Source organism: Cydia splendana, chromosome 2 (genome assembly GCF_910591565.1).
Source record: "Cydia splendana chromosome 2, ilCydSple1.2, whole genome shotgun sequence".
Lineage (NCBI taxonomy): Eukaryota > Metazoa > Arthropoda > Insecta > Lepidoptera > Tortricidae > Cydia > Cydia splendana.
The window spans coordinates 30087466-31178301 of record NC_085961.1 but is presented as its reverse complement, the minus strand read 5'-3'; the positions used below and the strand labels follow the sequence as shown (position 1 = coordinate 31178301).

Below are 1090836 nucleotides of genomic sequence, written 5' to 3'. Positions count from 1 at the left end.
CCCGGACCATGGACGTAGAGAGTAAACTGGATAGAGTACATTGGCCAAAAAGTGTGTCCACATGAGAAGTCAAGGTGGGCCGTTGCATCTCTTTCTAATTAGGGTGACCATAAGTCATATGTATGTGATATATTAGGATAAAATTGAATATATAGTTCGGCCAGGATCTTTTCTTATTCGTGCATAGTTATTAGGCTTGTGCCTGCTCGGTCACTACAGAGAGCGCTCCGCTCTCGGTCAATCGGTCAAACGAACTAGTTCGGTCTTTTAGTTCCTTTAGTTCAGTTCAGTCTTTGAGAGCTGGGAATGTATGAATCGATGTTACAGTAGTTTTTTCCTAAATCTTTGGCAACTGAATTACGATTCAAGTTGTACGATACTATATGACGATTAAACATCAAAAAGCTAGACATAATAAAATAATATAAAAAATACAGAAAAAATATTTGAGTTTTCTTCATACTTTTCAGGTTTAGGACTGTTTGTCACTCTTTTATCTCGTTCGCACTCGTGCCAGCGTCATTGTGAACCATTTCGTTCAGTCTATTTTCTGTTTCACTCATGTCAAGCGCTCACCAATCCCACTGAACTAAAGGACCTAAAGACCGATTAAGAGCGTACAAAAAGATTTAGTTCCTTTCGGTCCTTGATGGGATTTCATTCTTAACAGTTCTTAGTTCATGACCGACACAAGCCTAATAGTTATAGTTGGTCAAACAGATCTTGTCAGTAGAAAAAGGCGGCAAATTTGAAAAATGTGTGCGCGAAGGGATATCGTCTCATTGCAAATTTGAATTTCGCGCATTTTGCTACTGACAAGATTAGCTTGACCATCTATATATTATTTAGTAATAGAAATCATACTGTATTTTCGCTGTACTAGTATTATGGCCTAAAAAGGGATGGCTATAGTTTTTTTTTCTCTTCTGTAAAACGCTTCACACAACCTTAGGTACTTAATTTAGTTGTTCTAAATGCCACCATTCAAATTACGGCACCTATGTATTAAAACTGCACGAGGCCATACGCTTGGCGGGGAACAGAACCATATGGAGGAACCTGGTCTTCAACAGAAGGATATGATGTCACGATCCTAAGTATTGAGGGACCGACTGAAGAAGAAAAGCTGTTACTAGTAGGCGTAGGTACTGGACCATGAACATGGTCGATCGTCAGGAACGTGGTCCGCCGTAACGTCTGTCAACAACCAGTGAGAGAGATAGAGAGACAGATATGCTGACGTGTAAAAGTGCCCTTGTGACCTATTTGCTGAATAAAGGTGGATGTTGATGTTGACAGAACCAGAGGGTCTACTGCGAACCATGTTCGACGTGTTGCCTCTCTGTCACACTTACGTACGAATTTACAAGTGCGACAAAGAGGCAACATGTCGAAAGTTAACACGATAAAGTTCTATTTTTCTTTTATTATCAATGTGTTTTTTTATTATTATAACAGTGCATAAATGTGTCTGTAAAGTTTAAGGATTTTGGATTTCAATTTTGCCAATTATTTATTCTGTATTGGCTCTCATTTCACCAGTTTAAAGTATTTAAACATGCCGAAATAAATACATACCTATTTATATAAACTTACTTAAGTACGTAATAAGAATTGTGTAACACTGACTCTCATCGTGCCGACATCATGGTCACCCTAATGAGTTTGACAATGTTGTCTTGTATTTTTATCGCAAAATGTATTAATTGTGGCTTCCTTGTGAAGCAATATTCCACAATTAGAAATTCTTTCACTCCCACAACCTATAACGCAACATTTATTCACCATTTTTAAGAAATTTTGCATTCACGTGTTTTGATAACATGTCATCTCGTTAGGGATACCAATTAACATTCAAAGTTTCTACATTGTCTACCATACCAAAATTAATGTTTTTTTTGTTGTGCACATGCTTGGTTAAATCAGTTAATAATATTGACATCATACTTATTTACAAATTTCTTGAAAGATATCAGTACCTTACTCTGAATATAGCACTTAAATAATATAAAAAGGTATTTAATTTCAGTAGTATATTGATATAAATACTACCACAATGGTATATTTTTAACATTGGCAACATGTGCGAGTGAGACACCGCGACCCACCTTTGCTATCTCAAGTGGACCGTTTTCTCTAGTCTGGTACGGACGTCTTTCTGACTCGGTGATAAAGTTCAATTTAGTATGGCAAAAAAAGTGACAGTGCAGTCCATCTTATAAGTCCATGCCCCGGACTTCAAGGATAATCCGAACTATCCGAAGATGATCGAATTTATTTCACATCTTAAGCCCCCATTCTCACGAGAGCTTTTTCGACGCGCGTTAAAAAAGCGCTTGAATCTGTCCGTACAGTCTGGCAAAAAAGAGTAGAAATTAAAAAGTGGCAACACTGTAGTGTTGTCCCTTTCAAACCAATTTATACAAGAAAACGGGACGACACTACAGTGTTGCCACTTTTTAATTTCTACCGTTTTTTGCCAGACTGTACTCTAAATTCGATTTAACGACTAAGGCTTAAAGTCGAAAATCCAACAACGCTTGATAAAAAGCGCCACCGCTGTCGTGTGAATAAATCTGAGGAATAAATACACATGTATCCATTTGTCTCATTCAAACGCTTTTTTAAGGCGCGTTGTAAAAGCGCCGCAGGCCAGTCCAAGGGACGCAGCCATGCGGAGAATGAGATAGCAATATCACTTGCTCCCCCTAACGTATAAATGCGTCCCCCAGACTGGCCACGCTGGCCCAATATGTACAGTACAGGGGCCTTTACAATGTAATATGCGCATACGAGCAAAACACGTACAATATTTGTATACAATACTGTATTTTATTAGTTGCATAATGCATTTCTGGATGTTGAACGCATTTTAATAACTGAGGGCCTACCGCGAACCACGTTCGATGTATTGTCTCCTTGTCACACTTACGTACGAATGTATAAGTGCGACAGAGAGGCAACATGTCAAACGTGGTTCGCGGTAGACCCCCTGTCATTCGGTAGCCGTCAGAACCGTTCGGAATATACAACTTATATATATAATCATGTAATCATGTATATAATACATATAATATTTCAAAGGTTTTGATGAACCGCTTTAATGTTTTTGTCAATTTCAACTAATTCAATTTGTTCTAAGAATAGTTCATGAATAGTTTATCATATGCTTCCATGTATACCTTTACGAACGACTTGTTTGACCAGTTTTACAATTTAACAAGCGACTTGACGTTTGTAACTACTTCAGAACGTACTTTGCATCGCAAAATTGATGTTTCTATTTATCTGCTATAAAATAAAAATGTATATTTCTTTATTATCATGTCACTTATACATATCTAAATGTGTTTCTTATTCAAACCTAAATTAAAAGCAGGCGTTCCTTCCTTTACCGTGAACAATATAATGAAAATTTTATAAAAGCATCAACAATAACCTCTAAGTTTTTGTTATGAAATATGGAATCGCAAGTTTGTGTTCACTGCCTCAACAAGAAGGCTATAAACTCGACGACTAATCGGTTGGTGACGGAAAGCTGTGGACATGTGAAGTGTATGGACTGTCTGTTACATGAGACGACGGGTTGCGTTGCGTGCGCTGCGGAGAGCAGCCCCAAAGAGTCCGAGGACACTCCGGAGCCCAGCGAGGGGCCGCCCTCGGACGGCGACACTGCCGAGCCCGAGCCGGTCCGCACGGAGTTCCCTCTCCAACATTTCCTGCTAGGGAGGGAGGAGGATGAGAAAGAGTCTCGGGCAGAATACTGTTATGACAAGACTGAGAAGAAGAAGAAGCTGGAGACCTCGCACATTAGGGTAGAAACAGGTGTGTATGATCTCATAGGCATGCTCTAGAAATCGCTCATAATCGCTCAGCTGGTTTAGAGAAATGTAAGAGCATTCTTTGTAGCCAATTATGTTTACATAAGACACTAACCCCCTTATTCATAAACATCTACTAAAGTTGACAAGCCGCTAATAATCGTTTGTCCCTTTCCATTATACCAATACGTTGGAAAGGGTCAAAAGATTATTATCGGCTTGACAACTTTAGTAAACATTTATGAATAAGCGGGTTAGTCATTATGTGTGTAATAATGTCTATTTAAGTGTAAATTTTGTAGTTTTTGAGTATTACTGGTGAATCAATCTTGTGAAATGATGGCACTTTAGCTGGCATGGTCTGTTTGTCCAGTAAAGGCCTCCTTATGTCTCTTCCATTCCCTTTGGCCTAAAGCCACTCTGCTCCAGCTAGACGTGCGCGCCGCCGCCATTAGGAGTCAGCGCGCCGCCGCCGCCGCCGGTAGTTTAAAATTCGCGCCGAGACAAAACCCGCAAGGGACTACAAATTTAAAATCAATGGACATAAAGCGCGTGCAACGTGCCTAGCTTTTGCGTTTAGACTGTTTGGTTTTTTTAATTCATTGCTTGGTTTATTTTAACCCGTAAATCGATAACGTCCACTATACTGGACATCCCAAGAAAAAAAATCTGCACCAAATATAGCGATAATTTCCTGATAGCGTACTTTCACTACCAGGAAACTACTTGAAAGTAAATAAAAAATTGGGAAGTTAGGAACCAATATGAACATAATCTTTTTGCCAAAGTCCTACAGAACGCAGAACTTGCAAGGAAGCATCCAACAGACTGATATTTTTACCATATTTATGCAGCATTAAAACATATAATAGATTACTGTTTCTTATATAGCAGTATGATTTACTTAAAAATGTGTTGTATTTATGGATAAAACACGTGTAAAAAGTGTAATGTCCAGTATTTTGATCGCTGTCGATTACACGGCACTTTTGCTAAGTCCAGCATGTTGGACATTGCCAAGTATGGGAAGAGTAGAATTATTAAATTTTCTGGCAGTTTTTGTCGTATACAATTAAATAGAGGTCACATCCGCAGGAAAAAAAAAGTTACATATTTTAATCTATTTGGTTCATTAAGTTGTAATACGGCAAGTATACTTGCCGTATTACAACTCGGACGGATTCGTATGGATGGATTTGTTTTCGGATGTAAACTGGTGATAATATAAAGTTATATAAGTTTTTATACAATATTTATATTTTTTTGTTTAATGGTTCAATAAATATTATTTTCTTAAACAAAAATAAAACAAATCCACACAGAAACAGGAAACAAACACACACACACACCACATCCACAAAATCCGTTTCCGTATTTTAATCTATTTGGTTCATTAAGTTGTAATAAGTACGGCAAACGGCAAGTACAGATTACAACTTAATGAACCAAATAGATTAATGTGGATTTATTTTCATCAAGAGACGGACCCGATTTCATTTGTGAAATTTCTTACACAAATGTTGATAAAAGTGCATACATTATTGTAAAAACCATTGCTGAGATATTACTACTGCATCCTACGATACCCAGCTAAGTTTGATTTAATGTTTAATAAACCACGTCAATGACTGGTAATATTTTACCACCTACCTACGAGCTATAAAGTTATTGCAAAAATATAAAAAGAATTGGTTTTACTTAAATTCATTACATAAGTTGGCATTGTCAGCAAGTGTATTTCTAATTAAAAAATGCAATTATTCTATAATTGTTACAAAAAAACATGAATTGGACTAAAAAACCTCACGCACATAAAGTACTGTACCTATAGGTACTCGGCAGTGACCAAAATACTGGACGTCTTTTCATACGGGGCGTATCTTTTTATTTACACCGTACCTGGCAACGTCCAACATACTTAACATACCTACGTGTTTTTTCGAAACTGTCTGTATGAAATGTCCAATGTAAAGTAAACCCTAAATGGCTCAATAATGAATGTCCGTGACTGTACCATGTCATCATTCCATCTCATTAAGGGTTTCTTCTGTTATCTTTTCTCAACTGTGGGGTACCATTTTGTGACTTGTTGCATGGATATCACCAAAGTGCCAGATAAACAAGGAACTGTCAAAAATGATTTTGGGATACCCTTTTATTGCTGAGTGCACTTGTTTTCATTTGCAAACCTGTCAAGTACTTGTCAAGGCCTTTTCAAGAACTGTAAGCACACATTTATAAAAGTGTATAAAAAGGTGTCATTGTATATTTGTAATAAAATTTCAGATGGGAATCGGAGGTGTTACTTCTGTACAGCATGCAAGAGGAAGTTCCATGCTCGGAGTCAGGTATCTTACCATGCCTACTGCAATGGACAACAGAAGCCCTACCAGTGTCCCGAGTGCAACAAGGTAGGTGCACATGATGGACTGTAAATTTTTGACTGAGCTTTAGCGAAGGTCTCCATTTCAGCTTGGGTCAAAATGCTTTTATATGCTATCTACCTATCTACCCTAGAGGGCACAAAAGAAACAGAGGCAGGCAGTTTAAAAGATGGTTCAATGAAATCCAAAACATGGCTGGAAGGACAAAAACAAAAACATGGACCAGATTAGTTCATAACTAGTGGCTCTGTGAGCTGTAGACCTCGCGAGCAGAGCTTTAAATAACATGGTGCTAAGAGCTTTAAATATAGTAAATTAAAAAAAACAATACGAAAATGTGTAAAAAAATACAAAAAGTTATAATATCCCAGCATACAATTACTGGGGATCGAACCCAGCCCCTCTGTGCAAACAGAAAAAGCGAATGTTTACAAACTGAGCCAAATAGTTCTTAGATCGGTTGACGAAATTTAGCTACTCCTTCTCAAATTAAAATTAGTTAGTCTCAATACCTCCGAAACCAGCGAAATAAATTTTCTGAATTTTTGGCCATTTAATCTATAAACATACTCGTATCTCAAAAAGAAAACACTCGTATGGTACCGATACCACTATTTGTTTAGGCGCGAGCTATCACGACTCCGCCATTTTAAAAAAATTCAAAAAACCGGACGGACAAAAAAAAATTATTTAGACATAGAATCCAGTCACAAAATTTCACGAGATTCGGTTAAGAATTGCGACCTGTAGAGGAGAACATCCGGACATACAAAAGCAAAATGCTCCAGTCGAAACGTAGACCTTCGCTACGCTCCGGTCAATAAGGAAGAGTGGAGAAGATTGGGGGAGGCCCAAAGGCACACAGAAGCGGTTACCGTAGAATGTAGATTAAGGAAAACTGTAGATATAGTATAAAAAATGTACCTATTCTGAAATATTTATAAATAAATAAATAAATACCTATCTACAGGTCAGAATTCTAAACCGATTCTCATGAAATTTTGTGAGCAGGTTTGATGATTCAATATAAATTTTTGTTAATCCAGTTTTTGGATTGTTTTTAAAATGATGGAGCCATACATTTATTCAGTTTTAAGCTATTCTCGCGAGGTCTACAGCTCACAGAGCCATGAGAGCCACTAGTATTGATATGACTGGACAAATCTGGAAGTGTTGTGTAGTGTAATGTGTATGAAGAGATTTGGAGCTAGCCTAATTTACCTAAATATTACAATAGAAGTATTTTCTCAAGTTGATTCTGTTAATCAATCATATCCTGTTCAAAGTTTTTGATACAAGCTTTTATCTTGAGCACTGATCCTGAGATATAGAGATAAGTCAACAAGCCCAAGCTCAATGGGGTTGCATTGTGTGTTATAAAATAATAATATAATAAATAACAGGCCCCTCTCTCCGGCTTGCCTTCATTGGCCGGCTGGAGTGAACACTGCGCAGGGGCCGCAGGACTCTCACCTCTGGCTTGCCTTAACCGGCCGTCCAGAGTGGGGTGTCAGAGCTATATGCTCGCAGGGCGGAAGTGAAATTTGCCTAAGACGCGAGTTGGCACAGTGGCTGTTTACAGCCACTGGGTAGAAAGCGGTGTACACCTCTCCACGCCCTGAGCCGCTCACGTGATGTTGTCCCCTTGTCGCTCCGTGCGAACGGCCGTTTTTGGGGACCCATATTGTGAGTTGGCGAGTCACCACCTGGCCCATTTTTTTTTCATGTTTTTTAACATATGAGCGGGGCAGGTGCCATAGTCTCTTCCATAGTCCCAGTTACCAGTCCATTAGCAGTTCAACCCAATAGCCCAGTTCTTTTTGTTTCTTTTTCTTGCAATAGTCCTACACTAACCGGGGCTTGTCCTTGGGTGCACTACTATAGTGCAAACAGGGATAATCGTCGGTTGGTGTCACATTACATTTAGAGTAAATTGTCTTATTACAAGGGGCCTCTACGTGTTGGCTTCCGTCCGGGACCCCATGTTCCCGAGAATTTGTAATCAGACAGACATAATAATAAATAATAATAATTAAGCCTATATACGTCCCACTGTTGGGCACAGGCCTCCTCTCATGCGCGAGAGGGCTTGGGCTATAGTCCCCACGCTAGCCCAAACCCAATGCGGATTGGGGACTTCACATACACCTTTGAATCTCTTCACAGATGTATGCAGGTTTCCTCACATAATGAGAGTCATTAATGTCCTTAGACCACCCAATGTTAGTCTACATCATCAGTTGAGCTTGATTATACTATAATTAAGATAAGATATTGCATTTTTGCCAAAGCTTTACATATGCTTATGTCAGGTATGTAAAATTTCAGTAGGTATAATCATTTGGACCAACTTCAGTATCTAAATCTCTAAATTAAGAGAGAAGTTTCTATACTTTAGTACTATTACTTACTCTGTGCTCCTATACATATAGAACAAAACCTGTTGTTCCAGAGTTTCGCGTCCCATTCCCACTTCAAGTACCACATGCGGGTGCACCGCAACGAGCGCACGTACGCGTGCGAGCTGTGCGGCGAGAGCTTCTTCCAGATGTCCAAGCTGCAGCGACACAAGCTCAAGCACACCAGTCAGTAGCTTTACGGGCCTATGTTGAAGCTGAAGACACTGATGTCCTTAACTTTCACCTGCCTTTGGCTGAGGCGACGATGAACGGAGATGAGAGACGTGCGGCAATTAACCAATAGCATTGATTATATTTGTTATCCTATATTACCGCGTGTCTCCTCTTATCTCCGCCTCAGTAGAAAGGAAGCCTTAGAATTTGACTTAGTTTTTTTAGACTGTCTTATACAGGAATGAAGAAGTCTTTATAAAATATGTATATGTTTTGCAGAGGAGAAGAAATACCCCTGCCCAGAGTGCAGCAAAGCGTTCAACAACCTAACAGCGCTGCGCAAGCACGCGCTCACTCACTCCGACGAGCGGCCGTACGGCTGCGAGACGTGTGGCCGACGATTCCGGGACTCTAGCAACTATCGCAAACACGTCGCCAAACATAACGGTAACCATAAAAAAACAACTGGCTAAATAATGTGGAACATAAAAGACCTGACTTCAAAAGTATTATTATAAACTTGAAGTAAACTAAACAAAAATCTGGCACATTGCTGTAAAACTAGTGCGTAAAGGATTTAAGGATTTGTAACGAAAAAAACCTTAAAGCTTCTACTAAAATAAGCAACAAGTCTCTGATCATACATGAGGATGACTCTCAAACCTTTTGAGCTGTTTTATCAGCCATATACGTTTTGTCGTCATTTTTTAAGGTCATCACTTTGTATATGCAGGATGTAATGAATGTATGAATGATTGTGGCCAGGTACCGGGTGCGGGCGCTCGTGCTCGTGCGGCTCGTGCGGGCGGCGCCGCGCGCGGCCGCACTCGTGCCCGCGCTGCCCGCAGGCCTTCCACGCCAGGAAGGACATGCGCCGCCACGCCGCCGTGCACGACGGTCAGAGTTACCTCTACTACTCCCTACAGTGCCTTCACATCAATAGGTTTCCCAAATATCACTACACATTGCCCTAATGAGTTTCTTATTAGGATGGTTTATAAGGGATGGGGATTATTATTAATATATTAAGGCACGTATTTAACCGGTCAACTAATTAATCGAATTTGGGTAGTTTAAAAAACTAGAAATGGGTACCAAAATTAATAGTTTGGCAACAAAAACGGAGCCTTAAAATATATCAATATGAGTTGTATTTTAATGCCGTTACAGCTTTTGTTTATTTTTAGGCAGGTACCAAATATTTATTTGGCAACTGAATTATTATATTGGCGACTATTTATGAAGCACATTTTAAAAAGAAAACGGCTATCTATTAATTTAAAGATGAAGTTCTTTTAAAATATTTTGTTTGGCCACTACACGGTCAACCTAACACGCTCCTCCTCGCTTTGCTCGTCGTCGCACCTATCTGTTGACTCTAGCAGAACACAGTGGTAACTATTGAAAATAGTAATTAAAAATTTAAAGATCTAATGGTATAATGGCCATTAGGCGTTTCATGATTAGAAATTTCGATCATAATTATACTGACCATTACGTATTGGTAAATTAATTTGAGGTGTTTTGTGTAAAGAGTGACCAATATTCATTAAATTTAACTGCTTTCGTGTTAAAATACTACCTAGCTGAAACGACATGCTCAGTTATGACTATAGTTGATTACTGTGGAGTGAACAACTAGATGACAACTAAATTTTATGATTGCTTTACAATATTAGTTGCCAATTTATTATTTTAGTCGCCAACCTATCATTTTAAGTTCCCTATAATTTTTTTGGGTGGCTTGATTTTGCTGCCAGTTTTTTTAATAATATGATGCTTATATTTGAGGCTAATATATTTTTTTTGGCGCTAAAATATTCATGCACAGGCAAATTATATTATTATATGCCCAATGAAAGTTCCTATTTAATATTTTAGTTGCCCGGTTAATAATAAGCCATATATTAACTTAATTGGTCGTCGTTTGGGGTACGTACTTCCAGTGGTCTTGGACTGCAGGTCTCAAGATCATATTCTTGAAAAAAATGTCATAAACGCCACCAATATTCCATGTATTGACAAACGAATTGACAGCTTTGTGTTACTAAACGGCGCTTCGCTCGCATTCGCCATCTCCTGTTTTTCAATCTTTGTAGTACCTATCGTTGGAGATTCATTTTAAAAAACATTTCTCATGACAGATTCGAAGCCATTCCGCTGCCGTGTATGCAGCCGCCGCTTCCGCCGCAAAGACAACCTGGAGCGTCACATCCGCAACACCCACCCCGCCGAGCCTCCCGCCGACGCCGTATTAGTCGAGCCCGCCGACCGCGGTAAACACGCCGACGAGAAGACCAAGCTGCAGAGCCTGAATCCACTTCCGCCGCTACCGCAGGAGCTGATACAGAAGCACCTGCACGAGGACAAGGTGAGACATCAGTTATAACAACCTAGAGCTCCACAAGTAGATAGAACGCCGAGTCCGCCGCCGCGCCGGCATCATACTCGAACCCGCCCATCACTTTATTTTGCTCCGTGTAAAAAATGTCCGTCAGAGATGCCGAAAGAAGTTGAATAAACTTAGAAAATAATTTAAATTGATATCGATCTATTTTGAGTAAGTAATAAAAAAAAAACAAAATCAAAATATATTTATTTCAAGAAATTAGTATTCCAAGAGAGGCAATACAGTGATAATAAGTTTTGAGTTTTGTAAGATACACACATACACATGTGTGTATACGGTTATGAAAGTGTGAGCTGCCTGTTTATAATGTGTATGTGTTGTTTGTGGCAGGCCAATCAACGGCCGCCGCCCATCGACGACAGCAAGTTCACCAAGCTCGCCGTCAAGCTGGAACTGCAGGTACCATCGCCCACAATGTTAACTAACAGTTTGTAAACCTTATTACAACGGCATAAGGTCCACCGATGACCTGTCCAAGAGTGTTGCTGTTTGTACATACATAATAGATACACACGCCCGCACAGCTGTTTGGCACCTCACCGAATTGTGAAACCACCTTTTCACGACTACTGTTAGGGCCGATACAGACAGACTGCGACCCGAATACAATTTGTATGGGAACTGCACGCCGAAATCGCAGTTCCATATAAGTTGCAGTCGGGTTGCAGTCAGTCTGTACCGGCCCTTACCTATCATAGAATGTACGCCGTATGTACAGCGACCTCTTCTGTCAAACTCAAGGAACGAATTTATGACTTACTTTCTAGACAAGTTCAATAATTCATCATAATATGTATGTTTTTTTTTTAATTAATTATACAACACTTTAATGTACTATAATGAATTTGACCGATCCCGTGTCGAAAGACTTGAAGGAAATGTTTAATATTTCGTCATCGATTTTAGGTCAAGAAGTTACCTGAAGACAAACATCCAGAGAAGCCGCCGGACCCGGTGGAACTGAAGACAGAAAAAGTGGAGCACGCCAAAGAACAGAGGAGCATAGCGGAGATCCTGGCGGCCAACACCGCGCGGCAGAGCGTCATCACCTCCGTGCGCCGCGCGCGCGCGCCGCCCGAGCCCAGCGAGTACGTGCACAAGATACGGAAGGTGTGTACCCTTACACTAGGAGCTCTGTCACCTGTACACCTCGCGAGTTTGTCTTTGCATACTTGCATAGCTTAATAGGGGATATTACTGCAATGTTCTGCCGCCAGAGTGCAGCACTACCGCCTCTAGTAAACTCATAGAGTAACTTATACATACTGTGCTTTAAAATGTTTTTTGACAAGTTTTCACAGACAATAAAATATGACATTGATGCATCAAGGCGGTTTGTTAACAAGGGCCTACCGCGAAACGCGAAAATCGAAATTTAGTTATCTGCCTCTTTATCGCTCGAATATGCAAGAGTGATAGAGGCAGAAACCGAACTTTCGATTGTCGTGTTTCACGGTAGGCCATGTGATTGACCTAGTGACGCATGATGTGTCATTGATGATGTCAATGAGGTTTGTTTACTGTATGTGCTAGTGGTGCTACCTACGCAGAGCTTTGCCTAATATTCCCTATTGACACTGAATAAACGTGTTAACGTATGGTTCCGCCATTTTGAAAAGTACTCAAAAGCCGAAATTAACAAAAAAATTATTATCGTACCTGCTTACAAAATACCACATAATATACCTAATATATCGGTTCAAACATGCGGTCTGTAGACGTGAACAGCTAGACATATCAAAGCTTTGTTGCCCTATCTGAAACCGAGCTCTTCGCTCGCTCGGTCAGTAAACATATTTATTATTATAATGTTTTGAATTGTATTGTGTGCTATATGCATGGCAGGCCAACCGGCGGCTGCCCGCGCTGCTGCCGCCCATCGACGAGAGCAAGTTCGCCAAGCTCGCCAACCTTGACCTGCAGGTAATTATCAATTAATTATCAACAATGGACTAATATCTTTTATCAAAAAAATAATTTACTTTACAAAAAAATTACATGGTTTTATGACATCGGTTACACGCTAATTCTTGCGTCAGTTCAGTCCATCATTCTGGTCAGAATTACGAGAGAAATATCGTGTAACATTCGGACTCATGGACTGATGGTCTGGACTGATGAAAATTTAATATTTTAGATAATATTCGTCAGTCCATTTTGAATCGTGTAACCTGTTTGTGTCATTCTCGCGTCAGTCACCATATTAGACAAGACTAAATGACTGTGTTGCGTTCTGTGTCCAAAGGTTGTTAAAAACTAGCCTAGCAAATCCTTTATAATTTCAGGATTTTCTACACAAAACAGAACTTGGCACCCATATAGATCTCAATTCTTTTGTCGGCGAGTCAACAACGACACATATTCTTAATATTGAACTTGGCTCTCATTTCACATTTATGTTTTTGTTGGGATTCATCATAACAGCCCGGTCTTTTTCCAGAAGAGAAAGAAACAACCAAAAAATTTAGATCCTCCTTTGAACCTTTGAAATCTTTAATCTTGTCAGCAAAATAAAAAGTCACAAATTATGTCGGTTCTAATTGTTTTTTGTGTTGGAACTAGACAAACAGAGGTTGTTTATATGAGTCAATCGATAAATTTTAATCCGGATGACTTAGGCTAGTTTTTAACCGAATGAAAGGGAAGTTATAACTTTATTTGATATTGTAGAACAATCTGGACGTAGGCGCGCCGCCGGAGAAGTTCCGAGAACTGTACAAGAAGATCCTGTACGAGCGCTCCGAGAAGGACGCGCTGGAGGAGCAGCACTGGAAGAAGAAGAAGCTGAACATCAACTGGTCAGTTTCTTTACTCACGCCAAACAGCCTGCCTTCCACTAATTGCTTCCTTGGGAACTCTCGCAACTAGACTCGGTGTACGGGCGGGGCGTCAGCGTACACCGAACATGCGCGTTATTAGGACTCTTTCCGTGGAGGCTAATGGTTCAACGAAATTGCGCCCGTGCGCATTGGGTGGCCTGCAATCTTGTGGCCCGCATGGGAAACAGTTGACAGTTCGTGTTATTAAAATATTACATTTCACTCATGTTCCCTGTTGGCAGTGCAACTGATATTTAATATCGGCTCGAATAGTAAGTAAACATTTTTATTTTTATTGTTCCAGATATTCGACTACTTGAGAAGGCTGATTTGTAAAGATAAGTAGGTACTTTAAATGCATATTAATCTTGTTCTACAGTTTAAGCTCATACTTATCTTCGTAATAAGTCTCGACTATATTTAAACAATATCTCGCGTTAATTTCTTGTTAGACGGCTCAATTTTTGGACATACTGTGGCTTCACAATTAACTGCGATGAGGATGCACTTTTTGAACAAGACTGGAGACACACAACATTCGTTTCAGCCCCATAATATGTATAAAGAAAATACATATAATTATTTAACGTTACACTATGAACAACACGGTATACAATAAATAAAAACATCAAGATCTCCAAATCAAATCTATACTGCCCATCAGACACGAGTAAGTATTCTTTTATAATAATGGTTTCTGAATTTTTACTGTTGTTTTTTTAGATTAGCGTACTTTGAGTATTCCAGATATACCGGAACCTATACGGAAATATAGTGACCGTCGTGTACCCCAAGCAGATAATATCGAAATTGCGTTGAGATTCGCTTTTGAAATATAATGTATATAAGTCAAGAGCCAGCTATTTAGTAAGTGCCACGTCCGAAGTCGTCTAACAAGACGTCAAGTCGTCTAATAAGAGTAGCGATACTGCCTTCTGTCTTTAACTATGGTGTGTTGTCAGTAGTATACCGTTGAGTGGAGCTGTTTGGAATCCGCGTTACTTTCGAACGAAGGAGGTAGCGTAGTACCTACAGTGGAAACAAGATGTTAGACCGTTTTAATAAAGCATTTGTTTAAGATGGTATATAATATTTGTGTATTAAAAGAAAGTATTCTTAAGACTTTAAATAGCGTCGCATCGTGGTTTACAAATAGCTCAATTTTACGGTAATATATACTGTCTAGGAATTTGATTTCTGTGCTATTTCTTAACTTGTCTATCTACTTATATAAAAGTCGCTAGGGATGTTATATTAGAGGGCGGATTCTATTTTTTGTGGAGTTTTTCGTCAGATTTAAATTGATTCAGGTGGACAGATAGTTCTCTAATTTCTCTATTCTGTACAATATAAGAGCAATTTCACCGTATGTTATAAAAGTCTTCCTCTGAGTTACGAAAATGTATGGTATTTTCTTAGCTCGACGGAAAATTACATACATTTTTCGGGCCAAGTAGGTAGTGATTTGGTAGGAGCTCTTCAAAGCAGCCAAATTTTATCCATATGGAACGAGAAAAAAATGGCTCATTATTGTTACTGTGGCAAGGAACGAAGTAGCACAGATGTCAAATTCCTTGTATTGATAGTTGTAGTGATGGACTACAGCAAAGGGAATGTAATAACTAACTAAAGTGATATTTTAAAACTTGTAATTATTGAGAATAAGTCAGCGACGTAGCTATCGGCGAATTAGGTGCTTTTTCATATAAACTTTTTATATTACATTGATATGAATTAGTAAAAGAAAAAAACTCTTATTGTGAATTGAAAGAGATTGCTAGTAAGATGAAGAAGTGAGTTTACTAACAGAGACTGTGAACTAGCGAATTAAATTGTAATCCCTTATGGCCGGGCCAGCACCACGCCGAGTCGGGACTCGGGACAGGTTCGTGGCTCTGCCTCGTTTGCCAGCATTAGAATAAGGATAAACAATCTTGACGTGTATTTATATTGAAAAACACGTTTCAAAATAATTTACACCAAATATGTAACAATTATACATATAGCAAGGATATATATTTACATTCTTTTGGTTTCATAAGTAAAAATTACTATTTTTTTACAGCATTTTTCAATACAAAGACATGTCAAGATTGTTTATCCTTTTTCTAATGCTAAACAAAATCGAGGTAAGTATAATGAAGTGTGTTGTTATGTTAATGTTAAACGTGTTGTTAGTTTGCTTGTCTCCTTTTTATCTGTATCTTCATTTACGTCTTGCACCTACAACGTTTGCTTTTGCCACCAATAAGTTTAGTGATTTCTGATTTTGTGATCTTAGTCTACATAGGGCCAGTTGCACCAACCACATTTGACAGACTTTACTTTACTATGAAACTTTCCATACATAAAAATTTTGCGAACTCTTTAACGATACGAACAGTTTGGTGCAACCGACCCATAGTCTTTGCGATATAAATAAAAGTTTAAAAGACTATATCTTCAAATCTCAGGCAAACTCTTCCAATAACTATTAACCATTTATCATATTTAAACTTGTCCAAGACATTTAAATTTGTCCTAGGCTAAGGTAGGGTGTATAATATTTTATAATTTTTATTTTTACCAATACATATTTATATTGTGAGCATATAAAATAATCTTGAAAAATATTTTTGTAATTAATTTTATGATTTTTCTGGCAGAATCGATTTTAACTAAGAAGTTTCTTGCCCCATATTTGACATGTATATTTAGATGTATGTAAACGTAAAACCTGACCAGGAATATATGATCACGCGCCATGTTGCGGAATTTCACTGGAACTAATTTTTTTCATACTATTTTATTATAATTAATGCGATGGTCTCAAACAATGAATGAGAACGTCATGCGCGCCTACTATGGGGCTACAGAGGGGGGAACCGACTTATGCGCGTACCGTGTCCGAATGCTTCCACTGTTTCAGGCCCTCGAACCAACCATCGACGTGACTGCGCAACGGCTATCGGATCAGGTGCGAGTCATCCAGCGGCTAAAGCGGTTGGATGACTCGACACTTGATCGGCTTCGCCTGGAGGCTCTCTCTACTCGCGCAGCTTCCACCTCGGTGCGAGACCCGCCCGCCACATCGCCGGACCCGGTGCCGGCACCCGACCAGGCACCGGAGGCGCCGCGGGTAGATCTCTGTGCCGACGAGGAGGAGTTCGCGCAGAGTGTGAGTAGTACAGCCAATGAGCAACTGAGGAGGACTTTGGATGAGGCGATTACGCAGTATCGCTCCACACCCAATACTAGGCCACGATTACCACGTTTGCCTATGAATAGACACAATCTAGCGCTAATGGGAGCCCTAAACGCTTTACTAGAGCCATATTTGCGGACTAGTAAAGATTTAGATGATACGCACGCGATCATGTATTGCGGAGCCATCGCGGCGTGCCGTGTTGCACGAGTCAAGTTTCCGGACTCTGAACGTGCACCTAGGACCGCCGGGGGTGCCCCCGCATGGCAAATACGGATCGAGCGACGTATCAGCTCTTTTAGGACTCTTATCGCAAAGCTGATCTGCTTCAGGGGGGGCAACAATCGCCCCCGAGTAATGCGCTTTGTAAACCAGGCATTCGCGGGGACGGATATCAGGCCCCGCGACTACATGGCCAACATTACGGAGCGCATCGACTTTCTAAAGCAGAAAGTCTATGCATGGGCAAACCGTATTCGCCGCTACAGAGAGCGTGTGGACCGATTCCAGCAGAACCGTCTTTTCCAGAGTGACCAAAGGAAGATGTACCGAAAGTGGGAGGAAACCAACCCTCGTGCGTCCGACTCGCAGCCACCGGAGGCTACTGTCATGAATGACTTCTGGCGTAGCATCTGGTCAGTGCCTGTCGGACACACCGAGGGGAGTTGGATGAGTGTTGTCGAGCGTGAGTGCGAGTCCATCGAGCCTATGGGGGCAGTCACCATCAGCCCCGATGACGTAAGTTGTGCCATTCGCACGGCCCAGAACTGGAAAAGTCCTGGGCCGGATGGATTGCACAACTTCTGGCTAAAATGGTTCCGATGCTCACACTCCTGCTTGGCAGCACAATTTCAACAAGCCCTCGAGCTTGGTTCTCCCCCACCTTCCTTAACAACTGGTGTCACCTTCCTGCTCTATAAGTCCGGTAGTACCACGGAAGCGAAGAACTTCAGACCCATCACATGCTTGCCTACACTCTACAAGCTCCTTACATCCATTTTGAGAGCAAAAATCAACGCGCACATTGTCGCAAACAATATTTTGGCCTCTGTTCAAAATGGATGTAGGGTTGGGTCCCGTGGTACTAAAGAGCTCCTCCTCATAGACATGACCATCTGCCAACAAATCCGGCGGAACAGGGGGGCCCTCTCAGCAGCCTGGATTGACTACAAGAAGGCCTATGATTCGGTGCCTCACTCATGGCTGGAGAGGGTCTTAGAGCTGTATAAAGTTGATACAGCTTTAAGAGCCTTTCTAAGCGCGTGTATGAGGCAATGGACCACAGTCCTTCGTCAACCAGGAGGCGGGGATGGGAGCCCTGGCCCGCAGGATTTTATAAGGATTGAGCGAGGAATATTTCAGGGTGATAGTCTGAGTCCTCTGTGGTTCTGCCTAGCTTTGAATCCTCTCAGTACCTTGCTGAAGGATTTAGAACTAGGTTGCCGGCTTCGGAGAGGGGGTGAAGTCATTTCTCACCTTCTGTACATGGATGATCTCAAATTATTTGCACCAAATAGCCAAGACTTGGTGGAGCTACTGAAAACTACCGAAGTCTTCAGTAATGCCATCAACATGGAGTTTGGTGTCGATAAATGTGCGGTTATGCATGTACAGCGGGGGAAAGTTGTAAATTCAACAAATTTACAACTTTCTGAGACAATGTCTTTCAGATCCATCTCTGAATCAGAAACCTATAAATACCTTGGCATGTCACAGTCGTTGGGTATTGAGGAAGAAGGTATTAGACGGTCGGTGAAGGAGCGCTTTTTCAGTCGGCTCACAAAAGTACTCAACAGTCTTTTGTCAGGAGGCAACAAAGTGCGCGCCTTCAACGCCTGGGTAATGCCTCTACTCACATACTCCTTTGGCATACTAAGGTGGACTCAGACCGAGCTGGATGCCCTGGATCGGAGGGTCCGGTCACTGCTCACCACACATCGCATGCTACACCCACGCTCGTCAGTTATGAGATTGTACATCCCACGGAAGTGTGGAGGCCGAGGCTTCCTAAACGCCAAGGATCTCCACAACCGCGAGGTGTACAATCTCAGGAATTATTTCCTTAACAACGAGTGTGGGATGCATCGTGATGTGGTGGCAGTAGACAGGAACCTCACGCCGCTCTCCTTGGCGAACGAGAACTGGCGCAAACCTGTAGTACTAAGCACCGAGGACCGCAAGGCGGTATGGAAGGATAAGCAGCTACACGGGCGGTTCTACAAGGCCCTCACGGGACCCGATGTGGACCTGCTCGCGTCGGTGAACTGGTTACGATTCGGGGACCTCTTCGGAGAAACCGAGGGTTTTGCCTGTGCAATTGCGGACGAAGTGATGATGACGAACAACTATCGGAAATATATCCTGAAGGACGGTACGGTCGACATTTGTCGGGCATGCCGCCGTCCCGGAGAGTCACTCAGGCATATTATCTCCGGTTGTTCTCATCTTGCTAACGGCGAGTACTTGCACAGACATAACCTCGTAGCCAGAATTATTCACCAGCAGCTTGCCCTCCTATACGGCCTTGTGGACCGCGAAGTGCCGTACTACAAGTACTCACCTGCGCCAGTTCTCGAAAATGGTCGTGCCACGCTCTATTGGGATCGATCTATCATCACTGACAGGACTATTGTAGCCAATAAGCCTGACATCATGCTGATAGATCGATCGCAGCGCCGGACCGTGCTCGTCGACGTCACCATCCCCCATGATGAGAATCTCGTGAAGGCCGAGAAGGACAAGTCCAGCAAGTACCTAGACTTAGCCCACGAGATAACCGCTATGTGGGATGTTGACTCGACGATCATTGTTCCTATAGTCGTGTCAGCGAACGGTCTCATAGCGAAGAGTCTCGACCAACACCTAGAGAGACTCTCGCTGGGTGGTTGGATCAAGGGTCAGATGCAGAAGGCGGTAATTTTGGACACGGCGCGTATAGTACGTCGATTCCTCACTCTGCGGCCCTGACCACCGGCAGCTTGGACCCTGCCCCGCTGCCGGCGGCACCCTAGGTTAGGTTTTTTATAATGTGTTTATATATTTTTGTTATGTTTTGTAAGTGTTTTTATATTTTACTTTTATACTCACATTGTAAAACCCTAACCTAAGACCCTAATTGAATAAAGATAATAATAATAAAATGCTTTATTGCACACTACAAAAGAAATGGTACAAAAGTATGAACAGGTACAAATATGTAGGTAACAACAGGCGGACTTATCGCTAAACAGCGATCTCTTCCAGACAACCTTCAGATAGTGAGAAGGCGAAACAAATTCAGGTTAACGGGTGGTGCGAAAATAAAACAAATAATAAAAATAAAATACATATACTACAAATATAAGAAATAAAAATATACTACATTTATTACTATATGTGACGTCCCACGGTCAAAGGTACCTTATGGCGGGTATGGAGTTATGCATACCCCAGTAATCTACAATAAATAAGCTATCGATAACACAAAAGATCAACCTTCTAGGTTGCGTAGTTACAGAGATATGATTTTTTGAAAATAATGTTGTGAAATGAGCAACTTTACGATAGAGAAGTTTTAAGTTTAGCCGCCTAAAAAACTATGTTCCTGAAGTAAGGTACATAGTTGACTACAAATAATAATGCCTTATATATCTGAGATTAAAAAAATATTGCGACTTGTTCTGTAATGCAAATACAAACTTTTGATATCGACTGATTTATGTGTATACTAACCAATCTCTTGAAAATAAAGTTTTATTTCATTTTCACGATTGATTGCAATGAGCTCTCAAGATTTAAATTTTATCTATTAGAAAACGACACTGACAGACAGTTTAAGCAAAAAACAATACCGATTTAGAGGTGAAAATGTATTTTCTGACTTTTTCATATAAAATCACAAAATTGAATATTTTTACTTTTAATGTGACACACAATCAATTTTTCTGAGCACATATGAAAGAAATTCTGTCATTCAAATGAAATAAATCCTAAAACCCCAACTAAATACTATATTTAACCCCTTAAGCCACTTTAAACTTACATAACAATAACAGTATTTGCTCCATACATTTACGAAAAGGTACCTTATGGAAATAAATCTAATAATACATCACTACAAAATATCAATCATATTATAGTTTATCTTTTATGAATAGAAAATATTAATTTACATTAAACTGCCCCCAATTTAATTAGTTCTTCGTCATAATAATCTTAAAAAAGACCAATAATTTGTATGTAATGAAAAGGTACCTTGTGGTCAAGTTACATGATGAGGCATGATGATGATGGAACAGTTAGGATAAACTAATAATATTTTGGGGTTAAGATGGTATAAATCGTCTATTTCTTATCAATAATATATTTCGGTTGCTATTGAAGATAAGCGGCATTGAGGTTCAATGACCTCAGATATTCCATAAGGTAATGCGTCGGGTATTGGCATTTTTCAGTAAACCAATGGCTGATTTACTGCATGCGACCAAACCAAATGAAGATTATTCTAGTTAAGAAAGACTTGACGAGAGTAACTTTGGTATAATAGCAGTCTACTTGGATTTGTGATGTCGGTCTATGTACGGTTATAATATTTGCGAGGCGCCCCAACCAGAACTGAAATTATCAAATTAGTTTTGCAGAATGCTAATACAGTTCTCTACCAAACTTCTTTTCCCGTATTGACTAGTTTTTTTGGGAATTTTCAATCTTTTTTCCATAAGGTACCTTTTCTACTAAACTCTGAGACGACATTACTAGGCTTATAACTAACTTATAACAAAAATAAAAACAGGTAAACAAACGTTACGCATTAAGGTTTCAGATCACACAATAAAAAAAAATTGAGCATTTTTTCACCTCTTTACAAAACATTTAATATCTCCGAAACTAGAAACCCTCATAAGGTACCTTTTCCCGTGGAACGTCACATATAAACATTTTTTTTTTTTTTTTTTTTTTTTTATTATTTGTATGTCTTTCCCATCACGGAACAATGGTGTTCCGGACCTTTGGGAGGCGTGCGTGGAGCCGAAGCCAACACGTAGAGGCCCTTTTGACACTTTAATGAAATGTAAGGGGTACACCGAGCGGAGGCTGCCCTTGCCAGTGTCATGGGACGCACGCAGAGGCAGCACCCGCCAGGGTGTAAGGACTATTGAGAGTTGATGGAATCTAAAATGAACTAGGTTATTGGGTGAAAGCGATGGACTAAGAACTGAGCTATGGGGTAAAAAACCGGACGCCTGCCTAATAAAACGGTATGCAATTTTATTTCCGGCAGACGGTGACTCGCCCTCACAAGATGGGCCCCCACAAAAAGCGACATCTAGGATGGCTCAAGGGCAACACCGGTGTGAGCGGCTCAGGGGTGTCGAGAGGTGTGCGCCGCTTTCTACCCAGTGGCTGTTAACAGCCACTGTGCCAACTCGCGTCTTATGCATATTTCACTTCCACCCCTGGAGCTTATAGCTCTAACGACTCCACTCTGGCCGGCCGGCTAAGGCAAGCCAGAGGCAGAGAATCCTGTTATTATTATTAATCCTATTTATTATTATTATTATACTGAACTGTCACCCTATACAATGAGAATAACAGCGCCCTCTGATCATATATTACTGGTCAGGCTTTAGAAAAAGAAGTCGTATTTACGTAAATAGAGATGCTATGCCGTATTTACGTAAATACGACGAAGTGTACGAGTGTAGGCGTAATAAACTTGATTGTACCAATATTTATGTAAGAATAAGAACATAAGCCGCGTTGATGGCGTTGGCTCAATGGAATATTTGTTACAAATGTTCACTTGTAGAATACTTAGTGCTACTCTTATACAAAATTAACACAATTGATCTCTTTGAAGAGTTTGGCTGGTTCCAAAAAGTGTTATTGCTTACCTACATAATAATGCGTAAAATAGTTGAACTGAAATAGATGGCGCTAACGTTTGCCACCTTATTTAAGTAGTACCACAAGTGTTTTACGTCGGTCCTTGTAGCTTTTATCCAATGGTTGACTTGATCATTAATTAGTCCCGAATCAAAAAGATGTTAAAGTCGGACCAAGCTAAATCTGAATTGTATTCGCTATGACAAATTAATATCAAATTTCTATGAAACTATGATGTTTATAATGACACTCCCTCAGTTTGTTCCGTTTAGGTAGGTGATGCAAAACACAGGCTACACCTACATGGCTACAACAAAACATTTCACGAAATCCGCTAAACATATATGAAACCAACAATTACTTGCTTATTTACTGTTAAATACATACATACATACATACATATAATCACGCCTATTTCCCGGAGGGGTAGGCAGAGACCACGGATTTCCACTTGCTACGACTACTACTGTTAAATAATCAGTTGTTATTAGTGAGTACCACAGACATTGCATTATTAAACGACTGACGATCATGATCTCGTTCCAACTGATCTCAAATAATTTAAATGTAATTTAAAGTATTCGTAAAGAACATATTACGCTTCTGTGGCCCAAATGGCCCAAAAACTATCACAATGTTAAACTACTTTGCAGTCGAAATACGAATATGATTGCTATGCTATGACGCATTAGGCTGCCAATCCACTGAGGCCAAACGGAGCGGAGATGTGGGGAATCAATCAACCAATTCTATGCTCCCTACATCTGCGCTCCACTCCGCCTCAGTGGACAGGCAACCTTAGGACTTAGAATACTATGATTTTTATCCATTATCAAATCGAAGCCTTACCTACAAAACAAGTATAAGTTTCTGAAATATACCTACAGATAACAATGATCAAATATCACGATGAATTGCTTTGCTTAAAAAATACATTTTTAATGTAATTTTTAATGGAATGACCATAAAAATAAGCAATAAACTTATTTTAATGTGATTTATCAATTATTTAATATATCATCATGTTGTGTTGGTTTGAATATAATATTGTAGTAATTTACGTTTAAAATATTGTTTATGAAATGTACAACCCTTTGATACGAATAATAATAAATTTAATCAAACCGGAGCTTGGTTTTATTTATAAAGTTGAATAACAATTAAATAGCAATAAACCTTCTTATCTCGGCCGCGAAAGTTTAAACAAAAATATCCTAGTGTATTACTCATTACAGATTGGTGTAATATAATGATATTGAGCTATATTCTTCTTTTGCTTGACCGTTTTGTAGATATTTACAAATACCAGAGATCACACCAACCGAATAGTGAACAATAATTATATCGGGATGACCAATGTCCAAATCAAACCCCACAAACCACCATAGGCCAATGTTTCCGCAACTAAAGACCGCAGCAATGGAGGCGCATTGCGAGGGCTGCATTATCCACAGTGAATACCTTTAGTCTCATCTACTCATCATACTCGTATAACCACGAGCTCACTGTCAATAGTGAACGACTGAGAAGGAGGGTCGGGTTGACAAATACTAAACGACAAGCCATGTGATCTTTTGCATAGATTACCTACTCATAGGTAGGTACTTATGCGTTTTCTATGAAAGTTGGCTAGGTACCAAGTTGGTCATGGAAATAAAACGCAATATTTAAAGTGAGACACACCACCGTGATTCGTAAAAACTGACAAACATGAACCTTATGAGTAGAAAAAGGCAAAGGCTATTTCGATAATAACTCGTGACTTTTATAACAGTTTTGGTACCATACCATACTAGGCATAGGATTCCTATACCTAAGGAAGGGATCGGTGCAGTGTTCAAAAGATTAAACGTACTTGGGACTTTGGAGCGGTCAGAAAAAACAAGTGAATCGGTATTAAGCCACGTTCATAGATCATAACGAACATTTTCTTTAAATGTCAACCTACCTCCAGAAACGTAATTGTTACGTGTATAACCTAAATGTCCTAAGTAATTGCACTGTTTCAGCACGCTCTCACCGGAGTAATTAAAAACAGTAATTAATATTAAACTTGCTGAAGATGAATCGGTTATCTTCTGTTGTTGGTCGAGTTATCGGCTTCTTTCGATAACTCGTAACCTGCCCGAGTGCCCGCATGCACAAGAGTGAAGTGGACATTTTACTTGGGTAGATAGAAAAGGATAATAGTCACAGTCGCGCCTATTTATTTAATATTTATTTATTTATTATTAATACCACAAGAACGGTTACAGTATACCAATTACGCTTGCTACTACTTATACAATTATATCAATAGAATGTCAATAAACCTTACACCTTACAGCAGCTACCCTAGCAAAAACCATTAATCTAGAGCGTAGTCGTTAATGCTATCCACCACCATGCCCAAACATTCTCGTTCCTTACTGGTCATAACTTATTGTAAGGTAAGTATTATAAGTAAGTAAAGGTAAGTATACAGTCAACGGTAAAAATATGGGCGTAGACAACTTACTCAAAAATGTGTCCCATAGTTCTTACTTAACTGACATAAGAGTTATGGGACATATTTTTGAAATGATTTGTAAACCCATATTTTTACCGTTGACTGTACCTGTCGCGTGAAATGATGATTTCTTTGACAGTTCATTTTTATATGGAGTAGCTGTCATGTAAAATGTTTGTAGATTTTTTTAGATAATTTATATAAAAATGTAACATTTTAGTAATTAAAACACATTTCTTCAATTGTTTTTTAAATTAAGCCCAAGCAAAAGAGATTTGATGTAATGTAACTGTCATAGTGATCATCAATCGACGCGACAAGTATAGTTCAGCATCTAGTGGTAAGCGTGGTCTGTAACTCGATCTGTATCAACCCCACCTATAGACACCCTACAGATCAAAATACCGTGTTATTATATAAATTACATTTAAAAAATCGTAATGGAAGTAAACCGCCAAGCAAGACATCTAACTGAATTGCATAATTTGCCATGCCTTTTTACATACATATTTAATTAAGATGAATATTTTCCAACTTGTGGGGTTCTGTGTTAGGTTAGAACAAAATTCTCCACAGATTCGAATCGCCTCACTTTACCTTTTCCCTTTAGTTTGCTTTACTTTTGGAAATGTCATAGTTAATTTCAATAGTAGAGTGTGGGGCGGGCGCAGCGTCCGTTACGTGTCCGCTCGACTCGTGTGTCGGCCGGGACGCGCGCGGGCGCCGCTCAGTGGGACGCGGGAGCCGCAGCGGGAAGCATCGCAGGAGCACGAGGACACACCAAGATAACAGTAAGTCATTGTTTATTTACTAACTTCTTGCATCAAAACATTATTGCATATAATAATGATTACGTTTTCGAAATTAGCCCGTTACCTAGGGTGTAAAGTGTTATTGTTAGCCTACCTAATATTGGTTAGGATCGATGGTGGTTACTAGGTGGTACTACTTGGGTTACTAATTAACTTGTCATTTACAAAGACAGAAATTATCTACTTATTATTTCGGTTAGCAAAGATTAGAACAAATAAATATTTTATTACAATCTGGCATTAACCGCTAATTAAAATTTTACACACTGCCTACCTACCTACATTTATATCTACCTACTTAATGTGATTTTTCATAAATGTTGAGAGAAAAGGGAACTGCCGCTTTTCCATACAAACGTAGTCCTCATTTTCCTCTTATATTGATATATTGGAAGATATTTTTGCATTATTTGGTGTATATTAACCATAGCTATGCCCCGCTAGCTACGCGCGGGACCTCCACTTTCGTCTTAACGCATCTTAGTAGACTTGAATCTAACTTATTGGGTTTCCTACTTTGCGGAATGTTTTTACAATAATGATAATTAAGTGATTACAACGTGTACGTGGATTTAGTTTAAATTGTATCGTTTTTTAGTTAGCAGCGGTTCAACGGAATTTTCTGACTACCCTACATTTTTTTAAAGAAACAAAAGAACGAGTTCGTATTTTAAAAATGTTGCCTGCTTTCCTGGTAACAGCACAGAATAAATAATAGTACTAGGTACAGAAGACTCACTCTCTAATAAAACGCGTCTGTTACGATCAGGACAGATGTGGCCGCTAGGTGGCGACAGCGCCACGCGCCACTTATGGCTAGCCACCAAAATTGGTGTGGAACGGATGTACTTTTAGCTACCTGTTGCAAAGCGACGAAATCGCGGAGTGAGCCACGCCTGGTAACAGTAACTTGGTTTAGTATTTAGGTATATTATTATCCCATAAAAGCAGTAAGAAGCTGGTATATCATTGATATCAGTATTCTATCCAGAATTCCCCGATTCAGATTAAACAATTTGTAACGGATTTGAACCGGTTTTGACAAGACCTTGAATATCGCTCATGCTGATTGGTGTTGGCGCCTAGTGCATGCGAAATGAAGCGCAAGTCGTGCGCGAGATGTCCGGATCACCAGACGATTTTCAATGTCGTATCAAAAGTATTTGGAAAAATAACAAATTGTTAAGTTAGAATCGACCTTAATAAGGTAAGCCACTGTGGCACTGATGGGTCCCGGTTTTTACCACTGGCGGAACGAAAACGATAGGTACATGCATTTAGGATAAGAATCTGTGTATTTGTGTACTTTGAGTAGGTACACGAATGTTCCCTGCTTTGATGTCCTAAACGGTTCGGCCGAATTGATTGCGGTTTAGGTTCAATGATATACAACTGTTACTTAGGTACTTATATTATATCATTGTTTAGGTTATGGTGATACATCAGCGTTGGGTCATAAACAGATTAAGTTACTAGATGGTAGGTACTCTTATATTTTTGTCGAGGGTATTTAACATACCTATTTAACGTTTGACCGCCCTAAACGTAGCAGACGCGCGCGGCTATACAGCTCAATATCAAGCTTCGTGCATTCGGACAAGGTGCACGATGACGCGCCGCGCGTGCACGATACACGCGCCGTACAAAGGGTTAAAGATATATTTTTAGTGCGAATTGTATTAGCTCTCTATGGCGTTTTTAACGTATTGGGTAAGTTACCGAGGAATGAACACGAGCCTATTTACGTCCAAGTCCTAAGATATAGGTATTGAACTTTCTCCTCCTATTCTCGCAAACAACAAATCGTCACGTGTAAATTGTCAGCGACATTATCTTTTCTACTCGTATCTCCATATTTTTCTTAACGTGAGTCTAAATTATTCATCCATCTATGCCTGGCATAGGGTCCATTCGTAGGGACGAATGACTGATGGGCAGGGTCCCAGGGGCTAAATTTGCCAGCCAAAACCCTCCTTGAATTTTAAAATTTTGATTATACTTAGGTACAATACTTTTTATTGCACCTCGCACAGTTAAACAAATATTGTCAAATATACATAGCAAAGATATTTTAAGATATATGTACAGATGTAGTGCATAATTGTTTTTCTTCGTATTTTCTGGGAAACGTTCGTATTTGTCACGCTACTTCAACCAACCTCAGTACTTTTTGTACCGAAACTGACTGAAATAGTAAGATACGTTCGTACGTTTCCGTGAAAAAGTAAGGAAAATAATTATGCGCTACATCTGTAACTCCGTGTAAGATAGTAGTAGAGGTAAAGTCTAAGGTAAAAACGTGCCTCGGAAATCAAGAAAAAATTATGCTCGTATAGATGGCGCCATACCTTTGGCCTATACTCGTGTAGATGGCGTTGGCGACACCATTTTATCTTTAACAAGTTTAACACATATCAGTGAAAGAAAATGGGTCAAAGTCATATGGCACTCTAAAAAAAATAAATAACAAATCAGGGGTCGGAAACCGGTATTTGCTTCATACAAAAATACCGGTATTATTACGTTCTTTTTCGTTCTTTGGTTTATTATTTTATTTTTAAAGGAACAATCTAATAATACGAAGCTGTTACCTACATACAAAATTGAGCCCGACGCAAAGAGCTTAAAATAATTCAAAATACATATTGGGCTATTTCGGGTTTTAAGAAAATACCGGTTTTGAGCCCTGTAACAAATCATTTATCCATGTATTATTCTTCATTTTTACCTATATTATTCATTTTCATTTTTAGTTTTAATCCTGTGTCGAAAGATGGCAGGAGGTGTAGTAGGTAGGATCTTTCAGACAACCTTTGGGTTTCGGTGGGAAGCTAGGAATTAAATTGCAACATTCGCAACCCTTATGTATCCTGTCATAAACATTAGAACAGAGACGGCCCGGGTGCGTGATCGCCAGCGCGCGTGCTCGGGGTCCACAGTCCGGATTGAGAATAAGCGCCGATAACGAGGTCTCCAGATAACACGGTTCCGGGAGAGACACCCAAGACCCTGAACAAATTGGTCTCATTATGTTGGGTACTACCGGATTGCGGAACCGTGTACTATATGTATACCTACGCTGGTCAAACTTCCCAACTAACATTAGGCGCTAAATTTAAGGGTTAGAAGAGATTTATATAAGCGCCTATTTACTCTTTAGGTGTTAGTGCTCTAAAAATAGGAGTTATAGCTGGCTATAACCCCGTTTTAACCCCGGATTGGGCACAAATTTTATCACCATAAGATTTATAACAGTGCTACAGTAGGGTTAGCGGATAAAAAAAGAGACATAAGAGCGGTATAGTGGAGCTACAATAGCTATTTGAGTAGTAGTGTAGGGCCATATAGATGATACTTTCAGCTTTAAATGGTATATTAGCATTTAAAGTCAATATTTGTAACACTCAAGAAGGTAATTGCACATTTTTTCCTTAGCCCTATCTGCTTTGGTTGCAGATGTTTCCATTTTGTATTATTATTCGTAAGCTTGCTCTGTGACAGCTTGAAGTGATATGTAATGGCGGATAATTAAAAGCAAATAATTATTTTAGTTCACTGATGCAGGAGTTATCTGCGGATTTATGATGGCGAAATTAATTACACTGTCAAAAACTATATGTATTACTAATAAAATTTTAATGGGCCTCTGATCCTTTGCATATTTATCTGAATATAATATTTTTTTATTTGTGGTCCACCGTATTCAATTTTCGAAAAATTACTCAATATACGTGAAGTCCGGTTTTAAATATAACAATACTAACATTAGGTCAATATTAGCAAGTTTATAACTCTAAGTGCACTTTTTGTTTGTTATTAAATTTATCCGTTTTCGTTAGGATGCACGAGTATTTTTGTAACTTCTATTTCATTCCAAATTCGAAATTCCATTGAGTATTTTAGTAACTTTAATTTCATTTCAACTTTGAAATTCCATTTAGTTTTAGTACTACTTATATAAGTTGTATGGTTTATATATTCTTATTAAGGAAACTGTAGGTCTATAAGTCTAATAACCGTTTACTGGAATAATTTATTACTATAAGAGACTGTTTGTTTCTAAATAAAGAAATAAAGAAATAAATAAATAAATATTGAGTAAAAGTATCGATTTTTATGAAGTATTTACATTCTAATTGATAGTTTTTGTTTTGCTTATTGATTTATCGGTCATCTTAACCTGGCGCTATAGGCTTAGGTTCTAAGTAAGACTCTAATAACAGTATAAGATGTACTAAGGTATTGAATAACGCTCGTCTGCGACTACATGATCGATAATGGTGACTCATAACTTCTCTTTTCGACTGTAAGTGATACAAGAGAGTTAAGTAGCGATTATGATACACGGAGCTATAAAAGACTTTTTATCGCCTGTTTAGAACCTTAAGAGAAAATTGCAGCTGCTTATTACTCATATAGATATTAAAGTGGTAAAATTCACTTTGAGCTATAACACTAGCGGCTTAAGATGCATTATAGCGGCCAAAACGGCTACTGTGGATCTTAAAGCTATACATGGACCTCTTAAAGACCTTGATGTCACCAGAGCCTGTAAGCTTAGAATATGTAGCTATTCTACAGCGGTTCTATGTCTTTAGGTGATAAAATAAGTGCTAAGTGTCGCTTAATTGTTTGTTGGGTTTTAAATATCTACTTGAAAGTAAATAGCTGATTCAATTTACCTACTCGTATTTGTTTGTGTACCACGGTCTCGGTGCGAAAGTAGGTAACAATGTACCTACCTACCTAATTAATATAATACAATTGTAGGTATAATGCTAGAATATGAAATTATGCGGGTACATATAACGACAAGAATTGTTTACATATTATCTACCTACATTGCTGCGCCCATCAGGGTTTCACGTGCCATTTGTGTACCTACCCATACTCTTAAGTACTTGTAAAGCCTTTAGCGTACATGTGAATTGCAATACAATACAATACAATATGGGTACTAGGCGACGATATACATACATACGAGTATATAGATAAATACATACTTAGAGGCATATACATAGAAAACAGCCATGACTCAAGAACAAATATCTGTGTTCATCACACAAATAAATGCCCTTACCGGGATTCGAACCCGGGAGCATCGGCTTCATAGTCACAGGGTCACTAACCACTATACTAGGCATGACCGGTCGTCAGATATATGTAGGTATACTTCAGTGGCGGCGCGTCAAACATATCCATAGGCAAGCCGCGGCTAATTTGGCTTACATATTTCCTTTACAACTCTGCTCAAATGTCCAAAAACAGGCAAGCCGGTGGGAATTGGCTTTTATGGACACGCCGCCACTGGTATACTTATAAAGTATATAAACCTGCGGTAAAATTTTTCGCAAGTGTGAAGCGCCTTGCTTCGCTGCTGTGTTGTTTATTTTGCACCGGGATTATTATATGTATTTATGGGGAGTAGTTAAGGTGCGGGCGGCAGGCGTACGGCGCCCGCACCTTCCCCGCCACCCTTAGTCGTCCTTCCCCGTCGCCCCCGTACCGCGCAGGCGAGGACTCATTTGAGCGGTCGGTCTATAGTAGGTACCTACCCGCCTATTCTGCCCACCTTAGGACCCTATTATAGTAACCATCTAAGTGTCCAAATTATTCAAAGAAGGCTTTAGGCTACGAGATCCTTTCGGAAGTTTAGAAGGCCCCGGGAAAATCTACCCACAGTATGTTTAGTATTTAGGTATCGTTACTGAACCGGACTCCATGTGCCGGAACACTTCCATGATTGAATCACTTAGACAAAATTGTAAAGTTTGACAGACTATACTCGTCGTCAAGGCTTTTATGGAACAACCGAAATAGTTAATGAACTAAATAGTCTAGGTAATTACTGGTTCAGAGTGTAAGTATGAATAATCACGCTATTTAATATGAACATGATCATGACGAGGCGTTTAAGGGATAAAAGGTAACCTGATCACGCCTAACGCGAGTGTCGCTGCATTTTATCAACCTGCTTACAACATGACATGACATCACCCCCACTTCAGGCGATGACCTAAATATGTATGTACAACAATTAACAACAAATAGATCCAATATTTTTAAACTGCGAGATAACCTTTATAATATCTCGTTTGACTAAAGCCGGCGAGCATCAGTTGTGTGTAGTTTCTCTGAGAAGTGATACCAAGGTGTGTCGATGTCTGCGGAGTACAGCGCGAGGATCACGGTGACGGGAGGCATGGGCGGCAATGGGGATGTGTACAAGAAGACCTTTAATGGGAGCTGCCAGGTGGGGCTCAAGAAGGGAAAGAGTTCCATCGCCCAGAGAGCTGAAGCGTACTTGCAGGCTGTGAGCAAAAGCCAGGGGCCGCCGCCCAAGGGTAAGGATTTTTTATCCATCCGTTTTGTTGTTAAGCTGAGACAGGACTATTTCGTGATAGTACAAAAATATGTGACTTATTCCTAGGAGTCCTGAAATTTGCTCGATGCGGTCTATTGCCATTTTCAAATTATATTTTTAATACTGTAATTTCGTTGCCGGTTTTGCTTAGTACAATATTGAATTTGTAACTTCCTTTTCCACGTTTTCCCCAATTCAAGTGGATATTGTTCTTCGTGAAACTTGTTAGGTATGTGTTCTTTGTGATAATGCTTTGCCCGTTTGTCTGTTTTGCCCTTAAAACAACTTCCAGCTTCCACAAGCCTTGTCTGCGTACGCCTACGCATATGACTGTTTACTTTGATAATGTAATTGTTTTTACAATCGAACTTTCTCTGACGTTCAACAACTGGCGTGATGTCCATCACGTGTGTTAAACAGGGCTTTTAATTTTATTCATCATAATATACAATACAAGCCCATTCTACCATGATCTCTAGTGCTCCATACTTGTTACGGCTCTTTAGGTCACCAACATGTTGGTTTCGTAGAATCGCTAATCACAGCTTAGAAGTCAGCGTTTCATCATCTATCTTAAACCTTATCGCAAAGACATTAAATCCATCGATGGTTAGTTAAGAGTGTTGTTGTTGTATGTGTTAGATCATGTTAGCAAAGGTCAGTTGATCATTACGAGCGCACTAGATGTTATCAGGGAGCAAGGGTTACTTTCTAAGCTGGTGGCGACGTCAGTGGCTGGTGAATGGACGTAGTTTAGTCTTCGGCTGGTCCGCGGTTGATTGACTCACAGCCTCACTGCTCCTACTCCAACTAAGTAAATATTTATTTTATTTTAATATGTGTCCAGGTTCTTCATAAACTCTTTTTATATTTTGTGCGGTAGTGTTTCTTCCTATAAAATATGTACCTCAAATATATATCACAGCACCATCATACCACCTATGTACCTACCTCAACCTGTGTTCCAAGAATTGTGTTGTCATAAAGTGCTTGCGGTTATTAGAATTAGCTTGATTACAAAATTTTCTAAGTAGGTACCAAATCAGGAATCAGTAGGTATCAAATGAATAAAAATTATATCTACTTCTCGTGCTGGATCTGGAATATGAATCAGACTGTGCGAAACTTATTACGTTTAAATAAAGTTTCTTTTTTTTAGTAAATATATGACATCTATTAACCCTCGTCAGCCTATTTTACTGACCAATAACTTTTCACACGAGCTAAGGTCCACCAAATATTTAGTCAAAAATAATGTTGCGGATATAAAACACGTATAAAAATCATGATTGTTGCAGTGACTGCATCATCGAAGCCACAGTTGCCGCGGTTGGAGGTGGTGACGCGGGTCGCCGCCATCCCCATCGTGGAGTCTGGGATCGGGGTCACCGAGAAGATATACTTCAGGATCAAGGTAGGGCTACATTACATTGTGCTTGCCTTTGATCATTCTCTCATTATTATCATCATTTCAAAGGGTGCAAACAGACTGGACGCTCGAGCGGCGGCGACCAGCGGAGCGTCCGGCGCGGCATCCATATTAGATAATATGAAGAAATCGCACACTAGCGTCTCCCTAGCGTCGTATACGTCGCGACTAGGTTACCTCAGCGTATTTTGACCAGCGGTGTAGCCGATCCTTAAGGGACTACCCGAGGTTTTCATCGATTTTTGACAAGTTTTGAATCGTATCTCCTTTTTATGCACTAGAGATAGAATTATAAGACAAACGGTTATCGGTCCTTCAATCTTTTATCTCCGGTTTTGTCTACCGGATTTTGAAAGAAATGAATACTTATTTTTTTGTTATAAACATTGTCTAAAAAAATTCTTTATTGGTATCTAGTTTGCTGTGAAGGATCTTACATGTACGAAATCTACATATTTGGGTTCGTCTTTGACGTCTCGAAAAACGTGTCTATTAGTAAGTTTTATTAATTTAATTTTAGTTAGTTTGTGTTAATTAGGGTTTAATTTTAAACTAATTAACACAAAAGTTATGGCCAGAAAACCAGTTTTTAGCCTAAAATTGTTCAACTTTGATGCCAAATATCTCGAAGACAATGATCTTTGAAGTAAATATGGGATACCATATTGCTTAAAGCCGTTACTGTTAATATAATAAGCTACAAAAAACATTAGAAATCTAAGGGATTCAGATCGAAGGTCATTGGCGTCGGGTAGCCCCTTAACATAGATTGATCGGTCGTGAGTCTTCTCAACTATAAGCTGAACCCGATCAGTCAACCCTAAATCACCTCTGGGCCTCTAATTCAGATTATTTTCACTGAAAGCGTGAACTCTGAACCAGTAATACCTACGTGTAGGCAGTGGCGTAGCTAGCATGGGTGGCACCCGGGGCGGAAATTGTGGGTGTCACCCCAAAATTCAACAAAATATTTAAAATATAATTATGTAAAAAAGTAATAGTAATTTATGTTTAATATTCCATAGCTCACAATTTTACTCCATCGGTTTCATTTTAGATTCCATGAACTCGCACTAGTCCACCCCTGGCGGGTGTGACGCCTCCCAAAGGTCCGAGTCATCATTGTCCCGTGAAAACAAATAATTTATTTTAAAAACTTTTTTTGCCTAGTGCGAGATTTGGAAGAGATTCTATAAAATCCCATTTCACAATGAATTTCGAATAGTCCAGAGTGGTCCAGAGTCACCCAATTAGAAACAGTGACATCGTTTCTCAATTACAGAAATAATCACATAATATATAAACCTTTTGAATAAAAAAAACCTACGAGGCGCCAACATATTATTGTTCCATACCAGGGGCTACGAACCCGAGAGATTTTAACCACGCATTTCTGAGGCCAAAAGCATTTTGCACTAAACAAAAAAATATTTTTTTTTAGCTGGCTGGTGGTACTGGACTCTGAAACCAGGCGAATTCCAAAACAGTTATACGACATTTTAGTCTTTAAATATGATCAGGAATATACTGTCAAAATCTCTCGGGTACCTCGTGGGCATGTTGTATATTATTTCCTTAATGGCGGTTGTGCAATCTGTCATAGTTTTACGAATTTTTATAGATGGCACTACTGATGTTCACGGTCGGGTGTCACCCATTTAGGGGTGACACCCGACCGTGCGAGCGGGCGGGCCCCCGCCGCCCCCCCCCCCCCCCTAGCTACGCCATTGCTATATTTATAACAATCGACCGTGATAGGTTATCCAGGATTAAAATAGACTCAAATAACTGACTACAAAAACGGTAGCTAGTGGCTTGCTCACTTGGTTGGGCTTTTGGGTCAGTAAACGTAGAACAATTTTGGATATATGACTGAGATGTACCAACATTTGAGATGAAATCTGGTTCTTATTTCATATCTCTGTAGAAAGTATGCAGCTTCGCACTTCCAGTTTGTCACGTGGCGGGGCGGGGTCAGCGGGCACAGATAAGCCTTGTTTACAGACTATTACAGACACATCAAAGGCGTATTTCGAGACACTAATCACCCATGCTGCTGATAACAACTACTTTATTTCAATTTGTCGGTTTTATGGTGACGTCATGCCCTTGTGTACTTTTTGACTTATAATAATACTACTATAAAGCCACTGCTGGGCACAGGCCTCCTCTCATGCGCGAGAGGATTAGGGCTATTGCCCCAAACCTGGCTCAATGCGGGTGGGAGACTTCACATACACCTTTGAATTTCTTCGCGATGTTTTACTTCACCGAAAAGCGGTAAATATCAAATGATATTCCGCACATAAGTTCCGAAAAGTTCATTGGTACGAGCCAGGATTTGAACCCGCGACCTCTGGATTGAAAGTCGGACGTTAAATCCACTCGGCCACCATCGCTTTTCGACTTTTTGACTTGCCTATAGACCGATTTAGAAGGCGGTGATGTAAATAAGTAAATAGTTCATGAAGCATGTGGCTGATTAATTTGTTGGGTACCAGACTTGGTGCTAGCAGTTCTAATCTAACTGAAATGCTAACACTGAAATGATAAGTAAGTAGGCACACTTGTCTGCTTCTTTTTATTGTTGTCCTTTCGACTCTAATCGCTTTCATCTGATAAGTGCATCCGGACCTGCCATGTTATTAAGATACCTATGCGTTAGATGTTTACACGCCATTTATATTTGTAAAATAGATTGGATTAAATCAAATGAATCTTATCCTGCCCTGAAAAGTTGAAATATGCACATCTCAACTGTTTGAGCCATCTAACACTATTAGTAACTTTCCAGGAGTCGAACCCCCTCTTCCGCTGGTACCTGTCGCTGTACGAGAAGACGCTGAGCACGGGCGTCCAGCTGGCGCTCCCAGCAGTGCATCTGCTGGAGTCGCCCATCCATCAGCTGGACCGGTTCCTGTGCGCGTCGCTGGACGTGGTGGAGAAGCGAGTGCCCTCTATACACCTGCCGCCGCAAACTGTAAGTGACGCGGTATGGTATGACTATTACTGTCTAATATAATATTGGAAGTTAGAGCATCATCATGGTATCAATAATATTTGAAGAGTTGGCATTAAAATAGGAGTAGCTTTCTGAGTGAGTAAGCGGCATCAGGCACTTTTTAAATATGCGCAACCTAACATGTGCAAACATATTGTGTAGATTTTTCATCACAGACCGATATAGGTAGGTAACTTAACGTAGGAACCAGACCGAACATAACCAGGCAAACACTCGGATATGGTTATTTATTTATATTTCCGAGTGTTTGCTAATTTTTTTATATAAAGAACCATCTCCGAGGCGAAACTGGGGTTTCCGTCCTTCAATGTTTTGGATTTTGTCCAAATATTCTAAATATCAGACCACATGCGGGACATGACAAGGATGAAGGAGTGATGTTTATTCTTCAGTTTAGGCACGTTACACACGAATAGATTCCCGGATAACCAATTCTCATATTTGCAGATGTACAGTGAAACCCGACAGTTCGTGCTCCGGCGGGCGGACTCCGTCAAGCAACTCGGCACGGCCGTGCTGGACTCTCGCGTTACCTGCGCGACCGCCAGCGCGCTGGACCGCGCGCTGTCCACCGCCGACAAGTACGTCGACAAGTACCTGCCGCCCGACACCAAGGATCCCGTGGACGGTCAGTACCTGAGGGTTTACTGCCAACATCAAAAAATCGACAATCGTTCTGCCCCCAGAGAGGCCCTCTCTATCGCTCTTGAATATTCGAGCGGCAGAGAGGCAGATAACATTATTCAATTTTTCGATGTTGGCGGTAGAGCCTTTGTAGGCTTGTAGCGACTATTAGGACCGCGTGATGGACACGGTGACCAGCACGGCCAGCTGGATTGCACGCTCTACACAATGTTTGATGACCCTTCCATCTACTCGTACAGTCATCAGCTGAAGTTGCTAAACGAACAAGGTGTTCAACATAACATGAACAGTTTATTGTTAACAAAATAAAAGTGTATGAAAGTAATTCTGACTCGCCCGCTTAGCTTCTACTTCTACTTGTAGGGGATCTAGCCAAGGTGACAATAGTTGATAGAAAACGCCAATTGAAATAGTCACGTGACTTTTGGTAGCGAGCGTCATCCCGATACACTTTTACGGGTTCCGTACCCGAAGGGTAAAAACTAAAAACGGGACCCTATTACTAAGACTCCACTATCCGTCTGTCCTTCCGTCTGTCCTTCCGTCTGTATGTCCGTCTGTCTGTCTGTCACCAGGCTGTATCTCATGAACTGTGCTAGCTATCACAGTTGAAATTCTCACAGATGATGTATTTCTGTTGCCGCTATAACAACAAATACTAAACACACACTCCCCCCCCCACACCCATACAACAAACGTAATTTTTTTGACTTATTGTATAAGAGAAGCGATATTCAAGCCACCAAACTAGAGCATAAATAATTAAAGCATGTCTATAATTAGCTTCTAATGAACTATGAAGCACATCGGCAGTTTCCGTTGGTGATACGCGCATCCTCGAACCCTGTCTGGCGCTTCGTCTAATTGCCTCTTATCATTATCGCCGCGACCCTTTCGGCCTTTACCGGCGATAGATATTAGGTTTGCGAAGAAACTAGACCCTTATTGATTTATAGTTTTTGGCTATTATTTCATGTGTTTATATAAGTACTTCAGGTTTTAGGATTAGAAAGAACTTTACGGAAGTGTCTAGCGTGAAGTTCGAAAGCAAGTAATTTAAGCGAAAAATTCTTGAAGTAAATATTGAGTAATTATAATTTATAAACTAGATAGGGCATTATTATACCAAATAAAGTACCCGATAAATGTCATCATGCTTACTTCTGCGGAATTCTTTCTAATGCTTAAAAGCAACACCCACTCGTATTCATAAATACATAACGATCATTGTTTCATGACAGGTTTTAGATCTACTTTATTACATATTATTTACATACCCATAGCACTCAAGATTTTATCTATAATTTCTACCGCTGCTAGGTATTTACGGACTTCCTCAAGAACCATCAGATTACTTGCATGTCTTTGGGGTAAAAAATGTCTTCCGGTTTATAATGGCCTCCTAGCCTAGACGGTAGTGACCCTGATGCCTGATACGAAACAGGAGGTCCCGGGTTCAAATCCCGGCATTTATTTGTGTATTTATCGTAATATGTTCCCGAGTTATGAATCTTTTCTATGTATTTACGAACCTATTTATCTATATATTCTCATCTAGTACCCACAACACAGGCCTTATTGAGCTTACTGTGGATCGAACTAGGTCGATTTGTGCAAGATTGTCCCGAGGAGCCATTTGAGAGTAGATTTTGTTTACTTTTATTTAAATACCTAAAGATGCAGAGTATAACTACCGAGGCCTTCGGCTTGGGATCAACAGTAGGTATATACATGAATTTTATGCCTATATTGTTATACTCTGTATCTTTAGGTATTTAAATCAAAGTAAACAAAATCTACCCTCAAATGGCTCCTTAAGCCACTTGAGGGTAGATGAAAACATTACATGATCAAATAAGGTAGGTTTAAAGTCAAGGCGTTCAGTGACTGATCTAGGCGGTTTTGTATTTGGTTGGTTAAGCAATAAATGTTATAACTACCTGAAAATTTACAAATTGTTTACTTTTATTTAAATACCTAAAGATACAGACTATAGGATAGGTCATGACACCACTCAAAGACCTGTCTGTGTGTTATCAATAATTTAGGATGCGCCGGACTCTGCCCGTCTGCCCGCTATCTCCGCAATTAGTCAAGCAATTATTGATACAATAATTGGTCAGTTACAGGTTGTAAGATGGATGGATGGATGGATGGGCGGGGGTAGACAAGTGCGGATCCCAATTAACCTCGGGGCAGGGCAACAAACTGGGAACCGTGACGATCGCAACTTTGTCTTTGACTGCTATTGTTTTTCGTTTGATCGATTACGAGGGTCTTTTATTTTAAGTGACTTCCTTAGAATTTGTGTTAGCCATACGTAACTTGCAAGTTTATATTGTTGGGTATTCAAAGTATTCGACATACGGCGCAGTAGTTATTTATTAGTATCAAACCAACCAACCGGCAAATTCTTGGTTACAGTTAGTTTACTTTATATAACGTTGGACACCATCGTTCACACTTTCAATTGGACCCGATTTCTTAGGGAAAGGGATCCAATCCACAAAAATCTGTTAAAAGAATTTGCACTTTCTGACGAAAAAATAAATTTTTAGAGGATGGATCCTTTTCACTAAACTACGTTTAGTCTTAAACCAAAAGTTGACTAGAATTCCATGAATATTGATTGATTCTTTATGTGAAACAAAATCTTTCTCGAACCCAGGGGGGGTCCTCTTATTTTGACATCCGGGTGGATTATAGCGAAGATTAATCTTACGAATTGTGTGTTTGTTGACAGTGAGCATCATAGTCCAGGACGCGGAGTGTTCCGGGTCGGGCGGGCGCGCGGCCGCGGCGCAGGCCGTGCAGCACGGCGCGCGGCTCCGGCGCAAGCTGCAGCGGCGCCTCACGCGCCAGGCGCTCGCCGAGGCCAAGGCCATCCGCGAGCAGATACACGTGCTCGTCTACGTGGCGGAACTAGTACGTTTTTAAACTCTCTCTCTCTCTGGTTCGGTCCCTCATGTCTGAGGATCGTAGTCAGCATCTGGGTTGCATCTGGAGCGGATGATCTGTCTCCACTGATTTCTGTCCAGTGCCTCTCATACGACCGTGTAGATGGAAGACGATGATTCTTTTACTTAATCGGTCTATCATTTTGGAAAATGGCCGCGCGACTTTTGGAGTTTCCAAGTAGTGTTATTTTTTAACTAAATACTATTGCAAAAAGGAGAGGAGCTTATTGATAAGTAATGACGTAGCCCAGTGGTTCCCAAAGTTGACTGGGCTCCGACCCACCTAACAAAAATTGTCATTTCTGCGGCCCAACTGCGACCCATAGTTTGGGAAATGCTGACGTAGCCAATTAGCGTGTTGCAACTTTTACTTTCAAAGGTGTCAAGTTAAACCTTACAAACAGGACATTTCTAATGTACATCCAACGACGGAGCATTGCCACTTGGGGCTTGTGCCCAAATCACGCGAGGTTCGATAGGGGGAGGGGGGTCACGAAAAAATCACGATAGATCACTTTAAAAAAAAATGAAAATTTTATTTTTTGAAAAGTGTATGACAAACCGCATCTACAGTTTCTTAGAAAAATACAATTTGTTAAATGATAATCAGTTCGCATTCCGTAAAAAACGTTCTACCACCCTCGCAGCTTTTAACTACGTGCAAACAATAGTTGACTACTTAAGAAATAAGCATTACGCAGTGGGACTATTGTGTGTGAGATATGTCCAAAGCATATGACAGAGTGTCACACCCCATACTGTTACAAAAATTAAACGCAATAGGCATACGCGGTAAAGCATATCTCACGTCACGACAAAAATATGTAGAAATAGAACACCTTGAAAACCAAACCAGAACATTACACAATATCCAATCCAATATACGATATATCGAGAACTCAATCCCACAAGGAAGTGTCATAGGGTGCATCCTATTCCTCATTTACATAAATGACCTTCCAAAATCCACTGAACACAAAGTTGTTATGTTTGCCGATGACATATCGATCTTATTCCAATGCCCAGATAACAATAGCAGCAGTTCCTACATACAACAAACTTTTAACTCAATAACTCATTGGCTCAACGATCACAACCTCATAATAAATAATGATAAATCAAAATTAATCCAATTCAGACCAAGACAAAAGCAACCGCTAAACCTCAACACTGTAATAAACAACCTAAATATTGAAGAAGTACCCGACTGCACCTTATTGGGCCTTACACTGGACAGCCATTTGACATGGAAAAAACATGTAGAAAAAATTAAAAATAAACTTGCCCGATTTGTGTATGCACTTAGCGTATTGAAGTGTAGCACTACCTTAGAGTGTGCGCTGGCGGCGTATCACTCGCAAGCAGTCGCATGGCTACGCTACGGGCTTCTTTTGTGGGGCCACAGCACCGACATTCAAAACGTTTTCATCATGCAGAAAAAATGTATCAGGATCCTAGTAAATATACATCCACCCCACAGCTGTAGACCACACTTCAAAAATCTTAACTTACTGACCCTCCCCTCTCTGTACATTTTGGAAGTAGCTACATTTGTCCGAAAAAACCTACATTTATTCCAATTTTGTCAAAACCCTCGACGTCAACACTACATAGAACTGCCGGAGCCTAAACTAGAAATATACAAAAACGGACCATACTACAGAGCCATAAATGTTTATAATAAAATCCCCACATATTTAAAAACAGACTCAAACTTCATAAACCGCCTTAAAACTATGCTGATGGATAAATGTTACTACTCAATAGCCGAATTTATGGAGGATGATACTATGTTAATAAATAAATAACTAGTAACTTGTACATATAATATAAATATAATTGTATTATATTATAACATATTTTATATTAATACAAACAGTAATAAGTACTTAAAACGTAATGTAGTAGTCCTTGTTTATAGGTAATAAGATTCAAGTATTCGTTAGAAGAGGCTGTTACAACTTAAAAGTGCAATTTAGAAAATGTAATGTGTGTGTAAGTATAAGTCAGTAGTAATAATAACCAAAACTGTGAAATTGTGAACCATAAATTTTTGCTACACCCTTTCTAGGGTCCATGTATATAACATCTGTACTATGGTATGCAAATAAAGATCTCTTATCTCTTATCTCTCTTAAAAAAACTTACCACATGAGTAGATACTTTTTCTCGGTTTCGTTAAACATAAAACTTCACTCTGCACTTCAAAATAGCGAGTCTATTTAACGAAAATAGAAAATTAAACAAGATTTTCTATATACAATACTATTTATCTTAAAATTTGATCGAATGAAAAATTTTCAAAAAAATACACGTGAGGTTATGTGGGGGGAGGGGGGTAGCCAAAAACCTCACCAAATATCACCAAGGGGGAGGGGGGGTCAAAAAGTAGCCGAAAATACCTCGCGTGATTTGTGCACAATCCCTTGGCGTAGCGCTTTAACATTGTCAATCCACAGAGGCTTGAATTAATGTTCAACCTGATTCCCAGGTGGCCACGGACCCTGTGTTGGCGTGGAAGAAGGCCAAGGAGCTGTACTCGTCGCTGAGCCAGCCGGAGCCGGAGAACCAGGCGCGGCCGGAGACGCTGGAGCAGCTGGTGGTGCTGCTGGCGCGCGAGACGGCCCGCAAGCTCGTGCACCTCGTCAACTACACGCACACCGACCTGCCCAGGTCAGTTTACACTTACCTACCCACGTTACCTTACTGTAAACTTATATCCAAACCCCAAGAAATTCAGCTTACGCCTGATTCCGCGTGTCAGAGTTTACCTCTACAAGTTTTTGTTGATCAGCCCTAATAATATGCGGCGATATGATTTACATCGGCGATCATATTAAAATTCTGACTGACTCGACCCCAGCTCGACCCCTACTCATTGAAATAACCTCATACCAGAAAAAAACTGGGTACATACATACGTATGTTCGAGTATACCTATAACGCATTTGATTCATACATACTCGTATTATATTGCCCACACGCGTTTTGCTGTCGAGGAGAAATTTGTAGTGAATGGCGTTTATCTTATCGAGCGACCCGTCACCTTTCTGCGATTGCGACGTATTCTTTACTATCAACGACCACACTGTCTGAAAGTGTTCTATAATAAATATTGATGATATAAAACTTATTATAGGAGTAGAAGAGACCCTAGGATTTAGAGCTAATTAGTACCTACAAATCTAAATACTGTAAGTCTCTAAATTTAATAATTCGGGGGCCACGGCTACGATTGTGCTTTCTTTTTATATGACTATTTTTGAGGCCGGATTGCCCGGAGGCATCTACTCTAATCCTACAAGATATAACAACGCTGGCTGTTATTATTGTTGTGATTGTATCGTATTCTATTTGGCCTCGTTATATCGAACTTTTGCTGCGTTAACTGGTTGCAGAAACTACTAAAGAACCGTCGGTCAAAAATGCCTCTACTTATAGCAATAAATTGTTGATTTTCTAATCTTTAAGCAAAGTAAAGTAGAAGTGATTTGAAGAATCTAACTTTTCTTATTTATCGATAGCATGGTTTCGTTTCAGAAACGTGAGCACTGGCTTGGCGATGGTGACTAAACATCTCTCCAGTGCCGCAGACGCGCTTCTCAAGGTAAGTTTTGGTATTAGCTCATGATATGTATTGAAGAAATCTACGTCATCCTTCATTATAACATCTCCAGGAAATGATGTTTGACATCGATGTCATTTGACGAATCAACTTTTTTTATAAGATGATTACAATCACAGCTAAGAGTCTACGAGTATTTGTGGCCGCAATAGTTAGCAAATTTCTGTTAAACTGTGGATCTTTCTGACAATTGCAAAAGGTATAATGACGGATAGAATAAACTATTATCCAGGGTATGTTGGATTTGGTACCCAGACGTTTAGAATTACGGCATTGCCACGACAGATGTGCCCCCGGAGCTCGGCCCTGGCGGAGCTGGCGCGGCTGTCGCTGGCGCTGCACCTGCGCGTCGTCAGCGCGCCCAAGCCCTCACCCCCTCAATAAGGCAAACTTCCGACGTCATCTAGAGTTCCGTAGTTTACTAATGGAGTCGGTGTAGCTAGCCTAACGATTGGTGAACTGTGTAAATATTGGTAGCACGTAACTAAAATCTAATTACAATGGGACAATGTAGATGTAGAATATTGTAGAGCTTGAAGACTTATTCCATTCTGACATTTAATATAATTATGTATAAGATAAAATTTGATAGGTAGGTGCGATCGATTGAATTCGTTGCTCCTACTTAACCGCAATTATCTAAAATCGCATACCATTTGTTGCAACGTTTGTAGAAGCCTTCACATGACGACTGCTCGTCAGCAGTCGCGAGACGATTGACCGGGATATGGGAGAAACCACTTCGTAAATATAAACTTTCCAATTCAGTATTATATTTAGTTAGTATATAGGTACGTAGGTGCAAAGCTTCAAACTATCCGAAGTTAAGTAAAAAAAAATACGGCGTGCCGACTCATGGGACGCACTCAGAAGCAGCACCCGCCAGGGTATAAGGACTTTTGAGAGTTGACGGATTATTAAATGAACTAGGCTATTGAGTGAAAGCGATGGACTATGGGATGAAAAAAAACCCGAACGCCTGCCTAATAAAACGCCCAATCTTATTGCCGGCAGACGGTGACTCGCCCTCACAACATGGGCCCCAACAAAAAGCGACACCGAAGATGGCTCAAGGGCAACACCGGTGTGAGGGCTGGGGGTACACACTGTAGAAAGGTGTCACTTACTAAGCGTGATTTTAGGCGTGCAGCCAACTCGCCACTTATGTTGCCTCGTCTGTTTTCGGAAACGCAGCTCTCTCGACCCCACATTATTTTTATTTTTATTTCTATATATGTGATAATTTTGATTATCTTATTTTCACTTTGACTATTGTATGGGCATGATATTGACATTTAAATTAGTTGTTTTTCTTGTACCTATATCGTTTTAGATATTAGATGAACGTAGAATTATTATCTAGTCTTAGTTCTAGTAGATTAATATGTATTCAAGTAAAATAAGATAGCCAAAAAATTTGTAATGGAATAATATTATGAAATAAATAATCAAAATCTAAAAATCTTTTGTTTACTTACTAACATCTATTGGCCGAATTTAAACTATCGTGAGACATACCTACTAACATTAAGCGTTAAACCGTGAAATTAGCTTAACACCTACCTTTATACCTACCTTTTGTCAAAAAATACCTAATCTCGTCTAAAACATATACTTATGACTAAAATGTTCAAAAACACCTCGGCTATTACCCCCTTTAAAGCTTTGCACTTAGGTACCAAATATAGGTATTGCAGTGGATTAACTTTTTGTCTTTATAATATATTATTGGTTGAATTTTGGAGACGTGCTTTGGTGACCACAAACTGACAATAATTGGTGTTGGCGGGGAAGATTCTGGGACCCATATAATATAATCTATATTATAAAAGGACAAGTATGTAACAATTTTTCAGGTTTAGGTAAATCGGTAAATATTGACAGTACTCAAATCTTGACTCTACTTTTAAGATTGTGATTTGTAATAAGTTCTTTTATTAAGTTGTGTAGTTGAGGTGAGGGTATTGTATTGACGCTCGATCTATAATGAGCGTATTTTGACCGATATTGCCGGTTTAGACTTGTAAAATTGTAACTCGTAGTATAATAAAATCACACCCAGAGGGTTACTGTTGAAGTTTGAATTCACTGATATAATCTTTCACGATTTTGACTCATTATTATTTCACAAAACAGTGAACTATACGCGATTAAGTCACGTTTAGTTAAATTATAAAGATTGAATTCGTTTTGTTCCGCAGACGTTGCCAGTAGACTCCGCGCTGGCCGAGGTCCGCGGCTGGAGGAGCAAGTTGGAGGAGTTGCTGCAGCAGCTGCAGGCCAGCTCTAAGGTCTATTTGGTACGTAACGTCTTTATACATATATCTATTATGTTTTATTTAGGACAGCTTTTGGACGGGTTTCGATTTGAACTTTTTATCATAAAATTTTTTGATAAACAGAAATAACACAACTATGACACTAGAAACATCCATTTGATCAGTTGTTTGGGTGTCAGACAAACCATTCATAGCAATGGTGACATGTTGGAATACTTGGAATTCTAATTTATTGCACTTAATTTTAAGCTTATTATACGGAGCCTAAGTTGAGTGATTCTTGTTTTACCATGTTGCGTAATGAATATTGACTTTATTACATTCCACTAAATAATACTTTGTCATGACAGGAACACCTAGCCATCTTCCTCGCGGGCAACGAAGAGAGAGAGAAGATCGCGCCGCGCTCCTCGCTCGAGCAGCGCGAGGACCTCGCCGCCATCAACGGAGTCAACTAGTACTTTACTGTTTAGTTGTTCATTTTTTTTTGCCGGCTGTACACACTCGTCGAGATCCCCTTTCTGAGTCTCGGCGCCGCTCCGACCCAATCGGAGAAGGAAGCAGTACACTCTCGTTCTCGGCCTGTCTCGGGGTCTCTCGACGACGAGTGTGTACACCCGGCATTTGACTGACCGTTTGTAGATCTTATTGCAATGTGATAAGGTCTGCCAACGATCAGTGTCTTGCTATTAGTATGTGTATTTAGTATATAATTGAGTTAGCGAAGTAGATAAGAGGAGCGTAGAAGGCAGATTGCGAAGTTCGAAATTTCATTATCCCTCCCTTCTTCCCTATACTAGTCGCTCGAATATGCGAGAGCGTTAGAGAGGCAAATAATGAAATTTAGATTCTCGATATCGGCGGAACGTCCTCTGTGAGCGGTGTTGTCATTATGCGTTGCTATTTGATCCTTATTTGAAATTTACACCACCCAAGGGAAAATGAACAGTACCTACCTACGATATATTCTAATTCGAGTCGCTGGCAAAGCCTGTAAATATTATGGTGTTTGTTACCATAGTATTTAATAAGTTCGCGTCTTTCAAAAGAGTTGCTTATTAATTTATGAAATACTCAAAGTTGAAATGTAATTATTTTATTTTATGACTGTAAAGTTATGAATATCTTATTTTATTTAAATATATTTTACCTATTTTGGATATAATTCATTGTTAGAATAAAGAGTTCTCTCGCAATGAACTTTTATTGTAACGATTGTAGTTATAATTTTATTATAGTAAACTTATGTGTATTATTTTGGTGTTGATCATTATGTAGAATAATACAATGTAAGAAACTAAATATAGATAATATAATATAAAGTTTTCAGTAGATTCTTGCTGCGTTTCATTTACTTATGTGCCTACGGAAACTTGCGAAAATTTCCACATGGTGGACATAATATAATACTCCTCATATTTTTGTAAGAGGAACGAAAACATTTCTAAAATGGAAACTTCCCTTATTTCTTTTTCGGGAAATTTTCCAACTTTTCACAACACAACTTTTTATAACTTTGCACATTTGTAGTTTCATTGTTCACATCGTCGGAAGAAAATTGGCCGTGTGCCTGATACCTACCTATCACAATTTGTTTGCTAGGCTACCTGTACTAGAACTATTTTCAGTCTCTACGATAAACCGCAATGAAATCTAAACTGCTCCTAACTTCCTGAGGTTTGAGTAGCATCCATTCCTCCCCCATATCCCCAAAAGGCCTCGGGTCGGTATGTACGCCCTTCCCATCCCCCGGCCCTATAATTATTAACACTTTTCCCGTAAAATGCTTTAAATACTCTTCGAAAGCAGGCCTATTATTGAAGTAACAGAAGAGCAACGCTGTGGTAGTAGAATGCAGTAGTCGTATGATGTCCTTGTCTAACGTAGGGGCGGTGAAGAGGAGGGGTATGAAGGTTGGCGGCGCGTACTTGCAGTGCCACCACGCGCCGTCCACTTCGATGCCTGATGTCGGGAGACCTGCGGAGGAAATTGAACTTTGATTCAAAGTTGTAAGAGTTTTTATTGATTAAGAGCGCTCTTACAAGAAAAGTCGAAATAATGCAAAATTGATGATACTAGTCGACGAAATTCAGGACTTTGCGCTCATTATTAGAAACAATGAGTACTTGTTCCAGTAAAAGCGTCTTCTTATCTTTATAAATATCGTTGTAAATATTAGAAAAAGGACTTATTAAATTAGTAATGATTTTTTTTCTGATGGTCGTTTCCGAAAAACCCCGTGAAGCACTGAATGGCGAGCTCTTATTTGGAAATGTTGAGAATTTTACTCTACTAAACCTGGCTATTTTGTATTACTAATACCCTGTACTTTAGGCATATCAAACTATATTTTTCCTACATACCTTTGAGAAAGGGAAAATCAAAGTAAAACGAACTCGATTTTCTCTCCGAAACAAGTGTCAATTCCTACGAAAATCTACTTAATATCGAAGTCATTTTCATACTCAAGCAATCTGCAACGTTTGCTTATACTGTTGGTATACATTAGTGTTTATGAAATTCTACTATAATTTTTTGGCAATTTTTTGAAAACTACTCTATATTACCGATGACGCGCGCTGCGCCAGCTCAGTGCCGCGGCAGAGCTTGTAGAGGCAGGATGTGTGTCGGTCGGCTCCGCACATTTTCAACGGCGACGACGAGGTTTTTTATCATTGTGTGCGGCGGGCGCCGTGTAAAACGCTATACTGTGTGCGTGTAAACCGCAACGAGAGACTTTGATCCTAGCACTGTTTTTATAGTATTATAATTTATAATGGTACAGTTTAATAAACTACCGGACAGGATTAAAAATATTTGAAACGACCTGACATTCTATATGTATTTATTTGACTCAAGATAGTACTCAGGGTCTGATGATGGAGCCGGAAGGTGGTCACCGGTACCAATCAACCATGCAACTAAACCACTTCGTGTTTAGGCTCGTTTTATTCATCTCAACGAGATCTTTGACACAAGATAGTACTCAGGGTCTGATGATGGAGCCGGAAGGTGGTCACCGGTACCAATCAACCATGCAACTAAACCACTTCGTGTTTGGGCTCGTTTGATTCGGCTCAACAAGATCTTTGACTTAAGATAGTACTCAGGGTCTGATGATGGAGCCGGAAGGTGGTCACCAGTACCAATCAACAATGCAACTAAACCACTTCGTGTTTAGGCTCGTTTTATTCGTCTCAACAAGATCTTTGACTTAAGATAGTACTCAGGGTCTGATGATGGAGCCGGAAGGTGGTCACCGGTACCAATCAACCATGCAACTAAACCAATTCGTGTTTGGGCTCGTTTGATTCGTCTCAACAAGATCTTTGGCACAAGATAATACTCAGGGTCTGATGATGGAGCCGGAAGATGGTCACCGGTACCAATCAACCATGCAACTAAACCACTTCGTGTTTAGGCTCGTTTGATTCGTCTCAACAAGATCTTTGACACAAGATAGTACTCAGGGTCTGATGATGGAGCCGGAAGGTGGTCACCGGTACCAATCAACCATGCAACTAAACCACTTCGTGTTTAGGCACGTTTTATTCATCTCAACAAGATCTTTGACACAAGGTAGTACTCAGGGTCTGATGTTGGAGCCGGAAGGTGGTCACCGGTACCAATCAACCATGCAACTAAACCACTTCGTGTTTAGGCTCGTTTGATTCGTCTCAACAAGACCTTGGACACAAGATAGTACTCAGGATCTGATGATGGAGCTGGAAGGTGGCCACGGGTACCAGTCTACCATGTAACTGAACCACTTCGTGTTTGGGCTCGTTTGATTTGTCGCAACAAGATCTTTGACACAAGGTAGTACTGAGGGTCTGATGATGGATCCGGAAGGTGGTGACCGGTACCAATCAACCATGCAACTAAACCACTTCGTGTTTGGCTTCGTTCGATTCGTTGCAACAAGATCTTTGACACAAGTTAGTACTCAGGGTCTGATGATGGAGCTGGACTGTGGCCACGGGTACCAGTCTACCATGTAACTGAACCACTTCGTGTTTGGGCTCGTTTGATTTGTCGCAACAAGATGTTTGACACAAGGTAGTACTGAGGGTCTGATGATGGATCCGGAAGGTGGTCACCGGTACCAATCAACCATGCAACTAAACCACTTCGTGTTTGGCTTCGTTCGATTCGTCGCAACAAGATCTTTGACACAAGTTAGTACTCAGGGTCTAATGATGGAGCTGGACTGTGGCCACGGGTACCAGTCTACCATGTAACTGAACTACTTCGTGTTTGGGCTCGTTTGATTCGTCGCAATAAGATGTTTGACACAAGATACTACTCAGGGTCTGATGATGGAGCTGATGATGATAGACAGGTACCCGTCGCCACCTTCGCGTTCCATCATCAGACCCTGAGTACTACCTTGTGTCAAAGATCTTGTTGAGATGAATAAAACGTGCCTAAACACGAAGTGGTTTAGTTGCATGGTTGATTGGTACCGGTGACCACCTTCCGGCTCCAACATCAGACCCTGAGTACTATCTTGTGTCAAAGATCTTGTTGAAACGAATAAAACGAGCCTAAACACGAAGTGGTTTAGTTGCATGGTTGATTGGTACCGGTGACCACCTTCCAGCTCCATCATCAGACTCTGAGTATCACCTAGTGTCAAAGATCTTGTTGAGACGAATCAAACGAGCCCAAACACGAAGTTGTTTAGTTACATGATAGACTGGTACCCGTGGCCACCTTCCAGCTCCATCATCAGACCCTGTGTATCTTCAGTGTCAAAGATCTTGTTGAGACGAATCAAACGAGCCTAATCATGTTACTACATGGTTGATTGGTATCCGTGACCACCTTAATCATCATCAGATCCTCAGTACCAGTTCGTTTTTAAACCCTCGTTGATACAAACTTTACAACCTATAGGTACCCATACAACCATTTCCAGTCGCCGTTACGACGCGGTGTTGACACATCTTGTGTCGACACCGTCTGTTTCGGTCACAATTCCAGTCGCAGAGTCGTCGCCGTGTCGACACAGTTACCAGAAATGGGGAAGGGTCGACACATGACACAAAGTGACATAAAGTGTGGTCGCCGTGTGCACACATTGTTTCGGGTTTGCGACTACTTTATGCCAAAATCATTCGTTCATTCGTTCATTTTGTTCCTGTCAAATGGAAACTGTCAGATGGAAAAATACTTAAATAAAAATAAGTGACATTAATACGCCATCTCTAAAACGGATTACAAGACGTAATTATATATTGTTTGCATTTATATTACAATATGACTTAAATTATTATGGGGAATTAAACTGCTCGAGTGATTTGATAAACTAAGTGTAATATAATCAACGCGCCACCACATTGTTTTAGTTTAGCCGGAAATGAAATTGTTTACTTCTCAGTGCCTGTGTTCATAACTATATTATTTGAAGCATTTTTAGTACTTCGATGCGTATACTATACTTAAATAACAGAAATAACGCTTTACATACTACGAAACTTGTTAATTATGATGTATAAATATGGTTCAAGGCTGAGAAATATTGCAGTCACAAAGTAGGTGCAATGTTTCGACTTTGTGTCGACTCTGTGTTGACACATGACACGCGCTGTCAAAAGTAATAACAAAGTTACTGGTATGTTACTGGATTTGCAAAATGGCTCCTTGTGTTGATTTGTTTTCAGATATTCTCAAAGTGTAAAAATGCCGTGGTCAGAGATGGGCATTAATCGATTAACTGTTTATTCGACTAATTAATGGAATAAAAAAAGTTAATTCTCAAATTTTAATCGCGATTAGTTTAGTCGACCTAACATAGATTGAAATTGAATTAATCTGAATATTAATCGAATAAATTATCGATTAAATCTCGATTGAAAGTTGACAGGGGGCCATTTTTGTACGTAAAAATAATAGAAATGTCTTGCATGCAGATGGTAGCAAAACACTTTGTCATAAAAGTCGAGATGGGTGTCGATATATAGGTTTTAGGGAGTGCCGATTTCGAAAATAATGACCATTTTGGAATCCGAAATGGCGGCCATGCACTGTGTCATAAAAGTCGTCATGGATGTCGTTTTATACGTTTTAGGGGGCCCCAATTTTGAAAATGATGACCATTTTGGAATCCAAAATGGCGGCCATGCACTATGCCATAAAAGTCGTCATGGGTGTCGTTTTATAGGTTTTAGGGGGCGCAGATTTCGAAAATGATAACCATTTTGGATTCCAAGATGGCGGCCATGCACTATGTCATAAAAGTCGTCATGGATGTCGTTTTATAGGTTTTAGGGGGCCCCGATTTAGAAAATGATGACCATTTTGAAATCCAAAATGGCGGCCATGCACTATGTCATAAAAGTCGTCATGGGTGTCGTTTTATAGGTTTTGGGGGGCGCAGATTTAGAAAATGATAACCATTTTGGATTCCAAGATGGCGGCCATGCACTATGTCATAAAAGTCGTCATGGGTGTCGTTTTATAGGTTTTGGGGGGCGCAGATTTCGAAAATGATAACATTTTCAATTTAAAAATGGCGGCAATGCACTATGTCATAAAAGTCGTCATGGATATCGTTTTATAGGTTTTAGGGGGCGCAGATTTCGAAAATGATGACTATTTTGGATTCCAAGATGGCGGCCATGCACTATGTCATAAAAGTCGTCATGGATGTCGTTTTATAGGTTTTAGGGGGCGCAGATTTCGAAAATGATGACTATTTTGGATTCCACTTTTATGACAAAATACGTAGCCGCCATCTTGGATTATAAAATGATCATCGTTTTCGAATTCTGCACTCCCTAAAACCTATAAATCGACATCCGTGACGACGCAAGTTATCTTTATTTTCAGATCTAACAAATTGCTACAGAATACAAAGGACAAAAAAGAAGCGAGGAGGTAATGAAACAAGCAAAAATACAGATGATTCCTCGACGCAATTGGGTGATTCTTAAATTGTGTCCAGATTTTTTTGTCATAAAAGTTTATATTTTTCACATATTACTCTCACAAGTTCCGTGACATTTCGACCTTGTAATTTTTTAAGTAAATGTTTTTGCTTATCTATGAGGATCTCACTAGAATAGTATAATCAAGGTATGTTTATATTTGATGAATGAAATAGTAACGCAAAAAAAAAATATATTTGTGTCTTATATTCCTGCCGAAGACTTTTATTTTACCTTTTCCTTCTACACAAGTTTGGCCAAGCTCTCAATTTTATTTTGACTTCTACAACAGTAAGGCCCCGTTCGCACGGCAGCTTTTACAACGCGCGTTAAAAAAGCGTTTCGGTTCAGCGGCTAAGCGTCAAGAAGAGTTTCAAAAAAACCGGCCAAGTGCGAGTCGGACTCGCGTATTAAGGGTTCCGTACATTAAGTCCGACTCGCGCTTGACTGCACATTTCTAATAGGTTTTCCTGTCATCTATAGGTAAAGAACTATTTTGTGTATTCAGACGGACATACATACAGACGCACGAGTGATCCTATAAGGGTTCCGTTTTTTCCTTTTGAGGTACGGAACCCTAAAAAGATTTATTTTTATTTTGTGGAATGGTGTCAATGTGATATCTTAAATGGATTCAGCACCCCAGATTTATACGAAAACGATACCAAACACGGCCTAGACCTTCACTGATATAGATATATCAAGATAAAATTGAGAGCCCTAAATAAACTTTCAAGAGCGGATATCTCAAAAACTATTCAACATATCGAAAAAATTGACTGAATAAACTTGTAACAAATTAAATTAACTTTCATTTTGTATAAGTGGCCATGTCGCTGAGATGCATAGTTTCCGAGATATAATCGAAAAACGGGAAAATGGGACCTTCAAAGCCCCCTCTCTCCCCCCCGCTCAAGGGCTACGGCCGGGGACTTTTGATATGTTCACCTCCTAACTTGTCAAACCGAGTTACGGAGTCAAAAATTGTGTTCCGAGCATTTCCCTCTACAACTTTTGGAGCATTCGTTGCCTGACCTAAGTAGCTTATTGAATTTCTTTAAAAACTTTTCTGTAAAAGGTTGACGGGTGTTGGGTGTTTATATGGTTTCGGTCGATTATTATCATTTGCATTGCCCATGATGACTTACTAGAATTACGAGCACACGAGACACTAATAGTAGTTTGACAAACCTTGGTTTTCAAGAGGTATTTTATATTGACATTTGCTGTCACAAATTTGCTGTCAGATTTAGTCGCAAACCGCACGCAAAGTGCACACAAATGTGTTGACACCTTGTTACGGAAAAGTGTAGACACGGCGACGACACTTTGTTTCGAAACAATTCTAGACACATTGTGTGGACTCTGTTACGACACATCTGACATTTAGTTACCACTTTGTGATTCTGCGACTGGAATGGTTATATGGGTACCAAATGCAATGACGAAACATGTAAATAAGCGAGTAGGTACCTATAATTTCTTTCGAGTAATATACCTTCATAAGTACGAGTATGGGGCTATTCATAAATTACGTCGTTTCAAATGGGAGGAGTGGGGGGGGGGGGGGGGGTCTGGACATCGGATGATGGTAACATGACGTAGGAGGAAACAGATTCATCCGAAGCTTGATTTTTGGATGATTTGAGGGGTGGGGAAGGTCAAAAATCGTCAAAAATAGATGACGTAATTTATGAACAGCCCCTATGTACATTTGCACTGCATTTAGTATTTTCGTACTTACCAAATAACAGTTTTAGAACTTTAAAAGTTAAGTACAGTTAGTGTTGTTATGGTTGATTTCAATATGCTTCGCGAAGGATCAAGAATGTTTAATCCATCATTGTAGTGCGAGTGTGGTAGAAGGGATCGGCATACTGAGCTCGCACGGCCTGCCGCAGCGCGTAAAATACCTAAACTCGCTCAACGCCGAAATGTAATAGCGCTCTTAATGACAGTTATTATTAGTGGAAGAGAAGTTGAATGAAAAAAAATCGTGACCCCTAGTTTGATAGCAGAAATGATTCAAATAGATGGCGCTGTTCTGCAGTACAGTACAGCGCCATCTATACCATGTGTTCTGTGGTTACTGGATTGTCAAATGTAAACTTTTGTCAAAGTTACCGCGTAATATACGGTGCAGTACTATACAGCGCCATCTACAATTGCCATCAGATATATCGGTGCGCCTGAAGTGCTCAAAAATATCAAGGCTTAGCACAGGAGCGCAGCGGCAGTATCTCACCGAGATATAGCTAGACTACCCGTCGCTCTCGCTCTTTAATTATTGCAGTTAGGTAAAGATGGACCGTCTATCTTGAGGGCGAGATAATGTTGCGGCATTCCTGTGCTAAGCCCACTTAACTACCTATAGTATTACACTACACATTATTTCTCTGCGAGACCGAAAAAAAATTTGTTTATAAAATATTATCAGGCGTTACGTGTACTATCTAAACTATCTTCCACATTGTTAAATGACAATACGTATTAAATCTTGTTGCAAAGATATAAGATCCATCGGTGGTCAGTTAATTAATAAGTACCTACATAGTTCAGTACGTTTTACACTTGCCGCAGCTACAAGTGGCGAGTCGGACAATAAGTCAGGTATCGTGGCTTTTATGCGTAATGCTAATACCTGCATAACCAATGAACGAGTCCCGCTTCGTAAGGCCGTGCAAGCTTGAAAGAAATTCCGTTGAATAACGACCTGGCTCACCACTTAGTTTTGCGGCAAGTATAGCGCATGTTGCCGACCTGTAGCTTGCTCGATCACCCACTCGAGTAGCCCCACCCCACGCTGAGCACCCTATCAACACGCAGTTCTAAGACACACAGACGTAGCTAGCTCACCTGTGGCCTGTGTGATCATCCACTCCAGCAGCCCACTCCCACACCCCACGCTGAGCACCCTATCACACCCCAACTGCCTGACACTATCTCCGATAAACACGAAGTTCTCTTCACTAGGGAACACCCACAGCACTTTGCTGCGGTCCGGGTGATCGTGGAAACTATCGCAGATCTCCTTCCACTTCCCCTGCCTGTGTAGGCAAAGTATGTGGTTCACTATATTGTCTTCCATCTTTACTTTAATCCAGAATACCAACGGTTTAAAAAAATCTTTTTCACGTTACTTGAATGACGAAATTTGGAATGTTGTAGTATTTTCTTCTTAGTCTCTTTTATTTGCTGAAAGTTAATTGCACTTTGAGGGATTACAATACGATCTTGTCAATAGCCTTTTAAGCGTCGCGGTCTTTTCTTCTTCTTAGTAATCCTCTTTCATTTCTTTAGTTCCGTTATGAGAATTTTCAATACGACTTTGGCCTATTAAGTAATTCCGCCTTCGACTGTGGTAGAGTACAGATGTTTTCCAAAATGCTTGTAGCACCCGCGGCCGCGGTGGTAACATTGACAGTGAGCACGAACATACAAATACATATAACATACCTACATCATAAGTACGTTGCGTAAAGGGTGCTGATGATCTATTTATTGTTGGGAAGTACTTGGATTTCATTTTGTTGTTAATTTTTTAATGTTGTGAAATCTAGAAAGGAAGTGGTCCTTTATTGCCCGTCTCTCTGTCTGTCACGACATTTTCGCAAGAATGCGTGTCGGTACCAAATTGAAATGAATTTTTCGTTTTGCAAATCCGCTGGTGTCTCAATAAAATTAAGCTTGTATAATTAAAAGATACGGTTTATTGGGCCGCATATAGGTACATTATTCAACAAGATATATGGTCATGCTCAGTTAATAATTTCGACGTTACGATGAACACAGGGCACAAACATACCCAACTCACGAACCCAAATAATTATATTATATACTACAGCAATACTCTTAACTGACCATCGGTTTATCTTATATACTTACATATAGGTACATATAAGATAAGAGATAAGAGATCTTTATTTGCATACCATAGTACAGATGTTATATACATGGACCCTAGAAAGGGTGTAGCAAATATATGCGTAATTTGCACTTAAGTTTACGAATTTACAGTCAATTATTAATATAAGTGGACGATGGTATATGACAAGACGGCAAGGAAAAAAATACCGGCCAAGTGCGAGTCGGACTCGCACACGAAGGGTTCCGTACCATTATCTATAGGAAAAACGGTCACCCATCCAAGTACTGACCCCGCCCGACGTTGCTTAACTTCGGTCAAAAATCACGTTTGTTGTATGGGAGCCCCACTTAAATCTTTATTTTATACTATTTTTAGTATTTGTTGTTATAGCGACAACAGAAATACATCATCTGTGAAAATTTATATACCACCAAACGGTATATCACGGTTCGTGAGATACCGTTTGGTGACAGACGGACGGACGGACGGACGGACAGACGGACGGACGGACGGACGGACGGACAGCGGAGTCTTAGTAATAGGGTTCCGTTTTACCCTTTGGGTACGGAACCCTAAAAAGGAATAGCTATACATACAAATCAAAAATAAAACGTGTGCCATTTCGTAATCTGTCTGATCGAAGTAAATAGGGGGACCTAAATAAGGATTATTTATTATTATTACCTATTACTCAAAAAATTTAAAAAAATCCAATTTGATTATTTGTTCCGAGTCCGCCCCTGTGCTGTCATATTGGTATCTGTTATAAAAATTGGCCGCAGCCCAACATCATGGTGCGGAAGACATATACCTAAATATAGCCCACAGAGAACTACGAGCCCTGCCTTACTGTTCACTCACCGATCTTGAGCCTTACTGCCTCGTAATACGATCTAACTATGGTCAGTGTTACTGTTGGTACAGTCGCCATAAGACAAGTGTACGTATAATAGCAGCAGCCAAAGTGTTCACAAATATTTGAACAAAGCGTCTAATTAAGACGTTTAATATGCAATATGCATGCTCAGATATTATCGAGTACATCCCAAGTAACACAAAAGTAGCTGAATATTGTTTGAATAACAGAGCATGCCGTACTGTAAGCTGAATAAGGAAGCTGTATATCGTCGGTAACAGCGCTGTTACTTACGTTATACAGAAGGTTTGGGCACAAAGTGGGCAGTGGTGGGCAGCTTACAACTGAATAACAGTAATGTAATACAAATACAAAATAAATACAAATACAAATAATTTATTTATAACACCAAGTTACAGGTCAGGCTTAGGTCTAGGGAATACATTTGGTATTTTTATAAATTATGAATCATAATATACAATAGTTAGGTGCATAAATTATGTTATTAATATCATAACATTCATACAATTTAAATTATTACTATTAAATTCATTGACTAGGAAGCTCGTAAAACTCATCCAATGAATAAAACGTGTGGTCAAGGAGCCACCTACGTAGTTTTAGCTTAAAGGCCACTATGGAAGCTGCATCCTTTAAGCTGTATAAGTGTGTGCCTACACATTGAATCGCTGAATAACACTTGTATAGAGGCTGTCAAAAGCTTCTATACCGCTTTTAAACCAAAGTTATCCAACTTTGTACACAATGAATCAGTTATTCACACGTTATGAAGCTTTTGGTTCAAAAGTGCATTTTTATAGAAAATATATTCAGATATTTGTGTTAAATCAATGATTTGTCTTCCATTTTAATTTGTGAACTCGTGTCAAAGTGTAGTTTCTGAAGTGAATACTTACAAAATAAGGAAGACATCACCCATATATTATTTGATGTTTATGTCGTAGTCAGATCGTATAATCCGCCGTATTACATTATGGCTAGCCGTTTTCAAAAACAGGGGCGTTTTGAAATGTGGCGGTTCGACGATTAGCCGGATTGAATGAGAATCCGCCGGAATGTATTCGGCGCCATACGTTCTTCAACACGGCTAGCCGTAATGTAATACAGCGAGTCATTAGCCGCCGCTTTGACAGTTTTTAGTTCCCATTTTTAACACTCGTGGTGCAAAAAATGGGTTTTTCAGTTCATTTTCAATTCCTATATAATTGTAGAGGTTAGAATATGAGCAACCGTAATGGCGTCCGACTGTGCTGAATATAAGCTGCTGCCACAGCTATTATTGTGCAAAATTTCTGAATAAGCACTCACATTATTCGCGTTACTAAGCTACATGTTAGATAATAATGGTTTTAGAACAACAAGTTTTGAATAACATCAGTATAATAGTCATTGTTTTCTCAATCTTAAAGCCTATTAGGGTTCTATACTCAAATAGTAAAAACCACATAGATCCTCACTAGTTTGATGAGAAACATTATAAGTATGTAACACGGGTAATATTCAATCCTACTTCCTACTAATATTATAAAAGCGATATAATATTTAAGTTATATGATAAATCTGGGGGCACGGCAGATTACACAGATATTTTTTCCGTTATCAGTTCCGACAAATATGTAGTAGGTAAAGGTACACGCAAAGATGTACGACGTGAGTACGAAGATGTGTATAGTATGAGTATGGTATGGTTACGAGTATGGTATGAATATGAATATGGTATAGGTGCGAAGGTGCGGATATATTAGTAGCGGGTATCACGGGTATGAGTACAAGTATAGTTTGGTATGGGCAGTATTGTTTAGGTATGAGTACGATTCGACTATAGTGTGGAATGGGTTTGAGTAGACCCACTTGAAACCTAAAAACAGTCTGTTCAAAATCGACAGGAGAATCGATTTCGCTATATTTTAATGGGGGTGATTATTTTATTTTTTACATACCCAGTCCAGTCTACAAGTTTTTAATGCAACAATATCAATAACTAGCATTTGACACCTAGTTTGCCAACTAGCAACAACCTTAAATGGCCATTGGTAAACTTTATCTCGTTGCAGTAAGGTATGCAAATGGTCAGTTAACAGTGTTTACGATGGTAGCTAGCAATTGTTTTACGTCATTAAAACGACAATGCATCTTGTGTAAAATAACCAATCGAAGAGAATTGTTAAGAAAACTAAACTTAGATTTTTTTAATAATGATTGGATTAAAGAATAAATACGCAAGATGCGTTCAAAATAAAATAAAACAAGCTCAAGCTCAAGCTAATCAGGCTCAAGTAGCACCGTTGACCTTGTATAAAGCTACGGAACCCTCTCCACCGCGCTCTTGTTGATACTAAGCAGTAGTTTGAATACTTTGAATAGCGCTTCTCATTGCGTTCATTTTGCAGCTTATAGCAAGAAAAGATAGTACATAGTACATGTGTACTAAAATTGCTATAACTTAAGTATAAGTGTTGTTTAATATTTATTATTCAGACGTTATGTCTATAAAAGCCATAATTAACCCATATATGCAGCTACTGAATAACAAATAAGATGTGGATTTCATTACAGCTTCCAGTAATAGCGTCCACCTTTATTCAAAAACTAGCATTACAACAGAAACTGCAACCGCTTTTATATACAGTTGAAAGTCTCCACCGACGCTTCTTTTCAGCATTTAGTAGCCACTGTCACATTTTCTTGATATTGTCTGCTTAATATCTCACAACACAGAATATATATAGCTAATTGCTGCTAATCCTGCTATTATGCAGCTTTTAGTAACCACAAATGCTTTAAGCTGAATAATGTCTGACTAACTGTGTAAGAAATAATTATTATTCAGCTTTAATATGCAAAACCGATACTATGCAAAATTTTTTCAGCATTTATTGGTATAAAAGCCCCACTAGGCCAACATATTTTCGCTTATACATAAAATTTATGCAATCTTAATTTGAATAAGATGATAATTTTACTCTATTATCCTGCTTGTGTGTTACTTGGGATGTACATTGGCCGTTCCGATATAATAATTATCAGGATTATGATGGCGACTGTACTAAACTGCCGTCCATTCTAGAGTGAGCTGAGAGACAGCTAAGGTGATACGGAAGACAAAAGAAGAACAGCCGTTTCGCATTCATAATTTATACACAGTTGCACGTCAAGCGTGACATTAGTCTGAAATTAACAGCCTAATTAGACATAGTCTTAATTACAATCGATTAAACATCACGATACCTACTTAATTTAACCACCTCATTACGTTATTAAAGTTTAGAAGTGAGTTGAAGGTAATATCCCTACATATAATACAAAGAGATGTCCTAAGACGTGTACAAAACTTAGTGCAAAATATTGTAACCGCAAAATTGACAGCAAAACTAGATGGCGCTGTGCAGTAGTATGTTACATTTAACGATAATAATCAATCGTTAGCGGTTAGAATCTGATTTCACATTAAATAGGTCGTACAATTTACATGGCGCACAAATATCCAAGTTATAGGTATATGTATAGGGTACCTAATAGGTTTGTTTGTGCAAAAAATAAAACATTTGTATACCTAAATTGAAGAAATGAAAGACACATTTAAGTGTTGTTTTTGCTGGCAGTATCAGAGTGCAGTAATTAACCAATGTACAATTGTACAACTTATTTTATCAACATAAGGTTCTCAAATGGTTACCTGTATCGATGGTTAACATCAGTTTTCACTGACCTTTGATAGACCTTATACCTTTGCAGTAAGGTCTAAGAATGTTTAATAACCAATGTGGACGATGGTACAGTCACCTGCAATAATATGTTACACAACGAAGGCCGCAAAAATATCTCGCACGATCTTATTTGTAAAGCCATATATAAGAGCGCGTCTCATATTTTTGCGGCCTTTTGAAAAGTAACATATTATTGCAGGTGACTGTGCCTATCGAGTGTATAATAATCATATACTTCCGATTGTCGACAGATAAGATAGCTTTATAAATTCCTCGTTTTATATTCAGCACTTACCTACTTATCTACTAATGTAAGTATTGATTGTACCGATTAAACTCGATCCCAACAAAAACATAAATGTGAAATAAGAGCCAAGTTAAATATATTCAATATGTGTCGCGGTTGTTGACTTGCCGACAAAATAATTGATATAGATCTAAGGTATATGGGTGCCAAGTTCTGTGCTGTAAAATGTAGCAAAAGTGACTTTTGTATTGGTCAAAAGAAAAAGTTTATGTACAAATAATGTAAGACTTGATGCCTTAGGTTAGCTAGGGCACTCTCTAGCAGGTATTATCCTCCATGGGAGTTGGGACGACGTCCGATATGATCGGACGAACGCTTTAGGGCCACGGAATATTCTGTACGAAAAACCAGGTGCCATAGACAATATTATGAGACCTAAGTATTCCGGTGCGCAAAAATTTTCAACCTCTCATTCACTTCATTATGAATTAAATTTCAAATAATTCATACTTATATATTTTCTTATAGTAAGGCGTTTACAACATTTGAAGAAGGTCCCTACATCACGACACCCAAATCCCAATATCGATATGTCTTTTGTATTTTTGTATTATTTGTATGTATGGTCCGACTGTCCGACCTCAGACTTCCTTTTAAGTTTATTTTTCTATTGTAATTTTGATTTGGTATGCCCGTTACGGTTTTAATTTCAATAATGTACGTATTACGACCCGACAATTTGACAAGTCAAACAGGGCTCCAGTTCAGTTAATACATTACATAGTCTATCAAAACCTCATAAGATTCATAATTTCAGAGAACAAAGCGATAGTTGGTTCTTAATCGGTACCCAATAATTATAATATTATCAATATCATATCTTATCAGACTAAGTGTCACCGCGCAAAATATTCGTTTCATTAAGATGCCTATCTATCAGTATGACAATATCGCCTTTGCACAGTGTTTCCTGTTTCACAACGTTGTTTTATTATTCTAAAGAGTTTCATTGTTTTATTCTGTAACAGTCTGGTGCTAGTTTACGTTGAATTAGTGCTTTATAAAAAAATAACATTTTGATTAGGTAAAGTATAAAAATAGTGTATTTAGTTGTCGGGTGCTAATATAGTGAAGTTAATACCAGCTGTGGATAAGAGGTAAGTAAACCATTAGTAACTTGTATTTACTTAAGTTCGTGTAAACATGTGCATCTAGTTCATCACCATCGTATCCGCCTTTTCTTGCCCCCTGCCGAGTATACCTAGACCTCTCTTCGAGTACGTCATTTGTCCCGGTCCGAGATTAGTCTCATTCGGATGATCTAATCTAATTAAACGTTAACAAAATCCGGAAATGTATAAACTGACTTAATATGTCATAAACCTACTCACCGGCGCGCTCGTTATTTCTTCCGTGAACCTACTAATTAAAAAGTGACCAAGCACTCAGAATGTTGTAGGCCGGATTCGAACCGGCGTCACCAACTTACGCGGCTAACGACGAGACGACGAGCCTAGCCGGCCACGGCGCGGCGCGGCGGTGGCGGTACCCGTGCCAATTTCTCGAGTATAGAAAGAATAGTTGTCTTTGACCAACTCTATTTAAGGGCGAGCAGCACGTGCTTGCAACTGATGCACCTCAGTCCTATATGAATCCCTTACGACTTTAGTCAATGTAGTTGATCGTTGTTTTTGGAATGTTAAGGTAGGTACCTAAAAGTCATACTGGCTGCCATTATGGGGCGAAGGCCCTTTACTTAGAAGTGCAATTAATTATTCACACATTAATAAAGTGCATCGAAACAATAATAAAAATGTGTATTCCTCCCATTGTTGCATTATTCTTTGGTTTGTATATTGTAAGAGTAAAAACACCAGGCACCACTTTAAACAATATTTTATTAGGGAATCACAAATATGAGAGTACAGGTCTGAAAATAATATGCGACAACGCTCTCGCGCAGAACCAATCTAAGATGGACGCCATCTCTCTAGTGATGTGACCTCGCCGGTTAACGTAGTGATGTCAAACGCCGCTGGATGACGATTCTACCGTTTAATATTGATCGCATTTTACAAAAGCTTTTATTTACAATATTAGAGGGCCTACCGTGAACACCGAAGTTTGTAAACTGCGGGCATCTTTCTGTTTTACTCCAGTTAAGTCGTCATTAGAGTGACAGAGAAAGATGTCAGCAATTTGCGAAATTCGGTATTCGCGGTGGGCCCTCTAATCCAATCCAATCCAATTCCTAAGACCAAAGGTGCTCGTAGGAACTCCCATAAAATATGGCAAACTCATTGACTTTGGGTTTGCTAGAATCGTCTCGAATATTGTATTTCGATGCGTCGATTGCTTACTGTTGAAAGAATAGTTGAGTCAGTGGACACTGCATGATCAAGCGTAATCCCTACTAAAATTATAAATGCGAAACTAACTCTGTCTGTCTGTCTGTCTGTTAAGTCTTCACGCTTAAACTGCTGAACCGATTTAGGTGAAATTTGGTAAATATGGTAAGGAGATAGTTAGAGGCCCAAGGAAGGACAGTAGAGTTGAAGAAGTGTAGTTGTGTGATTAAATGTGTCGTTTCCGAGCAAAATGTCCCACTTTGTCACTTGCCATAAGGACGCTTTGACAGGTTATTCGTATATAGATACAAGCACATCTCGTCCTTATGGTACGCGACAAAGTGGGACCTTTCACTAGACTTCGACACAAATATGTTGTGTTGTAATGATACCTACCTAAACTACCGAACTCTTTTAACTTTTTTAGATAGATAGATAGAGAGATAGAGATATTTATTTTGCATCCAATGTACATATTTATATTACATACGAGTAAACTACATAGTAACATACAGGCACATGGACCCTGGTAGGGTATCGCAAAAATATTTGTAACAAATCAAATTATAAATTTTATGTGACAAGCATTAACACTGCATTAACATGACTTAAAGTAAATTAAGAGTAGGTAACAATTAGGAGTAATCAATTTAATATTTTTTAACTAAAATGTGTTTTCTTACTTACATATATACTTATAATTATAACAAGGTATCTTCCATAAACTCAGATATACTGTAGTAGCACTTTTCGACCAGCTTACTTTTTAGATTTGTTGCAAATTGGTTGTATGATGTTTTTAAATAAGCGGGAATTTTATTGTATATTTAGTCCTATAATAGCCCTGTAATAGAGGCCGTTTTTGTAGATCTCTAGTATCGGCTCCGGTAGTTCTAAATACTGTTTGCGTCTGGCATTTTGGCAAAATTTAAAAAGATGTATATATACTTCTAAAATGTAAAGAGAGGGGAGGGTTAAAAGTTTCAGATTTTTAAAATAAGGTCTACAGCTATTTGGTTGGTGGATATTGGCTAGGATTCTGACGCATTTTTTCTGCATTACAAAAAGTTGCTGAATATCGGTGCTATTAAGTGTACTTGGTGTAAGATAAGGCTCGATAAAAGCTTATTGTCCTAAATAAGTCGACGGCACGCGGCATCGGCATTGACCATAACTCGCCTTAAATGCATTAAGTCACGTTGGACCTTGCTTTATGCGGAACGGATGCGCTGAATGCAGTTTGCGGCCACATCAACATCTAACAAAAAATTAGAGGAGTTTTGTCTAATTCTCTTGAAATTATTGTCTTGAAAGTGTCCATCAAAGCACTTAATAGTGCTTAGTAGTAACTAATATGTTTCTTAACTTACCCTAAATACCGTATGAGTGTGATGACGACATTTTACTTAGTGTAGTGTAGATATCGTATTTTTAGTGTCTGAAGCATTACGAATATTCATAAGCTCCCGTTTGGTTTAAGCTTTATAGAGTGTAGGTATGCGTGGTATGCGCATATATGGTGCTGTCCCGCTCCCACACCGACGGCGCACTCAGACAACGTATTCAGTATGATAACCGTCAAGATAATTAGTATTAATATATGCGCCCTTGAGGTGAAAATAGCTTTTATTTTATTAATGAGCGTTATAGACTCTGGGGTCTACTTTTACTTATTTACATAAATAGTACCTTCAGTTTTACTCAGTGTGTTAACTGCAATTAGTTTGAGTGCATCGGTACTTTACTTAAATATAATGAGCATTTTAGTATTACTTATTATACTACTTAAAGGCGGCAGGAGATGGCTGTGTTTTGGAGACCATGGGCGTATTGACACGTCCGAAACGTTGACATAAATAAATATGAAGTCCTATTTTATTACAATAATATTGTAGTAAATTCATGACAGTGAAAATGAAGAACAAGTTATAAAATCAAAGACCTTTTCGGACAAAAGGACCGTCACCGTCACATTACATTTACCTAATAAGTATTAGGTAAATGTAAGTTTTAGTACCTACTCATTAAACGCTTTCTCAATACGTAGGTAAACCCAGGTTAAAAACCAAAGTGCCAAAGTACGTCAGTTTTACTAGGTATGTAATTAGTAGGTAAGGGCTTATAAAGTGTTGTTGTAGGTAGGTACAGTCAGCAGCGGAAAAAATAACGTTTATAAATGATCACGTGAGTAGTTTTTCGTTCGCATCTGTCATTCTGCTACATGTTTACTCTTCGAGGGCATTGTCACATTTGCTACACCCTCAGGTGCCTATTGAAGTTGTGCTCATATTTACAAATCATTTCAAATACCTCGCCATTTTCTGTTTCAGCAAGAAGAAGATGCAAGATGGCGGTTAACCTGTTGACTGCCGCGGTTCTGCTCGCTGCGGCTCCGCTCATCACAGCACAAGATGCCAACACCGCAGGTCAGACTTCACATTTAACTTATAATCAAGGAGCGAAATGGCGTTAGTAAAAATTCAAATTTCAGAGGAAGGATAAGTATACAGATGTCGCCACTACTTAAGGTGTGTCCGTTTGTCAAATTCTTTGTTTTTTTTTGTTTTAGGCCATGATTGCTCTTACATGCAAGCCATACCGCGGCCGGAGCGGCCTAGTGACTGGCCTACCTTTAACTTCGACGGTAAGTAATTATTTTTACATAGTTATTATAGGTACCTACACTTATTTTAATAACTTTATTTAATATAATATAATTATAATATAAGCTTACATTACTGATACCTACTGTAAAATCTGTTAATAGCCGTAATAATCATCATCATAAATGTCTCAAAGGACTATAAGAAAGGGGTACGCATAGTAGACATTAATAATGTTATGAGACTGCAAGTATCATTATATAGCTAGAGCAACTACAGCAACTACAGCTCTAGCTACATACATATTGAGCTCAAAAAGTGCTGAAATAAGTATAATCCCCCAGGCATGAACTGGGCGACGCGGCCACTGTTGCCAGCGCCGGACCGGCTGGACCTGTGCATGGACCAGTACTACCCCCAGTCAGCCACCTCCGGCATCCAGCTCATCTTCATGGACGAGGACGTGGATGGAGATATACCCATCGCCAAACTAAACTATCAAGGTACTTACCTGAAATTACTGACTTATTTTACTTATCTCATCACCATTAAGCAGTCAGTTTCTTATAATCTTATGGTATTACGCATCGAACTACAGTAGAAAACATGGGATCACTTATTGGTATGGGGGCTCTACATGTTTTGTGTTTTATTGAGTTTCGAAATAATGTATGATATGATTTGTATTGCGGTATAAAGTGTTTTAATTGTTGTACAGGCACTGAGACACCGGTGATGCACTTCACGTCGGGCCGTAACACCCTGCTCGGGGCCGTCATAAGGCAGAATGAAGTCGGGGAGTGGTACATCTACGTCACGCAAAGGTAGTTCCAAATTTTTTTACACCAAGAAACTTATTAGTAACTCGAACTTATGAGCTATGAGGCCTAGTTATGTCAGTAAGTACCTATATTGGGTAAAAGCTGTGTCAGCGCCAATTCTTGGATTACGTTACCGAGTGGCTCCCCTAAGTTAGCCGTAGTAAAATCCTGGGATACCGCTAGAATAATGATGATGATTACAGTTACCTACTAAAAGACCTTGATGCCTATACAGTTTCTGGGTGTGGGTGGGTAGGAAAATTGATAAGGTTATAATCATGGTATAATAATATACTCCGCCTGGTACTCCATTCCCGTCTTTTCTAGGTCACCTAACTGACACAAGCCTACGTCATCATGCGACAGCGCTATAGCGCTCGCTCGAAATTTTGAGTAAAAGTGGGACTTTTGTGAATACTTAATTGATATTATAGATCATTATGGCTCCAGTGAAGTGCGCTCGTTGCGACAAAGCACCTACCAGCAAGGAAATCTTAGTCTGCTGCGCTTGTAAATTCACGTATGACATTGAATGCGCAAGCGTGACCTACGCACGATGGAGTCTTATGAACCCGAAGCAAAGAACCAGCTGGAAGTGCTCCACATGCTGCGAGCAAGCCCTGCGGGCTGCACAACATGATAGCAGTAGCGTAAGTACACGTGCAAGGACAAGCAAGCCCGCGAACGATGTTCATTCCAACACACCTTCGCCTACAAAAAATAACGACGAGAGCAGCCTCGTTAAAGAGATGCAGTTATTTAGGGCGGAATTTGCAGCGCTGCGCTTAGAGCTAACTAATATTAACTCAAATTTTGAAAAACTCTCCCTAGCAGTTAATACGCTAGAAAATCGCATCGGCACCCTAGAACAGAGAGTTCAGATTTTGGAGGAGCGCCCCGATCCACTGACAAGCGAGCCGAGCGATCTCAAAGAATTGACGGACACCGTGGGACGTCTAAAACTGGAACTTAACGAACGAGACCAGCGGGCTCAGCACGGTTCCATTTTTATCGACTATCACTATGCGCGTCCCTTTCGCACTTACATACTTGTTAGAACGTGACAGGCATGGTGACAAGGGATAAAAACGCGACCGTGCTAAGCCGCCAGGAATTGCTGTCCACTGATATAGAAATAAGTGGCATCGCAGAACAAAATAATGAGAATCCGATACACCTAGCGGTTTTAGTAGCACAAAAGTTGAATGTAGAGATAGAGGTGCGAGATATAGTAAGTGCAGAGCGTGTCGGGTTGCGGCGTGTAGCGGGCGACGGCGACGGGGGCGGTGACGGCAGACCGCGGACGCTGGCGGTGCGGCTGGCACGGCGTGCGCTGCGGGACGAGCTCCTGCGCGCGGCGCGGCGTGCGCGCGGCGCGGACACTGCGGGCTTCGACCTACCCGGACCACCTCGCAAGTTCTACTTGAATGAGCGGCTTACGCGTGCGAACCGCCAGTTGTTTTATAAAGCACGACACGAAGGGGCACGCGCTAACTGGCGGTATATTTGGACCCGTGACGGTCGCATCTACGCCAGGCAACAACCGAATACTCAAGCTCAAAGGATTCGCAGTGATGAAGACCTAACAAAGATTTTTGGCATTGCTTCTGTTTGAGCCGGTTTGACATTAATGTGCAATACAAAACTTTAATTTGTTTATCCGTCTTAATATACCTAATATTGTCTGTGATCGTAATTTTAGTCACAAAAAACTTTAATAGCAGTGTTAACTTTGTCCCAAACGTAATGATTGTGCTTGGTCATGCACTTTTAGAGATACATACTGTTATTCATTTGTTCAGATATCATATTCCTTATTCTAATTTACGCGTGCCTTGTAATAATAATAATGACACTAAAAATATGTACTGCGACCACTCCATGTTACACCGTATAATACTTGTACCTATTGACACTACACAATTGCCTTATTGCAACTTAACTGGAAAGTACCTACTTAGTTCTATAGTATTATACAAATATATCTTATGTCATATTTTACATGTAACTATAATGCCATATTTATGTTCCCTTGCCTTGCTATTCAACCAAAAAGGTAGTATGATTGCCTTACAGAGTCTGCTTCTGTCTCCTCTTATTTATTTAATTCCCAACAATCGCGGTTTTATATTATTCATAAATGGCTAAGAAAATAAATTTAAAATTAGGACTTCTCAATGCAGGCTCTCTAGGGACTAATCATAACGAATTTATAGTTGCAGTTCAAGAGCATAATGTAGACATAATGGCTATAAATGAAACCTGGCTTAGGGAGGGGGAGGAGGGACGGGCACCGGTCGTGCCGAACTATAGTCTGCGCCACGTCCCCCGGCCGCGATCGGTGCGCGAGCGCGGCGGCGGCGTCGGCTTCTACATCAGAAAAGGTATTACTGCGCGGCGCTGTGCCCATCCCTCCGGCTCCGCAGTTGAACAAATGTGGCTTAAATTATCTATTAAAGGCGTAGTTTTACTCATAGGAACAGCTTACCGGCCACCGTGGTTTGACATTGATACTTTTATAGATTCACTAACTGAAACTATTTCCTCGTTCTCCAGTTACGACTATATTATGTTAATGGGAGATTTTAATGTAAATTTGTTAAGTAACGACAGGAATCGCATTAAACTCATCCAATTTTTTACCTATTTCAATCTTACACAACATGTAAATGAGCCCACTCACTTTACAAGTCATAGCAGTACATTAATAGATTTAATTAGTAGCAACATAGCCGTTTTAAATACTCAAGTAGAATATATACCTACCCTTAGTCATCATGCATTCTTGACTTGTGAACTAAATATAAAGAAAAGTAAACCTGTACAACAGAAAATTATTTTAAGACCACTAAAAGATATTGACTCACTAATATTCAATCAAACTCTTGAATGTATTCCATGGGACAACATTATTTCACTATCAACTGTAAATGATATGGTAAATTCTTTTAATAGCATAGTTTTATCATTGTTTGACTTATATGCACCTCAAAAACAGGTTATTATCAGAGAAAGAAGCTATCCTTGGATAACATATACGATCAGGGAAATGATGCGTCTGCGTGATCAGGCTCATAATAGGTTTAGGGCATCTGGACTAGATGAGCATAAAAAATACTACACTGATTTAAAAAGCTGCGTTAACAAAGCTATATTTAATGAAACACGGGCATATTTCAATCAACATATTAACCGTAATGCTAGTAATTCTCGATCTCTGTGGAACAATCTTAAACGCACCGTGAAAGTAACTCAGAAATCTCAAAACCATGATATTCCTACTCATTTACGTGACCCAGATCTTATTAACTCGCATTTTCTCGAAGTTGCAGGTAATCCTGTAGCTCCTCAGCCATATCAATCTTACTTTGAATCCAATCGCTACCATGCCTTATCATTTAGCTTAGAGCCAGTAGATGAAATCTCAGTACTAAAAATAATTAGATCACTTAAATCCTCTGCTCTGGGCGATGACGGTATTTCATTAGATATGCTACTTTTAACTCTTCCCCATTCACTAGGTACTATCACTGCAATAATAAATAAATCTATAATATCCTCAGTCTTTCCCGATGCCTGGAAAATAGCATTAGTAACGCCTCTTCCCAAAAAAAGTAACGTAAGTAGTTTTAAAGATTTGCGACCAATAAGCATTCTTCCTTGTATATCTAAAATAATCGAACAACTTGTATATACTCAGTTATCTGCTTTTCTTGAAAAAAATCAAGTTCTTCCTGTTCTACAATCTGGGTTTCGTAAATCGCATAGCACGGCAACTGCACTTCTTGATGTAGTAGACAATATACTATCTGCACAAGATATGGGCAGGGGAACTATAATGGCACTGCTTGATTTCTCTCGTGCCTTTGATGCCATAAATACAAACTTATTGTTATCCAAAATGAAATATTATGGTTTTGAACCGGACACAATTAAATGGTTTTCGAGTTATCTTACTGATCGAACACAAATGGTCAAACTTCAAGATAGTAGCGGTATGATTTTGAAGTCTAAACCATCTATATTATCAAGAGGAGTGCCACAGGGATCGATCTTAGGCCCGCTATTATTTATTTTATATACAGCTGATGTCCGTGATGTAATAAAACATAGTAACTTCCACTTATACGCTGATGATATCCAAACCTACATCCCATGTGATCCTACTAATGTTGCTGTAGCAGTTGCCAAAATAAATGAAGACTTGAACAATATAACAACTTGGTCCTCCTCAAATTCTTTAGTTCTAAATCCCAGCAAATCAAAAGTTATGTTTTTCGGTTCCAAACACCAATTAATACAAATAGATAGCCATAAACCAATAATTTTCATTTCAGGCGAACAAATAGATCGTGTTTTCGAGTCGCGTAATTTAGGTCTTATAATGGACGAGACTCTTCGGTTTGAAAGTCACATAGCAAATATTGCCAGAAACTCGTTTTATAGACTAAAAATCCTCTATAGAATCCGTGATTTTCTTAGCGAAGACCTTCGAATCAAACTTTGTGATACGCTTATACTCTCAAGATTTGATTACGCGGATGTAGTATATGGTCCACGCTTATTAGCACGGACAGACCGCATCATACAAAGAGTCCAAAATGCATGTGCGCGCTATTGTTTTAAAATTTCCCCGCGAGCGCATGTGACTCCTTATTTAAATTCACCAGGCATTCTCAAAATGGCTTACAGAAGAGAACTCCATCTTTCTTCCTTATTGTTCGGCGTAGTAAAGTTTGCAAAACCGGAGTACCTCTTTGAAAAGTTCACCTGGCGCTCAAACACTTCAATGAAATATGGCCTTAGATCGGTCAGCAGCAAATTAGTAGCTTCACATCACTGCACCACCGCTTTTCGAGGTAGTTTTAAATACACAGCAACTAAGTGCTGGAATAATATACCTCCACCACTACAGATATTAAATGGTCTTCATAGTTTCAAAACCCGACTTAAGCGACATCTTCTTCAGATTCAAAAAGAACTACCTCTTGGCGGTAGAGCAATACCCTCTTACCTACCTTCTTATCTCTGATAATAGCCCAGCCAAACAATACACTAGACTATATTCTTAACAAATACGTATGCACTTCACACTCAATATATATCCCAATCTATATACACAAAACGTTCCTTTTTTAATATGTATATTTTAATATGATACTGTATTACACAAACTAACGAACACACATAAAATACACAGTAGGTATTACACATATATTTTTTATAACTTGCACTCCGCTCTCCGTTCCGTCACATATTTTATTTTCCTCTTTTACCTACTTTAGGTTCTTTATTATTTTATTAGGGTCTGACTGAAAACCAGCGTTGCAGTTAATTTTACTGTAACATCATGCTGAGTCGAGCCCCTTTTTAACATCACGCTGTTTTGTTTATATGTAAACATAAATTTAATTTGTTTTAAAAGTTTTTAAGGTTTTATGTTTAAATGCTTAGACTAAATACATTAGATCTATGTTCAAATGTACCATTAATGTGATGTTTGTGATGTTAAATAAAGTTTTTCTATGTCTATGTCTATGTCTATGTCTATATGATAATATGCGATAGCGCTATATATAGTAGTATACCCTATAATGGACACGGAACCAGTAATGGGACAAAAAAACACAATTCCTCTAAAATAAGTATATAAAAGTAGTTTATAAACACTGGATATATTTTTATCATAAATAAGAGTCCTAGAGCTGATTATGTTTGAATTTTTATTAAATTCGGTTATTTTTTAAGAAATGTGCGTCAACCCAAAAGTTGTCGTGCCACTGAAAAAAAATATCACTAAAAATTCTTAACAACTTCGCTAAGAGAGGTGAGTTAATTTATTAAATTTTAATTAATTAATACTTGATGAAAACTAGAATGTGTTTTGTTAATTGCATTTACCATGAGATAAGGTATACAACACACTATGTTGTGACTCCACAGATGTAAAAAAATAGTGGTATTTGGCCCAATCCCATTATAGGAGCTGTAAAACTGCATACCTCCTATGATGGGACAATTGACATAATGATGCTTGCCATGCCATAATTTCATGTTTTAAACAATACAGAAGTAAAATGTAGTTACGACATATGTCAACCAGGAGGTATTCTCGGACTTAGGATAAATTAATATCGTTTTTCCAAACTTTTATTTAACTTGCCTTGTTAGTTAGTGTGGGTCAAATCTTGGTAGCTGAATTTGACCCACTTTTCGATTTCCGATTCAGTTGAAATTTTGTGTAAGTACGTAATTAAGTATGCAAATCGGATGATAATGCAATATTATGATAACATGGACTTGATCTGATGATGGAGACAGGAGGTGGCCATGGGAACTTTATCGCAATAAACCCTAACTAATTGTGTTTGGGTATATTAGAATTGTCTCGATGAATCTAATACAATAATAATTGGCTGTGGAAAGAAAAATACATTCAGCGATAAAAGCTTATACCAAAAATTGATTTTTTTGCCATAACTTATTCCCCATTTCAATATTTTATACTGATAGAGCAATGTCCATTATAGGGGGCCCATTACTGGATCCACGTCCATTACCGGGGGCCCATTACTGGAGCTTTGGTGTCCATGACTGGAGAAAAAAAGCATAGTTTTAATTTGTTAATTATGTGGAAACTCATTGCAGTATCTTTGATACAACACGCCTAAAACAAGAAAGGCGGATAGGACTTTCATCTTTTAACACGCTAAGCGGAGAGAGTTTACATGTACAAGGGAAATATCATAAATACTCCAAATTTCCTCTTAAATGTCCCATGACTGGTGCTGTTACTATATAGCGGCCATGTTATTGTGACGTAGGCCAGTGTCACTCTGGGAATAGAAGACCATGTTTTATTAGACTATGGTTATAATGAGCAAATTGTTACAGCCAAGACTTCGAGGAAGGCATGATCTACTATTTGTTCGAGATCCACGTGGAAGACGAGGCCCTGGTGGCCAGCGTGGCGCTCACCATCGTCAACATCGACAACAAGCCGCCTCGGATTGAGACGTTCGATGCCTGCCAAGTCGATGTGAGCCTTTAGGTGTACCCTTATTTTAAAGAAACATATTTTGTAACTTGATTAAAATTCAGAATATTTATTCAAAATTTTTTAAATAAAATAAAAGACTGACTGTAGAATTATTATTCATTGAATATTATTTGTACGACACTACAGTTCACAGAATATTAATTTCAACAATTATTATTTTACAAAATTACCTTTCACATACTCGTAGTATTCATTGAAATTGCTAAAAAAGGAGTTTAGGTTACTTTAGAGCTGCAACCTCTAAGAAAACGAACCCTTGCTGGAAAAGTGGGTTAGGTTAGGTTAGAACTGCGACCCCCAAGAAAACGAACGGTTGCCAGAAAAGTGGGTTAGGTTAGGTTAGAACTGCGATCCCCAAGAAAACGAACTGTTGCCAGAAAAGTGGGTTAGGTTAGGTTAGAACTGCGACCCCCATAAAAACGAACTTTATCCATAAAAGTGGGTTAGGTTAGGTTAGAACTGCGACCCCTAAGATAACGAAATGTTGCCAGAAAAGTGGGTTAGGTTAGGTTAGAACTGCGATCCCCAAGAAAACGAACTGTTGCCAGAAAAGTGGGTTAGGTTAGAACGGCAACCCCTAAAACAAATTCCTTCTAGAGAAGCAGATTGCGTTAAATTAACGACTAAATAAATTAAATTCGACTAAATGACTATTCTGTATATTAAATTTTGGTGAACCGTATTTATAAGAAGTGACTTTTCTACAGATCGATGATTCTGTAAAATGAAATTACATGAACAAATTGTTCTTGAAACAAAACTAATGTTTTAAATATTTGGTGAAACATAACTAATCCGAACTAAAATTATTTGAAGTAAATATTCTATGTAAAGATTATTTTGCGATTTGAAATTACTTGAAAAATTTTCTGTGAAACGAAAATCTGCAGAAAAATTGACGGCAAAATAAAGGTAAACCGAGCCTTTATTGTGTCTCTGTAGCCTTTGGGCATTGTTATTAACTAAACAGGAATTTATTGTATCGTATTAGGCTTCGTAATTAATCACAAGGGGGACAGTACGTAATTACGATTTAAATTTTCAGGAACTAGGCGACGCCCGCTTGACGGAGTGCGTCTACAACGTGCACGACCCTGACGGGCAGATCAGCACCAGCGTGATGGCCTTCGAGATCATCAGCGATCGCGGGGACGAGGACATCTTCTACATCGAGGGTCACGTTGACTCCAGTGACTGGTTCACCATGACGATGACGATTGGCATCCAGCAGCCGCTGGACTTCGAGACCAGTGCGCTTCACATCTTCACAGTCAATGCCCTGGTGAGTTTATTGATTAGGTACTTTGAGTTGAGTCTTGACTTATTCTAAGTATAACATAGAATGGACCATATCAGCATGTTCCATGTTCAGCAGTCTCGCTGTAGGTAATGCTAATGCTAGAATATGATTTAAGTGGAAAAACTAAAAAAGTAAAAAGTTCAAAACAACAAGTTTGTTGTTCGGTTCTTTTGCATTTCGTATCATTGATGCAAATAAGCCTTAGCTACGAGCCGTCAAGGTGTTTCTTATAATGTATTAAGTTCGTCCGTTCTGAGACAAATTCATGGTTAAAATAAATGAGTACTTTAACAAAATAAGTAATTTAAATCACTATATAATTAGGTACAACATCGCACGCGAGTAGAACAACAGGCGGTCTTGTCGCTAAACACCTTTTATAAGAAGCGCATCATTGAATTCCAGGATTCCGTGCCAAACATAGGCCCCGCATCATCGGCATCGATAATGGTGCAGGTCCAGAACGTGGAGCACCGCCCGCCACGCTGGGTGGAGGTGTTCGCGGTTCAGCAGTTTGACGAGAAGACGGCCCAGGAGTTCACCATCCGCGCCATCGACGGCGATACCGCCATCAACAAAGCCATCTACTATGACATCATCACCGAGGAGGGAGGCAAGTATACATGGGAGCAAGTAGCACCATCAACCGTTACGCCGCCATCGCTTCTTTTTTAAAAGCCCACAGCCAATAAAAAGTACTAACTGACAAATTAAATATCTCTGTATTTTATTATGCAAAACAGGGGGCCAATTCCAGAAGGCACATTTGACGTTTCGATGGAATATCCAGTTGACGCGGATAATTCGTCACTTGTCGAATTGCGTACACTTGCCATCTGTCAGTGAACTATATCCTCACTAGAGGTGGGGCGTTGTACTGAAATAGTTTTTGGGACAGGTTTTTCTTAATGGACGACTTTTTGTTTGTCGAGTATTTAAAAGCACGGACTTTAATTTTCAAAATATAACAAATATGAAGTTGCCAACACCTCGTACCTCCATTCTTACCTTTACTTTAAGTAAAATATTTTTTTTGTTAACTGACAGTCGTACGGGTATCTGTTGGACCAAAAAATAATGGAAATAATTTTTACATTGTTAATATGTCATTTGATTAATGGCCTTGACTCAAAACGTCACGATACGTCGGATCCCTACTAATGAAAAGTCGATATTTGCATAAATAACCCTTATTTGTAAGACGCTTAAGTACGGTAAACACTTAAATTGCCTATTTGGGGTGGTACACGTAAAACTGGTATTTTCATAGAAACGTACTTTTGGTACGCATTTTGCCAACGTGTCCCAGCTCTAGTTAGGATCGCAATGGATCGCAAGTTGTTGCATTTGACAGCGTGCGATCGTAACTGTCAATGAAATCACATCATCACTAGACTTTTTTGTCGATGGGTATGGCCGCCATATTTGGATTTATGACATTCAAAAGGGGATCCTACGGCATAGAGTAAACTGCATTCTTATTTTTCTACAATATTTTGATTCTTCTACTGGACGCAAGATGGAGTTAGCATCTTGGCGTTATAAAAATAAACCGCAAGAACATGACATGCAGTTGCGTGTGGTTGCGTGGGTGTAGATCTATCATGAAAACGAACATGACTGTGACAATTGTCTATGATTAAAAAAATAATTGACAAATATCATAAAGCAATACATATACTCAAAAATGGCAAAAAGAAAACAGATTTATTATAAACATACTTACAAATGATATAGGTAAAAAGTTTGATTTGTAAACCAATGGTCGTGGGTCCTAACCCCGGCTATTATTAACAATGAACTTGTTGTAACTATCTTAACCGATTGCTTTTCGGTGAAGTAAAATATCACGAGGAAGACGGAGTAGCTACTATAAGGTATAATATATATTTTTCCCCTCTGGGTTAGATGTCAGGGAGAGATAGTGAAGAATGCCTGAAAATAAGCATTTATTGTGTTGTTAGACTAGTTTTCTTTTATAAAAATTTTAATTGTCACAACAGCAAGCTAAAAGCCCTAAGCCATGAGCCAGGGTATGTTAGGTGCAGGCTTAGGGGCTAATCTCGAGGAAACCGGAGCTTCGGCGACTAGCTGCCAACTTTCCCAACTCACTTTTACATCAGCTCCTTTGATTAATAAATTCAGGTAAAATTCGTAAGAACTAGTGCCTGTGCCATACTCTACATTGGACGCTATGCCTAATTAGTTGTTATTAATGTTGAATTTTCAATGGCATATAAGACACCGGTCGTATACCGACTTAGAAATTTGGATTTTCTCAGTTTGAATGAATAGCAAACTGGAGAGTTTTAGATTAATTTAAAACTTTACTTATTATTCATTTTAGGTATTTTGTGAAGAAAGGTCTTCACAGACATTGACAGAAAATCGGGAAACACCGGCCAGGTGCGTCAGACCACGCAAAATGGAGGATTCCATGCCTACTTATTTTACCATGTATATCCATATATCATTAAAATACCGTTTCTTCGCAGCACTACACTTCAGTCCTTTTATTAGAAAAGTAATATGTTTACTTGTTTAGGTACCTATATGTAAGTAATTGTGTTCTGTGAAACTTATTGTTTGTGTTACGAGACTTACGAGTAGGTAACTTTGGCACAATAAAGCCTAGATCTCAATAAGGCCTAGTTTACCCTCTGGGTTGGAAGGTCAGAAGGCAGTCGCTTTCGTAAAAACTGGTGCCTACGCCCATTATTGGGATTAGTTGTCAAGTAGACCCCAGGCTCTCTCTCATGAACCGTGGCAATTATGCCGGGATAACACAATAAAGAATATTTGGCTAAATAGTTAAATCCTTATTTGATTAGACTCGTGTATTTAACCTACTCGTATTTTGCCACCTAGAAGGCTCGAATTGGTTGTTATTCGTGGCTTTCCATAAAATAAGGGCACGTCTTTATGCTTCAAGTGCAATAAGGACGTTTTCATCTGAAATTCCAATAGAAATTGGACTAAATTGAACCAAAAGCCACATTTTTACAAGTTTTTATGTAGTTTCACTTTCACCTGTCCCGTTGTCTGTTTGTAACAATCAAACCTAAAGACCCAAGTAATCAAGTTTTCACAGATGTTCCGAATAAATATAGTTTTTTCAAAGGACTGTCTCATTTCAATCGTATACAGAGACAATCATAGGTCTTACACATCTTTGTCTTACACATTACACTAGTACTAGCATCCAAAAGAAAAGGACGACTATAGTTTTCCCGGTTCTTACTGACTGATAAATTGGTTTGACCAACTATATAACATTGATGGATCAAGGCGGTTTGTTTACAGAGGGCTTGCGGCGAAACCCGAAAATCGAAATTTCGTTATCTGCCACTCTATCGCTCGGATATGCAAGAGTGATAGAGAGGCAGTTAACAAAATTTGGAATTTCGTGTTTCACGGTAGGCCCATTGTTTGTGGTATTTTTTCCGCAAAGACGAAGTACGCACGATAAACGCCAAAAAGTTAGTATTTAAATGTTTATGATATTCATTTAAATCGTCGTTGGTGGTTCTTGCTTGTGTGAGTTATAATGTCACTGTACCATCACCTGCGTACTCAACCTTCACGTTATAATTTTTATTTTTTTAAATATTAACGCTGTCATAGTAACGAAAATAATAAACACGTCAATCGAAGTAAAGAATTTAATATCCAAGAAAAAAATGCTGAATATGTAAAGCATCATTTATTATAGAATTAAAATGATATACCAATTATACGGGTTACATCTTAAAAAAGATGATTATCTTGGAAAGGATACACAGGTGAACAAAGTTAAGGTAAAATAGGTAAGTACATAATTCACTCGGCTTGCCTGGCCCACGCATGCTGCACCTACCACGACCACAGCCCGTAGAAACGTGGGGGCCCGTAGAGGCAACGCGTGCTAGGCCCCTGGCGTGGCGGCCTAGCACGCGTTGCCTCTATGAGGAGCTGTCAAAGCGCCTTAAGGCCTGCGCAAACCGGCGGAGCGCAGCGCAGATCACTTTAAAATAAAATTATCAATGTATTTTCTTCCCTATTTCAATTATCTTCAGGTATAAATTTAAATGCTTTGAGACCGACTTCGGAGCATCACGGAGGATTGTCACTCCGTGGCATCGAGGAGCACGTTAGAGGATACCACGGCGGTAGGCGCCGGCATGCCGCGGCATCCCCCGGCATGCGCCGAGGCCTCCCGCGGCGTGCGCCGGAGTAGCGCCGGGACGACGGGGGAGAACTCGTGCACACTAGTCACTAATCCCTTGTGATAGAGTACACGCGGCGGCATGCCGCGGCATTTCCCGGCCTGCGCCAAAGTGCTCTCTGGTGCGCCGGCCGCCAGCGCTTGGGCTGTGCGCGCTCGCGATATCGCGGGGGATTTCACCTCGCCGGTGTGCGCTGCGCGGCGTAAATCCTCCTCGGTGATCTGCGCTGCGCTCCGCCGGTTTGCGCTGGCCTTTATACCTATATGATTCTGGTAATGCTCTAGGTAATGGGACGAACATCCACTTTGGTGGACACGTTCAGAAAAAGGAGAATATTATACAATGAGCTTTATTTCCATATGACCCAAGACTCTTTCGAAGATTTCAGAAACCAATATCCAGCAAGCACCGTCTGGCTTTCCGCTTGGAAGATATGGAAATACAATGCACGTACCTACATATATAAATATGTGTAATCATGTGCCGAAGCATATTAAGTTATTAAGAGGAAAGGGGATGACCGGTTCTCCATACAAACGTAGTCCCCATTTTCCTCTCTGGATATTTATATTATGGAATATAGGTAGTTAGCCATCAACAAACTGTAGTGCCCAATGCATTTTGCTACATTGTACAAATTTAGATTTCAGCTTGTCAGGTTTTGGCATTATTTTCTTCCATCAATCCCACGTTCTTCAGTGTTCATGTGTACAGATTTTTTCAGTTTCAGGAACGCGTGAAAATCGAAAGTTTAAATAAAAGAGAAGAAATTTCCGATGGCTGTGGGAATGTAACAAAATTTTAAAGTAGCGATTTAAGATAATCAATCATCTACAAACACGTTTTCGGCCACAGCGAATACGTTCACCACTAAGAATGTCGGTGGTGCACTCTCAAAGTAAAAAAAATGAGTAAGTAAATATTAACTATTAAGCTCATTACACGAATTGTCTAACAGTTACAAAAAATAAACTACATACTTATTGGGAAAAATATTTTGTTTGTCGATAATAGGTAGTTGAAATTTACTAAGCACTGTAAGTTTAGGGTTCCGTAGCAATAATGGCAAAAACGGAACACTAACAGTTTCGTCATGCATCTGTCTGTCTGTCCATATGTCACAGCAATTTTACTCAAAACTATAAGATAATGAAGGTAAGGTCACTGTGGGCAAGTCCGTCTACAAGGCAAGCCCGGCAACATCAAAGAGATACCTAATCACTACGTTTTAAGAGACGGGACTTCCATACTAGCGACTGGAGTCAGTTTTTGTCAGTCTGTGTGTGAGTTTGGTTCTCCAACCATACCAACATGTACGACAAAGAACTGTCAAAGAACAATAGTACCAACATAACAGAGTCCAGGGCTCGGAACCGGTATTGATATACCGGTTAATATCGTTCATAAACCGTTATATTATTTCGTTCATTAATAAACCGGTTAATTGATGGAACGCGAACTTTAAAATTTAGTTCTCTCTTCTAACCGGTTAGTTGAGAGAACCAAATGTTTTCGTTCTCGAGGAACGATATAATACCGGTTAATCTCAGCCGTCTACAATATTAATACATTATCCGGCTACCCGCTCTAAGTACTCGATCTCGATGTTGACTTGACGGTGCTGCTTGCTGACTGAATTGTTTATTTTTAGGGTTCCGTACCCAAAGGGTAAAACTATTACTAAGACTTCGCTGTCCGTCCGTCCGTCCGTCTGTCTGTCACCAGGCTGTATCTCACGAACCGTGATAGCTAGACAGTTGAAATTTTCACAGATGATGTATTTCTGTTGCCGCTATAACAACAAATACTAAAAACAGAATAAAATAAAGATTTAAATGGGGCTCCCATACAACAAACGTGATTTTTGACCAAAGTTAAGCAACGTCGGGCGTGGTCAGTACTTGGATGGGTGACCGTTTTTTTTTGCATTTTTTTTTCCGTTTTTTTTTGCATTATGGTACGGAACCATTGGTGCGCGAGTCCGACTCGCACTTGCCCGGTTTTTCTTATTTATACTTTTTGGGCGTGTGAGTTTTGACTGTTGGTGTTGGTGGTGTTTTGTTACATTTAAAATGGATTCACAAAGTTGTAAATATATTCCGGACAGTCAACCATTTTTCAATGAAGAAGAGACCGATAATTTAGATTCTGACAACTGTAAGTAAAATAAGTGGGTACACATTTTTTTGATAATCCTAGTCTGAAAGGATATAACGCTCTGAATTGTATTAGCAGCTTCTCCTCCTCTCCTCCTTGCATTTTGTATGCAAATTAAAAAGAATATTAAATGTTGGTGGACGTAATTAAGCAAACAATGCTGACACGCTGGCGTGCAAATTATTTATTGTCTATAGATATTCATTTTGAATTTTGTTAATCCTTTTTAACCGAGTTCCAAATCCCAAAGGAGGAGGTTATCAATTCGATTGTATGTTTTTTTTTTATGTTTGTTACTCCATATCTCCGTCATTAGTGTCATTACTTAATTACTGGACCGATTTTGAAAATTCTTTTATGATTGTACGTATATGCATACAGATTGGTCCCGTTTTTGTCAAAACCCAGTTCTGATGATGGGATCCATGAGGAATCGAGGGAACTCCTCAAATCTTAAGGGCATACATATAGTGATTTTTGGGTTTTTATCAACAAATTAAGCATATACATCCAAAAAAGTGACATTTGATGAAGTGGAACTGCTGATGATGATCAGAACGGAACTCTTCAACGACGCATAGTTCACGTTTGGCGATTTGTCGTCTTCGTTATGTTTGTTAAGCAAGTTAAGTTTTTAAGCCACATTTTTGTCAAGCTCGAGTTCTGATGACGGGATCCATGAGGAATCGAGGGAACTCCTCAAATCTTAAAGGCATGCGTATAGAGATTTTTGTATTTACATCAGAAAATCAAGCATTTTCATTAAAAACTGTCGCATTTGATGAAGTGGAACTGCTGATGATGACTAGAACAGAACTCTTTAACGACGCATAGTTCACGTTTGGTGATTTCGAATTTCGATTTTGACTTGGACTGCGACCCGGACGCGAAACCAGAACCGGACTCATACCCGGATCCGGTTCGGACCTGGACCCGGACCTGGACTCGGACCCGGATTCGGACCCGGACTCGGACTACGGACTCGGACCCGGACTCGGACCCGGACACGGACCCGGAACCGGATTCGGACCCGAGCTCGGAACCGGACTCGGACCCGGACTCGGACCCGAACTCGGACCCGGACTCGGACTCGGACCCGGACTTGGACCCGGATTCGGACCCGGACTCGGACTCGGAACCGAACTCGGACCCGGACTCGGACCCGGACTCGAACTCGGAACCGAACTCGGACCCGGACACGAACCCGGACTCGGAACAGAACTCGGACCCGGATTCGGAACCGGACTCGGACCCGGACTTGAACCCGGACTTGGACTCGGACTCGGACCCGGACCCGGCCTCGGACTCGGACCCGGACTCGGACCCGGACTCGGACTCGGACCCGGACTCGGACCCGGACCTTGACCCGGATAACCACTATGATACCTTAGGAAAATCTATTAGAAATGTGCAGTCCAGCGGGAGTCGGACTTAATTACTTCGTTTTTGATCCGACCCTACGGGTTTTTCACTCACGTTTCACATAAAAAATACATTGTTAAAAATTGTGTAATGTTACATTTCTAATGTACGAACGGAACCCTTGCAACGCGAGTCTGACTCGCACTTGGCCGGTTTTTTTTTTAATTTTCAAGCAGATGGGCTAATTGATGGTGGCAAATATGAAACTGATTAGTTTTCTTGTATAAATAAATAATTGGTTGATTTTAATCAATAATAAAAATAATTAATAATACCTTCTTCTATAATCATTCTAAAGCTGCTATAAAAAAAAATATTAAATAAAATTATAAAATAAAACATCTGAAACTATTATTTATTAACAAACAGGAAAAACATGTAACAAACATACACTAATTAATTAATAAGTAGAAAAGTAATAAAAAAACAATAAACAAAAAACACATATTTCGGCGCACACAGCGTACTGCAGGACGCAAAAGGATTCCTACGCAGCGATACGCTTCGCTTTTTCGAGGAAAGCACTGATATTCTGCCGGTTACAAATAATAATACTCATTTTATCTTGCTGCGACGTTTTCAATTTAACCGGTTTATTTCGTTCCTCAAGAGAGCGTAATTGGTGTAAACCGTTATTTCAAAAGAACAGTTCTTTAACCGGTAACCGCAAACGGAAACGAAATCCATTTCGTTCCCGGGCAAATGAACGAAACCGGTTTGAGCGTTGAGAACGGTTTCCGAGCCCTGTAACAGACTTAAATAGTGTAGTATGCTACATGCTTGCGTATTTTATCGATATTATTGGGTTTAGAGTGGAATTCTACCAGGATTGAATAGAGTAAAACATTATTTGTGCAGACAGAAAAACGATATATATATTCATTTGTTCAAGTAAACTGACAAAATAGAAAACCACAGACAAAAATAAATAGTCGCCAGCTCATGGCGTAAGGTTTACAACCTGATAGGTTTATATGTTCTAACACCTGCCCTTAAACCGAACAGTTTAAACCGAGATTAAAAACACAATTAAAATGTTTGTCCTTGGTTAGAGGCTTTGTCAAAACATCCGCAGGCATTTGATCAGTAGACAAGTATTCTAAGTTAATAATTTTATCACTTACGACTTGCCGCACATAATGATGTCGAATGTCTATATGTTTACTTCTACTATGGTTGATTTGACTGTTGCAAATCTTCTGCGCCGACTGACTATCGTTGTATAGAGTAATGGGTAAGTATTTACCTAGGCATTCATGTAAAAAGGTCCTTATGAATGCAGCTTCCTTCGCTCCTTCACATAACCCCATGTACTCAGATTCGGTTGAAGACAAGGCAATGGTTCTTTGCTTACGACTCTCCCATGACACTGCTGAGCCGCTAATCTTGTACACATACCCTGTATACGAACGTCGGTCTAGCGGGTTGGATGCCCAATCAGCATCTACATATCCTGTAACAGATAATATTGATTTCTCATATTGTAAGGAATAAGCCATTGTTCCTTTTAAATATCGAAGAACACGCTTCGCCGCTTTCCAGTGCGTTTCAGAATAACAGTTGTTGAACTGGCTTAATAGGCTTGCTGCATGGGCAATATCTGGTCTTGTGCACACCGCTAAATACATAATACATCCAATCAGGCTTCTGAACTTTGAGTCAGGATCAGTCTGTTCTCCCTTTTCAAATTTCAAGCCGGTCTCTAAAGGTGTGCTCACAGGTTTGCAGTCCGCCATATTAAATTGTTCTAATACTTTCTGTATGTAATTTTTCTGATCAAGAGTAATTTTATTTTTATCTTGAGTCAATCTCATGCCCAGTACATGCGTAGCACGACCAAGATCCTTCATCTCAAATATTCTCATCAGTTCTTCCTTCAGCTTTTTCTTCTCTGGTGTGTCTTTACTGAAAATCAGAATGTCATCAACATATAGTGCTAATATAATGAGGTTACCACTATCATTCGATTTTATGTAAACACAGGGCTCGCTGAGTGATTTTCTGAACTTGAGAACCTTCAGGGCATTATCAATTTTGTCGTACCAGGCCTTTGATGCCTGTTTCAGTCCATAGACTGCTTTGTTAAGCTTGAATACGTAGTTTTCTTTACCTTTTACTTTGTACCCATCTGGCTGTTCCATATACACAGTCTCCTTTAAATCACCATTAAGAAAGGCTGTCTTCACATCCATGTGATCAACTTTCATGTCTAAGTTGACTGCCAGGGCAAGTAAAGTACGTATGGTTGAGTATCTTACCACAGGAGAGTAGGTCTCATTGTAGTCTACGCCATATTCCTGGGTAAATCCTTATCTACATAGCCCTTTGTCTTCGTAGGCCTTTTTTAAATTGTTCCAAGCTTCGTATCCAGTCTTTGCGTTACGTACATGTGAAAACGATGACGGTTGCACCATCAGGCATATTTTTGCAAGCGTTCTCTGTTGTCGACGCTCATCGCTGATCTTGGGAACGCCGGGTGACGCTTCCTCTGTGCAATCCCATAGATTCTCGTGAATCAAATACATACGCATCGAAAACTTCCAGTTTCCATAGTTGGCTATGCCACTGAGCTTTTCGAAATTGACTGCGATCCCGGAACTCGACCCGGAAGACGAGGTCGTCGTCGACAAATTTTCATTGGACATTTTCGAATTAATTTTGTACTTTTTGCCGAAAACTATTTACGTACTAATTATTCGCGTATCCTGGGCCCAAACCTATTGGGTTTAGAGTGGAATTCTACCAGGATTGAATAGAGTAAAACATTATTTGTGCAGACAGAAAAACGATATATATATTCATTTGTTCAAGTAAACTGACAAAATAGAAAACCACAGACAAAACAAAATAGTCGCCAGCTCATGGCGTAAGGTTTACAACCTGATAGGTTTATATGTTCTAACAGATATCGATAAATTGGGGAGGGTTGAAACATAGGCCTGGTTAGGCATAGGTTAGAATCGATCACTGCGCACGACGGCCTTTCAGTCCTGCTTGTGACCAGTTAGAACTGTTTGACGGGATGACAAATAGGAACAGATTTGCCGTGTGACCAATAGCTACAAAACTATGATGTGACTTAATGACTGACGCTGACGCTTTTGTGATGATGCTGATGATGTGACTTTTTTTGAGAACTCAATTTACTTGTGAAGAATTGAAACAAATAATTTCGCTTTTGGCGGTGTGACAGGTTATAACAAAATTTTGGTGTGACGAGTTGATGCCTGAATCCTTTTCGCATGGTGTTAGGTACTTTATTAAATTTTGATCTCAGTAAATTAAAAGAAACGATTGAAATTCAGTTTAAATGACTATTGATCCTTTATTTCGGAAATCAAAAAAATAATTACCTACGTGTAATTATTTGCCAAAAAAGGTTTACCACCCCATTTTCGTAGTATATGGCCTATATGGGCGACTTGCCTTTGTATTAGAAAAATGGTGTTTATTTCTAATCTACACTCCATATTAACAAGTTTAAAGTACACTTTTCATTGTCTTGATTCGTTCCTTTTAGGAATTTGACTACGAACATAATATACGCACCCATAGATTGGCTGATATCATTACTAGACGGACTTCCCTTAAACTGCCACGGGAAGTCCGTCTACTCGCCAAATTTAAAAAAAAAACTATTGTTTTTGCTTAATTTGTGTTTGAAATGATCTGTCACTAAAGCTAAACTATTAATCGAACGAGCGAGCGAAGCGAAGTACTTACATTCGACTTTGAACACGCGGCTGGCTAGGGGCACGTCCTGGCATTTCGATGTTTTTAAGCTGAACTGGCAGAAGATAGTTTGATACTCAATAACTTAAGTAAATTTGTTCTAATTTAAATGAAATTAGGTAAACGTGTAGTTGAGGGCATTATATTTTAGTCATTAAATTATGAGCAGGCCCGATCAAGGGGTTATTGAGCTAGAAGAGCTTAGAAGGCCAAAAAGCTGTTTGTAAGAGGTCTTGCTATTCTGGTCATTTTAATTGCAAGAAACATGGTCGAGTTTAGTATCAAATGAAAGTGCTTGGTTTACACTTTTATAATATCGTTTTTAAATTTACCATTTTGGAATAATTAGCAAGATAAAAATAAAATAAACATAAGTATTTGACATTTGACAGGAAATGTTTCAGGTTAGCACAGATACAGTTTATTTTTATCTCTATGGTGGTGACTTAAGTCCAGGGGAGGGACAGCCGTATACAAAGCCCTTTATTCGAAAAAATAGCGCCATCTATATTACTTAACGCTAAACTTTTTTTTGTTAATATGGCTTCACTTTATTTCGTCAGAACGTCTTAAAAGTCTTGTATCCAGGGCATGAAACAAACAAATAAACATCTGATAGAACAGATTATTTATCGCGTTGCCATACTTGCCATGGAGGCAATTGTCACAAAAAAACAACTTTGTCGAATAAAACTCAAAATATTACAACACCGTATTTATAGTCTGTACTACGACATAATTCATATAAATAAAAATACTTTCAGTTTTACAATGTTAAAAGAAACAAAGTTTTCATACGCCATCACAGTTGCTGAGAACTTTATTATCAGAAAATTCAGAAAAAATCAGGGCGGGTAGATTCACAACCTGTGCTGCGTTCAATTGTGTTTCGTGGTCAATTGTGTGTTATTCCAGCCGTGTATGATAGGTATTTTATTTACATCAACAGTCAAGTTAAAAGTACCTGTTTTCGTGTATTAATAAATATCCTGAAGCCTTTCTTCAAAGTCGAAGTTTTTTACGTTCGCAACATAGGTCCTCAGACGCTATTTATGCCCCTTCACCCCTGATATTGACGTTGATGTTTCTGGTTAAGAATTACAGATGGCGCTTCAAAATTGATGCAAAAAAGTTCCACGAGAAGGTCTCTTTGTCCTATACAGGGTGTCCCTAGCCATTGGACAAAGCCGAAATGTACATATGCATCAGGATATATAGAACCAGTATACAAAGTATCATAACAATCGGTGTAGCGGTTACGAATAAATTAACAAATTACAATTTTTTTACTTTGGAGCAACCTCTGTGTTAATAGCTCCTGAGGTAATAAATAGTATAAAACCTTCTTGGACCGTTTTGATTATCTTTTTTATTTATGACATTAATAAGATTCTGACTTTTGACAAATGTCATCACTCATCATTGTCGCACATTTTCAAAAAAAATGCCAAAAGCACTGCCAATGATTAATAACAATTAACACGCGTTCGACAAGGATGACGGTCAGGGCATGAAGTTATCTAGATCCGAATTGTCAAATGTGACAGCGCTATCCTGTTTTGCCAGTAATGTAAACAGAATTACCCGAACGTCTGAAATTTCTTTCGTGAATCGGAAGATATTGCTAACGAATAATTAAAATTGACGTGTTATTGTAAAATGTAAGATAAAATACATTATAAATGAAAATTATAAAATTATAAAGAAATATTTTAACTTATTAACCATAGCTATAATGTACCCATGTAACATGTTATGTTGAAATAAAGTGGCAATGTTATTGTGACGTAGGCCCGTGTCACTCTGGGAATAGAAGACCATGTTTTATTAGACCATGATTAAAATAATAATAACCGTTAGAGCATTTCTGAGAAGTAACCCTACGTGGGATATCAGGGTTTGTCCAATGGCTAAGGTCACCCTGTATATAGATGGTCAAGCAAATCTTGTCAGTAGAAAAAGGCGTGAAATTCAAATTTTGTATCAGACGATATCCCTTCGCGCCTACATTTTTCAAATTTTGTTCTATATATAGATGGTCAAGCAAATCTTGTCAGTAGAAAAAGGCGTGAAATTCAAATTTTGTATCGGACGATATCCCTTCGCGCCTACATTTTTCAAATTTGCCGCCTTTTTCTACTGACAAGATCTGCTTGACCAACTATATTATACATACTACTCTTTGCTTAAATCTGTCAGTTGCCGCCTATAGTGCGACATAAAATAGTAGAAATTAAATAAAATGGAACTCAAAAATGTCCATACTAAATTGTTGCCATGTGTAAGCATTTTACGTCAAAAATGTGACAGTTACGTAGAAACTGGCGCCCTCATTTATTTTCTATTATTTTATGTCACTATACGAGTACCTAAGTAGGTGCAACAAAGTCAATCGCTATATAATTTTTGGTTAACCGCGATTTCTCAGTTCGGGGCGAACTACTAGTTATTAAATACTTCATCGTATGCGATTACAAGCGTTAATGTAGGTTAATAATTAACGGAACTAGATCACTCCAAAGTGAAAAAAAATATGCGGGTCTTGCCTACAGTGACCTTAAGTATATTTAATTTTGTAAACCTCTACTTAGGTTACAAGTTCAACCGGTTGGTGGTGGTGAACCGATTTGGAAAATTAGTTTTTTGTTTGGAAGTATATACATAGTTCCAAGTTGGTCCCGTTTTTATCCCAGTTCTGATGATGGGATCCATGAGGAATCCACGGAACTCTTCGAATCTTATAGGCATACATATAGCGTTTTTTGTGTTTTCATCAATAAAGCAAGTAGGTATTTACATTCAGTTTTTATTTATATCAGTTAAAGTGACAATTAACGAAATGGAACTGCTGACGATGATAAAAACGGAACTCTTTAACGATGCATAGTTCACTTTGGCGATTTGTACTCTTGGTTAAGTTTACTAAGCCCGTAAGATTTATAAAGAACATTTTTATCAAGGTTTAGTCTGATGATAGGTTCCATGAGGGATTGAGGGAACTCCTCAAACCTTATAAGCATACATACAGCGAGTTTTGTATTTTCATCAACTAAATAACTAAGCATTTACAGTTACAAAGTGCCATTTGATAAAGTGGAACTGCTGATGAAGGCTTGAAGTCGGTTTTACTTTTTTTAGGGTTCCGTACCCAAAGGGTAAAAACGGGACCCTTTACTAAGACTCCGCTGTCCGTCCGTCCGCCCGTCTGTCACCAGGCTGTATCTCATGAACCGTGATAGCTAGGCAGTTGAAATTTTCACAGATGATGTATTTCTGTTGCCGCTATAACAAGAAATACTAAAAAGTACGGAACCCTCGGTGGGCGAGTCCGACTCGCACTTGTCCGGTTTTTTCTTAATTATCTTAAGCCTTTTTACGTAATTATATACTTTTTTCGACTTTTAAATATTTGACGCTGTCATGTTTTTCGAATAGTAAAATAAACATGTCAAGAGAAAAAATAGTGATCTTATTTATAGAAAGCTACTAAAGTATGAATAAATACCTACGCAAGAGTAACATAACAACATAAAATGTACTAATTAAGGTATTTGCTTAAATATGATATGGTGTAGGTTGTTTGTGTTATCCGCCTGTATTTTAGGATTTCGTTATCTATCCAAAACATGCGCACCCAAGTTATTTCCATGTTTTTGTCCCCCAAAACCCTGATCGTGTGAAGAGATTTTATTTACTTTGACAAATAGAGCATTTGCATTAACTACAGATATGAAAAAACGGGACCCTTTAGGTATCACTTCGTTGTCCGTCCGCCTGTCGGTGGGTCTATCCGTCCGTCTATCCGTGTATCCGTCCGTCCGTCCGTCCGTCCGTCTGTCAAGACCCTTGATCTCGGGAACGGGTGGAGGTATCGAGTTGAAGAGGAATAAAGTAAATACGAGTATTATTATTTACTAGGTATACAGTATGTCCAAAGGAAGAGTGCTATGATAAGCAGAAGAAATTTTTTAGGGTCCGGTACCTCAAAAGGAAAAAACGGGACTCTTTAAGGATCAATTCGTTTTCCGTCCGTCCGTCTGTCCGTCTGTCCGTCTGTCCGTCTGTGAGTCCGTCCGTCCGTGTGTCTATCTGTCTTTCCGTCTGTCCATCCGTCCGTCTGTCCGTCCGTCCGTCTATATGTCAAGACCCTTTATCTCGGGAAAGGGTGGAGGTATCGAGTTGAAGAGGAATAAAGTAAATACGATTATTATTTACTGTACAGTAGGTATGTCCAAAGATTTTCAAATCTTTTATATACAGGTACTTATAGTATATTTTTTCCACGACAAAGCATGGTTTCATGAAACATTTCCCGAAAACGCGTAAAGAGGCACAATCCACCTGATGATGCCGACATGGCTCCCAGCTTCAACTGCCACAAATGCGGTCGCAAATGCCGGTCCCGCATTGGCTTATACAGCCACGAGAGACGTTGTTCCTCGCTTACAGACGCTGCATAAATCATCTGTCAAGATGTTAAAGGCCTGAATGATGATAGTATTTTTTTTAAAAAGCTTTTATTAGGTCGACCTGTATGTAACTAACTATGTAATGGAATCTAAGGTAACTAATTTAACCATCTTCCAAGGATCGTAGCGTCATGAAAATTGGCAGCTGTATGTAGTTCTGATGACAATACAATAATATTATGGTACTGTCGAACTGATCTGATGATGGAGACAGCAGGTGGCCATAGGAACTCTGTGATGAAACAAAGCAACCTAATTGTGTGTGTAGGGAACTTGTCCATGACAAGTATTTAATAGGTGTTTGGGCTTAGGCTTTTAATTATTTATTATTTATATCCTCCCGGGTGGGGAGAGACGAAGGAAGAGACATTGACCAAATTCCACACGGGCAAAGCCTTGGCCACAGCGAGTATATAATCACTCCACCTTATAAAACAAAGTCCCCCGCCGCGTCTGTTTGTGTGTCTGTTCGCGATAGACCCAAAAACTACGGATCGAATTTTCATGCGGTTTTCACCTATCAACGGAGTGATTCTTGAGGAAGATTTAGGTGTATAATTTGTTAAGGTATTGTGTAACCCGTGCGGAGCCGGGGCGGGACGCTAGTACCAAAAATGGCGTAGTTGGTGTAAATTTTACGTAGGTTTAGGTGGAGAATCTTCAAAAATAAAACAATAGATACCTACAAAGCAGTTGTTATTGGCCCGTCTTTATACACCTGTATACAGTTATACATACACCATACGGAACATTTCATTTAATTGGATGGGTGATGGGAGGCATGTTTGACCTTATAAATGACTGTGCCCAAACATTTCCGAAACATATCGAACGTTTTAGTTGCAGTTTTCAGTAGTGTAAAATAATTGGTATATGTATAGTACCTCCTGTTATAAATGTAAATATAATATATTATTTTTTAAGGTTCAATGGACTGGCACTGGTTTCACCAAGAACGATGAGCGAGAAGCGATTGGAGCTACCAAATAAGAAATGAGTTGGCGCGCGAGCAGCGAGAAGCGAGTATAGTTCTGGTACTTACTTCTGATAGTTTTGTCGCCCGGCTATAAAGCGAGTGGTCGAATACGAGTTTGACGTTTTAAACACTGTATTTAAGGTTAATAAGGTCTACAAGGAAATATCAGCCTTCGTGAATTAAGTATTGTAACCTTAGTCACAGAATAGAAGTACAATGGAACCTCGATAGCACGGATCTCAAGGGAAACGCCAAAAACTTCGTGTTAACGAGGTTTCGTCTTATAGAGGGCATCGACTTAGAGAGGTTCTTGTAGGTTTTTGTTCGTCTTAAAAACGCATTAAAAATTCGTGTTAGGCAGGTAATTATAGAAACGTAGAAATACAGTTTCTTTTTTTCGAGTTACAGAGGTTCGTTAGTAATATCGATATAGATGTGGTAAAACAATACGACTATTTTTTCTAGTTGCATGGTCTTTCCGACCGCCAAGCGAACATCGCTTCGCGAGTACCTACCGCTGAGCGATTTTATCGTTGACAGCTTTTATCGCTGCGAGTAAAGAGTGTAATAGTGCACTGCCTTATGGGAATTTAGTTCAGATTCGGAAACCGCTACCAACTTTTAGTATGTTGTTGGACATGGCATTGGGTCTCGAAAACTGCCGGGAAACAGCGGCGCCGACCATCTACTTCATTCAGCCTCGATTAGCCTTTTATAGAAGCAAATTTTAACTACGAGCGTAGCGAGTAGTTCGAAAAGTGGAATCTTGAGTGTTGCAAGGGCTTCAAGGCTGTGAAGGCTGGCAGTATTTTCCCTCTGATCCTCTGAAATACATACAGGTCAGCCCTCTGGTCATTTGAAACCTCCATAAGGCATCTTGCTAACTCATAGAGGCGACGCCCGCTAAGCCCCTAACAGTTACTCTATGGCCTGAGGGTTTCAATGTTAGAGAAATTATGTACTACCTACTGCTTTTTATTTCTCTTAGAGTCTGTGCGGAGAGAGACGACTCATAGAATGTATTGATTCCCTTATGTTCCACGACTCTTCTCTTTCCGCACAGAGTTTATAGTTTATATTTGTAGTGCCAGGCAATGATAATAAAGGTCTAATTAATTTTAATCTTTTGCTCGACTACGGCAGAATTTGCTGTCTATGCGTGCATGTACTGTTTACATGAAACTACTGAACTTATTTAATAAATGAGGTGTCAATTCATTCGTGTTTGTAGCCCAGGCCCCTGTTTCACCAACGTGACAGGTGCGACGAATTGTAAAATCACTGTTGCTGACGTCACAGGCATCCATGGGCTACGGTTACCGCTTACCATCGGGCGGGCCGTATTCCTGTTTGCCACCATCATTGTATTATTAAAAAAAACTTTATGATATCGGAAAAAAACAGATATTTCTCTTACTAAGTTTATGACAATTGTCACAAGAAACACTACAATTGTCACGAAATTCCGACATATAACCATACGTCGTTATCGCGGGGGCAACAACGATTTGACAGTAGTGAAAGATTATGACAAATAAATAATAACAGAAGTGACATTCCTATCGAGTAACGTTTATATTTACCTATGGGTTCAAAATGTAGCAGAATCGAATTTAAATAAAAGTTTGGTCATATTTTACTAATATCACATAAAATACTTTCAGAAGTAAGTAAATACTGATATAAATAATTAAATACATTGGTGACTTATTTTTCAAGTTGACTGACACGTTATAGGTATACGTTTACAAAGTGAAATACAAGATTAATTGACCTTTTCCAGCGAAAACTTTATGCTAGATATGAAGAACATCTTAGAGGTTTAAATGTGTAGGCAGTATATTCCACTTTTACAAAACAGACGTTCTGTTACATGTGTTCTTTGACAGGCTTGTTTTTGCTCCCGCGATAACGACGTATGCATATAACTCATTACCTGTCAAGAATTACCTACAATTCTTCTAAATCTTTGACAATTGTCAGAAACTTCGCAGGAGAAATATCTGTTTTTATCCGATATAATAAAGTTTTTTTAAATAATACAATGATGGTGGCAAACAGGAGTACGGCCCGCCCGATAGTAAGTGGTAATCGTAGCCCATGGATGCCTGTGACGTCAGCAACAGTGATTTTACAATTCCTCGCACCTGTCACCGATGTGAAATTGGGGCCAGGTGACAAAAGCCACATTTTAACCAACTATCAAAGGAGGAAGGTACAGTTCGTTTGCTTGTTTAACAAGCAAATTCAATTTATAAATTAAGATTCCAGGCGAAAATGTCGTTTTCATGTATTTTATGTAATGTCCTTTCATTTAATACTCGATAATTAGAACAATTCTTTGCATAATAAGAGCGCATTAAGATAGAATTGTACAAATACAAATACAAAAATAATAGAATTGTTGGCGCGCTTTAGTTTTTTTTCTACAACTTTCACAGTTTTTATCGGAAATTTAAAATTTAAATTGTAATGTATAGTTGAATAACTGGTTTCTTTAATATTATACGCAACATTTTATTAACGTTTTTAGTTTAGCCAGGGGTGCGAAACTCCTGACTTCGGCCAAACTCGGCTCCGCTCGGCTCAGCATTGCTCCGAGCAATTATTAGGGTTGGCACCACTTGACTTCCTTTTGCATGCACGACCACAGATAAGATAATCACTTGAATTTTGACAACCCTAAATAGCAGAAAGAGATAGTGCCATATATTAGAAAGGGATAGCATGATTCGACCCTGAACCGTTGTCAAACTTCGGTTTTGTAGGAAGTTTCCTTTCTGTACGATAGTACTATTATTTGAGTCGCTTAAGTTCAAACTCGGGTAAATCCATCTGTCAGATTATGCGATTTTGGTATTAAGAAAAGGTAATAGGGTAGATATTTGCTGAGAGGGTCGAATGGATTTACCCGAGTTTGAAGTTAAGCGACACATTTATTCTGTGGTTTAGCTATAAAATCGATATACACCTACTTTTTTCATAAAAAATGGTATTCCTGTGTTTATAGCTCTTAAACCATTTTTTTTTCTGCAAACAATGTTTAGGTGACTTATAATACATTTCATTTCATAATTTCCACATATTTGGTCAAATTTGGATTTTTTTGATATCAGTGTATGCCTTGAGATGTCATCTTTAATGTTGTGGTACATTTCTTTAACGTCCGACTTTTGGTTTGGTTATAAAATCCAAATAATCGAATATTTTTTTACTTCATTTTGTTTATTTTGTAAATAGCTCTTAAACTGTTGTATATTTTGGTACACACTGTATAAATGAAGTATAGAATATTTCATTAGCTTTCATTTAATACCCCACACGTGTATGTGCCATGCATAGTTTGGGTGCAATATGCAATATTCGCAACGAGACGGGAGTCATTTTGATGATATCATTCCGCTGAAGGCCTGAAGTAGATGGCCGGCGCCGCTGTCTCCCGGCAGTTTTGGAGACCCAATACCATGCGCAACAACATACTAAAAGTTGGTAGCGGTTTCCGGATCTGAGCTATCTCTTCGACTGTTTCCCATAAGGCATAGTACTTTAAAGAGAGTCCTCGTGCAATGTGAACAGCCAGCGATCAACTATTAATATACCTATCTATCTCTTTTACCGACACGGAATCTCTATCTTATCGCTTACGGGTCATTTTATTTAAAGTTGTCCCCTACACTTTTTTTTTAATATGGGAAATTTTATGTTATTTCTACTCAGAATCACGAGCTCTTTCTATCCTAATAGAAGAAAAAAAGTGTGCCAAGGTTTTTATTTCCATTCCGGTACCATTTTTCATAGACTTTGTATGGCAGTCACGGAATGTAAAGATCGAAAATTTTATGGGAATTTCGGGACACTTTTTTTCTCCTATTACGATCAAAAAAAGCTCATGATTCTGAGTAGAAATAACATAAAAAATCCCAAATATGAAAAAGAAAGTGTATGGGACAACTTTAAATAAAATGGCCCTTACACGTCCTTGAACTAGTGCATATCCATCCATACTAATATTATAAAGGCGAAAGTGTGGCTGTCTGTCTGTCTGTTACCTCTTCACGCTTAAGCCGCTGAACCGATTTATTTGAAATTTGGTATAGAGATTGTTTGAGTCCCGAGGAAGGACATAGGATAGTTTTTATTCCAGAAATCATCCCATATAAGGGGTGGTGTTTTGTATGGGGACTTAACACCAACTGCACATCAAACTTTGTCAATAGGAACTGTCCCGCCCGCGCGGTGTAGTACCGGCGCTGGTGCACGATTTAGTTGGGTATAGAATAGGGTTTACTAACGAATGGGCCAAAAACGTTTCCCAAAGTATCACATCCCAAACTATGTTTCCCAAATTATCATTTCCCAAAAAAATGTTTGGCAAAACAACTTATCGCAATTTTTCAGTTAGCAATAGTCTTTTTTGGCAAGTTATTGTTTAGCAAATAATTACTTGGACAAGTTTCATTTTACCAAGTATTATTTAGTCAAATAAGCATAACATTGCATGGCATACAGTTTACATACCAATAGATATTTTTATTTTTGTTTTATTTGAAATACTTAATCCCGACCTTGGTATTTTTATCATTTTGGTTATGTTTTACGCATAGGGGGAAGCGGGGCAGATAGGCACAAGGGGCAGTTTTGAACACCCACACTAATTCCTTAACTAAAAACTTATGTTCACCTTCTGCAACACTAAAACGTGGCTTTGTATGTGTGATTGAGGTACCAGCTTCGGCACATCTCTCCTGCCAGCCGTTGCCGCTTAGTGCGTGAAAACGTGTTTCCGCGGTCGCATAGTAAATAAATTATGATTTTTTTATCGAGTTGTGGTGCGAAATTTTAGACTTTACCGGATGAACATCATAATGAGCGCTTAGTACGTTTATTCAGTAATAGAGTAAGCTTATTATTTTAAAGTACTTAATACTTAATAGTATATTTTTAATAAATTATTTTTCATTTATTTGACCATTGGGGTACTTTGGTACAATAAAGATTGGGGCAGTTTTGAACATGTCAAAGTGCCCCTCTAGTGTATCTAAGTGCCCCTGCCAGTTTTTTTGTTGTGAAATTTTTTTTACTGAATAGTGCGAACGTACAAAGAGAAAAAAATGACAAAGAAAAGTTAAAACAACCAAAGTAGCTTTTTGTGAAAAACTGACACTGATTTCATTTTTTTGTAGTTTTAGTGCACCTGCTTAATAACTGGTTGTCAGCACTTTTTATTTTACTTCGTGTAAAAAAACGCCGAAATAACTATATACCAACATGACAAACATAATTAACTTTAACTTACGAATGTAACATATTGAATATAAAATAACTTATTAAAACAAACTAAAACTACAAAGAAATTAAAATTAAAACTAAAATAACAGAAACTTACCTATAAAATAAAAACCTAATTATAAAAAGAATACCCCCTCTAGCAGGTCCGCCTGTGGCATGGTACCCATTACGCTGGCGGCATTTCCTCGCTGAACCGCCAGGGCGATTCGTTGCGAGAAATACGCGCCAGCTCTGGGGTCCCCTGTGGCGTCAATCAGCCGCCCCGACAGGGCCCTCACAAAGGCCTGCATGTCGGCTGACCAAGGGCCCAGTGTCTCTACCGCGAGCGCCGCAAACTCGTAGTCCTTAAGTAAGGACGAATATTTGCGGCGCTTGAGAACCTGGGCCTGGTCAGCCGCGCCGCCGGCCTGGGTGCGGGTCGCCTGGATATGGGACTGTGCGAAGGTATCTACGCACGTTGCGTCCCACACCAGGTCCCCACCTAGTTCCACGGCACCAATGTGGCCCCGTCGGGGCGCCTGCCATCGTCCCTCGCCATGCCCGCGGGTTCGAGAATCGCAGGCACAGACGCGGTGGCAAGCGACCGACGGACCAAATCATTGATGGTACCGTGGCGAAATAGGCGGCCGGCGCTTTTGGGGCATGAAAGGCCATGTCGGCCCAGCTGATCGACGTTTTTGCCACAGGCGCATGTGTGAGGGACACATATTTTGGACCCAAGCCTTAAGCATATAGCTATTCTCAAGTTACTTGGGTCAAAAACGGTGCCTATTTGACGGGAAGGGAGTGCTCGTAGCCAATGGCCCGACTCGGGGGCTGATACGGCTAGAATTCGGGCACGTTCGAAGTCGTCCGGACTATCCTGAAGAAGTGTGGTATGAGCTGCTTTTAAGGGAGGGGAGTCCCAAGCCCGCTGAATGTGACGGGCGACTGGGATGTCCTCACCCGGACACGACTCACACCAGGCCTCCCTGGCCTCACTTAGATTCGCTATCTCCAGGGCCGGATTAAGCATGTCGGGGCCCCTAGGCAGTGCAAGGCTCGGGGCCCCCTACAGTAAATTCTGCATAGGTACAGCATGTTCAGTACAGGGAAATAAGTTTGCGTTTTTAATTTCAATCTTCAGCCGAGACGATCCGAGTCTAGTTGCTCTGATTGTTTGGACATAAAGCTTTTTTCTATCGGTTATTGCCGATTCCGCGATGCATCAAGTGTGGGGAGAGCCATTTAGGGCGATTGTGCACTACAATGAATTTTACTGTCCGGCAGTCCGAGTTTTTACGGTCCGATATGGCACGCCATTAAATGTATATAGTTGCTTGTGCACTGTGTCTGGAATTAGTATTATTCATGACTTGGCCGGGCGGGGGCGGGCTAGGGGGGGGGGGGGGGGGGTGTTTCATGCCACTGCGCCGCACCTACGAGTAAAAAGACGGACAAGTGCACAAGCCAATCATCCGTTTTTTTCATGCCACTGCGCCGCATCTGCGAGTAAAAATACGGACAAGTGCACAAGTCAATCATCCGTTTTTTTCATGCCATATCGGACCATGAAAACTCGGACTGCCGGACAGTAAAATTCATTGTAGTGCACAATCGCCCTTAGGCTTAAGGCCAATTCCCAGTGGAATACCAAAGCTGTGAGCTTGAGCGTCACTTTCCTATCTACCTCTAATGGCAAATTTTAAGCGAGGCTACGCTCAATGCCGCAAAGTTGATTTTTTCAATATTTAATATTTTGCGAGGCTAATTAATTCAGCGATTGTCCGACCATAAGACAAAACGCCGAGCCACATGATTAGAATCAACATAGAAATAAAGAATTTCCATATGTTCAAATTATTAGAGTTAGACCAAGATAAGTCTGCAACGATTTTGATAGCACACGCAGTGCAAGTGTTATTTTAAACGTCATACTTCTATGAAATTATGACGTATAAATAACACTTGCACTGCGTATCCTATCAAAATCATTGTAGACTTTTCTTGGTCTAACTGTATTAATTCACCAGTCAAGCTAACATATAGATAAAGGGTCAACCAAAAAACCTACCAAAAACGCGAGCGCAGCGAGCGCGAAATTTTTTGTTAACAATATCGCAAATTGTGAAAAGCCTGTTAAAAGGCCAGGCCAGGTACCGATCTTCACCTGGGCCTAAAAGTCCGAAGTACCCCAGTGAGGCGAGCTTTCATGCTGCGAAGTCAAATCCGTGCTTCAGGATAGGTACATAGTTCAGCACAGACACGAACCATATCCCATTGTATTAAAAAGCGAGACCGCAGGCCGAGCTTGGCGCAGCGAGGCCAAAGGGTAAGCTGAAGTAGAGCAGATAACGAACACAAACCAATGGTAACAAATTGAGGTAAAAAGTGAGGCTGAAGTGAAGGTCGAGCTCAGCAATCCCCGCATTACTCGACAAGCCCGAAGCGTCTTTTAGCGAAGTGAGCTTTCATGCGAGGCAAAAGGCCAAGCTACTGAAATCAATGTTAATATTTCTTAAAAAGCGACGCCGAAGGCCGAGCTGTAAGGAAGCAGCGCTCTGACATGAACCAATCGTCGAAAAAAGGTCACTTTTGTGACGCATTTTTACATACATACATTTTGTATGGACCGCCACTAAACTGACACCGAAAATTCGTAAGAAAAACTAAGGACACTTTTTCTTTGTTTTCATCAATAGTCCTCGTGATTTTAAGTCGAAATAACCCAGATGTTGTTTGGTTGTTCGAAAAAAGTAAATATTAACATTTTTCCAGAAAATCTTTACAACAGGGGCCCGTTTCTCAAAATGGTCTAAGAGCTGAACAGCTGACAGGTGCCCGGATTAATTAATAATGATAGTATGGCACACTAACTAGAAGGATTTCGTTGCTCTATTAATTGCAAACCTATTTCCGTAGCTAGCTCTCCGTCAAAAAGCTTGTAACTTGTAATACAAGCGGATGTCACTTTTTGTTAGAAAGAGACTTCCACTTGTATTACAAGTTACAAGCTTTTGAGAAACAGGCCCCAGGTACGCATATACGCCCCGTAAACTGAAAGTATTGCTTCAATTTGATTACAGTTTCATTCAATTAAAGAATGGAACAAAAAAAAACAATAACAAAGCATAGGTACTCATTATTATTAAGAATAAAAAATTTACTCGTAAATTGACCCTATGAAACAAAATTTTTTTTTTGTGCGTGCTGAGCCGTCGGGGCCCCCTAGCCGAGGCGGGGCCCCTAGGCAGTTGCCTACTTTGACTTAGGGTTAATCCGGCCCTGGCTATCTCATCGTCAGGTATCTGAGGAAGGTTTAAAATAATACCGACGAGAGATAGCGAGCCGTATACTGAGGACAGGAACGCGGGTAGAGCCAAACTGGCCGAAGTGCGAACGCCCAGTCCACCCAGCCTTATGGGTAGAACCGCTTGGGTCCATGAACTATTGTCGAGATGAATGTTCAGTGTTTTGGAAAGGCTTGCCTGAAGGGAGGAGTCTATGGAAGACAGGATGGACGGAAATTTCCAAATTGGGCAACTGCGGAGTAAATACATAAATTTGGGTGTAAATAAGCAAAAACGAATGATGAAAAGAGCCATATGGGGATTTATTTTAAATAGGAGGTCTGATGTATTATTGAATAAATTTAATTTACAGTTAATGACGGGTGCGATTGATTCGTCAAAAATTGGTGAGCCGAAAAGGGTGAGGGATGTTTTTGAATGAACGGAAATATTAGGTAAAACTGCGTTAAAATTTGTTAGTATATCTATTTTTGTATTCAATGGAACGTGATCTGGAATAAAAATTTCGCATTTAGTGAAATTTAATGCAAGCCCGATTTTCGAAAATTTATCTATGATAGATTGTATATCTTGTAGTACGGTTAGTGCGTCTCCGCCAAGGGAGCCGTCATCTAAGTACCAACAATTGAATTTTGAATTTAGACTAGAGATGATGGGGTGAATGACCAAACTAAAAATGGCAGGCCCACGCGGATCTCCCTGTTGGCAGCCCATACTTGACAAGATAATATCATTTCCAAAAAGTAATTTTGAAGGTGCTCCGTAGCATTGCCAAATGTATTTGTAAAGTTCTGGTAGCTCTTTTTTTACTTGTGCTAATAGAGCACCGCGGTCGACCGAATTAAATGCATTTTTGACATAACTGTAGTATGTTCTAATAGCACCGCACTTAATAGACGTTTTGTAATGTTTAAAAAGTTTACTACTGGTCAGCTAACTGAGTTGATCTGTAAAGTGTGCTCTGCGGGGCAGTTTGAAACACTTACGGGGCACTTTGATTCACGTGCCAAAGTACCCCAAAACGATGTATCAAAGTGTCCCATGTAATGTATCAAAGTGTTTAGAGTTCATTTTTAGGCCTAAAATCGATTTCAAAAAAAGGTGTACCAAACTGCCCCGCTTCCCCCTACGGATGTGATTAGTTGAACCATAAACATTATAATTTTTAAGAAAAAAAATACCGATTTCTATGGGGGCCGGTGAAAGATTATTGTAGATGGTGCACTATGTAGAAAAGGAGGTAAAACCACCCACTTTTCTAGTAGCATTTCGTTTCTGTAAGGGTCTTAGTTCTAGCCTAACCTAACCCACTTCTCTGATAGCAGTTCGGTTCTGTGAGGATCGCAGTTCGAACCTAAACAAACCCACTTTTCTAGTAGCATTTCGTTTCTGTAAACCTAACCTAACCCACTTAACGGCTTTTTTGGAATATAATATTAGCCAATAAAAATCGTTTGCTAAATAATTTTTTGTCCTAACAACATTTGACAAAGTAAAATCATGCCAAGTGATAATTTGACCAAATAAATTATATGCGAAGTGTAACTTTGCTAAAGGTTCCTTTGGGAAATGAAACTATTGCGATAAGTTTGTTGGGAAGTGAAATTTGGCAAAAGGTATTTGGCCCAAACGAAAGTACACCATAGAATAGAGATAGTTTGACTCCCGGGGAACGACAAAGGGTTATTTTCATTCAAGAAATCACCCTTTAACTGATTGAATAAAATAATAGCTACCTACCTAAATTAATAATTCCACGCTGACGAAGTCGCGGGCAAAAGCTAGTATATATATAACAGTAAGCTACAGAGATGAGCCACTGAAAATATCATTGATACACAATTAGACACCTAACCTATTTTTGTAAGGATATATTATTATCACTGCCAAAAGAAGGTTAAAGGTGCCCTCTAGCGTTCCGGGAGTGGGCAGTCAACGTGAAAAATGTTAAAATGCTGGAAAGTGCAGGGGTCAAAATGTCCATACGGAACCGGCTGTCTATGTGGCAAAAAGTAGGTAGGTTAGGTTCGTTAGGTAGCTTCAGATGCCCGAAGGGCAAACCGCCGAGAAATAGGAGCCCCGCGAAGCGGGGCTCCGTCTAGTTACGTCTAGTTGCATAGACAGCCGGTTCCGTATGGACATTTTGACCCCTGCACTTTCCAGCGTTTGAACATTTTTTAACGTTGACTGCCCACTCCCTGAATGCCCTCTAGTAGTAGAAGGTATTGTCATACAATGAATGGTATTATAATTTTTTTTTTTCATATATATACTATGGACATTCCTCGATGGCATCAAGTTGCAACCGGAAAGCGATGATCACACGGCAAATCAAATCCTGAAGACTATAGCAGCCACGTCAAAGAAAGATATACCTATCTACCTACCTACCTACCTACCTACCTATTAAAAAAAATGTTTATTCTTTCTCGTTTGATATGTAAGAATGTATGTCAATAAGATGTTATTAGTTAAGACTGCGTCGACCGTCCAATGGCACCCTCATTGGGGCAATTATGATTTCTAAAAAATACAAGGCAATTAATTAAACTATCATATAAATGATCATATTAATATAATATGGGATCCTATTTGAAAGCAATTTTACAATCATGATCATACACGCCATATTTGTTAAAATTGTTGTTATTTAATTACCCTATGATTAAAAATTAAATTAAATTGATTTAAGACCAACAAAGGATCAATTTCGTCATTTTAATTTTAATCTTTCAACGAATGTTAGTAGGCATACACACAAATTTATTAACTAACTACATATTTACAGATGATGGTGTAATAACAACAATTTTGTGTGGTACTATACAGCACGTCCACGGATGATTTTATTATTTCTTTTGCGGTACATATTCATGAAAAGAAATGTACTTTTATGTACTTATGTTTTAAAAAAATGTACTCGCACGGTTTTGGCATAGCGACATACAGGTCGTGGTCGTGCTGGGTAGATACTGCCTGGCACGACCACACTATATTTATGGTTAATTTAATGTCAAATGAATACAAAACAAATGTACTCAAATTGTACTATCTACAAGCACATCAAAATGTGACAGTCATACTGCAAAAATCGCTGTCATGATTAAAAAAGGTGAACCTAAGGGCTGATTTAGACGGCGCGCGAACTCGCATGCGACTTTCATTATATTTTTTTTGATCGGCTGGTGGCATCGTTTCCGCCATTATAAACGATGCTCCGATACAAATACAACGCTGCTCGTCGCAGTGCGGCGTAAACGCCATCGACAATAAGGTCCCTTTACATTGATGATCCCACATTTAGACATTATGCGCGCGCGAACTCTCATGAGATTTTAGTTATTTCAACCAGCCGATCAAAGAAAATGTAATGAAAGTCGCATGCGAGTTCGCGCGCCGTCTAAATCAGCCCTTAGGTTCACCTTTTTAGAGCACCGTACAAAACTTTGTTCACGGTGCTCTTATTTAATCATGACAGCGATTTTTGCAGTATGACTGTCACATTTTGATGTGCTTGTACATAGTACCATTTGAGTACATTTGTTTTGTATTCATTTGACATTAAATTAACCATAAATATAGTGTGGTCGTGCCAGGCAGTATCTACCCAACACGACCACGACCTGTATGTCGCTATGCCAAAACCGTGCGAGTACATTTTTTAAAAACATAAGTACATAAAAGTACATTTCTTTTCATGAATATGTACCGCAAAAGAAATAACAAAATCATCCGTGGACGTGCTGTATAGTAACCACACACAATTTTAACAAATTTGGCGTGTATGATCATAATTGTAGGATTGCTATCAAATAGGGTTCCATATATATGATCATTTCTATGATCTCATTGCGGCCTTTGTATTAGAACAATAATAATCCAACCTAAATTTCGGGTCGACTATTGAGTCCAGGACTGCTGCCAAGAAACTTGATGTCCTAATATTTAAGGTGAGGCGGCACCAAGCATAGGTCCCTTCGTGCATGGAATACTGCTGCAACCTATGGGACGGTTCCGCCAAGTATCAGCTGGCAGCCCTGGACTCGATAGAGCGCCGGGCTCATATACTTTTTGGCGATGGCTGTCAAATCAAAGTTACAAAGTCTTGTTCATATCATCGCCGACGAGTTACATGTCTATCGGTGTTTCTAGGGAGTGCGCAAAAGAATTGCACGACCTGATCCCAGCTTTCCCTTTCCGGACGTCCAGGCGCGAGGAGCGAATGCACCCGTTCGTTGTTAATATTCCATTTCGTCGCTGTGCCTACAAAAGTCGCTATGTGATTTTTGACGATTTTTAGGTTTTGATGCCATTTTGAACCTTATTTCCATACGCATATGCTCCAAAAACAGCGTTGAGCTTATAATCCAATATTTAAGGATTTAACAAATGTAGGTATGTGATGCCTATACAATGAATGCTCTTCCTATAATCGCTAACTGGAATAAATCACATAACTACATTAGCTTATTTGAACAGCAATTACAGACGTGCGCTCGCTATGTCATTCTTGACACATAGCGATATTTTCTACAAGTTTATTGAAAAATGATTAGATGCGCTTGCGCCCGATATGTAGTTTTTCGCACATAGCGATAATTTTTGTACTGGTTGGAGTCGAGGCTATGTTTCCAGGCCGTGCGTTTTACGACACATGGCGGAATTTTCTTATAACAATCCAGTATCCAGTATCCAGTCTACCGTAATTACGTTATAGGTAAGTACTTTTACTTACCCTCAAGTTGTATACTAAACACGTTAACATGTTCATTTTAAAGTGTATCATGATTGATTTGGCACTAAAAAGTCATCAAGCAAAATAAATTACGTGTGTGTACAAATAATTGAGTTTTGTGAGTTTTCGTTACAAGTTGTTGGCAGTTTTAAAGGTAATAAGTGAATGGGAAATTACATAAAAGATAGAAATATGTATTGCCTATTGTATATTTCATGATTTAAGTACTGCGGAATGGAGTATCGAGACAAACCATTCTGGTTTAACGATGCTTTTGGATCAAAATATTATGTAATTGTGATTTATATCTAATAAAAAAAATTATAAAGTTAGCGCAATGTACTTTATAACATGAACATGTAGTGCGTTTATGCATTACTTAAAGACATTTTTTTTATATTCTATTATAGGACATTCTTACACAGATTGACTAAGTCCAACAGTAAGCTCAAGAAGGCTTGTGTTGTTGGTACTCAGACAACGATATATATAATATATAAATACTTAAATACATATTAGAAAACAACCATGACCAAGCCATGACTCAGGAACAAAATATCTGTGTCATCACACACAAATAAATACCCTTACTGGGATTCGAACCCAGGTCCATCGGCTTCACAGGCAAGGTCGCTATCTTAAAGACAATTGTTTATTTTCAACTCGGCTAAAACTCAGTTAGGCAATATCGTGTCGTGTTTAATATTGTAAATTTATAGATAATAAATGAAAAAAAAGTAGTAAACATCAGACCAATACATTATTATATTATTCATGTCTTTTCAAATGAAAATTATAAATAACTAGTACCAGATAATAAATAGTACCAGAATATATGTAGAAGAGTCGTTTGAATCCTTTATTCGTATGCTGTTGGGAGAAAGAAGTTTAAAGAAATATTAGAAGACAACAAAATTTCAATTTACAAGCAAGGAAATATTAATATGTAGTAATATCTAGTTATAATAAAAAAAATACGTAAACTATTCATTCATGATAAAATTTCCATTATATCGTCTTAAATATTTTTTTTCTGTTTTATTGAACACCCACGTCATTTTATTAAATAACCATGTGACGATAAAGCACACAAATTGTATAAGGTCCTTAATAATTAAATCTGGCCATGTACGGGTTAAGACACTTAGAGGTTTTTACGACTCAAACAAAAATCGCTATGTAACATATTTTTGAAAAAAAATTTTTTTCACGCTATTGAAACTAAACTATCATTTCAGATAATTCCGTAATATATGTAAAAGTGCAAATACTTTTGTCATAAAAATATTGATTTGTATATGTTCAATAATTATCGAAATAAACAGTTTTTTGTGTCTCCTGTAAAGTAGGTTAAAAACACATGGCGACTTTTGCACGCACAGCGACGATTTGTCCGCACAAAACGATTTGCCTCATCTTTTTTGGTAAGGACGATTAAGGAATGGAATGCGCTTCCGTCATCTGTGTTTCCTGGGAAATTTGACCTCGGTCTCTTTAAAGCAAGAGTGAATAGGCTATTACTTACTGAGCCGGTAAGCTCCATCATCTTAGGCTCTGTTTTCACTTTCCATCAGGTGTGACTAGAGCCAATGCCCGTTCAGTTTATTATAAAAAATATATATACAAAGAGTACTATTGTATTATTTCAGTAGTTAGTGCCTTTGGGTAAAGTGCGACATAAAATAGTAGAAATTAAATAAACTGGAACTATAAATATTCAATACTAAATTGTTGCCATGTTTAAGCATTTTACGTCAAAAAAGGGATAGTAACGTAGAAAGTGGCGCCCTCATTTATTTTCTACTGGTTTCTGTCGCACTGTAGTTTGAGGCAGGAAATAGGCAATATTACGCAAAACCCTGCGTAGAGGGCGTTACCGTCCGTGCATTACATGACATGCACCGTCAAACTATTTGTATTTGTGCATTACCTGTAATGCACGGACGTATCGGTCCATGTCAGTAGTGAAGGCGAGGGACAGTTAAAGTGTTAATAATAATAGCACAACCCAGGGCCTATCACTCTTGGCCATTCGATCGACAGAGAGGCAGACAACGAAATTTCGATTAACGCGTTTTGCGGTAGGCCATCTGTAAACATAGGTACTGTAAACAAATCACCTTGATGCATCAATATCATAGTGAAAATTGTGAAGAAACTCCGGGGGGTCAGGGCTTTGCACATAGCAAGACCGGGCCGGGCCCGCACCGTGCCATTCCCGAGCCCTGCATGGTGATGAAATAACGCTTTGCATAGAAAACGAAGCTCCGGAAGCTCCGGTCCGGCCACAGCCCGGTCTAACATGAGTCATCCTAAACTGGAAAAAAACCGGAAAAACTAAATTTTGTGAAATGATCGATAAGCATTTGATTTTTTCCGGGATTTTCATCCCTAATTCCACCCAGTAATAAAAAACGGACTTTTCTAAATATGGTTAAAGTACAACTTGGTTTATGAACGTGAATAAGCATTTTTGAGCGTTCATAGGTGAATGTGTGGAGCGAGCATTATTTGACGTATAGGTGTGGGTTTAACAAAAATAACGCTTGTCAATAAGGCGTTCGTGCTGTTAAAATTCAATTAATAATAGCCTTTATCGACCATCAACAGTGTAGTCCCCTTTTGATTGATGGAAATTGTCACGTATAGTTCCACTACTCGCCGCCGCACCGTGAATAGCGCGTTAGTTCATCTATCGCTCACAAGATGTCATTAATTCCTGTAAACGTATATACTAAAAAAAAAAAGCTTTACTCTATGCTATAAAATACCCTTTCGCACGTCAAAAACTCCAAGATGGTGCCCAAGCCCATGGACAAAAAAGTCTAGCGATAGTATCCACACCTGTCAAAATTTGACATTAGCAATCCACAGTTAGGTGACAACGAAACCAAACCGACGTAACCGACATACCCCGAGTTCAAAGTTATAATAAACCGTATAGTAGTAATAAAACAAAGTTGATTTTTTCTTACTTATTTTTTCGATCGCATGTTTGCGATAGAATGCGATTCGACGAACATGCGATACAATCAACTGAGGATATGAAGTGGATTTCAAATGTCAGATAAGTACGTGTCGAATTAGGCCCCAGGCCTCTTCACAGAAAATGTCCATTTAGCCACAACAGAACTTTTTCAATTATGTGGGTCAAACAGATCACTGTGTTATGTCTTTCCTGTAGACATACACAAGAGTTAAGGGCTATAAAGGTTAATTTTCTTATTTAACCCTTATCCACGTGAAAAGGTCCTCCTGAAAAAGAAAAATGTGCTGTTCGCGATAACACGCTAGTTTTCTCTCCTGTGGGCAATAGTTAACAGCTTCTGGGCATGTAAGTAATGATTTTATCATAGTTCTTTAAATAAAAGGAGGACCTTTTCACGTGGATAAGGGTTAAATAAGAAAATTAACCTTTATAGCCCTTAACTCTTGTGTATGTCTACAGGAAAGACATAACACAGTGATCTGTTTGACCCATGTTTACAAAAGGCAATCCTTGTCTTGCAGACGATTTTTTCAATATAACGACGCTGGAGGGCGGGCGCGACGGCGGCATCCTGCACGTGGCACCTATCGATCGTGACGCGCTGCAGCGGGAGGTGTTCCGCCTCACGCTGGTCGCCTACAAGTATGATAACAGGTAAGCTCTGCGGTGTGTGCTACAGGTGAATTATAAAAAACATTCTGTCTGGAATACTTCTCCACTTGATCGTTTTCCAACGTTACAGCAGCGGACAATGAGTGATGTAATTGGCAATTTCCTTGATAAAATGAGTTAAACCCTGAGTAGCAACGACTCTAAGTTGCTTTCACTGCGCATTCTTTTAACTCCGTCACTAATTTAAAGGTGAATGACAGTGATGACACACGTTTTCCACTACTGTTATGCTGTGTACAGCAATGGTTTCGCACCGGGATGGGGCCTATTCGTGAGCCTTTTCAATTGGAGTACATAGTTGTAAAAAAAACTTGAGAACCTATTTGAAAATGACTGAATAGGTATAGGTAAAGTGAAATAGATCAGTAACATATAATTGTGCAGGACGTTCGCAACGGAAGCGAACGTGGTGATCATCATCAACGACATCAACGACCAGTTCCCGGAGCCGATGCAGGAGGAGTACCGCCTCAGCATCCCAGAGGAGACGCCGCTCACACTTAACTTTGGAGACCAGCAGTTTGGCTTCTACGATCGGGATCTGGTAAATTATTGACTCCGAAGAACAATATTGTTTGTATAACTCAGTTACCATCTTCTTCACATAGGCAGATACATTGGATACTTGTCAGTTGTCTCAGGTTCGGTTGCAGATGGAAAGTTGAATAGTTCTGTATTAATCACTGTGTCAATTGTATTTTTTGCAACGGGTCCTCGTCTTGAGAATTGTAAAGCTTTTTAACTTCAGTATGTAAACTTGGACACCCCTTTGCTTAATCCACTAACCTTTGCTCTGTAGGGTGAAAACGCCCAATACGACGTGCGGCTGGTGAGCGTGCACCCGGAGAACGTGGCGTCGGCGTTCTACGTGGCGCCCGAGGTCGGCTACCAGGAGCAGACCTTCATCATGGGGACCGTCGACCACGCCATGCTGGACTATGAGGTCCCGGAGTTCCAGCATATTGAGATTCAAGTAAGTTGCTCCAAAGTCCAGAATTCATAATTTTTTTCTTTCTTTGAAATTTCCCAACAAAGAATTAAAAGTATGTAGGTAGGTACCTACCAGTGGCGGCGCGTCAAACATATCCATAGGCAAGCCGGGGCTAATTTGGCTTACATATATGTTTCCTTTACAACTCTGCTCAAATGTCCAAAAACAGGCAAGCCGGTGGGGATCGGCTTTTATGGACGCGCCGCCACTGGTACCTACTTAAATTATGATTCATCATGTGACTTTGTTCTCGGTATATTTTTACTTTTCGTTCCGATGAAACATTGCTATCTTGGCGGTTCTATTGAACTAATAATTCGTTATTTGTGACAGGTCGTAGCAACTGACAGGATGAACTCGTCGCTGCAAGGCATCGCCACGGTCTACATCGACCTGATCAACTGGAACGACGAGGAGCCGATCTTCGAAACAGAGTCCCACACAGTGAACTTCGAGGAGACAGTCGGCGCGGGCTTCTATGTGACCACCGTCAGGGCTAACGACCGAGATATTGGAGACAGAGTTGAGTGAGTGCCGTCCTGTGACGCTAGTAGTAATTAGACGTACCTACCTACTTAGGTATGGAACCATGAACTGGGTGCGGTCAGAAGCATATTCAATCTCCAATTATATTGGCCTGATCAAGTGTAACCACGAGGAATCGATCTTCGAAACGGAGTCCCACAGAGTGAACTTCGTAGAGGCAGCCAGGACTAATGATCCAGGTAATGGAAACAGAGTTGAGTGAGTGCCATTTTTTGACGATAAAGTAAACGATGGTTCTTTTCCAGACACTCTCTGATGGGAAACGCTGCAGAATTCCTGAGCATCGACGAGGCGACGGGCGCCATCAACGTCTCCATCGACGACGCCTTCGACTACCACCGGCAGAACGAGTACTACATTCAGGTACAATCGTAACTTGTTATTATTGCAAAGTCATCTATAAGATCCAGCGACAGTTCCTGTCACCTATTTTGAGAACAACTTTATCCTCTCCTAAGTCTGCAGGTCTAAAAATCAGGTCCGGCTTGATCAACGTAAAGAAAAATGTAAAAAATTGTCTTTCAGTTAAAAGATTCTAACTCGGGACTATGGGATACTAGCCTTCTGAAACTCTTTTGTTAACTGAGACTATACTGAGACTTATCCGTCGGCAGAAAATATATATTTTCACCCATATTCTTCGTAACTTTTTAGGTAATACAAGATTGATTATCAACTATCAATTTCCTTTGTCGCAAATGGAAATACTTAACCAAAAAGCACATAAGATTTAAATAATTATCCCACTTTATTGGTATTAGATACGAGCTGTGGACACCCTCGGCGACGGCCCCTACCACACGGCCACCAACATGCTGACCATCAATATTCTGGACATCAACAACACGCCACCGAGCCTTCGGTTGGTGAGTGATTTATTCCATTCAATCAATGCCACGGGCAGGTTGACATTTTTCTTAGTTTCTCAGTGGATCTATTTTCTTATCTAAAGGTGCTATAAACTAGCTTGTTGGCATGAGCGAGTGATAATTTTGTCGCTGGGCTACTTAGTCGCAGCGGCGGCCCTAATCATTACGAAGCTCCGGGCGGCAGATCTTTGCGATGTCCTTATATTTTGTGCCCAATAAAAAAAGTGCTCGGGTTGTTGCGCAAGGCCCTTGCAAGAGCGAAGACTTCGCGATTGCCCTGCTCGCCATCAACTTAGGTCGCCGCTGCTTAAGTGTTCTATTCCCCTCTGATGATAATTTTATTTTAAGCCCCGCGGCAGTCCCCATGTGGAGGAAAACGTCCCGGAAGGCTACGTGATCACCACGGAAATCACGGCCACGGACCCCGACACCACGGCCTACCTGCGCTTCGAGATCGACTGGGAAACTTCCTACGCCACCAAGCAGGGTCGAGAGACGCCTGCCATCGAGTTTCACAAGTAACCAGGGGCATATTGTAGAGATAAACCATTTTAAGGTTCATTACGACCGACTCCATCCAGCACCATAAGCTCCATCATAAGGTCCATTACGATTTTGACGACCGGTCTGGCCTAGTGGGTAGTGACCCTGCCTATGAAGCCGATGGTCCCGGGTTCGAATCCCGGTAAGGGCATTTATTTGTGTGATGACACAGATATTTGTTCCTGAGTCATGGTTGTTTTTCTATGTATTTAAGTATTTATATATTATATGTATATATCGTTGTCCGAGTACCCACAACACAAGCCTTCTTGAGCTTACCGTGGGGCTTAGTCAATTTGTGTAAAAAAATTGTCCCATAATATTTTATTTTTATTTTTTTATTACCCCAGGGGTGACAATTGGAGCCCTACCCATTACTAACCTAATACACAGACATAACATGTCCGTTCGTCCGTTTGTGTGTCAGCGGGCTCAGAAGCGTTATAGTTAGATAGTTTTACTTATTTATTTACAATCATACACATCAGTTGAGTTGGTGCTCTAAGAAATTATATTTATACAAAATATTAACGACTTGTCTAGTCTAGTTGACTGACCTAGCAGTTAGTCACAATTCGTGAAACCTCTCCTGTATATCGCAGGGAAGCGTTCAAACAGACATTTCCTATTGTAACGTAACGTACCTATATAAAGTATATACGTAAATTAATAACATTACGTGAAGTTTGCAGACACATTATTTATTTTACTCTACTATGATTAATCCCGTTCACTTATCATGAAGATTATGTCATGATAAGTTCAACTAATTTGTTATATGCAATTTTGTAAATTATACGTACACATACACACACGTACAATAATCTGTTTGACAGCTGCGTGGAGATCGTCACCGTCCACAACGAAGGCAACACGGGCTCGGCGAACGGCCACCTCCTCGTGAAGGAGATCCGAGACAACGTCACCATCGACTTCGAGGAGTTCGAGGTGCTGTACCTCACCGTGCGCGTCGTCGACGAGAACACCTACATCGGGGACGACTCAGATGAGAGTGAGCCATATTTTGAAGTTCATTCAATACACTGAAATAATGATTGGATGTGGTTAAATTAAAGACTTCCACAACCTCAGATACCTATCTCAAAATCTGGTTTTGTTGACAGTCGTGTTAATATTGACATTGAACCAGATTATGTTTTCCTCTTCCGTAAGGGTGCGGCGTCCATTATTTACGTTCCAACTTTTTCAACACTACCCAACCTACACTTTTCCCCAGCCTCGTCATTCCCTAAAAACGTTTAAAATGGACGCCCCCTTTGCCTCTTACCAATTTGCAAAGGCAGAGCTACGCTCACGCATATTCATACTCATACTAGGTACTCAGTAATTTATTAATTCTACTTAACTTCCCCAGTGACCTTCACCATCATAATCGTGGACATGAACGACAACTGGCCGATCTGGTCGGAGGGCTCGCTGGAGCAGAGCTTCCTGGTGCGCGAGAACGCCACCAGCGGCGTCATTATCGGCTCCGTGCTGGCCACCGACATCGACGGCCCGCTCTACAACCAAGTGCGCTACTCCATCCAGTGAGTCTGTCTCTGTCAGTACTGTAGCACCAGCAGAACGCTACCGGCCGCGTCATCGGCTCCGTGCTGGCCACCGACATCGACGGCCCGCTCTACAACCAAGTGCGTTACTCCATCCAGTGAGTGCTGAAAGTGAAAGTCTTTATTTTCAGTTTTAGCGTAGTACATGAATGTCAAAAACTTCCATCGGTTCTAACCCTACCCTACTCTCTGAGAAGATATCGGCGCAAGAAACTTGGCGGGGGTCATTCTTTCAAATAATTAACATAAATACCTAACGTGAAGTTCTCCTAGAAAACATTTCAAAGATTAAATATATGAAATAATGCAGTTGTTTCGAAGGACCTTCTGAAAGACATGATCTTAATCTTCAACCTCGATCTCCTAGTGTTATTCAACACTAGCGGCGCAGCCCTACCGCCATTTTGAAAAGGTATTTATCCAAACTGATCACAAAATTTCACGAGAATCAGTTGAAAAACGAAAGGCAAAGGAAGAACAGCTGGACAGCCGAACATACGGACAGTCTTTTTGCTCAATCTGAAAAGGAGACGCTTCTCGCTCGCCGTTCAATCAATTTTACTTCTTTTATGTCACTACTTAAACCTTTTTTTTAACCAACATACGAATACCTCCAATCCACACGTCTTATTACCGCTAGGCCACCAACGCTAAACAATTTTCTACATAACTGTTTCAGACCAATCCGTGACACCCCGGAAGACCTTGTGAACATAGATTTCCGCACAGGCCAGCTGACAGTCGGGCTGAACCACGCCATCGACGCGGACATCCCGCCGCGCGAGTACCTGTACTACACCGTGGTTGCCACCGACAGATGCCACGAGGAGAACCCCGAGGACTGCCCCGACGACCCTACCTTCTGGGAGACGCCGGGAGATGTAAGAGTTGTCAATAAAAGGGTTAGGCCGGTGTAGGGTTTTGTGATGTCTGTGCGTCCGTATGTTACAGCAATTTGCTCAGTACGTAAAGTTTGAAAACTTTGTAAACTGAATTTGTGGTTTACGTTTCATATAATATCATGTCCACTATAGGTGTGTTTACCATATATGTAAACAGCCTCTTCGCGACTCGACTTACTCACAATAATAATCTGTTTGACACCTTTTTGAACAGGTAAGAACTGCATGAAATTTGAAATTAAAACACAAACTTTGCTTCTTCGTACAATAATATTTACAGTGCCCTCCTAAGCTAAAAAGCGGTATTTGCATTATAGTTTTCTTTGAAAATACGGCCTTTTAGCTTAGGAGGGCAGCAGTAGTCCGGGAGCCCAAGAGGGGATTTTTGTAGTTACTCGAGTGCGTCAAATTTATATATGAGTGATATATCTTGCTACGGCCGTGGACCTTAACCACTTTTAGCCGTCTATTTTAAGCAGTTGGTTGGTGGGGGGTGAAGCGTTCAACAAATCGTTAATCAGATTGTGGATTTACGGCGCGATTCGGGAAATGAATTAGAGATTAACTAGATATGATAACGTTTCATTAATTTCGGTCTGTTAAAAAAGAAATGGCGCTATCCATATTAGTTTTAATTTCTTAATTATGTTGAAACCGACCTAGATATCGATCTACATCACGGACACGAACAACAAGGAGCCGCAGCCGGACTACACGCAGTTCCAGGTCGAGGTGGAGATCTACGAGGACGCCGGCGAGGGCTCCGAGGTGGTGCAGCTGGTGGCCACCGACCAGGACAGAGAAGGTGAGCTCATCTGCACCGCTCACACATCCAGCACTACCAGCAGGTCCAGGTCGAGGTGGAGGTCTACGAGGACGCCGGCGAGGGCTCCGAGGTGGTGCAGGTGGTGGCCAGCGACCAGGACAGAGAAGGTGAGCTCATCTGCACCGCTCACACATCCAGCACTACCAGCAGGTCCAGGTCGAGGTGGAGGTCTACGAGGACGCCGGCGAGGGCTCCGAGGTGGTGCAGCTGGTGGCCAGCGACCAGGACAGAGAAGGTGAGCTCATCTGCACCGCTCACACATCCAGCACTACCAGCAGGTCCAGGTCGAGGTGGAGATCTACGAGGACGCCGGCGAGGGTTCCGAGGTGGTGCAGCTGGTGGCCAGCGATCAGGACAGAGGTGAGCTCATCTGCACCGCTCACACATCCAGCACTACCAGCAGGTCCAGGTCGAGGTGGAGATCTACGAGGACGCCGGCGAGGGCTCCGAGTTGGTGCAGCTGGTGGCCACCGACCAGGACAGAGAAGGTGAGCTCATCTGCACCTCTCACACATCCAGCACTACCAGCAGGTCCAGGTCGAGGTGGAGGTCTACGAGGACGCCGTCGAGGGCTCCGAGGTGGTGCAGCTGGTGGCCACCGACCAGGACAGAGAAGGTGAGCTCATCTGCACCGCTCACACATCCAGCACTACCAGCAGGTCCAGGTCGAGGTGGAGATCTACGAGGACGCCGGCGAGGGCTCCGAGGTGGTGCAGCTGGTGGCCAGCGACCAGGACAGAGAAGGTGAGCTCATCTGCACCGCTCACACATCCAGCACTACCAGCAGGTCCAAGTCGAGGTGGAGATCTATGAGGACGCCGGCGAGGGCTCCGAGGTGGTGCAGCTGCAGCTGGTGGCCAGCGACCAGGACAGAGAAGGTGAGCTCATCTGCTCTGCTCACACATCCAGCACTACCAGCAGGTCCAAGTCGAGGTGGAGATCTACGAGGACGCCGGCGAGGGCTCCGAGGTGGTGCAGCTGGTGGCCACCGACCAGGACAGAGAAGGTGAGCTCATCTGCACCGCTCACACATCCAGCACTAGCAACAGGTCCAGGTCGAGGTGGAGATCTACGAGGACGCCGGCGAGGGCTCCGAGGTGGTGCAGCTGGTGGCCACCGACCAGGACCAGGAGAAGGTGAGCTCATCTGCACCGCTCACACATCCAGCACTACCAGCAGGTCCAGGTCGAGGTGGAGATCTACGAGGACGCCGGCGAGGGCTCCGAGGTGGTGCAGCTGGTGGCCACCGACCAGGACCAGGAGAAGGTGAGCTCATCTGCACTGCTCACACAATACATATACATGCGTGAGAGGGATATTTTCACAGCAGCAGCAGCAAGCGGTGAGTGGTGACTTATCAATCTTATCATTTGTTACGTGCTTAAAAACTGTTTTTTTTGTCTACAGCGATTTACCACACGGTCCGCTACCAGATCAACTACGTGATCGACCCGGACCTGCGGCGTTTCTTCGCCGTGGACCAGGACACCGGCCGCGTGTACGTCGAATTCACCACCGACGCCGTCTTGGACAGGTCAGAATTGTCAGAATGGCTATATTAGGTATATATTGGTCGCTATAAGGCAACAAAAACTATAAGTAGAACATTTCTTTTCATTTATTTTGTTGTAAAGTCATGTACATAAGTAAATCCAGATGTTATACAATAATTACAATAAAATACAAGTCAGACCATGACACCCTGTAAGGGCACACAACATTAACTTAAAGACTAAAGTTGGGATTCATTTATAAATCACAATTACATAGTGATCCAAAAGACTCTGAGCCCTGTGAGCCTTTTTTTAGGGCTCGGTCATTTTTTGACGCCTAAAAGGCTAAAAGCCTTTTTTATTTCAATAGTAAAGCTCGAGTCTTTTGGATCACTACAATTACATATTAATATTACAAAAAATAGACGTTATGAACTATTGTCATTAAGAAAATCCTTAACGGAATAATAACATTTATCAATTAATAAATTTACTAATTTGTTTTTAAATACCGTGTTTCGAGTTTCTTGCTTAATATAATTGGGAATTTTATTTGTTATTAAAATACATTTATATTGGGGACTATTTTTACACATCTCTAAGTTAGTCTTTGGTAATAGCAGTTTATTTCTATACTGTGTTCTAGTGTTTTTTTGTCTTGTTTTACTGTAAATAAATATGGATGTTCCCGAACAAAAAGAGCAGCCTGTAATATATAAATACAAGGCAAGGTTAACAACCTAATGATATTGAATAAAGTATGGGCGGCAACTGTTCGGGACACAACAAAAGACATCAACGAGCGTTTATCTCAATAGTCCCCTGCACTTCTTAGGAAACAGGATTTTCAAATTAGTGTAGTAAATAAAGGTAGTGGACCCCGCAGTAATTCCTCAGCCAGAAAAAACTTTACAGTATGATAAAGTATCAATAAATAAAAAGTATTGTATAAATTTCCAAAGAATAATAATAATAGAATTAAAGTAAATACCTAAAGTCTTAAATCGTTAATATCTTTTTACGGAAAAATGCTCCGTTCAAACTTTCTTCACCAGACATATTCATGTAACGTATTGCAACAATATACGAAATATCAAAAAAATATTCCAGCAGAAATGCCAGTATTAATAAAATAAAATTTTTTGGCGTGTCTTGGACCGGAAAATTGCTCAGTCTAATTTTTTCACTGGAATGCCATTTTATTGCCGTTTTATACCTACAAAATGAAAATCTAAAAATTTTCCATTCTCAGTTTTTAATAGTTCTATAATACACACATTTCGATACGCATTTTTTTGGATTTTTTTTACCCACTGCGCCAAATTATATTCTAAGATCATATAATAAGAAAAAAATGACAGAGCAATTTTCCGATGAAAATGAGCGTCAAAAAAAGGAAGTATCATAAAAAAACCGGGCAAGTGCGAGTCGGACTCGCGCACGAAGGGTTCCGTACCATAATGCAAAAAAAAACGAAAAAAAATGCAAAAAAAAAACGGTCACCCATCCAAGTACTGACCACGCCCGACGTTGCTTAACTTTGGTCAAAAATCACGTTTGTTGTATGGGAGCCCCATTTAAATCTTTATTTTATTCTATTTTTAGTATTTGTTGTTATAGCGGCAACAGAAATACATCATCTGTGAAAATTTCAACTGTCTAGCTATCACGGTTCGTGAGATACAGCCTGGTGACAGACGGACGGACGGACGGACGGACGGATGGACGGACGGACGGACGGACGGACAGCGAAGTCTTAGTAATAGGGTCCCGTTTTACCCTTTGGGTACGGAACCCTAAAAATATTCTCATGTTTGACAAAACTTTTAGATTTTTTTCTAGTATCACATACTGATACAAATAACTTATTTTGTAAAATAATTTTGGACTGAGGAATTACTCGGTTCAATATATAATCAGATTTGTGTTTTTACCTAACTTAGGAGTGTTTTTTTTTTGGATATTTATAATGTTAGTCTCGGCTCATACTATACAATAACCAAGCTAAATTTCATCGACTGAGAAATTAATGCATGGGTCTCCATACAACAACTTTATGCAGATGATGTGGTTTTAATTTCGGACAACGTCGACCACCTACAACAAGACCTAAATACCTGGGTAGAAGCACTTGAAGCCAACGGTTTGAAGATAAGTAGGAAGAAAACCGAACATATGTCCTGTATCTTTGACGGTTTAACAGACCCTAAAACTATCAACATCTCGATAGGAGACACGCCAATACCCAGAGTGTCGGAATTTAAATATTTAGGTTCGATAGTGTCCAACGACGGCAAAATTGATAGGGATATTACTCACCGGACCACTACGGGCTGGATGAAATGGAGACAGCTCACAGGAGTCATGTGCGATAAGAAAATGCCGCTCAAGACCAAAGGAATACTGTACAAAACAGCAATAAGACCCGCGGTTTTGTACGGATCGGAGTGCTGGGCTACAAACAAAAGTCACCTTAATAAGCTACACACTACCGAAATGCGTATGCTACGATGGTCAGCTGGCGTCACACTCCTAGATAGGATCCGGAATGAGTACATTAGGGGAAGTTTTGGAGTCGCGCCAATAATCGACAAAGCCAAAGAAAAACGCCTTAGATGGTACGGGCACGTCCAAAGACGCGAAGAAGACCACCCGGTAAAACTGGCCTTGAACCTGCCTGTAACCCAGCCACGCGGCCATGGAAGACCACCCTCCACTTGGCTGACGACGGTCGAGAAAGACCTCAAAGAAGCTCAAATCGACACCAACGCCGCACGGAATCGTGCTCAGTGGAGGATGCGGACGAGGAGGGCCGACCCCAAGTAAATGGGACTACCGGTCTAGGGGAAAGAAGAAAGAAGGTCTCCATACAACAACTTGCTTCATTTACTACACTAAATATCGTACTGTACCAGCTTTGTGTCACGCATCGAATCGGATCGAAAAGCTGTTTATTATGTCACTATTGTATTATTAATATGTAAAAAAAATAACTTATGTATTTACTGTACTATTTACATTACGATACAAGTGAGAAAAGTAGGAAATTCGCAACGAGTGGCGATAAACTAAAACACAGCCAAAGGGATATTAATTTTAAATTAAATATTTACAGTACATATGGTGCTAACTTTCCCGTTCCTATGTCGAAAATTAAGAGGGCCATATTATGTACTGTAAAACCTTGTACGATACACATTGGAATAGGTAATTCGTAACTCGTGTCGATTTAAAACACTCCCTTCGGTCGTGTTTTAATTTATCACCACTAGTTGCGAATTTTCCTACTTTCCGCACTTGTATCGTAAATAACTACTTGTATTATTTTGTCCAACTACCTATAGTCCATCAAGTAAGTAGTACCTACATATATTCGGCTTCAGTTCTGCAGCAGACATCTGTTAATGTCATATTACTTGGTTTCAGGGACGGAGACGAGCCCACTCATAGGATTTTCCTCAATCTCATCGATAACCTTTTCTCCGAAGGAGGTAAGCTATCATCCCCCGATAACTTCTGAAAATTACCTATAAGATGATAATTATATCTCACCTGATGTTTCCAGAGGGCTCCCACAACACCGTGGCCATCGAGGTGCTGGTGATCCTGCTGGACGTGAACGACAACGCGCCGGAGCTTCCGTCACCCGACGAGACGACCTGGACCATTTCAGAAGGCCTTACTCAGGTCTGAACCTTTCATTCACTAGGAATGTGATTAAATACCTTTGGAGGTCCGCCTGAAAATGAAATCACTACACTTAATGTCATTTGATGGTAAATACTAAATAGAGATCCGATGCCGGAAAAAGGGATTTAAATTTTTCACTCGCTGTCCCCAACTACGTTAACTCACGCTTTGTGAAAGGTGATTGTAGGTTTAAGAACTAACCAGATATAGGACTTGCCCAAGTAAGTGCTGCCTTACTTGACATTTGTCCCTAGAACATGCAGGATATGGAATGAATGAGCTACCTTTGAGGTGTTTCCTTTGCGTTGAAATTGCAGCAATGCTTAACTGACTCATCATCCCGAGGACATTGCAACATCGCTTATATCCAATGGACGACTACATGACGACACCTATATATACCTATTGATATTTGCTGCTTAATCTTACTTATTACTTACTTTTAGAATGTAAATCGATATCGAATTACAAACTAACTTTACATTAGTGATGTCCCCAGTTTTCGCTCACGAACCTTTAAACCTTCAGGGTATTCGCTTGTCTCCCGACATCCACGCGCACGACCGCGACCAGCCGTTCACGAACAACTCGCGCGTGTCGTACGAGGTGGTGGGGCACCGCGCTGTGGACCGCGACGTCGATGTACCAGACCTCTTCACCATCATCACCGTGCCCAACGAGGAGCTGTGGGAGTTCCGCGGGGAGCTGGAGACGACCACGGACTTGAGAGGGTACTGGGGCACGTACGAGATACGTATCCGGGTGAGTGCCGAGTCAGTCTTTACTCTTTACCCACACAATACCTATGCCTTACAATTTCTAAGTTATGTAAAATTTAGCTTCCACTTCCATCCATGACTTTATCCGCGTAGAAGTCGTTAAAACTATCAACCCACTTAAGTATCACCTCCCTAAGTAATAATTTCATAAAATTAAGAGAATCGGAAAGCAGTTACGTACCTACACCCTACACCTATCATCATCCACCACCACTCTATATTCTATAAGATTTATTTTGTTGATCACTAAAATACTAAAACATTATTGTGCTAACATCTCTAGGCGTACGACCACGGCGACCCGATGCTCGACTCCTACGACTGGTACCAGATCTCTATCGCGCCCTACAACTTCCATGCGCCTGAGTTCGTGTTCCCTCTCACCGGCACTACTGTGCGGCTTTCAAAGGTAGGTATCTAATAAATTAATGTAAAATTTTGAAATATCTGAGTGGGTATATTACTTAGTTACGCCACTGGATACTAATGCGTTGATTCAACGGGAAAATTATACGGAGGACTAATGTTAAACGTCCTTTGTTAAGGGTTAAGCTTTCTATCATTTAATAATATTTACAGGAACGGTCAGCCAACGGCCCTCTGGTGACGGTGGCAGACACTTTCCTGGAGAGCTTGCATGCGACGGACGAGGACGGGCTCCACGCCGGCGAGGTGGATTTCTCCGTGGTGGGCAACGGTAAGCCGATCGTAGCTCTAACCATATTATACTAGTTAACTGTAGTATGACATACATAATAATATATGCTTAGGTTAGTACTTTATATATTGTAAAACAGTAGTTTGTTCTTTGTTGGTGATCCGCGGTCCTTAGAAGCACTTGAAATGATACGCGACTTTAAAATCATAACCTATCTTAGATAACTTCATTTAACGTAAGTGAATATTAGTCCCTAAAATCGGGTGGTCCCTTAAATAAAACGGTTAAGAACCACTGTTATATAGAAACCCGTTTTCCGTTTGGAGAAATAAACCTGCAGAATGAGAGTCAGTGTGTGTTTTGTGAAAGATCAAAACGTGCGTTTGCGTCCTGTAGGCATGTAGGCCTGTAGGGTTATCGAGGCTTGCATGAGGCGAACATCTTACTCCACGAACTTTTATTTCTACCGTCGTCTACAGCTGCTCCACTTGATTTGTGCTTATTACTTATTCATCATCATCATTTCAGCCTATATACGTCCCACTGCTGGGCACAGGCCTCCTCTCATACGCGAGAGGGCTTGGGCTACTCGTATAGTCCCCACGCTAGCCCAATATTACTTATTAACTATTTAAATATCAACTTGCTTCTTTAACAGCCGAAGTCGTACAATATTTCGAGATCGATAATCTTGGAGATAACAGAGGCGACCTGAGGTTGGCGCGCACCTTCGATGAAGACGTCAGGGAGTTCCAAGTAAGTCATGAATATGAAAGTAAATACCTTTTGAACTTCATTTTGAACACCTTGAAGAAATCGTAAAACCTTCACCCTAGTGAGGATAGCATATTTGTCTGCTAGCCTTAGCTGGCATTCCTCCTGATTATCCTTAGAATATCACGAGGCAATAATATATCTTGTATCTCTTCGGCAATTTCTATCTTAGTCTTAAAGCTACAGCGGGGTTTACCCATTTTTGAGCTGCTGAGATACACGTCATACTCGTGAACGGGTGCTGTTTGTGGAGACTGGTCTGTTTAAGCTAACACGAGCTATTATACATAGTAACTTTATTATTATTAATTAATTACAGTGAGACGCCTCATTCTGATCTCGTATGTTTCTTTTCTTTCAATTAATGTGTTATAATTTATAATTATACAGGATTTTGACTCTTGGAGACCCTATACATCTCTAAGGATAATTTGATGAACTATATAATCTTATAGTTCTGACACCTAGAGACATTTACACCTCTAAGTGTTGTAGATTTTTTTTGTGTTTTTGTGTGTATTTTTTTTTATATTAATATTATAGGTTTTTTATGTAATTCGACATTAAGAGACCATATACATCTCTAAGTAATTGTAATACATTAGTTTGAATTGTAAGTTTTATTTTATAAAAATGTGGATGTATTGTTATTTTATTATTTTTGCTTGTATGTAAATTCAATGATGACGTGTAAAAGTGCCCTTGTGGCCTATTTACTGAATAAATGTTGATGTTTGATGTTGATGATGTTTGATGTTTGCGCATCTTCTTGTCAAATACCTATCAAATCTCACCACCCTCTATTTATGAAGTAGGTAGTCAAATCCGTAAGAGAAGAATGTTGGCACTCTGCATCTGACATTAATTTACTTTCCACTACGATAGATTGCAGTATTGCTTGGCTTTACTGCTGCACTACGGGAGAGTCCATGAACTAATTTTTCCTTATATTCAGGTAACGATCAGAGCGACGGACCGCGGCACGGACCCCGGCCCACGGTCTACGGACACCATCCTGAACGTGGTCTTCGTACCCTCGCTAGCTGATCCTACCTTCGCAACTGATACCGCCACTGTTGCGTTCATGGGTAAGCAGTGTTTAGTTACAAGACTTATTCACGTAAGTAGGTGACGTCAGAGCGACGGACCGCGGCGTGGACCCCGGCCCACGGTCTACGGACACCATCCTGAACGTGGTTGTGTTCAGTGTTGCGTTCATGTATAAGCTGATTATTTCAAACTAGCAGTCGGATAATTTCTAAAGGATCTTCCATACCACTGCTCAAAATACTTACTTACACTGTGAAGCCACTGAAGCAACGTAAATTGACATAGCCTCCTGCGTCAAAATATCAAAAGCGGTTACGTAGGATTCTTATGGACTCGATTTCGTAAGTTAATAACGTGACACATTTTCACAGAACAAGAAGTGAATGTAGAAACACAGCAGCTCCCACTGGCGGAGGACTTGAAGAACTACCGCTGCGAGGACGACTGCTACCCCATCTACTACAGGATAGTTGGTAAGAGTTTAGTTCGTTTACTAACAATTTTATCCTTTTTATTCTTAGCCCATTACAACTAAATGATTAAAACCTTTCAGATGGCAACAGTGAAGGTCATTTCGAGCTGGACGCGTCGACGAACGTGTTGTCGGTCGTACGAGCTCTAGACCGAGAAGTCGCCTCGTCGCACCAGCTGGTGGTGGCCGCCAGCAACTCGCCCACCGCCACACCCACCCAGGGCTCCCTGATCACCGTCACCGTCAATGTAAGTGGTCATTATCATTTATTATAAACAATCTGATTAAATGTAAATATTATTACGACATAATTCGTGATAAATGTGTCTCCTATTCTGTGAGACCTATTCGGGGAACCAGTAATGTTTTTAGTACCAACAATGCTGGTCACTAAGAGATTTTCAGAGAGCACAATAATAACCTGAAATATTTGTTCCAGGTTCGGGAAGCGAACCCACGGCCGATCTTCGTGAGGAGGCTCTACACCGCCGGCATCTCAACCCTGGACACCATCGGCAGGGAACTGCTGACACTGCAGGTTTGTTTACACGCACTGAATAACTTCAGTTTTGACATCAATATATACCTACTGTCGGTAAAAAATGAGAAGCTTTAATTGTTTTCGTATGCTTAAGCAAAGCTCTTAACTTATGCGAGTATTGTCGTTTAGAGGTATTAAACAAATTCATGGCGTAAATTCTTGACGATAACGATATATATTTCACTGATACAATCAAAGCGAATCACTGATAGAATCAGAGCTAATTCGTTATCGTAAAAGCCAGAGACCGCTTCCAACAGATTACACTTTCAGCTACGAGGATTTAGATGACCCGCGCGCAACGTGGCTCCGCTCGATAAAGCACTTTTTGGCAGGTTCCTTACCCAAGTAGCATTGCAAGCTGTATATAAGCTGTATTAAAGTTTATTTGTATACTATAAGCTGTACAGTTAGGCTGTACAAAGGCTGTATAAGCGCTTATACAGCCCTTATAAGTAAAAAAAGGGCCCAAATTATACAGCCTTTGACGTTATTAGAGCTGTAGAGTAGCTGTATAAGCAATACATAAGCTGCATTATAGCTGCATTACAGCTATATTTCGGTGTAACAGGGAACCTTAACACTACAGATAATCTCTTATAAGTACGATATAAGAATATAAGTTTTAAATGAGTTATAAGAAATAATTACAAGAGAATAATAATCATTTAAAAAACTAAAATGTCTTAATCTTGTTCTTTCGTAATATAGTAATGGCGACAATAAAGTGTTATAGTGGATGGTAAAAGTAAAAGTAAATATTATACAGGACTTGAATGGAATTTTACATTATTGGTAAGTGCGGATTATTATTTATTGTGAACCTGTGTATCTTTTCTGGCAAAATATTTACGCGCCTGCAAAATAACAAAGAGAAACCATAAGGAAAATATCAAAAATTGGTAAAGTTACTGTTTGTTTTTAAGGTTAGAGTATCAAAAATATTTATAAATATTAATTCTAAGGCTAAACAATTTATTTTAGCTGGTAATCATAACACGGCGTTAGTCTGCTAAATATTTGCAAGTATTTCTTTAATTATATTTACAAATACGTTTTTTTTTTTATTGTAAAATGGCGACAATTTTTAAACAGCCTACAGGATAGTTGGAGAGCATTATAATCTTAGTAGCTGTGCCGTGTAATAAATGGAGTGTCTTTTACAGCCTTTGTAATTAAAAAAGCTTTATAATAGAATATTTGTATTCGTTTGGCTGTATTTCGGTTCTCCGTACATAAGTTATAATTCTCTTTAGAGATCCGTATAACAAATAAAAAACCTGTACTGTAACTGTCATTCATTAAAAACATTCGTAAAAACTAAAAAAGTAAAACTAGTGCCTACGTCAAATCATGGGATTAGTTGTCAAGCGGACCCCAGGCTCTCATGAGCCGTGGCGAAATGCCGGGATAACGCGAGGAAGAAGAAGACTAACTGTCACATATTCCTTTAGTTTTATAATACACTTATTTTCAGAAATCATTACACTACTATACTTATACGAGTGTAAAATTACGCCAAAAGATTGTTATAAGCGACTCTATCAGTAATACAGAAAAAAGCTGTACTATAGCTGCCATTTATTCATTTGGTTTTATAATACCCTTACAGACAGAAGTTATACAACTACTATTCTTATAGGAGAGTAAGATTACGCCATAAGAAATAGCTTTAAAACGGGGTTGACAGATACATTTGTACAGCTACAAGTGCCAAGTGATACTACAATACAGCCTGTATACAGCTTTTACGATAAAATTAGCTTGTAGTGTTTCACAACACTTAATGTTTTAAAACGGAGTTGACAGATACTTTTGTACAGCTAAAAGTGCCAAGTGATACTACAATACAGCCTGTATACAGCTTTTACGATAGAATTAGCTTGTAGTCTCACACAACACTTTTAGTTTTATAGTAGATTGTTTATATTCTGATAAAGCACCCCATGCTTCCGCAGAATCCTTTATAATGATTTTATACAGCTTGAGCTGTATAATGTCTGTAAAGTACCTTTTATACAGCTTAAATCTTTTCTGACACTCTTATACGTCCCTTAAATCACTCTAAGTTCTTAATTGGCTGCTATATTGATGTTGCCGACACTTCCATGCTACTTGGGTTACCTATGCTCGGGCTGGAACTGTTAATAGTTTGACTTCTTAAGGTTTTTGTCATCCTCCTTTAATTTAATGTAAACTAAAGAATTAATGGTTTCCCAGGCGACCCACTCTGAGAACGCTCCTCTGACGTACGACATCGACTCGGCCAGCATGCAAGTGGACGGCAGCCTGGAGACGGTGCGCGAGCACGCCTTCCAGCTGAACCAGCAGACCGGCGTGCTGACGCTGCAGATTCAGCCCACCGCCAACATGCACGGCATGTTCGAGTTCGATGTCGTGGCCACAGACCCTGGTGAGATACTTCAGTATGCTCCAACATGAAAAGCCTGCCAGCTGAACCAGCAGACCGCCAACATGCATGGCGTCGTGGCTACGAATCCTGATGAAATCCCTCTTCTCTGTAGAGAATATATTCTTCGTTTTTTCCTCATTACTCAACATAATAATTAATTATTATTTTCATGAGTGTCGCAACCATGCGTGGTTGCTATCAGTCTATCACCAAGGCTCTCCAATGCTCTCCAATACGTACAATTTTTCGCCTTCCGAGTGGACGCCTGTATAATTATATCTCCGGCAGACATTAGCATTAATCTTTTAACGAATTCGATTACTCCTTCATGCCTTTTTGCTATTACACCAACCTTTCTCCATATTTCTCTACAAGATCTTTAATCGGGATAATATCACTATTGTTATTGGATATTTATTTTATTGTTAAGTAACTTCTTTATTTGTTCAGCCGGAGAGACTGACGTGGCGGAGGTGAAGGTGTACCTGATTTCGTCCCGGAATCGCGTCTCCTTCATATTCGTTAACACAGTCGAGGAGATCGAAGCGAACAGAGACTTCGTAAGTACACTGTTTTATCTTATTTTTTTTTCATTATTTAAGGTTTTTTTATCTTCAGCAACGGTTTAATCTTTATTTTCTCAGGCTTAACCCTAGTCTATTTATCTACTTATCGTCTATGTACCAACAGCAACACTCCTAACTGTACATTGGTGGACCTTATTACATAAGGTCTACCGATGTAGGTACAGTTAACAGTGTGGGCGATGGTACCACAAGCGTCGTCATGGTTTCAGATCGCCGAGACGTTCTCGACGGCGTTCGACATGACGTGCAACATCGACCAGGTGACGCCGAACACCGACGACAGCGGCGTCGCGCTCGCCGACCAAACCGACGTGCGCGCGCATCTCATTCGCGACGACATACCCGTGCCCGCCGAGGAGATCGAGTAGTAAGTCCAACATTTCCATCTATGTCCCCCTTTATAACGTCAACATCGACCAGCAGCAGTAGGTGGCGCTCGACGACTAGACGGATGTGAGCGAGCATCTCATCCGTGAGATTGTCACCAGTTTATACCTACGGTGCTTTAACAATACCGAACCCAATCGAACGTTAGGAAGTGGTACTAAAAAATAACCGTTATAAGATATCTAATCCATTGATTGAATGACATACATATTTCAGCATTCGCGCCGACACGCAGCTGCTGTTCACGATCCAGATGGCACTGCGTACGCGCGAGCTGCAGCTTCTGGACTTCGTGACGGACCTGAGCCCCGACGAGAGCTCCGACGCCAGCCTCATCACCATCTACGTCCTCGCCGCGCTGTCGGCCGTGCTCGGCTTCCTCTGCCTGCTGCTGCTGCTGACCTTCATCGTCAGGACGAGGACGTGAGTCTCAAGTTACAGTACGCCAATTGACTGCTATACATCAAACAGCACGTCGTTTCATTGGTTATTGTTAAACCCATATAGGTAACAATAATGTTCACGCATAAACTGAAACAAATGTCATATTATATACCTAGGAAAGTGACCACTAGAATTTACTGGAGGCCTTGGTCACGTTTTCTATCGTATATGACATTTATTTCAAAACACTAAGTACTGTTTCTACTTGAAATAACACAAATTAAAATATGTTCATGAGCTCACTCATTGAGCGTGGTTTAAACGAGTTTCAGCCTAAACCGTCGGCTGGAGGCGCTGTCGATGACGAAGTACGGCTCTGTGGACTCGGGGCTGAACCGCGCCGGGCTGGCGGCGCCCGGCACCAACAAATACGCCACGGAAGGCGCCAATCCCATCTGGAACGAAACCTTCAAGGCCCCTGACTTTGATGCCATCAGGTACTTCATCATTTACTCTGGTTAGACAAACACACACGATGAATGGCGACCTTTCTGCATTGCACAGCTATACTTTGGAATGAACTCGCCTGCGGTATTTCCGGACCGATGCGACCTTCAAACCTTCAAGAAAAGTGCGTCCTCAAATCTTAATGGCCGGCAACCCACTTGCAAACCCTCTGGTGTTGCGAATGTCCATGGACGACGGTAATCGCTTACCATCTGGCGACTCGTCTGCTCGTTTGCCTCCTACATCATCATCATTTTTATTTCATTTTGATTAGAATTCGTTTAAGCTTCAATATTGAATGAGATTTGGTGTGTATTAAGTGTACTTATTGTTGTATTTCAGTGACTTGTCGGGCGACTCGGACCTGATCGGCATCGAGGACATGCCCCAGTTCCGCAGCGACTTCTTCCCGCCCGGAGACACCAGCTCGGAGCAAGGCTTCAGCGAACCGGTGGTAATTATAGCATAATATACATATTTTGGCGAGATCCGCCTCATATATACCTATACCTATACTCACCTCCTGCGACTTCTTAAGCGTCAATCGTTAAACTGAAAAGTAATTGTTAGAATAGGTACATAGTAAGATTTTGGTGTTTGCAGGGAGTACATCGGGACCTGCCCACCCACAGCAACAACTTCGGCTTCCACGCCAGCCCCTTCAGCAAGGACTTCACCGACCGCCAGTTCAGGAGGAACTGAAGCTGACGTGACTCACTCACTCGTTGGAATAGTTATCAAAAATGTGTAACATCTGTGCCTACATTACCTATCGTTGACAATATTTGCTATTTTGCAATAGCATAATGGTACCTGTATTACGTCCATCCACATCTGTCGAATTCGCCGCTGGCACATCCATTTTACAATGGAGGTAAATAGATAATATTATGTTGTTATGTATATATAAATATGTACAAAGCTGTTGTGATAGTAATAGGCGTAATAAATTATATTTTTATAAGTATTTTATTTATGTTTTCTATTATTTAATTGTTACTTACCTATTAATTTTTTAAATATGCAACTACAATTATTTTAGATATCACACTCAATTCATACAGTGTACTTCACTTAAAAACTATACAACAACATTTATTAAAATTCCTTAAATTATTGTTAATTTTATTACTTTAGTGACTTTAGTGGATCCGGTTTTGTGGACCTTATAAATGCCGTATGTGCATGCACGGAAATGTCATCTTCGAGAAGTCCCTATCAGTAAATTGTTGATAGATGGGAAGTTCCGGAGTTATAAAAACCTCACCCGGCCTGCAGACTGTCGCCCGGCAGCAGCGCTGCGGCGACAGCTCCAGCTGCAACCAACAACAACAGATTAAGGCTGCTTTTCCGCTGCGGTGGAGACGAGCGGAGGTGAGAGGAGACGAGCACGAATCAACCAACAGCATTTGTTGTCTCCTTTGCTCCGCTGGATTACAGATGCTGTTAGTTAATTCCCGCACGTCTCCTCTCATCTCCGCTTATCTTTGCCCAAGTGAAAAGGTTGCCTAACGTATCTTCCTTTTTTTTTCAATCCACAATTTATCAATAATTTCAATAATCGTACTTGCAATTGTGAATGGTGCTTTTAATTTCGCTCTGATATTATTGATCAAAACAGCTTACTAAGAACAAGTCCAGAAGCACCGTATAAAGCGGCGGAGCAGTGCTGCGTCATGGCGCCGCTGACGATGTTGGTGCCGCTGAAGGCGCTCAGCCGTGCCACCATCATGCCCAGGCACGCCACCATTCCCCTAAAAAATATAGTTTGCTACTTGTGTCACGAAATCTGGGTCTAGACAAAGTCTACCTCATCAGCGGCCATTTTATTTTACAATTTAGCATTCAGCAGTACGTAATCTGCTAAGAAATAAAATAAAAAACGAAAATAACCTACCTGTAGGATGTCGGGTACAGCGTCACGAAGTACGAGGAGATGACGCCAAAGACCATGGCGGTGGTGAGGTACACGTAGAACAGCACTAGACCTGATAGTGGCTCGCCCGTCAGATCGATCCCGATGGCTGCTGCTGCAGCTACCACCAGGATCACGATCGTCAACAACTGCAAGTAACAATCAGATTCTAATTTGTCTTTTGTTCTCACAAAAGTTTAAAACATTGGTGAAATTAATAATACGACACGTCGGAGCTGGTTTTGTCTCCAGTATCCTTGACTTCCTGGAACGTATTCTGGGTGTGCATGAGTTAAATACGCGTTTACTCGATGATAACAACGAGTGATTATTTTATCTTTTATCCAGCGACAGCATCTGATTCAGCCTACCCGTATTTTATTATTGGCGCAGTTTGGTAGGATATATTAAGGCGGACTGAACAACAATATTAATCATATGCAGATCGAAGTGGAGCAAACCTTTCGTTTCCCAGCACATTGTGAGATGAGCGCGTTGAGCACGAAGAACGAGAGGCCGTGAGCGCAGCCTGCCCAGATCGTGTTGTCATTTATCGAGCTCGCGCACACTGTCTGAAACATATCAACATCAATTACTTAAAGTCATCTGAGATTCGAATCTGAATGTCTAATGTAATAATGTTTAGGTGTCGTCTGTCGTCATCGCCGCCGCTTTCTACATATATTTTCCAACAAGTACATATATTTGTACGAGAGTGACGCAATGACACAGTAAATATTTTCTGAATGCGTATGGCCATTAATTTTGGCTTGGATAAAAAAAAAATCTGTTCATTAAAACCCGTCAATTCTGTTTGAAGGATTTTCATGACCGATCTGAATGATATCCGAATTTTGTATTATGTGTTTGTGGTGACCCTGATTCTCAATATTCCCCAGTGTGACTCTTACGTCGGCATCTTGGACGATAGTAGAGTTGTCCTGTTTGGCCTCGGCGAAAAGATCGCAGAAGCCGGCGCCGGCGCCGCTGCTCGCGTACGACGTGAAGAACACGTTAAAGATCGTCGGCAGGATGATCGCGAAACTGTTGTTCCTGGATTTAAGGTATGAATTAGGTACTTTTTTGGGTCATTTATTAATACTCAATTATGGTTTTCATTTAATAGTTATTTGTTTTACAAGGGGGCAAAGTTGTTGTTTAACCGCTTGTGCTAATATTGATACCCGAGCAAGCGAACGATTTCAAAATCGAACCACGAGCGTAGCGAATAGAACAGCAACAGCGTCCTGCCCAGCAATGGCGGCTAGATGAGGGGCGCGATCTGCGTCCACAGCGAGCGGAGGGAGAACACACGTGGGTAAGGAGGACCTACCTCCTCCTTATTGCCTTCCTCTATACATGGTATACCTACGCGATATAGACGACGAAGGTCAGGTAGAACAGCAGCAGGGTCCTGCCCAGCAGCGGGGGCTGGAAGAGGGGCGCGATCTGCGTCCACAGCGAGCGCAGCGAGAACACCCCCACCTCCTCTTTATTCCCTTCCTCTAGGTACACCTCTTTCACCTACAACAACAAAAAGAATACTCACAGCACAAACTGTTAACTGGCACTTTGTAATAGCACATTATACAATAATGATGATATGGTAGAGTCAATGGAATACCGATGCCCGAAGGGTAGATGGTTTCATGACTACAATGTTACACACAATGTTTTTCATCAGTTTCATCACGCTTCTACAAGAAAAAAAAAGTTTTTAGCGAAGAAGATGTTAAATTACAGATATCGTAAAGGACATTCAAATCTGCAACACTTATCATGCAAGACCGTTCTAACACACTAGAGCTTTCTTAAAGGATGATCTTATAATTTATAAACCTACCGGAAACTCTCCCTTCCCCCCATTGACTCTATACATCCTAGCCAGCGCGTCCACCGCCTCGCCGCTCCTCCCCACATTGACCAGGAACTTGGGGCTCTCGCAGAAGCTCCACAGCGCCGCGGCGCCCAGCCCCAGCGGCAGCGCCATCACCAGCGTCAGCAGCCGCCAGGGCCGGAACTCCAGCCACAGGAATGGGTACGAGAAGTCCAGCCTCGTTATCAGATATGCCCATACTGTGGAATTCATTAGGAATGTCTGTAGGCACGAGTATCAGTATCAGAGGTCTATCATGGACAAATCTGAATTTGAATGGTCCATGGCTATGGAAATATTTTAGACAAAACTAATAGTACTTCTCCGACTAATTTCCACCTTAAGCAATCCGGCTGGGCTCTGAATTCAGATAATGTGTAGGGAAGTTAAAAAACATTCAACAGCCCTTAATTCGAAAATGTTGAAAACGGTCTACTTATTAGAGCTATAATCTCTAACACACTAGTTAAGGGACACGATCACTGAGAGTGTAAAGCTGCCTTTCCACTGAGGTTGTAATCCAACGGAGCGGAGAAGACAATCAATGCTATTAGTGAATTCCCGCTTCCCGTAAGTCTCCTCTCATCTCAGCCTCAGTTGTAAGGCAGCTTCAATGGACAAAGGATTGCAAAATATGTACCCGCCAGCACATTGCAACATTTGCCTGCAGAGCGGACCTAGCGGTTCATATAGAATGTCTTACTGTAGTAGAGCGTGGGCGTGAGCATGAGCGCGCTGGTCATGAGCAGCATGTACCGAGCCCGCACGCGTGCGCCGCAGCATTCGCCGAGCAGGGCGTACGTCGCGGATTCAGCTGCGCTCGACCTGCACAGTAGTACAAAATATTTATTACTTTAAAATATCGATACCTTAGTAAACACACGTATGTATTCCCTAGGGAGATGTAGCTTTTTTTTACAATCCATTACTCCTTCCCTTCAGTACACCTGCATGAAATGTGATCTTTTTCGAGCAAGTGTGACGAAAAGTATATTAGGTAAAGGACACCAAAATGGCATCAATCATTTTAACGAGCAATCAATTGTTACTTCAATAGTCTTGAAATAAAAAGAATCGTAAAATTAACTTACTGTAAAATGAAATATTGTATTGTCACTAATTAATAGTTTAATGTTGTTACTGTAAATTACCTACTACGTTGTTTCCATTGAATCTTTTGAAAATACCTATGCCTATTCATTATTCTGAAAGTCAACGGCGCATGTATTACCATGTGTTAAATATTACTTTAAACATTGTTACCTGCAGTTGCAGTCACAGTTAAATAGGTATTAGTCAATATGTTTTTACTAGATAGCAGGTAACCTTGATAGTAACGTAATGTTATTGTTTTGAAGGAACTTGACGTACAATCGCGAAGCGAATTCACAGATCAATCAATGAATTCCTAATAATTAATACAGTTGAGGAAATCTAATCTTTTAAGTATTTGTAGAAAAAATGGTGTCACGGTTTCTTGATCACGCAAAGAACTGTCTTTCTGTATAACTAGAGTTAGACCAAGATAAGTCTGCAGCGAATTTAAGAGCCTACACTCTGCAATTGTTATTTTAAACGTCGAACTTCTATGAAATTATGACGTATAAATAACACTCGCACAGTCTGTGCTGTTAAAATCGTTGCAGGGTTATCTTGATCTAACTCTAGGTACATATTTCCACACAAAACTTACGGCAGATCCGACGAAACGTACCTACCTACACATAAAGACCTAAATACTTGAGTTTTCTCAATGACAATTATAGTGACATATTACGAGTAGGTACCTAGTTATACCTACTTGAAACAGAAATTTTCAAGCTAGGCTAAGCTAATTATTATGGGACACTATATAATTCCCTACGTCTGATTTAGTAAAGAGACTGATGATATAAGGACCTTCAAGAGCACTCACAGGGCCGAGCTGATGAACCTCAGCGCGGCCAGCGCCTGCCAGCTGGGCGCCAGGCTGCTCAGAGCCGCGCTGGCGAAGCTGCCCACCATGGCCACCAGCAGCACCAGCTTCCGCCCGCGCGTGTCGGACAAGTAGCCCCAAGGGTACGACATCACGATGATGCCTGCATGGAAACAACCAGCATTCAAATTCAAATTCAATTCGTTTAATACGGTGTAAACGTGCATGTCAATAAAATACAAAAATAAAAACACACACACACATCTAAAACTAATTAAACCTAAACAACACACACTGTGGCGTCTAGGTTCTGTTGTATTACAAGGTGATAAATAAAACTCAGTTGGTCAGTCAGGTGTGCTCCGCGACCCGCCTGTACGCCATGACAGTTGACAACAGAATGTCGACTTGCAGGTAGTTCGCATTACACTTTTATTGTATAAACGTCACATCTCTTCCTTTTTATAATGATTTATTTATTTTATTTTATGCGTTAGCCATGCAACAATAGTTCAGTCATCTCACATCTGTTTATCTTATAACTGCTAGGTTAATTTAGATTCTAATTCCGACATACTACCACCGGTTCGGAAAACAGCGTTAACCTCAGACCCGAGAAGAACCGGCGGAAGAAACTCGGCGAGGTGTGGATATATTCATTTCTCAACAGTTCAACAATAAACATTTTTTAACAATATAACCTTGGAATATTTACACTATTCCTAGTATCTCTCTCAGTTGCTTAGCGGTCAGCTGGAAGAGATCCTTTAAAGGGATGAGTTCGCCTTTGTACACATTTATTCTATTCTCTTATTGTTATGTACTTGTTTAGCGTAATAAAGTGTTTTAATACGATTATGGTTTTACTTTTACAATATCAGTATCTCTCCTTCTCCTTTTTTCAGTATTGAATTTTGAGTCTGCTTTCTTTTATTCAAATTGATAATAACTCGAGGTTTAAATATCTTACGAGTTTAACCTTAATTGATACATATTTTCTTTGGATGCTTACACTTTTCTAGGTATTTTCATTAGCGTTCAAGCTATATACACGTTTCACACAATTAATACCTATTTCGTGAATTTCCAATAAAATTGTAACATACAGGTCGCTTTCCAATAACATCTCGTACATGTACATTATTTATTGGCAACAACTGATTTCCTCAGTTTTACTTGGCTGTTTGATAGGTAATATAGTATAATATATACATATAATGCAATTTATAATATACGTAAATGGTCCAATGTTAAGTAAGGTAAAAAGTCATACCAAATATCACAACCTATTTAGTTTTACTTGTGTACTGGTATGTTATTTACGCAAACCATGATCTATACAAATAGATTTCTATTACTCGGGTAAAATGATGTAGGTACCTACATATTTGACCGTTATTATTATAAATTGCATTGGATACATTATTTTATTACCGTTTTTTAATTATAATACTTGCTGAATACGGTATTGACCTCAATTATATTCAAGTATGGTATATCGACTGTACTGTTAATCTAGCAACTTAATGTTACTTATACAATGAATGATATTATTTATGTTATGAAAACAACTTTAATCCCTGCTTACAATTGGAAGTTGATTTTAGCCTTGACTATAGTCTACAGTAGCCCTTGACTACAATATACACAGCCTTAATTTGACCATGGTTACAGTCACATTAATATTTTTTTTATAGACATTTTGCTTCCCTTAGGTTCAATTACTTACAGATATATTATAGAGCAAAACTAGCACCTGTGTATGTTCATTTTGATGGTGGCATATATTGTTTAACTCTAATTATGTATATTTTACAAGGAACCAATGGAATTTCATTACCATGAACACGGTTTCACCGAGTACATTGTTCGAAGATTTACTTTATTATTATTCCGTTGCTTTAATAAAACCCTAGGCCATTTTGGGTTTAAGTTCATACTTGGTACTTAGTACCTGTACGATAATTAAACAGCGACTTAAGTAAATAACTCTTTTATAATATATATGTACTCTTGCAAATATAGAGGCTCGATCTGCAAACTCAATTTACAAGGTTTGTTTGATTTTGTTAGTTTCAACCTCAACTAGGCAAACTGCAATTTGGTGCAATCAAGATCACGTCTGGTCCTTACGTTTTTATACGTACACAGTATAAATTTCCCACTAACGTATCTGGGTAACTGTCCGATATTGACGCCATCACTTGGCCGTCCATTTTACGGATTTGGTTACTATGTTCGTATGTGTATGTTTTCACTATTAGGAACAAGTCATATATAAAGTAGCGCAGTGGGAGTGCAAGGTTTCACGCATCGTCACTGATTGGTACTTTGTATTTTTTTCAGCATTTACTTTAGATACCTACACAATGTGTGGCATTGTGACGGACCCAGCGTCTATTTATTTACCTTAAATTGACCTTTGACCTGATTGTAAATTTATAGAATTACTATTGTGTTCTTTTGGCACTAAAATTAGTTGATTGACTTTAGGTAATTTATTTATTTTTGGACTTTAATTTAGTCGGCCCGTCGACTTTTATCGGTACTCATTTAGTCCTAGTGCAGCTTTGCATTTTGAATTGGCCTTTGTAGGCACATTTATCACATGCCGGCACATTTTATCTTTTAGGGGGAAGGCGGCGCCATTATCGCAATCCTGTCTACCTGTTTGTTATGTTTGCCCAAAAACTCTTTCAGTTGCCTCCTAACATTTTATCAAATTTGTTCCCATAATCACTTGTTTATTGTAACTGAAACCCCTAGATTCAATATTTTCCTTTAGATGGGCGGAGGCTCAATTTTCCGCATTGAAATCACATTTAGAATCATTAGGAATAGATTAGATTAGAAATTTCCAAAGTACAATTCTTGTTGCATCAGTCGAAACACGAATCGTTCATACAAACTCTGTGTTTGCGAAAAGTATTCTTATAATTTGTCGACAGCAACATTAAAAATATCCATTACGCTAGCTTCTGAAACGTACGTACTTGGAAGAGTGCTCGCAGATAGCAGGCACACGACACTCAGGCACATTCTAAAGCGGACAATTAAGACATCATTGTAATTAAATACTATCCGTAAGTAAGCACGGAACATGTGCGTTAGGTAAGTACCTTCTAACTACCGAGTTTCTGTACTTAAGGAGTTATCGAAGTAACCTAACGTGTAACAAACAGAACAGGTAGACACATATACATAGGATTGGACCCCAAGACATACATTAAAGTTTAACGAGTCTTTGTGACAATAACCTGAGTTTCACTCCTTAACGTTAATTATAGTCACATATTACTAACAATTTAAATTTTATGGAATTTTTCCTGAGCTATATTTATTTTTAATTCTGAAGAACTTATCATTTGCACTACATGGGCCGATATCCCATGCAGCACTCGCGGAGTTTTCACTCCAATGGTATTTCCTTATTCGGACTTAGGTTCCACTCACGGAGTCTTCACTCCAATTGTAGGTATTTATTTATACGGAACTCGTATCTTGCATAAACTATACATTAATACCATTGTCTTTTCAGCCTATGAAACTCGACTTCTCTAGTTTTCATATTTATAGGCAAGGTTGTGTCAATGTCTAGTTAATTATTTTAAATGCACCATAGTCGGCATCAGCAACCCCGCCCCACCACCATAACCGCGGTACTTGCATTTGAAAACTCGTTTAAATAATTAAATAAAGAACTTATTTAAGGAGGACAAGGTAAGCATTTCATGAGTTTCCAAATGTAATCGATCACCGCGCAATCATTGCTGGCGCGGCAGAATTATTAAGCATAGCCATACCTTCCCAAGGCCCACGGTCCTACCAGCTGTAGTAGGTACTTTCTAAGTTCGGTGGAAGAATTTTTTACATTTATTCGGAAAATGGTTTTTTTTTATTATAATTATTTTCAACAAAATCTGTTTACTGCACACATGTACGACTCTAGATTCTTCAGACTCTCAAGACTCTTAGACCCTTTAGACTTCTTTAACAATCTTTAGACTCTTAACTTAGATTCTGTAGTCTCCTTAGACTCTTTAGACTATTTAGACTATTTAGACTCTTTACTTTTTAGACTATTTAGACTCTTTACTCTTTAATCTCTTGAGACTCTTTAGACTCTTTAGACTTTTTAGACTATTTAGACTCTTTAAACGCTTTAGACTATTTAGACTCTTTAGACTCTTTAGACTCTTTAGACTCTTTAGACTCTTTAGACTCTTTAGACTCTTTAGACTCTTTAGACTCTTTAGACTCTTTAGACTCTTTAGACTCTTTAGACTTTTTAGACTATTTAGACTCTTTAAACGCTTTAGTCTCTTTAGGCTCTTTAGACTATTTACTCTTTAGACTCTTTCGACTCTTTAGACTCAGACTCTTTAGACTCTTTAGACTCTTTAGACTCTTTACTCTTTAGACTTTTCAGACTCTTTAGGTTTAAACTCTTAAGACTTTAGGTTCTTTAATTTAACTTTTTTTTATTTTTTATTTCCTTATACATATATTATGTGATGTGGAAAGCAGTATGGGTCACATGGTAGCAAAATTATTTTCACTTTGGGCGTTAACACTTGAATCCCTCACTACGCTCAGTATTCCATTTTAATACCTCGCTTCGTTCAGGATTCAATGTTCGCCGTCGCCGTAACCATGACATTTTGCTCCTTAGCGACACAACCTAATGTTTAATTGAAGCAGAGTTGCATCTGTTTTGCTTCGTTCCATTTTAAACAAAACAAAATCAACCCTGAATCCTACACTATAGATTCAAATTTCAATAGCAAATTTCAGACTTTTTCCTTGTATGGCTGGGCCCCAGGAGGGTGAGTGCAATATTAACACAACAACATTTACAACCATAAAAGTATTCCATTTTTGGAGAATAAGTACTCATATTACGCTTAAGCTTTACGACAAATTTCACCGACAGTATCAGTTTGTTTATTTATTTTTCCTTTTGCATTATAGAAACAAGACCCAGATAATATTATGCTGATTTGGTTAAATAATTTAAATGCATATCTAACTAGCACACGTAAGCTAAGTAGCACCATGTTGTATAGCAGATGATCTGTTGATTTTTATTGAGTCTGACGCTAAATAAAGCGTACACTTATTATTTATTTAGGTATAGGTGAACCAGGATCTATTGAGGGTGCGCCATGTTACGGAAATTTGATGGTACTAATTTCTAGCAATGGCAACAATTTTAATAATAGACAACATCTACCCTCTATGATAGTTGTCAATATTGACAATGTAAACATTGCTTTGTCTAGTTTCGTGTGAATTATTATTAGACTGCAATAATCATGCCGAAAGTTTTAGATTTTACAGAGAAAAAGTTGTAAATAGTGTATATAGTTATTTATTGGAAAAATAACGTGCGGGAGAGAAATTTCTTCCATTAGAAAACATAACGAAATTACCACCTGAATTGACGGGTAAGTTTCAAACTTATGGACAAATGTCACTATAGTCAGGTCGTCACGATTTGGTTGATGTCTTGTAATAATTTGATTTGTGTATTAGGTGTATCGCATGCATCGGTACCGACGGTAAACGACCAAACCTAAAAAAAAGAAAACAAAAAAAGAAAATAGATTTGGATGATTTTGATTTATGTGTCATACGTCGTAAAATTCACGAATTTTATAGCGTAAAAACCGAAGAAATATCCAAACATCAAACTTCGCACTTATTAAAGTTGTCGGAATAAAACAAAAATCATCTGCCAATTTCCATTGTCCCCACTATACAAATTGTTGCTATATAAAATTCAAAACGAGCGCCCTCTTGACAATACTCCCAAAGTTCTGGTTTACCTTATAGATAACTTCTGGTTAAAAGTGCTAACCCTATTATGTGAACTATTATTAAGCATTTGTCGTTAATTAGATACATTTGTGAGCTAATAATAAACTACAGCGCACCCAGATATTGTTTCAACAACCGTTAACGCAGACAGCACCACGTTGGTATGCTTAGTTACCTGTAGTAAATTACCGGTGAACAGACATATTCAGCACTACACAGCAATATGCGCGACAGTTTATTTATTATACGTATAACTTAATTATAGTTTTACACGCTTCCTTAAATACACAGTCGCTATAAAAGTTTTATTCCTTTTTTTTAATAACTTATTTTACTGTATTTGGCTTAATTTCTGTTCACCGACCCGTTTTTTGGAAAGGTAAAAGCATTAAATAGTATTTAAACTGAATAAGACGTTGAAATGTGCCCTATAGTAATAATATTAGCGTAAAAATAGTTCTTTTCTCGATCAAAATATAGTTTAAATACCAGAAGTGTACCTTATAAAGATGTTTATGTGCTCAGAGCTATAAATTAAGTCCACAATGGGTCCATCATACCTGTGCTATTTGGGTCATTCGTCTCCCTCCCTTTTATTGAAAAAATAATTTCAAACTGATAACTTTTTGTCGGTTATTTAGCAACTCCATCGATTTTTTTGTTTTTCCTTACGTTCTTTATCCTCGTCGCCATTGTGGCGTCTAGGTTCTGTTGTATTACAAGGTGATAAATAAAACTCAGTTGGTCAGTCAGGTGTGCTCCGCGACCCGCCTGTACGCCATGACAGTTGACAACAGAATGTCGACTTGCAGGTAGTTCGCATTGCACTTTTATTGTATAAACGTCACACACACGTCAATTAATTTAAAGAAAAAATATTACACAATATTAATACCCACAAAATAAATTCTTAAAATAATTATATAATCAATGTCCATAAAATACATTAATACTATAAAAGGCTTTGTCAATTAAATAGTTTTTGAGTTTACTGACAAACATTTCATAAGAAGTTGCCTCTTTGATTTCCGGGCTCAAGCTATTGAATATTTTTACGCCAACTACCCTCAATGAGTTGGATTTAAGTATACATTGAGATAGATTAGGTACATTTACGAAAGACAAAGTGCCTCCAGTGTCCAGGGCAACAATGAGATGGAGCGCCACTCTTTGAAACCTCAACCCTCATCTCACCAACAATCGGCAAAGACGAAGAGAATGGCGATCTGCTGCAGACGCAGTTCACAGTCGGCGGCTTACACGATGCATACCTCAGTACCTCAATTAACTCACCAGCAAAAGGCATGGAAGACAAGATGCCGATCTGCTGCAGCGTGAGCCCCAGGTCGCAGGTGGCGGCGGCGACTATGATGCCCAGCCCGAAGATGTCGATGCCCATAGCCGTGATCACCAGGAAGCACGCTGATAGCAGCAGCATGTTGTATTTGCCGTTACCTGTACATGGAAACATTGCTTGATTCATGGTGGGAAGTGTATACTTAGGTAGAGATTTCATTTGGTACTATTAATTTTCATTATAACTACAAAGAAAACAGCAATAAGTTAGTATAAGTGTATGCAAAACTTTTACTCGCTCTAATTTCTCTAATCATTAGAGAAATAACATGAAACTTTAAGTACATTCATTAGACTCTAGATGTCGTTTTAAAATGAGAGCGTACCTTCGATTGTATGGCGGCGCGGCGCGGCGGCTATCACTTACATAGGTTTGTGTGACTCGAACTAGGTATTCTATTCTTAGGAAATATAGACGTGCATCTTTATAACTATTATACGTGTAGAGGATGATGATGATGATGACGGGTAGATACTTAATTGGTTTGTTAATAAGTATTTTTTTCTAATCATCGCTTGTTCATTAGTGAACGAAGTATCGGCGACATGGTTAACTGGCGTGAGGAATGTACCTAGGTATGTTCGAGTCCCGCTACACGACATTAAGTTTAGGTACACAGGATCAGGATCCTAACGAAGACCAATTCAAAATTACATTTTGACATTTTTGACATCAAAATGAACGCGCGAATGATAACTAAATGTCATAATTTTGATGTCAAAATGTACGTTCGAATTGGCCGCCTTACCTATGTGCAACCTTGGACACTCGAAACTAGTTTTCTGATTTTCCTTAAGGCAAAAGGAAAAGATGTATCGTTAGTAAACATATACAATCCGGTCAAGAGCATGTCGGGCCATGCTCAGTGTAGGGTTCCGCAGTTGCCCGTCCATTACAATAATTAAGTAGGCGGACTTAAAAGGGGGCTTTTAGTATAAGCAAAAAGGTATAAGTATGCGCAAATACTACGAAGATTCTCACTTTAAGGATGTTAGGAAAGAAAAACTTTTTGCAAAAACTCAAAACGCTTAACTGATCATTTGATCATGATTAAACAGCCCAATAGTTTCCTAGCAAATTTGCGACAAATTGCCGACTGACAAATACACACGTTTTTTTTCCCTTCTGAGCCACGGAACCTATTAAAGATTTTTAAAATATGTTTACCTACCTGCTAAATCCAAAGCTTCTTCATACCCATAAGACCCTTTATCCACTTTACTAGCATTAGCACTCATTTCTAAATCACCGTCACTATCACTATAGCTCTTATTCATCACCATTTTGTTTTATTACTAATATTTATTATTGGTTATTATTATTTACATAATGTAACAAGTCCACACAGATAAGTTTCAGATGTCGTACTGATCTTCGATGCTAAGATCACGCGGTCGCGCTATCATTAAAATGCAAGTTTAGGTATAATCTGTCGCAATCTCATCAATTTGTGTCTTATTCCGTATTCCGTAGTAAACAAGGTGCATTATAGAGAAGGTTGGCGAGTGTTTAGTCAACTGAAACTGAGACCGTAAAAACTTGTGTTCGAGGCTGTACATACAATGTTGACGATACGGTGTGTTAAATGATACTTGTATCTATATTACTTTAATATGTAAATGTTTCTCATTAATTGTTATTTATTAATTAAATTAAAACGTAAAAGTAATTAGAGATGCCTTGATCTTGATGTTGACACAGGCATGCATGCAGTGCCTGCAACAAACATTACGGCAATACGCAAAGACAATATTGCCATTGCTATCATGTAAGCGCCCACCCTGCCCTGCTATTCCCAAATTACATTACTTACAAAACCTCTTGAGACTAAATGTACATACAATGTACATAATCGTGCAATCTAATTTGAACCTTTCATGAACCAAATAAAGTAGCATTTCTTTTGTTTCATTGCTTTTTAAAACAAACGAAATTCGTTCTAATTTGCTTATTGAATAAGGTTCAAATTAAGAATTCGAAAATTTTATATGGTGGGTCTTACGAGGTTAATGCACACTTAATGTTACTGTCTCATATTCATTTATTTCGTAAATGCACACATACACGTCAAAAACATATTGCATATTAAATTAAAAAAAATACAATTTTCAATAAAATAATAATAGGATAATAGGTGTAAATTTGCATGCTACATGTAGTTAATCATGTGTTACCTAATAACAATAGCATAAGAACCACTGTACCATGTTTATTGCAAATAAATTAAATCTGAATCTGAATAATGAATAATAATATGGAACAATGCCCCCTGTTTTATTAGCAGTTAAATATTATCTATTTTAAATTGTATATAGAATCATCATTTATCAATTTTCGTCGGATGAAAATACGTTTGTGCCATACCTATCCATTTTTGAGCAAAATCGTTTTTTAATGATTCCTAAAATAACAAAAAATATGCTATAATTGACACTAATTGGTATAAAAAAAAAACTTTTTCAAAAATGTTGTTCCATATCCGCATTTTATTATGGGATAATTAACACTGTTAACAGAAAATTAACGTAAACTTTGTGTCATGTCATACATTGTACGTTTAACATTAATTACCTTCGAGCAACACCGGCTTCCGACACATTGCTCGAAGTTAATTACCTATAAATTTTTTCACTGTGGCACGGTACTACATAGTACAAATATCAAATTGTACGTAAGATACTTTGTAATTTGTATTAATTCCTGAATATAAATAAAACATAAATCTATCTTAATAAATCTTTAATGACTAAACCTTACATCTTAACCTTATTACATAACTTAAAGATATCAAGTCAAAATGTCGATAATGGTCGCGGATGGTCTCACCCCATTCACTTCGTGGTTTGTTATCGGGTTGCGATATTTGCATCTTTTTCCTAATTATGTGAATCGAAAGTGATGCAGCACCGCAACGAAATAACATCGTAGTGAGTAAAGAGACCTAAATTAAACATAGTCTCCGACAGTGCATATTTTTGGAAACAAATAATAATAATTACAATTTGGGAGCGTGCGTGGATTCTTAATACAGTATTATGATAAAAGTGTGCTACGTTGGTCATTACACTCGAGGCGATATTGAGCGCGCGAGCTGGAAGCGAGCCGAAGTGTGTAATGACCAAAGCACACGTGTTTCATACTACGTTTTTCAACACACTTGCGAGGAAAAAACAAACCTTATATAATTATAATCAAATTTTAATTCTTAAAAAGTGTCACCAAACATTACTGCACTAGTTCGTCAATGGGGTTGGCCGGTCGAAGTATTAAGTAGATGGCGCCATCATAGCTTGCCCTGTCAATCCCTAGAATTGTGTCAAATTTTGTTTTTTTTTTAATCCCTGGATGCCAGCTCTTTAAGGCAAATCTCATAGAAAAAGGGGTAAGCTATGATGGCGCCAGCTATGCAAACCTTTGACAGTTGCCAACGCCATTATAACATTACCGCACAAGTTCGATAATTATAATGCAAAAAAACACGGGTTTAATATCAAGGATTATGAGCCACAAATCGGTTCAATAAGTTTCACATTACGAGGCAAGTGTGTTGAAAAGTAATTAATTGAATACAATGCAGACTCCATGACAATATGCAGTGGAAGTGGCATAAAAGCTCCGATCGTTATAAGACACCGGCACAAGGAACAGGTTCGCTCAGGGCTTCCAGAGCTTGAGCAGGCCGTCCTCGCTGTAGGTGGCCAGCAGGTTCTGGTGCGGGTGGTGCGTCATGCCGATCACGGCCTTCTCGTGGACCTGGGGACCACACGGATACGCATATTAGTCAATATTTAAATCTTGTATAAGTAGAGGTGATTTTTTAACCACATGTGGCAGTTTAAAAATGGTTCCGCGTGTGTGTGTAAAGTGTATCATTTTTGAACTGTCAGCGAAGAGATGTCTGTGTCACTATAGAATAAGAAATAGTACCGAGTAGTTATATAACGAGGAAAGTTATTTGACCTCCCGCAGATGTTCAGCCACTCAAATTGGTCGTTGCGTTAATAATGTGCCAAATGCGCTGTCACTAGAGTCCGTCTAAGCTTATGCACCGACTCGAATACAATAGAACGACGAAGTTTACTTATAAACGTCATATTTTCTCAGAAATGTAACATTAGTGATGACAACTGGCACACTCTGTCCAAAGTGACTCACGTTGATGGTCCGCTCCAGCTTGCCGGTGTTGGCGCAGAAGGCGTACAGCACCAGGTCCTCCCCGGCGCAGTACACGAGGCGGCCCCGGGCGGACAGCGCGGCGCACGTCAGCGCGCCGCCCTCGCGCTCGCGCCGCCCCGACGAGAACGAGCGCACCGTCTGCCCGGCTGTGTTCATTATCACCACTGAAACCAAACTACGACTATCACAATTTGTCACTCATGAATGGCCAAGCATTAAACCCGTTAGTGTATAAATCAAAACAAGGATTCTTGGGGTGAGCACTGAGCAGGAGCGTTGACGGGAAATCGGCCTCGCCCGCGACCCCGAGCGGCCTCGTACTATACCAGTGTTGGTGCTGTTGCTGACGACAAAGTGCTCGGGGTTCTTGGGAGTGAGCAGTAGTGTTGACGCGGGCTAGGCCTCCCCGCGACCCCGAGCGGCCTCATGCTAGTACTACAGTGTGTTACATACCAGTGTTAGTCCGGTTGCAGACGACAAAATGCTCGGGGTTCTTGGGTGTGAGTAGGAGCGTGTTGACGGGGGGCTCGGCGCCGGCGGCGGCCTCGCCCGCGGCGCCGAGCGGCTTGAGCGTGGCGGAGCACTCGCCCGTGCGCAGCGCCCACAGCTTCACGGAGCCGTCGCTGCTGCCGGACAGCACGCCGTGCCCGTCGGGGGTGAACACCGCCTGTGGGAATTATAACTTGTAGGATAATAGACCTAACGTTCCAATCAGTGGTGTAGCCCACGGCCTCGCACTTAAGAGGACCTCGCGGAAGCCAACCCTTTTTATTACCTTGGTACACATTGAAAGAAAAGGGCCTTTTTCAAATGACCAAATGCACCGTTTTATACTTAAAACCTAGCTTTAAATATGAAGCATTTCAATAAATAAAACTTCCATATTTTAGGATTACTGCAGATATCGTTTTGAGGTGCACTGTTAGAAATCGGAAGCATATATAACCACAGACTTAAATATACCATAGATGACGCAAATGCATCTACTTCGCGTGTCCGAACCCCGACCAAGCGTCGCGGTTGGCCGTCGCTATTGACATTCCACGCGCGCCAGTTGTTGCAGCCGGTAGTCCGTAAAAAAATTAAAAATGCCTCGTTGCGTGATAATTAACTGCAACAGCCCAAAAATTGCAAGCACCCAAGGGCAAGGACATACTTCCTATCACAGGTAAGTCATTTTAAAATGATATTATGCGTAAATTAATTTTAAAACAATTTTTTAAGTAGTCCAAGTTGTGATTCCAATAATATACCTAAGTAACTATAGATTAACGTTACAAAACTATATTTACATTACATTGCGCGTTTGCTTTGAGCGTCTGATCTGACGTTGTGAGTTAAGAGACGATGAATATCGGACTAGCGATACTGCCGCGCATCGCTTCGACTTCGTGGTACAGGCCGTTTATCATTCGTCTGTCAAATTTAGCGAGTAGTGTTGTTCGTTCTACCGATCGCTTCTAATAAACGATTTTAATCGATATCGGACAGATTAATGATATTAACTATTATAAAAAATTTTTTAGTAGTTATTGATAAAAATAAATCATGTCCTAATTTAACACACCTTTAAAAACGAGGGTAATTTAAACATATACGATTACAGGCCTGTACACACCGGCTTGCGTGTGCGTGCCGTGCACGTGTGCGTGCGCTAAGTTGTTAGAGCCGCACACGCACACGTCACGCAAGCGGTGTGCCGTCTCTCATAAGGATCTGTATACTACAACGCCGCACACGCACGTGCACGTCACGCACACGCAGCCGGTGTGCACAGACCTTACATGTTTATATCGTTTAGTATATTTATAAATTTGTATGTGTTCAAAAAACTTTCATTATTTTTGTTTTCCACATGATCAGTCATAGATTTAGAAAATATCAGTTTCATCGAAGGGAAATGTTGGGAAGAAGATCATTCGTCTGTCTTTATCATTCGTCTGTTAGAAAATCGATGTCATTCATGACAATCGTTTTGTGATTTTTGGCGTGATTCGCGGGGGAGCGGGGAGTGAGCGAGCGAGACCGCAGATATAAAATCTATGAGTATGAGCAAGACAGTTGAACCGTAGCGGGGCAGAGAGGCATCGGTGTCTTTGAATCAGTTAGGATTCCCCATCACTAAATTGCGGCTGTGACGTCACAGTAGGTGGTAAAAAGTCGGCACCCTTGGTTTCAATACAAATCGTGATATTTGCTTTATCTATGGTATATTTATGTCTGTGTATATAACACTATTTTTATTTCAGCAATATACTTGAGGAAGCTGACGGTAGTGACGTGACTAACCTCGTTAACAAACGAGGTGTGCCCTCGGAACTCCTTGAGAAGCTTGCCGGACTTGAGCCCGTGGATGCGCACGGTGCGGTCGAAGGAGGCCGACAGCAGCTGCGAGGAGTCGCGGCTGAACTGCAGTGACGTCACGCCGCGGGAGTGCGCGCGCTCGAGCCGCCGCTGCACTGCGCCCGTTGACACGCGCCACACCTGCCATCATAACAGGTCAATTCAGACTGTTCAATATTTTACGAGGTCTAAATAAATAGGTAATATTTCAGAGCTTCCCGGCAATACCAAAACTTTTAACAAAGAACCGAATTAAAAAAAACAACGGGTTGCACTCTGGGAGTGCCGGCAGAAGTGAAAACTGAATGACATTGTAACAGTTTTTCGATCAGGTCACGTATTCGTCTTACGTCTTACGAATCTTACGGTCACGTCACGTGATCTGTCGCAAGTTTAACATTTTTTCCCCATCACAAAAAGTGCACAGAAGAAGTTTTCACTTCAAAAATACACCTGTTGTTCCGGGCAAATTACCAAATGTAACGGGCTACACCAGCAGTTCCACTTTACTAAAACATGCTTTCCGAAAATGCCAATAATATCTGAGGAGTTTCCTCGGTTTCTTCAGGATCCGATTTAATCAGATTCTAACTTGAACGATAACAATAGGGCCAAACCGTGAAGATTTCTCAAGTTCATATCGGTCCAGCAGTTTAAAAAATCTAGGGGAATATACAAACCTTGATGCGGCCTGCCCTGCCCTGCCCACACTGTGGCCGAGAGGAGACAAGCTAACACTTACTAGCAGAATGGATTGTGTATGCGCCAGCGTGATATAAAGCATTCGGTAGAAAGATATATGTACATTAGATGAGAGCGAACTAATGGAGGTCAAACTTATAAATGTCCTTCTATTCTGCAAACAAAAAGATTTGAGGAGGCGTCCCTGCACTACGTGTACATATTCTACATGTTCTAACCTTGACACGGCCGTCGTTGGCGCCGGCGGCTAGCGTGTCGGAGTCGCGCGCGAACGCTAGGCTGAGAACTGCTTCCTCCATGCTCATGTATTCCTCTTGAGCTTGATAACGCAGGTCCTTACGGATCTTGCCTGTTGTGAAGTTCCACACCTGTATACGATACATACGAGTATTACAAGAAACATATAAATATTAAATTGTACAGTTTCAAACGCGCGTTCAACAGTGTATCACATATAGATAGCTAAAAAAATGCCAAAAGTTAAACTCATAGTATTGAAGTCACATTTCACGCTACATTTCCGAATGCGTCATCTTCAAGTTCTTTTTCGACTCATTTATTTCTTAAATTAAAGCGCACACTGGCTCAGTCACTCAGTATATTCTTATGACCCTCAATAGTAAGAGTGTAATAGGCTAATAAGCCTGCCTGAGTGGACTACAAACTGACATGAGTATTTATTAGCCGTTACCTCGACTAGGCCGTCCACGGAGCCGGTGACAAGGTACTGGCCGTCCGGGGAGAACCGGGCGCACTCCACGTGGGACTTTTGCCCGAACTTGATGGTCTTGAACAGCTGCGTGGGGCACTGGTCGTCTTCCTCGTCTCGGATGGCGGCCTTGCCTCGGAACAAGTCGATGGTTGTCCCTAAGCGAGAAAACAAGGGAAAAATTAAATAAAGCGCGATGCCCCACGGTCGGAGGTTCACTCGCTCCTACATGCTGGGCGCCGGAGGCTCCCTTTATCCCAAAACGTTCAGTGCGCGCTTTGCGAGCTCTTATATAATGGTCACCTGGGGCGCTTCGTGTCAAAATGCTGGGCAAAAATGATAACCAAATTTTTGTGGCTTATTTCAAAGCTCAAATTTAAAGTGATCTGTCTGCTCGTAAACTTCGTGTCAACAAGATAAAACTAGAGATATTTAACAACTAAATGAACCATAAAGCAGCACTAGCGGCACGGCATTGTGATAGTGACCTGGCGGGAGCAGCCCCTGGTGCTGCTGCCACTTGAGCGCCTGCCCCAGCAGCGCCAGCAGGCGGCTGGAGGGCACGACGGAGACCTCGCCGGCGAGCGACGCGGCGATGGCGGCGCGGCGCCGCTCCTTGCCGCCGCCCGCGCCGTACGCCTCGCGCGGGTCGAAGTACGAGCGGGAGAGCAGGTTCTCTGCAACAACAAACGATCATAAAACGTGTTCTATTTTAACTTATACTTAATGAAAACAAAAATCGTGTATGTTGTGTAATATCCTTTATGACATTAAAGTACACACGTACTGTATTTCAAAACTCTATCGACCCAAAAGACAAAGATCTTAGTTTACGCATATTACCTTAATGTCAAAAAAAAATCCACTGGTTCAAACTATACCTCAGACCATTCTCAGCACAAGAAACTTGGCAGGACTTATTTTTTCAAAACGAGGTAAATACTTATGCAATGATCGAAATTAACGAAAACCGCGAGGAAAGGATAGGGATTGAAAAAGCATGCTACCTTCAGCTTTCTAGCTATTTTGAGTTTCTTTTTAGCTGCTTTTTAGGTATTGACATAGTTTTAAGGAACTTAGTAGTTGGGAGTGCTATAACAGCTGTATCTAGTTAAGGTTCAAATTGTCGCAGCAGCTGCCGCGCCGCGCCCAGCTCGATCAGCTCCAGCACTACCTTCATACAGCTAATGTTACCGAGGTGTATGTAGCGGTCCGTGTGGTGCTGCTTCATCAGTCTGCAGGGGTGCGAGTTGCGCAGCAGCTGCCGCGCCGCGCCCAGCTCGCGCAGCTCGATCAGCTCCAACACCACCTTCAACGATAACAAGCAGAATGTGATCAATGTTAAGACACATTGTGTTCTACTTATCTATGAGAATGATTGGATTTTAATGATGACGCCATTGACATTACTCCCAACAAATGTGCAAGTGGCATTTTATATCACTACACCTTATAAAACAAAGTCCCCCGTCGCATCTGTCTGTTTGTGTGTATGTATGTTCGCGATAAACTCGAAAACTACTAAACAGATTTTCATGCAGTTTTCACCTATCAATAGAGTGATTCTTGAGGAAGGTTTAAGTGTATCATTTGTTGAGGTTTTGCGTAACCCGTGCGAAGCCAATGCGGGTCGCTATAGTCATGATTAAATCACTTTGAAAACTTCACATCTGTATTTAGTTACAAATTGTATTGTACTACAAATGGCCATTGTACCAGTTTCAAATATGTGTGCCTTGCAACTTACTGCTGCCTTGTACTGGAGTATAAAATGGCTGAAAAGCCTTAATAACCTGTTCATACAGCTCCACCAGCTTGCGCTCCGGCAGCTTCAGTGCCGCTACACAGCCCAGTACAGCATCCCAGTGCCCACTGTTGATGTCTGCGCAGAATCCGTCCACACTCTCCACTGTGTTCAGTGACACACCTGTTTCTTCCTGCAACACAGAATAATTACAAATAGATTTAAGTAATTGCACACTATTTACAACTCAATGGCAAGATTATAATATTTGTGTCTTGAGACACATACATACAGATATCTAAACACTTGTTTTTATTGATAAACATCTTTTTACGGACTTCATAAGAGCTATAGAATACTGAGATTGATGATAGTTTACAAACAATGTCTAATACAAGATAAAATACTAAAATGCCATCTATTCTACCCATATAGACCCCACAAGTTTGTGACATTCTAAATAGCACCCACTTTATACACTTCACTCATTAAATAAATACTAACCTGCAGCGTCTGAAGCGTGCGCGTGAGATTCGACTCCTTCAGGTACTGCTGGATCAACCGGATCACGCTGCAATAACCACACACTCGTATTATGTATCAACAACAGCCCTGTCAAATAAATCTAACTTATAGCGACTTCAGAAGATGTTTGAACGACTTATCGTAAAGAATAAGGTTTACACACAGCCTTAGTAATTAAAATGTAGATGAAAACTTAGAAACAAACGAATCGATTGCTAGAAGTTCAATACTCACTCTGCGGATTCTATTTCGATAGACATTGTGACTTATTTGTCTATCCCTGTAATAAATTGATTTTATAATAATAAAGCTAGTTCGTTATTATGGTCTAATCCACTATAAGTTGAATAATTTATAGCAATCCGCTCATTAACTGACTAATATTTATTTACGTTTTGAGGTTATGCTAAGCTTTGCATTAACTGTCAATGTCAAATCGAAGTAAGTGTTAGCCCCCATTCGCACGACAGCTTTTTCAACGCGCGTTAAAAAAGCGTTTGAATGACACAAATGGATACGTGTGTATTTATTCACACGACAGCGGTGGCGCTTTTTATCAAGCGTTGTTGGATTTTCGACTTTAAGCCTTGGACGTTAAGTCGAAATTAGAGTGCAGACAGATTCAAGCGCTTTTTTAACGCGCGTTGAAAAAGCTGTCGTGCGAATGGGGGCTTACGGTCGCGTTCGAACTACAGAAATTTCTGACAATCCTTGCACATAGCGCATGTATTTGAAGCTTGCTCATCTGAGGGGCTACCGCAAAAACCGAAATTCGCAAATTGCAGGGATCTTTCTCTTTTACTCCAATGAAGGCGTAATTAGAGTGACAAAGAAAAATGCACGCAATTTGCGAACTTCGATTTTCGCGGTTATAGCCCTGAAGGCAAGGGCTACGTATGCGATTGCGAAAAACACGCCTAACCCTTTAAACGCTACGACTATCGCGTGCGGGGTGACATCGTGAACATTGTCTGAATGAACGAAGGTTGATATGTCTGGCGGTGAAAGGGTAATGCTTAAAACTTCCGCAAGCAACATGCGCTCCAGTGATGCAGATGCCACTGCACCTTTGTTTCTTTATAGCATTACCCCGGCTACACACGTAACTATAAATCGTAGCGATTAAACTGTGCAGTCCGAACTGCGCAGTTTTATCTACCGTGTGTATGACAAATCGTTGTCGATTATCGTAACGATTTGTCATACACACGGTAGATAAAACTGCGCAGTTCGGACTGCACAGTTTAATCGCTACGATTTATCGTTACGTATGTAGCCGGCATTAGTATGGCCTGTCCGCTTTTCTACGATAAAGTACGACTATAGTAACTAGACTATGGCAAACTTAAGCCCGCTATGACGAACGCGATTCGCGCACGAGTGTGGAGGGGGCTTTAAAACGGCCGAGCTATTTGGCTATAAACTCGATACATATTATTCATATAACCTTCGTCAGAACCCCGACAATATACTATGCGCAGTGTTGAAGGATGGATAATGAAACATGATTTAATATAAGATTCTTTTATTTTATTTTAAACGCTTAAAGCTTAAAACTAAAATTACACGTCAAATAAGGAGCCCGTTCGCGGCGCACTGCGCCGCTATCTAGTGATGGGTATACTAATGACAGGCTCTTTTATGGCTCCTCTACACGAATGGCCAACGCCGGCCAATCCAAGGAACGCATTTATGCATTAGAGGGAGCAAGTGATATTGCTATCTCAGTCTACCGCATGGCTGCGTCCCTTGGGTTGGCCGGCGTTGGCCATTCGTGTAGAGGAGCCATTACAATTTCTCTATATACTCGTATATTAAGTAGGACAGGTAGCCCCCAAACCCCCATTCGCACGGGAGCTTTTTCAACGCGCGTTATTAAAGCGCTCGAATCTGTCCACACTCTAAATTCGATTTAACGACCAAGGTTTAAAGTCGAAAATCCAACAACACTTGATAAAAAGCGCCACCGCTGTCGTGTGAATAAATACTCATGTATCCATTTGTGTCATTCAAACGCTTTTTTAACGCGCGTTGTAAAAGCGCCCGTGGGAATGGGGGCGTAGGGGACCATTGTGTTATTTTGTTTGTACAGTCGGGAGGCTCGGGCACCCCTTTGTAAATCAGGACGTGTAGAAGGTACTTAATTTTGTACACGCCCAGGCTAATGTCAAACGTTATTTTGTTTAGTTGTCAGCAAAGAGTATAATAATATATGTATAGTAAGTTGTCAGTGTCACATGGCGTCGACTGTTTTGTGACTGGAAGACGAAATATTTTGATGTGATTTCGGAAGAAATAACATCGTCATCTACAAAAAAAAGTATCTGTATTTATATTTAGACTATCTTTTTCCCGTGGCTTCGTCTGCGTGGACTTAGTAACAGCAGCTAAAGTAAGTATAGCGCCTGGATAAAGTCTAATGGCAATCATTCAATTTGAGCATATGCTAAATTGCTTACTTTTTGCTTTCAAAGTTTATATTAACGTATAAATAATGTTGAAACATTAGACGGCAAGAAACATTTGATTTTATTAGTCATGTGATGGGGTGGGGTGGGGTGCCTAGTGTTAAAGGGAGGGTTGGGCATGCCCAACGCTCCCGCCCCTACTGTTTGTTTTGGCAATCGGTGATAAAAGTACTTTTGTATGAATGAAATTATAATGAACGGACTTATTTGCATCTCGATGTTTTATGAAGAATTACTTAATACTCAATACTTAAATTCCGCCAACGCACTTACAACCCCTCTGGTATTGCGGGTGCCTATAGGCGATGGTAATCGCTTACCATCAGGCGATCCGTCTGCTCGTTTGCCTTCTACCACTTATATCATAAAAAACCTTTGATGATTAATTTTAAAATTTTAATTGTTTTACTAATTATTATAATAATTTATTCTAGAAAATGCCGTTTGCATTTAAAAAGAAGAACAAGCGACGCGAAATCCCTAAAGATTTAATCTTACGTGCCATTGAAGAAGTTTCTAAGGGAGCACAAATTAAAACTACTGCAAAAAAATACGACATACCCAGATCAAATCTCCAACGATATTTGAAACAAGGTACTGTAAAAGATGTTTCTTCTAAATACATATCTAACCAGTTTTTCACCGAAGATGAAGAAGAAAAATTTACTAAGTATCTCACAACATCTTCTAAATTGAATTATGGACTGACAAAGATGCAAACGCGTCAGTTGGCTTATGAATATGCATGTGAATTAAATAAAAAAATACCAGAAAATTGGATTAAAAATAGAACAGCATCAAAAGATTGGATAAGAGGATTTCTTAAACGACAGCCCCAGCTATCAATAAGGACACAAGTCTCTCAAAAGCCACAAGCAAAGCAAACAATACAAAACAAAGTACCAGCAGCACCTTTGATAAATCGAAATCAAAGTGAAGTGGATCTCACAAGTCTGAGCAAAATAGTAGTTCCCGGACCTTCACAATATAAGTCTCCAATTCGAAACCTGAATCTAGAAACTATGGTAATAACTCCAGATTTCGTCAGACCATATACAAAGGCTGGCCTGAAAAAACTAACGGGCATGAATAGAAAGAGAGGAAAAACTAGAATATTAACAGACAGTCCCGAGATGAGAATAATAGAAATTGCAGAACAAGAACGACAGAGAAAGAATAAAGAGAAAGAAGACAAACAAAATAAAGGCAAGGAAGCAATACCTTAACTAGATAAATCCTTAACATCAAAACAGCAGAAAAAAAGCAAAATAAGCAGGCAACACAAGCTATTCAGCTTACTGTGGGACTAGGTCGATCTGTGTAGAATTGTCCTATACTATTTATGTAGGATTGAGTGAAATGGAACGTTTTGTGTATGAGTGAGACAGAATGAAGATCATGTCAACAAGTATGAAAGGGATAGCATGAGTGAGTTAAGTCGTTTTAGTTATAAGGTGCAGGCCGTCCGCCATTGGGATATGTTTGGAAAAGCTAACACACAAGACGTGCCGCTATGTTACATTTTGATATTTCTTTAAATACTTCTTTTAAATATATAAAGTTCAGTAAAAAGTGAGTTTTAGTTTCGCATCCACTTCCTACAGTGGTGTCAGATGTGGGAGTGACAAACGAACAAAGAAAAAGACGTACCGAGATTTGCCGTTGTGACCGCGTGGTTCGAAAATTTCAAGACGAATTACGACGTCGAACTACGTGAAGGCAAGGCGTAAACATGTCTCCAAACAAACGTAACGGCAGACAGCAAGACTACAACGACGGAAATGCTGAAACATCGCGAGATGGCATGACGATGTTGCATCTCACGGAAGGGCTGATCCCCAAGTTCACTGGTCAAGATAAGACGTATCCTGCGACCAGATGGGTTCAAGACGTCGAGGACAGCTCCGAGCTCTGTGGGTGGACTCCGTTGCAACAGCTGTTGATGGCGAGGCGGTCGTTAACAGGAACGGCGTTATTGTGGTACCGGGCAGAGCGCATTTTTAAGACGTGGGACGAGTTTAAAGCCGCTATCCTCAAGGAGTTCCCTGATAACATCGACGCGAAGGCTATACACGAGCTTATGAGTTCCAGACATAAAAAATCAAGTGAATCGTGTTTAGAGTACTTATTTACCATGAAAGAGTTGGGTAAACGAGGGAAAATGCCAGACTATGTAGCCATTAAATACATAGTAGAAGGAATCAAGGATCAAGAAGTAAATAAGATAATGTTATACGGCGTTACGACATACAGTGACCTGAAAGAGAAGCTGAAGATTTATGAACAATTGAAATCAAACATGGCGAGTTCGAGTTCAAGCCGAGATACAAGTCGTTCGAAGCAAATTGAGAAAAATGAGAAGACGCACGGGCGATTCGTACGTTGCTACAGCTGTGGAGAAAAGAATCATTCATCAGCAGACTGTCCCCACAAGGAGAAGGGCCTGAAATGCTTCAGATGCGACGATTTTGGGCATATTGCATCTCAATGCAAAACGGCTGTATCATCTTCAACTGCAAGTACTTCAAAGAGTGACGTGAAATCAGCAACGAGTGGTGAAGGTGGCAGCACTGGGAAGAAATGGCCGACCGGGACGAATGGCGCTAGTGTCGCAACGAAACGTGCTTTTTACGGTTCGACGAGTGATGGTCACATCCCTAGTAGCGAAGACGTGATTGGCGAATCGAGCGCAATGGCGGCGAAGCATTGTCTACTAGCTGTCATGGCCGGCGAGGTAAACAACACGAAGCGGACGATTACACCGAAAAAGAAGCCTGTGAAACGAGTTCATGTGTTGGGAAAAGATGTTATAGCGTTGGTTGACTCTGGGTGCGAAGTAAGTTTGATGACAATCGAGTGCTACAACAATTTAGGTGCGCCAGAGTTTGACAAAAGTGACGATTTCTTAACGGGATTAGGCGAGAACCAGGTGGATTGTTATGGACAAATCTGTTTGGATATTGAAATAGACGAGTTGTGGTATAAGGACGTTAAGTTTCGTATAGTTCCTAACCGTACCGTGCCGTACAGTATGATTCTCGGTGAAGATTTCTTGTTGCGTGTCAGACTTGTTATGGAGTCTAACAATGTATGGTTAATACCGCTTGATAGGTGGGTATGCGAGATAAGGGTGTGTGATTCTCTTGTTACAGGTTCTAGTGCAGACATTGAAAAACGGGTGAACGACCTGGTGGAGTCATACGTACCGCGTAAGACGAAGGAAGCGCCTGTCAAGTTGAAAATTGTGCTAAAAGATGACATCCCTGTTGCACAACGACCCCGAAGACTGGCTCCAGCAGAACAAGAGGAGGTTGACCGACAAGTGACTAAGTGGCTTGAAGACGGCGTGGTAAGGGTAAGCTACTCAGAGTATGCTAGTCCTTTGGTTCTTGTAAAGAAAAAAGACGGTAGCATTAGGGTATGCATTGATTACAGACGACTTAATCAGAAGATTGTGAAGGATGAATATCCTATGCCTGTAATTGAAGATCATATAGACAAATTGGTGGATGCAAGAGTTTTCAGCACACTGGATCTGAAAAATGGATATTTTCATTTACCTGTAGACGAGGAATCGGTTAAGTTCACTTCATTTGTCACAATGACAGGACAGTACGAGTTTCTTAGGGCACCTTTTGGCCTCTCCCTGTGTCCTAAAGTGTTTACTAGATTCATCACTGCAATCTTTAGAGACCTCATTGCTAGAGGTGTAGTATTGATCTTTATTGACGACTTAATTATTCCTGCAGAGACTGAGGATGATGCTGTGGTTCGACTGGGTGAAGTATTGGAGGTGGCTTCGCAATATGGCCTCGAGATTAATTGGAAAAAGTCGCAGCTTGTCCAACGACAAGTGGAGTACCTTGGACATGTGATCCAAGATGGGCAGGTGCGGCCTTCACCTGAAAAGACAGATGCGGTCGCTAGATTCCCGGAGCCTACCAATACCAAACAACTACAAAGCTTCATAGGCCTCACATCCTATTTTAGGAAGTACATACAAGATTTTGCAATGATTGCCAAGCCGCTGACAGATCTGTTAAGAAAAGACAGTACATTTGAGTTTAATGTAGAGTGTAGAACTGCATTTGAAGAATTAAAGAAGAGGTTAACCAGCCAACCAGTGCTACGGCTGTTCAACCCCAAGCTGAGTTCAGAGATGCACACAGATGCCTCCAAAGTGGCCATATCAGCCATTTTATTACAGAAAGGTGTAGACGCACAGTTACACCCAGTATACTACATGAGTAGAAAAACAACGCCGGCAGAAAGTAATTATAGTAGCTATCAGCTGGAGGCGCTAGCTATAATAGAAGGAGTGAAGAAGTTCAGGTGTTACCTCTATGGTACTCATTTCAAGATTGTAACTGATTGTAAGGCGTTTCAGATGACCCTGAACAAAAAAGATTTAGTTATGTCAACTCAAGTGGCAAGATGGATTTTAATCCTCCAAGAATATGACTTTGAAATAGAACATAGAGAAGGCAGTAGAATGCAACACGTTGATGCCCTGAGCAGAAATCCATATGTGGCATTTTTGAAGAGTGGCCCCATTCATGAGCAGTTGAGGGTGGCTCAAGGGAACGATGAAGGCTTGAAAGCTATTATGGAATTGCTACAGAAGAGTGTGCCTTTCAAAGACTACTATTTGGACCAAGGGTTGCTCTATAAAGGAGAGGACAGACGTCTCATTGTCCCGGCTGAGATGGAAAGAGAGATAATCAAGAGGGCTCATGATCAAGGTCATTTCTCTAAAAAGAAGATGATGGAATTAATAAGTAAGGATTACTATATTGAAAACTTAGAAAACAAGATTGAAAAACACATTGTGTCATGTGTCCCTTGTCTACTCGCCGACAAGAAAAGTGGTAAACAAGAAAGTTTCCTACACAGCATTGAGAAAGATGAGATACCCCTTTTTACACTGCACGCTGACCACATAGGACCCATGACGGAGACTAAAAAGCTATACAACCACATACTGACTATTGTGGACGCTTTCACCAAATTTGTATGGTTGTTTCCAGTAAAAAGCACTACAAGCCGAGAGACTATTGACAAGTTGAGGATTCACCAGCAATGTTTTGGAAATCCAGCAGGAATAATAACTGACCGAGGTACTGCTTTCACAAGCAAAGAGTTTGAAGAGTACTGCACGGAAGAAGGCATAGAGCATATAAAGATAACCACAGGGGTTCCCAGGTCAAACGGTCAATGCGAGATTATTCATAAGACGCTGACCTCAATACTGACCAAACTATGCATAGAAAATCCGACACAGTGGTATCGACATGTCAGTCAAGTACAAAGATGTATAAATAGTACCTACCAGCGCAGTATAAATACGTCACCATTCGAGCTACTTATAGGCGCTAAAATGAAGCTTAAAGAAGACATGGAGATTTATGAGTTACTAGAACAAGAAAACAGAGACTGCTATGTTATAGCTAGAGAAGAGAACAGAAGGAAGGCGAAAGAACAAATACTAAAGGTACAAGAAGAGAACAGGCGTACGTTTAACAGGAAAAGGAAGGAAAGTACCAAGTATAAGGAAGGTGATCTGGTTGCAATAAAAAGAACCCAATTTGGAGTTGGAATGAAGTTGAAGCCTAAATACCTAGGTCCGTACCGAGTCACGAAAGTTACAGGACGGGATCGGTATCAAGTACAGAAGGTCGATGATTCCACCGAAGGGTCCAGGAACACCACCACCTCCTGTGATCATATGAAACAATGGCCTGTGAACACGGATTGATGAGGCAGGTAATGAAACTGCTTTTCTATTTTATTTTATTTTTTTTTGTTGTTTGTTAGGTGAGAATCACATTTGTCCTTTCCCTAAGTCATGTTGTGTAACCATACAATGTTATACTCCTAAAGATGTTATTTTAGATATGCTAATAATAAGACTTATTTACCTAATTAAGATTTTGTTGTCATTAAACATATGGTCTGAAAATAGCTGTGACTAGATTATGTAAGTTGTTACCAACTGTTCTAAAAGATGTTTAGTTATGTTTAGTAAATCAACCCTATTCTATGATGTTAAATTCATTAATTCAGCTATGCTTACTTCAGAACCTACATGTTATGTTTGTGTACTAACTGTAATACTGTAATGTGAGACTGAGAGACCAGTCTATATTTCAGGAACGGCCGACTGTAGGATTGAGTGAAATGGAACGTTTTGTGTATGAGTGAGACAGAATGAAGATCATGTCAACAAGTATGAAAGGGATAGCATGAGTGAGTTAAGTCGTTTTAGTTATAAGGTGCAGGCCGTCCGCCATTGGGATATGTTTGGAAAAGCTAACACACAAGACGTGCCGCTATGTTACATTTTGATATTTCTTTAAATACTTCTTTTAAATATATAAAGTTCAGTAAAAAGTGAGTTTTAGTTTCGCATCCACTTCCTACAATTTTTTAATTTCCTTTAATTTTTTAAACCTCATATAACTTTTGGACTAATAATTTTACGTATTCTTCGGAATTATTGAAGCCAAATATATGTGCCACAAATATAAGAAATAAAAAGTTAATTTTATTAAGAAGTTACGTTTTTATTGGGACTTAAGTAAAAAAGTGCCCATTGCTCCCCTACCTCCCCTAGTCGCTATTATATTATTATACGTTATCAGTCAAATTTGCGTCATCGCCGACACTGAACAATTCAATAGCGAGATCATCCTAAATCTAAATTTAAGAGTTGGGAGTCAAAAATGGACACCCATATTGTCTCACTGAAAGTTAATAAGTAAATTTTTGTAGTAATATAATAACGATCAGAAAATATAATTAATTCCTGTTTTTATATTCCAGATACTAACATGACAATTCAGTTAGCCCATTTGCTACTTACCTATTCTATTTGGTACCTGGAATATAAATAAAAATATAGTTTAAGAGCTATTTAGGTTAAAATATTGCGTCATTTTTCATTTAAACAATCATGCGGGTCATTCGTCGCTATTCCAATTTCATTCCACATCAGTCTGTCGAGCGGAGTGGACGTCTCTTGTGTGTTTGGCGACGAGGTTGGTTACAGATCGAGGTCGGCGGCGGGGCGAGACGTGGAGGCGGCCGACAGCGGGACGTCGGGGGGTGTGAGTCGGGCGTCTTGCAGGAACGGGTGCTGGAGGGCGGCACGCGCGGACAGACGTTCTGCGGGCTCGTATCTGAAAGTAGGTTATAATTAAGTGGTATTTCAAAAGGACAACATAGTGTGGTAAATAACTAGCAAAGTGTGAAGTTTAACACTTGCAATCCAGTTGATATATCTTGTTATTTTACCTCAGCAGCGCATCCAGCAGGTCAGCAGCGTGCGGCACGAGCTGCGCGGCGAGGGGCAGCAGGTCGCGGGGAGGGCGGGGCGGCCAGCGCGTGAAGGCGGCGCGGTATTAGTCGGGCAGGGGGAGGGGGACAGTACCTCAGCAGCGCGTCCAGCAGGTCAGCAGCGTGCGGCACGAGCTGCGCGGCAAGGGGCAGCAGGTCGCGGGGAGGGCGGGGCGGCCAGCGCGGGAAGGCGGCGCGGTAGTCGGGCAGGGGGAGGGGGACAGTACCTCAGCAGCGCGTCCAGCAGGTCAGCAGCGTGCGGCACGAGCTGCGCGGCGTGGGGCAGCAGGGCGGGGGGCGGGCGGGGCGGCCAGCGCGGGAAGGCGGCGCGGTAGTCGGGCAGGGGGAGGGGGACAGTACCTCAGCAGCGCGTCCAGCAGGTCAGCAGCGTGCGGCACGAGCTGCGCGGCGAGGGGCAGCAGGTCGCGGGGAGGGCGGGGCGGCCAGCGCGAGAAGGCGGCGCGGTAGTCGGGCAGGGGGAGGGGGACAGTACCTCAGCAGCGCGTCCAGCAGGTCAGCAGCGTGCGGCACGAGCTGCGCGGCGAGGGGCAGCAGGTCGCGGGGCGGGCGGGGCGGCCAGCGCGGGAAGGCGGCGCGGTAGTCGGGCAGGGGGAGGAGGACAGTACCTCAGCAGCGCGTCCAGCAGGTCAGCAGCGTGCGGCACGAGCTGCGCGGCGAGGGGCAGCAGGTCGCGGGGCGGGCGGGGCGGCCAGCGCGGGAAGGCGGCGCGGTAGTCGGGCAGGGGGAGGGGGACAGTACCTCAGCAGCGCGTCCAGCAGGTCAGCAGCGTGCGGCACGAGCTGCGCGGCGAGGGGCAGCTGGTCGCGGGGCGGGCGGGGCGGCCAGCGCGGGAAGGCGGCGCGGTAGTCGGGCAGGGGGAGGAGGACAGTACCTCAGCAGCGCGTCCAGCAGGTCAGCAGCGTGCGGCACGAGCTGCGCGGCGAGGGGCAGCAGGTCGCGGGGCGGGCGGGGCGGCCAGCGCGGGAAGGCGGCGCGGTAGTCGGGCAGGGGGAGGAGGACAGTACCTCAGCAGCGCGTCCAGCAGGTCAGCAGCGTGCGGCACGAGCTGCGCGGCGAGGGGCAGCAGGACGCGGGGCGGGCGGGGCGGCCAGCGCGGGAAGGCGGCGCGGTAGTCGGGCAGGGGGAGGGGGACAGTACCTCAGCAGCGCGTCCAGCAGGTCAGCAGCGTGCGGCACGAGCTGCGCGGCGAGGGGCAGCAGGTCGCGGGGAGGGCGGGGCGGCCAGCGCGAGAAGGCGGCGCGGTAGTCGGGCAGGGGGAGGGGGACAGTACCTCAGCAGCGCGTCCAGCAGGTCAGCAGCGTGCGGCACGAGCTGCGCGGCGAGGGGCAGCAGGTCGCGGGGCGGGCGGGGCGGCCAGCGCGGGAAGGCGGCGCGGTAGTCGGGCAGGGGGAGGGGGACAGTACCTCAGCAGCGCGTCCAGCAGGTCAGCAGCGTGCGGCACGAGCTGCGCGGCGAGGGGCAGCAGGTCGCGGGGCGGGCGGGGCGGCCAGCGCGGGAAGGCGGCGCGGTAGTCGGGCAGGGGGAGGGGGACAGTACCTCAGCAGCGCGTCCAGCAGGTCAGCAGCGTGCGGCACGAGCTGCGCGGCGAGGGGCAGCAGGTCGCGGGGCGGGCGGGGCGGCCAGCGCGGGAAGGCGGCGCGGTAGTCGGGCAGGGGGAGGGGGACAGTACCTCAGCAGCGCGTCCAGCAGGTCAGCAGCGTGCGGCACGAGCTGCGCGGCGAGGGGCAGCAGGTCGCGGGGCGGGCGGGGCGGCCAGCGCGGGAAGGCGGCGCGGTAGTCGGGCAGGGGGAGGGGGACAGTACCTCAGCAGCGCGTCCAGCAGGTCAGCAGCGTGCGGCACGAGCTGCGCGGCGAGGGGCAGCAGGTCGCGGGGCGGCCAGCGCGGGAAGGCGGCGCGGTAGTCGGGCAGGGGGAGGGGGACAGTACCTCAGCAGCGCGTCCAGCAGGTCAGCAGCGTGCGGCACGAGCTGCGCGGCGAGGGGCAGCAGGTCGCGGGGCGGGCGGGGCGGCCAGCGCGGGAAGGCGGCGCGGTAGTCGGGCAGGGGGAGGGGGACAGTACCTCAGCAGCGCGTCCAGCAGGTCAGCAGCGTGCGGCACGAGCTGCGCGGCGAGGGGCAGCAGGTCGCGGGGCGGGCGGGGCGGCCAGCGCGGGAAGGCGGCGCGGTAGTCGGGCAGGGGGAGGGGGACAGTACCTCAGCAGCGCGTCCAGCAGGTCAGCAGCGTGCGGCACGAGCTGCGCGGCGAGGGGCAGCAGGTCGCGGGGCGGGCGGGGCGGCCAGCGCGGGAAGGCGGCGCGGTAGTCGGGCAGGGGGAGGGGGACAGTACCTCAGCAGCGCGTCCAGCAGGTCAGCAGCGTGCGGCACGAGCTGCGCGGCGAGGGGCAGCAGGTCGCGGGGCGGGCGGGGCGGCCAGCGCGGGAAGGCGGCGCGGTAGTCGGGCAGGGGGAGGGGGACAGTACCTCAGCAGCGCGTCCAGCAGGTCAGCAGCGTGCGGCACGAGCTGCGCGGCGAGGGGCAGCAGGTCGCGGGGCGGGCGGGGCGGCCAGCGCGGGAAGGCGGCGCGGTAGTCGGGCAGGGGGAGGGGGACAGTACCTCAGCAGCGCGTCCAGCAGGTCAGCAGCGTGCGGCACGAGCTGCGCGGCGAGGGGCAGCAGGTCGCGGGGCGGGCGGGGCGGCCAGCGCGGGAAGGCGGCGTGGTAGTCGGGCAGGGGGAGGGGGACAGTACCTCAGCAGCGCGTCCAGCAGGTCAGCAGCGTGCGGCACGAGCTGCGCGGCGAGGGGCAGCAGGTCGCGGGGCGGGCGGGGCGGCCAGCGCGGGAAGGCGGCGCGGTAGTCGGGCAGGGGGAGGGGGACAGTACCTCAGCAGCGCGTCCAGCAGGTCAGCAGCGTGCGGCACGAGCTGCGCGGCGAGGGGCAGCAGGTCGCGGGGCGGGCGGGGCGGCCAGCGCGGGAAGGCGGCGCGGTAGTCGGGCAGGGGGAGGGGGACAGTACCTCAGCAGCGCGTCCAGCAGGTCAGCAGCGTGCGGCACGAGCTGCGCGGCGAGGGGCAGCAGGTCGCGGGGCGGGCGGGGCGGCCAGCGCGGGAAGGCGGCGCGGTAGTCGGGCAGGGGGAGGGGGACAGTACCTCAGCAGCGCGTCCAGCAGGTCAGCAGCGTGCGGCACGAGCTGCGCGGCGAGGGGCAGCAGGTCGCGGGGCGGGCGGGGCGGCCAGCGCGGGAAGGCGGCGCGGTAGTCGGGCAGGGGGAGGGGGACAGTACCTCAGCAGCGCGTCCAGCAGGTCAGCAGCGTGCGGCACGAGCTGCGCGGCGAGGGGCAGCAGGTCGCGGGGCGGGCGGGGCGGCCAGCGCGGGAAGGCGGCGCGGTAGTCGGGCAGGGGGAGGGGGACAGTACCTCAGCAGCGCGTCCAGCAGGTCAGCAGCGTGCGGCACGAGCTGCGCGGCGAGGGGCAGCAGGTCGCGGGGCGGGCGGGGCGGCCAGCGCGGGAAGGCGGCGCGGTAGTCGGGCAGGGGGAGGGGGACAGTACCTCAGCAGCGCGTCCAGCAGGTCAGCAGCGTGCGGCACGAGCTGCGCGGCGAGGGGCAGCAGGTCGCGGGGCGGGCGGGGCGGCCAGCGCGGGAAGGCGGCGCGGTAGTCGGGCAGGGGGAGGGGGACAGTACCTCAGCAGCGCGTCCAGCAGGTCAGCAGCGTGCGGCACGAGCTGCGCGGCGAGGGGCAGCAGGTCGCGGGGCGGGCGGGGCGGCCAGCGCGGGAAGGCGGCGCGGTAGTCGGGCAGGGGGAGGGGGACAGTACCTCAGCAGCGCGTCCAGCAGGTCAGCAGCGTGCGGCACGAGCTGCGCGGCGAGGGGCAGCAGGTCGCGGGGCGGGCGGGGCGGCCAGCGCGGGAAGGCGGCGCGGTAGTCGGGCAGGGGGAGGGGGACAGTACCTCAGCAGCGCGTCCAGCAGGTCAGCAGCGTGCGGCACGAGCTGCGCGGCGAGGGGCAGCAGGTCGCGGGGCGGGCGGGGCGGCCAGCGCGGGAAGGCGGCGCGGTAGTCGGGCAGGGGGAGGGGGACAGTACCTCAGCAGCGCGTCCAGCAGGTCAGCAGCGTGCGGCACGAGCTGCGCGGCGAGGGGCAGCAGGTCGCGGGGCGGGCGGGGCGGCCAGCGCGGGAAGGCGGCGCGGTAGTCGGGCAGGGGGAGGGGGACAGTACCTCAGCAGCGCGTCCAGCAGGTCAGCAGCGTGCGGCACGAGCTGCGCGGCGAGGGGCAGCAGGTCGCGGGGCGGGCGGGGCGGCCAGCGCGGGAAGGCGGCGCGGTAGTCGGGCAGGGGGAGGGGGACAGTACCTCAGCAGCGCGTCCAGCAGGTCAGCAGCGTGCGGCACGAGCTGCGCGGCGAGGGGCAGCAGGTCGCGGGGCGGGCGGGGCGGCCAGCGCGGGAAGGCGGCGCGGTAGTCGGGCAGGCGCCGCGCGCGCGCCCACAGCGCGCCGCCCGGGGTGCCCAGCGCGCGGAACACGCGGAACAGCTGGTCGATCTCGCTGTCACCGGGGAACAGCGTGCGACCGCTCATCTGACATTTAACATATCACAAGAAACTGTAGACAATGGTGGCCTCATCCGTGGCGGTCCGGGCCAGAATTTCGCTTTTAATATTCAACTTTTTTTCTGTTTTGTTCCGATTGCATTAAAAAACGATGCATGCGATGCAAAATTTTCACAAATTTAAAACCTTTAGCGACTATTTACCATCTACATACAAAAAAAACAACCTTCTTCTTCTGCTTCTTCTTCTGCCATGCCTTATCCCTTTATTTGGGGTCGGCCCTCCTCGTTTTACGGCGCCAAGACAGTCGGTCTTGGGTTGTCTGCTTGTCCAGTTGAGCTCGTTCTATATCCTTAGCAACGGTTGTCCACCACGTGGCGGGCGGTCGCCCTCTACCTCTCTTTTTATCCGGGATAGCCAGGGCCTTCTTTACAGCGTTGTTTTCGTCTCGTCGCATTACATGACCGTACCATCGCATACGACTTTCCATCATCTTATCCACTATGGGAGCAACTTTAAAAGAACCTCGGATATATTCATTCCGCACTCTGTCCAATCTTGTTACTCCGGCTGCCCACCTTAGCATTCTCATTTCAGTCGTGTGCATCTTTTGTTCATGTTGCTTTTTGACGGCCCAGCACTCGCTACCATACATCATGGCTGGTCTTACTGCCGTTTTGTAGACTTTGCCCTTCAGCCGGATCGGCATTTTGGCATCACACAACACACCTGTAAGGGTTCTCCATTTTAGCCAGGCTGCATTTGTTCTATGGGTAGCGTCCGCATCGATGCTGGCATCAGAGCTTAGCATCGATCCCAGATACTTAAATTGATGTACTTTCGGTAATGGCTGTCCGTCAATTGAAATGGCTATATCAGATGATGGTCCATCTTGGAATTTGCAATGCAGGTACTCTGTTTTGTTTCTGCTAATGCGGAGGCCATTATTCTCTAGCGCTTGTTTCCAGTCCTGCAAGGTGTTCTGCAGGTTCTTTCCGCATTTATCGGCTATAACTATATCGTCAGCATATAATAAGCACCATGGGAGGGCTGATTGGACGTGCTTGGTGAGGTAGTCCATTGACAGGTTGAATAGGAGTGGACTTAGAGCCGAGCCCTGATGCACTCCAACTCTGACTTCAAATGGCTTACTAACACCAGCCACACTTCTCACTTGTGTACTGATGCGGTCGTACATATCTTCTACCAGACAGATGTAGTATTCTGGTATTTCTTGTGCCCTCATAGCTTGCCATACTAATCTACGCGGTATTCTGTCAAAAGCCTTCTCGAGGTCTATGAACACGATGTGAAGGTCCTGTTTGCTAGCACGCTGCTTTTCCATGAGAATTCTTACAGTTTGTATCGCATCAGTCGTGGATCTTCCTGGAGTGAAACCGTATTGATTTTCAGATATAGATATCAGTCGGCTAAGGCGATTATTGAGGATGCGTTCCCAGATTTTGAGTGTATGGGATGTGAGCTTGATACCCCTGTAATTTCCGCAGTCACTAACGTCGCCTTTGTTTTTATAGTATGGTACTATATAGCTACATCGCCATGACTCGGGGATTTTATTGGAGATTAGGATTGCATTAAAGAGTTTTGTTAGCCATTCTATTGCAACAGGTCCCAGCATTTTCCAGAGATCTGCGGGAATGTTGTCAGGGCCCACTGCCTTATGGTTCTTCATCCTGCTAACCGCTGACCTAACCTCATCTATACTGATCTTGTGTAAGGGCCCAGCTATTTTTGGAATGTCCTCAAGCGGTTGGCTCGGGAACTCTTCATTTAGTAGTTTTTGATAGTATTGAGTCCAACGATCTTTGATTTTATAGTCGTCCGTTAATAAAACTCCTTTATCATCTTTGATATATTTATTAATTTTTATGTCCTGGCCTGCTTTGTGTCGATTTCTTGCCAGCTTAAATATTTCTTTGTCATTTACAGCGTGTTCTAATTTAGAGTAGAAGACTTCCCGTGATTGTGCCCTGTTTTGTGCCACTTTACGCTTAGCCGACTTTTTGGATATTTTGTATTTCTCATGGTCTTCAATTAGCCCTGTTTCTTGCCATTGCTTGAAGCTCTCTTTTTTGGATCTCAGATAGCCTTTAACCTCTTCAGTCCACCATGTGGGGTCTTTATTGTCATTGAGTCTACCTTTTGATATTCCGAGCGCTACTCCGGCTTCTTTTTTACAGAAAATTTCGAATTTAGACCACATATCCTCTGCGCTGGTGGTGTTATTGTCGTCGTCCATATCGTACGTACCGTACGTCCATACCGTACGTCCGTATCGTCGTACAAAAAAAACAACCTTCAAATGGACATTTCTAAGACATACTTCTTTATTTTCATCTCATAAACGTAACCAACTAGTCTCACCATTTCAGCATAGATGCAACCGAGGCTCCACACGTCGACGGCGGTGGAGTAAAACTTAGCACCCAGCAGGATCTCGGGCGCTCGATACCATAGCGTCACCACCTACGCACACGCATCATTTCATCAGACTAATAACTTATTAGCAGCGGTCTTATTAGTAATACAGGGTGGCTAAAAAAAACTGCATTCCCGTGGCCAAGGGGGTTTTGGGATTATTATACTGAGTAACTTTTAGTATGGGACCAACCCCGAAATCGCGAACAAAAAATTTGGCCGTTTCATACATTTTGGCTAGTCCAGTTTCTATGAGGGTAAATTTTTTTTTCGCTATTATAATGCGGCCGGCTGTGTCCACGAGGTTTTGTGGCTTCAGGCCTCAGTGGAGTAGGCTAGACTAAACGTACCTCGTGTGTATAGGCCCGGACAGGAAGAGCAAAGGCACGCGCGAGGCCGAAATCCGCGAGCTTGATGCGTCCCGCCGTGTCCACGAGAAGGTTTTGTGGCTTAAGGTCTCGGTGGAGGACGCGCGCGGCGTGGCAGTACGCGAGGCCTGCGGCTAGTTGTCGCACGTAGCTCTGAACATATAAATTATAAATATTTATCAATTAGAAAGAAAGAAAGAAAGAAAATACATTTATTTACGTCAACCAACCAGTTAAATTACAAATTTTATATAGACACATAGACGTTAAATAGGACCCCCCACTCAGCGTAATTAGTTATGTTATGGATCTTAGTTTCCTGCTACTAAAAGTTGCTAAAAGTTACTAAAAGTTGCCTGGGGCGATATCATGGTCGCTTTTTTATCACTTGTCATGCCATGCGTCACTTTCGCACTGACATATTTGTTAGAACGTGAGAGGCATGGTGACAAAAATGATAAAGAGCCGACCATGTTAGCCCTACTGGAAGAGATCGGGATTTTTAGCGATAAAGCCACCTGCAGCTAGGTTGTTATTTAAATTTTAATGTTCTTGTCTGTACAATTTCTTTATAATTTTGCAATGTTTGTAATTTTTCAAAACCTGAATAAACATGATAAAGCTTAATACACACACACGGCGGCAGTGTGAATGCTCGGCGGCGGGTCCTACATAGTCTGTCTGTGTAACTATAAGTACCACCACGCTCCGCAATTGTTGCGCCATTTAGGGTCCTAGCTAAATTGATTGTTCAATACTTACGCTATAGAATTTCCAATTTAGCAAGAACCATCCTGAGTGGTGACTGTACCTTAATGAACACGATGCACGAAATATTCAGCGCATTTAGTTTAGCGTCACAATACCTTGACAAGCTCAGGGCGCAGAGGGCCCCTCGTAAGGTCCATAAGCCGCTTGAGGTCCATGTGCATGTACTCAAACACGAGAAACAGCTTCCTATCTGCCAGCAGCACGTCGAGCAGCCGGACCACGCCTTCATGACGGAGCGTGCGCAGCACAGAGATCTCGCGCAAGGCTGTGGAGGGCACGCCCTCGGGCTCACTGGGAAAAGTTAAAAATATAGTGCAAAACGGAAATAGTGCTTGCGTCAAACCAGTACATGAAATGCTAAATTGAAAAAGCTTGCCTCAAGCACAGAATAAATAATAGTACTACAAAATAGGCGCAAGTCGTCGAGTTACGGAAAATCGCCTGAACTATAATACAATACAATAGTACAACAAAACCGAAGTTTGTTAGTGATTCATGCTATCCCTTTCTAATGTATGGCACTATCCCTTTTGGCTATTTAGGGTTGTCAAAATTGAAGTCTTATCTGTGGTTGTGAATGCGAAAGCACAGAATAAATAATAGTACTATTGTACAGAAAGGAAACTTCCTACAAAACCAAAGTTTGACAGCGATTCAGGGTCGAATCATGCTATCCCTTTCTAATATATGGCACTATCCCTTTCGGCTATTTAGGGTTGTCAAAATTCAAGTGATTATCTTATCTGTGGTCGTGCACGCAAAAGGAAGTCAAGTGGTGCCAACCCTAATAATTGCTCGGAGCAATGCTGAGCCGAGCGGAGCCGAGCGGAGCCGAGTTTGGCTGAAGTCAGGAGTTTCGCACCCCTGGCGAAAGGACATCCAGTGGTGCCAATGTCAACCCTAATAATTGATCGGAGCAATGCTGTGCCGAATGGAGGCAAAAGACACTCCTGAGTCTCCACACTGCCTCAAGGCAGATTTGAATATATATATATAATTTGAGCTAGCCAGGGGTTCCAAAACTGTGCACTGTACACAGTAAAGAGGGGCAATCCTCCTCACCATATTACCTATCTATTTCAAACGCACGCCTAGCTATGTTAGGGCGCCGAGATTAAATTTTAAACATGAAAGTGCACCTACTTAAAAAGATTTGGAAACCCCTGGGCTAGTCTGATTTATAAAGATGTGCCAACTGGACCAGACAGAACTAGTCTTTAATGATTGTTCATACTGACTGAGATGCAGCCTAAACACACAAAAAATAATTGCTGGATCATTCAATGAAATCATCAAAAAATATTGATGATTTACTTACACCATTAGTGATCATCACTACAGGAAACTGCCATGCAGAGCAGTGGCGGATCTAGAATTTTGGTTTGGGAAGGGCTTGAAAAGGTGTAGGCTAATCTTTACTTTATGGACCGTCGATTTGGAGGGTGTGTTGGGTATGGGGGGGTAGAGGGTCCAAAGGGCTACCCCCCAGTCCAACCCCCATGGCGCGCAACCCCATGGTTATGGAGATACCCATGGTTAAAATTTGTATGAAATTACTATGAAATAAAGGAGAAATGTCATAGCAGATGTCGATAGGTGCCGTTTTGTGTTAATTTATATTACCTTTGATACCACACCACCATCCTCAAGGTCACCAAAATCTCAAGGTCACGTAATTTATGGTCACCAAAATCTTTGGTCACCAGAATCTCAAGGTCACCAAAATCTTTGGTCACCAGAATCTCAAGGTCACCAAAATCTTTGGTCACCAGAATCTCAAGGTACCCAAAAGGTCAAGGTCACTTAAAACCGAATCAGAGCACCCCACTATCCACGTGGTCTTGTCTGTCCTACCCCTAGAGAGCAATTCCAAAAACGGAGGCACGGAGGGAGGGCAGCCCTCGCCCGCCGTGACGGAGCGCGGGAACGAGCGAGGCGAGCGGCTGAGGCTGTACCAGTAAGCCGAAGCTGCGGAGCCGAGTGTAGTGAGCGTGCTTTGTCACGCGAGGGCGGAAGGGCTGCTCTCCGCAGCGCCGTAGCTAACCCAGATCCACCAGCTTCACCGCCCCCCCTCACCCCGCACCCCCTCCCCCTTCAAATTTTGCTGTAATCCCTTATTTCATAGTAATTCCATACAAACTTTAACCATGGATAACTCCATAACCATGGGGTTCCGCACCATGGGGGTTGGACTGGGGGGTAGCCCTCTACCCCCCCTCCCCCTCCCCACCCCAAAAATCGACGGTCCATAAAGTAAAGATTTACCAAGGTGTAGATCCAAACTCTACATTTGTTATGAAGGGACTTAGATGGTTTAGGGGAAGGGGCTTGAGTGCTAGCACACTCAATTACAACTCATTCAATTGTTTACTGAATTCTTATGCTATAAACTCATTAAAATTTGTTTTCAATTTGTTGTGTTAAACATGTATAACAGCAAATTGAAAACATTTTTAGTGTCTGATTTATTCCATGCAGACAACATGCAGACTTCTTTTACACAGATCCAATATTATTTAGGTTAGTCAATTTGTGATTGTGCGGACACAATCAACAGTTAGTATATAAAAATCCGAACTCATTCCATCAGTAAAGACTTATCATTTTCGTATATTCATCGTAAAAAGCCTATAAATACATTGTCATGCAGTGTAAGCACAATAATCTATGAAGCTAATTTTTCGCGCCAAAACTTACTTTTCTAGTTTGATTTTCTTTAATGCGATTTCATTTCCAGTTTCTCGGTCTTTTGCTTTATACACAACTCCATATGTTCCTTCGCCGATTTTCTCTACTTTTGAAAACTTTTCCATTAAATCTACTAAAAAGCTACTTTTATAGAAATGTTGGATCGGGTTTACGTTTACTTTTTTTGACAGTTGAATTGTAAAATGCGTTTAGATATTGCTATTATTCGTGTTCTACTTTACATTTATTAGTAACCAACATATTACAGATAGTATTACTATTAGTGTGTAAGTAATTACTACTCTCGAACCGCTTGAATTAAATTGTAAGTATATTGTTAAATTAAAACATTCAACCCAGCCAACAGCAACAGCAGCTGCAATGAAAATCAAAATCACAATGAAATCACAGTAGCCATTAAAAAACAAATTAAAAGTTAAAACTGTCACTGTCAATATTAGGGGTCTACGTTCAGAAACCTCAATAATGTATTACTGCTATATAACAACGAAATCGTGTATAACATAACACGACCATTGTTTCATCGTCTGCACAATCAATCATAATAAAACACTTTCTACTTTATTTTTGCTTTTACAATTAGTATTCAAATTTATGCGTATAAAAATTAATAACTGTGAAAATATAAATCTCGTCTGGTGATAACCAAGTATCAGAACAGGTCTTTAGGTTATATGTTACTTGATGTTACCTAACCACTTATTTACCTATTTATAAATACAAATTGTTACAAAAAAATCGTAATGTTTTAGTAATACAATATAAAATCAGCCCACGATTCAACAAGAAGTAAGAGAAGCGCGTATAAGAGACAGGCGCACTTGGGAATGGATATCAGTCGTTTAGTGCAGCGCGTATCCGTGCTAGCTTTGAGATCGTCGGCAGTACGCCTAGATAGCTGCAGAAGTATATCCACATCGAATATCAGAATGGAGAAGGCAATGGAAAAACTACAGACCAACCCCTACTACGAGAAGTATGCAGACCGCATCGCGAGCCTGCAGAAAACTGATCCCAAGGAATTCCTGGAGCGTGTTGCGCGCACAGTGAGCCCGGAGCGCAAACCCAACGGCGCGGGCAAAGCCCCAGTGGATACTAGGTACTGAACACGCGTATGTAAAGGTATATATACTTTGGGATATTATAAAGTTCAAGTACATTTACAAACTATTATTATTTTCAGTCAATATTCTTCAGTGCTAAATCCTAAAGAAGCTTTACCAGAGGGCGTAGCTACAGAAGAAAAAAAGCTAGATGCTATATTTAAAACTGAGCTAGTGAAAGACAAAGATGCATCAGAGATTCAAGTTATCTGGCAAGAGTACCACAAGGACAAAGATGTGATCGCAGCAACAATTCCTGCTGATACATATACTGGCTTACGTGAGAATATGAAGCAGTTCCCGTCATTCCTGTTCCCGCTGCCTCGGGACCAGGGCTACGAGTTCATAGTTTGTCAAAGCTTTGGGCATTCTGTGCATTTTACTCCACTACTGGCATTCCAGGTTAGTTATTGTTTAGTTTTTTCTTCTTCTTCTTCCTCGCGCTATCCCGGCATTTTGCCACGGCTCATGGGAGCCCGGGTCTGCTTGACAACTAATCCCAAGAATTGACGTAGGCATAAGTTTTTACGAAAGCAACTGCCATCTGACCTTCCAACCCAGAGGGCAAACTAGGCCTTATTGGGATTAGTCCGGTTTCATCACGACATTTTCCTTCACTGAAAAGCGATTGGTAAATATCAAATGATTTCCTTCTTCTTCTTCAGCGTGTGTTCGCCCACCGTTGGGCATACGCCTCTCCAATCTCTCTCCATTTTGAGCGGTTGTTGGTCTCCCTTATCCAGACTAAATCAAATGATATTTTGTACATAAGTTCCGAAAAACTCATTGGTACAAGCCGGGGTTTGAACCCGCGACCTCCAATTGCAAGTTGCACGCTCTTGCTAGGCCACCAGCGCTTCTAATTTTGTTTAGTTTTTTAATAAAGGTAAATTTAAAATATCCACCTTGGGCAAGATTGCACTTGGGGTTCTGAGACACAAACCCACATTTTTAGTTTGTTGCTGAGTTGGTAGAGTCCAAAAAAAAATGTGGGCTGGGTGTGGGAGTGGGGTGGTGTCCCATGGCCCATTTCAAAAATTACAATTTGCATACAATATTTTTTTCATGAAACTGTACAAGTTTGCATTTTGCAGGTTCACAAAGAAAATGCTCCAGAATGTCTGACAATGGTCCACTACACTGAACTGAAGGACAAGGGTATTGTGTTGATGCGTGGCGAATATGACAAGGCAAGTGTAATATTTTACTCTGTATCACTGTTGGTTTTCACAATAAACAATAAATAAAAAAACCGGCCAAGTGCAAGTCGGACTCGCGTTTCTAGGGTTCCGTACATAAGTCTGACTCACGCTTGACTGCACATTTCTAATAGGTTTTCCTGTCATCTATAGGTAAAGAACTATTTTGTGTATTTTGTTCAAAATATTATACCCAGTAGTTTCGGAGATAAAGGGGGGGGGGTCATTTTTTGGCTATTTTATTTATTTATTTATTTATGTTATGGAGATCCAACAGCTATCTATACAGAGTATGCCAAATTAATAAGAGATGGAAAGCCAATTACAGGATCACACATGTAGCTACAGATTATTACATTTAAGTTTACTTAAATGAAAAGTGTCAACGCTCAGACACAGCAACACACAACATAAAGTTTTTTACAGTACCTACATATTAAGTACAATCCATAAATGACAATATTTTAAAACACCTACAATCAGAAATACAATAGAAAAGTAGCAAACAAAGATTGATTACACATGCTCAATCAAAACATTTTAGCGTCAAATAATGTTTAACCAAAGGTATCTTACAATTAAATATATCTATATCTAATTGGTTTGCCAGGTTGTTTAAAGCTCTACTCGCACGCGACAAGAAACTATTCTGTCTGTATTTGGACGATGAAAATTTAATGGAAATAGGAGGATAATACCTTTTACAACGAGTGGGAGTATTAAAAGAGAGATTGGAAAGTAGTTCAGGACTATCCACCAAACCAGTAGTGATACTAAGTAAATAACTTATGTCAGCTATTTCCCGCCGTTTTTGAAGTGGTACAAAGTGATGTCTTTTACAAATAGATAGATAGTTAGAGGAGCTATAAGGAGATTTAATTTTGAAACACAGAAATTTAATGAATTTACGTTGAATACGTTCTATTCTTTCTTAAATAACTTCGAACATATGTATTTTAAAATTATAAAAAAAACATGTCCATCTTTGGGTCACTAATTTATATATGTGTACCAAATTTCAACTTAATTGGTCCAGTAGTTTCCGAGAAAATAGGCTGTGACAGACGCACTGACAGACAGACGCACGAGTGATCCTATAAGGGTTCCGTTTTTTCCTTTTGAGGTACGGAACGCTAAAAAGAAATATCAATAATTTGCAAACAGTATGTTGCTACCATTGTCGGCCTTTAAGATGGAGGTACACTCTTTTCTTGAACATTTAAATGTTGTATTGGTTTCGCGGTTCATATGTTGAGCTAAACATCTGCAGTGTAGAGATTTCAAATACTTTGCAGTGGCAAGTGGCAATAAGTTAACTGATCTTTTGTTTATTACAGAATGTGCTAAGCGGGCGCGAGGCACTGTGTCTGGCTAACCAGTTCCAGTTATACTATGGTGCCAGTGCAGAACCAGCACGCCGTGAGCTCCTGCAGTGCTTCACCACCAGCCCTGACAATTTCAAACACATGGACCTCATTGCACAGCTGGAAAATATTTCCCTTGTCTAGATTCACCTGCTGGAAAACCAAGATTTGTGATTATGAATATAAAATTAAACCTAGAAAATATTATAAATAAAGAACAGATTTAATACATGCTTTTATTGATTTAATTTGTGAGGAAAAAATGTATATTCTGGAGTATCCTGTATGATGGAAGGTGGCTCGCGAGGCGAGGGTGGTGGCGGTGGGGACGAGGTCTCCGTTAGAGATGACTGGGAGCCCTGGGAGGGCAGTGCAGGTGATGCAAGGGATGCCAAAGACGTGACAGTGCTGCACCGCTTCAGGTAGTCAATGGGATTCTCAAGGATGGGTTCATGCATATTCAAGTTTGGACTAGTCTGCTCCTTCTCAATAACACGCCGCCGCTCTTCCAAGTACATATTTTGCAGCATGGCCTTAGGCTTCCGCATCGGGTCTTCTGCGAGTAGCGAAGGAGTGTGCATTTGCACATACATTGGAATTTCTTTTATGAATTGTATGTACTTTCTATAAGCATAATCTTCTTGCAGCTGAGGTACTGGACTACTGGATAACACGCGATTTGGGGAAGGGCCTTCCACTGAAACGTTATCGTTCGAAGCATCACTGATGCGGTCCATTTCAAATATAACCGAATTTATACAATTTTCCTTTGCACTATTCCCGCTATCCTCGTCGGAAAACATATTAGTACTATTGTTATGAACATTATTCAAATGAGTTTTCACAATGTCGTTGGCGGTAGTTTGAGGATTCAAAGTATATTTGCCTCTAACTATGTTGTTAATGTTTATAATTCCTGGTTCATGTCTGATTTCTGCTAACAGTGGCCGAGTTATTGTTTCGGATCGAACGGCCTTAGGGAAAAGCGCTAAAGTGAGGCGATTAGCTGTAATAAAGTTATTATGAGATGTTTGTTCCGTCTTTTTGGGCGCATTGTTAATTTTATTCTCGAGATCTGTATTCTTAATAGTACTGCTTGTGTTGCTACGAGATTTTTTTCTAATTTCATTTAAACACCTTCGAGTTTTGCGTTTCTTACGCTTTAAGATATGACAAGTATCTTCCATAATAATTTTAAAACTGTATTAAAACAATGGAAAAAATAAACGCACAGCACAGCAAAAACCGATCCCACAGGCTCCGAGTTCAGCGCGACAAAAATGTTTTCAAAATGCAAAATGCCGCCCTGACGTTCAAGGACGTGCTTGTGTGATCATTATCGTCGCGTTCAATTTTGTCACAATTATTTTATTTATAATAAGTAAAAATCATTAGATAGTAATAAAAGTTAGTACATATATTGCAAATTCATTTATTTAATATTTGAGCAAAATAACTCGCATTGTATAAAATTCAAGATAAACAACATTTGAACAATAATTTTATCAATTTTCATAAAACACCTTCAGGCTGTCATTTTCTGTCAAGTCAACAAATGTCATATTCTGGCGATAAATTGAGAGGTCCTTGTACCTCTTATCTGCAGAATTAATAACAGTTTATTCTAAAGACGATGTTACAGAATTCTCATCTAGCTGCATAGTGTTATTTTAGCTATATGTTAAGAAATTTATGCTAAGGTGAGTAAGCTCAAGACGCGAATGTCGCCTGGCGCAATTAATGATCGAGGGGTACTCGCTACTGCAGTGGTCGATTTTGGTTCCACCAATAAAGTTAAACAAAACAAACTCACAGGTATCATGCGGTGTGCTAAATGTGCCGTGTTTTAAAATGTAATATCGCGTTGCTAATTAGAATTTTGAGGAAGTTAAGATTAGACACATTGTGAATATAAGTGGAAATTAAATGCTGCATTATGACTTATGACTTCGATACATCCTGAGTAAGAGCAACACTCGTGCTGATTATTTTCAAAAATATCCGAGTGAATTCGATTCTTATTCTGAAATTAGATCTAAAACCAGAATTGTCTAAGAAAACAACATTTTACATATACTTTATTACCTACAATATTTGTTATAACTTAAAACTCCAGAACCAATTACATTTTATTATTCGAGTTCCCTGTACAAGCAATCCTAGGAAGCACTTTCTATCAAACCACGTTGTACGCGAGTGGAATGAATTACCAGAAACAGTGATATGTGCTCCTTCAGTAAACAGTTTTAAAAACAGACTTGACAAACACTAAAAACAACTAAAAAAATGAACATTAATTGTTAAAAAAAAAAGTGCAGTGACATACACGCATCAGCTTTCAGCTGCTAGTGTATTAAACAATATAATAATAATAATTGAAAAAAATCATAATAGTACAAACTTATAAACTTATGACACTTATTATGTTTGTTGCTTTAAACTTAAGAAATGAAGATGTGATTATGTACAAAATAGCTTAAGTCTGATAATAAATGCCCAACACATTTAAACCATGTCACTAATTGTTAAGTTGAAAAATGTGAGTTTAATTACAATTTAATAATAGTGTTTGATCATCTGTAAAAACTTAGGTTAAACTTAGAGTGTTAGTCTGACTGGCTATAAATTTCCTTTTCTTCAGTGTCACAGAACTGGCAGAATGAAAATAAATAACCCTGCCCATTATGTAGTGACACCTACTGATGTTTGTCATCCGCGCTATGTGCAGAGCAGGTTCCCTGCATTTTGCTCTTTGTAGTTGGATCTGTGTGTGCTGCGGTGCGGGCACCGTGATGGCGGCGCGGTGAGGCGCGGCGCGGCGCCGGCATGGCGGACGAGGCGGGCGCCGACGTCGGCCAGAGCGACGCCGTGCTGCTGGCGCCGCTCACCGAGGACTCGTTCCTGCACAACCTGCATGTGCGCTACAAGCGGGACATCATTTACGTGAGTCAGGCCTTTATAAGCTCGCGCCATCTCTCAACAACTTTGGTGAAACTCACTATTAGTTAGACTAAAGTGTACATTTATTTATTTTTTCTTCATTTTCCATAGGGACGTTCTTGGTTGTAGGAATATTGGCTAGGAATTGTATCAACATCTTCAACTGCGCGGATTATCAGTAACTGATGGTTCAAAGGTAGAATACTATATTTTGTTACATGGTACAAGCAAGATGTTTATTTCAGTGTAATGTTTATTCTCTGGATCTCTTAATCGTACTTTAGGTCGTAGAAAATAAGACAACCCACTGTAGGTTAATGCCAAAATTGAGTTACCGCGCAGTGCTTGATGTCTTACGGTGGGGCCTCGATACTGTGCGATCGGAGCGGAGCAAGACTCGCAATCTGACCTCTCGCTTCCATTCATAGCTACATACAATCTGATACGCTAGCTGACACTGGTTCTCCTTTACAGACATATGTTGGCAACGCGTTAGTGTCAGTGAATCCATGCCGCGCGCTGCCGCAGTACTCCGCCGAGCTGGTGCGCGCCTACCTCGCGCGCCCGCCCTACCAGCTGCCGCCCCACCTGTACGTATGTTCCCTGCAGACATGAGGAGCGCCGGGGTCGGTCAAGCCGCGCCAAGCGCTGCCACAGTACTCTGCCGAGCTGGGGCGCGCCTACGATACTACCAAGGCTCGGAACCGGTTTATTTTTCATAAAATAAATACCGGATATTATATGACGTTCTTTTTCGTTCTTTGGTTTATTATTTCATTTCTAATGAGACAATTTAACAATACGAAGTCGGTACCCAAATCAGCCCTACGTAATGAGCATAAAATAATTAAAATATTAGGCTATTTCGGGTTTTTCAAAAAAACCGGTTCCGAGACCCGGATACTAGTATACTAATAAAATCATAAAATTTGTATCAATAAAAAACTTTGTAACATTATAAGAACATAAGTTATGCACCTTCACATACAGATACGCCATAACGGCAACCGCTTACCGCTGGGTCCGCGACCGCAACGAGAGCCAGTGCATCGTGATCACGGGCGAGAGCGGCGCCGGCAAGACGGAGGCGGCGCGCGTGTGCCTGCAGTGCGCCGTGGTGGCGGGTGCGGGGGTGGGGGGCGGCGCCGGCGCGGGGGGAGGCCGGCCCGACCAGGGCGGCGCGCTGGCCGCCGCCGGCACGCTGCTCGAGGCCTTCGGCAACGCCGCCACGGCCAGGAATCATAACGCTAGTCGATTTGTGAGTCGTTTCATTAACCTGGATTAGGATGTAGTATTTGTGGTAGTATTATAGATCGTCTTTAAATTCCTGTGCTACTTCTTGAAATAATAGTGTACAGTTTTGTAATTTGTTTGTATGGGAATACACCAATTATTACCTGTGTATGTATGTTGGCGATAACTCAAAAACTACTGAACAGATTTTTATGCCGTTTTCACCTAGTAATAGAGTGATTCTTGAGGAAGGTTTATGTGTATAATTTGTTAAGGTTTTGCGTAACCCGTGCAAAGCCGGGGCGGGTCGTTAGTTAAATGATATGTCTACCCCTTGAAGGGTTATCCTAAAAGACTTGTACTTTCAGGGCAAGCTCCTGGACATCGAGTTTGATTTCAAGGGCGAGCCCGTGGGCGGACATATAACGCACTGTAAGTACGGTTTAATTATCGTTTTCCATTCTCATGCTCAAAAAGTGCACCTTTATGTCGTGCGTAGACGACATAAAATCGCATTTTATGCTCTAGAGCATAAAGTAAAATCATCTATTACGACCCTTATTGACTTAGCAATAAAGTCCAAATTCTGCCATACAAACTGCCAGCCCTGCCGGCGCGCCCCCGACTGGCGCTCTCCCGATTGGCGTGCCCCGCGCCTCCGACCGGCCCAAGAACAATTTTCTTTAGTCTTGAATAAATACGTTAAAATAACCTAAAATATTCGATTTTTTGTATATTTTCCTCGCAATCGAAGTGACAAGCAGAGTGTACAACAAGGGCATAAATGTCCATTTTTACCCTCGTCCACTATTTTGGTCTTCGCTTCGCTCAGACCAAAAAATTGCCTCGGGTTGTACAATCTACTATTTACTATTTAATTCTGTTATTAAGTTTCCGCAAGATACAAATTTAATGTTTCTGTTTTTCACGCAGACTTATTGGAAAAGGTAATTCACTCGAGTTAATATTAAGAAAATTATAATACACAAAAAGAGGATTAGGTCGCCGACGCCGACTAATAGCTTCCTAAATGTCTGTCAATTCAAAAGAAACACTTGATAATCGTTTGTACCTATCTATCATTTGAATCATTTCATTTTGACAATTCTGTTTGTTAGAAAAATACATTTAACAGAGGTTTGTAAGAGGCTATGTTTTATAAATAGAAGTGTAAAAACAAAAATTCATATTTTTGTATTAAGTAAATAGATTAAATGGCCTGAAGTTACTGATATTGAAGTTGATATTTACAGAGCGGTTTCCTTCTCGCTTGTTTCGTAGCCACACTCCTAATCGGTGTTGGTATGTGCAGGAGCGAGCAAGTGGAGCATTAGAGGGAGAACGCAACTTCCACGTGTTGTACCAGTTGCTGGCCGGAGCAGAGCCACATTTGCTGAGTGAGTGCCGCTTAGTTTACCCTACGTTTTGTTAAATCAAACCCCGATTTATTCCCATTTATTATCCCAGAAGAGTTAAAAGAGTTACACCTAAATCTATTTAAAAGAAAATTAAAGGCAGAGCTAATTGAAAAAACATATTATAAAATAGAACATTTTTTTAATGATAAAGTTTAATGTAATCCTATTCCTATTTAAAATAATAATTCAATAATGTATTATAACGACATGTAAGATGGAAGTCTATTTTGTATTAACTCTCTTCCTGTTTCATATTTTTTTGACTATATAACATTATACCTAATTATTTTTATTACTTATTTAAATCAGTAATAATATGCATGCACTAGATTAAGTAGTTAACTAGGTTAAACATACTCTAATTTTCACATGCCTAACGGCCGAATGTATTAAGGTTCAGTATCATTATTGTAACATCTCATGTACCATATGTTCTTGTGAATAAATGACAATTCAATTCAATTCAATACGTTCTCGTGTTAGAGGGTGGTATTATGAGAAATCGGTCAGGTGGAATACCACCCTTAGACTATTGTTTCTCGTTTATGTCGTCTTATTTTTAGCTAACTTCAAAATTACAAAAGGAAGGTTTCCAATTCGGTCTCATGATTTTTTTTTTTTTTTTTTTTTTTTTTTTTTAAGAAACAAACAGTCTTTTATAGTTATATATAACACTGGAACTTTTCTTAAAACTAGACTTGCAGTTTCCTTAATGAAAATATTTTAACATCATGTTTATTATGTATAGCTGGTCAAGCAAATCTTGTCAGTAAAAAAAGGCGCGAAATTCAAATTTTCTATGGGACGATATCCCTTCGCGCCTACATTTTTCAAATTTGCCGCCTTTTTCTACTGACAAGATCTGCTTGACCAGCTATAGTCTCTACATAGTAAAACAGAGCTATTTGTGCGTGCAAAAACAAACCAAAAAAGAAAAAAAAAAATGAAAATAAAAACATAAGAGTATTATAACAACCTTATGGTATTGTAACATAGACATTTTCTTAAATTTTAATTTAATATTTTTGGGTTGATTTCATAATTAAAAGTAAAATATAATTTCTCTTATTTCAACGATTTTAACGGTGTCCCGAACATACTCGATTGGTTGCACTTCTATGCATAATCTGTTTCATTCAAATGCACCTCTCATAGATATAAGATATACAGATACCTTCCAAGCGAGCTGTCAGTGGGACCATAGTCTAATAAAACATGGTCTTCCATTCCCAGAGTGACACGGGGCTACGTCACAACAACATGGCCGCTATATATAGCGCTATCGCATATTATCATATAGCGCTGTCGCGTGATGACGTAAGCCCGTGTCAGTTAGGTGACCTAGAAAAGACGGGAATGGAGTACCAGGCGGAGTATATTATTATACCATGAGTGGGACCACTTTTTGTTTAGTGTACGATTAACAAAGCGGCCCACTTTGCTGTAGCCATGTCGATAAAGTCATATCGATAAACTATCGACATTTCTTGCAATTTTAATTTTACGTCAAAGGTTTAACGATACCTAAAATTAACAAAAACGCTTTTATTCTTTATTGTGGTTATCAGATCACAATTTTATAGTCACGCCCCAGGAGAGAACCAAGGGAAAGTTCAGATATTTAATTAAAATACATAAATACGTACTAAAATAGGTGTTCCGCAATAATTGAATTATTTTATTATTTTACATACTTATATATTAGGTCCTTACCTATGAAATTGGCGTTTTTGTTCATAGATATAAGTCTGATCCTAGTTTTTTTTTTTTACAAAAGTACATACACAATTACAATAAAACTACAGTGCACTCAATAAACAACGATTTTACATACAATTAATTGTTATTTTTTATTGTTAAGTGTTCAGAATTAAGCCTTGAAAATAGGTCTTTTCATGTGCTGTCGGTTCGAGTATTAAAATTACTTATATTTTTCTAATGGTACCAATTTTCAAGAAATGGAGATATTGAAAACATACCTTAAAGGTGTCAAAAATTACTGGAAAATTTTTGTTTGGTTTGAATTAGCCATCAAAAAAATATCCGCAAAATTAATTGTATGGAAATTCGTGTTTCGTTGAAATTCTCCGGACAAAACGCCAATTTCATAGGTAATGACCTAATATTATACATTAGCATTTCAATTATGTTTATGTTTAACGAAGATATTGAAGCTTCAATTAATCGCTATTTCGTTCCGCTGTGTAGCGTTTATCGATATATAACATGATTAAAATCGACTTTTCACATCCCTAAAAGAGCACACATATACGTTTTTACGCAAACATGCAAAACCTGGGTCACCTAAAAAGGGGACACTTGGATTTGAAGTCCATCTTGTCAACAGTATGGTTGTCCTTTTTTGACAAACGGCATTTTTAAAAGAGCAAGGAAAGAGAAATGATACTAGTTGCTGCGCCGTCAAAGAGAACAGACAGAGTAGGGGGCTTGGCACCTCTTGATGCTTATCTGTTGTCATATAAATAAAAATAATTGAAACTTGAGATATTTATGTTGGTATGTTGTCACTCAAGGAAAACTTTGTATGATTTAGGTATGATTTTTTTTGGTAAAAGATAATTTTTATGTAAAACAAAACAAAGAAATTACAGAATCCTAAAGGGGTTCTGGAATGAAACGTTATTAGTTTTTATAGTAAAATTATATTTCTTAGGCTCAGAGTGATAAATCAGTCGGAATTTTCGAACGATTTCTGTCTTCAGGGGATTGGCACCCTACCTTTGTTTTGGCCTTTTGTACTCAACATATGAGAAGGTCATTCTGAGATGACATGACATTTGATGTGTGGACCCCTCCGGAGACGCACGCTCGCATGAGCCCTATTTGTGGTAAGACCACACATTCAACATGGTGGTCAAAATGGTGGAAGCAGTTCGAGTCCTTCGGTGTGTTCCACTGAAGTTGTCTCCTGCTCGAGGGAAGGGAGCGCTCCGCCAGAAGTCCTAACAGCTTCCAGTGCGGAGCCGGGAGCTTTCGTTTTGTTTTGAAATTCATTTGAAGATGTTTTAAGATGTTTAGAAGTTGTAAAATGAGGCTGTGGGAACTGTACCACACCATCTGCAGGGGCCGGCTCCAACCAGGTTAGCAGCTAGCTGCCCGGGGAAAGGCGAGATCGCTCCCCGCTGCTCTGGTTCCAGCAGCAGCTTTGAGGTCGGTCCGTTGCATAACTTTTGAGTGGCATCAGCGCTCAACTACAAATTTAAAATGGTTTAATAAAATTCAGTTTAAAGTTTTGAAAGTTCTGGTGCATAAAACTTAGGTATTTCGAAATTTAGTTTTTAGTATTTAATTCATTGGTGTAAACCCTTATAACTTGAACCTGTGAAGCGACCCAGCTTTTCCACTGAGCTTTTATAGTGCCTAATGATTAGGAATAAAATTAGTTAGATATAAATTTGTTTAATTGTTTCTCCTCCTAGCTTTCCTACAGCGAGGTTTCCATTTAGTTTATTTTAATTTATTTTGATTTAATTTTATTTTGTTAACATGGCTGTTTCTATTTTAGACAAGCGGAGCTTTTTCATTTAATTATTTTTACCCCCTTTCAAAACAGCCGTGTTACAGTATTGTTACCAATTTTCACAAACTGAATCTTGAAAAGGTTTTGTTATTTTATTAATAAAGAAATTATAAAAAGCAATAACATCTAATACTGAGATTACTGAGATTATTTCTTTATGGCGCCAATCTAAAGATTTGGGTTATTAATTATTACACTGCATAGATAGTGTTTTAAATCTATTAAGTTTCTCACAGAAACATCAAGGCTCAAAAATGTATTGTTGTACAACCTGCACGCCCTTCCAACAAAACTATTTTTTGCGTAAGCAGTCCGACTACGGGGGTTAAAAGAGGGGATTTTTCCTGCAAGCACGTTCACAACGTCGAGGGACTCTGAAGGAAAGTGAATGTAATAAATTTTTATGTTTGTTTTACCTCAGAACTCCGTCATCAACCGGTTTGGACAATAATTTTAGTTTGCAAGTAAAGATTGGTCCTATTTTTGTCATAATCCAGCTTTGATGTAGGAGTTCATGAGGAATCGAGGGAACGGGATCTTGTATTGGCATCAAAAAATCAAGCGTTTACATTCAAATAAGTGAAATTTGATGAAGTGGAACTGCTGATGATGATCAGAGCGGAACTCTTCAACGACGCATAGTTCACGTTTGGCGATTTGTCCTCTTCGTTATGTTTGTTGAGCGAGTTAAGTTTCCAGGCCACATTTTTTAAGCTCGAGTTCTGATGATGGATTCTATGAGGTATCGGGACAACTGCTGAACTCTTATAAGCATATTTATTCGCAGAGAGACTGAAACTCCAGCGGTCATGGGAGCACTACGCGGTGCTGCGCGGCTGCGGCGCCGCGCCCGCGCCGGCGCCCTGCTCCCCGCGCCGCACCCCGCCGCCGCCACCCCCGCCACCCCCCGGCGTCCGCGAGCACGCCGACAAGGACCACTTCCAGTTCACTAAGGTACTACAGCTCCATGTGGAGCCCTAAGCCGTGTCCCGGCCTCACATCAAATCAATACATACGGGTGGGTAGGTTCGTTATGTTGCTTCAGATTCCCGAAGGGCAAACTGTTCAGAAAAAGGACCGTCGACTCTGGAAACGACACAATGATTTTCACGTTTCACGATATGCCAAGGAATTTTTATGATATGGCGGATATTACGATCGGCCGCCGACAATTATAATCCGAGTTTTTAAGTGTTATCATAAAGTTTTTTGTTGTTAGGCGGCGATGGCGAGACTCGGGCTGAGCGCCAGCGAGTGCGGCGGCGTCCTACGTCTGCTGGCCTTCCTGCTGAAGCTGGGCAACGTGCAGTTCGAGCCCACCACCACCATCGACGGCGCGCTCGCCACCTGCCTCCACCACGAGTACGGTGCGTGCCTGAACTGTAGCCTATGTCCTCGCCATTCACATCCTGAGAACAACAGGACTATTTTTAATATTTACAGATCAATGGAAACAGTCACATTCGCTTCGTTTTGTTTTTTATACAGTATAAATTGCACTCTATTTTCTTCACTATCGGTTCAAATTCCTGTGGCATTTTTGTTGTATGGTGGGTCTCATTAAGATAAGATGTGTGAAGACGGCGTGTGTTGCAGAGCTGCGCGAGGCGTGCGCGCTGGTGGGCGTGGAGGCGGCGGCGCTGGCGGCCGCGCTGGGCGCGCCGCCGCCCGGGGAGCCCACAGACCACTCGCCCGGTTAGTTCCAAGCTCCTTACTTTTTGATCATGTTTCGTCCAAATTTTCATATAAGTATTTTTTGTAAACATTGGAGTTTTTAGCAGAGCTACAAATATAACCTAACCTAATGTCATGCCATAATGCCTGATTTAACCTAAATTCGTCGAAACGCTTTTGAAAAAAAAATGTATTCGATTATTTCGGGCAACATGGTATCGGGAATAAATATGCCGGAACATTGATACCTACATTACCGACAAAAGTAGTTTTGAATTCATATTAAAATTTCTAAAAAAATCTGTAGCTCAGATTGGTCGTATTTGTACAGAATGCGAGACAGGCGAAGAGGAGAGCTCCAGCGCCAGCGGGTCGGGCTGCGCGCGGGGAGGGGGCGGGGGCGGGGACACGGGCGCATGCGCGGGCTGCGGCGCGTGCGGCGGCGCCGGCGCCGAGTGGGCGCGCGCGCGGCGCGACCGCCTGCTGCAGGCGCTGTACGCGCGGCTGTTCGCCTGGCTGCTCGCCCGCGTCAACGAGGCTATCAAGGTCAGCGGGGGGAGGGGGGACGGGCGCATGCGCGGGCTGCGGCGCGTGCGGCGGCGCCGGCGCCGAGTGGGCGCGCGCGCGGCGCGACCGCCTGCTGCAGGCGCTGTACGCGCGGCTGTTCGCCTGGCTGCTCGCCCGCGTCAACGAGGCTATCAAGGTCAGCGGGGGGAGGGGGGACGGGCGCATGCGCGGGCTGCGGCGCGTGCGGCGGCGCCGGCGCCGAGTGGGCGCGCGCGCGGCGCGACCGCCTGCTGCAGGCGCTGTACGCGCGGCTGTTCGCCTGGCTGCTCGCCCGCGTCAACGAGGCTATCAAGGTCAGCGGGGGGAGGGGGGACGGGCGCATGCGCGGGCTGCGGCGCGTGCGGCGGCGCCGGCGCCGAGTGGGCGCGCGCGCGGCGCGACCGCCTGCTGCAGGCGCTGTACGCGCGGCTGTTCGCCTGGCTGCTCGCCCGCGTCAACGAGGCTATCAAGGTCAGCGGGGGGAGGGGGGACGGGCGCATGCGCGGGCTGCGGCGCGTGCGGCGGCGCCGGCGCCGAGTGGGCGCGCGCGCGGCGCGACCGCCTGCTGCAGGCGCTGTACGCGCGGCTGTTCGCCTGGCTGCTCGCCCGCGTCAACGAGGCTATCAAGGTCAGCGGGGGGAGGGGGGACGGGCGCATGCGCGGGCTGCGGCGCGTGCGGCGGCGCCGGCGCCGAGTGGGCGCGCGCGCGGCGCGACCGCCTGCTGCAGGCGCTGTACGCGCGGCTGTTCGCCTGGCTGCTCGCCCGCGTCAACGAGGCTATCAAGGTCAGCGGGGGGAGGGGGGACGGGCGCATGCGCGGGCTGCGGCGCGTGCGGCGGCGCCGGCGCCGAGTGGGCGCGCGCGCGGCGCGACCGCCTGCTGCAGGCGCTGTACGCGCGGCTGTTCGCCTGGCTGCTCGCCCGCGTCAACGAGGCTATCAAGGTCAGCGGCGGTGGGAGCGCCCGCCTGTTACAGCCCGGTTCTGGGGGGTCTGAAACTTCCTTACACGTCAAACCGTAATCAAAGTCGTAGCGATTGTAATTTACCATCCGTTTCCTTTTTGTAGCCGGCGGAGCCCGGCAAGCGTCGCTCCCTCGGCATCCTCGACGTGTACGGCTTCGAGGCGCTCGCGCAGAACGGCCTCGAGCGTCTCCTCATCAACTACGCGGCCGAGCGACTCCAGGCGGCCGTCACCAACGCGACGCTCCGCAGGGAGCAGGAGGAGTACGCCCGCGAGCAGCTCGCCTGGACGCCGCTGCCGTACCGCGACCACGAGCAGCACGCCGACCTGCTGGACGCGGTGAGACTTGCAGCGGTGCAGCCTCGAGCCTGTAGGCTGCTGTCACAAACGCGACCCTTCGCAGTACGACTAGGATTCGATCAAATTGTTCATTATCAATTTTAAACCCAATTTGCAACTAAATTTTTCTTGGTTGTACAAGCTAGGTGCGCCTTTATTAAAATAACTAACTAACTAATTTGGCTCAGCGATCTAAAGAGAATTTTGGCCTCCGAAACGAGAGCATGCCACCTGTCCCGATCCTGCCAGTTACTGACGCGAATCTGAAGCAGATATTATTATTAAAAGAGGTACGTTTAATTCTGTCGATCCACTGCGCGCCTGCACTAACCTCACAATATCACTCACAGGGCCCGGACAGTGTGCTAGGCTGCCTGCGCGAAGCGGGCGCCGGCGACGCCGGCTTCATCGCGCGCCTGCAGCGGCGGCGCCACCCACATCTGCGGGTATTGCCGCCCGACCACTTCCAGTACGTACTCACTGAATTATTTCTTAACTCATTGGATAATCTCCCAACAATAGATCCGTTTTCATTTTGCGGCTGGAATAACGCGTTTTGGATAATATTTGTGTTGTATTTTTGTGCCAGAGTGACCCACTTCGCCGGCCCCGTGGTGTACAGCGCGCGCGGCATGGTGAGCAAGAACCGCGACGTGGTGTGCCGCAGCTGCTGCGCCGCGCTGGCGTGCGCACGCGAGCCGCTCCTCGCGGCGCTGTTCCCGCCCGAGCGCCCCGCGGCCAACCCGCGAGGTCAGTGCCCTGTGTGTACCCGCGACGTGGTGTGCCGCAGCTGCTGCGCCGCGCTGGCGTGCGCACGCGAGCCGCTCCTCGCGGCGCTGTTCCCGCCCGAGCGCCCCGCGGCCAACCCGCGAGGTCAGTGCCCTGTGTGTACCCGCGACGTGGTGTGCCGCAGCTGCTGCGCCGCGCTGGCGTGCGCACGCGAGCCGCTCCTCGCGGCGCTGTTCCCGCCCGAGCGCCCCGCGGCCTACCCGCGAGGTCAGTGCCCTGTGTGTACCCGCGACGTGGTGTGCCGCAGCTGCTGCGCCGCGCTGGCGTGCGCACGCGAGCCGCTCCTCGCGGCGCTGTTCCCGCCCGAGCGCCCCGCGGCCAACCCGCGAGGTCAGTGCCCTGTGTGTACCCGCGACGTGGTGTGCCGCAGCTGCTGCGCCGCGCTGGCGTGCGCACGCGAGCCGCTCCTCGCGGCGCTGTTCCCGCCCGAGCGCCCCGCGGCCGACCCGCGAGGTCAGTGCCCTGTGTGTACCCGCGACGTGGTGTGCCGCAGCTGCTGCGCCGCGCTGGCGTGCGCACGCGAGCCGCTCCTCGCGGCGCTGTTCCCGCCCGAGCGCCCCGCGGCCAACCCGCGAGGTCAGTGCCCTGTGTGTACCCGCGACGTGGTGTGCCGCAGCTGCTGCGCCGCGCTGGCGTGCGCACGCGAGCCGCTCCTCGCGGCGCTGTTCCCGCCCGAGCGCCCCGCGGCCAACCCGCGAGGTCAGTGCCCTGTGTGTACCCGCGACATGGTGTGCCGCAGCTGCTGCGCCGCGCTGGCGTGCGCACGCGAGCCGCTCCTCGCGGCGCTGTTCCCGCCCGAGCGCCCCGCGGCCGACCCGCGAGGTCAGTGCCCTGTGTGTACCCGCGACGTGGTGTGCCGCAGCTGCTGCGCCGCGCTGGCGTGCGCACGCGAACCGCTCCTCGCGGCGCTGTTCCCGCCCGAGCGCCCCGCGGCCAACCCGCGAGGTCAGTGCCCTGTGTGTACCCGCGACGTGGTGTGCCGCAGCTGCTGCGCCGCGCTGGCGTGCGCACGCGAGCCGCTCCTCGCGGCGCTGTTCCCGCCCGAGCGCCCCGCGGCCAACCCGCGAGGTCAGTGCCCTGTGTGTACCCGCGACGTGGTGTGCCGCAGCTGCTGCGCCGCGCTGGCGTGCGCACGCGAGCCGCTCCTCGCGGCGCTGTTCCCGCCCGAGCGCCCCGCGGCCAACCCGCGAGGTCAGTGCCCTGTGTGTACCCGCGACGTGGTGTGCCGCAGCTGCTGCGCCGCGCTGGCGTGCGCACGCGAGCCGCTCCTCGCGGCGCTGTTCCCGCCCGAGCGCCCCGCGGCCAACCCGCGAGGTCAGTGCCCTGTGTGTACCCGCGACGTGGTGTGCCGCAGCTGCTGCGCCGCGCTGGCGTGCGCACGCGAGCCGCTCCTCGCGGCGCTGTTCCCGCCCGAGCGCCCCGCGGCCAACCCGCGAGGTCAGTGCCCTGTGTGTACCCGCGACGTGGTGTGCCGCAGCTGCTGCGCCGCGCTGGCGTGCGCACGCGAGCCGCTCCTCGCGGCGCTGTTCCCGCCCGAGCGCCCCGCGGCCAACCCGCGAGGTCAGTGCCCTGTGTGTACCCGCGACGTGGTGTGCCGCAGCTGCTGCGCCGCGCTGGCGTGCGCACGCGAGCCGCTCCTCGCGGCGCTGTTCCCGCCCGAGCGCCCCGCGGCCAACCCGCGAGGTCAGTGCCCTGTGTGTACCCGTGACGTGGTGTGCCGCAGCTGCTGCGCCGCGCTGGCGTGCGCACGCGAGCCGCTCCTCGCGGCGCTGTTCCCGCCCGAGCGCCCCGCGGCCTACCCGCGAGGTCAGTGCCCTGTGTGTACCCGCGACGTGGTGTGCCGCAGCTGCTGCGCCGCGCTGGCGTGCGCACGCGAGCCGCGCCTCGCGGCGCTGTTCCCGCCCGAGCGCCCCGCGGCCAACCCGCGAGGTCAGTGCCCTGTGTGTACCCGCGACGTGGTGTGCCGCAGCTGCTGCGCCGCGCTGGCGTGCGCACGCGAGCCGCTCCTCGCGGCGCTGTTCCCGCCCGAGCGCCCCGCGGCCGACCCGCGAGGTCAGTGCCCTGTGTGTACCCGCGACGTGGTGTGCCGCAGCTGCTGCGCCGCGCTGGCGTGCGCACGCGAGCCGCTCCTCGCGGCGCTGTTCCCGCCCGAGCGCCCCGCGGCCAACCCGCGAGGTCAGTGCCCTGTGTGTACCCGCGACGTGGTGTGCCGCAGCTGCTGCGCCGCGCTGGCGTGCGCACGCGAGCCGCTCCTCGCGGCGCTGTTCCCGCCCGAGCGCCCCGCGGCCAACCCGCGAGGTCAGTGCCCTGTGTGTACCCGCGACGTGGTGTGCCGCAGCTGCTGCGCCGCGCTGGCGTGCGCACGCGAGCCGCTCCTCGCGGCGCTGTTCCCGCCCGAGCGCCCCGCGGCCAACCCGCGAGGTCAGTGCCCTGTGTGTACCCGCGACGTGGTGTGCCGCAGCTGCTGCGCCGCGCTGGCGTGCGCACGCGAGCCGCTCCTCGCGGCGCTGTTCCCGCCCGAGCGCCCCGCGGCCAACCCGCGAGGTCAGTGCCCTGTGTGTACCCGCGACGTGGTGTGCCGCAGCTGCTGCGCCGCGCTGGCGTGCGCACGCGAGCCGCTCCTCGCGGCGCTGTTCCCGCCCGAGCGCCCCGCGGCCAACCCGCGAGGTCAGTGCCCTGTGTGTACCCGCGACGTGGTGTGCCGCAGCTGCTGCGCCGCGCTGGCGTGCGCACGCGAGCCGCTCCTCGCGGCGCTGTTCCCGCCCGAGCGCCCCGCGGCCAACCCGCGAGGTCAGTGCCCTGTGTGTACCCGCGACGTGGTGTGCCGCAGCTGCTGCGCCGCGCTGGCGTGCGCACGCGAGCCGCTCCTCGCGGCGCTGTTCCCGCCCGAGCGCCCCGCGGCCAACCCGCGAGGTCAGTGCCCTGTGTGTACCCGCGACGTGGTGTGCCGCAGCTGCTGCGCCGCGCTGGCGTGCGCACGCGAGCCGCTCCTCGCGGCGCTGTTCCCGCCCGAGCGCCCCGCGGCCAACCCGCGAGGTCAGTGCCCTGTGTGTACCCGCGACGTGGTGTGCCGCAGCTGCTGCGCCGCGCTGGCGTGCGCACGCGAGCCGCTCCTCGCGGCGCTGTTCCCGCCCGAGCGCCCCGCGGCCTACCCGCGAGGTCAGTGCCCTGTGTGTACCCGCGACGTGGTGTGCCGCAGCTGCTGCGCCGCGCTGGCGTGCGCACGCGAGCCGCTCCTCGCGGCGCTGTTCCCGCCCGAGCGCCCCGCGGCCAACCCGCGAGGTCAGTGCCCTGTGTGTACCCGCGACGTGGTGTGCCGCAGCTGCTGCGCCGCGCTGGCGTGCGCACGCGAGCCGCTCCTCGCGGCGCTGTTCCCGCCCGAGCGCTCCGCGCCCAACCCGCGAGGTCAGTGCCCTGTGTTTGGGTATTCACGGCAGGCCCTCTTGACTTCAACACGATGCTGTCCTAAGCGAGTCTGAAGATCTCGGTTTTTGCTATACAGAGTGTTTTTTACTGGAATGGAAATGGGATAATTCACACTTGGCCACAATTGTTCTCACAAAAACAATTTCTGAGACATTCGATTATTAATTTATTATTTATTTTACGATAGTTAGTTACAAATGTTGTCATAACGACTGCCACTTTTCTGTCACTACACCAAATGAACTCGAATTTAACATATGTATTTTGGTGTCAGGTTCACCTCGGCGGCCGGCGGCGCTGGCGTGCCGGCAGCGCGCGCTGGTGGGCGCGCTGCTGCGGCGGCTGCCGGCGGCGCCGCGCCTGGTGCGCTGCCTGCGCGCCGACCCCGCGCTGCGCCCGCACCGGTTCGACACCGCGCTGCTGCGCCACCAGCTGCGCACCCAGGGGTGAGAGTTGCGTTAGACAAAGGGTGCTAGTGTTGGTGCTCCGGCGTCGGCCGGCAGCGGTGTGCTTGAGCTCGGAACGCATGTGTCATTAGAAGTATGACTATGTTAATAATAATAGGGAAACGCGAACGGTCTACATTCCAGCATTTTTTGACGCAGCACTATAATTTCCTAAAATGTTTACCATGTGAATAGATTATTTTCAATGAGAGGCGACATCATTATGCAATATTATGTTTATTGGTTGTAATTGTTAGCATCATGGACATGGCGCTGCTGCGGCGCGCGGGCTGGTGCGAGTCGTGGTGCGCGCGCGGCGTGCTGGCGCGCTACGGGCTGCTGGCCGCGCATGCGCGTGCGCACGCCGAGCCCGCCGACCCCGTGCGCGCCGCCCGGGCGCTGCTGCGCAAGCTGCCCATCCCCAGCGCCGAGTTCGCCTACGGACGGACGAAGGTCTTCATACGGAGCCCGAGGACGGTGAGTGCGCTATCATAAAGCGAATACCGATTATTACTTACAAGAGAATTTTCGATTCTTTATCGATTTGTTGATGTCGTTGTGTCGGACAGGTTTGGGAGCTAGAAGCGTTACGATCAGCGCGAGTAGAAGAACTAATCCGAGCGGCGCAAGCGGCGTGGCGGAGACACAGACAGCGGAGACGAGCGCGAGCGCAGCGCGTCATCGCACGCGCGTGGCGCGCCAGCCGCCAGCAGCCCGGCCGAGCCAGTCGGCCGAGGCAGACGGGAGAAGGTAAGTGATGTTTCAGTATAGCTGACAGAGGTACCTTGCATCGTGTGCAACCATTATTTATTTTTATTTTATTTTTATTTATTTATTTATTTATTTATTTTATTTATTTGGAGAACCAACAGCTATGACAATACCATAGAAATTATAGTGGATACAGAAAGCCAATTATAGGAACTCACAGGTAGTAACACAATACTAAACTAACAGGTACTACTTATACTAAGGTCACGCACTATCGCAAGCACATATATATGTGAACAAAGCCAACACAAATTATATCTAGTAAAGATAAATTGAAAGTAACAAAGATACTAATTAATAAGTAACAAAATGAGGAATATTAAAGTAAAAATATTAATAATACATTTGTAGGTATTTAAGAAGGCGACAACACGCTCACTCAATAGACTCGAAATATCTCTGCACTACATTACGTCTCACGTTAGGGATTCTACAGTTGAATATATCAATATCAAATTCTTTAGACAACTCGTTAAGGTTACGACTGGCGCGCGTTAAAAAACTATTCTGTCTGTATTTGGAAGATGCATTTTTGATTGCTAATGGGGGATGATACCTTTTAGAACGAGAGGGGGTTTTGAAACACAGTTTACTTAGCAACTCGGGGCAATCGATTACACCATTAGTAATACTTATTAGGTAGCTAATATCGGCTACTTCACGGCGTTTTTGTAAAGGGACAAGGTGATGGTGCTTACATATTTTAAGATAGTTGGAAGAACTGTAGGGATATTTTAATTTAAAGCAAAGGTGTTTTACGAATTTTTGTTGAATGCGTTCGATTCTGTCTATATATGTATGGTAGCAAGGGTTCCAGACCTGAGAGGCATATTGTAACTTACTTCTAACATATGACCAATAAAGCACTTTAAGCGTCTTAGCCTGAGTGAAGTGAATAGAATTGCGCATTATGAAACCTAGTGCTTTATAAGCGCCACTAATAATGCTATTGATGTGATTATCAAAAATCAGTTTTGAGTCGTGCATGACACCTAAATCTCTCATACATGATACTTTGTGAAGAGTTTGGCCCTTTAAGGCATAGTTAGTGTCGATTAAGTTACGTTTTATTCCAAAATTATTTGCTAATTTACTGGCATTATATTGATCTAGTAAACTTGCCAATATGTGAATATAATCCTTGACCTTTCCAGTTTCCTCACAGATTTCCCCAACGTTAATTCACTCCAGTTGTTGTGTCAGGCGCTCCGGCCCCCGGATGCTTGCGCACCGCCGCCGCAGCGAGCATCTGGCGCTGGTGGAGCACCGGGGCGCGCCGCCAGCACCTGCTGGGGCTGTGGCGGCGGCTGCCGGCGCGGCACCGCAGCCCGCTGTGCGCCGCCTGGCCCGCGCCGCAGCGCCCCGCGCTGCTCGCCCGGACCGACGCGCTCCTGAGGAGACTACACCACAGGTGGCGGTGCCAAGTGTACCGCCAGGCCTTCGATCAGACGGCCCGGAACAGGATGCGGGAGAAGGTAAATAGTTGCCCAATTTCGTAGTAGATGGCGCGGTTCTATCGCTTACATCGCGCTACTAAGATGGGAGTACGCTCTTTTCTTGAAGGTTTGACGATCTTGTAGGTCCTGAAATACCGCACGCGACAGTTCATTTCACAGTTTAGCTGTGCGAGGCGGGAAGTTTTCCGGTTCAGCTGAGGAGTGCCAACCGTCTAAGTGGTGAAGAAGGAAATGTCGGCTTAAGTATCGGTCGGTTGCAGGTGACGGCATCGGTGCTGTTCAAGGAGAGGAAGGCGCGCTACGGCGCGTCGGTGGCGCACCCGTTCGTGGGCGACTACGTGCGCCTGCGCGCCTCGGGCGCCTGGCGCCGCGGGCCCGCCGCCGCCGCGCCGCACGACCGCTACGTCGTGTTCGCCGACGTCGTGGGCAAGGTGCGCCACAAGTTCTATCCTACAGATCTGGGGGCCAAAACCTAACCATTAAACGCTACCTACTAGGTACCACAGAATAAATAATAGTACTAGCGTACAGAAAGGACACTTCCTACAAAACCGAAGTTTGACGGTGATTCAGGGACGAATCATGATATCTTTTTCTAATGTATGGCACTATCCCTTTCGGCTATTTAGGGTTGTCAAAATTCAAGTCATTATCTGTGGTCGTACACGCAAAAGGACGTCAAGTTGTGCCAACCCTAAAAATTGCTCGGAGCAATGCTGAGTCGAACGGAACCGAGTATGTCCGAAAGGAGGAGTGTCTCCTCACTGGTACTACTTGTAAATCATATCTGTGGGAAACAGGAAGATGGTTTCCCAGCGGCAGCTTCTAGAAGCTGACAATGAAAACTGACACTAGTGTCATGTTTGTGCCCAAAACTACAGGATTTGCAAAAATTCTAAGTTTTGTTTTATACCATCAGGTGGCGCGTTCATCAGGGCGCGTAGCTCGCTGCTTAGCCGTCCTCAGCACGGCGGCCCTGCTGCTCCTGGATGCGCGGTCCCTGCGCGTGAAGCGGCGAGTCCCGGCGCACGCCGTGTATAGACTCTCGCTGTCGCCGCACGCCGACGACCTGCTGGTAGTGCACGTGCGCGCGGTGAGTGTGCTACACTGTGTGTACAACAGATACTAACTTGACAGACCACTGCAAAAATTGACAGACCACAAGAAAGTTTTTTTTTTTGTAAAACATTCCAATACCTTCGTTTTTCTCATTCCAAAGCAGCATTTTTCAAATTCTGCATTATTTATTTGCAATAACAAGATCTCTTCTGGAGTTATGATGCAAGCAAACTACATACACCAAGTTAAATCATGTGACCATTGAAGTGTAGTTACATTACAAGATTCTGTATTGTATAGTAATAACGTTGTCGGCCACAGTGTGCCAGCGGCGCGACGGCGGGCGACAGTTCTGGCGAGGAGCTGTCGCAGTGCTCGTCGCGCGACGCGCCGCTCGCGCCCGGCTGCCTTTTTGCGGTGAGTCACACAGGGCACCTCCAGTATTAGATTGAACTTATATACAAGGTAACTCGCGGTAACCACACATAAGTCGTATTCCTCTCGAAATTCAGTGTTCGACCGCCTCTAGTTGCATCCATATTATCGACGTGTACTCATTTTGTTTGGTTTGCGTTAAAATCACCAAATATCACCAAGGGAGAAGGGGGGTCAAAATTAGGCCAAATTTTAATATGATAACATGATTTCTGGACGACCCCTAAACAACATGCCAGTTGCAAGGGACTTTATTAACAATCTTTTATTGTATGTAACTACATATGTAATGGAATCTAAGGTAACTAATTTAACCATCTTCCAAGGATCGTAGCGTCATGAAAATTGGCAGCTGTATGTAGTTCTGATGACAATACAATAATATGGTAGGTACTGTCGAACTGATCTGATGATGGAGACAGGAGGTGGCCATAGGAACTCTGTGATGAAACAACGCAACCTAATTGTGTTAGGGGTTTTTAGAATTGGCTCGATGAGTATTAGTTGTCTGTCGTAAGAAAAGTACAGTCAGCGATAAAAGCTTGTACCAAAAATGAAATTTTTGCCAAAAACGTATTTTTTAACATATTTTCTAAGGCAATTTCCTAGAAAAAAGTATTGAATTATAATCTCTATATCTTATCGCTAATCGTCTTTTCGTTTTACATTAAGACTTCAAACCACAGGACAAGTTAGTAGGGGATACTCGCTCGTATTCGGCCCCACTAGTATTTAAAATGTACCATAATAATCCAGGGCGAGGGCGCGTGGCGGCGGCGCGGCGACCTGGTGCTGCGCACCTGCCACGTGCTGGAGCTGGCCACCAAGCTGTTCCTCGTCGTGCAGAACGCCGTCGGGCAGACGCCGCACGTCAACATCGCCTCCGAGTGAGTATACACTAGTGTAGATATACATAGGGCACAGCGAAATTTCATGTACTTCAAATAGGGTAGTATTAAAAGAAAGCCATAGCCAAACACAATTAAACTTTTCACCGCAAACAAATCATAAAACAGGGGTCACAAACCGTTTTCAACGTTAATAATGTTCAGATTCGAGGCGAACTTCGGCCAGCAGATCGTGACGATCTCGTTCCACCTGCTGGGCGGCGAGGGCGGCGCGCGGCTCGTGCGGCGCGGCAGCCGCATGGACGTGCTGCTCTGATGCCCGCGCCGCCCGCCAGCCCGCTGCACGGCCCGGGCCGCAGCCTGATCACTTGTTACTACTCGTAACTGATAGAGGTAGAGGTGCTGCTCTGATTATATGGACTCCGCTTGGGACGCCGACATCAACCGTATCTCCTTGGATTCAAGTTCAAGAATGGTTGTCGACAACGGTACGGGAATCTCGGGCAATTTTGGTGGAGTCAGAGCGTTTGACGAACATGTTATAGTTAAATTACACGTACAGATAAAGAGAGTAGTTACATATTTTACATAAATAAATATAGTGACGTCATTGTTTCTCGATGACAAACTCGCTTGACAGACTGAGAGGTCAGTCCTATGATAACACATGTTGTGTGAGAATTGCATTTGGGGACTGAAATAAATCTTTTAGATGAAATCTTCTCTCATGACAAACACGACGTCACTACCTCATTTTGTATGGTTCATGTTGACCGGGCCACAATATCCGATTCATAAAGTCTACAGACATTTTGTCTATAACAACACTTCAGTGAGACACGGATATATTTTATATATTATAAAGTGTCACTCACGTATTTTTAAGTTTAAGATTGCCCGACGTATTTCGCTCCATAACGAAGGAGCTTCAACGTCAGCGTCGGTCCGCGTCGTCCTTTATGTGCTCCGTTAAAGATACTCGTTATGGAGCGAAACATGTCAAGCAATTTTCAACTTAAAAATACGTGAGTGACCCGTTTTAATATATTTAATATATTGTCTATAGCCGACATCCGACAGTTTAGTTCAGTCCGGTCGATGTGAGCGGTAAGTACATTTAACATTATTGCCGTGACGGGCGTTGTCGCCAGTCTCCGCGACAGTCGTAAGTAGAGTAGCACTAGTTAAGGAGGTTATCGGTAAGGGCCGGGCAGAGGTCGCCGCCCGCGCTCGCGCCGCCGTCCTAAGCACGGCACTTGAGAGTACAACAACACACTTAAATTACCTTATAAGAAAGAAATTCAGTAAAAGATATGTTCTTTATACATAAACTTGTTTTCACAATAAAGTTGTAACTACATAAAGGGACAGTTAAAATAGTTAACATTGTTGAATGAGTATAATTGTTCCACGTTGTTACGAACGAACCTTCACGAATGGTTAGTCCTTACCGCGTTGTAATAAGTACCAAAACTAGTAAGCTGTACAGTCGGTCAATCAGTGGCAACTTTCTGGACGGCGGACAGAGCGCCCTAGGTTCAACTGTTCATAGTGCCCGGCCCCGTTAGTTCTTATGATAGGCTCGTAGTCACAAGCTGTGTCCACACTGTGTTCAACAAAAGCATTCGCTATAGAGTGCATTCAACGTAACGCGTACCTCTTTCCGCGCGCTTTCGCGTGGATTATAAATCTGTGAAGCAAACGAGAATATTCTCTCGTATCGTACTGAGGCGCGAAATATTGAATTTAAATTACGTCACGCGTGTTTTGTATCTTGTGATCTTTTATTAATTAATTTATTAACACAATCACAGAACAGAGCTTAAATCTAAACAAGTACGTAGCACTTGAATGCGCTCGACGAAATTAAAGGACGGCGTTGTGGACATAGCTTTAGCCGTTCCAGCAACACTTGTACACGCTATTCGTGCACAATCTAATGTCCAAACAGTGGACGTTGCGTGAATTTTAAAATTGCTGTGTGTTTTAGTAAAACGGGGCTTGTTTCAGTCGGAACAATTCTCTCCAACACTGCCCAAATGTCTATAAAACGGACTATCTTAGTCCCGTTTTGCTATAAAAGAGTTCGAGTCGCTTTAAGATAGTATTATAAATATTGTAAGATCTGCAATACTTACAGATCTATAGCTTTAAAGATGTGCCAATAATTAGAGGGTGCCAACTATAGCTATTAACTCTAGTACCTTTCAACTACGTACGTTCTGATCTACCTCGCATAACAACTCTGTGTTACATTGGAAAACTCGTATAGTTATATATCTTAGCCATGCAAAATTAAGTACATACACGAAGTATTTTCTAATGTATAGGTAACTAAATAATTATTTTTTGCACTGTCGATAATGAAATTATTTATTGAAATAAAATGAATATAATTGCCGGTGCCGAAAGTACAAATTTCGTCTGATTTGGGACATTTTTATTTTCACCAATAGTAACATAGGATTGTTATGAACGCTTGGGGTAGTCGTACGTAAAGATTATCTAGTATATTGATAAAAGAGCATGTATAATATGATGGCGTGTACAAGTGCGCTGCAGCGGTGCGGGCGGCGGCCGGCCGCACGCACCCTCTACACGACTACACACGAGTGGTTAGTAATGACGTAGCCTTATATGCCTGTCGAGGTCGCCATGTAAAGGAATGATTAATACATGCTGACATATTTGTCTATAGTCTACTCCATATGAATCTTAAAATAGGTAATATAGAGGAAAGAATTACGTTATACTCGATCGTTTTAGCCAATGGTATCATTCCATAAGCAGTTTCAGTGGCCAATTTACCACACAACCAACTTACCAATTTGCTATTGTACCAAATTTGTACTGAAATGTAATTTCGGTCAGACAGATTAAGGCAATCGAACTGTTTAGTATCTGCGATATATATAAAAACAAGAATTAGATCCACATGGAAAACGATAGACGCGTTTAAAATATATAAGGTATCGTAAAATATAAAACATATTCTACTTTCAATTTTACAGTGCAAGTGCAACATGTAGATACGTCATTACTTAACTACACGTGTCCTCTGCTCAACAAGTTGTGAAACTGGGGTATCACAAGTGCTATTTACTGTTGGAAATGGAATTTTATCTATTGTTAATGGTCCGGCCGCCGTCATTACAGTGCTTTTCTAAGTTTAAGTAGACGTAAGGACCGCGCCCCGCGCCCCGCGCCCGCGGCTCGCACAAACCGACATTGTTTTGGCATTCATTTTTGGTTTTGAGTTTTACAGAAATGTCTATGTAATAGTAGTATTCCATATAAGTGCGAGAAGTATGTCATTTTGCACGAGTACCGAGATTTCATAGTGCCCGGTAAGACTCGGGACGAGTGAAAATGACACTTCCGCACGTGAGTCGAACAACGTTTTTTAATACAATTGCGAAAAAACTACAATGAAATAAAAAACACAGTAGTTAAAAGAGACAGTTTTATTTATTTTTTAGTCCAATTACGAAAATAATATCATTGTATTATTACTTATATATAAAAAGACAACAGTAGTATTTTGACCACATAGTTGGTGCCTGATATTTATCAGATAATTCAAGAAAGTACGCCAACAATACGTTTTCCGAGAATGATACGGTTTGGTTTTCTCGTTTGTTGACGAAATGTTCATAGGCAGCAAGCAATGTATAATGCTTTCGATTTTTCCGGTAATATATCGGTACTGTCACTTGCAACGGATGCCTTTGCTTTGATATCTGGTGGCGTTAAATTAACTCAAAAATCGTCGGAATCACTTATTTTTATTTAATAACTTATGATACGTTCGTGGCAATTACAAACATAAATCACTTAAATGTTGAATAAAAAAGGCGTGAAGGGAATAAAAAAGTTTTACTTTTCATTGCCATTTTTTTTTCAATGTGGATTCTGTTGCCAGCATTATGCCAATTGAAGAGAAATTGTATTATTATTTCAGAACATATAATTATGTAAAAAACATGTTTTTTTTTATTTCTTTATATTGATATATTTCTAATTAATTACATTTATATTCTTAAGTGCAGTGTACGAACGACAGCTTCATTCAATCGCGCGTTGTTCAAGTAATACTATTGGGTCTCGAATAATACTCCTTTATGCCCAATCGCGCGTTGTTCATTTATAAGCGGGTCTCGCATAATATTCATTTATTTAAAAAGTATCAATCGGATTACTTTTTAGCACTAGTGTAAAAAAATCAAACTTTACGCACGATTTGCAGCTACAAAAACTAAACTTTTTGAGCAATTGTATTAAAAAAGTTTTTTCAAGATCAGAAACAAAATACCCTAAATAACAGATTTAAGTAATGAACTAATGATTAACAGATCAGATCTAGAAATTCTAGAATCCAGAGCATTTAACTGATTATTAGTAGGTTTACCAGTGGTCTGTCAAGTGACAAAAAAAGTATTATTTATTACTGGAATGGATAAAAGAATAATACCTATATGAGTTTACCTTTACCATTACCTTTTCACGTAGTACACGCAGCTATCTATAGAAACTATAATCCTTAAAACACTTACTATTATAGGCAGTAAAAGTAGAGCATAATGGCCCTACATCCACATACATACATGTAAGTTCACTAGCAGAAGTTACTTAGATCCATACCCCACGACGATATTGCGTGTAGTTTAGGAGTCTAGTCAGAAAAGAGTTGTAGTGAAGTACTGAAGGAAGGGAAGATAGGAAAAGTGAAAATTCAATTTAATTTTAGCGGCAGATCTGACAGCCTCTACTAAGACTGCTACTAAAAATGTCAGTGAATGTATATATTTGCCAACCGACGTTGGATAAAAATACTTATAAAATTGTCTCTTTCATGTCACTTTTCCCCTGTGTTCTGTCTGCAGTACATTAGTATGACTCTGTCTTGATATAAAGCCTGTCACATAGATATAATGTAGCACCGGCGCGGCGCGGGGCGCGCGCGGCTTGTGCCAACTTTACTATAGTGTCTTGCCAATACAATACGATATGCTAGCTATGTTAACTAGTGTAAGTAGAGGTAATTGTAACGCCGCCCAGGCCCAGGGCTATCGCGAACATTAACATTCGTATGTTACTCAAATATTGCACGAGCGATGGAGATGAATATACTTTAATCGAATTAGAATTTTCGCGGTAGCCGTGTATGTGTGTGCTATGTGAGCTCCGTGTGGCATGTACGAATATGTGGTGACAGTAAAGGTTGTAGAAAATTGACTGTTGAAAATATAAGTGTTACTTCACAATAGTGTAACTGCGGTGTGGATGTGCCTTTAATTAGAAGTTTACCACAACACACTCTTAGATTATTGAAAAGTCAGCACACCACAATTAATTTCTGAACCTAAGACAATATGGGAATCATTAAAGGCTCACACACACACGACGGGCGGGCGGCGAGCACTGCCACCGGTACCACATAATGTCTTTCAAGAACAAATAAATTACAATAATATGTATGATTGTTGACGCACTCGGCTGCGTACCGATTTATGTTAAACAAATATAAGTATGTAAATGCATGTTACGTTTTGAACGATTAATTATTATGGGAATGTTTTATCGTTTTCAATAAAATTATTACGAAAAGTTCTCGTTTCATTTTCGTCGCATCTTGTAGAACCCACAAGATGCCAATCGTTGATAGAAAACGCCAATAGAAACTTAAATAATGTATGGAAATAGTCACGCGACATTTCGTAGCATCTGTCATATACATTTTTACGTTTGGTGTTTTTCCATGTACGACTGTCATCTTGGCTACACTGACCTTACATCTGAACACCCGGGGACTACTAAAAACACTTGGACTGTTTTCCGTGGTTCCACTATATTACACCGAGCCACCTAGCAGGTCAAACTTTAATGCGGGATTTCTGCTTCGTAGCGGAAAACACTGCTATGAGCTACGGTTACTTTACGTCGCAGCATACGAGCCCCATTCAAATTTGACTACTTGTTCCTGTTTTGATCTTATTTTGACACTGCGAAATGAAGTGAAAGTCGTGCGTGAGACGCGCCAATCACCAAGACGGTCGGGTCGTCAAGGTCGTATCAAAACCAGTTTGAAACTGTACAGTCAGCAGCAGAAGTCGCTATACACTCCAGGTGCTCAAAGAGAGGTAAACGTTTAAACTGTCAAAAAGTTGTTGACTGTCATGGTAGTATTTACTTGTGAGCGCTCAAAGTGTCACAAATATCTTAACAGTCGCTATTCATTAATTTCTACACTTACAACAAGTCATTGATACCTTAGCTGTCAAAAAACCACTGGTATCTAAGCGGTCAACGTGTCAAATATATCTGAACAATATGGAAAAATAGACGTTTAAAGCATACAAGTATGGTCGAATATTGAATGAAAAATAGCCATGCTAATTTCAGGTAAAGCGTTTTGACAATCATCGAAAGCAGTACAGTCTTGTCATCACATACATCTATCTCACGTTTTGCCCTTCAACCATTTGACAGGGGCCTCTCGGTCAACTTACTACAAACTATTTCTTTTATCAGAATCGTCAAAACGAATGACACATAGCGAAAGCTAACTGAAGCCGAATTTAGAGCTAATTGTCAAGGCACGTTGTGGTCTCAGTAACAAGCGTTGGCTTTTCAAAGCAGAGACCGCGGGTTCAAATCTCAGTCGCACGCACCTATAGATTACAGCTTTTTATTTTTTTTGGGTTTCATTTCTATTATTAATTTGTGTCTTCTGGTCTTATGTTAATATATGTCACATGTAGGGTATGTACGACTTTCTAACAGGACGTTGTAGGTTTGAACCCGCAGTGGGCGTTCCTTAGATTACTCCTGTGCGGAATGCCATTCAATGTCTACTGCTAGGTTATACTAACAATAAGTTCAAAGGTATATAATTATAACTCCGACCTTTCCGAGTGCACATTGGCACTAACAATGTTAAAAACGGTCAAAATTCATGAAAAAACCTTAATTTGGCATTAACTCGAAAACCGTGCAACTTTTACTGGGGTCATGTTGAGTTGGTTTGGGTCCTCTTGGCCTGGTCTACCCCCAGTGTCACTGTGACGCAAGGCCTATTGACTTCCTTGAAACGATGTGACCCTTCAAAATTGTATATGTGTTGTCCGTTCCCAGACGAGATTGCCAGTAATTAACATCAAAATATTTTACTACAGCAACATTGCTAGAACTGGCTTTGTCTATACGATTTCTAGGAACAAATCAAATTATTTTATCAAATATATTTTGATTTGTATTTTATGAAGTAGTCATATGTAAATTATTATTTATTTTTTGATATATGTATATTATTATCTATTATATTTCAGTTTGTCTTTGTCTATGTTCATAAAATCTACGAAGGGTAGACGTGCCTCTACCCTCCTTGATAAAATAAAAAAAAATCTTTGTCAAATGGCCTCTTTGATAGGCCTTGATTTGGGTCTGGCCGGTACAGTAAAGGGCCATAAAGTTTGCACATCGGTATTTAGAAAGAGAATATTGGAGGCAACGAGAATGAAAGAGACAACGCTCTACGAAGCCGAAATTCCGATGTGCAAACTTTATGGCCCTTTACTGTACGAACATAGACAAGATAAAAGTCTGTAATGTCAATGCTGTCATTTAAGTCATTTAATGCAAAAATATCAATTTTCATATAAAACGATTTATTCACTTGAAATATATTTATTTACCTATTAATTTTAAAAATAAAAACTATTCATATGTACGAGCAACATATCTAAATGCGTCTTCGCACAGACTTAGTTAAATTTAAACCGTTGTCTCCCTTCCTTCCTTGCTGTATGTATCCGGCAATGGCGACTTTATCAACAATTCTTATCCGGATTATGGAAAGCCCTAATGTGTGTGTGGAAACCGTTGTAGTAAATCAGAAACAGCGATAATTTCAAGGTAAGATATATATTAATCTTTAAATAAAAATGAGCGTGCTAATTACCAAATTCAAATATAATAATTTAATCTTACTATCCCCGTAAGTCCCGCGGACGCTATATCGCGTCCGAAATTATAATCAAAATTCAACATAGATGTAAAACCCCACATTGTTTAAGCTGGTAACCCTAGGAATTAGCGACGTTAGTAATTAGGAAGATAGATTATATTGTTTAATTTTTTGACTATTTTGTTTTAGAAAGTGAATCAGCAGATGGCTTGAGCGTGAGATAATAATATAATGCTGGGCCGTCATATGATTTCTTGGAAAAAGCTCAGAAGGGCACGTATCTGCCGCATATCCAAACTAGTTTCCCGGTGACCAAGAACGCTGCGCGGAGCTGTGAAGCAGAAAATGTCCGATAACCGGATAGATGTAATAACAACTTGTAACCATTTGCCATATCAGTGTATGTATTCATATGTATTATGAAAATATTTATATCTTAATAATACGTAACTTTTTGTTACCTTTTATATTTCACGAATTTCTGAATATAGTACCTAATCATTATCTTTTAACGTATTTTTTTACTTATTTGTGAAATGCTAATTTAAGAGCCCAACAACGTGCACACTACCGCCACCGCTAAATAATCGTGATTATTCAAATTTAACGACATGTATTTAAAAAAGGGGCCGCTACGGACTGTATTGTGTATTTAGGTACCTTTTGAATACATCAAACTAGATTTTATGTTGCTGGATTCGTCGATCTATGAGCTCAAAACAAAAACGGCCGTTTTAACTTTGGACGGGTAGATTGACGAATCCAATAACATAAAAACTAGTTTAATGTATTCAGCAGTGGCGCTAGTGTGCACGTTGATGGGCTCTTAAAAACCTGACCCCAACAAAAAAGAAAAAAATACAAAAAGAAGTTCCCTCTCTGGGATTCGAACCCAGGACCATTAGCTTCCTGAACTGGATTACTGCCAATACCCGCTAGGCTAAACGGGTTGTCAATTCTAATTACAATGGTATCCTACCAGAGCGCTAGTAGTATAAACGAACTTTTGAAAGGGACATTTTTTTGTATGGAGTTATCGTTCTTCTCCTAGTGAGTATTATATTCTTTGCTGTGACGTGTCACTTATGGGACACCCTGTATAGAAGAGGAGGCACCGTTCTTGCGGATCATGAGCCCAACCAACAAAATAAAGAGAGAAGTCATAGTTGGATATGTTTAACACCTTTACTGCCCGTGCTCCTCACGTGGAGTTTACATGTCAGATTGGGACAGTGAACGTGTTACGTTTCAATTCAATTATTTTCTCCTTCGTTATTTGATCGATTCGGAGCATTGTATTTTAGTACTATACAGATCCCATTACGTAGCCCATTTAGATCGGTCAGTATGGGAAAATCTAAAACTATAAGACATGCACCGATCTCTTCTTAGGAACCATGTCATCGATTATAGTAACAAGAAAAACTGCATTCATTTATTTAAAACATGTATGTAAAATGTATTGAAAAAAATGGTGGTCTTTTCGAAAACTTACTAAAATAAATTAAAGGATATGAAAACAATGCATTTTATTCATTTCAGACATCATGTTTCATAGTAACATTTACTGACATAAGACCTACACAATCGATATCTAAATAGAAATAGTCTTAGTTTTATTTTTCAAAACATTTGGGGTTCGATTCCCGAGCTGAGTAGGTACACATTTTTTTTAAATGTATGAATGCAGTTTTTCTTGTTACTAAAATCGATGACATGGTTCCTAAGACGAGATCGTTGTATATCTTATAGTTACAGATTTTCCCATACTGACCGATCTAAATGGGCCACCCTGTATAGTATATTTTAGTACAATAAGAGGGCTAAATAAATATATTAACATATATATGCTCTACGGTTGGGAAGAACGGCCGCCTATGACAGTTAAAATAGAAAACCGATCATTCTCGTAGAACCTACTTATTTATTGTCTAAGTTTGACACTTGACGATTAAATACTTCTTTAAGAAAGGAGGTGTCAATTCGTAGCTGCTACAGTATTTTTTTAAAAGCTAAACAGATAAAATATTGATGCTTAGTTACCATTGAAATAACAACTGCTTAGCAACTGGTGGCACCCTGGCTGCTGACGTACGTGATTGGCAGTGCGTGTAGGTATTAATGACAGCAGCTTGAATTTGAGTGCTTAGTTACCACTGGCTTTCTAACCGTTATTGTCATTGTGATTAAATAAGGGTTTAGGTGTTAAAGAAAAACTCAGAAGTTAAGATATATGTGACGAACTGAAAGCCTACGTGAAAATGACAACTTAGATGTCAATACTATGAAGTATTTGAACAAATTAAATTATTTTTCAGAAAATATTTTAATTTGTTTTTATCAAGTAGAAACACTACTATATAAATTATAAACTGAAATAAATGTCATATACTAAGAAAAAGTGACCAAGGCCTCCAGTGCCCCAGGCTGGAATGGAACCAGCGTCCTCTGCTATCGCGGCAGGTGCCTGAACCACTCGGCCACCGGGCCACAGCGACATTAGTCAAATTTTCCAAGTATATGCACTTCCTACTGAAGGCTTGTGGCGCCCCCTAGCCATCTCTAAGGTAGAACAGTATGGTTCGAACCTTCTATCTGGATCATTCTCATGATGATACCGAGCTAGCGAGAGAGATGGCGCTGCCAATCAATACTATGAAGTATTTGAACAAATTAAATTATTTTTCAGAAAATATTTTAATTTGTTTTTATCAAGTAGAAACACTACTATATAAATTATAAACTTCTGAAAAATAATTTAATTTGTTCAAATACTTCATAGTATTGATTGGCAGCGCCATCTCTCTCGCTAGCTCGGTATCATCATGAGAATGATCCAGATAGAAGGTTCGAACCATACTGTTCTACCTTAGAGATGGCTAGGGGGCGCCACAAGCCTTCAGTAGGAAGTGCATATACTTGGAAAATTTGACTAATGTCGCTGTGGCCCGGTGGCCGAGTGGTTCAGGCACCTGCCGCGATAGCAGAGGACGCTGGTTCGATTCCAGCCTGGGGCACTGGAGGCCTTGGTCACTTTTTCTTAGTATATGACATTTATTTCAGTTTATAACTTAGATGTCCTTATTTTTGTGACGATTGAAGTGTATATGTTTTCTTGGACACCTTGCCCGCTCAGGTATATCTGCTGCTGACTGTAACAAATTGTTAAATTAGAAACGACCTCTAGGTAATGTGGCTCGAGCGGTTTTTAGATAGTGTCCGACCGAAGGTTCGGTTTCGGTTTCGGCAAGTTTCGGCCAAAAAATCATGTTTCGGCTGTAGTTTCGGTTTCGGCCAAAAAACGGCCGAACCTTTCGGCCGGGTCGAAACTTACGAAATGGTACTTCGGACAAAGACCAAAAGTTGGGGAATAAGTAGGACAACAATAGTAATAACCTACATATACTGATTCATGTATAGGTACAGAGATTAATAGGTTTATTATTGTAAAACACAATTCCATTAATGAGGGCGCCACTGGACGGTCGACGCAGTCTTAAGAGGCTGTCAATACCTATAACGCGCACACTGTCTAATTTTATAGGAGTGAATGAGATAGCACTGTCGCACGTAGCCGTTGGCCGAGTATCAGCTCGGCCCGAGTCGAACGATGTCTTTTTCGCTCTTATTCACTCACTTATTCAGTCATTTCCTATCTACCTCTAATGGCAAATTTTAAGCGAGGCTAAAGGCTACGCTCAAGTAGTGCCGCAAAGTTGATTTTCTGTATAGTTAATATTTTGCGAGGCTGAACAGCTGACTATTGTTTAAAACGAAGAAAAAACCCTTAAAAGTGTCCCCAGTACAGTTTTTCATACGAATGCTCGACCTTAGCCTAATTTTTCAGTCTTTTTACCTCAATTTACCATTGGTTTGTGTTCCACATGTCCTCTACTTCAGCTTAGCCTTGGGCCTCGCTGCGCCATGCTCGGCCTGCGGTCTCGCTTTTTAATACAATGGACATTGGTTGGAGTCTGTGCTCAACTACTTATCCTGAAGCCTGAAGCACGGCTTTGACTTCGCATGAAAGTTCGCCTCACTGGGGCACTTCGGACTTTTAGGCCCAGGTGAAGATCGGTACGCGGCCTTGCAATCATCATCATTCACTTGCCCTTATCCCATTCATTTGGGGTCGGCGCAGTATGTTTTTTTCTTCCATACCTCTCTCTCGCCCGTCATCTCATCATTCACTTGCGTCCGTTTCATATCATCTCACACACAGTCCATCCACCTTTTTCTCGGTTTTCCACTCCCGTTACTTCCCTTGCGATATTGCTAACAAAAAATTTCGCGCTCGCTGCGCTCGCGTTTTTGCTTGTTTTTTTGGTTGACCCTGTATCTAATCTACATGTTAGCTTGACTGGTGAATGAATAGAGTTAGACCAAGAAAATTCTGCAATGATTTTGATAGCATACGCAGTGCTACTAGTGCACATGTTATTAATACGTCATTGACGTTTAAAATAACACTTTCACTGCGTGTGTTATCAAAATCGTTGCAGAATTATCTTGGTCTAACTCTAGTAATATTCTTAAAAAACTGCTTAATTAACATCAATTTCAAGGACATTGGGTGTTGACAGTCCCATAATATTTGTGTAAAAGCGGTTTTATGACATTTTTTCAACGATTTTAGCAAGTCTACAAAAGTTTCGGTTTCGGGTTCGGCAGAAAAACATGTTTCGGTCGGACACTATTTTTAGATTAGGTATAAAAATCTCAATATAATTTAACGATAACTAATATTAGGTCCTTACCTATGAAATTGGCGTTTTTGTTCATAGATATAAGTCTGATCCTAGTTTTTTTTTTTTACAAAAGTACATACACAATTACAATAAAACTACAGTGCACTCAATAAACAACGATTTTACATACAATTAATTGTTATTTTTTATTGTTAAGTGTTCAGAATTAAGCCTTGAAAATAGGTCTTTTCATGTGCTGTCGGTTCGAGTATTAAAATTACTTATATTTTTCTAATGGTACCAATTTTCAAGAAATGGAGATATTGAAAACATACCTTAAAGGTGTCAAAAATTACTGGAAAAATTTTGTTTGGTTTGAATTAGCCATCAAAAAAATATCCGCAAAATTAATTGTATGGAAATTCGTGTTTCGTTGAAATTCTCCGAACAAAACGCCAATTTCATAGGTAATGACCTAATAATTGCAAACCATTTCATGTTCGTGTGAAAACTATGATATCATATCAGTAACTAATCAGATTTGATTTTTTAAAGATCAGTCAGTCCTCCGAAGCCTTGCTTCTAGCGAAGAGATTCTGCAACTTACCCCGTCAGTAAAAGTTACCCCTACGCAAAAAGAGGGGTGTTAATATGTTTGACGCCAATATCTGTCCGTGTGTCTGTCTAGGGTATCGTAGCTCTGAAACGGATGAACCGATTTGGATTGTGGTTTTTTTACGTGATAGTTTATTTGCGATGGTAGGTAAAGTCTTTTTAAGTACAGAACATGAAACTTGAAATCTCCCATTTGTACTAGTTGTTATACGGTAATAGTAGACATTTTCTGGATAATGGGAAAGCTACAAGTTTTCCTAGCTATCGCTATCGACTTGTTCTCTAAATAATAAAACAACCTATCCACACAAATACTTTTATTATATGTAAAGATAGATATTTGTATAACAAAATACCTAGTATTTCTCAAAAATTACACTTAAGAACTACAAATACACATATTAAACTATGAAAATGAAAGTACAATGAGATACATCAGATTACATAAATACATAGGGACTGAATTGGGCGCCGGCGACTTGAAAATTTTCATTTGTCCTGATATTTCACTGTATAAAGCTTATAAAAAACACTGGATGTTGCACGTAGAACAAATAATTCAGCTATTAACATAGACTCCTAGAATTTAGAGAAAAAACAACTCCCAGGTTTCTGATAATTAATATATTTTCTAAGAAACTGCATAACCCAATAGCGGGAGATAGATGTACCTAGCTTTTTCTGCCCATATGTTCTATCTACCTCCAACTTCGAGTATTTGATTCATGGAATAACTGGAATAGTATGTTCTATAAAAAATGGAACAATTGTCTTCCGGCCTGATGCTCCAGTCAACGAGGTTTTTTGTAGGTACCGACAATCATTCAAGGTATACTATAATGTTATCGGCATCGCACCAATGAAGGACATTCAACCTTATTTTGTAGCATTTCACGGGCTGTCCCGTAAATACGTATTTTATTTTGTGTCCGAGTAGGTATTAAAGCCGTTGATTATTTCTCCGGGCATATTTTTGACCATTTGTCACAGAAAAAGAAACTCTTATACCTGCAAATCTTCAGATAATTCGCGTTGTACCGGACAATGGTAGACAACTTCATGGAATGGCCCATTTTAAAGCAATATTCGTAGTAGGCTACTTTTCGGTGCCAATAGGTTGTTTACTGTATTCGATCTTGTAAATTAGATGGCAAATAGAGTTAGGTATTCAATTATCGTTTACGATGTGTGTAAAATATTCTTTGTGCGATTTTACGGACAGCAACTAAGTTGTCAAAACCCGGCGCCGCGATGACTGGGCTGCTGAAGAACGTGTGAACTAACTACGTCTATAATATCCTAACGAACAAACAACAAGTTACCTAGATAACGATGTCTTTAGATAATGTAATTAAATAAAGGTGTTACCATCCCAATAGACCGTAGTTCTCTAGCCATAGGCCATAGTTCTGTACTCTAACTAACCAGTCGGTATGGCAACACCGTGCTATGACTAATGAAATAAATACAATAATACTTGTACCTACACGTTATAAATACTATGCCGCATTCAGTCTTCTCGTTACACTCAGCTCATACAATAGCATTACAGTGTATTCAATCTTACTCGTATGTATTCAGATTTTAACATTTGACATCAAAAAATTGTAGGTGATATGATATTAAAAGTCTGAAATAAGATCACTCAAAACAACATCTTATTTTAAGATTTGAATGCGCTTCCTTACGATATTATTTGAATAAAATTTCTAACCTCAAGATGTAGTTAGTTTGTCAAGCTAATTAGTAATCTCACTTTGAATCGCTGCGTGGAACTCGTGGATGTTAAAATATGCGTAGAAAGTCTACATGCTACGTGAGCTACGTCGTAGAGCGTAGCGTTCAAGGACCCTTTAAATGCTACGCGCGCTGACGCGCGCTACGTATGCTACGGCGTAGCCAGTAACGTCGGTTTTCCACCAATAGAGCAAAGGCATGACGCAGCTCGTGGTTCATGCTCGTGCTCGTCGACAGATCTAAAGAAGCAACATGAGTTTGGACTTGAATTCCATATTTCTAAATCTTATTGACAGTAAGCTACGCCAAATAAAATAAAACTACAATCGAATCTACAAGTTCGAAAGCCATTTCAGCTTTTTGTTTAACATTTTTGAGGTTAGAAAGTCGTACCAAAAAAGTTGAGTAAGATTGAATAGATACAAAAGTTCAGACAGAGTGATGTCAAAATGAGATCAATTAGGAAACTTCGAATAGGCCCTATGTTTGTCTTGGCTTGACATTCTATCAAGATAATGAGCTGATATTCTCAATGTATCCATAGGTAGGTATACTGTTAGGTATTTAGCTACAACCATTTAGTTTCGATTAGTACAACGTTAATAGAATGTAGTGAAATTCAACAATTTACCTTATATACGCTCTTGTACTTATATTAATATACCTACACATGTATGTGCAACACATAATCTTTAGAGATATACAAATCGCTACAGCATCCATATCAAAGTGCTTGCCTGTATTTTATGGGTAGAAATATTATTATTGAGATCCTAATAGACTGTTTGTTTATTTAGGAATTAGAACTGAAAAATGCTATTAAGTTAGGACAGCGCAAGGACCTTTCATTCTTTTCTATTCCTTGAATTTAAATTGAAGTGATTTATATTAGGTATGAAATGGTGTTATTGGATTTAAATGAAAATGTGTACTGTGAATCACGGTAAAAAAATATTACGCGTGATGGTAGTTTCGACTTGCTCAGGGACGGGATTTCGCTTCTTCAGGCAAGCAACATTGATATGAAAACCTACGAGACCCAACAAGAGGAGCCGCTATAACAAGAGCTACACAACACGACACGTACAGATATGGTCAGTTGCTATCAAATCACGCGGGGGGCGTTTCCCGTGCAAACAAGGCCTTTTAGGTTCGAGCGAGCGTACAGCAGGGAGGGGCACGTGGTGTTCATGTCGCTCTAAAACTGATCACGATCCGACACACGAACGCGCCGCATAGAGCTCTTTGCTGCTGGTCGACACGTCGACGCTGGGACGCCGACCGCCATGCATCGGTTAAAAGTAGGTATTAAACCGAAGCGTGCGTCATGGCCGTCGGGTAAGTGTACGATCTGACTGATCTGAGTGAACTTTCAAGCGGAGCGTGCAGCGGGGCGAGAGCAGAGCGCGCTGCTCGTGAACATGCGAACGTGTGCCGGTGGCCTGCGTGCGCGCTGCACAAAGTTGTCTGCCGCTGCCGCCGCGTTCGCTCCACTGGACGCTCGCTCGTCACTCAACTCAGGCGTCCCTACACTAAAATAGTCCCCCAGTTTTATATTACTGGCCTTGATTACATTTACCACTCGCACCCTGCACTCAATCGTTAAGTAATATTAAACACCAATAGATATGTTTCTCCATGCATAACTAACGTATGTGTATGTATACCAACATGGAGGGTAATTTCGTTTCTACATCATATATTGACCCCAATTAATAATTTTAGTCCCATACATAAAAATCATCACATAGCTTCAGTAGTCTAACTTACAGTAAATAAACATTGATACTTAGTTCACCCAATTGCAAAATCGGCGTGAAGTTAGCAGCCTAAAGTTATCTGCCTATGATAACCCGACCAAATAAAGAAGTCGAGTTTTATAAATTATACAAAACAGTAAAATATACGGTTTCAAGGTCAGGGACAAACCTAAAAAGCAAATAATGACTTTTCTGATGTCCTGGCTAAATGTGTGAGATAAAATAGGAAAAATATTGCAACAATTACATAGGCAGCTAACTTCACAAAAGGCAGCCTTACAAATACGATCAAATTTCCACATGAAGCTGTCTAGATTACACTTTGTGTTTGGTACCAATAGAACCGCCTTGTTACCAGTTATAAACGAGGTAAGAATGATCAAGATTAAAAGAACATGACTAGCCCAAACTGACTGATAATACATATCTGCCTAAGTAAAAATTACAATATTCCGTAATTTCCACATAAAGCTGTATAGATTACACTTTGTGTTTAGTACCACTAGAACCGCCTTGTTACTGGTTGTAAACAAGGTAAGAATGATCAAGATTAAAAGAACATGACTACCCCAAACTGACTGAAAATACATATCTGCCTAAGTAAAAATGTAAATTTTCTGGAATTTTCACATGAAGCTGTCTAGATTACACTTTGTGTTTAGTACCAATAGAATCGCCTTGTGACCAGTTATAAACGAGGTAAGTTTCATAAACTTTGAAAGAAAATGACTAGCCCAAACTGACTGAAAATACATATCTGCCTAAGTAAAAATTACAATTTTCCGTAATTTCCACATAAAGCTGTCTAGATTACACTTTGTGTTTAGTACCATTAGAACCGCCTTGTTACCAGTTGTAAACACGGTAAGAAAGATCAAGATTAAAAGAACATGACTACTCCAAACTGACTGAAAATACATATCTGCCTAAGTAAAAATGTAAATTTTGAGGAATTTTCACATGAAGCTGTCTAGATTACACTTTGTGTTTGATACCAATAGAATCGCCTTGTTGCCAGTTATAAACGAGGAAAGTTTCATAAACTTTGAAAGAAAATGACTAGCCCAAACTGACTGAAAATACATATCTGCCTAAATAAAAATTACAATTTTCCGTAATTTCCACATAAAGCTGTCTAGATTACACTTTGTGTTTAGTACCATTAGAACCGCCTTGTTACCAGTTGTAAACAAGGTAAACATGATCAAGATTAAAAGAACATGTTTACCCCAAACTGACTGAAAATACATATCTGCCTAAGTAAAAATGTAAATTTTCTGGAATTTCCACATGAAGCTGTCTAGATTACACTTTCTGTTTGATACCAATAGAATCGCCTTGTGACCAGTTATAAACGAGGTAAGTTTCATAAACTTTGAAAGAAAATGACTACCCCAAACTGACTGAAAATACATATCTGCCTAAGTAAAAATGAAAATTTCCTGCAATTTCCACATAAAGCTGTCTAGATTACACTTTGTCTTTAGTACCATTAGAACCGCCTTGTTACCAGTTGTAAATACGGTAAGAAAGATCAAGATTAAAAGAACATAACTATCCCAAACTGACTGAAAATACATATCTGCCTAAGTAAAAATGTAAATTTTCTGGAATTTTCACATGAAGCTGTCTAGATTACACTTTGTGTTTGATACCAATAGAATCGCCTTGTGACCAGTTATAAACGAGGTAAGTTTCATAAACTTTGAAAGAAAATGACTAGCCCAAACTGACTGAACATACATATCTGCCTAAGTAAAAATTACAATTTTCTGTAATTTCCACATAAAGCTGTCTAGATTACACTTTGTGTTTAGTACCATTAGAACCGCCTTGTTACCAGTTGTAAACACGGTAAGAAAGATCAAGATTAAAAGAACATGACTACTCCAAACTGACTGAAAATACATATCTGCCTAAGTAAAAATGTAAATTTTGAGGAATTTTCACATGAAGCTGTCTAGATTACTCTTTGTGTTTGATACCAATAGAATCGCCTTGTTACCAGTTATAAACGAGGTAAGTTTCATAAACTTTGAAAGAAAATGACTAGCCCAAACTGACTGAAAATACATATCTGCCTAAGTAAAAATTACAACATTCCGTAATTTCCACATAAAGCTGTCTAGATTACACTTTGCGTTTAGTACCATTAGAACCGCCTTGTTACCAGTTGTAAACAAGGTAAAAATCATCAAGATTAAAAGAACATGACTACCCCAAACTGACTGAAAATACATATCTGCCTAAGTAAAAATGTAAATTTTGAGGAATTTTCACATGAAGCTGTCTAGATTACACTTTCTGTTTGATACCAATAGAATCGCCTTGTTACCAGTTATAAACGAGGTAAGTTTCATAAACTTTGAAAGAAAATGACTACCCCAAACTGACTGAAAATACATATCTGCCTAAGTAAAAATTACAATTTTCCGTAATTTCCACATAAAGCTGTCTAGATTACACTTTGTGTTTAGCACCATTAGAACTGCCTTGTTACCAGTTGTAAACAAGGTAAAAATGATCAAGATTAAAAGAACATGACTACCCCAAACTGACTGAAAATACATATCTGCCTAAGTAAAAATGTAAATTTTCTGGAATTTCCACATGAAGCTGTCTAGATTACACTTTCTGTTTGATACCAATAGAATCGCCTTGTGACCAGTTATAAACGAGGTAAGTTTCATAAACTTTGAAAGAAAATGACTAGCCCAAACTGACTGAAAATACATATCTGCCTAAGTAAAAATGTCAATTTTCTGCAATTTCCACATAAAGCTGTCTAGATTACACTTTGTGTTTAGTACCATTAAAACCGCCATGTTATCAGTTGTAAACAAGGTAAAAATGATCAAGTTTAAAAGAACATGACTACCCCAAACTGACTGAAAATACATATCTGCCTAAGTAAAAATGTAAGTTTTCTGGAATTTCCACATGAAGCTGTCTAGATTACACTTTGTGTTTAGAACCATTAGAACCGCCTTGTTACCAGTTGTAAACACGGTAAGAAAGATCAAGATTAAAAGAACATGACTACTCCAAACTGACTGAAAATACATATCTGCCTAGGTAAAAATGTAAATTTTCTGGAATTTCCACATGAAGCTGTCTAGATTACACTTTCTGTTTGATACCAATAGAATCGCCTTGTGACCAGTTATAAACGAGGTAAGTTTCATAAACTTTGAAAGAAAATGACTAGCCCAAACTGACTGAAAATACATATCTGCCTAAGTAAAAATGTCAATTTTCTGGAATTTCCACATGAACCTGTCTAGATTACACTTTGTGTTTGATACCAATAGAATCACCTTGTTGCCAGTTATAAACTAGGTAAGTTTCATAAACTTTGAAAGAAAATGACTAGCCCAAACTGACTGTAAATACATATCTGCCTAAGTAAAAATTACAATTTTCCGTAATTTCCACATAAAGCTGTCTAGATTATACTTTGTGTTTAGTACCATTATAACCGCCTTGTTACCAGTTGTAAACACACATGAAGCTGTCTAGATTACACTTTGTGTTTGATACCAATAGAATCGCCTTGTTACCAGTTATAAACGAGGTAAGTTTCATAAACTTTGAAAGAAAATGACTACCCCAAACTGACTGAAAATACATATCTGCCTAAGTAAAAATATAAGATTTCTGGAATTTCCACATGAAGCTGTCTAGATTACACTTTCTGTTTGATACCAATAGAATCGCCTTGTGACCAGTTATAAACGAGGTAAGTTTCATAAACTTTGAAAGAAAATGACTAGCCCAAACTGACTGAAAATACATATCTGCCTAAATAAAAATTACAATTTTCCGTAATTTCCACATAAAGCTGTCTAGATTACACTTTGTGTTTAGTACCATTAGAACCGCCTTGTAACCAGTTGTAAACACGGTAAGAGTGATCAAGATTAAAAGAACATGACTAGCCCAAACTGACTGAAAATACATATCTGCCTAAGTAAAAATGTAAATTTTCTGGAATTTCCACATGAAGCTGTCTAGATTACACTTTGTGTTTGATACCAATAGAATCGCCTTATTACCAGTTATGAATGAGGTAAGTTTCATTAACTTTGAAAGAAAATTACTAGTCCAAACTGACTGAAAATACATATCTGCCTAAGTAAAAATGTAAATTTTCTGGAATTTTCACATGAAGCTGTTTAGATTACACTTTGTGTTTGATACCAATAGAATAGCCTTGTCACCAGTTGTAAACACGGTGAGAATGATCAAGATTAAGAGAACATGACTACCCCAAACTGACTGAAAATACATATCTGCCTAAGTAAAAATGTAAATTTTCTGGAATTTCCACATGAAGCTGTCTAGATTACACTTTGTGTTTGACACCAAGAGAATCGCCTTGTGACCAGTTATTAACGAGGTAAGTTTCATAAACTATTGCAGAAAAATGACATTTTTACTTAGGCAGATATGTATTTTCAGTCAGTTTGGGCTAGTCATTTTCTTTCAAAGTTTATGAATCTTACCACGTCTATAACTGGTAACAAGGCGATTCTATTGGTGTCAAACACAAAGTGTAATCTAGACAGCTTTATGTGGAAATTGCGGAAAATTGTCAATTTTACTTAGGCAGATATGTATTTTCAGTCAGTTTGGGCTAGTCATTTTCTTTCAAAGTTAATGAAACTTACCTCATTTATAACTGGTAACAAGGCGATTCTATTGGTATCAAACACAAAGTGTAATCTAGACAGCTTCATGTGGAAATTCCAAAAAATTTACATTTTTACTTAGGCAGATATGTATTTTCAGTCAGTTTGGGCTAGTCATGTTCTTTTAATCTTGATCATTCTTAAGTGTTTACAACTGGTAACAAGGCGGTTCTAATGGTACTAAACTCAAAGTGTAATCTAGACAGCTTTATGTGGAAATTGCAGAAAATTGACATTTTTACTTAGGCAGATATGTATTTTCAGTCAGTTTGGGGTAGTCATGTTCTTTTAATCTTGATCATTTTTACCTTGTTTACAACTGGTAACAAGGCGGTTCTAATGGTACTAAACACAAAGTGTAATCTAGACAGCTTTATGTGGAAATTACGGAAAATTGTAATTTTTACTTAGGCAGATATGTATTTTCAGTCAGTTTGGGCTAGTCATTTTCTTTCAAAGTTTATGAAACTTACCTCGTTTATAACTGGTCACAAGGCGATTCTATTGGTATAAAACAGAAAGTGTAATCTAGACAGCTTCATGTGGAAATTCCAGAAAATTTACATTTTTACTTAGGCAGATATGTATTTTCAGTCAGTTTGGGGTAAACATGTTCTTTTAATCTTGATCATGTTTACCTTGTTTACAACTGGTAACAAGGCGGTTCTAATGGTACTAAACACAAAGTGTAATCTAGACAGCTTTATGTGGAAATTACGGAAAATTGTAATTTTTATTTAGGCAGATATGTATTTTCAGTCTGTTTGGGCTAGTCATTTTCTTTCAAAGTTTATGAAACTTACCTCGTTTATAACTGGTCACAAGGCGATTCTATTGGTATCGAACAGAAAGTGTAATCTAGACAGCTTCATGTGGAAATTACAGAAAATTTACATTTTTACTTAGGCAGATATGTATTTTCAGTCAGTTTGGGGTAGTCATGTTCTTTTAATCTTGATCATTTTTACCTTGTTTACAACTGGTAACAAGGCGGTTCTAATGGTACTAAACACAAAGTGTAATCTAGACAGCTTTATGTGGAAATTACGGAAAATTGTAATTTTTACTTAGGCAGATATGTATTTTCAGTCAGTTTGGGCTAGTCATTTTCTTTCAAAGTTTATGAAACTTACCTCGTTTATAACTGGTAATAAGGCGATTCTATTGGTATCAAACACAAAGTGTAATCTAGACAGCTTCATGTGAAAATTCCTCAAAATTTACATTTTTACTTAGGCAGATATGTATTTTCAGTCAGTTTGGGGTAGACATGTGCGCCGCGCCGCCGCGCCGCCGCCGCCGACGATTTTTCCACGCCGCCGCCGCCGATAAGCTTGACCGGCGTATAATCGGCGTGGATAATTTTGATACCAATCGTGTCTTATTGCATGTTGCGTAGTGAATAGATAGTGTCAGAGGTATAATTTTAAGATCCTTATGTGTGCGCCAAATTAAGTTCTGCACATTTCGTCATTTCTCGCCTTGTGCCCAACCTGTCACGCCCAAACATTATCAAGGCCTACTACGCGTATGTCCATTCAGTCCTGTCATACGGACTAGAGCTGTGGGGCCTCGCTGCAGACAGAGATCGGCCATTTTGTCATCCAGAAAAAGATTATTAGGACAATGGCGAGAGTTGCCCCAGATACACCTGCCCGCCAACTTTTCATTAATTTCCGCATTTTAACACTCCCCTCCCTGTTTATTCTCGAGGTGGCAAAGTACGTCCGAGCGAACTTGTCTTCGTTCCCCAAGAAACAGTGGAACAGCAAAAGATTCCGGGACATTCGCCAGCATGACTTGGACCAGCCCACTCATCGCCTTAGGAAGACTGGCAATTGTATACACGTAGTTGGCACAAAAATTTACAATAACATCCCATGTGACATTAAAAACATGAACACCATTTCGGGTTTTAACTCACGATTAAAATGTTTATTGGTTCGGAAGGCCTATTACTCCCTATATAAATGAGTTTATTAACGAGAGCAATGAGACCTGACATTTATTTATTTTTTACTTATATAAAAATATGAACATTCCATCTTTTATTATGCAAATTGACATGTAATTTTTTTTTTTAGTTATTTCTATATTATCCTTAGTTCATTAAGTGAATTGTATATATAAATGACAATGTATGACCATTACTGAATAGATGATATGATATGATATGATATGCTTTTTCGCTTATTATTTGCCATCGAAACAAATTAGCATCATTTTTGTGGTTGCAGTGTTAGCTCTGATAACGATTTAGCGTTAATTTAAATAAGATCTAGTTTCTGGATAACAGGTTATTATTTGATATTTAACGCCCAGCTTTTTTATAGAACGCATTTTGTTTTACATACATTACTTACTATCAATGTAAAACAATAGACTACATCAAAATACTATTGACACTCAAGAGACTATTCTCTTGATTTTGAACTGTCATAGGGAGTTCTCTTTTATCGACTTCCGATACACATATATCGATACAATGTAGAATTCAAATTATTTAAAAGTTATAATAGTTAATGGATATTTGACTGTAAAAGAACTACTTAGTTTAAGCAGATAACATGTAAAAAAGATGACTACTTAATTCTGATTTAAACTTTCACGATTATTAAACATTATCAAACTACACCCCACTACACTACACCCCGCGTCACCAATTATTACGGAGACCGAACTCTAAAAAAAAGGTTGCCATATTTTTTAAACAGACTTCCAGAAAATATCAGGCTCGAGCCCAATAAAACTAAATTTAAAACAGCAATCAAGCAGCACCTATTAAAAATGCTTGGGTGACAATTGTATGCCTGTGCCTGCAAATGTCACCCAAGTAAAGTAAGGTATATCTGATTATATTAGTTAAGTGTATGATGTTAGATTTTATAATATTTTACATTGATTACGTATGTAAGTAATTATATAAGAGACTCGCACCTGCAGACAAACTGTGTAAACAGTTTTGCAGGGAACTGAATTAGATCGTAAGGTTATTTCTTGTATTAATAATAGTAATAAAAAATAATACACAACGGGACTTAATCGCGTATTTAAGTTTTAAGATTTACCTCCGACGTTTCGAGGACGGCGTTGTCCCCGTGGTCTCGGAGAAGACTGGCTCAAGTTGACATCAACATCTTCTAGCCGCGCGAGTTTTTCGAACTACCCGCACTTGGTCTTGTTTATCAGTTTGAACGTTTTGCGCACTAGGGATGTTACTCTGTCGACACACAACACTAACGATATTCGATTTATCGACTGTCGATATTCATTTCCGCTTACATTTGCTAATGACTGGATTCCATGTGGATGAGATCTTAAAACCCTCGTCCCGATTAAAATTGCAATGTTTTTTTATTTCAATGGCTTCCCGCACTTTTATACGCGATTAAGTCCCGTTGTGTAGTTTGATAATGACTACTTAATTCTCTTAAAAAGAAACTAATGGACTAAGACTGAACTTGAAATTGAAAAAGAAAACACAGAACTGAAGTAGGTAATTAAATGTGAAACTATTAACTATTAAGTTTTCATTGTTTTTAATGCACATATCTATTCCGCATTTTCAATTACTCAAAGTTATCTGGGATAGATCGCTCTTTAGCGATTAAACCGCTTTTACTTTTAATATTTTTTGATATGTTGTATTCTACATTGTATCGATATAGGTATATCGAAAGTCGATAAATGAGTAGTCCCTAATAACAATTCAAACTGCCACGAGAATTCCGGCCTCTGAATTGCTAAATTTGTTACTATTTAAAAATCTCTTTAGCGATTAAACCGCTTTTACTTTTAATATTTTTTGATATGTTGTATTCTACATTGTATCGATATAGGTATATCGAAAGTCGATAAATGAGAAGTCCCTAATGACAATTCAAACTGCCACGAGAATTCCGGCCTCTGAATTGCTAAATTTGTTACTATTTAAAAATACCGTTAGGTTGGTAAGAAATGGTTGCCAAGTGACATGATGGGATATCACTTTCGGCAATAATTTATAAAACACCCATAATGTGTTTTGGATGGACTAGTAAATACTCAGAAGGCTTTAAAGTAGAGTTTCTACAGCCACGTTCTCATGTAGTATCAAAAATTATGCCACGCCGATTTCACGCCGATCACGCCGCCGCCGCCGGTCAAAAAATCATCGGACGCCGCCGCCGATGATTTTGCCATCGGCGCACATGTCTAGTTTGGGGTAGTCATGTTCTTTTAATCTTGATAATTTTAACCTTCTTTACAACTGGTAACAAGGCGGTTCTAATGGTACTAAACACAAAGTGTAATCTATACAGCTTTATGTGGAAATTACGGAATGCTGTAATTTTTACTTAGGCAGATATGTATTTTCAGTCAGTTTGGGCTAGTCATTTTCTTTCAAAGTTTATGAAACTTACCTCGTTTATAACTGGCAACAAGGCGATTCTATTGGTATCAAACACAAAGTGTAATCTAGACAGCTTCATGTGGAAATTCCAGAAAACTTACATTTTTACTTAGGCAGATATGTATTTTCAGTCAGTTTGGGGTAGTCATGTTTTTTTAATCTTGATCATTTTTACCTTGTTTACAACTGGTAACAAGGCGGTTCTAATGGTACTAAACACAAAGTGTAATCTAAACAGCTTTATGTGGAAATTGCAGAAAATTATTATTTTTACTTAAGCAGATATGTATTTTCAGTCAGTTTGGGCTAGTCATTTTCTTTCAAAGTTTATGAAACTTACCTCGTTTATAACTGGTCACAAGGCGATTCTATTGGTATCAAACAGAAAGTGTAATCTAGACAGCTTCATGTGGAAATTCCAGAAAATTTACATTTTTACTTAGGCAGATATGTATTTTCAGTCAGTTTGGGGTAGTCATGTTCTTTTAATCTTGATCATTTTTACCTTGTTTACAACTGGTAACAAGGCGGTTCTAATGGTACTAAACACAAAGTGTAATCTAGACAGCTTTATGTGGAAATTACGGAAAATTGTAATTTTTACTTAGGCAGATATGTATTTTCAGTCAGTTTGGGTAGTCATTTTCTTTCAAAGTTTATGAAACTTACCTCGTTTATAACTGGTCACAAGGCGATTCTATTGGTATCAAACACAAAGTGTAATCTAGACAGCTTCATGTGAAAATTCCAGAAAATTTACATTTTTACTTAGGCAGATATGTATTTTCAGTCAGTTTGGGGTAGTCATGTTCTTTTAATCTTGATCATTTTTACCTTGTTTACACCTGGTAACAAGGCGGTTCTAATGGTACTAAACACAAAGTGTAATCTAGACAGCTTTATGTGGAAATTACGGAAAATTGTAATTTTTACTTAGGCCGATATGTATTTTCAGTCAGTTTGGGCTAGTCATTTTCTTTCAAAGTTTATGAAACTTACCTCGTTTATAACTGGTAACAAGGCGATTCTATTGGTATCAAACACAAAGTGTAATCTAGACAGCTTCATGTGAAAATTCCTCAAAATTTACATTTTTACTTAGGCAGATATGTATTTTCAGTCAGTTTGGGGTAGTCATGTTCTTTTAATCTTGATAATTTTAACCTTCTTTACAACTGGTAACAAGGCGGTTCTAATGGTACTAAACACAAAGTGTAATCTATACAGCTTTATGTGGAAATTACGGAATGCTGTAATTTTTACTTAGGCAGATATGTATTTTCAGTCAGTTTGGGCTAGTCATTTTCTTTCAAAGTTTATGAAACTTACCTCGTTTATAACTGGTCACAAGGCGATTCTATTGGTATCAAACACAAAGTGTAATCTAGACAGCTTCATGTGAAAATTCCAGAAAATTTACATTTTTACTTAGGCAGATATGTATTTTCAGTCAGTTTGAGGTAGTCATGTTCTTTTAATCTTGATCTTTCTTATCGTGTTTACAACTGGTTTCAAGGCGGTTCTAATGGTACTAAAGACAAAGTGTAATCTAGACAGCTTTATGTGGAAATTGCAGGAAATTGTCATTTTTACTTAGGCAGATATGTATTTTCAGTCAGTTTGGGCTAGTGATTTTCTTTCAAAGTTTATGAAACTTACCTCGTTTTTAACTGGTCACAAGGCGATTCTATTGGTATCAAACAGAAAGTGTAATCTAGACAGCTTCATGTGAAAATTCCAGAAAATTTACATGTTTACTTAGGCAGATATGTATTTTCAGTCAGTTTGGGGTAGTCATGTTCTTTTAATCTTGATAATTTTTACCTTGCTTACAACTGGTAACAAGGCGGTTCTAATGGTACTAAACACAAAGTGTAATCTATACAGCTTTATGTGGAAATTACGGAATGTTGTAATTTTTACTTAGGCAGATATGTATTTTCAGTCAGTTTGGGCTAGTCATTTTCTTTCAAAGTTTATGAAACTTACCTCGTTTATAACTGGTCACAAGGCGATTCTATTGGTATCGAACAGAAAGTGTAATCTAGACAGCTTCATGTGGAAATTACAGAAAATTTACATTTTTACTTAGGCAGATATGTATTTTCAGTCAGTTTGGGGTAGTCATGTTCTTTTAATCTTGATCATTTTTACCTTGTTTACAACTGGTAACAAGGCGGTTCTAATGGTACTAAACACAAAGTGTAATCTAGACAGCTTTATGTGGAAATTACGGAAAATTGTAATTTTTACTTAGGCAGATATGTATTTTTAGTCAGTTTGGGCTAGTCATTTTCTTTCAAAGTTTATGAAACTTACCTCGTTTATAACTGGTAACAAGGCGATTCTATTGGTATCAAACACAAAGTGTAATCTAGACAGCTTCATGTGAAAATTCCTCAAAATTTACATTTTTACTTAGGCAGATATGTATTTTCAGTCAGTTTGGGGTAGTCATGTTCTTTTAATCTTGATAATTTTAACCTTCTTTACAACTGGTAACAAGGCGGTTCTAATGGTACTAAACACAAAGTGTAATCTATACAGCTTTATGTGGAAATTACGGAATGCTGTAATTTTTACTTAGGCAGATATGTATTTTCAGTCAGTTTGGGCTAGTCATTTTCTTTCAAAGTTTATGAAACTTACCTCGTTTATAACTGGCAACAAGGCGATTCTATTGGTATCAAACACAAAGTGTAATCTAGACAGCTTCATGAGGAAATTCCAGAAAACTTACATTTTTACTTAGGCAGATATGTATTTTCAGTCAGTTTGGGGTAGTCATGTTCTTTTAAACTTGATCATTTTTACCTTGTTTACAACTGGTAACAAGGCGGTTCTAATGGTACTAAACACAAAGTGTAATCTAGACAGCTTTATGTGGAAATTACGGAAAATTGTAATTTTTACTTAGGCAGATATGTATTTTCAGTCAGTTTGGGCTAGTCATTTTCTTTCAAAGTTTATGAAACTTACCTCGTTTATAACTGGTAATAAGGCGATTCTATTGGTATCAAACAGAAAGTGTAATCTAGACAGCTTCATGTGGAAATTCCAGAAAATTTACATTTTTACTTAGGCAGATATGTATTTTCAGTCAGTTTGGGGTAGTCATGTTCTTTTAATCTTGATCATTTTTACCTTGTTTACAACTGGTAACAAGGCGGTTCTAATGGTACTAAACACAAAGTGTAATCTAGACAGCTTTATGTGGAAATTACGGAAAATTGTAATTTTTACTTAGGCAGATATGTATTTTCAGTCAGTTTGGGCTAGTCATTTTCTTTCAAAGTTTATGAAACTTACCTCGTTTATAACTGGTCACAAGGCGATTCTATTGGTATCAAACACAAAGTGTAATCTAGACAGCTTCATGTGAAAATTCCAGAAAATTTACATTTTTACTTAGGCAGATATGTATTTTCAGTCAGTTTGGGGTAGTCATGTTCTTTTAATCTTGATCTTTCTTATCGTGTTTACAACTGGTAACAAGGCGGTTCTAATGGTACTAAAGACAAAGTGTAATCTAGACAGCTTTATGTGGAAATTGCAGGAAATTTTCATTTTTACTTAGGCAGATATGTATTTTCAGTCAGTTTGGGCTAGTGATTTTCTTTCAAAGTTTATGAAACTTACCTCGTTTTTAACTGGTCACAAGGCGATTCTATTGGTATCAAACAGAAAGTGTAATCTAGACAGCTTCATGTGGAAATTACAGAAAATTTACATTTTTACTTAGGCAGATATGTATTTTCAGTCAGTTTGGGGTAGTCATGTTCTTTTAATCTTGATAATTTTAACCTTGTTTACAACTGGTAACAAGGCGGTTCTAATGGTACTAAACACAAAGTGTAATCTATACAGCTTTATGTGGAAATTACGGAATGTTGTAATTTTTACTTAGGCAGATATGTATTTTCAGTCAGTTTGGGCTAGTCATTTTCTTTCAAAGTTTATGAAACTTACCTCGTTTATAACTGGCAACAAGGCGATTCTATTGGTATCAAACACAAAGTGTAATCTAGACAGCTTCATGTGAAAATTCCAGAAAATTTACATGTTTACTTAGGCAGATATGTATTTTCAGTCAGTTTGGGGTAGTCATGTTCTTTTAATCTTGATAATTTTTACCTTACTTACAACTGGTAACAAGGCGGTTCTAATGGTACTAAACACAAAGTGTAATCTATACAGCTTTATGTGGAAATTACGGAATGTTGTAATTTTTACTTAGGCAGATATGTATTTTCAGTCAGTTTGGGCTAGTCATTTTCTTTCAAAGTTTATGAAACTTACCTCGTTTATAACTGGCAACAAGGCGATTCTATTGGTATCAAACACAAAGTGAAATCTAGACAGCTTCATGTGGAAATTCCAGAAAACTTACATTTTTACTTAGGCAGATATGTATTTTCAGTCAGTTTGGGGTAGTCATGTTCTTTTAATCTTGATCATTTTTACCTTGTTTACAACTGGTAACAAGGCGGTTCTAATGGTACTAAACACAAAGTGTAATCTAGACAGCTTTATGTGGAAATTACGGAAAATTGTAATTTTTACTTAGGCAGATATGTATTTTCAGTCAGTTTGGGCTAGTCATTTTCTTTCAAAGTTTATGAAACTTACCTCGTTTATAACTGGCAACAAGGCGATTCTATTGGTATCAAACACAAAGTGTAATCTAGAGAGCTTCATGTGGAAATTCCAGAAAACTTACATTTTTACTTAGGCAGATATGTATTTTCAGTCAGTTTGGGGTAGTCATGTTTTTTTAATCTTGATCATTTTTACCTTGTTTACAACTGGTAACAAGGCGGTTCTAATGGTACTAAACACAAAGTGTAATCTAGACAGCTTTATGTGGAAATTACGGAAAATTGTAATTTTTATTTAGGCAGATATGTATTTTCAGTCAGTTTGGGCTAGTCATTTTCTTTCAAAGTTTATGAAACTTAATTCGTTAATAACTGGTCACAAGGCGATTCTATTGGTATCAAACACAAAGTGTAATCTAGACAGCTTCATGTGGAAATTCCAGAAAACTTACATTTTTACTTAGGCAGATATGTATTTTCAGTCAGTTTGGGGTAGTCATGTTTTTTTAATCTTGATCATTTTTACCTTGTTTACAACTGGTAACAAGGCGGTTCTAATGGTTCTAAACACAAAGTGTAATCTAGACAGCTTTATGTGGAAATTGCAGAAAATTATCATTTTTACTTAAGCAGATATGTATTTTCAGTCAGTTTGGGCTAGTGATTTTCTTTCAAAGTTTATGAAACTTACCTCGTTTTTAACTGGTCACAAGGCGATTCTATTGGTATCAAACAGAAAGTGTAATCTAGACAGCTTCATGTGGAAATTACAGAAAATTTACATTTTTACTTAGGCAGATATGTATTTTCAGTCAGTTTGGGGTAGTCATGTTCTTTTAATCTTGATCATTTTTACCTTGTTTACAACTGGTAACAAGGCGGTTCTAATGGTACTAAACACAAAGTGTAATCTAGACAGCTTTATGTGGAAATTACGGAAAATTGTAATTTTTACTTAGGCAGATATGTATTTTCAGTCAGTTTGGGCTAGTCATTTTCTTTCAAAGTTTATGAAACTTACCTCGTTTATAACTGGCAACAAGGCGATTCTATTGGTATCAAACACAAAGTGTAATCTAGAGAGCTTCATGTGGAAATTCCAGAAAACTTACATTTTTACTTAGGCAGATATGTATTTTCAGTCAGTTTGGGGTAGTCATGTTTTTTTAATCTTGATCATTTTTACCTTGTTTACAACTGGTAACAAGGCGGTTCTAATGGTTCTAAACACAAAGTGTAATCTAGACAGCTTTATGTGGAAATTACGGAAAATTGTAATTTTTACTTAGGCAGATATGTATTTTCAGTCAGTTTGGGCTAGTCATTTTCTTTCAAAGTTTATGAAGCTTACCTCGTTTATAACTGGTCACAAGGCGATTCTATTGGTATCAAACAGAAAGTGTAATCTAGACAGCTTCATGTGGAAATTACAGAAAATTTACATTTTTACTTAGGCAGATATGTATTTTCAGTCAGTTTGGGGTAGTCATGTTCTTTTAATCTTGATCATTTTTACCTTGTTTACAACTGGTAACAAGGCGGTTCTAATGGTACTAAACACAAAGTGTAATCTAGACAGCTTTATGTGGAAATTACGGAAAATTGTAATTTTTACTTAGTCAGATATGTATTTTCAGTCAGTTTGGGCTAGTCATTTTCTTTCAAAGTTTATGAAGCTTACCTCGTTTATAACTGGTCACAAGGCGATTCTATTGGTATCAAACAGAAAGTGTAATCTAGACAGCTTCATGTGGAAATTACAGAAAATTTACATTTTTACTTAGGCAGATATGTATTTTCAGTCAGTTTGGGGTAGTCATGTTCTTTTAATCTTGATCATTTTTACCTTGTTTACAACTGGTAACAAGGCGGTTCTAATGGTACTAAACACAAAGTGTAATCTAGACAGCTTTATGTGGAAATTACGGAAAATTGTAATTTTTACTTAGGCAGATATGTATTTTCAGTCAGTTTGGGCTAGTCATTTTCTTTCAAAGTTTATGAAACTTACCTCGTTTATAACTGGCAACAAGGCGATTCTATTGGTATCAAACACAAAGTGTAATCTAGAGAGCTTCATGTGGAAATTCCAGAAAACTTACATTTTTACTTAGGCAGATATGTATTTTCAGTCAGTTTGGGGTAGTCATGTTTTTTTAATCTTGATCATTTTTACCTTGTTTACAACTGGTAACAAGGCGGTTCTAATGGTACTAAACACAAAGTGTAATCTAGACAGCTTTATGTGGAAATTACGGAAAATTGTAATTTTTACTTAGGCAGATATGTATTTTCAGTCAGTTTGGGCTAGTCATTTTCTTTCAAAGTTTATGAAACTTACCTCGTTTATAACTGGCAACAAGGCGATTCTATTGGTATCAAACACAAAGTGTAATCTAGAGAGCTTCATGTGGAAATTCCAGAAAACTTACATTTTTACTTAGGCAGATATGTATTTTCAGTCAGTTTGGGGTAGTCATGTTTTTTTAATCTTGATCATTTTTACCTTGTTTACAACTGGTAACAAGGCGGTTCTAATGGTACTAAACACAAAGTGTAATCTAGACAGCTTTATGTGGAAATTACGGAAAATTGTAATTTTTATTTAGGCAGATATGTATTTTCAGTCAGTTTGGGCTAGTCATTTTCTTTCAAAGTTTATGAAACTTAATTCGTTAATAACTGGTCACAAGGCGATTCTATTGGTATCAAACACAAAGTGTAATCTAGACAGCTTCATGTGGAAATTACAGAAAATTTACATTTTTACTTAGGCAGATATGTATTTTCAGTCAGTTTGGGGTAGTCATGTTCTTTTAATCTTGATCATTTTTACCTTGTTTACAACTGGTAACAAGGCGGTTCTAATGGTACTAAACACAAAGTGTAATCTAGACAGCTTTATGTGGAAATTACGGAAAATTGTAATTTTTACTTAGGCAGATATGTATTTTCAGTCAGTTTGGGCTAGTCATTTTCTTTCAAAGTTTATGAAACTTACCTCGTTTATAACTGGCAACAAGGCGATTCTATTGGTATCAAACACAAAGTGTAATCTAGACAGCTTCATGTGGAAATTCCAGAAAACTTACATTTTTACTTAGGCAGATATGTATTTTCAGTCAGTTTGGGGTAGTCATGTTTTTTTAATCTTGATCATTTTTACCTTGTTTACAACTGGTAACAAGGCGGTTCTAATGGTTCTAAACACAAAGTGTAATCTAGACAGCTTTATGTGGAAATTGCAGAAAATTATCATTTTTACTTAAGCAGATATGTATTTTCAGTCAGTTTGGGCTAGTGATTTTCTTTCAAAGTTTATGAAACTTACCTCGTTTTTAACTGGTCACAAGGCGATTCTATTGGTATCAAACAGAAAGTGTAATCTAGACAGCTTCATGTGGAAATTACAGAAAATTTACATTTTTACTTAGGCAGATATGTATTTTCAGTCAGTTTGGGGTAGTCATGTTCTTTTAATCTTGATAATTTTAACCTTGTTTACAACTGGTAACAAGGCGGTTCTAATGGTACTAAACACAAAGTGTAATCTATACAGCTTTATGTGGAAATTCCGGAATGTTGTAATTTTTACTTAGGCAGATATGTATTTTCAGTCAGTTTGGGCTAGTCATTTTCTTTCAAAGTTTATGAAACTTACCTCGTTTATAACTGGCAACAAGGCGATTCTATTAGTATCAAACACAAAGTGTAATCTAGACAGCTTCATGTGGAAATTCCAGAAAACTTACATTTTTACTTAGGCAGATATGTATTTTCAGTCAGTTTGGGGTAATCATGTTTTTTTAATCTTGATCATTTTTACCTTGTTTACAACTGGTAACAAGGCGGTTCTAATGGTACTAAACACAAAGTGTAATCTAGACAGCTTTATGTGGAAATTACGGAAAATTGTAATTTTTATTTAGGCAGATATGTATTTTCAGTCAGTTTGGGCTAGTCATTTTCTTTCAAAGTTTATGAAACTTACCTCGTTTATAACTGGTCACAAGGCGATTCTATTGGTATCAAACACAAAGTGTAATCTAGACAGCTTCATGTGAAAATTCCAGAAAATTTACATTTTTACTTAGGCAGATATGTATTTTCAGTCAGTTTGGGGTAGTCATGTTCTTTTAATCTTGATCTTTCTTATCGTGTTTACAACTGGTAACAAGGCGGTTCTAATGGTACTAAAGACAAAGTGTAATCTAGACAGCTTTATGTGGAAATTGCAGGAAATTGTCATTTTTACTTAGGCAGATATGTATTTTCAGTCAGTTTGGGCTAGTCATTTTCTTTCAAAGTTTATGAAACTTACCTCGTTTATAACTGGTCACAAGGCGATTCTATTGGTATCAAACAGAAAGTGTAATCTAGACAGCTTCATGTGGAAATTCCAGAAAATTTACATTTTTACTTAGGCAGATATGTATTTTCAGTCAGTTTGGGGTAAACATGTTCTTTTAATCTTGATCATGTTTACCTTGTTTACAACTGGTAACAAGGCGGTTCTAATGGTACTAAACACAAAGTGTAATCTAGACAGCTTTATGTGGAAATTACGGAAAATTGTAATTTTTACTTAGGCAGATATGTATTTTCAGTCAGTTTGGGCTAGTCATTTTCTTTCAAAGTTTATGAAACTTACCTCGTTTATAACTGGTCACAAGGCGATTCTATTGGTATCAAACAGAAAGTGTAATCTAGACAGCTTCATGTGGAAATTCCAGAAAATTTACATTTTTACTTAGGCAGATATGTATTTTCAGTCAGTTTGGGGTAGTCATGTTCTTTTAATCTTGATCATTTTTACCTTGTTTACAACTGGTAACAAGGCGGTTCTAATGGTACTAAACACAAAGTGTAATCTAGACAGCTTTATGTGGAAATTACGGAAAATTGTAATTTTTACTTAGGCAGATATGTATTTTCAGTCAGTTTGGGCTAGTCATTTTCTTTCAAAGTTTATGAAACTTACCTCGTTTATAACTGGTCACAAGGCGATTCTATTGGTATCAAACACAAAGTGTAATCTAGACAGCTTCATGTGAAAATTCCAGAAAATTTTCATTTTTACTTAGGCAGATATGTATTTTCAGTCAGTTTGGGGTAGTCATGTTCTTTTAATCTTGATCTTTCTTATCGTGTTTACAACTGGTAACAAGGCGGTTCTAATGGTACTAAAGACAAAGTGTAATCTAGACAGCTTTATGTGGAAATTGCAGGAAATTTTCATTTTTACTTAGGCAGATATGTATTTTCAGTCAGTTTGGGCTAGTGATTTTCTTTCAAAGTTTATGAAACTTACCTCGTTTTTAACTGGTCACAAGGCGATTCTATTGGTATCAAACAGAAAGTGTAATCTAGACAGCTTCATGTGGAAATTACAGAAAATTTACATTTTTACTTAGGCAGATATGTATTTTCAGTCAGTTTGGGGTAGTCATGTTCTTTTAATCTTGATAATTTTAACCTTGTTTACAACTGGTAACAAGGCGGTTCTAATGGTACTAAACACAAAGTGTAATCTATACAGCTTTATGTGGAAATTACGGAATGTTGTAATTTTTACTTAGGCAGATATGTATTTTCAGTCAGTTTGGGCTAGTCATTTTCTTTCAAAGTTTATGAAACTTACCTCGTTTATAACTGGCAACAAGGCGATTCTATTGGTATCAAACACAAAGTGTAATCTAGACAGCTTCATGTGAAAATTCCAGAAAATTTACATGTTTACTTAGGCAGATATGTATTTTCAGTCAGTTTGGGGTAGTCATGTTCTTTTAATCTTGATAATTTTTACCTTACTTACAACTGGTAACAAGGCGGTTCTAATGGTACTAAACACAAAGTGTAATCTATACAGCTTTATGTGGAAATTACGGAATGTTGTAATTTTTACTTAGGCAGATATGTATTTTCAGTCAGTTTGGGCTAGTCATTTTCTTTCAAAGTTTATGAAACTTACCTCGTTTATAACTGGCAACAAGGCGATTCTATTGGTATCAAACACAAAGTGAAATCTAGACAGCTTCATGTGGAAATTCCAGAAAACTTACATTTTTACTTAGGCAGATATGTATTTTCAGTCAGTTTGGGCTAGTCATTTTCTTTCAAAGTTTATGAAACTTACCTCGTTTATAACTGGCAACAAGGCGATTCTATTGGTATCAAACACAAAGTGAAATCTAGACAGCTTCATGTGGAAATTCCAGAAAACTTACATTTTTACTTAGGCAGATATGTATTTTCAGTCAGTTTGGGGTAGTCATGTTCTTTTAAACTTGATCATTTTTACCTTGTTTACAACTGGTAACAAGGCGGTTCTAATGGTACTAAACACAAAGTGTAATCTAGACAGCTTTATGTGGAAATTACGGAAAATTGTAATTTTTACTTAGGCAGATATGTATTTTCAGTCAGTTTGGGCTAGTCATTTTCTTTCAAAGTTTATGAAGCTTACCTCGTTTATAACTGGTCACAAGGCGATTCTATTGGTATCAAACAGAAAGTGTAATCTAGACAGCTTCATGTGGAAATTACAGAAAATTTACATTTTTACTTAGGCAGATATGTATTTTCAGTCAGTTTGGGGTAGTCATGTTCTTTTAATCTTGATCATTTTTACCTTGTTTACAACTGGTAACAAGGCGGTTCTAATGGTACTAAACACAAAGTGTAATCTAGACAGCTTTATGTGGAAATTACGGAAAATTGTAATTTTTACTTAGGCAGATATGTATTTTCAGTCAGTTTGGGCTAGTCATTTTCTTTCAAAGTTTATGAAACTTACCTCGTTTATAACTGGCAACAAGGCGATTCTATTGGTATCAAACACAAAGTGTAATCTAGAGAGCTTCATGTGGAAATTCCAGAAAACTTACATTTTTACTTAGGCAGATATGTATTTTCAGTCAGTTTGGGGTAGTCATGTTTTTTTAATCTTGATCATTTTTACCTTGTTTACAACTGGTAACAAGGCGGTTCTAATGGTACTAAACACAAAGTGTAATCTAGACAGCTTTATGTGGAAATTACGGAAAATTGTAATTTTTATTTAGGCAGATATGTATTTTCAGTCAGTTTGGGCTAGTCATTTTCTTTCAAAGTTTATGAAACTTAATTCGTTAATAACTGGTCACAAGGCGATTCTATTGGTATCAAACACAAAGTGTAATCTAGACAGCTTCATGTGGAAATTCCAGAAAACTTACATTTTTACTTAGGCAGATATGTATTTTCAGTCAGTTTGGGGTAGTCATGTTTTTTTAATCTTGATCATTTTTACCTTGTTTACAACTGGTAACAAGGCGGTTCTAATGGTTCTAAACACAAAGTGTAATCTAGACAGCTTTATGTGGAAATTGCAGAAAATTATCATTTTTACTTAAGCAGATATGTATTTTCAGTCAGTTTGGGCTAGTGATTTTCTTTCAAAGTTTATGAAACTTACCTCGTTTTTAACTGGTCACAAGGCGATTCTATTGGTATCAAACAGAAAGTGTAATCTAGACAGCTTCATGTGGAAATTACAGAAAATTTACATTTTTACTTAGGCAGATATGTATTTTCAGTCAGTTTGGGGTAGTCATGTTCTTTTAATCTTGATCATTTTTACCTTGTTTACAACTGGTAACAAGGCGGTTCTAATGGTACTAAACACAAAGTGTAATCTAGACAGCTTTATGTGGAAATTACGGAAAATTGTAATTTTTACTTAGGCAGATATGTATTTTCAGTCAGTTTGGGCTAGTCATTTTCTTTCAAAGTTTATGAAACTTACCTCGTTTATAACTGGCAACAAGGCGATTCTATTGGTATCAAACACAAAGTGTAATCTAGAGAGCTTCATGTGGAAATTCCAGAAAACTTACATTTTTACTTAGGCAGATATGTATTTTCAGTCAGTTTGGGGTAGTCATGTTTTTTTAATCTTGATCATTTTTACCTTGTTTACAACTGGTAACAAGGCGGTTCTAATGGTTCTAAACACAAAGTGTAATCTAGACAGCTTTATGTGGAAATTACGGAAATTGTAATTTTTACTTAGGCAGATATGTATTTTCAGTCAGTTTGGGCTAGTCATTTTCTTTCAAAGTTTATGAAGCTTACCTCGTTTATAACTGGTCACAAGGCGATTCTATTGGTATCAAACAGAAAGTGTAATCTAGACAGCTTCATGTGGAAATTACAGAAAATTTACATTTTTACTTAGGCAGATATGTATTTTCAGTCAGTTTGGGGTAGTCATGTTCTTTTAATCTTGATCATTTTTACCTTGTTTACAACTGGTAACAAGGCGGTTCTAATGGTACTAAACACAAAGTGTAATCTAGAAAGCTTTATGTGGAAATTACGGAAAATTGTAATTTTTACTTAGGCAGATATGTATTTTCAGTCAGTTTGGGCTAGTCATTTTCTTTCAAAGTTTATGAAACTTACCTCGTTTATAACTGGCAACAAGGCGATTCTATTGGTATCAAACACAAAGTGTAATCTAGAGAGCTTCATGTGGAAATTCCAGAAAACTTACATTTTTACTTAGGCAGATATGTATTTTCAGTCAGTTTGGGGTAGTCATGTTTTTTTAATCTTGATCATTTTTACCTTGTTTACAACTGGTAACAAGGCGGTTCTAATGGTACTAAACACAAAGTGTAATCTAGACAGCTTTATGTGGAAATTACGGAAAATTGTAATTTTTATTTAGGCAGATATGTATTTTCAGTCAGTTTGGGCTAGTCATTTTCTTTCAAAGTTTATGAAACTTAATTCGTTAATAACTGGTCACAAGGCGATTCTATTGGTATCAAACACAAAGTGTAATCTAGACAGCTTCATGTGGAAATTCCAGAAAACTTACATTTTTACTTAGGCAGATATGTATTTTCAGTCAGTTTGGGGTAGTCATGTTTTTTTAATCTTGATCATTTTTACCTTGTTTACAACTGGTAACAAGGCGGTTCTAATGGTTCTAAACACAAAGTGTAATCTAGACAGCTTTATGTGGAAATTGCAGAAAATTATCATTTTTACTTAAGCAGATATGTATTTTCAGTCAGTTTGGGCTAGTGATTTTCTTTCAAAGTTTATGAAACTTACCTCGTTTTTAACTGGTCACAAGGCGATTCTATTGGTATCAAACAGAAAGTGTAATCTAGACAGCTTCATGTGGAAATTACAGAAAATTTACATTTTTACTTAGGCAGATATGTATTTTCAGTCAGTTTGGGGTAGTCATGTTCTTTTAATCTTGATAATTTTAACCTTGTTTACAACGGGTAACAAGGCGGTTCTAATGGTACTAAACACAAAGTGTAATCTATACAGCTTTATGTGGAAATTCCGGAATGTTGTAATTTTTACTTAGGCAGATATGTATTTTCAGTCAGTTTGGGCTAGTCATTTTCTTTCAAAGTTTATGAAACTTACCTCGTTTATAACTGGCAACAAGGCGATTCTATTAGTATCAAACACAAAGTGTAATCTAGACAGCTTCATGTGGAAATTCCAGAAAACTTACATTTTTACTTAGGCAGATATGTATTTTCAGTCAGTTTGGGGTAGTCATGTTTTTTTAATCTTGATCATTTTTACCTTGTTTACAACTGGTAACAAGGCGGTTCTAATGGTACTAAACACAAAGTGTAATCTAGACAGCTTTATGTGGAAATTACGGAAAATTGTAATTTTTATTTAGGCAGATATGTATTTTCAGTCAGTTTGGGCTAGTCATTTTCTTTCAAAGTTTATGAAACTTACCTCGTTTATAACTGGTCACAAGGCGATTCTATTGGTATCAAACACAAAGTGTAATCTAGACAGCTTCATGTGAAAATTCCAGAAAATTTACATTTTTACTTAGGCAGATATGTATTTTCAGTCAGTTTGGGGTAGTCATGTTCTTTTAATCTTGATCTTTCTTATCGTGTTTACAACTGGTAACAAGGCGGTTCTAATGGTACTAAAGACAAAGTGTAATCTAGACAGCTTTATGTGGAAATTGCAGGAAATTGTCATTTTTACTTAGGCAGATATGTATTTTCAGTCAGTTTGGGCTAGTCATTTTCTTTCAAAGTTTATGAAACTTACCTCGTTTATAACTGGTCACAAGGCGATTCTATTGGTATCAAACAGAAAGTGTAATCTAGACAGCTTCATGTGGAAATTCCAGAAAATTTACATTTTTACTTAGGCAGATATGTATTTTCAGTCAGTTTGGGGTAAACATGTTCTTTTAATCTTGATCATGTTTACCTTGTTTACAACTGGTAACAAGGCGGTTCTAATGGTACTAAACACAAAGTGTAATCTAGACAGCTTTATGTGGAAATTACGGAAAATTGTAATTTTTACTTAGGCAGATATGTATTTTCAGTCAGTTTGGGCTAGTCATTTTCTTTCAACGTTTATGAAACTTACCTCGTTTATAACTGGTCACAAGGCGATTCTATTGGTATCAAACACAAAGTGTAATCTAGACAGCTTCATGTGAAAATTCCAGAAAATTTACATTTTTACTTAGGCAGATATGTATTTTCAGTCAGTTTGGGGTAGTCATGTTCTTTTAATCTTGATCTTTCTTATCGTGTTTACAACTGGTAACAAGGCGGTTCTAATGGTACTAAAGACAAAGTGTAATCTAGACAGCTTTATGTGGAAATTGCAGGAAATTGTCATTTTTACTTAGGCAGATATGTATTTTAAGTCAGTTTGGGCTAGTGATTTTCTTTCAAAGTTTATGAAACTTACCTCGTTTATAACTGGTCACAAGGCGATTCTATTGGTATCAAACAGAAAGTGTAATCTAGACAGCTTCATGTGGAAATTCCAGAAAACTTACATTTTTACTTAGGCAGATATGTATTTTCAGTCAGTTTGGGGTAGTCATGTTCTTTTAATCTTGATCATTTTTACCTTGTTTACAACTGGTAACAAGGCGGTTCTAATGGTTCTAAACACAAAGTGTAATCTAGACAGCTTTATGTGGAAATTGCAGAAAATTATCATTTTTACTTAAGCAGATATGTATTTTCAGTCAGTTTGGGCTAGTGATTTTCTTTCAAAGTTTATGAAACTTACCTCGTTTTTAACTGGTCACAAGGCGATTCTATTGGTATCAAACAGAAAGTGTAATCTAGACAGCTTCATGTGGAAATTACAGAAAATTTACATTTTTACTTAGGCAGATATGTATTTTCAGTCAGTTTGGGGTAGTCATGTTCTTTTAATCTTGATAATTTTAACCTTGTTTACAACTGGTAACAAGGCGGTTCTAATGGTACTAAACACAAAGTGTAATCTATACAGCTTTATGTGGAAATTCCGGAATGTTGTAATTTTTACTTAGGCAGATATGTATTTTCAGTCAGTTTGGGCTAGTCATTTTCTTTCAAAGTTTATGAAACTTACCTCGTTTATAACTGGCAACAAGGCGATTCTATTAGTATCAAACACAAAGTGTAATCTAGACAGCTTCATGTGGAAATTCAAGAAAACTTACATTTTTACTTAGGCAGATATGTATTTTCAGTCAGTTTGGGGTAGTCATGTTTTTTTAATCTTGATCATTTTTACCTTGTTTACAACTGGTAACAAGGCGGTTCTAATGGTACTAAACACAAAGTGTAATCTAGACAGCTTTATGTGGAAATTACGGAAAATTGTAATTTTTATTTAGGCAGATATGTATTTTCAGTCAGTTTGGGCTAGTCATTTTCTTTCAAAGTTTATGAAACTTACCTCGTTTATAACTGGTCACAAGGCGATTCTATTAGTATCAAACACAAAGTGTAATCTAGACAGCTTCATGTGAAAATTCCAGAAAATTTACATTTTTACTTAGGCAGATATGTATTTTCAGTCAGTTTGGGGTAGTCATGTTCTTTTAATCTTGATCTTTCTTATCGTGTTTACAACTGGTAACAAGGCGGTTCTAATGGTACTAAAGACAAAGTGTAATCTAGACAGCTTTATGTGGAAATTGCAGGAAATTGTCATTTTTACTTAGGCAGATATGTATTTTCAGTCAGTTTGGGCTAGTCATTTTCTTTCAAAGTTTATGAAACTTACCTCGTTTATAACTGGTCACAAGGCGATTCTATTGGTATCAAACAGAAAGTGTAATCTAGACAGCTTCATGTGGAAATTCCAGAAAATTTACATTTTTACTTAGGCAGATATGTATTTTCAGTCAGTTTGGGGTAAACATGTTCTTTTAATCTTGATCATGTTTACCTTGTTTACAACTGGTAACAAGGCGGTTCTAATGGTACTAAACACAAAGTGTAATCTAGACAGCTTTATGTGGAAATTACGGAAAATTGTAATTTTTACTTAGGCAGATATGTATTTTCAGTCAGTTTGGGCTAGTCATTTTCTTTCAAAGTTTATGAAACTTACCTCGTTTATAACTGGTCACAAGGCGATTCTATTGGTATCAAACACAAAGTGTAATCTAGACAGCTTCATGTGAAAATTCCAGAAAATTTACATTTTTACTTAGGCAGATATGTATTTTCAGTCAGTTTGGGGTAGTCATGTTCTTTTAATCTTGATCTTTCTTATCGTGTTTACAACTGGTAACAAGGCGGTTCTAATGGTACTAAAGACAAAGTGTAATCTAGACAGCTTTATGTGGAAATTGCAGGAAATTGTCATTTTTACTTAGGCAGATATGTATTTTAAGTCAGTTTGGGCTAGTGATTTTCTTTCAAAGTTTATGAAACTTACCTCGTTTTTAACTGGTCACAAGGCGATTCTATTGGTATCAAACAGAAAGTGTAATCTAGACAGCTTCATGTGGAAATTCCAGAAAACTTACATTTTTACTTAGGCAGATATGTATTTTCAGTCAGTTTGGGGTAGTCATGTTCTTTTAATCTTGATCATTTTTACCTTGTTTACAACTGGTAATAAGGCGGTTCTAATGGTACTAAACACAAAGTGTAATCTACACAGCTTTATGTGGAAATTACGGAAAATTGTAATTTTTACTTAGGCAGATATGTATTTTCAGTCAGTTTGGGCTAGTCATTTTCTTTCAAAGTTTATGAAACTTACCTCGTTTATAACTGGTCACAAGGCGATTCTATTGGTATCAAACACAAAGTGTAATCTAGACAGCTTCATGTGAAAATTCCAGAAAATTTACATTTTTACTTAGGCAGATATGTATTTTCAGTCAGTTTGGGGTAGTCATGTTCTTTTAATCTTGATCTTTCTTATCGTGTTTACAACTGGTAACAATGCGGTTCTAATGGTACTAAAGACAAAGTGTAATCTAGACAGCTTTATGTGGAAATTGCAGGAAATTGTCATTTTTACTTAGGCAGATATGTATTTTCAGTCAGTTTGGGCTAGTCATTTTCTTTCAAAGTTTATGAAACTTACCTCGTTTATAACTGGTCACAAGGCGATTCTATTGGTATCAAACAGAAAGTGTAATCTAGACAGCTTCATGTGGAAATTCCAGAAAATTTACATTTTTACTTAGGCAGATATGTATTTTCAGTCAGTTTGGGGTAAACATGTTCTTTTAATCTTGATCATGTTTACCTTGTTTACAACTGGTAACAAGGCGGTTCTAATGGTACTAAACACAAAGTGTAATCTAGACAGCTTTATGTGGAAATTACGGAAAATTGTAATTTTTATTTAGGCAGATATGTATTTTCAGTCAGTTTGGGCTAGTCATTTTCTTTCAAAGTTTATGAAACTTACCTCGTTTATAACTGGCAACAAGGCGATTCTATTGGTATCAAACACAAAGTGTAATCTAGACAGCTTCATGTGAAAATTCCTCAAAATTTACATTTTTACTTAGGCAGATATGTATTTTCAGTCAGTTTGGAGTAGTCATGTTCTTTTAATCTTGATCTTTCTTACCGTGTTTACAACTGGTAACAAGGCGGTTCTAATGGTACTAAACACAAAGTGTAATCTAGACAGCTTTATGTGGAAATTACGGAAAATTGTAATTTTTACTTAGGCAGATATGTATTTTCAGTCAGTTTGGGCTAGTCATTTTCTTTCAAAGTTTATGAAACTTACCTCGTTTATAACTGGTCACAAGGCGATTCTATTGGTACTAAACACAAAGTGTAATCTAGACAGCTTCATGTGAAAATTCCAGAAAATTTACATTTTTACTTAGGCAGATATGTATTTTCAGTCAGTTTGGGGTAGTCATGTTCTTTTAATCTTGATCATTCTTACCTTGTTTACAACCAGTAACAAGGCGGTTCTAGTGGTACTAAACACAAAGTGTAATCTATACAGCTTTATGTGGAAATTACGGAATATTGTAATTTTTACTTAGGCAGATATGTATTATCAGTCAGTTTGGGCTAGTCATGTTCTTTTAATCTTGATCATTCTTACCTCGTTTATAACTGGTAACAAGGCGGTTCTATTGGTACCAAACACAAAGTGTAATCTAGACAGCTTCATGTGGAAATTTGATCGTATTTGTAAGGCTGCCTTTTGTGAAGTTAGCTGCCTATGTAATTGTTGCAATATTTTTCCTATTTTATCTCACACATTTAGCCAGGACATCAGAAAAGTCATTATTTGCTTTTTAGGTTTGTCCCTGACCTTGAAACCGTATATTTTACTGTTTTGTATAATTTATAAAACTCGACTTCTTTATTAGGTCGGGTTATCATAGGCAGATAACTTTAGGCTGCTAACTTCACACTCGTAATTGCAAAAACAGTTTTTTTAATAAGGCCTCACTAAAAAAAGCTAGACTTATAGACATATTCAACAGCCCATATAATAAAAAAAAACAATGGACGTTTTCCTCGCGATCATAGTGAACAGCGGGGAGAGAGAGAGAGAGAGAGCACAGTTGAAATAATTACTCGTTTCATATTTTACGTAGGGTCGATGTGGAGAAGACTGTCTAAAAGCATTTTCGTCGCTTTTAATTCTTGAACTCATACTCCACTTACTTACGGTTGATAGAGCAGGAGTGAAGCTCTACACCTATACGTCGTAGACCTATGACGGTCTTCCCGGGACTAATTTTCATATGCCATTTTCATGTCTTCTCCACATTGACTTTACTTATACCTATACCTCGCAAGGCTCTTTACTTTACTGGCACTGGCGATTTTACCTCGAGTTAAATTTTTGATTCGAAAATCAAAGATAGAAATCATCTCTTCTTATGGTTAATTAAGCGTTTCTGCAATTGGGTGGTCGTAGACGCTCGCTAAATACTTGTAATAAAACACGTTAGTACAGTAAACAGTGTTTAGTACAGCGGGAACTTATACTTATTACAGACGAGTTACAAGACCACAGCTAGGGTTGGCTGCTCACTTGATGGAGCAGGCGAACTGCGCGCGCAGCCGCCGGAGCGACTCCGTGGACTGCTCGCTCTGTGGAACAAAATGCTGAGTTTCATATTTACGATAAATAAATATAATCTGAATTGTCGGTCCGGCTGATAGGGGTCTCACTCAGGTGCACCTATAAGGGCGGACGTTTTTTTTTGCCTAGAGGCTAAGTCTGCCGTTGCAGAGGGGTAACGTTCTTGCGACCATGCCGGAAGGGGGTGATTTGGGTTAAGTCTTTTATATTTAGTTTTGTTTTTAGTATAAATTTAAAACGTAGGTACTTATAAATTTTTTTACCATCGAAAAAAAAACTGAATTGAGATAACCTCGAACATAAGAAGGGTGTTTGTATGGAGATTAGGCGCTAAAAGTGAACTAGACTCTACTTAGCTACCTAAATGCAAGTCCTTGGTAGCGCGTAACTGGCCTAATTGTTTAGATGCTGTATCGGCGTGCATTATAAAAGTCATGGCACGTATGTAGTGCAAAATATTCATAAAATGCCTGCTGCTAGTAGTGAATAAGTCATAAGTGGTGTAACGTGAGGTCACCTGCAACGTGAGCGGCGGCGCGCGCGCGGCGCGGGCGGCGCGGGCGGCGCGGCGCGGCGAGCGGGCCGCGGTGGACGCGCTCGGCGGGTTGTTCTCCGCGTCGCACAAGTCTGCACAGGGCACCGCACTAGTCACACACCACACGCCAGGACAAAACACAAGGGAAGCTAACTACTCTACGGCCCTATTAGTTCAGTGAAATTAGCTAAAATTACGGCATAATTAATAGAAGACTTTTTTTAATTGGGATATGTACGTTGACGACCGAAGTTATTTTTCATCAACCCTCCCCTCCCCTCCCCCCTCTGCGTCACCCCCCCCACACCCCCGCAAAGGGTCCAAAACCCAGTTTTTCTAAATTTTTAAGAAAACCGTTCAAGATACAGAAAAAGGGTGTAGGAACGAAGTGATCCTTATTAAATTTTCTATTAATCTCTTATACACACTATATTGCTATCACTTATAGTTTTAGCGCAATACGTCACGGAAGATGCTATTTTTAGCATTTTCAGTGTTATTTTTCTTCTAATGACTTTTCTCAAATAACACTTACGATATCATCCACGTTTTTAGGGCTCCGTACCTCAAAAGGAAAAAACGGAACCCTTATAAGATTACTCGTGCGTCTGTCTGTCTGTCCGACCATTCCTCCCCCCCCCCCCCCCCGCCCTTTATCTCTAAAAATACTGGGCCTAAAATTTTGAAAAAAATACACAAGATAGTACTTGACCTATAGATAATAGGAAAACCTATTAGAAATGTGCAGTCAAGCGTGAGTCGGACTTATGTACGGAACCCTTGGAACGCGAGTTCAACTCGCACTTGACCGGTTTTTTTTAATTAAGTAAATAGTTATTTAAAATGGGTATTATTTATTGAAAGAGTTTGTGTTTGTGGGACGGTAAGCATGATAAAGACATTGAAAGGAGAGTAAATGCTGGAAATCGTGTGAATGGGGCACTTAACGCTTTTATGAGCAGCCAGAAGCTGTCGCAAAAAGCACGGTTGGCTGTTCATAGAGGGGTGTTGGTGCCTACAATTATGTATGGTAGCGAAAGTTGGGTATGGCAGAAGAGGCATCAGAGCCAAGTGAATGCAGTGGAAATGAGAGCGCTGAGAAGTGTGTGTGGTGTGAGACTGCAAGATAGGATTAGGAACAGTGTGATAAGGGAAAAGTGTGGACTGAATGTAGATGTAGTGACTAAAATTTTCTCTGATCAGATCGGGGAAATCCTGAAGAAAGGCCAGGTCAAGAACACCCTAAACCGGCGAGCGTGTATGAGGAATGTAATGAAAGTGAAGGAAGCGAAAGAGGTATGTCAGGATCATAGCAAGTGGAAATCCGTGGTCTCTGCCTACTCCTCCGGGAAATAGGCGTGATTATATGTATGTAACTATATGTTATTTATTATTAAACTACTTCATTTGACGATGCTATGCCATTTTTTAAATACATCGCCTTCAAATATTTTTAATGTCAGCTATAATATCGTTATTAACCACTTGTCTGTATATGGAACGGATCCTGACCGAAATTTATAGGTACAGCACAACCGAGGGTGAACCCACGATTTTTGATCACCACACACATCTTCTTCCTCGCGTTAGTTGTCGCTTTTCGGTGAAGGAAAACATCGTGAGGAAACCGGACTAATCCCAGTAAGGCCTAGTTTCCCCTCTGGGTTGGAAGGTCAGATGGCAGTCGCTTTCGTAAAAACTAGTGTCTACGTCAAATCATGGGATTAGTTGCCAGCGGACCCCAGGCTCCCATGAGCCGTGGCAAAATGCCGGGAACAACGCGAAGAAGATGATGAACTTTTCATGTGTGTGGTGGTCAAAAATCGTGGGTTCACCCTCGTTTGTGTTGTATAAAATTCGGTCAGCGGGCGCAGCACGGTTCCAATTTTATCGCCTATCACTATGCGCGTCCCTTTCGCACTTACATACTTGTTAGAGCGTGACAGGCATGGTGAGGCAACATAGAGGTACAATAATAGAGAGGAAACGGGGGAGGGGCCAAATGACCGAACGAGATACACTTATAGAACTTTCAGTAGGAGTAACAAGAAAGCGGTACTATTGCTTGTCCTTGTCACAGTCTCACTTTTTGTTTGTTCCCCACCATACATTTAGTATGGGTTATGGTGGGCAACAAATAACCTACCTACCTTCTATGTGAGGCAAGCTATAAAAACGCGACCGTGCGGTCTGTTTCACAGTCAAGTGGTTAATAGTAACGATGTTCGGTGAGCTTAAAAATGTTTGAAGACGATGTATTTTCAAAATGGCATAGCATCGTCAAATCAAGGAGTTTAATAATAAATAATACACCATTTTAAAGAACATATTAACTATTTATTTAAATTAAACAAAATTTGGCGATATCGTAAGTATATTTTGAGAAAAGTTATCTTACAAAAGAAAAAAAACGTAAGTTCTAAAAAAGTTGCATACATGGTGACAGATTTCACAAAAACTATAAGTGATAGCACTATAGTGTGTATAAGAGATAAATAGCAAATTGACTAAGGATTACTTCGTTCCTACACACTTTTTCTATATCTTGAACGGTTTTCTTAAAAATTTAGAATAACCGCGTTTCGGGCCCTTTGCGGGGGTGTGGGGGGGTGACGCAGAGGGGGGAGGGTTGGGGAGGGTTGATGAAAAATAATTTCGGTCCATAACGTACATATCCCAATTGAAAAAAGTCTTCTATTAATTATGCCAAGTTTTCCATATATTTTTTTCCAGAAGCAACGTACTATATACTCACTTGGCGGTGAACAAATCAGCGGCCGTAGCCAACATGACAAACGTATATCGACCAAGCTGACAAACGATTATCGACGAACGCCAATCGAAAAGTAAAAATGTACTAACGGGATGACAGACCGAACGAAATATAAGTTAGTAAGTAAGTTTCGATTGGCGTTTACACACGCTCATGCATTTAGTGCTTCTATGATGTAGCTCTTTCAATCTTTTTTCCCTACTTATCAATAGGTAATATGTATATAATACGGCAAAAAAAATAAAAAAATGTCATCGTTGTAACATAATCAATATAACTTTATAATTAACGATGGACTTTATTTACTGGGGTATGTACATAGACCAAATGGTGTTTCCTTGAATTGATACAACCTCCACCCAGTTACAGTGAAGGCTAAGTATTTCATATTGAAACTGCTCTATTTAAATTACCAAATATGTGGAGAGGAGTTTCCCAAAGGAGTAAAAGTTACTTAAAATAAATAATCATACCGAAACACACTTTCATCAGATAGTGTTTTTTTAAATGATTTGTATACCTACTTTGTAATTTACTTTTTACATTGTACTGCCCAAAAACAGGAGTGTATTATTGTTACTTCTATTTCTTGCATTAAGAAGAGTTGTGTGATAAAGCTACGCCTACTAATTTGTGTGTGTATGCGTGCGTTACTGTACCTACTGATGTGCAAAGGAAAGGTTTACTATTTTGCGAAACTTTACACATGGAATGATATCGGAAATTTTCTTAAATTTATTAGATACCTACGAATAATTTTCTAAATTGCAAATTTCTTTTAATACCTGTGAAATTTTGCAGAAATTTCCGAAATCTTCCCCAATTTTTCGGAAGCTTTCCACGTGTGTCTATGTGGTTGTATATACGTACATGAGTTATGGTCGGCGGCGGTGTTGGGCTTGTGCGCGGACGCGGAGGCGGGGTTGCCGTTGTCGTCGCGCGCGCCCGAGCCCGAGCTGTCCCACGTGCCCGACCCCGACCCGGACGCCGATACGCCTGCAACGTGACCCGACTCTTAATAAACATTTCCTAACTTCACAACTACAATAGAATAGAATTGAATCAACATATTTTTATTCGTAAACACAAACGAGACATTATACATATAAAAACAAAGAAAGACAAATTGCCATGACGTGGCCTCTTAGATTTGATAAGATAACATTACCTCATCAAGTCATCAACGAGTACAAGCGACGAATCTGTAGGTACTCAGTATCGACAGTATCTAATAATGGGAGATAGGGGCAGTCCCTGCCACCCCTACCGCGAATTTACAAAGCCTATACTGATAAGGTCCAGATGCGAACTGAACTGGATTAGCTTTTGTTTGGACAAAACTTGATCAAACCCTAATCCATTACAGTACAGAAATTTACTGAAATCGTATAGACTTTGTTGGCTAAATTAATATGGATATTGTTGCTACAAATGCTAGTTTGTTGCGATCTAAACTTGAATAATATTTTAGTAATGACTCGGATTGTATTGTATTAATTACCGTTCGTGCAAATTACTTAAAAATGGCTAATATTTTTTTTTCATTTAAGAACTATATCAGTTGAGATTTCTTATTGGGACATGTTTAATGTGAAATCGTAATACAATTATAAGTCGACTGTATTTTATAATACATTGGTACATAACGAAGTAGATGATTTATTTAAGGACCAAGATTTACTACGGTGTTCTGCCTTTTCTCCGAAGTTTTATTGTCCGAATTTCACTTGCCAGACAACTTTTCGCAGATCTATGATTTACTTTGGCAACCAACATTCGCCAAATTTTCATCATGACAACGTTTTACTTTATAGAATTATTGTTAAGTAGACTATTACTATGTGTACAACGTTTGGAGTACATTTCTTTGGTCAAATCATTCAACTTGCTAGATATTTATTAATACGATATCGTCTAGTCATTTGACAGAGTTCACTGAGTCAAGATAGGTGCGAAGACGAGCGAAGCGAGGAAGAGCGTGTTAGGTGAACTACGACCAAACAGCGAACCGACTTTTTTTTTACATAGAACGACTTTTCTGGCAACAGTTCATTTTCCTGGGGGTTGCAGTTCTAACCTAACCTAAGCCACTTTTCTGGCAACAGTTTATTTTCTTGAGGGTCGCAGTTCTAACTTAACCTAACCCACATTTTTTGGTAACAGTTCGTTTTCTTGGGGGTCGCAGTTCTAACCTAACCTAACCCACTTTTCCAGCAACATTTCGTTTTCTTGGAGGTTGCAGATCAAACTAACCTAAACTACTTTTTTGGCAATTTACATGAATACTAGGTGAAAAGTAATTTGGTAAAAAAATAATTGTTGAAATCAATATTCAGTGAACTTTAGTGTCGTACAAATAATACTCGATGAATAATATTGAATAATGACGGCGAGACTCCGCTCGACTAGGTATTGTGAGAGCATTAATGTTTAAATATATCGCGACAAAATCTAAATCATTTGAGTAAATGAGTATTATTAAAATTTAGATATCACATTCAAACGTGCCTGAACTTACTAAACTCAACTAGGTTTTGGCGTGAATAATATTTGAAAATATGTATGCAAAAAGCTAATCCATTTCAGTGACTACTTTTTACCGAAACGGAATAGATATTGTCAAGTAATATGCATAAACAAAAGCTCACCTATTAAAATCTGAGTCGTGACTGAAATAGTATAGCTTTTGTAAATTCGCACCCCTACCGGCCAAGGTAACAATCGCTATCGCTTCGACAACGAAACGCTTTGTGTCTCTCTATCACTCTTCCATATTAGTGCGACAGTGACAGTTGCGTTTCGATCGCTACGGAGCGTTAGCGATTGGCACGTTGGCTAAGCGGCCTGACCTGTCAGTGTGGTGGTTGAGATATTAGGCGAGTAGCGCGCGGGCGAACGATCCGGCTCTAACGAGAACTCCGGAGACTGCGAGCTCATCCCTGTCTCCACCTTACTTCACCTGCTGCTGCACCGAGGGTGGCCCTTTAAACATACATTAGGGTGCTGAGTGACGGAGCGGTGGCTGCTCATGAGCGACATGCTGGGCGAGAAGCTCCCGAGTGACGAGTCTAGAACTGCGAAGATACCAAGACGACACTAACTTTGCTTTGCTCCATTAGGGCTCACCCTCTCTACACACTACACTCAGATACATGCAGACTTTCAGGGCGGCGCGGCGGCTGAGCGACCGGCTGGGCGAGGAGTGTGCGGCGGATGAATCCAGCTCCAGTGAGGGCTACGAGGATACCGCGTTACCCGAGCCTTTGACTCTGTCTTACTTCGCTCACTACTGAACTGAGGATTGCCCTGTACAGAATACAACGAGCGAGACATGGGCGAGGAGTGTGCGACCGATGAATCCAACTCTAACGAGGAGCGAGATGACACAGAGCCTAGCCTTGACTCTGTCTCACTAGGCTTGCTGCTGAACTGAGGGTCAACCTGTACCCATTACACTCAGATACTAACTGTCAGTGCGGCGGCTGAGCGACAGGCTGGGCGAGGAGTGTGCGGCAGAAGAATCCAACTCTAATGAGGATTGCGAAGAAACTGAGCCTAGGCCGGGTTCTGCCTCGCTTCGCTCGCTGCTGCCCGCGCTGCCGGGCCGAGCTTCTGAACATGAGAGCGAGTCTGCCTCCTGCTCCATCACCTCCTGTAAGAGTAAACAGGCATGCATAAGGCAGTGTTGCTCTTCTGGACAAAACATAAAGTTCTAAACAGAACAGAGCACGGAAATAGACATTGTTAGATACTCGCCATAACTTTAAAACCGTTTCCGATTCTTTATTCTGTTCTGTTAAAAATGTAATGAATAAAATAAAAGCAAGTGTGTATAATACTAACATGTGGTAAAAGACCCTGTGGCACAGGCGAGGACGCTCCAGAGTTGGCACCGCTGGACGCACCTCCTGTAATATCAATGCATATTATAGACAATGCCGAAACCACAAGAGGAAAATTTGTCAGTCTATATTACCAATGCAGTTTTCTGGTGCTATTACAGTCAGAGAACCTTATATTCTTTCAGTATTTCTCTCGATCCATTACTTATTTGATTAGTAATCAAATAATTACCTAATGCTACTTTATACACGGTGTTTTTTTTAAGTCCGTCAAATTCAAGGATGCATTCTTGAGCTTAAATTAATTAAGTACCTAATTTTCTCAAAGAAACCGGTATTCTAAATAATTAACTCCATTTTGGAGATATAATAAATGATTCATTTTTATGTGATGATAAGGCCCCTACGAGTGACTTTCCTTTGAGCCTGTTTACATATTGATTAGTGTTTAGTATGAGTTTATACATTTGCTACTAAACGCAAGTACTGTCTCGGGCGATCGATAGTCGATATGTCATTGATATGTCATAGTGTCCAATTGTTTGTTGGGTTTAAATATAATGTCCATGTTACAACAACGCTATTAACCCGTAGAGCTATCACAGTAGTATGGAACTCCTATACTAACAACTATTACACGTGTGACAGTAGGGCGCACCACGCGTTGCCTATTAATTACTTTTTACGAGAAATAAAAGAAATGAAAAAAAATAACTAAACATTAATAAATGCCATTCAGTTTTCTTAAATGTACTTAGCCATACCCCGAAGTTAACGGAATAAAAAAAAAGCGGCCAAGTGCGAGTCGGACTCGCCCATGAAGGGTTCCGTAGCAGCAAGTAACATAATACAATTGCGGTTTACGATTTATGACGTATTAAAAAAAAACTACTTACTAGATCTCATTCAAACCAATTTTCGGTAGAAGTTTGCATGGTAATGTACATCATATATTTTTTTTAGTTTTATCATTCTCTTATTTTACAAGTTACAGGGGGGGGACACACATTTTACCACTTTGGAAGTGTCTCTCGCGCAATCTATTCAGTTTAGAAAAAATGATATTAGAAACCTCAATATCATTTTTGAAGACCTATCCATAGATACCACACACGTATATGGGTTTGATGAAAAAAAAATTGAGCTTCGGTTCTAAGTATAGGGAACCCCCAAAATTTATTATTTTTTCTATTTTTGTGTCAAAATCTTAATGCGGTTCACAGAATACATCTACTTACCAAGTTTCAACAGCATAGTTCTTATAGTTTCGGAAAAAATTGGCTGTGACATACGGACGGACAGACAGACAGACATGACGAATCCAGAAGGGTTCCGTTTCTTTGCCATTTGGCTATGGAACCCTAAAAATACCGTGTACCTACATTACATAATGGAATCAATAATTTGGTCTACTTCTTCCTATAAGTACCTACATTCTTAACAATGTGTTAAATAGGGAACCGGTCCTGGCCTATTAGTAGTGTTTACCTAAGTCAGGGGAGCGGCTAGCTTTGGAACGCTGGTGCCGAGTCCTCGGTGGTGAGGTCTTGTCGCTGGTCCTCGGGCTCTGCTGCGCCAGCTTCTGTTGAAGCAGCGGGTAGAAACCGCGCGCGGTGGCGTTGCGCGGCTCGTATTGGAGGATCAGCCGACAGTACTTTAGCGCTTCGGCGTATTGACGACGCATTATCGCTGATAGGAACTGTCAAATAAATAGAATGATTATTATTAATAAAAATTAAGAAGCGGGGTCCCTTTGTTTCCCATAAAGTTTTAAGTCATAATGTATTGTACCCTTAAGAAGCAAATTGAGAATAGAACACTTAAAACTATTTTAACGGATTATATCACCTTTAATGAAATTATAAAAATAATTGAATGCACTCACCTCAGCAAGGAACTCGCTGGGCGCCGACTGCGGATCATTTCCCTCCGAGCAGTCCTCGGGACTAGTGGAGTGTCGCGGCGTGGTGTCCATATTGCCTCGTGTCGATTGCTGAATCACGCGTCCACCCGTTGGCGTCGAGTCCCGCGAGCCCAGCTCCCGGTCCCGGAAGTGCTGACTAAAGGGACGGTAGCGCAGGCTCGGCTCGCTCGGCTCGCTCGGGTTCCCGTCGCCCGCCGCCGCTGGCAGCTTTACAATAAGCTTCCGAAATACAGCCGGCGACGGTGCCCTGCTCTGACTGATCGGACTAAGTTTTTTTAGCAAAGGCCGCGACCCAGGTCGCGTAGGCACTGATGCTTCAGTCTGATCCGACCAGGACAGACCGCTAGGAGGTCGGAGGTCAGATGGGCCGGGGCTCGGTGGGCGGGGTCTGATGACCCCGATGAGCCGAAGCGCGGCGCGGGATGCTGTATCTAGCTTCCCCTGTACGGGAGGGTGCCAGACGGTGCGTGGTTTAGCTGGGGGAGGGGGTGGTTTCGGCGGCGCGGGTCGGTACAGACGCGAGTTTGGTACGGACCGCCGATATGTTACGTTCTTGCGGCTACCGCTATTTTTGCGCTTCTGTTTAGTTTGGACTTGACGCTTCGGCGGGCCCGGGTACCTGAGGAAAGATTGGTCTTAAAGAATGAATGTAGGTAAACATTGATGAAGCATTTTGCAAGGTTCTATGAGATGAGTAAGAAAGAGTCAGTAGCATTCTGTTAAATAAGTAACTAGATGGAGTCGGTATACTCACAGGCGAGGGTTGGGCGTGTACGCGGAGCGGAGGCCGCGCGGTGCAGCAGCAGCACCCACCGCGATGCCTGCGGTGTAGACTTGGCGTGGAGCCCCGAGGTCGATTACGTCCTCTTCCTCGGCCTCTTTCTTCACTGTCACGCGCCACCTGTTTTATACAATATCGAAAGAAGAATTAATTTATTAAGAATTACCACTTAATTTATTTAAAACTAGGTTAAAAAAATGGTTAATAGACGAATGCTTCTATCATGTCAGTGATTATTTTGATTAGTATAATTGTTAAATTGGTATGTAGTCTTAAGTTCTTTTATATTCTTGACATTTTTCGAATCTCTTAATTATTGAAATTAATCCCTACTATTGCGTTTTATGTGTTGTGACTAATGTGTAATATTACTAATGTATTTTATTATTTTATGTGATTCCATTAATTATAATTTTTTGTTATGACTTTGTTAGTTTCAAATATTGTAGGTATAAATTTTGCATGCCAGCTACTGGTGAAATGTGTGCTTCAGTTATAATTGTTGACCATCTATTGTACCATGTTTTAAGCAAAATAAATGATTTATGATTTATGATTTATGAAAGATTAATATGAATTAAGTAGAGTACAAACTATCTGGATGGAATTGTATGTATAAATATGCAAACAAGTTTCTATAGGTTAGTTGCAGCTTAATACTGTACAGGTACACAGTTACAGAGTGAACCTGCAACAAAGACGAACTTAATCCTATGAGATTACCTAAAGTTTACCTTCGAAAAAATTAGATTTAAGGTCAACCGGGATAAATGCGACTCTTGTGGTTAATGCGTCTTTTGAAGATATCTTCGTAACGCAACATATTATAACTACCTATTATATAGCCGTCTGCATTAAAAGTTCATGACCACACTTCGAACAGGTTGCAATAGTTTTATAAATGTTCCGTTTCAAATAAATATTTAAAACACGCATTTACTTAAGCTCAATTTAAAGTCACTTACATAAACATCAATTTTAAATGTATTTGAGACCAGTTTTGTTTGGAAATAGATTTTTTTTAAAGAAGTGACAGGTAGGCGATTGTTTGATTCTTCACCGTAAGCATCTACTTAAGTGTACCTATATTATATTATTATTAGTGGGTATACCGTATACCTACACATATACGTAGTCGACACAGTCAACTGTCTGTCCATCTTATTGCAATGCGAAAAGGTTAGGTACTAATAGTGAGATGTGTTGTACCTATAGGTAGGTACTATTCCTGACAAATTATGGAGCTCTTTTTAAACCTTCATATTAATATGCTATTGGCATTGAATGGGTCAATCATGCTCTCAATCATAATATCATAGTCTCATAAAATCTAAGACAGGGTCCATAAAAACACTTGTGGCTCGGCGGCCATGTAAAAACCTTAGCCCCTCGCATTGAACCGCCGCCGCGGCGGGCGCGCTGCCAGCGTCTGCTGCCTACTCGCCATACCTATATTATTTACAACTGACTTTTATGTGCAATTTTTTCGTCGAAGTCACCATTAAATCTATCGGATTAATGTCTACGAAATTTAAAGCATACTTTTCCTGAAGAAGAAAAAAAGGATGGCTATGCATCTGCGAGATACCTTTTAAGAACTTGAGAGAAAAGTGGACGACCGCTTACAAACGCTTCTCCATACAAACGAAGTCCATATTTTCCTCTCTGAAAATTGGCTTTCAAGTAAATACTTTTACACACGTTTTTATGGAGAAGCGGTCGTCACTATCCTTCTACCGTGATATCAAAACAAGATCAATATACATATAAAGATAAATACCTTCTGGCCCATGCACCTATGCCTTGTTTCAGTTTGTAGGTCCGTAGTAAAGAATACAATTTATTCACGCCGCTGCACTGTCTATTTTCCATCACATTAGAATTTAGAACTCGGAGGCCTATTTTTTTTCTCGCAGGGGTAAATACATTTACGTATCTCACCCCCGGGCTGCGAAGGCCCGTTGGGGATGGGGTGGTATGTGGGACTCTCTCCTCCCGTATTCCCTCTGTTACTCAAAGGGAGGGGAGGAGAATACCCACTAACTTCCCCTGCGGCGTTACCCTCTCTGCCGTTTTAGGGGAGCATCATGAGATCAGAACTCGGAGGCCTGGAGCAACCCGACAACCGATTATCCTGCCACGTTTATTGTATGCAGCTCGGTAAAGACGGTAAACTTATCATTCCCACTGCACAGGGCACGTCCTTTTCAAAGATAATCATCCTATTGGAAGTCGCGGCAGTTGCGCTCAAAACGCTTATTATACTTAGGTACCTACTCGTAAGTGTTTTCTTAGGAGTGCGCCTACACAGTAATAAATAATAATCATTCAGAACTGAAATGTTTGTAGGTAAAAGGTCCCGGGCACTGGTACAGAAAAGTTGCTACATTGCTGCCGCGAGCCAAAGAAGGCGCAGGTCAACATCACAGGGATCCGTTAGGTATGTAGAGATCCTTGGCGCTTGGGACGCGTGTTCAGTGGTATTTAGAAACACAGACCATAAGTGTTCCATTGAGGTCGGTACTAGATAGAATCTACATTACGCCAGCCTCAATGCGGCCGCTCGCCACTTCACAGTTTCCAACTATCAACAAGTTTTGTCCGCGAGTCCGCCACAGACGACCTACATTTCACTGCACTGATTATTCTAGGATTGAAGCTCTCGAGCGTCTGTGGAACTAAACGAGACTATTGTTCACTAAATATAATGCAAATAATATTTAGTTGTTAACTATTACTACGTGTTGTTGTGTTTATAACTAGGTGTACTAGTTCTACTATATTACGGCAGCATGGTTGCGGCCGCTCGCCACTCCAAACAAACTCGCGACAAGTTTGCCCACGAGGCCGCCGAAGCAGACCTTTGAAGTACATTTCTCTGCACTGATTATTCTAGGATTGAAGCTCTCAGGCGTCTGTCAGCCTAACGAGTCTATTGTCCACTGATATTCGAGCTCATCATAACGCAAATAATATTCAAATTCTGAACAAAACGACTTTTCAAGTATTCGAGCGAGAAGGGAAGGAAAGGGGAAATTAGGCATAGTTATGATTTATGAATCAATAATTTTTGGTTTTCTACTTTTTCAGAAAAAATAGAACGTTCAAAACAAAAACGGTGCCCATTAATTAGGTAGGTGAATAACACCGAGAGATTGCGTCTGCCAACTGACTGCTTTTTAATGTGTTCAAGCTGCGGAAAACATACAATACAATACAAATACTCTTTATTGCACACCTCATTACAGAAAACAATACAAATAATACAGGAAGAAGAGGTTAAACAACAGGCGGTCTTATCGCTAAAAAGCGATCTCTTCCAGACAACCTTTAGGTAGCGGAAATCAATAAATTTATGTCATGTCAGTAGGTGTTTCAAATTCAATATAAGAATTTTAGCACAGAAAAAAACACAATACAAAACAGTATAAAAGACATACAAATAAAAATAAAATAAAATAAGATTTACATAAATACACATATCATACATACATAAAATTATATACATATACACATATATATACATATATATACGTAAAAATGCCAGCTATAGGGAAAAGGAAGCAGGTAAAAGTATTACGGAGCAGATAAAAAGTGAACTTTAACGAGTCTCTTGAAAGAATAAGGAGACTGGGCGCACCTTAAGTCTGCAGGCAGAGAATTCCATAGTCGTACAGATTGAAAAGTGAAAGAATTTGTATAGAATTTAGACGAGGATGACGGGACAGAAAGAAGCAAATTCTGGGAGGACCTAACCGAACGGAGATAGCTGAAGCTTAAGATAGCGGGGAGTTGCGGGGTTAAAAAGAATGGAATACAGAAGTGACAAAACGTGGGAGTTACGACGTAGGCGAATAGGGAGCCATTTGAGCTGCGACCGGAAGTGGGAGACATGGTCATATTTGCGGAGCCCAAATATAAACCGTATGCAGATGTTTTGGATACGCTCAAGCTTATTAAGTTGCTCCTCAGTGAGATCGAGATAAGCAACGTCAGCGTAATCCAGAATAGGGAGAAGAAGAGTTTGTGCAAGGGCAATTCTAGTAGGAATGGGAAGGAAGTTTCGTAATCTCCTGAGGGAAGCAACTGCCGCGAACATCTTCCTGCTGACTTCGCCCACCTGAGGTCCCCACGATAAGGTACTATCCATAATGATGCCAAGGTTTTTTACCTTCTGCGAGTAGGGAATCAAAACGCCATTAAAGTAAATAGGTGAGAGGTTGTTAAAATCAATTCTGGGAAGCAGTTTTGGGCTACCTATTATAATAGTCTGTGTCTTTGACGGATTTCAATCCACTTCGTCACCTTTTTCTAGTAGCATTTTATTTCTGTAACAGTCGCAGTTCTAACCTAACCTAACCCACTTTTCTAGTAGCATTTTGTTTCTGTAAGGGTCGCAGTTCAAACCTAACCTAACCCCCTTTTCTAGTAGCATTTCTTTTCTGCAAGGGTCGCAGTTCAAACCTAACCTAACCCACTTTTCTAGTAGCATTTCGTTTCTGTATGGGTCGCAGTTCAAACCTAACCTAACCCACTTTTCTAGTAGCATTTCTTTTCTGTAAGGGTCGCAGTTCAAACCTAACCTAACCCACTTTTCTAGTAGCGTTTCGTATCTGTATGGGTAGCAGTTGAAACTTAACCTAACCTACTTTTCTAGTACCATTTCGTTTCTGTAAGGGTCGCAGTGCTAACCTAACCTAACCCACTTAACTGATAGCAGTTTAACTTACTTTTCTAGTAGCATAACGAAATGCTACTAGAAAAGTAGATTAGGTTAGGTAGGTATGCGGTGCGGGCTACGGGGGGTTGAGCGGGAGGGGCTAGTAATTTTGGCATCAGTTTACTTTATTTGGTAATATGTATACATTTTTTGGTAATCATAGTGGTTTATTTAGGTGAAAATATCGCATTAATTTGGTCTTCAAGATTTGGTGATCATTAATGATTTTTGGTGATCATTCAATATATTTGATATTTGAATACAATTTGAAGTGCAGTCGTAATTAAAGTGGTGGTACTTTTGTATTTTTAGGCCTTTTTTTTTGGTGTTCAGTAATTTTTTTTGGTAAGCATGATTTTTTTATTTAGGGTACCAAAGTATTTTTTGGTGGTCATTATATTTGTAGCCAATTTTATCCCACCAAAAACATTCTGTAAAAAACTAGCCAAGTCTCGATGGAGCTGCTTGTTTATCTCTAAAAAGTAATGAAATCTAGACAAAGTCGTGCCAAGTCTAAGGTTCCTTACTGCGATTTCTTTATTATTATAGTTAATGTTGTGTGACTTGGCCGTTGAAGGGTACACAAGGGTACAAAACCAGGTGCTCCATGACACCATTGCACCAATCTGTCGCCAGAACCGCTACCCATTGACGATGGAAAATTGCCACTTGGAAAACGTTGATTCAATAACCAATTGTAGGCTTGATAAAGCTGCGTATTTCAATAATACTTATGTACAGGCGAGCCTGAAACAAACACTTATTTTTGGTGCAACAGACCTGAAATTTTGGATTTTAAGTATGTGATTATAGCTTACTGGATAACGAAAATTTCTGCGTTCTGGTCTTATCCAGAGGTTCTCAAATAGGGGCCTGAAAATGCGGCGAAATGGTTCCAGTAAAGGATGGTACGGCAGTGTTTGCTTCGCGCTCGACTTGGCGGGGGCACTGCCGTGCCCCCCGATACCTAAATCAGACTTTTGTGAAGGAGTGAATTTTCTGTACGGTAGTACTATTAGTTATTCTGTGATTTTATTCGTGATCAACTTAAAACTAAGATTACATACAAGAGTATAACTAAAAACTACAAATAATTAATAAAATTGGTAAGCGTTAAAGTTTACCACGAAATGGGCTCGCCTCAGCATAATACTGACCCGAAAGTCAGCGCTGATCTTCCGGCGAGACCATTTGTGGGCCACGAACGCAGCCGTACGACACGGCCCTATCATAAGCTGAACGCAGCCTTTGCAGCAGCGACCGGCGCCATCTTGTCTACTGTCTATGGCAGTAGCTGATGTAGTATGAATTCAATATACGCGATATAATCCGTTTCAATAGTTTTATTTCACGAGTAACTATCGCGGTAACCGAAGACAATATTACGACTGCTAAAATTTGTGTAGCCTTCGGGTGAAACTAAAAGTCATACCCGTGTGCTCAAGGCTGCACCTACATTATCGCAAATAAATGGGTGGTTAACTCTTACCCGTTAAACTAACAGTAGTAACGTAAAGAGGCCTAGTTGCACCGATTGCCATTCAGGGGTAAATGGGCCGTAGGCACGCACACTTCTTAGGTAGGTAATATGAATAGGTATTTTTGAGAATGGATGGACAATCAAATAAGCACAGCTTCTAATAGCTCACTAAAATCAAAATCTCAGTTTATGTTACAGTTCCCGACAAGCGAATTCCCTCGCAGTATTTTTTCTATCATGGTGTGGGTGGTGATAGTTCACGACAACGCTACGCCGTAGCGCCGTAGCACGTCGTAGAGCGTAGCATACAAAATTGTTTTGCTAGCCTGAATAATTTCATTGTCGTTACTATTTTAAATCGCGCGTGAGCCACAGGCTAATTCGAATGTATATTAGAATTATATTTAGCCCGCGCCGATACATGCACGGCCAAGTACAAACAGCAACACTCCCAACTGTACGGTACATCGGTGGACCTTATTAGAAAAGGCATAAGGTCCACCGGTGTACAGTTGACAGCGTGGGCGACGGTACCAGCGTAATGCACGTCATTTGAATGACATTAGTCAGATGTCAGTCTGTCGGCCCAATTCGAACTTTTGTGGTTGAAAAATGTCACTTTTGACACTGACAGATCGGTATCGTATCGCTGTGACATCTGGTAAGAGTTGTCGAATTGGGCCGTGTATCAGTATGTCATTCGAATTAGCCTGCCATGCCCGTAGAAATGGACCCTTGGAAGCGTACTCTAATTGTTATAACCGGTTTTGATATGGTCTGTCAGTGTCGAAACTTCCCACAGAAATGTCATTTTTGACACTGAAAACAAATCCAGATCAGACTTTACGCTGCCTGCACGTTTATGTTACTACAGACAGGTATAGCAAAACTATAGTATCACTCAAATAAATAAATAACTACATGTTTTATTGTTACTTTTTTTTAAGCCGGTTTAATTTAAAACGTTAAATTAAACCGGCCACGGCCAGGTACTCACAGATCAGTCCGCTTCGGACGGCCCGCTAGGTCGGCGGAGTGGAGTTGCGACGGGGGCGGAGGCGGACACGTCAGGTGTTGCGGCCTGCCGCGCGGCGTCCTCCTGCATCAACACACAGGGTTTCAGGGGTTTCAAGGGGGTCACTTCATACTTACTTTTAATATTTAACTCCCGACGCAAAAAGAGGGGTGTTATACGTTTGACGCCAATGTCTGTCCGTGTGTGTGTGACAGAGATGTGGCATCGTATCTCTCAAACGGATAGACAAATTTCGATACGGTTTTTTTACGTGAAAGCGAGTTGCCTTGCGGTGGTTTTTAGCTATATTTGATAAAAATCGATTCAGCAGTTTGAAGAGTATCAACTCTTTTCTTTAAAGGCATTTTTGGCATAAAATGGTTTGAAATATTATGATTAGCGGAGGGTTTTTTTTCATTTCATAGTTATTTATATTTCTCGTGTATCCTAACTTTCTTTTTCATCAATGTTCTCTCTGTGGCCTTATTCCATTTACACCGCATTATCCCAGAAATGAGGCCCGAGAAATACACTTACTGTAGTCTAAACAGAAAGAGCGAATACATCCTAACACAAGTGTCAAACTTAAAAGGAGGATTCGACACTTAGGAAAAAACCTGATACAAATAAACGGTATTTGAATTTTTTAGTTTTTTAAATCTTTTTCAGGTTAGGGGAGGCGCGGTTCGATTTGAATGACTGCACGAATGTTGATTACATAACTACACTTGCGAAAGCCGTTATGAAGGAACTGAACTGTTTATCCGGTACCATTAGGGTCTCAGGCTGATTAGGTAGAATTCCGCGAAAAACAGCGAGAAAGAGTAATGAAGCGAGTTGAGTTTTTTGTGGACTTTTCATTAATTCATTTACAAAAAGTTGCCTGTATAACGATTAACACGTACATACACATTTAGATACATGTACAATTATGGTTGACTGGTAGAGTACGCCTTTTGACATTAAGTCCACCATTTGTACATTTTTCTTAGTTTGTGCAATAAAGTTTAAATAAATAAATACAGTAACGTCAGAATAGTACGAGCATTCGCAAGCACCTTTGCATACAAACTTCTATGCAAAGGGCAGATACCTTTTCTCTGCAGCTGACTGTACTTTTTTTTGCACGAGCAAATAGTCCTATTGCTTTCTCGCTGCCAGTCGGACAACTGCCTAGGCGCGGTTAAATTGAAGTCGCTGTTCGAATGTTGATTACTTCCGAAAGCCGTTACAAAGGACTCGATTGAAGCGTTGACACAATGACATTCTCAATCTGATCACAAAGGCAGATGAGTTTGTTTGGTTATCGCCAAAGTCAGGATTGTGCCTAAACTATGAATTGTACAGTAGAAGGAATTGAATCTCTACTCTCTACGGAAAACTTTAATTGTGAAAATGTGACAAAACTCATGTTGGGAAGTCCGGTTTTTGCATGACTGGAAAAATGTCGTCCAAATCTAACTAGTGACCTAGTACTCCTCGCTCATATGTAGTCCGATATGGGTGATAAGAGAGTGAAAGCAGTACATGAAGGGGGTGCATAGCGTGCTGTGTGGCCGTTAGCAGCCGGAACTGCAGGCAGCATGTCTTTGCTGACACGACATGTACTACCGGCAACAATGTTAACTGACCGTATCTCTTTGCAATAAGGTTTACAAATAAAATTTTGAGATAACAGTGTGGACGACGGTACAGCAATCGATCCCCTTCTAACCTATTTGGGTATTGCACCCTTTCCATTTCCGGGAACCGAATTAATTCACAAGTTACTACTTCCTAAGTTCTACTAGTAATTACTACATTTTACGAGAGTTTAACGTGCTCATAAAATAATTCTAAAGTTGCCTTCGTGACTTTACTGCACAACACAGCGGGGCTGAATGGCTGATGTGATACTTTAGGATTTTCAACATTTCTAATTTACGTTAGGTATACCGACGCCTTTTAAGAATCCCGTTATTAGATGTTCGAATATTGTGAAAAATCCATAAAGTCAAGTTAAAATGCCAAGGAAAGTCGGCGTTGATTGGGCTAGGAGACGACGTTGTACGTTTAAGTTTAAGTACGTTAGTTAAACAGACAGATTTCTGGGCCTTTTTGTATTTTGGCACAGTGACAGGTGACCGAAGCTCAGAGAGACCCATAATGTTGTTCATATCGGTTGAATGTATGTAGGTACCTCTTAACCAGGGATGTTACGGAGCTGCGGTTCCGTTTCCGTTAAGGCGGAACTTCCGTTTGGTATTAAGTACACATCCGTTTCTGTTCCGGTTCCGTTATGTTTGAAACGGAAGTTATAACGGATGTCAATGCTTCGCGCGGCGGCGGCGTACATCAAATACAAGCATCATACCAGTCATTCGCTCATCGCCCCGCTTGCCTACGCTAATTTGTTGTTTGTTTGTATACTTTGTTTTATTCGTGTTATTAAAATTAAAAAAGTATGTGTTCTGTTGTGCACTGACTACTGACTTGTGTGTAGTGTGTGTGGTGAATGTTAGTGTGTAAACAAACGCACAATGAAGCCGAAATCAAGTTCGATTTGGAACTATTTTGATGAAGTTAGTGGGGACACGGCTAAGTGTAAACTTTGTCTGAAGGTTTATTCTAGAAAGGGGAAAACGACTACATCGTTAAAAAGTCAGGCTCCGATTCTGGTTCCGGTTCCGTTTTCGGTTCCGTTTCCGTTTTCGGCTCCGTTTCCGTTTTCGGTTCCGTTAAACTAAATTGAAAACATCTGTTTCCGTTTTCGGTTCCGATAAAACCACATCCGTTACATCCCTGCTCTTAACTACCAGGGGTCTATAGGTAGGTACATTAATCAACCCGGATATTACAGGGGCAAGGTGCAAACTGTCATTAAACACGTTTCCCATTACCGGCATCAAATTAACCCGAGGGATCGAAGCAGCTGCCCGACCAGCGGGGAGGAAGCGACTAAGCGATTGATTATTTTACAGTTACACGCATGTAGCCAAGGCAGCACCACTGTCATGCACATAGCGAATACAGGCCAGAGGCTTTCGGGATCCAAGATAATGTTTAAATAATAAGCTCATGAAGGAAAACTCGCTTTTTGTTTTCGGCCTTGGTTTTATAAAACACGACCCAAGGTGTTCGTTATGCCTGTGACTTTGTACTGTTTTTAACGAGTTAATCTGTGTGATTTTTTAATTTGTTTTTCTAAGCCAGCCATCGAGCTAGAGCCACCTTGATTACAGTTTCCCCTCGACCTGGTTTTGAGCAACCCTAAGCAAAGCCAGTGGTCAATTAATTCAAGAAATAAAAAAAACTTAACCACTCATATAATCAATACTCATAGCCCTAGTGGCTGTTGGTTTTGGTCTGATAATGTTTCACCATAAGACTCGAAAATGTACAGTTAAAATAACCGTGTCAACACTGGTTTCTAGCTTTTACAGAAATTATGAAGGTTGGGTAAGCGGCAGTCTAGTGAAATCTAGTGGAAAGTCATTTTAAAACAGTTACGCGTCGGCCAGCACTTACCTACAACCCAATTTTCTGAATATTTCCCTCCGACGATCCATTTATAAAAAAAATGAATATTGCCCTCCAATTATTCATAACTTGGTGATTAAAGTCAAGGTGATGGCAGTCGTTCAAACTTTATTCTGTAAGTAGGCGTCAAGGCTCTTTCACATGACAATAAAACATTTACAGTGGCAATGGTAATCATTAGTGACATCCATCTAAATAATGAATTTGTATTTGCATGGAATGGAAAAGATCATGGATTTTTGGAACACAATAATTGCCCTTTCAGCACAAGAGTTTATTCGACCAGAAAATTGATAAGCGCTCCAGCAGGGCCAGATAAGTAGAACTCTATCGCTGCCTTACAAAAAGCTACAACAGTATCGATTTTATACCCCTTTTATTGCGTTTTTTCATTTGAATAGCGCCGCAAGGAAGCCAGCGTTGCTTTATTTCACAAAGTGTTTTCGAGTATTTCAGAAAATGTCTGCGTTTTAATTGCCACGAACGGGATCGGATAAAAATTAATATACGAAAAAGGGTTGGTATGTAGACACATTTTTTGAGAATTCTAGGTTTTTGTGGTTTAGAACGGCCACAAAAAAAATGTCGAGGGACGACGACGACCCACTCTCCACCTTTGCGTACTGGTTCAAAGCCACGGAGCGTCCCAGCAGAAGGACAGAGCTCGGATACAATGGTCAAATGTCTTAAAAGCGAACCAGAGGGTCGAAGGCCTGACAGTGGAGGACAAAAGGCCTGCGATGGCCGAAAGCTGGGTATATAATATTTAAGTAGGGAACTAACTGTCGTCGATAGATTAAACAACAGCTGTGGTCCTTGCATTATTCCGTTACCATTCTAACATGACGCTAAGCCTTGTAAGCCAGTATCAGTTTACTTCGAGCACGGATAAAAACAGCCAAGGCTGTAAAAGCACGCGATGCACTCGTCAACGTGTCGCAGTGCATTGCTGCATGATTGTGTTGCACTAATCACTGCATTAATGTAAACAAATTAAACACCCAAGGGGATGAAACCCGATTTCCACGCGAACCAAGTCTCAGGCAGAGGCTGGCTTCAAAATAAGAACAGATTTAAAGTTTACACACCGCCTCCTGAGCTGGGTGAAGTTATGAAGTCATGAATATTCACGGGCACGGCAAACATCGCGCCACAACACCGTCTCTCCCAAGATTTAAGCCTTTTCATTACACATAAATGTCACAAATACTAGGGCCGAGGTCGGGAGCAAGCACGTCTAATGTATAATAAACAATGAATACGTTTTCGATGTCGTCCCGGGTGCCTCCGGTTCAGAGAAAAACGATTGCAATATTTCTTATAAGTAGTCAATTTAGTCATTAATTTTAATGCCAAATGTTTGATGATGCCTTTTCATTAAAAGGTACCTATGTCCGACTTAGGTGGATGTACACAGTAACATTTTATACAAGTTCTGTCGCTTGGGCGATACTGTAATTTTCAACTTGGTTTATATATTGACAGGCGCTTGAGCCGAGCCTACTAGACGAATCACTATTCAAATTCAACTAGAATCGAGCACGTACAAAAAGAGATTATGCAAAGCACTTTCACTACTAAAGCTTTTCACGAAATGTTGGTATCATAAATAAGACAGAAACATTGATTTTAATAAAAAATACAGCCCACAGCTGTGATAACGTTTCACAGACGTTGCGAACTCAAACAAGGTGGAAATGACTTTGATAACACGTGTATGTAGTACCTACTGTAGGTACGTAGAACAGAACCATCGATTATCCTGAAAAGCCAATCCAATACCTACAGCTCGGCTGCGACACGCTTTCAGAGCGCCGGATGCTGAAAACATCGAGCGGACTCATTTCAGTACATTGCCCGTCGCAAACCAATTGCGTAAATCTAATCTAACAGAGTTATACCCACTGCAAGTGATTGCTGAATTTGAGAGTTCTACGGCGCTTTATTATATCCATACTTGTAGAACAGAAACATTGACATGCTATCCAATACAGCTCAGTGGCGATACACCGGATACGCCGGATGCTGCAAACACGAACGAAGCGACGTGAAAATGTGCCCGATAACACGCTACCTCGTTACTGACACGTCGAACACATATCCCGCGAAAGCAACTTTGTAATACAGAATGGTTGAAATTAAATGAAAGCTTAGTACGGTCAAGGGATCTAATTACTGTGCCACTTCATACCTTGTCACAGAGACAATAATATGTATTTAATTATGCTTAGCGGTTTTCATATTGATTGTCGATCAGAATAACTATTAAGTGGCACAAAAATCAAATTCCTTGATTGTATGTTAATAATAAGTCTTAATGCAGAATCCTAATGAAAATCTCTTTGCCTAGTTTCATCCATAACTAAGTTTAGTGTAACCTAATCTTCTGTGGGCCGTATCATTAAGGTTTAGATAAGAGCCCTATAACAATAACGCCTACACCGTACGTTACGTGTAGAACTCGCGAAAAGCTTAGTCTCTTCCGTTCCTAAGAGTCGCCTCCAGAATCTCGCGAACTAAATTGACATGAGTTTGACAAATAAAATTGTAATGTTTAAAATCAACAAGTTTTGATGTACAATTTCCAACCGCAACTAAAGTCATGGGTTTGAATCTTCAAATCCAAGAAGGTTGTTTCTCTTAATATGTGCACAATATTTTGTATTTAACAACCACTTTTATGGTGAAGACACATACGAAAGAATATTTCACGCTTCTATTTACTACATAAGTCGTTACGAGTCAGGTTTAATGAATGAAGACCTACGGTATGAAAGCTGCAGGCCTTACCGCTCGTCTATCAGAAGCTTATCTCGTATATTTAGAAGCTTCTCTCGTATGTTCCGTCCGTCTCTGGTATGTACCTATACATACATAACTGCAAAAGTGCATACCCACTTTATTAATGAATTCCATTCGTTCACTTTTGCAGCTTGCTTTACCTACCTTCCAGTCGCATAATTTACCGAACCTACCCAAGTACCCACGCAGTTCATATTTAATATCAGCAAGACCCAGAATAGAGAGGCTGAAATTCCATTTAAGCCGGGTGCTTACTACACTTTGTGCGGCGTTTTGATTTATCGCGAATTGAGTTTGCCGCGTCATCGAAATGCCGAGTAATTGAATGAGCCCACTTTATCGCTGTTGTCGGATACAACGTAAAAGTGGCAATTTAACGTTTGTTTATTTCAGGCCTTTTTACACGGTTAGCGAAGTGGGTGTGGTAACTTTTTACACAATTATTAACACTGGCGGTGATGGAAGGTTTTAGAGTGCTTTTAACATTCTATCACTATTGTTGCTATAATAGGCACTTACCCGACTTATTTTTAAAGCATGGTAAGGCCGAATTTAAACTACTTTACCTACCTGAAAAATCCAGCTACAACGCTGCACACACCTTACTCTTACTAAACACGGTTACATCTTTGTGTGTGAACCCATTATCGTCGTTATCTTCGTTAGCCGCTTTGCCATTCAATACAATCAGTGAACGAATATTATACAATCAATTCAATAATTACTCGTAGGTAGTAGTCAGCGGACTAGGAGTATTATTGAAATACCGCAGCTCTTGGGCTAAATATTTTGATAAATAGGAGAAGAAAATTTCAAAAAAAACTTAAAGAACGTTGAAAATAATTGGTCGTCGTCATTCGTATCAAACTTTTGGACGATACTCGTTCATAGTTATTCTTCTGGAAAGTAAGTAATTGGGTTGGGTATATTTACTGATAGGTACCTAGCTATCTTGTCCTACCTAGGTAGCCTAACGTACCGGTGGGGGGAAAACCCATAGCGTGCAGAACGCAACAAGGCGCAAGGCTTCCTCATCGTAAATTCAGAAGACTTTCGTAAAGTAGAAATATACCCACTTAATGTAATGGCAGGGAAAGTTTGCGAATAACTGTCACATAACTCAGCATTTGCAGCGTTCGTTTTAACGTCAAAACGCTTATTCTAGAAATGCAAAATCTAGTATTATAAATGCGAAACCGCAGGAACCAATTTAGGCAAAATTTGGTATGGAGATAGGTAGTTGAAGCCCGGGAAAAGGACGTCGGGTTTTTATAAATCATCATCATCATTCCACGCAGACGAAGTCGCAGGCAGAAGCTAGTACAATAATAGCTGTGACAGTAAGTCGGCTCATCGGGGCATGAATAATTGAAGATCATTGATTGTTATTGTAACCTTGAGGTAGGTAGTGGGATCCCGACAGGGGCAGGTACGGAAGTTAACTGCTTTTTGATGATTATTGATTCAATGTTTTCGGGTGTCAAGGTGAACACGAATAACAAAACAAATAAATCAAATAATAAATACGTAACATCGTTAGGTTCTTAGTAAGTTTTAGTAAAAAAATACAGCTTTTTGGTAATATTTTTCAATATAAATACTTTAACATCGAGAAAAGACAGGTCTTTAAAAATTTCCTACAGTAAATGCCACTAGGTATCCAACTCGAAAGGTCGAACCACTCTCGACCTTTTAATGTAACTAATAATTGCATAATCTAACGTTGCCACACGTCCCGTGGCTTAACAGCCATACTTAAAAGGCCACAGGCCTATAGTTTCGGAGGAATTTTGTTAAAGGATATTAACGATCCCCAGGAGGTATAAGGCGATGGCACGTTGCCAGTACGTTGCAGCTAGATAGTATCTTATTGCCACGTGGTGTTTATATAAGGAACAATACCTATCCCTAAACTTTCTGTGTCGGGTCTCCCTGATAATTATGATTTTCAGGTTTTAGTCGTTGCCGACCCTGTAATTTTTGTACTCGTTGGGTTAGTTAAACCAACGACCAATAAAAATATACATTGGCAACAGTTGGTATCTAAAGCTTTAAGTTTGACTACATAGGTATTTGGTTCATCGCTCTAATAATAATGAAAACATTAAAAATTATTCACCCTAAGAAAGTACGGCGTAATACCACGTCCATGGGTGCGCTGGGTGCAGGGTCACAGTGCACTATCGACCTAACAGTGTGCTGCGCTTCCCATACTTACGCCCGCTTGCACGCCCCCTTATTACGACCTCGCAAATGCATCCACTATTCATGAACTTACGGACACAACTGCCACCTTCGAACTGTAGGTAAATAATGCAGAAGCTTCCATGTTAAACTTTGCAAAAAAAAACACGCGGGCAGAAGCATGCACTATTTAGAATTATATGAACTTACGGAAAAGTCTGAAGATTTGTACCAGCTTGCACTGCAGCTTGCAGCTCGGAGGAGCCCTAAGTGCGTATTAGACGGCACGCTCCACGGCTCGCGACCAAAACAAAAGCACACTCCGATGTATCGATTGCAGAAGCAACAGTTTGTCGCGAGCGATGATCGTGATTCGAGCGCGGTATATTGGGAAGCTAGTCGGGCGATTGGAGGTCGTAGGGCTGCGGAGGCCCTGGGACAGAAGGGAGCCGCTGGCGGAGGACAGCAGTGAACGTGACACGCGTGCAGTCACGGTGCGCGACGCGACCGCTCAGTGCACCGCCCCCGCGCGCCTCCACGAGCCGCACGCATCCTCACCGCGCATGCCCAACCTTCACTACCCACCTACTCACATTTGTTTTGCTCCGTTTTTCCGAAGACACATTGATAGCATTCATTCGCTGTGGGCTGTGGGCTGCACTATCTGCACTCAGATTCAGGATTATCGAAAGATCAATATGTATGTACTTACATTCTCTGTATAAGCTTCGACTGTACCATTGCAAGTCTAATTATTCAACACTAACAATTTAACATTTTTTTGTATATTTATTGGTAATTTATTTACACAACGTCACAATGAAAAAGTTGAACGAATTCGAATTTCGTGCATAATCACCATGACATAAACCATAAACTTAACATTTTTTTTATGGTTTACAACTACCGGAAATACCGAAAATATAGATGGTCAAGCAAATCTTGTCAGTAGAAAAAGGCGCGAAATTCAAATTTTCTATGAGACGATATCCCTTCGCGCCTACATTTTTCAAATCTGCCGCCTTTTTCTACTGACAATATCTGCTTGACCAACTATAATTCGGCACTTTTAATAAATGAAGTTCAACCAAAGTCCAACGGACAAATGGTGTTATCAGACGAACAGAAACATTTAATTTTGTTTTTAGCATAATAAAATTTATAGATGGTCAAGCAAATCTTGTCAGTAGAAAAAGGCGCGAAAGTCAAATTTTCTATTAGATGATATCCCTTCGCGTCTATATTTTTCAAATTTGCCGCCTTTTTCTACTGACAAGATCTGCTTGACCAACTATAACAATAAACGGTAAATCAAAAATCGTTAATTCATACCCCTGTGTTGCAATACAGAAAATAAAAAGACAATATAGAATGCAGCTGTCAGTCGCAGTCGATCAGTTGTCAACCGATTGTCAAAAGGTGACAGTCGCAGTCATGGCCGAGTTGATTGCGGTGCCGTTGAAGAAGTCCGCGGACGTAGAACTGGTAAAACCACTGCGGAATCTGCTGCAGAACACCTATGAGGGCGCGGAGGACTGCACGGACTCACTGACGGAGCTGGCGCGGCTGCGCTCCGACGCGATATGGAAGGTGTACGACAGGGCCTCGCTCGACGTTCTCTACAGGTACATAGATGACTCATTTATCGCCATTGAATCATTATTTATTCCTATTGCGCTATTTTTTTAGTAAATTAGTCCGGCTTGTAGGTTTTTTGGAATAGAAATGTGTTGATAAACATGGGTTTTGTGTGTCATCGACCTTGTAAACAAAGGGCCGTGTAGGGCGCAGCCGCGCGCGTTGTTTACGTGTAGTCACTGTGTGTTGTGTGCGCAGCTACTACGACCAGCTGGCGTCGCTGGAGGAGAAGGTGCCGCCGCAGGAGGTGCAGATCCCTTTCAAGTGGAAGGATGCCTTTGACCGGGGATCTCTTTTCGGAGGAAGGATTAGTCTTAGTAAGTTTACATACACTTCTTACTAAAATATATTGCTCTTATAATCACATACAGTAAGTAAAATATACATTTACCAATTACTTCTCTAAAATATATAGCATTTTATGTCTAAACTAAACCTCAATACTTGCATTTATTGTTTGTATTGTTACCTTTAAATATTGAAACATTAAAAAAACCTTTGTCAAATATTATGATTGTGCTGATATGTATAAAACAATGCCATCACAAATAAAATATACTTGTGACTAATGAGCACTACAGAGTTGACAAATTTCAAATAAATTTGGGTTAGTATGTGAGTTGTTGACACAGTAATAATATCAACTAAGCAAATTGACTATTAATAATTACCATCTCAAATTTGTTATAATCACTTTCTAGATTTATTTTGTCCCTGATTGCCATTTGCAATGTATATATACTTTTGAATAAATTACATAGTGATACTAGTCACATTGTAAAAAGCCTACCATACAACAAAAAGTTATATGTATGTGTAAATAATAATATAATATAATGTATGTACATAATGTATGTATGAATGTGTGTATGTGTATAGGCATGAAACTGTTTAAATACCTTCATAGCCCATATCATTTTTACCTGAGTTTTATCATGTCATTATGTATTGTATTGGCCAATACATACAGACATAAATCTAATGAATGGACTGTAAATATAATTAATTTGATTATGACTATTTTCACATTATAGAACTAATTAATCATTGTTTGTATGTGGGAAACTTTCACCTTTGTCATATGGATTTATAATTTTGTTTGACCCTATGTGGGTTTACTTGGAAACAGTCATTTTATTTTCAGATGTTTTTTTGCTGTTTAAGGAAAAAATACCTTTAGTCTAGCTAGTGGGTTAACTATTTATTGTAGTTAAATAATTTAATACCATCTTCCCAAATATGATGCCTTGTAACTGTACCTAGTGGGTTTTAAAACAGTAATATTTATGACTCACAACATATTTAAAAACTGGCCAAGTGCGAGTCGACCTCGCGCACGATGGGTTCCGTACCATTACGCAAAAAACGGCAAACAAATTCACGTTTGTTGTATGGGAGCCCCACATAAATATTTATTTTAGTATTTGTTGTTATAGCGGCAACAGAACTACAACATCTGTGAAAATTTCAACTGTCTAGCTAGTTTATGAGGTACAGCCTGGTGACAGACCGACAGACAGACATACAGACGGACGGACGGACAGCGGAGTCTTAGTAATAGGGTCTCGTTTTTACCCTTTCGGTACGGAACCCTAAAAATGAGAGAGAATCATTAGGTTCTGAGAAATGATCAGTTTTGTTTGCAACCAGATTATTTCCAGTAAATTATTGTACAACAGTTTATTTGTGAAACCAACAGTGACATTAATTTTTCTTAAATCTGCACCATAATACATATTAACAATCACACAAAGTAGGGGCAATATTACTAACCCAAACACTCTTAACTTAACAGACCATTAGTAAATTATCTACTTAAATTAAAAAAAATTGTGCGTTAACTTTGTAATTATGGAAAGCTTATTAACTTAAACCCGAAATGATATGCACCAAACCAAAGGAAAAAGAGTAGAATCGACTTAGACATAATGATACTTTTAATTTTCAAGACACATTTTAACTTACTTCAACTCTCTACTCGTATAGTTGCAATAATCTCTTGTAATTCCCTCATGTCTGAGTATTGTGATTGTATGCAATATATTTTGATACAGTTGCAACAACAATATGTATGTATTGCAGCTGTGAGCTCGCTGGCGTATGAGCATGTGTGCATCCTGTTCAACATCGGAGCCCTGCAGAGCGTGCTGGCCTCGCAGCAGCCGCTCGACACAGAGGACTCGCTCAAGCTGGCCACCAAGCTGCTGCAGGTATGTAACAGTGGATTAACATCTCTAAACTTGATTCCCATCAGCTTGCAATCTACATGTGTAAATAAACAAAAAAAAATTCTAAAATAAAACTTTTTGTATGGGAGTTACCATAAAAAAAAACATACTTTTTATTTTACCGTTCTGTCGCAATGCATGATTTATGTATCCATGCCAAATTGCAGGTTTCTACTAACGATCACGGAGCAAAGCCTCGGACAGACAGACAGACAGACAGACAGACATGGCGAAACTATAAGGGTTTCTAGGTGACTATGAAACCCTAAAATGCAAGCTAATTGACGCTTGATTGGTTGTGGTATGTCGTCTTCATGGCACTGTCATAAAATCCCAAGCTTAAATATTCTATATTTAGTTTTAAAGACAACCTACAGAAATCGATCTAGTCCAACAGGAAGCTCAAATCACAATATGACTTGCGTTGCGCGTTGTGGATACCAGACATCCTAGACAATAATGTATCTAATAGAAAACATCCATAACTCCGAGGCCGAGGCTCCCCATGACATGTCGTGCATCTCACGCGCAAGTGACTAAAAGTACGTGAGTTAAATTTATGATTCACGACAATATACCTAAGTGCGATGGTAAGAACAGAGTCAAATGCAAACGCTACAGCCGCCAAAGATAAACAAAATACACACAGAGATAACTGTACAGATCACTGTGAGACGACGCCACGCTAATAAATGTGAGCTCACTCGCTAATGGACAGGATTTACTGTCTCAGATGTCATTCACACCCACTGATAAGATGTTGTCGTCAAAAAGTACTATTTAAGACTTAAATCTCTCTCAGTAAATCTCTCTTTCATTACCAACTTGGCCCTTATCTTTTCCTGTTGACCCTTGAACTTATGAGTGGTTATTCTTAGGCACTTGTTCATAAAAAGCGTATTTATAAATAAAGACCGTAGTTAGCGTGGGTAGGTATATACGGGTATGAACTTAGAGCAAAGGGTATGAATGAACTTGACTCAGTTTTACGAGATTTCGATCTAAAAATGTTTCTTTAAATTTGCTTTAAGTACAGCTAGCTGCAAAATTGCATGGGCACGTTAAGACGGATGCTCACACGGATGGTTTTCAGACTATATTACGTAAAAATATAGTCTCATTACTAAGTCGTGTGAGGTGTAGTCCCAATAGCATTCTAAAAGAAATTGCTGATAGGTATGATTATCCGATGCTAAAGCATTGGACCGAGTTGATTAAAGGTGTAGCGCAGTTTGTAGTGTAGGTGCCTGCTATGCTGTAGTAGTAGTGTAGGCAGGTATCTATATTATAAATTAGCCGAACATAAATGTCTATAATGTAAAAATACTAACACTAGTTTTTAAGATATTTGCATTAGTGTATTAGTGACTCTATGGATACTTTTGTTTTTCCAAAGTAAAGAAATTTATTATTATTAAGAATGAATTTATTAATAAAGTGGCTATGCAATTTTACGACTACATTCGCCATCAGATATATTGGAGCGGCCGTGGTGCTTAAAAATATCTGAACACGCACTCTAACGCTTTGTGAATAGAGACGTGTTCAGTCTATATTTGTGAGCCTTGACCGCTGCGATATATTTGAGGCGAGGAGACTGTACATGGTAAATACCTAGTTCGAGCATCAACTGATAAGTTTAGTAAAAGCTGATTAAAGTTTTCAAACCTTTACGGACCTTTAACATGTTTCTTTTAATTATTTGCTGAAAAATGGTGAACTCCACAATTTTAATCATTGTCCTGTCACCTGTTATATATATGTAATATCTTACACAATCAAACATGCAATTATATCTGTTACAGTCTTATTTTTAGAGCCTTAAGAGCATGTCAAATATTATTATTTTACTGACCTAACCTAATACATTTCATGTTCTGCGTTTCTTTTCAACCGACGAAAAAAAAAAACGGAGGAGGTTCTCAAGTCGACGCGTATATTTTTTTTTCTTTTTTTTTTATGTATGACCACGCATAACTTTTTACAGAGATGTTCGATTTTGATAATTATTTTTTTATTGGAAAGGGTATACCCCGAAGTTGGTCCCATATAAATTTGGAAAAAAAAATCCAACCTTAAGGGTAGGAAAATAGGGGATGATTGATTTTTCAACCGACGAAAAAAAAAAACGGAGGAGGTTCTCAAGTCGACGCGTATATTTTTTTTTCTTTTTTTTTTATGTATGACCACGCATAACTTTTTACAGAGATGTTCGATTTTGATAATTATTTTTTTATTGGAAAGGGTATACCCCGAAGTTGGTCCCATATAAATTTGGAAAAAAAAATCCAACCTTAAGGGTAGGAAAATAGGGGATGATTGATTTTTTCACTCACCGATTGTAACGTATGACCACGCATAACCTTTTACAGAGTAGTCGTAATAATAATAAAAATTTGGAAAAAATCCTACCCTAAGGGTGGGAAAATAGGGGTGATTTATTTATATTATATTAGTTTGTGCATAATAAGTATTTTGACTTCTGGGCACTTATTTGATTTTGAAAGTATCTTTATTGACAACTGGACACCATTATACTACGTTCCTCCTTGCTTGAATAATTTTTCATATAATCCTGTTTCGGAAATTATAAACAATAGTATTAAATATACATGTATGTATATACTTGTAGATAAATTACCTGTACAGTGCTTTACAACTTGAGTATATATTATCAGAACTGCCGAGGGATTCGAACTAAACTCCACACATTATTTATGAACATACTATCTAACAATTACGATATAATAGCACTTACAGAAACTTGGCTGGTACCAGAAATATACGATAATGAATTTATTGATCAAAGATATTTAGTTTTTCGATGTGATAGGAATAGAAAAGCATCACAAAAGGAAGACGGAGGTGGGGTACTGATAGCCGTACTGCGTAATCTAAAACCAACTAACATTTTACATAATATGTCCAATAGTAATTTGTCTCATAGTATTGAAAATGTTGTAATAGCCATTCCCAACACTGGCACAAATAAACACCACCTTATCAGTATAACTTACATAGTCAACTCTTCGCCAAAACCTATATATGAACAACACTTTCACGATCTATCCTACCTTCTGAATGATCCCAATAGAGAGAGTTATATCTTGCTCGGCGATTATAATATTCCTACCGCGGACTGGTCTTCCACTAATCAAGCAAGCCTTCAACTTACGGGGTATTCTCCTATATGTTTAGCTTTGGGTAATTTTATGACTGTCTACAAAGTCTCTCAATTCAATTACATTAAAAATCATAATCATAGAATATTAGACCTACTCCTAACTAATAATAAATGTTGCGTCAGTCCTGTCGCTACTCCACTTTTACCATTGGATCCACATCATCCACCATTCTGTGCAGTGGTACCAATCGATATAAAGTGTTCGCCAATGAGGACCAATCCCAGAATTAAATATAACTTTTATAAGGCAAATTACGATCTAATCAATGAAGAAATTGATGAAATAAATTGGGCAGACATACTTAACGATGTACCAGCCGAAAGAGCGCTAGATGGTTTTTATGAGAAAGTTTATCAGATTATAAAAACTCATGTCCCCCAATCGAAACCTAAATGTTCGCATTTCCCAGCCTGGTTCTCCAAATCTCTTATACACATTTACAGAAACAAAAATAAAGCTTGGATAAAATGGAAAATCTATGGCAATATCTCCGATTATCAAATTTTCTCCCTCTATAGAGACAGGTTTAAAAGTGAATGTACTAACTGTTTTACAAGATACAAGAGAGGGGTAGAAGAGAGTATACGAAAAAATGTAAAATATTTTTGGACATACATAAATAATCGAAAAGGTAAAATCGGCATTCCATCTGAAATGTGTTATAAAGACCATTGTTCTAATGACCCTAATACAATTTGTAACCTATTCTCTAACTTCTTCAACTCCGTGTATGAACCTTCCACACTTGATAGTAATACTTGGTTACCGCCTTCTTTTTATTCTAGTAGTTGTGATGTCATTTCTGATATACACTTTACAATTGAACAAGTCGAGCGCTTACTCAAAACTCTTGATCCCACAAAAGGCCCAGGACCAGATGGTTTGCCTTCTATATTCTTAAAACAAACAGCTCCCTCCATATCAAAGCCTGTACATATCATATTTACAAAAAGCGTGCAAGAAGGAAGTTTCCCACCTATATGGAAATCGGCAAATATAATCCCCATCTTTAAAAAAGGATCAAAACAGGATATAGAAAATTATAGGCCTATCTCAATATTGTGTGCACTGGCGAAGGTATGCGAAAAACTTGTTCATGGCGCATTAAGCGTATTTATGAATAACCAAATCATACCTGAGCAGCACGGCTTCACAAGACAGAGATCTACAAATACTAACTTAATGGTATTCACTGAATTCCTATTTGAACATATGAATCGAGCTGCTCAGGTGGATGCGGTATATACAGACTTCCGCAAAGCGTTTGACAGGGTCGATCATAAGCTGCTCCTCGATAAAATAGCTTTTAATGGCATTCGCGGAAATCTGCTCAGATGGTTCCTGTCTTACGTTACAAATAGAACCCAAAGAGTTGTGCTGAATGGTTTTCGGTCGGACGTAGTCGAGGTTACTTCTGGAGTTCCGCAGGGCTCCATTTTAGGTCCCCTGCTATTTAATATTTTCATCAATGATATAAAAACATGTTTCATGAATACTAGCATCTTATTGTACGCAGGCGACCTAAAAATATACCGAAAAATTACGAATGCAATAGATTGCAAACTCCTACAAGATGACCTGGATCGCCTGACCGATTACTGTCATGCAAATAACTTAGAACTAAGTATTTCTAAATGCAGCGTAATTAACTTCACTAAAAACAAAAATAAATATAGTTATACATACAAGCTATGTGATGAGCCTCTACAACAAGTAGACCACGTGCGAGACCTCGGAATACTCCTCGACTCCAAATTACACCTAGACCAACATGTTGATATGATCGTCTCCAAAGGTTATAAAATGTTACACTTTGTTACAAGGGCAGCTACAGACTTTAAAATAGCCGCTACTTATACTTATTTGTTTAACAGTCTAGTTCGCCCTAAGCTTGAATATGCAAGCACCATCTGGGACCCATTTTACAATAAATATATTGAAGCTATTGAAAAAATACAATATAAGTTCTTTAAAAATGTCAACTATAAACTGTTCCGAAACAGCAAATTAACGTACAGTAACTTAACATCCAAATATGGATTAGTCTCTTTAAAAAATAGACGAATTTTTCTTCAAGCAATGTTCCTTCACGGACTGTGTCACAACAAATTTGACTGTGCACAGCTTGTCAATAAAATATGTTATATAGTGCCCAGAACTGTTAACCGCCGAGACACGCGCGCGTACCGACTGTTCGCGGTGGCCACTTGCCGCACCAACGCCGGCGCGCGTGCGCCTCTCCGCAGGCTACTTACCACGTATAACCAACACTTTACCCACTTAGATATATGTCATTTACCCGAGATTAAGTTTAAATATGCTATCTTAGATTCCTTTAAAACTCCTAAGTGAAATTTAGGTTTAGTTAATTTAGTTTAAGTTTAATTTAGTTTAAGTTAAAGCTTTGTATCTGCATCTGATCTAAGCAAACTTTTTCATTACATATTTGTTATATTTATAAGGCATGACGTCACTAACTTAGCACATAATTAGGTACCTACAATGTACATCAAATAATTATCAGTTTCCCTTTTTTGTGCCAACCATTGCATAATTTTGTTGTAATCCGTGGATAATGTCGTTGGTTATGCATTAAGTTAATTTTAATTCTACTACTAAATGTAACACTGTATTGTATAGCTGTTTGTTATCCCTAAAATGAATAAAATAAAAAATAAAAATAAATTACAGAACAAAATAATAGTTAAAGTAGGATTATTAATATAACAGTTAATAGCTAAAGCAAGGTAGGTAGCTATTTTAAAAGTAATCAAAAATTAAGCATGTAATAATTTGTATAAATTATAGCCACAGAAAATTATAAAATAAAAACTTTTTAACAAAAAAAATAACCGCCGAAAAAAAACTAAAAGGAAATAAAAAAACCGGCACTAACACGAAACGAGTCGACCAACAAAAACAATAGCACACTGAAAAGAAAAAAATAATTATTTTGTCTTCAATAACGCAAGTGAATACCTATGAACTATGTATATACATACTTCTGAAATCAATCACACAAATCTGCGTATTTATATATTTACAATCTGTTATTTTTGGAGTCGGTGCCAGCCTCAAACAAACTTGAGCACCTTAGTGAAGCACCTGCACCGACTCCAAAAATAACAGATTGTAAATATATAAATACGCAGATTTGTGTGATTGATTTCAGAAGTATGTATATACATAGTTCATAGGTATTCACTTGCGTTATTGAAGACAAAATAATTATTTTTTTCTTTTCAGTGTGCTATTGTTTTTGTTGGTCGACTCGTTTCGTGTTAGTGCCGGTTTTTTTATTTCCTTTTAGTTTTGTAATAATGCGCTGCACTTAGTGGATTAATTGGTATTAATTGAGCTTAGTTTATATATAGTGTCGAGTGACAGGCAAGTGATTCATGTCTGTGGCTATGGCAGGGCGCACGCGGGGCGTTTTGTACCTTGCACTAAATAATAAAACTGTTATACAGTATCCACAACTTAAGAATACTGTCAAATCTAATATGTACTCCAAACGGGTATTCCTTTAGACCGGCGGTCGGCAACCTGCGGCCCGCGGGCCGCATGCGGCTCGTGAAACTGTCACTTGCGGCCTGGGAGCCTCTCTGGCTTTGTAATATTGAGAAACGACAATGTCTGATAAAGTCATAAATATGAACAAAGTGCGGCCCGCGTCAACTTACTCATCGTTAACTACGCTACTAAAACTACGCAAAAAAAGGTTGCCGACCGCTGCTTTAGACAGTTTATTTATATTTGTCAGCAAGCGGCGGGCGTATTCTCGCACTTGAAGGGAACAGTGATGGGGGCCGTGCACCAGGAGCCCACTCCCGACCTCCAGCCCGACACGCTGCAAGCCCTCGCCGCGCTCATGCTCGCCCAGGCGCAGGAGGTCATCGCTTACAAGTGCATCCGAGGTATATAGCGTCCTCAACATTGTATTGGCCGTGCCCCGGTTCCATCCAAACTGGCAGTCGTGGGCACAACTCGTGGCATATATTTCTTATGCACTGTCTGAATGTCGTGACCGACCATATCTCCTGTAATTTTTTTGTCGTCAGCCCCAGTAAGCTTTCAGTATTTTAATAACGTATTGCTTACGGTAATATCCGATTAGGTACGATATTTTAAGTTTGGTTTTTCTTGAACTGAATTAATCAAATTCCTTTATAAAACTCACCTTATCTCGCCCTAACTAGACATCGGAATGTATCTATTGGATATGTTTTGGTTATTCTATAAAAGTATTATTGTCTGAATTCATTTTCTTATTTATTAATTGTTTGTACAGATGAGATGAAAGAGGGCATGGTGGCGCGAGTGTGTGCGCAGTGCGAAGAGCTATACACAGACGCACTTCGCATGATCAACCGGGAGCCGCAGCGGGCGCTGTTCGACCGCGAGTGGTCCGCCATTGTAAGTGAAAACATACCTTAATATTTACAATATTAGGTTGAGTATCCTCTGTGTGCATTATCAATGACGACAATGTGAATTCTCAAAGTATGTTGAAACAGAGCTTAATACGTATAAAATTAGGTTTAGTATCCACTAAGTGCGTTTGATCAGTGATGCAGCAAACAACTGCGAGTGGATTTCCATAATATGTGTAAACAAACCTTATTATTCTACATGGTTAGGTTCATAATCCATTAACCTTTTGCGTCAACCGCCCGATTGGGACACTTTATTATGCGGACACGTATCAAAACAATCAAATGCAAAACATCCAGTATTCCACCACCAAATTAATCTACCACAAGTAGAGTAATCTACCAAATTAATCGGAAAAAAATATACTTTCCAAATCGTACTCAAAACTCATTGTCATACAATACCCTAGATTCTTCTCTGTCCAGATAACAGCAAAACAGATGGCGTTCCGCGGCCTGACCCAACTCTTCCAGGGCATGGTCTGTCGCACCAACAAAGCGGTAGGCGAGGAGATATCTCGTCTCCAGGTGGCCGTGGAACAGCTGAAAGGAGCCCTGGGCAGGCTGCCGCAGGCGCCCTTGCTGTCGGAGCAGCTTACTAAGGCCATGAGGTAACGATCCAGGGTCTGCGGGCATAGGAGACGTCTCAATGTGGATATGGAACAGCTAGAGACCTGGGCTGGCTGCAGATACCCTTACAGGAGAAGCTCACCAAGGCCACGTGGTAATCCAGGGTCTACAGCAGCAAGGAGACGTCTCCAGATGGATGTGGAGGAGCTACAGCCCCGAGCAGGCCGCAGGTGTCTTTACACTCCTTACAGGAACAGCTCAGCAGGGCAAGGGGCGGTCCAGGGTCTACACGGACAAGTCTGGACGAGGGGATATCTCGTCTCCAGGTGGAGACCGTTTCAATCTTTTGAGGGTCACTCAGGTCGATTTTCCCATCCCCAGATTCCTCGCGGAAGCCACAAAAGACAACGACTTCATCTACCACGAGCGCATCCCGGACGCGCGGCAGCTGGAGCCGGTGGCGCGCGCCGCCGTGGCCAAGGCGCTGCCGCCGCCCGCGCGCTGGGGCGCCGCGCCGCCGGCGGGCAGGGACCTGTTCGCGGCCTTGCTGCCCGCTGCGGCACACCGAGCGCTGCAGGCCGCCGCCGCCAAGAGAGCAGAGGCGGTCAATGCTGAGGTACACTAATGATAGATAGATAGATAAATCATTTATTTGACAGCTGCAATGACACACAATATAAATTTAAACACATCATAACAGAAAGAAAAAACAATAATTATTACACTAACAAAGAAAATTGTGTTACAAAGAAAATAACATAGAAATGAGTAGGTACAAAAGTAAAATTTTATAAAAGTAAGTAGGTACAAACTGTGTGCGTTGCAGCAGGACAAAAGGGTCACGGCTCAGTGATATGCTTCGCTCTTTCGAGCAAAGCACTGATTTTCTGCCGGAACCCAGGTCACAACAAATATTATATTTATGTAGAAGTATTTACGTACGTCGAAAACAATCGTACAGTGTAAGTGTGATATGTGCATGTCGTGTGATAATTTTTTGATGAAATACTTAGATAGTAGGTAAAATTGACCCGTGTGTACTGTGTGACGTCTCCCAGTTGTGTGTCACCAGCCTCACCATGTTATATCCTAAAATCTGCAACCAAATAGCCGAATGGAATCCCAGCGGTTTGTTTTTCAAGGAGAAGTTTTTTAAAGTGGGTTTTAAATGTTTTTTTGGATTGTTTTCTAATACTGAGTCTGTAACCCCCTCCCCCTCCTGGCCTGCAGAGAATGTTAATGCTGCACACGGCAACTCGATCGGGCCGATTTTTTAAGGTATCTCCGTTTCCTTAAAACAAAAAAGTACAACATTGTTTTAAAAAATGTACATATGCAATCCTTCCCTTCGCTCTAAACTCTAACCACACAATACTCGATCGAGTAAATTTCCAGGTGAACAAGCTCCGCGAGGCCACCCAGCTCCTCAACAGCATCCTGGCCTCCCTGAACCTCCCGGCCTGCGTCGAGGAGCAAGACTCGGGGGAGCTCCCCGAGTCTATCCGGAGCAAGGCGGCCGCCGTGCGCGCGGCCGGCGGCCCGGGAGCGCTACGAGCTCTAATGGAGGAGTTGCCGCAATTGTTGCAGCGAAATAGGGACATCTTGGACGAGGTAAGTGTTAACGGTAGTTCTGTCTGCTACGGAAGCAGAATATATGTCAAAATAGATAACAAGTAAACATTTTAGCATCCCTGAACCCCGCCTGCTGCTACGACAAAAGTAGAATACATACATAATTAAATGACATATGTGAATCTGTGAACAACGCTTCCTAAGTTACTTTGGCCATATAATGAGAAGGGGAGACGAAAGTTTGGAAAGGTTAATCGTTGTTGGTAATAGTGATGGCAAAAGGTCACGAGCAGGGCACGATGGACTGACCAACTCAAAGGCGAGGAACCATCTCAGAAATTCTATGACGTGGTGAGGAAAGCGATGGACCGGGATCGATGGCGAGAGTGTGTTCGTGCCCGAACAAAACCCACCAACCACGATCATCAGTCATGATGGATGCGAACAAGAAGAGAGAGAGAAATGACATATGAATCTTTGCTTTTGGTACCTTCGTAGGAATTATCTTTTGTTTTTTTATGATACAAAAGTTATGCAAAACGAATATTTTGCATACTGAGCAAATGCCATTAAATTCCGTTTAAAGCGTAACCATTTGTTTCTCTTTCTACTGCCCTAATGCTATTGGTCATTTCACTGCCATTCGAAACTACGGCAACCTCAGGAGTATGAGCAGGACGGCGTTTACACACTTGCCCTAATACCGAGTTGAACTTTTGACTAAAATATGATTATGTTGTCAGGCGGAACGCATGCTACGCGAGGAAGAGGAAGCGGACGCGGCGCTCCGCAGCCAGTTCGGCGCGCGCTGGGGCCGCACGCCGTCCCCGCAGCTCACCGAGGCCTTCCGCGCCAACGCCGCCAAATACCGCCAGATCATTGATAACGCTGTCCGCGCTGACGCTATCGTGCAACAGAAGTTCGCGCAACACAAGGAGGTGAGTCGATACTGATGGTCGCTGGGTTCTCACGCCGTGCGCGTTGACTAAAGTTCGCTCAAACAAGTAGACTCAGGCGGAAGAGTGCATATTATCAACACTATTCATAAAGCGATTGAACGAAAACTTTCAAGTCGTGTCAGTATTGCCATCAATACTCGTATTTGGTATTTCTTTTAGAAAAGCTTTTGGTATCAAAGTAATACAATTTGCTACACAAGTTTTGGAGTCATTTGCCGTTCGTATCCCTACCCCCTTATTCATAAACGCGTTACAAGCGTCAATTAGCTTTCTTTATCTGTCATTTTGACTTATATATTTGTAAGAAAGGGCTAACACATAATTTAACTAAATCAGGCCCGTAAAGTTTTATGAATAAGGGGCCAGTCTTTAATCATTGATATGTTTCGACAGGACATCGAGCTCCTCGGGCGCAGCGACGGCGAGATCACCGCCGGCGTGCCCGAGGCGGCGGGCGGCGGCGGCGGCGGCGGCGGCGCCGGCGCGGGCTCGGCGGCGGCGGAGCTGCGGGCGCTACTGGCGAGAGTGGAGACGCTTAAGAAGGAGCGGGACAGCCTCGAGAACGATCTCAAGGACGTCACTCTTGATCTAAAGGTGAGTTTACAGTTTTTATACGTGACAGTGTATGTATATATGGATAGAATACACGGACTAGGCCGAAAGTGTCTGATAATTGCAAGGAGTATATTTCGCTTTCTGTATTACGAAACAATTCTTGCATAAATGTCTTGGTATGGTATCACACCCGCTAGCGATCGTATTGAGGTAGACTATTATAGAGTTTCCCCAAATGATTTCGCTATACGCCATTATCGCGTGTAAATGATCGTTATAACCATCCATTGATTTGTGTGCAGGATCAGTTCCTATCGGCGTTAGCCGCGGACGGCGCGCTGGACGAGCCGGCGCTGACGGCGGGCGCGCTGGGCGCCGCGCTGACGCCGCTGCAGCGCCGCGCCGCCGCGTTGCAGCAGCAGCAGGTGGGATTGTATACAGTGGACCGTCGTTGTCTGCGATGCTTCTCTTGCTCTTCGTTCACGTTAAAAAAAAGGATTTTATTCAAAAATACTAACAAACTCGCCCTGAAATTTCTACCCGACGCAAATTCTTTTCCTACTACTGAATGTTTATCATTTTGTCTAACATGTTTTCGTTTTATAGGACACGATAGTAGCCGAGATCCAGCAAGCCCACGCGCGCCTCCTGGCGGCGGGCGGCGGCGGCGGCTCGCGCGGCGCCGCGCTGGGCCGCCTGTGCGCCGCGCACGACGCCTACGCCGACCTCACCAACAACCTCAAGGAGGGCGTCAAGTTCTACAACGACCTCACACAGGTAACACGACACACTGAGACGTACTAGTGGCTCTGTGAGCTGAATAAACCCTCCCGGCTCCGCCATTTTGTAAACGTCAAAATACTTTCATGAGCATCAGTTGAGAAATGCGTCCCATAGAGGAGATCAGCCGAATATAATAATATAATCCGACAAGAAATCGTAGAAAATTATTGAGGGCGACACTCCCTACGTAACTGTCACATTTTTGACGTAAAATGCTTGAACATGGCGACAATTTCTAGTCTGTATCTTTAGGTATTTAAATAAAAGTAAACGAACAATTTGTAAATTTTCGGGTAGTTATAACATTTATTGGTTAACCAACCAAATACAAAACCACCTGGATCAGTCACTGACGACCTGACTTTAACCTACGTTATTTGATCATGTAATGTTTTCATCTACCCTCAACTGGCTTCAGGAGCCATTTGAGGATAGATTTTGTTTACTTTTATTTAAATACCTAAAGATACAGAGTATAGTATGGATTTTTTTTAGTTCCACTTTATTTAAATTCTACTATTTTATGACGCACTGTACAACAACTCTAAAAAGACGACTATACGAGTTGCGCAATAGTGTTTCCACATTTAGGCTCCAAATAGAGCAGGGCAATACAGAATTACCGGTCGAGTGTGATATAAAGAGCCAAGCAAAGTTTGACATCTTCCAAGCAGCGTCAGAAAGACGTGCAAACTTTATTTTATTAATCTTAACTCCCCGTTTAGATTTGCTGCTCACGAAATACGACTGGCGTAAGTTTTGTAAACCAATCATAAATTCTATTAATTTAACCTGTTATTCATCCACAGCTGCTGGTGACCTTCCAGAACAAGATCTCCGACTTCTGCTTCGCGCGCCGCACTGAGAAGGAGGAGCTGCTCAAGGACCTGACGCAGGACGCCTCGAGGGTCTCCCGCCCCGCGCCCGACCCCCCGCAAGCGCCCGCTCAAGAGGTATTATCATTTTTTATCATAATCAGAAAGTCGAGTGAAGTTTGTTTGAGATTTTGACTACCCTAATTTAATTACTCAAAAAAATTTTGAACGCAATCGGCCCATTAATGTCAAAATTTAAACTAGCGACCACTTATTGTCCATTTCTGTAGCCAACCGCGGTAGCGCGGAAGGACCCTCCGCCGCGGCCGCCGCCGCCCAGCGCGGCGCCCGCAGCCCCGGCCGCCCCCGCAGCCCCCGCGGCGGCAGCTCTGCCCTATCCTATGCAACCACAAGGTAACATCATTCCACTTACTTTAAAAAAAAAATTGTAGCCACATTTTTCTCTAACACTATTTAGTCTCAGTCAGTTTGTGCTTTCTCTAATGATATGTTATCTTCCAGGCATGCCTTTACCGTACGGAGCGGCACCGTACTACTACGCCGCGCCCATGCCGACCGGCTACAACCCCTACGCCACGCTCCCCTACCCGCACCACGCAGCGCGCCTGCCCACGCAGCCCTACCAGCCCTACCAGCACCCGCCGGCCCCGCAGGGGTACCCGCAACCCCCTCCTCATGGCTACAACCCCTATGGCACACAGTAGAACCGACTACTGGACCTAGACCACCTAGATTGAAGCTGGAATACTGCGACGGACGGACCCCGAATGGTTGACGCATATGCTTTTAAACTTTGTACGATTTATTGACCACATATGTACGCGCCAATAGAATTTCAACTTTAGCATTCAGATTAAAGGTTCAAATTAGATTGCACTTTCGGGAAATGTGACTTGTCTTCAAATGAATCATCAAAGCTAGATTAATTGGAACATATTCAGATATTTCATTTCATTCATCCAGCGCAGCGTCTTCCGGCGACCTTAACAAGATCGTCTGTCCATCTTGTAGGTCTTAATAAGTAACGTATATTTATAGTATCCCTAGTTGTAAGGATTCGGTGCAAGGTTGTTACTAATGTTGGATTTATAACTGTTGATACTTTGATACGCTTGTTTTAGGCAGGTTCACACCGAAATTATACTAACACCAAAAAAATACATTTTCAATTTTTCATTATTAAAATATTTTAGTTAGTAGTTTAGTTTTGGATACGAGTTGAACTCGCATTGTTATGTTATGTAACACTAAGAAAAGGGCCTTATCTATCCAAAGGAAAACTTTTAAAATCAAATAAGCCTATCCATTTGTAGATGAACACACGAATACTAACTTTGTTACTTATGGCACAGAGTTCATTTTTAATTTGTAAATGCTTACTGACAAGTCAACCACATATGTGTCGCTTAACTTCAAACTCGGGTAAATCCATTCGACCCTCTCAGCAAATATCTACCCTATTACCTTTTCTTAATACCAAAACCGCATAATCTGACAGATGGATTTACCCGAGTTTGAAGTTAAGCGACTCATATGTACAATAAAAACAAGATTTGTTTCGCGTTAAATAAGAATTAATAATACGTTTTATTTTTTTCTCCTTGCACTATGGAACCAAATGAGTCTTCATATTGCATAATTGTCACAATTGTCAATAATATGTGACGTTCCACGGGAAAAGGTACCTTATGAGGGTTTCTAGTTTCGGAGATATTAAATGTTTTGTAAAGAGGTGAAAAAATGCTCAATTTTTTTTTATTGTGTGATCTGAAACCTTAATGCGTAACGTTTGTTTACCTGTTTTTATTTTTGTTATAAGTTAGTTATAAGCCTAGTAATGTCGTCTCAGAGTTTAGTAGAAAAGGTACCTTATGGAAAAAAGATTGAAAATTCCCAAAAAAACTAGTCAATACGGGAAAAGAAGTTTGGTAGAGAACTGTATTAGCATTCTGCAAAACTAATTTGATAATTTCAGTTCTGGTTGGGGCGCCTCGCAAATATTATAACCGTACATAGACAGACATCACAAATCCAAGTAGACTGCTATTATACCAAAGTTACTCTCGTCAAGTCTTTCTTAACTAGAATAATCTTCATTTGGTTTGGTCGCATGCAGTAAATCAGCCATTGGTTTGCTGAAAAATGCCAATACCCGACGCATTACCTTATGGAATATCTGAGGTCATTGAACCTTAATGCCGCTTATCTTCAATAGCAACCGAAATATATTATTGATAAGAAATAGACGATTTATACCATCTTAAGCCCAAAATATTATTAGTTTATCCTAACTGTTCCATCATCATCATGCCTCATCATGTAACTTGACCACAAGGTACCTTTTCATTACATACAAATTATTGGTCTTTTTTAAGATTATTATGACGAAGAACTAATTAAATTGGGGGCAGTTTAATGTAAATTAATATTTTCTATTCATAAAAGATAAACTATAATATGATTGATATTTTGTAGTGATGTATTATTAGATTTATTTCCATAAGGTACCTTTTCGTAAATGTATGGAGCAAATACTGTTATTGTTATGTAAGTTTAAAGTGGCATAAGGGGTTAAATATAGTATTTAGTTGGGGTTTTAGGATTTATTTCATTTGAATGACAGAATTTCTTTCATATGTGCTCAGAAAAATTGATTGTGTGTCACATTAAAAGTAAAAATATTCAATTTTGTGATTTTATATGAAAAAGTCAGAAAATACATTTTCACCTCTAAATCGGTATTGTTTTTTGCTTAAACTGTCTGTCAGTGTCGTTTTCTAATAGATAAAATTTAAATCTTGAGAGAGAGAGAGAGCTCATTGCAATCAATCGTGAAAATGAAATAAAACTTTATTTTCAAGAGATTGGTTAGTATACACATAAATCAGTCGATATCAAAAGTTTCTATTTGCATTACAGAACAAGTCGCAATATTTTTTTAATCTCAGATATATAAGGCATTATTATTTGTAGTCAACTATGTAACTTACTTCAGGAACATAGTTTTTTAGGCGGCTAAACTTAAAACTTCTCTATCGTAAAGTTGCTCATTTCACAACATTATTTTCAAAAAATCATATCTCTGTAACTACGCAACCTAGAAGGTTGATCTTTTGTGTTATCGATAGCTTATTTATTGTAGATTACTGGGGTATGCATAACTCCATACCCGCCATAAGGTACCTTTGACCGTGGGACGTCACATATGTATTAATTGTATTTTTATAATGTCGGCTGTTGATATGTTGTTTTTATTATAATATTATTGTATTAAATAGGTCTGTGATCACCGACTGATGCTCCAAACGCATTTACGACAAAAATACGTATACACTATCACATCAATTATTATTTTAGTCATTTTCATCTTTTAGTGAAAGCATTGTGTGTAATTGTCTTTTTCTTTAAGAAATAGATGAATCTGAATCTATTACAACCTGTATACACATCTTTGACGTGGACGTTACACATTAAATAAATACATACAGATATCGTGCATTTAAAGCGAGGATTGGATTCTTATACTTACGCTTTATAACTTAAAACAAAAAAATATGAATCTCCTTGTCATAGGTTTTGTGTCACGATTTCTGGTTAAATTGAACTCCAGTGTGTACATTTATGTTTGTCAGGTCACTTCGGTAGGTGCTTTTAGTGCGAGAAGGATTCTATTAGGGTAACATATAAACAAATTTATTAATACTGCATGTGAAATCACATAATTTATAATGATTTTCAATGAAGTTAAGTATGTACTTGTAAACTTGTAGTAAATAAATAATTTTTTATTGAACTATTGTTTTATTGGTAATGGCGTTCATCTAATAAATAAAATAATCACTATTGAAACTAACGATAAACATACTAGAGGTGGTGAATGTCACCTCGACCTCCTTCATCAAAATCGGCTCAGTAGTTTTAACAGAGTGTGGGACAAACATACAAACCCACATTTGATATTATAGATCATTCCACCTTGCTTTTGGTTTTCTGTAGTTGGGTTAAAATCTAGTCGGACGTTATATTTACACGTTACTGTAACCACATGCTGGATGAGTGTACAGTTGAGGTAAACATTTTGTGTATTTTTTGTATCATGGGATTGGAAACCCCAATAATATTGAAAAACCTTGTACGTGTGGGATAGACGTAGATTGTTAAATAAAATAACAGATAACTTATCACATAATTGCTATTTATTAAATAAAGACAATCTAAAGCAGTAGCAGATTGGGAACCGCGAACTTAGTACTTGGGGGCCGGCGACTCCTCCTTGGAGTAGTCTCGGATCGGAGAGTAGAACTGTAACCAGAATAAATGCATGTTGTTAAAATAAAAACAAATTAAACATGAAATGATTTTGAGTTGAGATACACATAATAAAATCACCATAAACTACATTTTGATCCCATTTGATGGTCATGCTCATAGTAGGAGATCCCCCATATAGCCGACCTTCACCAATCTGTCTGACGGATGAAACTATGAAAATATGAAAGAAAATATGTTCCAGAACATAAATAAATAGGGTCAATAGAAATATGGTCAAGGCTATTTTTAATAAATTTTTGAGAAAAAAATTTTCCGGCAAATTTCACCGATTTGTCTGACGATCGAAATGAGTTTCAATGGAAAGTATACAACTTGTACAACATAAATCATCTAGGTTGCCTATCTTTTTCCGGTCACTATTATGTGGTTGCCGTGTTTAAAGAGGTGATTTTATATCGATAATTGCACTCATCTGTCTGACGCTTGAATTATACATCAAAATGATGATAATTTTATTGCAAATACAATGGTATAGGGTTGCCTGCGAAAATCCGGTCACAAATGAGGGTTGCCAGGCTTTTAATTTGATGAAGTGAATATTTTAGGAAATAATCGCAATAAAGGGAAGACTTTTAGCAATAACTCATAAACGGCTGAACTGATCAAGTTTGTTTTAATTTTATTTGATTGAGTTTTTTAAGCACTATTTTCATGATTTTTTTCATATTTTTTGGCCACTTTTTTCAAAAGTTAGAAGGAAAAACTTGTTTTTTTTCTTTCTAAACGATTATTTCCGAAATGATTCACTTTATCAAGAAATGTTGTTTAAAGACCCCCATTTTGAAAGCCCTATCCAACGACACCCCACACTATGAGGTTGAAAATATAAAAAAATTGTCATACACATTTTGTTTCTTTCAAAGCGATTATTTCCGAAAATATTCACTTTATCAAAAAATGTTTTTCTAAAACCCCTATTCATTTTGAAAGACCTTTTTTAACAACACCAATACCATAGGGTTGACACGAAAAAAAAAATCCTCACATACATTTTGTTTCTTTCGAGGCGATTATTTCCTAAAATATTCACTTTATCAAAAAATGTTGTTCTAAGACCCCTATTTATTTTAAAAGGCCTATCCAACAACACCCCACACTATAAGGTTGAAAAGATAAAAAAATTGTCACACACATTTTGTTTTTTTTCAAAGCGATTATTTCCGAAAATATTCACTTGATCAAAAAATATTCTTCTAAAGCCCCTATTCATTTTGAAAGACCTTTCCAACAATATCCCACACCATAGGGTTGCCACGAAAAAAAAATCCTCACGTACATTTTGTTTCTTTCGAGGCGATTATTTCCTAAAATATTCACTTCATCAAATTAAAAGCCTGGCAACCCTTATTTGTGACTGGATTTTCGCAGGCAACCCTATGCCATTGTATTTGCAATAAAATTACCATCGTTTTGATGTATAATTCAAGCTTCAGACAGATGAGTACAATTATCGATATAAAATCACCTCTTTAAACACGGCAACCACATAATAGTGACCGGAAAAAGATAGGCAACCTAGATGATTTATGTTGTACAAGTTGTATACTTTCCATTGAAACTTATTTCGATCGTCAGACAAATCAGTGAAATTTGCCGGATTTTTTTTTTAATTTATTAAAAATAGCCTTGACCATATTTCTTTAGGCAACCCTATTTGTTTATGTCCTGGAACATATTTTCTTTCATATTTTCATAGTTTCAGCCGTCAGACAGATTGGTGAAGGTCGACCATATATGTGGGATCTTAGACCATCATGTGTATCTTGTTTGTCAAATGTCAACACCATTAGTACAAGCAAATTTAAACCTTACATGAATCCATTAATTACGTTACACGTTTAGGGGGTAGTCATGGGTAGGAGGGGGTCATGAAATTGTGACAAGGGGGAGGGGGGAGACACAAACTTTGTGACATCATTTTAACTTCATCTGTATCTCTATCCAAATATATATCCTATACCCCATTTCCTCCTACTTCATGCTACCGTCATCCGATGTCCAGACCCCCCCCCCCCCTAATTTGAAATGACGTAATTTATGAATAGCCCCTTAGCCCCCATATTCATGTTGAAGGGATGCAAGGTAGACACACCACACTGCCACACACCATTACAACATACTACACCAACAGGTTTACATAATATTATGTAAACCTGTGTTGTGTACAATAAAGTGATTACTACTACTACTACTACTACTACAACATTTACAACACCACCACAGTTTGCACCATTACAGATCTCATTACTAAATGAGAAAACTAAATTCAGAATACATTTTAAAAATAAGTTGACATTAAAATAGCAGATTGTGTCAGAAGGGAACAAAATTACATATTTACGGTGAGGGTATACATTGAATCCTGAATGAAGGGATGGATTCTAAAATAGAATCCTGAGCATAGTAAGGGCTTCAAGTGTTAATGCCCAAGGTGGAAATTATTTTCTAAATAGTGTCCTAGAACAGAAAAGTGCCACTTTGATCCCTACTAGCAGGGAAGAAAAAGCCCTTTTCTGAATAGGTGATGTGAAAACAAAATTTTCGGACACAACTGAAAGTCTACAATTTGGCATTGCCAAATTGACCTTGCTTTTATCAAAGGTGTAGGGTTAAGACTAGCAGGTTTTTGGCAGTGAATGTGTTAAAAATCACAAGAAAATAGTTGTCAATCCATGGAAATAAATCTTCATAAGTTGACATCTTTTAAGAGTAATAAAGAGTACCTTGTGTTGCTTGTTGCGGTACTCCTCCCAGGGCTCAGGGTTGTTCTTCTTGCTCCAGGAGACCTCAGGAGACTTGGTGGCCAGGCGGATCACGTAGAACACGGCACCGCCGCAGCCCAAAGCCGTGCACACGTACAGAGGGATTAACTGTTATATGCAAGAAAAGATCTTTTGAAAAATCTGCCACTTAACAAAAAATCTGTGTAATTGGTAAGTCTTCGGACCCAGGCAAGAATATGGCACACATATGCCAAGAAAATATAATGTTCTAAAAACCAATTTGTCATAATCCAATACAAGAACTGAAAATTAATAAAAATAAAACATCCCTCGAACTTCCCCTTAGAACTCGGACTATTCACTTTGTAATGAGAATGTTAACTATAAATAACAATAAACTATTTAAGATCAGATAAGTAAAGGCTTTGTCAGCTGTATGTGCAAATTCATGTTTTACACCCTTATCATGTAAAATAGCGTTGAATTAATGTCTAGACAAATCCTAAAAGAAACTTGAAATGACACTATATTAAGATTTCATGATAGACTATTTAATAACATCAGTGGCCTCTGCTACGCATCATATTTCGGTATACATAGAATATAGAACCATTTAAAGATATTAGAGGTTAATTATGTAAGAGCTGTATAGTTGCCATTTCTGTAGTAAATATTGATTTTTACTTACAGCCTTGTGCTTCTTCAAACTTGAAAGACTGAGTCCCTGCATTTTGCTATTGATTCACAATTAGATTGCCTGCACAAAATCTTCGCTGGGTCGTCTCACTGACGAAAAACTCGATTATTCTATTCGTAGTCTAGAACTAACGTCACGTAAATGTCAAACATGGAGTTGCTATTGGAAAAAATCTTTTGTCCATTTTGGTTATTCAATTGAAATTGAATAATTCTTATTCAAATGTTAATTTTATAATTCATTTCACCAAAAGTAAAAATCAATCATTTGGTTAAGTTAATTTTATTATGGTATGTTAACTGTGTTTACGTTTGGCAGAATAAAAAATCTTTAGCCTATCAACTGAAAATGAAAAGAAAAATAGAATTGCAATAAACTTTTGACAAGTGAAGTGCATCTAAAAATTAAAAGGTTTTTATTGTTATAACCTATTTTTAATGATTTGGTGCTACAAAAGCGGAAAATATTTTAGAATAAAGCGCAGGCTCAATCCACTTTCAAGATGAGCTTTTTGTTGTAAGTATCAGAGTGCGTGTGGTTGCCGGAGAGGTCTATTTATAACCGGACGGTCTTCCGTCCGCTGACGTCTTGTTTACGTTCGCGCGGAGCTTGGGCAGTAATTAAACAGATTGGTGCCGGGCGCGGCGCTAGCCGCCCTAGCGGGCCCCTCGGCCTGCAGTGCCTGCGAGCGCCGCGGCCGAGAGCGCACGGACCAGCCCTTTGTCACCACATTTTGACTCATTCCACCCTCGTCGTCTCGCCCTCTCGGTAAAATTCCTATCTTTCAGTAACCGATAGTTTAGTACCCATTTCAGCTGTTGCCACATAAAAATTGATCTTTGATGAAGAATGTAGTATTGTTTATCAAGTTACTATTTTGGAATCTCTCTTTTTCCCATTATATCCCATTAGTGTTAAAGGAAACGATAGTCATTCGCTATTCGTACCGTATATTGTGGGGTCTTAAAACAAGATGTGTCATGTTCCAGTGGGAGCAGGTCCAACAAGACCTTCAAGCCGAAAAAAAACATTCCGGAAGGCACCCACCAGTACGACCTGATGCGGCACGCTGCGGCCACGCTGGGCTCCGGAAACCTGCGCCTCGCGGTGCTGCTGCCCGAGGGAGAGGACCCCAATGAGTGGATTGCTGTCAACAGTAAGTTTATACCCCTCCATGTTGCCGGTAGCGGGATTGTAGTTGATTAAGTCACTCAAACTTGAAATTTTATTAATTGACAAAAGTCTCTGTTGGTGTTGATTGAAATATCATGAAGACCTTGCAAATTGCAAAAGCTTTAAATCTTGAATAAAGTATTCAACAAAACAATAGTTCACTGATCTTGGAAGAAATAATCTACATATTTTCTAGTTCCATTAGCCTGACTGATATTTTCAAAGTTGAGCCAGAACCATTCTAATGAGCTGTGAAGAGAATGTATTTTCCTATGCCCTAACTCCAAGCAGTCTAAGCAATTGTCATATTAATAATTATGCTCCATTTTCCTTGCCATATCAACCTAATTCCATGTATAATTACATCAGTTCCTGTGAGTCATGTGCACATATTGTAATACAATGGTGCCAACAGGAAGTTGCTCATATCACATGCTTGTGTTTGACAATAACAATCATTGTGAATATATCAATGAATAATTATTTTTCTGTTGTGGAATAATTATGGTACAATTAACCCTTTACCGCATATGGGTCCAAATTTGGAACCTAATGATATTATCCTCGTGATATAAGCGTTATTTGTTTTCTTGAACTTATAAGAGGTAGAAACTATGAATACTACTGTTTTCTGTACTCGATACAGCTTCTAACTAGATTGTGGTCCATATGACGTTATCATTTCCATCGACGTCCGGCAATTTTGCTTGCAAGTGTGATTGACTACTTTGTAATTAGCTTCTCGTTGTTGTTTAGTGCAATAAATTAATTTCCAGCATTGAGTATTAGAAAAATAGATGCCACGATATTTTACGGTAAAAAATGTAAGCATTTATATTCAAATTACTGTTCCTGAAATGGAACACTATGCGTTACAAGCTAGAAGGATTGGACTAATATGGAACACTATGCATTAGTGATTTTTTTATCAGTTTGACAAATATGGAACCTTATGTACTCAGGCAAGCTACTTCTTTATTTTATTTTTATTAAGTTAGGTACGTTAGCCGCATTATTAAAAATCTGTAGATAACCGGTGACAGCTGGTAGCTACAGATAACCAATAACGATCAAATTATTTTACTACGTCAATGACAAACAAGTATACGTTCCGTATGGTGGTAAGTGGCTACCATAGCCATGGGCGTAGCCAGCCAGTGAATAAGGGGGTGGCGAGTTGATAGGCCGGGGGGGCAGAGACCCCAGAGGGACATGCATTGTATGTAAAATTTGAGCTCCAGGGGGGGCCAGCTGCCCCCCCTGCCTGTACCTGCCTACGCCCATGACCATAGCCTAAACCTTACCAAAAATAAGTATAAAAATAATAAATAGTTTTTGAAAATGTAAGTGATTTTTTTTAAACTTACTTTTCCATACAGGCATACATATATTGCATACAGTTCCAAATTTGACCAGTTTAATAATGGAGCTCCGGTTAGCCACTAATACATAAAGTACCAAATTTGGAACAAATTGTTATTTACTATTATTTTTAACTGGGTCGAATATAGATTTTTTTTTAAATTTTTTTCATGTTACATTTATAGTGTTTTATTACATATATTTAATTCAATTGTTAAGTCAATTGGGCTTATGACCACCCACAGTTGTACTAGCAACATTTTTAACTAACCATTTTTAAATTACATATGTACATAAGTATATGTCATTGCAAAAGATATAAAAAATGGGCAGTCAACTGTGTTAAGTCTGATAATCAATTAATCACTAAAACTACTATTTTGTTTTACTATGGTACCGTTTAGTTTTGCAGTTACATTGTCCAGGGCTAGTTTAGTTAGAATTTAGAAAGATATTTCTTTTTCATCAGGTCTTTGGAAAATAAGTATATGCAAAATGTATCCAAGAAAAAAGTGGCTGTGACATACAAGGACAGACAGACAGACGGACAGACATGACGAATCCATAAGGGTTCCGTTTTTTGCCATTTGGCTATGGAACCCTAAAAGTCACACAGAAGCCAAACAATTGCCACCTATCTCTCTTACTCCATGACCACATGAATTATATTTAATAAGGAAATAAGTCAAATAAGTACTGATATAATTATAATGAAGTATAGCAGAGCAATTAAAGCAGTGCCCCGGTGAGTCATTGTTTGATAACACGCCACTTCCACTTCACCTAATTGAGTCTGTATTTATTGATCCCGGCTGCACTCGCTGTTGCAGGGGGACATACTGTTAGGGACCATTTTATTGAGACCTACGACAAATATTACTATATAAACTTAAAGATTAGGTCAATCTGGACGAGGATAGTAACAATGTAACCAAAACATCAAAAAACATCTTATACAAATTGTACAAGTCATATTAAGTACTAGCTTCTGCACGCGACGTTGTCTGCGTCTGCGGGGAATGATGATAGAATAGAATAGAATGTTTTTATTCGTAAACACAGACATGAGACAATAGACATACATAAAATTAACATAATGAAAATAAAGTGTTAGGAAAATGATGATGGATAAAAACTATCCTATGTCCTTCCCGGGCCTCAAACTATCATACCAAATTTAGGCAGGATTGCACCCCAGTTGAAAACGCTGATGGTTGAGGGAAGGGGGAGGGGTATACATTTCATTTAGTTACAATTTTTAATGCACCCCCTTGGTGACGCCATTCTTGCTGGAGATGACAGGATGAACATAGGCTTTTTTGGAAATTCTTGGAAACGGGGAGAGAATTGAAATAAGAGATCACAGCATAATTACTACTTAGCCAATGTTCCACTCCCAACACACGAAAACACTAATGGCGCATCTTTTCCCAGCCGTGGACTTCTTCAACCAAATCAACATGCTGTACGGCACCATTACCGAGTTCTGCACCGAGGAGGCCTGCGCCGTCATGTCCGCCGGCCCCAAGTACGAGTACCACTGGGCGGACGGACTGGCTGTCAAGAAACCCATCAAATGCTCTGCACCGAAGTATATTGACTATTTGATGACGTGGGCTCAAGATCAGCTGGATGATGAGACACTCTTCCCTTCTAAGATAGGTAATTCTTTAAACTGAACTTCTATTAGTGGGAGGGCTGCAATGTCATGTCTGCCAGCCCCAAGTATAAGTACCACTGGGCGGATGGACTGGCGGTCAAGAAATTGATTAATAAACCTACACTGGAATATATTAACTATTTGATTATGATGACCTGGGCGCATGATCAGCTGCATGATGAGACTCTATTCCCCTCCAAGATAGGCAAGTAACTGATTATATCTATTACTGCTTGTAGGAAGAGGCTTGTGTTATGTACAAGTGCCAACTAGATAAATGGATTGGCAGCCAAGAAACCGATTAAATGCCTCGCGTCGAAATATATTGATCATTTCATGGTTTGAAGAGTTGTTATTTCCACTGGTACAAGTAGAGTGAATGCTTGTATTAGTGAGTATATTATGTTATTTTTTTTATTGGCTATGATGATTACCTAACTTTACCTAAGGTTCTAATCTTTTTTACAGGGGTACCATTCCCGAAGAACTTCCAGAGCATTGCGAAGACGATCTTAAAGAGGTTGTTCCGTGTGTACGCCCACATCTACCACCAGCACTTCCCTCAGGTAATAATAACAGTTGTACAATGTTTATTTATGTATAAGTTGTCATGTTAACCACACGTTTAGGTTTATGGTTCACTTTACATTGGACAGCTCTTAGCATAATTATGTACATCAAATTTACTTGAACCGCAAATTGCTAAAGAATTTCCTCGACTGTACTACTCCAGTAGTTGTATGAGTAATCATTCACCTCAACTCTACTGCCTACACCTTAGTATATGATCACACCTCTAAGAGTGATAATCGCCTCCTGAATGAATGATTTAACAGAATACAGAATACAGATCTTTATTGGTAAAAGCAGATTTTACAGGTCACATTTTATACATATTTACAAAAAATATATGTTAGTAGGTACACACATATAATATGTTCTTTAATTAAATTAATTATTACATAACATTTTTTTTACAAAAACGTATATGTATGTTATCCAGGTGGTAACGCTCGGCGAGGAGGCGCACCTCAACACGTCGTTCAAGCACTTCATCTTCTTCGTGCAGGAGTTCAGCCTGATCGAGCGGCGCGAGCTGGCGCCGCTGCAGGAGCTCATCGAGAAACTCACCGCCAAGGAGGCCCGATGAGGCCCGGTCGGTACGAGGAATTACTCAAACTAACTTACACTTTATGGGCTTTATTTTAAGGTCTACTTTTTATGTGTCATTAAGGAAGAACTTTTGAAACGTGTTAAAATGATTTCTGATGGCAAAATTATAAATGGCTTTATGATTAAGGTACTACATACTTAGGGCGATTGTGCACTACAATGAATTTTACTGTCCGGCAGTCTGAGTTTTCATGGTTCGATATGGCATGAAAAAAAACGGATGATTGGCTTGTGCACTTATCCGTCTTTTTACTCGCAGGTGCGGCGCAGTGGCATGAAAAAAACGGATGATTGGCTTGTGCACTTGTCCGTCTTTTTACTTACAGGTGCGGCGCAGTGGCATGAAACACACACCCCCCCTAGCGCGCCCCCCCGCCCGGCCAAGTCATGAATAATACTAATTCCAGACGCAGTGCACAAGCATAAACACGTTTTTCATAGCTGTCATCTCGGACCGGAAAAAAACGGTCCGGAATGGGGAAAGTAAAATGTCGGACGGTAAAATAACGTGTAGTGCACAAGTAGTGGAGTAAACGAAGCAAGATGTTGTATGGAGACCCATGCATTAATTCCTCAGTCGATGAAATTTTGCTTGGTTATTGTATAGTATGAGCCGAAACTAACATATGAAATATCCAAAAAAAAAAACACTCCTAAGTTAGGTTTTTATACGTAAAATTACAAATCTGTTTATATATTGAACCGAGTAATTCCTCCGTCCAAAATTATTTTACCAAATAAGTTATTTGTATCAGTATGTGATACTAGAAAAAAATCTAAAACTTTTGTCAAACATGAGAATATTTTTTTTATGATAATTCCTTTTTTGACGCTCATTTTCATCGGAAAATTGCTCTGCCATTTTTTCCTTCTTATATGATCTTAGAATATAATTTGGCGTAGTGGGTAAGAAAATCCAAAAAAAAATGCATACCCAAGTTTATGTATTTTAGAACTATTAAAAACTGAGAGTGGAAAATTTCTCAGCCTGATTTATTTTTAAATATATACTAAGTAGTCACGTATATACTTAAATCCAAAATATCCATAAGAAATATCATCCCTTGTACACCCCGCTCCCTATATACTGCTCCCGATATGTTTAGTTTTTAATACGCTCGTTTTTTTTTTGGATGTTTTTATAGTTGAATGGAAAGAAAACTGTGAACTTAATTCAATAAATAAAATGGATAGAGAAATTTTCCACAGCGAGTAAAAAGGCAATTTCTGAAAAAAGTATAGTTACATGGTAACTTTTTTAGATTTTCAATTTGTAGGTATAAATCGGCAATAAAATGGCATTCCAGTGAAAAAATTAGACTGAGCAATTTTCCGGTCCAAGACACGCCAAAAAATTATATTTTGTTAATATTGGTATTTCTACGGGGATTTTTTTTTTGATATTTCATATATTGTTGCAATACGTTACATGAATATGTCCGGAGAAGAAAGTTTAAACGGAGCATTTTTCCGTAAAAAGATATTAACGATTTAAGACTTTAGGTATTTACTTAAATCCTATTATTATTATTCTTTGGAAATTTATACAATACTTTTTATTTATTGATACTTTATCATACTGTAAAGTTTTTTCTGGCTGAGGAATTACTGCGGGGTCCACTACCTTTATTTACTACACTAAAGTTACTATATACATTTAATGGCGTGCCATGTCGGACCGTTAAAACTCGGACTGCCGGACAGTAAAATTCATTGTAGTGCACAATCGCCCTTACCATACTACTACGGCACACCGGCACAGTTTTTTAACGGTTTATTTTCGATTGGTCTTCAAAACTTTTAATTAGAAAATCTGTTAAAATCATCTTAGGATATGAGTTACTTCCTAAGTCCAGTTTTATAAATAGTCCTTTTTATTATAATGGATCTAATTTAGGGAAAAGGATCAAACGCATAAAAATTTGTCAATAAAATGTCAAAAAAAGTCATACATTTTAATGGCAAATTTGAGGATGGATCCAATTCGCCAAATTACGTCTTATTAAAAGTGTTTTACTCTTTGCTTTGAAAGTAGACCTTTACAATAAAGCAATAAAGTGCAGTTTAAAAGTATAATTACCTAAACAAGCACATTAGAAAAGAGTGATTTTAAGTGCTTTCTAACACTTAGAAGTGTATTTCTAAAAAATAATTTAGGAATAGAAAATTCCTAAAACACTTCGTCGAAGCGCAGGGGTAGACCATGTATAAATAATATGATGACCAATTCGTGGAATTCGAACTGTCAAAAATATTCGAACAACAAAACAATTGTTAACGTGTCATGTCACTCATGTGGTTAAGAAAAAAGAAGTTTGTAAAAAATAGATTTTGATGGATCGGCAGTAGGTACGTGTTTCGTATCGTATATTTACGGAAACGCACGAACGTGTTGTACAAAAAGTACTGAGGTTGACTGAAGTAGCACGACAAATACGAACGTTTTCGATAAATACAATAGCAAACGATTATGAACTACATCTGTACACAACTACAACGAAAATGTACAGTATGAAATTAATACAATTCGCTTTAACACATTCAATACCACTAAGTGCTACGGGTTACGCTCGTAGCGCGTAGCCACGGTTTCGTCGTATGTAGCGCGTAGTCGCTACGAACAGTGTACCCGACAGTCGGGTTCTTGGTGTTGAATGTGTTAAATAAGCGTAAGTAAATTGAAAAAAAGTATAAAAACATAACTATAGTTTAGCATGCAAAGCGCTTCGACTCTCACTGCCCAAAAGTAAATTATATTTTGTAGTGTATTTCTTGTAACTCCTTATGTAACGTACCCTAGGCTAAGGTTTCGAGTGTGCCTCGCGTAGTGACCCCGGGCGCTCCGCCGCCGGCTCGAGCCTTCAGCACTAAAAGCGACTTTTTTATAAGTACTGTACTTAACTGCAAACAAATTGCATAACGATGTGCGCAATATATGACAAGATTTATTGATTCCACAAAAAAAGTGACACATTTTTGTGAGTTTCTTAGTGCGAAATATTAAATTATTAGTAATAATTTATTACGCTTATTTCGATATACGTTTTCTGTAATCCCCTTGCTAATGTAACAAAATAGAAGACAGACGAAATTATCCCTTGTGAATAATGTGTGTTGGCGTTTAGTGCTGAAGGCAAGTCACATACTAATATACTATATATGTATATAGTCTCTTATATACTCTTCTATGTAGAAGAGGTGTCTCAAAAATAGTAAAATTAATAAAAATACAAAGGCAATTTGAATTAAGCTAATCTTAGCTTTGGTAATGCTAACAATATTGCTACTATTTTTTAGACACTCAGTTTGTGATAATGAATGTAGGGGATTGATATATTTATATTTGTACGCGTAACTTTACCGAAAATAATACCCGACTCGACTGAGAAATCAATGGCCTAAAACACCAAATATTCTATATATTTGCCCAAATAAATTATGTCGTGTTTCTAGGGATCATTTTATTGGTAATATTTAGTGTTTTATTCCATTGGGATTGTAAATAGACGTTGCCTCCTCGGCTATCGCAGTACTGACATTTTTAAATCTAGTATATTGAAGTGATGGCAAAATTGTCCGTTAAAGCTTTCTTTTCGTTTAGTTAATAGTTTAGTAAATAATTGACGTACAACCGGCAGGTTTGCTATCCAGTCGAAAAATAATCATATTAAATTGTAAAAAGCGCCGTAAAAGTGTAAACCTGTTTTTTTTTATACTAGATACTGTAATGACAGTCTGATTGCTCCAATTTGTACCACCCATCTGTCATCTAGTACAGTACCTAAGTGTTCCAACTACCCACGTCGCCATACTAGGCTTATAGAAAAGTGGATACTTATGTTAGGGCACCGACTGTACAAAAGCTGTTGATTGGATAATACATTGGACAATGGGAATGTCATTTCGAAGTCAAAGATATCTTTATACTGTACCTGGGTGCCTAGCCAAGGTGACAGTCGTTTGCGCTACGATAACGAAACCCTTTGTGTCTCTCTATCACTCTTCCATATTAGTGCCACAATGACACTTGCTTTTCGTTCGCTACGTAGCTTAACGATTGGCATGTTGGCTACGCACTGAGAGATATAAAATATCTTATTTTAGTTTCTTAGAACTAAAACACTGTAATTTTCTGCAATCAGCTTCAGTAGTAGTCGCTTAAAAATCTGTCGTATCGCGAATTTGGAATATCAGTAAAAATACAAGGCATTTAAATTTCTTAAGAACTTTGAAACTAATAATACGAATGAATTGCTAGTTACGATACGATTCAGGGATACATTTTCGTATCTAAAATCCTTAATGAGATTTAGCATTATTGAGACCTAATTATATTAATTATTTTACTATTAGTACGTACACGAGATGAGATGGATTGCTCCGTATATGTTGTTCATATTATTTTTATGTTAAGGTACTTATTTATTTATTGTGATGACGTAACATAGTGTTATCTTAAATCAATTCTAGCGCTAATCTAAGATTAATTTCTATTTACAAATGTATTCAATTATTTTCATTATATCTTATTTTGTGTGGATTGAGTGCTTACTAAAGACATTTAAAGTAGGTATGAATTGATTTGTACCGTCAAGGACTGTTAGTCACTTGATGTATTTCATTTTCTACAATTACTATGTATATCAATATAGGTATAGTCAACCAAAAGGCCCAGCCACCGTAGAACCATGTCAAAGTAACTTTATTAATAAAATTTAAGGAATCTCTGTCTACTTGTCAATTTGGAATGGTTCTACGGTGGCTTAGTCTTCTAATGGGTTCATTATGTGTACTAACAGAAACACTGACCCCATCGCTGGACCTTCCGCCTGCAAAGACTGCGGTTGTCAATCAACACCTTAAGGCGACCTTAATGGCCTATTAACAGTACCAAACTAGCAACTATGTAATAATAATCTATTTCTTAAAAGGGACGAAGGACGACGACGTCCCGCCTGTCGGCGAAGAAACTCTTAGAGAGATCGCTCGAATCTATGAAATACAAATGTATGACGGCCGAGACACTGAGCGTTTTTTCGAGCTACAAAAAATGTACTGCGGTTGCCATTCTATAGCATCGGTGGTATATTGCAATGAATTAGATTGACGCTATCTAATGAGATTATTAATTAATATTTTGTATGTTTTTGCGAAAAATCTGTACTTCCCATACACTTTTTGTATTGAGATTTTTGTATGAATTTGATAGAATTTAAAAGGAAGAAAGAAGTATCCTTTTGGGCTGCGCTCGTGTCTAACTAATCTCATATCGTAGGAGCTAAGTGTGTAGATATTATTGACGCATTTACATCGATGTGCCACTCAGCCACCCGACATGTTTATTTAATTTAGTTAATGTAATACGACGCGAACAATTATATAATAAAAAGTGAATAAATCCTAAAATGTGTCTGTTCTGAAATCTTTGAACCAGCTTATTAACATCTGTAGCCAATAAATAAACCCTAATAAAGGCCGTACCACTTCCAGTCAGCAGCAGAAGTTGCTAAGCGGGCGAGGCAATGTAAGCGAATGTCACTTGGCTAGGTCCCCAAATAGTTGCACCAGTGTCGTACCAAAGTAACATACGGACTAAGTGACAAACATGGCGAAGCTATACAAAATAGGTAGTTATATTTTAATACATATATGTACATTATGTAGGTATAGCACTCGCTAAGAAATAAAACAATTACTTTATTTATCATATCTATTTATTAATATACCAATTTTATACATACTTATTTGTCATACCATTTCATAGTTGTGATAGAACGTGTCAAATCAATGGGTAAATACATTATTACTAAATCTTCGAATCATAGTGCCACTTATCCGGCAATGTATCGATTAGATTCTACACAGAGGCGTACCAAGCTAACTGCACAAATACTGCAGTGACAACGGAGTGCCACTACATTTATAGAGGCATTTCCACACTTTGTCACTTTCAAGCAATTAACTTAGACTGTCTTAGACGGACTCTTCAATAGTTTTCTCATCTCATTTTAGCAAGTACATCGGCAAAATGATTACTCGAGTTCACCTAGGGGTCCCTTTGTTTCCCATAAAGTTTTAAAGTCATAATGTATTGTTTGTCATATTATCGTTAGTCATAAACTGAAACCGTTAAGTTTTCAGGATTTTCATAAGGTTATTCTGTAGATAAGTTAGGTTAGGTTAGGTTTGTTTTATGGCAATCCTGAAGTGACGCGTTTCTGAGAAAAAACAATTATGACTAACGAAAATTCGGACAAACAATACATTATGACTTAAAACTATTTGGGAAACAATAGAGACCCGTTCACCTAACATTCTTAACCCTCTGAACGCCACACGTCATGAACATTTGAGCAACGCTGAGGGCACGGCTACATAGGCCTTCTTGGCATCCCGAGAGTCAAACAAGGCGACATCACCCAACAATAGTTATTTGTTTTACAAGGGGGCAAAGTTTTTGTTTAACCGCTCGTGCTAATATTGATACCCGAGCAAGCGAAAGATTCCAAAATTTAACCACGAGCGTAGCAAATGGTTCGAAAAATGGAAACTTGAGCGTTGCGAGGTTTCAAAGCACGAGGGTTAAACAAAATTTGCCCCCAAGTGAAACACAAAATTTTTCACCACACCAACCCGAAGCAAATATTAATGGGGTTGGCCGGTGGAAGTTTTTAGCAGATGGCGCCATCATAGCTTGCCCTGTCAATCCCTATAATTGTGTAAAATTTTTGTTTTTTTAATACACTGGATGCCAGCCCTTTAAGCCAAATCTCATAGAAAAAGGGGCAAGCTATGATGGCGCCACCTATGCAAACCTTTGACAGTTGCCAACCCCATTGTAAAATACCAAATAAAATCAAACCAAATCAAATCCAAATGAATGTTATTAAACGTATTAAATATTTATCATCCAAAATCATCATTTAAAAGTCAATTCTACCAGCAAACATATAAGAAAACAACTCAAAATTTGCATTTGATTACTTTGCCTCACATGTGAATTACTGATAGCAATTGCTATGAGTTTTTGAAGTGCAAAGTAAGCCGCTGGTGTGGTGAAATATGTTTTTTTTCAGTCTGTATCTATTTATTTACTCATGACGAGTGAAGTTATTTTTTATACTGCGCGATTGAAAGAAAAACTTATTATCAAGCATTCACTGTAATCAGGACCATAATTCGCTCGCTGGTCAAATTATAAAACCACCAATAGTTTTTTTTTAAGTTGCAATATATGGATAAATTATAATATTAAAACATAAAATCTAGGTTCAATATGTTAATAAACATAATTCCTATCGAAAAGTCACTATGCGAGTGAACTTAAAGACTTATATCCCTAAAGGTGGGTCTAGCGGCGTACTACACTGGACGGGCCGTATTGCTTCAACTTTATATTACATATGTGGTTTACATTGCATTTATAGCAATTTCTTTATTGCGTTTAAGGAGTTTGAATACTTCGTTACGTTTAGATTTTAATTTAGAATTCCTTGTTAAGTTTGGGATTTGAAATACCGTTATATGTGATAAAAGTGTGCATATATGTGTATTTTAGATGGGGTGTAGGGACTGAATTATTTTACAGTTGCTAACCAAGGCAGAGGATACTTAAAGGCTCTAACAATAGAGCCGTGTTCAGATATTTGTGAGTAGATAGGCTTCCCGATACATCAAATGGCGAGTAATATACTCGCAGAGCATGTCATTTATTTCCAAGTTGGAAATTGAAGACGCGTCTTCAATAGTTGCTAGATTTAGGGCCAATTGCACAACTTACAACCGACCAACGTCACTTGAACAACGTCACTTAGCCTTAGCTGTGAACTTTTATATAGTAAAATTTAGCAATCGTTTTAACGGAGACAGACGGTTTAATGCAACCACCGAATTTTAGCATGTAGGTAAGTTGGCAAGTCGACAACACCGTGGTCTATACGTAGTGATGTGACGACATTAATCGTGGTTGGCGGGAGGCGGCGGCGGCGGCGGCGCGAGGAAGGGCGGCGGCGGCGCGCCCCACGGCGGCGGGTTGTACCCCCCCACCCCCACCCCCACCCCGCCGCGCCACCCCCCCGAGCCCGGCGGCGGCCCAACCATGCCCGGCGGGGGGATGCCCATCATACCTGCGGGACGAATAATACTCAATTTCAATATTTTCTTTGTATACTTGGTACACCAAAACAATGTACACCAAATAAGTCAATTATATTATACTATAAATAAGTTGCGAAACGCTAACGTCCAATAATCTACTTTTTGGAACACGTATAATATCGTCCGACACCATCTAGTTCAGCTGTCAAACCAATGTTTGACACTACTACTAACATATGTCCTTGTTCGTGATTTACTCAAATTACAGGAAAGTAACTTATAGTTTTTGACTGACACGACGAGCCTCTTATTACAAAGCCGTAAAATTGACAATTCAAATTGAGACAGTTAGGGCCACTTGCACCATTCGATAACCCGGGGGTTAACCGATTAAACCTGGAGTTACCATGGTTACCAGTACAATTTGACACTGGATTACCGGTTTAACCGGTTAATCCCGGGTTAGTGGGATGGTGCAAGTGGCGCTTAGCGTGTTAAACATTTACTTTTCTACTGTAATATATGTAAAATCAATATTAGTATTTATGAGTATATTTAAAAAAGTAAAAAAAATAATTTATAAAAACTAGCTGGTTCAGAAACGGACACAATGCAGGATAGCCGGATGTGGGGGTAATCCTAAAATAATGTTTCCAAATGATAAAATGAACTGTACAAGTAAAATGATAAGGCAAATAGTATAAGTAAAATGTTAGTTACCAGGTGGTGGCGGCGGCGGCGCCATGTGTTGCATGGGGCCAGGACCCATCTTGTCACCCTGCGGGCGGAAACTCATCAAGTATTAAGAGCCCATCAACGTGCACACTAGCGCCACTGCTAAATAATCGTGATTATTTAAATTTAACGATAGGTAAAGAAAAAAGGGGGGCGCTACGTACCGTATTTTCTATTTAAGAACCTTTTGAATACATCAAACTAGTTTTTATTTTGTTGATCTATGAACTCAAAACAAAAACGGCCGTTTTAACTTTGGGACGCATAGATCGACGAATCCAGCAACATTAAAACTAGTTTGATGTATTCAAAAGGTACTTAAATACAAAATACAATACGTAGCGGCCCCCTTTTTTAAATATCTATGGTTAAGTTTAAATAATCACGATTATTTAGCAGTGGCGCTAGTGTGCACGTTGATGGGCTCTTAAAATAAACCTTATCATTAATAAAATATGTAATATAAATAGATAAAATTTTGTTTTAACAAGTTTAAAGTAAAATAAAAGGATTTTGACTAGGCTATAGATATTTATAATTCGTATGGAAAACAACCAGTAAATCTTAGAATTACCTTTAGAAAGAAAAATCGAAATCATAATAATTCTGTAAAGCAAGAATATCATAATGAAAGAATTAAGTGAGTAAGTATACTTCAAATAGTAAGCTGTGTTCAAAATGTAAACATATTTGTGACTCAACCTCAAAGGCGGTTTGTTGTTAAATAATTAATCAAATCAGACCGTGGGGCTCGGAATAATCGGAAAACATACATAAAAAGCCACAGCAGTATACAGAACATCCTCCCTCTTGGAATTGAACTCAGTACGTTTTAAAAATCTGCAAGTGGAATATATTGGTCATTTAGTTTTTGTGTGCATTTTGAGATAGTGTTGTACCTGGTGGTGCTGCGGCGGCGGCGGCGGCGGGAAGGCGGGCGGCAGGCCCGGCGGCGGCGGCTGGTTGCTGGCCACGCCTGCGCACCACGAAACATTCATGACTTCAGAACCATTTCGTACAATATGGACTAAGAGACACATTCAATGGTTTTAATGATTTCGAGAACAACGAAACCCTCTAATTAATTTTCTATAAGATTAGATCCAGCACGCCTCTGGCAGCTGCACATCAGTGGAAGAGAATGCAAGCCACATAAAAGATGCAAGTTCTAGGTTTGGCTTAGAAATAAATAAAAACCGGACAGCGCGAAAGTGCGAGTCGGACTCGCCCACCGAGGGTTCCGTACTTTTTAGTATTTTTTGTTATAGCGGCAACAGAAATACATCATCTGTGAAAATTTCAACTGTCTAGCTATCACGGTTCGCGAGATACAGCCTGGTGACAGACGGACGGACGGACAGCGGACTCTTAGTAATAGGGTCCCGTTTTACCCTTTGGGTACGGAACCCTAAAACGTGGAAAAAATATGTTGAGTGCTTGGGTGCGGCTTGAACTCACTTTGTATTTATTTTGAACTTGATATAAATTTATCGTAATCTCACGAGTCGTGTGCTAGCCGTCTTGATAGAATAAAAAAAAAACAAAGGGTTGCACTCCGGGAGTGCCGACAGAAGTGAAAACTCAATAACTAGTCCAAAATGTTTGCAGCACTATGTATAATTGACCCATCCTCCTTTCTATTGAAAAACTTTAGTTCCGAAATTGCTGGCCAGTGAACTTAAATTTGTAGCATTAATTGTTTAAAATTCGAATAGAAATTGTAAAGTTACCTTGCAGACCTCGCATCTAAATATATTTGGTCATGATATTTTGAGTTTTATTCACCAGTACTAGAGTTCACTTTTATTAGCGATTTCATCAAGATGAGACTTTATTGAATTATATTGGAGTGATATAAAGTTAGAATGTAACTGTGAGATCCTCGTATTTCAGCCCGTACAAGATTAGAACATTGAGCTTTATTGCTTAATATAAATAAATAATTGACCTGATTATGATACGTTATGACTAAAGTTCTTTGGTGAATAACATTGTCCGTCACACATGACATAAGTCACGCAAGGGCCCTGCGCCGCCTACATGAAACAGCCGGCTCAGGCATACATTTTCGCCCTGCGGTAGAAAGAGAGGAGAGACGCCTTCGCGTTACGCGTTACGCTGTCCCGAGTTTATCATTTTTTCCCCACCTCAAAAAGTGCTCAGCGCCGCTAAAGAAGTTTTCACTTCAAAAACAATTACCGAGCCACGGCGCGGCGTGCGGCGGCGGCGGCGGCGGCGGCGGGTACGCGGTCGGCGGCGGCGGCAGCGACGGCGGGATGTTGCCTGTCAACAACAAGTAATCATAGTAAAAAATAAAATTAGAGAAAAAAATATATACAAGAAGTAAAAAATTAAATTAGAGATAAAAATATATTGCAAGTTGGAATCCTTTTTGTCAAAATGTTTGTAAAGGATGTCACATGAACATAAGCATTTTTGTTTTAGAAGCTTCTAATATCTCAACTCTAGATTTCTCAATTCTTTTAAAGCACATTTTTTATGGGCAACAAACTGGTACTATCTTCGAGCAACACGGAAGGGAGGCGGCATTCGCACTATTTCCCCTCTGCCGAGGTACAAGATTAGCGCGTCAATCTAATCTAGCGCGGGTAATAAAACTAGTTGCACTTGGATTTTTCACTAGACCGAGTCTAGACGCGCGCGTGAACACTGCTGCACAAAAATGCCTGATTGCTCGGTTTTTTGTAATAAAAAGAGGTCGGGGACATCAAATTTACAAAAAGAAAGTGTTACATTTCACATGTAATATTTTTTTTACATATCATACGTTTAATTACATTCAAACACAATTATTATATTTTAGTCTCATGTACAAATTGCGGATCGGTCGAGCGACAAATCCGACTTCTCATCTCTCAGAATACAATAACATACTTCAACGAAAATGTGTTAGTGTGCGTGTTGTGACACTTGTCACTCGTCCGTACACAAAAAGAGATCGAGGTTTGCAAGATTTGTCTTTGACGTGTGTCATTTTCTATGTATTTGTGTCGTCATTACAGATTGGATTTTGTATGTAAGTGTGTGAGAAGTGCGACTGTGTGCACCTTTCCCCCCGCGAAAAATGGCAGAAAGATTTGTACGGTGAGATATCGCTTGGGCCCCTCCCTTCCGATGTGTCGGAAGCCGGTGTTGCTCGAAGGGTACTATAGAAGTTTGTTCGATAAAAAACGCATAAAATCGTGTCGTGTGAATCAAACAGAACTATACTACTCGCCACTGCAAACCGAATACGTTAAAGTTCATTCGATTTGCTTGACAAGTCCGGTGAGTATCCGTTTAAACGTATAAACAATGTACGTTTTTTGCAGTACAAACGCCGTGTGAATGGTTCTATGCACAAAGTATGTGCCACTATTTATCCGTTAAAACGTATACTGCAAAAAATCGTGCAGGACAATGTCTGGACGAAGCCTGGTACCTTGTGGCGGCGGAGCGCATAGCGCGCGCTGGGGCGGCGCCTGCTGGAACAGGCCGCCGCCGAACCGTCGAGCGTTGTTGCCTCCTCCCCCTCCTCCCCCTCCCCCTCCGCCTCCCCCGCCCCCGCTGTGGTTGCTGCCGGGCGGCGGCGCCTCGCCCAACTCCGCCATCAGAGACATGTACTCTTCGTCGATCTTAGCCTGGGAATGGACAAACAATGTTAATTGATAACTACTAATAACAACAAGGGCGCTACTGTGCCATTGTTTACTTCGTCTCCGTATACTTCAACGATTTAAAAATGGAAAAAGTGCGTATAAAGAACTAAAACGAAGAAAAGTGGAAAGATAAACAGTTAATTCATAACATACATTGTGGACAAAGCTTAAAAATCAGTGAAACACCAAAAAACAGTGAAAAATTACACCAGTACAATAATTACTCCGTTTTGGAACTTCTATACGTTTTGCCGTGAAAAAAAGAAGCGAACTAGCAAATAAAAGTGAAACGAGTTATTTACCAAACAAGTGCTAAATGATTTATTGGACAATTTAATAAAAACAACTTAATCTATTGCATGACTTTGCAAATTAGAACGACTGCTCCAGAAATTGTATGTATATCAGCGCCATCTATTGACATCGGCGTGCACTAAATTGTTAGATATCGAACGTGTAGATCAACGACCATTGAAGTCAACCACTACTGTACGCAGTTCAAAATAATCACAAGAGGGCGTCATTAGCACCAAAATAAACGATCAGGTATCGAAACGTATTCTTTTTCATTTCGGAAAGCTTAAAGTACTTGCAATAAACCATGGAGGAAGTTTTGAACGCACTTCGGAATATCCAAAATGAACTTGCTGAACAGAAAAATACTATTTTAAAAACTGGAGAAAGTGTGACGGAACAAGTAACTCTAAATATGAATAGTATACTAGATGAGAAGTTCAAGACTCTGGAAAGAAAATATGACAACTTAAAAGAGCAGTTAGATAACCAAGATAAAAGATTATATTTCTTAGAAAAACAATCCAGACAGAGAAACATAGTCTTTTTTGGACTCGAAGAAACAGAAACTTCTTATTCTGGCCTGGAAAGTATCTTGATGGACTTCATTAAGGAATATTTCTCAATACAGCTTGAGTGTAGGGATATTCAGGAGGCCAGGAGAATTGGAAAAAAAGGAGAAAAAGCTCGGCCAATAATCGCCACTTTTTCGACCTTAGGTCTCAAAATAAACTTGTACAAACAAAGGAGGGTTTTGAACGACACCGCGTATTATATAAAAGAGGACTACCCACAGAACGTCCTAGAAAAAAGAAAACAGTTACAAGAGCAATTGCGCATCGAGAAAGAGAAGGGAAACTCAGCCACAATTAAATACGACAAACTCGTTATACGCAGCAAGAACCCGAACTCTACAAACAACAATAAAAGGATGCTCTCACTGTCACCTGAAAGTAACGTATCATCCCAAGAAGAACCCAAAGTACAGGCTAGCAAGAAAAACAAGACTCAAGAGCCGCTTAAGAGGACATCTAGCCTATCCGAGGGAATTGTCAAACCAGGCATGCTGAACTATTTAGTCCCCAGGAACCCAGCCAACACACCAAAACAAGACAGCACAAACATTGTTTTATAGCAATCACCGCCCCTCTCTCACACGGATTATACAGAAAACTCGACAACCAATAAAAATACACATCTTCCAAGCCGGTTGGTCACCGTGGAAGAATATGACCACAACCCTCCAATAAAAGGAAAAAATACTAATCAATACCTTAAAATAGCCACCTATAATGCCAGATCACTCTCTATCACCGAAAAGTACTGCGAATTAATATACGCTATCCGAAACATTAACATCGATGTACTTGGCTTAGCCGAAGTAAGAAGAATGGGATGCAAAATAGAGGAATATAAAGACCATATATTTTGTTACGTGGGCGAAACTCCCGGACTGCATGGCGTGGGATTCCTTGTCAAGAAAGAATACAAGGAAAATATAGTACAGTTCAGCGGCCTATCAGAGAGGTGCGCTCTACTACATCTAAACTTTGACCATACAAGCTTGGCAATAATTCAAGCTTATGCCCCAACACAAGATTCCAGCGAAGAAGAAATCGAAACATTCTACCAAACTCTACGAAAAGCTCACGCACTCTCGGAAGGTTTTAAAAACATCTTGGTAATGGGAGATTTTAACGCCAAAGTGGGACAATCTCAAAGCAATGAAAGTTTAATAATTGGAAAATATGGCTACGGGAAAAGGAATAAACGAGGAGAAAGACTTGTTGAATATGCATACGAGTACAAACTTTCCGTTATGAATACTTTTTTTAAAAAGAAACCAAGTAGAAAGTGGACTTGGATATCACCGGACACAAATACGAAGAACGAAATAGACTACATTTTGTCAAACTCTCCCAAACACATCACTAACATAGAGGTACTCAACAATGTAGAGTTTCCAAGCGACCATCGAATAGTAAGAGCAACATTAGCCATCAAAACCATGAAAAAATGCAGAAAACACTTTAAAACCTCAAGTTCATCACTGAAAACGGAAGACGACATAAAATCATACCTTTACAACCTCGAAACAAGCATCAACGCCATACCAATCTGCGAAAAAAACAACATACAAGCGACCTATGACTCGTTAGAACTCTGCATCAAAACCAGTTTAAAACAGCGAAACACGAGCAAAGATGAAAACAAATGCTATCATTTTTTCGGGGAATCGACTAAACTCCTAATACATAGACGCAGTGAACTGCTAAAAGTCAAAAACAAAACTCAAGACCAGAAAAAAGAGCTGTCAAATGTTTTCAAAAAATGTAGCAAGGCGATAAGAAATGACTACAATCTTCACAAACAAAAAACAATCGAAACAAGCTTAAAGCATTACAGAAGCGCCAAAAAAGGATATAAACATCTAAGTACACACAAGGACTGGATACAGAGTTTAAGTAGAGATTCGAGTGAAACAAAATCGAGAAAAGACGTCATCTCAACCGCGACGACATTCTACGCAGACCTATACTCCAAAAAACTTGGCGACTCAACACCAGCGGCAACTGTGATCAACGTACCAGAAACGCGCTCTTCCGAGACTATCCATTTACACGAGGACGAAGTATTGAAGCATGTCAAGAAATTGAAAAGCGATAAGAGCCCTGGACCTGACGGCTTAACAAATGAGGCGCTGAAAATAGGAGCACCGGTACTTATCAAACCGTTGACACATATATTCAACACGGTACTCAACACCGGGAAGGTTCCAAAACAGTGGCATGATTCAGACATTATTCTGCTATATAAAAAAGGAAACCCTTTAGACATTGCCAACTACCGTCCGATAAGCTTACTATCCAGCGTATACAAGCTGTTCGCATCTATCATACACGACAAAATCAGCCCTCAAATAGACGACATGCAGCCAGTAGAGCAAGCTGGATTCCGCCCCGGTTTCTCGACTATGGATCATATCCACTCGATGACACAAATAATAGAAAAGTTTGGCGAGTTCAATAGAAGCTTATACATCTGTTTCATCGATTACACGAAGGCATTTGACAGCATCCACCATAGCTGCATCTGGGACGCTCTACACAAGTGCAATGTAAGCCCAACAATCACTACAGTCCTAAAAAACCTCTACTCAAACAACACAAGTAGAGTAAAACTGGAAGTTAGAGGCGACGAGATCAAAATAGACAGAGGCGTCAGACAAGGCGATCCATTATCCCCTAAAATCTTCATAGCTGTCCTGCAAAGTGTTTTCGCCGAGCTTAACTGGGAAACTGAGGGCATTAAAATTGGAAACACTCGTCTTAACCACCTAAGATTCGCTGACGATATCGCAGTCCTAGCAGAAAATCATCACGATTTAGAAAACATGATACATCAATTAAACACAGCAAGTATAAAAGCAGGCCTACTCATGAATTTAAATAAAACTAAGATAATGACAAACAGTACTAAGAAAAAAATCATGCTAGACAACACCGAACTAGAATACGTCGACCACTACATATATTTAGGGAAGGAAATATCGTTCTCTAAAACAAACAACGCGGATGAAATAAACAGACGAATCAAATCCAGCTGGAACAAATACTGGGCAAATAAAGAAATATTGAAAGGCAACTATAATCTCCATATGAAGAAAACTGTCATGGACACATGTATTCTTCCATGCTTGACATATGGCTCCCAAACTTGGACTTACACAAACAACATAAAAAATAAAATAACATCGTGCCAAAGGGCGATGGAGAGAAGCATTCTAAACTTAAGAAGAATCCACAAAGTCAAAAGCCAAAAGATCAGGGAAAAAACTAAATTGACCGATGCTCTACAACAAGCGCTCAAATTGAAATGGCGATGGGCCGGCCACGTAGCCAGGTACACTGACCAGCGCTGGACCCTCATATGTACCAAATGGACCGGTCCTTATGGAAAACGAAGCGTGGGACGACCTCAGCAGCGCTGGGAGGACGAAATAAAAACGGTAGCAGGAAACAACTGGCTTAAAGTGGCACACAACAGAGATAAGTGGAAGAAATTGGAGGAGACCTATACCCTGCCAAAGGGATCCCAATAAATAAAAAAATAAACAGAGAGAGGACAAAAAAAAAAAACTATTAGATTTAAATACATATATATATATATATATACTTTTCTTTATTAGTTAGTCTCTAATGAAACAAATTTATAAATTATTAGTACTGTTACGGGAAATAAAAGGTTTTTTTATTTTATTTTATTTATTTATAATAACAACAAGTGTTACATGTGGTCTCCGCGGTGCGCCTCCGCCGGCGGAACACCCCACCGCTGACGTCACATTAGGCTCGTCTGGACCGAGCCGCCAGGTGTTTTGACTTGGCGATATGAGAAAAACAAGAAGACTTTCGTGAATAATGAATATGTTATATCGAACGACACCGGTAAGTAAACGTGTACGACCGAACATCCACCATCGTACTACTAGCGCCACATGGTCAGTTTAGGAACTATATATAGATGGGAGTGCGGCAGGGCTGCATCCTGTCCCCAGCCCTTTTCAACATATATGGCGAGTGTATCATCCGGAAGGTACTGGAAAATTGGGACAAGGGGTTTCCCATAGGAGGAAAGCGGATATCAAACCTCAGATATGCCGATGACACGGTCCTTTTAGCGACGTCTGTGGAAGATATGCAGGAGCTGTTTCAGAGACTCGAGACGGAGAGCGATGGAATGCGTCTCGCAGTAAACAGGAGCAAGACGAAGCTAATGGTAGTAGACCGTGCCAAAAAACTGACTAGAATAAATAACATCATCCCTGGGGTTGATATCGTGGACCACTATGTCTATTTGGGCGCCCTGATCTACGATGATGGCGACTGCGTACCTGAGATAAAGAGGCGTATTGGTATGGCTAAGGACGCGATGACCAGACTGAATGTCATCTGGAAGAAGAGAGGTATAACCATCACCACCAAGACCCGCCTAGTACGCGCTCTAGTATTCCCCATATTTCTGTATGGCGTGGAAACGTGGACGATACGAGCCCGAGAAAGGCAAAGGATCGATGCATTCGAGATGTGGTGCTGGAGGCGTATGTTGAGGATACCTTGGACCGCCATGCGCACCAATGTATCGATCCTTTCACAGCTTCGTGTCCGAACTCGCCTATCCACAGTCTGCCAGCAGCGCATACTGTCCTACTTCGGCCACATAATGAGGAGATGAAAGCCTTGAAAAGCTGATCATTGTTGGAAACACGGAGGGCAAACGAAGCCGAGGACGATCTCCAACAAGATGGAGCGATCAATTAAAAGGGGCCCCATCCTCAACCAACTTTTGCTCGGTTGTCAGAGACGCGATGAACAGGCACCGTTGGAGGCAGATCATAAAGACCAGGTGTGGAGCATCCACATCCACCGATGACCACGATCCTCAGTCATGAGGGAACGACCACAGAGAGAGACACCCACCTTGTTAGGCATGGAGGTTGGTGTATGTCCGGGCCGCCTGGCTCGACAGTCCCTCGCGATATGGCCGGCGCCTCCGCAGGCGGAGCACACCACCGCCGACGTCACGTTGGGCTTGTCCGGACACAGCCAGGTCTTGTGGTCGAGCGCGGAGCAGTTGGCGCAGCGCGGCGCGTCGGACTCGCGCAGCGTGCCGTTGAGTTGCGCGAGCTCGCGCAGCTGCATGCGCCGCAGGTCGTTCTGACCTTCTGGAACCTGGATAGATTATGCTCATTAGAAAATGCACTCGTTAAAAATAGAAGTTTGGTTAACCCTTTACCAGGCTAAGGGATATATATTTCCCACATACGGCAGTTCAAACATGTGTTCTATTTTCGATGAGTAAGTCTGATATTCGATTGTCATTTTTGAAATGTCAGTCTGGTAAAGGGTTAATATTAAAATCACAGTTCAATTACCCCAAATTATTCAACCTATCTATAATATCTGAGATACAAAATCAAATCATATTCCTCTCTCAAGGAAATGGATGCGAGTCTTAAGGAAATAAATGCTTAAAGCTGAAAATTTTTCCATTTTCCAAAAACTAAATTTCATTATCTTCAAGAGAGTCAACTAAATTTCATTATCTTCAAGAGAGTCTGTCTAAATCTATTCCTTTTTCTGTAAATAAGGTGCACATTTGCATAACTAACCTCAACGCCTTGTCGAATAACCTCCTTGATTTTATCAAGAGCCTTCTTGACGCACTCGGCGCTGGCAGCCGTGATGTACGCGTGAAGAGGCTCGTCCTCGCCCGGCAGTGGCTGCCCATCCTTGCGACCGACCTACAAATACCAATACATAACGTTATTCATAAACGTATGTGAAACTTGACAAGCCCAAATCAAATTAAAAAACTTAATTTGACATTGATATTTCACAACAACAAGCAAGTGCTGCCTCTGGTGCTGATATTAACGCCTGTCTTCTTCGCCATAGCGGAATCAGACCAGGAGGCTCACGAAGTAAACCTTCCAACAAACGAAGTACGGTCTACTTTACCTTGCCCTCCTTGACCGATCCCTTGCCCCTGATGATGATCTTGGCGCCCGTCTCTTTCTCCATGGCCTTGAGCGTGTTGCCTCGGGGCCCGATCAGGAGCCCCACGAAGTTGATGTCGGGGTGCTCCTCTTGAGGGATCATCACTTTGTCGTGCACGCGGATTATTGGTGGCCTGCGAAAAGTTTTTTAACGAAACTATTTTAAGCTTACAGCTTTGTGTTAAGTTTCCAATAATACGAGGGCGATTAAAGCGAAAAACGTAGCATAATCGTAAGCTATAATCGCCAGAAAATTGGCGCACAACACTGTTTCCCGTCGCGATATCGCATAGATAGGCGATTTCTTACAAAAAATGAAAATTCAAAAACGCTTGGGCGTCAGAGGTTTATGATATTTCGAAGTGGAGTTGGAGATTAATGCTAATAATGCTTGCGTATTTTTACATGATTCATTGAGCCAAATCGTGGTGGTTACAGGCTTTTGAAGTACACTATTTCACTAATAGTAGTTTGCAAGATGATATATTTTTCTTGTTAGGTATGATAATTTATGCTCAAGGCGAAGAATTCATATGACACAAATGGCCTCTTGATTTGACTCACTTGTAGTCCGGAGGGGGCTTGAAGTCCGGGTTGATGGTCTGCATCCTGGTGACGAGCCGGTGGCGCTCCTCCTCCAGCTTCCGCCTGGTGCGGTACTCGCGGGTGTTCAGCCGCTTGCCGTCCGTCGAGTAGATCGGCTCGGGGGACTTATGTGATGTACTCACTTGTAGTCCGGAGGGGGCTTGAAGTCCGGGTTGATGGTCTGCATCCTGGTGACGAGCCGGTGGCGCTCCTCCTCCAGCTTCCGCCTGGTGCGGTACTCGCGGGTGTTCAGCCGCTTGTCGTCCGTCGAGTAGATCGGCTCGGGGGACTTATGTGATGTACTCACTTGTAGTCCGGAGGGGGCTTGAAGTCCGGGTTGATGGTCTGCATCCTGGTGACGAGCCGGTGGCGCTCCTCCTCCAGCTTCCGCCTGGTGCGGTACTCGCGGGTGTTCAGCCGCTTGTCGTCCGTCGAGTAGATCGGCTCGGGGGACTTATGTGATGTACTCACTTGTAGTCCGGAGGGGGCTTGAAGTCCGGGTTGATGGTCTGCATCCTGGTGACGAGCCGGTGGCGCTCCTCCTCCAGCTTCCGCCTGGTGCGGTACTCGCGGGTGTTCAGCCGCTTGCCGTCCGTCGAGTAGATCGGCTCGGGGGATGGCGACCTGGGGAACAGGGGAATGTAGCGACGTTCGTCGTCTCACGCACAGCACAAGTGCACATAGATTACGAACACTGGTTTTCGCAACGAGGCTTTACTTTAATATTTGTTAATGTGCATTATCAATTCAATGATTATCATTATCACTGAATAGGCACAACAGAGTTGAGGTCACTAAGATGCATAAGATTTACCAAAAAGTTTCTTCAGCGTATTTAGCTTAAATATGTGTTGTTTCCAAGCAAAAAGTCCAACTTTTTCGCTTGCCATAAGGACGCTTTGACAGGTTATTCGTATAAAGACACAGGCAAATCTCGGTCTTATGGTAAGCGACAAAAAGGGACCTTTGACTAGACTTCGACACATATAGTGAACTTAACTCGCATTCATTCATTCACAACTTTTTTTACAATCAGTACTCTATGTAGTTGCGTGTAACATTCGCCTCAATTCGCCTGCCGACGCCAGTACTTTACATGTGAATTGTTTTCAAAACATTGATTCCTGATATACTTATTTAATCTATGTGCACATGTGAACAATGCGTGAGTCTGGTCATTAAACTAAAAAACTATAAATCTATATAAACGAGCGATAAATGGCTGGTCAACTAAAAATGAATAAATTTCATAGTGTAGTATTCATTGTAGGCAATGATAGATTAGACAATAAGGGACCAACATTTAACGCACGCTATATTAGGACCGGACTCTCTAAACTAAACAAGTCGACTATAAGGTTTTAGGGTTCAAAGTCAGACCAAACTCTACTCATAAGATTGTAAAAATATTGAAATCTGATAACAAGGTAGTATCAATTTAAGAAACGATTCAACGACAACCCACATTTTTTTTTTAATTTTAGACCGCGAGTGTGATTCCACCTTAAACCCCGCCCTACGCTATCCTAAACTCGCCCTAACGCCCTGAGAAAGAATAGATTAGCAACCTGCAATATAATCATTATTCATATTAGCCCTGAAAATAATTGGATTAGGGTTATTGATTAATTTCCTGTGGCTGAAAAGAACCGTTAGGATTAATCGAGGTTCGGGACCTGCAACATGACAAGCCATTAGGTTGCCTTTAGATTAACTGTATAATGTTATAATTGTCATCGGTTCGGCCCGGCGGAAGGTGCAGGAACACACATCCTTTAAAAATAAAATTTCGTTAATACATTTTATGACAGCGCCATCTCTCTTCCTGAGTTGATATAATGTTTTGTAGTTTGAGCTTCCTGTTTGAAAGTCGGTTATAAAGGCGAAAATCCTTGAGACTTACAAGACACAAGGACAAGGGTAATTTTTGTTTTTTGGTCTGAATCAAAATAAAAATGGTTTATAGGTGAAAATGGGGATCCTAAATCTTATTTTCAGAAAGTGATCTGTTCTTTACAGCGTGACACAGGAAGTGAACCTTTTGTACACCTGTGTTTGCATTAAATTGTGAATATAAATATTTATCACGATATAGCGGGCGTCGCTGACTAACTGTCCTGTAAAACAGAGCGGCTGATTCATTATATAAATGTAAGGATTTTAATAAAATAAATTATTTATATCTCATTATATAACATTAGAAGTGAAGGCGGACGGAGTCTGAATTGTTTACCAACATATTACCGTTGTTTCTCCTATTCGCATCATCTTTTGAAATACAACACGAATCATATAATGATAATCGTACTGTAAAATTAAATAAATTAACTATTTGGACTGTTTTTTTTTCTTACTTTGAAAAACTATTGTTAGGAAAATCTTAGAGGTGAATACCACAGACTATATATAGAACTAGACGCAGCTACGATAATTACTGAGTCGCGCTATAAGATCGTTTTACCAATATGAAACGCCTTATTGTACTCTAATTAATTAAAATTCAACCAAAGTCGAAAAACGGAGTTTCGCATCTTGAACTTGTACGTCACGCTTGGTTTTAATAGTGTGGAAGTTGCTCGCTTCATCTAGCTCAATGTATAGTTTGCGTCAAAAACCGCAACTCAAATCCGCCTTCCGAGCCACACAGTAATAGATATCTTAAACCTCTCGCGCCGGCCTCTGCCGGCAGCTCTGACGTCGCCATACGGCTGGCCTCAGGCAGCCCGGAGTAGATTACCTCTCGTCGATGTTGGCCGGGATGCCCAGGTCGCCCGAGCGCAGCTTCCGCGACACCTCCTCGATCTGCAGCTGCACTGCAAGGGAAGGGATTAGCCCGCAGCGAGCAACCGACGCATTAGAACACGACCAAATACCCCCCGCACCCACCCACACTTACCCAACTTATATTATTATAGGGATTTAAGACACGTTGTAAAATATTATTGCTGAAATGAAAGTAATTTTGATGCAAAACGATTAGGATTAATGCACATGGACATCATTTAGGGAAAATGACCAACGAAAATCTGTCCATCACATTTGGACTTTCTGTCAAAAAGAAAAGTAATTCATTAAAATGATAAATGGTTGAGGATGGATCCTTTTCGCTAAACTACTTCCAGTAGTAAATAAAATTAAATAAATGCCGCAAATTAAAAAATCGGTATGATCCCAAAAGAGTGAACATACATTAAAACCAATAGTCGATAAATCATAATCAAAAAGTAATATAAGTAATATCACCAATGTAGCATGTAGGGAGTCATATTGGTTATTTAAAATTAGATAAAACCAATTATTAAATTGTCTGAGTCTCAAAGCGCACATTTTTTATTGACTAATTTTTTATCAATAGTAGATGGTAAAACCAAAAGACACTTTACAGTTCTGTTGGAAATTGAGTTACATTTATTTCAAATGTTATAGAATTTAAACCATGGTATTTCAAAACTCAGACAATGTATTAAATATGTACAATAAATTTCAAGTAAATTTAGCATGTGATCCAGTTTATGTATGCAGTTTTCACATATTTTCTCATATTTATGGACAGCCACAAAAATATCAATTCTTGGCAGACTAGTCCAGTTATTAAAACTGGATCATCTGCATTTATCAAACAATTTCTCAGCCCATATTCTATTTTTCACTATTTTAGCTACAAGTGCGATAGTTGGTTTTGAACTTTTGGTTCAACCGTCACGCAATACGTACAGAGAGCTATATTCTTCTCAATGTATCGTATAAATCTGACAAAGTTACCTTTTCTGGACAAAGTTGTCCTTATTTTAGGAAGTGCGTATTTCTTCGGTCGGTTAATTAAAAAAAAGGTCAGTTGAAAATTAGTAAGTTAAATACGTTGCAGCCTCGATTTACGCAACAACAATGTTGTATACAAATTCCATTATTCCCTGAAGCCCATTGTCAACCACCCGCGATTTTTTCATGTTCACGATTTACGTCGAAAAATACACATTACCAGTTGGCCAGCAATTGCCTCCTTCCCTTGACATAATAATAATTAAATAGCACATTGTAAAAAATAGATTACAGCCCGGTTGCAAAACACAACAGTAGCGTAACTACCTAACTAGGTAATAACGTATATTGTATATGAGATACTCACGTAGATACTGCTCCTCCTGCTGCGGGGTGAGCGTGGAGGGCAGCGCGGTGGGCAGGCCGGGGATGAAGGTCTTGTCGTGCGCGCCGCCCGTCCAGCGCGTGCGCCGCCGCCGCGCGCGCCGCTCCGCCGCCGTCTCGCCCGGCGGACCTACCACACACACACACACACACACCACCAATATAATCTACCACACTAATTTATCAATAGAAATAGGCCAAATTTATGTGGATACACTTCGCGTCTACTAATAGTGTGTATTTATTCACCCTAAAAACTTTTAACCTATGACCGTTTAAAATTGCCAGCCCAAAAATTACCTTGACCTTTTAAAAAAAAAATGATATTATTTGCTTACCCCATATCGAATCTGTGGGAAGCAAGGAGTTCAATCAACAACATATAATTTCCTATGTTTATATTAAGATTAAAATAATTAACCTAATGTTTCATTGATAATGAATATAGAATTATGATATCCCATCTAAATGCAATTGTTACCCTGGCCGTCGTCTGTGTCATCATCAGGGTGGTAGTCCTGTGGGGGTTGGGACTTGTCCCTGTATCTGCCCTCGGAGCGCGCCTGCAGCTGCTCGAGCTTCTGCTGCACGGAGGTCGGCGGCGGGATGGCGGTGGCGGCGGATAGAGCCGCCGCTGCGGCCGCCGCCGGCTGCACCGGGGCCGCCATGCGGCGCTGCGCCACGAATGTCTGCGAACACGTTTTCGACAAGTCTTTGGAAAGTTCTCTCATCTTAGCGTTTATCCCAGACCAGTTGTATCCATTGCTTATGAAAAAATTATTGAGTCAACTGAATGAAAACCAAAATGTTTTCATAATTAAGGAGAAGAGTGAAAAAAGACATTAGTTTGGAGCACTTGACTTGAGACTGCAAGACTCATGACATTATGAAAAACTCCATTTCAAAATAAGGCTATTTTAGCCTAAGGCCCAGCCATACCAATGAAAAATCCAATATTTGCCTTTGCAATTTGAACCTTTACTGTAAAAAAAGTAGAGTTTTTTTTGCTTTGTATAAAAATTTAATGAAACAAAACCAATGGAACTCTGTTCCAATTGGATATGATTTAAATTTCATCGAACTGAATAAGTACTTTAGGTAGGACCTTGGGCCTTACGAGGATAGGATAAATTAAAAAAATATCATTAACAGTTTAAAACATTTTATCAGCATAGTTAAATGCTGAAATACTGTTAAAAGTTGTGAAAATAGTAGATGATATTAGTTTATTATAGTCACAGTTGAAACAAGTAGCAAAGTACAGCTTACCATGTAGTTGACATACTTCTAAAAAAAATTAAGTTATTGTTTTACATTGTGTATAACTCACACAGACAATTCACAATGAAATTTGAACATGTTTTGTTACCTGGCATTCATTTTGATTATGCTGAAAAATGAAATGCAATATTTGACAACACTATTAGACTGGTTTTCACACTACAACTGCAGTAGAGACTAGCTTTTTAAGAAAAATTTTAAAGTTTGAAACCTTTCTCAACAGTATCAGCTGCACTGCACTATACTATTCTGCAATATCATTATAAGTCACTTTTTTTGCAACATTGTTAGTTGCAAATTAATCTTAAAATTGAAAATGTACAGCTGTCATTAACAATACAAACCTGGGCAACAGCTGCCGCAGCAAGGATGGCAGCATGCGCTGCAGGGTTGGCCACACCATTGCCGGCCACTGCCCGTGCTGTAGCCTTTGTTGTGGTGCCCACCATCTGGTCCAGGAGGGCTATGGTTCCATCCCTGTATGTAAAAAACATGGTAAGCCAAATTCTGAACCTTGGAAATGTGACAGGGACTAATATTCTTATACTCATAGATATACATATAACCCGTAATACAGACATTACAGATACAAACAGTACTCTTCACACTAAATAATTTATTAAAATTGTCTTGTTTAATGGCCGAGAGAATATTAAGATTTGAAAGTATGAGACCGTTCTCACATAGTATAATTAATTACTAACCTATCTTTGGACTTCCGTCCACGACTATGACTCCGACTCCGACTTCGGCGTTTTTCCTTGTGCCTGTCACGGCTACGGCCTCGGTCCTCCTTGTCTCTAAAACATACAATAAATATATTCATGTTTCTAAATTAGGTGAATCTGTTCCTTCAACATACATAATTTAGTAGGACAAGATCGTTCTTCATAGCAGAAAATACCATGCTTCAGAAGTAAATATTGGGAACATATGTAGCTTTCTCCTCACCTCTTAGAGCGGTGGCGGTCCCTGTCCCGGTCCCGCCCGCGGTCTCTATCGCGGTCACGGTCTCGATCTTTATCCCGGTCACGCTCTCGGTCCCGATCTCGGTCTCGACCCTTCTCCCGGTCGCGCTCCTTGTGCCGCTCGCGATCACGAGATCGAGAACGGCTCCTATCGCGATGCCGAGAACTCATTATGCTTTTACTCAACCACTGCACAAAGTTAACCTAATTCACAGTCACGAATCCACTTCAACGGTCCTCATTTACTTGAAAACACCCAGTGAAGTTCTTCAGAGCACTACAACAACTAGCAAGGCAGTAGTTGCATAAATATGCCCTGGAAAACAAATCAATCAACAATTTTAATGGTGAAATTTAGTTAAGAGGTAAAATGGCGACGTTGGAGCTGTCAAATATTTTTTTTTTTTCGATATTTTAGGCTAGCTACGAACTTTAAGTTATTCAGCCATATCATATTATTCAAAAAATTTCAAGCTCTAGTATATTATATAAAAAAAAAATATTACACTGAACATAAAATATTAAATGATGCAAAAAGTTAACTTATACAATGAAACATATCACCAATAATAACCGCGAGATATCCACTTTCCCACTAAGCCGAAGATTCTAATTTAGAGTCATTGTCTACGCTTGTGATTCTATTGAAGTAGGTTACCTATATTTCGCTTCCTTTATATTCTATAAAAGCACAGTCGGCGTTAGACTGAATAGTAATATGGCAGGTTCACATGCAGAATCCCGCGTTCGACCAGTCTCCGACTTCTATATTAAAATGTATGAAAGGGGTTGTAATTATTAGACTAGAATTTCACTAGATCACTAGACTAGACTGCAGACACTTTCTGAGATTAGTGAATAGCCATATTTTTTGAAGGATTAGGATAAAAACAAATTTAGTGCTTCCTCAATATATTTTAAAGAACAAAACGCATTTCTTACAACTTGTAACAGTTCAATCATACCAAAATTACAATTTCGAACAATGTCTTATTTTTTGCTATATCTAATACAATCATGTCCTTACAAAATTATAGAGCAAGTTGTTACAGAACATTAACATTTACAGCTTAGAGCTTACATAAAACTCAATTCACAATTGCAGTCGATGTATTAAAATTAGATTGCACCAGCTCCACCCTGATCAAGGCTTTCATGGGAAACTAAGAGATGTGAAACCGGTTGCAAATAATTTTAATTTTAAAATAGTTGAACACAACATTTGTCCAGAGTAAAAAATGTCCATGAATGAACAGAAAGATAAACTTAATTACTAATACAATCATATTTCAAATCTTCTTAATGCTAATTAATCCTATTCTTATGCTATTTAGTCCGGAACAAGAGTTCTCAGTAGTCACTCCACTGTCCACATCACTAGTTGCAAAATTTAATGTTGAGATGAGCTTTCACAATGTTGACTTCAGGTCCGGTCTTGTCAAATGCAGCAGTATGAACTTTTAATATGAGTGAGTACCTGCAGATATAAAAATTGCATGTTAATTTCCTGTATCAGAATTCTATCAGTGAGCTTTTAATTTGAAAACAATACAAGAGTACTATCATGATATCGAAAAATAATATAAAAACCCTAGATCATAACATTATAGGTACTATAAGCAGTATAAAATAAAAACTTAAACAACATGTTCCAAACATTTTGTAAATTATTTAAAATCAAAATGTAACAAAGCACTGTAATTTCATCACCTTTGCTTTGATAACAATGCATGTAGTAGATATTGAAAAGTGAATGTGATAATTTAATTTTCACCACACCAGCTCGGAAAGGCTTACTTTGCACTTCAAAAGCTGATAGCAAAGTTGCATTTTATTCACATGTGAGGCAAAGTAATCAAATGCAAATTTTGAGTTGTTTTCTTGTTTGCTGGTAGAATTGACTTTTAAATGATGATTTTGGATGATAAATATTTAATAACATTCATTTGGATTTGATTTGATTTTGTTTGATATTTTACATTTAATATTTGCTTCGGGTTGGTGTGGTGAAAAATTTTGTGTTTCACTCGGGGGCAAATTTTGTTTAACCCTCATGCTTTGAAACCCTCGCAACACTCAAGATTCCATTTTTCGAACCGATTCAATTTTGGAATCTTTCGCTTGCTCGGGTGTCAATATTAGCACGAGCGGTTAAACAACAACTTTGCCCCCTTGTAAAACAAATAACTATAGTATGATACTTTCAAATATGCTGGCATAATCAATTGTAATTGAATGAAGTTATCTTGCCCACTAGGTATAATAAAATGAACAACTAAGTTTTCAAAATCATCTTACCTATAATTAGACGGGAGCTCCAGGTCCACCTTTCTTGCCGATGAGAGATTTGTGTATATGAGGAATGACACCACCGCCAGCAATTGTTGCTTTGATGAGACTGTCCAACTCCTCATCTCCTCTGATGGCCAGTTGCAAATGCCGGGGAGTGATACGCTTCACCTTCAGATCTTTAGAAGCATTCCCTGCCAACTCCAACACCTAAACAATAAAACATTAAAACAATGTTATCTAGATGGCTGTAAAGTAAAACTATCCTTTTGCTTTATTTTTCTACGGAAAGTACAGTTAAAGTAGTTAATCCTAAACTGTTCGTAGAAAAAAAAATACATTTAAATAGTATTAAAACATTCAAATACTGTTGCCTCACAGAACCCAAACATTTCCCGCCAAAATTGAGGAGGTTAGAATAATGACAATGTCAACAAAAAAATATACATTCTAATGTTTTGTAATTTAACCCATATGAAAACATGGTTCAAAAGGATATTATGCATGGGTTTTCTAGATAGTTCTGTGTATTATAATTACGCTTTAGCGCTAGCCGCCATATTGACAAGAGAGGCGTCGCGTAGGTTTATAGCTTACCTCGGCGGTCAAGTATTCCAGGATGGCTGCAGAATATACAGCGGCGGTGGCTCCAACACGACCATGACTCGTTGTCCTATTTTTAAGATGTCTATGAATTCTTCCAACGGGGAACTGAAATTACAAGTCATTGTAAATTCCTATTGATTCCTTGGTACAAAACGAATCGCCGCCATACTAAAGAAGATCATGCGTATTATTCAATATTGAAAAATATTTTGTCATAACGATATCACCTTTGAATTTATGCTTAAAAATCATCAAATGAATTAAGAGATATATTCAACATACCTGAAGACCAGCCCTCGCTGATCTGGATACTGCTTTCGCCTTAGCTTTACCAGAATCTTTGCCCGCTTTACCACCAGCCTAAAATTCACGAAAAAACCCATTAAATTAAGTGCTATCAAGCTGAAACTTCGCCAGTAGTTAGATAACACCATTATGCACTGAATTACACAACAAAATCACCACAAAGTCGACATATTTTCACGAAATCTTGCAAAACTCACCATTTTGAAACGTGTAACACAATCACCACAATCGAGAACAACCAACACAGGAAGGCGCCAAATCGACTAATAACGGAAAAAGAAAGATGGCAGCGCTGCCTAGCGATGCGCTCAATGTAGCCAACCACACGTAACCGGATGTGACGCATAACTCCCAAACATGTTCGTTCAGAAATGGTTATTGGTTTTTAAGAAATCTTTTTGTTTGTTAATATTTCTATAATATAATTTAATCAAAAGATTGTATGACACATTATACCGAGTGTCATTACGTGTATGATAATTGTAAAAATTATGTTATTTAAAGCTTTTTCACAATATATTAAAACATATTTATTTATGTGGGTTGGTACCCTTGCACAGCTCCGCGTTCATCGCGCGCGATTGTTTGGGTTTGGGTGGGAAATAAAATGGCGGGTGGATGGATGGAGAATTTACCTTACAAAAAAAAATACATGTGCATGGTCTAATAAAACATGGTCTTCCATTCCCAGAGTGACACGGGCCTACGTCACAATAACATTGCCACTTTATTTCAACATAACATGTTACATGGGTACATTATACCTATGGTTAATAAGTTAAAATATTTCTTTATAATTTTATAATTTTCATTTATATGTATTTTAGCTTAAATTTTACAATAACACGTCATTTTTAATTACTCGTTAGCAATATCTTCCGATTCACGAAAGAAATTTCAGACTTTCGGGTAATTCTGTTTATACTACTGGCAACACAGGATAGCGCTGTGCACATTTGACAATTCGGATCTAGATAACTTCATGCCCTGACCGTCATCCTTGTCGAACGCGTGTTAATTGTTATTTCCTTCTCGCTCAGTGTCAGCAGTCGCAGTGTTTTCCAAACTTTTCACGTCGTAAGCTTGGTAATTAATGTGCAACTGTGAATTAGTTTTTTAAACGTTTGTCTTGTATAGATAAATAAAGTTTAATTTAATACATTAGATTTGTTTTATTTTACTGTTTCTACATGAATAACTTAAAATTAATGCCGTTAAAATAATTTTCACCGTTGGTTAAAATTCTCCCACATTTCAAAGTTTGAGAACCTGTAAACAGCATGATGACGTAGGCGCGTGTCAGTTAGGTCATACGCGAATCTCGGAATGGAGTACCAGGCGGAGTATATTATTATACCATGTACATGTACATGTGCACGTTTCTGCCCAATATATATAAAAATAAAGGTGATATGAAACAAACTTAATCTCAAATATTATTAATACCCGAGTAGATGATGTTTGCAACCGAGGAAAAAGTAAGCTATTATATATAAGTAGCAGCACCTTTTTTTTTTAGATAAGGATAAAGGTCTAATATCCTCTCACCGGATGGTCACCGGCCATAACAGTAGTACCTATACCTATATATATTGGAAAATTTAATTTCATTTTCATGCTTAATTTCACTTACCTATATATTTCAATCCAGTTTATTGTACTTTTGCGACTTTTACCCGGTAAAAGTTCACACTGGAAGTTTTTTAGATTTTGTAGGTATGCAAAATCACTAATAGTATTAGACAAATTTAATAATTCTTCTTTTATAATCCTTATTCGATTACATAAATAGGTATCTACCGATAAAAGAAATAAATATAAAAATAGGTACCTACTCGCATACAATTCTAAGGAGGGGTCAGGGCTGCGTGCAGTCACGAACTTTCATTGAACTGAACAACTTGACAGGGTTCAAGCTAAATTGGGTGTTCAATACTGTCTGTATAGGTGTCCAATGTAAAGTAAACTCTAAATAGATCATAAAGTCCGTGACGATCTGACAATACCAATTGCACTATTTCCTATATGTATTTCCTAACTTCATAGACTTTAAAAACTCGGGAAGTAGGTCGCCGCCTGCAAGAAAGGGGCCTTGACCCGCACCAGGCGTGGCTCACTCCGCGATTTCGTCGTTTTGCTACAGGTAGCTAAAAGTACATCCGTTCGGCCCCAATTTTGGGGTTTGCCATAAGCCGCACGTGGCGCTGCCGCCACCTAGCGGCCATATCTGTGCTGATCGTAACAGACGCGTTTTGTTAGAGAGTGAGTCTTCTGTACCTAGTACTATTATTTATTCTGTGCCTGCACTCCGGGTTTTCCTGGTGCAAAGGCTGTCCATCGCAATTCAACTCGCTAACGCAGCGAGTGTGATGGGCACCTTTGCGCCGGGGGTAGGGCGGGGAGGCCTCTTTAAGTAGTTTTTATATTCCTTGTTTTATTTTAGATATATTTAGGGTTGTTAGTTTTAATTTAGTATTATTTAGTTTAGGGTTGTTAGTTTTAATTTAGTATCATTCATAGATATATTTAGTTTACTTAGTTCATAAGTTATTTAGTTGTCTTTTTACTGTCTTAACACCAAATACCAATAGATGTTTACCAGCAAAAAAACTCGGGACAGTTCGAACTTGGAGTTGAAAGCGTTCATTGGTTACGGTAACGTATAACCGTCTACCAGCAGGCCGTACACTTGTTTGCTACTCTTGTTCTGCGTACGTAGTTTACAAATAATACAAACAACGCAGTCGAAACAAATACTCCATGTTTGATATCCATAAGTTGCGCACACGCCAACACGATGTAGAATAAACTAGCAACTACCATATACCTACCGTGTCTTAGGGTTTTTAGCTTACAACTTAATTGTTACGGTTTTAATTTATGTGCCATAGTTTGCTATACTCACGCTATATGGGACTGAACCGAAATACCCCTGTATTATAAGATTTATAAGTATCATCTTGTGGACCATTGCAAGTGTCACAAGATGGCGCTATCATTTAAAATAATAAAAGATCGAAAAGGTGTAGAATACTCTCTGGTGTAGAGTTAGACGAAGAAAAGTCTGCAGCGATTTTGATAGCCCACGCAGAGCAAGTGTTATTTATAAGTCATAATATTATAGAAGTTTGACGTTTAAAATAACACTGCGTAGGCTATCAAAAACGCTGCAGACTTTTCTTGGTCGAACTCTAGACCATAATTATAGTCTTTAATGATTCATTACCTATATTTTGTATTTCGTGACGTATTGGCAGCGTGCATGAACTAACGGGGCAGCATAGGATCCGTCAGATTTTCGGCGGGAGGCGTAAATGTTAAGGTTAAGTCCGATGTAGCCCACAAGGTGGCAGAACCTACTGTGCACAAGAAAAGAAAACGTACGAGAACGGTAGATTGTAGGGTAGCACTTGCTTTGGCAATGTACATGTTTATGTTTCCGATTCCGTCCACAAGATGGCTGACCCTCCAACGCGCACGGTCCCTAAGTCCCTATATATCTTGTAAGTGACTTTGATCTCATTTCATTACAGGAGTTAGCAACTTTTTTTTGCGTCAAGTCGTTGTTGTGGTAAAAAAAATCAAGAAAAAATAATTCGGTCCTCTTATGTGTCCTTATGTGGGGCGACCCTGGGCGACCTACTCAATGGTATGGACCTTTTTGGAGAGCTATTAGTGGCTTTCCATCAGAGAAGGGTCCTCATGCTTCATGTGCAATAAGGACCATTTTCTATCAGAATCTATTGGAATTTCAGATAAAAAGGTCCTTATTGCACTGGGTCCTTATGATTTAGTTTGTGATGGAAGGCATTAATTGAAAGCCTAAGCGTGTCATAAAATATGGATTATGGGATACTAACTTGTTCAAAATAATAATGAAGATCGCTATTTGACTTACTTACTTAAAGTCGAACCAAGATAATTCTGCAGCGAATTTGATAGCACAGAGCGTAGAAGTGTTATTTTAAACGTCAAATGTCTATGAAATTATCACATACCAGCATATGAAATTATTACTTCCACGCTCTTTGCTATCAAACTCGCTGCAGTCTTATCTTGGCCCGACTCTATCTACTTGAAGAGGGTAGGTAGAATAAAACACAGTTTGTAGTTTTAAGTTTATTAATAAAAAAATCTTAACCTTTTTTGGTTGTGGCATCACAGTACATTAATTGTATTACAAAATAAAGACAATGTTGTCGAGTATTCTTAAAATGAACTGTACAGTAACCTAGGGTACTTCAAGAGCTATGAACTAAGGTTAGTGCTGATTAGCAATGCATTGAGGTTAAGTTTCCAAAGTTTTGATAACTTTTCTATGGAAAGTTTCATCATGTCAACGTGATCACGATGTCTAGTTTCCATAAAGTATCTTCTTCATCTTGCTCTGTGTTCTTTATGTCCTCATGGTTTAAACCATAGATTGTATTGCTATCTTTTGTTAATTGTTTTGCTCTATAACGGCACTAACAAAACTTGGCGTTTAACTTTGATTTGGAATCTTCTAAAAACTTTCATAAGTGTTTAAAAATGTTGTTCACCCATGTCCATTGCTTTTGAGGTTATAACTTAGTTAAGTATGGCAGTGTTGCGTTTGCGGCTGCGCGGCTTACGCGTCCTCGACGCTCTCGCCGTCGCCGATGAACTCGTCGCAGCGGTCTTCCAGCTCCGTCTGCAAGTTAATGGCAGAAAACAATTAATTATTTGTGGAAAAAATGTTAATAGAGGCTTTTATGTCTATTGTACTTTCAACTGTACATCTGTGTATTGTACATCTTATTGAGCGTCTCCTTGCAATCTATACCTAGTGCTTTTATCATTTGACATTCAGAAGATTGCGGGTCACTTCTGGATGAGATTAGCTCAGGACCGGGACAAGTCGAAGAGAGGCCTATACTCAGCAGTGGGTGCATAAAGTCTGAGATGATGATGATGAGTGCTTAGCCTATTGTTGTAGTGGTGATGGCTCCTTTCATTACGAAAGTTCGCTAACCCTTTGAACGCGACGCCTATTGAATCTTGCCGGAATACATGAAGGTTGATATTGGGCTGCAGCCACGCGCGTCACAAGACGTCTTTGCCGGTGAGAGGGTTAATAATTAATAAATAAATAGTTACCGTTCTTCGTTCGGGCACTTTCTCACTGGTCAAGGCATGCAGCGGTGGGGGCGTTCGTGGAAAACACAGTCGAGAGAGTTAATAAAGAGGAAGGTTACCTCGTCCAGCTCGAGGCACTTGCCCCACTCGGCGAGGGTGATGCGGTGGTCGCGGTCCGCGTCGCACAGCTCCAGGAAGGGCGCGATGCAGTGCTCCAGGGCCATCAGCGGAGCCCGGATTGGGAAGAGCTCGTGTTTAGACACGAATCTGTGAAATAATCCAGGATAAAATTTTGTGAAATTTAGAGACCCTTGAGGAGTTTGGCCACTGCGCTCGCATTCTTTTTGAACGGTAGTAAAAACGGCACGTGTAATACTAGTTAAATGCCTATGGACATCATTCCAGAGAGTTAAAGAATCAACTAAATAACATTTACCAAAAAATAATCAACTTCACAAAACCATGCTATGAGTTTAAGGTCTTCACCAGCAGTTTCACTGCACCAAATGTCGCTTTGAACAGAAGTTATACCTAATATTCTTGTCATCAATAACCAATGAGTCTTTGTTGAATCGCAGTGCAATTTTATACATCTTGTTTACTGTGTCACCTATCATTGTCATGGGCGTCAAGGTCACACCACTTCCAGATAGCATAGTATGGTCCATCTCCAAAGTTCGCAATGCTCGATCAGGTCGCACGTATTGAACAGCTATACACAGTAAAGGGCAATACATATTTGTATGATAGTAGTTACCTGTCATTGTCATGGGCGTCAAGGTCACACCAGTTCCAGATAGCAGCGTTAGTTCATCTCCTAGTAAGGTTGGCTTCGGCCTCGCGTTCCATGCGTTGGAAGTGCGCAGATAGTACGCGACGCTCAGCCAGGTCGCACATGTTGAACAGATATTTACAGTGTAGGGCAAGTTATGCTTGTTACCTGTCATTGTCATGGGCGTCAAGGTCACACCACTTCCAGATAGCAGCATTAGTCCATCTCCTAGTAAGGTTGGCTTCGGCCTCGCGCTCCATACGCTGGAAGTGCGCAGAAAGTTCGCGACGCTCGGCGAGGTCGCGCATGATGTTGAAGAGCCAGTCACGCATGCGACGGGGGAAGTCGGCCATCTCGCTTTCAGTGCATTCCTGTAATACAGAAGGCATATTTTGTAATAATGAATAGACACGAGGCAACACTAAGGGCCAGTTGCACCAACCATAGTTAACAGAGTGATCAACGTCACGCAGCAGAGATCTATGAAACTTCCCATACAATAAATATTTAGCGAACGCTTTAACGATGACAGATGGTTTGGTGCAACCGACCCTAAATGTGTCAATTAACCTCCATAACTTTTTATCGTCATTAGTCTCGACTCTCGTATCGGTTAAGAAGTCCTTTTCAAAACGTGCGCATTATCAGTGTTTTTGGGCACTTTAATCACCCAGATGTATTCCTACTATTGTCCTTGTACCTTAAAGAAGCAGAACTCAAGTTTAAGCACTATAAGAGCTATACAGATCTGAAACAGCTGAAAAAACTTACAGGCATCTCGCGGCACTCGCCGTAGTACTCGATCTGTAGATGGTGGAACTCGGGGCCTTTGCAGGCCTCTGAGCCGTCGAGACAGAGGCAGCGTTGCTGGTAGACCTCGCAGTCGGAGGGCCAGGTCTCGTTGTGGTTGGTGCACACCTTTGAACATACCATAATAATTAGTAAGAAGGAAAGATGAAGGGCTCTCTATAATAAGAGAGGCGATGGGCTAAAGCCGATAGAGGCTAAAACATATGTTTTAAACTTCATCCAATGTGACCTTACCTTGCGGCGCAGGTCGGTCTCGTCAGGGCACTCCTTGATGCAGTTGCACACGGCCTCGCCGTGTTCATCAATTTCGCAAACACGACCAGCGCTGCAGTGGACCTTTAGGCACGGATCGGCACCTGCAGAAAATAAAATCATAAGCATCAATTGGAAACACAGGGTAGTAACTACTTATTTAGGTTTTCTTGAAGGTTGCTTACATTTACAATACAAGAAAACAAAACCTTTACCAAAAAAAGAACCGATATCTCAACAGTAGCCATCATGTCTTCATTAGCCGAGAGGAAATGTACGGTACTAGTAGTACTAGTGTGATTGTGATTTGAAGAGCTTCCTCGATTTCTTGGAGAACGAATTGAGAAGGAAATTGTAAGCCGGTAAAAAGACTTACCATCGGGGAATACATCATTGATGTCGGCTCCAATCTCGTTTAGACGCTTACGCTGTGCTTCCTGCGAAAATGTATCATTATTTTATTTAACACATATGCATTTGAACTAGCTTCTGTCCTAATTGGGACTTCGTCTGTATACCTCTAAATTCTCTAAAACAGTTGAAGATTATGTCAAAACAAACTTCTTCATGTCTGTGCGATGTCTGTCAAACCAAACTATTACTAGGCATCGGAACTGTTTTATACGTATTAGACTAAGTATATAATATACCCTACTTCGCTTCAGCAATAATTTACTAGATAATAATTATTACAAATACGGAAATAGGTACCTAAAGACTATCGCAATCATAATTATGCCAGCACATCATTTATTTACGAGAAACAGTAGTGCGTTGCGTAATAGCATCAGTCAACAAACTCTGGAGACAGAGGCGTTACTGTTCTTCTAAAAATAACTTAATAGTTATTCAAACATCTTATATTATTTAAAAATTACAAAAAGCAAAAATATTTCATAGCATATTCGTATAGTTAAAGTGGAGGTGGAAGGGACGTCTTCCTTGTCCTCGGCATCACCACGATGTTCCAATGCCCTTGTAAGAGTATTGTGTCTCTGTCTATCATACCTGGTACCGCCTCTCGTCCTCCCTCTCTATCATGCCCATCTCGAGATGATCAGCCTCGGCGTCTTCCCTGTCCTCGGCGTCACCGCGGTGCTCCTCCCGCGTTGGTGCGACGGTGGTGGTGGTCGTCGTGCGGAGACGCTTGTGACGTCTACGGTGTTTCTGTGGAAAAACGGATAAAATTTAAAAAAATCGTTTCATTTCGTGGCTTTTTTACTGGGTTTTAAAACATGTATATTCGCCCAGGCTAACAGTACCCCTAGTGTAAATTTCATTAGATAGCGTGATGAACGCGTTTGCGTAAAGTGTCATTTTCATTTTACTCATACGGGATTATGATGGGTTTCCGCAACGTCCCGCTTGACGCGCTGTTCTAAATCCCATACAAAACATAGACATAATTTTAACTCCTCAAACGTGAACGCTCGTCACGCTATCGAATGAAAGCCGGCCGCGGCCTAGCCAAGGTTACAATCGCTATCGCTTCGACAACGAAACGCTTTGTGTCTCTCTATCACTCTTCCATATTAGTGCGACAGTGACAGTTGCGTTTAGATCGCTACGGAGCGTAGAGTCAGACCAAGAATAGTCTGCAGCGGATTTGATAGCTCACGCAGTGAAAGTGTTACTTTAAACGTCAAACTTCTATGAAATTATGACGTATAAATGACACTTGCACTGCGTGGGCTATCAAGTGCGCTGCAGACTTTTTTGGTCCGACTCTAAGCGATTGGCATTTTGGGTACACGGCCAGATGAGATAAAACCTCCATTTCAAAATACAACCCACAGTTTTGAACACCGTCGTAGAGTAATAGCTTGCTTATCGGTGTCCTATTTTTTCGGATATTTGATTAGAGAATGTGCAGTGCAGGATTGCACTTTTTCAATGCATCTTCAAATCAAAGCAACAACTAAAGCCGGGTACTCATTAGCGAGCTGTAACCGTAACCGTTGCATGTACTGTAACCAAAGTAAAGTAAAGTAAGTAAAGTAAATTTTTATTTGTAGAACACAGGTGATACAGGTCTTAAGTAAAAATAGTTGAATACAGAGCTCTGTATTTTGCCTATTGGCGTACAAATGTTACAAAACTTAAAAACTATGGTGACTCTATGATATTAATAAATTCTTACAATTAGATTAGCATATTATCAGAAGCAAAACAATTAACACTCAAGGTATTATTTATACATCATATGTATTAAAGATATAACATATAAAATTTATAATTCAAAACGCACAAACATTAAGTAAACAAAATAATAAGTACAAATTAAATCATTACATAGACTGGACAAGTTATAATTGGGTGTTTTAAGTATCGGCAAGAAAATCATTTACTGAGTAATAGCATTTATTTATTAGATATGATTTTAATTGTATTTTGAATTGATCAGTTGGCAAGGACTTTATATTATTTGGGATACTATTAATAATTTTTGGGGCCATACCCAATATACTTTTGCCCAAGAAAGCTGTGTTGTGTTGACTATTGCAGATGTTGTTATGATATTGTATACGTACCCTGCGTTGTTGAGATACCATTTTGAACAGTTGCGGATTTGTTTTTATAAAAAAAACATAGTGTGTACGTGGTTCGCAAACCTGCTGCGAGCGGTACGCGAGCGGCTCGCAGCGATCCGACGTCTACAACGTACTCATTTCTGAACCCGTAACGTTGCACGTAACTGTAACCGTTACTGTTACCAAAAACATAGTGTATACGTGGTTCGCAAACCTGCTGCGAGCGGTACGCGAGCGGCTCGCAGCGATCCGACGTTTACAACGTACTCATTTCTGAACCCGTAACGTTGCACGTAACTGTAACCGTTACTGTTACCAAAAACATAGTGTGGACGTGGTTCGCAAACCTGCTGCGAGCGGTAGGCGAGCGGCTCGCAGCGATGCGACGTTTACAACGTACTCATTTCTGAACCCGTAACGTTGCACGTTACTGTAACTGTGACTGTTACCAAAAACATAGTGTGTACGTGGTTCGCGAGCCTGCAACGAACGCTACACGAGCGACTCGCAGCGATCCGATGATTGTCGGTTTTTGCCGCGAACCAAAGGGCGCTCGCAGTGCGCTCGAGGACATCAAGATCAGTTGTTGCTAGCCACTGCGAACCAACTATTATTATTCGAGTATTTCTTCGTCATGAGTGAATGGTCAGAAGATAAATGTATTTTGCTGATAGATGCCTACAGGGAAAATAGTGTACTATGTAGTATACTAAGTAAGTATTCTATGGATCTTCTTTCCCGATGGCCGTTTATGATCATCGAGTAGGCATCTAGGCCATCTAGTATGTATGCTGCACAAGCGAGAAATACTTCATCGTGGAGTTACAAACCAAAACTGCGGATCAGATCCGGCTCGTACACACTAGGACCTCGTACTGTATCTGTTTGGTTACAGTTACAGCTCGCAAAATGAGTACGCTCGGTGACAGCGTTCCGGCGACGTCGCGAGCCGAAACTGTAACACGCGTACACACTAGAACCTCGTTACTGTATCAGGCATGTTACGGTTACGGCTCGCTAATGAGTACCCGGCTTAAGATACGCTTTCATTTTAAACTTGAACTGTAGGGCTAGCACAGGAGGGGCGCGACAGTAATTCGCCCGCGAGATAGACTACCCGTCTTTTTCTAACTGTATTAATTAAAGAGCGACGGGTAGTCTATTTCGCGGGCGAGATACTGTCACGCCAATCATATGTGCTAGCCACACTGGAGCGGAACGGAGATGCTGAAAAGTAACGCGTCACGCGAAGGGGTGCAGGAAAGGGGCAACAACAGTTTGTCTTGTTGTCTCACCTGGGCGTCGACGGTGCAGATGGCTGCGACCAGCAAGGCCAGCAACAGCAGGTGGCCCTTCATCATTAACTGGAACAAACAGAAACTAACATTAGGTATTTGCTATATATTAAATGTTTTCACACAGTACCTAATGTACCGTTCACTTGCGGATAGGGTTACCAGATTTCACGCAAGTAGCATTGCAAGCTGTATATAAGCTGTATTAAAGTTTATTTGTATACTATAAGCTGTACAGTTAGGCTGTACAAAGGCTGTATAAGCGCTTATACAGCCCTTATAAGTAAAAAAAGGGCCCAAATTATACAGCCTTTGGCGTTATTAGAGCTGTAGAGTAGCTGTATAAGCAATACATAAGCTGCATAATAGCTGCATTACAGCTATATTTCGGTGTAACAGGAAACCTTAACACTACAGATAATCTCTTATAAGTACGATATAAGAATATAAGTTTTAAATGAGTTATAAGAAAGAATTACAAGAGAATAATAATCATTTAAGAAACTAAAATGTCTTAATCTTGTTCATTCGTAATATAGTAATGGCGACAATAAAGTGTTATAGTGGATGGTAAAAGTAAAAGTAAATATTATACAGGACTTGAATGGAATTTTACATTATTGGTAAGTGCGGATTATTATTTATTGTGAACCTGTGTATCTTTTCTGGCAAAATATTTACGCGCCTGCAAAATAATAAAGAGAAACCATAAGGAAAATATCAAAAATCGGTAAAGTTACTGTTTGTTTTTAAGGTTAGAGTATCAAAAATATTTATAAATATTAATTCTAAGGCTAAACAATTTATTTTAGCTGGTAATCATAACACGGCGTTAGTCTGCTAAATATTTGCAAGTATTTCTTTAATTATATTTACAAATACGTTTTTTTTTATTATTGTAAAATGGCGACAATTTTTAAAGAGCCTACAGGATAGTTGGAGAGCATTATAATCTTAGTAGCTGTGCTGTGTAATAAATGGAGTGTCTTTTACAGCTTTTGTAATTAAAACAGCTTTATAATAGAATATTTGTATTCGTTTGGCTGTATTTCGGTTCTCCGTACATAAGTTATAATTCTCTTTAGAGATCCGTATAACAAATAAAAAACCTTTACTGTAACTGTCATTCATTAAAAACATTCGTAAAAACTAAAAAACTAAAACTAGTGCCTACGTCAAATCATGGCATTATAGTGTAAATAACATTATTTGCGGTATTTGACGTCTGTCACTCACAACAGCAATACTACGTAAAATGTTTTGCACATCGAAATCACAAAGGAAAAAAACTGCACTGCGAACGTTTACGTTCTACGTCTTTTTTTTGTTAATTTTAGGGTTGGCCGTATACCACCGTTATGAATCGGTAGTCGTCTAAGTAAATCGATATGAATTTTTCATTTTTCTTTTAATAAAAATAAGGAAAAGGTGGATAATTAACTGTAAATATGGATATATCATCACTTAACAGACAACAAATTTGACACAGAAATAACATAAATAAACTTTAAAATAGATCCCCAGTTAGTTTCAATTTTGACAATGGGTGCGACCTACTCGGTCGGTGTATTAAATACACCGACCGACCGGTAGCTTGCGGGAAAACCATATAATTCTAGCTTTATTTAAATCTCAAATAAAAATTCATTATACGTCACAATTCGATACCTCAGTCTACGTGCCATCCAATCGTAATCGCTTGCTGTGACAATCGATTTGCGTTAGTTACATCTCTATATACGTCAGTCATAATGTGTCAAATACCGCAAATAATGTTATTTACACTATAGTTGTCAAGCGGACCCCTGGCTCTCATGAACCGTGGCGAAATGCCGGGATAACGCGAGGAAGAAGAAGACTGTAACTGTCATATATTCCTTTAGTTTTATAATACACTTATTTTCAGAAATCATTACACTACTATACTTATACGAGTGTAAAATTACGCCAAAAGATTGTTATAAGCGACTCTATCAGTAATACAGAAAAAAGCTGTACTATAGCTGCCATTTATTCATTTGGTTTTATAATACCCTTACAGACAGAAGTTATACAACTACTATTCTTATAGGAGAGTAAGATTACGCCATAAGAAATAGCTTTAAAACGGGGTTGACAGATACATTTGTACAGCTACAAGTGCCAAGTGATACTACAATACAGCCTGTATACAGCTTTTACGATAAAATTAGCTTGTAGTGTTTCACAACACTTAATGTTTTAAAACGGAGTTGACAGATACTTTTGTACAGCTAAAAGTGCCAAGTGTTACTACAATACAGCCTGTATACAGCTTTTACGATATAATTAGCTTGTAGTCTCTCACAACACTTTTAGTTTTATAGTAGATTTTTTATATTCTGATAAAGCACCCCATGCTTCCGCAGAATCCTTTATAATGATTTTATACAGCTTGAGCTGTATAATGTCTGTAAAGTACCTTTTATACAGCTTAAATCTTTTCTGACACTCTTATACGTCCCTTAAATCACTCTAAGTTCTTAATTGGCTGCTATATTGATGTTGCCGACACTTCCATGCTACTTGGGCAGGAATTTTGGCCGTTTGTCAGGAATGCGGCCGGAATACGAAAATGTCATGCCAAACCAACTTAAAATAATATACTGTTCGATTCGAAGTTTAAGATACGTCAATTAATAGATTTAGAAACGATATGGATTAGTGTGTCAAAAGTGTAAGTTTTGGTCGAAGAAACGTCACATTTGACACTGACATATTATTATGTAATCCATATCGTTTCTAGATCTATTAACAGACGTATGTTAAAGTTCGAATCGGGCCGATAAATAATGTATCAAGCATAGGTACATATATATCGCTTACGGCACGGCTAGCTGTTTCTTGAAGATCTTAAGATCGTGCCAGTCCGGAAATACCGCGGGCGACAGTTCATCAAAACTCAACAGTCACATATAAACACAGCACATGAGCACAGTAAATAGTTATTATGCAGTGTTTATTTACCACATTAGAGTCACCACAATGTTCCTAGCCCCGATTGACTAGCCTATAGCGTGGGACGTGGTAAAAGGCCCCAGAAACAGGGTATGACGCGTACACAGAATGGGTTCAGTAGGTAGCATGCGTTACTTGTTATAGTTCCTTGAACTGAGCTATTTTAGACTTCAGTTGATTGTGTAAAGTTGTAAACGAGCGGCCACACCGCCAAAAACACCTCGTTTACTAGCCATAAAAGATGTCACTGTGAGCCTTTGTAATGTCGTATTCTATAATCCCAGAAAACATGGTCATTCTTGAACCTTCACGGCATTAAAATAGAGTCTACAAAACATTAACAGTTGTATTCCTTGTAGGCACACTAGGTACACGTCTACTCCCATTCAAAATTCATTCGGTCTTTCGCTCGACCCCTCTCTCGTACAAATGAAAGAAGGGACCCTGTTTACTTTTAAACTTGCGAGATAAACGAGCACACAGCTTACGTTTACCGAATCGCAATGAACGAATGAATGTTTTATTGACCCGTTTAACCTACTTTTAGTAGTAAGTAGTAGCCTTTATTGTACGAAACAAGAATTAAATGGCTAAGGTATGTAAACAAAGATAAACATACATATCCCTTTGACGGATATTTTTCAGTAACATGAAAACCAGATCATTACGAGTAAGATTCGATTCGAGTTAGTAAGTAGGTAATAAGTACAAGATATTTCCTGTGTGTTGACAGTGGGGAGACACTCCTCACTTCGGTCGAACTCGGCTCCGTTCGGCCCAGCATTGCTCCGAGCAATTATTAGGGTTGGCACCACTTGACGTCCTTTTGCGTGCACGACCACAGATAAGATAATCACTTGAATTTTGACAAGCCTAAATAGTCGAAAGGGATAGTGCCAAATATTAGAAAGGGGTAACATGATTCGACTCTGAACCGCTGTCAAACTTCGGGTTTGTAGGAAGTGTCCTTTCTGTGCGGTAGTACTATTACTTATTCTGTGGTGTTGACTGCACAGGCCTACATCTACTTTGTATTGTAGTATAGCGCTAATGCCAATGGCCACGAGGTAGCTTTTTATCTGTAACGGCACGTTTTGTACTGTAAACCGCGATATCCCTTCCATCGCTGTGAGGGCACGCGCGGGTTTACTGCGTACACCGGAGCAAAGATTCTACACAGGACAGGATGTTACGCTCGTGTAAGAATTACGACAGAATCCGGTTAAACTAACTTGACCACCGGTCTGGCCTAGTGGGTATTAATGACCCTGCCTGTGAAGCCGATGGTCCTGGGTTCAAATCCCGGTAAGGGCATTTGTGTGATGAATACAAATATTTGTTCCTGAGTCATAGGTGTTTTCTATCTATTTAAGTATGTATTTATCAATATAAGTATGTATATCGTCGCCTATTATCACCCATCGCATTGCCTGTGTAGTTTGGGGCTAGATTGATTTGTGTAAGATGTCCCCTCATATATATATATTTTTTTACTTTGCACCGACTTGAACAGAACAAAGTGAGAGGTTGTCATTATAAACGTCATTAATTATGACATTGCCACATTTTGTCATTACAAATGCCACACAGAGTTAGCTTCGTAGGTCTGTAGGTTTAATATAAACGGAACCAAATGGACCCAAAACATTAGGGACATTCTAAGTAGGTATAGAGATAAATATGAAATTCTCAATTCTAAAACAAAAGTTGGGGGTACAACTTTAAATAGAAATGCCCAACCCCTTTACATATTCCATTCCAATATTACAAAGTGCATATTTACGAATGTATTTGCGTAGCATTGTATATAGTACTGTAGCCGGGCATCGCTCCCGCTAGCGCCGCTTGAGTCAGCGAAACGAAAGCTGCCAGTAAGTGCTTACAGAAGCGGTTGGCTTACTGCAATAAGTATGGTAATGTAATACTATTTAATAGAATATGTATATTGGATACCCACTACGAGTATTACTTGGGTATCAAAGTCGATGCGACGAGTATTTACTGATTAGTTGATTACCTAACCTATTACATTTTATTTTAATGAAAATTAGCCCTTAAAAGTGATTTTTCAGGCATTATTTTTACGATGGTCCCTATTTGAGTATTGTATTTAACATACGTTTTAATAAACGTGCTATTATAATATATTGAAGCTTATGATAGTTATGATTTATGATGCAAACGCTACGGTCAAGCCTTGGGGCCTCGGGGACTGACATCAACTGGGATGATATCATGGCCAATAACAATATAAGCAACAATCTTTATGACTCAGAAGCTATTGCATAAAACCCTAGGACTGGCGTCTTCTTTAGAAAAATGGACGCTATCCCTACTAATATTATAAGTGGGAAAGTAACTGTATATCTATCTGTCTGTCTATCTCTATATATTGACACTTAAAACCCTCAACCGATTTAGATGAAAATGCGTTTTTTATTAACGTTTGTCATCTTGACTAGGCTCCGGGACTTCTCCAGTATTAAAGATATTAAAAGTGTCTTTCGCAAAACAAGCATACTCTTACTCTGTAGCTGAAATCGGCCGACTCATCACCTAAACGAGTTTATCATCAACATAATGTCCCAGTGACCTACCCCGAGGTATTTCAATTAAGACTTCAAGTCCAGAAACTTCAGAAGCCGCCGTCCCTTGGCACCCACAGCCGAATAATTGCTGAATTGATCTCAACTGGCATTGCATCGCTATTTGTTTCGATTGACCCGATTATTTGACGTCAAACTTATGCCACGCGTCAATTTGAGATGCTGCAACGATAAGTTAAATCATTGGCATTGCAGCGCCATGTTATTAGAATCAATTTGTTATTTTTTTCTCCGTGTAAACTCTTGGGTCTTTCAAACCCGGTCATTTTTAAGGCATGCGATGGGATATAGATCCAAACACGTAGAGGCCGTTTGGAGAGATTTGATGTCATGTAGAACGCCTGCTAGAATTTTATTATTATTTTTATTTTTGACTTATTTGTAACGGCCTGCGCCGAATGCTTGTTTGCCACCAACATAGTATAAAAACGTTGGCAAATGATACCTACTTAAGATACGTCGGTACAATTTTGGAGATACGTAAAAAGCATACATCCCTTTGTTAAAATGGCCACAGAAACCGCCACGCCACGTCTTGTTTGTTTGACGAGGGTAATGTGCGTTTTGGGGATATTTCATATGCAGATTTCCCAGAGGACTCTAAGAAAGACATGTTCGTAAGGAAACGTAAAGAAGAAGGCAGGTAATTTATGAAAACCACAATGAGGCAATTCACATGAATGTGTTGAAGTTGAAACAATAGGCTCAAAAAGTGAAATGTAAACGTCCGTAGTGTTTGATAGCCTAATTCCAATCGTTGACTGGACTGTGGCTATTTTGACAGGGCCATTTACCTTATTACTGGGAAGTGATCATAAATATGTGACGATACCTAACACTAATCCTTTGATTGGTACAAAATGCCTTGAGGCATTAAGTCCGCCGTGTGTACCTACTACATAACACGTATGGTGCAATAAAGATGAAATAAATAAATAAATAATCCTAGCAGGATATGCGAGACCGAGCTGAATGGACGACTTTGTTTGGTCCTACGATGAGATCATTTGATGACCGTTGCAGACCATGTCACAGCTGCAAAGGGGATCATATTTCAACCCATATGGCCATTTGGTCATCCAGCATTTGAGATGCTAGCCAAATACGGCCTCAAGAATGATCTAATTGTACCTATCATTGACACTGTTAATTGAAATGTTGTGAATCTTATAGGCCTTATAGCAAAACGTCATAAAATTCATAATGAAAAAGTTTAGCAAGCATGCTGGAATGGAAGGCCTTGTATTTCATCTTTACATATTGAACAAAAAAAAGAAAATCATAGTACAAAAGGCGGACGTACTAATATAGATAGAACATTCTCTACCAATCAACCTTCGTTCACTTTAGATATTACGATTGATTATTTCCTTAACAATTCATTGTTGTATATTTTTACGCAGGCTCTGTCTATTAATTAACTATCATAGCTAACAGTCTAATAATGGTAATAATATATTAAAATATGTTAATAGAGCATGTTTCGTCTCACACAACGAGTTAAAAAACCGTCAATATTTTTAAAACTTATATCACTCTTGATAACCTCAGGAGCGAGGCGACCCCATTTACCAAGCACAACTCATTTGACATGTACAACTTATAATATTAAACTTTAACTACATATGAATAAAGGTTAAAATTCTGCATATAAATTAGTGCGTGCTATCGATAGACTTAATTAAATTTGAACCTTATCTATTGCTAATAAGATCTAACTTTGTGCATGCGTGTGCGCATGGTAACTATTGGTTACATTACGGATACAGTTTACGAGGAACATTAAACTGTTCCCGGAATGACTGCAGAACTTATTTCTGGAGCCATCTGAATGTGTCATGCGGCCTCACTAGGAGGCTACTAGTGTTGGTTAAGACTCGGGTCCTTATAACTAAAGACGAAGCTCGACTTTTTAACTTGCTAGAGACCCGAGTCTTTTGTAGAGACTTGAGTCCTTTTATAACTCGCAATTTATTTACAAAAATTAAATTGCAATGTCTTCATGTAAAATTACATTAAGGCGACGGTAGCGGTGGGTAAAATTTCAGATTCTGTCAATTTACCCCATTTCACACACAAGCGCACTTCACGCACACTACCTCACTTTACTGGGACAGGTTAGTGACCCATCATGTTTTTTTTAAGATTGGACTTTTAGTTTAGTATTGACCACTAGCCTCCTTTGAGGGTAAAAGCGTTCCATTGAAAGATGAAAGAGAAACAATGCATTTAATCTTGCTTTCCTTGTCTGTTCATGTCACACGTGACGTACTTACCTATTTAATTAATTTGATTGTTGACTGTTTTACTACCTAATATTGCTTTGTCGAGATACGCGTTTTGTACAATTAAAGCGAATAAAACTAGATGTCATTAAGTCAGACGTAAAATGTTATTTACTACTCTATACGGTTTTTCATAAGGTGCAAAATCCATTCAATAGGAATTTAAATAAATAAAGTTTCAGCAGGGTGGCAATTCCATTTTGGCGGATAAAGCGAAACAGAATAGTTCTATCGAACCTGCTTACATCACGAGAATCAGTTGAGAAATGTGATCTGCAAAGGAGAACATACAAAAGCATTTTTGCCCAAGCTGAAACGGAGACCTTTGCTAATGCTCGGTCAATGATGGTTTAGGTACACCCATAAAAAATGGTTGTCCCTGCTGTAATTTTAATATCTTTATATTTCAACGGTATAGTTTTGCCTTCAAAAATAATCGGTATCGCTAAACAATAGCGGTACCTTACTACTTATACGTTCACGAAATCGGTATCTGCATAACTTGATTGTTAGTAAACTAACCTGAAAAATAATCTCAAAATCACCGAAACATTTATGTACAGTCACCTGCAATAATATGTTACGTCATTAGCGCCAACTTTGCCTCCAGGGAAACTTTGCCCAAAACGACAATTTTAAACAAATTCGTTAATGTAGAAAAAATTATAATAGTTATAATAATAAACGGCCTCCTAGCCTAGTCGGTAGTGACACTGCCTACGAAGCAGAGGTCCCGGGTTCGAATCCTGGTAAGGGCATTTATTTGTGTGTTTATCACAAGTATTTGTTCCTGAGTTATGGATGTTTTATATGTATATAAGTATTTATATATAATTATGTATTATATATATCGTCGTCTAGTACCCACAACACAAGCCTTATTGAGCTTACCGTGGGACTAGATTGATCTGTGTAAAATTGTCCTATAATATTTAAAATATTTTAATAATAATAATATTGCCCACCACCAAAAACGGATTAGGGTTGTCACTTTCATCTAATTTACCCAACTTCGCAAGTAAAAGAAGGTTATGTTTGTACACTAAAATAAGTTTATAAATATATACTGTATTTAATTTGTCTTATTATCCTTTATTTAGATGTTTTATCCCGTTAACGAATGAAAAACACAACAAAAATCATATTTTTGGCCATTAAACTATTGTAACAGATTTTCTCAAAAGTGACAACCCTAGCCTTTGTAAAATGCTTAGGCGAGCCTTATTTGGAAATGGGCAAAAACGGGTAGGCAATATTGCCCAGCAAATTTATTTTAAAGTTTTTACACTTATCGCTAAGTTATTAACAGGGAATGGTAGGATTGCCCAAAACCTTTAAGTGATCCTTAGACATCATCATCATACGAGCTGTATTTGAATACCAAATTGACGTGGGCAATGTTGGCGAAAACCCCGGATATCTTTGCCCGCCCTCTAAAACGCAAAAAAATGAGTAAAAACACGATAAAAATATTTTTTCTTTCAAATAAACTGATGCGTTTGATCACAATGGACGTGCTGAGCAAAAAAAGTCATATGATGTGATGTTTTTTGAGAAATTCGTTTTAAAAAATAAGCGGGCAAAGTTGGTGATAATGACGGTACCTACTCTTCGAAGGCCGCAAAAATATGTGACATGGTCTTATGGTTCTACAAATAAGATCGTGTCAGATATTTTTGCGGCCTTCGTTGTGTAACATAAATTGCAGGCGACTGTACATTTGGAATAATTATTTTATTTAGTTTCAACGAAAGTTTCAAGCTTAGTACGAAAATACTTCAGATATGCAATATGCACAAAATGTAGACCTAATCGAAATAAAACATTGCTTTTTATAGGTAATTTATAAAACATTCGATACATAGGTATACATAACAATAACTAGAGCGCTATTGGCCTGTAAGCTTCATCTGGGTCTCCAAAGCCGCAAAAACTCGCTAGTACTTAGTGCTGGTCTAGCCGTTATTTTTTCTTGAAGATTTTCAGAGAACAGCACGTACACGCATTATACATATAGACGGAACGAACCGCATAATCATTATCATTTATTCGTCGCAATCCATGGTATTACAGATCTAGGTACAAGACTTTCAGGTATTACTTATACGAATTACATAACTCTTCCTGTTAATAGGCATTATTTTAAGATAAAAGTTCTATAATATAATACAAGATTACAATTGTCATCAAAATTCATTGACGTACAGAAGTCAAATACGTTTTTAAACTGACGCAAAATGATACCAGCATAATAAAAATTGATCCCAATCAGTAAAGATGAGTCTTTAAACTTTTTTCATTTTAAGCGAGTTTTGAAGGAACATAATACTTAAATTCGACTGTAATCGTATTGTTTTAAGATAGTTTACTGCGGTTTTCAACCATTATAACAGCAAATCAAATTGTTGGCGACATCTGTCGGCACGCCTGTCAAATCGGTACTACGTCATCGAATACGGCTGCAAGACCGTTCCAGCGACATCTACCGGCGCGGCTGTGAAGCTTCTCCGCAGCGTTTCACTTCAGTGGCGCCATCTGTAACCGTCGGATTTCGAATACCTAACGGCTACCGGTCTGCTACCTGGGCGGGGCGGTTCGAAGTCTATAAAAACCACCAAGCACGTGGCTACGCTCTCTTTTCTGTTCCTGACGCCAACGAGTAAAGTAACTATCTACGGTTATGTTCTGTATCGTTCTAGTTTGATCTCTTTAATTGTTTTACAATCGTTTAGCATTTCGTAATAAAAAGAGATATCTTAAAACGCTTGTAAATTTATCATGTAAATAATATGTATAATCTCACCTAATGATTTCATGCAGTCAATAAAGAAATAAAATAAGATTTATGTTCTGTGTTCTCATGTTTTATTTTATTCTAGTTAACAGTCAAGTTAGCTCACATCAGAAGTGCTGGCAGAATGAAGAAACATAAGCGATCTCGTTCGCCTTCGCCCACATCGTCCTCATCGTCATCGAGGACGCCGTCTCCGCCTCCTCCCAGAAAGAAGAAGAAGGTATCGAAATCAGATGATGGAGAATTTGTGAGTACATCTAGTGCGATTTCACTTAATAGTATGATACCTGAGTTTGACCCTATTAAGGACAATGTCGATGCGTGGTTAAATATTATCGAATCGTATACTCGTACGTTTGCATGGAGCGATAGAATGACGCGTTATCAGGCTCTTAATAAATTAAAAGGTTCGGCTAAAATTTGGTACGACTCCTTGTTGCGAACTAGTTTTGAGTGGACAAATTGGAATTGGCATACGTGGCGTAGTAAAATCTCGACAACATTTCAAATTAAACGAAACATGTTTGAATGTTTAAAAGATATAATTGACCGTAAACCCAACGAAGAACAATCTCTTTATGAATTTTTCTTTGAGCAAAAATGCAAGATTGACAGGCTTTCATTGAATTTTACGGAACACGATATTATATCAATTATTTTAGGTAATATGCGTGATAGTACTTTAAGTAGTTCCATAGAGGCGGGTAATTTCAATACTTGTGACAGTCTAGCTAGTTTTTTGCACAGTCGTAAATATAAAAGCAAATCAGTCACAAAGCAAACGATACCCGGACATAGTAAACAAATTGATACGCGAAGTAAACCGGTGTCACCGAATTTAAGTATAGGACAAACGGCGTCGCCTTCTGTGGACCAAACTTCAGATTCTGTAAAGACCGGGCAGCCTCAAAATCGCATTAAATGTTTTTGCTGTGGTGGAGCGCATAAAAGAAACCAGTGCGAGGTTAAATGCGAATTTTGTGGTAAAAAGGGTCACACCGAATCGGTATGTTTTAGTAAAAAGAATCAGAAGGTTGCAAAGCAGGAGACAAAGTTTATTGGATGTACTGAATCAAAAACTAGGTTTTTCAAAAAGGTGACGATTAATAGCAGATTCGAGCATGAAGCTTTTATTGATCCTGGCAGTAGTTGTAGCCTTATTAGTCAGACATTGGTTAATAAATATGCGTTAACGACTACCGCATTGGAACCACCAATAACATTGCACGGATTTTCAAAAGATATTAATAAGACTGTGTTCAAGTGCTTGAAAGTCTCTTTAAAATTAGATAGTCTTGATCTGGAGAATATAAGTATGTATGTTATGGAAGAATTATCTGACTGTGATATATTAATAGGTCGTAATGTAACTGAACGTCCAGACATTATGTATTCACGTGTTGGAGATGTATTGACATACAGTTATCAAAAATCTTTTGATAATTTTTGCAATGTGATAAGTGAGACTCAAATTGATTCAGATTCACATCGTAATGAGTTAGTGCAATTATTTCATAAGTATAGTGAGTGCGTCGCGAGTAGCGTCAAGGATTTAGGAGTAGTTGATGATCACGAGATGGTTATCGAATTGAATGACACAAAACCTATTCAATTTAGGCCATATAGGAGTTCACATGGCAATAGAAAAATTATTCGCGAAATGGTTGACGAATTATTAGAAAGTGGTATAATTCGGGAAAGTAATTCCGCCTATGCTAGCCCCGTGTTGTTAGTGGACAAGAAAAATGGCGAAAAAAGATTATGTGTTGACTACAGGGCCCTAAATAAAATAACGATCAAAAATAAATACCCTATGCCCCGAATAGAGGATCTTATAGACCGACTTCAAGGTTGTAAATACTTCACCAGCCTAGATCTCAAAAGTGGTTACTACCAAATTAAAATGAGTGCAGATTCGATTCATAAAAGCGCTTTTATAACTGAAGACGGTCATTACGAATTCCTTAAGCTTCCGTTCGGGCTTTGCAATGGTCCATCATGCTTCCAACAAATGATGAACAAGGTATTGGGTAATTTGCGTTTCGGTAAAATAATAGTCTATTTGGATGATGTCTTGCTAATAAGTGAAACCCCAGAAGAGAATTTGGCTTTACTAGAATCGGTTCTGAAAATCTTTAAAGAACATAATTTAAAATTAAATTTAAAAAAATGTCACTTCCTAAAAACTGAAATCGATTTTCTAGGGTATAAAGTACAACATAATACTATAAAGCCTAGTGAAAAGAAAGCTGCAGCTGTTAAAGACTTCCCTGAGCCAAAAACTGTTCACCAATTACGCCAATTTCTTGGGCTTATAAGTTACTTTCGTAAATTTATTAAAAATTGTGCCCTTTTATCGAGCCCTCTTACAAAATTATTGAAAAAGGATAGTACATGGTCCTGGGGAAGTAGTCAACAACAAGCTTTTGAAACTTTAAAGAGTGCACTGTTGTCTGGTAATATATTGACTATTTATAATCCAAATAAAGAATGTGTACTTTACACGGATGCTAGCAGAGACGGAATTGCAGGTATTTTAATGCAGGTTACGGACGAAGGGGAAAAACCGGTACACTATTATAGTCGTCAAACGACTAACGATGAAAAAAAGTATCATTCGTTCGAATTAGAGTTATTGGCTATCATTGCGTCGTTACAAAAATTCCGACTTTATTTATTAGGCTCCCCGTTCAAAATTATTACTGATTGCAACGCTGTACGTTTTGCTATGACTAAGAAAGAGATTGTGCCACGCATTGCACGTTGGGTACTTTCTACTCAAGAGTTCTGTTTTGATATAATACATAGAGATGGTAACAGAATGCAGCATGTAGATGCTCTTAGCCGCAACCCCGTGCAATCTGGGGAACAATCTGAGTCAGAATTAATTATGTCGATTACCGAAGCCGACTGGTTGTTAACTGTACAATTGCAAGATCCCGAAATAGTTAAAATAAAGGAAATATTAGAATCAGGAGAGGCCGATATGAATAAAAATATTTTTAGTAATTACGAGCTTCTAGGTGGTAAAGTGTACAAACGAACTGGTCAAGGTCGTCGCTGGGTCGTCCCTAAGCAGTGTATTTGGCAGATTATCAAATATAACCACGACGATCTTGGTCATTTCGCCGTAGATAAAACGGTAGAACGAATTAAAGATAAATATTGGTTCCATAGAATTCGACGCACAGTAAAGAAATATATTAGTAATTGTCTAAATTGTGTATACAATAAGAATAAAACTGGTTCAAAAGAAGGTCTCTTGCATCCCTTGCCAAAGTTCGCCAGACCATATCACACATTGCATTTAGATCATGTAGGCCCGTTTGTTAAAACTACACAAAATAACAAATATTTATTAATAATGGTAGATTCGTTTACTAAATTTGTTTTTATATTTGCTGTACCTAACACGGATAGTGCTAATGTTATTAATGAATTAGATAATCTTTCAAAAATTTTTGGCTACCCAAAAAGACTGATCACAGATGCAGGGTCTTGTTTTACGGCATGTAGTTTTAAACAATACTGTTCTAATAAGAATATAAGATTACATACGATAGCCACAGGTATGCCACGTTCCAATGGCCAAGCGGAACGTTTTGTTAATACTATTTTAGAATCTATGAGAGCCATGGGTGCAGATTTGTCGGATAATAATTGGGACAAATGCGTAAAACCTTTGCAACAAGGCTTAAATAGTACGGTACAAAAAACTACAAAAGCCGTGCCTAGTGAAATATTTTTTGGTTATCGGTTACGTACGGACGCGGATACTTTAGCACCTGATAGTGATAGCGAGTCCGACGTAGATGTTACTAAATTACGCAAATTAGTTGATGAAAATATCAGGGCGAGCTCCATGCAACAAAAAGAGAGATTCGACAAAACACGCAAAAAGGCTCGACAATACCATGAAGGTGATTTAGTCCTTATCAAAATACAAAGCCAATCCAACGATGGTCACAGTACAAAGTTGTTACCAATATTTAAAGGACCTTTCCAAGTGGTCAGGGTCTTGGGAAAAGACAGGTATCAGGTGGAAGATGTACGAGGCGCTGAACGTTGCAACAAGCGGTATACTGGAACGGCGGCAGCAGAAAACATGAAACCCTGGATACACATCGATGACTGGGAAATAGCAAATAAGTAAGCAGTGTTGGCGAGGTAAATATTTTATTCCTTATCTCAATTTTAAATATTATTTATAATATTTATTTTTTATAACCTTATTTTTCATTTACTGATTGCGAGCCCTGGTAAAATGCCATCAGATATAGTAATTGGAGTATAATATATATTTTACCAATATAAAAACTTAATAAATGCAAATTTATATTAATATACCAAACAATATTTTTCTGCTTCCAGGAGATTATCAATTTAATATTAAGTAATCATTAGGGTTACTTACTATTAAATTGGTAAAGCTGCACTAAAGGAAGTGTGCATGGTCTAAAAATATAATGAGCCGGTAAACACCTAAGTTACAACAGTGGGCACGAGCACATATAGTTCATATAGAGGAACAACGTGCTAGAAAGACACTGTAATGTGACTGGTGTGGTGATTATAAATTGGACCAGCGCCTTTCTATTGGTGTAATAAGGAGCATTATTTATTCTTATACTATTGTTCATTCTTTAAAGGTATTTGTTTTGTTGACAGCATTTTACCGGACTCGTGGAGTGCCCGAGGCGGGCACAACTGTCACATGGCCGTGTTGGCGACATCTGTCGGCACGCCTGTCAAATCGGTACTACGTCATCGAATACGGCTGCAAGACCGTTCCAGCGACATCTACCGGCGCGGCTGTGAAGCTTCTCCGCAGCGTTTCACTTCAGTGGCGCCATCTGTAACCGTCGGATTTCGAATACCTAACGGCTACCGGTCTGCTACCTGGGCGGGGCGGTTCGAAGTCTATAAAAACCACCAAGCACGTGGCTACGCTCTCTTTTCTGTTCCTGACGCCAACGAGTAAAGTAACTATCTACGGTTATGTTCTGTATCGTTCTAGTTTGATCTCTTTAATTGTTTTACAATCGTTTAGCATTTCGTAATAAAAAGAGATATCTTAAAACGCTTGTAAATTTATCATGTAAATAATATGTATAATCTCACCTAATGATTTCATGCAGTCAATAAAGAAATAAAATAAGATTTATGTTCTGTGTTCTCATGTTTTATTTTATTCTAGTTAACAGTCAAGTTAGCTCACAAAATTTAAATGAGACGCGAGCTGATATTTATATACCCTATTTTTTGAAATACAATTTATCTACTGGTATACTTTCTCGTGTGCGTATATGATTAAATGTCAATATAATTGTCAAAAGCAAGAAAATCAAGCTGTCATTTTCATTTGAAGAAGTACACGTGTGCTCCGGTGTAGCCCCAACGGGCATCTGACTTGAAGAAGAATTTTGAGTGATGTCGTCAATGTATGGAAATTGTTCGAAAGTTTACATTTGAGATTGAATTTCTGTGTTGTCTTTGTGAGTAAAAATATAAATCGATAATAAATTGGTAGCTGAATTATCTAGCTTTCAGAATCATACAATAATTCAATTACTGTCAAAGACAAAATTGTTTTGCTTCTGTCTCAAACGGAACTCCATATTTTGATTTTTTGATTCTTTTAGTGTCGATTTGTAGAGAATAACAGCAAATTAAAAATACAATGGCATGAAGAGTCGGTGCACGGTTTCTTCGTGAACAAATTTACGTGTAATTTAATGCAATTATTAAACATTTATTGAACAAATTATGGTTACAAAGTGAGGTCTAAATCGAAAACGTCATATACCGGCCCCTTAAGTAGTTACACACAAATTATGTGGACTCAATAAAGGACTCCACCCAGGGCTTAAAATAATCAGATATTTTTTAAGCGCTGAGCCTCGGGATATTTTGTGTCGTGTTCTTCAAATTTACACTCAATAGACGGAGTTCCAGTTCCTACCAACACTAGAGGTTACATCGAAATTCGAAGATCATCTTTGTCACTCTTGCGATAGAGACGGGGAGATATAGATTTTAGGTCAAACAACTTAACTTCAGGTTTAACCGGTTAATCCCGGGTGAGTGGAATGGAGCAAGTGGGCCTTAAGGGCCAGTCACATAGAAATAGGAGTCCCGTGAGTAATAATGGTGGTCAATAAATTGAACTGACGAAGTTAAAGATAAGTATGTTACATTCGTTGCCAAGATAAAGGTGCAAAAGTTTGTGTCTTCGATTCTCCTCTCTTTTTTCGACCCCCCCCCCCCCCCCCCCCAAGAGCAAATATCGCTGACAACATGTTACTCCACTTTGAATTTAGCCAACATCAAAACACGATAAAAATACACCGCCATTCAACAACCATCCTAAGCAGCTAAAATTAACAATTTCACAATTTTGCTGATCCCTCCTAAATTGATTCGCTCCGTAGTCTTGTTTGCAAAACCGTTTTTAAATTAAATAGGTCAATATTTTCAACAGCGATAACCGAATCACGTGGGAGAGACATATAATTTTTATGTAGTTGTAATGTGGTGTATTCGCGACGGAAACTGCTATCTGGTTGACCTCTCGGAGATAAAAATAATTGAAGCTTTTTGTGTCATATTATGATTGTAATGTAATGAAGGTTCAATAAGGGAGTTGGCTTCACTCAGTACCTAATATGTATGTCTTCTGCTTTGCTTATCATTCTGTACCCTCTGCTTCGGTAAATATAATATGTATTAGTAAAACATTGTAGGTAACTAATGTAGCCAATATTTGTTTGGTAAGGGTTATTTACGTTACGTTACAGATCCTTCCAATTCCTAGGTAACGAATATCCTTACCTAGGTACTATTAAAATGAATACAAGACATATAAAAAGATAGATCGCCCAAATCACGAAGCGATCAACAACACATGGCAAGTTTCATAAGAACATCGGAAGACCATAATTCATGTCGCCAGACACGGCAATTAGGGCTTGCAATATCGGACGGTTTCCAATTCCGGAACTGATTTTCGATATTGGGTCTCAATTCCGGAATTCCGGAACTGGTTCCGGAATTAGGGTTAATCATATTTTTATTCGATTTTTTTGTAAAAATCAACAAAAATGCGAAATTCTGATAATTTACATTTATTAAAGAAAGTAAATTGTTTTAGTGGAATTTAATTTGAAGTATTATTAATCGAAATATATTAATAAATTGGGTAGTGCCGTCTTTGCACCTCTTATTTTAGCACCTTATTACTATGGTCACTTTTATTCACTTCAATGATACAGCGTATATATTTGGGGAAACTACGAATGCCGGCAAACCATTTGATGTCTAGTTTTATATAATCTTTAAATATAACGGCCTCGTAGACCACCTAGTGGCTCTGTTTACGAAGATGAAAGTCCTGATGGGGTTCCGATCTCAGTAAGGGCATTTATTGTGTTAAGGTATAACGATTATTTGTTCCTGAGTTAAGGTTGTTTTTTATGTATTAAAGTAATTATCTATTCAGCTACTTATACATATTACCTTTATGCATTGCCCAAAACGTAAGCCTTATTGAAATTAAACCAAATGGGCTAAATGATTTCATTAGCGCTTCAGAATATAAATAATGTTCTGCTGCTGCTACACTACAGAATCCGAAATCTTTCATTGAGGAAATTTCTTTCTGAATTGAGAATATAATATCCAAATATTTATAAATTTAAAATTCAAAGGGTTCGCGTACCTAGGTAGGATCCTGGACAAGTAAATGTATGGCTTTGCTTCAAAAGTAAATATCGATGGTTAAGTTAATGATGCATGTTAATAATGCATGCTGCTAGACTTCTGACTTTTGTCTGCCACGGCTAATAACACCAGCATAGTGTAGTTTCTTGGCACTTTTCAATAGTAAATCTAATAAAAGTACTTAAATCCAATTCCGGAATTTTCGATATTCACTGGTCTCAATTCCGGAATTCTAATATCGGAAAATTCATCCGAGATTCCGGAATTTCGAAATTCCGGAATTCCGGAATGCAAGCCCTAACGGCAATGGTCCGAGCACACGCGACCAGACATATACTATTAGTTATATCCAACACGTTCTGGAAGAGTTATGGCTTGCTGTTTTACGAATTTATGGCGTTGGCTTTGAAATAACCTGGACAGATTTATCTAGGACATATTTTTCTTTTTATAAAATAAATATATTTCATTTTCGATCCGTGCTTTTATCTACGACTGTACATTTTTGGTCAATCATCTTGGGCACTCATAAAGGCGACTTTAACGAGTTCAAACTCAATGAGATCATTTTGTTTTATCACAGATCCTATGCCCACCCTCCATATCTCCACTCTCCATCATCAGGTCTGTCTGTGGGAACATAATTGTCCCATAACAGTGCATTGTCACCAAAGTTACGGAATGCCTGTGAACTTCACAGTTAATTCTAGCTTTATCGGACAGGAAGAAGCAACATTTATTAGCTTGAACACATATGCCTTGGCGAGCCAACTGAGGCCCTAGGCCTGAATAAATAAGGCCAAATTGCTCTGCGTGATAGTTTAAATACGTGCGCCCTATGTCAATACGGCGGACGGTATTATAGACCGGGAGACAGTGACACATTTTACTGGGTCATTTGTACCAGTATGGCGGTTCGTCAGGGGTCTAAGTATGTAATGAAGGAAAGAAAAATGATGGTCTTAATGTGTTTGCCTCAGTAAGTAAGTGGCGGTCAGTAAGTGGCGGGCTGTAAGTCACACCGGAGAAGTATGGCATTACGCTACCGCCTACTTCTTTTTTATGGACTATCGGAAAATACGAGGATTTTTGTGGAACAAATCGTTCGACACTCGTATTTTATCCGACACGTTCGACTAACGCCCACGCGATTGGGCCGCCGGTACCAGCGCTATGACCATCATTTTTATTTCCTTCATTACGTACTTAGACCCCTGACGAACCGCCATACTGGTACAAATGACCCAGTAAAATGTGTCACTGTCTCCCGGTCTATTAGTATTAGAAGTAAGTGTTTGTTGCTAATATTCTACATTTTACAGCTACAAAGCTTCTAACAGACAGTTATAAGCATAATTTATGTCTTGGCGGGCCGCGGGCCGGCTTAAAGCTAGGGGCCTAAGCAAATAAGGCCAAATTACCCTGCGCGATAGTTTACGTGCGCCCTTTGTCAATACGGACGGTATCATTATTAGAATGTGTTTGTTGCTAATGTTCTACATTTTACAGCTAAATAGCTTCTGAAAGACAGTAGGTAATAAACATAATATGTCTCAGCGGGCCTAAGCAAATAAGGCCAAATTGTGCCTCGTGCGATAGTTTACGTGTGCCCTGTGTCAATACGGACGGTATTAGTATTAGAATGTGTTTGTTGCTAATATTTGATCAGGATTTGTTTCTGCTGCCGGTTAATAACGTGTGTTACGGATCGTATTTACACACGGTGTCAATAAAACCCGGCGCTAAATTGGATTAAAATTAAAATCATAACACATGTATATACCGTGGTATAACCAACACATGGATATATGTACCTAGGGTAAATATATATGGATCCTAAACCCTAGCACACGTTACAATATTTGTTTATAGAGTCCGCATACTAAACTTTAGTTAAGCTAACTTTGAACTGGCATTTGACTTAAAAATCATATTTCGCCTTTACTCCACCTTAATTTTATTCTAAAATAACTAGTGCAAGAATAATTCTAATTCAAATCGATTTGAATAAGAATAAAATTTCTGTTTTTATTCTTATTCTTATTCAAGTTAATTTTTGCCCAACTCTGGCTTGGTCTAACTCGAACAATCATGCGACGAATGTTTATGTGCCCATATATTTTAATTGCTCAAGGCGACCTAAATGCACATGTAGAATGTAGAGCATTCGCTACAATTTCATTGTTCGGTTCATTGGTTTCATTACCATGGCCGATATTAATTAAAGCTAACAGATGGTCGTTTGATGCACTTGTTTATTGTAGAGATTGGTGTTGCGTCAGTATCTGAATAAGTTCACTTTAACAATGTGAGTCAACGCGTAAGAATAGGACCAAATATTTCTAGTTTTGATTTTGCATAGTTTCAAATTTAGGCTACCGACCGACCCACCGTCTTTACTTTAGCGTAGTTAGCTAACGGCTTTTTTCAGTCTATATAGTTGGTAGGCTCGGCACAGATTTGGCTGTGACAAATACTTAGGTATATATCCCACAGGAGACTTGACGTAATATACATCTACTTAACTAATTTTATTTGAGTATGATTGTCCCATGCCTTTTTAATGAATTCCCCACTGCATATAGGGTTGCCAGATCGAAAGGCGCTATTATCGGGAAAAAATATCAATTGTTTGGGATTTTGGGACTTAAGTCGGAAAAAAAAACATTCAAATTAAAGTAATTGTATAAAAAACAACTATATTTTACATGATTGGCACTACGCTCGACGTGGGTCACTCGCTCGCTCGACGACAGTTCGGAACTTAAAATTATTGTTTTATAACGTGACTTTGTCGGGAATCGGGAACACATGCTAAAAATCGGGAGAATCCCGCCAAATCCCGACCATCTGGCAACCCTAACTGCATAGTCAATTTTCCACGATACCTTTATTTATTATTCTTCAAAGGTGTACTAATATTTAATTAATATTACCTCATGAATTCACCAAATTGTTGAAACTTTGAGGCGAATCGTCGTGGGAACAAGGTTGGTATAATTAATTTTATGTGTATCCAATTTCTCTCATATGTTATTTGATAGGTATTCCTTTTGCAAGCTTAATTAAAAATGACTAATTAAATTTTAGGGCAATTAGCTTTTGCCATTCCATGTACTTAACTTCAAGGTTAAACCTAATAGTTAATAGGTTAGGTTGTATTGTATCTGTAATGTAGAGTACATATGCATAATAGCCTAAGCAAATTAGAAAAATCTGCGGAAATAATTCGTGTAGTTTTAAAAATTGGTACAGGTATACCTTGTGGTCTTGTGGGGTGTAGAGGGGGGTTGTAGGTACCTTTTTTCATATTTTGGCTCATACCTCGAAGATCTGTACGAATAGCACTATAATTTCTTCGGATAAAAGTTTTAACATAAAATTTACTACAAATTTGGTTACCGTAAAACGGGGTGAAAAGACACGATTTTCAACTTCAAGGACGATTTTCGTCAATAATCCAAATGATAATAGTAATCATTTTGATATCATTTTTTGAGTCTTGGTTAGTTCTTCAATTTTTCCTTTGTGAAAAAAATTTTTACCTACCCAATTCAGAGAAAATCAAAGAAAACTACCTGTTTTCTCCATATCCTTAAAACGGGGTCGATAGACACAAGAAAGGGGTGAATAGAAATATTAAGTTTTAGCTGTCATATAGGCATCGAATTTGGTCATTATTATGTGGATACTCTATTGGCAAATGGTATATATATCTGTTAAACAGCTATTTAACACAAAATTATTCTTTCGTGTCTTTTAACCCCCAAGGCGTGTCGTTACACCCCTTTGTTGTATCTAATCACCCCCTATGGCGTAACTGTTCACCCCATATGCGTGTCTACTGACCCCTTTATCACGTAAATTTGCTTGTTATTGTTTTTTTGCAAAAAAAAATGCTTTATTATAGAGAAAATTAGTGATATTATTTATTATTTAGGTACTACAGATACTATATTACCAGGTTAGCTAACTTTTACTTCCTCCTCCTCCTCGCGTCGGTTTCCTCAATGCTGAGGGTCGTGACCATCTCGTCGAAATAGTTTTGTGTGGACCACTCGGCGCCACACACTTCTATCTGCTGCCTCGTGAAGAGCGTCGTGTACGGTGGTGTCAAGGGTGGTGCGAACCTGGTCAGTCCAACGTATCGGGCTTCTGCCCCTAGGTCTGTTTCCTTCCACTTTGCCAGTGACCACTAATTTTTCGAGATTATCGCTGCTTTTCCTGGCTATGTGTCCGAAGTACTCCAGAATCCTTCGCAGGCAGCAGGTGGTAGAAAGCCTCGTCTGGATCTTGAGCTCCTGAAGAATCGATACGTTGGTGCGATGTGCTGTCCAGGGAATCCCCAGCATCCTGCGCCAGCACCACATCTCAAAAGCATCAATGCGGTCACGGTCGGCTTTCTTTAAGGTCCACGTCTCTGCGCCATATAAGAATATGGAGAACACCAAAGTGCGCACAAGGTTGGTCTTGGTTTTCAGGGTGATGCTCCTGTCCTTCCATATCTTTTGTAGCTGCGCCATAGCTCCTTTTGCCATCCCGATTCGACGTCGCACCTCAGCTTCGCAAGAGCCATTATTACTAATGCTTGAGCCCAGGTATGTGAAGTTGTCAACTACCTCCAAGTCAAGTGTTCCGGTGAGCTCAAGCTTGCCTGTGCGATTTACGACCATTATCTTCGTCTTGGATCTATTTATAGAGAGCCCTAGTTCTCCGCTTATGCGTTCCATCCCATCCAATAAGGTGGCCATCTCAATCTCATCTGACGCTAGTAAGGTGGTGTCGTCTGCATAACGCAAATTGTGAATTTTGCGTCCACCAACGGCAATTCCTCCTCCCCAGCCATCGCATGTACGCCTCACTATGTACTCACCGTATATATTGAATAGGATGGGCGATAGGATACAGCCTTGACGAACTCCTTTTTCAAAACTGAATGGTTAACAAAACTTAGCAAAACTTTTACTTAGTTAATGTCAAAACATTTACCGCTAGAACAAAGTTCAGACAGGCTTCATTTATTACCTCGGCGAGACCTTACTATTCCAAAAAATCAAATTTTAGAGATGTACGTTTTTAAATATAACAACTTGAAAGAAAAAGTTCAAAATTTCTCTATTCACCCCGCGATTTCTGTTCACCCCGTTTTACGGTATGTTTATTTTTAGTCTGCGATCAATACTTTAGGAGCTACAGGCTGTTAAAGTTAAGTAAGTGATAAAAAATAGACGGTTTAAAAAATGTAATTTTTTTGTAATTATTCATCATAAATAAAAAAATTAGCTTAGAGTAAGCAAGCTAAGCGACCTGCTGATAATTTATAAAAAAATAGGCCATGAGCATGTCGGACCATGCTCAGTGTAGGGTTCCGTAGTTACCCGTCTGTCAAAATAGACTATTTGCCAAAACTCAAAAACAGCTGTACCGATTAGGTTCGCTATATTTTTCCTTGAAAGTCTTTACTAAGCTATATTTTCACGATTTTATTCATATTTTTTGGACCCATGGTTCAAAAATTAGGGGAATTAAAGGGTAAAACACAACTTTTTTTCTTTCAGATCGATTATTTCCCAACATATTAAGTTGATCAAAAAATGGTTCTTGAAGACCCTTATTCGTTTTAAAAGACCTATCCAACGACACCCCACACTATAGAGTAAAAGCGAAAAAAAATTTCATCCCCACTTTAATGTAGGGCAGCCACCATAAATAAATATTTTTTCTAGTTTTCATGTTTAAATTTGACACGAATACATAAATCAGTTACGCTGACAAAGTCGTAAAATATAAATTAGAGAAAATATTTTTTTAGGGTGGCTGCCCTACATTAAAGAGGGGATGAATTTTTTTTTCACTTCCACCCTATAGTGTGGGGTGTCGTTGGATAGGTCTTTCAAAACGAATAGGGGTCTTCGGGAACCATTTTTTGATCAACTTAATATTTTCGGAAATAATCGATCTGAAAGAAAAAGGTTGTGTTTTCCACTTTAGTTCCCCTAACATTTGAACCATGCGTCCAAAAAATATGGAAAAAATCGTGAAAATAAAACTTAGTAAATACTTTCAGGGGAAAAAATAGCGAACCTAATTGGTCCAGCAGTTTTTGAGTTTTCGCAAATAGTCTATTTTGACGGACGGGTAACTACGGAACCCTACACTGAGCATGGCCCGACATGCTCTTAGCCGGGTTTTTTTATATTTTATCAGCAGGTTGTTTAGCTTGCTTATTCTAAACTAAAAATTTTATTTATGATGAACAATTATGATAATACGACGTTTTCTTCAACCGTCTATTTTTTATCCCTCATTTAACTTTAACAGCCTGTAGCTCCTAAAGTATTGATTGCAGAGTAAAAATAAACATAACCAAATTTGTAGTAAATTTTATGTTAAAACTTTTGTACGAAGTAATTATAATGCTATTCGTACAGATATTCGAGATATGAAAAAAGGTACCTTCAACCCCCCTCTACACCCCCAGCACACCCCCTACCCTCGAGGACTTTTAGTATGTTTATCTGGACACCACAAGGTATGCCTGTACCAATTTTCAAAACTACACGAATTATTTCCGCAGCTTGCCCAAATTCGGCTTAATTTGACGTGGCTATAAGTATAAGAAGCAGACCGTTTACTAATAACCTTAGATTAATAAATAGGTACATATAAAAATCACAACTGTCAAAAGTCAATAAGTGTGCCTACGTATAGTAAAATACAAAGACCTGTTTTACAAACTGGTAGTTCACGAGCCAAATGTTTCTCACAACATAAATATTTAGACTGTCTGTTTCAGAGTGCAAGTATGCGACTATTTGTTGTTTAGAAGAGAATTGGCACCAAAACTGCAGAGATCGGACGAACTTTAAGCGTCATCGGCATCAAGAAGGTTAAAACATCAGGAATGTTGTCATTTAAATCAAATGAACATATCTAACTTGTACTCATAAAATATTTAAAGTTTTTCTAGCGAATGGACGTCTGGCAGCTAAAATGTTTTATTGAGAGCAATATTAAATTCACAAAGTTGAGTTTCAGAAAATGACTATAAAGTAAGTAAAGTACTACTCGCTAAGCCGAGGACGGGGAATGTCCAAATCCCGTTTGTAATTAGACTTGGGCCTTGGAATATCTAATGTTTCTAGCCCTGGCTTGCAAAATTAATCTAGCAAACATTACTTAAAATTTCTTACTGTTTTCTAGATGACGTCTCTGCCACCCCCCGAGTTAAAAGCAGCATATAAATAAAACCCTACTGATTTTAAGAAAGAAATACGACTTTACGCGTAAATGGGTGCAATGCGATAAAGCTAGCTATAAAGCTTTATCACATTGCATTTTAGCTTTCAAGAACAGAATCTTGAGCGTATTAGCGAGCGACTATAGCGAAACGTATTGAGTGTATAGTGAGATTAGTGAGGGATTTAAGTGCCTGAAATATAAATAATTTTCCACCTCAAGGGTACTTTAGCTACTAAAAAACAGTGAGCAAAATGGCATTTTACCCACGGTTTTTAAGTAGCAATTATAGAATTTTTCGCTTGCACGGGACTCAAAATAAGCACTCGAAGAAATATCAAACTTTGCTCTCTTGTTGTACAAATAACTATTGCTATCGTGCAAATTGCTTTTGGTCGAGCTGCTAAGTTAAATTTTAAATTAAAACCTTGTCCCTTGTTTAGAATAGTGATACCCTGACTAAAGTAACAAGTTAAATACGAGGTTTTACCTATATCGCCAATGGCTGACGATCGCGAAAGATTATCCCGACGAAACCACTTTATCGAAATAACATTAAAACGACGTAAGTTCAATAACAGGTCGTATAATTATAGAACTTATTCAGACGCAATAAAGTTTATTTATGCGTGTTCTCGAAACAGTTCGGTAAGAGTCGCTTTGGCAGATGCTTGCGGCATTCCAGATTCCTATAAACCTTAGAGGGCAAAAAAAGTGCAGGACTCGACCGCTGAACGTGTACTCCGATCAATGGGAGATCATCGTACGAAATTAGAGACATTGATATCAATCAATACCTATTTTAAAATGTCAAGTGCCGTAAAACTACCCAACTACCTCTTATAGTCCAGTAGGTAGCACAACTATGGTCCACACGTTCAATATGTAATTAAGTATGAATTTCAGCGTACTTTTTGGATTTGTCCAAGATTTTCCTTCCATTTGTATAAATATTTATTTATATAGTTGCCATAGAAATACGACATTCGAATAATAATCACACCTAAACGAAGATAGGTACTCGAGTTAGTTTTGGACTACAGTTGGGAGCGTTTGGACTATAGTTTGGTAAAATGAAACTTACAATAGGGAACACACTTAATAGACGCCCAGTGGACCTTATATCATTGTGATAAGGTTTACAAAAGAGCAGTTAACTGTGTACGATGAATACTTTATCCAGATGGATAATAATAAGCTCTTGAAAAAGATTATAAAAACCGCAAAAAAACTAATTAAAAAAACGTTAACTCCTGATAATATTAATACTTATTTTGTGCTCCTGTTTTCTTACTTTCATCGTTGTCAGGAAATACTTGTAAAAATATTCTTAGTTTACTGGGGTGGGTATTAACCGACTGTACCGCAGATTTGCCTAATGTGTTTTTTTAGTTAGTTAGACCGGTAAATGTAAATCTAATTCATTCAAAATAAGCACATAATATAAATAAGGTCTCTTCTCATTAATATTTTTCACTACATTGAATTAAAAATTACGTACGTAATTAAAAATTGAACTTATTTTTACGTCTTATCTTGGGCGCATGCTTCCTGTACAGAAATATTATCAGGTCAAGACATAAACGGCCATATTTATACAAATGTGCTCCGATTTTAATGTTAATTAGATTTTGTTCAAGCTAAAACTAGGTTCCAGCGGGCTCAGCACGGTTCCATTTTTATCGACTATCACTATGCGCGTCCCTTTCGCACTTACATACTTGTTAGAACGTGACAGGCATGGTGACAAGGGATAAAAACGCGACCGTGCTAAGCCGCCAGGAGTCAAATTAAGTTGAGACGTTCAGTCGAGATAAAAATTTCAGTTTGTTAATATCGAACACTTTCTAAAAACTCTCAATCACAACTAGTTTCTACATAATTCATTAACAATGAGGCATTGTTTTAATCATTGAAAAGTTGTAAAAAGTTGAACGACAAAGTAAAGTAAAGACTGACCGTTTTGGCGGCGTCCTCGTGCGGCGGCCGTGGAGCTCCGACTGGCTTCCACGCTGTGCACCGGACGGCGGTGGTGGCGCGGCGGCGGTTCCGAGCGAGTTTGTGTATACTCGTATCGTATATGTGCAGCGGGCGCTGAAATATAAAACTGCCTAAGAAGGTGCTCGTTTGTGTGTTGTGTGGCCTAATAAATTTTGTAAACAAGTAATTCAGTATTATTGTATTTATATGTAGGCATATAAAATCTTCATGACAGAGGCTTTTATCGTCGACTGTAGGTAGAGTCAGGCTAAGCTACGTCTGTAGCGTGTTTGGTAGCACAGAGTGTGAAAGTGTTATTTTAAACGTCATAATTTCAGGAATTAAACTAACACATTACCTATAGATATAATATAAAGAAAAGTAGTGGTGAATTTTCTGTTTTGTTACAACCCTCAACATATTTTTTTCTTATTTTCTCTGGGTCTGGAATCAATTTCAGGCGCCCCAATAGAATCTGTAATTAATGCCTCAACAATTGTCACTTATTTCATCTAAAAAAATACACATTATGGCGGCGTGGCGGTAAAGTGGACACCAATATGAAATGAAACTAGTTCAAGTGTTTTTGCAAATTTTACGGTAAAGTACAGTCAAGTGTAAAAATATGGGTGCATACAACTTACTCAAAAATATGTCCGATACCTGTTAATTCGCTGACATAAGAGCTATGGGACATATTTTTGAGTATGATGAGTGCACTGATATTTTTACACTTGACTGTACTTAAAGCAGTGCCAATAATGTAGGAGGTAGAACCGGTTTTAGTGTGAAATGAAGTGAATGACGTAAAAAAAAAAAATCTTTGGCGAAGTAATTTCTAACTTATTTCAAGTTTAGGCTATTGGATAGGAAATACTGTGGTTTAAGGTAATATTTACCAAATGAGACATACATTAATGTACTTATGAATTTTTATTATATTCGCCAGCGACGGTTGAGACGGGGTCCAGGACTCTATAATATATATTGTACAATATTTAGAACAATCCAAAACAAATTCGATCGATATAATATACTATGAATACATAGAACAGAATGGTACGCTAACGATTTGGAATCTGTCGCTTGGAACACGACGGGGCCTTAACCCTTAAAGGGTCAATATCACGGAGTTTCAATCGCCTAATTTTTGTACAAGTGTCTCTACATTTCAGAGCCACCCCACACTAGCGTCTCCCGAGCGCCGCTGTCTAGTCAATTCTATGGCTGCTGCTCGACGCAACATTGGCGCAACTGCGCGGCGATACCATTTTCCATAGCGCTGACTAGACGCCGACGTTCTAATGATGCTAGAGTGTGGGATCTATCTTCAATGATATTTCTGGTGGTATGGGACTATTCAGGGACCTCAATCAGACAACTAAAAATATCATCAAAATGTCAAAACACTTCCTCATAAATATGTCCAAAGAAATGAAGAAGGCTAAAACTCTGATATTGACTCTTAAACGCTGCGACCGATATAAACAGCGAAAACTACAAGCTTATAAATATTTAAGTTACAAATTTACAAGTCTAAACTGGCAACACTGAAGCGATTGATAAGGACACGCGCTTACCTCGAATAAATGCTTATTACATCTACCTTTTCGCCGAACTCTAAACTTTCTGCTGAGAGACAGAGAAAGGTATCTTTTTCCTTATCCCTATTAGTTGTCAGATGGCAGAAAGTGCCTTGCAAAAAGGTAGACGTAGTAACCCGTAGTGTTACCAGCTTAGAATTGTAAAGTAATAACTTGCAGTTTTGTAAAATAGGTACCAAGTGGTCAGAAATACAACTGGCCATTTTTATTTATGTACGAGTATCAAAGAAATGATCGCCTGCTGGTCAACTATAAGCTGGCTGGCTTTTAGGGTGTAACATGCGCATTACCGACTTTTTAACAAACCGTCTTAAAGGCAACTTGTCATACATACAGTCGCCATCGGATATATCGGAGCGGCCAAGGTGCTCACAAATATCGGAACACGCCTCTATTGTCAGGGCGTTAGAGCGCGTGTTCAGATATTGTGAACACCTTGGCCGCTCCGATATATCTGATGGCGACTGTACAATCTAAGTTCCCTTATATTATAACTGATTCGCTATACACGTCCAGTTGCTTTTCTGTCCATCTAATACTAACCCTTACTTACTTATTGCATACATGTAATGTTTATATCGGTCGTGGGCATCAGAAGGGTTATGTCGGGCCCCACCACTAGCCGAAACTATGTCACAATCTGACATTTACACAATTCAGTACAAAATGAAAAATATACAAAACAGTAACACATAAGTTCATGATCAGAGCCAGGGGCCTGCGGGCGAAATACATACACAATTTGTTTAGTAAAAAAACATTAAAAATAACTTACAAGCATATCGAAAGTTTCTATTAACTTTTGTCAAAAGAGACCAATAATTATTTCGTTTTTATCTTTCTGTCTCAACGGTGCAAGTCGCTGCATAATAAAATCGGAATTAGCCAAGCGGACAACGTATCCAAAATTATCTGAACACAAATTTATTGCTAAAAGATTTAGAGCGTGTGTAGCTAATTTTGAATAACTCGTTGAGTTACAGTCGAGTTCGTAAGCTTGTATACATATTATTAACTCGACTGTACTCAGTTACTTATGGTGCCGATTTTACATTCTGCATCGTAGTCCGAAGGCCTTGATGTGATTTAAATATAGACCCGCTGTATCATGATTAAATATCACAGTTCCCTGTCGTATGAAAGAGACCGCTGAAATATGTTGTCTCTGTCGCGGCCGGCAGACCCCTGTAATATTCCGCGTAAACGCGAGCTCATTCTAAATACATAGGTACACGGTACCTTGCGGTATCCGGTATAGCGTACAGCAGTTACTTCTACACGTTTATATTGGCAACACAATTAACTGGCCATTTTAAACCTTATTGAAAGGAAATAAAATACAATTTGGTTAGTTAAGTGTGTTGTTACAGTCGAGCTCATTAACATCTTTTAAATATATTGACACGCCTCTGAGACACTGACAAGTATAAAGGGTTGTGTATATATATTTTTGAAACTTTGGCTTGTAAAGATGTTGAACTCGACTGTACTCACTTTTTGTTATAGATATGTGCTACTAACTGTACTTGCTTTCGTAAAATTAAACCAATAAACGAAAGCATCCATAGATCTATGATTGTCACATCAAGATATTTATATCTATGGAATCTCCTCATAATTATTTTCTGTCTATGGTCGAAATCTTTAATATTATTTCCACAGTCAGTGCATTTTGAAACTTGTCTTAATAGACTTAGGGTCGTAAGTTAGTTTGAAAACCCGTTCTCGTATTATTTCGACCATAACATTAGTTGAACCACGTCAATATACAGTATGAAAACAAAATGGGCCCATACCCTACAAACACATCAACTGAGTTGAATTGCACAGGTATAAGTTTTCACTTTTTAAATAATAGTTCCCTAATTAAAACTCATTCTCTTTTTTACGTAATTAAAAAAGTAAACAAAAATCTAAATTTGACTCGGTCATTCGGTCACTGATAAACTATAGACACAACTTCATTTACCTATGGTATTTGATCATTGTCTAAATGTTTGAGTCATGTAATTTTGATTTTTTACATTCTTTTTTAATACTTAAAACAAGAGACTAGTTAATTTATATATGTGCGTTTTACCACAGAACGTATAGGGCCGGTTTGAAATCATAAAATAATAAACTAGATCTACATCTAGAAGACAAATTCGTGTTATATAACTCGTATTCAACTAAGTTAATAATACCGTATATGAATAGACGCGAAAAATAACTTCATTACTTTGAATATCACATAGAAAATAATTGTGAATTGTAGAAACAATCAGTCAATATACTTCTTATGGGTGATCTACTTATTTCATATATGTCTGTCCTAATGCAATGTTCAGCCGGTTTAATTCTTAGATGCATGAAGTATCAATAACGATACAGATGTAGTGATACAGCGACGAAACAGCGTGACCTTAGCCATTGGACAAACCCTGAAATCCCACGTAGGGTTACTTCTCAGAAATGCTCTAACAGTAATATTTTTTTAATTAGAACAAAAGATATAAAAAGAAGGTTTCATACTATTTATTACCTCGGGAGCTAGTTACACATACAGGTTGCTCCAAAGTAAAAAAATCGTAATTTGTTAATTTCTTCGTAACCGCTACACCGATTGTTATGATACTTTGTATACTGGTTCTAAATACCCTAATGCATTTGTACATTTCGGCTTTGTCCAATGGCTAGGGACACCCTGTATAATAATTATTTTACATCGTTTTTTCGACGAACTTCTTTTGCTATTTCAGTCAGTGTACAAATAGTACTGAGGTTGACTGAACTAGCATGACAGATACGAACGTTTCCGAGAAAATACGATGGAAGACAATTATGCATTACATCTGTACTGAAATAAGACAAGTGCCATACAAGTTATCTTTAAATTAAGACTGTGACTTAAGAATATACGATATAAATTATTTAAAGTGAATTTGGTTGTTTTAGCATGAGTATTGATACTTCATGCATGTAAGGGTTAAAATAGGTTATACATATTTAGAAACTTTAAGTAACGAAATTAGGAGAACAATTACATTAGGATAGACGATATTTATAAGTCCCATTATTATAGACAACGCGAACGTGTTAGTAAAGGCTACTATTCCCGATTACTGAACATTATTTATGGGAATTATGCAACTACCGCCGAAGCATCCGTGACAAGGGGGTTAAAAACTGTTGCGGTTCAACAATTACTCACCATAGAGGGCGCTTTAAGGAACTTCCATTGATAGATTGGTATTTGTAGTCAATTGTTTTTTTGTCCAACCTACAGTGAATTTCAAAAATCTAAATTAGATTAGATTTCCATTTTTGCTACAGATGAAAAAAAAAAAATACGGTATCTCGCGGATTGATAGCATTAAACGTGATATAGTTTGCTACATGGCCGAGTTGTATTTTTTTAAAGCAAACCAATGTGTAGCGTTTGGCTTCACGAAATTTTGTTGGAACAGTTACACCGTAGCGCCATCTGCGTTGAGCGTTTTTAACCCCATAAAACGATTAAGCGCGACTTTATGACCGTGCTAAATTAAAAACACCACCAGTTTTAAGAATATTTTTAATTTAGCACGTTTATGGAAGTGGAACATTGGTAAAAGCGTCACAGGGCCGGATCTAGGCAGTCTAGCACGTTTGAAGCTCTTCCCCTAGATTCGGCCGAGTAGACGCACAAGGAATAGACATTCTCTGTGACATACACGCTGCACTGGCCCGGACTTGCCCCTATGCCGACGATACTACTTTTATCCATACAGCTTGAAATTAACATAGAATTTTCAAAAGTGTATTTAACTTTGTAATGACGAGTAACACATATTGAGCTAACGTAGGCCAATCTAAAGGACGCAGCTATACGGTGGAATTAGAGCAATATCGCTTGCTCTCTCTAACGCATAACTGCGTCCCTTAAATTGGCCTACGTTAAGCTAATATGTCCAGACCTGGCCAATACGCCATTCGCACATTATAGTATGTAATGCACGCAAGACGCACGTAAACCGGCCTATTTGCCAGATATGTACACATCTTTAGAATCTATGCTGTTATTTGAATTTTTCATCATACATTTACAGTTATTGACTAATATGCAAAATATAATTGAGGTAAGGTTTCGTCAATTAAGCACACACGAGCTAGATTAACTATGTAGCTGCGTAGTGGGTATCCTTGAAGAACTGTCCCGCAGTGAACTTCGTTCGAAATGTAGTCCGAGGAACCTTAGGGGCTGAGCCGAGCGAGCACCTCTATCAAATCGAGCATAAATATGCATTTTACGACAAATCCGGTGATTAAAGTTAACGCGGGCGAGCCCGACCGAAATTATTATTAATTTACTATCTAACTACTTAAAGAAAATAATAAGAGAAGCGATATGCGAAGCGTGTTAATGTTGCCCGCGCGGGGACCCGGTCACCCGGACACCTTATACCCACTGTCACTTCTAATACTATAAACTAAAATGTGCAATTGAATTTGACTGTGAGAGAAATTGAATTGCGTTTACAGACTTTTTAGCCTGTCGAACGCCATCTGACTAACCCAAGAACGTAATGCACACGCCAACATCATCTCTGGCGTAAGCTAGCAAATATAAACATTGAAGGTTAATTTGAAAACGTACGCAACAGCACTTGTAAGCGTTCTTGGTACCACTGGCACTTTTTACAACGCCTTTGGGGTTCTTGGCGTTCAAAAGGTGAATATTATATTGACGTAAATGAGCATACAAATAATGCTATAGCACTTAACTCAGATGGTTGGTGGTTTATAGCGCGTTCGTTTTAATTTAGAAGAAAACCTAGTTTAAGTATTATTTTTTAATGACTGATCATAATAAAAATAAATATCGCAACTTTAAACACATATTAAACCATGTCAACTCACTAACCGTCTGAGTTAATAACACCTATAGAAGCTTTATGCTCCATTATCTTGCGTTAAGTCATCGTTTTTACAAACGCGTAGATATTAGCGACTCACGTATTACAAGGGCAGTTTTATCATAAGGCTATGGTATAAGTTCATTTTAAATCACCATATGTATTTCCACTTTATATTTAGAAGGGGAAATTATATCTCGAAAATCATTGTATTTTATAAGGTAGACATTTTCTTCACACATAACTTATAACTATTATTGCTAATAAGAGTTTAAAGTGGGAATATACATGGTAATATTAATTAGACTTGAATTTACAGCGAATTAACTAATCACTAAGTACATAGAGGCTCTCAAATATGAACCGTACGCAACTGACATAACGTCTACTTTCGCCCGAAAACTGCATAGTGTCATACCGTACTCAAATTAAATTTGAAGTATGGCCAAATGTTCGAGAACAGTTGAGTACTGTCTATACAGTTTGGGTAGTTTAATGCCTGCCGATTTAACTTCGACGGCTCGTTAGGTATTTCTCAGTGGTTTTATAACCTTATTTAAATTTTACTTATAGTGCTCTCTCACTGGCTATTATATAGCTAACATCGTGTGACAGGCTGTACAACATGATAGTACTGACTACTGATAGTGTTTTATTATGTTGTCCCTGTCACACAATGTTATAATATAACGTTATGTAACAGCCAGTTTGATTATATTAACTAATGGTGCTCCCATTAGTTAATATAACCAAAGATCCGTTGATTGAAAACCGGTCTAAGATTAATTCATACTTCGAATTGGACAGCAGATGTAGATGGTGCTATTATTATTATATTAGAGAAATGGCAGCCTCTTGGGCCCTTGCCAGTCGGTTAGAGGTAGAGAATATTAACAAAATAATTATATTAGCTAGAATAAACCAAGATGGTGCTAAGGATTCGCACATTGAGCGCGCTCTGTTTGTCAGAAGTGCGACATTTCAATGACGACAGAACATTGCAGCACCATCTATTTCGGCTGTCAAACTTGGAGACACGAATTGTTCTTAGACTTTACGCAACAATCAATAACTCTAGTTAACCAAAGTCAGCCAAGTCTTCAAGCATAGTTGTCACGGACCGACCGAGTTAAGTGTGAAGTGATACGGTTAGCGGGTGACAGGTGTGTGTGGGGCCTCGCAGGGTCCCGCCGCGGTCGCATGGGGGAAGGAGCGCCGAGGTGCGTCTGTAAAAGTAATAATAGCTTAGATAGGTAAGGAACATAATGTATGTATTTTGAGGTAAAATTCAAAGTTTAGGTACTCAAGTTGAAGAAATGCAAACCGCATAGCGGCATATGTGTGCCGTTTATTATAGGTAATCAGAGTAAGGACTGCGCGACACAAGCGGCGGCCCCGGCAACGTGACTGCCGCGCCCTGCCACATACGGGCTCATGTTAGCGACACCACACATGCGGAGCGTCCGTGAGCTGTGTGCGATAATGTTCGCATAATGCGTTGTTTGACAAGTTGTCAGGAATAAAGTGGGTGCGTGATGCTAGAGGCGTGCGTTGCGGGCGGGCCTGGTATGACCATGTTCCGTACGAATAACTTGCAAGAAGTGTCTTTGGCGTCACGCAGCCGTGTCAAGCCTTAGTCGAGAGCTACAGAATACGGCCGCCGTACACGCAATACTTGTTTTTACACGTTAGAGCCGGAGTCGAGTGTCCTGCTTATGACGAGGGGGAGATCACAACGTATATATATAGTAATTATAGTCCATACCGTTAGCGGCGGTAGGGCTGGCGGGGCGGCGCGGGGAAGGCGCGGTGCGAGGAGGAGGGGCGGCGGCGCGGCGGGTCGCGGCCGTCGGAGCCGGAGTCGAGTGTGGTGATGACGAGACCATAATGTACATATGTCCATACCGTTAGCGGCGGTAGGGCTGGCGGGGCGGCGCGGGGAAGGCGCGGTGCGAGGAGGAGGGGCGGCGGCGCGGCGCGGCGCGTCGCGGCCGTCGGAGCCGGAGTCGAGTGTGGTGATGACGAGACCATAATGTACATATGTCCATACCGTTAGCGGCGGTAGGGCTGGCGGGGCGGCGCGGGGAAGGCGCGGTGCGAGGAGGAGGGGCGGCGGCGCGGCGCGGCGCGTCGCGGCCGTCGGAGCCGGAGTCGAGTGTGGTGATGACGAGACCATAATGTACATATGTCCATACCGTTAGCGGCGGTAGGGCTGGCGGGGCGGCGCGGGGAAGGCGCGGTGCGAGGAGGAGGGGCGGCGGCGCGGCGGGTCGCGGCCGTCGGAGCCGGAGTCGAGTGTGGTGATGACGAGACCATAATGTACATATGTCCATACCGTTAGCGGCGGTAGGGCTGGCGGGGCGGCGCGGGGAAGGCGCGGTGCGAGGAGGAGGGGCGGCGGCGCGGCGCGTCGCGGCCGTCGGAGCCGGAGTCGAGTGTGGTGATGACGAGACCATAATGTACATATGTCCATACCGTTAGCGGCGGTAGGGCTGGCGGGGCGGCGCGGGGAAGGCGCGGTGCGAGGAGGAGGGGCGGCGGCGCGGCGGGTCGCGGCCGTCGGAGCCGGAGTCGAGTGTGGTGATGACGAGACCATAATGTACATATGTCCATACCGTTAGCGGCGGTAGGGCTGGCGGGGCGGCGCGGGGAAGGCGCGGTGCGAGGAGGGGCGGCGGCGCGGCGCGTCGCGGCCGTCGGAGCCGGAGTCGAGTGTGGTGATGACGAGACCATAATGTACATATGTCCATACCGTTAGCGGCGGTAGGGCTGGCGGGGCGGCGCGGGGAAGGCGCGGTGCGAGGAGGAGGGGCGGCGGGTCGCGGCCGTCGGAGCCGGAGTCGAGTGTGGTGATGACGAGACCATAATGTACATATGTCCATACCGTTAGCGGCGGTAGGGCTGGCGGGGCGGCGCGGGGAAGGCGCGGTGCGAGGAGGAGGGGCGGCGGCGCGGCGCGTCGCGGCCGTCGGAGCCGGAGTCGAGTGTGGTGATGACGAGACCATAATGTACATATGTCCATACCGTTAGCGGCGGTAGGGCTGGCGGGGCGGCGCGGGGAAGGCGCGGTGCGAGGAGGGGCGGCGGCGCGGCGCGTCGCGGCCGTCGGAGCCGGAGTCTAGTGTGGTGATGACGAGACCATAATGTACATATGTCCATACCGTTAGCGGCGGTAGGGCTGGCGGGGCGGCGCGGGGAAGGCGCGGTGCGAGGAGGGGCGGCGGCGCGGCGGGTCGCGGCCGTCGGAGCCGGAGTCGAGTGTGGTGATGACGAGACCATAATGTACATATGTCCATACCGTTAGCGGCGGTAGGGCTGGCGGGGCGGCGCGGGGAAGGCGCGGTGCGAGGAGGGGCGGCGGCGCGGCGCGTCGCGGCCGTCGGAGCCGGAGTCGAGTGTGGTGATGACGAGACCATAATGTACATATGTCCATACCGTTAGCGGCGGTAGGGCTGGCGGGGCGGCGCGGGGAAGGCGCGGTGCGAGGAGGAGCGGCGGCGCGGCGCGTCGCGGCCGTCGGAGCCGGAGTCGAGTGTGGTGATGACGAGACCATAATGTACATATGTCCATACCGTTAGCGGCGGTAGGGCTGGCGGGGCGGCGCGGGGAAGGCGCGGTGCGAGGAGGAGGGGCGGCGGCGCGGCGGGTCGCGGCCGTCGGAGCCGGAGTCGAGTGTGGTGATGACGAGACCATAATGTACATATGTCCATACCGTTAGCGGCGGTAGGGCTGGCGGGGCGGCGCGGGGAAGGCGCGGTGCGAGGAGGAGGGGCGGCGGCGCGGCGGGTCGCGGCCGTCGGAGCCGGAGTCGAGTGTGGTGATGACGAGACCATAATGTACATATGTCCATACCGTTAGCGGCGGTAGGGCTGGCGGGGCGGCGCGGGGAAGGCGCGGTGCGAGGAGGAGGGGCGGCGGCGCGGCGCGTCGCGGCCGTCGGAGCCGGAGTCGAGTGTGGTGATGACGAGACCATAATGTACATATGTCCATACCGTTAGCGGCGGTAGGGCTGGCGGGGCGGCGCGGGGAAGGCGCGGTGCGAGGAGGAGGGGCGGCGGCGCGGCGCGTCGCGGCCGTCGGAGCCGGAGTCGAGTGTGGTGATGACGAGACCATAATGTACATATGTCCATACCGTTAGCGGCGGTAGGGCTGGCGGGGCGGCGCGGGGAAGGCGCGGTGCGAGGAGGAGGGGCGGCGGCGCGGCGCGTCGCGGCCGTCGGAGCCGGAGTCGAGTGTGGTGATGACGAGACCATAATGTACATATGTCCATACCGTTAGCGGCGGTAGGGCTGGCGGGGCGGCGCGGGGAAGGCGCGGTGCGAGGAGGAGGGGCGGCGGCGCGGCGCGTCGCGGCCGTCGGAGCCGGAGTCGAGTGTGGTGATGACGAGACCATAATGTACATATGTCCATACCGTTAGCGGCGGTAGGGCTGGCGGGGCGGCGCGGGGAAGGCGCGGTGCGAGGAGGAGGGGCGGCGGCGCGGCGCGTCGCGGCCGTCGGAGCCGGAGTCGAGTGTGGTGATGACGAGACCATAATGTACATATGTCCATACCGTTAGCGGCGGTAGGGCTGGCGGGGCGGCGCGGGGAAGGCGCGGTGCGAGGAGGAGGGGCGGCGGCGCGGCGCGTCGCGGCCGTCGGAGCCGGAGTCGAGTGTGGTGATGACGAGACCATAATGTACATATGTCCATACCGTTAGCGGCGGTAGGGCTGGCGGGGCGGCGCGGGGAAGGCGCGGTGCGAGGAGGAGGGGCGGCGGCGCGGCGCGTCGCGGCCGTCGGAGCCGGAGTCGAGTGTGGTGATGACGAGACCATAATGTACATATGTCCATACCGTTAGCGGCGGTAGGGCTGGCGGGGCGGCGCGGGGAAGGCGCGGTGCGAGGAGGAGGGGCGGCGGCGCGGCGCGTCGCGGCCGTCGGAGCCGGAGTCGAGTGTGGTGATGACGAGACCATAATGTACATATGTCCATACCGTTAGCGGCGGTAGGGCTGGCGGGGCGGCGCGGGGAAGGCGCGGTGCGAGGAGGGGCGGCGGCGCGGCGCGTCGCGGCCGTCGGAGCCGGAGTCGAGTGTGGTGATGACGAGACCATAATGTACATATGTCCATACCGTTAGCGGCGGTAGGGCTGGCGGGGCGGCGCGGGGAAGACGCGGTGCGAGGAGGAGGGGCGGCGGCGCGGCGCGTCGCGGCCGTCGGAGCCGGAGTCGAGTGTGGTGATGACGAGACCATAATGTACATATGTCCATACCGTTAGCGGCGGTAGGGCTGGCGGGGCGGCGCGGGGAAGGCGCGGTGCGAGGAGGAGGGGCGGCGGCGCGGCGGGTCGCGGCCGTCGGAGCCGGAGTCGAGTGTGGTGATGACGAGACCATAATGTACATATGTCCATACCGTTAGCGGCGGTAGGGCTGGCGGGGCGGCGCGGGGAAGGCGCGGTGCGAGGAGGAGGGGCGGCGGCGCGGCGCGTCGCGGCCGTCGGAGCCGGAGTCGAGTGTGGTGATGACGAGACCATAATGTACATATGTCCATACCGTTAGCGGCGGTAGGGCTGGCGGGGCGGCGCGGGGAAGGCGCGGTGCGAGGAGGAGGGGCGGCGGCGCGGCGCGTCGCGGCCGTCGGAGCCGGAGTCGAGTGTGGTGATGACGAGACCATAATGTACATATGTCCATACCGTTAGCGGCGGTAGGGCTGGCGGGGCGGCGCGGGGAAGGCGCGGTGCGAGGAGGAGGGGCGGCGGCGCGGCGCGTCGCGGCCGTCGGAGCCGGAGTCGAGTGTGGTGATGACGAGACCATAATGTACATATGTCCATACCGTTAGCGGCGGTAGGGCTGGCGGGGCGGCGCGGGGAAGGCGCGGTGCGAGGAGGAGGGGCGGCGGCGCGGCGCGTCGCGGCCGTCGGAGCCGGAGTCGAGTGTGGTGATGACGAGACCATAATGTACATATGTCCATACCGTTAGCGGCGGTAGGGCTGGCGGGGCGGCGCGGGGAAGGCGCGGTGCGAGGAGGAGGGGCGGCGGCGCGGCGCGTCGCGGCCGTCGGAGCCGGAGTCGAGTGTGGTGATGACGAGACCATAATGTACATATGTCCATACCGTTAGCGGCGGTAGGGCTGGCGGGGCGGCGCGGGGAAGGCGCGGTGCGAGGAGGAGGGGCGGCGGCGCGGCGCGTCGCGGCCGTCGGAGCCGGAGTCGAGTGTGGTGATGACGAGACCATAATGTACATATGTCCATACCGTTAGCGGCGGTAGGGCTGGCGGGGCGGCGCGGGGAAGGCGCGGTGCGAGGAGGAGGGGCGGCGGCGCGGCGGGTCGCGGCCGTCGGAGCCGGAGTCGAGTGTGGTGATGACGAGACCATAATGTACATATGTCCATACCGTTAGCGGCGGTAGGGCTGGCGGGGCGGCGCGGGGAAGGCGCGGTGCGAGGAGGGGCGGCGGCGCGGCGCGTCGCGGCCGTCGGAGCCGGAGTCGAGTGTGGTGATGACGAGACCATAATGTACATATGTCCATACCGTTAGCGGCGGTAGGGCTGGCGGGGCGGCGCGGGGAAGGCGCGGTGCGAGGAGGAGGGGCGGCGGCGCGGCGCGTCGCGGCCGTCGGAGCCGGAGTCGAGTGTGGTGATGACGAGACCATAATGTACATATGTCCATACCGTTAGCGGCGGTAGGGCTGGCGGGGCGGCGCGGGGAAGGCGCGGTGCGAGGAGGAGGGGCGGCGGCGCGGCGGGTCGCGGCCGTCGGAGCCGGAGTCGAGTGTGGTGATGACGAGACCATAATGTACATATGTCCATACCGTTAGCGGCGGTAGGGCTGGCGGGGCGGCGCGGGGAAGGCGCGGTGCGAGGAGGAGGGGCGGCGGCGCGGCGCGTCGCGGCCGTCGGAGCCGGAGTCGAGTGTGGTGATGACGAGACCATAATGTACATATGTCCATACCGTTAGCGGCGGTAGGGCTGGCGGGGCGGCGCGGGGAAGGCGCGGTGCGAGGAGGAGGGGCGGCGGCGCGGCGCGTCGCGGCCGTCGGAGCCGGAGTCGAGTGTGGTGATGACGAGACCATAATGTACATATGTCCATACCGTTAGCGGCGGTAGGGCTGGCGGGGCGGCGCGGGGAAGGCGCGGTGCGAGGAGGAGGGGCGGCGGCGCGGCGCGTCGCGGCCGTCGGAGCCGGAGTCGAGTGTGGTGATGACGAGACCATAATGTACATATGTCCATACCGTTAGCGGCGGTAGGGCTGGCGGGGCGGCGCGGGGAAGGCGCGGTGCGAGGAGGAGGGGCGGCGGCGCGGCGCGTCGCGGCCGTCGGAGCCGGAGTCGAGTGTGGTGATGACGAGACCATAATGTACATATGTCCATACCGTTAGCGGCGGTAGGGCTGGCGGGGCGGCGCGGGGAAGGCGCGGTGCGAGGAGGAGGGGCGGCGGCGCGGCGCGTCGCGGCCGTCGGAGCCGGAGTCGAGTGTGGTGATGACGAGACCATAATGTACATATGTCCATACCGTTAGCGGCGGTAGGGCTGGCGGGGCGGCGCGGGGAAGGCGCGGTGCGAGGAGGAGGGGCGGCGGCGCGGCGCGTCGCGGCCGTCGGAGCCGGAGTCGAGTGTGGTGATGACGAGACCATAATGTACATATGTCCATACCGTTAGCGGCGGTAGGGCTGGCGGGGCGGCGCGGGGAAGGCGCGGTGCGAGGAGGAGGGGCGGCGGCGCGGCGGGTCGCGGCCGTCGGAGCCGGAGTCGAGTGTGGTGATGACGAGACCATAATGTACATATGTCCATACCGTTAGCGGCGGTAGGGCTGGCGGGGCGGCGCGGGGAAGGCGCGGTGCGAGGAGGAGGGGCGGCGGCGCGGCGCGTCGCGGCCGTCGGAGCCGGAGTCGAGTGTGGTGATGACGAGACCATAATGTACATATGTCCATACCGTTAGCGGCGGTAGGGCTGGCGGGGCGGCGCGGGGAAGGCGCGGTGCGAGGAGGAGGGGCGGCGGCGCGGCGCGTCGCGGCCGTCGGAGCCGGAGTCGAGTGTGGTGATGACGAGACCATAATGTACATATGTCCATACCGTTAGCGGCGGTAGGGCTGGCGGGGCGGCGCGGGGAAGGCGCGGTGCGAGGAGGAGGGGCGGCGGCGCGGCGCGTCGCGGCCGTCGGAGCCGGAGTCGAGTGTGGTGATGACGAGACCATAATGTACATATGTCCATACCGTTAGCGGCGGTAGGGCTGGCGGGGCGGCGCGGGGAAGGCGCGGTGCGAGGAGGAGGGCCGGCGGCGCGGCGCGTCGCGGCCGTCGGAGCCGGAGTCGAGTGTGGTGATGACGAGACCATAATGTACATATGTCCATACCGTTAGCGGCGGTAGGGCTGGCGGGGCGGCGCGGGGAAGGCGCGGTGCGAGGAGGGGCGGCGGCGCGGCGCGTCGCGGCCGTCGGAGCCGGAGTCGAGTGTGGTGATGACGAGACCATAATGTACATATGTCCATACCGTTAGCGGCGGTAGGGCTGGCGGGGCGGCGCGGGGAAGGCGCGGTGCGAGGAGGAGGGGCGGCGGCGCGGCGCGTCGCGGCCGTCGGAGCCGGAGTCGAGTGTGGTGATGACGAGACCATAATGTACATATGTCCATACCGTTAGCGGCGGTAGGGCTGGCGGGGCGGCGCGGGGAAGGCGCGGTGCGAGGAGGAGGGGCGGCGGCGCGGCGCGTCGCGGCCGTCGGAGCCGGAGTCGAGTGTGGTGATGACGAGACCATAATGTACATATGTCCATACCGTTAGCGGCGGTAGGGCTGGCGGGGCGGCGCGGGGAAGGCGCGGTGCGAGGAGGAGGGGCGGCGGCGCGGCGCGTCGCGGCCGTCGGAGCCGGAGTCGAGTGTGGTGATGACGAGACCATAATGTACATATGTCCATACCGTTAGCGGCGGTAGGGCTGGCGGGGCGGCGCGGGGAAGGCGCGGTGCGAGGAGGAGGGGCGGCGGCGCGGCGCGTCGCGGCCGTCGGAGCCGGAGTCGAGTGTGGTGATGACGAGACCATAATGTACATATGTCCATACCGTTAGCGGCGGTAGGGCTGGCGGGGCGGCGCGGGGAAGGCGCGGTGCGAGGAGGAGGGGCGGCGGCGCGGCGCGTCGCGGCCGTCGGAGCCGGAGTCGAGTGTGGTGATGACGAGACCATAATGTACATATGTCCATACCGTTAGCGGCGGTAGGGCTGGCGGGGCGGCGCGGGGAAGGCGCGGTGCGAGGAGGAGGGGCGGCGGCGCGGCGCGTCGCGGCCGTCGGAGCCGGAGTCGAGTGTGGTGATGACGAGACCATAATGTACATATGTCCATACCGTTAGCGGCGGTAGGGCTGGCGGGGCGGCGCGGGGAAGGCGCGGTGCGAGGAGGAGGGGCGGCGGCGCGGCGCGTCGCGGCCGTCGGAGCCGGAGTCGAGTGTGGTGATGACGAGACCATAATGTAAATATGTCCATACCGTTAGCGGCGGTAGGGCTGGCGGGGCGGCGCGGGGAAGGCGCGGTGCGAGTAGGAGGGGCGGCGGCGCGGCGCGTCGCGGCCGTCGGAGCCGGAGTCGAGTGTGGTGATGACGAGACCATAATGTACATATGTCCATACCGTTAGCGGCGGTAGGGCTGGCGGGGCGGCGCGGGGAAGGCGCGGTGCGAGGAGGAGGGGCGGCGGCGCGGCGCGTCGCGGCCGTCGGAGCCGGAGTCGAGTGTGGTGATGACGAGACCATAATGTACATATGTCCATACCGTTAGCGGCGGTAGGGCTGGCGGGGCGGCGCGGGGAAGGCGCGGTGCGAGGAGGAGGGGCGGCGGCGCGGCGCGTCGCGGCCGTCGGAGCCGGAGTCGAGTGTGGTGATGACGAGACCATAATGTACATATGTCCATACCGTTAGCGGCGGTAGGGCTGGCGGGGCGGCGCGGGGAAGGCGCGGTGCGAGGAGGAGGGGCGGCGGCGCGGCGCGTCGCGGCCGTCGCGCGCCGCCGTGCCGCGCGCCTTCTTCTCCTCCACGTTCAGCTTCACGCCGTCCGGGCTGTCCGCCGGGAAGTACAGCGGCTGGGGGAGGAATAATTCACTGTTACTACTAGATGATTTACACACAGAAAACAAACCATAGAACCGTAACGTACGTGTGAAGCGTGTGCCAACATTAAGATTAGCTCAATCACTTTCACTATGTCACAGACAATTGTCAATTCGCGACGACGCTTTTTAAGCGTGTAAGTCGTGTAACTAACCCATTTTAAATTACAAACTACAGTTATGCTTGGTGCGCGGGGCCCATGTTGTTTAATTGTTGTTGCTGTGTAGTTGTTGTTGAGTTGGGGCTGTTGTTTTTGTTCAAGAGAAGTATGTTTACAAAGAAAAAAAAAATGCAGTTGTACTCTAGCTTGTAAGAAATGGTCCGCGTGCGAGCACTAACCTCCCGCAGTTCGTCGGCCTTCAGGCTCGCGTGCTTGGGAACATCTATGGGACGACGATGACGGAGATCGGCCTTCGTTAGATTTCGAACTTAGACACTTTTACTATTGTTCTGTGTGGGAGCACTGCATTCCCGCTGCTCGGTCTTCGGCCTCGCGTGCTTGAGCGAACCTGTAGCAATGCTCCAGCCCTTCGGGCCTAAACGGAAACCGGCCTTCACAATGTAGTTACTTTAGGGACTCCAGGGAAATTGGAGCTTCCTCGCCAGCGAATCTGTCGTGATGTTTCGGGCCTTCGGTCCTACGCAGAGCTCGGAATTCACAGGCATTGACGCTTCGCTTATCAAAACAGTTAATTTGACGGAACGCTTGAAGGCACTGCACTCCCGCAACTCGCGTGCTTGGGTGAACGTGTGGGACGATCCGGGCCTTTGGCCTTCACTAGTTTCGAAATTTATATAACCATTTTTATGTGTTTCCTAAATAGACGGAGAGCTAGCCACGGAAATAGGTATGCAATTTATAGAGCAACGAAATCCCTCTAGTTAGTGTGCCGTACTATCATTATTAATGAATTCGGGCGCCTGGCAGTTGTTCAGCGGTGGGTGCGGGAGTGGATGGGCAACAAAGGGGTTGTAAAATCAATTGACGGTGTGCAATTTATAGAGCTCTTAGTTTGGTGTGATATAATAGCTAATTATGTATTTAATTCAAATATAACAATGCCAGGCGTTTTATTTGGGGGAAAAGTAGTGCCAGGTGATGAAAATACACAATCACTTGTGAGCCTGCAGGAAGATCACGAGCAAATTGCACTGTCTGTATGTCTTCTACTTTTTCCTAATACTTACCTAGGCGTGATAAATACATAATTAGCTATTATATCACACCAAACACAGAGCTCTATAAATTGCACAACTTCAATTGATTTTAGAACGACTTTGTTGCTCATCCACTCCCACACCCACCACTAAACAGCTGCCAGGCGCCCGGATTAATTAATAATGATAGTATGGCATACTAACTAGAGGGATTTCGTTGCTCTATAAATTGCATACCTGTTGCCGTGGCTAGCTCTTAGACCAAAATGATATGAGGGTGGTACCTGCGCGCTGAGACAGTCCTGCGCATGCTTGGCGCTCTCGTAGGTGAGGAAGCCGTAGTGCGGGTGCGGCGCGCGGCCCAGCACGCGCAGCTCGGCCACGGGCCCGAAGCGCGAGAACAGCGCGCGCAGCTCCTCCTCGGTGGCGGACGGCGGCACGTTGCCCAGGAACAGCTGCTGCGAGTCCGAGTAGCGCCGCGAGTCCCGAGAGTCCCGAGAGTCGCGCGAGTCGCGCTCACGGTCGCCGTCGCGCGGCCCGCGCTCGTTGCGGCTGCCTTCTGGAATGTATACTTAATATTAGTAAGAGGCGGGCTGCTGCGCGTGCGCGGCGACAGGCAGGGTGACGTGGTTGCTGGGGACAAGTGTGTGTTACCGTTGGGCTGCGAGTCCCGGGGCGGGCGCGGCACGCGCGGGCGCGGCTCGGGCGGCGCGGGCGCGGCGGCGGGCTGCTGCGCGTGCGCGGCGACAGGCAGGGTGACGTGGTTGCTGGGGACAAGTGTGTGTTACCGTTGGGCTGCGAGTCCCGGGGCGGGCGCGGCACGCGCGGGCGCGGCTCGGGCGGCGCGGGCGCGGCGGCGGGCTGCTGCGCGTGCGCGGCGACAGGCAGGGTGACGTGGTTGCTGGGGACAAGTGTGTGTTACCGTTGGGCTGCGAGTCCCGGGGCGGGCGCGGCACGCGCGGGCGCGGCTCGGGCGGCGCGGGCGCGGCGGCGGGCTGCTGCGCGTGCGCGGCGACAGGCAGGGTGACGTGGTTGCTGGGGACAAGTGTGTGTTACCGTTGGGCTGCGAGTCCCGGGGCGGGCGCGGCACGCGCGGGCGCGGCTCGGGCGGCGCGGGCGCGGCGGCGGGCTGCTGCGCGTGCGCGGCGACAGGCAGGGTGACGTGGTTGCTGGGGACAAGTGTGTGTTACCGTTGGGCTGCGAGTCCCGGGGCGGGCGCGGCACGCGCGGGCGCGGCTCGGGCGGCGCGGGCGCGGCGGCGGGCTGCTGCGCGTGCGCGGCGACAGGCAGGGTGACGTGGTTGCTGGGGACAAGTGTGTGTTACCGTTGGGCTGCGAGTCCCGGGGCGGGCGCGGCACGCGCGGGCGCGGCTCGGGCGGCGCGGGCGCGGCGGCGGGCTGCTGCGCGTGCGCGGCGACAGGCAGGGTGACGTGGTTGCTGGGGACAAGTGTGTGTTACCGTTGGGCTGCGAGTCCCGGGGCGGGCGCGGCACGCGCGGGCGCGGCTCGGGCGGCGCGGGCGCGGCGGCGGGCTGCTGCGCGTGCGCGGCGACAGGCAGGGTGACGTGGTTGCTGGGGACAAGTGTGTGTTACCGTTGGGCTGCGAGTCCCGGGGCGGGCGCGGCACGCGCGGGCGCGGCTCGGGCGGCGCGGGCGCGGCGGCGGGCTGCTGCGCGTGCGCGGCGACAGGCAGGGTGACGTGGTTGCTGGGGACAAGTGTGTGTTACCGTTGGGCTGCGAGTCCCGGGGCGGGCGCGGCACGCGCGGGCGCGGCTCGGGCGGCGCGGGCGCGGCGGCGGGCTGCTGCGCGTGCGCGGCGACAGGCAGGGTGACGTGGTTGCTGGGGACAAGTGTGTGTTACCGTTGGGCTGCGAGTCCCGGGGCGGGCGCGGCACGCGCGGGCGCGGCTCGGGCGGCGCGGGCGCGGCGGCGGGCTGCTGCGCGTGCGCGGCGACAGGCAGGGTGACGTGGTTGCTGGGGACAAGTGTGTGTTACCGTTGGGCTGCGAGTCCCGGGGCGGGCGCGGCACGCGCGGGCGCGGCTCGGGCGGCGCGGGCGCGGCGGCGGGCTGCTGCGCGTGCGCGGCGACAGGCAGGGTGACGTGGTTGCTGGGGACAAGTGTGTGTTACCGTTGGGCTGCGAGTCCCGGGGCGGGCGCGGCACGCGCGGGCGCGGCTCGGGCGGCGCGGGCGCGGCGGCGGGCTGCTGCGCGTGCGCGGCGACAGGCAGGGTGACGTGGTTGCTGGGGACAAGTGTGTGTTACCGTTGGGCTGCGAGTCCCGGGGCGGGCGCGGCACGCGCGGGCGCGGCTCGGGCGGCGCGGGCGCGGCGGCGGGCTGCTGCGCGTGCGCGGCGACAGGCAGGGTGACGTGGTTGCTGGGGACAAGTGTGTGTTACCGTTGGGCTGCGAGTCCCGGGGCGGGCGCGGCACGCGCGGGCGCGGCTCGGGCGGCGCGGGCGCGGCGGCGGGCTGCTGCGCGTGCGCGGCGACAGGCAGGGTGACGTGGTTGCTGGGGACAAGTGTGTGTTACCGTTGGGCTGCGAGTCCCGGGGCGGGCGCGGCACGCGCGGGCGCGGCTCGGGCGGCGCGGGCGCGGCGGCGGGCTGCTGCGCGTGCGCGGCGACAGGCAGGGTGACGTGGTTGCTGGGGACAAGTGTGTGTTACCGTTGGGCTGCGAGTCCCGGGGCGGGCGCGGCACGCGCGGGCGCGGCTCGGGCGGCGCGGGCGCGGCGGCGGGCTGCTGCGCGTGCGCGGCGACAGGCAGGGTGACGTGGTTGCTGGGGACAAGTGTGTGTTACCGTTGGGCTGCGAGTCCCGGGGCGGGCGCGGCACGCGCGGGCGCGGCTCGGGCGGCGCGGGCGCGGCGGCGGGCTGCTGCGCGTGCGCGGCGACAGGCAGGGTGACGTGGTTGCTGGGGACAAGTGTGTGTTACCGTTGGGCTGCGAGTCCCGGGGCGGGCGCGGCACGCGCGGGCGCGGCTCGGGCGGCGCGGGCGCGGCGGCGGGCTGCTGCGCGTGCGCGGCGACAGGCAGGGTGACGTGGTTGCTGGGGACAAGTGTGTGTTACCGTTGGGCTGCGAGTCCCGGGGCGGGCGCGGCACGCGCGGGCGCGGCTCGGGCGGCGCGGGCGCGGCGGCGGGCTGCTGCGCGTGCGCGGCGACAGGCAGGGTGACGTGGTTGCTGGGGACAAGTGTGTGTTACCGTTGGGCTGCGAGTCCCGGGGCGGGCGCGGCACGCGCGGGCGCGGCTCGGGCGGCGCGGGCGCGGCGGCGGGCTGCTGCGCGTGCGCGGCGACAGGCAGGGTGACGTGGTTGCTGGGGACAAGTGTGTGTTACCGTTGGGCTGCGAGTCCCGGGGCGGGCGCGGCACGCGCGGGCGCGGCTCGGGCGGCGCGTGCGCGGCGACAGGCAGGGTGACGTGGTTGCTGGGGACAAGTGTGTGTTACCGTTGGGCTGCGAGTCCCGGGGCGGGCGCGGCACGCGCGGGCGCGGCTCGGGCGGCGCGGGCGCGGCGGCGGGCTGCTGCGCGTGCGCGGCGACAGGCAGGGTGACGTGGTTGCTGGGGACAAGTGTGTGTTACCGTTGGGCTGCGAGTCCCGGGGCGGGCGCGGCACGCGCGGGCGCGGCGGCGGGCTGCTGCGCGTGCGCGGCGACAGGCAGGGTGACGTGGTTGCTGGGGACAAGTGTGTGTTACCGTTGGGCTGCGAGTCCCGGGGCGGGCGCGGCACGCGCGGGCGCGGCTCGGGCGGCGCGGGCGCGGCGGCGGGCTGCTGCGCGTGCGCGGCGACAGGCAGGGTGACGTGGTTGCTGGGGACAAGTGTGTGTTACCGTTGGGCTGCGAGTCCCGGGGCGGGCGCGGCACGCGCGGGCGCGGCTCGGGCGGCGCGGGCGCGGCGGCGGGCTGCTGCGCGTGCGCGGCGACAGGCAGGGTGACGTGGTTGCTGGGGACAAGTGTGTGTTACCGTTGGGCTGCGAGTCCCGGGGCGGGCGCGGCACGCGCGGGCGCGGCTCGGGCGGCGCGGGCGCGGCGGCGGGCTGCTGCGCGTGCGCGGCGACAGGCAGGGTGACGTGGTTGCTGGGGACAAGTGTGTGTTACCGTTGGGCTGCGAGTCCCGGGGCGGGCGCGGCACGCGCGGGCGCGGCTCGGGCGGCGCGGGCGCGGCGGCGGGCTGCTGCGCGTGCGCGGCGACAGGCAGGGTGACGTGGTTGCTGGGGACAAGTGTGTGTTACCGTTGGGCTGCGAGTCCCGGGGCGGGCGCGGCACGCGCGGGCGCGGCTCGGGCGGCGCGGGCGCGGCGGCGGGCTGCTGCGCGTGCGCGGCGACAGGCAGGGTGACGTGGTTGCTGGGGACAAGTGTGTGTTACCGTTGGGCTGCGAGTCCCGGGGCGGGCGCGGCACGCGCGGGCGCGGCTCGGGCGGCGCGGGCGCGGCGGCGGGCTGCTGCGCGTGCGCGGCGACAGGCAGGGTGACGTGGTTGCTGGGGACAAGTGTGTGTTACCGTTGGGCTGCGAGTCCCGGGGCGGGCGCGGCACGCGCGGGCGCGGCTCGGGCGGCGCGGGCGCGGCGGCGGGCTGCTGCGCGTGCGCGGCGACAGGCAGGGTGACGTGGTTGCTGGGGACAAGTGTGTGTTACCGTTGGGCTGCGAGTCCCGGGGCGGGCGCGGCACGCGCGGGCGCGGCTCGGGCGGCGCGGGCGCGGCGGCGGGCTGCTGCGCGTGCGCGGCGACAGGCAGGGTGACGTGGTTGCTGGGGACAAGTGTGTGTTACCGTTGGGCTGCGAGTCCCGGGGCGGGCGCGGCACGCGCGGGCGCGGCTCGGGCGGCGCGGGCGCGGCGGCGGGCTGCTGCGCGTGCGCGGCGACAGGCAGGGTGACGTGGTTGCTGGGGACAAGTGTGTGTTACCGTTGGGCTGCGAGTCCCGGGGCGGGCGCGGCACGCGCGGGCGCGGCTCGGGCGGCGCGGGCGCGGCGGCGGGCTGCTGCGCGTGCGCGGCGACAGGCAGGGTGACGTGGTTGCTGGGGACAAGTGTGTGTTACCGTTGGGCTGCGAGTCCCGGGGCGGGCGCGGCACGCGCGGGCGCGGCTCGGGCGGCGCGGGCGCGGCGGCGGGCTGCTGCGCGTGCGCGGCGACAGGCAGGGTGACGTGGTTGCTGGGGACAAGTGTGTGTTACCGTTGGGCTGCGAGTCCCGGGGCGGGCGCGGCACGCGCGGGCGCGGCTCGGGCGGCGCGGGCGCGGCGGCGGGCTGCTGCGCGTGCGCGTGCGCGTGCGCGGGCGCGTGCGCGGGCGCGGGCGCGGGCGCGGCGGGGGCGGGCAGGGGCGCCGCCGGGGCCGGCGCGGACGACTTCAGCAGGTTGGCGTACGTCTTCGGCTCGGGGGGGACCACTACGGATAATTGTACGTTATCTTTAACAAATAAAACTTCATAAAACAGTGTACCGTCATCGTTCAAATTGAGTACACGTTTGGGGCGGGCGTTCCACGACCCTCGGGTGAGCATTCCGAGAGAACGCCTTGTAACGTACCGGGCTGGGGCTGCGGCACGGGCGGCTCGGGCTCGGGCTCGCGCGGCGGCTCGGGCTCCGGCGCGGGCTCGGGCTCGGGCGCCGCCGGCGGGGGCGAGGGCTCCAAGGGGACCGAGGGTGCTGCGGGTACCGCCACTGAAATAGTACGATTGAATTTTATTTCGGTTACAAAATCTGATTCATCCGAACCTAGAGTTTCAGTTCCTAGAAAAAGCAAATAAAGAAACCTGTCAGCTAGTGCCCGTCATGTGTACTGACCGTGGAGCCGCTCGGGCTGGTGGCCGTTGAGCGTGGGCTCGTCCAGGGCGGGCGGCGCCGGGAAGGCGGGCGGGAAGGGCGGCGGGGGGAAGTAGCCGGCCGGCTCCGCGGGTGAGCCCGGCTCCTCGTCCTCGGGCACCAGGTCCTGAACACACACAAACAAGTTAGTACGACACAAGTGAATAGGCTTGTATCGGTCATGAACGAAGAACTTTAAAGAATGAAATCCCATAAAGAACCGAAAGGAACTAATCACTTTGTACGCTCTTAACTCATAATTGAATGTAAACTAAATAAGTTACAGATTAAATGTAGTACTGGCAGGTTACGTAACGAGGGGGTAATGTGGGGTGAAAGGCAACCTTCTCAAATAAAATTGTATGTAGCACTGTGTAGTGATAGGCTGAGAATGCTGGACTTTCCGGCCGAGCTAACGTCGTGTGCTTATAAATTATGTATGGAGCGCAATCATTCAGAAATTTTAGACAGAATGTATGACGACATAATTGACACTTTGACGGATGCGGCGAGAAAGTCTAGCAGGAGAGGGCCCGCCAAGCGTAATATCGTAGCGGGATGGAACAAGTACGTCGCAGGCGCGCATAGACTCGCGAGAGAAAAGTTTCTGGTCTGGGTGTCGGTAAATAAACCTAGGCGGGGCCCGGTATATGAGGATATGTGTGATTCTAGGAGAGTCTTCAAGTCAAAAAATTAAAATGGTGCCAAGATAGGCAGGAACAAATTAAAGCCGATATTCTTGCCACCAAACGGGCAGTAAATGACTTTAAGGCCTTCTGGAAAAGCACAAACAAACTTAATGTGAGACCTAGTGTCCCTGTGAGTGTGGGGGGAGTTAGCGACAAGAAGGACATCGCGAATAGTTTCAGACGTGTGTTTTCTGTAGACCCAATCCTGCATAAACCTACAAAAGAGGTGCGATGTGCTGAGGCCGTCATGGGTGAGAGTACCCTTAGTTTCACAGCGAAGCAAGTTGACACTGTGATCAAAAACATGCAGAGGGGTAAATCACCGGGTCATGACGGGCTCAGCATAGAGCATCTCAAGTATGCGGGAGTACACTTGCCGCGGGTGCTGGCGATCTTTTACACGATGTACTTAAGACACGCTTATCTCCCTAGGAAGCTCACTAGGACAGTGGTGGTGCCGCTGGTAAAGAACAAGAACAAGAACGGGGGATTTGTCAGATCTGGGAAATTACCGGCCCATCTCTTTAGCAACTGTTCTAGCTAAAGTGCTTGAGAGCCTTCTTAATGAGCAACTTTGTAAGTACATTAAGCTGCACGATGCACAATTCGGTTTCAGGGCAGGATTGTCCACAGAGACTGCAATATTGTGTGTTAAGAGGGCTATCAGGTACTATAAAGACAGGAACACACCCATATATGCGTGTTTTCTGGAGCTGTCTAAAGCATTTGACCTGGTTGTGTACGACGTACTGTGGGACAAGCTAGAGAAAACGGGTATACCAAGTGAGTGCGTCGATTTATTAAAGTACTGGCACAGCAGCCAGGTCAAAATGAAATGAAATGAAATTTATTATTAATAACAGAGTTACAAGTCAATACATTTTATCATACATTAATATCACAATATTAAATTATATTTATACAATATATTTTATAAATTAATTACATTTACATATTATTTCATAAACATAAGTAGGTACATGTTCTTGCGTTATGTTTTTTATTTAAAGAATTATTGGTAAATCAAAAAAATCTTGATAGGTATAAAATAATTTTTCCGAGAGCCACTTTTTTAGTTTTAGTTTAAACGTCGCGATGGAAGTTGCATTCCTTACAGCATCAGGCAGGCGGTTGTAAATGGAGGGGCCTAAAATGTAGACGGACCACTCTGACTTCGCAAGCCGGTGTGCTTCGGTGACTAGCCTATTATGGTGCCTATTACTTCGGAGGCTGTAATTGGTGTTAATGCCTCTGCACTTAAACATATCTAGGTTTTCGCGCATGAATATTGCAACTTGGTTAATAAATAGGCACGGTAGGGGCAGAATCTTGAGATCGCGGAAGATGTCTCGTGCCGGTGCATCAGCAGCCTTGCCGGCCATCGCGCGTACGGCGCGCTTCTGCATAGAGAACACACGTCCCCAGTCGGAAGCACGTCCCCATAGCTCAACGCCGTACGTCAAGAGCGAGTGCACCGTCGCAAAATAGCACTCTCGCACTGCGCCCTTTCCGGCTGTGCTCGCCAACCGTCGCAATGCAAAGCACGCGCGCCCTAGCCTTCCACACAGTTCATTAATGTGCGCTTCCCATGAGAGCACGTTGTCGAGCTGGAACCCGAGCAGACGTGTGCAGGTCACGTGCTGTAAAGGGGCACCACCTGCACTAACCCTCATGGTTGGGCTTCTATGACCATTTAATTTAAATGTCATGTAGCTCGTTTTCTCTTTATTTAAAGCGAGACCGTTTGACCGGAACCACTGGTGCAGTTGTTCCATAACAAGGTTAAGTGCCTCTTCCAACCCCCGTTCAGCGGTCGCACTGACGACAGCCGTGACGTCATCGGCGTACATCAGTATGTCTGCACCTTTTATTGCCTTTGGCAGGTCGTTCAGCAAAATGCTAAAAAGTGTGTTGGAGAGGCACGATCCCTGAGGCACTCCCATCAGGTTTCGTAGTTCGGAGGACACAACCTTACCTCCATCCCCGATGACAACCTGGGCCCTGCCGGTCATAAATGACAGTATTAGTTTGGAGGCCGCGCCTCGTTTACCGTAGTGAGCCAATTTATCTGCAACTAGCGCGTGGTCTGCTGTGTCGAAGGCACGCGATAAGTCGCAGCAGATGACAGCTACGTATCGTTCCGCCTCGCGAGCGCGCAGCACACAGCGCACCACTTCTCGTACCAGATCTGTAGTGCACCGGCCGTGTCGGTAGGCATATTGGCTGTCTGATAGGGTGTTTCTTGGTGCCCAGAAACTAAGTAATCTGTTATTTAACCCTGCTTCAAAACATTTACTAGGGCCTGGGACCAAGGATATGGGACGATATGATTTTATAGCGGATTTTTTTCCTTTCCTTTTATAAAGTGGACATATGTTGACCGCACAAGATTCAATTGCGTAAGATGGGCGGGTGAGGACTCGGACGAGTACAGTTTAAAATATGGGGTACGTCAGGGTGGACTAACATCTTCCGTGCTGTTCAACCTCTATTTGAATGAGTTGATTGAGGGGCTCAGCAATACACATGTCGGATGTCATATAGATAAAACGTGTTTTAACAACATCAGTTATGCAGACGGCATGGTATTGCTGGGTCCGTCGAGCGACTCGTTACGGCAACTCATTTCGATGTGTGAGGGGTATGCTGAGCAGCATGGTCTTAGATATAACACAAGCAAGAGCGAGTTTGTACTCTTCAAAGCCAGTAAATACAACCCTACAACAATACCTAGGATCATGCTGTGCAGCGTGCCCTTGAAGAGAGTTGAGAGGTTCAAATACCTGGGGCATATCCTTACAGAAGACCTAAAGGATGACCTGGATATAGAGAGGGAGAGAAGGGCGATGGCGGTGCGTGGTAATATGCTAGCCCGCAGATTTGCAAGGTGTAATGAACAAGTCAAATTGACGCTTTTCAAAGCCTACTGTCAGACGTTCTACACTTGCAGTCTGTGGGTAGGTTTTACACAGAGGTATGCCCTCTGCACTAAGAGTCCAATATAACAATATTTTGAGGATGCTGTTGCGGCTGCCGAAGCACCTTAGTGCGTCCAGCATGTTTGCAGAAGTACGAACGGACGACTTTTTCGTAATCAGACGCAAGCGTGTGGGATCACTACTCAGGCGAGTGCGTGGCAGCGGCAACGGCCTAACTAAATACTGCGTCGAAGTGGCCATCGGCAGGGCCAAATAGGATGAGGCCGCGACCAATCGCGGGCCATTTTGTCATGTTTTGTATATTTTCTGTACCTACTAACTTAGTTATTAAGTCAAAATTGTTACTAACATTATATGGATCTTTGATCTGCAATAAATGATTTTTATTTTTAACGGTCTTTAAATCCTTTATTTTGTCGAGCGCATGGCATGAGTGAAACAGAAAATAGACTGAACGAAGTGGTTCATAATGACGCTGGCATGAGTGCGAACGAGATATAAAGGGGCCCACTGATTAACAGTCCGCCGCACGGTATCGGCCTGTCAGTTGTTCGGAACTGTCAAAATGTTATTCTAACTGACAGGCCGATACCGTCCGGCGGACTGTTAATCAGTGGGCCCCTTAAGAGTGACAAACAGTCCTAAATCTGAAAAGTATGAAAAAAACCAAATATTTTCAAGCTTTTTAATGTTTATATAGTATCATACAACTTGAATCGTAATTCAGTTGCCAAAGATAAAAACGACTGTAAAATCGATTCATATTTATTCCAGCTCTCAAGGACCGAACTGAACTAAAGGAAGTAAAAGACCGAAGTAGTTCATTTGAGCGATTGACCGAGAGCGGAGCGCTCTCTGTAGTGACCGAGCAGGCACAAACCTACAAGTGAACATGACACTGTGACTACAGACTGCAAGCCGCTATAGTCACCTGGTAGCGGAAGATGTCGTTGTGCACGTAGTACTTCTTGGGCGACTGGGCCGCGAGCACGAAGGTCTGCGTGAAGCGCCGCATGGGGGCGCCGCCGTTGGACAGCTCGCCCGTCACCTGCACCACCACGCCGTTCCCGAGCGTCGCCTGAGAGTCCACCTGACAATTACAAAAAAAATATAGAAAACTTATTATCATTAAATATTATTCCAATTTCTTCCTTAATTCGTCGGGATGTGTTTTGTAATTTTCCGAAGACAGGACCATTTACTTTATAGTTCGTCAGGATCTTATGATAGGATCCTACAGCAATCCAGCGAACTCTGCAAATATTAAAGGCACACCGCACACCTGCACCACACATATAGTGATTTGGTTAATATTTAGTAACTTGAGTATTTCCTTCCAAAAATCGTTCTAATTTTTTGATGAACCGCTGATGAAGGCTATAAAATAATGGCATGTTGTGTTGGATTCTTTTGTAAATTCGATTCTTTTTTTGTCAAAGAATATTAAATCTGAGTGTTTAACACCCCTGTACTTAAAGGGAGGATGGTATTCTGTACATTACCTGGCTGATCTTGGCATGACAGTCGCGGAAGTTGAGCTGCTGGATGCGGTTGTGGATCTGCTTCTGGCCGACCACGGGGAGCGTCTCCCGGTGCGGCGCGTCCAGACCGCCGTGCACGAACGACGAGTAGTTGTTATAGAACCTGAACGAAACATTCTTGTATCAGGGGTTGGCAAATGTCAAAGGTTTGAATAGATGGCGCCATCATAGCTTGCCCCTTTCTCTAGTTGAGTTCTATGAGAGTTGGCTTAAAGGGCTGGCATCCAGGGCATAAAATGCTATTTAAAAAACAAGGATTTGACACCATTCTAATGGTAGAAGAGCCGACCGCAAAATTTCGAATAGACTTGATACCGCGATGAAATGCACAATGGTTTCCCATAAAAGTGATGCTAAGTCCGAATTTGATAGTCTGCCACGGCGGAACTTGCCGAAAGTACAAAAAAGAAGGCCACTTCCGGTGTGAAAAAGGGGGGCTGAATTAACCCATCTGATACCGAAATAATAGCAGCAGTTAGAAATTTACTGGTTGCAGAAGAGCGAAATCTGTCAGTATTTTTTTTACCGGAAGTGCTTGGCAGATGCTCTCAAAGGTGACCATCGGGACCCCTAAATTAACCCATCTGATACCACCATGAAACCAATTCCAGTCGGTAGGTATATGAACCCTCGTTTCAGAAATATATAAGTCTGCCAAGGCTTTTCCTGCCGAAACACCTTGACAGACGAGATTATGTAAGGATACCTTATTAACATTTTTGTAGTTTCAAAGCTAAGGTGCAACATACATAATAAGAAACAAGAACACATTCACAGATAATAGAAATCATATCCTTTTCTTTAACATAAATGAGTAAAAACATTACATTATTATTGATTGACATTAAATATTGTTTTTAGTTTTAAGTAACAAATATTGTACACCATTAAGATGGTAGGCTATGGTTTTAGTACCTATGAAATGTAACACCTTTTATGTATACCTATAGCCACAATAAATATATTATGATTATGAAAACGATTCATTTATTACTGACTTAACTAATATTCAGTACTATTATAACGTCTTCGTCATAAATCATAAATCAAGTGGTATAGAACGCGGAAGTTGATGATGTTTTTTTCCGTTTCGTTTTCACTGGGTAGGTATATTTTTTGCTGAAGTTATGATGAAATCCGGGTCAATGTTCCTTTTAGTTCACTTTGCTATTAATAGTAGGTACAGAGAGTTTACCTAGGTTAGTTAATTTATAGACACTTCATTTATTAGGTTCCTTAAATGTGCTAAATTAATGTCTACTTGTCTATTTTATTATATTTACCGGTCTCTGTTTAGTTAGCAATATAATTGAAGGTTGTATTTTGTTTTTTTACTTTTTGTCTTTATTTCCGGATATATTTTACTTAACCCCTTACTGCATGTAATAAAAAATATTTGTTGAAAGTTTAACTTTATTAGCTGTCAATAAAGTTGAATATCATATCCGCCATATATGGCTTCGTATGCGGTAAAGGGTTAAAATGTAATAGTTCATTGAGTAACAAGGTTTGGCGCAGACAACTTCCTAGGAATCCCCAGAAATGACCACGAGGCGTATATAGTGTAAACTTGTCCAAAATAACACCTAATTTGATAAATAGGAACAATAGAGATTTGGGCAGTATTAAGGAGCAATAACTGTGAGTCACCTCACCACTAAGAGATAGGGAGTGACGCGAAACACCGAGGTTCGGCATTGATAACTTCTTCGGGGATTTCCACACATTACCACGCGACTTTGCACTGCATAACATGACTAAATAACACCTAATTTTATAAACATTACGATTGTCACGATCTCACGATTAGTGTCTTATAGGTACTGGAGCGTCGAATATTCGATGTAATCGTTGGGAGTCAGTTTTATGGCTCCTCTACACGATGGGCCAGCGCCGGCCACTCCAAGGGACGCAGCCATGCGGTAGAATGAGATAGCAATATCACTTGCTCCCTCTAACGCATAAGTGCGTCCCTTGGAGTGGCCGGCGCTGGCCCATCGTGTAGAGGAGCCATTACATGCATCGCGACCTCATAACAAAAGTATTGAACAGCCAAAATATAACGCAACTCTATAACAGAAAAACATTATAATTGAAGATTAACTAGGTTAGATTTACCTATTAAAACTTTAATCAAAAATCAGTCAAAATTTACAATGTATCATTAAAATAAAAACAAATTAGTTAATTATAGGAAAAGTACATACCTACATATAAAATTGATAATTAACTAACTACGAACTAACTAAGATTTACCTATTAGGTACAAATTTAATCAAAATCAGTCCAATTTTACGAATATATCAAAACAAATTAGTTAATGATAATCAGTTAATCACCATATGGATTTAAACGTGATGATTTCGATATAAACTTGTTTCTTAGTAATGAAAACAATAGAAATAATTTCACAAAGACATGGGCTTTTAGACCTCGAATAAAACAATTAATTAACGGTTATAATCATAAAAGATCTTCCAGGTAGATCAGTCTATTAACTTAAAGGAGCAGGTAATTTAAAACAAAACCATAGCGCCATATGCTTTTAACTTGCTATGTTTGTTCAGGTTAACTCTTGCAGGCTAAATGAGACCCACTTCCCATTATTCAATTGAACTGAAATTTCACATAAATATGTAAGTTGGGTGACAGTGCAATACATATTATTACCATCGAGCTGATCTGATGATGGACACAGGAGGTTGCCATAGGAACTCTGTGATAAAACAATGCAAACTAATCGTGTTTGAATGTTCATGCCAAGTGCTACGTCAAGTATGGAGCTTATAGGGACTTTCTTATTACAGTTATTACCAAGTTTGTGCATAGTTAACATGGTCAGAGTCTAACAAACCTGTGGAGGTGTGTGGGTGCCTTGTTCAGCAGCGTGTAGTACTGGCGGACGAACTCGCGGCCGACGCTCTGCGGGGAGGGGGACGGGGACGCCTCCATTACCATCGCTCTTGTTCACGAGACCCGACACTGCCCTCTGCTGTAAGCCTGAAAACAATAACATGTATGGAGCATACTTAGGGCATACTGAAAATTCCTGGACTGGCCACTTAGAGAAAGTAAGTCGTCTCATACATATATCAGAATCCAGAAGCTTTCAGTATGGCCCACGTATAAGACAAATCCCAGACAAATAATTCAAATGTTACATATAAGACAAGTCGAGAATACCATGGATTTGCACTCCCAGACAGCAAAATAGCTAAGCGGATGAGGTGTTCAAAATGCAGTCCAGGTCACACACTCTTATTCTTAAATAATAAAGTGTCTTATTAATTTTGAACACCTCAGCCGCTTAGCAACTTCATCCAGCTGCAAAAGAGCATACCCATTTTATGAATGAATTTTATGCAATGCACAGCATGCGCAATAATATTGATAGAATAGAACTGACACTGTAAATTAGAGATGCAACGGATAGTTGATTGGCCGGATACTGGATATTCGGCCTGACCATCGGCCGCCAAATATTCGGCGGCAGAACTAGACCTACATTTCGGTTTTACAGGTGCGCATTGTGCAGGTTTTGACCTGTTTCCTACTGAACGTTCGCGCGGACTCATTTCTAGGTTTGAAATGAGTGCGCGTGCAAGTCAGTGAAATGTTTAAATTCTTTTAAAATAATAAATGACTAATGACTATGACTGTGACTGTTTCTTAAATCCAATTTTGTTTACTCTGAAATCAAGCAATGTTACTATCCGTTATCCGGCCGGATATTAGGTAACCGAATATCCGGTGCATCTCTACTGCAAATTCTCATCAGGAGTTTATTTTGTAATCCTAATATCAGCCGTATTACTTAATTTTTTTTATTATATTTAAATATTTAGCCATATTTAAATATTTTATTTATAACTTTATTGCACATAATAAAGGAGGAATAAAGGTAGTGTGGATTTATTTCCTCATAATACCTGCCACAACTGTTGTTCTATATTCCACATTCTGTGAAACTTTGTCAACATAATTACCAAACCTTTTACTTCAACCCTTTTATTATTATATAGTTTATTTCAACTCCTGTTCAATTAATTTTTACCCTAAGCATTCTATATTGCAAATATGATTGCCCTGGCTTTTTGCTATGGTTCACTAAGTCTAGAATATACAATATAATACTGTAATAATTTGAATTAATAACTTGTCTCTCTATTAAAGAAGCATGTTAAGGTGTTAAGAAACAAACCAAATAAAGCAAAATTGTTCCTATTTCTGATTTCTGAGTAATCATATTAATGACTTCTCAATAAAAAAGTTTTCTAAAACAGACAACATAAACTTCTAAGAGTCAGCTTTCAATGTTGCATATTTGATTATTTGTCATGTATACAAGTCTAATTATCAGTTTTAGCTTCTTTCATGGTAATTCTTTCAAATCATATTAATTATATTTCATCCAAATCCTCATAAACTAATATTGGTAACTTCATGAGAACAATGAACTACATCTGTGACAGTTTGGCCTGCTGAAACCACCTGCAAATGTGCAAGTGCAGCAATTAAGTCATAAACATAATGTAACAGACATTAATCTGACATCTGTTACATTATCAGTAGAATTGCATTACATTTGTAAACAAATCGTCAGAATCCTTGACTTACTCTACAGCACAATGACATATGTTGTGCAGACAAAAAGATTGCAAGTGTCAGGGACACAAATAACAAGAAAATCGGAACAGTGGGCGAGCGCAGCGGGCAGGTCCGCGGGCGCTCGCAGCCCTCCCGGCCTGCTGCCAATGCCAACTGACTGCTCCATGTATTGTCAAGCACGCATGGCGACCACTAACACTGCTCAACGTTCGCAACAGCCTCAATTTCCTTTAACGTTGTTACTAACCAGGAAAAAAGGTAATAATACAACCTTATAAGGCTTTTTCTCCGGCAGGAGCTGATGAATCGCTCAAATACCATGAAAGATTAACCTTCATGGATCTGCCGACAATCAAAATATCCCTTTCATATGCGCCCTGCCTGGACTCATCATACATAAAAACTTACCTCAGCAAATTTTAGGCATTAAACTTGTGTGTACTGCGGCGGAATATCACGAAATTCGAGTAATTTTCACGATAAATAAGGACTGAAAACAGAAAAAGAGCCTACCTCACCGTTCGGTGTCAATTTAACCGATGTTGCTATAGTAAAAATGTTTTTTTTGTTACTATAATACCAGTGGCCTATTTTATAAAGCTACAAGTTACAATTTACAAGCGGAAGTCTCGTTCTAACACATAGGGTTAGAAAGAGACTTCCGCTTGTAAATTGTAACTTGTAGCTTTATAAAATAGGCCACAGGTTGATTTTCTGAGGAGGTTGGATCAAATATAGATGGTCAAGCAAATCTTGTCAATAGAAAAAGGCGCGTATTTGAATCTTCTATGAGACGATATCCCTGTCAGTTTGTATTTTATTAGTAGTAATAATTAACAACAGACTTTACGTTATTATCAGTTAAATAAATCTGATATTTTATAGTAGGCTTTTTTAGTTAAATTGACGGTATGGGAAATCTGTTATGTGACTAGGTATTTTGTTGTAAAAATGGATCTATTGTCCTACAAATGACTTTCTAACTTTTGCCAATGGCAACCGCCGCACCGCAAGTTTTTCTTTGTTTTATTTGCTTGGCGATGCGGGCCATAAATCCTAAATATTGACTAATGCTCTAGTTTCCTAGGATAGCGCCGATAGCGGTGCCGTCATATAGCGGTCGTCTCCTTACAAATACTACGACATCCATATTTAGCCGTATTATTTCGTATATGTTTCGTATGGAGACGGCCGCTATATTATTATGACGGCACCGCTATCCTAGGAAACTAGAGCATTAGGGCTGTAATATACGTCCGAAACTAGGTAGAAGTTTTATTTTCACGTTACTCGTGTTAAAATTAAGTCCTCGCCCTCGGCTTCGGGCTTCAATTCATACTCTTTCGTAAATTCTTATTCGCCGCCCATAATACACAATATACAGCAAATAACAGCAACACTCTTAACTGTCCATCGGTGGACCTTATTACACAAGCCATAGGGTCCACCGATGGACAGTGAAGAGTGTGGGCGATGATACTATGAAAAACGACTGCAATACTAAATTAGGTCCCCCGTGAATTTAGGTACCACGATACGTAGACGTTTACAATAAATTTCAAAAAAACAGCTTTAGTAGCTGAACAGGCATTATATTCACATATGTAAGAAAAAAAGAACGATGACTTTCTTTCACTAAGTTTACTATTTTGACTGACGACAGGGACGCAGCAATACGAAGAAGTGTCAACGCATAGCTGCGTCCTACGTCCCTGTCGTCAGGTATTTGTACAAGAACACTAGTGTAGTGCTCGCTTAATAGATTATTGTATTTGTCTTTAACAAATGTATAATTTTATAAAACAGGTCATTTTGCACTCAAATTAGTTATGTTTTACCGAGAGCAAGTAATTTTTATACTTATTTTTAATTATTTTACTTGTTAATTTAGAAATACGATAGATGTGATCATTTTCTGAACTGAACTTCCGCACAAACGCGGTAAATATTTTGTTATGTTGGTAAGGTTATTGATTTCATAGCGCTTGCTTCTATCTCTTTTGTCCATGCATAATTTCTTATTCTATCTCTGTCTTTGGTGGCCAAGATGCCATTGACCTGCCAACAACAGTTATTTATTCTCGCTTCTGATTGGTTGTTCAAGTGGTAGGGATGAATCATTGCAAAAAAAAGCGCGTCTCTTTGGTCATTACCAACATAACAAAGCGTTTCGCGCCGACTCATCGCGCATTTCCTTTCTTCCTTCTGCATTTGGCATTCAGTGTTGAAGGTCGTGTACGGACCTTAGTTTTTAGTTTATCATTAATTTAGCAGTTAGCTAAAACTTAAGTCATGGCCAATAACGACAATTTTGCACAAGACGTGACCGATAATCAATTAAATGGAAATGCAGAGAACGGTGGAGGTGATAATGGACAACAAGATAATGGTAGCGAAGCCCCGGGACGCGATGACGACAGGTATATTGATTTTTACTTTACACCGGCTTAATTAGTAATTTTACTGTGTTTTTTTGTACATTACTATATATTTTTAGTAGCAGCGGTTTAAAGTAAAGTATAAATTAGCTTTATAATATTCCTTTCAGTATACGATCTTTGCCCGCCGCAATGGCGGCGATCCCGGCTTCATTCGAATCCATTGTAATCCTCTTTACGTTTTCAAAATTTTGCGTTTTTATCCTTACAGTTCGATCTTCGCTATGTAAATTTATTCCTAGATGTCATAGTTTTCATTGGAAGTAAGTTTCAGACTACTTTTGTCAGAATGTCCATTATCTCGGAAGGCGCGTGAGTAAAATGGCGTCGCATTTGCGCGTCGCTTGCACCCGGCACCGGTTACTTGTTATCGATTTGTCCGTCGGCTATGAAAATGGTAATTGTATTTGCGGGTTGGTCGTGTAATTTGTGTCGAGCTGTTACTAATAGTCGCGGAACGGTCGGGTACTTGCAAGATTTTAAATCGGTGCTAGGTCGGGCGTCGCCGGCGGACAGGCCCGGGCCGGCGGCGCCCGCGGTCAGTTTGGGGCGCGACTAACGCTCTGTCTCTCTGCAGGTGTGAGCCTGCGTCGCCGCCGCAGCTGTCGCCGAGGAAACGATGGTATTTACATTGCTGCTGGGCTCACACTAAAGTAAAACACGACCAAACTGACTAGATTGATCTGGCCACTTAACTTTGGGCCTCGTTCTCTCTTGCCAATTTCAAATCTTGCGATATCACTGTAACATCTTGTTTCATTTTTTTGTTGTCATAATGTTAAATTTCCAGATTCCTAATTTTAACTTACAGGTTCACAATTTGTTTTGCTGCAGTGCTTGGAGTTTGTTTTTTGAACAAAAATAGTAGCTGTAAAGTACTGTAAACAAGTACTGCAATAGTTTTAATTCTAAACTTTAATGTTTAATAATAAGTCAGTTTCTGAATCGAGACAACAACTCTTGATGTCAGTTTCGTGTTGTTAATGCTCATTTTAACCTTCACAGAAAACTGTTTGTCGGAGGATTGAGCTGGGAAACTACAGACAGTAAGCATCTTTCATTTTCACTCATATGATATTATTCTTAATTTAAAATGATGATCTCATTCAGTTCTGCTTCTGATATTTCATTGAAGAAAACTTTTACCCACATTCCTGAGTTATATAAATACTTCAGCATCCCACCTACTAAAGTTTGGATGAAATATTTATATATTATTTTATCCTTTCAGAGGAATTACGTGATCACTTCAGTGCATATGGTGAGATTGATAGCATCAATGTCAAGACAGACCCCAACACCGGCCGATCACGAGGCTTTGCCTTCATTGTTTTCAAGGCACCTGACTCCATCGACAAGGTTATGGCTGCCGGAGACCACACAATCAACAACAAGAAAGTAGACCCAAAGAAGGCCAAAGCGAGACACGGCAAAATCTTTGTCGGAGGTCTCAGCAGTGAAATCTCAGATGATGAAATCAAGAACTTCTTCAGCAACTTTGGAACCGTAAGTTCATTGCTACTTTGTTTAATTTCAACACCGGCCACTCTTCGATCGCAAATACGGTAGCTGATATTTAAAGACTGATCCTACTTTACTATGATGAAAACTCCGGAATTGGTGAGAATTTATTTTTTCTAGACAACTACTGAAGATAAAACCGGGCCACTGACTATAACTATACAACATACATATTAAGGAAACATAAAAATGCAGATGTAAATTAAGCTTTTCTTTTTCAGATCATTGAAGTTGAAATGCCTTTTGACAAGACAAAGAACCAAAGAAAAGGATTCTGTTTCATCACCTTCGAGTCTGAGCAGGTTGTCAATGAACTTCTCAAGACTCCCAAACAGACCATCGCTGGAAAGGAGGTAAGAATGTTTGAGAGAATTTCATTAATAATTATTGGTACACTTATTTGTTTTGAACATTCAGTTCCAGTTTGTCTCAATGGTTATTTTTTAATGTAATTTATATTCAAATGATGATTTTATTCAGTTCTGCTTCTGAAATTTTATTGAAGCAAGCTTTACCCACATTCCTGAGTTACTACCCAACAAGTGTTTATTGTTGTGTGCTAGTGAGCGTTTTTGTTATCTAAATGTTGTCATTCTCAGGTGGATGTTAAGAGGGCGACGCCCAAGCCCGATGGCCCCGGGGGCATGACCGGGCGCGGCGGCCGCGGAGGCCGGGGCTCGCGGGGCGGCCGCGGCGGCCGCGGCGGCTACGGCGGCCAGGGCGCCTGGGGCAACCAGGGCTACGGCGGCTACGGCTACGGCCAGGGTGGCTACGGCGGCGGATACGACGGCTACGGCTACGGCGGTTATGGCTACGACGGCTACGGGGGCTACGGCGGTTACGATTACTCCGGATACCCCAATTACGGTAAACGCGGCAAGCAGAACTAGATAATTAGCGACCCACCGCTAGCCTGCTCACCGACACATTACCTCGACTGATGTTACCTGATCCTTAGGATGTAAATGTAGAGTAAGGCTGCCTTCGGGCGCGCTAGGTTAACGTTGCACGCGGGGCGACTCCGTCCTTGAGATGCCTATTTACCTTGTAATGTATATCTTACATTTGATTCGAAGCGATCGACATCACGTGAACTTTAGCTATATATGTTAGTGTGTAGAAAATATTTATTTTTCTATTATAACTATTTACTTTTAATATTCTATCGAGATAATGTGTAGTTGAATGTTGTCGGGGTGACAGTATATATCTGAATATAACCATGGGTTGATCTAATCTTTTTGAGTATTTAGGAATTCATCATTTCATATAACTTGTTTGCGATTCATTTTAATTTTGCATATCTGTTTAGTTGGAGGATAATATTAGCATCACTGTTGGCACACTGTCTCGGCGCCGTGTATACTGTCCGCGTGCTTGAGGTGTATGTGAGGTGTAGGCTTGTAGCGAACCCGAGGACCATTGTCATCGTATCGTTCACTGGGTTACTATCTGTACATATGTTACCCGCCTTATGTTTTATAAGTTTTATTTGTAATACCACTTTTGACATATGTAGCAATGTCGCTCGAGTTTTTATTTTCTTTTGGTATTTAGTTTTTACCTAACACTCTCGCCACATGCTACATCTGGGAATTGGGGTAATATATGGAGAGACATTGTGAAAGTGATAAAGATATGATGAAGCTTTTAATAAAGCACTGTTACGAAAATTCTCAATGTGTTTCCATATATCACCCCCGTCCCTCCCGCACCCCCCGAGGCGCCACCAACACCACTCATCGGCTAACTTCATTACTAACAGCACACTGGACTAGCGACTAGGAGCACTAACTAGACACCGCAGCAGGGATAGGTCAGACTAAGCTACTAGAGTTTACTAGACTATAGATGTATTAGACAAGTGGAGTGGAAGGAATCGGTGCGAATAGAGCGAGTGTGAGTATGGTAGGGTCGAGCGGCACTAGGCACTAGCACTAATGGCATTGTGTTGGGCAGACTACGGCGGGTACGGAGGGTACGAGGGCGGCTACGGCGCGCGCACGGCTCCGCGCGGGAAAGGTATCTACCGATCCCATAGTTCATGCACCGACCGTTTTGTTGCCTACTAGTTCATATACTATACCACCGGCTTGTACGCTACTAATTCGTTTACTGATCTCCCACTCTTCACTAGTCTTGAAGGCATCCAGTAGATACGTGTTTTGTGTTGTAGTCTTGTCTGTCCGGCTTCCACATAACATACCGTAGCATAGTCTCATAATTTAAAACACCGTGTTCTAACCCATAGTCTATTTTGACACATTCATATGACTATTAGTTCGCTTTTTGCATGGCCTCGATTACTAGTATCACTACACGGATTAGTGACGGCACACGGAGCTATTTCTTTGTTTCTTCGGTTTTTCTTAGCGTTACTTAGTCACAATGCACGTTAGATTTACAGTATAGCAATAGAGTAGACAGAAAAAGAGCTCGAACAGATGCGACGTCAGATGTCTAGTGTTTAACTAGTGCGCCAACAGTGGTGCGTGCGACATGTGCGCGAGCTTTTGATCGGGCGTGTGTAGCGTGTAGTGGGAGCTATATCGTGGGTGGTGTTACAGCCGGCTACCAGGGCGGCAAGCAGCGCGGCGGCGGCGGCGGCCGTGCCAACCAGAGGCACCAGCCCTACTGAACCCGACACTCGCGTACCTGCCAATAGTCATCTCAGTCCAATAGTAAGGTGAGAATCCCTCAGTATCTCTATACTTATTAACTTGTAGCTTTTCTCACCTGTTAACTTTGAATTTTTATTATGATGAATCTTGCACAAGTCTGAGAGCTCTGACGCGAGCCTCGGCGCTAGCGATAGCAGAACCCCCCGGGGTGTCGGTGCTCGTAGAACGACAAGAGTGCGGTGTGCACGGTCTGACAGAGTATCAAAACGCTCGGTCAGACCGACCGTTAGTGGACGATGAGTGACTTGGTTGTTGGTTGTTGCAGGTTAAGTGCCCGGTCATGAGTGCCCCCCGTGCCCCGCTGCCGCGCCGGGGGCACTTCATTCCATTCCACATTATTATTATAAGAAATTAATCTTTTTTAAGAAGATTTTTTAAGGATAAATGTCTCGTGTAACAGTACCGTGCTTGAACGGCGTTACATACTTATTATAATATAGAATGGATTATAGATTCACTGAGTATTATTGCAGATTGATTAGATTCAATTTTCTTTATTTAAATTGTTTCCTTTTTTATTGGAGTCCAGTAAGGTACAGTTTAGGGGCGCGGGCTGCCGCCGTTCGCTGCGTGCTTGTTTGTGTGAATGCGCGAGGTCGCGAGAGCGCCTCCACTGACAGTTGTTTGATTGGGATCTCATTGCAGAAATGTTGTACTTTTGTATGTTTAATTTTGGTAATCTTACAAGGAATCAGAATCATGTATTTTATACAAACATAGATGTTTCTTCCATTGAGTAGGAATGAAATTTAATTCTTAGATTAAGTCTCTGACATGAACAAACTTCTGGAGATATACGATTGTGTATGTCGAAATAAAACGAATGTGTAAATAAACAATTGACTTTTAGTCCTGTCTTTGTGTCTTAGGAATTGAAGGAACCAGACTTCGTGGGATAATTTATGTGCTCTAAGATGGCTTGTTCATTTAATAAAAATATAAAATTTGAGGATTGTGTTATCGAGAAATCCGAGCCATTCATTTTGGTGCGCCACGTAAATGACCTATACCTATGCAATATCAAAGGCCTCGAGTTGTATGCATAGCTCTAAAAACCGGTGTTATGGCCTGCGCTATAAAAGCAACCTTCGTAATTTCAAGCGAGGTTATATATTTTCTAGCTCGTACGTATGATAATACTAAAATTACATATTCTGTGCTCGTAGTGCTCGTACTAATCATGATAGCGTGTTTGAGAATTTTTGATTATTACAAATTGAGTGTTCTCTTTATGAAGCAAATCAGATCAGGTATCTTAATGAGCTCTAATTGCTTATATGCTCATTAGTTAACACTAGATAATTTAATTTAATAAATAGTGCCACTCGTGATATCTGTCGCTAGCTAAAACCTTTTCCTTGTAATTATAAAAGGCACTTGAAGTTTATCTGATGTAAATATCTAAATTTCGTATAAAATTACACTGGCACCTTCCTTGGTTATCATTGTAAAATATTCGTCAACCTACCACAATGCTCTGCAAACTTCTGGGCTTGGTCCTGCTGGTAGCTGCAAGCTATGCTGAGGAATTCGAAAAGTAAGTATCTATTTCCTACTATACACTATACTACTACACTCGTGGACAAATTTAGAGGAATGCAAAATAGTACATTACGATACAAATTTCCTACTTTTCGCACTTAAATTTTTGAGCCCTAGGGCGGTAAAGTAGCACCGTATTTACTGTAAAATAAGTTTATAATAATAAAAAACAATAATTAATTTAATCAAACAACAATAGTTCAATTTCGAAATTAGGTCAAATTTAGAGGAACGCAAAAAAATGTTTAATTACTGGATTACAGCACCTAAACTCTAAAGCAAATACATAGTAATTTCAAAATTAGTAATATTTTTTTCACCACACGAGCTCGGAAAGGCACTTCAAAAACTGATAGCAAAGTTGCGTTTTATTCACATGTGAGGCAAAGTAATCAAATGCAAATTTTGAGTTGTTTTGTTATGTTTGCTGGTAGAATTGACTTTTAAATGATGATTTTGGATGATATAGTTATTTGTACAACAAGAGATCAAAGTTTGATATTTCTTCGAGTGCTTATTTTGAGTCCCGTGCAAGCGAAAGATTCTATAATAGATTCACGAGCGTAGCGAGTGAATCTAATTTAGAATCTTGAGCGTAGTAAGGGATTCAAAAGCGCACGAGATGTAAATAACTTTGATCTCGTGTAGTACACAAAATTTTTCACCCTAAGCAGTGAGAACATACCTAGAGGGACAGAGATAATAGAACCCAAGTATATCGAACTTGTATTAGACCCCGCATGTTGAAATGACATTTGACTATAAAGGTCACTTGAATGTCATTTTGTCTCACTCAGTGAGCAAAATCGCATTTTGCTCACTGAGTGAAACACGCTCAGTGAGCAAAATGCGATTTTGCTCACTGAGTGAGACAAAATGACTCAGTGAGCAAAATCACATTTTGCTCACTGTTTTTAAGAAGCAAAGTGCCCTTGTTCGAGCTGCTGAGGTGAAAAATATTTAATAACATTCATTTGGATTTGTTTTGGTTAGATTTTTTTGATATTTTACATTTAATATTTGCTTCGGGTTGGTGTGGTGAAAAATCTTGCGTTTCACTCGGGGCCAAATTTTGTTTAACCCTCGTGCTTTGAAACCCTCGCAACGCTCAATTAGCACAACAAAAAAAAATACTATTTTTGCGTTCCTCGAAATTTGTCCACGACTATTGTTTTAGTAAACAATGTAATCACTAAATCAGAAAGATATAACCTCATCGGAAAGTATAGTGGGCTTGACGCCAATAGCACCTTTTTCACGCACGCTCTCTTCCTACAATGATATTGGCGTGTGCGTGATAAATTGGGTTGAATAAATTGTGCGAGAGGATACGTAGCGAGAAATTTATTGTTAAGAATCAATACCATGCATTTGTCCACTAGCTGCGCTTAGCGAGGATAGGCAAATAATTAAGTGATTCTATAGGGGGTATTACTGCAATGTTCTGCCGCCAGAGTGCAGCACTAAGCTAGCTAGTAAACCATAGAGTAACACATACTGTGCCTTACTGTTTCTTGACAAGTTTTCACAGATAATAAAATGACATTGATGCATCAAGGCGGTTTGTTAACAAGGGCAGTGGGGAGACACTCCTCACTTCGGTCAGTTCGGTCGAACTCTGCTTCGTTCGGCTCGGCATTGCTCCGAGCAATTATTAGGGTTGGCACCACTTCGCTGCCCCAATATTACAGGGTTCTATGTTTCACTTTTATCGAACTGAAATTTGAAAATTGTCATATAGATGGTCAAGCAAATCTTGTCAGTAGAAAAAGGCTCGAAATTCAAATTTTCTATGAGACGATATCCCTTCGCGCCTACATTTTTCAAATTTGTCGCCTTTTTCTACTGACAAGATCTGCTTGACCAAGTATAGTGACAAACTATCTTGAAAATGTAACATAGAACCCTGTAATATTGGGGCAGCGACTTGACTTCCTTTTGCGTGCACGACCACAGATAAGATAACACGAAAGGGATAGCATGATTCGACCCTGAACTGCCTGAAGCGCTGTCAAACTTCGGGTTTGTAGGAAGTGTCCTTTCTGTGCGGTAGTGCTATTATTTATTCTGTGACGAGGGTCTACTGGGATCACGAAAATCGAAATTTAGTTATAGTCTGTGCGGAAAGAGAAGTCGTGAAATGTATGGGATCCAATACATTCTACGACTCTTCTCTTTCCGCACAGACTATCTGCCTCTTTATCGCTCGAATATGCAAGAGTGATAGAGAGGTTAGAAAAAGAAATTTCTATTTTCTTGTTTCGCGGTAGGCCCCCAGATTGTGATGGATAGTGGTAGTGGCGCCCCCTACGCAGTTTTGCGTAATATTCCGCATTACTCATCCTCGCATAGCTCTGGTCGAAACGCAGCCTGTATAATGTACTAATATGACATTGAGGTTGAGGCATCAAGGCGGTTTGTTTACAGTTTGTGCTAGTGCGCCCCCTACGGAGAGTTTTGGGTAATATATCCTATTTATAACAACGCCGGTTATACTATACATATAACATATTTCAAACCGCGATACGGTATACTAGCTCCGATTGTATACTGATTAAAAGACTGGTTGTTGCACAAGGCCCAGGCGACTGCCCTGCTCGCACCGCCAGCCTGCTGCCGTTACATATCATTTTGCTCAGAATTAACTTACAGGCGCTAAAGTTATTCTGCGTAACACTGCATCGACCGTCCAGCCAGTGGCGGTGGCGCGTCCTTAATTTTCGTTTTATCAATTAGACGTCATGCCCCGTCATGGCCTCATTTTTTTAAGTGATAAAGCAAAATTAAACTATGTGTCAAAGACCAAAATTTGGGGATCAGCAGGATAACAATAGCGATACCTATACTGATTTATACATAAATTAATTGGTTTATTAGAAAACACAATTCCTCCAACGAGGGCGCCACTGGACGCGCGCTTCACACACTTTTAACTTATACTTGGTCAAGCAAATCTTGTCAGTAGAAAAAGCCGCGAAATTCCAATTTTCTATGGGACGATAACCCTTCGCGCCTACATTTTTTAAATTTGCCGCCTTTTTCTACTGACAAGATTTGCTTGACCAACTATATTTAGTAACTGATAACAGTGACGCAGCTATACATTGACCCTTCTACATATTTAAGAAATCACGAAAACGGTTTATGTTATAGCGATATACCCGAGAAATGCAAGAGCATGTCCGTCACCCCGGTAGGCTGCCCGTTCCCGTCGAGCGACGGCCTGCTCCCGCACCCGGACGCCTGCGACCTGTTCTACTACTGCCCGCCGGGCCACGTGGCGCCCATCTGCCGGCAGTGTCCGGCCGGGCTGCACTTCAACCCGGACACGCATGTGTGCGATCATCCGGACCGCTCTGGATGCCGTAAATAGTTTGACAATCTATAATTGGTCAAGCAAATCTTGTCAGTAGAAAAAGGCGCGAAATTCAAACTTTCTTGATATAACCCTTCGCGCCTACATTTTTAAATTTGCCGCCTTTTTCTACTGACAAGATTTGCTTGACCAACTATAATACTGGATGATAAAAATAAAGACACTGGATTCCTGATAAAGAAATTTATAAATTACGATCAACTTTGGTTCTTATTTTGTTCAAAGCTTTCTGCAGTTTATTTTACGAATCTTTCACTAGATGGCAGTATTCTAATACCCAGCAAAGTATTATAGATTGTAGAAGAGTTGTTAACTCCAAGAAAATTTCGTGCTACAGCGCCATCCACTTCAGCTGTTAAACTCGAGGATTTTAAACTACAGTTAGGGTCACTTGCACCATCCCACTAACCCGGGGTTAACCGGATAAACCTGGAGTTACCATGGTTATCAGTCCAATTTAAAACTGGGTTAACGGTTTAACCGCATAACCCAGGGTTAGAGGGTTGGTGCAAGTGGCCTTCAGGGACCTAGATAAAATCCTGACCTGAGGGAGAGGGATGTCATGTAGTGCACGAAGAAAAAGTAATGCATTCCAATATACGTTTACTAAATTTTGATACAAATCACAGTACGAAACAATATACGATTTGGCAATTTTAAACTACTTCGAAAACTCCTTTTTCAATGTATCCTTTAGGTAGAGTCGCCATCAAATTTTATTTCAGCCGCCAAGATGCTCAAAACAATGTATGCGCAGATATTTGCGAGCACCGTGGCCGCTCCGATATTATATCTGATGTGATGGTGACGAACTCCCTTAGGTGGAAGCACGGAGAGCCGGCTCACGGATCAGCAAGGTGGGCCGGCCGCCGTGGCGAATAAGATGTCTAGGGCACTGCACAACGCTCGATAGTTCACCTGAAAAGTGACAATATTAGAGAGTTAGAGCGATTTCACATTGCCCGATCTGATAATGGATGGAAGTAAAATAATTAATATAACATAACCTATGTGTTTTTCTGTATTTATTTAATTAGGTAACCTAAATATTTAAGAAATCATAACTGCTTAAAAAAATATAGGTAAAGTAAATAATCGGCCAAGAGCATGTCGGGCCATGCTCAGTGTAGGGTTTCGTAGTTACCATTCTGTCAAAATAGGCCAAACGGGGGCTATTAGTAAGTGTCATAAGGGAGTACCTTTGCAGCGCTTTGTACAACTTTACGTCTTTTTACTAAGAAAACAAGATTTTTTTGCAATAACTCAAAAACGATAGACCGATGATGTTCGCTATAGTTTTCATTGAAAGTAATATTTATGAAGCTTTTGTTTCACGATTTCTTTCATATTTTTTGGACCCGTGGTTCAAAGGGGGGGAGGGGGGCACTTTTTTTTTCTTTCGGAGCACATATTTCCAAAAATATTAACTTTATCAAGAAATGGTTTTAGGAGACACTTGTTTTGAAAGACCTATCCAACGAGGTACCCCACACTATTGGGACAAAGCAAAAAATTAAAAATAAATAAACTTTTTGTATGGGATACACCCTAAAACTAGAACTGTGTAAAACAAACAACTATTTTTTCCGCCAATAAATATCCAACGGTCCGTACCTCGTCGCCGCAGCCGCGCCGGTAGCCGAACGCCTTGTAGACTAGATCCCGTTCTCGAGCTGAGACCAGAGAGAGAAGACCGCGTGCACACAGCGCCCGGTCCGCGGACACGCGCGGGATCGTGCCGCAACGCTCGATGTCCATATCCTGTTATAAGAGTTCATCACATCAGAGTTAAACAGATGGTGCAGAGCCGGCCATATTAGGGTTTGATATTTAATTGTATCCTAATGTTTCGATATTACCTTAAACACCTCAAGAATGTTCGAGAGCTGCCGGCCTAGCCAAGGTTACAATCGCTATCGCTTCGACAACGAAAAGCATTATGTCTCTCTATCGCTCTTCCATATTAGATTGGCGTCTTGGCTACGCGGCCTGATCAGAAAACTTAGCCAACCTGGCGGCAGCGAGGGACAGGGTGTTCCTCTCTTCAATGTTGAGGTGGTTGAGCGGCGAGTCGATAGTAGGTGCATGAGGTATGGATTCAAGGAGCGGGGCTCCGGCTCGGTCACGGCTGCGTTGCGTGAGGCATTCTCATAACTCATAACATCGTTGATACATTTAACTGCCGATTTTTCAACCTTAGTGCAACGGTTTAAGGTCTACCAATGGTCAGATAAGCGTTTCAGGTCAAAACACTGTGTTCTCTTATTAGCGAATTGTAGCAAGAATCCAGGAAAAACGATGATGTACCTTAAACACTTCGAGAATGTTCGACAGCTGGTCAGGGAACTTAGCCAGCTTGGCGAGAGCGAGAGACACGGTGTTCCTTTCCTCAAAGTTGAGGTGGTTGAGCGGCGAGTCGATGGTTGGTACATGAGGTATGGGTTCAAGGAGCGGGGCTCGCTCGAGGCTGCCTTGCGTGAGACATTCGCCCACGGTGTCCGCGAAGCGGCGGTACTCCACGTAGCGACGGCGCACGGGTGCGCAGAACCTGCCAACAGAATAGGTGTCATGTCATCGTTTGTACAGCGAGATGCAAAAGTGCATATCTATCCACTTTACGAATGAATTCCATCCGTAAAAAAGTCAGTGTACACTGTTGCAGTTGTTTGTACTTTTAGAATCCCGCTGTGATAAGTCTGCATTTGAATAACATGACATTTCGCTAAATGATATATTTCGATTACTTACGTACATTATAGGTACTTAGTTGTTGAACAAATGTCAGTCCTGAGAGATTTTTTTTATTACCGTCTATTAACCATTGATAAGTAACCCTAGTCGAACCTGATGGTTATATAGGTAGAGGACAGAGCCTAAACCTCGCTGCTTCAGTAATACCTATTATTGAAAAGAGACTTAGGTCATATTAGAGATAGAGATAGAGATAGAGATCTTTATTTGCATCCAATGTACATATTTATATTACATACGAGTAAACTACATAGTAACATACAGGCACATGGACCCTGGTAGGGTATCGCAAAAATATTTGTAACAAATCAAATTATAAATTTTATGTGACAAGCATTAACACTGCATTAACATGACTTAAAGTAAATTAAGAGTAGGTAACAATTAGGAGTAATCAATTTAATATTTTTTTTAACTAAAATGTGTTTTCTTACTTACATATATATATACTTATAATTATAACAAGGTATCTTCCATAAACTCAGATATACTGTAGTAGCACTTTTCGACCAGCTTACTTTTTAGATTTGATGCAAATTGGTTGTATGATGTTTTTAAATAAGCGGGAATTTTATTGTATATTTAGTCCTATAATAGCCCTGTAATAGGGGCCGTTTTTGTAGATCTCTAGTATCGGCTCCGGAAGTTCTAAATACTGTTTGCGTCTGGCATTTTGGCAAAATTTAAAAAGATGTATATTTTTGTGGACGAATTTAGCTACTTCTAAAATGTAAAGAGAGGGGAGGGTTAAAAGTTTCAGATTTTTAAAATAAGGTCTACAGCTATTTGGTTGGTGGATATTGGCTAGGATTCTGACGCATTTTTTCTGCATTATAAAAAGTTGCTGAATATCGGTGCTATGGTATTAGTAAGATCGTAGTATGAGTTTCATAGAGCCAATGTAATAGACATCGCAGAAGATACACATTATGTTGTGACAACAGAAAAGCGACCTTTGTGTCGGTACTCACACTTCCATAAGCGTATCCATCTCCAAGGGAGTGAGCGCAAGCCCCGCGGACGCAAGACCGCGATAGAAGTCGGCGCGTGGGATCACCAGCTCGTTGTGCTTGTCATACTGCTGCAAGAAGTCTAACGGCCGTATGCCTTCGCGGACCATCTGCGTATGAAATATTATGTATTAATGTTCCATGGTTTGGCTAAAAAAAATGTGTCAAATCAATCCACGACTTTACTTTCTTAGAAAAATAAATCAAAAGAGTATGTTTTGTTGTTAAGGCGGTCTGGTTTGTGCGCGTATCTAAGGTATCACGTTTTATAGTGAATGATAAGTAATTATGATATCATATTCACTTTTAGACAAAAATTGCCCGGGTTTCTGTTACGTACCTTGCCCTTAATCTTCGCCAGTATTTGCACTATATCCGTCTCCAGTGGGTTCACCTTCCTGCTGTGCTGTCCTCGCGGCGGGGCCGGCGGTCCCGAGATAACCGCGCTCTCCACCGGTCTCTCTTCCAAGTCATCCAGGAGCTTCACGTAGCTGAAGCCGCAGTCGTCCAGGTAGCGGAGCTCTAGGGCTCGGACTTGCTCAGGTGAGGGGAGCACGCCGAGACGGGCGAGGACGCGGCGGAGCTGGCCGCGCGATACGTGCCCGTTGTTGTTTCTGAGAACACGTATTTTTGTAATAGGAAGGTAAAAAGTTGTGTTGTGTGATCTGCGATTCATGATACTAAACTGTTTATAACAGGAGTTCCTTATCCTTATTGGGGTGGTCAAACCTGCGAGCTGCGATGTAATAAAGTGTATGGAAATCCCTCAACTCGAAGGTTATCGTTAAGTCTGCTCTCTGATCGAAGGCATGTCTCTCCAAAGTGGGAGCTGAGCTGATGACGCCTCCGCTTCCGCGCCAGCGTAGACGGGACGTTCTCTATTAAGTTAGTAACTCAACGCCACTCACTCGTCATGCTCTCCAAACGACGGCCTCAGATCTATACTCCTCTCTTTCACCGCGGCTCGCACACGCAGTAAAGCCGCCTGCGCCGCATCCAGCTCGTGTTCCCCTAGCCCACCGCGCTCGCTCGGTGACCCGATCGCTGGTAGCGCCGCTACCGCCTCCGCTACCGCGCCCGCCTGTACCTCCGGGTGCTTCTCGAGCTCCTTTATAGCGAATACTGCACATGATAGAAATAGAGAAGAATGAGCAAAGGCCCGGCTTGTTACATCTAAGTGATACTCGGATCCTTCGTGAATTTAACACTGATCGGAGCATCGAGCCTGTAAATGTCCTGGATATACCTTGATCGCAGTCATCCTCAAACGTTCGCCAGCAGATTCGGTTGGTGTCGTTAGGGTCCACGTAGTGTCGAAGCACGCAAACAGCCTCCTGCGGCGATAGGACCGTCCCCAGCCCCATCGCGTCCATCGCGCGACGGAAGTCCGCCGGCGCGATTCGACCACTGTTCAGGGGATCGAAGTCCTGAAAAATCAGATGCATACAAGAATCTCATGAATGGGATCACCCGCTGCTGAGCGTTGAAAAGCCCTGATAAAACCGTTGTTTACTGATAAATATATCAATATATTTTCTGTATTCAGAAGAAAATAGCATGGGCTATGTCTGTGACTCATGCATGATAAATTTAAATGGCTTGCCTATGCCATCATGGGAACCGGACACACTACTAATATATCCAGCAGAACTGACTCTAAAGAACTCCGAAACCCGTATCTTCCGCTGTAACACGAACTCCTGGACGCGCAGCATCAGCTCGATGAGTTGGCGCGTCGGTCTTGGCTGCTTGAGTGCCGGGTGGAAACAGTCATTGGCGCCAAGAGGCGCGGTGGAGCGTCCCGCCTCGATCTCGGGACGTGACAGCTTGGGAAGCGTCGTGTCGATCACCGCTACGGGGTTGTTGTATTCCTGTTGAAGTTACGAGTTTGATAAGTGATAGCAGAAATCAGTAATGTTAAAATCCGACACTGCATCAAAGTGCAAGACAGCAGCAGAGCTGGCTAAGATTAGCTCAGGACAACATGGAGGCCATACACGATGACGATGAGCAGAAATTGACCGATGACGATGAAAGAAAACAAGTAGCGAACATTAGTAGTAAATTATACTGTACCACTCCAAGCCCTCTAATGCCCTCCTTCTTAACCGCCTCAACAGCTTTAAGGAACTCGACATAGTCCAGCGTGTAGGAGTCCTTGATGAACCGGCGGACCAGCAAATTGAAATCCTCAGTGGACACCAGCACGCCGATGTAGTTGAGGATGCGGGCGAAGTGAGCGAACGTGATGCGGCCGTCGTTTTTTGCTACCTGTAGAATAAAAGAAATACAAAGTCAAGGGTATCCTAAATATAATTTACATATCGAAGGAACTTTGGTCTACAAGGGATGACACATTAAACCAACAGCAACTAGACAATAGGCAACAAGCACGAAGCTAAGTACACTAGCCCAGTGGCAAGTACCTAAATTAGGTGTCGGTGAAGTACCTAGGTGTAGACTCACTTGTTTTTAGTCACTCGCGCGACATGTTTCGGAGAGCCTAGGTCTCCTTTCTCAAGCACTAACAGTGCGAGCAGCATTCAGCGTTATTCAATGTTAGTATGTCTCACAACAGTTTAAATTCGATTACCTAGGTGTATTTTATCTTGCTCTCTAAAACTCCCTTTCCAGGGGTTTACTTTCTTCCAGTGAAAATTTTCGCGGTATGAGGCCGTAGGTCGTTACCCACATCGCCTATACCTATTAGCAACGCCTCTACTGCAACATAAGGTGTAGATTAGGGTTAGGTAACTGAGATGACTTTAAACTTTTGTGTGCTTTACCAGCTCATAATCCTGGAAGTAAGGTTTCAAGGGCAGTTCTCGCGCCGCGATGGTGGCCAGCAAGCAGCAGAGGCGCCTCATCTGCCACTGGTCGAGGCGGTGGCATTCTGGCTCCGGCGGCGGAGGGCAGGCTTCCAGCAGACAGTCGGCTGATATCTTTTCGCGCCCACCCGCATCTGAAACATGACATCTTGGGATTGAAGAATTGGAATTGTTTAATAGATCCGGGATGTTTGTCTCGAAAAACTCGAAAGTACCAGGATTTTAATTCTGATATTGCAGTTCTTATCTTGGCTCTAAATATCGGGAAATTCCGGTACTTTTGGTGCCGGTATTTCCTGGGAGCAAACCCTAATACCTACTATCGTAATCTGACTGTTCCTTAACCATATTGCATCAAAAAGCAAAACATGACGCTTGCGCGTTTGCAGGAAAATCTGGGTTTAGCTTTAAATTAACAATGTCTTTGTCACAAAAAAGAAAACTGGATTAAACTGGCGCTGATCTCTCGTTATGTGAAGTGGCAAGAAGCTTATGTCCTCGACGCGAGTGCCCTCGCCGCGGGGCAAATGTCACGAGCGACATGTATTGTGACGTCATAGATTCAGGGTTTCGAGGGCATTCTTAGCACAGCAGCACACTAGACCTGCTGTGGACTTTTCTCGCGACAACAAAGCTTACGAATGGTAAATAAAATATATATGTACCTACAACGATAGTACTAGGTTATGTCAACTCATTCACACCTAATAAGTTACTTCGTTTCGTCGACTATAACAATGTAGACTATAGACATCCAGCAATATTCACCCTCTAAGTTTGCACTAATTTGGCAATGACAATTATACATAGGTCAGTATATCCCACAGGAGCGCTATACTTGATGTAGCACTTGGCATGAAACTTACCGTGGTCAGATGTCAGATACTAGAGTCGGACCAGAACAACGCTACGCTTACAATGCGCTTCGAAGTTCAAAAGACGTAGATGCCGTTCGTTGAATATTTATTAAGAATTAAACAGTATTATTAATGGAAACTCATTACAATACGTTTGTTCAAGGTTCGACAAATTGGTAGGTACTGTTAATATTTAACGCATGTGCCAGAGCAGCTCACTACGCCGTCTGGAAGGAAAACTGTTATTTAAATAACTATACGTATACGTATCTTAATATTTTATGCAATATAATCAGCTATATCTAGCAGATCAGCTGCCTGATGGGATGAGTCATCGTTGGACATAAGCAACATCGGAGGGGCCACTTATGCGTTGCCGACCCCAAATACTCGCTTCTTGAAGAACACCATGTTACTCGTATGTTATGACGCAAAGGAACCCCTCAGCAGGTACCTAGTTCCTTCTCCTTTCAACACGTTTTAGGGAGAAACGATAGGTGCCCGCTATTTTTGATGCGCGCCATGTATCTCTAATAAGATGAGCTTTGCTCCTTTGTCGGGAGCTTTGGTGGTAAAAAACAAGATTATGGCTGGTTGCCATTATTTAATTTATCTATTGCTGAAATTGCTGATACCTTGTGCCAAGAATATGTAGTATAAATTCCAAGCGTAGCAAGGTGTAAAGAAGGTAGGTACTTGAATACAGTCAAGTGTAAAAATATGGGTGCACTCATCATACTCAAAAAATGTCCCATAGCTCTTAAATATGTCAGCGAATTAAGAAATATGGGACATATTTTTGAGTATTATATACAGTCCGTTAACATTTGAATTTGCCGCTGTGTCAGTTTTGGCGGGCGGAGGGGAGTGCGGGATATGTCAAATGAAAGAGCAGCCATTAGGAATTTAGTACGATGGCGTCCTTTACCGGAGAACAACGTGCGTTTTGTGTCCGCGAGTATTACCGAAACCACGATTCTGCAACTGTGGCCAAGAGAAAATTTTGCAATAATTACAATGTACGCAATAATAATTTTGCCCCATCTGTTCAAACCATTAAAAAATGGGTTCAGAAGTTCGAAACGACGGGTTCGACATTAAATATGCCTAGATCCATTACACTCGCCCAAGGTAACTGTGTGGGCAGCAATTTCTGCCACGGGAATGATTGGTCCCTATTTTTATGAAGATTGTCGACAACGTCCCATAACTGTAAATACAGTGCGTTATGTTGAAATGCTGCAATAGTACATTGTGTATTAAGGGCGGGAAATAAGAAATTACGAACGAGTGTCAATTTTAAGCCCGACGCGAAGCGAGGGCTTAAAATGTTCACGAGTTCGGAATTTCTTTACCGCCCGTGGCACACACAATGTTTTTCATCACACTTGTAAGGAAAAAAAGGAGAATTAATAAAAACAAACTTCTGTATAAAACACTTTTCCGCCCTAGGGCGAAAATTTCAATTTCCCGCCCGCAAGCCCTACGTGTAAATAAGTGTTTTTCATCACACTTGCTCGGAAAAGATTTTTTCCGCCCTAGGGCGAAAAATTCAATTTCCCGCCCGCAAGCCCTACGTGTAAATACATCTTTTCCGAGCAAGTGTGATGAAAAATTTTTTTGCTCCTGCACTGCAAAACTTTAAGGGCTTCAACAAGCGGACTTGGTTTCAGCAAGATGGTGCAACTTGTCACACCTCTAATGATGCTCTTGCCGCCGTCCGGGAATTGTTTGGAGAAAAAGTGATCTCTAAAAGAGGTAACATAAATTGGCCACCACGAAGCCCAGACTTATCCCCAATGGATTTTTATCTATGGGGATATCTCAAAAGTAAAGTTTATACCAGCAACCCGAGTACCATAGAAGAATTAAAAGAAAATATTCGCTACGAAATGCAAGCAATTACTCAGAACACTTTGCGGGCAGTGATGAAAAATTTCCAATCTAGATTGATTGAATGCCAGGACAGGAAAGGGTTGCATTTAGATAGCGTTATTTTTAAGAAGTAAAACCCCAATCTGTGTACTTTCATAGTAAATAATAAACGTTTTTATACTATCCACATGTTTTATTATTGAAAACGACTTCTCAAATGTTAACGGACATCTGGACCACCCTGTAGTATAATGTAGTATTTACTTAAATATCGTGACTGTATTATTTTTGCAATGCTGCATGGTAGGTCATAAGAATCTAGTCATATAGTTATAGGTAATATTCAATATTTCTATGCTTATGTGCTGTTCAAAAACTGTTTTTTACATCTTTATTGTACCGCATTCAAGAACTAAATAAATGATTATGATTATGGTAAGTTGTAATGCACCCATATGTTTACGCTTGACGCTTGACGGATTTTGAGTCAGCTTTATCGGTCTATTTTGCATATATTTATTCTGGGCTCCGATATGGCGTACTTCTCTGGGGAGATAGCACAGATGCCAATGAAATATTCGTCTTGCAAAAAAAGTGTATACGAATCTTAGCGAATGTACACATCCCTAACAGCTGCCGCCCTCATTTTATCAAATATAAACTGTTGACACTACCCTCAATATACATAATGGAGGCTGCACTTTTTGTCAGACAACATACAGAACTATTCCCATCGAAAATCGATACGTATAAAACTAGAAGCCAATATAGAAATAAGCTGTTATTGCCAATATCTACGTTAGCTATGCATAAAAAAGGACCACAGTACAAATGTATACAAATTTTTAATAATATCCCTAATGCTATCAAAGCCGAACCAGATGATAAAATGTTTAACAATAAACTGAAAACCCTATTAATAGAAAATTGTTATTACACAGTAGAATCGTTTCTCAAAGATAATACGCTAGTTAAGTATGACATTGAATTAATTTAGGATTTTTTAAATTATAACTTGACCTATTCGTACCACTAATAAAACTTATTACCTATAATATTAGAATTAAGACATTCGTAAAATATACTATAAAATAAGTTGACCAAATAATTTAATTAACTATTTATTATTTCAATATATTTTTTGGCATTACAATCCTGAATTAATTTATGTGACTAGCTGACATTTTATTGATTAATTGATAAGTTTAAATAATTATTATATTACCTTCTAGACTTAAATCGTTAAATTAAAACGTATAAAACTGTAAATAAGCATGTATCTACTATTGTGTGCCCTTACAGGGTATCATGAACTGGCCTTTTAAATTGTAACACCTTATTATGTACATGACAATGCAATATTGAATAAATGACTAAAATGACTAAAAATGACTGTACCTACATAGGCATTGTTTGCCAAGTTCAGCGGGCTCAGCACGGTTCCATTTTTATCGACTATCACTATGCGCGTCCCTTTCGCACTTACATACTTGTTAGAACGTGACAGGCATGGTGACAAGGGATAAAAACGCGACCGTGCTAAGCCGCCAGGTAGCGTAATTAATGCTAGTTACGGTTTAACGGATATTAAACAGTAAACAATTTACGGGAAAAAGTTTATGTTGAGTAACTAAATTGGAATCTTTTTTACAATCGTGTATATTTGTCGAACATGAATTTCATTCGTTAGGTTTACTTTTTTTTATATGCTGTTGTTTATGTTTCCTGTGACAATGATCCAAATGGTTGCTATGATATCTATAGGTACCTAGATGTCGTAAATAAGAACCGGAACAGACGGATTTTGTTAGTAGGATGTGGCACAACAGTTTTACTAACTGTGCTACTATTCTAAAGTATTTGAACAAATTAAATTATTTCAGAAAAATTGTGCTACTATTGTCTCCTAGCTCACGAGACAGAATAACAATAAGAAATACTTTAACCACCTAGTAGCAAGAGGCTGAGATCTTTCATCACTCACTCCTTTCATCTATTGCAGACGATTTATGGTGTATCACCGTAGCCACTTAATAATGGTCAAGACGGATGCTGCGAAAAGTCACGTGACTATTTCCATACATTATTTAAGTTCCGATTGGCGTTTTCTATCAACAATTATTGTCATCTTAGCTAGGCCCCCCTGTGATGTTGCTGATTGCTTAATCTATAGAGTTTTCAAATCTTGATAAATTCTTAGAGCTGTCTCACCTTCGCCATGGATAAGCTGACACAGCTGGTGGTAGAGGACGCGTCCGTCTTGCGCGCGGAAATAGTCGGCGAGTTGTGAGATCTCGGCATCAGACAATCCGACCACGGTGCGCAGCGGCCCGGCTAGCACCGACACGAACTTGGACTCTGCAACGATATTAAAGTATAGGTAACCTAGTAGGGCGACAGGGACGGTCTAGGGAGCTAGGAATGTCTTGAGCTCCTGCCGTAAGGCCAATCTAGGAAACCTTTGCTTGTACATCCAATTAACTAGGTGGTTAAGGTCCAAATTCCGATATTGAATTCCGTTTTGAACTGACACAGCTGGTGGCAATGCAATAAATGTATGCGTGTTGTGAGATCTCGGCATCCGATATTCCAACCATGGAGTGCAGCGGCCTGTTAAGCACTGACATGAACTTGGGCTCTCCAATATGATATAAAATACTGTAGTGTGTATTGGTTTAGTTTTCAGTGAACAGTGCAATACTACAAGGGTACAATGTAGATGAGATTTAATAAATAAACAGACGATGGTGACTGCAGTATATGTTTTACCTGAGATAAGCGAGTTGCCCTCAGGGTCTAGCGGACGGTACCAGTCCCATAAGTTGAGGCCCACGCGGAAAGCGGCGGCGCGAATCTTGTTGCATGTCTTCCACACATCAGCAAGGCGCAATATCTGGGACAAAATATAATTATGTTATAATTGTGTTATTCAATTTATTTATTAGGTAAGTTGACATTGTTTATATGGTAATTTTATGTTGTACTATCTTGTGAGCGTTTTGGGGCCACCTGTAAGCCCGCAAGAGTTGATAACCAATAAAAAAAAAGTGATTTTTTACTGTTCTCTCTTCTCTCTGTGATCTTACTCGACAACGGGAGGCCGATTCTAATTTGATAATTTGTTATGGGTTTGAACTGGGTTTGATGCGACCTTGTCGATCGTGTTTATAATTGCTGCGCATCGGACATATCACTATCACTTCGTTTTGCATGTACCTCAAATAACAAGAGGGGTACTTGTTATGTTGGTTTCGAGCAGTAGCAGGGAGTATGTATTGAAACACCTTATGTGTGATAGTATAAGAACGTATATTCTCTAAATGCCTGCCTATATATACACGTTAGGTTGCGCTGACACAAGCAATATGCGTTTATGTGGCAGTAAACCAAAGCGTTACTGCTAAACACTAAAAGTGGACATTTACCACATTACACCTCCCCCGAAAGTTCCTCTCACCGCCGGGGTGGCAGAAGAAAATTTTTTAACGCATGTTAGTTGTTTACAATTTTTTCTGAAATCAATAAAAGAAAAATATTAATGAATGAATGAATGAAAACATTTATTTTCAGGCAACTATTGGCCCATAGATAAATACCTTAAAACTAGCATACATATTATTACAAAATATATCTTAAAACTAAAAACACAATTATGGCTGCGATGCAGTTCGCAACCCCGCAGTGTCAGGGAGCCGGCCGCGGAACCGCCGGAACTTGACACCCTTCGGCCAAAACTCCTCCTTGGTGAAGGTCGCTAGATGTTCAGTCGGAACGCTCAGCACAAAAGAATTAAAATTCACACTGTGTCGAGATTCCAACTTCACGACCCTCAGGATGAATCCGGACTTCGCTCGTACATACTTCACGATCTCCTCGACCTTCGTAAGGTAGTGTAATCGGGACACATACAGCAGCGTCGTCGGTGTTGCAGGACGCAGCAAATGGTTAGGTCCAGTCGGTGCGGTACCGCACTGATTCGGACGAGCTGACTTCTTTCTCCTCTCCACCTTTTTGAAGCCATCTCTGTCGCATCCCGACTCTTTTAGAGTCAGCTGTGACCGATCCTTGTGAACAGGTTCACGAAGGCTCTGCACCCCTTTCTTCGGCCGCTGCTTAGACTTGGACACAGCAGACGGCTTAGCGGCAGTGGCAGCGTAGGAACGTTGTGGGGTCAACGTACTCTCGCGTGACGTGCGCGTCTCCGGTGACGTAGACGGGCGGGCGGCGGGGCGCGGGTCGGCGGTCGCCTGCTCAGCAATCGCCGACGCATCCAAATTCACGGACTCGAAACCGCCGATGGACGCATTCCGCGCAACGTGACACACGGCTATGCTAGAGTTATCTGACCTACATTCCGAACTAGCACTTCGTATTAACGCTAATTCAGAACGTAGTTCACTGATGGTATTATTCGATACCTCCAACTTAGCCTGCATTTCAGCCAGACTGTCCTTCAGGAAAATGATATCCTTTAGCAGCCTGGAAACGTCAACATGGTCCAACGAGACGACAGGTAGCCGATGTAGGTCCTTCGCCACGAAAGAGGGCATGTTTGATGAATCGGTCCCCTTGAACACCGAGATGATGTCCCGTAGACTCTTCACGCCTCCATCTCTTCGTCGTGATGGCATTTCGTCGGCTTTGCCGAGCGTCTGGTAGAGCAGCGCCTTGCCACTACATATGTCCTCCTCCTGGAAGCTGGACTTGCAGATCTGCACGATGCTGGTCTCATCCAAAGTCACGGTGGCATTTTGAATAAATGCCAACAACTCGTTGACTACGACTTGTGATGAAGTCATAGCGGGTAAGCAGGCAGCGGCTATTGCCGCGCGGGTCGCGAATTTTAAAATTCGTGCAGTGCACTACGGCACGACCGCTTCCGGCCGCGCATTGCAACGCACTTAATAAATTATATAGGTACTTATAATGCAAACAATCTTGATTTAGCTTGATTTTATGTGTCGTATTAATATCGTAGTCCTTGTAAAAAAATATCGTTATCTTTTAATAAGAAAATATTATCTTCACTTAAAATGTTATCATCTCTCAAACGTTAAAATATTAATTTACTTTCTTTTCTCATAAAATATAAATCTTCTTCTTTAAAAACATTTACCTATTCTTCATCTTTAAGACATTTACTATTCAACTTTAAAACATTTACTACTATCGCTGTTTATAGTTACGGTATCTCCCATAATTCTGATAATAAAATAAACTAATGCCGTATTAAATGTTAAGCATTTCACGGACACCTATAAGGTCGACTATGATCAAGGACATAACTGGGTTGCGCTTCTGTGCGCACCCTTCACCTATCAATGCTATCCATAGCAAATCTTCAATAAACACCTAGGGCATGGTCACCCTTTATCAACTCTATAAAATGGCATATCAGGCCAGGCTGTACGGCTTTGCCTGTACCTAGAGACACGAATACATTAAGACTTAAAAGTCTCCTACAACTTTCACGGAGGATACTGTATATCACACTATGATCAAGTACGAAGGACTAGTGCTCTAGCTATAAGGTCACATTTTATAAAAAATGTGCCTAAACTCCTTAAAACTTCTCAAACTTGTACCGTACTGTAAGCTTTCTATAAAATAAACACTATTATTTAACTTCCAAAATTCCAAAAAAAAAACGATGTAATAAATCAAACTTTCGCTGTATATCAGGTGATCAGTCCGACACGTAGCTAAAGTATTAATCATTACTCAGAAACAATTAAATAATTTTATTGAATGGAGTTGTTAATTATTTAATCGTTATGCGATGTATCAAATTTCATTCATCGCTTATTAAAATATTCTAACTCGCGGCAAAGTCTTGCGGCCTAGTTAAGTTTTCTGTCGACGTGCGCACAACGTGTGGCACGCGCTGCAAATTGCAACATACATGATTGAGGACACTATTCGACACTTTTAATTTTTATATTATATTATGACTTCTTATGAAAATTATTTATGCTCGAAACGAAATTGAGTTTAGCGACAACCTTTAAGAATTATGAATGATTTAAATATGGCTGCTACTGAATTGAAAAAAAAATGCTGGCTTTTAGAGAAAATTAATTAAAATAATAAATTACATGTAGGATTTACATCCTATTGCTGCGAGGCTGGCCGTCCTCGGCTTCGTCTTCGTCCGGTCCGGTGCGAGTTCGCGACCGGCATTCTTGGCAGCTGTTGGCGCGGCCTAACGAGCTGGCACCTCCACGTGGCACTCGCTTGACGCTTCATATGGCTGGCTGGCTCTGCTTCCGTGATTATGGTAGCCCCGGATAACCCTGGACACCTCTTGTGGTGGTTGGTTCTGACTGCGTGGATTCTTGCGTTGAAAGTGTGATTGGTTTTCTGGGTTGATCTTGACTGCGTTGGTTCTTCTCTTCTTTTGTAGTCTTGGTAGATTTTTTTCTTCTTTTTTGAATATTAGTTCGTTGGTTCGCTGGTCTGGGTCGCCATCAAATAACAAGAGGGGTACTTGTTATGTTGATTTCGAGCAGTAGCAGGGAGTATGTATTGAAACACCTTATGTGTGATAGTATAAGAACGTATATTCTCTAAATGCCTGCCTATATATACACGTTAGGTTGCGCTGACACAAGCAATATGCGTTTATGTGGCAGTAAACCAAAGCGTTACTGCTAAACACTAAAAGTGGACATTCACCACATTACATACCAATCAGCGTGAGCGATCTCCGAGGTCGTATGAAAATAATATCTAAACCGTTACAAATTGTCAAATCAGAATCCGACTCAAATTGATGTTGCTGACTTTGCTTCTAGGGACTCAGTTATTTGAAAAAAAGGCCGTTTTGTCGAACTACTACTGATTTGAAAAAACAGGATGACTTACAATCCGTAATAAAATTTTGAATGACGGTATGGAATGACAACTTAAAAAAAAAGCTTAGGTTGCTGATTATTTTCTATCATAAATAATAAACGAAAGTTGGAAAAGTTTCATAATTTTATTACCAATACATAACTAGGTATTATCTACTACGTATACAGACAAACAGCATCAAAATTCAACAATACAGTAATAGAGTCTTCGATGAATCCATTATTAGGTAGGTATTTATCCTACAAGAATTAAAACGGAGTTATCTAGCTCCACCTCAGATTTCGCCAGACAAAGTTCCACTCAAGTTCCTTTATGACCTAACTTTGAGATCCAACGTTTGACTAATATTCGAGGAGGTCATATATATTGGGGTTACGGGGTCGCATATCGGGCGAGGCGGCCATCAGAGCGAACTTTAACGTTCAACAACCACTTTATCAGCTTCTGAAGCATAATTTGTCTCATGTCTGATTTTACAAAAGTAGTTGATGTAAACTTGCTTTGTATAATGCTATAGAAGTTACCTTAATACTCCTGATTTAAGGAGTCATAGTGCAAGCATAGATATATTTGTCATGCAGGCGCCCACACCATTCAAACAAGTTAGCAAACCAACTTTAGGTACAGCGTACGCCTAATAAGCGTTCTTGACATTATGGGCACAATACATTGGAAGGTTCTTGGCATTTAAAGTGGTAAATGGGGAAACGTAAAGCCTAGTAAAAAACAGCTTTTTAAATACACTTTCAAAGAGGCCTAGAACGAACACTTTGCCTTGTTATAAAACATATGTTCATGCATCCCTTTATTCAATAACCAAGTAAAAGGGAGGCAGGATGTGGAGTAGGTACGTTTAACGAAAATAAGGAAAAGACATCACCATTTCCATTGTAACCAATAGCACTTATAACGTAAACATAGAGTTCAAAGTTAAATAAAAATCTAAAACCGTTACCGTATCATGCATCTTGATTCTCGAGGCTTCAGTTTCGTGGAAGTAATGATAATAACCTAATTATGGTCGATGACGTTTAATTTATCGGCATGGGGGAGAAGTTTGGTATTACGCTTGGATTTTTCGGCAAATAAACATTATTTAAACATAACAAAGTGTGAGACGTGAATTGACTTTGACAACGTCAAAGTGGCGAGGTGATTATGAGGTGATTATATTAAACATTGAAAAAGGAACCTGAAATCCTGAAATGTCGTAACAAAGAAGGTTTCATGTAATATATTGAATCTATGGTTGTAACTATGATATGAAACCTTTTCAATTTTATATAGGTTTGAAGTTTTTATTGTAAATTTGGCAAGGAAATTCCTTTGATGTCTCATAAAAAAAAACCTTTGATGTCTGACGTCAAACAAATGTAGTAACAGTATTTCGTATTATTTTTGATATTTTATAAACAGCTCTTCATTTTCATTCAAATAAAGTTTAGATCTTTCATTGTTTACTATGCTACTAAGAGCGTATATAAATATGAACAGTACATGCCTGTGTTCCCAATTATTATCAATAAATTATTGTTATTCTTATTCTTATGAAATAAATTTTTGACGCAAAACAAGAATTTGCTTCAGAAAAGATGTACTTATTCATGCTTCTATTTACAATTTTCCGGCATAGGCCTGAAAGAGTGGCCTAGCATGACAAGTTATCGGCCAAGGCCAGCAACGTCTCCCCCAGGGTCATAGTAATACGTGTGCATGGTAATGATAGCCTTGATGGCTATATGAATACTATCAACACATAATAAAAAAACAAAAAAAAATGAATATGCGAAAAGCCCGACCTACAATATTCCTACAATAACAAAGACTGCGTCGAACATATAATATGTAAGCTATTGTTTCATTCATAGAAAATATGGGTTCGACCATTAATAAGGTTAAGTGATTAAATAGAAGTAAATTTAGTTTTACTGGTTTTATAAATTACTATTACTAGTCCATAGGGTGTACAAATGGTCAATTATCTGTTCATAAAAGAATAATGTTTTCCCCAGTGCAGGCATAGGACTCCAAGGCAGCCATTACGACCGCTCATCAATCAATTTGTCAATGAGAGACTTTGCCAGCACCACTGGTTCCAGTCCGACCAATGCTGACTCTTCGCATGACATTCAAACCGATGACCAACGCGCCGCGTTCGCTGCGCATCCAACAATGGGTTGTAAAGAGCGGGGAAGGTTGGTATTATTTCGAAAGAGGCGATGGATACGGTAGGAAGTGTAAGAAGCGGGAATTACATGTAGTGGTGCGGTCAGAAGGAGGCGCGAGTCATGCGCGGCGGCGCGCCGGGAACCAATGACGTCAAGCGGATCGATCCGCGCGGTCCTCTGCGCAGTCCGCCATTAGGCCCGCTGTCACCTGTGCACGTGCACGATGAGCCTTACGTAAGCCTCCTCGATGAACATCCTGCCCAGGGCTCATGTGTGGGCTAAGCTTTAGGACCAGGAACAGCCCTTCGCAGAAAACCTCCCTCCGATGGGGCGACAGCTGCGCGCCTAGCATGCCGGTAGCTTTAGTGAACATTCGTTAAACGTGCACGGTGATAGTGTTATTTAGACGATTATATTTTGGATTCGTGTTTATATCCTAAATATGGGAGTGGACTGTTAGTGAGGGAGGCTGCGACGACCTCGTGAGACTTTACTGACAAGTAAGTTACATTATCAGTAGCTATCACACGGATGCGACTATAATACCTAATGATAGCTTGTACGGTCAATCAAGAGGTTATAACTATTTATGAATTCACCACGCTGTTATTACCGAAATACGAGTAAATTAGCGCAAAAATAAAAGCTAAGTACTCTATATTTTTCATGAGTAATCAAAATCAAAGAACAAATCTTAAAGTTAATATTTAACATATTAACACATCATTTCCTTCCTTTAATACCAAAGACTAAAGTGTTTAATGTAACAAAAATTGAGTCGTGCCTGTAAGAGATAGGTACTCAAAAACCTCTAATTGATCAGATTTTATAAGATATCGGTACCGAATATACCTGTAAATCCTTTTCTTTAGTTCAAATTCAAAAGTAATTTTTACTTTAGTACTTTTTCCACTTATTTCTTAGGTAATTTATATCGTAATTCCAAAACTAAAGTTACTAATCTAAGTTTTATAAGACTGCTAAAGTCTTATCGAAAGCATGAACATGTAGCAGAAACCTTACCAGCCATAATTGTCGGCAGCCGGTTAACCAACATCCAAGATGATCAACATAGCGGGCGTGATCTCCATCATCTTGTTCTACGTGCTGATCCTGGCCGTGGGCATCTGGGCGGGCCGCAAGAAACAGGCAGGAAATGACTCGGAAGAGGAGGTGATGCTGGCTGGCCGGTCCATCGGGCTGTTCGTCGGCATATTTACTATGACTGGTGAGTTCTGTTGTAAGCTTCTAGTAGTTGGGTGGTGACAATCGCTATCGCTTCGACAACGAAACGCTTTGTGTCTCTCTATCACTCTTTTTTATAAGTGCGACAGTGACACTTGCGTTTCGGTCGCTATGAAGCGTTAGCGATTGGCAGGTTAGCTACGCGGCCGCAAGAAGCCGCCAGGCAATGACTCGCAAGAAGAGGTGATGCTGGCTGGGCCGTCCATCGGGCTGTTTGTCGGCATATTTACTGGTGAGTCTTGGTGTAGGGTTTAGGTCATAAGACGACTGGAAATGATTCTGAAGAGGAAATTATGCTGAATGGCTGCCCCATCGGTATCTTTACTGGTGATTTCTGCTGTAGTCCCTTAGGTCGCAAGTAGCCTGGTAATGTTTCTGAGTCGGAGGTGATGCTAGCTGGGCGTTCCATCGGTCTCTTTGTCGGCATTTTAACTACTGGTGAGTTCTGGCCCTGGGCATGTGGACGGGTCGCAAGAAACCGCCTGGAAAAGGTTATGCTGGCTGGATGTATTGCTGGCATTCTCTCATCGGCATCTGACTGGTGAGGTCTGCGTGGGTCTCTAGATTACGAGTAGCCTTGCGGCTTTCCTTTTAAATACAACGTAAGTCACGAATGTTAAAAAAAAGGTTTAAGTAGGGTCCACCATTCATTAAGTCCAAAGGTTTGATGGGCACATTAGCGTCATTAGACGTTTACGAGTAATAAGTTGTGTCAAACGAGTCTAGCGAGTGGCTGTAACATCTTCATGAATAAAGCTACTGTCAAGTCTCTTTTTGATGCATGAGGTTGAAATAAGTTTATCAAAATGACCTTTCCCTACGTGAAGTAATTCCAAATTGCAAATTATTTATCAGAATCGTAACTCCATGGATATTTAGGAACATTTTGTCAAATAAATTGAAGTATGATGACTTACAAGTGTAGTATGATGACGTGATCGTAGATTGATCACTCGCTTTTTTAAAATTTTAAGGTTAAATACCTTCGTTTTCCTAGTCGAATTAAATTTCTAAATAAGGGATTGTATTTATTAGAATAGGTAATATACATATGTGTAATTGTTCAACCAAGTTACGACACATACTAGACTGTCTTTTTCACCCTTCCTGGGACCATAAGAAGTGTGAAAGAGAAATTTTCAACTATAATGGCTACATTTAATCAAAAGTAACAGGACATATGTGTCACTTGCTACCGGCGCCACGCAGTCTCCAAGCCGGGCCCAGTATAACAGCCATCACTGAAGGGGTAGATTAATTTTTAAAGTAACCCTTAAGTCAATCGAAGAAGAGTCATATTCGAGTGGCTAGCCAATTATGTTACTTTTAACGTCGGAAAAAACTCGGTCAGCTGATAACGATTTTGTTCCACCCTTTGTGTTACGAAACGCTCGTAATAGTTACGATTATAACATATGGTAGGAGCGTGTTTCCGGCTTTATCGTAGTTAGTTAAAATAAAGGTAACGGAACTCGGTATTGAAAGTGTACTACTTAATTGTAATTTTTATGAGATTTTTAACTGTTTTTCGAAGACGGTTTTCCCTGTTAAAGATTATTATGGAAATCGTCTCTGCTTACACAAAAACGTAGGCTCTGTGATAATGTTAACGAATGTCGAGTTGTTATCTTAGAAAGAGGTCAGGGAGCAAAGGTCGGGTGGAAATGAGGGGTGAAATTTGAGTTATATATCCAGCACTATTCCGCTGTTATATATCCAGCACTTGACAACCATTTGTTTCAAGCGAAACAAGCTCGGTTGTTATCGGATAGTGTTTTAGGCAGTCAAATCAGCTTCTCTTTATGAAACGTTAAAACGAGTTGTTACTATGATGTTTTATCAGTTGGTACAGTCACCTGCAATAATATATTATACAACGAAGGCCGCAAAAATATCTGACACGGTCTTATTTGTAGAGCCATAAGAGGGTGTCACATATTTTTGCGGCCTTCGAAGAGCAACATATTATTGCAGGTGACTGTACCCCTAGTGTCAATTTCATCGGTAGCGTGACGAGCGTTCGCTTATGCGTCATGTCTATTTTTGTATGGGATTTTGAACAGCGCGCCAAGCGGGACGTTTTGGAAACTCAAAATCCCATACAAAATGACACTTAGGGGTACAGAACGCATTATGTAATGGCACAATGATTCCTGCTTGTAATGAGTTTTTATTGATTTGTAATTAATTAAAAGCGTAAAAACATGTTTGATCTTAAACTGAAATAAATGTCATATACTAAGAAAAAGTGACCAAGGCCAAGGCCAGTGAATCGAACCAGCGTCCTCTGCTATCGCGGCAGGTGCTTAAATGCGATAGCAGAGGACGCTGGTTCGATTCCAGCCTGGGGCACTAGAGGCCTTGGTCACTTTTTCTTAGTATATGACATTTATTTCAGTTTATAATTTATATAGTAGTGTTTCTACTTGATAAAAACAAATTAAAATATTTTTCAGAAATAATTTAATTTGTTCAAATACTTTAGTATGTTTGATCTTGTTTTTAGTGTATTTCCGTATTACTACCGCTGTGAAACCACTTATTTTAGCTATAGGAAATAGCTCTACTGTGAGGGGTTCTCCCAGGTCACTCTTATCCTGGTTAGAATGAGGCAATACCTCAGTAATTAAGCCGAGGGAATGGCTGTGTTGGCAAGGGGACGGCAGGGTAGGTATTAGAGGTACTTTTATCTTGTTTGCATATTGTATTTCTTTGTCACGAGTTTGCTGAACAAATCATTAAGAGCCAACAGGAGTGGTCATTCCTCCATACAAACGTAGTCCTCGTTTTCCTCCGTGGTTTTTGAAGCTAGAGCAATGATTTTTTCAACACAGATTAATATTGTCAATATCTGTGTCGGACCGTTTTGCTTTTTTTGATATTTTTGTTTTTTAAGGCGCTAGAGCCCTTCAAAAACGGCCAAAATGGCCTAATAGACTATGCCGCAATGAGAGGCGTGGTATTCAAAACTGATATCAATTAGCCAAAAAAGCAAAACGGTCCGACACAGATAATTTCATAATCATTTTGATTTCCAAATTTGGTTACGATTGGTTAAGTTTTGGGGGAGGAAAAAGAGGACTACGAAACCTCGATTTTTGTCATTTTTACGCAGGATTTTTCGCCTCAGCTGCAGTTGTCCCTATCGCACAAATTTTAGGGGCGGAGTCAAGTTTCTAAATACGTACACAGCCAGAAAAGTGATGGGCAATAGTCGACATTTAATGTCGATAATCTAGTGATGTAAGAAGTTATCGATAAACCGTCTTGTGTGAAAATATCTAGATCCTAAGATACAAGGGGTTTTGGGTTGAGAGTAGGGAACACATTTTTGTAGTTAGGATATACAATCTATTATGAATTTTTTGATTCTAATATTTCAAATTAGAAATCAAAATCAAAAATATTTTATTGCATGGTTAAAATGGGTTAACAAAATTTTTAGGTACCTACAGGCACGCTTCGTAATTGTCGAGCAATTTAGGGTCCTAGCTGAATTGGTTGTTCCCTACTTACTCGTGCTCTATGGAATGTCCAATTTAGCTAGAACCCTAAATGGCTCAACAATCACGGAGCGTGACAGTACTAATGATTCATGTTCTGTATATCCTGCCCTACAATGGCGTTAATATTTGGTTGTCATGTCTTTACTTCGTTTTTAAGCATTATTGAAAAAAAAATAGTAAATACTAATATTAACCACTAAGTACATAACTATTACAAAAAAAGCTAAATAATTATACGATTGCATGCTTAAAAAAGACACGTCACCTTCACTCTAATGCTAAACAAACGAAGAATAAGAACTAACAGCGATAAGACCGCCTGTTGCTACCTTTATCTACATTGTAAATCGGTTTTAGGGTTCCGTACCCAAAGGGTAAAACACGGGACCCTATTACTAAGATTCCGCTGTCCGTCCGTCCGTCTGTCACCAGGCTGTATCTCACGAACCGTGATAGCTAGACAGTTGAAATTTTCACAGATGATTTATTTCTGTTGCCGCTATAACAACAAATACTAAAAACAGGATAAAATAAAAATTTTAGTGGGGCCTCCCATACAACAAACGTGATTTTTGACCGAAGTTAAGCAACGTCGGGCGGGGTCAGTACTTGGATGGGTGACCGTTTTTATAAATAATGGTACGGAACCCTTCGTGTGCGAGTCCGACTTGCACTTCGCCGGTTTTTTTTTAATTTGTTTTTATGTTTGTGGTGTAATAAAGAATATTTTAGAGTCAGACCAAGAAAAGTCTACAGCAATTTTGATAGCACACGCAGTGCAAGTGTTATTTATATGTCATAATTTCATAGAAGCGACGTTTGAAATAATACTTGCACTGCGTGTTCTATCAAAATCGCTATAGATTTTTCTTGGCCTAACTCTACTTTAAATTACAAAGTAAGGCCTAAATTATAAAATAAGGCCCATCAATGTTTTTTTTTTTTGTGTTTATTAAACTTGATATTTTGTCTATAGTATTAGCGGACATGGCCTCAAAATTTAAACCCGCTTAAGAATCGGGCCTTATTTCGTGCATTATATACAATACTACCCATTTTTGTGTAGTCATTATTTATACTATAGAAGCATTGTTTGAGTAGCCAATTATTTAAACAGTATTTTTTTAAAGGGCAACGGTGGCAATATTTTAAGGTCTGGATAATAAGATACAGATCTCGTATAAATAAAACATTTATTTACATACAATATATATACAGTGGTACTACTAAACGAAATTAATAACTAGCTTAAATCTAAAATAGGCCCTTGAGGCATTGTACCAAGGATGCTGGCGGCATTTCCTCGCTGTATCGCAATGCTGATACGTTGTGCGAGGTAGCCGCCAGCTCTTCGGTCACCAGTTACGTCAACCAGACGCTTCGCGATTTCTGCGAACAACTTATACAGATCTTAATAAGGATATCAATGTAAGTGAATGTTACCATGACTACCAAACAAACAAATGTGATAGAATTTGCCAGCTGGCATTGTAACATTCAGACAGTTACCTATGTACCTAATCTGAAATATGAATAAATTAGTAATATTTTAAACAGGAAAGTAAACCGAATTTTGGCCTTTTGCTGGACACAATCACAATAGTAATTTGTTTTACAAGAGGGCAAAGTTTATCGCCACCGGTTGATGCATTTGCAGCACCAATGGTAGAAAATGCAAGCTCATCATCAACTGCATAATCGACGTTTGATATGACTATTGAATCCGAGCTTTTTGATCATGAATCATGATAAAACAAAATTTTAGAAGGTCGCAGAATAGTGGATTTAAAATATTTATTTTCTGTGATCTCAAATATCAGGCACGATCATACAAATTGTACATTTGCTGATCTTGCCTTTGTCATTGAAAGACGTAAGGGTTTACACAGAGAATATATATTTAAGTGTAATATGTGCAAAAAAAAGGAAACGATACACTCTGAAGACCCAAAAAGAAAATGTTAGTAAATACTGCTCCTCCCCATGGTTACTTGGTTCCTTATTCAACCTACCTGAAATTAAACGAGTAGGTTAGTAAATTATATCATTTTACATTATAAAGTTAAATGTTTAGGTATCTCAATCACTTACTCACTGGTGGACATGGACGCAAAATTTTTGCCCATCTACTTATACTATCTTATAAAAAATGAAATTTTGAAAGTTAGCACGCTTAAAGTTCGTTTTTTTTGCATTAAGGTAACAGATTTTGACATGTCTTATTAAAAATTACCATTGAAAAATAAGTCATAGCAAATATGTTAGAATTATAAATCATATTAATCATATTAATGAGCAAGAGCACCCTAAACCGGCGAGCGTGTATGAGGAATGTTATGAATGTGAAGGAAGCGAAAGTGGTATGTCAGGATCGTAGCAAGTGGAAATCCGTGGTCTCTGCCTACCCCTCCGGGAAATAGGCGTGATTGTATGTATGTATGTATGTATGTATTAATCATATACTTTTTTATATTCTTTTGCTTTCATAAGTAATATAAACTAATTTTTGAAAGCGTTTTTCAATAATTATTAATAAAAAGACACGTCATGATTGTTTACCTTCTTTCTAATGCTAAAAAATAACGAACTATAATAACCGGGCCTTATTTGGTACAGAACCTTGATTTGATAGGTACATCGGATATTCTGGGCCCCTGAGTTTGTTACGTAAAGGACAAAATGGTGACATGTGGTTAGAGCTGATACTGTTAAACTAGTGGTTCTGTGCGCTAAGTATAAAAAATAAGCTTCAGCGAACTCATTAAGCCTAGAAAAAACCCTACACCCTACTCCCACTTAAGTCAGTCTTGAGTCTTTGAATCAATTTCCGTAGTAGTACTACTACTACTAAGGTACTAGGAGGTAATAAGGCCTATAGTAGGTATAATAAGGCCTACCTGAAAAATAATGTTCTTACAACAGTGTAACCGTGTTAGTTATTTGAGTAACATATATGTAAAGTGATACAATTAAAAGCTAACAGCAAAATTATATCTTATGTACTTCTTATGAATTACACTCTTATAAAGGTTTCGGCTAATTACGCTTAATTACTTGAATAAAGGTAGATGAATTGCGTGCGGTCCAATAGGTAACCACAACTCACGGAGTCCAAAACAATAAGCTGATCAGCAAAGTCAAGTAAACAAAGCCAAGTCACAGTAGTAGAAAGATTATCGAGTTCCGTAAACGTAAGCCGGGTCAAAAAATTCAATCGCAACACAGTAAGTAATAAGTGAACGCCTCGTGGCAGTAACGCACGAAAAATAACATTGCAAATTGTCGGCAATGAGGCGCGCGCGGGTGCAAGCGTACGCATCTGTGTGCGTGCATTACACACACAAATACAGTCTCTCACGCCCCGTCAGAGCGACGGGTATATTCAGCTTGAAATCTCAAAATTGACTTTTAGCTCAGCTCCCGTTTCGTCTTAAGATGTAGGACCTTCAGAGGTTAATGGATATGCTAGAAATTTTTCGGAATGTGTTGTGAACTAATTTTTGTCTCGATATTTCAATAGGCCGGAATTTAATCTGTCATTAAACTCCCACTCCCATTAAAACATTTCGATAACACAGATTAAGAATCAATTTTCAATCATTTTAGTAAAAAATATTTTAATTTTCTTTATTAACGAAGTTAACAGGTAAAGTACCGAAATCCTTACTAATATTGTGTCCGTTCACGCTTAAACCGTTGAACCTAATAAGTACCTACAGATGAAATTTGATATGGATAAAATTATTCTGTAAGTAGGCCTCAAGAGCTCTTTCACGAGATAATAGTGTTTGAGTCTTGTGAAAGGGAATAATATGTAATGTATAGTTTTTATTACGAAAAGCTAAGGGGCTGAATAGGGGGTTGGAGCTATGAAGTACCTACTAATTATATGTAGTCGAAGTTGCGGGCAGAAGATAGTTGGTAGTGTCTGGTACGTATTTTATTAAAGTTTGTTTTGAGCAGGGTAGGCTCTACATTATCCTGTGGGCGAGCAAAATCGTTCCCTTGGTGGATATTGGGTATTGACAATCCCTTAGGGCTCTATATTCGCGGTCGTCTCCTTGAAATAGGATATTTCCCGTTTTCCTTCCTCAACTAAATGGTTTATGGCAGCCTTGCGGTTCATGAATCTTTATTCTCACAACATGTCCCGACGTTCGTGACATGCCGCCTATAATATAATAAACCTCCCTTTTTTAGCTGGGTTAGAATATGGATGTCCCGATGAAATGTTTTTATAATTGCGAAATCTTCTAAAAAATATATAGTGAACTTCCCACGTTTTTGTATTCCGTTTTCTAAATGAAAACTGCCTTTATAATTGAAAAATTTAATTTTTAAAATAATCTGCTACAAGCCGGACCAAAAACGATGTTACTGGCTCATATTATGCCATTACTTTAAGATATGCATCAGCAGTTACACTTTACAAATACATCGTGCTCTCCAAAAGCAAAATGCACTAGTCTAAAAAACAATGCTAAAATCCCTAAAGGTGTGTCTATACTCGGCGCAATAATGTTTAATCATGACACAAACGTATACAAAAATAACTAGATAACTACATGGGTACATATATAGATAATAGATAATAACTACATAACTACATAGGTAGAGTCTGTGCGGAAAGAGAAGAGTCGTGAAATGTATGGAGCCCAATACATTCCACGACTCTTCTCTTTCCGCACAGACTCTACATAGTAGTACAAGCACAGGAAGAGGGACAAGAGGACAGCAAACAACAATGATTAAATAACAATCTCATTTACTCACTAGGGTGGCCTCGTATTAATGAACCACTTTCATTAACTACGTCAACATTAATATGAACTCCTGGTTGACCTTGTAACTGTCACGGCACGCCGCCACGTCGTCCATCATGCTGTTCACCAAATACAAGTCAGCCGTGAACACAATTAGTGGATTAATATTTTAACGTTGTTTACTTTCATACTCAATGTTAGTTGTATTTTGAAGAGAGGGTCTCCGCTTAAACCTATGTATAGGCTGCAGCAAAAGTTACTAAGCGCGCTAAGGGTTCAAAATAACCTTTCAGAATCGATCTGCATTATATAACTGACCCCCCCCCCCCCCCGTATAGAAACGTGTTTGCAAAATGGGTCTACTATCTCTGCAACTGACTGTGCAATGTATTTTTTTTATATTTTTATTTAATTATTTAAGGTTTACCAATAGATATAACACTACAGAAATTACAGACAAAAGCCAAAAGTACATGAATAAGTGTCTATCCAATTATAGGTAAACACGACATATACACGATATACACGATGTATATTACTTATTTCATTATGTAATATCCAATTTTACAGGAGCTTTCGGCTATTTAGACATAAATCTTTATTTATTATTTAAATTGTGGTATTTGGCAACCGCATTAGGTTGATTACCAGTGTAAATCCGCCCTTATATAGCTTTGCTACGAAGTGCTACGCCGTAGCCCGTAGCAAATTCATCCCATCGCTATCACTACACCTTTTAAAACAAAGTCCCCCGCTGCCTCTGTCTGTCTGTATGTCTGTATGTTTGCGATAAACTCAAAAACTCATGATTTTCATGCGGTTTTCAGTGATTCTTTTGGTGTATAGTTTTGTTAAGGTTTTGTGTAACTCGTGCGAAGTCGGGGCGGGTCGCTAGTACAAAATATTAGTAAGTCGATGACACAGTTGAAACTTTAGACGTGAAAGAGTAACTTCAGGGCAGATCCGTCCTCAGACCAAACTCGTGAAGCAGGGATAACGCTTCCGCGAGACACGCATACTAATGTGTTGACAGGGTTCCGATGAGTTTGGGTGTCGAGAGATTCGTTATGATATTGTACATACAGTCAAGGAATTTGATTTGTGTCACTAGGTCACTACGTGCCTTGTTTCAGTGACAAGCAGTATGTGACGCTAGGGATCTCAAAATACGAAGTGGGCTACTTGTATTGAGATGATGATGCTAACGTATAGGTTATGTTTCAGCGACGTGGGTGGGCGGAGGCTACATCAATGGGACAGCGGAGGCAATCTACACATCCGGACTTGTATGGTGCCAGGCGCCATTCGGATATGCCCTCTCGCTGGTCTTCGGTAAGCACCTTGATTTGTCGTATTTATGTAGTAAGAAACTTTACCTCTTGGCATATTCCAAGATATAGCATACTGTATATATACAGTCAGTGGTCACAAATAGGAAAACTAGGTAGGTACATCAAACTTGGATACAATCACAACTATGGACTAGAGAACCATCTACCGTGATAGCACTTTTCTCAGCAAAGAAAGGTGAAGGTTGATCAAATGATCGCGGTGGAAGGGCATGCGCCTATGGGCGCACTTATCCCGACAGATTAACGTACTTAGTATGAAAGTAGAGAGTCATAGTTTTGACCATGGTATAATAATATACTCCGCCTGGTACTCCATTCCCGTCTTTTCTAGGTCACCTAACTGACACGGGCCTACGTCATCATGCGACAGCGCTATATGATAATATGCGATAGCGCTATATATAGCGGCCATGTTGTTGTGACGTAGGCCCGTGTCACTCTGGGAATGGAAGACCATGTTTTATTAGACTATGGTTTTGACCAAGACCTAGACTCCATGTGCATAGTCTTAATTTATAACTGTATAATAAAAGAAAAATCTAGTGGGTATGTTCAGTGTAATTTTAATAACAAAACTTCCGTGAGACTCAGACATATTAAATATATTAAGAACGGTTCGACTTAAAATACGTGAGTGACCCGTTCTTAATATATTTAATATGTTCAGTGTAATTTGAATAAATGCATTTAAAACCAGCGCCAACTAGCGATGCTCGGGCTTTTGGTAGCGAATTTTACTCGCGAGCCAGTCGGGCTGATATTGGCAGCGTGCCACCAGCCACTCTTAAGAATCCATAGACGACGTTGTGTCGAGTTCGCTTACATTTTTGTTACTATATTACAAAAGCTAAGAGAAACTTATGCATACGCTTTATGTACAGAAAATCTTTTCAACTTTGATTGAAGAGAAAAACTTAGAACAAGGAACTACATCAGACGTGAATTTTTGTACGAGTTTGGACTAGGTAAACACAAATTATGGATCATCGTACTGATTGAGGTGTTTATTGCAGGCGGCATATTCTTCGCAAACCCCATGAGGAAGCAGGGCTACGTGACCATGCTGGATCCGCTGCAGGACTCCTTCGGCAGCCGTATGGGCGGCCTGCTGTTCTTACCAGCCCTGTGTGGAGAGGTCTTCTGGGCTGCTGGCATCCTGGCTGCACTGGGTAAGTAATACATCTATTTCAACATTTAGTATGTTTTATTTATTAGCTGGGAAAAGGCCTGCCTCTTTTTCTTTCACGAAGTCTTATCCTGAATTCGCCTATCAGTCTTTGCCAAAGGCATCGAGATCACCCCGATATTTCTAATGAGTACTACAGTGACGCTTTATATTTTGTGGGACCGAACGGGTTGCTGTTTTGGTCCTATTTCAATATATGAGCAAATCTCAAGTTCTCACTTGAAATCTTACTTTTTCATTTTTCCTTTAGGGCCGATACAGACGGACTGCAGCCCGACTGCAATTTGTATGGGAACTGCACGGCGACTGCACGCCAACTGCAACGTCGGCATGCAGTTCCCATACAAGTTGCAGTCGGGTTGCAGTCCGTCTGTACCGGCCCTTATTGATGTATTAACGACCAACTTGGTGTGGATAAAGTTTTATCACTATTTTAATTGTTTTATAGCTAGTTTAATCCCTATCTTAATTTGTCCCTAAGCGTGGAGGTTGGTATGTTGGCAGGGTGCCTAATTTTCTGTTTGTCTAAATGACACCGCTGCTCCGGGGTTAATGCGGGGACCGGTTGCACTGAACCGTCGGTTAAATGTCATCGCAGTTCGTTCATTCATCGTTCTTTCTGTACCATTTAGCTTGTACAGCTAGTTGCAAAACTGCATGGACACATTATGAATGTATTCATTCCTAAAGCGGCCATGCAATTTTTCGGCCGGGGTACGAAATGTTTGACAGTTTGTATCGAATATAACTAACAGGTTAACCCGTTACGGGTATAACTAAAAATCTCATAGCTTTCACATTATTTCTTTGATATTATAGAATAGTATTTAGGTAAGGATAATGATTGGTCAGATTAGCTAAATTAAGTGCAAAAATATACATAAACAACCAAGGTACCGAAATTGAATACCGGTTAATTTGTATGAAAAATATACCGGTATTTTGTCCCTGATCGAATTACAGCTGTCGTCGCCATATTTAGCATTAGATCACTTCGTGTGAATAACGATTTCTTTTCATTGAAAGGTGTGAGTTCTTTTGTATGATGCGCTTTGATTTTAAATTACTTAGGTTGTCACTTTTTTATAATTATCGTTTTTTAATAGAAGTAATTTTCTAAATTCATTGTTTTATATATTAATTCGCTTCTTTCAACTCCAGACCGGCTTCTGTTCCTGTCTGAAATAAAAATAATCAATTCCATTTGACACAAAACAGTATATAATTTAACTCAGTAATTATGCACCGTCATTTACACTTTTAAAAGAGATACTTCGTAAGCCATATTGCAATATTGCAAATGCATAAGGCTCATGAAGAGTGATGATTTTAGTACGCGACAGTATCTACATTCATCCCGATCTAGATCCATTAACCTAATGGGCAGGTGGACAGATGGAAGCAATCAGTTTTTGCCATCAGTACTGGCGCGACGAAAATACCTACCATCGTTCGTTCTATTAACAAAGATACTATATATATGGATAACAGTAGGTGGGTTTATACTCATACCTACTAACTTGTTTACTACTAAATTTGTTTGTTTACACTTTAAACTTTCTATTGGTATTTAAATTTTAATTCCTAAAGTATCTTTTCACAGGAAGTATTTATCTGTTATAAAAGAAGTTTTCATAGTTGATGAATCGATGCCTCTCTTCATTAAGCTGTTATAACAGCCGAGCAAATTGCTCAAAGCAATTAAGATGATATCTTTCCGCGATTAAATTCTTATCTTAATCCTTTTATTGGCGCGATCCGATTTTACCCGCTTCGTTATAAAGAATATCAGGAAAATGTGCGATCTTTTTACAAACAGATTACTTAGAGATACTTAAGAAAAAAGAGAAAGGATGAAAATTGAATGGGAAACGTCTGCATGGGCATCACCTTCGTCATAAACATTTTAATTAACAACATTTCTAATGTATATATATTTATTGTATATTCTATGGTGACTTTTAGTCACATCATGAACCATTAAGTAATTTGTAAATTTCACTTCTTATTTAATTACTAGACGGGCCCGCAGCTCCGCTCGCGTAAATGAAATAAAAAGTTTGTCTTATGTTTAGTTAAATACCGACATTATTATGTATTCAACCCTGCCAGGGTTTAAGTATAACTGTGATAGGGATTTCTTATTTGTAGGTAGCCGTTATTTAGATAACTTAATTCGCAAATTTCTCAAAAAATTATGTGATTTGATTAAAGGCAATATTGTATTTTTTCATCTACCTACGTAGGTATTTATTCAAAACTTGTTTCAACATAAAATTATTATTTATTTTTATAAGCCTAGTTGCAAAAACGTTCATTAGATTAATTTCCGTCTTATGATGAATATGGACGACCACCGCCCATAAATCGCCTTTTCATACAAACGTAGGTAGTCCCCATTTCCCTTTCTGGATATTAACATTACTTACTATGGCTACGGCGACGCAACGACCCAAAGTGAGTCCTGGCCTCCGACACCAGATCACGCCATGTTTCTCGGTCTTGCGATAGCTCTCGCCAGTCGCCAACGCCATGGTTGAGGTTGAGCAGGTCTTGAGCAACTACGTCGTTTCAGCGGTACCTAGGACGTCCACTCGGGCGTGTCCCATTTTGTTGTCCCAAGTACGCTCTCTTCACGGCACGATTCTCTCCCATTCTCTCTAAGTGTCCGAGCCACTAAAGCGGCTAGCTTTGGTCTCTCAATATTGCGCCACTATATCGGAACACATCCTTATTTCTATGGCAACAAAGTTATATTAAGATATTTGGCTGACTGCTGACTGTACATTTGCTTATTTTCATCAGGTCGCTCAAAAATATCTGAACATGTACTTTATCTACCTACATTATAACTTACTATCAACTTTGTATTTTTGGCCCATCTCGGCAGCCCGGTCCGCGGACGAATAGCAATTTTTGCCGAAGCCGTGAAAGTCAATCTGAATAATATAACTTAAAAAGAAATTTAAAACAACAAAATACAAATTATTAATAATATGATAATATTATTTTGATTGATAATGATACGTCATATGTGGCATAAGTCACTCGTATATTAGGCTATAGACTAAGGTTGAGGTTGACAGCACTTTTTATTTTACTTCGTGTAAAAAAATGCCGAATGAACTGTATACCAACATGACAAACATAATTAAGGTAACTTTAACTTACGAATAATTTGGTCTAGTCTGTGGCACCACCGAAACGAAACTAACCGAGAGTTGCCGAGAAACGGCCGATCGTCCTAAAATAAAGATTGTTATGAAAATTTATTTTGCTTATTGTAAATTAAATACGTATAGAAAGCGATAGTTTTTATGCTCTAGTTCTATTCCCATATTTAGATAATAGATTGAAACAGTTTTTTCTTATCATACGTGCGTCGTATTTGAGAAACGTGTCAAAAACTTTTTTAGAAATTTGTAAGGCGCCATCTCGCTTCTTCCCTCGTTTTTTATCCCGTTCTGGTTTTTCGATTTTATATATATGATATTTATTTTAGAAGTCCTTTAAAATCATTTGCAAGCATAAGTTCTAATCACGTAAATTAGAACTTTACGTAAGACGCAATGACAATACCGTATCACTAGCAAAAAGGCTTGAATAAAACTAAAAGAACTAACATTATTTTAACAGTTAACTCAAATGTACTGCAGATTGTAATACTTTCTCAAAATTCCAATACAAATTACCATTAGGTATCCTTTATCTAAAAAGCAATATTTCAAATAACCTAAAGGTCGCTGTACCAACCAATTCGCCGTAGGCAAACAAAAATCTCATATTCTCAGGTACGAGTACACTATACGAGTATTTACTTTTCATCAATAACAGAGTTCACTACACAATGCATTTTGTTTTGGGCGCTAGAGGGCAAGTCTGCGACGAAGGGGTGGGGAGGGGGTTTGTATTAAAGATTCACGGCACTTCTGGCGGCGGGGTAGTTACTTGTACTCGCACTAACAGGGGTTTACGGCTCGAGTCTAACGGGTGTAGGTACTAGTTTAGAATTTAGAGCTATGAGCGAGCTACCTGAGAAAATTGTTTTGTAATTAATTATACATATTTATTAGAAATGCTGGTAGCTGCGTAGCTGGGATGTGCGACTTCGGAACCTGAGCTAAATTGTGGAATGAACTGTCGCTCGCGGTATTTTCGGACTTATTTAACCTTCAAGCAAAAAGGGTACTCCCATCTTAAAGGCTGGCAACGCACTTGCAACCTCTCGATTGTTGCAGATGTTCATGGGCGAGGGTCATTGTTTACCATCAGGCGACTACACTGCTCATTTGCCTCCTATACCTCTTCTTCTTTGTCGTATCCTCATGGCTGAGGGACGTGACGAATGTGGACACTTTTCACCAGCGCTCTCCAAGCCGCTCTGTCTTGGGCCCAGTGCATGCTAGCCTGCAATATGGCGTTTGTCTCTGAACCTACCTACCATACCTATACCTATACCTACCTACCATAAAAAAACTGAGGGGTGAAATCGGGGTCATACAATGTTTGAATTCAAAATGTCGGAAGACTCGTAAGTCATGCTAACATTAAACTACGTACTATGTAACCATTTTGACAATTTCTTATTTCCTTTCTATTTTTCTTTATAACTTTCCGTTTGAATAAGGATCACGATAAATAATCTGAACAGAAAACAAATATTTACCAAAGCCGTTTAAAGGTGAGAAACGGCTCTTCCACAACTTCTCCAAGTGTCTTATAAAACTCATCGGAAACATTTTCTCGCGTATCACCATTTCGCGGATCTTTATAGCAGTCATTGTCACACTCCGCACATCCGTTAGACGCCAAATTGAGGAAACCCCGCAAAATGCCACTAGATACGGAAAGCTAGAGATATACCGAAAGCTGTTTGAATTCCGTCACAATGAATCTTCTATTTGGTTCCGTTTTCGGTTTCAAACAGGATATCGAGTGATAATTGTGAACTAGCATTTCATGTTACGGATAATACAACTGTCCTCTGAACGCTTAGAGGCCCATTAAGAGGCTTTCCATTCCCTTGTTTGATTAGAATCTTTATTTTGACAAATTAAAATAGCATTTGTTCTGACAAGTTTTGTCTTGTGGCCGATTTTGAGTTGATATGCGTGCCGTACTTAAATTCTATTCACTTGCAAACGTTCGTTCAAACATTTCTTCTACAAATGATATCATAGCGGTCTTATCTTCGTTAGCATTTCGTAACTATAGTTACCTTCCTACTAGGCGAAAAATCAACTTGTTTCGATTTATCTTTCGCTTGCCAAAGATACTGTACTAAATGCAGTGTTCTCGTAACGCGGGTAGATTAGAAAGGCCCCCGATTTATTCAAACGCTAGCCGAGAGGGCTGGGACAGGACCGTTGTCGTACAGAGTAATGTGACACGGAACGGACAGCGCAGGATTAGGTACCGCCTTAAAATAAGTTTGAGGGGGCTGATATTCATTTCATCTGGTTAACTGCGGACTGCGTGTAACAATATAGATTTAAATACTAGACGAGTAATTTTTCATCATTCATTTCATATACTCATAGCAGGTGGATGTGAGAGCCCCATATTAATATATTTTTCGCGGCCCCCTCTGTATGTGACTTGTAATTGTGTTGTCTATACTTAGCTACTCACTTGCTTTTAGTAGCTTCAGTTTTACGCCATCACCCTTTACCTAAGCAATTTCAATGTAGTCTTCCAAGAAAGTGACTGGCTATTTTACTATGATTTTGCGAGCCTCGGCGGTTCCTTTATAGAAAATCACCGGCCTAAACAAGTAAACAATCGAAATAGCCCCCCTGAAATTATGTCACTGTCTGGCCCATTACGGGAGAGACAAAAATAGCGTTTCGCACCGTCGACCTTGACACATGCAAAGCTGCGTTTAGAAATTCCATGGGAAATTTAAGTGCGAATGGAACAAGCTTTGCCACTTCGTTTGATTTGTATTTAAAAGCTGAGGTTTTATTCGGCTTATGCAGCGAAATGCTATACATGGAAGTATTCTGTCCGCTCAATTATGACCCAACGCAAACTACCCCGCGATAGGCGGTACTTACAAACTGCTCGATTGGCAATCTCAGTACCACCGAGATGACAGTCAGTGACAAATGGCTAAATTGATTTATAAAAACAACGTTTTTTTGTAATTAAAAATATATTCATGTGTCGTGAAGTGGTGCAGAAGTTATTTTAGTTCATACCAAGGACAGTGGAATCACTTTTCACTTGTAGTAAACAGATAACTTCAGTAGAATTTGGAAAAAACATGACGATTTGTTTTCAATACTACCGTGCTAAGCTAAAACGTAACAACTGCATACAACTTTCATAACAACATACGACTTTTTAAATTGCGAGGATAATAGGGATGGTGTTATGCTAAATGAAGTAGACTATTTTATTAACTTGTGTTTGGTTTAGGTATTTTCTATATAATTATAAATGTAGTAATAAATTCCTTCTTACAGATTTGTATTTTCCTTTTTTATTTCATGAGATGGAGCTATAAAAAAGCTACCTAGTTATTTCAAATTAATAATCAAATTTGGTATTGTCATTTTACATTACTTTCCATTCAGATTCCCACAAGATGCTATTCGCAGAGAACTATGGAAAAAAGCTGTCCAATTAGAGAGACATGAAATTGAGTGGATGCCTGGCAAGATATCTAGAACATGTTCTATTCATGAGATATAACCCGTGAGATAATCATACCCGGTCTCCTATATGTAGATACATTTTTCCTATCAGGCTTTCACTGAATTAATTTAACAAATACACACATTATCTGAAAATGTTGATCATTTGAATCCACCCTCTACTGTCACATATATGTAGGTTCTCTCTCAAGCCATTTCCGTCAGTAGAAAAGAGCGGCAAACATATTAACTCACATTATAGACGGGTCTAACGCGAATTATATTCAATTACCTTGATTTACCGACGTAAATCTGTTTCGTTTCGTATAATGTGAGTTAATATGTGTTCAAAACGCGAAAGTTTAAAATATTATAAGAGCGGCAAATTTAGAAAAAGTAAGCGCGCGAACGGCTGTGGTCCTATACAAAATTTTAATTTTGCACCTTTTTCTACTGACAAACTTGCTTGACCGGCTAATATACATATAAAATATGTATATATTCTGAACTGAAAGTGGGGATTTTTTGTGACTCCGCCTGTTCAAATATTTTTGACCCGATTCGTGTACCCATGTAAATTTTGCAGACTGTATAGCCAGTCCGATTTCTAAGATCAAGTTCGCCATACATTTACTATGGCGTACTTGATCTTAGAAAAACGGACAGACTATACCTGAACGTGACTTCGCACTGCCATGCAGATTGATAATAAAATATACAAAATACTTATTATAGCGGAATGCATTTATACAACAATGATATATTTACTTATGTTGAGTTAGTCTGTCATGTCATAACAACATTTTAACTAGTTATCTTTTAATCTGCATTAAATTATTATACGTGAATTATTTGACTGGTTCTTCACTGTATGGCATAAACCTATCCCTGTCCAAGTCATATTCTAATCAAATATGAACCGCGAACTCTCAGCGGCCAGTACGTACAGCAAGAAGGTTATTAGCGGATTAATGTCGCTGATTGGTAGTTATTGACATTATATGCATTTCATCTACACTTAGCTATGTACCATTAGTGTAATAAAGATGACTCTTATTTTGTTTACCAGCTTTGATTACAGGCTCTGTAAACGCGTCGTCTTATTGGAATGTAGGCGTAATTGTGTATGTGTGCTAATTTGGCCCGAGAATTTGAACGGTAATGTTCCTAAAGGCGGTATCCATGGTTATATACTTATATATGATCGCAGGGCTTATGTCACTCAGAAAAGGTGTAAAGTCCTGAAACTAATAAAGGTACAGTCGACGTCTAAGATATGTTTACACCTTTGCATTTTGTTCCTCTGTAATAAGTCGAAAAATGTAAACATATCTTTGATGTCAAATGTACAATATTTAGTAGAAAATAGGTAGCTTTAGTAACAGTAGGTTTAATCGTAATATGTATTCCTCATTCATCTAGATAAATTATAATTCCTAAATAATAATCAATGCTATATGACTTTCTGATTTGGAGCTGTTTTAAATCGCAATCACCGCTGGCGGAACACATCAAAATTTTACGCGCAATTTTTGATACCGTTAAAATTTTGTCTGCCATCAAAAGAGTTACCTCAAAAGGCAATTATCGCACTGATGGGGTTAAAAATTGGTGGATATATTATGCACCCTAATGTAGCCTGTGAAGAGTTTCGGAAACACGCTAGAGGGCGGATATCGATCGAGGCCAAGTTTAGCGCAGACCAATCGTGATGTAATGAATACGAACTAATTAATTATGACCGAATGAGAAAATTCAGGTTGTATTCTACGAACAATCACCTCCCTCTGAGCATACTTAAATTTGCTCCCTCCCTAGTAGTTAAATTTCAATGTAATAATTCATGGTAAGCCAAGGCAACATTCAAAACGTTAAACCAGAGAAATACGGCGCGATTCGGGAAATGAATTAGAGATTAACTAGATACGATATAGTAAAGATAATATAAGCTTTACTATATCGTATCTAATTAATTTCCCGAATCACGGCGCCTGCCGCCATAAGGTACCTTTTGCCGTGGAACGTCACATATCTTTACTATTTCATATCTTGTGAATCTCTAATTCATTTCCCGAATCGAGCCGATAGTAAATTATTCTATAGAGCTATACAGCCACGAATGAACGTAAGTGTCGTTATCAGGATGCTATTTAAAACATTTGACATATATAATAGGCCTAAAACGAACTAACTACAGGCTTAAACCCATATTGGTTGTAAAGAAAACGTCGCGTGCTTCATTGTTATAGATATTGCTATTCATGTTTGTGCAATTTTTATCGGGGGCAGTAACATCTGCCTGGAGAAAAAAAAGTCATACAAGATATTGGCCGGGCTATCAGGATATACGCTATAATCAGAATCACATATTTACAATGCAAATATACGGTTAGTTATAAGACTTATACGCATTGAAATCTTTTTAATTTTTGAGTACTAGGTTCAGTGCATTTAACGATTACGTTTCCTGTAATTTATGACGTATATCAGTTATTTAAATCTATCGACATCGTAACGCCATTAGCCAGTAGGGGGAGACTGGACGGAACATTCTTTTATGTAGCGTTGGCCTGCGGCGGCTTTCACAAAGGCCTTTGACACGACGCTTCACTGCCAGAAACAATATGAGCCTTGTTTCAAGTTTTTTTACCGACTTCTGAAAGTAGGTAAAAGGTTTTTAATTATTCGGGATCTAAATTTCATTTATTTCGTTTACAGGATATCGTTTGAGTATAGAAAAACCAAATTACGTCACGTCAATCCAAATTTAACAATGTATGGAATTGTTCACGCGACGTGACATTAGTTGACATATCTACGAGTATGTGATCGATCCCAAAACATTTTTACGTTTCGATTGGTGTTTGTTAATAAAAACGAAAAACAGAAGATACTTCCATAAAGCACACATAAAGAAAAACATATCAACAGCTACACAAAATATAAGCGATACAAAAATTAAAAAACCGGGCAAGTGCGAGTCGGACTCGCGCACGAAGGGTTCCGTACCATAATGCAAAAAACGGTCACCCATCCAAGTACTGACCCCGCCCGACGTTGCTTAACTTCGGTCAAAAATCACGTTTGTTGTATGGTAGCCCCACTTAAATCTTTATTTTATTCTGTTTTTAGTAGTGATGTACCGACTATTGATTTGGCCGACTAGCCGACTTGCCGACTAATCGGCGCTCGAATGGCCGATTAGTCGGCTAGTCGGCCAGATCATTAGTTTCGTATAAGTTCAGGTGAAAAACAATAGTTTTGCTCCTTTGGTTGCGCTATTCATCATAATTTAGCTTGGCTAAAACGTGTTCTCTACAGGCTCAAAGACCTATCACAAGAATCCTCGTTCAATTTCTGTCTTTAGTTATTTTATTTAGCAATCCTGAGCAGACCGTCAGTACAGCTTGTAGGAGGTATTTCCAAGGATCTTTTTCCCGTACGTAGTCGCCAGTTAAGAACCTATCCCCTGTGGTCAGCGTCTTTACGAGCAACGTGCCCTGACTGTCTCTAAATTTTGCAATAACATTAATAGTTCCTCATGGCTTCACCATTAAAAAAAACAAAACTGAATAATAATATTAGGTCATTACCTATGAAATTGGCGTTTTGTTCGGAGAATTTCAACGAAACACGAATTTCCATACAATTAATTTTGCGGATATTTTTTTGATGGCTAATTCAAACCAAACAAAATTTTTCCAGTAATTTTTGACACCTTTAAGGTATGTTTTCAATATCTCCATTTCTTGAAAATTGGTACCATTAGAAAAATATAAGTAATTTTAATACTCGAACCGACAGCACATGAAAAGACCTATTTTCAAGGCTTAATTCTGAACACTTAACAATAAAAAATAACAATTAATTGTATGTAAAATCGTTGTTTATTGAGTGCACTGTAGTTTTATTGTAATTGTGTATGTACTTTTGTAAAAAAAAAAACTAGGATCAGACTTATATCTATGAACAAAAACGCCAATTTCATAGGTAAGGACCTAATATAAAAAAAAAATATCGAACTTGCACATGAAATTACACGAGAATCAGTTGAGATCGACCTGTAGAGGAAAACACCAGCCCACCAACATATGATAACGATCAAACGGTCAATTAAATTATGAACAAAAGTTTTCGTATGCACCCTTAAATAGGTATTTTAGTAAAATAAACATAAAACAATTATGGTAAATATTGACTGTTGATTTCTTTTTTTTCTGTTGTTCTTTCACAAATAAAGTGCCGACTAATCGGCCATTTTTGCCGACTAGTCGCCGACTAATCGCCGACTACAAATGTGGCCGGATAGTCGGCTTTCCCGACTAGTCGGTACATCCCTAGTTTTTAGTATTTGTTGTTATAGCGGCAACGGAAATACATCATCTGTGAAAATTTCAATTGTGTAGCTATCACGGAGCGTGAGATACAGCCTGGTGACAGACGGACGGACGGACGGACGGACGGACGGACGGACAGCGGAGTCTTAGTAATAGGGTCCCGTTTTACCCTTTGGGTACGGAACCCTAAAAATAACGATTGTCATCTGGGCTACGGCACAACTACAACATACATTATATAGATACCTACCAAGGCTTGTTTCAAAAGTTTCAAAACATGCTGAATAAAATTAAGTTGTAAAATTGTTGTGTGTGTCATGTAGGCTAGTTAATTTACTGGAAACTGAAATTAAATAGTTGCGAGCTAGAATCTTATATGTATAATCCAACAGGTTGGGGAGGTTTCGGTGAAGTGAAATGTCGTGTACCTATATAATACCGTTACCGTTACCGTGAAGGTTGCCAAGCTAATGTACTTTATGCAGCGGAGTGCGTACAACGCTGTGTGAAACGGGGGATGTACCTAAATTTCTCCATCCTCAATATATATGATTGAGGGCTGCTACTCGAAGATGAAGTACCTCGTTTGACTCACTGCGGGTTCTGAAGGATTTCCTCCCTCCAGGGACCGATTCTGATTCAACTGTGTGATAAAGTATATTGAATGTGGTAATGACATCATCATCATCATCATCATATATTTAAGAGTATGACTCTTGTCGGTGGAGCAATTTCCATGTTTGGCGGTCCTCTGCCTTCTCTTTGACAGCCTGATACGACATGACGTTAATCTTTTCCTTTATATGATTCATGTACGCTCTCCTCGGTCTTCCCTTCTTCCTGTTTGCTTCAACTTTCCCTTCTATGATGTTTTTGATAAATTCGTCGCGTCGTATCAGGTGCCCAAGCATCTTTCCTCTTCTATTATCTATAGTTCTTAACAAACTCCTCCTCTCTCCTACTATGCGTCAAACCTCTTCGTTGGTTTTCTTTTCAGTCCAACTGTCCTTTGCCATTCGACGCCAGCACCACATCTCGAAAGCCTCCAGCCTCTTCCTATCACGTTGCGTCATTGTCCACGTTTCGCTTCCGTACAGTGCTATGCTCCAGATGTACACATTTATGAGCCTTTTGCGTATATTGCCTGATATCCTGTAATGACACGACCTTGATAATCATTTACGCCGATTCATGCGCACGAAATGCACGCAGTGAGTCATGCCAGATATCGTGTTATTTGGCATTATTTATCTCATACTATTGATGCGTCTCGGATATACTGATAATCGTCTCTAGATCTTATCATACCAAAATCAGAGCTTAAGCAAATTGTTAAGTCAGAATCGCCGTCTCGGCTGTATACTGAACTCCCTGTCGAGGTTTTTTGAGGGGCACCAGAGTATTTGTACCATCGTTGGTAGATATATTTAGGTATATAATGTAAACATTATGTCCTGAAATGCTGAAAGTCATAAACAGAAACAGCACTAACTGCTTAATGTATTAGGTACGTAACGCGATACGAGTAATTACCATAGTAGAGTTTAAAGCTCATATACCTACTTACTGAAGATTTTATGTAAACGTTGAATGAAACTAACTTGTGAATTATTAACAGGGTTGTAATTTTAAGCGCCCGCTAAAGATTTCAAGTGAAAAGTTTATTAAGCTTACGTAAGCATTTACCCAGAGAAATTTATGAATATTTACTTTGTTCGTTAATGCAAAATTATCGATTAAATATTAAAATGGTATTTAAAATGAAAATTAAATGAATTCAGTTGCGGTATTTCTATTGTTATTGATCACCAAATGTAATAGTCAACATAAGGTCTAAAAACCGTTTTAATAATTAAATTAGTGGGCATTGTGGGCAACGTGGAAAAATCAATTTACGAAAAAGACAAAAGAAAATAATTCAGCCTCTGCCATTTCTATCAAAAGTTGCATTCAACCTTACCGTTTTGTTTTGTGGATATTATTTACCAAGGCCTATTGACTTCCTTGAAACGATGTGACCCTTCAAAATTGTATATGTGTTGTCCGTTCCCAGACGAGATTGCCAGTAATTAACATAAAAATATTTTACTACAGCAACATTGCTAGAACTGGCTTTGTCTATACGATTTCTAGGAACAAATGAAATTATTTTATCAAATATATTTTGATTTGTATTTTATGAAGTAGTCATATGTAAATTATTATTTATATTTTGATATATGTAAATTGTTATCTATTATATTTCAGTTTGTCTTTGTCTATGTTCATAAAATCTACGAAGGGTAGACGTGCCTCTACCCTCCTTAATAAAATTAAAAAAAAAAACTTTGTCAATAGGCCTCTTTGATAGGCCTTGATTTGGGTCTGGCCGGTAAGAACATAGGTCATTACAAAAGTCTGTAATGTGTCAGTAAAGTAATTTAACGCAAAAATATCATATCAGTTTTCATATAAAACGATTTATTCACTTGAAATATATTTATTTAGGTTCCTATTAATTTTTAAAATAAAAACTATTCATATGTACGAGCAACATATCTAAATGCGTCTTCGCACAGACAGGCTTAGTTAAAATTAAACCGTTGTCTCTCTTCCTTCCTTGCTGTATCCGGCAATGGCGACTTTATCAACAATTCTTATCCGGATTATGAAAAGCCCTAATGTGTGTGTGGAAACCAGAAACAGCGATAATTTCAAGGTAAGAAATATATTAATATTTAAATAAAAATGAGCGTACTAAATTACCAAATTCAAATATAATAATTTAATCTTACTATCCCCGTAAACCCGCGGACGTTATATCGCGTCCGAAATTATAATCAAAATTCATCATAGATGTAAAACTTCACATTGTTTGAGCTGGTAAATTTAGACCCTAGGAATTAGCGACGTTAGTAATTAGGAAGTTAGATTATATTGTTTAATTTGTGACTATTTTGTTTTAGAAATTGAATCAATCAAATTGATGGCTTGAGCGTGAGATAATAATATATTATAATCCTGGGCCGTCATATGATTTCTTAGAAAAAGCTCAAAGGGCACGTATCTGCCGCATATCCAGACTAGTTTCCCGGTGATCAAGAACGCCGCGCGGAGCTGTGAAGCAGAAAATGTCCGATAACCGGATAGATGTAACAACAACTTGTAACCATTTGCCATATCAATGTATGTATTCATATGTATTACTCCTAACATATATACAGTAATGCTAATAGGAATGAAAATATTTATGTCTTAATACGTAACTTTTTGTTACCTTTTATATTTGACGAATTTCTAAATATAGTACCTAATCATTATCTTTTAACGTATTTTTTTATTTATTTGTGATATGCTAATTTAAGAGCCCAACAACGTGCACACTAGCGCCACTGCTAAATAATCGTGATTATTTAAATTTAAAAAAGGGGCCGCTACGGACTGTATTGTGTATTTAAGTACCTTTTGAATACATCAAACTAGTATTTAAGTTGCTGGATTCGTCGATCTATGTGCTCAAAACAAAAACGGCCGTTTTAACTTTGGACGGGTAGATTGACGAATCCAGTAACATAAAAACTAGTTTAATGTATTCAGTAGTGGCGCTAGTGTGCATGTTGATGGGCTCTTAAAAACCTGACCCCAACAAAAAAGAAAAAAATACAAAAAGAAATTCCCTCTCCGGGATTCGAACCCAGGACCATTAGCTTCCTGAACTGGATTACTGCCAATACCCGCTAGGCTAAACGAGTTGTCAATTCTAATTACAATGGTATCCTACCAGAGCCTAGCGCTCTGGTAGTATAAACGAACTTTTGAAAGGGACATTTTTTTGTATGGAGTTATCGTTCTTCTCCTAGTGAGTATTATATTCTTTGTTATTTACACTGAATGAGTGCTTTAATATTTGTAATTAGGCAAAGAAAAAATAGTAAGGTATTTTACCAGGAGTTTTTAAATACATAATTACATATATAGCGTACAGCAAACGTAAACTAAAGACGCATAGGTACCTACATCCTATGAGCCTTATGAATGTAAAAGGTCAAATAGTAACCTACTAACGTGGGAGCAAACACTAAATAGCTCACACGCCCCGCTCCGCTGCACGCTGGCCGAGCTTTTCCGTTAGTGTCACAAATGTAATAAATTTAAAAGCACTGCCACCGGCGTGAACTGGGAGCGTGGGCGGGGACCTTTACAACTTTTCCGTGTTCGCAATTTATTAAAATAGTGAAACATCAGGAAAGTTTCGGGGGATTCCATTTACTTTATGTTGAGCTGGCATTTGAATGTTGTGAAGTTAAAACATACCTACGTACACTGATGTCACATTACTATACATTGCACCCTACCCTCCTATACTATACATCTCGCAGTTGGGTAAAAACGATTCTCACTTATTGCAAATTATTAATCCTTTTTTTGGTCAGAATTAAAATAGGTTCAAAGCTTCAAAGTGATAAAATATGTGACAAAATATTATTGTCCTTGCTCTGACAGCATTATGTTGGGTCGTATATAGGATAGATATTAGTCTTATTGGTAAGTTTACAAAACCCAGGGGACTATAGCCAGCTGATAACACACCTACCTACTTGCTGAAAATTAATATTCTGAAAACATCTCGTATGAGTAATGTAATACTAAAATGAAATTACGTGCTCGTGTAAGGTTAATTTACCTACTACAATAATATTAGGCTCGTAATGGGAAAAATCCCAAGCGTGTCACTTATCCTTTGTGTTTCAGAAATTAGGTTTATATAGGACCGCAAAATGTTTATCTAGTAAAGTAATTTCAATAGAAGGTACCTACCCACTTGGTCTATATTATTCTTTATTGATCGAATTTACCGTAGGCGCGAAAATACCTAGTAAGAGTACGAGTATCCGTATACTCGTACTCTTACTAGGTATGCTAAAAAAAACGAACTATAGCTATGTTATTTCTTATATCTACATATATCCATATACACGGGTTCGTTTTTTTTAGCATTAGAAAGAAGGTAAGCGATCTTGATATGTCTTTTAATTGAAAACCGCTTGTTAAAAATTAATAACTATTATTTATGAAAGCAGAAGAATATAAATGATCGCATTAGGTTCATAATTGTTACATATTTGCCGTGACTTATTTTTAAAACGTGTTTTTCAATTAAAAGACACATTAAGATTGTTTACCCTATTTCTAATGCTAAAAAAAACGAACTATAGACAAAACCTACAATGTCGGACCAAACATGTGGGTCAATCGTATTTATCCTTTTTTAAAGTTTCGAGCAATTCCTGATTAGGAGCGTGGGTACATTCATGATTTACTTATACCGGCTTTACCAAATTGGCACCATATTTAACGTTTCTGAATATGCCTCCTGCTATCCTTTATCCTTTTCTTGCACAGAAGGTTTAAAAAAATAGGATTCAGATCCATAAACACTGTTAAGTACGTCTGCCAACAAACCGCTCTGTGCTTTGGCAGAAGAATGCATGTATTTAGTTGTAAGTAAGCTTTAGAATAAACGCATAAAAAAAAGTAGGTTCACAACAAAATAATCATTTTTTATTACAAAAATGGAAAAAAATCACCCTCTTGAGCAACACTCGAACCATACCTACCAGCAAATTTTGGAACGACGCTTGAGTGGCTCTGAGCAACCTGACTACCGAAAGTTACGAAGCTTGTAAGACCTCGGCAAATCTTTCCATCGCATCACTTTCTTTGTTTACTTAAGAGCTCTTTCCCATGGTAACGTCCCGTTTTTTGCGGGTTCGGTGTTTAGCAGGATCACGTTTAGTAGTATACGTGCTACTGTGGTATTCACATGAGCATTCGGTTTGCAGGATACCGCAAAAATCCGATCCGTTCGAAATGTGCTGTACGGTTTTCCCACTACAAACCGGACGACTGGATCCAGTAAAAAACGGTATCCAGTTTAGTTACGTACATAGTTTAATGAAAGTGTTCCCACTAGCAGCCTGCATACGGTTTTTATTGGATACGGTGTGCGGTGCGGAGCGCCGGAGAAGTGTCGCCCCCCTCGACCCCGCTTGCTATCCCGTAAAAAATAGGATGCAAGCTTCTGTGTGTGGATACAGGTATGATTTTTGCGATATCCAGTAAAAAACCGATCCTGCAAATCTGGACGTCCGTGGGAAACAGCTCTAAGGCGGAGGAGTTTTCCTAACACGCTTTTATCTCCCTCAGGCGCCACCCTCGCCGTAATCATCGATATGGACCACCGCACATCCGTCATCTTCAGCGCGTGCGTGGCCGTCTTCTACACCCTCTTCGGCGGCCTCTACTCCGTCGCCTACACCGACGTCATCCAGCTGTTCTGCATCTTCATCGGCCTGTGGATGTGCATCCCCTTCGCTTGGGCCAACGACTACGTCAAACCATTGGGGGGAATGGACGTGGACTGGATAGGGCATATCGACAAGAAATACTACTGGTTTTATGTAGATTACGGGCTGTTGCTGATTTTTGGAGGGATTCCATGGCAGGTGAGATGTTCTGTTTGTTCTATTTCCTTTTATTTGTAAGATAATGAGCATAAAATTTGTAGTTTGTAGTTTTGTGGACCAAATGTCATTTAATACAACTCGTAAATCTACTGACGCTGGTAACCTTATGATGCCTTATGAAATTAACATTTTGCGTCACATTTTTTGGACATAATTTGGGTATAGATTTTGTGGGATGGACCCATCATGCTGAGATTGCTGTGACTTGATTGATGAGTTAGTCATGTGAGATGTTGGGTAACATAGAGGTATTTATTGTTGGGTTATTATTTTGTCAACCTAAAATTGGCCTCTTTACTTTTTTGGTCTTGAATAATAACTCAACGCTCTTACAAAATTTTAATTTTAATTTATAATACATATCAACGAGAATGTTCTGTGACAGGTATATTTCCAACGCGTGCTGAGCAGTAAGACGGCGGGGCGAGCGCAGATCCTCTCCTACGTGGCGGCCATCGGTTGCATCTTCATGGCCATCCCACCCGTGCTTATTGGAGCCATCGCCAAAGCTACAGGTTAGTCTTGTTGAGAATGCCGAAGTCACTCATCGGCTTCTCCTAGTCTAGCGAGTAACAGTCGCAGTCGCAGTAGCAGTCTCATACTTGGAACAGTGCATCTTTATGGCCATCCCGTCCGCCTTCATTGGAGCCATCGCCAAAATCATCAGTTTCCTTGAACAGATCATAATCATTGGGCAATAATAGGTCAAACGCATCCTGAGTGCTCGCAGCTATTTCCAAAGTTTTCACCAAAGTATTTTGCTTTAATAAAATATTTACAACGATTTTGTGCGCGAGTTTTTATGTGCCCTAGATACCTAAATACACGCTGTATAAATGTTTTCTGTTGTTACATTCATTTTTTCGTACATGTTTGGACATGGCAGGCCTTCATTAATGTAGGTAAAAGGGTTGAAAAACGAATTAAAAATACAGTTTATTTCATGGAACACAGCCGTGTACCTAATGTTTTTGCCTAGCCTCGAGGCAGGCGGTGTTATCTTTCTAACGAAGCCTGGTTACTAGCCCATTATTATTACCATTATGAGTCCATATTTTTGTAATGATGAGATAAAATTCTCTTGTTGATGTTCAAAAAACGCAAAACAAAGAGGGGTGTTATATAATTATGTTTGCGAAAGTATGTCTGTCTGTGGCATATTAGCTTTCCAACGGATATACTGTTTTAAGCTATATTTGATAAAAATCGATCCAGCAATTTGAAGAGCATCAGCTCTTTTCCAAAATGATGTAAGGCATTTATGGCATAAAATTGATTTTTTTGGCATACTTACGGCGTAGGGGATTTTTAAATTTAATGGTTATTTTACATTTATCCGCGCCACATATAATGTAAGACCGCTACTTGCGCCATAACAAATGGAGCGATTAAAACAATCCCTAATTAAAATCCCTTCAACAAAGGACTGCCAGCCAAACAAACCAAATAATTCAAGCGATATGAAGAAATACTTGTACATTAGCACTCTGAACACGCTTACACTAAAATCAGATGACAACCTTCAAGAACTATTAATGTCACTGAAACACATAAAATGGGACATAATTGGCCTCAGTGAAGTCAGAAGAATGGGAGAAAGGATAGAAGAATATGAGGACTTTATCCTACACTACAAAGGGGAAACTAAAGGCAGGCATGGAGTCGGTTTCCTAATAAAGAAATACTTAAAAAACGGCATAGAGGAGATCATAGCAGTCTCCGAAAGAATAACAATACTGAATTTGAACTTACCTTGCCTCAAGGAAAAGTGCACCATTATACAAATCTATTCACCTACAGAAATCGCATCCAAGCAGGAAATAAACAAATTCTATGATGACTTAAACTTGAACATTAACAAATATGCATACAAAAACTTAATCGTCATGGGCGATTTCAACGCTCAAATAGGGAGTAGATTCGAAAGTGAAAACGACTTCATCGGTCCCTATACCATAGGCAACCGCAAAAGAAATGGTAGCAAATTAGCAAACCTTTGTTTTGAACATAACCTCACAATAATGAATAGTGTATACAAGAAAAGCAATAGCCAATTATGGACTTGGACATCCCCAGATGGAAGATACAAAAATCAGATAGATTATATCCTCTGCAATAATCGGAAACCCTTTGAAGACTGTGGAACACTAAGCAACTTAAATTTTCATACCAATCATCGAATGGTGAGAGCAAAACTTAGAATTAAGGCAACAAAAAAGCCGAGAAGTAAACTAAGAACATCATTATAGTTGGAAAATGAGGACCTTCAACTATTTGGAATAATTCTACAGGAGCAACTGAAAACTTTTAAAATATCCACAGACCATCTAGAACTCCAAAAGAAATATGACACAAAACCTACCTACAAAATCTAATGACACAAAAAATACCCAGAAGCAACAATACGAAAGGAAGTAAAGGCAAAATATACACAGATGAAACACTAAATCTACAGGAAGAAAGAGGAAAACTCATCACTGCTAAAAGGAAAACCAGAGAAACTAGACAAAAAATACAAGATATCTCAAAACAACTTCGAACTATGATGAGGAAAGACAGGCAGGCTCACCGACTCAAAATATTTGAAGAACATATTATAAAATCAGGTGGAGCGAAGCAAGCAATAAAATGTTAAACCACAAAAAAGGACTGGATACCAAGCATTAAAAACACAAAAGGTATAGTTAAAAAAAAGAGACCCGACATAATCAGAACGGCAACAGAGTTCTTCCAGGCCCTATACTCAAAGTCACGGCGAACAGACGACGTCTCACTAGAAAACCGTAATGAGGTCCCATCAATACTAGAAAGAGAAGTTGAACAGGCTATAAAAACCCAAAAAAGGGGCAAAGCCCCTGGTTCTGATTGCCTTACGAACGAACTTCTGTTAGCAACACAGCATGCCATCATACCAGCTCTCATCAACTTCGACTTTTAATGATGTATTAGAAACCGAAATCATACTACATCAATGGACCACTTCTACTATAACTCTGATACACAAAAAGGGAGACAGAAATGACGTGGGAAACTATAGGCCAATAAGCCTAATGTCAAATATATATAAAATCTTTGCAAAAATTATCTTAAACCGCATAACTAAAGTGTTTGAGGAGAACCAACCACGAGAACAGGCAGGATTCCGAAGCAATTACTCAGTTGTCGACCATGTCCATGTTGTAAGGCAAATATTTGAAAAGTATAAGGAGTTCGGCCTACCAGTGTACTGCTGCTTCGTAGATTACTGCAAGGCCTTTGATTCCTTGGAACACAATACAATTTGGAATACCTTCAAAAAACAAGGAGTGGAAGAAAAGTACATTCGAATAATAAAGAACATATATAATGGAGGTACAGCTAGGGTTAAGCTAGAAAAAGAAGGAGGAATCATCAATCTAGAAAAGGGCGTACGACAAGGAGATCCACTCTCACCGAAACTATTCACCGCAGTGCTTGAGGATGTCTTTAGACGTTTCGAATGGGAAGGCTGCGGCCTAAGAATAAATGGCGAGTACCTTACAAACTTAAGATTCGCTGACGACATCATCTAATTCGCAAAATCCTCTCATGAGCTCCAAAAAATGCTAACAGACCTTGATACACAAAGCAAAGAGGTGGGCTTAAACATGAACGCATCAAAAACCAAGGCAATGACTAACAGAGAGAAAGAACTAATTACAGTGAACAACATTCCCATTGACTATGTGGATGACTATACATATTTAGGCCAAATAATTAAAATAGACAATATGTCAGGTACAGAAATTGAGACACGTATAGGTCATGCTTGGAAGAGATACTGGTCGTTCAGAGAAATAATGAAAGACAAAACAATGAACATCTCAGTTAAAGGAAAACTATTTAATACCTGCATACTCCCTATTTTAACATACGGATGCCAGACTTGGGCGCTCACCAAATCACAACAAACCAAACTTCGTACTTGCCAACGAAGCATGATGGGAAAGAGGAAAATAGATAAAATCAACCACAACATAATCAGGAAAGCTACAAAGACCCAAGATGTGGTGCTAAAACTAAGAACACTTAAGTGGAAATGGGCTGGCCATGTAATTAGAGGAGATGACAAATGGAATAAAATAGGAACACTATGGTACCCAAGAGAGGGCAAGAGAAAGAGAGGAAAACCTTTCAGAAAATGGGAGGATGACCTGGTAAAAACAGCTGGCAAAACCTGGAACAGACTGGCACAGAAGAGAGAAGATTGGAAAGTGTTGCGGGAGGCCTTTGCCAAAGGGTACACAGAATAATTAGCAATGGGAAATAATCAAACAAACGATACGTCACATATTCTGATATAAGGCTATAAAAAAAAAATTACATTTATCCGCTGCGGTGTACTACTTGCTCTTATTCAGCTCTTATTAAATTAAGGATTTCTCAAATGTTTACAAAACAATCATTTGGCACTGCGATGAATGACAATGCTCCAATGCATGAGTTTTCTTAGACTTTTCTGTGATGGTTAGATCATGGTTGTTTGTTAGCAGGGTGCACTGTGTATTATTTTTTAGTATATTATTTTGAATGTGTTATCGATTATCATCTGGACAGTTTGTTTAACAAAGACCTTTCTTCCAGCGTGGAACGAGACTGGCTTCAAGGGGGACCTGACCGCCGACGGCGAGCTGACGTCAGACCAGACGTCCATGATCTTACCTCTTGTCCTGCAGTATCTGACGCCGGACATCGTGTCCTTCTTCGGACTGGGAGCCGTGTCGGCTGCTGTCATGTCCTCGGCTGACTCTAGTGTGCTGAGCGCTTCTAGTATGTTTGCCAGGTAAGTCTTAGGATTTTGACGATTTCCCTAAATCTCTGACAAATATGAAACCCAATCCCCAAGATCATAACGGGCACAAGCGAGCCAAAGAAAACATGAAGTTATGTACATACCCTCAACTTAACCGTACGATGACTATATCGGCTTTATTGGTGTCCAAAGACGTAAGATTTGGTTTCGTATTGTTTCTATATTTTATCAGTCGTTTTTATAATTTCTAGTGACTATTCAGTACTTATTTATTATTAATATTGTAATTTGTTACCAGGAACGTGTACAAGCTAATCTTCCGCCAAAATGCATCCGAAATGGAGATCATCTGGGTGATGCGCGTGAGCATCCTGGTGGTCGGCTTCCTTTCAACGCTGATGGCTCTGACCATCCCCTCCATCTACGGCTTGTGGTAAGTGACCATCATCAGTGCTAGCTGGTCTTCCATTCCTCCATTCCTGGTGAGATCATCTCTAGACTCATGAGAACCATTCCCTCTATCTCGAGGTGAGTGACTATCACTCCAAGCTGGTCTTCCGCAGCATCCTAGGTTTCCTCTCGACGCTGATGGCGTTGACCATCCCTTCCATCCATAGATGCCCGTAGCTTACGCCGTAGGTTGTGATGAGTGTCCGTCATCAATACCAGCTGGTATTCTATGATCTTGTGATTTCTCTTCATGCTGATGGCCCTGATCATCCCATTTATCTACGAGCTGTAGTAACTCACCATCGTCAGTAAAAGCTGTTATAAGCGATAAGATTTAAAAATAAAATGTATAAATAAATAAAATATGTATATTTCTTATTGCAAACATATGTAAGTACATTAAGTTAAATAAGCTTGATATGCTTTAAATAAAATATTAATTAATAAATATGTAAGATGCGAAAGTGTTTCTCTTATCAGTATACGGCTGAAATATTCTAAAACTATTGAATTAATAAAATTTGAATTTATCTTTATTTTTATCCATCCGTGAGGGTAGGGTAGGAAATCACAATAATGACTCGCCACTAATCAAGACTTCTCCCGATAAACCGCACTGTGACGTGAATTGATTATTAGTCCGCCGTAATTAATGTAGGTAATGATCATTAACTATTTAAACGTGAACGAGTTGTTACACTAATTATTGATTGTGTAATTTTGTATTGCCTGTAAACTTATTACTTATAATTGTGTTTATAATAGGTGTTTTTCTACCAGCGAGAAGATGAGAAGAGGTTTTACATACGGTGATTTATTTTTATGATAAAAGCTTCTAGACTTCCTATCAAGGAATAAAAATTTAAGGTTTTTATTAACATAGGTGTTCTAACTCGGGGCACGTTCTAGGGATTTGATTTCGATAAATAAGTTATAGCTATATACATGTGCTCATTTAAAATCCTCTGTTACTATAAAGAGGTTCGAAATTTTTAATATGTCTGACATAGATTATATTTTTATCTTGTAAAATACTTTCCTACATCAGTTTAGTGTTCTTTCCCTGAGTTAGCACACGTATCGTTTATTACATATGGATCCCGATTCAGATCTATCAACTTGTTAAGAATTTGATCTAAGTTAGATACGACTTTGAAAATCGCTCACGCTGATTGGTGCATACGGAATGAAGTAAAAGTCGTGCGTGAGATGCGCGCCCATCACCAACACGAACGTCAAGGTGGTATCAAAACCGCGACGGGATGCTAAAACTGAATCCGGCTCCTGAAATTTTCCAGTAAAACAAAAGTTTTAAATTATATGCAAAAGCTTCGTTCAGTATTTGAAGAAGTAACTCCGCAGAAGCACTTCAGACTTGCAAGCCAATAAATACAATCGGATTTGCAGTTGTTGCCTTTCTCTCAGTTTAAAGTGACGTCAGGGAGATGTCTGGATTATTCTGAGAGCTTCGATCTGTTCGAACGTGCGGGGAATATTTAAAACAGCCGACTGTGTAGAGCGGCGGTCGGCAACCTGCGGCCCGCGGGCCGCATGCGGCTCGTGAAACTGTCACTTGCGGCCTGCGAGCCTCTTTGGCTATGTAATATTGAGAAACGACAATGTCTGATAAAGTCATAAATATTAACAAAGTGCGGCCAGCGTCAACTTACTCATCGTTAACTACGCTACTAGAACTACGCAAAAAAAGGTTGCCGACCGCTGGTGTAGAGTGTGTAGGGAAAACAAGGAAAAACTACAAATGTGCAGTTCACAGAAAGTTTACAAAAAGTTGGACGAGATCTTGGAAATTTCAGGAAAACTTCATTTTGGAAATGGATATTATCGATCCCCATGAAAATCAGTAGGAAAAACTGAATAGCATACAAAAAAACGGAATGTAAAGAATACCGATTTTAAAGGTAGTTGATATATATTAAACAATGAATTTGTTTTTCTTCTAACCTTAGATAACACTCTCTTTCTCTTCTTGCATGTGAAAGAAAGAGAGCATCTTTGTCTGACAGATAATTTTATCTGATATTTGAAAACTCAGACCTTAGTACGTAAATATGATGAATTGACGATGAAGATGGATAGATTTCAGATTAACAAATTCATTTAAAAAATTTAAAAATCCCATGATCAAACAAACGATTTTTTGGTTAGACTTACAAATATCTAATCCAGCCTTGCTTATCGACAATAACAATAATTTAGTGTCATATTAGCTGAAGCTGATCGTGCGTCCACGGCGCGCGGCGGCCGCGATTACCTCGGATGTCGCAAACTTAATGGGTCCGTGATGGCACGTGCTCTATGAGTGGCGTTCCAAATCATCAAATTGGATCTTGATTCGATATTACTCTCATCCGTATTTAATATAAAGACTTCGAGCTAAGCATAAAATCTGTAAGTCAGTACTTTCCTTTTAAATTAATGTAATTAACTGACTAATGTAACCGCGTTTAATAATCTTAGAATCAGCAGATATTTTTTTATTCTTATAAATATTGAATTATATTAGCAAACATTTTATAAATTATGAATTGGGAGGAAACAACTAAAGTTATTTTTATGTCCTACCTAAGTATTTTGCTGGCTACTGTCAATCCACCAATGTAGCGACAGCTGACGTTTTCGAGGCTTTTTGATACACTCACTCAACTCAATTGAGGGTCATAGCCTGAGAGGTTTGTTCAACATCTGTTGCTGTGAGTAGTGTCAAATCAAGATCCGATTTTCAAAGTTCTAATGCCACTCCTATGATGATTGACCTGATTGGGTCGGTGACAGGACCAAACTCGAGGACGACAGGGATTCCTAGTTCATTATTAAAGTTAGACCTCAATACATTTAAATAACTTCGTTATTATGTATATAGCTTGGTAAAGGGCAGGATAAAATACCTTGGCAGGCAGTTTAATTTTATTTACGCGGACATAATCAATTTAGATAATTATTTAAACATCCTTCCGAAGGTATTCACCCATTCATCTAGCGGAGTGGCTTTAGTAACGTACATTACGCCATACATAATTATATTCTAGTAACTATAGGCACAGTTTCTCACGGATGTAATTGCTCCATTTGTCCCAACTGACTGCTTGAAAAGCTATCTCTGTCCTAATTTATCAATATCGACGGATACAATCTGACTTGAATCGGACAGGCATCTCCCAAAGTGAAGCGGTTTAACTAAGAATAATAAAGCCTAGAAGCCTAAATCCATTATATTTATCTCCATTTTGTCGCCATTGCTTCTACAATAATCCAGTAAACGGCGATACCACTCTTTATATGGTTACTAATGAATTTCCATTGGGTTCGTTTGGAATCAGTATGAGTGAATCTATTTTTCATGAATTTTTTCTGACTTAAAATCATTTTTCGTTGCTCTATAAATTGTATAACTTTTTCCGGGGTTCTCTCGATCGCTCACATATAAGATATCATACCACATTGGCATTGACAAGGGTCGATATTCAAATATCTCTGGTTCTATTCTAGGCTGCCCGCTCTGCAATCGATTTGGATGGAAAAGGGTCACTTTGTCGTGGTAATTCTTTACCTACGTCATAAGTTTGCAAACTTATTGTAAGTACTTTTATAAATTACGCATGCGTGACGTGGCAAAAAAAGTGGTTCATTAAATACTGACGTTGCTATGTGTTGGCTCAAGTCATGTTTCCATTTACACGAACTATCTAGAGTTAACTTTATTCAACGTTCTTTACATTAGAATTCCTATTTACGTCGGTATATTTTAATTAAAAAGTTACATTTAAATTAAAAAAAAATAAATTTAACTTTTTAATTTAATAAACTTGAAACCGTGTAAAAGTGTCTAAGTGAAAATCCCTCTATAAGCAGCTAAAGAGCTTAATAAAGATGTTAGCTTAAAAAGAAAAATCTTAAATGAAATCCCTAAGCTCTAGCTAGTTTAAAATGTAATGGACTGTCGAGCTCGAAAGCGCGAAACACGGCTTCGTAAATCGCAAACAAGATTTTCAGCTAAGGCAAAGTAGGTAACAGCGTATACAGTCGTTATGTAGTTTTATTCCATGGTAGGTAATACAAAAAAAAATCGCTTTGAATTGAGTAAATCTGCAATTTTACTATTTAATCTTTGTGCAAATAATAGACAATCCTCGTGCATGCAAAACCGGATGTAGTCTGCGGGGCTCGTTAATTGAAATTCGATCACCCCTTCACCCCCTCACTCCCTGATTTCACCCCTTTTTCATCTCGTATTCCGGAAGCTGCTATAAAAAGATCTCTAATTGGATGTTCAGCTTTGTGCTGGTCGGTTTTCCTATTAATGGAAAAATATAACTTTTTTAAACTCCCGACGGAGAAAGAGGGGTCTGTAAATTTAATGTATGACTGTATGTATCTGTGTGTGCCTGTGGCATCGTAGATCCCCCACTGATAAACCGATTTGAGTGCGGTTTTTAAATCACAATTAGACATGTTTTAACAACACTAGTGGCGTTTTTTTAGGGTTCCGTACCCAAAGGGTAAAACGGGACCCTATTACTAAGACTTCGCTGTCCGTCCGTCCGTCCGTCCGTCCGTCCGTCCGTCCGTCTGTCACCAGGCTGTATCTCACGAACCGTGATAGCTAGACAGTTGAAATTTTCACAGATGATGTATTTCTGTTGCCGCTATAACAACAAATACTAAAAACAGAATAAAATAAAGATTTAAATGGGGCTCCCATACAACAAACGTGATTTTTGACCAAAGTTAAGCAACGTCGGGAGTGGTCAGTACTTGGATGGGTGACCGTTTTTTTTTTGTTTTTTTTTATATGGTACGGAACCCTTCGTGCGCGAGTCCGACTCGCACTTGCCCGATTTTTATGTTTGTTACCTCATAACTAGAATACCTCATTTCTTAAGATAATAAGAAAATGTTTTTATTTTTTATTTGAAAGTATATTAAAGCCTTACCAGGAATATATGATCATTGTCAAGAGGGCGCTATTATTCTCATTTATATGGCAACAGTTCAGTATAATTAAAACCAAAATATTACTTTGCTAATCCGCGAAAAGACAACAACAATCTGAACAATGTGGATTGGCAACTCGTTATTTTGACTTACATACTTTTAGTCACTCTAATCATAATCAGTATCCAAATATTCGGTGTTCACATTTTTTTATTGTCGGTTTTTACCGTATAAAGTTCATGTATTTTCTTACGCGTCACACATAGGTCAAAATTGCCTTACATAGGGTCTGCTACATTGTCAATGAATAAAATTGATCGTCTCCAAAGCCCATAGCAAAGAGAATAGAGAGTATAGAGAGTTATTGTCATAGTAAATTTTGTAGTCACTGTAAATTTATTGCCATCTATCGACACAAGATTAAAACTAAAAATTAAAATCTGTGTTATGTATATCTTTGCCCATAGTAAATATTTATCAAACACATCTTGGTTACTGTACTTAAGTATTTCCTCGCTTATGTATAACATAACACTACAATAACCAAGTCATAATAACCAGACTATAATGACATTTTGATTTGTTTACCTGTCAGCTCTGATGTTAATTTGGAAATGTTTCGTAGCGAAATAGTTTAATTTCCCGAACGGTTCTTTTCCAGCAGTTTATTATTTACATTATTTACAATGTTTCGCTCTTGATTATGTATAGTTTTGGGCATTTTTTGTCATTTATTATTTAATATTCAACACTTAAGTATTATTCAAGTAAACCGCCACAATGACACTGACAACAGTGACAACCTATCATTAAACTTATTGCCAGTTAAGAAATTAGTTCCAATGAAATTCCGCAACATGGCGCATGATCATATATTAATGGTCAGGCTTTACCTACTACTTAACAGATAAAATTCAAACATGACTTATGACAATACTATTATTGTACAGTATGTAGACTATGATAGTCTGTCTATGGGCCGTTTGCCTCAAAGATTAAGATAAAAGCCAGGTTTATCCTGTCTTTGACTGTATGTGCCGGACGCCGGACGGGTCAAAGTCCATTAGCGTAATGGGCAGTGTCAATTAGCACTTTTTACGGCGGACGATAAAAAAAGCCGCCGTTTTCGGTTCAGGTTAGTTGCGACAGTGCGAAAACTATTACAGAAGCGCGTTTTAACAGTGTGGGCACTTTTGCTGTCTATCAAATTAATTAACGGAAACGGTTACGTAATTAAACGGAAAGAAAATAACTTCGGTGCGCTTCGGACATTGGAATATTTTCCCTAAAAAGTTACAATGTAGAGAAATTATGGACTGGCATAGGCACCTGAGTGGTACGAGTATCACTCACATATCAACAATTTCAGCGCCATCCATAATTCTTATTTTTCTACTCGTCGACTGTAATTGTTGAATTAAGATTTCGTATACCAAACTGCAATTGGGTACTTTTATGGTATGGCCGGGTTCCCAACTCAACTATAATATTCATTTCGAAACGGTTTAGTCAACTATAATGAAATTGACCAATCACAGCTCGCCGCGGTCAAGAGGACGAAACAAAACCATAGCTCAAATTAATTATTCATTTAGGTTATATAGTAGAAACAATTTCTTCATAAGTTAGAAACGCGCATGTGACACCCTTAATATAGCTACATCCATAAATTACGAACGCCACTTAGCGTTGCTTGTTAGTCTCCATAGGCTACGGTGGCCAAAATCGAGAAAAAAACTGTCTGAAAATTGAATTTAGCAAGGAGCAAGTACCATCAGGCTCCTTAGTTTGTTAGACGAAGTTGAATGCACAAGCCAATAATTGTTAGCTTTTATAGTGACTCTCACACCAGACCTTGGTTGCGACACAATCATTGCGTTAGTACGTTTTATTTAAACACTAACCACGATATGAAGTCATTTTCAAACCGCACTTCAATAAAATTGAGCAACCGGTGACCATCTACATCAGTTCTACACCATATTACGTCTATATTTCTAAAACATTTACTAATCTTAAATATTCCAACGCGCTTACTACGTTTTAGAACCACCATAATGATAGTATATGATCATCTTCCACTTAAAAGCATAATCTAATAGACGTAAGGCCATATGTAAATCATTGAGACATACGACCTTTTCGCACATCGCGCGTAAGCAAGGCTTAGGGCCGTCTGTAGGTTTCGTATGGACATAGGATTCCCGAAGGTTAATTATAGTGTTTAGTGCGCGCATGAGCGGATCCATTTATCGTTGTGACATCGTACCGTATTTTAGGACATCATATCGATTTCCCAACGGCGACGGGTTGAGTTTATTTCTCTGAATGTGCTGGGGACACGTATGCAGATTCTTAAAATTTGATAACGGCTTTATTTCATGAGTGCAAACATGGTGAATTTATATTTCTGATAAATATTTCTTTTACAACACACTAAGGTATTCCTCATAATTTTACAGAAACGTTTTCTTTTTCATATTCCTTATTGCTCAATTCAAATAAGATAACCATTTACAATAAATACACAGATTAACTGTAGAGGCAGAATAATATGCAGTTTTCATTTAAAATTAATTTATTATAAAATACTTTTCGAAAACAATAAATTTTTGAAATTCACAAACACATTTGATTTGCTCTTTATGGTCTTGACTGTATTTACTCGTAGGTATATTGAAAATTTTGGACTTATTACTTAAACAATATGAACATCATCGCTCAATCAGACGACGTATGAGAAACAAAGTTCCGCTTTCCTCACTCTCTTTATATTGAAGTAATCCATTCTCATTAGCGCCTACCTTTTCGTCCCATGTTGCTGCTAAATGAGCCTTTTTTAGAGAAAATTGTAAAACGTTGTGCGCCTGGCTCACGCGGCTTAGTTACTTTGATGATGGAACTCGGACATGGGAAGCTTTAAAACTGTAAAACGTTTTTTTCGGACATTTTACGCCGTGGCGTAGGCACCTGCTATATTAAATTGCAATTTCTGTTATGCTTGACTTTGGTGCCTCAGTGTATTAATTAATTATAAGTACAAGGCGTGGCTAGATCTTAGAATTGATAATTTCATGATGTGGCATTATGAAAAAGTCAAACCTAACCTAACCATATCATGAGATCAATTCTAAAATGCCATTTCGAGAAACTATAATAAATACAAATAAATACGAATACAAATACAAATTATCATATGACATAAACATAGCAGGGGTGACGGGCCGTCGGAATTAGATTTCCACTGAATTGCTCAATTTTTAGCCAGTTGAGTTTTTACTACGGCTCACGAAGACACGGAAAAACAAATTAGTTCCGGTTTTCCTACACCTTTATAATTATGGCGCGCCGCTACCGCTTGCTAAAATATGAGGAAGGAAATATTTTTATTTTTTCAACAGAAGAAACTTGAGGCTTTTAAAATGAAAAGGAAACGATAGTACTTTTTCGAAATAAGTGCCTTTCCCTTGAATCACCCGACAAAATAACAAAGAGGGACTTTAAAATACGTAATTAAAAATCAGCCACTCACATCGCTCTTTCTTCCCCAGGTCGATGTGCTCGGACTTGGTCTATGTGATCCTTTTCCCGCAACTGCTCATGGTGGTCCACTTCAAGAAGTACTGCAACACCTACGGCTCCCTGTCCGCGTACATAGTGGCCCTCCTCGTGCGGCTGACGGGAGGAGAGAAGATGCTGGGATTGGCCCCGTTGATACACTACCCTGGATGGGATCCGGAGACTGAACAGCAGCTGTTCCCCTTCAGGACTATGGCGATGGTGATGTCGCTGTTCACGCTGGCGTTCATATCCTGGCTCTCCGTGTAAGTATACCTTTTGTTACTTCTTTTGTAGCGTATTTAGTGGACCCGCCTAAGAAGCATAAAATATGTTTTGTTACTTCTTCTGAGACTGATGATGACTGGTTGGGAGGAACCCAAAAGATTATACTACGCATCTCTGACGGCGGTTTAGTTAGAAACAACTCTTTATATTTCTAGTGTTCTTCTATGTACCTACAGTGAACCAAAGAGAATTAAATCACTTGCAGTGAACTAGATAATTCATTCATAAATGGGCAATGCAATTTTGCGACTCGGTGTACATGGTAACTATTTTCTTTTACCTGTGTTCTTTAAATAACGTTACATGGATCCGTGACATATTTTGAGAGGTGAAATATGTAAGTAGGTTGTCTGTTCCAGGGCGCCACGTTTTATTTGGTTTAATAAATTACAGTGCTTGTTAGCATGTTTTAGGAAAAATAATATAATAATGTACCTACCAGAATTCACTTTGGGGATTGGTGGGCGAATTAGCATGCTCGCTTTGAAGTTGTATGTAAATCCATTAAAAGAGGACAAACAATTCAGAGGGCTGTAACTTAATTATTCAGGATGGAAATTCTAAATATCGCTAATTTATTCCCTTTACATTTCAATGCCGTATACAGTAATGAATTAATATTCACAGCCATTTGGCCTGTGGGGTAACATTATGAGTATACGGACAAACATTGATTGCTGCATGTTGTTCAAGAAAGGGCGTAATTTTTAGGGTTTTGATATTTTTAAGGCCGTATTTTTTAGGAAGAGTTGCAAGCGTCCATGGCTACACAGTAACAGATAAAAAAAACGAAATGTAAAAAAATCAAGCATTAAAAAATAATACCCTAAATTTTATTTTATTTTATGATAAAAAAAAAGAAATGTAAAATAATGAAGCATTTAAAAAGAATAAGTAACCAAAATTTTTATTCTGTTAATTTTTATGGGCCTGATAATTGCAACAAAATAGCTGAATATATTTAGTTATGACAATGCTCTCGTACATTTTCCTCAACATTTTGACTAATTATTTACCAAAGTAGATATTTAAAATTCCGACTAAGGACATTTGCCACAAATTATCTCGCAAAAGGGAACTTGAAAAGGGAAGGACTAACAACTTCCGAGGCTACCTATTCAACGAATCATTATATTATTTCGACCTTTTCATTCAAATAATTATTTCGAATTCAGGAAGCCATCTGAGATATATTAATCATCCCTTATTCATATTCATTTTCTTGTAACGGACCGGACGTAATTGTTAACGCTTGTGATGAGGCATTCAATATTAGATCAATTGTGTATATCAATTTCAATGTTTATACATCACAGGCTTAGAGCTTTTAGTAACTGGAGATGTCATCGCTGTCATTTTCTTTACGGAACAGTCTGCCGATTTTTGCGGGGGAAGGGACGTCAAATGTATTGCTATTTCTACATGATTTGTACGTAACGTACAAATAGCCATACAAAAGTTTGCACAATTGTGCAAGTTTTTCGGCAGAGGGGTAAGCCACTCCAGTTATTAAATGCTCTAAGATCACAGGTAATCACGGGAAAAAGTGTCAGATTTGTGTATTTTTATAAATTAGATATTTTTTTTTAAATCTTGCAATTTGATGGAGGAGGAAAAAGGGGATTACGTTTTTACCTACTACCTAATATAATGTATTTATTAATATATTGTGAAGTTGTTTCTCACGTTTTCTATATGTATTGAGCTGTGAAGAGAGGCCATACATATACGCAGATGTATGTATGGCCAAGTTGTGGAAAGTTTCCAAAAAAATCTCCAGTCTCCAAACGTTCTCGGAAATCACATGAAAATTTATCAGGACACAAAGGAAATTTCATTTTGGAAATATAAAATTTCGAACCCTCTCCTAAAATATGATACACAATAACAATCGTGCACCCTATATGTAGGTAGACATGCAACTGTCAGTTATTTTACATTTGGAATTTATCTCCATCTTTACCTGTGTGTCATTCCGATCATTAATTAGTCAAATAGTGCTATTAATTTGCCTCTCTAAATTTCAAGACCTTGTTAGTCGGACTTCATCAAATCAATAATCCCAAACGAGACGATCGTCTTTGCACAATTCACAGAGCGACGTATTCGATGCCTTTTACCCATCATTATGCAGTAGAACCTCGATAACTCGAATGTCGGCGAAAGGTTAATTGATAAGGGGAATCATCGTTAGCACGTATTTAAATGTCGCTTTAAATTAAAACCTAAAACTCTGTAATCCAGTAAGCATTCCCTCAGTGGCTCGAAAAACTCCTTTTCCCTCAATTGAACTCCTATCTGGAATGTATCTTGAAGCTATTAATTTACAATAAATCTATGGCCCATGACAAAATAATACTACGCTATCTGTTTTATATCGTCAGATGAGAAGCAAAACTCACTAATTACCACCACAAGTTCATAGCCATAGTGTACCATATTAGTACTAAAAGAAGGTCGATTTTTGTTTAAATTTTTTTTAGTAATTAGTGACTTTTGCTTGTCACCGACGAAATACATGTAATGCGTTTTCATTTGTTTTATCTCTGCGAGCCGATTTTTTAACGGACTGAAAAGGTAGAACATGTAAAAGCTTTTTTAGTAGATAAGTCGACCCGTAAGACGAAACCTTTTATCTTTTACCGTGAAATTCGTGTTATAGAGCTTCCACTGTAATTAAATTAAAACTTTTGCTTACGCTATACGGACCTAGAAATATTTCTTCATCTTCACATTGTTACGTTTTATAATGCCAAGAATGCTTTCCAGGTTTGAATGCGTCCGTTTTATAAAATATACTTTCCTTTTTCTTTGTACCAAATAATTGTTAAATTTGTAATGTTCCTTCCTTTCATCATTTTATATAACGTCTCACGACGCGACGGTTGATTGCTTGATAATTTTGATTAAACATTAGAGAGATACACGATTCCCTTCTAATATTATGGGTAGTAAATTGCGGGATTAGTCCTAAATAATCGTGTAGTTTATCTTCAAGGTTTTGTGTGATTTGTTTGTGTGCTTTTATCTTCTTCCTGCACCAAGATCTATTTTGAACGCCATGGCATTCAAATTTGCGCTATGGCGCCTATGGTGTTTGTGAAGCAAGTTTGTAAAGAGGATGCATTTGTGTGGACATTCGTTTAGAAACACTTCGTAATTCAGAAAAGGTAAAAATAAAGTTATCAAAAATGCCCAAAGAATAAAATATAAAGCGCGGTGCTAAAACTGCTAAGTTATCTTCACACGCCTCTTTCAGATTGTTTTTAACATACTACTTGACGTACATTTGGTAGTAAGAGTCGTATACATACCTACCGACAAAGCAAAGTGTAGGACTGTACATTTAAGTGTCAAGACATTACAAAGAAATAAAAGAAAACAGAAATATTTTTCTTAATGTAATTGCTTCGTTATATACTAAGTTTGGACAAAAGCTGACAAAAGTTTGAACATGAATTATTTGGGTATATTCCGAGGGGGTTCTGCCTACGCCTTTTGATTATTAATGCCTCTCGCATATTTCTTTCAAATTATTGGACCAACGAGTTTTGATATTCTGTAAGTATAAAAATAGGACACTAACGTACAGTAGGTATACTAGTCTCTTATCAAGTTTGTGTAGGTATCACACGAATCTTTCAGAACGTATTCGATGCGATGCAATGCGCCAGGCGAGTACCGTAAAACGGTACTACTTTGCTCCACTTGAAGGATTATTTTTACTTGATTAAAAATACACAGTACAGTAGTTTTCATTAGACATATTTTTTCGCCAAACTGCATGACAGTTTGTTGACGAATACCTATTTTCGAAAAAAAAAACGTTGTGACGTCCGCAGCCGATTCGAGCCGAACGACGCGTTTTTAGCTTTTATTGCGTGGGTATAAAGCGGTTTTCTATCAGCTTTTGCCAATTCCGCGTCGATAGATGTGGGGAGACCCCATAGGGTCAGTTGCATCAACCACAATTGATGGACTGTGGACAACACCACTCAGCAGAGTCTATGCTGCAGAGAAAGTTGAGCAGCCAGGAGAGTTGAGGTGAATGACTACACACGTCACACATAGCTACTCAGAGTAGGTAATAGCAAAACAGTTTTGAATGAATTATTGAGTGAATGTGACTTAAACGCACGATATTACGCTAAAAAAAAAAAAAATCTTGAATAGACTTTTTGGTCCTTCTTGCAGTTGGCGGTTCAACTTGCTATCGGTACGAAGAAAGAATACTTTCAAAATCTCGCTGTTAATTACACGATTTTATTATTGTGTGCTCGACTTCAACTCTCGTATAAAATTTATTGAACGCTTTAACAGTGACAGACGGTTTGGTGCAACCAATCCATAGTGTCGTGACGACATTGTCGTGACGTGCGTCGCGTGACGCAATGACGTAAGCGGCGCATCACGACCGGCAGATTGAACCATTATCCGTCGCTGATATTCGAGATGACAACTAAATAGGTCCTAAGATTATAGACGGTTAGATTAGACATTGATGTTTGATGGCGGAATGCAAAATTACCCCTATTAAATGAGTATTATTTGTATACAAAGGGGAAGTTAAGGACTGGTCACACCACCTGCCAAAATATGTATGACCAAAACGGAACGTATACGACGCGTTGCGTGGATGGACGTAGGTACGTCCTGGTATGATACTACTGCAAAAAAATTCAACTATTGGTGGAAGGCACAACTTCCACCCCCATTTTTCAACCTCAACTCTCTCCTGCAGGTACCTCTTCAACTCCGGCTACCTCAGCCCCGAATCCGACTACTTCAACTGCGTAGTCAACATCCCCGAGGACATGGGCCGTGTGGACGAGCCGTCAGAGGCCGGCGAGCAGATGTCCGTGCTGGGCGGCGTGCCGGGCCGGCTGTACGGAGCCGCGTCCACACTGGTCGGGCCAGACGAACGTGCTGGACGCATCAACCCCGCCTTGGAACCTGATGATGACTTAGATGACCCCAACGACGGACCCACCCCCCTGTTTGGTTCGAGCTCTGCCCCTCCTCCCGTTCAGCCGCTTGGCAAACAGACAGCTTTCTGAGACGATGCATACTTCTATTAAAGAAGCACGGATGGGCAGGCCATATGTTACTCTGCAACTGCATTTAGATGTAAATTACTGATTGGTTAGTTGTTGGTCGTTGAATGGAGGTTGTTAATTTGATATATTGATTTTATAGGGTGTAAAAGTGGCCTTGTAGACACAAGACCATATGGTTGAAATCAATATAATTGGATTTTGGGTGAAACTACACTCGACGTCAATGATATGTTTACATTTTTCGCCTTATTACAAAGGAATGATTGTCATTTAAAACAGAGGTGTGCTAAGTTTTATGAGTAACGGGGCTAAAATTGTATTTCTGAGTGCAAAGTTGCAGAGTGTCGTAAAGCACCCTATATTGACTGGAATGATGCTCAAATCAAGGACGTGTCTTCTTCCGATTCTTTTGTAACCAACGACGTTTTTCACATAGTTGTAAGTGCCAGCACTTGGACGATGTAGATCGGCCTGGTCCAACCCTAGGCTGAAATTTTTCGGGAAAATCATGGCCTGAAAATTTTAAACAGAAATTTTTTTGATACAGAGAATATAGCATAGTTCTATGCTTTAGGATTTATTTTGGACAAAGAGTAATAGCCGAAGATATATCAGCCTAGGGACAGCATATAGACCAGGCCTCCCATGGTAATATGATCGCAGTATATAGAGTATGTTTATATGTACTTATACTTAAAGCTAGTAGCGCGAAATCGCGTGTAATGCAACTCATACATATCAGAATGAACTTTAATTGTTAGAGATATATTGTATACATTATTTATATTAAAGAAGATTCCTTATTTAAGTCAATTAATGTAGAGATGGGAGCACATATGTGTTGCGTGCTTATAGAGCGAATAGTGGCGGGTAGCTATACGGTATCGCACTGTAAGTTGGGGCTACTCACACAGGCTTGCGTTCAGAGAAAGAGCACTTTTCAAATAGTTTCACTTTTTGAAATAAAGTTTATAAGGTATCTGGTCAAAACGTGATTTTGCTCAATCTTTCGGAGTTTTGAATTTTTGTCCGACGTCGGCAGAGTTAGTGTTTCACGCGCGACTCGTATTGTATTAACGCGTGTAACGTGTGTAACGTGTGCTCACGTTTAGAGTCATTATCATTTGGCCATTGGTTTAAAAAAAATTGTTGCCTCATTTTTCTGGAAGTGCCAGTATATTTTGGTGCTAGTTCTGTTTATTTCACTGTAATGCCATTAAAATATACAGTCATAATTATTAAAATATTGTGCGAGATCGGTTGAAGTCGAATAAGAATTTTTAACATTTCATAATGTGTGTGGCGGTCAAAAACAGTGCGTTAAAACCTCGGCTGTGCTGTAGTAAAGTAGAAAATAATATTTCTCGAAAAATAAATGACAAAAATTACGATCAGGATCTCCTTATCATACACAAACAAGAGTGTCTAATTGTAGTAGACTCAACTTAAATTGCGATACAGTATAATGACCCGCAGTGTTGTAGCGCGAGTAGTGTGAAGCGTGTGGGCGATGAATTGATTCAAACAGTATTCATGAAATTGTATCAATTTCAAATACCCACATAGATAATTATCAACAAAACGCTGTATAAATAAACAATGCAATATTATTTTTATTACAAATTGACGCAATATAGATGTTGTTGTTTTATAATGTTTAGCTTAGTAGAAAATTTATTTGTAAATATTCGTTTGTATTAGATCTCGATTGCTTCTCACGAAATTAGTGTTAGTTTTTATGAATATATATTAAAAGCATTTATCGAAGCAAAGCTGCAGAATTTTCCAAATATTTATTTAGCTCAGATACATAATGTAAATTAAACGAAACTTAGGAATATTGAATTTTATTGAAAGGTATATAGTACATAGGCTTTAAGCCTAACTTAAATATGTGCAGATATATTTGTTTCAAGTCTGCACATTTATATATAATTGTATGTGTGCACGGTATATAGCTGCGCACTAGGGCCATGTGGCTACTGATGTGCTTGTTGCGGAAAGTTTCCAAAAAATCGAAATTTCGAAAATTATTTTGTAAATTTCACAATTTTGTAAACTTCTCTTCGGCACATCAGTACATGTGACTGAACACAGGACTTACATGTAGGATACGTTTTAACTCTGTGTGTATTGGTGTTCAATATACTATAGGCTTGGTCCCCTCCCCACCCGACCAAATGTCCAAATTAATATAACTACTCGTTCACGCTTTTCACTAAAGTCTATCCTATATATCTGTTTTAAATTGTTATTACTAAATTATATGACGCTGTAAAGCTATATCATAGTATATGGAAGTTTAGGATCTGCGTTGCAATATATCAAAGTATATTTTTAATGTGATATACAAGTCACCTGCCTATATGTAGGTATAAAGAATAGAGTTTGCTAAGACTTGGACACGAAACATATCAAATAAATGTGACTTAATGTTAACTTATTGAACATATCTTAACTTTAGTATAGAGGATACATATCAGTAATTGTAAGTAGCTATAGGTTCGTTGTTGTTCTTCGGCCGCGCTTTCTAACTAGAATAGTCGAATTTGTTCAAATGTATACCATACATATCAGATATAAAATGCTTATTAAGATATTTTATTTCAAATTATATCCTGTTTAAAAAATATGATTATAATTTAAGTCAAATATTTATTTTTAAGCTAGAATATACAAAAAAATATTTACATATATTTGAAACATACTTATTTACCTTATAATTTAAATGTTTTGAAATTGTATCCTTATTAGTGATGACTTATATAATTGTCAAGAATATTTGAAGACATAACTCCGGCTATATCCTACCGAGTGTTTTAAACCTGGCCATTTCTTAGTCTTTCGATTTAGGATATATACAATTTTAATTAAAAATATCCTAAGAATCAATAAATACTTTCAAATATACTCAGCATCAAGTCCTTGAAAGGTTAAATTTTCGTTGAATGGTTATTCAACCTGACTTAACCATAACTACATTTATGTAGCATTAGCCTTTGACGGTGATGACCTTAGAGCATTTAATAACTGGAGTCGCCTTTAAGAGCTTACCCCTCTGCCGAAAAACTTGCACAATTGTGCAAACTTTTGTATGGCTGACATGGCTACTCGTATTTGTACGTTACTTACGACTCATGTAGAAATAGCAATACAGTTGACTTCCCCTCCCCCGCAAAAATCGGCAGACTCTTTCCTACAGAAAATGACAGCGATGACGTCTCCAGTTACTAAATGCTTTAATGCTTAATGTTTTTTTAAGGTGATGACACTTTTGGTTTTGTGGTCAAAAATCGCTTGCAGTGATCTAGAAAATAATTGGATAAACCTCAGTTATTTTTGAAATGAAAAAGTAAGGCATTACAGGTCAGTGTTGTCACATCCTCGTATTAAATCAACATAATGGCTATCATTATAATTTATGACAGCTAGAAAAAAAGAAGCTGACTTGACTTGTCAGTAGAGATAGACCAAGAAAAGTCTGCAGCGATTTTGATAGCACACGGAGTCCAAGTGTTATTTTAAACGTCAATCTATGAAATTATGACGTAATTAACAACACTTGCACTGCGTAACTAAGCTATCAAAATCGCTGCAGACTTTTCTTGATCTAACTCTAAGAACTCTGTTGTGTTTGTCGATATTAAATAATTGAAGTTAAATCTAACGAATTCAAACTTTGTAATCAAATCTTATAAATCGATATTTTTTATTCATCCATTTTCAGTGGTTGAATTGACCGACGTAGTAGCCTAAAAAGCTTGTGTTATTTTTTACAAAGCAGTATTGTTTTTATTATATTTATGATACCTACTTTATATTTTATTCCTTATCAAGTATTATGCGAAAAAAAAATGTGTAACAAAAATAAATATTTATATCGTTCTCTATTTATAAATAATTATATGACTGACCTCAACATATCAAGAAATTGAAGTTATTGAAAAATATATACTTATGAATGTAAATTATGTTGGCGCGTTTAGGTTAGGAAGCGACCGGTCCACTGTTAGATTGTAGATATACTATTGACTTATTCCTAGTTCTTGTTGAATATTGAAACTGTGAAATGTGTACCGTTGTGGATCGCCGATAGGCGCAATAAACATAGTATGTCGAGAGTTTGTCTACTTATTATTACAACATCTCCTATAGATCATACCCAATGTGAACCAAAGGCGAGCGACGAGCCCGTACAACTCGATTCGAAGATTTACTTATTGTTAGTTATGAATGTGGACGATGTTAAGTGCTTAAATTTTTTGTCAGATTTACCCGATGTCGTAAGTGTGTGCCTGGAACTCACTCGTTGCAGGTGCAAAACAGGTTGCAAAAATCGTTGCAACTGCATAAAAAGAAAATTAAAGTGCACAGAATTATGTACATATATGTACCGGAAACTGTGGACATTAAATATACAGAAAGTATTTTATTTGGCATCATAAAATTTAACAAAGTAAGCATTAAGCAGATACTCATACCTCGTACTCGACCATTTTGTAAGATAAACGCCGCCTAGCGAGAGTCTCAACTACCCGCGCTGCGGTCATTTAATAATTTTTTCACCATCTTTTTGCAGTAGGATATTATTAAACCTGTATGATTTTAGAATCTGCATGAATTGCGCTTTATTATAGTATTTTTTGTATGATATTTTTGGTCACTATACAAAAGTTATTAGCTCCCAAAGCAAAAATCTCCAAGCAAAATTTTCACCTTTTTACGTTTTTCTTGTAAAATTACTATGAAACTGAAAAAAACAAATATCAGCAATGAATTCTACGTCTTCGGTTTATACGAAAATGATACCAAACTTGCCTTAGTAGCCACCAGGACCAGAATAGATTTTTTTACAAGCTTTTATTTAGTTTCACCTGACCGTTGTCTGTAATGAAATCTTGCAAGTTAAATTAATCCACTACCCGGTTTCCAATTGAGCTGAAATTTTGCATACATACGTAAGTCGGGTGACAATGCAATATTATGGTGTCATCGAGCTGATCTGATGATGGAGACCAGAGGTGACCATAGGAACTCTGTGATAAAACAACGAAACCTAATTGTGTTTGGGGTTTTTAGAATTGTCTCGATGAGTATTAATTGCCTGTGGAAAGAAAGTACAGTCAGCGATAAAAGCTTGTACCAAAAATGAAATTTTTCCCAATAACTTATTTAAAGATGAGGGGTGGCGGCCATCTTTGTACCCCGCCCTCCCCGACTAGACGCACGCTTCTTATTGCCTCCCAGGCTAGAAACGCTAAGAATTACTCAAAGATTATATGTGATGAAGCTCATAGCTTAATATTTTTTTTGGGTTAACTTCATAACTGCTTCCACTAGAATAAATAGTGACGGCCAAACTAGCTATATATTATACCTATTGGTCCAGTCACCTGCAAAAATATGTTAAACAACGAAGGCCGCAAAAATATGTGACACGCTATTATTTCTCTACAAATTGGACGTTTCGGTCTTATTTATTAAATACGGTCTTCGTTGTGTATCATATCATTGCAGGTAACTGTACACATCTTCATTTCTAGAAAAACCAAGGTGTGTTATGTATATTTATTTGGCCGTCACTATCTATTTGAAGCTGACTGTACATTGCCTACTTTTAGTATGTCTTTTAACCTTGCTTATATGCTCTATTAAATGTCGATTAGTGGTGGTCAGGGTTTGCCATACTGACTTTTTTTTTCCTAGCCTATTCCGGTGTCCCACTGCTGGGCAAAGGCCTCTCCCGTTAAGTGAAAAAATAATCAATTATTTACAAAACTTTATTTTTACAAAATATTTTGTACTTAAACTAAATTTTGTACAATTGCTTATTAAAATTAAATAATTAATACTTTTCGTTGCTACGATACATACACAGTGAGTATAACGAGACGAGACCGACACGACACGACAGGACACGACACGGCCACGGTAAGGCGTTGGAAGGGCCTGAACCTAAAGTTCGAAATCTTGACCAAAATAAAGTTTATTAAATACACTATTTCAATCGAGTGGAAGATCTCTGATGTCGGACTTTAGGTTAAGATATTAAACTTACATTGCAGGTACTTGTCATATTGTATGATAAAAAAACAACGACATATACACAATTCTCCGAAGAATTATACAAATGCCCTCATTTTACAAAATTAATAAAACGTTGAAAAACATTTTGGTCATTCTGCTATTTATTTTTGCTATTATTTTTTAAATACCTGTTTAATACTTCTATTACCTATCAATGGTAGAGTTAAGTAAATTATATTTTCATTAAACTAATTTTATGGTTTAAACTCAGGTGTTTTTAGTCGGAGAGCCTAGGTCTTCTTTCTTAAGCACTAACAGGCGCCAGGGTATCCGAACCACGGCCGTGGTGAACGCTGCTCGCACTGTTAGTGCTTAAGAAAGGAGACCTAGGCTCTCCAAAATATCTCGAGAGTGATTATAAACACGTGAGTTTAAACCGTAAAATTAGTTTAATGTGTAAGTATGTCTCACGACAGTTTAAATTCGGTTAGATAGGTATATATTCAAGTTGATAATTATTATTTAATGTCTAATATCATAAGACTTTTTTCTAAAGCAATCGGCAATCTTGACCTAGTTCGCAGGCAAAAACCATACTTGCAGAATACTTACGCTAAAAGGAGGAAGTGTTCAAAATGATCTGAGCACATTTTTTCCTAAGAAAATAAGAGCATTTTGAATACCTCACCCGTTTACACCTGCTGACTGGACTCGTACTAATATTTACAAGTTATTTCAATTTTGCCGCTACTTTAAGTATCAGGTAACACTTGACCGCCTAGCATCACACACAGCACTGATTGGCGCGCATTCACGCCGCCTAATAAGAGTAGCCGCCATTAGAGTCGTAGCTTTGTTGGATGGTATCAGGTACGCTGGCGGGGCCTGATGAGTAACCACCGGATCCACCACCGAATCCACCGGAGCCTCCTGAGCTGTAGCCTCCTGAGCCGTGGCCTCCAGAAGAACCACCGAATCCACCAGAACCTCCTGAGGAGTAACCGCTGCCGCTAGATGAGAAGCCGCTTGAGCCGCTGGAGGAGAAACCACCGCTGGAATGTCCACCAGAGAATCCGCCAGAGCTAGGAGCTCCATAGCTGCTAGATGGGGTCTGAGCTGGAGCACCGTAGCTGGACGAAGGTGCTGAAGGCGCGCCATAGCTTGAGGAAGGTCCGCTGCTTCCAAAACCGCTACCACTTCCGAAGCCGCTGCCGCCAAAACCGCTTCCACCACTGCTTCCATGTCCGCCGAAGCTTCCGCTGCTGCTACCGAAGCTGCTGCTTCCACCGAAGCTGCCGCTGCTGCCACCGGGAGCGCCGTACGTGGATGACGGGGCAGGAGCGCCGTAAGAGGTCGAAGGCGCGCCGTAAGAGCTAGACGGGACTGGGGCGGGCTGGGCCGGAACACCGTAAGTGCTTGAGGGAGGAGATGGGGCTCCATAGGAGCTTGAAGGGGCAGGAGCGCCATAGCTGCTGGAAGGTTTAGGTGCGGGAGCTCCATAGCTGCTGGAAGGTCTAGGAGCTGGAGCGCCGTAGGTCGTGGAAGGACCGGTGGGCACGCCATAGCTGGTCGCTGGAGGACGCGCGGGCGCACCGTAGCTTGAAGATGGGCGCGGGGCGGGAGCACCATAGCTGGAAGATGGTGCGGGTGCTCCATAGCTGCTAGAAGGTTTTGGGGCGGGAGCGCCGTAGCTGGAAGATGGGGCCGGTGCTCCGTAGCTGCTAGAGGGCTTTGGGGCGGGAGCGCCGTAGCTGGAAGACGGAGGCGGGGCGCCGTAACTGCTCGAGGGCCTGCTTGGCGCGGGGGCACCATAACTGGACGACGGTCTAGGTGCTGGGGCACCATAGCTGCTAGACGGCCTTGGGGCAGGGGCGCCATAGCTAGACGATGGTCTAGGTGCTGGGGCTCCATAGGTGCTTGAGGGTCTTGGTGCCGGGGCTCCGTAGCTGGACGACGGCGCAGGGGCGCCATAGCTGGACGAGGGTGCGGGGGCCCCATAACTGGACGAAGGCGCTGGGGCTCCGTAGCCACTCGAAGGTCGGCCGCCCGATGGTGGCAGGTAGGATGGGCTCAGCGGCGCTATATGGAGAGGGATAGGGGCTTTATTTCAAATATTGTAAATTGTTTATATTAACTTAGATTTAGTGGTAGAGCCTGCGTTTCGAGTCGGTAGTCCATGCACAATTGCACATTATTTCTCACGTATTTAAGTGAAATAGTACCTTCTAGTTATAACCTTTACGAGTTGAAGGAATAAATTGACTGAAGAACGGCCATAATAAAGTAATTATTTCACTGGAAACTTTACAGGTACATTTTACAAAGTACAATAGTAGTTTATGTGACTGCTACATAATGAAAGGCATTAAAATACGAGTGTGGGTTTATGAAACGAATGAAATGAGTTTCATAATAGTATCACACGAGTGTTTTAATGCCTCATTATGTACAGTTACATACACTGCTTTATCTACACACATATTATAAACTTTCTATGATATATTCACTAACCTCATATTACAACCGACATTGGGGCACTTTCCTCTCTGGCGGAACTTGCGGATATGAGATGGCGTCTCCGAAATATCTTTATCGCACATTTTACACGAAACTTTTGTTATAGTTACTTTAAAAACAACAAAATAAATTATTTTTTACTACAAACTAATTAAAAGATAAACTGTACGTCAAATGGCGGCAAATGAAAACTTTTTTCACGCATGTCACGCATCCGTAGTTTTTTTTTTTAATTCAGAGACAAACTAGAGTCGGGGTCGATTACCATATCGTCCGATACCAACTTACAAGTGAGATTTGTCAATATTGTATGCAATTGACATTTGATTTCGAATAAAACGTCATCTCGACTGATATTAGAATAGGGGTCAAATCAAATTGCTTTTTTTTTCAGAGATGTTCGAAATTTGAATATCATTACCAAATCGATTTTGATATAGTAATGAAGCTATTACCACATTTTCACAGATAAGAAATTTGCTGTAACAAAACAGTTTATCGTAATGTGGGCCATTATTTACGGATTTTGAAGGCATCATAGAGAGTTTATGATATGTGTGTAGATAAAGGTTTTTATAACCCAATTTAAGTAGGTAGTTACTTAATCGTTTGTGACGAGCATTCATTTTCTGTAATTTATTGATGTATATAAGTAATTGGTTAGTTCTCGTTTAGCTGATACATGAGTTCTAAAACCATCTTTAAGCATTTACAAAAAGGTACATTTTTGAACTGCCATTAGAAGAATACACATTTTATAAACTCATGTATGTTATTTTATGTCCCATCATCAAAATAAATAATGTTAGGGCTCGTTAAAGGGTTATATGATACTGTAATGTGGGTTATTATATTTTTAGAGCAGAGGGCCTACCGCAAACATCGATGTTTGCGGATTGCGGGCATCTTTCTCTTTTAGGATAATTAGAGTGACAGAGAAAGATGCCCGCACATTGCGAAGTTCGGTTTTCGCGGTAGGCCCTCAGGCAATGACAAAGATTGCGGCCTTCTTTATTCAACGTAAACGTTGAAAATTTTTCTTTTCTTTCGTATGAGAATTCACCATATTGGTTACGAAACTCAGGACATTTTAACAAATTGTGTCAAAATATTATCAATAATGTTAATATCCAGAAAGGAAAATGAGGACTACTTTTGTATGACAAGCCGATTTCGCGCGGATCCTCCACTTTCGTCTTAAATCGCGGAAATGCTATGCTTTTTAATGTAATTTGAGTTAAGCTTTAGTAGTAACTAGTTAAGAAAGTATTTCTATGTCGATGGTGTGGGGACTAAAATATAATAGTGACCAATGGCTAAGCTCGAACTAAAGCTGCAATACATAGGTATATTCAAATTATTATTGTAAAGTCGTAGAACTACGAGTAGGTATCCCACTCGGCATATCAAGATTGACAAATCTTAAAGCTAACACTCAAACATGAAATGCTCCTCATATTAACAGCGCTTGCACACAAACTAAGTTTGTTTTCTGGTTTAGCAAATAATTTGTTCATCTTTGAGGTAATATTGCAAACACAGAACAGAGGCGCTTTCTTAAGTATTTACACTTATCCTTGAGTACGCACTTGAGAGATTACAGAAATTGAGTAAGAGAAATTACGTAAATTCACTCGCCCAATGGTTGATTCTACCTATTCATATTTAATAGCGGAAAGTAAACTGCTAGAGTCTGTGCGGAAAGAAAAGAGTCGTAGAATGTATTGGGCCTTGGGCCCCATACATTCCGCGACTCTTCTCTTTCCGCACAGACTCTATCATAAAGTTTAATAATCAGTAGAAAGAATGTCTATGGTCAAATATGTTGTTAGAACTTGTCAATTTTTTTTTACAATGTGTCGTGAGTTGTATTTTGTGTTGAGAGAGCAAAAAGGCCCGATTCAGATTTTAGTTTATTATTCCGAAATGTCACTGTTGACAGGTGACAGATCATATCCATAATCGTTTCATAACAAGAAATGTCACTGTTGACAGCTGAGAGATCATATCCATAATCGTTTCATAACAAGAAATGTCACTGTTGACAGCCGACAGATCATATCCATAATCGTTTCATAACAAGAAATGTCACTGTTGACAGCTGACAGATCATATCCATAATCGTTTCATAACAAGAAATAAAATCGGAATCAGGCTCCAGGGGGGGGGGGGGCAGTCAAGGTGACAATCGTACATCGACAAACGCCAAACAAAAAGAAAAAAAAATATCTAGATGTTACGGAAAGTCTCGGTCTCTGTACATTATTCAAGTTTCGATTTCTAACAACGATTGTCATCTTGGCTAGGCCCCCAGGTTGGGGAGCAGACTACATTCTTAGCTATATGTGAACGTCGACTCTCGCGCAGGCCCTTAGTATTGCAAACCGACGTTACCTTCCCGCTTGTAGTGGATCCGGCGGGGCTTGGCTGCCACGGCCACCAGCAGCGCCGCGAACACCTGGAAACAAATGGTCGTTAGATATATAGAGAACCAAATAAAAAGTAACCCATAAATATTCGGCTACCACGTCGTGCGTTGAGACCAGAAACGGTTATTAACAGATTCGCTGCGTTACGGGAAGCATTTGGCCGTAGGTATTTGACTTTCCGCCGGTGCGGCAGCTATCTGCGCTTGTCTTACCCCCGGTGCGGCGGTGGTTTTTCTATGTTCCCGTGTGAGTAAGAGAAAAATGACTATACTCCCGATATTCTTATTTCAAGTATATTCAATTTCAAAAGAAAAAAATGTACGGGAAGTATTTTTACGTAACGCACTGAAAGGTATTTTTTTTCTCTGGCGCGGCACGGGTATTATTTTTCCGTACTCCATCACCCCGTACCGCACAGAAAGGCGGGTACGCAGCGCTCAGATGGGTCATAGTGCTGCGCATTGTTCACGTTTCCGAGTCGATACGACATTTTATTAATGCGACAATTCAAGAATATGACATCTATATTGAAAATTACCTACTCTAAAAGTCTGACCCCTCTTTATAATTATATGAGGATGAATAATATTTATTTTGATTACGTACAGACACGATGACGATAATAAATATTAAGACGATTAGGACATGGTACGGGAAAATGTAGGAAATCTGGCTTTCTCAATACGGGAAGTATATGACTCGTATAGCACTGGCAGTAAGTTTGGGTTTTGCGCTGCCGCGCCGAATGTGTTAAAGGAGGGTAGGCAAAGTTCTAATACTTTTACAGCTTTTACTATGGCAGATAGTCCCAAATCTTTGTGTGAAAAAAGTTATCACCGCAAAAAGTAGTGTGAGTTTAAACGTGACTGTATAGTTTTTTTTCGATACTAAGTTCCTGTGTCCCAGATCATTAAGGTTTTTTTATTGTGGATGATTTGGTGTCACGATATTTTAGTTTTTTATTCGTTTTTCTTATGTTTTTTTGTGTCATAATTTATTTTTTAAACAGAGATTTGACAAGTCTCGCCATACAATAAATGGAGTATATAAAAAAACCTTTCCAATGGTATGTCGCTTATTCTTATTGGTTCATAGGCCAGTGTCCATACAAATCTGCCCATCCTCCTTTCACAATTTGACTCTCAGTGCATCTCGCGAGCACCAATAAATGCCACCCTCGAAATACCTTATGACACAACCTGCAGCACAGTAGCGTGCAAATTAAAATATCTAAAATATAACAGGTTCTATATATTCTGAATACCGTTCGGTTCTAGCGGAGGCAGATCGTCTAGGTACTCGATGGACAGGAAATTGGAAGACAATGTACCTATTGTTTGGTGATTTTGCAATGTGGAATGCATTTTTGCGTCTTTTTTTGGAAGCTTTAGCATGTTTTTCAATAATAGCTATAAATTTAAGATAACTATCAAGTGTCTTCCGCGAAAGTGACCCCCAACAGTGCGCATGCGGTTTACAAAACAGTCAGTAGATAATAAAGTAAACAAAGTGAAATTGGCGCGTGCGTCGCGTGCTAACGCCAGTGCCAAAACACTATTTTGGTTTTTACGTCGATCTTGCATATGGAAAGTTTGTATTAACATATTTTTTAAATCGCAGGCTTTGAGAATTTAAAACGATTATATAAAACTGCCTGATGGTTAGCCAAAGAGTTGGAACTAAACTAGGATTTTTTGTCAAAGAATTAATTTTCAAACCCAAACAAGATTAGATTGCATTGGTTTACCCCAGAGTTCCTATGGACACCTCCTGTGTTCATCCAGGTCAGCTCGATGGTACCATAATTAATAAGTATTGATTTTTCACCGAACTTACGCGAGTATTAGGTAGGTATGTGAAGTTTCAGCTAAAGCGAATAATGGGATGTGGGTAGGTATATTTAAGCTCTCAAAATTTGTTGTTGAAGCATGTACAAGAACCTCCATGGTCTACATACATGATAAAGATATTTCAATGAAAGTATCCATTGCCATCGTAAAGTACGCACGACCTAGCTTTTATCGCCCATCTGCCATTACTCCTGCGCGGCGGCAATATTCATGCTCTTGCGCAAGCCACGCAGCATGCAGCACGTACGCTGGTGTAATTGGCTTCCACTACGCTGGTAGGTTACTGGGAGGTAGTAGTAGTTAGTAGACGAGTATGTCAGGAAGTAGCAAGTATTATGGTTTATATTGATAACAAACGCCAATGTGACTAATGGAAATAACGGGAAAACTTACTGGCATACTAACAAAAGAAACAAATAATAGTAACAAACAGCTAAGAAAAGACCATAGGTATACCTATATACCATCGTGTATCGCTCTATGATAATCTTTAATATTTTTGTTTTAATAAATAAATTTCTATATCAGAATATCTGTGGGCTTTGCGGCTAAAATTCAAACCTTTCAACATTCAACTCGATATAAAACTTCAAGGCGCTGTAATTTCAACTAACTTTGTAACTTTTACTGTTGTTTTATTATAATAAGCACTTAGCTAACCTAAATAAACACCTGAATTCAACTTGACCACAACAGGGCTAATGGCATTTAGGTGTCATTATTAAAACCTAGATTCTAAGGTCACTGAGTCATCTTGATAGTCTTGGTGACTTGTTAAACAAACCTAACAGAAGACTTTCGTCATTGCGTGGGTACGGGTAATGAGTACGACCTTGGGTGACCTTGGGCTGATTTTGGAGGCATCGTGGAACAGATTTGTGAGGACAAAGGGATTCATGGCAGATTTTATCGCAAACGGCCTTAGTAGTAATAAGTGCACTTAACTTACCAAAAACGTTTAACGTTTTAGTTTGGGTGAACGTGACGCTGCTTGCTTACCAACTTAATTTAAGACAGAAATGCCGACATTTATTTACATTCAAATAAACCACTCTAGTTTTTTACCTACTATTAGTTTCTACTTAGAGGTAAAGTTTTGCAACTTTCGCAAACTGTCTAGGTCTTAACAGCGGTAAATACTTTAACACCTCACGCACCTAATCGTCCCTTTTGTTTCAATGTTTGTCTAGTCTTGTACTCTGCTCTTGCCCAAGCACTTAATGATTCCACAAAAACGCACAGATAAAGAGGCGAGTTGCGTAGCGAGCGAAACAATGACGACCATTAAAACATGCAAATTTATTTAAATGCGGATTCCCAGAGCTCTTTCCATATCGGGACAAAAGTAAGGTTTCGTAAAAGGAATTTACCAACAGACTTAGAGGTAATAGTGGGCCATTTTATCTAAAGCTGTACATACATGACACTTTTGGGAATTTGTATGTTCTAATTCTACACAGAATCACGAGCTCTTTCGATCGTGATAGGAGAGCAGGGTCCCCAAATATCCATACATTTTTCCTTCTTTCCATTCTGTTATCACAATAAAAAATATATTAGAAAAGGGTACAGAAAGGAATAAAAAATTGGGACTCTTTTCGCTCGAAGGATCGAAAGAGCTCGTGTTTTTAAATTGAAATACTTAACATAATAATTCTCAAATCTGAACAAAAATGAAGTACAACCTTAAATAATTTTAATTTTTAACAAGCAGAAACGTCTGCGAACGATGCTATTAAGCTTAGAATAAATTTAAAAGTGGAAAAATTACTGTCCTGGGTTAGACTTGAACTCCAGATCCAGAGGCCGTGAGTTCAAGTCTCAACCAGGACAGTAATTTTTGCACTTTTAAAATTATTCTAAGCTTAACTTTAAATAAAATGGCCGAATGACAGGTTGTATAAATATTTGGGCCAATGCCAAAAGGATCGGAGCTTGGGTTTTACAATGTTTGTTCTAATGATGCTAGCAGTGAATGCCAATAGCCAGTAATTGGAGAAACAGTGTCAACATAATTGTAGAATGTTGAAAAGGGAGATGAGTCAAGTCTGGGCCATTGCGTTGTTTGAAAATGTTGCGGATACGTGACCAACATTGTGACAATAGGAACAACAACTTTAGATAAAGATGACCTTATGGATTGAAATACGGAAAACGGTTCTAGTTGGTTAAGAGCCAACAGGAGGGGTCATTCCTCCATACAAACGTACTCCTCGTTTTCCTCCGTGGTTTTTGAAGCTACAGCAATGATTTTTTCAACACAGATTAATATTATCACAGATTTTTGATATTTTTGTTTTTTAAGGCGCTAGAGCCCTTCTAAAATGGCCAAAATGGCCTAATTGACTATGGCGCAATGAGAGCCGTGGTATTAAAAACTGATATCAATTAGCCAAAAAATCAAAACGGTCCGACACAGATAATTTCATAATCATTTACTTAGATTTCCAAATTTGGTTACGATTGGTTAAGTTTTGGAGGAGGAAACAGAGGAGTACGAAACCTCAATTTCTGAGTTTTTTACGCAGGACTTTTCGCCTTGTCCTTATCGCACTAGTTTTAGGAGCCGCTTCCGTTAGCGAGACGGGTATATTTGCCTAAAATGTTTAAACCTCAGCTCCTGTTTCGTCTTAAATATTTGACGCAATCGCAAAATACATACTTACTTGTATTTAAACTTGGCTCAAATAAGAGAGAGTAAGCATCTAAAGAGTCTTTTTACATTGTAAAAATTATATTCTCACTTCTCACCGAAAGAAGATTGATATGATATGATCGTTTAAAAAAAAGGTTTATCTATTGTGTCGTTTTGACTCATGGAAAATATAAATGAATATTTCACGGCTGATTCGTTCAGTTGCTCATAATGCTCAGAAACTAACAATGTTAACTTCTAATTATCGTGAGACAGTAATTTATTACTTTGTTACGTTTTATAATACTACTGCATTATCTTCAATAACTTGTAAGTAGTAATTGAAACCTTAAAGCTTACTTGTAGAGTCTAAAATGTTTATTAGTTAAATGTTTGTGAAATGTTATGTTTAAAGGATTACCCTCACACTTTCTCTGGTTATGTTTGTGCGATAATTTATATCGAGTTGCGTGGATTTGTTGGCATTGTTCGGTTTGTTACGCGTATCTTCGTATTATTGTTTCAATCAATGATGCAGGTAATCAGATATATATATAATGAGCTGCTATTATCAGTGAAAACTATGTGTTTATCTATAGCGGTTAAATTTCCCATGCAATTTGCTGAATGGACATGCAGTCATCATTAAGAATTCAACAACGTAATAATTACCACATAAGTGTTTATGATAGCAATATTTGATACGACTGTTACCATAATTACATATTTCGCAGTTTAAGTTGGTTATTTAGTACGTGCTTCATTAATAAATTTGTTGACAGGCATTAAACATAGGTTGCTAGCGCCTATAAATGGGATAATAATGATAATATCTTATTTTATCCTTTTTGAAGTCCGTTTTTTTTCAGATATACCTATTGCCGAAAAATATGTAAACATTAGACTTTTGGAGTGCTATTATCCCAGAACGACACGATACGAGTAAGTCGCCCGCTAAGTTTTACATGACATATCGGCCATATACTCGTATTGTCACTTCCCAGAGTGACAAGCAAGCTTGTTCACAAGCGTGGTCGAACTCGAAACCTTCTAAGCGTATTTAAATCTGCTATACTTAATGTCTAATTATGCTAAACAAGTAATGTGTGTGTTACGGATGCCTAATAGAATAAACATTAGTGTATATAATAGTTGTCTGGTTATAAAACGCGGTTGGTTTTAAGCCGCGCCGCGTATGATGCAACTCTTCCTTCTTGATGCTGCGGTCGGCTTGTGTCTTGAAGGTGATAAACTTTACGTTTGATCGACGTTTGTGACGTTTATGAATGAGTAGATATAGAGAGTCAAGACTCTCTATATCTACTTATAATAAGTTATGTGATAGAAGATGGTGACGGACCAGTTTTAACACGTTCACTAGGCAAGGAATTTCAGTGACTCTACCTGGGTGTCTTTTAGATCCGACACATATGTAACTATATTCTATAGCGTTAACGGGCCGAAAAGATCCGTTGGCTATGCTCTTGTTTAATTGTCATTATCTACGTATTCATGCATATTATTATTTTATTTTATTTTATCTTCATGGCGCCCATTATCTATGCATGTAATAAAACAGTTAAATTGACAGATTGCGCAAGAGATGACTATCTATATAAAAGCTAGATGCGCGTCTCACGGGAACCGTTGTCATGGGAACCGTCTGCGTCTGCGCAACCATCCGGTATTGTTCATTCAGGCTTGACCATTGCGATCATCTGATTATCATGCGAAAAGTATCCTTATGCCAATGAAGTTAGAGGTTTATTAGGGCGAAATTTTTGGCGGTGGTTACGCGATTGATTTAATGTTGTAGTTCCCAGGTTACGCAGAAATAAAAAGGATTTGTTAAGATAAAGATATGTTGGAGCATTCAAAGTTAATTTAATATGTATGATTTCAAATACGTGAGAATAAAGGTACCTACTTACAATGCTATCATAATGAAAATACTTTAAAGTTTTACTGCGCATTTACAATGCCATTTTAATTTTAGTAACGTGTAATTATACAAACTTCGTAAGCTTATTCAAACTCAACTTATAATTATGATTACTGTTTGGAAACACGACTTAATTGAACAATTTATACTCTTGTGAAAGAAGATAAGATTATAGTGCCGTTATCGACATCTAGGTACCTACTATCTAATTTGGCAATTTTTATGTCGAAAACTACATACAAGGTTTTAACCTAAAACATTAGCATCAGACATATCATAGGTCATTTTTTGTACCAAATCTCGTTTAATAAGAAAATAAGATATTGTGGTAGACAACTGAGCTGTCACTCTTACAAGTCGAGTAGGCCACGAAAATATTTAATTCTTAAAATATCCTGAGTAACGATAATGAGTATTTTCGCAATTATAAGTATTGCAATTCATAATGATGTACTCTCGGAAGTCAACAGAAAACGGATTCAGAGCGACGCCATGACACTTTCCATTACGAAATGCCGTATTTTCCCGCCATTTTCACTTCATCGCATTTAAGCGTAAGCCTTACTTTTAGCCATATCTACTCTTCTATTATATTATTGTGTGAAGGGTTTGCTTCTCGCAATTGAATTTGTCGCGTCTTTGTACTATAATAGGCCAAAAGATTTTATTCGCGACAAAGAGACCAACATCTGATATTATCTCTTAATGAATCTCAGCATTTGTGTAAGTATCTTCGTTACTTTGGCTTTGTATTTTGATTTCATAAAACAATGTGGCGTGTTGAATGGAAAACAAAATTTTTGAAATCAGAGAGCACGTTAACAAACTTTTTGTTTTTTTTTTCTCTAAAGGTTGATAATTAATTCGAAATATTAGTTCGAAATGCTTAAATTTTATATACTTATAATCTCTGCAATACAGAACAACGAGAAATGTACAAACTTACTTAAATACTTGTACAGTCAATTTATTATATTTCCTTTCCATTTACCTACTCTTCAATAAAGTTAAAACTTAATTTATCTTCAAATTGTATTTAATTTACTTGAGGCACACACAATTGCCAATTTTGATGATAGTTTCGTGTCAAAATATTACGTTGTGTAACTAACTATAGGTACATAATTTAAAAACCTTGAAGCAAGTTTGAGGTCAATGTCATTGTCGAGAAAGTCCTTGGTGATAATGATAACTACGTGCGTCTGGGCCTCATTCAGGCCTTGGACAAAACTTAAAGAATTGCGTTGCTTTTCTTTATTTTTTATCAGATGGTACAGTCACCTGCAATAATATGTTACACAACGAAGGCCGCAAAAATATCTGACACGATCTTATTTGTAGAGCCATAAGAGCGTGTCACATATTTTTTCGGCCTTCGAAGAGTAACATTTTATTGCAGGTGACTGTACCTACTGATGGACGGATGGCACTTAAAAAAATGTGAAGAAATACGTTAAAATAAACTTATGGACAAAATTTTCTTAGAGAACAAACATGAGATTTGAGAGACTCTCACAAGATAACGATTTATATCAAATATAATGGTATATATTAGTAAATAACGGTCTACTGTTTAACACAAAAGGCAAAGAATTTTAAACGACGACGATATCAGAGTACGATCGAATTGGCCATAAAATTTTCACCTTAAAAGTTTTACCAAGCGGGTGATTCTAAATATTTACTGATCAACATCTTCTTTCTCGCGTTATCCCGGCATTTTGCCACGGCTCACCGGAGCCTGGGGTCCGCTTGACAACTAATCCAAAAAATTGACGTAGGCACTAGTTTTAACAAAAGCGACTGCCATCTGACCTTCCAACCCCGAGGGGAAACTAGGCTTTATTTGTATTAGTCCGGTTTCCTCACGATGTTTTCCTTCACCGAAAAGCAACTGGTAAATATCAAATGATATTTCGTACATAATATGTTCCGAAAATCTCATTGGTACGAGCCGGGGTTTGAACCCGCGACCTCCGGATTGAAAGTCGCACGCTCTTACCGCTAGGCCACCAGCGTTTTTGTATCACGTTTCGAATCAACATCCTCGTCTAATAAATTCTAGAACAACTAAGCCCATTGAAGAAGTTGTATTAACATTTGAATAATAAGTGACATAACACCGCGTGACCGCCATTTCCCACGGCGAAAGTAAAAGCATGTTCCACTTTCAACGCGACGAAGGCGTGCCGAGCGCTATGTCCATTACTAATTCTTTAAGCAAACGCTCAAGTGTTTGATCAAGTAAAGCAGCAAAGCACGTGATACATTGCGATAGGATTGCGGTTACGTAAAAGTTGTAATCAGAGTGCAAATGAAGTGACGTGAACTATGACCCAGAGGTGGCCTGGATACCGACGGTGTTCTGTAGCTTTTACTACTTATAGAATAAAAGACTAGGTACGTAATTGATACTATAGGTCAAGTTCTGAATAATTCTATTATAATGCCGATAGTTATTGATTAGGGAGTTAGATTGCTAAATGGTCAATTCGATAGTATTGAAGAGGTTTGAAGAAGTGTGGGGACTTGCACAATTATGTATATACTGTACTGTTATAGGTATGTAGGTATATCATCTAACAACGTTTGTGTAAATGTAAATGTCAGCTTCGATGACAGAGTCTTTATACATTTGCCTGTCAATTAATAATGCCAGAGTTTTTACCCGCTATAATAATTGTAATCATCTTCATAGCAGCCTGATTACCCATATACAAAAGAACTCGGGAACAACGCATTAAGGCGGTAAATGATTACTCGTATTATGTACAAGAAAGTAGAAATGTTGATTAATAGAGAAGACAAAGAATCCCACGGGTTTTCTGTACTTTCCCGGAGTTTTAGGTAGAAAACCGGAAATTGGAAGGCACTGTGAGTGAAGTGAAGGAAATAATCTGTTTGGAAGTGCTTATAGAAACGTAATTGATGTATTGAACGACGATCTTGTTAGCAGGAAATTAGAAAAGTATTGATAAAAGTACACTCAAATCCAGAATTATAGATAGCAAACTTAGATGATGTGCGTGCGCGTGTATTTTACAGCAGCACAATTATTGAATTGAGAAAATGGGAGAAACATTATCAAATAATCTTACACTGAAAATGTTTTAGAACATTTATTACTGAAGCGGAGATTTTATGTTTTACGTTTTGCCATTTTAACCTTAATAATGCGTTTAAGTATACTTGAACTTCGTTTAAGAAACTCGAAATATGATTAACGACGTTAGTGTCAAGTGTCAACTCTGTTAGCTTGCTAAACTGTAAGTGTTCAGTAATAACCATTAGCAGACATTACGGTGTTTGGAACCGACGTAACCGTGGAATGGTCTTCCTCGGTCGAAAAACGTACTAAAAACCTTAAGAGCTTGTTCATTTTTAAACATTTTTGTTTTAAGAGTCGCAGAGTAAGTCTGTTTAGCGCTCTACTTAAGATTTGGGTAAATTGCCTACACATTTACATGTCGCGGCTGAATTTGTTAAACTTTCTAATGTTTTAAGAGCCAACAGGAGTGGTAATTCCTCCATACAAACGTAGTCCTCGTTTTCCTCCGTGGTTTTTGAAGCTAGAGCAATGATTTTTTCAACACAGATTAATATTGTCAATATCTGTGTCGGACCGTTTTGCTTTTTTTGATATTTTTGTTTTTTAAGGCGCTAGAGCCCTTCAAAAACGGCCAAAATGGCCTAATAGACTATGCCGCAATGAGAGGCGTGGTATTCAAAACTGATATCAATTAGCCAAAAAAGCAAAACGGTCCGACACAGATAATTTCATAATCATTTAGATTTCCAAATTTGGTTACGATTGGTTAAGTTTTGGGGGAGGAAAAAGAGGACTACGAAACCTCGATTTTTGTCATTTTTACGCAGGATTTTTCGCCTCAGCTGCAGTTGTCCCTATCGCACTAATTTTAGGGGCGGAGTCAAGTTTCTAAATACGTACACAGCCAGAAAAGTGATGGGCAATAGTCGACATTTAATGTCGATAATCTAGTGATGTAAGAAGTTATCGATAAACCGTCTTGTGTGAAAATATCTAGATCCTAAGATACAAGGGGTTTTGGGTTGAGAGTAGGGAACACATTTTTGTAGTTATGATATACAATCTATTATGAACTTTTTGATTCTAATATTTCAAATTAGAAATCAAAATCAAAAATATTTTATTGCATGGTTAAAATGGGTTAACAAAATTTTTAGGTACCTACAGGCACGCTTCGTAATTGTCGAGCAATTTAGGGTCCTAGCTGAATTGGTTGTTCCATACTTACTCGTGCTCTATGGAATGTCCAATTTAGCTAGAACCCTAAATGGCTCAATAATCACGGAGCGTGACAGTACTAATGATTCATGTTCTGTATATCCTGCCCTACAATGGCGTTAATATTTGGTTGTCATGTCTATACTTCGTTTTTAAGCATTATTGAAAAAAAAAATAGTAAATACTAATATTAACCACTAAGTACATAACTATTACAAAAAAAGCTAAATAATTATACGATTGCATGCTTAAAAAAGACACGTCACCTTCACTCTAATGCTAAACAAACGAAGAATAAGAACTAACAGCGATAAGACCGCCTGTTGCTACCTTTATCTACATTGTAAATCGGTTTTAGGGTTCCGTACCCAAAGGGTAAAACACGGGACCCTATTACTAAGATTCCGCTGTCCGTCCGTCCGTCTGTCACCAGGCTGTATCTCACGAACCGTGATAGCTAGACAGTTGAAATTTTCACAGATGATTTATTTCTGTTGCCGCTATAACAACAAATACTAAAAACAGGATAAAATAAAAATTTTAGTGGGGCCTCCCATACAACAAACGTGATTTTTGACCGAAGTTAAGCAACGTCGGGCGGGGTCAGTACTTGGATGGGTGACCGTTTTTATAAATAATGGTACCCCTTCGTGTGCGAGTCCGACTTGCACTTCGCCGGTTTTTTTTAAATTTGTTTTTATGTTTGTGGTGTAATAAAGAATATTTTAGAGTCAGACCAAGAAAAGTCTACAGCAATTTTGATAGCACACGCAGTGCAAGTGTTATTTATATGTCATAATTTCATAGAAGCGACGTTTGAAATAATACTTGCACTGCGTGTTCTATCAAAATCGCTATAGATTTTTCTTGGCCTAACTCTACTTTAAATTACAAAGTAAGGCCTAAATTATAAAATAAGGCCCATCAATGTTTTTTTTTTGTGTTTATTAAACTTGATATTTTGTCTATAGTATTAGCGGACATGGCCTCAAAATTTAAACCCGCTTAAGAATCGGGCCTTATTTCGTGCATTATATACAATACTACCCATTTTTGTGTAGTCATTATTTATACTATAGAAGCATTGTTTGAGAACCCAATTATTTAAACAGTATTTTTTTAAAGGGCAACGGTGGCAATATTTTAAGGTCTGGATAATAAGATACAGATCTTAATAAAGATATCAATGTAAGTGAATGTTACTATGACTACCAAACAAACAAATGTGATAGAATTTGCCAGCTGGCATTGTAACATTCAGCGAACATGTGTCATTCGAGTTATGTTAGAACGAGTATTGTGAGTGGTTTGTTTATTTACGTTTGCTAGGTTTGGAATTTATGTTTATGCTTAAAGGTAAATTAATCAAGGAGGAAGAATGTGAACTAAGGAAAAGAGGAAAACGGGTTTTTTTTCTATGTTTGCGACCAAACTAAGGCAATTAAGTAGATATAAAAAAAATATAACGTAGTGTAGTGGTAGATGGACAGGATATGCAGTATGTCGACGAGTACATTTACTTGGGCCAGTTACTATCCTTCGACAACAGGCAGTTCAAAGAAATCGATCGCCGTATCGCAAACGTCTGGAAGAGCTTCTGGTCCTTGAAGACGCTAATGAAGGGCAACCTTCCACTCTCTTTAAAGCGCAAACTTGTCGACATGTGTATCCTGCCTATCCTCACCTACGGCGCCCAAACATGGTCTCAAACTGAAGCTAAAAAGTCTAGACTCAAGGTTTGCCAAAGAGCAATGGAACGCAGCATTCTGGGTGTTCGTAGAACCGACCGTGTTAGAAACACTGAACTGCGTTCCAAAACCGGCATTGTGGATGTGGGCAGGAAGGCCGCCAAGCTAAAGTGGGACTGGGCAGGGCACATCTGCCGAATGCACCCGGAGCGCTGGACCAAATTAGCTACAGACTGGGTCCCACAGGACGGATCTCGGGGCAGAGGAAGACCAAAACGGAGATGGCGGTACGACCTTGACACATTTTGTAAAAAGTGGCGGGAGTGTGCATCGGATAGGACCAAATGGCGGGAAAGAGGGGAGGCCTTTGCCCAACAGTGGGACACTCCTATAGGCTAATAAAAAAAATATCATTATTCAGGATAAAAAAAACAACTTTAAAACTTTTTTTCTTCTGCCAAACTGCAGGACAGTTTGTTGGCAGAGAGACATGTGCGGCACATGTCTACTCGTACTAGCAGATGATGTGCTATATATCATTAATAAAATACTGAACACAAAGTGATAAACGATATAAACCAAAAAAGTGAATTAATCACTAGAGTATTCAGACAGATTCTCACGGCGTGTCACCCAATTGTGAAATGTAACATATAAACTGAAACATATGACTAATTATGCTAAAGGGTGACCAATAAGCCCTCCAGCGCCCGAGACCGGATTGGAACCGGCTGATTCAGCTTTCGCGGCTAAGGCCACAAGTGCCACAACCTCTATAAGTAATAATTATAGGCCACCCGGTCACTGGGAATATATGCTTTCTACTTCTACATATAGTGACAGAACGGACATCTTTTAAATATACCTTCTGTTACTTAGATGTATTTAATTAATCTACCCAATCATCTTGCTTTTATACCAATTTTGTAGTAAAATGACAGATCGGTTTGACATCTAAAAAAAAAACAAGGCTTAGGGTAACATTCCATTTCTGACCGCAGCTGCACTACTAGTACTAACGCGTCGGTGTTATTGTCAATTTCCATAGTAAAATGAATGGTAGTGCTGCTGTCGTTGGAAATGGACTGTCACCTTTAGGCATTAGCTCTAAATCATATTAGCAACGGTCATTTAGTAGTTACATAGTTTATATATGTAGCAGTCAAAAGTGTGAACTGGTCAAAAGAACTTTTAACCGACAAAAACAGGCAAAACTGCTTTTGACTGAGCATGTTGGTCAAAAGTAGTTTTACCTGAAAATCATACCTATTTCTGGCAGCAGTTTCGTTTTTAGGGCGTAGCAAAAAAAAAATAACCCTAACCTACCTATCTCTGGGAACAGTTTCGTTTTGAGGGGGGTAGCAAAAAAAAAAATAACCCTAACGAGTACGAGTACTTTTGACTGATAGCAAAGACATATCTAACTTCGTATAAGACGAATAAAGTCTAAGGAAAAAACGTGCCTCGGAATTGAAGCAAAAGTCATTCTCGAATAGATGGCGCACACACCTTTAGCCTATCCTCGGCTAGATGGCGTGACGACACCGTTTCATATTTAACAATTTTAACACATAGATATTAGTTGAATGAACATGGATCAAAATGATATAAAAATAATAAAATCATTTATCCATATATATACATTTTTTGATAACTTTATACGTTTTCATTTTGAGTTTTAGTCGTGTGTCGATAGATGGCAGTAAATTTACTGTGACTACAAAATTTACAATGACAGGACCCCTCTATACTATCTATTCTTTTTGCTGATAGTAACAGTCACAATTACTATTAACCAATGATTTTCAGGTAAAACTACTTTTGACCAACATGCTCAGTCAAAAGCAGTTTTGCCTGTTTTTGTCGGTTAAAAGTTCTTTTGACCAGTTCACACTTTTGACTGCGACATATATTATACACTATCAAAACCTCTAATATTTTGTTACGTTATAACGGTTTCTAACCGGCGTGTTCAGCTAATGCTTATAAAACAATTCCTAATAATTCAATAAAATTATCCATTTATAAATAATTATATATTTAAAATATTTTTTAGGATTAAATTTTGAGGCTTATATAAAAAAAAAATGTTGTTTTTTAAGTTCTTAAGGTATTCTAAGCATTCTTTTCGGTTTTGTCCAATAAGCATGTATGTTACGTGAGTTTACGAACAACACGCACGCTATTTGTTTTATTGTCCGCGCATCACTAGGCGCCGGCGCAGCCAATGGCGAAGAAAGCTTGCGCGTGCGCTTCGAGACCGGTCGGTTAGTTCCGCACGCGCGCGGTGACGTAAGCGGAAGGACCTTGACCTTTCGCAGGTTTTGGAAAAGTGGGACATGGGGGTGGGTGGATGCAGCGCTGTCCTGGCGGCTATGATACATTTATTATTTGACAAGAGACATCTGTTAAATAATAAGTATGCAAATGAATGTAAGTACGTATTATGTCTTATCAATTTCCCCAACATGCATTTGCATGCATCATCATGCAAAAATTAATATTGTGAGGTCAGCTAGTATTCAAAGGAGCTAAATTTGACTGTAGATGAAATATGAACTAATTTACCAACTTTTATAAAGAAGCTCATTCTTAAATAAAACCTAGACTTTCTGCAATAAATCTCAGGTTGGTCCAATCAAATATCTTAATGTCTTTCTCTATATTCTATTGAATGCGAACTTATAAGTTTAATGTAATCTTGAGGACAGTAACATCAACCCTAAATGCGAAAGTAAGTCTGTCTGTCTGTCAGTTACCTCTTCATCGCTTAAACTGCTGCACCAATTTAGATGAAATTTCACTGAATATATTTCTCTCTCTGCACCAATTCTAGGTTACTCTGTTTGGCGGCCTATGGTTGACTGGTAGAGAATGCCATTTGGCATTACGTCCGCCATTTGTATATTGTTGTATATATTTTGTGCAATAAAGTTTAAATAAATAAATAAATTTGGTATGGGGATAGTTTCAGGCCCGAGAAAGGACATAAGATAGTTTTTATCATTCATCATCATCATTCCACGCAGACGACGTCGCGGGCAGAAGTACTTTAAATGAACTTAACCTATTGTTATTACATTTATCCCTAGTTACAAAGTGTAAGAGTAACATCTTCAAACATCATTGTGACGCAACCCGTTGACGTAACGCTTGTGACGCTTTTGTGACGCTCTTAGCAGCTTACGGAACTTTGCCGTAAGCTCTTTGTTGTGGACTTTCGCCGGGTAACGTGTTCTAGTACTTATGTTTGCCGACTTATGAAATAGTTAATAGTTTCCTTTATGTTAAAAGTAAATAATTCGAGACTCTATAGAAAAGAAAAGGAAAACCCTTCACCATCTTAATTACCTATACAACTTTCAGAACAAATCAAATTATAACTGCTCGGCCTTAGAGTTGGTCAAAGACGCATAGTCTCTCTAAGATTGCGTATATTCGAGAAATGGCGACGTGTACCGCCATCACGGGGTTGCCTAGAGGTCCAGCGTTAGCCGCGTAAAGGATGACTTACGCTAAACCAGGCCGTTTGAAAGTAACCTTATAGGTCCGGAACCATTCGTGGGGCTCTCACAGGGAACCATCACAACGGCTATTAAAGACCATACCAAGACCAAACACCAGGAAGAATGGGATAACCTGACGGGTCTAAAGCATGCAAAGCTCTTTATGCAAGGAATAGACTCCGGCTGGAGCAAAAAGCTTTGGAGACTTAGCAAAAGACAACTCCAAATCGTAACGGGGGTGTTTACTGGCCATTACGGGGTCAAAGGATTTCTGGCCAAGATGGGACACTCTGACAACACCGATTGTCGTATGTGTGGCGAAGAGGAAGAGACAGTAAGACACTTAATGTGTGAATGTCACGCCCTCGCCAGACAAAGAATGAAGGACTTTGGAGCAGGATACCTGGAACCAAAGGACTTTAAAACGCTACCCATGAGCTCCATCATCCGACACATGGATATGGTGGGAAAAGCTCTTGAGTAGTTGACGGATCTCTTCTAGGGGGTAACTGCACAAAAGATCCCTATGGGTCGAAGTGTATCCGCAAGGGCCCCCGAAAACAATAAGATAAGATAAGATAAGATAACCAGGCCGTGCCCGGGCCGAGGCGTCCGACATGTCATTTTCTATGACGGCTGATCAGTGATCACGTGGTGCTTTCCATAGAAAACGTAGCGCCGGAAGCTCCGGCCCGGTCTAGCGTGAGTCATCCTTAAGGGGCCCACTGAGTAACAGTCCGCCGGACGGTATCGGCCTGACAGTTGTTCTGAACTGTCAAAATTTGTTCTAACTGACAGGTCGATACCGTCCGCAGGACTATTAATCAGTGGGCCCCTTAAAGCTGAAGAAGGTGAAGAGGTGATGAATTAGTGTGCGGAAAGAGAAGAGTCGTGGAATGTATTGGGCCCCATACAATCCACGACTCTTCTCTTTCCGCACAAACTCTAGGTATATGATTAAGTGGTACATATGGTCTTACTATGACATTAAATCCGCTGTCTAGAGGTACAGACAATTTACGAAAAACCTATACCTGTAGGTATATGGTATATGTCTATTACTTACTTAATAAAATACTTGGATTTTAAATTAATAGTGCTGCACCATTTCTGAACCGTTGCAAACTAAGTTAAAAGCACACGTAAAACTTAAAAGATTCGTTGAGAAAAGACGGAAACTTTAAACTGGGTTTACAAACTTCCAACTAGTTTCTTCTTCGTTTGAGACAAGCACATTATGCCACAGGGAAAACTTCTTAACTAAAGTTTAATTTTAGAATAAGTTCTAAAATGAACGCTGTAAAATGACGCAGAGTTTGGTCTGACTGAATCAAAGAAATTTGTAGATTTCACGTTTGGCCGACAATGAGAAAGCCCATATCTACTTATGTATACTATAAAAAATAACATTAAAAAAATACTATAGCACTTACATCATTTTGATAAGAAGATAAGTTTTTTTTGTGAGAAACGGACAGACAGACGGACGGATGACACACGGACATGATGAAACTATAATACTAATACTACGGAACCCTAAAAAGGCATACGTAAAGCATAAACTCAGTTATACGTATAAGGTAATAATGTCAAACAATGCCTAAAAGCACATCTCGCTCACGCAATTAATGTAGAAAATACATGAATGCTGTTACGATTTGCATATCCATCGAGAATCTCGCGTCTTAATGTTATTATACATTTTAGACCTAATGTCTACGACATAAGTATGATACATACTTTTGTATACGCGCATTGAGTGAACGTAACATCATGTGATGGGAAGCTGTGACTATACACATATGGAAAATTTTAATGGAAATAGCATGTCAGTTTCACACGTCGTTGACAACAATGTCATTAGGTATACAGTAATTTTGATTGAGTAAAACTAATCTCAAAATATCAGATGATACAACCATGGTAACACACAGTCTAATGTAATATCCATTATCACTTTATGTCGCGGTGTCACTAGATTTTATCACATCTTTGACGAGTAGAACACCACAATATTACGAAACAAATGACAATACAGTAATAGTTTAGGGTAAAGCTACAGTGCTTACGGCTTACGGAGCGTTGAGCGGAGTGGATTATCTTTAAGTTTTCAAAAGGCATAATTTTAGTGCACTGACATGTGGGCATAGACGTCTGTCTATGTCTAGTAAAGCAGAAAAAAACATAATTTTCCGCCAGTTTTCAGCATAATTATCTTGAATAAGGCGTGGGTAAACCTTATACTGTGTACATAATATATCTCATACTATAAATACTTTATATTTTTCTATCTTCTTTGAGAAGAGGGAGAGAAAATGACATAGACCGAATTCACGCTCACAAGACACTCGCAAAACGCTCTTGCTGAAATGCCTTTTTCAGTATTTGCAGATTGCAAAAAAAATGGGGTCATATACGCTATAATGCTGCCTCCATTTTGCATGTGAAAAGTGACAAGCTGTGTCGAATTCTGACAATGAGAGAATTGGGAGCGGCTGAATCATCTTATAACTAGATGAATGCGAATACTATATGTAGACGTCTACGCGCCATTGTTACGTGAGCGAGGAACCGCTAAACGGTTCAAACAAGATGTTGCATCAAATGCCTAGGTATCATGGCAAGGTAGAAGACTTTATGGGATTCTGTCGGTTTCTCGGTACTTACGTATGAAATATTAACTTAATATATAACGTTTTGAACGCTATACCTATCGTGCGCGGCGCGACGTCGTGAACCTTGTCGAAATGCACTGACATTAGGCTAATATTGGGCTGTAGCCGCGCGCGTCAGTTGACATCTTGGGCGGTCAAGGGGTTAATTACCAATCCTTTTCGATGAAGAGACACATTTAGTTTCCAAAACGTCCCGTTTGGCGCGCTGTTCAAAATCCATACATAATGTAATGAGACTTACCGCAAACGCGTACGTCACGTCACGCTCTATCGAATGAAACTTACACTACCTAAACTGAACTAATTTCCCATAAGGATGTTGTCACTTTCGTAAAAACTGCGTTAATTCTTGGGATTACATTGCCGATCAGACCCCAAGCAACCTTAACGAGCCGTGGCAAAACCCTAACTAGCCTAGCGGGGTTCGGAATCAGGCTAGGAAGATAATGATGAGTATCTTGTTTGATCAACGTGAAATGTTTTGGTTCACCTGTTTAGTAATTCAGAAATTACACAGTTAGTATTCGCGTTAGAGTGGTGAAAAGAGTTTGTTTAACCCTCGTGCTTTGAAACCCTCGCAACGCTAAAGATTCCATTTTCGAATCACTCGCTAAATTCAAGATTCAAGAGGAATTATATCAGAAGGATCATCATAGTTTGGTATACTGCTTACATGTACTTATAACATATTATGTTGCTTATACGTCTATGTTTGTATTTGTACTTACGATTGTCTTTATATGCACCATCTTGAAGAGCGGACGGCGTCTGTGAAAGATAAACAAAGTTTAGGATTAAACGCTTTTTTTTAATTTATCGAATGCTTTTATTTTGTGATTAATTTATCGTATATGCTAATATTTAAAGAAAATTCATATCAACAATCAATGCTTTTAATTAAGTCAAAGCATTCTATTTTATTATCTCATCAGAGTTGGATCGAGCAAACTAAAAATTTATGGGCATGATATTAAAACTTTTAAGTTTATATTCTTGGTTCGACGTTAATTAATTTATTTTATGTTGATAAAACTGTTCGATATAAATTGTTCATTCTTTGTTGCCGCAATTAATTTTCCAATTGACTTATGTAATTGTTTAAATTGTTACTAAGTTCAAATTATGTTACAATCATGGGAATGCTATTTACTTGAATTATTTTAAATGACATTAAATATTTTACGATGTTCATTATTGATGATGACTTAAAATTGTTCCGTGAAAGCATAAAACTTAGAAACCTGGAATTAAATTAAAGTGAAATCCTTTTTGCTTGGGGATAACCTGGACTTTTGTTGGGACATTTTACATCACACTTTTATTTTTGCCTTGTCCGTGCGAGCAATGTTTACCTACCGAAATAAACATTCGAATAAGATGGATTATTTTTCCTTTAATTTTAGGAATAAGTTTTTCATTATAATTGATCACTGTTCACATACAATTGTCATGGCACTTGAGACTAGAGACAAAACCTTTCTGAATTGGAGAGCTACAATGACATCAGCATTATTACAACAATAATTTCCTCGCCGCAAATTATTTGCGAGGAATCCGAGGTTTCTCCGCACGACTTGCTTATTAACAAACAAACATAGTGATTTAACTATAATAATTTTACTTCATTAAGGAAAAATTTACATTGTATCAAGAGTAAGGTAATTTTGTTATATGATTTGTTTTTCCGGGTTTTTCTTTACTGAATTTAAGTCTACTATATTAACACGCATGTACCTATAGCCACTTAGTCAGCACAGGGGAATCCTATTTAGATTACCTATTAGCTAAACACTTTTGAAAACATTCGATGAATCCTATGGATTTAGTTCTTAAGCAATTTTGTATAAATTGTCAACTCCTTGATCTTAATATTTTTTTATCTCATTTGTTTGCGTTTGCAAACGCATGAGCCCCTATTGTCTTCTAGATCGCAGTTGAATGTTTTATGGGAAAATATTATCTACATATATCACTTTCACTATAGTTGGCTGTCATTGTGCACATTGATGAGTTTCCAATGTGTTGAAGTATGATTTTTATTTTATAAACCTTTAACATAAGAAACATTGTTTTATTGTGTAATGGAGGCCCACATACTAACAGGCCTATTCGGATTTCGAGATAATCACAAGATCTTGAGACGATTTAGAGATCAACTAGATCTACATTAGATATCGACTAGATGTGACATGGATATCTAAGTCATAACTTGTCGAAATCGTTCAAGAGGACCTCCAGAATCGCGGAAACGTCAAATTTGACATATCTATCTTACAAATATCTCTAAATTATCCGTATCGTAACTTGTTGAAGTCTAGTAGAAATCTAATTCATTTTCCGAATCGAGCCGCTAGTTTTATTTTGTGACTTGATCAGTATTTTTATAGATTTAGTTTTTTTATAAATATACTTAGCCAGCTTTTTTATTTAAAATTTTGATCACTCAATTACTCGGTCACGGTTATCACAATATCGCATCATTTTATCCGTAGTTATTTTAAATTAAGTTTGGTTTTCTGATTTTCTGGATAACTTAAGGTTTTAATTTTATAAGTATATCCCTTGTTAAAACTGATGAGTATTTCACACAAATCTTAAATGTAAACTTCGATCCACTTGTCCGATCCACCGCACTACTCACCGGCGTCACGGAGCGAAACCCGCTCAAACTTGGCTGTCAATTCTGCGCGCACGCACGCACTGCGCGGGCCTCCGGCGCATCTCTCTATATACGTCGCCCCCTCTTGTGTTCACTGTACCGACAGGGCTAAGAGATTTTTGACAGATTGTAATACATTTTTTGAAGTTTAGATTAGATTCATTTATTTCTTATTGAAAATGTACATTATATTTTACATGATACATAAAATGCATTCACAAAAAGATCGTCACAACACAATATCAATAATAATAATTATTAAAGAATAATAATCTGAAGAATAAAATAATGTTCGAGAATAAATAATAAATAAAAAGAAAAGAAAAGAAAATAAAATAAAATTGGCAATCTGTCGAAAATATATTAAAAGTGAATTTTATGGCTTTTCTCCAAATTGAAATGCGGGTTTAACTCTACCATTCTGTTACCATTGTTCTGTTATCTATTTTATCTTATCTATTAAAAGGCCAAAAGAAGTGCAAATAGGTACCGTAAGTATATTCAGGATTCAAAGAAAGCGTTCTTCCATTGCTTATAAAAAGCACGTAATTTAGAGATAGTTGCTCCATGTATTTTTCATGAAGTAATCGACGTCGTCAACATCTCATGACGGTATATGGACGGACGGCGGATGCAATATACGTCCAAATCATGTTGTCTTATTTGAACCAATTTTAATTACGTATATCGTTTGACATGATTTTGACGTATATTGCATCCGGCGTCCGCCCAGTCATAAGGTGTCATCAAAAAAAGTTTATTAAGCATTCTGCAAACTTAACTAACAGTCAGTGCCATAATTTATTGAAATAAGAATATTTAAGACCCCGGCGGTCCTTACATTACTTTGATTTGTGGATACTATAGGGTCTCTGAATCTCTGAATTCCAACAACAATTCCTGAATTTAAAACAAAATCAAATTAGCAATTATAGCAATTTAGCACACAAATTAACAATTGCGTACCGTAAAGGTAGTAACATCACTTTCTGAAGAAAGTAACTACTTTTAAGTTATTTCGCTTTTACTGTAGTGTGACGCGGTGGGCAAAGTTATGTTAAAGGGCAAAGTTTTATTATTTTACGGTATTGAACAATAGACAGTCGTAATATAAAGATGATTCACCATGTCCTTGTGGAATGCGATCGGTCGGTAACCGGAGCTGGACTTTTCGTAATTTGCATCCAAGTGCGCAAAGTGCTAGGCTAGAGTGTGAATACAATCGCTTACAGAATCCTGATTGTAATAACAGGTTATGAATTTGATCTCGATTTATTTTTGTAATGATCTATCAGTACCTACGGATATGATGGTCGTTCTTGTCTACGTGACAGTGTTAAAAAGTGACAGTTATTTTATCAGTGTGAGTTAAAAAAACCGGGCAAGTGCGAGTCGGACTCGCGCACGAAGGGTTCCGTACCATAATGCAAAAAAAAAACGAAAAAAATGCAAAAAAAACGGTCACCCATCCAAGTACTGACCACTCCCGACGTTGCTTAACTTTGGTGAAAAATCACGTTTGTTGTATGGGATTTAAATATTTATTTTATTCTGTTTTTAGTATTTGTTGTTATAGCGGCAACAGAAATACATCATCTGTGAAAATTTCAACTGTCTAGCTATCACGGTTCGTGAGATACAGCCTGGTGACAGACAGACGGACGGACGGACGGACGGACAGCGAAGTCTTAGTAATAGGGTCCCGTTTTACCCTTTGGGTACGGAACCCTAAAAAATCAAGCATTGTATTCTGTGTAATCATGTCCTATTTTTGGTTCCTCTTCTTTCAAAGGATAGACATTATACGAGTGGTAGAATTGGAGCAGTCACGATTTTTCAACCATTTTTTTCCTTGACGACAAGCTTGTCACATAACAAAGGATTGTAGTTATTAAATCTAGTTTATTCTATGGTTTGTGATTGCTACGGAGATCACTTTGCTTTGGTTTTAGGGTCATTTGCAATTTTTTTGTACCTTTGTCTAACTTTTTCTTAACATTCTCAGTTTCGTAAACGAAAATTAACCATACAAGAAAACTTAATCTCATCTTTTCTTAATTTTCTGTTTCGTTACGAATGTTAGCTAAAAAAAATTGCATTTTTGTATGGTTAATTTTCGTTACGAAACTGAGAATGTTAAGAAAAAATTAGACAAAGGTACAAAAAAATTGCAAATGACCCTTTAAAGAGAACTGCTTCGTCCGATCTAGCTATTGGAATACACGTATGGCTTATGGAGATCGAAGGATCGAAGGATGTGCAATGATTTTAATGACGAATATTGTTTTATGGAGCTGCGAATTAGTGGCTGTGGCCTACATTCTTAACCGACTTTAGAAAGGATGATCGCCACTCGATCCTTTGTACAGTCAAGGTCTAAAATATGGATAGGTACGGATAAAGGGCCATAATTTTTGTTTTATGACATAGGAGGCAAACCAGCACACGAATCGCCTGATGGTAAGCGACTACCGCCGCCCATGGACATCTGCAACACCAGAGAGATTGAGAGAACACACATTTAGTTCCAAATTTGATTCTGCATGCAGCTGCCCCCCTCCTGCCATCCCCTGGCGACGCCCTTGTAGAGGCTATAAGCGTGGTGTGCGTTCAGGCTGGAATGGACAGAAGGATCGGCGGCGGCGACGCCGGCGACTCACGGCCCGATACGAATTTTGAAATAGACATCTATTAGATATCTTATAGACATCACTAAGATACGATAACGATATGTTTAAGATCTAACCTGTCAAATTTGACATTTGCGCGATTCTGGAGATACTCTTGAACGATTTCCACAGGATATATTAGAGATCCAATTCACATCTAATATACTCGTATATCTTACTCTATCTAGCGTAAAAGTGACATTGGTTCCCCGAATTGCGCTGCAAAAGAGAACTAATTGATATCTAAACTATAACGTATCTAGAATGGATCTAGTACGTGTCGTCTCTTGTGAATATCTTGAAGTTCGAATACGGCAGTTAGCCTTTGAAAAACATGTTACAGTCTTTGGCGTCAGGTGGCAACCGGCCGTAAAGCTCCATAGCCAAAAAAACATGTTTTTAAAATTTGGTTGTTAACAAATTAAAAATGTTTTTGTTCTTTAGTAATAAAAATGAAGCAGCTCTAACACTCTTGTTTGTCGTAAAATGTTGCCAGTGTTTAAATACTGATGACCTTATTTCATTTCATTTCATTTCATTTATTCATGCTAAATAACATAAGTATACAAAATATACACGTCATATTATTAAACCCGGATGGGGCATAGCAGAAAACTTATTATCTAGAACTTAAAAACTAAATTATCCTAATTACAATAAATAATAAATAACAATAAATACAAATCTTACGCGCACTAAACATCTTTGTCCCTGAAATACTCCTCTATATGATAGAAACATTTGTCTACTAAGTTCTTTCTTAATTGTTTAAAAAATACTGTATTGTTCTTTTCTCCTTTTAAGGTGTCACTCAATTTATTATAAATTTTAATTGTCATGGCGTGTGGACTTGTGCTGTGTAATTTCATTGTAGATCCTGACACTGTAACTAGATTATTTTTGAACCTAGATTCGTAACGGCGGGTCTGATCTAGGATAGAAGTGTATAGTTGCGGGTTTTTCCTGACAAATTTACACACCTCATAAATGTATATGGAAACTAGTGTTAACATATCATATTTTCTAAAGTAAGGAATACAACTCTCTGGGATTTTTATATTGGCGAGTATGCGTATACACTTTTTTTGGAGGATGAAAATATCTTCGACGTCAGTACTATTTCCCCATAGTACGATGCCGTAAGTAAGCCATGAGTATGCGTAAGAGTAGTAAGATGTAATCGCGGAGTTAAAATCTGTAGATCTCTTAACTTCCCTCAATGCGTACACGAAAGATGATAATTTTGATTTAATTTTGGCTATATGTTCCTTCCAATTGATATTTGAATCTATAACGAAACCTAATAATGTTGCCGAGTCCACGAAATCCAATTTTATGCCATTTATGTCGAAATTTAATGATAGCGGTTTTTTTTGATGAGGCCTAAATTGAATAATTTTCGTCTTTGAAATATTTAGTTTTAAGTTGTGGTCTTCCATCCATTCTATTACAGAGTTTAATATGGAATTTATATCTTGATTTGTATTTGTGCTGTCGTTACATGAAGTTAGAATTGAGATATCGTCAGCGAAAAGTACGCAATATTGGGCTATTGTTTTCGGGATATCATTAATGTAAATCAAAAAAAGCAAACATCCGATTACACTACCCTGAGGGATGGAATGCGTGATGGACTGTTGATCAGATTTGACACATGTTATTTCGCCCGTTGTGTGATCCAAAAACTCAATTGCAACACACTGTTCTCTGTTTTTGAGATAAGACGTGAACCAATTGTGTGCAATTCCCCTTATTCCTATTTCATATAGTTTGTTTAATAGTGTGTCGTATTGAACCATATCATATGCCTTAGACATATCTAGTAATATGCCAATTGCGTATTTTTTTTCATTAAGTATATTTAAAATTTCTAATATATATTTGTATGCAGCCAAGGTAGTAGAACGGTTTTTCCTGAAGCCGTTTTGAGCGTCATCAAAAATATTGTACCTTTCACAAAAAGAGTACACGCGGTTGTACATAGCAGTCTCGAATATTTTAGAAGATGTTGGTAGAAGAGCCACGGGGCGATAGTTACTGGGGTCGGTTTTGTTGCCTTTTTTATATATCGGTTTTATAATTGATTTTTTTAACATATCGGGAAAAGTTCCTTCTGTAAAAGACTGATTAATTAATATGTAGAAAGGCAAAATTAATTCGTCGGCACATTGTCGGAATAGCATTGGGGGTAACTCGTCTACTCCGAAACTTCGTTTATTTTTTAGGTTCATAATGATCCTTCTTACCTCTGGAATATCTACCGGACTTAAGTAAATTGAGTTTGTGGTGGGTAGGAGTACAGGCCGGCCGCGCGGCGCTGTACTTCCGGCTTCAACGGCGCCCACCGATGCAAAAAATGAATTGAATATGTTCGACACTTGCTTGGGATCAGACGTTAACTTATTATGGAACGATAGGCCAATATTATGCCGCGTTTGCGTTGCGTTTTTGTTAGTGCGCTCTTTTATTATTTGCCACATAGCTTTAATAACGTTATCAGATTTTTGAAGTTTTCGAATGTATTGGAGTTTCTTAGCCTTAAGTATGGTTTTTTTAAGTAGTTTTTGGTATTGTTTATAATGTTTAGTAAGTGTTATGTCGTTGGACTGGGTAACCATAATTTTTAATAATCTTTTTGTTTTACAAGAAATTTTGATTCCCTTTGTGAGCCAATTTTTTTTTAAACTAGTTTTTACTTTAATTGTTTTTAAGGGTATACATTTATTTAGAATTTTTTGTAAGGTGTCATTGAAGTTTTCGTAATTAATATTGATATCATTTTCTGGTTTAATTAATTGATACCAATCAATGTTTCGTAGCATCATTTTAAAGCTTTGAATATTTTTTTCACTAAAGAATCTTTTTTTGTATATATAGAAACCGCTTTTACTTTTTTGTGGTATTGCTAACTGGATAATGGTACTTTTATGATCTGAGAAACCTAAGTCGCATACTTCCGTTTTTATAAGATCATGTGTGAAATTTGTAAAGATAAGATCTAAACATGTTGATGTATTTTACAGAATGTGTGGTATACATCCCATTATTGGTGCCACGTCCATCATAGGGGTGTTTACTATTGCGTACAGTAAACCGAGGACTGTTGTAGACTGCAGCACGTAATGAATGACATAACGGCATATATGTAAATCCGCGGCAAACAACGATGATCAAATATTTCGCATTCGGCCTAACGAAGCAACACAGCTGCATTGGGAACTCTGCATAATTTATTTGGGTTCGTTCAAGTCTAGCGATAACACCGCTTAGATATCTATCATAGATCATAGATCTAGACGCACCTTTAGAACGAATTCTGAAAATGCAATAATTTTAGAATGTATATACTTAGGTACAATTAATTTGTTCATCTGAGTGTGTGTTCATGTGAGTGTAACAAAAAACACAAAAAAAAAAAACATTTATAAGCTAGTTTTAATGTTCAATGGCAAAATCTCTCTTTATCAGAAATATAGAGAAAAATGTTTCCTTTTACATATTAATATGTTACATATAGCCATTACCTCAGGACATTGACATGAATAATTATAGACTCCATTCATATTTCAGATAACTACAGTACTTACCCAAATTGGTAACCTACTTGATCCATCATCAATGAAAATGAATACATCATTGTGTGGAAATGGGCCCATAAAGATACCAATTTGTTTATAGTCGAACGTATTTCGGCAAATTAGACATAATTTGGCCCGCAATCGGAACACAATATAAATATGGGGTTCAGTTCTTTGAAGTTTGCGTACAGCAAACGCCAACGTTGCGTACATCAACAGCCAATAGAGTTGATTAGACGCCGACTTGAAATCGAATATCGCTAGTAACAATATATTCGCCCAGTTTGTCATTTATTTGGTAAACTGGTATTATAACACTGTAACAGCTGTCTTTCCCATAAAGACATCGGATAGGCATGTCAACTATTGGGCCGATAAATCTTTGTTAGTGTGCGTATATGTATACCTACATTCTAGGGCACAATGTCTGCTGTCGTGTTATATCGCGCCAATACATACACGCGCTGACATCATTTAAATATCATTTTGATGTCATAATGTAAGATTGAATTGGCCTCCTGCCCTGATCTGCAATTCTGCACCGCACTGCGAACTTCCAAAGTCAATTCAACTTGTCAAATCAAAAGTGTCATGTATGACGAGATGTTAGCATATTGAAGGTCGCACTCACACAATTTGGGCTTGTGTGTAACTAGGTATTCGGCACAGTGATGTATGCCCACGTAATAGTTTGTTAATTGCTTAGAAACGGTGCTGATTACCTTTGATCGCTAATTTTCATGGGACATTTAACGTGGAAAAGTACCGTTATTAATGTAAAGTCGGTTGGGAGATGGGGTAAGAGCTATTGTGCAGATTTATGCATTTCGGCTAAAATATGTGGTTGTTTTTGATGTAGGTAATTATGTACGTAATGGACGTAACTGTTTCTTAGAGATGTGTACGAGTAGATAATCCTATAACTACACAATCGTACGATTGCGGCATATTACAGATATTATTGACAATTTTCCTGGACTGTAAAGTTTAGTGCTCATCATTTAGGTAATTTGTACCGGGTGTACGCTATCAACGCGACGATGGAAGCGTAACCTCAGTCTGTGAATGGCCGTTGTCATAACAAACATAACTACTCATGGCTTTTTTTTAACAATAAACTTATTATTGATGTACGCGTAAGTATTCTAATGGTCATCAATTGAATGGGGCGATTTTTGTATTATGTATAATAATGTTCGTATATTTGTGTGAGAATCAGATTTCTATATAAAAAATCGTTTGTACTTACATTACATACAATAAATACAAAAAAAGTCAATTTAATTGTTTGTATCAAGAGTATCATACAAGGTAATTTATATTGCCTGTTTAATTTCGATGATCAATGCCTTCGAGAATAAAGTTAGAAGCAACCACAACCTACAACACCTTGCATTCGCGTATCAATATCAATAGGGCGTTGACCATTCAATTCACACACTTGCATGACATAATACAATGTAACCATGTGCAACAGCTTGGTATTCAAAGTTTGTTGACACTTTGTAGAAAAGTTTAATAAATGATTTCGACTCGTGCCAATTGTCATTTCATGAAAAACAATGACAGATGTGTTGGAGTGACACGATGTCATGTCAAATACCTGTCAGATTTTATTAAAATTATGGAACTATAAACAATTTGACAAATATGATCAATGTAACAATTAATGTAAAAAGAAAAATACGAAGCTCTTATTATTTTAATACTTATATATTAAACAATTAAACAATATTTAATATTATAAAACTATACGTTTACTTTTGAATTCACTTGTAATGTAAATGTAAGTAAATGTATGGCAGTATTTCTCTCATATTTCTTTTGTTTACCATATTATGTTTTACGTTCTAAAAATACGCACCTAAGTTATGTTTAATTCATGTAAACTAAGTAATTACTTTTACATAATTAAACTTTCAATTGAAGTTAACGTCGAATGTTTTAGTTATGTAACACCTTTACTACTAATTAACAGCCGTATTCGAACATGAGATACGTCAAATACTAGACATTGAAACGATATGGATTGAAAGTGACGTTTTTGTTTGAAGAAACGTCAATTTTGACACTTGTTTGACACTGACATATCCGATCCATATCGTTTCAATATCTAGTATTTGACGTATCTCATTGTTCGAATACGGCTATAAGCCGTTTATATCGGGTGAAACAGAACGAAGGACTTTTACGCAAACGGGGTATTGTTCAGGCTACGTACTTTATTTTTCACTTATTAATCACGTTAATATTTCTAACTAGACCGTTTTTGAAATACAGTTTATTAAACATTAGTGCTAAAATCTGTATGTTTCAACCCTAGCAAGTGTAGATGCTATTTAATGATATGACATGTGTCAATTTAAAATGTAAATAACTGTGTAGGGTTGTTACTGATATAAAAATGAAATTTAATGCTTTTGTTTCACTTTTAATCCAGCTTTACGATTATAATAACTGGATTGTAGATCACTTAGAATCTAAGAATCTTTTTAAGTCTTAGATTATCACATAGATCACTATCCATTCAGCTCAGTCTCTCGAAATGTTCCACCCTGTATATTAATTTACATACTAAATTCTACAGTAATTAGTAGAATTAAGATACGTACTGGGTAGGAGTCAAGAATTAAATTATAATAGGTTTGCGTGCAGAAACAAAAAAACCGGCCAAGAGCATGCCGGGCCACTCTCAGTGTAGGGTTCCATAGTTACCCGTTAAGTCTATAAGTTGGTAAGTATTGTGTACTTTTACTAGGTAGGTTACTATACTTATTTAACTTCACAGCGCTTTGTACGTCTTTTTAATAAGATGGGTAGAATTTTTGCGACAGCTCAAAAATTTCTTAATCGATCATGTTCGCTATTATGGTTTTCATTGAAAGTCTACTTATTTGTATTTATTTTATTGTATACATGTACAGTACAATGATGCATAAGAATACATGGTGTTAATTATATATCTTAGGAATAGTACATGCTACCCTGTGAGGGCATTACAATGACTTATTTCTATACTTATGTTATATTTTGTAACATCTTATATGTAGTACTAAAGATTAATGAATAATGGTATTATACAGTTTAATTACATACATTTAAATTTAGTCTCATTAATTATAATAGTAGTTGTCACATGTAATTAAGTGTCTAGTCAATTTAAATCTTTGTCATTAAGGAATTCGTCTATACTATAGTAGCATTTTTTTGTCAGTAGGTCTACAAGCTTTTTCTTGAATACGCTATCTCTAATCTCGGTCGTTATACTGAGGGGTAATTTATTATATATTTTAATGGCTCTTACATGGGGGCTGTTTTGATACATTACCAAATTGCACGTCGGGATAGCTAGTAAGTTTTTACATCTCGTATTGCCAGTTACTAGGTTTTTTGCGCATTTCATATAGGTGTAAGTGTTTTCTTACAAACATGGTTGTTTCCAATATGTATATACATGGTAGGGTTAGTAATTTAAATTTTGAAATAATGGGCGGGAGCTTTCTGGTACTCGTATGTTTGCAAGGATGCGAATACACTTTTTTTTTGCTAACTTTACATTTGCCTACTTTTTTTTTATTTTTTAGACCCATGGTATGGTTCAAAAGTTGCGACACATTTACTGCCATTTTGTATTGAAAAGAAGCGCTTAGCATTGAAAGTGTTAATTTAGCAACAGTTCGGTCTGTTAAGTGTTGTTACTAGTACAGTCTGCGCCGTTCTCCTTGATATACAGGGTGATTCAGGAGACGTGAGCAGGACTAATACTGCGCATTTCGTAAATTATAAGCAACACTTTCGTATCAGTATTAGTGAGGTTAATGTTAATTTTCTAGTCGTGTTGAAAAAAAAAGTTATTAATTTATTTACGACATGCGTGGTCACCCTAAAATTAGAATACTAAACTACCGATATTCTGTGTCAAATTGAATGTCATCACTGTCATCGCGGTCTGGTTACTTTTGAAAACTCGTATCTCACTCAAGTTTGACAGTTTATTTTCTTCGTAATCAAAAAGTTAAAGAGGTTTTATGCTTATTAATTAGGTCTTGTAGGGTGACCATGATTGTAGAGGATTAAATTTGCCCTCACCAAAAAGTAGGAAAAAGTGTGGTTGTTTCACTTAAATACGACGGTGATCGATCAATTATCAGTTACTGAGTGTGCAGGATTAGTCCTGCTCACGTCTCATGAATCACCCTGTATGTTCCTCAGTTTCTTCTAAACAACAAATTTTCTGTGTTTAATTTTGATTTGAACTTTCATGATTTTAACACATGATTATATTCGTAAAGCTTCTCGAGACTGCCGGGACGGGGAAAGGTCGGAAGTAATTTGAAAACGTAATAATACGCTATTAAGTCCCGTTTATTCATTAAATTTGTTTACATAAGTTGATGAGCTGCCTTTTTATACGACGATAAAACATAATAATGAGATGTAAAATAGAAATTTAACACTTTATGAATGCGGAAATGAAATAACATACATTTCATTTTAAAATTTCCGTAGAAAAAGGTCCGATTTAATTGCATATCAGTGAAGTTTCTAATTTAAGTAGTTTATTTTATTGAGTTGGACTTAGGAAAATCCAAAGACTTTGCAGTTACAGTGTGACAGTGGCACTATAAACGTCGAATTACAATGAAAAGATAACGCTTATTATTACATAAATATTTATATTGCTCTTCATCTCATCAGAGTCAGCTTCTAGCGAACTTTTCTATGGAACTTCTAGAGAAGGGTCTCTATAAGTACTTTTTCCACTTTAAGTAAGTGAATATTCTTTATTGCACCAATAATTATACATTTTACGTACATGTAAAACTACACAGAACTTTCTCTTTTGTGGTAGGTAAGTCTAACATTTTCTACATTTCATTTAAAAGCTAATACTTATACCTAGGCAAAAATTATACATATGAAACAGACGCTCGTGGCGTAAAAGCGACGTTTGGAATGCAACTTCAGCTCGATGACTGCGGCGGCCGTGATAGGTGGGGGTGCTCGACCAAATGTCATAGAGGGCCCCGAGACAAAACAAACTGCATTAAAAAAATATCAAAATGGCCGACTTTTTTTTTTTTTTTTTTCAAGTTGGTCCGAGCGCGCTGAGATTTGGCATGGCGGGAGATAGAGGCCTCTAGATTCCTATGACAAAAAAAATTTTTTGGAAAAAATCTTAGATGACGGAACAATAAATTTCCATGGTGCAGAATGTTCTGAGAACATTCTCGAGAACGTTTCCGCTTTTTGGGAATGTTCTGCAATTTGTACATTGCTACTGCGGCCGCGACGCGGACGAGGATCTGCTGTTATCCATTTCCTCGATACGTTCACAGCCGCACTCATTGTACTATGGAAATTGACAGTGAGAGCCCGTGTCAGGATCGCAGCAGTATTGCAGCTCTAATTGCCACCTAAATGTCACCTTTACCATAATCTCATAAATACAACCAGCGCAGCGTGTGAACGCGCATACCTAGTCACAGAGAGTCTTAAGGATGACTCACGTTAGACCGGGCCGTGGCCGGGCCGGAGCTTCCGGAGCTTCATTTTCTATGGAAAGCACCACGTGATCACCGATCAGCCGTCATACAAAATGACATGTCGGCCTCGGCCCGGGCACGACCCGGTCTAGCGTGAGTCATCATTTACTGTATCAAATCCGGTGTGTATTAGAATTTACGAATATCTAATATTTATAATGCAAGTCTCAGAGGAGTTTTGTATATAAAATTACAAAGTACCTCTTTAGTTAACAATTTAATGGTGCTTTAGATGCCAAGTGTGGCATTAGGTATTCCCGAGGGAACGTGTTGGCTACGAATAAAGTTGCTCTGGCAACTTTACGATGACTACAACGTAATCACAGATCACTTACCCTCTAATCCTTTTTTTTTTCCCCGAATTGCAAATTTGCGAAATTTCCACATGAAAATTTTTCGGATCTCTCTTTTTATATTTATATATACGGGGATTGTATATTTTCATTTCCAAAATGAAAGTTTCCTCCATTTTCTATGAAATTTCCAACCTTGAGGAAACTTTCCGCAGCTTGTATTAGTACATCTATATCCCAGACAGTCCAAATATCCACTAAATTAACAATGCGATTGCCCAAATTTCTCGGACCCATCTGTCATTTTAGTAACAAAATTGGGTAGTAAATTGGCCGTTCTAATTGTAATTATAGTATCTGGGACATAAAAGCAGAGCTTAGGCTAGACTAGATAGTATCGGCTCGTATAATATGTATAAGTATATTGCAACGGAGCCTCGCTGTTACGTCATCGCCCAAATCTATTAATGATTAGTTAATTTCATTTTTATGTGTATGGTTTTTCTATGTCTTTTCTTTTATTTTGTAGTTTCACAGTGCCTTGGTTTTATACTGTAATGCTGTGTTACTTATTTTATCAACAAATAAATAAATAATTACAAGTAATCCTACTACTGTGTGTATCGTGAACCTTAACATTGTAAACGTTTTATAATACGGAGTCTAAAGCTAGTAGTTTCTAGGAAGTTGATTCGAACTTACGAATTGATCTTATTTTGTTATCAATTACCCGTGCATCATGATCGAACTTATTTTATATTAGTGCGAGCGAGACTCGCTGCGTGCAATAACATATCAAAACCAGATTTTTATGTTTGAATGCCGCTGCAGGTTGTCAGCTAAAGATGTCTAGAGCATTACAGGGAGTAACTAGATGATAATGTATGTTAACTTATTATATTACCCTTTTCACTGTGCTGGGTTCTTACCGTATTTTCACCATTTAATGTGTGACGCGCGCTCTAACTTGTAGTGTTCTTCTTACTTATTCAATTACTTACATGAAAAATTACTCAAGATGTGTGTTGAATTACTTTGCCATTATATTACTAATCCCTGAATTCAGCCGCTGACTAACGGATAGACAAATAGACAGACAGGGCGAAACTATAGCCTCTACCCGCGACTTTATCAGCGTGGATAATGATGATGATGACCGATAAAAACTATCCTACTAGTAAGTAGGGACTATTACTAGTAGTCCTTATTTTCATAGAAATTTGACGATTATGATGACACGCCACACTTTGTCATTGCAAATATCATGCAGAGTTATCTTGGTCCGAGTCTAGCCTTGAGATGGCACACTTCGCCCTTGTTTCGAGGAAGCAGTGAGAATTTTGCGTGAGGTGTCGTAAAGCCATGGTCATTGCGATAACAACTAAAGCGTGTGAGTCTTTATAATAGTGTTATTTATCTGTTCATCACAAGATTCAGAATGTGGGATATAATACTACAAGTCAACATGTACAGTCCGCATCAAAAGTAGCGTAGGTGGAGGTAGACGGGGACTATGTGTCAAAAGTAGCGTAGGTGGAGCTAGACGGGGACTATGTGTCAAAAGTAGCGTAGGTGGAGGTAGACGGGGACTATGTGTCAAAAGTAGCGTAGGTGGAGCTAGACGGGGACTATGTGTCAAAAGTAGCGTAGGTGGAGGTAGACGGGGACTATGTGTCAAAAGTAGCGTAGGTGGAGCTAGACGGGGACTATGTGTCAAAAGTAGCGTAGGTGGAGCTAGACGGGGACTATGTGTCAAAAGTAGCGTAGGTGGAGGTAGACGGGGACTATGTGTCAAAAGTAGCGTAGGTGGAGGTAGACGGGGACTATGTGTCAAAAGTAGCGTAGGTGGAGCTAGACGGGGACTATGTGTAAAAAGTAGCGTAGGTTGAGCTAGACGGGGACTATGTGTCAAAAGTAGCGTAGGTGGAGGTAGACGGGGACTATGTGTCAAAAGTAGCGTAGGTGGAGCTAGACGGGGACTATGTGTCAAAAGTAGCGTAGGTGGAGCTAGACGGGGACTATGTGTAAAAAGTAGCGTAGGTGGAGCTAGACGGGGACTATGTGTCAAAAGTAGCGTAGGTTGAGCTAGACGGGGACTATGTGTCAAAAGTAGCGTAGGTGGAGCTAGACGGGGACTATGTGTCAAAAGTAGCGTAGGTGGAGGTAGACGGGGACTATGTGTCAAAAGTAGCGTAGGTGAAGGTAGACGGGGACTATGTGTCAAAAGTAGCGTAGGTGGAGGTAGACGGGGACTATGTGTCAAAAGTAGCGTAGGTGGAGCTAGACGGGGACTATGTGTCAAAAGTAGCGTAGGTGGAGGTAGACGGGGACTATGTGTCAAAAGTAGCGTAGGTGGAGCTAGACGGGGACTATGTGTAAAAAGTAGCGTAGGTTGAGCTAGACGGGGACTATGTGTCAAAAGTAGCGTAGGTGGAGGTAGACGGGGACTATGTGTCAAAAGTAGCGTAGGTGGAGGTAGACGGGGACTATGTATCAAAAGTAGCGTAGGTGGAGCTAGACGGGGACTATGTGTCAAAAGTAGCGTAGGTGGAGCTAGACGGGGACTATGTGTCAAAAGTAGCGTAGGTGGAGGTAGACGGGGACTATGTGTCAAAAGTAGCGTAGGTGGAGGTAGACGGGGACTATGTGTCAAAAGTAGCGTAGGTGGAGCTAGACGGGGACTATGTGTCAAAAGTAGCGTAGGTGGAGGTAGACGGGGACTATGTGTCAAAAGTAGCGTAGGTGGAGGTAGACGGGGACTATGTGTCAAAAGTAGCGTAGGTGGAGCTAGACGGGGACTATGTGTCAAAAGTAGCGTAGGTTGAGCTAGACGGGGACTATGTGTCAAAAGTAGCGTAGGTGGAGCTAGACGGGGACTATGTGTCAAAAGTAGCGTAGGTGGAGCTAGACGGGGACTATGTGTCAAAAGTAGCGTAGGTGGAGCTAGACGGGGACTATGTGTCAAAAGTAGCGTAGGTGGAGGTAGACGGGGACTATGTGTCAAAAGTAGCGTAGGTGGAGCTAGACGGGGACTATGTGTCAAAAGTAGCGTAGGTGGAGCTAGACGGGGACTATGTGTCAAAAGTAGCGTAGGTGGAGGTAGACGGGGACTATGTGTCAAAAGTAGCGTAGGCGGAGGTAGACGGGGACTATGTGTCAAAAGTAGCGTAGGTGGAGCTAGACGGGGACTATGTGTCAAAATTAGCGTAGGTGGAGGTAGACGGGGACTATGTGTAAAAAGTAACGTAGGTGGAGCTAGACGGGGACTATGTATCAAAAGTAGCGTAGGTGGAGCTAGACGGGGACTATGTGTCAAAAGTAGCGTAGGTGGAGGTAGACGGGGACTATGTGTCAAAAGTACAGATGTAGTGCATAATTGTTTTCCATCGTATTTTTCGTATTTGTCATGCTAGTCAAGACCCGTTCGTAAGTTTCCATTAAAATACGATGGAAATTAATTATGCACTAACATCTGTATCTACCTACTACTAATAAAGTATACCTAGTCAATTTGTATAGTACTACGAAAGAAAAAGTAATTTATGGTAAAACCCAAGCTACATTGTATTTTCCGGGTCAAATTACGTAAATGAAATTTCATGCAAATGAAGTATATATTATGTGGATTGCCAAATTGCTGTTTCTCTAATAGTTTTCAGAAATATGTACAACATGAGGGATTACCTGATACCTAACGTTTTCACATGTTTTTTTATTGGTCTCACCTGTAATTATGGTACCTACGTCACTTATACTTCAACTATAGTATATTAGTTTGTTAGTTTTTCCTGCTATTCACCTACAACCACGCCCACGTAATGATAACAGCCGAACCGAATTAGGTACAGCGGTTACTTGTAAAACAAATATCTCGATGAATTGAGAATCTGTTTTCAAGTCGGAGTACTTAAATGCCGGTAACGTATTGTAAATTGATGCCCGTGGGCTTCAAGTTATTTTAACTTCCGACTTGCTTGACGAATAATTTGAGCTCAGTAACTAATAAAAAAAACTAAGTACACTAACATTCAATTTATAATCAATGTTTACACTAAGCATTAGGTAAACTATAATTTGTGAAATCATACATTCATTATAGATAATCAAATTAATCGCATTATAGCAGATTAAGCTTATATTCCTCACGCGAAGTTCACGGACCCTAATTACGCACAAAATGTTGAAAAAAAAAACTTAAGAACGAAAACACGCACTTATCTCTTAACATAAGTCAATGAGAATTTAATCGTATTGCGAAATACGTGAGTTCAAAATTGAATGCGCTATTAATGTTAAGATATTCAACATGTACAAAAGTGCTTCATATTAAAGTCTTTGGCAAAGAACACTCAACCGTATGGCAAAACACTTGAGTTCAAAGTTGAATGCCTTTGTAATCTAAAGAGTTTCAAAAGTGCGTTACATTGGCCTTGTCATGGCATTGAGATTCTAAAACCATGATATTACGAATTTGTGAAATAGATGAGAGGTTAATGATGTCACAAACGTAAAGGAAAGGTCAAAATTAATCCATTCAGATTCAGGTCTGTAAGACATGTTAAAAAATCTAGTAAAGTTAAAATAAACCTTACCTATCAATTTAATATGGAATGTTAAAACAAAGAAGCGCTCTTTTTACTTTCCATTTGTGTAATTTTTGATTTTTCCTACTGTCTAATCCTATCTGGAATGGATTAAGGATGACTCACGTTAGACCGGGCCGGGTCCGGGACGGAGCTTCCGGCGCTTGGTTTTCTATGACAGACGACCGGTGATTACGTGATGCTTTCCATAGAAAACGAAGCGCCGGAAGCTCCGGCCCGGACCCGGTCTAACGTGAGTCATCTTTTATAAGTGCAGTACTCTTAACTTTCCATCAGAGTACTGTAGCTTCTCTTCTTCTTAGTCGGCGTCTTCATTGCTAGTTTGAAGAGTTTCCTGCGCGATGTGCCATGCTTTTCCAAGTGATCCTGTCCTCGGCGGTCTTAATGCAACTGTAACTTATGTGTTCGCAATAAAGTAGACGCATGGTCAGTAGGCACACTGTTGATAATGGCAGTACTTATGGTATGATGTTCGGTTGCGACACACTCAAGGGTACGCATGCGCGCCGTTTATGGCATGATTGCACCCAATACGTATACTATTAAATTATAATTTATGAGAATCCATAACATGCCGTATAGTTCGTGAGTACAAGTTCACAATTTATTACGATGTATTAGAGATTACAATTTTTTTACGATAGGTATATATTATTAGGTAACCCATCGATATTTCAGAGATATTACAACCTATTCGAAACAAAACTAAGGTTCAATTTAGAGCGATTAAAGGATATGATACGAGCTCCTTATACTGACGTTTGGAATGGGTTTTCGTAGTTATAAGATTGGTGTGTTAAAGGAAAATTAATGGTCAAATGCGATCAAGCTTCATGACATGACAAGGTTGTATTACAAAATTACAATCGAATCTTAGTCACGGAGGATGCTCACGATGTTACAGAGGTAGCCAGTGATAATTAGTGTGATTTAATCGAGAGCAGATAATGTATGTATCACGTTTTTAATACATGAAACATACCAAATTTTATTAGATGTGTACCTATATCTCAGAATATTGTCAGGAGTTAACTTCTTGAAACTGTATAGTGTTTACTTACCTACATTTAATATTTATACATTTAAATAAAGAAATATCCAGCTTTTTAAATAAATAATAACTGTTGACGAAAATATATAATAATTTATTCGAGTGTAAGGCAGCGTGTAATCGTTATTGCAAAAAATAGCATTTGCAGCCTAAAAATAACAATTAAAACGCACCATTGAACTCGCCGAAGCATTGGCGTGCGTGCATGTAGTCAATAACAATGCAATTTGTGAGGTTGCTCGTTGCGCTCACGCTATTTCGGTTATGGCTCATGGCATTCATTAAATGTGACATTTCAACTTATAACTACCGCCCGTAGCCCGGGAGTGATGCGAAAAATAAATCTAAAAGTTGATTTATACTTGACATTATTTAGAAACGGGTCTTCGTAGTATGATCATACTAAGTCAATCGATTCGATTTAATGACGCTGCTGACCATACATATCGCTGGACTGTTAATAACAAAACTATTGTTCCAGTATTCCGCATAAACATAAAAGTAACATAAAAATAATTAAAATAGGTACGTCTTCTATATAGGTACTTACGTTATTTTCTTACAACAAGGACAATACAGTTATTTTTAAACTGTTAAATGTATGGTTAATATCAAAATTGTAATAACAAAGTTTATGCGGGTATCTTGTTACATTCACTAATTTACCACTAGGTACATTGTTACTATTACCAGCTATTACATAGTACTAACATATTATGAGCACGTGTATCATCCCAAAAGGTTTATGTATATTTTTTTCGCTTTTTCACTTTATAAGGTAGAAAATTGCGAATATTATATTTGATGTCCAACACTTTTTCTTTGTCAGAACGTCGAATTGACAGTTAAGTGTGGACAACGGTACAGTCAACGCCACAAATATGGTTAATTTGTTCACGTTATTACAAATGATTGTTTCTTTTCAATAAATTTATTTTATTAACAAAGCACAGGTTTAAATATAGAAACAAAGAAAAAGAAAAGGAGATAAAAATACGAAACCTTAAAACGTAAGGGAACTAACCCCCTGCTTCCGACATAATATATGTATACTTGTATTACCTTGTATACCCCAAGGAAGACTCACGCTAGACCGGGCCGGGCCCGGACCGAGGCGTCCGACTCGTCATTTTCTATGACGGCTGATCGGTGATCACGTAGTGCTTTCCATAGAAAACGAAGCGCTGGATGCTCCGGTCCGGCCCCGGCTGGGTCTAGCGTGAGCTATCCTTTAACCTCTGAGCAAAGGATAGCCCAGTGAAGGGTCACCGCAAAAATTATCCCAGTTAATCTTAATGTCGATCTAGATTCTGGCCCATTCGCCACTTGGTCCCGCTATTATCTGACCGCAACAACGGTGGAAGATGATTTACTAGAAGTAATAAACATGTTAGAAAAAACAACTGGTATTCTAGGAAAAAATAGTGATACTTACGGTTGTTTTGTGCACTTTATTTTAATGTAAGAAAGACCATGAGGAAAAAATATATTTTCCGGGATTTTTGTCTAGGAGAATGGGCACATAAAATTAAGTACCTATTTTTTGTGCTGATGGGTTTTGCACTTTTTACATTTTGTAGGTATGTAAGTATTAAATAGGTAGTTAATTGTGGCTTTCCATCAGAGAAGTTTCATGTGCATAAGGACTTTTCCATCAGAAAAGGGCCGTTATGTTCCATGCCCCTTCTCTGATAGAAAGGCAAAATGATGTCTGACGTTTGCTGTCACTGTGTTGTTTTGTACAATGATAATGTATCTATATATAGTTCAGTAAGTTTTTAGGGTTCCGTACCCAAAGGGTAAAACGGGACCCTATTACTAAGACTCCGCTGTCCGTCCGTCCGTCCGTCCGTCCGTCTGTCACCAGGCTGTATCTCAGGAACCGTGATAGCTAGCTACAGTTAAAATAAAATAAAGAGTTAAGTGGGGCTCCCATACAACAAACGTGATTTTTGACCGAAGTTAAGCAACGTCGGGCGGGGTCAGTACTTGGATGGGTGACCGTTTTTTTTTTGCCGTTTTTTCATTATAGTACGGAACCCTTCGTGCGCGAGTCCGACTCGCACTTGCCCGGTTTTTGATGTCCAATTTACTGACATTAAGAAACACTTGAGTCATTACTGAGATGTGTAAGCCATAGGTTAAACAAATACAATATTACAAGTAATAACACGTTTTTAAAGTAGGACATATCCGATAGTATGTTGAAAAAGCAGCCAAATAAAAAAAATGCAAACAACTACCCAGACTTTATTTACATTGTGATGACAAACGTTGCCCCAGCGCAGCATACAAACAAATACGCATTTACGCAATGTACGCTCGTAACGACGAGAATTCACTTCACACGTTCACTATTGATGATAGCACACATCAATAGTGAACGTGTATTTAATATCTGAGAGACCGAGCTTTGCTCGGAAAACATACAAAAATTCAAAAATGGGCGTTTCTCCAGAGATAAGACCTAGCTAGATCGATTTTCGCCCCCAAAAACCTCAACCTTAAAGCAAAGAGTTGCTCGTTTACTTAAAGGTATTAAGATAAATTTCATTCATGTGTTTTACTGACTCCAAATTTATGCTCAGTATAATTGTACTCATAGAAACATACAGAGAAGCTGAGAGATACAAGATAGATAATAGAAATGTATAACTGAAGAAAAATGCACTTAAATCGCGCATAGCCCTGTCATGCTTATACACCGGAGCGACGTGCGAATTCGCATCCGTGTGATCAGGCCTTTACTACCGTTAGCCCTCATTCGCACGAGAGCTTTTTCAACGCGCATTAAAAAAGCGCTTAAATCTATCCGCACTCTAAATTCGATTTAACGACCAAGGCTTAAAGTCGAAAATCCAACAACGCTTGATAAAAAGCGCCACCGCTGTCGTGTGAATAAATACACATGTATCCATTTGTGTCATTCAAACGCTTTTTTAACGCCCGTTGTAAAAGCGCCCGTGGAAATGGGGGCTTATGTTTACCCGAGTAACCGGTTGACAGTGTTTACGAGAGGCAAAGGGCTTCTGTGTCGATTAGCTTTTAATACGTGATAAACAGTTTAAAAACACAACCATAACATTAATTTAAGTCATATTTATTAGACCAGAGAAAAATAAATTCTTGCAATCTGATTATATATGAAAGTGATTAATTTCAAAAGTAGATCTATTGAATTATACACTTTTTAGGATTATTATGTAATGCGTTGATTTTAACACACTTATACCTAATAATTCTTATATGATGTATTAATAATAGATTTTTAATTTTAAAACCACTTAAGTAGCGGCTCACTAAATACATCTATTTCATTATAAATATCCGTGTAAAATGGCTGTAACATACGGACAGACAGACGGATGGACAGACAGATGAACATGCCGAAATTATAAGAGTACCGTACTTGCCATGTCAGCTCAAGAATCCTAAAAACGAAGAAAAAACTCCGTTGACCTCAACGTTCTCGCCAATTGAAGCAACAGTCGGTAAAACTCAATTTTACGACGGTGTCATCATCCTCGATTGCGGATGATCTATTAGTACGTGCTGCGTTTATATGTACACTTGCATGCAAGTCGGTACTTACCAAGCCATGGCCATAAAGAAATAAATACTTAGTAAGCTAACTCCTCACTCCATACATCACTACACGTTTTAAAACAACGTCCCCCTGCCGCGTCTGTCTGTTTGTGTTTTTGTTTGTTCACAATAAACTCAAAAAAACTACTGGACGGATCAATAGAGTGATTCTTGAGGAAGGTTTAGCTGTAGGTATAATTTGTTAACCCGTGCGAAGCCGGGCGGGTCGCTAGTATATCATAACGCGAAAACTACGAAAAATCCTAACGAAGAAATCGAAAAATGGATTGTTAATTAGGTATAATGAAGACAATTTATCTACCTCATTTCTTCATACATACGAACATTACAAGTTACATAAATAAAACCTTGTAAAAATATCGTAATAAGAAAAAGTGTATCAGACTAATACAGACTAATAAGAATAGGTAGTGTAATAAAATTTAATTTAATAAGGCCCATAAACTGCACGGTATGAATACTATTGCAACCTAGCTAAAAACATTCCAAAGGAGATATGCAATTTTAATTCATTAAAAAGTTAGCTTAAGGTGTATTCAGGTTGCTGAAATATAATACTCTATAAATGAGACAGAAATTTATTTATACCTGGCTAACTGAGACCCTGTGTAAGTGGAATACCTCTTTAAGTGAGACAAATTTGCTCGTCCCTTGAGATCCCACTTATCCAGGTTTCACTGTACCTGCTAACAATATTAACCGTGCGCTCCGTGCATCTAACTCGTAAATATTCATAAAAGAAACCTCCGAGATTGGTATCATACTTTTAGAATCCGATTGCGCTTCTAAAGCGCTAAATCGCAACAATATAATTCAGTATCGCATCTACATATTTTATTTATAACGTGATGTTTTATTCTAAAGATTTTATTTGTCTCTCTTGCACGGCGTTAGACAACAATGTTACGATGTTTACTTAAGGAGTGATTGTGGCATAGGTACTACAGTGGTCATATAGAGGCATACAATTGACCCACTGATTGTTTGTACTGATGGGACATATACTTGGACCTCAATTACTCTTGAGTCCCTATATTTTACAACTTCGCTAATGATGAGACATACGAGACCTAATTAAGTATTTTATTATTTCTTACGGTGCTTTATAATTTTTATAAATGAATTTTACTGTCGACTACTAATTTCAAATCAATCCAATGTAATGTAGACTGAATAAAATAATGTTATTTGTAAATCCATTGCCGGCGCGTCTCAAGCGACCGCAACAAGATGTTTCACAGCTAATTATCATGAACATAACTACAATGTGTCCATGTATTTTTGATAAAAGTTAACATATTATTGCTTTATGTATTATTATTGACGATCATAATATAAATTCATGTAGATTAGTCTAGCATAATTTATAATGTAATTTCATATTATCAGAATAAATATCTAAATCTAAATTACTTACTTTTAATTACTTTTGCATTATTTTACTGTTTTTTTTGTAGTCTATTGTGCATACTTTTGACCGTTAATTATTCATTCTCATCTGCTCAAAGAGATTCCTTAAAACTATAAGTTCGCCTTTGTCCTGCGTATTCTTTACAATAATCCATTCAGTAGTTTTCAATCTAGAGCAGTTCAAAATCAACTCTGCATTGTGAAATTATTGGCCGTTTTCTTTTAATTTATTAGACCAAGTAGTGACATTGTTAGACTATGTTTTATATTTGTACTCTACTCACAAAGCCCTTCCATTTGGTACCCCACATGGTATGTTTAAAAGAAAAAAGTTAAAAACTTTGTACTGCCGACTTCGTGACGTCATAAAAACTCATTCCACCACTAAATAGAAGGCGACAAGTGACAACATGCATTTTGATAATCAGTAGACCATGCTGATTCCAACGATACCACTTGTCGGTATAAACCCTTTCAGTCCTACGAAAGTTGCTACTCTTCAACTTGGCCTCTACTTTATGGATACGAGTATAACTATCGTTCAATAATGATAATTCTTTAAGTAACAGCGAATTACCATTAACTCCATTCGCACATCATTATACAATAGTATAGCATGGCGCAATGTATGGTGGTCAACAAAGGAGGGGTCAGAAGCATGGTGACCTTTTGCATAACAGAGGTATGCGGAAGTCAGTGGTGTGGTGACACTTGTCAAATTATCTTATAATGGTTCTAATTGGCAGGTTGGGTGTTGTGAGGATTTGTACAATATGAATAAATAAATATTTATATTATGAATATTTGTGGACGACCTATCATCCTATATGGACATAGCCCCAAACTAACCAGATTTTTACTATGGATACCTACCTCTGTAGACTTATTTTATTACACAATTTGACAAATACAGCGCCCGTTTCAAGGCCGCGGCAGTAAAGTCGCAACAGTAACGCAGCTGCAGTTCCTATCCGAAAGTAATTTACGTCCAGTTGCACTAACCACATTTAACAGACTGATTAACGTCAAACCGCAGAGAAGTATGAAAATTTCCATACAAAAAAATTTGCGAACGCTTTAACGGTGATAGACAGATTGGTGCAACCGACCCTTAGTCAATCTAGAATCTACTTTTGTGTAAGTACCATTTAATAAATTTCTAACGACTATTCGCAACTATAGGCTATCGTTTTTTTACACGAATGTAACGTTAAGTATTCGCATTCAACAGTAGGTAGGTACTCAAATGTATATGTTGCAAGAGTATTTCTCAGTGTTCATTGTTATGAATTTAGCACCATTTAGTCTAATAGACTGTCTGACCTGAATCTAATTGAAAGACACCTCCAATTATGGTACATTAGATTAATATTTTAAATGTTTCTTCACCAAGATGTATTACTTACACAATACTTATTCATTTGAAATGTACTAATCTATCGAGATTAGCCTCTACTTGGATCCTATTTGAGCTTAATTGAAATATCTGTTATGCACTACAAAAAATAAGTGGTAATGTAAGGAGGATAATTTATTTTTAGGAAATATAAAATATGGTACTAACTTGAGCCATCATATTTATCATATGGCTTAAAATTATCTAGGTATTCCATGGCATTCGTCGAAATCTTAAGATCTACCACTCAAAAACAATATGGTGTACCGTCTGATCCGGATCGCTGCACTGGCATTCCACGGACTCGCGCCATCCCCATTTACACAGAAAATTAAATGCACAGTTACCGGCGCCTGTCCTGATTCAGTTTAATAGGCACCAAACCTGTCGAGGCTCCAACCAATTAATTATTATTATGATGTTAATGATTATGGACTGGTAAGGATTAGTATCATTATAGTTAATATAATTAGTTGTTAAAATTAACAACAATCAACGTCCCAACCATTAAATATAATGTAAATCTTAAATGGATTCCATTTTATTCGACACATGGCCACCGGAACGTCCGGAACAAGTTTAACAACAATTGACATGTTTTTACACGTTTTCGTGTTTAGGATTCCGTAGGTGTACCATCTGAACTCTAATAAGCTCTTGCTTAAGCTTGAGTTCGAGCTTAAGCAAGATAACCGTCCGTTAATAGGTAGACGGTTGAAATGTACTTTGTGCATTTCTAATAAGTACACTGAAAGAAATGTTTGCATAGCAGTAACACAATAATAATATGTAATATTGTTACTATGTACTTACTTACAAAAAATGGGACTTGGAAACTATGTGTTACAACAAAGTCGATTGTAAGATATTGACCAAAATTTATTTGAGTATAGTTATTTTTAATAAAAAATAACTATACTTAAATATTAAATTTAAATTATAAAAAAAACACAATGAGCAACAATTTTTATTTATCGTCATTTTATTTATATTTTAGTGTAGGTACGTGTATTTTTAGGAGGGTCCCGTATTAAGAAACGTACTGTAGGTACATATTGTTTATATTTGAATGACTATATAGATCAAATATAGTTACTACAACTCGGTAATAAAATCTTTGCCTTTTGTACGATAAGTTTTCTTTTGTGCAATAAAGTTTAAATAAATAAATAAATAAAAATACTAAATACTTATCAATAAACATTAAAAAATGATCAAGCGTGAATCGGACTTAAGAAAAATATTGAAAACATTTAATGTGTATGTGTGTGTGTGTGAGGAAACCTGCATACATCTGCGAAGACTTTCAAAGGTTTATGTGAAGTCCCCAATCCGCATTGGGCTAGCGTGGGGACTATAGCCCAAGCCCTCTCGCGCATGAGAGGAGGCCTGTGCCCAGCAGTGGGACGTATATAGGCTGAAATGATGATGATTTAATGTAGTGAGGTATAGTGGAATAAGTTCACTTAATATTAGCTCAACTATACCTACATAATTCTCATGCCACGGAACCCTCAGAGCGCGAGTCAGACTCGCACACTTGTCATGTTTTTTGTTCACCCATAATAAATCGTACGTGAATGTTAATGCGCTCAGTGTGTGGCTTCACTGATGATATGATGTCAGGGTCTAGGGATAATTATAATTACTGTTTCGAGGCCTGATGTTTTCGTTTGACCTCTGCCCCACAGTGTAATGATTCGGTATGTTAACTTCAAATAAAACGCTATTAGAGTTACACCAAGATTGTCTGCAACGAATTTGATAGCACACGCAGTCCAAGTGTTATTTTAAACGTCAAACTTCTATGAAATTATGACGTATAAATAACACTTGCACTGCGTACGCTATCAAAATCGTTGCAGATTTTTCTTGGTCTAACTCAACATACAATTTCTTGTTGTTCGATTTAACATAAATAAGAGTACCTACTAAGTCAAGTAAAATAGTGTAGAACTTGTAAAAAGTAGAGGCCGTTGGGTGATAGTCGTGAGTTTTTATTGGAGTAATGAGAGAACGTATGTAGTGTTCGTAGACGGTACTTTATAAACATTTGCAATAATTGAAAATAGAGCGAAATAAACATATTTGTGTACAAAACTAAAATAAATAGGTAGGCATGTATGAATAAATATTGAGACCTAGAGTTAGTCATATAAACAAGCGTTTTATACAGTCTCAGTATGGACAATATTATGACTGTGTTTGCGTAAAGCAATCATTCAGTATGTGGTCAAGATACACCTAGCAGCAGCAGAGGGTCAGTTACTGCAATCACTTTAATTATGAGATTAGAACAGCATTAATTAATGGCGATTGGTTCACAAAGCACAAATAGGTAGTTAATAAATTAGTGGCGCTAGTGAATAAGGGTACAAGTCTCGGGCAGCGCAGGTGTAAAAGGGTGTAAGTTCCACGTAACACTTATGCCCTTTTACACCTAAGCTGCGCGAGACTTATACGCTTTTTCACTAGGTACTGACAATATTTTGACTGTGTGCGTAAAGCGATCATTCAGTATGTGGCTAACATATTATTAAGCAGAGGGTCAGGTACGGCAATCACTTTAATTATGAGATCAGAAGAGTATTTGATTAATGGTCATTGGTTCACGGGTTAAGATTCAGAACGATCGTGATTGGGTGAGGATCACGGGCACAGTAAAACTGTAACATGGCATTGAAATCATAGTCTGGTAACCTAATTTTTAGTAGAAAGAGAGGGTAAAACTTAAAAAAGAATACCAGTCCCAATTTTGTTTAGTACAGGTCAATACTTGAACGCCTAAGCGCTTTTGATAATCCTATCGTAAAATCAGGTAACGGTAGTCCTTAAGTACAACTATGGTACAGTTTAACGTTGATTCATAACGAGCCTTTATCATTTGTACTCGTTACATTTATTTTGGAGCTTAGATCCACTAATGCTCTTTTTATATTATATACTCAACATGATTTGACAAATACTTGTACATTTTTACTGGAACTTGAATTTGAACTATAGTTGCAAGTTGTGGACTAAAGTGACTATCTGATTTTACGGCACCTATCTAAAATTTCGTGAGCTGGTTCGATAATTACCTATATAATTTTTTTTATTAATTAAATTTTTGTTTTTTTTTTTTAAATGCCGGATCCGCGAGGCCTACAACTCACAGACCTCCTACTTGAGTCTGTATCGTCTATTTAAGCTACATTTGCACTAAATTGAACAAAACAAAGTGAGTGTCATCTTGTCCACCGTATTTGTTTACATATTTTGACATTAATAATGACATTGCCACACTTTGCCGTTGTAAACGCACACAGCTTAGTCCGACTGTAGTTGTAAAAAAGTATAAAAATGGTTTGAAATTTTTTATGTGTCTACAGGACTTAAAAAAAGGTCAGTTAAAAAGGGTCGGGGTGTCGCATTTGTCTCGCTAATAGCGAGCTCCCGAATAGTGATGACCGGAGGTGTGCCCAAATATTCTCAGTAATATTCCCATCCGGAGGAAAACTTTCCCATTTGAGGAAATATGCCAAGCATATGCACAGTCTGCATCAAAAGTAACCGATCAGACTACGCGTCAGACGTATATACCATTCTATAAAATCTATAATAGCATATAATAGCTAAACAAAAACATGTAATTCCTTGTATGTAGAACAATTAGACTATGGATACTTTAGATCATGAATATTTATTAATAAATCCAAAGGTCTTAAAATAATAATAGGTCCAATAGTCCAACTACATTTATACACACACGGCCTTATTCGAACTTTAAGATACGTCAAATATTAGAGATTAAAACGATATGGAATGGATATGTCAGTGTCAAACAAGTGTCAAAAGTGACGCGTTTGTTTGAAGAAACGTCACTTTTGACACTTGTTTGACATTTGACGTATCTTAAAGTTCGAATATGGCCGACAGTTAATAAATACAACCTGTACGTGCAAGTACAGTCACCTGCAATAGTATGTTGCATAACGAAGGCCGCAGAAATATCTGACACGATCTTATTTGTAGAGCCATAAGAGCGTGTCACATATTCTTGCGGCCATCGAAGAGTAACATATTATTGCAGGTGACTGTACAATGTACATATATAACGTATTTATGCGATAGTTTAAAAAACTCCTTGACGTTGTACTCACTTAAAGTCAGTAGCCACTTTTAACATTTAAATATATCTGTCGGGAATTGTGGGCGTATCATACTATCGGCAGCACATCAGAACCTTCAATCGTGGATGACGAGGGCCTTCAATGAAATACGATGTTTAACTCACAATCTTTACTGCACGAGACTCATTACAAATCACAGCACGCGATACGTTTCTTATCTTAAGCAAACCAGTGGATTAGACCCAGGAGCCGCCACAGACGTCATCTTCTCCCGTTCGTTCTCATCGTGCTCTTTCTGAAGATTGATTGACAGCATAATTTCAATTGTTCTCGACTTCAATTGTTTTGACAGCGCACTCTATGACGCCTTGGCGGAACTGCGTCGAATGCCACTCAGATGTACGTAACACCCTAGTTTGCTCTATTTGTCAAAGTCTGCGCGATAAAACGCCTCTTGAAGGCGATAGATGGCACATTTCAGCCATTCTCCGACATATCTAAGTTGTACCTTAAGTCTCAGTGGTACCTGTTCATAATTTATATTTGCTTTTTGATATATGTTGAGCTTTCCGACAATACTGCCAAAAACAGGAATCTTTAGGGAATGAAATTGGGAAAACAGGAATATCTCAGTAATTTGTCAACTGGGATATTTTTGGGAACAAGAATATTTCCCGGCACATTACTACTGAAAGTTACTTAACAGTGAGTAATGTAATGATGAATAGTTAATTTGCTAGTCTTACCTACAGCGGAAGAAAATGTTCATTATGAGCAATCTTTATACCTAGGTAGGTAAATCAAGACGGTTCTTTTAAATGAGTGGGAGAAAAAAATCTATTTATAAATCTATTAAACTTGTACCTACTGCCTACTGTAAAAAAATAAACTGTAGATAAGTAAACAATGTCCTTGTATAAATGTCATCCTCTGTACACGGCAGTTCGTCAATAAAGTGTTTCTATTCTATTCCAATGTTCACAATTTCCTTAATTTGGTGCAAGGTAGGACCATTTTACGGTAGTTACTATTACTATATTAAAGTACCCGGGAGACCTTTGCGCCGAAAAAATAAAAACTCAGAAATGTGCGTAATCCCAGAGATAAGACCTAGCTAGATCGATTTTTCGCCCCCTAAAACCCCCATATAGCAAAATTCATCGAAATCGTTGGAGCCGTTTCCGAGAATATATTAAATATACATATAGTAACAAATATGTAATAATAATATAAAGTTAAGTCAAAGACTAACGGCTCGATTCGGAAAATGAATTAGATTTCTACTAGACTGCAACAAGTTACGATACGGATAATTTAAAGATATTTGTAAGATATGTCAAATTTGACGTTTCCGCGATTCTGGAGGTCCTCTTGAACGATTTCGACAAGTTATGACTTAGATATCCAAGTCACATCTAGTCGATATCTAATGTAGATCTAGTTGATCTCTAAATCGTCTCAAGATCTTGTGATTATCTCGAAATCCGAATAGGCCTGTAAGTATTTATCTGTAGGTACTAAATATTATATTTAGTTAATGTAGTTTTAAGGATATTGCCATATACCCTACCAGGGTGCCATGTGATCTTTTTCCATTGTAACGTCTATTGTATTGTATGTTTGCAATTATAAACAATAAACTATACTATATACATATTAATATATACAAGAATTAAAATATTAAAATAAATAACATTTCTAAAGCAAGCCAATGAAGATTTAAGAAATATACCGTAAAATGGGGTGAGTAGGGACAAAACTGACATTCAAACCTCGATAACATTATATTTTTACATTTTATGCAAACTTAATTTTGTTAATAAATGTTCCGGCCGTTTGTATTCTAGTTTTTTATGATTTTAGGTAGTGCCATTTCATAACTTTACCGATAAACACAAAATCCCTCCTCACCCCGTAGTACCTCGTAGTTGGGGTGAGATGAAATTTCATACAAAGGTGATTTTGGAACATTGTTGGATCGATTTTTTTTTCTTATGAATATCACTATAGCTCCATTTGTAATACGAATACATTATTTAGGTAGCAGTAGCCTTTAAAAACCATCTCACTCCCTGGCATCCCTTCTCTCCCCATTCATAACCCAACTCTCCACGCAATCCCTACTCACCCCATTTTACGGTATTTAAAAAAAATAGTCAGCTTTTCTCTCTTAATTCGATAGGTATATATACTTATTTGAACTTTCTTTCGGTCTATGTCTATACACGTAGTCTTAGCAAATTATATTAGAGAGAATCCTTCTTTATTTTATTTCAGGATTTTCAGGTCGTCCTCAATTCAGTGTTGAATTCTTTTGAAGACACTAATGAATCTCTTTCAGCTTTCAGGCGACGGCGAGGAGAAAAGCGTCCACGGCTGGCCGAGTTTGCCGGTGGGTTTCAAATTTATCTTGTGGTGGTTCTTCTAACAGTTTTCTACTGAAAAACTATTTCTGCCTACTTTTTCTACTGAAGAAATCTCGAAAACATTGAACAAAGTGTTAAGTTCTCGATAATGACGAGTGTTTTTTTCTTTATTCTACAATAAAGAGGTACTATTACATAGTTAAGTTCCGAAAATCTCATTGGTACGAGCCAGGATTTGAACTCGCGATCTCCAATTTCATAAATATTACCTAGTATTACTACAGTGACCTATACCTTCCTAAACCTAGACACAAATACGCTACGTTCAATAAATAATAATAAATAAATAAATATTGGGGACATCTTACACAGATCAACCTAGCCCCAAACTAAGCAAAGCTTGTACTATGGGTGCTAGACGACGATATACATACTTATATAGAGAAATACATACTTATATACATAGAAAACACCCATGACTCAGGAACAAATATTAGTCCCATACAACCATTTCCAGTCGCCGTTACGACGCGGTGTTGACACATCTTGTGTCGACACCGTCTGTTTCGGTCACAATTCCAGTCGCAGAGTCGTCGCCGTGTCGACACAGTTACCAGAAATGGGGAAGGGTCGACACATGACACAAAGTGACATAAAGTGTGGTCGCCGTGTGCACACATTGTTTCGGGTTTGCGACTACTTTATGCCAAAATCATTCGTTCATTCGTTCATTTTGTTCCTGTCAAATGGAAACTGTCAGATGGAAAAATACTTAAATAAAAATAAGTGACATTAATACGCCATCTCTAAAACGGATTACAAGACGTAATTATATATTGTTTGCATTTATATTACAATAGGACTTAAATTATTATGGGGAATTAAACTGCTCGAGTGATTTGATAAACTAAGTGTAATATAATCAACGCGCCACCACATTGTTTTAGTTTAGCCGGAAATGAAATTGTTTACTTCTCAGTGCCTGTGTTCATAACTATATTATTTGAAGCATTTTTAGTACTTCGATGCGTATACTATACTTAAATAACAGAAATAACGCTTTACATACTACGAAACTTGTTAATTATGATGTATAAATATGGTTTAAGGCCGAGAAATATTGCAGTCACAAAGTAGTTGCAATGTTTCGACTTTGTGTCGACTCTGTGTTGACACATGACACGCGCTGTCAAAAGTAATAACAAAGTTACTGGTATGTTACTGGATTTGCAAAATGGCTCCTTGTGTTGATTTGTTTTCAGATATTCTCAAAGTGTAAAAATGCCGTGGTCAGAGATGGGCATTCATCGATTAACTGTTTATTCGACTAATTAATGGAATAAAAAAAGTTAATTCTCAAATTTTAATCGCGATTAGGTTAGTCGACCTAACATAGATTGAAATTGAATTAATCTGAATATTAATCGAATAAATTATCGATTAAATCTCGATTGAAAGTTGACAGGGGGCCATTTTTGTACGTAAAAATAATAGAAATGTCTTGCATGCAGATGGTAGCAAAACACTTTGTCATAAAAGTCGAGATGGGTGTCGATATATAGGTTTTAGGGAGTGCCGATTTCGAAAATAATGACCATTTTGGAATCCGAAATGGCGGCCATGCACTGTGTCATAAAAGTCGTCATGGATGTCGTTTTATACGTTTTAGGGGGCCCCAATTTTGAAAATGATGACCATTTTGGAATCCAAAATGGCGGCTATGCACTATGCCATAAAAGTCGTCATGGGTGTCGTTTTATAGGTTTTAGGGGGCGCAGATTTCGAAAATGATGACCATTTTGGATTCCAAGATGGCGGCCATGCACTATGTCATAAAAGTCGTCATGGATGTCGTTTTATAGGTTTTAGGGGGCCCCGATTTAGAAAATGATGACCATTTTGAAATCCAAAATGGCGGCCATGCACTATGTCATAAAAGTCGTCATGGGTGTCGTTTTATAGGTTTTGGGGGGCGCAGATTTAGAAAATGATAACCATTTTGGATTCCAAAATGGCGGCCATGCAGTATGTCATAAAAGTCGTCATGGCTGTCGTTTTATAGGTTTTAGGGAGCGCAGATTTCGAAAATATGTAATAACTATTTTGGAATCCAAGATGGCCGCCATGCACTATGTTAAAAGTCGTCATGGATGTCGTTTTATTGGTCATGGTCATCAATTTCGAAATCTGCACACCTGTTTCAAATAAGGTATCGGTAGATGCATCCTAGTAAGGGCCAGTTGCACCAACCACATTTGACAGACTGATCAACGTCAGCCGGCGCGCCCCGGCACTTTACTATGAAACTTTCCATACATAAAAATTTAGCGAACTCTTTAACGATACGAACAGTTTGGTGCAACCGACCCTAAGTCAACAACATCTATATCTACTATCGAAATGTACTTTTGATAGTACTTATGTAGTAGTACGAAATGTAATCTGAAAGGAATCAAGTAATATATATTCCTGTACCTAATGAAGAATCGACATTGATTTCTATTACTAGTAATTGTAGTATTCGAAAAATTGATTCCTGATTCCTCAAATGGAATTGTACTTGGTAATTCGGTATTGTTAGATTACAAAGTAATCTAGGAATCGCTAATCAGATTACAAAGTAATTTCAAGTAATCGTGGAATCAGGAATCAATTACGAAATGCCCATCTCAGACTAAGTAGCACTGCATTCAATTGATCTGTTTGGCGAACCGCGAGTTCACAGTTCGGGGCGATGTATAGGTTTTAGGGTGTGCAGAATTCGAAAATGATGACCATTTTGGAAACCAAGATGTCTACCGTACACTTTGTCATAAAAGTCGTCATGGATCTCGATTTATAGGTATTAGGGAGTGGAGAATTCGAAAATTATGACCGTTTTAGAATCTAAGATGTCTGCCGTGCACGTTGGTCATGGTCATCATTTTCGAATTCTACTCTTCCTAACACCTATAAATCAACATCCATGACGGGTCATATGACAAAGTGCACGGCAGACATCTTGGAATCCAAAATGGTCATCATTTTCGAATTCTGCACTCCCTTAAACCTATAAAACGATATCCATGACGACTTTTATGACAAAGTGCACGGCAGTTATCTTGGATTCCAAACTGGTCATCATTTTCGAAATCGGCACTTCCTAAAACCTATAAAACGATATTCATGACGACTTTTATGACAAAATACGTAGCCGCCATCTTGGATTATAAAATGATCATCGTTTTCGAATTCTGCACTCCCTAAAACCTATAAATCGACATCCGTGACGACGCAAGTTATCTTTATTTTCAGATCTAACAAATTGCTACAGAATACAAAGGACAAAAAAGAAGCGAGGAGGTAATGAAACAAGCAAAAATACAGATGATTCCTCGACGCAATTGGGTGATTCTTAAATTGTGTCCAGATTTTTTTGTCATAAAAGTTTTTATTTTTCATATATTACTCTCACAAGTTCCGTGACATTTCGACCTTGTAATTTTTTAAGTAAATGCTTTTGTTTATCTATGAGGATCTCACTAGAATAATATAATCAAGGTATGTTTATATTTGATGATTGAAATAGTAACGCAAAAAAAATATATATTTGTGTCTTATATTCCTGCCGAAGACTTTTATTTTACCTTTTCCTTCTACACAAGTTTGGCCAAGTAATAAGAATTTAGGGCTCTCAATTTTATTTTGACTTCTACAACAGTAAAGCTACGAGGCCATGTTTGGTATCGTTTTCGTATAAATTCGCAGTACCAAATTTAGTTAAGGTATCACATTGACACCATTCCGAAGTAAAAACATATAAACTTATTAAAATACTTTCTTTTAAACAGTGTTGGCCGAAAGTTAATGCGAATTGAAAATGTTGGCCATTAACCATTATAAATTGAACCTTACACCGTAACGGACGATTACAGTTTACGATTCAATTTATAATGGTTAATGGCCAGCATTTTCAATTTGAATTAACTTTCGGCCCACACTGCTTTTAAACTCCTCTTCACGCTTAAACTGCTGAACAGTTTAAAATTTAAATTTGGTACACATATATTTTGGGTCCCGAGACAGGACATAATAAGTTATCTGAAAAATCATCCTTTAAAGGTGTGAAATGAGGTGTAGGGGGGAATTCAGAATTGACTTCTTGAAGTTAATACTGTTTAAGTTTAGGTTTGAAGTCATGTTTTTTTATCATTTTTAACTAAATCAAAGATGTAGACCATCCCAAATTTCATATAAATCGGTTCAGCGGTTATTGATTTCCCGTACAAATTTCCACGCCACTTTTCACACCTTCAAAAGATGATTTTGGTTATAAGATCTATCCTATGTCCTGTTCCGGGACGCAAACTATTTCTATACCAAATTTCAACGAAATCGGTTCAGCGGTTAAGCGTCAAGAGGAGTTTCAAAAAAACCGGCCAAGTGCGAGTCGGACTTGCGTATTAAGGGTTCCGTACATTAAGTCCGACTCGCGCTTGACTGCACATTTCTAATAGGTTTTCCTGTCATCTATAGGTAAAGAACTATTTTGTGTATTCAGACGGACATACATACAGACGCACGAGTGATCCTATAAGGGTTCCGTTTTTTCCTTTTGAGGTAAAGAACCCTAAAAAGATTTTTTTTTATTTTGTGGAATGGTGTCAATGTGATACCTTAAATGGATTCAGCACCCCAGATTTATACGAAAACGATACCAAACACGGCCTAGCACCTTCACTGATATAGATATATCAAGATAAAATTGAGAGCCCTAAATAAACTTTCAAGAGCGGATATCTCAAAAACTATTCAACATATCGAAAAAATTGACTGAATAAACTTGTAACAAATTAAATTAACTTTCATTTTGTATAAGTGGCCATGTCGCTGAGATGCATAGTTTCCGAGATATAATCGAAAAACCGGAAAATGGGACCTTCAAAGCCCCCTCTCTCCCCCCCGCTCAAGGGCTACGGCCGGGGACTTTTGATATGTTCACCTCCTAACTTGTCAAACCGAGTTACGGAGTCAAAAATTGTGTTCCGAGCATTTCCCTCTACAACTTTTGGAGCATTCGTTGCCTGACCTAAGTAGCTTATTGCATTTCTTTAAAAACTTTTCTGTAAAAGGTTGACGGGTGTTGGGTGTTTATATGGTTTCGGTCGATTATTATCATTTGCATTGCCCATGATGACTTACTAGAATTACGAGCACACGAGACACTAATAGTAGTTTGACAAACCTTGGTTTTCAAGAGGTATTTTATATTGACATTTGCTGTCACAAATTTGCTGTCAGATTTAGTCGCAAACCGCACGCAAAGTGCACACAAATGTGTCGACACCTTGTTACGGAAAAGTGTAGACACGGCGACGACACTTTGTTTCGAAACAATTCTAGACACATTGTGTGGACTCTGTTACGACACATCTGACATTTAGTTACCACTTTGTGATTCTGCGACTGGAATGGTTATATGGGGTGTTCATCACACAAATAAATGCCCATACTGGGATTCGAACCCAGGACCATCGGCTTCGCAGGCAGGGTCACTACCCACTAGGCCAGACCGGTCGTCGTATATTGTCGTAACACTTCATAAAGTGTGTCCCCAAACACGTCCGACAATAATCCAATATATGGCTATACTATCAACCGAATAGGGTAGCCACACGTTCGTCAATAACCTTCAACCTTAGGCGGTTATCACACTGGATGCGGTTTGCACGTCGCTCCGATGTGCGAGCGGGATGTCGCTATAATACGCGCATAGCGTTGTCTCGCTCAAGGGTAATTTCATTTTAACTTGTATTTTAAAGCGCGACTTAAGTCGTGTTTCAGTAACGTCTAGAGTCTGTTCGGAAAGAGAAGAGTCGCGGAATGTATTGGGCCCCATACAACTCACGACTCTTCTCTTTCCGCACAGACTATAACCGTCACATTCCTGACAAAATGTATGGGATTTGACATTGACCGTCGTTAATGGTGTACCATTAATGGTACACAGTTAAGTGAAAATCCCATCAAACACCTGAGCGATGTGCGAATCGCATCAAATGTGATAACCGCCTTAAGGACGATAATAGCGTGTCCACTATCGCTTGCTACTAACAATTCTGCAGGCGTCGTAAGATATCAAACAAGCGATTTTGATCCGTCCAGTGATGTATGAGCGTTGGGATTTGGGACAGGGTAGAATTTGATTTGGATTTAGATGACTTTGTGAAGGGTTAGAGGTTAGGCAATAAAGTAAAATATGAGGAGCACGAAAACACGATGTAAGTAAGACATAGTTGTAAGAATACAAAATAAGTACAATATCAATACTCAGCGCAGGCTTCGTCATGGTTGCTATACCCAAAAATGACAGCGACAACATGCTTTGTTAAAAAATACAAAAACTTAAAACCGACTAATTTAAGTCTCGTCAAAAATTACCTATTTTAACAATTAAGCCCCGAACTGTTTCCTGCCCGGCCCAAACGTCCCAAATATGCCAGCTGCGTTGTCACACTGAATAGCTAAAAATACCTTTGAATTATATTTTTTAATTTAAATTAATTGGAAAGTCACACGTGTACGTACATACCTATGACGACGTGTTTTTGATCCTTAACACTTAAGGTGAAAAAGAAAGAAAAGAGAACCTTACATCTTTAACGTTCAGAAATAAAATATTCTGATGGAATTTATTTATAAATCTGGTCTAGAATAAAAACCAGACTTAACCACAGAGATAAAACCCTAATTCTCACCAAAAGTGCTCCAGCAAAACATAGGTACCTATAATTTTCGGATGCTAACAAGCCAAAAACATGTTTATCTACAGCGACTTTAAGTCCAAATTCAAATTAGCATAGAATTTGCAGTGACATTCAAAAAGGTCTTAAGCAATAAATGTGTGACTGGAATTTGAATCGTATTATGACGGCATACGGTTGGATATAGATTACTAGATTACCAGATTGTGGTAAATGCAAAGGCCTTCCCAGAGCTAGATAAAGGATTACGAGTGTTGTCCGTTTCTGTTTCTTGCCGATAAACCGGATATTTCCAGCTTCGTCATGAAAATGACTAACATGAAATCTATTCAAAAGTTTTTCACATTGGTAACATAGATTTCGGTTACTGGTACAGAATTGCAGACTGTAAGCTGCTTTGGTTCTTATATTAATTATTATAAATGCGAAAGTAACTTCTCTGTCTGTCTGTCAGTCTGGCTGTTACCTCTTCACGCGTAAACTTCTGTATAATAAAAAAATAATCCTGATTTGAGTCCTGAGTAAGGACATAGGTCACATAGGTTAGTTTTCATCCCAAAAATCATCTCCTAAGGGGGTGAAAAGTTGGATGGAATTTATTGAAACTTGAAATTGACAAGCACTCTGTCATTTTGAATTCGATTGGCAGCGGAGTGTAGGTATGCCGGAAGGTGTCTATTCTGAATGAATTATTATTCCTTAATCTGTGCCAAAAACCGTCTTGAGAAACCATAAAACTCGTTTCGGTATCAACACGATCTCGGGCCCATATTGCCCCGCGGTCGATGGCGCCGCGCACGCGCTTCTCACTTCCGCCGGAAATCACATCGGCATCCTTCTACTTTTCAAATTTTTGAACGTTGATAAGCAAACCCCGTTAATGTTGCAGTTTGTAGGCAATAAGGGTTGGTGGTTGGAAAATACGTACCCTAAATACTCCTTTAATAGTAGGTACATATAATAACTTCGGCTTAACTATTTAGCACAAAAACATAGTTCTACTATAACTTGTCCTTATGACCGTTTATTATGTTATTCAATATGAAGAGATTTGGAATAATTTTTAGTAGGTAATATTCATAATAAAAAAAATATAATAGGCGAAGGGAAGTTGGGGTATAAAAAGTACCCTAACTTATTAACTCACATTTATAGACGGGTCTATAGCGAATTTATTTTATTACCTTTATTTATCGACGTAGTGGGAGGTTTGAAAATGTGATGTCCACCCCAAACTTTTTCATACACTTTTCGTCGGGTAGTTGCACAAATCTCTGTTTTGACATTTTGCTGGGACATCAGTCAGCCGCGACCACGACCAGTGAAACCTGTGTCGAAACGTCGGTAAATAAAGGTAATCAAATAAATTCGCGATAGACCCGTCTATAAATGTGAGTTAATATGTGTTCAAAACGCGAAAGTTTTAAATATTATATATCCTAACCTGCCAATGAAGTATTTGTTTTGACTTGTGAAAGAGCCTATCTGCCCGATTCGAACTTTAAGATATGTCAATTAATAGATCTAGAAACGATATGGATTAGATGTGTCAGTGTCGAATCGGGCCGTATGAGGTAGATTCTAATTGAGTAACAATTTGTTATTGTTTTGATATGACCTTCACGATCTTCTTGGGGATTGATGCTCATCTCACGCACGACTTTCACCTCATTTCACATGCATCAATCAGCGTGAGCGATCTTCAGGGTCGTATCAAAGAGAGATCAAAACGGTAACAAGTTTGTAAATCAGAACGGGCTCCAGAGCTGTTTGCACGAAACCGCACTCGATCGAGCGGCCGATTGGCAAATGAAGCGAACGCTAACCCCATTTGCGTTCCGGTTGTCAAAGGATTTCCTATAATTAAGTTTAAATACATATGTCGACACCAGCATATTTTCAGATGTTTTAAATAGGCCCCGCGCATGAACTATAGGGGGTAGCATTATTTGGCGCGACGCGTAAAAGTGTCGTTTATGCTTCCGATGGAGCCCACAAGATGGCCGAACTTACTATGGACCATAGTCTAATAAAACATGGTCTTCCATTCCCAGAGTGACACGGGCCTACGTCACAACAACATGGCCGCTATATATAGCGCTATCGCATATTATCATATAGCGCTGTCGCATGATGACGTAGGCCCGTGTCAGTTAGGTGACCTAGAAAAGACGGGAATGGAGTACCAGGCGGAGTATATTATTATACCATGCTATGGACTGAAGTGAATGAAAAGCGTATTCGATAGCAACTGATTTTATTGATCTACCCGCTAGTACATATTTATATGAATACCCACACAACATCTTCCCCGTTACAAAAGTAAACCATAAGTACTTATGCCTAAAGTACATTATTATAATTACAGTGGAAATGAAAGCTAACTTTACAAAAGTATAAAGTAAGTATAATCATATTGTTGTATAATAGTTATAATTATTGCATTAATAATTGATGTTTATATTAATGACGTAATAGTATGATTGTTACGAATTAATAATAATACACTTATGCTGCTGCGAGCATATTACTTACTATCTTAACAAAATAGTAAACAAGATTGCATTATATTTATTATCTTAAATAATTATTTAAATTTATAACAATAATAACATCCACATTACTTAAATCTTATCTATCAATAGAAGCTGAGCTGACGCATGCGAGTATTACAAAATAACTATTCATAATTCTTGACTCCGTAATATACATATCTGCATGCACGTAACTTAACTTGAAGTATTTATTTTATTACTTATATTTTCCTTCTTTTTTTTTACATTATTTTTAATTATGATTTACAATAACTTTAAGCGGAACTTCTTTCACTGGCCTGGAAAAATTAATGAATTAAATATAGTTTTTCATATTAATGCGTGCCTTAACCGCTGCTTGTCTAGGTTCGCGAGATTTTTCCGTATGTGGTTGCGAGTTTGCCGCGGAACCCGTAGCTGCACCAGCTCCGTCGGGTGACGGCGGCCTGTCGCTGTCGGCACTCGACCAAGCTTCGTCGTCACTCGGCAATTTGTCAGCAACGTTGCAGTCATTGAGGGGTGAACAGCGCTCAAGTTTTATTAAATGTCGTCTTTTTTCCAACGAGAACGGTAGATTGCTTTGGCAATGTACATGTGCACATATGTTTCAGATTCAGGCCACAAGATGGCAGACCCTTCAACGCGCACGGTCCCTATAGCATTACGCAGTTATCACAGTGATGCGAGATCGCACTTCACAGCAGTGCTTCGCAGTGTGGCACTACGCACAACATGAGCTACGTGCGAATTGGACTTGGGCCGAGTAAATATGTTGGACTTAATACCTATCAACAGTCCAACCAAATATTTCGCATAACCGCCAAGAGGGCGCCACTACAGTATACAATATAATAATTAAAACACTAATTGAAAATACACCCTTGTTTTTATGATCGCCTGATGACTTGTAAACCAGTAATAGTTAAGTGTGATTACTATTAATTAGTATTCTTCAAGTATTGAAACTATAGATGGTTCAAATACGTGGTTGACAAAGCTCTTCGTGTTGTCAAAGATCTTCGTGAATTTCCTTTTAATTTTTTGTAATTTTTCTAAAATAAATGGGTTCGTAATGTTCTTGATTAATACTTGATTTAATTTTAATTTTACCAAACCTTATTTATGTCAATGTCATATCAGGCAATAGTCTACATGTATCTACAAATATCATACGATTTAAGGCAATACTGTAATAAATACGTCTCTTGATTAAATACTTAGATGTTGCATCGTGCTTGCAAAATAGTTACCTATACGCTTAACTTACATTTCATATTCGCTTCGTTTCTGCAAATGATGATGGCGTGTGAGCGGCATTTTTGGATATTAAAATAGTCTAGAACTATAAAGAAATAAAAAAGTCTAACTTATCCTTGTTACATATTTTGGAGTCGGTTAAAGTAAGGATCTTTTCAAATACACGGTCGGTATATTTTTTTGTTTGCTGAAGAGAGAATTAGCATTTTCACGCAAACTGCTTAATTCCGGGCACGTTTTATTCCAGGTTCCGTTCCATTACACTTTTCAAGTATTTTTCCTGTTCTTTTTCCTTCGGGATCACTTTTTGACTTTAATTAGCTTTACAAGAATTAAAGGGCTCTTGAGGTTGAAATTCTTACGATAAAATTAAAGAAAAATTCTCAAAAGCAATGTGAAGCTATTCAATTACTCATAGCGACCACTAAATCATTAGCGAATAAGTTCAGATTTGGCATATATGTATGTATAATACATTACATCATAGAATGGGGCCTTGTGGAGATAAACTTTATTATACTTTTTTTCACCATACAAAGTTGTACCACCCTAATCCACATACATTATGTAAGTTGGGTGATAATGCAATATCATGGTACCAGCGAGCTGATCTGATGACGAACACAGGAGGTGGCCATAGGAACTCTGTGATATTAGAACAACACAATTAATTATGTTTGAATTGTCTTGATGAGTGTTAGTAGCCTGTTGAAAGAAAAGTTTAGTTTGCGACAAAAGTTTGTATGAAAACTGAAATTTTTAACTCACATTTATAGACGGGTCTAATGCGAAATCTATTCAATTACCTTTATTTACCTACGTTTCGATACAGGTTTCACTGGTCGTGGTGGGTGGTGGTGGTGGTGGGTGGTGGTGGTGGTGGTGGTGGACCAGTGAAACCTGTGTCGAAACGTCGGTAAATAAAGGTAATTGAATAAATTTCGCGTTAGACCCGTCTATAAATGTGAGTTAATATGTGTTCAAAACGCGGAAGTTTTAAATATTATATAGCTGAAATTTTTGTCAATAAAATTATTCCTGCCCTAAAATAAAAAAATAATAATTTGCTAAGTATACATCGCAGTCTGCACACCTGCCCCTACGCTGGCTACCTTCTTACGTCCCCATTAATCTCACTTTCGTTGGATATTAGACATTTTCCTCTCACATTACACCTCGGAAGGAATTACGAGTAGATGTCTGATTAGTCACTGACCCAGTTCCGAACAAATCTGCCGACTCAAAATGGAGCCCACTTATATTGATATTTGTGGGTTTTCGGGCAATTGAAGGCAAGTGTAATGAGAAAGGAAAATGGGGGTTATTTTATTTTTATTACACGTAGCAACACGTAGTAAAGCGATGAAAAAGATTTTGCTTAATTAATAACGGTGGGTTATTAATAACTAGCCTTAGAGTGCGATTTCGTTTGCAAAACAAAATTCGTTATCTTGCAAATATTCTTTTTTAGCTTTGATACACAAAAGCAAATGTTTGTCAACAATACGTCAACGTAAGTATTTCTGAGCCTCCTGTATAAAACGCGACAGTTTTATATAAAAAGAACGTTATACATAAAATAAATAAATCAAAATTGTGACCTTTAGAAATGGACAGGTTGCGCAAGGAGCCAGGGGGCACAGAAAGGTTAAGACGAAAGGGGATGACGATGACGATGAGGGGGGGGGGGGGGGGGGGGTGTCCAAAAATGTCAAAAATCGATGACGTAATTTATGGACAGCCCCTATGCCTCTTCGTTTATTGTTCGTTCGTGTTTTAATTATTATAAGAACTAGCGACCCGCCCTAGCTTCGCACGGGTTACACAAAACCTTAACAAACTATACACCTAAACCTTCCTCAAAGATCACTCTATTGATAGGAGGAAACTGCATGAAAATCTGTTCAGTAGTTTTTGAGTTTATCGCGATCGTACAAACAGACAGACGCGGCGGGTGACTTTGTTTTATAAGGTGTAGTGATTGGAAGCTTTTATTTAAACGCGCACTTCCAATATCAATTCCATTTAATTACTTATTCATAAACGTACATTTTGTAATTTTTACACTACGCATATCCTTTTTGAAAAGTACCAAGCAATTAAAGCGGAGCCTTCTTAGATCAATGGGTCACTGAAACGTCGAAGGAAGTCTTAAATATTTGCACGTTAGCCTTTCACTCTACATTTAAATTATAACATTTATAACTCTAAAAATGACCATGGACTTTTAACATATATATTCATAGAAATTGTATGTAGTTCGTCAAGCAACAATAAGTTACATTGAATTAGATACATCCCTCAAACAAAATTACTCAAAGCCACTAACTTACAGGAATAAAGACCGGCTATCGTTACAAAAAGAAATCTCCTCACCACTTTTATAGGGTCAAACGTCGCCCAGTATCGACCCTAGGCCCATCGCCTATTTTTAGCTATCGACCCATCTTCCATACCTACTTGAAATTTTCAGGACCGCCCCATTGGCTGAAGCGGTATGACGTCACGGAAACGTATCGACCAATGGCGTGGATGGGTTCTGCGCATGGCTGGTGGAGGCTTGCGAAGGCGATGGCGCTTGGAACCAGTCCGGGCCTGCCGCGACCAGGTGTGCCAAGCTACCGCCATCACAATTTTAAGGTCAATAGTTAATCCGCCATTTTTGATTTTTGAATTTAGAACGTTTCATCTTTCAACCCGTTCCGAGTAGTGTTTTCCTTTGTGTAGTTTTAAGTGCTTAAATGTTAGTGCTTTTTATGAGAAGTTGCGTAATTTTTACGTAAGGGTTATGTGATGTGCGAGGGAGATATGGGAGTGAGTGAGAGGGCAGTCGTGATATTAGTGAAGGTCGTGAATGCGGTACATGGAGTGTATACAAAAGTGGTCCTTATATATATGGTAGTAAGGTTAAAGTGTTGCGGTCGATCGTTAACTATTGACTCAATGATGGAATGGAATTTTGATTATTAATTGACGAGCAATCAAAAGTGTCATATGGCAATTAAGAAACAAACAACAATTATTTTTTACAACAATTACAAAACAAATATTTAAAACTTGTAAGATGTCTAACAACTTGCGTAAAAATGATCTTAATTTATAACCCGAAAAATCTAATATTAAATAATTAAATTCATTTCTAAAACGTAAGAATAAAAAAACGGTCGTAAGAATAAAGTTGGTTAAAAATCGACTTAGATACATATAGTGTCCATAGCTTTAGTGCCCTAACTCCTAAATTCTAATCAAAATAAGATTCTAGACTTCACTAACCATTTTTCATAGTGCCAAGTAGAAATAGGAATTTTAAGAAAAATTACCTATATCCAACACATTCTCATTTGTAAACCAAATTATAACAAACATACCGTATCGAAAGCCAAGAAATTAGAAGGGGACAAAAAATATAGCGCGCCGCGAGAAATTTGCGACGAAATATTTTTTTTATCTGAATAATAACTAAAAATATTTAATTATGTTTAAAATATACTCGATCTATCTCTCGAAAATATTAGTGGCTATTTTATTTTAAAACTATACTGCTATGGTATAGCCTAACTTTAAACTGTAATAAATTAATAATAATAATCAAGTAAGTATAGTCAGTTCAAGATAACTCTACCATTTGTCAGCGTACATCAAATTCCTATTAAAATTCACATGACTTTTAATATGGCACTTTCATGCAGAGTAAGATTAGTTAGACTCTATATACTTATATTAACTAGTTTCTGACCCCGACCTCGTCTGATAAAATTATTTCTGCAATAAAAATTGTCGTGTCCTTCCCCGGGACTAACACTCTCTACAATAAATTTCATATATTTAAATCTGTTCAGTAGTTTTAGTTAAAGATAGACTGACAGACAAACAGCGTTACTTTGAAATTTATGATATTAGTAGGAATTTCAATTCAAGATGGAAAAGTTCGTTTACCGTCGGGTCTACGAGCCGTAGCGGCGTAGCGGCGCGTAGCGCCCGCGGGCGTAGGCGCTACGAGACACTGAAATCAAAATGGTTGCTTGTGGAAATAAAATATCAACGTTGACTTTTAGTTGATTATTTTGTATTAACCCTTTATAAGGCATAAGGGTGACAGAAATTATGCAAAATTGAACGCTATCCCTTTAAAATAAAGTTCAAAATTGGGTGCAAAGTATATATCTGCCTTATAAAGGCTGAAAACACTAAAACAAATATAGTTAATTAAAGTGAAAATGTGACAACTATGACGCGACGACAACAAGTTCCTAAACAAAGTTTGAAAATTAATTTTAAAAGGGGAAAATAATATATGTAACCTATTCATATAACCTTTAATTAAAGAAATAATGTTTTGTAGGTTTGATAGGAATGAAGCATATTAAATTCATATTTTATTTAAAAATATAATTAATCAATCCAGTGTTATATTTATTTTAAAAGTCTGATCTTAAGCATTTATAAAATAAAAATAAAAATAATTAAACCTATAAAGAAAAGAGACAGAACTAATTCGAGAAATTGTTGCAAGAATGAAGCCAAAACATAAAGTATTATAACTCAATAGGTAAAACCCATTTTTCAAACAACAATAAATCTGATTGTATAAGTATGCTGTAAGTGCCTAATTTCTTATTAGATCAATGATCATAAATCAACCTGTTAGCCACCATAAGTGACAGTATTTGGTAGAATGAATTTGGTGTATCTACACATATCATCAACCCTCTATGATGCATTCAATAACCGAAAATTACGGTCAGCCAAAAGAAAATATTTTTTTCTGTGATAATATTATTATTTTGATAATATCGCCGATATCGATTATAATAATGCCATTCAAATTTTAAACATCGGAATATTAGGGCGATTACAATGTGATATTGATCTGTCAGTGTCAAAGTGACGTTTTTGGTTGAAGAAATGTGAGTTTTGACACTGACAGATCAGTACAATATTGGAAACAGATCGAATAATTAAAAACTCGAATTGGCCTGTATACGAGGATGTGTAGATAAAACAGTGCATGTAACTGTACATAATTAGGCAGTGAATCACTCGTGGTGGTGTTTTATGAAACTCGCTTTCAGCCCGTTTAATAATAATAAACTTACACTCGTGTGTTTAATGCCTTTTATTATGTAGCAGTCACATAAAGTACTATACTAGAGACGATTATCAAATCGGCTGTAAATGACGCCAAATTTTAAATGTCTAAATGAGACCTTAAGGCTAACAAAGCCAACAATAGTATATAAAAAAACTCCAAACGATACTTAAACAATGTACTGAAATGCTGTCGTGACTTTTCGTCGCATCTGGGGGCCTAGCCAAGACGATAATCGTACATCGACAAACGCCCAACGAAAAGAAAAATGCATCGGGACGACTAGTACGAAAAGTCATGTGGCTGTTTCCATACATTATTTAAGTTTTTATCGGGCTGTAGCAAAGATGCACAGAAGTGGCACCACTATACCTTATGAAACAAAGTCCCCCGCCGCGTCTGTCGGTTTGTGTGTTTGTATGTTCGCGATAAACTCAAAAACTACTGAACGTATTTTCATGCGGCTTTCACCTATCAATACAGTGATTCTTGAGGAAGGTTTAAATTAAATTTGTTAAGGTTTTGTGTAACCCCTGCGAAGCCGGGGCGGGTCGCTAGTTTAAACTATTCCTTCAACATTACTCGCGCTGCATGCTCAATGTCAAATCAAGAACAGTTTTTTTTAATATGGCATGCATTGCCTGGCATTGCAAATTCATACAAATAACAAAAACATCTTTTCAAAATTACACTGCAACATAAAATCTTTATCCACATGCAAATTTTTCCTTTAACGTAAAACTCGCGTCATTTTCGCTAGGTGCCGGAAGCGGCCCGGGCCGGAAGTGGCGGAGTGCCGCGTTTCCGGTTCCGCTCGAGACAAACTTGCGACGGAACTTGAGCCTTAACGTTGTTTGCCTTTGTGGACTTGTGAGACTTGTGAGACTTGTGAGACTTGTGAGACTTGTGAGACCAGCACAAGGGCATTACATGAGTCACATTATATGCTAATAAAGTAAAAACTTGTGCATTTGTGAAAAGAGTCAGTTAAGAAGAAATAATTTTTTTTACCCACGATAACGATTTAACGTCGAGCGGCATTTGGATTATAAAATATGTATTCTTTATATGACATGTATTACTCGAAATGCATCTGGCTCAGACCAATATACATACATAATACATAAGTACGAATAAGATGCATAGGCCAATGATCCATACTAATATTATAAATGCGGAAGTTACTCTGTCTGGTTTTTTATAACCGCTGAATCGATTTAGATGAAATTTGGTATAAAGATATTTTGAGTCCCGGGAAAGGACAGGATAATTTTTATCTCAGAATCATCCCCTTAAGCCCCTTAAGGGATGAAAAAGACGGACTGAATTTACTGTGGAAGTGGTTTATGGAAATATTAATTTTATGTAGAAGAAGTCACGGGAAGTACCTAATATCATATGCAATTGTAAGCCCAAAATTGGTCTCCATTCTATTCTTATTTTTACTGAGCATACCTACAATTTTCCCCACATCAAGTTAAAATAAAATAAAAATTATTTTGTTTAAATACTTGTCTCTCGCTTCCTTTTGTTATTTTTGGTTATATTTTGATTAAAAAAACGACATAATTATCAATTAAGATTAATTTAAATATGAGATTAGTGTAAACTAAGTGTAAAGTAAATTATGTAGTTTCTAAATATAGTGATAATACCTATAAAGTCGGCCTTTGCCGTCAACAATTTCACCGTTTTGAACTTATTAGATACGACCTTGAAGATCGCTCACACTCATTGGTGCATGCGAAATAAAGTGAAAACAAAACACTCGCCAAGATGACGAAACAAAACCAAACCAAAATAGTTGAATCAGAATAGGACTCGACATTTCGTCACGTCAGGATCTCACTTTTAAATCGCACCTCGAATACCGGGTGCATACCAAAGAGCTTTGCTGATTAGAGCTCCTTCCCACTGACGTCCAGCTTTTTGCAGGATCCAGTTTTCTGTAGTATGCGTGCAATATCCCGCAAACAGAATGCTCATGTGAAGCTTACTATAGTAGCACGTATTACTAAAACGGGATCCTTCAGAAAACTGTACCCGCAAAAAACTGGACGTCAGTGGGAAAGAGCTGTTATTCAGTACGTCACAACGAATAGTTTGCGCTTTTTAAAAGTGAAAACTGCAAGTTGTGAGTGAAAATAATAAGACTGCACGATTGGCTCGAATTTGTGAGTGACTCCGATGATACCACCATTCTTAGTGCCGTAAGGCTCGTCTTTAGATATATGTCAATGGCAACCTATATGGATCATGTTGTGAACAGTAGGAGGCAGAATATGTCTAGGTATCACTGAAAAAAATATGATCTATCGAGCACACAATAAAGTGATTTCATTAAGATTAACTGCCATTACAATATCAACTAATGTACGTTCGTTCGTACGTAATGTACGAACAGTAAACTTTACTGCTTGGTTCGATAGGCTCATATGGAACTGTTTAAAGCATTAAACGTTAATGCAATTTCAATTGTTTTAAACGACTTTTTTCTCAGTATGCTCGAAGTATCAATGTCATAATTAACGAGAACATTTTTTATTTAAGCTAAAGGATAGCAGTCTTCAACTTGCACGTTCTTTATTCTAATTATCCTACAGCAGATTTTTCAAAGGGCTTTATATTGTTACAGAGCACACCATGAGCGGCAACTGAACCAAAACAAATACATATCAAACCATGCACTGATAGCTTAACCAAACAAACTATACTAGGCTAGTTACAAGAGTTTACGTGGGGGGCGCCCCCTGGTGAAAGTGGAGGAGGAAGGCGCGCTGTTGGGGCGGCTGCAGGCGCTGCGGGGGACGGCGTCGCCGGCGCGCGTGGCCAGCTCCATCCGCGGGTACCTGACCAACAAGGTCGGGTCGCTGCACCTCGGGGACTCAGGTATGTGATGATATAAACCCTGCATTTAGTAATAATAAGTCATAATGAGTTAGACGCTGTGGTGTGCGTAGACCATCCCCGGATACCCGCCCAACAAGGTTGGAACACTGCTACTCAATGACACAGGTATGTTACGAGTATGATGCCCAGTAGATATAGATAATGAACTCTGTAGAGGGGATAAGCGGGGAATCTAGGCACTGGGGAGTGCGTGGCCAGCTCTGGCTACCTGAGAAAAAAGTTTGGTTTATGCAGGCAGGGATACAGATATTGTACAATCAGTATTTGGAAGTACTAGTATCTTCGTATCTAATATCTTTCGATGTTCACATTGTTACGCAGGTTTGATGATATAATAAGGACATTGCGAAACATAATTTTAAGTCAACATTGCAGTTGCAATAACATTGTGAAAAGACACATGTGAACATAAATCTGTGTATGAACAAAGTGAAAGGTAATATAAAGGGGTCTATTGATCCGTGTGTTATATAACGACCGTCGCAACGTTGGTGCAGCGGTTGAGTGACGTCGCCTGCAGCTGTAACTATCCACTATTTATAGGACTAAAGTTTAACTTTATAATGGCGAGTATATTGAAGCTCGGAGTTTTATCACTGCTATTGCTCTAGCGGCACTGCAGAATTTAGGCACTTTTGAATAATTATTTATACAGCTACCATATCTGTATTCAGACAAACCGACCGACATGTTTATTCATATAGATAGTTTGCCAGTCTCTGTCTATTTGATGCTGACGTACAGCAAGCTGCAAAAGTGTATACCCACTTTATTGGGGTATGCAATTTTACAGATGTGTGTAAATACTTACTCTTCGTATGATTTCAACGTACAAAATTGCCGCATTTATTTAGTGAAAGGTTTTCCTCTTTTCGGTCAACTTGTGTCTGATTTTGATCTCTCGCTGGAAAACACTTATTTAAATTCTACTTGGCCGATTTAGGGAAAATACCACAAATACCAAACTTAGGTAATTGATGTTGTTTATTTGTATTACCTTACCAATAATATCTTTCGATGTTCACATTAAAAATAAAACAAAGCACAAATTTTAAAACCAAATGTTCTATACAAAGCACAAAAAATACAGTTTTATCCGCCAGATCCTCCCAGTTTACATTTCATCTAAACTTTTTACCAACAACAAGCCCAATGTCAAACAACTCATAAATACGAGCAAACAGCCTCTGCACACTGCAATAATGAACCTTACGTCATTGCATTAAGGGCCAGCTGCAGCTAACGAGCAAATATTTGCACAGACTGGGCGAACAGGGTGCGATATGTCATTAGCAAAGGAGCAGTCGTGTTGGTTGAGACTTGGGAAAATAAATAGAAAAATTCTGTAATTTGCTTTATGATTCGGAATTATTTTTCTTCTGTTATGTTTTTAAAAGCCCTGTTACTTTCGTTTTGAGACCTTTTAAGATTTGAAGATAAGTATACTAAATCATAATATATTTTCTCTAGGCTAATCACTTTAAAACGATTACCGGCTAATCTGATTTCCCCTATAACGGCTATAACGCTGCGTCTTACGTAAGCGAACAACTCGCGAACGCGACGCGGCGCGGCGCGGCGGGCCCAATGCATTCGCGTTCGCAACGAGATCGCCCACGTAGGACACTTCTATAGGTATCATAGGATTGATTCACCCCGCGCCGCATCGCTTCGTTTCGCGTTCGCGTGTTGTTCGCCTATGAAGTACGCTGCGTAACAGAGGGAAGACTACTAAACCATACCACTTCCGACCGCCATAATTGACAGAAATTGACACGCTTGTCAATTATCGTTAGCTCATCATAGTTTCCGAACTCCGCGATCCCCCGGCGTAATTGCATCAATTACGGTTCAGGAAAGGGACGTTCTTGTTTCTTGGGTAAGGTTTCTGGTTATTAAAGTAATTTGGAATATTATGTATTAGGGTAATTGATTTTAATTTCTAGTTAATTGTAGTACTTAAAGAGAGCTTAGTTTGTGACTATGATTTTAATGGATAATAAGAGGTATAGCTGAATAAGTCCCGAATTATATGTTTAACTTTAAAAATACCGTTACACACTTAAATTAAAAATTAAAACACACCTGTCACCACATCATCTTCCTCACGTTGTCCCGGCATTTTGCCACGTCTCATGGGAGCCTGGGGTCCGCTTGACAACTAATCCCAAGAATTGGCATAGGCCCTAGTTTTTACGAATCTGCCATCTGACATTCCAACCCAGAGGGTAAACTAGGCTTTATTGGGATTAGTCCAGACACCTGTCACCACATATCACTCACATACACGCACACACACATATCAATCGAAATCTGACAACCTTTAATTACCTCACTGGTCTGTTTTAAATATATTTTAATAGTCCTGAATTATTTGCGTCACAGAATCATTATTCAAGTCAAAACCAAAGCTATTGAACACAGAAATTACCCGAATTGTGTAAACAGAACCCTACACTTATAGGCCAGTTTTATACTGAAATTTATTGTCAGGCTTAAAAATATCAAACTATGTATATTCTATTTTACCCTCACTGGCATTCAGACGCGAGGCATTCGCGTTCGCAACGAGATCGCCCACGTAGGACACTTCTATAGGTATCATAGGATTGATTCACCCCGCGCCGCATCGCTTCGTTTCGCGTTCGCGTGTTGTTCGCCTATGAAGTACGCTGCGTAACAGAGGGAAGACTACTAAACCATACCACTTCCGACCGCCATAATTGACAGAAATTGACACGCTTGTCAATTATCGTTAGCTCATCATAGTTTCCGAACTCCGCGATCCCCCGGCGTAATTGCATCAATTACGGTTCAGGAAAGGGACGTTCTTGTTTCTTGGGTAAGGTTTCTGGTTATTAAAGTAATTTGGAATATTATGTATTAGGGTAATTGATTTTAATTTCTAGTTAATTGTAGTACTTAAAGAGAGCTTAGTTTGTGACTATGATTTTAATGGATAATAAGAGGTATAGCTGAATAAGTCCCGAATTATATGTTTAACTTTAAAAATACCGTTACACACTTAAATTAAAAATTAAAACACACCTGTCACCACATCATCTTCCTCACGTTGTCCCGGCATTTTGCCACGTCTCATGGGAGCCTGGGGTCCGCTTGACAACTAATCCCAAGAATTGGCATAGGCCCTAGTTTTTACGAATCTGCCATCTGACATTCCAACCCAGAGGGTAAACTAGGCTTTATTGGGATTAGTCCAGACACCTGTCACCACATATCACTCACATACACGCACACACACATATCAATCGAAATCTGACAACCTTTAATTACCTCACTGGTCTGTTTTAAATATATTTTAATAGTCCTGAATTATTTGCGTCACAGAATCATTATTCAAGTCAAAACCAAAGCTATTGAACACAGAAATTACCCGAATTGTGTAAACAGAACCCTACACTTATAGGCCAGTTTTATACTGAAATTTATTGTCAGGCTTAAAAATATCAAACTATGTATATTCTATTTTACCCTCACTGGCATTCAGACGCGAACTAAGTACGTTTGGGCCTAACTTTCTCCATACATTTACCCAACATGGCAACAGAGGGGGGAGTGGGATCGGGCACTCCTGGGATATGAATATTTGATGCCGACGGGCCCCGACCTACCCGTACAGTTGGAAACGACGGAGTTCAAATGGACGGGAAATATGTTTGGATCAAGGTGAAAAATTGCGGTGAGGTTGTGTCGAGTTTATGAGAAAATATACGTAAGTTACGAGTAAGCTTACCTACTTAGAATAACACAAATCAAAATCATCTTCCTCGTATTGCCCCGGCTTTTTGCCACGGTTCATAGGGTCCTGCCCTTCAAACCCAGAGAGATAACTAGGCCTTATTGGGATTAGTCTGGTTTCCTAACGAAAAACATCAATCAAATTATTTTAATGAAAATAATTATCTTTATCTATAATTGTCTTTGTTTCGTTGTCTGGAAGACATCGCTCTTAAAAGATAAGACCGCCTGTTGTTATCTCTATTGTCTTTGTTTATGTTACTGTACATTTATTGTAAACTACGAGTATGTGAGGTGTGCAATAAAGAGTGTTGTATTGTATCTTAGTAGGTAATAATAATTAAATTTGTTTCATAGTTAATTTTTTTACTGAAAATTGACTTTTGTTGAAAACAAGTCCAAAATAAATAAAAAAATCGTATATTATACACACATGTTAACCGTACCCGTCAATATTTGGCACTTAATGCAAATACAGAATCACCGAAAGCCAAGGTGTGTTCCCCTAGTCGGGTCGGGGCGGGGGTGGGAGCGGCTTATTTATTATTTAAATAGCGGGATGTATCGATTGGGGTATGTTGCGTTACGTGTCACATTTGAAGATGTAGTTTATATATTTTATAATAATTATATGTAATTAGCCTCATCGGTGTTAAAAAATTCAACCATATTTTCATTTCTTTGGGGGTTGAATTTCGAAAAACTTTTCTTTTAGTAGATTTCTACAATATTAAATAAAAGGAATTCCAAGGTTTATCAACGACGGTTAAAGCATTATAATATGTAAAAACATAGATTCATCAAATAGTAATGAGTCATGTGTAAAAAAAAGTCGTGTAGCTGAGTTTGGCAACTAAAGAAAAAAACTTTAGAGAACCAGAGTTATTATACAATTTACAATAGCGGTCAAATTCAATGGACCAATTTATATTAGAATTGAAAAATCGAATACAGTTTATGAATCTTTGCTAAAAGTAAACGATAAAGAGAATTAACTTAAACGAATTTTAACGAGATATAAAAATACTGCTCACCGAGGCATTGCAGTAATAGCTCCGAACCAATCCCCGGTCTTTTACGACACTCGCGGGAACTCGGGGTTGGCCCCGCGCTGACAATAAATCGTTACGTGACTTCGCGTTTCAATTCCGGTAGATGGCGCTGAAATGAACGGATGATTTAGTACAACCAGATTAATTTTAATCAATTAAAGCTAGCTTAAAATACGCTGACGACATTGTCTGTGTAGTAGAAAATAAGCTTGAATGTATGACACATATTATTACAGAGTCACATGTAGTAATATCTTGCACAACAAAACGCGAAAGAATAAGCAAACTTGCGGCCCTACAAAAAATATCGTGTTTGATAAACATTTTACGTAGTTCCCTAAAAACTTTCATACCCATCATAAACCCCTTTGGGCATTGGATTATCGGACGTTCTTTGCCTTTTATGCTAAAAGTCTTCTCACTAGTAAAAGTTTCATCTTTTACTAGATCTATTTATCTTCTTCGTATACTTGCATAAAAATCATAAAGTGTACCTAATGAAACATGTATTTTGTCGTGAGTAAATATTATGGTATGTACGTATACCTACTTATATCAACGCCTATTAGCATACGTCGCACTCCAGCGGGCATTTTGCGGGCATGTCATTGGTAAGGTTCACAAATCAATTTTCGAGTTGTCAGAATAAAGTATTTGTACTTAGTATTTGGTACCTAGTATTTGTAATGTGCGATTCCAAATACCTACCTTATCAACTAAAGTTGTACGTTAGTTAGGTATCTATTTTTTATATCCATTATATTTTAAATAAAAATAAGGTTGAATAATATGTAGTAAGTATATTTGATATAACAACTTACTTAAGCATATTATGCGAATATATTATTAATATTTTTTCCAAATTTTTGGCAGTAAAGGTTCTTCGTCATGTCAGCTATTTATTTGATTTTTTAAGTGGCCACTTAAATGGACTTATCACTTCAGAGTATTTATACATTTAAGATTGATACATGATAACGGGCATGGTATAATAATATACTCCGCCTGGTACTCTATTCCGAGATTCGCGTATGACCTAACTGACACGGGCCTACGTCATCATGCTGTTTACAGGTTCTCAAACTTTAAAATGTGGGAGAATTTTAACCAACGGTGAAAATTATTTTAACGGCATTAATTTTAAGTTATTCATGTAGAAACATAGTAAAATAAAACAAATCGAATGTATTAAATTAAACTTTATTTATCTATACAAGACAAACGTTTGAAAAACTAATTCACAGTTACACATTAATTACCAAGCTTACGACGTGAAAAGTTTGGAAAACACTGCGACTGCTGACACTGAGCGAGAAGGAAATAACAATTAACACGCGTTCGACAAGGATGACGGTCAGGGCATGAAGTTATCTAGATCCGAATTGTCAAATGTGACAGCGCTATCCTGTGTTGCCAGTAATGTAAACAGAATTACCCGAACGTCTGAAATTTCATTCGTGAATCGGAAGATATTGCTAACGAATAATTAAAAATGACGTGTTATTGTAAAATTTAAGATAAAATACATATAAATGAAAATTATAATATTATAAAGAAATATTTTAACTTATTAACCATAGGTATAATGTACCCATGTAACATGTTATGTTGAAATAAAGTGGCAATGTTATTGTGACGTAGGCCCGTGTCACTCTGGGAATGGAAGACCATGTTTTATTAGACCATGATAACGGGTATGTTACAAATACTAAGTAGGTACATATACTCGTAAGTTAAGATTTTATTTTGTAAACCTTAACAACCTGCCCCCAAACTGCCCGCTGGAGTGCGACGTATGCCTATTAGGTACTCATAGTACTAGATTTACTTAGTTTAGGGCTAAATCGAACTATATAAGATCGATACCAAATATCTATCTGTAAGTTATTACTTCTTTAAGTATATCTAATATCGTCAGGTGACAAGCAAAAGTCACTAATAACTAAAAAAAAATTTAAACAAAAATCGACCTTCTTTTAGTACTAATATGGTACGGCTATGAACTTGTGGTGGTACTTAGTGAGTTTTGCTTGACACCTGACGATATGCTGTAAATAAGTCCCGTTGAGTTTCTTGCACCAGTATTTGCTTGTGGCTGTGGTGTAGAGTTAGAACCGGTCGTAGTTTCTGACATTCGTAAGTGCATTGCATTGTCTATAAGTATTAAATAATAAATACTTCACGTGTAAAAAACAAAGTACTTGAAACATTTCTACTTTATATCAACCCACATCTCAAAAGCAATCTAAACCGCAAACTTGTAAAGATCTTCAGACAAAGCAATACCAAATTGTTCCGGTTGCTCTAACAAACGTTATGTTGCTTAAAACAATTTGGCAGATTTCCCTTTTATTAACAAAAGACTTAAGCCCTTTCCGTTCTGTGTAGCTTTATTGTGCCACCAAACACACTTAATCCTACTTTTAATGAACACCCCGCTCTCCCCTTACATTTATTGCCGTTGTACCACAATGCGGGGAGACAGGGGCGATGGTTGAGGGGAGCTAAGCTTAATTTTTTGTTAAAACTTTTATGTGTATGGAATTTATTTGTTTTTAATTAAGTAGGGTGCAGCTAATGTAATATTTAGGGGTCATCCATTAATTACGTCACACGAATTTCTAGGTTTTTTGACCCCCCCCTTGTCACATTTGGTCACATTTGGCAAACCCCTCCCCCCTAGTGTGACGTCACATTTTTTCTACGAAATCGCCAAATCGAATTAAGTAAGTACCTAAGTATTATTAATATTTTATCAAAATATTTTTGACGATATAAATATTAGTAATTTTATAACCCAAAACTGCTTAGGAAAGAAAATTAAAAGAATAAAACGATTATCGTTTTAAAACTTGTTATTTAAATGTACAGCGAATAAAATAATCAAAAAAAAAATTCGGTTACTGATGAAGTTAAAGTGACGTCACAAAGTTTGTGTCTCCCCCCTCCCCCATGTCACAATATGTCACATTTTCTGGACCCCCTCCCAACCCCCTAACCGTGTGACGTAATTAATGGATGACCCCTTATTAGTAGGTAGGTAGACCAGATCGCTAGATAGGTACTTATTATAATAGAAGGTAACTAGATTAGAAATTATTCTAGTTTAAGTCAAAGCACTTTAATTTTAAAATTAATAGGCGATTATTGTTGGAAAAACTAATATAATAAATTCACGGGAGTTTTGTAGTTAAAATAACTTCCACAATGTATCGTCGAGGTAAGTCTAATTCATTACGAATTAAATAAAGTCATTTAATTACAAACAAGATATATACAGTGGTATTACTAAAAAAATTAATTACTAGCTTAAATCTAAAATAGGCCCTTGAGGCATTGTACCAAGGATGCTGGCGGCATTTCCTCGCTGTATCGCAATGCTGATATGTTGTGCAGGGTTGCCGCCAGCTCTTCGGTCACCAGTTACGTCAACAAGTTTCTTTGTACATTACTTATTTTATGTGTTGTCTATACAAAAGGAACACTTTTGAAAAAAGCCCATAGTGATCTATAGGTACCTACTTTGAATTGAATTGAATTGTCATTTATTCACAAGAACATATGGTACATGAGATGTTACAACAATGATATTGAACCTTAATACATTTGGCATTCGGCTTTGTTTGTATTACTTACAGTATTCCAAAAAACATGGATGCAGAGATAGAATTGTATCTCTAAAAATAAATGCATATATACCCATCAGCACCCCAGGCCATTGCAAATCGAAAACTACATCACGTCCGAAGGGGAGAGCGGGGCAGGTCGGCTCAGGAAACGGTTAGTTACGGCGATAAATGGTGCTCGGGCCAGAGGGCGCTGATTACGATGCGGATGCAATCTCAATCCTGGTTCCCTATTTCTAAATGAGCATATGTGACAGTATGATAAAACTGACATATGACATTTTACAACCGAGTGTACTGTATCGAATTTGTTACGTAACAGCTTAAGTGTGATTTTTTTGCTTTTACATTCAGCGTTTCGTATTAGAGGAATGTGTCGTAGCATTAGTTCTGGACAATGAGTAGGTTGTAAAGCTTATACGTTTTGTATTGCGGGTAATTTGGGCCCCCTTTTGACTACCGGTCAGCTCTAAATTTAGCATTTTGCTGTAATTATGCGTGTTAAATAACGGATTTTCTCGGATAAATATAGTAAAGGAAAAATAACAAGCACACAGTAAGCAATAAGTACGGTCGAGGAATTTGGTTTTTGTACGATTTCGTTCCTCGTCACAGTTATAATCACATATGAGATCTCTCTAGCAGCTTTCATATTGTTTGTCACTATGACATGTTACCAAATGGTTTATAAATTAAATTCCTTGAGTATAAAAAAAAAAACATTTTTAAATTTTATGAATCGATCGTAGTTTTTTTAATTTAACAAGTTACCTTTATTCTAGATGAACTAAATCTAGTAATATTGTACAGTATTGTATTTCAGCTACATGAACATACAACTCATACTAAAACCATTATTACTATGTAACTTAGTCTAAATTTTTAAGGTAACAATTAATTAATTAATTAATTTTTAAGGTTAATTAAAAAAAAAACAATAAATTTAACTCTAACAAGTTAACCAACTGGAATAGATTCCTTAAAGGGATAAATTCGCCTTTGTGATCATGATGTGATTTTTCCTGTTTTCTTTTTCTTTTTGTAAAATAAAGCGTTTTAAACTACTACCAATTATATTTAGTATACTAAATAAACAACACACAACACAATCAGAGTGATCTTTATTCTACGCAGATATTTATATCTGTGTTCCCCCAATTACAGCATCCTCCGCATCCATCCTGGTTGTCACAGCAAGCGTGGCGCCGGCACCCGCGGCGCGTGGCCTACCCTCTCGAGACTACCCAACAGTAGATTTCGCATTTATCAAATAATATCAAATATATCGAGCTAGCTCCAAAATAAAACAAAACTTGTATTAATGTATTATTTATGTATCTACCATCATTCATGTAACCTATGTTTAACAAAATAAATGAAATGGATACCAGTAGGCCTAGCACAGGAGGGGCGCGACTGTATCTGGGCCGCAAGATAGACCACCTGTCTTTTTCTAAATTAGAGAGGGACGGGCAGTATCTAATAGTAGTAGTAGTTTAGTAGGAAGTCGGTGGCAGACAAGCATACGACCTGTCTAATGGTAGGCAAATGGCCACGGATCAATAACCTGTAACATCAGAGGGGTTGCAAAAACGTTGCCAGACTTTAAGATGGGAGTACCTACGCTCTTTTCTTGAAGGTTTGAAGGTCGTATCGGTCGATAAATATAGGAGTACAATGTTTGATAACTTAGGTTAATTTCATATGCTACATCTAGTAGAGTAATCAGCGTACCCCACTCACCCCTGTGTCCCCGGCTTATCGAGATCGTTTGCGTAATTTGACACTTGTAGTGTGTCCGTTCCGTTCCGGCGCTTGTGCGATGTTGCCCCACATCCCCCGGTTATCGAGATTGTTTCGACAGTATTGGTATGTTGGCATTATGGTTGGCAGGATAAGGATGTTTAGGGGTCTTCTATAAATAGACACGTAGAAATAGATACATTGTAGATGCAAGATTAATTTCATGTAGGTATTCCCAGCTGCAAAAATGCAGACTCACTTTATGAATGAACACTTTTGCATCTACTATACTTTATCAGCAACAAAAATTCAAAAATATTATGCAATATTATCGAGAAAATTGTGTAGTGTGGTATACTTACGAGTACCTACTAGAATAGGATCTGATCTGGATTTGATATTACTCTCAATTAGGGCATCTTACGCAGACTTATCGATTGTTCTAAAATATTTTTCTGGTCGATAAAAAATGTCCCGCACTATGCTGACCCCGCACACTCCGCTGGCTTCACAGAAAACCAGCGCCGTTGACCACGCTAGTCGTGCCAGCTGCATCGCTGAGTGGAGACCATTTCGGCTTCACATCTCTATTTCCCTGCATTGTTTATCTTTGCCTTGTACTTGTATATAGATGTGTTATTTGTATTGATGTGTTATCTGAATAAATTATTTCTATTCTATTCTATTCTAAAAAATATCGATACCGGCTGAAATCTTTAAACAGCTAATTTTATGTTAGTGTAATTTCAAAGAAAATAATGACGACCGAAAAGTATGATGAAATATAAAAAAAAAACATTTGTGTAAATAGGTACATTTTGCATTCACCAGAGAAAGTTAAAACATTATCAACACAGTATAGATCCGCGCACCCCCGAATGTCTTCAGGCGATTGCGGCCCGGTCCAAAATTACCGCCATTTTCTTTTAGTTCATTCCCCGGCTTATTGTTAGGGGAGTGTGGGGTAGATTGGATCACTAACTTTTGTGGTCTGCTTTACGAGTATTGAACACTTTATTGCATACGGGTTATTTAAAGGTTGAGAGGTAGATTTATGTTCATTTGAATTAAGTAGGTTTTCATTGTTTTTCCATTGACTAATTTAAAACGAATTTCTATTTAAACACAAAACGGGCGAATTACAAGTTACAAATTACTTTTGTATCAAAATGTAACTTCGACATAAAATATCTGGGTGAATTTGCAAGCTCAAAGTGGTTAATTTTGCAAACACCAATACTTATAAGAACATTTTCCCGCGAAGTAAGTCCTAATCGATTTTTTTCATTATTTTTTTTGCTAATCGACACTAAAAACTTTACTTAGGCTTTTGTAGAAGAAAGGCTGATATTTTCAGCCCTCCTGCCATCTTTTTATATCTTTTAACATTGCCGTTCAAGTGTTACACTACACCAACCCATTCTATTTAAAAAAAGAATCCATAAATTCAAAGTTCCTAAACGCCTAGAAAAGTTTCTCACACCTAGTGAATAATTCATGGCGACCAATTCTTTGCGAGGCAGCGATGCGGCGAGGCAATGACGCGAGGCGGCAGGCTCATTACGATAATATCAAGGAGGGGGCCCTTCGTTGATTTATCCTCTTTAGGCTTGCAGACGCATTGAACGCTTTATTAGTGGCTGTGGTATTACAAGTGTGATGTAACAATTGACTGTAACATATTCTTTTTTCATCACACTTGCTTGAAAAGGTGTTATTACACGTAGGCGATGAGGTCCGTAAATTCTAAATTTCGACCTAGGGCTGTAATGTACGTCCGAAATTAGGCAGAAGTTTTACTTTTTACTCGTTTTTTTTTCAGGACTAACGAACTCATGTTAATCAATCCCTCACACTCGATCGTAAGTTCTTGTTTACCGCCCTTTGCCCTTTATACAAAATGTAGGTACTATTACTTTACTGCCCACAAAAAATGTAATGATGCAAATTTGATTCAAAATTAGCATTTAGCAGTTTAGTTAGTGTTAGGAGAAATTTCTTCCCGCGGACGCTCTTGCTGTGAAATGAGCCTGCTGAGGTTTTCTCGAGGGACTACAGTTTGGGGTTCTACAAAAATGGAGTGTACAGTTTTTCAAAGGGTCGGCTACGTGTATGTACCACTCCTGGAGTTGCAGGCGTCCATAGGCTACAGTGACCACTTGCCATCAGGCGGGCCGTATGCTTGTTTGGCCCCGTGGAATTCAAAAAAAGGCCATAAGGGCACAATAAAAAAAACGCTAAAATAAGTAAGTAACGTTCCATAAACATAAAAAAAACTCTTATATTTTCGCTAGTGTGTAGTCCACCCTTCCCGCGATGATTTGCAGCCTAATAGGCCGCTTGTAAACCGATAACATCCGACAGTTATGGCCCGACCGGCGCGCGCCTAATCGACCGAATAATGTACAACATATTCCAAAGATATTTTGTGGGTATTTCCTGGATTAGGTATTACTATAAATATAAGAAGTGAGAAATATTATTAGAGCAATGTAGGTACAATATGTAACTGACGGACTAATCTGTCAGTGTACCTATAGATATATCTATTAGGATATAGGATATTAGGATAGATGTGTCTCCCGAGAGAACTCCGACAGACACATATTAATCATATATTATAATTATTAGCACTCACAACTACTAGGGACCAGGATGTTTTTTTTACCTAATTATTTATTTTAGTTTTTTGCTTATTCCTTAAATGAATCGTAACAAATTAATATTCCGTGTGATTTCTAAGTTGACTTTTATGAGGATCTAAAAGTGCAACGCAGTATTTGCAATGGAAAGGTCACAGCTTATTTAAAGCCCCCCTGAGGGCACTTGCAGGGGCAATAAAGACGTTTATTGCTATCTAGCAACGGTATTGCTTCCAATAATCTTATTTTATCTTCATTAACACTTCCACTCACGTATACTTGCACTAGTTTTATCTAAAACTTCGTTATACTCGTTGTTTCCTTTAATTCTTTTTGTGACGAACTGTGTGCACAAAAAATAAAAAAAATTATAAACCGGACAAGTGCGAGTCCGACTCACCCACTTTTTGTATTTGAGGGTGCCGTAATTTTTTGAAAATTTCAACTGTCTAGCTATCACGGTTCATGAGATACAGCCCGGTGACAGATAGACATACAGACGGACAGACAGACGGACAGTGGAGTCTTAGTAATAGGGTCCCGTTTTTACCCTTTGGGTACGGAACCCTAAAAAGCAACAACTACAAAACAAGCAACAATTCTATGTAATGTATACATAGTATTTAGTAAACCATCCCAAAAATCCCTAACAAGGCTATACTCATACGAAGCAAGCTATACAACACCCTGTAAGCCTGTTTTACTTAGTTTCACCTACATTAGTCTCCCCACAAGACGCTCCTAACGACCTCCCTACATTACACTATTATTTATATACAGCGTTTTAACTAATTCGTTACGGAGAAACCAGTATAAGCTTGAGTTACTTTTACCAAAAAGAGATTCTGATACAGGGATCGATTTAAACTAGGTGGTGCTGGTCGGATGTCGGATACAAAATGTTGTGTGAATAAACGTGAAAGGAAAGTATCCAGACAGTTTATAGTTCCCGACGGATAGAGGAAACGTATAATGTTTTCCGAGCGTACACACCCCGAAACTGATGCCTGGGGTATAATAATAATAATTCAGCCTATATGGCCCACTGCTGGGCACAGGCCTCTTCTCATACACAAGAGGGTTCATGGTACGAGCGAAGAGAATTTGAAATAGAGGAATATTGTCAAAGTAAATTATGTAGTCAGTACATTTACTGCCCTCTTTCAACACTAATGATTAAAACTTTTAGAACGCCATTTGTCAAAAAGTATCGCCATCTACTCGAGAGTAGGCCAAAGGTATGGCGCCATCGCTCGAAAAGATGGCACCATACCTTTGGCCAATCCTCTAACAAATTTAACACATATCAGTGAAAAATTAGGATCAAAGACAAATCGCGTTCTAAAAGTTTTAATAATTTGTGTCGAAAGATGGCAGTAAATGTACTGACTACATAATTTACTTTGACAATATTCCTGTAGTCTAAATTCTCTTTGGTACGAGCCAGGAAGGTGTTGAGTTTGCTATTCATATTCCAGAGTTCATAAACCCTGAAGTCCTGTACCTGCGAACCTTTATTAATTATTATACAAATATGAAAAGAATGTATCCACGTGTATTGCGAGGGTTCCTTCGGCCCGGTCCCCTCTCAATTACTCGGCGCCCCCGCCCGTGAAAATTTAATGACTAACGGTTTGTCTCTCTCAAATTTACTTATTTTCTAAGGTATAGTATTGAACTAGAGTATTTACTTATTTGATTATAATTTCTGTTTAATCGACTCACGTTCAATTAAATAATTAAAAATGTAAACTAAGCGAGCGAAAATGGTATTACTGGCAAAAATTATAAAGTTACCTATATAGTAACAATAACGGTAAAGCGTGATCTGACTTAGACTTGGAGGTTGTTGTGAGTTCGTCGGAGGTTCAGAAATACTTTGACAAGAAAATTAGCTTATTTAAAAGTCAACAAGGCCTTATTTCAGTACTACATTTGGCATGTACAAAAATTGTGATTCATTAGTATGAGCCAATATTCTAATTTGGAAAACTTAACCTCTTGTCTATGTAGGGTAAGGATCCTGACCAAACTTTTAGTCACTTATTGCATCTTTTTCGAAAGAGTCTGTTCGAAAAGAGAAGACTCGTGTAGAATGTATTGGCCCCATACATTCCACGACTCTTCTCTTTCCGCACAGACTAACGATTTTTCCTGCTATACAGCGCAACCGAGGTTTGAACCCGCAATTTATGACCATCACCACACATAATTATGAAAGGTTAAGCTACTCGGCTTTATAATTATTTATAACTAATTAATTTACCCGAGCTAAATGTCTCACTGCAATGTTAAGATCATGCTGCCATCTGTTTTAACCCACGTGTTTTAAACTAATAATATAAACTATTAGCAAAGAGAATAGATAGTATAGAGGGGTCCTGTCATACAAAATTTTGTAGTCACAGTAAATTTACTGCCATCTATCGACATACGACTAAAACTCAAAATGAAAACGTATAAAACTATCGAAAAAAATTATATATATGGATAAATCATTTTATTATTTTTATATCATTTTGACCCATGTTCATTCACTGATACCTATGTGTTAAAATTGTTAAATATGAAACGGTGTCGTCAACGCTATCTAGCCGACCATAGGCCAAAGGTGTGTTGCGTCATCTATCCGAGAATGACTTTTTCTTGATTTCCGAGGCACGTTTGCTTCTTAGACTTTATTCATCTTATACGGAATTACATATGTCTTTGCTATTAGCAATGTCAATTATACCAACAATCGCAAACTCAACACGTCATCGTATGACCGCAAACATGAGTAACATGACACACAATTAATATCCTTCTGTAGGTATCTTGTTACCCCCATTACTCAATCTACACATGTCTCCCTTGTGTGAGGGAGGAAGCCGAGATGATAACTAACTATAATATTTAGTATTCTCATTGCGTGCGCGAGCCGAGACGAGTAGTAGAATTATCACAAAAGGGGGTTAACGCAAAATTCTAGTTTTGATAGTAAATCATAAATAAATAAATGAATAAAAATCGCACAAGAACTTAACTATATTTATAAGGGCATAAGGGCTAACTCCAAAAGCTTTTATCAATGAGTTGTACGATAGAAAATATCACAAAAACAAGTCTAATTTCATTTATTTACAGTTGTATATGGTTACTCTGCATACCGAGGCTGTATAATTTCTAAAGAAAATATCTAGTGATATAGTCGAGGGACCTAACTAGCAAAATTAAAGAAATATAAATTTTAAAATTTATTGAGATAAAATCCATATCTTCCGTCGCAATTTTCGTGCAAGTTAGCTACCACTTGCACACTTCAAATATGTGTTCTCACTATATTCATTATCATACATCGGGGTTTTCGGGCCGGGTATGTTTTACACTAGCCAAATAACAGGTAAAAACTGTAAACAACGATAGTAATTTATTTTTTTATTTATTTATTTATTTATTTAGAAATTTAATTCAGGCAACAAGGCCCATATTACAAATACCTTACAGACTAACATACATATGTATTTTATAAACTTAAAACTAAACACTATTTAGTCGACAAAACGGCGGAGACGGGAAATTTAACATTTCTAAGCACATTTGACCCTTACCTTCGTTTAATAGCTGGAAGAGATCCCTTACAGGGATAAGTTCGCCTTTGTACCTTTATTTCTGTAAATATTATGTAAACCTGTGTTGTGTACAATAAAGTGATTACTACTACTACTACTAATTCATAGTCTGGTAATTATTTTACAATAAACAAAGTTATAAATACACAAAATCTTTCCCGGCCCGAAAACCCCGATGTATGTTCATTATTGATTGAATAACAATGACATTCTATTGTCACTTATGAACCGTCAGACTGGGTAAGGGTTAAGTGGCAATGAAAACTCGCTCATTGTTAGATTTACCTTGACAAATGCCCTCACAAGTGCCTTAACCCTCCAATGATCACAACGGGCATTGTTAACCCCACCTCGAAAACAATGGGTATCGGTAACAAGAGCACTTGGCTGAACCGACGCGTGGCCTATCGCAACGAAAACCCTTCGGTTTGAAGGGTTAACAGGATTATTCATTTATTAACGGACTTCAAAGAGAGGTTCTCAATTTGTTATTTTTTGTATGTATATTCCACAATTAAACTGATATAGATGTCATATAAGAAAACAAGTGACCAAGGCCCTAAGTGCCCAGGGTTGGAAACGAACTAGCTTCATCTGCATTCGCGGAAGATGCCTTAACTACTCGGCCACCCAAGTCACGGCGGATGGGTCACATCAAAATGTTTTCATAAATTAATTTAATTTGTTTCCTAGTGATATCCCAGAATTCCCGAAGACAGCTGTTCAGATTTGTATAGTTATTTTTAATCATTTACCATGTAGGTACCTACTTAATAATTCTTATAGCTACTTAATATAAAATATAGGTACTTAGCTCTTACACACGTGCAAGCCATAACTTTAGTTATGAGATCAACAAATGCTATACCTAAATGAATAAAAAACATCTTTTCCGGTCATTATAAAATTTAAAATTTTGCTATAGCCTCAAAAACTGTAGACGAAACCAGATTACAGCTGACTTACGCAAACTTTTCTCACCGCGCCCCGTTCTACCCTGTCCCCTGAGCCCGGCGATATAATCCATTTTCGCCCATTCTCCCCTCAAAAAGCGAGCGACCAATTTATCTTTACCGTCAATCGAGATCTTTTCGTTTAACTTTAGACTTTATCGGTTTGACTTAGGGCTTACGCAGATTTTTTGGAGTATGTTTGTAATGAAAAGGTTGAGAAAATAAGTGTTGTTTTCCTTTTCCATTTGGCTTGGAGATTGGATGGTCTTGTTGGGAGTCTTCTTAACATTCATAGGATTGGAATGAATGATGTAACGGAGCTAACGATGTTTCGGCTTAGTAATATAAAAGAATGACAAGTATGGCAGGCGAAAAGGCGACATTTTCTAGGTTATATTTTGAAAAGCGTCGCTGAGGAATCGGAGCGGAGGAGGCTTTCAATTCGGTTGTGTTTTTGTTTGAATAAGTACATACGAGTACAATTTAATAACGTTCTTCTTTTACAAGCTTTTATTTAGTTTCACCTGACCGTTGTCTGTCTGTCTGTCTGTAATAAAATCTTGCAAGTTAAATTTGATCCACTTCCCGGTTTCCGATTGAGCTGAAATTGTGCATGCATGTATAAATCGGATGACAATGCAATATTATGGTACCATAGAGCTGATCTGATGATGGAGACAGGAGGTGGCCATAGGAACTCTGTGATGAAACAACGCAACCTAAGTGTATTAGGGGTTTTTAGAATTGTCTCGACGAGTATTAGTTGTCTGTCGTAAGAAAAGTACAGTCAGCGATAAAAGCTTGTACCAAAAATGAAATTTTTGCCAAACACTTATTTCAAATCTAGGTATACTATTTTTGTACCTAAGGTTTAATTATGTTCCTACAAGGTAGACAAGGTACAGACAAACCTGGTTAACAATGCGAATTCATTGTCGCTCCGGTGTATGTGCGTGACAGTCACGTGACATTCATGCATATAGCGATGTTCCGCTCACACCCCAGAGTGACGTGCAAATTTGCGTCCGTGTGAAGACCGCTTATCTTATAAATTATCATAATTTCGTAAACATAATATTAACATAAGTACCTAATTAGGTAAATATAATAATAATAATAATAACCCCGCGGGGGCAGCTTGTGGCGAGCTGACGGTGAGTGGCGACACCGCGGACCCCTATTCCAGAGGGCACTTTCATCTGGCCCTCGCCTCTGTGCTTGCCTTGATTGGCCGGCCAGAGTGGAGTCGCAAGAGCGGGACCTATGCTCCAGGTTGGAAGTGTAAAATGTCATAACGCCGGCGGCCCGCTGAACGGATTACCGGGATCTGGCTACCGCAGACTCACCTCTCGACAACCTCATAGCCACTCCAAAGTGTTGCCCTGTTGTCGCACTGTGCGTGCGGCCATTGCGGGGCCCACTCAATGAGTTGGCGAGTCACCACCTGTCTTATACAATTTTGAGACTAATTGTCACGGCAGGTGTTCGCTAGTCTCTCCCATAGCCCATTATCCAGTCCATCCAACTTTCAAATCTATAGCCCATGACCTTAGTTCCCATCGCAGCACAAAAGTGCTGCACTGCAATAGTCTTTGCACCTGGCGGGGACCATCTCCGGATGTATCACATTGTGCGTTCGGGGATGGTATCCGCCACGTGTATCCCTTACTTTTAGATTAAAGTGTCTTAAAGGGCCTCTGCGCTGTTGGCTTCGGCCCCACGTAAGCCTCCCAAAGCTCCGGGACCCCATGGTCCCGAGATATGGCAAAGACATACAAATATGTAATAATAATAATAATATTGTTTATTTCAAGTCTTAAACTCATACAGTACAGTACAATAAAATACAACACTATAAAATAATATAAAATTTAAAACACAATGAAGAAGAAATTATAAGTCCCTTGTTAAATTATTATACCTAAATATAGTCACCAGTTCATACTTATTGAGATAATTATTTGTTTCATGGTATAAGAGGCAAACTAGCAGACGAATCACCTGATGGTAAGCGATTACCTTCGCCCAAGAACACCCGCGATACCAGTGGAGTTGTAAGTGCGTTGCTGCCTTCATTTTTGACTTCGACTAATGAAAAAGGGAGGCGAATGGTATTTTTTATTCACTTCCCCGTATCCGGTATGGAAACGGTAACTAAATTACGAGTTGCGGACAAAGGCCCCGCGGCGCTAGGGTTAGGGGAGACTGGGAGGACAATTCATATTTAATTACTTGTTATGGTTTTGATACCACAGTGGCGATCGTCTTGGTGATTGGCGCGCATCTCACTCACGACTTTCAACCTTAGAGCATTTAGTAACTGGAGACGCCATGGCTGTCATTTTCTGTACCTACAAAACAGTCTGCCGATTTTTGCGGGGAAGGGGCACGTCAAATGTATGGTTATTTGTACATGATTTGTACGTAAGGTACAAATAGCCATGTCAGATAAACGTCAGTCCATACAAAAGTTTGCACAATTGTGCAAGGTTTTCGGCAGAGGGGTAAGCTCTTAAAGCGACTCCGATTAATAAATGCTTTAAGCTTTCAGCTAATTTCGCGTTCAAAAATCAGCGTGAGAGGCGTTCAAGATCAAGGTAGTATCAAAATAAGGTCTAAACCGTAGCAAGTCTGAATCGGGCGCCGGGAAGTAAATAGAGTCTACAGTAATGCATGCAACGGTGACGCTTCTTTTTTATGTTAACCAAAGTAGAAAACGCAAAGGTTTAAAAAAAAGCAGATTAACGTTTTGTTTTTGTTTAAAATCTGTATTTCTCACAGATATGTAAGTTACATATATCCGTCACAAGTTTCGCGCGTATATCTTTTGTTTTCTTCTAATTTAGTGGCTTTACGCATTCTCTTGTATGTACTTACCATCGTTCGCTAAACTACCAGGTACTTGTCAATGACAATAAAATCATACCGTTTATATTGCTTTTCAATGCTTCAGGTAAATATCCTATATACGCAGTCCTAAAGCTTTCATAAATACTTCTTTACCGACTCAACGCAGAACCCTGCAGGGCTTTGATCGTCTCTACTGAGCCGTAATTATTTAACCTCCCGCTGCGCTTCACTCGTGCGTTTGAAATCTGTCAAAGAGCAATAAATATTTAGGTAACCTATAATATTGCTGTATGTTATGTATATGTTGCATATTAATCGTATGATGCATATGAAAATGCCAAATGTCTATATAGAACCAGAAGCACTTCATATTTTAGTAACACAGGTACCCTATTGCAGCTTACCGTGGCTACAGAAGAAAATTCTTCTAGTTCACCTCGCTTCCGAAGTTATCCCAATGCACCTTACCGGATAGTTTTTCAGCCAAAGCCAATTTTTTCGCGATCGAAGTTAGTGCTAAAGTCGTCAGTTTGACATCGCAGATGGCTTAGGATTAGGAAAATAGCCTGTAGGTAACAACCCAGCTCCTCTACATTTTCTAAATTGTCCCAATAGTTTATTTATTTACTTAATATATTGATATTTTAAAATGGATTTTAACAAAAGACAATAAGAAGCAAATATAAAGTAACGGTAGGTATACTATTAAATATGTCTTTATCAATCTGTAGGTATCTAGGTTACACAGTACACGCAGAGCTCTACAGCTCTTTGATCGTCTCCACCCGACCATTATGGCGGCAAGGAGTAATTGTTTTGATATCGCCTGCAGTGCGTTTGGTTCAGTGGGTCCAACGGGATTTGTGCTAAAAGCGCATTTATTTAATAAATTCAAGGCCTTGTTTAAATTAAGGAATGGAATGAAGGAATGGAAAATAATTGTTTAATTATGAAGATGTAGTTACATTCTATAGATTGTTGCTATTTTATAGAAACCATTGCAAGCGCGGACTTTTGCCCAGGATGTGGTATTTCGCAAGTTCGATGGGAATGTGCCGAATCAGGCCGAATCCTACACGTGACGTAGCAAAAAACTGTCGTGTCGCCAAAATGATTTTCAGTTATTAATATTATAGAGTTATTGTACGTCTTAAGGTATTTGGGCCTTTATTGCCTGACAATAAATGATTTTTAATTTGATTTATCCATTGAAGTGTGTATAATACCTATCGTAGCCTAGTACCCATTGTACCCGATACGCTTAGTTTGGGTCTAAGTCGTACTGAATAGAAAATTCATTAATAGCCACAATCTAATAATTGTCTTGCATTTAAACTAAGCCCTTAATGCAGTAAACTAAGGTCCATATCTGCCTGGCATGGAATCAACAGTGTGGAAACATAGCAGCTTTGCCTTTTGTCCCCGGATCTGCCGGTGGCAGCAAATACAGTAGCAATTACTAGCACGAGTTATTAAATAGTTTACCTTATGCTAACGCTTTAAGGTTTGTTTTAGCCTGGATAGGAATGAACGGTGCAGGTTAGCTTTTGTTCTGAAGACTGTTGTTGGCAGGAAATTCTCTGACAATTACTGGTGTGAATCAATAGGGTTGGTGGAACATACAATATAACACAATATGACATACTCGTGCATATACTATTTTTCAAAACAAACCAATTAAATGCATGGCACACGAGGAAGAACTAATGAAAAACTGGCCAAGGGTGTGTTTGGCCACGCATAATGAATGGTTCCGTGCCCTTATACGATATGAAAAAGCCATATAAGCTAAAGGGCGTACCTTCACGGCACAAACAATAAGCTTCCGGGAAAAAATATTATGTTCAAAAATATTTTTGTAGAATTTATTTATTAAGCTATTTTTTTTGAAATTTTTAGAAATGCATGAGAGTCTCCTACTTACTCCTACTACTTAAAAGATACTTTGAAAAATCTATAGCTTATAGCTTTCGAATAAAATGGCTGTGACATACATACTGACAGACGGACGGACGGGCGGACAGACGTACGCGATGAAACTATAAGAGCTCTGTTTTTGCCATTTTGGTTACGGAACTCTAAAAATTATAAAAAAATGAACAAAATTAGTCATGCGTAAATATTATATTAAAAATATTCGCAACTAATATAACCCACGGATATTCTACGTTTTTAAATTCCACATACTAAAACGAGACTACAGTTTCTCTCAATATATTACAATTGTTTTATACACTTTAAACATAACCTCTTTGCCATCAGTCTTGTATTAAAAACACTGCATTTTTTTCTACCACGGTTGATTCAGCTACAGTCTGAATCTGGCACCCCCGCGGCCCTGAGGGCACGGCGGGCCCTCAAATTACCTCGCCCTACCTGCCCTTTGAGGGGCCGACGCGAAATGAACGGGGATTACAAATATTTTATAGGTATGTATATTCTTTTTGTATTTCAACAAGCGTCTGTATACCTGTGTAATTTATTTTTCGTAATTCATTTAATAGGTAATTTGCAAGATTCAAATTCGTTTCACAATGTTTTTATTAACAGTGTGTTCTTTTGGACCTTGTGATTGCAATGGTATTTTTGTATTTCGAATTGTAATAAAATAACCAATTAGCGTTTGCATCATTCAACCCAACACTTTAGCATTGAAGTGCTATATAGTATACGAAAACGCCTAGTAGACGTCCTTTTCATCGTTTGTTACTTGTATACCTTTTTTTATGTTAATTATACTAAATATTTTTTCTTTTTTCTATAGTCTAAAATATGTAGATAGATATAATTACAAAGAAAAATCACAAAAAATATTTTAAAAAGATTGACGTCAGGTACAAAGATGCAACAACATAGTAATTCCGCCCCTAATGCCTCTGTTTGCTTTAATACAAATCTAGTTAGCGCCCCATCTAATTCAAATTCCGACCCCGTGTCCCGGTGTTTTCACTGCTAAGGGCCCGATTATTCCAAACAAGGCGAAAAAGTTATACGAAAAGAATAATATTGGAAAATTGTGCTAAGCGGGCTTAGAGAAGAAAAATCGCGTCGGCAATTTTTAAGTAGGCTCTTTTAATAATAATAAGAATTTTTGAGTTAGATTGCCTCAGAGAGGTATTGTTACTTGAAAGGCAGGATTAGGTTGAGAGAAACCAAAATTTGAAATGTGGTAATATGATAACAAGAAGATAAAAAAACAACATTGTTTCATTACTTGTCGTTCTCTTTATCTATAATTTATCATTATCACATGTGATGAAAGCAATTAATAACCAGCTTTCCAAGGGGACATAGCCAAGATGGCGATCGTTTGCAGATAACGAAACGTTTCCATACATTATTTACGTTTAACTTAGCGCTTCGTTTCGTTTTCTGCATAGGGTAATTCACCAGTAACTGGCCACCTGTTAGTAACTGGCCACCCTAAACTAAAAATGAATTTATTCACCTATAAACAGAATTCATGTTAGTATAAGGTAGCTAGTTATTGAAGGCTGGCCAGTTATCGGAACCTTATACTAAAATGAATTCTGTTTATAGGTGAATATAATTCATTTTTAGTTTAGGGTGGCCTGTTATTGGCCGGTGGCCAATTACGTGCGAATTATAGGGTAATCGTTTCTCATCTTCGCTAGACCCCAGGCGATACGTCTGTTTATTCGCCTCCTATATCATAAAAAACCTACAACACACGCTCACTGGAGCAATGTTAAGCCACGTCGCGGGTTATTTTAAACGTCGCTATCGACCTGTCTGGCCCCGAGGTCACCGCGAATGGTCCAATTATTCGAGACTAGCAAAGCAGGTATGCTCACTCGTATTTTTAGTTTATACTGAAAGTTTTAAGGCTTTCTAATAATAGAAGTAAACTTTTTGTAAAATAAGTAAGTAGGTATTTGATTTTTTGTTAAGTAAAGCCCTTCATAAGAGTGTAAGTAACATTATTTTGTAGGTTTGGTAATTGGATTTGTATTCATCATTTATGTAGCATTTTACAAAATTTGCTCTTAAAGAAATCGCGAGACATTGTAAGGCAAATTATACAGGGTGGAACATTTCTAGAGACTGAGCTGAAAGGATAGTGTTATCTAAGTGATCTACAATCGAGTTATTATAATCGTAAAGCTGGATTTAATAGTAAAACAAAATCAATAAAATGAAATATTTTTATATCAGTGACAACCCTACAAAGTTATTTACATTTTCAATTGACACATGTCATGTCATTCATACGATCTACTTGCTAGGGTTGAAGTTGAAACATACAGATTTTCGCACTAATGTTTAACAAACTGTATCTCAAAAACGGTTAGAAATATTAACGGGATTAATAAGTGAAAAATAAAGTACGTAGTCTGAACAATTCCCAGTTTACGTAAAAGTCCTTCGTTCTGTTCCACCCGGTATACCTATAAACTGTTACTCGTATAGGTACTTACTGATATTTATAGGGGTTTAATAATGAAAAAAAAAAACAGCCAAAACCTTATAACTTCAATGACATAGGTAATCAATGAATTCCATTGAAGTTGTTCTTTCTGGTATTTTTGATCCAAGCAAAGTTTTACGTGAAAATCTTCTTTCATGCCTATTCGGATTTCGAGATAATCACAAGATGTTGAGACGATTTAGAGATTAACTAGATCTACATTAGATATCGACTAGATGTGACTTGGATATCTAAGTCATAACTTGTCGAAATCGTTCAAGAGGACCTCCAGAATCGGGGAAACGTCAAATTTGACATATCTACCTTACAAATATCTTTAAATTATCCGTATCGTAACTTGTTGAAGTCTAGTAGAAATCTAATTCATTTTCCGAATCGAGCCGTTTATCTCGGACGCTGTTGCACTAGACAGAAAATTGCTCAGACGGAACTGCACCTGCGACAAATAGGTTTACTAAAATGTCTCAAATAGACTAGATAAATAATATATATTAAAGATTTTTGTTGAATACAAGCTTTTATCGCCGACTGTACTTTTTTCAACAGGCAACTAATATAGGTACTCACCGAGACAACTGAACACATCCAAAAACTGTTGTTCCGTTGTTTTATCACAGAGTTCTAATGGCCACCTCCTGTGTCCATCATCAGATCAGCTCGATGGTACCATGATATTGCATTGTCACCCAGCTTACATAATATTATTAGGTATGTGAAGTTTCAGCTCAATAGAATATTGGCAAGTGGGTTTACTTTAGCTTGCAAGATTTGACCCAAAAATTCGTACCACCTACAATCGTTAAATAAAAGTTTGTAAAAATTAACTCCGACTGAAACATTTTTTGATTATTATTTCATACATTTTGCTTATTATCTTCTAAAAATAATGCCACCCCTTTACTGAAATCCGTAGACGTATACGGTGTAGGTACCTACTCACCTCAGCTGCACTAGGGGTACCGTAATGCATCCGTGTACCCAAGGGATTCTCGGGTAACGCGATCGCAAACACTCCACGAGAAAGTCTTCCATGCTCGTGGCTGGGTAATTCAAGAAAGATCTTACTTTTAAGATTTCCACGACATGATATGCCCATTTGGATTCGGTTTGGAAAAAGTTCTGAAGACTGAATCAACATTAGCAGACTTTGTTATATCTATTTATTATATACTTAAGTAGATTTATGTGTTATGTTGTGTTTCTCTTTTACTAATTTAGGATACTCGATTATATTTGTACTTATTAGTACGTGTACAAAACAGATTCACAATTCTCTGTACCTGACTAATGTAAGCTGTTGACCTGCAGACCATGTTTTGGGCGCCATCTAGAATATTAGTGACTTCCAAGAGATTTAAGACTTTATTTATATTAATACTTAAATGCATAGTGTTACCAAATGTCTACAAAGCATTAGACAGCTCACAGATTTAAAAAAAACCGGCCAAGTGCGAGTCGGACTCGCGCACGAAGGGTTCCGTACCATTACGCAAAAAAATCTCGTTTGTTGAATGGAAGCCCCACTTAATATTTTATTCTGTTTTTATTAGTATTTGTTGTTATAGCTGCAACAGAAATACATCATCTGTGAAAATTTCAACTGTAGCTAGCTGATAAGTAGTATCACGGTTAATGAGATACAGCCTGGTGACAGACAGACGGACGAACAGACAGACAGATGGACAGTGGAGTCTTAGTACCTAATAGGGTCCCGTTTTTACCCTTTGGGTACGGAACCCTAAAAAAGGTAACGCAACAATTCTTATCCGGATTATGAAATGCCCTAATGTGGCTCACTAAACCAAATGGGGCATTATCTATGAAAAGGGACCTTATTGTCATGGCGCTTACGCTGCACAGCGTCGCGCGGCATTGTATTCATATCGGAGCATCGTTAATAATGGCGTAAGCGCCATCGACAATAAGGTCCCTTTTTATAGATAACGTTACAAGTTTTGTCTTGAAGATGCGGTCACACGATGCGCAATGGAGCTGTCCAGTCGAGTTGCGGGCGGGGCTTGGGTCGCGTCTTGACGCTTAGTATCCGCGTCTTCCAGACGCTGCTGCTCAAATTGATCTAAGTACTTTCTTTTTTATCCAACAAGAGCAAAGAACAATAACATTGTTTCAGAATTTTATTTATGTCTAATGCTCAATGCGAAATTGTATCCATAAAGGGTTATGGTAACTAAAGGGGCGCAGTATGTGCCAGCATTCAAGTCGATATTGCTAAACACATTATCTATTTGAGTATAACCCGTTGTGGTAACAATACGAGGAAGTTTTGACTTTAAGCCAATATGGTCGAAATATTTTTTTAAAGATTCATTCTCTTTAGATTCCAGTAAATCTATATTAAAATCCCCGCATACTATAGTCGGAGGCAACGGGAGTGTTCTGCCATCAAAAATGACATTATTCATTGCATCTAAAAAATCGTTCCAATTACATCGAGGCGATCTATAAATGCCAATAATTCGAACTCCTTTTAAATCAAAAGAACTTAATTTCATCAATCTTCAATTGAAATAAGCTGGTTATGAGTAAGCTTTTTCCCACTCCTGCTGGAGCACTTAAAAATAAGTAAACTGGCTTCCATTCAGGATCCTGATTATTATGAAAGTATTGTAAGACATGAATCAGAAAGTCGCGTTGGTCTACATTTAATTTTCGAGTTAGTTCCAAATACGCTTCCTCGGGTATAAGAACAGGTGCAACAAATGTAGCAGGTTCACCTTGGTTTGGTCCAGCATTTCCCCCAGGCAAAATATCATCTGCAACATCTGCAATTTGGTCTTCGTACTCGTAACCCTCTAAAGGCCTTCTGTTTCCCTGACCTACAGCCACCTTATCACTTTCTTCACTTTCTACCTCAGCTTGCCTTATGGCATCTAGAAGAGCTTCAAACTCTTCAGCGCCTCCGAGTTGATTAAAAGCGATACTGTTTGATCGTATTGTGTCAGCTGCTAAATGGAACTTGGCTTCTAAATTAATTGAATCTGTCAAAAGTTCTTCTTCTTCATTTCTCCAAGGTAGATATAACATTAGTTGTTCTCTATAAAACTGTTCCGAGTCTGTGGTACGACTGAAACGGCAAAACCGGATAACTCGGGGCTTCTGTCTACGCCTTATGTAACCATCATTGTTTAACAGCGCTACGCAATTACCCACTGTTTCTTCATTTCCACAATTCCCTGATAATATCGTTTCACAGTCTTCATTTTCATTACTTTCATCCCCTAAAGATGTTCCACCCCGCTTATTACCTTTTTTGGAAAACATGTAAAATGCAGCAAAATAAGCAAGGCTCATGTTTTCAAATTCTTCAGTAGATGGACGATTGACATAGTGATCGATCAGATTAGGCATAAATAATTATTATGTCGCTGGATTTAGGATCCATATTCTGTAGTTCTCGAGTGCTTTTCAAAATTTGAACTCGTTTTTCGGGAATATTTGTATTAAACCATGTTGATTTATTATTTTAATTCTTTAAGCATTCCATAATTTTAATCAAACATTTTCACCTAAAATTTTAATTGAAACTTGACATTTACACGCCTATTACCTTCGTAATGTATACCTATCAACATTGACTTCTGTATACAGATAGCGAATCACGTGTAACAGTTGTACCTACTACGAAGTACAGTCCCAGTGCTGTCGAATAGTCGAATCCTACATCTTAATTTGAACTTTAAATTAAATATTTCAAGTTTCTACCTGTTATCATTACTGGACCTGAGAAAAAAAATATTTATTTGTAAAGTGAATATATAACTAAATATTCTGTGAATATTTCAAGCGTCCACCTTGTTGCCATTATCAATATTGAGCGAAAACGCGCAAAAAAAACACGTTTTTGTATGGGAGCCCTTCGTAAATATAAATTTAATTAAAATTTAATTATTTATTTTTAAAGTGAATATATAACCAAATATTCTGTGAATATTTCAAGAATCTGCCTGTTGCCGTTATCAATATCGAGCCACAAAACAAGCAAAAAAACCGGTCACCCATCCAAGTACTGACCCCGCCCGACGTTGCTTAACTTCGGTCAAAAATCACGTTTGTTGTATGGGAGCCCCACTTAAATCTTTAGTTTATTCTGTTTTTAGTATTTGTTGTTATAGCGGCAACAGAAATACATCATCTGTGAAAATTTCAACTGTCTAGCTATCACGGTTCGTGAGATACAGCCTGGTGACAGACGGACGGACGGACGGACGGACGGACGGACAGCGGAGCCTTAGTAATAGGGTCCCGTTTTTACCCTTTGGGTACGGAACCCTAAAAATCATGTATCTCTTACTGAAAATTACATATTTACATAAAAATTATTTAGCCAATTCAACTTCTAACACTGATTTCGCAGTGAAAATCGAAGTTATATATTTTTTACTATTTTTCCTAGAATCAGCAAACAATTATGTGATATATATATTAATTTCGGGCAAAAAGAAAAAAACATGCATTTAAGGGTTAGGTTTCTTATTCTTACTTAGCTAATAGGTACTATTTAATTTACAATACCTACATAAAAAGCAAAAGAGTGAACTTTTTCTTAAGAGCTAAACCATGATTACAGCCGTGAAAACACACCTTGACTCACAAATATATAAACTAATTACTTTAGTCGACCATCGAAAAAACGCCGTTACATAATAGCCTCTCGAACATGCGACGCAGGGGCGTTTTTCACCGCTCTAGCACGAACGAACACTCGATGCCCAAGGGCGCGAACAACTTCACAAATCATAATTGAACTCTATGTGTTTGATATAAGGTTCACGAAATGTCAGTATATTTGTAAAGAGGCAGATGTAATCAGTTATGGTGCACGATAGGAAAGCACGCCATATTTCCTCTGGTGGAAACATTATAATAATATTATAATTGTGGGGTTGATATGCTGATATTGTAACAATATTTTCCTTCATAAAACTGGTGAAACTTTTTTAAAAGAAGGGGATATGATTTTATTTAGTGTATGTAGGTATTTTTATTTTACTATGATTTACCGTAGCGTCAAAACTACAGTGCACGTTTTTATGAATAGGGTGTCAATCAATTGTTTTTATGGTCTATGTGACATATAAACATACAAACATGAAATGGGCACCGTTAGTTGACTCTCAAACCTCACTTAAATCGACCAACAATAAAATCAATCTAATCAACTTTATATACCCTGTTGTGTACACCTTAGCAATTGTATCACTTATTGAATCAAGTTTAAAAAGTTAAAGCCCGGGCCAACCCCGAGAGCCATCGGCTGGAGGATGTCAAGATCTTGGCTCTTGACTTGCCCCACTTGGCTGCCGTCCATGCTTATGCGCAGCTTTTGATGCTTCAATAATATAATGTTTAATGAGTGATTTTAATAGTAGTTTATGTGACTGCTACATGATAGAAGACATTATAATACGTGGGTTTATGAAACCATCTCAAAGCGAATTTTATAAAAACATCACATGAGTTTTTCAATTTCTAATTACGTACAGTTACATAAAGTCAATGAATATTTAAAATACACACCACGGTATAGTTGGTTCAGTAATCTTAAATCGAGTTTATAAAGTTAAAGCCCGGCGGGCCAAGATCGAGAGCCATTGGCTGAAGGATGTCAAGATCTTGGCTCTTGACTTGGCCCACTTGGCTGCCGGCCAGAACGAACGCTTATCCACAGCTTTTGACACAATAAATATGTTTAAGAAGTGGTTTCAAAAGGTTTAAAGGTTCATAAGTGTAATCCGACATCACTTTGTAAAAAAGTTTTTTGATTCAGATACATTTAGGTATGTAAAAATATGATTGAGAAGAGAAGGTCAGAACGGCACGGCAATACACACTCATCTAAAAACGCAATACACCCAATTAGATATAAAAAAAAATTGGTAGTTATGGCGCGTACCTTAAAAATATTTTATCTGTAACACGTGTTTTTGTTAACGCAGTATTAAAGTTATCCTGTTACTTAGTCATGACTACATAACTTTCTTGTCTCAAATTGGGCCCCTCATGACTCATGTTTCATAAACTGACGATCTTTTATTTCCTTTGATGTTTGATGTACGCACGAATGAGGCTTCATAAGATTGAGATGTGTCCCCACATCCCCATATGAGCTGTCATATTATCATATAGAATTGGAATAATATAAGATCTTATAAGGCTCCGGTTATTATCATATATTTTTTGTCATTTTCGAGTGTATTCTTGGGAAAGGTAATAATAATGTAAGTGACAGCTTAAATTGTATTTTTTTTGTGTCTGTTCCTGATTTATGGATATATTTTAATATCTGGGAGACCGAGCTTTGCTCATAAAAACAAAAATGCGCGTTTTTCCTGAGATAAGATCTAGCTAGATTGATTTTTCGCCCCCGAAAACCCCCATATAGCAAATTTAATCGAAATCGTTAGAGCCGTTTCCGAGATGCCTGAAATGTTTAAATATATAGGTATATTATACAAGAATTGCTCGTTTAGAGGTACTAAGTATAAGATAAGGAAGTAATGACAAGTTGCAGTCGATTGACGTTTGCCACAGCATTACTGCCGCGATTGTGACGTTCATTTTATCACGAAATTGACAGATACTGCGGCGGAAACAATGAACGGTATGAACGTCATAATCGCAAGTAACGCGGCGGCGAATGTCACTCATTTTATCGAGGATTAATTTAATTCGCCCTCTCGCGCACGAGAGAAGGCCTGTGCCCAGCAATGGGACATATATATAGGCTGAAATTATTATTTTATTATTATAATTTAATTCGGACGTATCTAGATCACGTTATACTGAATTACTGATGTATTTTTACTCAAGTTTTTCACCCGCATCTGCACTTTGATGTTTGCAATATCCTGGTTCGTTTAAACATAAACCCCCCTTGTTTAATTAGCGATGGGAATGACCTGCACCGTCTCCATGCAAATTGGATTGCAAACAGGCCGTTATGCCTCCGACAGAATGTATAATTGAAAGATGGACGTACTTACAATTTTCCCGTGACCCTTCAGCGATGAAACAAATTCATGCTCGTTATGTTTGATACTGGAAAGAAGATTTTTTTTAAAAAACGTGCTTTAAATTGAGCATTAATACTTATACGGTTAAGTTATGGAATGGATAGCTTGGTGTAGCTACTTAAATTAGCATTGCTTTTATAGGCCTGAAAGTCTTTTACACTTAATTAATTTAATTTAATTTATTTATTCACGAATAAGCTTACAGTCTGATGAACCAAGGCGCTTATAAGTAATGTTTAATATTATACATGCTATGTTACAATTACACTATAAAATTACATGCCAACGGTACAAAAACAGAAACAAATTCAATTATCAATTAAGTATCAAAATAATATACTTCTATTAATAAATATTCTATTCACTGCTCCAGACGGTCGCATGTTTTCAAAAAGACTATTGGACCAGATTGTGGGGGAAGACTTTTTCATTTAATATTTTTACATACGTTTCTAGTAAAAATATTTTAAACATTTTCGACATTGAAGGTTTTTGTGCCTAATCTATGATTACAAATTATTACTTCTTATCAATAGTGATTACCCTATGTGTTAATTGTGCACCCCTCTTATATCAAAATTTAACTGTGCTTTGTTCAAAAGGACTCTGAATCGTCTTTGGATAGAAGATGTTGACTTTACCGCTCGGGACTAAGGAACCACTCAACTAACAGAAACAAAGATCGACTCAAAATCCTTTTGAAACAATTCTCACCTGCCCCGTATGCCAAGGAAATGATAACTCAATGATCATTTCTGTTTGTTGTCAGGTTCCGAAGTCCCGAAGGGTCGCGTCGGAGGCGGGGCCAATGATCACTGAGAAACGCAGACACGAGTCGACAGGACGGGGACTCGGGCCCCTCCGAATATGGTAACAGATCCTCGCGACACACATTGTATTTAGCCGAACTGTGAGAAACCTTCAAGATGGCTGAGGGACCGCAATCGATATGGCAAAAGATCGACAGCACCACCATCCCCATGGTCAACCTGGAGGTGAAAGAAGTGCGGGAGATAATTTGGGAGAAGACTCAGGAGCCGAGCGCGCAGAGAAAGATTATCCTGGTTATCGTGTCTATAGCGCTGCTCTTAGACAACATGTTGTACATGGTTATTGTACCGATCATCCCCGACTACCTGCGCTACATCGGCGCGTGGGGCGAGGCGGGCTACGACCACGTCGTCACCCTCGACCCCATCATAGAAGGCAACCGCACCATCATTCCGACCAAAATCATACCGGCGTCGCACGAGGGCCAAGACTCCGCCACAGGCGTGCTCTTCGCTTCAAAAGCGATCGTTCAGCTCATGATCAACCCGTTTTCTGGTGCCTTAATCGATCGTATAGGATACGATGTGCCTATGATGATCGGGCTCATTATAATGTTCTTGTCTACGTCGATATTCGCGTGCGGTCGGAGCTACAGCATGCTGTTCTTCGCGAGGAGTCTGCAGGGGGTGGGTTCCGCGTTCGCGGACACGGCAGGTCTGGCGATGATTGCCGACAGGTTTACAGAGGAGCAGGAACGGTCTAAGGCCTTGGGTATCGCTCTCGCTTTCATCAGCTTCGGATGTCTCGTCGCTCCACCTTTCGGAGGAGCACTCTATCAGTTTGCGGGAAAAGAAGTACCATTTTTAATCCTGGCTCTGATTTCACTTCTTGACGGATTTATGTTATTACTTGTGATGAAGCCGCTCAAAACGCAAATAAAGGAAGCCAACCAGCCGAAAGTGGCCGGCACACCGATCTGGAAACTTCTCATGGACCCATATATCGCCGTCTGCGCCGGCGCGCTGATGATGTCTAACGTGGCCTTGGCTTTCCTCGAGCCAACGATCTCCTTCTGGATGGAAGATAACCTCACTAAAGATAACTGGAAAATCGGTATGATATGGTTGCCGGCGTTCTTCCCGCACGTGCTCGGTGTGATTATAACGGTCAAGATGGCGAGAAAGTACCCTCAACACCAGTGGTTGATGGCGGCGGGTGGGTTAGCACTCGAAGGCTTGTGCTGCTTCATCATCCCATTCGCTAGTTCATACAAGATGCTGATGATCCCAATCTGCGGAATATGCTTTGGAATAGCGTTGATTGACACAGCTTTGCTCCCAATGCTAGGGTACTTAGTGGATGTGCGCTATGTTTCCGTATATGGAAGTATTTACGCCATCGCCGACATCTCGTACTCGTTCGCGTACGCCGTTGGCCCGATTATCGCCGGTGAGGTGGTAGAAGCGATCGGCTTCACAGCACTCAACCTGTTCATCGCATTCAGTAATCTCATGTACGCGCCAGTGCTCATGTACCTGCGGCACATCTACGACTTCAAGCCGTTCGAGAACGAAGCCAACATATTAATGGCAGACCCGCCCGACAAAGAGTACCAGACGTACAGCCTGCAGGAGCAGCGACCAGTGAATGGTGACTATAAGAATCATCTGGAGTACTCGAACGTAGGTGGAGAGCAGGTGCAGGAGACCAGCGTAGACGCGGGCAACTACTCTTACGACCAATCGTATCAGCAGGGTGGGTACCAGAACAACCAGGGTTATAGCCAGGGTTATGACCAGCAGCAACAGCAAGGCTATCAGCAGGAGTATCAACAACAGGAGTACAATCAGCCGCGGCAGCTGCCGTCGCAGCCGCCGGCCTCGAACCCATTCCGAGCGGCCCCCGCCGCGCCGGCCGCCCCCGCCGGACCGGCCCCGGTTAAGAACCCCTTCCGGCAAGGCTTCTAGAGCCCTCATTCGGTGTTGTTGTCTTTTTTGAATTTACTTGTTGTGTAATTATAATATTTGGGTATAACTTCGATCACTGAGCCGCGGCGGCGGCGGTTGTTTCGTGTCTGACTAGATGTCTATCATAGCTGTGCTTGTAATAAATAACGTATTGTAGATAAATTTTACGCTGCTCGCCTCGTCGCGTCCGAGACCCCGTCTTTTACCAAAATGCTTTATATAACTTGCACTGCAATTGTGCATACCACTTTGAAAGAAGTTATTTTAAACTGATTGCGTCGTAAAGACAATTCATGAGGAAACACTGGGTTAGGTTGCTGAGATATGACATACATTACCGCTATAAATAGCTTATTCATGTAGTCAAAGTCCCAAATGCCTTAATAATAGTCGTAATATTATCGTTTATAGTATAATGTCGATTTTCCATAAAAACTGCCTCTTATTCTCTCTTGGTAGTCTTGTTAATAATTTTATCGTACCTAACAAATTTTTTTTATAGTGAAACATCATTTTGGGTTTTGGGCTATAAAAGTTACACAATGGAGAATTATTTAACGTCAAGGGTTTCAAAGGGAAGACAAGATTTATCGTCTTGAGAAGACATATTAGACCCTTTCAAATATTTGTGCATAGGCAGTGGAATTTACATAATTACATAATTATGTGAAATCTCAGGCAGCAAACTAGCGTCAAAAATACTTTAAACAGAAGGCTACGGCGTGCGCTGCGGGGCGAGCAGTTGCCTGTTTCTTGTTGATCTGTATTGTTCTGGATATATACTAATACATACCACTGTTGAATTTGCCTTCGACTAGACATAGTTATTAATCGGATCAAACTATATTTAAATGGTACATTAATATCCCTGAATCTAGGTAGCAAATAGTCTCGGTTTAAGGTAGATGTTTATTTTTACATATTAATGTTTGGGGAGCAGTGGGGTCAACGCACTCAAAATCACGTGAGGGCCTAAGATGTCATATATATTACAAATCTTCTGGCACTTACTGTAGTTAATTTTTGTCACATTGTTGAATAATACCGCGTTAGAAAATTCAAGCGCTATCATGTTGTAAATGTTTTGACATGTGACCGAAATTACATATGTGTTGATAGACTCGCTTAATCGTATTACCTATTTAAAATAAAAGTAAAATTATCAAAAAGTACATATAATATGTTTTGTACATAAGGTTCATTGCCGTCATTTTGTCGCCTTTGACTGTGAATATATCTTTACTATTTAAGATACAGATTAAGATGTATCCTATGCTATATCAGCAATATTAGAGTAAGATTATTAGAGTGTATTGCTTATATCAATTCTCATAAACATATTCAATTATTATATCAATTAATTTAGGTTCAACCAACTTGTGATAAAGTTGCAACCAAGGTAACGAAACATATCAGAATCTTTTGATTCACGTAGGATAATTGTAGTTTTAAATTATTTCTAAGTGTACAGTGTAGTCTGTGTTTTGGTATATTGATGGTAGAAACGCGGGAGGACAAGAGATTGCTTCCTTCGGTGGAGAGAAACACCCTGCTTAAGCGTGTAACGATAAATTGATGTCATATACTATAAAGCATATCATAAAGCAGGTCACAAATAAGACATTTGAATCCAAATTTTACTAACTGTTTCTACTCTCCGAGGATAATTTTAACGGTCGACTGTATCACAGAGTCAAAATAAAGGAAACTAAAGATAATTGTACAAGAAAAAGTGACGCGCCCGATATGTCAATTGAAAGAGTATATAAAGATAAAAGTGAATCCTATTATGAATATTGTCGTTCTTATGACGGCTAGAAATTCAGTTGTTCTGACGACAGATCCCCGAAACTGTAAGGCACCCATTAACTAACCAGTAATTAGAACTGTGCTAGAATTATGTACCTTTACAGGGTGAAACATTTCTAGAGACTGAGCTGAAAGGATAACACCCAATATAAGTGATCAACAATATCGAGTAACAAAATGTGCGGATAACATATGCCATGAGGTGACCTATGCATGTTTTTTGGTGAATCCAACATCAATTATTCGCTCTAATATTTTTGTTTTAAACAATAAAAGCTTAAATTCAGATATAAAAACTATGAATAATGTATTTAAACAATATATTGTGTCGTAATCTAATTGCTAAAATACATTGTGACCTTGCTATAGCTTTGGATATGGTTACTGTTATAAATTAATTAATTTATTCAGTATAGTTACCAAAAACGTTCAATTATTCCTCTAAAGTAATTATAATTCGCAATTGGATAGTAAAATCGCTAGTACATACATATCGCACAATTTTGGAGTGCCTCAGGGGACGTTACTGGGTACCTTACTCTAAATATACCATGATGGTACCGTTTGAGTTGAAGTGTTGGACTTAGTCATAGCCTGGAGAGTACAATAGCAATGTTAGAGCTCCTCCTGCACTTTCTGTTCGCACAACTTGTTATGCACATATAACATAACATTAAAAAGTGCACATAACCGCCATGGAGCGGTCTAATCAGACATTTTGACTGACACTTTAAAATATAATGTAAGTTTAGAGTCAATTTTTGTGTCAAATTCTCCCGAAATTCAATTAATTAGTAGCACAAGGTGACATTTGTCGTTAGTGAGGCGTTCGTGGGTGCAATTGACTTGAATATGACGATTAAATTTTTTAAGTTGTACTTGAGTGAATGTCTAAAAGACAAAATTAAGTTCTACTTATATATGTGTCGTAAACAGTGATTTGTATATGTTTAAAGATATACGAGCCCCGATGCAAATTATTTCGTCTAGTTCCACACAACAATTTTTTTTATTCTAATAAATTTCACACATGAACATAAAATGACCCAGTAATGGGAACCATAATAGCAATGTTTAATGTAGTTTATTTTGATCGTATAATAAAATTGCATGAGACTTTTATTGCTGAAAAAAAAGGACTTTTCAAAAACGTTGTCCAAATCATATTGTCCTCTCCTACAGCACTGCTGCATGCATGGACTCGAAACAAAATTCTCAGTACATTGGCAGAGCCCTATTGCTTTCCCTAGTAATAGCTCTTTTCACATATGTTGTAATCCTACCCGTCAATAAAAAAATCATTTTTTTTTCTATCAGTACAAACGGTATTTCTTGTATTTGGATTTAGTTATTGCAGAGTATTACCATATAAAATTAAATTACATTAGTATAAGCATTAAATATTAGTAATTTTTAAACAAAAACATTATTATTGAACAAACGCGAGATCCTCAAAAAATGGTCTCACTTGACGAAAACATGTGCATCGGGGCTCGTATATGGATAATATTAATGATAAACCCACAAGGGAACATGAATAAAGATAATTCACAAAAAAATTAAGATACAAGATGACGACGTATACAATAAAATTCACGATCTAGTAGAGGCAAACTACAAGAAAATGGGCAAAGCTAAAAAGAATAAGAAAATGAAAGTACACTAATTTTATACTTTAAGTAGCCAAGTAAAAATATCTACTACATATTGAGTAAAATAAAGTGATATCAATAACTAATACAAGCACAAAATGTAAAATTTGTATAAGTACTAACTCGGGAAAATCATTGTTTACGACATCTATTTATTTCTGACGAGTTTGTACAAAGTTGCCAGCTTCTAAAGCAAAATTAAAATTTGTATTGCATGATTTATGTCAATTCAGTCATGAACGCTAGTCAATGTGTTTAGTACGTAGTAGTTAGGTGTGCGTTATATTTTATATCGTGCAAATTACTGTTAGCAATAAAGGAACCGATATCACATACATATCATTAGATGTAAGGATATACATATACTGCGCTAGTTTTATATATTATCTCTTTACGTAGAGCTATATCGATATTGTGGTTTATGTAAGATAGCTTTTGGAGACTTAGTCATATATTGCGTGACTGTGGCATTTTAAACTATTATATGTATATTTGTTTTAAATAAATATTTTCAAGATTTAATACAATTACACTTATTAACTCACATTTATAGACGGGTCTAACGCGAATACACTTTTCGTCGGGTAGTTGCACAAATCTCTGTTTTGACATTTTGCTGGGACATCAGTCAGCCTTGACCACGACCAGTGAAATCTGTGTCGAAACGTCGGTAAATCAAGGTAATTGAATAAAATTTGCGTTAGACCCGTCTATAAATGTGAGTTAATATGTGTTCAAAACGCGAAAGTTTAAAATATTACAATTACACTTGTAACTATAAAGTTGGAAAGACGGCCAGCCTTTAATTTTATTGCATCTTTCTTTATTTACGTAATATAATAATTATGCTTAAGGTGATCTGATGTTTATGTTACAGATAATTAATTTGAATTTGTTACAACAAAAACAATTAACTAACCTAATCAGTTCATTAGTATTCATTAGCTTAAAATATTCAAAGTAATTACCTCACCTTAAGCAAACTCCTCTCTATAATTATAAAAAATAACATATGTTGCTAGTTGGTAGGGCTTGTCGAAGAGAGACGCACATTTACACTTTAGGTATTATTTAGTGTTATTAAAAATATGTGACGTCCCACGGTCAAAGGTACCTTATGGCGGGTATGGAGTTATGCATACCCCAGTAATCTACAATAAATAAGCTATCGATAACACAAAAGATCAACCTTCTAGGTTGCGTAGTTACAGAGATATGATTTTTTGAAAATAATGTTGTGAAATGAGCAACTTTACGATAGAGAAGTTTTAAGTTTAGCCGCCTAAAAAACTATGTTCCTGAAGTAAGTTACATAGTTGACTACAAATAATAATGCCTTATATATCTGAGATTAAAAAAATATTGCGACTTGTTCTGTAATGCAAATAGAAACTTTTGATATCGACTGATTTATGTGTATACTAACCAATCTCTTGAAAATAAAGTTTTATATCATTTTCACGATTGATTGCAATGAGCTCTCAAGATTTAAATTTTATCTATTAGAAAACGACACTGACAGACAGTTTAAGCAAAAAACAATACCGATTTAGAGGTGAAAATGTATTTTCTGACTTTTTCATATAAAATCACAAAATTGAATATTTTTACTTTTAATGTGACACACAATCAATTTTTCTGAGCACATATGAAAGAAATTCTGTCATTCAAATGAAATAAATCCTAAAACCCCAACTAAATACTATATTTAACCCCTTATGCCACTTTAAACTTACATAACAATAACAGTATTTGCTCCATACATTTACGAAAAGGTACCTTATGGAAATAAATCTAATAATACATCACTACAAAATATCAATCATATTATAGTTTATCTTTTATGAATAGAAAATATTAATTTACATTAAACTGCCCCCAATTTAATTAGTTCTTCGTCATAATAATCTTAAAAAAGACCAATAATTTGTATGTAATGAAAAGGTACCTTGTGGTCAAGTTACATGATGAGGCATGATGATGATGGAACAGTTAGGATAAACTAATAATATTTTGGGGTTAAGATGGTATAAATCGTCTATTTCTTATCAATAATATATTTCGGTTGCTATTGAAGATAAGCGGCATTGAGGTTCAATGACCTCAGATATTCCATAAGGTAATGCGTCGGGTATTGGCATTTTTCAGCAAACCAATGGCTGATTTACTGCATGCGACCAAACCAAATGAAGATTATTCTAGTTAAGAAAGACTTGACGAGAGTAACTTTGGTATAATAACAGTCTACTTGGATTTGTGATGTCGGTCTATGTACGGTTATAATATTTGCGAGGCGCTCCAACCAGAACTGAAATTATCAAATTAGTTTTGCAGAATGCTAATACAGTTCTCTACCAAACTTCTTTTCCCGTATTGACTAGATTTTTTGGGAATTTTCAATCTTTTTTCCATAAGGTACCTTTTCTACTAAACTCTGAGACGACATTACTAGGCTTATAACTAACTTATAACAAAAATAAAAACAGGTAAACAAACGTTACGCATTAAGGTTTCAGATCACACAATAAAAAAAAATTGAGCATTTTTTCACCACTTTACAAAACATTTAATATCTCCGAAACTAGAAACCCTCATAAGGTACCTTTTCTCGTGGAACGTCACATATGTCTTATTTATAGTGCTTTAACATTTATTTAATATCCTTAAAATGTGTATGAAATATCATTCGTTTTTTAATTAATTATGTCTATAACATTATTTATAAATAAAAGAGTGACGACATCAATTTCCTTATGCTCAAAAATCGTAAACATATCAAAATTTTACAAAATTTTTGAACAAATTTACTTATTAATAGTTATTGTCGGTAAGGGAACTATGACGTCATATCTTTTATTAATATCTACATTTTTTTTTAATATGTCTTGTGATTGAATAAATGGATGGTATGAATTTAGTTCATTCTAAATAACCTATAAATAGTAATTTATTAGATATTATTCGATCTTCATGAATGTGCGTGTTGATTTGGGAATGTAAGTGTAGGTAACTGATTGGCTGTTTCACAAAATCATTAAATAATTTATCATAATTCAATTCAATTAGAAATGCATGTAGGTATGTTTAACATATAAATAACGTTTTTATGAATTTTATTTCAATTTATCAGTTTTCATTATGATAGAAAACGGATACCCACAAAATGTACTTTATAAATACTACTTGTACTTATATAAAATATTTTGAAATCTATATTATAATCACTCGTATTTACGCATGAAATATAAACATTAAAATGTATGGGAAATAAGTTATAAAACAAATATCACATGCATTTCTGGTTCGAATGTTAATTCTATGTCACTATGATACTATTGCATGAAATCTAACAGCAATCTTCATAATATATTTATTATCAACAACTTTGCTTCTTAGCTACTTATATTAAAATTATTAATATTGTATAAATATATGTTTATTTGGCGTCTGATTGATGAATTCTAAATAAATTCGAATTACTTAATATAATACATACTTAGTATTGATTTCAAATTTAAGTGTAAAAGTTAATCTATCTAGAAAAGTTTGCCGTTGGATTTCCAAAATTAGATCAGCACCCGTCCGTTAGTACTGTATCTTAACATTTCATAACTATATACCTATATTAAATTTATTGTATATCTTCAAAATTATAACTTTCCTCTTAGCTATAACTTGAAGTACTCTTCAAGCGTTTCCTTGTTTTATATTCATGTAATTATTATTCTTACTTATTTATTTCTCATTAAAAATTTGGCGACTGAAAAAGCTAAATTTAAAAGTTATAAAATACAAGCGAAAACTCCATCTGGTTGTTCGTTGCGGCTTCCAAATATATATAATTCTCAATTGATTTACTCCCTTATTCATAAACGCGCTACAAACCTATCAATTAGCTAATAATTGTTTGTCCTTCTCTGTCATTTTGACTTTTAAATTTGTCAGAAAAGGATAAAACATAATTTAACTAAAAACTAAAGTTTTATGAATATGGGGGTAAATGTTTACCATGTATCAAATATTCAACCCAACATATTACAAACATGACACTTTAATATTATTACTTTATTTTATCTTAAACAAAAGGTGAATATTCTATACAAAAACATTTAATAAATAAACTAAATAAAAACTAAAATATTATAAAGTTTAGGTTTAAACCTCGTATTTACCTGAAATGCTATTCGCAGATATCAGTTAGTCATTTATCGTTTTTTTTGGGAGTCATCAATGTGCTTTATTTCCTGGGTTACCTACATTTTATTTCGTAAAAAATAGTGATTTTGCAGTCCGTAAGTATAAATATGAAGTATATAATAGTTAGATAAATATTGAAAAAAAAGGTTAGATTTAGTTGAGTTATATTATTTTAGTTTCATGTTTCCAATAAGTTAACACCAATTTATCAAGATATAATGGGATTATCTCATATTATTAAATAACTATAGAATCCCTATACGCTTCTTTTGTTTGACTAGGGTGACCATGAGTCGCTTTTGGGACAAATTTTGAAAATATTATTAAGCTTCTTATTAACGACTACATGTGTAGTAACGCGTGTTGGTATACAAAGTTATCTCATTAGTACGTTAAGAACATCTTAGGTTAGGAAATAAGTCGACGAAATCGTACCGTGCATTTTTCCAATGTACCATATTAATCATAACATAGCTATAAACATGATAAGTAGGCATATAATGTAAATATAGCAATCGGAGGCCCACGCAAGTATGAGTGATAGATATGAGTATCAAACATAGTAGACTAATCAAATCCTTGCTATCTCCCTTCCTCTCTCACACATAGAATTCTTCAAGTAGTGTTAACAGTAATCAACAAATAAAAATATATTCTTATTACGCAAATTAACAACCCTTATAAGCTTAAATGTAATTAAAATTAAAATAATACTTAAATATGTTCCATTTTGAATGAATTAACCCTTATACTCATTTAACGCGTTTGAAACCTAATCGCCTAAATTATTTGATTTATTCAAATTCTATGATATAATAATCCTATAATATAATATAATATAAATAAGTAGAGTGCAATCAACATCATTGTAATATGATTATAGGCTGTTAATATTTGGCTCGGTAGGTAATGAATACTTAGAAATTAGTTGAATCTTAGTTAACCAAATAAAGCATAAGTTGTAAACTATAAGTCGATTTATAAATATATGTTATAAATGGATTCAAGGAATACCTCAGTTTTGTTTCTTTCTTTATCATTATTTATTAAATAAAATATTTTTATTACGAGTATTCATCCGTTTTGAAAATTGATTAATTTTATTCACTCGGTTTTAGATAAATCAATGTTGATTATAGCGAAATATGCCTAAGCCGAAATTGATATTTTCGATTGTACCGGCTTAGTCATCGCCTTGAAAATTCCTTCAACGTAACTTATTAATGACAACTCTAAATGTATTTCAATAATCGCGTCATTATATATACTCATGAAGCATACTCTATATTACACATTAGAAGTTAACAATTATGTAGATCACTTGAATCATATAAAATTAATGTAATATAGCATTTAGTTAGTAGTGATGACTGTTGATGGTTACAATCTCTATTGATTTGTTCGAGTTCCGTTATCAGAGGGCCTAGCCAAGATGCCAATGGTTTGCGCCGTAGCGAACGAAACGCTAATGTAACTCTGTCGCACTTATATGGAAGAGTGTTAGAGGGACATTACCGTTTCGTACGCTACGGTGCAAACGATTGGCATCTTGGCTAGGCACTCAGTATAAAATATAATATAAAGCTTTTTAAATAAATTATAAATGTAATCGTTTGATGTAATCGTTCCAAGTTATCAAGTTGATGGAATATCCTGTAATTATGTGTCATTCTGGTCACCCTAACTAAAACATACGTAATTGAATGATATTAGAAATTCCTTTATCGTTTCTTGAGTTTTTGCACTAGAGTAATAAGAAATGAAATCTCTAATTTAGACCACAAAGTAATATCCGGAGGCATATTTGGAAATGAGAAATATGATACTGTTTAGAATCCAATGCCAGGGCTTGTCGCTCTAACGCATATATTTGTGGAAGCCAGACGCACTCATATCGATGTCAAGTTAGTATCCTATTTTGTGTTTCCGGACACGCCTCCAATTTTTATATACATATTTAACGTCTCCTCTATTTGAGATCAACAAGTGAGATGACACAAATATTTCTGCCCGATTCGAACTTTAAGATACGTCAATTAATAGATCTAGAAACGATATGGATTAGATGTGTCGGTGTCAAAACTGACGTTTTTGTCTGAAGAAACGTCACATTTGACACTGACACATCTAATCCATATCGTTTCTAGATCTATTAATTGATGTATCTTAAAGTTCCAATCGGGCCGTTTAAAACAACATCACATTGTGCTGATGCATATCAAAATGGCTTAAGTTCACGCAAAATGGAAAAATATTTTTTTTAATGATTTGTCGTAATAAATGACAAATCAGTGTAGACTCAGACCAAGCTAACTCTGCGTGGTATTTGTAATGGCAAAGTGTGGTAATATCATAATTAATGTCATATTTCTATGAAAATAACATGTTGATAATAACACTCATTTTATCCTATTCAAGTCTGTGCAATGTTAACTTAGATTAGACGGACTCTACTAAAATTTTGTGAACCTATATATATATATATATATATATATATATATATATATATATTTGAGATTGTAGTAATTTCTCGATCTCTTTCTGGTTAGTCTAGTGCAAAAAGGACGCAAGATATTCCAGTAACTGTACCGTAGTAGGAGTAAGATGTAACGAAACTGTCAGATTATACATAACATAAGCGATATATTCTATCTAGTTGTATCTAAGTGGGAATTCAGTGATCGAATCAAATAAAATTGTTACACCAAACCGAGTTTTATTAATTTATCATACTTTTTATTCTTAAGTTAGGTTGTTTATAATATGAATATAAAAGTAAAATGCAAAAACACATACAAAAACAATACATAAAACATATAAACATATTATAGAAAACCTAATTACATATGGTATTAAGGTTTGAATATTTGGATGTGTGCCCCTCATCATACAAAAATGATTCAACGGATTCCGGTGCAATTTGGCAGACAGATTATTAATAATAATAACATTAATAACCTATACAAAAACATATAGATACGTTTATATCTCAGAACTGATCCCCTAAAGGGGTGCAATAGGGGTTGCAATCTAGTACAAGAAGGAAGTAGGCAGTGTTTACCAACTTCTACTATGAGAAAGAGACAGAAGATGGATGAACTCATGTACCTACGGAAACCTACAGCCAGAAACCTTACTATACTTATATACCTTTTTCTTACGCAAAAACCTTTCCAACAGCTTTGATCTACAACTTTTGACAGAGTTTTTCGAAAAACTGGATTCTTATTTTGGAGTAGGTAATCAGAATTTAACCATAAAGGACCGTCCACACCGTAGCGTAAAAGATGTTAACGCAACGTTTACGTTGCAAAACTAGCATAAACGTAGTTACGTACGGTGCGGTGTGGACCGTCTTAATATGATAAGGACAGGTCTGAAAATGAATTTATTTATGAATACACTTCGTTTAGTCCCAGGCGAGGTGGAACGTTTTTGGAGTTACAATTTGGTTAATTTGTGTCCAGGATTAAATTCGTGCGGCCTTTCAAATAATTAAATATTCAAAATATAGGCGTCATTGGATTAAATTGTTGATTTCATATAATTGTTAATTGTCGATTAGAAAAAAATCAAGTTCTGTCAATCCAAAAAGTTACATTTGACATTGACCACAAAAGGGCATGAAAAAATACTACATATGTAAAATAGTGTAGAGTAACGTAGTAGCAAAAATAATAGATAGTATAGAGGGGTCCTGTCAATGTAAATTTTGTAGTCACTGTAAATTTACTGCCATCTATCGACACACGACTAAAACTCAAAATGAAAACGTATAAAGTTATCAAAAAATGTATATATATGGATAAATGATTTTATTATTTTTATATCATTTTGATCCATGTTCATTCACTGATATCTATGTGTTAAAATTGTTATATATGAAACGGTGTCGTCACGCCATCTAGCCGAGGATAGGCTAAAGGTGTGTGCGGCATCTATTCGAGAATGACTTTTACTTGAATTCCGAGGCACGTTTTTTCCTTAGACTTTATTCGTCTTATACGAAGTTACATATGTCTTTGGTAGTAGTAAACGTATCTACGTCTTTAAACTCGTAAGGGCCAAAGTGCATTACAATATAGTACACTCAGTTAAAATTGGTTTGGTTTTTTGTAGGTAAGTATATTTTATAGTTTGTATTTTTATTTTATTTCTAGTTTTAACTTTAGTTTTAATATTGTATTATTGTGATTATTCTTGTTTATCCGCTTATAAAAGATAAATAGCAAGATATTGGACAGATGAGCTACCACCGTTAAAATCTAATTGGGACCATCATTAACCAAATAGAGTACCATATCTTTTGTTTCTTTCTTTCTTTTTCAAACAAACGTATTTAATCCCAATTTACTATATACATGGCTCACATTACTCGTAAAAATAGGAACATTTTGTATCGTGGGCCTTATGACGATATTAAAACAAAACATACTTACATAATAAAATATTTAAACCAAGTTCAAACCCACAAATTCATTACCCACTACTCCAACTAGTAAATTGAACTTTCCAAACATAATATCTACTCATTACAGTGATTACAATAATATGAGATGTTTATCTCTCAAACCATTAGCCACGACACAAAATTACCTCCACACGATTCTACACCATAACATCAAAGCCACAAAATTCAATTTCAAACAACACTTACTCAACAAACTCAAAACGCAAATTCTATAAACACAATCCAGTTAATTTAAGACTTTAATTCTATTGTATTATGGTTCAATTTGATTTGGCGGTTTATGTTTGATCGATTTTGTTATGTGGTTGGTGTAAGAGCGATTTCACATTGCCCGATACGATATCGGATATTGGGTCAAAGTAAAATGAGTTTTTCTATATAACGTTTTTTAATTTAAGGAATTTATTATTGCAAAAAAAATATGGGTAACGTAATAAAGGCGGACTCTATGCAACTTTCTAACAACTGTTCTCGCATCCGATATCGGATTGGCACTTAATGTCGGAACTCCCGTTACCTGTCGAACCGATAATTTTAGTTCATGTACGTATAAATATGTAGGCATACTGCCGTATTCGACCTTCAAGATATTCACAAGAGACGACACGTACTAGATCCATTCTAGATACGTTATAGTTTAGATATCAACTAGTTCTCTTTTGCAGCGCAATTCGGGCAACCAATGTCACTTTTACGTTAGATAGAGTAAGATATCTATTAGATGTGAATTGGATCTCTAACAGCCGTATTCGAACAATGAGATACGTCAAATACTAGATATTGAAACGATATGGATTGGATATGTCAGTGTCAAACAAGTGTCAAAAGTGAGGTTTCTTCAAACAAAAACGTCACTTTTGTCACTTGTTTGACACTGACATATCCAATCCATATCGTTTCAATATCTAGTATTTGACGTATCTCATTGTTCGAATACCGGCTGTTAGTCATATCCTGTGGAAATCGTTCAACAGTATCTGCAGAATCGCACAAATGTCAAATTTGACAGGTTAGATCTTAAACATATCGTTATCGTATCTTGGTGATGTCTAAAAGATGCCTAATAGATGTCTATTTCAAAATCCGAATCGGGCCCATAATGTTTGCTGTAGTGTGCGTAACTGCTGAAGGAGGCGCGACGGCTCGACATTGCAGATCCGATATCGGACCGGACAACGTGATAACGCTCTAAGGGTAATATTTACTTGGCAAAGGGGAGACTGGGGTGTTCTGTTCCGTTAATTAGTCAAATTAGCGCGGGTCGGGGTTCGGGGAGGAAAATTAAGTAATTACTCGAGGGACAATAATGTTTTTAGGGTTTTGTCGAGGCCTTGTTAGTAATTTATTGGTTTGGTTAAGATAGCAAATGAATCGATAAGATTTTCCATAAAATATATTCAAGCTAGTTGGCAATTCAGGTTTTTTACTCTCTTTCTTTACTTGATAGTTATAGTCAATAGATAAAATAATAAGTGAACTTCGTTATTATATGTATAGATATTAAGAGCTTTTCGTACCATTCGGACATTTCAACAAATCTAACTATAGCAGTGAGCTTGATTCATAATAAGCAATTTGTAATGGTGTTGAACTGGTTTTGACCTTGACGGTCGTCTTGGCGATTGGCGCATATCACGCACGACTTCCCTTCATTTCGCATGCACCAGTCAGCGTGAGCGATCTTCAAGGTCGTATCAAAATCTGTTCAAAACCATAACAAATTATAAAATCTGAATCGGGCTCATTAAGAGTAGCGGCCCAATTCGAACAATGCTTATAATATGTCACAGCGATACGATACCCATCTGTCAGTGTGACAGTATCGCTGTGACATATATTATAAGCAATGTTCGAATTGGGCCGGATCTAAATTCTAATCAAACATTAGAATTTAGATCTTGTCCACGCGTAGCACATAATGAGCGCTACGAGGGTGCTACGCGGCGTAGCGCTACGAAACCACCCGCCATAATGAAAACATCACTCACGGGCGGAGGCGGAGGGGAGCGCGGGATTGCAGTTTTTGTGCTGCTGGTACAATGTTCTATTACTATTGCTGCTGTATATTAGTGCGGAGATGTATTGTGAGCTGCAAGTGATATATCAAGAAAATCGTTTTTCTTAACAAATTTAGTGCTAGTCACAATTAAAATACAAAGAGGCAGGTTTTCATGACGTTATTTTCTGTTTTTCGAGATATGGTACATACTATTATTTCTTGTAAAGTTAAATAAATAGGCTCCCTATTCATGGTTTAACTAAGTATTTTTGAAACATTCATTTATACTAAAAAAATGAATGATTATTAGTCTAATTGTGTTTGAATTTGAATTTGTCTTACTTTGGACTAATCATCATGCAATCATAAAATATTCAAGCGACGTCCTACAACCTGACCTTTCAAATAGAAGTCAAAATAATTGACCTGTATAATTTGACCGTTAAAATATTAAAGAAACACTTGAAAAATACTAAGGTATTCGATAATGTAGTAATAGGAGGCTCGTTAAATTTTCACGACCGTTTGACCCGCGCCTGCGAGGGGGACCGCTCAGGCGGACGTCTCAATCGAAGGGAGAATTAACAGACTTCCAAATTTAGAGGGTTCTCAAGCCGTTGGGATTTTTACACATTTTTATTTAACTTCACTGCGTATTATTATTTATACCTTTAAACGATCATTTTTTGTATATGTATATATGACGGAGGCAGCAGGCATGGGTGTTGTACACAGGATGGCGGGTGGCGTAGTATCTCAATGTATTACTTCACAGCTAAACTCAGTATGCTACCAGTGCATGAAATAAACTTTCGGACTTGTTAACCATACTAGTGCCTACTAAAATATCTAGTCGCTATTGGGATGTATTTGGATTGCACTCAAATAAAAGGATCGCATAAAATCGTTCAAGTCTTTATTCAAATCAAGCTAGGCCGGCTCCAACCGTACACCTCTGACCCGAGAAGATTTAATTCCTTCTCAATTGGAGAAGGGTATCCCAATATGGGACCGGCAACAAACTCGGCGGGACACATCTTTTCAAAACAACACTTCGCTTTATTTTACAAAGGTAAGCTTCTAATCACACGTAAGAAATCAAAATAACACTTGGAATAAAACACTTAGCTAAATGGTTAAAGAACGTTGGATTCTATAAGCTTTCAGAATAATCCTTCAGGTATAAGCCTTCAGGAACGTGGCGAATTAGGCACGAGGTTGGCTAACGTCCGATCTGTAGCGCGGCTCGATCAATTTTGCTCGAGGAGCCTCCCCGCTCCCGCCTTTAAGTCAAGTAGGCAAACCTGCTCGACCGGTCTACCAACATAACGACAAAACTGCCAAATCGTGCCTACGTTCACCCAAGAGAAACCTCTTGACGTTCCAAAGCCTTCTACCTGTCATCTTAGTTTAACCACACGCCAATAGATGGCGCCACTCTTTACGCTACTCTATTATTCCGTTACAACCAAGTAATACGTAGCCAAACATTGCTAATCGATTTGATACAGGCGTCTAAAACTATGAAACTGTAACGCTGCAATACGTCCTTCTGGAGTCACGCTCCGACATATATATTTCGGAGATCTCGGAAACGGCTCTAACGATTTCAATAAATTTTGCTATATTGGGATTTTTGGGGGCGAAATTCGATGTAGCCTAGATCTTATCTCTGGGAAACAGCGCATTATTGAGTTTTTATATGTTATCCGAACTTTTCTCCCAGATTATTTGCTTTAAATCTTATAACTTAAATTTATTAAATTAGAAACACTTATTATTTGGTATCTAATTCAGTTACAAATTGTAATCGCTTCCGTAATACCAATAACATGAAGCTGATAAGAAACTCCTTGATGGAAAAACGCAAGCATATTGAGTGCACAGAGCATACCGCGAAAAACTAAAATCGAAATTTCGTTATCTGCCTTTCATTATCACTCTTGCATATTCGAGCGATAGAGAGAGAGAGAGAGATAAAGAAATTTTGATTTTCGTTTTTCACGGTAGGACCTCAGATTCATTAAAAATGTCTCGAGGAGTACTTGATAGACATGAAAATTATAAGAAGCACAGCCAGCAATAAAAAAGTTTCACTATATTTTTGGACAGTAACTAGTGTTTTTTTTAATATGGATAATTACATAAAACAACCAATTGTTTTGTAAGCTTGACCAAAAAGCATGTCCGAATCAAGAGCCCTTACTACCCCTCACTCAATTCACGGCAAGTTTTAATTAGGCAAAAAGGGAGCAAATAAAGTTCCTTCGAAGGGTTCAGGCCCCGGTCGATGGGATTAGCTCTTGAAACAACGTCGTGACGTTGGCACAATGAATCACCATGGTATGAGCATCGAAGGGATTCTAAAGTCAGATAGTCAGATATTCGAGTAGAAACAGTAATAACGATATATAAAATTTCTACTATAATATGTTATTATGGGCTACATTGATAAATAGCTTATAAATAGTTACCTAGGTCAATGGAGAGCGGAGCAGTGAATTAAAATATGTCTAGAATTATCAATTTAGAAAATAGTTATGTGTAGAGTCCGCAATTTCGTCGCGGTGGCAATTTGAGAAATTGAGTAAATATGCACTTCGACATTAATGAATAATGACATTCTATTTCGTAATTAGCTCTTCATATGAAAAATAAGTTTTTGGCAAAAATTTCATTTTTGGTACAAGCTTTTATCGCTGACTGTACTTTTCTTACGACAGACAACTAATACTCATCTAGTAGTAGCGGTTGACCAAAATCAGCTGCAAATGGTGTTAAAGGTATGAAAATCGGCACGATTAATCTTTAGGCCATTTGAATCAATTTGACCCGTAGCACCAAAAAAGAAAAACAAGCGGAAAGGAGTTATGACGTCATCCTTTTTTTGGATGGAAAAATAAAAAAAAATGTTAAGAAACCTATCTTGTGTGGTATTAAATAAAAGGGCATTTTGAGCCGGTTCTAAAAATATATCACATTATTATATTTCCGTCACTTGCATTCAATTAAAATAAAAATAATTTTCAAAACATACCAAGTTTGGGCTCCTCCAGATACGAAACCACGTCATATTTCCACGTTACGGCGCCGCAACGTGACACGACGTCGTAAAATGTCCAGACACGACGTCGTATTGTGCAACGACACGACGTCGTATCGCGCCACGATACGACGTCGTAACGTTACACGACGTCGCAACGTGAGACGATGTCACATCGTCTCACGATACGCCATCGTATCGTGGGTATGTGTGCCGGCCCTTATACATGCATGCAAAATTTCAACTCAATCGGAAACCGGGAAGTGGATCAAATTTAACTTGCAAGATTTGATTACAGACAGACAACGGTCAGGTGAAACTAAATAAAAGCTTGTAATAAAGTAGGAGCATAAGGGCCCTAGTCAAAACAAGCTACAAAAAATAGGTTTATATTTTCTTGGTATGAAAAAGAAAAGATTCTATCGTCGCACTAATACGTTCGCAAAAAGTGTCATTAGTCGGGCAAGAAACAAAATGGCTGGAAAGTTAATTCCCGGCCTGGGCGGTGTTATATGTATAATACTAACATTGACACAGTATGTTGACGCATACGCCAGTTAGCGTTGCTCATAGGTACTATTTTTCCTTAACCCGCTCCACGCTCCAAGCAACCGAGCCAACTATTGTACGCCCTAAATAAAAACCTGTACGTTTTTTAAATATAAATAAATAAACTGCACATTATGTCGCAATAAACGATTCCTATTTTTATATATGAGGCAAGTGCCTACAGCGCATATTGGCGTATAATAGTGACGATGAGGGAGGTATGTTGTGTACATTGTCTAAAGTCAATAAACTGTACCATACTTGTTCTGTGTATCGTTTAACACAGGGCGGGCGAGCTGGCGGGTTTTTCCGTTCGAAACGAAGTTCTTTGTAGACGAATAGTTTGCTGAGTCATCTATTTTTAACGAACTCTTACTTGTTCGGAAAACCTTTTAATCAACGTGTACATAGGTGTCCGAAGGTTTTTGTAAATGATTAAGGTAGTTGAAGCTATGGATAGGTTACAGATATGGGCGTGAAATACGATATATGTGACGTTCCACGGGTAAAGGTACCTTATGGCGGTTGGCGCTTACGCTATTATTAACGCCGCTCCAATACTATTGCGGTGCTATGCGACGTAAGCGCCAGCCGTCATAAGGCACCTTTTCCCGTGCAGAGTCACATATACCCGTAAAACATTTACTAACAAATCATAATGCAAACAAATATGAATACGTCAATCCTACAAAAATCGACTTAGTCCCACAGTAAGCTCATATCATGTTATCATAGCACTTTATGACGTGTATAATAGATAGATAAAAATAGATAAATATATAAGGTAAGGTAAAACTATCACCGGAGTAAAACTATCACTTGTATGGAATCCTCATACTGTTTGTCTTGTCCCGAGTAAAATAAACTATGTTAGTCTTACCCCCTTACCTTAGGAAACATTGAGTTAGGAATAAACTGTCACCACGGCACCGAGCAAGAAATGTGATAATGCGTCGTAAACTAGATTTGCCCCGCGCCTGCATGCGGCCACGCAGAGAGCGGAAACTTCGGTAGGTACAGATAGGGGCGAAAAATCGCCCAAGGCACCACAGGCAATTCGCTATTAAAAAATATGATACTTAAGAAGAATCAATACCATCTGTACATACCATGGAATGCAATAAATAAATGAAATGAAATGAAATGAAAAAGGGGACTACGTCACGTGACCAATTCTCAGCCACATTTACCCCGCAGCTACACTTAGCCGTATTAACCTTACGGAAACATTGAACTATATCTAGGTATAAACTGTCACCACGGCACCGAGCAAGTAATGCTTCGAGCAACACGGAAGGGAGGCGGCATTTGCACTATTTCCCCTCTGCCGAGGTACAAGATTAGCGCGTCAATCTAATCTAGCGCGGGTAATAAAACTAGTTGCACTTGGATTTTTCACTAGACCGAGTCCAGTCGCGCGCGTGAACACTGCTGCACAAAAATGCCTGTTTGCTCGGTTTTTTGTTATAAAAAGAGGTCGGGGACATCAAATTTACAAAAAGAAAGTGTTACATTTCACATGTAATATTTTTTTTTACATATCATACGTTTAATTACATTCAAACACAATTATTATATTTTAGTCTCATGTAATTGTTGGATTTATCGATTTTGCTCGCTCAGTACAAATTGCGGATCGGTCGAGCGACAAATCCGACTTCTCATCTCTCAGAATACAATAACATACTTCAACGAAAATGTGTTAGTGTGCGTGTTGTGACACTTGTCACTCGTCCGTACACAAAAAGAGATCGAGGTTTGCAAGATTTGTCTTTGACGTGTGTCATTTTCTATGTATTTGTGTCGTCATTACAGATTGGATTTTGTATGTAAGTGTGTGAGAAGTGCGACTGTGTGCACCTTTCCCCCCGCGAAAAATGGCAGAAAGATTTGTACGATGAGATATCGCTTGGGCCTCTCCCTTCCGATGTGTCGGAAGCCGGTGTTGCTCGAAGAAGTAATGTGATGATCCGTTGTAAACTAGATTTGCCCCGCGCCTGAGGTTTGGTTTGATTTTGTATTTATTCAAACCAGCCCAATCTAAGGAAAAATCCACAAATAAAAATCGGCCCATAAACTAACCCATTTGCGTTGCCCCTGAGTCTACCTAACTTGATTACGACCCACGCAGTGTTCCGCCAGCACACAGAATTCTAATTAAACTCGTGTCGTAAAAAACATGAACGAATTTATTCCGAGAATGAGCTAGATAAAACAATACCTACGTAGATAAATAATGTCCGGGAAAAAATATTTGCACGTTCTTTTGAAAACCTAATTTACTTTCTTGTTTTATAAAGGTTTAACGTTGGTATAAATTGCTAGAATAATCGTCTTTTTCGGAACGTAAAAGGAAAAATGATTATAATGTATTTTTATTTCGAATAAAAAATTATAGGTTTAATAAATGGAGAAGTCTTTCAGGACGAAAACTTCTTTAGGTACCTATTATTAGAGAAAGCTCTTGAATTACATTTGCCTCAATAGTAAAATTTGCAACCACAAAAAATGTTAACTTGATCCCAATCCAAATATGTTTTTCAATTTCTCCGGGACTGAAAACAGCTCACGCAGAAAAAAAACAACTTTGCTCTCTTGTTACTCTAATAACTAGATATTTTATGTTACATGAGAAAAAACAAGACCGGCTATCATTTTACTTAAAAAGCTGTTATATTATTCATTGAATTTTATCTTACCCACGTTTGTCGATAATTTATTGAGATGAATGCCTCTATTTGGCACGAATAAAGTAAATTGTGATACATATCACGTCCCTCGTTTATCACGGTGCTTCGTCATAGTCAATCGTTTATCGAGCCCATCTCGCGTGGACTAGGCCAGTGAAATTAGATTTTTTTCAAACAAAGTAATTTCCAGCAGGTTGGAAATCGTTTTAATACGTTAATTTGGTCCTAAATGCGTGTAATCCGAGTATGACCAATCCCAGGAGCTGTGCATAAATTTTTGCTCTTTTTTCAGTTTTTTGCTTGTATGTAGCTCGAGACCTCGTTCGATGGAAAATGTAATTCTATTCAATATTAATAACGGTTAAATTTTACGTCGAATGAGCGTCTAAAACTTCAAATCGGTTCAGTGTTATATTATAAGTATATTAATATTACCTATAGATTATATTACGGTCAAATATAAGTAACTAAAACCTTCAAACTCTTTTCAAAGCTAAAAATATCATAAACTACAAACAACAGCAGACACAAACCCTCGGGCCGCAGCGCGCCAGGAGCGTCAAAAAGTGGGCCGCTTAACTAGCGGGGGGCGTCGCCAGGCAACCAGGTGCGATCGATCGTACAGGTGTGGCACAGGGTTGGCGATGATTCTAAGTTTAAATCAGTTAATAGGTTTGATAATACATGTAAGTATTGTATATTGGGTGATTTTGGAGTCGTGATCCCGTATATCAAATATTTATTAAGATGGTCATACTGAACAAGGTTTCTCAAGGGACCGATATGAAAATCATGAAATATATACCTACCTACTCCAAGGCCCATACGTTTTGTCTACTTCGAGCCCGTAAGGTATCCATAAGATTTTTTCGTAAGTTTGTGGTAATTAGGGGGAATTTGCTTAAGACGAAACAGGAGCTGAGTTTTAAATATTTTAGGTAAATATACCCGTCTCGCTAACGGAAGCGGCACCTAAAAGTAGTGCGATAAGGACAAGGCGAAAAATCCTGCGTAAAAATCTCAAAAATCGAGGTTTCGTACTCCTCTGTTTCCTCCTCCAAAACTTAACCAATCGTAACCAAATTTGGAAATCTAAATGATTATGAAATTATCTGTGTCGGACCGTTTTGCTTTTTTGGCTAATTGATATCAGTTTTGAATGCCACGCCTCTCATTGCGGTATAGTCAATTAGGCCATTTTGGCCATTTTTGAAGGGCTCTAGCGCCTTAAAAAACAAAAATATAAAAAAAAGCAAAACGGTCCGACACAGATATTGACAATATTAATCTGGGTTGAAAAAATCATTGCTCTAGCTTCAAAAACCACGGAGGAAAACGAGGAGTACGTTTGTATGCAGAAATGACCACTCCCGTTGGCTCTTAATACATTTTTAACATTCAGGATCACGATCCCAAAATTACGAAGACACGATGGCACTGAATAGATTCCGATCGGATCGGATGGTGGTCGTATTTGTCTACGTGGTTTACGTCACAAATACGACCCAAACAAACAAACACAACACCAACGAACAACAATAACACAACAACATCACACACAACATAACAGTGTCTGCCTCTTTCAATTGCGTGGTGTTAAAAAATGTTACGTATTATATCACGTGGATAAAGTCATCCATTATATGCCTGCAGGGCTGCAGGTGTATTGCAGGGTTGGCACCAAGCCGAATCTAAATTTAAAACCTCAACTTGATTTATTAAGCTACTGTTGCCAACTGCTTCCAAAGCTTCCGGCCAAGATAACCTCGCTGGTTTCCAACCGTGTTAATATTTGCCTCTTTCTAACATAGGTAAATACTTACCAAAATTACGGAGAAAGACAAACGATCATCAACAGCATCTTAGATTTTTTGCCAGACGCTTATGAATAATACTACAAGTACCTGATGCGCAAGTTGCGGATAAGTTCTGAAAAGTTGGAATAGTACTCGGAAATTTCGGGAAAATTTTATACGAAGAAAAATTTAAGCCTGTAGAAAAATATGAGAAGTTCCTGAAATTTCTCAATGTGGAAATTTTGCAATTCCGGAAACTTTCCTACGGAACATAAGTAGCTAACAAGCCATGGGCAACCCTAGGTCACCGTCTCGCTGTCACGTCTCCACGACCCGCGCTCCGAGTGTGCCGCGACCCTTATTATAAACATACAACCTACCCAGTACCCACAATACACGCTAGGCGTGTTTAAACGAGCTTTTACTATTTAATTTGCAGGGCGGTTACAATTGTAACTAAAAAAATGAAAATATAATTATGTTGAAATTGTAACCGCTCTCGCTTTTGTAATCAAAACAAGAAAAGCATTTACGTCTTAATATTTTATTCATATTTGCTGAGTGCGAAATCAATTGTAGGTAAGGACACACGGAATTTTGGGACTTAACGGGGCGTAAAACCAAGAAATTAGAAGAAAACAACAGAACTTGCGACGAAAGATTAGGCCTTCGCGCGGGTTTTTACCCTTTTTCTATTTACTCTGAAAATATATCACTAGTTATTAAAATTACGCTGCCGTGGTATGAAGGGTGGTATTTTCGTGATTTTTTCAATCGAGCCAACTTTGACCCTTTAAGGTTTTGGTTAGAGTCTGCCCTTGCAAATAGAGTCTGGCTAGCCAAAAATTGTTGACAGATATTTCGTTGTTGTATCACCAATTGTCTATGATTTCAAAAAGAAGCTAAACGTCAGTTGTCAATTTGTGTCATACATTCAAATCGTTTGCGGTTTATTTTAAATAATATTAATAATGTCTATACTGAGTGAGGTTCGCAAACTATCATTTAAGCTCGTAAATAATTACGAAAATCTGCGAAGTCGACGTGTAGCGTTGTATAACGAAAAACTGCAATGTTTACAACTCCTAAACAAATGTAAACAAATTAGGAGGTTGGTGCTCTATAAATATTTTGATACTTAGCATTTAGCATATTTGGCATAGTACTTATGTTTTTTTTTTTGGTGATGATTAATATTACGGTATTATCGAGCTAGGTCTTATTTACACTACATTTAATTTTTCGCCTTGTTACAATGGTATATGGTGAGAAAGTGTTAACATATGTGTTTATCGTTGACTGTACTTTACATAGCGGTAGAAATTATGCGAGCTGCTTTGAGTGCACGTCAACGTATATTTAACTTATATCCTTAGGTACCTTACGTGTGCACAGAAAATCAAAAATATTTTCTAGTATCAAAAACTATAATTCCTACTACACAAAGTGTGAGCAGCCCAAGATTTTTTGAATTTCCCGCCAAACATTTGTGTAATATTTCAGTAGCCAGATAGTATCTGTTTCCGTGTGCATTTGCTAATGAATAACACGTGTAAAAATTCAATATAAAATTACTATTGTGCGTCGCCTTCAGATATGTCGGAGCGGCCAAGATGTTCACAATATCTGAACACGAACTCTAACGCCCTTACAATAGAGGCGTGTTCAGATATTTCTGAGCGCCTTAGCCACTCCGATACTCACGACAGAATAATTCGACATTGTATTCTGGTTTAATAAATACCTTTGGATAAGAATCTATGAACTTAAGGTCAAGGCCTAGACTCGGCAATCAATCGTACAGCACGACAACCGCCCATTACGGTGAAACTGTTGTGTAGTACATATTTTACAGTTATTTCGAAAGTAGGCATTCAAATATAAAGTATCATTTTATATCTTAATCTCAATCATCAATCAAGTAATCACAAAAAAATATTACGTATAACTAGGAACAAAACAGAATAATACAATATCTATCTTCTTCTTCGTGTTCTTCATTACTGAAGGTCGTGTCTGTCTTGGAATGCCTTCACCGAGGCCTCGACGAGCTGCTTCCATTTCACCCTGTCTTCAGCTTGTCTAAGGGCAGTAGTGACAGTAAGTCCTGTTATGTTCCTTACTTGATAGGACCAACGGGTGGGTGACCGTCCTCTCGGCCTCTTGCCATCTACTTTTCCAACAACAACCAGTTTCTCTAGGTTATCTGGCTGCCTTCGAGCAATATGTCCAAAATAGGTCAGGACTCGTTGGTAACAGATTGTGGATAGTCTGGATTTGATCCTGAGTTGGTTGAGAATGGATTTGTCTATACTAATACCTAAAATGAACTTATAGACGAATGCATAAGATAGGGATAGGTTTACAGGTCTGTACTTACCTTGGGTCTGGCGGAACGATCTAAATGAATAGATATAGGTATGTACCTATCTGCGGGAGAACAGAGGGTCTACCGCGAAAATCTAAAATCGTAATTTCGTTATCTGCCTTTCTATCACTCTTGCATATTTGAACAATAGAGAGGCAGATAACGAAATATCGTTTTTCGGTTTCCGCGGAAGGGTCTGTCTGTTTATAATTTTCAACTGGTACCGCACTTGGGCAATTATTTCGCCCCTAAAATATATATTTTTGGAATATGTAGAGTAATTTGAAAGGGTTATATTATATCGCGCAAGTATAAAGAATTTAAAAATTCATTCATTATAGCCATATTGTTTTATTTTATGAAAAACTATCGCGTAAACGTAAACCGCAGAAAAGAACTAGGTACCTAAATATACTGCTAGTACCTCATTTTATACATTTCAAATATAATAGCCTATAGTGTTTATAAGTGTTATTATATATAGGTACTTAATATTATAGGTAAGTACTTAATACATAATAATGGTTGTGTGTGGATAATTTGAGTGGGTGTCTGTATAGCAGACAAAGCCACAGATACAATCTCAACACGACACACTCACATTAGTAAGGTCGTTCCATTATGAGAATGGATATAAGTAGCTTTAACACGAGTTCGACACTAGCAATTCATCGGAAGGTATATTTAATATAGTCACTGTACAAATAAATACATTTTTAAGAACAATGTAGCAGGCGTGTCTACTTCAAATTAACTCTACTGTTTATTATGTCGATTTATTTAATATCTATCTGACGTGTCTTAAAGAAAAATAATGAATTGCTTCCTCCACAAAGACTCCATTTTCAGAGAGATGGCGACCGGAAGCGCTCGCCAACGGAACCGGAAGTAGCCCCCATTAGCTCCCCGATGGAGCGATATTAACGGTCTCTTTTCTATTAGCATTAGCACTATATCCGGACAGGAATCATCTGTTTTTAAGGTCCCGAGTAGCCCCCCATTACAGTTTCTTACGCCGTGTTCGTTCGTCTGTCTAAGGACCACTTGCACCATTCCACTAACCCGGGTTAACCGGTTAAACATGGAGTTACCATGGTTACCAGTAGTTTTTGATACTGCGTTAACGGTTTAACCGGTTAACCCCGGGTTAGTGGGGCTAGTTGTGTGATCACTGATCAGTCAGTCAAATTCTAACAAACTGATGATAATCGTTTGTCTTAATATTTCTTACATTAATGTTTGTTAGTATAAGACAAACGGCGCGATTCGGGAAATGAATTAGTCATTAACTAGATACGATATAGTAAAGATGTGTGACGTCCCACGGGTAAAGGTACCTTATGGCGGTTGGTGCTCACGCTATTATTAACGCCGCTCCAATATTATTGCGGCGCTATGCGATGTAAGCGCCGGCCGCCATAAAGGTACCTTTTTCTATGGAACGTCACATATATTTACTATTTCATATCTAGTGAGTGTCTAATTCATTTCCCGAATCGAGCCGAAAATCTAACAGAGGTTTGTAAGAGTTTGCTAAGTTTTATGATTATAATTGATTATGTTTGCTACAATCAGAACTTTATTTATTGCGAACAGTTGGTCCCTAACAAAACATAGATTTGTTCGAGTGGTTTCATCTCTGTAAGGTTTACTTTTACACTTTATTGTTCAAACATCAAGTCTGACAATGGACAGTTAATAGTGTATTGCGTAGGTCAATTAGAACATCTGTAATAATAATAAATAGATACTTATTGTTTGAATAAGTACATCATCATTATTCTTAAGAGCCTAGCTCTTGTCGGTGGACTAATCGCCATTCCGTTCTTCTCTCTGCCACTGTTTTGAGCTCCTGATACGTCACTACGTTAATTTTCTCTTTGGCCTGGTCAATATATTATGCACGTCTCGGTCTTCCTCTGCCTCTCTGTTTTTCTATTCTGCCTTCAATTATAGACTTTATGTAAGTATCGTGACGTATCAGGTGCCCCAACATGTTTCCCCTTCTGTTTTCAATTGTTCTTAGCAGAGATCTCTTCTCACCTACCAATTTAATACTTCCGTATTTGTTTTCCTCTCTTTCCAACTTATACCTTCCATTCTTCTCCATGTCCACATTTCAAAAGCGCTCAATCTGTCTCTATCACGCTTGGTTAATGCCCACGTCTCGCTTCCAAACCAATTTATATAAGAAAACGGGACGACACTACATACAGTGTAGCCACTTTTTAATTTCTAGTCTTTTTTGTCAGACTAATACATTATATTTTCTAAAACCGTCTGCACGCTGACTTTCACCTCGCCCGCAGCCAAATTGTATCGATTTTCGCCGTGCGAACTCACACCTGCGAGGACCGAGGGGGGGGGAGGGGTCCAGTTTCAAAAGAGGCCTAATGGGAGCGTGGGACGCGCAGACGGTAAATTATACGAAAATGTACGTGAAAATCACTCATATTTCCTTAAATTATGTAATATTAAGTTACATTAAAAAGATAGAAACTCGTTTTATTCATGCTATGTAATAACGCGTTTAGGTCGGTTGTTACCTATATAAAATGTACCTTAGTATGAATTCCAAGAGTTTAGATTGGTATATCTAAGATACCTAATGTTTCTAACTATTGACATATATCTAAAGACCTTACGGGCACTAAGAATGGTGCCAATGCAGCGGTGTCACTCACGAATTCAGCCAATCGAACTCTTAATTTTTTGTTTGATATTGAATTGTATTGTAACTCGCAATACACTTGCATATGAATTCGTCAATGATTGTCGAATCAATATCATTTTTTTAAAGTCCAAATGCCACTCCTAGTGTAAACATGCCTTCAGGGTAGGTCGGTCAACCGTGGTTGTTTGACAAGTGTGGTAATCCCCAGCTTTGCTGCGCGCAACCAAGTCGGTCATGTTTGAGGGGTAGGGGTGCGGGTTAAAACAGTGTGGTGTGAAATAAATCTTCAGAGCAGAGTAGGATAAGTAGGAACTTAGAGCCGTGAACATAGCTCTCACAACACTTAGGCTAGTAATTATGTGAAGCTAATCTGTCTTTTATGTAACATACGAGCACACTTTTCTTATCTGTGGTCATGCACGCAATAGGACGTCAAGTGGTGTCAACCCTAATAATTGCTCGGAGCAATACTGAGCCGAATGGAGCCGAGTTTGCCCGAAAGGAGGACTGTCTCCAAACAGGTGCTACATCAAAACCACTTTTACAAAGTACTGTGTTTTGAAAAATAATCTATTTTCATATATTAACTAGACGGGCCCGCAGCTCCGCTCGCGTAAATGAAATAAAGAGTGTGTCAACCCTGCCAGGGTTCATAACGGTGATAGGGATTTCTTATTTGTACCCGTTATTTGGATAACTTAATACGCAAAATATCTGAAAAAAATTATGTGATTTGATAAAAGGCAAAATTATACTTTTTCATCCACGTAGTTATTTATTTAAAACTCGTTTCAACATAAAATTATTATTTATTTTTATAAGCCTAATTGCAAAAACGTTCATTAGATTAATTTCCGCCTTAAGACGAATATGGACGACCACCGCCCATAAATCGCCTTTTGGTACAAACGTACGTACTCCCCATTTCCCTTTCTGAATACTAACATTACTTACTACGGTTATGTGAATCCTGGCCTCCGAGAAAAGACAAAACAAAACACACCATGTTTCTCGGTCTTGCGATAGCTCTCGCCAGTCCCCATGGCCGAGGATAAGCAGATCTCGAGCAACTAGGTCGTTCCAGCGGTAGGTACCTATGACGTCCAATTGGGCGTCTCCCATTTCGTTGTCCCAAGTACGCTCTCGACCTCTCGTCACGGCACGATCCTCTCCCATTCTCTCTAAATGTCCGAGCCAATGTAAGCTTAGCCACTTTTGTCTCTCAGTATTCCGCCAGTATATCGGAACACATCCTTATTTCTATAGCTACAGATATATAGTTATATTACGATATTTGGCCGACTGCTGACTGTACGTTTGCTTATTTTCACCAGGTCGTTTCGCTCAAAAATATCTGAACATGCACTTAAATTTTATCTACCTACATTATAACTTGCTATCAACTTTAATTGTATTTTTGGCCCATCTCGGCAGCCCGGTCCCCGGACGAATTTGTTTGCCGAAGCTGTGAAAGTAAATCTGAATAACATAACTCAAAAAGAAATTTAAAACAACAAAATACTAATTACTATTGATATTGATAAGTCATTATCAGTCATTATATGGCATGTCACTCGTATGGGCATAAACTAAGGTACCTACTTAAAAGGTTGAGGTTGACAGCACTTTTTATTTTACTTCGAGTAAACAAGGTCGAAATCACTGCATACCAACATAACAAACATAATTTTGGTTATTTGAAGTTCGAAACGAAACCAACCGAGAGTTCCCGAGAAATGGTCGAAGTCGTAAAATGAAAATTGTTATGAAAATTTCTTTTCCTTATTGTAAATTAAATACGCATCGAAAGCGATAGTTTTTATGTTCTAGTTTTATTCTCATATGTAGATAATAGATTTAAACAGTTTTTTCTTAGCATACGTGCGTTGTATTCGAGATACGTGTCAAAAACTTTTTTAGAAATTTGTAAAGCGCCATCTCTCTTCTTCGCTCGTTTTTTATCCCGTTCTGGTTTTTCAATTTTATATATATGATTCTAAAATATTATGCAACTGTACACATTTAATAAGCCACACTCTACAGACTACAAGTTATAAATGAACGTAGACTACGTAGTGTCATCAATCGTTAAAGAGTAATGTCACCGACGTATTACTTAATTAAGGGGTGTCACGTCACGGGGAGGAATAGCGATCGGCGACGAATCGAATTGCTTACGGTGCGAAAGTGACCGATGGGAGGGACGCGGGAATTGTAGCCAGAGTATACAGGACGATGTAAGATGAGCAAAAAATTAAACGGTAGATTTTTGGCGTTATTCAATAGACGCGCTATAAATTACACACCTCATTAACCACTCACATGCTTGATATTTTTCAGTGACCTCTATTATTATAATAAAATAAGGGTGACAGCTGGTAGCTACAGTTACCAAAAGCAAGTGAGTGGTTAAATTATAAATCGTTTGTCTTGACCTGTCATTTTGTTTTAAATAATTAATTATAAGGTACTTAAGTTATAAAATATATACATACCTATAGGGAACGAAACTGCCGTGAAAACGGACAAGTTTAAGTACCTGGGATCAGTACTGCATGAGTCCGGGATCATTGATCACGACATCCGGGCCCGAATCAGCGCGGCTTGGTCTAAATGGCGGGAGGTCACAGGAGTCATCTGCGATCGCAGAATACCGCTTAGACTCAAAGGGCTAGTGTATAAGTAACACAAACACTCTTGTTTGCATGGATCAGGTTCGAGTTGCAACTGTGAGCCCCTAGACATAGTAGAACAGCATACATACCTTGGATTAATTATAGATAATAAATTTAACTGGAGTCCGCACATTGACCATGTATGTAAGAGACTAAGAGCCGTATTCAGTAATCTAACAATACTTAAAAACAAAATGCCGTATAATACACTCCGCCTAATATACATGGCTATGGCTGACTCTGTAATAAATTATGGGATATCTAGCTATGGTAGAACCCACAAAACTCACCTACAAAGAATATATAACCTACAGGTAAGAATCCTTAAATCCATTGTACCGCTAAAAGTCAAATATAAATATAAACATAATTATGAAAAGTTATTTCAGCATTGTAAAATAATGAATGTATATGATAAAGTGAAGCTAGCGATAATATTAGAATATAGACATAAACTGGGAAGTCTGAATAGGTATGATAGGCCAAATAACCTTAGAGTACTGATAAATAAAAAACATTTCAATATACCAAGTAGTAACAACTTTTATGGGCAAAGAGTCTGGTCGAGTTATTTGCCACACATCCTAAATAGTCTTCCTAGACATATAATAGATAACCTAGAAGATAAGCCTCATAAGCTGAAACTAATGTTAAAAAAGTACTGCATGAACTGATAAAGTAGTTAAGTCAAAAGTAAATATAAAATAGATACACATTATGTTATATAAATTAGATTAAAATATAGTAATAATAACGTCAATGATGTAACTAAAAGAAAACCTCTCACTTAGCTAATAATCTATTATAGTGTAGATTAGGTTAAGTACATAAAAAATATTGTAAAAATTTATTTATAATAAACAGTTTAAATTTTAAAATTTCTTTTTTTTTAAAAGTGTATTATCCGTCCAGTCCTACTTTATGGCGCCGACACTCGGCCGGTTCTTGGAAGGCACGTTCAGGAGCTTCGTGTTACAGAGATGAAGATGCTGCGATGGATGTGCGGCGTTACGCGCGCTGACCGCATCCGTAACGAGTACATCCGTGGCAGCCTCGCAGTCCGTGACGTAGCAGAGAAGCTCCAAGAATGTCGCCTCCGGTGGTTCGGCCACGTTTGTCGCAGCCCAGCTGACTACGTAGGAAACATATGCCTTAACCTAACCCTTGACGGTCCCCGACCCCAAGGCAGACCAAAAAAGCGATGGCTCGATGTTGTGAAAGCAGATATGAGCGTGAACGTGCTCACACGAGACGACGCACAGGATCGCACAAAGTGGAGGAAAGCAAGTAGGAAAGCGGACCCTGGCAAAGGCCGGGATATCGCTAGGTAGAAGAAGAAGAAGACTTAAGTTATAAAACATAAATGAACTTTTAAAGTTTATAAAGTTTTACAATAAGGATAGAGTTAGACCAAGAAAAGTCTGCAGCGATTTTGATAGCCCACGCAGGCGCAGTGCAAGTGTCATTTTAAACGTCAAACTTCTATGCAATTATGACGTATAATTAACACTTGCACTGCGTGGGCTATCAAAACAGCTGCAGACTTTTCTGGGTCTAAATCTAGTCATATTGAGGTGATTTAAATAAAAATAACCACATTTCAAGTAATTTCACTATGCCGGTAAGGACACTTGTGGGTATTAAACCCAATATATAAATATTGGGTGGGTAAATATAGCTTGGTAAAAAAAAGAAAATATTTAATGAGTTATGGATGTTTTAAATGTTAATGGTATGAATGTAACTAATGTAAGTATTTATGTACCTATGTATATCGCCGCCTAGTAAGTACCCGTAGCTTTTCTTAGTTTGGGGCTAGGTCGGTATAAATCTTTATTTATTGTAAAAGCAGCTGAGACCGAGCAGAGAGGGGGATATATGTAAGTTAAAGAACTTAAAAGGTGTAATTAATTTAGCGCTAGATTGATCTTAATAAGATTGTCCCATTCTTTATACTTACTTCAATGATTCGCCTGTTTTTTTTGCTCCCACACCCCGCAATACAATGTGCCTCGTAATAAAGCCATTTGTCGATGCATGCATCAATTAGGGGGCGTCACACGGAAAAAGATGTATAGCGAGGAACGAGGACGAATCTCGGACGACAGTGACCGATCGCAGGGACATTGTAATGGCTAAAGCATATACTATACCTATTACATCGTAGGAACAGGCCAGGTACGCATAGGGTTACCAGATACAAATTTTGAATTTCCTGACAACATTCCTGATTTGAAATTCTTGACTTCTTCATATTCCGGCCGCATTCCTGACAAACGGGAAAAATCCTGACATGTCAGGAAAATTCCTGACATGTCAAGAAAATTCCTGATACGTCTGGTAACCTAGGTACGCATCAACAGGTAATTAAAAACATGAAACTGTCAGCGCCGTTTTAAATTTCGAATGGTTTCTATCAAAAATTTCGTTTTTGATACAAGCTTTTATCACTGACTCTAATTTTTAACAGGCAATTCTAACAAACTAAAACACAATTAAGTTGCATTGTTTTATCATAGAGTTCATATGACCATTGCAATCGAATATTGGGAAGTGGGTCTAATTTAGCTTGCAAGATAACGTAACGATATTCAGTGCCAGTCATTCCAAGTGCTTGTCCATCATTCCAATTAACAAATCAACTTGATTTTATTTTATGTTTTTCAATACATTTTGATAAGTATTTTGTTTGTTATAGGATGGGGCGAGTCGCTGCTGTCTCTGCCGAAGCGATGGCTCAGCCAGCAGGGAGACGAGGACGAATACGAAGTAAGAAGCGGAAGCTAATAAATATAGAAGACTGACAACAACCATACAGCCTATGTGTCTCGCGCATCTCATAATTTTTTGCTCATGTCCTTTAAAGGGTCTTTTGTGCTCATAAGAGCGCTTAAAGAAGTCTAAGTCCGGTTGTTTACTAGACTCTGCTTTAAGGAGGTTAAGGTCTTATACACAACTCTCGATGACACTAGTAAAATCAATAAGACCAAGTTTATAAATAATTGGAATACCAAGAACACTAACATTAAGTTCCTATACCTTTTCCCTCAACATCGGGTAAATGTAGCTCTATTTCTAAAGAAAACAGCTTCTAGGAATACTATTTCAAACGTAATGACATAGGTATTATGTTAAAGGGCGTTCAGAATTTCTGAGTTTCTATAATTACCTACTTATTTAAAATTGAATAGGCATAGAATTGTTTCAGGGTCATTCGTTCAGAAAGTTGTTACACGGTTTAATCCTAAAATGTAATTGTAAATAATTCTATTCAATATATGTAACTACATATACTAGCATGATTTTTATAGCGCACTTTATTCTGTGTAATCACTACACCGTATAAAACAAAGTCCCCCGCCGCGTCTGTCTGTCTGTATGTTCGCGATAAACTCAATAACTATGTACTGAAGGATTTTCATGCGGTTTTCACTTATCAATAGAGTGTTTCTTGTGAAAAGTTTGGGTGAGAAATGTGCTAAAATTTTGTGTAACCCGTGCGAAGCCGGGGCGGGTCGCTATGCATGATATGATTTCCTACAGGCACGCAAAATTACTGCAAAACTTACCGCATGATTTAGGCCTTATTGTCTTATTTATTCGCTTCCACGAAGTTCCTAAATCTACATAAACTGTTTCCAGAATGTGCAGCTCCCGAAGCTACCCGTCCCAGATCTCCAGGCGACCCTGGAGACGTACGTGGACATGGCTGCGGCCGTGGTCTCCAGCCAGTCGCAGCTGGAACACACCAGGGCCCTGGCTAAGGCCTTCCTGGAGGACCCGGGGCCGAAGCTGCAGGCGGCGCTGCTCGCGAGGCGGGTGGAGGTGGACAATTGGGTAAGCAATTGACAATAGAATTGATTCACAAATTTGCGGGGGAGCTGCAACTTACTATGCTAGAATTTATAGCTTCCCAAGCTGCCCGTTCTAGATTGCCGAGCAAACCTGAAGACAAGACTTCGTGGACCTTTCTGCTTACCAGCACCAGTCAAGTGATGATGAGTAGTCAAAGCAAAACAAATATCTTAATATAATAAAGTGTTTACATACATACATAATAAGTTGAAACTGAACTCAGAAAATAACACAGTGAAAGTGTTTCATCGATACAATAGCTGTAGATACCTACTAAAAGTTCAGCTGTTCGAAAGACTATTTCCTTGAAATTTGAAGGGTTGTCTGGAAAAGATAGCTTATTAGCGATAAGACCGCCTGTTGTTACCTAGTCTTAAGCTTGTGTTTCGCTTTCTGTGTTTGTGTATTTTTTTACTTTATGGTGTAAAATAAAGAATATTTACTTACTTATTTCCTGTAAAAACCAGACCAAATAAAACTAAAAATAAATCATTTCATTTCATTCATTTCATTTCATTTATTGCATAGTCATGAACATAAATTACATAATAAGATGTTACAGTTAAGTCAGTAATATTTGTGGACACTGAATGTTTTAATTATCTTTCTTATGCTGTCTTTCATTACCGTTTATATCTTAGGAGCGAAAAGGATAAGACTAATTAAGTCACATCACAGTAATACATGTTTGCAGACCAAGTGCCCTTATCAGTTAAGCGTGTTTCCTTTCCGTAATTTTACCCAAAACAACGGCGTCAACGGTATTGTTCGGTCGGCACCACGATAACATGCCCTCACGCAAGAACGAACCTTTAACCTAAAATGTTCAAGTATTTGTTCATTTTCATCTCTTCGGTAGTAGTCGAAAACCGTGCCTTTCTGACTACTGACACGGCTGTAGGACTGATGGCGAAGAACCCCGTGTTGATGAGGCTTCTGCAAACAGTGGACGCTGCGACCACTGACGATCGGCTGATGGACGTCTCTCTGCAACTACTCAAAAGCTTGTGTGTTTGTATGCGTGAAACTTTAAAAGCAAAACAACATGAAAGTGCATCGTTCAGTGGTGATACCAACTCGCTGCAAGTCGAGAAGAACAACAAAGATCCAAGCAATAAGGTACTGGACATTTATCAGAATATTTATAAAAAAACTTGTTTTGATTTAAAAAATGAAGTTGCATCGAAGGTTAATAAAAGCACTAATATATCCTCTGACGAAGAAACGGAATTTATGCTGAAAAGCGACTGTGGGAGAACACATATTCAAGCTAATACAAATATTCTTAAGCAAGAGGTCAGAACTGATATCAATAAAACACGACTTGAATACATTTTATACCAAACTTTTATAAAGACGCGTGGTTACCATAGATTCCGTACGAGGAAATACAGTTTGTATAAACATACAAAAAAACTGACGCGCGTCCCTGGCAAGCATAATGTCATAGTAATTCTTACCTTCTATCCAGTAAAAGATAGATGCCCCTTAATATCCAACTATACCAAACTTATCGATGAACTTAACAGTACCTTACACACTCATTCGCCGATAGACATAGACATTATTGATGCTAGATTTGGTCAAAATGAAACTGTCAGTGGAGAAAGCCTAACGGCAAATGAAGCCCCGGACTGTGCCTTAAAATCTATCTACACTTTTTTACTACAAAGTGAACGAAATAATAAGACACAAGTTTTTAAGTTAATGCATCGAAATAATACAATTAAAGTTTATATTGATGTAACTTCTGAACCTTATCATTCTGATTACACTAAAATGTGTTGCAGTAACAAAACAGATGAACCAGTGTGTAAAATAAATTTTCCAAATGAAAGTTTTGACTCAAAAGAAATAACCACAAGTACGACAGAAAAGTCTAGAAATTTAAAAGAAACAATATTAAAAATCAAGTCTTTGGTGAAATTGTACGATAAAAGATTGAAGAAGAAAAAGTTCAAACGATCAACTACACTACAAACAGTTATCAAACGAAATAATTTAAAAAGTGATTTAATTACTGAGGGTGAATACAGTATTTCCAATCCTTTAAGAAATATGCCTGAATCTAAATACTTGCTGAACTATACGAATTCAAAGGAAATATGGATGAACCGTATATTGGATGATGAATCCAGTCATGAAAAGGACGACAAAGGGATAACTGTCAAGAAACAAATAACATCACCTGACCAAGAAGTTACAGCTTCACCAAATAGTTTTACTAAAAAGCATGAAACAACCGTGCCAAGCCGTGTCGTCAACAATGAAATAACTAGTGTATATACTAAATTTAAGAACGATTTGATTTATCCTAGTGAAAGTAATGAACCAATAACGTCAACAGAGTTTTTTAACATTCAAAAAAAGGAACAATTTGTAGGAGAAGCTATTATTTCTCAAACTACTAACCTACTGGTAACACAAACACCAGATATAATTCATCCGCAAATTGACAGAACAACAAGACAAAGATTAACCTATTGGGATCAAACTAATTACCATCCACTCTCGAGATCACCAACGACCGAAAAACCATCTGCCCTTGACTCCGAAACCGTAATTAGCCCCTTTCCGACTGATAATAGAGATGTGTCTACGGTATCTAATTTGCCAATAGAAGATACTTTAGAAATCGTAGTTACAGCAAATAACAAACAAAAAAAGATTTCACTACATGATTTATTTGCAGAACAGGGTTTAAACGTGATAACCCAAAATCTTCCGCCAGCAGGTGAGGTAACAAGTAACAATACTGATAAACTCGCAAAGACATTTGTAGAACCAAATTCAATGCCTACCCTTTTCAGTATCTGTATAGCATTAACCAAAAAACTGCACTCTACAGAACATACAGATCATCAATTTACTCCAACCAAAATAACTAATATAGCAACAACTACAATGAGTAAAGATAGTTTTTTTACAGTAAAAGATAGTAATAACTTTTCGGATACCGGTACTTCCGACATCCTTTCCAAAGAAAACAACACAACTTCATCACTACCCACAAACTTACTAGAAACAGGACCACAAAGAAATAAAGCAATTGATCTAGTAAGTAATGAAACAATAAAAGAAGATTTAGAAGCACTAAATAGAAATCCTCCATTCAAGGTTACAGAAGTTTTAGTTAAATTGAAGCCACAAAGTTATTTACCGACTACCAACCTACATACCACGGTTAGCAATGACACTAATAAAGTCAGTAACCTAACTCAATCATATGGTACAACTACATTTAATAAACATAACGACACGTTTGATAGTTACCGCGTTACGAATTATTATAGTGCAGGCTTAGAAACTTTTAACAATTTGAAAGCAAACGTTGTAAATAACCCGTCAGAAATCGAAAACCTTCTTCTTCATAATAATGATATGTCTACGTTAAGTGTTAATTCTACTACTACTGCGATGTCGGACATTTCTACCAAATATAGCAATCAAACTAAAATAGATCGCAACATTACCGTAACCAATCAATTAACGCTACCGGAATATACCGAAAAAATAAATCTGTTAGACCATTATACAGAAACTACGTCGCACCCAGAGATTAACAACATGCTTGGTATTACACAAAAAATATTTACCCCGAATAGCAAAACAAATAATCTGATCAAGGATAGTAATCAAAATAAAACAGGCCCGAACTATACCATAAACAAACAATCAAACAAAACCCTTCCAGACTATGTACTGGACCGAGATAAGTTGGAAAAAGATAACAAAACAAACAACTTCGTCAATATTGTTCCCAAAGATGATTTTAATTTACAAATGATAAAAAATATTTCGTACAAAGCAGCAAACGATGTTAATCCGATAAACAAAAACTCTCTCTTTGTAACCGTTTTTAGTGATAATCAGTATATACAAACTCAGCAAACAAAAACAACAACTGTCACTCAACCTCCGACAATGCTGGAGTTAGTCGAAAACTTGAGTATATTTAATATCAACCCAAATCAAAACCTCGACACAATAACTTATCCCGTGCAAAACATCACTCAGCCACAACGATTTAAAATGATTCCAGAAATAAAGGATAATAGTTCAAAAATAGGTGTTAGTACCGATCATTATACAAGAGATTCCACGAAAGTTGAAAAAGAACAACCAGGGGCAAATGAGTCAACATTAGAAAAATCCCCAGAGCGGCTTACAACCAATACAAACTATTTATATGTCACGGATAAATACATTGAAAATACAATTTACTTTGATTACAACATGGAAAACACAAATATTTTAAACACTAATAAATATAATACAAGCTTAGAATTAGACAATACAAAAAATAAATATGTTACTTCTTTCAAAATAACACCAACCGAAAACTATACTTTGAAACCTGCACTTTTCAATGAAAGAAACGAAAAAAACAATTTTAATTATTCAAATAATACATCTACTATGGTTACATCGCGAGCTCTGGGGGCCAATGATTATAAAACATTTTTAAATGACTTTACTGACCAGATCCATCACATCGGAAGTAAAGCTGAAACGTATATTGATTCAACTGCCACAGGCCTCTTGAACGAAGAGATGAAAAATATGAATTCTGATTCTACTGTGTCGCCAATGTATCCAAGAATGACAGAATCAATGGACACAAAATTGTATTTGCAGGATGATAATAATACTGAAAATTCTAATAGTCAAAGTTATTCAATCACTGATACTAAATTTGAAACAAGTAAAAATGTCACGAAAGATAAAACTGTTCATAAAATATTAAATTTTGTAACAGAGTCTAACATGCGGGACCAAGAAATAAAATTAAACTACACTTTATCAAGCACAGAAAAAACTAAACACTCTACTACGATCCTACAAAAAACTACATCACCGGATACGATGTATTCAGTAGATCAAACAAAAGATGAAGTAATGAATAAAAAACTAATTCCGTCTACTTTTTATTTATTCATGCCTACGCCTATGAATATTACACAAGGGTTGGCCGTAACTTCTCCAGAATATGCGAATATAATCGGCGTGCCATCAGAGCAAGTCTTAAATACAATTCAGTCTGACGTTGATGAATTCGATACTATTACTAGTCACAAGAATTATACAAAAGAAATATTACACAGTACAAAACCATATTCGAATACTGAAAATAAAACATTTACAACTGACGATTTTTTTGATGAGTATTATACCAACCATACAAGTCATAATAACGGAAAATCGATAAATAGTGTTACACAAAGTATTTATGATTCTACAGTTGAGTTTTTTACACCTTCAAGATTAAATGATGTCAATTCAAAGTTCAATCAACCAAACCAAAATCAATCCCTAAGTATTCAAATCGGAACTAAATCCGATTCATCGAATCATACCACACTCGGCATTAATTTAAATACTGAGAAGACACCGATGATCACTAAAGCACAAATTTTCAATAAATTTAAAATTGAGGATCTAACTGATGTGTTGGATGTAAAATATTCAAAAGAAATCCAAAATAACGTTTCATCAGAAATGGCGCTAATTGCCGTGACATCCACATTAAATGATAATTTAAAAATAGTTTTCAGTGAAGACAAATTTTACGATAAGAATCCCACATTAAAGCAATATACAATAAGTGAAATTGGAGAAGAAATCATAAAACCAAAAGATAGTGGCTCTAGTACTTTTGAAAACAATAAAGACACGATACCGTTAAGTATAGTAACTCAAAACTTCAATAACTCTATAACAAAGTCCATAAAATTCAGTGGTTCTTTTGATATTAACACTTTAAACACCACATACCCTCCTTTTAAGCTTGAAAGCTCAGCCGACGATACAAATTTTCTATTTGCTGGAAATAAAAGCCCAATAAGTATTTCGCATAAAATTGAGCCAAACTTTGCTACATCCGCAGTGGCGGATAATTTGAACACAAATTTTAGTAAAGGCATATTAAATAATACGAATTCATACACAGCGGATCAATATCCAAGAAATGAAATCGGAGATGAAATAATAAAAGCAAGAGACATTGTCTTCAGTATTTTTGAAATTAATAAAGATACGACACCGGTATTTAAAGCAACTCAAACAGTCAATAACTCTATAACAGAGACAGTAAAAAGTAATGTTGCATTAGATACAGATGCTGCTGACTTGGATACGGATTTCACTAACGAAATATTTTACGATACAAAATCATACACAACAGGACAATATCCAATAAGCGGTATATATGATAAAATTAATCAATCAAAAGACGTGAAATCCAGTACTGTTGTAATCAATAATAGCATACCGACAAGTGAAGCAAGTCAGAAAAAAATTGCTTCTATAACAGTTCCAATAAAAACTACTAGTGCTTCTGGAATTGACTCTTTAAACACAACATATCTTGAAAGTTTAACTGAAAGTACTACAATTTTACCTTCATCTGATGACATTGCCAAAACTAATGAAAATGCAAGCCTCATGAGCGTTTCATTAAAAACAGCACCCGTTATAGGTATATCTACTTTGGATCCTAATTTCACTAAAGATATATTTTTCGATACAAAACCAGTTACAACTGATCAATACCCAAGAACTAAAATCAAAGATGACATTTTTCAACTAAACAGTTTTGTCTTCAGTACTTTTGAAATTAATGAAGATACGACACCGGTATTTAAAGCAACTCAAACAATTAATGACTCTAGAACAGAGGCACTAAAAAATTATGTTGCATTGGATACAGATGCTGCTGACTTGGATACGGATTTCACTAACGACATATTTTACGATACAAAATCATACACAACAGATCAATATCCAATAAGCGATATAGGTGATAAAATCAATCAAGGAAAATACGTGAAATCCAGTACTGTTGTAATCAATAACAGCATACCGATAAGTGAAGCAAGTCAGAAAAAAATTGCTTCTATAACAGTTCCAATAAAAACTACTAGTGCTTCTGGCATTTATTCTTTAAACACAACATATCTTGAAAGTTTAACTGAAAGTACTACAATTTTACCTTCATCTGACGACATTGTCAAAACGAATGAAAATGCAAGCCTCATGAGCGTTTCATTAAAAACAGCACCCGTTATAGGTATATCTACTTTGGATCCTAATTTCACTAAAGACATATTTTTCGATACAAAACCAGTTACAACTGATCAATACCCAAGAACTAAAATCAAAGATGACATTTTTCAACTAAACAGTTTTGTCTTTAGTACTTTTGAAATTAATGAAGATACGACACCGGTATTTAAAGCAACTCAAACAATTAATGACTCTAGAACAGAGGCACTAAAAAAATATGTTGCATTGGATACAGATGCTGCTGACTTGGATACGGATTTCACTAACGACATATTTTACTATACAAAATCATACACAACAGATCAATATCCAGTAAGCGAAATAGACGATGAAATTAATCAATCAAAAGATGTGAAACTCAGTACTTTTCAAAACAATAATAGCATACCGATAAGTCAAGCAAGTCAGGAAATAATTGCTTCCATAACAGGTTCAATAAAAACTACTAGTGCTTCTGACATTGATTCTTTAAACACAACATATCTTGAAAGTTTAATTGAAAGTACTACAACTCTACCTTCATCTGACGATAAAAATAATGAAAATGCAAGCCTCATAAACGTTTTACCAAAAACAGCATCCGTTTTAGCTATATCTACTTTGGATCCTAATTTCACTAAAGACATATTTTACGATACAAAACCAGTTACAACTAATCAATACCCAAGAACTAAAATCAAAGACATTATCCAACTAAAAAGTACTTTTGAAATTAATGAAGATACCACACCGGTATTTAAAGCAACTCAAACAGTCAATGACTCTATAACAGAGGCACTAAAAAATAATGTTGCACTGGATACTGATGCTGCCAACTTGGATACAGATTTCACTAACGACATATTTTATGATACAAAATCATACACAACAGATCAATATCCAATAAGCGATATAGATGATAAAATCAATCAAGGAAAAGACGTGAAATCCAGTACTGTTGTAATCAATAACAGCATACCGATAAGTGAAGCAAGTCAGAAAAAAATTGCTTCTATAACAGTTCCAATAAAACCTACTAGTGCTTCTGGCATTTATTCTTTAAACACAACATATCTTGAAAGTTTAACTGAAAGTACTACAATTTTACCTTCATCTGACGACATTGTCAAAACGAATGAAAATGCAAGCCTCATGAGCGTTTCATTAAAAACAGCGCCCGCTATAGGTATATCTACTTTGAATCCTAATTTCACTACAGACATATTTTACGATACAAAACCAGTTACAACTGATCAATACCCAAGAACTAAAATCAAAGATGACATTTTTCAACTAAACAGTTTTGTCTTTAGTACTTTTGAAATTAATGAAGATACGACACCGGTATTTAAAGCAACTCAAACAATTAATGATTCTATAACAGAGGTAGTAAAAAATAATGCTGCATTGGATACAGATGCTGCTGACTTGGATACGGATTTCACTAACGAAATATTTTACGATACAAAATCATACACAAAAGATCAATATCCAATAAGCGAAATAGACGATGAAATTAATCAATCAAAAGATGTGAAACTCAGTACTTTTCAAAACAATAAGAGCATACCGATTAGTGAAGCAAGTCAGGAAATAATTGCTTCCATAAAAGGTGCAATAAAAACTACTAGTGCTTCTGAAATTGATTCTTCAAACACAACATATCTTGAAAGTTTAACTGGAAGTACTACAATTCTACCTTCATCTGACGACATTGTTAAAAATAATGAAAATAAAAGCCTCATAAGCGTTTCACCAAAAACAGCACCCGTTATAGCTATATCTACTTTGGATCCTAATTTCACTAAAGACATATTTTACGATACAAAACCAGTTACAGCTGATCAATACCCAAGAACTAAAATCAAAGACATTATCCAGCTAAAAAGTACTTTTGAAATTAATGAAGATATCACACCGGTATTTAAAGCAACTCAAACAGTCAATGACTCTATAACAGAGGCACTAAAAAATAATCTTGCATTGGATACAGATGCTGCCGATTTGGATACGGATTTTACTAACGACATATTTTATGATACAAAATCATACACAACAGATCAATATCTAATAAGCGATATAGATGATGAAATTAATCAATCAAAAGACGTGACATCCAGTACTTATCAAAAAAATAAAAGCATACCAATAAGTGAAGCAAGTCCGAAAAAAAATGCTTCTATGACAGGTGAAATAAAAACGACTAGTGCTGCTGACATCGATTCTTTAAACACAGCATATCTTGAAAGTTTAACTGAAGGTACTAACATTCTACCATCATCTGACGACATTGTCAAAAATAAAGAAAATGCAAGGCTCATTACCGTATTGCCAGAAATTACGCCAATTGCTAATATATTCGCATTTGCTGATAATTCGAACACAAATTTTACAAAAGCCACATTTTACGATACAAAACCATACATAACGAATGAATACCCAATGAGTGATATCGAAGATGAAATGTATCAAACAAAAAATGTTGACTCCAGTACATTTGAAATTAACAAAGACACAATACCCATAAGTATAACAACTCAAAACTTCTATGACTCAACAACAGACGAAATAAATCATTCTGGGTTCTCCGACAATAACGCTGTAAACAAGACATACCCGCACAGTCAGGGAGAAAGTTTGACTAAGGATACTAGTATCTTAATTCCAGGTGACAAAATTGTCAAAGGTACTGAAAATCAAAGCCAACCAAGCATTTTATTAGAAAGTCAGCCAGGTACCGCATTGAATGATAAGTTGAATATAGATTTCAGTACTGAATTTTTTTACATTACGAAATCTACAACGAATCAATATGCAACAACTGAAATCAGAGATGAACTCACTCAATCAAAAGATTTTGACACTAGTACTTCTGAAATCAATAAAAACACAATACCGATAATTATAGTAAATCACACAATTAATAACTATCCAACTGAGGTAATTAAACATACGGGTGCATTGGATACAGATGCGGCTGATATTGATATAGATTTGAATAAAGACATATATTACCATCCGAAACCTACAACAAATCTATATCCAATGACTGAAATTGAAGATAAAATTATTCAGCCAAAGGAAGAAATTGGTTTCAGTACTTTTAAAGTCAATAAAGACACGGTACCAATAAGTTCAGGATCTCAAACAATCAATGGATCTGTAACAGATGCAATACAATATTCTGGTGCTTTTGACATTAAATTTTTAGATACAACACACCCTCGTATTGACTTTGAAACTTTAACCGAGGAAAGTAATGTTCTAGTTACAGGGGACCAAATTGACACATATAATGGAAATGAGGGCCAAATAATTAGTTCCCCAGTACCTGTGCCAGTTACATCTGCATTAGCTGATAATTTTGATGCAGAATTATACACTACGAATCAATATCCAATAAGTAAAATTGGGTATGAAATTATTAAATCAAAAGACGTTTACTCTAGCACTAATAAAATAGATAGAACACCAATATATAAAGGAAATCAAAAAATCGATGACTCTATAACAGAGACCATTACTACACCATTATATACTTATACTCCTGGCATCAAATCTTTCAGCACAACACATATTAAGCTTGTAAATATAACTGAGAATACCAATATTCCACTTCCAGGGGGTAAAATTGCGCAAAGTTCTGAAAATGGAAGCCAAATTAGCATTTCACCAAAAACCGAATCAATATTGACATCCGCATTTCATGATAATTTGGAAACTGATTTGGATAAATACATATTTTACAATACGAAACCAACGGATCAATATCCAAAAAGCAAAATCACCGATAACATCATTCAATCAAAAGTGGCTGACTCGATTAAAAAAATTGATAGTTCTATTACAGCAGGAATAAAACAGACTGGGTCTTCAGATATTAACACTTTTAACACAACACACTCTCTTAGTCAGCAAGAAAGTATAACTGAGAATACTAATATTCTACTACCAGACGACAAAGTTGTCCAAAAACCTAGAATTGAAAGTCAAATAACCACATCGCCAGAAACTAAGCCGGAAATCACATTCGCATTCAATGATAATTTGGACATTGGCCTTAGCGTTTTATACACTACATATCCTCAAAGTGAGCGAGAAAGCATAACTGAGGATACTAACATTCTACTTTCAGATGACCAAAATGTCAAAAGTGTAAATGAAAGCCTATTAAGTATCCCATCAAAAATTGCACCAATTACAATTATACCCGCATTTGCTGATAAATTGGATACAGATTTTAGTAACTACCTGCTATACAATACAAAACCATATTTAGCTGATAAGAAAACTCAACCAATTAAGACAATTAGTCAAAACAGTTATGATTCTAAAATTGACGATTATACGTTCGCTGGTGCATTGGATGTAAATCCTCAATTAAATGAAGTATTTAACGAAGTGTCAGCTATCACGGTGTCATCAATAAAAAATAATTCTTTTTTCACACAACCTGATATAGCTACTAAAATTGACACGGGCACAGTCGTTCCATTTAAAAGTAACAGTTATACTATTCTACATACTGATAACGAATCTCACTTGGCAAATTTTCCTAAAGAAAACAATGAGTTACTGACTCAGATATTTACTGATAAACCTACATTCTCTCCGGCTGTCTATTCCGATAAAAAAATTAATCTAAATAATATAACTGAAAGTCCATTATACACAACACAAGAAAATCCATACAAAGATCATACAGACAGTATCAAAACAACAACTTTAGTTAATAATATGAATACTCAGGAATTTATTTCAAAAATTGACATAGTTTCAAGCAATTTAGATGACACTACAAGTACAAATATTGAGCTTAATATCGGAAAAGAAAATGTAAAGTCATCAAGTCCAGAATACTCAGTTTCAAATATGATAAACAAGATAAAGAAAATATTAAAAAAAGATCGTACATTTTCATTTTCTAGTGGTTTTGATATAACATTTCCAAAGCCAGACTTAAAACAACATAATCAAAATACTACTGATCTCAATATATCAAAGGTTAATAAAGGCATGACTTCAAAGAAAGCTGCTGTTCAAACTACTAATGATTTTAAATTTGAGACTTCGTACCCTTCCAAACTAATTATACACACTTTACCTAAAAATAAAACTGATAATATGAATAATATAATTTCCGTGGACAAGATAAATAACTATAGTAGTAGTTTACTGCCAAATATGGACTCAAAAATATTTTACATATTAAAGAATTCAGGAAACACAATTACAAATACAACTAAACCCTCATTTATAAATACTCTTGGCAATAAAGCCCATGTCAGTACTAGAAACGAAACATACTCCTCGAACCCTGATTTAGATCAAACGACCATTATCGGATTAATGGATGATAAATACAATGCACCTAACAATGATACAACATTTTCTAGAGAATTATTTCAGGTAATACAAACTGAAGCTATCGATAAAACTTCAACCACCAAAACATTTTCAACAAAACCACATATAGCGACTCAAAGCAAACCTAGACATCAAACAAATACTCTTTTCACGAGAGTAACCGATGGTAATCCTATTATTATACATGACCTATCATCAAACAAGATACGTTCTACATCAGATTTAAATACAGAGCCACTTAAATTGCCGAATTCTTACATTTACGATATCAAACGATCACAAACCGATAACTTGCATCAAAACATATCAAACTTGCCAAAACATCTTTTGGACAAGATTAAAACACCCGTTAGGACCCATAATCATCATATTTCTGGAATGAATACAAAAACATCAGTAACAAGTGTACCATTGTTAAATACAAGCCTCGATCAAATAATACCTAAGGGTTTGGTTATGTATAACGTTTCTTATAATTTAATGAAACCAACTAAATACGTAATAGTTAAAAATAGCACTGACCATGCAAAAGTTCAAGTCACATCTCGACCACATGATGTTTTAGTAATTCCTAATATGCTCAACAAAACTGTAGAAAGTATTGAACACAACACTAAAGCAAACAATGTATCTACAGTAAGCTCAGATATGATAAAGTCCTTGACTGCGCAAGATTCACAACCATACTTAAATCAAAAGACTAATTCTTATGCATTTATAAAGAAGTTAAATAATTCACCGATGATGACAATGTTTACTGAATTACCTACCGATACCATCGCTTTTGATTCGCTCAAAGATTATTCAAAATATGTTAAAAAAGATAATCGGTCATTTAGTTTGTCAACTGTCGACGCACGTAAATCATTTCCCAAAGAGTCATTGAACACGACATTTCAAGGCACATTGCCATATTCTTTAAAACCACGCGAATATTATACAGATGGTTTGCAAGTTCCATTTAAAATTAATGATAATCGATCAACCATCAATGTAAATCAAAACGTTGGAGATACAATAACAAAAATAAGCATAAATTTACGTCAACCCGTTCTCACAGACAATTTTTCTGATACTCGAGGATCACTTGACACAAAACTATATACTTTCGGTTACAAACTTAATAGCACAGACAACAATGACACTTATGTAACAAATAATCAATTGATGATTAGTAGCCATATCAAGGTAAATGAGCTGCCAACAATAAACAGACAATTGTCACAAAATACTACACCTTATTCTGCAAGTTTAAATGAAGAAAAAGCTGACTATTTGAAAATTAAAAATAAGACTCAAAATAAAATCATAACAGTTGGCGAATTCAATGCTTCTCAAACAAAGTTTGCCAATGAATTCTTTACAAAGAATAAGAATATTTCACCTAACATTCATACTAATATTTACAATGAATTATTGAATAACGAATTTTCCTTATTCAATAATTCATTCAGATTATCTAATCTGAGTCATCAAAACGAGAGAGAATTCATTGACAAATTTACAATTATCTCTACGTCTACAGAATCATCGTTTCAAAGTGCACTAAATACAAATGTTCCACTTCAGAAAGCCGTGTCGTATATGCCTCTAAAAATCGTAGAAGAAGATAAAAAAATACATAACACGACTCAAATAACTGTGCCATATGTCCACGTATTTTTGGCCTCGGATAGGTCTGCAGTAACTATTTCTACAAGTAGGAGCAAATCTCAAAGTCTAACTAACAATAATGTTACTAGTCAGGACAAAGAATTTACTACAACATCTAAAACCTCTTTTGAAGATTTATTAAAACTGAACAATCACAGTAATAACTTTCGATCCACCAATGATACATCAGCAGAGCAAATTTATACAAAATCTTACGTTCTACATGCAGTTAAACCTAATATTGATCCAATGATAGCTGAAAAAGATGAAAATACTACTGGCTACCACAAAAACACAAACTCAACTGACACGCCTTTAAACATTTATGATAAATCAACTAATATTCCCTATGACACTTCAAATAATTTAGAAAGTACAAGACTTACAATGTCTCCTGAAAATTCTGATTTAAAATACAAAACCCTAAACAATGCAAGGGTTTCACAAAATCAAATAATAACCACATTCGTTGTCCCAAATACTACGAAGAAAAATGAAAGTGTTCAACATGTCAGCAACAAAGAGATCGCAAAAAGTAAAGACGATTTGAAAAATCTTGACTATGACAATTTATTCACAAAAACTATTTTTATCACTAGTAGAATTGTGAATAATTCTAGAAAGGTACTCAAAAATATTGTTAAATCTAAGTTTATATTTCACACCAATCTATCTAAGCATATAAACTTAGTCAAATCACCAACTTCTTATATTAATAATGCTAGGTTTAGTCAAGACAATGGCACTGAAAAGTCTTTCGTGCGTTTTAGTAAGTATTACAACCAAAAACATCCAATAAATGACACATATGTGTATAAACAAAATAATTATCACAGGACTATCCAACCTACATATTTTGAATTACTCGCAAGAAGTGGTAAAGAAAATAATAATCACTTAGTAGAAAAAAATAAGCCAAAACACGAAACTACTAAATCAATCGTTTACAACACATATAAAGCTTTAACTGAGGAAGAACTCACCCTGCCACCTGATGTTAGAAAAATTAAAACTACATATTCAACTATTTATACAAAACAAATTAACAGTATTAAATCACTTTTAAATGTAAAAGCTAGCAAACCTCGGTCTAAACAAACTAAATTTAACTTAAAGTCCGAAGTTCCTTCAAGACTCTTAACAGATAAATATAATACAACTAAAACATATAACGATTTTGAGGATACCCTAATAAATGACACTCTTTACAATTTTAATAATAACATCACCTACCTCCATCCCATTGAAAAGCTTTCAAAACAAACACAGTGGAGGTCATTAAATCGCATTCATATAAAGAATAGAAAGCGCCCAATAATTATGATGAATACTGATGACTTCCTCTATTTTCGAAAACCGGTCACGACGAAAGGAAATTTCTTTGAAATGGTAAAATCGGACTCCTTACCCGTGCCTAGGCATCAGATCAATGTTCCGTCAGTCAGGACAACGGTGCCAAAACGCGTCATATTGAGACCAAAATTCAATTCATTTGAAGATTTTAAAATGAACCCCCTAAGGCGAGTAATGCCAAAGGAAGTCATAATGCCAGATGATCGCGATTTTTATAGAAGTAACTTCCAATTTCATCACAAACCTGGCCAATCATGGAGGGAGAAGATAGGCGAAGTGCGAACGAAATTAAAGCCTCGACGTCGTTCAGGTGTAGAAACAGCACGAAAGATAAAGTTTGAACCTGTTATAGACGTACCGTATTATATGCCCACTCTTATGAAGCCTAACTTCCTGAGAGACAAAGTGGAATCTGTCAGGACTTATATTTACAACGAAGAGAAGAACCAAGTGAATGGAAGGAGGCATTTTAAGAGTCCTCCAAGAGTTGATAAGTCAGGCGTAATAGTGGATGCTTCGGACACGCAAGAACATATGTACTATAGTGCGGAAAGGTCCCCAGAACAGACACAATCGCCATCTCCTCAGGTCACGAGGCCAAAGAAAACGATATTCTTTTTAAGTCCAACAGTACCGTATAATCGTTATTTTTAACTCGTTTGTAAGGTTCAAACCAATACAGAAACGCCTAAACTAGTGCACAATATTATAGCCGATAATTTAACAACTGAAACAGATGGTGCTGTATAGCATCATACGTTCTGTAGTACCTTAATTATTTCTGAGTCATGGCTTGTCCAACAGGTCTCCATCGCCATACAGCGGGGTAACGCTGCTAGAGTGATGGGGACCTTTGGACCCGGCATGGCTCAGAACGGGTTTTAGTTTCTTAAGTTTTATACATACATAATATGTAAAATGTATCATATAATGAAATAAATTCTATTATTCCATAATGTAAGTAAATTACGGCTTAATTTGTTGGATTAATTTAAGCGTCTTAGTGTTCGTTTATCAATTATATTAAATACATGTATTTATACGTATTAATAAATTGTTTTTTTTATCAAATTGTTTTATTATTCACCTAATTCTAATTGTGTATGGAAAGGGTTAAAAGGCCTAAAATAAATATGTTTCCTAACGCTACCCACATTTTTTTCATAATTATCTGTTTAAAGGTCAAGAGAGAGCCAAAACGTTATATAAATCTAAAATGGGAAAGGTGTAAGAACATACGTATATATTTGCAAAATAATGTTTCCATTTATCTCTAAAACGACTTAACCGATTTAAATAGTAGGTACAGTCAACTGTAAAAAAAATATATGGGAGCACAAATCTTCTCAAAAATATGTCCCATAGCTCTTATGTCAGCGAATTAAGAACTATGGGACATATTTTTGAATAAGTTGGCTACACCCATATTTTTAAAGTTGACTGTAGCAATAACTATTAGTATGATTTTCCTTAAAGGGTGTGGAATTTACGCCTTGTAGTTTTTGGTCTAATCTTACATCTCGATCATAAAATATCGTGTCAATGATAGTTATAGGTACCACTTCCTATAAGGCCCCGTTCGCACGGCAGCTTTTTCAACGCGCGTTAAAAAAGCGTCTGAATGACACAAATGGATAACCATGCATGTATTCACACGAAGGCGGTTTTTAAGCGCGGCGCTTTTTTATCGAGCACTGTTCGATTTTCGGCGTTGAGCGTTGGCGTCAAATTGAATAGACCATACGGAAATCCGTGTATCTGTTCTCACAAGCGTTGAAAAAGCGCCGGCGCTGCTGTCAGTTGGCTGTCAAGTGTCAATTTTTGGTGTCAATCGTCAAGATTATTATTAGTTTCACCTTAAAAATGTCAACTTATGCTTACAAATTCCTGAAATATTCAAGCTATATTCAAATAATACGTCGTAATAGCAAATAAAGTATGGCTTTGCTGAGATGCGTACGTGGCAGTACGACTCACAAGTGATTTTTAAGCGTTCATATGAACACAAATATTGGAAACGGTAAAAAAGCGCCAACGTCGGGTTTTAACGCAACGCTTTTTAAGCTGTCGTGCGAATGGGGCCTAACGTAGCCGTACCACGAGTTGACATTTACGTTAGCGACTGCGTAAACTCTATCGCAGTCCATCTTCCTCGCACTGATGTATTGGTGCGGTAGAGAGGGAATGCGATCGAGTTCACGCAGACACTAACGTAAATGTCAAACGCCATATAGTAGTAAATAACCGTGTAGGTAGTGATAACCGATAATGATCTTTCGCGTGTGAAGCCTAACAATCGGTATTAGAAAAGGTCACCTCACTATACCGCGGCAAGGACTGACAGATGAGCATCGCCGCAATGGCGGCGTCGTAGGTCAAGCTTCCCAAGTTATGTCTGTTTTATTGTATTAAATCCTTTATTTGATGATGATTGGTGTTTTAGTTTAACAGTTCAGAAGTGCGATAAGTAATTTCCGTCCACAATACATTTTACATGATGTAGTTCAACCACACAATGGTTGCCATGGAAACAATGCCGGTCTGCATTATTTTATCATAATTATTTAATTGAATTCGCATCAATCATCATTGAATAACAGACATAAATAGTTTCTGTAGCCGTAATAAGGCTTTACGATTATACTAAAAAGCTGTTAATCAGGTTACACGTCATCAAGATTGTGTACGTGACCTTGAGTTATGGTCAAGTTTGCGATCAGATAATCCATGTTAAATTGGATTACAATGTATGGTAAGCTATGAGTTATCGTTCCAATTTGTTGGGAGAAATATTACAGTCGTGTGACTTACAATGGTGTAACTTTGTAGTAGTTTTGTGAATAGTTTTGTAAGTGAACTTTGGTGTGATAAATATTTAATTTTATCAGAAATCTAAGGTAAAATCACAAGTTGACATATCCACATAGTATGAGAAAGTATGTAATCATTTCAAAAAGTTAAAATCATTACTATAATTGGCAAGTATGAAATATTATACTTACTTACTCATGCCAAATAAATATTGGTCACTCTTGGCTACTGCGGAGTTCAGTAATCATAGAATTATTATACAGAAATGACAACCCAACAAGGCTATTGTTACAATTATATCATCAATCAATATCATCTAATTGGCCTCACAGTGGTCAGAATACAGTAATTTCCATAGCAGTGTTCAATGTTCATAGCGCTTATAAAACTTGTGACTAAATAAGTTGGCCGGTTTACTGGTTGAGTAAACAAGCCATTGATTCAACCACCTTTATTTCAAAAGTGAAAAAAGAAAATAATAGTAGGTATCTGAAATAATTGATTTAATCATTGTCATGGTTCTTTACTTACAACCCAGTTATGAGGAACATTGAAGTGGCTAGTGTGTTAGATATTTTATAGTATGCGCTATGCAGAAAATAGAAATAAAGATCTTTATTGGATTCATCCAAGCTTGTGCACTCACTGTAGTAAAATTTAGGCACATGAAATCTAGTGGAGTGTCACAACATATTTGTGTGGCTTAATAATAAATAATATTTGGAGATCATAAATGATGACTTGTGTTAATGCAATAAGTACTGAATAAATTGTTGGGTTATGTTTTAATTTATCATAAAATGCAGTGGTATTATATTACCTGGCCCCTGTTTCACCAACGTGACAGGTGCGACGAATTGTAAAATCACTGTTGCTGACGTCACAGGCATCCATGGGCTACGGTTACCGCTTACCATCAGGCGGGCCGTATTCCTGTTTGCCACCTTCATTGTATTATTTAAAAAAACTTTATTATATCGGATAAAAACAGATATTTCTCCTGCGAGGTTTCTGACAATTGTCACAAGAAACACTACAATTGTCACGAAATTCCGACATATAACTCATTACCTGTCAAGAATTACCTACAATTCTTCTAAATCTTTGACAATTGTCAGAAACCTCGCAAGAGAAATATCTGTTTTTATCCGATATAATAAAGTTTTTTTAAATAATACAATGATGGTGGCAAACAGGAGTACGGCCCGCCCGATGGTAAGTGGTAATCGTAGCCCATGGATGCCTGTGACGTCAGCAACAGTGATTTTACAATTCGTCGCACCTGTCACCGATGTGAAATTGGGGCCTGCTATATTAGATTATGGTAAGATAAATGCAACTCTTAGATTGTTGCTGGGCATGTAAATCAAAAGATGATTATCTGGGCTACCTATATGAAATAAATTGTCACAGTGTAACTAGCTGTATAGCTTTAGAAATTTATAGAGGTGACTAGAGTTGATTATTAATGAATTGAGTTACATTTACCTAAATGAGGCAAGAATTTAAAATGTCACAGACAATTTCATATACACACTATTAACTTGCAGTTTGTAAACTTTATTCCAACAACATAAGGTCTACTGATGATCGGTTGAAAGTATTGCTGTAAGTACTTGACTGTTTTTTTGTGTGTACTGTCCTCTCCACAATAAAATGCTTATAGACCTAGTCATGTCAAACATTATGTTGGTGGCTGCAAATTGCCTAATCTTTGCAAAGTGAGTACATGGAGATGAATTACTGTGTATGGCTTCATATTGAAACAATTATTTTTATAATGTTATTTCTTAATTACCTAAGGTAAATTATTGATAAATTAACAGTGTGAAGTGATAATATTCAATAAGTCACACATGTTCAATTTGTTGTTAAATGTTGTATTATCATGACATGTGTTATTCCAAAGTCAATATGACTCCTAGAATGGATAATGCGGCTCGTGGCGGTGCGGCTGCTTGAAGCGAGTCCTCTTCCTCACTGAACTGCAGCTGAAATGGGTTGCAATGAAAGAAGAGTCTGCAATGAGAAGTGACTGCAGGTATTATTACTAAGGTTATCCAATTGAATGAGGCACATAACTTTACAAATTTACAGTAATGGTCAATATCATTAACACATGTTGTTTCACCAAGTACCTACTTGAAGTAAGTTTCTGAATGTTTTCATGCAAATGAATTATACTGCCTATGCCTACTTTACTGATAATGGGCATGTCTTATAAAATGTCTCTTTATGTCTTGTCTGTCTGCAATTTTTCAATGTCATTATAATATCAAGTGATTGATATGGATGGGTACTATAATAGGTACATTTAAAAACTATCTAGTAACAAAACAAATAATATTTGAATAGTGTGCTGTGTGACTGAACTACTGTGTGTGCTAAGGCATACCTACTGTTGGCTGGTGATACATACCCCTTACGCAGATCATTCTAGCATTCAAAGCTACCTCAGATAGAAGAAGAAAATAAGTGGTCTTGTTGAGCGACCTATTATTCTAGACAACATTTTGTAAGTTAAATTGGTAAACATTAGTTATGTACCTATAGCAGGTTTATGCCTAGAGGTAACAATGTTTTAAAATACTTGTTCATATACTTGCTACTTGGTAATATCTTTACATCACACACTTTACTATATTATTTAGTGTTGACAACGGTCAAATTGATGAGAGAAACATGAAAATCGTTTCTGAAGGCAACATACCTTATGTTTGAGGTACCTATGCATGTTAGTGTAATTATCAGAGTGGATACATTATAAAAAAGGGAAGAATATTTGGCGAGACAATGATTCTCTGGGTCTCTGGTTGGTTGTCGTGTGGTGATAACGCCGACAGGGCTATTACACTTAAGTATAAAATTGTCATTGTTGCCAAACTTGTTATGCTGTCACAAAATAAGGTTATTGCCCGTGATAAAAGAAATAAATCCATGTAAGCGTAAAGTCGCCTTAAGTTAGTCAAGACATGGTGGTGAAAAAGAAAAGTTATGTCCGCCAAGTTTGGTTGCCTCAAGGGCCCACAGAAAAGTTTACATGGTTGCCTCGAGGGCTTACAAGGTACGTTAAAGATGTAGGTACATGGTTGCCTCAAGGGCTCACAGAAATGTTTACATGGTTGCCTCAAGGGCTCACAGAAATGATTACATGGTTGCCTCGAGGGCTCACAAGGTACGTTAAAGATGTAGGTACATGGTTGCCTCAAGGGCTCACAGAAATGTTTACATGGTTGCCTCAAGGGCTCACAGAAATGATTACATGGTTGCCTCGAGGGCTCACAAGGTACGTTAAAGATGTAGGTACATGGTTGCCTCAAGGGCTCACAGAAATGTTTACATGGTTGCCTCAAGGGCTCACAGAAATGATTACATGGTTGCCTCAAGGGCTCACAAGGTACGTTAAAGATGTAGGTACATGGTTGCCTCAAGGGCTCACAGAAATGATTACATGGTTGCCTCAAGGGCTCACAGAAATGATCACATGGTTGCCTCAAGGGCTCACAGAAATTATTACATGGTTGCCTCAAGGGCTCACAATGACAATCGAATGTCAGTCTTACTCATTGAAAATAGAACACATGTTTGAAGTCCCGTTTGTGGGAAATATATATCCCTTCGCCTGGTAAAGGGTTAAAGATGTAGGTACATGGTTGCCTCAAGGGCTCACAGAAATGTTTACATGGTTGCCTCAAGGGCGCACAAGATACATTAAGGCTTTACGTGGTTTGAGAGCATTTGTCACTTGATACATGATCGCTTGAATGGCTCACATACATGATTTGCCTTCGGGGCCTGGTACTGGACAACCTTTGTGGCTTGGTTGTTGATAGCCTTTGTGGCTTGGTACATGATCGCGTGAAGGGCTCACGTACATAAATTGCCTTTGGGGCCTGGTACTGGACAACCTTTGTGGCTTGGTTGTTGATAGCCTTTGTGGCTTGATTCTTGATCGCGTGAAGGACTCACGCACATGAATTGCCTTTGGAACCTGGTACTGGACAACCTTTGTGGCTTGGTTGTTGATAGCCTTTGTGGCTTGATACATGATCGCGTGAAGGGCTTACATACATGATTTGCCTTCGGGGCCTGGTACTGGACAACCTTTGTGGCCTGGTTGTTGATAGCCTTTGTGGCTTGATACATGATCGCCTGAAGGGCTCACATACATTATCGCCTGAGGGACTCACACACATGATCCCCTGAGTGGCTTACATACATGATCGCCTCAAGGGCTCACATTATCGCCAGAAGTGTCTTACACAGCTGAAACAACGCTTAATGAGCGCACATATTCGCCTGAAAGGGGCTCACCCAAATGAGATAATACTTTATTAGATCGTGAATGTGACTTAGCGAGTATTTTTGAATTTGTTGAGAATCCCATGCCTGGTATTTAGCGAGTATTTGCAGAAGATTTTTGTAATTAATGAATACGTAAATTATATGTACGCCTAGCGAGCTCAAGAATATGATCACCTTTGCAAGACCAGTTAAAGAATTGATTTAGCGAACTTATATAGTACAGATCAGCGAAGTTAAAATAGTGAGCTCGGAAGATGATAATTATGATGAGGCTTAAAGAGCTTGTTGACAAGATATGAAGTTTCTGTAATAAAATGACAATTGACGATATTATAATATTATTATATCTGCTTAAAGAGCTGACGATTGGAGAAAATGATATTTATTTAAGAAAACTGGAAATATACAATATAAACCTGGTTTTTGAACCATAACGGAACTACCTGAGAGCTGACGATTAAGATTGATTTACCAGCTCGTAATAGTCCCAATGATCTGACAAATTTTGATGCATAAAATGGCATTACGATATGACACCAAGAAAATTTATATTGATGTAGCCTAAAGAGCCTAAACATCGGAAGATGAATTGTGGAACTGACCAAGTCGGTTGGTTTTGTTTTCTTATTTTTAGCACAGTTAACATCGCGTCCAATGAAGTCGTTGAGCACAACTGGCTACCTATGTCACGAGTCCCTCGGTGCAAGGAGTACGAGGACAAGAGTTCTGTGGTGCTGATTGCTGACCTTCGAGGGCGAAGGTTTTTTTCATCAGGAGGCCGAACTGATAACCGATAATGATCTTTCGCGTGTGAAGCCTAACAATCGGTATTAGAAAAGGTCACCTCACTATACCGCGGCAAGGACTGACAGATGAGCATCGCCGCAATGGCGGCGTCGTAGGTCAAGCTTCCCAAGTTATGTCTGTTTTATTGTATTAAATCCTTTATTTGATGATGATTGGTGTTTTAGTTTAACAGTAGCATGAGTAAAGGTGGCCACTGGCGAGCCTTCCAACAGTCCAAATAGTGTGACTGCAATCCAAAATCAGTCCGTGAATGTCAAAAACGTACAATGTTTAATATTAGGATGCCGTCCATTTGGATGAATCCATTGTAACGGCATCCATTTGGAAGGCTCGTCAGTGGCCTGCTTAACATATACGTTGTGAATACAATTACATACTAACAATACTTACATAGAGACGCGGCTGCTGCTGGTTGTGCTGGTGCTGCTACATTAGCCTCTTATTATATTTAATGATAAGGATCCTCACCGAATGTTGGGTCATATTTAAAAAAAATTGAGAACGATTTTTTCTGCTCTATACAACACAACCGAGGTTTGAACTTGAACCCACGATTCTTGACCATCAGATATTGGACTTTTACTACACAAATATTTTATTTATTTGCTGCGTTAAATTGTCCTGAGGGTAAGTCAAATGTTGTGTCACTTTGACATGATATTATGACACAAGCGTAGATCTACCCGCCATCTGTTAGAATCTTGTGGCACTACGTTGACAGTCAAAGAAGGACGCCATAATTCCTTCGTAGTTAAGGGTGGTATTCCACCTATCCAATTTCTTTGTCCAATGTGTATTGCATCTCACATTTTGCTTAGTGAGAAAGCGAGACGCTATGACATTGGACAGGTGGAATTACCACCCTAAGTACTGTGCCGATTGTTGTGATACATATATCATATAAATAGTTCGAATACCCAAGCTGCATAAGTAAGTACATGGCCACTTTATGAATGAATTCCATTCATAATGTGTCTATACAATTTTATAGCTCGCTGTCAAAGACTCAGGAGTCAGGACATCTGTATAATATACCTATTATCATACTCTCTGCTATTATCAACTATTATTTAATGACAGGTTGACAAGTGAATATATTCAGTGACCAGTGTAGAAAGTAGAGAGAGAAGACAATATAGAGTACCACTCTCTCCAGGCGAGTGGTGTGCCTGGGGATCGAAATCCAATGGATGGATTAGGAGTGGTATTTATAGACTGACATTCGGAACTCCGTAAGCGCGATGTGAGAAATGTTAACGCCATCTATTATAATGTTGTGGCACGACGTTATCAGTGACCGAGGAGACGCCACAGAGCAAATACGTTGACTTATTGTTACAGGTGACGGACTACTGGCTGGACGACATGTACCTGAAGGTGCGTCTGCCGCTGCCCATCAACTCCAACCCCGGCATGGTGTTCCCCAGCCGGAGGTTCGCCAAGGTCGACGAGGTCGCCGACCTTGCCGCGCTGTTCATCGATGATCTGCTGGATTATAAGGAGATGCTTGACAGGTACTAATACCCCAAGAACAATATTAGCTGGTATTTTCTAAACAAATTTGACAAGAGTTCCTGATGGCGCTGTTCATAGACGTCCTGGGCGCGTAGCCAACGTGCCAATCGTTAAAGCTCCGTAGCGTATCGTAGTCATATATTGCTTTATCACTCTTCCACACTAATGCGACAGTGAACGATTGTTAACTATTGCACGTTGGCTACGCACCCTGGATTATAAGGAAATACTTGACGGGTGCTCGACACTTTTAGGAGTTTTTAGGAATTAACCACGAAAGGAAGGTTTATAACCTCATTACAAAAATTCCCTGTAATTGTTGCATATACGAATCTTGCGGTAACCCTATTCATTTTTAGGGTTCCGTACCCAAAGGGTAAAAACGGGACCCTATTACTAAGACTCCACTGTCCGTCTGTCTGTCACCAGGCTGTATCTCATGAACCGTGATAGTTGAAATTTTCACAGATGATGTATCTCGGTTGCCGCTATAACAACAAATACTAAAAAGTACGGAACTCTCGGTGGGCGAGTCCGACGCGCACTTATCCGGTTTTTATTTAAAAGTTAACCGACACGTTCACCCTGGTTGCATGTTACAGAGGCGAACTTCCTCTAGAGCGAGCCACCAGCCGCGAGAAAGGCCAGCCTCTCTGCATGGCTCAGTTCTACCGCCTGCTGGGCGTCTGCCGGATCCCACAGCTGGGCAAGGACCGTCTGGAGCTACCACCGATGCGTCCAGAAGGGGAGCAAGAGGAACTCGTGGTCGTGGCTTGCAGGAACTATGTTAGTATACCATGGTGCAGTAGGTATTATAGGGCTAGCCTCTCTGCACGGTGCAGTTCTACCGCCTGCTGGGCGTCTGCCGCATCCCACAGCTGGGCAAGGACCGTCTGGAGCTACCGCCGATGCGTCCAGAAGGGGAGCAGGAGGAACTCGTGGTTGTGGCTTGCAGGAACTATGTTAGTATACCAAAATATCCCGATTAGTTTCGTGAAATACGAGGGAACACATCAGCAGTAGAATGCTCTCTTTAAAACCAGTACACATAGGTACTCAATATAACAATATAAGATTAATAATTAGAATAAATTTATTGAGAATAACTAAGAATACACAAAAGGTACGTGTCCGGTAAGCCCCAAACTAGGCTGAGCCTGTATCTTGGGACTGAGCAAAAAGATTATGTAATAAATGTTCCACTAAATGGACTTTTTCTGCTTTCTTTGACGTAACTTTATTTATTAGACTTTTCCATTGAAATCTAGGGAGTATTTAGTTAGTTTTACGAGCTGTGGACCCTTCTAATTCAATGTCTGAAGTAATCTCATTACTTAGCCGTCCGTCCCTCATCACAGTAAACTTCTCTTGACAGTTGTACAAAGTAGTTTTAATAGTTAAATTAACTAAACAGATATATACGAAACACTGATTTAAACTGTCACGATTTTCATTTTTGTAACAGCACTTACAAGCATCTTATTAAGCTTTTAAATTACCTCTGACGTTTCGAAGAATTGCCCTCGCGGTCTCCAACAACAGTGGCTAGTTTAGCTAGGAATTAATAAAATAACCAGAAGAAGAATACAAATCCCAGATTGACCATTGGTGCATTAAGGAGCAGTTGCACCAACCACATTTGACTGACTGATCAACGTCAGCCGGCGCGCCCCGGCGCGCCACTATGAAACTTTCCATACATAAAAATTTAGCGAACTCTTTAACGATACGAACAGTTTGGTGCAACCGACCCTAATTCTCTTAATTCTCACAGTGCAATTATGATCAACATTATGTTAATCAATATTAGTTGTTATTAGTAAATGAAAATGCCAATTGAATAAACTAAAATCATAGAGAAATATTGTAAGAATAAAGTGCTCGCTCCATTTATCAGTTTTGATACCAAAACGACTATTATTTTCGCAGTCGACATCTAGCATCGAGTAGCAGAATTATCAGTACCACTTGATACTAGAATTCTCTAATGTCGTGAGTCATGAAAATTGTATTGAACAACAATTTATAACTAATATTAAAAGCCGAAGGAGTTGAAAATAGAGTTTCGGTTAATCCGGTTATAATATTAGCTGAAAATTGTTGAGCATTAGACTTTTCGGTCGTCGGAGCATCTATTGTCGAGTAGCAGTAGGTACTGATAATAGGGGTGATGACACATGTTGAATTTTACAACAAAATTTAGTAAAATAGATAGCAAATGAGCAATTTATCACAATAATGTGGATATTTAAAAAAAATATGGAAATAATACAAAAGTACAGTACCTGAAAGTTTCAAAAAAAAATTTTTTTTTCAACATCCAAGTACGACAAAAATAAGGATACGATTCGATTCCTCACATTTTATCCAATAAAAGATTGTATGGAAACTATATACATAAACGCAATATTTCACCGACAAAATCGCAATTTTCTTGTTTTGGTCATACTTCAAGATGGACTCTCAGTGACCTTGACGTCACGGTCACATATCGTTTTGTGCAGGGCGTTTCGCGTGGAGTGAAGTACGACTGTCGGACTTTGACTATCATTTCTGACTTTTGTATTGCTTTAATGTAATGGGTCCCATATAGACATTTGATCCTAAAAACAAACCTGATTGATTGATACCATAAATGAAAATTAGTCATCTAGCCTATTCCGCAACTCGATGTCGACTACGTAAACAATAGTCGTTTTGGTACTAAAACTGATGCATGGAGTGAGCACTCTATATTTTTGTCTCTATGCTAAAATCTGACAATTATTAAGTATTCGTTTTTTCTACTCAACACGTGATGGCGACTATGTACCTACCGAGATGGTACATTTCAGGACATGTAAAATATTTTAAGTACCTAAATAAGTACAACACAGTGTAAAAACTAATTCTGGTAATATTTTAAAACTTAACCAGATTGTTTTAATGAATGACCGTTAGATCTGTACTACACTATGGTTACGATGAATGTATATGATAGGTATGACTTTTACTACCTATAACAATATTTTTTAAATACCTACTGTTTAAAGTAGGTTTACTGGGCCATCGTTCTCTTAACAACATTATAACCTAAGTTTTGAGAATTAGATTACAGTTTAGAGACAGAATTTATGGTTAGTTTACTTAGTTTCTAAACAACTAATAGTTCCTTTGTAAACGTATGTTAGGTACCTATATGGTTTCGTAAAAATACTTTACACCGTAATAGTAAAACTTTGCAGACAATTTAAGTGTATTTATAAGAAAGATAAGCAATTTTACGTATTACCTACATGTCACCTTTGCAAAGTAAAGGTATATTTTAAATTTTCTTCAAAAAGTACCTAGACAAATAACGTTATATAATTATATGTATACCTATAATTTACTGACGGTACGGTACCTGGGAACTCATTGAGCGTCGAAGGTATCTTAAGGAACGGGGCATTAGTACGGAAATCGCTAAGAGGGAATACTCTGAGCTTCACAATTCCATCAAAAGGGCATGCAGACGCGACAAAAATACTTCCATCCACGCCCTATGCGATGAAATTGAACGCCATGCAGAAACCTCTCATACCAAAGACATGTTCCGGAAAGTGAAGCTACTTACTCGTGATTACAAGCCCAGAAGCTGGCAGATAGCAGACACTGATGGACAAATCATATCAGACCTGAGTAAAGTACTGGACAGATGGAGGGACTATTCGGAACAGCTCTATAGGGAAGCCCCTGAGCAGTTATTGGTGAGGAATGAAGGTGCGCACGCGCTGGAGCCAGATATTCTGATGTCAGAAGTGGAAACCGCCATTAAACGCCTTAAAGACAATGCTGTGGGATCCGATGGCATATATGCCAGCCTTCTAAAAAAATTAGGCACTGAAGGTATAAAGTTTTTGCATGAAATCTGTTGCAAAGTATGGCGTACCGGACAGTGGCCGAAAGACTGGATAGAGTCATTGGTGATACCTCTCCACAAAAAAGGCTCTACGTTAAAATGTGATAATTACAGGACCCTGGCAATAATTTCGCATGCCAGTAAAGTGTTCCTGTACATTATAAACACGCGATTGGCGAAGTTCCTGGACTGGCAAATACCTTCGGAGCAAGCTGGATTTGTGCCTGGGCGCGGGACACGTGAGCAAATTTTTAACGTGCGCCAAATCATCGAGAGATGCCGTGAAGTAAATAAGCCGCTTGTTCTATGCTTTATAGATTACGCTAAAGCATTTGACTGCGTGAGATGGCAAAGCATGCTGAACGTTCTCTTGGAGATGGGTGTCCCCGTTCATTTAGCTTACCTCGTCGAAAACCTATACGCAGAAAGTACTGCCAGGGTTCGCATCGAGAGTGCTACATCGAGTCAGTTTAAACCGGAGAGAGGTGTGAGACAGGGCTGCATATTGTCACCAAAGCTCTTTAACATCTACGGTGAATATATCCTGCGCAAGGCCACAGAAAACTGGACCGGAGGCATTTCGATTGGCGGTAGGAAGATCTCCAACCTACGATATGCCGACGACACTACACTTTTGGCTTCTGACGAGAGTGAGATGAACCTGTTGTTCCGACGAATAGAAGCAGAGAGCAGCAAGCTGGGACTGCACGTCAACCTGGCCAAAACAAAGCTGATGTTTGTCCACAGGGATAACTCACCCCTCCGTACTCTCGAACTTCAGGACCTAGAGTGCGTCGATAGCTTCACCTACCTGGGCTCACTCATAACGAGTGATGGGAGCTGCGACAAGGATATCGTCCGGAGGATCCAGATGGCTAAGGGAGCGATGAGCCGGTTAGACAAGATTTGGAGGGATCGTGCTATCCAGAGGAGCACAAAGATCAGACTAGTGCGATCCCTAGTATTCTCGATCTTTATGTATAGCTCAGAGACCTGGACTATCCGAGCCAAAATGAAAAGTCGCATCGATGCCTTCGAAATGTGGTGTTGGCGTCGACTTCTGCGAATACCTTGGACTGCAAAGCGTACGAACCATTCCATTCTAGAAGAGCTACGCATAAACCGCCGGCTGTCGACCATATGTCAAGACCGCATCCTTGCATATTTTGGCCACCTCTCACGACGTTCTCCTGATAGCCTAGAAATGACGACTATGACGGGCAAAGTTGAGGGCCAGAGGACTCGCGGCAGACCACCCGCTAGATGGAGCGCACAAGTCACTACACCGCTGCATCTACATCTGCAGGAAGCCGTACATATGGCGGGTGACAGAAGCCTATGGAAGAGACTGGTCAGCAACATTAGGACATGATGTCACGATCCTCAGCATTGAGGGAACGACTGATGATGATGATACCTATAATTATGACCTTACTCATTGTTTTTAAAATAATGGAATTCATAGGTAAATTTAATTATATAGATTTCATATTTCATTAACAAAAGGTAATAAATAAGTCGCTTTTTATTTGGAAATGATTAAGTTAACATTTGTCAATAGATGGCGCTGCGAGCAAGATAGAAGGCGCTATCGTTAGTTCACTGAAGATCATACATCAACTTCTGTATATCTTCGCGGGGCATGGAATAAAAAGAAAGAAAGAATAGTACATTATTGTCGAGGCTCGGAAGTAGCTACTTGCAGGCTGAGGATTCGTATTAAACGGACGACCTTGGGAGTCCGTTTAATTGAATCCGAAGCCAGCAAGTAGCCTTCCAGCCGTGTCATATATAGTGCTTTTCTCAAAAATGGTGCGAGAAATATAAATATCATAGAAATATTTTACAAAAGCAACGTTCTTACGTACCTTCACGTGAAAAAATTAGGCTTTGCCGCCTTTTTATTTTTTTTATAAAAAAATAGAAGTGTTTTTTAGTGCCGAAAATACGTCAACCTATTTGAGACAGCTAAATAGTCGCGGTACTAATCATCTGTTTGGCTGTTTAATGGGCCTGTGCCTTCATTTGATATGGCCATTTCAACTTTTAAAAAGTTTGGAACTCAACAAATAATGGAATTTGTATGCAACATTGCAGTCCCAAAATCGAGACTGCAATGTTTTTAACTTTTTAATTTTTGACTGACCATAAACTACGCGCTTCGCGACCTATTTTTTAAACGGCAAAGTCGACTTTGCCGTCCATTTTTGAGAAAAATAATTTTTGACTGGGTGTCACATGCATGTGAACATGTGTAACCCGTAGTTTACAACTTTACAGCTTATATTATTTTTACAACTAAAAACAGCTTGGGTACGATGACAGATGTCATCTCAATACAATTTTGCGAGAATTTGAGTTTTAGAGTTTAAAAATTGTACGGAAATGACAGGCTGACAGCTGTCCAAGCTAAAAATACTATAATTCCATGTGCATGTTGAATTGACCGAGCGAAAGCGAAGATCTCCGTTTCAGCTTGGCCAAAAATTCGTTTGTATGTTCGGATGTTCTCCTCTATAGGTGGCATATTTCAACCGATTCTCGTGATATTTGGTGAGCTAGTTGGGTAATTAATTATAATTTTATAATATAACTATTTGTAATTTTTTTTGTCGATGCAGTTTTTGGATTTTTTTAAAATGCCGGAGACTCAGAGGATTAATGTTATAGTTTAATGCTTAGGTACTGTACATTAATTTCAATTGATTCTTCTGCTTACTAGGTATGGATACAGTTCATACGGTTGAATTAAATTATGACTTAATCTTAAATGTCGATTACATTAAAGTAAAGAGTTATTTATCTAATCTAGGCGTGATACTGCACCAATTTAACAACTCCACCTCATAAAAGTTTAACAGGAACCAACGATAAACTTTAAAAAAATCTCCCTTTCTAGTTCTACCCCATCCCAGTGAAAGCTGCCGATCGCGGACGCATCACCCCTGGTGAGATTCAAGCACAGCTCCTGATGGCCATGGTGGACGCTGCAGGAGCTCCGGCGGCGCCCCGTGTGGGGCTCCTATCTTCCCTGCCGAGGGACGCCTGGGCGAGAGCTAGGGACATACTCTGTGAAGGTAGGTGTCTAATCTAACCAGACATGATTCAAGCACAGCTCCTGATGATCATGGTGGACGCAGTAGGGGTCCCACCGGCGCCCCATGCGGGGCTTCTGTCTTCCCTACCAAGGGACGCCTGGGCCAGAGCGAGGGGAATACTCTGTGATAGTAGGTTCAAGCACAGCTGATCATGGTGGACGCGGCAGGGGCCACGTGGGGCTTCTGTCTTCCCTGCCGAGGGGCGCCTGGACATACTCTGCGAAGGTTCTGACATAGTTATCGAAACCGTATCGTATCGTCGCACCTACCGTGCCTAGTTTGACCTTATCTCAACGAGATAAGATCTACGCCTGGTCAGTTGAGTGTGATGCTATCTCGCAAGATAGATTTAGGATACATACATATAGGTAAATTTATATGTTCTTAATGACAACTTACCTTGTTACTTAATAATTAATGTAGGTACCTATTCAGCTTAAGATTAGTTTAGAGCGCAACGCCAACAAACTGTCTCACAGCTCACAGTTTGGCGAAACATTAGATTAAAATACTAAACATTGTACTTTTTCTGTAAAATTTTCAATAAAAAAAAAGTTTAGCATGGTAGATGCAGTTACCGCTCTATTGTGGGGCTATATTGGCTCTATAAGAGCGTACCTAATGTACTTTTCTAAAAACTACAACTTCTTTGTAATATACTCATCATCACCCTACTAACGTTGTTCTGGCATGGCTCGCTTGGGCAGCCTGGGGTCTGCTTAAACGAAACGAAAATTCCCAGACATTGACATTACGATGAATGAATTGTTATCTTGGCAACGCTCCGTGTTATCAATTCATGACTTAATCATGAGGCACGCCTATGATCCCTGATTCTTCCATTCCAGACGAGACCAACCGTCACAACATGGAGCTGATTTCCCGCGCGCTGTGCATCGTGTGCCTCGACGAGGCCGGCGGGGACAGAGCTGACGCCGATGCTGACACCAATGCGTTCTTACGAGCCATGCACGGAGCAGGGACTAAACATCACTCTGCTAACCGCTGGTTTGACAAGACTGTTCAGGTGAGCTTAGAAACTCTTCAGAAATTATATCTTCGCCTGAATGGATGCGGCGACATCCTTTCGAAAAGCGTAATGTGATGAAGTGGAACTTCTAATGAAGACTGATACCGTAATGTCCTATAAAGTCCGTTCTTATTGCGTTTATTTTGCGTTCGATACACTTGTGTTTGCTATTCACCTAGTCTGCACCATAGCGGCCGCACGAATGCGTTACTGCGGAATTGTGCAACTCTGTTGTGTTCTTAATTACTTGACTAGTTAAATCATGAGAAACATACTATTTTTAGCTGATCATATCCCCCGACACTATCGGAAGTCAGCAACAAATTCTTGCCAGTCCCATATTGGGATACCCATCTACAATTTAGCAGGGATTTAAAACTTCTCGGGTCAGAGGTGTAGGGTTAGAGCCGGCGTAGCTATATTTGACGGTCATAAGTCATAAGCGCATTGTATTACTTGAAAAATAGACTATCTTTTTCTTTAAATGACCAAACAAAATTTCTAGCTGATCATATCATCCGACGGCACCGTGGGCATGTGCTACGAGCACAGCGCCGCCGAAGGCGTGGCGGTGGTACGTCTGGCCGAGCGAGCGCTAGCTCGGGCTGCGGTGGCGGCCCGGCCTGCCCCGCCGCCGGCACTGCTGCCCGCTCCACAGGCCATGAAGTGGATCCTCACGACTGACGTTGAGAGGATGATTGAGCAAGCTGGGAGGGAGATTGATCGGTATGTACTTCGGTTAAGGAAAACAATGCTCCTATAGAATTTGATGAAAGAACAGAGTAAAGGATGACTCACGCTAGACTGGGCCAGGCCCGCGCCGAGGCGTCCGACATGACATATTCTATACAAAATGAAGCGCAGGAAGCTCCGGCCCTGCCTCAGCCAGGTCTAGCGTGTGTCATCCCTTACGGTCGTACCTCGGAGCAATTTGTGGCGATCGAAACGTTCGAATTAGATTAATGTGTAGTATAGAAGAAGAACTAGGTGTATCTAGTCATAGCATGGCCTTTTGAGCTGCTGCCGGCGCGAGCAACTCTGATGACTGAAGTTGAAAGAGAGATTGTAGTTATGTTAATATGTTATCGGTATTAATTTTATTGTAGGTACACTGTGACAAATGCCGCTCTGCTCCAATTTTAAGTTTACAAGTCACAAATGTTCAGGAGTGAATCTTGCAGACTCTATAAGAACTAAAGATGGATATAGTAGATTCATATTGTCTGAATGTTCCAGCAACATCTCGGACCTGGACGTGAAAGTGTACACGTACAAGGGCTACGGGCGAGAGTACATGAAGAGCTGCCGCACCAGCCCTGACGTCTACATTCAGCTGGCCATGCAGTATGCCTACTTTAAGTAAGATAAATAAATATAAATATTATAGGGACATCTTACACAAGGACTCTAGATCCAAGATTGCAACAATAGAACGTCATGACCTTAATATAACAATACCTATATTTAAAGTAATCCCTAGATTCTTCTTCTTTTTAGCCCTTTTCGATTCTTGAGATGTTCAATTTTTGCTATTTTGTGCTCTTTGTGTTGATCCAGCTATTCTTTTGATGTCGTCATACCAACGCATTTTTGGTTTTCCTACTGGGCGTGACTCTCCCCAAGGTCTACACTCCCCCTAGATTATTTTAACTTTTTTAACTGATTAAGGCATATTTATTTTTTAGTTCACCATAAGTTAACCAAAAACTACTTAGAGACATAATTTTACTTTTAACATTTTATCAACATGAGGCCAGATTGCCGACCAAATTGCTCCTTTGCTTCTCAGAATGTACGGACACCTGGTGTCCACTTACGAATCTGCTTCCCTCCGCCGCTTCCTCGAAGGCCGAGTGGACAACATCCGCTCAGCCCACCTCCCCGCCCTGGCCTGGGCCAAGGCCATGTGCGCTGATGAGACACCGCCCCTCTCCGAGGCTGATGACAGCCAGAAAAAGGTGTCTTTTAATTTATATGGGGTGAGGAACTAAACTTGACATGCCACACTTTAGTTAGCTTGTGTCTATGTCTAGCGGAATTAAATGGGTGATCGTCGCTTTGCTATCGATAAATCTAGTAGGTTATGGACACATTGTTATGGATAAAATCGTCATATCCTCATACACCTAGGTGTAATATTTTTCTTTATATGGGGTGGGTGGTACACTTTTCCTGTTGTTACACGCTTGTAGTTGAAAGTCGATGTCTAAATCGAAATTTTAGGGCCTTCCGCGAATCACGATCATTTCGTTATCTGCCTCTGTATCGCCTTCGTGCAATTGAGGCAGATATCGAAATTTCGATTTTCGTTTTTCGCGTTATGCCCTCTGATGGTAACCTTTATTTTGTTTCGTTAGTCTGCACTAACAATAACGGCGGATCGAACTTAAAGCTATATTAGGCTTGAGTAGAAACATTAAGAGCTTGACTAGTGTTGAAACCTTTATCCAAAATGTACCTAGGTTCCAAAATTGTAGATTGTGGGAGTAATAAGTAAGTGTGTGCATCTGTGTTAGATACTTAGTTTTCTAATGAAATTACATTTTATGGAAGTTGTACAAAAATTGTGGTAAATTGTATGATATTGCTTATGTAGGTATGTGGTTGGTCGTTTCTGCTGTCTTTTTAGTATGTGGTAAGTATATTAAAACACAGCATACCTGTTCTAGTTCTTAATTCTTACACCTCTCGCGTCGAATGATAGGTAGTCCCTATGGCAGTTATTTCTTATGGAGTAGGTCACGTAAAATATTTGTAGACATTTTATGGAAGAATAGGACATTACTTTATTTGGAAATGTCCCATTTAAGCAATAAAAATATGGTAAAAACTCATTCCTTAACCAAAAGACTTGAAGGAACCATCATTCGTCGCGAGAAGTATAAGAATTCGCTTTTCAAAACTCAAGCCTTTGGTCCATCAACCGTATACTTCCAGGAACAGAAGAAACTAGAGCTCTTCGATGAAGCAGCGAAGAAGCAGACCGCCATAATGGAAGCCAACATCCTGGGCCGGGGCATCGACAACCATCTCCTAGGGCTGCGCGAGACGGCGCGGGCCCAGGGTCCGCTCCCGGAGCTGTTCACTGATCCCACGTACAAACTGATGAACGAGTTTAAGCTGAGCACTAGCCAGGTACTCTTAACTGATCATCGGTAGACTTACTGATGTGCTGTTGTTTCAGCTATAATGGAAGATAAAGCCAACAGCCATTATTGGCTTAACGATAACAATTTTTTATTCCCAGGTGGCCACCACCGCTGACGGCACGTTTATGGGCTACGGCGCTGTCGTCCCCGACGGGTACGGCGTCTGCTACAACCCTAAGAAGGACTCCATCATCTTCTGTATCTCGTCCTTCGTCTCGTCCAGTGTCACCAACACGGAGGCCTACAGGCAGTCGCTGGAGGAGGCGCTGGACTCCATGAAGCTGATGTTCCAGCATCGGCAGACCTAAACCTCAACGATTGCGTCGTGTCCTGTCATCAATACAAAGGCTTTGTGTCGGTAGGCATGAGGTGGAGTCAAAAGGGTGATGAGGAACACCACACCAGGAGGTATGGTAATGTAAACTAATTTTGAAGAATTGAAGGTGGGTTTCAAGATTTTGTGTACTGGAAAACAGGATGATATAATAATATTATGTTTGTGGTCAGGATCTAAACGGGACAAACGGGTTACTTATAAACTAATCGCAGCGTAGTCAAAATTGTTTGAAAATGTACAAAAACACCTTTCGCTGTAAAATGTCGAGGGGTTTCTTCCTTGATTAAACGCCTATCATATTATCAGAGAGAAAAAGAGTAAGTAGCCGCAATGTATAGGCACGTTTGGTGAAGCAAGGCGTTTATTGATGAAATTAATAAATTAAGCAAAACAAAAAATATTTCGAAATTAGTAATCAGTGTCTGGTTTGTCATTATATTGGAGAAATATTAAAAAGGATATGAAATATATTATATAAAATAAACGTTGGTCGCTTTCCAAGCGATATTTTGAATGTTTATGAACAGTTTACGAAATAATCAACTTTATCCCGTATGTAATACGCACATTAAGTAGTTCTAAGAAACGTAATTGAAGGGTAAGGAAACTAAAACATATCAAAAATAATGTCCTAAAATGTAGCTGTAAATGTTCGACTTTAAACCTTACAATTTGTATGTAAAATGTTCTAGTCGTCTGATCTCGTTCAATTCGTTCCATATATATTAAAATCCAAATATATTTAGTAAATAAGTACCTAAAGTTATCCGATTAGGTATCTTATATTTAAATGCAAGTCATCAATTAACAGTAGAATTTATTTGTGAATAATTAAAAAAATATATAAAATATAAATACGAAACTTATGTTAGCCGCTTTTAAGCGATGTTTTGAAAGTTTAAAAGTAATAATTATTATAAGTCATATAATGTTCAATTTGGTTCCGTATTTAATACGCACATTCTGTAGATGTAAGAAACGATTAATACGATTACGGAACGAAAACATATCAAAAAAATGTCCTTATAAAAAGTAGTTAGTTGTAAATGTTCTGACGCTTACAACTTTTATGTAAAATGTTTTAGTCGTAAAATCTAGTCAATTTGTGCAATGCAAAATCCAAATATACTTAGTGAGTAAGTAGACCTACGAATCTAGTATGGAAATATACCAAAGCCACAGTTATAAATAGTTGGTATCCTATTACTACAGATTATTTAAAAGCCACAGTAGAATTAATTTGATATGTTTATCTTTCAGAATAAAAAAACTTAATTTGAAACGTTTTAGATGTATTTTATACACAAATATATTGTTATTTGCCTTTAGATGCACGTGCTACGTATTGTTTGTTACGGGTAAAATATTTTGTAGAGAAACTAAGTATATGTAATACCAAAGATTATGTTTAACATACCTACTATATTTATTATTGCGAAAAATGTGTTTCTCATAGTTACTAGATTGCTTAAATTATACATTTGTTGTCCCCTAAAAAACTTTTAATAATATTTATTAAAAAACGATTAAACTAAAATTGGAGGCTATCTGATCCATTTTATTATCTTTTATATGTATATGGCTGCAATAAAATACTAATAAGCCTTTGATATTGTGTATTATATACACGCACATGTCGGTGCTTTAAATTTTTTTTTTCATATATCCCACCCAGTATTATTTAAAATACTTAGGTACAATAGGGATGTTTCCTGTACTTCAAATAAATTATTTCAAACCATGCACGAAATAAAGCACCAGATAATTATTAGAAAAACATAGATAGCAGCTATTTTTAAACACAATTTGTATTTAATAAATCGGATTGAAATATAAAAAAGTAGGTGAGTTTACCGTGATATTCGTTTTCATATAAATTCCATATTAGCAAATCGTTTTGACAGTTCTAAAAAAGAAGCTGATTTGACTAGTAGGAATGTAGCCTATTTTACAATAATACATTTCGATACAAGTGAGAAAAATAGAAAATTCGCAACGGGTGGCGATAAATTAAAGCATGACCGAAATACCTACCTACAACATGTTAAAATTGTAATTTTTAATGGAATTGTGTAACTATATCATATTATGATAAGTTATGATATTTATGTCATCCAATTTCTTTTTATTAGGGTTTTAATTTGTTTTTTATTTAATATTATGTTAGTATAAATAAAATTACCTTATTTCTCGTAAGGCTTACGGTCCTACCTACAGCTAGTACTTATTAAGTTCGGTGAAATTGGAATCATTTTCAATCGGAAATAGCTGCAATTATTTTCTTTCGTTCAAAAACAAAGATAAATCAACTCTATATCCTTACACTAATGGTTCAAATTTCACCGACAAATTTAGTTTTTATTTCTTGTAAGGCCTGGGCCTTAGGAGGCTATGGATAATGTATCGACTTAGATTGTATGTTAAATGGAAAATGCAATTAAATGTTAATCGTAGTTCTGACTTAATTGGTAATTGTAAGGTAACTTATACATATCAAATGTCAACGATCATGTGAGACATGACCAAGAATATCAAAAACATATCAATTGTTAGTCGTAAGTGAAACGGATACATATCAAAATGTCCATATAAGAATTGTAATTGTAAGTAAATGTTAAGAATAGTTCTATAATACGATAGATGTCTGTTGCTGTTCACCAAGAGTAGGTGCACAACGCCACCTTGTGTCAAGTAGAGTAATAAAAAAGTAATTGTATTAGATTAGATTATTATACACATGATCTCATTGTTTTATTGTTTATTACGAGTATATAAAATTAAAATCAATATTTTAACAATATTTTGTGATTATGATCAAGTCTGTTTATTATATAGTATTTTCTTATACTTAATGTTATTTTAGTGAGTTATATTTTTGATGAAAAAATATGTATGCTATTAGTGTTATTTTATTATAAGTGCTGCATTTAAGGTCATAAATTTGGTAAAATAATTGTTATCAGTGTAGCAAAACATTAAGCAAATGGCGTTCTAATAGTTTTAATCTTCTGTCTGATGTCTGTCTGAAAGATGGCAACACTTAAATGTAATATAGCTACATAATTTACCATGACAGTAAAGCTCTGGTTTCCTAGGATAGCGGTGCCGTCATATAGCGGCCGTCTCCATACAAAATACTACTCCATCCATACTTAGCCGTATTATTTTGTATGGAGACGGTCGCTATATGACGGCACCGCTATCCTAGGAAAACAGAGCTTTACCTACTCTCTGTTTCATAGTAACCAATCCATGTCCTCGAGTATATGTATAGACCAGTAGCGACATCTAGTGGAAAGTAGGAAGACCCGCTTAAAGTTTAGTTTGCAATACTTTTGTATTGTTTTTTTAAACGTAGTCGACTAAGATTTGTATAGTCGTATCATCGAGAGCGTGGAATTGCATATGTAGTAGTATTGTGTGTTTACAGGCATTCTATATTTGAATTTTCTATTTTCTTGTACTATCAGCATACAACCACTACAAATGCAATTCCATCTTCTCGATAATTCAACTATAGTCTTATTACCTGATTCTGAAATTACGGAAGGTATTGGAAATAGAATTTCCGTGTCTATTTGTCTATCTTATATACCTACCAAGAATAAAATAAAATTGAATGTACCTACCTAAGTTAACGAAAATTGATCTGGGAATGCATCTGAAAGCGAGTTCCGAGGAATTGTACCATAAAACCATAGACCATGAAAATATTCGAATTATGGACCATATTTGGGAGTTTTTGGACTATAGTCAGGTGGTTTACGGTAGGCGAATTCGGCTTGCCTGTGATTGATGTACGGCGCTTCTTCAGTCAAAAAACTTTCAGAACTCGTACGCAAAAATACGTTTGTAAAATCATTAAAATATCTTAGTATTCCACCTGTCCAATTTCTATATCTAATGTCAATGCGTCTCACTCTCTCATTAAAGCAAAATGATATTAAATAGAAATATATCACTTGTTGATTGTTCGTTAGCTATAGAACTAGTTTATTAGTGTGGTAGAGTCAACAGCAGATGTACCTACACTACATAAGCCAGATGTTCAAAATTACCGATATACTTTCTGTCTTAACAATTAACCTTAATTGTGCCTCGATTAACCTATGTTCAAGTAGGGGAGGTTTAGTTACATTTGTTGCTGACTGTACTGTACTAACTGGCATAAACACGGAGAATTTTGTTGTGGCGCGCCATAAAACTAAAATAAGTATAAAAAGTTGTTTTTCGTGGAAGTTTTTTATTACGTAGACGCCTAGGCGCTCACTCGCTCAGTATGTACGAAACGAAAGCATTATGTACTATTTTAATAGGTACTAAACAATAGAGTGATCGTGTGAATTAGCAGAAAATGTATTTAAATTTGTGACAATGGTAATTAACAGGTATGGCCAAGGTTTGAAAAACATCCTGTATTTACGGACATTTTTACAAGCGGAATACATAAAAGTACAATATCCCATGAATATGCAAGAGTAGCAACAAAATTCTCCGCGGTCGTGTCGTATAGTGTAACTCGTATAACAAAAAGCTTGAAATATAATTGTTAGATTTGTTAGGCTTTACTGTAGATTCCATATTGGATGATCAGTCATACCATTGATAATTATTTAAGTGTATTCTGTACATTTTGTAACCTACTTTTGGTAATCCGGCCCGACCGAGACGACCTTCAAACCCTCAAGAAAAGAGCGTATTCCCGTCTTAATGTCCGGGAAAGTCACTCCTGCGGTGTTGCAAACAATGGGTGACGATAATCAGAGGGGCTACCGCGAAAACCGAAATTCGCAAATTGCAGGGATCTTTCTCTTTTACTCCAATGAAAGCGTAAGTTAGAGTGACAGAGAAAGATACCCGCAATTTGCGAACTTCGATCTTCGCGGTTATAGCCCAGGCGCGAATCGCATGATTATCGACTGCTATCGTCAGCTCGATTGCCTCATATACATTATGCATATCATTAAAAAAAAAGCTATGTGAATAGCAAATGCTACGTGTAATGAGATGAGACACGTGGCGTTTTACTAAGGTTGTCAGTCTTCTGTATTTTATTTTATTTTCTTTATTGGAGAAACAACAGAAGTACAATTAATAGTTAATGATAAGCAGACATCGTAAATTTTATAGCATTTTCGGTGCAGCGGAGTGGTGTTAACGGAATTAGTATAAACAATTTCAACCCTATTGATTAATTAGCGATAATTACATTGATATTACCTAACCTTAATTTACCATTTCAGTTGGAATTATCTATACCAATTCCGTTAACACCACTCCGCTGCACCAAAAATGCTATAAAATTTACGATGTCTGATGATAAGTTATACCTACCGTTCAAAAGATTCACCTACCTCCTAAAACGCTCTCACTCGCTCTAGTATTCTTCAGTCGCTCGGGTATTCTTTAATTAGTCTCTGGCACAGGTTACAAAATGTCAGATCGTCTATCCGACAGTTCCTTAGTCTAGCTAAGTTCACCAGTACCTGTGCGTTAGCGGTAGGGGAGACTGGGGATGATTCAACTCTTACTTTTGTCCTTTAGTAACCAAAGGTTGTAGTTAAACTTCGTGGTGCATATTTACTTGAAACAACCACCAATATATCTAAAATAAGTTTACCTGTACCATCGCCCACACTGTTAACTGTACATCGGTGGACCTTATGCCTTTTGTAATAAGGTCCACCGATGTACAGTTAGGAGTGTTGCTATTTGTACTCTACGGATTCGAAGTATGAAATCGTACATATTATTTGCAGTTTAATGTTGTAGGGAACCAAGTGTCCCCAGTTTCCCCTAAGCGACTAGCATTTCTGTTAGCGCAAGTAACTAAGCATATCAGTAGATTGTATGTCAAATGTCAATTGAATGTTGCTCTCAATAAATATTATTAACGAATCAGGGTTTTATTTATTCCCATACATTTCACTACAATTTCAATTTTAAGTCATTGTCTATATTGAACCTTATTGAAAAGACCGTAAGGTCCACCAAGGGGCAGTTAAGACTTTTGCATTTATATGAACAATGGCCATTAGATATATCGGTTTAACACATTCAGGGCCATGAACCCGACTGTCGGTTACACGGTTCGTAGCGACTACGCGCTCCATACGGAGAAACCGTGGCTACGCGCTACGAGCGTAACCCGTAGCACTTAGTGGCAATGAATATGTTAACCAGTTAACTCCGGGTTAGTAGGATGGTGCAAGTGGCGCTAAGTACATCAAATCGGGTCACTCATGTAAGTCGAAAATTGCTCGTCATATTTCGCTCCATAGCGAGAAGTTTCTTCAACGGAAGCACACATTGACGGACCCACTCAGACTGCGGGCTGCAGCAAATATGTTATTGACTCACGGATCTTTCGTAATTTTTGCACTTTAACGGTTGCTAATAGAAACTATGTTCAGATATTTGTGAGCACCTTAGCCGCTCTGATATATCTGATCCCGACCGTAAATACTGATAATCACAATAAAACGACAACATACTTTGATTAATTATTTATTACTCAATCGTCCAAGATAAAACAAGTATATACATATAACAATTAGGCCCACTAGCACCATTCCACAAACCCGGAGTTAACCGGTTAAACCTGGAGTTGCCATGGTTACCCATAGTATTTGACACTAGGTTAACGGTTTAACCGCTTAACCCCGGGTAAGTGGGATGGTGCAAGTGGGCATTAACGTCCTAACAACGTATATGTCATTCCCTAAAGCAATGTGTGACTGAATCAGAGATTTATAATAGAATAAATGAATCATATATCTTAAAAAAATCTAAACAGTTCTGGCCTTAAATTTTTGGTAAGTTTTAAATTTCATGTATTATACTAATGTTATACTCGTAACATGGCTACAAATTTACAAAACAACACTGAATTTTATCTAGTCAAAAATATATTGAATTCATAATATTGTTATAATATTTACGCTTAAAATCACATAAAAAATGAGATAACTAACTATAATAAAACCATTGAGACCTAAAGACTAAGCTCATCGATATTATTCATATAGATAATATTACTACATATATAAAAATTAAATTTCATAATTGAAAAGTCCATTGCTAAAAAAAACAACTATAAATGCATTTGTTCATTTTCATACTTCCGTTTAAGTAGTTTTAAAAATACCTTTTCCTAATATTTTAATGTTTCTATTAATTGTAGAAAAGTTGTGAAGCTCGGCGCTCGACGCCACGCTGCACGCCTACTCGAACGCTCCGCTGGACGCTCGCCACAAGGCCGTACCCTTATGAACGTGATGGTAGTTTTTGATAGCAGGTCGAAATCGCGGTTTATAGGAACTTTCCCGGCTGGCATTCGAAGCATTCGTCGTTTTTCACCTGAAATAAGAACAAATTCGTTTTAGCACTGTGTTAATACACTATAGGTTTAAAAACTTAGGCAAAAGGGAGAGAACGCCCGCTCCGAATCGTTTCTGGTGCAGACGCTGTCGGTAATGCTGTGAGCATTAGGGGCACTTTTGCACCGGAAGCGATAACTTTTGTTATAAAGTAGGTACATCTTAAGTAATTTGTAAATTATTAAGTAAAATTTTGATTATAATGAATTTAGGTATTTGAAGTGCTAACCCATAAAAGTGTTGTAAGTTGTACTCATACTTCTACATGTAGATAATTAACTTCTAGTGTATGATTATTATAAAACGCTGCCAAACATTTATCACAGGCAGATTTTTACTTTGTTGTCCATTTTTTTTTCTTTAGATTAAATAAAATTTGACTGATTTAAAAAGAGCTCCTCATTCTGGGCGGAAAAAATACGAAATCAAAACTTGTCCTGAAAAATACGTATGTAATTTTCCGTTGAGTTACGAAAATACCATACGTTTCCGTACCTACCGGAAGTGTGGTATTCCACCTGTCCAATTTATTTGTCCAATGTGTATTTGCATCTCATATTTTGCTTAGTGAGAGAGTGGACGCAATGCACATTGGACCAAGAAATTGGACAAGTGGTATACCAACCTAAGAAATGACGATTTTTAGGATATAGGTATGTGGAACTCTATCTATTAACAAAATTTAATTGAAAATGATACGAAAATGAAAATTCGATATCATAACACAAATCGGCCATTATCATCTTTATTAGAGCGTTTCTTTTCTTTTTTGCCATTTTTATATATTGTGACCTTTTTTGCCACTTTTGTGTTATTTCTACGCAGAATCACGAGCTCTTTCGATTCTAATGGGATAAAAAAATGTCCCAGAGTTTTTTTCCTATTGTGTTACCATTTCCCCATATACTTTGTATGGCGGTAACAAAAAGGAAAGTTTGAAAAATGTATGGAAATCTTAGGACACTTTTTTCTCCTATAAGGATGAAAAGGGCTCGGGATCCTGACTAGAAATAACACAAAAGTAGCAAAAAAGGTCACAATATATAAAAAAGGCAAAAAATAAAAGAAACGCTCATTAAATACATAAGATATTTTTAGCACTCACCATGAGGAAGTGGTGTAGCTTGAGGGCCTCAGCCTTCGGTCGCTTGTCCGGGTCGTGTGTGAGACAGAGCAAGCAGAACTGTTGTCCTTCTTCGGAGAGTGACTCGGGTATGTCCGGTCGGCCGCCCATGCCGACTACGAACATTATTTGGTAGTTGCTGTCATATTCGGGGAACGGTCGCTGTAACAGAGAAATTAGTTTTACTTTTTTAGGCTTTTTCAGGCTCTGTTGAGTATAATCAACGAGCGGAATTAAATGTTGGTATTAAGAGAGGCTTAGATACTCAAATTTGATGTGACTGTTAGAATGGATGATGATGATGATGATGATGATGGATGGATGAATGAATGGATGGATGGATGGATGGATGGATGGATGGATGGATGGATGGATGGATGGATGGATGGATGAAATATCAATAGTACCCAACCTCATTCTCATCTTCCTCGCGTTGTCCCGGCATTTTGCCACGGCTCATGGGAGCCTGGGGTCCGCTTGGCAACTAATCCCAAGAATTGGCGTAGGCACTAGTTTTTACGTAAGCGACTGCCATCTGACCTTCCAACCCAGAGGGTAAACTAGGCCTTATTGGGATTAGTCCAGTTTCCTCACGATGTTTTCGTTCACCGAAAAGCGACTGGTAAATATCAAATGATGTTTCGTACATAAGTTCCGATTAACTCATTGGTACGAGCTGGGGTTTGAACCCGCGACCTCCAGCTTACCGCTAGGCCACCAGCGCTCTCGCTAGGCCACCAGCGCTCTCAGTATTCCATATTTAGTTGATTATTAACAGAACTAACAATAGGTATCAATATCAGCCGAGATAATTTCACTCTCGAACACTCGTATTATTTTCAATATTAAAATAATCATACTTTGCCTGAAGCCATTTCTGTGACGACGCAGCCGAGCGACCAGATGTCTGTGGCGCGCCCGTGCCCGTCCGACTTCATGAACACCTCAGGCGCCATGTATGCTGCAAAAGATATACTGTTACTCTTCTCGTATATTTAACGTAAAGCCATCCTATAACATGTCATATACGGCAGCCAAGACAAATTAAAATTATGACATATACATTTATTAATTAGAGTTTGCCAAAAATTTACAGCTTTTCGGGATCACATTTCCAAAATGGATGATGTATTGATGTTGCATGTTGGATTTTATAAAATTTAGAAGTTTCGCCCTACCTGTAGAGATAATTATTTACCTTGTGTGCCGACGTATCCCTGCAGCTCCCCCGCAGCCGTGGTGGTGGCGCGGATCTTGACCGCACACCCGAAGTCGCCCAACTTCAGGCAGTGGCCTTCGTTCATCAAGAATATGTTGCCACCTGGAAGATAATTCATTATATGAAACGGAACTCACGGCAGTAAGTGTAGTAACACGTTTTTTTAGCAAATGTAGAACTTAATTGTTCACAAGATAAACTTAAAATTATTTCCGATAAGGTAGAGTAAATTTACAACATTACGGTTGTGTTACATTATAGGTTGACGTCAAACTCTTTTATGAAAAATATTATAGCGAATATTTACCAGAACAGTCCTTGATGACCAGTACCATAGTGCTTCAAAAAAACTCTTATATCTTTTATCTTAGCGTTTATATCTTAGAGCATTTAGTAACTGGAGGCTGTCATTTTCTGTACAAAACAGTCTGCCGATTTTTGCGGGGGAGGGGACGTCAAATGTATTGATATTTCTACATGATTTGTACGTAACGTATAAATAGCCATACAAAAGTTTGCACAATTGTGCAAGTTTTTCGGCAGAGGGGTAAGCTCTTAATAAAGGCGACTCCGGTTATTAAATGCTCTAAGGTTTATCTAAGAACTGCTATAGGTTGATAACACTCACTCTTAATATCCCTATGCGCGATGTTCCTCGCGTGTAACTCTGAGACTGCGCTGAGGAGCTGCGCTGTATACCGCCGTACTGTTTGTTCAGGTAATGCGCCAGATGTTGCGATCAGGGTTTCTAGAGAACCCTCCACGCATAGCTCCATGAAGATCAGCATTTCCTCCTGAAAATATTAAATTATTGAAATAATTTAGTTTTTAGATTATGCTATGATCAGAATCTAGTCTGTTATGGTCGGGTACGAGATTGTCATTACGTCATTAGACGTCATAGTCTGCGGCCGCCCACAAATCAAAATATGAAGGAATGGGTGGTCTGTTTATAGGTGGCTAAAAGACACGCAGGATTCTAGACTGCTAAAGTTGATAATATTTTTTTTTATATTATAGTCGGATATTCGAAAATTCCAAATCGCCAAGGTCATTATCTAGTATTATGTTATGAAAGCGAAGGGAGATATTAGACAACAACCATCGTCATCAGGGTCTATAGTCTGATATAGTCGGGACCAGATAGGTCTCGAATTGCAGACTATTATAGTGAGGTTCGGGACTACTACGGCCTATTACCAGATTTTTTAAACGAAAGAAAGACTTTGGCATGGTATTTACTTTTCCACGTACCCTATGAACTATGAACCTCTGTACCGCACTAGATGGGAATGTTGGACTCCCTCGACCCTCATCTCATTGGCCGCTCGCGGCATTGCTCGTCACCGATATATACCAGCTGTTATGATAATACTAGGGCATTTATTGTCTACTCACCCTATGAACCTCTATCCCGTAGTACCGCACTAGATGGGGATGCTGCGCCCCCTCGAGCACGCGGAGCTCGTTGGCCGCGCGCTGCATCGCCCGGCGGTCGCCCGCGGCGATGCTCACTTCTTTCATGGCGAGAAGTTGACCCGTTTCCGTGTTCACTACGGTGTACACCTGGAATGGGAAGTTTAAATATGTAATACCACAGAATAAATAATAGTACTAGGTACAGAAGATTCACTCTCTAACAAGACGCGTCTGTTACGATTAGGACAGTGCGCAGGTGGCGACAGCGCCACGCGCGGCCTATTGCTAGACACCAAAATTGGTGTGGGACGGATGTACTTGTAGCTACTTGTTGCTACGCGACGAAATCGCGGAGTCAGCCACGCCTGATAATACTTAAAAGTTAAAAGTAATCTGTAATATATAGACCTAAAGCATAATAGAATAAATAGTCATTCAGCCTATATACGTCCTCTAGACCTCTCAGACCTGAAGTAAAAACTTTAAATGTATTCTACAAGGTTTTTTGGGCGCCAAGAACGCCTCAGACGGTAGTAGTGCGTACCAAGCATAATAGACGGAACGAGAGCTAGTAGAATCTTAGCCAAGTGAAGAAGTTTGCTGCAGTGTCGTGTAAGGGAGTCATAAGACGACAAAACCATGACTTTTAACACTTTCCCGTCGTGAACCTTGTCGGAATGGTCCAAGATTGATTAGGCTGTAGCCGCGCGCGTCAGTTGACGCCTTTGACGGTCAAAAGGTTAAGTAAGGATCAGTGGCGGCGCGTCAAACATATCCACAGGCAAGCCGGGGCTAATTTGGCTTACATATTTCCTTTGCAACTCTGCTCAAAAGTCCAAAAACAGGCAAGCCGGTGGGAATCGGCTTTTATGGACGCGCCGCCACTGGTAAGGATGTAGAACCTTTCCAAAAGTGCCAGCGCCGATCTTTAAACCACGCTGCCATTTAAAGGTGACCTGTCGTACTCGAGGCTCGTAGTCATCTGTCACGGCCGGTTCGGCCACACGTCCACATCGAACGTAGGTCAGAGTCACGCGACAAGCCTAGTTGTTTGGTCGCTTCCATTACTCATAGAGTGGTTAAGAGACCTTTACCTTTCTGTCTAGACAGTGAGACTTTGCATATAGTCCGTCTAAGCTAACTATACACCGACTTGAATAGAAGAATATCATTAAACACGTCATCTTTTCATATCTTGACATTTATATGAAAAGATCATTTGACATGTTTACAGTTTGCTATTGCAAATACCATGGAGAACTAGTTTGCAAAGAGTATAATAATATATGTATAGTAACTAGTTTGGTCCGACATTAGCTTAAGGAGCGCGCCTGTGACACCATTGGTATTACAAGCATCAATAGGCTATGGAATCTACTTACTATTAAGCGGGCCCTACGCTTTGCAACCATCATAGTAAAATAAGTACAAGTCACATTTTTGACAGATCAAGTGGGCGTTGAAATATATATTTTCGTAATATTCGTAGTTTTTTTTTCTTGACTAACCTTGCCAAAAGTGCCAGCGCCGATTTTAAGTCCACGCTGCCATTTAAATGTGACCTGTCGTACTCGCGGCTCGTAGTCGTGTGTCACGGCCGGTTCGGCGACTCGTCCAACAGCTTTCATCGAACGTAAGGCCGCGTCGCGGGACATGTCTAATTTCTTTATCGCTTCCATGACGCTTCTCGTGCGAGCTGAAAGAAAATATTAAAATTAATGGAGAGTAAAACCTAGGTGATAGGAGCATTCCATGGAATTGTCTACCGTTGTCCCGTACAAACCCGAGTTTTCTGAAGATTTGCAGGTATAGGAGTTTCTTTTTCTGTAACAAATGGTCAAAAATATGACCAGAAAAATAATCGTCTGCTTAAAACACCGAAAAAAAGTTCTAATATACGAAATAAAATGCGTTTGTACGGGACAGCCCGTGGAATGCTCCGATAGCTTTTGTTCTTTAAACAAATTCGATTTTTAAAAGAGTACAGTGTACCTTAGTCCTTAAAGTTCTGCATAAGAAAAAACAACGGGTTGCACTCCGGGAGTGCCGACAGAAGTGAAAACTCAATGACTAGTCCCAAATGTCTGCAGCACTATGTATAATTGACCCATCCTCCTTTCTATTGAAAAACTTTAGTTCCGAAATTGCTGGTCAGTGATCTTGTTTAAAATTCGAAATTCAAATTTGTAGCGTTAATTGTTTAAAACTCGAATAGAAATTGTAAAGTTACCTTGCAGACCTCGCATCTAAATATATTTAGTCATGATATTTTGAGTTTTATTCACCAGTACTAGAGTTCACTTTTATTAGCGTTTTCATCAAGATGTAGCTTTATTGAATTATATTTGAGTGATATAAAGTTAGAATGTAACTGTGAGATCCTCGTATTTCAGCCCGTACAAGATTAGAACATTGAGCTTTATTGCTTAATATAAAAGTCCAGTTTTAAATAATTGACCTGATTATGATACGTTATGACTAAAGTTCTTTGGTGAATAACATTGTCCGTGACACATGACGTCAGCGTTACGTTACGCGTTACGCTGAATCGAGTTTACAATTTTTTCCCCACCTCAAAAAGTGCTCAGCGCCGCTAAAAAAGTTTTCACTTCAAAAAATAGAAAAGGGTCGTGAAAAAGGAAAACATCGTGAGGTAACCGGACTAGTCCCAATGAAGCCTGGTACCCCTTCTGGGTTGCAAGGTCAGAAGGAACATTAGGGACGACACTAAGAAGAAGATGAGAATAAAATGGGAGGTGTGGGCAATTTCAAGACTTTTCCGTGGACAAAATTAGTAAGTAACTAATAAGTACCTAATACTACTCCTTTTGGCATATTACAAGTCGAGACATTTGTGGAACGACTTGTAGTGCAAGGAAAAGTTGAAGGCACAAAGCGCGGTAGGTCACCAATGCGTCACAGACCTAGTCAAAAATGCACTCAATGGACCACTCCAGGAATGTACAAGAAGGGCTACAGTACGGGAGGAATGGCGACGGATTGTGAAGCTTGCCACCGGCCCTGATATCACGACCACGACCACTCTGACAAGAGTATGACGACAAAGAGGAAGAGTAAGTAATATAATTTACCATGTAGGTCAGTTATGTTGAAGTTCGGGGCCGCCTCGGGCTCTCCCGGCGGCGTCGATGGCGTCAAGCTTTCTTTGGGAGCACCCGTCTGGCTTGGCAATGGACTCTGTAACATAAGAAATAAAATATTGTGGAAAAATAGAATGCTAGACTGCGCAGAGGATGACCAAGTAAATCAACAGGAGGAAAGTCGCAAAGGATCGCGACAATAGGGACAACTGTCAAAGGTTTTGCATAGATGGCGCCATCATAGCTTGCCCCTTTTTCTATGAGATTTAGCTTAAAGGCCTGGGCATAAAAATACATTAAAATAACAATAAATTGAGACATTTCTAGGGATTAACAGGGCAAGTTATGCTGGCGCCATCTGCTAAATACTTCGACCGGTCAACCCCAAGTAACAATTTGTGGTTCTATAGTAGTCGATAGAACGTTTCCCAAATACCACCTAAGGTCCTATAAAAGACCAAAGAAGATTGTATAAAGCCGAAATGGCGCATCTTATGTGCCATTCAGTAATATAGTAGACGTGTAGCAGTGTCAGTCGTGACGTTTTAGGTCTATAAAAGTGATGTGATGATCACTTTTGTGCTAATTTGTTGTCAGTAACGCCATTATAGAGTTAATTTATACTATAGTGGCATTTGAGATTCCATTATAGTGCTTGTTTTATACTATAGTAGTATTTGAAATTGTATTATAGTGCTTTTTTATACTATTGTAGAATTCATAGTTCCTTTACTACGAAATTTGCAATCAAGTTTACCAACAACTGTTGTGAGTGGTTTTGTTGTGTTTACTTCACAAAAAACGGTACTAAGTAAAATGGTGATAAGTAAAGACTTTATATTAATATGCGCCATTTAGATGTCGAATAATTCGGTCCTTAGTGCAAAAAGTATATGGGACGGAAGTTTTACCGTTAGAATAGTATTAGTTTAATGAGGAATTTTAAATGCCCCCTCGATTTATTTATGTTTTTAATAAAATAATTTAATAAAATATTATGATATTCACCATAGTTACTACTATACAGCCAATAAGTAAATCCGACGCTTTTATAGGCTAACTATAGAACTTACGACGAACTATTCACCGCCATCATGATTAAAATTAGGGTTCCAAAAGAATTTTGCTTTGACCCAGTTACACCTACAAACTCTTTAGAAAGATATAGGAATTTTTTTTAATTTAGATGTAGTCATTACTGTTGTTTCCTTTTTCAGTGTGATTGGTAAAAAAATGTGCTAATAATGGATGTCGATAAATATCTAAACCGTCACGATTTTATGCTTGTATTATCATTGATGATAAATCTCACCTACAGTCACTAATATCACTGGGGTCTTTTTTATCAATTCATTAAAATATAAAAATATTTTGTACGGAACCACATTATGTGGCTTAGGCCTGAACTTATATAAGCAAGATATAAGTAGCCATTACAGATCAAATTGATCATTTACAAGTAGTCGTTTTCTACCTTTATGTATCTAACTCGGTTTATAAAAGACATAAAAACTCAACTATAACGCTGTTGTCTTTTAAAAGAAAAAACAAAACCACTATACAACAGTTTTGTGATATAAAAGAGTCATTGTGACGTTTACAGCGATGAGATATAATAGGGATTTAAAAACTACTAAAGCGCTTTTTAATGCTATAAATATGTCCCAAAAACGCTACTATAGAGCAAAACAGTTCTATAATAGTGTTCATATGACTAATAAAGTATTATGTACTATAGCAGTGATCTCTAAAGCCACTATATCCTGAAATCGTTGTATAGTTGGGTTTTTGTCACTGTTAAAACACAAAACTATAGCGGCTTGGCAGGGAACCTTAATAGCGCAAATTAGTTGCATAAAAGTGATTCCAAATACTATTATACAGTAATATTGCTCTATAGTGGTTATATTTGAACCTGTTATAGTACACGCCTATAACGGCTCTATAAAATGATGAAATAAACCTTTACATCAATTGCTTATAGAATATATTAGCTGTATAAGCCTATAGAGCAAAAAGGTGTTGCCAAGCGCTTTTATACGACAGGTGGTCAACTCTGAAACCTTAATACGACGTCTATACAAGCTTTTAGCGATAAAAACTAAAATTATAGGACTAAAATGTTACTTGGGACTCCATTGGATGAAGATATTAGAAGAGATTTGTCGCGCCATTGGAAGTACTTAAGTAAGGAAACTGAGGTGAGGATTTCGATCGACCTCTTCTTAGTTCTTAGAATTAACTCTACATCACATCTCTTGTTTGTACGCCCAGTATTTTTTTTTTTTTGGAAAGTGAGTTTTTTAATTGAGCAGGAGATAAGTTTACAGAGACACACTAAGGGCATTCACTTATTTCCTTAATAGCTCTCACTAAAACATGTATAACAGAAATATACTACACTTAACACATTCAATACCACTAAGTGCTACGGGTTACGCTCGTAGCGCGTAGCCACGGTTTCGTCGTATGTAGCGCGTAGTCGCTACGAACAGTGTACCCGACAGTCGGGTTCTTGGTGTTGAATGTGTTAACTACTCTAAGGTACTAAATACAATTATTAATCTACTAACACTACATAGATGCTTATCAAACAGAATGATGATTACTAAGAGAGAAAGAGACACAGTTAAACGATATCATGAGTATATTTGTAACAACGTACTGTGTGGTAGAGTACTCACGTGCAACCGATGTCGGGGCCGCGGTGAGGGCTCGGAGTCCGAACCTTTGGTCGTGCCGCGCGACCCAATCACGTGGGAAATGCAACCATCCATTAGATGTTTCAGCTCCTGAAATATCGGCGTAACATTATCAACAAATCCAAAGACATATGAACACAACAAAGCCATGAGAAAAGTTTATAATTATAATCTTTTTACGCGGTTTAGTATACTTATGTGCTTTAAGAGTTAATATCACTTTCTTCATCATTTGTTTTAAAATTAATCACAAAAAAAAATCCAGAATACCTCGAATTCTTCATCGCTGAGATGCCTCGTGTTGTAAGGGTCGCATGCTAGCATTAGAAACTCTAGCCCTTGACTCGCCCATCTGACAAAAAGAAGTTTTATGACACAGCTGCAAACATACATGAAGAATTCACATAAGCATTTAACCTTTACATGTGTGCGATGTATACAGTTTAGTTTAGGAGCTCTTCTACTGAGACTGGGGCATAGATAGCGCAGTGTCTCTGTCTAATATGACCCTTTCTCACTCTCTGTAACTCGCTGCGACCAATTTCATTTTAGTATCTAGAATATAAAAGCAAGTAAACTAACCTAGGCCTCCGGCCGCGGCCGCGCTCGCATCGCTCTAAAACAAATCGCATCCAGCAGCGCGCGAAGCACACTATAGCGCGAGCAACCGCCGCGCTCCAGGCTTCCTCGTCGGTGTGTGGCTCGTGCTCGACCCGGGGTTGTGGCGGCGGTGGGGGGGAGCCTAGGAGCTCCTCTATCGAGACTTGGGTCTGTGAAAAATGAATCCAATAAATAACATTCTGTTTATAGCACTAGAATGTAGGTGTCAGAAGATAACAAAGGCGATCATTGACACAATTAAAGTAAACCTTAAGGCAACGAGATAAGGTGCACCAGTGTTGCAGTTTGTCCTTTGATCACAGGATAGTCAATCTCAGCGAGGCCGACGGCAAGTGGGGCCGAATCGCACGTCACGAAGCTCTTTGTAGATCCACTGTATGAAGGTATAGCAAATATACCGCCAATGAAGTAAAGTTAGTTATGTTACCTTGATTTCAGGATAGTCGATCTCAGCGAAGGTCCCTTCTGGTTCGTCCTCAGTGACGGACTCGGAGCGTAGTAGCCAGCGCGGTGCGCGAGGCCGACGGCACTCTTTCACGAAGCGGTGTAGCTCCTTGTGTATCTGTGGACATTATGTTTAATTAGAAAATCATTCAATGAACCACTCCATGTATGTACAAGAAGGGCTACAGTACGGGAGGAATGGCGACGGATTGTGAAGCTTGCCACCGGCCCTGATATGACGACCACGACCACTCTGACAAGAGTGTGACGACAAAGAAGAGAGAAAATCATTCAGTGACAAATAAGAATTATTGTCGAGGTAGTAATATACATACCAGAGAAGAAAATGATATAACAGAAGGAACATTAAAACAATATAAGACACAAAAACACCAAGCCTTCCACGACCATCTATGAGTCCCTTTACCATCGCTAAAACTATATTGACGGTTGAGGCACTAAGAGTACCAGGAGACAATGACATAGCAGGAGGAACATTAAGACAATAAAACCACGCAATAACACAAAGCGAAACAATCAGGGATCCCTTTACCATTGGATTGACCGACTCACGAACAAGCATGGTAAATTTTATGCCAAAAACAATTAAAGAAATCTCTAAAAGACAAAACTTGCCACAGAATAACAACAAGCGAAGCTTCCAGAACCATTATTCATAGCAAAAAGACACAAAATCCCCAAGCGAAGCACTCAAGAACCACAGAACAACCTAGAAAGTTCACATTACCATCGGATAAACGGACTCATGCACAAGCATGGTCAATTTTATACCAAAACAAATTAATAAGTCTCTTATAGCAGCGTTAAAAGTACCAGAAGAACATGACCCACCAAGAGAAATACTAAAACAATATACAAACACCAAGCGAAGCTTCCAGAACCGTCTAAATATAAAGAGTATGTCATATTTCTAAGCTGAGAAGGTAAAAGTACCAGGAGAGAATGACATTGCAGGATTTTTTTTTATATATTTATACTTTATTGCACAATAAATGAAGAGTACAAATGGCGGACTTAATGCCTGAAGGCATTCTCTACCAGTCAACCATGGGCTAAACCGAAAGATCTAGTTGGTGCAGGCTCAGAATACTGTTACAGTAAATTTGGAAAGAAAAAAAAAAACACTAAACTATAATATATGACATTATATATGCATCATAAGTAATATTATACATAAATAAATAAATATACATACGTAAATATATACACATATATAATAGTACATTACTACAGAGGCCGGGACGAAAGGGGTTGCCGGCCGAAGACATATAGACGGCCGAGCGAAGCGAGGTCGGATAGGTCTGAGCGCGGGCAACCCCATTTCCCGCCGAGGTATGTATAGTGCTTTTCTCAAACATGCAATGAAATAAATAAAATAAAAAATCCACGAAAACCAAGTTTTATTTATAGAAAAAACTAAAAGTAAACTACACCCAAAATATAACCAACACGTACCTATATCATTATCACGCGTATGTTTTACACGAGTCGTGTATTTTTACTACCCGTATATTTTCATGTATCTTTGATTTTTTCGCCTTGTATCCGTCTGACTGTCGTTTTCGTCACATAAGTTTACATATCACTTTCATGTTGATATCATGTTTCACATACATCGTTGCTTTATGCATGGAGTAAATAAGTATAATTTCCACAGTGTTGACGAGTTTGTAGTTACATTCATTTAAAATATGCCACAAAACTGTTTCTAATAAACTGTAAGCCATTTTTCTTAGTTTCTGAAATAATAAAATTGCCATAAGCAACCATATAATATACATACTTCGTCTTTGACTTGGCGGCAGAGGCAGCAAGTTATTAAAATCAATTCTGCTTACGCTGCCAATTCCAACACCTACGATTACAATTAATATTAATTTCATTATTTCGTCGGAACTCATATTAAAGTCAAAAAATCAACAACACACCATAAATCCAATAAAACAGAATGAATATTTTTCAACTTTACCTCCATAACAATTTAAAAAATATAACTACGCGTGTTTGAGTAGACCTTTTTACCGCTAACGTTTAGATGAAATATTTTAAATGTTTTTATTTGTGTAGTTAAATTTATAATTTAAAATTATAAAATTATTGAATGTATTATTTATTAAGTTCATGTTGATTTTATACAAATAAAACTGCAAATTATAGCAAACATTGTTTTTTGTTTTTTTTTTTTTTATAGGCGTAGTGGCAGAGTGTCATTACGAACCATAAAGCAAATACTGCCTCTAGTTTTTTTTAATGGATGAATGCCACGATGCTGTGTCACAAATATCTGTCAAATGAAAATTAAAAAAGAGGCCTTTGCCGGCCTAGGCCTGCAAGATGTGTATGAAATTCCATTAACGACCTTTTGTCCTAGCCGCACCTGAAACGTGATACTTCGCAGCCTATTATAAGGAACATAACATCAATATTTCATTGCATGTTTGAGAAAATATATATATACATATATATACCCACTGTAAACATCATGAGGACGACTTGTGAACCTGGTCAGACAGATGCTTGCGCAACATGCGCTTGAAAGAGAATTTGTTCTGGGCCTGTCTAATAGAGAGAGGAAGATCGTTCCACAGCCGGATTGCCTGGATGGTGAAGGAATTCGACATGAAACCTGTACGATGACGGGGCACAATAAGCTGAAGGCTACGGGAGGTTCGGAGATCTGTGCCGGGGCGCGGAGTCACAAATTTGTATTTGGAACGAAGGTAATCAGGGGTTGAAGGATCGAATAGAATTATAACACTAAAGACACACAAACACCAAGCGAAGCACTCAAGAACCCATTACCTACCTTCGGATTGACGGACTCATGAACAAGCATGGTCAATTTTATAACAAAAACATTTACAAAAGTCACTTATAGATGCGTTAAAAGTGCCAGGAGAAAATGACATACAAGGAGGAACATTAAAACAACAGTAGCCATACAAAAACACCAAGTCAAGCTTCCAGAACCGTCTAAAAGTTCCCATTACCATCGGATTGACGGACTCATGGTCTCCAATTGTATTATATAGGCACAAACAATAAATACTCTCTTAGGCCCACTTGCACCATCCCACTAACCCGGGGTTAAGCGGTTTAACCGTCAACCCAGTGTCAAATTGTACTGGTAACCATGGTAACTGCAGGTTTAACCGGTTAACCCCGGGTTAGTAGAATGGTGCAAGTGGGCCTTATAGGTTAATAGCTGATAAGGTAATAATTACCAGGACTACCAGGAGAGAATGACACAGCAGAACAGCAACACTAAAGACACACTAACACCAAGCGAAGCTTCCAGAACCGTGTAGAAAGTTCTCATTACCATAGGATTGACGGACTCATGCACAAGCATGGTCTCCGGACGCCTCGGGCGCACATGCCGCGCGCGCGGGGGCTGCAGCGAGGCGGGGCGCTGCCGGCGCGGCGCGGGCTTGTTGCCGTGCACGAACTTGTAGCATTCGCGGTGGAGCTGTGGAGGTTGCGCGCATGCGTGTTAGGCGTGCGGTGCGTGCGAGGCATCCGAGTAAGTTTTGTGAAAAATCGGGTAAAAAATAGGAAACCGTTTTCAGAGGGATCGCTATGGTCCCCACGCTGGTCCAAAGTGGGTTTGGAACTTCACATACATTTTTGAAATTTATTACTCCGCGGATGTATGCAGATTTCTTAATGTACTGTACCGTCGCCCACACTGTTAACTGTACATCGGTGGACCTTATGCCATTTGTAATAAAGTTCACCGATGTACAGTTAGGAGTGTTGCTGTTTGTACTAAGATTATACTTAAATGCCTTACTATTATAAAGAGTAAATAAAACTTTAATTGTTAGTGATACATTCATGCATAATATGGATTATTAAATCATGCAATCGAAATGCACGAACAATATTAGTTCCCGAATTACCTTACAAGGATGCACCTTATTCAAAGTGAGACGCCACTAAAGTGCTAAGTGCGAAAGTGACAAAGCGAGAAACTGGACACTGAAGAAATATACAAATTGTACATTCTTGAACCTGAAATTCTTGCTGACTCACTCCAAAATCTCTTTCTATTCAGTACGGTGCAAAGGAGATGTTACTTTTGCTATTATGAAAGTTACCTTGATGCTAAGCCTGTATAGTCTTGCTGCTCTTTCTATCCAATACTGCGTGTAAGAAAGAGAGAGAGGACATTAAACGTTCTTACCTCGAAGCCAAGTCTGCATATCTGCAGCAGAAGGTCTCTGACCCTAGCCACGACACCATTTGTGACTTCATGAAGATATTCTTAGGGAGGACTCCTGCTGGCTCTTTCTAATAAGTACAGTGCAAGAGAGAAAGGTTCCTACCTCGAAGCCAAGTCTGTATATCTGTAGCAGCAGGTCTCTGACCCTAGCCACGACTCCATCTGTGACCTCGTGAATATACTCTTCAGGAGGGCTCTTGCTGGCATGCTCGAGGATTTCCATGGTGTGTCGGACGATGCACTCACGTAATAGGAAAAGACTTTCCTGTGGACAAAAACTGGGAGTTTAAAGCCTATTTTTAACCGAGCGAAAGCGAAGGTCGCCGTTTCAGCTTAGGCAAAAATCCTGTCGTATGTTCCCGTCTACAGGTCGCATTTTTCAACCGATTCACGTGAAATTTGGTGAGCAGGTGCAATATTAATTATTGAGGGTTCGCGAGGTCTACAGCTCATAGAGCCACTAGTATCAAATAATAATAAATAAACTTAATTTCTTTCAAAACCATTATATATATATATTATTACATCGGCTGGTGTCTCCTTGTACGGTGTAGGAGAGCAAATAAGTAATAGTAGTAGTAAAACACTTTATTGTACAAAAATCATAACAAAACAGGAAAAATAACATTCCGCATTAATACAATATAGTATGTGCCGCAGAGCGCTGGTGGCCTAGCGGTAAGAGCGTGCGATTTTCAATCCGGGGGTCGCGGGTTCAAACAACGGCGCGTACCAATGAGTTTTTCGGAACTTATGTACGAAATATCATTTTGATATTTACCAATTGCTTTTCGGTGAAGGAAAACATCGCGAGGAAACCGGACTAATCTCAAAAATACCTAGTTTCCCCTCTGGGTTCGAAGGTCAGATGGCAATCGCTTTCGTAAAAACTAGGGCCTACATCAAATCATTGCATTAGTTGTCAAGCGGACCCCAGGCTACCATGAGCCGTGACAAAATGCCGGGATAACGCAAGGAAGAAGAGTATGTCCAGCAGGGGACGTGTTTCGGTTGATATGATGATGATGAATGAGTAAGTTACATAGATCCTCCGCCTGGCGCGCCTCGCGTCCGGGCTAGCGCGAGCGTGGTGCGAGGCGAGCGCCCGCGCGAAGGCCGCGGCCTGCAGCGCCGCCTCGCGCTCGCTAGCGAACACGCTCTGCGCCTCTCGGCATAGCGTGTAGAACACGTATCTGTAAATAAGCTAAATGTTTAGAGTTAGACCAAGAAAAGTCTGCAACGATTTTGATAGCATAGCAGTGCAAGTGTTATTTATACGTCATAATTTCTTAGAAGTTTGACGTTTAAAACAACACTTGCGCTGCGTGTGCTATCAGAATCGTTGCAGACTTTTCTTGGTCTAACTCTATTAAAGGAATTCAGGTTCTTCTCTCACTCTCACTGAGGGCGAGTGTGAGCGAGACGGCTGTGCGTGACAGGGATCGCGGATATCATGTTGTCGAATTTTAAATATTTTGTGAGTTTTAATAATAAAAAAAGTAATCGATGAGTTCCCTCGTCCATATTATTGCTCATTTTTATAAATAATTTTCATATTTATAGTTTTTGTGCAAAATTGATTATACATTTTTAAAGTGGATTTTTCATTTTTGGAAAGTAAACTTGGTGATATTTTTGTCTATCAAGCAAAAATCAACAAGGGCATAAAGTGACCTATTTTTACCCGAGGCAAAATAGTAGACGAGGGTAAAAATGGACATTTATGCCCTTGTTGTACACTCTGCTTTTCACTTCGATTGCGAAGAAAATATACAAAAAATCTAATATTTTAGGTTATTTTAACGTATTTATTCAAGACTAAAGAAAATTGTTCTTGGGCCGGTCGGAGGCGCGGGGCACGCCGGTCGGGAGAGCGCCAGTCGGGGGCGCGCCGGCAGGGCTGGCAGTTTGTATGGCAGAATTTGGACTTTATTGCTAAGTCAATAAGGGTCGTAATAGATGATTTTACTTTATGCTCTAGAGCATAAAATGCGATTTTATGTCGTCTACGCACGACATAAAGGTGCACTTTTTGAGCATGAGAAGTGAAAAATAAGTTTTAGGAATGAATTTTATTTTTGGTACAAGCTTTTATCGCTGACTGTACTTTTCTTACGACAGACAACTAATACTCATCGAGACAATTCTAAAAACCCCTAACACAATTAGGTTGCGTTATTTCATCACAGAGTTCCTATGGCCACCTCCTGTCTCCATCATCAGATCAGCTCGATGGTATGATGATGGCTCGAATTTGTCGAAACGTGCACTAAGTAATTAACTATACTTATACACAATTAAACAAATGTATACTTACTTTATGAAATTAATAATTTAATAACTTATGTTTTACTATTAGGTCCTTACCTATGAAATTGGCGTTTTTGTTCATAGATATAAGTCTGATCCTAGTTTTTTTTTTTTACAAAAGTACATACACAATTACAATAAAACTATAGTGCACTCAATAAACAACGATTTTACATACAATTAATTGTTATTTTTTATTGTTAAGTGTTCAGAATTAAGCCTTGAAAATAGGTCTTTTCATGTGCTGTCGGTTCGAGTATTAAAATTACTTATATTTTTCTAATGGTACCAATTTTCAAGAAATGGAGATATTGAAAACATACCTTAAAGGTGTCAAAAATTTCTGGAAAACTTTTTGTTTGGTTTGAATTAGCCATCAAAAAAATATCCGCAAAATTAATTGTATGGAAATTCGTGTTTCGTTGAAATTCTCCGAACAAAACGCCAATTTCATAGGTAATGACCTAATATTTGACTACTGATTGTTTACTTGATGATTTGTTTCGCTTAAAACATGTTATTTATTTAATAGATTAATAAGTAATATAAAATTACTGTGCAAAAATGCTGTACCAACCTACCTACTACTATTACTAATTTATTATGTATACTGACTTGTAAAACATTGACTTTTATCAATAAGTATCTTGTATCTTGTGTCTTGGTACCATAATATTGCATTGTCATCCGATTTATACATGCATGCAAAATTTCAGCTCAATCGGAAACCGGGAAGTGGATCAAATTTAACTTGTAAGATATGATTACAGACCGACAACGGGACAGGTGAAACTAAATAAAAGCTTGTAAAATTAGGATTCGACTTGATGAAGTCCCTAGAGAAAGGGCTCAAGATTGCTAATTGAATTTTAGGCAACCGAATTGTGATCTAAAAGTGATCTAGTGAGAGCTGTTAAGGAAATAAGTGAATGTCCTTAGCGTGTCTCTGTAAACTTATCTCCTGCTTACTTATTTCTGTTTGCTTTGCAAATAAATAAAATAAAAAAGCGCTACGGGTTTTCATAAACTCCGCTCTCTGAACGTAAGGCCCCGTAAAACCCTTTGAACGCCACTCCTGTCATCGTAAAGTTGGTCAGGCTTTGGCGGTCAAAGGGTTAAGTAATCAGGTAAAAATTATATCAATTTATTACCTACTAAAATCAATCGTGCAAAATAAAATCTTACCTGTCCGGCTCGGGCTTATTTACTTGGTCGATTGCTGCTATTTTAGCCTCGAATTGTTTCATTACTCTATTCAGCTGGTTACACGCGATGTCACTGCAATACATACAATTTATATTAGTACATATTTATAAACTAAATTCAATAGATATCCTATAATTAAAAGGAAGATATTGGTGTTCATATAGATCATAGACTTACACAAACTTTGATAGTGAAGACAGAACAAACACTATTTTAAAACAATTTAAAAATAAGTAAAACACGGTGACCAAATTGACGAAAATTAGAAAAATTTACAATAGTTCGTTTTTTAACATTAGAAATAAGGTAAACAATCTTGACGTGTCTTTTAATTGAAAAACACTTTTTAAAAATAAGTCACGGCAATATGTAACAATTATGAATCTAATACGATCATTTGTATTCTTCTGCTTTCATAAGTAATAGTTACTGATTTTTAAAAAGCGTTTTACAATTAAAAGACATGTCAAGATCGCTTACCTTCTTTCTAATGCTAAAAAAACGAACTATAACGAAGTGAAGGGGAACCGAAGACATATGCCTACATAACTCACGTGAAGGCGACAGGCGCAAGGTCTTTGACCCACGAGCCGCGCTCGGCCACTCGAGCCACGAAGCTCCATTCGGCCTCTAAGCTCGAGCGGGGCATGTGCTCGACTTCCGACATGGCACTTAAGTAGAATAGATGTAAGATATAACTCACGTGAAGGCGACAGGCGCGAGGTCTTTGACCCACGAGCCGCGCTCGGCCACTCGAGCCACGAAGCTCCATTCGGCCTCCAAGCTCGAGCGGGGCATGTGCTCGACTTCAGACATGGCAGTTAAGTAGGATAGGTATTGCTGTGGACAAATAATAATCTATATAATCAAACCAGATTCATAATCATAAAATTTTACACTCGTAAGTTTAAAACACAACTTCTTCTCGATCTATTTTCTTTTTATAACCATTTTTAGAAAGGAAAACTAGTATCAGACAAAACAAGACAAGACAAGACAAATTATTCATTTGTAAACATAGGTAACAGTGTTGGATAGGTACAAAAAGTATTTGAGAACGCTATGTTTCGCCGACAGGCATACAATACATAACAATACATAACAAAACAATACAATACAAAACATAAATATCAGTGACGTAAATGTTCATGCCAAGTTTCATTAAGCAAGTCGTTTTAAAATTAGAGCGTAACTTCGACTGTATGGGAGCGGCTTTATGGCGGCGGGTTCGTGTGTTTAAAGTGTTTTCAATGGAAGCAAAGTGCTCAAGTCCAAAGCTGACCTTGAAAACATCCTCCACGCTGGCATAGAAAGTGTTAATGATGAGTAACAGCTGGTAAAAAGTCCTGACACGCCGCGTGGCCGGCGCGACAGCCGCGGAGCGCTACTTCGATGTTGCCGACGAACGCTTGACGCATTGTCGCTATGTCGACACCCTCTTTTAAAGACGATGATATAGGTTAAGGGAATCCAGGAGATTTTGTACAGGTCCATAGCTAACCTTGAAAACATCCTCCACGCTGCGGTATCGTCTTGGGTCGTCCCATTCGTTTTTCGTCAAGTTCTTAAATTAGTCCTATTCTGCTTTCGTCACTCATTCTACATTGAAAGCCACCGACAATTGTGACGAATGTAGAATGAGTGACGAAAGCAGAATAGGACTAATTTAGGAACTTGACGAAAAACGAATGGGACGACCCAAGACGATACCCACGCTGGCATCGAAAGTCTTAATGATGAGTAACAGCTGGTAACAAGTCCTGTCACGCCGCGTGGCCGGCGCGACATCCGCGCACTCGTACCTCGATGTTGCCCTCTTTTATAGACGATTATATAGGCTAAGGGAATCCAGGAGATTTTGTGCAGGTCCATAACTAACCTTGAAAACATCCTCCACGCTGGCATCGAAGGTCTTAATGATGAGTAACAGGTCCTGTCTCGCCGCATGTCCGGCGCGGCAGCCGCGCAACGCCACTTCTATGTTCCCCACGAACGCTTGCCGCATTGTCGTCGCGATGTCCAGACCCTCTTTCAGTTCGTGGATTAGCTGAAAACAAAGTTAAAGTTTTTAAATCTACAAAATATTGAATTTATAATCAAAACCTCCATTTATTTTTTCGAAAATTGTAATGTGGCATTAAAAACGCTGTTTAAAATTCGATGTGTCTTGAGCGTACCAGGTCGTCAGTTTATTAAGCTCAGTTATTTATCTCTATACTTTAGAGTTGCCGTTTGGGACAATTTGCAGGTTTTATTAAAATATTTTTTCTTAAATTAATGTGCCTACAAATGTCTACAAACTTTTGACGTGACAGCTGCTCATTATAAAAATAAATTAACTGTCGTAACCTCGTAAGACCCACCATACAAAGTTTTCGAATTTTTAATTAGAACCTTATTCAATAGGTAAATTAGAACGAATTTCGTTTGTTTTAAAAACCAATGAAACAAAGGAAATGCTACTTTATTTGGTTCCTGAAAGGTTCAAATTAGATTATTAGCACAAATATGTACATTTAGTCTCAGGAGGTTAAGGATCATATTCATGATTCGACGAGTCAGTTATAGTCAAATTATATTATATAATTTATAAAAATAGTCTGTTACCTGCTTTATAGTGAGACAAGAGGGATGCTCCGGTCGGCCTTCGAGCCTCAGGGTGAGGTAGTCATGCACGGCCTCCATGCAAATACTGCTGAGCAGCAGGAAGTGGTTGCGGTACGAGGGTAACCCCATTGATAGGGTTTCCTCGGACCAGCACCCGAATCTGGAAGGGTTAGGCTGAATAAAAATACATTAAGGGATGTTTAAATGAGGGTGAGATTGTAATTTGTCAAAGAATAGAATAGGCTAAGGTTTCTAAATATACCTAACTTAAGTTTATCACGAAAAATAAATGATTTATGATTTAAATTGTTTTACAACAATCATGAAAACGGAAGAAAAAAGGAAGGAAGTTGGTCATTCAACTCTTGCGCTTTTAATACTTCTTTTATATCTTCAAAGCTCTTATAAAGGTGGATAATCACAACTTATTACGTCTTTTTGAGTACCTTTAACTTCTGACTTCCTTATTCATAAACGTTTACTAAAGTTGACAAGCCGATAATAATCGTTTGTCCCTTTCCATCATACTAATATGTCGGAAAGGGACAAACGATTATTATCGGCTTGTCAACTTTAGTAAACGTTTATGAATAAGGGGGTGAGTCTTTACTAAAATAGCCTATTATATTTGATATTGATGGTGGACTAACACTTTGTAGTGGATAAAGACAAACAATGCAGGTCCGGTTTTCAAAAAAACGAAACACACATCTTTTACTTAAATCAAATCAGAGATGTAAAGACTAAAAAGTAGTCTTTTCAATAGTAGCTGATTTGATTCATCAGCAAATTAGCTTATTGGGTTAGATACGGATGGCGAGGTTGATCTGCAATTTGGATACATAAAATGCAGGCCCGAGGATAAAAAATGCAACGATTTTTTTTTATTTTAACCTCCAAAGGCCCAAGGTCCCACCTATAGTACTTCTTTTCAATAATATTCAATTGGAACAGAGTCGCTTTTGGATTGTTTCGTTCAATTTTCAAACAACGCAAAATTTGCTGTTTCTTACACTGTAGGTTCAAATTTCAGTGGCAAATTTTGGATTTTCAATTTGTATGGCTGGGCCATAGGAGGATATACAAAGCAGGGTACCTCCTCAACTCGTGTTCGTCTTCACCTTCCCTAGCCCTATGAGCCTTGTCATCCTTCTCGTCTGAAGCGTCCGTCGGATCCTCTTCTCTACTCGATTCGTCCAACGTATTCTGAAATATTCAGGATACCGGTTAAATTATCACAACTGCATGCATTTCACGTACAACCTATTCATTTTAGATTCATATATTCCAATGAAGCCAGCTTTGGTCATTAATTTGAAGAGAAGTCACATTTCCCGAAATTACAATCTAATTTGAACCCTAAATCGGAATGCTAAGCTTGAAATTCTATTGACGCGTATGTGGTCGATAAATCGTACTATACATGGAAAAGGGTTACTTAATTTGTAAGTTTTTTTATTTACTTTTTTAGTACCATTAAAAAGGTTATAAACAATAAACGCCATCAGAGACAGACAGGCGGTCAAGCATGAGTTGCGTTCTCGCGCGCGACTCCATACATCAAGCGCGACTTCAAGTATGGACTCGCGCGCGAGCACGCAAACTTATGCTACACCGCCTGGTATAGGCTAGAAGTCGTATTTGAAAGAATACATATTTTCATTTCCAACATACCTCAGGCTGCAGGAACGTGAGGTAGACTTTGTTGAGCAACTTGGTGCGCAGTTTGTGTATGAACATCATCGACCGACGCACTCCCTGGATCTTCAGGATCTCGTAGTGATACTCTCTGAAGGCAAACAAGTTTTATAAGTTCCAAACGTGGACGTGTTCCATCTTGAATAGTAAAATAGATAGATATATAGAATACTCGTTATTGGCACAACTCAGTAAAAAGATACAAAAGAAAAGAAAGAATTGATTAAATGTAGAGGTAGACAACAGGCAGTCTTCTCTTCCAGACAACCTTAACTCTAGTACAAAAGTTTAATGTAAAACCGTAACTGAATCGGTCGATCCGGTCTGGCGATAAATGGTAGCAATCATTCTACCTCTCTCTCATTCTCATTCTAAAAGGATATACCGTGTTCGATCCGTAGAGGGTAAAATATAACAGAAAGGAAATATAATAAAAATATAATAGAATAGAAAATAGGATCATTAAGCTTTTCAGCGACGCTTAATGATAAGTTGGCTCTGTATGTCTCATCATCTCATGTAATACCTTTTAAGTTAAATGTAAGCGTTTTTTGAATAAAGTTTCTTCTATTATATTCTATTCTATCTATACATAGTGTTGGTACATACTCGAGTCTTTTGAGTCTGAATTTGAAGAACTCTATTCGATTTTACGAGACTCATAGCTTAAAATAACATCCGAGTCCATCCCGAGTCCAGTTCTTTTAAGCGCAACTCAAAACTCGAGCTTTAGAATAAAGATAGTCATTAGACTCACCTATAAGGGGCTATTCATAAATTACGTCATTTCAAATTAGGGGGGGGGGGGGGGGTCTGGACATCGGATGACGGTAGCATGAAGTAGGAGGAAATGGGGTCATTTGAAGCATGATTTTTGGATGATTATAGGGGGGGGGGGTCAAAAATCGCCAAAAATCGATGACGTAATTTATGGACAGCCCCTAAGGCGAAACATCGCATTTTTCCAGCAACCTCAATAACCTTTCAGATCGGTGTATATCTTTCTCTTTCTGACACGTAGCCGCTTTCACTTGACGTACTAATATCGTAGGCTCAGTATTTTAACTTAACGCATATGTGTCGTGATTGGCATTAGAGTCACCCACGAGGCGAAACATTTCTCCAGCAAAGGTCCAGTATATAAAACAAATGACGCATATGTGTCGTGATTGGCATTAGACTCACCTATAAGGCGAAACATCGCATTTCTCCAGCAGCCTCAACCTGGTCAGATCGGCCAACGACCCAACATTGAACACAGACTCAGGTGAACTGCAGTTGAACCATCTTTCTCTTTCTGACATATATCCGCTCTCACTCGACGTGCTGGTGTCGTTGGTACTGTACTTAGCGTCGGAGATTATGATCTCGGGTGTAGTTTGGCCGTTTTCATCTGTTAAACAGAAAAAAATGCATTTAAGCTTTTCGAAAACGAAACAATATGGTGTTTGGGTAGTTACAATTATACATACAAAGTATAAACTAATATGGTTTTAAAGAGCTTATACTGGTGAAATAATATTATATTGGAGATTCATTAAATGATTAACGTTATAAATGTGACAGTAACTTTGTCTGTCTGTCTGTTACCTATGCAAGCTTACACAATTTAGATGAAATTTGGCATGGAGATAGTTTGAGGCCCGGAAAAGGACATATGATAGTTTGTCTCAACCGACATCATTCCACGCAGACATGAAGCCAGTCCAAAATAAATACAAACCTGTCCTAATAACACAATCAGTCTCATCTTTATTTTTCTCTCCATCACTCTGCGCCACCCCTGACTCCTCTGCACCACTCTCCGATTGGCCGAGAGGTTCTTTCTCGACCTCTGATTGGTTCTCCGTGGGGCAACTCTCGTCGCTATTGGTGGAGCTCGTAGGGTTGTCGCAGTTGAAGCGCACTTGGCGCTGGCTGCATTGATCTGCGTCGCGATCTCTGCGGACTCTGTTAAAAAGCAGAATTGAGATTTTTAATTTTTACAGTAGAAATCGTTTTATATTGCTACTAAGTTCGTTTTTAATCTTACATTACAGTGTGAGTTATATAATGCACGGGATCTTTTTGACTCGCAGGAGCATAATGCTTCGAATTTTGTAAGTCAGAAATTGTTTCTCATAATTCAGCGTCTAAAACGTTTCTTTGATTTAAATAAAACAGAAGTAATTCTCAGTACCGATTAAAATCTCTTTTATATAACTGTTGCATAAAATACTCTATGGATTTTATAACATACCCGTCCATGCTAGGTTCGACACAAGGATAGTCCTCGGGCAAAGCAGGCCGGCCCTTGGCGCCGACGGTGGCCAAAAGACGCCGGACTGACAATATCTTCAGTCGCATATGCATCGCCATGTTGTACCACAAACAGAGCGCCTGGAACAATACAATGCCTATATTAAAAGTGAAGAAGATTGAGCAGGAAAGCGGTCCCTGGCGCTAGACCGGGAAACCGCTAGGTTGAAGAAGATTAAGCGCCACTTGCACCAATCCACTAACTCTGGTTAACTGGTTGAACCTGGAGTTACCATGGTTACCAGTACAATTTGGCACTGGGTTAACGGTTTAACCGGTTAACCCCGGGTTAGTGGAATGGTGCAAGTGGGCCTAAGAAGAATAGTTATGATACCTTAGCTTATAGCAGTAGATGTTTTGCTCTGGTTGATCTTTTTTTTATTTGTAACCTACTTCTACCTACCTACCTACCTACCTACTTACTACCTACCTACTTAGAGAGCTGGGAGGTGAGAGTCCCACATACCCCCCACAATGGGCCCACCTCGGGACCAGGGGGACGATGCGTAACGGCATTCCCACATCGAAAAAAAAAAAAAAAAAAAAAAAAAAAGGGTCAAAAATCGATGACGTAATTTATAGACAGCCCCTAACGTATATGGCCTTTATTTTAAGTTTATTTATAGATAGTTTGTATTATTATTTAGTGTTCTTTGTTTATTTAATTGTGTAGTAATAAATCAGACTGATACCTAGTTCTTTCATTACTAAGCTAGTTTTTCATTTGTAACCTTTTTTCTGCTAACAAGTACTGTGATTAGTGTGTAACATCCTTCCTTTCTAAGGGCATTTTCACTTAACTGTGTACCATTAACGACCGGTGAGCAAACGTCACAAACTGGCGGTCAATATCAAACCCCATACATTTTGTCAAGAATGTGGCGGTTAGACGTTACTGAAACAAGAAGTCGCGCTTTAAAGTACAAGTTAAAATGAAAATGCCCCTAAATACCTTGATCCTGTTCTGAAACAGACTGGTCGCCAGCAGCTTGTGGTCGGCGGTCATGGCCTGCGTGGAGGGGTACAGAGCGCCGGCGCGGTGGAAGGACTCCAGCAAGGTGCGAACTTCTGTCATGGCCGCGCCGATGGCGGACGAGCATAGACGACAGTCGAACGAATACCTTGATCCTGTTCTGAAACAGACTGGTGGCCAGCAGCTTGTGGTCGGCGGTCATGGCCTGCGTGGAGGGGTACAGAGCGCTGGCGCGGTGGAAGGACTCCAGCAAGGTGCGAACTTCCGTCATGGCCGCGCCGATGGCGGACGAGCATAGACGACAGTCGAACGAATACCTTGATCCTGTTCTGAAACAGACTGGTGGCCAGCAGCTTGTGGTCGGCGGTCATGGCCTGCGTGGAGGGGTACAGAGCGCCGGCGCGGTGGAAGGACTCCAGCAAGGTGCGAACTTCTGTCATGGCCGCGCCGATGGCGGACGAGCATAGACGACAGTCGAACGAATACCTTGATCCTGTTCTGAAACAGACTGGTGGCCAGCAGCTTGTGGTCGGCGGTCATGGCCTGCGTGGAGGGGTACAGAGCGCTGGCGCGGTGGAAGGACTCCAGCAAGGTGCGAACTTCCGTCATGGCCGCGCCGATGGCGGACGAGCATAGACGACAGTCGAACGAATACCTTGATCCTGTTCTGAAACAGACTGGTGGCCAGCAGCTTGTGGTCGGCGGTCATGGCCTGCGTGGAGGGGTACAGAGCGCCGGCGCGGTGGAAGGACTCCAGCAAGGTGCGAACTTCTGTCATGGCCGCGCCGATGGCGGACGAGCATAGACGACAGTCGAACGAATACCTTGATCCTGTTATGAAACAGACTGGTGGCCAGCAGCTTGTGGTCGGCGGTCATGGCCTGCGTGGAGGGGTACAGAGCGCCGGCGCGGTGGAAGGACTCCAGCAAGGTGCGAACTTCTGTCATGGCCGCGCCGATGGCGGACGAGCATAGACGACAGTCGAACGAATACCTTGATCCTGTTCTGAAACAGACTGGTGGCCAGCAGCTTGTGGTCGGCGGTCATGGCCTGCGTGGAGGGGTACAGAGCGCCGGCGCGGTGGAAGGACTCCAGCAAGGTGCGAACTTCTGTCATGGCCGCGCCGATGGCGGACGAGCATAGACGACAGTCGAACGAATACCTTGATCCTGTTCTGAAACAGACTGGTGGCCAGCAGCTTGTGGTCGGCGGTCATGGCCTGCGTGGAGGGGTACAGAGCGCTGGCGCGGTGGAAGGACTCCAGCAAGGTGCGAACTTCCGTCATGGCCGCGCCGATGGCGGACGAGCATAGGCGACAGTCGAAAGAGAGGCAGCCGAGTTTGTCTTCCTCTGAAATTTAATAGATTTGTAGTAATTGAAAAAAAAACCGGTCAAGTGCGAGTCGGACTCGCGTTCCAAGGGTACAGTACCTAACACAACTTTGATACCATATAAATAAATCCTTATTTATACGATATCAAAGGTGTTCTGATATATTTGACCACTTTGGCGTAACGTGACGTACCTGTCTCGTCATCAGGGTCTTCGTTGGTGAGATCTTCGCGGGAACCGTTGGTCGCACAGAGCCGCTTCGACCGCCCTTTGCACGGATTCGGATTTACGAACCTAAAAAATTACAATATATAGTCCAATATGCCATTTTATCAGTGGAAAAGATGGCTGAAAAATGTAGGCGCGAACGGTCGAACATCCATACAACTTGAACAATCATAGAAAGTCCCTACTGAAGTTGGTTTTATTATTACTATGTCTTACAATATCTCGGGACCGTGGGGTCCCGGACCTTTCGTACGTGTGCATGGGGCCGAAGCCAACATCGCAGAGGCCCTTTAAGACAAGTAATAAATAATAATAAATCGTGGTATTCCAAGCAGGTATTGCAAGTATTTTATTACATAGGGACTAACCGACTTTTTGAAATTATGCGACTAAGCGCCAGTTGCACCGACCACATTTAGCGGACTGATCAACTTCACTCAGCAGTGAACTATGAAACTTATCATACAATAAAATTTAGCGAACGCTTTAACGGGGACAGACGGTTTGGTGCAACCGACCCTAAGTCCGGAATCAAGAAGGCCTTAAAGGGGCCCACAGATTACCAGTTCGCCGGACGATATCAGCCTGTCAGTTGTTCGGAACTGTCACCTTTTGCGTTTAACTGACAGGCTGATATCGTCCGGCGAACTGGTAATCTGTGGGCCCCTTTAGAACCAAATTTTGAAGAAAAGTCGCTACACTCACTTATAATCAATAATATTCTTAATCAAAGTGGGTATGACGTTCCTCTGAGAACATAGGAAGAGATCATGCTGCGCCAGCGTGCGGCCGGCTACCTTGGCTTGCAGCTCCAGCCATATCAGGTCTTTTAACTCGTTCTGCCATACTTGTTCTTCTCTGCTTATCTGAAAAGAACATCATATTTAAAAAAAACTAAATAACCATAACCACGTCATTTAGTAAATTTAAACCTAACTTTTTTAAATAGCATACCGAAAACCGCACTCAAATCGGTTCATAAGTTGAGGAGCGATGATGATAAGTTGATAACACAGAAATGCACCTTTAGCCCCGGCGCAAAAAAGGATAACATTTTACATTAGTAACTCAGAAGTGGCTTAGAAATAATTGTATTTTGTTTGAGAATTAAGTTCCAAGCAAGATTTAGTTACTGTTGAGATATTTAACGTTGGTCCTTCGAACCGGATCCCTAAAGTTGGTCTATATAGGTTTTCCACTGTGAATCATAATTTATTCTTATCTAAACAAGCTCTGAAAGTCAATCTGAATGAGCCCTCACCGTTTTCCGGCAGCCTTTGTCAACATTCCCCATGTTAATGAGCATGCTGAATGTACGGTGGAAGTTGACCCGGGACTCTGGCAGCTGTTCTTGTGGTGTCTCTCTCTCGTCCGCCCGCTTAGCGTGCGAGGCGCGATGTTAGCTAGAGACATGAATGTATTAGAAACTCACCGTTCTTCTACAGCCTTTATCCACATTCCCCATGTTAATGAGCATGCTGAATGTACGGTGGAAGTTGACCCGGGACTCTGGCAGCTGTTCTTGTGGTGTCTCTCGCTCGTCCGCTCGCTCGACGTGCGAAGCGCGGCATTTGAGGCGCGATGTTAGCTCGAGACATGAATGTATTAGAAACTCACCTTTCTTCTACAGCCTTTATCCACATTCCCCGTGTTAATGAGCATGCTGAATGTACGGTGGAAGTTGACCCGGGACTGTGGCAGCTGTTCTTGTGGTGTCTCTCGCTCGTCCGCTCGCTCGACGTGCGAGGCACGACATTTGAGGCGCGATGTTAGCTCGAGACATGAATGTATTAGAAACTCACCGTTCTTCTACAGCCTTTATCCACATTCCCCATGTTAATGAGCATGCTGAATGTACGGTGGAAGTTGACCCGGGACTCTGGCAGCTGTTCTTGTGGTGTCTCTCGCTCTCGTCCACCCGCTCGGCGTGCGAGGCGCGATGTTAGCTAGAGACATGAATGTATTAGAAACTCACCGTTCTTCTACAGCCTTTATCCACATTCCCCATGTTAATGAGCATGCTGAATGTACGGTGGAAGTTGACCCGGGACTCTGGCAGCTGTTCTTGTGGTGTCTCTCGCTCGTCCGCTCGCTCGACGTGCGAAGCGCGGCATTTGAGGCGCGATGTTAGCTCGAGACATGAATGTATTAGAAACTCACCTTTCTTCTACAGCCTTTATCCACATTCCCCGTGTTAATGAGCATGCTGAATGTACGGTGGAAGTTGACCCGGGACTGTGGCAGCTGTTCTTGTGGTGTCTCTCGCTCGTCCGCTCGCTCGACGTGCGAGGCACGACATTTGAGGCGCGATGTTAGCTCGAGACATGAATGTATTAGAAACTCACCGTTCTTCTACAGCCTTTATCCACATTTCCCAGGTTAATGAGCATGCTGAAGGTACGGTGGAAGTTGACCCGGGACTCTGGCAGCTGTTCTTGAGGCGTATCTCTCTCGTCCGCTCGCTCGGCGTGCGAGGCGCGATGTTAGCTAGAGACATGAATGTATTAGAAACTCACCGTTCTTCTACAGCCTTTATCCACATTCCCCATGTTAATGAGCATGCTGAATGTACGGTGGAAGTTGACCCGGGACTCTGGCAGCTGTTCTTGTGGCGTCTCTCTCTCGTCCGCCCGCTCGGCGTGCGAGGCGCGACATTTGAGGCGTGAGGTAAGGGACATGAAGCGGCTGCAGGATTCCACCTGGATAAATATAAAGGTTATCAGATTTCAAACTTTTAGCCTTAAAGCCCTATTCTCAGAATATAGGATAGCCGAAAAGGCTCGTTTCAAATGTTAATTAAGAGGCCTTTCTACCATTCGAACATCTTAAAACTTGTGGCTCTGTGAGCTGTAGACCTCGCATCCGCAATAAAAAAAAAACATAAACTGGACAACAAAAAAATCCATACAATTATCGAACCTACTCACAAAAATTCACGAGAATGCGACCGCAGGCTGCTTTTCCATCTGAGATGTATCTTCGCACATCTCAGAACCAATAGAATACTGACCACTACAGCTGCGCTGAGCGAGAAACGGTAAAATAAATGATTCTATTGGTTCTTAACAAACATCTCTCGCTACACATCCTCGCTCATCTCTGGTGGAAACTCAGCCGTGCAGCAACAAAGCATTTTTGCCAGAGAGCCCTTCGCTTTCGCTCGGTCAATAAAGGTAGGTATAAAGATTTCCAAGCGTGAATTACAATGATTGTTGTGAATATAATAGAGTTGTAAATTTAATGAGCATTGCGGCGACATGCTGATAAAGTTATTACAATTTAACTAAATAGTAACACACACGCGATATTACGCTTGTTATTATTACATTTCGTCGTTGTGCTTTCCAAAGCTGATATGTGTTCGATTTTTGATTGACAAATAGTTACCTAGCAACGAAACACATAAGGTATTAATTCATTTGATTAAAATCTCGCACATATCAGATTTGGCAAGCGCAACGACGATTTGTTTTATAATCTTAATAAAAGTTAAGTGTTATTACCATAAACAGTAGCCTTGATATGTAAGTTATCAGTGTCTTGTTTGATATATTTTATTTGCAGACTTAAAACGGAAGTTCTACATTTGATGTCAAGTGTGATATTCAGAAATTAAAATTTAGAAATGGGCGCCAAATGCACTGCGAGTCGCTCCAAGGTCGTAATATAACAAAAACAAATCAGCTGGAAATTATAATATTACCGGAATGTGAAAATGAGAACGTTGGCCTTTATACCTAGAGACTAATTTTATATGCTTATCCGGAAAACAGCCATTTCGCACATCTAGGGTTGCTATACTTCAGGATTACCATTGACAATCTACATGTTAGGATTTTTCGTGCTATGTCGGGGTTGCGGGGGGACTTCACGAATGTCAGGGTTTTTAGAAACCTCAACTAACCACTAAACTAGCTAAAAGTTTGGAGACTTTGGAGTTGTAGCTACTGCATATGGTGGCTTGTATAGCTACAGCAAATTAAAAAAATTCGACATACGGAGGTCTTATTGAAGAGATACCAGAGGGATTTGGAGAAATGACTGTCCAGGAAATGTAGGATTTTTAATATGATGCCCAGACTTTTGTAAGCATATTTTTTTTTATGTGGCAAGCCCGCATCGCCGACGGCCTTATACATTCATTTTACTGAAAGACATACTAAAATACTTTTCCAAACCTCTTATCTTTCTGACAAGGACGTTACGGTAGTAGTCCTTGATGTATATTAACTTACCAGAGTAGGCACGGCCGGTGTCTCGATCAGGGGCAGCGAGTCTGCTTTGGGTTCTCCTCGTTGTCCCATCTCGTTCTTCCAGTCTCTGTCGGTGGATCGTTTTAAGCTCCATCGTTTTTTTAAACGCTCTGAAACAAAAAACATATTCGTCGTATTTTCATGGTTGACTTAATCACGCCTCAGCGTAGAGTATTAGTAGAGTTATTTCAACAGTAATCTTGATATTAACAAAAGTAAGTATAATGACTTACCTGGTATGACAGGAGAATCGTTGGAAGACACGTAAACGGTTGTGTTTCTTCTGTCACGCATCATTTTCTGGAACCTCGCCTCGTCAATGTTCTCCCTGCCAAAAACACACCATCTACAATCAGAAATTATAATATTTTATTTTTATCACACTACTTCGTAAAGTTTGTTATTCCACGCAGACCAATTAAAGAGTAAACGCTTATATTACATTCCTGGGAGTAATAGTATTTTGTTTAAGGAGATCACTAAACCCAGAGATCCATATTTTAATTCCTTTACCAAAAACTACGTTACTAGAGTCAGATATTTAAAAGGGTAAAAGTGATGGTAATCGTAAGTAAAGTTCATCAAAATCTGATTGATTTGATAGTATCAGAGTTGCTGTCTCCATATAAATTGTGTATGATCTACTTATATTATTAATTTGCATGGAAACCGAAACCTGTATTTATCCTAGTTCTCAACCTTATAATGTAAAATGTAAAGTACTTTAACTATTTGATTATTTGTTATACTACATCCCCGTGTAGGAATTATTGGGTAAAATGTTTATGTAGAACCGGCTCGGTGGGTCCCAAGATACAGGCTCAGCCTAGTTTGGGACACACAGAACAACATTTGTGCAACTTTTACCATGTATTCTGTTAAGATAATAATAGTCACGTTTTGTATCTCTCCGTAGCAATTAACATCAATCAACTGGTGTAGCCGAGAGTCAGACATAAATAGTTGATAAGATAGGCCACATGATAACACGTACGTCAATAATCATCTGGCGGGGTAAAATAAATAATAGATGACTAATCTCGGACATGGTTTAGTCATCAAACATACTCGAACTAAGCAACTTTTATGTTAAATTATCATTTTTGATACTTTAGTTAGGCTGTTATAATTAAGTAAATAAATATTCCTTATTGCACCAGATACAAAACAAATGCAAAACAGATTTAGGTACATTTTATTAAAGGTTTTAAGTGCGTCGCCGGCCTTTGAGATGGGAGTATGGTATTTCTTGAAGGTTTGAAGGTTGTATCGGTCCGGAATTACCGCAGGCGACAGTTCATTCCACAGTTTAGCTGTGCGCGGCAGGAAATTTCTGGAGAAAAGTACAGTTGATGAGGACTGAGTGAACTGACGACCATTTAGATGATTTTAGATAAATACTGATGATGGAAATATTGTCCCGTAGAGCGATGGCGGAAAGAGGCGGCAGTTATTAATCCGGACAATTCCTCGGAGCACTCGCCGTTATACATGCGATGGAAAATGCAGAGCGTGGCCAACTCCAAGGAGTGAAGCTGGTCTGATATAGGTACGCTAAATCATCGATAATAGACGCCTTTCGGCGACGCTCCGTCCATAAAATCGTTTCGGTGCCGTAGGTTCGGTTCGGAGAGCGGAGTTTTCAGATCACAATAGGGTTGGCATAAATGTAATTATCAATCTTGAGGATTTTCTCTAGAGTCTAGTGACTTCATCGATTCGAATCCTGATTTTTTGACTTTCGCCCGATAGAAACAAAATCCCGCCCGAGAGAAGAACACGAACCCACGAGGCTTTAACTATTAGTACCCATTACCTTCTAGCCTTCTCCTTTTTCCTGATAAGCGCTCTCGGCGGCGTGCTGCTAAGCAGGTCCGCCTCCGCCCCGTCGCCGACATCGTCGAGTAAGAATTCGGTGGAGCGACGCGACGGCGGCGGGCGACGCATTACGACTTCTGCTACGTCACTGGAATGAAAAAAAGTAGGTATTACAATTCCATAATCGAGTCTACTCTTCAGGCCCTTAACTTTTTAACCGGCGTAGACCGAGGCTCATTTCGCCGCGGTCTGATAAATATGACAAAACTTCGTACCACACCGGCGACACAAGCACGCTCAAGGAAAAATTATATGGCGGTTAAAAGGTTGGGATTTACGTGATAAAAATCTATTATATGAGGGACTCGAGCCATATCGACACCGAATTTCATCTACTTACATAGGCTTAGCAGTTTAAGGTCACAGAACAGACAGACATAGTAAAGTTACATCTACATTTTGTAATATTAGTGGGAATAGGGATAGTAGGGATTTGGAACCCGTTTTAGAGATGAAAATTACACGATAACGAATAGATAACAAGGTAAAAGGTAGGGACTTCCTATTAAGTACATATATTATACCTGTATCAGGAAGCCCCACTCCTCCGTAGCAACAAGTTGTAGGTTTAAGACAGAAAGAAAAAAAACTTAATCTAATACAATTAGTCAATTAGTGATTAACAGGTATAATTAAGAGGTAAAGTGGAACTTATTTGGAGCACAGGTATTAAAGTGAATCGTTATTCAGACCTAAACTTTAAATGTTATAGAGTCGGACCAAACTAAATTTGCATCACATTTGTAATGGCAAAGTGTGGGCAATGTATATAATAAACAATGTCATCATTGATGTCAAACTATGAAAATATACTTTGTTCTCAGCAAGCCGGTGTAAAGTTAACTGACACGGACTCTACGATTCAGCCTGTTAACCAAACATTTCATTTCATTTATTTCCTTGCTTTGTGTGTACATTTAAACGTATCTATCTAATCTAATACGTTTAAACGAGCAATTCTTGTTTATTTCTTGGCTCTAACGATTTCGATGAAATTTGCTATATGGGTGATTTTCGGGGGCGATAAATCGATCTAGCTAAGTCTTATCTCTGGAAAACGCGCATTTTTGAGTTTTTTAATTTAATTTTCTCTAAATTATTACAGTTGCAACCATTGCAACTATGTTTTTGTTAACAGCAATAATCGCTTGTACGATAAGGACTAATAATAGCAGTACGCTTCTAAACTATTTCAGTAAGCATTTTACAGGCTGTTTGAATAGTTTCATTGTATGGAGGCGGAACAAATGAGTTGTTTAGTGCATACCAAGGTCTTGCGGAAATATAGTTTTTAAGCGTTTTGTACGATAGTTTGCCAGCAATTCTACTTAGTCTAGACCTGTATAGTCAGTAAAGTAAACCCCATTAGGCCCGGCGCCCACTATCGGCATGGCACGGCAACGAATTCTTTGGCATAATACTGACATACGGTAACCAACGGCAGCAGATTCGTTTCAGTATGCAAAAATCGTACATCAGGTCATTCAGATAATATCTTTAGTAGGTACCCGGCAAATCTACATTGACTAGACTTTAAACCATTAGGACCCTAGGGCCTGTGCACTGCGTGTGCTTATAGCCGTGCACGTGCGCTAAAATGTTGGAGCCGTGCACCTGCACGTCTACGCACACGCACCCGGTGTGCACAGGCCTTTAAAGAATGTAGGTACTTGAACAATGCCATGTCGTACGTTTGCTCAGCTAATGATATAATTTTACAGTTGCAAAAAGTTGTATCTCATTGGCGGAAGGATTGAGTCACGTGGTTAGGTTTGTTTACATTCTTTATTCCGTTAGTACTTTATGGAACAGACTATAGTAAGGTTAGGTTAGGTTAGATTAATTTGGCGAGGTTGCGGAAGAGCACTTCGGCGTTCCTGGGACCTGGCCGTATAGCAGCGAGGCGGCAACAGAGGGTTTTTAGTGGGTAAACCTGGGGTCTCATTAGCCCTCAACAGGGAGTCCCACATAGCCCGTCCCCGCGCCGGGTGGTATGCGTAAAGCATTTTCCCTCTTAAAAAAAGGTTAGATTGGCTTGGTACTCATTACAGGTACTTATAGACATTGGCATGTTAATGGTTATTGACCAATTATAGTTGATTGCGAAGTTCCTATACGTACTCAGCAACACTATTAACTGTCCATCGCATCGTACCGCCGTGGCCGGGTAGCCAACAGCAGAGAATAAGTAATAGTACTACCGTACAGAAAGACACTTCCTACTTAACCGAAGTTTGACAGCGATTCAGGGTCGAAGCATGATATCCCTTTTTAATTCTAACTTATGGCACTAACCCTTTCGGCTATTTAGGGTTGTCAAAATTCAAGCCATTATGTTATCTGTGGTCGTGCACGCAAAGGGACGCCAAGTTGTGTCAACCCTAATAATTGCTCGGAGCAATGCTGAGCCGAACGGAGCCGAGTTTGCCCGAAGTCAGGAGTGTCTTCCAACAGGTCCAGAGTGTGAGCCGCGTAAGCTGAAGACTTGGTCACTTTGAAATGTAAATTGCGGTAGGCGTGGCTCACTCCGCGATTTCGTCGCTTTGCTACAGGTAGCTAAAAGTACATCCATTCCACACCAATTTTGGGGAAAGCCATAAGCCGCGCGTGGCGCTGTCGCCACCTTCTAGCGGCCATATCTGTGCTGATCGTAACAAACGCGTTTTGTTAGAGAGTGAGTCTTCTGTACTCTGTACCTAGTACTAACTGTAATTTATTCTGTGATTGCGGTAAGCGCCGATTAAAATATGTCACAAAATTGCTAGCAAACCGTTAAGGCATGTAATTACAAACAGCAATTCTTAACTGACCATAATTGAACCTTATTCCTATAGTAATAAGATTTACGAAGCGTTTGTCAAAAGTGTACAGAATATTCAAATCATGATTGTCCGAAAACCGTGTCCGTTTGTGTTCGCAGGGGCACGGCCGAGCGTAATTCACAACACTATGTAAATACACTCACTATTCTACGAGTATAGGTAATAGTACGGTCTGCAGCAATAGTTGCTAAGCGGGCGAGGTGTTCAAATCGATCTTTATTGCTAAGAGAATAAGAGCGCGTCAAGGTAATTTTGAACACAACTTCTGCTGCTGACTGTACGACGTAGCTTTAGGATTATCACTGTCTACCAAAACAGATAAACTAATTATTACTAAGCAGATAGCGAGCGATATATACTACATTTTTTTACATTAAAGGAAAAAAAGGCTGCCTGAGACGTTTAAACAAAAAGGAAAGAATGAAAAGGAAAGTTGTAACAAAACAGATGTATGATAGCATTGATAGCGAAAGGGATCGTGTTGTCTTTGTCTCTCACTAACGCCTGACGCCGATGAAGTATCCATCCTAAGATTTTCTAAAAAATAATAATTGGGTACCTAAGTGTATTCGTAAATGACGGAGTGTCCATAAAACTCTATCTGTAACCTTACCACGAGTCAAGAGTGTGACACTGACATTCGCTAACGTGTGCGTAACTTACTTTCTATGCATCTCGCTCGTACTGGCATATAAGTGCGAGTAGCCAGCGAGACGTATCGAAAGTAAGTTACGCAGACGTTAGCGAATATGTCAGTGTCAAACAAACTCGTTGTAATTAAGGCTTGCATAATTTTCAGCCAGTTGAGCGCCACTTGCACCATCCCACTAACTCGGGGTTAAGCGGTTAAACCGTTAACACAAATTGTACTGGTAACCATGGCAACTCCAGATTTACCCGGTTAACCCCGGCTTAGTGGGATGGTGCAAGTGGCGCTTAGAGGCTTTAGTAGATACTTAGTCAAAATTCTTTACTATACTACATATTGTGTTCTATTCTGTTCTAAGGTGACGGGCGCACAAGGTCGTAGGGCTCGTGCTGAATTAATGATAACAGGTCTGTTTATAATAGATAACAGCACGTCATTTATCTGGTAAGCACAATTAGAGACATAAGTGCTTCATTATCAACCTTAATTCAATGCAATAAGGCCCACTTGGTTTGGTCTGCTATTGTCAGATATCTACCTATAACATAGCAGTCAAAATGGTTGAAGGTAGTGTCCATAGTCTAATAAAACATGGTCTTCTCTTCCCAGAGTGACACAAGCCTACGTCACAATAACATTGCCACTTTATATGTATAGCGCTATCGCATATTATCATATAGCGCTGTCGCATGATGACGTAGGCTTGTGTCAGTCACGTGACCACGAAAAGACGGGAAGAGAGTACCAGGCGGAGTATATTATTATACCATGGTAGTATCATAGTAGGAATCAAAATTATAACTTCTTCTTTCTGTGACTCCATAGCTACCCTTATGGTAAGTAGAGGTAACTATGTATTGGAAGCGTAACTTCAAATATGCCGTCGCCCGCGACAACGCAAGTCACACTAGATTTTATGTATTAAAGCCAAATACAGATTATATTTGGTATACAGAAGATGTTAACCACCGTTCTTGCGGTGTGTCGTAAGTATGTAAGTTTAAAGTAAATAAAAGGCAGACGCCAAACTATTAGCAAATAATGTTATTCTAACCGGTATTTACGGTAAAAAGGTGTCAAGTCACAACCACTTTTGTTATGCTACTTTTAGAGTCCGCCTAACTAATCTGCATTGATTTTGAGAGAAAATGTGTTGAAGTATAATAGAAATTTGATGTTTATGATGTACCGTCAAGAAATTAAATTTCAGTATCGCGGCCCTTGTCACATTGACAATAGTATGAAGTCTCTAGCGACTTTCATATTGATTGTATAAATTACTATTTCACTCAGCAGCTAAGTCTGGAAATCCAAACGTATTCAAACGTAGCAAGCGTCCTGGGGACGATGCCCTAGGTAACTTTAGGTTTTTAATGTTTGCTTGTCATTATCTTGCAAATTTACTTACGTAATAAAAATAACTACAAAAAATATAATAAAAACCAAAGTCAACTAACAACAGTTTAAAGTAAAAGTAAAAAAATAAAAATTATTTATTAACCAAGAAGAATTTCTTAAATACAGTATGCAAATTATCGACGACTTCCACACTAGGCTATGCCTGTGTCGTGAAAGTCAGCTACATGCGGAAATTAACCAAGTAACAGCGGCTTGAAAAATCAGATAAGTACATAGTGCATGCAAACTTACAACTAAGTATTAAATAATACAACTAAAGAACAAGGTTATGAATTAAATGGAGGCAATTAAACTAAATGGAAGCAGAGGGTTCCGTAACTAATTTCTATGCAATCTGCTATCTGATTATAAGTCCCTATTTGCTCTGCTCTTATCAGCTGATGGGCTGATTGTGATAATGTATCTCTGGCATTAACAGTCTGTTAAGCTATTTATAGATTCATACATGTTTAATATAGTTTCAAGGGTTTAGGCCCAGTTCTACAGATTTCTATTACAGATTCCCAATTCTACAGATTTTCAATTTTACAGATTCCCAATTCTACATAATTTAAATTTTACAGAATCACAATTCTACAGCTTCCCAATTCTACATAATTTCAATTTTACAGAATCTTAATTCTACGTATTCTCAATTCTACAGATTCCCATTTCCACAAACTCCCAATTCTGCAGATTCCCAGTCAAACAGATTACCAGTCTTACAGATTCCCAGTCTTACAGATTCCCAATTCTACAGATTGTCAGCACTTCAGACAATAATGTATCTACTACAATAATAAATGTAACACAGCATTAGCACGGTCATATCTGAAAACATGTATACGATTTTCAATTTTACTTAGAGTAAGTTTATATATACATTAATATCTGGGAGACCGAGCTTTGCTCGGAAAATATATAAAAACTCAAATGCGCGTTTGGATTGTGAAGCTTGCCACCAGCCCTGATTAATTAATTAATTTATTTATTATTAATATCACAAGAAGAATGTCACCTGATATGACGACCACGACCACTCTGACAAGAGTGTGACGACAAAGAAGAAGAGATGCGCGATTTCCCAGAGATAAGACCTAGCTAGTTCAATTCAATTTATTGCCCCCTAAAACCCCCATATAGCAAATTTCATTGAAATCGTTAGAGCCGTTTCCGAGATCCCTAAAATATAGGAATCCCTATATATAAATAAACAAGAATTGCTCGTTTAACGGTATAATAAATATTATTATAATAGCACATTTCTCTGGGAAGATAAAAATATGATAAGATATGGTTGGTCAAACCAATTTGTCAGTCAGTAAGAACCAGGAAAACTATACTCATCCTTTTCTTTTGGATACTGTAGAGATGAGAAACTGTGGAATTAAGAATCTGTAGAATTGGGAACCTGTATAATTGGTTATCTGTTAAATTGGGAATCTGTAGATTAGAGAATCTGAAGAATTGGGAACCTGTATAATTGGTCATCTGTTAAACTGGGAATCTGTAGATTAGAGAATCTGTAGAATTGGGAACCTGTATAATTGGTTATCTGTTAAATTGGGTATCCGTAAATTAGAGAATCTGTAGACATGGGCCTAAACCGTTTCAAGAGGTGCTAGACGGGATGTGCGTCCTTGACTTTTGATCTGCGAAATGGGTTGTATTCAATTTCATATGTTTGCATGACCACTTCTATAAATTAGTTTCTAGCCAAGTGGTTCTCAAACTTTTTTGGTGACGGAACCCTTTTGGAAAGCGAAATATGTGACAGAGCCCCAAATAAAAATTTTCGTTTGTCACTGTGAACCAGACATACATACCTTTAGAAAAGCTGGTTCCTTTTTTTATTATTACAACTATTATCAACAGGAGTTTTGCGGAGCCCTAGGGGTCCACAGAGCACACTTTGAGAATGGCTGCTCTAGAGTGCTCTAGCCACTTAGAGACCAAGATCAAGATCATAACCACAAGATCTCCCATTTCATTCTATTTTGAACCTTACTTTGACATATAAAAATTTAATTTGTCTTGGCAAGTTTTGATGTATGCATAGCTATAGGATAAATCTTGTTTTTTAAATAATAAATCTATCTACATTATTTAACAATTCTGAGTGCTGAAATTCTTATAAGAATTCAGTATTTTATGCTATGGCATATTACCTGTAATTTCTCTCAATGTGTCTTTCTAACACACAATGGTTCCTAGAGGGCATAGACTAGGAATCCTCTAGACCGAGTTTAGAGCAATTATTTCATGCAACCAATGATGCCAAAAATGCGGGGATGCGCGGGACGAGGTGAGCGAAGTCCCGTGCCGTGATTGGTCCGTTCAAACGACGAACGAGTTCACGAACGTTACACAAAGACACTTTCGACTCGAACATGGAGTAAAATTACCAAATGCGTGGCAGAGGGGGTAGCGCGACTATGCTCAGTCTGGAGGATGTTTTGTCTGTGTTAGAGGGTTACAGGGCCTTTATAAAATAAAATGTGACCTAGGTGGGGTTGGAAGCTTTGCACCAATGTAAATATCATATATATAAAATTGAAAAACCAGAACGGGATAAAAAACGAGGGAAGAAGCGAGATGGCGCCTTACAAATTTCTAAAAAAGTTTTTGACACGTTTCTCAAATACGACGCACGTATGATAAGAAAAAACTGTTCCAATCTATTTTCTAAATATGAGAATAGAACTAAAGCATAAAAACTATCGCTTTCGATGCATATTTAATTTATAATAAGCAAAATAAATTTTCATAACAATCTTTATTTTACGACGATCGGCCATCTCGGCAACTCTCGGTTGTTTTCGTTTACAGACTAGACCAAATTATTCGTAAGTTAAAGTAACCTAAATTATGTTTGTCATGTTGGTATACAGTTATTTCGGCGTTTTTTTCTAGTAATGAAATGAGATGTCATTATAAACATAATGTTTTATTAGAAATTTGACATTGTCTTTGCAAATGCCATGCAAACTTATCTTGGTCCGGCCGTCCAACTCTATACACTTAGGTGAGGGGAGGTGAGAATTATAGGGTATACACTTTAGTGTAAAACAAACCAATTTTACAATAGTGTGTTGCAAAGTGGTGAAAGAGTTTCGCTTCGGAGCATATCAAATCCCAAAAAACCTTTGTAAAAGCAACACGACACAACAACACTAGTTATAAAATAATTTCATAGGTATGTACACAACAAAAACCAGAAATGCTATGCTATCTTAATTGTAGTCGTAAAGTCCACTCTGAACTTGGCCGTATAATCACTCCATTAGATTATTAGCAGCCTATAAAACTCTCGAATCCAACTGATAACTGCGTATCAGTTACGATTTAACCTAAACCACTCAATTACATTAATCAAATAAAACTACACTTACGGGTCTTCTTCTGAATCCGATTTGAAGTTAATTTGAAATCCAAGCTTGTTTTTCCAATCCTTATCTAAAGATACATCCATGTTTTTTCCCTAAACTAAAGTTAAAAAACACTGCACTATAACATGACTCCGATTTTCACACACAAACGCACGTTAAAGGAAATTGTGTAGCTTGGGAACGTATCCCTGCATTGTCAGAAGCGTCTATTGTTATGAAATCGGTAAAAAACACTTCATATTACACCAAAAATACATAAAACACGGATAATGTAATCGCTTCGACTAACGCGACACCGACAGCCGACACGTATTTTTGGTCTATTTGTCTTGATTTGATTATGATTATTTTGACATTGACGTTTCAGGGTTATCGTGTTGCCATACTGTTTTGTAAAATATCTTGAATTTTGAATTAATATGACAGTTTGCCCATGCCCAATGTAACGTTTATAATAATGTCACAAATTTAAAAGTAAGAAATATCAAGAGGTACATATAAATAAGCATAGTTATCATAAAGATTAAAGACCTAAATATATTAAAAAACAAATTTTATTACAAAATAAGCATTTACATTAGTTGTTCCACCACAGCTTTGAATCTTGTATGGTGGGATGTATTTTCATTACAAACAGATAGTAAGTAATATCACTCTATTCGTAATATTTATTAAAAATTCTTTAGTACAATAACTCTTTCTCCATTACAGATTTTTGTAAAACATCCGTTTATTTTATCTTCTGGCAACATTTCTGTACTTACCATAGACAATAATCATAGACAATATAACAGAAACCAGCTGTATTTTTCTATTTAAAACATATTTTTGAAAGCATAATTTTATTATTCAAAGATTAACTGTCATTCAACTTAATATTATAGTATTTATTTTCATCGAAAAAGTACCAAAACTACAAATTGCGTATAAAATTCCTAATCTACGAAGCAAAAAATAAAGGAGCCCTATGTCCCGGCGGACCGTACAGATACCCTGGTCTAAAGGGCCAAGGTGGTTTTTGTGGACTGGCTTGCATCCACTCTTGCCCATACGGTAATAGCATGCCTGGATATGGCTGACCTTGCTGGAACGGGTAATATGGAGTTTGTGGCATTGCAGCATAGTTCTGTTGCTGAACATACGGCCAATGCTGAGCGCCGGTGAAGACTGCCCCCGTCGTTGTGATAGTAAGAAGTATACGAAACATAGTCTGAAAACCACAAATGTAAGTACACCTATGTTTTGCACGCTTATTAAATAGCTTATTCATATTACCGACGTGGATGTGTCTAAATATTAAGCCTTTAGACCAGTGGTTCCTAACCTGGGGGTATTTACCCCCGTGGGGGTAAACCTGGTATTTTACGGGGGTAATAAGCTGACCTAATATAACAATACAACGAACGTACACGATTTATTTTTTATTACCATTGGGAGGAGGGGTAAAATCAGGTTCCCTAGTTAGTCATAGGGGTGACCGGACTGAAAAGGTTAGGAACCACTGCTTTAGACCAACGGTCGTCAGCCAAGGGCCACATAGTAGTTAAGGAAGTTGACGCGCGCCGCACTTTTGTTAATATGTGTGACTTTATCAGACATTGTTGTTGGACAATATTACATAAAAAAAAACCGGGCAAGTGCGAGTCGGACTCGCGCATGAAGGGTTCCGTACCATAATGCAAAAAACGGCAAAAAAAAACGGTCACCCATCCAAGTACTGACCCCGCCCGACGTTGCTTAACTTAGGTCAAAAATCACGTTTGTTGCATGGGAGCCCCACTTAAATCTTTATTTTATTCTGTTTTTAGTATTTGTTGTTATAGCGGCAACAGAAATACATCATCTGTGAAAATTTGAACTGTCTGGCTATCACGGTTCCTGAGATACAGCCTGGTGACAGACGGACGGACAGCGGAGTCTTAGTAATAAGGTCCCGTTTTACCCTTTGAGTACGGAACCCTAAAAATAGCCAGGGGGGCTCGCGGGCCGAAAGTGAGAGGTTCGCGAACCGCATGCGGCCCGCGGGACGCTTGTTGCCGACCGCTGCTTTAGACGACTACAACGCATACGCAAGGCAAATATATACTAGCGCACTAAAGAAGTATGAGTACCTACACATATCTGGCGCCAAGCCAAGACTCTATCACTCTTCCATATTAGTGCGATAGGGAGAGAGAGGCGTTTCGTTCGCTACGACGTAAACGATTAATGTCTTCTTGGCTAGGCCCTTGGACCCGGGTTTAATATATGGCCACCTGGGTGGATCAATTAAATAATTAATAGATGAATATTCTATGTTCCTAATATCTATGTGCCGCTGTAGATTAACTCAACTTTAATTTTACAATTTCTAATAAATATACGTTAGTAGGTAAATCAATTAATGCAAGTTTACCTGCAGGCTCCCTGCAGGTGTGTTGTTAGACTTCAACGAACAAAGACTGCGCTTAAACCCATGCTGAGAAGAAAATCGCAGGTTTTACGTAACACAAATTAACACAATTCATATAGGTCATAAATCACACAAAGGCGCATACACTAGATATTTATGTAAGTCGTATGGGCAATAAGAATCAGAACGACCAGGGCCGTATTTTGAAATTTGTCGCCCCGGGCCAATACGTATCGCCGCCCCAGAATTCAAGGAAGAAAAACAAAATGCATTCCGCCAGGGGCGGCATATGCCGCCCCTGGGGGTTGACATATGTCGCCCCTGGAGGTTGGCGCCCCGGGCCATGGCCCGGATGGTCCTAGGGTAAATACGCCCCTGAGAACGACTGCACCTTTGGTCGAAAATATCGAAAGGTTTTCCCAACTCGTTTGTATTTTGCACTTCTCGTAGAAGTTTTTTAAAGTCCTTTTTCCTTGGGCGATACCCAAATTTTTTTTTGAATTTTTATCAAACTTCCTTGCCCTGTGATTTATTTTACTCGGAATGATTATGTAGTAGATTAAATACTAAAATGGAAGAGGTTACTTCAATTAAAACACATCTGAAACAATCATATTTTATACAAATATTACAAATTTACATTAACGTACGTTTTTATCAATTTATTTACACTAATAGCTTTTAATAGTTATCATGCTGCGTTCCACTGAGGTAGAGATGAGAGATGTGCGGCACTCAACCAACATCATTAGTTTCATACCAGCGGAGCGGAGGAAAAGATGTGGATTACATTACAACCAATGCTATCGGTTGATTCCCTCACGTCTCCTCTCTCCGCCTTAGTGGAAAGAAATAAGCCTTAGTAGGTAAATTGTAGCCTGTACTCAATCGCCACGCTGCGAACGACGAGACTCGAAACGACGCTTCCGAACCGAATCCTTCCCCTCAACCTCATCACTCTCATTATCATTGATTTCCAGCGCATTAGGATCCGATTTCTTTCCCAACTCCAACCAGTCCTTAGCCCGATCCTTCTTTATCTTTTTCTGATATATCACATATCCATCATTGGTCACGTAAGACACCACAGGCGTGAGGACCTCACGTCTTCTCTTGTGATCTTTAGATCTACGGGTTAGATTAATTTCAAGACTTTCAGACCCAGACGTAGATCGACTATCATCAGAACTGTCTGAATCGGATTCCGATTCGTAACGTTTCTTTTTTGGTCTTTTCTTTTTCGGTTTCTTTGACCTTTTTGGCTTCCTTGGTTTCTCTCTAAATTTATCGGCTGTGCGGGAATGGTATGGCATTACAACGCTTGGCAGTTGTGGCGGGCCGACGATTGGCATTTGCATTGGCATGGGTGGCATGCCCATTGGCATGGGCATTGCTGAAGGGAACTGCATTGGGAACTGGGCTTGCGTGTGGATCACGCGGAGTGTCATGAATAGCGTGACATGGTGGAGGTTCATCTGAAAATATGCAGTGGTTTACTTTAAGGCCTTGATATTTCACGCTTCACGTTGTGTACAAAGTCATGATTTGGAATATGAGAAGATATTTAAGAAGTAGATATTCTTAAACATCTTATAGACTATCTACAGATATAATAAAAAAAAATTACACAGATAGGCCGTGAGATAGGCTACATACTTACCTTGATATTTTAATGAATATAGTTGTCATATCAAACTATATCATACATCAAACACTGTGCGGCAAGAACTAGCGAAGTCAATCAAAATTCGGACGCGACTAAGGAAAACCGATAATACGTGCTGTTAAATAGCGTAATTTTAACTCGACACAATGAGATTATTATGTAAGTTCATATATGTAACATGCCTATATACAAACATACATATTCGTTCCTAAGACGTAATATTCACAAAACGACAAACGTGTATTAACTAAGAGCATAATAGACATCTAGACTTTTAGCAGCTACCATCATGTATCGGTCAAAGTTATGCTGGTTTCCTAGGCAGTTTTGTAAATGGCCCCTTGACATGACTAAGTCAGTCTATAAGTGTACATATATCGTACACTTATAGATCCTATAATCCCAATTTACGTAAGCCAAATCGACAATAAGCACATTGTATGCTTGATTATGTAAATCTTACGTTATCGACTTATTGTCCCCTGGCCACCTGGCCTCATGATTTTTGATTTACATAAAAGCGGCTCATTGCATATACGCATTTCAAGAAACGCTTTGGAGAGAGCAATTGGGATAAATAGACGAGTCTTAAGTTAGGTACGGTGTGAAAAAAAGTCGTCTCGAATTTAATGGTATTGATAAGGTATGTTTGAAAAAATTTAGTAGTTCATCATCATGGTAATTTTAAACTCTGGTATAGGTATTTGTGCATCATTTGTGCTCATTAAAAATAGTTTACATAAGTAATTAAGTAGGTATATATGTAATGTCAGTAGAACGTGAAATACGTACAGTATCTATACTTAATGAAAAATCATCAAATTTTTTACGCCACATCTCATAAATTTTATCCTCTTTTTCATAGATTAAAATGGCCAGGAAACTGCGCTCCTACGTAATACTGGTAAGCTTTACGGCAGTCTTCGCCAAAGACCCTGAGCCTGAACTGCCACCATGTCCGACCAACTTCCAATTCCTCCCTCAAACTCTACCAATGCATTGCAAGATGACCAGCCAGCCTTTTCAGGCACCACCCTTGCCTCCTCTGTTTCCTCCTTTCATGCCTGGCCCACCAGCAAATCCAGAGAATCCTGCCCCTAGCCCAGAAAAGCCTCTGCCTGCTCCCTTCCCTCCACCAATGCCTATGGGAATGCCTTCAATGCCTATGGGAATGCCTCCAATGCCCACGGGAATGAGTCCACCGCTACCCATGGGTCCCATGCCTATGGGTTTACCTGGAATGCCCATGGGCATGCCAGTGCTCGGTGGTCCTCCATCAGCCAAACTTCCAGTCATTGTCATGCCTTTCTACTCTCCTGATCCAGCTTATGAGGATCCTAGAAGAGATCCAAGAAAACCTTCTGAACCCTACAAGAGGAAAGTCAAGATTATCAAGAAACATCATCACCATAATCACCCCCACTCTCACTCTGATGACTCAGGCTCGGACACAGATACAAGCTCAAGTTCTGACACTGATTCAAGTGACTCTGACAGAGAACGTTGGAATTGGAAGAACCGCAGGTCTATGAGGAGACATAAGAAAATTAGGCATGCTAGAAAACAAGACTATCTAACGCCTGTCCTACAATATGTTAGTAAAGATGGATTTGTTATATTTGAAAAATCGATTTCAAAAGATGAAGCAAAGGATTGGTTAGGTGATAATAAAGGGCCTAATGAAGAAACAGGTAGTGTAAATAGACCACAAGAGACAAACAATAAATATGGCACAGTTGAAGATGAGACGACACCAAATAAAAATGTTAATACTAAAGACTGGTCAAAAGAGGCAGATCATAAAGATGTAATAAAAAAAATTCAAGTACGGCAAAGAAAAGCCCGTCAAAAAGAAATACAACAAGGCATGAAACATAAACAGCAAGTACAGCAACAGTAATATACATATATGTGTAGATGTATTGTATTTATAGATCATTTTGTACTTTTATAGTTGTAAATAAAATATTGTATTTGCATGACGATTGCGTTATTTCGAACTTTAAGTAGATAATATAAGAAGGCGCAAGTATTCAGGGGTCATCGTTTACTCGTAACGAAGTCTCAAATTAAATTTTACAACATAATAATATTCACCTCAAAACCAGGATAAGAACAACAACAAACAGGCTTTATCCAAATAAAAGTTCTCTTGATGTACTTATCAATTGAACCTCTTCTCTGTGTATCCGTCTATTTATAAGGATCCGGAACAAGTTATTGCCTATCCTCCTAAGCCCCGATGTCCTTTTATAAGGACAAAATCAAATCGAATTTTAAACTATAATGGAATAAAAGAAGGCTCCAAATTCGAAACTGCAATAAATGACTGGGACTCAGGAGGCTATGTTTTTGCATTTTTTTCGAGATCGATTTTTTGTTTTATACAGCACAACCGAGGTTTTAACCCACTATTTTAGACCACACTGAAAGGTTAAAAAAAAGCTAGGTTTTTCCTCATGAGTCATGAGTCTTCTTCTTCCTCGGGTTCTCTCGGCATTTTGCCCCAGCTCATGGGAGCCTGGGGTCCGCTTGACAACTAATCCCAAGCACTAGTTTTTACGAAAGCGACTGCCATCTGACCTTCCAACCCAGAGGGTAAACTAGGCCTTAGGTATTGGGATTAGACCGGTTTCCTCACGATGTTTTCCTTCACCGAAAAGCGTCTGGTAAATATCAAATGATATTTCGTACATAAGTTCCGAAAAACTCATTGGTAGGAGTCGGGGTTTGAACCCGCGACCTCCAGATTGCAAGTCGCACGCTCTTACCGCTAGGCCACCAGCGCTTCAGTTTTTTCTCATGAGAGTATCGGTTAGTAATGCATTTCAATTATGTACTTGTCTTCGTTCCGAGAATCTTTTGAATTCGATCGCATCGTGTTTTTCACCATTTTCACATTGTTCCTGATAAAAATGAACGAGTCAAACTCAGATAACGTTCAGTAGTTCAGTGGACATTCGCGCAGATGGTCAGATTTCATTTAGGAGTAGGATTCGATCACCATGGTAAGTAGTTTAAGTTAAGACTTTTCCTTATTCGAGTCTCAAGTACTTACTTACCTACTGAATTAAATATTCCGTTTGTAGGGGTGCAGCATAATGCTTTAGATTCCCTTGACTTTGCCCGAAGTGCAAACTGCCCAGAAATAGGAGCCCCGCGTAGCCAGCGCTCCGTCGACTCAGGGAACGAGTCAAAGATTTTCACGTTTCACGATATGCCTAGGAATTTCACGATATGCCTGATCTTACGATGGGCCGCCGACATATACATAGTCTATACATTGATGTTAGCATCATATTTTAAGATTTAACGTAAGAAAAGAACGATTTAATATAAAATGTTAGTTAAGTAGGTATTGAATATTGTAGATACTTAACTAAATTATAACTTTGATAAAAAAAAACATATTACCTACTTAACCAGTCTCCTTAATGCTTATATTATAGTCAAGATTTTCAATAAACACTGACATGAACATTATGGAAATCGAAAAATTACATTTTATGGCTTACGCGAATATTGAATAGCTGTGTTACACAACCTCACATAGTGGTAAGGTGCCAGTATTTTGCATAAGTATTAAACTCAATATTTTAAACTTACATAACTATTGGTATTTACCTACCAAAATGTGTCCGTGTGTTAAATTCATAGATCACTTGAGCTGCCTTAAAATCCATCGATTACTGAATATTTTCTATTAATTAATAATCGGTGCTACAAAATGGACTATGTAAGATTTTGAATACATTATTTAAACTACATATAAACTGAAATAGGTGTCATTAACTACAGAAGAAGTGACAAAGTCCGCCAGTGGCCGAAGTCGGAATCAATCCGGCTGGGCTGGAGTCACTGAAAACTGCTTGAAAAATTTATCTTTAATAAATAGGACATGTACTTCAGGGCCATAAAGGTCTCGAGATACAGCTGCCCAAAAATATTGTAGTTTACAATATTAGTGGTATATGTTTGCAAGATTAAACATAGTTCAGACTTCTAGGAAATTGGGCTGTATAAACGCGACACGTGATCAACAGCCCGCCTGCTTCCGGCCGGGCGTACCTACACTACATCTAGTTCAGACTTGGTAACCAGAACCGACTTTTAATGTCTTTGTTACAGAGAGCATGGATATCGGCAATCATATTCTTAGTTACTATGAGGACAGTAAACGTACAATTTGCGATGCCCATGCCAATGTTTCAACCAGCTCCACCTCCACCGCCCATGGTCATGATGGCGCCACCGCCGCCACCCGTACCAGTCCCAGTACCCTACCCGGTCCCAGTCCCTGTTATAGTGACGAGGAGAACCACTACTACTACTACGACAACTGAAGCACCGAATGATGGCGATGATGGGAAGTGTGCAATTGCATTCCCTTTGCCTTTTGGATTCCCCATGCCTTTCGTGTTACCACAAGCCCCTCCTCCAAGCTTCTGCGCTGACAAACCGAGGCAGAAGCAATGTCCTCCCTGTCCACCGTGCGTTTGTGCTCCAAGCTGCACGCCTGCGTTTTACTCGTTTTGCTCTCCGTGTCATCAGAGGTGCAGATGTAAAAGTAATGGCGATACTCCGAGGCCTGAGCCCCCTATACCACCACCACCCATTCCTATGGTACCAGCACCTATGCCTATGTATCCTATGCTACCTCCCGCTCCAGGTCCTGTTTTCATCTTCCCCTTGCCACCCGCTCTTCCTTTCAGACGTCCACCGCGAAGAGTACCCACTGATTCGGATAGCGAGAGCGAAACTAGTGATTCTTCACATTCTTCAGACAGTTCCTCCGACACAAATACTGATTATGACGAAGATTGGCATCGCAGGAAAAACCGAAAAATCAAAAAAAGCAAAAGACATTCAAGTAACTACCGAAAGAATGCTAGAAGTTTTGAAACGAGTGATGATACAGGGACAGTCATACATAAAACGAAGCTTGTAAAACCGATGTTATCCTACATAAGCAAGCAAGGTGAAGTGAAATTTCAGAAAAAGATTAGCGAGAAGGATGCTGCGCATTTGATGGGGACAGAAACAGATAGATCAAAAAGCGTTGAATATCCTAAAAATGGTCGAAGATCTGCGGTCGGTGGGAAAGACAGTAGAACTGTCATATTCAGTCCGCCGCCAAACAAGAAAATTACTAACCTTACAGTATCTTTTGATGTTGTTCAATAATTACAATATTTTATAGAAGATAAGTGTTGGAATTGAACCGACCAAGTGCGTTTTTTATATTACGATATAAACAGGTAATAAAATCAAGTTTCTCTTCTTGTTTGTAAATGTTATATACTTAGTTATTTTAAATAAAATATTTTTTATTATTATTTGTTGTTATTACACTGTTCTCTGTGAAAAATTGCACAGTCTACTTATTACGTAAGTATGTACCTAGGTATAAGGTATACTAAGAGACGGATAGTGGAGTATTAGTGGGTAGTTCAGGTACGGAATCTTACAATGGACCCCATTTAATTTCTACTTTACTTATAGATTCTTTTTTTCGTTGGATTTCGATGAAATTTCACTAGTTTTAATTTAAGAACTCCTAGGTGAAATAAATATGAAAACAAAACTTATCCCGAAAACAATGTAGACATTTATGCAATATTTTGTTGAGTTACAAAAACGTACGGTATTTTCATAAAGAATTTTTAGGGCATAACCTACTGTGAAATTGCGCTTAACTATATTAGAAACTATCTACCCCCAAATTAAAAAAAAGAGAACAAAATAAAAATCGTGTTAAATAAGTGCTCCTTTCCACTCCGATGTATGCACCTGCCCTGGAACTTGTATAACAATGAGTGGTTACCTTACATAATTACCTTCAATAGATTTCAATTTCAATGAACAATCACTGGTTACGTACACAAAGTTTCCTTATATCAAAGTATGAATCAAGTCAGCTTTCATCATTACCAAAATGCGCTCTATACATTACGCAGTGTTCCTCATCCAATTATTTTTACCATACTTTGACTTCCAAAGTTTATCAGTAAATGGATTACCTTTTGATTACAATCAGCTGTTAATGCAACAACAAATGCAACCGAATCTCCATAAACCAAATTTAAACAATACTGTTGAAAACACTACATCTACAAAAAAACCTGATGAAGTTATGAAGCCTTGCTGTACCGCGGCTGGTTGCTTTAACAACTGCCCTTACCCTCTGGTACCCGTACCACCTGTACCACCTATGCCACTTATGTATCCTCCACCACCACAAGCACCAATCGTGGTCCACGCGAGAACATTCTTCGAGCCAGTGGAACACAACCATCCACCGCTCAAGGATATACAAAGATTGATCAGGAAAGAGAGGAAGAAGCATAAGTGCAAGCATCGATATAGCTCTAGTGATGAGACAGATGATAGTGATTATTACACGGACACGGACAGTGACAGTAGTTCTAGAGATTTCGATTATTATGGGCGTCATAGAAGTGTGATACATGTGAAAAGACCTTAAATGTGCCGTTCTCTACCAAAAGGGTAGGTACTTAATGTCGGTTGTCAATAAGGCGCTATTTTCATATACTTAGCTTGAATTTGATAGTAGATAGTAGCAGCCATTGAATCGTTAAAGACTAAGAAAGCGCCAGGTCCGGATCAAATCACAGCGGAAGTGCTTAAATCTCTGGGTGAAAAAGGCGTTGACACAGTGCACAACATCTGCAACCACGTATGGCGGAATGGCGAGTGGCCAAAGGCTTGGACTCAGTCGATTATCCTTCCACTTCACAAAAAGGGCTCGACCAAAAAATGCGATAACTATCGCACACTCGCGCTAATATCCCACGCTAGCAAAGTCCTGTTACACATTATAAACAACCGTATTCGCTATTATCTCGACTGGCAGATCCCACAGGAACAGGCTGGCTTTGTAAAGGGAAAAGGCACCCGTGAACAAATTCTTAACATCAGGCAAATCGTGGAGAAATGCTATGAGTTTGACACGCCGGTCATAATGTGCTTCGTCGACTATAGCAAAGCTTTCGACTGTGTCAATTGGGACTGTCTATGGAGAGTCTTATCAGAACTGGGTGTACCTCATTATTTAACCGCGCTTCTGCAGTCACTATACCACAATAGCCAAGGAATGGTGAGGATCGACGGTACAATATCCAAACCATTCAGTTTTGAAAAAGGAGTTCGTCAAGGCTGTATCCTATCGCCCATCCTATTCAATATATACGGTGAGTACATAGTGAGGCGTACATGCGATGGCTGGGGAGGAGGAATTGCCGTTGGTGGACGCAAAATTCACAATTTGCGTTATGCAGACGACACCACCTTACTAGCGTCAGATGAGATTGAGATGGCCACCTTATTGGATGGGATGGAACGCATAAGCGGAGAACTAGGGCTCTCTATAAATAGATCCAAGACGAAGATAATGGTCGTAAATCGCACAGGCAAGCTTGAGCTCACCGGAACACTTGACTTGGAGGTAGTTGACAACTTCACATACCTGGGCTCAAGCATTAGTAATAATGGCTCTTGCGAAGCTGAGGTGCGACGTCGAATCGGGATGGCAAAAGGAGCTATGGCGCAGCTACAAAAGATATGGAAGGACAGGAGCATCACCCTGAAAACCAAGACCAACCTTGTGCGCACTTTGGTGTTCTCCATATTCTTATATGGCGCAGAGACGTGGACCTTAAAGAAAGCCGACCGTGACCGCATTGATGCTTTTGAGATGTGGTGCTGGCGCAGGATGCTGGGGATTCCCTGGACAGCACATCGCACCAACGTATAGATTCTTCAGGAGCTCAAGATCCAGACGAGGCTTTCTACCACCTGCCTGCGAAGGATTCTGGAGTACTTCGGACACATAGCCAGGAAAAGCAGCGATAATCTCGAAAAATTAGTGGTCACTGGCAAAGTGGAAGGAAACAGACCTAGGGGCAGAAGCCCGATACGTTGGACTGACCAGGTTCGCACCACCCTTGACACCACCGTACACGACGCTCTTCACGAGGCAGCAGATAGAAGTGTGTGGCGCCGAGTGGTCCACACAAAACTATTTCGACGAGATGGTCACGACCCTCAGCATTGAGGAAACCGACGCGAGGAGGAGGAGCTTGAATTTGAAATCAACCTTTTCGATAACCGACAATGTGCATGGTACCTTTTGGTTGAAAACGTCACAAATAGTGACATGTTTAAAACGGAGAGTTGTTGTTATTAAGGTTTTTACGTGAGTATTTGTTGAAGTTTTTAGTGAATACTGACTGGGCTAGTTTTATATTTTTTAAAGTACTCCGACACCGAAATATTTTGGAAATCTGTAAAGGACAGAATGCCGGGTTGTAAGTTAAAATATGGTTAAACCTTTGAACGCCATAAGAAGTCGTACCCGTGGCGTCAGCTATAGCACCGTGCGGTGTTTAGACGAAACAGGAGCTGAGTTTTAAATATTTTAGGTAAATATACCCGTCTCGCTAACGGAAGCGGCACCTAAAAGAAGTGCGATAAGGACAAGGCGAAAAATCCTGCGTAAAAATCTCAAAAATCGAGGTTTCGTACTCCTCTGTTTCCTCCTCCAAAACTTAACCAATCGTAACCAAATTTGGAAATATAAATGATTATGAAATTATCTGTGTCGGACCGTTTTGCTTTTTTGGCTAATTGATATCAGTTTTGAATGCCACGCCTCTCATTGCGGCATAGTCAATTAGACCATTTTGGCCATTTTTGAAGGGCTCTAGCGCCTAAAAAACAAAAATATCAAAAAAAGCATAACGGTCCGACACAGATATTGACAATATTAATCTGTGTTGAAAAAATCATTGTTCTAGCTTCAAAAACCACGGAGGAAAACGAGGAGTACGTTTGTATGGAGAAATGACCACTCCCGTTGGCTCTTAAAGTAACCTTCGACATTTGCCAGCTTATGGCAGGGGTGCGAAACTCCTTGCTTCGGGCAAACTCGGCTCCGTTCGGCTCAGCATTGCTCCTAGCAATTATTAAGGTTGACACAACTTGACGTCCCTTTGCGTGCACGACCAAAGATAAGACAATTACTTAACCCAAAGAAAAGTAAGAAAAGGACAGCATGATTCGTCACTGAACCGCGGTCAAACTTCGGTTTTGTAGGAAGTTTCCTTTCTGTACGGTAGTACTATTAGGTACTTAATTATTCTGTGCTTATGACGAGCGCGTGCGCATAAAGGGGCCCACTGATTAACAGTCCGCCGGACGGTATCGGCCTGTCAGTTGTTCGGAACTGGCAAAATTTTTGACAGTTCCGGCCAGTTTTGACAGGCCGATACCGTCCGGCGGACTGTTAATCAGTGGGCCCCTTTACGTTCTCGGGTTTGACTGATGGCGTTCAAAAGGAAAAAATAAATAAATGCGTTTTTTCGAATGGGTTATAAACCTAAATATTACCTACATTACATGTAAAGTAAATAAATATTTTTTTTTCTGAATTAATCGCAATATTGACACTTATTTATCGCCTAAGAGGTTTTGTAATGGAAAGATGTAATTTTTATATTATAAATTATTTATTTACAATAGCTTATTTTTGTACCTTTGTTCCTTTTGTTATTTTCAACATATTATTTTTTAAATTGTATAAATTATAATTTATATAAATCCGAACCCAAAAAAATCCTAATTGTCTACCTACTTATAATATTTACATGGAGTGTGAGGACGTATTGAAAATAATATTTACGAATTCGTATTTAACTACTAAGTAAGTAAAAACAGGACATTTATTCAACAATCGATAAAATATCAATCAAAACATAGTAAAGCATATATTTTTCGCAAGAAATTGGCAATTATATGAAATGTGTCAATGCCATAAAATACAATCTGCAATAGAATTAAATACTTGTGATAATGGCAAATAGATCACCTACCATTTTTATTTGGATTATTTAAGATAATCTAGGTAGTAATCTAATAAAAGTCTATTAATGAACACAAAAAATTGCTCAATTTAAGTACCTATATAAATATTAGGTAAGTATGTTTTACGTGCCTCCACGTATCACAGTAATATTTATTTCTAAATATGTATTCCCATCTGTCCCCATCTTGATCACGTGGGACGGGGACAGATAGGAATACAGCCTAAAATAACCTAAGTGGATCCGTATTAAATACTTAAAATCCTTAAACGCATTTCCCCTTGTAAATTAAAATTAAATTTACAAATGACTTAAATACCTACTCTCATTTATTCTAGTTGCTTGAATGAGCAAAATGGTGTAACCCTGTATTAGGCACATTTTAAATATTTTGGTGCGTTTTTATTTATGCAACTTGCGGAAAGTTTCCAAAGATTTCTAAATAAATAATATAGATAAGTATATCTAGATATTATTCCATATCAATATTTCGCTATTTATGAAACTTTTCAATAGCACATCAGTTATCATGTGTGGCAAGTCACATGCTGTGGCTTGCTTGCTGACAAACATTAAAACGCACCTTTATCACTATGACATAGCTCTATGCTACTACTAGCACCTACCAACGTATACTATGCCTAATATTCAGGATGGTCTTGTAACACGAGCAAAAAAATTGAAAAATTTATTTAAATAACTTACTTAAAAAATCTTTACTTTATTTTGATCTAAGTACAGTCGCCATCAGATATATCGGGGCGGATAAGGCGCTCACAAATATCTGAACACGTCTCTATTGTCAAGGCGTTAGAGTGCGTGTTCAGATATTTTTGAGCACCTCGGACGCTCCGATATATCTGATGGCGACTGTACATACCTACATGCAATATCAAGATTTCTACTCATTTAAATATATGCTCCTGTTTCAATCCCACCTGGTAAAAAAAATATAAGTAATGCCTAGTCTCAAGATCTATTACAGATTACAGCCCTATGCAAATCTGCTGTACACAGAATATGTCAGATTTGCCTCCGCTTTGCTTGCTTAATAGCAGTTACGGCGATTATGCGCAGTGTGGCAGTACAACTACCTTATCCTTTCAATCGACAAAATAAAAAAAACACTTATATTCAACTTTCTTTGAGTTATGGCTAATTTTTTTAATTATTTGCCGAAAATGGAATAATATTCTTCAACTTTACTTTCACCTATTTCACCCCTAAGGTTACCTGCCTCCTGACCTAAGGCCTTAACTCCGAAAATCGAAATTTCGGTATCTCTATCGCCCTAATGCAAGAGCGATAGAGAAGCAGACAACGAAAATTCGATTCTCGATGTTCGCTTTCTAGACGTATTACATTCGTTGTCTAATGATGATGACACAGCTGGGTCCTCAACTATAACAAGAAACTATTGCTTTTAGAATCAAAGTCCATCAACGGAACACACAATATCGTTGCCTTCTTCTCATCGCTCGGGGTCTGGTACTCAATAGCCCTTTCATCAGCGCAGAGCCACGTTCTGCAGACTTGGACGAAGGAATAGGTTATGAGAAGGGTGCCGAGGATGTACAGTGATATCTCGACCGCTAAGAAGATGGCGGGTCCAGTCTTATACATCAGATTGAGCTGGTCTTTGGTGTGTTCAGGCAGAGCTGGGAGTATCTGCAATAGACAAAACGTCTATTAATATTGTTATGACCTAACGTTTTCTGGTTTAGCAAAATAAAAATATATGATAAACCAGAATTAAGAACGAAGACTGGCTTGCCTTGAAACTGTACTTACAGAGTGACAAGAATACTCCAAGTTTCAGTACTGTCAAGTTGCCGTAGCCAAAGTGTCGAATTCATTTTCTACCTGGGTAGGCTGTAACATCCAGCCCTGTTTTCTTAAATACTTACAATTTTAAAGTATCCAACCGGCACAACCATGCCGGACATGGCTTTGGCCTCATCGTTGAAGCTGACGTCTCCCATCACGATGTTGACCTGCACTGTGAACTCCGTTTCTATTACGGCTCCGATTTGCTGCAAATATGATAAGTATATTTATGTGATGCTGCGTACTCAAAATCCCAAAACATGAAAGTAAATGTTAACGGCTTCCTAGCCTTGTCGGTCCCTGCCTACAAAGCTGGAGATCCCGGCTTGGAATCCTAGTTATTTGATTGGTTATTTGTGTGTTTCCTTTCTCATGAGTGAAAATACAAACATCATCATCAGAAATTCAAGAGCTACGCTCTTGTCGGTGAAGCAATCTCCGGTATTTATTTCCTTGACAGCCTGATACGACACACAAACACAAACATTTAGATGTATTGGAGGAGACGAAGAATTAACGCAAGATATCTTTCAATGCTCAGAATTTTACCACTTTGGTCGTATTTTAAGGCCTTTCGGGAGATCGTGGTCAATTGATGATGGATTATTCAGAACTGATTGATCCTTACCGGTTCAATGAGAAACCGTCCTCCATGCTTGGCCTCGTCCGGTTGAAGGCCCTCGATCCGCTCGTACATTTCAGGAGGCGCGTTCAGGAAGTGCGCGTTGGACATGGCGAGAGGCAGACCTGGAAAGGCGATGGAGTTTCATGCTTGTAGGCCGAACTGTGTCGTATTGAGACTCAGGTGAGTCAGGTTCAAACCTTAAATGATTGTATGATGTACGAGTATTATAGGTATTATTATGTCTAGCGACAGCGACCCGCCCCGGCTTGCACGGGTTAGCAAAAAACCTAAGCCTTCGTCAAGAATCACTCTATTGATAGGTGAAAACTGCATGAAAATCCGTACAGTCGTTTTTGAGTTTATCGCGAACAAACACACAAACATACAAACAGACAGACGCAGCGGGGAACTTTGTTTTATAAGGTTTAGTGACGTGATGCTCAAAATATTCTTAGCAAAATATTTTTGGACGTTTTTTACCTATTTTGTATGACGTATTTTCTACTTTACATGGCATCATCTGGTAATAGTTTCGTACTCAAAGCTTTGGGGGCAAATTTTGAAAGGCTATCTTGCTACATCCTTTCGTAGTCATCAAAACTCACCATAAAAACACGGCGAGAGATCCGACAGGCCGTCCATGCAGATCCCCTTGCCACAGAGGCACTCGTTGTCCTTCCCTGGTGAATACGTCCGGTTACTGATTTTGTACACCAACGCATCAGCGCCGAAGTCCATCGTGATTTGCTCCTGGAAAGGGTTAAGATGGTTGTCACACTGCCACCGCGTCTCGTTGCGAGACGCGGAGCAACGGACTCGCATGCGGAGACAACGCACCAACGTCCGAGTTTTCTCCGCATCTCCGTCCGGACCTGCGATGCGCGACGTCCCGCGTTACTTTCGTCTCGCGTTCATATCACATTCGAACGTTAAGGTGAAAACAGTTCCTATTTGTCGATAAAATGGAAACGGAACTTATTCAGAACGCAGCGGTGATACTTTCAGTTTGGTTTTTGTACAATCGAGTCATAAAACGCAGAAGTCTGGGTACATCCCTATTTATAAACCAGACCTATAAATGGGTATTTTGCTAGAGATTACCAAGATTTTAGGCAAGACGAAGAATTTTTTTTTAAATGCACCCGTATGTCAACCGCGTCATTTGATAATTTGCTAAGCAAAATTGGAGTGATTATTACTGGCGTGGACACAAATTTTCGACGTTCTATTACAGCGGAAGAAAAGCTTTGGCTTACACTCAAGTAAGTAATAACTAATAATCTACTACTTCATTGAAATCTTCAACGTCCTTCTTGCACTAAAATCCGTACGGCACTGCGGAGCTCAGTGTGACATACCCTGCGGCACGCACCGCGTCTCCATCCGAGCGCGCGAGTCGTCGTGCGTTTCGCTCCTCCGCGCGTCGAGGCGGAGCCAGTGTGTCGTACCATGCGATTTTTCTATACAAAATCAAGATTCTACAATACAAAGTTAAAAAACGCATCAACGGACGCCGCTGCGAGATGCGAAGCAGTGTGACGACCGCCTAAGTTAACGGATATAAATGTCTAAATTACATATACCTGATGTAAGGTATACTCAACAATTCTAAATGTTCTGTTCCATGGTGGACCAAGTGTCCTAAGTAGGTACAAATCGCTCAAATTTAAGGGAACTGAACATCCCGACCGTCAAATCTGCTATAATTAGATAGGTATGAAAAGTTGCTTTACTTACTAGAGCTAGACTAATAATGCTGCGAAAGCTTAGGACGCTATTTTAAACACAGTTTTGGACACTGGAGGCTTTGGTTCCTATTTCTTTTAATATAGGTACCTATACCTATGACATCTATTTCAGTTTCAGAGTTACCTAGCTATTTCCTTACGTATTTAACCCTTTTCCAGGCATAGTACCATTTATCAACCACACACTTGTCAATTTAATTTCAACCTTATCCATTCATCCATTCGATTTAAGGTTCAAATGAAATTGGTCTTTCGGGAAATGTGTGACTCGTCTTCAAATGAATCACCAAACGTAACTATTTGGAAAATAATATTTGTTTTGTTGGGAAAACCTTCTAAATTGGTAAAACCTAGTTAAGGGTTAAGTTAATTATATCTCATTCGTCCAAAATTCCTGATCAGACCAATTCCGCCGCAGACTGAACAATAATTTAAAATTCGGATAAAAAAAAAAACCTTACCTGGTAGTCCAGCTCCAGGAACCGGCATAGAACGTTCCGAAAGATCCGGATTTCCTTTTCAGGGGTCATGTCATCCGGGTAAGCCACGCCCTCGTACGCATTTGTGAAGGTGTTGCAGTTTGTTCTGAAAGAGGGATATGAGGAAAAATTCGAAATCATATCTTGCCCCAAAAAATTTATATAATTTTCATATTCAGCTTTTTAGGATATACGGTGAATTTGCGCTTATATTATTAAGAACAGGGAACTCTATCTATTCTTAACCAGATTGACGGAAAAAAAATCGACTACAAACAAAATAACGGCCCAGTTTGTGATAATCCCCATTTACCTGGTCGTATTATCCTCGTACCCCCAGGGCGGTAGTCCACTGACTCCGTTCAAGGACTTAATCTCAAACTTATCAACATCTCTTGCACCGACTACCAGCCGGTTTGGGACAGTCTTGTCGTATAGCTGAAAAACAAAACAATACAAATACAATAGGTACACTCTTTATTGCACACCTGACGACACTCCTCGGTACGGAGTTAAACATGTCGAGCGTTTTTCGATTTAAAATACGTGAGTGACCCGTTTTAATACACATATAAATTTATATATTTAATATGTCTGTGACTCACATTTGAAGGACACAATGGAAGTTTTGACATTAAAGCGTGTTTCATTTCTGACTCTTTTCACTTACGTACTACGTACCCTGTCCATGATCCCCATCTTGGAGAAGTGTATCCATCCGGGCATGAACGTGTTTCCCATGGTGATGAGGGCTTCGTCGTACCCCCACAAGTACTCGTGTGCCGGGACTGCAACATTAATGTTAACGTTTATACTTAGTTTATCATAAATGACAAGGTGATGGGTATGACATTACGTGTGTAAAGATCATTTTGATGTGGCTGACTACATATTTCCAACATTGAGGGAAGGATTAGAAGTTTTTACGGAGGAATTCGTGGGCAGAGGCTGGTTAGTATGCTATTACTTACCAGTTATGATTGCTCGTGAATCGACCTGCTTCTGGAAGGCGTTGTAGCCGAACCGCGTCCAGAATGGGTATGAGGACATCATGGCCGTCATGCTCTGCGGAGGAATAGTTATCAAAGTATTAACAACTATAGTGAGTTTGTGAGTTATGCTTTGGTCGAATTCGAAACTTCGACGCCATCTGCAGAGCGTAAATTTTCTCACCCAGAAGCGCTACGTGTCTCTCTAATTAACACAGACGCGTAGTCTATCTCACGCGCGAGATATTGTCGAGGCGCTTCTATGCTTGCTTAGCCTACTGGTACCATAATGATCGCGCATTGTGCAGATTCGAATGATATTTCTTCTGCGAACGCGCTGACCTGGTTTTCTCAGAAGGCAGTACGAGGTTCTTCAACCAGGATATGTACAGAATTTTAAAGAAACGGTAATAGTTTAGGTACTATTAGGCGGATTGTATGATTGTCAGCCACCGATGTGGTAATAAATCATATTTCCTCACCAGCATAGCAATGTTAGGTATGGTGACATTGATGTCCTCTGGTCGCCCGACAGACTCCTCAGGAACGAATTCTACATTCACGTTGGGCGTGTATCGCACCACACCTTCTTCTAGGTCCAGCTCTAAATCATCGTTGGAGCGAAGTTCTCTGTAAAGAATTAAACATTTTAAACTTAAAAAAACCTATTTAAGTTACGCTTTTATTTTTTATTCTTTATTCCAAAGTAAAACCAATTTTCCTTATTGCCTTAGTTAAAATGCGTTTTCACTAGCTTAAAAAAGACAGGTGGTCATCACGCAAAGGACTATTTGAATACTGAGAACCCGCGCTCAGAGTAGTTTTTGATGCAAGTTTCTAACTAACGTTCGTATTCGATGTGATAATGATTGAATTAATATCGGTTTTGCGTAATTGTAGGTAATGTTGTTTTTAATAGATAATGGCGGCAGTTAAATAAAAAGTAACAATATGAGCTGTCACAGAATATAAATTTTCAGATTAATGTTTTTTTACTGTTGTGTATTAACTATGAACAGTTTTTTCGTGAAAACTTTTAAATGTGTATTACATTAGCTTAAAAATAACCTCTCACTTGTAGCTAAAAGGGCGATCCTCCTTCATCGTCATTATTGTTATTATTATTATTTATTATTTAAGTTGACAATTGTACCTTAACAGCTAAAGCCACAGCGGCACAAATTGGGAGACAGTAATACTTATACATAGGTTACACAAGTATTTACATAACAATATTATATAATACTACTTACAGGCATCTCTCGCTCTATCACTCTCTTACACTCAATCATCAGTCGTCCAATTGCACTCACAAACAAATCACACTCCGGGTGTGCCTCGAGCACGGAGTTGAGCAGAGCGTGCGTGTGCGTCAAGTTACGGTCCTTCCCGCTCAGGAACTCCACACGGGGTTGGTGACATTATAGGTACGCCTTCACGTGGATCCCCTCCACCTCTGACTGGACTAGGTAAAGTAAGGGAGAAGTGATTTCGAAAAGATGCTTTTTCACTCATAGCGCGGAGGGCTAACTTAACAACGTCAATCAGCGAGCAGAGTGGTTGTCGATGCATAATTTTCTGTGTGATATGTGATATACATACTTATTCTTTTAAATCTTAAAAACTACTAAATAAATGGTAATGATTAAGATGTCTATCAATTTGTCATTCTCTATACATGTTTAAGGCTACGTGTTACATACATGTATGTCAATAAAATACAAAATGGCAGCGTCGCTCTAACTCAGTGGTGGGCAAACTTTCTTCATGGGGGGCCAGAAAATTTTGGATATTTAAGTGGAGGGCCAGAATTGTAGCCAATTTTTTTTTTATTTGTGATAATCGTGCCATATAGCCCATATACTAATTATTTCATAGGACCGGCGGCGGGCCGGATAAAATCCATTCGCGGGCGGCAGATGGCCCGCGGGCCGTACTTTGCCCACCACTGCTCTAACTTAACAATAACCTCTCACTTGTAGCTAAAAGGGCCGATCTCTTGCATCTTCATGTTACGGTCCCTCCCGCTCAGGAACTCCACGGGGTTGGTGACGTTGAAGAGGTACGCCTTCACGTGGACCCCCTCCACTTCGGACTGGAGTAGGTGGTATGGGAGGGAGTTTGGGGCTATGCGTGTTTGCTGAAAAAAGAAATCAATTGTAAAATTAGATATGATATGAGATTCAGATATACTAAATTATATTAAAACGCGGCACTTGACTTGCGACTCCTATTAAACAAACAGTTCCTGATTTTTCCTCATTGCTCCGTAACTTCATATTTGGATTAAAAACTGTGTAGCTATTTCACGTAGTCTGAGATTACCTTATTGTTTTTGGCTTTTGTGTTTTCATTAACACAATATCTTATGGTAACGTAAGTGACGTCACAATATTCATGGAATTGTAAATCAATTAGTATGTTATTGTCACTATATAATTGAACTAAGTTATTATACATGTTAAGTATTATGTCATTATCTTAAAACGACAATTGCTAGTTGTCATAACTTTTTAGCAATAACTAGTAAAAAGGTTATTTATAGCTTTTTATTGGTGGTCACCTACTGTGTGTGATTTCGTTAATTTTAACCGACTGCGAAAGAATGGATTCTTTCCATGTCGATTTTGTTTTATAGGTTAATAACTTAGTGAAACGTACTATTTTTAAAGGTAAATAAGATTACAAAGCTCCGGCTTGTTCAATAAAGCATAGCACGTTAGCACAGAAAATAAAATTAACTTAATTAGTAAAAATGTGGTGTCAAAAATTGCTTGCTGGAGGAACCTATTTTGGGAGATAAAAAGCGAACAAATCTATATTTAAGGAACTTTATTTATTACTAAAATCTTGCCTATGCAATGTTAGTGGCTTAATCTAAACTTATGACCTCTGTGTGAACCTCTAACTTGATTTGACGACACCTAATGGTAGAACTTAGCTCAGTGGACGGCGGGGCCGCTTAATAGGTCCAGAATAAAGCTTCACACAGAATTCTACTTATTTAAGAACTAAATTATCGTAACTCTAAATTCGATGTACCAGGATTTTCAAAAGTCTTTATGCTACTTTAATGGTTGCTCATAGTTTTAAATTCACTCTCCACTTTACAGCTGGTGCTGATGCCCTACAAAGTTAAAACATGGAAAGGACCGACCTCAGGATGAAAACCTTCCTCAGACGCTGCGGGGTGTCAGGCTGGTTTCCCCGAGAAGGCTAGAAGCTGAGCGGAGATGTAGAGCTCAGGGGCCGCGCACGTGGTACCAAGACGACGTGGCAGAGGCAGATGGGATGCTTAATTCCTCGATCCAGGAGGTCTCCCAAACAATATTCATAAATTGACTTCCAAGCTTTTGAAATGATGAAATAAATTTAATTTAAATTTAATTTAAATTCCCGGCTCCTGTAAACCGAGAAAAGGTTATATTAGCCGATGCCCTTTATGGCCGCTAGAGAAGAAACGAAACAATTGTAAATTTAGCTCACCGCACTGAAAGCTGCTAAGACTTCTGGCGGAGCGCTCCCTTCCCTCGAGCAGGAGTCACTCTGCAAAGAACCAAAACCTGGTTAAGAACAAACCCACAACGTTTCGCGCCATTGTGGAGTTGATCACCACGAAATTTAATTAGTACTCACTCAGTGGAGCTTCCGAAGGACTCAAGCCGTTTCCATCTTTCAGACCACCATGTCGAAAGTGTGGTCTTCCCATGAATTGTGCTCTTGCGAGCGAGTGTCCCCAGAGGGGTTCCCAAATCAAATGTGCAAATCATTCTCGAATGAACTCCTCCAATATGGAGGTCCCTGAGGGCCTAACAAAAGTAGGGTGGCAGTCCCTTGAAGACACAAATCCTTCGAAAATTCTATCTGAATTGTTTAGACAATTTCACTCCTGAGCCTAAGAAATATATTTTTATCATTAAATCTAATATTGTTTCATTCCAGAGCCACTCTGTAAGTCTGTAATTTCTATGTTTTGTTTTATATCAAAATTATTTTTTACCTGAAAAAACATACCTAAATCATACAAAGTTTTCCTGGAGTGACAATATAAATATCTCAAGTTTTATTTATTTTTACTCGTATGACAACCCCGACAACAGATAAGCATCTAGAGGTGCATCTGAATGCAACAGATTATGCAAAGAAGTGCAATTAATATAGTTCGTTTCGGACACTGTTAAAAACGTTGAAATAAGAAAAAGTATTTTTCTTTTGATTATGAATCATCTCAATAATAATTAATATAAATTTAGAAAAATGTACTACGTTACATTAGCTACACCCCCTCGCCCTCTTGTTTGTGTGCGACGTTTTGGCGTTCCTATTTGAAATTTGTAATCTACTGCCGTATTCGAACTTCAAGATATTCACATGAGACGACACGTACTAGATCCATTCTAGATACGTTATAGTTTAGATATCAACTAGTTCTCTTTTGCAGCGCAATTCGGGCAACCAATGTCACTTTTACGTTAGATAGAGTAAGATATCTATTAGATGTGAATTGGATCTCTAAGTCATATCCTGTGGAAACCGTTCAACCAGTATCTTCAGAATCGCGCAAATGTCAAATTTGACAGGTTAGATCTTAAACATATCGTTATCGTATCTTGGTGATGTCTTAAAGATGTTTAATAGATGTCTATTTCAAAATCCGAATCGGGCCCATAATGTAAAGTTGGCAGACTCATTGTTTATTTTGCTTGACTCCGACCACGCTAACTTTGCACCAAGTTAACAGTGACCATAAATAAACATATAAATATTATGGGACACTCTTACACAAGTCGACCTTGCTCCACAGTAGGTAAGCTCAATAACGCTCATGTTTTACGTATTAGACGACGATGTATGTATATAAAACTTATAGATAAATAGCAAGAATATATCAAACCATTAGGGCGATTCTCAGAGATGACCTTCGGTGCCTGACTTCGGTGCCAAATTTTTTTTTTACTTATTTGATATGCGACTTTATTTCCTAAAATCTAGCCTTAATATAAAAAATAATGGTAGTGGAGGCCTCCATTAGAACCTTATAGTTTTTAAGATATTTGAGATTTAAAAAACACCGAAATCATGTGCAGGCACTGAAATCAATTGGGATCACCGAATTCAATAATGCATACACAAAAATCACATTTCAATTGTATATCTCAATTATATTACATTTTAATCATATTTTTCAATCTTATTTGATGATAAGCGATGTAACAAGGCTAATGATCTCGAAAGCTTACATAAATTTAATAGATATAGACCCAAGATTTAAAAATAAGTAAAATAACCTAATTACGGCTTGTAAAATAACATCTCTAGAAGATATCCCACACTATTTGACTGTCCTCATATAATAGGGCGATGTATGGTCCTGGAACGAGTTTCAGACATGTCGACCACAAATTCGCACATTAATGCTATGAAGGAGAAGATGATTGTTTCACACAATCCGACCGCACATGCATCAAAAAGAAACTTATGTTACCTACACCCGATAAACAAGAAACTTTGGAGTGGCGTTCAATGCTCAAAAAATGTTTAATGCACTTATAAAGTAATGTGATACAATACGGAAAACAAGTATTTTTGAATAACAGAGTTTTAAAGCGTGAACTCCGTCAATTTAAAACTATTTGAAGTGGTCGACTAATGCTTGAAGATCTAAATACCTATTCATTATGATCTCCAGCACCCTCAAACACTTGGGCTAAATTGTAACTCCTATATTTAGACATAAATACATAAGACATTGAGGATTGTTAAAACATTTGCTATGTTCAATTTGTGTCTATGGCTATCCTTTAGAAATATCGATCAGTAAGGTACGCTCAGTGCCTTTGAAGCGATCTCGACATTATACGGCCACTTTATTTTTAATCCCTTGTTCTGAACATCCTGTCCCTTGGGTGCACCTTGCATAGTACTTACATACACAAGTTATTTTAAAAGAAGTGGGATCTAATTGACTGCATTCATTTAACATGGCTGACACGTTGAAAGGTATCGAGGTGTAGGGCCTCAGGTGATACAGAGGACAATTAACATAATTTACTTCATTGGTGGAGAATATCAAGACAGAGAAAGAAACAATGGGTCTACGAGTTTCAACACACGTCTGGTTTAAAAAACTACTCATAGTAAACTAGTGATGTTTTGTACCTATTATGACTTAATTTACTTACAAACATAATTTTACGTTTATACAACGTATCTTGCACTTTTTAGGTGTGATAAATTAGTACAACAAGCTAGTTTACAAAGCAGGATTTGAATTCAGTGATCACTTTTTTGATATCGGTGGTCAAAAAATCCACCGAAACCAAGGAAATCAACACCAGCGATGTCAAAATTAATCGCTTTTTAGCAATAACAGAAATAGCATGAGTGATACAGAGGAGATGTAATAATGATGGATTTACGTACTTTCGAGGATTTCTTAATCACTTGCATAACGATAAATGCACTAAAAATTCCGGAGTAAATTGCACCACCGATCTCAAAAAAACATAGAACCAAACCCACCGAAGGACGGAAAAACCTTTAAAAAATCACTTAATTAAACTGTGACTGTACTTCTACTTTATTCAACGGTTAAGACACAACTAAAGCATACTATGTTTGAGACACTGAGTTCCTGGTTTACAACTTTGAAGGAGTACCGACATGTTTTGCAAATTACACCGAAATCAGGTACTAGCCCGGGACACATCGTAAATTTGGTTTTATTCAATGAGTTGAGCAAACACATTATTGTGATATAAAGAATATGATAAGTTAACTAATAACTTATGCGTGAATACCCATAATAACTCCGATCTAATGCCCCATCTTGAGTAATAATTTTTTGTTTCATAAAATCTGGGTGCGGGACACTCCCACCGAACATCATTTTTGGCATTTGAATTTTTTTTTCTTGTATTATATAAATAATAAATAGATCATTTGATAGTGTCCCAGACAGACTATAGGCTGAAGATCATGCCTAAATTAATTCAGACGTATTGAACAGTAAATTCAATAATTTATTGCCCCGGACACGTAAAAATGGCCCTCCTGAGAAATGCCCATTTAAAATTACAATGAAAATATATATCTCACAAAAATGTTATCATTTAGGTCAAATCTTCAATAAATAATTAATTCGATTTGCAAATAATTTGAGGTAACAAGTCAAATTGAAACCTTTATTGACGGCCAGTTAAAAATTAAGGAAATCACGTACTGGCCTAGTAAACTTTACAACGTGTTGCTAAAGTGATGCCAACTGTACGTGAGGATACCAACGCGAGAGTTACACAAGCCTTTAATATTCCATATCATGTCCCACCTTGAACAGAAACGGATAGAATGCTAAATTTACAACTATCTCTTTCCAACATTCACTATATATAACATCAAAGTCAAAATACAAATATCAATCATCAGAGCGGTCTCTCTAAGAATTAGAGGAACGAGAAGAAGGATAGAAAGATTTGGATCTGAAGACGGCTGTGGAATAGGTAGTTAGGTACCCATCCTTGAAGATTAGATTTCTCTTCTTTCTACCGTACAACTGTTTTTAAATACGTTTGAAATTGTATTATTTAATGTAATAAATGTGTTATATATATACTTTATCACAGGAAATCCAGAATATGTTTAAATAGGAGCTCCGTGAACAAAGTTTTGTACGGAGCTCTAAAAAATAAAAGAAAGGTTAGACCATATACGCATTCCGGTTTCGGTTTCGGCTTGGTAGAGAATCGTAAAAATGGTTTGTTAATTGAATGAAAGAGACTAATAATACTATGATAATATTTAACGCAATGAATACGTCATTTTTACATACATCTAATTTGTGACAGTAATGTCTCAACACGTACAAAACATAGCCAATCATCATTCGGTGAGTCTTTTCACATTCATTTAGGGTCAAACATAACCTATATTTAACCCCATAAATACCTACTTAATATTATAAATGCAAAAGTCACTGTCTGTCTCCTTCATGCTGAAACCGGCTAAACAGCTAAACTGATACTGATGTAATTTGTAAATGGAGATAGTTTGAAGCCCGGGGAAGGACGTAGGATAGAATTTATCAATCATCGCCACTCCACGCAGAAGAAGTCGCTGAAAGAGACTAGTTATATATAAAATACTCACAAACTTAGCTATGATGTGGACGGGATTGATGGCCATCAGTATCGCTGATATGATGATGCACAGAACTCCAACAAAGAAGGCGATCATCAGTCTTCCTGCAATGGATAATTGTGGTTGAGTCAAAAATGATTAATTGATTGATTTGCTACAGGTCGACTTAGCCTCAAACTAACCCAAGCTCGTATCTATCAGCAGGAGCTTAGAGGGATGATGAGGGATTACTATTAGATATGCATTTTTACTGCTAAATTTGTGCAAAGTTATCCTGGTCAGAGTCTACAAGCCTCAATCAACTATTAGTTGTTCGTCTTAACCCGTCATTATTTGACTTATGTTATTGCACGAAAGGGATAAGAAGGACAAGACATAAATTAACCAATTGAAGCTTTAAAAAAATATGAAAAAAGGGTTATTGACAATAAAAAATAGAGATGAAAAACAATTTTGAAGTGAAAACTTCTTTAGCGGCGCTGAGCACTTTTTGAGGTGGGGAAAAAATGATAAACTCGATTCAGCGTAACGCGTAACGTAACGCTGACGTCATGTGTCACGGACAATGTTATTCACCAAAGAACTTTAGTCATAACGTATCATAATCAGGTCAATTATTTAAAACTGGACTTTTATATTAAGCAATAAAGCTCAATGTTCTAATCTTGTACGGGCTGAAATACGAGGATCTCACAGTTACATTCTAACTTTATATCACTCCAATATAATTCAATAATTCAATAAAGTCTCATCTTGATGAAATCGCTAATAAAAGTGAACTCTAGTACTGGTGAATAAAACTCAAAATATCATGACCAAATATATTTAGATGCGAGGTCTGCAAGGTAACTTTACAATTTCTATTCGAATTTTAAACAATTAACGTTACAGATTTAAGCTCACTGGCCAGCAATTTCGGAACTAAAGTTTTTCAATAGAAAGGAGGATGGGTCAATTATACATAGTGCTGCAGACATTTTGGACTAGTCATTGAGTTTTCACTTCTGTCGGCACTCCCGGAGTGCAACCCGTTGTTTTTTTTAAACAGGAACAATTTTCGCAAGCAAATAATACCCTAACCGAGATTCGAACGCAGGGAAAACGCTACCGATGAATATATTTAATTAAAGTTCTTACTCCTCGCCATCAACTTGGCTTCTCGAGTCGTGTTGAGCGCCATGGCTCATTGGCAGCATTCGATCCACTGAAACAATAAATAAAAAAATTGCGACTTATGGCTCCTCTACACGTTGGGCCAACGCCGGCCACTCCAAGGAACGCAGCCACGCGGTAGAATGAGATAGCAATATCACTTGCTCCCTCTAACGCATAAATGCGTCCCTTGGAGTGGCCGGCGTTGGCCCAACGTGTAGAGGAGCCATTATAGTTATTGGTATTGTTGTTATTTGTTGTTTTATATATACAGAAAGAGGAAAAAATGCCTGGTGTGGGGCGTCGTTGGATGGGTCTTTTAAAATGAATACGGTCATTTCAATATTTTTTGATACGGTGAAATGCATGTTTTCGGAATTAATCGCTCCGAAAGAAAAAATGCAATGCTATTGGTTCAACACTCAGCATATTGTTGATGTAAAGAACGTTACGTCACGTTCGAAACTCTTCCTCGCGTTATCCCGGCCTTTTCGCCACGGCTCATGGGAGCCTGGGGTCCGCTTGGCAACTAATCCCGAGAGTTGGCGTAGTCACTAGTTTTTACGAAAGCGACTGCCATCTGACCTTCCAACCCAGAGGGTAAACTAGGCCTTATTGGGATTAGTCCGGTTTCCTCACGATGTTTTCCTTCACCGAAAAGCGACTAGTAAATATCAGATGATATTTCGTACATAAGTTCCGAAAGACTCATTGGTACGAGCCGGGGTTCGAACCCGCAACCTCCGGATTGAAAGTCACACGCTCTTACCGCTAGGCCACCAGCGCGCCCACGTCACGTTCGAAACGTCAGGATAAATACATAATTGTAAGTTTACGTGATTAGACTCATTTAGTTAAAGACTTTGTCGCATTCGGTGACGTTAAAGTTAAAGGTTACTGTGATTAATAGAACATAATAAAAAAAAAACATTAACATAGCCATTAAAAACCAGTTTAATTATCATTTGCGATCGAATGATCCGCGAGATGAGAAAAATAAATAATTTAAGTACTTATCGGAAATCCTAAAACTACTTTTCTAGTGGTTTCGTCAGACTACGCTAATTATGTAGATTTTTTGATAATTATTGTCAGATGACAATTTTGTTTATCTAAAGCAGAAATCTAATTTCATTAGAAAATGTGATAGAAAATGATTTGCCGTCTCCCCCAAAAATAATCACGATATGGTGGCCATATCTTATGAATACTTTTTTTTCACAGAATGTTTTTTTTTAACCCATAGTGCTTAATGATCGGGCTCATCAGTCGCGCAAATAAAATCGAAAAGAAAAGCTCAATAATATCTGAACACGCACCGTCACACTCTAACGCCTTGACTATAGGTGTTCAGTTATTTGTGAACACTTCGGCTGCTCCGATATTATTTGATGGCGACTGTATATTTATTTAAGAAGACGACCCTATGAAGCTTTTTTGTATGAACGTAATTTTGCTGACGTACGTTCCAAGGTACGCAGTAACAAAAATAACATACATATTTTAAAAGTTTCAGTAAAATTATTATGTATATATTGAACAGTTCACTCACTCTAATGAAATACCTACAAGAGCGTTTCTTTTATTTTTTGCCATTTTTATATATTTTTACCTTTTTGGCCACTTTTGTGTTATTTCTAGTAGGGATCGCGAGCCCTTTTCATCCTTATAGGAGAAAAAAGTGTCCTAAAATTTTCATACTTTTTTCAAACTTTCCTTTTTGTTACCGCCATACAAAGTACCTATATGGGGAAATGGTAACACAATAGGAAAAAACTCTGAGACATTTTTTGATTCCATTAGGATCGAAAGTGCTCGTGATTCAGAGTAGAAATAACCAAAAAGTGGCAAAAAAGATCACAATATATAAAAATGGCAAAAAATAAAAGAAACGCTCTCAAAATAACCGAAAAACATTTTCTAACATTCGGAAACACGGTACTTTAATTTCTTGCTGCAAAGCAGATGCTTGAGTCATTTAGGATCATAATATGATATACAGGCCCTCCCTAGTAAGATGCAAAAGTGTAAACATATCTTTGACGTCGACTGTACAATAATCGCTGTATAATATCAAAGACATATGTAACTCCGTATAAGATGAATAAAGTCTAAGGAAAAAACGTGCCTCGGAAGTCAAGAAAAAGTCATTCTAAACAGATGGCGCATACACTTTTGGCCTATCCTCGGCTAGATGGCGGTGACGACATCGTTTCATATTTAACAATTTTAACACATAGGTATCAGTGAATGAACATGGGTCAAAATGATATAAAAATAATAAAATCATTTATCCATATATATTAATTTTTTGATAGTTTTATACGTTTTCATTTTGAGTTTTGGTCGTGTGTCGATAGATGGCAGTAAATTTACTGTGACTACAAAATTTACTATGACAGGACCCCTCTATACTATCTATTCTCTTTGATAATATATAGTTATGAGTACATATTTAGCTTTTAGAATTATCATATATAATTTATTTATTTAACCAACCATTATGAGGATAATGTCTATTGTCTAAACTACGGAAAGGAAACCAGTTTCAATCTTGTTTTCATTTAAATGGGTTTGACCTAAGACCTTCACTTACCTATACGGGCTTGTGCACAAATCACGCGAGGTTCGATAGGGGGTGGGGGTCACGAAAAAATCACGACAGATCACGTTGGTGGAGGCGGGGTATAAGGAGACCTCACGTGTATTTTTCTACAGTGAACGAAATTAAGAAAAATACCTACCACATGAGTAGATACTTTCGCTCGGTTTCGTTAAACATAAATCTTCACTTTGCACTTCAAAATAGCGAGTCTATTTTACGAAATTTTAAAGCGCGTGGCCTTGTCCGGTCGGATAAAAAAAAATCAATAAAATACACGTGAGGTTATGTGGAGCAGGGGGGGGGTAGCCAAAAAACTCACCAAATATTACCAAGGGGGAGGGGAGGGGGTCAAAAAGTAGCCGAAAACGTCACGCGTGATTTGTACACAACCCCTAAGTACAGTAAGTACCTACTAATACTACTCTTTGACCTTTACCTTGCGATGGCATATATATGTATACAAAACTATTATTATGATCGAATAATGCTCGAACACGTATTTCAGATATTTTTGACGTTGACTAGTGCGACGCAGTTAAATTACAGTTATTTGACAGTTTTTATTGTAAAATATAAAATATTTTGGATAAGTAAGGTATCTATTGTAGCTTATAGGTAAACAATGATTAAGTAATACTGCAATTTTCTGCCGCCAGAGGCAGCACTAACACAAACCGTAAATCATAGAGTAGGTAACTTAAATAATAATATTATATACTATGCCTTAAACAGTTTTTGACAAGTTTTCACAGATTATTTGTTACGAATTGTTACATTGATGCATCAAGGCGGTCTGTTTACAGTTTGTGCTAGTGGCGCCCCTTACACATAGTTATAATATTCCCTATTGTCCTACATAACTTAAACATACCTGGGGGCCTAGCCAAGATGTCAATCGTATGCAGAAAACGAACGCTACGCGAAACGAAACGATATTGTTTCTACCACTTTTCTATATTAGTGCGATAAAGACTGATAGCGTTTTGTTTTCGTTTCTTTGCGAGCGATTGTCATCTTGGGTATGCCCCTGACCGGCTAGCATGAGTTTCGTTCGCGCGCGAGTCCATACTTCAAGTAGGTATACATAGTCGCCCAATGCGGATGTACCTACATATATATACCGTATATACGTCGTTTGAATATTTTATTATTCACAAAATATTTACTTACCTAGTTGAATTTACAAATTCAATACAATGAACAATGAACTCGAAGATTTCAAGATTATTTCTACAAACACTAACAGTTACTAATGTATGTGTTAAATGAATGACATTTATAAACTAAAGTACATTATTGTAAATGTTGTTTAAATATTAATTTAAGTTAACTTAGGTTTGGCATAAAAAAACGTAGGTACTTATTTAGTTTTAAGTTAAAATATTTTATGTGGGAATTACCAGTTTTTTTGGCCACCACTGTTGGTTTGTACCCTACCGTAAGGGTCAAAAATTAAAAAAAAACCTGGTAAAAAAAAACAATTAGTCAATTACTTACCTAACTCTGCACCTAAAGTTGCTTGTGCTCTACCCATTTCCGGTTCTATCCCATTTGTCCCCGGTGGGTACAGATGGGAATAGGCGCTACATATAAATCATTCCCGTCTATCTGTGCCCACCTCATGTATGGCAGAGGTCACGTGGTGTGGGGAGTGGTGTTTACCTTTAAGTACCTAATTGTTAGGCTTAGCGATAATAGTCAAAACGGGTATATTTATATTTAACGAAGTGTAAACAATTGTTGGTGAACCAATAAATATAAAAAACCGGACAAGTTCGAGTCGGACTCGCCCACCGAGGGTTCCGTACTTTTTAGTATTTGTTGTTATAGCGGCAACAGAAATACACTGTGAAAATTTCAACTGTCTAGCTATCACGGTTCATGAGATACAGCCTGGTGACAGACAGATGGACAGCGGAGTCATAGTAATAGCATGTATGTAATAGGGTCCAGTTTTTACCCTTTGGGTACGGATTTACGGAACCCTAAAAAAACACACCAGCGCGGAGACCGGGTTGCCACATGCGACCACATGTTGAGCAGGGGAAAGGGGTATAATTCGTGTGATGGCTCCTTTACACGATGGGCCAGCGTCGGCCACTCCAAGGGACGCATGTATAGGGAGCAAGTGATATTCCTATCTCATGCTACCGCATGGCTGCGTCCCTTGGAGTGGCCGGCGCTGGACCATCGTGTAGAGGAGCCATGACGTAATTTGTAGACAGGTAAGTCTTAACTTATGAATTACGGCACGATTCGGGAATAGAATTAGAGATTCACTAGATATGAAATAAAAAAGATATGTGACGTTCCACGGCAAAAGGTATCATTGCCCCGGCTGAATGTTGGAGCGGCGTTAATAATAGCGTAAGCGCCAGCCGCCATAAGGCCACCTTTTGCCGTGGAACGTCACATATCTTTACTATTTCATATCTAGTGAATCTCTAATTCATTTCCCGAATCGCGCCGTTAGTCCGTTTTGAGACAATCTACAAAAAACATACCAAAAGGCGTAGGCGTCACAAAACTGACAAAAAAAACAAAGTATTAAGAAATGTTTGTATTATTCGCTATCGACATTGGGGGCGGACCCGTGCATCTCCGATTAAAATAATAACGCGATATTAATCGTGTTTCCTTTGTTTCAGATCATATTATTGCATAACGCGGCAACCGTGATTAATTTCCGACAACTTAGATGTTTCATAATCAAGAGATATTAAAACAGTTCATAAGTATAATAATATAACCTATTTTTATCAGTATTGAGTGTAGGTAATAATGACGATTTTCTGACGTCATATAAGTGCCTACCTACAATAAACGTATGAAATTAATGTTGGTTGATGCCAACCCTTATTTCAATGAACTGCAAGATTGATAACGGGGTTTCGACTCATCTCTCCATCTGTGTGATATGGTGCTACTTTACCGCACTAGTGCGGTAATAGCATTACGTGTCTATGTCTAAAATTGAAAGGGCCATAATATGTAGGTATTGTAAAGCTTTGTAGGATACATGTGCGAATAGGTAATTCGCAACGAGTGGCGAGTAGCCTACTTTTCACACTTGCATAGAAATGTACCTACCTACTATGTATTATGAACTTGATAGTGGGTTTTCTAGGTTCTCAAAAATGTACAAAATTTTACTTTAAATAAATTATTTCTTTTATTAAAAAAGCACATAATATACATAAAAACAATTTTTTTTTGTATTTTTGTATTCTACCTATACCTACTTACTATAATAAGTAGGTACAGATTTTTATATCGTATAATAGGCAATTTATTGCGATTAGTTAACATTAAGTAATCAAAATTCTAATGATTTTAATTTTACTACCTAAATACCCTTATAGATAATTTGTAAAAAATATAATCATGCATATATTTAATTACTTAATAAATAAAAAATAATTTACAATTTTTTATCTACCTACGCATTTCAAACTTACCTGAAATTAAATAAAAAAAATTCTTCCGCTTCTTTTTCTTTCAAAAAAACACTGTTTCCAATTTTCATAATCACACTCGCGTTCACATACTGTCGGTTGTCACTCGAATTCCGAAGGCCCGCGAGTTTTGAACCGCGCGACGACCGATGCGCGCGCGACTTGTTATGGTCTGTGACCAATGACTTACATTTTTTGATGTTACCTGGCATGATGTCATAGTTAAGGCGAAGTAGGTTCAGAGGGCCGACCGCGAAAACCGAAATTCGCAAATTGCGGGGATATTTATCTTTTACTCCAATGAAGGCGTAATTAAAGTAACTGAGAAAGATGCCCGCAATTTGCGAACTTTGATTTTCGCGGTTATAGCCCAGAGTTCTGTAACAAACGTTTGCGTAGTAGGTACAGTTAGCTGCAAAAGTTGCTAAGCGGGCGAGGTTTTCAAAATTACCTTGACACGCTCTTATTCTCTTAACAGTAAAGTCGCGTCAAGATCATTTTGAACACCTGGCCCGCTTAGGAACTTCTGCTGCTGACTGTACGCCCGTGCGTGGAAATTCACACTTAATTTCAAAAATGACAATAATGCCCTTACTGCGTGCATGTTACTTTTTTAAATTACTGCTTACCATCAGGCGGGCCGTATGCTTGTTTGCCACCACCTGGTTTATACCACGTATATTTTTTTTAGATAGTTTCTGCATTTATGAGACACGATACCTATACACAATCGGATTTATTTGCCTTGACTGAAAGTTATCTCTGAATATGCAATTTTTAGTCGGTTTTATATACTTTTTATTTATTTCAAATAAGATAGGTTTGCGTAAAAAACAGTCCATCATAAAAAATGAGAAATCATTTGATTATAGCCTAATTTGTTCTTTTTTTAAGTATATAACATATACCTATTGCAGAATTTGCAAGTGCTGGTTTTATTCAGATGCTCCTATATTTCAAGAGAACCTTCCTACGATTTTTTCAGGTTCTCATAATCAGAACCTGAATAATGACTGGACCTACTGAAAAGGGTCGCCCCTTTAAAACCAAAGAAATTTTCAAATCGGTTCGTAAAATCGAAGAACATAATAGGTAGGTACATAAAAGAGCAAAAAAAAACAAATAGACATCCCGCTGACTCGAGAACCTCCTATTTGAAGTCGAAAAAAATAGTTCGTGGAATAAGTACCTAATTAAAGTTATCTTTACAACTTGGCCTTAACAGAAAATCTCCATTTACGCACATGGCCGCACACAATCAATCGATCCCGTCGCCACGCGCCCTACACATGTGTTGGCTAAACAAAAATTACTTTAAATTATGTATAACACGTCATACTGGTTTCATTCCTACCGTCGTAAAAGTGACGTTCGTATTCAACTGTTGACGATGACGACCGGTCTGGCCTCATGGGTAGTGACCCTGCCTGTGAAGCCGACGGTCCTGGGTTCAAATCCCGGTAAGGCTATTTATTTGTGTGATAAGCACAGATAATTGTTCCTGAGTCATGGATGTTTTCTATGTATTTAAGTAATATTTGTATATTACATATATCGTTGTCTGGGTACCCACAACACAAAACAAGTGAAGTGAATCCATCAAACTAGTTTTTATGTTGCTGGATTCGTCAATTTATGCGTTAGTTAAAACGGCCGTTTTTGTTTTGAGTTCATAGATCGACAAATCCAGCAACATAAAAACTAGTTTGATGTATTCAAAAGGTACTTAAATACACAATACAGTCCGTAGCGGCCCCCTTTTTAGGGTTCCGTACCCAAAGGGTAAAACGGGACCCTATTACTAAGACTTCGCTGTCCGTCCGTCCGTCCGTCCGTCCGTCCGTCCGTCCGTCCGTCCGTCCGTTCGTCCGTCTGTCACCAGGCTGTATCTCACGAACCGTGATAGCTAGACAGTTGAAATTTTCACAGATGATGTATTTCTGTTGCCGCTATAACAACAAATACTAAAAACAGAATAAAATAAAGATTTAAATGGGGCTCCCATACAACAAACGTGATTTTTGACCAAAGTTAAGCAACGTCGGGAGTGGTCAGTATTTGGATGGGTGACCGTTTTTTTTTTGTTTTTTTTTTTGCATTATGGTACGGAACCCTTCGTGCGCGAGTCCGACTCGCACTTGCCCGGTTTTTTAAATACCTGTCGTTAAATTTAAATAATCACGATTATTTAGCAGTGGCGCTAGTGTGCACGTTGATGGGCTCTTAAGGTACAGTTCTAATCCGAACCGAACGGTACCTTAATCCTTAAGGTACAGTCAGCAAAACTAGAGCGTGCGGAAAGAGAAGAGTCGTGGAATGTATTGGGCCGATACATTCCACGACTCTTCTCTTTCCGCACAGACTCTACTTATTGGTTTAGCACCCGTGCATATAAATGTGTATGCATGCAGGGGTGCTAAAGTAACACCTTTACTGACTGCATGTAGTTAAGTACATCGATGAATCGATGGATGTCAGTTAAGAATGTGTCTAATAGTGAAATCGCTATCAGATATATCGCAGCGGCCAAGGTGCTCACAAATATATGAACACTCCTATATTGTCAAGGCGCTAGGCGTTAGAGTGCGTGTTCAGATATATCCGAATATCCGATATATCTAATGGCGTTTGTATATTGTATACGATGGTTTACTAATGTGTTGCAGAAAGTTTTTTGACATATTTTTGTATTGCATAAAGTTACTTGGCAGAAATGTCGTTTGGCAGAATTACCTTTCGCATATATCATTTAGCATACAATCGAAAAATTGAAACACGATCGAAGGGAGCGTTTTAATTCGACACGAGTTTAAGGTCTTTTCTTTCAAATAAATATTATTCTTATTCTTACATAATCTGCTAAAATCACCAATAAGATATTCTAAGAACTTCGGGCTACCGCCGTGGCCATAGCCATAGACCAATCTTTTTATAAGGTAAGTAAACGTACTGGTGCTCGACGCGGTCCCAGTACATGTCATCTTGAAACTTAAGTCAAGATTTCCTTTCCAGATCGTCACATTTATGTATGAATATTTTTTTTATTTGTATGAACGTAGCGCACTGGAAAAGTGTTTTTTCATACAAAATTTTGGGAGACATTTTTTCATGTATGAGGCGTGAATGTACAAATTATTCTGAGTAAAATGAGCCCAAGAAGTCAATATTTTGAAGACATGAATGAAATGTACATTTTTTTTGGAACACGCTCAAATTAAATTTAATGTAATTTATTCTCTTTATTTACTTTATGTTACGTTAAAATAAGTTAAGCAATGACAGGCACCCTCCAAATAATAATTATTAATAATAATAATTGTTGTCAAAAAGCCCTGCTTACGTAAATGCTCTTTTCACCTCGGCACATTTCGCACTCGCACTCGACACAAAAAATGTACCTACTTATTACTTAATACCTTTTAAGTTAAATAAGTAATAACATTGTTCTTGAATACTTGATCTTTGCTTTGCATTGTTTTTCTCTTGTAAACAGGGTTAGAGTGAATTGCAAAAAAATTTACCTAAGTACATAGTTAAGGACCTATACCTAATTAGTCTAAAATTAATTGATTTCATTGTGTTACGACAATTAAACAATAGTTATTTTCACCACACCAGCTCGGAAAAGCTTACTTTGCACTTCAAAAACGGATAGCAAAGTGCAACTGCAACAGTAAGTCACATGTGAGGCAAAGTAATTAAATGCAAATTTTGAGTTGTTTTCTTATGTTTGCTGGTAGAATTGACTTTTAAATGATGATTTTGGATGATAAATGGGTCAAAAAGATCACTGTGTTATGTCTTTCCTGTAGACATACACGAGAGTTAAGGGCTATAAAGGTTAATTTTCTTATTTAACCCTTATCCACGTGAAAAGGTCCTCCTTTTATTTAGAGAACTATGATAAAATCATTGCTTACATGCCCACAAGCTGTTAACTATTGCCCACAGGAGAGAAAAATGTACTGTTCGCGCGAACACACTAGTTTTCTCTCCTGTGGGCAATAATAGTTAACAGCTTGTGGGCATGTAAGCAATGATTTTATCATAGTTCTCTAAATAAAAGGAGGACCTTTTCACGTCGATAAGGGTTAAATAAGAAAATTAACCTTTATAGCCCTTAACTCTCGTGTATGTCTACAGGAAAGACATAACACAGTGATCTTTTTGACCCATATATTTAATAACATTCATTTGAATTTGATTTGGTTTGATTTTGTTTGATATATTAGTTACTAGCTGTGCCCGCGGCTCCGCCCGCGTGGAATTCGGTCTGTGTCAGTAAGCGGCTAATTTCTAATCCTAATTTCTCTCCCTCTCCCCTGGAGGCGGAACTTGAAGTAAAGTTGACATATGGATATGCTAGAGGACTGTAGTCCAGATAAAATATTTTACAATTAATAAAAATAAATAAATAAATAGGATCATTTTACAATTAGGTACCACTAAATAAAACTACACTCCAAAATCAATATTTTTTTTCGCCCTTATTCAAATTTTACACGTGATTTAAACGACAGAATAGTAAGTAGGTAAGTACATAGTTGTATATCGGACGATACAGTAAGGCATACGCGCGCGAGCGAAAGCGAAGCGGCCTGCCTGGCTAGAGCGCCACCCACTCACCGTGGTCTTCTTCAGACTCCTGAGGAAGACCACGTGCCCCTTGTAAGCCAATGCGTTGCGAGACTTTCGCAAATGATTCGATTTTTTTCGGGAAGGCATGGTAACGCGTATAAAATGCGAGTCCCAAATCGTTTGACTCCGCAAACGACCAGTGCCGGATTAAGATATTTTGATGCCCTAAGCATTTCTAGACCATGGTGCCCCCTCTCCCTGGGGTCATCGAGATTACATTGATTTTTTTTGGTAAGTTGAGTGACGTTCATTGCCGCATTACAGCTGAGAATGGAAATCAGTCACATCATTTTATCACGAAAAGTGACAGTGCTGCAGCAGTAACATTGCAACAGAGTAATGCTGCTGTAGTCGCCATATCTTAGAAAGTGAATGAAAACGCGAGCGAAGTGAGCGCGAAAATTTTTCGAGATAAAAACGCAATTTGATAGACAGTTGTACATTTTTACTTTTAGTATCTAAATCAGTCACATAATTTTATCACGAAGATTGGCAGTGCTGCAGCAGTAATGTTGCAACAGAGTAATGCTGTTGCAGTCGCCATATCTTAGAAAGTAATTGAAAACGCCAGCGAAGCGAGCGCGAAAATTTTTGGATATAAAAACGCAATTTGATAGAGAGTTGTAAATTTTGTCTTTTAGTATGGAAATCAGTCACATAATTTTATTACGAAAATTGACAGTGCTGCAGCAGTAACGTTGCAACAGAGTAATGCTGCTGCAGTCGCCATATCGTAGAAAGTAATCGAAAACGCGAGCGAAGCGAGCGCGAAATTTTTTCGATATAAAAACGCAATGTGATAGACAGTTGTACATTTTTACTTTTAGTATGGAAATCAGTCACATAATTTTATCACGAAATTAACAGTGCTGCAGCAGTACTGTTGCAACAGAGTAATGCTGCTGTAGTCGCCATATCTTAGAAAGTTTTTGAAAACGCGAGCGAAGCGAGCGCGAAATTTTTTCGATATAAAAACGCAATGTGATAGACAGTTGTACATTTTTACTTTTAGTATGGAAATCAGTCACATAATTTTATCACGAAAATTAACCGTGCTGCAGCAGTACTGTTGCAACAGAGTAATGCTGTTGTAGTCGCCATATCTTAGAAAGTTTTTGAAGCGAGCGAAGCGAGCGCGAAAATTTTTCGATATAAAAACGCAATTTGATAGACAGTTGTACATTTTTACGTTTAGTATGGAAATCTGTCTCATAATTTTATCACGAAAATTATTGCCAGGATCGCACGTACCGAGTTGAGTGGCGAGACAGTAAAACGAAGTATGAAATTGTTACTCGGCCGAGTACAAATTCCATACTTCGTTTTACTGTCTCACCACTCTACTCGGTACGTGTACCGAGCCCATCAGAGACTGCACTGCACTGATGGCCTAGCGGTAAGAGCGTGCGACTTTCAATCTGGAGGTCGCGGGTTCAAACCCCGGCTCGTACCAATGAGTTTTTCGGAATTTATGTACGAATTATCATTTGATATTTACCAGTTGCTTTTCGGTGAAGAAAAACATCGTGAGGAAACCGTACTAATCCCAATAAGGCCTAGTTTTCCCTCTGGGTTGGAAGGTTAGATGGCAGTCGCTTTCGTAAAAACTTGTGCCTATGTCAAATCATGGGATTAGTTGTCAAGCGGACCCCAGGCTCCCATGAGCCGTGGCAAAATGCCGGGATAACGCGAGGAAGAAGAAGAATTTTATCACGAAAATTGACAGTGCTGCAGCAGTAATGTTGCAACAGAGTAATGCTGCTGCAGTCGCCATATCTTAGAAAGTTATTTAAAAACGCGAGCGAGGCGAGCGCGAAAAATTTTCGATAAAAACGCAATTTGATAGACAGTTGTACATTTCTACTTTTAGTATGGAAATCAGTCACATCATTTTATTACGAAAATTAGCAGTGCTGCAGCAGTAATGTTGCAACAGAGTAATGCTGCTGCAGTCGCCATATCTTAGAAAGTTAAAAAAAAACGCGAGCGAAGCGAGCGCGAAAATTTTTCGATATAAAAACGCAATTTGATAGACAGTTGTACATTTTGTCTTTTAGTATGGAAATCAGTCACATAATTGTATCACGAAAATTGATAGTGCTGCAGTAGTAACGTTGCAACAGAGTAATGCTGCTGCAGTCGCCACCCGAATGTCACCTTTATCATATCTTATAATGTAATTGTAAACGCGAGCGAAGCGAGCGCGAACATTTTTCGATATAAAAAACGCAATTTGATAGACAGTTGTACATTTTGCTTTTAGTCCCAACCAGGCGCGAATCCAGGATTTCATACAGAGAAGGGATGGGACAGTTTTCTATCAGCCTAGCTTCGCATAGGGCTCGATATTTAAGGGTCTCAGCGAGGTTGTTTTCATACAGAAAAGATGCAAGAAAGCAGAGCTTGGAATTGACCAAGTGAATGTGAAGTGTGAGCAAGGCAGAAGGCCCAGCTGCGAAAGAGGAAAGCTTGGATTTGGATCCAAGCCCAAGTGTAATTAAGGCAGAAGATCAACTTTTCCATAAGGCAGAAGACCTCGCATAAGACCTTACGCCGAACTGCAAAAGAGTGGCTTGAAATAGAATCTATGCATGTAATCACGACTCGTCTACTGCTCGCTCTTTGGCTTCACTCGAAAGCGCTACTTGATAGGATGCTTTTAGTTTTCGGCTTTCACGGGGCCCCTTATAACACTTTGACAGTTAGGTCTCAGGATCGCGGCTAAGGAGCAACTGGGCTTGGCCGACAAATCTGGCGTGCAAGAAAGCAAAATTCGCTATAAAATCGGTAACCTATGTCGAAAAAATTGGCTGGCCGCAAGCCCGAAAGCAAGATTTTTTTCCATGACTTTGGGCCTCCGCGTAAGGTCAAATTGAAAGCCTACGTTGTAGATGTTCTTACGTACCCTCACTCTCTTACTTGATCCCTACGACCCTTCGTTATTAGATGGGTACATGTACACGTATAAAAGTTTCATGTAGGTACAGTCAACGGTAAAAATATGGGTTTAGACTACTTACTCAAAAATATGTCCCATAGTTCTTAATTCACTGACATAAGAGTTATGGGACATATTTTTGAGATGATTTGTACACCCATATTTATACCGTTGACTGTACCTACTCCACGACGACTGCAATGCTGATGCAGCCTGCGCGTTTTTTTTTGCCTACGGTTTTGGTGCCCCGGTACTTTGCTTAAAAGGGTTAATCCGGCACTGCGAATGACAGAGGTCAATGTTTTTTTCTCAAAGTACCCACCTTCGTGGCCATTATTAAGTGCTTAAATGAGGCGATACCTACGTATGAATATGGATTTGATATGGGTGCGATATAATTACGATTAGGTATAATTCATAATAGAGAAAATTTATAATTTTAAATAATTATGCAATTATACGCGTGTTGATATGTGTGTTTATTTTACCACTACGTAACTATGTAAACTCATTTTTAATTTTCTTGATTACTTCATGTTTACTCAGTTCCCCAAAAGATGGCACTGTGCAATGAGGGGCAATTAATTTACTGTCGTTTAATTTTGTTGTATTATTAGTTTATTAAATCTACATAATTATTCAATTATATTTGTTGATATCCGTACCCCCTCTGAAACTTAATTTGGCAAAATCTTTCCTCGGTGGCTTATTCATGTCACAAAGTATTAAATTCAGCGCCATCTGTTAGTTTACCAGGGTACTCATTTACTCAATAGTGGTAGCACATATTTGAAAAAAGTTTGCCCCTCCTTCCTAAGTAGCGCCATAAGATTCAGGGGCAAACTTAAGTCAATCGAGTGTTGTGGCTACCCCCCCTTATAGGGGTTGAATTTTTATAGCCTATAACCTGGCCGGGAATTTTCTCGACAGATTAGTAAAGTTTTCATCAAAATCCGTTCAGCCGTTTTCACGTGATGCGCGTTCAAATAAACAGACAAACAGATAAACAGATAAACAGACAAACAGACAAAAATTCTAAAAACTTTTGGAACGTGTTCTGTTATCGATTCTAAGTATCCCCAGCCAACTTTTTTTAAATATCTTCCATGTACAGACTTTCGACCGTCTTCAGCTTTATTATATGTATAGATTACATTTAATATTTGCTTCGGGTTGGTGTGGTGAACAATTTTGTGTTTCACTCGGGGGCAAATTTTGTTTAACCCTCATGCTTTGAAACCCTCGCAACGCTCAAGATTCCATTTCTATTGTTTTACAAGGTGGCAAAGTTGTTATTTAACCGCTCGTGCTAATATTGATACCCGAGCAAGCGAAAGATTCCAAAATTGAACCACGAGCGTATCGAGTGGTTCGAAAAACGGAACAAAATTTGCCACCGAGTGAAACACAAAGAGGGAAATATTTTATAGGGAAACATACCTAGAATAGAAAAGAAACACTTTATTGACAAACTGTGTGCAGTAGATGACAATTATACAAGAACATTGTCCCAACAGTTACCCGACATGGGCGTTCAATGTTTACTTACATCAGTTATATCTACTTAATAGGTAGGTACCTATATTTACATGCAAATTATGTCTTAAACTAATTAGTACCTACATACCTACATAAATATAGGAAAGGTACATACAGATACAGATATTGTTTTCAGTCGTATTTTATCGGAAACGTTCGTGATTGTCATGCTACTTCAACCTCAGTATTTTTTGTACCGAGACTGACTGAAATAGCACGACATGTTCGTACGTTTCCGTGAAAATACAATGGAAAATAATTATGCACTACATCTTAACATATTTACTTGTAGGTAGGTAACATCACGCTCCGCGATTGTTGCGCCATTTAGGGTCCTAGCCAAATTGGTTGTTCAATACTTACTTACTACGATACAATAGAATTTCCAATTAAGCAAGAACCTTAAATGGCAAAAAATTCCGTGTGGTGACTGTAGAGGCCTTAAGAGATTTCAGATTTTTTGTAGTACTTTATCTCGTTAATTAGCTCTCAGAAATGCACCATTTGGTGAAAAATATATTTACAATACATATGGTCCTATTTTCCCGCACTAGTGCGTAAAATAGCACTTTTGGTGTGATGTCAAAAGTTTAAAGGGGCCATATATATGTACTGTAAAACGTTGTACGATACACGTGCGAAAAGGTAATTCGCAACTCGTGTCGATTTAAAACACTCCCTTCGGTCGTGTTTTAATTTATCGCAACTCGTTTCGAATTTCCTCTTTTCCGCACTTCTCTCGTAAATAACTATTTTAGGTTTTAATAAAGGGTCATTTCAAGTTAGTCTAAACTTAATAAGTTTTTTGACAGAAATCACATGTTTGATACAAGCTTAACCCACATTTATAAAATTGGAATGCATTCCTTTACACCTCCGATGAATGAATTGGGAAGATGATATATTATAATCACAACTTGAGTGCAACCTAAAACTCTATCGGGACAACAGATTCTGGCCGATATAGGTATGTCGCAACTAGGGCTTCCAAATACCGGACTTCTTTCAATACCGGTATTAATACCGAAACTGTCTTCATCAATACCGGGATCCCGGGATCCCGGTATTTATTATGAATCGCTTAAAATTGTTGAGTTTTATTAAAAAAAGGCTCACTGTAACACCAGATATGTACATGTCCTTAGCTTAGGATATTAAACAATAATCGCCATCTGCAATAATAGGGAATATTACGCAAAACTCTGCATAGAGGGCGTCACTAACTCAATCACATGGCCTACAGTGAAACACGACAATCGAAAGTTCGGTTTCTACCTCTCTATCACTCTTGCTTATTCGATCGATAGAGTAACAGATAACGAAATTTCGATTTTCGCGTTTCGCGGTAAGTCACCTGTAAACAAACCGCCTTGAAGCATCAATGTCATAGTAAAACTTGTCAAAAAACTGGTTAAGGCGTAGTATGTATAAATTACTCTATGGTTTACTAAACAAATTAGTGCTACACTCTGGCGGCAGAACAGTGCAGTAATACTCCCTATTATAATTTCACCCTCCAGGTTGGCAATCAATTTTATCCGCCTTGTTGACTTGACCACTTTCACTAGTCACATTTTTAGTTCAACCTAATAAACCAGCCAACTATATTTATTTGACACCAAAAATTCGTTTTCTATAATACAATTCCTTGCTCATTTCTTTCCACTCTTTGATATAATTTTAAGAACTAACTATATTAATATCATATCCTGAACATCAGAATTCATCACCAAATATTTATCTATGTATATGCACCGATCTTGTTTCAATTAAATGAACTTCTTTAATTATTATGACGACCGGTCTGGCCTAGTGGATAGTGACCCTGCCTGCAAAGCCGATGGTCCTGGGTTCGCATCCCGGTAAGGGCATTTATTTGTGTGATAACACAGATATTTGTTCCTGAGTCATGGTTGTAATCTATGTACCTACATAGGTATGTATTTATCTCTATAAGTATGTATATCGCCTAGCACCCATAGTGGTTTACTAATATGTGGCCGAAAATTGTATGGCAAATTATCAGTACCCAAACTATTTTTCCCATAGTATAATTTGGCAAAACTATCAGATGGCAGACCAATGTTTCGCATATATAACATGTCGCAAATGATTATTTACAATATTATCGTATAGCAAAATATTTAGTTGGTCATGTTTCAAAATGTCTTTTATTGTTATGTCGAATGTATTGATAGGCATAAATTATTTTTCGCCTAATATTGTGAATAACGTACCTATCCCTGGGAGCAGTTTCGTTTTTAGGGTCATAAAAAAAACCCTAACCTACCTATCTCTGGGAGCAGTCTAGTTTTACGGGTCATAAAAAAAATTACCCTAACCTACCTATCTCTGGGAGCAGATTCGTTTTTAGGGTCACCAAAAAAAAAATAACCCTAACCTACCTATCTCTGGGAGCAGATTCGTTTTTAGGGCCATCAAAAAAAAATAAACCTAACCTACCTATCTCTGGGAGCAGTTTCGTTTTACGGGTCATAAAAAAAAACCATAACCTACCTATCTCTGGGAGCAATTTCGTTTTTAGGGTCTTAAAAAAAATAACCATAACCTACCTATCTCTGGGAGCAGTTTCGTTTTACGGGTCATAAAAAAAATGCTAAATATAGTTGTGATCCAATAAAAAGTATGCGAAATTTCAATTTGGGCAAACGTTATTTAACAATAAATAGTTAGGTATAATAAAACATTTGCTCAGTAACTATTTTTCTAAATGAATCGTGGTAAAATGAACATCTGCTAAATAAAATTGTGTTCAAATAAAAATTATGCTAAATAATAATATTCGTCGTTGCGCTTACCAAATCTGATATGTGCGAGATTTTAATCAAATGAATTAATACCTTATACGTTTAGTTACTAGGTAACTATTTGTCAATCAAAAATCGACCACATATCAGCTTTGGAAAGAGCAACGACGAATTATGCTAAGTATTGGTTTGCCAACTAAAAGTACTGCAATAAGTTGGTTGGGAAGTGAAATTAGGCGAAAAATATTTCGGCGAGATGGCAGTACACCACCCATAGTACTAGCTTTGCTTAGTTTGGGGCTAGGTTGATCTGTGTAAGATGTCCCCTAATATTTATTATACTTTTAAATGGGCAAGTAATATTCTTGATACAGCCGAATTTAATCATTTTAATGGAATTTAAACGGTATAATCGGCACATTTTCCTTGTTTTTGATAATACCGGGATCCCGGTATTGCATTAAAAAATACCGGTATTGAAAAATGCGTTTTCACAGACGGGATCCCGGTATTTCGGGATCCCGGGATCCCGGTATTGGAAGCCCTAGTCGCAACCAGAAAATTAGGCCCCAATATTTGACTTACAGGAAGTATGATAAGATGTTTTAGATGAGTTCAGTAAAGCCTATTGTTTAGTATATAAATATACTTACTGAATTGGTGCTAATAATGATTACTAAACGCGTCAACGCGACGCACACGATGAGTACGATGACGTTTTATATTTCCCGGATATCGCCGAAACTAGAAACAAGTGGCAGGTAAACAAAGCACAAGTAGGTACTTACCAGTAGCTCTCAAAGTCTACTACTTCGTATACCTATATCTAACAGAATTTAAATAAGTAACTAGTCAATAGAGTAGGTACTACTGCAAAGGTTTTGATCATACGCATTACGCAGTGCAAGTGTAATTTAAACATCATAATTTTTGAAGTGAAAACTTCTTTAGCGGCGCTGGGCACTTTTTGAGGTGGGGAAAAAATGATAAACTCGAGACAGCGTAAGGCGATCACGTAACCGTAAGGTTTAGATTAGATGGCCACTCATTTAGATGGCATTTAAATCAATAAAGAAAACTCAATGGCATTACATGAAAAAGGTTCTAATCTTGTACGGGATGAAATACGAGGATCTCACAGTTACATTCTAACTTTATATCACTCAAATATAATTCAATAAAGCTACATCTTGATGAAATCGCTAATAAAAGTGAACTCTAGTACTGGTGAATAAAACTCAAAATATCATGACCAAATATATTTAGATGCGAGGTCCAGGGCCGGATTAAGCATGTCGGGGCCACTAGGCAGTGCGAGGCTCGGGGCCCCCTACAGTCAATTCTGCACACAACATATTCAGTACAGGGAAATAAGTGCACTCGCAGTGCTAGTGTCATTTAAACGTCAAAACTTCTATACAATTATGACGTATAAATAACACTTGCACTGCTTTTGCTATCAAAATCATTGCAGACTTTTTTTGGTTTACCTCTATTCATACACCAGTCAAGCTAACATGTAGATGATACAGGGTCAACTAAGGAACCAAAAATAAACGCGAGCGCAGCGAGCGCGAATTTTTTTTTAACTACTTATATCGCAAATTGTGAAAGCTTGTTAAAAGGCCGGGTATCGATCTTCATCTGAGCCTAAAAGTCCGAAGTGCCCCAGTGAGGCGAGCCTTCATGCGAAGTCAAAGCCGTGCTTCATCAGGCTTCAGGATAAATAGTTGAGCACAGACACGAACCATTGTCCATTGTATTAAAAAGCGAGACCGCAGGCCGAGCTTGGCGCAGCGAGGCCAAAGGCGACTCTGAAGTAGAGATGTGGAACACAAACCAATGGGTAAATTGAGGTAAAAAGTGAGGCTGAAGGTCGAGCATTCCTATGAAAAACTGGGGAGACGTTCGTCTTCTTTCTTTTTCTTTGTTTTAACAATAGTCCTCGTGATTCTGAGTCGAAATAACCCAAAAGTTGTTGGTTGTTCGAGAAAAAGTGAAGCATTTTTCCTGAAAACCCCTATTATTACAACTTTACAACAGGTACGCAGAATACGCCCCGTAAACTGTAACGTCAATCAATTTCTTATTTCTTCAATTTTATTGCAGTAAGTATTTCATTAATTTAAAGAATGGATCGAAAAAAAACAAAAACAAAGCATACTCATTATTATAAGATTAAAAAATGTACTCATGAATTTTGACCCTATGGAACAAAATTTTTTTTGGTGCGCGCTGAGCCGCCGGGGCCCCCTAGCCGAGGCGGCGCCCCTAGGCAGTTGCCTACTTTGACTTAGGGTTAATCCGGCCCTGGCGAGGTCTGCAAGGTAACTTTACAATTTCTATTCGAATTTTAAACAATTAACGCTACAAATTTGAATTTCGAATTTTAAACAAGCTCACTGACCAGCAATTTCGGAACTAAAGTTTTTCAATAGAAAGGAGGATGGGTCAATTATACATAGTGCTGCAGACATCTTGGACTAGTCATTGAGTTTTCACTTCTGTCGGCACTCCCGGAGTGCAACCCGTTGTTTTTTTTTATTAGAAGTTTTACGTTTAAAATAACAATACACTGTGTGTTTGTGTGCGTGTGTGTTGCAGACTTTTCTTGGCTCTAGCATATAAGTAAATTCTGCGCAAAATCATCACTTTGAATAAACTTTTACAATGCGCAAATGTCCATGATAATATCTTCTTGAGAATCTTGAGAGTCTTGAGTCGAGCTTGAGACCTAGGTGTGAGGTGTCCTATTCGTAGCAAACCAAAGGTATGTATTATTAAAAGGTAGGTACCTATATTATTTGTATCCTGTTTAGTTAGCTTCGGCGGGTACTTACTTAATTCGCACACAGAATAAAGATACCTACATGCAGTGATCAATACTAAAATGGCATTTCATGATATCAAATCTGGCCACGGCATAATATTTATTAGGTATTAGGTATTATTATAAGAGTCAATTCATAACTTTCAAAAATGAATTCTTACGTTGCTTGGACCACCTTGGACTATAGGTAGTATTTTAATCTATTCTATGGTTTTAACGCTTCGCTTCCTATTCACAATGAGTACCTAAACTGGTTCCGAACTAATAGCAATCAGCGATCACCCTATCGAACTTCGTCTCTGATTGGTGGAAACAAACCACATCGTCAGCGTAACTTGTTCGCCGAGAATATTCTTGTTTACGAATTATTTACCTTTACATTACCATTACCTAATAATGTTGTAAAATACCTATGTAGTCAGCTAAACTGTGGAATGAACTGTTGCCTGCTGTATTTCCGGACCGATAAAACCTTCAAACTTCAAGAGAAGAGTGAACTACCTATCTTAAAAGCCGGCAACGCACTTACAACCCATCTAGTGTTGCGGTTGTCCATGGGCGACGATAACCGCTTACCATCAGGCTATTCCTCTGCTCGTTTGCCTACTGTACCTACCTATCATAAAAAATTGATAGTGACGTCTAAAGTGGCCAAATATATCGCAATAGATCGATATTCGGGGAGGCCTATGTTCAGCAGTGGACGTCTTATGGCTGAGATGATGATGATGATGAGATCGATATTGCATTTCCTAATCCCGATACATTTTTAGATTACCTATTCCCATATGTTTGGCCACCTTGGTCTTCACTTAAATAACTATTTGATACTGACTTTACTTCGACCACGTACAAAAAGATTTCAACCCTTTGGAGTTTAATCTTAAAAAAAAATCTTAGTGGAGCTGTATCAGAATCTCTAAAATTTCAAGGGTTTTTTTTAATATCACCTCGGTCACGTAGCCTATGGACGCCAAGCTGCAACTCAAGGGGTTATATGCGCTTGCCGACCGTTTAAAAACCTATCCACTCCTTTTTAGAAGAACCCCATATTGTAGCCCCTCGTGATCACCTCGGCAGGGAGTAGGGAGCTGAGGGGCTACCGCGAAAACGAAATTCGCAAATTGCGGGGATCTTTCTCTTTTACTCCAATGTAGAATTAATTAGAATTAATTAGAGTGACAGAGAAAAATGCCCGCAATTTGCGAACTTCGATTTTCGCGGTTATAGCCCAGATTCCACAGCCGGAGAGTCGCTCTCTGCGGAAAGAAATTCCTCTAAACCGGCTATGAGCTGTGCTTCGTCTTAACAGACCAGTTCCATAGCTTTGATACTAACATATCAAAGCTATGGAACTATTATATACTGGGCGTTTTGAAAACGTCAACATTCGATTTTGAAAACAGTTAAAAATGTAAAAAAAAAAACAATGTTATTGTCTAGTAAATAACTAAATACATTTAGCTAGTTTGTTACTGCACGACACCTTGCACTTTGTGACTATGCGCTGAAACTTGGCACAGTTGATTCTTAGCTGGTCATGAGCAGATACAGACCGGGAGACCTCGAGAGCCACGTCTCATTTAGTGGGGGGGAGGGGGGGAAGTTCGACGCCGCCGCGCTTCACTTGGAGCAACATTTCTCTAAAACTGTACCTATTAGGGCATGTGATATATCATTTTCGGTTAAATTAAGGATGAGGAATTTTTTTTTGGAACCAAAACAATGCACTTTCTAACAAAAAAAAAGCATAAAGTAGAAAAGACTAAAAAACGTATTTTTGATTTTTTCATAATTACCAATTTTTTTTTAAGTGTAGCAGGAATCTGAAAACAAAAAATACAGTCGTAAAGCTACACTTATTACGTTTAAGAAAATATATAGTTTATTATACAAAACTCTTGATAAATGGGAGATAAAAAATAATATTAAGCGTGGGCCAGAGTGATCTCAATACAAAATATTATGAATGTGGGAAAGTTACTTATAATTTGTTCTACAATCGTTTATTTTTCAAGTTATAAGAAATCTGAAACAGATTATTTACGTAAAAGATATTTTTTGCTGTGGGCTACCGTTTACGAGTTATTTACGAAAAACAAGAAAAATAAACGATTGTAGAACAAATTATAAGTAACTTTCCCACATTCATAATATTTTGTATTGAGATCACTCTGACCCACGCTTAATATTATTTTTTATCTCCCATTTATCAACAGTTTTGTATATTAAACTATATATTTTCTTAAACGTAATAAGTGTAGCTTTACGACTGTATTTTTTGTTTTCAGATTCCTGCTACACTTTAAAAAAAAAATGGTAATTATGAAAAAATCAAAAATACGTTTTTTAGTCTTTTCTACTTTATGCTTTTTTTTTGTTAGAAAGTGCATTGTTTTTGTTCCAAAACTAGATTCCTCATCCTTAATTTATCCGAAAATGATATATTACATTCCCTAATAGGTATAGTTTTAGAGAAATGTTGCTCCAAGTGAAGCGCGGCAGCGTCGAACTTTCCCCTCCCCCCTCACTAAATGAGAGGTGGCTCTCGACGGCTCCCGGTCTGTATCTGCTCAAGACCAGCTAAGAATCAACTGTGCCAAGTTTCAGCGCATAGTCTCAAAGTGCAAGGTCCCCATACAACGGTGTGCAGTAACAAAGCAGCTAATTGTCACTAAACAGCCGAATTCCTTTCCAATCCTCGGGCTAAATACGACATGTACAACTGTCAGATTTCGCGTCATCAGTTTTCTATTTGAATATGATTTCAATGTATTACCGCCAAGGCCGGTTCGGTGCAAATCGATGATGACAATGACTTTATTTAGGCACGTCATTCGGTATGTTTACGGTTTAGTCCATTGGTTGACTGGTAGAGAATGCCTTGACACATTCACTGCCAACATTTTCGTAGCTCGTACGCTCGTAGCCGAACCCAGCGTTTTCCCGCCTTTTAGAGGGAAGCGACTACGAACAGAGAATCCGCCGAGCGGGTTCCCGGCACTCAATGTGTTAAGGAATTAAGACCGTATTTGTATTGTACTCAATGTATTGAAAAAATCATAACACTCCTTTTTCTTTGCCGTAGTCGGGTAAAAATAAATAGGTAAGTTTGGATTGCCGTTTGTCAAGGGGCAACTAAGCGTGCGGTTTCCAAATCGGAGGTAGTGGGTTCGAGCCCTGACTCAACACAATAGTAACATTTTTCAAAATGTTTCTACGAATGTACAGTAAGCAAAACAATTAGCTTACCAGTCCTGTATACAAATATCTAACAGCTTTGCTGACTGTACCTAAATGCCACCACATGTTAAATAAAATAACGCCTTTCGGAATATAATAGCAAATCTGAGTATATTGCTAACTTTGCAAGGATCTTCTACTTACTCTGTATCTATACAGTCGCCATCAGATATATCGGAGCAGCCGAGGTGCTCAAAAATATCTGAACACGCACTCTAACGCCTTGACAATAGAGGCGTGTTCAGATATTTGTGAGCACCTTGGCCGCTCCGATATATCTGATGTCAACTGTACCTACATTCTAAGTACTTACCTATTCAGTGCAGTAGTCCAAAAGCATCTTGGCGTCCGGTCTGATCCTGCCTGTTGGCTTTCTTCTTGTCATTCCCTCAGTGTTGAGGATCTTGACATCATGTCCTTCTGTTGAAGACCAGATTTCTCCATAGGATTCTGTTCCTCAACAAGAACATGGCCTCATGCAATTTTAATTGCATAGATGCAGTACTTCTAGGCACACTATTTAGCAGGGTGTGGGCCCTGAGGTTAAATGCCTTCAACTTTACCTGTCATTATAATTCCTGTCAGCTTGCTTATTTTTCATTTATTTTTTGGGCAATTAATTATCGTTTTGTAATTTAGGTGACCCGAGTACAATCTAGTCTTCCCTAATATATTTTTCAAGGTCATTAAGAAATCATTGGGTCCAAAAAAACTCTTTAATTGGAATTTTGAAAGAAAACAAGGCATGTAGATAGCATAAACTTTACTCCTTAAAATATAAAACATTTCTCATCAGAGACTGTTCAGTCCCTCTCAATCTCCCAGGAATGGTGCATAATAATAACTTATAAACTAAAACTTGGCGAATGTTACACATATATCCCTACCCACAACAGCAAGAATAGGATTCCAAAGCCAGAGAACAGAGCAGCGACGAGGGACAAGAGAAGTTCCTTAAACAAGTCCCGGTTGCCTTTAGAGCTTGTGACTTCGTACACGAAGAACCACGCCGTGAAGAAGATGCCAATGCCCAGGAGAAGCATCGTTAGGTGCGGGAAAATCGCCGGGTTGATAGGCGAGGCATAGCGCACCATAGATTCGATTTCCAACTAGAAACAAAGTAAAATAATGAGATTCATGCTTTAATAGTGATTACATATGCAAAAATTGGAAAGAAAAAACACTTACAGTCATTTTTATGTGGTTTCTAATTAAGAAAAAATACACGAAGCACGAACGAAAATTGACAATCGCCGGCCAAAGGAAACGTCAGCGTTTAGGGCACTTTCCGTTATACGCAGGATGGAGTGAGTTAAAAGAAATGAATATTGATTGTTACTAGATTTGATTATTTAAATTATTTGAAAAGTTAAATTTAATAAAATTTTATATTTTGTGTTGTTGTTGCGTGTTATATTAGTATACATTTAATCTACATTGAAGGTGCTATTAGATTAATCAGATGAATGCAGTCATGCGTACAATGGAATGTTATGTGTAACAAATGCGTTCATAAAAAGCCATATTATAGATTGTGGGCTATAAAAAAAATGTGCTGTGTTTTGAATTGTGCTTATAAATCAGGCATCTTATTTTGTTTCACTTATCAAATATGATTTATTTCAATTCAAAATTTATTAAAATCTTGTTAGTTTTTTTTTTCGTCCATCTGGACAGGCTAAAGCTCTAAGCCATACTACCTAATCTTGTTAGTATTTCTTGAAAGTTGAACGCAGCTGAAATTTATTGACATTTGACTTGAGTGACAGCTTTTTGACATAATTTAGTTGACAGCTGATTTCCCTGTTTATTTCGTTCATGTTTCTATTGTGTTTTTCTTATAAAACATGTTCTTTATCAAAATGATCACTTAAATCAAAAGTGCTGGTCATAACAGAACAATGTCGTCACAATGTTTTATCATGAACGTGGAGCCTGGGGCGCAGGCACATACAAGTGACGCCAAACCAGCAGTGAAGGACAAATTGATGTCATATGAAGAGAAATCCGTAGGGTCTACGGCCTTCTTTAAGTGCGAGGCGTGCCCGTACATGGCTCTAGCTGAGGATGACATAAAGTTCCACCTGTTCACGGCACATCCCGACCTCGCAAAGAACAACGGCCTCGCGGACAACATTCAGATCAACTGCCCAGGTTGCTCAAGCATTTTCGACGCGGAAGAGACCTTACGGAACCATCTGCGCAACCATCACAAAATGGGGATCAAAGACGTCAAGAAAATGGTGAAAAGCCTCGTCCAACTTGCACTAAAAGATGCCAAATTAAAGAAAGAAGACGTCACTAGTCAGCCTGCGCCTCAGGAAGCTGACATGAAGATACCACAGGTTATCGAAATAGTCCCAGATATTGTTAATGCAAATAATGAATCTCTACCTCAAGGTGTTGCTTTCATATCTGTGGATGAATTGCAGAAGATGAGCACACCAAATTTTGAAAAGGTTGATCCTAAGGAGATCATACAAGAAGCTAGCATAAACATTGTCTACACAAATCCGATTTCAACCCAGTATGTCAATGTGACCAATGCTGTGACACCGGTGACAGCTTGTAATGTCTTACAAGTGTCCAGTGTTACTCCAGACCTGATTTCATCTATTCAACCAAGAAAACCCATAGATAATAATATTAATCAGTCTATGGACAACATGGATCCAGTAAACAGACTCAGCAAGCTGGCAAAACTAATGTGTAAACCTCTGAATACAGCTACTGATAAAACGGAGGAGAAAATAGACCTGGAAACTTTGTTGTGCTCAGTGAACAATTGTCGGTTTCGGTTAAAAAGCGAAGAAAAATTAGCATATCACAGAAAATGCCATTTTAAAAATATATTTAAATGTCCCGAGTGTGCCATGGTGTTTGTGGATACGGAGGCAATACACACACATCTCTGGAAGACACATGAGATAGACATGGAGATGCCGACATGTGAGATTTGTGGGTTTAAAACATACAAACGGGCCAGGTACAACCAGCATATAAAGTGCCATGGGAACGTGAAGGCTTATCCTTGTAAGTTGCAGTCATTACATTAATATTGTTGGATTCAACTAACCAATTACTTCCTTTTAACTAGATAGATAAATAGAATAGTATTTATTGCACACCTCAAAAATCTGTAGTAGTAACAGTAACAAGATCTTGAGTCTACAGTGTTAATGTGATATGATGTGAATATTTCTCTATTTGTTATTAACTTTAATAATGTAAACACTTGAATAGTAACTGTCCAATTTGCCAATAGTTATTATTGGATGTGTAATATTATGTTATTATAATAGGTAGGCAGGTTGGCCCTAGGAGAACTTGAGTTGGTTATTGTGCTTGATATTGTAGGACTGTTGCACATGCTACATTCTCTCCATATTGTTGTCCTCCGAGAACATGGTACTTACAAAAATGCTGGAATAATGCATCTTCATTAGCGTAACTGTCAAGTTTAAGTTTCTGATTTAGGCGAACAAGATAGTGTGCGTGACTACTATGAATAGTAGGGTTAGCATGCTCTTAGGGTAAAGTGTCAAGTTTAAGTTTTCAATTTGAGCCACAAGGCAGCAGACCCTCCAATATTCACTGCCCCCTTTCTCTTTCTTTCTGAAGTAACCTTTCTCTTCCAAATTTCAGGTACCATCTGCAAAAAATCCTTCAAAACCGCCAACCAGCTCTCCAAGCACAAAATATTCCACAAGGAAGACCCAGCATACAAATGCTCCATCTGCCCACAGCAGTTCCTCACCAAGCGAAGACTGAAGCTGCATGTGTCAGCGGTCCATGAAAAGCTGAGACCGTTCAAGTGTTGCCATTGCGATTATACTGCTTCGAGGAAGGACGAGATGAAGGTGCATTTGAGATCACATACTGGTGAGTTTCATGTACAAACAGCAACACTCCTAACTGTACATTGGTGGACCTTATTACAAAAGGCATAAGGTCCACCGATGTACAGTTAACAGTGTGGGCGATGATACCATGGACCTTATTAACCAAGTGTTTCGACTTGGGCAAAAATTCTTTCACATATCTGGATATTCTTGTCTGCAGGCAGCATTTATCATCCGATTCTCGTGAAATTTGGTTAGCTGGTTGGGTAATTATACAGAATTACAGCTGGGTTAATTGGAATACATTTGAATTTTTGGGAAAGCCTCGTAGATTGGTGCAGCCGCAAAAAGGGTTAAAAAACGATTATTTGTAGAGGAGGGTGACATAGCTGACAGATTCAGATTCAGATTCAGATGTTTTATTGGTAAAAGGCAATCATTTTACAAGTCAATAAATATATGTACAATATCCAACTGTTATTTTACATTTCAGGTATTTGCTGATTAATTATTATTACATATTGATATTAATATTATCTGAATATTATATATTTACATTAATTTTTGCATTTAATTGTCTCATTTCAAACATTGTCAGAGATAATCATATTAAATTATCTTTGTCTTACACTAGTACTAGCACCCAAAAGAAAAGGATGAGTGTAGTTTTTTGTTCTTATTTACTGACAAATTTTACCTATATTTTTTGGATTAGTGATGATATTCTATGATTCGAAAAAATCATCAATGCTATAAAAGGCCATGCCTAGAAGATATTCTTTTATTTTTTTAAGAAAGATTGCATCGTTTGGTGAATTTTTAATATCTGCTGGAAGAGCATTATAGATTTTAACGCCAAACACAGCGAGCGACTTGCGAGTTTTGGCTAGGCGGGCGCGCGGCACGAGCAGCAGGTGCGGGCGGCGGCGCGCGTCGCAGCCGAGACGCTGCGCGGTGGTCATGTATGAGCTTAGATTCAGTCTGATGTATTTGCAAGCCTCAAGGATGTAAATGCTATGCAAAGTTAAGATTTTGTGTTTTTTAAATAGTTCTTGTGCCGGGTATTCAACAGGTTTTTTAGCAATAACCCGGATGGCACGTTTTTGGATTTTGAATATCCTGTCACGATCGGCTGCGGTACACCACAAATCAATTCCGTAGGTTAGAATGGAATTAAAGTATCCATAGTATGCTTTTTTTAAATTATCTATAGACAGACTGGGAGCCAACCTAGATAATGCATAGGACGCTGAAGACAGCTTATTACAAGTTTCATCTATGTGTGATGCCCACGATAGCCCCTCGTCAATTACAAATCCTAGGTATTTTACGCTATCAACTTGCGGCACAAGTACATCATTCAAACTTATATCGAGCATACTGTTGTTAGTTTTGCGCAGCTGAAAATGAATTATATTGGTTTTGTCTACGTTTAGACACATACCATTGACTGTGAACCATCGAGATATTAGTTTCATAACTTCTCTCAGTTTGGATTTTAAGTCTAATAAATTATCTGCATTAACTATGATGCATGTATCGTCCGCGAACATAACATATTCTGGGCCGATACATGCTGATGTGATATCATTGACAAGCAAAAGAAACAGGTAATTTCCCATTGTCGAGCCTTGAGGAACCGCCGCATCAGCCATGGTTTCCAGGTTAGACTTTGCATTTAAGAGCGCTATTACATTTCGGCGTTGAGCGAGTTTAGGTATTTTACGCGCTGCGGCAGGCCGTGCGAGCTCAGTATGCCAATCCCTTCTACCACACTCGCACTACAATGATGGATTAAACATTCTTGATCCTTCGCGAAGCATATTGAAATCAACCATAACAACACTAACTGTACTTAACTTTTAAAGTTCTAAAACTGTTATTTGGTAAGTACGAAAATACTAAATGCAGTGCAAATGTACATAGGGGCTGTTCATAAATTACGTCATCTATTTTTGACGATTTTTGACCTTCCCCACCCCTCAAATCATCCAAAAATCAAGCTTCGGATGAATCTGTTTCCTCCTACGTCATGTTACCATCATCCGATGTCCAGACCCCCCCCCCCCCCACTCCTCCCATTTGAAACGACGTAATTTATGAATAGCCCCACACTCGTACTTATGAAGGTATATTACTCGAAAGAAATTATAGGTACCTACTCGCTTATTTACATGTTTCGTCATTGCATTTGGTACCTATAGGTTGTAAAGTTTGTATCAACGAGGGTTTAAAAACGAACTGGTACTGAGGATCTGATGATGATTAAGGTGGTCACGGATACCAATCAACCATGTAGTAACATGATTAGGCTCGTTTGATTCGTCTCAACAAGATCTTTGACACTGGGTGATACTCAGAGTCTGATGATGGAGCTGGAAGGTGGTCACCGGTACCAATCAACCATGCAACTAAACCACTTCGTGTTTAGGCTCGTTTTATTCGTTTCAACAAGATCTTTGACACAAGATAGTACTCAGGGTCTGATGATGGAGCTGGACTGTGGCCACGGGTACCAGTCTACCATGTAACTGAACTACTTCGTGTTTGGGCTCGTTTGATTCGTCGCAATAAGATGTTTGACACAAGATACTACTCAGGGTCTGATGATGGAGCTGATGATGATAGACAGGTACCCGTCGCCACCTTCGCGCTCCATCATCAGACCCTGAGTACTACCTTGTGTCAAAGATCTTGTTGAGATGAATAAAACGTGCCTAAACACGAAGTGGTTTAGTTGCATGGTTGATTGGTACCGGTGACCACCTTCCGGCTCCAACATCAGACCCTGAGTACTATCTTGTGTCAAAGATCTTGTTGAAACGAATAAAACGAGCCTAAACACGAAGTGGTTTAGTTGCATGGTTGATTGGTACCGGTGACCACCTTCCAGCTCCATCATCAGACCCTCAGTACTACCTTGTGTCAAACATCTTGTTGCGACAAATCAAACGAGCCCAAACACGAAGTGGTTCAGTTACATGGTAGACTGGTACCCGTGGCCACAGTCCAGCTCCATCATCAGACCCTGAGTACTAACTTGTGTCAAAGATCTTGTTGCGACGAATCGAACGAAGCCAAACACGAAGTGGTTTAGTTGCATGGTTGATTGGTACCGGTCACCACCTTCCGGATCCATCATCAGACCCTCAGTACTACCTTGTGTCAAAGATCTTGTTGCGACAAATCAAACGAGCCCAAACACGAAGTGGTTCAGTTACATGGTAGACTGGTACCCGTGGCCACCTTCCAGCTCCATCATCAGATCCTGAGTACTATCTTGTGTCCAAGGTCTTGTTGAGACGAATCAAACGAGCCTAAACACGAAGTGGTTTAGTTGCATGGTTGATTGGTACCGGTGACCACCTTCCGGCTCCAACATCAGACCCTGAGTACTATCTTGTGTCAAAGATCTTATAGAAACGAATAAAACGAGCCTAAACACGAAGTGGTTTATTGGCATGGTTGATTGGTACCGGTGACCACCTGCCGGCTCCATCATCAGACCCTGAGTACTATCTTGTGTCAAAGATCTTGTTGAGACGAATCAAACGAGCCTAAACACGAAGTGGTTTAGTTGCATGGTTGATTGGTACCGGTGACCACCTTCCGGCTCCATCATCAGACCCTGAGTATTATCTTGTGCCAAAGATCTTGTTGAGACGAATAAAACGAGCCTAAACACGAAGTGGTTTAGTTGCATTGTTGATTGGTACTGGTGACCACCTTCCGGCTCCATCATCAGACCCTGAGTACTATCTTAAGTCAAAGATCTTGTTGAGCCGAATCAAACGAGCCCAAACACGAAGTGGTTTAGTTGCATGGTTGATTGGTACCGGTGACCACCTTCCGGCTCCATCATCAGACCCTGAGTACTTTCTTGTGTCAAAGATCTTGTTGAGATGAATAAAACGAGCCTAAACACGAAGTGGTTTAGTTGCATGGTTGATTGGTACCGGTGACCACCTTCCGGCTCCATCATCAGACCCTGAGTACTATCTTGAGTCAAATAAATACATATAGAATGTCAGGTCGTTTCAAATATTTTTAATCCTGTCCGGTAGTTTATTAAACTGTACCATTATAAATTATAATACTATAAAAACAGTGCTAGGATCAAAGTCTCTCGTTGCGGTTTACACGCACACAGTATAGCGTTTTACACGGCGCCCGCCGCACACAATGATAAAAAACCTCGTCGTCGCCGTTGAAAATGTGCGGAGCCGACCGACACACGTCCTGCCTCTACAAGCTCTGCCGCGGCACTGAGCTGGCGCAGCGCGCGTCATCGGTAATATAGAGTAGTTTTCAAAAAATTGCCAAAAAATTATAGTAGAATTTCATAAACACTAATGTATACCAACAGTATAAGCAAACGTTGCAGATTGCTTGAGTATGAAAATGACTTCGATATTAAGTAGATTTTCGTAGGAATTGACACTTGTTTCGGAGAGAAAATCGAGTTCGTTTTACTTTGATTTTCTCTTTCTCAAAGGTATGTAGGAAAAATATAGTTTGATATGCCTAAAGTACAGGGTATTAGTAATACAAAATAGCCAGGTTTAGCAGAGTAAAATTCTCAACATTTCCAAATAAGAGCTCGCCATTCAGTGCTTCACGGGGTTTTTCGGAAACGACCATCAGAAAAAAAATCATTACTAATTTAATTAGTCCTTTTTCTAATATTTACAACGATATTTATAAAGATAAGAAGACGCTTTTACTGGAACCAGTACTCATTGTTTCTAATAATGAGCGCAAAGTCCTGAATTTCGTCGACTAGTATCATCAATTTTGCATTATTTCGACTTTTCTTGTAAGAGCGCTCTTAAGACGTAGGTACACTGCTTACGATTGCTTAAAAATGATTCTATTAATTTGTGAAATTCACCTTCAATACCGTATCGAGACATCTTTGCCAAAAGCAGCGCGTGGTCGACCATTTCGAAGGCGCGCGAGAGGTCACAGAATATCGCCGCGACCTGTCGCCCGCCCTCCAGGTGCGCTAGCACGCGCGCCACGACGTCGCGCGCCGCACTCACAGTCGAGCGGCCCGCTCGATATGCATATTGATGCTCATTCAGAACATTATTGGAGACTAGGTGTTTTAGAATTCTGGCACTAAGGAGGCGCTCAAAGATTTTTGAAACTATAGGAATCAATGATATTGGACGATAAGATTTTGGAAGATGCATTTCACCTTTTCCTTTATATACCGGTTGCACTTTTATAATTTTAAGTGCATTAGGAAATTTTCCCGTCAGAACGCAATCATTAAATAACTTTAGTAGTAGGGACACTAAATTTGGAGGTAGGTATCCTAGTATGTGGGTTGACATATGATTCACATCCTTTGATTGTTTAAGTTTAATTTCTTTAATAGACTTTATAATTTCTTGAAGGGTGAATAATTCAAAATCAAATTTTAACGGTATCAAAGGCAGATAGTTCTCAAGATATGCAAGTGCATCACTAGTGCATGGTTTGACTCCACCGTGAGTCGCCGACACGTAGTGGTGGTTTAGCCGCTCGGCGGCCGCGGCAGCGCGCGCGGCGTCGCTCGCGCCCTCGGACCGGCTCACCAACACGTCTAACGCGCAGTTTCCTCGCTTATTATTCTTACAAGTTTCAGAAGAGATAATTTTCCATATATTTCGGCTCATGTTGTTAGTATTACTCTTTGATATTTTTTCATTTAAATAATTACTTCGTGTGTTTTTTAGTGCAACCGAGTAAGTAGCTTCAAGTTGCAATAAGTTAGAAAACTGTTCGCCATTCGAGTTGTGTGAAAGTTTTAGCTTATGTGAATGAATTTTCTGACGTAATCTATATATATCATCACTAACCCATACATTTTTATGGTTTTTTATAGTGCATTTTCTATGAGGAAAATGTACGTTGAAGTAATGTTTAATTACATTTAATACTAATTCAAGAAGTTTACTAGGGCAAGAACTTTTACACAAAAGTGCATCCCAGTCATAAAAATCAAGACTTAATTTAAAATTGCAAAAACTTTCATTACAAAATTGTCTCTTTTCAACACATTTATTTGTTACAATATTTTTATACATTTTGGCAGACATAACAAGGCATAGGTGGTCTGATAAGTGCATATTTACACATGACACATTTATTATTTGTGATTTATTTAAATTGGAATAAATATGATCGATACAGGTTTGACTAATGTCAGTTATTCTTGTCGGTTTTGCATTAATTTGTCTAAATCCCAACTGTTTTAGGAGATATGTTAGGTTTTTTGTATTACTACATTTTGTAAGAGAATCAATGTTTATATCACCAATTAGTACAACTTTAGATGTTTTAATTATATGGATGCTAAGTAGTTGATTTAATTTGTTACATTTTTAACTGAGTGAAAGTGTTTTTTTCATTATTTGCGATTATCGTCCTTCCAGCTGCGGTGTGTACGATTAATGTTAGGGTATTCAAGGTGAGAAACTTGCAGTATCGTACCATGTTAATGTACAGTAAGCGGCAGACTTAAGAAATGGCAAAGTTGATTTTTGTCAGTTGGACCGGTTGTAGGTCGTAGTACTGTTCCTAACGGATGGGATTACCATATCCATACATTCTGAACTTTTGTTAATTACTCTATTTCAGGTGACAAGCCCTACTCGTGTGACCAATGCAGCTACCGCGCCGCCGATCACAACGCCATGAGACGCCACAAAAAAGTACACACTAAAGAAGTCGCATATAAGTGCAAACATTGTCCGTTCAGCACCATTCAATCGAACAACTTCGCAAGTCACATGATCTCAATGCACCCCAACGTAACTTCAACTGATCTCCACCGCTGCCCATACTGTGTCTTCAAGACTGTCAGTAAAGATAAGTATCTCACCCACCTTACTACTCACACAGATAAAGAAGGAATACAGTTGTTAATAGAAATGACCAAGTCAAAGAAACTAGCTTGGACTGTACCGCGCGAACCTGCGGAGAAAGTTGAAGAAACAGCCAAAGTCAATGAAGAAAGTAAAGAACAAAGCCCTAAACCAGTTAATGATATCCCTATTGAAGTGTATGATTGTGACAGTTTGTCTGAAACATTATCGCAGAATTTTTCCAAAAATTATGCAAACTCTGCCAATGAAAAGCAGCAGAGTAATTTCGATTCACAAGTTATCGTAACTGATCTTAGTAAAGACGATAATAACTCCGACTGTCTTATTTCTGAAAGTTCAAATGATACTTTAATGGATAGGCAGTATACTACACAACATACTCTGCAGAATTTAACATATGATGCTACTCAGGGGAACCTACACTATTTGAATACTCCAGTCCCAATGGAGCAGACTTTGTGTCCAAATAGCACAGTGAATTCTTTAGTGTCGAACCATTCAGTCATGAGCAATATGAGCAACAATATCATGGCTAATTTCCCCATCAGACTCCCACCAGCACAACTGTCCATGCAGAACATAACTTTAAACTCTGTCCATAAAATATCCCTCCCAATGACTAAAGTTACCGGACCTATCATAAAACCTACACAGATCCTACCAGTACCCTCATCTAGTAATTCCCCTGTCAATTTAATAGAGCCAGATGGGATGCCTAGGAAAAAACCTAAAATATCAGTTAAAAGTAATCTGATTTTAAAAGGTCCTGATCAAGAGAACATGTTCCATTCTCAGCAAAAGATGGCGTTTAAAAGATTAGAAGATAATGAGAGATTTGGACTCGGAGCAGTTACTTTTAATAACCTAATAACAACTCAGTTTATGCAGCTACAGCCAGAGCCAGAGCTTAGCGAATCCCCTAATAATATCATACCGTACCCTCAAGAAACCATGCTCCATGACGCCTCCACACCGCCCGTCGACAACGTTGACAATTCACAGATGTTCACATTCAACAATCAGATGAACGTGAACTCTATCATCCTTCCACCGCCTCAAAAAATACAAAATAACGACCCTAGTTACATTAAAATAGAAGCTACGATTAAACAAAACACGCAATCTCCGAGTTTAGAGCGCATGTGTAACGCCAACATATTGAGTAACCAGTCTCTAAGTCGGGAATATAAAGCATCACCACCTTTAGAAGATATTCATAAGAACTTCAAAGAGATAAAGAACGAAGTGAAAAGCGACGCATTTTACAACATGGCTATGACCAATACGACGACAAATCCTTCTATAATAGACCAGTACTTAATTGATAATATTATTGGAGAACAATATACAGGACATCTAGATCTTTCTGCTGGAGCTTTAGAAGTATCAGATCCTCAGAACGATGTCATCGAAATAGATGATAATTCAGATGACAACAAACTACTATCTCGGTATGACATGAACTTTCCTTTAGAATCTCTGTATTTAATGCATAATGATTTCCATTTTCTAGAAAATGACGTGCCTAGTGTACCTAATGAAGTAAATGAGATTAACAGGATAGTGACAGAAGTCCCTATATTAAATCAGAAGGAGATCTCACATACAAGTGAAGGTTCTAGTAATGATTACCCTAATTTTATACAAGGCAAGAAGGATCCCATGATGAACACGTCGGTCAGGCAGTCTGTAAATAAAATTAATGTAAAAAATATTGAATTGATGAAGGATAAATGTAAAGAATATTGACGTGAAGACCACCGAATAAAAATGATTGTATAAAAATAAATGAGTCATGGAAGCAAAGTCAGCAATATCCACTTTTTAGCTATGGATAGATAGATAAGTAGATAGAATACCCTTTATTGCACACCTCAATAGGAAAACAATTGGATGTTGCTGATTTTGCTTCTATCATAATTATCAATTTATCATACAAATGTAAATAATATTAGGCTATTTGTAGATGTAAGGATATGTTAATACATTTACAAGACTGTTTGTTATTATGATTATTATAATATAGTGGATATTATTTACTCTTTTGCTTTGTTTTATTATACTTTTTGACTGTGTCCTCCTTGCCCTGTTTAATTGAGGGATTTAATGAGGGTTTTCAGTGACCTAGATACCTACGCGAATAAAAGGGGAATCGTCTCATACTCGTACTCTGATTAGTTTTTAAATTGTTTTCACGCCATGCAATAAGGGCAATTATATTCCAATGAAAACCGCTTTCCATTTCCCTATACATTAACGCAATGAAAACTTGTCACTTTGTATGGAACTCTTATTTTAAAATGTCCCATTTTCACGGCTCTGATGTGTATTTACTTGCATACAAACAACAAGATATTTAACGCGGGTCAGCCGTTTCACCCACAAAATTAAATCAATCGACAATAGAACAATGAAATCTCGAAATGTTTCTGGTCATTGCATTTATTAGTGGTAGTTTATTTAAATGTATAAATGGAATTATCGCCTGGCTACACTTAACGATTACATATTGATAATTTTTGCATTTGTACCAGTTAAACTGTTTTAATATTTTTGATCACTTAAGGCAGTTTCCTGAAACACTTATCAACTTATAATTATTTACTCTATATTTAAACTGTCTTTATTAGTATTCAACTCTAACAATAGGTATTTTGGTGTACTAATTGTACGTGAAGTCCGAAATTTGTACTAGTCATGGGTATATGTCGCCTTAGGCTGCGTTTCCAGCAGACATGTGCGAGGATGTGTAGCGAGGGATGAGTTTTTTTAAAGAACCAATAGAGTCACTTTTACCTATTGTCGCTTAGCGTGTAGTGCGTGTAGGGTATTCTATTGGTTCTTAACAAACATATCCCTTCGAATTTAAAACTGTTGTGAGACATAAGTACTAACATTGAATACACGCAGTACGCGATACACGGCCGTCGTGAACGCTGCTCGCACTGTTTAGTGCTTGAGAAAGGAGACCTAGGCTCTCCGAAACATGTCGCGCGAGTGACTAAAAACAAGTGAGTCTAAACTGTAAAATTATTCAACATATCCCTTGCTACGCATCCTCGCACATGTCTGGTGGAAACGCAGCCATAATTGACCGACCGAGCGCGAAGCAACTTTCGTCTGTCTCCGGCTGTTCTTCTTTATTCGCTCCGTGCATGACTTGTGGCGCCGCCTCAGTTGGGGGAACCATGGTATAATAATATACTCCGCCTGGTACCTACTCCATTCCCGTCTTTTCTAGGTCACCTAACTCACACGGGCTTACGTCATCATGCGACAGCGCTATATGATAATATGCGATAGCGCTATATATAGTGGCCATGTTGTTGTGACGTAGCCCCGTGTCACTCTGGGAATGGAAGACCATGTTTTATTAGACTATGGGGGGAACTAAAAAATATGACCGCGCTCGACGCGTCAAAAATGTGAAAGGTTAACTGTCAAGTAACTAATGTGTCTAGCCACCAGGGCGGCGCCACTATCGCATAAGTCTATAAACTCTTCAATTGTTTATATCTTGCAAATATCCTACAACAGTAAATCCTACAAACTTACTCATGCCCCCGACAAAACTCGGCATCAACACTTTCATATACAAATTCCTGTAGTCCAGTGACCGAGGCGCTAAACTGACTGTATTGATAACTTTGTCACATTCCAGCATTCTTAGATACAACTGCATGTGTGATGCACCTGCAATTTTAATTGCCTACGTGCTATGTTAATCGATTTCTGATAAAAAGGGTAATCAGGAAACTATAAAGGTATATATATGAAGCGGGTGGAAAGTGATACGTTTCGACCCTAGGGAGTTTTACTTTCAACGTGCATTTTTTTACAATTCTTGTCACGACGGTCATACCATCACACACGAACTCACCATTTAAACTTCGCTCTGAAAATTGAAACTATGTTTTAGGCAGGTAAACGTTAATTAAGATAAATACCAATTTCCTGCTTTAGTTTAGTTTAGGTAATATACGTTCTACTGACCTAAGTAGTTAATTACAAAATATTCCTGCTATTAAACAAGTTTACGGACTCCTAATTTCGGTATAAATATCACCATCACCAGTGCAAATGTACCTACATACGTATGCTATTAGGTACAGACTAAAGTAAAGTAGTTGCTAAAATAAGTAGTATTTAGATAAATTAGCACCCAAAATTCACCCAAAATATGTCTAGGTATGTCTTAGGGTCAAGTACCTAGTGATGCAATTTTCATGTTTGGTAATATATTTTAACTCAAACGAAACTAAAAACTAACTAAAAAATATATTTTGCAAAATAAATTTTAAAATTAAAACTATGAAGTATTTGAACAAATTAAATTATTTTTCAGAAAATATTTTAATTTGTTTTTATCAAGTAGAAACACTACTATATAAATTATAAACTGAAATAAATGTCATATACTAAGAAAAAGTGACCAAGGCCTCCAGTGCCCCAGGCTGGAATCGAACCAGCGTCCTCTGCTATCGCGGCAGGTGCCTGAACCACTCGGCCACCGGGCCACAGCGACATTAGTCAAATTTTCCAAGTATATGCACTTCCTACTGAAGGCTTGTGGCGCCCCCTGGCCATCTCTAAGGTAGAACAGTATGGTTCGAACCTTCTATCTGGATCATTCTCATGATGATACCGAGCTAGCGAGAGAGATGGCGCTGCCAATCAATACTATGAAGTATTTGAACAAATTAAATTATTTTTCAGAAAATATTTTAATTTGTTTTTATCAAGTAGAAACACTACTATATAAATTATAAACTGAAATAAATGTCATATACTAAGAAAAAGTGACCAAGGCCTCCAGTGCCCCAGGCTGGAATCGAACCAGCGTCCTCTGCTATCGCGGCAGGTGCCTGAACCACTCGGCCACCGGGCCACAGCGACATTAGTCAAATTTTCCAAGTATATGCACTTCCTACTGAAGGCTTTTCTTAGTATATGACATTTATTTCAGTTTATAATTTATATAGTAGTGTTTCTACTTTATAAAAACAAATTAAAATATTTTCTGAAAAATAATTTAATTTGTTCAAATACTTCATAGTATTGATTGGCAGCGCCATCTCTCTCGCTAGCTCGGTATCATCATGAGAATGATCCAGATAGAAGGTTCGAACCATACTGTTCTACCTTAGAGATGGCCAGGGGGCGCCACAAGCCTTCAGTAGGAAGTGCATATACTTGGAAAATTTGACTAATGTCGCTGTGGCCCGGTGGCCGAGTGGTTCAGGCACCTGCCGCGATAGCAGAGGACGCTGGTTCGATTCCAGCCTGGGGCACTGGAGGCCTTGGTCACTTTTTCTTAGTATATGACATTTATTTCAGTTTATAATTTATATAGTAGTGTTTCTACTTGATAAAAACAAATTAAAATATTTTCTGAAAAATAATTTAATTTGTTCAAATACTTCATAGTATTGATTGGCAGCGCCATCTCTCTCGCTAGCTCGGTATCATCATGAGAATGATCCAGATAGAAGGTTCGAACCATACTGTTCTACCTTAGAGATGGCCAGGGGGCGCCACAAGCCTTCAGTAGGAAGTGCATATACTTGGAAAATTTGACTAATGTCGCTGTGGCCCGGTGGCCGAGTGGTTCAGGCACCTGCCGCGATAGCAGAGGACGCTGGTTCGATTCCAGCCTGGGGCACTGGAGGCCTTGGTCACTTTTTCTTAGTATATGACATTTATTTCAGTTTATAATTTATATAGTAGTGTTTCTACTTGATAAAAACAAATTAAAATATTTTCTGAAAAATAATTTAATTTGTTCAAATACTTCATAGTATTGATTGGCAGCGCCATCTCTCTCGCTAGCTCGGTATCATCATGAGAATGATCCAGATAGAAGGTTCGAACCATACTGTTCTACCTTAGAGATGGCCAGGGGGCGCCACAAGCCTTCAGTAGGAAGTGCATATACTTGGAAAATTTGACTAATGTCGCTGTGGCCCGGTGGCCGAGTGGTTCAGGCACCTGCCGCGATAGCAGAGGACGCTGGTTCGATTCCAGCCTGGGGCACTGGAGGCCTTGGTCACTTTTTCTTAGTATATGACATTTATTTCAGTTTATAATTTATATAGTAGTGTTTCTACTTGATAAAAACAAATTAAAATATTTTCTGAAAAATAATTTAATTTGTTCAAATACTTCATAGTATTGATTGGCAGCGCCATCTCTCTCGCTAGCTCGGTATCATCATGAGAATGATCCAGATAGAAGGTTCGAACCATACTGTTCTACCTTAGAGATGGCCAGGGGGCGCCACAAGCCTTCAGTAGGAAGTGCATATACTTGGAAAATTTGACTAATGTCGCTGTGGCCCGGTGGCCGAGTGGTTCAGGCACCTGCCGCGATAGCAGAGGACGCTGGTTCGATTCCAGCCTGGGGCACTGGAGGCCTTGGTCACTTTTTCTTAGTATATGACATTTATTTCAGTTTATAATTTATATAGTAGTGTTTCTACTTGATAAAAACAAATTAAAATATTTTCTGAAAAATAATTTAATTTGTTCAAATACTTCATAGTATTGATTGGCAGCGCCATCTCTCTCGCTAGCTCGGTATCATCATGAGAATGATCCAGATAGAAGGTTCGAACCATACTGTTCTACCTTAGAGATGGCCAGGGGGCGCCACAAGCCTTCAGTAGGAAGTGCATATACTTGGAAAATTTGACTAATGTCGCTGTGGCCCGGTGGCCGAGTGGTTCAGGCACCTGCCGCGATAGCAGAGGACGCTGGTTCGATTCCAGCCTGGGGCACTGGAGGCCTTGGTCACTTTTTCTTAGTATATGACATTTATTTCAGTTTATAATTTATATAGTAGTGTTTCTACTTGATAAAAACAAATTAAAATATTTTCTGAAAAATAATTTAATTTGTTCAAATACTTCATAGTATTGATTGGCAGCGCCATCTCTCTCGCTAGCTCGGTATCATCATGAGAATGATCCAGATAGAAGGTTCGAACCATACTGTTCTACCTTAGAGATGGCCAGGGGGCGCCACAAGCCTTCAGTAGGAAGTGCATATACTTGGAAAATTTGACTAATGTCGCTGTGGCCCGGTGGCCGAGTGGTTCAGGCACCTGCCGCGATAGCAGAGGACGCTGGTTCGATTCCAGCCTGGGGCACTGGAGGCCTTGGTCACTTTTTCTTAGTATATGACATTTATTTCAGTTTAAAATTAAAGTTAGCAACATGGCATCTAGCAACCGGCAATTCCCTCATTCTGCTATAGGACCTGTTTTATCTCCTTGGCACACTTTGTGGGAAGTTTCACCATCTTCACACCTAGGTATGCTACCTAGATACCTACGTTACTAATAATTACTACTAGTTTCGAGTATCTTGGAAATTGCCCTTTGGAAACACGAACGTTATTGCGATATATTATCCAGGTATGCATTGTAGTAGGTAAGGACATTTATTAGTGTAGGTATTTTTTGTATGGACCGTTAGAAAACTGACACCCAAAATTTGTATGAAAAACTGGGGACACTTTTTTTGTGTCATTCAATAGATGTGGTTGATAAAATAATTCGTGCGTTCTTACTTCTTCTGCTACACTCGTACCTACCTTCAGCTGCAGAGATAGTTTACGCTCCTCCCCCCCCCCCCCCCCCCCCCTACCACCCCGCAAAATATTGTACCTATGTGTTGAACAGATGACGAGGGCTTTGAACTCATCTTTTTTAGTGTCAAACATGTGTCAAAACGATAACTTTAAGAGATTATGTTAACCTCTTGTCTATGTATGTATGATAAGGATTCGGAACGAATTTTTAGTAGGGATGTACCGACTAGTCGCCGACTAGTCGGGAAAGCCGACTATCCGGCCACATTTGTAGTCGGCGATTAGTCGGCGACTAGTCGGCAGAAATGGCCGATTAGTCGGCACTTTATTAGTGAAAGAAAAACAGAAAAAATTGAAATCAACAGTCAATATTTACCATACGTTTTATGTTTATTTTACTAAAATATCTATTCAGGGTTGCATACGAAAACTATTGTTCATATAATTGACCGTTTGATCGTTATCGTATGTTGGGGGGCTGGTTTTTTCCTCTACAGGTCGATCTCAACTGATTCTCGTGTAATTTCATGTGCAAGTTCTATAGTTAATTTTTTATTATCATTATTCAGATTTTGTTTTTTTTTAATGGTGGAGCCACGAGGAACTATTAATGTTATTGCTAAATTTAGAGACTTAGACATGGCACGTTGCTCGTAAAGACGCTGACCACAGGGGATAGGTTCTTAACTGGCGACTACGTACGGGAAATAGAGCCTTGGAAATACCTCCTACAAGCTGTACTGACGGTCTGCTCAGGATCGCAAAATAAAAGATCTAAAGACAGAAATTGAACGAGGATTATTGTGATAGGTCTTTGAACCTGTAGATAACACCTTTTAGCCAAGCTAATATGATGAATAGCGCAACCAAAGGAGCAAAAATATAGTTTTTCACCTGAACTTATACGAAACTAATGATCTGCCGACTAGCCGACTAGTCGGCCGACTAATCGGCCATTCGAGCGCCGATTAGTCGGCTAGTCGGCCAAATCAATAGTCGGTACATCACTAATTTTTAGTCATCTTTTTGCATTTTATCGAGAACGATTTTTTCAGCTCTATTGATAGCATTGATACATCACAACTGAGATTTGAACCCACGATTTTAACCACCACACAGATATGAAAGTAATGGTGACCTCGATTCATATTTTCACCTCTAAGGCGGTGTTTTTCAAATTGTGGGTCGCGCCCCCCTGGGAGGTCGCGCGAAGCCTCTGCCAGCCTTAAAAAATACATATAAGCGAAACATTTTGTTCATACTAAGGGGGCGGGTTATGAAAAAGTTTGAAAAACACTGCTCTAAGGAAAGGTGGGGTAAGACTATCGCCGGGGCAAGACAAACACTTGTAGGTATTGTAATTTGTATGGAATCCTCATACAGTCTTGCCAAGAGCAAAATAAACTATGTTCGTCTTACCCCACCTTGCCATATCTCGTCTTAACATTTATCCCAGTTGCATCCTCAGCTGCTGGCTTATGAGCCCAGGGCCCTATTTCACCAAGCCGACATTTGTCAGTGACATATGTCGAGTGACAATTGTCAAGTGACAGGTGACAAGTGACAATTTCGTAAACTGTTTTTGTATAGAAGTGCTTATAAACTTGACAGGCATTTAGTTACAATTGTCAACTAACCCACACCCAAAAATAGTACCGACGTTTATGGCCTCTCCGCTAAACTGCTAAAACGAGCCAGCCCAGCCATCAGCTATGTCCTAGCTAACCTATTTAATAATTGCATGCGGTTAGGAGTGTATCCAGAGTGCCTCAAAAAGGTCAAAATATGTCCACTTTATAAAGGGAAAGGAAAAAAATCCGCTATAAAATCATATCGTCCCATATCCTTGGTCCCAGGCCCTAGTAAATGTTTGGAAGCAGGGTTAAATAACAGATTACTCAGTTTCTGGGCACCAAGAAACACCCTATCAGACAGCCAATATGCCTACCGACACGGCCGGTGCACTACAGATCTGGTACGAGAAGTGGTGCGCTGTGTGCTGCGCGCTCGCGAGGCGGAACGATACGTAGCTGTCATCTGCTGCGACTTATCGCGTGCCTTCGACACAGCAGACCACGCGCTAGTTGCAGATAAATTGGCTCACTACGGTATCCGAGGCGCGGCCTCCAAACTAATACTGTCATTTATGACCGGCAGGGCCCAGGTTGTCATCGGGGATGGAGGTAAGGTTGTGTCCTCCGAACTACGAAACCTGATGGGAGTGCCTCAAGGATCGTGCCTCTCCAACACACTTTTTAGCATTTTGCTGAACGACCTGCCAAAGGCAATAAAAGGTGCAGACATACTGATGTACGCCGATGACGTCACGGCAGTCGTCAGTGCGACCGCTGAACGGGGGTTGGAAGAGGCACTTAACCTTGTTATGGAACAACTGCACCAGTGGTTCCGGTCAAACGGTCTCGCTTTAAATAAAGAGAAAACGAGCTATATGATATTTAAATTAAATGGTCATAGAAGCCCAACCATGAGAGTTAGTGCAGGTGGTGCCCCTTTACAGCACGTGACCTGCACACGTCTGCTCGGGTTCCAGCTCGACAACGTGCTCTCATGGGAAGCGCACATTAATGAACTGTGTGGAAGGCTAGGGCGCGCGTGCTTTGCATTGCGACGGTTGGCGAGCACAGCCGGAAAGGGCGCAGTGCGAGAGTGCTATTTTGCGACGGTGCACTCGCTCTTGACGTACGGCGTTGAGCTATGGGGACGTGCTTCCGACTGGGGACGTGTGTTCTCTATGCAGAAGCGCGCCGTACGCGCGATGGCTGGCAAGGCTGCTGATGCACCGGCACGAGACATCTTCCGCGATCTCAAGATTCTGCCCCTACCGTGCCTATTTATTAACCAAGTTGCAATATTCATGCGCGAAAACCTAGATATGTTTAAGTGCAGAGGCATTAACACCAATTACAGCCTCCGAAGTAATAGGCACCATAATAGGCTAGTCACCGAAGCACACCGGCTTGCGAAGTCAGAGCGGTCCGTCTACATTTTAGGCCCCTCCATTTACAACCGCCTGCCTGCTACTGTAAGGAATGCAACTTCCATCGCGACGTTTAAACTAAAACTAAAAAAGTGGCTGTCGGAAATATTATTTTATACCTATCAAGATTTTTTTGATTTACCAATAATTCTTTAAATAAAAAACATAACGCAAGAACATGTACCTACTTATGTTTATGAAATAATATGTAAATGTAATTAATTTATAAAATATATTGTACAAATATAATTTAATATTGTGATATTAATGTATGATAAAATGTATTGACTTGTAACTCTGTTATTAATAATAAATTTCATTTTATTTCATTTCATTTCATTTTCATTTCATTTCATTTCATTTCATTTTCATTTCGTCAATCTTTCATTTAATGACAATGATTTGGTGAAACAAGAGTAGTTTTTATAAGTCGACATGTTTGTCAATTTGTCGGTAATTCTCGACATGAAATCTTAGCTGTGTCAGGCTTAGGTGACAATTGTAGTGTTTTCATTGTTAGCAAACCCCGTTATTGGCAAACATTGGCAAAACTTTGTACCCTTAATTCGCCTTTAGGGTACAAATAAAAATCGCTTTAAATCGCTTTTAAATTCTTCTTAACAAGCATGAAATCATAATAACACTATAAATAGTAATTGTTGCCTACGAAGGCGTTTAGTACTTCAACATTTAGGATTTGGATTTGGAATAAGTCTCAGTATAGTTTTGATTACGTTGGGGACCGGTAGCGAAATTAGGTATGTTTAAAGGTATTGTTTTTTTTTAATAATTTACTTGGCGAAGTTGGGCACTAACGGTAAAGTTAGGGTTTTGGTTAGAAAATGAATCTCCGCGAAAGCAACAGAGGTGATATATAAAGTAGGTACGAATAGATTTCTACTTTGACGTCACTGCACTTTGCATTTGCAGAAAAAATAACTTAAAAGTAACAAAAAAATAATGCTTTCTCGCCTTGTCAACAAATAATGTAAGTATACGCTGCATTAGATGGGGTTGGGATCTCAATCAATATCATGTTAGTGATGACAACACGGCACATTGAAAGCAACTAACGAACTCTTGTCAAGAATTTACAAATATATCGACTAGTAAAAATTACCCTTGTTTCACAAAATAATTGTCAATAAATTTAAGATGGACAATTGTACCAAAATACCTGTCATTTTTATATGAAATTCTATACAAAAAAATTACGAAATTGTCACCTGTCACCTGTCACTTGTCAATTGTCACTCGACATGTGTCACTGACAAATGTCGGTGTGGTGAAACAGAGGTCTGTCATTTTTTGACAATTGTCGTACCTGTCGTACTTGGTGAAATAGGGGCCAGGGTCGGCTTTCCGACTATGTCCTCCACTTTGCACGTTCTTTGGTCTTTCTCCTAAGACCATTCATGACACGCATGGCAACGTCAGGTATAAAATTTCATGGATCCCATACATTTTTCATTACCTCGTGCCTCGTGGAGCTTAAATATATGACACAAGGTGCAATAAACTGCGAGACGAGCGCTTTTTGCGCTCACATGCATAAAATGATAGCAAAATAAAAAGCCAAGGCCGTCACAAAGCCCGCCAACAGAATACCAGCCAACTATTCGACATTTACACTCCATTACAATCATTGTAATTCTTAACACAAGCAAGCAAGGTTTAAAATTGAATGAGTTCCATTTTATCAGACGCAAATAGCTTAGCAAATGAAATAAATAATCGAAATCAACTGTAGTTAGTTGGTTGTCTTCGATCGCGTCGCTTGTGCCGGTTAGGTGTTTAATTTGTTAAAATGAACTTTATTTCCGCGTCGATATGGACGCTCGAGAACCACTGTTTTATTGTGTACACGATGTTATTGGTTTCTTTCGTGATGTTTACTTTGTTTCATAAGAAGAGGGTTGAGGCTCAGGCGGTGCGGCATAATGCCAAAAGATTGGCGCTAAATGGAGCAGGGACCGGGAGAGGTTAGTTTTTAATCTGTTTTAAATACTTTATATTAGCGGGAGAGGTTTGATGAGTGTAGGCTGTGTAGATACCTAAAAACACAACAAATAAATAAAAGGAAACTAAAAAAAATACACTGAAAGGAAAAGCTAGTCTTTAGAGTTAAGAAATAGCAAACTAAATATTTATTTTATACTTAATTTTAATTTAGGAACCTAAATGCTTATAGTAGGAACCATCACTAAAATATAAATTATGGTTCACATTTAAAATAAGTACAATTTTAAACAGTGGTTACCTATACAACAGTGTTTAATAACTTTGTTTATAAAATAGAAAAGTGCGTGAGTAGGTAGACTAAGGTTGTAGGTAAGGTTGAGTAACTTTGAGTAGTACCTGAGTGTCCTGAGTTATACAAGTTATACACCGTGTTTTGTTTACAGTTCCGATAACATTAGGCATTAATGTATGAATACAGGTACCTAATACCTATAACCAGGTCAATATGTACCTGCATTTAACAGCTTTATAAAACCTTTATTAAATACTTGCCTCTTCCCGCGTCTTCGTCCGTCTGGAAGTTTTAAAAGTAAATAAGTTTTTAAACGGCCTCCTAGCCTAGTTCGGTAGTGACACTAGTGACTCTGCCTATGAAGCAACAGGTCCTGGGTTCGAGTCCCGATCAGGGAATTTATTTGTCTGTTTATCACGAATATTGATATTGATTCCTATTTTCTTTATAAATATATTTATAATTTTGTACATACGTTCATAAGATTTTGCTGAGGGGCTGCCCATTAATCACGTCCGACTAAGCTGCCCGCTGCTCCCTCTTGGCCTGCCCTTGGTACTAAAATACGGGAATTTTCAAAAAATATAATCAAATTCTTTGCGCGTTATCGTGCTTATCGCACATAGTCGATCAATTAATGAAACATGTGTACCTAATCAATCGATAGTCAATCAAGTAGAGATTGTAGGTGTTGTAATAGTACACTGCCAATATATAGGTATTTTGTTCCCAGTTGATTGATATTTTTCAGTGACCTCTATTATTAGAATAGAATAAGGGTGTTTATCAAGTTAGCAAAAAAGTCAAAACTTGATTGGGGCCTACGTACCACGTATAGGACGCTGGTCGTCAGGAGGATTTACCGTTATCAAATTACATTGTCAAATTACAATGTTAAATACCTATTACACTAAAGAGCACTCAAAATCTCTTACTATTTATAGGAATGGTCGTTCAAAGTGAAACGTTTTAGTTGCTTCTGTGTACATTAAAATGTGCAAGTACCAGGTACTTAGGAAGCCGGTTGTTACTTAGTTACATCATTAGACCAACTTGGTAACTTGTACCTGCTCCGTAAGGCTATTCAAACTGTTAGAAATACGAGTACTTATGAGTTATGACATTGGCTTAATATTTTTCACATCACCTTTGGGGTCATCCATTAATTACATCACACGTTTAGGGGGAGGGAGGGGGTCAAGAAAATGTGACATGTTGTGACAAGGGGGAGGAGGAGTCACAAACTTTGTGACGTCACTTTAACTTCATCAGTAACCGAAAATTTATTTAAATTATTTTATTCGCTATACAGTTAAATAACAAGTTTTTGAAACGATAATCGTTTTTATTCGTTTAATTTTATTTCTTAATCAGTTTTAGGTTATAAAATTACTAATATTTCTTTTGTCAAAAATATTTTATTGATATATTCAATTCAATTCAATTCAATTATTTATTTCAAATCCAGAGATCCATAATATTGTTAGTAGGTACAACAAATCTTAAAATTAATTAAGGTTAGTTACATTAATTACAAAATATTAATAATAAACCTATCTACATACTAAAAAATAAATATAACTAGGCAACCTAAATGCACCACTTCTCAGCATCTGTGGCTGCCACATGCAGTCCATTCCAGTGCATGAGCAGTGGTGCATCCATCTTACCTGCCAACGTTTTCAGGATGCTATTGGTACTGCCACACAGTCTCTGCATAAGTGACGCCGATCTGTTGCGTATAATTGCATAAAAGTCATCTGTGTGCGCCTCCGCGAACATTCCGGACGCACTACAGTGACGTGGCAGCCCCATTAGCATCCTGAAAACGTTGTTATATTGTATTCGTAGAGCATTGTACGCTCGCTGAGTATAGCCGGCCCACAGGCTGCAGGTGTAAAAAGATTGGCAAAAAGCTTTGAAAAGCGTCCTTTTCACGTCTTTGTTACACCTGGCAAACCTGCGCGCCAGCATATTTCCGCGAACGGCCAACGCTCTACGCTCCCTCTCTATGTCGAGGTCATCTTTTAGGTCCTCGGTGACCCAGTGACCAAGGTATTTGAACTTTTTAGTGACCCTGAGTGGTTCCCCGCCCAAGGTCACAGGAGGTACTGTTTTATAGAATTTTCTTCCTGCTTTGAAAACAAGTACCTCACTCTTTTTCCCATTGTACCTTAGCCCATGTCTCACCGAGTACCTCTCACAGATATCCAGCAACTCTTGAAGTGCACTCATGGATGGGCTCAACAACACCATATCATCAGCATAACTGATGTTATTTATGGATTTGCCATCCACGGAGCATCCGACATAGGCATTGTTGAGCTCATCCATAAGCTGGTTCACATATAGGTTAAACAACCTAGGGGAGGACAGCCCGCCCTGCCTTACTCCACATTCTAGACGGTATTCACCCGAGTGAACGCCCGCCCACCTGACCGAGTTGATCTGGTTCCCGTACCAAAACTTTAGGATCTCAATCAAATCCTCGGGGACACTGGTCTCATTTGTCAGCTTTTGCCAAAGTATATCATACGAAACCAGATCGATATAATATTAAATGAATATTTGCCGATTTCGTTGAAAAAATGTGACGTCACACCAGGGGGGAGGGGTTTGCCAAATGTGACCAAGTGTGACAAGGAGGGGGGGAGGGGTAAAATACCTAGAAATTCGTGTGACGTAATTAATGGATGACCCCTTTAAAAAAAGGGGTTTTTCTTCCCTGCTAGGAGGGATCAAAGTGGCACTTTTCTTCCCTGCTATTAGGAAGGGTCAAAGTGACAATTATCTGTTCTAGGACACTATTTTATTTCTTTTTTTGCATAAATTTTTTTTAGCTGAGGTACTTAAATGATATTTTTTAGTAGGGTGGCCACTCTTTTGAACTTATGAATCCGCGAAAATTAGCAGTGGTGCAAAGATAATTTTCCCGGATTCATGTGTGGCCACCCTACTCGCCTGATCTAAATCCAATGGATTATAGGTTGTGGTCAATTTTAGAGACAAAGGGCCTGTGCTACTAAACACAAAAGTGTAAACGCCCTAAAAGCAACACTTACCAAAGAATGGGACAAAATATCCTTGGAGGAGCTGCGGCATTTCGTTGAAAATTTTAACAAACGTTTTTCGTTTGTATATCAAAGCGAAAGGAGGCTATTTTGAAGACAATTAATTTTTGTTGCATAAAAAGACTGTAGTTTTAATTTTTTACTTTGTACCAGTTACGTAAGTACTTACGAAGAGCTGGCGGCTACCTCGCACAACGTATCAGCATTGCGATACAGCGAGGAAATGCCGCCAGCATCCTTGGTACAATGCCTCAAGGGCCTATTTTAGATTTAAGCTAGTTATTAATTTAGTTTAGTAGTACCACTGTATATATATTGTATGTAAATAAATATGCAGGAAGTACTTAATAAAATAATTAGAAAAACCGTTGTCAACGTATTTTTGGGCTACCCTGTATATCTTCAAGCATGATGATGATGATGATGCTCTCCTGACCGATTTCGGCCACAGCGACTGTGTGCTCTGGAGTAGGCAATTTTTAACTCGTGTTATTAGAGTGTAGCTGATCCACTCTCTGGTGCGCCCTTAAGTGGCTCACATATCCTATCTTCTTGCTAAATACTCGAGCGCATTTTGGGCACGTCAGCACACCACCTATATAATTGTAGGAAATTGAGGCTGGCGGCCGAGCCTTAAGCTCCTCTCGTTTTTTGTCGAGCTCACAATATTCATCTTATTCCTCGCGTTATACCGGCATTTTTGCCATAGCTCATGGGAGCCTGGGTCCGCTTGACAACTAATCCCATGATTTGACGTAAGTACTAGTTTTTACAAAAGCGTCTGATGCCATCTAACCTTCCAACCCATAGGGGAAACTAGGCCTTATTGGGATTAGTCCGGTTTCCTCACGATGTTTTCCTTCACCGAAAAGCGACTGGCAAATATCAAACGATAGAAATATCATTTGATATTTGCCAGTCGCTTAACTTAAATATGTACGAAAGTACATATTTAAGTTCCGAAAAACTCATCTATATATCAGATACGAAAGTTACATAAATATAAACAAAACAAAAGCAACAACAGTTGGTTGAACGGACGTTGATCCTGACGAGTGATAAAACTGATAAAAAAAACCTACCGCCGGTAGTGAAGAAAAACCTCTGCGAGAATAAGAAGGAGAATGATTCAGATTCAACGACTTGTTACAGTTTGGATCTTGTTTTGATACGACCGCTGACTGGTGCATGCGAAATGATGTGAAAGTCATGCGTGAGATGCGCGCCAGTCATTGACGCATATCTCAGGACTGGCCTTACGGGAAATAAGAAATATGTCAAATCTAGTCTACTGCATAAGGCATATTACACAGCCTAAGATTATATTAATGATAAAGATGCATGGCCGTCTATTAATAAATTCATCATCATCATCATCATCATATCAGCCAGAGGACGTCCACTGCTGGACATAGGCCTCCCCCAAAGAGAATAAATAAATTAATTATTATGAAATGTACCTATTTGTATCGGTAGTAAATTGTAATTGTTGAATTTTGTAAGCTGTTATTTATTTTTTAATTTAATTTTAATTTATTTATAATGTACTTTGACGATGCAAAAGAGATTGTAAAATCCTACTTGATTAAATGAGATTCTATTCTATTCTATAAAAATGGGGCATGGGGCCAGTACACAGCGGTGTGACACCGCTACAAAGCGATTGGTTGATGAGTTCGCATCACGCGCGCCATTGGTCGATACTAGTTGCGTTAGACTGCACGATTGGCTCGAATTCGTGAGTGGCACCACTGAACTAGTGCCATTTTTAGAGTCCTGAGATATACGTCAATGGCTCCAACCACCAAGACGATCGCCAAGGTCGTATCAAAACCAGTTCGAAACTGCAACAAGTTTTTTTTTCATGATTTCGGTGTTGGTCCCATAGTAAAAGCAGTATGACTTAAGATAAATTCACATCGTAAAATGGTACATTAATTGCAGGTTATTAAAGAAAACGCCCTGTATAAGTAAGTAAAACACATTTCTATGAAAACAGTAAACTCCAACAAATCCCACGCGACCTCCATATGCCGCGTCATGTTGCAATTGTTTTCGATTATTGATATCATCATTACGGATGCGCGATTACGCCGATTGTAGGTACTGTTAAGGGAGAAAACACCATACATCATTAAATAAAGGATTTAATACATAAAACTTGGAAAACAGGCGTAGCTTCAAGTAAATCACACTCCGACGCAGTAATGGCGCGGGCGATCCTCTTCTGACAGTCCGGGTCGCGCCAGTCCTAGTGTCACCATTGACACCTACCGTAGGGCTGCGTTCGAGCAAACCACATAATCGGTTATCAGTTCGGCCTCCTGATGAAAAAACCTTCGCCCACGAAGGTCAGCATGTAGCACCACAGTACTTCCGTCTTCGCGCACCTCCGAAGTCGGTTAAAGGGAATCGTGACGCAGCCTACTGGTACTCAGCGACTCCGTTGACCGCGATGACTGTGCTACACATATCAAACAAAACACAAGCCAATTTGCATCTGTTACAGTGCCAAGTCATATTCTGATGTTGAGACCCCTTTAGGTCACATCAAAGTTTCCTATTTGTTAAAGTAAGGCTCTTTAAGCACTGTAGTAAGTATTGTAGTTTTTATGAAGTTATCACTTTATTGTAAATTCGATCAACTCTCAAACAATGAGCAGTCGTCGGCTCATATTATATCTAACCGCGTACTATCTCTTTTTATTTTATTTTAGGAGAATTAAAGAATTATCATGTAGTCAAGAGTGACCCCTTTAAAGCAATTGTCATATAGACACATTACAGTTCTCAAATGAAACATGATGTAGACAATACTCAGCCTCTCAAGCAAGTATCAACTCCTGAAGGAAAGCATCAGGTAGACAAATATAAATTCTTAAGGCAAACATCTTGTAGACAACTGTGAGCTCATAAAGCAAACATCTTGTAGGCAACTGTCAGCTCTTAAACCAAATCTCAACCTCTAAAGGAAAACATCATGTAGACAAATATTCACTCTTAAAGTAAATATTTTGTAGGCAACTCTCAGCTCTTAAAGCAAATATCAACTTCTAAATGAAAACTGTATACTATCAACCTTTTTTTTTTTTAAATCTTGTAGACAGTTATAAGCTCTTAAAGCAACCATCCTATAATAATTGTCAGCTCTTAAAGCTAACACCAAATATTAACTCCTGAATTAAAACAATGTAAACAAATATTAGCTCTTAAAGCAAACATCATGTAGAGTCTACATTGTAGACAACTGTCAGCTCTTAAAGCAAACATCTTGTAATAAATTGTCACCTCTCAAAGTGAATAACAGTTACTGATGGAAAACATCACGCAGATGTCGTAGATGAACTGTCAGCTCTTAGCACACACACCTCAACTGGACTTTTATTTATTTGTTCAGCCCTTTGAGTAATTTTAAATCATAGGCTCTCTATAAGCAACTTTAATTTATGGGCTCTTTAAGCTAATTGTATTATAGAGCTCTTTAACAGATGTGTAACATGACCTCTAAGAAAATTTATTACATGGGCTTTTTAAGCAGATTCGTAATATTAGCTCTTTAAGCATTTGTATCACAAGCTCTTTAAGCTGATAGTTGATACGTTTTATGGACTATTTAAGCATATTTGTAACACAGGCTCTTTAAGAATTTTTGTAACATAGGCTCTTTAAGCATTCGTATCATGGGCTGGCTAAGCTGATACGTCTCACAGGCTCGCTAAGCATTCGTATCATGGGCTCGTTAAGCTGATACGTCTCACAGGCTCGCTAAGCATTCGTATCATGGCTCGCTAAGCTGACACGTCTCACAGGCTCGCTAAGCATTCGTATCATGGGCTCGTTAAGCTGATACGTCTCACAGGCTCGCTAAGCATTCGTATCATGGCTCGCTAAGCTGACACGTCTCACAGGCTCGCTAAGCATTCGTATCATGGGCTCGTTAAGCTGATACGTCTCACAGGCTCGCTAAGCATTCGTATCATGGGCTCGTTAAGCTGATACGTCTCACAGGCTCGCTAAGCATTCGTATCATGGCTCGCTAAGCTGACACGTCTCACAGGCTCGCTAAGCATTCGTATCATGGGCTCGTTAAGCTGATACGTCTCACAGGCTCGCTAAGCATTCGTATCATGGGCTCGTTAAGCTGATACGTCTCACAGGCTCGCTAAGCATTCGTATCATGGCTCGCCAAGCTGATACGTCTCATAGGCTTGCTAAGCCTCCCTTTTTTTGTGTATTTATATATTTGTATTTTTTTTGTTAAAATGTTTTTTTTTTTTTTTTTGTTATATAGGTTTGTATCGGTGTACATTTGTATCGGTGGCTCTTTGAGCATATAGATGGGACTTAGTCTCGATATCACACAGGCTGCCTCAGTCTCGCACCGCGGCTCAAGAAGTACATTCTGCAACACACAACATGCAATGCATTTAACAAACAACAAAAATATGTGATCTGTTTTCTGTCACATCTTATTCCACATTATTATTTGTCAATTAGATACAAGATTATTGCACTTTACTAAGTTTTGACTAAATTTTCATGACTGACCAAGACTTAACTAGTAGGTCTCTTAAAATGACACAATTTTCAATCATCAACATAATATGTATATGAATAGTAAATAATTTAAATGAACTCTTTTAGAAGTATCATCACCATATCAATTGTTCTTATTTTATACTTATTTATTCACTGAACTGACTGCATGTTAAAGTACAGTCAACATTACAGCTCCTTATTAACGGCACATGTCACTTTATCCTTTCCATTTGGACATCACAGGCCTTTAGTGGCTATGCTGACCTGTTCTATTTTATTTGAAACATATTAACACATACTAATTATTTAGTGTAGGTGCATGACAATTTGAATATGTTAGGAACATGCCTCAATAGCTGCTTTGAGTATAATTTGGTGTAAGTCAATTATATATCTGACCACTCACTTGTTATTATTTTAACCATGCTATAACTACAAATTATATGTGAATGTCGCTCACATAACACAACAATTTAATTTGGCCTTACCTTGTTCAATTTTGTGTCGCTGATCATATTTCTTATACTGCCAAAACCTTTCACACAGGACAGTATTACTTACTCATTTGTGTGCAATCATTCACATATAATTTGTAGTTATAGCATTTGTAGTTATAGCATTTGTAGTTATCCCACTTCTGAACTGTTAAGGGAGAAAACACCATACATCATTAAATAAAGGATTTAATACATAAAACTTGGAAAACAGGCGTAGCTTCAAGTAAATCACACTCCGACGCAGTAATGGCGCGGGCGATCCTCTTCTGACAGTCCGGGTCGCGCCAGTCCTAGTGTCACCATTGACACCTACCGTAGGGCTGCGTTCGAGCAAACCACATAATCGGTTATCAGTACCTACATTATAATAATTGTTTATGATGAATTTATGTAGAATACACACGCGAGTTACAGCCGATTTGTGATCTGTAACAAAAAGGCTAGACTTCAAAAAAGCATTCTAACATAAAAATTGCCTAATAATAGGTGGGTACCTACAAGATTATAAGTCCAGTTTGAGTAAGTAGTAATACAGGCATAATTTTGTGGTCGTTATAAGCACTACAAATAGTAGGTACCTAAGTCAGTTAATGAGTTACTATAAATGCAACTAGATCAATATATTATGTAGGCGTTTTTATAAAATTTGAGGACAATTGACGGAATCAACTATTAATTAGGTAGGTATATATGTACCTACATAATTCAGACATTTCAAGCCGTAGGTACTACTACTTATACTTGTTTTTTTTAATTCATATAATTTTTATTATAAGAAAAGAACTTTCCTAATAACGTCGATAACTCAGAGGAAAATACTTAGGTACTTACGAAAACAAAAAATTGAGAGTTGAGAACCTTAATTTGAAAATCTATTATTTAATAAAGTCGATCTTAAAATAATTGTTTTGTGATTAAGATAAGCACAAAATTACAGGACGTCGAAAATGGCCTGAATCGCTTCGAGAAAAGGATGGTACGGCCGTGCCTCTTTGTTTTGCTCGACTTGGCGGGGGCACTGCCGTGCCCCCAGATCTATTCGCTAGGTACAGAGATGTAAGTAGCAAAAAATTTGCTAAAATTACTAAATACTGATATAAAATGTAAAGATGAGCCTTTACCTTGCTACTAAAAATACACGCCTGACCTTACTATTTGGCAGAAAAAGGCGAATTTTAAATTATTGACGTATTTAACATTAATACGATTGCGAATAGTGACGCGCGTAACTACTTCTTAGAACAAGTTTCAACGATAAGTCGGTTCAGCATTTTTATTTTTTCGCGACGCAAACGCCCTTAACAACATAAAAAAACATCGAGTCTGCCTTCCGCTATTTTTAGCCTGGTAATGTTTTTGTTTTTTATGTGAGCTAAGCGTGAAAAAATTACCATGCACCAATAATAATTCAAACAATGATATCAGGTTAAACTAGGAATACTCACCTGTACTAACATACAGTATGGTACGGTGACAATAGTATGAGGTCCCTAGCGACTTGCATATCGTTGGGTGACAAGCACGCAAGGTGAACCATATTAGTACTAAAAGAAGGTCGATTTTTGTTTTTTTTTTTGTAATTAGTGACTTTTGCGTCACCTGACGATATTTATTTATAGATTCTCAGATTCTCACTGTGGCAAAGTACGAAATGATACCTAGGTACTTTGAATTCTTTGACTGTATTACCTTATATATTTGTAGGATATGGTAGGTACTGTCAGCAAAACTAACTAATTTAATAGATGTGCTGACTGAACATGACCAAGGTTAGAAAGAAAACGATCATTTTAATAAGTTTGTTGAACTACCTTGATAGGATGAGATACAATGCTCAGGTTAATGTCATGCTAATAATTGTAACCTACTTACATTGTAAGATCTAAGTGAGTCTAGAAATCAAAGGTTCAAGGGGCTTTAATGTTTCTTTGTAAAACATATTATTATAGCTGCCATTGACTAAGTAAGTAAATGTGTCAGACAGATAAGTGAAGTGACCAGTAGTATCGTAGGTCAGAGTTAACTTTGTTCTACATTTAAGTATGTCACATCTTTTCCTAGTTCTGGATGCTTTCCTGTGTATTTAAGTACACTTAGTATTTTTTATATATCTATGTATTACATATACCTATTATATATCGTTATCTAAGTAGTACCCACAACACAAACCTTACTCAACTCAACTCACTATGGGACTAAGTTGTGTGGTGATCAAAATCGTCAAAATATTACCTACTAAAAAGTCAATCATGATCTGTCTTTTATTTACAGATATTATATTACACATCTATACTTGGTCAAGCAAATTTTGTCAGTAGATAAAGGCGGCAAATTTAAAAAATGTAGGCGCGAAGGGTTATCGTCCCATACATGGTCTAATAAAACATGGTCTTCTATTCCCAGAGTGACACGGGCCTACGTCACAATAACATTGCCACTTTATTTCAACATAACATGTTGCATGGGTACATTATACCTATGGTTAATAAGTTAAAATATTTCTTTATAATTTTATAATTTTCATTTATATGTATTTTATCTTAAATTTTACAATAACACGTCATTTTTAATTATTCGTTAGCAATATCTTCCGATTCACGACAGAAATTTTAGACGTTCGGGTAATTCTGTTTACACTACTGACAACACAGGATAGCGCTGTCACATTTGACAATTCGGATCTAGATAACTTCATGCCCTGACCGTCATCCTTGTCGAACGCGTGTTAATTGTTATTTCCTTCTCGCTCAGTGTCAGCAGTCGCAGTGTTTTCCAAACTTTTCACGCCGTAAGCTTGGTAATTAATGTGTAACTGTGAATTAGTTTTTCAAACGTTTGTCTTGTATAGATAAATAAAGTTTAATTTAATACATTAGATTTGTTTTATTTTACTATGTTTCTACATGAATAACTTAAAATTAATGCCGTTAAAATAATTTTCACCGTTGGTTAAAATTCTCCCACATTTTAAAGTTTGAGAACCTGTAAACAGCATGATGACGTAGGCCCGTGTCAGTTAGGTCATACGCGAATCTCGGAATAGAGTACCAGGCGGAGTATATTATTATACCATGGTCCCATAGAAAATTTGAATTTCGCGCCTTTTTCTACTGACAAGATTTGCTTGACCAAGTAGAGTTTCTAAAGTTTCGAAGAATAAGGTGTATATATTTACTACCTACTTAAACAAAACTATGGATTTAAATGCCTAAGTATAATTATGTTTATTGTTCAGGTTATGTACCTGAGCAATAAAAATTCTATGTAGATTACACATAAATATCGTCATATCGTCCCATAAAGTATCAAGAGTTTTTCAAACTCGATGGGTACGCTGACAGGTGTCATATCAATACAGTTACATGACACCTGTCGCTCTACCCTACCCATTGAGCTTGAAAAATATTATAATATTTTCATCATGGTATAATAATATACTCCGCCTGGTACTCCATTCCCGTCTTTTCTAGGTCACCTAACTGACACGGGCCTACGTCATCATGCGACAGCGCTATATGATAATATGCGATAGCGCTATATATAGCGGCCATGTTGTTGTGACGTAGGCCCGTGTCACTCTGGGAATGGAAGACCATGTTTTATTAGACTATGATTTTCATTATCCTTATAAACTAACGTTCGTTTGTAGTAGGTACCTATAGCTAGTAGGTAGTAAGTAGTGATATCAACGGTCGCTCAAAATAAGCGGAAAATTGATCGATACGATTACACACAGGTAATTTCACAGTATTTTAATCGCACTTGTGTCGATTTTATAAAGATCACCCGAGGGTGAGTTATGCTATTGTGGTTTAGTAATTTTGTTTTCACCACGTCGCCTTAAAACAAATAACTAAAAATAATTTCTGATAGGAACATTGCTGTTTACAGCTTGACGTCGACTGTACCTCTTCTTCTTCTTAGTCGGTACACTCTTGCCAGAGTGGTCGTGGTCATCATTGTGAATCTCGATGAGTGATGATCTTGCTAATACGGCGCCATTCGTCGCGGACTGCAGCTTTCCGGGTACATTCGTAAACCGAGCACTTAGTTGCGGCCTTGATCTGGTCTGTCCATCTCATTGGTGATCTACCACGTGGCCTGGTGCCTTCGACCTTTCCCTGCACTACGAGACGCTCTATGGAGTCATTACCACGACGAGAAACATGGCCGAAGAAAGTCAGAATGCGTGACTCCACTGTGGTTGATAGGCGCTGTCTGATGCCGAGTTCTTTTAATATGGAGTCATTTGTACGAAACTCTGTCCACGATACTCCTAGCATCCGTCTCCAGCACCACATCTCCAAAGCGTCAACTCTTTTCTTCTCGGTTTCACGAAGGGTCCATGTCTCCGACGCATAAAGGAAAATGGGGAATATTAGGCAGTAAACGAGTCTGGTTTTCGTGGTCTTGGTAATGTTCCTATTACCCCAAATCTTTTTCATTTTGTCCATAGCAGACCTAGTAATCGCCATGCGCCGCTTGATTTCGTCTATGCACCCGCCTTCGTTGGATATTAACGCCCCAAGGTAAATATATGATTGGACAACCTCACAATTTCCTATGTGTGTGATCCCTGGTAAGTTGTTATTGACGCGGTCGACAATCATCATTTTGGTTTTTGTGCGATTTATTTTCAATCCAAATTCACGGCTTGTAGCTTCCATCTTATGCAGCAGATCTTCCATATGACGAGCACTAGTTGCGAATAAGGTCGTGTCATCCGCATAACGTAAGTTGGAGATCCTTCTACCGCCAATTACGACCCCGTCTGGCCAATCTTCCAAGGCAATTCTCATTATCATCTCTGTATAAATGTTGAATAGTAGAGGCGAAATTATACAACCTTGGCGTACTCCTGCATCAGGGTGGAAATCACTCGACAGCGTTTCATCCGTTCTAACTGATGCTGTTCCGCTCTTGTATAGATGCCTGAGTAAGTGTACAAGGTGTTTTGGTGTGCCCATATCCAGCAAAGATTTCCATAAGACTGGCCACTTCACCGAGTCGAACGCTTTCGAGAAATCAACAAAGCAAATGTACGTAGGCTTGTTGAACTCTCGCGCTTTCTCGATGATCTGGCGTACAGTAAAAATTTGCTCGCGGGTGCCTTTTCCCTTTACAAAACCTGCCTGTTCAGGGGCAATTTCTTTCGAGAGGAAGGTCTTAAGGCGCTCATTCAGAATGTGAAGTAGTATTTTACTTGCGTGAGATATTAAAGCAATGAGTCTATAATTACTGCACACTTTTGTGGAGCCTTTTTTATGAAGGGGAATAAACACTGAATGGACCCATTCTTTTGGCCATGTACCGGTCTGCCAGATTTTATTGCATATAGTATAAAATATCTGAACTCCGTAATCTCCAGCAGCCTTAATTACTTCAATCGGGATTACATCTATACCAGTAGCTTTTCCAGTTTTCAGATGTTTGATTGCGGCACGTACCTCTTCTTTAAGAATGTCTGGTTCTAAATCATTCCCTGGGTCTGTTGATGGAAATTCGTGTGAGTTTGGATCTTGAAACAAAGCCTTAAGGCCCATTTACACGATACAAGATTCTTGAACATTCAATACAATAAAATTGAGGCAACAAAAAACTTGCACTATCTAAACATACATGACATTTTTGTATTCAAGTAGCAACTTGAATTCAATACTGGCATACGTGTAAACGAAGCCTAGTGCAATTAATTGAATTCAAGAATTGCCAATCCATACTTTATTGTCGACATGGATTCCGTACGCGAAGGTGTGTTCCTTGTCGCTGCTATAGTAGCAACTGTGTTACGAGAAAAACTGTTAGAAAAACGTCACAAAAGTAGAAGAAAAAGATGTTGGACAAAAAATGGATAGACAGAAGAAGTTTGCTCGGAGCTTCGAACACTTTGTGCCGGGAGCTACGAGCTGAGGATGAAGCCGAGATCAAGAACATGTTTCGTGTAAACTAACCTCAGTTTTCTTACTTGCTCGATAAAATAAGTTCTACAATTCAAAGACAGAACACAGTGATGCGTAATGCAATTCCGGCTCACGTTAAGCTAGAAGTAACATACATACTTGGCACTTTGTCTCAGTTATTTAGAGTACCTAAGTGCACCATAAGTACGTTTTTGGTTGAAGTACTTAACGCGATTTATTTGGCATTAAATGATTTTATACAGGTAAAAGGTTCATTAAAAACAATCGAGTTTTGGCTTATAAACATCAGCACTGCTAGATCCAGTTCCCATTGAATCCTTCACTTTCTTCTTTTCAGCTTTATATTGCGTTCTTATGCTCTTAAGTTTCTTCATTATTTCTTTGGGACCAAAACCTTCTACCCCAAATTCTATAGAAAAAGCTACAAGGGCAGCCTCGCGAGCCTCACGGTTTTTATAATTTTTATCCTCTTTGTCCCACACACATTGATGACTTCTATAAATTTCTATGAATTTAATTATCTCCGAACTAACTAATTTCAAATAATTTTTGCTCATTTTATCAGTTTTACTACCCACAAAAAACGTTCAATATTGAATGAAAATCTGCCAATGCAAATCGCTTCAATTCTTGCTTCAATATGGCTTCAATACATCATACTTGATTCAACTTGAAGTTTAGACCTGTCAAGACTTGCATGCAATTATTGCCGTTCAATAAATTTCTTTGGTGTAAACGAAATACGGTCAAGAATATTGCCTATCAAGAATTGAATGCAATAATTGTATTCAAGATTTTGGCTATTGCTCATGTATAAACACTTTTATTCAATTCTTGAATTCAATTATTGCACGGCAAAACTTGCATACAATTATTGCCAATTCTTGTTCAAGAATCTTGTATCGTGTAAATGGGCCTTTACAATAAACCTTCCATGTTTCAGATATCTTATCTATTTCCGTAACTAGCTCACCATTAAGATTTTCTATAGCCCAGGTCTTCGATGAAAGAGTCCTTGTTAGTGACCGGATCTTCTGATGGAGGTCTCTGGTTTCGTATTTGTCTGCATGGACTTCAACTTCTGCACAGATTTTTCGCAGATGATTATTTAGGTCTCGCCTGCACCCAGCTTGGATTTTAGCAGAGAGGTTATTACATTTTTGGATATTAGCACCCATCGCTTTGAGTCTTCGTTTCTCCTCAACCAGCCTCAGAGTATCATCGCTCATCCAGTGTTGCCGCTTTAAAGTCGTCGAAGGTGTATTACACTCTTTAACTGCGTTTTCTAATAGGATTTTTGAACTGATCCACAGCTGATCTGAACTGGGCCCAGCTGACTTCCTATCAATCCATTGATCCCAATTTTTCTCAAGTATCGCTGTAAACTTAGTGTTATCCTTCACCTCCATCCTTCGTTGTTTATTTATCTTTCTAGCTGCTTTAAGTTTAATCTGCATCCTTGAGATCAGTAGCTGGTGATCTGATCCGCAGTCGGCTCCGGGAAGAGAATGAGCATTTTTAATAGAAGTCTTCCACCTTGTTCTGATGAGGATGTAATCTATTTGATTTTTATAATTACCGTCAGGTGATGTCCAGGTATATAGTCTTCGAGGGTGGTGCTGGAAGAAACTGTTTGCTATCATCAAGTTATTGTCTGCTGCGAATTGGATTAGGCGTTCCCCCCTCTCATTACGCACTCCCAATCCGTATGGACCAGCGACATGGCCAAGAGTTTGAGCATTTTTACCGATTTTGGCATTTAAATCTCCAATTATCATGAGCATTTCTCTGCTTGGAATTTTTGAGATGGTTTTTTCCAGGTCTAAATAGAAACTTTCCAATAAATCATTACTAGAAGAGCTCGTTGGTGCATAAACCTGTACGATGTTTAGGTTTATGGGCGTCGCCTTTAATTTTATGCTCAGTATTCGGTCACTCACGGGTTCATAGCCCAGAACGCAATTTCTTAATGGTTTCGGTAGCAAGACAGCGACTCCGTTTTTGCTTTCAGTATCATTTCCAGAGAAATAGATGATGTTCTTATCAGTGAGGAAGTGGCCATGACCTTTCCAATGAGTCTCACTAAGACCGCAGATTTCGACACCACATCTAAGTATCTCCTTCTCCAAGATGTTAAGCTTTCCAGCCATGAGTAAGCCGCGCACATTCCATGTGCCTATCCTCTTGTCTTCTCGCAGTTTAAAAGTTTTCCCAGTAGCAGAATTTCCCTGCGATGCCTGGTCTACCACAGTCGCATGGCCGGTAACACATTTCCCACCGTCTGCCCCGGACGCAGTACGGCGCCGGTTGCTAGGCGGGTCACATGGCGATCTCTTATTCTTCTTTTGTGTAACTTTCATGATGACTTTCTATGGGAATTTAGTGCAGTAGTTTCCCCTTGCTTTCTGCACCAGACATTTTTGAAGTTATTTAGACCCCAAGGCCGCTGCAGCCTCTTCCACCCGGTTGCCCGGACAGGTGTATGGTTATACCGCCATTTCTCGGTCGCCAGAGCCTCGTCCGTTATCTAGCAGGGAGCACCACGGCAGCTACTAGATGACTAGAACTACCGTCGTCGACTATTCATACGAACCGCCGACGCGGGCAGGTGAGGTTGACAGTTGGGTCGACTAGATGGTTTGCGTCGTTCTCCCCTTACTCTCCGACTGTACCTAGCGAGTACTTATTATGTATTTAACTAAACGCCTGAATTTTTCATCATAGCAATGTGCCTATTACAAAGCTGAAAACAGCAATGCTATCAGAAATATTTTTTTCACCACACCAGCTCGGAAAGGCTTAAGTACTTTGCACTTCAAAAACTGATAGCAAAGTTGCATATTATTCACATGTGAGGCAAAGTAATCAAATGCAAATTTTGAGTTGTTTGCTGGTAGAATTGACCTTTAAACGAAGATTTTGGATGATAAATATTTAATATTCATTTGGATTTGATTTGGTTTGATTTTGTTTGATAATTTACTTTTAATATTTGCTTCGGGTTGGAGTGGTAAAATTTTTGTCTTTCACTCGGGGGCAAATTTTGTTTAACCCTCGTGCTGTGAAACCCTCGCAGCGCTCAAGATTCCATTTTTCGAACCACTCGAACTATTAAGTAGTTATTTGTTATTTGAATTATGAAAACGAAAAATTTCTTTAGAGAGATAAACTCTGGATCTATATGGTACTTTAACAAACCATTAGCTATTATGATGGGGTAGCATTAGTAGACAGTGCGTCTGTGACCGAAACCTACGTATAAGTATAGGGTGATATTGTTAGTGTGTGTTATTTGTGCATACGAACAAATATTGTCATTTAACCCGTTTCCAGGCCGCACTAATCTACAAGGTTTTCCCAAAATATCCAAATATATTCAAATTAATCCAGTTTTAATGATTCATTTGAAGACAATAAATCACATTTTCCGAAAATGCCATCTAATTTTAACCTTAACCCTTAAATGCATAGTGTTGCCAAATGTCTACAAAGCATTAGGCAGCTCACAGATTAAAAAAATGAAAGGCTTACGTTCTTGAACGCACCTTTACACCAAACGTCAAGTAGTAGGGTGATGATTTAAGGGTTAAATTTACGCAATATTCTTAATTTATAAAAATTACATTCGTTTTAAGACGAAAAGTCGGAAAGCTTGGAAAAATCCAGAAGTTGATAATTTTTTGAACGGTGTTTTCGGGGTTTGTAATTATTTTATATTTAAACACTTTATCATAGGTAAATCACAAATAGTGTACCTTTCTAATGGTAGTAAAAAAAATCATATATCTATTACTAAAAATTACATATTTACATAAATATGATTTAGCCAATTCAACTTCTAACACTGATTTCGCAGTGAACATCGAAGTTATATTTTTTTAAACTATTTTTCCTAGAATCGGCAAACAATTATGTGATACATATATTAATTTCGGACAAAAAGAAAATATCATGCATTTAAGGGTTAAATCGATATGATAAAGTTGAAATTCTATTGGCCCGTATCTGGTCGATATATTGTCGATATCAGTCACCATCATCAGGCGGTCTAAGCTTATGCTAAGTTGCGTTCTCGCGCGTGAGTCCATACTTGAAGTCGCCCCAGATGTATCGGAGCGGCCGAGGTGCTCAAAAATACCTGAACACGCACTCTAACGCCCTGACAATAGAGGCGTGGTTAGATATTTGTGAGCGCCTTAGCCGCTCCGATATATCTGATGGCGACTTTTTTAATCAGAGGTTTTTTTTTACCAAACTATATAACTTTTCCAGGGCGCGAACGCGACTTTCCCGAGGACGACCCGGACCCGATCCTAACTTCAGCCATTCCTGAAGACACACCCCACGTCCCGTACAAGCCGGTCCACCGCTCTGATGAAGAGATCCTGCAGCGGTCTAGGGAATATTACGAGCTGATGGCCCAGCGGCGGTCCGTGAGGATGTTCAGCACAGAGCCAGTTCCACAGGAGGTTCTTGAGAACATCATTAAGACTGCAGGTAAATAAACAGTCTCAATAAATTCACTGGTATCTTCAGCTATCCCTGAAGACACTCACATTCCATACAAGCCCGTCCACCGCTCCGATGATGAGATTCTGCAGCGGTCTAGGGAATATTATGGCTCAGCGGCGGTTGGCGCATGTAATTCGAGTGTGTTGAGGCATTTGTATAGGTTGTGAAACTTGTGAACCACAGTATATTAAAAGCATGCGGGTCCAGTGGCTTTTGAGAATGTGGCAGCACAGATCATCGGTTAGATCATAGATAAAAAGAGCGACGGAACAACAGCGTCAGCTTAGTCAGAGAGTACCATTTGGTACAGGATCCTAAAAAGCATACAAGCGAAACTTCAGGGACCTTACAAAAAACCCTTTTTTCTGATCCTCACCCCCCGCAAGGAGATCAAATACGTTTTCCCTTAAATATTGACTTATAAATAGTTATTCTTCCAGGCACCTCCCCATCAGGAGCCCACACCGAACCCTGGACAATCGTGGTCGTCCAAGACCCAGAAGTGAAGGAAGCCATCCGCGAAATCGTAGAAGAAGAAGAAGACCTCAACTACCGACAGAGGATGTCCAAGCAATGGACGACAGACTTGAAACCTTTCCGGACGAAGGCTGAAAAGCCATATTTGTCTGATGCACCTGCGTTGCTGCTGGTTTTTCGGCAGACGCACTCTTGGAAAGAAGATAATACCAAGAGGATGCATTATTATAGTGAGATCAGTGTGGCGATAGCTGCTGGGATTCTACTGGCTGCGATACAGGTAAATAAATATAAGTACCGAACCGACACACTTTGTGACTTCTAAGTTATACATACTGATGTATAATGCTTCAAGTGTACTCTAGTCGGAAAATAACAGTCAAACGATCGCACATATGCGCTCATCCAACGATTATCTGCGGTCGTTGGTCCACCCACCTTATGGGGACTTTTTCTGATGCGGTAGTCATGAACCCTTAATACCTCGTTGGTCATCGTCCTATCAGTCACCTCTGCCACTTAAGTCTAGCAACTATCTAAACCAGCGGTCGGCAACCTTTTAGCAGCCAAGGGCCACATAATTGACATAGTAGTTAACGAAGTTGACGCGGGCCGCACTTTGGTAATATTTGTGACTTTAGCAAACATTGTCGTTTGTCAATATTACATACAAAATAGCCAAGGAGGCTCGCGGGCCGCAATCGAGAGGTTCGCGGGCCGCCTGTTGCCGACCGCTGATTTAAACAACTATGTCAACGACCTTTCGGGTCAAAAACAAAACTGTGTTCGCGTCCTTCCTGTAGACATACACAAGAGTTAAGAGCTATAAAGATTAATTTTCTTATTTAACCCTTATGCACGTGAAAAGGTCCTCCTTTTATTCAGAGACCTTTTCACGTGGATAAGGGTTAAATAAGAAAATTAACCTTAATAGTCCTTAACTCTTGTGTATGTCTACAGGAAAGACGCGAACACAGTATTGTTTTTGACCCTTTCATCTTTTGTAGATCTCCTCACTTCTAATGCGATCTTATAGAAAAACTTTGAACATAGCTCGTTCCATTTCCCTTAATGACTTATGGCTTTATTTATTCACTCAAATTTATAATAAATCAAAAGATCAAATTTATGATGGTTTACTGGTACAGATTGCTATTAGTCATTAGGTCCACCATTTGTAGATTATTTCTGTTTGTAGTATTTTGTCCCAATCCGCCACTTGAACTTATCTTTGTTAAAAAGAAGCGCAATTTACCAGAGATTAGATAAATTTTAACAATGAGGGGGTAATTACTTACGGTTTACCTTCTATTTCCAGTACTGCGGCCTGGTAGCCCTGACGTCCACACCCTTAAACTGCAACGCGCGCCTGAAAGCACTGCTGTGCAGGCCGGGCAACGAGCGACTGGAACTGCTGCTGCCGGTCGGCAGGCCTCATGAGGGCGCCACTGTGCCGGACCTGCAGCGGAAGACCCTGGAACAGATCATGGTCAAGATATGACTAGTCATCAACTCTTTAAAGGCAAAAAAGGCTTAAGGAAACCCATAGCACCAAGATTTCTTGGTTTAACCCTTCCAGGTCCAGATTGTAAGAAATCAATTCAAGCCTCATAATTGTAGCTACCATTATAGTAGCTAAATTAAGTAAAAACCAATAATATCAGACCAAAATCTTTAATAGTTGACGAGATTTAATGCCAAGAACCTTTGAAAGAGTCACATAGCGCCAAGAACTCTTGGCATAAACTATCAATAACCATCATGTTCTTAAAGCATTTATATTTGCCACTTTGGTCTTATGATGTAGGTATGATTATGATCAATAGCGGTCAAGATTTAAGAATCTCTACGAATTTTGTAGAATAACTGCCTACCTACCTTACCTACCTTTACCTTAGTACCTTTTACTGGAAACTTGCTTTCAAATTAAGCTCATTGCTTACCTGATTCCACAGATGAGATGATAGTGTCATGTTGTCCACTGTACATAATTCTGTGTAAGGTATACCCGGATAAGACCGGAGACTTTAGGAGTAATCTACACTCAAAGTTGAATTACATTTTTTCAAGACACCAAACCAAATAACCTAACTACAATGTGGCAAGTGGGGCGGGATGAAATAGCGTCACACATCGTATTGCTAGTAATGCAAAATAACTACTATTTTAAAAGCAATTGCGATCATACGATCTTACCCTGCATCCGATCTTATCCGGGTATACCTTATAGCTTCTCGATCGTGAATAAGATGTCAATCAATTTGTTTTATTGTGGCTGGTGACAAAGGTCATATTCTCAGTCTCAATTGATTTTGAAACTATCTTACTATCTTTATAAAAAAGTGCTAAAGTATCCTGATATAGTTTGTGCGGAAAGAGAAGAGTCGTGGAATGTATGGGGCCCAATACATTTCGCGACTCTTCTCTTTCCGAACAGACTCTATTCAGATGACTACTATAATTTTATTAAATTAGATTTACGTGTTAAAAAAAGGCTCATTAGGAAGGCCTAGTTCTAGAATTAAGAATGTGCTCAAGAATTGTGATTTAATTAGGTACTCGTACAAGTTGCTTTGGGACTACGTAGTGTGTAAGATTGTATTATAAATCAATAAAGCATTTTGTTTTGTAAATATACTTTTATTTCTAATGTACCCGTTGACCATCATTTCATTGAATGAGATTTCTAAATTAGTTATAGTTGATCTCGTTACATTAAGATTAGAGCGTGGTAAATAAATTTAACGCCTACAAGAAAGCCTACAGTTTAAAACTAGACACTGCCCTCATCTAGACACTTTTTATCAAAATGATTAAAAACAAAACCGGATCAATAATACAGACGTCTGCCGTGACTGGCCATGAAAATGCACAGCTCTCTGTCCCTCGCATCGTCCCACCCTCCAATCTCTTCCACTATATCAGTGTTATTCAAACCCTCCATATCATCAAACTCCAGCTTGAACGATTCAGGGAAGAGCCCGCGGCTCGCTGTGCGAATGAACTTTGCGACATCCAAGTATGTGGAAGCAATGTCGCATCTGCTACGGTTTGCAAGCTTTGTGCAATCGTTTGTAGGAAAAATCCTTGGTCCTTCTATTGAAAGCATGTAGAACGCCTTCTGAGGCGACTTAGTAGCCAAGTATTTCAACGAGTTTTCCCATGTGTTATCGTCGAAGTAACAAAATTCTTCTTTTAATTCTTTAATCTCGTTCCACGTTGTCCTATTCAAGCCGAATCCTGAGCTGATATATTTAGGGTTCGTCCATCCCCAGAAACTTATTATCAGACTGCTGTTTTGGCGGCGATACAGCTCAGGTTTTGGCAGTCTAGTAGCAAGGGATAGAATTTTACATTCAGGACATAAATACGGTCGTTTTTTCTCTAATGTCTTCGCCATGAGGATAAAATCTGAAGTTAAATACTGTTCAACTTCCAAAAAATAGATGTAACCGTCGTATTTTTTAAGAATCTCGACTTGATCAAATACTTCGTTGATTGACCACCACCAAAAAAGCTTTTTTTGAGATTCGATTGGGTCTCGTTCGTTGGAGCTAATACAGTTATTCAATTCTGGACAAAATTTGAGATCTTCACCTGGAAATCTGTAGGGATGAAGCTGAACACTGTACGGGTAAAATATTTGCAACACTCTTGTAAAATGTACATCATTTAAAATCTTATGAACTTTAGGATGATATTGGTCATGTACGAAGATCAATAGACTCTCGTGTATTCCCATTACTCTGCGTAATGATTGTAATAATACTACCAAGTATCTGTGGTTACCATGTACTTGTATTACCAAAACGGTGTCTAAGTTTTGTTTAGTGAAGTTTTTATAAGCTTCTAACGCTTTTAACATAGCGGTGGCATTTAACTTTTTAACACGTCCAATACGTTGTTGGTTGTTGATGGGTGTGATTAGGTTTTTAATATATTTGACTTTAGATTTAGCACGTGCGATTTTTGTAAGTTTGTTTTTTAAGAAGGTCGTGTCGTCTTGTCCAATATCAGGAAATCGTTGTTCACCGTTCAGCTCAATTTGTTTCAAGCTCTCTGCTTTTGTGTTGCAGTAATAATGGCTCACAGCTAGTATTATACAAAACAAGATCAAAATCAAGAGCACCGCCGCCTTTTGTGTTATATTCATGCTGAACCGAGACTTCGCGTGAAGCACGTACCTCAGGATCATTTTAAGATTTATGGTTTACTGTAGTATACCAAAAATAAAGCGATGTAAAAAGAAATTCTATCTAAATCAATATTTCTTTATGCTCCTTAATGAGTCATGACAGATGGACAAGAAATCATCAAGAAATATTTGACATGATAATAAAGAGTATAAATAAATGATTTTGATTTAAAAAATAAAAAAATAAATAAAGAGTATTCAATAAAATCAGTAAAGAGTATACAATACGAAAACATACAGTTTATGGAGCATATTGCATAGAATTTCAGTACAAAAAGTTCTCGCAAATAGGAAATTTTCAAGAGAAACTTTCACTTATTTATAAACTATTGGGTTACAGTCAGTGTTACCTACTGACTTCATGCTTTAAATTTCAATTTAATGGTTTTTAAGGAACAACTGAGATCATTTTTGCAAGATCTAAGTTTCTGACGGGAACCTAAAAGTTTATAAATAAGTGAAAGTTTCACTTGAAAATTTCCTATTTCTTCGAACAGGCGTTGGAAATTGTGCCTACTACTAGCATAAATGGGGCTGGCGTAACTCCACTCAGTGCGTGTCTGGTGACCCTGACTGAGCAGACTGTCGAACACATTGTTCTGGAATGCCCTCTCACCAAATTCAAGGACGGATTGAAGACCTTGCGAACGTCAGTGAAGGGGCCATCGAGTATCTGAAGAGTGCAAACCTCAATCTCTAAATTAATATATTTAATTTAAATCCAGTAACTGTAATGCCATACGATAAATAAATAAGATATATTTTATAATTATGTATGCTAGTTTTAAGGTAAATATCTATGGGCCAATAGTTGCCTGAAAATACCTAAATATTTTCACTTCATAACCAGAGTTAAACATAGGTACAGTCGAGGACATAAATATGTATACATTTTTTCACCTTATTTCAAGGTGAAGAAATGTATACATATTTATGTCCTCGACTGTACCGCATATTGTACGGAGCCGTACATCCCCATCTACATAAGTTAGTTATCCATTACTAGAGCTTATTTGCATTGCATTAATATTTACAATTGGACAATTAACTGTGTTGTGGATGGAATAGAAAGAAGATGCAAAATATAAAAGCAAAATAGCAAAAAGGAAGTCAATTTACTAATGTTATGTTCTTGTTTATCGTCTACTGCACAAAGAAGGCTACAGTTTAAAAGCAGACGATCTTTGATAAAAAACAAAAACAGTTTCATCAATAATACACACGCCTGCCGTGACTGGCCATGAAAATGCACAGCTCTCTGTCCCTCGCATCGTCCCACCCTTCATTCTCTTCCACTATATCAGTGTCATTCCAACCCTCCATATCATCAAACTCCAGCTTAAACTTATAAGGGAAGAGCCCGCGGGCCGTTTTGCGAATGAACTTTGCGACATCCAAGTATGTGGAAGCAATGTCGCAGCTGCTACGGTTTGCAAGCTTCGTGCAATCGTTTGTAGGAAAAATCCTTGGTCCTTCCACTGAAAACATGTAGTAGGCCTTCTGAGGCGACTTAGAAGCCAAGTGTTTCAACGAGTTTTCCCATCTGTAATCGTCGAAGTAGCAAAACTCTTCTTTAAGGCTTTTTATCTCATTCCAAGTTGTCCTATTCAAGCCCATTCCTGAGCTGATATACTTAGTCTTAGACCATCCCCAAACACTTATTAACAGACTGCAGTTTTCGCGACGATACAGCTCGGGTCTTGGTGGTCTAGAAGCAAGGGATAGAATTTTACATTCAGAACATAAATACGGTCGTTTTTTCTCTAATGTTTTCGCCATGAGGATAAAATCAGTAGTTAAATACTGCTCAGCTTCTAAAAAATAGATATAACCGTCGTATTTCTTAAGAATCTCGACATGGTCGAATACTTCGTTGATTATCCACCACCAGAAAAGCTTTTTTTGAGATTGGATTGGGTCTCTTTCGTACGAGTAAAAACAGTTATTCAATTCTGGACAAATTTTGAAATCTTCGCCTGGATATATGTAGGGATGAAGCTGAACACTGTACGGGTAAAATATTTGCAATACTCTTGTAAAGTGTACATCATTTAAAACGTCATTAACTTTAGGATCATATTGGTCATGCGCGAAGATCAATAGACTCTCGTGTATGCCCATAACTCCGCGTAATGATTCTAATAACACTTGCACATATCTGTGATTACCATGTACTTGTACCACCAAAACGGTGTCTAATTTTTGGTTAGTGAAGTTTTTATAACTTTCTAACGCTTTTAATAAAGCGGTGTTATTTAACTTTTTAACACGTCTAATACGTTGTTGGTCGTTGATGGGTGTGATTATTTTTTTTATATATTTTATTTTATTTTTATCACGTGTCATTTGTTTCATTTTCTTTTCTGCGAAGGTCGTGTCGTCTTCGTCACTATAAAATGAGTGTTCATCGTTCAGCTCACTTTGTTTCAAGCTCTTTGCTTTTGTGTTGCAGTAACGGCTCACAGCTAGTATTATACAAAACGAGATCAAAATCAAGAGCACTGCCGCCTTTTGTGTTATATTCATGTTGAACCGAGACTTCGTGTGAAGGACGTAGCTCGGGATCATTTTAGGAGTCATGGTTTATTATGGTAAACTGAAAATAAAGCGATATAAAAATAAATTCTATCTAAATAAAGTTCTATAAAAAATAAAATCTATCTAAATAAATTTCTAAGTGACTATAGTCATGACTCATGACATTACAGACAGAAAATATTTGACAAAATACTAAAGAGTATTTAGTAAAGAGGGTGAAAGACTTTCGAATGATCTACGGAACATGGCGCATCGTGCTCCAGACATTTTGTATTTATTTTTTGCATTCTGCTGTTTAATATATAATTTTGATAGTTTAGTTTAGTTTATTTATTTCATAATGATAAATTACAGTATAAATTATTCTTACGCTAATCTATATGAATTTACATTATGATCGTCAATAATTTAGCATGCAAACGTAATTATACAATGTCAACAATGATAGTCAAATTATGGTCAAATTACAAATTTATAATTTAAAAAGAAATTTGAGAACTATCGTCAAATTGAAAAAAACTCAATAAATAACAGAATACATGTCTAATATCTCATAATGATCGTCATATCAAAACTAAGAGCGGTAATCATAGGTAATAAGTTCAGAACGAATGTCAATAAATTTTACATAAGCTAAGTATAATGTCAAATAGTTATTTCAATTTTAATTCCATGTATTCGTCCACTGAATATAATGGGTTATTCAATAAAAAGTTCCTCAGTTGACGTTCAAATGCTTCGTCAGATATTTCAGTTCTTAATTTGGCGGGTAGACGTTCGTAAGGTTCGATAAGGTTCGATAGGATATTATGCAGTGAATGGCAAGCGCAATGGGTGCAGTTAATGAGGAAATGCTGCGAGGCCTGCGAGTAACTATTTCGGCGGTTCGTGATCTCAGCCGCCATTATGCTTTGTTTTGTACTGCTGCTCCAGCTGTTCTTCATATGTCTGTTCATACAAATGTCTGGAGCACGATCAAAGAGTATATAAAGTATATTAAGCACGATCCGCCATGTTCCGGTCGTTCGAAAGTCTTTCATCCTCTTTAGGTACTAAACTCTTTAGCATCTTGAAATAAATGCCATATCTAGTCTGTGCGGAAAGAGAAGAGTCGTGGAATATATAGGGCTCAATACATTCCACCATTCCACGACTCTTCTCTTTCCGCACAGACTCTACTAAGAAAAGCATGCTGCTGTCTTTAGAATCTTGTCAAATATTTTCTGTCTGCACCAAAGAGTAATAGGAGGAGGAGTGCAGGAGTTAAATACTATTATTAGTATTTAATTCCTGCAACTACCTCATAACATTCTGAAATGGCGTTCTTGTTGCTACGAGTTGAAAACCTCTCTTCTCTATTCTTTGCTTGTCTCTATCCAATTTCTCTTCTCTATTCATTGCTATCCTTACTCTGTAAATTTCCTTTCCCCTTTCTTCCTTGATGGTGCCGCGGCCCTTTCGGCCACGACACCAATCTCTTCAAACCAAAAGCAGTCGCTGGTCACTGTGTCGACCAAACTGTGTAACCACTTAAAAAAAAAACCAAAGAGTAATAGTAGTCTGCACTTAATGTCATAACTCATAACAGAAGTTACAAAAAAATATTTAGATATATGTAATTTATGGATATATCGCTTTATTTCCGGTTTACCATAGTAAACCATAAATCCTGGAATGATTCCGAGGTACGTGCTTCACACGAAGTCTCTGTTCAGCATGAATATAACACAAAAGGCGGCGGTGCTCTTGACTTTGATCTTAGTTTGTATAATCGTAGTATATGCATGCAAACCGGCGCGGGCGCGGTGTCGCTCCCCGCGCACCCCTTTGTATCAACCAGTAATAAACGGACCGTCGACTGTACTGCTGTGTTTCCTTTACACTCTCAAATACCTCATTGGCGACAAATCTACCCGCGCGTGGAAAAAAATAACCGTTAATTATGACGACTACTTGTATCGGAAGTCTTACAGTTTTTGACCATAATTCTCAAGAGTGGAGGATATTTCATGGAAGGCTGCAGCAGTATATTCTTTTAAATTCAGTTGTAGATGCCAAGAAGGCACCGTTATTACTCACTCATCTGTCAGATGATACCTACCGTCTGGCTACAGATCTCGTGCATCCCAAGAAAGTAGAGGAGGTTGCGTTTGACGCTTTAGTCGAAGTGCTAAACAAGCATTTTTCGCCGAAAAGGTGTACCTTCGCCGACAGGGAGAAGTTTTTCGAGGCGAGAAGGACAACGGGAGAAAGCGTCGAGGGATGGGCGGCGCGAGTTCGCGGACTCGCCGTGCATTGCGAGTTCGGCACTGCATTGGACATGCTTCTAGTGAATCGTTTTGTGCTAGGCATGAACGTAGGCCGCGAACGTGATCGCTTATTCGAGCAGGACGCTACTTCGCTTTCGTTTGCGAAAGCCTTGGAGGTGGCACAGCAGGCGGCGAGTGCGCGCCATGCCCGGGCGACGGTCACGGAGTCAACGGCGACGGCGCTCGTGAAGGAGGAACCGGTGTACCGGGTGAGCGGGACGAAACCCGCCACCGACCGCGGACGAGAGGTTCGCAAGTGCACCGTGTGCGGCATGAAAAATCATGATGCGGACCAGTGCAAATATAAGGGTTACAAGTGTCAAAAGTGCGGTTTAGTTGGCCATTTGAAAAAAGTGTGTAAGGGCAAGTTGTCGCGAATTAATAATATCGACTACCGTAGGCTCAAAGGGCTTAACGGACAAAACGCGATTTTTCAGGAGAGCCAAAAAACAGTTTTGTTTTGAGAAAAAAAATCATAACATTTTTGTTTGTTTGAATAAACTGATGCCTGTATGTGGCTTATTCTTAACTTTTTGAGAGCTTTTAAACTGATTGCTTGAACTTATAATACAATGCTTATTTACAAAAATAGCATGTCCGTTACGCCAAAAAACACGACTGTTTTTAAAAAGGGCGTCCCTTACGCCTCTTTTTATAGTTTATCTTATTAGAAAAAGGGCGTAATGTACAGAAAAATTAACCGTTTTAGTACCATTTGGCGTAAATCCAACAATTTCGTTGCAATATTGGCAACTTGCATTTAAGGAACTCTATACTTCTAAGTACTATAATTGAATTGAATTGAATTCTATAATTTACAATATTTTTTTCAAAAACTTATGGAGATGTATTCACTGTTCAGTTTTATTCCCCATTTTTGTTATTTTGGATACTTAAACTTGGAAAAGGTCGTTTTTTTAGCCACAAAACCACTATTTTCTTTTTTTTTATTTGTTTATATTATTTGAACAGAGTCACTGCTGTCCTACCATCTATATTTTTTTATGTATATCATAACAATTTATTTTATAGGAAGTATGTATGCGTTATTCCTGTTTCAAATCTTAATTTGATCATACATTTTAATTTTACACACTATAATACTATTAGGTACAATAGTAGTTTTGACATTTTGTATGTCTGTTCAGTAAAACTTAATGAATATGCGATTATTTATGACATAACATCAGAGTAGGTAGCAAAAAAGGCATATGGCCAGGCCTACGTACTTCTATGGATGTAAATCAAAACGTTATAGACAATAACTTTTATAAGTTTAATCCTAATAATAAATAAGGGTTTAATTTAAACAAAAAAGTATTAATATTACGTCTAATCATAATTGCAAATGGCCCAGTCACATACAAATCTAAAAGTTATCAGTCTAACCTTAATTAATCGCCATAAATATCATTTGAATATAGTAATGTTTTATTATTTTCATAAAACTAATGAAAAAGGTACCCACTAGTTCAGTATAAATTGACAAATTTTAGTAACCCTATAAATAAAGCATTAATGAGCACATGAGCAGGTAATGCAAGTACCTACTAATAAAAAAAATTACAAGGAAAGAACTAGGTCATCCCATTTATACACAAAAAAGCAACAATTATAGACTCAAAATTTTACATAGTATGTTGGCGTATCTCTTACATTGAATTCTCTAACATTCGTATAAATATCCACTAGTTGTGGGCGTAACGTGCTTTTAGCACTCAAAAATCTACTGCAAATAGGCGTAACTGACAAAAAACTAGCACAGATTTAATAAAATTTCCGATGCAAAAGGGCGTATCGTACAAAAAGTTGGGAGTTACGCCAAAATGTCTCACAACATTTTTTTGAATTGGCAGATACGGCAAAATGCGTTGGATAATTGTGTTCAAGCATTGATTTTTCATAGGGCTTATCGGACATTTTTTTCAAGTTATCGAGACGTTAAATATACCATTCGATAGAGAAAAAAAACTGAGTATAACTGCATTCATAACTCATTTTCGCCATTTTGTCCCTTACGCCCTTTGAGCCTACGGTAGTCGATATAGTGCAGCAAAATAGTGATACTTCGGATGATGCGTCGTGCTGCGTGGAGTGCCAAAACTATAGACTAAGGTACGTTTCAATAAAACCTATTGAAATTGAAGTACAGTTAGGGGATAATCTTGTCACTATGGAAATAGATTCCGGTTCGGGCACCTGCGTCATATCAGACACCTTGTATTATGATAAGTTTCATAAATACAAATTATTGCCTTGTAATGTCCGTATGTGCTTTTATAACGGTCATAAAATCGCACCTTTAGGAGTTTTTGATATTGATGCTACTTTTAACAATAGCACCAAGTGCATCAGCATTTTCATTGTAAAAGACGGAGGACCCGGTCTATTGCGCCGCGATTTTATGGCCGCCTTTGACATATATTTCACTGCGAGGATAAATAAAATAAGTGAAGATAAGGATTTTGATCTTTTGTTAGAACAATACCCTAACCTGTGGCGTGACGAGCTAGGTGCATTTAATAAGTTTAAAGTCACTTTAACATTAAATAATAAAGCTAGCCCTAAATTTTTTAAGCCACGACCCTTTGCCCTTAAAGGAAAAGTAGAAGCTGAACTAGATAGGTAGGTAATAGGGTTAGGTATTTTGGTACCCGTCAACCATTCCCAATACGCTACTCCAATTATACCAGTGCTTAAAGAGAACGGTAAAGTAAGAATCGCGGGGGATTTTTCGGTTACTCTGAATAAGGACTTAGTGATTGATAAGTATCCGCTCCCTCGTATAGAGGAAGTATTCGCGAAGCTGGGTGGCGGCGAGCACTATAGTAAAATAGATTTGAAGAACGCATACAATCAATTCACTACAATAAACACCCCGAAGGGGTTATTTAAGTATACCCGTCTCGTATATGGCTTAGCGAATGCCCCGGCTATTTTTCAAAAAGCCATGGAGACGTTGCTTGCCGGCATAGATGGAGTGAGTTGCTGGCTGGACGACATATGTGTTACAGGTCCCAACAAAGTTGTCCACCTTAGCAGGTTTCGGGAAGTACTGAGTAGGCTTGACAAAGCCGGTCTCCGTCTGCAGAAGGAAAAATGTGAGTTTTTCAAAAATAGTGTTACTTATTTAGGTTACACAATAAGTAAAAAAGGGCTTCAATCCAGCGCGCAAAAGGTAAAAGCGGTAATTAATGCACCGGAACCTAAAAATGTAACGGAAGTTAAACGTTTTTTAGGCATGGTTAACTATTACAGGAATTTCATTCCAAACGCGTCTAGTGTGTTAAGTCCGCCGCTGCACCGGCGCGTGCGCCACCTGCATTTCATTACGCGCCAAGTCGCCGCGCGAGGCGCCAGCGAGCTGGCCGCGGCCGCCTCCAAAACCGTGTTCATTTTGATTACATGACGGTGGGGCAACGGGTATATCTGGTCGTGGTCGATGCGTATAGCAAGTGGCTAGACTGTTTGCATATGAATAATGGTACCACTACGCAAGCACTTATTTCTAAGTTGACATATTTATTTTCGTATTTCGGTATACCGTACTGTACTACAGGAACCACCCCCGCCAAATTAATGTTTAGAAGAAATTTGAGGTCGCGCCTTGATTTAATTTTACTTCCTGCTAATAATAATAACGCGCACGAGCAAACACCTGCGCCGGAACATCGTCGTTGTTTTGACCTCGGGGACAAAGTTTGGGTTCGGTGGTACAGTGCTCGAAAAGAAAGTTGGCAGTTAGGTGTCCTAAAGGAAAGGGTTGGCAATAAAATGTTTAAAATATTTATGTATAAATATAATTCTTATTGTGTACGCCATATGGACCAATTGGTATAAAGGCCCTAATGATAGTATTGCTACTATAAGCGATTTAGAGGACCTGGGGCCTATTGCATATCAAACTACAACTAATATTACAAGCGGAACTCCTTTTCTAATTTCACTTATTAAATAAGGAGTTCCGCTTGTAATATTTATTAGTTGTAGTTTGTTATGCAATAGGCCCCTGGTTACACCTACCCAATCGCCTTCACTTCCCAGCTCGCTAGGGTCTGAACCCTCAATTAATTGTTCAAGTACACCCGAAGGGTCTCTTATTAAACGGGATAATGCGGGGTCTGGTGAGTCAGCCTCCGAGGTGACGCGGGAGACACGCGCGGAGGAGGAAATGTGGGCAGATTGTGACGGTGACGGCGGCTCCCCGCCGGCCTCCCCAAGCGGCTCCGCGCCGGGGACGCCGGTGCGGCTGCCGAGCGCGGTCGACGCACCTGTGCAAGAGACAGCTGAGTCGACCGCTCTTACAGAATGTTCGTCAAGACGTCTGTTGCGTCCAAGAAAAGATGTTAACTATAAAGTTTAGGAATAAGGAAATGTTTACCTACCTAATTGTTATTTTTAATATAAATTATTTCTTTGTTAATAGGTTTCAAGATTAGTGTGGGAGAAATGTAGTATATGCATGCAATTGCAAACCGGCGCGGGCGCGGTGTCGCTCCCCGCGCACCCCTTTGTATCAACCAGTAATAAACGGACCGTCGACTGTACTGCTGTGTTTCCTTTACACTCTCAAATACCTCAATAATACTAGCTGTGAGCCGTTATTACTGCAACACAAAAGCAGAGAGCTTGAAAAAAATTGAGCTGAACGGTGGTCGACGATTTCCTGATATTGAACAAGAGGACACGACTTTCATAGTGGAGTGGCCAGGTTGAAGAGCGATTTGACGCTGTTTAGCGTCTGTTAAATAAGTTGTAGGTGTTGCAAAATAATACATAAGTTTTGATCACAACATTTCGTATCTCTTTTTATTGGCGAAAAACATACACAACTTAACATCTCTCGCGTCTCCCCACTGTCCGATTGGTTCCATTGATTGATATATATTTGTTGTAGTATTCGTCTCCCAACCATCAAATTTCAGCTTAAAAACGTAAGAAAAACGTCCGTGATTAATTTTGGGAAGGAACCCTATTATATCTAAGTAATTTCTATTCAAATCACAGCCTGTTCCATTTCTGAACGCCCCACAATCGGTGAGAGGAAAGAACCTGGGCCCCTCAGTAGAAAGTATATAGAACCGTCGGCGACGCGTCTGCAAACTCAAGTATCCTAAAGATTTTTCCCAGCTAACATCATTGAAGGTGCAAAAGTGTTTTTTCATACGTCTGATCTCGTTCCAAGTTGTTCTGTTAAACCCGATTCCCGAATTACTATAGTTGGACAATCCCCAGACACTTATAATTAGGTGGCTGTTTTCAGGATAATACATTTCGGGTCGAGGTTTTATAGCACCAAAACCAAGAGATAAAATCTGACAATCCGTGCAAAACGTTGGATGTAACTGCTCCAACATTCTGGCCATATGAATGAAATCACTACTCAAGTAATTATCTGTTTCTATAAAATAAATAACGCCTGTATAATTTCTGAGAACTTTGATATAGTCGAAAACTTCATTGCCAATCCACCACCAGAAAAGCTTTTTGTGGACTAGAATAGGGTCCCTTCTTCTCGAATCAATACACTGGTCTAACTCTTGACAGTATGTTGCGTCTTCGCCTGGATATCTGTTTGGATATATCTGAATACTGTGTGGGTAGAATATCTGCATAAATTTAGCACACTTCAAACCTCTTACTGCAGAATTGATTTTGTCATCAAAGTAGTCATGAGCGAAGATGAGGAGACTCTCGTTGATCGCCCAAACCTGACGTATCGACTTTAAGAATATTGATAAATAGCTTATATTCTGATGTACACGTATCACTAAAACTGTGGTGTTCATTTTCAAACAGCTGTTATTCTTATAGTTATAGATATACTGGCGTTTATTCACTTGACGGACAATTTTCTTTATTCTTTGTCTTCTGTTGATGACTTTAGCACTTTCGCGGAATTTGTATAAAATAGTGTCGTTTATTACTTCATGTTCTGATTCGTGTGTTTCACTCCAACCCTTGTATATCGCCCTTTTGTATAGAATAGCAGCCATTAACGCTAATATACATAGCAAAATGAGAATTAAGACACAAAATACACAAATTCTAACTTTCATGTTATTTTAAATTTTGCGGTTATTTTTTGTGTAACGTCTATATTTATTTAATACAGGTTTATGTTTCTTGTAAATGATGGATCCATTTACATCATGATCATATTGATTAGGTACTTGTTGATTTGGATTTCATTTGGGTGGACGTGCGAACAACTATTGTGCGAACAGGTAAGCAATGACATGAATAAGTCATTTTGACATAAATAAACATTACACAGCAGTAGGCGGTCGGGGACAAGTCGGGGAGGCCTTGTACTACAGTAAAGGGCCATAAAGTTTGCACATCGGAATTTCGGCTTCGTAGAGCGTTGTCTCTTTCATTCTCGTTGCCTCCAATATTCTCTTTCTAAATACCGATGTGCAAACTTTATGGCCCTTTACTGTACATGGAGGCGATCAGTTGAGAAAGAGGCTGGACTCGGCTCAACTGGACTCGGCTGGAAAGAGCTGGAAGAAGCCGCTCAAGATCGTGACAAATGGAGGATTCTTCTCTGAGCCCTATGTCCCAGCGATTGATAATAAACATAGATGACGAACTAGCTCTGTAAAATGACCCCACACATGGTGGGTGGGGCATAAATATTGTGCCACGGAGCTATTAAGTTCGCAAATGGCGGCCCGTTGTGACAGTCGTTGTAAGAAGTCTTATTTAAATTATTTCTTTAAGGAATAATTATGCCTTAATGTAAGGTTAGGATGTGCTAGCCGTTCCAACAATCACTGAAATTAGGGATTACCTTTAACGTATAATTTAGCCAGGATAATATTATTTTGATTTATTTTGATCATAAGAAATTTTATATGGGGATGATGTTATGCAGTTTTTTAAACAGCCATTGATATTAAGGTCCTATTATTTTAGATTTTTTAAAGTAGTTGTTTTGATATAGTCCGTAACGGACTATCCGTTTAATTTAAATTAGTGGTAGTAAATACGTACCGAAAATAAACTAGACAACTACTTAGCTATGTCCCTAATGAGGGATAACAGGAATGCATCATCATGATCATCATCACCATCAAACATTACACGTCACAGACTACATACATCATAGACATACATAGATACATAGTATAGTCAGCCAAGAAAGTGGTCTACCACTTTTCGACTCTATCAATCAGGCTCCAATTTCACATCGGTGACAGGTGCGACAATTGTAAAACATCACTGTTGCTGACGTCACAGGCATCCATGGGCTACGGTTACCGCTTACCATCGGGCGGGCCGTATTCCTGTTTGCCACCATCATTGTATTATTAAATAAACTTTATTATATCGGAAAAAAACAGATATTTCTCTTGCTAAGTTTACGACAATTGTCACAAGAAACACGACAATCGTCACGAAATTCCGACGTTGATATAACATATAACTTAGTTGATGGTGCTCAGAGCATAAAAAGGTCAACCACGGCGTTGCATGAACAAGAGATTTCCTTTGGCAGGATTAGTCCTTAGGACCCAAGGATGGATTTAAGAAGTGCAGCCACCCAGATTTTTGTTGCAGGTGGGGGGTGGGGGGGTTTTTAAGCGTCTGCGACGTCTGAGGTTATAATTCTTTAAGTTTAGGTTCTAAGTTAATTTTAGTATCATTTTTGACTAAATCAAAGATGTAGATATAGATTTCATCCAAATCGGTTCAGCGTTTATTGATTTCCCATACAATCCTACACCTTACTTTTAATTTTTAAGGGATTATTTTTGGAATAAAAACTATCCTATGTTCTTCCCCGGGACTTAAACTATCTCTATACCAAATTTTATCTAAATCGGTTCAGCGGTTATTGAATCCCCATACAAATTTCCACCTCCCTTTTAACACCCTTTAGGGATTATTTTTGAGATTAAAAGTATCCTATGTTCTTTCCTGGGACCAGCTGGGACTCAAACCATCTCTATACCAAATTTCAACTAAATTGGTTCAGCAGTTTGAGCGTGAAGAGGATTAAAAAAAAATGTATTTTTTCATATTTTATGTGTTTTTACTTCGGAATGGTGCCGTAATGATATCATAAATGAATTTGGCATCCCCGATTTATACAAAATGATACCAAACTTGGCCTAGTAACTAAAATGATATAGATATCAAGATAAAGTTGAGAGCCCCCCCCCCCCCTCTAAAAATTTACATAAAAAATCTCGGTGGCTCCACTTTTTAAATCCATCCTTGGGTCCTAAGGACCAATCCTGTCAAAGGAAATCTTTTGTGCATGCAACGCCGTCGTTTAGGGCTTCCACCCTCGACTAACTCATTTCCTGTCAAGAATTACCTACAATCCTTCTAAATCTTGACAATTGTCAGAAACTTCGCAAGAACTTCTTTTGGGTGCTAGTACCTACTATTGTAAGACAAAGCTAGTATGATTATCTCTGTCTATGTTTGAAATGAGACAGTCCTTTGCCAATCTATACGTACCAACGAAAAAGTGACCCTCCAGTGGCCGAGGCAGGAATCTAATCGGCGTCTTCAGTGTAGACGAAGGCGAAGAACCCACGTAGCGCTGCACCGCACGGAACGGTGGAGGCACGACGAGAAAACTTGTATCACGGTGTGTAGGTAATCTGCCTAAGCCCGAACACACGACGCCGCGCCTCCGCCGATCCCCGCGGAGCAGTGGCGCCACTTCGCTACCGTGGGTTCTTCGCCTAAACGCCACGGCCCACGGCGATATCCGTCTTAATTTATAACTAGAGTGGGACCAAGAAAAGTCTGCAGCGGATTTGATAGCCCACGCAGTGCAAGTGTTATTTTAAACGTCAAACTTCTATGAAATTATGACGTATAAATAACACTTGCACTGCGTGGGCTATCAAATCCGCTGCAGACTTTTCTTGGTCCGACTCTAGTAGCTCTCGTGGCCTGTAGACCTCGATAAACTTCAAAAGCTAAAATGTAAAATACGTATCGTTGAGTCATAATCACAGCGAACTCACAATAAAAACGGACATACGTGTGATGTCCATAAGATTTCGAGAATAAATTATAATTATTTTGTGTGAGCTATGTTAAACTTATGGCATTCAGTGGGTAGTGATTAGTGATTAAAAATGTGATTTATGTTTGCCCGCATATTTGTTAATTAATCTGTCGGTAGTCGCGAAAATGACCCTTCTCTCCTACCCGCCAATCCTAATGATGAAAGAGGATAAATAATAACTTACGATGGGGTGGAACTGGTGGAAGGATCATTCTCGCTATGGCGTTTGAACCAGTAACATTGAGTACGAAGCCTACTGCTTGTTAAGTTAAGATTGTTTAAGAGTGTCGAAAGGGTTGAAGTAAGAATTTAGAGTAAAATAAAGGTAATTGATTGTGCCCAGGACTTTGATTCATCACATACGAGAGCAGTTTTGTCCAAGCTGAAAAGAAGACATTCGCTATCGAATGGTCAATAAACTACATTATTGCGGTTAGTCTAAAATATAGATCCGAAAATCTTCCTTTCAAACAAAACAGGTTTATCTTTGTCTACGCAAGAGTAGAGATATCACAATATTATTTAATGTTTGCTCTATTCTTACCTAAACAGGAAATCTCATTAACTTATTTATTAAAAAAACAACATGTTGTTCGTACATCATTTCAATAAAATAAGCGCCTACCTCCACTCGAGAAAAACATACAAAAGTCCATGTCCCTTGTATCTCCCCACTGGCCCCTCGCTTCTACCTCTTTCTTTATAAAGGACGTATCAAGTTTCGCATTAAAAGTTGAAGTACCATCCCAATATCTAATGGTGGCTATAAATGTAACTATATCACGGTAAACTCTATCTAAAGTACATTCTGTGCCGTTTCTAAACGCTCCACATCCAGAAAGAGGAAAAAATCTAGGCGCCTCAAGAAAAAGCGTGTAAAGATGATTCTTACTCGTCTTTGAGGCTAAATGTATCAATGAATTCTCCCAACTTGGGTCTCTGAAGTAACAGAACTGTCGTTTTAAACGTTTAATCACAACCCAGGTCGTTCTGTTGAAGCCAAACCCAGAATTGCTGTAATTCGACCATCCCCAGGCACTTATTATGAAACTAACACTCATTGGACGATATAGTTTTTCTCGAGGAAAATATGACCCCAGGGATAAAAACCGACATTCCGAACAGAGCTTTGGCTGAATACGTTCTAAGAGCTTAGCCATGACGATGAAATCTCTGGTCAAATATTTATCTGTTTCAAGAAAATAGATATACCCTTGGTAATTCTTCAGGACTCCGATATGGTCGAACACTTGGTTGGCGACCCACCACCAGAAGAGCTTTGCTTGAGAAAGAACTGGGTTTCGCTTATGTGAATTAAAACACTGGTTTAACTTTTCGCAGTATCTGTGGTCTTCGCCAGGGTAAACCTCTGGATGCAACTGAATGCTATACGGGTAATATATTTGTATAGCTCTTGCGTACTGTATGGTTGTAATAACTTTATTAATTTCTTCATCATAATAATCGTGTGCGAAGATTAACAGGCGAATCTTACGAATTCCCTGAATACGTCTTATCGAGTCAAAGAATAAAGATAAATATCTTATGTCAGGAAGAACTCGTATCACTAAAACTGTTTGATCAAACTCCATGCCTCTATACTGTTTATTATTTATTATATGCTCGCGTTCATTTATTTCCTGAACAATCTTCTTTAGTTGCTTTAATTGACGCACAACACCAGGACTATTATGATACCTGAGATGCTGTATATCATGCTCCATGTTTACTGTTACTTTTTTAGATTTTGATGTGACTAATACTGTTTCTTCCTCCAAAGTGTGTTGTTTTGGTTTCCAATTGATGAGAAGATATAACATTAATGCTACTATACAAATAAAAATAACAATCAATAGTTTGGTTACTGCAGTTTTGAGTCTCATGTTGTATCATAATTAATTGTTTCAGAGATGTACTGTACTTTTTACAATTTATAAAAGTAATTAATTATATAAATAGTTTTACTAGCAAATATGATCCCGTCACTGTGACACGTAGTCTTTGCACGTAGTGGTATATTCTCTTTGACTGTGACATTAAAAAATAAACAGTATTAAAGCAAGAAGCTTCTATGTACTGATGCTGGAATAACGCGATCGCAATAACGCTTGTTTTCTCTAATGTATAACTGCGACCTATTGATTCGACAATCTTGCCCTGATGTTTATAACAGATTTATCGTTGCTAGAAATTTGCCTGAGTATAAAGATAATTTCCTTGAAACTATCCTTAGTTTTTCCCCTGACGTTCTAAAACCTTCATAGGTACCAAGTAATCTAAATAGGTTCAGCGATAAAACCGTGAAGAGGTAACGGACAAACACAGTTACTTTCGAATTTATAATTTATTAGCAGAAATACTAAAAGAGATAAAAGAGATTATGTTATCTTTGTTGATACTTATTATTATAAACCTCTGTAGCTTTATTCTATTAAGCAAAACTAATCTATGGCTGCAGCTGTCAATATTTTCAAAATAAATAACCCTAAAAACATATTTATTGTTGGCTCTCTAAGAAACGGAAAATAATAAAAAAAATACATTAAAATTACAATTATAGAGGTACAAAAGTATAAAATGCACTTTCACTCACCGGTGATATAGTCAATTGATAAATTCCAATAACCAGAAGGATGAGTATCTTAAAAAGAACAAAAATATTTCTAGCACTGCTTTGTTTCGGCCTAGTTATACTTATTAGCCAAATTCTTAACGATACAATACAAAAGTACAAATTGGCAGCATGGGAAAACTATTTGAAAAAGCTAGATGAAATAGGAGCTAAAGATATGGATGAAGATACAATATTTCACAAATATGGAGAAACTTATTCTATGGATGACAAAATAATTGATATGAGCAAGAAGATGAAATTCATTAATGAAAAACAGCGGATCCATAACGCAAGGAAACTTAATTTAAAAGTCTCGAACTTTGAAACTATTTTAGTCGTTAAAATTCACAATAATATCAGACATCTAGCTGTATTTTTAGACTCTATACGTAAAATGAGATTCATAACTAAAAGTCTTCTCATTTGTGCCCATGACTTTTACGATATTGAGGTTAATTTTATGTTGAAACGCATGCCATTTGTTAGAATGATGCAAATCTTCTATCCGTACAGCACTCAAATGTACCCAAACATATATCCTGGAAGAGACGCGAGATTTTGCAATACAATCAACAGGTGCATTTCATCGAATAAAAGAAATGCCACCCTTGCGCAGTCAAAGCTTTTTTGGTGGTGGGTTACTAGTCAGGTTTTTGATAATATCGAGGTGCTCAAGAAATACGATGGCTACATATATTTTCTGGAATCTGAGCAGTACTTGACGAGTGATTTCATCCACATGGGGAAGATGTTGGAGAAGCTTCAGACGGTGTTTTGTCCGGAATGTCGCATTTTGTCTCTCGCGTCTCGCTCGCCTCGGTCCGAGCAGTATAGTCTAAATAACAACACTCTAGTGGTCGATGCTTGGGGCTCGAACTTCAGTAATTCTGCAATAGGCTTCAACAGACGAACTTGGGACGATATTCAATATAGAAAACAAGAATTCTGTTATTTCAACGACTACGGTTGGGATAATTCTCTAAGATATTTATTTTCAACGATGCAGGAACAGAAATTCTTTGTGCTTTCTCCTGAAGGGCCTAGAGCATTTTCAACTAAAGGATGTGGTGAATTTAGAAATGGAACAGAATGTTCTCTGGATAGGATATCCTTGGACATTTCAGATTTTCTGTTGTCAATCCAGGGAGGACTATTCCCGGAGTATTTTGAGCTGAAAGTCGGAGGTACAGGAACAAATGAAATGATAGAATGGCGTGGTGGGTGGGAAGATGCAAGGGATGAAAATTTTTGTATGTACATTGCTATCAGAACCAGCATGGTGTATAATAAAACAACTGAATGATTACATAATGCAAATTTACGTGTATGTAATGTAACAAGGTATCTTCAGGCTCAAAGTGTTGACTGTGGTTTTTATGCTATTGCAGAGCATGTGTAACAAAACTAACTAAGAATACAATACTCAAATGTGTAACAGTACCTATACAGTCTGTGCGGAGAGAGAAGAGTCGTTAAATTTACTGGTTTCTATACATTCCACGACTCTTCTCTTTTCGCACAAACTCTAGAAGGGATTATATCCTCTTTTTTAATACTTATCATTATAAACCTCTGCAACTATATTCTCTTATTAAGTAAAACTAATCTATGGCAGCTGTCAACATTTACAAAATAAATAACTCTAAAAAAATATTTACTGTTGGCTCTCTAAAAATGTAAAATAATAAAAAACACGTTAAAATTACAACTACAAAAAATACACACAACGCACTTTTACTCACCGGTGAAATAGTCGATTGATAAATCCTAATAATCATTACGATGAGTATCTTAATAAAGACAATAATATTCCTGATTCTGCTTTGTGTCTGTCTAGTTATACTTATTAGCCAAATTATTAACGATAAACTGCAAAAGTTCAAATTGGCAGAAAAGGAAAACTATTTGAAAAAGATAGATGAAATGGAAGCTGAAGATATAGATGAAGATACAATGTTTCAAAAATTTAGAAAAATTTATTCTATGGAAGATAAAATAGTTGATATGAGCAAGATGATGAAGTTAATTAATGAAAAGCAGCGGATCCGTAACGCTAGGAAACTTGGTTTAAAAGACTCGAGCTTCGAAACTGTTCTAGTTGTTAAAATTCATAATAATATCAAACATTTAGTTGTATTTTTAGACTCTATACGTAAAATGAGATTCATAACTAAAAGTCTTCTCATTTGTGCCCATGACTTTTACGATATTGAGATTAATTTTATGTTGAAACGCATGCCATTTGTTAGAATAATGCAAATCTTCTATCCGTACAGCACTCAAATATACCCCTACATATATCCTGGCAGAGACGCGAGATTTTGCAAAAAAATCAACAAGTGCATTTCGTCGAATCAAAGAAATGCTACCCTTGCGCAGTCAAAGCTTTTCTGGTGGTGGGTCACTAGTCAGATTTTTGATCATATCGAGGTGCTCAAGAAATACGATGGCTACATATATTTTTTGGAATCTGAGCAGTACTTGACGAGTGATTTCATCCACATGGGGAAGATGTTGGAGAAGCTTCAGACGGTGTTTTGTCCGGAATGTCGCATTTTGTCCCTCGCGTCTCGTTCGCCTCGGCCCGAGCAGTATAGTCTAAATAACAACACACTAGTGGTCGATGCTTGGGGCTCGAACTTCAGTAATTCTGCAATAGGCTTCAACAGACGAACTTGGTACGAGATTAAATATAGAAAACAAGAATTCTGTCATTTCAACGATTCAAGTTGGGATAATTCTCTAAGACATTTAGTTTTAATGACGCAGGAACAGAAATTCCTGGTGCTTTCTCCTGAAGGACCTAGAGCATTTTCAACTAAAGGATGTGGTGAATTTAGAAATGGAACAGATTGTTCTCTGGATAGGATATTCTTGGACATTTCAGATTTTTTGCCGACAATCAGGGAAGGACTTTTCCCGGAGTATTTTAAGCTGAAAGTCGGAAATACAGTAACAAATGAAACGATAGAAGGGCGCGGTGAGTGGGAAGATGCAAGGGATAAGGAATTTTGTATGTACCTTGCTATTAGAGCCAGTGGGCCCGTATTAACCGCACAATACGACTAAACGATTACAAAATGCAGATTTACGTGCAAGTATGTATAGAGGTGTCTTCAATCTCAATGTGTTTTCAATTTGTACATTGGTTTTGTTTTGTGTAACGCGTTCAGCATCAGGTAATTGTAACAGTAATCTTTCTTTTAAATTGTAAAGGTAAAGTTTAATATAGGTACCTAAATAAAGTGGGTGTCTTGCAAATTACTTATCATGTATTTTTATTACTTATAACAATATTAAAAAGCTGTATTAAAATCTCTTGATCACAAATTCTTTAAGTCTTAAAAAGCTGTAATAAATTTTAATTATTTCTAAGAATCGGCGAAGTGACTCGATTAAAAGATTCAAGACTGAAACATAAAACTTATATTTACTCCGTTTTTAACAAATATGGGTTAATGTGTTCCGTGTACAAAAGTAATGTCTTAGCAAAAGAAAGCACACTGAACACGAAAATCTGAACATCTTCTAATCAACCCTAACTCATTCCCAACAAGGTTCACATTTCAAAAACCTAACAGAAAAAATGTGGTAATACATTTACAAGTACAAGAAAAACAAATACGGTTTTATACAATCTTAATTATATTGCGAGAGGATTGATAATCGTTTGGCATGAGGGAGTGAAAGTGTGGTAAGGTTAAAAATAGTAAATCGGTGATTTTCGGAAGCGGTCGTGAAAGCTCGGCCGTCGGCAGTGCGCGGCCGCCCGCCTAACAGCGCGCGCGCAGGCTTGGGCGGAACGAATTATCGATAGTATTTTATAGTCAAATATGTAGCTATTACTTAAGTGGGTATGAAACAATAGGGGGATGTAAATTTAACTTAATATTAAGCTGAAGTGAAAACGATATAGGATATGCAAGTGTTATAAATAATCAATAATTTCTACAAAGAAAGTTGAACTTAAAATTCACTAAACCAAAAGTATTAAAAGTGAAACGTCATAAAATATTAAGTGTGTGAGTTAAAAAGCTGTATTTAGTTATAAAGCTGATCCGCTTAGCCTCATATAAAAGTATTAATAGTGCAGTGTATAGACAATATTTAGAAAGCAATGTATCACTAGTAGCAAATCACGAAATGCATTCCGTAACATTCTGTCTCGCCCCGCCGAACTCCGCACGTGCGTTTATTTTCATTTATAAATAGGCCAGACGCAGCTGCAGCATGATGTCATTGAAAGAAAGCAGTGACGTCACTGACGGCCATGAGAAAGAGAAAGAGTTGGCCGAGCTTCCTCCGAGTGGGACTTCTCTGCATAAGCGGCGGAGAGGCGAGCCTCCTGCCTCGCTCTCAGTAAAACCACAGACTCCATCTGACGAGGGATCCTCACCATGCACTGCCGGACCTAGCTTAGTATACTCCTGGTCACTTCCTGAAGGAGAAGTCCTCGATCCAGAAACGCTATGTGAAAGCATGCTCCAAAGACTCAAAGATCGTGACGATTTAGCTTCTAAACGGGGTAAAGATCTCGCTGTGAAGACCAAAGATACTGTCGAAGCATTAGAACAGCTAGAGAAGTTAGTACAGCTGTTGGATCAATTCGTAACTTTAAAAGAGCACAACGCTCGTCTTTTAAAAAAGCTGCGAGATGTGAACCATTTGAAGCGTCTGCATGAAATGTATAAGAAGATAGAACAAGAAAACGTGCTGTTAAAATCTGAAGCTAAGGAAATGCAGATGATAAACGAAGCGTTTGACGCTGAATTAGAAAGTGAGTATGGCCAGGTGTTGTTTGACAGTATAATGGCTGGAGGAAGGAGTATGAAGAGGTCAGGGTCAAAGTGGAAGGGTCACGGAAGGTTTGGGGGCTCGTTACTCAGGAGACAGAGGGCCAGGTCGGCTGGAGGGGATGAAAGTGACGCGACGCCGGGCACGCCGCTAAGAAGACGATCGGAGGGCATTTTTTGCAAAGAAGTGGAGAAATCTAAAGTTTCAAAGTGGACTAAAGTGAAGGCCGCTTTTAGGTAAGTGTTTTGTTTTAGTCAACTTCATAATTAGTCAACACTTAATAAAAAAAATACGTAGAATTACAAGATCGCCTGAAAATAACAAAAAATGCCAGATTCACTGCATTTCTTCTAAGAGATCTTAAAAGATGTGGTTTCGTCCAAAATCATCCTAAGTGATTTTTTGGGTTTATAGCAGTTTACGTTCTTGATAGTAAAATGTAGGACGGTAATAGGATTTCTAAATAATAAGAGTTGGTCCCATATATTTACTTATAAATGTTAGTATTTTATTATCGTATGCGAGCGTTTTCCAAAAAAAGTGTACATTTCATTTATGTCTTCAAAATATTGACTTCTTGGGCTCATTTTACTCAGAATCATTTGTATATTCACGCCTCATACATGAAAAAATGAGACCCAAAATTTTCTATGAAAAAATGTTTTTCCAGTGGGTCACGTTCATACAGATAAAAAAGTTTCTCATACAAGAATGTGACGATCTGGAAAGGAAATCTTTGGCCACATTTTTCCATGTATGACGCGTGAATGTACAAATGATTCTGAGTAAAATGAGCCCACAAGAAGTCAATATTTTGAAGACATGAATGAAATGTACACTTTTTTTGGAAAACGTTCATGCATGGACCTAGAATGAATATTAACTCTATGATAATATGTTAAGTAAGTAATTGATACCTATTGAAAATTATCATTTAATTATTTAGATATCTCTCTTTGCTTATCTTCTCAATGGACTAATATACCTTCAGATTCAAGATGGTCTAGAAAATAATGTCAAGTATATAGTTTGTGCGGAAAGAGAAGAGTCGTCAAATGTATGGGATCCAATACATTCTACGACTCTTCTCTTTCCGCACAGACTCTACAATCTTTTTCTGACACTATTTCACAGAATGAGTGTTAAATGTTTTATTTATCGTTTCTCACGTGACAGCTGAATTGAGTCGGGTTAAACGGAGCAATAATAATGTTTTGTAAACTCCTGACACCTGTCACCCTACCCATTGAGTTAAAAAAGTACTATAATTTACAGCAGCGTTATCATGGTCGCGTTTTTATCACCTGTCATGTCATGCGTCACTTTCGTACTTACATACTTGTTAGAACGTGACAGGCATGGTGAAAAATGACAAAAAGCCGAACATCTTAGACCTACAGGGCAAGGGTTGTCAATTCCGTCGAATAGTCATCTATACTATGAAGTATTTGAACAAATTAAATTATTTTTCAGAAAATATTTTAATTTGTTTTTATCAAGTAGAAACACTACTATATAAATTATAAACTGACCACCCTGGGGCACTGGAGGCCTTGGTCACTTTTTCTTAGTATATGACATTTATTTCAGTTTAGAATAGTCATCTAGTTCTCTGGCAGAAAACAAGTCCATGAATATAGATTTATTTCGGCTAATAAGTTGAATACTTTATCGCTTATCATTATCAATTTATCACATGATAAACTACCTCCAGTTTATGGCATTATCGAAGCCCTAATGATAATTTATTTATTGATCAAATGAGACAGTGACACACGTATTGATATAATGAGTCCTGTCATTATTTACGCCGAACAAACAATTAAAAGTGTAGGTACATAACAGTAAATAGATCTAAAAATAACATCTCGTTGCTATTTAAACAAAAAGCTACATGAATTCTTGAAATGTTTTATGTCGCGGTCGTGTCACTTGCCAAAATAGCCGTTTATTTTTGATTAATTAATCTAAATGTCGTAAAATTATTTGTAGGGATTGTTACGAACTGACTCAAATAATAGAGCCGGACCAAGCTACAGTTAGACCGAGGTAAGTTTGCAACGATTTGGATAGCACACGCAGTGCAAGTGTTATTTATACGTCATAATTTCATAGAAGTTTGACGTTTAAAGTAACACTTGCACTGCGTGTGCTATCAAAATCGTTGCAGGCTGACTCTATCTCTGCATGGAATTTGCAATGACATAATTAATGTGAATAGGCGATTTCTTAGGGGGCCGAAAATCAACGGTCTCCTTTCAGGCCCAAAACAAAACATTACATTTCTCGAAAACGGGGTCCCTTTGTTTCCCATAAAGTTTTAAGTCATAATGTATTGTTTGTCATACAGTTGCACCACCAACTACAGTTAATACACTGATCAACACAAATCTATGAAACTTCCCAATACAATAAAAACCGGGCAAGTGCGAGTCGGACTCGCGCACCTAGGGTTCCTTACCATAATGCAAAAAAACGGCAAAAAAAAACGATCACCCATCCAAGTACTGACCCCGCCCGACGTTGCTTAACTTCGGTCAAAAATCACGTTTGTTGTATTGGAGCCCCACTTAAATCTTTATTTTATTCTGTTTTTAGTATTTGTTGTTATAGCGGCAACAGAAATACATCATCTGTGAAAATTTCAACTGTCTAGCTATCACGGTTCGTGAGATACAGCCTGGTGACAGACGGATGGACGGACGGACGGACGGACGGACAGCGGAGTCTTAGTAATAGGGTCCCGTTTTACCCTTTGGGTACGGAACCCTAAAAATTAGCGAACGCTTCAACGGTGACAGACGGTTTGGTGCAACCGACCCTAAGTATATCCAGGTATGTCGAAGGGTTATTAGAATCGTGATTAGAACGCTGTAAGAACTAATTTTAGAAATATCAAGTGCTATTAGGTACAAACAGCTAACACTCTTATAACTGTCCATCAGGTTGTTTGTAGGTACAGTCAACTGTAAAAATATGGGTGCACAAATCATCTCAAAGATATGTCCCATAGCTCTTATCTCAGCGAATTAAGACCTATGGGACATATTTTTGAATAAGTTGGCTACACCCATATTTTTACAGTTGACTGTACCTAATACAAACATCAACACTTAACTGTCCATCGGTGGACGTTATGCCTTTTGTAATAAGGTTTAAAGTTAGTGGGAGCAATGGTACTATCGAACAGAATAGATTACATTGTATGAAATACCGTGGCATTCTCTGGCATTCTCAATTCAAACAAATCCACTCTGCTGATTATTGCCGTGCGCGGCGGCTATTTTGAGCTTTATGGTACCACTACAATGTCGGCAACACCGTGACTTAACCTCTTGATACCCAGGGATCTATTTTTGTCAGCCGAAAAACGACTTTGAGGTTTATGATTGAGAGCTGAAATTTGATTGTTTTTATTGTTGTATTGTCCTAATGTTGCGTCTGAGCGATTCTAAGGTTTTACATTTACAGTCGGTAAAGTCGGACCATGTTAAGTTTTCATGCAAAGTGCTACGTCAAGAATGGCCCGCCTGATGTCGTGATGTGACTGCCAAGGTTGTTTCCTGCCGGCGTATTATGAATGGTTTTATGATTTTATCCACGTGATAAAATAACTGTCACTTTTTAACACCGCGGGATAGAAAATGACGGACACCGTTTTATCACGCTGTCACGTAGACAAGAACGACCATCATATCCGTACTGTTCTTATACTTATAGTTAAGATAATTTGTGTGCTTTCATTTATTTTGAAATCAACAAAAACTCATTAAAACGAGTTTCATTGTGATTAATGTGATGTCACAGAATGCGTCCTCATCCTAATTTCATTGTAATAAATCGTTTCATAAAGAGTAGCTGATTTGACTAGTTAGTATAAGCTTCTCCGATCAGGCTACACGACCATAGTATTAGCGGATGATTAGTACCAGGTTTCTTAATGTCGCGCTGTTATCTTTCCTCGCAGATGGGAGAAGGCCCAATGGCCGCAGACAACCGGCAGCGCGGTGGCGTGCGGCGCGATGGTGGGGGTGGTGGCCCTAGCTGGCTCCTCCCCGTCTGGCCTGAGCTCGTCTCCTCCAAGTCTAGCGCACCCTGAGCGGGACTCAGCGAGCCTTACTCCAGGCAGCGCGCTCTCACTCACGCCTAACTCTAGCTGCGAAGAGTTGAGGGAACCAGGTGAGAACAACTACAGCACGTTATAAGTTACAACCACCGGTACCGCATTGCCAACGCCATGGTGGGGGTGGTGGCCCTAGCTGATTCCTCTCCACCAGGCCTGGGCTCGTCTCCTCCAAGTCTAGCGCATCCTGAGCGGGACTCGGCGAGCCTTACTTCAGGCAGCGCGCACTCTCTCACGCCCAACTCTAGCTGCGAAGAGTTGAGGTTACCAGGTGAGAACAATTACCACACGTTATAAGTTACAACCTCCGGTACCGCATTGCCAACGCCATGGTGGGGGTGGTTGCCCTAGCTGGCTCCTCCCCGCCTGGCCTGGGCTCGTCTCCTCCAAGTCTAGCGCACCCTGAGCGGGACTCAGCGAGCCTTACTCCAGGCAGCGCGCTCTCACTCACGCCCCATTCTAGCTGGGAGGAGTTAAGGGAATCAGGTGAGAAGGAGCCTCGGGTAGGAGCCCATTACGTATTAGCATATATAAATAAGTAAGCTTAGAGACCTCACTCTACATATACACATCAGTTAGTTTCAGTCATCAATACAAATATGTATACAAATACAAATTTTGAACATGGTGCATTACAAACGTCACGTGCAATGTTAAACAATTTTACCCAGTATCCCAAAAGTAATTTAGTTTTTGCGTAAATAAAATATAATTCAAAGGTATCTAAAGATTGGAATGTACGCAAACTTATCCTGTTTATTACATTCGTGGCATGATGCGTTCTAAGAACATTGCACCGATGACGTGTTTACAAGCAACCTCTAAAATTTTACGAGAATACCCATTTATTATGAATAGATATTGTATTTATACTTATAGTTTATTAACCGGATATGAGTCAGAAGATTAATATGAGAGACAATTCACTTACAAAGACAGATAATCACCATGCAAACTCATAATGGCGAGAGGCCGTCAGTCTACACTTGTAACAGTCTATTACTTTTTTTGTCTCTGAATCACTGATCCAAGATTTCTATGATGAAATTTTTCATTGTATTCTTCACACTATTCACAATTAATAATAATTATCTAAATCGTCCGCAAACCCACGTGGCGCCAACATATCTACAAAATCCGATCTAATTCATAATAATATCATAACGTTATTTTTAACAATCCAATGCGCCGCCATACTTTTTACACGGCATTATAGCAATTCTGAAATAGACCGCATTCTTCGATCTAGCATCCGTAGGACAGACGTTTTTTAAAAGGGTGTATGCGACGTAGTCTACGGGTGTAGGTACACAGGTCTATTCGGATTTCGAGATAATCACAAGATCTTGAGACGATTTAGAGATCAACTAGATCTACATTAGATATCGACTAGATGTGACTTGGATATCTAAGTCATAACTTGTCGAAATCGTTCAAGAGGACCTCCAGAATCGCGGAAACGTCAAATTTGACATATCTATCTTACAAATATCTTTAAATTATCCGTATCGTAACTTGTTGAAGTCTAGTAGAAATCTAATTCATTTTCCGAATCGAGCCGACGGTACGTACGTACCGTGGCGTCCTCGGCGAGATTTGCTGGATATGTCAGGATTTTCGGCTCTTTGTCAAGATTGCAGACGACTTGGCGAGTGTCAGGATTATTAGGAACACCAACAAACCTTTATAACCCTAAGGCCCACTTGCACCATCCCACTAACCCGGGGTTAAGCGGTTAAACCGTTAACCAAGTGTCAAATTGTACTGTTAACCCGGGTTAGTGGAATGGTGCAAGTGGGCCTAAAAGAAGCAGCGTATTGTGGCGAGTTAAGTGGCTGGTGGGCCACGAAAGGTTTTGAAACAAGGGATTTAATGGACTATTTGTATAATGAGATCTCTTTGAAGATACGACAGTCCAAGAACAGACTACGGGAAAGAAAGTAGAACAGATAGGACGTACAGTTTTATGTTTATCTTACATACATTCTGACCTACCTTTGAATTCCCTAGGTACTTGGTAGAAGGTCAGATGGTGCATGCTTTCGTAAAAACCTGGTTGCGTCACTTTTTGCTGAGCAGATCTCAGGCTCCCTTAGTAAGCCGTGGTAAAAAGATGAGACCACTCCAGTAGGGCTAATATGGTCGGCTCTTTATCATTAGTCACCATGCCTGTCACGTTCTAACAAATATGTAAGTGCGAAAGTGACGCACGGCATGACAGGTGATAAAAATGCGACCATGATATCGCTACAGGATGAGAATAATCAATATATACTCTGGATAAGTGAAAGACATTGTTTGCAATTTTTAACAGACTTTCAGAATGGAAGAGTGTCTGAATCAGTCTGTTTTTCAAATTCTTAAAGACGGATGGGGGGAATTTATACCTAAGTAAGTACATACAATATCTTTGTTCTTTACTGTTGCACCAACCACAATTAGCAAATTGACCAACGTTACTCAGGAGTAGTGATCCAAAAGACTCGAGCCTTTTAGCTCTTTTTTTAGGGCTCGCCTCATCTCTCGACTCCTAAAAGGCTAAAAGACTATTTAGCTCTTTAGCCCCCGAGCCTAGTTCTTTTTAAGAGCCTATTAGACTCTTGGAGCTAATAACCTTATTAAATAAAAGACTACATATTTTAAAAGCTAAAAGTCTTTATCTTAAGGCTGTTATGCTTACATAATATTAGATGGCTGATGGATGCTTCGGCGCACTCACGTCTCTACGAATAGCCAAACATAAACACAGGATGATTGACGCAAATCTTGCGTAGGGATCGGGAATTAATATCAATGTGCAACGTAAGAGTTATAAAAATAACAAATAATCTTTAATAACGATCGTCTTCACGCAACAGTTTATAATGCCATCAGCTCATCATTTTAAAATTGGTATGAGTATTATTTAGGTAAAAGTAAACACTATTTAATTATTCTAAGTTAATACTCTATATGAATTCATAATGATCGTCAATAATTCTTAAATATTTGGCATGCAAACATAGAATTAATAGTACATAATGTCAACAATGTAAGTGTTAACGATTATCGTTTGGTTAGGCCCTAATATCAATACTCGTAGTGAATTTGTCCTGATTGTTGCAGGTCTGTGCCGAAAGAACATCCTGCGCTGTGATGAAAATGACAATACCTTTCTTCATGCTCCTCCGCAGGTAACTAGCCGCAAACTTAATATATTTTGATTCAAGCTTTCGGTGCTGACTGTACTTTTCTTTCAATAGGCAACTAATACCCATTGATAATTCTAACAAACCCAAAGACAATTTAGATTGCGTTGTTTTATCACTGAGTTCGTATGGCCACCTCCTGTGTCCATAATTAAATCTTAATTATGGACACAGGAGGAATCATAAAAAATATTGCATTGTCACCCAACTTACTTACAAGTTTCAGCTCAATTGAATAATGGGGCTTTTGACCCGAGCATACAAAAATACAAATATTGCAAGTTAAATAAAAGCTTGTAAATACGAGTAGCTAAACAAATTAAATCCATATATCTTCGTATACCTAATTAAATAAATTAGTTTGTAGCTTGTAGCTTGTAGCTTTCTCAAGTTTCTAACATAAATTTTAGCATAACGCTTTTGTTGTACCCTCAGGATGACAGCTCCACCTCTCCATCCCCGAACAAACTCCATAAAGGACCCTGGGGCAAGATGCGCGATATCATCCAAACAGGACGGGAATCCGTCAGGAAGAAGACCAGAGGATCCAAGAGTTCTCCAGACGTGGTACCGTTGAGGAGACGGTCTTTAAGTGATGGAGGAGATAGTGACGCACCACCAGCGCTGACGTTGACTATACCTTCGTCTGAGGAGTTAGGTAAGGCTTTTGAAATGTTACTAATCCCATTATGGATCTCTCGGTCTTGACACTCTAAGGCAGCGGTCGGCAACAAGCGGCCCGCGAGGCACCTCTCGCTTGCGGCTCGCGAGCCTCCCTGGCTATTTTGTTTGTATGTAATATTGACAAACGACAATGATTGCTAAAGTCACAAATATTACCAAAGTGCGGCCCGCGTCAACTTCGTTAACTACTATGTGGCCCTTGGCTGCTAAAAGGTTGCTGACCGCTGCTCTAAGGAATGGATATACGTTCTTCCAAAAGTTTGTGATATGTCAATAAGTATTCCAAGAAGTCGTTAGGAAGAAGACCAGAGGATCCAAGTTCTCACCAGACGTGATACCGTTGAAAAATGGTCTTTGTGTGATGGGAGAGATAGTGAAGCACCCTCAATAATATTATATTGATTAAAACACCTAACGTTATAATTTTCTACAACAGAATCCGAGCCATCCCACCCCGTCCTTCGCAAACAGCGCTCACTGGAACTGGGCGCGAGGCCGCCGCAGCACCGGCCTCCACGGGCCTCGAAATGGACGAAGGTGAAGCGAGCTTTCCTCACGTCGGCCTCAGCGTCCGTACCCTCCAGCCCTAATAGACACTCGGCATTCTTTACGGATGTTGGTAAGTGGTAGTATATGTTGCATGTACCCTTTATAAAGTAAAATAGTTCTGATTCTGATTTTGATTCTGAGAATTTAGATAGAACCTTTTCTTGCTGTAAGGCGGTTAATCGTACTAGCGCCGTACCCGGATGAGCGCCAGTAAGATAACCGCTTACGTGAACTCGGGATTGGGATGTTCTAATCTTGGTGTGTTCTAACTAATGTAATTGCGGACTATTGAAGCTTACATCAATTCAGGCGACCAATCAAATAACGCAATGTAATGAAACTCGCATGCGAGTTCTAGCACCGTCTAAATGAGCCCTAAGGCTTGGAAGACCAAAATGAATTTTGCTATTTCTTCCAAAACAAAGCATCGAAATCTATTTCAACCATTTTGATGCAAGGCCGCGCATTGTGTGGCAATCGAATAGCCTTTTACCCGCCAATATTGAGGCATTAGGCCCAGTAAACCCGTAAATTCCACAATAAAATCGATGTAAAACCCTCTGAAACCATCACTCTTTATAGGTACAGTCGAGATCACAGACATCTTTACAAGCCAATGTTCCAAAAATATGTTTACACGCCTCTAAGACACTGACGGTACGGTCGTGTAAATATATTTATAGAACGTTGGCGTGTTAAGATGTTTTTGGACTCACCGTACCGCAGCTCTATTTCTTCGGCCCGTTTCTACACCATCGTCCACATGTTAACTGGCAATATGTAACCTTATTGCGTTGGCTTAAGGTCCATTTTAGTTAATAGTATTGCTGTTAGAACTTATGGACCATCGAACGACTTTATTACCAATGCAATAGGGCTTATAAAGAGTTAACTGTCAGACCAATTCTATTTTTATTTTTTCGATTTGTTTCCGATATGCTACTGATCTGCCAGTGTCAAAAGTGACGGTTTTGGTTGAAGAAATGTCACTTTTGACACTGACAGATCAGTATCATATCGGAAACAGATCGAATAACCAATACTCGAATTGGCCCGTGTGTGTACCTACGTCATAGAGAACCTTGACATGAATGCGGTAACCGAAATGTTTTACTTTAACTTTTAATTGACGTATTTGACTGTTCTATTTGTGAAGATCGATGGAAGCTTCAGATTTTGTTTTATCGTTATTTTTAAACCGGATTTTCATATGCAAAATGAATTAATCGCGTTGAAATTCTAAAATGATCTCCGACGTTTCGACGACGGCATCGTCCCCGTGGTCTCGAAGAAAAACTAACATAATAAAGTGAACAAATCGTGAAAGTATAAATCGGTGAAAAGTAGCAGAATTTTATTTTCGAATATTTTGACATTGCTTGCCCCAGAGATTTAAAATTAACGATCCAAAATCCTTTTTAACCCTGTTGATTCATCTACATGGTGTTCACATTGTAGTCCGTGCTTCAGAAATGTTTTGGCCGGCGATTCCATGAACCCACAGGATGTTCATAATGTGGTTTCCTTGCTTGCGTCCAATATTTACTAAACATTCATTGTTATTATTGTTTGAGACCGTGTTTTCGATCGGATTAGTCATGCGATAAATAATTAATTTACATTCAGTACAGAATTATAGGTCTGAAAGGGTTTTCTTAAAAGTTTCAATGTCGAATCGGTTCGGAAATTCCGCGTGCAACAGTTAATTCAACAGTTTACGGCCCGGCCACGACTTTGCGCGACTGGGGGCGGCGGCGGCGGGAACCGTAGGTGAGAACGAAAGGTCCGATCGCTGTGTCTCGCTCCAACCTATGGTTGCCGCCGCCTCCGCCGCCAGTCGCGCAATGTCGTGGCCGAGCCGGGCCGTTAGTTTAGTTTAAAGTGGTGACCTGGTGAGAAACAAACACTCGAAGACGATGAATACGTCGAAGATGACGCATTTACTGTTGTTTATTGGAAAAATAAATGTGTGTATCGTCCAAGAAAATTTATATTCCTGATAATCTGCAGGTGATGATGAAGCGAAATCTACATATGCGGAGAATTATCAATTTTATCGAAAGAATTTTGCATAATTTCTACGAATTATGGGCACTTAAATGAACGAACGTGTCAACATGACACTATCATAAATATCATAATCCTCTTCTGGGAAAATATAGCTGATCACTTTCAACGAGATCAACGGTTTTCGTGTTATTTCCAGTATTTCTTCTGAAGTGGGTGATAATTTATTGGTCAGACTTGGTCTAGACGAGCTTATGACTGTTTTTTTTGTATAGTCAACGTTATATGAACTTTTATTCGGGTTTTCTTATTTGTGATTCGTACGTCCGGTCAGGTGTTATAGTACGATTTTTTTTATTTGGAAATCGATCTTACTCATCGATTGGCGATTGAACACTCTCAGAAGTTTAGGCCTATAAATGTTATAATGTCATAAAAAATCCTTACCCGGGTGGTACTTTAGTCTAAATCTCAATTAAAATATTACATGTGTAATGTGTATTTTATGTAAGTATATATAGGTATGTTTATAGTTTATGCGTATTTATAAATATGTAGTACTAGTTTTTCTCTTTACTTATTGCTCTCGTCTTCCTTTATGTGTATCCAAAATTCTCATATTGCTATTTGTCCATATTAAATTGTCTTTCACCTGTTAGTATTTGATCCTTTCGCATTTTCTCAAAGGTTAGCTGGAAGAGATCCCTTTTAGGGATAAGTTCGCCTTTGTACATAACATTTTTATTTTTGTTTTGTTGTTGTCCGTTTTATGTAAACCTGTTTATGTGCAATAAAGTGACATACATACATACATAAATACATGTCGTAGCAGAATGGGTGATAATTTATTAGAGAGATCCAGTCTAGACGGGCTTATGTTTATGGCTGGTAATCTATTAACATGAGGTAGTAGTGGGCGACGGTGGTGTAGTGCTCTCCAAATCTCGGCTTTCATGCCATGGCAGGTGCAGTTGTTACTAACTTACTAGTATTATATAGTAAACTTTACTCCAGGTTTTGCCACAATAAATTATTGATAATTTATGACTTTTATGAGTTCTACATATTACACCAACTAATGTGCTCCATTTTAATATAGCTAACATTGAAAGGACAATTCGAATGCTTAATCTAAATAGGACTCACTCCGCACAATCTAACTGTCATTTTTGTACAAAACCAGATAGTCTGAGTAGTACATAATACTCTACAGCTTCGTAAGCAAAGTCACTACCGACTATTAGGCTACGTCATTAAACATAAAATACCTACGTTAGAGAGCCATACATTTAAAAAATAGGTAATACCTAATAGGTAGCACCCAAAAGTCTACCTAAAACATAAGAGAAACACTTTGCAGACTGTCTGCGCGCGCGTCCATTAAAATTTGGCTCCGATCCAGAGAAAAAAATAATTAGAGGAAATGTAGGTGACGGAGTCATTCACCTCCAGCCACATGATACGGTCATGGAAACTAGAGTGGGAGGGTTGGTCATGACCCTATTTGGAGAAATTGGCGATAGAAAAAGAAATAAGTGTAATGGGACAATCTTACACAAGACTAAAACAAAGTCAATAAGGTTTGAATATGTGATACATATGAAACATGAACAACATTCATAGCTCTGTCTATCTAACTTTAATAAAAATAGAAATATATTACCTTACTAGGATTCGAAGCCCGATGCCAGGACCTCCAGCTTCGTTAGCAGAGACACTACCGGCAACTACCGGCTACACACTTTAAGCGCATGATAATATTTAAAATTTAATGAAACTGCATTGAGACAAGACCAAAAGAGATTGCAAGAGATTGATAACTTTTTTTTTAGCTTTTCGGTGAAGGAAAACATCGTGAGGAAACCTTCATACATCTGCGAAGAAATTCAAAGGTGTATGTGAAGTCACCAATCCGCATTGGGCTAGCGTGGGGACTATAGCCCAAGCCCTCTCGCGCATGAGAGGAGGCCTGTGCCAGTGGGACGTATATACCTAGGCTGAATTATTTATTTTTATTTTATTTATATATAACTTTTTAACTGAATTCAGTAAGTCAAAGTTTCAGAAAGGAACAACGTCGGCATCAGAATCACTAATTTGCTTTTCTTTCATCTTTTACAATATCACGCCATATTTTAAGCATAGCCAAAAATTATCTTCATATGATACGTTTATCCTCAATATTCCTTACCCATCATTAACATAACCATAAAATATGTTTACAACATGCGCCGGAGTTCACGCATTGCCGCAACCTCTTTCAAGAGATAGCGTAAATAGTAGCGATGAAAGTATCGGGGTAGGGCTACCAAGCAGGATATGACTGATCCTAGCTAAAACTATGATGGCGGCCACATTACTTATTTAAATCTTTGATCCATAATACCAGGTAACAGTAATCCCGATAATTTATTTTAGACATTTCCTTGCTTTATTCGGAAAAGTGGCATTGAGTTAAATTTAGAAAAAAAACGTCGGTCAGCTGGTTCGGATTAGGACGACGTATACCCTTAAAACAAAAATCGAAATTTGATTATCTGTTTCTCTATCGCTCGAATATACAAGGGCTAGACAGAGACAGATAAGCAAATTTCATTTTTCGTTTTTCGCGGTTGGCTCTCAGATTTGTAGATAAATACTAGCAATTTCACAGTTTAAAAATAGTATCTCCAGTCCACAAAAATGGGTCTTTAGTTTAAGTTTAACAATGTTTAAATCGTGAAAGTTTATATCAATCCATGACATATTTTTTTTTTATTATCACGTAAAGTTACCATAGAGCCGGTTTCATCATTATAGCTCTAAAATATTATTTTCCAGAGTTTATGGCAAACCATCCATCAGACGCTATATATATTATAAATTTAACGATTTATCACATCAACAGCGTCAAATAATAAAGCGAGTTTATTTTTAGATTCTCTAATATGTTTTGAAATAAAACGTGTTCTACAAGCTGATATTGAAATAAAAACATCTCACATAATGTTTTAGATATCATTAGAAATCACTGCTGAAGCAAATGAAGTGCTGTTCAAATCTACTTTAGAATCATTTAAAGTGACATTTACATTTGATGTTGCATTGGTTTCCGTTTCACCGGATGGCAGATCCTCTTGCAGTTTTTTCAACTTCTTCTTAAAGCGTTTGTCTAAATCATCTACATTACTCTCACTTAGCATTCTCCTGATTAATTGCTTCATTTCTACAACTTCTTTCTTATTAGGATCTACTTTAATTTTACGATTCTTCCTTGTAGGTATATCGAGTACTGTTGCGTTGTTTTCTTCTATGAATTTGTTAGCTTCTTCAGTAAAGTTTCCAAATGCACAATTTCTAACTTTGCTGACGAGGCCCAGGGCTTCGTCTTCGACTGTTCTGATGACTTCTATGAGGCAAGCTTCGTGCATGGCACCGTGGGCGAGTACTTTCGTCAGTTCGACTACACCCTGCATCAGTTGACTGGTCACGTCCATCATGGCGGCCTTTACCATGGGCGACTGAAACGCAAACGAACCATCTATGAGGAAATGAAAATTTAATTTGAATATGACTAGACTAGATACTAGATATAGCTGTTTTATATCCAGAATAATTTTAGTTTCGTACTCAAACAATTGGAACCCTATTTCCAATATCTAGATAGTTATCTCAAAAAAGTTCATTTCTGTGGCTCTTAAATGAAAAAAAATCGGGCAAGTGCGAGTCGGACTCGCGCACGAAGGGTTCCGTACCATAAAAAAAAAAAAAAAAAAAAGCAAAAAAAAAACTGTCACCCACCCAAGTACTGACCACTCCCGACGTTGCTTAACTTTGGTCAAAAATAACGTTTGTTGTATGGGAGCCCCATTTAAATCTTTATTTTATTCTGTTTTTAGTATTTGTTGTTATAGCGGCAACAGAAATACATCATCTGTGAAAATTTCAACTGTCTAGCTATCACGGTTCGTGAGATACAGCCTGGTGACAGACGGACGGACGGACGGACGGACGGACGGACGGACGGACGGACGGACAGCGAAGTCTTAGTAATAGGGTCCCGTTTTACCCTTTGGGTACGGAACCCTAAAAAGAAAAGGAAAGAAGGAATTGACACAAACTTTAACTAGTTAAAATTACAGTATTTTTCAATCAGTATGTGGGTACGTTGAAATATGTCATATCAATACTATTTAGCGAGTTTTTGCGTTTTATGGAGTTGACATCCGTAATCCAGTGACCTGTGGATATTCCAATGGATTATTTAATTATTAAAAAAAAAAGTTAATATCAGCGAATTTGAACCATAGACGCTATTTCGACACTACCTACCACGGATGTTAGCACAATCCATGACAGATCCATCCGTGTGACCTAGATCGAGTTTCGCTATTCCAGTAACTGTGTAGGTGTGAGAAAATAATATGCTCAATGAAAAGATGTAGATGTTTGAAATACCTACAAAATAATATAAATAAACTGATTGATCACCTTAACTACAAAATGGAGCGTGAGAAATAAGTTGTGGTCACTACGCATAGCAACTGTCGTACCTACTAATATTAAGCGCGACTACTTATTTTGTTGTGTCCATATTGATGACCAGGGGCCCATTTCTCGAACGTTATTAGACTAATATTATTAGTCCACGAACTGTCAAGTCGTATGGGTTACCATGGTAACACACGAATAATATTAGTCTAATACCGGTCGAGGAATGCACCCCTGTCAAATTGTATAAGTTACCAAAGCAACACCGTAATAATATTAGTCTAATACCATTTGAGAAATGGGCCCCAGCCCCAGCACTCAAATACATTTGAAATATCTACAAAATTCTAGGGATAGGGATGCCTCAGGGTCGATGTTGTATAAAATGATGTAGAATGCAATTCAGCAACACTACAGGGAAAAGCCTATTACAAGCATGTCATATTTCATCGTAGGTGACCTTGGGCTCTTTGTAAACGCTTTATACTACGGTGTCTGTTTGTTAGTCTGCCACCTAGATGCCAATTCGAATTGGCCGCACCAAATATCTCATGGTACGTATCACGAAAATTTACAAGCTTACCAACCAAACGAAACGCAGTTGTTAAAGAAATGTTCAAGCATGTCCGTCACTCCAAGTGTCAGAGCGGGAAATAAACATATTTCCAAAATATACTCGGCGTTCGTGGCGATGGCGCATAAATTACAAATCAAAGACCCGGAGAATACACGAATGCGTGTTTACTGGGAACCGCGAATAAGAACGCATGAGTTACCTACTTATTTCAAAATTAAATTACATGGAGTTGTAATTCAACAATTTACATGCGTGAGAATTGTAGTGTTTGAACTGATATGGGCTTGGGATATTTTTTGTAATTTTGAGAAATATCACGCATTCATGTTGAAGTACTTACTTTTACTCAGGATTATCCTAATTTAGACTTTTTTATTTTTAGCAGATTGTGTGTACCTAATCGATTATAAAATAAGTCAGCATTGGTAAATTCCTAAGGATTAAATAAGTTATAAGTAGGTAAATTTATAGAGGCAAACGCTTGGTACAGCTATTAAAAAATCTGCAGAAAAAATGGAGATTTTAAGACAGCCATTTTAAGGTTACCAATGTAACCATTCTAAATGGCTTTGACAGATTTACGTCCTACTGTGACCCTAAGATTTCATATTCCTAAGATGCCATACCTTAACAGTTTATCCGGCGCAAGCCTTAATAGTAATCAGTAAGCGTCACTTGCATCATTCCACTAACCCGGGGTTAACCGGTTAAACCTTACCAACTTACCATGGTTACCAGTATAATTTGACACTGGGTTAACGGTTTAACCGCTTAACCCCGGCCCGGCTTAAAGGGATGGTGAAAGGAAAGGGAGGTGGCGCTAAGGAAGCAAAACGTTAGATAAACCAATACCTGAGCGATGACACATTTGATGACCTTCTTCAAGGAGTTGTGCTCGTGACCGCAAGCCTTCAGTAATTCGTCAAGCTCCTTCTTCTGCGCGCGGACCTGGAACCGGGTCATTAAACTAAACATGCACATTTAGAAATAGAAATAGATTTATTTGGAATAAAAAATATACAATGAATCACAATAGCAGAGTAAATAATTAATCACAATTACACCAAATAGGATGCCGCTCAGCATAAGCCGCGTCTATAATGACACGACACTGGTTTTCAGGGCACCCAAAATTAAAACTTAAAACTAAAACAGAAACAAAATTTAAAACTTAAACCTAAAATACTTATTAAAACATAAAATATTTACACAAACTGCGATATAACTATAGCGGAAAAGGAAAGTAAGTGAGTATTAAGTTTACGTATTTAAACGGTAAGTATTTAGAATACAATTAGTAATATATAAATACACGCTCTATTAAAATAGTTTTACAATTTAAGTCACTTACGGGCTGCAGACGCGTCTTGATCATGTTCTTCAGAGTAATAACCGCACCGACGGCCTGCGTAGGGTTGTGCCCTATCAGCGCATACCCGCACACCACCATCTGATGCATCGCCTTCTCGGCTAGCTGGGCGGTCTCGTTCTCGCGCTCTTTGAGGCATGTGTCCAACTGTAAATACGGCAGTAGATAGACATTAATAATTCAGCCTTTACGCCGCACTGCTGGGTACTAGGCTCAGGCCTCTTTGTGCGCGAGAGGGCTTGGATCATATTCCCCACGCTGGCCTGTGTAGCAATGTGGCAATAGAAATAACCAGACTATTTTTTTTAATAGAGACAGAGTGTATGAGGAAAAGGTGGATGCGGAACTTGGAAGGGGAAGATCTTGTTGAATTTTCTTCGATTATATATTTAAAGCAACCACTGCAACCAGCAAGCAATGAAGAAAGCAAAAGAAGTTTTTCAGAACAGGATTGTAGTAAGAGGATATATTTGGAAAGTAGAAAAGTAGCGGGAGTGCACCTTTGTCCAACAGTGGGATATTCTTTTAGGTTAGTAAAAAAAATATTCATTCATGCAGGAAAAAACAGAGTATCTATTGTATAGTCTGTTCGAAGATATAAAAAATATCAACTTTATTGAAACCTCTGTTCCTGTAGACTTCCTGATCTCCTCTAACTGCCCCTGAAGGTCAGACAGCCGATCCAGGATGTGTGTGGTGCCATTCTGCAGCAGCAACTGGATCTTTACCAGCACCATGTTCACTGATCTGCAGAAACATTTAAGTAGTTATTAAAACTGTCAACTATCGTTTCAATATGAAATTCTATTCTTTCAATCACTTTTGTGCTTCAATTCGTTGGAAACAACCCTTTTGTGGATGTACCTAGTTATTACTATAAACTTAACATATACTCGTACATGAACACCATGTCGCTTTACAAGTACTGTGTTCGTGAGCCCATAGGGCGAGCTTCAGGCCGGGAGCGGGAGGCCGAAGGCCGACTTCGACGGAAGGCTGAAGGTCCGGAGCCTTCCCCTGCTTCCCTTCTTATTGTAATTCGTATCCGTATTGTAGCATTGTAACCTACTTCTCCAGATCCACCAGGAATTTCTTCTCGATGCTCTGCGCCAGGTCTTTACTGAGTTTGCCGGTGATCTCATCCTCTATCACTTTGTCCACCTCTTGAGGCACTTCATTCCCTGTCGGAGTCGTGTCCTCGCTGTATACTGTTGATATCTGTAAACTTGTAAACTGTAAGTAAACTGTAAGAATATCGATTCCAATAACATATTTGATAACTTACGAAATCATTCCAGCGGTGACAAAATATGATATGGTTATTTATTTTGATGAAGCATTTTTTTACAGTAACAATTAGCTTTAATACATAGCCGGTCAATATAAGAACAAATTGTATGGAGTGTTGTATAATCTTACGGTGTCTATACAAAAACTTGTAGCAGGTACTTGGTATAATTTCTCCTATATATATACTTTTATACAGCACCAAGAAATTTTACAACGACATTGGCAGCTTCACTGGTAAAGTATCGTACTGCTAAAGCGATTTACAAGCTCCAAGACTTACAATACTTTCTAGAGTACCAGAAATTATGATAAAAGTGGATAATCCTCACCGCCAAAACCAATAAGCCCCACAAACATATTATGACACTCGCCATTCCACTCGCAACACAAAAATAGCTCTACCCATATACAAATGTTGCGAAAGCCGAATTGATCCGCTTTACGACGCGTTTTACACCCGTTTCATTGCTATCGAAGTGCGATTTTCGAGAAATCACTTTTAATAATATTTAGATAAGTAGATTTATCCCGAACGTCGAACTGAATCATCGAAGATGCCAGCGAAAATAAAGATCTATATTAACATAATGATAGATCATTTTGTGGAATCTTTCGGCTAAACCCTTTTTTTATGAGGGCTTAGGGATATACGTAGGTACAATCAGCATCAAAAGTAGGAGATCAGACTACGCGTCAAAACCTCAAAAGTATGTAATAAACCGGTCAAGTGCGAATCGGACTCGCGTTCCAAGGGTTCCGTACATAAGTCCGACTCACGCTTGACTACACATTTCTAATAGGTTTTCCTGTCATCTATATAGGTAAAGTACTATTTTGTGTATTTTTTTCAAAATTTTAGGCCCAGTAGTTTCAGAGATAAAGGGGGGGGGGGGGGATGGTCGGACAGACAGACAGACGCACGAGTGATCCTATAAGGGTTCCGGTTTTTTCCTTTTGAGGTACGGAACACTAAAAACAAAAACATATTTGTCTTTGTATGTTTCAATTCGATTATTAGATTGTATCAGATAATTTTGAATGCGAACTGTAAAGATTTATCTCTAGTTGTAAAAGTATACCAGGGTGGCAGATACTTTTGGCACGTTGTCTCGTCCGCCAATATTGATGCTGCCTGTACAGATATGACTGTCAAACATTACATGATATGTGCGGACATATACCAATCTCTTACGAGTGTACGTAGGTACATATATCCCTAGCTTTTGACAGGATACTTTTTTCAGGGATGAACTTATTAGCTAAAACACAAAAGAATTACCTATATAAGTAAACTGAAATAAATAACACACACACTAAAGACAAAGTGACATAGTCCACCGGTGGCCGAGGCGGGAATCGAACCCGCGTCTTCAGCTTACGTGGCTAACGTCCTGATCACTAGACCACCCAGCCACGGTGGTACCCGTCCCAAATTCTCTGGTGTTTGCTATCTTTTAGGCACCTTTGACCAATAGGGGATATTAGGCAAAGCTTTGCGTAGGTGGCACCTTTGTGGCACATACAGTAAACAAACCACATTGACACATCACACGTCACGTCAATCACATGGCCTACCGCGAAACAAGAAAATCGAAATTTCGTTATCTAATCTCTCTATCACTTTTGCATATGTTAGTCTATGAATTTACTGAGTCGGTAGTGCTGCACTCTGGCGGTAGAACATTGTAGTAATATCCCCTATTCTAACACAGCAAGACCGTTCAGGGCTTTAATATCACTAAACACAAACGACTCTTGTCTTTTCTTATTTATTTCTAAGTAACTCATTTCACTGGGTGGCAGTCAAAATAGTTAAAACAATATAAAAATATTATATTATATAAATTAAAAAAGTTATTATATTCACAATCACCGGAATGCATTTTGCAGTGGATATTTTATGTTCCATCAGTTTGTCATGTTTTCCTTGATATCTGTAATATGAGGAAAAAAAGTATATTACTTTAAAAATACATAGCCATACAATACCTGCCGTATTCGAACTTCAAGATATTCACAAGAGACGACACGTACTAGATCCATTCTAGATACGTTATAGTTTAGATATGAACTAGTTCTCTTTCGCAGCGCAATTCGGGCAACCAATGTCACTTTTAAGTTAGATAGAGTAAGATATCTATTAGATATATGTGACTTGGATCTCTAAGTCATATCCTGTGGAAATCGTTCAAGAGTATCTCCAGAATCGCGCAAATGTCAAATTTGACAGGTTAGATCTTAAACATATCGTTATCGTATCTTGGTGATGTCTAAAAGATATCTAATAGATGTCTATTTCAACATCCGAATCGGGCCCTACCTCTACATTGACGTAATAGTTTTATGATATTATATACGATTATTGATGATTTCTGTAATAAAAACTATCCCTTGTCCCCCACAACTTTAACTGTCTCCATTAAAAAAAAAACATCTACTTAAACGGTTCACCGATTTAAGCGTAAAGTGGTAGCAGATCGTCAGACAAACACGGAAAATTTCGCATTTAAATATTAGCAGGCGTGGGTCACTCCGCGATTTCGTCGCTTTGCTACAGGTAGCTAAAAGTACATCCGTTCGGCCCCAATTTTGGGGTTTGCCATAAGACGCGCGTGGCGTTGTCGCCACCTAGCGGCCATATCTGTGCTGATCGTAACAGACGCGTTTTGTTAGAGAGTGAGTCTTCTGTACCTAGTACTATTATTTATTCTGTGATATTAGTAGGGATATGATAGAGTTAGACCAAGAAAAGCCTGCAACGATTTTGATCATATGCAGAGATCATGAGCATACGCAGTGCAAGTGTTATTTCTACGTCACAATTTCATAGAATTTTGACATTTAAAACAAAACTTTACTGGGTGTGCTATCAAAATCGTTGCAGACTTATCTTGGTCTAACTCTAGTAGATTATACAACAAGGGCATAAAATAACCCATTTTATCCGAAAGTCCGATAAAGGTGGAGGATAAAATGGGAAAATAATCAAATACTTATTTAAGGTTTGTCATATTTTACGTGTTGTCTCTCTGTCGCACTTGTAAATTCGTACGTAAGTGTGACAGGGAGGTAGCACGTCGAACGTGGTTCGCGGTAGGCCCCCTGGAGCGCGCCGGCCGCCGCTGCAACAGTAGCAGTTTTTATGGCTGATTTTGAACTTTATTGATAAGTCAATAAAGGTCGTAATAGATGATTTTACTTTACGTAAATAAACTAAAGCATAAAAAGTAACTTTTTGCCACTTCTACGCGACTTAAACCCCAACTTTAAGAGGGAAGTATATCTACTTAAAAAAGTACTTTTTTCATACAATTTCCATTTCGGGAGAAAAGGGTTTCTACAACTAAATCTTAACATACATATATTTGATTTTGATGTCGATCGCTTCAGCATAATATATTCTAGGTTTATAGGTTTCGCTTAATAAAATGTTTTTTTGTAAGTATCACAAATTTTGAAACACGGAAAACCTGTAAACCTTGTTTTTCATCGTGTCAATAACTCCCCTCCCCTCTCAATTCCCTTTTCATCGCGTAATTATAGAAAGAATAGGCAGAACAGCTTTCTATTACGAGCTGGTAAAAGTCTAAATGAACTATCGAAAGACCGTGATAGTGACGTTTTTAATAACAACATCACAACTCTGCCCTCCTAAGCTAAAAAGCGGTATTTGCATTCAATTTTCATTGAAAATACGTCCTTTAAGCTTAGGAGGGAAGGACGTATTTTCAATGAAAATTTAATGCAAATACCGCTTTTTATAAGATGTATTCTGACAGACAAATTACGTGAGCGAGCCGTATGCGATAGCATACTGTATCGATTACGGTATAGATTACTGTATCGATAGAGGTATGTTATTAATAAGTTTTGTTTTCCTAGTTCAGTAGGTATATATAAAGAGTATTGTTTTGTATTGTATAATAATATAATTAAGTATTCATATTTAGAATATTAGTGGTAACACGTTGTAAAATTTAGTGCTATTTGTTTGTTGACCTGTTGCTATTGGTGGGAACCTATAATTGGCCTTCTGTTATTAACATAATTACATAACTATTGTACAATTGATAGTGTTGGTTCTCCGAATAATAAATAAATAACATACTCGTACTAAAAAATCATGGAGAATGAAAAATATTTAGAAGTGGAAAAACGTTTTCTGTTTTTGTATGGACGATGCTATGCTTCCCTCTTAAGAGCATGAGAATTAAAAAATCATTATTACCATTTTGGAGGCACTTTTGAAACAACTCGTAGGGCATTCACAATGTGTTTGTTGTATTACTCGCGTAATCTGAAACATATTAAATAGTAGAATAGGTCTGGAGAGTAGGGTATGCCACCATTGCCACCTGTGGTGTCAAAATAAATGTAACAGATGCTCTCGCAACACTGCTCAGAGGGCCAGCTGTCATGGCGTGGGTGGTGTTTCGAATATACTGCATTGTTCTAAATAAGTTTTTGGCAAAAATTTCATTTTTGGTACCAGCTTTTATCGCTGACTGTACTTTTCTTACGACAGACAACTAATACTCTTCGAGCCAATTCTAAAAACCCCTAACACAATTAGGTTGCGTTGTTTCATCACAGAGTTAATTCCTATGGCCACCTCCTGTCTCCATCATCAGATCAGGTCGACAGTACCATATTATTGTATTGTCATCAGAACTACATACAGCTGCCAATTTTCATGACGCTACGATCTGGAAGATGGTTAGTTACCTTAGATTCCATTACATCGACCTAATAACAGCTTGTTAAGGCCACCTCCTGTCTCCATCATCAGATCAGCTCGATGGTACCATAATATTGCATTGTCATCCGATTTATACATGCATGCAAAATTTCAGCTCAATCGGAAACCGGGAAGTGGATCAAATTTAATTTGCAAGATTTGATTACATAGTTACATACAGGTCGACCTAATAAAAGCTTGTTAAAAGCAATTACGAGTATTCCAAGAGTTATTAGATTGATGAATGAAAATGTAAAAATAGCACCATCTAAGTACCTAGTTATACACGGATAGGGGTAAGAGCTGACAACCTCTAGCCACCCAGCCGGCCTAGCCAAGGTGACAATCGCTTATGCTTCGCCATCGAATCGCTCCGTGTCTCTCTATCACTCTTCCATAATAGTGTGACAGTGACAGTTGCGTTTCATTCGCTATGGAGCGTTAGCGATTGGCATGTTGTTTACGAGGCCAGACAACAAAACTTGCCAAGAAAATGCAACTTTGATTTGACAAAATACCAAGGTTCAAGTTAAAATAAAATGGCATGCCTTTTTATAGGCCTCTGGGCGGCTAGATGTTATATAAATTTATTGATTTAAAAAAAAAAGCGTCAAAATACGATCTAAAAAAAATAAGAAAATGTATTAAAAATGCATAACTACCTCAATTTTGATACAGTTGAAAACATTTAGTAAACATTTACAGAAGAGTTCCACTAATGCCATCAACTTCAGCAATATACTGTTAAAGACAAAATTTGATTACACCTTAATGAAATTTCTAAGGTTAGCTGATATTACAAACTGATACAAATGTAATATACGAAGAAAAAGTGACCAAGGCCTCCCGTGCCCAGGGCTGGAATAGAGGGACCCCGGTTCGTTTCCAGCTCAGGGCACTGAAGGCCTTGGTCACTTCTTCTTCGTATAGATATAACATTTATTTCAGTTTGTAATTTGTACAGGGTGACCCTAGCCATTGGACAAAGCCGAAATGTACATATGCATTAGGGTATTTAGAACAAGTATACAAAGTATCATAACAATAGGTGTAGCGGTTACGAAGAAATTAACAAATTACGATTCTTTTACTTTGGAGCAAGTATGTATGTGTTAGTAGCTCCTGAGGTAATAAATAGTATGAAACTTTCTTTGACCGTTTTGATTATCTTTTGTATTTATGACATTAATAAGATTCTGATTTTTGACAAATGTCATCATTGCCGCACATTTTCAAATAAATTGTCAAAAGCACTGCCAATGATTAATACAGTATGTTTCTTTTTGTTGTCGATTATTGGAAATAACTTTTGTTAGATAATTTATTTTTTTATCTTTTGTTCTAATTAAAAAATATATTACCGTTAGAGCATTTCTAAGAAGTAATCCTACGTGGAATTTGAGGGTTTGTTCAATGGCTAAGGTCACCCTGTATAGTACCTAGTGTGTCTACTTGAAATAACACAAATTACGTAAATTCTTTTCAAAAAGTAATTTAATTTGTTTCTAATAGTTAACCATAATATATGCGATATTTTTCACCACACCGATCTAATGCATTTTATCCACGAGAGTAGCAATAAAGTAATTTGATTTAAAACTTTGTTCTGATTTCTCATGATTTGACTTTTAAGTGATGATCTTTAACGATAAATATTTAATAACATTTATTTGGATTTGTTTTGTGATGTTTTACAGCTAAGTATTTTCCTTGGGTTCGTGTGGTGAAAAATTTAAACCCTAAGAGCGTTTTCACATTGTCCGATCCGATATCGGATGTCGGAAGGAAGTAAAATGTAAGATATATGTGAAAAGCAGAAGGCAAAAAAGGCCGACATAATGCCAATGGCACTCTCCTGCAGCTGTTTTTGTCATAGGCGCGCCTTCCGACATCCGATATCGGAAAGGCGCTTCCGATAAATTCAGCCATGTCGGTGCCCCCCGTCAGCTGTCGGACCGATATTTGTTTGTGTGCGTATGTGTAGGCATATAGCTTGTTGTAGTGTGCGTGCCCGGGCGCGCCCCCGCGGCCTGACTACGCGGATGTAGGATAATATCCTACATCCAATATCAAGGGCAAGCGAATAACGATGATGACGGAAAGCCACAGGTATTAAATGTATACTTACTGTAACAGGCAAAGGTACATATTGCACAGAATACACTGGATATCAGGAACTATATCCTCACATTCTACAAGATTCTGAAGGCTTGGGTTGTTTTTTGTTGACACAATCTGAAACAATGATGCTAATTTGAGTTCGTATCGTAGAAAGACGAAAGAAACAATAGCGCGTACTCGTACTCCCATCATAAAAGCCGACAACTCATTTTCGACTCCTCTGGTGTCCATGGGCGAAGATAAGATTACCCTGGGCCCCCTGATAGTCTACTCCATGCCATTGAACCGATTTTCCTAAACATCACGAACTCGAATCCCGCTCGAGGTGATATGTCAACGTCTCTTGTGTGTAGTGGTAGATATTTTACTATTTAATACCAATTTATTCATACGGTCGAAATAATAAATGTTACTTACAAAGACAACCAGAAAGAGGGACATTAGAAACACACATTTTATTATTCGGCACATGTCAATACCGCCTTCGTAAGCCTCTGCAATGTGAAAACTTACACTTTATATATTTTCAAAGGGTAATTTTAGAAAGAACTCATTACAAATAATTACAAACCTTACTTGACTACTAATCTGAACGGGACACAACATGTGCAATACGAGTAAATTGATAGTCAAAAATTTAAATAATTGACAAAGTTTCATACCATAAATAATTCAGCAAAACGTCGGAGACGAGACGAGTGAGAGCGGAACGAGAAGGGAGCAGTATGTACGAATACACACTCGTTCTCGACCTGTCTAGGAATTTCTCGACGAGTGTGACATTATGACTTAGTATTTTCTTGTAGACCTTGTAGTACCTGCGTATGTACGTACTCGCGTCTCGGCGAAGGAAAACATCGTGAGGAAACCGGGCTAATCTCAATAAGGCCTAGTTTACCCTATGGTTTGGAAGGCCAGCTCATAGTCACTTTCGTAAAAACTAATCCCTACGCCAATTTTTGAGATTATTTGCCAAGCCGACCACAGGAGACCCTCCAATGAGCCGTGAAAGCCGGGACAAACGCGAGGAAAATGATGACGTAAAATTAAAAGTGAGACCATGCACTTGATCTCTATTAATTAAGGATCTGGCCGCGTAGCCAAGATGCCAATCGCTTACGCTCCGTAGCGATCGAAACGCAACTGTCACTGTCGCACTAATATGGAAGAGTGATAGAGAGACATAAAGCTTTTCGTTGTCGAAGCGATAGCGATTGTAACCTTGGCTAGGCCGGCTGTATTTATAGTGCGTTTTTTTAGCATTAGAAAAAAGCAAAACAATCTACACGTGTCTTTTTATTGAAAAATACTTTTGAAAAATAAGTCACGGCAAATATGTAACAATTATGAATCATATAGAATTATTTACATTCTTTTGCTTTCATAAGTACTTACCTAATAGTTAACTGATTTAAAAAAAGGGTTTTTTTTTCAATTAAAAGACACGTCAAGATCGCGTAGTCTTTTTCTAATGCTAAAAAAAACGAAGTGTAATATTAAAAAATGCATATGACCACACCCTCTTCTATCTAGTCTTTTCTTCTCGGCCTACGGTGTAATTTCTATAGAATGTAGTTACAAACCCCTTTCTATGGAATCATCGAGGCGCGGTGACCACGAGAACTCAGAGCTTCTTGATCTTGCTGAAATAACAAACGAGGACTTGTACCAGATGATTCTAGCAGGCCACCACAAACATATCTGTTTGCCTCTCTGTCGCACTTGCACATTCGAGCGGTAGAGGTAGAACAAATTTAGAAATTCCTTCTTGTTTTGTTATTGATAGGATACGACCTTGACATGACACGCAGTGCACAGTACGGGCGCTTATATAATTTACTGTGCATCAACGGCGTTCTACCGTCACGATAAAATCATGCGGTAAGTCGTGCCTTTTGCACACCCTAACCTACCTACACCTACAACCTACATCCCACATATTATTATACCTATATGTCGGAGAATGGCTGAAATGTGCCATCTATCGCCTTCAAGAGGCGTTTTATCATGCAAACCTTGACAAATAGAGCAAACTAGGGTGTTACGTACACCTGAGTGGCGTTCGACGCAGTTCCGCCAAGGCGTCATAGAGTGCGCTGTCAAAACAATTGAAGTCGAGAACAATTGAAGTTATGCTGTCAATCATTCTTCAAGGGAGCACGATGAGAACTAACGGGAGAACATGACGTCTGTGGCGGTTCCTGGGTCTAATCCACTGGTTTGCTTAAGATAAGAAATGTATCGCGTGCTGTGATTTGTAATGAGTCTTGTGCAGTAAAGATTGTGAGTTGAACATCGTATTTCATTGAAGGCCCTCGTCATCCACGATTGAGGGTTCTGATGTGCTGCCGATTGTATGATACGCCCACAATTCCCGACATATATATTATATAGGTATATATGAATACACAGGCACCTTATAGCTATACACATCAATGTCCTGTACTTGTGTTTTGTATAACTAAAATGTTCGTCGAGTCTGTTTTTCATAGAGTTCACTGAGGGTGCACCGATAACGAATTCGGGCAAACTGTTCCTCACTTTCACTACCTACGCGGTTAGACAGGAAGTATCGTCTTGTGTTGCTAGTTGCTAATACTCTGCGTCCGTGTCACCCAATGAATTATTATTACATAGAGAAGCCATACGAAACCATGAAATTTTCCTAATCGCGACCTGTACCACGAGACCAAAACGTCGTAAGCGTCGTGAAATTCTTGGCGCTTACACGTTTAGGTCACGAGATTCACGCTCCGCTTCCATAGTTTGTTGTCGGCCGTCAACAACTCATAGCGCAAAATACTTGTTCTCTGGGCTGGTTCTATACGTAGTAATAAAATAGTTGTATGTGTCGGCTTCAGAGAATAATAATCTCAGTCTGTTATTCATATTTCGAGTGAAAATATCGCCTAATATCGCTGCAAGTACCATCACGCTCCGCGATTGTTGCGCCATTTAGGGTCCTAGCTAAATTGGTTGTTCAATACTTACGCTATAGAATTTCCAATTTAGCAAGAACCCTAAATGGCATAATACCTAATCCCGTGTGGTAACTGTAGCACGTGTCCTGTGGTTATTTCAATCACATATCTTTAGACGTAAGCGTCATAGACTTACGTTTTCGTCTATTATAAAATGTGGTAATGCAAATTCATACATACGTCGCGGCATCATTTCAGGTACCTAGTTGTTGGCACCAAATACAATCAAACGGTTGGATTCTTCAGTCGTATTGACGTTTTGTGGCATGACTTCTTTCTCATATTTTACATGAAATTTGTATCATATTTAATTAAAAGATTTTGATTATGGATGGATTATTGTGATTATTGTACACATTATTTTGGTGAAGTTTTGATGGATGTCATAGTGAAATTGCCATTCTACTTACGTTTCTGGAGTAGGTAGGTGTCAAAGAGTATGATAAGTATAAATATGGTCAATACAACCTTCTGGAAGTTAAAACTATTTATTACTAGCGACCCGCCCCGGCTTCGCACGGGTTAACAAATTATACACCTAAGCCTTCCTCAAGAATCACTCTATTGATATTATAAGTGAAAACCGAATGAAAATCAGTTCAGTAGTTTTTGAGTTTATCGCGAACATACAAAACACACAGACAGACGCGGCGGGGGACTTTGTTTTTTTTTTATAAGGTGTAGTGATAATAGGTTGTACACGAGTGCGTATCAGGTAACCGCGAAAGATACGATTTTACGTACTTACCTACGTACGTATGAGTGTACACACCAAGTACACACGTGATCGAGTTTGACGGACACAAATATGACCAATAAAACTTCATTATTATTACAGTACAATACGTGTTTATTTTAACTTGATACTACTTACTGACACAGAAATTTCATTAAACAAATACGTCATGAAACAGAGTGCGCTGCATGTATGCTCGCTCCCGTACGTTTTTGGGTTCAGTTGAAACCATTTAAGGCCGAGCCACACCGGCTGCGTGTGCAGCACGTGTGCGTCGACGTAAGCGTAGACGTGCGCAGCACCCCTGTCACACCGGGTGACGCGCACGTCACGCAGCGCACGCCACGCAGTGTGCTGTACACGTCACGCAAGCGCACGCTGCAGCTCGGTCATGCGTGCAGTAAAATAAAATACACTCCTGCGACAGTACATCATGTTATTATACTGTTACTTATACTGAAATAAATGGTATTCTATTCTATTATACTCCTGTTGCAAATGGAAGCAGCTCACAGAATGCCGACATTGCAATTAGAGGAAAAAAATGTCTCATATTTGAATCGAGATAATTCAGAGTACATAATATTATTATTAAGTTCACAATACAACAACCTTGTTTTCCAATAGTATTATTAGTACCTAACATCGATTTGTTCCCACAGGCCAAATTTTTATAAGACGTATTTTTTTGGAATCTTTGTGCTATATGTTGTAAATATACATTCGTATTGACGAATATATTAATTAGTTTTTCTTTTATCACTGAATCCATATTAAAAACCAGCACGCGCACCGGCCGAGTTGTAAATAAATACAAGCGAGCTGCGCGTGTACACGCACAGCACCTATGCAGCACCGAGCTGTGCGTGTCCGAACCTGCTCGGTTCGCCCTCTCATAGGGAACGCAGTTAAACACAACGTCATCACTGCACGCAACGAAGCGACGTTGCCGCTCCGGTGCGTGGACGCGTGCACGCAGCACGCAGCCGGTTTGTCTCGTCGGAGCTGCGTTGCGTGCAAGTCACGCGTACGCGCACGTCACGCACACGTCACGCAAGCGGTGTGTCCTCTCGTATGAGTTTTCGTATTATACAACGCATCGGGACGCGTACGTGCACGTGCACGTCTACGCATACGCATCCGGTGTGGCTTGGCCTTTAAATCAGTCATAACTAGTCGTACCTACTCATAGCATCATGAACACATAATAAAGCGAAGCGTAGACTATCAAGAACTTGCATGCAATTTTCATTACATTGCGGTATCTGATTAAAGTTTTTAATGCCGTTTACTTTAGTACCTAGTCGCCAATGTAAAGTAAATTGCATGCAAGTTCTTGCTTGTCTAAGGGTGACTTGCACCATTCACTAACCCGGGGTTAGCCGGTTAAACCTGGTGTTACCATGATTACCAGTAGAATTTGACACTGGGTTAACGTTTTAACCGGTTAACCCCGGGTAAGTGGAATGGTGTAAGTAGCGCTAAGACTCGCCTAACTTCAGTCCGTATTGCTAGAAGTGTTAACATTATTTTTAGCTCTGGGACAGGATCTCATGCAAGTCATCCCTTTAGACTTGCATCTTTTGCACGTCGCCGGAATCCTGGCGGGTTCCCCTATTTTGCTCGTTGAAGCTGTGGAAAGGAAAATGTGGTAAACAACTGGTAGGGAAATTACTCCTGCCTTTCTTTTTAGTTTATTACACCAAGAAAATCATCTTTCGCTTGCCCTTTTCCCATCACTTGGGGTCGACACAGCATGTCTTTTTCTTCCATACCTCTCTGTCCTTCATCATCTCATCATTCTCATCATTCATCTGCTTTATTTTGTATAATCTCCCACACAGTCCATGATTGGTGCATGCGAAATTAGGTGAAAGTTGTGCGTGAGATACGCGCTAATCATCAAGACGGTCGTCAAGGTCGTTTCAAAACCAGTTGAAAACCGTAAATAATTAATTTAGAATCGACCTCCTTACCATCTTGCTTGCTTGCTTGGTCTGACAACTGTCCGTGCAGCAAAGCTGCCGAATAATATAAATTCAAGCTGGGGTCCAAGCGCACATGTTCTTTTTAAAGAACTGTGCAAAAAGCTGGTCGATACTACCGGTGACCAAAGAGCTGGCAGCTTTCTCTCGCAGCTCATTTGTATTGTCATTCAGCGAGGGAATGCTGGGAGCATTTTTAGCACAATGCCGCGGAGACCTTATTTAGATTTATTTTAATTTACTTAGATTAGTTTAGTTTTTAATTTTACTTTTAAATGCCTAGGGCTTGCAATTCGAATATTCGAATATTCGAATTTGTCGAATATTCGGCCTGTTTTGATATTCGAATATTCGGCCGCTCAGGTTTCGAATATTCGAATATTTTTTATTACTATAAAAAAATCTATTTAATCCGCTGCAGTTACAGTTTCTGTGTGTTTTCCGGGTATTTACAGTGAATGAGTAATGGTAGGTACCCAAATACGAAGGAAATAATATTTTTACTGTATTCCTCTCGATAGACTTCGTGAATACAGTGAAACCTAACTCAATTTGAAAGAAAACGAAATCAAAAAGTATGTTATTTTTACGGTGCATAAGTTTTAAGTTAAAGGGTCATTCTGTTTATTAAGACTAAACCTTGCCCGCACTTATCGCAATTCTCAAATTTGATCATACCAAACCTGCCCAAGTGCCCAACTATTACGGTGCATAAGTTTTAAGTTAAAGGGTCATTCTGTTTATTAAGACTAAACCTTGCCCGCACTTATCGCAATTCTCAAATTTGATCATACCAAACCTGCCCAAGTGCCCAACTAGGTAATCTAACTATGCACCTTTAGCTGACAAATAATCCAGTAGTCAACTAACTTTTTCCCTTAAATATTCCAATATTATATAATTAAGCCGACCATTAATTAAGGCCTCTGAGTGACTACAAGTTAATTTAAATCAGAAAATAATTACCTACTAAAAAAAATTTCTTACATACCTAGGTTTGGTTTAGATGATTAAAGTTATATTATTTCACTCAACGGCGCATTTATAATAAAAGTTTTATCTAGAAATATTGAATACGTCTTATTTTGGCGTTTTACTTGTTTTTATAAATGTGGGCATCTCATAGTAGGATGATAAAATCTAGTCAATTAAGGTGGATTTCTGCAAAATATCATTAGTTTTAGCAATATGTGAAATAAGCTTTTGAATAAAACGATAATAAACCGATTTCTCGTTCTTTTTCTTATTTTTTATAATATTCGAATAATTATTCGAATATTCGAATATGTCGTCAGAAAAAGTCGAATATTCGAATACCCGAAAGTTTCGAATATTTGCAAGCCCTATAAATGCCTAATAAATAATTGAATTCAAGCTTAGATTTATGTCATTCAGTTTTTCTGTGTAAAAAATATGGACAAAAACTTACGTCTATATTCTCTACGGCCTCTTTCGGCCTCCGGCGTGCAGAAAGGGGGCTCGAAATTGTGGTGCGAAGCTCGATGGGACTCGTCAATCACTAAGGGCGATGTCATCGTGATCGGTGAGTACTTGGGAAAAAGATTTATATGAATATCTTATTTAATCTAAGCTTCTATGTCTTAAACAAACAAAATTGCGGAAGAATTGTCTACTGTTTTTCAGGTTTCCAAAGTATTTTTTCTGATGCCATAAGTAAATGTGTGATATATCAATGCTATAGGCCCCATTTACACGAGAGCTTTTACAACGCGCATTGTAGACAGACATGAAAAGTGAGACTATGACAACGACAAACATGATAGCACTTTCTCTGCTACTCCTACTGAAAGTTCCATAAGACCATCCCGTTTGGTCATATCTCCCCACTCGTCATGCCTTATCTATATAGAGATCCTATACTTGTCTTATTCATGCACAATCGGCCCGCTTAACGCTTGGCAGGCGCGTTGGCGACCGCAGTATATCCTATCCTATACGAGTATACCGACAATTAGGGACCGTATAGTTCTGTAGAAAGCGACCAACTTTTTATTTTTGTCAATGCGTTGGTCGTTTTCTGCATAACTGCGGTCGGTTGCTGCTGCCCATCTTCCGGCAATCTTGGACGTAGTTTAAGGATATACTTAGGCCCATTATTGTACTATTTATACATAGAAGGGAAAGCTATTTACTTGTGCACTGTTTGTTTCTTCAGCCGTAGATTGAGTGGGTCGTCTTGGAGCGCCGGTAACCAGTCGCGTGAGTGACTAAAACACGTGAGTGAAACCATTAATTAGCTTAACCTCGTAAGTCTCCATATGAAGATTTCAAATTTTTAATTTGGACCTTATTCTGTAAGTAAATTAGAACGAATTTAGTTTGTTTTAAAAAGCAATGAAACAAAAGAAATGCTACTTTATTTGGTTCATTAAAGGTTCAAATTAGATTGCACGTAGGCGTCACAAACCCGGTTTCACCGAAATCGAAGAAACCGGAAAAACCGGGTTTACAGTCAATTGCAAAAACCGGGTTTTCACTTTGATAAAACCGGCTTTTTCGAGTTTTTCGATTTTACAGTTTTATATAGGTTTACTCGGGTAATTCCGAATGTCGAAAACTGTCGGATAATTCCGAAAAGAGACTTTTATTATGATGGAATTAAGGGTGATTTTCATCTGAATTTCGGAATTATCCGACATTCGGTAATACCCGAATACACCTTACATAGTTTAATTATTTTGAAGAGCCAATTCAAATATACTTACGCACTAATTGTATACATAAAGGAACAGCTTTTTAGTCTCCAACGTTATATCTATTTGCCCAGTTTTGCAGATAGGCTGCTTAGGTGCTCCTTGAAGTCAATCCAGGATATTTCGGAGATATTTAGGAAGGAAGCTGTGTCGGACAAGATTGCCCCTGAATTTTACTCTCAGCTCCTTGTTGGCTAGTTTGTTGCACTGGTGAAAGCACGACACCTCGGTCTTGGAAGTGCTTGGAAGTGATATTTTCAGACCTATGACAACTAATACTAGGCGGTGTTGTGAGTGTGGAAAATCCACTAGCACGTACAGCTCGGTGGCAACTGGGGTACCGTCTATTGCTCTTGTTGTGAAGACTAGGTCCGGGTTGTGGTCACTTCTCCAACGAGCTGATTTGAACGTTCCTTTGCCTTTGTTAGAAACGACTAAAACAGTGTTGTTCCTATCTGCCCAGTCCATGATCGCCTCCTCGTTGGCGTCAAATTTCTTATACCCCCAGCTGGTATGGTAGCTATTCAAGTCTCAAATGTAAAGAGGTGGGGTGGGTGTTCCAAGTATGGAAGGGGTGGAGTAGGCCAGCAGCTACGTGGAGACATATATATTAGGGTGTTTCATTTTTCCAAATTTTTTATTTTTCTTTGACTTCGCTTTTCTTCTTGGTTCTACACCTATACAGAGCCCATATACCAAAAATCAGGGAAATCGGACAATATTTAGAGGTTGCGCTCTGTGGCAACTTTTGTCTATAGAAGTTAATATAGGTGCAGTAGAGGGTAGAAACAAAACTTATGTAACTTTTTGTAGTAGGTGGTGTAAAAGTGATTTGAATAAGTAGTTTTTATATTGAAGCAAGTTTTTAATTTAAAAATGAGTAATAGACGTGGAATTTGGTTACTTGACAAGGTTCCTTGTGATAATTTTTTGGGCGCTCGACTTCCTTCTAAGGAACAAGTTTTGTTGTTTTTTTTGTACCATCACATAGAAAATAAAGATACACTTTCAGAAGCTGCTAAGTGTACAAGTATTAAACTGCAAGAAGTGTGGAAGAGGGCCAATTTACCTGTTAAGACGGAGGTAAATGCATCTCTGCATGAACTTTTAAAGGATCGCCGCGAAGAAATGATTATATACCTACAAAATGTGTTAGAAAATGGAACTCACCCATGAGAGGATTATAAGGAATTATTGCAGCTAGCACTTTTATACCTTGGGGGTTGATCTCAAAAAGATTTCCCATTTAGATCGCCAGGAGCTCTTCATCAAGCGAGGTGGATGGCAAAGGCCATATATTCACTCAAAATTGCCTTGTTTACCCGACAGGGTGTCCCAGGTATTTCAAAAAAAGAGCTGAATGGTATGAAACAAGTAGGATTTTTTGTCTGTCTCATATATGTCCGATTTTGGCATGAAGCAGTGGTAAGTCGATGGGCTCCCAAGAATGATTGGGATATGCTACAGCTTTTAAACAGTTATCCCGATAAAAATGTAAAAAAAAGTGCTCTTGCGGCGGCCAAGAGACATCTTTGGTATTTGTCAGAAATAAACATAGGACTAGCTTTTTTGGATGAACGTATCACAGAAGATGAAAAACAGAAGATGTTCAAGAATTTAAATAAACCAGCAAATAAAAAAGAAATGAAAAGGTTGGATGGTAAGTGTCTGAAATTGGAAGAAAAATCTCTTGGTGATTTTGTTACTACCAAAACAAGGTCGTTCTTCGAATTATTTGGTGTTCAAGATGTAAGCCATTATTGTAGCCCTAACACCAGAGACTTGGTCGATAGTCTGAAAGTAGTCAACGATATTGCAGAGAGGGGTATAGCTTTAATAAAAAGGTTTAATGACTCTGTCAAAGATGAACGGCAAAAACAGTTCTTGCTGAGAGTCGTCGAGCATCACAGAAAATGCGTTACTAAGCGAACAAAAGAAGAGGTTTCAGCTTATGTGGCTAAATGATTACTTATTTTGTTATGGATGCATGTAAACACTGTTGTATTTTAATTTTAGTTTTACTTTCAAATAAGTTTCAACTACTGTATTGTTCTATTTCGTAATAATATTGAGTTACATTACTTTTTTGTGACTTTTTTTGTATCTGTTCATCCAGCGCAACCTCTAAACAATGTCCGATTCACTTAAAATTTGGTATATATGCTTTTAAGATAAGCTGGACCCGGAAACCGAGCGAAGTCAGAAAAAATATCACAATTTTTTTTTGCCATACAAATGTGAAACACCCTAATATATATGTTACATATCCGCGTTTCGCCGATTTGAATAATCGTGGTGGCGATGTTATTGCTATCGATGTTATTTGAAATAACGTTGACCAGGGCAGTAAAAAAAACCGGCCGTATTTGGAAGTTCCTATATATTGTTTATTGTATAATGCCGCTACCAAATCAAATCCCGGTATTTAACTCGTTTAGCGTGTTGGGCATCATCAGCGGTGTGTGTTTCCAGAAGGAGGACTATGTCAACACCCCGTTATCATATAGAGTCGGAAAGAGTCGGAAAGAGTGCGGAAAGAGAAGAGTCGTGGATTCTATAGGGCCCGAAACATTCCACGACTCTTCTCTTTCCGCACAGACTCTAATATTTTGCTTAGGCATTCCGTTTTAGAATTGCTGACTTAGTTAAAAACTTTATTGATGGGTTTGGATTGATTTATTGATGGTCTTGGTATAGATAAAGTAGGTACCTAAATAGAAATATCGTTGAAGAAATAAAACTATTGAAACGGATTATATCGCGTATATTGAATTCATCCCGACGTTTCGAACCCTTTACACCGTTCGTGGCCAACGCTGTAAAGTGTAAAGGGTTAGAAACGTCGGGATAAATTCAATATACATGAGTAATTATCGCGGTAATTATCGTTGTAGACTTAATATTAAAGCATTGATCCTTAAAATACTTGCTTATTTTACAAATTATACGTAAAATCGAAATCACCGAAAAAACCGGAAACCCGGTTTTGCAGTTTCACAAAAAACGAAAAACCGGTTTTCTAAAATATGCACGGTTTTGTGACCCCTAATTGCACGATTATGTACATTTAGTCTCAAGAGGTTAATATTTTTCTTGGATAATATATTAGAGCTATGTAGGTACATTATTATAGATATTCATACCGAAGGTATACGGTACGGTCTGCGTAAACGTAAATAAATTGAAACAGTACGGTTTCATAACAATTGCCTCGTGAACGTTTCAACCAAGCAACCAAGTTTCTATGCAGGGAGGCCAGTTATCTCTGCAGCTTACTGTACAGCTGTGCAGCTTAAGACACATTACATATTCATCAAAATCATCAGGAAGCGGTGCAGCTCGCTGTTGAGGTGGTGGCGCGCTAGCTCGATTACCATCCTGTGCACGTTGGGCGACCGGTGGCACTCACCATGGCTGAAGCACTTACTTGCCCCATTATGTCAAAATTTGTTTTAATGTTATGTTTGTACTAACCCTATATTTAAGTATTAGTAATAAATTATTATTGATTAAGCTTAAATGGGACTGGGCCGGACACATCTGCCGTATGCCAAACGACTTGTGGGCCAAGAAAACTACCGAGTGGACACCAAACATAGTGCGGCGTCACGGCAGACCTCGAAGGAGATGGCGGCACGATCTTGACGTCTTTCGGAAGGATTGGCCTAATATTGGTATAGAACGAGACGCGTGGAAGAAAGAGAGGGAGGCCTTTGCCCAGCAGTGGGACACAACAGGTGTGCTGACAAATAAATAAATAATAAAATAATTGATATTCACCGGGATCTGTTGCTGGAACTCCCTTACGCGATCTTTTCCTTGGTTGTAATAATCCTCCAATGTCTTTGGTATAAACTCGAAAGCCCTGAAACATTTATTCAATATGTTAAGGGTCTAGCAGGCTAAGCGAACAAGAAGCGCCCCCAACGACGGATTTGGTCATTCTTTCAGGTGGTGTACTGGCAGGTCCTAAGAACACTCTATGCTTAATATCAGTCCTCGATCTTCTTTTGTTTTTATTTTTCTCCTCATTTTTTTAAATACTTTTCGCGGAGGTACACCTAAAAAAAAATATGCATGAGTAGCCACTAATACCCCCTACATACACATATAAAAATATTTGCATAAATCTTCGTGCGTCATGTCAAAAAAACATTATCGAACAAGTAGTTACTAGCATACCTATATAAATAAAGTACCAGTGCAGTGTGAAGATAAGTTAGTATGTAGGTATACAATCTCTTCTAATAAACCTAATATCTGGGAAACCGAGCTTTGCTCGGAAAACATAAAAAACTCAAAAATGCGCATTTTCCCAGAGATAAGACCTAGCTAAATCAATTTATCGCCCCCGAAAACCCCCATATAGCAAATTTCATCGAAATCGTTAGAGCCGTTTCCGAGGTCCTTGTTCGATAATGTTTTTTTTTGACATGACGCACGAAGATTTATGCAAATATTTTTATATGTGTATGTAGTGCGTATTAGTGGCTACTCATGCATATTTTTTTTGTAGTAAAAAAAATTAAAAGAAAAATAAAATGTTTTTTTTTTTTATAATGAAGTATAAGGACATGATGCAGGTTTAACATATTCATTTTGTAGTCTATTTTATTGTTGTCAAATATAATTTTGTTTGGTTAACCTAACTTGAACAGTTTACAAAATATGACAATTACTACTTACTTACTTATGAATATGATACGCTGATTATTTTACATTATCCTGAATAACTCGAAAACAAAAGAAGATCGAGGACTGATGTTAAGCATAGAGTGTTCTAAGGACCTGCCAGTACACCACCTGAAAGAATGACCAAATCGTCGTTGGGGGCACTTCTTGTTCGCTTAGCCTGCTAGACCCTTTGACAATGCAACTTTAAATCTAATTAATTCTGAAATTACGAAAGTCTGACATCTTATCTTCATATTCATAAGTGAACTTGTTAATTAATTGTTCTAGATATAAGTTTAAAAATTTAATGTCGGCATTAATTGTAACTATTTAAATTTAATGTACTACTACGTAATTATTTAATCGCTCTTAACATAATGCGCAAACGTGGAGTCACTGGACAGGCTTAGCCTAATGTGATCCACTAAATTGATATATATGTGACTACTTGATTTCAAAAATAGAATTTTACTTTACTTTACAATGTATGGTTGTCATAAAGCGGCACACCACACAACATAAGCCGTCTCGCAAGAAAAGTGGTGCACAAACTCGGTGCCCGATTCAGATTTTATAATTTGTTATAATTTCGAAATGGTTTTGATACGAGCTTGAAGATAACTCACGCTGATTGGTGCGAAATGAAGTGTAATAAGTCGTGGGTAATATGCGTGCCACTAGACTTATATTGACCGGGATATGAACCGTGAAAAAAAAGTAATCACGGTTCATATCCCGGTCAATATAACTCTAGTGAAACTAACCGTGAATCGTTCAAAAGTGTTACGAAGCGTGCCAATGACTAACGCCCTTATCCATAAACGCACTACAAACCTCAATTAGCTAATAATCGTTTGTCCTTATCTGTCATTTTGACTTATGCTATTAGTAAGAAAGGGATAAAACATTAACTAAATCAGGCCTGTAAAGTTTTAGGAGTAAGGGGCTAAGACGATCGTTAAGTGTTTCTTCTTTAAGGCCAAAGGACTGTATCCAAGGAATATGTATACTTACTGTAACGGCGAGCACGGGCACGTGGAGCAGGCGCAGTGGCAGATGGTGGAAGAGTCGTCTGCGCGACTCTGGCACGACGCGCCGCAGCCGTGGGACCCCACCTACATCAACCATAATAATTGGTTAATATACGGATCATCTGGGCATTTTCACTTAAAAGTGTACCTACCATTTACTTTTTTTTGAAAATCCATCAAATTTTGGGTTATTTCTACTCAGAATACTATCGATTTAAAAAGAAAAAAAAGGTGTCCAAAAAAATAACACTATGAAATTCTGTACTTCGTATGAAAAACTGGGGACACTTTTTTTCGTCCTCTCATTCAATAGTACTCGTGGTTCTGAGTCTAAATAACCCAAAAATTTATGGTTTTAAAAAAAAAGTAATGGTACCAATTTTTCTGAAAACCTCCATCTAGAAGATGGAGCACACAACACAAGTCGCGGCCACCTCGCTTAAGCATATCCCTTTAATTTAGTGTGGGAGCGCGACCCTACATTTTAGTTGTGCCCATGTGCTCAAGTACAGCGACAATCGCCTAACTAACGAAAAGAAAAAATCGTCAGGTGACAACTAAAACTCATTAATTAGTTAATTACTTACACAACAAAAATCAACCTTATTATGGTACTATTACGGTTCACTATGGCTATGAACTTGAAGTGGCAATTGGTGAGTTTTGGTTGTCACCTGACGAAGTGTATCGGGATCACGGATCACTACAAAAAGTCACGTGCCTAATATTAATTCCATTAAAATTTGGCTTGGCATTTTCTACGATTGTCATTTTGACTAGGCTCCCTGCTATCCTAATGTGTATGTGTATAATGTGTGTAATGTGTATGTGTATAATGTGTGTAATGTGTATGTGTGTGTATGTTAGGATCTTCTCTTCTTCGTCGAAACCTCATGACTGAGGGTCGTGACCGCCATAAGTTTAACTTGGATTGCTTTCCAACCTGGCCGATCTTCTGCCTTCCGCATAGAGCCCTGGAACTTGACACGTGTGACTTCCTCAATGGCATCAAACCATTGAGGAAGTCACACGTGTCAAGTTCCAGGGCTCTATGCGGAAGGCAGAAGATCGCTGTTAGGATAGCTGTAACGATTTTCAGATTTTCCACTTTTATTTTTATCTTATACATTGCTTGGCCGAGGACCGTGAAAACTGACGCATACTCTACCAACAAGAGCCATGCTCTTAAATTATGATGATGATGATTGCTTGAACGAGCTTGATCCAATAAAAAATACATGAAACTCATGAAATGAGAGATACAGGCATGAAAGCAGATAACTGCGATGGTGTTAGGCATTTCATACCAAAGTACTTACCAACTTATATAGGGCTCCGCAAACGATAACCAAAATAAGGATTTTGATAAACATTGGTCTGCGCCTGTGTGTTCGGATGCCTGCAAAAACAAAATATCCAAAGGAACATTTTGTCATACGTAGCAATAAGATGATTTACTTAAGATTATCCCAGAATATTTATTTGTTTTACATTAAATAAAATATCTGGGAGACCGAGCTTTGCTCGGAAAACATATAAAAACTCAAAAATGCGCGTTTCCCTAGAGATAAGACCTAGCTAGATCGATTTTTCGCCCCCGAAAACCCCTATATAGCAAATTTCATCGAAATCGTTAGAGCCGTTTCCAAGATCCCCGAAATATATACCGGGTGGAAAAATAAGTCGGGCCCTGGAGGAAAACTACCTTAAATTCTTAATTTGGCTCATTTTACTTAAAGGAGACATTCCTTTATTTTTTAAAAGAAATAAAACTGCATTCAAAGAATATTCTTTATTTCTTCAATTTTGCTTGTCTAAAAATATTATTGAGTAGGTACTATTTATTCGATTTTATGGATATTTTGTACGACAGACGAATGTAAGATCTAATGTTTCTTGGATAAATGTTATCATTAACATTAACTGTATCGACTAGCAGAAAAAATAGCGAGTGTTTATTTTTTGGAAGTTTTACTCGGTTCGATTCCCGGTCGAACAAGCGAATTTAAACAAATCTTTGAATGCAGTTTTGTTTCTTTTTAAAAATAAAGGAATGTCTCCTTTAAGTAAAATGAGCCAACTTAAGGATTTAAGGTAGTTTCCCTCCAGGGCCCGACATATCTATCCACACTGTATATAAATAAATAAATATATATAAATAAATAAACAAGATTTGCTCGTTCAAAGGTACACACTGTACTAGACGATGATAAGGTCAGGTGAGATAAGAGAACCACCGGGAGAGGTACATACCTACATTTGTAGGGAATCATCAGAGTAGGATCACGCTTTTCATGCCAAGTGGTACAGCAAGTATGGAGCTTATAGGGATACCTATGTATGCATTTTTAGACCGTTTCTAATCTCTATTGTTCTCATGTAGCAAAGCCTATTCGATCTTACACGAAAGTAAAGTAATGAGCTTACTTTATACAGCGGGAAATTCAATCAATTGGCCCATCTGACTCAAAGGAATACATTACATACACTTACATTGTTTTTAAACGCTTCTTTTCCAACCCCCAATTTTCTTCCTCCTTTTGAGTAAACAATAACAATATTATTTAGGTAACGATGGTCATTTTGTTATGTTTTGTATTGTTTATAATCTTTTACATCATTTATTTATGTTTTGACATAATTTTCAATACATCAATCAGTTGGGCCATGACATTCTTGCCGTAGGGTAACATTATTTAGGTTTTTTTTTATTTTTATTCTAGCCTATGCAGCGACAGTCATTGATTTTTTTTTCGTCCATCTGGACCTCGGAGTAATTAACAATTGGTTATATCCTCTAAGATCTGGACAGGCTAAAGCGATTAGGGGATATTACTGCAATGTTCTGCCGCTAGAGTGCAGCACTACCGACTCAGTAAATTCATAGACTAACTTATACATACTGTGCCTTAAACTGTTTTTGACAAATTTTCACAGACAATAAAATATGACATTGATGCATCAAGGCGGTTTGTTAACAAGGGCCTACCGGTAAACGCGAAAATCGAAAATTAGTTATCTGCCTCTTTATCGCTCGAATATGCAAGAGTGATAGAGAGATTAGATTACGAAATTTCGATTTTCTTGTTTCTCGGTAGGCCATGTGATTGACGTGACGTGTGATGTGTCAATGTGGTTTGTTTACTGTATGTGCCACAAAGGTGCCACCTACGCAGAGCCAAAGAGTATAATAATATATGTATAGTAATATATATGCAGAGCTTTGCCTAATATTCCTTCAAAATGTCATTGGCGAAAAAAAATACACCCCCACTTTACGTGTAAAAAATTAGTTTTAGGTTTTATTGTACGACTTTGTCGGTTTATTGTGTTATACCTATATCATGCCAATTTGCAGCTTTAGCACTAAAGATCACTGAGCAAAGCCTCGGACAGACAGACATGGTGAAACTATAAGGGTTCCTAAGTTAACTACGGAACCCTTAGTTAGAGGATATAACCAAACGGAGTAGCCATTAACAGGCGTTCCCCTCTGTCGAAAATAGGCGGCCAATGTTCATACACATTGTATGGACTGACGGTTCTGACATGGCTATTATTACGTTACGTATATATTTGACGTGCCCCTCCCCCGAAAAAATCGGCACACTATTTTGCACCGAAAATTACAGACATGGCGTCTACTTGACGGAACCCTAAAAATGATTCTTGAAAAATGATCTCTGCCGAGTTCCGATAAACCCTATAGTTAAAAGGCTGTGAATTAAAGTCATGCAGATAGTTTTTGTCTGACAAAAACCTAGGATTCCCTACAAAGTTAAGGACCTAGCTTTTACTGCTGTTCTCCATTGATACAAGTAGCTTTCGGTCGCTCGTCCACTTAACGTTTAGTTCTTTATTTCCAAAGGAAAATTACTCATATAAAAATGTTGTTTCAGAAACTGAAGGCCTTAGCAGCGGGTGCGAAGCCAGTGGCTTCAGAGATGAGATCGCACGAGATTATGCCGCGCTGCAGACGCGATTGGGACGAGAATTCTCCGACCGCAGGGGGAAACTCAACAGCGGTAATGTCTTCATTTGAAAATGAAAAATAGAACTTTTCTTCTCATATTAGAGTTATAAAATGTGGTGGATTTTGATTTTAAACCTTTTCGGAGACGTCCACGATCCTGATCCGTTTTACTGCGAAAGCATTTGCCCAATTACCGTGGACGAGGTTGACACGATATGCCGTTACTGCATCATTATACATCTAGGTCGCATTGGTGGTGACGGTCAAACATACCGCGGTCGTGGACGTCCACTATAGGTATCTAAAGTACTCTTGACATCAAATACCGAATTCTCGTTTATAAATGTATTTTTACTGTAAATATCATTCGGAATATCATGGTGAGAGGGTTCATGATACGCCTACAAAAATGACCATTAGATCAATCTACTTAAAGTGATTCAGATCAAAATATAAATTTTTGCCTTTTTTATATAGAAGCAGTGTCAAAAGGCCCCGCCCGCCCTGTCCCGACCAGGGAACAGCTGTCAGCAGACTTCCAGAAAAAGCTAGATGAATGGCAGATGCTGAAGGGCATGCAGCCGCCGCCCTTCGTGCCGGAGCGTAAGGATCTGAGCGAGGACTTCTTGAAAAAGTGGGGTAGGTGTTATAGTAAAAATTTTGGTAGGTACTTGTTTAAAAAGTATGACATATAGGTACCTATCTACGGAATAACAGCTGCCTCTGTCATATTACGTTGGTCAGTTCGTTAATTGCGCTTGATGCTACCCGTCCTAACAATGTACAGTCGAAAAATCTTTCATAAGTTTCATTTGAGGTTACAGTGATCAATAAAATTCTGTAAGAGGTATTATAGAAAGTACGCCTTAAAATTTTCGTGCACGAAGTGTTTACATCGGTCGGTAGTTTGTTAGTCATGCATTTGTTAGTTTGCTTAAAAACGACTTTGAACTAGAAATGGGTTTTTGTAAGGAAAACGTAATTGGTTTTTCAAACGTTTTACTTGTTGATGATGTAATGAAATGAAAGACCTTGCAGTTTTGGGAACTTATTATCTAAATTGTGCCCTTTCAGATGCATGGAATCGTATGAAAGAGACGAACTCTGTGCCATCGTGGGGAGAGCAGAGTAAGCCGGATCAAGTTCTGGTGCAGACATCGACAGGTCTCTTCAAGTTCCAAGGTATGTTGTCTTTGATTGCTGACAGCGGATTTTATTGTATTTGGACCAATAGTAAATCCTGTGTCGAATTTCCAGAAAAATTAAATCGTGCTTTTGCTTCACGAGACCAGTAAACCTAACTAATGTCTTTCGTTCCAGGCATTTCTCGCTCTTTCACACGTAAGCTTCATGAGTGGGAGAAGTCACGAGGTATCGCCCCCGAAGCGTCCACATCAGCGCTGTTACGTGCCGCCCGGGCACGCAGCAAAGCGGCAAGGGTAATTTAGATTTAGAAAAACTTGTGTCGTTTTAATGACTATTTAGACTTGAATGAGATTTTTTCCTCAATCCAACAGGACTGGCCTTCATTTATGCGGGACTTATTTCAAGAGACATCAACTTTATTATTTCGATTGACTCAAAGAAAACGTGTTTGAACAGCACTACCTACCTATTTGTAGCATATTCCCTAAGCGCCACTTGCACTAACTCGGTGTTAAGCGGTTAAACTGTTAACCCAGTGTCAAAATGTACTAGTAATCATGGTAACTCCAGGTTTAACCGGTTGACCCTGAGTTAGTGGGATGGTGCAAGTGGCGCTAAATATCCCACCTAGCCTTTTGTGATTATACCTACCCTTGTGATTGTGTCCAGGCGGCGCCAGCACAACTAACAAGAACACAGTCAGATGGCAGCGTCGCGCCATCTATGGCATCTGGGCACCTCCACGCTTCTAGTCTGAGCGTTAATGACGCTGATGACTTCGAGTCGGAATACGAGAGAGAGCATTTGGTAAGGATAGAAATACATACATAACTCTCTACGCTATGTTAAATCAAAATGGGGCAGTGAGGAAAATCATAATACATACTTACTTATTAAGGTAAGAGAGAACTCAATTTGTCGTAATTAGAAAGAAATAAAAGAAACTCAAAAATCGACCTCGTGGTTCATAAGAACAAAGTTGAAGACTTGTATTATAATAAAACAATGCTTCTTTGAATGGTTTGGAGTCAGATTCTTTTGAATTTGTAAAGGGTGGAAGAAAACTTAAAAGTAAAGTACAGTCACCGCAAAAAGCTTTTTAGAACTTGACAAAGACTCAACTTTGTTTGCAGCTAGTGGACGACGAAGACCCACCGACCCGCGGCGCAGTCCTAGTAGAAGTAGAAGCAGAAGAGGTCTGCACAGCGGCTCCTTTAGTGGCCGTCTCCCCGCGTCCCGCACCGCAGCAGCCGGTGTATAGCTATGGACTTGCTGAAGCAAGATTGTTGTGTGAAACTAGTAGTGCTGCAGTCACGCAGCCTAACGAAGGTAAAGCACTAGCCTTTATTCATTCAATAGTCATCATCATTAAATTTAGACTTTACACGCGACTATGCGCTTTTCTGATTGTTTTCATAATGGTAACCATGATGCTCTGATTTAATTTGAAACATATTTTTTAGATAGCTCGGAGATGCACTCACTATCACTATCCTAGAATATAATAGACTAGATTATAATTATATCTATCTACATTTTAGGATCTCGCACAGTAAAAGCAAATGGACAGACTGGCGCCAGACCCAAGAGCACTCGTGAACAGGTGACAAACCACATCTGATTGCCTTAACAACTAATTCAATTTTGTTTACCAAACAATTAATATTTAACTTGTTACAGTCAAAACCTTCAGAAAAGAGCAACAGAAGAAAAATGGCGAGACAACCAAGCATAGAGGAAGATGCAAAGTTTATCAGAAAAACCATAGAAGAAATAGAAAGGGGCAGTTCAAGTCGGTTTACTGAAGAAACAGAAGATGTTGAACCTGACACACATTACGAACCAGCCACAGTCAGGGAAGAAATAGCTAAAGTATACAATCCTCCAAAAAATATTAAACAATCTGAAGTTAGAGAAAAAACAAAGAGTAAAGAAGACATCGAAGACCTAAAAGAAGACAAAAAGAAAGATGATAACAAAAGTAATGGGAAAAAGAAATCTAAGTCACGAGCAAGATTGGAAAGAGAGCAATCTAAGCCTTCAGAGAGTGACACCGAACAAGATGTGGACACGGTGACTGTGGAGATTCCAAGGAGAAGAAAGAGGCCACGACGGGCTTCGGAGAAACCTAGAACTCCGCCAACATCGTTACATTCGGATTCCGAAGGAGAGGTAGCTATTTTGCTATTTTTCTTTAAAACTATGTCCAATTTTTTGTTCAACTATATGAACAAGCATGTGCTGATAAAACTAACCACACTTATTTATTCCCAAGGTCTTCGTTCTCAAACTGAAAGCTCCCGGCCCCCGGGAGGGTTCACCAGAAGTCATAGTGAAAACAACCCGCAAAATATTCTCCCCCGTCGTCCGAAGCGGCGAATCAGTCCCCAGAGCTGTCATCCCAGTCGACGTTGAGGATCTTGATGACGTCAGACCTTCAGAACAAGTCAGACACACTAAAAAGGCTGAAAGAAAGGCGAAGCAGGAGTACTCTCGTTCGAAGAGCTCTGGGGATCTTCAAGAGGAGCAGAGGCCTACGTCGAGACCGCCTCTGCCGACGTCACCGTCATCACAGAGGAAACCACAGCCTAAGGAAACTGCCCCGTCAATAAGGATTATGATTCAGCGGTACAATATGAAGATCAGCGAGGAAGGTAAGATGATTGAAGGAATTAATAGTTGTTAAGGCTCGCCTGCCAATTTTTGGTCTGATGATGTACCATTCGTCTGAATTAATATCTAAAACAGTGACAAACTAAAAAAATCTACACTATAGTGCCCATAGCATTCTCAGATTTTAAAATCAATAACCATTTGATAATTATTAATTGTTTACAGGTCATACGCCTCCCAGCAGTGGTGCTTCATCACCGGCCTGGCGCTCCCCTGCTCTAGAGAGACGACGCCCTCCCGACATGCCCGTTGGGGTTAATATCAGGTAACCAGACAGTCAGGATACGGACGATACAGACAGACATGAATAGGTAGATAGACTGATTATTTGAGATTTAAGAATGCCCAAGAAGTAACAAAGAAAACATGAAAATATTGAATTAATCACCACTTGCGAGATACATATGCTGAAGACTCTGAAGCACTAACACTCAACGAACAGTGCTACCAAAGCTCTTAAAAACTTTTCTAACTTACTTTACAGAAATAACCCATTCCTCGAGAGGGAAGTTCAAAAGTCGGCGAGCGCCTGCCAACTATCCAGAAGAGACCAAACTTCAGCAGAAAAACGACTAACACCCGTCCAGCCACCCGGCCTTGACGGCGTCCTCAAATCCCGGAGTGCCAACGCTCTACACCCCGAACCACCTATACCAGAAACCCCATTGCAGAAAGAAATGGAAGACAGCCAAGAGACTATAAAATGCAACGCAAGCACAGACACCATTGTACCCGATCTTATTAATGTACCTGAAAAACCTAATCCAATAGTCGAGACCACGCTTTTAAGACAGATGTCTGAAGTTCCAAGCATAACTAAAATAGTGAAAGAAAATCCTGAGCTGTTTGCGAGATCTATATCGACTGTGGAGTCAGTGGCCATGGAAGTGGAAGCTAGTCAGCTGTCGGAGAGGGCAGCGAGGATACGAGCAGCGAGGGAGAGGTTCCTTTCGTCTCCTGTACCGATGAGGCGGGAGGGGACAAGCTCGGCTAGTGATCTTAGGCCTGGAGATAGGTGAGATTCTTCTATTTGTTAGTTGGACATTTTAACGTAAATTAGGCCACATTGTTAATTATTCATTCGTAAAAATTATTGCAAAAGCATAAACCATCGATGGCTTGTTAAGAGCGTTGATGTTAATACTCAAATACATGTAGCCAAATGTTTAACGCAAAAAAGCCAAATATTGGCGGTTTAATTTTTTGTATTGTTTCTTACATATACCTACTACCAGCACACACACGCTCATACCATAAAGTGTACAATCTTTCTGTTAAAAGTGTGTACGATGCAAGTTTTGAGGAATGTATGTACATGTATTTATTTCTCAGATCCAGCCGCATCAGCTGCGAGAGTGACGTGACAGAGTCCCAGTCCTCTGGTCCACAGGAGTCCGCACTAGGCCGGAGTGCTTCAACAGGCATGGTCAACGTGGACCCTGAGTCCTGGCAACGGGTCGCGGAAGGTGAGCACCCACTTTTTTTTTCTGTGTGAGAAACAAGATGAAGTTTCTTGTAGTTTGTCTTCACTTTAGCCAACTTTAGCCTTTTGGGTGCTAAAAACGTCAAGAAAGAAAGTTGTCTCATGTATTCGCGCACTGCGCCAAGAATATTTTGGTGTTGTAGATAATTCATAAGAACTGGCGCAATACTTATTTGTACTGAACTGTCAAATTTCTCATATAAAATCCGTGCCAGCTTTCAAGAAGCAACCTAAAAGTAATAAGTTTTATAGCATACCTAGGTACCCTCTCAATTCTACCTTCACCGTCAATGCCGCCGTGATGTCGATGGTGATACCTCTATCACAGACAGCCTCCTGTCTGGCTGTTAGTGAAAATCTTGATGATGAAGAGTCAAGATACCGGTAACTAAGACTTGATCTTGATATTTCGTTTCGCTTCCAGGAGGTCGCGGCGAGAGACGCACCCGCTCCCGGTTTAGCCTCGCGCGGCTAGCGGCCCGCCTGCGCCGCAAGGACCGCGACGAAGGCGCTGTGTCGCGGCTCTGCCGACAGAGTTTATTAGTGCACCTGCCCAACAAACACTGAACAAACGTGTCAAAACCATAACAAATTGTTATATTTGAATCGACCTGGTAAAGGAAGCTCGATGACCCCTGGATGGAGTAGATTACTTGTTTACTTGAATAGATAACATTAAATCTAAAATAAACTATTTATTACAAACATTTGTTTCATTTGTTTTCTCTTCACCTGCTTGCAAATAATGCAAATGCAGAACAAAAATTTCATATCTGCATATTTGATTTCTTCGAGAAACTTATTTTCTTCATATTTGTACCTGACCTAAACGAATGTTATGGATTGAAGACTGAGGAGGTGGGTCTAAAATAAAAAAGGCATTTCTTTATTTAAAATTTAATATCGCTTCAATCATGACAATACGCTGTAACACTCCGTCAACCATTCAATACTTCGGTAACAATAGTTACCGTATCAAAAGGTAGGAAATAATATCATTATAATGAAACGAGCCATGTGAAAAACACTACAATTCATTAGTAATAAGACTCAAAAGAACACTTACAAACAACATTAAAGGGTAATTTGGTTGAGGTAGATTTAATTATAATTTTAATTTACAATACTAACTTTTGTATTGTGGGACACAGGGATCTATATGTATTGCATATCTTGGATAATATTGTAATTTAGACACTTATTGAAGGCTGTAAACGGTCACTAGCTTTCAAAACAACAGGTTTAAAACTTGAAAATTGAACCTTTATTACCTTGAAATTGCATTTGTCAAATATACCTACAAAAAAATTAATGCATGAAAAAGTAACGAGACAAAAAAATCTTATAAATGTATCAATATAGGTAATTTATATCAAACGTATTAGGTGTTGGGCACGATGGCTCTAATAACTGAGAAAAAAACACGGCAAAGTTTTTAAGAATCAATTGCATCTCTTTTTAGACATTCTTTTTTAATGTTAGCGTTTTTACATGATTTTTAGTTGATTTATTTTAGATTCCCGGAGCCCCCAATACAGTTCCCTTACATTAGTTCGAGATGAATATTGCAACATACATTATTTATAACATCAATGCCATATAACATTTTCGTTAGTTTAAACGTTGAGTGGTTCAACAGTCCTGGTTCTGGAAACAAGCTTAACATTACGTTATTTAACAAAATTATTTAATTAGTAGGTACTGTTTATCATTATATAATTTTAATTTACTTTATAAACGATTTCAAAGTGGTTAAATAAAGTGGTACTGTAATAGTCAGTTTTAACAGCGTTTGCGACTATTTTAGTAATATCAATGGGTAACTTCTGTATAAAATTTCAAATCAAAATGCACTTTACAAGCGAGTTACCTAAACTTACAGTTGAGCCACCACTTCGTTATACTGTATAATTATTTCTTAATTTACACAACAATTTATATTACCCACTCCGGGTTAAGGGTATTGCAATGATTTATTGTTGACCAAAATTACAAATATTAATAATTATTTGCAAAGGCATGATACAACTGAAAATAATATAAAGACGGTAACTTGAAGACTGAATTCCAATTGAACTTAAACTTAAAATAAATCAAAAACAATAATATTTACTAATCAAAAATAAACCATTGCAAAACCATCAACAACTCTCCTTTTCCAAGCCTAATAAAACAAAGTAAAATACGATTTAGGGTCGATTTATATTGACAGACATTGAACGTGCCGTGCATTTTTTGCTATACATTTGTCTGTCGGTGTCTGCGCGGCCGTGTCACGATAGATATGATTAAGAATAAATTAATAGAGACTGTATAGAAGAGTTTTATTTTGCCTGCTACGGCAAGTGTCTGGCACGCTAAATGTCTGTAGATATAAGTCGACCTTTACAGCTCAAATATGAAATTGAAAACGCCATACAGGTTCCGCGCCTAAAGTTAAAATATAGTGGACGCTGTAATCTAAGTACATATTCACCGAGACACGAGTCGTGTTCGATGCGTCGTGCAAAAATATCGCTCGAAGGCTTTACGCTAACATTTTACGTGGTTACGGCTCGGGAAAAGTATCGATCTGTCAAATATGTACTACTAAAGGTGGTACTAATACTAGATGCCGTCTACGCTAAGTCTGCACCCAAAATAGGTCAGTTTATTTAAAGTTGTACACTTCACTTTTTTATGTTATTTCTACTCAGAATCACAAGCTCTTTCAATCCTTATAGGAGAAAAAGAGTGTCCCAAGATTTTTATTTCCATTCCGTGATCAATGTTTATACACTTTGTATGACGGTTTCGTAATGGAAGGAACAAGAACATATGATATTTTTGGGAATTTATTCTTCTGTTAGGATCGAAAGAGCTTATGATTCCAAGTCAAAATAACATATAAATATTCTAAATCTTAAAAAATATAAAGTGTACTTTAAATAAAAGGAATCTTATACTAAATTACATCTACGCTAACTCGTGCGTCGCGTCAAATATGGTACGGCCAAACTTTGCCACTGCTTAGTCGCTGCAGACATAGAGTAAATGGTGTATAGCTTCAGTTTCATGCACTGGCTAAGAAAAAATAATATCCCTGTTACAAAGCCAAGCCGTAACCGAAATATTTAAAGAGCCAGTTTAACTCCAGAACATACAGTTAACATCAAAATTCATACTAACCTAATTGTACGCGCAAGATACTTCAGTATCTCTACAATATTGCTCTGCGGTTACTTAAAATATATGAAGGCAAACATAAACTGTTAACAAAATAATAAATTATTGTATTTACAATAAAATATGCATGGTGAAACTATTGCAGATAATGGAATGTAGGATAAAATAGTGCACTTATCGTAGGCCTTAATCGGTATAATAACTACGACTGTTTGACATGTTTTTTTTTAGATATTAGAACTAAGTTTGTGGAAAAGGATCCATCCTCTTAAGTTTGATATTTAAATTAATGTCTCTTGTTTTTGACAGAGTTCAAATTTTATCAACAGTTTTTACGGGTTGTAACTTCTCACCTTTTGTGCATGTAAGTATCCAAAAACACACAAAATTAAATTGTAGAATAATCACCTCAAACTGTGGTGTAAATTGTCACAATAATTATTAACAACGCCATCTACCGATATCGGCCTACTTTTAACAAATCAAATGGTAGATTACATGGAATGGTTTGTAAAATAAATACCCGTTTTAGTTATGATGCTTAAAAATTGTATAAAAGTGTAAAATACTTTACTTTTTATGTTAAAAAATATGCGAAAAAATATGCAGAATAATCAGAGGCACAAATTCAGGCTTAATTTTATATTACTTTCGAAAGGACGGACGAGCCAATGATCAAAATAACCAGTTTCAGAAATTGAAGTGAAGTGAAATATCTATTTTTAGTATACTTTCATGGTTAAAAAAGTCGCCAAATTAAGCGTATAAAGTATGTCCTTGACCCATCGGCGCAAAAATATTTTTTGGGAATCAGTGGTAGGTTTTCAAATGAATACTTAGTGCATTTAAGGCAAGTGCAATTATGTGCACAATTTGACATAATAGTACATTATATACCTAGGGAGGTAAATTCGTAAATGCTCCAGAGCGCAGGTGTTTGTGACCCATAAATATGCGATCTGGGGCTTTACGAATTACCGCCCGTGGTTTGTATAAAGTTTTACGTCTTGCCTTGGCCAGGAAGTGAGATTTTCTTCCCGTCCCGTGGGAAGAAAATCATAAAACTTGTAAAGAAACTTGAAAAGTAAAGTAAAAAATAAAACTTATGAAGGCCTAGTTTCTAAGATAGAACATGTGTTATCTATAAGATTTTTATGCCCATGAAAGTATACTAGTCAAGATATTAACCTGATGAATACCTACTAATTGCTATTTGTATCGTAAATATTACAGATATTACTTAAATACCTTAAACGACTAAACTACTGGTAATAAAAGTAAACAAGAAATTTATAAAACAAGACAGAGTAGTAAAATTAAGTTAATACAATTTTATTCGATTTAAGGCATTCTTCACATGAAATAAATATGTAAAATATAAAGTTGTGAGAGAGAATACTACGGTAATTTTATTCAAGGCTGTACACTACACCCTTTTTTCAAATATAGGATTTTTTATGTTATTTACACTCAGAATCAGTTAGATCATAATAGTAGAAAAAAATTACCCAAAATATTTCTTTGAAACAGTGTTTCGTTCCTTTCATTCCGTTACCGTCATACAAAATCTATGAAAAATGGTAACGGAGTGGAAATAAAACTCTTGGAACACTTTTTTTCTCCTATTAGGATCGAATGAACTCGTGAGTGTGAGTAGAAAATACATAAAAATGTCCAAATTAAAAAAAAAGTATACTGTACAACTTGAAATGTAATGGCCCACTACTGCCTTGTTATTAATATTTTACTTTGATTATAGATCTATTTCAACTACTAGTCTTAGCTGTCCTATTCAATAAATGAAAATGTAAAAGGTATATCTTAAACTATGGGAATACTTAAAACGTTGTACAGTACTCAGGTAGCCGTAATACGATAAGAAATTCATTTTGGTTCCTGGTTGATAATAATACAAATAAAAACTTAACAGTGATAAGTTCATAAATATTAAAAACAAAAAAATGGTCAGAAATAAATATGTAACACAACCTCGAGTGAACCTGCGTAATAGCTACAAAATGTATATTAGCTTAAAAAGTATCACTAAAAATCTATTTTACAAATTATTTCGTAAAAATAAGGTATAGCGCTCAATCTGTTAAAACAGCATTTATGTTTCTAGCTCCACTTATTTAGTACTAGTGCGGTACCTAGCTAGCATCTGAGACTAAAAAGATATGTTTAACAGATCGTCATACAATGTAGTTGACAAATTGATAAATTTGGCCAAACATAACTCATACTAAAGTCATACTTCGCAAATTTCCTGATGGCACTAGAAAAAAAAACCTATGCTAAATATTAAGCATAATGTCAATACAGATGTTTTTTCCGTAATGTTGGTTAATAAATAGATTTAATGTAGATCAAGTTTATGCGGAGTCCATCAGGGTTCCTGCGAAGTGTAGGTAAAGATTTCTATTATCAACGTCAATATTTTGTGTCACATTACAGACAAATTGTACAAGATGGACTTAGCACACAAGCAAAATGTTAAACATAAAGACAACAGCAGAATTCTTGCACGCAAAATCAATACTATATCAAAAATCCCAGCTTACCCGTCGAGCCTTTTCCAGAATCTAAATTTAGACCCTGTTAAAAAACCTAGCGTCGAAGATAAAATTCTAGATTTTTATAAGACCTAACACTACGCCTAAGCCTAGTTAACTTAGAGTAATTGAAATTTCAGGTACATAGTCGGCGTTTTTTTTTTAATTTAAACTGAGTTTTATACTTTATTTTAAATATATTTACATAGCTGTTTGTGCTTTAAAAAGTCAGTGTCTTATTTGTATGTTAAATTTTATTATTGCTGAAAGTTCTTCCACATATGTAAGTTAATGACAAAATAACACGGAGGTGGTAGCTTTTAATACTATTTTTTTTATATCGTCATCTGTTTATTTGTACAACTTTGGATCCAAATCCGTTTGTCATTTATTACTAAATAAATTATACTTTAGACAACACAAACAGCTTATTTTTTACATTTAATATAAATTGTACCTAGGTGCTTTTATTAAACCATTTAGTCATACTATTGATACGTTGTCTACGCAACATAAATCAATAACTATAGACCTGTTTAATTATTCTTTCTTAAAATAAACTTTAATACATATAATTAGAAAAGCAAACTCAATAGGCGTTTAATAATAAATTTCGTACCAAAACCACTTAATAAAAGAAATATATATAATTATATAATTTTAATAGACCGCCAAACTACTTTTAATAATTAATTGCCAAAAAATCTCATTTTAAGCCAAATTGGTAGTAACTATTTTTGGGGTTTCAAATAAACTTTGAAGTCATTATACTCGTATTATAATTATGGTAAAAAAACAATTGAATGTTAGAAAAAATCATTAGCAAACGTCCTATTATTAATAAATAAATAAACTAGCTAACCAGTAAATACCTTTCGGCATATCTACGGGGTCGATGGGTAATTACAGAAAACTTAATTTAATATTACGTATTATAAATTTTTAAAAAATCTTATAACGAAGAAAATGAGGTAGATATAATTGTGATATGGAATAAACAACGAACTTCGTCGTCGAGGCAGCCGGGTGTTCAGAGATATTCTAATTCGTTAGTAGTATAGTCTGTGCGGGAAGAGTCGTAGAATGTATTGCTTCCATTATATTCCACGACTCTTTTCTTTTCGCACAGACTCTAGTAGGTACAGTCACCATACGGGATTGTTATGCCATTTAGGGTTCTTGCGTAAGTATTGAACAACCAATTTAGCTAGAACCGCAAATGTTCATTATCTACCCGGTGATGGGTGTTTTTTCCAAAAAAAAAGGTTCGCAATTTTTTCAAAAGAATATTTCTGAACACCGAAAACATTTTAGTTTCAACAGAGTTAACATAAATTACCGCAAACATGGGAAAAACAGCGTAAGTGCGTCTAACTTGGAATAACTTTTAATTCAATAACGTGTATACTAGAATTTAATACCATTTCATATCAGTTACTTCGTTGCAATAAATTATTTATTATTTATATATTTTTATACTATCTACTTGTTTTCTCTTAGGTTTATAGGTATCCTAGTTTGAATAACTTTTTAGTGTAATAGTGTAAAATAACAGGTTTCTTCGTTACGTGCGCTAATAAAGGTACACAGTAGGTATAATAAAATCTAAACAAATTATAAAACATAATAAATAAACTTAGGCATACATGGGAATAATTAACGTTACATAACTGAAAGTATGACCTTCACCTTTGGGCTCTGTCATATTTCTAACTATCGCAGTGTCGAAGTCATTATTAATATGTATATTAATTGTGGAAATAAATACGGAGCATGTTCGTTCCTGTCATTTCTGTGTTCAACTCTTATTACAAACTATTATGTATAGTTTCCCTTCAACGAAATATGGAGCTATGTTCTAGTTCTTAATCAAAGTCCTGAAATCTAGGCGCATGTAACGAAGAAACAAAATAAGTGTGTAACATGATTATATTTATATGTGCGTTGGAAAATTGCTGCGCTACAGACAGATATTCGGAGGTGAATGTCCTACGGACAGATGTTCAATGGGGTTGGCATTCAAAGTATTTTACAGATAGCACAAGGATAGGTTATGCCTGTCAATCCTACGAATAGTGTCACTAGTTATTTCTTTTTTTTTAATTTTATGGCTTGGATGCTCTTTAAGCCAAATCTCATAAAACAAAACTAGAGACAGGTTAAACGTATGCTAGCGGCATCTATAAAACCCTTTGACAATTTCTAACCCCATTGTAAACAGCCGTACGACATTGTCTTTAATCTCTGTCCGTTGAAGCAGCACATCTATAAAAGGTACGTAGTATGTATGTGTACAATCTGAGGCGTAGGTACAGTAGGTAGGTATATAATATAATCAATGGAATTGGAATGCAAATTGTGAAGGTAACTTATAGCTTCTCAGGCTTTGTCTAAAAACTGTCTATGAAAGTCAGAAAACATAATAAACCGTCATTTAACATCGATAAATACTTTAAATGTTATGTACACGTGAATTTAGGTACTATAATGGGTGTTTGGATTTCATTTTGGTCTATATTTTGTACGATTACGTTGCACTAACGGTGAAACTAGGCTATTAGACAGGAAGTCCGGTGTCAGAGGCACTGTATTTCTAGACATACGCATAGCGGGCGCCACGGCCATGTTATTGTCTCCACGCTGTTTCCAAATAATCTCAGGCCGATTTAGTAACTCTATATACACGCCAAAACGGGCTATTGTTATATATACAGCGTAACAAAGTGCGCGAGGATGGCTCCGCGCTTGAAAGAACCGATAAATTATACTTTGTACTCGTACTTGTTATCAAAAATCAGCCTTACATCGTTAAAAATAAAGTCTATTAGGAACAAAACACGCCAAGCTATCCTCGCGCCGTCCTAAACAGTCTCCAGTAACTAGCAGCCCGGAGGCCTGCGAGGGATCGCCTATCCCTGTGTAATTCGGGGGTGGGGGCGAGAGGGGGTATCTCAACCGTTGGGTTGAAGCGTGGGTTGAATTTTGCTGTTGTCTAGCGTAAATTCCGAACTCCGAGTGATTTCGGAATTCATGTTATCGTCAGGTAGTTTGTTGAAGGAGTTGTTGGTACTGAGGTCGCGGGAGGACCTGGAGGTGTCGAAGTCGGGGCGTCGGGACGTGTCGAGGAGGTAGGACGCGGACGTGTCGGCCTCGAGGACGGTCTCGAGCGTCGTGTCGGCGTCGTGTCGCGACACGTCGAACGGCTCGTAGCGGCCTTTCTTCGTCTTACCGTTTGGGGTTTTCGACTGTGGGAGGAAAGTTTTTGTTGAGTCTAGAATATTTAGGAATATTCTGTGAATTTTGTTTAGTTGTTATACTGACCGTGGGGTTCTCAGTGATGTGTACGTGGCCGTTGAGGAGCGGCTCTCCTGCGGCACCGCCGTTTGCCAGTCGACCTCCAATATTCTGTTTAAAAAAAAACCAGTAATATTAAGGAACATATGAGTATTCAGTGTCTATGGTCATTATCATCAACCTGCCTCAAAGTTTGAAATAAAAATAATTTTTTTTAAGGTTATTTAGTAATAATGACAGCGAAACAATATCAAGTTATTCAAGTGGTTTGTAGAAATTGGACAACGTACCTTCATTTCCGAGCTCTCTCCTTCGTGTCCCTCGATAGGGGACATGGTCCTTCGTCGCGATCTGCATTTAAAAATATTTTCTAATTATTGACTATTCACTTATTATTATAATATATCGCGTAGGTATAATATTTTGTGTACATTTAAAACTAATATGCACGGCTGTATTTCCATTTTTTTTACAGATTTTTGTAATTTTTGAGATTGCCACCTTTGGTTGGCCATGTAGACTATGTGAACTTTATACTTCGCCATTAAAAAACCGCTTGTGTGACTTCACACACGGCGACAGCAGCAGTGTGGCCAGCACCAGCACCCAGCAGTGGAAAAAAATGGCGACGAGTTACCTGACTGGTGAAGCGGCCATTTTTCTACGCCGCCACACCAGCAGCGCTGCCGCCGCCAACACCAGCAGCACGCACGCCGCGCACCCGATGCCCACGCCTGTCAAAAAAGCTAACACATTATTACAAACAAGGTCACACTACAGTGTTCAGCTCTTGAAAAAACTTTTTTTTTTTTTTATAATTCCTTTTGCTATCTTTATAGATAACTTCTAATATTTCCTCATTGTTATAGATTTTGCATAAATTTCTTAACAGTATGTAGCTAATTATAAATAATACTCGCCTGTACAATATACATGTAAAGTACATAGAGACAAATGGAAGGTAGCTGGTACTTATAGCACAGGTTTATACCTAATTTAAGTACCAACGAAAGATCTTAGACAGATATACCTATGTAACATAACTTATGAAATTATGTATGAATGTAACCTTTTGAGCTTAATAAACTTTATCTTAACTTTATCTTATCTTATCTAGTGTTAACCTCGTAAGACCCACCATATAAAGTTTTAAATTCTTTAATTTGAATCTTATCTGTAAACTGTAATTTATAACGAATTTAGTTTGCATGAAGATTGATATTGGGCTGTAGGTATCCACGCGCGTCAGATGAATTCTTTGGTGGTCAAAAGGTTAAGTACGGCTCCAGAGAAAAAGTAATATTTTGTGAAAATCACACTAACATAACATGTAATCACAACCCTACTGCTATATTATAAATCTAAAACTTGGCATTTAGTTTTCATGCCAAAGCAAGTTTTGTACCCGACAGTTTACGCACGCCCTCTTGACTTGCACGTTAGAGGGTCTGTCATTTTGCGGCATGAATCGGAAACTTAAACTAGCAGTGAAGCTAAAATTATGGGGCTCCTGTGTTATCCAAAAGCTCCCTGTAGGTAGTTATTATTCGAAGAGTGTCTCACCTACGGCGATGGAGGGTTGTTCCGGGGCCGGAGGGATGGTAAGCACCTGTCCCGTGCCCTGCGCTGTCACTGTCACATATGTCGGCAGTGATAGGTCTAGACCCACAAGCTGTGGACAAAGAGAGCAATATTATAAACTTAGTAAGTAAATAAGCTAGCCAGATTACGTGGTCCCAATAAGGCATAGATTCCTTTTTGGGTCGGAATGTCAGATGGTAAGCCCTTTCGTAAAAACAGTGGTTACGTTAATTATTTGGAATTAATCGTGGAGGTACCTACTTCCTCAGCATGCTTTAGATGACAACCGTTGTGCCTTACTTACGATTAAGTAACAATGGATGCGGTGTGGTCTTATATAAGGTGGAGGTACTTCCTCAATTGAGCCTACAAATTATATTATCGTTGTACTTTCGTTCTTTTGAGGTCTTGGCATGATCTTGGACATAATTTAAATCATATTTAAATACACCCTAGTCAAAAAAAACTAAGGTTTTAGCTAACCTGAACATAGTTCTCAGTGACGTTGACAACACGCCACTTCTCGAGGGGCTTCGTGATATTCTGCGCGAATATGACCACTCTGAGACCAGTGCCAACACTGTGATACTATTTTTAACACGGCACACATAGACAGCAGTGTTTACCTGAACATGGTTTTCAGTGACGTTGACAACGCGCCACTTCTCGAGGGGTTGCGTGATGTTCTGCGCGAACTTGACCACTCTGGGGCCGCTGCCGACCCACGACACTGTGATGCCGCTGCTTGTGTACACGTAGGACAGGTCCTTGGCATCTGAAAGGTTATTTAATTGTGTCAAAATATTCTCATAAGAGGAAAGCCTTGTTAACAGTGTATGTGTAAATGTTCTATTTTAACATCGAAACTATAAAATCAATTTAATTAATGAATCGATTTTTATAGTCTGGAAGACTTCCAATATACGAATACTTTTGGTTTTTGGTTTTCGCGGTAGTCCCTCAAGAGGTACGAGCTAGTAATTAGCGAGAATTTTTCCTTATTTGAAAGTAAGATTTGATACACGTGTAAATAATAGCAAAACTCACAGAGTCCTTACACCGTACATTTGCACTTACCAAGATCCTTAATCTGTGGTGGGATGGTAAGAGTGTCACTCCCAGCTTTGCCTTCGTTGCTGATCACCTCCACGTAGGTCTCCGAGTTCGGATCCAGACCGGTCAACTGTAAAAAATACATTTTGAGTCATATATATTAAAAGTACTTTAAATTGGATCGAAATATGTCGATCTATTCGACTTAACAATACGTGAGTGACCTATTTAAAATAATTTAAATATGTTTGAGTCTCACGGGAGTTTTTTTAGACATATACCTGTCGTGGCTGGATTTTGATCATTTCATGTGATGACATTTTAGAATTGATCACTTCGTGTTATGGTTAGCTTAGGTTTCTATCTCTGACTGTAAGTCTTTAGTCTCGCTTTTAATACGACTATGACTACGACTATGTCGCACGGTGTACCGTCCAACCCATTCCACTCATAGCTTAGCTTAGTAATCGGGATAGTGTGAGAGTGAGGCACGAAGATCCTATCGCCTCCACTTATCACTGCTCTCTGCCGTTTGACGCCGCCGTAACATGTAGAAGCCGTTAGTACTTATAGCAAGAGACCCTTTACTCACGAGTACAGTGTTCCAATCAGTGTTGACAGTAGACCAGTCGCCCAGCGGCCCCAGCTTCTGCCTGTGTTGCACGGTGTACCGTCCAACCCATTCCACTTATAGTTCAGCTTAGTAATCGGGATTGCGTGGGAGTGAGACGCCAAGATCCTATCTCTCGCCTCCACTTATCACCGCTCTCTGCCGTTTGCCGCCGCTATAAGATGTAGAAGCCGTTAGTAATTATAGCAAGAGACCCTTTACTCACGAGTACAGTGTTCCCATCAGTGTTGATAGTAGACCAGTCGCCCAGCGGCCCCAGCTTCTGCCTGTGTCGCACGGTGTACCGTCCAACCCATTCCACTTATAGTTCAGCTTAGTAATCGGGATTGCGTGGGAGTGAGACGCCAAGATCCTATCTCTCGCCTCCACTTATCACCGCTCTCTGCCGTTTGCCGCCGCCATAAGATGTAGAAGCCGTTAGTAATTATAGCAAGAGACCCTTTACTCACGAGTACGGTGTTCCCATCAGTGTTGATAGTAGACCAGTCGCCCAGCGGCCCCAGCTTCTGCCTGTGTCGCACGGTGTACCGGCCGACTCCGTTCCACGACACTCGTACTGTCGTGGTGTTGATGTACTTGTATATCAACTTTGCGTCTGCGAATTACCAAAATTAATTTATTATCAGCAAATTAAAAATTTCGTGTCTTACAAATATAAAAAAAAAATCTATTTATTTCCACAAAAGTGCTTAAGTCTACCTGACTGTCTGTTTGTTGTCAACTCTGTGTTCTTCAACCATATATAATAGGATTTAAAGGTTTAAAGGAAAAAAAACCGGACAAGTGCGAGTCGGACTCGCCCACCGAGGGTTCCGTACTTTTTAGTATTTGTTGTTATAGCGGCAACAGAAATACATGATCTGTGAAAATTTCAACTGCCTAGCTATCACGGTTCATGAGATACAGCCTGGTGACAGACGGACGGACGGACAGCGGAGTCTTAGTAATAGGGTCCCGTTTTTACCCTTTGGGTACGGAATCCTAAAAATCAGTAGTACCTAAGTCATCTGATGAAAATATGTGGAAGTGATCATCTAACAAGGAGACTCCCGATTCACGAGTGGGGCTCAATAATTTAATAATTATCATGATTTATCGTAAAGCACTTATTTTCGATAGTCCTGAGGATATTAAGCTAAAGAGTTAGGGGTGGTGTGGGTCATACTCAGATTTAGGTTCTAAAAATTCTTTTCTGTTTTAAAAAATTGGTGAAACAAATGCGTACAAGAGAAAGGACGTGAAATAAGTTTTAGGCAATATCACTACAAATTAGGCTCCTCGACTACAGCATCCTCAACTTTCTGGAATAGAAGAGACATTTTTCCGAGTGCTATATTACTTACCTTCTTCAGCCAACGTAGCCACGCGATACGGCAGCTGCGCTTCAACAGCCTCGAGGTCTTGCAGCTGCGTTTCCACGCGCACTTCGTAGTCGCTGGCCGGCTGGAGGTTGTCTATCGTCACTGAGTGCTTGTCGCTGCAACATAGCAATGTTAAACGATGAGTATGGTGGTTAGAAAGAACGGAGCAATGTTTTGGCGGAAAGCATCCTAAAGATAAATAGGTAATCTAAATCGGTCCAGGCATCTTCGAGAAATCGGAGAAACTATATAAAAGAAATGGTTCATTATACAACAAGGGCACAAAGGAATTCAGTTTATCCAAAGCAATTTATCGGTCCGAGCGCACGCAGACCAGGAACTTATATTCCCTGGGCGCCAGCTCGTCGGTCTCCCACTGCACAGTGAGGCCGCGGGTCGTGACCTTATGTAAAAGACCCAGCCATGAACTTACCTGTACTGACAGTTGCCATCGTCGCTCGACGGATCGTCGATCTTGAGCACGCAGACCAGGAACTTATATTCCCTGGGCGCCAGCTCGTCGGTCTCCCACTGCACGGTGAGGCCGCGGGTCGTGACCTTATGTAAAAGACCCAGCCATGAACTTACCTGTACTGACAGTTGCCATCGTCACTCGACGGATCGTCGATCTTGAGCACGCAGACCAGGAACTTATATTCCCTGGGCGCCAGCTCGTCGGTCTCCCACTGCACGGTGAGGCCGCGGGTCGTGACCTTATGTAAAAGACCCAGCCATGAACTTACCTGTACTGACAGTTGCCATCGTCGCTCGACGGATCGTCGATCTTGAGCACGCAGACCAGGAACTTATATTTCCTGGGCGCGAGGTCGTCGGTCTCCCACTGGACGGTGAAGCCGCGGGTCGTGATCTTCGTCACTTGGATGTTTCGCGGCGTCGCCCGTACGTCACTGTGATTTAAGATTACTGTCAAGTTTTGCTATGAAGATGTTTTCACCAATTTGACACTACGGTACATTTTTGAGTTAAAAAGTAATGTGGTAAATGACAATCATCAAACTAGTATTAGTATTCTGATACGTAGGTTATATTTTGTTTTAATTACATTTTAACAGACTTAGTACCAGCTAGCCATTATTTAACAGTTTTCCAGTCATTTATTCAAAGGTTAGCTGTATGGATATGATGGTCGTTCTTGTCTACGTGATAGCGTGATAAACCGGTGTCCGGCACTTTATATTCCGCGGAGTTAAATTTGTGATAGTTATTTTATCACGTGGATAAAATCATCCATAATACGCCGGCTGGAAGAGTTATATCGACATAAGGTAGCCTTTGATTCTGAATTTCTTGAAACCTTCGCCCTGATTTGTATTAACTATGTACATTCAATTAAATGATTACAACTCCTACAACTAACCAGTATCTGGTCGCAGTTCTAATGTAACCTACTTTTCTGGTAGCCGATTATCTCCTAGCATTCTCATGTGTAATGTGTAACCTAGCATTACCAGGCCTTGCCCACTATTGGCAGTCGGTTGGCGATCAAACCTCACCCAGTGCTAAGGTCCAAGGACCGCCACGGCACGTTGCTCAGGTTCTGCTGCAGCCAGGGTCGAGTGCGGGTCCCGAGCACGCGGATTTGAAGGTCACCGTATTCGGGTACTAGAAAGAAAATAAAGTAGGGGGTTATTAGTACCTAGAAACTGCGTAATTGCTCGGAAAATGTGTACTTTGCCTGTCATATAGTATTTTGACATGGTACAATAATGTCATTTATTTATTTATTTATTTAAAATTTAAATCAGGCAACAAGGCCCATATTACAAATACCTTACAGACTAACATACATATATATATATATATTATAAACTTAAAAACTAAACACTATTTATGCGACAAAACGGCGTGGCTCCGTTGAATCGGCTGTTCTTGTGTCGGATTCGGCAGTTTGCCCCGGAACCTCCGAAACACGACACCTTTCGGCCAGAAGTCGGCGCACTCGATGGTCTCTTGCAGCGGTCGCGGCACGCGCACCACAAAAGAGTTGAAGTGCACGTAGTGGCGCGATCGAAGCTGGAACACCCTCAGCGAGTAACCGGTCATTAATGAAGCGCTAGTGGCTTAGCGGTAAGAGCGTGCGACTTGCAATCCGGAGGTGCGGGTTGAAACCTCGGCTCGTACCAATGAGTTTTTCGGAACTTAGCTCCCATGAACCGTGGTAAAATGCCGGGACAACGCGAGGAAGATGACGATGGTACAATTAATATCATTGTTAAAGTACCGGTAGCGAAGAAGATCGATGTCATTCTTAAAACGCGGAAGTCATGGGTTCAAAACTCCAGTTCGTATCAATGAGAAAATATCATTTGATATTTCCGTTGCTTCATAGTGAAGGAGTTTTCGTCGTGAGGAAGCAGGACTAATTCAGGGAGGCTAAATAATATATCCTCTCTGACTTAGAATGTCAGAGGGTAATAGCTTCCGTAAAAACCAGAGTCTACACCAATTATTGGGATTAGGTTGTCAAAAGCGCATCCAGAGCACCTTCGGGTTGCAACTGAAAATACTAAAATGAAAAATAAGGAGGCTATATATCCACTTACTATCTAAAGTATAGTTGGTGACCGTCCCATCCAAAGTCACATTGGTGACCGCGTCATGCTTGTCTGCCATCCGACTCTGCAGGATCCACTCCACCACCCCAGGAGCCTGCTTAGCGAACTTCTGCCATGACACCAACACCGACTTGTCATCCTTTGTCAAGTTTATTGGAACTGGAAAAGACACAGGCTGTTGTAGGTACAGGTTTAAATAACTTGCAAATAGTGTTTTATTGTAGTGCCTAAACGCCTTAAAAGAATCAATTTTAATAAAGTAATCATAATTTTTGTAATGTATTTTTATTTTTTTATACAAGGAATTCCAACAGCTATGAATGATAATACATTGGACTTTTTAGATAACATTACAGAGCCAATTATAGGAACTCGCAAATAGAAACTGAACTCTTTTCGCGCCATGATTAATAAGTCGCTGTTAACGTGAGCCATCGTTTATATTGTATGTTATAGAACGATTGGCCGCCGGCAGCGAAGCGCCCCTCGAACAAAGAAAGGCTTTGCCAGAAGGCCAAGAAAAAGCGTATACTCTTGACTTCACGCTGACATTAACACGCTGGCGTCAACACTTTCTCTCTCTTTCAGAAATTCACACTATAATTCCTGCACCACTAGGTACATAAACATAAGGTGGCTTTGTTTAAATTACACTTACCTCCTTGTCCTTGGCAGACCACGAAATCCGAGAAGTCAGTGGCAGCACCCTTGGCAGATTGAATATATGCGCGAACCTACAATAAAAAATCCTCTCAATATGCATACTTGTATAAATAATTCTAAATTTAACTTTAAAATGAAAAACATGGGGGTTTACTAAAGTAGATGCTGAGCACGTAAAATTTGGTGCATTGACCCGCTTGTTCCTATCTCTATCGCACGCGCGTAATTATATTTCTGTTTCGCTCATGATGTCGGCAATCAATAACACTGTGCGAGCGAGACAGCAGTATAAATATGCGCGTGCGATAGAGATAGGAAGAGGCGGGTTAATGTACGAAATTTTACGTCCTTAGTTTAGAGAGACAGCTTACTTGAAAGCGGTATGGCGTGAGCGCTTTAGGTACGCTCACCACGGCGCGAGGGTCTTGCACAGGAGGTCCTAGCGGCATCCCTGTCCCACCAGGTTCTGGAAAAAGGACAGAAATATAAATCGCGAAGCAGTGGCTGTTCAAATCTAAAGGGCCTTAGGGTAGTATTCCACTTGTCCAATTTCTTTTTCCAATGTCATTGCATCTCTCTCTCTCTCATTAAGCAAAATGTGAGACGCAATACACATTGCACAAATAAATTGGATAGGTGGAATGCCAACCTTAGCAAAAAGTCGCAGAAAGGTAGTTTTATCAGGAAAAACAGCTTGATCAGCGAGTCTTGTCACAAACTATTAAAAAAAAACTTATTATATAAAATTGTTAGCCTTGAGCTTTAATGTGTCATAAGGCATAAAAGCCAGCACTTCTTTAGGTAAGGTACCCATCGGACTTGAACTTCCTAAACACCCACAAGAGTTCATTAGATACCCTAAAACTTTAGTCTATATGCATACCTTGTGCCGTAGTATGCACTGTATAAGCCAGCACATCCGTATGCGGGTGGATTTCATCACAAAAAAATTCACCATACAAATTTTTTTTTTTTTTAATGTTTAATTTAACACGATTCTAGCTGGGTAAAGTAATAGGGGGCTGTATATTGAGGATATTTATGGAATTTATACAATCATTTGTGGCTTATATTTGAACTTATCGCTTTCGGAAAATAAAAACGCAAGATGGTGATGACAATCATGGTATGGTAATGACTCTTTTATAGACGGTAATGACACTGCATGTACGGTAATGACGATTTGGGAACTAATTTATATATGTATTAAAAACGTATTAAAAAAACAAAAACTTTTTTTAATTGTAAGGCTTTAGAACTTTAATAAACATTACAAATAACATGTTTTTGAAGATAAGACTAGCTACATAAATTATTTTTAGAAAATTATAAAAAATACATTTTATTCATATAAATAAATATATAACAAGTATTTTTAGGGTTCCGTACCCAAAGGGTAAAACGGGACCCTATTACTAAGACTTCGCTGTCCGTCCGTCCGTCCGTCCGTCCGTCTGTCACCAGGCGGTATCTCACGAACCGTGATAGCTAGACAGTTGAAATTTTCACAGATGATGTATTTCTGTTGCCGCTATAACAACAAATACTAAAAACAGAATAAAATAAAGATTTAAATGGGGCTCCCATACAACAAACGTGATTTTTGACCAAAGTTAAGCAACGTCGGGAGTGGTCAGTATTTGGATGGGTGACCGTTTTTTTTTTTGCTTTTTTTTTTGTTTTTTTATTTTGCATTATGGTACGGAACCCTTCGTGCGCGAGTCCGACTCGCACTTGCCCGGTTTTTTATTGTATAATTTTAAATAATTTATATTCCGAAATAGGCAATTTATGTATTATTAATTTTTTTGGGTTTTTTCAATGTTAAATCATATTAACAATATTGTACTCTTATTATCAGTTTAAACCCGCATCTTCTTTTATCTACTGCATAACTTGGTATTTATATCATATTATAAAATTGCTGGCTTACCAGTGAGCTTAATTTTTATGATATATTACTTTTTTTGATAATTTGATTCATTGCATAAGTTTGTATTTTTGTTGTTTTATAAATTAACTTTAAAAATAGCTATAATGATTTAAATCCATATATATGTTGTTTAATAGCTAAACATAAATATATAATCAGTGTTTTATAAGTTGCAAGACCCCTACTTGTAATGCATGTCATAAATTACAAAATGTTAGGTAATGGGTCCGGTGACTAATTTATTTAATTGCTGTAATTATATACATCAATTAATATAATATTATCAAAAAACATAAGGCCATCACGATAGTGAGCCAGTACTGTAGCCTATGGTCGCTTAAAACTTAATATATGTTGCTTGTTTAAATACTTTGTTTTAACACGACTAACATGCAATTACAGACTCTAAGTTGCACGATTTACATTATTAGATAATAAAAAATAAACATTTGTATGTTCTAAGTTCTAAGTGACCTAAATGTTGCCTACTTCAGTCAAAATGTTATTTAAAAACTAACCATCCTCTAGTGTGAAAGAAATAGTCATGTCTTCTTCTACATTTATTCTACATTTATAAGGTAGACATTATATAGTGTTAGAAGACATAGAGAACGTTTTTCAAACATACAGCTTAATTTCATAATGAATTATAGCAAAATAACTAGAAAAGTTTCAGAGAATCGTCATCACCATACACATGAAATCATCACCGGTCGTCATTTTTTCCCGGTGATGATGGGTATGGTGTTGACGATTTGAGAGTTTCTTGTTTTTATTTCTAGAATACGAATAATAGTAGTTAATATCTATGCTACACAATAAACTTCATGTAGTTTGCCATTCATTTCAATAATTATTTCTAATATATCATTTGTAACTTTTTTAAACCAAAGCATAACGGTGATGATGCTCTGTTGTAACAAACTACGTTTTACAAATTTGTTCGTAATATTTCTCACGATTCAATCATGTGACTTTATAGTGAAATCATTTTTGGCATTCTATATTAAAGTGAAAAATAGAGCAAGGACCTTTAGCGGTATTTCGTTGTTCATACACGGAGATAAGCTCACATTGACATTACCATGACGGTGTTGACGAATATTCGTGACAAAATTTTAAATATTTTTAAATGTACTTTCTCGGTGAAGGAATTATTGCATATTTTTTCATGTGTTAAACAACAACATGGAAAAGATATAAGTAAAACAAAAATCGCAATCGTACGATAGGTATGCTATAATTTTCACTGCAAACAAAAAGGTTCAGATTTTTCCGGTAGACGGTGATGACTTTAGACACATAAAACATTTTATATAAAAAAAACTATTAAGTTATTGGAGATGGTAATTGAAGGAACATGAAGATAATAGTTCTTAAAAATATATAAAAAAGTTGCAACTCGCACAACCTACTAGTTTTTTTTATAAAGACCGAACCATAAGTTTTCGCAGGATTTTGAAATCCACCCAGGCACTGGAGCCCAACGCACGAGCACCTCTTGAGCCCCCAGTACATGTGATATCTTGTAACGTCTCTTCCCTTTATGCAAACCTCGAGCCGTAGTATATATAAGTCAGCACATCAGTAGGCATAGGTTTCCACCGAACTAGCACAACCTGAACACCCAGAGGCGCGCAATATAAGATAGGCTATAGCTTTTGATAACTACCTTGAGCCGTAGTGTGCACTGTATAAGCCAGCACATCCGTAGGCACTGGAGCCCAACGCACGAGCACCTCCTGAGCCCCCAGCGGGGCGCAGGTGATGTCTTGAGGAGCGGCGATGGCCGGCGGCCCCGTCACTGTCAGCGTCGCCCACGCTGACGCCATTGACACGTTGTTGCTTGCGAAACATTGGTATACACCTGCACAGATAGGTACCTAAAGTTTAGATTACCTAAGTCAAAAATTTATAGTCTGTCAAGCAAAGTATGTCAGTAGCAATGTACAGCAAAGTGAAGTAGGGCAACACTCAAAGACCAGTATTGCGCTAAGAAAAGCAGCAATGTACATCGAACATAAACATGTAATTATCATAACCTCACATTTTACTAATATTTACGATTAACGCGCATGACTGTACATTGTAGGCATAGGCACCTTGACTTTGCTTAAGTTCATACACAATCTTATTTAATATGTATATTGGTATTTAATGGTAATAGCAGATTTTTTTCTAGAAATAGCAACGATTGTAGAATATTAACAAACAAGATGGCTGTCATTCACGATCCACATTGCACAGATAAAACACAGATGACAGGCGATTTTGGAATTATTTGAAAACAGTGTTGCTAACCTGCATTTTTTCAAATTTGCCGCCTTTTGCTACTGACAAGCATCAAACATCAAACATCAAACATCAACATTTATTCAGCAAATAGGCCACAAGGGCACTTTTACACGTCATCATTGAATTTATAGGTGAACCAGGATCTATTGAGGGTGCGCCATGTTACGGAAATTTGTTGGTACTAATTTCTAGCAATGGCAACAATTTTAATAATAGACAACATCTACCCTCTATGATAGTTGTCAATATTGACAATGTAAACATTGCTTTGTCTAGTTTCGTGTGAATTATTATTAGACTGCAATAATCATGCCGAAAGTTTTAGATTTTACAGAGAAAAAGTTGTAAATAGTGTATATAGTTATTTATTGGAAAAATAACGTGCGGGAGAGAAATTTCTTCCATTAGAAAACATAACGAAATTAGCACCTGAATTGACGGGTAAGTTTCAAACTTATGGACAAATGTCACTATAGTCAGGTCGTCACGATTTGGTTGATGTCTTGTAATAATTTGATTTGTGTATTAGGTGTATCGCATGCATCGGCATCACGGATTGCTAGCGAAGGGCGTAAGGGCGGAATTAAACGACCAAACCTAAAAAAAAAGAAAACAAAAAAAGAAAATAGATTTGGGTGATTTTGATTTATGTGTCATACGTCGTAAAATTCACGAATTTTATAGCGTAAAAAGCGAAGAAATATCCAAACATCAAACTTCGCACTTATTAAAGTTGTCGGAATAAAACAAAAATCATCTGCCAATTTCCATTGTCCCCACTATACAAATTGTTGCTATATAAAATTCAAAACGAGCGCCCTCTTGACAATACTCCCAAAGTTCTGGTTTACCTTATACATACAAGGAAAAATAATAACATCAACAATTTTATAAAATAAAACTAACAATTCAATCTAACGTATTACAATAACTAAGAGATGTATATGGTCTCTTAATGTCGAATTACATAAAAAATACAGATACAAAACACAAAAAAAAAATCTATAATATTTAGAGGTGTAAATTCAAGTCAAGATTTGCTTGACCAAGTATACATTCTACACTGTGTGTAATTTTTTAAAACACCTAGGTAGCAAAAACTATAAAAGTTCGTAAAGAAACTTCTCGAGAAGACCAAGAAGTCAGAGTAAAGAAGAAGTAGAATAAGTACTAAGTTAATACTCTCAGCGAGGTTTGTTTAACTTAACTTTTTCTTTTACGGTAGACCCTCGGATACCTACCAGCGTCTTTAGAAGTAATGCTGTTGATGACCAGCTCGATACGTTCCTCGTCGCCCGGGTTCAGGAAAGCAGCTTTCCACAACCCAATCTGAAATATTGATTGCACAATTAGCATTTTTAATTCTCCTACATAGACAGAACGTAAGTTCTATAGCTAAAATTTATATTTTTTGTTAAAGAATAATTATTGTGTTGAGGAAGCGTGATTGATTACAATCTTTAATTAACAAAAAAATTATACATTGACACAACAGTTTCATCAAGTGTCCGTTCCGAGAGGAAATGCACGAGTTAATACAAAAAACCAAAACCTCGGTGACTAAAACACTATAAAGGCCAAGCTAGCTCTGGAGCAAAGTGGCAAGCGATAAGGGACAGAAATGCTATCAAAGCGGACGTATAGTGCCACTCGCACACTATGTCGCTGTCAATAAATAATATGAAGTCCACTGATAGTCTCATCGGAAGATCAGCAGTGCTGAAAGTCGCCAGCGTCATGCTGAGATGAGACCATTTCGTGGCACTTTCTCCTTCCTATGTTTTTCTGTTTTGTATCATTTTCTCTTCTCTATTTATGCTCAGTGGCGTAGCATGAACTAATCTAGCCGTGGGCGAGGTCGCATCTGCGAGGCGCTTTTATGCCCGAAGGCGCCTCGCGCGAGGCCCCCCTTGGGGCGCGAGGCCGTGGGCGACGGCCCACTTCGCCCACGCCTAGCTAACTACGCCACTGTTTATGCTGACGAATAAATGATTTCTATTTATATACTCACCTTCTCAGTAAGAGCCAACGGTACTCCGTCCTTGTACCAAGTGATATTAGGCTCAGGTCGGCCTGTAGCGGTACAGTTGAACCGGATGGTGCTGGCTCGTATCGCTTCTTTGGACACCGGCGGCAGAGTGATGTTGACAGGTTTGGTCACTGTCACGTTGTATGTCTGGCGACAAGGACATAGTTATGTATGTAGAAATATATATCCCATCAAAAACATTACATGTAAATAGATGCAAGTCTCGCAACGTAATTCTTCTACCACAAAAAAGTTCAGAGATGTATATGTGAAACCAAGTCGGTTATTTTAAAATAAAATCGTATCAATATTAGATGTCTTTCCTCGAAAGAATGGGAAGATCGTGCTGTAAAGAGAGCATACTTGGGTCGACCGAATGGACGCCGCGCGCCGTCCTGTGGGTTGCCCTACTCGTAAGTATCGGTGGGCGGATCGAGTGGAGGCAGAGGGGCTACCGCGAAAACCGAAATTCGCAAATTGCGGGGATCTTACTCTTTTACTCCAATGAAGGCGTAATTAGAGTGACAGAGAAAAATGCCCGCAATTGACGATTTTCGGTATTGGCGGTAGCCCTACAGATCTCCGGGAGCTCGGCGTCAGTGAAAACTGGCGTGAATCCGCGCAGGACCGAGTAAAACGGCGTGCTCGTGTGTTGGAGGCCAAGACTCATGTTGGGTCATCGCGCCAACTGCGCACGTAGTACCTACGTAGTAGTAGTAAGTATTTGATATCTTTAATTTTAAATACATATGTGTATATAGGTGATTGCTATAGTTATTGGCCACTACATAGTAATTAGCCTTTCCAAAAAAATCAGAAAGAAACAAGTCAAACTAAGTCTTATTGTAAAGAGTGGCCAATTACTATGTAGTGGCCTATAACTATAGCAGTCACCCTATAAGTGATCCTCACACTTTTTAAACGTCAAACCTAATTGCCCCCGTCAAACCGGGGTATGTTTATGTTAGATATTAGTTAAGTTATTTTCGTTTAAACTTCCTGAATACATTTTATTCCATTCTACTCGTAAAAACACACTAAGTATGTACAATACCGATATGTGTTAAAGATCATTTTTTCATTAAACTTCAAAACAGCATATACCGTAGGCTTGCCACCGTAATAACATAAAAAGTGGACATTACCGTAACAATACATCTTCGGTTATAAAAGACCACCGAGTGCGTACTTACGTTTTATTTTTGTCAATTTACTTCCATTAAATTACCATAATGTAAAGCCAGGAGTATAAACGTTTAATATCCAGGATCGTAATTTTTTAACGGCGCGGTTATATTAAATTTACTAAAATATAAAGTAAATTAAAATTGTTTTAGACTCCTTTTGATGCCGAGTTAATTGTGCAGATATTTTCTATTAAAATGGTTGATAAAGGATGGATTAAAAAAAAGATTGCTTCTTGCTCTAATTTTATTAGGTATTAAATAAGAAGATTAGTGAAAAATAAACACAATTTGTTAACAGTATTACTATAATGAAAACTTAATTTTATTCACCGTTTGTTATTAGGAATATGTACTTTAGAAAAAGTTGCAATAGCCAAATGGCTCAAGATTTCATTTGTCGAACCGTGGCTCGTGGTTCAATTTTGGAATATTTCGCTTGCTAGTTGCTCGGGTATCAATATTAGCATGAGAGGTTAAACAACAATTTTGTCCCCTTGTAAAACACTAATACTATTATTCTGTAGCGAAATATAACGGTACCGTTATTTTTTTCGATACCTTAACATTTATCATAATGGTGTCGTTATAGCTTTTTGACAGCAACGTCAACAGCGGTCACATGTGAGTGGATTTCGTTCGGCGGCGGCAAATGTTACGATTGAAGTTTTTCGGTACCGAAATAATACCGGTTAAATACCGGTAGGTATAATAAAGGTATCCCGCCTATGAAAAATAGCGGTAGCGTTATTTTATACCGGTGCCGTACCTTTACATTTCAACCGATATAGTTCTACCTTTAAAATGAATCGGTATCATTAAACATGATTAAACAATAGCGGTACCGCACCATTTATACCGTAACGAAATCAGTCCCTGCCCATAATTAGCAGAACATTGTCTGCAACTTATAAATAAAATCTGGTTAAACGAGATATCTCGGTCGTTACATCTCGCATAACAATTAAGTGTACCCGTCTGCACGTGTTACATTATTTTGCATCATCCGAGTGATCCGAGTATCGCGAGGCCGGATTTTTTACAAGCTTTTATTTAACTTGCCCTGTTAATACGAGTACGAGTGTGAATGTGAGTGTGGGACTGTGGGTCAAATCTTGGTAGCTAAATTTGACCCACTTCCCGATTTCCGATTAAGCTGAAATTTGGCATACATATGTAAATTGGATGACATTGCAAAATTATGAGACATGTAGCTGATCTGATGATGGAGACAGGAGGTGGCCATGGGAACTCTGTGATAAAACAACGCTAACTAATTGTGTTCGGGGTTGTTAGAACTGCCGGCCTAGCCAAGTTTACAATCGCTATCGCTTCGACAACGAAAAGCATTATGTCTCTCTATCACTCTTACATATTAGTGTGACAGTGACAGTTGCGTTTCGATCGCTACGAAGCGTAAGCGATTGGCGTCTTGGCTACGCGGCCTGTCTCGTTAAGTATTAGTCGCCTGTGGAGAGAAAAGTACAGTCAGCGATAAAAGCTTGTACCTAAAACTTATTGGTAGTATCTTCGTAGGCAGCGCCACTACCGACAAGGTCGTTATTATAACCTCAGCTCGTGTGAATGTCTTTAAAAACTTTCAAAACCCTTTGAACTTCTTAGGGATCGACTTTCAAACAGCTTGTAGCTCGACAAAATTTGAAGAATACACAGGTACTTTAAATAAGTAGGTATAATAATATTTCAAATTGTAAAGTTCCTCTTCGGTTTATATTGTAACGGTATCAGTATCTAAGTAACGGAACTGCCGGACTAGCCAAGGTGACAATCGCTAACGAAACGCTAGATAGAGAGCTATCACTCCTCCATATTCGTGCGACAGTGACAATTGCGTTTCGATCGCTACGGAGCGTAAGCTGTTGGTATGTTGGCTACGCGACCTGTTAATTCATACTATCCATACTAACAATACAAAAATTATAAATGTAAAAGTAAGACTGTCTGTTACCTCTTCTCGCTTAAGCCGCTGAGCTGATTTAGATGAAATTTGGTGTGGAGATAGTTTTAGGCCCAGGGAGGGACATTAAGATAGTTTTTATCAATCATCGAATTAAATCAATGCACGAAGTCGCGCGCAGGCACTAGTAATGACTAAATATCAATATATACGAACCACGTGGAAAGTTATACTAAATATCAATACGAACCACGAGGAAAAAATATAAGTCGTACGATTATTTATCCAAACCTCTTCCTAGAATTTGGTGAGGTTACTCGTGCGAAATAATTTATGTTAACAGGTCCACCTCAATGAACAAAATATACACAGAGTCACAGACTCAACAACTAGACAACGCGAGTGACCGTACAATTTGGACATTTTTTATAACCCCCTGAAATTTGACATCAACATTGAAATAACATCAGGGTAGGGTTCATCAGAGTATGCTCCATGTGCAAGAAAAGAAGAAAGATATATTTAAATGGGTTGTTTTTCACCTGTAGGTAGATTATATTTTTATTACACTTAGGTAGTTTTACATATTTAGCAGTAATCGTATCTTAAGTACGAATGGTATTTGTCGTAAATGTCGTAAACGCATAGATTAGTGCCGACTTAACTATTTAAGTAATTAATTTTTACGACTTCTTTATGGTTATTGTATAGTTGTTAATTTAATGTACCTACACATTAAATTAATAATTATACAATTATATTAATTACGGCAGCTGCTGCTTATTCTGCGTTAATATAGTGACCAATAACAAATATTAGGACAGGTGCTTAGAAGCCGAAGGGAAATATGTACCTATCATAACAACCATGACATGAAAACTTTTTCAATTGTTTACAATATTCTGGGCAATAAATAACAAATTAAAACTGATTCTCCGATGGCTATCACGGCTGTTACCCATGTAATGTGTACGAAGTATAAACGGGTGTAGCCAAGGCACAAACGTTGACAGTAGAAAACGCCAACCCAAAGTGTAATAATGTATAGAAATGATCACGTGATTTTTTGGTGCATCTGTCAACCCGATATATGTTTTTCATTTCGATCTGCATTCATCGATGTACAGTCACCTGCAATAATATGTTACTCTTCGAAGGCTGCAAAAATATGTGACAGGCTCTTATGGCTCTACAAATAACATAGTGTCAGATATTTTTGCGGCCTTCGTTGTGTAACATTTATTATTTCAGGTGACTGTACGATTGGCTAGAGATGTCGCACTATCTAGCGACAACTTTTAACATTCGAACATCGAAATAAATCGAAATGAAATTAGGATTATATTTTTAAAATTCAAATGAAGCTTCTTGTTTTTAGACCACAGGTTTTTACGGTCCTTTCTGTACGTTTGATCTGTCAAGTGTCAAGATTTAGTAGCTATACTCCCTAGGTCATTATTCATTAAGTTTGTTTAAGCACTAATAATGCGTTGTCTATTCACGTCAAGTCTTTGATTATTTTCAAGATAAGTATTTATCAACCATGTTTATCGAGTACCCTTATACAATGTTTGAAGGAAATTACACCTTCAAGTAAAATGTACCAGACATTTGACCTTGCTAAAATACAAAATAAAAAGGAGGAAAACAAATAAAATAATGAATTTTAAAAAGTAATAAATCGACTACATTACACTTTTTAGAATTTATTTCATAGTCCGCTGAAATGTAGCGAATCTTTTGACATCTTATTCACCTACAAAAGTCTGTGCGGAAAGAGAAGAGTCGTGGAATATATGGGACCCAATACATTCCACGACTCTTCTTTTTCCGAACAGACTCTATGGGCTGAATAGTTTTGAAACTATTTAACCCTAAACTTGGCAGTGTGCATTCTTAAGCACGTTTTCTTTTTTTAAATTTACGCAACAAGTTAACAACCAAAAATTATTTTTGTCGCATATTTTTCGATTGATTACTTTACTCGATTGGTAGAAAATTGTTTTAAGTCGCCGGCAATACTGATTTTGAGTGTAGAACGCAAAATGGCCGGCCGCAAAACTGCTTGTCCGCATCGTAAGGGAAAATTGGTACTTTTTAGTGTTTTCCTTTTGATATTTAGGTCTATTTATGATTGTTTCATGACAATTTTCATACGTACAAAACTAAAATGCAAAATGATGAGGCACGCGGCGTTGTATGGAGGTTGTTTGTTAGTTTTATTTATTAACCAACCTCTGTTTACGAATCAATCAATACCTATTATATAAATAACTTCCAACCCACGCAAGATCTATTTACGGAATTAATAACCAAAATTAGTAGCCATTAAGTGGAAATACTTCTTATAGCTTTCACTGAGAGTTATTGCAAAGTTTATTCAAAAGAGAATTAAATAAAAAGATGTTTTGAGACCACAAACATAAAAAAAATATTTTTCATGACCTCGCCCTTAAACGTGTCCAAATAATAGGTATAAGAAGGGTATAAGGGATAGAAAAGAAATAAAAACAAGGTACTTATGACTTATCAATTCGAGTGTTGTTTATCATTCACCGCACGCCCGGGGCTGATTTCATCGGTATTGCTGTTAAATACGATTCTCCCTTATGATCATTAAATAAAAAATATCTGGGAGACCGAGCTTTGCTCGGAAAACATATAAAAACTCAAAAATGCGCGTTTTCCCAGAGATAATAAGACCTAGCTAGACCGATTTTTCGCCCCCGAAAATCGTTAGAGCCGTTTCCGAGATTCCCGAAATATAAATAAATAAATACATAAATCAATATATATACAAGAATTGCTCGTTTGAAGGTATAAAATACTCAGATATAGTTGTAAAAAGTATCCTGGTGAGATAAAACCAAGTAACTATCGCTGATATCAAAACATCTTTACAGAAATTTGGAACTAAAAAGGTGGAGAAGAAGCTACAGTCGGAAACATCAAAAACAAAGACATAAACATGTTACTTTATGTGTTAATGTGTTAATGTGTTAATTACACTAGGGGTACAGTATCCCTATACGTCTACCATCAGTTTTGACATTGACATATACGCTCACGTCTACGTAACTTACTTTCTATGCATCTCGCTCGTACTCGCATATTAGTGCAAGCGAGATGTACAGAAAGTAAATTACGTAGACGTGAGCGTTATGTCAATGTCAGAACTGGTGGTAGACGTACTAGTATACATTTCATTTGAAAGCGTGACGTGACGTACGCGTTTGCGTTAAGTGTCACTTTGTACGGGATTTTGAGTTTCCAAAACGTCCCGCTTGGCGCGCTGTTCAAAATTCCATACAAAAACCGGCCAAATGCGAGTCGGACTCGCGTTCAAAATACATTACACAATTTTTAACAATGTATTTTTTTATGTTAAACGTGAGTGAAATGTTTAAAAAAAACCCATAGGGTCGGGTCAAAAACTAAGTACCTAATTAAGTCCGACTCACGCTTGGTTGTACATTTTAATAGGTTTTCCTGTCATCTATAGGTAAAGAACTATTTTGTGTATTTTTTTCATAATTTTAGACCCAGTAGTTTCGGAGATAAAGAGGGGAGAATGGTCATTTTTTGCCTATTTTCTTGAATTACTCCTAAACTGTTTATCCTAAAATTATATTTGAAATTCTTACAATGAGTTCTTTCATTTAATAATATGTAACACGATATAGTTTGAAAAACTTTGTTTTTTATTTTCTCATTTACCCCCAAAAGTAGCCTCCAGGGTTAAAATTCATTTGTTTACGTTAAATGTCCTTCTTTGGGTCACAAACTTACATATGTGTACCAAATTTCAACGTAGGTAATTGGTCCAGTAGTTTCGGAGAAAAGAGGCTGTGACAGACGGACAGACAGACAGACAGAAGCACGAGTGGTCCTATAAGGGTTCCGTTTTTTCCTTTTGAGGTACGGAACCCTAAAAATAGACATAACGCTAACACGAACGCTTGTCACGCTATCGAATGACACTAGAAGTACTGTACAATAAATAAATAAATAAATACTTATAAATTATAATACAAAAAAGCGTCTTTAATAAGGAAAAATATACCTTGATACCTTTCAAATATAATTAAGTACCTGCTCAAATTACGAATACAAAAAACACGGAAGGGCGTTCACCAGGGGGCCGATTTTTGAATTCCGATCGCTCGATTTCGGCACTCGAAAATCCGTGGAAAACGGAGAAATGCTAATTTTTGAAATACGAGCGATAGAAATTCAGAATCGAGTGGTATTGACCACTCGTTTTCAATTCTATTAGTAGAATTTAAATGCCTAGTAGTGGAGATATTATTGAACGAAATACACGAAATCGAGCGGTCGAAATTCAAAAATCGGCTCCCTGAGCTCATTATTCGTGATATATAATTTAATACAAATCAGCAAAATGGGTACAAAGGGGAGCGGGGATGACGGCTGTTCAACTTCACAAACGGTTCCTTGGTACTTTTGACAGTAGCATTTGCCAAGTAAAGTCATGAAATTATGAAACAGTTACAGTACAGGTACAGATGTAACTAGTGCATAATTGTTTTCCATCGTATTTTCACGGAAACGCACGAACGTGTATATTGCTAGTTCAGTCAGTCTCGGTACAAAAAGTACTGAGGTTGACCGAAGTAGCGTGAGAAATACGAACGTTTCCGAGAAAATGCGATAGAAAATAATTATGAACTACATCTGTATGTGTTTATGACATTTGGACATGACTGCCACACGGATATAGTACGGACAATTTATCGTCTTGTGCATTGACATATATATCTAAGGACGGGCCTTACGGGCAATAACAAATGGGGCTAGTATAGCGGTGTCACTCACGAATGCGAGCCAATCGTGCAGTCTAACGCTACAAGTTGCGACCAATCGCGCGCGTGATGCAAACTCATAAACCAATCGCGTTGTGGCTTTACACTGCACGATTGGCTTGAATTCGTGTGCGTGACACCGCTATACTGGCCCCATTCTTATTGTCCGTAAGGCCTGTCCTTAGATATATGTCAATGGTCTTGTGTACAAATTGAGTGAACGCTCGAGCGGAGCGTGCGGGACGGTTCATGTTAAGCTATTACCGTCGCTAACGGACTCCTGTAACACCAGAATTTGATAGTGCGTTGCCGGCCTTTAAGATGGGAGCACACTCTTTTCTGAAGGTTTTGAAGTCGTATCGGCCCGGAAATACCGCGGGCGACAGTTCATTACACAGTTTAGCTGATTAGCTCCCTTGGAAGCATGACGGCTCGGTCACGACATTGCGCGACTAGCGACGGCGGCGGCGGCAACCATAGGTGGGAACGAAAGTTCCGATCGCTATGTCTCGTTCCAACCTATGGTTACCGCCGCCGCCGTCGCAAGTCGCGCAATGTCGTGGCCGAGCTTGGACGCTGCATGCCCCACTAAACGCGCCGCTTATTGACGCTCGCTACTGAGATTGTAGTTACTATTAAGCCTACTAAGAGTTTCATGTTTCATCATCGTCATCATTTCAGCCCTAGGACGCCCACTGCCATGTCTACGTGATAGTCTACAACCTTTTTGCCGCACCGGCTATCGGTTCTTCGAGCTATGAGCTTACCTTCTTTAAATCCTGATGCCCTGGTACATTGCAGGTATAAACGCCGTCTTGTGACACGTCTACATTAGTCAAGACGAGCACAGGGCCATTGTACACCCGTTTTCCCGCCAGGTCCCAGATTACCTGTATCACAATAAGTACGATTAATTATTAAATAATTAATTTTGTTATTTAGAAACAAAATGCGTAATCTAGATAGCTATTTTTGTTTCAAAGTTCACCCAAATCTTTCCAACGGTTTTTGCTAAATAGAGTAACAAACAACATAGACTTTGACGGTCCCTATTATGCGTTTTTACCTCCAGTCCGCTTTGGGACTACTTGACCATCTAGATCTGCAAGGACTCTCAATAACCCACTAAAGTGCTCCTAGGAGCTTGCTCTACTGCCTTTGGAGACCTCAAGATCGGCGAGGTGTCATGAAGCTTTGTTGAGGCAGGTACATGGGTATTTCTAGTTAATCTTCGTACTTACTTCAGATGGCCTTGGCCATCCAGACACAGGACACGGTAGGACCGCATCCCCTCCTTCTGGAACTAGTAGCTGGTGGTCTTCGAAGGTGGGCATGAACTCCAGGGCTTCAGGTTCTGAAGGTGCCACGTGCAGCCGTCCACCGTGGCTGGTGCGAGTTTTGTTCACGTACGAGTTTGTTGCTATACATCTGGAAGTAAATGAGTATGTAACGTATACAGGCAGAAGTACCTAGCTAATAGAGCGAGTTGTTTAAAATCAATACACCCATTTAATGAGTAATAAGATTTTGGACAAAAATAACGAGCGGTCCATGGGCAAAAACCAGAGACGAAATCATGATAAGCCATGATATCAATGATATTGATATCAAAAGAGCTGGTTGGCTGTCATTACGCTCGCAAATTTAAGAAGAAATAAAATTAAAAGATAGGTTCATCGTTCATCATCCTCCTAGCGTTTGTCCCGTATCCCCTACTGTGACGCCGTTTTACTGCTTTTCTTCTTCCATTTCTACCAAAATTACAAAAATTAAAAGACCAATTTTAAAAGATAGGTTATTGGTCTAAATAAAACTCCCCATTTTACTGTCAAAATTGACAAGATACGAGTACTAATACTTTATTGTTAAGAAAATAAAAGCATGTGAGTGAGAAGAAATGCTTACCTGTAAAGACCAGCATCGCTGTCTCGCACTTCAGTAATAAGCAGCTGATCTTTCAGCAAATAGTATCTGAAACAAATATTAATATATTAAAATATACATACCTAAAACTATACGTGCGATAAACGATAAATAAATACCTAACACTCGGATTTAATAGTTATTTGTTTTACAAGGGGGCAAAGTTGTTGCTTAACCGCTCGTGCTAATATTGATACCCGAGCAAGCGAAAGATTCCAAAATTGAACCACGAGCGTAGCGAGTGGTTCGAAAAATGGAATCTTGAGCGTTGCGAGGGTTTCAAAGCACGAGGGTTAAACAAAATTTGCCCCCGAGTGAAACACACAATTTTTCACCACGCCAAACCGAAGCAAATATTAAATGTAAAATATCAAACAAAATCAAACCAAATCAATTTCAAATTAATGTTATTAAATATTTATCATCCAAAATCATCATTTAAAAGTCAATTCTACCAGCAAACATAAGAAAACAACTCAAAACTTGCATTTCATTACTTTGCCTAACATGTGAATTACTGATAGCAAAGTGCAACTTTGCTATTCGTTTTTGAAGTGCAAAAACGAATCCTTTCCGAGCTGGTGTGGTGAAAAAATCATATCTTGTTTCTATTAATTTTTTATCTCTTATATTATTTATTGAAAGCTTAGACACAAGAACAGCTATCAAATAATTTCGAAATTGTTCTAACAAAAGAACCAAAAGGTATGATTCACGCTTAAACTAACTAACTAACTATTTTGGCTCAGCGATCCAAAGAGAATCTTGGCCTCCGAAACGAGAGCGTGCCACCTGTCCCGATCCTGCGCAACTTCCTGCCAGTTACACGATACGAGTTCCTGCGAGTTACGAGTTATGATTCACGCTCAACTTAACCGAATTTTCAGCCACTGTAGCTAATAATAGGTTTTTACTTGTCTTCGACGACTGTTCTTTGAGCCAGCTGAAAAATTTTATGGACACGGTACCTTATGAATGAATTCATGGGTGGACTATTGTAACCACTAGCAAAGACATATGTAACTTCGTATAAGATGAATAAAGTCTAAGGAAAAAACGTGCCTCGGAAATCAAGAAAAAGTCATTCTGGGATAGATGGCGCACACACCTTTAGCCTATGCTCGGCTAGATGGCGTGACGACACCGTTTCATATTTAACAATTTTAACACATACATATCAGTGAATGAACATGGGTCAAAATGATATAAAAATAATAAAATCATTTATCCATATATATACTTTTTTTTGATAATTTTATGCGTTTTTATTTTGAGTTTTAGCCGTGTGTCGATAGATGGCAGTACATTTACTGTGACTACAAAATTTACTATGACAGAACCCCTCTATACTATCTATTCTCTTTGCCACTAGGTACCTACTAAAGAATGGTAAATCTTATTGCACAAGGCATACAGTCAGCAAAAGATAGTCAGTTAAACCTTTACCGCATACGCCAGTCAGTTTGTCAGTTATAATATTCAACTCTATTGACAGCTATTAAAGTTCAATTTTAAGACATGACATGAAGTAAGGTGTTAAGACCGTTGCTGTAAGTACCTGTCGTCTGCAGGAAGGTCCTGGTCATCCTTCAGCCAGGAGATGGTGGCGGGCGGCGCTGAGCTGACGACGCAGGGTAGGGCCACCGGCTGTCCGCGCCGGGCCGTCGTGTTGTCAGGGTATTTGGAGAACTTGGTTCTGGTGGTAGTTACCTGTCGTCTGCAGGAAGGTCCTGGTCATCCTTCAGCCAGGAGATGGTGGCGGGCGGCGCTGAGCTGACGACGCAGGGCAGGGCCACCGGCTGTCCGCGACGGGCCGTCGTGTTTTCAGGGTATTTGGAGAACTTGTCCAGGTCTGCAAAAAAAGCATTATGTTAAATTGTATATGACGGACAGTATTTAAAGAATGACATCCCCATTAGTCCAATTCCTGTTCTAAGGAATAAAATTGTAATGATTGTTCTCAGAAATATTAAAATGAACGGTGCCTAAATACCTAATTTAGCAATACTTACTAAAGCTTAATTTTTAACGAAAACAGACTCTTTTGAGTTCGTAGAAAGCTTATTCCAACTATGTGTGCTAGCTCAATACAAAAATGTTTTTTAACTACAACCAGCTACAACGCAGTCACGCAACTCATTCAAGTAGTTAAGTACCGTATTCTCGCGCAATTTTCAGACTGTTTTTATTATTTATTTAGGTATGTCTTTTCTAGTGTTGTTGTTGTTTTTTTGTCAAAATTGACCATGTTGTCACTGGCTTCACATTTTTCCGACATCTGTTAATGCCGATCGTCGTTAATTAAAAAGTTGAGAGTTCTCTTAAGACCATTTTCGCAAAGCAGCACGGGATCATGAAACGGCCCTCACAATGGCCCATTTAAAAATTCACCTTACACGTAGGTACGGTCGTAGACTTTAATTGTTGATCCATTTAGGGTTCAAGTTCATTTGTTTGTTTATGAATGAATGAATGAAAACATTTATTTTCAGGCAACTATTGGCCCATAGATAAATACCTTAAAACTAGCATACATATTATTACAAAATATATCTTAAAACTAAAAACACAATTATGGCTGCGATGCAGTTCGCAACCCCGCAGTGTCAGGGAGCCGGCCGCGGAACCGCCGGAACTTGACACCCTTCGGCCAAAACTCCCTGGCCTGGCCTGGTTTTATACTAACGGTATGAAATGTCCAATGTAGAGTAAACCCTACATGGCTCAACAATGAAAGTCCGTGATTGTATTTATCTATACTCTAGTATGTTTATGTACTTAAATAAAAGTAAACAAATCATTTGTACATTTTCGGGTAGGTAGTTATAACATTTATTGATTAACCAACCAAATACAAAACCACCTGGATCTGTCACTGAACACTGACCTGACTTTAACCTACATTATTTGATCGTGTAATTTTTTCATCTACCCTCAACTGGCTTAAGAAGCCATTTGAGGGTAGATTTTGTTTACTCTTTTTTTAAATACCTAAAGATACAGACTATAGGATATAGACAGTGATTTTGATATTTCCTGCAGCAATCGGCAGTAATGCTGTCGCAATTAGAACGTAACCTTTATCCAAGTAAACATACATAAACAATTTCATTTCCTTTATGATCCTGTTCTTAATGTCTCATAAGCATCACCTAAGCATACTCTCACAAAGAGAAAATTGCCCACATATTTCACCAGCACAATACAAAGGCGTTTCGTGTGGGTATTGTTTTTTGCTACGTTTTCAGTTTTCGTAAATAATGCGTTGTTTAATTAAGTACAGGCGTGAGACGAGGAGGCTAGGTAAATAAGGGACATATATAACACTCGACACAGAGATTAGGAAATAACATAGACTATCTTTTTAGGCACATATTAACGCACATTTATAAACGGGTCTAACGCGAAATTAATTCAATTACCTTTATTTACCGACGTTTCGACACAGGTTTCACTGGTCGTGCTCTCAGCAAATTGTCAAAACAGAGATTGTCGGGTAGTTGCAAAAATCTCTGTTTTGACATTTTGCTGGGACATCAGTTAGCCGCGACCATAGTCTAATAAAACATGGTCTTCCATTCCCAGAGTGACACGGGCCTACGTCACAACAACATGGCCGCTATATATAGCGCTATCGCATATTATCATATAGCGCTGTCGCATGATGACGTAGGCCCGTGTCAGTTAGGTGACCTAGAAAAGACGGGAATGGAGTACCAGGCGGAGTATATTATTATACCATGGCCGCGACCACGACCAGTGAAACCTGTGTCGAAACGTCGGTAAATAAAGGTAATTGAATAAATTTCGCGTTAGACCCGTCAATAAATGTGAGTTAATATGTGTTTCTTTTTAGGGTTCCGTACCCAAACGGTAAAAACGGGACCCTATTACTAATACTTCGCTGTCCGTCTGTCTGTCACCAGGCTGTATCTCATGAACCGTGATAGCTAGGCAGTTGAAATTTTCACAGATGATATATTTCTGTTGCCGCTATAACAACGAATACTAAAACCAGAATACAATAAATATGTCCCATCCCATACAACAACGTAATTTTTTGCCGTTTTGAACGCCTATAACATATCTTGAGGTATAATATATAATTGCCCTATTACCGCTCGTTACCTTTAACGTGTCTCTGGTTAAACAAAGTACTCGTGTACAACACCTAAATAAACTCAGGTTCTTTATACATAAGGCTACTAAGAGATACTAAATATGTAGGTATTATGTTCGGTTCGCCGCGTCCCTTGGAGGAAATTAATTAACATTTATAATACCTAGGTATTATTATATTGTAGAAAGCTAGACAGTAGTGTTAATTCCGTATTGTTCTAGACTTTTGACATGATTTTACTTAGATTTTGCTTTTATGTTGACTTTCCTCGTGAATATTTATTTAACATTTTTAAATCAGGCAACAAGGTCGACGACCGGTCTGGCCTAGTGGATAGTGACCCTGCCTGCGAAGCCGATGGTCCTGGGTTCGAATCCCAGTAAGGGCATTTATTTGTGTGATGAACACTAATATTTGTTCCTGAGTCATGGGTGTTTTCTATGTATATAAGTATGTATTTATCTATATAAGTATGTATATCGTCGCCTAGCACCCATACTACAAGCGTTGCTTAGTTTGGGGCTAGGTTGATCTGTGTAAGATGTCCCCTAATATTTATTTTTATTTATAATATTTATTATATTTTAAGGATTATACTACAAATACCTTACAGACTAACATATATATGCATTAGTACAAACTTAAAAAACTAAACACTATAAAGGCGACAAAACGGCGTGGCTCCGTTGAATCGTCTGGTCACGACACCCTTAATAAATAAATATGATTAAGTACATACATATATAATTTATTTCTATGAAATACCTGTACCTAGTGTAAATTTCTTTCGTAAGCGACGTGACGTACGCGTTTGCTTTAAGTGTCTTTTCGTATGGGATTTTAAGTTTCCAAAACGTCCCGCTTGGCGCGCTGTTCAAAATCCCATACAAAAATAGACATAACGCAAACGCGAACGCTCGTCAAGCTATCGAATGAAATTTACACTGGGTTCTGATTAAAATTAAGTAAATTTAATTACAGACGAACGAACGAACCAATAATCTAAAGTAATGAAGGTAACAAAGTTGAAATACCGACGCCATTATCAGCCGTATTCGAACAATGAGATACGTCAAATACTAGATATTGAAACGATATGGATTGGATATGTCAGTGTCAAACAAGTGTCAAAATTGACGTTTCTTCAAACAAAAACGTCACTTTTGGCACTTCTTTGACACTGACATATGCAATCCATATCTTTTCAATATCTAGTATTTGACGTATCTCATTGTTCGAATACGGCTGGTGCCTTGAATTAATAGGAATGGGGACGACTGCGACCGCTTCTTTATTCAAACGTATTTAGTCCCCATTTTCCTTATGTAATAAAATATTCATACTCATTGAATGTATATTTACCATACCATTTTTAAATAGAAGGGTGAGGATCTTTTTTCTCGTGATTCTAAGTAGAAATAACCAAAAAGTTGATGTTTTATACTTGACTACGGCAACGCAAAAGGAGGGTTAGGATTTTGACCGGTATGTATGTGGGTATGTATACATATATGTATGTATGTTCATTTGTTCCCTCATAACTTCTAAAGTACTCATTATAATTTGACAAACGATGTGTCAATCGAATCGCTTTAATCGTCCGCTGGTTATTAGGCTATATGACGTCACAAACAAATGAACACGGCGCCCTCTAGAGGTCATAATGACACCAAATGTCACGAACCAAAAAAATAAAAATAAGTAATGATGGCGTGTCGTACATCATTTGAAAGGGCTTAATTAGCACATTTCAAATATATACATATTGATAGCTTTTGCACCCGGCTTTACTTGGATGCACCCGATAAAATATTAATTTATCGGGTGGGTAATTCGAATGCGAATGATTATTCGAACTACGAATCTACAAGCGCTCGACTGCCGTATTCGAACTTCAAGATAATTATTCACGAGAGACGACACGTACTAGATCCATTCTAGATACGTTATAGTTTAGATATCAACTAGTTCTCTTTTGCAGCGGAATTCGGGCAACCAATGTCACTTTTACGTTAGATAGAGTAAGATATCTATTAGATATGAATTGGATCTCTAAATCATATCCTGTGGAAATCGTTCAACAGTATCTCCAGAACGCGCAAATGTCAAATTCGACAGGTTAGATCTTAAACATATCGTTATCGTATCTTGGTGATGTCTAAAATATGTCTAATAGTTATCTATTTCAAAATCCGAATCGGGCCCCTAGATTCTATCCGCGTGTTACCCAACTACGGCGATACAAGAAGGTTTTTGCAAAAGAAATATTCTAAAAAAAGTAACTGGTAAACTTTTTAATGAAAATGCTCGGAAATACTTTATCAATTTACTTATCGATAATTAAGTAACTACTTGTTATATGTTGCTACTACTTGCTATACTGCCCTCTTAAGCTAAAAAGCCGTATTTGCATTCAGTTTTCATACAAATTGACTGCAAATACGGCTTTTTAGCTTAGGAGGGCAGTATCATGGTATAATAATATACTCCGCCTGGTACTCCATTCCCGTCTTTTCTAGGTCACCTAACTGACACGGGCCTACGTCATCATGCGACAGCGCTATATGATAATATGCGATAGCGCTATATATAGCGGCCATGTTGTTGTGACGTAGGCCCGTGTCACTCTGGGAATGGAAGACCATGTTTTATTAGACTATGGGCAATATAGTAGTGAGCAATGAATTCGTAGCATATTCGTAGCAGTGCTACGGCTACGCTGTAGACGCGAGTCCGTGGTCTACGAGCGCATTTTAACCGCCTTATAAAACGTTTCAGTTGGTTGGGATCTTCTACGTGTTTTTTTTTTTCGTTTTTTACTTTATGGACTGATAACCTGGTAAATGTAGCGGGAGTCCGCTGGATGCGGGTGGCGCAAGACCGGTCATTGTGGCACTCTTTGGCCTTTAGGCCTCCCCTATGTCCAGCAGTGGACGTCCTCTGGCTGATATGATGAATCTGATGATGATGATGATGAATAGTCTTAAGTGATAATTTGTGTGATAAGAGAGTTGATAATTGATATCTAACGTTCCAATACACGCATCGTTATAGAAATTGTAACAATACCTAACTGAATTCCCAATTACACAATAATTTGCCTTTAGAATGTATATTCGCGCTTTTGAATGGAAATTGTTGTACACAATACAATAGTTATACATACTGTCTGTTTTGTCCTCACTAAAGTTTGCTTGTTATCGCTACTCGCTTTGTGTGAGGCATGAGCCTTATTGTACAATTCTGTTGTTACAATCGCTACTCGTTGTATGTGTGGCACGAGCCTTATTGTATACTGTTGCTGTCTTAATCAAAGTTATGGGCCAATTACTTAGCTTTCCAATCAATAAATAATGGTATAGTTGCCTCGTGTTCAATGTTATATATACAATACCTATATATACAATATCATATACCGTAAAACGGGGTGAGTAGGTTTCGCGGGGAGAGGTGGGTTATGAATGGGGAGAGAAGGTTTGAGAGGGGGGTGAGAAGGGATTTTAAGGCTACTGCTACAAAAATAATATATTCTAATTTAAAATGGAGCTATAGTAATAATACGCATAATAAAAAAAAACGATCCAACAATCTTCCAAAATCACCTTTGTATGAAAACCCCTCTCACCCTAAATACGAGGCACTACGGGGTGAGGTACGGGGGGAGGAGGGCGGGTTTACCTCTTTATCGTCAAAGTTATGAAATGGAACTACCCAAAATAAAATACAAACGTCCGGAACACTTATTGTATACACCATTCAGTTTTCATATGTAAAAATAAAATGTTATCGAGGTTTGAATTTCAGTTTTGACCCTACTCACCCCATTTTACGGTACTTACCTACAGTTATGTAAACGAGCATTCATGACTGCTGATAAATTGTTAATTACTAAATACATTTGTAACTCAGGAACAAATGCCCGTACCAGATTTCGAACCCGGGACCTCCTGCTTCGTAGGATAGTAAATCGTTAATAGTTAGTTCTGTACAAATATTTTGATGACTATTCATACATTTGTACCTTTTGTTTAGGGTTCCGTACCCAAAAGGTAAAACGGGACCCTATTACTAAGACTTCGCTGTCCGTCCGTCCGTCCGTCCGTCTGTCTGTCACCAGGCTGTAACTCACGAACCGTGATAGCTAGACAGTTGAAATTTTCACAGATGATGTATTTCTGTTGCCGCTATAACAACAAATACTAAAAACAGGTTAAAATAAAGATTTAAATGGGGCTCCCATACAACAAACGTGATTTTTGACCAAAGTTAAGCAACGTCGGGCGTGGTCGGTACTTGGATGAGTGACCGTTTTTTTTTGCATTTTTTTTCCGTTTTTTTTTTCATTATGGTACGTTACGTACCCTTCGTGCGCGAGTCCGACTCGCACTTGGCCGGTTTTTTATTTTCAGTAATAAAGTTATAAGTTTAGGAGTTTAGTAATTATATTTAACACCTATGTAAACATGGTCGTCTTCTACAGCAGTCGTATGATTATCAGTAATCATGTCAGGGACTGATCTTGTAATTAGTTACTGGAATTCATTCCGCGGTCAATAGGCTTCTACGAATGAGTTGTAAGTCGTAAATGAGGTCAATTTGCCATTCCCGGACCAATCAGCTCGTCAGTCTTTCATCAATTAACATAAATTTAACTTTCATCATTTCTATACATTATTATAAAACAATACCCAACTGGCGTGAAGTGGCGCAGAATAGGGCAGAATGGCGCTCTCTTGTGTCAGAGGCCAAGATCCTCTTTGGATCACTGAGCCAGTGATGTATGTATGTATGTATTATAAAACAGTAAAATAACTCTTATTACATTGAATGATTTTTCGGTTTACACTCACTTGTTTTTAGTCACTCGCGCGACATGTTTCGGAGAGCTTAGTTCTCCTTTCTCAAGCACTAACAGTGCGAGCAGTGTGTGTATGTGTGTTGTAAAAACAAATGAGTCTAAACCGTAAAATTATTCAATGTTAGTATGTCTCACTCACAGTTTAAAATACATTAATACCTGAAATCAGCACATACATATTTGCTGATTCAACTCATCTTAAACCAAATAACCAAGAGGTCTGATGGCTTGTGGGTGGTGACCCTGCCTATGAAGCCGATGGTCCTGGGTTCGAATCCCGGTAAGGGCATTTATTTGTGTGATGAGCACAGTTATTTCCTGAGTCATGGGTGTTTTCTATGTACCTATCTAATATGTATTATATGTTATTATCGTTGTCTGTGTAGTCACAAAACAAGCCTTCTTGCCAGTGGCGTAGCTACGCGTGGGCGAAGTGGGCCGTCGCCCACGGCCTCGCGCCCCAAGGGGGGTCTACCACGAGGCCCTTTCGGGCACAGTGAAAGAAAAGAGCCTCGCAGATGTTATTTCGCCCACGGCTAGATTAGTTCACGCTATTACGCCACTGCTTCTTGCATCATATCACAGGCTTACTGTGGGGCTTAGTCAATTTGTGTAAAAACAAATAAATTTGTCCATTTATTTATAAAAGGCCAATTCAAACTTATATTTTGATGTCATAATGATGTTTCTTTGTTACCTTTAACCTCTGTTACCGTGTGTCTCGCTCGAGCCAATAGATACATGTATATGAACCTACGAACAAGTGCGAGCGAAATACACGTGCGAACGATAACAAACTGACATCAATTTGATATCAAAGTACGTTCGAATAGACCTCTAAATCTCCCTACCACAACTCACAAACACAACGCGCGAACTCCAAACGCGATCTACGATCAGGATCACACCCAATGATAATATTTGAATCACAAGTTTGTACGATCCAAAGCCAGAAGTTGTTAACGAGTTGCCGAGACGGGTCACATACTATGTCGCAAACTTTGTTTTCTGGGACAGCGACAATGGTACAGTTGACATCAATACTATCAATAGTAGCAGATATTAAAAATCGGGCAAGTGCGAGTCGGGCTCGCGCACGAAGGGTTCCGTACCATATAAAAAAAAAAACAAAAAAAAAAGCAAAAAAAAAAACGGTCACCCATCCAAGTACTGACCACTCCCGACGTTGCTTAACTTTGGTCAAAAATCACGTTTGTTGTATGGGAGCCCCATTTAAATCTTTATTTTATTCTGTTTTTAGTATTTGTTGTTATAGCGGCAACAGAAATACATCATCTGTGAAAATTTCAACTGTCTAGCTATCACGGTTCGTGAGATACAGCCTGGTGACAGACGGACGGACGGACGGACGGACGGACGGACGGACGGACGGACAGCGAAGTCTTAGTAATAGGGTCCCGTTTTACCCTTTGGGTACGGAACCCTAAAAAGCGATAATAGTATCTGCCACCCTCTAATAATTTTCCAAATAGATATTATTTAGGTACAGTTAGAGCGTACTCCCATCTTAAGAGCCCATCAACGTGCACACTAGCGCCACTGCTAAAGAATCGTGATTATTCAAATTTAACAGGCATTTACAAAAGGGGGCCGCTACGTACTGTATTTTGTATTTAAGTACCTTTTGAATACATCAAACTAGTTTTTATGTTGCTGGATTCGTCAATCTATATATGCGTTCAAAGTTAAAACGGCCGTTTTTGTTTTGAGTTCATGTTTGAGTGGCGCTAGTGTGCACGTTAATGAGCTTTTAAAGGTCGCCAACGCACTTACAACTCCTCTGATGTTGCGGGTGTCCTCGGGCGACGGTAATTGCTTACCATCAGGCGATTCCTTCTGCTCGTTTGCCTTCTATGTCATTAAAAGGATTGCTAAATCAAGGTCATTCAAACATTACGCTCGACGATTTGACGCTCGCCGCGCCGCCGGTCGCGTGCGTCCAGACCGCAGCCTAAAGGTTCGTGAGCGTTTTATATGTATAACAGGCGCGCTCCGCTCACGCCCCGCCCGGAAAACGCGCCTGTGTGACGGAACCTTAAAGGTGACAGTCCATTTCCAACGACAGATGCACTACCATTCATTTGCTATGGAAACTGACAATAACACCGACGCGTTCGAACTAGTAGTGCAGCTGCGGTCAGAAATGGAATGTTACCATAATGGACGCTGGACGCAACGCTACACGTAATGGCTCCTCTACACGATGGGCCAGCGCCGGCCACTCCAAGGGACGCATTTATGCGTTAGAGGGAGCAAGTGATATTGCTATCTCATTCTACCGCATGCCTGCGTTCCTTGGAGTGGCCGGGGCTGGCCCATCGTGTAGAGGAGCCATGACGCTTAACGCCCCGCTAATCGCTCGCCACAGAGGTCGAACTTTAGAAATTTATGGAACTATCAGATTTTGTAAAGCTATTTAAGAACGATAGTTTGGTAGCTATTTACCTACTATTGTCGCGTATTGTCATCCGCTTCTATTGGAGGCTGACTATACTGTGTGTGTATACTCAGGTAACTTTATCAGGGATTTGAGCCTGTCGGAGTTAGGGACTGTATTTTCGGAAAACAAGTCACGTGCCTAATGGTACTAATGGTGTAATAGCTCAAACGTGCCTTTGGACCCTATTTGGAATAAAGGTACGGAGTCCGCCTAACACTACGCCAACTTTGACAGAACAAAGTGTGGAAGTGTTATCATAAATGTCAAATATCTATGAAATTATGACCTAATAACACTTTCACGTTCTGTGCTATCAAACTGCCCGATTCGAACCTAAAGGGGCCCACTGATTAACAGTCCGCCGGACGGTATCGGCCTGTCAGTTGTTCGGAACTGTCAAAATTTTGTTCTAACTGACAGGCCGATACCGTCCGGCGAACTGTTAATCAGAGGGCCCCTTAAGATACGTCAATTAATAGATCTAGAAACGATATAGATTAGATATTATTGTCAGTGTGAAATGTAACGTTGCTTCAAACAAAAACGTCACTTTAGACACTGACACATCTAATCCATATCGTTTCTAGATCTATTAACTGACGTATCCTAAATTTCGAATCGGGCCGAAATTTGCTGCATCAGCTTGATCTGACTCTACATCAGACATCTCAGTACAAGGAGTTTTAATTATTTTATAACACGAATAACATGATATATGGCGTAAGCTTAAAATTATTTTTTTCTATCAAAACTATATACAGGGTGTTTGGTACATCGTTTGCCAAATTAAAACGGCACATAGGTTGAGTCATTTGCTATCTTCCCAGGCCTAGAAATTTTTAATTTTGCGCACGTTTTTTTTTGGTCTATGCCAGTTTTTCGTAAATTTCATTTTTACTTGCGCAGTAGTAATAAAAACCATGGCCAATTTTTTTTTCTAGGCGTGAGTAGATAGCAAATGACTCAACCTTTCTGCCGTTTTAATTTGGCACACGATGTACCAAACAGATGTACAAAAAGTAACGTTTAATAACAGGGCCCATTTTTATTATATTGTCGAATTTACGTTAGATTTCAATAAAATTTGGCTGGCTCAAAAAATCTCCTTTCTGGCTGGAATAAATACGAAGCAGTAATCAACAAGCGTAGTGAACTGTTCACAAATGAACCCGACATTCCCAGGCCCCTTGACCGCGGAATAGTTGGGCAATAAACCAATAACGATGCCCCTGGAGGCGAGGTGTCGGCAACTTGGATGAGCTAAATTGTTTCAGGACTTCAATCTTGTTTCATGATACGTTTCAGACTTTGTAATTTGAGTATTATAAACTGAAATAGATCTTAGGGCCCCGTGGGTTCAGGGGGCCTAGCCAAAACGCATTTCGAAAAAAGATATCGCTAACGAATCGATAAAAAATGTATGGGAATGACAGGTACCGTAGATGAGTCTGTCGAAAAATATTAACGAATACAAAAATGTTAGCCAAGTTGCAATGTTGTAACGAAACGCAAAACTTTCGTTACCGGGATTCGACATCTGTCATACATTGTCTAGCCAAGTGACACTTTTGACAAGCGTTATCGCCTCCTAGGTGTCGATACGTAGCGCGAGCTATCCCCTTGCAGATAACTTACCGAAGCACAAGAAAATACCGAATAATAGTGTTTGTAAATTAGAATTTGTAATAAAAAGCATACTTCAACATCATTGTGGGCGGCGAACAACGCGGAAGTGTTGCTTAGACGCAGGCGCCGTCTGAAAAATCGCCTCTATTGAAACTTGAAACTGCTTAGGAAAGGACTGCCCTTAGCTGGTGATCTTATCATGTATGCTACGATCAAAGGATTGTGGGCCGTACGCAGCATTTCACCCAAAGGATCCAATGTGACCGAGGCGCTGAATATCTCCCTATCTATAGTGACAGTGTCATGGAAAAATGGATTATGCACCCACAAATGCAACACGAAACAATGTCCCTACAAAGGTAAGAGTGAGTCAATAACTTATCCCTACTATACCTACTAATAAGTATATAAAATATGTTATTAATGCTAAAATAACTAATGTGTTCCTGTTACGTCATCAAATATAAACCGATGAACGGTGTAGATTAAATTTGGTACCCATATGCGCAATGGCATGCACTTGTTTTTCAATAGGAAAGTGAATTGAATGTGTAAAGGCAAAGGTATATAGGTAAAGGCTTTACAAATATAGATAAAGACTCGGGAACAAAAGTTCTTCACACAAATAAATGCCCTTCCCGGGAAGCAAAACCATCACCTTCATAGGCAAGGTCACTAACAACTAGCAATATTGTAGTGTCATCCCATTTTCTTAAATTGATTTGAAAGGGATGAGACTACAGTGTTGCTACTTTTTAATTTCTACAATTTCTAGTCGGACTCTACAGTAAGCTCAAGAAGACTTGTGTTGTGGGTACTTAGGGTACTTAGATAACTATATATAGATGGTCAAACCAATTTGTCAGTCAGTAAGAACCAGGAAAACTATACTCATACTTATCTTTTGGGTACTAGTACTGGTATATGACAAAGCTAGTATGATTCTCTCTGTCTTTGTTTGAAATGAGACAGTCCTTTGACAAACTATACTTAAATACATAGACAACACCCATGACTCAGGTACAAAATATCTGTGCTCATTACACAAACAAATTTCCTTACCGGGGATTCAAACTCAGGATTATCAGCTTAACCGGCAGGGTCACTAGTCACTACCAACTAGGCCAGACGGGCTGTTGTCATACATATACATTATCAACCATATTAATGAAACTTTTTCATATTATGAAACATTGTATATGACTTCTTTTGGCAGGCGCAGATACAGTCAGCTGCAGAGAAAAGGTCCCACCCCTGCATACAAACTTCTATGTAGTGATGGTACCTTTTCTCTGCAGCTGACTGTACCTACACACTATATAAAAATAATCATAACATGTACTTACACAAAACATTTAGTTTTTTTTTTGTCATATGACTGGTAGAGAATAAGTATTATAACCAAATGTTACAGAGTTTGTTGAAAAACTAAGCATTCATTTTGTTTCAGGTGACTTGGATATTCATTGCAGCCTTGGCATATGAACCAATACTTTATGGTGCTCCAAAGTCAGGGTCAAGGGAAGAAACTATGTCACATGTACAACCACAAAAATATATTGAGTGTTGTTTTACTATTTTAATACACTGTACATAATATATGTACAAACAAGAAAAGAATGCTTGGCTACTGATTTCATGCTGCTGGCAAAAAATACCAGCTGCATCTTTCATTAATAGATTTTCAATAAAATAAATTAACTTTTTAACCCAATCATTGTGTCATTTATTTATGGTGGTTACCACCTTAACTTTTGGTATGCTTAGGAGCAGATCTGCTCCCATGTACTTACCTATATTCAACTTTAAAAAATGCATTAATTTTTAAAAGTTGTCTTTGTAAAACGACCGGTCTGGCCTAGTGAGTAGTGACCCTGCCTGCTAAGCCGATGGTCCTGGGTTCGAATCCCAGTAAGGGCATTTATTTGTGTGATTAACACTAATATTTGTTCCTGAGTTATGGGTGTTTTCTATGTATATAAGTTTGTATTTGTCTATATAAGTATGTGTATCGTCGCCTAGCACCCATAGTACAAGCTTTGGTTAGTTTGGGGCTAGGTTGATCTGTGTAAGATGTCCCCAATATTTATTTATTTATTTATTTTATTTTATTCAATTATGATTGATACATAAATTACAAATTTTTGACAGGAGCATACAAAAGGTTAAATATGAACAGCCAGTAGCTTAGCGGGTGAGATTACCTTCCCAAATTTCCATTGACTATAAATAATAAAGATGTGTTTAATTCATTTTTAACGCCTCACTCACTTAGGTATTTCTATTACTGAGTAAACAAAAATCAAAGACAGGTAGGTAATAAAAAAATAATATTAAGTAACAATATGATTTATTAGTTTTGGTTTCACAGGCAGCTTTTATCTTATCTAATGCATCTTCTTAGTCGGCGTCTTCATTGCTGAAGGTTGTGTCTAGTTTGAAGAGTTTCCTGCGCGATGTACCATGCTTTTCCAAGTGTTCCTGTCCTCGGCGATCTTAATAGATAAATCTAATGCATAACATCTATGTATTCAATGTCCGCTTGACTTTTGTTAATTTCGAAAATGTTTGAAGTCTATGAAGTAAATGAATTCACTGAGGTTACACTGATTCGGGCAAACCTGTCCACAATTTCACTTCACGGTTTGAATCAATACTAACGCTTAAAGTATTGTCTCTTCTGGTCAAGTAAGCCAGCAGTGCACGTCCTTAGCACTGGTAACTGCCATGAAGGCGTCATTGCAGCGGCAGCTCTGACTGTACGTGCCAACTTGGCGACGACTTCTCAGCGTGGAAGAAGAGCCCGCGGAGCCGCTCTTGCCCGCTCTGGCTGCGTCGCCGCCTTGGGGCTGCGGGGACGACGGCTGTCTGAAATTGTTAAACTTTAGGTCAAAATTATATGCAATTAACAACGCGCTCTTCAAATATTACACTATATAGAGTTATTTTATCACGAAATTGTGATAAACTAAGTTAAACAAATACCAACATATTTAATTTGCTTACCGATAAAACAATTATTTTCTCCAAAATTAGATTCGCTGTTCACTTGACACTCTTGACAGCTGACAGATGATGTTTCTTGACGGTTTTGAACGAGAACCACAGACAAAAATTAATTTTTACCGACTTGGCGCATAGAATGAGCGAAAACTAAAAAGATTGCCTCTTGGCTAGGTTATTATAAACATTATCGACCAGTCGCTCGCGAACGTAGAGATCGAATCGATAAGGAGCGAATGTAATTTGGCTACGGGCCCAGGCCCCGTAGACAACATGCCATTCGCTAACGCTCCGTAGCGAACGAAACGCAATCGTCACTGTCACTAATATGGAAGAGTGATAGAGAGACACAAAACGATTGGATGGCAAAGCGCAAGCGATTGTCACCTTGGCTAGGCCGCCAGGTCCTTCTCTCACTGAGCGTAATAAACTATAAAAGTATAGTACTAAACACTATACAACTATATAAAGTTAGAAGCGACAGAAGAGCTTGTAGCTTCTAACTCTTGTGTTTGTACACTTCTTGCGAAGTACGTATACGATTACGAGAGTTCTTGTCCTATGACGGACTTCTCAACCAAAAAATTTATATGCCGGTCTAACAAAAAAACCGGACATGTGCGAATCGGACTCGCCCATCGAGGGTTCCGTACTTTTTAGTATTTGTTGTTATATGTAGAGCGGCAACAGAAATATGTACATCGTCTGTGAAAATTTCAACTGTAATCATGAACCGTGATAGCTAGTATCACGGTTCATGATTCATGAGATACAGACTGGTGACAGACGGACAGACAGCAGACGGACAGCGGAGTCTTGTAATAGAGTCCCGTTTTTACCCTTTGGGTACGGAACCGTAAAAACGTAGTATGCATTTTACTGTGATTTTAAGTGAAAGAAAGACGGAAAACCGGACGGACGGACGGACAGCGGAGTCTTAGTAATAGGGTCCCGTTTTACTCTTTGGGTACGGAACCCTAAAAAGACTTTTTTTTATCAAACAACCGTGTGAATAAATTACATTAAAATGGATTGCGTATAACTGTACAACCCCTACTCCTATTTTATCGCATTAAACGTTAAGTTTTTCGATAAGACGAACAGGAACACCAGTAAGAACCGCTGACAATCAATTTAATGCAAAGCGTTGGAACAGAAGATTCCAAGATGGCGGAGCGGAAACGGACGGAATGGACATCTCTTTTGATCATTTAAGGCCCCTCGCCCACGGCGACTTTTTGTAGCGATGCTGTCGCGCGTTTACGAAACGTGCAACAGCATCGCTACTAACGCGCTACAGCATCGCTACTAACACGCTACAGCATCGCTACTAACGCGCGTTAGTCGCATTTGCAACGCGCTACAGCATCGCGACTGTATCGATGCAAACGCGCGACCGTGTCCGACGACATATAGCTTTACTGAATCGCGTTTGTATTGCGACAGAAGCGCGACGGTATCACGTTAGCATCGAGACAGAAGCGCGACGGTATCACGTTTGCATCGCGACAGAAGCGCGACGGTATCGCGTTTGCATCGCGACTGGATCGTGTTATGTGGGCGAGGGCACACAGCTAGCGACCGCATCGCGACTGTATCTATGCCAGCCATTCTCTAAGTGTGTTCCGCGGAACCCTAGGGTTCCGCGACACCCCTGCAGAGGTTCCGCAAGAATTTAGAACACTATGCTTTAGTCGCCTCGAAAAATTTGTCTATGCAAAAAACACACTTCAAAAAACTATTGTTTTATTGTAGGGTTCCATCAAGTATTTCGCTTTCCAAAAGGGTTCCGTCAAAAAAAAGATTGAGAACCGCTGATCTATGCGAACGCGCGACAGCATCGCTACTGCATCGCTACAAAAAGTCGCCGTGGACGAGGGGCCTAAAGTTTAAACGTTACACTTGTACCTTTTCATATCAGATAACTGACGAATTTAGAAAATTTTATGAAATTAGACTCAGCACGTGTCAAAAGGCCTTTTGAATAGACGAAAATAAATGTAGGTATTTTTAGGGTTCCGTACCCAAAGAATAAAAACGGGACCCTATTACTAAGACTCCACTGTCCGTCTGTCTGTCACCAGGCTGTATCTCATGAACCATGATAGCTAACAATTGAAATTTTCACAAATGATGTATTTCTGCTGCCGCTATAACAACAAATACTAAAGAATACGGAACCCTCGGTGATTTTTAAAGTTATGTTCAGACATCGTAAATTTTATAGCATTTTTGGTGCAGCGGAGTGGTGTTAACGGAATTGGTCTAGATAATTCCAACTGAACTGGTAAATTAAGGTTAATATTAACGTAATTAACACTAATTAATGATTAGGGTTGAAATTGTTTATACCAATTCCGTTAACACCACTCCGCTGCACCGAAAATGCAATAAAATTTACGATGTCTGGTTATGTTACAATCAACAGTATAACAAAATGATCCCAAGGAAAAGTAGGAGAGCTGTATCCGACTGACACCAAAATATTAATGGTTTATCATTTTCTAGATATACTAATATTTAATTAATTACACCACGAATGTTGTTTGGGTTACACAGCTTGCTGCAAAATAATAGACATATACCTATAGTAAAATTTAATTAATAAACGTCTATAAAATCGAAAAAGTTCATATTAATCGATTTTTTTGTTTTTTTGAAATTAGTTTTTATTAGAAAATATCAAAAAAATATTACAGGTTCATTTCCCAAGTTTTAGGTATGTAGGTATAAGGGGGCTTTACCATCTCTATCTTATCAGTCTGGTAAAAAAAGAACACGAGTCAAAAGGCCTTGTGAGAAGCCGGCAACATAACACCCAATTTATGAGTTATCCCACGAACCCTATAACAGGATACAGAGAAATAAAACTGAGTTTTGCGGTAAAAAAAGTAATTTTCTTTGCGGAAAGCCTTGTAAATATTGAACTCACGATCTGAGCGCGTAGGCATGCATTATATTTATACCGAAGATGCAATATGTTATTTTATGCCTATTATATCACATCATAGTATGACAAGCGCCATCAAGCCTAAATCATGAAATTAATATTCTAAATCAAAGAAAATTAAAGACAGGTCTTTGTATTTTATACATTTTTGGTATAAATTATAAGGTAATATCAATAACATTATATTTCCCTTGAATAACGAAAAAAGCGTCACAAATACAACGCTCAATCTGGAGAGCACCCACTTATTATATTGTTAACCTATATTGCTTTTTCCTTTCATATTAAATTATCTTTTATTGCGACTGACTTATTCTCTTTATTTATTTTTCGTCTTAAGTTAGGGTTTTTATAATATGAATATAAAAGTAAAATATAAAAACACTTACAAACCGACAAAAAATACATATAAACACATTATAAAAAACCTAACCTAGGGTGCCGCCAGCAGCGGGGCAAGGCCCAAGCTGCCGGTGGTCAGGGCTGCAGAGAGAGGAACCGGCGGACTATCCGCGCCGTGTCCAAGATCACCGCCTTCTGCATCTGACCCTTGATCCAACCACCTAGCGAGAGTCTCTCAAGATGTTGGTCGAGACTCTTCGCTATTAGACCGTTCACTGAAACGACTATCGGGACAATGATCGTCGAATCAACATCCCACATGGCGGTTATCTCGTGAGCCAAGTCTAGGTACTTACTGGACTTGCGACTGACTTATTATTATTATATCGCCAGGATAATACCAAGACATTTTAAGACAAATAATTTAAGTGAAAGACGTAGAGGAAAGAGAGGGGGGGGGGGGCTTCTATCAAATAATATTAAAATTATGGCGGAGAGTCTCGACCAACACCTTGAAAGAATCTCGCTAGGTGGCTGGATCAAGGGACGGAGGCAGGCGATAATATTGGACACGGTACGGATACGACGTCGGTTCCTCTCTGCGGCCCTGACCACCGGCAGCTTGGGCCCTGCCCAGCTGCTGGCGACAACCTAGGTTTAGGTGTTTTATAATGTGGTTATAATACGTACATACCTACATATTTTGCATGACATAATTTTTATGCGTTTTTCTATTTTATGTAAATTTATATGTTTCTAATGCTAACTCAACTCGTTACTTAATTATTAGTGTAGGTACCTATCTAGCTTAAGATTATTTTAGAGCGCACCGCCAACAAACTGTCTCACAGTTTGGCGAAACATATTAGTCTAAGGTACTAAATATTGTATTTATTGTAAAATTTTCAATGAAAAAAAAAAACAAATATCTCAAAATAGAAATATCTCAATTTTCTCTGCGAATTACTTGCGTCAAATAAATACCCAGTAAACAAATATATTGTTATCAACGAGACACAAATTGAAACAAAACAGCGGCGAATTGAATCCATTTATAAGACAAACTGGGACGAAATAGAAAAACTTGTTTACGAATCGGAAATAACCCTGAATCATTTATGTTTGAGGACATCAAAGTATTCTTTAGGTATTTTTCCTGTCTCAGACAGTAGGCGAAACTAGTTTCAAACCGTAGATTTACTCATAAATAAAACAAGAATAGGTAAATAGAGTATAGAATAGCAGTTGTGGTTATGAATCAACTTATGATAAAATATTCGAAATAACACTATTCTTCTACCAATAACTTAACGTAGGAAATTTTAACTGAGATCAGTTTGAAAATCTATTTACAGTACATATGATGCTACTTTCCCGGACTTGTGCGGCAATAAGCACTTTCCGTGCCTGTGTCGAACATTTAAACAGCCATATGCACTGTAATAATACATTACGATACAAAGTGCGAAAAATAGTAAATTCGAAACGAGTGTCGATAAATTAATTAAGCGATAATTCGACACGAGTTGCGAATTACCTTTTCGCACATGTATCGTACGTTTTACAGTACATGGCCCTTTACATTTTCCTTTTCGACATAGTTGTGTAATGTGCTAATTTCATTTAATTTCACAGGCCAAATAAAGGTGGATGATTCTTTCACCTATGTAGGTATGGACCTTTTGCCTACGCCTTTTGCTTAGTGTCTGCTGCTGTGGGCAGGTCCAAGTAGAGACTAAATAAAAGTAACTTGAAGTCGTAAAAAGTGTAAGATTTATTTATTACCTTTATGTACCTACAATAATGCGGTAATCTCATGAGATTAAGACCCTCAACTGTCAATTTAGTCCTACGTAATTGTATATTGTATATAGATAATAATAGATACGAAATATTTATGTACTAAATATTTTCATTTAATTTCATTTCATAGCCCAAATAAAGGTGGATGACTCTTCTACCTAGATATGTAGGTATGGACAGATTCTCGGAAGTTGTTTCGAACCCATAATTGCTTGACATTGGCAGTAATGCTCCAAGAAATCTGTCAGGGTATGAACATAATATTTATATGTTCTTCAGTGCTGTCTATAATTGGAGTTTACTAGCACTAGGTACTCTATGTCCCATAGAAAGGCGCGACAAGACAAATTATCACTCAGTCAAATCAAATCAAACCGTAGTTACGTTGCTCACGTTGCCTCACTAAAGTTTCAGATAAATCTAGACCAAAACTCGTTCCAAAGTCACTAGGTCATACACTGATTTAGTTTTCAGCACTTTGCCTAAAAACTCTGGATCAATACTAGCTTGGGCCACCGAAGATTTTTGTAATATTTTGTTAGATATGATATGACGAAATGTATAGGTACTCACGGGCAGTCTTCAGTCGCACAGGGTAGCCCAGCAACGCGCCACGGCGCAACGCGGCGGTGCACTGGTACACGCCATCAGCACCTTCACGCTTGCGTATGTCTAATGTGCCGTTGGTCAGGATTCTGTAACAATACAAGATGAATAAGTAGGTATAGTCTTTATCTAAAAGTTGTCGCACACCTAAAAGCCTCCATTCAAACCGCGAATGGCAGCATGTGATTGTAACATGTCTTGTAAGTGGAGTTCCATTACACTTGGAATAGGGGCTAGCTAAGATTGTTTTATGAATGTGTCTTACTTGTGAGTGTCGTTTACCCCATCACGCCGCCAGGAGTAAGGGGTGGGGGGGTCCTCCCCGCGCAGGGGGGGCGGCTTACGCAGCTGCGGCGCCGGCGCCGGCAGCGTGCACGGCACGAGCGTGCGCGACGACCAATACCATGTTAGCGGGACATCTGGAAGACAAAAGAGATCGTTATTTTTTAATAGTGCAAGCACTGCAACAACACTGCAATCTCTATGACCGAAGAGCCCAAGGAAACACGCGGGAGTATATTTCTTTAAAAAAATCCGTTCCTTAAAGTTCTTTTAAATTATTATTTTCTTTTCCTCAAACTTCTTCAGTACTTATGTTGTATCTGTATGAGTGCGTCCATAAATACTAGTTTTGCTATAACTGTGAGCGTACATAAATTTTATAATATGTAATAGGTAGATGTTATAAAGAGGAGCGATTTAAAAACGGTTTTTCTTTACAAGTACGGCACTTTAATTTAAAAAACTTGACTGTCAACGCTTTTCCCTTGGACTCTTTGATTATAGAACTATTTGTATACATATTTACTAGACTAATGATTATTACAAACCTCAGTTCGAAGGCACCAGAATCCTGCCGAAGTCAGGGAGAGAATCTCTTACCTGAAGGCGAAGCATGCCCAGTGTCTTCGACCCTGGAGTTTTAGCGCCAAGAACTAAATAAATGTGGAGGAAATAAAGAGGGAAATAGGAAAAATCTCGCCGATAATTTTAGATAAATTAACTTGAGATAGACAACCCTTTATATTTATAAAGTATCTTAAACAGCTACTGAGCATAGTAGCTATACCCCCTTTGCCACGCATACGGTAGTTTTACTCCATTTTCAAGTCGAAAAGTCCGTGTGACGTCCGTGTCTTTGAACGGACCAATCACGGCACGGGACCTCGCTCAGCTCGTCCCCCGAACCCCCGTATTTTTGGCAGCATCGGTTTCATGAAATAATTGCTCTAAAGTCCGTCTAGAGGATTCCTAGTCTATGGCTAATTGTAACTCCTCAATATACATATGTAAAGGCTTCCAAATTATTTTAGCAACTCAACCAGAGCTCGCAAGTTCAGATCCATTTCGGCTCCGTCCGTCACCGGTGAGTTATGGCGTCTCACATCTCACATAACATGTGATGGATAGACCGAATATTGTGATGTGCAAATCATGGTATGAATATGAAGATAAGCATGGAATGGAGATATATTAATGTCAGGGAAAACTAGATTCTTAATAAAAGAAAGGAGCATTATGTTGGGTTTGGTTTCTTATGTTTATAATTTTAGGTATGTACAGTCACCACACGGGATTGTTATGCTATTTAGGGTTCTTGCTAAATTGGAAATTCTATAGCGTAAGTATTGAACAACCAATTTAGCTAGGACCCTAAATGGCGCAACATCGCGGAGCGTGATGGCTACCTAGAGCGTTGATAGAAAATGCCAATGGAAACTTAAATTATGTATGGAAATAGTATTGTGATTTTTGATCTGGCAGCCAGCTACGTTATTATTTTTTGTTCGCGTTTATCTATGTACGATTATAATCATGGCTAGGCCTTCTGATGTCGGAATATTCTCGGAGAAAAGTAGCTACTAGAGAGTGCCCATTGCCATAAAGTCCTCCTTTTTCGATTTAACTTTTAAAATTGTGTGTTGGATAATATTCAAAGTTGCGTTTGTGGAGATGAGAATAACTGTCAGTGAAACGTGTCAGTCATAAAGCCAGGGCTACGTCTATACTCGTATAAAACAAAACAAATATCATTCAGCCCGCTTTAATTTCGGCTACGTCCGTCAAGATTGAAATATGGAGCCTAACGTAACCTTTGATCATAGAGAACTATAGTAAGAATAGAGTGCTCACTCCATACATCAGTTTTGGTACCAAAACGACTATTATTTTCGCAGTCGACATCTAGCCTCGAATAGCGGAATTATCTGTAGGTACCGCTATTTGATACTAGAATTATCTAATGTCGCGACTCACGAAAATTGTATTGAACAACAATTTACAACTAATATTAAAAGCAGAAGGAGTTGAAAATAGAGTTCCGGTTAATCCGGTTATAATAAGTATTAGCTGAAAATTGTTGAGCATTACACTCTTCGGCCGTTGCCTATTGTCAAGTAGCAGTACTGATAATTCCGCTACTCGATGCTAGCTGTCGACTACGAAAATAATAATCGTTTTGGTAAACTTATGTATAGAGTGAGCACTCTATGTATTTTTTTTCTCTATGCCTCTGATAGATGGAGAGAACGTAGGAAGTTTGTGCAAGTCATACGATATTCGGGGTTCAAGATTTATTCGTGTCAGGGGAAAAGACGCTGATTGAAAAGAAGGAAAATTGGCTCAGTAGGTTTAAGTTTACTTTATAATTTAAATATATGTCGGAGAATGGCTGAAATGTGCCATCTGTCGCCTTCAAGAGGCGTTTTAACATGCAAACCTTGACAAATAGAGCAAACTAGGGTGTTACGTACACCTGAGTGGCGTTCGACGCAGTTCCGCCAAGACGTCATAGAGTGCGCTGTTAAAACAATTGAAGTCCAGAACAATTGAAGTTATGCTGTCAATCAATCTTCAGAAGGGGAACGATGAGAACGAACGGGAGAAGATGATGTCTGTGGCGGTTCCTGGGTTTAATCCACTGGTTTGCTTAAGATAAGAAACGTATCGCGTGCTGTGATTTATAATGAGTCTTGTTTACTGCACATATAGATTGTGAGTTGAACATTGTATTTCATTGAAGGCCCTCGTCATCCACGATTGAAGGTTCTGATGTGCTGCCGATAGTATGGTACGCCCACAATTCCCGACATATACATATTATCATAAACAGAACCCGGCGCGGTTGTACGGAGCGGGTGAGCGGGTTAATGAAAAATATGTACTTATGTAGTAAGCGATGTGCCGTTATCGACATTTTCCCTAGAACAGAGAAATCTATCGGAAACGTTCTCGCTCGGAAATGTTCTCTGCGAGGTTTACCCTTTCGTCGCAAAAGCGATGAATTCTTTTGTTTAATCGCTTAGTGTAGTTAGGAGATAAGACAAATAGGTACCATGGAAGTTTAAAAGCAAATAGTTGGCACCATTCATAGCAATTTAAAAAATAATACTAATTGATAAAAAAAAACTAGGAGTAAAACAACACAAAATTGCCCAAAAAAGTTATTCGAGGCAAAAGGTATAAACTTAACAAAAGTAAATATGTCTTTTCATTAAAAAAAATATGATTGTTAATGACTTATTTATGCTAAATAAGAGAACGTTCTCGAGAAAGCTGGAAATTTTCCGGAAATTTCTTCGGAAAGAAATTCTCAGAAACGAGAACGTTTTCATCGACACATCACTAGTAGTATGTATGAGCAATGCTAACTGGCGCGGACGCGTGCGACGGATGTTACCTACAAATCCTACAATGCACCTGCGTGCGTGCGGTGCGGTACGCCTAAAATATTTTTTTTATTAGTTTAGAAATATTTTTCAAAACCTACTCCAGATACGATACCGTTCAAAATATTTTTATAATATATACATCAAATTATAGCTATAATATCCTTATATTTTGAGAATATTTTCATTTAACTAGTCTTTTTTTAATTTTTCATTATTACAGCAAGCATTACGCCAGCTAGCGGATGCCCTAAGGGTGCTTTACGCCCTATGGGTAGGACAAAATGTAGGCACGAGGTTAAGCAAGTTCGACTTATAAATAAACCCACTTTACTAAAGGATTAAAACAATAAAATTAGTACAAAGCGTATTAAAAGAAAATCTTTCCAAGTTGTTCTTCACGAGCTCAGATTTAAGTGAATCACATGAAAGGCCGCTCGTTTCATTGAAGTACAGCTTTGGGCGAAATTAGTGATGTGCCTTTGCTTATAAATATTATACCTATCAGTGATATTATATTATAACTTATAACAGATTTTTTTTTTAAACAATTAAAAAGTATAAAAATTTAACCTGATTGCGGTTGTTTTCAGGGTTCCGTAACCGAAGAGTAAAAACGGGACCCTATTACTAAGACTCCACTATCCGTCTGTCTGTCACCAGTCTGTATCTCATGATTCTCATGAACCTAGACAGTTGAATTTGTTTTGTAATACATAACACAACACTTTATCGTACATAATACAGGTGGTAGTGGCAATAAAACAAAATATGTATAATGTACAAAGGCGAACCTATACCTATAAGGGCTATACGTTTGACATATTTTTATAATAGGTAGATAGGTACATTATATTTTTCTGATACTAATTTTTACATAAGTACATTTTTTCGCTCTTTCACACCAGACACTCGTCCAATTTTCAGGTTCACCAGTGTTGTATTTATGAGGGAATAATGTTTAAATTCAATGTTTTTTACACGTGGACTGGTAAAATATATTATAGTGAAACCTTAGATAAATCAATTAACCACCAGCGTGCCTTTTACCTATATTTTCTAAATAAAAAAGTTAAGTGTACAAGTTTGAATAAAATGGCACAATAGGGAATATTACCCAAAACTCTTGAGTAGAGGGCGTCACTACGCCAATCACATGGCCTACCGTGAAACACGTAAGTTCGGTTTCTGTTTCTCTATCACTCTTGCCTATTCGAACGATAGAGAGGCAGATAAAGAAATTTCGTTGTTCGCGTTCGCGGTAGGCCACCTGTAAACAAACCGCCTTGATGCATCAATGACATAGTGAAAACTTGTCAAAAAACTGTTTAAGGCCTAGTATGTATAAGTTACTCTATGGTTTACTAAACAAATTAGTGCTGCACTCTGGCGGCAGAACATTGCAGTAATACTCCCTATTGCGACTGTCGATGTTCCAAGTTTCTCGCACGTCCCAACACTAGCGTAATTATGACGATCACCGGGATTAAAGGATAGCCCGTAATTAGACCACGAGTTAAATATGGATTTATTACCGCCATTCCTACCTTTTATACTAATTCTACTGCTTCCATATTAAACTTCGTTATTTTAGCATTACAAAAAAGGTATTATAGGTAAACAATCTTGAAGTGTCTTTTTATACAAAAACGCTTTAAAAAAATACTAACAATAACTTATGATATGAAACCAAAAGAGTGTACCTAAATGATAACTATTTGCTGTTATTTACCTATTTTTCAAAAGTTTTTTTCAATAAAAATCACGCCAAGAATGTTTAAGGCCTGTCCAGACGAGAACAATTTTTCGCCAATCTGATTAAAGCCTAAGCCCTCTCGCGCATGAGAGGAGGCCTGTGCCCAGCAGTGGGACGTATATAGGCTGAATTATTTATTTATTTTATTTTTATTTCTGATTAAAATGTCCTATCAAATCAGGTGGTGCGAACGCAAATGCCAATTTGGCCACTTTCACCAATTTTAAATTTATGGTGATATTTAAGCGCTCTAATAAAAAAAAATGCCCCCAAACGCGAATACTATAGCGTCACAAATTGGTATTCTTGCGTCCGCACCCCAGTTTATACCCTAGTAGCATTTTCGTCGGGGCCCACGGTGCCAACGGTAGGGAAAACGTTGGGATGAGGTTCGTTCCGTAGCCAACATTAAAATTTGTATTGGCCCACCATCGCATTTACCAACATTCGCTGTGGCACAGATGCCCAACAATGGGCCTTTGTGTATTTTAGTACCGTTGGCTAAACAACGATAATATTCGTTGGCCTAATGATGACATATATCGCATTTACCAACATTGGCAGTGGCAGTGATGCCCAACAATGGGCCTTTGTGTATTTTGCTACCGTTCGCTAAACAACGATAACATTCGTTGGCCCAATGGTGACAAATACCGCAATTACCAACATTGGCTGTGGCACGGATTCCCAACAATGGGCCTTTGTGTATTTTGGTACCGTTGGCTAATCAACGATATCATCCGATGGCCCAATGATGACAAATATCGCATTTACCAACATTGGCTGTGGCACTGATGCCCAACAACGGGCCTTTGTTTATTTTGGTAACGTTGGCTAATCAACGATATCATCCGATGGCCCAATGACGACAAATATCGCATTTACCAACATTGGTTGTAGCATTGATGCCCAACAATGGGCCTTTGTGTATTTTGGTAACGTTGGCTAATCAACGATATCATCCGATGGCCCAATGATGACAAATATCGCATTTACCAAAATTGGCTGTGGCACTGATGCCCAACAATGGGCCTTTGTTTATTTTGGTAACGTTGGCTAATCAACGATATCATCCGATGGCCCAATGATGCCAAATATCGCATTTACCAACATGGGTTGTGGCAGTGACGCCCAACAATGGGCCTTTGTGTATTTTGCTACCGTTCGTTAAACAACGATAACATTTGTTGGCCCAGTGGGGACAAATATCGCATTTACCAACATTGGCTGTGGGACAGACGCCCAACAATGGGCCTTTGTGTATTTTGGTACCGGTGGCTAAACAACGAGAACATTCGTTGGCCCAGGGAGCACAAATATCGCATTTACCAACATTGGCTGTGGTACTGATGCCCAACAATGGGCCTGTGTGTATTTTGGTACCGGTGGCTAAACAACGATAATATTCTTTGGCCCAATGATGACATATATCGCATTTATCAACATTGGCAGTGGCACTGAACCCCAACAATGGGCCTTTGTGTATTTTGCTAACGTTGGCTAATCAACGATATCATTCGATGGCCCAGTGAGGACAAATATCGCATTTATAACTATAGCCGGTCAAGCAAGTTTGTCAGTAGAAAAAGCCGCGAAATTCAAATTTTCTATGGGAAGATAACACTTCACGCCTACATTTTTTAAATTTGTCGCTCTTTTCTAATGACGGAAATGGCTTGACAGAGTATAACACCATAAACAAATAAATAAATATCACACGAGCATTTTAACAGAGGCCAGGGGCTGCGTGACGTCATCAAAATAGCTACCAGTTGAGTTTGCTTGTCACTGGATGGCGTTACTGTCTCCAAACATCAAAGTTATAGTTATTTTCTCGATTATTCTGGATATAATTATAATATTTTTTTGAAGTAACTTATAAATCTAATAGCTATAACTATAAAATTTATACATTTATTTAAAAAATTGTATTTTACCAACATTTTCTCACTTTAAATCTCAAAAAACATAAATCTCGCTTACGAAGTTTCGAAGTGCGGTTAGTATATATACAAATTAGAGTGTATAGTAAGTGTACTTGCTTCGGCAGTACATATACTAAAATTGGAACGATACAGAGAAGCTTAATTAACAACAACTGCTGCCTAGGGCCTTCATGTGGGTATACAACCAATGCCTACCGTAGTGTAATTGTAATATTTATCAGCAAAGGCCCAACGTCGTATTACACAACCACTTACCCAACGTAGGGTAACTGTAGGACTCGTAAATAAAGGCCCATTACATAATTAGACTGTAGGCCCACTATAAATTACACAACTATTTACCTACGGTAGTATTGTAAGAATCCTACACAAGGCCCAACGTTAAAGTTACAATGTTGGCCCTTTGTGGGACAAGCTGTGTTGGGCCTTTCAACCTGGTGCACGGACTACCTATCGACCTACCTGACTTGCCGTTGGGTAATTGTTGAATTTGCAAACAGAAGCACAACGAAAAAATTGCCCTTTTTTAATTTTTTGTAGTTGGCCCTAAAGCAAGCCATACGGCCAAATGTAACAATTAACCAACCATCAAACAAATGTGTATAGGCCCAACCACGGCCCAACTAAAACCACCACCGTAGAATAATTGTATGATTTATTTAAATAGGCCCAACGAAAAAATTACTCTAATGGCCCTCTGTTGGGAATCTTCGGGAGGGCCTTTGTCGAGGGCCCTCCAGCAAATCGTACGGCCAAATGTAACAATTAACCAACCATCAAACAAATGTGTATAGGCCCAACCACGGCCCAACCAAAACCACCACCGTTGAATAATTGTATGATTTATTTAAAGAGGCCCAACGAAAAAATTACTCTTATGGCCCTCTGTTGGGAATCTTCGGGAGGGCCTTTGTCGAGGGCCCTCCAGCAAATCGTACGGCCAAATATAACGGTTGCCCAACTAATACGTAAACAAAGGCCCAACAGAATCCCTACAAGAAAATGCTATTAGGGTAGGTAATATCGGTCATAATCGGCGGTTGAATTCGGAGAGCCAAATTGGCGTTTGCGTCCACACGGCCTGAATGATCGGACAATTGACGAACGAAAAATTGTCCCCGTTTGGACACGCCTGTAACCTTTTTCTAATGCTAAGAAAACGAAGTAGGTATAGCAATGTGCAAGTTACAGAACATTCCCTCAAAATATCCGAAAATTCTGGAAACTTTCATGAGAAAATTCACATCCAAGTTACACTTAGAAAGTTCCGATTATAACAGTTCTGATTAAGTACAGATTAGGACATTATATACTTAATGTTCATAAACTGTAGACGACTGTTTCATTTAATATTCGGTCCGAATCGCACTTTAAGATAAGTACGTCAAATATAGCGTATTTAAGTTTTAAGATTTACCTCCAACGTTTCGAGGACAGCGTTGTCCCCGTGGTTTCGGAGAAGATTGGCTAAAGTTGAAATCAACATCTTCTAGCCGCGCGAGTTTTTCGATCTACCCGCACTTGGTCTTGTTTATCAGTTTGAACGTAGAAATCTTAAAACTAAAATACGCGATCAAGTCCCGTTGTACAATTTAATAATGTGTAAAAATCGTGAAAGTCCAAATCAGTATCAAATAATGCGTCTATAAATTCGATATGGATTAGAAATCTCACGTCAAAAGTCACGTTTCTTCAAACAAAAACGTCACTTTTGTCACTGACATATCTAATCCATATCGTATCTAGACGTACTATTTGACGTATCTTAAAGTTCGAATCGGGCCCGCGGCCCGACTAAGCGGATGTATGATTCTACATCCGATATCGGTTCGGACAATGTGAAAACACTCTAATCGGTTCAATAGTTTACGTCGCAGTGATATCCGCCTATGGGACTTTGTGCGTGCCGAATAGATGCCCGTCAACTTTTTTACAAAATGCGGGGTGGTGAAAAATGATCCCACAGGGAGGCTTCCGCGAAATGGTATTGAAATACCTACTCGTTTACGAGGCACAGTATAAACAAGCAGTACGTCAAGTCACGATATAATTAACAACCATAATTGGAACTTTATTTAGTATAGGTTAATTAGGCATTAGGCATACAAGAATTACTGCTAAAAATTCCTTCGCAACATGCTACAAGAATTACTGCTAAAAATTTCTTCGCAACATGTTATTTGAAGATTTGCTACAGTACCCCTAATTAATTTAAAAATTTCATTCGATAGCGTGACGTGAAGTACCTAAGTATTTTATAATGATGTTATATATGTTCGTAACGTATTTATTGTTGTCATCTCCTTATTTTCATATGTTTAAATCTTAAACAAAAACGTATGCACATAAAAGACAAAAAAATACAAACAAAGACACTAAAACTAACTACAAAAATATTTAAATTAAGTTTACTATGTCACGTTTTTCAACACATAAAATTAATATTTCAAGGACACCAAGAAATAATAATTAAGCCCTTCATTTTCGATAGATTAGCAGTGTTCATATTCCATGCATCATTATACATATTATTTCTTAGAGAATTTAGTATCTGGAGACGCCTTGGCTGTCATTTTCTGAACATAAAACAGTCTGCCGATTTTTGCCGTCAAATGTATGGCTCTTTGTACATGATTTGTTCGTAACGTAAAAATAGCCATGTCAGATAAACGTCAGTCCATACAAAACTTTGCACAATTGTGCAAGGTTTTCGGCAGCGGTTTAAATGCTCTAAGTATTAAGTATTTACATTTTAATTATATCGGGTGGAACAGAACGAAGGACTTTTACGCAAACGGGGAATTGTTTAGGCTACGTACTTTATTTTTCACTTATTAATCACGTTAATATTTCTAACCGTTTTTGAGATACAGTTTGTTAAACATTAGTGCAAAAATCTGTATGTTTCAACCCTAGCAAGTAGATCGTATTGAATGACATGACATGTGTCAATTTAATATGTAAATAACTTTGTAGGGTTGTCACTGATATAATAATGTTTCATTTTAATGACTTTGTTTTACTTTTTAATCCAGCTTTACGATTATAATAACTCGATTGTAGATCAATTAGATAACACTATCCTTTCAGCTCAATCTCTAGAAATGTTCCACCATGTAAGTATATGTATTAAAAGAACAAAATATGAATCTCAAAGTACTGGTTATTTTTACCGCGGCCCCGTGGGAGGTCCGCACTCCGCAGTATAAGCAGGTGGAAATAAACGAACCACCTTTTTTACAGAATTATCTAAAAGGCTAATTAAAAGTTAGTACCGGTATTTTGACGGCGACTCGGAAATTAATTGCTTTTATTCTGATGTAGCCATCCGGGTGATTTTTAAATATTTAATTAGACAGTTAGGGATATTTTTAATTAAATTATATTTTTAATATAATAATAATAATAAAACAAATCAGCCTATACAGGGTGATTCAGGAGACGTGAGCAGGACTAATACTGCGCATTTCGTAGATTATAAGCAACACTTTCGTATCAGTATTAGTGAGGTTAACGTTAATTTTCTAGTCGTGTTGAAAAAAAAAGTTAATATTAATTTATTTACGACATGCGTGGTCACCCTAAAATTAGAATACTAAACTACCGATATTCTGTGTCAAATTGAATGTCACCACTGTCATCGCGGTCTGGTTACTTTTGAAAACTCGTATCTCACTCAAGTTTGACAGTTTATTTTCTTCGTAATCAAAAATTAAAGAGGTTTTATGCTTATTAATTAGGTCTTGTAGGGTGACCATGATTGTAGAGGATTAAATTTGCCCTCACCAAAAAGTTAAAAAATAGGAAAAAGTGTGGTTGTTTCACCTAAATACGACGGTGATCGATCAATTATCAGTTACTGAGTGTGCAGGATTTGTCCTGCTCACGTCTCATGAATCACAGGCACAGGCCTCCTCTCACTCGCAAGAGGGTATCATTTGATATTTACCACTTGCTTTTCGGTGAAGGAAAACATCGTGAGGAAACCTGCATACATCGGCGAAGATTTTTAATTTATTTTTATGTTTTGTGATAAAAGTGGAATATTATATGTTTGAATTGTTCGGAAAACAAAAACGAATAGCTAACTAAAGTACCATCTATATTGAAATTTTTAAGTTTTATGTAAAGCTCCGAGCTTATTTAACTATAAATGACATGAATATTCTCGAGCGAGAACATTCCCCATACAACACGGAGAACGTTCTCGAGAACTGCACACCTCTCCATTTAATATTACTCAAGTAATTTCAGGTAACTTATGTCTTGTGTATCCCACCAAAAACATAAATGTAAAAAAGGAGAGCCAAGTTCAATACAAAAATTATACATGGCTGTGGGCTTCGCCGCAAAAAGAATGGAGATCTAAATGAGTGCCAAGTTCTATGCAAAATCCAAATATGTATTTATAGGATCATAATAACATTATGAACAAGTATTAAACTCTATTTCTTTGCTTTATTGGATACCTATAACAATTGCTGTTATTAAAAAAAAATGTGAGATCTTAAAGTAGGTTAGATTTGGCTTGGCCAGTTTTTATCAGAATTACAATATATATAGGTATATATGTTGAATAACTTTATAAAATGACTGATGTAATGAAAACTGGCCAAGTCAAATCTAACCTACTTTAAGATCTCACATTTTTTTTAATAACAGCAATTGTTATAGGTATCCAATAAAGCAAAGAAATAGAGTTTAATACTTGTTCATAATGTTATTATGATCCTATAAATACATATTTGGATTTTGCATAGAACTTGGCACTCATTTAGATCTCCATTCTTTTTGCGGCGAAGCCCACAGCCATGTATAATTTTTGTATTGAACTTGGCTCTCCTTTTTTACATTTATGTTTTTGGTGGGATATCATTACTTTTTGTAAAGAAAACTAGGCAGGTATTGAGATTTAATGTTTTTTCTTGCGTTTCCGCTGCATGGTTTTCTTTTTTATGCTATTGTCTACATTCTCTTGAATGTTAGAGATAATAGTGCGCATTGCCCATTCATTATCTGCTACCTTTTTAATACGTTTCCTGTTTATGCTTAAATTAGCCAAGTCCGGACGATGTAACGATCTCAGGCGGTTATATTCTACTATAGAACTATCTTGTGCCTTAATTTGACTAGGGTCTAGATTAATAAGGTGTACTCCGTCTAGTGTTTTAACTCTGGAGAGCGCAACGTAGGCCTGTCCTCTGCTATCCTGAAAACGCAATCTGATAGGTGGGTTTCCGCTAGACAACCGGGCATAACGAGAGAGCATACTTTGCTTCGTTCGCATTTTAAGTCGTATAGCGTTTGTGGCGCGAGCGCGGGCCCGAACGGGAACCTCGCTTGTCCCCGCGTACATGTGCAAGGCGCGAGCGAGTTCAACCAGCATTCTTAAATTAGTCAATACATACATATATCGGTAACAATAAGGCATCGTTATTGTTTTTACCTTGGTGTACATACACATTGGACTTTCTTTTAAGGTACAAAGAGTTCGAACTAACAAATTTATACCTTAAAATATTATTTCTTATTTTCAAAAGAAATCAGAGAAACGAACCTTGGGCACTGATCTTTGTTATTTTAGTGAGCCGTGGACTATAACATCACTACCATGCAGGTATAAACCAACCGACCCGATAAATTTTAACCAAATCGCTACCGCTTATGATTTTGTACCATTCGTCAGAGCGTGACGCTGATTGGCTGGGGCGTCGCTACAACATAAGTTTGCTGCTATCAAATGACGTCAGTATAGCGTAACGTATTCTCACTAGAACTAGAACTGAGTGAGTGAGACAACGCTAAACGCATGACAGTTGACAGCGGCAAAGTTATAGCGAACGGGTTGTATAAAGTATTTATTCATTCATTGAATCTCATGTAAGTATGTACTTTTATACTTTTACTGGTTTAGGCACGAAGAACGTTTGTGGTTATAGTATAATGACAATCATTTAATTCATCGTTGAGAAAGAAGCAGGATGAACATAAATGTAATAAAACAATAAATAACTAAATCGGTATTCGTAAGCGGTGCCTATGTTTATCTGTTGTTCAGGAGCGCTTTTATGTAGATTTTTACTTCTCTTCTGTGTATAATTATGTGGTGCCGCGCGCCGCCGCCGCCGACGACAGCGACACACCGTTGGCCGGTTGTTTAGCGCGTATTACAAGTTTTTTGTTGACTTTATTTTATTTTTATATTTCTGTTATATAGCAAATATAATAATACATATATTGGGATAGTTTCAAAGATCTGCTTGTAACGGTTCCACCGCTACAATTAAATTATTTTTTTTGTATGGGGACCCCCCTTATTTTATAACTTTTTTTAAATTTTAGATTTTTTCCTACGCTTACACATAATTACCGAGCTGGATTCCAAATTTCATCCTTCTAGGTCATCTGGAAGTAGGTTAGGTTTAGGTACTTATATGTCAGTCACAATAAAAAATGTTTTTTTTGTATGGTGACCCCCCCTATTTTTTAACTTTTTTTTATTTTTAGATTTTTTCCTACGCTTACACACAATAACCGAGCTGGATTCCAAATTTCATCCTTCTAGGTCATCTGGAAGTAGGTTAGGTTTAGGTACTTATATGTCAGTCACAATAAAAAATGGTTTTTTTGTATGGGGACCCCCCTTATTTTTTAACTTTTTTTTATTTTTAGATTTTTTCCTACGCTTACACACAACAACCGAGCTGGATTCCAAATTTCATCCTTCTAGGTCATCTGGAAGTAGGTTAGGTTTAGGTACTTATATGTCAGTCACAATAAAAAATGGTTTTTTTGTATGGGGACCCCCCCTATTTTTTAACTTTTTTTTATTTTTAGATTTTTTCCTACGCTTACACACAATAACCGAGCTGGATTCCAAATTTCATCCTTCTAGGTCATCTGGAAGTAGGTTAGGTTTAGGTACTATAAGTCAGTCAGTCAGTCCCAAAATTTACGACTTTTTGACCTTCATATCTTTATAACCGTTTGAGCTAGCTTCATGAAATTTGGGCTTCTAGATGTCCTTATGGATATAATTAAACACACGTAGTTTTATGTGTTTACGTTAAATATGTTTTGAGTTATAGAAGGGTCAAAAGTGGCACCAAGTGGTTCGTGTAAAGATACACTCGGCGCTGGCTAGCCAGTTCCTTTGCTTGAACTTGGCTTGACACGCTGCCGCGTGTCTAGATAAGTTTATCTTACCGCGAACCACGTTCGACGTGTTGCCTCCCTGTCACACTTACATACGAATTTACAAGTGCGACAGAGGGGCAACACGTCGAACGTGATTCGCGGTAGACCCTTGAGATCATTTAGCTAATATGCCGTTGTAGCTCAAGGAAAGATCGCTGAGTACCAGAAGGCCTACGGCAAAAACCAATAATCGAAATTTCGTCCTGCCTCTCTATCACTCTGCATATTCGAGCGATAGAGAGGCAGATAACGAAATTTCTATTTTCAATTTAGGCGGTGGACCCTCTGCTAAGATGGTTCTATTATTCTACGGCCTTTCCAAACAGCTAAGGTTGTTGATTCTTCACATATTGCCTCGCCGACACTGTCAGTGTACCTACTTACTACGAAATAAAATAAATTAAATGATTTTATGAAAATATTTTCATTTTTGTTATTAAGTGGGTTTGCCAGACTATATGTTTTGACCCTTTAAGCGATTTTTGGCTGTTGGACCCTTAAGGATACCTACACTATTTAATAACAGAACTATTTTGTATCGATACCGTGCACCGATAAGTATTCAAATATAGGTATTAATATAAATTACTGCTTCGCTTCTACAACATGTCTGTATCCCAACGTGTAAAAAAACGGTCACAAGTGACAGAAAATAAAATAAAATGAAAATACGTTTTTATTTGCCCCATCACACACTTCGCACACAAACAGTGGATTTGCAAACCAACCCAAATAAAAAACGAATAAAACTCAATGTAAATAAACTATAAACTGTACCTACGTAAGAAATTATACAACTCAATTCAACCAAAAAATATCATATCAAAATAACAACTCAAACAAAAAGTTACTCCACTTGACATTGCCATCTTACACTAACTCGCTTCTGTAATTGGAAAAGTTACCGTAACTGACTATAAATAGAGTTCACATTTAAACAACGCGACAAGAGAAATGATGCGGCTAAGTTTACTAATCTAACCTAATAATTTATTGGTGAAAACATTGCGTGGGAGCGACCGAGAGGATGGGGATGTTGTGTGAAAGAAAGAGATGGTGTGTGACATGCGCAGTAGGAACCGGGAAGCAAAAACTTGGGTAACGTCGTATTGGAGAGAGTAGTTCGGTTCCGCAAATAATTTCAATAGGTAACCGCAATTTTCGTTCGCCATTCGGCTTTTAGCAGAATTCACGAAAATACGTAGGATGAAAAATCGCCCAAGGTATTGTACTAAAAGCTTTGTCTTTGCATAGCTTAAAAGTGAAGAAATGTATGGCTCCGCCATTGTGACAAATGTCTAAAATCAGAGGGCCTACTGCGAAAAACGAAAATCTAAATTACTCTATCTCTATTCTCTATCGCTCTTGCATATAAATAGAGGTAGATAAAGAAATTTCGATGTTTGGATGTTCGTTCGTTGGCCTCAGATTGGACAAAAAAAAAATCTATATAATTATCAAAACTGCTCACAAAATTTCCCGAGAATCGGTTAAGATATTCCCCGTGTAGAGAACATACGACAGCATTTTTGCCCAAAATTCGCGATTTCAGTAAGTACAGTCAGCAGCAAAAGTTGCTAAGCGGGCGAGGTGTTCAAAATTACCTTGACACGCTCTTATTCCCTTAACAATAAAGTCGCATCAAGATCATTTTGAACACCTCGCCCGCTTAGCAACTTCTGCTGCTGACTGTACCTACATATGGGTTCCATAAGAACGGAACCCCAGTCAGGCACGCGTGACCGCTCAAAAGAAAGCGAAGTTCAAGGTGACGTCAAAAGGTATTTCGTAATATTAGTAAGTATTTCAGTATGCCGGGCGTGCTTTGGGCTACAAATACTAGATACAGATTTATTTCTGGAGGGTTTTTGTTGTTTTACTATTTCGTACGGCGTCCTAACCCTAATACATTTGAAAAGTATGGTACCTACCTACCATTAGCGCCTATTGGTAGAAAGCATGAAATAAGGGCCTCATAGCCTCGTCGGTAATAAGTGTAATAACTACGTATAGGTACATAAGTATAAGTAAAGCAGGAGATCCTGGATTGAAATCCTGGTATAGTAATTTTCAAACAGGAAAGATACGCTGGCAGATGACATCTCAATCTAATTTTACGAGATTTGGCGTACAGGGGGCCGATTTTTGAAATTCGACCGCTCGATTTCGTGTATTTCGTTCAATAATATCTCCACTAAATACTATAGGCATTGAAATAGAATTGAAAACGAGTGGTCAATACCACTCGATTCCAAATTTCTATCGCTCGTATTTCAAAAATTAGCATTTCGCCGTTTTCCACAAGTTTTCCACCGATTTTCTAAAATCGCCCCCTTGCGGTTGAAAAATACTATAAATTATAAAAGCATTTAATTGTGTGCGTATCACGGATATTTGTTCCTGATATCGATGTTTCCTATGCTATTTTACACGTCATTTATGTATCTTACACGTCTATTTTGTCTGAAAAGGACTCGTCTATAAAAGACTCGAGTCTCTAACAAGTTAAAAAGGACTCGAGCTTCGATTTTATTAAGGATCTAAAAAATTGCGTCGAGTCTAAAACAGGGGACTCGAAAAACTCGGGTCTTAACCAACACTACGTTATTCCGTTTGAAAATCCTGCTGCTAAGAATAAATTATATAAGATAAGAACTATTGAATTGAGACGATCTCTTACAAACTTCACTACACCTTATAAAACAAAGTCCCCCGCCGCGTCGGTCTGTTTGGGTTATTTGGGTGTTTGTGTTTGCGATAAACTCACAAACTTCTGAACGGATTTTCATGCGGTTTCCACCGCATGAAAAGCCGCGGGTTAAGGAAGATTTAGGTGTATAAATTGTTAAGGTTTTGTGTAACCCGTTTACGTAACGTAACGGGTCGCGAGTCGCTAGTTATATTATAATATAAGGCCCCAAATCAACAACTCAATACACATATACACATGATTCCGACATCAGTTTACGAACGAGGGCTTATTATTAGATTAATTCTAAGTCCCACGAGGCTACATAGGGCTTATCCGCATTTGGCCGAATGGGATTTGTCAGACTAGAAAGTGTTGTGTGAAATTAAACCCTTTATTAGACCTTAATTAATTTAGTACATGGGTCAAATACATATTAATATACTTAACTGGTTCGCGTCTTTCCTGTAGGCATCGTAAAGTTAGAGGAAACTATAGGGCGGGAGACTTTTTTCAGTAAGTGATGAAGTTACAAGTTGTTTTTAGTGAAGCTTCGGTGTTGGCTAAGGGAAAAATGTTTTTACAATATAAAAGAATATTTTGATATATGCTTCTAATTGCATTAAATAATGAAATGGACAAAAGAAAGGCAAATTGATATTGTTTTTATTTTATAATACTGGTATTTTGCCTCCGGTTTTTTTTAATTTTTTTTGATAATTATAATTGTATGTTACTATTTTATACTGTTTATATTTAATTATTTTAATTTTAATAGTTTTAAGCTTGACATGTTATATTATATTTCTTTGACGGTTTTATGTCAATATGTTCGTGTATAAATGTAAATATTTACCAATTTTAACTTAAGTATAAAATATGTCTTGAGTTAACATTTTCATGTGGTATGTGAATTAAAATGTTCTAGATGTATGTATAGTGTAAAGTTTTGCATGCCTATATAGTGGTGAATTATGTTGAACTACCAAATCAATGTCCACTATCTTCAATGTACCATAATTCTAGCAAATAAATACTATGACTATGACTATGACTATGACTATGAAGTGAAATTAAGAAAAAGTGATGAGCACACATATAAATGCCCTTACCAGGATTTGAACCCTGGACCTCCTGCATCGTAAGCAGGGTCATTAGCGACTAGACTAGGATTACACACGTGTACAGAGTTATAATTTATAATACACGCTTACAGTTCAGGTCGAAATAATGGACACAGACAAATTGTAAAATAAATCGGCCCTTTGATATTTCAGATCAAAAAGTTATACCTGTATAACTTCGTTAAACACCATCAGACAAGGGACATAATACGAAAAGACTTCTACTTTAATAATATTTACAAACTTTGACAGCCTTCGAGAGAAAAACGGAAACCTTTTCATTTTTATCCTAAAGATTTTCGGGTTATTCGTTTTATCAAAAGCTCTTCAGAATAAATATCAGTTTTCACAAATAAAATATTGTACGGATCGAAAATTTTAATTTCGCGCCTTTTTCTACTGACAAAGTTATTTGACCTGCCAAACAAATTACTATTCATTAAAATGTAAGGTAGGTATCCAATGTTTTTCATTCTCGATGTTAAAATAAGCTTTAGTTTTAAAATTTTAAGACTGATGAATTCCTAATACCTATGTACTAGAGTATATAGCAGGTAGTTCGGTACTCATCATCTCTACTGAGTCTATAAGAACACTGGTCCTTCTCTAGTGAACAAAGTATCAACCTTCGTGAATATAACCGATAATTTCCCTGAGGGAAGCCATATGTTTGTCGTGTTCTGTTGTTTGTTAAGTACTTTATTTTCTTTGGTTCCCGGTATTCGAGAAATTGCTTAATCTATTTGTCTTTGGCAAGTATCTGTCTGTGTGTACTAATGATATAATTAAATTAATTAGAGAGTGCCATTTTGTACCATTTGGAGTTGAAACTCTAGGTCCATGGGGTCCCAGCGCGCATAAGTTGTTCGCAGAAATCGCGAAGCGTCTGGTTGACGTAACTGGTGACCGAAGAGCTGGCGGCTACCTCGCACAACGTATCAGCATTGCGACACAGCGAGGAAATGCCGCCACCATCCTTGGTACAATGCCTCAGGGACCTATTTTAGATTTAAGCTAGTTATTAATTTCGATTAGTAGTACCACTGTATATATATTGTATGTAAATAAATGATTTTTAAATAAAATAAAATCTATAAATGTTATTTATAAATAACTTATTTCGTTAACATTTTCGTATTTACTAAATACTAACTAGCTGCATGAAATTTTGTCGGCTTAAAAATAATTGAGAAATGCAGTTCAACCCTATTTTAGTCTAATTATGAGATGAATTTTTAAAATCCTTTCTTAGAGGAACAAAATTTGATTTAAAAAAACTAATATATAGACCAAATCTATTTATTTTTATGAAAAGAAGATGAAAGCAGATTTTTTTTTTCAAACATTTTTTAAATGTCGACCTTCGCTGTGTGTGCACTCTTTCAAGTATTTTCGCATAATTATTTCGAAATTAATACAAAACTTATGCATTACGAGACTAAGTAAAATCACTTTCTTTTATTTGAATAAAATATTTGAGAAATAGGTAACACATACTCGTACGTGCCTAATAGGTAGGTATATACTGATTGTATTTGCATTTCGCCGAAGCAAGTGCAGTCAGTCCAAACATCAAGTGGCCTGAGAGAACGCCCATTGAAATTATCTCATAAAACCATTACGTCATTGCAGCCAATTTAAACTGCAATAACTGCATACAGGAACGATGTTCCCAACGTTCACCATCAAGAAGCCAACCAGGAACTCATGATACCAATGTAAGTGAGTATTGTACAGTGACCTGCGAAATTGCGTGGAAAAATTATAAATGAAGTCGCCATGCACTTTTACGGCTGATGGTACAATGGGCTGTGCTCTGAAGAATTGTTTGACATAATGCCAACGGCCGCTTTCTATCACCGCACCGCTCACCGTCAGCAGGGTTTTCCTCCTCACACATCACACCCTAGAGGCTAAATGGACGAAAACACTGTGCGGTTTAAGAGGAATTTCCTTTCCGCGGACGCTTCGGCTGTGGAATGAGTTCCCTGCCGAGGTTTTCCCGAGGAGCTACTGTATGAGGTTCTTCGAAAAAGGAGTGTACAGGTTTTTATTAGGTATTTTCTGTGACATTACAAAAGTAAATAATTTGGATACATTTTTAAGAAGTAACTAGAAGGTTTTAGCATGACTAACTATAATGATAAAGTAAGAAAATTAGGCTTTAACGTCCGTGTAGTTTTTATATTGGATTTTAACAAACACAAATCATCGAATCAAGGCCCCAACTGTTAAACCTAATAAACAGGAACTATGTATATTAGAAAGCCAATTTCTTCGTAACTCCAGAGACATTTTGAGTAACGCAAGAGACACTGAAAACTGTCGGTCAAAAACTTGTTTCGCACGACTAAGTTTATATGTTTCTCTACGTCCATTGTCCTTTTCTAACTACAAGTAGAATTGGACTCCCCTCACGTATGGGAACAACACAGCAAGCTTCTATGTGCATTCCACTGCAGCATTCCAGCGCTATTGATGTAGGTCATGACTGTCCCTGTCGCACCCGCGGCGAGCCGCCGGCCGTCTCTGTCGCACGGAATGTGATCGAACCTCTTGGTTGAGTATGCTCGCCTGGTAGTTGTAGGCACTGTGCGCGAATAGTTTCTGTTGTCAATGTGGTTAAACCAAATAATTACAAACTGTATTTTGGTGATTTGCCACATTCATTAACTCAGAGGGTTTGCGAAAAGTTCTGTAGGTTTACTGCTTACGAAAATATTTATTTTGTATCATGATCATGATACAAAATAAATATTAAGATGATATCATGTTTAGTCCTTTTAACTAAGCAAGAATACCTTCTACTGAAAGTAACCAACCATGAACATACATTAAAAAAGCCCAAAAACGAATACAAAATCTTCTTGGAATTTAAGTCGGTTAATAAATAGGAGCGCTTTACTTTAATATTAAGGATTTCCGCACTGAAGTAATGTTGTCCCGGACATTAGGATAGGTCGCTAAGTACCGTCGCTGAGTAATCGATACACTGCAAGTGTTGGGCGAGGTCAGGGCCCCATGGGGTGCTACGGACAGGACACCTTTTAGAGTGCCGAGTCCCTTCTCATTTCTCTTGATCAGTTGATCCGGGGGACAGGTAATGTTTCTTGGACGGTGCGCCCCGGGGGCAACGGTGAGTAATCTTTTAGTTTTCACGTAATTCCTTACCGGTGCTACCAATGTCCTGTCGTAGGGGGGTTGAGGGGGTTCCGCACAGGGTATCCTCTCAATGAGGGAGAGTTCACCCGAGTGTGTGCTGGAGGGGGGCCTTCGGGCCGGGCGGCTTCGGTCGCGCATGGGGCCATCGGGCTGGGCGCCTTCGGGCGCGTGAGGGCACAGGAATGCCGCTAACCTGTATAAAACTGCGGTCCCCGTAACTGTCTAGGCAGAGGGCCTATGATGACGGCCGGGGGGGGTTGCCACTGCTGGCCGGCGCTGGCGTGGTGGCTACAATGATGACCACCTTTATAAAAAAATCGCTAAGGCAACCTGAGGTGGAACCCGGGGTTTTTCCATCTTCTGCCGGCCTGGAGGTTGTCATGAGGGACCAGTGTGTGGTGTCGCTCTGCATACTACCTTCGAGAGGGGGAGCTTCGGCTCCAGGGTCTTCGGGTCCAAGGAGGGGACAGCCGCGGCTGTCGGCAGCAGGCGGTGTTCGCGGTGGAATGCTCTGCGATCCCGTAATCACCGTCACCATTGCTGCGAGACGGGCATACCGCGGAGGGTTTAGTCGGTATTTGGCCCCTTGGCCACGAGTCCGTCATATCCGTCTTAGTTCCTCGGCTAGGCGGAATGCCTAAATGCATTACTCCACGTTAAAAAAAAAAGTTAGAGCCCCATCCCTAAACGGCTGTCATGTGGAATGAACTGTCGTCCGCAGTATTTCTGGAACAATGCGACCTTCAAACCTTCAAGAGAAGAGAGTAGTCCCATCTTAAAGGCTGCTCTGGCTTTGTGTTTTGCCCACAAATGTTTAAGCATTTCCGCACTGGAGTAATATTCTTCCGGACATTAGGATAGGTCGCTAAGTAATCAATACACTGCAAGTGTTGGGCGAGAGGTTAGGACCCCTGCCCTAAACGGTTTTTCCGGAAATTTGAAATCTAGTGGTAAAATCGACCACTCGTTTTAAATTCTATTAGTAGAATTTAAATGCCAAGTTGTGGAGATATTATTTAACAAAATACACGAAATCGTGCGGTCGAAATTAAAAAATCACCCCCCTGGCTGGAATAATATTCTCACGGACATTAGGATAGGTCACAAAGTACTGTCGCTGAGTAATCGATACACTGCAAGGCAATCATGGACGAGATTAGGGCGACCCGATCCCTAAATTTAGATCCGATCCCAAAAGAAGACACAGCCACCGCAATATAAATATATTTTTTTTTATAGAAAAAGAGTGACATGTTGTAATATTTATATCAAAGCGTGCTTTTTAGGGTTACGTACCCAAAGGGTAAAACGGGACCCTATTACTAAGACTCCGTTGTCCGTCCGTCCGTCCGTCTGTCACCAGGCTGTATCTCACGAACCGTGCTAGCTATCACGGTTGAAATTTTCACAGATGATGTATTTCTGTTGCGGCTATAACAACAAATACTAAAAACAGAATAAAAAAAAAATTAAGTGGGGATCCCAATGATCCCAATTCCCATACAACAAACGTGATTTTTGACCGAAGTTAAGCAACGTCGGGCGGGGTCAGTACTTGGATGGGTGACCGTTATTTTTTTGCCGTTTTATGCATTATGGTACGGAACCCTTCGTGCGCGAGTCCGACTCGCACTTGCCCGGTTTTTTCCCTATTTACTTGCTTAGTGATTTGGTGGTACAATCTTAAAGTGTAAAAATAATATTGTATTAGCTAAATTGTTTACTAACCCCAATTATAATAAACATTTAGGTACTTTTTTTTATATCTTGAACGACGATTTCAAGATAAGATCCAGTTGGTACTTAAATAATACCAATTCCAAATAATAATAAAAAACATAAAAACCGGCTCATTTACTAACCTAACAATACACCATAACCAAACCAATCATACCAAGGGCCCAAAGGGGCACATAACGGTTAATGTAAAGGATGACTCACGCTAGACCGGGCCGGGCCCGAGCCGAGGCGCCCGACATGTCATTTTCTATGACGGCTGATCGGTGATCACGTGGTGCTTTCCATAGAAAACGAAACGCTGGAAGCTCCGGCCCGCCCCCGGCCCGGTCTAGCGTGGGTAATTGTTATTGCGTTCGAGCGCCAATAGTCCGAGGCTAAAATGATGCCTTTCACCCGAGTTAAACACTCTACTTTTCATTTTGAATACGAGGAAAGTAAAATGCATGTGTTTTTTTTTTAAACATGACTACACTTTTATAGTATTTTTTGAGATTAACAATTTAGGCAAAAGTATCGTTATTTATGGAATGGGGAGTCAAATATCAGAATGGAAATTGTATAACAAATCCAATTTATACCCAAATTTCAACGGCTTATCGTAAAAAAAATAATAATATCCTAATTGGAACCTAAAATGCTCTAGTGCAGAAACGTATCATTTTCTGCACACCTTTTAGAACAACAATTACCCTCTTCCAGAGCGTGAGATAATATCAATATCCAGGGAGTACTTAACACGGGGACTACGCTTGTATGAAATAAAATTAAAATAAATAAAAAATGAAGAAACGGTCATCCAGTGTCCTCCTAACAGGCAATCTTGTACATTGTAGTAGTGTGGGGTCAACTAGGCCCAGCCGGGTGACGTAAGCCCAGGAAAAGCGCGAAAACAACTACTTCAGATGCGTGCGCGCCGCCAACGATCGCGACCAAGGCTGTCTGAGCCTATTACAGATTGCTCATCTACTAGATAGATCATTTACCACTCTTAGAGTTCGTCTTAGCACAGAGGGTCTACCGCGACAATCGAAAATCGAATCTGAATCTCTATTACCTACTCTTGCTTATAGTGACATAGTGAGCGATAGAGAGGCATATCCTCCTAAGGCCCAGCCATACAAATGAAAAATTTGCCACAGAAATTTGAACCAACAGTGTAGGAAATAAAGATGATTTTGCGTTGTTCAAAAACTGAACGAAACAAAGCAAAAGCAACTCTGTTCCAATCGAATATAATTTAAATTTCATTGAACTGAATTACTATAGGTAGGACCTTGGCCAAACCTAGGAATATAACGAAATTTCGATTTTCGCGGTGGTAGACCTTCAGGGGGCCTAGCCAATATGACAATCGTTGATAGAAAACGCCAATCAAAACACGGAAATAGTCATGTGACTTTTCTTAGCATCTATTTTTTTATTTTCGTATTTTTTATTGGTCGATGTACAATTGTCATTTTAAACCGATTTGATAAATGACAGGGAACACAGCGAAACGAATGAATATAAAATAATCTTTATTATGAAATTTAAAACTGCATTTGTCTTGGTAAGATTTAACCCATGGGTGCTAGAGGTTAAAAGCGCTTTGTAAATAGGTACGTACACATTATATGAATTAACTTAATTATATAGTGGCCATGCTGCAACTGGGTATACGTATATACAAGTAGCTCCTATTCCTATTACACTACGTTGACAACATTGCAATTAGCTACAGATTAAAACATTGAGGCAAAAACTAAGCGTCACTTAAGTTATTATGGATGAATATTATGCGACGTCTATAGGATGTATTCCATGAAGCCTTTACTAGACGTGATTCAAGTTTTCATTCAAATATAGACTTTATGATTTACTATTAAAATTGCAAATACAATAGCGGTTCTTTATTGTCTGTCTATCACTGCGCCTTGACTCACGAGATAAACCATTTAAATATAGACTTAATCGCCTATGTTTTAGGATTTAAATTACAAAAACAGTTAGAATAAGTTATCAGACAACTTAAATTCTGGTTGATACTATTTTGAACTCTAAGCAACGGACATAAAAGTGTGTTGGCCAGTCATAACACATTAATATTCAAATCAAATAGCGTCAAAGTTGTAAACGAGTTTTTTTATTGCATTTAATATCCGGCCTACATTTAGATATTATTAAAATTCATTCATAAGTAAAGACAGAAAATAAGTGGTAAGGTTAAACTAAAGTAAAACTAATGTTACTGTAAATTTTTGCGTGTGATGACATGACTCAAGGTTCTATCAAAATATGATCAAAACTTTATCAAATTTTTGAAACAGAATTGGCATCGACGGAATATTGTGCGTAAATATTACTTATTTTATGATTTATTTATTTTGTGACTTAGTCATGCAAATCTAAAATGTCAGACGTGAAACACTATGATTTGAAAAGTTAATTGTATTGTAAATATATAATTTTTATTTATGTAATTTACACTATAGGTGTCGATCGAACGGACAGCCTTAGAATTAGCAACATTAATTGTACGAATAATGTCGCTTGAATTTTGAATGGTTTTTTTTTAATGGGTATGGAAACAGGCTTTACATTTTGTAGCAACTTTTTCGCAAATAAGTGGCTGTTATAATATAAAATTATAAAACCATTAAGATAGCAACCAGGAAAGCATAAAGAATGCTCGTGATCATAAACAAGAAACGCCGCGGGACATACAAATGCCTCATAGGAAATGCGGGTTCGCAGAACAGACCTAGGCAGAGCCCCGTGGAATCACAATGCCTAGGACATGGTTTAGGCCTGCGACACACCTGATGCAGGGGCAGGGCAGCAGAGCACTGCGGCATTACAAATAAATATAAATATTCATATGGGTCAACAAACAATGAATCTGAAATACGTACTTATATAAAACTACTTTAAAATAAAATTAATACCTAAAATAAAAAAATAAACTAATTTAAATTAAAATACGTCTAAATAAGGCCCCCGCGGCATTGTGGCTAAGATGCTGGCATGCATTCCCTCGCTGAATGGCAATGCTATGCGCTGCGAGAGAAACCTACCAGCTCTCTGGTCGCTCGTAAAATCGACGAGCTTTTTGCATAGTTCTTTGCAGAGAACATGTGCGCTTAGACCCCACGGCCCCAGTGTCTCGACACCAAATTTCATATTAGATACAAATGGCCGTGATCAATTTTTTATCTAGGAAGTTTGTTTAGGCCCGCTAACAGGGTTACCATACATCAGGATTTCGACTGAGATGTCAGGATTTATCAGGGTTTATAGAAACCTCAACTAATCACCTCAAAAGCTAAAGCAGATTTACAAAACCTTCAAGACACGGAGGCCTAATCAAAGATACCCCACCCCAGTGAGGTTGGAATAAATCGCTCAGGAAATGTCAGTATTTTTAGGGTATTGTCCGAACTTATGTCAAGATATTAATTTTTAGGGTTCCGTACCCAAAGGGTAAAAACGGGACCCTATTACTAAGACTCCGCTGTCCGTCCGTCCGTTCGTCCGTCCGTCTGTCACCAGGCTGTATCTCATGAACCGTGATAGCTAGGCAGTTAAAATTTTCACAGATGATGTATTTTTGTTGCCGCTATAACAAATACTAAAAAGTACGGAACCCTCGGTGGGCGAGTCCGACTCGCACTTTTCCGGTTTTTTTCATATGTCAACCCTATAACCTGCAATACTCCAACTTTTTTTTATTTATTATTATTTCGATTTAATTATACCTTTATTAAAATAATGCCGCAGGTGAAAAAACATCCGTTCAGCCTAGGAAGGACTTCCTCTCAACAATGGCTCACGTGACTGGAATACAAGATCATGTTTACACCTATCGGACTAACTTTGTTTCATTGCGAAATTCAAGGAAACTATATATACTCTGACGTTGACCAATTATACCCCTCAATAAAAAGGCGGCAATTAAAAACAAATAATGCGAAAATCTAAAGATAACCTAACTATTTAATAAGTTGCTTCTTCGGTAAAAAGACCAAGTGTTTCCTAGATACTACGTACTATGGAAGTCATTATTTTTTGTGCCAAATCGTCTTCTTTATAATTTCACTGCTTGGTTGCAATTATTAATCCCGGGGAGGCATCTGATCCTCTCTAAAACAAATGAACACCATGAAAAAGTCACCAAACATAGCACGTCCTGCCGTGCCCTATAGTACAGTCGCCATCAGATATATCGGAGCGGCCAAGGTGTTCACAATATCTGAACACGCGCTCTAACGCCCTGACAATAGAGGCGTGTTCCGATATTTGTGAGCACCTTGGCCGCTCCGATATATCTGATGGCGACTGTACAGCCAGTATCAAAAGTAGTGTATGAGACTATGCGTCCAAAGTATCTAAGTAAGGGAGCGGGGGGCTTGTTGTAACAGTTTTAGGAAAAAGGCCTGTATTGTCTAAAATATGTATAATTTTATGATTCTGAGTATGAGGGTTTGTAAAGTATTTATCTAAGCACTAATTCCGATTACAAAATAATTTTAAATGTTTACGCATCTTTTACACCAGACACTTTTTGAAAAACTGGGAGTTGTTACAACTTACCCCGTAATTTTTTTTCAATACCTGGTCGAAACAGAGCTCGTATGCATATCCACTCGCTTCGATGTCTGGCGGGGCAATGGCGGTGTTTACGTTATTCCTCGAGTTATAAGAAAGTCATTCAGCAAAAAAAAAAATGTTTTAAATAACCCGTCAAAATTGAGCGTTACTACTTACCCCTATTACATTAAACCCCCGGCTCCCTACCATTCTCTCATAGCTTATCAAAATATCTCTTTTTGTTAAGCTAGTCTCTATATAAAGAATAATCAAATTATTGCTAATACTTTTCAACGCGAACGCTTTGGAAAAGTATTCCAGGGTGGCAGGTACTTTTGGTACAGTCAAGTGTAAAAATATGGGTGCACACATCATACTCAAAAATATGTTTCATAACGCTTATGTCAGCTAACTAACTATGGGACATATTTGAGTAAGATATGTGCACCGCTGCACCCCTATTTCTACACTTGACTGTACGTTGTTTCATTTTCATGCTCCACTACCGATACTGACTACAGGTACACCTAGGACGGTCGTTTCCCCGACGTTGTCACGCGAATGTCATAAACGCTAGGTAATTTCCTGAATTCCTTATATCTATAATGTTATGGACCTGTACATTATCTTAGTAAATAGTCTCATTTGTCTCTTGTGTTAATGTTAGGTAGTTTGTTTCCACGAAATGATGTTAAGAAATACTGAAACTGGACTTATTTGTATTAGTGCTTTCTTATATTAATAACACTTAATACTTCTAGGTTTTTAGAAAATCTGGTGCATATTGCCATTAGCAACTCTGTAGTACGTCTTCCGATCCTCATAAAGCAACCTAAACACGTCCAACTGCCAAAACTTAGGTAGGGCACTCAAGGTCTATTAACACATTGCTTGTTGGATATCACGGGCCTATAATCCCGGCTTTTTGATAGGCTTGCGTGGGGACACAGATCCAACACGTAGAGGCCCCTTGGAGAGCTTTTATGTCATGTAGAACACATTGCTTATTATTACATTATTTTTGTATAAGACTGTTTGTTGCCTAAATAAATAAATAAAAACTTCCCTGTTTGGCCTGAGAGCTGACTGGCCTTTTGTGCTTTATTCCCTGTGCAATGAAGATTAAATAAATAAATAAGTTGCCAAGCACAGGCACTTCGTTATAACAAGAAGTTTTGGGCTATAATTCTCACTCTATTAGTCTCTAATGCACATCCGAGACTTTAGACAAATCTTTGAAATTCTTCGCAGATATATTTATACAGAATTCCTCACGATGTTTTTTTAACGGCAGAAGAGCAACTGGTAATTAAGATTCTTACCAAACCTTAACCTCCGAGTTGGAAACCATATTGGGTTACCACTCGACTAGGTGGGCATTTCTATTTAAAGTTGTACCCCCCCCCCCCCCCAACTTGCATTTTAGATTTGGAATTTTTATATTATTTCCACTCAGAATCAGCTCTTTCGATCGATAATACAAGAAAAAAAGTGTCCCCAAAATTTCATACAAAATTTCGTTGTCCGTTTTGTTACGGTCATAGAAGGTTGTATTGAAAACCGTAACCAAACGGACCAAAAGTTTTGGGGACACGTTCTCAGTAAAAATGGAGTAAGCTCGTGATTCTAAGTAGAAATAATATAAAAATTCTAGCACAAAAATGTTGGTACAACTTTTAATAGAAAGGCCTAGGTACAGTCGCCATCAGATATATCGGAGCGGCCAAGGTGCTCACAAATATCGGAACACGCCTCTATTGTCAGGGCGTTAGAGCGCGTGTTCAGATATTGTGAACACCTTGGCCGCTCCGATATATCTGATGGCGACTGTACCAGTGATATGATCATGAATTGACGGCGATACGAGTAGACATAAAAGTTTTGTGTAAAGCAATTTATAAAGATCATACCTTAGCTCCTACCAAAACGAGATAACATCTCTTAAATATATAATAATCCTCCAAACACCGTTTACCGGCAAAAACCCAAACTTCTTTCATCTTACTTTGTAACTCGAAAAACATATTACCTTTATAATAAAATATTACCCCTTAAGGGCTCTTGAGTTCATGAAATATTCAGACCGGAAACAGACTTTGCAGGGGGGGTGGAGGGGGTACGGGTACTTCCGGTGTTTCGCTTAAATGTGTTACTGTCGTAAAACAAGATTAATCTTACATTTTATCGCCATGGTTTATTGTTTTATTTTATATCATTTTTATATGACAGTTTTTCTTATATTAGCAGGTTTTATTGATGATCGTTAGTAATCATACGAGTAGTGTAGATAATACCCTTTTGTTTTGTGTATACATAGGCATATTTCATACATCTAGCTTAACTGAATCTAACCTTATAAATAACTTTCGGTATTACTCGCAGGAAACAAAACGTTCACTAAAATATAATATTGTTTGATAATATACTTGAAATGTAGTATAATAGACTATGCCTATTTTTTAATATACCGCTTTGTTTTAGTTAAATAATTGCAGACAATTAGGCCTCATTTCAGGCGGCAGAGAGTTAATTTAATTTTGTAAAGTCGTTATCCATTTTCACTGCTAAGAAATTTTATATACAATTATTAAACAAACCAACACTAGTTAGTTAGCCACTTACATAAAAACTCGCAAACGTAAACACTAACGGCATCTAAACCAACATATTCGCACTCTCCGGCCCCCCACATCACAAAGCCCTACTGCCAAGCATTGGCAACATACGCATAGTACGGGGCGATGAACTCCAAGGTTTTAGCGCAGCGCAGGTGGGCGGCGAGTTGAAAGGACGAGGGGAGGCACGCGACACTCTTACTCACGCCTATTTAACTTGTAGTGGCTGCAGGAATAGCGTGGTGTTTGACAGGAAATTGACACGGATATAGGTTTAGGTACTTAAGAGTTTTCTATACTATCCGCAAACTAAGTGCATGGCCGTAGCAAAATTGAAAAAGATACGTCAGTCGTCAATTATACCTATAGGTTTTACGGCAGATCTAGCTGGTAAGAGTATATAGTAAAGTTAACAATCTACCAAACCAACGTAAAATACGCACCATTTATTATATTTTCAGAAACCCTGTATGCCAAAAATGCCTTGTCCGACGCATAACTCGTTTCAGACTTCAGTGTTTTCCAATTCTATCGATACTCAGAAGGTTTTCCAAAATAATACTTAGAGCAATTTATTTTGCGCCAAAAAACCTTGTTTACTTTGTTATGTAGGTTGCATCAAAAAGTACGCATGAAGGGTACGTACTTAACTGATTCTTTAATGTCAAAGCGAATTTCCAATTTAAAAAGCCGATTAAGTCGTCCAAACTCAGTCCCCTCCGAGCTGTCACTTTGACAGCTGTCACGCGCCGATGCAATGCGGTGGCGGAATTAAAAAGTAGCTTTTGTGAGCTTTACATTGTCAACTGTCAGAATGTGCAAAAATTCGAAGTACGATTTGTTGTATAACACTTTAAACTCTCGCGTTTTGTACACATATTTAATTACACAAACGGGTCTACCGCGATATAAACGTCGGAATTTAAGGTAAAAACAATGAAATTATATCGTGGTAGACCCTTTTGTGTAATTAAATATGTGTACGAATCGTTGATCACTAGATTCGTACTAACTTTGAGAGAACGTGTACTGATTTTAATGATGCAAAGTGGTCGATAATTTTGTAGTGATCTATTTTAATAAAAAGGTATCAATAAAGTTCATATCGGGGCAAAAAGTGTTATTAACATGAAATATTACAACTCTTACACTAAGATACAATATCTACCTACTTCAAACACTTATGTTATGACCTTCGAGCAACACCGGCTTCCGACACATCGGAAGGGAGGGGCCCAAGCGATATCTCACCGTACAAATCTTTCTGCCATTTTTCGCGGGGGGAAAGGTGCACACAGTCGCACTTCTCACACACTTCCATACAAAATCCAATCTGTAATGACGACACAAATACATAGAAAATGACACACGTCAAAGACAAATCTTGCAAACCTCGATCTCTTTTTGTGTACGGACGAGTGACAAGTATCACAACACGCACACTAACACATTTTCGTTGAAGTATGTTATTGTATTCTGAGAGATGAGAAGTCGGATTTGTCGCTCGACCGATCCGCAATTTGTACTGAGCGAGCAAAATCGATAAATCCAACAATTACATGAGACTAAAATATAATAATTGTGTTTGAATGTAATTAAACGTATGATATGTAAAATGAAATATTACATGTGAAATGTAACACTTTCTTTTTGTAAATTTGATGTCCCCGGCCTCTTTTTATAACAAAAAACCGAGCAAACAGGCATTTTTGTGCAGCAGTGTTCACGCGCGCGTCTGGACTCGGTCTAGTGAAAAATCCAAGTTCAACTAGTTTTATTACCCGCGCTAGATTAGATTGACGCGCTAATCTTGTACCTCGGCAGAGGGGAAATAGTGCGAATGCCGCCTCCCTTCCGTGTTGCTCGAAGGTTATGACCTACGACAACGCTGAGAAATTACACGCGGCAAACATAAAACAATGTTTTATCTTAAATTCGACATTTTCATGAACCGTCAAAAAAATATTTCATACGGCAATATTCAAATATGTAAATACAAATTTGACCTTTGTACAAAATCTTTCATAAAACGTTTGATCTAGCATCGAATCCTTTTCACTCCAAATTGAAGGTAAATCGATAAAGTGGTACGTGAGAGCATTTTCTCTAAACAGAATTTTCGATATCGAGATGAATCAACGTTTCTGGACGTTTTTGGCCGAAGGTTGCTCAGCTAATTCAATTTTATTCAATATTTCTTCGTGTAAATATGCTTAAGGCTGGGGTCAAGAATGCGGCGGGCTTGTATTAGTGCAAGTAGTTTTTAGAAACCTCAGGCCGCGCACTTACCCGCAGCTTAATTATTCGTCGTACCTGCTAGTCTTTCAGATTCAAAGCACTTTTTTTATGTTTAGTTTATACCTACATATCGGCTGTCTCATACCAAAACCTAGTAACCTACCCACCTAGTCTAGGTGGGTCCAAATAACATAAATAACTCATTTTGAGAAATTTGTCCCTTACTAGATTTTGGTATGGGACAGCCGAATGACAAAGTAGTTGGCCCCAAATTTTACAACTTTCTCCCTGGCGCTCCCCGCTTAGCATTAAATCTCGTAACATATTACCCACCGATTTCCATCGCATGTACATGACAAAAATTAATCAGTCCCAAATATCACCACTTACTGCCCTATTCGAACATATCGTTTCTAGATCTATTAACTGACGTATCTTAAAGTTCGAATCGGGCCGTTAGTCCCTGACGCTACGCTCTCAGCTTATCAATGGCCACTGCCCAAAACCACGTAGACACCGATTGCCATCGCATGTCCAAGACAAAGTAATCGGCCCCCAATTTCACGCGAGATTAGCCCCGACCCCACAAGGGGGAGTATTATGAATTCAAAATGATCGGAGACATATTGAGACAGATATTTGTGAGAAAATAGTCTGAAGAAAACGGTTTGAATTTGATGAAAATGTTATATTAGACCCAGTCCCTTGAATGTTTTATGCCTGAATGTGAATTATTTTTAAGAGCACATGTACCCGTTGGCAAAACGCCGCTCTCATACAATTGAAGTTACGCTTTAATTTTAAACAAAATTTGGCATGAATTATGAATTTTATGTGCTAACATTTATATCTAAGTCTGGTACTAGTTGTTGTAGTTATTAAAATGAGACCGTACTTCGATTGTATGGCGGCGGCTAAGTGCAGGTGACGCATAAGCCTTGATGTAAAAAGAGGGGCGTTATTTAGTGTTCTGTGAGTCTATCTGTGGTATCGTAGTGGCATGCCAAACGGATGAAATGATTTGAGAGCGGGTTCCGGTAAAGGATTGTGATACCCTTATTAGATCGTTATCACATTGGCCGATCCGATATCGGATGTCGGATAACCCTTAAAGTAAGACAGCTTCTAATGGCATCAATTTGATAAAAGTCCATACCAGGATTCGAACCCGGTACCTCCTGCTTCGTTGGCAGAGTCACTACCGACTAGGCTAGGTGGCCGTTAAAACTGTAATAGCTTATCTAGCATGCATACACATTAGTTCAATATAATGGGATCATATCTCATCGCACACCATTACGAAATAACGCAATAAAATGGACGATTTTAATACTATTCATTTATTTGCAATGAAAGTTCAGAAGCTAAAATCCGAGCAGGTGTGTGCGCACCTGACTCGTTTCTTTCGGACTGATTCTATGAGTTTAAAGTCGATTTTAGTGTATTTGCCGTATAAGACTTATATGGAGCCATTAAATGAAATTCGCTAAGCCGTTGCTTAAATAAGTAGCCAATTAAATAAATAATGGGACCTTTGCTATACTAGCTATGTACATAGGTTTCTTATGTATAAGAAACCTATATTATTATTTTTAAAATGGTTTTCATAATATTAATACTTTTAAAAATTATTACCTACATTTCCAAATAATTTTTACTAAAGCCCATCTTCCTAACTTTTACTTTACTCAGTCGACGTCCCCATATTTATGACAACGCTAAGGAACTTTTCAAGAAACTTCAGGCCGCCCACCGTTCTCAATTAAGGACACTTTTGTATCAAATCGGACAGGAACCACAACAAATAAAGTGTTCTTTATTAGCTAGCTACAGATCAAGGATCAAAACAATAATAATTGATAGAGCGAAGGCTGTATTAGGTATATTAGGTACGTAATATTATTGTTAACTATACAATAATGATTGTTCAAGGGTCGTAGACCTAGCACAATGGACAACCAGCGGATATCGAACCTGGGACAAGGGAGACCTGTTGGAAGAGGCACCTACGATAAAAATAATGAGTTAATAAAAAGGATAGAATGATTATAATAATATCCGATCCGATCGAAACGGAAACAAAAAATAGTAACAATTAACTATTTAACTTGTTTTACTTAATTTGCTTTTAGTTTATATTAGTTTTAAGTTTTTATATTTAGTTTGATATGGGTGTACTATTTACTGTACGTGATGCCTGAAAATAAAACTTTATTTATTTTATTTATTTATTTTATTTAATAGGGGCATTTTCACATTCACGTTTCCTGCATGAGTTGAAGACAGTTCATAAAAAAATAAAAATAATTAAATAAACTGAAATAGAATTGACTTATTGCCTGCATTCTTGACTTATTAATTAGGCATGCATCTATCTCAATAATTTAATTAACCCTTAGTTTTGCCATACTCGTCTGTCTGGTCATAGTGTTCATGGCTAAGCTCAGTCATTACAATTTATGACTTGCCTACACGTTTCCTCTTCTTCCTGCCCATATCCCACGTCACACAAGCCATCCATCGGTTTTTGCCTATGTTTAACTAGCAAGTAATATGGCTAAGGAATAAAAAAGAGCTATTTTTTACTTATGTTAGTGAAAATAATAATGAAAAACGGTTTCGGATTCACCCTTGACTAAGCCAAGGAATGTTAGTTTCCCACAGGGATAAGCAAATGTGCCGTGGGCGTGTGTTCCGTTCCCGACCGTTACTGTCGTGACCGCCGCGCATACCGATACGGCCTAGGGTGAGAGCTAGGTACACCATTCACTGGCATCCGTGTATAGCCTACCTATACCTACCTACATACCTATTCCACTTTGAGAGTTGAAGATCTCGAAAGTTCTAATTTTCAAAAACTTCCAAAAATTGAATCGAAAAAAAATTATAGACTAATTATCGATGGATCGCAAAATTTCACGAGAATCGATTGATTCGGTTAGTTGGCGACCTGTAGAGGAGACAACCGGATAGACACACGAAAGCATTCTTAGGTACCCAAATTGATATAAGTACATACCCTTAATATACCCGTTATTCTGGACTGAGCTAAGGAATGCTTTCCCACAGGCGCCCATACCGCGTTACAGCCTAGGCTGAGAGCTTATAAGTATATGTACCAGTTATACCATTCACTGGTATTATGTATATAGTCGCCATCGGAGGTGCTCACGAGTAGCTGAACACGCCTCTATTGTCAAGGCTTTAGAGTGCGTGTTCAGATATTTTTGAGCACCTCGGCCGCTCCGATATATCTGATGGCGACTTTACCTGTTTATTCAACTTTACTAGGATAGTGTCCGGCCGAAGTTTCAGAGGGCCTGCGAACCACGCTCGACGCGTTGCCTCCAGTGTTGGCTGAACGTTAATTGCAATTGACCATTAACCAGTGCAAATTGAACCGTAAACGGTTCTATTTGTACTGGTTAATGGTCAAGAATATTCAATTGCATTAACCTTTCGGCCAACACTGGTTGCCTCCCTGTCACACTTACGTACGAATTTACAAGTACGACAGAGAGGCAACACGTCGAACGTGGTTCGCGGTAGGCCCTCAGTTTCGGAAGGATTTGGCATAAAAATCGCGTTTGGTGACAGCCAAAAAACTTTTTGTCCGCGCTGAAAATGTATTTTCGGTGAACTTCTACGTGTCAAACGATCATCGAACTAAAATATTGTGCGTCTTTTTAGTAAACTCTATGCGTTTACTCATGCTGCATAAACTGATCCCGAAAAAACTAAATGCTAATTTATCAAACTTAGCGACCATTCACTAAAATATTGTGCGACATTTTTTAATGTAGTGACCCGCCCCGGCTTCGTACGGGTTACCTACACAAAACCTTAACAAATCATACACCTTAACCTCCCTCAAGAATTGCTATTGATAGGTGAAAACCGTATGAAAATCCGTTCAGTAGTTTACGAATACACACAAACGGACAGACAGTTTTATAAGATGTTTTTTACATAACGTACGAAAGCTCTAACTTAATAAACGTCACAAAATCCAACTCATCACATATTGCATAAACTGATCTCGAAAAACTAAGTAATGCTAATCTAACAAACAACCTTAGCGACCATCGACTAAAATATCGTGCGACATTTTTTTATAATAGTTACGTAAGAAAGCTCTAATTAAACGTCACAAAATCCAATTTACTATACACGTGTTGCATAAACTGATCCCGTAAAAAGCTAAATGCTAATCTATCGAACTTAAATGTAAATATCAACTTTGTGCGTTAACTAATAAAGTTCAAAGTCGCGTGTAGATGATAAAGGGCAGATATTAGCGTACCTGCGCATGATTCATAATCCCAGCAATTTCCGATCCAACGGTCAGCGAGCGAGCATTCACCCTGCTCTACGGTGCAGGGGCAGAAGGATGTAACTGAGAAACTATAAGGTTCGCTTGGGATTTGAGAGGAAAGGGGAAATACAAACGTAGTCCCCATTTTCCTCCCTGGATATTGACACAATGGAAAATATTTTTACATAAATAGTACAAATTATTTTAAATACAGCTATGCCCGCTCGTTAGGATTTTTTATTATTATAAAAGTTCGAAGCGATTGAAGCGAAAAACAGATTTAATACAAGTTTTTAAAAGCTCCCAACTATTAAAATAATGAAGAAAATCGAAAAAATATATACAAATTAGCTTGCATAGTGTGGTCGATAAGTATACATCAAATTGTGTCAAAATATTTCCAATAATGTATACATATGTACTTTGTTCTGTTCAAAACGATGCAAAGTTGGCGTAGGTAGAAGGACTCTAACGTCACTTACGACGTTCCTCTCGGGATGCGCGCTAGGCTTTGCATGTGCTGGGCATTTCCGTAGCGGGGGGAGGGGGAAGGGGCGTGGGAGCCTCGCAGGAATGCGCGCCGTTGCCACTAACCCCATTCTGCTTTGCACTTTTAGAACGTGGTTGGCTTAGAGCCACGCTTTTGGCTTATATATATATTTATTTATTGAATCAAGTTACATAACATTACAGCTTGCGCCAAAGCGTTACATAGATTCATAACTTAAAACTACTTATTTACTAATTTAAAACGAACTTACATCTGCGAATATCTGTCTTGCATCCTTTCAATGTTTATGGCTTAAGATATGAATATAGTCAGTACAAAGCGTAGGTAATTATAATTACCTATAGGGACCGTGCGCGTTGGAGGGTCTGCCTTCTTATGGCCTGAACATAATTATATGCACATGTACATTGCCAAAACAAGTGCTACCATCTACCGTTCTCGTAGGTACGTTTCCTTGGGCATAGTAGCGTGCGTTCTGCCATCTTGTGGGCTACGTCGGAAGCATAAACGTCACATTTACGCCTTGCGCCAAAAATCTGACGGCTCCTATGCTGCCCCCTATAGTTCATGCACGGGGCCTATAGTAAATTAGGTGGCGTTAGTTTCATCATTGGGAATGGATTTTCTTACTTACCTATCAAATAATAAGAAGTTGTATGGGCGGTATTGTTAAACTTATTATAAATGGGTTTTTATCTATGTACGGAGTGAGCACAACTTATGTACTTATTTCTCCGTGGTTTCACGTAATACACGACTGTTGTGCAGTGTGTGCAAGGACCTTTTTACAACTAGCGAAGAAATCAAATTGTTTTCTGAAAAATTATGATTTTTATTTTATAAGTAGGTAATTTATAACCTGAGAATATGCCATACCTATATCATATACGAAAGAAAAAGTGAATATATCTATTGTAAAGACACCTTTTTTGTAATCTGACATTTTATCCAAATCAATACACGGTTTGGAACCCAAAGTTAAGCGCGGCAAAGTTAAGCTAGAAATCCTAGCCTAAAACTAAAGCCTACGTAAGCTCTCCATCCTCTCAAAAGCTAGTGTAGAAGATGAGAGCTTAGCTTCACTGGCCCACGGTTATACGACTATACGTCTTTATTCGTAAAGGCTTTATTTGCCCAAGAGTATAAGTCTAATGAGACAAAAACATTCGGGAAATCTGGCGTAAGTACATATTTTCTTTTCTGCACAAAATACAAAAGTTAACAATTAAGATACATTTTTAAGACTTTCATCATACAAATTTTAAGAAGTAGAGGGTTTTAACTTTAACACTTTTAACATGCCGATAAGTAAGAAAATTAGGCTTGAAAGTCCGTTTACTATATTATGTTTACAGAAAAATCGCAACAGTAACTCATACTAAAAACCCTATGATTTGTTTTACATTATAAATTATATGTGTACCTATTTACATTATATGTATTGTATATATTTTGATGTTCTTGCATATGTATGTTAAATATTAATTTAGCTTTTGTTTTAGATGTTGTTAGTAGTAGTAGCACCGACCACAATCTCTCTGCTTTGCCTTAACGTGGCCTTAACGTTGACTGGTAGAGAATGCTTTGGCATTAAGTCCGCCTTTTGTACGATAAGTTTTTCTTTTGTGCATCATCATCATCATAACTTAAAAGCTTTGCTCTTGTCGGTGGAGTAATCGCCAACTTTAATTCTTGTGCCAGTCTTATAATTCCCTAATACGACGCATTATTTTTTATTTGGCTGTGATAAGTAATTCTAGGTGCAATAAAGATCAAATAAATATATTAATATGGTTAGATATATACCTACGAAAAACTGTATCTAGGTGATACGATGGGCAATGACCTTTTATTTATGTAGATGTGTGACGTTCATAGTTGACAAAACTAAAATTTGATCCAACGATTTTGACAACTTGACAGGTTGGCGTCACCCATACGACTAACTAAATATAGGTTCCGGAACCTATATTTAATGGCTCACGATCGTGCGCCTGGTACCATATCTACCTCAATTTACTTACATCTATGACGGTGGGTAATTCATTGTATAAATATATCTTGGAATTACAAAAGCGAATAAATGAAGCAATCACATATTATTTCCAAATTCAAACTTCCTATGACACTTGACATTCCAATATTGGTCACCCTTTCGATATTTGACAGGCAATCTTACATTGTAGATCTGTGCTTTCAATATGCTGGTCCACGCAACAACTCGACTCCTGCGCAATACGAGCCGGCTATCGCGGCAGGTGGCATCGCTGCACACTAATTACTAATTACCCTCCTTAACGACGCCATCCGTCATCTTCTTGTTTATTTCCACTGCCACTATATTACGGCATACCTGAGTGTAATGACATAACTCGAGACGGCATAATCCATTACGAGATATTCAAATATCATTCTGATGCCTATACGTTCGAATTGGCCTGTCAATCTTTTCGGGGCGTTTTCGGCGGCCTACCGAAGCATGTTTTTCCAATTGGGCGGTTCTGAAAGAGATCCGTAAGCGCATTGTGTGAGCTTCAAAGGATTTGTAGGTTAGTTGTGGATGTTTATGTATTTAATTATGTTTTTATGCATCAATACAATAGTCTAGTTAATTTATATATGCATCTATAGTCTGAACAAATGTTCCCGTCATTAAAAACAGGCGAGAATATTATTTATATTCCCGATTTATACGAAAACGATACCAAACATGGCCTAGTAGCATCACTGATGTAGAATTCAAAATAAAATTGAGAGCCCCAAATAAAATTTCAAGAGAGGATATCTCGAAAACTTTTCAAGATAACGAAAAACTTTACTAAACTTGAACTTGAAGCAAATTTAATCAGCTTTCGGTTTGTCTAAATAGTCATATTATCGCTAAAGTTTCCAAGATATAAGTGAAAAAACGACAAATGGGACCTTCTTACCCCCCTTTTTACACGACTGCCCAAAAAAAAGAGTGTATTGTTTTCAGCGTTTATGTTTTTTGCAATTAATAGGTACATACTATCGACACCGATACGTGTTGTTATGTTGGCAACAGTGTAGCCAGCCAGTAAAACCGGTGACCTTTTAGAGCCGAGCTAAAAACCTAGTGCACCTAGACAGTGAAAGTGGCTAGCCGTGTACGTAATCGAAAGCTTTCTTTTATTGAACTTTATTGACATACTATAGCTATGTTTATTTATTTATACTTTATGCGCTTTCAAATAGTTTGCTTGGTTTTTACTGGGAAAAATAAGCAGAGGACAATTTTACACAGATCGACCTTGTCCCACAGTAAGCTCCAAATTTTATATTAAATGAAAAACCCTTATCTGCTGGAAACCCTCAAATAAATGATGAACGAAATATTTCATTTCATTGTCATCTAGGTAGGTATACCTATAGTATAGTAATACATAGATAAATGATCCATCGATCTACTTATCTATGTTCTACGACAATTTTTTTTCGGTATTCATTTTGCACAATTTAAGTGACAGTATAAATTATAATTATCAAAAACATGTAAGTCCTTACTTCACAAAACACTTAACAAATAAAAATATTTCATTCAACATTGCCAACGGACACAATCAAACGATGAATCAGTCGGTAAACGTACGCCATTTCATATTACGCCATGAATGTATAATGAATAATGAAACGCATATTTATGAAGCCTAGGTAATATTTTGTTCGGTTTTCTGGCTGACGCATTAATAAGTGCAGCGGGGTTGAGGTCAGCGACCTTTTGACAGGATGATGAAGTTAGTTATTAGCATGTTTTTAGGTTTAAAAACCGGCTAAGTGCGAGTCGGACTCGCGTTACAAGGGTTCCGTACATTAAGTTCCGACTCACGCTTGACTGCACATTTGTAATAGGTTTTCCTGACATCTATAGGTAAAGAACTATTTTGTGTATTTTTTTCAAAAATTTTGACCCAGTAGTTTCGGAGATAAAGGGGGGGGGGAATGGTCATTTTTTGGCTATTTTCTTAAATAAAATCTAACATATTTATTTTAAAATTTAAATAAATATATATATGAAATTCTTAAAATGAGCTCTTTCATTTGACATATAAAACGATATAGTTTGGAAAACTTTATTTTTTATTTTTTTCATTTACCCCCCAAAAGTGGCCCCCATGTTTAAAATTCATTTGTTTACGTTAGATGTCCGTCTTTGGGTCACTAATTTACATATGTGTACTTACCAAATTTCAACTTATATGGTTCAGTAGTTTCCGAGAAAATAGGCTGAGACAGACGGACAGACAGACAGGCAGAAACACGAGTGATCCTATAAGGGTTGCGTTTTTTCTTTTTGGTACGGAACCCTAAAAAGTACCTATTCGAATATTTTTTTTCGATACTGTAGCTTTTTTTCGCATAATATCCAACTCTAGCATTGGGCTAGCGTGGGGACTATAGCCCAAGCCCTCTCGCGCATGAGAGGACGCCTGTGCCCAGCAGTGGGACGTATATAGGCTGATTTTTTTTATCCAACTCTATACTGCCCTGCTAAGCCAATTAGTAAAAAAATATGCAAACGTATACCTTACATTCTTTATCTGAAAATTCAATTTCCAACGTAGAGTGGATACTTAAAAGATGTGGATTACAACCAATGTCTCCTCTCATTCCGCTCATAAGGTTGGGTTGTCTTATTTTGGGTGAATGGGTAAACGGGTAAACAGGTGAATGGGTTAATGTTTTTGTTTAAGTAATTCTCGTGATTCTATTGTAGAATCTTTGACTTCCTCGGGAGTGGGACTCATAACAAAATAAGCACTCGCAGCAAAAAGTAACTTTGGTCGTGTTGTGTTGTGTTTCTTTTGGTTTTTATTTTATTTCCATAAAATGTTATTATTTTATAATATTAATGAATTACTGTTATTTATTTAATTCCAACTCGTTTGTTTATTGCCACTGTCCATTATTTAAATGTTGTGTACTTTCCGTTTCCGTGATTCACTCGTCCATGGCCCCGACGGAAGACCAGCGTTGGCCCATCAAGGCTAACACCATGCTGAGTCGGGACCATTTCGTGGCTATTTACTTGTTCTGTTATGTAATGATATGTGTTGTAATGTTAAGTGTAAATTTTATTTTTTTCTTTTTCTCTTTTGTCTGTTACCTATGTTTTATGCCACGAATAAACTATTTCTATTTCTATTTCAAATAATTATTCCACTTACTCCAAAATCGAAAACCAAATGGTAGACGTTATAATGTTATAAAAAAAACTATCTTCTCACAAAACGTAGGTTCCCCGTAAACATTTTCCTAAATGAAACGTAAACGTATGAATGGCTGCACCGCCTGCACCGGGGTCGGCGACCTTTTGACGTTACGACGAACATGGCGGACCCCCGGCTCGGCTCCCAAGAGCACTCATTTCGATTGCCTCTCCGGCGCTTTTATAAAAAGATGCGGTTTTTCTAAATTTGTTTCTATTGCGGGAAACTAGGTAGACGATAGTTTTTTAAGCTTGTTTTTTGTAGCGGAAACTATTACCACTTCAGTTTATGTGTTTAGGATTGTAGTAAAACTCCACAATATGATAGAATATACAGTTTATTTGATCACTACTTAGGTACTTATACAATTAATGTTGAACACTCTTCGCTTGACCGAAACGTCCGACCCGTTCGACCGTTAACACAAGAATGCCCGCCATGCTTCCACTTCCCGCCAACCAACCTGTCATAACTGACAGTGACAGCTAATTTGCAACCGATTCTAATATTTACCCTCAAATTATAATTAGTTTAGTCAAATCACCTTACACTCGTCCATCCTGACCGCGTGTATGTCCCCATACACGAAGCCAGGGTGGTGTGTCAAACTACACCTTGACCTTACACTCGGCAAGTGAGAGCATCGCGGGTTTACAAAAATATTTAATTTAAAGTCATGATTATGATTACGAACATCAATATCAAAACAATATTATTATTACAAATGTTTTAAACATTAGTTTATCCAATTCAACCAACGTAATCAACAAAACAACCATTCTCCTATATTGTCAAAGGAGTTGTATCTATATTTCTCTCTTTCTCTCTTTTGATTTTCGCTTATCAACTTTTCAATTTTCCATTTTTTTTTTTCTCTCTTTTAGCGAATTTAATTTCACAACCTCGTGAACCCATCCATTCTCACGAGGCACAATTATTTTAAGAAATATCACTTTACTAACCCATCCATTCTAGTAAAATGTATTTCATCTCAAACACAACCAAAGCAAATCTCGTAAACCCATCGATTCTCACGAGTATATTAACAAATCTTATTTTGCTAGCCAATCCTTATTAGCAAAAATAAATCACAATATCCAGTTCAACATAACGTAACATTATCCACAATCAATCATTAACAGATCATATTAAACATTTATCCATGAAAACTTCTACATCCGTATACTTGGTACCAACCACAACCATAATATACATAATAATAATAGCAAAATCGACATATTCAATCGCCGTGTGCGATACGTACAATATGTTTATGCGTCATAATCACCATCTGACATGGAGCAACTTATATCATCATGAGAATCGCTATCCTGAACTTCAAGGGCAGCTATATGCACCCAAGGCATCATGCGGTCTGACGCAACAACTGTAGCTCGTTTGTGTTTACTACCAGTTAAGCCAGGAATAGCAGCCACTTTATAACGATCGTGACCTAAAACTGTAACTACTCTATAAGGACCAATATATGATGGCATGAGTTTTGTGCTTTTGCCATCATTGTTGAAAGACACCTTCGTTATTTTAACCAAGTCTCCTATTTTGTAAATTTTAGCTGGTTTCCTATTTTTATCGAAATTCTCTTTTTGTTTTATCTGGCTCTCCTTGATTTTATCCTTAACCTCTTCTCGTATAGCCGTCACGTCACTAATTTCTTGTAAACTCTGCCTAACTTCATTAAGCCTCGGGTCTACCTCAGAGTTCATTGAAACACCAAACATGATCTCAGAAGGAACCCTGCCGGTTGTCTTCTGTTTCGTGTTGTTAAGGCCCCACTGTACAATACCAACTCTCTCATCCCATTCCCTCTCGTCATGATTCAGGTTTTGCGCCGTCAGTGAGTCCAAGATAGAACGATTGTATCGTTCCACTTGCCCGTTCGATCTCGGACTCGCCACGGCATTCAAAATATGCTTTATGCCCTTATCAAGACAAAATCTACGAAAAGCATTGGATGTGAAACACGAACCTCGATCACTGATCAATCTGTCTGGAAACCTGAATGTATAGAATACATCTTGTAACGCTCGTATTGCATTCGCGGTATTCGTATTCCTGACAGGACGAATGAAAACAAATTTGGTGAAGGCCTCCACCAAGACTAATAAATGGGTGTTTCCCCGTTTCGACCGCACAAAGGGCCCGAGATGGTCGATGTGCACGGTGTGAAAAATTATGTCAACCTTTTCAATGACGTGCAACTGTCCTTCTTTTGAATGGGACGATTTCTTGGCGTAAGCACACTGGACACAAGCGTTCACATACTTTTTCACAAACTTTGCCATCTTCGGAAACCAATAAGTATTTCTAATTCGATCAAGTGTCTTTTCAACACCGAAGTGACCCATCTCATCATGATTGAGACGGCACAACTGCCATCTCGCGCCCTTCGGAACGACCCAACGTAATTGGTTTTTATCACCATCTATACATTTGTACAGCTTATTGTCCTGAATAACGTAGCTATCCTTAATGTCTTTCAACTCTTCAACATCTATATCTGACGAAAGAATGTCCCTGATTCGATTTAGCTCAGTGTCCCCTAGTTGAAGAGTTTGTAACCAATCGTCACTAGTAATGGACATTACTGATGGATAAGAATCTAAGGCGTCAAGTGTTTCCTTATCTGGAATAGGATTACGAGACAACGCATCCACGTGCGTCATTTTGGAACCGGAGCGGTATTCGATAGAGCATTGAAATTCTTGTAAGAGAAGCCACCATCTGGCCACACGTGGTATGATATCTCGTTTAGAAAACGTACTCCTTAAAGCACTACAATCTGTCACGATTTTAAAATCTTGGCCTATCAAATACACGCGGAATTTCTTTAGGGAGCATATTACTGCCAAAGTTTCCAGCTCATAAGCATGGAAATGTTTTTCCTCAGGGCTAGTCTGTCGGCTATAAAATGCTACCGGACGGAAAGTATCATTACTGCCTCGCGGGCGTTGCAAAAGTATACCGCCTATTCCTACTTTGCTTGCGTCCGTATGTAGCTCTGTCTCTGCATTGGGGTCAAATATAGCTAAGATTGGTCGCTCTACAAGTCTATCTTTCAGAAGCTTGAACGCATTTTCTTGTTCGTCTGTCCAAGACCAGACAGCCTCCTTCTTTAATAATTTACACAATGGGTGCGCTACTTGGGCAAAATGTCTAATGAATTTGCGGAAATATCCAACCAATCCCAAGAACTGTCGAACCGAGTGTTGATTTGCGGGTCGAGGTAAATCTAAGACACACTGTATTTTCTTATCACCCGGTCTAACACCGGCAGCACTTATTTCATAACCGAGGTAATCTATTGATTCTCGCAAGAATTTACATTTCCCCAGATTCAACGTCAGATTGGCTTGATCAAGTAATCCCAGTATTTTGTCTAATCGATCTAAACATTCATCTTTAGTTTTGCCATAAATCAACACATCGTCTATGTACGCAGTAGCCTCGTTATAACGGGCTGATCCCAATACCCGGTTCATCATACGCTGAAAGACAGCGGGCGCGTTTGCAAGACCGAAGGGCATGCGATTAAATTCGTACTGCCCGTCCGGTGTTACAAACGACGACAGACTTTTGGATGATTCCGATATTGGGACCTGATAGTAGCCCGATGCCAGGTCAAGCGTGATGAAATAAGCCTGCCCCGAAAGCCTCGCTATCTCATCTTCGATTACCGGCATCGGGTAACGTTCCTTAACCGTAGCTGAATTAAGTAACCTATAGTCAACACACATGCGCATGTTACCATCCTTTTTGCGTACTAATATTATTGGACTCGCAAATTCCGAAACGCTCTCTCGTATAATGTCTGCATCTAACATATCATTTACCATACTGCGAACTTGTTCGCGTTCTTTGTGCGATAAGCGATATGGGCGGTAAACTACAGGGCGCTTGCTATTTAATTCAATAGACATTTCGGCCGCATCAGTACAGCCTAACTCTTTTAATTCAAACGCAAAACAATGTCTATATTTATGCAATATATCATAAAGTCTCTGCCTGTCAGCTTCGCTGGCACATTCTCCTATATGTACCAAGTCCTTGTCCAACTGTTCGGGCAATCGAATCGAATTGTTACCATCAGGAATAATACGCTTGACGATTTGAACTTTTTCTGCTCGACACAAAGTCATTCCCGCCAGCAGCTGGACTCTGCTTGAAATGGGTATGATATTTAAGTGAGATTGACCATTTTTAACTTGACAAATACCTTCACTTATGAAATGCTGTTGACTCGGTTTTCCTACAACTTTGCCGCTTACGAGAATTTCGCCATCAATACTCGGCTCAGTAACGACTCTAACAGTAGCAGGTCCACTTAAATCAACACATGACAAAACCTTAACCCTGACAGACCTATCGCCATCTATTACGCTCTTTGGAGCTGGAATTTCATTTCCAATATCGTAGAACATCAGATTTAGAGGGTCCTTAATGACAATTATATGGGGTAGTTCCGTGAACGACTGCCCTACCAGTATCGGGGAATCAAGAAGGTCATCATCAACTATATGGACTTTAATCTGAGCTGACACACCGTCAACAGATAAATCAGCAACTACACTTCCGTAAGATTGCACAACCTTATTGCCAAATCCTTTAAAAGGGACCGGAGCATTGTTAGACACGAGCCCTAACGAATTTGCCGCGAATTTTGTTATTAAGGTTGCTGCACTTCCGAAATCTATGAAAGCTGGAAATTGCGTATTGTTTAACAAAACGTCCTTATAATATTTTGTGTTTGATCCAACTGAATTAATGCACATCTGTTTGCGAGCTACCTCATCTTTAGTTTCCGTGCTGCCTAGCTTAGTTCGACAGTTGTCGGCCGCATGACCAAGCCTATTACAATTTGCACATTTAGATAAGGGCTTAGGGCACCTCGAGTAAGCATGACCTTTTTCTTTACAATTGTAACAAGTAATTTGATTGTTTACTTTAAATCTGTCGCCATTTTTATTATCTGCGTTACCATTACTGGACTTGGCATCTGCAACCAATCTATTCTTAAATTGAGGACGCTCAAAACTCTGAGGAATGTCTTTATTTGTAAGTAAAAACTGTAGCAATTGGTCGGGTTGTGAGCATCGAATTGCATTGGCTGCAGATCTCATAGTTCTATCATTTAGTCCGTGTATTATGCAGTCTACCGCATGTTTGCCTTCAATGCCACATCGGTTCAGGAGAGCAATCTTCTCGTAATAGTAAACTTCGATAGGCTCATTGTATTTACTTTTACGCCTAAGCATATCTTCGAGGGATTGGCCATAATTCTGTTCGTAAGGGAATGCCTCTCTAAGTTTATCCTGCCACTCTGCCCAAGAAACAGGATGGTTTGCAAGCTATCGTACCAGGTTTTGGCCAATCCCTGAAGCTTTTGCACAGCAAAATGTATTATCGTTTTGTCGTCCCAGCCGTAGACGGTGGCACATTCATTGACCTTCTTAAGCCAGGTGTCTATCGTTTGCGTCTTCACAGACGGGTCAAACTCTGGTAGAATATTTTTATGGTTTAATTTGCCGCTGTTATTATCGAATGAGCTATGCTGCGGCTGAGACGACTGTGGTTTTACTTTTTTTATAGAGTTCAAAATATTAGCTACATCTCTAGCAGAAAAACCAGGGCTAGCCGACCTTTTACCACGGGTTCTACTTCGCTCCTCTTCATGGTGACGTGTACGCTCCTCCCCTGATAGTGGCTTCGAGGATTGTCCACCGTGTCCTGCGTAGCTTGGCCTTGTCATGACGGAAACCTTACTAGTAGTGCCACGCAATCTTTGCTGCTCAGAGCGAAGCTCTGCCATCAGATGTTCCAGTTTTTCACATTTTCGGTGCAGGTCCTCCTCTGTACCCCGGCGAGTTCCGCTGCGTCTACCAGGGCTGCGACTCCTATGACGAGTGCGACTAACCTTAGATTCGCTGCGTCTAGTATAACTTCGGCTGCGTCGACTACCTCGATTGTCTCTCCGAATTGGACTGCGGCTTCGGTTGCGCGTGCGACTTCCGCGAGAATCCCCTCGTCTTTCAGGAGTTCGGCTTTTCCGGCTGGTACGATTGTCTCTCATTCCGCTTTCGCGCCGAACGCTAGGCGTTCGCAAGCGCCGGCTACGATCTGGCTCCTTGTCACTCATATTCTGGAACTCATAAACAATAACATGTCTCAATTACACATAGTTAATTAAGACATGTTTATTGAGAAATATTATTAGTATCTAGATCCTTTATCTCTCTGCACGCACTAACCAATTTCATGTATATGTACAGCAATTATTATATTATTATTCTCGTAAAACTAAACTTAACCCAACTTTCTCTACACTTAATATTTTATTTATTTATTTATACAAGGTATTCCAACAGCTATGAAAGACACATTAAACTTTTTAGATAGCGTATAAATAATACATTAAACAATGCTTCAGCCACGTGGTTGCTAAACAATGTGTAAAAACGTTAAGTAATTTAAATTAAGGTTCAAATACTCACTGCCAAGATATGTTATAAACGTATCGCCGCCAGTATCAAATACCATTGTAAAACAAGGAAAACTTAGTCACAGTCATACAAAGTAGAATATCTTTAAAGAGCTGTATCTCCTAAACCGTGCGTCGTAGCACAAAAATAATCAAATTTTCGTTCCCCTTTCATAATCCCCACCCTGAATAACCTATCACATGTGGGTATGTCATCATCATCATATCACGTTGTATTTCTATTGTTTAAAAACAATATTTTTAAGACTGCACACACAAAGCATACAGCAATGGCGACTTCATTATGGCGAATTCATTAAAAGAGCCGTTATTTGTTGCTTCAAAATTTAACACTTTGTAAAAATCATGAGATCCGTCAAAGCAAGTAAGTATCATTAAACTCAAAAGTACATTCAAAAGAATGTCATTTTAAGCGAAAATCATATTATTAAAATTCTATAATCAAATTATTCTTTGTACGCGCATCTAGCCATAACATTCAGAGATGAAACATAATGCTTAAACACGTATACATCTACACACACGCAGCACATACTTAAATCGCGACACTGACAAAATGTGTGGGCATGTACTTACCACGTCTGATCTGTAGTAAAACTCCACAATATGATAGAATATACAGTTTATTTGATCACTACTTAGGTACTTATACAATTAATGTTGAACACTCTTCGCTTGACCGAAACGTCCGACCCGTTCGACCGTTAACACAAGAATGCCCGCCATGCTTCCACTTCCCGCCAACCAACCTGTCATAACTGACAGTGACAGCTAATTTGCAACCGATTCTAATATTTACCCTCAAATTATAATTAGTTTAGTCAAATCACCTTACAGGATGTACCTATTAGGTACTTAATTAATGTAAATTCATAAGTAAGTATAGTCGTAATGGTAATGGTACACTTAATGGTAATGTTCAATAATGTTGATAGGGGTTGCTCCCCATGTCCCTTAGTTCTAATAATCTTAAAAATATAAGATTAGTTCTAAGTTGCCTGTATATTTATTCTTTTTTTTTTAAATAAACAGTTTAAATTTTTTTTTTTTTTTTTTTCGTAAGTTTTCAAGCTGGCCCTCACTATTACGGCTAACTCATTGTCTATTGTAAGTTAAATCGCACGTGCTACTTACCTGCATAAAATAGGTTGAAATTTTTGACATTTTCGTATTCTGCCGCATTCCTGACAAACGGCCAAAATTCCTGACATGTCAGGAAAAATAAGAAAATTCCTGACGTCTGGTCTGAGCCATCATTTATATGGACGGTAGAGGAAGGACGACAATCTCTTACGGCAGAACTGTTGCAAAAGTGTCCAGCTGTCAGCTATATAGAGTCTGTACGGAAAGAGAAGGGTTCTTTTTCCGAACAGACTCTATAAATAAAAGTTCCAAATCTCTCCAGAGTACTTAGCGCTAGAGTAGCTAAGAACGTAGGCGTTATTGACGGAGTGAAGTGTCAATGATTTGATAAATTTTATCAAATATACTAGGTCTTCTATCTTTTTGATACATGGAGATTGTATTGCTTAACTCTACCTTCCATAATTATTTAGAAAATTAATTCTATGGGTGTCCCAAACCAAATCCGCCAACATAGTTAGATATTGACCTACATTACCTACGTGTTAAGGTCTACTAACGGGCTTTCGGGGCTTTACCGAACCTTAATTTGTACATAGTACCTACGTTTATATCAACCCTATAACAATCAAACGACCAATGGCCCTACCATACCCTAATCGATACAACCATAACACTAAACATTCAATTTGGCGCATTTACCCAAGTAACATTTTAGTCCTATAATTTTAGTTTTTATCGCTAAAAGCTTGTATAGACGTCGTATTAAGGTTTCAGAGATGACCACCTGTCGTATAAAAGCGCTTGGCAACACCTTTTTGCTCTATAGGCTTATACAGCTAATATATTCTATAAGCAATTGATGTAAAGGTTTACATCATCATTTTATAGAGCCGTTACAGGCGTGTTCTATAACAGGTTCAAATATAATCACTATAGAGCAATATTACTGTATAATAGTATTTGGAATCACTTTTATGCAACTAATTTGCGCTATTAAGGTTCCCTGCCAAGCCGCTATAGTTTTGTGTTTTAATAGTGACAAAAACCCAACTATACAACGATTTTAGGATATAGTGGCTTTAGAGATGACTGCTATAGTACATAATACTTTAGTAGTTTGCGCTATTAAGGTTCCCTGCAAGCCGCTATAGTTTTGTGTTTTAACAGTGAGAAAAACCCAACTATACAACGATTTTAGGATATAGTGGCTTTAGAGATCACTGCTATAGTACATAATACTTTAGTAGTTTGCGCTATTAAGGTTCCCTGCAAGCCGCTATAGTTTTGTGTTTAAACAGTGACAAAAACCCAACTATACAACGATTATAGGATATAGTGGCTTTAGAGATCACTGCTATAGTACATAATACTTTAGTAGTCATATGAACACTATTATAGAACTGTTTTGCTCTATAGTAGCGTTTTTGGGACATATTTATAGCGTTAAAAAGCGCTTTAGTAGTTTTAAAATCCCTATTATATCTCATCGCTGTAAACGTCACAATGACTCTTTTATATCACAAAACTGTTGTATAGTGGTTTTGTTTTTTCTTTTAAAAGACAACAGCGTTATAGCTGAGTTTTTATGTCTTTTATAAACCGAGTTAGATACATAAAGGTAGAAAACGACTACTTGTAAATGATCAATTTGATCTGTAATGGCTACTTATATCTTGCTTATATAAGTTCAGGCCTAAGCCACATAATGTGGTTCCGTACAAAATATTTTTATATTTTAATGAATTGATAAAAAAGACCCCAGTGATATTAGTGATTGTAGGTGAGATTTATCATCAATGATTTAATACAAGCATAAAATCGTGACGGTTTAGATATTTATCGACATCCATTATTAGCACATTTTTTTTACCAATCTCATTGAAAAAGGAAACAAAAGCAAAAAAAAAAATCCTATATCTTTCTAAAGAGTTTGTAGGTGCAACTGGGTCACAGCAAAATTCTTTTGGAACCCTAATTTTAATCATGATGGCGGTGAATATTTCGTCCTAAGTTCTATAGTTAGCCTATAAAAGCGTCGGATTTACTTCTTGGCTGTATAGTAGTAACTATGGTGAATATCATAATATTTTATTAAATTATTTTATTAAAAACATAAATAAATCGAGGGGGCATTTAAAATTCCTCATTAACCTAATACTATTCTAACGGTAAAACTTCCGTCCCATATACTTTTTGCACTAAAGACCGAATTATTCGACATCTAAATGGCGCATATTAATATAACGTCTTTATTTATCACCATTTTACTTAGTACCGTTTTTGTGAAGTAAACACACAACAAGTAGTAAAGGAACTATGAATTCTACAATAGTATAAAAAAGCACTATAATAGAATTTCAAATACTACTATAGTATAAAACAAGCACTATAATGGAATCTCAAATGCTACTATAGTATAAATTAACACTATAATGGCGTTTCTGACAACAAATTAGCACAAGAGTCATGCATTACATCACTTTTATAGACCTAAAACGTCACGGCTGACACTGTTACAGGTCTACTATATCACTGAATGGCACTAAAGATACGCCATTTCGGCTTTATACAACCTTCTTAAGTCTTTTATAGGACCTTAGGTGGTATTTAGGAAACGTTCTATTGACCACTATAGTACCACAAATTGTTACTTGGGTATCTAACAAAATTAGACTTTATTCCCTACACTTAAGGCATATTTTTAACCGCTAACACTAATGATAATGCCATATGCGGATATTTAGAACGTCAACAACGAAAAGAGTTTTTTGCAATATAATAATACGGTATACCTACGTCGTTTTGAAGTTGCGCCTTGTTGAAACGTGTTCGGAAAACGAAGGATGTTGCGTCAGTGGTCCTGTTACGTAATACGCAAAACAGTTTGCGAATTTGTCAGGTAATATTATTATAACTTAAGCTCTCGATGAAAGGGAACTGAGGGCGTCTCTACCGCTCTTGCATATTTGAGAGATAGAGACGCAGATAACTTAACAGCATTCAAAACCGTTAGGTAGGTAACTTAATTTCGATTCTAATTCGGAGGTAAGATCTGTGTAAAGCGCGTCCCACACGGTCCGAAATTAGGAAACCAAATCTCTATGGTTAGGTACGGAATAAATTCAGAGGAATATAATAGTACATTACTACAGAGGCCGGGACGAAAGGGGTTGCCGGCCGAAGACATATAGACGGCCGAGCGAAGCGAGGCCGGATAGGTCTGAGCGCGGGCAACCCCATTTCCCGCCGAGGTATGTATAGTGCTTTTCTCAAACATGCAATGAAATAAATAAAATAAAAAATCCACGAAACCCAAGTTTTATTTATAGAAAAAACTAAAAGTAAACTACACCCAAAATATAACCAACACGTACCTATATCATTATCACGCGTATGTTTTACACGAGTCGTGTATTTTTACTACCCGTATATTTTCATGTATCTTTGATTTTTTCGCCTGACTGTCGTTTTCGTCACATAAGTTTACATAGTCTTTCATGTTGATATCATGTTTCACATACATCGTTGCTTTATGCATGGAGTAAATAAGTATAATTTCCACAGTGTTGACGAGTTTGTAGTTACATTCATTTAAAATATGCCACAAAACTGTTTCTAATAAACTGTAAGCCATTTTTCTTAGTTTCACAAATAATAAACTTGCCATAAGCAACCATATACATACTTCGTCTTTGACTTGGCGGCAGAGGCAGCAAGTTATTTAAATCAATTCTGCTTACGCTGCCAATTCCAACACCTACGATTACAATTAATATTAATTTCATTATTTCGTCGGAACTCATATTAAAGTCAAAAAATCAACAACGCACCATAAATCCAATAAAACAGAATGAATATTTTTCAACTTTAGTAACTTTACCTCCATAACAATTTAAAAAATATAACTACGCGTGTTTGAGTAGACCTTTTTACCGCTAACGTTTAGATGAAATATTTTAAATGTTTTTATTTGTGTAGTTAAATTTATAATTTAAAATTATAAAATTATTGAATGTATTATTTATTAAGTTCATGTTGATTTTATACAAATAAAACTGCAAATTATAGCAAACATTGTTTATTTTTTTTTTATAGGCGTAGTGGCAGAGTGTCATTACGAACCATAAAGCAAATACTGCCTCTAGTTTTTTTTTTTATGGATGAATGCCACGATGCTGTGTCACAAATATCTGTGAAATGAAAATTAAAAAAGAGGACTTTGCCAGCCTAGGCCTGCAAGATGTGTATGAAATTCCATTAACGACCTTTTGTCCTAGCCGCACCTGAAACGTCATACTTCGCAGCCTATTATAAGGAACATAAGATCAATATTTCATTGCATGTTTGAGAAAAAATTGTTCTTCGGTCTTTTTGTACACGAATCAGGTACCTACCATAGACAAAAAATCAGAGTCGATATTCAGAACCCTCTTCAATTTATACGAGTTTTTCATTTCAAACAGTTTTTGTACTTAAACTGATTCGACTTTCTCATAATCGATTCTTAGCCACGTCAAGGCAATCTGCGGAAATAATTCGTGTAGTTTTGAAAATTGGTACAGGCATACCTTGTGGTGGCTATTTGCAAAAACTCAAAAACTGCTAGACCGATTAGGTTCGCTATATTTTTCCTTGAAAGTCTTTACTAAGCTTTACTTTCACGATTTTCTTCATATTTTTTGGAGCCATGGTTCAAATGTTAGGGGAACTAAAGTGGAAAACACAACTTTTTTTCTTTCAGATCGATTATTTACGAAAATATTAAGTTGATCAAAACATGGTCCTTAAAGACCCCTATTTATTTTAAAAGACCTATCCAACGACACCCCACACTATAGGGTTGACGCGAAAATAAATTTCATCTCCACTTTTATGTAGGGGAGCCACCCTAAAAAAATATTTTTTCTAGTTTATATTTTACGACTTTGTTAGCGTAACTGATTTATATATTCGTGTCAAATTTAATCATAAAAAGTAGAAAAAATATTTTTTTATGGTGGCTGTCCTACATTAAAGTGGGGATGAAATTTTTTTTCGCTTCCACCTTATAGTATGGTGTGTCGTTGGATAGGTCTTTTAAAATGAATAAGGGTCTTCAAGAACCATTGTATGATCAACTTAATATTTTCGGAAATAATCGATCTGAAAGAAAAAAAGTTGTGTTTTACACTTTAGTTCCCCTAACTTTTGAACCATAGGTCTAAAAAATATGGGAAAAATCGTGAAAACGTAGCTTATTAAAGACTTTCAAGGAAAAATATAGCAAACCTAATCGGTATACCTGTTTTTGAGTTTTGGCAAATAGTCTATTTTGACAGACGGGTAACTACGGAACCCTACACTGAGCATGGCCCGACATGCTCATGGCCTGTTTTTTTTATATTTTATCAGCAGGTCGCTTAGCTTGCTTACTCTAAATTATTTTTTTTATTTATGATGAACAATTACAAAAAAACGACGTCTTCTTAAATCGTCTATTTATCTCTTATTTAACTTTAACAGCTTGTAGCTCCTAAATTATTGATTGTAGAGTAAAAATAAACAGAATCAAATTTGTAGTAAATTTTATGTTAAAACTTTTGTCCGAAGTAATTATAATGCTATTCGTACAGATATTCGAGATATGAGCAAAAATGTGAAAAAAGGTACCTTCAACCCCCCCCCCCCCCCCCCTACACCCTCAGCACACCCCTACCCTCGAGGACTTTTAGTATGTTTATCTGGACACCACAAGGTATACCTGTACCAATTTTCAAAACTACACGAATTATTTCCGCAGATTTTTCTAATTTGCTTAGGCTATCTGTCATAAATTAAATTAAGTATGTTATCATTACTAATAGTGATTTATTCGTTAATAAAATATTTTGTGTTTAAGTTTCCAATATACTTATAGAAATTTAATCTTATTAAATATTGACAGAATACTTAACATTTAAATTTTGCTGATTGATCGATTGAAATGAGACTTAATTTTGTATCTTGTGTCTTAGCCCCCATTCGCACAACAGCTTTTACAACGCGCGTTAAAAAAGCGCTTGAATCTGTCCGCACTCTAAATTCGATTTAACGACCAAGGGTTAAAGTCGAAAATCCAACAACGCTTGATAAAAAGCGTCACCGCTGTCGTGTGAATACGTACATGGTTATCCATTTGTGTCATTCAGACGCTTTTTTAACGCGCGTTGAAAAAGCTGCCGTGCGAATGGGGGCTTAACCTTAATTTTCATTTGTGCAATGAGGTTTAAATATTTAAATAAATATACAACCAACCAATAACTTCCCTGTACGAATTCTAGAAATGATTCGTGGGCCAATTATTTACGATATTGCGAACACTCAACGATATTGGGAGGAAGATCAAAAATACTTACATCGACAAAAATAAGTAGGTATACGTATTTTCTTCCGGAACTTCAAAAATAATGATACTGAAGACATTTCTCTTGGAGTAAATAAGTTAGGTATTTACAATAGTACAATTTTATATACCTACTTAAGTACTCGAAGTATATTTTTGGATTTTAGCAAAGGTAATCGCCAGTTTCGTAGCTTTCTCACCGATCCCACTTGTTGTCCTTTTAATTCAAACAAAAATGCTTTCGTTTGTCCGTATCATCGGCTGCTATTCCGGATGCATTTCTTAACCGATTCTCGTGAAATTTTGTGAGCAAGTTCAATAATCCAGTATACGGAATTTTTGTAGATTCCGATTTAAAAATCTAACTAACTCTAATAATAATAGTGTGTTTGTTGTGGCATGGCATTTTCGTCGCATGTCAATCGATGATCGATGATATAACGGGCGGGAGGGTCAAGGCGAATCGACCCGGCCCTCCCAAACTGTATTTATAGTCGAGCTACGTCACGAGTAGTTCAATAACTATGTTTAAATAACTACTAGGTAGGTAGGCTAATTATCTCTGTATCTTTAGGTATTTAAATAAAAGTAAACAAAATCTACCCTCAAATGACTCAATGACTCCTTAAGCCAGTTGAGGGTAGATGAAAACATTACATGATCAAATAATGTAGGTTAGGTTACAGTGACAGATCCAGGCGGTTTTGTATTTGGTTGGTTAACCAATAAATGTTATAAATACCCGAAAATGTACATATTAGTACGTACATAGATTGTAACATATATGTTATGTTACATACGTAGATTTGTTTACTTTTATTCAAATACCGAATGATACAGAGTATGGTTAACATATGCTCCTTAATATACCCTCTTATTTCTTTGACTGCAAGGAAAATAGACAAATAATTAAGAATAGTTATTTTATCGTAAAATATTCAATTTCGTTACTGAACTAGTATAGTAGGTAAGTTGTACATGTTTTGTGTAGGTATATAGTATATTATCAAAGCAGAAACAAACGGGTTTCATCCGTAACACACTATTTACAACAAACATGAATATTATTAGGTTATGTAAGGTATAAACGTACTAGTGCTCGTCTCGTATATCGCGAATTTATTTAATTACCTTTATAAAGGTAGTAATAATACTTACGTTTATAAAGGTAATTAAATAAATTCGCGATAGGGTATAAATGTGAGTTAATATGAACGAAATTTTTTTGGAAATTCCAATCATTTTTTTCTGCTTTAAGGATATGTGACGTTTATACAATAAAAGTGCAATGCGAACTACCTGCAAGTCGACATTCTGTTGTCAACTGTCATGGCGTACAGGCGGGTCGCGGAGCACACGTGACTGACCAACTGAGTTTTATTTATCACCTTGTAATACAACAGAACCTAGACGTCACAATGGCGACGAGGATAAAGAACGTAAGAAAAAACAAAAAATCGATGTAGTTGCTAAATAACCGACAAAAAGTTATCAGTTTGAAATTATTTTTCAATAAAAGGGAGGGAGACGAATGACCCAAATAGCACAGGTATGATGGACCCATTGTGGACTTAATTTATAGCTCTGAGCACATAAACATCTTTATAAGGTACACTTCTGGTATTTAAACTATATTTTGATCGAGAAAAGAACTATTTTTACGCTAATATTATTACTATAGGGCACATTTCAACGTCTTATTCAGTTTAAATACTATTTAATGCTTTTACCTTTCCAAAAAACTGGTCGGTGAACAGAAATTAAGCCAAATACAGTAAAATAAGTTATTATAAAATAGAAATAAAACTTTTATAGCGACTGTGTATTTAAGGAAGCGTGTAAAACTATAATTAAGTTATACGTATAATAAATAAACTGTCGCGCATATTGCTGTGTAGTGCTGAATATGTCTGTTCACCGGTAATTTACTACAGGTAACTAAGTATACCAACGTGGTGCTGTCTGCGTTAACGGTTGTTGAAACAATATCTGGGTGCGCTGTAGTTTATTATTAGCTCACAAATGTATCAAATTAACGACAAATGCTTAATAATAGTTCACATAATAGGGTTAACACTTTTAACCAGAAGTTATCTACCTAAATAAATAATAAGTGTACGCTTTATTTAGCGTCAGACTCAATAAAAATCAACAGATCATCTGCTATACAACATGGTGCTACTTAGCTTACGTGTGCTAGTTAGATATGCATTTAAATTATTTAACCAAATCAGCATAATATTCTCTGGGTCTTGTTTCTATAATGCAAAAGGAAAAATAAGTAAACAAACTGATACTGTCGGTGAAATTTGTCGTAAAGCTTAAGCTTAATACGAGTATTCTCCAAAAATGGAATACTTTTATGGTTGTAAATGTTGTTGTGTTAATATTGCACTCACCCTCCTGGGGCCCAGCCATACAAGGAAAAAGTCTGAAATTTGCTATTGAAATTTGAATCTATAGTGTAGGATTCAGGGTTGATTTTGTTTTGTTTAAAATGGAACGAAGCAAAACAGATGCAACTCTGCTTCAATTAAACATTAGGTTGTGTCGCTAAGGAGCAAAATGTCATGGTTACGGCGACGGCAAACATTGAATCCTGAACGAAGCGAGGTATTAAAATAGAATACTGAGCGTAGTGAGGGATTCAAGTGTTAACGCCCAAAGTGAACATAATTTTGCTACCATGTGACCCATACTGCTTTTCACATCACATAATATATGTATAAGGAAATAAAAAATAAAAATAAGTTAGATTAAAGAACCTAAAGTCTTAAGAGTTTAAACCTAAAGAGTCTAAAGAGTCTAAAGAGTCTAAAGAGTCTAAAGAGTCTAAAGAGTCTAAAGAGTCTAAAGAGTCTAAAGAGTCTAAAGAGTCTAAAGAGTCTAAAGAGTCTAAAGAGTCTAAAGAGTCTAAAGAGTCTAAAGAGTCTAAAGAGTCTAAAGAGTCTAAAGAGTCTAAAGAGTCTAAAGAGTCTAAAGAGTAAATAGTCTAAAGAGCCTAAAGAGACTAAATAGTCTAAATAGTCTAGAGTCTAAAGAGTCTAAAGAGTCTAAAGAGTCTAAAGAGTCTAAAGAGTCTAAAGAGTCTAAAGAGTCTAAAGAGTCTAAAGAGTCTAAAGAGTCTAAAGAGTTTAAAGAGTCTAAAGAGTCTAAAGAGTCTAAAGAGTCTAAACAGTCTAAAGAGTCTAAAGCGTTTAAAGAGTCTAAATAGTCTAAAAAGTCTAAAGAGTCAGAGTCTCAAGAGATTAAAGAGTAAAGAGTCTAAATAGTCTAAAAAGTAAAGAGACTACAGAATCTAAGTTAGAGTCTAAAGATTGTAAGGGTTTAAATAGTCTAAAGAAGTCTAAAGGGTCTAAGAGTCTTGAGAGTCTGAAGAATCTAGAGTCGTACATGTATTGTGTGCAGTAAACAGATTTTGTTGAAAATAATTATAATAAAAAAAAAAAAAATATTTTCCGAATAAATGTAAAAAAATTCTTCCACCGAACTTAGAAAGTACCTACTACAGCTGGTAGGACCGTGGGCCTTGGGAAGGTATGGCTATGCTTAATAATTCTGCCGCGCCAGCAATGATTGCGCGGTGATCGATTACATTTGGAAACTCATGAAATGCTTATCTTGTCCTCCTTAAATAAGTTCTTTATTTAATTATTTAAACGAGTTTTCAAATGCAAGTACCGCGGTTATGGTGGTGGGGCGGGGTTGCTGATGCCGACTATGGTGTATTTAAAATAACTAACTAGACATTGACACAACCTTGCCTATAAATATGAAAACTAGAAAAGTCGAGTTTCATAGGCTGAAAAGACAATGGTATTAATGTATAGTTTATGCAAGATACGAGTTCCGTATAAATAAATACCTACAATTGGAGTGAAGACTCCGTGAGTGGAACCTAAGTCCGAATAAGGAAATACCATTGGAGTGAAAACTCCGCGAGTGCTGCATGGGATATCGGCCCATGTAGTGCAAATGATAAGTTCTTCAGAATTAAAAATAAATATAGCTCATAAAAAAATCCATAAAATTTAAATTGTTAGTAATATGTGACTATAATTAACGTTAAGGAGTGAAACTCAGGTTATTGTCACAAAGACTCGTTGAACTTTAATGTATGTCTTGGGGTCCAATCCTATGTATATGTGTCTACCTGTTCTGTTTGTTACACGTTAGGTTACTTCGATAACTCCTTAAGTACAGAAACTCGGTAGTTAGAAGGTACTTACCTAACGCACATGTTCCGTGCTTACTTACGGATAGTATTACAATGATGTCTTAATTGTCCGCTTTAGAATGTGCCTGAGTGTCGTGTGCCTGCTAACTGCGAGCACTCTTCCAAGTACACACGTTTCAGAAGCTAGCGTAATGGACATTTTTAAAGTTGCTGTCGACAAATTATAAGAATACTTTTCGCAAAAACAGAGTTTGTATGAACGATTCGTGTTTCGACTGATGCAACAAGAATGGTACTTTGGAAATTTCTAATCTAATCTATTCCTAATGATTCTAAATGTGATTTCAATGCGGAAAATTGAGCCTCCGCCGATCTAAAGGAAAATATTGAATCTAGGGGTTTCAGTTACAATAAACAAGTGATTATGGGAACAAATTTGATAAAATGTTAGGAGGCAACTGAAAGAGTTTTTGGGCAAACATAACAAACAGGTAGACAGGATTGCGATAATGGCGCCGCCTTCCCCCTAAAAGATAAAATGTGCCGGCATGTGATAAATGTGCCTACAAAGGCCAATTCAAAATGCAAAGCTGCACTAGGACTAAACCAGTACCGATAAAAGTCGACGGGCTGACTAAATTAAAGTCCAAAAATAAATAAATTACCTAAAGCCAATCAACTAATTTTAGTGCCAAAAGAACACAATAATTTTAAAAATAAATAAATTACCTAAAGCCAATCAACTAATTTTAGTGCCAAAAGAACACAATAGTAATTCTATAAATTTACAATCAGGTCAAAGGTCAATTTAAGGTAAATAAATAGACGCTGGGTCCGTCACAATGCCACACATTGTGTAGGTATCTAAAGTAAATGCTGAAAAAAATACAAAGTACCAATCAGTGACGATGCGTGAAACCTTGCACTCCCACTGCGCTACTTTATATATGACTTGTTCCTAATAGTGAAAACATACACATACGAACATAGTAACCAAATCCGTAAAATGGACGGCCAAGCGATGTCGTCAATATCGGACAGTTACCCAGATAGAGATGAGTTTTAATTAAGTGTAATAAAAAGGCACGTTAGTGGGAAATTTATACTGTGTACGTATAAAAACGTAAGGACCAGACGTGATCTTGATTGCACCAAATTGCAGTTTGCCTATTTGAGGTTGAAACTAACAAAATCAAACAAACCTTGTAAATTGAGGTTGCAGATCGAGCCTCTATATTTGCAAGAGTACATATATATTATCAAAGAGTTATTTACTTAAGTCGTTGTTTAATTATCGTACAGGTACTAAGTACCAAGTATGAACTAAAACCCAAAATGGCCTAGGGTTTTATTAAAGCAACGGAATAATAATAAAGTAAATGTTCATGGTAATGAAATTCCATTGGTTCCTTGTAAAATATACATAATTAGAGTTAAACAATATATGTCACCATCAAAATGAACATATACAGGTGCTAGTTTTGCTCTATAATATATCTGTAAGTAATTGAACCTAAGGGAAGCAAAATGTCTATAAAAAAAAAATATTAATGTGACTGTAACCATGGTCAAATTAAGGCTGTGTATATTGTAGTCAAGGGCTACTGTAGACTATAGTCAAGGCTAAAATGAACTTCCAATTGTAAGCAGGGATTAAAGTTGTTTTCATAACATAAATAATATCATTCATTGTATAAGTAACATTAAGTTGCTAGATTAACAGTAGGTCGGTATACCATACTTGAATATAATTGAGGTCAATACTGTATTCAGCAAGTATTATAATTAAAAAACGGTAATAAAATAATGTATCCAATGCAATTTATAATAATAACGGTCAAATATGTAGGTACCTACATCATTTTACCCGAGTAATAGAAATCTATTTGTATAGATCATGGTTTGCGTAAATAACATACCAGTACACAAGTAAAACTAAATAGGTTGTGATATCTGGTATGACTTTTTACCTTACTTAACATTGGACCATTTACGTATATTATAAATTGCATTATATCTATATATTATACTATATTACCTATCAAACAGCCAAGTAAAACTGAGGAAATCAGTTGTTGCCAATAAATAATGTACATGTACGAGATGTTATTGGAAAGCGACCTGTATGTTACAATTTTATTGGAAATTCACGAAATAGGTATTAATTGTGTGAAACATGTATATAGCTTGAACGCTAATGAAAATACCTAGAAAAGTGTAAGCATCCAAAGAAAATATGTATCAATTAAGGTTAAACTCGTAAGATATTTAAACCTCGAGTTATTATCATTTTGAATAAAAGAAAGCAGACTCAAAATTCAAAACTGAAAAAAGGAGAAGGAGAGAGACTGATATTGTAAAAGTAAAACCATAATTGTATTAAAACACTTTATTACGCTAAACAAGTACATAACAATAAGAGAATAGAATAAATGTGTACAAAGGCGAACTCATCCCTTTAAAGGATCTCTTCCAGCTGACCGCTAAGCAACTGAGAGAGATACTAGGAATAGTGTAAATATTCCAAGGTTATATTGTTAAATAATGTTTATTGTTGAACTGTTGAGAAATGAATATATCCACACCTCGCCGAGTTTCTTCCGCCGGTTCTTCTCGGGTCTGAGGTTAACGCTGTTTTCCGAACCGGTGGTAGTATGTCGGAATTAGAATCTAAATTAACCTAGCAGTTATAAGATAAACAGATGTGAGATGACTGAACTATTGTTGCATGGCTAACGCAAAAAATAAATTAAATAAATCATTATAAAAAGGAAGAGATGTGACGTTTATACAATAAAAGTGCAATGCGAACTACCTGCAAGTCGACATTCTGTTGTCAACTGTCATGGCGTACAGGCGGGTCGCGGAGCACACGTGACTGACCAACTGAGTTTTATTTATCACCTTGTAATACAACAGAACCTAGACGTCACAGGATAGAAGAGCTCATGAGTGATTCTGAGTAGGAATAGGAATAACATAAAAATCCCCATATCTAAAAAAGTAAGAGGTACTTAGTGTACAACTTTTTTATTAAAATAACCCACTTACATAACGTAGACACAATCCCGGTACTAAATACCCTACTATAAAACCTTTATTAGACCTTTCCATTACTAAAAGTCGTTTAAACATTTAAAAGGTTGATCTCACCCCAAAAGGGTTGATAACGTGCGGCTACAACTTTTATAATTACAAGATAAATAAAGTACCTGTGTTAAATTCTCTCTGTGTTATGTACTGGTTTTGTACAATAAAGTGTTTACTACTACTACTAGATTTTAGACGAACATGATGGTTTCCATCTTCCTCGTGACTATTCAACCCCAGTCGTAACGTAACCTGGGGGGCTACCGCGAAAACCGAAATTCGCAAATTACGGGGATCTTTATCTTTTACTCCAATGAAGGCGTAATTAGAGTGACATTTATAGACGAGAGAGTGACGGTGTTATAGCCGGTCACTTGAGCATAATTCTCTTTCCCCACGATTTTGTGTTGGGGTTTAAGTTTACACTTCATGGGGTCATCCATTAATTACGTCACACGTTTAGGGGAAGGGAGGGGGTCAAGCAAATGTGACATGTTATGACAAGGGGGAGGAGGGAGTCACAAACTTTGTGACGTCACTTTAACTTCATAACCGAAGTACTTTTCCATAGATCTGATGTCCTTCTATTAAGCATTATTGATACAATTGAAAACGGTGTTTATTCCGTAGTTAGCGACCCGGAAACGGGGCCGAGGACGGTACACAATTAGGGTGTTTGAATGTTCAACACGTGTACATATTCTATTAAAATATAATCAACATGTGTTAAATAATTATCATCGCTAAGTTATATGTCCCTTCCAAAAGCTGTAACGGAAATATGAAATGAGTATTTTACAAAAAAAACATTCTATACCTACAGACAAACCGTACTTAGGGGTCATCCATTAATTACATCACACGTTTAGGGGGAGGGAGGGGGTCAAGAAAATGTGACATGTTGTGACAAGGGGGAGGAGGAGTCACAAACTTTGTGACGTCACTTTAACTTCATCAGTAACCGAAAATTTATTTAAATGTTTTTATACGCTAATATACATTTAAATAACAAGTTTTTGTAACGATAATCGTTTTTATTCGTTTAATTTTATTTCTTAATCAGTTTTGGGTTATAAAATTACTAATATTTCTTTTGTCAAAAATATTTTGATAAGATATTAAATAAATATTTGCCGATTTCGTTTAAGAAATGTGACGTCACACCAGGGGGGAGGGGTTTGCCAAATGTGACCAAGTGTGACAAGAAGGGGGGGAGGGGTAAATAAACCTAGAAATTCGTGTGACGTAATTAATGGATGACCCCTTATATGTAGATACAGATGTAGTGCATAATTATTTCCCATCGTACTTTTTCGGAAACGTTCGTATTTGCCATGCTACTTCAGTTTCAGTCAACCTCATTGCAGTACTTTTTGTACCGAGACCGCGCGAGACTGACTGAAACTGAAATAGCAAGAAAAGTTCGTAAGTTTCCGTGAAAAATACGATGGAAAATAATTATGCACTACATACTATGTAGGTAACTTCTTTAGTCATTCATCTAGGTAAGTACTTCAATACCTAACGATTCTAAAGTGCCTAAATTGGTAAACTTTATTAGAGAATTCCTAAAGCTACCTTTGATCTGACATCAGACGACTGTGGTGTACCGTCAGGAAATGTAAGAAATTTGCTAATTTCCCACATGGAAACATTTCAGATTCTTCTCATCTTTTTGTATGGGGATCGAAATTTTACATTTCCGAAATGAAAGTTTAGTTTATTTCCTTTGAAAATTTCCTGAAATTTCCCACAACTTTTCCATCTTTTTGGAAACTTTCCTATATAGTAGGAACCTATATATCACACTAGCTTGATGGTAAGTACGAGTACTAAGCATTGCTTGATCACCCAGACTATAGCTGTAGGAAGGTATCTAGTATCTATGCAAAATGTTAACTCAATCGGACATTTCAATTATATTATCTTATCGTTAAATAAACCCAATTCTCGAAAAGAAGACTAACTAACTAACTAAGTATTTTGGCTCAGCGATCCAAAGAGAATCTTGGCCTCCGAAACGAGAGCATGCCACCTGTCCCGAAAAGAAGAATTACAATTTAATTCCTATAAGTAAAAGTCTTAGTGGTTTTACCACAGCCTGTCAGTGTAGGTACCTAATATTCGTAAGTATAGCAAAATTATAATCGTCAACCTATCTCTTTTAATGTTTGTTTATATGTTTTCGGCACTAATACTGCAAAAATAACTTGTGCATATTTAGGTCTGCCAAATTAGATAGTTCAAGAATTATTGCCACGCTCATGCCCTTTCGCGAGCCTCCCTACCCGACCAAATTAAAAACACACGCCCACCACAACACTACCACGCTATCACCGACTTCCGAAATAACCCGACCTACACACCTACTATCAACGAAAACATCCGTCGATAGGCCGGTTTCTGTCGCACGCACGGTGACTCATGTGCGTGGGAAAGGGACGGGTTGCTCTGACGTAGGGTTGGAGAATAGCGCTACAAGGTCACGCGGCCTAGTACAGTGCGTAAGATGCCAGAAAAAATACTTCCCAACGTTTAAGGTATGACGTTTGGGCGGTGATGGGGCGCGCAGAGGCGACAACATGGATGACTAAGAGTAATCTGCCTACGCTCGTTCAAAGATGAGATACGTGATATATTTTCAGACTACGACAGCCGTAGCTGACACACTTGTCACGCATGTGTATGGTGCCCTGAGAAAAGGTTAAGAGTCAATGTCTCTGTGGTAAAACATACAGTAAACATAGTATTAATATACTTAATACCTATAGGTTAGAATTGTCTCAATGAGTATTAAGTAGTTAACTGTAGATGACTGTAGAAAGAAAAGTACATAGTCAGCGATAGAAGCTTGTATCAAAAATGAAATAATTGACAACAAACTTGATATTGGTACTTAAGTTTTAATTTAACTAAGAATAATAAAACCTAGTTAGTTAGCCCAATCTATGATAATATTCAATTCGTGTAACCATTGTGCGTTGTGATTTAAATTGGCTTTGAGTACGGAATCATAAAACTAATTTTGAACATCATCAACTCATCACATTGTTATAGATATGTAGTAAAAAAGTAATAAAGAAGGTTGTAACGAGTTATTGCGTTGTAAATGTTGATGCCAAATCAATACAGTTTGAGGCAGACATCTTGGGGTTGATTATTGAATTAATTTAGACTAAGATGGGTTTTAAATTGGAAAAACAAACTCGGAAAACGATATTGGCTGTGGTAAAAACTCGTTTGCACTGTCAACATTATAAATGTATGTATATGTATAGGTAAAGCAATATCTTTGTATCACAAATGTTTTTTCATAAAAATAATAATACCTACTTCGAATTGCCGATTTTGATGAAAATGGCCAGGAGATGAAGTCAGAAGAATGTGACAAGGAGTCAAAAAATCTTGAAATTTGTGTGACGTAATTTATGGATGACCCCCTGTTGTTATTCCTCAATGCCATGTTTATGTCGGTGAGTGTACAAAAACATCTTAATAATTTCTTAATAACTTTAGGTTTTCTAAAGTGCTTGCTTTTCTGCCGACTTCTTTGTTAAGTAAAGCTTATAGCTTTTTAGTATTTTGTATTCAAATATTTTCTTATAGGTATGATATTCCTTTACTCAAATACATAAAGATAAATCATTCGGAAGCTTCCCATTCAAACTTTCTTCAAATATTTTCTTGGTCCTTTTAAAAACAACATGAATAGGGAAACGAGCGTTTTCCTGGTTCCCAATCTGAAAAAATAAAGTTACTTGCGACATAAAATAACACGGTTGACGTTTGTAACGAAAGAAAAAGTGACCAAACCAAGTGAACAAGTTGAAGAGCGCGTCGGTCACGCGGGTCACGCTTCAAAAGGGTTTGTTCAATTTTCCTCTAGTAATTATACATATAACATCTATTTTACTTTAAAATGTATATACCTATAATATAGTAGTTTGACTCTTTTTAAATAAAATACAACACAAGAGTATAACCTAATAAAATAATTTGATACCTACACTTCCTAGTTGTAGTTGTTGTTGTGTTGTTGTTATGCAAACTAGAATTGTAACATCCAAGTTCATCCGGTAGGTCAGGTAGGTGCAAATGAGAAAAAAAATGTTTCTAACTCGTGCTCATAATATGAAGTCAAGTGGATAAACAGCATTTTTTGGCTGTAGAGTCGAATTTAGAAAAGTTATAACTTACAACTATAAATAATGACCCATGTCACACTTGTAGATAATGGATAATGAAACCAACGTGGTCAAAAGGACTAAAGCCGTTTTTCCCGACAGCGCGACAAAGGAGAGTTATAAATATTTATAAACATAAGATTCAACATTTCCCACAGACTCGCATAGGTTTTACCTATCAAAAGAAAAAACGCGTTTGCGAAACAGTCTACTTTGTATTAACTAATCTTTGGCGAGGTCATCGGCCGGGGCGCCCGCGGGTTTCGAGTGTGAACAAAACTGAACCGAACACACCAATTTATGGTTACACACGCGTCGGCCTTATGCCAAGGCCATGAGGTTGAAATTCGCGTGCGCCGGCGGCGGTTATTTCTGGGTTTTCCGAACTGATCACTTGCACGCTAGACGGAGTAAGGCCATGAAATTTTTTGGCGTTACACTGTATTATTCGGCTAGATTTTGACACTCAACCAAACAAGAGGTAAGTATTGGCTAGTGAGAGCTAGTGAGAAGTAAGTAAATGTAAACATTCGCGGGGCTGCATTTTAATCATATTTATTAATTCATAGCGGCAATATATTACCCCGAAATACAGATGTGCAAGTTGCGGAAAGTTTCTAAATTTCTTGAAGACTTCGTAGAAATATAAGATATTTCCATTTTAAGTGTCCGAAAGTTTCAATTCCCATACAAAAGTGGGAAGTTTCTGTAACTTTCCTACGTGGAAATTTCGCAATTCAGCCTCACGCGAGATCTAGCGATCGGCGATCTATACATTTCCACGTATGTTACGCAGGCTTACGGCAGACGTTCGTTTGTTTTGAGCGCTCCATTACAAAAGTGTGTATTGTGAATCTTACTACCCAGGATTAGAGGCTATTTTTGGCGTGTAAATAACAACAGACGGCTCATTTTGAAATAGGTACCTACAGTGCATAATTATTTTCCATCGTATTTTCACGGAAACGTACGAACGTATCTTGCTATTTCAGTCAGTCTCGGTACAAAAAGTACTGAGACTACCTACTGAAGTAGTATGACAAATACGAACGTTTCCGAGAAAATACGATGGAAAACAATTAATTATGCACTTCATCTGTACTCTGTTTTAACCCCCGACATTAAAAGAGGGGTGTTATGTATGTTTGACGCCAATGTATGTCTGTCTGTCTGTGGCATCGTAGCTCTCCAACGGATGGGCCGATTTTGATGCGGCTTTTTTTACGTGAAAGCGCCTTTGGTGGTTCTTAGCTATGTTTCATAGAAATCGATCCAGCAGTTTGAAGAGTACAACTACCTGCAATAATATGTCACTCTTCGAAGGCCGCAAAAATATCTGATACGTCATTTGTAGAGCCATAAGAGCGTGTCACATATTTTTGCGGCCTTCGAAGAGTAACATATTATTGCAGGTGACTGTACCTATCAGCTCTTTTTCAAAATGATCTAAAGCATTTTTGGCATAAAATGGATATTTTTGGGATGTAGCCAGTTATTTTCTTAGATATGTTTTATCGAAAGAGATATTCAGCAAAGGAATCGAATATTTTCAGCTTCTTGGGCGCACAAAAGTTCGAGTGATAGATCGTCTTCGACAAAGTTCTATTTTTTATCCCGGGAAAGATAACCAAAGATAACTAACAATAGGTAAAAATGCCGTAGGGAAGAAAAAGGTAGGTTGATCTTCTTACTTACATACCAAGTACTTAATACCAACATCTACGAAACTCTACGTCTTTAAAATCACGGCCTGATTTGAACTTTAAAGGGGCCCACTGATTAACAGTCCGCCGGACGGTATCGGCCTGTCAGTTAGAACAAAATTTTGACAATTCCGAACAACTGACAAAAATTTGGTAAAGATACGATATGGATCGGATATGTCAGTGTCAAAAGTGACGTTTCTTCAAACAAAAACATTCACTCACTCACTTAGTCAGTCACTTGCGAAAACTAATGTATCTAACAACAATTTACTATGAATTTACTATTGTGCAATTTGCTGTCCGAATCGCACAAACTCGCCGCCAAAAAGCTGCGCTTATTTATAACATTTATAAGTATTAGTAGGGATGCCTGAAAGTAACAATTGTACACATTAAGGTCATATAATTGTCAAAACTCAGCTCTTAAGCCTCCTCCACACTCATGCGCGAATCGCGGCGTGAAGCCGCGAACGCGAGTGTGGAGTCGATTTTCGCAGACAGCGAAATCGACTCCACACTCGCGTTCGCGGCTTCGCCCGCGATTCACGCGCATAGTCTGGAGGGGGCTTTAAGCTTAAGAATCTACTAACTTTGAGCCTTAAAAACAAACTTATTCCTAAAAGACATATTATTGAATGAGAAATCTCTGCTTAGTTCCCTTTGTCGCCATACAAAAGGGGGTTTTTGCACATCCTCTCCAAATCGCGTTTGACCAGTTTCTAATACTAAGCTAAAGGTCGACGTACCAACACTAGGGCCCATCTGCCCTGTTAGGGGTGCCATTATATCGATAATTGAGGTATCGATGTAAATCATTTTATAAGTAGGTAGGTACCTACGCACACCTACCGAGAATACCAGACCTTGGGGGCCGATTTTTGAACTTCGACCGCTGGATTTCGTGTATTTCGTTCAATAATATCTGCACTACTTGTGTAGATGTATTTGTATGTAATCAACTATACTGACGATTCCTAAAGGTGTTAGTAACACTCAACATCCGCAAATGATTGTGTTTTCAGACTTTTCTTCCTTTCCTATCGTTTGGGGCCCCCCAGGGCATCAAAACAAATAGGGCAGTTGCTAAGGTCGCTATGAGACTGTATATTCGGATAACATTCTAAATGCGAATAAGTCAATGTTACCATATTAAATGCATTAAACAAGTTTATATCTAAGGTAAGCGTAAACCAATACTTTTAGGCCGTAAAACAAGCCTAGACTTATACTAGTCTAGTTAAAATGCATTTACGACTAACTTTGTAAGCTCTTTTAGTGTTTGAGTACGTACTTTTACTTGCATAGGTACGAAAAACGACATCGTTTTCTATGATAATTTGTACTACATTTTATTATTTTATATGTATTTTTTTAGCTTTTTCTAGAAATACGAAAAATTTATTATTGTGGTTCTACCCGAAGAGCAACAGACAGAAGAGTGAGAAGAGAGAGAGAGATATTCAATAATTTATCTCATACTTGCGTAATAAAATTCATCTAGCATGGCTTTGATCTGAAAGAACCCTATGCCACTGTACAGTTTGGCAAAAAAGAGTAGAAATTAAAAAGTGGCAACACTGTAGTGTCGTCCCGTTTTCTTACATGTATTGGTTTGAAAGGGACGACACTACAGTGTTGCCACTTTTTAATTAAATTAAATTACTTAAATTAAATAATTATTTATTTCAGAAATTAAATTTCCATAATATATTAGTAGCTTATTATTATTACTCTTAACCTATGTTAGTGACTATCTATGTTATGTGCTTTATTTAACTTCTATAAACATGTACGCTACTCCAGTACTCCCAGAAAGCGCCATCTATCCTGTCTGCTACAGTGGCTAGGAGACTGTTGGCGCTGCCGCGTACGCGCCGCATCAGCGACGCCACCCGCTTGCGCATGATGGCGTGGAAGCCGTCGGTGCGCGCCTCCGCGAACATACCGCTAGCGCTGCAATAGCGCGGCAGCCCCAACAGCATCCTAAAAGCGTTATTATATTGGACGCGTAGGGCGCTGTAAGCTTTTTGAGTAAAGTTGATCCATAGGCTGCAGGTGTAAAATGACTGGCAGTACGCCTTAAAAATGGTGATTTAATTTCTACTCTTTTTTGCCAAGCTGTACCCATCTTTATTCACAAATTATTTTCCCGGTGGGCTTGCCAAGATAACAGTCGTTGACATAAAACGCCAATCGAAAGTGAAATGTTTGGAAATGATTTTTATGTTGAAACTGCATTTTTTTCTGTCCTCGATCGGCGATTTCGATGTACGATTGTGCCCTTGGCTCGATCGATAACTACACCGAACATCACTACGGCGCGGCCTTGGTCGTACAGGGCCCTTCTAGAACCGAACTCTTTTTTCCTTCCTAATGGCAAACGAGTTCAATAAAGGATGACACGCTAGACCGGGCCGTGCCCGGGCCGGGGCGTCCGACATGTCATTTTCAATGACGGCTGATCGGGGATCACGTGGTGCTTTTCATAGAAAACGGAAGCTCCGGTCCAGTCTAGCGTAAGTCATCAATACGGTCATAGAGTAGAGTTTGCTTAGTGATTGTCAAGATATTTTAGATTGAGTTAGGTCTGAGTTCTTTGTGTTGAGTTTAATAAAAACATGATATTTTTCTAGCCATGTGTGTGACAAAAACTTAGGGTATACAGTCACAGTCATACTATTCAGAATAGGTGCTAATATAAGCGTGACGTTCAAAGGGTTAATGAAAATTTATCTGATGTTTCGTCAGATTTAGCACATCGTAATCGCTTACCTCTACAAAGCGGTAAAACGCTGGGATGAGTTACGAATGTAGCGCCACGAAAACGTTGGCAGTGAATGTGTATGGCTCCTCTACACGATTGGCCAGCGCCGACCACTCCAAGGTACGCATTTATGAGTTAAGTTAAAGAGAGCAAGTGATATTGCTATCTCATTCTACCGCATGGCTGCGTCCCTTGGAGTGGCCGGCGCTGTATGGGCCAGCGCCGGCCACTCCAAGGGAGTAGTCGTGTAGAGGAGCCATAACACATTCACTGCCAACGTTTTCGTAAATCTGTCCTTGGGACCAATAAATCACATTTCAGTTATTTCAATTGAATCGGGATTGGATATAATCTAAATCCGATGTTCATCAAAACACAATAAATATAACCCGTTTTAGACTCACGCAGTTGGATAATAATGAATACGAGAATTTACGCTTGATGCGAATTTAAAAGATTCATATCGGATTATGGGCAGAGATATATAGATCTATATAAATTAAATTAAACAAGTAGAATCTACTGCTCACCCTTAAAGCGTTTCCATCATGGTCCGATCCGATATCGGATGTCGGACGACCCTTGGAGAAAGACAGCTAGAGTGTGCCCCATGGCATCGATACTTTTTCCACTAACGCCTTCTTTTTAGCAATAACCAATTTATAAAATGAAAAAATAAATATAAAATGTCACTTTTTACATTCTGATTCTTTGTGGTCGTATCCGACATTCGATATCGGATCGGATAGTGCGAATATTAGAGTATGGACAAAGCCGCCTTTCAAAGATTGCATACAGGGTGGGGCCTGTAACAGGAGCAATAAATTAAAGATACTAGATAAATGTATAAGTATTAAAGAAATGAGGACGAGACGAGTCGACGAGAGGTACAAGATGTAGTGCATAATTTTCCATCGTATTTTCACGGAAACGTACGAACGTGTCTTGCTATTTCAGTCAGTCTCGTTACAAAAGTACTGAGGTTGACTGAAGTAGCGTGACAAATACGTACGTTTCCGAGAAAATACAATGGAAAACAATATGCACTACATCTGTAATGAGTTTTTCTTACGTATAAATAAGTAGGTATTTAGGTAGGTATTATTTCAGTTCATGATCTAATAATATTTTAAATATTCTGTCTTCTTTTGAGTTTGGAAGTTCAGATCCTTATCCGATGACCTGTGTCAATATTTGACGGCTCCCCTCGTTTGAGTTTGGACTTTATGTAAAAGCTTCGAAATTAAACGGATTACGGTTCTTTTGACGTTAAAGGGATTAGGGCTAAGACTAGGCCTTTTCTTTGCTTCTGCGGCACTGTAGGTATATATATATACAGTTTACCTCTACAACAGGTAAGTAAGTATTAACCTTTTGGACGCCAATGACCGATATATCCGCACCGCCGCAGGTCCAACGCCAAAGACGGATTAATCGGTCACAGACCACAGAGCAACATAGACCTACGTGCATATGCATAAAGTTCAATTTCAGTTTTGACACTGCGGTGACGTGGCGCCGAGTGACAGCTTTTGTGTTTGACACGGCGTCGAAAAGGTTAATACAATCTTGAACAAAAAAGAACCGACGACAAAAAACAGTCAACATTGTCATGTTTTTAGGGTTCCGTACCCAAAGGGTAAAACGGGACCCTATTACTAAGACTTCGCTGTCCGTCCGTCCGTCCGTCCGTCCGTCCGTCCGTCCGTCCGTCCGTCCGTCCGTCCGTCCGTCCGTCCGTCTGTCACCAGGCTGTATCTCACAAACCGTGATAGCTAGCCAGTTGAAATTTTCACAGATGATGTATTTCTGTTGCCGCTATAACAACAAATACTAAAAACAGAATAAAATAAAGATTTAAATGGGGCTCCCATACAACAAACGTGATTTTTGACCAAAGTTAAGCAACGTCGGGAGTGGTCAGTACTTGGATGGGTGACCGTTTTTTTTTTTGCTTTTTTCTTTTTTGTTTTTTTTTTATATGGTACGGAACCCTTCGTGCGCGAGTCCGACTCGCACTTGCCCGATTTTTAATTGTTTTCTTACATCTTCATTCCACAGTTCAGCTGTGCGAGGTGGTGATGGTGAAGGTGGATTATGTTATTCATTTATATACTTACCTAAGTAGTGTAAGCAGTAAGTAAATAGTGGTCCCTGAGAGCAAAAACATGAGCTATACCATACAAAAAATAACAAGTTCCCCCGATTTTCCTAGTATCCAGTAAAAAAATATATTTCCTGAATATATACGGCGTCTTCGAGAAATTGAAAATAATTAAAAACAAACATACGAATAGAGAATGAAAACGAATTAGTGCTCTTAAATAATAACGAATCACGAGTCACACGTGAATGAATTAAAAACATTGCTTAGATACGCACGTAGGTACTTAAATTCTTTGCAAAAATATTATCACTTCCCTTATCAACGGAAAAGTTAATTAAAAGAGGAATAATAGTTTAATTTTAATTAAATCGATAATTCTAATTGAGGAAAAGTCCACATTTTCTAGTCATAGGTACATACGTACAAGTAGGTTGTAACAATCTAGTTCATATAGACCTTTTATCGGGTTACATCAACTCACTTGAATTTAAGTACACTGGCGAAGACCGTAAGATGGTCATTCTACTCTCATTTCCCTGACTATACCTATTTTGGTTGTAGATGGAACTTCACCGATGGAAAGTCACCAAAATTGAGATGCGATAAGGCGATAGATAAAGCGGAATTTTCTGGAAATTGCGAATAAATATGGCCAGGGGAATGAGATTTTTGTATAATGACCAAGAAGATACCCATTTATGAAGACAGTTCTTTTTAACAGTTATTTCGTGAACAATGTAATATTCACTTAGAGTTCCTCTCAAGTATATAACTCTTTATTCCTCATACACAAAACATTGAACCGGTCAGATATGTATACCTATCCCTAACTGATTCAATGTCGTCCATAGATTAAGCCCTAAATACGAACTAACAGCAAAGAAACACACAATATAAGGATCCCCCAGTCTAGGGTCCCCGCGTTGTGGAAGGTCAGGCATTTATTACGAAGGGGAGCCTATAGCTTAAATTTATAGCTTTGAAACTTTTTGAGGACTTGTTTAGTAATCCGGTTCTAATGGAGACTTATTTTAGTCGCTTTTTTAACGAATTCGTAGTCCTTCAGCCTGTTTAGCTCTCTACTCTGTCGGACTTGTACATTCGTACGTTAGTGTGACAGAGAGGCAACACGTCTAACGTGGTTCGAGGCAGGCCCTCAGCTTCGATGTAACTACGTGCTCTTCAATTCTTTTGTGGAGCACGTACTCGTACATACAAAAAGAGAAAATGGTTTTCCACTTCTAAATATTTTCCATTCTCCATGATTTTTTAGTGTGTTATTGCTATGAAAAAACGTATACTTAAACTGCTTAAACCTAGGTTTTCCTTTTTTCAAAATTTACAATAGTACATAAACATTATTTTTTTAAATCTAAACATATAGACCTAAAATATATTATATTAGGTATGCTGAAACGATCGACATCAAAATAAAATAAGTGATTTGTTAAGATTTTGTTAGTGGAAAACGTTTTCTCCCGAAACGGAGCTTCATAGAACAAGTAAGTAATACCGTTATTTCGTTAGGAACGGAAAGCTATTCTTCCCTCTTAAAATTATACTTATATGGAAATAGTCATGTGACTTCGTAACATCTGTCTTCCCGATACATTTTTAGGGTTCGGTACCCAAAGGGTAAAACGGGACCCTATTACTAAGACTCCGCTGTCCGTCCGTCCGTCACCAGGCTGTATCTCACGAACCGTGACTAGCTATCACTACAGTTGAATTTTCACAGATGATGTCTTTCTGTTGCCGCTATAACAACAAATACTAAAAAGTACGGAACCCTCGGTGGGCGAGTCCGACTCGCACTTGTCCGATTTTTCTTTTCTTTCGGCTGTCACTGTACGATGTAAGGTTGTCACCTTGGCTAACCCCTTGGCCGGGAGGCCATTGAACCTACTTCTTGCTACTTATTTACCTACCATACAATATAAACCGTTATTATGTATCGCGTGCTGACATTGGGATATTCATCTTCCCCTCGTATTGTCGAACCTGTTCCCTTTGCACATCTTTTCAGGGGTCCTTGAACCCAATAAGCCCCATGTAATCCTAATAATATACAATAACTTTGGATAATCTTATAGCTATTGATATTTTTTAGGAATGTCTATAGTTATCTACAGGCGAAGTTATCAAACACCGAAACGTATCGAAACTCGCATAGGTATGAGTCGACCATCTAAACGAGCCGAACTAATTTTTAAAACAGTAAGTATAATTATTTTTAACCTTTTGAACGCCAAACGGCGCATCCATATCATTTGCCGTGCCACTGACGCCACGGGGGTAAAATTTAGTTTTGTGAATTAATAATGCCAACTTAAAAGTGGGGTGTTTTTCAGTAGATTTTCATCAAAAAACGATCGACGTCAAATGTCGTCTTTGGCGTCGTTGTCACGATTTTGCGTTGGCGTCAATTGCCGTCTGTGGCGTTCAAAAGGTTAAAAACAAAATACGAATATATTTTGCATTAGTACTTGTTTCTCGTTTATGTAGATACTAGATACTCGTAAGCTAACATGAGTTTAACTCCAGGCGGGGTATTAAGGGTTTTAACGGTACAGGAAAATGGCGTGGCGGCTTAAGTAAGCGATATATTTTGCAAATTATTACTGTCCTAAATTATTCAAGGATACCTACACCTATCATCGGTAAATCAGCGCTGGAAAAGCAACATACTGAGATGAGGCCACTTCATGGCACTTTTTTTTGTACGTTTTTTCAAATGTATTTTGTTTCATTTGTTTACGAATAGAAATATTTATGTCCCATTCTATATAGTTGACTGGCAGGTATATCCCACGTTGCATGTAAGACCTTTGCTCGCTCGGTTGACTAATATATAACGTCTGAATTAGGCCTTAGTCAATAATCGACCTAAATACACTTATAATGCTTTGGAACAGTATGAAAGGGAATCTAGATTGACTCGTGATTACGCGAGATTAAAATAATATGTTTGTCCACAGAGTTGATAAACAGACAGAGGTAGGACCGCTGACAAAACTGTAAAAAAAATAAAAATCATTTATTTCGGACCACAAAAATCCATAACAGGTTAGTCGAACATGTACATGCAGGAACTTGTAATTAACAGCCGTATTCGAACAATGAGATACGTCAAATACTAGATATTGAAACGATATGGATTGGATATGTCAGTGTCAAACAAGTGTCAAAAGTGACGTTTTTCCTCGAACTTAAACTGTTGTGAGACATACTAACATTGAATAATTGTTTTATTTTATTTTTATTTTTTTATTTTTTACTAGCTGTGCCCGCGGCTCCGCCCGCGTGGAATTCGGTCTGTGTCAGTAAGCGGCTAATTTCTAATCCTAATTTCTCTCCCTCTCCCCTGGAGGCGGAGCTTGAAGTAAAGTTGACAGATGGATATGCTAGAGGACTGTAGTCCAGATAAAATGGTTTACAGTTAAAAGGTACCACTAACTAAAACTACACTCCAAATTCAATACTTTGTTTCTCCTTTATTTCAATTTTACACGTGATTTTAACGACAGAGTAGGAGGTGTATATCGGACGATGCAGTAAGGTATACGCGCGCGAGCGAAAGCGAAGCCGCCTGCCTGGCTAGAGCGCCACTCACCGTGGTCTTCTTCAGACTCCTGAGGAAGACCGCGTGCCGTTTGTAACCTCAATGCGTTGCGAGACTTTCGCGAATATTTCGTTTTTTTTCGGGAAAGCATGGAAATGCGTATAAAATAAGAGTCCCAAATCGTTTGACTCCGCAAACGACCATTTTGATGCCCTAAGCATTTCTAGACCATGGTGCCCCCTCTTCCTAGGGTCATCAAGATTACATTGAATTTTTTTGGTAAATTGAGTGACGTTCATTGCCGCATTACAGCTGAGAATGGAAATCAGTCACATCATTTTATCACGAAAATTGACAGTGCCGCAGTAGTAACGTTGCAACAGAGTACCTAATGCTGCTGCAGTCGCCATATCTTAGAATGTTATTGAAAACGCTAGCGAAGCGAGCGCGAAATTTTTTCTATAAAAAAACGCAATTTGATAGACAGTTGTACATTTATACTTTTAGTATGGAAATCAGTTACATAATTTTATCACGAAAATTGACAGTGCTGCAGCAGTAACGTAGCAACAGAGTAATGCTGCTGAAGTCGCCACCCGTATGCCATCTTCGTCATATCTTAGAAAGTAATTGAAAACGCGAGCGAAGCGAGCGCGAAAATTGTACGATATAAAAAACGCAATTTGATAGACAGTTGTACATTTTTACTTTTAGTATGGAAATCAGTCACATCATTTTATCACCTAAATTGACAGTGCTGCAGTAGTAACGTAGCAACAGAGTAATGCTGCTGCAGTCGCCACCAGAATGTCACCTTTATCATATTTTAGAAAGTTATTGAAAACGCGAGCGAAGCGAGCGCGAAAAATTTTCGATATAAAAAACGCATTTTGATAGACAGTTGTACATTTTTACTTTTAGTATGGAAATCAGACACATAATTTTATCACGAAAATTGACAGTGCTGCAGCAGTAACGTTGCAACAGAATAATGCTGCTGCAGTCGCCACCCGAATGTCACCTATATCATATCTTAGAAAGTTATTGAAAACGTGAGCGAAGCGAACGCGAAAATTTTTCGATATAAAAAACGCAATTTGATAGACAGTTGTACATTTTTACTTTTAGTATGGAAATCAGACACATCATTTTATCACGAAAATTGACAGTGCTGCAGCAGTAACGTTGCAACAGAGTAATGCTGCTGCAGTCGCCACCCGAATGTCACCTTTATCATATCTTAAAACGTTATTGAAAACGCGAGCGAAGCGAGCGCGAAAAATTTTCGATATAAAAAACACAATTTGATAGACAGTTGTATATTTTTACTTTTAGTCCCAACCAGGCCCGAATACAGGATTTCATACAGAGAAGGGATGGAACAGTTTATTATCAGCCTAGCTTCGCATAGGGCTCGATATTTAAGGGTCTCAGCGAGGTTGTTTGATGCAAGAGAGGTGAAAAGATGCAAGAAAGCAGAGCTTGGAATTGACCAAGTGAATTGAATTGGCGAAGTGTGAGCAAGGCAGAAGGCCCAGCTGCGACAGAGGAAAGCTTGGATTTGGATCCACACCCAAGTGTAATTAAGGCAGAAGATCAACTTTGCCGTAAGGCAGAAGGCCTCGCATAAGACCTAACGCCGAACTGCAAAAGAGTGGCTTGAAATCGAATCTATGCATGTAATCACGTCTCTTCTACTGCTCGCTCTTTGGCTTCACTCGAAAGCGCTACTTGATAGGATGCTTTTAGTTTTCGGCTTTCACGGGGCCCCTTATAACACTTTGACAGTTGGGTCTCAGGATCGCGGTTAAGGAGCAACTCGGCTTGGCCGACAAATCTGGCGTGCAATAGAGCAAAATTCGCTATATAATCGGTAACCTATGTCGAAATAATCGGCTGGCCGCAAGCCCGAAAGCAAGATTTTTTTCCATGACGTTAAGGGCCTCCGCGTATGGTCAAACCGAAAGCCTACGTTGGAGATGTTTTTACGTACCCTCACTGTCTTACTTGATCCCTACGACCCTTCGTTATTAGATGGGTAGGTACTTGTTCACGTATAAAAGTTTCATGTTGGTACCTACTCCACGACCACTGCAATGCTGATGCAGCCTGCGCGTTGTTTTGCCTACGGTTTTGGTGCCTAGACGTGGTGCCCTAAGCAAGTGCTTATTTTGCTTAAAAGGGTTAATCCGGCACTGCAAATGACAGAGGTCAATGTGTTTTTTTCAAAGTACCCACTTTCGTGGCCATTATTAAGTGCTGTATACGTATGTGTTAGAATATTGTTATTCTATGTACAAATTGTATTACGTATAAAACTGACCTGTTTCTCTTTGACGTTCAATGTTGATAATATATTACACTATTTAAACACTTAACACAACATTACGTTGAATTTTACAGAATTTGCTATTTATGTGGGTAGGTACGATACGAAACCACCGTTGACAAGAGAAACAGTAAGTCTGTTAACTTACTACTTAAATTTGTAAACTACTTTGAAGTAATTATATTTTGAATTAATATTACTGATTAATAATTATGTATAACGGAGTTTATTGAAAATATATTCTAATAGTTTTATTCTGCATGATTCGATAAATGGACGAGGTACATGAGAAACTACTTCTGTGACGTCACTTATCGAATGACAAGTGGCATGATAAACCAGTTGCCAGGTAGAAATTGGTATAAAAGGGACCGACCCATCCATTACTGATCATTCTGCTTTGAGCATTCTGCATTCTGCTTTGCCCTGGAGCACTGAGTTAATCGTCGCCAAAGGAATATTGAAAGTTAAGTAAATACTATGTTGGTAATTATTGTAATAATTATGTACTTACTTGATTAATTAGATGGATTAATTAATTAATAATTAATTAAATCATCTTTTACTGAATTATAAACTAATAGTGATTGTGTTTATAAGTTGTTGATGATAATGTTAATAAATTGGATTATTTAATTTAATAAAACAGTTTTATTTTCAATTACATCTGTTTATTATTTTATTTATCTTACTTAAAACTTAAATAGTATACAGTTATTGATTTAGCAGTTTTACATAATTATGAATCAAGGTAAATAAATTACTTCCTGACATGTTTTTACCTTGAAAGTAATATTGACTATTGAATTTTGAGTTTTTAATATTTAATATCTTAAAAATTATTCATTTATCTAACATATGCATATTGATTTGATATGGATGCGATATAATTTCGGTTAGGTATAATTCATGACGGAGAAAATTAATCATTTTAAATAATTATGCAATTATACGCGTGTTGATATGTGTGTTTATTTTACCACTACGTAACTATGTAAACTCATTTTTAGTTTTCTTGATTACTTAATGTTTACTCAGTTCCCCAAAAGATGGCACTGTGCAATGAGGGGCAATTAATTTACTGTTGTTTAATTTTGTTGTATTATTAATTTATTAAATCAACATAATTATTAAATTATTTTTGTTGATATTTTGTTGGTACACTACCCACTCTTACTTACTTACGTACTTAGAGTTAATTTGACAAAATCTTTCTTCGGTGGCTTATTCATGTCACAACGTATTAAATTCAGCGCCAGGGTACTCAATAGTGGTAGCACATATTTGAAAAAAGTTTGCCCCTCCTTCCTAAGTACCGCCATAAGATTCAGGGGCAAACTTAAGTCAATCGAGTGTTGTGGCTACCCCCCCTTTTAGGGGTTGAATTTTTATAGCCTATAACCTGGCCGGGGATTTTGTCGACAGATTAGTAGAGTTTTCATCAAAATCCGTTCAGCCGTTTTCACGTGATGCGCGTTCAAATAAACAGACAAACAGATAAACAGATAAACAGACAAACAGACAAAAATTCTAAAAACTTTTGGAACGTGTTCTGTTATCGATTCTAAGTATCCCCAGCCAACTTTTTTTCAAATATCTTCCATGTACAGACTTTCGACCGTCTTCAGCTTTATTATATGTATAGATTTTTTTTGTTTTTCTAAAAACAAGTGAGTCTAAACCGTAAAATTATTCAGTGACGTTTTTGTTGACTGACATATCCAATCCATATCGTTCCAGTATTTGACGTAACTCATTGTTCGAATACGGCTGTTTTAGTACTTAACTTATTAGATATCTATAACATTTCATAAGGAGCTAATAAGGAACGGTGCAGGTTCGACCAGTGCTGCATATAATTTTAAGGTGGTCCAGCCGGCGTATTATGGATTGCCTTATCCATTCTTTATCCACGTGATAAAATAACTGTCACTTTTTAACACCGTGGGACAGAAAGTGACGGACACCGTTTTATCACTGCGTCACGTAGATAAGAACGCCCATCATAGCCGTGTACGGATATTAACACATAAATTAATTAAATATATGGAGATAGGACCGCTGACAAAACTGTTAAGGTGGTCCAGGCTGGTCAGGAGAGACGCAATAAGCCATAGTATCAGGAAATTAATGAAATATATGGTAACACCGACGACCGCCAGTGTCGGTGTTGGAGTTAGCAATGGCTTACAATATGTTTCAAACATTACATGTATGTATGTATCTAAAGAGGGACCTTAAGAGCTCTAAGAATGGTGCTAGTTCAGCGGTGTCATTCACAAAATAGAGCCAATCGTGCTGTACGCAACTAGTTGCGACCAATCGCGCGCGTGATGGGATCTCATCAACCAATCGCGTTGTGGCGTTGGATATAATACCCATATCTCGGTTCTGCAATGGAATTCAGCTTGGTGCCCATAAAACGAAATGAAGTTCATAGAAATAACTATCTAACGACGTAATTCTCAACTCTGTTGGTTTTTGGACCATTTTGCGAGATTTTGACGCATAGTCCTTTTCGCAATTTTGGGAACTTTCCGACAGCACAAGTATCTCTGGCTATATTTCAACTCTGTGTGTTTATCCTACTTAGGTACTTAGTAGGTATTTCGTGCGCATAATTTTATCTGGTTAGGGAAACTAACAAGGTCGGGGACGATTCTACGAAGCCACACAAATATATGTGAATAATCCTAGTGCTGAAAAATATAAGGATAATATTAATAGTCGTAGTTTTGCTGGGAATTGAGGAAAATAGTAAAGCTTTTCCGGTTATGATTGAGCTACTTATTATTATAATTAAATCCGCATTATATGTTGTATGTATAATTTAGGTTATAACTAGGTAGCTTAATTATTTGGAAACCCCTCCGTAACCGCCATTTGGAAAAAAAATCTAGTAACAGTACCTGGCAGTTTTAGTGAAGCTATTTTGGATGTGCCGTTTCTCTATTGCTGTAATAAAGTAAATTAGAAATGTGAAAAATCTAATATTATACAATTTTACCAATAGTCCTATTTAGGTTATAATTAGGTAGGTATATAGGTACATATCTTTATGATTTGGAGCCCCATTTTGAAAAAAAAAACCGGACAAGTGCGAGTCGGACTCGCCCACCGAGGGTTCCGTACTTTTTAGTATTTGTTGTTATAACGGCAACAGAAATACATCATCTGGGAACATTTCAACTGCCTAGCTATCACGGTTCATGAGATACAGCCTGGTGACAGACGGACGGACGGACGGACGGACGGACGGACGAACGGACAGCGGAGTCTTAGTAATAGGGTCCCGTTTTTACGGAACCCTAAAAACTAAAATCTCAACGTTCCCGACTAAAAATCGAATACCTATCATACAATTACTTCTACCAATGGTCCTATTTCATATTACTGTACCTAACTAACGCGTGAGCGGGGCGCGCACATATAAAACGCTCACGCCCCGCCCGGAAAACGCGCCTGTGTGACGGAACCTTTACTTATTAGTCGAGTTTGTTTGTATTTCAGCTTGTTGCGTTGTTAAATACTTGAAGTTACAAGATTATTCATAACTTAATTAATTAAGTAAGTACTTACATAAAGAAAAACAGGATGTGGTTGGTTCTCTTACCGATTTCGAGTTCTTAGTGAAGCCGAAAAGATGAACTGCTGAAATTTATTTTAGTTACCTACTTCGTTCGAACCTCTTTCGTTCAATTATGCAAAGTACGATAGACGTAGATGAGCGTTTCTTTTATTTTTTTCCATTTTTATATATTGTGACCTTTTTTGCCACTTTTCTGTTATTTCTAGTCAGGATCGCGAGCCCTTTTCATCCTTATAGGAGAAAAAAAGTGTCCTAAAATTTCCATACATATTTCAAACTTTCGTTTTTGTTACCGCCATACAAAGTATACGGGGAAATGGTAACACAATAGGAAAACTCTGGTACATTTTTTTATCCCATTAGGATCGAAAGAGCTCGTGATTCTGAGTAGAAATAACACAGAAGTGGCAAAAAAGGTCACAATAGGTATATAAACGTTGCAAAAAATAAAAGCCACGCTCAGATAACATAATTTCGGTTTTCGATATTCGCGGCATATACTTACGTATTATATGTATCCTTTTATCCTCTATGCCAATTTCCACCATTATGAACTTTTTCCAAGTAACGAAAGGAAAGAAGAATTCTGCTCACAAAATTTCACGAGACGAGAATCTGTTGAGAAATGCGACCTGCAGAGAACATCCCGAGTATCCGGACATATACGAAAGCATTTTTGCCCTAATAGCTGAAACGAAGACCTCTCGCTAATGCTAGGTCAATTATACGGTAGGAACTCGGCACAAATTTCAACAGTAACTCCTCAATTCCATGAAACTGGGCGTCTCATAGAACAGTAGTAATTGTGGTTCGACATTAGGTATGTGTCCGATAATGGGCACGGTTGAGTCATCGGCCCCGCCCTGCCATAACGAATGTAAACGTCGGTGCCAAACAATGGCCACGTGGTTAATGTATGTATACATCCAGTCTTTTAATCTGTGTATATGTAGGTATACCTACATGTATGTAGGGTGACTGCTATAGTAATTGGCCACTCCTATCAATAACACTTATTTTCGTTTGTTTCTTTCTGATTTGTTAGGAAAGGCCATTATACTATGTAGTGACCAATAACTATAGCAGTCACCCTAGTTAGTTGGGTTTGGTCATTCCTGTCTTACCAATTGTCTCTCTCGTAGCAGGGAGACTAATATGGCAATCGTTTGCATAAAACGAAACGCTATCATTTCAACTCTTAAAATATATATTTGATCTTTGATTCTGATTTCGATAACTACTATGTACGTTCATCTCAGCGTTTCGTTTCGTTTTCTGCATTCGATTGTCATCTTGGCAAAAGAAAATTGATTGTAATAGAGAGGTAAGTCTAAGAAAAAAACGCGCCCCTTAGTTTGACATCCAAAACAGATGGCGATGGCGCCGTGCTGTCCCGTTTTGCGGTCACTGAATTGTCGAACGCCAACTTTTGACAATCAGAGTTACCGCAAAATGTATGGAGCCATCTCGTTTACCTGTCAAAATCGAAGCACGAATTTGTCTTAGATTTTACGCAACTTACTCAATCAATGTATCTTTAGCCCCCAGTAAGGTTTACGAATGATTAGTTGATAGGTATAGTTAGAGTTAGACCAAGAAAAATATGCAGAGATTTTGATAGCACACACAGTGCCAGTGTTATTTACCTATACTTACGTCATAATTTCATAGAAGTTTGACGTTTAAAATAACGTGTGCTGTCAAAATCTCTGCAGACTGTCTTGGTCTAACTTCTAGCTAGTTCGGTGATTAGAAGTCTTTCTGTACGGTTACCATCAGTTTGTCACTGACGTAAACGCCGTCGAGAACGTAATTTACTTTCTATACATCCCGTTTGCACTAATATGCGAGTGCGAGCGAGATGTATAGAAAGTAAATTACGTTCTCGACGGCGTTTATGTCAGTGACAAACTGATGGTAACCGTACTGGTCTTTATGTGGTACTATAGCAAATTACGTTTCCCTCGTAGTTGTTTTTTTGCAAATAACGAGGTCACAGATCGAGGCAAACTACTAGTAAAGTTATAAAGTTTACTAGGTGGCGTGTTTTACCCTAAATGCCGAGCTTTTCTCTACACTCTGATCACGTTACTTTGCACAAACTTGGCAGTAAGAATGCATACTAGACATGAAATTAAAACGAAAAGAACGAAGGAATGCTCCTTATTAGGGCACTTCTTCTTAGGTTTCTGTATTTTTCTAGATCTATCTTTTAGGATGTTAAGTTTCAGATCTAGGCTCGAACAAAAGTTTTTAAACCTACAGTAACGGCATACTTATTCGAATTTTCTTTTGCGGAATAGCATCCTGCAAAATTGCAAAAGCAAAAGGAGTTTTAATGTTGAAGAATAGAAAATGTTTCAATATATACCTACCTGCCTACGTCATACCTACTTTTTTTGTTCATAGGTAGGTACCTACATTATTATATTGTGACCCTTTCATAATGATATTTAAAAAAACTCGTGGTTTTGAGTAGAAATAATACTAACATAAAAAGTAAAAAAAATAATTACTGAGCGTTTCTTTTATTCTTCTGAAAAAATTACTGAGCGTTTTTTTTGCCATATTTATCCTCGTAAGTCCCCCGCGTACTTGAATAAGTACAAATTAAATTACTAAGTACAATTTAAACAAACTAAATAAGTACAATTTAAAAAAAACAGAGTTATGAACTCTTACAGAAATAAAAGAAAGTTCTAAATTCAAAAGCGCATAAATTGGCTTGGGTCTTACGAGGTTAAAATATTGTGACCTTTTTTGCCACTTTTGTGTTATTTCTACTCAGAATCACGAGTTCTTTCGATCCTAATGGGATAACAAAATGTCCCAGAGTTTTTTTCCTATTGTGTTACCATTTCCCTATAAGTATAGGTACTTTTTATGGCGGTAACAAAAAGGAAAGTTTGAAAAATGTATGAAAATTATAAGACACTTTTTTCTTCTATAAGGATGAAAAGGGCTCGCGATCCTGACTAGAAACGACATAAAAGTGGCAAAAAAGGTCTCAATTTTTAAAATTGGCAAAAAATAAAAGAAACGCTCAAATGGGTAGGTATACAACTTAAATAAAATGGTCCACTAGGTAACAACAGGTATTTTTGATGGATGCACATTATAAACACTCAAATGTTTCTTCAAAAACTTAGGCACACACGGAGATACTTTATTTTTTTATTTTTTTTTGTAAGGAGTACCAACAGCTGCAAAAACATTATAGGTATAGATTTAGGTAACAATACAAAGCCAATTACAGTAGGGTTGCCATACGTCCCGGTACGCCGGGACATGTCCCGGTTTGAAGCACGGTGTCCCGGCGTCCCGGCCGATAAGAAAATTGTCCCGGTTTAAAAATCATAGTTATTTAGTAGGGGGCTGGACTTGGTAAATAATAATATACCTACATTTCTACGTTTCATATGACCAAAATTAAAAAAAATGTTTTATGGTACTTACTTTTACCTAATGTCCAATATCAGTTTCTCAGACACACAATAATTAGATGATTATGTAAATTATGTTATTTTATAGCTTTTAAATTCTGTAATGTAGAGCTCGTATTTCAGGCTCCCAAGGGCCTAAAACCTCATCAATGGAACTTCGGCCCACCGAGTAACTCTTGTACATATGACACATATATTATTGTTGAGTAACACTAGCGCTGCTTTCTTACAGATCGACCTTCGGCGTCGCTTAATTTTTAACAAATATAAAAATTTGATTTGAGAAGCTTGGCCTTTGCCTCGCATGAAAGCTCACCGCGCTGGTTATAAACTAGTACGCTTCGGGCTTATTAAGTAATGTGGAGATTTCTGAGCTCGACCTTCAGCCTCACATTTTACCAAAATTTTTGGTTTGTCTTCCAAATGTCCTCTTCTTCAGCTTAGCCTTTGACCTCGCTGCGCCAAGCTCGGCCTGCGGTTTCGCTTTTTAATACAATGGACATTGGTTGGCGTCTATGCTCTAGCTGAGCTTATCCTGAAGCACGGCTTCGACCTCGCATGAAAGCTAGCCTCACTGGGGAACTTCGGATTTTTAGGCCCGGCCCGGCCTTTTTAAACCGCTTTCACAATTTTGTCAAAAAAAATTCGCGCTCGTGGCGCTCGCGGTTTTTGCTGGTTGACCCTGAATCCCTTGAATCTACATGGTAGCTTGACTGGTCAATGAATAATCATTTAAACACATGGAAAATTTATCTCCGAAACTACTGTGCTAAAATTTTGAAAAAAAAAAACACAAAATAGTTCTTTACCTATCTATAGGAAAACCTATTAGAAATGTGCAGTCAAGCGTGAGTCGGACTTAATTATAGACATTTCACTCACGTTTCACATGAAAAAATACATTGTTACAAATTGTGTAACCCTTTAAACGTGACGCAAGTCCGACTCGCACTTGGCCGGTTTTCTTTAAATGTCCCGGTCTGAGTCCCCACACTTATGGCAACCCTAAATTACAGCCTACTCACAGATAGAAATGAAGTAGACAATATAATCAAACTTTGCGCGCAATTTCACACATGCTATCACGTTTTATACATTAAGAAAATAACAAAAAAAAAGACACTTAATTTTATAGAACTTATAACTAATCTAGGATGGACTGCTAACAATACTACTTATAATAATACTTTCTTATATACTTTCTATCCATATTCTAGTTACTAAGTCCATCTCGCAATCTCGCGTCGCGTTCCCACAACCCACAATAGCATCAAATTCCAATACGAAATCACCAAAACCTATTCCAAGAACCCCGATACGCGAGAGCGAGACAGAAGAACTCGTTTTGCAAATATTAATTGCTCAAAAATTAGTTAGATCTCACGCGTACCTACATGTCCATGTTTTTTGCGCCATTTTTTCATCAAACCAACTAGACGCGTTGGAACCAAACGTTTTTCATTGCCAGCAGGTGTATTATACCTTAGTACGAGCCTAAAAGAAAATACACGCGCGTCCAAAAGATTCATTAAGCGAAAAACAAAGGCACGCAAATGCCACATTGCCGTTTTTGGTCAATAGACGCGTAGTCCCATCATTGACGTAGTTAATTGACGATTACTGAGCCTTATGGTAGTATAAATAGGGTGTATGACTGGTCAGCGGTGCAAGTACGAAGGTTCGGCGCGCAGGGGCCCCTGACCTTGCGAGCACGCGGCGCCCCCCGCGCCGCGCGCCCCGCACTACGCTACTCTGATTCCCATTTATTTTATATCGATTTGGATATCGAACGTAGGAATTCGCCCGTGATAATTCGGTAACAATGAGCTTTATATATTGAGCTATTACTGCGTTCAAGGATTTGCGATTCTTTCCACGGTTTACGACGTTTTTGAAATCCCCGGCGAAGCGATACGAAAAATTACAATCTAAAATCAGTAATAGGTAACGTTAACGTCGCGTTACATCCGGGACGCAACGAACAATCCAATTCAGATCTAATCCAGATCTAGACGGACTTAGATAACGCTTTGTCACAAGAACCTACTGCCCGATTGACCAGTCAGTGTCAAATGTGACGTTTCTTCAAACAAAAACGTCACTTTTGACACTGACACATCTAATCCATATCATTTCCAGATCTATTAATTGACGTATTATATCAGTTCGAATCGGGCCGCAAATCACTGCCGCGCGCCCGCGCCATATTACCGAAGTTACTTACGCTTTCAGTTTATGTATTCTACCTACACAGATATTCTGAAGAAATCTGAAGAATCTGAAATTAAGCATTCGTATGATAATATAGTGGGTCAAGCAGATCTTGTCAGTAGAAAAAGGCGGCAAATTTGAAAAATGTAGGCGCGAAGGGATATCATCTCATAGAAAATTTGAATTTCGCGCCTTTTTCTACTGACAAGATTTGCTTGACCATCCATAAGAGCGACGCTTCGATTGTATGGGAGTGGGTATTGGCAGCGGATTCGTGTTCATAAAATTATGACCTGAATTCCTTTGATACATTATTAATGATTATTTGACTAGTTTCTGTAAGTATATATAAAAGGCTCTTCTATTTCCTTCATCCATCAATTTAGGCCCTGTATTGAGAACGTTTGGCTCGATGCCATACATTTGAGTCAGGCTTACGCCACAACTTTTTCTTAGGGTAAAAAGGAATAGGGCCGGATTTCTCCGGCCGACTCTGATAAAACCATGCTAAAAAAAAACGCGTCAACTTCTACTTGGGAACCTTACGTATATCCATACCAGATGATACTAGCGTACGCCCGCGACTTTGTCCGCATAAAATTCGTATTTTTTATGATATAGGAGGAAAACTAGAAGACAAATCTGATGGTAAGCAATTACAGTTGCCCATGGACTACCGCAACACCAGAGGCGATTATGCGTTGCCGGCCTTTAAGATGGGAGTACGCTCTTTTCTTGAAGGTTTGAAGGTCCTATAGGTCCTGAAATCAGGGCTCGGAAACCGTTTTATTTTTCAAACCGGTTTCGTTCATTCACCCGGGAACAAAAAAGGATTTCGTTTTCGTTTGCGGTTACCGGTTATATAATTGTTCTATTAAGATACTGATTTATGCCTATTTAATTCGTTCGCTTTCCGTTTTTGTGGAACGAAATTAACCGGTTAAATTCGACTCCAGAGGTTGGCCTGTATGGCGACAACGGGCTGCATGAGGACAACACCAACCGCGGCCCTGGAAGCCTTACTGGGCCTCCCGCCGCTGCACCTCTTTATACAACAAGAAGCGCTGGCTGCGGCGGTACGTCTAAAAAAATCTAATCTCTGGAGACCGCCTAGGGTGCCACACACCGAAATCCTCTACGAGGCCATAGGTAAGGAACCGCTTATAGAAGCGGTGACTGACAGGATACCCAAGCAGTTCGTCTTCGACAAGAAATACAAAATACAATTACACGAAGAACCCCATGAAGGACTCAACCCAAGGGAGCTGAGAATCTTCACGGACGGATCAAAAACAAGGTCAGGCACTGGCGCTGGGGTTTTCTCAGAGGACCTAAACATACACATCTCGACACCACTTGGTGCCCATAACACAGTCTTCCAGGCGGAATGTATGGGCATTATAATGGCAGCACACGGAATCGTCTCAAGGGAAGTAATGGACTACCCCATCCGCATACTCTCTGATAGTCGGTCAGTACTACAAGCTCTACAAAGTTATACTCTCACTTCAGGGCTAATTTACGAATGTCACAAAGCTCTGTCAGAGGTATGTACCACCAATGGCGTAACTCTGCAGTGGATCAAAGGACACAGCAACTCACGAGGTAACGATGCAGCCGACATCCTGGCGAGAGGTGGCTCGGAACTGAAGGTGGCAGGACCTGAGCCAATCCTACCCCTGCCATATGCCTGGCTCCGGAACACGCTGCGACTAGGGTTTGCACGACGGATCCAAAATGTATGGGAAGATCCGCGGATCCGGATCCAGATCCGGATAATTTCATACATTTCGGATCCGGATTGCAAACCCTAGCTGCGACACAACACCAAGGTAAAACACCAACAATACTGGTCTAACCTAGGCACCTGCAGGCAGGCAAAGGAAGCCCTCCCGACACTCAATCCCAATCTGTCGCGGAGACTTCGACAGCTGAAGAGACCACAGCTCCGGCTTATAGCCGGGGCAATAACTGGACACGCCTCATTTAACAAGCACCTACTAACCCTACGTGTTACAGATAGCCCCCTCTGCAGAGCGTGCATGGAGGCAGAGGAGACAGCCGCCCACGTCATTCTCGAATGCCCAGGGGTGGCAAAATACCGGGCACAACACCTCGGCTCACCGGGGTCTCTCCCAGAAGTCGTCGGCAACGTCAAGGGTCTGCTAGGCTTCTTGGTAGAGTTGGGTTGGCAGGAATAGTGCCGCCAACCCAATACGCAAAATAGGCGCGATATTATGACGTCGAGTTGCGGAAACCAAGCCCGCGAAAACCTATAACCTATAACCTAACCGGTTAAATTGAGAATAGATAGAGAATTGAAGCGAGATAGAACGAGTAAGTATTGCTATCTCTTTCACGTATGACAACGAGTTTAACCGAGAGTCTCCGAAAGCCATGATTAACCGGTATTATATCGTTCCATGCGAACCATAAAGTTCCGTTCCCTCTTCTTACCGGATAGGAGAAAGAACGTATTTTTTAGTTCGCGCTCCATCAATTAACTGGTTTTTTAATGAACGAAATAATATAACGGTTTTGGAACGATATTAACAGATATTTCAATACCGGTTCCGAGCCCTGCCTGTATTTCACCGCAGGCGACAGTTCATTCCACAGTTTAGCTGTGCGAGACAGGAAGTTTCTGGAGAAACGCACAGTTGAGGACGGCCAACAGAGCCACTGCCAACCATCCAAGTAGGTAGTGAAGATGGATTTAAGGTTACCAGATCCAAATTTGGGATTTCCTGACAAAATTCCTGATTTGCGAATATTTTTCCTGACTCTCATTTCGGTGACGGGGGGAGGGGGGCTAACCGTAAGCGATATATATGTATGCTTGATACATTGTTTAAATTTGAATAATGTAAAAACCAACAGTCCAACTTCACTAGGTACTCTGTCTCAGATGATTTGGCAGCCCTCAACTGTGCGTTTCTCCATAAACTTTCTGCCTCGCACGGCTATACTGTGGAATAAACTGCCACACGCTGTATTTCCGGACCGATACGACCTTCTAAAATTCAAACCCTTAGAACTCTTAAAAACCCCCAACCCTGCATTTACGATAGAGAACAGATAAACTAATTTTCTATTTCTAACAAGAAGCAGGCTCACTCGGCGATTTCGTCGCTTTGCTACAGGTGGCTAAAAGTACATCCGTTCCACACCAATTTTGGTGGCTAGCCATAAGCCGCGCGTGGCGCTGTCACCACTTAGCGGCCATCGGCCATATCTGTCCTGATCTTAACAGACGCGTTTTGTTAGAGAGTGAGTCTTCTGTACCTAGTATTATTATTTATTCTGTGCAAGAAGTCATTTCAACGGGAAAATTATGTCCATGTAACGACTCGACAAAATTAGGCTAACGCTCTTCTATTACCTATTAATCACAATGAATAATTCAATATTATCGATTATATTAAAGCAACCTTGAATTCGTGGCAAGTTTAAAATTGTATGATTTTCAACGTCTACGGGCCTAACGGGGGGGATGGTCGCGATTTATCGACTGTCATCGTGGCCATCCACTATCTAACAAGTGCGAGGGTGATGTATAGGGTTGCCAGATGGTCGGGATTTGGCGGGATTCTCCCGATTTTTAGCACCTGTTCCCGATTCCCGACAAAGTGAAAATTGTCCCGAAAAACAGCTTCACGTTATAAAACAATAATTTCAAGTTCCGAACTGTTGTCGAGCGACCCGCGTCGAGTCGCTCGCCGCCACGAATTTTTTTCTTGTTTGTTCAAGATCTCAAAGAATTTATACTATTTTTATATAAAAATGTCTGGGCAGAGCAGCTGACGTAGTGCCAATAATGTAAAATATCGTTGTTTTTAATACATTACTTTAATTTGAATGTTTTTTTTCCCGACTTAAGTCCCAAAATCCCGAAATATTGATATTTTTTCCCGATAATAGCGCCTTTCGATCTGGCAACCCTAGTGATGTATGACAAGACGATATAAAAAGCGCTACCATTATATCCATAATACTGACTTACTGGGGCCTACTGCAAAAATCGAAGTTCGAATGTTAGTAGTTACCTGGGGGCCGATTTTTTTATTTCGATCGCTCGCTTTTGTGTTCTCCCTTGAATACTATCTTCACTACTAGGCATTTAAATTTTATTAATAGAATTGATTTGAGTGCTCAATACCACTAGAACCCCTATTTCTATCGCTCGCATTTCAAAAATATCATCGTTTTAACAAATTTTCGAGTGACGAAATCGAGCGCTCGAAATTTAAAAATCGCCTCCTTGAATAGAAAATCATAACGGATTAATATTTAACCACAATATAATATCGTATGGTGCCGTATCTTTAAATAATTTTATTTCGTTTTCATCTGATAATAAGACCACAATGACATCACATCAGACCATAAAGACGTATCTTCAAACATCGCAACTTTGCCCACCTATTGTGATGTGTATTTTTGCCGCCTATTGTTTCTTACTCGTATTAGACTATATCGGTGGCACGTGCAAATGAGCATAAAACAAGTTTTATGTTAATGAAAACGTCTATTAAGAGGCGGACCAAAAAGTCGGCATTGTGCAGTTTTGCGTAGGTACATTCATTATAACATTTTAACTAAATTTTAATATTTTATTAACATTATTAACAAGCATGACAAACTTTTGTCCTATTATAAAGTTCCCTTATAATTGAATACTTTTTTTTGGAGAAGTGGGCAAAGTTGTAAAAAATTTAATCGTTCATCTTCGTACAAACACTAACCAAACTTTCTATGTTCAGAACTGTCGTTGCAAACTAACAAAACCAAAACTGCTTAGGGCACTAGCGAGTAGAGCTCACCTGAGCAATTAAATTGATTAATTGAAATAATAGCACTTATTTATTTATCTACGAGTATTATTCCATATCAGGCAGGCAACTGATGCTGGTACGTCTATAATTATCATAGTAATTAGCACGCTTAGCAAGACTTCACTGTCATTATTGGACAATCTTACACAAATAAACCTATTCCCACAGCAATCTTTAAAGCTCAATAAGGCTTATGTTGTGATTTTGTGAATAATACCACTGGCCCTGTGTCTACGCTCTACAATCTATTAGCTAACCGTTCGGTTCAACCTTGATTACAGTCATCACACGCTTTTTTACCGGACATGAGTAAAAAATAAGCATGGCCCCTTTTGGCAAGCGATGAAATACGTAGAGCAGAGCGATTAACTGACTTATTATTTGGTGCGGCGTGAGAATTAAAACTATCAATGGAGCTACCCGTTTATGTGATCCCATCAAAGACTTAGCACGTAGAAAAATGTAAGTCTCGCGGCCCAGAAAGTTGTAAAATCGAATGTGGTGTATTAATAATAATTCTTTATTTCATGTTTTAATCTCATACAATACAACACTGTAAAATAACATAAAATGACAATAGCAATGAAGCTAAAGCTATAAATAGATTAATTATTAAATACTTATATCAACAAAGTATTTGCCATTTTCGTCTTGGTGTAACAGCTGTGCTTTAGGATCCTATTGCTTTGTGTAGTGGTATAACCAAGTCCGATGGTTTACTCTGTACCTATCTGTGAGAGCATCTATCTCACAACTTTTCACCTAATTATTTAACTAACAACATGTTATAGTAGAATAGAAAGATGTTTATTTCTCTAGTTCGTATGTTACTATGGTGTATTCGGCCTGTGGATGTATGAGCTACTTATGATCTACTTATGTTTGTCTGAAAGATCTGTAAGTGTCAAGTAGTGTGTGCTGTATGCTTGTTAGTGTATGTACAGTGTTGTTTAATGTTGCCTTATCCTACTTACAGCTAATTACAATCTATCGGGACGTGGAGCAGTTGTTGTGCAGGGATGTTGCGGATGCAGATTTTTTGACATCCGCGGATGCGGATATTTAAAGCCTCACATCCGGGGATGCGGATGCGGATGTCAAGATTTGGTACTTAAAAAACGTCAAATATTACATTTTTAGACGATTTCGTTATATATAATGACGAAAGTACCTAGCACTTACGCCGCCAGCGCCGCCGCTAATACGTTCCTTTTACCGACTTGGCCGACATCCGCATCATGCGGATGCTCCGCATCGATTTTATGCGGATGCGGATGTTGAAAATAATGCGGATGTTCCGCGGATGCGGATGCGAATATTCGCAACATCCCTGGACTTCTGGTTTGGTTGTTGCAGCCGACTCCTGTCTTTTGTTATACATGTTATAGTGACGGGATTAATATTTCTTATTTTTATAATAATTAGAACGACTTGGGCATTTTATCGCTGATCTATATTTAGCTTTGACCGAATATCAAATGGAAAAGGCTAATAATAGATGCCACTTTTCTAGATTCCATTCATGAAGGGACTATCGTTGTCAATGGTCCCTTTTTAGTCAAGGAATTGGACAATGCCATAGATAGACAATCACATGGACAATTGCCTTTCTCATTTCATATACAAGAAGTCGCCATCCTTATCTTCAATTAACGTATACTGGGTTTGCTTTATAGTTTATACCAACAAACTCTTTATTTCTTTTTCATTTTGATTGCAGTAAGATAATATTTGATCGCACATCGTTTATGAGGTTTCATTGATTTAGACATATTTAGGAGCTGCTAGATTAGGATGTTCCTAGACCTAATTGGTGTTTCTTCTTAGCTTTCCAAATGTTATCTATTCTATCAGATGATTCATAAAATATTAATTTTAGTCCCCTTGATTGTAGTTTAATGTTTACTCTGTTATTTGCAAATATTCTTATCATCTTTTGATGATTTAGAGATTGTCTTTTATTTGTTTATTTTGGTTTGTCTCTCAGTAGAGATGATTTGTTTATCCAGCACTTTATCAAAGACATCAGGTACTCGAAGAAATAAGAACCTTGTAATCGTATACGAATGAAGCAGAAAATTAATTGAAACATACACAATGCGTCCTCCAGCGTGATTAAGGATTCCTATTAATTTACCACGAGTACCGGTGTATACCAGCTTGTCCAGAACCTGATTGAGGTTGGCAGTTTTTATTAAAATACCTGTCTCCTTTATTGCTGACCCGTTGTTACCCAGCGTCGTTGCAAATCTCTCATCATCATTATCAGCCAGTTTCACTGCTGGACTTAGGACCCTAAGTTTATCATCATTCATAATAATGTCGATATCACTTATTTGATGGTTAGATGATATCAGACGACGAACAGTCGATAAATTTGACGTAAACCTACACTCTACAGTTGGTGGATAGATAAACAGATTCATCGATCATAATTATTAGAATATCGCCAAATAAATTACAGAGCATTCTCAAACAAATCAACATTGTAGGTATCTGAAATTCCGCATTTTCTTTAGGTCATTTGGATTCGATACCTGTGACCTGTCACGCATCAAAATTCTTGACTTTTGTTTACAACTTAGTTTCCTTCCGGATCTGAAGTGTTATGGATACTGTGTTCATTTCGGTTTCAGGTTATATGTTTTCTGTTTTCTATCCTTACCTTACATGTGTAATCAATTAGTACTACATGGTATATGTATTATCTTTTTAGTTTTCAGTTATGTCGTTGCTGTGTCAAGTTATATATGACTTTGTCCATATTTTATTTAGGTATTTATTATCTCTAAATTTCTCTTTTTCCTTTTACAAGCCATAAATTCTCAGAATTAATATTTCAGGCAGATTTCTTTTATCTTTCATCATAATTCATCCTGAATTACTTCCCACACTGAATGAGATTATCGCCTACATAATAAGAGATAGCCTAGCGCTTTTCCCAAGTAAAACAACAATGGAACACTTAGCCGACACGGCTCGCGTTTCTGGCCGTTATGGGAGAATATCCTATCAATTACCATACCAGAAATATGTATACAATTATCACCTTTATCCCAATGGTATTACATATCTGTGCGTCGAACAATAGCGAAACTAGAACTTAAGTGAGGTGAATGTCAAGGATATCCATTAGCACCTGAACTTGGATCACTTTCTGTAAGAATGAGGTTTTGTTACTTCTATTTGACCTGCATTTATGTATCAATGGTATGCGAAGGTCTCATACAGTATTCGCAACACAGTAACGTGTAACCTTGTTAAATACTTCTTGACTTGACACATCCTCACAATTATAATCATAACATGGGTGTGGTACCCAAATTCTTTTTGTGATAAATTAATTCAGGGATTTCTTCATAATCATTCCATTTAGAATGTGAAAATTATTGGCCCGTGCTGGAACTGTGGAAGATAATTTCCAATTAACGCTTTTTGCCAACGGCTGATAATTAGAAGTCTGAACAGTAGGTAGAATTTAAGTAGGTTCTAAGAATTAATAAAAACTATCCCAATTTAAATTCGATATCGGATCTCCGCTAATGGCAGCAAAAAGATACTTAAACTATATTTCTTAGCGTACTTAGGTAATTTTATGTTAATGGGATAATATAAATATCGTTTGCACCTATGTAAAAACGACAAATTTTATAGTCTGGACGCACAGGAATAAATAAAAGAAAAGTACATAGGTAAGTATGTCATAACTAACTACCGTTTCTAGAATTTTCTTACTGTAACTACCTTATATTTTTATGCCAAAACTGATCCAATTTTGAGCTTTCAGGCCGCGAGATATCAAACGAGTTATTCAACCTAATAATTCTTGTTTGCGAGGCACTTAATAAGATTTAAGTACGTAAATAACGTTGGAGGTTAGATCTAGGTGCCTTTGAAGCTAGTCCCTGGGAATCAGGTTCCACAAATATTGAGAAATATAGGAATTATTTCATTAGGTACCTACGAATAAGTAGGATAGTAGTAAGTAGGGTAGTAGGTAGGATTTAACTTAGATTTTACACTTGGAAATGATTACAAAGATTGTATAACCATATTTAGCAAACTGTGGTAGTGTCATTCATTAGGTTCTTTTGGATGTCTTTGCTTAGGAGTACCTAAATAGAAAGTTTCCTGACATCGTGACCAGCAGGCATATGATGGAGGAGAGGAGGATAACTTTATCGACGTGATAAAACAACCGTCATATTTTAACGCCTTGCAACTGAAAATGACAAGCTCTGTCTTCGTCACGCTATCATGTAGACAACACGACCATCATATCAGTACAGATCGTTAACACCTTAGTGGGAGGCTTCTGAACGTTCCAAAGTCCTGTCTTGATGTCTTACAAAAATGGTCGCCCGCAGTGTCGCCACTTTAGAACCTTCATTTTTTTTGACTCGCCGCTCCTTTTCCCTCTCTTAGCGAGAGGGGGGGGAGAATTTGGCCCTACCCACTAAACCCACTCCGGCGTTTGCTACTGGTTTTGGGTGCATTATGGCTTTTGGGTGGACGGGAGTAGACCAAGGTCTAAAAGTTTTTAGTTGTCATTTGCGGTTTCAGGCAGCTGGTACGGTGATGTTTATGACTCCTAATGTGATGTTGTAATAGAACATGTGTAGATGCCTTTGGCACTTCGACATAGACACAAATAAAAACACAAAAGGTAATGAATGATTTATTATGGTTGGTTTTACAATGCATTGTGTAAGAAAATTATCTATCTACAATAGGTTCTGATGTTACATATTACACGTAAAATATCTAAATAGAGTCCCTCTAAACTAACTTTGCAGCGACTTGAACAGAACAAAGTGAGGAACTCTTATTAACGTCAGTAATGACATGAATGATGACCTTTCCATACTTTGTCAATGCAATGTGATGCAGAGGTGGCTTGGACCTTGGTCCGACTCTTTCTACAATCAGAAACCCACTTAAATAAGCGCCCACTAAGCGTATGTAGATCCAATGAAAATACAATAGTAATTTGCGGCGGTAACAAGAAAACCTGTATTATAATGGATAAGTAATGAATTACTATTGAATAATGAATCAGATTGCTAGTGGCATGAGTAACTTACCAAGCTACCTGTTTTAGAAGTTCAGTCATTTATGAGTAAACAATTAACTATGTACTCCCAAGTCAATAAGCGATTATTCAATTAGAGGAGGTATGTAGACCCAATTATTGGAAAACTTTTGATAACTAGGAACTTTCAAGTACTTGAAAGTACTCTTAAACTTCGCAAATATAAAGGTGGGTAGGAATTTTACCTAGAAATAACGATCATCACAAACAACGTCCGCGATTTAAATAAAGAACCGGCAGCGAATATATTCTCAAACACAAGTAATGAATGGCTTGTGTTTTGAAAGACTAACAGTAACACCTTACAAACGAGTTTTTAAAGAAAGCATAACAGCTAGAATTGAATTGTGTTCCAATCAAACGGTCATCGGAGCGACAAAAAATCCCAGGTAGACCTTGAGCGTATGACATGCACGAGCAACAAACGGAATGCAAGTCTGAGGACATGCCGCATTATCTAATAACCATTCAAATTGGAGCTCCCATTAGACTTGAGATATGAAAACGGGACGAGGAAGGACGAGAATATAACCTTTACTGTTTCCAACACTCTTCGGGCCGCATGTCGATCGCCTCCGGCGCCTGCCCCGTATAACTAGACTTACTTGGCAGCCTCTAACGAGTATAGGCTTTGTAGGTTAGGTGTTTGACCCGCGGACGACGCAAACAATCCAGGCGCATGCGTCGGCCGCCGTAAACATATCCCGGGACCGGCACGTGGCTCAAAAACACAACACTAATGACTAACCATCGGCCGCTGCCGCGAACACACCCAACACGAGCACTTGTAGTAACATGAGCGCCATATAAACACAAGCATTTGCACTACACTCGAAATACCGGCGTAGCGGGCTGCGTGGTACGTGCGTCGCAGCCCGCGTCGTGTGGCGCACTAACTGGCGACCGGCGAGCGAACGACGCGGCTCCCCGCGCGCCGCCCCCGCGCGCGCCTTCCATTCAACGCATTTTCTGTCATAGCAATCGATAATCGCATTATACTTCCGCTTTTAAGCACGCGCGGTGCATCCTCGACGAGAGATGCAAGTCGATGACATCATAGACGGACCTAGCTACATCTTTCAAATTCTTGCTGGTTCAAGTATTTTATTAGGTATAATTATCTTTTCTGACATGTCGTTTATTTAGGTACCTACTACCACGAGAACCTACATCCGACACCGGAAATTGTTTACACATCTCAAGGCATTTAAGCTCCTATATTGCCTAACAGCTAAGTAATACGTAATTTTAATTTACCTCCTCTGTGCTCACTATTTGACTGTAACTATCTAACGTTACCTACGTTATCTGCATATTTACACCCACTTTTTCAAGTTTTTCCATGTAAGGCGCATAAAAAATATTGTCCCATATATTTGATATTCACGAATATCCATCAGAATGTCGTAGGTCGCGATTTCACGAGATCCAGAGCGATATTACACAGTAAAATGAAGAACTGACCTAGTGTAAGACGGCGTATTCAGATTTTTAAAACATGATGATATCGATCATGAGGGGTCCCTGTCGAATTAACACCGTAAATGTAGCAAATTTTACGGTTTTTTTTAGGAAAATGTTTGACAGAATATTCGTTATTTATTAACTTGGAGCGTCAATTGTGATAGTTAATACGAATGCTTAAATAAATAAATAAATAATAATGTTGAAATTATAACATTGCCCACCTATTTGCAGATTTGATGGTGGGCAAAGTTGTGTGTTGGGCCCTTAATATTGCTAATTTGATAAAATGAGGTAGAAATTAATATAAACAATAAATAGAAATACATTATAAGTTTATTTTCAATAGGTGAATATGTGTACCTATAGGTAGATCTCGCATTTTAAGAAAAGGCCAATGTACCCTAATTATTATGAATAAATCACAAACACAAACAGGAAAATAGGACATACCTAAGTAAGTAAAGTATTTTTTATGTGCACGTCGTAATGACTGACGCTAGACCGGGCCGGTCCCGGGCCGATGCTTCCGACACGTCATTTTCTATGACAGCTGATCGGTGATCACGTGGCGCTTTCCATAGAAAAAGAAGCGCCGGAAGCTCCGGCCCGGTCTAGCGTCAGTCAATCTTACAGTGCACGCGGTGCAACCAATGCTTAGGCCCGAGATACACTTGTAAGTTTTACTTACGTAAGTAGGGACAAAGCTATTTGTTAGAATGAGATAACGATATTCATCTCTCATTCTGTAGTATAGCTGTGTCCCTACTTACGTAAGTAAAACTTACAAGTGTATCTTGGGCCTTAGACATGCAAAATGCGAGATAAATATCATATTGGTATCACAATTTAAATTCAAAATACGCCCTTTGCGCAACGCAACGCAGGAAATGAATAAAGTGGACGCAGAGAATAAAGGTTTGTTTTGGATCATATCAGTCGGTGACGTCATCTCAGTGTTGAATGTGTGCGAATTGTGCGATGCAATTCATAATTTGTAGGCGGACCAGTTTGATTGCGATCTACGTATGTGTTTGGTGAATTATGGGGACGCGGTCATTACCGCTGCGAATGAATGTATTAGGTACCTAACTAGGGTTTGGTTTAATATGTTATATAAATATGTATACTTATATATGTGGGCAATGATTGTGTGGCTTAAAGACACATTATCGTAAAAAAAGTGCGTGTATATTTTGTACATAATACATTGTACATTCACTATTGTAGGTACCTATTACTTTTTATATTGTACCAGTGTTTAGTTTACGCTATTTATAACCGAAAATTGAAGTAAAAACTGATTTTAGAAGGCAGTCCAGAAAGTACCGTAAATACCGGGAAATCCCGCTTCCATTTTTGACTGGTTATCCGTGTTCTTATAAATAGTACCTACCGATTCTGCAATCCCTAGTACCTACTACCTAGTGCATTCGAGTAGAAAAATTAATAGGTTTACGTTTAAGTTTTTCGTCTTATTTCTAAACATATAATGTAAATAATATACCTAATGTCCTTAACGTCGATTGTATACTTACCTACTTACTTAGGTACCTACCTATCCAATGGCGGCTTTGCCCTAAGGCCAAGTAGGCCCGGGCCTAGGGCAGCAAGTTTTTTGGGGGCGGCAAATTGTGACAAAAAATTCGCTGATGATAACAAGAAATACCTCAAAATTTAGTCAATATGATGGGTGCTGAGAAAGGGGCGGCCACAGGGCCTGGGGCCTAGGGCGACAAAGACTGCAAATCTGCCACTATACCATCGGCCACGGACATGTCTCCCCCATAGACTGTGCATTCCTACGGGCTATCGTCACATTCGTCACATGTCACATATTAACAAGACGACGGAGGCACATTTATTATAACATAACTGATTTCAATTTCAAGCACAGACCAACCATTGTCTGTGATTTCAAAAAACCGGGCAAGTGCGAGTCGGACTCGCGCACGAAGGGTTCCGTACAATAATGCAAAAAAAAGCAAAAAAAAATCCGTCAGCCGTCCAAGTACTGACCCCGCCCGACGTTGCTTAACTTCGGTCAAAAATCACGTTTGTTGTATGGGAGCCCCACTCAAATCTTTATTTTATTCTGTTTTTAGTATTTGTTGCTATAGCGGCAACAGAAATACATCATCTGTGAAAATTGCAACTGTCTAGCTATCACGGTTCGTAAGATACAGCCTGGTGACAGACAGACGGACGGACGGACAGCGGAGTCTTAGTAATAGGATCCCGTTTTACCTTTGGGTACGGAACCCTAAAAAGAGGAGGTAAGTACTCTATTAGGGTTGGGCTAGTATTAGGGTCCTACGAAGCGAAACCCTTTAGGATCACCCGTGTCTGTAACTCTGTATGTATGTCTGTCTATTCGTCCGTCTGTCATAGCCATTGTGCTCCGAAACTACTGGATCGATTGAGAATGAATTTACACTTATCACATTTACACGCAAGTCTGTGACCCAAAGACGGTCGTGCAAAATAGAATAATCAATTTTAAATATGGGGGCCACTTTTGGAGGCTACGCTTTTAATTTTTAAACATTGGGATAGAAATAACTTCGACTCTCCGAAGCCCTGAAAAGTCACTACCTACGACAAAATGTTTTGTTATTGGGTAAGCTGCAGTTACGTGGTATTGTTACACACTAGCCTTCAAGAAACCATAAAATTTCAGATATTAATCAAGTTTAGGATTTGTTACTCCATTAATAACAAAGGTCAAGTTTGTTAACTGGCCGCTTGTTAAGGCAGGTCAGTATGGGACATGTTTCGCGATACGAGTTGAAAAGGGGGTGATTAAGCGGAACAGGGTACTTGGAAGGGACTTATTTAGGCCGAGTGACCGCTACGCAACACGTGCGGACTTTGAAATTGAATTAAGCAAATATCCTTAGATAGTTTATGATATTATGTACCCTACATTGTCGGAAGCCGGTGTTGCTCGAAGTCCTACACTGTTGGTAAAAGCCCAGCAAAGTAAATTCATCATGTTGTCCTGATAACATGACATTCATGACATTTTAATTATAAGTCAACAGGATTTAGGTATTAAGCTTTAGCTAAAGTAAAGCTATTAGGTAATAGTGAGGTAAGTGCAGTATGTATTCTTTGTCTTAGGGGATACCGCTTGGCACCATTGTTCCTTGGGTCAAACAATTCTATTTGTCCGATCCGATATCGGATGTCGGAAGGAAGTAAAATGTAAGATGTAACTCGTTAACCATACTAGTGCCTACTAAAATATCTAGTCGTTATTGGGATGTATTTGGATTGCACTCAAATAAAAGGATCGCATAAAATCGTTCAAGTCTTTATTCAAGTCAAGCTAGGCCGGCTCCAACCGTACACCTCTGACCCGAGAAGATTTAGCCCTATTTGGGACCGGCAACAAACTCGGCGGGACACATATTTTCAAAACAACACTTTTCTCTTTATTTTACAAAGGTAAGGTTCTAATCACACGTAAGAAATCAAAATAACACTTGGAATAAAACACTTAGCTAAATGGTTAAAGAACGTTGGATTCTATAAGCTATCAGAATAATCCTTCAGGTATAAGCCTTCAGGAACGTGGCGAGTTAGGCACGAGGTTGGCTAACGAGTACGTCCGATCTCTAGCGCGGTCCGATCCAGAAGAAACACAGCGGCGGAGCCTCGCTGCTCCAGTGCTCCCGCCTCAACGTCAAGTTGGTTAACCTGCTTGACCAGTCTACCAACATAACGACAAAAATGCCAATTCGTGCCTACGTTCACCCAAGAGAAACCTCTTGACGTTCCAAAGCCTCTACCTGTCATCTTAGTTCAACAATACGCCAGTAGACGGCGTTACTCTCTATGTTATGAATTTCGTTACAACTTCCAAACATTGCTGTAGCCAAACATTGCTAAACAATTGTATACAGGCGTCTAAAATAATGAACTATAATGCTGCAATACGTCCTTCTGGAGTCACGCCCCGACATATGAATTTCATAAATCATTATTTATTACTAAAAAACGTTAAATATCGCAAAAAGGCGGACTTAATGCCAATGGCACTCTCCTGCAGCTGTTTTTGTCATAGGCGCCTTCCGACATCCGATATCGGAAAGGCGCTTCCGATAAATTCTGCCATGTCGGAGCCCCCCGTTCAGCTGTCGGACCGATAATATTTATTTGTGTGCGTATGTGTAGGCATAATGCTTGTTGTAATGTGATGTGTGTGACCGCTAAAAACGGCGCTCGGGCGCGACCCCGCGGCCTGACTACTCGGAAGTAGGATCCTACATCCGATATCGGATCGGACAATGTGAAAACGTTTTAAAACTGCACAGCTAAACTTTGAAATGAACTGTCTGTTACCCACGGTATTTCCGGACCGATACTTCCCTTCAAACCTTCAAGAGCGTTCTCACTCCCATCTTAAATAACGGCAACGCACGTGGAACCCATCGGCACGGGTGTGTAATGATCCGTATAACAATTTTTGATATATTTTCAAAAGATATAACAACTTTTGATATAATTTCATGGTGTATAATCACTTAAACGGTATAATGAACTTTTGATATAACAACAAAATAACTATTTTCATGGGGTATAATGCTTAATCGATATAAAAGCTATTCGATATAACGTTTACTGGGTATAATGAATATTTTTATAAGTATTTATGGTATAATGTATTCTAATGTATAAAAATAAGTTGAGGTTTGTCAGTACTTAAAAAACATTTATTTGTAAAGTAATAAAAAAGTCGGTTCTGGCGCTTCGCCGGCCGCTACCGCGGCACGCTCGCTTCGCTCGCTCGGCTCGCGCGCTGTAGGGTCGCAGTTCTACCTAACACTCCTCCTCGCTTCGCTCGTCGTCGTACCTAACTGAGACCTGCCTTAAGTTCGAATACGTAGGTTGTAGTAAATATTAAGAATAGTAGTAAATATTACAAATTATACCAGTACTACATTATGCCAACTGAGCGTTATATCGAACATAATTATATCACATATACGTTATACGCTGTTAATGTTAGATTAGATGTTGTTATATTACAAAGTTCATTATACTTGACGATAGTTAGACTCTCTAAGAATATACCATGTATTGTTATAGCAAAAGTGGATTATGTCCCTCAATCGTTATATCGACTAAAAATATATCAAAAGTTGTTATATGGACCGTTACGCACCCCATCGGCACCTATTTTACCACGGTGACAGGTGCGACAATTGTCGACATCACTGTTACTGAAGTCACAGGCCTCCATCGGCTACGGTAACCGCTTACCATCGGACGGGCGGTGTGCTTGTATGCCACCAACATTTTAATTTAAAAAAAGCCATTATATCGCCAATAAATAAGTACTTATTTTGCGAAGCTAATGACAATTGTCACAAGAAACACGACAATTGTCACGAAATTCCGACACAGAGCTCATTTCCTGTCAAGAATTACCGAAAGTTCTTTTAAATCTTGTGACAATTGTCATCATCATCATAAACTTCGCAAGAGAAATACCTGTTTTTTGCCAATATAATAAAGTTTTTAAAAATAATACAATGATGGTGGCAAACAGGAATACGGCCCGCCCGATGGTAAGTGGTAATCGTAGCCCATGGATGCCTGTGACGTCAACAACAGTGATTTTACAATTGTCGCACCTGTCACCGTGGTGAAATGGGGGTACCTGGTGTTGTCGATGTCCAATGGACGACGGTTGCTTTCCATTGGGCGGTTGGACTGCTTCTTTTCCTTTAATTATACTTAATTCAAGTTAGCTTGTACTTGTCCCTTCACTAGGCAGGTACTTAGTGCACAAATCACGCGAGGTTCAATAGGGGGAGGGGGGTCACGAAAAAATCACGACAGATCACGTTGGGGGATGGGGGTATAAGGAGACCTCACGTGTATTTTTCTACAGTGAACGAAACTAAGAAACAATACCTACCACATGAGTAGATACTTTTTCTCGGTTTTGTTAAACATAAATCTTGACTCCGCACTTCAAAATAGCGATTCTATTTTACGAAATATTGGAGCGCGTGGCCTTGACCGGTCGGACGGAAAAATTTCAAAAAAATACACGTGTTTATGTGGGGGAGTGGGGTAGCCAAAAACCTCACCAAATATCACCTAGGGGGAGAGGGAGTCAAAAAGTAGCCAAAAACATCTCGCGTGATTTGTGCACAACCCACAACCCCTACCTTCTCGTAGCTACTTTTTTATTTTTTATTATGAATGGGCTTACTCATGGCCACAGACTAGCCGAGGCGTAGACGTGGCCTACAACAACGGAAAACAGCCAAAAATAAATGGGTAAGGTAAGAAATATGATTCGTATAACAATAGACACGTGGACCGGAAACTGATATTCTAGGAATGTTTTTCATTACGATTCCTAGAGATATTTGCTCTGCAAATCTCTGGCGCCGTTGTTAGCTAGTTTGTTAGTGCACGACACCTTGCACTTTGTGACTATGCGCTGAAACTTGGCACAGTTGATTCTTAGCTGGTCATGAGCAGATACAGACCGGGAGACCTCGAGAGCCACGTCTCATTTAGTGGGGGGGAGGGGGGAAGTTCGACGCCGCCGCGCTTCACTTGGAGCAGTTATTTACGAATGACTAAAAAAGGGGACCTAAGTATTTATTTTCTCCCTTCAATTTTTTTTTTAAATTGATGGTAGCGAAAAACAGTAGTACTTATTTTATAAGAAATCTGAAACAGATTATTTACGTAAAAGATATTTTTTTGCAGTGGGCTACCGTTTACGAGTTATTTACGAAAAACAAGAAAAATAAACGATTGTAGAACAAATTATAAGTAACTTTCCCACAATCATAATATTTTGTATTGAGATCACTCTGACCCACGCTTAATATTATTTTTTATCTCCCATTTATCAACAGTTTTGTATATTAAACTATATATTTTCTTAAACGTTATAAGTGTAGCTTTACGACTGTATTTTTTGTTTTCAGATTCCTGCTACACTTTTAAAAAAAATTGGTAATTATGAAAAAATCAAAAATACGTTTTTTAGTCTTTTCTACTTTATGCTTGTTTTTTGTTAGAAAGTGCATTGTTTTTGTTCCAAAACTAGATTCCTCATCCTTAATTTATCCGAAAATGATATATTACATTCCCTAATAGGTATAGTTTTAGAGAAATGTTGCTCCAAGTGAAGCGCGGCAGCGTCGAACTTTCCCCCTCCCCCCCCACTAAATGAGAGGTGGCTCTCGACGGCTCCCGATCTGTATCTGCTCAAGACTAGCTAAGAATCAACTGTGCCAAGTTTCAGCGCTTAGTCTCAAAGTGCAAGGTCCCCATACAACGGTGTGCAGTAACAAAGCAGCTATGTAGCGACATATGAAATACCTACAATAGTTCCAATAATTTGGTATTGGCACAGAATAACTGATTAGTACTACCGTACAGAAAGGACACTTCATACAAAACCGAAGTTTGACAGGGATTCAGGGTCGAATCATGATATCCCTTTCTAACTTATGGCACTATCCCTATCGGCTATTTAGGGTTGTCAAAATTCAAGTGATTATCTTATCTGTGGTCGTGCACGCAAAGGGACGTCAAGTTGTGTCAACTCTAATAATTGCTCAGAGCCGACTATTATTCTGTTGTCGCGGCGCGTTCGTACAGATGAGTGGCGTTATTCATAAACGCGCTACAAGCTATTAGCTAATCGTTTATCTTAAGTAATTTTTTATTTTGACTTATAACGAAAGGGATAAAACAAAAATTAACTAATTTAAGCTTATAGAATTATATGAATAAGAGGGGATGACAATGACATTGTTGTGCATGTTGTTTACAAAAACACGTTTTAATTCAATACATTTATTGAGATAATAGTTACATAATACCATTACAGATTAAGAACCGATTTAGAACAAGTACTTTTAATTAAGTTGACAGTCTAAAAAACAAAAAACTTATTAAATACCTACGTGAAATTTAGCTAGAGTTAGGCCAAGATAACTCTGCAACGATTTTGACAACACAGGCTGTGCAAGTGTTATTTATACGTCATTAAGTGTAAAGTACCTATTTCATAGAAGTTTGACGTTTAAAATAACACTAGCACCGTCTGGGCGATTAGTTCCCGATTCTTGTTCTGCCGGATTCCTATTTCGTTACTACGTCACAATCAGACTAGAATACGACGGTACAAGAATCCGCTGAATCGGGGACTAATCCGTGTGGGGTATGAAAATCGCTGCAGATTTTTCTTGGTCTGAATCTATGAATCCATTTTTATGGTTGTCCTTAAATAATAAAAATGCGATAAGCAATATAAAATACTTATCGCAGGCATGTGCCTGCAGGTATATTTAAAAGATATATATAATATTATTAGCGATAAGTGTCATTAGCGCAAATGTTTTATACAGAAAGACACTTTAAAATTTCATTATAACTATTGTAAAATAAAATAATGAATAATATGATGAGAAATGGTGTAAACTCTAGTGATTCATATTTAAAAGGATAGGATTTGTATACAGATACAATAGTGTTGGTAGCAACTTGAGTATTTGCCTAAAGTAGAACTCTACTATTTTTCAAAATTCTGCTCTTGTAAAAAAAAAACAAAATAGTTCTCTGAAAAGACTTCGACGAAAGAGTCCGCAGTCAATCTCGGCCGAATTTCACCTTCCCATACAAACGCAGTTTGGTTATCATTTTAAAACTACTACGTGTTGGATTGTAATGAAACTTTGCACCTACAATGACATGAGGTATATCTAATCCTGAGTTTGGTTATTTTGGTTATCATTTTAAAACTACGTGTTGGATTGTAATGAAACTTTTGCACATACAATGACATGAGGTATATCTAACTCTGTAATGAGTTTATATAGCTCCAGTATAATACACACGAAATAGAACAAAAAAAAGTTTTGTATGAAAAGCTTAAATTCGCTTTATTTTTTTAACTATGGTATCTGAAGCTTCAATAAACTATTAGAGCGTTTCTTTTATTTTTTGCCATTTTTATTTATTGTGATTTTTTTGGCACTTTTGAGTTATTTCTACTCAAAATCACGAGCTCTTTCGATCCTAATGGGATAAAAAAATGTCCCAGAGTTCCATTGTGTTACCATTTCCCCATACACTTTGTATGGCGGTAACAAAAAGAAAGGTTTGAAAAATTTATGAAAATTTTAGGACACTTTTTTTCTCCTATAAGGATGAAAAGGGCTCGCGTTCCCGACTAGAAATAACACAAAAGTGGCAAAAAAGGTCACAATATATAAAATGGCAAAAAATAAAAGAAACGCTCATTTACAGGAGTTAATATACCTTCTCCTATTATAAGTACAGTTTCAGTAATTTAGCTGTAAGCTAGTCGTTTTTAAATGAGAGCGTAACTACATTTGTATGAAGAACCGAGCTTGCTGGGGCTCTTAATTATATGAGTCTGAAAAATGCAGTCGAGTCTTAAAGCAGAGGACTCAAAAGGACTCGAGTCTAAACCAACACAACCCTACATCTTTGTATAACATGCCCGTAGGCCTCGCGCCAGTGTTGTGCCAGGCCTACAGGTAACTGTTGTCCAATGATTTACATTTTAGCTCCAAGAATTTATTTGGTCTCCAAATACACCTAAGCTATAAGAACATTGCCTTACCTACTATGTTACTACTATTCGAAAACAGAAATGTTGCAAATATCAGAAAAAACATTATAGGTATTATGACACGATATATTTTTAATTCAAATTCATAAATGATCGCATTTAGGACGCAAAGTAAACACCAAAACGTCAAGGCAAAATTATAAACTCCGTAAGGGCTGCTAGACAAAATTCTCCTATTTTATTGAACCGTGTTATGTAGTAAATAGAGATGAATTTCGTTTATTTAAAAATGCGATGATATTTTAGAAAATAATGAATTAAAGAAAGGTAATTAGTTAGACCAAGAAAAGTCTGCAGCGATTTTGATAGCCCACGCAGTGCAAGTGTTATTTATACGTCATAATTTCATAGAACTTGCACTGCGTGGGCTATGAAAATATCGCTGCAGACTATTCTTGGTCTAACTCTAGATTAAAACTGAGTGTACCTTGTAATGCACATTGGGCCTTACGAGAATAAACATAGAATACCTACAATTTTTAATTTAGACTCGCCCCACACCTATCGACGCCGAATCGGCAGAAGTCGATACAAAATAGCATTATGTCTACGTTTACACAATAATGCCGGCTGTACACACTCGTACGTAGGCCGAGCACGAGTCTGTACATACTGCTCCCTCCTCGTCTCGTCTCGCCGTTCTCCGATTGGATCGGAGCGCTGACGTTTTACCGAGAGGCTTTTGACGAGTGTATATTATGTACAGACCGCATAAGAACGAAAACGTCGCTCGGCTCGGCCCTTATTGCGTAGACATGAAGCTTTTTTTCTATTGGCTATTGCTGAAAGCATGGATAAGTGTGGGGAGACCTTTAAACAAACATTGTCGCGTTGTCATCGTGGCTTGTTCAGATGTCACAGTTTAAGGTCGGTGTCGCTATCGGTCCTCGGAGCGGCGCCGGCGCGGGCTGCGCGAGCGCCGGCGGCGCGGCGACGGCGACCGGCGGCTGCGGGAACAAGTCAACTTTAATGAATATTATACTACACTAAATTGTTTTATAATATTTGTTGGCTGACAAACGAAATCATTAACAAGTGACGTTTTTGCGACTGAATATAAATAGTGATATTGAAAAGCTTTTACCAATTTTAAAATAATAAGATGGACTATTTTTCGAAAATCGTGAAATTAAAAGAAGTATTTTTGTTATACGTCGATGCAAACAAGCATACGGCTCCCCCAATATTAAGCGGTTACAGTGCCTTCAAACTTTATGACCCGTCGACCACCTTCTCGCTACTCGGACTACCTATACCTATACTCTGTATCTTTAGGTATTTAAATAAAAGTAAACAAACAATTTGTACATTTTCGGGTAGTTATAACATTTATTGGTTAACCGACCAAATACAAAACCGCCTGGATCTGTCACTGAACGACCTGACTTTAACCTACATTATTACTACTACAAGGAGCCATTTGAGGGTAGATTTTGTTTACTTTTATTTAGATACCTAAAGGTACAGAGTATAATAACAAAAATGTCGCCGTCTATCCGTCGTCGTCGCCCTAAGTCCATCGTTTATTCGACTTAAGGTGGTTCGCCTAGGTTACTCAAAACTTAACTCTCGCTAGATGGCACCACTTTTGCAAAATTTCAGGTTTTATTTTTTTGTGAAATGGTCATGGTATTTGTATACTTAAAAGTATGTTTCGCGCACTCTTTAAATAAATATTGAACTATTAAAATAAACATTGAATACTTCATTGTGCAAAAACCACCTTTTTAATTCGACGGAGTGTTGCTGTCACGCTTTTTCCTACTATTACTCACACATGCAAACAGTGTTTCCTTGATCCTTGTAGTAGACAATTTCGCACAACGTAAGAATGCTGCAATGGCGTTGCGGTATGTTCGTGGAAATACGTGCAAGAGGATTGGGGTTCAAGACTGATGCGAGTAGGTAATTTCTTTTTATTTATTTTTGTCTTTTTGTGTTATCTTACCTTTAAACGAGCAATTATTATATATATATATATATATATATATTTATTTATATATTTGGATGATATCAGAAACGGCTCTAACGATTTCAATGAAATTTGCTATAAGGGGTTGGATCTCTTAGCTAGGTCTGATCTGTGAGAAAACGCGCATTTTTGAGTTTTTATATGTTTTCTAAGCTTTGGTCGGTCTCCCAGATATTCAATCTCATCTTCCTCGCGTGGGGTCCGCTTGGCAACTAATCCCAGAATTGGCATGGGCGAATTTTACGAAAGCGACTGCCCTGACCTTCCAACCCAGAGAGTAAACTTATTGGGATTAGTCCGGTTTCCTCACATTGTTTTCTTTCACCGAAAAATAGGTATCGGTATATAAATAGGTTCCGGTAAATAGGTATCAAATGATATTTCGTACAAAAGTTCCGAAAAATCATTGGTACGAGCCGGGGTTAGAACCCGCGACCTCCGGATTGCAAGTCACACGCGCTTTCCGCTAGGCCACCAGCGCTTCCCCCAGATATTCAGTATTATTTGGTATTATCAAAGACATATGTAACTTCGTATAAGACGAATAAAGTCTAAGGAAAAAACGTGCCTCGGAATTCAAGTAAAAGTCATTCTCGAATAGATGCCGCACACACCTTTAGCCTATCCTCGGCTAGATGGCGCGACGACGCCGTTTCATATTTAACAATTTTAACACATAGATATCAGTGAATGAACATGGATCAAAATGATATAAAAATAATAAAATCATTTATCCATATATATACATTTTTTGATAACTTTATACGTTTTCATTTTGAGTTTTAGTCGTGTGTCGATAGATGGCAGTAAATTTACAGTGACTACAAAATTTACAATGACAGGACCCCTCTATACTATCTATTCTTTTTGGTATTATCAATAAATTACTTTATCAACGTTTTCAAAAAATATATTCATTACCTGATTTTCATAGATTATGATCTTTTTGGGTTCTTCCAACTCAGAATCACTAGCATATTCTTCTTGAATCCTGATGCTAATATAAAAACTATGTTCCAAATATTTGTATAGAAGTTTTAGTTTCCGCTACGTCAAAAAAATGTCTAATATAGGTAATAGGAAGAAAGATGATGCAACAATATATTATGGATTCTAATAAAGTTATAATTTACTTACCGGGTAGTAACTAGTAATAATTGTGTTTTTCATTCATAGACAAAATTCCATTATTTTCAACTACAGGAAATTTTATACATTTCTTTTTGATTGCAGTGAGGATGTCCTGATTGTATAAATCCAAGAGATTAGGTAGAGTATAATTTCTAATTATCTTTGTAAAAAATAAACGAATACGCTTAGCCCATACTTAATCCCCATAATAAATAAAAAAAACAATACGAAATTTAGGTCTAAAAAAAAGACAAAAAGTTATGTCCCAGCTGGGGATCGAACCGGGAACCTTCCGTTTATAAGCAAAAAAGCGACTGTTTACAAAACACACCATGATAGTTCTTAGCTAAGCTGACGAAGTTCGGGTACTTATTCTCGCTTCGGTCAATTAAGTACCTGTCAACAAAATTGCACTAAACATGACGGCACTCCAAATTCGCGCCGTGGTCAGCCCGGCAACGTCGGAAATGGTATGGCAACGTCGCAAATGTATCTGTACACGACATTTGTGACACACACATACGTAAAATTGATGAAAAGTTAACTATGATTTTTGCATGATTTCTGTATGAAACATTGTTTTCCTATTCATTTCGCGCAAACGAATATTCGAAAGTAGATAAATGCGGAAATATTTATGTACTAATAGTGTGTAGTTACTTAATGAACACGGATTGAATTTTGTATGAAAATCGAACCACCTTAATACGTGAGTAACCCATTTAAAATAATTTTAATATACAATTTTAATGTATATTTATTGCATCATCATGTTGTTTTTACAAGGTGTTGAGTATTTCATTTCTGGATCAAACGTGAACCCTGTTAGGGCATAGCAATTACGTTTGGAAGCCCCTTCTATAGGTTTTTTCAAGGGTGTGCTTGTTACGTGAGTCCTGCACATTATAACAGGAGCTAGTAGAATCATAGTTACCGCGGGCTGGCGCTGCGGTCCGACGCGGAGGAGCCCGACCGACCTTTCTTCTGTACTTCTGCGAATTAAGAACAACATTTGTAAAAAAGAAACATGTTTGATACCTTTAACCGTTTAGTCCGTAGCGGCAACATACTTGACATCATTATTAAAACAAAAGCGTAGGGATGTACCGACTAGTCGGGAAAGCCGACTATCCGGCCTCATTTGTAGTCGGCGATTAGTCGCCGACTATAGTTCGTTTTTTTTAGCATTAGAAAGAACTTGAAAGAAGGTAAGCGATCTTGACATGTCTTTTAATTGAAAAACGCTTTTTAAAAATCAGTAACTATTACCAGAAAGTATATAGGGTAATAGAGGACGAAAGTCAAAGTAACTTTTGTAGCTGTCAATTTAATTTGCTCTGAGTTCACTAGATGACCCTAGTAGTTCTTTTTTGTGGAGTTACGTCCTTTTGGGTTTGCGTTTTGCGTTTAGAATTCACATGCGTTCACCACGTTACGGTAGCTTTTTACCCAGCCAATTATTGACAATGACTTTTGTCAGATGGCGCTAAGTTTAAGATGTGACCAATTTCATAGATAGTAAAATAAATGATTTGTTAAATTTGACGTTAGGTACCAAGACATTAAGTGTCATTGTCACATTTTGCGATAATCTCATCGAAATGTGCGTACCTATATAAATTGCAAAAATAACCAAATTATACAGTCTGAAGTTGTAAGAACGCACTGCTACCGGCGGCCCCGAAAGCACGGTTTGCTGTGCTAACTTTACCTAACACCAATTCTAGCAATTAGGTAACTACCGAATACTTGAAGCTCTGTAATCACTCCTATGCATACATATGCTATTGTGCTTGTAAAGCATAGAAAAATACAGGAAACATTCGATACGAGTATTAACAGCGACCCATATCGTCAGTCTGTCCGTCTGTCTGTCTAATGTCTTTCTATAGTTCGTTTTTACCAAGCTTTTATTAGGTCGACCTGTATGTAATTATGTAATGGAATCTAAGGTAACTAATTTAACCAACTTCCAAGGATCGTAGCGTCATGAAAATTGGCAGCTGTATGTAGTTCTGATGACAATACAATAATATGGTACCGTCGAACTGATCTGATGATGGAGACATGAGGTGGCCATAGGAACTCTGTGATGAAACAACGATGAGTATTAGTTGTCTGTCGTAAGAAAAGTACAGTCAGCGATAAAAGCTTGTACCAAAAATGCATTTTTTTCCAAAAAACTTATTTTAGCATTAGAAAGAAGGTAAGCGATCTTGAAAAAAATGTGCTATATGTGTTTGTGTGTTTCAATGTCTGCATTAGTATGCTATTACGCTTGAAGAACATAGAAAAATACAGGAAACATTTGATATTAACAGTGCCCCCACCGTCCGTCTGTCCGTCTATCTGTCACTTATCTATCTATCCATACTAATTATAAAGGCGAAAGTGTGTCTGTCTGTGCGTCTGTTACCTCTTTACGCTTAAGCCGCTGAACCGATTGAGTTGAAATTTGGTATAGAGATAGTCCAGGGAAGGACGTAGGATAGTTTTAATGTCGAAAATCATCCCTGAAGAGAGTGCAAAGGGGGGTCGAATTGAAAGAGTTAATGAATTGCCTAATAGTTGAAGTAAGCAATGCGCGAATTGAATGATTGCTATTAGCATTATCCAAGCCAAGCGCTATACTTACTTTAGCCGCTGTCACTAATTCCACACAGACGAAGTCGCGGGCAAAAGCTAGTTATATATATATATATATGTTTGATGTGTGTAGGTATGCATTGAGATAGGTACTAATGTACTTTACTTGCAGGAAGCTTGGTAGCTTGCTTTGTAGAAAAATACAGAAAGCATTCCATATTAACAGCGACTCCTACCGGCCGTCTGTCTGTCTATATATCTATATGTATGTTTGTCTGTATATATGCATTGCGATGCTAATGTACTTACAGATGTAGAAAAATACAGGAAGAATTCGATAATAACAGCGACCCATCCCGTCCGTCTGTCTATCTATATGAATGTTTGTATGTATGCATCGAGATACTAATGTAGGTACTTGCGGATGGAGAAAAACACAGGAATCATTCGATATTAAGTAATAGTGACCCATCCCGTCCGTCTGACAGGCCCTACTATACTTACATTACCTAGTCGTAGATGATTTTAATGACTGGAATTGTTTTGTGAAGGTCCTAACATTTTAAAGAAATGCATGGTAGTTTGGTTGCATTTTTTATACAACGTCGGTGGCAAACAAGCATACGGCCCGCCTGATGGATGTATTTTGTCTCGAAAACCACCTATTTGATGAAGTGGGTCTGATGATGAAGACATAATATATGATATACGTACCCAATATATGAATCTTGCCTTATACATATCATATATCACCTTTAAACGAGCAATTCTTGTAAGTATATATATTTATTTATTAAAGTGTCATTTTTATTCTAGAGTCAGTCCATGAAAAGTCTGCAGCGGATTTGATAGCCCACGCAGTGCACGTCTTATTTTAAAACTCAAACTTCTATGAAATGATTACGTATAAATGACACTTGCACTGCGTGGGCTATCAAATCCGCTGCAGACTATTCTTGGTCCGACTCTATCGCCCCAAATTTTTTGGGCTGTTTTTAGCATGTCGCGTTGCAGAAGAAGTTGTTTAACATCATTTAATTTTACATTTAAGAACATAACGGATCCAATACTTAACTCATTAATTAAGGCTGATATTTGCTTGTAATTTCATACACAATGGAGATCGTCGATTTTGGGCCCGGAGTAAACCATCACGAATATGGTATAGACTATTACAGTAATTATATACGCATTTTATTAATGAAATAAATATTATATTGGGTAAAAATAAAACGGGAATTAGAAATACCTACATAATTAAAAGATATTATATTATTCATTTTCGTAAATCAATGTAAGTATTATAATTTATATATTAACAAAAGCCTTGCTGTCGTCAACATCTTTATTAGCATTGACATAAAGCTCAACTTACACAAACCGTGAGGTTTTTTCACTAAGGAGTTATAAAATCTCATTGCATTAAACTATGTATACGGTGTATTTATTAACCTTAAATACGGTAGGGCTTCTGTCAAATTCAAATAGAATCAGTCAAAATACATAAAGATGCATAAAGATATGTACGTTAGTAAAATTCAACTTTAATTCTAGTGGTTAGAGTTCATAATGTTTTGTCATTATTCTTTATGTGTATCTGGAATATATTAAAGAACATTGGCTACTTAGATTGTAATGTGAATAGCAAATATTCATCGTGGCAGTTGTAACTTAGCAACTGTTGTTTCTACGTACTGTCACACAAAAGTAAATGTCGTAAACAGAGATATTATAAGATTATTATCTATTCATTTTAAAGTGTAACCGAATAAAAATAGAGCAAGCATTAAACACGAGGATTATTCAAATAGGGAAATTAGTATACCAATATTATAACACTGGTGGCTTAAAATTTTGGCGATTTTAAAATTGTGATATGTCACATTTTTCCGCGACTGCTCGCGACGCGATTGTCGCAAAGTGAATTGCAGCATAAGGAGTTGTATGGCACTGCGCGCACTGCGATAATAAAATCGCACCCCGGACCTCAGTCGGCACTTCGCTCTCCAAGCCTCAACATGTCGGAACCTGCTTCTCCGATGGAGTCTGAAGATGAGACGCTAGATGTTGACCATTTAATTATGGAAATAGAAGGAGATCACCTTTGTGGTATAAATACTCAAAGTTATACGGCGATCGCATATTAAAGACACGTTTCATGACAAACGACTGGTACGAAATCCATGTTGAGAATGAACAAATCGTCGACTTTTTCATCGCAGTGCGCGCAGTGAATTTTCTGCGATATATTACAGCGCGATTCTAAAATCGTGTCGCAAAAATTAAAATCGTGGTGCGCGCTAGGCCTAAGGCAATCAAACGTACATCCTTATCGAATCGCAACAAAATCATAGTATGCTTCAAAATTTGGCACGGCACCGACTTCAAACATATCAGTTGGTAACGCATAGAGTTAAAAAACCGGGCAAGTGCGAGTCGGACTCGCGCACGAAGGGTTCCGTACCATAATGCAAAAAACGGCAAAAAAAAAAAAGGTCACCCATCCAAGTACTGACCCCGCCCGACGTTGCTTAACTTCGGTCAAAAATCACGTTTGTTGTATGGGAGCCCCACTTAAATCTTTATTTTATTCTGTTTTTAGTATTTGTTGTTATAGCGGCAACAGAAATACATCATCTGTGAAAATTTCAACTGTCTAGCTATCACGGTTCGTGAGATACAGCCTGGTGACAGACGGACGGACGGACGGACAGCGGAGTCTTAGTAATAGGGTCCCGTTTTACCCTTTGGGTACGGAACCCTAAAAAGGATAAAATTTTATTTCACCATTTTTGAAGTCGGTTTTCTTTTTCTTGTAAAAAGTTTTAATTAAGAGGTTGTTTTGTGAAATAAATGGTATGTTAGATCCCTTTTAATTTTAACACAAATTGTAAAATGACTCTCTGACAAAAACTATTGCAAGTGGTTATTTATTTTATTTTAAATAAACTATTCTAAAATAAAATATAACTAAACTAAACTACATCTAAAAAAGGCAAGAGGCTCTGGCCGCGTTACCCCGCTGAACTGCCAGACTGAAGCGTTAAGCGAGGTAACTGCCTTGTCATGTTATTTTTTTTTTTGTTTTTTACTTGTTTTTTGTACCATATATAATATGATTAAATGGAGTTGAAGTAAAGCTTTTAAATAAATTGTTAACGCAATAGAGTATTCTTCGGTGTATAATGTTTTATTTAACCTGTTCGCTTTACCTACATTTTGTGGCCTATATGCCACGACTTGATACTTATGTTACATATATGGGTTGTTTACGTGCATTTTGTTGCTTGGCGTTGATTACAATTTTCAAGGTAACATGAATAAGGGCATTAGTAACCGTCTACCTAGTCCTAAAAACAAGTAAGTATTATAGAAATATGTATGTAGAGAAGATAAGGTAATAATAATATACTCGGTCAAACAAATCTTATCAGTAGAAAAAGGCGCGAAATTCAAATTTTCTATGGGACGATAACCCTTCGCGCCTACAATTTTTAAATTAGCCGCCTTTTTCTACTAACAAGATTTGCTTGACCGATTCTAATACGAAGTTCGAACTTTCAATAGGAGAAGCAGAGACAGCGCTATTATCATTTGTCCTTATCTTAGTCTCAGGTTTCATACTCTCAACACTCAGATACAGCTTGGCAAAAAAGATTAGAAATTAAAAAGTGGCAACACTGGAGTGTCGTCCCTTTCAAACCAATTTATGTAAGAAAACGGGACGACACTACAGTGTTGCCACTTTTGAATTTCTAATACTCTTTTTTGCCAAGCTGTAGTTCGGTTACCATTAACTCGCTACTATTAAGCTAAAAACCTTTTTCCTGTTTTCATAGTTTTAAAACGAAACGATATAAAAATAGGTTATATATTCATTTACACGACTAATTGAATTAATTGCCATCTATCGACGCTTCAATCATTACGATGACATTTTCAAATTTACTGCCATCTTTCGATACAGACCTAAAACATTAAGAATGCCTTGTGACTAAATTGAACCCATGTTCTTTCACTGAAATGTGTTAAGTATCACCTAGGTCGCCATCTAGTCGAGAATAGGCTAAAGGTACTAGCGCCATCTGAGCGAGTGTCAATTTTACTTGTAATTTACGAGGCACGTTTGTTTCTTAAACTTTCCACATCTTATACGGAGTTATATATATCTTTGCTATTACTTATGAAAGCAGAAGAATATAAATGATCGTATTAGATTCATAATTGTTACATATTTGCCGTAACTTATTTTTAAAATGTGTTTTTCCATTAAAAGACCCATCAAGATTGTTTACCTTATTTCTAATGCTCAAAAAAACGAACTGTAGTCGGCAATAATGCATGGTCGTATAAAATATAGGTATCGTCTTGGATCGTCCCATTCGTTTTTCGTCAAGTTCTTAAATTAGTCCTATTCTGCTTTCGTCACTCATTCTACATTCGTCACAAACGTCAGTGGCTTTCAATGTAGAATGAAAACTAATGGGACGACCCAAGACGATACCAAAATATAGCCTAAGGATTTTTTTTTGCGTAACTATAATATGATAAATAGCGCGACGAAAGGGGTAAAACGATTGTTTTTTAAGGGCATCTGAACCGAACTTAGACGAAACTAATGATCTGGCCGACTAGCCGACTAGTCGATTAGTCGGCTAGTCGGCCAATCAATAGTCGGTACATCACTAAAAAGCGCATCTCTATTATAAGAATTACGGTTCGAAATCGAATGACTAGAAAGGATTGTCAAATAACTACTAATATATACAAATATAAAATAAATACAAATAATCACTGTTCATTCTAAAACATTACCTTGGGCTTTGGATTCTCGATCCTTCCGGCGCGATTTGATGAGTCGCACGATCTCCATCAGCTCTTTGCGAGCTTCGTCCCGCTCCTCCTCCTGCGTAAGACAGAGATACACACAATAATGACATACATCAAACACACAAATGTATCAAATCTCATTATAAGTGGTTAATGTGGAGTAGACCGGCATTGGCAATGTATTGCTGAACCTTCGTATTTGTATGCGTACAGTGGCGTTCAAAAGTGGATGGATAGATGTCGACCGTAATGCCTTAATATTACGGTTGAAACATCTCCATGTACTTTTGAACGCTAGTGTACCTCGCTCAGGGCGGTATTCCATTTGTCCAATATCTTGGTCCAATGTGTTTTTGCGTCTCACATTTTGCTTAATGAGAAAGTGAGACGCAATGCACATTGGACAAAGAAATAGGGTATTTGACATTTTTTTATGAATGGTATCAGTCGATCAGGTGGTGTAGCACGGTCGCGTTTTTATCCCTTGTCACCATGCCTGTCACGTTCTAACAAGTATGTAAGTGCGAAAGGGACGCGCATAGTGATAGACGATAAAAATGGAACCGTGCTGCGCCCACAGGTTTGTTTTGAGGATCAAATGTCTGTATGGGACCCATTGTCTTAAAGCAATACAAAAGTCACAAATGATGGTCAAAGTCTGGCACCCGCACTTTACTGACGAAACGCTATATATACATCGTGACGTCACCATGTAATGTTAGATGCCGTTTCGATGTATGGAAAACAAGAAATTGCGATTTTGTCGGTGAAATATTGCATTTATGTATATTATTGGTATACAATATTTTTTTAAATAAAATGTAAGGAATCGAATGGTACCATTGTTTTTTTCCTATTTAGAAGCTGAAAAAAAAAAATTTTTAACTTTGAGGTCTTGTATTTTTTTATTATTCCCATAGGTATATTATTTAAGTTTCCAATTTATTGTGATAAATTGCTCATTTTCTATCTATTTAACTAGATTTAGTTATACAATTCAACATGTGTCAACAAGGCCATGCTCAGATAAGTCAGAAAGGAGGAGCTTCACTCCTTATGCTCTGCCGACCTTCTGTAAGTGGATGTGTTAAAACGCAAGAGTTAAAAGCGACGAAGGACCTGTAAACGGTCTTCCCTTATAGACGGTCTTCTCCACATTGTCATTAAGGGTCATTTGGACCAAACCGTTATAGAAACCTTTAAAACGTTTGCAAAATGTTCATAACATTCCTCGCGTTATGCTCTAGTTTCCTAGGATAGCGGTGCCGTCATATAGCGGCCGTCTCCATACAAATACTACTCCATCCATATTTAGCCGTATTATTTAGTATGGGGACGGCCGCTATATGACGGCACCGCTATCCTAGGAAAACCTTGGCAATTAATCCCCAGACTTGGCGTAGGTACTAGTTTTTACAAAAGCAACAGCCATTTGACCTTCCAACCCAATAGTACGTTGCTTCTGGATAAAAATATATGGAAAACTTGGCATAATTAATAGAAGACTTTTTTCAATTGGGATATGTACGTTATGGACCGAAATTATTTTTCATCAACCCTCCCCAACCCTCCCCCCTCTGCGTCACCCCCCCACACCCCCGCAAAGGGCCCGAAACGCGGTTTTTCTAAATTTTTAAGAAAGCCGTTCAAGATATAGAAAAAGTGTGTAGGAACGAAGTGATCCTTAGCAAATTTGCTATTTATCTCTTATACACACTATAGTGCTGTCACTTATAGTTTTTGTGAAATCTGTCACCATATATGCAACTTTTTTAGAATTTACGCTTTTTTTCTTTTGTAAGATAACTTTTCTCAAAATATACTTACGATATCGCCAAATTTTGTTTAATTTAAATAAATAGTTAATATTTTCTTTAAAATGGTGTATTATTTATTATTAAACTCCTTCATTTGACGATGCTATGCCATTTTGAAAATACATCGTCTTCAAACATTTTTAAGCTCACCGAACATCGTTACTATTAACCACTTGACTGTGAAATAGACCGCACGGTCGCGTTTTTATAGCTTGCCTCACATAGAAGGTAGGTAGATTATTTGTTGCCTACCATAACCCATACTAAATGTATGGTGGGGAACAAACAAAAAGTGAGACTGTGACAAGGACAAGCAATAGTACCGCTTTCTTGCTACTCCTACTAAAAGTTCTATAAGTGTATCTCGTTCGGTCATTTGGCCCCTCCCCCGTTTCCTCTCTATTATTGTACCTCTATGTTGCCTCACCATGCCTGTCACGCTCTAACAAGTATGTAAGTGCGAAAGGGACGCGCATAGTGATAGGCGATAAAATTGGAACCGTGCTGCGCCCGCTGACCGAATTTTATACAACACAAACGAGGGTGAACCCACGATTTTTGACCACCACACACATGAAAAGTTCATCATCTTCTTTATTCTTTATTCTTTATTCTTTATTCAAACACTATGTATAAGTTTACAGCTCAAGCCAAGGCACTTATACTGTTAATTAGGTACATATATGTTGTCAGTATCAGTCAGTATCATAAAATTAGTAGGTACACTTATTGTATTACACACTTATCTTTATAATTGAACATACATATTATGTATTACTAAGTTACATAGAGATAAAAAAAAGAATCTGATATTAAATAACATAGGTAGAGTTTAAAAAAATCCTGATACTACGTTGTAGGGACGGCCACTTGTCTGCGAATATGTCTGCGTTTTGGACTGTAGCTATGAAGTTATTTAGTAATTCTATTGCTCGGTACGTGGGTGCGTTTGAACCGTGATAGGTGCGAACATTTGGATATGCAAAAAGGTTTCTGGCTCTACGTGCGCTACGCCCTACTGCAGCTATGTAGTTGTCTGGGGTAAAAATACGCATACGCTCCAGAACGGATGGGTTGTCTATACGATTTCTTAAAAGCAGACAATAGTGTAAGGCAAGCGTTTGCTTACGCCTTAGCTCGAGAGACTCTAACCCTACCATTCCCAATACAAAGGATGACGGAAATAAGTATGGGTAGTATCCGTAATACCTTTTGTAAAGATGTCTAGCAAATTTACGTTGGACGCGCTCGACCATTATGGTATATTTTGCTTCCCGAGGGTCCCATGCGATAGAATTGTACTCAAGCTTGCTGCGAACATAGGCATTATAAATAATTATTGCGATTTTAGGGTCACGAAATTCAGAAGTCGTTCTAATAATGAACCCTAAAATTTTGTAGGCACTTTTGCAAATATTTATAATGTGTGAGTGCATGTTTAGCTTAGTGTCGAGTGTTAACCCTAGATCCTTTATTTCTGTTACTCGGTCAAGGGGAATGTTAGTAAGAGTATATGTCTGGAGGATATAATCTACAGACCGGCTAAAACTTATTACTTTGCACTTAGATTCATTTAGGTACAAGCGGTTTGTTTTACTCCAGCTGTCAACCATGTTGATTGTTTGTTGGAGTAACGTACAGTCGGATGGATTTACGACCGGTTGAATTATTTTAAGATCATCCGCATAAAATAGTGATTCCACGCCTGATATATTACTTGGCAGATCATTGACCATGATTAAGAAAAGAGTAGGCCCCAGAGTGCTACCTTGACTAACCCCGGAACGAGTGTAATACCTTTCAGATTGGTAAGAATTTAATTGGACATATTGTGTGCGATTCCTGAGGTAGTCAGAGAAGAAAACAAGAAGTTGAGGGGTGAAACCTAAGGCTGACAGTTTGCATAGGAGAGTATCGTTGTCAACTAAGTCGAAAGCTTTCTTGAAGTCGAAATAAACAACATCAACTTGTCGTGCAGTATCCATTTGGCGCAAAACGCTATCAAAGAAGCAAATGTGGTTGGTAGTAGTGGATCGAGAAGCGCGGAATCCATGTTGACAATCTACTAATTTACGATTTATCTGATTAAGTAAGCAGTGGTTTAGAATGGTCTCAAACACTTTTCCAAACACGGACAATACAGCAATGGGCCTGAAGTTTGTGATATCGGAGGACTTACTTATCTTAGGAATTGGGGTCACTCTTGAGACCTTCCATTGGGATGGATATACGCCCAGCTTGAGTGATAGGTTGTATATGTGAAGTAACGAGTGTTCTAACAAGCATACACAGTCCTTGACTAGAAACGGGGGTATACCATCAGGCCCAGCTGACGACTTAGGTTTGAGTTTCCGAATAGCGGCTCTGATTTCTGAAATACTGATAGTTGGGATAGCAATCATAGATTCATTGTTGTTACCAGCCTCCAGTTCCGCTTTTTTGGGATCTAGTTGCGGAGCTTCAGGCTGGAATACGGAGCTGAAGAAGGACGCAAAAGCATCGACTGCTTCTTGATCAACGACTGTTTTACCTTTATATATGTATTCAGATATTATGTTTCTATTCTGTTGTTTACTTTTTACATATTTCCAAAATTCTTGAGGGTTTTTACTTATATTACATTCAATATCATGAAGATATTTTTTATAAGATTTGTTAATTAACTCCTTTACGAGAGACCTGTAGTATTTAAACATTTCGAGGTTAAATTGTAGGCCTAATGATTTAAATTTCTTTAAGTGATAGTATTTTAGTTCGATATATTTTTTGATTTCCGGTGTGTACCACGATGGATATGTATATACTTTAGTTTTGGGTAAACGTTTGGGCACAGTAACATTGAAAACGCCGTAGAGTTTTTTGTAAAAAACGTCTACCGCAGAATCAATGTTATTTGAATTAAGAACATCAGACCAGTCAATAGACTCTAGTTCTGTATACAAGGCAGGGAAATCAGCTTTAAAAAAATTCCATCCGGTCGGAGCATCACTATGTTCAACACTACGTGACGGTGAAGATAATGTGGTCCGTCTTGTCTGTCCTCTTGGCAGGGTGACAGTCACTCCTAAAGGTGGGTGATATGGATCTATTGGTATCAACGGCTCGACATCGCTACCCACGCACACGTCACTGAGACTAGTTAAAACTAAATCCAAAATGCCTCCATATTCGTTACAAATTTTGTTTAATTGCCTAAGTTTGCAAAATTCGGTGAAACAGTTAAATTGGTCAACTACAGTTTTTGTGCATGAGGAGAGGTTGAAATCGCCAATAATAATGGATTTTATGGTAGAAAATGTACAAATTGCATTCTCAATACACGTTAGTACGCGAAGATACTGATCTCTATTATAATTTGGCGGTAGGTATGCTACACATATAAGAATTTTATTATTTTTAATATGAAGTATAACAAATAATATCTCCATGTCTGGTGTCAAGCCATCAATTTGCATTACTAACTGAGGTTTGTAAATATCTTTCACTGCTAGTAGAACTCCTCCCCATCCCGCGTCGCCTGCTCTATCCTTACGGAACACGGTGTAGTTCGACGGGAAGAGCTCAGCATCTTGTATCGAGCTAGTTAGAAATGTTTCAGTGAGCGCAAATATGTCACAGGCACTTGCGAGGGCATTTCTATAAAAGAGCGAGGTTCGGCTACGTAGTCCCCTAACATTTTGGTATATTATTTGTATTCTAGTAAAGCGGTTTTTGTTATGTATTGTTTTTGTCTGCGTAATTTTGTCGAAAGGGCTGATTCCAAGGTTTGACACATACGTCTTTTGGCCAGTTATCAGGGATCATAATTCTATCTAACAGACTCGATGGCACAGTAAGCTTAAATGAAGCATATTGACCGCGGGATTTAAGACATTCAACTTTAAATGTGTCACAATCATAACCTGTAATAACTTTTAAATGATTTTTAACTACATCATCGGGGGTTCCCAACTTCACATAATATAGGTGAATTTGTCTCATCCATTCAGACGCTTGGAGTTGAGAAATGCAAGTGGTAGCACAGCCCCGTGTGATTCCCTTTAGTGACTTTCTATGGTCGTTAATTTCTGATAGGCCATTTTGGGTTGGATTTGTTTCGCGAGATGTTGATGGTGGTACCTTAAGCGGTGCGGCAGGAGTAGTAGACACTTGATTGTCTTTGTTTTTGTTAGGTTTGGAATCGTTGTTTGTTCTTGCCTTGGGACTGGAGCGAATAACGGGCTGGACTGGTAGTAGGATAGGAGAAGCTGGTGCTGTGGTGGTGGTTACAGCGGCGGCGGCAGCGGCGTAGGATGGATAAGTATTGGTAGTTGCGGTGGTGGTAGCAGAAGCGGCGACGGGAGCAGCAGGGGTGGAGGTGTAGGCAGGTGCAGATGTAGCGACGGGAGCAGCAGGGGTGGAGGTGTAGGCAGGTGCAGATGTAGCGACGGGAGCAGCAGGGGTGGAGGTGTAGGTAGGGGCAGATGTAGCGACGGGAGCAGCAGGGGTGGAGGTGTAGGTAGGGGCAGATGTAGCGACGGGACCGGCAGTTGCAATGGGAGCATTGTGCTCACTTAGTCCTGTAACATTGTTGTGTAGTACGGCAGTAATCTTATTAATAAGTGTCGGGATTAATTCATCTGACACCCTCTTGCAAATTTTATCTATTAGACGTTCATTAAATGATTCTTCAATTTCCTGGCGTACAATAGATCGAATACTTTCAAAGTAAAGAATGTCGTCGCGGAAAGTCTCATTGCAATACTGCACACTAGTATTTAGTACATTTGGAGACCGCTCTCGCCGTGTTGTGATGTTTCCAAACATGGAGTTATCTGCTTCGTAGATAGGAACAGAAGGAGCGTTGGAAGTACTGGGATTCGGTATAGGAGTAATTGACTTCTTGGTTTTATTAACGATATTCGTCTTTCCATAATTTTGGTTACAGTGACGGCATTTCCAGTTACTTTTATTTTCTATGGTCATAAGGGTAAACCGTTTAAAACTTACGCCCATTTCTTCTAGACAGTCTAGGCAGTACCTGGAGTGGCAGGAACAACAATCCAGAAAATTTCTGTGGGTCACCGTGCTACATTTACTACACAGAACCATTATCGAATAGTATTTTAGCAAATTTATAAATATATATCAAAGAAAATACGTATATAATGAAGTAAAATAATGAAAATAAATTTTATTGACGTTGACGTTTATGACACGTTCTTTCTTTCTTCTTTTCGTCGATCTATGATGATAATTGAAAACAACTTAATAGAATATACAAATTTTACGTTAACTGAAGTTATACAATAGGCAATTGACGAAAATACTTATGGCCTTATTTATAAACGCACTACAAGCCTCAATTTGCTAATAATCGTTTAATATTACAGGGATGAGTATTTTGTCAGGGATTTTATTACATTCTTCGCGTTGTTCCCGGCATTTTGCCACGGCTCATGGGAGCCTGGGGTCCGCTGGCAACTAATCCCATGATTTGACGTAGACACTAGTTTTTACGAAAGCGACTGCCATCTGACCTTCCAACCCAGAGGGGAAACTATGCCTTACTGGGATTAGTCCGGTTTCCTCACGATGTTTTCCTTCACCGAAAAGCGACAACTAACGCGAGGAAGAAGATGTGTGTGGTGATCAAAAATCGTGGGTTCACCCTCGGTTGTGCTGTACCTATAAATTTCGGTCAGGATCCATTTCATATACAGACAAGTGGTTAATAACGATATTAGCTGACATTAAAAATATTTGAAGGCGATGTATTTAAAAAAATGGCATAGCATCGTCAAATGAAGTAGTTCAATAATAAATAACATATAGTTACATACATATAATCACGCCTATTTCCCGGAGGAGTAGGCAGAGACCACGGATTTCCACTTGCTATGATCCTGACATACCTCTTTCGCTTCCTTCACTTTCATTACATTTCTCATACACGCTCGCCGGTTTAGGGTGTTCTTGACCTGGCCTTTCTTCAGGATTTCCCCGATCTGATCAGAGAAAATTTTAGTCACTACATCTACATTCAGTCCACACTTTTCCCTTATCACACTGTTCCTAATCCTATCTTGCAGTCTCACACCACACACACTTCTCAGCGCTCTCATTTCCACTGCATTCACTTGGCTCTGATGCCTCTTCTGCCATACCCAACTTTCGCTACCATACATAAGTGTAGGCACCAACACCCCTCTATGAACAGCCAACCGCGCTTTTTGCGACAGCTTCTGGCTGCTCATAAAAGCGTTAAGCGTGTCCCATTCACACGATTTCCAGCATTTACTCTCCTTTCAATGTCTTTATCATGCTTACCGTCCCACAAACACAAACTCTTTCAATAAATAATACCCATTTTAAATAACTATTTACTTAATTTAAAAAAACCGGTCAAGTGCGAGTTGAACTCGCGTTCCAAGGGTTCCGTACATAAGTCCGACTCACGCTTGACTTCACATTTCTAATAGGTTTCCTATTATCTATAGGTAAAGTACTATCTTGTGAATTTTTTTCAAAATTTTAGGCTCAGTATTTTTAGAGATAAAGGGGGGGGGGGGGGAATGGTCGGACAGACAGACAGACGCACGAGTGATCTTATAAGGGTTCCGTTTTTTCCTTTTGAGGTACGGAGCCCTAAAAACGTGGATGATATCGTAAGTGTTATTTGAGAAAAGTCATTAGAAGAAAAATAACACTGAAAATGCTAAAAATAGCATCTTCCGTGACGTATTGCGCAAAAACTATAAGTGATAGCAATATAGTGTGTATAAGAGATTAATAGAAAATTTAATAAGGATCACTTCATTCCTACACCCTTTTTCTGTATCACGAACGGTTTTCTTAAAAATTTAGAAAAACTGGGTTTTGGACCCTTTGCGGGGGTGTAGGGGGATGACGCAGAGGGGGGAGGGGAGGGGAGGGTTGATGAAAAATAACTTCGGTCGTCAACGTACATATCCCAATTAAAAAAAGTCTTCTATTAATTATGCCGTAATTTTAGCTAATTTCACTGAACTACAAAGGGTAAACTAGACCTTATTGGGATTAGTCCGGTTTCCAAAAGCTCTGTTTTCCTAGGATAGCGGTGTCGTCACTCATTCTACATTGAAAGCCACCGACGATTGTGACGAATGTAGAATGAGTGACGAAAGCAGAATAGGACTAATTTAAGAACTTGACGAAAAACGAATGGGACGACCCAAGAAGATACCAAAATAATACGGCTAAATAAGGATGAGTAGTATTTTGTATGGAGACGGCGGAGACGGATGTAATTACTAAAAAAAAAATTAAACAAAAATCGACCTTCTTTTAGTACTAATATGGTTCACTATGGCTATGAACTTGTGGTGGTAATTAGTGAGTTTTGCTTGTCACCTGACGATATGATGGCACCGCTATCCTAGGAAACCAGAGCTTTAGTGTTTGTTGTGTGTTATCCTTCACCGAAAAGTGAATGGTAAATATCAACTCCCACGTTCGCTAAATTTTATTGTTTGGAAAGTTTCATAGTTCACTGCTCAGTGACGTTGTTTAGTCCGTGAAGAGTGGTTACTACCAACATACCTTTTTCTTCTCATGCTGCGGCGACTTGCCCCCCGAGGCAGAGCGCTTGCCGCGCCGAGACGATGGCGAGTTGCTTCTGAAATAACAATACACATTAATTCCAAGAGGAACGCTCGCTGCTTCGGTGTGCGAGCGGGACATTGATATAGACGAGTATAGCGCTGCCTCGCTCAATGTATTTCGAGGCCCAGGAAATAAGGCCTAGTAATATTTGCGTCTCACATTTTGCTTGATGAGAGAGTGAGACGCAATGCACATTGGACAGGTGGAATACCACCCTTAGGTAGTAAGATGAGGTTTACTAATCTTATTCCGGGACAAGAAATGGGACCTCAAAACCTACAATTTTAAAAACCGGCCAAGTGCGAGTCGGAGTCGCGCACGAAGAGTTCCGTGCCATTACGCAAAAAATGGCATAAAAAACACGTTTGTTGTATGGGAGCCCCACTTTATATCTGTTTTTAGTATTTGTTGTTATAGCGGCCACCGAACTACATCATCACCGAACTGTCAAAATTTCAACTGCCTAGCTATCATGGTTCATGAGATACAGCCTGGTGACAGACAGACGAACAGCGGAGTCTTAGTAATAAGGTCCCGTTTTTACCCTTTGGGTACGGAACCCTAATAAAAATAATCTATTGAGAATTTAAGATGAGGGCACAGCTCACCTGATATTGTATGTCTTGCGACGCCTATGGGATGTTAATTAATAATTATTTAAAAAAATACTTATGTAAAAATAATTGTAATCCCTGAGCTTACCTTCTGCTGAAAATCTATTTGAATTGATTATAAAACGGTTATCAATCAAATAGTGATAGTAAGATCGGAAAAAAAATATGTAGAATTACAATAAATCATTGTCACAAAAAAAATCTAGGTTCGACTTTTTATAATTTTATTGTCTCCCCTACCCAAAGGTTGTCTGGGAGAGATTGCTTTTAACCTTTTGGACGCCAATGACCGATATATCCGCACCGCAGGTTTAACGCCAAAGACTGATTAATCGGTCACAGACCACAGAGCAACATAGACGTTACATTACGTTAGTACATAAAGTTCAATTTCAGTTTTGACACTTCGGTGACAGCTTTTGTGTTTGACATGGCGTCGAAAAGGTTAAGTATTAACATGATGAATTGAAAACTATGGCATGTTTTTTTTCAAACAGCTATCAATATATTAACGTTCCACGGGTAGAGGTACCTGGAACCTCACTTTTTCATGCAGCATTGAGAACAGCTGATTAACAGCCTTGTTTCATGGATGCTTTATTGACGTTTAGTATATCAAACTCACCTGGACTTCGATCTGGATCGCTTCTTCCTCTCACTCCTATCTCTATCCCCTTCCCGCGTCCCGCTGCGCTCCGTGTCCCTCCTCACTCTCCTATCATTGGATCTGCTGCGTTTCCTATCTCTTTCCCTCTCATTAGACCTGGTTCGTTTCCTATCCCTTTCCCTCTCATTGGACCTGCTGCGTTTCCTGTCTCTTTCCTTCTCGTGGGACCTGCTGCGCTTTCTGTCCCTTTCGTTAGAACTACGTCTCTTATCTCTCCGATCGTTGGACTTGCTTCGTTTTCTATTCCTGTCTTCCTCGCTGCGTTCCGTATCCCTTCTCACTCTCTCATTGGATATACTGTTTTTTCTATCCCTGTCAATCTTTCTGTCCTTATCACGGGATCCGCTGCGCCTACCGCTCTCACTATCTTTCCTCCTTCTATCATCTGATTTCTCTCTCTTTCTCTCACTGCGATCTCTAGTTCTATCTCTCTCTTTAGAACGCGAGCGACGTTCGCTGCGCTCTTCCCTCTTGTCTTTGCGATCATTGCGATTTTCCCTGTCGTCTTTCTCGCTCCTGTGCCTGTCGCGCCTATCTTCCCTCTCTTTTGTTCTGTCTTGTTCCTTTTCCTTGTGTTCGCGTTCTTTCTCTTTCTCTTGGTGCCGTTCGCGACGCGGTTCAGGGCGTTCTTCTTTTCTGTAGACAAATAGATTGCAAATTAGCGATATTTTGAGTCAATAAGGTAGAAACTACTAACAATAGGATGGAATTGAATCCTGAATCTGCAAATTTAACCGCTAATGAAGATGGCGTTGTACGGGTCCGAACATTATGCGGTCACTCAGGTAGTCAAAAGTTAATTGTTCACAAGTCAGTTATATACAAAACATATAGCGCCGTACAGTGCCATCTTATTCAACCATAAATCAAGTAACATGGCGTCATTCACAAAAAGTGCAGATTCCAAATTTACCTAATTTTAAAAACAGCCCAGAAAACCTTGAAATCGACTACCATAAGAAGTCACAAAAAAGTGCATGGCCGCCATCTTGCATTCCAAAAGATTATCCGTGCACCATTAAATTTGTGCCGTTCTCGAGTGACGATGAAGAAAGGATCATAACTACTCCCCGTCCGCTGGTTTCTATTCCGCTTGCCCTTGGGCATGTTTCCATGTGGGTTATGCGACTATGGCGGAGTATAAAATAGTGATGATAATATATTACCTGGGCGGTTCCTTGGGCTTGTTACCCTGGAAGGTGGTCCTCACCATGGAGAAGGGGTCATACTCCCCGTCCACCGGTCTCCTCTCCTCCTGGCCTTGCGCGTGCTTGGCTCGGACGGGTTCAGCGACCACGGCGGAGGAGAGGCGCGGGGCAGCAGCCACCACGGTGGAGGCGGGGCCTATAGTTATTCTAGTTTGTTGCTATAGAAGGATGGTGGAATGTACTTACGACCATGGAGCTCTTACAAAGCGCAACGCGGGTAGACGAGACTGAATCTGTCATGGTATGTGACAATAATGATTTACCATGTGTTCTCCTTCGCCTAGTTAGTTGACAGTTAGATTGGGCTGTCATTTTGGCTATGATACCCAAGTAACAATTTGTGGTTCTATAGTAGTCGATAGAACGTTTCCCAAATACCACCTAAGGTCCTATAAAAGACCAAAGAAGATTGTATAAAGCCGAAATGGCGCATCTTATGTGCCATTCAGTGATATAGTAGATCTGTAGCAGTGTCAGTCGTGACGTTTTAGGTCTATAAAAGTGATGTGATGATCACTTTTGTGCTAATTTGTTGTCAGTAACGCCATTATAGTGTTAATTTATACTATAGTGGCATTGGAGATTCCATTATAGTGCTTGTTTTATACTATAGTAGTATTTGAAATTGTATTATAGTGCTTTTTTATACTATTGTAGAATTCATAGTTCCTTTACTACGAAATTTGCTATCAAGTTTTCCATCAACTGTTGTGAGTGGTTTTGTTGTGTGTTTACTTCACAAAAACGGTACTAAAAATGGTAAAAATGGTGATAAGTAAAGACTTTATATTAATATGCGCCATTTAGATGTCGAATAATTCGGTCCTTACTGCAAAAAGTATATGGGACGGAAGTTTTACCGTTAGAATAGTATTAGTTTAATGAGGAATTTTAAATGCTCCCTCGATTTATTTATGTTTTTAATAAAATAATTTAATAAAATATTATCATATTCACCATAGTTACTACTATACAGCTAAGAAGTAAATCCGACGCTTTTATAGGCTAACTATAGAACTTACGACGAAATATTCACCGCCATCATGATTAAAATTACGGTTCCAAAAGAATTTTGCTGTGACCCAGTTACACCTACAAACTCTTTAAAAAGATATAGGATTTTTTTTAATTTAGATGTAGTCATTACTGTTGTTTCCTTTTTCAGTGTGATTGGTAAAAAAAATGTGCTAATAATGGATGTCGATAAAAATCTAAACCGTCACGATTTTATGCTTGTATTAAATCATTGATGATAAATCTCACCTACAGTCACTAATATCACTGGGGTCTTTTTTATCAATTCATTAAAATATAAAAATATTTTGTACGGAACCACATTATGTGGCTTAGGCCTGAACTTATATAAGCAAGATATAAGTAGCCATTACAGATCAAATTTATCATTTACAAGTAGTCGTTTTCTACCTTTATATATCTAACTCGGTTTATATAAGACATAAAAACTCAACTATAACGCTGTTGTATTTAAAAGAAAAAACAAAACCACTATACAACAGTTTTGTGATATAAAAGAGTCATTGTGACGTTTACAGCGATGAGATATAATAGGGATTTAAAAACTACTAAAGCGCTTTTTAACGCTATAAATATGTCCCAAAAACGCTACTATAGAGCAAAACAGTTCTATAATAGTGTTTATATGACTACTAAAGTATTATGTACTATAGCAGTGATCTCTAAAGCCACTATATCCTGAAATCGTTGTATAGCTGGGTTTTTGTCACTGTTAGAACACAAAACTATAGCGGCTAGCAGGGAACCTTAATAGCGCAAACTACTAAAGTATTATGTACGGGTCTCTATTGGTTCCCATAAATTTTTTGTTCCGATTTTTTCAGTCCATAACGTTTTTCATCATAATTTTTATTAGTCATATTGTCAATAGTCATAAATTTTAACAATATAAATTTCAGTTCCGATTTTTGCAGGTCATTATTATTGTTTGTCATAAAATTTGTTACTCATAATATTCAAAGTCCAGAAGGTATACCATTACATAATGTTGAAGGCAATAAACTTGCTTACCATAATCGTTGTAAGGTCTTTTATCGCAGGTTATAATGATAAGTAGGGGCTCTATTGCATTCCCTAAATTTTAAGTTCCGATTTTTTTAGACCATAACGTTTTCCATCATAATTTTTATTAGTCATATTGTCAATAGTTATAAAATTAAACAAACCTGGGGATTATTTAATATTTGGCTTACTGATTTGCCCTCCATTTCTTATTTTCCTGTAGTTTAAGCCATTTCCTGTAGTTTAAGGCTCTTATTTCCGCTCTGAGGGACACAAGGTAACTAACGAACCTACCTGAGGAAACAGATTTTTTATTGTTTGGCTTACTGATTTCCCCGCCATTTCTTATTTTTCATGTAGCTTATTAAGCCATTTCGTCCCGCCAACGAGTCGACGGAGCCCCGCGAACCTATTTCCGCTCTAAGGGACACAAGGTAACTAACGAACCTACCTGAGGAAACAGATTTCTTATGTTTGGCTTACTGATTTCCCCGTCATTTCTTATTTTTCATGTAGCTTATTAAGCCATTTCGTCCCGCCAACGAGTCGACGGAGCCCCGCTTCGCGGAGCTCCTATTTCCGCTCTGAGGGACACAAGGTAACTAACGAACCTACCTGAGGAAACAGATTTCTTATGTTTGGCTTACTGATTTCCCCGTCATTTCTTATTATTCATGTAGCTTATTAAGCCATTTTGTCCCGCCAACGAGTCGACGGAGCCCCGCTTCGCGGGGCCCCTATTTTCGCTCTGAGGGACACAAGGTAACTAACGAACCTACCTGAGGAAACATATTTCTTATGTTTGGCTTACTGATTTCCCCGTCATTTCTTATTATTCATGTAGCTTATTAAGCCATTTTGTCCCGCCAACGAGTCGACGGAGCCCCGCTTCGCGGGGCTCCTATTTTCGCTCGGAAGGACACAAGGTAACTAACAAACCTACCTGAGGAAACAGATTTCTTTTTTCTTTATATGAAGGATGTTATTGATTTCTTAGACGTTAAAAAATTATTCACTTTAGACATTAAAAATGGGGGTCTCTTTGTTTGACATAATTATTGAAAGTCATAATGTTTAATATTATAGCTCATAAATATTAGAATATTAGAGGATATCATTTTCTGACTATCGAAATTCGAAACAGTAAGTTTATGGGAAACAAAGGGATGACATAAAAACGATATGATGAACGACCATTAGTCCGATAAAAGATATGCCTTAAAATATTTCTGAATAATTATTGATATACCTTTGAATGTTATACTCATCAATTTTATAACTTTTGTGATTATAGCGTTTAATATTATAGATGTTTAACATTAGAACTATGAAATGTTATACTGAACAAAAATTATGACTTTTGATGTTTATGTCCATAAATTATATGGATATCAATTTCTGACTATCGAAATTCGAAACAATAAGTTTATGGGAAACAAAGGGATCCCATTATGTACTATAGCAGTGATCTCTAAAGCCACTATAAATTTTGTATGTATTTATATGCTTTATCTTTCTGGTACCTTGTTGTACATTTTGCTGCATTTGTCACCCTCTTTTCACTTTCTCCTCTCATCTACTCAAAGGTTAACTGGAAGAGATCCCTCAAAGGGATAAGTTCGCCTTTGTACTTCTTACTAATTGTATGTTATTTTTAATATGTCTTTTTGTACAATAAAGAGTTTACTACTACTACTACTACTATATCCTATAATCGTTGTATAGTTGGGTTTTTGTCACTGTTTAAACACAAAACTATAGCGGCTTGCAGGGAACCTTAATAGCGCAAACTACTAAAGTATTATGTACTATAGCAGTGATCTCTAAAGCCACTATATCCTAAAATCGTAGTATAGTTGGGTTTTTGTCACTGTTAAAACACAAAACTATAGCGGCTTGGCAGGGAACCTTAATAGCGCAAATTAGTTGCATAAAAGTGATTCCAATTACTATTATACAGTAATATTGCTCTATAGTGGTTATATTTGAACCTGTTATAGTACACGCCTATAACGGCTCTATAAAATGATGAAATAAACCTTTACATCAATTGCTTATAGAATATGTTAGCTGTATAAAACCGAAAAACCGTGTCCACCTTTAAAATACACCTCCGTAAATTCATACTGGCTAAGCAAAAATGCAACACTTAGGCAACCGTGCACACTCACACACACCAATCACATAGACACTTTACATACATACACACAAACAAACATCCAGAAGATTTAAGTATAGACTAATTTTATTTAAGAGTTCCTTCATTTTTGTACATTGTCCTTTACTGAGTGCCACCTAGTCCATCCACTGGGCCTTACTGAAAATCAGCGTTGCGGTATGTACCATGTGGCTCATACCGTGACACCTAGCTGAGTGAGGACCATTTAGCGCAACATTTCATTTTGTGTAATTATTTTTAGTTTTTTAGTTTTAAGGTTGTATAACATTGTGCTAATAAATGCTTTCTTCTTCTTCTTCTTTCTTCTATAAGCCTATAGAGCAAAAAGGTGTTGCCAAGCGCTTTTATACGACAGGTGGTCACCTCTGAAACCTTAATACGACGTCTATACAAGCTTTTAGCGATAAAAACTAAAATTATAGGACTAAAATGTTACTTGGGTAATATATTACCTGGGCGGTTCCTTGGGCTTGTTACCCTGGAAGGTGCTCCTCAGCATGGAGAAGGGATCATACTCCCCATCCTCTGGTTTCCTTTCCTCTTGACCTTGGGTATGCTTTACTCGCGTAAGCTTGACCAAAACGGAGTATAAAATGGTGATGATAATGCTTACCTGGGCGGTTCCTTGGGCTTGTTACCCTGGAAGGTGCTCCTCAGCATGGAGAATGGATCGTATTCTCCATCCGCTGGTTTCCTCTCCTCTGGGCCTTGGGCGTGCTTGGCTCGGACGGGTTCAGCGACCACGGCGGAGGAGAGGCGCGGGGCCGCAGCCACCACGGTGGAGGCGGGGCCGAGGCGGCGGCGAGGGTGGCGGGAGTCCAGTTCCCTGGGAAGATATAGTTGGTCAAATCAATTTGTCAGTCAGTAAGAACCAGGAGAACTATACTCATCTTGTTCTTTTGGGTGCTAGTACTAGTGTAAGACAAAGATAGTATGTTTCTATCTGTCTATGATTGAAATGAGACTCCTTCGACAAACTATAGTTGTTTGTTTCACAAGGGATAAAGTTGAATATTGTGATAAAATTGAAAGAAGTCGAATATCAATTATTTGAACAAACTTTGCAGCAGAGTTAAACACAAAATATTGTATCTGGCCTAGTTAGTAAGTTATCGTTAGCATTTTCTGAAACTATACTTCATAATATTTAAAACTTTCGCGTTTTGAACACATATTAACTCACAATTATAGACCACCACCAGCCACCACCAGTGAGACCTGTGTCGAAACGTCGGTAAATAAAGGTAAGAGAATAAATTCGCGACAGACCCGTCTATAAATGTGAGTTAATAAGTATACTCCATAGTATGCAGAATTTCGTGTAAAGTAAATACGCTAAGCATCCCAGCTTCTCAATGATGTTGAGGCGTGTAATAGGCGCGGTGGATGCGAGGGTTTGTTATCTATAGTTAATTGATTATACCTCTGGTCGTGCTTGGGGTCGACGCCGAGCGCCAGCGCGAGCATGTCGGCGCGCGACTCGCGTGTGGGCGCGGGCGCGGGCCGCGGCGAGCGGCGCCGGCGCGGAGCCAGGGCGGCCGCTTCTAAACAACACATTATATCATAACTACAGAGTTTACGTACTGAAATTTAAATTTAAATTAAAATATAAAAATAACATAAAACGTGGCTCTGTGAGCTGTAGACCTCGCGAGCATAACTTAAAACTGATTAAATGTATGGCTCCGATATTTCGAAAAAAAAAAACAAGAACTGTTGCTCACAAGTTCCACGAGAATCGGTTGAGGATTGCGACCTGTAGAGGAAAACATCCGGACAGTCACCCATCCAAGTACTGACCCCGCCCGACGTTACTTAACTTCGGTCAAAAATCACGTTTGTTGTATGGGAGCCCCACTTAAATCTTTATTTTAATATGTATTTGTTGTTATCATTCAGGCCTTTAACATCTTGACAGATGATTTATGCAGCGTCTGTACGCGAGGAACAACGTCTCTCGTGGCTGTATAAGCCAATGCGGGACCGGCATTTGCGACCGCATTTATGGCAGCTGAAGCAGGGAGCCATGTCGGCACCATCAGGTGGATTGTGCCTCTTTGCGCGTTTTCGGGCAAGGTCTTGGAACCATGCGTTGTCGTGGATTTCGCGACCTTTCGCGATGGTACCCCACCATCCATCGCGATCTGATGCGAGCTCCTCCCAAGTGTCCCTATCGATATCAAAAGCGATCATGTCGCGTTTCGCGCAGTCCTTAAAACGCAGCAAGGGACGTCCAATGCGGCGCTTTTTAAATGCTATCTGCCTTTCCAAAAGAAAGTATAGTTCTTCTCCCGTAAAGAGCCCTCATCAGGGAGCCTGGTCTCTTGTAGTGCTGCAATTGAGATGTCAAGGCGCGCCAATTCCAGATCGACAACAGCTGTCTTACGCGGTTCTACTGCGTAGTCTAAAGTCTCCAAGTTGTCCGGGAGACCTGTCCTCAGTGTCCGGACATTCCAAGAACCAAAGCGCATGGAAGTGTAAGCTTTAGTTTTTCTTTAATGTTGCTGTTTGGTCGCGGGTGTAAAATGACTCAGCATCGGTTTCCGGGCAAGCCCTGTGCTCCCAGCACCCCAGAGGAACAGTCGATGCCGGGGCGGACCAGTACCTTACTGACTGGGGGCTGCCCAGTTTAAAGCGGGCGGTAACTGATCAGTAGGCCTACGATGGGCCCTCCCACTGTCGAAAGCAACCCCTGGCGCCCGCGCTTACGCCCATACGCGCAGGCTTATAACCGGTAACTGTTACTTCCCGTGTTGTTTTCCTCACCGCGGAAACGGTGAGGGTGAAGTGACCTCTCCACAGACGCTGCATCGCCCGGGACGCTATTTGACGATACAGGGTTGCCCAGGACCTGTACCATCCTCTCGACCTCCCCAGCTTGGCCCGCAGGAATGGCATGCCAATACGTGCGGAACCACCAGGTTGGCTGCAGGTAACTGCCGCTTTTCGGATATTTTAACATCCTACTCGCGCCTAACGAAGTTACCAGTTCCGGGTTTGATTTTGGAGTGTCCGTCTCCTAGATGAGTTGCAGACCAATGCTCACGACGCTCATCCCACCGATGGTTATAGCGGCAACAGAAATACATCATCTGCGAAAATTTCAACCAGGCTGTATCTCACGAACCGTGATAGCTAGGTTCGTGAGATACAGCCTGGTGACAGACGGACAGCGGAGTCTTAGTAATAGGGTCCCGTTTTACTCTTTGGGTCCGGAACCCTAAAAACAGTGTTTGAATACTGTTGTCAGTAAATTAACAGATTGAAGTGCTGGAAAGATAAAGATAAAACACTAAATTAGTACCTAATAAAACAGAGTTCTCGTTAACACGTACCATCATGTTCTATATCCTCTTCGAAGTCCAGAGCGTTATAGTCGATTCTCTCGTGACGTGAACGTTCTAAAACAGAATAAGTAATTAATTTATGATCATACGAAAATTTATTGTTGAACAACACATATTTACAAATTCAGACAACCCCATACACACAAGAAATAAGGAGCGTGAACGAGGATACGTGAACGAAGCATGTCGTGTATAAGTTTCAGATTTAGACAATAAGGGGCTGTCCATAAATTACGTCATCGATTTTTGACACCCCCCCCCCCCCCCTAAAATCATCCAAAAATCATGCTTCGAATGCCCCGTTTCCTCCTACGTCATGCTACCATCATCCGATGTCCAGGCCCCGCCCCCCCTAATTTGAAATGACGTAATTTATAAGTCTTTGAAATCTCGGTTACTAAACTCGACGCAGTTTTTTTACTGTAATCCACTAGTTTACCAAGAGTAGTGTCGCATTCGCCCTCTTCTTTCTCTTCAAAAGGACCTTCCGGAGTGCCGCCTGACACCGCGCCTGCCAAATAAAACAATTATTCGCTGAATACTTGGATTGGATCCTAAGTTAGATGGTCAAGCAAATATTAAATTAGTGTATAAAGACTAAGAAAAAAACCTTTCTAAAGACTAAAAACATTTTACAGTCAAACTAGAACTACTAACTAGAATATCAAACGTCAACTTTTGGCGAGCAGTGCTACCGCATAATATTCGGAGCCGTACTGCGCCACCTACATGAAGCACGATTTTTCCTTAAATTAATTATTTAATATTTGATTGTATAATAAATAAACGAGACTTACGCTCTCGAGTATGTTTGGGGTCCGGTCGGGTCGGCTTGCTCTTCGCTTCCTGGTGTTCTCTATCTGCGCGCTCCTGTTCTGATCGCTACAACATATTTTAGAAATACATCCATTATTCTATGATGCCAGAGTCCATTTTCGGAACTACTAAAATCCACAGAACTGATTTGTAATTGTATTACAACTATGATAATTTGATGATGCGTTGCATAGCGCGAGCGGGATGGCTTATTCTAGTACTCTTAACTATGAATGAACATTATACTAACGGGATAAAGTCCACTTTACCTCAAACTCTGACAGTTTGATGATGCGCCGCTGCGCCTGCCGCCAGTGTGGCGGGGTCGCCGAGCGCGACCGGGAGCGAGAGCGAGAAGGCGTGCGGTAGCGCTACAAAAACCAAAAAAAATACATTGTTAAAAAATATATATGTTGCAGTCAAAAGTGTGAACTGGTCAAAAGAACTTTTAACCGACAAAAACAGGCAAAACTGCTTTTGACTGAGCATGTTGGTCAAAAGTACACTCGCGTGCAAAAGTATTGCATCACTTTGCATTTTTTCGTCCGCACCCAATATCTTTGTAATTCTATACCCGATTCTGAAAATTTTGGTATCAACTGAAAGCTTATAATCTAACGCATTAGAAAAATGGTTAATTCAATGAAATTTCGAATCTGAAGACTATAAAAAATCATAAAACTGAAAGTAGTCGCATAATGCTCCAAAAATAAATCCGGAAACTTGAGAATAAAAGTCATTTTTTTAATACAATATCGTTTATTATTATTAAATTAATACTTGGTATTGCCACCCACAGGCCTCCTTTCACAAACCAAGTGGTTTTTCATAGACCTAATTAATTTTCTAATGTGATCATAAGGAATAGCGTCCCACTCCTCCAGCAAGGCTCCCTTCAACTCCTCAACATTGACCAGGGCAGGATTCCGCTTTCGAACCCTCCTTTTTAGGTAGTCCCACACGTGTTCAATGGGGTTAAGGTCCGGGCTCATCGCTGGCCAGTCCATTGTGTCGATGCCCACTTCGAGAAGGTAGGCTGCGGTGGCCCTAGCTATATGACACGGGACATTATCCTGCATTAGGATGAACCCCTCATCAAAAATACCGGCATAAGGAACAACATGTTCCTCCAGGATATCAGTGATGTACTTGGCAGCGGTCAATCCACTGTCACGGCCCCCGCCAGGCACGAAAACCAGTTCTGTCCGCCCGTCGTAGGAAATGCCGCCCCAGAACATTACGGATCCACCGCCATAGGCGACCCTTTCGGAGAAGAAACATTGAGCGAACTGTTCTTCTGGCCTTCTGTAGACTCTTCCTTTTCGGTCACATCCATTCAAACACATTCTGCACTCTTTCAAGAAGAGAACTGGGGTTCATTGCTCAATGGTCCAGTCCTTGTGATTTTCAGCAAACTCTCTTTAGGCTGTACGGTGTCGCGCCAGCAATCTGGGCACCGCTGCGGGCCTCCTGGGTGTCAAGTTCGCTTTCTTAAGTCTTCTTCTTATTGTCTACTCACTGGCAGCCACTCCTCGTACCTCACGCAGACGCTGCTGGATGGCAATGCTGGTCTGGTGTCGATCTCGGAGAGATGTTGTGACAAAGAAGCGGTCGTCCCTCTCTGATGTACACTCTCTGCGGCCGCTTCTTGGTCTTGAAGTAAAGGATCCAGTCCCCTGGAACCTCTGGTAAACTCTGCAAAATATGCTGTTACGACCTAGTTTTACCAGATATGTAACGATCGACTTCTGATAAGTGACTGATAACAACCCCTTCTCTACCCCCGTTTTATAAGGGTCAAGGGTAACGCAACTCGTGCGCGTGATAACGTGAAACCGCTCACAAATCGGGAAAATGCCGATAATTTGAAAAATACTGGGCCGATTTCCATGTTTTTTTACTTTTCGTAAAGCTAAAACTTCAAGGAACATGATTACATTAAAATAATTTAGAGAAATTAACCAGTTTACAAATATATTGGGTGCGGACGAAAAAATGCAAAGTGATGCAATACTTTTGCACGCGAGTGTAGTTTTACCTGAAAATCATACCTATTTCTGGCAGCAGTTTCGTTTTTAAGGCGTAGCAAAAAAAACATAACCCTAACCTTCCTATCTCTGGGAACAGTTTCGTTTTTAGGGCGTAGCAAAAACAAATAACCCTAACCTACCTATCTCTGCGAGTACTTTTGACTGATAGTAACAGTCACAATTACTATTAACCAATGATTTTCAGGTAAAACTACTTTTGACCAACATGCTCAGTCAAAAGCAGTTTTGCCTGTTTTTGTCGGTTAAAAGTTCTTTTGACCAGTTCACACTTTTGACTGCGACATATATAATATTATATTTGCTGTTAATAAAAGTGCCTACACCAAACAGTAATAATAACATCGCAATAAACTTGAGACGTGCGTGAAGGCTCTCTTTGATAGGGACTGCAGGTGGGAGACGGGTCAATACGTGGAAAGGGAAAGAGGCCGTTGTCCAGCAGTGGGACACTCTAGGCTCATATCACTACACCTTATAAAACAAAGTCCCCCCGCGGCGTCTGTGTGTTTGTATGTTCGCGATAAACTCTAAAACTACTGAACGGATTTTCATGCGGTTTTCACCTATCAATGGAGTGATTCTTGAGGAAGGTTTAGGTGTACCTATAATTTGTTTACCCGTGCGGAGCCGGGGCGGATCGCTAGTAAATCAATAAAAGGCTGTTCGAGCGTCAAATGTTTCGCGTCAGGAGACTGTTAGGCTAAAGGGGCCCACTGATTAACAGTCCGCCGGACGGAATCGGCCTGTCAGTTAGAACAAAAAGTTGACAGTTTCGAACAACTGACAGGCAGATACCATCCGGCGGACTGTTAATCAGTGGGCCCCTTGATAGTTGTTGTACAGTCACCACACGGGATTCTTATGCCACATAGGGTTCTTGCTAAATTGGAAATTCTATAGCGTAAGTATTGAACAACCAGTTTAGCTAGGACCCTAAATGGCGCAACAATCGCGAAGCGTGATGGTACACAGCAATTGGATACTTACGAAAACGCCTCGTCCCTTGATCATCCGACCGCTGCGGGTGTAGGCGTTGTGGCGGTCCCTTTCACGGTAACGCATCCTAAAAATGAAAATTAAAGTTAACCTTCTGAATGCCAAGAACGAACTCTTGAAGTTTTCCTACCAATCATTGGCTGGCATGTAATTTCGATTTTCTCGCAAATAGTTCTTAGAATTTTATTAAACTTACATGAGAAATTGGCTGAAACTGTAACAACGTTATTAGTGTGATTTTTGCAAGAGGTCGAAGTAAAGACGCCCACACTGTTAACTGTACATCGGTGGACCTTTTGTAATAAGGTCCACTGACGTACAGTTGAAGCAGTAGTGGCCGAGTGGATATGACGTCTGATTTTCAATCCGGAGGTCGCGGGTTCAAATCCTGGCTCGTACCAAGGAGTTTTTCGAAACTTATGTACGAAATATCATTTGATATTTACCACTAGCTTTTCGGTGAAGGAAAACATCGTGAGGAAACCTGCATACATCTGCGAAGAAATTCAAAGGTGTATGTGAAGTCCCCAATCCGCATTGGGCTAGCGTGGGGACTATAGCCCAAGCGCTATCGCGCATGAGAGGAGGCCTGTGCCCAGCAGTGGGACGTATATAGGCTGAGATGATGATGATGATGATGTACAGTTAGGAGTGTTGCTGTTGTACCAAAAATTAATACCAAACTCAGAACAAAAGCAAGCGTGTTCCCCTATAAGGTTAAAAACCCTGTACTAGGTACTAATTCACTGCTTAAACAACACAATACCTCTCTCTGTCCCTCCTAGGGTCAGGCCTATCCCTCTCCCTCTCGTTGTCCCTGCCCCCTCGCATAAGGAACCTGTTAGTGGGGACCTCTGGGATCTCGCGGGGATCTATTTTCGAGGTCTGCACGAGGGGATGAGAGGGTTCAATTATTTCACCCTCGTCAGCGGATGCTGATTGGTGACTGAAAACAAGAAACATGGTTAGACACGGAAATACACGGTTATTTTATGTTAACAGATCGCAAAACGTAAACATAATTTTGACGTCAACGTTTTATATATTGTTGGCAGCGCAAGTATTAGATCTAGAGATGGACATTTGTCGGTTGTGTGTGAATGAGTTTTTTTAACACTTCCGGCGCCGGGCGCCCCGTTTTCAGTACAAAACGAACACACGTGTTCTTGGCAGTGAATATGTTAAGCCTTTGAACATAGCATAACAATGAGGTGACCAGTGGTAAGGCAAAAACGGCAAGAAGAACACTTTATGGAATCGCCGTAGTGTGTGACAAACTTGTTCTTCTTACCCCATTTCACCATATATTCCAAAAAGAAAGAAAGAAAGTTCCAGTGTTATATATAACTATAAAAGACTGTTTGTTTCTTAAATAAATAAAAAAATATATATATATTTATATCTGATATTACCTATTGATCATTACGTACCGTTTCTTCTTCTTTTCTTTCTTGTCCTTCTTCCGTTTCTTTTCCTTCTTATGCGACTTCTCAGATTCTGCTTCACTTTCCTCACTCTTCTTATCCTTACGTTTCTTGGCTGTAACAAAATAATAATTCACTATAGGGAATAGATAAGGAGAACAATTCGCTATAGAAATAGAGTGCATGAATGGAGTGCAGTGCAGCATCGTGCCGCTCACCACCGCTCCGAATACTTAGACACTTAAGCGTGTGATGAGTCTGAATGACCGAGTCAACAGGTCGCTGTATAAACCAGGATGGCCGAGTTGAGAAGTCGCGATATGAGTCAGGAAGGCCGAGTCGAAGCGTCATCATTTTCCAAGCATGTTGTTCATTATGGTCCAATGAACTAACCTTTCAACCGCACAAGTTGACCGCAGTTGGCGACGACGGCGTCCTGCAGAGGGCGCACGTTGCGGTCGATGGGGAGCGCCTCCAGCTGCCGCACCAGCATCGCGCCGCTCACCACCGCTCCGAATACTTCAGACATTAGGGCGTGTGTCGAGTCAGAATGGCCGAGTCGACGGGTCGCGATATGAGTCAGGAAGGCCGAGTCGGAGTATCATCATTTTCCAAGCATGTTGTTCAACCCTATGGTACAATGAACTAACCTTTCAACCGCACAAGTTGACCGCAGTTGGCGACGACGGCGTCCTGCAGAGGGCGCGCGTTGCGGTCGACGGGGAGCGCCTCCAGCTGCCGCACCAGCATCGCGCCGCTCACCACCGCTCCGAATACTACGTGGACACTGTGACCAAGGAAATGGAAGTTTAGAACAATTGCATTGAGGTTTTATCTTTAGTTTTAATTTTAATTATGTTCATGGTTTTACATAAATGAACAGTATAGAATACCGTGATTGGTGCTAGTTTAGGTTGTAATCAAATTTTCATCTAAATATGAACAAAAGCATTAAGTATATTGTATCTATGCAACATAGATTTTAATTTTATGGTCATTTGTGTACCTACGTGAAATTAAGTTAAATAATGTAGCTCATATTTTATATTGATAAATGGTAAGATATTTCATAATAGAAGTTATTCCCGCCCGTTATTAGCCACTAACAGGAAAAATATTCTGACCACCATTCATTATGGCATGTTGAAAATATAAAAAAAATGTGTTGCCTTTACTACCACATATATCTTTACCAACTGTTACCAGAGTGATAATTACTGAAAAAAACCTAGTATGAATATTTTTTGGTAACGGGTGAGGATAACCGCGCAACAAAAAGCCAGATAAAAAGATAATACTCACTTGTCGAGATGAGGCGCCGGCTGTGTGGTTCTACAACACACAGAACAACAAGAATGAGTGCGCGGGCCCGCAGCGTCCAGCCGCGCCGCCTCTACAACACAAGCGCGCGTTAGCCATACAACCCCAATTTGCTTCGATTTATGTTTAATATTTCTAAGCGTTGACAGCCCTAAAGTTGCTTCGTCACCGCGAGCGGTCATCGACGTGTCCATTGAAAGTCGCTCTATTGTATTGTTGTGTAGGTATTTAAAACTCCACATTCGCTTTTCGACGAGATAATTATCTGTTCGTTAGAACTATTACTTTATTTGTACCATAGCTAAACCCAGGGGACCTAGTATTGCTGATAATGATATGTACAACCGTGCTACTTTGCAGCACAAGGGTAGTATAGTAAGCATTGCCCTGATCCTAAACACACAGAACAGAACAACAAGAATGAGTGTGCGGGCCCGCAGCGTCCAGCCGCGTCGCCTCTAGCCATAGAACCCCAAATGCTTTGATTTATGTTCAATATTTCTAAGCGTTACTTCGCCGGCGCGTGCGGGCAACGAACCGTGTTGAAGACCGCTTCATAGTGTTTAAAACAGTTTGTATTCGCATTTTTAATGAGATGTAAGCATATGTTTATTTATTAATGTGAATTTTAGCTAAATCAGAAGCCCTAATATTCATAATAACGACACGTGCATAATCCAGGAATTAAAAAACCCCTAACATTGTTAATAAAGCCAGTTAAATACTTTGAAGTATTGGAAAAAACCGGGCAAGTGCGAGTCGGACTCGCGCACGAAGGGTTCCGTACCATAATGCAAAAAACGGCAAAAAAAAACGGTCACCCATCCAAGCACTGACCCCGCCCGACGTTGCTTAACTTCGGTCAAAAATCACGTTTGTTGTATGGGAGCCCCACTTTACATCTTTATTTTATTCTGTTTTTAGTATTTGTTGTTATAGCGGCAACAGAAATACATCATCTGTGAAAATTTCAACTGTCTAGCTATCACGGTTCGTTCTGCCTGGTGACAGACGGACGGACGGACACCCTTTACCCTTTGGGTACGGAACCCTAAAAACACCTGCTAGAACTAATTGCAATATACATTTTAATCATTGTATTACAAATGCCAATTGATCAAACAACTTCGTATTTTATGAATACCACGGTAAAGGTCACGAAACAACGAGTGTTATGTTCAACTAAAAGAATCCTAAATTTTGTTTGGAAATAAGATGCTCCTGCCATGGAAATTTAATTATAAACCCAAAATGTCATGCTGCCATCTCAAAATATATACTGGCAGAATGTATTATGTATGTATGTAGCATTGCAATATAATAGTAGCAATAAATGAGATAAGAGCAAACCAAATGATGTCAAAATAAAAGATGTCATTCTTTTCTGCCAGTGAACAAGAAGATTTGAAGAGAATAGTGTGGGAATGCCACCGTGACAGTAACCTGCAGCTTGAACTCCAGAGATTTGGGCTAAATTAATAGAGCAAGCAATGAACAGCCTGCCTGTTTGCGACCGAGTTTCCCTACACTACATAATCAAACCATCAAATAACCAATTTGGAACATCCTTACCATTTGCCGAAGAACTTACATGAAGAATTGCGAGCCATTGGTGTCCTTGCCTCTGTTAGCCATAGACAACAGATATGGCCTGTCATGGGGGAGCTCAAATGTCTCATCTAAAAGTTGAAATGAAAAAATTTAGGTGATGTTGACTTTAGTTAAAATAAATCATTGAACAAGATAATTATTCAAAAAAAGGAGTCTTTTTTAATCGCTGGCCCAATATTACAGGGTTCTATGTTACATTTTCAAGATAGTTGAAATTCAACTTAATGTCACTATGACAATTTTCAAATTTCAGTTTGATAAAAGTAAAACATAGAACCCTGTTATATATTGGGCCAGCGAAATGTAAATTGGAAAGAACATTGAAGAGTAAGTATCCAACTCCAACTGTCCAATGTGTATTGTCTCACATTTTGCTTAGTGAGAGAGTGAGACACACAGACATTGGAACAAGATATTGGACAAATGGAATACTACCCTAATACACAAAATAATATTTAATACAAAGTCCATGTGTCCAGTTTTGGCTTTTTTTATATCTCTATCTATAACACAAAAATCTGTAAAAAAAATCTCAGTCTGTTTTAGACAATTTTGAAGTGTTGGGAAATGAGGAGAAATGATGATGCCGTAATCATTTGAATGTATACCTTCAAATGTGCCTCCATAAATGGATTCTCCACCAGTTCCGTTGGCATTGGTGAAATCTCCTCCTTGGATCATGAAATCCTTCACCACTCGATGGAAGAGCATACCCTGAAATTGTATTTGTATTTGGAATTGTTGACTTTCCCTAATGGATATACACATCTTACAAGATACTAGAACTAGACCATAATATGAATATGCGGCATAAAGATTAATCATTGAGTAAGCGGCTTAATAAATTCAATGTAACATTACTTTGCATTGCTTGGAGGTAACTCAAGCTTTGCTTTTTAACATACAATACGACACCGTAATGTCAATTTTACAACTGAATTGCTACATTAAAGTAAATTTCACGAATGAAAAAATTATGTATATCAAGTTTGCAATATCGTTAAGTGATAACAGCTAATGGCTTTCATGTTGATTGAGTTTGATGACCATTACTAATAGCTGGAGTAAATGCGTAAGACGCAAACACAAAATTTACAAATAACCTTCTTGAAACATTTTTTACTAACCTTATAGGCGAGAGGTTTTCCTGTAACTTTCCCAATCCCGGCGTCCCCAGCACACAAGGCGCGGAAGTTCTCTGCGGTTTTAGGTGCAATATCGTTGTACAGCTCAAAAACAATCCGGCCGGACGGTAGGCCTCCGATCGTTATGTCCATGAAAACGCGATCGCGTTCCGGTTTCTCGTCGCCGTCCACCGTCATTTTGGACAGCTTTGATGCTCTCGTTAACACTTACAGAATCACAGTTTGTGAAATACAAGCACAATCACTTCCTGAAAATTCAGAAGATAATTTCTTGAAAAAAAGCTAGCCACCACTCCACCAGCCAGCATTAGCTGTCATAGCCAATAGATTTATTTTTCTTTCTCGTCAGGCCAAGACTCCGTCAAGATTTGCCATTATGTCATGAATTTAAATTTAGTATTAAACTGGATTGGGCATGAGTGGTGGGGATAACTGACAGAACGGGATAGTCTTACGTATCTTTCAGTAGGAGTAGCAGAGAAAGCGCTATTATTGTTTGTCCTTGTCACAGTC

At 39.3% G+C, this 1090836-nt stretch overlaps 42 protein-coding genes, 2 long non-coding RNA genes and 3 other non-coding genes across 59 annotated transcripts; 25 read left to right on the top strand and 22 right to left on the bottom strand.

Moving 5' to 3' along the window:
- Window positions 1-3320: 3320 nt before the first annotated feature.
- Window positions 3321-16277, top strand: LOC134806148 (zinc finger protein 696-like). 2 transcript variants are annotated; one of them, XM_063779433.1, is made up of 11 exons: window positions 3321-3825; window positions 6108-6232; window positions 8658-8790; window positions 9058-9225; window positions 9544-9675; window positions 10923-11149; window positions 11519-11587; window positions 12095-12298; window positions 13034-13111; window positions 13859-13986; window positions 14312-16277. In XM_063779433.1, coding segments are annotated over exons 1-11 (1629 nt in total). In that variant the 5' UTR covers window positions 3321-3461; the 3' UTR covers window positions 14313-16277. The 2 variants fall into 2 exon arrangements, with proteins under 2 accessions (XP_063635503.1, XP_063635504.1); XM_063779434.1 differs by lacking the exon at window positions 11519-11587.
- Window positions 16278-26230: 9953 nt separating this feature from the next.
- Window positions 26231-48013, top strand: LOC134806147 (lipid storage droplets surface-binding protein 1). 4 transcript variants are annotated; one of them, XM_063779430.1, is made up of 9 exons: window positions 32437-32700; window positions 34019-34134; window positions 36944-37129; window positions 37619-37799; window positions 40560-40741; window positions 43265-43446; window positions 44314-44380; window positions 46600-46698; window positions 47028-48013. In XM_063779430.1, the coding sequence occupies exons 1-9, from the start codon at window positions 32517-32519 to the stop codon at window positions 47133-47135; spliced, it is 1305 nt and encodes a 434-aa protein (XP_063635500.1). In that variant the 5' UTR covers window positions 32437-32516; the 3' UTR covers window positions 47136-48013. The 4 variants fall into 4 exon arrangements, with proteins under 4 accessions (XP_063635501.1, XP_063635499.1, XP_063635500.1 ...); XM_063779431.1 differs by lacking the exons at window positions 32437-32700; window positions 46600-46698; window positions 47028-48013 and adding exons at window positions 26231-26335; window positions 45413-45682; XM_063779429.1 differs by lacking the exons at window positions 46600-46698; window positions 47028-48013 and adding an exon at window positions 45413-45682 and having other exon boundaries at window positions 32405-32700.
- A 265-nt stretch (window positions 48014-48278) lies between these two features.
- LOC134800087 (uncharacterized) lies at window positions 48279-56755 on the bottom strand. The gene is made up of 2 exons (XM_063772564.1): window positions 56466-56755; window positions 48279-48654 (listed from the first exon to the last, which is right to left on the bottom strand). Exons 1-2 carry the CDS (start codon window positions 56695-56697, stop codon window positions 48302-48304), a joined length of 585 nt encoding a protein of 194 aa, XP_063628634.1. The 5' UTR covers window positions 56698-56755; the 3' UTR covers window positions 48279-48301.
- A 6538-nt stretch (window positions 56756-63293) lies between these two features.
- Window positions 63294-131326, top strand: LOC134806155 (cadherin-23-like). Its single transcript, XM_063779441.1, has 37 exons — window positions 63294-63465; window positions 66987-67082; window positions 67226-67300; window positions 67604-67762; window positions 67978-68083; window positions 74975-75119; window positions 76186-76422; window positions 76846-77053; window positions 110226-110358; window positions 110761-110920; window positions 111176-111349; window positions 111701-111894; window positions 112159-112276; window positions 112675-112779; window positions 113131-113300; window positions 114162-114337; window positions 114701-114875; window positions 115576-115777; window positions 116462-116603; window positions 118032-118158; window positions 121544-121608; window positions 121683-121804; window positions 122336-122569; window positions 122870-122995; window positions 123166-123283; window positions 123903-124000; window positions 124974-125106; window positions 125440-125541; window positions 125622-125788; window positions 125980-126078; window positions 128302-128494; window positions 128945-129054; window positions 129291-129448; window positions 129685-129891; window positions 130185-130349; window positions 130702-130813; window positions 130963-131326. Exons 2-37 carry the CDS (start codon window positions 67004-67006, stop codon window positions 131059-131061), a joined length of 5193 nt encoding a protein of 1730 aa, XP_063635511.1. The 5' UTR covers window positions 63294-63465; window positions 66987-67003; the 3' UTR covers window positions 131062-131326.
- A 150-nt stretch (window positions 131327-131476) lies between these two features.
- Window positions 131477-144612, bottom strand: LOC134806163 (synaptic vesicle 2-related protein-like). The gene is made up of 11 exons (XM_063779453.1): window positions 144414-144612; window positions 143179-143340; window positions 136066-136228; window positions 134854-134975; window positions 134118-134350; window positions 133647-133798; window positions 133186-133327; window positions 132736-132846; window positions 132257-132423; window positions 131986-132113; window positions 131477-131675 (listed from the first exon to the last, which is right to left on the bottom strand). Exons 1-11 carry the CDS (start codon window positions 144523-144525, stop codon window positions 131623-131625), a joined length of 1545 nt encoding a protein of 514 aa, XP_063635523.1. The 5' UTR covers window positions 144526-144612; the 3' UTR covers window positions 131477-131622.
- A 2125-nt stretch (window positions 144613-146737) lies between these two features.
- LOC134806145 (WD40 repeat-containing protein SMU1) lies at window positions 146738-153873 on the bottom strand. Its single transcript, XM_063779428.1, has 11 exons — window positions 153676-153873; window positions 153421-153487; window positions 152966-153109; window positions 152367-152481; window positions 151661-151849; window positions 151155-151330; window positions 150682-150831; window positions 149708-149902; window positions 147872-148085; window positions 147398-147582; window positions 146738-146995 (listed from the first exon to the last, which is right to left on the bottom strand). The coding sequence occupies exons 1-11, from the start codon at window positions 153699-153701 to the stop codon at window positions 146897-146899; spliced, it is 1560 nt and encodes a 519-aa protein (XP_063635498.1). The 5' UTR covers window positions 153702-153873; the 3' UTR covers window positions 146738-146896.
- A 3618-nt stretch (window positions 153874-157491) lies between these two features.
- LOC134800079 (uncharacterized) lies at window positions 157492-159164 on the top strand. The gene is made up of 2 exons (XM_063772550.1): window positions 157492-158745; window positions 159062-159164. Exons 1-2 carry the CDS (start codon window positions 157642-157644, stop codon window positions 159089-159091), a joined length of 1134 nt encoding a protein of 377 aa, XP_063628620.1. The 5' UTR covers window positions 157492-157641; the 3' UTR covers window positions 159092-159164.
- Window positions 159165-162869: 3705 nt separating this feature from the next.
- On the bottom strand, window positions 162870-174244 carry LOC134806168 (cyclin-dependent kinase 2-like). The gene is made up of 6 exons (XM_063779458.1): window positions 174058-174244; window positions 171456-171651; window positions 170572-170742; window positions 170168-170269; window positions 167586-167809; window positions 162870-163087 (listed from the first exon to the last, which is right to left on the bottom strand). Exons 1-6 carry the CDS (start codon window positions 174171-174173, stop codon window positions 162952-162954), a joined length of 945 nt encoding a protein of 314 aa, XP_063635528.1. The 5' UTR covers window positions 174174-174244; the 3' UTR covers window positions 162870-162951.
- Window positions 174245-174744: 500 nt separating this feature from the next.
- Window positions 174745-177969, top strand: LOC134806144 (ATP synthase mitochondrial F1 complex assembly factor 1). The gene is made up of 4 exons (XM_063779427.1): window positions 174745-175168; window positions 175253-175574; window positions 176267-176362; window positions 177709-177969. Exons 1-4 carry the CDS (start codon window positions 174897-174899, stop codon window positions 177877-177879), a joined length of 861 nt encoding a protein of 286 aa, XP_063635497.1. The 5' UTR covers window positions 174745-174896; the 3' UTR covers window positions 177880-177969.
- Window positions 177970-245313: 67344 nt separating this feature from the next.
- On the bottom strand, window positions 245314-271894 carry LOC134806162 (serine/arginine repetitive matrix protein 1). The gene is made up of 10 exons (XM_063779452.1): window positions 271735-271894; window positions 262500-262601; window positions 255276-255422; window positions 254483-255140; window positions 254086-254296; window positions 252599-252663; window positions 252224-252407; window positions 249626-249751; window positions 245965-246074; window positions 245314-245455 (listed from the first exon to the last, which is right to left on the bottom strand). Exons 1-10 carry the CDS (start codon window positions 271761-271763, stop codon window positions 245393-245395), a joined length of 1695 nt encoding a protein of 564 aa, XP_063635522.1. The 5' UTR covers window positions 271764-271894; the 3' UTR covers window positions 245314-245392.
- A 497-nt stretch (window positions 271895-272391) lies between these two features.
- Window positions 272392-288722, top strand: LOC134806143 (programmed cell death 6-interacting protein). The gene is made up of 15 exons (XM_063779426.1): window positions 272392-272647; window positions 272859-272977; window positions 274743-274870; window positions 281837-281990; window positions 282365-282489; window positions 282933-283117; window positions 283458-283692; window positions 284472-284687; window positions 285392-285586; window positions 286001-286201; window positions 286465-286587; window positions 286769-286939; window positions 287755-287898; window positions 288051-288174; window positions 288283-288722. The coding sequence occupies exons 1-15, from the start codon at window positions 272394-272396 to the stop codon at window positions 288483-288485; spliced, it is 2577 nt and encodes an 858-aa protein (XP_063635496.1). The 5' UTR covers window positions 272392-272393; the 3' UTR covers window positions 288486-288722.
- Window positions 288723-291955: 3233 nt separating this feature from the next.
- Window positions 291956-295682, bottom strand: LOC134800064 (cytochrome c oxidase subunit NDUFA4). Its single transcript, XM_063772527.1, has 3 exons — window positions 295525-295682; window positions 294837-294983; window positions 291956-292083 (listed from the first exon to the last, which is right to left on the bottom strand). Exons 1-3 carry the CDS (start codon window positions 295564-295566, stop codon window positions 292027-292029), a joined length of 246 nt encoding a protein of 81 aa, XP_063628597.1. The 5' UTR covers window positions 295567-295682; the 3' UTR covers window positions 291956-292026.
- Window positions 295683-295885: 203 nt separating this feature from the next.
- LOC134800055 (MOB kinase activator-like 1) lies at window positions 295886-300924 on the top strand. The gene is made up of 5 exons (XM_063772515.1): window positions 295886-296049; window positions 296523-296689; window positions 299503-299730; window positions 300197-300294; window positions 300732-300924. The coding sequence occupies exons 1-5, from the start codon at window positions 296036-296038 to the stop codon at window positions 300876-300878; spliced, it is 654 nt and encodes a 217-aa protein (XP_063628585.1). The 5' UTR covers window positions 295886-296035; the 3' UTR covers window positions 300879-300924.
- Window positions 300925-306597: 5673 nt separating this feature from the next.
- On the bottom strand, window positions 306598-327584 carry LOC134806142 (splicing factor 1). The gene is made up of 16 exons (XM_063779425.1): window positions 327206-327584; window positions 326959-327054; window positions 326599-326731; window positions 325455-325662; window positions 324957-325103; window positions 323568-323643; window positions 321302-321454; window positions 320208-320379; window positions 319859-319990; window positions 319167-319418; window positions 313176-313374; window positions 311933-312016; window positions 310633-310709; window positions 309719-309776; window positions 307210-309027; window positions 306598-306947 (listed from the first exon to the last, which is right to left on the bottom strand). Exons 1-15 carry the CDS (start codon window positions 327391-327393, stop codon window positions 308858-308860), a joined length of 2145 nt encoding a protein of 714 aa, XP_063635495.1. The 5' UTR covers window positions 327394-327584; the 3' UTR covers window positions 306598-306947; window positions 307210-308857.
- Window positions 327585-328117: 533 nt separating this feature from the next.
- On the bottom strand, window positions 328118-330771 carry LOC134806141 (histone H2A.V). The gene is made up of 5 exons (XM_063779424.1): window positions 330621-330771; window positions 330400-330477; window positions 330109-330222; window positions 329521-329721; window positions 328118-328699 (listed from the first exon to the last, which is right to left on the bottom strand). The coding sequence occupies exons 1-4, from the start codon at window positions 330621-330623 to the stop codon at window positions 329527-329529; spliced, it is 390 nt and encodes a 129-aa protein (XP_063635494.1). The 5' UTR covers window positions 330624-330771; the 3' UTR covers window positions 328118-328699; window positions 329521-329526.
- A 3756-nt stretch (window positions 330772-334527) lies between these two features.
- LOC134806165 (SPARC) lies at window positions 334528-368855 on the bottom strand. Its single transcript, XM_063779455.1, has 9 exons — window positions 368759-368855; window positions 341181-341249; window positions 338363-338521; window positions 337731-337791; window positions 337337-337458; window positions 337064-337210; window positions 336461-336663; window positions 335640-335787; window positions 334528-335095 (listed from the first exon to the last, which is right to left on the bottom strand). The coding sequence occupies exons 2-9, from the start codon at window positions 341244-341246 to the stop codon at window positions 335033-335035; spliced, it is 969 nt and encodes a 322-aa protein (XP_063635525.1). The 5' UTR covers window positions 341247-341249; window positions 368759-368855; the 3' UTR covers window positions 334528-335032.
- A 7609-nt stretch (window positions 368856-376464) lies between these two features.
- LOC134800614 (nascent polypeptide-associated complex subunit alpha, muscle-specific form) lies at window positions 376465-402583 on the bottom strand. Its single transcript, XM_063773101.1, has 26 exons — window positions 402457-402583; window positions 400295-400440; window positions 397402-397543; window positions 396831-396989; window positions 392254-392398; window positions 391996-392130; window positions 391681-391855; window positions 391409-391621; window positions 391141-391353; window positions 390873-391085; window positions 390605-390817; window positions 390337-390549; window positions 389811-390281; window positions 389443-389655; window positions 389175-389387; window positions 388907-389119; window positions 388639-388851; window positions 388371-388583; window positions 388103-388315; window positions 387835-388047; window positions 387567-387779; window positions 387299-387511; window positions 387131-387243; window positions 386761-387035; window positions 385124-385290; window positions 376465-376486 (listed from the first exon to the last, which is right to left on the bottom strand). Exons 2-25 carry the CDS (start codon window positions 400396-400398, stop codon window positions 385126-385128), a joined length of 4866 nt encoding a protein of 1621 aa, XP_063629171.1. The 5' UTR covers window positions 400399-400440; window positions 402457-402583; the 3' UTR covers window positions 376465-376486; window positions 385124-385125.
- A 1651-nt stretch (window positions 402584-404234) lies between these two features.
- Window positions 404235-409537, top strand: LOC134806140 (RNA-binding protein squid). 2 transcript variants are annotated; one of them, XM_063779422.1, is made up of 8 exons: window positions 404235-404468; window positions 405492-405532; window positions 405718-405992; window positions 406229-406360; window positions 406607-406874; window positions 407967-408029; window positions 408575-408693; window positions 408954-409537. In XM_063779422.1, exons 1-7 carry the CDS (start codon window positions 404341-404343, stop codon window positions 408643-408645), a joined length of 978 nt encoding a protein of 325 aa, XP_063635492.1. In that variant the 5' UTR covers window positions 404235-404340; the 3' UTR covers window positions 408646-408693; window positions 408954-409537. The 2 variants fall into 2 exon arrangements, with proteins under 2 accessions (XP_063635492.1, XP_063635493.1); XM_063779423.1 differs by lacking the exon at window positions 407967-408029 and having other exon boundaries at window positions 404236-404468.
- LOC134806186 (small nucleolar RNA snR61/Z1/Z11) lies at window positions 405575-405647 on the top strand. Its single transcript, XR_010146481.1, has one exon. It is a non-coding gene; the product is annotated as a small nucleolar RNA snR61/Z1/Z11 (small nucleolar RNA).
- On the top strand, window positions 406466-406537 carry LOC134806187 (small nucleolar RNA snR61/Z1/Z11). The gene has a single exon (XR_010146482.1). It is a non-coding gene; the product is annotated as a small nucleolar RNA snR61/Z1/Z11 (small nucleolar RNA).
- A 576-nt stretch (window positions 409538-410113) lies between the features above and the next one.
- On the top strand, window positions 410114-413730 carry LOC134806166 (peritrophin-1-like). The gene is made up of 2 exons (XM_063779456.1): window positions 410114-410225; window positions 413384-413730. The coding sequence occupies exons 1-2, from the start codon at window positions 410161-410163 to the stop codon at window positions 413601-413603; spliced, it is 285 nt and encodes a 94-aa protein (XP_063635526.1). The 5' UTR covers window positions 410114-410160; the 3' UTR covers window positions 413604-413730.
- Window positions 413731-414189: 459 nt separating this feature from the next.
- LOC134806157 (uncharacterized) lies at window positions 414190-430922 on the bottom strand. The gene is made up of 13 exons (XM_063779444.1): window positions 430738-430922; window positions 425697-425820; window positions 425139-425285; window positions 420154-420329; window positions 419444-419638; window positions 419023-419238; window positions 418614-418794; window positions 418276-418489; window positions 417708-417981; window positions 417329-417477; window positions 415914-416154; window positions 415221-415367; window positions 414190-414524 (listed from the first exon to the last, which is right to left on the bottom strand). Exons 1-13 carry the CDS (start codon window positions 430747-430749, stop codon window positions 414456-414458), a joined length of 2145 nt encoding a protein of 714 aa, XP_063635514.1. The 5' UTR covers window positions 430750-430922; the 3' UTR covers window positions 414190-414455.
- Window positions 430923-431757: 835 nt separating this feature from the next.
- On the top strand, window positions 431758-788779 carry LOC134806161 (high-affinity choline transporter 1). 2 transcript variants are annotated; one of them, XR_010146468.1, is made up of 11 exons: window positions 431758-432450; window positions 432993-433178; window positions 442689-442796; window positions 443830-443985; window positions 461164-461462; window positions 461869-461998; window positions 466086-466284; window positions 466553-466687; window positions 475209-475481; window positions 480245-481507; window positions 788768-788779. XR_010146468.1 is itself a non-coding variant. In XM_063779451.1 (10 exons), the coding sequence occupies exons 2-10, from the start codon at window positions 433013-433015 to the stop codon at window positions 480558-480560; spliced, it is 1782 nt and encodes a 593-aa protein (XP_063635521.1). In that variant the 5' UTR covers window positions 431758-432450; window positions 432993-433012; the 3' UTR covers window positions 480561-481666. The 2 variants fall into 2 exon arrangements, 1 of the variants encoding a protein (XP_063635521.1); XM_063779451.1 differs by lacking the exon at window positions 788768-788779 and having other exon boundaries at window positions 480245-481666.
- LOC134806139 (uncharacterized) lies at window positions 481957-484681 on the top strand. Its single transcript, XR_010146467.1, has 2 exons — window positions 481957-483546; window positions 483823-484681. It is a non-coding gene; the product is annotated as an uncharacterized LOC134806139 (long non-coding RNA).
- On the bottom strand, window positions 486327-512820 carry LOC134806138 (pro-resilin). Its single transcript, XM_063779421.1, has 4 exons — window positions 512738-512820; window positions 510825-510864; window positions 491499-491562; window positions 486327-488666 (listed from the first exon to the last, which is right to left on the bottom strand). Exons 2-4 carry the CDS (start codon window positions 510843-510845, stop codon window positions 487408-487410), a joined length of 1344 nt encoding a protein of 447 aa, XP_063635491.1. The 5' UTR covers window positions 510846-510864; window positions 512738-512820; the 3' UTR covers window positions 486327-487407.
- LOC134806159 (vesicular acetylcholine transporter) lies at window positions 556410-596587 on the top strand. Its single transcript, XM_063779445.1, has 3 exons — window positions 556410-556560; window positions 561645-561898; window positions 594409-596587. The coding sequence occupies exon 3, from the start codon at window positions 594566-594568 to the stop codon at window positions 596375-596377; it is 1812 nt and encodes a 603-aa protein (XP_063635515.1). The 5' UTR covers window positions 556410-556560; window positions 561645-561898; window positions 594409-594565; the 3' UTR covers window positions 596378-596587.
- LOC134801457 (uncharacterized) lies at window positions 627281-629087 on the top strand. Its single transcript, XM_063774050.1, has 2 exons — window positions 627281-627587; window positions 628999-629087. Exons 1-2 carry the CDS (start codon window positions 627281-627283, stop codon window positions 629085-629087), a joined length of 396 nt encoding a protein of 131 aa, XP_063630120.1.
- LOC134806160 (choline O-acetyltransferase) lies at window positions 629000-666666 on the top strand. 4 transcript variants are annotated; one of them, XM_063779450.1, is made up of 11 exons: window positions 629000-629069; window positions 629943-630137; window positions 654837-655009; window positions 655613-655796; window positions 661790-661967; window positions 662837-663015; window positions 663524-663744; window positions 664255-664377; window positions 664808-664976; window positions 665962-666153; window positions 666266-666666. In XM_063779450.1, exons 2-11 carry the CDS (start codon window positions 630006-630008, stop codon window positions 666473-666475), a joined length of 1761 nt encoding a protein of 586 aa, XP_063635520.1. In that variant the 5' UTR covers window positions 629000-629069; window positions 629943-630005; the 3' UTR covers window positions 666476-666666. The 4 variants fall into 4 exon arrangements, with proteins under 4 accessions (XP_063635520.1, XP_063635517.1, XP_063635516.1 ...); XM_063779447.1 differs by having other exon boundaries at window positions 664808-664997; XM_063779446.1 differs by having other exon boundaries at window positions 664808-664997; window positions 665956-666153.
- Window positions 630877-634921, top strand: LOC134800604 (homeobox-like protein HDP1). The gene is made up of 2 exons (XM_063773092.1): window positions 630877-634747; window positions 634915-634921. Exons 1-2 carry the CDS (start codon window positions 630978-630980, stop codon window positions 634919-634921), a joined length of 3777 nt encoding a protein of 1258 aa, XP_063629162.1. The 5' UTR covers window positions 630877-630977.
- On the top strand, window positions 639093-646338 carry LOC134806154 (uncharacterized). The gene has a single exon (XM_063779440.1). It carries the CDS (start codon window positions 639381-639383, stop codon window positions 646224-646226), a length of 6846 nt encoding a protein of 2281 aa, XP_063635510.1. The 5' UTR covers window positions 639093-639380; the 3' UTR covers window positions 646227-646338.
- On the bottom strand, window positions 673500-716109 carry LOC134806167 (mitogen-activated protein kinase kinase kinase 4). Its single transcript, XM_063779457.1, is given in 32 exon segments — window positions 673500-673863; window positions 674989-675168; window positions 675867-675967; window positions 676205-676327; window positions 676854-677019; window positions 677624-677791; window positions 679153-679340; window positions 680737-680842; window positions 683430-683537; window positions 683718-683799; window positions 684030-684217; window positions 684496-684630; window positions 687856-688002; window positions 688862-689023; window positions 689801-689951; window positions 692254-692346; window positions 692978-693114; window positions 694154-694321; window positions 694882-695041; window positions 695978-696087; window positions 696556-696670; window positions 697765-697972; window positions 698303-698529; window positions 698819-698958; window positions 701013-701200; window positions 701376-701476; window positions 702116-702276; window positions 703906-704109; window positions 705646-705773; window positions 705897-706009; window positions 707480-707629; window positions 715803-716109. Coding segments are annotated over 32 exon segments (4536 nt in total). The 5' UTR covers window positions 715883-716109; the 3' UTR covers window positions 673500-673815.
- Window positions 716425-720209, bottom strand: LOC134806137 (uncharacterized). The gene is made up of 3 exons (XR_010146466.1): window positions 719852-720209; window positions 717911-719666; window positions 716425-717009 (listed from the first exon to the last, which is right to left on the bottom strand). It is a non-coding gene; the product is annotated as an uncharacterized LOC134806137 (long non-coding RNA).
- Window positions 720355-721839, top strand: LOC134806136 (ribonuclease 3-like). Its single transcript, XM_063779420.1, has 2 exons — window positions 720355-720500; window positions 720723-721839. Exon 2 carries the CDS (start codon window positions 720729-720731, stop codon window positions 721755-721757), a length of 1029 nt encoding a protein of 342 aa, XP_063635490.1. The 5' UTR covers window positions 720355-720500; window positions 720723-720728; the 3' UTR covers window positions 721758-721839.
- On the top strand, window positions 722731-725193 carry LOC134806135 (uncharacterized). 2 transcript variants are annotated; one of them, XM_063779419.1, is made up of 2 exons: window positions 722731-722865; window positions 723986-725193. In XM_063779419.1, exons 1-2 carry the CDS (start codon window positions 722863-722865, stop codon window positions 725039-725041), a joined length of 1059 nt encoding a protein of 352 aa, XP_063635489.1. In that variant the 5' UTR covers window positions 722731-722862; the 3' UTR covers window positions 725042-725193. The 2 variants fall into 2 exon arrangements, with proteins under 2 accessions (XP_063635489.1, XP_063635488.1); XM_063779418.1 differs by lacking the exon at window positions 722731-722865 and adding an exon at window positions 723399-723593.
- LOC134806134 (scavenger receptor class B member 1-like) lies at window positions 729203-750944 on the bottom strand. Its single transcript, XM_063779417.1, has 13 exons — window positions 750758-750944; window positions 744680-744746; window positions 743552-743646; window positions 737383-737546; window positions 735889-736036; window positions 735389-735482; window positions 735099-735205; window positions 734731-734855; window positions 734400-734523; window positions 732796-732940; window positions 732194-732312; window positions 731646-731771; window positions 729203-731406 (listed from the first exon to the last, which is right to left on the bottom strand). Exons 2-13 carry the CDS (start codon window positions 744720-744722, stop codon window positions 731140-731142), a joined length of 1557 nt encoding a protein of 518 aa, XP_063635487.1. The 5' UTR covers window positions 744723-744746; window positions 750758-750944; the 3' UTR covers window positions 729203-731139.
- On the bottom strand, window positions 769459-770008 carry LOC134800040 (transmembrane protein 258). Its single transcript, XM_063772489.1, has 2 exons — window positions 769899-770008; window positions 769459-769819 (listed from the first exon to the last, which is right to left on the bottom strand). The coding sequence occupies exons 1-2, from the start codon at window positions 769902-769904 to the stop codon at window positions 769580-769582; spliced, it is 246 nt and encodes an 81-aa protein (XP_063628559.1). The 5' UTR covers window positions 769905-770008; the 3' UTR covers window positions 769459-769579.
- Window positions 770558-781233, top strand: LOC134806133 (RE1-silencing transcription factor-like). Its single transcript, XM_063779416.1, has 3 exons — window positions 770558-771743; window positions 772356-772592; window positions 779180-781233. Exons 1-3 carry the CDS (start codon window positions 770612-770614, stop codon window positions 781174-781176), a joined length of 3366 nt encoding a protein of 1121 aa, XP_063635486.1. The 5' UTR covers window positions 770558-770611; the 3' UTR covers window positions 781177-781233.
- Window positions 786641-790506, top strand: LOC134801451 (uncharacterized). The gene is made up of 3 exons (XM_063774037.1): window positions 786641-786737; window positions 788873-790059; window positions 790501-790506. The coding sequence occupies exons 1-3, from the start codon at window positions 786641-786643 to the stop codon at window positions 790504-790506; spliced, it is 1290 nt and encodes a 429-aa protein (XP_063630107.1).
- Window positions 790507-791777: 1271 nt separating this feature from the next.
- Window positions 791778-813651, top strand: LOC134806132 (iodotyrosine deiodinase 1). The gene is made up of 4 exons (XM_063779414.1): window positions 791778-791996; window positions 810569-810793; window positions 811249-811565; window positions 812604-813651. The coding sequence occupies exons 1-4, from the start codon at window positions 791822-791824 to the stop codon at window positions 812784-812786; spliced, it is 900 nt and encodes a 299-aa protein (XP_063635484.1). The 5' UTR covers window positions 791778-791821; the 3' UTR covers window positions 812787-813651.
- Window positions 813652-819782: 6131 nt separating this feature from the next.
- On the top strand, window positions 819783-826918 carry LOC134801448 (uncharacterized). The gene is made up of 3 exons (XM_063774022.1): window positions 819783-820723; window positions 824461-824637; window positions 826779-826918. The coding sequence occupies exons 1-3, from the start codon at window positions 819961-819963 to the stop codon at window positions 826916-826918; spliced, it is 1080 nt and encodes a 359-aa protein (XP_063630092.1). The 5' UTR covers window positions 819783-819960.
- An 8749-nt stretch (window positions 826919-835667) lies between these two features.
- Window positions 835668-885909, top strand: LOC134806131 (uncharacterized). 2 transcript variants are annotated; one of them, XM_063779413.1, is made up of 18 exons: window positions 835668-837008; window positions 840740-840951; window positions 844001-844068; window positions 844519-844741; window positions 845204-845386; window positions 879909-880034; window positions 880463-880621; window positions 881057-881164; window positions 881303-881421; window positions 881798-881935; window positions 882262-882457; window positions 882670-882731; window positions 882809-883300; window positions 883404-883782; window positions 883967-884066; window positions 884286-884816; window positions 885134-885267; window positions 885709-885909. In XM_063779413.1, exons 1-18 carry the CDS (start codon window positions 836209-836211, stop codon window positions 885849-885851), a joined length of 4173 nt encoding a protein of 1390 aa, XP_063635483.1. In that variant the 5' UTR covers window positions 835668-836208; the 3' UTR covers window positions 885852-885909. The 2 variants fall into 2 exon arrangements, with proteins under 2 accessions (XP_063635483.1, XP_063635482.1); XM_063779412.1 differs by having other exon boundaries at window positions 880460-880621.
- On the bottom strand, window positions 850230-855503 carry LOC134800028 (uncharacterized). Of its 2 annotated transcripts, none has more exons than XM_063772477.1 (6): window positions 855359-855503; window positions 854809-854957; window positions 854363-854486; window positions 853722-853886; window positions 853223-853318; window positions 850230-850823 (listed from the first exon to the last, which is right to left on the bottom strand). In XM_063772477.1, the coding sequence occupies exons 1-6, from the start codon at window positions 855401-855403 to the stop codon at window positions 850314-850316; spliced, it is 1089 nt and encodes a 362-aa protein (XP_063628547.1). In that variant the 5' UTR covers window positions 855404-855503; the 3' UTR covers window positions 850230-850313. The 2 variants fall into 2 exon arrangements, with proteins under 2 accessions (XP_063628547.1, XP_063628538.1); XM_063772468.1 differs by having other exon boundaries at window positions 854809-854972; window positions 855359-855494.
- On the bottom strand, window positions 856371-856442 carry Trnat-cgu (transfer RNA threonine (anticodon CGU)). Its single transcript has one exon. It is a non-coding gene; the product is annotated as a tRNA-Thr (tRNA).
- LOC134800017 (uncharacterized) lies at window positions 856826-865228 on the bottom strand. Its single transcript, XM_063772457.1, has 7 exons — window positions 865050-865228; window positions 863472-863531; window positions 862306-862382; window positions 861896-862002; window positions 860430-860508; window positions 859258-859326; window positions 856826-856963 (listed from the first exon to the last, which is right to left on the bottom strand). Exons 1-7 carry the CDS (start codon window positions 865060-865062, stop codon window positions 856946-856948), a joined length of 423 nt encoding a protein of 140 aa, XP_063628527.1. The 5' UTR covers window positions 865063-865228; the 3' UTR covers window positions 856826-856945.
- Window positions 865702-878685, bottom strand: LOC134800007 (uncharacterized). The gene is made up of 7 exons (XM_063772447.1): window positions 878503-878685; window positions 877329-877408; window positions 875993-876093; window positions 874085-874169; window positions 869744-869818; window positions 869020-869140; window positions 865702-867237 (listed from the first exon to the last, which is right to left on the bottom strand). Exons 2-7 carry the CDS (start codon window positions 877380-877382, stop codon window positions 867104-867106), a joined length of 570 nt encoding a protein of 189 aa, XP_063628517.1. The 5' UTR covers window positions 877383-877408; window positions 878503-878685; the 3' UTR covers window positions 865702-867103.
- Window positions 885910-892258: 6349 nt separating the features above from the next.
- LOC134806120 (protogenin-like) lies at window positions 892259-1040898 on the bottom strand. The gene is made up of 24 exons (XM_063779401.1): window positions 1040591-1040898; window positions 940300-940453; window positions 940002-940123; window positions 919976-920117; window positions 918248-918313; window positions 917584-917770; window positions 917110-917232; window positions 908400-908564; window positions 907630-907717; window positions 905766-905960; window positions 902532-902626; window positions 902156-902231; window positions 901486-901656; window positions 900436-900544; window positions 899665-899829; window positions 898904-899037; window positions 898010-898155; window positions 896954-897059; window positions 896503-896651; window positions 895859-895967; window positions 894933-895029; window positions 894586-894646; window positions 894323-894406; window positions 892259-894246 (listed from the first exon to the last, which is right to left on the bottom strand). Exons 1-24 carry the CDS (start codon window positions 1040646-1040648, stop codon window positions 893953-893955), a joined length of 3096 nt encoding a protein of 1031 aa, XP_063635471.1. The 5' UTR covers window positions 1040649-1040898; the 3' UTR covers window positions 892259-893952.
- Window positions 1040899-1051331: 10433 nt separating this feature from the next.
- Window positions 1051332-1090634, bottom strand: LOC134806127 (peptidyl-prolyl cis-trans isomerase G). Its single transcript, XM_063779410.1, has 19 exons — window positions 1090306-1090634; window positions 1089787-1089892; window positions 1089159-1089246; window positions 1087550-1087579; window positions 1086898-1087034; window positions 1086254-1086362; window positions 1085590-1085769; window positions 1084815-1084890; window positions 1082046-1082147; window positions 1081758-1081842; window positions 1081400-1081471; window positions 1080949-1081014; window positions 1079037-1079157; window positions 1078227-1078439; window positions 1072148-1072825; window positions 1070846-1070921; window positions 1061454-1061544; window positions 1054987-1055044; window positions 1051332-1051896 (listed from the first exon to the last, which is right to left on the bottom strand). The coding sequence occupies exons 1-19, from the start codon at window positions 1090498-1090500 to the stop codon at window positions 1051827-1051829; spliced, it is 2553 nt and encodes an 850-aa protein (XP_063635480.1). The 5' UTR covers window positions 1090501-1090634; the 3' UTR covers window positions 1051332-1051826.
- Window positions 1090635-1090836: the final 202 nt, after the last annotated feature.

Coding starts and splice junctions, on each gene's coding strand:
- LOC134806127 (XM_063779410.1), bottom strand. CDS start 1,090,500: ATGACGGTGGACGGCGACGAGAAACCGGAACGCGATCGCGTTTTCATG. Junction 1,089,247..1,089,786: donor TTATGGAGGCACATTTGAAG/GTATACATTCAA, acceptor TTCAACTTTTAG/ATGAGACATTTGAGCTCCCC. Junction 1,086,363..1,086,897: donor TCAACTTGTGCGGTTGAAAG/GTTAGTTCATTG, acceptor ATTTTGTTACAG/CCAAGAAACGTAAGGATAAG.
- LOC134806144 (XM_063779427.1), top strand. CDS start 174,897: ATGGATATCAGTCGTTTAGTGCAGCGCGTATCCGTGCTAGCTTTGAGA. Junction 175,169..175,252: donor AAAGCCCCAGTGGATACTAG/GTACTGAACACG, acceptor TATTATTTTCAG/TCAATATTCTTCAGTGCTAA. Junction 176,363..177,708: donor TGCGTGGCGAATATGACAAG/GCAAGTGTAATA, acceptor TGTTTATTACAG/AATGTGCTAAGCGGGCGCGA.
- LOC134800604 (XM_063773092.1), top strand. CDS start 630,978: ATGTTCAAGTATTTGTTCATTTTCATCTCTTCGGTAGTAGTCGAAAAC.
- LOC134806140 (XM_063779422.1), top strand. CDS start 404,341: ATGGCCAATAACGACAATTTTGCACAAGACGTGACCGATAATCAATTA. Junction 405,993..406,228: donor TCTTCAGCAACTTTGGAACC/GTAAGTTCATTG, acceptor TTTCTTTTTCAG/ATCATTGAAGTTGAAATGCC. Junction 406,361..406,606: donor AGACCATCGCTGGAAAGGAG/GTAAGAATGTTT, acceptor TGTCATTCTCAG/GTGGATGTTAAGAGGGCGAC.
- LOC134806147 (XM_063779429.1), top strand. CDS start 32,517: ATGTCTGCGGAGTACAGCGCGAGGATCACGGTGACGGGAGGCATGGGC. Junction 34,135..36,943: donor AGATATACTTCAGGATCAAG/GTAGGGCTACAT, acceptor GTAACTTTCCAG/GAGTCGAACCCCCTCTTCCG. Junction 37,800..40,559: donor CACCAAGGATCCCGTGGACG/GTCAGTACCTGA, acceptor GTTTGTTGACAG/TGAGCATCATAGTCCAGGAC.
- LOC134806163 (XM_063779453.1), bottom strand. CDS start 144,525: ATGGTGATGAATAAGAGCTATAGTGATAGTGACGGTGATTTAGAAATG. Junction 143,341..144,413: donor AGAAGCTTTGGATTTAGCAG/GTAGGTAAACAT, acceptor TTCCATGTACAG/GTAACGGCAAATACAACATG. Junction 131,676..131,985: donor TGCTTCTGGACTTGTTCTTA/GTAAGCTGTTTT, acceptor TGTTGGTTGCAG/CTGGAGCTGTCGCCGCAGCG.
- LOC134806155 (XM_063779441.1), top strand. CDS start 67,004: ATGGCGGTTAACCTGTTGACTGCCGCGGTTCTGCTCGCTGCGGCTCCG. Junction 122,996..123,165: donor CTACTGTGCGGCTTTCAAAG/GTAGGTATCTAA, acceptor TAATATTTACAG/GAACGGTCAGCCAACGGCCC. Junction 123,284..123,902: donor TTTCTCCGTGGTGGGCAACG/GTAAGCCGATCG, acceptor CTTCTTTAACAG/CCGAAGTCGTACAATATTTC.
- LOC134806161 (XM_063779451.1), top strand. CDS start 433,013: ATGATCAACATAGCGGGCGTGATCTCCATCATCTTGTTCTACGTGCTG. Junction 461,999..466,085: donor AGCCATCGCCAAAGCTACAG/GTTAGTCTTGTT, acceptor CCTTTCTTCCAG/CGTGGAACGAGACTGGCTTC. Junction 475,482..480,244: donor TTCATATCCTGGCTCTCCGT/GTAAGTATACCT, acceptor TCTCTCCTGCAG/GTACCTCTTCAACTCCGGCT.
- LOC134806133 (XM_063779416.1), top strand. CDS start 770,612: ATGTCGTCACAATGTTTTATCATGAACGTGGAGCCTGGGGCGCAGGCA. Junction 771,744..772,355: donor GAACGTGAAGGCTTATCCTT/GTAAGTTGCAGT, acceptor TCCAAATTTCAG/GTACCATCTGCAAAAAATCC. Junction 772,593..779,179: donor GCATTTGAGATCACATACTG/GTGAGTTTCATG, acceptor ACTCTATTTCAG/GTGACAAGCCCTACTCGTGT.
- LOC134806168 (XM_063779458.1), bottom strand. CDS start 174,173: ATGGAAAAGTTTTCAAAAGTAGAGAAAATCGGCGAAGGAACATATGGA. Junction 171,652..174,057: donor AAGAAAATCAAACTAGAAAA/GTAAGTTTTGGC, acceptor AACTTTTCCCAG/TGAGCCCGAGGGCGTGCCCT. Junction 167,810..170,167: donor GTTGCATCTATGCTGAAATG/GTGAGACTAGTT, acceptor GTTAAATGTCAG/ATGAGCGGTCGCACGCTGTT.
- LOC134806160 (XM_063779446.1), top strand. CDS start 630,006: ATGGCTGCGGCCGTGGTCTCCAGCCAGTCGCAGCTGGAACACACCAGG. Junction 655,010..655,612: donor TATAAGGAGATGCTTGACAG/GTACTAATACCC, acceptor TGCATGTTACAG/AGGCGAACTTCCTCTAGAGC. Junction 666,154..666,265: donor TTAAGCTGAGCACTAGCCAG/GTACTCTTAACT, acceptor TTTTATTCCCAG/GTGGCCACCACCGCTGACGG.
- LOC134806157 (XM_063779444.1), bottom strand. Junction 425,286..425,696: donor GGGCAACTCGCTTATCTCAG/GTAAAACATATA, acceptor ATATCGTTGCAG/AGTCCAAGTTCGTGTCGGTG. Junction 420,330..425,138: donor TCAGCTTATCCATGGCGAAG/GTGAGACAGCTC, acceptor GTCATGTTTCAG/ATGCGGGTGGGCGCGAAAAG.
- LOC134800007 (XM_063772447.1), bottom strand. CDS start 877,382: ATGTTTATCAAAATCCTTATTTTGGTTATCGTTTGCGGAGCCCTATAT. Junction 874,170..875,992: donor TGCCCGTGCTCGCCGTTACA/GTAAGTATACAT, acceptor TAAATGTTTCAG/GGCTTTCGAGTTTATACCAA. Junction 867,238..869,019: donor AGGCCGTAGAGAATATAGAC/GTAAGTTTTTGT, acceptor TCCTTTCCACAG/CTTCAACGAGCAAAATAGGG.
- LOC134806141 (XM_063779424.1), bottom strand. Junction 330,223..330,399: donor CAGCGAGGGCTGGTCTTCAG/GTATGTTGAATA, acceptor TTGTAATTTCAG/TTCCCCGTTGGAAGAATTCA. Junction 329,722..330,108: donor TGGAATACTTGACCGCCGAG/GTAAGCTATAAA, acceptor TTTATTGTTTAG/GTGTTGGAGTTGGCAGGGAA.
- LOC134806143 (XM_063779426.1), top strand. CDS start 272,394: ATGCAGCTGTCAGTCGCAGTCGATCAGTTGTCAACCGATTGTCAAAAG. Junction 281,991..282,364: donor CGCTTACAAGTGCATCCGAG/GTATATAGCGTC, acceptor TTGTTTGTACAG/ATGAGATGAAAGAGGGCATG. Junction 286,202..286,464: donor ACGTCACTCTTGATCTAAAG/GTGAGTTTACAG, acceptor ATTTGTGTGCAG/GATCAGTTCCTATCGGCGTT.
- LOC134806165 (XM_063779455.1), bottom strand. CDS start 341,246: ATGATGAAGGGCCACCTGCTGTTGCTGGCCTTGCTGGTCGCAGCCATC. Junction 338,522..341,180: donor TCTGCACCGTCGACGCCCAG/GTGAGACAACAA, acceptor GTTTTTCCACAG/AAACACCGTAGACGTCACAA. Junction 335,096..335,639: donor AGTGCCTCGAGCTGGACGAG/GTAACCTTCCTC, acceptor ATTAACTTGCAG/ACGGAGCTGGAAGACCGCTG.
- LOC134800017 (XM_063772457.1), bottom strand. Junction 862,003..862,305: donor CCCTCTTTCTGGTTGTCTTT/GTAAGTAACATT, acceptor TCATTGTTTCAG/ATTGTGTCAACAAAAAACAA. Junction 860,509..861,895: donor ATGTACCTTTGCCTGTTACA/GTAAGTATACAT, acceptor TGTCTTTAACAG/TATATTGCTGAAGTTGATGG.
- LOC134806154 (XM_063779440.1), top strand. CDS start 639,381: ATGACAGGTGAAATAAAAACGACTAGTGCTGCTGACATCGATTCTTTA.
- LOC134806120 (XM_063779401.1), bottom strand. CDS start 1,040,648: ATGGCGCTCATGTTACTACAAGTGCTCGTGTTGGGTGTGTTCGCGGCA. Junction 907,718..908,399: donor CGTTGGCTCTTACTGAGAAG/GTGAGTATATAA, acceptor TCAATATTTCAG/ATTGGGTTGTGGAAAGCTGC. Junction 896,652..896,953: donor ACCACAGATTAAGGATCTTG/GTAAGTGCAAAT, acceptor ATAACCTTTCAG/ATGCCAAGGACCTGTCCTAC.
- LOC134806136 (XM_063779420.1), top strand. CDS start 720,729: ATGGCCAGGAAACTGCGCTCCTACGTAATACTGGTAAGCTTTACGGCA.
- LOC134800079 (XM_063772550.1), top strand. CDS start 157,642: ATGTCTCCAAACAAACGTAACGGCAGACAGCAAGACTACAACGACGGA. Junction 158,746..159,061: donor TGGTTGACTCTGGGTGCGAA/GTAAGTTTGATG, acceptor CTCTTGTTACAG/GTTCTAGTGCAGACATTGAA.
- LOC134800614 (XM_063773101.1), bottom strand. CDS start 400,398: ATGGTAATGGAGGCGTCCCCGTCCCCCTCCCCGCAGAGCGTCGGCCGC. Junction 390,550..390,604: donor CGCCCGAGCCGCGCCCGCGC/GTGCCGCGCCCG, acceptor ACTTGTCCCCAG/CAACCACGTCACCCTGCCTG. Junction 389,120..389,174: donor CGCCCGAGCCGCGCCCGCGC/GTGCCGCGCCCG, acceptor ACTTGTCCCCAG/CAACCACGTCACCCTGCCTG.
- LOC134806134 (XM_063779417.1), bottom strand. CDS start 744,722: ATGGCGCTCAACACGACTCGAGAAGCCAAGTTGATGGCGAGGA. Junction 743,647..744,679: donor AGCCAAGTTGATGGCGAGGA/GTAAGAACTTTA, acceptor TATCCATTGCAG/GAAGACTGATGATCGCCTTC. Junction 731,407..731,645: donor CGGTTGGATACTTTAAAATT/GTAAGTATTTAA, acceptor TGTCTATTGCAG/ATACTCCCAGCTCTGCCTGA.
- LOC134800028 (XM_063772468.1), bottom strand. CDS start 855,403: ATGGCGAGTGTCATAATATGTTTGTGGGGCTTATTGGTTTTGGCG. Junction 854,973..855,358: donor GGGGCTTATTGGTTTTGGCG/GTGAGGATTATC, acceptor GTTTACTTACAG/TTTACAAGTTTACAGATATC. Junction 850,824..853,222: donor TCAAATGTGTCATCGCTCAG/GTATTGGTTTAT, acceptor TTTGCGTTTCAG/TCGCCCATGGTAAAGGCCGC.
- LOC134806131 (XM_063779412.1), top strand. CDS start 836,209: ATGATGTCATTGAAAGAAAGCAGTGACGTCACTGACGGCCATGAGAAA. Junction 844,742..845,203: donor ACCTTCGTCTGAGGAGTTAG/GTAAGGCTTTTG, acceptor TTTCTACAACAG/AATCCGAGCCATCCCACCCC. Junction 880,035..880,459: donor CAGGGGGAAACTCAACAGCG/GTAATGTCTTCA, acceptor TTTTTTATATAG/AAGCAGTGTCAAAAGGCCCC.
- LOC134801451 (XM_063774037.1), top strand. CDS start 786,641: ATGGCATCTAGCAACCGGCAATTCCCTCATTCTGCTATAGGACCTGTT. Junction 786,738..788,872: donor TTCACCATCTTCACACCTAG/GTATGCTACCTA, acceptor CCTTGGTCCCAG/GCCCTAGTAAATGTTTGGAA.
- LOC134801448 (XM_063774022.1), top strand. CDS start 819,961: ATGACGACTACTTGTATCGGAAGTCTTACAGTTTTTGACCATAATTCT. Junction 820,724..824,460: donor AATTAATAATATCGACTACC/GTAGGCTCAAAG, acceptor CTGGTGAGTCAG/CCTCCGAGGTGACGCGGGAG. Junction 824,638..826,778: donor GTCGACCGCTCTTACAGAAT/GTTCGTCAAGAC, acceptor CTGTACATGGAG/GCGATCAGTTGAGAAAGAGG.
- LOC134806138 (XM_063779421.1), bottom strand. CDS start 510,845: ATGGTGCATATAAAGACAATC. Junction 491,563..510,824: donor TGGTGCATATAAAGACAATC/GTAAGTACAAAT, acceptor ATTTGTTTCCAG/GTGTTCGCGGCGCTGCTGGT. Junction 488,667..491,498: donor GATCCACTACAAGCGGGAAG/GTAACGTCGGTT, acceptor CTCTCCATATAG/CGCCGCTGAGCCCATCCTAC.
- LOC134806132 (XM_063779414.1), top strand. CDS start 791,822: ATGAACTTTATTTCCGCGTCGATATGGACGCTCGAGAACCACTGTTTT. Junction 791,997..810,568: donor TGGAGCAGGGACCGGGAGAG/GTTAGTTTTTAA, acceptor TAACTTTTCCAG/GGCGCGAACGCGACTTTCCC. Junction 810,794..811,248: donor GAACATCATTAAGACTGCAG/GTAAATAAACAG, acceptor TTATTCTTCCAG/GCACCTCCCCATCAGGAGCC.
- LOC134800055 (XM_063772515.1), top strand. Junction 296,690..299,502: donor TGAGTGGATTGCTGTCAACA/GTAAGTTTATAC, acceptor ATCTTTTCCCAG/CCGTGGACTTCTTCAACCAA. Junction 299,731..300,196: donor ACTCTTCCCTTCTAAGATAG/GTAATTCTTTAA, acceptor TCTTTTTTACAG/GGGTACCATTCCCGAAGAAC.
- LOC134801457 (XM_063774050.1), top strand. CDS start 627,281: ATGAAGATGCTGCGATGGATGTGCGGCGTTACGCGCGCTGACCGCATC. Junction 627,588..628,998: donor CACAAAGTGGAGGAAAGCAA/GTAGGAAAGCGG, acceptor TGTTTGTTATAG/GATGGGGCGAGTCGCTGCTG.
- LOC134806142 (XM_063779425.1), bottom strand. CDS start 327,393: ATGAGTTCTCGGCATCGCGATAGGAGCCGTTCTCGATCTCGTGATCGC. Junction 323,644..324,956: donor GCAGGAGGAGCAGTATCTAC/GTGAGTATCTCA, acceptor CTTCCCTTGCAG/TGCAGCTGCAGATCGAGGAG. Junction 312,017..313,175: donor ATGCGCTCCGCCGCCACAAG/GTACCAGGCTTC, acceptor TGTTGTTGACAG/GCAACATCCCGCCGTCGCTG.
- LOC134800064 (XM_063772527.1), bottom strand. CDS start 295,566: ATGCAGGGACTCAGTCTTTCAAGTTTGAAGAAGCACAAGGCT. Junction 294,984..295,524: donor GTTTGAAGAAGCACAAGGCT/GTAAGTAAAAAT, acceptor TGCATATAACAG/TTAATCCCTCTGTACGTGTG. Junction 292,084..294,836: donor ACCGCAACAAGCAACACAAG/GTACTCTTTATT, acceptor TTCTGGTTACAG/TTCTACTCTCCGATCCGAGA.
- LOC134806145 (XM_063779428.1), bottom strand. CDS start 153,701: ATGTCTATCGAAATAGAATCCGCAGA. Junction 153,110..153,420: donor GCACGCTTCAGACGCTGCAG/GTTAGTATTTAT, acceptor TCTGTGTTGCAG/GAAGAAACAGGTGTGTCACT. Junction 151,331..151,660: donor CCAGGGGCTGCTCCCGCCAG/GTCACTATCACA, acceptor TTTCTCGCTTAG/GGACAACCATCGACTTGTTC.
- LOC134806148 (XM_063779433.1), top strand. CDS start 3,462: ATGGAATCGCAAGTTTGTGTTCACTGCCTCAACAAGAAGGCTATAAAC. Junction 3,826..6,107: donor GCACATTAGGGTAGAAACAG/GTGTGTATGATC, acceptor ATAAAATTTCAG/ATGGGAATCGGAGGTGTTAC. Junction 11,150..11,518: donor AGCACCTGCACGAGGACAAG/GTGAGACATCAG, acceptor TGTTTGTGGCAG/GCCAATCAACGGCCGCCGCC.
- LOC134800087 (XM_063772564.1), bottom strand. CDS start 56,697: ATGGAAGACAATATAGTGAACCACATACTTTGCCTACACAGGCAGGGG. Junction 48,655..56,465: donor GATGATCACACAGGCCACAG/GTGAGCTAGCTA, acceptor TTTCCTCCGCAG/GTCTCCCGACATCAGGCATC.
- LOC134806162 (XM_063779452.1), bottom strand. CDS start 271,763: ATGGTACAGTCGAAGCTTATACAGAGAAT. Junction 255,423..262,499: donor CGTCCGAAGCGGACTGATCT/GTGAGTACCTGG, acceptor TGTATAAAACAG/GTGGCGCGTGACAGTGAAGA. Junction 245,456..245,964: donor CGCCGCCGCTCACGTTGCAG/GTGACCTCACGT, acceptor TTTGTTCCACAG/AGCGAGCAGTCCACGGAGTC.
- LOC134806159 (XM_063779445.1), top strand. CDS start 594,566: ATGGCTGAGGGACCGCAATCGATATGGCAAAAGATCGACAGCACCACC.
- LOC134806166 (XM_063779456.1), top strand. CDS start 410,161: ATGCTCTGCAAACTTCTGGGCTTGGTCCTGCTGGTAGCTGCAAGCTAT. Junction 410,226..413,383: donor TATGCTGAGGAATTCGAAAA/GTAAGTATCTAT, acceptor TTTATGTTATAG/CGATATACCCGAGAAATGCA.